Raw genomic sequence first — 1,130,582 nt, forward strand, 5'->3', positions numbered from 1 at the left:
CCTTCCCTTCCCTTCTGCTCTTACAGCCGGCCTCCCTCCTGCTCCCCATTCTACTGATGAGGAAGTTGAGACTCAGAGAGTAGAGTGGCCTGCTAAGGCCCACTGGCTGTCACGTGGGCAAGCTGGGGTTTGAACCAGGTCAGTCAGATTCCTCTGTATTGCTGCAACGTGTCCCTCCTTCCTGACCAGTCTCCTGATGCTTCACTGCTGAGGGCCAGCATCCCTGGAGGGCATGTGGCACACCCATGTCTCCCAGTGACAGCTCGTACTGGATCTCCAAGTGCCCCAGGCACCAGTCTCCCGGATCCCAGTTTTTCTCATTCTGGTGTCTCTGTGTGGCTTTGCAGGTTGGTCAGTGCCATGAGGTGGCCAAAGATCGGGGCTTCAGTGGTTCCTGGTTGAATCAGCTTCTCACTCCACATCCTCCTGACTGGGCACCTACCCCCAGCCTTAAGGTGTGTTTCTGTTTCCACTATGAGCAAGTCCCTCCTAGCAACAAGCCCTCATCAGCCCGGGGAGGTAGGAGGGTGCGTTTCAAGGGGGAAGTGCTCCCAGGGTCTGTGCAGCTGCTTTGCCAATGCACGGGAAGCCCTTCCTGAATGCTTCCCACATAAGGTCAGTGCTCAGCCTGTTTGGCAGCGCAGGAAGGGGAGAAGCCACATGGTCTTGCGCGTTTTGCTTTTCTGGGTGGGATCTGAGAGTGGCAGCGGCTGTGCAGGACGAGGGAGGAGTGCACGCTTTGCAGGGGGACAGACTGTGGCTTTGAGTTCCAGCCCTGCTACCTGTCCCATCACTTCCTTTTTTTTGGTCATAGTTTTTGCAACAATGAAAGGAGAATGATGTTCACATGCCCACGCCACAGGGTTGTTGTGAGGTGTGGACACCCTGGAGACAGCCTCTGGCCCACAGAGCTGAGTAAAATCAGCTTTTGTTACCATGAGGATCAGTCTGGGTGATCCTCAAATACCCAGTCTGTGATCAAGATGAACGGTAACCCGTATAGTAATGCTATTGTTAAGCAATAACCCTCGTTGAGGGTATGTGTACCAAGCACAAGGGATGTGGCGTGACTTGTGAGCTTAAAGCTGCAGGAGATGGTCTGGCTTTCTGGCCCACTTCTCAACAAGTCCAAGCAGGTCTGGTGAGGAGACGCGTGGAAGCGCAGAGAGCCTGCCTGGCAGACACGCAGGCAAGGCTCTGCTTGACCACCCGCCGCTAGCTGAGTACTCAGCTAAGCACTCTGCTGTTTTACAAGAATGGTTCATCTCTCCCCACAACAACCCAATGTTACGGAGATTCTCTATAAACTCTAACAGATGAGCAATGACATCATACAACCTGCTCAATGTGGGACCCTGGTGAGGAGTTGAACTTGAACCTGGGTTGGCTCCATCGTTCATGGACTCCTGAGCCTGAGTTCTTAGGCACCACAGGGTATGCTCAGGGGATAAGAGGGTCTCTGTTGGACAAGGTCCTGCTCATTGCCTACGTCTACCTTTTCTCCTCTTTGTACTCTTTGCATTACTTTTTCCTCTCACCCTTTCCAGATTTTCTGCTTTCATTAGGCAGAAGAATCATCAAAGCTGCCCTCAAGAACATCAGTTCTGAACACGCCATGGCAAGGGCGAGCTGACCCCATGTATCTGTGACCTATGACTGTGTAGTCTAGAGGCTTAAAACCACAAGTGTTTTATTTGCTCATGAGTCTCTGGCTGGCCAGTCGGGGCTGGTCCGCGGTTGTGCGGGTCTGTCTGGGTCTCTGGTGTCCCCAGCTGGCTAAATACTCGGCTGGGGTGGGTGGTCAAGCACAGCCTCGCCCCCGTGTCAGCCAGGGTCCCCAGACTTGCCTGGACTGGTTGAGAAGGGGCCAAGAAAGCCATCCCATCTGCAGCTTTGGGCTCCCAACTCACACCGCATCCCTTGTGGCGCATTTTCTTGGTCCAAGCAAGTTACAAGAGCCACCCACCTTCAAGGGGTGAATGACTAGATTCCATGGCTTGTGGGGGGCAGTGCCAACAAGTTGGTGGTCATTCCTCGTCTGCCAAAGCGCCCCCGCTGCCTCACAAACATCTCCTCACTGTAATCCCCTTTGTGCCTCCACTCCCTTCCAGACTCCCACTCCCTTCTTGTACTTTAAGTAACAGTGTCTTACTTCCCATCACCCAATGCTGCGGTCACTCACTCCACAAGTATCTCATTATGCGCCAGGGACCCACGGGTGAACAAGTCCCTGCTTTAGTGAGCCTCACGTTCTGAGAGAGGGACACACAATCAGGGAAAGACAAACACCCAGTGTTGGGCCCAGGAGGACAATAGCTGTTCTGGAGAACAACGGAGCGGGAGTGGGGGGGGGGTGCTGGGGGGCGGTGGGGTTCCTGTTACACATAGAGAGGTCAGTTGGCGGCGAGGGAGGGGACAGGGAAGCCTGAAGGACTAGGGGGCGCGAGAGGCTCCACGCAGCGGGCGGAGCATTCCAGATGCGGCAAACACTGGGGACAGGGCCCCGGGGCTCACAGACACACACGCCCTGCAAACTCTGATGGGTTAAAAAGACCCACGAACAACATGACATTTCGTCAGAGAACGACAGAAACACGCACGTAAAACTCCTGCGAGGCGGACTGTGCTTTCACCTGCCTCCGTTGTCCTGGCGCCAACGACAGCCTCTGCGACCAGAGAGCCGGGGCCCTGCGGCCCGGCAGCCCCTCTCCCCGCACCGCGCGCCTGACCTGCGCCCTGGCCCGCCCTGGGCATCAATGCGATGCCGTGAGAATGAAAGTCGGCCTGCTTCTGGTTTCGGTTCCAACCGCAAGGTCGTCTTTTTTTTTTTTTAAAGAGCACAAATCAGTACGACTTCCTGCTAGAAACCCGCTGCAGGTCCCCTGCCCGGAGAACAAACCCAGCCCCAGGGATGCCCCAAGAAGAACCCGGCGCGCGTTTCTCCTCCCCTCCGCGTCCTCGCTCTGCTCGGCTGCCCTGGGCTGCGGGCTCCCCAGCCCCGGGGTCGTCCTCCGACCAGCGCGCGGGCCCCCTCCGGCCCCGTCCGGCCGCCCCCCACAGCCCGCTTCGGGCCGTCTTCCAGGCCGATCTAAGCGCGGCTCAGCGCTGGGGCCGATCTCCCCAAGCACCCCCGAGCCTCGCTTTCCTTGTGCGCTGGGGGGTGTATATGGTGGTGCCCGGGGCGCCTCACTCCTCGGGGTGGGCGGGAAGCCTGGCGAGGACCCCCGCGAGGACTCGGGTCAGGCCCCGGCCTGTGGGGCGCGACCGCGCGGGTTCGGGCCCTGGGGCCGGGCTGCAGGGCGGCGGGCGAGAGAGGCCCAGCCAAGGGGCCGCGTCCGGGCTGTGGGGGCAGGGCAAGCGGGGAGGGTTTCCCCGAGGTGGGCCCGACCCGGCCCGACCCCGCCCGCCCGGAGTGCCGCCGGTGGGCCGCCCCGCGCCGAGGCTTCCCGGGACCGGCCGCCACGCCCGCGCGCAGTCCCCGAGCCCGGCGTCGCTGTCCTGCGTGGTCTCGGGAGCCGGGCGCCGTGGCGTTCTGGGCATGCGCGGGCCGCCAGGCGCATGCCCGGTCCTTTGGAGAGGCGGAAGCTCGGCGCGGGGACGCGGCCGGGCGCGCGCCGTGGCGTCGTCGCGCGCCTCAGCTGGTCGCCGCGCACGCGCGGCCCGCGCCGACGCAGCACGGCCCCGAGGGCGCAAGCCCGCCACCGCCGCCGCCACCCCTGCCTCTGCCGCCGCCGCCGCCGCCGGGCTGGGACCGCTGTGCGCCCGCGGCGTGAGGTGTGGGAGGGGGCGCCGCCCCCGCGTCCGCCGCGCCGCCTCGCAGTGTCTGCCCTCGCGTCCGGCGCCAGCGCGGTCCGAGTGAGTGCGGGGCCGGGGCGGGGGCCGGGGCGCGGGCCGGGGCGCGGGCGGGCCGCCTCCCGGCGCTGGGGCTTGGCAGGGCCGCGGCCGGCGGGCGGAGGGCCGAGCGGCGCCGAGCAGCCGGCCCGGGCGGCGGGTGCGGCGGAGACGGGCCCCTCCCGCGCGCGGCTCGGGAGGCCGAGGACGTGGGGAGGCCGAGGGAGGGGCCCGGGCGGCCGGCGCTGTGGGGAGGGCCGGGGCGCGGGCCGGCCGGGGGCGCGGGCGGACGAGGCTGTGGGGAGCCCGGCGGCCCCGGGGAGGCCGGGGACGGGGACGGCGAGGGGGCGGGTTCTGGGAGGACGGCGAGGGAGGAGGCCGGACTGAGGGGAGGCCAGGGCCCGGGTAAACGGAGGGACGAGGGGACCGGAGAAGGCCCGGGGGGCGCGGGAGAGGCGGGGGCTCGAGGCCGGGGCTTGTGCGGGCCGGGGCTTGTGGGGGCCGGCCGCCGCCTCGGGAGCGGGCCGATTGCCTCAAAAACAAAAGGGGGGAGAGAGGGAGGAGGAGGTGAAGGGAAATCCTTGGGGACCCGGGGGATCGCCCGGACCTGCGGACTCCCTGGTCCTCGGGCAGGCGAGGGCGAGCCTCGAACCCGGGGCCGGGCCGGGCGCTTCCCCGCTGCGGGCGCTCAACTCACTGGGCCCGGGGCTGTCCGGCGGCGGCCGCGGGGACCTCGTGGACTCATTGTGCCTCCAAGTTTCCGCTCCGGCCGACCAGCCTCCGGCCCCGCTGCCGGCTTCGGCCCCTTTCTTCCTCCGGGGAGGGTGTGCGTGTGTGTGCGTGTGTGTGTGTGCGTGTGCGCGCGTGTGACTTGCTTTTATTTAACTGCGGGATCTCGCTTAGTGCACCGAGGGCAAGAAGACATTTCTTTTGAGTCGTTTCAACACTGTGTCGCTCTGGCACGGCCCGCCTGCAGCTGGGGTCCGGCCGGGAGCCCGGGATAATAGTGACACTGTAGTGGCCGGGGACGGGGACATGCGCCCTCGCTGCGGGTGCGTGAGAGTTTAGAGGTCCGCAGGCCAGACGACCCTCGCCGGGATCTTTCGTGGAACGTCAGCGCTGTCACGGTTGTGGAAATGGGCCGCTACTGCTCGAAATGAAATGCAGAGCCCCCCCCCCCCCAAAAGTGATCTGTAAAACGGGCCATGAGGAGTCTGTGAGCGCTGGTCAGGTGTGTGTCTCTGGGAACCCGGACGCGGCCGAGTGATGGGAAGGTACATTCGGAGTTAGCATTCACCTTGCTTTTGTCGGGGTACAGTGTAGGTAATTTTTTCGTGCAGCTGCCCTTGGGAGATCATTTTTAGCGTCCTGCAATATTTATACCGACGAAACTTTTAAAGTTTGTGTTCCGGGGTCTTAAAAAAAATTATTTATATATTTGACAGAGATCACAAGTAGGCAGAGAGGCAGATGGTGGGTGGGTGGGTGGGGGAAGCAGGCTCCCCGCTGAGCAGAGAGCCTGATGTGCTGCTGGATCCCAGGACCCTGGGATCATGACCTGAGCTGACACAGAGGCCTAACCCACTGAGCCACGCAGACGCCCTGTTCTGGTGTCTTTAGGAGTACACTGTTTTATATGGGGCTGTGCTTGGAGGGGAGGTACTAACTTGGCCTACCGCTAGTGTCTTGAATACTTTATTGTACTAAATGTTGTAGAAGCAGCAAGATCAACTATGCCTAATTCTGAGTTGTATCTTTCCGGGGATTATTAAATAATCCAATTTAATAGTGAAAACTGGGAGGAGATTGTTTAAAATGCCTTGCTCTTGCTTAAAGGGTCCCATAACCCACCCGACACTTGAGTATGTGCACTCACTAGAAGGACCTGCACGTTGTCCAGAGGCGCTGGCGCATCAGGAAGCAGGTCCTTGGATAAGTAAAGCATTGAATGCAAAACGCAGCATTTAAGTTTGGGGCGGTCTGCCGAAGGTGAGCTGTGTTAGATTAGCAGTGAGGCTCCATGAGGGTGATGGTGTTGGGGTGTCCGGGGAGACCAGAAGTTAGGAGCAGTGAGGATCCTTAAAACACTTCTAACTAACATCCTTTCTTTAGTGCTCCACGCCCATGGCTGGAAATGACAACTTGATGTCCCAATTCTTAAAGTTGGGTTCTTCAGCAAATCACAGAACTTTTCTCACTAGGAAGTTGGAGAAGTTGTCTAAATTACAGAATTGTATTGTTAAAGCTATCCCCTTTAAAAAAAATACTGATTAGTTCCTGCAGAAAAAATTACAGTATATTCTGTGTACTGTATATACACTATAGTGTAGTAAAGAATAGATTTGAAAATTACTAGTCTTTACTGGTTGTTAGTTTTGAGTTAGAGAAGTAGGATCTTAGTTCACTTCTCTATAAAGATTTCATGGAAACCTGTTTTTCTGTATTTTTAAGTGTCTTAGTTTTGAGAAAATAATTGTCTTAAGGGTGACATAACAAAAGATGAGATTCAGAGTCTTAATGTGTAAGTCTTTAACTTTTGAAATTGGACATTGTCAGTTTAGTTTTCAGCTAAAATCTTGTTTTAAATTTCAGTATAATTAAAAGTTAAATTACTTTTGTCATTTGTGAATTGAGTTTTTTTGGCTTATAAATGAGTAAAGTTTAGTTTCTGTAGTAGTTTCTTTTGCCTTAAAGTTTTAGCTTACAAACTTATTTTCATTACTGTATCTCCTTACTAAAAATCTCTTAAATAATTAGCAAAATACTGCTGTGGGGGTCTTTGAGAATTTTTACTGATGCCTGTATGTTATTTAAAATGCAAATTTTAAAAACTTGGGCCAAGAAAATGACCTTACTTGAGTCAGTAGTAATAAATTCCAGGAAGTTTGTGAATGCAGTAAGCATTCAAATATGAAATTGCATCTGTGTCCTTAGAACGATCCTTGGTGGAAAAGGATGAGAGTGGTTCCGGCTCCTGTTTGGGTGTTCCTGTGTTCCGCTGCCCCAGCCGGCTACATTAGCAAGTTGTTTTTTACGTCTCTGCTGAAAACCATATTTAATAGTGGATTATTTGAACTGTTGATGCCTTTTCTCTTTACTGAGATTTTGCCAAGGCTTCCCCCCCCCCTTCATTTCATGACTACCAAAAGGCAACTTCGTGTAGGAGAAATGAAATTCCTATCTACCACTTTCTGGCATTAATTTCTAGGAATTGTGCCAAGTCTTACCATTCAGAACTATATGAATAAATGTGTTTCTGATAATAAAGTAGCAGAAGAACCCCTTCTCTTCCTGTCTATAACAGGTGTTTTGGTGTTTTTGCTAGGCTCTATTATGGAAATAAAATTCAGATAGGCGTATCTTTCAGGATGGGTGGGATTTTTAGCAAATGCTGTTAATTATGGTTTGATTTGCCTAAACATAGATGAAATGGTTTTTAGAGGAAAGTATGAAATAGATGTTTTCGCATGAGCGGCACTATTGCCACTTCTTAGCAGTTGAACACCTCCAAGGACGAATCTAGTAGCAGCACCTCAAAGTTCCCTTGTTTGTCAGGACCTGAAGCTGTTTCCTTGCGAACTTTGTATTTAATTAAAGTAATCCTGCCTAGGATTTGTGTTACTGATGTACATTGCTACTTACTGTCAACTCGCTTTTCAGAACAAGAAAAGTGACTAAAGTTATACATGGGAGTGTTACCCACTGATGGGGAAGAGATGTAATGTTACCGGGTACGGGTACCGGTGTGGGTACTGGGTGTTGTCGGTAGGAGTTCCTACCTTTTTCCCGACAAATTAAATCCGGGAGATGAAACGTGCCAGACCTGAGCTGAGGGCTCTCTGTTACTCATGAAAACCATTGAGTTGCGCGATTTCTGTCCTCATTTTACAGATGAAACACTGGCCGTTTGGAGTTAGAGGAGCTGGCCGTGGGCACAGGCTTGGCCCGCAAGGGACAGATCCTGGTTGGCCAGACCTGCTGAACTTTCTGCGCAGCTTCTAGGACGAGGCAGGACTGGGGACGCGGTCGTCTCACTGATCTTCTAAAGGGGGAGTGAGTCACGTGCAAGCGTAATTACTGTGTCTGGGAAAGTTTAAATTACTATGTTTTCTGTTTGAGTCTGACACTTTCGTATCATGAAGCTATGATGTGGCCAGTGTGGTGTAGGTGAACACTGTAATGGACATACCAAAATTGTTTCATTATTTTAAATTAACTCAAAATTGTTAAATAAAAATATGTAATGCATAGGGCTGTGGTCGATGCTTCTTATTGTTAAAGGTTGTGCTGTAGTGACCTCTACATCTAGAGTTGTTTCATTGGTGACTTTCTGGGGCGGGGGGGGAATGTCAGTGTTTAGGAATATAGTTTCATGGGAAGCAAGGACTAATGTGAGGGAAAAGTGAATTGTACATTTATCATTCAGGTTTAATCCCCTTGTAGTACATCCTAGAATTTATGATCTCTAACACACTGCTGCTCTGTAAATGTTTCTGAAGTGAATGTGCTCATTCTCTGATTTAGAATTTTTTTAAATTTAGAATTTTTTCATGTTTTTAAGACTTGACCTACTCTGTACTCCTTTGTTTGGGGCCAGTGGACCAAAACCAAGGCTCAGAAGAACCTAAAAAGTTGAACCTTTGACTGTCTGTGCCTAGGATCTCCTTTCTGCCTCCATATTCTATCTTGAAAGTCGTGCCATCTGGCGCCTTGGATTCTGCTGTGAATGGTAGAGGCTTGTGGGGTCTACTTGTGACCAAAGCACCATGTGTTTGTCTTTGATGGACGGAAGAGTGAACTGAAATGATTTTATGCATTCCGTATTTGTGTCTTGAGCTAGGGGAAAAAACATTTCTCTGTCCCTTTACAATTCTCACATGTTTTTGTTCTAGAAATTGATTTTTTTTTTTAAAGATTTTATTTATTTATCAGAGAGAGAGCGAGCACAGGCAGACAGAATGGCAGGCAGAGGGAGAAGCAGGCTCCCTGACGAGCAAGGAGCCCGATGTGGGACTCGATCCCAGGACGCTGGGATCATGACCTGAGCCAAAGGCAGCTGCTTAACCAACTGAGCCACCCAGGCGTCCCTAGAAATTGATTTTGTAGGAGTTGGTCCTGTGTTCGGTAGGACTCATTCTGTGTTCTGAAGACATCAGAAGTTGCTTAGGGCGGCACAAGATGAGCGGGATTCACGCAGGATCCTTGATGACTGGTGTGGGAGCTGTAATGTGTCTTTTACTAATCGGTTGGATTCATCACGTGCTTTACAAGGGTTATACGTTCTGCCCTGAAACCGTCTTTAGAAATGCAGCTTCCTAACACTGTCAGTTCTGCAGCACGCCAGCCTTCCTTCACTCAGGCAGGAAAAGTCAGTATTTGGGTAAAAAGAAAAGCAGTCGTTTGTTCTTCCTCAGCAGTTCCCCCTTAATCTTCTTGTGGTGAGGGGAAGCCTGCGCCCACCCACACCTGGTAAACCGGGGACCTGGTTGTTCCGCAGCGACTTGTGAGGTTTGGGTGCGTCACCACCGTCACTTGAACTTGAACTAGAAACGCAGATGCCCGTGCCCCTCCTCCGACCTCCTGAACCAGACTCGGGGGCTGGTGCCCCGCGGGCGGTGTCGGCTTGCTGTGCCCAGCCGCTGCTACAGGCGGTTCCGGCGAAAAGCAGGAGGTAGCTGGCGGCACTCGGCGGTGGATGGCAGAGGTAGCGGGGGGGGGGGGGGGGGCTTCTGATGGCTTCGATTTGCTCAGGAGACTGCCTTCACCTCAGGACTCCCGAGTGTGGTTTTTAGGATTTGTAGAGTCTTGGGAAGACCTTACAACTGATTTTGTTGAGGGATGTTGAATGTTTTATGCTGAGGTCATTTAATTCTTTTGAATCTTGGTTTGGATTTTAGGTAAGTAACTTTGCATCGAAATAGCAGTTTGTGTGGCCCCAGACTTGAGGTTTTTGGCAAACAGCTGGAGAGTGTATGTGGGGGTGTTCAAGGCACGAGTTTGCTGGTGGTTTTGTTTTGGTGCCAAGAGATTGGCTCGTTTACTGGACTCAGGAGGATCTCCAAGCCTTGGGGTGACTGCTAAAGCACTTCTGTGGGAATCGATGCTAGCCCTAGCATGAAAGTCATATCCAAATTTAATACATACTGTTTTGCCTTTGTCCTTTATTTTTTCCCTAAGACCAGACCTTGATGAAAGTGTTAAAAGACAGGGTTGGTGATGTGCTTGCTTTCTCCTGTGTCTGCTGCAGAGTTGGACGCACCTGTAGGCACACAGAGGATTGTGAGCTCGGGGACACGGATTCTGTCATTCCGTGCATATCCGCGGGGCCTTCGTGGCTCCCTCCCACCGGCCCAGTGGGTTGGCCCTCAGTGATTGGTTTAGGATTGAAGAGGAGTCTGTGCTCCTGCCCAGGGGGTCTTGTGGTCTTTAAGTACGTGAAGGTTGCTGCTAAGGCAGAGAAGAAGAATTAGGGATGGACCCGGTGGGCTGGACTGTGCCTGATTGCAGCCCAGAGCCAAAGGCTGTTCCCACGTCCCTCCTCTGGTCCGCGTCAGACTTGGGTTAGTGGTGCGGCTCCGTGATACGGAAGATAAAGGGGAGGAGCCGGTGGGAACCAGTACCTGGGACAGCTTCTTTCACCTTGTATGGGTCTGGTGGGTTTCGAGTTTATAGTCGGTTATAGACTGTGACCCCGTTCCATGCATGTCGGAGCGCCGGGCCTGGAGCAGCGCTCAGGGACTGCCTCCGGTGGCTCCTCTCTGATGACCCCGCTTCAGCCGCCTCTGGTCTCGCGTCGGTCTCCCCGCCCCACCCCTTCTGGTGGTTTCTGTTGCGTCGCTGCCTTGTGGTTTCAAATAGCCTTTTCCTGGTTACAGTGAGGTTGCACATCTTTTTATACATTTACTGGCCATTCAGGCTCACTGTTTTTGCAAAGTGCCCATATTTTCCTATTAGGTTATTTTAAAATTGATTTGTAGACTTTATATATGCAGGACACACATTCTTTGTTGGTTGTATATTTTGCTGCTGTCTCTTCCCACTTTGTCATATGCAGTTTCACTGACTCAGTGTTGTTTTTTTTTTTTTTTAAATGAATAGAAGTTTTTAAGTTTAATTAGTGGCATTTATGGGTCTTTTCCCTTGTATGCTTTTTCTATCTTTCCCTGCCCTGAAGTCATGAACTAATTCCTCATTTATTCTTTTTTTTTTTTTTTTTTTTTAAAGATTTTATTTATTTATTTGAGAGAGAGACAGTGAGAGAGAGAATGAGCGAGGAGAAGGTCAGAGAGCGAAGCAGACTCCCCATGGAGCTGGGAGCCTGATGTGGGACTCGATCCCGGGACTCCAGGATCACGCCCTGAGCCGGAGGCAGTCGTCCAACCAACTGCGCCACCCAGGCGTCCCCCTCATTTATTCTTTAAGTGCTTTTATACTTCTGCTTTTAACCTTTAACTTTCTAGTTCTCTCAGAATTGGTGTGAGTGTAGAATCTGAAGACGGGATCCAGCTTCGTGAACATGTGGACCTCCTGCTGTCCCTCCCCTCAGCTCCACGCAGTGCCCCCTTTCTTGTAAACGAACGGTCCATGTGTGTGTGCGTCTTGGACTTTCTTGGATTCCACTGGTACTGCCCAATTTAAGCTGCCTCGGTCATTTCAGTTTTATCCCGAGTCCTGCGGTGGAACTCTTCCCGTTTGGTTCCTCTGTAGGCATACCTTGACTATCCTTGACTCTTTGCGGATCTGTGTCTATTTTAGAATCACTTGCTAACTTCCAAAAAACTTCTTCCTGTTGTTGCTTGGGATGACATCGAACGGGATCAGAGTGTGGAGAGTCATTCCTCATTTCCACTTCTGCAAATAAAGCCTTTGAATGACTGTTGAAGCCTTTCTATGTGAACACAGGCTTTGATTTCTCTTGGGAATGGTTGGGTCGCGCACTGGAACAGCTGGATCACGTGGTAGGTGTGTGTTTGGCTTTTTAAGAAAGTGTCAAACCCTTGGCCACCTGGGTGACTCATTCGACTGGTTAGGCGTCTGCCTTTGGCTCAGGTCATGATCTCAGCTCCCGGAACTGAGCCCCGCATCGGGCTCTCTGCTCAGTGGGAAGACTGCCTCTCCTTCTCCCACTCCCCCTGCTTGCATTCCTTCCCTGTCTCTCTCTCTCTCAAATAAATAAATAAATAAAAATCATTAAAAAAAAAAAGTAAGTGTCAGACTCTGTTCTAGGCTGGCCGAACCGTTTTCCGCCTGCCCCAGGCTCGTGAGAGGGCTCTCATCACTCTGACCGTTGGGCACCATGGCCATGCCCAGGCTTTCAGCTCTCTGGCCGTTCTGATAGGTGTGCAGTGGTCTTCTGGTGTGGTTTTACTTGTCTCCCAGATGCCTGATAATATCAAGTATCTTCCCGTATGCTTCTTTGCCACCCATGTATTCTTTGATGTTCAAATGTTTTGCCTATTAAATTTTTTTTTCCTTATTGGTAGGTTCTTTATGTATTCTGGATACAAGTCTTTATCAGATGTATGCTGTGCTTTTCTCTCATGCTGTGGCTTGTTTTTGCATTCTCTTTCTCTTTTAAAGATTTTATTATTTGAGATGGTGAGAGAGAGCAGGAGTGGGGGTTGGGGAGGGGCACAGGCAGAGGGAGAAGCAGACTACCCACTGAGCAGGGAGCCTGATGGGGGACTCGACCCCGGGACCCTGATGGGGACTCGACCCCGGGACCCTGAGATCATGATCTGAGCTGAAGATAGACGTTCACCCGACTGAGCCACCCAGGTAGCCCTCTCTCTCTCTTTTTAAAAAAAATTTAGAGAGATTGTATGTGGGGTAGGGGAGGGGCAGAGGGGGAGAGAGTGTGTCCCAACCAGACTCCACACTGAACATGGAGTCCCATGACCCTGAGATCATGACCTGAGCCGAAACCAAGAGTTGGGCGCTCAACTGACTGTGCCACCCAGGCCTCCTGTGTTTTGCATTCTCTTAACAGGGTCTTGAAGAGCAGAAGTTAGGCATTTTGATGATGGCTTGTCAGTTTGTTGTTTTATGGACTGCTTTTATTTTAAAGTTTACTTTTTTAAAGATTGATTTTATTTGAGAGAGAAAGCGAGAGCGCAAGCAGAGGGAGGAGGCAGAGAGAGAAGAGGCTCCCCACTGACCAGAGAGCGCGACTCGGGGCTCCCTCCCCAGACCCTGAGATCATGACCTGGGCCCATGACAGACCTTTGACTGAGCCACCCAGGCACCCCTGGACTGTGCTTTTTTGGTGTCATAGTTAAGAAATCATTGCCTAAAACAAACCAAAACAAATCATTGCCTAATCCTAGGTCACAAAGGTTTTTCCTTATGTTTCCCTCCATCCCCATCTAGAAAAGTTTCAGGTTTTACATTTAGGTCTGTGATTCATTTTGAGATACTTTTTTTTTTTTTTTTTTAAATGGTGTGAGATATTTGTAGGATTCTTAATTTAATTCTGATTATTTGTACGATTCTTTTGAGGTATAGAACAAAGATGTAGCTCCTTCGAGAGAGCTTTTTTTTTTTCCCCTTTTTTTGTTTCAACCAGTTTGGGAATCACCTTAAAGCAAGGTTAAGGCATGAGGATTTGGACCACCCAATGCTATCATTTTACTGGAGAGATGATTCGCCTCTGGTTTCTCTTATCTGGAGCTTTGTAGCCTTTAGGGTCCTGCTTGTTGAGGTAGGGTTTTTGGTTAGACACCCTGAGGAACCCAGCTTTTGATTCCTATTCCTCTTTCCCCGCATGGTTGTAGAAATGAAAGTTGAGAACTTTCAGAATTGGCAAATGACTTCAGGACAAAGGTGGTTTCTGTGCTTGTTGATCCTGATCTCTTTGGGTTCCTGATTTCACTTTAATTTTGGCCTGGTATTTCCTTATTATCTTGTCAGTTTCTGGTTGATTTTAAGATTTTTAAAAGTACTCTGTCCATCTTTTTTAGTCTTTTTCAGGGGGAGGATTGGGCCTGACAACTTAGCCTGTAGTTAAGGAGCCAAAGGAAATTCTTTTCCATTTTACTCCAGTATTTAGAGTCCAGACTGGGATCTGTGTCTCCTGTAGTCACTGTTAACCATGTGTAGCTCTTTAAACCAAATTAAATAAAATTGGAAGTTCTGTTTGACAGTCACACTAGCCCCACTTGGGGTGCTCAGCATGCAGGTGTGACTAGTGCTATGGCGTTGAGCAGGCAGAGATGGGACGTTGTGGTCACGGGGGAGTGTCTGTTACACGGTGCTGGCCGGACTCTTGAGAACCTCAAGGGATTTGCAACGGTGCGTGCGTCCGCTTTGGAGAACCACCAATCCAGGTGTCCTTGATGCTTCAACTTCGACTCTTTCTGGAGTCTGCCTAGAGCTGGAACAGCTAGACAGGTGATTGAGCCTCTTTGATAGGCTCATCGTGGAGCCTGTCTGTAAGGGGAGGTGTGGGTTCTCACACTGGTGCAGGCGGCATTATGGGGGGGCTGGGTGCACTGAGTAGAAAACCACTAAGTGCTGATCTGCCCAGTGCTTACTTGGGGCATCTGTTTTATTTTTATTTTGTTTATGAAGAGTAGCATTCACTGAAAATTATTGAAATTAAATAATGGATCAGAAATTAAGTTTTACCCTTAGCTAAAGTGTCAGGTATTCGTAACTGAAGTTGTCAGGGTGTTGTAGTTTTGTAGAGAGGCAGGTCTTTCTAACAAAGAAATCTTAGCTGGGAGACAGAAGGTGGAGGTTGGAATATTGGTGCTTCGCCTTCAGTCCCGTGGCATCTGATACCGTCTGTAGCTCTTTAGTCTGGCATCTGCCATCTTCGAGGCTCCGGGCGCTGGCGCTGCGTGGGGTCATGTGCACATGTGCTGGCACAGGTGACCTTTGACCGGTGCAGGCTGCCGGACCCCCCATAGGTGAAAATCCACAGTTAACACATATTTTTTTGTGTGTGTTATATACTGTATTATAAAAAAGTTAAGTTAGAGAAAAGAGGATGTTAAGAAAATCAGGAGAAAATACATTTACTGTGTGGCATGTATTGAAGAAATCTGTGTGTGAGTGGACCTGGTTGATGGAGAGCCGGCACCATTAGACAGCTGTCTTGTGCCTGGGGTCGTGCTAAGCCCCTGGGGCAAGCAGGAGGGGGTGACGCACTCGGTGTGCCGTGTGGTGTCCCCAGCAGTAGTGGTCCTGGAGCAGAGTGCTCTGAGGACCTGGAGGTATGTCCCGGGTCACAGTCAAGCCCCGAGGTCAGCATACTGTCTCTGTTCAAGGTCAGATAGTAAACAGTTCAGGCTTTGTAGGCCACATAGGGCCTGTCATTTTTTTTTTCTTTCTTTTTCTTTTCTTTCTTCTTCTTCTTTTTTTTTTTAAACAACTCTTTTAAAAGGTAAAAGCCTTTATCAGCCCAGGAACCATACAAAAACTGGCTGTGGACCAGATGCTGTGACCTCCGCAGGTCTGGCTGTGTGCAGGGATCTGGAGAAATTGAACGGTAGGTGGGCAACAGGCAGGGCCTTGTGGAGGACATGCCCCCTGTAAAAGTGCCGAGGTGTGAGAGCCGGGGTGTGTGGGCCTGAACGTTTTTACCAGCGTTTAGGAGTACAGAAAGGGTTGGGTCGAGCAGGAGTGGGGTTGATACTGTTGGCAGGTCAGAGCAGCGTGTGGTTGACCCTGACAGGAGCAGATTCATGTGGCAGGAAGGCGGCTGCATCAGGACTAGAGTGGGTCAGGGAGGTGTTGCAGTAATGCACTTCGGAAGGGGAGAAACCTGACCCTTGTCACTGAGGGAACGGCTGCCTGGTGTCTGACACCCAGCTAGTAAAGTGATGGGCAAAGTTCAGATGGTCCGGCTGAATAGCCTGTGTTCCTTTAATTACACAATTACGTTGTACACACGAGTGAAGAAGGTCTCACTTAAAGGCATGACTGAGGAACTGGAGAGAGAGTGACCGGAGGCCTGGTTCTCAGTCAGTCTCCAGGCTCTGACCAGGGAGAGGAAGAGGCAGAGCCCGAGCGAGGGGGTGTGCGGAGCACTTCCAGGATGGCTCCCGGATTTCTCCCGTGGTGGAAAGACCATGAAGATCTTTCTGTTCTTAAGTGCTTGCTGATCAGACTGTTGCTTAAGGAGGAAATGCTCTCTCCTAGGTCCATGAACCCCAGAAATGGTAAGAATTGTGTGAGTTATTTTCTTGGGGTAGGAATGCTTGGGCTTTCGTCCCATTATCAAAGTGAGCCCAACCCCAAGGGAGGGCACTCCTTGTTATTAGACTGTAGACACCTGACACTCGGCACAGGTGTGAGCCGTAAGGGAAGGCTAAGCATCCAAACCACAGGACTTTCACTTTAACCAACTGAGCCACCCAGGCGTCCCTGGACTTTCACTTTAAATGTAACACATCACAGACCGCTACATGGAACAGACTCTCGAAGCTGTCGCTGAAGCCCGACTGTCCCAACCGAACACTGCCAGTCGGCAGTGGAGACGTCTCCCCGGCCTCCCCTGCCCTCCCAAGAGACCCCACAAGGCACAGTGTTGGTACACAGAAGGCCAGCCAGCTGTTTGGGACTCTGATTGGCCTGGGTTTCAACACTGCTCTTGTGCACTAGAGGAAGCTACAGTTCATGAACTGTCAGGCGTATCTTAACAGTCCCGTGGCTGTGAGAGATGGTCCAGTGTCACTTTTAGTCGGCTGTGTCAGTTCGAAAAGGAGTGTCGTTTTTCTGTCCGCTTAGAAGCGTGTTGCTGGTTCATAGTTGTAAGACAGGGCCTGATGCCCACTGTCACAGGGGGCTCTTCGGACAAGTGCAGGAGGAGCCTGGCAGCCGGCGGCTCGCTCGCGCCAGGCAGATCGGTGCGCTGTTCTGGAGTCCAGAGCAGGTTGGTTCATGTTGGACATCAGCGTTATGTGTAATGTAGGAAGTGCAGACTTACACATTGTAGCAGGCCCTGCAGAGAGCTGCTGGTTTTGGAGATACATGGTTGCCCTTAGAAGATGACTCTTAGAGGGGAGGGTTTAGACATGGGTATATGTCTGAAAAAGTTTCCTTTTCCTCTTGAGAACAACTGTGACCTCCATTAAGGGCCAAGTATCATGAGTGGCAAAGATATAAGAAATGATGGAATTCAGTGATGGTGTAGACATTAGAAGTGAAAAACCTCGGGCCGTGTAAGATATTACCCATAAGATTTCAGCCTGGGGATAATTGTGATTCCAGTGTTGGCGAAACGTTTGGAATCTCCTTGTCTGTGTCATGGCAGAGAAGGCTTTGCTTTTTGCTTTGGAAAAAATACAGTAGTTGTGTTCTAAGGACTTGACTTGGTAACAGAGGTAGCAGGAGTGACTTAGTTTAAATGCAGGTTGTCTGTGTAGGAATGTTTGATGGGTCACGACTAAGTGTTTGGCTGCTAAAGAGTTAACATTTGTCTTTGACTTTGCCCTTTCGACCATTTCATTGGAAGTTTTAAACTTTTCCACTGGGTGTTTGCCTCCTTTATTTTTCTTGCTTTAGATAGTCTAGGATTTTAGAGGTTGATCTAAATTTAGGGATCATCAGGTTCGGGGCTCCCACTTTAGAGCTGAAGAACTAACCCAGAGAGGATGGGTGGCTTTTGGATAGAAACGGAGGAGGACTCACAAGACACGCTCGGCCGCCTTCACTCCGAGCTCGCTGGTGATCTTTCGAGTAGAAGAGAAGGGTGTGAAGACACCTTGTAAAACTCCTGTTTCCTATAAACTGTCAGGAGCTTGAAAAAAATTGATGTAATTGGAAAGCGGGTAAGAAGTGGACAGCATTGAGTCTGTTGCTCGAACTGTATCCAAGTAACATGTGGTTTGCATTTAGTTATTTATTTCTGCATTATCGTGGGTATTTGGGAAGTGACACAACATCTCACACATGTATATAATCTGAGTTTCAGAAAACTAATAATGCCAGCTCTGCACACTTATGTGTCACACTTAGTCACTCTTAACTCCTGAGCATCTGCCATGACGGGGATTCGTTAAGAAGACGGCAGTCCTGGGTGCCTGGCTGGCCCAGTGGTGGAACGTGTGATTCTTGATCTTGGGGTTGTGAGTTTGAGCCCCACTTTGTATGTAGAGATTACATAAGTAAATAAAGTAAGTTAAAAAAGAAAAAAGAAAAAGATAGTCACTTTCCCAGGAAGATTTTGGGTGTATCATTGGTCCTGAAACACCGAGGTTTTGTAAGAATTGCCGAGGACCGTGTGTGAGAGATGCAAACGGGCGCGGGGGTGCCGCAGTCAGTTAAGTGTCCTACTCTTGTTTTCAGCTCGGGTCATGATCTCAGGGTCATGAGATCCGGCCCCATGTTCGGCTCTGCGCCCAGTGTGGAGTCTGCTTGGGATTCTCTGTCTCCTTCTGCCCTGCCCCATCCCCTCATGATCTGGCTTTTTCTTTGAAGGAAAAAAAAAAAAAAGAATTAAAACCAATGTGATGGTATCATCCCACAGCGATGTTGAGTTACCATTCCTGATGTGGAAGCCAGTCACCTGCGTTTTAAACTAGCTTCCCCTCATGCTGAAGAAACACTGCTGTACTGTTGGTGAAAATACGTTGTAAATCATTAAGACCTGGAGTCCGGGAGGCCCCTACAACTCCCTGCAGGTTCTGTGGCTCACTAGAAGGACTCACAGAACTCTGAGAAGCCATTACACTCCTGGTTATGGTTCATTACAGGGCGAGGATGCAGGTGGCGGTCAGTGAAGGAAAGCACAGGGCCTAGTCCTGGGAAGACCAGCAGGAGCTTCTCGTCGTCTTCTCCCGGTGCGGGTGCGCGGACTTCTCCCAGCACTGACGCTGCCAGCCCAGGAAACTCACCTGAGCCTTGGGGTCCGGGGTATTTATGGGGGGTTGTCCCGTAGGCACTTGCCAGCTGCATGGCCAGGTTTAGTCTGCAGTCCCTCTGGAAGTCAAGCTGGTGTTTTGTGTGGCCCAAGTCTCCACCAGTAATCACACTGTTAGCATAGACTGTCTGGTGTGACCCAAGGCCCCAGCTAAACAAGACTGAAAGACTGTCTCATCAGGCAGGACATTCCAAGGGCTCAGAGGTGACTTCCCAGGAACTGGGCAATGGCCAAATCTGCTTGGGGCAAGCTTAATCCTTTCCTGCATGAAGCCTACAAAGTAAATTACTATTTCTGTCATTACCAGGGAGTTCAAGAAATTACTGCTTTTAGGTAGGAGGTATGTTGCAACCACATGTAGTGTGATTTGCCACAAAACTAAAATACCAGAATTTCTGCACACAAGTGAAGCCGTCTCCAGAAGTGTGTCATCCTTGACACCTGTCGGAATGTTTTCATCAGGAATTTGAATAAAGATCAGGAGTTAGTGCTGGGGGACTCTTCATTTTTAGAATCAGAATTTTAAAATATTTCGATAGGTTGTGACGAAGTGCTAAAATCAACAAGGTAAAATTTATAGGGAATAAAGAAAGGTAAAATGGCAGACAAGTTAAAAAGAAAAAACCAGCTGAGAACTTTAAGATGTGTGAAATGTGCCTTAGCTGTGTACCTGTGTGCGGAAAACCTGGGGAGGTTGACTGAAAAGGATCGGAAGGCTTCTCTGAAGGGGCAGATGGTAGATATTTTAGGTTTTGCAGACTAATGGGCAAAACGAAGGATATTATGTAAGTACTTACATAACAAGAGAAAACACTGTAATTTCTACAAAATTTTTATTGACAGAATTCCAAATAATAATTGAGTATGTATGGGACGCCTGGGTGGCGCAGTTGGTTGGACGACTGCCTTCGGCTCAGGGCGTGATCCTGGAGTCCCAGGATCGAGTCCCACATCAGGCTCCCAGCTCCATGGGGAGTCTGCTTCGCTCTCTGACCTTCTCCTCGCTCATGCTCTCTCTCACTGTCTCTCTCTCTCAAATAAATAAATAAAATCTTTAAAAAAAAAAAATAATTGAGTATGTAAATATATTATAATACAGGTGTACTAATAAGAGTGGAATTATTTTTTCGGGGGGAGGGTTGGATAACATTTTTCCTGGTTGGAGTTCGAGGTTCGTGATCCCTCATGTCTCGGCCAGTTACCGGTGGTCAGTCTCTCGGTGCTGATCTGCACGGAAGGTCTCCACGTGTCATCTTTGGCGACAGCTTCCTGCTGGCGGTGCTCGTGGACGCGGATACCGGTTTGGAAGCTTCTCGTCTCAGGTTAGTGTGCTCGTGGTTTGGCAGACGTTTATAGAATTCCAGGAGGTTCTTTTTGACGTTTGCTTCTCTGCATGTCATCACAGCGCTGATTCGTCTCTTCCAGTGATGGTCCGAAGGAAGTGCCTCAGTCGCATGGTTCATTGGCTTTGAAATAGTGACTTCTCGTTGTACCCGCAGTGAGGTCTGAGAAATGCTGCTGGAACAGTAGTTTGAACTCAGAAAACACATCTGCTGCAGATCTGCGCGGGGACAAAATCCGCTTCTCTCTTTAGCTGTTTATTTTTTTATTTTTAAGTAACCTTTGTGCCCAGCCTGGGACTTGAACCCAGAGCTCCGGAGTCCCACGCTCCTGTGACGGAGCCGGCCAGCGCCGCTGTCACTCTGGCGGCGCGGGAGGCTGCTTGTGATCAGGGTGCTTGCGGTCACCGCCCGAGGCCCTCCCGTGAGCACTGCCGCGCCGTGTATGTTTAGGGGAGCTCACGATGAAGTGTTCACACGTGTGAGCAAAAGCTGGCCTCCGCAGCAGCTCAGTGTTTGGTAAGAGTGATGACTGAAGGAGGGTCTTGAGTTCGGGAAGATTTCGGTCTTGGCTCTGAGGCTGAAAAGTCCCACCAAAGCCTCGCACGTCCCGCTGACCTGCTGTGCGTCAGGACAAGCCAGGCTGTTTTCCTGACGCTTGCTGTCGATGCTCCTGGCTGGGTAACTCACGATGGGTCGGAACATTTCCCACGGGCACCTGTTGCCGAATAACACATTGGAGAACCCTAGCTCAACGCTTTGAACAACTTCTCTTGTCATACTCTCCGTGACATTTCCAGCTAACCCTGTTCTGCTCTGCAGACTTTTTTGCAGTCTTCAGTTATAGTATGTGTTAGCAGATTCTGCTCCAGGTCGTGTTAAATCAGTGTTTCCTCAGTGTTTTCTCTTTGAAAGTGTTCTCCTAGCAGTTCCCCACCAAGAACTGCTCCCAGAGGCCCCATCTTCGGTCCCTTTGCTCCATGCACAAATAGTCGAGCGGCGTGGGTTACACCTGTTGGCTCAGCAGCAACGAAGGAAACCCACTCAGGCCCTTGCCTCTTTCCTTCCTTGACTCTCAGTGTTGTTCCTGGGGTCCTCCCCTCGGAGCAGCTGTTCTTGCCGAAAGGGTTGTTGTTTTCAACAAGTGCACTTTTTTTTTTTAAGATTTTATTTATTTATTTGATAGACCGATCAGTAGTAGGCAGAGAGGCAGGCAGAGAGAGAGAGAGGGAAGCAGGCTCCCTGTTGAGCAGAGAGCCCGATGTGGGGCTCGATCCCAGGACCCTGGGATCATGACCTGAGCCGAAGGCAGAGGCTTTAACCCACTGCGCCACCCAGGCGCCCCAACAAGTGCACTTTTCCTCTGCACATTTCCTCTGCTGTTCAGTTAAACATGATTTAATGAACTCCTTGTCATCCATGTGAGGTGGGGGACTGTTTGGGGTTTGGAGCAGAGAAGTGACACCACCTGCTCTAGGTTTGGAACCAACGTGTACGCTAGGGCGGTGGGGCGGGGCCAGGAAAGCCGGTCCCGGAGCGCCACAGTCATCTGGGCGAGTAGTGATCGTGGCTCGTGGCACCATGGTGTTGGTGAACTCACGCCATGGCAAGAGGACAGGGTCTGGGCCTGTTGTGTGGGAAGAGCCAACATGACTTGCTGACAAGACAGGATGAGGAATGTGGGAGGAAGACAGGAGGCGGGGATGATAGCTGTTGTTTATGGCCCCAGCGGTTGGAAGGGGGACGTAGTCAGGAACGGAGAAGACTGTATGTTAAGAAGGTTTGTGGAGGGGGCGGGTCGGTCAGCTCCTGGCCTGGGAGGTGTTGCACGTTTTACTTGGTTCTCTCTGGTGATGCTCCACTTCTCCAAGGGACCTAGAAGTGGGTCCCAGCATAGAGTACACTTGCCAGGGTTTGGTCAGGAAAACACGGACCATTCTAGACAATTTTTACTAGTCAACTTCAACTTCCACCCTGAGTTGTAGCAGGAAGGGGTTTTGGGAGGTGTAGCTCTGCCTTCTCTTCGGTGAGGCCAGGAGAAGGCGGAGATGGTGGCTCCCCTGCAGAGGGAACCCAGTCCATCCAGCACAAGAGCCGGGCAGGTGGTCTGAGCTGGAGGGAGCAGTTTTAGCTTCGTTAGCCTGGAAACAGCATTTGATGTGAGTTTGCCTGGAAGGTGAGAATAGCTGAGAAGAGAAAGTACAGAGCCCCGGGGCCTCTGGAAGGAGAGAACATCTGTGGGGTAAGAAGAAAACCACAAGAACAGGAGTGGGAGATCAGCTCTGGTCCGTTGTTGCCGAAAGGTCGAGACCTGAGCTCTGGTGATTGGCTTGAGCAGTGCACAGGTCATTGGTAGTCTTAGAAAAAGTTTACGTGGTGTGGGGGGTCAGAGCCAGTGGGTTCATGGGATGAAAGGCCAACAAGAGTTTGTGACACCGAGTGTGCTGTGTGTATGCTGGTTTGCGGAATTACTTGGATGCTGGCTGTCTTAAAGTGTGTGTGGGCTGATTCTGATGTTTGCTTCCTTCTTGGTATTGGCTTACGTTGATGCTCTTCTCCCACAGGACCTGACCTTCTTCTGGTTCTTGCTGCGCTGAGTGTGTTGGCGTGTGCCCTCCACACTTCAGGTGTTACTTCGGGAGGCTTTCTGTTGTGTGCAGATCTGCCCGTGTGGTGGCGTGACTGCCAGCTTGCTTCCTAAGGCACCTGCTGCGGTTTCCTTTTGAGAGCGGCCACACAGCTTCTGTGGTTACTCCATCCAGCTTTTCCTATCGCCCTTTCTAGGAGCGGCAGGAAGGAATGGCTTATTCTTCCTTACCTCGATCTGGGACCCTTTGCTTGGTGAACTGCTTCTACTTACACAGGGACCTGTTTCACCCGGAGGTCGCCGGTGCCCCCTGGGCTGTGTCTCTCGCTCAGTTACGCTCTGGCCTTGCTCCGCATTCTGCGTGCTGCGGGAATGTGGTCCATGGTCCTCCTTTTGGTGTCTCTCAGGCAGACGAAATGACCTGTCGGTAGACTGTCACAGCCATTAGTTCTCTTGTGTAATTGAAGGGTCGCCTTGCTTTGAGTGTGTCAGCTGTGCCTGTTAATCAGTTAGAGTAGAAAAGTGTTTCTTTCACTTTTTTTTTTTTTAAAGATTTTATTTATTTATTTGACAGAGATCACAAGCAGGCAGAGAGGCAGGCAGAGACAGGAGGAAAGCAGGCTCCCTGCTGAGCAGAGAGCCCGATGCGGGGCTCAATCCCAGGACCCTGAGATCATGACCTGAGCTGAAGGCAGAGGCTTAACCCACTGAGCCACCCAGGCGCCTTTCTTTCATATTTTTAAGCCTTTGCCAAGTCGAGTTTTCTATGGATACTATTTACCGTGTGGAACAGCGGTGGTTAGGAGAATGGGTGCGGGCGGGTCTTGCTCTGAATCTCAGACCTGATCCTTGTTCGCTGCCTGTTGAGCAGGTTCCCGACGCTCTAAGGCTCTTTTCTCATCCGTGAGGGCGAGAGTACCGTGGCTCTGGGAGGAATGTGATGGGACACAGTTCCTGGTACGTGGCTGGTCAGGGAGGGGGCGTGAGGGCAGCAAATAGAGCTGCTGGCGGTGCGGTCCTTTCCGTCGGGAGAGCTGGAAGCTGATCTCAGCCATTCCCGGACGTGTCCGGCCAGCGTGTGGGAGAGCCGGCGGCGGCGCCCACCGCTGACCCGCCGTGCTTTGTTGTGGTGGTGGTTCCTCCGTTGGGTTTTCAGAAACTGGTCATTTTGCCTCTTCATTTCCCTCCTGTCCTCCTGTCGTCCTGCTCACCAGCAGCTGGACGGCATCCTGTCCCCCGCACTGGCACATGGATGCCCGGGCCGCCCCGACCGGTGGCCTGCGAGCTGGTGTCTGACTAGAAAAGTCTTTGGAAGCATAAGCAAGTGTTTGTTTTCTCGGATAACTTTCATTATCATGTTCAGCTTCTTCTTATGTTTTTGGTTTTTCAGAAATTTACCCTGACCTGTGTCTGCAGAGCACGGGTGGCAGCGCCGCCTGCTTCGGAAGCCCCTGCGCCCCGGCTCAGAGGGAGCGACGCCAGGGCAGCGCGGTGGTACGTTTCGGACACTTGGGACTTTCGCGGCGCCAGCTGTCCAGTAGTTACACATGAGGACGTGGTAGGTTTGGGCTTTCCTTGGCAGTTAGCATTGAGCAGACCCTCTGTTTGCCAGGGGCTGAGCCTGCCTGGTTGGTCCAAGCCAGATACCTTACAGTCCGTCAACATGTCATGTCGAATGTTCACAGCTTTGGAAAGAGTCGTTCTGCCATGTGTGCCTCGGAAAGCCCAAATCGTGCCCATTGTTTTAACGTGGGGATCTGGGAAACTTGGGAAGCAGCATAGCTTATGATGCTGAGAGAAACTGCTGTTTGCCTGAGCTCTCTCTCCCTTGTTTGCTGTGTGACCTTGGAAAATTTCTTACTTTTTCTGGACTTCGTTTTCTCACATGTAAAAGGGCAAGAGAGCAGTCGTCCAGGCTGCGAGAACTCGGGAGCGGGTGCCTGTTCAGCATTTGGGAGAGAACGCTGCCCCGGCACACCCTCCACCGACGGCGGGCTGCCGCTGTGGTCGGAGCGGTGGGGGGCGGGGGTCAGGGCCTGTCCAGGTGGGACCGCGCACCGAAACCAGAACATTCTGAGCAGAGTGATGGTGCGGAGTATGTTACTCCGGGTGTTCCCGGAGTTCCAGAAGGGTGTTCCAGAAGCATAGAGCGAGACTGTGCTGTGACTGCTGGGAAGTCCTCATTTGCACATCAGAGGGTCTTGGAGAGGGGGCAGAGTGCCTGAGCTTCTCTGATGTGTCTTCACACGCACCCGTTCGTGCCAGGAAGCAGAGAGTGTCCGTCGTACAAATAACTTCAAGGAGCTGACGGTGTATTTCACTCTATAATGAGCCAAGTGTAATTTTTCTTTGTCTGGAGCAAAAGAATTTAAGCATTTTAATTACAGGGTTTGGGAAATACTCCCATTTTCTGCCCTATTTGAACTACGTTCATTCAGATTTCTGTGCTTATATGTACGTCAGTTCCGTGCTGGATGCCGCATGCCCTTGGCTGCCCACTATTCGGGGGGCAGGCACGCCGTAGGGCCAGTGTCCTTAGGATGCAGTGTTAGTGTTTGCTTGAATTCTCCCTAAAATACAAAATCAAGTGAGGAGCAGTTATAAGGCCCCCAAAGCCAGTGTGTGTGTTCATTGATTCATCACTAGGTCATTCACATGTCACGTGCACATGTTCTGAGCATGTTTTAGGTGCTTTCTCAGGCGTGAAAAAAAAGTTGAAACTCTTTAAAGGCGAGCAAGGTTGGTGTGTCTTTGAATTCTAGTTCTCTGGAAGGATAGCAGGTGTGTACAGTAGGTGCTCAGTACCTGAATAAACGTAAAAAGACCCCAGACTGCTCTTGCCTGTACTCCTGTAGAGGGATTGTATTGGATTGTAGAAGGCGACAGCTGGATGAGATATCCTCTCCAAGAGGTCTTCCCGGCTGAGCGAGGGAGAGGGAGAGTCTGCCAGCAAGGGTGGCTCAGTGGTCAGTCCTGTGGTAGAGATGTGCACAGGGCAGGAGCGCGGGCATTTCTCTTTCTTTCGTCAGCCCCCACATTCTTCACCTTCCTCATACCTGTTGTTCATTTCCCCCATACCTTCCAGGAGCCCCTTAGTAGTTTTTCTGCATGGTTCGTCATCTAGACGCAACTCTTCTTCACATTCTGTTGCTGGCAGACAATTCCCTGGAGATCTCTGTTCTCTTTTCCAAACTGCTTGCTCCTGAGGCCTTTTACTGTGTTGTTCTGGGATGTTCCTCTGTTCTCATCCTTGGCTTCTGTCCAGAGTTGGATTCTAAGTTTGTGGCAACTCTTGTCTTTGTCTTTCTTCACTGACTTCCTCATCTTTGTGGAGTTAATCACTTTAGAAAGATGTTGCAGTGTCTTTGGACAAGGCGAAGACCGCTGTCAGCATCCCCTCCTCTTGTGCTCCTCTTGTGCTCCTCCAACTTGGACTTGTCTCCCTCTCTCCTGATGCCCACCACCGCCTGAGCTCTCCCTGATAGTCATCCTGGGGAGGACCTTACCCCTTCTTCATGGAAGGTCATGTGTTGCTCATTTTTTGTTGATGCTCCTGTTTGGTGGAGGACTTTCTCCAGTGGCTTTCTGACACAGGACGCTGACGGGGCAAACCTGTTGGGACCATGCAGGAACGAAACTTGATGGACAGTCTGGCTGGGTATAGAGTTCTGTGTTGGCTTTCATTTTTGTTCATAAACTCAAAGATCGCTCCATTGCCTTCTTGTTTTCATGTCACTGTTTTAGCACTCAGAAGCTATTCTTACTTATCCTTTGTATGTAACTTTTTCCCTGCCATCTTTAGAAGCTTGTAGGAGTCTTAAAATTTGTACAAGTCTCTTGAAATGGCACGACAGTGTAGTCTGTGTGGGTCGGCTTTCATCTGCAGTGCTGCGCATTCAGTGGGTCCCTTCATTCTGGCAACTGGTATTTTTCAGTTCTGGGAATACTTTTTTGGCATTATTGTGCTGAGGTTTTCTCCCTTTCGTCTCCTTATTTTGTTTTTCTGGAAGTCTTATTATCCAGCACTTGGCTGTCCTGGGCAGAGGTTGTAATTATGCTTTTTCTTCTTCCTTTGCTCTTCCTCCTCTGCCTTTTTTTTTTTTTTTTTGTCTTTTTATTCTCCGTTCAGGGAGACATGACTTCAGTTTGACTTAACCTTCTTCTTTAGTTTATTATTTCTGATTGCAGAAAGGTTTTCGAGATTTCTAAGAGTTCTTTCCCTGTTCTTCTAGAAGAGCATCCTCCTTTTGTAGATTGATCTCAGCATCTTACCTCTGTATTCTTGGTACTTTGTATGGTCTCAGTTTCTTTCAGGTTCTTTCCTTCTTTCTCCTGTCTAACAGGCGGGGTCTCTTGACTTTTACATCGGGGTGTTCTTGGTGGGCCCTGTGTTGGGGGTCTCCAGTGTTAGGATCTTTAGGTCTGTCTATTGGGGCTGATCAGATTCCCCAGAAATATTTTCCAGTCTCTTCCTGCAGAATTCTGACTTCAGAATCTGGGAGTTAAGGGTGTGCCTGTGCGGTCTGTAGTAGGGGAGCTGGAGAAGTCACTGCTCACTGTGTGTGCAGTCATTAAATCCAGCTCTGTTCAGCGCCGCTGGGCAGGGCGACTTCAGTCTGTAGATGCCTCTGCTTTTTCCAGGGAGAGTGAGAGTCCTCCCCCACACCCCCATCTTCTGTCAGAGTGAGGGGGAGTCACATTGTACCTGGCATTGAGGTTCTAGTTCCTGTTGCCATGGCCTTCCCCAGCTACTGTGGGAAGCTGTGCCTTCCTTTCCTCGTTCCCTGTGCGCCGGGGTTGCCAGTTCTTGTCTTTGAGGACTGCTGTGCAAGCGGAGCTGGCTCTCGGCGCGCTCCACTGTGAGCTAGAATCTGCCTCTCTTGCCTGCTGACTCGTTTACTGTACTTCAGTCTTTTTAGTTTCTGTTTCTTCCAGGTTTCTTCTTTTTGCTCTTTGGGTCTCACTCTTCCATGTTAGGAGATTTTCTCAGAGCTCCCAAAATCTTGGCCTTTTCTCCTTTCAGTTGTCCCTGTGCTATTGCAAACACTTTTTTTTTTTTTTTAAGATTATTTATTTATTTCATAGAGATCACAAGTAGGCAGAGAGGCAGGCAGAGAGAGGAAGGGAAGCAGGCTCCCTGCTGAGCAGAGAGCCCGATGTGGGGCTCGATCCCAGGAGCCGAAGGCTGAGGCTTTAACCCACTGAGCCACCCAGGCGCCCCTGTTTCAAACACTTTTAAAAAAAGATTTTATTTGTTTGTTTGAGAGAGAGTGTGTGTGGGTACACGAGAGAGAGCAGAGAGCACAAACGGGAAACAGCAGAGGGAGAGGGAGAAGCAGATTCCCCGCTGAGCAGGGAGCCTGATGCGGGGCTCCATTCCTGGACCCTGGGATCATGACCAGAGCCAAAGGCAGATGCTCATCTGACCAAGCTACCCAGGTGCCTTGTTTAAAACATTAAAAAAAAGTATCTCTTTAGTATAATTTTAATGGGAGGCAGTGGAATAGAAGTCTATACTCCGTTATTGTACCATGCACTTGTTACCTAAACCCTCTATTAATTTATGGTTTTTGATACGTTTTAATGGCTTTCAGTTGCTTCACATGTATTTCTTACATAGACAGTAGGTTTGAAGACAGGGGCACAGTGCCCTGTTTTTACCCATCATCCCCGGTGCTGCGCAGTAGGCGTGCCTGGGAGGTGGTGGAACTGGCTGAGGGGCTGAGCGCAGCAGAGCTTCAAAAAGGCGAAAGGGCGGTGGTTTTATACGCGCATGTTCTCTCTCCTTGTCAGGTTCTCTGAGGACTATGGAATGAGGAAAGAGGATCTAGGAGCCTTTCCTTTAAACTGAAGTTTGATTTCTTCGCAGAGTTACCGTGGCCTTCGGATCTGTGAGTATAATTCTCTTGCTACATTTGTGTCTTGGTTTTTCGTTTTGTTTTGATTTTTCTTTCATCTGTTGTAGGGTTTCTTTGACATGTATTAGAAACAGATAGACGCCAATTGGTCTTGCAGAGTAGGTGAGGGAAGAAAGATTAGTTGTTTAGTGGCTTTTATGTGTGGACAGAGGTGGGCAGGATGTAGTAATGTCCGGGACAGTAACATTGGGAGCAGGTGCGGGGAGGAGCATGTGCTCCAGAACACTGTGGACCCCAGCAACCCCAGGACCGGGCTGCCTTTGCCCTGTGTCACATTTGCATAACTGAAACGGAGGTTAAAGGTTACTCTGCAAATGGCAAAGCTGGGATTCAGACTCTTTCTGGCTTTGGAGTGTGTGCTTTTTACTCGCGTCTTCTTACGGGCTCTGGATTCACATGTTGGCTTGGCTACTTGCTTAGTAACTCTTCACTAACTGCTGAAACCTAGCTTCTCTCCATGCCCACTGTGACTGCCTAAACTTAGCTCTCTCCGACAATGGGTGCTCTCCCAGGCTTGTGCTGAAGCTGCCGTAAGAAATGTGACATGTGGTCAGCGTTTGCGGACGGTAGCAGTGAATATTCGGTGGCATTTCCCCCACTTTAATGAGAGGAAAACTGAGCCCCAGAGGTTGAGTTATTTGTATTTTGTTAAATTTTGAATTTTGTTAAGACCTTGGCACGTGTGCTGCACTCCATAGTTGAGAGGTTGTAGAATTGAGATTCTGTCCCAGTTGTCTTATTTCCAAAGGCTGCTCTTTGTGGTGGGCCTAGTGGCAAATCCAGGACGGATAGCTGATAGAAGGTTCATACATCTCTCTTGGGGTCTTAGCATTGGTAAACGTTTTATTTTACCAGAATGTTGCTTTAATTAAAGCATCATGAATTTAGACTTTGTGGATTCAGAATTCAGGATCATTTATAATTATGTTAAATTTGACTTTGGCAAGTGTCTTTGTCTTAAATATCCAAGGGGCTGGGCCCTGGATGGTTTTTCCATTTCCTTCTGGGGGTGAGTTCACTTTCCTCTTTTGTTCTCCTTTCTCCCCGAAGCCTACTTTCGTTTCTGCCATGATTAGGTATTAGGGAAGGGAAATTATGTCTTGCAGTTTCAGTTTCTAAGTAAGTCCTGGAAGTCTTGCTCCTTTTCTCTAATTCCTTCTGCCCTTTCTTGGCTGCGAGAGGCACCTGCTCTGTGTGGTGCGGGGCGTGACTGTGCTGTCTTTGGAGAAGGCCATGCCCCGCGGCTCACACCCCTTGTCTCCTCCCCACGCTCCCTGCATGTTCAGTGTTTCTTCCTGTAACAGTGTGCTGTGTTTACTGGGTATGAGTCTGCTTCTGCATCTTTAGGAGCAAAGATTCCGTTATTTGACCTCTGCATGTTTTCTGCTTGGCCCATAGGTGGTTTAGACTAAATGCTGGAGGAAGGAGCATTTAATGTTTGCCACAAAGTAAGTTCTCTTTTCTTAGTGGATCCAAACAAGAGGGAGAATATCAAGTATAACTTTCCAGCAGTTTTAGCTATTAAAATAGTTCGTGTGGTAGAGTATGAGACAGTTTCATGTTTAGCAGAAATTACACAAAAACTTAATGCGATCTTAAAAACTTCTTAAAACTTAAAAACTTCTGAATGCGATGTGCGCTGGAACAAAGGCCCGACGGGGAACTGTCCATGGCTCCTGAGAGCTTTGAGCACCGCGATATAATCTGCTTCTACTTCAACACTCCCCTCCCCTCCACTCCTCTTTGAAAATATGTAAACCCGGGAATATAACCTTATAACCAGGGTTTCTGTCATTGTTTCCCCCAATTCTGGACACGTGGTGAGGCCACATGGGCCAGCCTAGCTTTGTACAGCATCAGCTTGATGATGTTCTGCTGAGATCCACGTTCCCCGATGGACCCGAGTGCCCTGGTCCACTCGAGCTCCTGTGGGATGGATCAGGTTCTTGGTTCTTGATTTGTTTTGGGGTGTTGCATTATAAGGCAGAAGCTTGGGATAGAGGTGTTTTACAGCTAGAATTCTGGGAAAGGGAAGGAAGGTTTTGGAGGAGTTGAATTGCTGGAGTATGTATGGGGATTGTTTTCAGGGTTAATGGTGTGTGGAGAGGCAGTAGACAGAAAGGAAGGTTGCTTGGAGACCCGTCTGAAAACCCCCGTTTTGTGAAAAAAGAGCTTTTCTGGCATCAGGACCGCTGAGGACAATTGACATAGATTGAACTCTGAGCTTCTGGGGCTCTTTATCCAAACAAAGAGTCACTAGGGTCAGGCGGTGCTGGCTCTCGGCTGCAGAGGGCAGCTGTCCCTCAGCGTTCAGACCTGAGACTCGGCTGAGGTTTGAAAAGCTGGTGTGTTGGGAACAGACACCGGGGGTGGGGAGTGGGGGAGAGTAGGGGACAGCCGGGCGATGAGTCGGCAGGCCATTTGGGAAAGCAGGTGAGCAGCAGTGGGGGCTTGGATTGGAGCGGGAAAGCTGGCGGTGGTGAGAAGCAGTGGGGGCCTGGATGTATGTCAGAGGTAGAAGCAGCGGGATTTGCTGACAGTGCATAAGGGGTGTGAGGACAGAGAGAGGAGCTGAGTTGACTAGAAGGCTCTTGGCCTGGGCAACTGGAAGGGGAGGGAGGCTGTGGGTGGAACTTGGTTTCGAGGGACGGCTGGGGAGCTCACTGGTAGCCATCGTTTGCGATTCTGTTGGGACCCAAGCAGAGCTGTCGTGGGGGCAGTTGTAAGTGGGCGTCCGGAGCTTGGGGGAGGAGTCGGGGCTGGAAGTGGCAGTGAAGACGGGCGATGCTGTGCTCGCTGAGGGAGGGAGCGCAGAGAGCAAGCAAGTCCGAGCCGGTGCTCCCGGACAGACGTGCGCAGTGGCTGGCCCCGAGCGGGCATGAGGAAGACCCCGGGAAGAAGGGAAGAGAGTCCCAGGAGGAGGACGTGGTCCGCTCCGACATGTCAGGAAAGGTCGGGAGGACGACTGAGGGTTGCCTTCGAGTTTGGTGACGTGGACGGCACTGTGGCAGTGCTGGCGGCGCGGTGGGGCCTGGTCGGAGGGAAGGCCCACCTGGACGGCGCTAGAAGCGGGAGAGAGGGTTCCAGTGACTTCGGTCCAGGGTGTATCAGCGTCTGGGTGCTGAGCAGCCCAGCCCCGCCGGGCCCCTGAGGTCCGTGGTGGTGTTTCCACGTTGCGGGTGGCGAAGGCGCAGGGCCAGAGCTCAGCGCAGCTTTCTCGAGAGAGCGGAGCCGGCGGGCCGTGGCGCCAGGTCCCAGGCGCGCACGCTGTCGTCCGCTGCCCGCCCTGAGGTTCGGAGAGAGACTGCTGAAGGGGGAGAGGGAGCAGCGAGTTGAAAGTTGCAGGAAAACACTTAAGTCCTGCTTGAAATGCTTCTGTTAGAGATTCTCTTTCTTCTTCTCACTTAGAAATTTCATTCTGTCAGAGGGTGGTACGCGCATGTGCTCAGAAGTCCAAGAGCCCTGAACGTCCGGTCGGTGAGCGGCTTCTTGCAGCGCGTCCACGTCCCCAGCAGTAGCTGTGTAGGGCGGGGTCTTTGATGTGTCACTTTGAGAAAAAGTCACATTTTGAACTCCCATCTTCCCCACGTGGTTGGGTCACAGTTTTTGCTTAGATCCATAATTTGGTTAATTGTTCTGACTTTGTAAATGTCGCTCACTATTGAGCCGGTTAGTGTAGCGTGATATATTTCTTTTTTGTTCAACTGTTTGTTTTCCTGTTTTCTTGAACTTAACAATTACCACTTTTTTTTTTCCTGTTTGCCTGATACTGTTTTCTTTTTATTTTTTATTATTATTTTTTTTAAATTTTTTTTTTGTTTTCTTTTTATTTTAATTTTACTTTTTTTAGATTTTATTTATTTATTTGACTGAGATCACAAATAGGCAGACCACAGGACATTTCAGAAGCCGCTCTGTGTCCAGCTGGATGCGAGGAGGGTGTGCGGGGAGGCTGGGGGCGTCGTGGGAGGGAGCAGGCGGGCGCCGCCCTGGTTTCTGTGGCCCCGTTCAGGAGGCCGGTTGGGAACGAGGGCTGCAGAACCAAGAATGCGTGGGCTGGCTTCTCTGAAGAGAAGCATCGCTCGGTTTGAAGTGCTGAGGCAGAATTGTACAAAATAAAGTCCATAAATGCCTTCCAGGACTGCCGACCCCAGGCCACCTTCTGTGTCGCTGCCTGGCTGCTCCCACGGACGGTCAGGACCCTGGGTTTGCGTCAGCGGGTCCGCCATGTCCGCATGCTGCCCACTGTCTGACGCTTCCACTTCGTGCTCAGAGCTTTGCGAAGAACGCCCTTTGCCTTTCCAGTACTCGTGACGTTTGGGACTCAGAATCGCACGGCAGGAAAGTCGCAGAGTTATGATACCGGCCATTTACGCGTGCCGCTCACCGTGCGTTCTCGAGGTGTACGTGGTTTTGTGGCAACAGGGGAGTGCTCACTGCCCCCGCTGTCGAGGTGAGCCCCCAGCCAGATCCAGACTGTCCCCCTGAGGCTCCACGTGGTGGCCGCAGGCTCTCCTGTCCCTTTACACGAAAGCTTAGCACATGGTGCTCCTATGTGCGGGCCCTGCCTGTGACAGGGAGCCCGCCGGCGGCCTGCAGGCCGGCAGCATCGTCAGGCGCCACCGCGCCTCTGCCGTGTAGGAATGCGTTGTCACCAGGGTTGCCGACCATTGCACGTGGTTCTCAGTCATTGGTGTTTCTGCTCATATTTTTTTTCCCAGATGTTATTTATTTATTTGACCGAGAGAGCACAAGTAGGCAGAGAGGGGGGGGGAAGCAGTCTCCCCACTGAGCAGGGAGCCCGATGCGGGGCTCGATCCCAGGACCCTGAGATCATGACCCGAGCTGAAGGCAGACGCTTCACCGACTGAACAACCCAGGCGCCCCATTCCTGCTCATACTGAAGAAAGATCATGGCTTCATTGAAGAGTCATAAAAATGAGAAAATAGGTCTGTTTCTGACCGAGCAGGAGGCAGGCAGCTTTTCCTGTGATTCTTACACTCCGAGTAAGGGCGAGAGAGGATGTTTCTTTCTTTCTACCTGCCTTGGCATATGGTAGGTATGGGGGCAGGGGGCAAGTAGGGTGTTGGGAGTGGGGATGGCGAGGAAGCATTTTAGATTTGTGTCTGCTGCTCATGCATCCTAAGTGGTTTAAGAAAATACACAAACTTTCCATCACTTCTTCTTTGATAAACTGTCTATTAAAAAGGTTAGGGGTCTCAGCAAAAAATTCAGCTGAATTGGCCAGAAGATTCGATTAGGTATTTCATTTCCTGTAGCTAACAAGACGCACACAGACGCTGACCGTCCTTCATCATTAGGGAAGCGCCCGTGACCGTCACCGTGAGGTAGGCTGCAGTCCTGTGAGAGTGCCTCCCATCCCCCACAACAAGGCGGCAGAAGCGGACAGTGGCCAGCAGCAGGCGGGCGGAGCAGCCAGAACTAGGTCTTGCTTTGCTGGTGGGGATGCAGAGGTGATAGCCACTTGGAAAAATAGTTTGGCAGTTTCTTGTAAACTTGAATATATACTTTTCATACAACCCAGCAGGCCCACATGGAGGCCTTTACCTGGGAGAAATGAAGATTCATGTCTGCACGAGGCCTGGGTATGCTTGCTCACAGTGCTGTGTTCATAGTCAGGGAGATGGAGGCCAGCTCGAAGGTCCGTCGGGTGGGACATGGTGAACAGTTGGGAGCGTTCTGCGGTGGGAGCGCGCTCGGCGACAGAGAGGCACTGACCGCGACACACAGGCGAGTGTCCTGAGCGTTGAGCCGCGGGCGGGCACAGAGCTCCGTACCGCTGTGGTTCCACCCGCTGTGGTTCCAACCTGAGAACGTTTGGATAAAGGCAAAACTGTGGGGACAGATCGGATCGGTGGTTGCGGGGGGCCCAGGTGAGGAGGAGAGGATGGAGCACAGAAGGGCTGAGGGCGCCTCGTGGGTGGTGGAAATAGGCCGCGTCTTCCCTGTGATGGTGGTTACACGCCGCGCGAGTCGGTTACAGCCCAGCGAACTCTGCTTTACTGGATGCAAGTTTTACCTCAATAAGCCGAACCTGAGAAAGGTAGATGACTTACGTATATACCCACGTAGTATTAGACACACACAGGCACACACATTTATGCGCACACCGGAGCTCACTTTTTCTGGGTTAGGTATCCTGGAAGTTTGTAGCACACTTGCTGAAAACACATGACCTTGGAGTCTTTGGTTGATGTTGTATTCCTGTTCACGACCTGAAGGCTTTATAATGTGGTTTGTTTTTGTGTGGTACAGTTCCAGGTTATAGGGGTCATAGAGTTAGCGCATATGTAAAAGATGTTTTAAAAGTTAAATTGTTTTAAGAGTCCATGTTCAAGCTATTGTAGCTGTGGAGAAAAATAGTTTTACTAGCCTTAAAAATTAATAAAAAGTGTTTTTTGATTCATGACAAGCTTAATTACACAGTCTTTCGCTCTATCTTTATTCAGCTGTGGTTGTACGGTACAATCACATTTTAAACCACCAGACATAAGAATGTCCACAGAAGGAGATACATGCTGGCGTCACCAACTCAAGGCCTCGTTGTGACTGTGAATCAGTCTTCGCGGTACGTGAGGGGGCTGCTTGCTATTACCGTGTGATGCTTTGTGGTCTCCTGCAGAGCCGTGGGCTAGCATTTTGTCCTAGTAAACCCTTCTTAGCAAAAGCACAACAGTGGGCATGGAGGGGGATTCGAGTGGAACATTGTGGAATTTCATTTAAAAATCAAAATTTGTTTGCCTTCGGAAAACAGGAAGGCCATCCATTTAAATGGTGAGGTCTTCGTTATTTTATGGTCGGAGGATGTTGCTGTGTGTGATTGTGATGGGACCCGTGGCGCAGCGATGGCCCCATAAGAGGCGCTCCCTGAGCTTCCTCAGGTTTGCTGTGCACGGCTTGCGTGGCCCTGGATCCTGGGGGCTGGCCTCACGGTCTCCGGTAACCCTGTACTTGGTCATCTCACGGGAAATACGCACTCATCGCCTCCTTGACAGTCGTGTTTAGGAACAGAGGAGAGAGTAGGATGTTCTGCCCCCATTTTTTATTGTCCGGCCCCCTCCCTGTGTTTTGCTGTGGGAATCTCTGCCTTAACTGGTGTTGAAGGCTTGGCCCGTGCTGGGATGTGACATTTCCAGCTGCTGTCAGCCAGGTGGCGGTCCTGCTACAGCTGTCACCGTGCGGTCCGGCAGTGCGTGCTTCCGTGCGACACGGCGGAGGGTCACTGGCACGCTTTGTGTCTGCTAACACTTGCAGTGAGCCTCCCTGTTGCACTGAGAAGCTGTATGTGCAGAGTAGAACGCCAGGGCACGGGAAACACGTACGAGTGCAACCGTGCTTGTTTTCTTCTATTTTTCCAAAGGGTACTTCCCGGGTCTTCTTTTTTTTTTTTTTTTTTTTTTTAAAGATTTTATTTATTTATTTGACAGAGAGAAATCACAAGCAGATGGAGAGGCAGGCAGAGAAGAGAGAGAGAGAGAGGGAAGCAGGCTCCCTGCTGAGCAGAGAGCCCGATGCGGGACTCGATCCCAGGACCCTGAGATCATGACCTGAGCCGAAGGCAGCGGCTTAACTCACTGAGCCACCCAGGTGCCCCCTTCCCAGGTCTTCTTGAACAAGATCCGCTGGAAGAGAGTAAAGTCGGTCCGGCTTTCCCGGAGGACCCGGGATCCTCAGTCGAACACAGGCGTCTTCAGTGTGTGCTGGCCCCGCTACTGCCTCTTCCCTCAACATCGGGCCGTGCAGGGGCAGCCTCCAAGCGCCCTGCCCCCGGCTTTGCTAGTCTGCTGCTCCCTTTTGTTGTTGTTGGTTTGGTTTGGTTTGGTTTGGTTTGTTAAGTGAAATGTTTTCTTTCACGGAAAAGCTGTAAGGAGTGGCGTGGCCAGCTTCCAGACAGCCTTCGCCCAGATTCCGCGGCTGTTAGCATTTGGGACGCTTGCCTGCACACACCGCACCCCCCTGCCCTGGCTGCAGCCGCAGATGTGCCCGCAGAGCCCTCGGAGCCTAAGGTACATCTTCATGCCCTTTACCCTTCGATACTTCAGGGAGGATTTACTAAGAACAAGCCTCTTCGTATAACCAAAAATAACCAGTGCAGTCATGAAATTGGCAAAATCTCACATTGTCGCGTTCTCTGGTGTACATACCGGCCGTATTCACAGTTGCTCTGTTAACGATGGCGGTTTCCTCCGTTCCGGGCCAGTCTAGACTCGCGTGTGGTCTTTCAGCCGGGATGTGTCTCAGCCTTTCTCTGTCATGGCATCGCCTGTTCTGGTGGGTTTGTCGGTCAGTCTTCTGGTTGGGCTCCTGTGGTGCTGCTGTTGCTTAAACTCAGGTGGTGCATTTTGGGGCCAGACCTTCGGAGAAGTGGTACTGTGCCTTTCTCGGGGCCCCGTGTTGTTTCCTGGATCCATTCTGTCCGTCTCAGGATGGCACACGGCGTTGGCTTGTTCCGTGACACTGCTGCGGATTCTGCAACCCTGTTCATGACCTGCCGAGTCAGAAACTCAGAAACACATGCTTGAGGCTCTGCTCTTAACAAGCCCTAAAAACGATTTGGATGTGTGCTGACGTTTGAGGACTGTTGCTGTCGGGTGATCAGGTGGGGCCTCTGCTCCGCGGCCGCGCTCCACGGCAGCCGCCATCCTTTGGAGTTGATGAAGAGCCTGTAGGGAGTATTTGAGGCTGTGTGGCCTTTCGGACTTTGAGACTGACCGTCTGGTCCCCACCGATGATTCTTGCTTGAAACAGCTATTGCTGGGTGGTCCGCAGCGGGGGTGCTGTCCCCTCTCACCTGCCGGCTGGCGCGCTCCCGTGGAGGAGAGTTACCCTCCTTTGTCCACTTACTCACCGTTCGCCTGCAGGCGCCTCACGGGTTCTTGCTTGGCCCGGTGGCTTGTAGTCCGTACCTGTCATTCATTTTGATGCTGGGAGGCCTCCTGACTAGGCCTTCCCGGGGTCATCTCCTGTGTTGTTTGGACATGTCCCTGTTCTTTTCTGAGCATTTCCTTCCTCTTGGCACAGTAAGATACTGCCCCGTCATGGAATCAGCTATTTCTCCAAGGATCCCTGGTTCCTTTTGGTGGGAAATGGAGTTGAGAGGCCAAGATCTGAATGGTGAGTGTCTCCTTTGTCACCGGTGTTACTGCTTCCCACGCCTTCTGTGTGTGTGCACACGGGCATGCACATCTGTACTCAAGATGCAAACGTCTTACTATATTTTTAGGAGCTGGTGAGGTCTCTGATCAGTTTTACTGGCTTCTAGTTAAGACCTTTTTCCTTCCTTCCTTTCCTTCCTTTTCCATCCCTTTCCTTCTTCCTTCCTTCCCTTCCGTTCTCTTCCTTTTTTTTTTAAAAGATTTTATTTATTTATTTGACAGACAGAGATCACAAGTAGGCAGAGAGGCAGGCAGAGAGAGAGAGAGAGGAGGAAGCAGGCTCCCCCCGCTGAGCAGAGAGCGCGACACGGGAGAGAGAGAGAGGAGGAAGCAGGCTCCCCGCTGAGCAGAGAGCACGACACGGGACTCGATCCCGGGACCCCGAGATCATGACCTGAGCCGAAGGCAGCGGCCTAACCCACTGAGCCACCCAGGCGCCCTCCCCCCCCCCCCCCCCCGTTCCCTTCCTTCTTTGCCCTCCCTTCTCCACCCTACCTTACCCCAACCCTTCCCTCCCCTCCCCTCCCCTTCCCTTCCCTTCCCTTCCCTTCCCTTTCCTTCCTTCTTGGGCCCCTGCGGGGGGGCAGTCTCACATGCATCTTTGTACTTTGGTGCTTAGTCAAAGGTGAGAGTAGGATGTATTCTCAGATTTGGGGATTTATCTTGGGGTTCCCCTGTTTCTAGCACCCCTCTTCTAAATTTCAGTTGGCCCCCAGCCCCCATTTCTTCTAAGACCTCATACTAGTGAGACTTGAACTTTCTGCCACTAAAGCTCGCCCTGGGTTGAGAAGCACGTTTAATCAGAGGCGCAACAGACTGGCAGATGTCCCGGGGTGACTCCGTTTTTTAGGCGCGAGCCTTCACCTCTTGTGTGTGCCTCTGTGCTTCCTGGGCTGTCCTGCCTATGCAGGGTTTGACTATCTGCCAGGGATTTGGGCCATGCGTTTATATTCAGACTTGGAGCTAAGTGTTTTGCAGCCCTCTTATTTCCAAAATTTCCCCCTTAAATTGATACCCACCCAGCTGCGCCTGAAGATGGCACCGTGAGGCTGCAGTCCTGGCCTCCCGGAGTTGGGGCTCCCAGTGTTGCCGGGCAGGAAAGTGACAGACACTCCTAGTTTGTACCAGATGCAGGGGCAGTTCTGACTGTAAATTCTTCTCAAGTGCTTGCCTGCCTTCGGTCATTTTCCCGTTCTTCAAATAGTTTTTTTTAGTGAATTTGGCTGACATTTATAATGATCTGTGGGAGGAATTGTTCCATCATTTTCACGTAACCATTGTGGAAGGCTTATGCGCCTTTTTGTCCTGTTATTTTTTTCCCTCTGAAATGTAGCTTTGTCTTTATTATTATACCCAGAGTTTCATTATGGTAATTTTCAAACAAATGACCAAGTCGCAAGAATTCCCAGTTAACATCCGCGGGCCCCCCCGCCCCGCCGTGATGGTTTACTGTTCTTATGTCTCCCGTGGACGGCTGGTTCACGCACCAGCCACACCGCACCGCAGTCCGCCCCGCGTGTTTCAGCGCGTGTGTGGGGCCCGCAGCTCGTTACTTACCAGCGTGTTTCGGTGTGGGACTGCGGGGCCGGCTGCTCCACCCGCAGCCCGCCTCCGAGCTGTGCTGAACGCGTCTGCCTTTAGCCCGAACGCGTCCTGAAACGTACACTGTTGTCATCCCCCTGAAGGTTCCTTCCTGCAGGTGCCGGCTCCTGCCGCCGCCCTCACCCTGAGCCCTGGCCACTGCTGTCCCCCACCCAGGTCAGTTGTGCCTGCCCGGGGGTTTCCCGTCAACAGAATCAGACCGTGTGCGGCCTGCGTGAGGCTAGGTTCGGCATAGCATTGCTGAGTTCATCCGTGTGGTGCGTACCTGTCATTCGCGCCTTCTTAAATTATTATTATTACTTTTTGAGAGGGGTTGGGGGTGGGCGGCGGGGAGAGAGAATCTTGAGTAGGCTCCACGCCCAGCACGAGGCCCAGTGTGGGGTTGGATCTCATGACAAAGGGTCACGGCCTGCGCTGGTACGAGGAGTCGGGTGCTCGGCCGCCTGAGCCACCTGGGCCCCCTCCTTCCTTTTCATCGCAGCGCTGTTCGTCGTAGGCGTCTCGGATCGCGCTTATCCGTTCTTTTCTTGGTAAGCTCCTTCACTTTTGAAAGAAACTTTGGCTGGGTGTGCCGAATTCTAGGTTGCCGTTTTTTTTCTTTCAGCCTGCTAAACGTACTGTTCCATCATCTTCTGGTCTCTGTGCACATTTCTGAAACTCATTTTCTACAATTTTATCCTCTTTGATGTTCTGCCTTGCAAATTTCAGCCTCTCAGCTTCCCAAAACTTGGAGTTTTCTCTCATCAAACCACCTGAGGCTCCTGTGCTCTCGGTTTCCCTTTCTGTGCTCTGGGCCAAGGGTGCCCCCAGCTGGACAGAGAGGGGCTGATGGGGCTCACAGGCCTGCGATGCTCACTGGCTCAAGATCTGAGAAAAGTAGTTTCATGGATTTTGACCATTTTTCTATTTGTTTAACATGGTGGGGGGCAGGGTGCATTTCCCGTACTAGTTACTCCCTCACGTCTGAAGTGGATGTCCCTGTCAGTGCCTTTTTTTTTTTTTTTTTTAATTTTATTTATTTGACAGACAGAGATCACAAGTAGGCAGAGAGGCAGGCAGAGAGAGAGGAGGAAGCAGGCTCCCCGATGAGCAGAGAGCCCGATGAAGGACTCGATTCCAGGACCCTGGGATCATGACCTGAGCTGAAGGCAGAGGGTTTAACCCTCTGAGCCACCCAGGTGCCCCCTTAAGCCAGTGCTTTTTAATGGAAAACAGCTCATATGCTCTATTTCTAAATGTTGTGAAAAGCATTATGACAGAAATTTACTTTGTTTTAATGTTAAGTTAGCTACTGTTTTTATGGTCTAGAAAATCTCAAGTGTATTTCCATTTTGACAGGGGAATCTGTATTTTGGCCCAACTTTCGTTTTTGGTATTTCGTTATTAAACTGGCTTAGGGTGATTGTTTATTCTGCATTGTATTTAATGGAAAGTAGCGTTTCCTGCCTGGCTTGCCACATGCTGTACCGTTTGTCATGAATGTAACCGTTAATCCCAACTCCAGGCAAAAGCCTGTTTGTTCCAGTCTCTTGCCCACTCCGTCGATGCTGTTGGTGGCTGAGCAGCGGGGCCTGCTCGTGCGTGAACATGGATAGGAGGAAGTGTGGGACATGTCACTCTGTCAGCCCGTGACCGAGCTCCTGCAGTGACCCAGGCCCTGTACAGAGGACTGTTCATTTTTTCCCTCTGATCTTTCAGATGTTTGGATGGAGATTTGGAATTGGTTCTGGCTTTTCTTCTAGTTTTTGATACAAATTTTAGTAACTAAGTCTATCACTTTAAAAAATACCTTTGTTAATTTGTGAAATTGAGATTATCATTAAAAATTAATGCTAGAGGGTGTCTTGTTGGTGGCTCAGTTGTTTAAGCGGCTGCCTTTGGCTCCGGTCATGATCCTGGACTCCCGGGGTCGAGTCCTGCTTCTACTTCCTGCTCAGCGGGGAGTCTGCTTCTCCCTCTTTCCCCTCTGATGTTCTCACTCGGTCTCTCTCTCAAATAAATAAACAAAATCTTTATAAAAAAATTAATGCTTGAACGGTGACTTTAATAATTTTATTATATAAATTTATGAAATGACATACCACAAAGCGAGTGTGTGTGTGCCGCATAGTTTTTACCTGCTGGTGATGGCTGCTTTGAAATAAAAGCCCAGGAGATGGTGGCGTTTGGGTGTACGTGCGGCAGAAGCTCAGTGCAGCGCGCATTACGACCTGCTCTAGAGTGAGGGACTGACTGATTTCTGGGCCTCGTGGCTAGACTAGTACTTGAAACGTAACAGGGAAGGATTTGGGCACCTGGAAATGATGGATTTGTTTTGGACTTGCCATGTTGGTGTTGTGTTCATGTGGGAACTGTTGATTCTACATCTATCATCTGTTGGTGGACCCAGAGCAGAGAAGACTTGGTCAGCCTTGGACTGAGCTGTACCTGCGAAAATGTTAATCTCTCTTGTGTGTGCTTCGTTTGTCATAAATCCTGATGTAAATTTCTTGAATGAAAAATTTTGAATTAGTGAATATATAACATTTTAAAAATTAATAGCAATTTATTGGTTCTCTTTAATTTGACTTTTAATCTTAAATCTTTTTTTTTTTTTTTTAAGATTTTATTTATTTGACAGAGATCACAAGTAGGCGGCGGGGGGTGGGGGGAGAAGCAGACTCCCCGCTGAGCAGAGAGCCCCGATGTGGGGCTTGATCCCAGGACTGTGGGATTATGACCCGAGCTGAAGGCAGAGGCTTTAACCCACTGAGCCACCCAGGTGCCCCAATCTAAAATCTTTAGGTTTATTAAAGATTAGGATATACTTTTACTTATTAGGTAACGAAGGTCATTTTCTGTTATGTTGTATACATCTGGAAGATTGTTCAGGTAGTGGAAGAAGATGTACCCTCCCTTCTGTTTGCCCTTACCCCCCACCTTTTTCCCCCACCTTACTTTTATTTAAGTAAGAAGATGTGAAAGGGAAGGAAGGCAGTGTGTACCTTTGGAGGTGTTTCCTAAGTGGATTTTATCACGAGGAGGAGGATGAAAGCCGGGTCAGATTTTGGCGTGGCGTTTACAGGGTGATCAAGCCGCCTGATTTCGTATTAGGACCTCCTGTGGCTGCTGCCAGGAGTCAGCCCCGATGGTAGTGCAGATGTGTCTCTTTTGCTGCGGCTTGTGGCCGTGGTGACCTGTGCCTTCTGTCTGCAGCATGTGACTTTGTGTAAGGGGGTGGGGACGGGGGCCGTGATAGGTGCACACAGGGAAAGAGTGTGCTGTGTTCTCTAAGACCTGTGAGCCCCAGGCTGGGCTCAGCTGAACCAGAAGACGTTAGGAAGGAGAGTGTGCACAGTGTAGTTCTCCACTGTGTAGAAAGGTCGTGTTTACAGGGTGTGTGGACTGTGGCTTTGAGGTCACGTGTGAATAGCTGTCAATGTACAGTGTAAGTTTGGGGACTGGGAATGTGTAGTTGGGTTTTACATTAAACCCTGTAGGTAGTGATGCTCTTAATTTTGGGTTCTCTTATTCTTATTAGATTAATTTACACTTCTGTTGTTTACTTACAGATAGTATTTGATTTCTGTAAAAAGCTTGGGAAATACGCATTAGGAAATCCCTGTACTTAGAGGTGGCTCTTAGGCGGGAATTCAAGGGTGCCAATGAGAGGAGAGCGCCTTAAGCATCTCTGAGTCTAGCCAGGCGTTATGTGTACTTACAGCAAAAAACAAACGTACTCTCTCTCATAAATAATTTAAATGTGCTTTATGTAGACAAATTGCTTCATAACTTTATTTTTAGCGTAATGAGGTGTGGAAATACTTAAAACCATAGCTGAACTAAATTATAGTTTCCCTAGGAAGTAAAAAAAAAAATGCAATAATGATTTTAAGAAGGAAATTTCAATACTTTTAACGTATTTTTGGAGTTCCTTGGTCCTTCTCCCCCCAGTCATTTAGTGGGAAATAAAATAGATTTCTAAAAAAATATTCAAATTAGGTATATCTGTGTTTTAAGTAACTCTTATATTATAGGAGACCCATGTTCCTCTCCGCTATAATTAGGTCATATTGTTCTCCTCTAGGATCAGATTCTGGATGTGCTTAGTCGTTGCTGTGAATTACCTTTCTATCTGTTTGTGATGTTTGCTTTTCTTGTTTTTAATGAACTGTCTTACTGTCTGTAAGATGTCTGGAAAGACTGCATCCCAGAGAACAGTAGTCAATATTGTAACGGCTTTATTTAATGAACTGAAAGATGATTTTTCCCCCTAAAATATTAGCTTTCTAGGAAGTTAAAAAAAGTTCTCTAGGGTACTTTCTATCTTAATGGATTGAAGGCTGGAGGTACAGGAAAGCTTTTAGATTTCAAACTTTTTTGGGGCTTAAGTTGAAAATGTTATATCGTACTGCAGCTTATGAGTTTGTTTGCTTTTAAAATGTGTACACTGAAGGATACGTACCGTGGGACTGGTAAGTTTTGAGTTCCTTTTTCACATTCGCTCTTGCAGGTGCGCACAGGCCTTAGAAGGAGTTTCAGTTTGGGAATTAGACTGTCCTTGAGGTAAGTCAAGTTCAGTCTTGTCTTTTTCTCAGGTCAGTTAAGGTCCCTGGAATGTGACAACAGAGGAGGAACGTGCCCACAGTTGCCTTCCAGGTGAGATGGGTGCTGGCCGGTCGCTCCTGCTGTCTCCGCTGGGCTGTCCTCCACAGTGGGGTTCCCTGCTCATTCCGCAGTCTTGCCTTTTAGTCAGTTGTGGACTTAGTGACTGCTTTGCGTGTCAGCTGCGAATGTTGATGTATCTGCGCATGTTTTTCTCCCGGTGACCTCTTCAGGGGATTTAGATTTATAAAATTAAAATGCCCGCTGCATCTTCTTGTGGTTTGCCCACAGTCGATTGTATTATTTAAAAAAAGATTTGAATTGAGAAAGGTTTGGCCTACTCTTCAAGGATAAAGACAGACTGAGAATTAAGATTACATAGATTGTCAGCACATTGAGAAAAACGTATTTCCCTTTTGCTGGTTTCAGATAATAGAGTGAATCTGAGAAAGGGCATCAGAAGCCAGTGTAGGACCGGGTCTTGGCTCTGGATCCCTCGTAGCCAGCCCAGTATGAGATAACCCTGTGTATGAGCAGGTGAGGGAACTTCCTTCTGGAAGGACTTGTCCAGTCAGTGGTTCCTGCAACCAGAGAGTCGCGGAGACATCGGAGCGTGCGCGTTATTATACTAAGGATCCATCGGATAAATGACGAGATGTGCACGCCCACCTCTGGACCAGGGAGCCGCACCTCGGGTCAGTTGTGATCTCGATTCTGGATCCCTTCTCCAGGGGTTCATGTGAACGCTTTTTCCCAGTGTAGCCCGTGCTATAATGTGTGTAGTAGAGCAGCGTCCTAGAGCATTGCATGGGTGGGAAATGTTGGCTTCTTTCTCCATTCTGGTTCTCTCGGTTGTAGATGGCTTGCCTAACAGGTATACTGAAAAGCGCTTATACATTGCTCAGGTTCTGCCCTCCCCTTTTCTTTACAACTCTGGGTGCTGATTGGCTCTACACGTTACACAGACTCACCTCTGATTGTGTACTTAGGCTCCATGTGCCAACACCGTGTTTACAGTACTGCTTCTCTAACTCAGCTGGCCGTCAGAACAATGAATGTGCGTGCTAGGTGTTTCTTTGGTTCTTTTAAAAAGCTTTTATTGTGGGCGCCTGGGTGGCTCAGTGGGTTAAGCCGCTGCCTTCGGCTCACGTCATGATCTCAGGGTCCTGGGATAGAGACCCGCATCAGGCTTTCTGCTCAGCAGGGAGCCTGCTTCCTCCTCCTTCTCTCTCTACCTGCCTCTCTGCCTACTTGTAATCTCTCTCTGTCAAATAAATAAATAAAATCTTTAAAAAAAAAAAAAGCTTTTATTGTGGAAAATTTGAAATATACATAAAACTAGAATCAGATAATGAACCTTTCTTTTTCAGCTTTTACATGCCTCACGTATTTAAAAGTAATTTAAAATCTTCCCTCTCAGGGCACCTGGGCGGCTAAGTCATTTGAGTGTCCTCAGCTCAGGTCTTGATCTCAGGGTGGTGGGTTTGGGCCCTGTGTTAGGCTCCACGCTGGGTAGGGAGCCTACTTAGAGAGAGAAGGGGAGGGAGGGAATCTTTCCTCTAATAAAACTAGGTAATGTTTGATTTTCTAATTTCCCCATTTGTTTAAAGAGCCTTTAACCTGTTGGTTGGCGTATCGCTGACATTTCCCATTCCCTGCTTTGCACCCCTTCAATTTCATTTTTAAATAACAGCTTCTGTTGATGCTCTTGAAAAAACTGTCATTTATCCTATAGACGTCACCACATTCTGATTGTATCATGTGATGTCGTTTAATTCATAAATTTCAGAACCGGCTGCTGGAAGCCCGGCTCAGGGATGGTGACATTAGTCACTTGTTCAGACGGTGCTGTGATTCTTCCCCCTGGTGGCTTCCGTGGGCATTGAAGGTGGTGGCCTGGGTCCTTCTGTGGGAATCGCAGAAGCGGTGGCGACTGGACTCGGCCATGCCTTCCCTACTTGTTAGCTGGAGCTTTCTTGTTTGTTCGTTAACTGCTTGGGTATCCTGAAATGTATCCTGAAATGTAGCTCATACAGAAAAGGTAGGATAAGTGCATAATTCTTACATTTACTAGTTTCAGAATGCAAGTGGTGACTTAGGCAAGTGAGAGTTATTTTTGGCATCATAAGTGCATGGATATTAAGATGACCTGTATATATGTATGTTCACACACACGCATGTATATGATGTGTATGTGAATTTACTGCCATCATTCTTTTCGGTGGTTGTCCTTCATGGGTATCTTCTGTGTCCTTTGGAAATGGCTCCAGTAATTTTTTTTAGAGTTTATTGTTTGTGGGCACAATAACATAGTTCCGGGCTCAGTTTCTACCCTTCTTGCCACAGACCTGAAATCAGCTGTCTCTCTAGGGAGCCTTAATTCCTTTCAGTGGAAAATGGTGTTTCAGGCTCCAGTATGGATGCTTTAAGGGTACCTCGAGGGTTTTACTGCTTCCGGGCTTGGCTAGGGCATACACGTCGGAAGTGCGCATTGTTTAGAAAGAGGGAAAAAACAAGTCATGAGTTTACCTCAATACTTCCAACTTAAATTTAAAATTAAAATGGGGCACCTGGGTGGCCTAGTCGGTTGGGTCATGGTCCTTCTGCTTCGGTCATGGTCCTGGGGTCCTGGGATTGGGCCCCACCTCAGGCTCCCTGCTGAAAGTCGGTTTCTCCCTCTCCCTCTGCTGCTACCCTGCTCGTGCTTGTTCTCTCTCTCAAACAATTAAAAATAATTACAAGATTAAAATGGTTTATGGGGCACCCGGGTGGCTCAGCCGTTAAGCATCTGCCTTTGGCTCAGGTCATGATCCCAGGGTCCTGGGGTTGAGCCCCACATCAGGCTCCCTGCTCGGCGGGAAGCCTGTTCTTCCTCTCCCACTCCCCCTACTGTGTTCCCTCTCTCGCTGTGTCTCTCTCTGTCAAATAATTACAATCTTTAAAAACAAATTAAAATAGTTTACTTCTTTCTCTTTTGCTTAGAATCTTGGTTCTTAACACGAGCACGTTTATGTCATTGCTTCCTCGTTCATGTGTGTGACACCTGTGTGTCATTTCAGAATCACAGTGCCAGTGTCACCACTGACAAGATCTCTCAGTGCATTTGAACATGGCTTCTCTGCTTCGTCTTGGTTTCATTTGTGTTATCACTAAAAGCAGCGTTAGATTTCGTTACAGTACTCGTATGCCGTGGGAGGTGTCACCGTCAGACAGACAGACATAGCTCCTCCCTGAGGTCACACCACCACTTCGGAAGTTAGGCTAATGGGTTTCATTTTTGCTTTTGAAGGTTAGGGAGCAGTGGGAACTGGCGGACACAGCTGACAGGAGGATCACCTCGTTCCCCCAGTTCGGACAGTAGTTTGGCAGCGCTCACTAACGTGGGGCGAGCGCACGGGCCTCGTGGTGCCATTCCAGGCGCACACACAACAGTGCAAATGAGTGATTTGTAGTAGTCCCGGGGGGAGCTAGCCCCCGCTCAGCAGCGGGAGAGCGGGCAGAGGATGGAGGGGGCGCCTGCACGGCGTGACGGCCCAGCGCCACGGCCCAGCGCAGATGCTTCCCATAAGGTGCTTTTAAAAAAATGGCTAAGCCCCAAAGAGTACGTACTGTGTGATTTTCTTGTAAATTCAGAAACAAGAGGACAGTTTGGAATGTCCACATTCTAACGTATACGTGTGTGTATTTCTCAGTGTAGCTCGCCTGGACTGCTGTGCCGAGTGCGGCCGCCTGCGGCCCCCGTGCGCTTCCTTCCGGCCCCAGCCCTGCTCAGCGGCGTCATTTCTACAATAACGCCACTTGACAGTACACTGTAAAACTTAGTTACGTGTGATTTGATTGTAGTCTGTCTCCCCTGATAGAATGTAAACTCCATGTGGGCAAAAGAGCCAGTGGCAGCTGGTTGCCTTGTAGTAGTACTGCTAGCTTGAAACCAAGCGGGGCGCGGTGACGCCGCAGAGAGCAGCAGACGCCCGCTGCTCCGGCTTCCCCCACTCACTCCCGCAGACCTACTTGTCGAATACGTACCAGGGCATCCTGGCGTCTGTCTGTCTTCATACAGCCCTGAGGTCTTCATGGTGTCCGAACAGTGCCTGGCATGTGGAGGTGCTCACCAGATTCTCAGACGAATTTTATTACTGAAGAAGTTTTGAGGTGCAAATGGCAGAAACTTACACTAGCTAAAGTGGAAAAAGGGAATCTATCATTTTATGTGACTTGGAATGTATTGAACAAATAAGTTACGGGTCGGTATCTGGAAGTAGGTCTGCAGAAAGTCAGCTAAGAAGAAGAAGTACCCATAAATCCTAAAGAAACTGTAACTACTGTCGAAAATAAATGAGAAGTCGAATAATTCTTGGATCTAGCATTGCTTAAAATGACAAGAAATGAAAAATCAGCTTCTAGTCACCCGCCACCCCCACCCAAGCCCCGAGGCCGTTGGTAGTCCCGGGCCCGCAGCAACCAGCCCCGCATCTCTCGGACTCACAGACTTGCCTGGTGTGCCCCTGGCGTGTCAGTGGAATCCTACTTCCCATCTGTGGTCCTTCGTGGCCACGGCTCACTTCGGGTCCATCTGCGTGGTAGAAGGTGTCGGCACCCTTGCTTTTTATTGTGAGTGGTGTGCAGCCGTGAACACCCGGCCCTTGCCCCTGCGTGTTAAGCCTGTGGCTCTGGCCTCTGGCCGCAGCTGTATGTGCGCAGAGCCCCGGGGGCCCAGCCTCTGTCTTGTTCCCTAACTTGACAGATGCGTAGCAAAGGTGGAAGCAGCCACGGAAGCCCGGTCCGGGTTCCTGCTCTTGACCTTCTGGAGCTCTCACAGCCTCTCTCGTCCCCCTGCCCCAGCAGCTCTCTGGGGACAGTATTTCATGTGCTTTTCACTGCTTTCTCCTGCCAGCTGTTGCATTGTCTTGGATTCAGAAACCTCTCCTCTCCTTTTTTCATTTTAGTGGTTAGAGATTAATTTCTTGAGCTAAAGGAAGGGGGAAGGAGGAATCTTGGAACAAGTCAGCCAGTCGGGCCCCAGTGAGGTTCAGTGTGGCTTGTGGACTTGAGGTGTTGCTGCTGGCAGTCCGGCCCTTTGGACTGGAGTAGGAAGGAAAGAACGTGTGTGATTTCTGCCACGTCATAGGACATGGGAGTGTCTGTAATCACGCATTGATTTTGCTAATAGATTTTTAGGGCTTGCCTCCTTTATTTAAATTTAGACATTTATAAGTCAAGGAGATGGCTGGTCCAATGTAAAAAATTCATTGTAACTGTTTCAAGTAAGACAGATAAGGCTCTGACAGTTGAGTTACTGTGGTTCTGGTCCTTGAAAAAGAAGCGTTAAATACCTTTTTTGTCCTCACTTTAAAAATCGACTGATTGTATTTAACATGCTGTGGGCAGAAATGTTTCTAGTTTTACAAACCCCTTAGGTGATAAGGCCTGGGCGTGGGGAGACTTGGAGTTGAGGTAGACGGAGCCGCTGGGAGAGAGTGAAATGTGGGGAGGAACCAGGATTTTGGTGAGGCTTTGGTGGAGCCAGCGAAAAACCTCAGTAATCAAGATAAGTAATAGCTCGATGCAGTGTTTTTTCTTTCTTTTTGCACATGAATGCAAAAAAACCCGTGCTGAACAAGCTACCAAAATTTCAAATAGAGATAAGGATCAGCATCACTCATTTTTCCTTCCCCTTGCGTGCTCGTGTGTAGCATGCCCCTTACTCTGTCTTTATTTCTACTTGGAGTTTTGGCTTTTATTTTCCTTATTTCTTAAGGTGAAAACATAGACAACTGATGTTTTTATCTTTTGTTCGTAATTTTGTAAACGTCTGTGAGCGACCTGAGCACGTGCCAGGAAGCGCATATGAAATACCACAGTCTACATACTCTTCTCTACCTTTTTTATTACTTAAAATATGTACCTTTGGGTGCCTGGGGGCTCAGTCAGTCGAGCGTCTGACTCTGGGTTTTGGCTTGGGTCGTGATCTCAGGGTCGTGAGATTGAGCCCTGTGTAGGGCTCTGCTCTGGGCAAGGAGCCTGTGTGGGATTGTCTCTCTCGCTGTCCCCCAGCTCCCAGCTTGCAGGCACTCTCGCTCTCTCAAAAAAATAATAGTATATATCTTGAGAATTTTTGCATTTTAGGACTGGGAGTTGCAGTTTTCTTTTCTACTATGTGAACTTTTTTCATTAAAGAGTATTTTCCAGTATCAATGAAAAATTTTCACCAAATACCTTTTTCCAAACTTCATTTACTCATTTCTCTTCTACTGACACATAGGCCGTTCCTAGTTTTTCAGTTTTGTAAATAAACCCATGACTCATTTAAGCCTCAAACTGCCTTAAACTTTTACAGGGGATTACTGGAGGTTTCTTACACAGTCTGCTGGAAGCTGGGTCTGTGGGTGCAGTGACCGACGTGCTTGTCTTCTGGTGGGCTCTGAACTCTGGAGGGGCCAGGACTGGGCTGGTGGTGTTTTCAGACCCCTGGTGCGAAATTCACCGCACTGACAGGGAAGATGCAGACGACACGCTGGCTTACAGCACTCTCAAAGCCCTTCCCGCTTATAATACTTGGTTCTCATTACAGCTGTTCTTGACTTTGTTTGACTGATGAGAAAACCAACAGAGGAGATTTTTTAATAAGTGCCCAGAGTCATCTGTCTAGTATGTTGCCACGTGGGGATTCAGGGAGTACTTAGCAGTAGGCTGAGTGGACAACATCGGACTTTTCGGTTGAAGGTGATGGGAAGATGAGTCAGTTTGAGCTTGAACTTGATTTTACGAAGTCTGATCTTAACCGTGAGCCTCAGCTCCCTTTTTCTTGAAAGTAGTGTTGTTAACCTTAAAAATAAAACTGCCATTCATTTTACCAGTGAAAATGGGTTTATTCTGGAATAGCCAAGAATTGCAAACCCAGGCAAGCAAGCTAGGGTGGCTGTAGGCAGAACAAAGGAGGGACTGCTCTTTCACAGAGGAAAGGGGAGCGCGCGGGGAGGGAAGAGGAAGCGTCCCTTCCTCCGGTAGTAACCACCTTCAGGGTGCCCCTTCCTGTTGGGCCCGCAGTGGGGGAGGAGTGATGGGGTGAGAGCCACCCCTGCTGGCCTCCAGACTCCAGTCCTCACGATGTGTTGGTAGTTCTCCCGGAGTTTGTTAGGAGTCAGCTTGTCCTCCTCGTGGAGCCTCGTGGAGCTCCCTTGTGGTGCTGGGCTGGTTTCCCGTCCTCGCCCGGGGACCGGTGGTGGTTGGTCTGCCTCTTGCCCTTTGGGCATGTTCCTGACATTTCAAGGCTTTTCCCCTCATCTACAAAAGTAGACATAATTATATCTGCCACGTTTTGTAAAATAAACGAGAGACACTCCCTTCTTTAAAAAACATATTTTTGTGGTAAACAAAAAACACATAGCATAATTTATCATCTTAACCATTTTTAAGTACCGTTTGGTGGTCGGACGTATATTCACGTTGTTGGGAACCAGATGTCAACACTGTTTGTCTTGCACATCTGAAGCTCCGTCCCCTTTGTTTTCTGACGTGATGGCACCTTGGGTCACAACATTTTACGTTCCCACCCGTGGTGCACAAGGGTTCCAGCTTCTCCATGTCCTGGCCAACATGTGCTATTTCCCATTTCCCATTAAAAAAAAAAATACAGTAATTATCCTGATAGGTGTGAGGTTAGTTTTAACTTTTTTTTTTTTTTTAAGAATTTTTTTTTAAAATATATTTGAGAGAGAGAGGGAGAGCATGAGAGGGGAGAAGGTCAGAGGGAGAAGCAGACTCCACATGGAGCTGGGAGCCCGATGCGGGACTCGATCCCGGGACTCCAGAATCGACCTGAGCCGAGGGCAGTGGCCTAACCACTGAGCCACCCAGGCACTCCAGTTTTAACATTTTTTAATGATAAAAAGTTTTAGAGTCTCTGCTCAGCAGGGAGCCTGCTTCCCTCTCTCTCTCTCTCTCTCTCTCTCTCTCTGCCTGCCTCTCCATCTACTGTCAAATAAATAAATAAAATCTTAAAAAAAAAAGTTTTAGGGAGAATTGGAAAAATGACTCTAAATTTCTTGCTAAGTGAGAAGAGTATCTGTTGATACCAGAGTGAGAAACAAAAAACATGGAGGAGGGCCTTTGACCAGAAAACTCACCACTGTGTATCTGTGTTCGAGAAGAGGAACCCCACCTCCTTCGGGGCTGTCTGTAGGATACGGCTGGGGGAGGACCGGACCCCGACGATGCTCCTGATCCTTCCTGAAAACGGGCAGCGTAGGTGGGAGATGGGACCTGCTCGCCTGCAGGGTCCCTGGCACCCACGGGCCTTCCTGTGTGGCTGTGGGTGTCCCCGCACACCCGACTGCCCACGAGCCACCGAGGTTTTCTCGGCCACAGTCCTCACAGGGCACCCTGCTGTGTGCTCGGTCAGGCAAGTGGCCACACTGTGGGTGGAATGCGCTGACCGCGTCAAGTCAGCTGTGGCGACAAGTGGCGCCGTGAGTCGGCCGCGAATGTGCAGGCCGCCGGAGCAGAAGCTGCAGAGTTTACTCGGTGGTGGCAACGCTCAGGTAAAGCATGACTTGACTGTCTTTTACTGTGTGTTATTTGGTCAGTATAAGCCAGGAGCACCCCTCTGTTTTATGACACTTGCAGTTAGGTTGACAGTTTGGGTAAGTTTCTGGAGCTGTTCTGTGTTGTCAGGCCTCTGCTAGTATATTTGAAAAACTCAAGTGGCATCTTCTTTGAGGTCTCGGGCCTTTATTTTCTTTTTAATTTGGTGGCAAGTAACCTCCCACCAGTGTCTAAACCTAGAATTTAGCTTTCATCTCCTCTGTGGCAAAACACACGGAGGTGGCCCTTCGCATCTGGGAAAATACTCTAGTTGGGTATTGTCGAAGTTGATAATGACTTCAGAATTTTCTGCCTCCCCAGAGCTGCGGTTTCCCTTCTCTCTGACATGCCTCGCGTTGCTCCGCTCCTTGCTGTGCTTGTTTCCTGGTGCTTGTGCTGCGTCTCCCCGGCCCCAGCCTCATGTCCAGCATGTCCCGCGGTGGCTTGATCTGCAGCCGGGGGCAGGATTGCAGACTGCGCAGGACGGTCGCGGGAGCCGCCGGATTGGGCGAATGGGAGTGTCGTGTGGGGGTGAGAGTGGCCTGTCGTCTCCTGTTCCTGCTGTGATTCACTCATCCTTTATGCGCCGAGTGAGGCCCGTTCCCTGCTTCTCTGCAGGCCTTTGCAGCCTCCAGAGGTGGTGTCATTACAGGTGGTGGCTTGAGTTTGTGCCCTGACAGGTGTCCCTGTGCTGGTGCCAGCTCTTCCAGTGACCACTTAGCTGTGGCATCAGATATGTTGCTTCATTTCCCGTTTCCTCGGTATGTCCGCGTGTCCCGTGTGGCTCGTGAACTTGCTGGTTGTTGGTGAATTCCTGCAGCGGGGGAGTGAGGGAGCGCGCAGTGGAGCCTGACTGCCCCAGTGTGACATCCCGCCCCGCCCCGCAGGAGGTCTGTGGCCTCAGACAGGTCACTCAGTGCCCTGCGCTTCTTTCTGTTCGTCATCTCTCACACGGTGGGGGGGTGGTGGTGGTGGTAGAGGCCCCCTCACGGAGCTGGTTATTAATACCCGAGTCCCTGTGCTTGAAGTATTTAGGACAGGGCCTGGCGCCGCGTGAGCATGGCCTGCAGCGGCATCCACGTCGTGTCGGCGACATTGTGTTTTCGGTGTTGTTCGTGCTGCCGTTCCGCCACTTGATGACAGGCGCAGAGTCACCGCTCACGTTAGGTATTGCCGTTGTCCTTGTACGGGTGACAGATGAGGTTCAGGATGGTGAAATGAGTCTTTCCTTGTCTCACAGATAGAGCTGGGGTCCTTTGTGTCTTCCAGTGAAATCTAGTGCCTCCCTCAGCTTCCCCAGAGTTCCTTCTGCGCAGGAGAAGGGAGGTCGTGTGGTAGTTGTGGGAAACTGCAAGGACAGCGAGTAATACCGGCACCTTTTGGAGTATGTTGTATTTTGAGACCTGTTACCTCTGTGTCTTCAGAACGTGATTATATCCTTCCTTACGACTAAACTTCTTTAGTCCTTAACAAGTCTTAATTTTTGTTGATAGATTAAATTTTCAGAAAAGTTATTTCTGTCTTGTGGTGGAAATAGCGAGGCACAATGACAAAGAAGTGATGATTCTGTGAGTCTTACAGAATTAAGTTCAGGATGTGATGCCCGGCTTTGGAAGTGAGGGCGTGTTGTGGTGGTCAGCTGCTCGTCGGAGCTTTCATGGTGTAATGGTGTTGATTTCACTTGAATCTATAAATCTTGATTAATGCAAACAGAGAAGAAAGGTAAATTTTGAATTCTGTAGATATGATATGAATTACAGTTTTCTCTCACATTCCTCCCATTAGCTGACTTGAAAGCATTTACTGGGGCTTTGCTCTTCCAAGAAGTACTGCCCTCAAGTCTTAGTAAAGCCAACAAATAAAACCATGTAACTACATGAGAAACATGAGACTCATTTATAAACAGCTTCTTTTTTCTTTTTTTAAGGATCTTTATTTATTTCTTTGAGAGAGAGAGAGAGAGCAAGCACGGGGTTGGGGGGACAGAGGGAGGGGAAGAAACAGGATCCCTGCTGAGAAGTGAGCCCCACATGGGGCTCCATTCCAGGACCCTGGGATCATGACCTGAGCTGAGGGCAGAGGCTTAAAACCCACTGGGCTACCCAGGTGCTCCTTCCCCCCTTTAAGATTTTATTTACTTGAGAGAGAGAAGCAACTTTTTCTCTGAATAGTTCTTCCAGGGACTTTCTCGCCTGAGGCCGGTTTCTGTAGGGGAGCTGTGTTGGGCAGAACTGCACATATACGGAGGGTCCTGGAGGTCCCTTTTCTGCTTCCTGATCTGGCTCATCACCGTGTTTGCTGGGTTTCTGTCTCATCTCACACAGCATTGTCATTTACGTTGTGTGGAAGTTGGCCGCGGAAATTCTCCCGGGAGTAGCAGAACGCTGCCGTCTGGGATGTGTCTCTGACGGCGGATGGGGAGAGGTGGTCCACGTGGTTTCCTGGATTCTGGGTCAGTTTTTCTTTCACTTACTCACTCACTCAGTGCGTACTCACGAAGCCCCTGAGCCGCGAGCGGTCTCGCAGGTGGAGCGGTGCCGGCGTCGAGGCAGGCCACGCCGTCCTGAGCTTCGTGCACGTCCTGACACCAAGAGCATCTAGATGCCTCGCTGTGGCCACGGCCTCTAAAAGAGAAGAGAGACTCCCCCTGCCATCTCCTTGTGACCTGGAGGTGACAGATGTGCACAGTGTGGCCTGTGCCTCTTACTGACCACTTCAGTAATAAGGCCCAAAAGGCCGTATGTGCAGAACACACCAGATTCTTTCCTAACATGGAGACCGGGGTGTAGTGGGGGCATCAGACAACACATGTGTCAGTCGGTCACGTGGTATTGGAGCAGGCGTCAGTGATGTGGGCCGAAGCAGGGGGAGGGCATGGGACAGGCAGTCTAAAGGTGGGCACACTCCTGGTGTGGGCAGAGGACGGCAGGGAGCTCGGTGCGTCGGAGCCCAGGAAACGGGGCCAGGCCGGGGTGAGATGGAGGGTGTAGGTCATGGCCTTGCGGACCCTGCTGAGTGTGTAGTCAGCCCCGCTGTGGGCAGAACTGGGAAGCGCTGGTGAGTTTCAGCAGCGGAGTGAGATGGGCTTCGCGAGGGGTTGATGTGGCTGCGGGTGCGGAAGAGAGTGTAGGGCGGTGGCCGGACCCATTGCCGCGGCCCGCTGGGCCACGGCCACAGACAGCCTGGATGCCAGTGACATGGGGGCACGTATGCGGGCTGGATTTATTGTAAAGGCAAGGATATTGGGTTTTGCTGATGGATTGCTTTGAGGAGAGAGACTCCCAGGAGTCCAGAATGACTGCGGAGTGGGGTCGGAGCCCATCGTTCTGTCTGTAAATTTGACTGAAGAGTTTACCTATCAGGTAGGACTTCCCAGAGTTGCTTTTAACTCTACTGATACGATGAAGAGTTTCTTAAAGAAGCTACAGAGCTTCTTAAGGAACGACGGGCCTTTCCCTTCGCCTGTGGAGTCTCTTGCTGAGAGCGTGTCGCCGGACTGCGCCCCCTCCCCCCCGTCTCCCTCCCGGCACCGCTAGCCTTTCCTCCTCTCCCCGGGACGTCACTGGATCGGGGGTCTAAGAGCATAATCGGGCTTTCCTGTTGAGCGGGAAGAAAGCAGGAGTGATGCTGTCACTGAGGGACTCGTCCTTGTGTTGTGGCTCAGCCCTCTGGCCACAGGCCGGGCCCCACCGCCCGAGCGCGCTCGTCCTTGCTGCCCACGTGGTCGCGCTTGTGTCGGGAGCGACGCGCCGCTCTTCTCTGGGGGCGCCCGGGCGCGCAGCAGCTTCCCCTTCGGGGCCGAGCCCCGTCCTCTTCTCCGCTCTTCCAGGCCGCTGCTTCTGGCCGGGCTCTGCTAGGCGGCCTGGAGGGGTCTTTGCTCCTTGGATCCTGTCATCTTGTGTACCCTCAGGCCTCGGCACAGGAGGGGCTGCGGTTTGGACACGGAGATGAATGTAGATCAGCTTGGCGGGCGGCAGGTGGGTGAGGAAGCGGCCGTGGTGCTGTCCACCCCCCGCCCCCGTCACTCTGCAGCCAGAGACTTGGCGTCTCTCCCTCACCTGCAGCGCTCCCGCGTCTGTCCTCTTGTCCCCTCCTCTCCTGCTGTGGGGGCTCCCGCCTCCACCGCCACTTCCTGGCTCCGGCCCCTCTCCCTGCTGTGCAGGTGGCGCGGGGGCACTCCGTCCAGAAACCCGTTCCGGGTGTGCGCACGTGAAGACCTCTGGCTTCTGGGGCGACGCGGGGGCTCGGCGGGGCTGGGTCTCTTCCAAGCTGTCTGACTCCCTCTTTAACTCATCTTTCCAAGCTGTGACGGCACTGATTTTGCTTAGAAGATGTGAAAATTGGTGAGTAAAATACTGTTGGCAACTAGTAAAGGTAGCTTCTATGTTGTAACTCGAGTCCTTAGTTCCAAGAGAGACTCGGGGTTTGCTTGTGCTGTTGCTGTGTCTGTGGCTTGGTGGTTCAGGTTCAACCCCAGGCCGTTCCCAGGGGCCTGGGCCGGGTAGCAGACTTGCTCATGGAGTGTGCTTGGCCTCCTCCTGTGAGGAGAGCAGGCCTTCGTGTCCCCAGTGTCCTCGGCAATGGTGATCTGTCTGCTTGTTTCTTCTGGTTCTTTCCTAGCTCACTCACTTGTGTTTTTCTGGGGCCCCTCTGCTTCCCAGTGTCGCCTGGGGTCAGAGTTCACTCTGGTGAATGGTGTGTTTTCACTGGGGGCATCTCAGTTATTTGAGCTCCGACTGCTCTTAGGAGGCTGAATGTAAGGCCTGGAGACAAAGCCGTCATCGAGAGTAGTGTGTCAGAACGGAAACTAGCCGTCCTGGGCGTCACTGGACACAGATAGGCCTCTTGTTCCCCTAGCCTTTTTCAGCTCTTGTTTTCACAAGTTCGTGAATTCGTAAAGTCTTAGTCGTGTTTACAGTTAAGTAGAGGACTCGGTTTTTCTTCGTTAATGGGATTTGCTACAAACAGAATTACCCACGTAAGGGAAGAGCTGAACCGTGTGTCTTGCATGTGCATCGTGTGTGCTCTGACAACAGGCTGTCTTACTGCCAGAGTGTGTTGTGTTTAATGAACTACATTTCAGAGACTCCCGAGACTGCCTCTCAGTTTGAGTGGAAAAAGTGTGAGTATATGTAGCTTTACCTTTTTTGAAAAAAGTTACTAGTACAGATTATTCGAGTTTTTTCTGCCCTCTTTTTTAGGAGCATGAGTGTAGTACTCACTCATGTTCTGAAATGAAGGAATCAGGTATTTTGGATTCCTTGGTATTTTCTTAGCTAGTTTTAAAAGAATCTCGTAACTTCAAATTCTTGTTTTTATCTGTTTTTTTAAGAACCTTTATAAATTAACTTTGAAACTATCAATCTGAAAATATCTGTACCTTGGAAATATCTGGGTTCCTATAGACATAGTCTTTATAGATTTGTTTTTAATGTTGATCAAGATCCCCCCCCCCCAGTATTACTCATTTTTCATCATGGCAATTATCATAAGTCTTAAGGTCAGAATTAAGCTGGTGAAAGGCCAGAGGCATGACTTTGAAAACAGGAATTGTTGGAGGAGCCGTCTACAGACAGACGCGATCTGGGGCAGACCTGATTTGCAGCTTACTCAGTTTCAGAATCGCCTGTTGGGTTTGGGAGCAGAGGTCTGCCCGACGAGTGGAGCAGCCTGGTGGGATTAGCATATTAATCAGCCGCTGGCTATTGGCCTTCTTTTTCTCCTCCCTCCCTCCCTCTCCCCTTCCCTGAATGAATCTAGGAGCACTGGCCCTTGGGGTCACATTACTAGCTGGTTTCATTCTGCTCAGGAGCTCAATCTAGCCAGGATGGTCTGTGTTTCAGATTGCGGAAGCAGGAGAAGATTCTGTAACTGAGAGGCATTCTTCAAGCTGCTGGAAAATATTACAGAAGGAGCACCTCCCAAATTTTGCTTCAAGCTCTGAGAAAAGGAGCACACAGGGGAAACTTAGTGTGGCTGTGGATCGAAGGAACGCTGTGGGAGCGGTGAACGGGGACTTGGTGCGCGGACGCCTGGGCTGATCTTGAGAGGCCTGAGTTTATGTGGCTGGAACTGGCGGGCCGAGCGGCCCTGAGACCAGCAGGTGCCGTCTGTATGGAGAAGAGCGGCTGTAGTCCATTCCCAATTTGTTGGGCGAAAGGTATACGTAACTTAAAAATCTCTTTGGTTTAAATTTTATTCAGATTCATGCTTTTGTACTAAAAAGGTGGATAAGAGTTTTTCAGACTTTATTTCAAATAGATTTATAATTAAATTTAAGGAAAAATGGAAATTGATGTGGTATAGGTTTACAGCTCTTGGCAAAAAACCAACTAGGTAGCTTTTAGAAAAGTAAATAAAAGTACTTTCATGGAACTGCATTTTAAGTAAGTTATCTTTTCTGTGTCTCTGATAGTTTTATTTTGTGTGTTTTTAATTAAGGCACCCATATCCGTTCTGTGATGTGGAAGTTTTTAAAGACTGAAGAGACTGGTTTGAGCTTAAATAGGACTGGTGGGGAAAAGAGCAGTGCGATTTTTCTTATTTCACTCAAAAATTGGTTTTCTTTACTCACGGTAAAGATTGTGTATTTAATTTGAAACTCCATATTATTTAAGGTGGGTTTATCACTAAGGGTCAGTAATACTGTGAATAAGTATTTTCCAATTTAATACTGTTAGGTTTTTTTATTTGTATAAAAATATAAATAATAAAATACAGCGTTTTCGCTGTAACATTCAAGACAGTATTTGGGAAGCATGTTTAGAAGTTAGAAATGCTGTGTAATCCATGTATGAATAAGACCAGATATTTTATCTGCTTAAAATACTAGTGAATGTTACTCCTGGGGGATGAAGTCCATAATAAAGAATTAAATACAAATTTTTTTAAAAAGATTTTATTTATTTATTTGACAGGCAGAGATCACAAGTAGGCAGAGAGGCAGGCAGAGAGAGGAAGGGAAGCAGGCTCCCTGCTGAGCAGAGAGCCCGATGCGGGGCTGGATCCCAGGACCCTGAGATCATGACCCGAGCTGAAGGCAGAGGCTTAACCCACTGAGCCACCCAGCGCCCCCAGCTTAAAACTCCAGGATGTGGTGGTGCTTGCACCCGAAAACAGTTTCACTGTTAGATTGCTTCTCGCTTCCCAGGCTGTCAGCATCATCTAGTCACTCTCGTCTAGGCTTTTAAACATTTCTCCTTCCTTCCCTTCCTTCCTTTCTTTTTAGGTAATCTCTGCATCCAGCGTGGGGCTCAGACTCACAACTCCGAGATTAAGAAAGTCGCCCACCAAGCCAGTGCCCCTTTTAGACATTTCTAAAGCCTGAGGTGTTAGAACTCTTTCAGCAGGATGCTCTCTGAACAAAGCACCTGTCACTTTACCACCTAACTAGGCATAAATTAAAGATTTCGCTGAGTTAAGTTCACACCATTGAGTTTTAAAGGATGGTGGGTATGGGAACTTTTAAAGCCTGTAACTGAGGTGAGAGCGTGACCGCAGTATCACTGAGCGTGACCAGTAGCGAACACCCCGGGCAGAGCGTTCTCTGCTGTGCTTGTGGAAGGTTTTGGTCTCTCCCAGCCTTGTTGGGACCCATATGCACACTGCCACCTCCGTGTGACAGCCCTCTGTCAGCACTGATCCTTGCCAATAAGGCTCTGATTCCACTAAGTCTGGCCTAGACTCAATATATGAATCGAGTAGCAGTGGCGTATTAAATAACCGACTGCTGGGTTTTTAAGAAATTCAGGGTGACTCTAGAAATATGGGCATCAGAGGACACGAGACTGAGGTGTTTTTGCTCGTCCCAAAGCAACTGATGGAAGCAGCTTGTTTTCCCATTACGTTTGCTGACTGGCAGAGCGAGTGAGTAGAGGCCTTTTTAACTGGGATGCCATTTTGATCGAGGTCAGGGTCAGGTAGGAGAGCAGAAGCGCACGTGTGGAAGGGGGGGAGGTAGGGCAGCATCAGGCTTAGAATCACTGCGTTTGTAGGGCTGGAGCAGGCCGTCCCCTCTATAAGTGGTCTTGCTTCTGGATGTGCAAGAGGAGGTTTCTGATGACATAAGGAGCTTGTCACCCTGTCCCCCTCCCAGGGCTGAGTACACCGCCTCCCCCGGGGGCACCCTGTGTGCCAGCTTCTCAGCACACTTCTCTGTACCAGGCCAGGAAGGCAGGAAACCCTAGGTTCTATAAAGGCAAAGATGTTGGTGTGTAGGAATTGGCTGAAATGGTTATTTTCAAGTTTAAAAGTTACCACTTTTAGATAAAGACAAAATAAAATGCTCAAGTCCAAAGACTGTAAATCTCTCTTTTCAGTTAGATATTCGAAACCTCACATTTGATTTTATCAGTCACATTAACCTCAAAAACGGCAGTGTCCCAATTTAAGAAGACACAAAATACTTAGTAGAACAGGCTAAAAATAATGGAACAGAGCTATATTTGTATACTTTGAACTGAAACCTTCACGGTATCCTAAGACAATCTGTGGCTGTCTCTGTGATACAGTTCAGTGGACCTCTGTGATAAAGGAAACCGCATTAGGTCACTCCACAGAATACAGTGTTTTCACATACTTAATCCGACTTTGTTGTAACATGTGTTCAACTATATCGTGACTTCCTAGGCTTAGCGGTGGCTTTAATCCCGAGCATCGAGGTAAAGCTAGATGTTGCGGTGCAGTATTTGGTCGCAAGGTCACCGAATGCAGAAAGCCCTGCTCGGAAGGTCCGTTGGTGACATTAGCATGTGCCGTGTCTGCTTCGCGCTCAGATGCTGGGAGGGCTGCGCTCATTAGGGCTAAGTGTGCGGTCAGGGTTTTTTCTGGATCTTTCAGTAGTGGATAGAGATGGAGTATACCACTCACCGTTCACTTGTGTGCTGGGTCATGCTTTTTCTGCATCAGTATTTTTAACTCCCGCTCGCTCTGCCTCCGTCCGGGTGGTTCTGTGCACGGCCTGTCTTCACTTCTGTGCTCAGACTGCGGTGCTCAGCCGCCTCCTGGCATCTACGTTTGTATCTTTCCTAAACGTCCGACGCTCGTCGACCAGGGAGCGGTCTCGTCACTGTTGCCCCTGAAATCTGTCCCTCCCCAAGTCCTCCTTGTCTTAGTAAGCGTGCCGGACCTCCGCGCCCTTATTCGCTCAGGCCACAGACCCGGGATGCCTCTTGGACACTTTCTGCCTCATGGAATGGGCCCGTCTTCGTGCCCTTACAGTTGCGTCTTCAGAACAAGCCTGCAGCTCCTCGCCCTCCCGGCCACATCCACTCTGCACCGTGCGACCTTCGTCTCCCGCTGGGCCGTGGGAGTTGCTTCCTGTCCGAGCTCCCCGTTTCCTCCCTCTTCGTCCTTCGCGAGGCCGCCCGAGTGCGTTTACCAAAGCAAGAAGGCCGCGCTACTCTCCTTTCAGCCCTGGTGGCGTCTTACTGGATAAAACTGCAGACCCTTCGCGTGGCCTGCCAGGCCTCCCCTGATGTGACTGCTCCCAGCGTCTCGCGCTTCGGGCCGGTGGCCTCTGGCTCATCACTCATGTGGCCCTTCTGACTCGGGAGCACCTCAGACAGCCGAGCTCTTCCCGGTCAGGCCGTCTGTACCTGAGCTTGCCCCTCCTTGCCTGCGTGGCCTGCTCCTCCTGGCCTCTCCGGTCTGCGCCTGACTGACCTCTCAGCCGTGTCCGCGAGGACCGCGTGCGCCCTGGCGTCCGCCCTGATCTCCTCCCCGAGCCTCGTCTCCGGGCCTTGCACGGCACATAACTGGGAAGACTGTTCCCCGTCGTTCTTGCTTGCTTTCTGTCTTCTTGGCTAAGGAGTAAACGCGACACGGTCAGGGATGGTCAGGTTTTCTCCTCCTTGACAGGTATCGGCACAAATGAGTATTACCTCAATGAGTGAATGCGTTATGGGCTTAGCTAATCCACATGCCTCAGGAACGGTGGGGGGAGAGCCGCAGCTCGGCGGCCGAGGGTCTTCCTGTGGCCGCACACACGCCGCATCCCAGCTCTCTCAACGGATGGGCCTCGGTTGGGCTGCGGGGCCTGTTCGCTTCCCTGGGAGTGATCTCCGTGGCCTCTGCTGCTCCTCTGGGACTCGGCCATCCGGTCTGACAGCTTGAGGTGCTAATTGACTCGTGGGGAAGATGTTCAAAATACATCTCTGTGTAAGTGTGTGCATTTATTTTATAGTGTTCGTATGTAAGTAATCCAGACATCTATACCTTTACGGTGAAAGGTGTCAAATGCTTTCCAGAAGAGCAGCGGAGTTTTCTGAGCGCCCAGCACGGAGGAACGACTCGTGGGGCCCAGCACACAGTAGGCCCGCAGTAAGAACGAGCGCTGCGCTGAGCTCCGGCCTGTCCCCGGCCTGCCCCGGTGCCAGCCGTGTTAGACAGAGACTGTGTCCTCTCCACTGGCTGCCCCTCGGCTCCACCTCCGTTACAGCCACAGCACTGCCCGGGGAGCCTCTCCAGGCGCCCTAACGCTTCTGCTGCTCCTTCTGCTTGCAACAGGCATTCTTTTTAAAGGCGGAACTTTCAGGATTCTGCCCGAGGGCATGGCCCTGTGTGGTGTGTGTGTGTGTGTGTCTGTCTGTCTGTCTGTCTCTCTCATCTGGACCACAGGGCTGGGTTGTGGCATCTTTGTGCGGTAGCTCTGCACACAGGGGCGCGGCCAGTAACTCGCTCAACTTCTTTCTCCGCTTGTCTTACGCTCCTTGGTGTTCTCAGCTCCTTGCGGGCCCATTTCAGATGTTACTGCTTTTCCAGTCCATGTGGTCTGACGTGTTATTAGCACTCAGTGATTGTTGAGTGAAAAAACCCTCCGAGTTGTTGAAATCTGGGGCATTTTTCTAAAGGAGGTGCTGAGTCATGCCAGCGGAGAAGGTGGGGAGGCCTTCCGTGCTGTCGGAGTTCTGGGGGCAAAGGCACTGAGAAATGAGCTTGTTTGCAGAGCGTCCAGGGAGACCTGGGCATTCCTGCTGAGGACAGCTGCAGCCTGCGTTCAGGTCTGTGGAGAGCCGTCAGCAGGGAGCTGCTTCTGAGGGGTGAGGACGGGGCTCTTCTGAGCCTTTCCCCCGCCCCTGAAGATCGTGCTCCCCAGGTGTGGTTCCAGCCTGTCTTATCCCGGCCCACTGACTTGGCAGTGTTCTCGGCTTCCCTGGGGGGCCCCCCCGCTTGGCTTTGCACCCCTTGTCTGCCCGTGTCCCCGCTTCTGGTCACCCTTGCCTCTGTCTGGGGGCGCCCTGGAAACCACCCAGCTGCTCTAGCTCAGATTCCTCGGACGTGCTCCTCGGTTAAACCGGGTTGTTGGTAAGCCTCATGAAGTGTGTTTGGACCCCCAGAGCGTCGTGGTCTACAGAATAGCTGAGGTCAGGATGTATCGGCCTTCCTGGTGCTGCAGAGTTGGGGCGGGGGGAGCCGAGCACATGGTGAGGCGTGAGGAGCGGCGGTCGGCAGTGCTCCGGCAGAGGCCAGGAGCAGCCTGGCCCGCGCGGTCCGTGCAGCGCGCACCTTTGCTTCTGCTGTCCGCACCGAGAGCGCGCAGCGAGCCCTTCCCGGCCCTAGTTTGCCATCGTCTCCCTCGAGCGGGGACTAGTGTGGTGGGTCTTCCAGTGACCGCGTCTGTCCTCTCGTTTCACTTTCCTCACTGTGTTTGGAGAAGAGGCCTCAAGGGTCCCGTGTTCTCCCCGGAGGGACCCTCACGGCGAGTGCGGGGGTGGGGGGGGGCCGGGGACGCGCCAGCTGATGCTTTATCTCAGGCTCCACCCGTCCGGCTGTCACGTGCCCCGCCCCCAGGCTCCGCGTGGAGCAGTAATTACATGAACCCTGTAGTGTGTCCCCCCGCCCCCACACCCTCCTGTCGGCACCACTGTCCCCATCTGTCCCCGGCACCCGCTCCTGCTCACACGTCTCCCCAGCTGCCGCACGCTGGGGCCTGCTTGTTGGCCCTGTGCGCCGGCCCCTCCCAGCGCCGGCACCTGCTGGACTCGGCCGTGAGCGCGTAGTCGCCTCGTCTGCTTGGAGCGACGGAGGCTCAGACTGCTAGCAGGTGAGAGGGTCCTGGAGGCTTGTGTGGAAATGAAAAAACTTCTTTCTAGTGCCCGAATGGTTAGTGACAACTGAGTTTTTAAACTAGTGTTCACAAATGTTTCATTGCAGATTCGCTGGTAAGTGCTCATACTGTCAGGAATTCATTATAAATTTGAGTTTTCTGTATTTCCTAACTTACCAGTTTTCGGTAAAGAGAAGAGTCCGGTTTTGAAACAGTTATCGCTGTGTATGTTTGTTTTGCCTTTGAGTATATTTGTATGAACGATGCGGTGTTCCTGACTGTCGCTGCCAGCATGTGCCACAACTGCTGTCTTCTGTAACTTCTTCCGATAACGTTTCTTCCCGAAAAGCTGTAGAAAATGCGTCCTGCTGTCAGTGGTTCAAGGAGTCTGATGTGGGAAACCAGGCAGTGGGGTTTCCCTGGGAGCAGGAGGACCGGTGCTCCGCTGGCCCCTTCCCTGCGCGCCAGTGGGCGTGCCTCCGTGTTGCCTGGGGCACTCAGTCCGCAGCAGGGTCCTGTGGTCGGGGGTGGGTGTGCCAAGTGCTCTGCCAGTGACAGCAGCTTCTGGAGCTCACAGACATCTGCTTCTTTTCCGTTTCCCCTGGGGCTGTGTCGAATCTGGGCATCAACTTGGGAGAAGTGACCTGGGGACAGTATTGTGACTTCCGGGTGACCCATGCAGTCAGCTGGGTCTGGGGGCGCCCGGAGCTGCATGTGGTGGGTTGTAGTGGGGTAGGGGGGAGGGCTTCACGCTTTCCTGATGCTACTGGAAAGGACGGGTTTTTGACTTGTAGGTTTAACTGTGCAGTTCTTGGCTTAGTATTAGAAGTAGATAATCTTGTTCGCCTGTCTTGCAGCCTTCCTATGAGTCACTCTGTAGTTCTGGTGGTTTACTTGAGCAAGGAGGAAATTCAAAGAAATCTATAATCACGTAATCCGAAAATAACTCCTTTTCTCTCTGGTCTTTGTGTCTTTTATTTCTCTGTCTTGTGGTCCGTGACTGGCACCTTCCTTACAGCGTCCTTGTCACGTGCTGGCCTCAGGGAGCAGGTTTCCAGTGTGAAGCAGGGTTTAGTTCTAGTTTTATCTTCCTAGATGTCCTCTGTTGAATGTAAAAGTTCTCCTTCTAGCTCCTGATTGTCTAAGAGGATTTTTTTTTTTTTAATCATGAGAGGGTGTTCAATTTTGTCAGGTGCTTTTTCTGTCTCTTGAATTGATTGTAGAAATTTGTTTTTTTAAAAATAATAGGTAAGTTACATTTTGATTGTTGACTCAACCTTGCATTTCTGAGGTAAATCCCACTTGATCGTGATGTCTTATCCAGTTTATATATTGTTAGAGCAATATGCAGTGTTTTGTTCAGGAAATCTGTGTCTGTTTGCTCGAGGGGTATCATTCCGTAGTTTTTTTTCCTGTGACCTTTTTGTGGCGCTTTCATTTCAGGCACCGCCATTCTCAGAAAACAGTCTGGGCGGTGTCCCCTTGTTTCCATTTGCGTGACCGGTGTCCATAAAGTTAGGAGACCCTGACCTCTAGTCGCAGTACTGGGACTCCTGGTCCCATTTGGTGGCCAGGCACTGGTCACAGAGGGCCAGCACTGGTCAGAGCACAGCGGGAGCGTGTTCTGTCTCGCGTAGCCGTGTTCCAGGGGCGGGGTGGGGGTGTACACGCACGCGTGTGGTGCTCGTGTAAAGAGCCGTGGAGCTCTGCACTCAGGATCTGTGCGTCTCACGTGCTAGGTGAGCCCAGAGCCGGCAGGACTGGACTGTGTGTGCGGCCCCCACAGGCGCTGTACCTCTGGAGGCCTGGCAGCGCGCTCTGCCCGGAAAGGGAAGATCAGACACATCGACACCGTCCCTTAGCCGGGTCCTGAAAACCCTAAAGCGCAGGGAAGAGGCTCTCCCTATAAAATCTGAAATACGAGATTTCAAGTGCTTAATGTATTGTTTTCTGAAAACCATACAGGATGGTTAAGAGTTGTTTGTACGTGGAAAGTGTGCTGCTGCTCCCTGATACCGCACGTACAAGGTGGTGTGGCGTTCAAGGGATTTGTTAGAAAAAATGCAGACAAAAATGTGTAACAAGCAAGCAGACCGTTTGCCAGAACCAGGAAGCAAGGAGGGGAACTGAGCCTTGATGGTTGAAGAAAAGGGCTGAGAGTTGCTGGGGTGAGGATTTTCCGGACGAAGGGCAGCTCCTGCAGAGTGGAACCAGAACAAGTTCCGGAGAGTTCCAGGCTTTTCTTGTGGCTCAGCTGCCCGGAGGGTCTGATGCGGTTCTGTCAGTGGCTAGTGCTCCCGGTGGAAACATTTCAGACCGGAGCTGCGTTTAGAGCCCTTGCCTGTGCTCTGACGTCTCTGTGTGGGGCTGTGAGAGCGGTCAGGGCGCTGGCGGGAGAGAGCCCGTCGCGGTCACTTCCGCAGGGAGCGTGCCCCTCGTCGCGGACACCGTGCTTTCCAGACTCTGGAGGTGGTTTCAGTGACCTCCAGATTTTATTCGGATGACAGCTTGAGACCTCTTCACATACAGTTTTGTTTAAAGTTATGTATTGAGTTTAGGGGACGTGAGTATAAAGTTTCCTTGTACTCACGTGGGCCAGAGAAATGTTGTATTGTGTATAGCCTGTCTGACATTCCAAACAAATGAAGAGAAGAAACCTAGGACCTTGTTAACTACGGTGAGGCCAGTATGTCGGATTTTCGCCAAGGTCTGTTTTTTAACCTTTTTATATTTTTCTAACAGAAATGAAATACTGCTAGAGTATCACATACTAACGCTGCTTTTTTCCTGGGAAAATCTCACTCTGTTTTAAAGTTGACGGAGTATTGTCTGTCAGTTGACAGAGTATTGTCTGTAAAGAAGACAGGTATTGTCGTCATTAAGAAGACAATACCAGACTGATGGGTATTCTGGTTTTTTTTTAAAGATTATTTATTTATTTATTTGACAGAGAGAGAGGGATCACAAGTAGGCAGAGAGGCAGGCAGAGGGGGAGAGGAGGAAGCAGGCTCCCTGCTGAGCAGAGAGCCCGATGCGGGGCTTGATCCCAGGACCCTGAGATCATGACCTGAGCCGAAGGCAGCGGCCTAACCCACTGAGCCCCCCAGGCGCCCCGTATTCTGTTTTCTTAACTTTTGTGTAAGATCACAATGGAAAGGTGTACTGCTGGTATATTTTCAGTTGAGAAAAATGCGTCCTGTCTTTTTATAGGACAAGGTTTGGGGAAAATCCTGTGGAACACTGTGCTTCCCTTGGTCATTGGCTTTAATGACCCATTGCAGACTTCCCAGATATTGCCAAAGTAGGAAGCATAGTCTGTTGTTTCCTTTTTGGACATAGATTCATAAAGCTTTGAAGTGTAACAGGGAAGATGCTTTTTTAGGGCGATGGTGGGACTTTTGAAGTATTAGTTAAGTGGGGGGGGTTCTTACAGGATTTCAATTTGGAGAACAAACTTAGCATTTCCCTTTCAGCAGCCTAGAGAATTCAGGGTATCCCTCCTAACTGCTGCTGCCACGGACCAGACGCTGACTTGGTCTCTAACACACCTTGGTAATAAGCCCTCTCCTCTTACTACGTCAGTTAGTGGGGGCTGTTACTGCTTGCACTCTGCAGACAAGGAGCCTCTAATAATTTAAGAGTCACGTTGCTGGGATGGGGGAAGCCAGGCACAGTTGTGAACGTTAGTGAGCGACATGCTCTGCTTCTCAGTCGGGATCTTGCTCGGAAGCCACTGTCTGTGGAGCTTTTGCTGACACTTGCCTCCTTGCAGAATTTCCAGCCTTCACTTACAGGCTCAGGGATCAGGTTGGGCTCATTCTTTTATTTTATTATTTTTTAAAAAGATTTTATTTATTTATTTGACTGACAGAGATCACAAGTAGGCAGAGAGGCAGGCAGAAAGGGAGGGGGAAGCAGGCTCCCCACTGAGCAGAGAGCCCGATGCGGGGCTCGATCCCAGGACCCCGAGACCATGACCTGAGCCGAAGGTAGAGGTTTAGTCCATTGAGCTACCCAGGTGCCCTGGGCTCATTCTTTTAAAGGTTTACTTGTGTGATTTAGGTGAAGTTTTAGCTGTGCTGTAGTGTCTAGGGTATCTTGTCCATAGGAAGTAACTGAATGGCTCAAGTCTTGATGGCTTTAGTTGTGATGATCTAAGGGATTTGCCTAACCAGTGAGTCTTCAAAGCCGCAACAGTTGAAATGCTATTGTGATAACTTCTTTTCCCCATTGTGGGTTGTTAACAGTTCTACTCTGGAAATGGCGTTCTTGCACTCAAAATTGGGTATTAAATGAAGTTAGCCATGTTTTCTTGCTGTTTGGCTCCCAGAATCCTGTCAGGAGGCTTTCACCCGATCCTGGCAGAAGATGGAAGCATTCTTCTCTAAGGAGACTGGTCCAAGCGAACAGGCAGACTGGAACGTTCTGGGATCTCTAGCCAAGCAGCTGATTCTCTGCTCAGGGCATAGATCGCCGGGTCCTCCGTGTGTACAGGGTTCCTCGACAGCCTCTGCCGCACAGCAGAGACAAAAATAAACCAGTGGGACAGCATCAGACTAAAGTTTCCACACAACAAGGGAAACCTATCAACAAGAGGGCAAAAAAGGGCATGCCGTCCCTCGGACAGACAGCCTCTGCCTCTCTGGTATTCTGCGTCTCCGTGAAGTGGCGTCACTTTCCCACTCAGTCACCTGAGCAAGAGAAGTGGCCACTGACTTCCTCTAACCTTACGTGTGCGATTTAGTCAGCCTCTGTCCTCTTGACCTTTTTACGGCTCTCAAGTCTTTCCACCTCTTGGGCTGTAGTTAGTGCCATGGGGATTGCAACAGAAGCTTCCAGATTGGTCTCCAGGGACTCAGGTGCTGCCCAGGTGCATACCCTTGCAGCATTCGGGCTCCCCACCTGCCTCTGGATCGAGGCCGTGTCCTGCTTCTCTGCTGTCTGAGTTAAAGCCGCTCCCGGATCCCTACCCTACAGCTGCAGCCGTGGCTTTTGTTGGGTGTGACTGGACGTGGCTTTTCTCAACATCTTGGCTTGGAACTCAGATTCTGGAGGCACTTGGCCATGCCCCAAGTTTGGGCGATCACCTGTTCTCCCAACATCACCCCCAACACCATGTTCTTCATGTACTGGTCTGTGCTGGTCTTTCTCATGAGGGCCACAGGGGCAGGGACCATTGTCCTGCTCTGTCCAGACCACCAGTCTGTGTCTTTCTAGTATCTGTCTGTTCCGATACTCTGACGCCCACGTGAGCCCCTCATGCATAGTCTACTGTAAGATGTTTTGGTTGAGTAGCAGCTGGACAGTAAATAAATACACTGAAGAAAATGACAGTGTAACCTGGTAGATTGGGCAGGTATTGCGATGCTGTGGTTCCCACACAAAACTTGCGGAGCGATCATGTGCTGATTTTGTTAAAGATTCTTTTTTTTTAAAAAGATTTTATTTGTTTATTAGAGCAAGCATGTAAGCGAGAGCATGAGCAGAAGGGAGAGGCAGAAGCAGACCCCCCCTCCCCCCGAGCCAGGAACCTGATGCCGGGCTCCACTGCGGGACCCATCCCGGGACCCTGGGACCATGACCTGAGCCAAAAGCAGACGCTTAATTAGCCGAGCCCCCAGGCGCCCCTAAGGCACAGATTGTTGGCAAGTAGGTTTGTGGTGGGGTTCTTACAAACTCTCATGTTGGTGGAGCTGCATTGTAAGCCCGCCCAGACCCTGTATCGGCATCGTGACACCGTAGCCCCTCCTAACTTAATTCTTTGTGCTAAGTTCTGGAGTTAGTTTTTAGAGACTAAAGTGTTAAGATGATGATCCAGGCCCATTAAAAATAGTAATTTTTTCTTGACATTTGCAATGACGTGGATGGAACTAGAGGGTATTATGCTGAGCGAAAGAAGTCAACCAGAGAAAGACAATTATCATATGGTCTCCCTGATACAAGGAAGTTGAGAGACAGGGCAGGGGGTCGTGGGGGGAGGGGAGGAAAAAAAAAGAAACAAGATGGGACCCAGGAGGGAGACAAACCATAAGAGACTCTTAATCTCAGGAAACAAACTGAGGGTTGCTGGGCGTTGGGGTCGGGGTAGGGAGAGGGTGGCTGGGTGATGGACACTGGTATGTGCTATGGTGAGTGCTGTGAAGTGTGTAAGCCTGATGACTCACGGACTTGTACCCCTGGGGCAAATAATACATTATATGTTAATAAAAAATAAAATAAAAAAATAATTTTTTCTTTGTGAGCCACTAGGCAGGACTGTTTTAATGAACTAATGAATACAAATGCCCAGATGTTCAAGGGGAGGCCCATGGGGAGTTTGGAACTTTGTCTCTGCACGACTCCTGACAAGTTCTGGCTGTCCTGCCTCTCTGTTCTTCTTGAGCCCACCAGACTCTCGGTTACCCTCCCTGGCAGAGCACTGGGCTCACTTCATCTGTCCCCCGCTCAGAGGTCGTGGCTAGGTGCTGCCTGTGTCAGGATGAAAGCCGTTGCTTCCTGTGTCCCGCACAGTTTTCTAGTAGTTTACTGTGTGTGGTGGGGCGGGGAGGGACGTCCAGACCCCGCTTCTCCCTCAATTTTATGTCTCAGTTTGTCTCTCCTTCATGGGAGGGGTAGCGTGTGCTTGTTTGGGTTTGTGTCTGGATTGCATGGAGATCATGTATGTACAGAACTGCTTAGGTAGCTGCAACATGGGCAGTGTTCAGTAAAAGCTTTTTGTTTTTTACCTTCTAATACTAGACTCAATTTTGTTTTTTTTTTTTTTTTTTAAGTAAACGCTACCCCCGTTGTGGGCCTTGAACTCACAACCCTGAGACCAAGTCCTGCTCTACAGTAGGAGCCAGGCAGGAGCCCCAGGTTTTTTCTTGCTCAGTAGAAGCTAAGTATATACCATTTGAGCACAGGGAGATATTAGTCCCGTATTTAGTAAATACAGGCAGACTCGCTGGACCTGGTCTCCAGTCCGTGTGTCCGTGTGTGGCTTTCATGCGCCACGTGCAGGGCCAGTAGGACCACCGCATTCTCTGCAGTGGGTCCCCCGTCTTTATTCCCCTTGGCCACGCAATGCCGTGAGTTCCTTGCACTTCCTGTCTGCACCTCTTCTTTGGAAGCTCTGTGGTACCCCCTCCAGCAGGCTATGCCCCCCATCACCACAGGGGGGGTGGACGGCTGGGGGCGGAGTTCCTTCCTTTGACCAGGTCCTGCGCTGGGCAGCTCCTTCCGTGACTGTTCTCTCAGCCTCTCCGTTTATCTCCTCGCCCTCCGGCGGCTTCTTCATTTCCTTCAGCAACGAGGCTCTTTCTCTCTTCTGTCTCTAAACATCACAAGGGCCGGGCTCTGTTCTCACACCTCCTTCGAGTTGGCAGAGTGATTTCAGGGGAACAACCATGAACCTTTAGCATCTGTAGCCCTCCCAGGACTCAGGGACCCAGTAGAGGGCGCAGGGCCTAGCGGGGCCCCTCACAGGGGATCCAGGAGCCACGCTTACAGCTTACTAAGGACCAGAGGCGCCAGGGAAGGGGAGCGCGGAGCTGTGTTGGGCGAGGCCGCTCTGCACTGCGGCGGTGGGGCGTGGCAGGAGCCCGCGGCCGCTGCCGGCCCATGAAGGCCAAGTGCTCGCAAGTGTAGAGAAGGGGGTCCGGAGGAGTGCCCTGCCCCCCGCTGCAGGCGTGACTTTTCTGCGCTTGGAAGGCATCCTATTGAGGTAGTTTCTGTGTAAAGAAAGTGTTTTGATGCCGCATGCGAAATGGCAGGTGTGAACTCAGAGCTGTCGAAGCGCTGGAGGATTTAGTTCACGGAGGCCGGAGGAGTTAGTTCACGGAGGTCTTCTGCGTGGATTTTGAACATCCCATTCACTCTGTTTTACTTTATATGTTTACACATCTTATTCCATTACCCGTACTACTGTAGAAAAGTACTTTAACGTGTTTCATCTGGGAGATTTGCAGTGAGTAACAAAGATGTGTTCAGGAATGTGTATCATGACCGACGTGCTCAGCAGACGCGGCTAGGAGCCAGGCATGACCTCCTCAGCCTGGCTTCAAGGGGACAGTCCTTACTACTGGGACTTCCAGGAGACCCGGGGCCTGTCGTGTGCCACGGACACGCCCGTCCAGCCTCCCGCCGGCTGCCCGCCCGCTCCACCTGGCCGCACGTCCCCCAGTTCTTTTCCTCCCCTTCGCTGCCGCTCACTGAACGAGAAGGAAAAGGATCTCTTCCTGCATTCTCCTTCCCGTTGCCAGCGCGTCCCGGGAAGCTGTGTGGAAGGCCGGTTACAGGGTGTGTGGGACCCACCAGGTTGCTCTGGCCTTTCCGACAATGACAGGATGTGCCACACCCGTCATCACACACGCTGCTGCTCCCAGCGGGGGGACCGTAGTGGTAGCGTGCGTGTGCGTGTGCGCACGCGGGTAAGTGGACAGCTCCCTCAGCCTGAGGGTTTCAGGGGCAGAGGACATTGTTAGATGGGGCTGAAGGGGCTCCCTGGTGTTTAGATATACAGTGTATCCTAACTGAAGGGCCTCAAACCCCCGGTGTCACACTGTTACCTCCTGGCCGCAGAGGAGACTTCCATCCTCGGACCACAGAGCACGCAGTGTCTTTCATCATAGACTTCGATGTGGCTGTGACCAGGCGGGCACTCCCACCTCTAACAGTTGTGCTGGAGATGAAGTTAACGAGCTCACCTCTTTCCTTCCTTGTGTGTGCAGTCACCCCGGAAGTGGTCATTTTAATTACTTGTAATGAGTGCTGGTACAGGCAGACATTTGCCTCCCTTGGCTGGGCCGTTGGTCTTAGAGCTGGGGTCCAGGCATGAGTTTTAGAGGATCCATGAACTTTGCGATCATATACAGAATTTTCTGTGTTTTAGTGTGTATACATTTTCTCTTGGAAATGTTCATGTTTTTCAACAGATTCTCAAAGATCTCTGTCATCACTATATACATAGGCACATGTGCATGTCTGTGTGTGCTTAAAGAAGTCCTCTCATAGAAGATGGTAAATGAACAGTAATTTTGTATTTGCAAATACAAATTTTCCGTGTTTTGCAGAACAGCATGTTCATGTATGGTTAGAAGAGAGACCTAGGCAGAACCGTAAAAATCAAGAATGGTTGCCATTGTAAAATGTGCACCTGTGACTTGCTGCTTTGCTGGGTTGGTAACTGTTTCTCAGGCAAGTAATTTCATCCAGGGCGTTTGGCTTGGCATGTTGCTTTTGGTTAATTGTTGTGTAGAGTCTTCTGGCAAAAAAATTTGTTCTCATTTTGTAAATTAATGTATATAATTGAAATATATCTCCTGTAAGTTGCATACATCCTATGTATCCTGGTGTAGGATTAACTACTACCTTCCGTATCAGTGTTTGCGGTGGCAGCAGCCCCAGCAGCCTCCCTGATGGCTCCCTTCAGTCAGCGTCCCCGAGAAGGTGGCCAACATTTTGATTTCTGTTGCCATGACTCACTTTGTCTGTTTATCCTAATGTCTGTGAGAGTCATCCGCGTCGGTGCACCGAGCCCCGATTTTTCATTGCTGTATAGTATTCCATTTCAGCATCCACCACAGTGTGTATTTTATTGTTGATGGACGGTATGAGTGGTGCTGCCATGAATACTCCGTGTGTCTTTTGGTGACCCCGCGACTGTGTCTTTCTTGGGCGTGTACTTCAGAGTGAAACGGCTGCTCATGCTGTGTGTCACGGTGCTCTTCTGCAGAGATCGCTTCCGAAGGCTTGTATCAAATCACAGCCCAGCCGGCAGTGTATAAAAGCTCTAGCTGCTCCACGTCTTTGCCACAGTAAGCACCGTTGGTGTTTAAAATTTTGGAGCCATAGAAAAGCTATACTTAAAAAATACAAATTTTAAAAATGGAGAAAAAATTCATGTTCACATGACATGAAATTCTCCATGTGGTTTGAAGTGGACACACAGGTTGTGTGACCCTCAATGCTGTCTAGCTCCGTCGCCCCAAAAAGGGATCCAGTACCCATAGCCAGTCCCTCCACGACTCCCTCCCCCTTGCCTCTGGCAAACTCATGCCTGCTTTCTGTCCCCTTGGATTTGCCTGTCTTGGAATTGTCGTATAGATGGATCCTACAACGTACAGCCTTTTGTCTGACTGCTTTTACTTGCCGTAATGTTGTCAAGGCTTCTGCCTGTTGTGGTACCAGGACCTGTTCCTTGTTATGGCCGAGCGCTCTCTGCTGTGTTGCAGGGATGGCCGGTTTGTTTATCCAGTCGTGTTAGCAGATGTTACAGTTCTGACAATAGAGAAGATGGAAATTACTAAGCAGTGTCTTTCCATTGGGTCTTGATAGGACTTCTGGTTGATTGGCTGCACCTGACAAAGTGGGCTTTGAGCTCGTGGATGGCTGCCTGGGGAGGCAGCTTCAGTTATCTGCCGGCGCTCCTGGAAACAGTGGAGCGTGCGTGTGCTGCTCGTCTGTCGTGGGGCTTCGGTTCTCGGCCTCTTGGAGGCCCTTCTTCTTTAGTTAGGCCACTTCTGGCCTCTTTTCCTCATCATGGTTTCTCCAAACCCCCTTTTTATCCATCTCATTTCCTTTTGTTACTCTAGCCTTAATTGGATCTTAGCTTAGTGCAGTGGCTTTGTTACAATATTTAAATATCAAGCTACTGGGGCGCCTGGGTGGCTCAGTGGGTTAAAGCCTCTGCCTTTGGCTCTGGTCATGATCTCAGGGTCCTGAGATCAAGCCCTGCATCGGGCTCTCTGCTCAGTAGGGAGCCTGCTTCCTCCTCCTCTCTCTCTCTGCCTACTTGTGATCTCTGTCTGTCAAATAAATAAATAAAATCTTAAAAATAAATAAATATCTAGCTACCTAACACAGAGGAAGATGCCAGCAGAACAGTCACAAGAAACCGGGGCGCCTTCACTATGGCTGGTTTTCTAGTTGGCTTAAGGCCCAAGAGGGAAAGTCCCATGGATCAGGTTGGCCCGTCTTGGATAACAAAGTGGACTTTTTTCCTTTGGGTGATCCATCAGACGTTTCCCGTTTCCTAAATTATTTACCCAGGATACCTGTTGTACAGTTTCCACCTTGGCTGTCCAGTGAAGAGTCGAGAAGAACCATAGTATCTAGGACTGGGAGCCGATGAGTTTTTGCTGGAGAGGTGAGCCGCTATGTTCCATGTGCCATAGCTCCCTGTGATGTATGATTGTACGGCCCCATGCTCCCAATTGGGAGCTCCTAGCTGGCATAGAGATCCTCCTACAAACTGGCGAACTGCCGGTTTTCAGACCCTTCCCAGCAACGTGTCACGTGGAACTATTAATAAATACAAGTTACTGGAGAGTTCATCTGACCTGGTGTGCAGGAGACGATTATCCGATGTCACAGAGAATGATGGGGTGGTTATGTTGGGAGAGGATATACAACGCTGCATGGGATACCGGACTTCTAACAATTAGTCTGTACTTGAATTGGTCTGGGTGGGGAATACAGGTACCCTGAGAGGATTGAAGTAGATCCATACCAGTGTCTGTGGAGTTCTCTGAGGAAGGCCGTTGGCCCTGACTGTGGATCCTCACGCTCATGTTTTCTCCTGTTCTCAGAGTCCCTGAGCTCTTTTGGGGCTCAAGGATATACCAGTGTCATTGGTTAATAACTGGGGCCTGGAGCCTAGTTTAGGTGTCTTGGGGTTAATAATATTCTGGTATTAAAGATAAAGGGAGGGGTGCCTGGGTGGCTCAGTGGGTTAAGCCTCTGCCTTCAGTTCGGGTTGGGTCATGATCTCAGAGTCCTGGGATCGAGCCCCGCATTGGGCTCTCTGCTCAGCACCCCCACTAACCCCCACCCCCAACTGCCTGCCTGTTTGTGATCTCTCTCTCCATCAAATAAAATCTTGAAAAAAAAAAAAGATAAAGGGAAATGTGATTCTTAGTTTTAGGGTGAAATATAGCACCATTTGGGTTCATAGCTTTAGTTCTAGGGTCCTTGCTAGAAGTTTGAGGATTGGAGACCCAAATAGGCAGTTGGACAGACTGTTGGCTCATGTGCTTGTTTTGGAAAGACAGGGGAAGGAAACAGTAGTCCGAGGGCAGAGAGGACTGGAACGGTCGCTGAACAGGTTGGTAGACTGAACCAACATAGGATAAGGGTGTCTACTGTCTATTGCTTGTGTAGGGTCAGTTGGGTTATCTGGTTGGAGTCTTATAGATTTGTTAAATCCAGCTGGACTACTGTTTTCATGGTACCGGAAATAGTAGAAACACAAGACCCGCTTGCTGTGTCTGGAGCCTCCAGGATTCTCCTTTTACCTTCGCAGGTGTTCATACAGGCTTCAGGCCTGATCAGTGTGATTTTAAGACATGTCTCAAGTCATTATTTCTTTTCCCATTTTTAATTAGAGGTGTCTACAGAGAAAACCCCCTTTGTTTCCATAGCGTGCTGAAATCATAAACAACCTTGAAGGCCTATCTCCTGGAGATAAAGATTTTTAACTTTTAAGCTTTAAATGGGAGGACATATGCCTGTTAGAGCCGTCAGTGCTGCCACTGAGCACAGAGGTGACTCCCATAACACAGTGACCAGAAGTCTAGAAATCCAGGGGCGCCTGGGTGGCTCAGATGGCTGAGTGTCCAGCTCTTGCTTTCTGCTCAGGTCGTGATTTCATGGGTCGTGGGATCAGCCCTGCTGTGAGCCCTGCATCCTGCCCCAGGTTGGGCTCCCCACAGAGCAGGGAGTCTATGTGAGATTCTCTCTCTCTCTCTTTCTGCCACCTCCCTCCCCTTCCCTATCTTTTTCAAATAAATAAATACATCTTTAAAAAGTTTTAGGAAGTCCAGGACAGGATATACCTAAATTATTTTTAATATTCTAAGTTGACAAAGCACTTGTATACTTTTGTTATTTTTTTACAGTGCAAAAAAATGAGAAGGGTTAAAAAAAAATGACAAGGGTTTATCAGTGTAGGAAGTTACTGTAATATTAAGAAGGGAAAAGATAGTTTTCCTTCTGGATCCCAAGATGGAATCTGTTTAACGTATGTTTTAGGAGTTTAGCTAATTGGATATATGGAAAAGATTATTTCTGATTGTTTCTAGGTTTTACTCCTTTTATAAGGTAAGGGAACAGATCACAATGTTGGCCAGTAGCCACCCCTATGTTTCTGAGTTTAAATATACAGAAGGAGGGGCGCCTGGGTGGCTCTGTTGGTTGAGCATCTGCCTTCAGTTCAGGTCGTGATCTCTGGATCTTGGGATCGAGCCCCGCATCAGGCTCAGTGGTGGTGGTGGAGGGGTGGTGTCTGCTTCAGCCTCTCCCCCTGCCCTTCCCCACACTGTGCTCTCATAAAGTCTTTAAAACATAAACAAAAGCACACAAGTTAACCTGGCAATTCACAGACTTGTACCCCTGAGGATAAAAATATATGTTTATAAAAAATAAAAAATTAAAAAAAATACACACACACACACACACGTTACACACTTAACACACGTAGCTTTAGATTTAAAACCTGCTCATATCAACAGCATTTTGTCAGTATGGGTTTTATAAATACCAGACACGTTGAACTAGGCTGAACACGCATAGGACCGCTCCTAGCTCAGCACAGTCGCACTCTTAATTTTGCCATTCCTCATTTCCTTAGGATTTTTTTTACATCTCCAAAAATTATTCATAGTTACCTTCAAGGTCTCAATATTACCAATCTTAGAAATCAATTTAAAGTTGATATTAAAGGCTAATGTTGAATATTTTCATCAGAAATACAGCATGAAAATTTTTATAGTGATATCTCAGATAAAGTAAATGATTTACATAATTTGCCATATTTTCTGAAGTCCAAAAAACAATCTATTTAATAAAAATATTAGTTGGATTGTTATACAGACAGTCCGTGCTGTGTGCGGCTCCAGGATGCACGAATACCAATTTCTGTGGCTTCAATGACCCCAGTCCTCAACGGCACGGTTCAGTCGTAGTTCACACATAAGTCAGCTGGGAGCTGCTGCGTACGGTGTGAACTCAGTCTGCAGAGCACTACAGAAATCACGGATGTGACGTGTGACCGGTAGCCAGTCCCGGTACCTCTGTCCCGGTCTGTTGCTGACGGGCCGCCCTGCGTCTGTGACTCAGTTTATACACAGACAGCAGATGTGCAGTCGTGGTGCCTTCTTGTTTGCCAGTGATCAACCCCTGTGACATCTTACAAAAATGGACCGTCGTAGGAGGGAATTGGGCAACAAAGATGAAATGCAGAGTTGAAGCAGGAAAGGGTCGTCCAGGAAGTGGAATAGAACGTGCTGAGCACCTGTGAAGTCGGTGACTCCCGTGGAGCGGGGGCAGCGGAGCCCTCGGCTTGCCTGCAGCGGCCCTAGGAACCGGGGGACGCATTGCATTAATCTGGCCAGTGGACCCAGGAGTTATTTCAGCTTTTAAGGCCTGTGCTGGAGTTTGGGCAGGCTCGGAATGCTGCAGCTGGAGATGATGCAGGCGCAGACATGCCAGCAGCACGGCAGGAAGTAACGAAGAGTGCTGAGAGTGTGCACACACGTGTGTGTGTGCGTACCGTGCGACAGACACTTCCTGCACGTGCAGATCGCCGTGCGACAGACACTTCCTGCACGCGCAGATCGCCGTGCGAGACACTTCCTGCACCGTGCAGATCGCCGTGCGACAGACACTTCCTGCACGCGCAGATCGCCGTGCGACAGACACTTCCTGCACGCGCAGATCGCCGTGCGACAGACACTTCCTGCACGCGCAGATCGCCGTGCGACAGACACTTCCTGCACAGGCAGATCGCCGTGCGACAGACACTTCCTGCACGCGCAGATCGCCGTGCGACAGACACTTCCTGCACAGGCAGATCGCCGTGCGACAGACACTTCCTGCACGCGCAGATCGCCGTGGGACAGACACTTCCTGCACGCGCAGATCGCCGTGCGGCGTTCTGACCGAGAGTCCCAGAAACAGGTAGTCGACTGTAGGAAGGTCGCCTTTGCTGTGGAGCCGGACTTGCTAATTGCGTAGTCAGAGGAGCTTCGTAAATAAAGGCGAACTTACTGACGAAAAGAGTTGTGGCAAAACAGAGGATGTTCCGGTGGACGTGAACCTGGCAAGAAAGTTCGTTATCAGACGTGCTTTCGCAGATGGCTTACGACACTGAACGTACGAGGGATGAAGTGCTGGATGCTGACTCGAAGCTTAGAAGGGAGTAGGACAGTTTGGCCAGGCATTGGAAAGATGCTCACTCCGTATCCTTAGTCATGGAGTAGGGGGAGGACGGAGGCAAGTGCTGTTCAGGCCACGTTGGCAAGTCATCGTAGGGCCCCACACTCCCGTGCGAGCCGAGAGCCGCTCGTGCTCGCGTCCGTTGGAATGCGTGCCGTACTGGTTATCTGTTGTTGACGGCAAGTCATCCCAACGCTGAGTGGCTTAAAGTGACAAGAATTATTTTGTTCAGATCTGCAGTCTGGACAGGTCTCGACAGGAACAGCTGTTCCCGTGTGGTGGGAACTCGGGTGTCACAACTGGGAGCCAGAGGAGCCCCCCCGGAGGGTGGCTCTGCCCCCCCGGAGGATGGCTCAGAAGCCTGTGCTAGCTCTTGGCGGGAAGCCCGGCTCAGGCTTCGGTTGTCAGAGCTCAGTTCTTGGGCTTCTGGAGAGCCTGTTGGTTGGGTTTCGTGAGCGAGTAGCCCAAGAGAACCAAGGGAACCAAGGGAAGCTGGTTTGCCTTTTCATACCTAGCGTAGGATGTTTCTTAGGCTGGTCAGAAGCGCCCCCAGACTTGAGGGCAAGGAACGTAGCCTACACCTGTTGGAGAGACAGTCAGGACCAGTGTTACAGCTTCTTTGGGAAAATACAGGCTGTCACATACTGATACTATAACATTAAATATCTAAGTAGTGTGAGCTCTTCGTTAAATAAAATCTGCGTAGGAGATTTAGTTTATTTGGGGTTAGACTCTGTGAGAAGAGAAACCCAAATCTTGTATGAAAGGAGAAAGTTTTTACACCCATCTAGTTTGTTGAAGGGTTTACTGGAACTAGGGTCATCACCAACTCCTTAAAAATTCTCCAGACTTGTTTATGTCTGAAGGTGTTTAAATTGAGCGGGTCAGTGTGCGTTCTTTGTTGCGTCCCTCCTGTCTGGTGGACAGTGTTATTAAAGGGCTGGCGCCTTTCAAGCATCCCCAGTTCGTGGTCTCGGCGGATTTTAGTGTGTCAGAGCGAGGATCATCTAGAGGACTCGGGAAGATGCTCCTTTCCACTCTCTCTCACATGCGCTGTGTTACGCAGGGCATTTACCTCGGACTGGGGGGTGAGGCCCAGAGTGAAGCCCAGGGTTTGTCAGCACCTGGTTTCCTTACACCCTGACTTGGGACTTCTTTCAAGAGCTGAAAAAGTGTCTGTCTCCTGTGTAAAGGGAGAGCTGAGGCTCCGGCAGTCAGCAGCGAGGTCAGCGTTGCCGATGCAGGAAGCCCCAGGCCCCCCGCGCAGGGCTGTCTGGACTGGGGCCTTGGGCCGAGTCCCGGGGCCTCTGGTGCTGAGCCGATGGCAGCGCTTTCTCTGCGGAGACGTGTGTCCGCTGCTTCCTGAAGCCCTGTGACGGGTTCTGCCGTGGACTTCGGGCCGTGGAGGCGTGTTGCGGTAACGTTTTTGGCTTGGCTTATCCCTTGGCACGCTCGGTGTCGTGGGTAGTGACTTTCACTGCTGTGATGCCAGTTCCTCGGAGTGACTCTGGGGACGTGGGGTTGCCTGTCAGGACGCAGCTGCACTGTGTGTGCGCATCCCGCTGTCCGGCCCGGGGAGCGAGAGAGAGTGCGGAGTCGACCCGAAGTGTCGTTGATTGCGTCCGGCCGCCCAGCAACCTTGCCGCATTCATTCTTAACTCTAGCAGTTCACCCGTATGTTACTCTCCGAGATTTTCTTCACACATAACCGTGCAGTCTGGGAATAGTGATACTTCTCTTCCTTCCTTCCCAGCCCTGAGTTTTGCCTTCATTTTCGCCTGTGGAACCTGGCTGGGAAGCCTTCCAGAACGGTGGCGACCAGAGGTGGTAGTGGTGGGCACCCACCCGCTCACTCCTGTTCCTGGAGGCGGGGCAGGGGCTCTTCCCAGCGCTATGGAAATTAGGTTTAATGTAAATACCCCCTTCAGCTCAAGGAAGCTGCTTCCTGTTTTTATTTTGCTTAGAGTTTTTATCCTGAATGGCTGGTAAACTTGGCCAGATGCTTTTCTGCATATATTAAGACACCTGTGGTTCTCCTCCTTCCTGAAATCTGGTTGGTTATATTGATTGGTTAAAAAAAAATTAAGAGGCTTTTTGTTTGTTTGTTTTGAGAGCTGTTTAGGCTTGCAACAAACTTGGGGGAAGGTCCAGGGATTTCCGCTCTGCCCGCTGATCTGGTACCGTGCACAGCCCTACCGTCGTCAGCAGCCCCAGCAGAATGGTGCTGTGTCATACGTGGACTTACCCGATCACCCGAAGTGCACGATCTGCTGTACCGTTCACTCTGGGGGTGCCCGCGTGTGGACAGATGTATAGTGACGTGTGTCGTCATGATACGCCATACGTACGCTTTTCACTGCCCTAAAAATCCCTTGTGCTCCACATTGTCATCCCCGCCCCTCCTCCCCAACTCTGCATCTACTGAAATTTTACGGCCTCTATGGTTTTGCCACTTTCAGAGTGCTGTATAGTTGGAATCCTAGAGTGTGATCGGCTTCTCTCAGTAACCTGCATTTACAGTTCCTCCAAGTGTTTTCGTGGTTTGGTAGCTCATTGCTTTTTCGTACTAAATGTTCATTGCCGGGATGGACCACAGTTCGCTTACCCTTTCTCCTGCTGAAGGGTGTCCTGGTGGCTTCTATGTTGGCAGTAGGAAGAAGGCTGTTGAAAACACAGAGCGCTTTTTGAATGTTTAACTGCCTTTGCATTCTTCTGACGAACCCCTCTTGGTTATAATACGTTATTTAAAAATATTGTGTGATTAAATTTGCTGATTTTTTAAAAAGATTTTTGCACCCGTGTTGATAAGAAAGATTGATTTGTACGCTTTCTTGTGTTGTCCTTGTCTACTTTTGTATCATTGTTTTGCTGGTCTCATATGATAAGTTGGGAAATGTCCCCTATTTGTTCTGTAGAAGAATTTCTGTAAGATTAATATCATTATTCCTTAAATTATTGGAAGAACTCAGATATTCCTTTGTGGGAAGAATTTTTTTTTTTTTTAAATATTTTTTTTTTTTAAGGTTTTATTTATTTATTTGACAGAGAGAGATCACAAGCAGGCAAAGAGGCAGGCAGAGAGAGAGGAGGAAGCAGGCTCCCTGCTGAGCAGAGAGCCCGATGCGGGCCTCGATCCCAGGACCCTGAGATCATGACCTGAGCCGAAGGCAGCGGCTTAACCCACTGAGCCACCCAGGCGCCCAATGTGGGAAGAATTTTAATTACAGATTGACCATTTTTAATGGAAGATGTCATTTTGGCTTTATGTTTCTGGTCTTAGTTTTGTACAACAGCAGTTTATAGTGGCTTAAGTTGTACTTTGCAAAGAATTGTGTGTGCATCTCAGGGTACCTGGGTGGCTTTGTCGGTTCGGCGTCGGCCTTTGGCTTGGGTCATGATCCCAGGGTTCTGGGATCGAGCCCCAAGTCAGGCTTCCCGCTTAGTGGGTAGCCTGCTCCTCCCTCTCCCTCTGCCGCTCCCCCTGCTTTCGCGCTCTCTTTCTCTCTCTTTCTCAGTTAAATAAATAAATAAAATCTTTTTAAAAAATTGTATATGCATCTCAACTTTCATGTTCATTGACATACAGTTAGTGACTTTCGCTTGTCAGTATCTGATACTCTGTCATCACCTCCCATTAAGAACATCCTCTTCTCTGTTCTGCTTTATCCTTGATGGCGTTGGTTTCCACCAGACCTTTTTCCCTTGGTTAGTCTTGCTGGATGTCTATCAGTTCCATTATTCTTGTCAAAACAAACCAGCAAACCTTGATTTTGTTCAACTGCTAAATGCACTGTGAGATGGTGGATATTTAGATCACTAATTTCCGATCTTCGTTGCTAGTACGTGCATTTAGGAGTATAGATCTTAGGGACTGCAGGCTGACTCAGCAGGTGGAGTGTGCAACTCTTGATCTTGGGGTTGTAAGTTTGAGCCCCAGGATGGCTGTAGAGATTACTTAAAAATAAAGTCTTTAAAAAAAAGTGAGTGTGGACTTTAATGGATTCACAGCTCTGTCTGCATGTAGCGCCGATCTTTCTTTTAATTGCATTGTTAAATTCAGAATACTCTGAGTTTCTTTTTGGCTAATGGGTTACTTGAAATACGTTGCTTGGTTTCCAGACAGTTAGGAATTTTCTAGTTGTTTTGTGGTTGTCCAGCTTTAATGCTATTCACAGAATACACTTCAGTAACGTCAGTCCTGGTGCTCACGGCATCCTGCTCTTCACCCGGCCCTTGGCCTGTTTCAGTGACTGCGTCCCGTGCACAGGCAGTGAGCGTTCCCCTGCAGACAGGACTTGGGCTGGGGCCTAGAGCTTTCTGTTGGCTAGAGTGAGTCTGTCGGCCATGCTCTTGTGTCTCATGTCCTGGGCCCGGGTGGACTCCTCGTCCCTTCTGCCTGTTTTCAGCCTCACCAGCTTCTAGAGGCTCCCTCTGGGCTTGGTTCCAGGATTGGTGACTGTCTTAAGGGGACACCTACCTAGCAGAGTATGTGTCCTGCTCACCAGAGTCCTGGGGTCCCCACGCTTCTCACTTGATCTCTCATGGCCAAAAGCTCAGCTGCTTGTGTCTCGTCGGTGGCTTTTCTTGGATCTTCAGGCTCTCGAAGGCCCAGAATTGGCAGATGCCCTTTGGGAAAAGGCAGCTTTTCAGTGTCTCTTAATCTCCATCTGTGTTCCCTGCTGTCCTGGTTGCCTCACAACATCTCGGACTCGAAAACATTGGGCTGGTTTTTAATCTGACTCTTCTGAGTTTTCTCAGTGGGAGTGTTCGTCTTGGCCGAACTACCCCCACGTTCAAGTGGGAGTCCTCCTGTCACACGGACAGACTTGGGTTGGTTTTGCTTCCTGGTTCAGTTTTGTTTTCAGCTGTGACTGGGCTGACTCTCCTGCTGAGGCACTGGCTAAGCGGGAGGGCCTGGCTTTACCTCTGGGGTTTTCGACTCCAGGGCCGAGTATGTGTCCTGCCCACTCCGGGAGTGTTCGTTGTGTGGAGAGAGCCGCAGCTCACGTGCTCCTTTGCAGACGGAGGCAGCAAAAGGAACGTACTTGGCTTTCCTGGGAGATTTTCCCCCAGATTTAAAGGCTGGGATTTTAAAAGGGAGGACAGTGAGGGGATATTGTTTATCGATGGTGAACTTTTGACAGAGCTGAAATAGGACCTTTTAATTTGTTAAGAAACATTTAACAAGTATTTGTGACGCTGCTGTGAATTTGCTGCCGCCGTGGGTGCCAGGGAGCAGGGATTGTCCCGGTCAGTCAGGTCTCCGCTCTCCTGATGCTCCCCTTCTGCGTGTGACGTGACCAGAAGGGAAGAACGTCGAACAGTGTTGTTAGTACGAGGACCAGCATGCCACGTTTTAATAGATTTTAACCACATTTTAATAGATTTCAAATATGGTGCGCTGACCTTTTTATTTTTTTTTTCTCTTCTAGAGTATGACAGATACATAGCATCTAGCAAAATAATGGCAGCTGCTTACCTTGACCCAAACTTGAATCATACACCGAATTCGAGTACCAAGACTCACCTGGGCGCCGGCGCGGAGCGGTCCCCCGGGGCAATGGAGCGGGTGTTGAAAGTCTTTCATTACTTTGAAAACAGCAGCGAACCAGCTACTTGGGCCAGTATTATCCGGCACGGGGATGCCACTGACGTCCGGGTAGGTACATCTTCCTGGAGGTAGCGCCATGGACATTTAAGTTAAATAAGCATGTAGGCTAATGGCACAGACCAAAAAAAGATAAAAATTTTTATTCCCATATTACAGCAGTGTTACCTTTTGCTTTATAATATTTATTCCTGTAATATGTGACTGACCAGAACTTTAAGTGTAAAATCTCTTAGGAAAATAATAACTGAACCATATGTTATCCATATAAAGCTATGCATGTGTTTCTCTCTCCCTTTTTTTAAACTCTTTAGCATAGAAGAGAACACAGTAATTAAAATAACCTCTAATACTTAGGAAATAAACTATTTCCTAGAAAGGGAATCTTGACGGTATCTGCATGACACCAGATAGGATAGATTCTTCAAAAACTGACTGGGTCCGTATACCAGACACTTGCCAAGGTTCTGGGGCTGTCAAGGGTCCCTGCTTCTCCAGCCTCCTGTCTGCTGGAGGGGGGCAGGGGACACCTGTGGCCTTAGTTGCAGGGCAGACAGAGTGTGCTTGCCCGGCGAGCCTGCGGGCGAGGAAGGCTGCGTGCTGCTGTGGGGGCTGCGGGTGAGGAAGGCTGCGTGCTGCTGCGCGGGCTGCGGGCCTGTGGGCCAGGAGTGGGGAGAGGCGTGAAGAGCCTAGGTTGCTGGGAGTCGGCGCGGTGAGCGGGCAGCTGCGCGCTCTCAGAGAACCGAGTTCAGGACTTCAGTTGTCAGCAAGTGTTTACTTTGCCCCGTGTTAGAGAACCACTGCTCCTTCCTTCCCCTCTACCTACTCCCTTGTTCATCCCTAGGGAGGACAGCGTCCAGTGCCAGGATGAACAGATGTGTCTGTTCCCCCTTTCTTTTCATAACAATGAAGCTAATTCATCTGCTCCTCTTTAACTTCTATGCCTGAAGTACTTTTAGCAAATTAAAGGGATAATTTCCCATTATCTCTATAATGTTGGAGTCCTCGCTGTTCAGGCGGATTCATTATTCAAAGGTGAATAATTCGTTCAGGCTTAAATATGTATTAACATCTGTTCATGTGCTGTAGTTGAATGTAGTAGTCTCTTGTTACAAACTTTTTATGAAGCTTGATGGCTTATCCTAATTTTCCTGTAGTTTTTTTTACATTTAACCTTATAAACACAATCACTTGGTAGCAAGGCCAGCAGCTGGTGTTCTGTCTTAATGTTAATTGGAGGATTTACGATGGAGACAAACCTTGCAAACGTAGAGTTTATGTGAAGGCTCTTAGTGTATGTTCTAGTCTTTGTGAATTTCAGTTACAGTGAATGAGGAAGTTTGTTAAAAACTTTGCATCAGCCTTAATAAACTTCTGAGTATTCGCACAGGAGGGTTGCCTCTCAGAGATATGAATTTGACAAGACATTTAGCAGATATTCAAGATTGATTATATCCGAAAATGCACCTTGGAAAGGCTCCACGACAAAGGTGTTTTGGTATCAGATTTACTGCACACAAGAGGATCCACATCAAGGAGAAAACCAGTGATCACCGGGCACACGTCAAGCCTGTAGCCAACGTTAAAAACTTATCAGACATGAAAAGCATTTATGTTGTGAAGAAGAAAGCCAGATTCACATACCTGAGTTATGAGAACATATTTGTTGAACTTTTATGAAGATCGGTACAAGCACATCCATGTAACTGAGACCCGGGTGGTTTTATTTCATAGTAATTGATAAATGTTTGAAATTTAACAGCTCCCATCAGTTGATGATTTTTCAACTTGAGGCAAAGAACTCTGAGGTGGCATTGATTGGTTCGCGAGAGCTTTTCCTGTGATGGAAGCTGGTGTGATTCATGACCTGCTTTCATCTAATGCAGTGACATTTGGAAATGCAGTATTTTATCGTGAATTAATGGATCTGTACGACTGAACAAAACAGGACCGAAGCACATGTCCATGCCGTCTTTCTCCTCAGGGAGCATCACACAAGGAACGATACAGATAAAGGAACTCGCCTGTATTGTTAGGCAGGAGTACAGTGGAAGGAAGATGGTAGCACTTGAGGCCTAGTGACCTACAGCCGAAGTGGGGTGGGGGGGGTTCAGAGTGGAAGTGTGGGCACTTGGCAGAAAGAAATAGACCATTTAGTAATGGTAGCAGAGAAGAAGCCAGGCCACCCAGTTTCTGCAAAGAGATGGCTTACTGTCATCCACAACAACGATGTAATTCCATTCCGACCCTCACTGCTGCACAGCCTGCCCCAGTAGCCGAGTGCAGCGCTCGCGCGCCCCGAGGAAGCTAGTCTCCACTGCTGTTTCTCGGGACAAACACAAGGCTCTGCAGATGTAGTGTGGAAGAAGAATGTAAAATACCTCATTAGTAACCTGTTTTGATTGCCTGTTGAAAAGACCATGTTCTTGACATTGTAGGTTAAATAAAATGCTATTAAAATTGAATTGATCCATTTCTTTTTACCTTTTTTTTTTTTTTTTTTTTTTTTTAGAAATTTTAAAGTAACATACAGCTTGCTTGCATTTTTATTTCTGCCAGACAGTTGTGCTCTGTAGAAAGTAGCGATCAGAGAGACTGCCTGACTTGGAAGTACCGCCACCTCTGGGGGCATTGAGAGGCTTATTTGCAACAGGAAATATCTGGATTCTTGTTGCAGTTCATAACAGAGGTTTGATTTCTCATGCTGCGCTTTGTAATTTTGCTCCTTTCACATGTATGTGCCTCTCCTATTTAGTTAATTTCAATGTTCGGTTCTTGAGAGGATCCCTAGGACCCCGTCAGTTATAGGCAACGTGTGCCAGGCAGCGACAGAAGAGGCTCCTTTGTGAAGGGACCTGAGAGTCTCAGGGGCAGGCCCTGTGGCCTTGGATACTCAGAGTCCGTCACCGGCCCACGTGGCCACAGCTGTGTGGGAGGAGGCCCCGAACCTCCTTGTGGGGGTCTGTGAGACGGGGACGGAAGCACCTTCTCTCTTCACCTTCTGCCTCAACCCATGTGACTGCCCAGGCACCACCAGAATCAGCTGCAGGCCGTACCCCCAGTCACGATTCCCGACAAGTGCTGGCGGGCTCGCGCATCCTGCCCTAAGGAAGCAGCGGCCCACGGACGCAGACACCACTTACCTCGGCCGTGGCTTTGGCCCCGTGTCGGCCCCGTGCTCCAGGCAGCTCTGGAGCTCAGGTTGAGGTCAACCCCGAAGCACCAAGGTTAACCCATGCCGGACTATGTTGAATACGAACGGTCATCTAGAAACATGGTAGTGGTACTTCGGAGGAGTAAGAGTTACAGGAAACTCCAGATTCTACCAGAGGACTCCCCTGCTTGGGAAACAGAATGACATTTACATCCGCAGTGCTGGATGCAGGACTGGACAGTGTCTTCTCAGGGCTCAGGGAAGGAACTTGTACCTCAGAAGTCGTCCACACAGACTGCTCGTGAAGGTGTGGAACGAAGGTGTTTGTAGAGAAGTAGGGTGTAGGATGTTAATACCACAGGCTCTCTTTAAGAGAACAGTTAGGAGACTTAATGGATCCGACCCGGGCGCCCAGAAAGCAGTGCTGGAGGGATGTAGGCTGCGGCCTGTGTGCAGCCCCCTCGCACCTCTCCTCCATCGCCGTGGCCTCTTCAGGCTGTGACCAGCGTTTACTCCAGCTCTGCCTTCTCCACACCTGCCTCCTGTTCTGACTGGTCTCCCTCTGAACTTGGGACCTGTGCCGCCCAGCTGCCTCTGCCCCTCTCGTCTGTCTCCGAAAGGACTGTCTGTACGTCCATCTGAGGGCCTCCCTTCTTTCAGACACTTAGAATCACCTGTTGCTCCTCCTTCACTTACGCCCCGCATCCAATTCAGTAGCTGTTTGTGTCCACATGGTTCCCCAGATGCACCCAGAATCCACCTACATCATCTGACCCCTGCTGCGACACCTTCTTTGAGCCACTTGGTCTCCTGACATCCCACCGTCCCCCGGGACACCTCCGTCTGTTCACAGTCCAGCAACAAGGTGGTCCTATGAGAAAGCCAGAGTGTGTCACTCCTCCACTCAGAACCTTCCTGTGGCTTCCTCTCTCGTGGAGGGTGAGTGTTCAGGTCCTTCAGAAGCCCCTGACTCTCCTCTCCCTGTCACATTCCACAGCCTTCTCTCCTCCGGCTCACTCCCTTTGACTTGCTGCTTCCTGGGCTGTTTCTCCAACATGCCGGTCTTCGAGTCATTTGCCCAAAACCTCCAGCAGCTCCCCATTTCTCTCAGAGGAAAGCCGAGTTCCTTCAGTGGCCGATGAGAATGGGCTCCTTGTGGCCCATTCTTACCTAATTTCTGTGACTGTCCTAACACCCTCAGCCTCCAGCCCAGGAGGGCTCCCTCTTTTCCACCTTTTCTGTTGCCCGTCACCCCATTTTGATGGTGGTTTCTCCTTGAGATTATCTTGTCTCTTGATTTGTTTACTCTTTTATTCTCTGCTTTCTTCCCCTAGACTGAAAGCTCTGTGACAGCAGGGGCCCTCCTGCCTGCTACTGATGTCCCGGCCTCGTCAGCAGGGCCTCGCAGGCACACAGCATCTACTTGGCAGATCCCCATTGCAGGCACTACACGAAATCCTAGAGGAAATGGAGTATTTCTGACAGAAATGTAAATTAGGAACGTTGGTTGCAGCAGTACCAAGTAGTAGACTAATAATCATAAAAGAAGTTGAATTGAGAGAGATTACACCTATCGAAAACCATACCTGGGCTTACTGATAACTTCTGTCAGACCTTCAGTCCTACCTTGGTACTATTTTCCTTAAATCACAGGGTCTAAAACAATCCATTTATACCGAGACACCATATCTGGGCAGGGTCCACATGATGCCACTGAAGATTAAGTTGCAGTTGAGTTGTTGGACAGTATTGTTGGCACGTTCAAAGTATCTTCACATTTACTAATGAGCCCGAGGCCCTTTTCTGACTGTGCAGTGCACTTGGAAGTTTCCATGCTCGTCCTGAACCTCTAGAGCAAGGTGATGGGATTGCGTGAAGTTGCGAGCGGAAATCAGTCCTGTGGCTTGCTAAAAGGTGAATGTGTTTGGATTGGGACTGTTGTAACCGAGCGGGCAGTGGGAAGAATGACAGTGGAGAGAAACATTCTGATCAGTTTCAGATCAGCTTTCTGATCGGGGTGCGCAAACACGTGAACAGTTTGCGATTCTGTGAGTTGGTGGAAGTCGGGAGCTCTGTGAACAGAGCTGTGCTGTGCTAGCAATGGCTGGTGGCTGTCGGGGAAGGCACCCAGCGGGCAGTTTCCCCCGAGCTCAGCCCCAGATGGCTGCCTGGAGGCCTCTGTGTGCAGTAGCCCCGTGGTCTCTTCCGTGGTCGCCAGGGCTTACTGTTAGGTGTTGTCACTGATGCCTTCTGCGTGTCTCCATTTTCAAATGTAAACTACTTCTATCTGCTGAGGATCCAGTGAATGTGCGTTTAAAAGCTCAAACACTGATTACTGGTATTCAAATAATTTTGGTGCAGGAAAGGACTACAGAGATTTTAGTTAAATTACTCCTTTAATGGAGGGAGAGTGTCACCCAGGAAGAAACTAGAAAGAATAACCTTAAGGAAAAAAAATGGAGTCCAAAGCAGTGTTAAGAAGATTTTGTGACCGCACAAGCATGAGGAAGTTAATTCTCTGTCACTGGACCCGCAGAGCTGGTGATTGTGGCAGGCAAAATAATGGCTCCTGAAGAGGGCCATGTCCTAATCCAGAACCGGTGCATACGTGACCTTCCATGGCGGATGTGACCAAGACGAAGATGACCTTGAGATGGGGGAGATGAGGAGCCGCAGACCTTTTCTGGCTGTGGTCAGGGGGAGGGGGCCGCGGAGGAAGGGTCAGACGCAGCACTGCTGGCTTTGTGGATGCACAGGAGAGCCTCTGGTAGCCGGAGAAGGCCAGCCTAGAGCTTCCAGAAAGTGGCACTTCCCTGCCAACACCTTGATTTTAGCCCAGTGAGACCCATTTCAGACTTGCAATCTTACAGAAGTGAGAAGTACGCGTTTGTGTTCTGTTAAGCCCAGAAGTTTGTGGTCATCTGTCAGAGCAGCAGTAGGAGGAAGGACTTTGTCATTGTCCCGGAGGACTTCGGGGCTGACTTCAGGCTGAGTGCCGAACCGACAGTGGTAGCAGTTGGCTTCCTTACCTTGAAGAGCACCTGAAAGAGGGACACAGACCAGAAGCCGCCGGACATTGTAGTGAGCAGATCAGGAGTGATGACTGCACTCGCACTCCTGGGAGGAAGTAAAGAGGTGAGCGCTGTTAACAACACCGTGCAGGGTTTCAGATCTCTCTCGTGATGAAGGAGCCTTGCAGATCCCTGAGAAGACAGCTAGACAGAACAAATGTCTCCTGCTCTCTGGTTGCCGCCTTCCCCACAGACAGGCCGTGCTAGTGTATGTGTTCAGCATCACCTCTCTCCTTCTAGACGAAGGCTTCGGAGGGTACGGGTTCTGTCTTACCCATCGTATGTAGGCTAGAGGCGGACGTGTTCACTCACCGGATGAGTGAGTAATATTCAAGACTGAACAGGCGTGAAGGGACAGTTTGCAGGATTTCTTTCTGCCAGTTGAGAGGTCATTCTTTCTTCCTAGAGCATTGTCTAAAAAATAAGTGACCAAGGTGACCAAGCAAAATCATAAAAAGAACTTTTAAAAATGAAATGACAGCATCATCTTACTAGTATATAATCAGGGAAAGGTAAACTAGAACAACAATGAAATGCCCTGCCCCCACCCCACGGTCCATCACACTGATTAGACACTTGGATTGATTTTATCCGGCACTGGCATGAGATGAAGGACAGTCTCGAACATTATGTGCCAAGAATCATTGCTCTAGTTTCCCTGGTGGCCATACTTCCAAAAATGCCACCTTTTTAAGTGGCTTTCGATCCAGTGCATCTGTTTTTAAGCGGTGCTGCCTGTGGGTGTGTGATACCAGCGAGAAGCTCGTTCGTAGCGGGACCGCACACAGCTCACTTCCGCTCTCCCCCAGAGCAAGGAAGCCAGCGAGGAGAGAGCTGTCCGCTCGGAAGAGAATGGCTCTGGAGGCTGCGCGCTGTGTTCCTGATAAGACAGAAGCATGGTGCCTACACTGGCTAGGGTCTTTCATCCCCGAATCCTTTTCCTGTGAATATCTCATGTCAAAATTAATCAGGAATATGATATATTTCCTAATTCTGGGATATGATATAGATGAGTAAAGGGATATTTCAAAGTAGCTAAATGTAGGTTTATATACTCTGGGTGGGATTGTCCTGGGACATCAAAGCCTGGTTGAGAAATTTAAATTTAATTCAGGTGCCATTAGTGGCATATTGTAAACCCCTGTCCTATTGTCTCCCTGGAGGTCCTTTTCTAAACGTGTGTGTTCCAGAAGTAATAACGTGTGATACATGCGTACATTCCATATGGTAGTACTGTTGGGGTGGTTTGTTTTGAGTGTGCATTCCTTACTAAATATTTAGTTCTCAAAGTTACTTTTCAGTCACGCAGAACCAAATATTTAGTTTTCAAAATTATTCACGTTACTCAGTGTGTATACTGAGCTTCAGATATGTATGTCCTTGCATATCCATAATCTTGGCTGCCACTCGAGCTGAGTCAGTGATGAGATATTGAGGAGTTCTAGAGAAGTAGGACAGAACACAATATAGAAGCATAATGAAAAAGCAAAACAGGACCTGAAGGGGAATGTCTGTGTGCTAATTCCTATTACTATTTTAGTGAAAAGTGAATGGTAGAGCGTTGTATCATGGGGAGCTCCTGCAGGATGGGAGCTCTTTGTTCCACAGAACCAAACCCGAGGTCATTCTGGGTGTCTTCAGGTGGCGGGAGCAGGTGAATGGACCGAAATTCTATCTACCCCTCGGGACTCCCGTTTGGGAGCCTGCTTTTCCCCCGGGCTCCACAGTTCTGGAATAAGCGTCTGTACACTTGCGCCTCTGCAGGTGGGCACCTGCATGCCCATTTCTTGAGGGGTCATGAAAATAACCTTTGCTGGGGGTCCTCAGGGACGGCATCCAGAAAGGTTGGTAGCACATGCAACGGTCAGAAATGGTCTGTGCCCAAAGGATAGACCCCCTGAGACCCGTGGTTGGGGACAGATGTGCACATGAACTGTGGCCCTAACAGGAGCGAGGGGGCTGTGGAATCGGCCAGCTGCCAGGGAGCCGCTGTAGAGTGGAGAGAAGATGTGCTGAACCGGAGCCTTCGCGAGGGCAGCAGTGTCGCTGTGCACTGAGCGACACACTGGCAGAGCTGGGACAGGAAGACAAAGCGCTTTTGTGGGGATTTGAAAGAGGCGCCAGTGCCTGTCCTGTGCAGCTCAGAGATCCGTGCTGTTGGCAAGGAGAAGCTGTAGAAGCTGCCTCTGAGGGACTTGCTAGAAATGGAGGTCTCTTCCTCTCAGCAGATCCCCCACCCCGAGCCCACGAAATGAAGACGGGGCGGGCTGGGTGTCGGCTCCTGTTGTCCCTTGGCTGAGTGCCCTTGGGTAGACACTGGCTGCAGCGTCCTTCACGGTGTCCCCATCAGAAATTCTGGTCCTGGAATCTGAAAGCCAGGAAGGACACTTAATGCCTACTTCAGTTTTCACCCAGACTTCTGTGGGCTGCGCACATCCTTCCTGTCCCACAGAGAGCTCGTCTGCTTTGCGGAGTGGCCTGTGACTCCTCCAGCCCAGTCCTTTGTCCTTGCTTTCTCTCCTCCCCTGTCACTCTCCCATGCCTGATACACGTCCTTCTCCTGGGATCCAGTAGTCTGAAAGGGAGGCTGGCCATGGGCAGGTGCCATGTGATGCCTTTGGCGTGGACACACTGGGTCCTTGAGGGCTTTTGCATATACAGTACATGTGCTTCTCTTTTCTCAGGAATAGGGATAGGGACATCCTTATTACCGACAGCATCATGTCCTAATATGGAAATACTTAGTGTGCGTGGAAACTTTTTAAGGCGTGTCTTATATTACAAGTAATAGGATACCTTCGGTTAATTGCTAATTTAAAACAAAGCAGTGGCAGTCCTTTTCCTGTTAATATCAGCATCGTTACAAATTATGAATGGCCTGAAGCATGGAGAAGAGTGCAGTGGACAGTGATTAGCACACCCTCCCGTAAGGACGCAAGTGGACTGTTGGATTCCCTTCTGAGGCCCCATGTGTGCTGCCCATTGACATCCGTGTACACGTGTGACTTCCACAGCTGGGCGGACACAGGTTCCGAGTCCCAGGATGAGCTTCATCTTGGCGAGGCGGCCTTCCCTCCCGCCTTTGCTCTGCACTCAGGGCACATGTATTAGGGGCACTCGGCCTGGGGACTGTTCGGGTTGCCGCACTGTAGTCTGTAAAGAGCACGTAGCGGGTGGGTCAGGCCCAGCCTGGTAGCTTCTCCTGCATCATCAGTATCACCAGAAGCGTGGCCTTCATTGTATGTTTCTAAGTGTGCTTCCTAAGAAATGACACTGAAGTTGCAGCCTGGTCTAGAACAAGATGTTATCCTGGGTTCAGAAAGTAGAACCCTGTCCTCGGGTCTTGTTATCAGCAAGTGACGTGCAGAGGGTGGCTGGAATGCTTTGTCAGGTTTTGGGGATGGAGCAGAGGTAGAGCTGCAGAAATGTACATTTCCATGCCTTGTTTATCACTAAAGAAAAGGGAAGAGCCTCATTGTGTGTTTTTTCAAAACTTTTCCTTGTTCATAAAAATACTATTTGAGAGAAAAAGACTCCTAAGAAAAATTAAGTAATTTGTTTAACTTGGTTCTCTTTTTACCAAAGATTTCTGATAATTAACTGAAAGAAATGAACATTGCATTAATTTTAGCATACAGTTTTTTTTTTGTTTGTAACAGTCATTTTTGTGGGGGGTATGTTTTAGGGCATCATTCAGAAGATAGTGGACAGTCACAAAGTAAAGCACGTGGCCTGCTATGGATTTCGCCTCAGTCACCTGCGGTCAGAGGAGGTTCACTGGCTCCATTTGGATATGGGTGTCTCCAATGTGAGGGAGAAGTATGAACTTGCACACCCACCAGAGGAGTGGAAGTAAGATTGCATACCTACTTTGGTGTGACTCACACTTGATTTGTTTTGCATATTAAATCACACACAAGAGGATGAATGTCTTTGCTTAATTTCCATATTGATTGTAATTACGGCTCCTGTATAAATAAAACTGGCTGGTAATGATTTAACCAGTGATCTCTTCTAGACTTCTGTTCAGTCTGCCTTTGTGGCACCACCAACTTGGGACCGCCTGAGTGGCTGATGGGCTCAGCGGAGACGGCCTTGGGCTCGTCGCACGTCTCTTGTCAGGACTCCTTTGTCTCAGCCTCGGCTCGAAGAGCTCAGGTCCTCGTTCCTTTCCTTTCTGTCCTGTTAGCATCCTTCTGTGCAGCAGGACTTCGTGAGCCCGGCGGAGACCACACCTAATTACCTCATTAACGGGCAGCGCGGTTTGCTCCGTGGTGCCTGGTAGCCTCCGGCGCACCTGAGAAGAGGGGGGTCTGAGTGACGTCCGCGCACTACAGCTGAACTAGGCCGTGACTCGTGCTGACCTTAGTGAAACTGACATAACTGAAGGTGAATTAAAAGACTTCTCTGTAATTGCCCTTTCTTTGGTTCTCTCCCCACAAAGATAGTAATTTTTTCCACTGTGAAGCAAAGCAGCATGTTAGCAGGAAGCTGTATGTGTGAAACACTAGAGTGTGGGAGAAGTTGGACCCCGTGCGCGGTGCCCTCGTGTTCATAGACACGGCCGCAGAGACAGAGGCGGTTGTGGAGGGGACAGTGCTCAGTGTTGGGTCACTCTCAGTCCAGCAACCTAACTGATTAGAAGACACATTGAAAAGAAAAACCTGCGGAAGTTAATAAATCTGTCGCATACACTCATGTCCTGGTTACAGTTTACCAGAGAAACGTCCTTGTATTTCCGGTTTACCGGGCCGCCGGCACGGGCCCAGCTGGGTTGGCTTACTTCAGTGCTGGCAGAGATGTGACCTCCCGCTGTTCGATCAGTCAATCAAATAAGCGTTTCAAAGCTAAGAATACCTCAAAGTTACTTTAAAATACCGTAGTTGTGTTTATTCAGCACAGTTCTGTCAGCTGCTTCATTTTTGTGGCGGTGTCAGAGGCGCACTCCCGTAGGATGGTGCCCCTAGTGCTCGGTAAGGGGCTGTTGCTAAATTTCAAGTCAAGTTGAGCGGCCTCTGCTCTCTTTCATGGAGCCTAAACCCTCATAAAGCAAGGCAAGCCCAGCCTTGGCGAGATGGAGCTTTGCCGAATGCAGTGCCGAACCAGACGTGGATGGAGGTGGCGAAGGTGATGCCACGGCCGTGTCACTGGCACCGAGCGGCTGGCCCGGCGCCAGGCCAGCTGCGTGTACCTTATAATCTGTACATTTGCAGCTCGTAAAATGTGTGTCACAAAGCTCTCCCCAGTCTTAGGAGGTAAAGATGGAGGAGACAGGCCACAGACTTGATTGAACTTCCAGGCACAGAGAGAGCTGGAGACACAACTTCAGTTGGGTGTAGCTGACTTCGTAGCGAGGCTTTTGCGTCAACACGCGTCAACATGCCCGTCGCAGGAGGACTCCTGCAGTCTTAGCTCGGGGGGTGGCGTGCTGGGTGGCATCAGTCAAGGTGCGTGGACAGGGGGCTGGAGGCGCAGGCGGTCCCTGCGGGTGTTCCTGGGGGGGTCAGGCTTCCTACTGCCTGTCTGTGCATGCCAAAGGAGCCGGGACTTAAAGGGTCAGTGAGAAACGGGAGACTATTGTAAAAGAACCACGTAGATTTGAAAAAGGACCAAACACAAGTTCTAGAAACCACTGGGTGGGTAAAACAGCTGATATAGCGGAAAAATTAGTAAACAGAAATGTGGATCTGAGAAAATCTTCCCAAAAGACAGCACACAGAGCTCAACATGTGGAAGGTATGAAAGCGCATTATGTGACATGAGGAATGAGAAAGGAATGAGAAAGCCCCATTGCTGCAAGGGGCTTTCAAAGCGAGTAGAAGGAATGAGGAAAAGGAAATATTCCGAAGAGGTAATGGCTGAGAATTTTCTAGAAGTGGCGAATATCATAAATCCTCAGGTGTAGGACTAATGTTAAGATCCCAAACGGGGTTAACGACATGAATCTGCACATCGGTAGATTACAGTCAGATCGTGTACCAAAGAGGAAGAGATGATGCTAAATGCAACCAGGGAAAAATTCACGTTTCTCCACAGTTTTCTCCAAGCGGTGAGAAGAAGTCCGGGCAGCCCGCATCTGGCTCAGATGCTGTTACCGTTCAAGAGTGGGGCGGCACAGATACTGCCCTCAGAGAGTTCACCAAAGGCACCTCCTATAGACACATTTCAGGGAAAAGGATAGTGGTTTCCGAAGGAGGGTTTCAGATGCAAAATCGGGTAGATAAAAAATAAGCATTGGCTCTAAGAACAAATAACGATAAGAACCGATTTTTTGTATTAAAAAAGTAGAACCCGGGTGGTGGCTACCTGTCAGGACAGGTGGTCAGAATTAAAGCTCTGTCAGCCACGTTTTGAGGGTATGTATAAAAAAATAAAAAATAAAATTGCATATTAGGACAGCTATGAAACATTAGAAGTAGCTTTTATAACCTAAGCAGTAGGTGGGTGAGTAGGTGTTAGGGAAACAGCAAGAAGATAAGGAAGGGACTAGAAAGCAGGACACAGAGGAGTCACAGACGAGACTTTAGAAATAAGCTCCAGCACAGTCACTACAGTAACTGGTCAGAGATGTCGGTGTGGGACCAAGAAAGAGAAGCCAGCTCTCTGCTCTTCATGACGGGTATCTAAAACAGTGGTGTTGAAGACGTTTTTATGTAACTTACAGGAAGAAACATTTTACCTTAAGACTCAGGACACATGCACATGTATGTGTCTCAGAACCATTTACGTATAGGTCTACATACGCACTTGATAAAACTATATCCAGCCTCACTAGTCCACTGAAGTCCACAGTTTCCATCCAGAGGCGTTCTGTTCGGTTTAACTTCATTTAGAAAGATGGATGGTCGGCAGGTGGGTGGATGGATGGGTGGACAGGTGGATGGATAGATAGAAGGATGGATAGAGATGATGGATGGAGGGACAGAAAGATGGATAGATGGGTGGTGGGTGAATAGATGGAGAGATGGATAGATGGACGGATGGATGGATGGATGGATGGCTACAGAGAGAGATGGATGGGTGGATGGATGAATGGTGGATGGATGGCTGGATGGCTAGAGATGATGGATAGTTGGATAGAAGGATGGATGGATGGATGGATGGATGGATGGATGGATGGATAGAAAGGTGGTTGGATGGTGGGTGGATGGATGGATAGATACAGAAAGGGATGGATGGATGAATGGATGGATAGAAAGATGGAGAGATGGATGGTAGGTGGATGGAGAGATGGATGGGTAGACACAGACAGGGATGGATAAGAGGGGTAGAAAGATGGATGGTTAGAGACGATGGATGGATGGGTGGATAGGATGGATATAAGGATGAATGGATAGCTACAGAGGGATGAATAGAAAGATGGATGGTGGGTGGATGGATGGATAGAAAGTTGAGTGGATTGACGGATCGATAGATACAGAGAGAGGGCTGGGTAGAGAGATGGAGAGAGAGAGATGGATGGATAGACGGACAGAAAGATGAATGGATGGATGGATAGTATTTTCCTACCTACTAACCAGGGGAATGAGGGGATTGGTATTGCTTTATTAATATCTTATTTTAAAAGTTTCAAGATAGAAAAGCATTTTTAGGGATATGAAGGGCAACTACACTTTATAACCGGCTCATTTCACAAGAATTTAGGAAGAGCAGAAATGGATGGAACTTTTTTTTTTTTAAGGATTTTATTTATTTATTTGACAGACAGAGATTACAAGTAAGCAGAGGGGTGGGCAGAGAGAGAAGAAGGGAAGCAGGCTCCCCACTGAGCAGAGAGCCTGATGCAGGGCTCTATCCTAGGACCCTGAGATCATGACCTGAGCCAAAGGCACAGGCTTTAACCCACTGAGCCACTCAGGTGCCCCGAAATAGATGGAACTATTAAACTTACAAGTTCCTAAAGACATTTCTCAAAATATATAAAGCAAAAATAGTAATAAAAGAATGAAATTGACCTTTCCTAATTAAAAAGAAAACAATAGTAAGTCATTTTTAAATTATGTTTTTCACTATTCTTTTTAATGTGGAAATATGGAGTTCTGCACATAACAGTATATTAATCAGTTGAAAAACACATTCTTAAATAATTCATGGTTCAGAGTAAAACTCCCAGTTAGCTGAGGGTCTGGCTATGCTGCCAAGTTCTACACCTCCCATGGGCTCTTCCCTTCGTCCTCCAGTCCACCTTCCCACCTTCCGTAGGAGCTGATGCTATCAGTCGTTTCTTACCTAACAGTGCTCTGCACTTCGCTTCGTGCGTGCCCAGCCCTCCTACTTGACCGACCATTCACTGTCTTCTCCTGCTTGTGTTTAAATGTGGGGACTGCTCCAGTGACCTCTCTTTCTTCTCTCTGTAGACCAGCCTTTGGCATCGAAATCACACTTTCATTGGATAGACACAGGAGACCAGGAAACCAGTTACTGCCTAAGCCAGTCAAAAATCCTAGAAGCTGGTGGCTTGGGGGAGCAGTGATAGAAGGAGTGAGAAGCAGCTGTACAAGCGTTTCTTAAGCTACAGCTCATAGGATTTGCTGAAGAGTCTTTAAAAATATGCACATGCGATGAAATCTGTAAATCACTTCTGCGGAAGATTCCAGTAGCTCCTCCTCCTACCTGGAGCCAACTCCAGAGCTCCTGATCGGCTCTCAGCCCGCCTCCTCTCGCTCTCGCGCCCCTCCCTGCGCTCCAGTGGCTGGCGCCCTGACATGTCAGTGCTCCCTTTTCAGAACTGCTGGGTCAGGATCTTCTCTGCTGCCAGCTTTCTTACCTGCTGAATGGGACAGACTTCTCTCTCGGAGAACTTGCCCCCTGCTCCAACCTAGCCACATGGCTCTCTTACTGGTTCTCAAACAAGTCAAGCGTCTTGCTCCTTGGGGTCTCTGTACCTGGTGAGACTGGCCAGTGTGCTCCTCTGCCGTTTCCAGCACGGCCTGGACCTCCCAGCACGTAGGGCACGTGCTCTGCGGTCCCCTCTTCCCTGTGGTCTTCTCCGACCTCTCTGTCTGTAGGGCCCACTGCTGACCCACCACCAGATGACTTTTCTCCCTCAGGGACTTGGTCTTACCCCCTGGTCTACTCCTGGGCTTCTGGTCAGTTGTGCCTGGTGTGTAGAGGGCACCTAGTAAAAACTTTTTCAGTGAAAATTGAATTAGTGGCAGTGAAAGTGCAAAACCATCCAAGAGACGACACAGTGTGATGAGTAGTAACGTGTATTCGTTCCACGAGTGTGTGTCCTTAGCAATGTTTTCACACGGACACATCGTGCAGGGCACTTGGCTCACTTTATCAAGTTTCTTATTGTGATAGTCTGATCGGGTGGGGGGGGCTCACCTTTTGCCGTTTTACCTGTAAGAAACCTGAGGCTTCATGAGGCTTAACAGCCACCTCGAGCTCCTGTGTCTCCTGTGGGTGGAGGATAGAGAGTGGGTCTGTGTACTCAGCTGTCCTCTACTCCTGTGTGAGACACGGACGTCCGAAAACCCGAGCGATGGGCAGTGTTTGCCCTGGCCAGCAGGCATCTTCCTGGTTCGGTGGCTTTGTGTGGGCCGCTGGACGCCAGCCTTTCGTTCTGAGAAGTAGGATCGTATTCCGATGAAGTGCCAGGGCTCGCAGAGTAACTGGATGTCGGTCTCCACTCTTGGGAGGTTTTCGAACATAGACTGTGTGTGTCTGTGTGTGCGCGCGCGCGTGCCCTGTGCCACAGGATCTGTTGAGGTTGCCCGATGACACTGAGGCAGAAACTTGCTCACCTGGGTCCCCAGCGCTTCCAGCACCTCCGCAAGCCAACTTGGGGCAAACGGTGTGCTTCTAACTCTGGCGGGCAGTGGGGCCTTACAGAGGCGTCCTGCCTCGCCACTGGGGAAACGGAGGGCTGGTGGGAGAAACGGCGGTCCTTGTGGGAAGAGTAACAACAAAGTTAGACCCCCAGTACTCAGAGACCCGCTTGAGACGGGTCAGATGAGAAAAAGTTTAATGGAAAAGAGAGTTGAATGTGTCTCTGGTCCTGGAGTAGGAAGTTTAATACCCCCAAAACGTTTAATAGCAGCAGATTTAACTTTATTAAGATAAAGAACTTCCGTGTATCCAATGTATATTTTTATAAGGGCAAAAGCAAGTTGCAGCTGGGGGGAGATAATGTGCAACACACGTGATGAACAGAAGATGAGGTCGGGGGTTCTCCTGATGGGTGTGGAAGTGGCCCACGATTCACTAGGTGGGCCAGAGACACGGTGCTGTTCTGTCGTGACACAGGAAACCAGCCAGGCAGTCATCACAGGCCGCCGCTGTCGGCTTCATGAGCCCGTTAGGGAGATGGGAATCTGGACCGCAGGATCCGTCGGCAACTCTCTGTGCGGCAAAGAAAGTGAGCCGAGGGCGGCTCCGGCAGGCTCTTGCCCGCGCTGCTGGTGAGAAGGTAAAGGGGCGAATCTCTCTGGCAAAGGACTTGAACTTCCAGCCACTGCGCACTCTGCAGTCCTGCAGCTCCTTCAGGTTTTGTCCTGGAGAGACTCTTGGGGTTCTGCGCGGGCTGGAGGTGCAGGAGGGTCGCGCACGTGGAAATGGGTGCACGGGGAGACGCGCAGCGGGTCGGCCGAGTGTTGGCCACGCTGCCTCCTGACAGACGCGGTGTCGTGAAGTCCACTGAGCACCACGGAGCTGCACTTGATAAAGAGACTGGGTGTTTTGTAACGTCAATTTTACCTCAGTTAAAAAAAAAAACGAAGTCCTAGAAGACAACATAGAGCATGATAAGCTTTTATAAAATGAAGAAAAAAAACTTAAAAGAGTTTTGTGGGGACCACATCAGTTGAGTGAGACAGTGTGGCTGATCTAAGTGAAGGACTAGAGGGGAATCACCCAGGGCCTCTCCGGGAGGAGCAGCCTGCCCTGCCAGTCGCCCTGATGGAGACATCCCAGGGACGAGGGCGGAGCCCTGGGGTTCGGAGGCAGGGCTCTGCGAGTCACCCCCGTGGAGACACATGCTTCCAGTCTGCCCAGGAGGGAGCCGGGGCCCGCCTCCCTGTCACTGGGCTCCTCTGAGGGCCCAGCTGAGCAGGGAGTAGTTGTCAGGACCCTGAGTTCAGCCCCAAAAGTCTCAGTCCCGATACCGTCCTAACCGTTACTGCAGCAAACAGTGTCCTGCGGTTCGGAGCGATCGTCATCAGACAGATTTCCATTTTAAAGTTCTGCACTTAGATCTTTCTGATGAACCGAACTTTGGTAATGAAATTTCAGTTATCTGGAGTGACCTGTGTAGAGTGGTGTGTTTGGCTTAGTCAGATGTAAACAGACTGTCCGCGCTTTGGGGGGAAATGGCCCAGTCCTGCACGATGTCGAATCCAGGACTTCGAGGGCCGGGTCTTGTGAGAGGTGGCTCTTGTGGCCTTTGAGAGAGTACCGTGGGGCTCTGCCGAGCACGTGAGGCCCATCCTCCTCCTCGTTGCCGGGCGGGGTTCCCGCCTCCCGCCTCCCGCCTAGCCCTGCCCGGTGCCTGCGAGAAGCGGTCCCTTTCTCTGCAAGGACGCGACTGCTTCTGGTCCTCGGCAGGAGAAAAAGTCTCTCATAGGGAGGAGAAGTGCCTTTTTCAAAGACGACGAGTGAACATGAGTGTTGGTAGTTTAGGAAGCCTTCCTTTACGTCCCTGTGTTACCTCAAAATCCCACCGACTCCGCACAGGCCTTCCTTTACAAGCAAGTCTTCCGGTGCAGCCCTGCACTGCCCAGCTTGAAAGCAGAGTGACAGCAACGCACTCCGGCAGGCTTGGAAGTGGTACCTTTAAAATGCGGACGGACTTCCAGCTCGCTGGCTGTTAGTGACACATCTGCTGCCTCCGCCCCAGACAGGAGCAGCAGGAAGACAGGCCCGTTTCGGTCTGTTTCCGCTGGGTCTGCGGCTGCAGGCCGACTCCGGCCAGGCTGGCTAGAGAGGGGTTCTGTGGGTGCTGTTAACCTCAAGTCTGTGAACTTCTTTTTGTTCTCGGTGTGTCTCAGAAGTTTCCAGAATAGAACACAGAAGTCCTGTGTACCCTTCACCTTGCTTCCCTAAAATGGTGAAACTTTCATAAATAGAGTACAGTAATTGAAACCAGGAACTTAACACTGATACGGTATCGTTAACTGGTACACAGATGCTACTCAGATTTCTGCGATTGTCCCACTTAACACCCCTTTCCCGGTCCAGGATACCATGTGGTTTTCACTCTCTCCTTAAATCTTCTCTAATCTGGGACAGTTCCTCTGCCTATGTCCTTCATGACCTTGACACTTGAGGAATACCGGCTGGTTATCTGTACCGTGTCCTTCCACAGGGGCTGGTCTGGGGTTTTCTCATGGTGGCGCTGAGGTTGCATGTGGTTCGCAAGAATGCTACAGCCGGGCTGTGGAAGCCATGGTAGCACATCTGATCAGGAGGTCTGTAGCGATGATGGGACTCCTTTGTACGGGTGTTTTCAACTTGGATCATTTGGTTTAAGGTGGTGGCCAGGTTCCTGCCTCATAAAGTCACTGTTTCCTCCTCTGTAATTGAGAAGTACCTGCTGGGGGATAAGTGTATTGCAACTCTTCAGAGACCCCGTTTCTCATGGATTTTTACCCGTTAATCTCAGTACCATGGATGATTGTTTCTTACAGCTATTACTGCTAGAATTTTTACCTAATGATGAATTTCTATTTCCATTCTTCTTTTGGGGGTTTCTAAATGGAGGTCCCTTGTGAGAAAGAGCTGTCAGTACCACAGTGTCTGCAAGGCCCGTCAAGAAACACATCTGTGTTGTTTCTGGAAGTTGTGCCTTGTTTACTTCACGACACACAGATGGGCCAGCTGACCCTTCTCAGTATCAAGGCTAACGGATTCTTGGTCCAACACTTCCTACTCCTCTCCACCATTAGCTGGTCAGCTTGGGGGTATCTTGGTGCTCGTTGTGGGAGGTGAGACTGAGGAGGTTAGTTCAGTGGCCTCCATAGGAAGTTATTACTTAGAAGAAGCAAAAAGATTATTTATTTGGGGCATGTTATATTTAGCTGCTGTCCAGAAATCCATGGAATGGCGTATAGCAGAATAGTAAAAATGTTCAGGATGCTGTCAGGCTCTTAGAATGGTAACAGAAGGGTAAGGAGGATGGTTAGTTTCGCGGACAGGAGGGTGTGAGGATGTCAGCCCTCTCGGGTCAGTAGGCTGTGGGGTTGGGTGCTGTGGTTAGGGACTGAGCCAGGGTGATGGCATGTGATTAGATCTGGCAGACTTGGGCAGTTCAGCAGGGCTGTGGGGGACAGACAGGCTAGACACTGCGGACTGAAGCAGGGACCAGAATCCTCACGATCTGAAGAGTGTGCCTCCCTGTCCATGCTTCGGGTCAGTCCTGCTCCTCTGTTCTTGAGCCGCAGTGGCCTTCTCTTGGTCTCGTTCTGCGTTGTGGCCTTCGTGCATATTCTTGCCGCAGAGGGGTCCCTGTCTGCTACTTCATACCTGTGGGGCCTTGGGCCGCTTATGTAATACCCTGAGCTTTCTCCCATCCGTGAGAACAGGGTCATTACTTCTCAGCCAGGGTACTGCGCTCGCCTCCGGGCCTCCTGCTTCTTCCTCTGGGTCCTGTTGTCTGTCCTTCACACAACAGTGTGTAGACCTTCCTGGTCTGAGGAACGTCCGTCCTGCAATTACCCTGCTGTCTCTGAGCCCCATAGTCCCGACGCGCAGGGGCCTCTGTGATCTGCCGCCTCCCGAGCCCGCCTCTCCCTGCAGCCCGCCTGCTCAGTGCTCGTGCTCAGTGCGGCCGAGCCACACTTGCCTTCCCACACATCCTCTCTCTCCTCAGGGCCGCCCCCCCATTCTCTTCCATCAGAGTGGAACTCTTGTCCCTGCACATAACTGAATGACGCCTTTCCCCCGCTCAGATCTTCGTTCAGATCTCCCTGGATCGGAGTGTCCTCTGGGGCTACCTATGCAGAGCGATCTGTTGTCACTTGTCGCTACCCTTACTGAGCTTCTTTACCTGTGTCCCGCTTACTGCAGCCCCCGAGAGGCTTGCATTTGCTGTCTGACTTCCACCACCAGTCGTATCTCAGATTTTCAAGGGCTGGCGCTTGGCCTGTTTATTCAGTGGCGTCTCCCCAGCCCCTGGAGCTGTGCCTCGGATGGGGTTGGCACGGGAATCAGTATTCGCGGAGTGACCGCTGATGCCGTCAGTAAGCTGTGGAGCCCGCGTCCACTGTGGGCCAGGGAGTGTGCGCGGGCTTCTGCGCTCACTCACTCACTCATTTCCCGACGAGCTTGGGACCAAGGCACAGAGAGGTGGTGGCAGACCGTGGGTGGGCCACGGAGCCAGAGTCCCAGCCCAGGGCACCCTCCTCCAGAGCCCGTGTTCTTCCTGCTCCTGGCAGGGCCGTAGCGGAGTACGAGGCCGAGGGTCACGGCCTTATCACCATCCCTGTCGGGCCCTGAGTGGTCCTGGAGTGTCCACGGAGCCGTCGTCAGCATGGTCAGGCTGCCGGCTGGTCACAGTGTTGGATCCGGGTCAGTTTCCTTACCCTCAAATGCGGTAACATTCCTAGCAGAAGCCTCCTGTCCTGTTACATCCTGAATGTGCAGCCTCTGCTTGTAGAGCCCCGTCTTCTAGTCCGCTAACGGGCACTTGCTCCGCTTCTGTTCTCTGACGGGGCTGTGGCGTAGAAGTGGCGCCTGCGGGGGACCTGGAACGTGCTGACGGTAATGAACTCTAGCGCGCTCCACAAGGGACCGCCCCACGCGCAGCGTTGGAGTGACTCGTTGACCTCGATCTGAGGAGGAGCAGAAGGGAGGCTCAATGTTGGGCAGTTGCCTATTTTAATGAGGGCAGACACTTCACGGTCTTAGCGGGGTTTGCGTGTGTGTGTACCTTGCATTTTTTCTGCTCTTAACTAACCAAAAGAATCATGTTACTACTTTATTGGCGTGTTTCCCTTGTGAGACTATTAAGTTTTTTTAAACATCAGTAAATAAAACTTTAAGAAAAAACAGATCTTCCTATAACCTTTGGGTAGGCAAATATTTTTACGAACAAAACACTAAAAGAATTTCCCAAAAAGGAAAAGAATAAATAGGGCTGCATAAAAATTATGAGCTTTATTCCTCGACAGATAACATTAAAATAAAAAGATTTTTAAAATAATTTTTACAAGACACCGCCAAAGAGTGAAAGATGCGTCGGAGTGGCGGCAGACAGGAGTCTAGCAATGGCCTCACACCCTGAATGTGTAAGACCGTTGGGGTGGGAGAGGGGGACCCACAGCCCTTTAGAAGAAACAGATGCTTCACAAAAGGAGATTTCCTTTTCAGCAGTCATCAGATGAGGCCGTTGGCGGTCCACCCTACTGCGGCAGGTACTGGTGACTACAAGGAAAGAGACATGCCGGGCGGAGAGATCCAGAACACTGCATGCTGGTGGGACTTTACACTGGTGTGGCTTCTTCAGCTCCCTGACGGGTGGCACCTGCTAATGCAGGGGTGTGTGTGTGTGTGTGTGTGTGTGGTCTTATACTCCCAGTCTGTGCCCGTAAAGGACATGGAGAAGAGAGAGAGAGGGAGCAATCTGGTGAAATTTGTTTCCACCACTCTTGAAGTGTGGCTTCCTGAACAATTAACTAGTTTCTGCTTAGAAGAAGAAAAAAAAAGAGTGTTGGTATCCTCATAATAGCTAAAAAAGCAGGAATAACTCAAAGGGCCCTTAGCAGTGGTGTGATATTTCATGCAATACTGTGAGCTCAGAGCGACTGTCAGCTTCTAGATAGGCTGAGTCTCACAAGCAGGTCAGTGAGTGAACAAAGGCCAGACAGGAAAGGGCATGTTCTGTGTGGTTCCATGCGCATGTCAGCCGTCGGGGGAGGTGTGGGGAGGTGCTGCCCCTGCCCTAGGTGGACAGTGACTGCTAGGACCGGGTGTCTTCTGGGCTTCTTTCTGCTCTGTCCCTTGCAGGATCATTGAGCTCTGCTCTGGACACTGAGGTGCACGTCTTTGTGCTAATAAGTTTGAAAATTGATGGTTAAAAATTACTTGTATTTTAAGTTACTTTTAAGATAATATTTCAGAGTAATTGGTTATGCCATAGTTATAATAATGCTGTAATTGTAGACTGTGAATTGAGAAAATTATTTATTTCTGATTTTTCTATTTTGTGAATTATTTTTTAGATACGAATTGAGAATTCGTTATTTGCCAAAAGGATTTCTAAACCAGTTTACTGAAGACAAGCCAACTCTGAATTTCTTCTACCAACAGGTATACGAGAGCGCTCTAATATACCTTATTCTTTGTGACTTTGAATCCTACTTACTACATGGTTTTATTTTAGAATTTGATTTAAGCTAACATTTGGGAGAATGTGTATTTGTCACAGTATGACATTGAGAGACTTTTAACCAGTAAGAAATTTTGAATTTTTGACCCTGAATTCTTATACGCTTAGGTAGATCTTTAAAGATACTTCTTTTGTGTGGTACAGCGAATCCTAAGGGAGACAAGCCTTGGTCTGTCTTTAACTCAAGTACCATTACCATGCCCGAGTATCCGCAGGCTGGGCCCATGTGGAATTTATTGTCGGAGCCACCGAGAGTCACAGAATCTCGAGAGCAGTTTGCACAATAAAGGCAGAATTGACTTTTTTTTTTGCACTGAGTAACTTCCTTTTTACCCCTTCAAATATTAGTTAGGCAATACACACGTGTGGTGTAAACGAACCAATAGAATTTTACGACCAAGTACACGTCGCTTGTTCGTTTCCATGAAGAGTGACGAAAAACGGGTGTGAGGACCGGCTGACATGTGCGTGCACGTTCTGCAGCCAGAAGCACGTGGTCCTTCCTCGTGTTAATAAAAATATTCATTATGTGTCTGTGGTGGGTCAGGAGTGCAGAGGAAGTAAATGAGATCGTCTGCACCCTAAATTTCTCACCCGGGCGGGGATCTCCTGCGAACAGGACGCGTACTCAGTCCCCCGCTGTCGGGAAGCACAGAGGGCGTGGCCGTGCCGGGAGCTCCTGCTGACCCCGTGGAGGCGCAGAGCCCACGCGCTGTCCTGGGAGTGGTCATGGGAGGGGTCCCCAGCTTCGCAGACGAGGAAGAGTCGTACTTTTGGAAACATGGTGCATCTTAATCTGAGTTAAAAAGTTTGGAGAAGAAAGGGGAGAGGAGCTGAGGCCCCCATCGTGAAAAGGGAAGGCTGTGGGTTTCCTCCCGCAGAGTTAGGGGAGCTATTTAAGGAGTGTAGTCGGTGAACGTCTCGAGGAGAATTTTTGTCATTGGGAAGTCAGACCACACTGATGGCGCCGGCATCCGTCATGGACCGGATGGGTCTTAAGGCGGCTGCGAGCAGGTGAGGGGACTCCAGCCGTGCAGGCAAGAAATGGGGGAGACGGACGGGTGCCTGGAGCACATTCAGCGGTGGATTTGATGGGATTGGGAGACTGATCGGACGCGAAAACGAGGGCGTGGATTGCATCAGTCCAGCTGCCTGATGGCGGGAACAAGAAGACATGGGCTCACTTCAGAAGTAAGGCGGTAGCCGGGTCGGTCGTTTTCTTTCCTGATGTGAGAAACCTGCGGGTCCCTGCTGGGGAGACCCACGCTGTGAGCGCAGGATGCCAGGACGCTGCTCCCAGGTACTGGGCCTGTTTTCTCACCGCATCGGGAGCGGGAAGCGTGAAGGCCGGGGCCCGAAGGGAGCTTGGGGAGGTTGAGCGCGACGCAGAGTTGAATGGGAGGGGGGTTTGCACTTGGCGACACAGAAAGAGGAGAGTCACGTTTTGATGCAGTGGAGATTGTTGGGGGCCCGCTCGTACCGCAGGGGTGACTTCGGTTACGAGCTGCCCTGGGGCGTGCTTCCCCAGCTCGGCGGCGGCGGCGACTGCCGAGCCTCGTGCTGGAGCGAAGCAGGTGGCGGGAGTTAGCTGGTGGGTTTGCCTTGCGCTCTCGCTCTTGTCTCTGATCTTTGTCACTGTTGGCGTAATTTCTTTGAGATGATCCGCCCCGAGGAAATCCATGACTGCTTTAGTGACACAGATCTCTACAGTTCGCAGTCAGGCCTCATTGGCTCGCAGTCCCTCCCTTTTATAACTTGGGGCCGACCTTGCAGCCGACCGTGTTCTTGGTCCTTCCATGCTGCGACCTGCTGTCCTCGTTTTTCCTTCGACGGGACCTTGCTTCTGTCTCCAGCTAAAAGTACCGCATGTGCTGGTGTGGCCCCAGCTTCCCCTTCCTCCGGAGACCTCTCTCACCACGGTCCGTGTTGTTCAGCAGTCGTGAGAGGACCCGAGAGGTGGGAAGCACACATCCCGTCGCGCGCTCACCGTGCGTGTAGCGGCCCAGCTGACCCACCGAGTAAGAAGCGCAGCTGTGTCACCTGTCCCGTGAGTGAGGTGGGGTTGTCCGTCCTTCCCGTGCCCCGCCAGTCTTCCACGTTTGGTCTGTAGCAGCGCCAGGCCCTGGAGCAGTCGGCAGTTACCGTCTGTGAACGTGACACGCGTGTGAGCTCACCTTCTGGGACGGGACATGTCCCTCTCCGTCCCGTGCGCCTCCACCCCACCCTCTGCTTTCTTCGTTCCTGCACTTTCTCTTCCGCAACCTGACCCTTCTTAATCTCTTATAGTTGTTCAGTCATTTGGCACATTTTTAGGAAGTCCCCAAAATACTCTGAAACATTACTCAAAGTATCTTTATCCTAAATAATTGCTGTCATTTTTTGTGTGACTTTACGGTATTCTCCCACGGACCTGTGTTTTAAAAGAAATACAAGAGCCGTTGTGATACCGCCCATTGCCCACATCGAAGGCTGATCCATGCCTGTGTCCCAGGGACAGGAGACAGAGGGAGGTAAAGGTGTGTGCAGAGTCCAGGGGGAGGGACTGTCACCACCAGTGAGTTGGCAGCTGTACTAAGAGCCGTGAGCGCACTCCTACCCTCTGGGTCGCGTGTGGCAGTGTCGGCAGCGGGTGCGGAAGAAGCAGTGGACTGTGGGCAGTTCGATAGTCACACTGATACTTGCCCTTGCAGGGGCGCACGGTAAAGGTAAGACGGACCCGGGCGTGTGTGCGGGTGCTCATCGGAGCAGGGCACTCCCGGAAGGGGAGCTGGAGCCTCGCTCGGTAAGGTCGGTAAGAGGTTCCTTAGATAAGTCGTGCAAGCATCAGATGTGCGCGTCCGTCTTGACTCAAGCGCCACAGCCGTGTCCGCACACGCGGGAGCTGTGACGCCGATGCTGGCCCTTACGCCGCCCTGCATAGAACATGCGTGGTTCTGCTCGTGGGAGAAGACGCGCGTACTGTTGTTTCTACCCTGACCTAACAGTCGTGCAAGGAGCATGGTGTTTGCGTTGCTGCTTTGACAAGGACCTATGTGTTTACTCAGCTCCTTGTGTGAAGCTCTCAATGCAGAAGCTGTCCTGTTGCACACGTGGGCATTCCGGCGCTGTCACAGGTGACCCGTGTGCTCACTTGTGTAGGCAGGACCCAGATTGGGACAGGCCTAATGCCACCGTTGGAACTCAGCTAGGAGTTCAGAGCTTTCCCCTGTTTAAACACGTGCACTTGTGCACATGCACGTGCATTCACACACACACACACACACACACACAGCATAAATAAAACTGTGGCCCTTCAGCGGCTGTTTGTAGCCAAGGTCTACTTAATTGTGAATGGAACTGAAGTATTTTGTAAGAACTTTTTTTCTCTTCTTTTCCCCTTTTTTAAAAAATTAACATATAATGTATTATTTGTCCCAGGGGTACAGGTCATGACTCATCAGACTTACACACTTCACAGCAATCCACAGCATATACCCTCCCCAGTGTCCATCCCCAGCCACCCTGTCCCTACTCTGCACCCCCCAGCAGCCCTCCGTTTGTTTCCTGAGATTAAGAGTCTCTTACGGTTTGTCTCCCTCCCGATCCCATCTTGTTTCATTTTTTCCCTCCCTACTCCCCACGACCCCCCGCCCTGCCTCTCAACTTCCTCATACCAGGGAGATCCTATGATAATTGTCTTTCTCTGACTGACTTATTTCGCTCACCATGATACCCTCTAGTTCCATCCACGTTGCAAATGGCAAGATTTCATTCCTTTTGATAGCTGCGTAGTATTCCATTATGTATGTTCTTTATCCATTCATCTCTTGGTGGACATCTAGGTTCTTTCCATAGTTTGGCTCTTCTGGACATTGCTGCTATAAACATTCGGGTGCACGTGCCCGTTCAGATCACTACATTTATATCTTTAGGGTAAATACAGTAGTGCGATTGCTGGGTCATAGCTCTATTTTCAACTTCTTGAGGAACCTCCATGCTGTTTTCCAGAATGGCTGTACCAGCTTGCATTCGTATTTTGTAAGAACTTGAGTGTGGAAATTTTCACTGAGTTCAGGGATAAGTTACCTAATAGAAGCCTCAGAGTTAAATAATTCTATAATTCTATAATTCACCCGTTCTATAATTTTTAAAATCTTTTTTCTATTGACGAAAATATGTAAGGTGTATACATATATGTGTACGTATATTTCCACTGATTCCAGGCTAAATGGATCCATTTTTAGGGGGCCCAGAATTTGATAACCTTGATTCTTTTTAATTATTTAGTTTGGTAGCACCCAATATGTGTATGCTTTTGTGAGGTGTGATAGTACTAGCGTGAGTGCTCGTGATGCTACAGCCCAGATGAAGAGAACACACCTGTTGTCTCCTGGTCCCTGTCCCTGTCACGCCCCCTGCCCCCTGCCCCCACACTTTTCACTCCATGCACTCAGCCGTGGTCCTATGTGTCCGTCATCCCCTGCTTACTTCCCCTTGCAAGTTGGTCACATTTTACAGTGCGCGCGTGTTTGGTTCTGGCCTAGAGTACGAGCTGCCCAAGACCCCCGAGCCCTCTGCATTCCCTCAGCGGCCTGACTCACGTTTGCATGTTGTTTTGTATGTCCCCCAGCTCATAGAAGCATTCCAGAAGATTAAAAAAAGTTTGATTCTGCACTTTTAGTTGTTTTCAGTGAGCAGTCTCGTCAGGACATTTGGTCCACTGTATTGGTAGAAATGGAAGTTATCATAAGGCTATTTAAACATGGATCCCGTGTGGTTCATTTCTAGAATAATTTTGAACTGTGGTTAGAGTCTGTGGTTCATTTGATGCTAGTCCAGATTTGTTTAGACCTGTTTCAGCACCTCCCACCTGCTGAGGTTGTTTCAAGGTTCTGGTTTTGCTGGAGGAGAACGTGTCTTCTGTGAGTGTTGGGCACAGAGGGTGACGAACACCCGTGAATTCGAGATTGTTGGCAGTGTTCAGGCCTCTCGTGTGGCTGGGATTCGTTTTTTCCTGCTTCTGGGTACAGGTCAGGCCAGGGAGCGTTCTCTCTCGGAGCTTCGATGTTCATTATTGCTGTTGAGAAATTGGCTGTCATCCTGTCTTTGAAGGTGATCTGTCCTTCCTCTCTGGCCAGCTTGAAGACCTTTCCTTTGTCCTTCGTGTTCTGCAGTTTTGTTACAAATCAGGTGTGGATCTCCACTCATTTCTTCCTGCTTGGTCTGTGATGTGCTCCCTACCTGGGGGCTCATCTCTTTTCATCAGTTCTGGAAATGTCTTATGATTTTGACTCGGACCTCGCCTTTTCTCCCTTCTTCATGACTTGGCCTGAGACCTCTGCGCGGGTCCACGTTAGGACCTCTCCGGCTGCCCTCCCTGTGCATCCACTTCCTTCTCCTGTCTTGGCGCTTTGTCCCCCTGGGATCTACAGTTCAGGTAAACCCCATCACATCCTCACCAACTCTCCTCAGCTGCGACCAGCTTGGATGGGTAATGCATTTGTTGAGTTTTTATCTAGCATGTTTTAAAGTTGTGTGTCCCTTCCCCCTTTAAGAAAATCCACTAGGCCATCATTTATGGCTCTTACTGTTTTCTGATTTTTCTGCCTTTTATTTCTGTACCATTTCTTATAGAGGTAATGTCTCTTCTGAATTATAACATCCGAAGTTCTTGGACCTGACGTCTGTTGGTGCTGGCTTACACTCTTAGTGATGCGTTTCCCTGTGTGTTTGTTATGAGCTGTTCTTTTGTTGAATTTCACATATGGGAATCTTTAGGTCTAGCTGGGCAACTGGTAAGCACTCCTGAGTGTTACCTGTTTTGTGATCTCTGTTTTAGAAGAACATATATTTTTTATTATTTTGGTTCTTTTATCAGGGTAGAAATAAAAGAATTATGTTTAGATTGCCTCTACCACCATTCTGATCCTGTGAAACAGAGAGCACTTACAATAAACTACCTTCATTTTATTATCTTACAATTTCATTGGTGCCCACTATTCGTCTTGTCCATGGTTCTGGATGGTGTCCTGCAGAAAGCAGTGTGCCAGTGGGTGTGTTGAGGGTTGGGTTACTGGTTGGAGATTATCCTGTGGATGCAGTTTCATTTAAAGATGTCCCAGTGTGAGATACTGCAAATGATTCACCAAGTGTTTTTGACCCATTTTAGAATATTCTGAAAGATATTAATCAGCACACTCTAAAAATAAACTGGAACCTTATTATAACCCAATTCACTGTAGAGCAAAAGTTATAAAACTAAGTTTTGACGCTAAAGCTAATGGCTCATTTTAAAACAAGGATGGTATGTCTAACCCCAAAATCAAACTTTTCCTTTGCTATATAACATTTTATTCCTTGTTATCTCTCTGAAATCTCATTTCACAAAGAATTGCATTTGATTGGCAACCTTCTGCAAATAATGGTGGCCGTTATGAGAAGAGCGAGGCCCATGTTTGGTCAAGAAGTTGTCATATGAACTTAATTTGTATCAATGTAGAACTTCTATACAAATCATTTGGCACTTGAAATTTTCAGCTCTTGGGATGCGTGGGTCAGACATGGAGTTCCCATTGTTTTCCCCTACAAATATTTTAAGATTAAAATGAGTACAGTTGACCCTTAAGCAATGTCAGGGGGGACGGGTGCTGACCCCCTGCATAGTCATAAATCCATGTATGACTTTTGATCGCCCCTCCCAGGACTTAACTACTAATAGCCTAGCCTTGTAGTAATAATGTAGTCAGTTAACACATATTTTATATGGTGTATGTGTTATATACAATATTCTTACAGTAAAGTAAGCTAGAGATAAAAAAAATGTCATTAAGGAAGTCATAGGGAAGAGAAGATACATTTACAGGACTGTACTGTGTTTATAAAAAAAAACAAATCCATGCATAAAGGGGACCCCCACAGTTCAAACACGTGCTCCTGTGTTACCTGCATATTCCATCCGTCCTGTCCTGGACATATTACCTGTAGCATAATTATGACTTACTTGACAAAAGGAGTTCTGGTAGGAAGTTGAAAGGAGATAGCAAGGTGGGAGCTGTCCCTCACCCTGAGGAGTAGAATCTGGAAGTGCCTGGGAGAATACTGAGGTACCAGGATATGTGGTTTCCTGTTCCTGTGATTTTTATTTGAATTTTTTATCTTTACAAGTTTTTATTCAGATATTTGTATGATCAGAAATTGATATCCTTATCTGTATTTTCTTGGCTATAAAGCATTCTATCAGTTAAAACATTTTGAAATGGCAGCTCCATGTGGGAGATTTGTTAAATTTTTTATTCTTTTAATACCTGACTTTTTTTTAACATTTTAATTTAATTTTATTTTTTCAGTGTTTCAAGATTCATTGTTTATGCACCACACCTGGTACTCCTTGTAATACATGCCCTCCTTAATATCCACTACCAGGCTTACCCATCCCCCCCACCCCCACTCCAAAACCTTCAGTTTGTTTCTCAGAATCCACAGTATCTCATGCTTTCTCTCCCCCTCCATTTTCCCCCAATTCACTTTTCCTTTCCTTCTCCTAATGTCCTCCGTATTATTCCTTATTCTCCATAAGTAAGTGAAACCATATGATAATTGACTCTCCCTGCTTGACTTACTTCACTAAGCGTAATATCCTCCAGTCCCGTCCATGTTGATACAAAAATTGGATATTCATCCTTCCTGATGGCTGTGTAATATTCCATTGTGTATATGGACCACATCTTCTTTATCCATTCGTCCGCTGAAGGGCATCTTGGTTCTCTCCACAGTTTGGTGCCTGTGGCCATTGCTGCTATGAACATTGGGGTACAGATGGCCCTTCTTTTCACTACATCTGTATCTTTGGGGTAAATACCCAGTAGTGTAATTGCAGGGCCATAGGGAAGCTCTATTTTTAATTTCTTAAGGAATCTCCACACTGTTCTCCAAAGTGGCCGCACCAACTTGCATTCCCACCAACAGTGGAAGAGGGTTCCCCTTTCTCCACATCCTCTCCAATACACATTGTTTCCTGTCTTGCTAATTTTGGCCATTCTAACTGGTATAAGGTGGTATCTCAATGTGGTTTTGATTTGGATCTCCCTCATGGCTAATGATGATGGACATTTTTTCATGTGTCTGTTAGCCATTTGTATGTCTTCTTTGGAGAAGTGTCTGTTCATGTCTTCTGCCCATTTTTTGACATGATTATCTGTTTTGTGTGTGTTGAGTTTGAGGAGTTCTTTATAGATCTTGGATATCAGCCCTTTGTCTGTAGTGTCATTTGTGAATATCTTCTCCCATTCCGTGGGTTGCCTCTTTGTTTTGTTGACTGTTTCCTTTGCTGTGCAGAAGCAGTTGAGCTTGAGGAAGTCCTAAAAGTTCATTTTTGCTTTTGTTTCCTTTGCCTTTGGAGACAGGTCTTGAAAGAAGTTGCTGTGGCCGATGTCGAAAAGGTTACTGCCTATGTTCTCCTCTAGGATTCTGATGGATTCCTGCCTCATGTTGAGGTCTTTTTTCCATTTCGAGTTTATCTTAGTGTATGGTGTAAGAGAATGGTCACGTTTCATTCTTCTATACATAGCTGTCCAATTTTTCCAGCACCATTTATTGAAGAGACTGTCTTTTTTCCACAGGGTATTTTCTCCTGCTGTGTTGAAGATCTATTTGACCATAGAGTTGCAGGTCCGTATCTGGACTCTCTACTCTGTTCTGTTGGTCTATGTGTCTGTTTTCATGCCAGTACCATGCTGTCTTGAATCCTGACATTTTCAGTGTGGGAATTGTCAGTTGTCATTTTAACCCCCAAAAGGTAAAATACATATGGGTCCAAGTCTGACTTATTCGAAGGTACTTATTTGATAGATTGAGTAATGGACCTTTCTTCTTCTTTTGTCACTTCTGTATACTTCAAGAAGTACTCATGGTATTTAGGATGTAGGTAAACCTTGCACACTTGCTCTGTTCGACACATTTCTTGGTCATCCCTCTGTATGAAAGACTTTAGAAACGGGAAGGCATTATACATTTGCCTTCAGCCCACCTCATGGACTTGGACAGACTCTCACACTGGTAGGATCACTCTGGGCGTGGGACCCCCAGAACCACCCTTAAAGCTTAGTCACTCACTAGGAGGATTTACAGAACTTGGGTTGTTTGATTCTCTCGCAGAGTAAGAAGAAAAAACCTCATGAATATAAACAGTTCTTGCCACAGAAGGACGTCCAAACACACCGTGTTTCTCGAAGTAGGGAATTGACATCAACATGGATGCAGATTAATTTGAAAAACCAAACACGGGACTCCTGGCGGCTCAGATGGTCAGCGTGGACTCTTGGTTTCGGCGTGGGGCGTGATCTCAGGGTTGTGAGGTGGCCCCACGTTGGGCTGTGTGCTCAGCGTGGAGTCTGCCAGGGTTCTCTCTCCCCCGCAGCCCTCCCCTGCTTGCACACTCGCTCTCTCTGAAACAAATAAGTAAAAATCATTCACAGCAAACCGAACGCCAGCTCTTGGGGGTCTCCTCTTAGAAGATGTGTGCTCCCGTGCCGCACTTGGGGACAGTGCACAGTAGCTGTCTGTGGCATAAAGAGAGACTGCGACATGATGTCAGGTGAAGCAGGCGGTGTGTGGGAAGTCATTTCGTGAGCCCCTGCGGGCGGCGGGGAGCGGGATGTGCTCCCCACCCACCCTGCGTCATCTTCCCACAGAGGAAGATTGTGGTCTTTGCTGTGGGAGAGTTTGCAGGAGATACGGCCACACGCCGTCGGGTCGGCCAACTGGTGCTTGAGTCCTCACTCTTACGACACTCGCTGTGTGACCGTGGGTGACCTGACTTCCCTGATCTTTCTGTGTAAAATGGGATGACTAACCCCTGCCTTGAAGACTTGTTGTAAAGATTGCAAACGACATCTGTGACAGCGCGGGGCCTCGGCCCTGGCAGGCGCTCCTTCAATAACAGGCAGCCCTTCTGCTGTCGCCCTCATTCTCTCTAGGCTTGTTCTAAGCCTTTTTCTTTTTTAAAGAGTTTATTTATTTATTTGACAGACAGAGGTCACAAGTAGGCAGAGCAGTAGGCAGAGAGAGAGGGGGAAGCAGGCTCCTGGTTGAGCAGAGAGCCCGACGCAAGACTTGATCCCAGGACCCTGGGACCAAGACCCGAGCCGAAGGCAGAGGCCTTAACCCACTGAGACACCCAGGCGCCCCTTGTTCTAAGCCTTTAAGTTGGGGGCGGCGGTGCTGTCCTCTCACGGTGGTGCTGCAGACTCCAGGACACGTCCCATACACGTAGGTCTGCCGGCCAGGGAGCGCGGTGTGCTTACTTGAAGCAGTTTTATCCACATATACTTAAATGCTCAATAAATCGCATTTATTTCACAGATGAAAGGCAGTGAGTTCCTCTGGAAGGCAGTAGGAGATGAGAGGCAGTCAGAAATGTCTTATCAGAGAAATGAACATGGAGTGTAGTTGAACTCCGAGTCCTAAAGAAAGGTGCCTGAGCACAGCTTCGGTCTGTGAACGTGCGGGGTGGTTTCGGAGAGCGCCATCTGTGGATGGGGCTCGCCGTCTGTGCTCCTGCAGACATAGGCTGCCCAGGGCCTGGGGTAGGGATGCGGGGAGCCAAGGGTCTGTTGGGCGGCTTTGTGTGGGGTCAGTCCACTCTACAGGGCGCGCAGATCACTTCAGGCCGTGGGGACACGGCACCGTGCGCCGAGAGACGTGCACTGTTGACCCGGGAGAACAGCGCTAGAGCTTTCAGGTCATGTCCATGATGGGGTTTTCTACAGGAATTAGGTCGTCATTTCCTCTCTGTGCATTTTTGCAACAAATGTGCATTCGGTTTTGATGAATGAAATAAAGTATGTGATTACGTTTTCCTACCTGTGAAATGTGCTTAAAAATTGTAATTACTCTTTAAGATAATTTTGTAGTGATGAATTTTACTCAGCAGGTAATTGATATTCTGCTGTGGTTTCTTTGAAGTCCTAACTGAACGGTGAGCTACGATCGACTGTTCAGTCAGAGCAACCGTGCTGTCCCCAACTCACGGAAACAATGTCTTCTTGTACCTCTTGTGCCTCTATTTTTGTGTGCGGTAATAAACCTACTTAGGATGCAAAAGCTTAGCTTTGAAGTTTCTATCTATTTTTTGCTATATAGGAGAAAGGGCCAGTTGAAGTATAAACAAAATGATTCTAGGATTAAAGCTTTTTACTTAATTTAGTGGATTGAGTAAATCAGATCCACTGAGTCAGTCGTAAATACCTAATATGTGTAAACGGTAGAAGTTACTGTTGCTTACGGATGTGGAAAGTGATATTTGCAGAGATACCCAGACCCCAATTTGAAGACTTTATCCGTTCATTCATTTGCCCACTCATTCTGTTAACCAGTGTTATTAACGGCCTAGGTCTAGGTGCTAATGCAGAGAAAATAAGGCCAAGGTTTTGAGAGGAAATGTTGAGATCAGAAAGAGCGTGGGGTTGCCCATGGCCAGGTGACTGGTCGTCACTCCTCCCCAAGACCAAGGAGTGAGTCGGCAAGTACCGTGCGCGTTGGGTGCTGGACTCCTGGTGCGCTGGAGAGGCCGTTCCCTTCCGAAGGCTGCCCCGCTCACCGTGGGGAGAGGGCGGTGAGTGCGCGGGAGGAAGTGCGGGTCAGTGGGTTGGCAACTTCCCGGGCCGGCGCTGCCGAGCGGCCGCGGGCGGTCCGGCCTGAGCAGAGCTGGTCCTACACTCGGGTGCTTCTAGTCGCCCAGCAGGCAGCGCGGCGAGGGAGGTGGCCGGCTTGTTTCGGCCGGCGCTGCTTTTGTCAGCAGTTAAAATCAAGGGCTAACGAGAGACTGGGAGGTCGGGGGTCTTTGTGGGGGATCACGATGATGACATACGTGGTGTAAGGCCGACGGCGTTTATCGGGGCTTACAAGTCTTTTGAGCACGTGAGCTGACGGCTCGGAGGTAGTCGCTGAAGAGCAGGGTCTTTGGAATTTTGTTCTAGGGCAGAGGTTATCACGCCTTTTCTGTGAAGGGCCCGAGAGTAAATGCTTCAGATTTGAGCACTAAGAGAAAGATGAAGGGTGTTTGAAGTACTTCCCTAATACAGGACAAGACAGGTTTGCATGAAACGTTGTATTGCCGAAACTGTACTACAGGAATGGAGCTGCTCTTCGTGGCCCGTGCTGCTGTGGGGATAACGGCCCCTCGGGAGCGGCCACACGTCCCCAACTGGGGCTCAGAGTGGCGCCCCTGTGGCCAGGTCCTGTTGCTCCCTTAATGCTGCTTGAGAAGGAGGTCTGCTGTGTCTCGTCTCGGGAAGTGCATTCTCTGTCACATGCCCTCAGGTCAGCCGGCGGTGCGCCACTCACCGTCACCCAGCACAGCCGTTGCTCAGAAGGTGCTTGTGGGCTTCTTCTGGATTCTTCTCTTTTTTCCGATTCAAATTCAATTGAATTAACATAAAGGGTCTTACTAGTTTCAGAGGTAGAATTGAGTGAGCCATCAGTCGCTTGTAACACCGGTCGGTGCCCGTTCCAAGAGTCTCCTTGTTATATGGGATTTTACACGTGTCGTGACCTTGCAGATGACTCACATACGGGGTGGTCAGGTGGGACGTGTTAGTTGCAGAGTTAAACGGGTTTGGAAATCTGTAAATTTTCTTTGCCCTTGCCATGGGGGTCCAAAGAATGCTGGGGGGACTGTAGTTTGAGTTGAGGAAAGACACCCACTGCGGATTTGCTTGGAACTGGAGATCTTCCTGCTTTCCCTTGTGACAGCGTGGGGCGCAGTGTCTAAAGCTGCTTGCGATTCCGGTGACGTTGTTGCTTCTTGAAGTTTAGGTGCTCTTGGACTAGATGCGTTCCCAATAAGTCCATTTTATTTCCGTAGCTGTTTTTGGTGTTACTCATTTTTATATCCAACGTCTAGTACGATTATTGGCCCAGTGTCTGGTGCATGTGAGCGTCACCCTGGAAGCAGTCGTGGAACGAGCGAGTCTGCCGCATGCCCTGCTCACGCAGCACTGTCTCCCCGTTCTTCTGTTGCAGGTCAAGAGCGACTACATGTCAGAGGTGGCTGACCGCGTGGACCAGGACATTGCTCTGAAGCTGGGCTGTCTGGAAATCCGGTAAGGTGCCAACTGGGCGTTGAGGGCTTTGCTGCTCTGAGGCGTTCTTTTGTTTGGGAAATTACCCAAGTATTTTCCTTTTCCTCATAAAGATTATTCATAAAATACTGAATAAAATTTGAGTAAAAATTGGGGATTTTAAATTGTTGTCAGTGTAACTTTTAGAAATCTTAGGATCTTTTAAAATGATATTTCATTGCATTTAGAGCTGGAATGATTGATGAGCGTGCACATGTGTGAGCAGGTCTGAAAGCTCTCCTCTCTAGTCTCCTGGGGGTCATGGAAGCGACCTGTGTCACTGGGGTCCCAGGTGCTAGCCACACGCCACAGGTGGGGACCGAGGAGTTAAACGCGCTCGCGCACACCGTTTAAATGGAAGCGTAAATAGCCACACACAGCTAGTGGCTGCCGTGTTGCAGAGTTATGGGAAATGGAAATCTGAGAATATCGTTCTTAATTCTGATAATATTTGTCACCATGTGTCATATGTTATCTTCTATGCTAGCATTTTAATTTTGAATAGAAGAGTATTTTACCTTTTTCAGGTGTGATTTCAATTAAAATTTCTAGTTTAAGAGGAGTTGGTTAAGCTAGCCACAGTTTGATTATGTATGCTCGGAACAGTTAGAATTTCCCCCCAAGGTCACTGTTTTTTATACTGCACGAGGCTGTTACATACCCGTCCCTACAAGAACCCGAGGGCAGTTAGGGTGTCATTCTCAACTCATTAAAATTCATGTTCAGCCTTAATTCTGTTTCCCGGTAACAGAAGTCATCCCTCACTGGTCTCTTCTGTACCTGTCCTGCCCCTGAGCCCTCACAGCTCTAGGCAGAAAGCGTCCTTGGCCGCCCCTTTCTGCCTCCAGACAGTGCTGCACGGGGTTATCTGGAGATGGGGTCAGAAAGCACGAGGTGTTGGGCGAGATGCACTGGGACCACCCTGGGTTCTCGGAACCTTTCCTGCTCGTTCCCACACGGGCCTCCCGTGCTGTGTGTATCCCTCGCTCTGTCCCATGCAGTGTCCCTGACTTCACCGTGAAGTGAAGGGCTGCAGGAGAAGCCTGACGGTGCAGCCTCCCGCTGCAGGCCCCTCCTTCACCCCCCGGTCCCCGCATGGGGGGAAAGTAAGAAAACCAAACTGAGGGACCCATCGGGGGCCCTCTGTAGTTTTTCATCTAAATCTACTACTTGCATTTTGAGTAGACCGAAGAAAAAGCCAAACAAATTTAAGAAGCAAAGCCACTATTTATAGTATTAGAAACAGGTTTGAAACGGAGTCTCGTCCTCCTGTTACGTGACTTGAGACGACATGTCCTACCTGTGTGTCCCAAAGCAGCTCCAGCCGGAGGCGTCCTTCTGCCACTTCCGTGTGTGTGCAGAGAGAATCCGGCACACGCGCGGCAGGCTCTGTAGAGAGAGGAGCTGGCTCCCGCGGGGCCCGACTTGGCTTGACTGGGTAGTGTGGAGTGCGGGGGAAGGCTAGGCGACGTACGGTCAGAGTGGTGGACGGCGCTGCCCGGGCCGGAGCCTGCCTCCTCCCTGCACAGCCTGCCCTAATGATTCTGTCACACGTCCGTGCACTTGCCCTTGGTGGCAGGTGGCCCTGCAGGAGTCCGTGTACTTGCTGCTCGCCGGGAGGAGGCTGGTGCTCCCACAGCTGACTGCTCCTGCAGGCCCTCGCCGAGAGACGAGCACAGTGGCCGGCAGTGGGGGCTAAGCTCCTTACACCTGGAGTCTTTGTCTCGTCCTCACAGAGAGCCACGCCTGATTCACACTCACGGAGAAAGCAAGCTCGTCCAGTAGGACGGAGCCTGTGCGCGCTGCTCTCTGCCTCCCAGGGGCTTGGGAGCAGCCGCTGGGGTCGGATTCGTGTGCATCACAGCACAGCAGGGTGTCTGTGACCGAGCCGCAGCGCCGTTTCCGCTGAGCAGTGCGGACGCCCCTCACACGTGTGTGTCAATGTGTGTCTTCCCTGGTTTTAGGCGCTCGTACTGGGAGATGCGAGGCAACGCGCTGGAGAAGAAGTCCAACTACGAAGTGTTGGAGTAAGTACCCCCCGCCCCAGCCGCACCGCGTGCCCAGCAATAGGCCAGCCTTCAGGCCGTGGGTGTTAGTTTGCCTGAAGTTAAATCCCAAACCCAAAACGCTGCCATTTCTAGAACAGTCGCATCTGGAAGAAGGAAAGTTTTTATAAGCAAAGAATTCCAACGACAGTAACTGCGCGTGCAGACGTTTTCCCTTGTTGGCGAGCGCCTTCGGGCTGATGGTGTGGCGTCAGCATGGACTGCCGTCTCCAGCTTTAGTCGTGTTGGGAGGAGGTCTCTCTTCCAGTTCGCTTCGGATGCAGAACTGCTGAGTCCGTTCCTCCTCACATTCCCCGTTGACGTTGCTGTAGGGTTTTCACGGGTGGAAATAAGTGAATCACTTGTTGCTTATGGAATAGGATGTTGAGAAAAACAAAATTTTCGGATCATGGAATTGGTTTGTGTATTAGAGTTTGCCATCAGGTTGTCTTATCAGCGCATGTCAGTGTGCTGGAGCTTATGTCTGGGGAGGCGGGAGTTCCGTACTGCATCGTTTCGATGATTCATGCAGCAAAAGAGAGTTGATCTTTAAGTCCCGGCAAAGGTCCGCTGTAGTCTCCTTAGGAATAGTGGCACATCTGGCCAACACTTACCTCTTCTGGCTGTACTATTACTGAACTCCTGGTGGTGTTTGGGAGGTGTAAAGTAAACGGGAAATAAAGTAAAAGGTCCCCATCACCACTCTGCTGTGGGAGCAGCTTTGGCTGCAGATTGCACCAGAGTCACATTCCGTGGAACGAGTCCTGTCCTTCAGAGGATGGTGTCAAAGTCGGGAAGCCACGAACCTCCGAGACAGAAACCGCCAGCACTCACTGGGGCATAGATTCTCTTCACGACTGTCGCATTGGTCACCTGCCAGACTCGGTGCTCGGACGCACGTCACCGGCATGGAGGAGATCGTTGAAGATCTTATCTCGGGTGACGCTGGGCTTATCCTCAGTTCAAATGGAGGCTCAGGATAACAGGAGTTTTACCTGTTTGGTTATTTGGTCAATTATCTGTTCCATTGTCCATTGGTTTCTTGACTCATTAATTCACTTAACGGATGTTACTGAGCGTGTGCCGAGCCACTGGCAGCCAAGTGCTGGGCATTCAAAAGTTAATAATCCAAAACGCTCACCCTCAGGAAGCTTCCAGCGAGCAGGGAGACTCAGCTGGGTGAGCAGGGCTGTTAGAACAGTGTGCCCAGGGGCTGAAGTAGAGGAGCTTGGGGGTGGGGGGCTGTCGGGAGCATGGTCCTTGATGTCCGAGGTGATTTCACGGGGGGATAAGGTCTCCCCAAGTCTCGAAGAAAGCATGTGGGCAGGTGGGGGGAGCTGCCGGGGAAGAGGGATGAGACTTTGAAGGCACAGAGACACGGAAGTTCAGGTAGCAGCTTGCAAACTGTCCATGCATTGTGAAGGCCATGTCAGCAACAGCCCACTGCTCTCCAGGAGCCTCTGGTCCTTGGCCGTGGCTGACACCTGGGCCATCCGCAACAGGACAGTGGTGTGAGGAGCTGGGGGCTGTGGGCCGGCTGGCTGCTGAGACTTGGGTTCTGTCCTGGGCCACCAGGGATTCCGCTCACAGGAAGAGTTTCTGTTGGACAGGGAGCCGGAGAAGTTGTTGGAGCCTGTTGATTTTCAGTTCTGAGGGAACGTGCATGTTTTTGCAATGAAGAGGAAGGAGAAATGTGGATTTATTTTATGTTTTAAAATCTCTTATACCAGTAGCATTAAAATCTTCCCTGGTCCCCCATGCCTGGTTTCTAATGTCGTTCATCAGTGAAAGGAACCAGGGCTCCTTTGAAAAATGCCTGATGCTGGGCATGGGCGGGAAAGGGGTACAGGACGGGCCTGTGCATCTTGGTGCCAGAAGGGAGGAAGTGCTCGGTCAGTGTGGGGCGAGAGCACCTGAAGTGCCTAAAGCTGGAATCATTTGAGTTACAAAGTGAGCGAGTAGTTTTAGATTAGAACCCGGAGCGTAGAGCAGATACCCGGAGGCCCTCCTCGTACACATGAGCGAACACGTGAGAAGTGACAGACCTCCCCTACAGAAGAATTCGAAGTAATTTATGTAGCTGTGACCATGAAGGGGGCAGAGCTTAAAATCCCACCTTAAAGGATGGGCTGTACTTGGAGACCTGTACAGGACGGTGTTGGGGGAGGGAGTCAGCGGGCAGTGAAGAAACCCGGATGACACCACCCGAGCTAGACGAGCAAGGTCGGCCTCAGCAGTGACAGGCCACACCCAGGCCAGGTGCCCTGGCTGGGGTCAGTGGAGAAGGCCACTTCACCTCTGGTGGCTTCCTCTCCTGTACCCGTAACCCCAGTCTCATCATGTGGAAGCACAGATAATTCCTAGCCCAGGGACATTATTCAAAATACCAAACCAGTGCGCCTTCAGACTGTCAAGATGGTCCAAAACCAGGAAAACCTGAGAAGCTGATGGAGCCCAGAAGAGCCTGTGGAGCCGCGATGACGAAGTCGGACTCTGAACCAAAACTGATGTAGAAAAAGTAACGAAATTTGAATGAAGTACAGACTGTTTTTAGTAAGTCAGTGTTGCGGTAGGAATTGTGGCTGATGTGCCATGCGTGATGGGGACTGGGAGCGGGAGGGGACCTTGGCGTGGGACACCTGTGGGCCTCTCTACTACGTTTCCAGCATCTCTGGACAGCTGAGACTAGGCTACAATAGTCTGTTTCCATTTAAAGAGAAATGATCTGGGAATGGAGGTGAACAGCCAGTGGGGAGATAGGGGTGACGATCTCGAGAGTTCCAGCCCGTGGTGGGCGGTTCCGTGAAGTCCGAGAAAGACCTGGGTGATACATCACCTGGCAGTTAGCGACAGGACGCCAGAACATCTGTTGGTGTCCTTTGGGTCACCATGAAAGCCTGTCCTGTTGCCGTGAACTGTATCCTGCCCTGTCCCTGCAAGGTCACAGCAGGAGCTGCGGTATCACGGGGTGGAAGGAGCCAGGCGTGCGGTAAATACTATAAAGGGACACAGAGCCAGAGGACAGCAGGGGCCCACATGAAACCCTCATGGCCACACACTGACGTGTTTGTCGCAGCAGGACAGAAGCAGGGATCCTTCGGGGTGGGGGTGGGGGGTATGTTTGGAGAGAAGAGTTTTCAGGTTAAGCTCTGTTTGCAACGAGGGACCCCGGCTGGCTCAGTCGCTAGAGCTGCTGCTGTCGATCTCTGGGTCGTGAGTTTGAGCCCCTCGTTGGGTGTGGAATCTACTTAAAAACATTAATACATTTAATTAAAAAAGAAAAGATCTGTTTGAAGTGAAAGACAAGGATTGCATCAGAATTGGTGTAAAATTGGCTTATTTCTAGGGAATACAGAAATTGAGGCGATGGGCTAGGAGGTGGGGGGCAGAGGACAGACCCAGGCACTAGTGGGTGGGGGTCAGTGAAGTGGAGAATGTGGGGTTACTGTGCACGGGGGGGCCGTATTATGGGAGAAATGGGTGCAGGGTGGTGCCATCACGCCCTCTCGGGGGGTGTGGGGGGAAGGCTGAGTTACGGGCAGTCTGGAGGCGGTTGTGTGTTCTTGTACAGGTGTGCTGTGTAAGTCAGGCAGACACGCGAGAGAAGGAAAAGAAGAGTGGGTTTAAGAGGCTTACGGTCCCGGCTGTGACTGTGCTGGGTCGACCCTGCCCGTTCTCCATCCCCCCCACCCCCCGGCAGGGCTTCCGTGTAGCCGCGGATGTTGTGTGCCTGTCCTCTCGCCGCAGAGTGTCTGGTGTGGGTCCTGCTTCCACTGTGTCCCGTTCCCAGTGTGTGCTTCCAGGGCCACGGAGTGAGGGCGGTGCCGATGCCTGCCTCGGTGTGCGGGGTCAGGGAGGCGAGCGCATCGAGAGCCGAACGCAGTGCGGGCCCTGAGTGAGCCTCTGCCCTTGTTCCCCTTGTGCTCGGGTCCAGAGGAGAGCTTGTCCCTCGTGCTGAAAACCAGACTGTGTGGCGTCACTTCGCAGTGTTCGTAAGAGAAAAGCATATAAAGGAATGTCAGAGTTCACCTGTTAACTCAGTCTTGAACCTTTTCAGTCATTTTCATTAGTGTACAAGGTGGTAATACCTTCTAGCTGAGAAAACTGGACAGACTCGTCCGGTAAGACGGACTCCCAGCGGTCTGTGCTGGCCGCCTCCAGCCACACCGTCTGCAGACGCAGCCCTGCGGCCCTCCCCTCCCGTTCCACGTGTGCGCACGCGGCAGGGCCTGGTTCGGGGAGCCGTTGGCGCCGAGCGAGCGCGTGGCCACCGTCAGGTCCGGGAGCGGGCTGCATGTCACCAGTCCGCGCGGGGACGCTCTGGCCTGTGACAGCACGAGGTGGCGTCACCGTGTTTCCTTGCGCGTTTTTGCCTGGTGACCAGTGAATGGCAGCTTGTTTTGTTTGCTTTGCCTTGATTACTGTTGATACTGAAGACCTGCCCGTACGTGGGCTGCCGTACAGATTCCTTTTTTAAATTTGGCTGTATTTTTTTATAGTTTTTACACCCATCTATGTTTTTCCGTATTAAGAGATTTTTGTCATATTAACTATGCTTGTCGTATTTGTTCTGTATGTTCTTCCCAATTGGTCTTTGTCCGCTGTGATTATACGGCCCGTCATCACCTAGGACTTGTTCTTTCTTTCATGTCATTTTTCTTTTTTAATGTAGTAAAATATGCCAGTTATTTTCATTTTAGTTAAGAGTTTCAAGACCTGGGGCTCCTGGGTGGCTCAGTGGGTTAAAGCCTCTGGCTTCAGCTCAGGTCATGATCTCAGGGTCCTGGGATCGAACCCCACATCGGGCTCTCTGCTCAGTAGGGAGCCTGCTTCCCTTCCTCTCTCTGCCTGCCTCTCTCCCTACTTGTGATCTTTGTCTGTCAAATAAATAAATAAAATCTTCAAAAAAAAAAAAAAAGAGTTTCAAGACCTGTTTGTTCTCAAACTTTTGTGGAGGTATTTCTATTTTTTCATCTCCAAAGATGCAGATATTTCTTCAAAGGTTTTCTTGGTAGTGGTGGTCTATGCTAACAGCTTCTTTGGCTTTTGTGGAGACCGTCTTCATGGGCTGGTGTAAGACCATTTCCCTCCAGTAACGGACTATAAAAACATTCAGACGCAGAGAACATTGAGAGATCCATGCCATGAGCGTACATGTACCCGCCTGCCCCCTGAACTCTTCGGGGAACATTCTGCCGCATTCGCTTCCGCGACCGGTTTCTGTGAGTGTTTCAACGTGGTTTAAAAATGCACTTTCTCTTCAGGCTGGTTAATGTCTGTCTTTCGTGGTACTTTGTCTCTTGACATGTCATTAAGTGAGAAGGTGTGTGTCTCCCTCTGTGAGAGTGGCTGGACCCATTCCCTCCTATGGGTCAGTTCGTGTTTGCTCTGTATTTGGGGTTTTTTTCCCTAGAAACACAAAGAGTTTTTATCTTCTTGGTTACTTGAACCTCATGTCATTATTCAGTTACCCTCAGGCTGCCTAACCATACACACTTCCTTGTTTTGGGGACACTTCTCGTGCTGAAGTTCACTTTGCCTTCTGGAGGTTAGCACTGACCCAGCTTTCATTTTCTCTCCTTATATTCTTCTGTTCTTTCCTTTATTACTTTTCTTCTGTTAATTCCCAATTTATTACATCCTTAAACTTTTACACATGTCTCTTATAAGCATCATAGAGCTGGATTTCACAGATCCAGAATGTGTTTCTTCTAAATGGTAGATTTAATACATTCGTATTTATTAGGATAAACAATATATTTGGACTGACTTGTGTTGTCTTTATTTTTGTTGTCATTTTTCCCCCCCAAAACTTTGTTTTTTGGGGGAGGGGATGTCTCTGTGTGTGTGTGTGTGTGTGTGTGGATTTTTTTCTTTTTTCTTTTCTACTGTTTATTTCTTAGTGGGTTTTCTTATTCTAAATCTTCTTGTCTCATGATTTGGAAATTTATAAACTATTTCTATTCTTTTACTAGTTACACTTACGTCTTAACCTTCTGTATTAACTTAATCAAGTTTAGATCTTAACGTTCTCTTCCCCCTCTCTTCTGGACACCCTCTCCGTATGTCCTTCCGGCTCGCCCGCCGTTCCGCCGTGTGCTGGTTCTGTGTTTATTTCAGCCCCGCGTGTTAGATGTTGTTATTGTAACCTCATGCAGACACGGTCGATTCGGCATCACAGACACCGTTTTACCTCTTGCACATCCCTGTGTCTGCCTCAGACCACCCTTCCCCCCTCCTTTGCCTTCAGACGCTGTACCTGCTCCATGCTCGAGAGATCGCCTTCGGTACGGCTGCTGACCGATGCGCGGCTGCTTCTCTGCGGTCACTCTGTCCCTTTAGACTGCTGTGTTGCTCTTCTGGTCTCGCTCGTTCCTCCTGCTTGAATTTTGTTCATGACCCAGCTTGGATCCGTGTATTTCATCTGGAAAGTGTATGTGCCGTCGGCCCTGGAATTGTCAGCACTTGGACCTCTGTGGCTCTTACCCTGGTTCGTATTTTCCATCCGTTTCTCCCTGTGATGGTGTCTGTGTCGTTCTCTAGATTTGCCCTCTGAGCCCTTCATTCCCTCCTAAGTCGTCTCCGTCCTACCTCATAGCTCATGTTTCATTTCACCATTGATACTTTTCAATTCCAAGTTCATTTCTAGGGATGTGATCTGCTCTTCCCAATAGCCTTTTGTCGCGTGCGTGTGTGTGTGATGTGCCAGGAGTGTGTCCGTTGGCTCCTCCTCTGACTCACACAAGCCTCCAGGTGGCTTGAGTCAGAGCTGGTGGACCGAGCTTGGGCAAGCAGGGCTCCCCAGGGACTTCGTGGAGAGCCGGGGAGAATGGCACAGCTGCAGCCTCTGTTGGGTCCAGGCCCATCCCCCCATACACGCCTTCAGATGGTGTCCCATCCAGAACCCCGGAGCGGGTGCCCGTGGCCGGGGGTCCCAGGGCTCCTGATCCCCAGCGCTCGGCGCAGGCCAGGCCAGACACACAGGTCTGCCTGTTTGTCTCTGTGCTGTGTGAACAGTCTCATCGCTCAGCCTGCCTTCTGGTGTCAGCTTCCCTTTTTCTTATGGTATATTATTTGGTATATACAAAATTTATTATTTTGGTATATACAAATTTTATTATTTTGTATGTACCTTTGGTGGTAAAGTTCAGATTCTGACATCTTGAAAGGTAGCTTTACTGCATGAACAATTCTTGACTCATCGTGGTAGTTTCTCAGTACTTTAAAAATTCGTGGAGCTGTTCCTTCAGTTCTGCCTTTGCACACCACTGTTGGGAAGGCTGGTGCCAGGACTTTACACCTGTGCCCGCTGAGCGGGTCGCCTGGCTGAGTGGACTCCGGGCCTCCTGCTTCAGGGACCTGGCAGCCCGGGTCCTCCAGGGCCTCAGCATTTCTCTTTCCTACTGAGCGTTGCTAGTGACTTGGGGCCACTTAGAAAGGTGTATATTTTCTGGCAAAGAAAAGAATTCTACACAAATCCAGAGTATCGCTTGTTTCCTATTAGTTTATTTTAGGCTTCTCTTTTTCCCTGACAGTCAGGAGAAAAATTGTGAAATAGTCTGCAGGATTGCCTAGTTTTTGTCAGAAAACTTAAAGGCAATCTTGGTTATTTATAGCCTAATGAGGGATGCCCCTTCGACTTTACTGTTTCTGAATAACTCTTTTGAGTCACACTGGAGATAACTGGGCCGCGTCTACGAGTGGGGAAAGCACTGTGGAGGGACTTCTGTAGTTTTTCTTTAAACTAAAGAGCTAATCCGTCCATGTCTTTCACGGTCCGTAGAACCAGTGTGCCTTCTCTGTAGACAAAGGGGAGACGTGTGGCGAAGACGCCCCAGCCCCGGCCCCAGAGCGCAGTAGGGAGCCTCCCGAGGGTGCGCGCCTCCAGGAGCAGAGTGGCAGGCCGGTGGGTGAGACTCTGTGTGCGCCTTCGTGAGCAGAGGCCGGGCAGGGGAGGAAGGCACCTGCTGCAGGAGGCCGCTCAGAGGTTTTAGGAAAAATGTTTCACACTCAAGCTAACAACTACATTGTGACAAAGATAGATTAACCAAAAGAAGCTGTGATCCCGTTGAAGGAAGAATTTTACATTCCGCTGATTCTTGTTTAAACCACCGACTTGTGTTGTGAAGTTACATGAGTTACTTCACCTTCCAGTTCTGCTCATTTCCTTGTTACGTGGTTTGCTCTTTAAAGAAATGTGTTTTTCATCATCTTTGCATGTGATGCAGTCCTCTGTAGTTGTTTGTTGCTTGTGTCTGTTTGCTGCTGCGACCGTCCACGTCGCGGACCAGGGGGCCCTCCCGCTATTCCCATCGCCGAGCCGCGTCTGACGTTCATGTGGTGTCAACAATCGGTATTTCTTGAAGAAAAAAAAATGCATGATTTAAAATGATCTGAGGTTAGTTACAAGTTTGCCTTGTTCTCTTTCTTCATTGTCTTCTAGTCGCAGTCTAGCACTTTCTGTAGTTACCTGCCTTACATAAAGGAAGGTGCTGATGGCTTTGGCCTGAATCGGCAGTAGCGTAACTATTAGATCAAAGGTCATTCCTCTTCTATACAGGACAAGCCCTAGCGGACACTGTTCCTCTCTCGTCCTGCCCTCCTTGCGTCCGTAGCATGGCCCCCTTCCTCCCGTGACCTCGGATGGCTGGTGGACCTTCCAGCCTCCCAGAGGAGGAGGAAGTGGGCGCCCTCTCTCTCCCCGCCCCGCAAGGACACAGCTGTGTACGTAGTACTTTCCCTTCGAGGGACATGGCCAAGTTGTAGTCACATGGTCACGGCTGGCTACAGGAGAGGACCGCTGGGCTATGCCAGGCCAGAAGACAACTTCTTATTACCTGGGAGGGCGGAGAGCCTGCCATTCGGAAATGGACAGCAGTCTGTACTGCGGTTAGAGAACTTCCATATTTATCAGTTTTTAAGAGGCTTAAGGCGTTTTAGAGGCTAATATCTCAGTGGTATTTTTATGTTAAAGACACTCAGGGTTTGGGGTAAGGGTGGGATGGGGATGCTGTATGAAATGCAGATTTTAGTTGTATTTTAACATCAGTTTTGGTTGCTCTTTGGCCTGGGCTTTAAATCTTTGAGTAATTATGTCCGCAGAGTATTAGTCACCCAGAGCCAGCAGACAAGACCAGGGTCTTCTCAGGAGTGGTGCCAAAGGGGAAATAAATTCATCTCTGACTTGAGAATTGACTTACTGTGAAGCTTCCAACACACTCCGGTCTCCCAGCCTGCTGTGTTGGGGCCTGTGGACTTGGGTGCATGTGTGCGGGGCAGGGCCGCAGGCTGGGAGTCTGCAGGCAGCAGCCAGGGCACTCTGGAACGTTCATCCTCTGTGTGGTAGAGCCTGGGTGTCAGGGAGAGGCTGCAGGGGGCTAGCAGTGCTGCCTGCAGGGGGGCGGGAGCGTGTCTTCTTACCGGGATGGCTGTCCGTGGGGGGCGGGCTGCGGAGGGGCAAGGCCTAGGAGAGCGGGGGTCAGCCTTGAGCCTGGGGGGCAGAGCTTGGAGCTTAACGCTGTCCTCATTGGTCAGCAGTGGTTCAGATAGTTCCTGGGAAGGACAGAGGTAAAGTAAACGTTAATTAAGAGGACTCTGGTTACCGTTGATCACAGCGATCATTTCAAGCTTCAGAAACCCCGAGTCTCAACGAGTAGACGTGTGGGTTCCAGAGCCCCGTTGTCTGACAGCACCTCTGGGAGTGGTTGCTGACCCCGTGTCTCCCCTGAGGAAAGGGGGCGTGTGGGGAGTGTCCTGCCCCCTCACCCAGCGTGGGGCCTGGTGTGAGGAGGCAGATGAGGGCAGCCTTGCTTTCTTCGAAGCTTCACATCAGAATAATTTGAAGTTTAGAGACCAAAGGATAGAAACCCTTTCTGCTAACCCTGAGAGAAAAGTTGGAAGGGGAGTCCCCAGAAGCTCCCTGCTGTCCAGGGACAGGCAGTCCCGGCTGAAGGCTGCTGGTGTGACTCCCAGCTCCATCCTGCAAGGTCCGCTACCTGCTGCTGCCACGTGGTCCTGGGCCACCCTCCTCCCGACTGCGGGGCTCTGTTCCAGAGGTTGGGATGCTGCGTCCTGTGCCCAGTGCACCGGGTGGGCAGCTGAGCCCAGCGTCCGTCCATCCTGCTCACCCCTGCGCTCACCGGGGAGCCCTCGGCGCCTGGCCCCGAGCCCTGGAGAGTCAGGGTGCCTGCCGCCCAGTGCAGCGGCCCACCGCGGCGGGAACGTCCTCTCTGCCCCGGCCCGCGTGGCAGCTGCTCCCCCATGTGTGGCCGCAGAGCCCCTGACATTTGGCCACCACCACAGGGAGCTAGATTCTTCGATCGAGTGTAGCTGCCTTCAGCACATACAGCTTCCCAGGATCGCTGCAGTGAACAGTACGGCTCTGACCCAATGGTCACGTCCTGTTGGTTGTGCGCAGGTGTGCACGTCTCCTCGGAGTGCTTATGGGAGTCGAGCAGCCTAATGCTGGAGTTTGGGAATTGGGGTTTGGCAGTATTCTAAGAGCTTCACGTAGCTAGTTTCCTGTCCAGTGCGTTTACAGGAACTCGGGATCTACCCCTTGACAATGGTTTGTACAGAATGGGTTACCTTGTGATAAAGGCCGGTGGCTCTGAAACCTCCAGCCAGTCCGCACTGACTCACCTCGCCTCGAGTCTGGGCTCAGGTGAGCTGGACGGCACAGAAGCTAAAAGCTCTTCTGGTGCACATCAGAGCACACACCGTCACCCGGTAGCACTGACACACCGGCACAGGCTGCCTGTCCCTGCTGGGTGTCCTAGCAGAGGGTGTAAATTTGGTCGTCTCCCTAAAACTGAGCGTGGCGCCTGAGATGCTGCTCGGGGACCGTCAGTGTCCTCCACCACAAAGCCCAAAGTAGATTGGCTTCCTGATTAAATTAACGGGGATGTGTTCTGGAATTTTTCTGATATTTTGTGTACTTCAGCCTTGTTTTTAGTTTCTCACTTGCCAGCTGTCACATTTTTTAAAGATATTTTAAAAACTTATTAGAGAGAGAGAACAGAGCGAGCAAGAGAAAACACAGGTGGAGGCAGGAGGGGCAGAGAGAGAGGGAGAAGCAGACTCCCCACTGAGCAGGGAGCCTTAGATGGGGCTGGACCCTTACCTTGAGATCATGACCTGGACGGAAGGCAGATGCTTACCTGGCTGAGCCACCCAGGTGCCCCAGGTGTCACGTTTAAAAGAGGTCTAACACACAGACAAATGTTACAAATCCATTGCTCAAAAATAATTGGAAAAGCGAAACTGTAGCATTTGTTGACCTTAGCTTTTTTTTCTTTTTCTTAAATGGAGCTGTCTTCATCTTGGAAATAAAAGTAACACCTAGGAATAGGCTTCATTTTCACGAAGAAGTATGCCCTCTCTCATTTTTCATGAAGCATCCAACCCTTTGGGTCCATCTGTAATTTCTCCATTTGTGACAGAAATGAGTGTGATAAATGCTGTGCTTTCCGCTTGGCTCTAAGAAAAGTAGATGCAGTACCTGTTTGACTAACGGTGACGCTGTTCTCACAGTCAGGAAGAGAACATCCCCTGCCCTGCTCGTCCCCCCATCCAGAGACTGGTGGCCCACGGACTCCTCGAAATCCCCACCAGGAGGCCGCCCACCTGGCTTGCGCTCCCACCTGAAACAGAACGTGCCCCCGGCCTTCCGCTCGCGGTGCACGGGGTCCGCTCGCTCACACATGGCCTGGTGTCCGCAGGTCTGATCTCTTCCTTTCTCACTTCCTCTGCTGCCTGCCCTCCCACCACCGCTTCCCTGGGCACCTGCCAGCCTTCCTCCCTCCTGCGCTCCCGGTTTTATCCTCCCCCCAGCTCCACCGTATATTCTGCTCATGGTGGAAAACAATCTCCTCTGCTCAGACAGTGGGGAGCCCGTCACGAGGCCCAGATGCTCACCGGACAGGAGGGGCCCTGCCCTACGGTATTTCTGGAGGAGAGTTGTAGGGACTTAACACTCTTGCTTCATCCTTTGCCGTGGCTTGCGGCAGGATTTAGCGTTCCCGGTTTACAAAGAGAAAACCTCGGCTTCATAGGTGTTTACTGCGGCCCCGAGAAGACTCCAGCCCAGAGCTCTCCGTATGGAAAATGCTTTCAGTACAGACGGTTGCCCAGAAAGGAAAGGAGGGGAGACGGTGCTCAGGAACAATGCCTGAAAATCCCAGGCTTTTTTCTCTTTACATTTTTATTGTGCTGCTTCCCATAGCGGCTGGCAAAGTCCCTGTCTAGGAGGCAGCCAGAAAGCGCAGACCCTGGGGGAACATTTCTTCCTCTTTCACACCCTTTCACAGTAGGGTTTCGCACCTCTTTCACACGTCTTTCACAGTAGATGCTGCTGGTCTGGAAAGGTAAGGAAGGGAAGTTACAAAGCAAAGTGGTTAGAAAAAGAAATGGAAAACCAGGGTTGTATGAATTCACTGGTGGGTAGAACCAGGAAACCGTATGTCCTGGAAGTCGAGAAAGAATTTCAGAAGCGTGTCATGAACATAATAACAATGAAAAAGAGTGGGAACCGGGACCAATTTTGGATTTAGGGAGCACTGACTGATAGATTATAGAATACGTGGTTGAAATGTTTGGATGTGGGATCATCCGTTCAAACTCCGTGTGATATCTGTGGTTTCGTTTGTAATGCCAGCTAACTTACAGTCATGGGTAAGGAAGTCATCCCTTTTGTATTTTTAAAAATATTTTCTATTCAGCTTACAGTTTCGTTATGTAATTCCGAAGAGATACCTGTATTTAGTTTTCTCCTCCTTGATTCTGTTCTGTCCTCCATGGGTCTCCCCACATTGGCTGGTGGCTGCAGAGGCTTGTTCGATTTTACTAGCACGCGAGGGCCATCTAGTGACCAAAAATCCTGGCACACTCGGGACCAAAGGGAGCAGAAAAGGAAGGAACTGGTCTTTCCAGTCTGTCTTCTTGGCGGAGTGTTTTGAGGCCCATGATTATAAGGTTCAATCCTGTAGCCTAATCTAAAGAAAATTACTGGAACTTCCAACCTTCCCACACTCAGCTTTCTGACTTTAGGCAAATAACCTAACTTCTTCCTTTTTGCTTCTTATGTGAAACTGAGATGATAAACTTTGGTTTGGTGAATGAATCCCTTAGTCAAAAAAAGATTACTTAAAGAAAGTAGTCAACTTTTAGGATTAATTTAAGGAACTTTTTTAAAGCTTCCATGGTTTATCCCGCACCTTTTCCTACTCTAGTCCGTCTGCTTTGTCCACAAATATGATGTCACCAAGTTTGAACCGGTGTGGATAAGGCAAAGCTTCAGGTAGTGTCTGCGCAGACGCTGCCGTCTGCCAAGAGACCCAGTTGTGGAGCGGTTTTCAACAGTGAGGGTTAAGTAGGAAAAAGATGTTCTACTAAAAGCAACTTGTATTAATGTTTTCTGTTCATATCTAGAAGGTGATCTGTCCTGCCCCTTCCCTGACTGTGCTGGCAAAATAGAGCCTTATTTGACTTCCTTCCTTCCTGAATAACACATGGAAGGAGAAATAACTTACTTTGCATTTATGTTCTTGCAACAATGTCATTATATTAATTGATTTGGTGGCGTTATTTGTTAATACGCTTCTTTTTATGTTTCAGAAAAGATGTTGGTTTGAAGCGATTTTTTCCTAGGAGTTTACTGGATTCTGTCAAGGTAATTAGAATTTGCTTTATCGCACTCAGATGGCCACGTTATGTAAATACTTCCCTGTGGTGTATGGTTTTCTCTCTTATGTGTAAAAGTTACAATGTAAAAAGGCTGGTGGTTCTTATACTCTGTTAATAGTAAGTAGACTTCCGTGTACACAGCTCTGTCCTACAAAGTCAAGGTTTCACTTGCTGTCACGTGTGACGCTCAGCTAAGTACAAGACTAAGAAAGCTGCGCACACAGTGGCCTTGTCACCTCCGTCTTTATGGTCTCGGGAGTGTTGAGACACGTAGGTGAGGAAGCAGCGTACGGTAGCCGTGTGTGTGTCTGCTCACGCGTGTGAACACGTAAGTGCCCTGTAAAGATCTCTCTTCTCCCCCCTCATGAGTAACTTCTGCAGAGCTTCGTGTCCTCTCCCTCCCTGCAGAGGGAACCGCAGGGGAGGGATGCCCTGGGGGCTCTGAGGCAGGGTTTCCCGCCAATCCAGAGCACATGGTGAGACGTTCAAGTGTGGAGGGAGGGCGTAGGCTTCGGTCGGAATCAAGTCCGGCTCATGGGACCTTTGCCATTTATGGGCCTCATGGTCTTGGGCCCGTTTCTTATGTCCACAATGAAGAAAACTGTATTTTGTAGGGTCGGGTGACTGTTTGACAGATCAGTGCATGTATGTCACCCGCCACGGCATCCGTACCACTGCGGTTTACACGTGAGAGCTCTTAGCGCTCTGTCACAGACGTGGCGTTCTGTCCTGGAACAGCCGCACAGCAGGCGGGCCGAGCCGGCGGCCCGTCAGTCCGGAAGACCAGCTCTGAGGCCGCGCTGCCTCGGTGAAAATTCCGACTTCGTCACTGTGAACTGCATGGCGTTTTGGCCAAGTTACGTAATTTTACTGTATTTTCGTTTCCACACGTGTAAAGTAGGGATGAAACCCGTTTCTAACACTTGGGCTTCATACAGGAATGAATGAATTTGTAAATACAGAGTCTGAGAACAACGAACACCGAACTTGCTAAGAGTTACGTGGCGTGAAGAGGAGGACTGAGCGGCTTACCTACAATGATAAAATGCCAAGTCGAGCGCTTTTTATTGCATTAATCACTTACCTATTTTTAAGATTTTATTTATTTGCAAGAGAGAAAGAGTGCACAAGTCGGGGGAGGGGCAGAGGGAGAAGGACAAGCAGAGTCCCTCTGAGCAGGCCGCCCAGCTTGGGGTTCCATCCCAGGACCCTGGAATCCTGACCAGAGCCCCAAACAGGCTTCACCGTCTGCGCCCCGAGGCACCCCTGCATTAGTCATTTCTCCGCAAGTTTCTTGGTCATCATGCTTGTTCCGTACGGGTCGTCCACTGTGTCCCCCTGCCCGTTACTGGGTCCGAGTGTTGGTACAATTTCCCAAACGCAGTCTGTGATACAGGCCCTGTGCACAGGCCTCTGCGTGCTGCTCGCTGGAGCGTCAGGGAGGAGGTGGGAAGGGCCTGCCTTGCTCACATAGCTTCTCTGCGATCTAAAAATGTGAAGCAGATCCCGAAGCGTGTGTTTGAAAGTACTCTGCAGATGTGGTGAACAGTCAGGAGGAGCAGAGGAGACGTGTGCTCTTCTGTGATGTTTCAGGCTTCAGGCCCCGTTCTCAGTGTTGCCCCTGCTGTTTCGTTCCCATTCACGTTTCCTGACCCACTCCCCGGAGGCTGTAGTGAGCCCGTGGGGAACCGGTCGTGCAGTGCCCTCCGAGCAGGTGATCACGGCCAGGCCCGGCGGCGGTGGGTGGGACAGGAAGTTCACAGACCATTGCCCTGAGTGAGGTGGCCCCCGGTGGCAGGCAGAGGACAGAGAGCTTTAAGTGAAGTTAGTGAAGTTTGGTGTGGTGGGAGGGGTTGGAGGAGAAATCCGGGATGCTCGGAGGTATGTGCGAATGGCGAGATTGTGTCCTTCCAGGGGGCTGTTGGGTGCGGGCTCGTTTCGACCTGGAGAGTCCTGCTGTGGTGCCGAGAAGGTCTAGGCAGAGAGCCCTCGAGTGGAAGGGATGCCCTTGGGCCCGAGTCTGCAGTGTGTTAGCAGGCGGGCTGGGGAGAAGGCAGCCACACAGGTGGAAGACACTGTTCTTTAGCAAATCAACATTTCACCTAACAGAAAAGTGCACTAGCCAGTGTGAAATTAAAAAGCAGCAAAGTATGTGAAAATGGCTGTGTTCTGTCGGGACCTGAGCTCCCCTCAGGTGTGAGCCCAAGGCGGCCTCGGTTCCTGCAGTCTCTTGGGAGCCCCAACAGATCGCTCTACATTGGAAAAGGGTGCTCATACTCAAAACAGGGGGCCCCCACCCAGGGGTCGCAGATACCCTGGTGCAGGTGTAGCCCAAATGACCCTCAGCACCCGGGGAGGTCTGCGAGGGGACGGGCCTGAGCCTCCCCCAGCACCCTGTCCCCACGGCCAGCTCCCCCAGACCTGGGCTGCCCCACGCCCTCGCCCAGTGTCCTCAGCTCCCAGCACAGCTGGAGCACCTCAGCTCCCAGCACAGCTGGGGCACCTCAGCTCCCAGCACAGCTGGAGCACCGTCCTCCTCTCAGGGCTCTGCTCAGGGCCTTAATCTTCACTTTCTCAAATTCGGATTCACAGTTACTTCCCTGTCTGCATTTTGTCTGCCTGCCTCCACCGTATTTTAACATCCCGAGGGTCCCTATGACGTCAGCCTGCTGTGTTCTCCACCGCGAGCACCGTGTTTGACATGGTGCCTGGTACTCGGTGACGTTCGGGGCACCTCACTCAGATGACCGAGGTGACAGCTTGCAGAGCGACTGGAAGATGAGTCGAGTTCGTGGGGAGCCGTGTAGGAGGGGCGCCACGGAAGGAGGTCCTGCTCGGGAGAGCGGCTCCCAGAGTCCCGCACGCTTGCTGCTCCGCACCCGCCTCGCCGCACATGAGCCCCCTTCCCTGACCAGACTCGTCCCTCCAGGCCCCTTGTGTCCCTCGGATCTGTCCCAATGGTTGTCCTCGCTGTCCTGCCGCTGCCACTGACTCTGGTGTGCGGGCGGCTCTCACGTTGGGCTGCGGGCCTGCTCCCTGTGCGGCTGTCAGCTTGAGCTGGCGGCAGCGTGGAGAACACGCTGGAAGCAGTCAGGGCTGGGGCGGCTGGGGACGGGCAGTGATTGGGCCTGGGCACCGGGGCTTCCACTGGAGCAGAACGGGAGGTGCTGACCGTGGGGAACTCAAGCGAGCTTGCCCTGAACCGAGTAAAGAGCAGAGGTGTTCTGAGTTCAGGCGCTGCTGATTTTGTGGCAAGCGGGAGACCAGGATTTAGATACAGATTCATCGAGTGGTTCTCACCAAAGAGCAGCAGAACTCACTTCCCACCTGCTTTCTCATGTAATTTTGTAAAACATGTGGAGTCTGTTTGGCTTCTTAAATAGCTTAATCACTCTTAAAAGTTGTGTCCCCAGAAGATGAAAGTGGTGACTATGTGAGGCCGTGGACGGCCTCTGGCCCTGTCCTTGGGCCTCTAGACTCGCTGGGGTGCTCAGTTCACAGTGTGTGCGAATACAGACTCGCCGAACGGATACAATGCTACGTGTCAGATGTCAGTTAAAACACACTTTGCGTGCATTGTGGGGGCGGGTGGATGAAAGAATTTAACTATTGTTTTCCCACCTATTATTCTTTTATTGCAAATTTTCTTTAACATTATGTTACATAAACTTTACTTCTGGGAAGCTCTGCAGGTTCAGTTGCCAGCAGCATCTGATAAGTACTGGGTGACTGCTGTAGGATTACTTTGTTCTTCGCGGTGGCCACGTAGCAATTGCTGATGACCAAGCCAGTGACACTGTTCCACTCTGGAGAAACATCACGTTCTGGGTCAGTTTCTTTGTAGGGGTGGGTTTCAAATTGAACAGCCTTCACAGGTAGACACCTTGTGTCCTAAATCCAGGCAAACACACAGTGAGACCTGAAACTATGAATCAGGACAGAAAGTGATACGGAATAGTCTCGCTTGCTTTAGCCGGTCCTGGAAGGGTACTGCGTCACGTCAGCAGAGTCTAGGACGTTAGATCTTGTGGAGTCGTTTCCTCGCGGAGACTGTAGGAAAGAAACAGTTCTGGCCTCAAGATCCTTCTCAGAAGAACAGATCTGGGGCCCCTCTCAGACAGCAGGGTTTTCTGGACACCGGAGGTTTAGGCAGTGTGGAAGTCCAGGCTGTGGGAAAGTGTGGGTCCGCCCTTCTGAGCAGGGGCTGTGGTAGTTGCTGAGAGCCAGGGTCGTTTCTGTGAGCACAGGAAACTAGTCCTGAGCGGATCCTGGGGCCGCTGTCCTCCCCGAGACTTCTGGTTCTTAGCGCAGGGCCGGGCCCGCGTGCCCGGGTGACACACAGGAGCAGCCCGCAGAGGCTGGCGTGTGTCCGCAGGGTCGGCGGTGTGGAACGCATGTGGGATTTGCCTCACACCCTCCGTGCTAACCGGCATTCAGAGTTGCCGCTTTCAGGGCTGTCCCCGCAACTCTGAAGTTCCCGGAGATTCCCAGCGCATCAGTGCTGAGTGCAGGGGATGGAGCAGCAGTGGGGGCTGGTCACGCACTCTGGTGTCCCTTGATCCTCAGGACACAGCCTTGTGAGCGGGTGGGAAAGGTCAGAAGGCAGAGTCCTGTGCACAGAGAGCTCGGAGGGCGTGAAGCCTGACGTGGGGGGAGGGAGGAGCAGCAGGGCCTGGCCTTGTGTTGCCACTCTGCGCCCCACGTGGTCCTGCTGCTGGCCGCCGGTGGAGGGACGGGACACTCGGGGGGAAGCAGGATGGGGCGCAGTCGTGTCACGGGATCAGCGAGACAGTGGGCAGCCACGGGGACTAGAAGGTACCACGTTTCATTTTGACACACATGTCCATACTTACCTGTCACACGCAAGTTTATTTTTTTTTATAACCGGCTTTGTAATGTTAAAAAAAAAAAAAAAAAAGACTGGAAAACAGGCGGTCTGCGCACCACTGACATTGGCTTTGCCGTACTAAGAACCAAGCCCCCGTGAGGCTCGTGAGCACACCCGGCCCCTCCCTCATAATTTCGCCATCTGTCGCCGTCTCTCTTCTACCAGAACTTCTGGCTGCAGTTCTCGGTGCTGCACAGAAGGGGACGGGCAGTGGGACGGGACAGTGTCCTTCCTTTGTTCTTGACCTGCCCATCCCTTGAAGATACTTGTTAGGCACCCAGTGTTTGCCGCCGGGCTCCTGCCCTAACCGGGCCTCACTGACATAGCGGGTTGGCCGCAGGGCCTGCCCAGAGCCCTGTCCTTGGGCCCGCACCCCTGAAGTCCCGGTCACTCGGCAAGCTTCAGCCCCCAGCTGACGGCCTCTGGGAGGGGGAGCGACGTTCACATCGGGACCGCAGACCCTGGCACCAGGCTGCTTGGGCTTCAATCCTGTCTCTGCCATGCAGCTCTGAGATTTGGGGTCTCGGTCGTCTCTGTGCCTCCGTTTCATCATTTGTAAGCCGGGGGGATAGAACTTCTCTATGAGGCTGCTGCAGAAGTGGAGGGCGTCTGGAGACGAGAGAGCAGCCGTGCCCTCCCTGAGCCTCCCGCAGTGCCCCATGATGACACGGCCCCTGACTTGGCCGCCACTCTCGGGGGCTGGACCTTCTTGTCCACCGCGCCCTTTATCCTGGCCCCTGTGGCCTTGAGGCAGCTCAGGCCCAGTTCTGGCCCAGCGAGATGATTCCATCTGCTGAGCTTCCAGGGGCTGGAGCTGCAGGGTGAGGCAATCCGGCTCGTGTTTTAGAAAGAGCTTCTGGCCACAGTGTGTCCAGAAAGTAGATGGTAGTCTGGGGGGTGTCGCAGAGGTTCACGCAAGAGTGGGGCTGGCATGGTGGAAAGCGTTAGGGAGCACCATGTGCTTCTTGTGAAAGCACTTGCAGCACGTGGGGGTATAGTGGGGTTGAGCGGGTAGGGAAAAGGGGGGTCGGGACTGCTACCTGGCTTCTTAAGCATCTGAAAGGTCGGCCGAGATGGGGGCGCTGAGCCTGGAGGGTGATCCCAGGTTCTCTTCCTGGCCCGTCAGCTCTTGGATGTGTGGGAGGTCCGGTGGAAACCTCGGGTGGGCAGCTCAGGGGGGGATGTCTGACACTCTGCACACGCCTTCAGCTGCTCGGCTTTAAGGAGAGAACTCTGTCTCTCCCACTTGGGAGAGAAACCTCTTCCGGGTGACACATTTTGAACACATTTCGAGCAAAGAGCAGGTGTGAGCGTGGAGTGTCGTCAGTTGGTTCTAAACAGGTGGCTGGTTGGCAGTCGGCTACAAGGCAGAGAACTGGCTCCGTTTCTGGACCCCTTTGACCGGGTTCGTCGCCGCGCATCATTACCCATCTGCTCTGAGTGAACGTTCTTAGAGGTGCGAGTGGCCACATCGACTTTTTATCAATGTTAATAAAAGCGATTTGTCTCTGTGTTCTGCTCCCCATGCTCCTTGGGCAGCCGTTCTTTGCAGCTGCTGCCATATTCTAGGCTATGGTGTCCTGCTCTTGTAGGAAGAGTCGGGGGCCTTCCGGGGCTTTCTCTGCTCTGGTTTTCTCCTTCAGTGGACGCGTGAGCACGCGGCAGCACTATGTCCTGCCTCAGGCCATCGAACTCAGAGCAGTCAGAGCTGTCTTCCCACTGACATGCTAGTGAGCGATGTGCCCTCGCGTAAGGGACAGAACAGATTTTACTTCCGTGTTGTCTGTTTCAGCGTCGTTAGGCTGGACTTGTGCTCTCGCTCGGGTCTCCGCGGCCGGTCTGCGCGCTCCTGGCGGACAGCTGGACCTCCCAGGCCACGGGTGTTTGCAGAGCCCGGAGTCCGAACAGCTGTCATGTGCCATCCCGGCCTGTGATACGAGTAGCTCCTCCGCCCCCTGACTTGTGGCCAGTGCTCAGATGGGCATTCCCCAATGTGTTTCCCAGACTTTCTGTTCTGAGCCTCCAAGGCTAACTGTTCATTTTCTGTGTGAAGGTCTGCTCATGAAGCCTTGCTGACCTTGAGCCCGTTTCCCTTATCTTCAGTTTTGACCGTGTGGTCAACAGCTGTCCTTCGTCCTCGCCAGAACGCCTGCAGCCCCCCACTGTCCTGCCGGCCCGGCTGCGGAGTTCCCTTCTTTCCCGCCTCCGCTTGGTTGGAGGGAGTGACCCCTTCTGTGACCCCTTCAGCTGTGGCCCTGCCCTCTCCTGGGCTCCAGAGCTGTGTCCGGCTGTCTGCCTGAGCGTTCGGGTCCAGAGACGTAAGGGTTGCACCCACATCCAGGATTGGTGTGACTCTGTTTTCACCAAGCTTGCCCCTTCTGTTTGCCCTCCGTTCCATCCAGAAACCTCGTCCCTCGTCCTGCCCAGATGCCTGTTTTCCTGCCATCCGCATACAAGTGTCCTGTCATCCAAGTGTCCCAAAGGTCCCCAGCTCTCTCCTTTGCCATCAGCTCTGAGTCTGTGCCGCTGGTGTTTCTTGGGTGGCCTATTCTAGGAACGTGGCTGGTCTTTTTGCGTCTCATAGCCTCCTCCACACCCGCTGGGCAAGAGCAGCGCAAGCCTTTAGAAAGGAAGTTCACGTGCCATAGGTCATGTTGCCACACCTGCTCCCTCGGCTCTTGAACCTGGTCCTCTGCCTGCCGCAGCCTCTTGCACTGTGGTCTTCATCCCCAGTGACTGCCGGCCGCCGGCCCTCCGTCCTGCTCTCTGGCTACAGCGCCCAGCTGTCAGCTCACTCTCTGCAGTGTCCCACATCCAGCGATCCCTTGGCCCCACACTGGCCTTCACGCCACTGCAGTGGGCTGTCACCTCCATGTGCCGCTCCCTGGTGCCACCTCCTAGCCACGTGAGCGGCCACAGCCCCCGACCTGCTCAGATGAACGTGCTCGGTGGGATGAGGCCCTCCCCTCCTCTCCGCCCGCCACCCCCAGCTCCCTCCCGGCCGCTGCTTGGATTCCTGCCTGAGCTCTCAGCTGGGCCCCGGGTCTCCGCCAGGACCTTCACCGGCTGGCCTGTTCCCCACGGGCTCACCATTTCAGTTCATGGGAATTCCCGCCTTTCAGGACATCGTGTTGGTTCTGTTTTTCAGAGTAAATCTGCTTCTCACCCCTTTCCGCTTCTGTACATGCACAGACTCTGCTCACTTCTTCTCGACTACTGCACTGCCCCCTGCTCGGTCCCCCCAGCATCCTTCGTACTGTTCACGGCGTGGCAGCGGGTGTGTCAGCTCTCGTGACTCTGCCCAAGGCACCCAAGGACTGTCTCTTCCTGGAGTGAAAGCCGGGTGCTTCCTGTGCTTCCCCCAGCCCTGTTCTCGGACCATGTCGTGCATCCTCTGCCCGCTGCCCTCCCCAGGCTGCTGCTGACGTACCGCGGACTGTGGGCTGCCTGGAGGGCCCTTCCCTCCACCACCCAGATGCTCGCGGTGCAGAAGCAGAACACTCAGGCATGCACCAGAGGTCTGGAAGCTCTCGTTCCACCACACGGAGAAAGGGCATAGTTGTTCTGTCTCCTTCTCTGTGTGTGGATACGCGTGCACCTGAGCTCACACGTACCTGCGTCAGCCCCGTCAGCGGTTCTCTGCTTTTAAAGGCGTCTGTACTCCATGTACAGACTGTTTCACCCGACACCATGATAGGGATTTTCATGTCAGTGAATTATTTCCTCACGACGATCTTGAGGGCCACGTACAACGTAGGCAAATGATGATGTGTGTAACCCAGCCGCTGTTGTAAAATCCTTCTGCACCGAACCTCCTTGTTGCTGATTCCTTGCGGAGTTCTCCAGTCACTTCTAAAGACTAATGCCTTGGAATTTAATTTCTGGATCCAAAGTAGTTTTTCTTTAATGTGTTTTGATTTGTGCTGCCAAATTGCCCTTCAGGAAGATTGTATCTACTGACCTCCTAACAGTGAGCATGTGAGTACCCTCCCAGCTAGGTTTTTGCCAGCTCCCCATCATGTGCATAGATAGGACGTGTTTTTTATTTTATTTTTTATGCTTAATTTTTAAGACAGTATGTGTTTTTTAATGCCTGACCTTTTACAGCATGTTCTAATAAGCAAATTATTGCCTTATACATTTCTGTTTAAGAAGTAATGCTTGGAGGGGCGCCTGGGCGGCTTAGTAGGTTAAGCCTCTGCCTTCAGCTCAGGTCATGGGAGATCTCAGGGTCCTGGGATCGAGCCCCACGTCGGACTCTCTGCTCAGCAGGGAGCCTGCTTCCCCCTCCTCTCTCTCTGCCTGCCTCTCTGCCTACTTGTGATCTCTCTCTGTCAAATAAATAAATAAAATCTTAAAAAAAAAAAAAAAGAAGTAATGCTTGGAATCACCAAACTATGTACTTAAAAGGGTTAGGATGCTGTATCTTACACTGTGTGCATTTTATTACAGCTGCTTAAAAAGGGATGTGGCGTTTCACAGTGATGTGAACAGAGGTGGGAGCAAGTGGTGCGAGGGAGGTGGGGTCTTGGGCATTTGCTGTTGCTGCTGTGTGTCGCTGACTCTCAAATGACGTTCGTGATTTTATCGCGCAGGCCAAAACGCTACGGAAGCTGATCCAACAGACGTTTAGACAGTTTGCCAATCTTAACAGAGAAGAAAGTATTCTGAAATTCTTTGAGATCCTCTCCCCGGTGTACAGATTCGATAAAGAATGCTTCAAGTGTGCTCTGGGTGTAAGTATGGGGATGTGGGAAATGGTGGCCTGGATTTCGTTTCTTTTGCTTTCTCTTGTCCATGGACACCTGAATTTCTAATTGAAATCTGACTGTCACATATTTAACAACATGAAAATACTCGTCATTTTCCGGTGGGGAAAAATGCAAACAAGCAAATGTATCAATGCGAGGAGGAAGTCACCTTGCTTTAGAAGCACGCCTGTGTTGATGATTAGATTTCTTTATTCCAGCTCAGTGATATATTAATTAACTGTGCTCTCTGGGCTAATTTAACCATTCAGAGAGCCTTTCCAAAGAGCGCATTGGCTTCAGACCCACCGGATACTGGGTCAGTGAAGTCACAGGTGTTCTGTCGTGCTTGGCTAGGTAGAGGGAAGGCCCCCGCCTCCACCCCCTCCTTGCTCCTTGAACGTATTCGTGCTTTCATCTAAAATACTTTTTTTCTCTTCTGGGAACTTTGTCGTCACCTGTTTCACCCTTCAAAAGTCAAGCTGGATCATCTCAGTGGAACTGGCAATTGGCCCCGAAGAAGGCATCAGTTACCTCACGGACAAGGGCTGCAACGTAAGTCTGCTTTGGGGACATCTTGGGGCTGCCTGTGCGCTGACCGTCCTCATGCTGGACCCGAGCACAGACGGGGATGAGTCCCGCCCCTTCCCAGTCTCTGGCCCCCCGCCGGAGAGGGGACACTGTGCTGGGTTCTGCATCACCGATGAGCTCTTCGTACATGCCGCAGTGCCCGCCGGGTGTTTGCAGCGAAAAGCAGGGCATTCGGACCCTCGTCACACACCGTGACATCCCATTCCACCTGGAGGGTTGACCTACACGTGGAAGACAAGTGACACAAGTCAGAGAAGAAAACACAGGGGAATATCTGTGTGAATTTGGAGTAGGAAGAGATTCCTTAAACAGCATTTACAAAGAACTAACTCTAAAAGACAATTCTGACAAATTAGAGTACGTTGAAATCAAGAACTTCTCATTGAAAGGTAGTAGAAAGGCAAGGCAGATCGTTGCTTTAATACGTTTGACAGTAGACTTCTAAGCGGGGGGAAGCTTGGCAGTAAATCGCTAAGTAAAGGGCAGACGACCCAAGAGGGTACCCAAGTCGTCTGGAGGTAGAGGAGAAGGTGTTGCGCCTGGGAGCCGGGGGTGACGCGCAGCGTGGCACTCTTGCGTGTCTGCTAGGGTGGCTGAGACGAGAGAGCTGTAATGCCAAGTGTGGACAAGAGGGTGCCCAGCCAGAGCCACCCTGTGCCGGTGACAAGGGTGGCCGTCGGTGTGAGCTCTGCGGGCAGCCCGTGGCCGTATGTGTGTTCACTGCTTACAGATTGTTGTGTCCTGGCCTTTAGGTGCGATTTGTGGTCTTCTGGGTTTTCCTGTAGGGTTGTCTCTGTTCATTATACATGTGAGCCTTTAACCCACCCTGGATTCCACCTCGAGTCCTCTGGTGAGGTCACAATGGGGCCCTGAATGTGGTCAAGGGAGGCCAGCTCTGGAGGCCGCGGCCACGGTTTCCACCTTGACTTCCACCTTGACGCTGGCCTTGTGACTTCGGCTCCGTCCTGCCGCCACTGGCTCACGTTTCCTTGGTAGTCAAGTGTCCGTAATCATTTCAGCCACCTAATAGATTGGTCAGACAATGAAGTCATGAATTAGATCATGCCTGCTCCCCTCCCACACCTCCCGCAGCAGCACGGCAGTTTGGGGTGTCCACTTCCTGTCGCCTGTTGTAACTCGCGTTCCATTAGCGCGTCCTCTGCCTCCCGTGTTTCCAGGGTCACCAGGGAACAGTGTCTCGGGGTTCTCTCGTCATCTCTCCGGTGACTTCAGTCCTGCGCCTGGTCTCGGGCCGCCGCGCGTCTGGGGGGTTTGGCTCTCTCAGCTGTGCAGGCAGTGGGTGTGTCACAGCGGCTCTTAGTGGGCAGGCGCGGAAATCAGGGTCATGGCATTGCCGTCCCTTTCCCTCCGTGTCGGCATTGATCACAGCAGACCCGTTTCCATCTCGTTCGCTTGACTTTAGCCTTCCTCCTGCTGTTCCCTTTGGGTGTTTCTTTCCAGTTACTCTGGAGGCCATTTTCTCGAACAACCTTTCATGTCTTGTCAGTTCGGCGGGTGTGTTCTCCTTCTGTCGTATTTCCGTACAGCTTGAAGTTTTCTCGTTCCTCGTAGCATTATCTAGGAGCATGTTACATTTCAGGCCGCTCTGAGGGCTTGGGTCTCACTGTTACCATTTCTCCCGTTCCTGGCCGATGAGCAGAGGCAGGTTTTTCACAGGTTAATTCTAGTGAATGTGTTCCTGTCTTCTTTATGGCCAAGCACCTGGTGGTTTTTAATCAATTTCTATGGGCAAAAAAGTCTGTTTTGTCCTAGAAACTATGAGGATCTCTGTCCTCTGAAGTGAAAGTTCCTTGTTGTGTAAAGTAGACGGAAACTGGGATGGGGTGGTCAGGATAGAGCCCCGGAAGTGCCTGTACAATCTGTCCTGCCCGCATTTCTGCCTGCCACACCTGCCCTCCAGGGCCAGGCCTTCGGTGGGTGAGCGTCAGCTCCGGGTAAGACCGCTCCTGGCTGCGGAGCGACCCGGGCTCTGCTCTCTTTCCTGCACCAGTAAATGCTTCCAATCTACTGGCTGTTCCTGTTAGCATAGAAAAATGTGTTCTCTCTCTCATCCTAAAAATGTCCTCCCTCAAACCTGTATTCCTTTCCTTGTCCCCGCCAGGCAGCCCACACGTTTCCTCTTTGCTCTGTTGCACACGTTCTTGGCACGTGGCCGCCGAGCCCCTGGTGAGCGCGGCTGCTCGAAGCCGAGCTGCTCTGAGTGCGCCGCCTGGGCTCCTCCCGTGCTCTCTGCAGCCCCCGCCGGCGCCCCAGAGCCTGCCCAGCCTCCACCGGGGGCCCAGTGGAGCCCCTCAGTACTTCGAGTCCTTATCGACTTTCCCGACTTCGGGTCCCCCCCTCGCCAGTGCAGCCCAGTGCAGGTCCAAGCTGCCTTGGACTTTTCAGTGGTTTAGCAGCCCAGTTTGGAAGGTAAAATGAATTCAGTGACATATCTTTTGTGTCCCGGTCTGTCCCAGTTACCGTCATTTCAGGGCGTCATCCGTGTAGAGGCTGTGGGACTTTCATGTCCCTTATCACCGTGAGTCTTCTCAGGCGGCGTGTGTCCTGCGCTCCGTCGCAGCGCAGCGCGGACTGGCCTCAGCAGCCGGCCAGACCAACGGCCCCTCTCTGTGGCCTCCTGCGCGACTGTCGCCGTCTGGGCTCAGCTGCCCCGGTTCGCTGCTCTCTTCCTGGTTCTTAGAACAGAGCCCCGCGCCTCGGCAGTTCTCAGTCACGCATTCACTCCCTCACGTCCCAGGCGCTGGCCCCCTTCCTGGCAGTAAGGGGTGGCTGAGATGGGTGTCCCCCACGAGCTCCCCGCATGGCGCGGTCAGTCTGTCTGGGAGAGCAGATAGAAGAAAGAACACGGGCAGCAGAAATACCGTCATCGTGAGCGAGGGCCCTAGCCGGGTGGGGAGTGTCTGCCGTACCGCTCGAGGGCTGGTCACGGTGCTTCCCTCCCAACCCTGTCTTCTTCGTAACAGATTTTTTAAAAAGGATTTTATTTATTTATTTGACAGAGAGACGCAGCGAGAGAGGCAACACAAGCAGGGGCAGTGGGAGAGGAAGAAGCAGGCTTCCTGCCGAGTGGGGAGCCTGATGGGCTTGATCCCAGGACCCCAGGATCATGACCTGAGCTGAAGGCAGATGCTTAATGACTGAACCACCCAGATACCTCTATAACAGATTTTTTTTTTAAAGATTTTATCTATTTATTTATTTGACACAGAGAGAGAAAGAGCTCACAAGTAGACAGAGAGGCAGGAAAAGAGAGAGGAGGAAGCAGGCTCCTTGCCAAGTAGAGAGCCCATTGTGGGGCTCGATCCCAGGACCCTGAGACCATGACCTGAGTGAAGGCAGAGGCTTAACCACTGAGCCACCCAGGTGCTCCATAACAGATATTTTTAAAGAGCCTTTTGGTAACTTGAAATAAAATCACAGAATATGCTGTGAACATAATAATTCCAGAACATCTATTTCAGCTCAGAGACCAGCAGCTGTTAGAGGAGGGACAGAGCTAAGGCCCAGGCACGCTCGCCCAAGAGGGCGGCTATGAGTCCTCCTTCACACACAGTGTGCAGAAGTGACAAGGGCTTCCAGGTGACCAGCCTTGGGGCGCGTGTCAGAGTGAGGCAGAAACACTGTAGATTTTTAAAAAAAGGAATATAATAATTTCCTTGATGAGTTTCTCACTGTGCTTTGGAAAAAAAAAAATTTTTTTTTTTTAAAGATTTTATTTATTTATTTGACAGAGAGAGATCACAAGTAGGCAGAGAGGCAGGCAGGGAGAGAGGAGGAAGCAAGCTTGCTGCTGAGCAGAGAGCCTGATGCGGGACTCGAACCCAGGACCCTGAGATCATGACCCGAGCCGAAGTCAGCGGCCCAACCCACTGAGCCACCCAGGCGCCCCAGGAAAAAATTTTTTTTAATTGTAAGATAATAAAATACAGTAACATAATCATTTACTGAGACTAGTTGAGATGTCCGTCATTTCAGGGGTCACCAGCCTAATACCGGTTGATTCCTGGTTAGAAGGAGCCTCATCTCCTCTGTTACAGACGCGTGTGCACGTGGGGACGGCAGCTCGGATACCAAACAGTCATTGTCCTCTGTAATGTCATTTTCCTAAATGGTGAGCAACTCATCCTAACATTCCAGAGATAGCAAAATCATTAATTACACCTAAATTACACCCAAGTTGTGCTCCTGGAAAAGTTGAGTGCAGAGCATATGTTGTGTTTTACAAAAGACTTGGGTTCTAGAGTCTGATTTCTCACCAACGTGAATACACACCAGGATCCTGGAAAGCTGTTCAGGACATAGGACAGTTTTCGTTGTGAGGGGATTTTCTGTGCGTTATAGCGTGTCTCACGGCCGTGGTCCACATCTGCCTCCCTCACTCTTCAGGCAACCCGAAGCAGCCGTCCGGGGCAGGATGGCGCCCTGGGAAGACTGGAGTGCGTCTGATCAAGACGAGCTCACGCTGGGAGGTTGGGTCCGCGCGGCAGGCGGAGGGCACGCCTGGTGGGTGTTTGCTTCCTCTGCTGGCGTCGTGCCTGATGAAGCAGGGGCTGTCAGACCAGACTTACACTGTGAGGCGCGTCCCTGGCTTCCAGGTGGGGGCGGTCTGTGAGGGGGCCAGGCACGGGTCCAGGGCGACAGACAGCTGCAGCGTCGATGGCACCAGAGGGACAGCTGGGAAAGTGGAAGGAAAACCGCAGACTCCGGTGTGGAGCCGGCTGGGTCAGGGAGGAGGGGAAGGAGCCGGTGGGGACGCCGCGGTCTCTCGGCTCAGGAACGGGGTTGGATGGTGACGCTTGTTGCTGTGCTGGGGAGGCCTGAGACGGAGCCGGTGTTGAGAGCAGATCCCGTGTCTGTGCTGTTCGCGGTCTGGCCCCGATGTCCACGTGGGGGTGTCACACCGGCGGTTACGTGTCCCGGTTCGGGGCTGCGGATGCTACTTGCACCGCGGGGCTGGGCTGCCACGGCTTACGGGAAGGATGGGCCCAGCACAGAGTACTGTGGCCCTTGATGATTTAGCCATGGAGTAGAGGAGAAGCCAAAGGAACTGTGGATGACAGTCAGGGAAGGAGGAGGGAACCCCGTGCAGGCAGATGGCACAGAGGTGGAGAGAGGGGAGTAGGCGCAGGGGCTGAGCTGCCTGCTGCTGGGGAGTCTTAGAATGGGAAACTGGGGGCGCCTGGGTGGCTCAGTGGGTTAAGCCGCTGCCTTCGGCTCACGTCATGATCTCAGGGTCCTGGGATCGAGTCCCGCATCGGGCTCTCTGCTCGGCAGGGAGCCTGCTTCCCTCTCTCTGTCTGCCTGCCTCTCCGTCTACTTGTGATTTCTCTCTGTCAAATAAATAAATAAAATCTTTAAAAAAAAAAAAAAAGAATGGGAAACTGGAGGCCTGCCCTGGGCTCCCGTCCAAAGGCCTCACAGAGCACACCTGTGCCTGAAAGCAAAGCTGTGAAGATGTTCTGATGTGAACGGAAGCTTTCTCTCTCTCTCTCTTTTAAAGATACTGTATTTGAGAGAGAAAGAGAGAGAGCGCGCATGCACACAAGCCAGGGGGGAGGGACAGAGGGAGAAGCAGACTCCCCACCAAGCAGGGAGCCCTACATGGGGCTCAGTCCTGGGACCCTGGAATTGTGACCTGAGCTGAAGACAGATCCTTCACCAGATGAGCCAACCAGGCGCCTCTATGAGCCAGTTCTTTTTTTAAGATTTTATCCATTTATTTGACAGAGACACAGCGAGAGAGGGAACACAAGCATGGGAGTGGGAGAGGGAAAAGCAGGCTTCCTGCAGGCCAGGAGCACAATGCAGGGCTCTGTCCCAGGACCCTGGGATCATGACCCAAGCCGAAGGCAGACACTTAAATGACTGAGCCACCAAGGCGTCCCAGTGAGCCTCTTCCTGCACCGTAGTCCAGCTCGGTCCCAGTGGCAGAATCCGGGCTAAGCAGAGCACTTGGTGGGAGAGGCCCCGCCTCTTGGCACTGAGACAGAAGGAGGCCGCGATTGGGGAACTGCTGTGAATGAATGTGTGGGAATCATCACAGCAAACTGTCGTCATGAGCTGCTGGGAGGGTAAGGGACAAATGGGCATGTTTTTTGGAGAAATGAAGTCTCTGTTGGCATGCGTTTCTGGGAAGGGTCCTTTGGACACCTGCCACCCCTTTGGCGCCGTTACACTCAGAGATGCGCTCTAGTTCAGGGTACGCTGGGAGTGCTCCAGGTCCCTCCCTGTGAGAAGGGGGCACGACCCACACGCGGCTCCCCCCCAAGGCCAGCGAGCGAGTCACTCCAGGACTTGGTTCCGTTCCTTCCTTCTCTGGGGCCTGGGACTCCCCGGCCGGCTCTGACAGCCAGAGTGCTCCTGCTCGGTCATTAGCAGCGGACAGCAGGCCTGTCCCTCACTGGCAGTGAGCAGACGGTTCCTGGCTGTCCCGGGACTGCTCCGAAGGAGGCGAATACCCCGCTGGGGCTGATGGACGCGGTCCCTGGGAGGAGGCCCTCGGGAGAGTGCGGCGGGGTGGGCACCGCAAGAGGGTCACACAGTACCGGACAGTCCTTTTCTGGGGTCCCCAGAGGTTTGCCTTTTCTCTCCCAAGCCCACACATCTGGCCGACTTCAATCAAGTGCAGACCATTCAGTACTCAAACAGCGAAGACAAGGACAGGAAAGGGATGCTGCAGCTGAAAATCGCCGGCGCGCCCGAGGTAAGGATGCGGCTTCCGCGCACCCTCGCAATGCCAGCTTTCTCGCACGTGCTCCTGCTCTGTCTCCGGTCGCGATGAGTGCGTGTCCCCCAGAGTAGAGCAGGTGACAGACGGGAGAGCCGGTCCGGCGCACATCAGGGCGGTTGAAGAGTCCTGTGAACTGCCACGGTCGTCAGCGTGTGAACGCGCGGGTCCCCTGGGCGAGCAGCATCGTTCCCAGACTGCTGTGCCTGCCGGGCCGGGTCGCCAGCTAGCAGCTCCTGCCGGCTGGGTCCCCCGCCGCTTCGACACTCAGCACAGGAGCCAGGAGCGACATGGGTCATTCTCAGAACCCAGCGAAAGAAGTTTTTTGAGATCCTTTGTCCCCAGTGTACAGCCAAGGAGGCCTGCCCAAGTGGTGGAGATGGGGTGCCTCCTGGGGCCCGCGCTTTTAGTCCGCAGGCAGCGTGGCCCGGTCCAGAGAGGGCGTCACCTGGCAACTGTGCACCAGGGCACCCTCTCTGATCAACAGGCAGAGGACGCTTCTGTATTGAGGAGTCGGAACGACGGGGATGGTGGCGCACAGCACGCATTCAGACCTCTCGTTGTGCCGCGTACCACCCGTGGTCTTTGGGTGGCGACAGCCTTTCCTCAGATGGGTTTATCTGTCACTTGTTCTCTCTGCCTTGGGAGCGGTGACATTTCTGAGGCTCTAGGAAGTGCATTTTTGATTCTCCGAGGTGAATAAATGAAACCCTGAAATACGGAAACTGTTGCCAGCTAAAATTTCCCGACAGCATCTCCGTAACTTTCTTGTTCTGCCCCACTGTGGCCAGAGCTCCGAACACGGAGTCGAGCACCGGGAAGGTGTGTCCGAGGCTGAGTGGGGGCGGGGTACTGCTCGGACGAGGGCATCCCTGTGTCGGGCAGGAAGGAACAGCTGTGATCATCTCCCGGGTAATCGCTAGTGATCAGTCTTAAGGAAGTTTATCAGAACTGCAGGTCTGATAGTGAAAACAGTGATTTCTGACCTCTTAGGCAAAACATGCTATGCATGCTAAAAATAATGAGATTTTAGTAATTTTCTTTAATGCTAGAAAAATGATGATGGATAATTGATAAAAATGTACTCCATGTTTAGTTTCTAAAATAGGCCACACTTGAAATACACTAATTCTTTAACTTCTTCCCTTAATTAGATGTGCCGAGGGGCCAGACACTCTGAAGGGAAATAATTTTTTTTTTTTTTTTGCCTCTTTCAGTTCTAGAAAATGAATCTCAGTTTTAAGTGATTTTTCTGTTTTTGTCTGGGCCGCTCTGTTTTTTGTCTGGGCCGCCTTCTGTCACATGTTCTAGGAATAACGTCTTAAATATCAAACTTCCTTTTTCACGCCAACTTTATGACAAATCTGTGTCGCTGTCACTCTTCTGTTTCCAAGTGTATCTAGAGCTCTGATGTCACAGTGCAGCTGCCCCTTTGATGACTGCAGAGAACAATAACGCCTCTCTCTTGGTCTTTTCCCCTTTTAGCCTCTGACAGTGACAGCGCCGTCCCTAACCATCGCCGAGAATATGGCGGACTTGATAGATGGGTACTGCCGGCTGGTGAACGGGGCCACACAGTCTTTTATCATCAGACCCCAGAAAGGTGAGGTCCTGCTTCTGCTTGAGCAGCCCCGAGGGAGCGGTTAGGCGAGCTCACCCCAAAGCCTCTGCTCCTTCTTTCAGACGACTCTGAAGACCAGATGAGTAATTCAGCCCCGTATGTCTATGTTCTTGCTTTTTGGGGGAAGCGGGGCAGGGTGCAGCCTCTGAGCCGCGTTTGACTAGAAGAGCCACAGGGAAGCACTGTTGGGTTCAGGCTGCTGGGTTCGGGCAACACGCCGGAGTGCCGTCCAGTGCTGGCAGTGTTTGTATATAAACTTTCGGGACAGTGTTTTGGATGTTTGTCTGTTTTCAGGTCTCCTTTGTAACTCATGTAAAATAAAGTATCTGTTTTTTTTTAATAGATCTCAAAAGCTTAGAGCACAGAACAAAATTAGTTCTAAGTTGTGATGTCAGATCAGTGATTAGAATGAATACTTGTCCCAGAAGCAAGACTGTGTCACTTCAGAAGTGACTTGGGGTACTTGCAAGGCACTGCGAAGGGCTGTTTCAGAAGATTTGGATTTCTGAAATAATCAAGCAGAGTGTTCCCGGCAGGATAATAGCATCATGGTAGCAGGAAAAATCTGGGCTTTAGCAATGTATCCGTTTGTATGTTCAAATCGCAGGTCCTCCGAGCGGCTCCCTGTAAATTGCTGACCCTTCCTGTGCTCGGGTCTCCCGCTGTCACACACACGGAGTGCTGCCGCCTCTCTTTTATGGTTTGGGGCGGGTACATGACTCACCTCTGTAAGGGGCTGGAGCCGTGTGGCACGTGCGGCGGCCGTCATGTCCGCATTGATCCCGTGGCTGCTGCTTGCCGGCCTGCGAGCCCGACCTTCCGTGTGCGCCTGGACTCCGACCGTCCCCATCCGCACAGAAGGTCACCTGCTTTACGGCCTGGGAGGCGGGTCCACAGTGGTGCCCACGGAGCTGCCTGCTCTGGGGCAGGGAGACCGAGGGTCCTTGGAGGACTGCCCCCGTGACCAGGACCCTCCCAGGAACGTGGTCCCGAGGGGCTGAGTGCTGTGTACACAGCCCGGAGAGGAGCCGGGAGGGCGGATGATGGAGTCGAACTCCCGGTGGAGACGCACAGGATGCCCGGCCTGCCGGCTGCCCTGTGCCCTGTGCTGACAGAGCGGGCAGAGGGAGCAGGCGGGGCCGTGGTGGGGAGCCGTGTGAAGCAGAGGAACCCCTGGGACATTTGTTTCAAAGTTAGTCTCGTGCTGTGCTCCGAAGACAGTAGCTGAAGCCACTGCCTGAGGCCATTCGGCGTGTGGCTTCTGGGACACGCCTGATCGAGTAAAAACCGTGTGACACCACGATCACACCAGTTAAACCTACTCTTTTCTAAAATATAGTGTATATTTCGATTTATAGTAGCTTTCTTTGTATGGAATGTAGTAACGAAGTTGCTTTTAGAAAGGTCTAAAGGCTTCTAAAGTTAAAACTCGTGCAGACATGAACTCCTGATTTTTCATCTTGTGCTTCAAGCACGGGTATAACCTTGCAAGTTTTATTTAAATGTGTTGGGAAAATTTCTTTCCCCGAAGATAGTATTTTGTGAAAGTGTTCAATGTGACATATTGCCTGTCTCCTTTTTAGTAAATAATTTAACAATTTTTATCCTAATTTACCAAATGTTCCTAATCAGTATGTCTGTCCACACAAAAATAACACTGAGACACTGAGCACTGAATACACCAGCCTTGCCATGTTTGAAACTTCAGCACCTTCCCGTGCTAGTTTTCAATTGGCTCTTCCCCCCCTTAGGGATAAACATCTTGATATCACGTCTTGTACACCGAGAGGCATTAAGTTCTTCTTGCGTCTGACTAGAGCACAAGGGAAAAACGCTTCTCATAAAATCCTAGTAGGGTGCGCTTAGCAATTTTATGTTGTCTTTACAGAATGAGATACTAGACTCCATAATTTACTTACCCCGTTCTCAGTCCCAGCATGTTAATTTATTTACGCAACTTCTATCCTGGATGCCTGAGCGAAGCTCTACTGCCTAGTGGAGATGTACTTCAAGTCAAACATCTTTAGTGGGTTATAGTCCGAAATACTTGTGGACAAGAGCACATGAGCATTTTTTAATTTAGATTTTTTTGAAATGTCTAATAAATTGAACGCGTCTCTACAGTGCAGTGCTCCACTTCCCTGGCAGCGTGCGGTCGCGAACACGGATACGCCCGTGTGTCTTCTCTAGACTGTAAACTGTTACGCGGTAAGCAGCATATACATGTTCACATGCACAGCACAGACACCTGTTCTAGGTGATCCACAGGTTCTGCTGTGAGCTCTGAGTGTGCTCAGGTGCACCTGATTCGTTCTGTGACCGCCACAATTATGTTGCACTCACACAGCACTTTTAATGGTGGTTTTACTGGGACAGACAACAGAATTAGAGCCATACATAGCAAGATATCCTGAGCCAAGTTCCTCCAGAGTTGCTGAATGACCTTGGCCCTTATTGTAGGGCGCTAGCTAGCCTACGCCGTCCAAGGAAGTTCAGTGGCAGTTTTTCAATTTTCGTCAGATTTCCCTCAGGGGAGAGGATTATGCAAGTTAACATAGGGTCGTAATGTCCTCATTCCTCGGGGGATTTCCTGTGCGCGGGATGATAGCGAGCCTGCACCTGTGAGGGAGGGATCCACGCTTCCAAGATGTCCCGGCCCGGAGGGGAGCTAGACCAGAACTGACAGGCGGGTTGTGTAAACATGAGAGCACTTCTGTCAGTGAAGGAAACATTCTTTTAAAGCTGAGACATAGGAGGGAGAACATCGGTGGCACAGACAGCAAGGAGTCCAAATCTCCCTTCTCGCGTCTTCTTCGCTCGCTGAGATGAGCCGGTGGGCGCACGGGCCCCTTGTAGGAGAGCGGACACGCAGATGCACAGGAAGCAGGGCACCAGCGGCGACAGAGCGCCTTCTCTGGTTTCGGTCTGGTGAAGTGACTGATCTTCCTACCCATCCTCGGCGGGTCTGGGAAGACCGGCCCGCACACTCTGGTGGTGTCCGTGGGAGGTGTCGGCGGCCAGCGTGGCGGGGGCGCCCCTGCCCATTGTTCGCCTTCTAGAAATCCTCCCGCAGAACCAGACTGGCCCGGGGTGTTCACTCTGCAGTGTGTGTAGAAGCTCAAAACCAGAAACTGCCCGAGCGTCCACACGCGTGTCCACACGGTGGGAAGTGGTCCCTGAAGGAGGCGGTGTGCTGCCCGCGGAGAGTGCACCACAGCTGGGAACCATCGGGGGGCGCTCTTGCCGCGCTAAAAGACACACATGTGTCGCCAAACTGTGTGTGTGTTCGCAAGTGTCCGCGGTCGGGAAGTCAGGGCAGCCCAGTGGCCAACGGTGCACGGGGGGGGCTCCGGGAGGTGGAGATGTGTCTGAAGCGGGCGAGGAGCCTTCGGCGTGTCCTCGTCCTCCCCACGGAGATGGTTACAGGGAGCCCGCATTGTTCAGTTTAAAAAACAGATAAAAACTTTTATTCAAAAATTAGAAGTTAAATGTAGGTTGTAACCTACATTTGTGGATACATCCTAATTCCTAAAGGATTTACTCCAGAAAATAAGATACTTGCCGTGGGAATGACACGTGAAATCGTAGGTTAGGCATTCAGCTTCTAAATTTAAGGGAATGTTAAAAATTAACAGGGGAACCAGGCATTTCAGTCGGTGAGTGCTGAGTTTTTATAACTGCTGCTTCTGGTGTGTGTTGCCATTGTACTCAGTGATCGGTAACTTTCCCGCTTCCTGAAAACGTACTCTCAGGACGCTCCGTTGGTAACCAGCTCATTTACAGCTCTCCTTCTGCCCCTGCCCAGCCGCTCAGGAAGTCTCTGGTAACCAAGTGTTTATGAACGGGTCTCTTTTCTCTCCAGGAAGTAGACATTGCAACAAAGAGTGCAGACAGCTAGCGGCCACACTGATGTGTCACGGGCAAAGCCGTTACTAACTGGCTGTGGTGGGTGTGGGCTAGACGTGGTTGGAGTGTTCATGGCGGTCAGCTAATGATAGGATTTTCTAGTGACTCCACATTTGGCCTTCGTGCCTCCGTTATTTTGCTTGAAATGTGGATGTCAGGAAGTCAGAGCCAGGCCGTGTGGGTGCAGCTGTGGTGGCATATGGGGTGTCACACGGTAGTGGTCTGGGTTCTGCACTAGTCATGCCTCCCCACTGTCCCTGCAGACCGGACAGTCCGACTTCTGTTTCATAGGTAAACTGTCGCTCAGAAAGAGTCACTCACGTGAGGTCCAAGGCTCACTGAGTTCTCAGTTACCAAGCGGTGGTCTGAGAAGCTTCTGAGTGCTGGGAGCCCTGCGGGGTGTTAGAGCCACCTGTGTGCAGGTTAAGTCCGACCTTCGAGTGCTCTGATCCTGGAAGTGCCCGGAATGAGGCAGAAGCACAGCGGCACCGCCAGAGCCACCCCGGGGACTGTAGGAAGGGCTCCCCGGAGCTCATGCTGTGCTCGAATGGAGCGTGCCTTTTTTTTTTTTAAATATTATATCATTTATTTACTTATTTATTTATTATTTATTTTAAATTTTAGTTAACATACAGTGCAATATTGGTTTCTGGAATAGAATTCAGTGACTCGTCTCTTACACAAAACACCCAGTGCTCGTCATAACAAGTGCCCTCCCAAATCCCCTCCACCCCTCTAGTCCGTCCCCCACTGAACTGAGCTTGGAGAAATGGAGCGATAGGTCTTTCTACAGGAAGGAAGAGCTTCTCTTGAGGGTTGGAATGTGCAGGCAGCATGGTGTGTTCAGGGAAGTATGGAATGCAGTCACTGGGGACCAGGGGACGGTGCAGAACAAGACTGGGGAGACAGGACAAAGGTGACTTCTGGAGGCAGAGAGCTCTTGGCACTGAGTTCTAGGGCAAGTGCAAGGAGCAGAACCGCAGACAGCAGTCAAGATGGCGCCGGGTGACTCTCTCGGCTGCCTGGGCAGGCGTCAGAGAGGTGGGTGGTAGGTGGCAGCACCCCGAAGACGGAGGCGGGCCGCTGTTCTGTACCAGCAGAATGAAGCGGCGCTTTGTGGGTCACGCAGATGCGCTTACATTTCTTCTCACAAGCCGTCGGGGGGGCGTCCGTCTGGCTCAGGTCAGCAGAGCATGCGACTCTCAACCTCAGGGTTATGAGTTCGAGTCCCGTATTAGATGTAGACTCTACTTAAAAATAAAATCTTAAAGCCAATGAGAGACATGACAATTTAAGGGAATGAGTTGATGGGTTTGTAACAGGGGAAGATTGTCCTGGTAGTAATTTAGCTCGGGGACGGATTAGAGGAGGGGATTAGTTAGGTGCCTGTGAGATGTATATGGACTGAAGGTACTGACCTGGGGGATCTGTGCTTCCTGCTTCTGGAAGGAGGGCAGCGAGAGCATGCCTCCGTCAACCACCAGACAGAGTCCTGTGCTTCTCTGGGGTGAGAGCAGCAGGAGCCCTTGCCGGGAGCCAGGAGCCCAGCCCCGTGATGGGGGGGACGTGACCCCACGCCGGGTCACGTGCTGCAGGCGGACTTGCTTCCCGCGTGGCTCTGTTGCCTCAGTCCCTCTGCCTCCATCCCGGGGGTTTGTTTTCCTGGTAGTTGTGCTTCCCTAGACGGGTCTCGGGGTTGCTCCTACTCAGGGTTGTTGTCCAAGGACAAATGGCCTGTCCTTTGCTGTAAAGGAATGTTGACTTTGACCGGAAGAGGTCCTTCATCTTACGGGGTCTCCCGGAAGGTACATCTCCACCCACCTAGTGCCCCAGGGCTGCGCTGTGATTGGGCAGTACCGTCCGCACAGCGGGCACCTCCAGTCAGTTCACGTGCGTTGTAAACACTGAAAATGAACCGCGAAGCCTAAGATACATGGTATAATTTCCTTATTAAATTCTCGAATAAGACTGTTCTCTGATTGCTACACATAATCTTTTCAAAAGAAATGGGAACCTCATTTTTCTCTTTCTCTCTCTTTCTCCAGAAGGTGAACGGGCTTTGCCATCGATACCAAAGTAAGTGCTGCCTTGTGCATTTTGTTACTTAGTCGTGTTGGAAACTGTCAAGCAATCACCATGCTTTATTTCCCATTTGGCTGAATCACCAAATTTCTCTGTATATGACTAGGGAGGTAGAAAACAAGTATTTCCAGGAAGACATCAAATCTGTTGTAAATTGTGTATTTAGGGTTAACCAGAAGTGTAAGATGACTTTCCCCATACCTTAAGTTCATTGGGTGGCCAGAGGACCACCCAGTGACAGGACTGGGGACAATACTGTTGATGGTTTATACTCTCCTTTGTACGAACCTGAGAACTGGTGCCATTCTGGCCATTTCACAAGTGAGAAAAGTAAACAAGTAATTTAAGTTCCTTTCTTAAGTTGCTTGTATCCTAAATTTCGTAGTAGATGTGTTGATCTAGAAGAGTAAAAAGAATTGGGCAGTGATGCCAGAAGAACTTACTTCGTAACTTCTCTGGGGTCAGCCAGTGTGCGAGGGACCGGGCACCAAATGAAGGTTAAACTTGGGCAGCGCAGACACCTGGGTAAATAAGCATCGCAGCCCAGTGCCGAGTGCTCCGGGGCCGGAACGGTCTCACGACTCCTGCAGGCGTTGCTGGAGCCCTGCAGGTACAGGCCAGCATCCTTGGGCCCGCGGGCCGGACCCGACCTCTGGTCCCCCCGGCCCCTCTGGGCGTGTTGCATCACCACTCCTGCCCTTCCTGGCTCTGTCCAACTTCCTTTAGTTGCCGAAGTAAACGCCCCTTTTCTGTGCCACCAGGCTCTTCACTTCCAGGCCCCTCGACTCCAGTGTCTGTACCCTCGCCTGGCCCTGCTCTGCTTTCCAGGCTCTAGAAACCTCCCACGATCGTCCAGTCCTGGAGGGCACCCCCGTGTGCTACCCCATAACACCTTCTTCCCTGCCGGAGGACTTATCACACTCGCAGAACTGCCTTTTTGCTTATCCATGCTCCTGGGGCCACGTGGTCAGCCAGGGTCATGTGGCATCACAGACCTGACCGGGGAGTGTCGGGTGTGCGAGGGGTACCCCGTAGCTGTGTGGGCGGGGGAGGGATGGGCCAAAGCAGCTCGCTTTCAGCTCTCAGGCAGCGTGTTTCCCAAACTCAGTAATGTTAAATAGATATTCATTAGTGTCCCACGTTAGGCCAGAAACTTAAGCCCAGAATATCTTCAACTGCAGAAAACCTGTGAGAGAGGACTTTGAGGATTAAAACAGAATCATAAACAGAATCATAAACCTAGGTACAGAAGTGGATGGAGAGTATAGTAGGTCAGAAGTGGCAACAGACGCTAGAAACACTGAATAAAGAAGCAAACTTTGAAAGGGCGCCATGGCCATAAATCATAGAGCAGCAAACGCTGTGGTGGCCGTTGGTGGCAGGCGGTGCTGGGCAGGCTGAGTGGCCGCAGTCCCCGGAGACCGCGGCCTGCGGAGTGTGGAGGCGGACGGCCAGGCCTGCTCTCGGGAGCGCGCACCTGGACTTCCCAGTGCGCCCGGTTTGGGGAGTTGCAGGGAGTCTGGTAGGGGCCGTGGCGCTGGAGCCGCTGACGTGTCCCGCCGCAGCTCTGGTTCAGCCTCAGAGATCGTGAGATCTCGGACACACAGAGAACTCCGTAAAAGGAGCCGGGTCCCATGGCTCTGTGCTGAGATCCCTGACCACAGAGGCCCCATGACCACGTACGGGATGTTCCTGCTCTCGAGGGGTCTGCTCTCGGGTCCCCTGTTTCCCAGGGTCCATTCTATGTGCTAGAGGCATTTTCTGTTCGGTGTTTCTGTAGTGCACGCGTAAGGACCTGGAAGGAGTCTTCCATTGAAACATCAGAGGCGGCTCGCTCTGGCATCTCAAGAGTCTGGGGTTCCTTTACTTTCTCTGTGTTTTGTGCTTTCTCAAAGTTTAAAACGGAACTATAATTCTGTATTTTAAGTGTCGCTAAGACTTTTGGCCGAAATTTTACTTTATGTGGGTGAATATGTAAAACACACCTGTTGTGGGGCCATTGCATGAAACAAGTAACCAGATAAACGAGGCTTACTTGTTTTCGGTCTGTAAATACAGAGAACAAGTATCTGTGTCCTGCCGGCCCTTTGCATGCTGTGAACTGAAGAAGGGCCAGGGACCCTCCAGTGTCTCACATTCTGTTTTAGAGTGTGATTCCAGCTCTGGGACTCTCTTCCCTCTGCTTCGTAAGTGCAGGCCAGTCCCCCGCAGTCTCACATCGCAGTGTAAAGCTTGACTGGACCCACATACCCAGCGACGCGGAGTGGAGGCGTAGGGCGGAAACCGCTGGCGCGAGTGGCTTTCTCGGAGCAGCTCAGCGTTCCTCCAGTTGCCTGTTGTGATTCCTGACTTCTAGAACCGTAGCGCGGTCTGCCTATTTTAAGTGCCTCGGGTAGTAGCACTTCATCTTAAAAATGGTCCTCGAAAGGGGGTGGTCTTCGTGAGAAGCGGCGTGGTCCCGACTCGAGGCGCTCACGGCTGCGCTCCTCTCTGTTTCAGGCCGGCCAACAGCGAGAAGCAAGGCGTGCGGACACACGCGGTCTCTGTGTCAGGTGAGAAGGTCCCCCCGGAAAGCCCCAGCCAGTGAGCTGCCCCGCGGAAACGTTCACGGTGCTGTAGCCGGAGGGGGCTCTCGGTCGTGATGGCTCTTTCTAGAGTAGCTTAGAAAGCTAAGCAGTCTGATGACCCAAAGCTCCTGAATTTTAACGTCATTAAACAGGTTTAAATGTGGTTCACAGATTTACCCTAGAGAAGACGTATGTGTAATACTGGATTTCTTCCAAGACCATATAGAATCGCGAGTTTCGCTTCAGTTGTGATGCTATGTTGATCCTGTTCAGAGCGAACGCTCTCACTCTGGAGCCTGCCGCTATAATGTATCTTTGCAACCTAGAATGTAACAGTGTGTACTTGGTGTATTTATTGTTGTTCTGAGTTCAAAAAATGCAAAATGTTTTCCAGTGGTTTCTGTTTTTCACAACTAACATCAAGTCATGTTTGAATATTGCTTTTTTAAGAGATATAGTTAAGATACTGGCACAGGCAGTATGTTAACTATTTTTTGCTGGGGTCCTGAGTATGGTGTGCTTTCCTTTGTATGTTTTCAAAAAATATATGCCATTTTCCCCCATTGAATAATGTGGGAAATGAGGAAAGCAGGAACGGGAAGCATCTTCTGTGGACCCAAGTTTGGTGTCTTTTATACGTCCACGCAGACATGCATGTGTGTGCACACGTGAACACAACATGCAGACACACATATGTGTGCACATGTGAATGCAACACACAGACATGCATGTGTGTGCACATTCGTGTGCATACATGCACACATGCCCATCTACAGTCCAGTCGGAGCTCTGTGCTACGTTTCTACAACAGCAGCTTCCTAATAACTCCAGTGTCTAATAATGTGACTCAGAAGAAACCTAATTCCTATTCTTTTTATTTCCCTTGAGTTAATTTGTTCTGAAATTTAGTTTTATGCTTCTGCCAGGTCGATGACTATATTTCCTCCCTAGTGTTCCAGCATCCAAATGTAATTGCTTATTTTTTACTGTGCACAAACACCCCACAACACTCTCTGAAGAAGTGTTCATGCCCAGCTTTATACACTCGGCAAAGACTCTAGTGATGAGCTGTGGGACAGATGTGCCAGAGCACTGCGGTCATTCCCTGACGAGCTGGAGAACATTCTGGGTACTCGAGCTGGGGCCCTGGCCGGTCAGATGTCTGGTGGGCTGTGGGCTTGCCAGCACGTTCTGGAAGAATAGTCCTTTATGCCGGCATGCTGCCTTCACGGGTGTGCTCTCCAAACCCAGCGGCGGGCTGGGCCACCATGGGGCAGGCGTTAACCAGGCCCTCAGGGAGTTTGTGATCCATTTGCACAGACAAAAGCTGCCTGCGCTAAAGTGGTGAGCGTGGCAGAGGAGTCACTCCCTGAGCAGGCCTGGGTCCCGCGGAGAGGACGGCGGCGCCCTGGGATGCCCCGCAGTGTGCCGTGTAGAACAGGTGAGATCGGGGCCAGCTGGGCCGCTCTGAGATCCGCGCCGTCGTGCTCTGGGCCACAAGCAGGTGCACCAGCCCCGTGGGGGCCAGTGTGCTCCCCATCCCACGCTGAAGCGAGAGCAGGGGTGCCCCGTCAGGTGTGTCGGGACTGCGGCTCAGATGAGGTCTTCAGAAACCCGTCACATCGGTTCCTTCTGTTCTCCTGGTTCCCTTTAATCCGTGTCCTGCCTGCTTCAGGCTTTGAACTTCAGCGTCTTTAGCAACGGACATCCTTGAACATCTGGGTTTTACCTCTCTCTGCCACCCACCCTTTCCCGTCCTGCCTTCATTGTCCCTAGCTGTCCCCATAGCCGCAGGTCTGACCGCAGTCCCTTCTCCAGGTTAATTAATCGCATTGCCATCCTGTGTATATAATTTAAATAGGCAACTGTCTGGTCAGAGACTGGCAGTTGGAATTTACAGTTGGACAAAGTTTAGGTCCCTGAGCTTAGCCCTCAGAGCTGCCCCCTGCCAACACACACGTTTTCCAGCTTCTTCCCCCACCCTCTCACAGCAGTCGGTGAGCTTGCTTGAGCTGTCCCTTTGGCCGGGACCCGTGTCACTATTCCCGTTCTTACGGTGACACTCTAACGTGCTTGTCACTGTGGTCATTTACCACTACAGGCGAAGGAGAGCACTTGGGGTTTAGGGGACCTTTCGCAGCCACACCAGTGGCTCTGGATTGCTCCGCACCCTGGTCATCCCACCGCTGCCTACTCCCTTCAGTGAACTGGGCTGACAGGTGTGCGTATTTATGTCCCCACAGAGACCGTAAAACCTAACATCCGGCCCACCAGGAGCCTGCCTCACACTAACCCGGAAGCTGTTACATTGATACCCAGAAAGCCTGTACGGTTTCCAGCCCCGGGGGGTTGCTTTACCGAGCAGCATGGAGACCTGCACCACGTGGGGGTGGCCCTGGGCCCCCAAGGGAGAGAACCCACTGCCCCGGGCCTGCAGGCTGGGGTCTGCTTCCCCTGCAGCGAGCCCACTCTCTTTGTCCTGGCTCCCGGCTGGAGCTGCGGTCCCGTGACATGCCGACCACGAGCGCGTGCTTCTCTTGTCTCGCTCCGTCTCGTGGAGCCCCTCGCGAGCCCTGCAGGATGGGTATCAGTGCAGTTCGACACTCTCCACTGTGCATGAGTCAGCAAGTGCCGTGCGCTGGCCGTGTGCAGGCACCGTGCTGAGTGCGGGATATGGCGGCGAGAGCAAGGCCACGTCCCTGCCGTGACGCAGGTGGCCCTCTGTGGAGGAGACAGATCAGAGACACTGGATTAAAACGTAGCAGGTGAACCGAGAGCAGCAAGAGGGAGGCTTTTGAAAACTGTAGTCAGGGGACCCCTGGCTGCCTCAGTCGGAGTGTGCGACTCTAGATCTTGGGGTCATGAGTTCTGGCCACACACTGGGAGTAGAGACTATGTAAATCAAGAACACTTTTTAAGAGATCATAGAATTGTGGTCAAGGAAAGTATCTCTGATCAGGTAACGTGGGGGCCAGTAGCTGAGTGAAGAGAGAGTTGCAACCGAGGTGGCAGAGATCAGGGAGAGGGACCAGGAGAAGCAGCAGGTACAGCAGCTTGGCTGGGATCACACACAGCAAGGAGGGGACAGGACTCTCCTTAGTAAGTGTTCAGAATGGCTTCACGGCACTAAATCCTTCACATGCCTTAGATATGATCTATGACCGCCTTACAGGGCCTTTTTCCTCCCTCTTTCACAGATCTGAGGAAAGAAACTCAGAAAGTAAACAGATGTGTTACTGTCGCCCTTGAAAGGATTGGAACTGGGCATTATTGCCCCCTAGGCAGTGTTCTCTTTCAGTGCCAGTTTAGAGGGGTTCCCTTGGGTACAGATGGAGAAGCACTTGGAAGGTGGAGAAAGTGGAACTTGTCTGACTGCCCTGTTTCTGGAAAGTTCTTATTTGGTCTTCCGACCAGATTCAGATATCACCACCTCCTAGAAGCCTTCCCTGACTACTCCAAACTCCTTCCCCAGAGTATTCTAGCCCACTGTGCATCCTTCTGTTATGAAAAGTCTTTAGATGGATGTGATCAATTTAGAAAAGTTCTTGTTCACAAGATCACAGCCCCATCATAGGGCAAAGGCTGTTCTAGTTTTCTGCTTATTGATGGGACATCAGTACTTAGTAACCATGTTTGAGTGAGTCAGTGGATGCCTGAGCGAGGTGTGGAGACAGCCCAGGACTTAGAAATGCAATTCCAGGACCGGGAGCAGAAGGAAGAAAGGCAGGACACTCGGAGCTCGCAGGCGCGTGAGAGTCCTTGGCTCTCGGATGGCGGCCTGTGAGCTCATCACTGTGAGTGGTTCTGGAGCATTTGGGTGAGGAGCGTGGAAGCCCGCCAACAGGGAGAATGAAGATCTAGGTAACCGAAGGTGTTTTCAGCTCTGGGTGGGTCCCTGGTTGGGAAATGGAGCAGAATCCTGACTTTGCGAGAGGAGGTACCAGGCTCTCATTCTTGTTTTCTTGCAAAGAAATGTCAGTCCTCGGTCATCTTCATTAAGACCACAGCTGTATGGTGACCGTACGGAGAGGTTGCCTTTGAAGTCTCGGCAAAGTTTCCCTGTGAAAATAGATGTAACATTGAAAGATTTAACAAGTAACAGCACAGTTCCCTGGGCACATCATTCCGAGGGCCTAAGGTAATTTTTTTTAGCCTAATAAGATTTTGGAGACACGTGTATATTATAGCGCAGCTCAGTTAGGACTGAGAGCCCAGTGCTTGCAGGAAGGGGCTGCGAGCATGGCAGGGAGGGGGGTGGCCTGCATCCTGGACGGGGTTTGAGCTGGGAGAGGGAGAGGGAGAGTGTGTGTGTGTGTGTGTGTGTGTGCGCGCACACACGCGTGCACACACACACAAACGCTCCAGGAACACAGGGCAGTGAATAAAGCTGAATTTTAAATGTTTTGAAGGTATAAACTCTGGTTTTTTGTTTGGTTGGTTTCTGAGTTTTAGGGTTTTCTTGGTTTGTTTTTTAAACCTTACTGTGACCAGAAGTACAGGGCCGCACGTGGTGATGACGCGGCCACAGTATGACCAGGGCTCCGGTTGGCCGTTTCGATTGCATGAAGTGGGATCAGAGGTTGTAGAACGTTTTTCTCTTTTACATCTCTGCCATGAACGTGGACGTGGTGATCTTTTTCTGTCAGAGATGTCTGGTTTGATTGTTTCTGCTGAGCCCTTTGTGATAGCACTTTTTCAGTATTCGATGCAATTCAGAAAATTTTAACTTCGGAACAGATTTTTTGGTTTAGTTGTTAATTGTGCATCATCATTTCCTTTATGGCTTTTAGGTTTTTCGAGTTAGTGACTAAAAATTACTCTAAACTAAAATGTATTTTTTTTTAAGATTTTATTTATTTATTTGACAGAGATCACAAGTTCACAGAGAGGCAGGCAGAGAGAGAGGGGGAAGCAGGCTCCGCTGAGCAGAGAGCCCGATGTGGGGCTCCATCCCAGGATCCTGAGATCATGACCTGAGCCGAAGGCAGAGGCTTAACCCGCTGAGCCACCCAGGCACCCCTAAATTAAAATGTATTTAACAAAATAAATGTTACTTGCTTTCAGCTGATTCATTATAAATTTATAAGTCACTTATATATGCAAAACAGTTTGTAAACTGTAAAGCTCTATAAAATACAAGGTGGCATGTGCATGGTCTGTGACTCACTTGTTACTGTGTTGCAGACGCATAAATACAAGTTTATACACAGGTATTTTTTAAAATTTTTTTTAAAAGATTTTATTTATTTATCTGACAGAGATCACAAGTAGGCAGAGAGGCAGGCAGAGAGTGAGGGGGAAGCAGGCTCCCTGCGGAACAGAGAGCCCGATGCAGGGCTCGATCCCAGGACCCTGGGATCATGACCTGAGCTGAAGGCAGAGGCTTTAACCCACTGAGCCCCCCAGGCGCTCCTATACACAGATATTTATACGCAAACGGGGCCCAGAGATGATGCCTGCCATGTTCACCTGCGTTAACCTTGTTTAAACCTCCAGACACTCTTCCTCGTACCGTTCACACTTTACAGGTGAGGAGATTAAGACTCAAGAGGTGAGGTGGCCGGGCCCGATTCACATAGTAAGTGCTAGAAAGCCTGATAGAAACTCACGCCTGGAACTCGACAGCCCGCTCTCTTTATCATAGACCACTCTGAATCATTCAGAAGCTTAGTGACTTTCCTTTGTGGAGGGAAGACTGGTTTGGAACAGTCTTGAGTGTGATTGCATTGTGGTCTGTCCCCCCATTTGTCCAGAATAGCATAGTACTGCCTCGTGTCTGACGTTCTCCTGTTAAAATTCAAAAGCCTGCCCTCTACTCGGGTTTGAAAGGGTTTCTTTTATCCGGTTTGCCTGCTGGCTTCAATTCTCACTGCTCTGGTTTACAGTGTAGTCCTGTCTATTGACGAAAGCTTGATTTTAACACTAGCTTTTGGGAATTTTTTTTTTAAGTACCCTAACTTAGAGTATCAGCACTTAGTATGTGCAGAGTTGATTTTTATAATTTATGTGCTCTGTGATGTAACTTAATCAAATCGATGGTGCTGAGTATATTTAATTGCAGGAAGTGTAAGTGTTGGGTGTTACTGGCTTGTTCCAAGTAGCTGGCTTACTGGAAGCTCTGATTGCAGCGATCACCAGTAGGCTCTATAATCCGTCTCCTGTTAGGAGAGACATTCAGTCGTCAAGAGGGTCACAGTGGTTTCTCCCTGGGTGTGGTCAGGGTGGCTGATGGCCACGGCAGCCCACTGTGCTGGCTTCCCTCCGCTGCCTTCACCAGGGCGCTAGAACTCTGTCTTTGCCGGGACCAGTTGGCCCACACCTGCCTCTCCCCTTTCTGGCTTCGCATGGGATTGAGAAAAATACTCTGGAGTCACATGGGCCCTGAGATGGCTAGACCATGCATTCTAAAGTAGTCTCCAGAGCTAAACTGCTTTCCTACTCCTGAGTCTTGAGTTGGCCTCGACCCCTGGGCTGCAGACGTGTAGAGAGACACGTGGAGGCCCCCTGCGGGAGCAGCTGAGACCCCTCCCGGGAGGAAAAGCCCACAGGAAACACAGAGCAACGAGTACAACCGCAGACTCAATGGCGTGTTCACTTTTCCACACGTTCCAGGCCACACGCCTGTTACCTCAGCCCCGAGTACCTGTTTCCACCTTCCCCGTCACCTCCACTAATAAGCAGCATCGCCGCGCTTTATCTGTTGAAGACATTGTGTCGCCTACGCTGTTGTCCCCACACCCTGGGTCCAGATAGGGACACGTCTGTGACGCTGTGCTGATATGCTCCCCTGGGCCCCTGCATTTCTGTATTCCCCGTGGGCCATGGGCCATTTACTAGGATCAAGGGGAAGTTGGATCAGATTCAGGCTCAGCGGCTTGTTGGGTTGTTTACCAGAACACACCCCACGTAGCTCGCTCTCGCCAGGACCTGCAGACCGACCAGTCGACTGGGTCAGTGTCCGAGCAAGCGTTCTAAAGCTCCCGTGAGCACCGCACCCGAGGCCTTCGCGCCTGTGTCTTCACCGGCCTGGATTCCGTTGGGCCGCAAGGTGGCCTCCCGTGACTTCTGCCGCGTCTTTACCTCGTTAACTGTTGTCCTTGCAAAAACAGCTTTTCCTCACAGCTCTTCGTTCACCCTGGGACATGCTTCCTACAGGGAAGATGAGAGAACTGCCCTCTTCATTCCCTTTATTCTCCAGTTTTCTAAAATGATGCGGCGCTTCCCTGGCTGGGTCGTGTTCTTCTGTGCTCTCGTCTTCCGAGCAGCATTACAGGTTTTCTGAGCAGCGTTAGGGATTTTCTGCGCAATGTTATGGATTCGTGCACTTTGGCCTTATCTGGGCTGCTGCTCTGCTTCTGTCATAAAGACAAGCAGGAAGGAGAGCGCTGATCTCCTCCAACTGACGCCCGGGGTGCCAGCTCCTGGAGAAGCTTCCTGTGTCACCCCCGCCCCCCGCCCTTCACCTGTGTGGAATCCACAGCATCTCCCCTGAGCCTCTGGTCACTTCCCCTACCAGCCCTGGCCCCTGCCCTGGGGGCGCCGCCTCCCTCAAAGCCAGGACCGTGGCTTCCCCTCAGAGCCCTTGTCAGAGGAGAACTTAGTACTCAGGTCAGTTTAGAAATAAAATAAGCGATAGAGAATGGGACTAGCTCACACTTAGGCAGCGGCTGCTCTGTGCCAGGTGCCCGGGGAGCCCCACGGGGTGCTCGCCGCCGCTCCCTATGGAGGAAGCCGCTATCACTGCCTCACTTCACCAATGAAACAAGTTCGGTAACTTTTTCAAGGTCAAAGAATGAGTAGGGGAGCCCGCATCTCAACTCAAATATGTGTTCTTTGATTATTTTATATTTCTGTAATTCCACACCTAGAGAATGGGTTTAATACAGTAAAATGAAGTTTCTCCTGTTCCTTACTTGGACTCACTGTATTTTGGCCTCCTTGTCTTTGCTCAGTTTTTTCCCTTTTGGGCTGTTTGATGGGACTTGCAGGCATGGTGTTCCCCTTTACTGACAAGTGTACTGACGTGTATTTCCGAAGACCAGAGACATCCTCTCACACGATCACAATGTAATTACCGAAATCAGGACACTGACGGGATGCTGTCCCCTTTCCCGCCGTCTGGGTTCCCGTCTCACCCATCACATCCCCTGGAGCTCTTGCCCTTGCCCTCGTCCTCAGCCCCAGGCCCAGGCCCACCTGGGCACATGCAGGCTTAGCGCCAGGCCTCCGTTCTTAACTGATAAGAACACAGGGAGCTTCACTCTGTGACAGCGACAGAGGGTGAAACCCTCCTAACAGGGTCGTGGCCACAATGCAGCATCTGAAATATCACTCCGTGGTCTGTTTCCGTTCCTCTTGCTTCCGTTCCTAACACGCCGACACTGTCTGTAAGTCCCTGCATCAGTGGGTCCCGGCCCTGCTCTCCCTGGGCCACCCTTGAAGTCCTTTTTCGAGGGGACCCCCTGGGATGCCTTTAAATGTTGCATGTCTTCTGTGTCCCGTGTTCTTAGTGCTGCGTGTTCAGGAGCTGTAGTCCCCTGTTCTTGACTTCAGGACGCCCTCTCTGCCCCGTGCCACACTGTGGTTGTTGCTTCTCTGCGCTGCTGCGCTGCACTTCTGGCAGGCTGGGCTGCCCCCGGCATCTGGAGCAGAGACGCTGTCGCAGTGTGCGGTTCGTGAGCAGACCGTGCTGGGGCCACGGGACTTTGCAGGCTGCACATTCAGACACCACATTTCTAGTTTGTATGTTAAAGTCATTTATTTAGGGTGTACCCTGGAGGTCTGTGAGCCTGTGTCTTTGTTGATGATTTGGGGGAAATTGCTCATGAAACTCACAGATCACGATGTGCTAGTTTCTGGCAGTTTTTCCTTGTGGTTGAATGTCCACAGGATTCTTGGATTATTTATTGATTTTTTTTTTTTTTTTGGTCTTGTTTTCAGTTTGTTTCAGTTTTGTTATTTGTAAAAATGTCTGTACTACCTTCACTTGGCTGGCTCTGCAGAGCTGGGAGACTCGTGTGTCTGGCTAAGAGTTTCTGTATCTAGTGCTAATCTTGGCTAAAAGAGGAACTTGTATTTTGAAATATTAGTATCCTTTTTAAAACTCAAGTCAAATCAGAGTAAGAAATAAAGTGAGCCAGTAGTCCAATGAAAGCATTCCAAGTTTGTATTTGCTTTTATAGAGCTGCCTTAAAATGTAACGTAAGTTTTCTTTTGTATTTTCGTATGAAATAATGTGTTTCTATTTTTCTCTTTCTTCCTCTTGCCTCTTTATAAAGGAGTCAGTCCCCGCCAGCATAAGGTTAAGAAAGCTAGGCGCTTTCTCCCTTTGGTCTTCTGTTCCCATGAGCCTTCTCCTACCGGTACTGCACTCGCTTGCGTCGGCTCCCACTAACCCCGCCCGGGCCGCGGGCCTAACCGGATGCTTGTACATTGCCCTGAGCTGAGTGTGCCTTAACCGGGGCTCCGTGTACGCGCTCTGTGCTGCCCAGCAGCCGCACGGGGCGGCGGTTCACACTGATCCGCTGGGGGCTGCCCTCGGAGAGAAGACGTCCTGTTTGCCTGTGTGCTGGTTTTCAAATGCATGACCGGGCGAGGCGAGGCTTCCTGGTTTGATTTGGGGGCCGGCAGGTACCTCGGTCTACGCTGCGGGTGTCCTACAGCGGCGTGCTGCGGAGTGGAGGAGGGTCCAAGGGACCCCCGGCTGCTTGTCATGCTTCGCTGGCAGGCACTCGGGGGCGCTGTGGAGCCGAGGCCTCCAGGCCACTTGCATCTTTTCTTGGGAAGCAAAGGTTATTTGTAATGATCGGAACAGGGATTTCTCCCAACGCTGCATAAATTCACGTGGAAACTTGGCACGTGGTTCAGCTTCTGTGCTGGGCCTGGCCTGGGGCTCCCTGGGGGAGGCTGGCCTTCACCAGACTCGGGGATGACTGCTTATCTTCACTGTTATCTGACGGGATGCAAATCTCCTTTGAGGGGGTTCAGGCTAGTTTTAGCAGTTAACTCTGAGAGCCTATCAGATTAATTCTGCTCAGTGTGGTCGGGACCAGCTTTACAGAACGGCTGTGGAACTCTGTATGACGTGTGGACAGCTGGAAACTCGGCCCTGACGCCAAGTAAACACACTCACTACTGCAATCGCTCGCTCATCTTTTGAATTAGACCTGGGGGGAGATTTTTTTTGTTTTCTTTGTGCTTTGACTTACTTGTCTTTTTAATAGTGTGTCTCCCTCTCTCCCCTCCCTGCCCTCCTTCCTCCCCCACCTCCCCCCTTTCTTTGCATGCTACCTGGATCTGCAGATGAAATTAGTGGGGACGGTAATATTTATTTTCACATTTGTGTTTCTAATATGAGAATTATTTATTCATAAATATGGTTCGGTATGTAATGAAAGGCGAAATGTGGTTTTGATCCAGCAAAACAAATTAAAAAAATGATGATGTGAACAAATGATCTCTTAAAACTTGGCTTTATCAGTTTCTCTGTCATGTCTCAGTGGTAAATTTGAGTTGGGTTGTATTTACACATAGAGAATTTTCTAGATTTTATGATTAGAACTTTAGATTTCTAGAACAGTTGTCAGAACAGTACTAGTCAACAAGATTAGTCAGACTTAAAAGCTGTAAATGATAGAAATCCATAGAACATTTTCAAAGTATGGTGTGTGTATATATATGTGTGTATATATATATTTATATCATAATTCTTAGTTTGGGAGTGGGCAGTAGAAAGGAAGGGACAAGAAATGATTTTTTACACAAAGTAGAGAGATACCAGCAGCAGTGATAAGGACGATTCTCCGAGCGGTGGAGGGTAGCACCTAAAAAACGAGAAACTTGAAAGGCACGTGTTGTGTTTTCTGTTGCCCACTTCATGTGTTGCCTGCATGAAACTCTGTACTCTTTACACTAAACTCAGATTGAGGGGAGGGTTGCATTTTTCTCATGATGAAGGGAGAGAATGCTTTTACTGAAGATTTCCTGTGTCGTTGTCACTGTAGGGTTGGTAACTCGAGTAGTGAACGATGTTTACTAAACGTGACTTTGGGAAGGTGCATGTGATTCGTGGGACGGACAGTGTGGAGACCCCTCCTGGGTAGTTCCCCGCCAGTCAGCGGCCGCTGCTGGCACGGAACCCCCCCGTGCACAGGCGTGGGTCTCCGGGTGCTGGCCTTGCTGCAGAGCCCAAGCGGGGACTGATGAGCCCGTGGTGGGGAGACGGCGGAGGCCGAGGCCGAGGCCGCTGCAGGACGCCTGGTCAGGAGGGAGACTCTGGCCTCCTGCCGCCCCCACGGCCCCATCACGTCACCGGCAGCCCGGCTGAGGGGTCCTGAACGAACTGCTTCATCTCGTGCGTCTTCATCCGTGAAGGGTCTCGTGGTTGTTGTGAGGATTACCGTGAAAGCCCGAGAATTTGAACAAATGTTTGCCAACAGGTGGTTATTCCCACATGCTCTAAGCATTGAAACCATTTTCCCACGGTGGCCTTTCCCAGTTCTGTCAGTCAGATGGGGCAAGTCTTTCTGCCCCCATTTTGCAGATGAACGAGCCGGGCCTTAAGGCATTAGCCGCTTGCTCTAGGCCGGGGGTCCACAGACAGAGGCCTGTGGGCGAAGTACAGCCCGCCTCTCAGTTTTTGTATTGGCCCTGGGGCATAGAATGATTATTACTTTCCTTAACGATTGGGGAAAAATCAAAAGAGCAGTATTTGTGGCATCAAAACTCTGTGAAATTCCCATGTCAGGGTCCACATGGGAGCGCCGTCACACGCAGCTGTGCGCAGGGGCGGCTCAGATTGGACGGCTGTGGCAGAGACGGTGACCGGTAGGGTCGGAAAGACCCGCTGTCTGAGCTGTGACGGGGAGCAGCTGCCGACCCTGGTCTGGCTCATAAAGCGGTTGATGCGAAAGAGCACGGGGGGCCCCTCCCGGCTCCCCAGAAGAGATCTCCCCTGCCAGGGCGTCTGGGCCGGCGGCACGTGGCGGTGACCGGCGGGGGCGTCGCACGGAGGGGCCGAGGGGTCTTGTCTCTGCCTCAGCATTGCTCTGTGGGAGTCGGTCGGCCGACTCCGACTCTCTGAGGGAGGACAGCGGGGGAGCGGGGTCGCAGCATGGCAGGTGTCCAAGCTGGGGCCCCAGCACCCCCTGGGGCAAGGGGCCCCATGTTGTGGCAGGCGAGTAGAGGAGGTGTGGCAGAAGCACAGCAGCTGCCCGTCCTCTGTGGGAGGGCGAGCAGACGGCCCCACTCGAGAGGTACGGACCCGGGGGCTTCTGCGAGCTGTACGGGCAGGCGCTCCGGCCTCAGGCAGGGCGACAGAGCAGGAGACGCCGTGGCCGGGCCGCTGGGCCAGTGTCTCCGTGGCCGTGTGCCTCGGCCTGTTTGCTTTGCTCTGAGAAGGAGAGCCCGGCCCTCTTCCCTCCTAATTTCTGAGCTGTCAGTTCTGTCCTGTTCCACGTCCTCCTCCCGGTCCGATTTCCCCGCACGCCGTGATACCCGGCCTTTCAGATCGTCCCGTCGTCCGAGGCTTCCGGAGTCTCCACTTTCAAAGTGTTTGTTTTGAAATACTCAGTTCACGGGCCGGGTACCCTGAAGCGGTCTCCCAGAGACACCGGCCCCCGTCGCGTGAACCGCCCTAGGGCAGAGCTCGGCCGCGTCGGGGGTGGGGGAGGCCCCAGAATATCCCTAGAGGAACATCTCGTAATCTCACAGCGTAGGGTGTCCGGTCTCACGAACGAAAGTCCCCGGGGGCGCCAGGCTGCTTAGCCGGTGGAGCACGGGACTTGTGATCTCGGGGTTGTTCAGTTCGAGCTCCACGTCAGGGCTAGAGAGGACTTCGCAGACAAGAGTCCCTATAAACGTTACGGCGGGTGACTCGGGATGAGGCTGTGCCCGAGTGCTGCCCCAAATCCCGGCCCCCTCCCAATGGGCACTGAGACCTGGAGGGCTCACGGGTGCCCTGGGAGGCCCAGTTCCCTGTCTGCGGGGCAGGCTGATGGCAACAGACCCACGTCAGTGGAGAAGCGCTCACAGCTGCTGCTGCTGGTGCTGTCATCCCTACCCAATCTGCCTTCCCTTATCGGTGCCCAGGTCTGGAAGCTGTTTCCTTTTGCTGTGTCTCTTTCCCCCTCTTTCGTGGGGTGCAGGCAGTTTCAGGCTGGGCTCCGGTTTTTCAGGCCCTAAAGTGTCTACACATACGTCTCCTGTCAGGAAAGGAAAACAGAACCGAATCAGTATCAAGAATTCTTGGAGAACTCAACCAAGTAATGCAGCTCGAGAGCTGCTGTGCAGGTTCCAGTGACACTTTTGTAGTGGGCCCTGTTCCTCCAGTGACAGTGGCTCTGCTCATAAGACCAGCCCCCGGGGGACACAAGCACTGGTGGCTGCAGGAGACATTCCCTAGTCCTGTTACACCATAGTACGTGTGCCCCTGAGGTCACCCTGAGTCACTCCCAGACCGCTTTGATGTCCCCAAAGGTTTCCTGTAGAATTCACGTAGCATCGAGGGGGGAGAATTACAGGCGCTTGCTTGTGATCGTGTAACTGATGAAAGCGTCTGCACCTTGATTTTTCCCGAATCAGTTTTGCATGCTGGCCTGGTACCTATTAGCCATTTGTTTTATGGCTTCAGAATTGCTTCAGGTGGGTATTTCGAGTGAGGCTTTTCTAAAAAGAGGCCGTCCCAGAAGCCACTGCAGTCACACCAGGAGGGCTGACCGAGAGTCTCCACGGGCAGGAACCCGTCCGCTGCCAGGTTCCTCCCGCGGAGCCCTCAGGAGCAGCAGAACCACGAGGAGCCATGATTTGGTGACCAGCTCTTCTGCGCAGGTCCACGTCTCGACTTTGTACGTATCTCCTGTAATCCTCATAACAACCCTGCACGGCGCATACGTGTTCCCATTGTCCATGTGAGGACACGGCTGCAGCACAGACAGGTGAGGGAACCTTGCGGGAGGGCGCAGGCTGTCCCGAGCCCCGCAGCTCCGCCCCACCCGGGCTGCTCGGCCCCGCACAGGCCGCACCACGTCCCTGCCTCAGCTGTGGTCTCCTCGCCTCGTGATTGCAGTGAAGTCGTCCTCTGTTCAGCCAGCACGGACCCCCCCCTCCTCTGTGCGGGGCCCCGTGTTCCATGCAGAGAAGGGCTCTGGTCCCCTGGTTCTCCATCCGGAGAGGGACAGACAGTGGACAAGAGACCAAAGACTGCCAGCCAGTTGGTAACGGGGACTGAGGAAAGTAAAGCATGCAGCATGATGAACAGTGATAGGGGATGGGGGCAGGTCAGTGAGAGGCAAAGTCTCTGGCTGGGTGACATTTTGGCCAAAACCAGGATCGGGTGAGTGCACCTGAGCTCCAGCACATGGCAAGTCCTGGGCAAGGGGCTGCTCTGACAGCTCTGGCAGCTTTGTGCCCTCCTCCCCCGTCAGGCGGGCAGTGACCCCACAGCCATGTGTTGCTGATTGATCTGGGCATGTCCTCAGGAGAGCCAGGAGACGGGGCCGGGGTTGGTGAAGCACCTCTGGGACCAGGGCAACGGGGGAGCCAGAAGGGGCCAGGGGGTCTGGCAGCTGTCACAGCCAGGGTCACCCGCTGCCCCAGGCTCACCCGCTGTGTTTGGCCTCTACAGGTGTGTGCTTCGTGGGAAAGAAGGCAGGGAGGGTAGCCATCTGTTGCTTGTGGAAATTCTACCTTTGTTAGCTTTCTGGAGGGAGGGCATCGTTGACAGAACAGAGAGAGAAGACCATGAGTAGATGCCACCTGTGTGCAGTGTTGCTTCCCTCGTCTCAGCTGCTTGTGCACATCCCTCCTCTGCTTGGTCCGCCCTTTCTCAAAGTGCCTTAGTAGCTCCCTTCATCCCAGACGCCATTTCCCACGGTCCTTCCTAAACCTGCACAGAGGCAAAGCTGGAGACTAGAACATGCCAGTTCGCTGAGAACAGGATAGAAGGGAGAAAGAGAGAAACAAAAGAATGTAAGGTTTGGGGTAGATTGAATGTTTTTCTTTAATCCTGCAAGCAGTGTTACCTAGAGCGTGTGAGAGCGATAGAGACGATCTGCCTCCCACGTAGGACTTGGGGACGGCTCACACTCCCGAATGCTTTACCGAGAACTGGCTCGTGGACTGTATTCTGCCCGCTGAATTTTTTCTGTGTTTCAATCACTTCTAATTAAGAACTCAATTCTTCCAGTAACTCTGAGGTCTGATCTCAGTCATTACCATGGCAACATGTGGGACGGTTGATATCCTAAAGAATGTGGCCTGTATATATTCTCTCTTTTCTGTAATTTTAATACCTGAGTGAAGTAGTAAGAGCAGCACAGAAGGAAGAACATTTAGCTTTCGGTGTTTCTGGGGCTAACGTGGATGCTTGGGCAGATTTTCTCTGTGAAGAGCTGTCCTCAAAGATAGTTCTGGAAGCACTGCTCCTTCTTTCCCGGCTCAGCAGCTTAAACCCGCAGCGCACTGCAGGAGGAAAGCAGGCGCAGCCCTGCTCCCCGTGAGTCCGAGCAAGGGCTGTTCTCGGATGCGCTTCCCACGGTGGTGCGCACGCAGATTTCTAAGTCACCGTGTTACCGAAGGGAATAGTGGAAACACTACAAGTCCTTGACTTCCCCTCCAAACGGAACTCATTGTAACATGCCATTTCTTGTCATTTCATTCTTCTTGTTAGATTTCACCCTTTTGGCATTAACACGAACCCTTCGGACGTCTGAGTGCAGGGTGACAGGAGATAATCCCTGGGCTGCTTCCACCCAGAGCAAACAAAATCTGTCACCCACGTACTCTCCGCAGCAGTCAGGCCATCAGTTTTGTGTTCCGAGAGGCCAGCGTCAGATTCTGCTGTAGAGTCTAGTTATGAGCAAAGTCAGGTTTTCAGTCTCTGAAGCACTTGTCCTATTCGGAGCGACCCCAGGAGAGGCCGGGCAGCTTTCAGCACAGGCTTGGTGCGAGGCAGTTTTGCAGTCAGAACGGATGTGGGGCTTCGAGTCCTGGACGTAGAAGCTCCACGTCTTTCTGTTCTCACAAGGGCTTTCCATGCCAGCACCATGTGTCCCCAAGAGACAAGTGTGTGTGTGACAACAGACGCACCATGACGTCACCCGTATTTCCATAGATGACTCATGCGTGAGCAAAAGTGGAGGAATGGGGTCTTGAGAGTATGTCCCCAAAGCGTGGCATTCAGGCAGCTCATTTTGCCTTTTCTATCCAAGGCCAGGAGGTCAAATATTTACCCTCTTCCAACATATCTGCTTCCTTTCCTGCAGAAACGGATGATTATGCTGAGATCATAGACGAAGAAGACACCTACACCATGCCCTCGAGTAAGTAGGCTTCTGATTTTGTTCTCGCCCAGATTTGACCATATTGAACTTCTAAATATCTGACATTTAGAAGTTTTAGATATTGTTTTTAAGCTATCTTTAATAGTTCACTGAGTGCACTTTAGAATTCTGTTTCAGGCTCGGCCAAGTCCGAGGTCAGAAATCTAACACTCAGATACCTGTAGTAAGTGTGCTTAGTTACAGGGATTTCGTAATTTGTTTCCTGACTCTGTAATACAGCCTTTACTGATGACAAAATTTCCTCTGTGTAGAAGATTGTATTATTTAAAGTTAAATAAATATAAACACGTGTCTGTTCACTTCTTTGAATACGCACAGTCAGTGAATTGCGTTTTGTTGGAAACTTTGTCCTTTACTGCCCTTGAGCTTTCCGCCTCCAGCGCACGGTCCCCACAGCTCCGGCTGGGAGGTATGCAGAGAGGGGGAGGCTTCGGTCATGCCCTTCCCGCCGCCTGGAAATGCCCGTGCTCCGCTTCTCTCTGGTCTGTGGGGCTTCTCGACAGAGGAGAACCCGGGAGCTCCAGATCTCATGTTGGTGGACGTGGTCCCAGATCTTCATTTGGAGACACACTTGAAACTTCATTCACATTTACAAAAAAATGTCTTAGGGGCACCTGGCTGGCTCTCTTAGTAGAGTATGTGACCCTTGATCTTGGAGTCGAGAGTTCAAGTCCCACATATGGCATAGAGTTTACTTTTTAAAAAATTCTTTTTTTAAATTTTAAAAATATATTCTAAACCTCCCTCCAAAAGAGGTGCAGTTATGAGTCTGCATACAGCCCCAGAGGCCTTAATAATTGAACATCTGATGTCCCGATTCCAGTAGAGCCGGACATACCTGAAAACTACATGTTCCAGGCGCTTTATTTACCCTGTTGTGTGACTGTTTTAAAAGATGCTCTCATTTAGATTAACTGTGCACGTTGAAGAGGCGCTCCCGGCATCAGGCCTGCGCTAACCCTGTGAGAGCTCCGGTATCAGAGAGTGGTTCGAAACAGAAGGAAGCACTGAAACATGGGTATTTTGGCTCGCACAGCAACATGGAAAATGTTGAAATTTGGGTTAGCCATTTAGTCACTCACACACCCCTGCAGCCTGTCCGAGTTCGCACCTGTGCGCTTGCTGTCGAGTGTTGAGGAGTGAAGGTCCAGGCCCCACGGAAATGAGTCACAGGGCAGGAGTTTGCGACCGGAGGTGGAAAAGCATTGTTGGCATCACATCGAGGCAATTTAAGGAGATTCAGAGTTTGCTTGGGTCTAGTCCCCTTTTTTTTTTTTTCTTAACTGATGTTTGTGGTTAAAATACTTAGCAAAGTAAATGTTGAAATGTACTCTGAGAGTTTGTTGTTGTTAACCTAATTGCTATTAGTGATTTCTAAGCAAGGTCTTCAATTTTTTTCTCCCTTGATTGCAATGCAGAAAGCTATGGAATAGATGAAGGTAACAGGACTCCTTTAAAATAACTGCATTTGCTTGCCAATTGCAACCTGTGGAATGACGTGGGACGTTTCAGTTTTCAGTTAACTTTTATCTTTCAACTACTTTCCATTGGTTTATTCGTGCTGTTAAACCAATGGAACTACTAGCTAAACTGATTTTAAAGAGGAAAAGAGCCGTCTAAAATTTGGGTTGGACCTTTCTGTACGGTTTATAATTTGGTAAACCAGGGAGAGACTTTGGAACCTTCTGGCGGCCGTTTTGTTCCGCACTAATGGAATGGGCACCGTGTGGGCCATGCAGCTGCGTTGCTGCCGCCATTAACTGGATTAGAATCAATTGATGAGGTTTCTAGTTGGTGTTTACTTCCGTGTGCCTCAGCAGCCTACTAAATAATTGGATTCATATGAAATCACAACAACTTAATACATTAATTTGAGGCAAATGCTCTCAAAATGTAAAATACTTATAATTTATAATGTCATATGTTCAACCTTGATTTCAAGTCACCTGATTTTGAAATTAGTTTTTAGAAGCGACCTCTTTAAACTCTTTTAGCTCTGTGAATAATATAGATAGGATCATAAGAAAGTGGAAAACTCTTAAACTTTTAAAACAAAGTTTCTCATGGCACAATTTTTTTATTGCCTCCATATTTTCAAACCTCAGTTATTTGTTAAATAATTGCTTTAAATAACTGTGTTTTTTAGCCTTTCATATATTAATACCTAAACTAATAGCACTGATTACTTAAGCATATAATTTACTACTTTGGAGAAACTGCTTAGAAAACTATCAGATAAAAACTAAATCGACATTAAAAAATACAGAAAAAATCTACCTTTAATAGAACTTACATGGTTTTGGTAGTTCATGCGATGCCGTAACAGTTTATGTAATTCCTTTTAAGATACCGTTTAAGAGAATTCCACTCCGTTTAAAGCATTTTCATAGACTGACGTGCCGCCAGCGCGGTCTGTACTCATGGATGATAATGAATGAAACCAGCGTCAAGTGTACTCTCGGCGTTGGGAATGTGGTACTTACATATGCCGTGTTTTGCAGCCAGGGATTATGAGATTCAGAGAGAAAGAATCGAGCTTGGACGGTGCATCGGGGAAGGCCAGTTTGGAGACGTCCATCAAGGCGTCTACATGAGCCCAGTAAGTCCTCTGCGGCAACCAGAAACCTGCGCTACTTTTGACTGTGGCCCCTCGTTTGTCTTCATGAGTCCTCAGTTCTTCACACCTGTCTTTTACAAAGCTCCTCTTCTGTGTCACCGTACGTGCCGTATCGGAGACAAAAAAATGGCACACGGAGCTCCTAGAGGGCTGGGTCTGCCTTTTATTCATTTTAATCCCAGCCTCTCTCCTCAGTAACTGATTCCACAGTGACCATTCCATAGCACAGAGTCGACAGATAGATGACCAGCGTCAACAGCAGGAGGCCGCTGATGCCACCTACTGCGTCCTCAAGGAAAGAGCATTAATTTGCCCCAAACTGCCGTCCAGAAGAGAGCAACATGTTTTTAAAATTATTTCTTTAATAATAGTGTTCTTGAGGTATAGATCACATACTGTAAAATTTATTTATTTATTTATTTATTATTATTTTTTTTTAAAAACATACAACTCAGTGGTTTTTTAGTATATTGATAGAGTTGTAAAACCCACCACGCAGTCCTTCTAGAACTTTCTTTCCCCCAGAAAGAAGCCCCCACATCAGTGAGCAGTCAGTCCCATTCCACCTCCCCTAGCCCCTGCAGCCTCTCCTCTGTTTCCTGCTTCTGTAGTTTTGCCTTTTCTGGACATTTCGTATAAATGGACTCATATGATAAGTGGCCTTCGTGCCGGGTTCTTCTAGCCAGTGTGCTTTTAGGGGTCACCCATGCTGAAGTGTTATCGGGACTTCATTTCTTTTCAATGCTGGATAACATTCGATTGGATGGGTGGAACCACTTTTTGTCCATTTGTCCGTCAGTGGTCATTTGGGTTGTTACCATGTCTTGGCTGCTAAAAATCAGGGCTCTCTGAGCACTCCTGTACAGGACTGTGTGTGAGGAGTTTTCAGTTCTCGTGAGGAAAGCTCTGGGCATGGAGTTGCTGGGTCACATGGTAAGTCCTCCACTCTTGGACTTACTGCTGAACTGTCTCCAGAGAAGCTGTGCATTTCCATTCTGAACAGCAGCGTGTAAGAGCACCCCTTTCTCTGCATCCCTGCCAACGCTGGTTATCATGTTTTTATTACAGCAACAATTTTAAAATAATAGTACAGAGTGCCTGGGTGGCTTAGTTGGTTAAATGCCCAACTCAGTTTCAGCTCAAGTCTTTATCTCAGGGTTGTGAGTTCCAGCCCAGTATTAGGCTCCACACCTACGTGAGCCTACTTTAAAAAAGAAGAAGATAAAATAATAGTACATACTTGGTCAAGAAACTTTTTTAACTAACAGGTGTACACAGATGGTGCTGATCAGGGCATGCGGACTCTCCCCAACTTACGATGGTTGCGCTTCAGGGTGGTTCAACACAGTTTTTCGATTTTATGTCGGTGCAGACGTGACCTGCACACAGTAGAAACCGTACTTGGAATTTTGAACTTGGATCCTGTCGCAGGCTAGGGGTACACACTGCCCCTGTCCTCATGCAGGGTGGCGGCCGCCATTACGAGGGCCCACTACCGAGACACTGACATCCGTTCTGCGTCCGCACAGCCCTTCTGTTTGTCCCCCCCGGGGGAGGATTCAGCAAACTGCACGAGCTGTCAACGCTTCATTATAAAATTCGCTTCGTGTGAAGGACTGCCCAGCTGCGGGCCCGGTGAGCGCTTGCGGGCGCCTGTGAGGGGGCACGGCTCAGCTGTAACGTTGGGGAGCCCAGATGCATCGCACGCACTTTCAGCGTGGGATGTTTTCAGCATGCGGTGCGTTTATCCAGACGCAGCTCCATCTCGGGTCAAGGAAGATCTATCGTAACACAAAGGATTGACCTTTGGTGTAGCCCCTACTTTGGCAGTTTCCCCAGTAATTCCGTATCTTTCGCTTTTTCATATCCTCTGCACGTGCACTAGTGACACCGTGATCATTACTTTTGTTACCAAAGAGCTAAAAGAGCTTTTTTTGGTTTTTGTTTCTGTCAGGAGCAACAGATAATTGTCACCGTATCACTAAACAAATTAGAGTTTCCATTTTTTAAAAACTTAAGTTTCTAAAGCCTTTTCCTTCATACTTAATATACAGTTCTGTCATTTCTTACGTATTTCTAGCTGTTAACTCTTCTTTAATTATTATTATTATTATTATTATTATTTTTTACTCTGTGTTATCTTCCTGATTCTCTTAACTCTGCTCTTTGGGGCAAAACGCAGTAGAAAAAGCCCTGCATCTAAAGTTACTCGAAGACTTGCTAAATTTGCGACTTGGCCGCACCCAGCTGAGAGACAGGAGACTGGGGCTTCTTGACTTGGAATTCGGGCAGCTGCACACAGTGGGCTCAGAGCTCCCCCTGGTCTCTAGAATTCAGGGACTTACCAGGACCACACAGATAAAGGCAGGGTTAGTGGGCGTTATTTCATGCATCTTTAAAATAATTAATCCATTTTAGTTGTGAAAATACAAGAGGACATTTTTTTAGATACCCATTGTGTAGTGTTCATTAAATATTTGTTGAATGAGCCCCAGCCCCAGAATAATACCAGGGTTCACACTTTTTTGTGAGCATCTCTCTGACCTATGCTGTCCGTGAGTGAGTGTTTATTTTGTTCTTCGTGTGGGTGTCTGATTTTGCCGTGCAAAGGAATCTATTCATTCCTTGGGGCTCCTGTTAAGTCCCTTTTCCGGATTACGTCCTTCAGTGTTCTGTCAGATCATGGAACGGTTCTTGGAGGATCCTTAGTCATCAGTCAGACCGCAGCTCAGCACACGTCACGGCCAGGAACCTGCCCCTGGAGCCTCGAGGCATTATTTCAGCAACAGTTTCTCCATCACCCAGCAAAGGACAGCAAAGTGGTGGGGACATAAGAATGAACACAACAGGCACAGTTTCTGCCCTCGCAGAACTTCACTTGTCTCCGAGACAGAAAGGAACAGACAAAAACAAATACACTAAATGTCGCGTGGGGAAGTAGAGGAGGTCGGGGTGCTCTCCCCGCGAGATGCTTAGAGAAGGCCTTCTGCTAGGTGACACGGCACACAGCCCTGAAGCAGGAAGGGAGCCGTCCGCGGGAGGCCAGTGTGGCTGCCGGGGGGGGGGCGGGGGGCACAGAAGGTGAGGGGAGGGGTCAGGTGGGCCACGCATGGGCTGCACTTCATTCTAGGAGCCCGTGGACACAGCATCCTCCAGAGGCTTGCACACGCCATTGTTGCATCTGGCAAGGTGGTCGCGCATCTCTATCACCATCTGAGCCTCTGCTGGTCACTTGCAAGTTCTGTCATCATTATGATCTTAGGCTTAAGAACTTGCTTTTAAATCTCTTTTTCTCTTAATTAGTCCTAGAATAACCCTTCTCAGGATTTATTTGTTAAAGCCTTTCCAATGTCTGCTAGTTGTTAGTAATTCGGACTCTGGTCATGTCTTCTATGGAGGCATAGTGGAGGCCGGTGTGGTATTTGCTTTGAACCTTTGAGACTTCTCTGTCCCCTACGTACTGCTTGTATTATAAACGTCTTTAAAAGTCATACCTTGAGCAATTCCCAGGTATGTATGAATCTGCCTCTTTTTAAGGTGTTTTTAGGAAAAAACGAAAAACAAAAAACCAGCTTTGCCCAGGTTCTGGTCTGGTCTTGCTCACTTTGAACTGAGTTCTCCAACATTCCGTTCTCGGTGACCAGCCCCTCTGGCAGCTCAGCGTTCCCCGGGCTTCTGCTGTCCAGCCACAAATGCTGCACCCGGGTGACCGGCCCCTGGCTCTGTTCGCCATGGCCTTTCGTCCCTGTGCTGCCCACGGAGTCTTGGGTCCGGCGTCCATTTGAAACTGCAGGTTCTTGGGGAGCAGTACTTCTCTGCATGTCTTCAGGCTGTCTTGTGTAAAACCATGTTCGATATTTGAGTATGAATTCACAGACTAGATGACGGTTTTGTGGTCTTAAGAACTTTCTATTGTTGTTACACAGAATTCCTGTTAAAAAGGACATTTTGTGTCATTTCTGGAGTATACCAGTTGGCCCTATATTTAGATGGAGGTAGAATTCGTGGTCCTGGTCCTAAAGACGTTCACCATCTAGTTGAGGAAAACAGTTACTAACTCATTCAAAGCAAAGTAGTTCCGTCTCAGCCTTGCTGTGTGCCCGGCACCTGTAAGAAGGCTCCCGCTCAGACATTTAACAGACAGATCCTGTAGCTCCTGTTCCCGTGCTGTGCTGGCAGCGACCGTCCTGCTGGGCGCGGGCCACCATCACCACCTGGAGTCCTGCACGCTGCAGGCTAAGAGAGGGACCCACGTCTGTTGCGGTCACTTTACTTACTATTTATATTTCTCTCATTTGAAAGTGTTTAATATTCCGGAATTGTATGATGTGCAATTAGTGTGAAATCTAAAGTGAATACAATTTAAGCTATTTTTAAGGTGCGCCAAAGATGACTTGTGAATGGCATCTGCATTCAAAAGAAAGGTTTTAAGAGCATTCATTAACTCGGCGAATATTTATTGAGCAGCTGCTATGAATTCGGTACTGTTGTAAGGGGACCTTTTTGGCAAACAAGACAACAAGGTACCTATTGTCTTGAAACTTATATTTCAGCGATGGAAAATAGTAATGATGTAAGTGGCAGCATCGTGTATGTTGTAATGTATGATAAATGTACGATAAAAATGTGAGGAATAAGGACATTGTGATAACCTGAGAGGCCTGTCCCGGACAGTTCTGTGCTCGGAGCTTGTTGTACAGAGCAGCAGGGAGAACACGGCAGGCGCTGTTTTAGACAAGACGGTTTGAGCATGAATCTCAGTGCAGATTTCTGGGGCAGGAGCTTTCCAGTCAGGCAGAACAAGATGCTGGAAATGATGCTGGAGCATAGAACATGAGGCTGGGTGTGCGAGGTTTGGGTGAAGAGGGGCTCTGGGGGGCCACGGCAGGGCGCTAGGCTTTTTCTCCCAAGTGTCCTGGGCACAGGAGGTGCCTCAGGGAGAGTGGGTGCAGAGAGAGCCCACAGCAGTGGCGGGGGCTGGGCAGGCGGCTGTCAGATGCATGCTGTAGGCAGGAAACTTGGGTCCTGCTCCTGGATTGTTGGATCGTGGGAGCTGAGGGAAACTGAGGAGTCAGAACTGACTGGTAGGTTGTTGACCTTGAGCGTCTGCGTGACTTCCGTGTCCCGAGTGAGGTGGAAACGGTAAGGAGAGGAAACGCGTCTGGTGGTGGGTGTATTAGTGAGGGCTCCCCCGGAAACAGAAGGCTGTGGGTGCCTTCAAAACAGCCTCGTTAGGAGTTGGCTCATGTGATCCTGGAAGCTGATGTCATCAGATCTGCAGCTGGAGGCCCAGGAGAGCTGATGGCTTCTTGCTTCCAGTCTGTGCCTGAAGACCTAGGACCCAGCATAGCCAGTGGAGGTATAGTCCAAAGAGTGGAGAAAAAAAAAACAGTGTCCCAGCTCAAAGGTAATTGGGCAGAAGAAATTCCCTCTTATTTAGGAGAGATCAGCTTTTTGTTCTAGTCAGGCCTTCAGCTGATCAGATGCGGCCCACCACATTAGGGAGGGCAACCTGCTTCACTGTTGTTAAATCCATCCAGAAACACTCAGAAAATGCTTGACCAAATTATCTGGGCACCCTGTGGCCCAGTCAACTTGACACATAAAAAGAACCCTCACAGTGGGATATCTGGCGTTTTGTTTTGGTCGTATCAACTTTAAAGTAACTTTGCTGTGTCCTCGTCAAGATAGGACATGGGGTGGGTTGGATGACAGAGTCTGGGCTGAAAGACAAAGGGAGGGCTGGAGAGAGAATTTGGAAGTCAGTGCAGATGTAGGACTTGGCAGTCCGTGAGATGGCCTCACGTCGAGCTGGCCCTGGGATTGAGCCCTGGGATGTCCCTGCCCTGAGGAGGCGGGAAGCAGGGTCTCGTCTTCCCACTGTCCTCGCAGGCCAGTCGTTCCCGCCTGAGGCTGCTCTTGACATGGACGGTGACTCACCACCGTAGCAAGGACTCTTCGGAGAGAGGAGAGCGCTTCGCAAATTCAGGCTTCATCCCGGCTCGGGAATCTGGGGTGGGAACCATTTCAGAGCCCGATCGCATGATGAGCAGCAGCTCCATCCCGAGCTGCTGCCGCTCCCTGCTGCCTGTCACACATACACGCTGCCCCGTCCCTGTCACAGAGGGGACATGCCACTTACCAGCACGGCGACTTTGGGCAAGCCGCTAGACCCATCAGCCTCTGCTGGCCTGTCTATGAAATGGGGATCTCAGACCCGCCTGGAACTCGTCCGGCCATCTTAACAACCTGTAGGCCCAGTGAGATATTTTATAAAAAGGACAGAAATGTTCAAAACCTGTGGAGAATAAAGATAGCAAGATCGTCCAGCCCTCTGAGGCCTCAGGGCTGGAAGCTCGCTCCTCACACCCCCCGTTGATGGCGCCTTGGTCTGACCTCCTCCTCTCTCAGGGTCCTCCGGGGAGGGAGGGAGTCAGGACGCAGCAGCCATGGTGGGGACACCTGAGGCGGCGCTTCTTGGACCTTCGTCCATTCGCTGAGTTCTCCCGCTTCTCACTCCCCTGTCCTGTCCTTCTTGTCCTTCCTGCCTCCTTGACGGGACGGGACGTGAGGCCCCACGGTCTCCAGCAGGAGGAGTCCGTGGTCCTGGCAGAGACCAGGTGGGGGCGGGCGGAGCTGAGCGTCCTCGCCTCGGTAACGAGAACCACGCGCGGTGTTACTCCGTCGAGGCCGGGAATGACCTCATTTCTTGAACTCGTTCAAGAAAACCTCACCTTCTGCAGGCGGGTCCACGCGTCTTCTTGGTTTCTCTCCCCGTTGCCAGTCACGCTCTTAGTCACTGCGCGTCTCCCCTTCTCCCTGAGCTCCGTGCTGCAGGGTGCCCGGGTGAGTGCTCCGTCTGCTCCAGGAGCTCCTCCAGCCCGAATCTGACCCTGAACTCCGCCCCATTCTCCTCCCGCTCTCCTGTGGGCCTCCACTGCCTCTCACGCGCCTCTCAGGCCTAGTCCGAGCTGAGCTGCTGCTTCCCTTTGTCTCACCAGAAACCTGAACTTGACGTCTCATTGCCAGTGCAACGCCTCCCTGCCCCGCCTGCACTGCCGCAAACTCGTCCCAGCCGCCAGCCTGTCACCACGCCCGCCCTCAGGTCCCAGAGCATCCGTGACCCCGGCTGTGCCCCCGGCCAGCTCTCGGCGATCCCTCCCGCTCTCCTTTGGTTTTTGTTGTCCTGGTCTCTGCTTCGCACATCAGGACACGCTCCTTCCTCATCCACAGCGCTGTTACCCACTAACGTACCCTGTGATCAGCTGGTTTCGTGTGTGTGTTGTCCCTTCCTAGCAGGAAGGTGAACTGGGGCAGAACAGGGAACTTGGCTGCCTGTTGTTCAGTGCGCACCCTGAGCTCCTGGGAGGTGGCCTGGCCGGTAGCAGGAAGTGAATGTGGCACAGTGAAGGAACGAACGACCTACAACATGTTAACGTTGCCTGGACATTTTTTCTGGGGACTTTGTAGAGTATTTGAAGTGTTCCTCTTGACATTTTCAGTTCTGATTCTGTCTGGTCCGGAATCCGCGTGGTTGCCAGTCATGTAGCTTTTCGGGAACGTGCCCACTGATGCGTAAAAAGAAGCTCTTTTTGCATGTGTGTGTGATTCTGAAATTTCCCCAACACAGGAGAACCCAGCGCTGGCGGTTGCAATTAAAACATGTAAAAACTGTACTTCGGACAGCGTGAGAGAGAAATTCCTTCAAGAAGCCTGTAAGTTTCTAGAAATTTCTATGGCACTCCCTGTGACTTTTTACCTGTGAAATGCAAGTGGTCTCTGCAGAAGTAAGAACGATAACACTCTGACTTGTCTGTGGCGACCGTGTTACTGTCTCACCTTGCAAATTGATACCCGTATCTGTAGAGGCACATGTCCACACGTCGCTCCAGGTAAGCCATGGTGTTCGAGGTGTGAGGGCAGACCGATCACTGGCCCCGTATCCTTCGGGACCCATGTGGTTGAGCATAATGTGGCGCTGGGACTAGGCAGACGTAGAAATGAGTCTTACCCGGCTGCCCCCCGGCCCTAGAGTCCCGGGATGAGCAGGACAGACGCAGTCCCCACCTGAGGGAGCTCACAGACCAGGGAGAGAGCCGGGACCATGCCCCGTGCCCTGACCCTGCCTCACAGCCGCCCCCGCGGCTCCCCGCTCACGCGTCCGGGATGAGACTGTGGGGAGGGTCATGCGTGGGTAGCCATTCTCTGCCAGGCCCTCGTCCTGCCCTTTCCACCTGCCCTCGGGTTGGGACGCCCTCCCTGCTTTCACAGTGCTTGTCCCTTCTCATCTGACCGCGTATTTAGCGTAGTTTCTCCTCAGGAGGCTTTGTCACAGGACCACGTTCTCTCCTTCCTAAGTATTTGAAATGAAACAACATGGCCTAGAAATTAGTATTGCCCTCTCTCAGCTTCAGGCTCCACGGGGCTGGGACCGTGTCTGCTGTGCTCACTGCCCAGGCCCGTGCCCAGCACAGCACTGAACCCGTCAGGTGCTCAGTAGACACTGGTCGTGTGATTGAGTCTGGGGTCCCTCCTTACATGGACATGGGACAAATGCCTTCTACCGTCCATTGCAGGAAAAATTTACCACCCAACCGTCTAGTAAATTAATAAGTCATAGAGTAAGTCATATTGACTTTATCGGTGTATTATCATTTTCATCAAAATCGTATTGTACTTCCATCAAAAAGAAACAAAGCAAAAACAAGTCTGTCTTTAATCCTGTTCTTAGATCTCTGTATCCAGTATCTTAAGGACAAGACAGACCCTGGCAATGACTTCTGTCTTAACTAGTTCATTTCCAGAGCGCCTCGGCCGCGAGAGCAGACGACCGCAGCCACCCTTCCTTACTGCTGTGTCAGAGAATAACCTGGACAACTGTTTCTCCCTAGTGACGATGCGGCAGTTCGACCACCCTCACATTGTGAAGCTGATTGGCGTCATCACGGAGAACCCCGTCTGGATAATCATGGAGCTGTGCACGCTCGGAGAGGTACCTGACCCGCATCTGGTGTCCCGGTGCTGCCAGCCCCTTTGTCACAGCCACAGTGGAACGACAGTCCCGTGCTTGGCGTTCATTCAGCCAACTCCGGTGTTTGCTGTCCTTTGTGTAAGGGGCGGGGGTATGTGAAGGACACCCTTGTGGTTCAGACTCAGAGACTATAACGTCGTTGTCGTTAAGTTCCCAAGTCATGCCCTGACTCAGTGCTGGGGGCAGTGGTGACCCTGTGGATCTGTCTTCCTCTCTGGTACTGCCGCCTGATGCTAGCCCAGGGGTCCAAGGAGGAAAGGGGTGCTCCTAACGGAATGCAGGCAAACGCATGCTGCATCTCGGTAAACCTGCAGTTCCTTATTGTTTGAGAATTTGTTTTATGGCATCTTTCAGACCAACCGATATTAGTCTCAGTTTCTTTTGAAAATGTGAGTAAAATATGTGGACAGATCTCCTTACTTATCTTTCTCCGGAGCACAGAAATTCCTTGCTTTCTATGTCACTGTCACCTGGAAATTTGTTAGAAGCCAGATTCTTGGGCCCCCGCCCAGGCCTGGCGGATGAGACCCTCCGCAGGGCAGGCGGTCTGTTCTCCGGGCCGCGCTGTAGCCGGCCTGCTTGCAGAGGGACACAAGTCCCTTCTCCGGGTGACCACACTTCCCCTTCTGGTACTAAAGCTCAGTGATTTAGCCTGAAACGTTACCTACTTTCCTTCACTTCTAAAGGACCCCAAGCACAGTTTGGCTTTCCGTGAAGATAGGCGTTCTGATGAGCGCGTGTCAAAGGACAGTTTGGGCCCACATGCCTCCCTTCCTCCGGGCCCCCCGCTGCTCTCCTCCGCACTCGATAACCTCGTTTGCTGGGCGAGATGACTTCAGGCCTCTACAGCGGCATTTCTTCCTCTGCCCTACCTTTCTGAATAAAACATAGAGCTTACATATATCTTTCATTCACAGTATTTTTCTGCTTTTGCCTTTGGAGAATTGGCTGATTTTTCTGGCTTAAACTGTTACTAAGTATTTCTCCTTTGTGGACTGATTTTGTTGAGTTAGAGTTCAGTTCAGCTGCCTTCCTTTGCCATGCTGACATTTAGCTGACTCGGTCGTGACAGTGGTAATATGGACTGACAGGCCCCGTGGGGTCAATACCCAGCACCTTTCTGTACCCGAAGCTTGCTGGAGGAAGCCGGGAGAACTTCTTGCCTCCCCTTCCTCGTCACCTTGTCTTCGGGTCTGCCTGGGGTGCGGGCGCGCTGTGCCTGTGCGTGCAGCCGACCCGACTCGGTCCTTGCCCTCCCAGCCCTTTGCTGCGGTACTTCACACTCTTCATTTCCCTGCAGCATCTTCCTGTATTTTTTCAGAAATTTGTCCACAATCATGAAGATTTCAGTTTTTGAATAGGATTCAAATAACAAACGATTAACCATTATTTCTGAGCTAATATGTTTCATTCTGCCCCTTCATCTTAGGGGAGAATTGAAGCCATTCTCATAGAAGTGTGTTTGGAAATGGGCAATATTGTTGAATGTAGCTCCTTAGCTGTTGATATCTGTTCTCTGTCACTAATTTTTTTTTTTTTTTTTTTTTTTTGTTTGTTTGCTGTTGCAAAGCTGAGGTCATTTCTGCAAGTAAGGAAGTACAGTTTGGATCTGGCGTCTCTGATCCTCTATGCCTATCAGCTTAGTACAGCTCTCGCGTATCTGGAGAGCAAAAGATTTGTGCACAGGTAAGATCCAGTCATAAAGCTGGCAAGCTGCCCTCTGGGCAGGGGAGGGGGTAGCGGGGAAACCGGAAGGAGGAGATGCTCAGTGTGCCCTGTGAGCCTTTCTACCCCTGGACTCTGCGGTACGTAGATGGTATTGGGAAGTCAAGCGGCACCTGTCCTGGTGCAGGGAAGACCCAAGGCCCGTTCGTACGCACGTTTAGAAGGTTTTCCTCCCATTAGGTGTGAATGTTGCGTTCGGGCCAGTCCTCTCCTCCGCAGATGCTACTGAGAGCCCGTACACGGCCCCAGAGCTGTGAGCACGTGGACCTAAAACAGACACTGGCCCGGGCCTCCCGGACCCCAGAGGGTCATGCGTGATGTCTGGGGGGAGCTGTGGCGTTTCTGTTTCTCATCCGAGGCCCTGGTTGGAATGCAAAGGAAAGCCCTTCCGGTTTGCCCACTACTTTGTTACCCAGCGTGAAAATAAATTCCGCCAGCCTAATCATGGACAAGGGTTTGGATGACGACTTTCACTTCCGGTGATGAGATCTCTTTGTAGCGGCAGGGTTACGAGCCCCGCCGTGCGGCCTCTCTGTTGATGCAGGGGCTAATGCGATTGTAGGGAAAGTCAGAAGGCCTTTTTATGCATTATTCTCATATTTGTTATTTGAGAATGTATTTTGCTGCCGATCAAAACACTAATCATCATATTAATGAGTAAATTTCTGCCAAAAGGAATATACGTGAAGTAAAATCATAAGTGTTCTTTTTTCCAGTGCATAATAAATCTGTTTGCATTGTCTATAAGCTGTCTTTCAAAATGCCTGTCAGTGTGTCTTTATATAATATAGATTAGTTTGTGGGTTTGTTTCTCCTTGTATTAAAATTATTTTCCCAAATTCTTCCTTATCAGGGACATTGCTGCTCGGAACGTTCTGGTGTCCTCAAATGATTGTGTAAAACTAGGAGACTTTGGATTATCCCGATACATGGAAGACAGTACTTACTACAAAGGTAAGGAGTCAGAGCAGTAAAGAGGCAGTAAGCTCAGAATCTTCAAGGATTTTTATTTCCTAAAAAGGTGGTCTTTAATAAACTCAGCTGATTTTCGACAGAGGCATAAAATAAGTTCAGTAGAAGAAAGGCAGCCTTTCAGTCCATGGGACCAGAGCAGTCAGACATCCAGAGACAAAGAATGGACCTCAGCTTGAGTCACCCCTTGCGTCAGGGGATCTTAGGCCTAATTATAAAACATAAAGCTGTAAAACTTTTAGGAAGGACATACGAGTCAATCGTTGGGGTCTAGGGCTAGACAAAGGGTCCTTAGACCTGACACCAAAAACATGATCCATAAAAGGAGACACTCGGTAGATGGGATTTCATCGGAATTGAAACTCTCAGTTCTGCAAAACACCTGTTCGGGGGTGGAAAGGGAAGGTGCAGACCTGGAGGATCTCTGCCAGGCACAGGGTCCCCCCATAAGCACAAGTGATTCCACAAAGGACTGGTGTCCACAGGGTAGAATGAGCTCTCAGAATTCATCAGGGAAAACAAGAATATGACATGGACAAACAGTGGGAAGAGAGGCTTCACTGAAGAGGGTATGTGGAGGGCAGAGAAGCCCGGGCGGAGGCTCAGACCATGACGAGGTATCATTGCCCACGTCGGAATGGCTAAAATTAAAAATAGTGATAACACCAAATGCTGGCAAAGATGCAGAGAAACTGGATCACTCCCAGATTGCTTGTGAGAATGTAAAAGGACAGAGCCACTCGGGAAGAGCTTCACAGATCCCTGCTGAGTCAGCCGTGCAGCTGCCGTACAGTCCAGCGGGCACACTCCTGAAGCGAGAACTGCCGTGCACGCAAAACTGCATTTCCGTGTTCACTACAACTGTATTTCCAGTGGCCAAAACCTGGAGTCAGCACGTCTCCAGCTGGCGACCGCAAGTGGGGCGGGGGCTTGACCCGGTGGAAGCAGTCGGGCCGAGGACTCCAGTCTGCTCACCCAGAGACTTCCGTCGGCTGGTTTCAGAGCGGAAATCTAGCTCATGTGATTCTTCTTCAAATGTGCCAATTTTGGAATCAGTTTGACTTGGTTCTTTAAATTATTATAGAACAAATATTTCTTTAACAAATGTTCCTATTCCTAATATTTCAGCTGTGATTTGGATTATAAATCCGTATTATGCTCTTAGTATATATTCTAATTCTTACTATCACTTCAAAGGCCAGTTTCTTTCTCACTTTTTAAAATTCTTGTATTGTGGCAAAATGAGATTTTTACATACAAAACTAGTTTCCTTCATCTTACTGCAGGGCTGATGTCTGTTCCCTTTCCATGTGCCTTCTGTACGCATTCTGTACACTGCCACGGCCCGAAGCAGTCTTAACTGAGATTTGCTGCTCTGTGAGAAGAGAATTCTTGGGTTGTTCATTCATTTCAATTAGTCATTTAACGCAAAGATGATCAAGCAGCTCTCTGCTGTTTTATTTTTATTTTTTTTTTGCTCTCTGCTGTTTTAAAATACGTTTGCTGTCCAGCTCAAGCCCTGAGCGGTCCAGGTCCCGGACTCCCAGTCAGGAGCTGACCTCCAAGCAGTGTGGCGACGGAGCCTTCGCTGACGGTGTTTAAAGTGAGCCGCTGACAAGTTCATGTATTCCTCATCATCTCGGACGTGTGCCTAAGTCCAGTCTCTGTTGGGCTGCAGGAGGACACCCCCTAGAGGCTGGGGTTCTTGGGGATTCAGGATGCAGGAGTAAGTAGTTTAGAAGGATTCGAACCGAGGATTTGACTCCACTTGTCGTGAAGGTGCTTGAAGTTAAGTGGGAAAAAAGAAGTGACTCAAATGAAATTATCTTCAGCTTGAAGGGACTCAGAGGCACGCATGGCTCACAGGAGGAGTCCGGATGAGGCCGGCAGAGCGCAGGCACCTCTGTGAACCTAGGCTCCCTCTGACGTGGACTCCCGCTCCCAGGCGCCGCTGCTGCCTTCCTGGACACACCGCTCAGCCGTGGGCCTTCTCTGCTCCCGGGGCATCTGGCGTTCACTCAGAGTCCGGCTCACAACCCGTACTGTACCTTTTAGAGCTAGAATTCCGTAAGGGCAGGTACTCTGGGCGTTCCTCTTGTCACCCAGCAGCTGAAGGAATGTTCCGTGAGGTGGCGAGTTGTTTCCTTTGTGGCACAGAAGGAAGGCTTGTGAGGCCTCCAGGGACGAATGATGTAGGCTCACCTAAGAAGCGTACTTTTTCATTCCGTCGGTCAGCTGTCCTGCCCTGCACACACCCGTGCAGGCTCCGTGGTCAGTCCTCATTCCGTATTCCGTGCGCGCGGAGATGTGCAGCTCCCGAAGTCCTGCCCAGTGCTTTCGGGGTCACATGTGGGCGCGGGGCAGGGGAGGACTGGGCCTGTCTCTGCAGGAGGATGGGGTGGGGGGGTAGGGCAGGGCAGGACAGCGCCAGCCGCTCCGGCTCAAACCCCAACTTGGGCACCTGGTGGCGGTGGCCTCGGGCAAGTCACGAAATGTGTCTGAGCCTCGTTTTCTGAAGGAAGGAGAACCAGCAGGCTGAGCCGTTTGCAGGGTTTGAAGCTAATCTGTGTGGCGTGTGTACGCGCGTGTACATGCTCCCTCCAGAACAGCGTCCGGCCAGTGGGTCAGGATCTGCCGCACAGCAAGTCACGGCTGGGAGCTGCAGGCTGGGAGCACCAGCTAGCCGGTCCACACAGCGGAGGCCTGCAGCGCTGTTTCCACGCCACAGGCTGACCAGATCACTCCAGATGACCTCACCACACTGAGGAAACAAAGGATAGTTCTTCCAGATTAGCAAAGCCCAAGGGGTCAGCTATTTAAAGCTTTTTATTTTGATACTGAAATCTCAGCGAGCTGTAACTGTTAGATCCTTGAGCAGATAACAAGGAAAATTCACTTTCTAAAATTAATCTTCTAGCTTCCAAAGGAAAATTGCCAATTAAGTGGATGGCTCCAGAGTCCATCAATTTTCGACGTTTTACCTCAGCTAGTGATGTGTGGATGTTTGGTGAGTATTTTGAAGTTTTGAGTTTTTAAATGACCATTTCATAGACTACAAAACAGACTTAGGCTTAGCTCTTTCCGAAGTATTTAGGCTCCTCTGCCTTCCCTTGCCTGGACGCTGCTCCACAGACATCCTCTTGGTTCATTCGGCAGCTGCTGGGCACACGCGGGGCGCCAGCTTCTGTCTGAATCCCACCCCCCGCCCCCCGCCCCCGCCCCCGGGCCTCTGTCTCCCTGGGCCCTCTCTGCGTCCTCCTGGGAGCCGTTGTAGCTCTCTCCTTCCTTCTCTCCTCTCTGTCTCTCCACCATCCCATCTGCTCCTTCTCTGTGAGTGACTTTAAATGGTCGACCTGTCCTCGGGTTCTGTGCCAGCCCCTCCGCTCCGGAACATCCGCGTGGCACTTTGCTCGTGTGCTGGAGCCCAGCCTCCTTCCCGCTTGTCTCAAGGCTCGAATGTTTGATCCTTTGTCTCCTGCGGCTTCTGCTTTAGCACCTGCTCTGTGCCTCCCCGCCTGCTCCGAGCAGGTCTCTGTCCCGCTCTGGGGGTTGCTGTGGAACCTTCTGACCGTGGGACGGGGTGGCCCTCACTCATTCTGCACCACTTGCTTCAACTGCTTCGTCCGATTTTAAATCACTCTCCCCTTTCCACACGGATGCTGCCCCCCCACCCTGCCCCACTCTTCTGGTCTAACTCCTTCCACCTGGAACACGTCATAACACCCTCTCCCGGCTGAAATTCTGACGTTCGGGGTCACCTGAAATGTCCCCTCTTCGTGAAGCCTCGTGTAGCCGGTGTGTGCTCCAGATGTAACCTCCCGTCCTCTGTGTTCCCTGCACTTCCGCTCTCTGCCCTAACACTCACACGTGGATCTTGTGCGCGGCCCTGTGTGCGTGCTTTCTCCCTAGATTTTGAACTACTTCGGAGGAGATGCCCGGACAGGGTTATGTACTTTTCCCCCATAATTAAAAATAACTTTATACACATCAAGTACACGTTCTTCTTTTTTCTTCTTTGTACTTGGTGTCGGTCTCCTCTAGTGCCCTGAGTGATAACAGGAGAGGGAAGGGGCTTGTCGCCAGAGCAGCAAATAGTGTGACAGGGCTTAGAAAGGGCTCTGGGGTCCGCCTGCTATGGCGTCACCTCCCAGGACCTCACTCGCAGGCTGTGTGACCCAGAGAGCTGCTTGCTCATCCTGGCAAGGGGACTTGAGCTTGCCAAGATTCTAAGATGCCCATTTCTCACACTGTCACTTCTCTGGAACTGGTGGCATTTTGTAGTCGGTGTGAGTCAGGGACGTGTCTTACGTGGCTTCCTTGCCCACACTCGTATGGACTGTTTCGTTCATCCCTGTGTCGCTTCCTTGTCTGAATGAGTTTGGAAGTGCTCATCGGTAAGAATAAAACAATTCCAAGAGGAAACAGAGCATGGTGTTGTGACTTAGTTGGCGGTATTTTCCTCCATTTTTGGTTATATAAAAACAATATTGTATTTTATAATCCGTGGCATCTTGGGTTTGACAAAATACAGTGTTTAAGGAAGCGTGAGATGTAAGCATAATGTGTAAACTCCGGAAGTCTTACGCTGCCCGGCGCTGCCCTGCACTGTTGTTAGTAAAGACGTCACAATTGCCAGTGAGAAATGCGGAACCAAGGCATTAGTTCTGTCATACACTCTTCAGTCTGGAGTGACTAGAATTCGGAAAACATCAGAATGTCGTTCATGTGGGCAGGATAATGTGCCTTGTTTCCTTTGAGGCCCAGCCCTGCTGTAGGTGCCAAAGACCCTGAAGCAAGGGGCCTCCCCAGCCCATGACACGGTGAGCAGGGAGGGCGGGGTGGAGCCGGGGCTCGCCGGTGAGGCCCTGTGCAGGGAGGACGGGGGCGGAGCGGGGGCTCACCTGGGCCATCAGGGGCACGTGCATAGAAAGAGAAGCGCTCATGCGGAGGAGAAGGAAAGGGACACTAAGTGCGGCGAGGCTGGCATAAGCAAAGGCATGTGTGCGGCATGTGCTGGGGTGCCAGGGCCGCCAGAGCAGCCCGCAAGACATGCGAGCCACCCACAGTCCCCACCAGCCCACGTGCTCGGTTCCCCAGCCGGAGTGGGGGGTCCGTCATTCTCCGCCTTAGGCTCCATTCGCTCATTTACTGTAAAAGTGGGCTTTCAGAGGTAGTTAGAGCACACGAACTGTCCCCTGCGGTCTGCGAGGGTGGAGTGTGAGTGAGGCGCCGGCCGGTAGGGCCCCTGTAGCCCAGGGGATCCAGAGTTTGCCCATGGGGACAGGGACCCCCCCCCACCGACCAACTCGTGCATGAGCCAGCTGACAGGGCCCAGCGCTTCCTAGCCAGGCCCGGGCTGCCTCGCTAAAGGAGTCTGAGCGTTCTGAAGGTAAAGGCTTAAATTTTAGTATGTTCTTTTGTTAGGCCTCAGGCCAGCTGCCGTAAGCATCAGCAGGTTGGACCGCAGTGGGGGGCCAAGGTCAGATTCACCTGGCCTGTTTTGAACTGGTTTGTTAAGCCATGAAGGATCACTGTACCTGTTGGGGCATTTTTTTTTTTAAGATTTTATTTATTTCACAGAGATCACAAGTAGGCAGAGAGGCAGGCAGAGAGAGAGAGGGAGAAGCAGGCTCCCCGCTGAGCAGAGAGAGAGCCCAATGTGGGGCTCGATCCTGGGACCCTGAGATCATGACCTGAGCCGAAGGCAGCGGCTTAACCCACTGAGCCCCCCAGGCGCCCCTGGTGGGCCATCTTCTAATACAGGATTTTTAGAGAAGTAACCCTCTTAGAAAAGCTTGGGCGTTTTTTGGAAAATAACATAATTTTCCTTATTTGGATCATATTAAGCTAATACTGCTGTTCTTATTTATAACAGAATTCACTGACTACTGCTTTATTTACCTGATTTGCCCCAAGTCACACAGCTGGTCCTCTGGTGCCAGCTGTGCAGTTTCTCCTGAAGCCCGGGCGGGCTTCTCTTCCCACCGACTTCACGGTTCTGCTTTCCTTCCCGCTTCACAGGTGTGTGTATGTGGGAGATACTGATGCATGGCGTGAAGCCCTTTCAAGGAGTGAAGAACAATGACGTCATCGGTCGGATTGAGAATGGGGAGAGGCTGCCGATGCCTCCAAACTGCCCTCCAACCCTCTACAGCCTTATGACGAAATGCTGGGCCTATGACCCCAGCAGGCGGCCCCGGTTCACTGAGCTCAAAGCTCAGCTCAGGTAGGAGTGGGGGGAGCAAGGGCCGGGGCTGGGGTTAGGCTCATGCGGCTTCTCCCATGCAGTCAGAGTGTTTGAGGTCATTCTGTCAGGATGGCTAAGGCTATGGAATGACTGACTGATCGGTTTGCGTTGATTTATGCCTTACTAGAATGCTCAGGAGATTGTGTCGTCAAATCTTAATCGACTTCACATTAGGATCAAATCTGTCATGCCCTGACTTCTGACTTGGCGTGGCTTACAAGACGCGTGAGAACCTAGTCCCTCGTGGCCCACCCAGTTCCATCTCCCTCTCCTGCTCCATCGCCAGCGCTCCTAACTGCTCACGCTTCTCCCTGCACGGCCCAGCGTTTCCCACGTGCTGTTTTCGCTCCCGGGGACGCCTTCCACCAGCTGTGCCCCCTGCTGACCACCTCTGTGGTCTTCAGAATCCAGCTCAGATGTTACCTCCTTCAGGGGACAGCCCTAGTCAGCCCTGCCCCCAGAGAGCCACTCTTTGGCACCTTCTCGGTGCTTCTGTCTGTTGTCTGCAAACATCCACATGACCTGTTCGGCTGCCATGTCGTGGCTCCTACTTCGTGCCAGCCATGGCCAGACCCGGTAGCTCCCGGTCCCCTACAGGGAGCCCGCAGGGACCTGTTAGTGCACTGAGTCCCTCAGCGTGTCTGCACAGAGCTGACCGTGCGCCTGGCCTGGAGAATTTCTCATTTGCACGTCTGGGTCCCCCGCCAGGCCCTGAGCTCTCCAGGAGCGTCACTGTGTCTCACTCGTTTCTGCGGCTCTGGCGGAGACGTCTGACACACGCTCAGCAAACGGTTGTTGAGTTGGCGTCCAGACTGACTTATAACTGTAATCGATAAGATACTCTGGTGTGATACGTACCATGGGGAGTTTTATCCTTTAACCAGCACCGTGGCATAGCGTGCGCTGTCATCTTCATGATTCCCTGACTCTATGTGAGATTTTTAAAATTTGGTGTATTTTCATCTTTTCTCATAGAAAATTACCAAATATCAGGGTCCAAAAGACCCCAGTGGCTCCTCTGGCCCTGTCTGGTCCCCCAGTGCTTGCGGTCTATCTAGACGGCCCGGGCCTGGCTGCTCAGGCAGCGCCGCTTGCTGGCAGGGGCACCCGGCAAGGAGCGCGTTCCACGGAGGAACGAGGGCTGGAGGGAGAGGTGTAAAGGCTTCACCCGGTCAGGGCTTTTCGGCTAAGCACCCGCGTGATTCTGAGTTAGGTTCTGTGGACTCCACAGTGAACGAACACAGTCCTGCCGCCAGCGTTCACAGCCCGAAGGAGATGGGCCCGTGTCCCATCACCCCGTGGTGAGCGGCGCCAGTTCCCCGGGCCGCGCCTGCCCGCCTGCTCCCGTCCGCTCCTGACCGTCCTTCAGGTGTTTCCCGACCGCTTTCTGCAAGCTAAGGGTCTCCAGGTCCTCCGTCCCTGCACAGCGAGTGGTACACGCGCTCGCTTACTGGAGCTGGGTTTTGAACGCGCTTTAGTTCATGTTTTGCTCCTACATTTCTTGGTTCCTCCTTGATCTTTCCTCAGAAGGTGGCCGCTTCTGCCCTTGAGATGCCTCCCCTCTCTGACACCGGTGCCATCTGCCTGCCTCCCCGACACCTCCTTTCTCCCCCGACCTGCTGCTCCTCCATGGTCTGAGTATGGCCCACGCGTCCGTCCCTGGCCGCCTCCTTTTTCCCAGTTTGCTTCCTGGGCCGTGCTACCCTCTCCCCTCTGTCCATCTTCAGCTTCCGTCCCGCCTGTTCTCACAAGGCCCAGAGCCGCGGTCGCATTGCTGCTGAGCGTCACGGTCGTGCTAAAGCCAGTCTGTTGCCTTGCCTCTGGCGGCCCCCGGCCTTCCCCTTCCACAGGCTCCGGAGGGGCCTTTGCGTCCACCGTAACACCTCACTGCCGCCTGGCACACCCTCCCCCACTCCCCCGCCTGGACCGTCCGTCCATCTAGCACAGCCCCTTACGTGATCTTCTCAGCCATCGCTGGGGACGAGTGGCTCCCTTGTTGGCTGGAAGCTTCCAGAGTAGACCAGAGTCCCCATTCCGCCCGATGGCGTATCCCGCCCCTTTCTCACACCGTGGCTGCATTAACCACCTGGGCCTGGAACGGCCGCCTTCTCCGCCTGGTGAAATCCGGCCCCTCTTTCTCGGCACTGGCTCCTTCACGGTTCCATGGCCGATGAGCCTCTGCCCTCGGCGTCTCCCAAGCACTCGGCTCTTCTTGTCGTGCTCCCCCTGCGCTGCCCCAGGTGGCCACACCCGCGTTCAGCCCGTTCCACAGTGTGAGCGGCCCGAGAGCTGAGCCTGGGGCCCGATCTCTGGGCAAGAGGACCGCAGCACCTTCCCTGCCACGAGAGCTGAGCCTGGGGTCCGATCTCTGGGCAAGAGGACCGCAGCGCCTTCCCTGCCACGAGAGCTGAGCCTGGGACCGCAGCACCTTCCCTGCCCTCGAGGAGCTCACAGTCTAGTATGTCTCAGCCCTACTAGACGGAGGCTCCTTGAGGGCAGGGATCGTCATACTCGCCTCGGGGCCGCGCGCACAGTGGGGTCCCACGGCCGCTCGAGTTTCGGCTTCGTAGGTGCGATCTCATGTCAGTGTTCCCTGAAGGACTGTTTCTTTGGGTGAAGTAGTTCCCGAAACTATCCAAGGTGAATTTTTAGAACCAAATAAAATGATTTCGCGCATGCGCGCACGGCTGCCTCTCTTCTGCACGGTGGCGCGAATTTGTTCCGTGTTTTTCAGTTTCCATCAGAAATGGAGTCTGACTTCGCATTTTAAACGTGTAATATGGCTACCAAAGAGGCCAGTAAAATGTGACTCTAACAGCTTGCTTGGACGTTTATGTGTAACAGTGTGTCATAGTCATTAGATTCTTTTATTAAGTTTTACAAAATCTTTACCATATCAAAGATTGCTTAACAAATGACTTTCAGATAGTCTTGACCCCAGGTCAGTGAAAAAGTGTTTCCTGAATCCCATTCTCCGTGTCTATTTAAAAAAAATAATTCGAAGGGACTCAGATCACCATGGGCTCCCACGCATCTGTGGGCCGTGTTTGTCTCTCACTGTGACTCGCAAAAAGTGGCTCTCGGGTTGAGCCTTGCGCAGCGAGTCAGACAGCCCTTGGGTCAGACTTCATGGTGGTCTCCATGACCCCAAGCCTCTGTCCTCTTCATGTCCCACTCTCATTCAGAGATGGGAATCCACAGAGAAGCACAAAGAGGTGAGCGGGCGGCTGGCCGGGGACTGTCTGCGGACCCTGTAGGGACACCCTGGAAAATGACTCCCGCTGTGTACCATGGTGCGCTTGCCCTGGAGGACTGACAGGTTGCGAGAGTGCCCGAGGTGGTTTTTGAATGAAAAAATCACTTAATCCCTGATTAATTCGGTTGATTCTTTGGTAGATGCTGTGCCACGGAGGCAACAGTCAACAGCTTCAGTATTTGCCCTTTTGCAGCGTCTGCTTCCCAGGAGCCAAGGAAGGGCGTCCCTGTCACCTCAGTCTAGGGTAGCAGGTCAAGCTGAAGTGTGCTTCCTTAAACCCTTTTTAGACAAATGAGGGAAATGAACTAATTTAAAGTTAAATTTAAAGTTTATACCATACTTTTTAAACTTTGTATTGACCTACAAAGATGTGAACATGAAAATATGCCGAGAAGTGAACCGCTCACTGGATTGTCACAAACGGGACCCAGGCGCGTAAGCCGTATGCAGGACACAAACACAGCCCTGCTGTCGCTCCAGAAGCCCACCAGGTGCCCCTTCCCCTGACTGTTTGCCCTTCGAGGGTGACTGCTTTTAAGCTGTCTGTAAATGGCATCACTCTTTTGTTCGTGGCTTATATTGTTCAGCATTTGCCTTGAGGTCATCCGCGGTGTCAGGTAACTACGTCTTTCTCCTGGCTCTGTGGGTTCTGCTTGGGAATATCCTATAGCTGAGTCATCCACCTGGTGGGAATTTAGATTCTTTCCGCTGGGAGCTGTCAGGGCCCCTGCTGTGTGCACGTAGCTACAGGAACAGAGGTTGGCCGTGTCTCCAGGAGCTCGCAGGCATGCCCAGGGGGAGCGTCCGTCGGGCCTGCTGGGTTTCCAGAGCCGGTACCCCAGCTCCGCTCCCAGCAGTGAACGAGAGCCGCGGTTGTTCCAACCATGGTGGTTTTTAAACCTTTGGAAATTACTCCTTGGTTCTGAGCTCTCTGTGTTCATATTTGAAGGTTGGGGAACAGAATGTGAGTGGTGAAGGATGTCCTAGTTCTCCCGAGCGTTTCTGTTCTAAAGAACACCGACCTATTCGGTATCACTTTGGAAGGTGCTCTGTGATTTGAGCTGGTCTCTGCCACTGTGCTTTTCGGAAGACCTTGTGATAGCTGGTCTCTGCCGTCCGTAGGCAGCCTTATTGTCACCTGGAAAACTAGCGCTCACTGCGTGCTTTCCGTTCCAGACCTTGTGCCACACGCTTCCCCACGTTGCTTCGTCTTAGCCCTCGCACGCCGTGGATGTGTAGGTGGTAGCGCCGCCATCCGTTCTCAAACAAGGAGACTGAAACTCGGAGCGCAGGCCACTCGCCTGAGGTCCCAGAACTGCACCTCACAGCGAGCCCCCATGTCTAGGACAAGCTGTCGGCTGGCGCGCCCTTGATCGGGACCCAAGACACAGCTAGATGTCCTTATGTGCTCTGTCTTGTGATTGCAACAGTGAGCATGTTGTTACTGCTTAGCTAAAAAGAGAAAAGAAGGAAGGGAAAAAACCCAGTATCCTAAGGAATTTCTGAAGCTGGTTTTCTTACGTTTGTTTTGAGTATCAAGTGGAGAAAGTTCCTGGAGGAAAATGGCAACACGTCTGGCACAGGCACAGAGGCCCTCACCCATGCCAGACGTGCTGTCATTTCCCTCGTGTTGTGTTGTGACCTCCTGAGTGTGCCATACTCAGTCACTGCAGGCCCTCCGAGTGCCTGGCACGGTAGGGAGCTGTCGTGGGTGCATCCATGAGGCTCTGCTGTGGTGACAGAGGCCAGCACGTGTGCGTGGGGTCTGCCGTGTGGGCCCTGGGGACAGGAGGTTGGTTGTTTGTCGGTTGGGTTAATATTGTCATGTTTGCTCTTTAACTTTATCAAGTAAAGCTGGCCTTTGGGAGATCTGCTGGGTCAGGACGGAGCTTGGAGCAGCTGTAGCCCCAGACTGGTGACACATTTTCACATGACATCTCCGCATCCACCCTCCCCCGAAGTTTCAGAGCCCCTCAGGACACAGACTGGTCTCCGTTGGGGCGTGAGGCTGCCAGCAGTTGGGGGTGGGGAGGTGCGGCGTGTAACCTGGGAAAGTGCCAACAGCCCTTGAGGTAGGAATTCAGCCTTTTGTTGAGAGTTATGGGTGTTGTGTCGGGAAGGTTACAGTTTAAAAAGAAATGTGAATCAGTGGGTTAAAGCCTCTGCCTTCAGCTCAGGTCATGATCCCAGGGTCCTGGGATCGAGTCCCGCATCGGGCTCTCTGCTCTGCAGGGAGCCTGCTTCCTCCTCTCTCTGCCTGCCTCTCTGCCTACTTGTGATCTCTGTCTGTTAAATAAATAAAATCTTTAAAAAAAAAATGTGAAAAGAAATCTGTGTGACCCTGGACCAGGTAACTTCGCCTCCCTGTAGGAGCAGGGTCCCACACAGTCCCACAGCCCTCCCCCCGTCTGGTTTTCAGGGCCACATGAAATGATGTACATGGCTTGGAGTTAGTGCACATGGTTCCAGCTCTAGCAGCGGTAACGACGAAGCTTTTCCTGAAGATCCGGAAGGGACCTTGCAGCCTTAGGGTACAGAAACATTATCAGTTGCTACTAAAGAAAAATGGGGTTATTTGAATTCAAAAAGTGTTAGCTGCCATCATCCAGATACAAGATGTAAAGATACTTTATAGACACGTTGGAGACACAGATGTTACATTTTTAGTCTGTGAAGAGCATCTTGTACAAGTCTTTTGAATCCTTTGATTCTTTACTTATCCCAATATGTGGACTCTGAATTAAGGGCTCTGGGTTTGATTGATGATATAAGTTATTTGTGCTGCTTCTCTGTGTATTTTTTAGGTGGTTTTGTATTTGCTTCCAGAATTCCTTTCAAAGGTGGTGTCTGAATTCCTCCTTAGTCATCATTCCAGTATTTCCCTCCCCCTTGCTGGCCTGCTGGGTCTAGATACCATATAGAAGAGGAATTCATTTCTCAGTTAGTCGTACAGACGTCTTCAAACGTTCATGGCACCTGGGGTGCCTCGCGGGCGCAGTCAGAAGGGCGTGCGGCTCTTGATCTCAGGGTCATGTTTGTTGGTTGTAGAGATCACTTATATTAATTTTTAGAGACTTTAAGTAAAAACTTATTAAAACATTCACGGCATCTGAACTTCAAAGGTTTTTGTGGTTTTTTGTGGGTTTTTTTGGTCCTTAGCCTTACCAGTAATTAAAAGTAAAGAGTAAATTAAAATTTAATAGGAATTCAATACAACATCCGCATTCCTTCCACTAGGAATTGTGTCTTAACCGTTGACGTGAGGATCCTTCTGACCCATCCCTGGCTCCTGCCTGCACATAGGTGTTCGTGGCTTTGCCATGGGCGTCTGTATTGTTACATCCCCACAGTTTGGTTTCGTGTGAATGGATTTCCAGGGAATTTATACATACATTTCAGAAGAATTAGTCCTTTGCACTCACGTGGCTTCACACATCATTTTCATGTGTATTGCCTTGGTTGACTTCATAACAGTTTTTAAGAATGAGTTATTACTGCCCTTTTCACTGAAAGAGCCTGAGGCTCAGAAAAGTCATGTAACTCGCCCTAGATTGTGCCGCTGACAGAGGCGGCCTCGGGCCCCTTTCTCCTGCCTCCAAGACCAGCAATCTTTCTTGCATGTCAGCCTCGGGATGTGCCCCCTGCCCCCACCTGGCCGCCCCAGCCTCCTGTTTTTGCCCCTACACTGTTCTCCCATCACCTGTCCCGCCTGTAAAGAAGTGCCTCTGACCACATGATGTGGACATGTCTGTCGCCGGGTATTTACTCTTCGTGATTGGAGCCAGGCGGAAACCCTCGGACTCACCGGGTGGCCACCAGATTCCCGTCCCTTCGGTTCTCTTTCTCTGACCAGTTGGTTCTTCTCCGCAGCTCTTCCTTCCCCTTCACTGAGCTTTGTCTCCAGGGTTATTATACCTAAAAACGTAAGGGGAGAGCGGAACAGCCACGAAGGTTTCCTTTACCCTCTGGACAGCGAGGACCAGTGGCTGTGCATGGCTCCCCCTTGACTTCAGGTCCCTGAGGGACAGGGATCTGTGGCTGGGTGGAGGGACGTAGGACACAGAGGAGAAACACTGGCTTCCTACCACTTACAAATAAGCCTGCACCCCCAGCCTAGCCGGGAGGAAAGCCAAAAGCACGGTGTGCTCGGGCCTTCCGTGCCTGGCTGAGAGTTTGGCCCTCCCTTCCACACCTCTTTCTCCCTCGGGGCCCCGAATCTGCATTTAGCAATACCTTCTGCATTCTCGACTGAGCGACTGCTCTGGAGACCAGGACACGCTTGGTTAACTTGTCCCCGTCTGCTTTGAGTTACTGACTGCCCTGTGCTTCCGTGTGCCAGGCCCGCGCAGCCAGGAAGGTCCCCTGGCCACCACCTCAGTCCTTAATCCTCGAGAGGTCACATTCGTCTGTGCTCGTAACCTCACACAGTTAAGATTTTTGTGTGTGTTTTAAGTAGTACTTTACAAAAAGTAAAGAAACTATCTTCCATCTTGAATCCTACACGGCGCTCTTCGTTCTTCCCTAAAGAGCCTTTTTCTGTTCCGTTGCCCATTCATCCAGAGAACTTCTTGAGCATTCTCTGTGTTCATCTATCGGTAGTGAATTCCATTCATTTCAGGGGGGTTCTTATCTGAAAACCAACTGAACTTAATTTCCCTGGAACAAAGTTCTGACTTCACAGTGGTCCTGTATCTTCTCCTTTTGGGCCTTGAAAGCTGCTCTTCCGCTGACCTCTGTTGTTGCTAGTAAGAAGTCACTGGCCCTTCGAGTCCTTGTTCCTCTGTCCGTGCTTTGTCGTTCCTCACTGGCTGCTGGCGTGGTTCTGTCTTAGTCTGTGGGTGTCCGCGGTTAGCTGGGATGTGCTGGGTGTACTTTTCTTTGTACTGATCATACCTGGGGTTCCCTGGCGCTCCTGAACCTGTAACTGTGTGTCTCTCATAGCCGCCTGTCGGGTGTTGTTCTGCTCCATTTCCTCACTTCTGCAATTCCAGTTCCTTGTCATTAAGCCTTTTGATAGTATCCTTCAGGTCCCAGGGACCCTGTTCTTTTTCTTTTCCCCCCAGTCTTTTTCTCCAAGTCCTTCAGATTGGATAATTCTAATGATTTGCCTTCAGGTTCCCTAAGTGTTTTGTCCTCCCCATTCGACCCGTCATCCAATCCTGTGGAGATTTTATTTCAGACGCTGTACTTTTCATCATAGAATCTTCATTTTAGAATTTTCCTTTGTCTCTTTCTTAAAGTCCGTATTTCTTTGCTAACATTTCTTATCTTTCCATTAGTTATGAACAGATTCTGCTCTATGTCCTTGAATATAATAGCTCTTTCAAGCCCCTGTCTGCCAGTTCCAACTTCTGAGCCATCTTTGGAATCACCTCCTTTACATTGTCTTTTCCTCATCGGCATGGATCATGTTTTCATGTTTATTTTATATTGAGTAATTTTAGATTATGTCCTGGACATTTGTGAATGATGGATTGTGGAAACTCTGGATTCAGTTAGATTCCTCTGAAGAATGGTTGGTTTGTTTTAGCAGGCAGTTAACATGGCTGATCTCAAAGCACAGATTCTCTCCCCATGCCGTAGGCACCAGCCCACATCTCGATTCAGTTCTCTTCACCTTAGCCAGGCTGCGTGGAGCCTGTCCTGTGCATGCCTGGCTCCAGCTTCTGCAGGAGATTTGGGGAGATTTTATAAAACTGCAGACTGCTGTCTGGCAAATGACCATTAAAAAATGGGGATTTATCCAGGGCCCCTCGCCCAAAAAATGGGACTTATGCCAGCCCTGTTCAGGGTCCAGCTTCTGTGGGTTTCTCTCCCGTGCGGTCATAAGAAGGGTTGCTTTTTATGTCACTGTCCATAGTTGCGGTCTGCAAGAGGGTTCATCAAATAGTTGCTATGCAGACTTGCCAGAAATAGAAAGAAGTCACTATTTTTAAAAGAAAGGTTTTAGCAGGATTCACATTTTTGAAAAGTAATTTTTTTGAGATGGACAATGCCACAACCAAACAAAAGTGCCTTATCTCCGGCAATTTGAGATACACGAAGAGAAATTCAGTCTTAGCGCATCCATGAAACTAGACGTCGGGTCTGCTCTGCCTGTTTGTCAGGGAGAAAGAGCAGAGGCATTCGCTGTAACCGTACGGTTTTGCATTTAGCCGCGGGTCAGCCTCTCAGAGATACGCTCTCTGCAACTGAATCTCAGGGCTCCAGACTTGTTTTCTGCAAAGATATCAGGCGGGGCTTTTTGTTAAAAGGTCAGTTCCATTCCTTTGTGGTGAGGCAATGTTGGGTAATTATGAGAGATCATGTTTCAAAACTGGTATTCCCGTGAACTTGCCAAAACGAGCTCTTTCCCTCTGGACTTTTTTCCATCCCATTTTCTCGCTGCTCTTTCTCTGGATGTTTTCCACGTTCGCCTAAGTAGCTGAGGCTGATTTTATGATGTTCAGGTGATTAAAGTCCAGTCTTTTAAGAAAACGTTCCATGAGCAAAGAGTATTTCTTATATTTAAAAGGAATGGTTTGTAGTTTCAGAGGAAAGAACAGTCATGCATCGCTCATAGGGGAGCCACTACAGAAATGAGATGGAGAGAATCTCTCTTTCCTGGTGGTAAAAGGTCAGGTAAAAGTACGCTGCTGAGTAACATTTACTCCAGAGCTTTACTGTTTTTTCCCCACATGCTTTCTTTTCCACCCTGGAAGTGGGTAGAGTGGACCGTGTTCTTCCCATCCCTGAATGAGCGAGCACGTTGAATAGGCAGGGTGGCCTGCCCCATCGAATTCGGCAGACGTGCGGCTTCTCGCCTCTTGCCCACAGCTTGGATGGCTCGATGTCAGCAGCCCGGGACCGACTGCCCTTTTCCACTCTAAAGCTGGTCTGGGTTGAAGATTTGCTTTTGTGTCTTAGCTCAGTGCTGGGAACGAGGAACCTCTTAGACCCCTTTCTTGCTCTCCATGAAAATACCTCAGGAGTGAAATCACACTTTGTCGCTCCAGAACGGAAATTTCCTCAGCCCTCTCCGTGCTCGCTGCTGGAGGGCGTGAGAGCGGTTCCCCTGGAGGGCGGCAGGCCCAGAGCACAGTCGGCAGCCCCCGCCCGCTCTGCGTCCTGGCCTGGTACGCCGCGTCCATGACTTGGGTGACTGTTGACACGAGGGAGGCGAAAGGGAAGAAACACCACATCGAGCCCTGCTTTCCGCACTCCCGTCTCAGTAGGTGGGCCTGGTGGGAGAAGAGAGGCAAGGTGGCCGCGTGTTCTCGGCCGCGTCTGTCACGGAGAAGCCCCAGCTCGCCCCAGGTCATTTGCTTGTAAGCTTGAGACCTAGAAACCGCCATCCCAGGAGAAGCTGGCTCGTTGCCAGCGCCCACGAGGCGGCCGGCTCGTTCACATGGAATGTATTGCTACTAAAAATATTTGCAGTTTGGGAAAGTATGTTTAAATTTGACCTCCTTGACCCTCCGCACATTCCATTTTATTGCTCTGGGTTCTCCAGCCGCTCTAAAGAGACAAGTTCAGAAATGTCCCTCCGTGCCTTCTGCCTCCATCTATGGCATAGGCTTCCCATTGTCAAAACAGATCTTTTATGAGTTATTTATACTCCTGACCGCTCTGAGCGGCAAACGGTGGCTTCTCAGAAGCATTTTGACGTGTTATTTTTGGTGTGAGAACCAAGTACTGAGATCAAAGTACTCCCCTCCCCATTACCACTGTTCTGCTAGGGGTGCGGCGGGCAGGCTCGGGGACAGAGGTTGCGGTACCCGTCACGTGCACACGCTGTGACCCGACGGGGAAGCTGGTCGCAGCCGGCCAGTGGCAAAACACAGGCAGTGTCAGACCCACGGCGCAGCGGAGTGGTGCGTGTGGCTCTGTGACAGAAGGGCTGCCCGGGAGGGGTCAGGCAGTAACTTCGCAGGTCGGAGAGCAGGGGAAAGGGACAGCGGGTGGGAGAACCAGGGCGGACAAAGCCTGAGAGGGTCTCCTTTGGCAAGGGTCCTCATGGGACCTTCTGGGCCACAGTTTCCCTGGGCAACAGTCACCTGAAGATCCGGGTGGCCGGTTTCACACAGCTTCTTGTGAAAGAAGCTGCTTCAGTGGGACCTACTTAGAATGCGGTTCCCATCACGTTAAAGAACGTGTCACACTTGGCCTTCTCAGAGCTTGCCTGTTCTTCAGTTAATTTAAGAAGTTGAGAGAAAAAAAAAAAATTTCCTTGATTTTTCTTGTCTTGATTTTCATGGATTTTTCGGTTAAAACGATAAGAGGTTTGGAAGTTCCGATTCTGTGTCTGTTATTTAGGGGCCTCAAGGAGAGCGGCACGCAGAAAAACTACCCAGGGCAGCTCCTCTCTCAGGCTAGGACTCCTGCACCCGGTGTCCGTCCCAGAGAAGGTGGCCTGCAGTCCTTGCCTGGTGACAGCGCAGTAGGCTTAGGGCCAACTCCTGCTGGCCACGCCGCGGGCGGACCCTGCTGCTTGTGGCCTCGCTCCCTGATCGCCTGTCACGGTTGGCGCGCACGGCCGTGCTCCGGCGTCTGCAGGAACTCTGGGTGCGAGGGAGTGGGCTGTTGGGTTGCAGCCCTCAGCCCAGTGGAAGCAGAAGGCAAGCAGATGCTGCTGCACAGCGACTCGAGTCCCCATCCCCGGCCCCGGGGCCCGGTCCCCAGCAGTGCTGGCTCGGCGCACCCCTTGCCAGGCTGGAGCGCGACCCTGACTCCCAAACTTGTCAGGGTGCCGGGTTCCTCTCTTAGCCGGGCTTGCCCCGCTGGCGCTCGAAGAAAACCAGAATCCTATTTTCAGGAGGAAGTAGAATCTTTTGGCTGAAAGCTTTCTTTCCAAAGCACTCACAGCATCCCCGAGGCAAGCCCTGCCGTGCCTTTAAAAGAAAAAAAGAACAGAACTACCCTGAGGTCCGTCGTAAGGGTCTGCTGACTCAGAGCAGCCACCGACTGATCTGAGTGATCTGCCCGTGCTCCCCTGACTTCAGGGTGACGGCGGGCGTGCGGCCGTGCGAGAAGCCACCCGCTCCAGCTTCCAGCCAGCCAGGAATGTCTTTCTCAAACAGCTGAGCAAATTCCCAGATTAGAGCGGGGCTGCTGCAGCTGACCTCACTCTTTCATGAGTAATTCTGGGTGGTTATTGCCGGCGCTCCGCCCGCAGCCTCGAAGCCCTGAATGAGCGTCATTCCCCGAGGCCGAGCGGGGGCTGCGGGCGCGGGAGAGAGCAGCGGCCGCGGTGAGGACCTGGGGTGCGGGGACCTGGTGCCCCCCGAGCGCCCCCCTCTGGGGTCCTGCGGCCGGGTGGGGGGGAGCTGGCAGGGGGCCCACACAGTCTGCCTTCCGGGGGGTTGGCGGGATGGCAGGCGGCCAAGGCTAAGGAAACGGGGCAGCCCCGAGGAGCGGAGCGCAGGCCGGGGGGTGGCGGGGGAGCGGCAGGTAGCCTGTGCGCTGCGGGCAGTGGTGGGTGGTGAGTAGCAGCGGCCCGGCTGCCCGAGGGCTCGTTAGCCCGGGGACACAGAGCACTGGCCAGGCTGGAAGCTAGGGAGACGGTAGCGGGCAAGGGAGGGGGAGTATTGGCCGGATTGCAAATTTGTCCCCCAGCATGCTGATGTCACAGGATGTGGGGGCCCGTGTGTGTGTGTGAGGAGCCCGTCCTGTCACTTGGCTGTGCTTGACAAAGCCCTGTCTGGGACTTCTCAGGGCAGGTTCTGTTCTGCTCAAAGTCAGCTTGGTGCACAGGCATCTTACCCGCGCCCCCACCCCCCCGCCTGTCTTTGATTTTCCCCGAGCTCGCCTCGTCTTCCCCTACAGCTGTGCTGGGAACGGGCTTGCCCTGGGGACCGGGGCTCTTCGAGAATCATGCATGCAGTTAGACGTGATCTGCTCTCCCTTTCCCTAGTGTTACCCTCTAGCTGGCGGGTAGGGGCTCCTCAGATAAGTGGGGGGTCTGGTGTGTGCTCGCTCTGGCCGGCAGCTCCCCATAAAGCATGTGTTCTCTCTCTAGCACAATCCTGGAGGAGGAGAAGGTCCAGCAGGAAGAGCGAATGAGGATGGAGTCCAGAAGACAGGTCACGGTGTCCTGGGACTCCGGAGGGTCCGACGAAGCGCCGCCCAAGGTAGCCAAGGCCCCGGCCCCAGCTCGGCATTGCTCCTCCTGTCAGTGGGTGGCGTGGGCAGCTGCTGTGTGCGGGGACACGGCCACACATCAGGTGGTCCTAGGAACGGTGCTCACAGCCCCCTGCCCCTGCTCTTTTGCCGGGCACGCTATCCTCACGTGCACTCGCTCCCCAATTTGCATTTCAGCTGTAGGCCGGGCTCTGGCTCCAGCCCTTAGATTAGATATGGTCTTAAAAGCCTCCCCCTCGGCTCCCACCCCCGACCCCCAGACTTCAGGGAGCACAGTGGGTGCGGAGGAGGGCTCTCCTTCGTTGCTTGTCAGGGGCCTTGCCAAGGATCGAGTCAGGGCGAGAACCTCAGATGGACTAAAACCAGCCTCTCAGTGCTTTACATTTCGCTCTATTTTAAAGTGAGTCAAATTGTACTTAACCCCATTCCTTTTGGGTTGGGTTTGGGCGAAAGACAGTCTCTGCCTGTCTCCTGTCCGTGGCTGGCTTCTGGGTTTGGGGGCCGCAGGCACTTTGCCCTTGGGAGCTCAGACCCGCTGGCAGCATCCCCAGGCCTTGCCCGTCCACCGTCTCCACACTTCAGCCCCTGGGACGTGGCCAGCGCCTTCCTGTCGCTCATTTGGACATGGTTGGCCTCTAAACGCTCTCATGAGATTAAGAATTCTTTATACACCTTTTGCTTTTGACGGAATGGTGTTTTCACACAGTCGCTTACTTGCCATGAATAATCCAGTTTAGAACATTTTCTGGAATGTAAATAGATAATCGGCTTTACCTGCTAATTGATAGGCTAAAAATATAGTAAGAAACTGACAGTTCTTCATTTTATTTTTGAAAACTGTTGAGGCCTATTAGCGCAAAGTACTATTTAAATCTTGTACCTATTTTTTTTTAACGATGCCCAAAAGCTTGTATTTTCATGGTCCGTATTTTCAACTGTGTAACAGTAGAGACGATCACACATTTAAGGTGACTACAGGTGACGGACACAGTTTTCAGAGTTTTAGAGGTGATGGGCTCCCCTGTCTGACCTCCCGAACACGTAGAGACACTGAGGCGCAGAGGAGGGCCACGCCGGCTGTCGCCCTGTGTTCCTTTGAGTGAGTAAGTGACAAAACCAGTATGCCACTGTGTCTCCTGGATAAACAACAACCATAAACCTTTAGCTACCCACGGAAAACTGAGAGAGCTAAGAGCCCGTTGGGAGCACGGGACAGTGGTCCAAGCCTGGGAGGTGGGAGAGCTCTCCAAGCTGGTTTCTCGGGCCTGGGGGCCACGTGGCTGTCTTCACAGGGCCTCTGATGACTGGGCAGTCCCCCTGCCTGGTGCCAGCCTCACTGTCGTCACTGTGCCCCGGCGGTGTGGTGAAGGCCACGGGAGGTCCTGCATCAGGGCCCTTGTGGGAGTCAGGGAGGAGTCAGGGGCCACGTGCCTTTGCTGGGACCACCACACCTTGCAGCACACACCCAGCCCCAAGCCCACAGAATGAAAGAACCTCGTGCTCAGCGTTCTCCTGTATCTCAGTCTGTGGCATGTTCAAGAGCTTTCATTTGGCTAATTTCTAGAAACTAATATGAGGTTAGGCTTTTCCTATTCTAGAATACAAAGACATTTTTTTTCTGGTTTTGAGAATGTTTTCCAAGTGGCTGTTGTAAGGCTCTTCTCCGTAATCAGACATTGTTCTGCCCTTGAAAATGGGTCAGCAACCCCTTACCCACTGCCTGCTCGTGTAATCAGTTCTGTCAGAATGAATTGCATGCTTCGTGTGTGTCTTGTTCGTGGCTGGTCTGGGCCTGCGGCAGGGTCAGGCAGGCTGCACAGCTTGAGCACTCGCTCTTTGACACTGGGAGGAGAAGGTCGACGGCCCGTGGATTAAAGAGTTTTCGTGGCTAGAAAATCATCTACACTAGTTAACTGTACAGACGCCTGATGAATGCCAACGAGTACACGAATTATTCGGCTCCCTTGCCAGTCAGAATCTGGTCTGGATGTGGTTTTTCCCTTCTCTCGTGTTCCGTGGATGCAAACTCTGCTTTTATGGGCACTGTATTTGACCCATCAACAAGCAGATCCCTTGTCTCCAGGGCGCTGACCCAGCGTTGCGTCCTGGCATTTCCTCCACCCTGTGGACAGGAGCTCTGGGGCCTCCTCAGGCTGTAGAGTGCCAGCTGTGTTGTCTTTGCACAACAAATTCCGCCTCAGTTTCTTGAGATCACGCAGGATCTTGGGCTTTTGTAAATGAGTGTTGTGTACTAATAAAGCTCGTAATGTAGCCTAATGAGATTTTAAAGTGAAATATTTTTCTCTCCCACATTCAAGATTCAAAATTCAAAGCTTCGTCTGCCTTCAGTTCAGGTTGTGATCCCAGGGTTCTGGGACGGAGCCCCACGTGGAATGCTGCGCTCAGCGGGGCCCTGCTCTTCCCTCTGCCACTCCCGCTGCTTGTGCGTTCGCTCTCTGTTTCTCAAATAAATAAAATCTTTAAAAAAAAAAGTGAAATCTTAGTTATAAGACTTAATGGCAAAAGCATTATAACTACCATGCTAATTATTAAAAACATGTTCGCGATTTCTTCTTCGGTACTCAAAACCAATTTTTTCCCACATGACAGTCTCCAGAGAAGTTTGCCCAGGAGCAGCGCAGCCTGGGTCGCTTCATTGCTGCGAGCTGTCCTGCACGTCCCCCAGCAGATCAGTGGAGAGCCTCTGGCTAAAAATATCCTTTTCAGCACTTTTCAAAGAAATGTGTTCCTTGGACCTCTGGGTCTCCAGTTCCATCTCAGAGGGCCGTGAGAGCAAAATCTGTTTCATAATAATGTCCACGCGTCATGGGTCTCGTCCGTTCTGCTGACATTTTCAGTCCGTTGCAGACGGCACGTCGCAGTCGCCGTGGCACACGCCCGGGCAGCGGGGCCACGCCGGGCTGGTCGTCACGGCGCTCTGCACCACCGTGCTCACGCAGGAGAGAGACGCCTGGGTGCCAAAGAGTGACCTCGATGAAGCGCTGTGACGTGGGAGGAGCAGCAAGTACCGGAAAGACCGTGCTAGGCAGCTGAGGTGCGGAGGTGGCTACTTTTCTCATGGAAAACCACTTTTTCTCCAAAGTAGAGTGGGCAGACACTGGTTGTGCAGAGTCATGCATTTGGTAGATGTTTTCTCAAGAAAGAAGTGAGACTGTGTCTTCGAGAACAACTGATGCCTTGTTGCCGGTGATAAAATTTGAGTTTTCAAGCAAAGATGAGAATTTTGAAAAATATCCATCACCATGACCTTGACAGCTTCCCCACTCTGAGACTTCTCTGATGAGCTCGGAGCGAGATCAACAGATGTGACTTTTCCATGCGTCTACGGACACGGGTCGGCGTGGCGAAGGTCGGCGTACCTCGGCAGCTCGTGTTTTCAGATGATCACTGCGGGACGTCACGGAATCACCGCACGTGGAAGGTCCATTCATGGTACAGGACGAGTGACAGATCTGAACATCACAGATGACGACACGGTTTTCAGATTCCACACTGCAAGTCACCTTTGAGATACCACCACTTTCTGAGTTGGAGCGTAATGTCAGAAACAGTGCCCATAGCTGTGCCCAGAGCTGTTAATGGACTCCCCACACTCCCATCCCCTCAGCTGCACGGCTGTGTGCGGCTGGATTTTCTCTGTGCGGCAGCGAGGCAGCGCGGCGCCGTGCGGAAGCCGGGGCGAGAGCAGGCGGCCTTCTGCTAGGCCTGAGGAATGCCCATACACGTGGGACGCGTGCCACTCTGCTCACTGATTGTTTTTTAATGTGTGATTAGTTTGTTATTTTTAAGTGTCTGTTTTCATTTTAATAATGTAAATATTGGTAGATCTGTTGCAGCCAAGCAAAAGCCCTTGGAGTCCTCAGTCATTTTTGAAAATACAAAGGGAGTCCTGAAAATGAAGGGTTTCAGAGTGGCTCCCTCAGAAGCATTTCTCAGCCCTGAGAGCACTGGCACTGCACTTCTGTAAGAAGCGTTTCGTGATGTCCCGCACTGGCCCTCCAGCGAAATACACAGGAAGTAGGATGACTGTAAATTGAGAATCCAGTTCTGCCCGGAGCCTGCTCAGTGCATGAGAAGCTAAGACGCTGTGCACGCCCATGGGAGGCGCGCAGGTGGGATCGCCTGCTGAGGTGGCCGGGTGTGGGGACACAGAACGGATGCCCAGCCCACAGCCACGATGGAGCTCGTGCGGTGCGATTGTCTAGAACCACAAAAAGTCTTGGTAAAGCTCAAACAAGACAAAGTAATGTCGTCTGTCAGTATACACAGGAGTTGCTCTTCCAGGGGCTTCAGTGAGAAACTATGCTGAGGGGCGCCTGGGTGGCTCAGTGGGTTAAGCCGCTGCCTTCGGCTCAGGTCATGATCCCAGGGTCCTGGGATCGAGCCCCGCGTTGGGCCCTCTGCTCAGCGGGGAGCCTGCTTCCCTCTCTCTCTCTCTCTGCCTGCCTCTCTGCCTCCTTGTGATCTCTGTCTGTCAAATAAATAAATAAAATCTTAAAATATATATATATATAAAAATCTGAAGGTGGTCCCCTTGGTTTCATGGAGCATACTTTGGAAATTGCCACCACAGAACACAGGGTAAAGCCTATGACACCCCCTTGATGTCCCTTGCCTGTTTTCAGGTGTCCTGGGGATCCATGGTCCTATTTGGGTGAGTTTGGGGTGAGCCGTGTCTGGGCTGCCCAAGTGTCGGCCCAAGGGAGGGGGGTGCGCTCCCAGCCTCGGAGATGGCGCAGGTCTGTGGTAGCGGGGCAAAAGCAGATGGAGGCAGCTGCGATCCGAGTTGGGGTCGGAGACACACCCAGAGCAGGGGACTAGGGCACTATGTCAGGTGGCAGAAACCACAAGAGTTCAGGAAATCGCCACAGAAGACTCAAAGGATGGGCAGCGGGGACAGTGTGAGCAGACTGGGTACTGAGACTCCTTTCGGACACGCAGACTTGCTCAGGACTTCACTCCAGCCGAGCGTGTGTTTCTCCAGGACCGTGTGCGTCTGTGGGAAGAGATGGGGTCTCCGAGGTGTTTCTTGCCTCCTCTGGGCTTGCCGGCCCCTCAGTCCATCTCCTTTTAGTCTGGTCTCCCATTGGGCTGGAGAGTAGTGGGTTTGCACTCCGGTGAATCTGTCAGGCTTGGAAGATTTTGTGGGCTTCATTCTATTTCACACTAAACCGCTCCTCTGGTATGAACCTTAAATTCATGTAGGTCACAAACGGATGGAGGGTTTTAGGTTGGAGGTAACTTCCCGGTCCCTGTAGCTCAGCTCCCAGCTGATAGAAGCAGAAACCAGTTGGCTGCCTGGCTTATTCACAGTCCCACTGCCAGGAACCCGCAGAGCCTGCAGAGCCCACTGCTCTGAAAGCCTCCCAATCGGCTCTTCCTGGGTGCCCGAGCCGCCGCACATCTAGTTGGCCATCGATCGGCCCCCCCCTCCCGTCTGCTTAAGTCCTTGCCCACTGTCGGTGTGGATTGTGTGTCGTGTTACTGTGGAGCTGCAAGAGGCTTTGTATATTCTGGTTACAATTCTCACATGTGACGTGCACACACTTTGCTCCATTCTGTGGCCTCTCTCTGTCTTGGTGGTGCCATTTGTAGGACAGAAACTTTTAGTTTGGGTGATGTACAACGTGCCTTTCTCATTCTCAGTGACTGAGCTGTTGGGGTCCTGTCTATGAAACCATCGCCCACCCAGGCTTGCAAAGACGTGCCTGTTCTCCACGAGTTTACAGCCTCGCCTCTTCCGCTCAGCTCCCTGCTCCATCTTGAGTTAATCCGTGTGTGTGTTGTGGGGAAGGGGTCCAGCGCCGTGTTTTGATGTGGGGGTGCCCTGCCGTCCCGGACATTTGTGGGAAAGACTGCTTCCCCGACCGAAGTGCCTGGACGCTCTTTATCATTCTTTCCAGTTAAAGTCTTTTAGAGAAAAGTACCTTTTTCTGTTATTTGCAGTAAAATAGAGATTGGACAAAATTTTCAAAGTACTCATTCCTGTGATGCTCTGTTGATGTGTTCACAGCCCAGCAGACCCGGTTACCCCAGTCCAAGGTCCAGCGAAGGATTTTACCCCAGTCCTCAGCACATGGTACAGACCAATCATTATCAGGTAGGCCCGTCGTTACGGACTAAGGCCTTGCCTTCTGTTCTTCAGGCTTGCGGGTGGGGAGGGACTCTGGAGGTATTTCTGTTCTTTCTTTCTGTATATAGGACTGTAATTTGGTGAGCAGAAAGCTAAGAGAGTAATGCATTTTAGTGACCGTCTAAGTGAAGGCTGTGTCATCGGCCCCTCGGCCTTAAAGCAGCGCGGGCAGGTGCCCCGCCTCGTCCCCATTTTTGTCCTCCGTTTGGGAGACATATGGGGCAAAGAGCCAGTAATGAACAGGGTGGTGTTTCTGGAAGGCAAGAATAACATTCAAATTTACCTAAAAATTCAGACAAGATGCCATATTGGCCAGTTGTGGACGGTGCCAGACTTGCAGGCAGATATCTTATCAGACTAGACACAACCGTCCTTGAGAAAGAAGGACCAGAAGCAAAGTCAGTAATGTTTTGGCTTTGAGGGGGAGTGTTTGCTTTTTGGAGGTATAATTTACTTAGAGGAAATGCACATGTGTTCTGACAGCATGTCATGACATGTACACGCATGTCCCCCACACCACACCAAGACAGAGCTTGTCTGTGGCCCTGGAAGGTCCCCTCCCCTCCTGTCAGTTGCCCGCTGCCCAGCACAGCCGCGCTCCGACTGGTCCCAGCTGTTGGGGTTGCGTGTTCTGGACTTGGAGATAAGTGGATCGTCAGGGTGTCCTCTCGTGTGCTCAGCGGCTGGTACAGGTGCGACATCTGTGGTGACGTCCTGACGAGGGTGTCAGCAAGTCACAACTTTCTAATGCTGAGGAGTGGTCCAGTGCATGTGTGTGTAGCCACGGATTGTGTCCCCATAGTCGTGTCATTTGGAGAATCAGCCAGATCACTTCCAGGAAATAAATCGCTTCTTGTGATTTGTGTCGGCTGTGGCTCTCGTGAAGCCGCGCGTTTGTGTCCCGAGCTGATGCTCGCCGCCGGCTTACTTGGTTACCAGAACCAGCCTTGAGGGGGAAGCGCTTAACTGAGTGAGTGAGACACAAAACAAGCAACAGGGAGTCCTTGGGCCCTTGTCCTGAGAGGGAGGAGCTAAAAGTTCCTTTAACTGCCATCTCCTTCGACAGGAGGAGAAAAAAGGAGCGAAAAGAGAAGCACGCTTACCGTGCCTCCTTCACGGGGTCGCTGTGGGCCACATGACAGCATTTTTATTCCTTTCCGTGCCTCCCAGCTATGATTTAAACCCAGGCCCCTTAGATCGGTATGGACAGGCGCCTCGCGGTTTAGGGTCCTGGGGAGCGTGCGGGCCGTTCCGCTCTAGAGAGGTGGTAGGACCTCCGGACGCTGCAGTCGGGTCCACGGCAGGCCCTTCACCTGCTCCACTGCCTCCAGATCCCACTGTGCCCATTCTGAAGGGGGGCCCCGGGGCGTCACGCTGTGAACAAGCACCCCAAGGTGACCTGCGTGACTGAGAGCCCTGTTAGGGGAGACACCGCTCTGAGCCCCACTTGCCCGGAGGAGGCACGAATCTCTGGGCCCCCAGACGTGTTTAGAGAAAGCGCGACAGCGCCTGCTGAGGAGGCAGAAGGCAGGCCTCCACGGGCCCTCAGGCCTCACCCGGGGCTCACTGGCCTGGGCCCCTTCCACCACCTGGGCTCTGATGCGGATCCGTGTGCGGCCGTCGGCGCCGCCCCTCCGGAGCAGAAGCCCGTGAGGACACTCGCTTGTCACTACTTCAGGTGTGCAGAACAGTGTGGAGAACAGAGTGAGGGCTCAGTGGCTGCATGAAAGCATCTGTATTCGCAGCAGGCAGAGGGAAGATTCCACTCTCCCAGGCCCCAAGTTTCCGTATCTGGTAACTGAGAATGATTACAGGACATCGCCCGGAGCTTTCGTGCGCCTTCTTAGCCGAAAATGCTCATCGATCCTTTCACAGGGCTGCTGTTCCGTAGAAAGCTGTCGCAGGGTACTTGAACGGTCTCTGTTGTGCAAGTTCCTAAAAGTTGTCTGGCGGGAGTGTAGCCCTTCTGACCAAAAACAGTAGTGATAGGACATTTATGTTCAGTAGAATTTTTATTGAACTACTTTGATTCTAGTAGACTGTGAGGAGAATCATCTGTACATCTTATTTGAAAGTTTATTAATTATATATTGTCAGTGTGCAGTTTTGGTATAAACAGTGCCTAGAGACCGGATAAAGTCTTTGTTGAAGAACGTGTTGGTGTTTGGAAATACTGGATCTGGCTGTGCTTTATCTTGTTAAATAAATTAACCAAACACCCTGGCCCCCCAGCACTAGCCCAGTGAGTTACGGAAACTGCTGATTCTGCCCCCGCCCCTCGTGATTGAGGGAGGAAGCCACGTAACGGAAGTCCTTTCATTTTCCTTCTGCTTGGAACTTTTCTCCCTGTGCACCTTCTGAGCGTCTTTCTCCGCCGCGGTTATCACGGTTGGAGCACGCCGCCTTGCGTCTCTCGCCAGCCCGAGTTCATTAGACAGGGGGCACTCTAGAGCAGCGCCCACTGAGCCGCTTTTGTGGCCCCTGATGCTGTGGCATCCTGGGTGCAGAGTTTCAAAGTAAATGATTTCTGACTTCCTAGTGTATATTTGCACTACTTAATTACGCGGCCTCCATGGATTACCTTTCTTTCGTTGAGAATCCATTTCCTTGCCTTTACCACCTTCCAGAGGCCCCCTGCATCCCTTGGCCTTGACCCTTCCCCCTTCAAAACCAGCAGTGCCCTATCCCTCCGGCCACACTGCAGTAGCCTATTTCCCCTTCTCCCCCTTACGTGGGTAAGGAAGCCACACATTAGGTCCACGCCGATGAGCCACGGTCATCTCCCCATCTCTAGGCGCCCAATTTATAACCGCCCATGGGTAGTCCCTCTGCCCTGTAAGCTCCCGTAGCACAGGCTCCAGGGATCTACACGTGGACATCTGTGGGCACCACTGTCCTGTTGGCGCGGTGTTCCCTGTCATCTGAGTCACTCCCTTGTACGTGGAAAGCATGACTGTGCTGCCCGACATTCACAGGTCTCTGGCTATCCTGGTTCCCATGGGGTCACGGCCATGGCTGGCAGCATCTACCCAGGCCAGGCATCTCTCTTGGACCAGACGGATTCCTGGAATCACAGAGCGCAGGAGATATCAATGTGGCAGCCCAGCGTGGAGGTAACCTGCATGTTTTTGGGCTTCTGTTGTTAGCTGATGAAGCTTTGCCTGTAGTATTTTTTATTTCTGAATCCTAGGAGTTACTCGTTTTGATGACCGAATTCTAAAATTAAGGTGCTACATCTCGAATTGTTTCCGGTTCTGTGAATCCTTTTTACTGAAACAGAGATGCCACCATCATTAGCCCACCCGCCTGCAAGGCAGCGCACGGGGCCACACATTGTTAGCGCATGCATGCAGCAATTCTCGGGAAGGAGACGGGGACAGCCTCCTGCTCTGGGGGCCATTTTCACCCCTACCAGATTTGCCTGGTGCACCGAGAACCCCTCCCATAGCCGTTAATGTTGTTTCTTTGACTCCCGGAGCACCTGTAGTCTGCCACCATGCCCTTGACCTTGGGGTGAGCACCTCTGACGCTTGCTCTCTGCTCTGTGGCACGTGTGGGCTGAGCTTAATCTTCCTTGTGTTCTGGCCCAGACTGTGTTCAGTTCTTCACTGCAGTTGGCAGTGCCTTCTCCGCACAGACCTGGGATCCTTTCTTTCTTTCTTTTTAAAGATTTGCATCCATTCTTTTGAGAGAGAGAGAGAGAGAATGCGTGCACACAAGCGGGGGCCTGATGCGGGGCTGGATCCCAGGACCCCGAGACCACAGCCCAGTCCAAAGTCAGCTGCTTAGCCCACCGAGCCACCCAGGGGGCCTGGATTCTTTCTTGAGAATAAATCCCACGAGCGGAGCTGTGAGCCGAGGGACTCGGACTTGTTAGAAGTGCTTGGCCGCGGCTCTCCCGCAGCCTTCGGGCGAGTCGCTCCGCTGAGCCAGGTCTGAGAGACCCTGTTTCCACCACCCTTGCTGTTTTGCTGTTCAGTTTTTTGTTGTTTGTTTTTGGAAAAGCACAGGAAACAGTAAGGGCATCTGAGGTAGCCTGAGAATGATGTGCTCTTTTATCATCTGCCCCCCAGGACTCGGCGGCGCTGGACCTGCGCGGGATCGGGCAGGTGTTGCCGACCCACCTGATGGAGGAGCGGTTGATCCGGCAGCAGCAGGAGATGGAGGAAGATCAGCGCTGGCTGGAAAAAGAGGAGAGGTTTCTGGTAATTGTGTTTCTAGTGATTGGGGTGTCTTCCGCTTAGGGAGCTCTGCCAGCATCTGCATAGTACAGATGATGGGCAAAGCTGGTCTTTTTCAGAACAGGAGACAGCCTTTTCCATCCGGTCCCAAACACACGTGATCCTAGGTTATTGGCTTTTCTGGGATTTTTTTCTGGCCAGATTTCTAAGATTTGAGTAGGCGCATCACAGGCTCAGAGGTGTGACATCTCTGTGGTTGTCGCAGAAGCAGCTCCCCCACAAGTGTCCGCTCGCATCTCGTTCGTGCAGCGCGTGTAGCCAGGCGTCTGGGCACCAGGCCCTCCTTCACGGCATTCCCTGTCCTGTGGCCCGACAGGCGCCTCCCCGACACGTATCTGGCGGCCCACGTCCACACCCGCTCTGAAGTCTCCTGCAGCAGAGGAAGTGGTGAGGCGGAGCGGTCTCTGTGTGTCTCTTGACACGAGGGCCCTTTGGACTCCTGCGCCCTCAGCCTCAGAGCGCACCCCTGTCAGCCCGCACGGCTAGATCAGTCTTCCTGGAGTGGCCTGAGAAGGATGCCGGGACGGAGCCGGGACGCCCACCGTTGCCCCAAATTCAGGAATCATTACCTTTCCTTGGGTCGTCCACAGCCGCTCGCCTATGCTTCGGTTCAGTAAACTTCCCCGAAGACGCGTCTGTGTCTAGCTGTGCGCTGAGGGACCAGAGTGAGTGTGGGGGATGGTTCTCAGATCGCTCACAGCCTTCCCGGCACGGACACGCCACAAGCGGCAGGAACGGCGTTAGGCCGCAGCAGTTGTGACCTGCACCGTTCATCAGCCTGCGACCCTGATTTCGTCCTGTGTGTGTGGCTCTCGTTTCTTTGTTTAATTGTGGAGAATTAAACACACAGGCTCGGGGAAGCCTGTTTTCATTGTCAGGGAGGTCAGTGGCCTTCACAGAGTGTGCTGGGCTCAGCGCACAAGCCTCTGGGCTCCGCGCACGGGAGCGTGCAGCATGCCAGGAGGCCCGCAGACGGCACAGGTGCCCCCCGCTCCGTGACCGCCAGGCAGGACTAGTGCTCACGTCCTCCGCACACACCTGCTCACATCTGAACGCCTCGATCCTAGCTGACGAATGCCACAGTGCCGGTCCCCGTCCGACGTACTTGTCATAAGTGAAGTCAGCTTGTCCGCACAGCCGCCCCACAAGGAGGAGAGGGGTCGGGAGTTCTATACCCGCAATTCTTGAAGGGTTTTTGCTTCAGAAATCAATATTTTTTTTACTTTAGAAAACCGGCCTAGTGTGGTGTGCACGCCACGGGCGAGGTCATGGTCTAGGAGCGTCCCAGAGGAAGAGCGGCGGTGTTCCTGCAGCAAAGCACGGCCGCTCGTATGCACGGGTGTAAATGCAGACGTCACCTCAGCTCGGCCGCGCTCTGCCATGAGAGTCACTTGCTTCAAATGCAAGATCAAATGAAAATTAAACTAAACTAAATTAAATTTTTGATCATTGGTGCTTTGTAAATTTTGGAGACAAGGATAAAAAGGAGCATGCCCAGTCCGTACCACCCTCATCTTAGGACAGAGAAGATTCCTGCCGTCGCCCAGCTAGCATGTGACAGAGCCGGGAGCAGCCTGGGGACCTGCGCAGGGTCCGTCCTGGCTGCCGCACCGTCCGCGCCCTCGAGGTGCGAGGCAGCATCGTGCGGGGGTGCTCGCGTCCTCCCCACAGCAGGGTCTGAAGTGTGGCCAGCCACTCAGAGGGACTGCCTTTCAAACAGGAGTTTCCAACCCTCGAGAGTCTCCGTGACTGAAATCGAAGCTGACGGCAGCGCAGGACAAGCTGCGGACGGAGGTGCTTGTCCCCACAGGAGTCTGACGGGTCGGCCTGGAGCCGCTCTGGGCCGCCCAAACGCCTGGCCCCCGGCCCCTCTCGGACGTTCGTCCAGACAGCCTGTTGCCTGCACGGACGTGGGATTTCGAAAGTCGGTATTTCCCGATTCTCCAGACTGGAGCTGAGGTATCTGAATACCGTCGCCTTGTGTACAACCGACTACGCGAGACCCGAGCGCTGTCTCCGAGCCGCGGCCGACCGGCCCGCGCTGCTCATCTGCTGGGGTACTGCACGCAGCAAGGGGTCAAGGGCGGTGCCAGCGGCCAGATCAGTCGAGCCAAGGCTGAATCTGCAGGGAAGACAAGTCCAGGGAGGGCCACTGGCAGAGGATGAGCCTGACTAACGGCGTGGGTCAGGAGATGGTTCTCAGAAATCCCCACCCGCTCTAACGGACTGGAGCCGTGGGACGCAGCTCCTGAGCTCAGTGCCGACCCCATCTTCTGAGTGGTTTCGGGGCCCGGATGGCTCGCTGGGAGGCTTTCTCTTGTCATGGACATGGTTTCCGTGCAGTGCACGAACAGGCCTGGATCAGGTACGGTTCGGTGCCTTCGGTAAATGTGTGAGTCCGGGGACCCCACGCCCACGCACAGGACGTTTCCAAGCCCCCACACAGCTTGCAGATGGTGTTCGAAGTCTATTTGCGAAGCTGCGTGGAGGGACCCCCGGGGCTCTGGTGCACGCCGCACCTTGCCTGCGGGATGGCCTGGGCACTGTGGCGTCCCCAGTGAGCATGTCTCCGGAGCTCAGGACCTTCCCCAGGGTTTGTCCCGGCCTCCTTTACTGCTCGCCGTGTTTTTTAAGTGCGCATCTCCCTTCCCTGCCAGATGCCTGCCTGGCTCTAGTGCCGTCGCCTTCGCTGAGCGTGGCGGTCGTGTGCTCTCTGCACATGTGCGGGTGATTCCTAGACCCTGCTCTTCTGTTTTCCAGTATCCAGCACATGAACTCGGATTTCCTCGGATTTTCTGTTGCTTTTCGCCCCATTTTGAGGCATAAGTGATCTACGTGTGACTTTTTAAAAAGCATTTCCTTTCTTCATTTTCAGTGTTCGTTATGTACCTCATAACATCGTGTTCCTCTTCTGAAGTGTGTCTCGCAGACTTTCATACTGAATAGGTCCTCGCCTGCTTTTATTTTTAAAGATGTCGTCTGTAATACCTTTTTTGTTACGTATTTTAGGGTTTGGGGAGGGGTTTTTTGTTTGTTTTTTAAGAACAACTCGTGAGGACATTGACACGATGAATAATGTGCGACATTTTGCTTGGGTTTGGGCCAACCCCTCATTCCAGAGTCAGTCCCTACTTAAGGCATAATTGGTAAGGTCGTAGCGTGTGTCACTGTTTCCCATTAGAATTTAGTATTGCTCTCCGTAAGTGAGAATACTTCCCTGTTGTCGTTGTGGCTTCAAGATCAAATCGGTACCAGGGTCACAGGGCGGTCGGATAGTCCCAACCCTGTCTTTGATTCGGGTGTTCGCAAGGTAGGCCTTGTAGGTGGTAGGTCTGAGGGCAAGTGCATACTTGAAACGGGGGCCTCCTCCGAGCGGGAGTACCAGGCAGAGCCCCGACTGTGACAGAGAGGACTGGGAGGGGAGGGGAGGGGAGGGGAGGGGAGGGGAGGAGGGGAGGGGGGGGGGAGGGGAGGCCCAGGAGGGGAGGGGGGAGGGGAGGCCCAGCACATGCAGCCTTTGGGGAGGGCTGAGTAGCTGGAGGACCCAGCAAGGGTCAGCCCAGGGACATCTGGGGAAGACATTCCAGGAAGCCAGCATGCCTAGCACATGGGCCCAAGGACACCTGAGCACAGAAGGACCACCACGGCGCACGGAGAGGGACAAACGACAGAAAGACCACCGCAGCGCACTGAGAGGGACAGACAACCCAGGACGCCTTAGGCCATGGCAGGCTGGGGGGAGCCAGGGGCCAGGCACATGGGAGGTGGCAGGAAAATGGTGAGCACACTACGTGTTGGCACTCAGAGTGATCATTCCTGGCTTGGACTCTCGTTTTCAAGAAGGCGTTACTAGAAAGAATCCAGACTCCAGAGTCAGCCAAATGAGAATTAAAAATCCTAATTATTAATGACCCCTTAAAAATTGTTTAATCTCTCTGCTTTCATTTATTAATCTGTTCATCTATAGCATAGTTACATTCTCTGTAGAGCGTAGGTGATAGTTTTCTCCTGGGGCTGGGTGGAGGAGTAAGATGTGTAGCTCGTATTCAGGTGGGCAAGTAGGGAGTTCACGGTACTTTCTCCAAGGGCCTTTCTCTGTCTCCCAGCTTGTTCTCCATAGCCCCTGTGTGGCTGCGCTGCTGAGACTCTAAACTCCTAGATCCTATCCCACATCCTGCAGAGTTCCCAAAGACCGTCCCGAGTGCCCTCCAGCCGCTCCGGACCGAAAACAACGTAACAGACTCAGTGAGAGAGTGAGCCACTTTCAGGGGTTCTGCAAGGAAGCATCGCTTCTATTAGATTTGCTGGTTGTTACAAATAAGCCATAATTCCTTTTTGCTGGTAGAAGAGCTCCCATTAGAGGCTTATTTTTAGCAGCTAGGCAACAAGGCCTCTGCTTTGGCCGGACCTGCGCGTACTCCCAGGATGTGGAGGCTGGGGGCAAGAGGCAGCCTGTCAGTGAGGAAGGGTCAGTTTCTGGGTTTTTTCCTAAACCACTGTAGATGTGATACCCTCGTAAAACAAAGGGCAATTAGTAGAAAAAAGTTTTTTGTTTTTTTTTTTAAGAAATTTTTTTTAAACATATGTGAAATATGAGCCAGATTGTTTTTATGAACTCCACCAGGCCTAAGAATTACTATTTCAAGTTGCTCTAGAACTTTCTATAGATGCTTGCCTTCTGTTTGTCTCATTATGACCTGGTGACACACCGTCCCTGACGCTCACTGGTCCTCCAGCCGCGCTGGGCATAGCACCGCCGCTCCCTTCCACAGGGTAAGCTTCTGCACCCTGCCAGAGGGCCTGTAGATTTGTTGGGAAAATTATCTTCCAAGTTGCTTTGTCAGAAATATTGTCCAGATTTTTTCTAGTAGTTGAGACTCAGCTGCTGTCCATCTAACCTTCCGTTGTTAGGACTCAGCACTGAGTGTGGGGACTGCTCTTAGTTCCGGCGGCTACCTTTTCTTGAGTGCTCTGGGGAGTCAGGACATCCCCACGTGTCCCCATGCTGGCGCTTGCCCAAGGCCACGCGGCTCTGACCTACGGCTCTTGTTCCTTGTGCTGGACTTGCTCCCCGACCCGTTCGTGAGCTCTCTGAGACGGCTGTGTGCCGGCGAGCCCCCTGCCTCACGAGCTGCCCCACACCGGCTGGCCCCTCAGTCTGTTCAGAGCATGTGCCTTCCCGTCGGGCCCTGCTGCCAGACAGACTTGGGTCCCCGTTTATCTTCCTTCCGGTGCACACAGTAGTCGAACGTGGCACGGTGCGCAAGACAGGATTTAATGTTAATGTGAGAAAGTCCTCTCTACGTAAAGCCTGCAGTGTGGTCTGGAAAAGGAAATGAGTGTTTAAGCTGTTTCTCCTGTCACACAGACCCAGTCAGTCTGAATGATGATGAGTGCCAGGACAGGGCACTCGTGATGATGAGTGCCAGGACAGGGCACTCGTGGGGGTGGTGAGCGGCAAGGACAGGGTCACAAGACCGCCCCTGGCCCGCTTCTCCTGAGCCAGGCCACATCCCTCCTATGTTCCTTGCATCGGCCACATCCAAGGAGAAGGGACTTTGGAAAGCCTCACCTTTGAAGTTTCTAGAGGGATGGCCGTGAGCGTAGAGCCCACACTGCGACTGTGGGCTGCCGTGTCCCCAGAACCTGAAACAGAGCCTTCAGCCCTCACCGGCTGCCCACGGGGATGTGGCGCGCATGCCACACAACAGAGCTCACAGCGCTGCTGCTCTTCGGTACCAGGAGCTGGAAATAACCCACCTGCCCGTTCCCACAGACTCGATCAGTGACACAGTGGCTACCGCACAACAGTGAAACTGGGAAAACCCCAACACACATCCGCAGGGAGGGGGCTCACAGAGATAATGTCCGCCAGAGACACGAGGCACAGAGCCGTGCACGTGACGCAGTTCACTCGTGTGAGCTCTCTGGGGTGCGGGCGGATCGGTCCCCTCCTGAGGCGGAGTTGGGTCTCAGCTCGAGCCCGCTGCGGGGGTCTGCGGTGTTGGGTGGGCGCACACGTCTCTAAGAGTGCACGGAGCTCGTACACGCGGGATTTGTGCACTTGACTGTGCGCGTAATACCTGAGCTAAGGAAGGGAGGGAGAAGGCCTGCCTGATGGGGGGGGCGCCCCAAGCAGCCCAGACATTCTTGACATTTGTGCTCTATTTGTGTAACATTTCAAGTATCAGTTTCCTCTTTTCATATTGCTATCTCCAAATCTAGAACATTGTAAGAGGGAACAGGAAGGTTTTGTTTCGCCAGGAGCGGCACCAGTAACGGATCCGCTTCCCCCAGACGGGCTGAGTCTGGCTCCCTGAGTCCCCCGAGCTGGCACTCATCTCTCAGGCTGTGTCGTCCATGTGAGGAAAAGGCTTGGATATTTCCGTTCATAGCACACAAGTGGACTTTATAGAGACAGGCTTTCTCATTTAAAAATCGAAGTCCTGTCCTGGGGAAAGTTTTAACATGAGGGAGTTACTGTGAGTCAGAAAAATAAGTCATCTCATATGCTTTCTATGGAAATAGATAATTCGTGTAAATGCACAAAACACAGCACCTAATTCTGTGACAGTAAATGTCATTTGCTTTTGTTTAAGTAAAAAAGTAAAGTATTTCCTCCAGTTCAGGGTGCCTGGCTGACTCATTCAGAAGAACGTACTTGATCTCTGGGTCGTGGGGTTAAGCCCCACATTGAGTGTAGAGCTTCCTTAAATAAACAAACAAACTTTTAAAAATATCTATTTCCGGAGCACCTGGGTGGCTCAGTGGCTTAAAGCCTCTGCCTTCGGCTCACGTCATGATCCCAGGGTCCTGGGATCGAGCCCCCCAACGGGCTCTCTGCTCGGCAAGGAGCCTGCTTCCCCATCTCTCTCTTCCTGCCTCTCTGCCTACTTGTGATCTCTGTCTGTCAAATAAATAACATCTTCCAAAAAAAAAAAAAATATATATATATATATATCTGTTTCCTACAGTTACGAATACTCGCTAACTAGCTGTTACCTGACTAGACACACCTCACATTGCCTCAGACAGCTACGGCTGTTCCTCATTTTATCACAGACGTTGTGTTCTTTACGTGCTGAAAGTTTGTGGCAAACTCTGCACTGAGCAAGTCTGTTGGTGCCATTTTCCCCACAGCATTTGCTCACTTCATGTCCCGTGTCTTATTGTGGTTCTCATAGTGCTTTAGACGTTCTCGTCGTCACTAGATTTCTGTGATGATCCCCGATCTTTGGTCTTTGAGTACAAGTGTAGTTGCCGCCCATGAGCCGCGCCCACAGGAGCTGGAGAACTTCGTAAACGGTCTCTGTGCGGCCGCTCCGGGACCGGCCAGCCCCGCATCTCTCGCTCTCTCCTCCGATAGCCCTGTTCCCTGACACAACAACATGGAGACTAGGCAGTTAATAACCCCACAGGCACCCCCTGTTGAGGTGAAAGGAGAAGTCCCACATCCCACTTTAAATCGGAAAGTAGAAACGGTCGAGCGTCGTGAGAAGGCCGATGGGGGCCCCGACAGGCGGAAGGCGAGGCCTGCTGCACCCACAGGCACATCGTGAACGCAAGGAGAAGTTCTGGAAGGAAATCACACGAGCTTCTCCGGGATACAGCTGGTAGGAAATCGAAGCGGCCTTCTTGCCGACGTGCAGAGCGTGGTTCTGGTCTGGATAGAAGATCCCAGCGGGAACCGCTTTCTCGCCGGCCAGAGCCTCACCCAGAGCAAGGCCTGCGCGCTCTTCAGTCCCGGGACGGCTGGGAGAGGTGAGGAAGCCGCGGGAGGGCAGCCGGAAGCTGGCCGCGGCCCCTGAGGCTGCAGGGAAGGGGTCGTCTCCAGACCGTGCCCGTGCAGGACCGAACGGCGGTGCCGACGCCAGAGCCGCCGCGGTTCTCCAGAAGATCGAGCTCAGGTCCCTCACGAAGGCGGCTGCGCCAAGCAGCAGGTGTCCCGTGTCGACGAAACAGCCTTGTATGGGGAGGAGACGCCATCTAGGACGTCGGCAGCTGGAGAGAAGTCGGGGGCTGGCTTTAAAGCCTCAAAGGACAGGCTGACCCCTTGTTAGGGGCTCCCGCAGCGGGGGAGGGTAAGATGAGGCCGGTGCCCACGGGCCGTTCTGGAAGTCCTAGGCCCTGCGGAATCACGTGGAATCTTTCTGCCTGCGCTCTGTCAACGGAGCGAGAGAGCCTGTGGACCGCCATCTGCTTACAGCAGGACTCACTGACTGTTTCAGGCCAATCTTGAGACCTCCTGCCCGGAAGAAAAGATTCGTTTTGAAATAGGACCGCTCACCGGCAGTGCACCTGGTCACCAGGAGCTCTGATGGGGACGGCCGCGGAGGTTTAGGCGGGTCTGTGGCCAGGAGATCAAGGAGTAGCGTCCACGGTCAAATCGTATTTAAGACGGTGATAGCGGCCATGGGTAGGGAGTCCTCCGATGGAGCCGGGCGAAGCCAGCTGAAAACCTTCTGGAAAGGACGCGTCGTCCTAGATGTCATGAAGAATTTGTGGTTCATGGGAAGAGGCCAAAATGTGAACAGAGACAGGAGTTTGGAGGAAGGGGATCACCCGCGTGGATGGTGGAGGGGCTCAGGGCGTCCGCGGACGGCGTCCCCGCAGACGTGGTGCCAGCGGCAGGAGAACCAGAGCCCCAAGCGGAGTCGGGACGCGGGGCCGCACTGCCGCGATCTCTGGCTCCAGCTCACGGCTGAGGAGGTGCCACACGGGGAGGAGTGGAGAATGCGCTTCCCAGAGATGGAGGCTGTGAAGACGGGGGAAGACAACAGGGGATCTAGAACATTCCATGGCCCGAGTCGGCACAGCGGCCAGCAGGGTTTGAGAGGCCAGACACCGGCTTTGGAGGCAGTTCTGTGGGTGAGATGCCGTCAGCGTCACAGGCTGTGGAGAGACCGTGAGAGGAAGGGGCGGGCAGTGATATGTGGTATGTTTTAGCAACAAAGTATCTTTTAATTCAAGTGTGTACGTGGTGGGGGGTATAGCTCAGTGGTAGAGCATTTGACTGCAAGTATGTACATGGTGTTTCAGACCTAACGCTGCTGCAGGCTTAATCCGCCAGAGCGTGGTGTAGACACAAGTTGGATCACCGCCGGGAGACCACACAGGACCATCTTCTGCGATACCTGCTTTCCCTCGGCGTCAGGAGCCCTGCGCGGTAGCCCCGCCGTGTGCCTGTAGTTCTGCCTTCTGAGCCAGGAGTTCCTCGTCTGTGAAACCTCTTCTCTCTCTTGCATTTTTACTACGGCGTTCCTTGAGCAAGTACTTACTGAATGTCCAGTACGCACGTGATTGTCCCAAGCACATACTTAATCTTTATAGTCACTGTATGAGGCGACTACCCCTTTTCCAGCTGAGAAATGATGGGTTTGGAGAGGTTGGATGCCTTGTCCAAGGGGCATGGACCCTGTTCACGGTCAGTCGTGCAGGGGCTGCGTTTCCTGTTTCCCCTGCGTGTCCTGTTCCTACCCGGTCACAGAGAGAGGGGGGGAAACCGACAGCCCACGGCCTCCGTCCTCCCGGGGCCTGGCATCCGGTGCGAAGAAGAAGTGTTCTAATGTGTAGCAACGGAACGCAGATCTATACAGTATTTTGTTTCTTGAACTGTTTTCAACGGCAGTGCAGCGGCGCAGGCCCGGAGGGAGCCTCTGCACAGCGGTAACCCGACAGTGCGCCCACTGGGCAGCTCGAGCCAGGATTTGTCGGATGCTCGAACCCTCTGACTCAGAAATTCCATCCTTAGAAACCTGTGCTAGGGAAATAGTCAGGGACGTCGTCAAACATTGCCGCACAGAGGTCTACATCCATAACCTATTTACACAGTCGAAATTTTGAAAAGGGCCGTGGCATTCAGCAGACAGAACAGTTTCCTTCACGTGACCCTCTCTGCGGTGCCGGCTTGGTCTGTAGTATTCATTCATCTAATCCTCCCATGAGGCCCGGGCAGTGGCTACCATGACTGTGCTGTTTCGAAACGGAAAAAACTAAGGCCCAGGTCACTCCGTTTTGAAAAGGCCGGAGCCTGAGCTGCCCCCAGGCTGCCTGACGCCAGAGCCCGTTCACCTCACTGTCCATTTCCGTGTGTGACAGCCCTCACGTCGGGAGCGGGGGGCGGGGGGGGGTACTGCAGCTTATTAACCTGGTTTTGACCAATTTCCACTATATAATGTTACATGAAGCATAGAAAATTCTATGGCATGTCTTCATTTTTGTAAACAGACGGTTATAAGAAGGCAGATAAAGCTCATTGCTTTCTCACCACTTCCCCCCACCCCACTATACCGCCACACAACCAGGAATGAAACTGTCTGGTTTTGTTTTCTCTGCTTTAGAAACCTGACGTCCGGCTCTCTCGAGGCAGTATTGACAGGGAGGACGGAAGCCTCCAGGGCCCGGTAAGCAACAGTCGAGTTCTTGCCAGGATGGTCGGGGCCATCGCTTTGTGATTAAGATACCCACCCTCACTCACCTTCGTAGCCTGGAACACATGAATCCGTTAAGGAGAGCGAACATTTTGGCCCAGATCGTGGGACGCTGTCAGGCACAGCCCAGTGCGACGCTCCCCAGGCTCTGTGCTCTCCAGAAACCGATGTGCGTGCTGCTAGTGTGTGTAAGCTGTCCTTCGCTACATGTTTGTACTCCCAGTGTGTGCTGATACGTTTCCACGGTCACAGGACACTTGTATAGGATTTTTTTTCCTGCGTGTGTTGTAGGGGGAAGTGCCTGAAATTCTCTTTAAAGAGCTGGCTTACGGTTGTTCGAAATATGTTTAAAGCCTGCTAGAAATATTCCCTAATCTTTTAGGGAGAGTAGTTTAAATCATTTCATTAAGATTTCCATTAGCAGAAGTTTGAGTAAAATACAAGCAGATTTCTCTAAACGTGTAAAGAAGTTTCCAGGACAGGAGAGAGGCTGGAGCCACCGTGTGGCGTTGCTGTGGAGATAAAGCATCTGCCTCCCCAGGCTTCCGGGTTTACTTCCAGACACTCATACGTGTGTGCCCAAGGCTGGGTCCTCACCCAGCCCCGAGATGCACTGCGTGGAGTGACCTACCGGAAGTTTCTCTAACCCGTGCTGTGCAGTCCAGCTGCCCCTGAGATCTGGCCCCTGGAGTATGTGCTCGGTCACCAGCACGGGAAGATCTGACCCCTCCCGTCAGAGTGTGCTGGCACGGTGGCCTCTGGCTCACGGGCACAAAGTCCCATCACCTGCCATTGAACGTTCCACACACACAGCTCCTTCCTTAGATCGAAAAGGTGAACCGGTAGTCGTCCTCACTTGGTACGACCGAGCCTCAGCGTGAAGGTAAACCCTGTTCAGGGGACTGGGATGTTCTGTTAGAAAAGGGAGGTGGTGTGTGTTCCAGTGCGTGGCACATAGCAGGCCCCCAGAAAGCACATGGACTGGGAGAATCAGGGAGTGAATCAGACGTCGATAGAAGGTTCAAGAGAAATGCTCCATGGAGTGGACGACACGGGACAGGTCTGCTTGCGGTCTTGTCGCCCAGGCCTAGGCAGCAGTGGGAGTGCTTAGTGCTGACGAGAAAGTACCTAGTGCTGCAAGGTGCTGTGCTGAGTGCTATCCTCATGCCGCCTCCCTGAGACCCAGGCCTGTTGCCATCCACACCCTACTAAGGGGTAAACTGAGGCTTGTGGAAAACTTGCTCAAGGTGACCTGTCTCCGTGCCAGACCTCTGCCTGTGCATCGGTGAACACGATGGCTCCCTGCGAGGGGTGTGGGTCAGGTTGTGTCACTTCCTGCCGGGAGGCCGGTGACACACTGTGACCATTCTGCTCTTCCCTCTCCCGGCCTGTGCTAAATTGAGGGAACAGTCTGACTTGGCCTGCTTCTTGAAATGCTCCAACTTAACACTTGGAAAATGTGCCATGGCTTCAGGGAGAAGTCGTTCAACTGTTTGGGGCTCTGATTTTCTGATAATACACCTCATCCACGTGCCTGGGTGGGGGCGGGGGTCGTCACAAGGTGAATCTGCTGTCAACATCCATGTTATTTTGAAAATCCAAATGGTTTTCGCTTTTCATGTAAGTTGATGGGGTCAGGTTCCAGTAGCCAGTTATTAAGGCTTATTCACTAGCTCTTGCCTACTTCAAATCGAGTCTTCTCCGAGGTCCAGGGCCAGTAGCTAAATAGGCTGCAGGACAGAAGGCACCCGACTGCACACTCATCCGTCCGACTTCTGCAAGTAGGGACTCGCCCGTGCCTTCCCTCCCAGAGCGACCTGTAGAATGGCCTAACAGTGCAATCCAGAATGTCCTTACGATAGAATTTTCTAGTTAGTTGAAGTTTCTTGTAACCTGGATACCAGCCAGAAAATTCTTTGTGTTTGAAGTCTTTTTAAGTGTGTGCATTTTACCACCTGCATCAGTGAGCACAGCCCAGCTCACAGACTGCTCCGCTCCGGGTGGTTGGCCGTGTTTCCTGGGGTTCTCCCGTCCCCCTCCCCCTCCCCTGGCCCTGGCTCCTCCCATGCTGCTTGCCCCTCCTGGGGGACCCCCATCTCTGGGCCACTCTCCTCCCAGATTTCTTCATGGCTTCCCCCACCCAAGTCCCCCACCTGGTGTGCGCCAAGGTCACGTTCTCAGAAGGCCTGATCTTCCCAAGACCTGCCGTGTCCTCCCCTCCCACCCCGCCCCATGTCCCTTTGCCACCGGGCTTGGCGACATGCTGTCGTGTGCACCTGCTGTCACTGTGTCACTGTCTGTGTTACACTGGCCGCTCCGTGGGCAGGGGTGGGAGGGCGCTTGTCTGCGTCCGGAACAAAGCAGGTGTTCGGCAACTGTCGGGCTGGCTAGGCTGGCTGGGGAGAGCTGCACAAAGTCAGCGGTAAGGAGTCCTCATCCTTCACACTAGCGGGCTCTGAGCGTCTGGGAGCCTCGAAGCTCGGCTGTGAAAGTGCGGGGACAGCTCGTGCGCTTCCGGCCGGGGAGCGGTTTTAACCGTGTGCGCGCTCCGTCCTCGTGCTTTACAGAAGTGTGTCTCTTCACGGCAGAAAGTAGAGCACCTGGAAATGTATATATTTTTAGCCGGTTTATTATTTTAAATTAAGCAAGGTAAGTCTTTTCAGAAGTAGAATATGTTTCGTTTGTTTTGTTTTGTTTAGATTTTATTTATTTACTTATTTGACGGAGAGACACGGATAGGGGAGCATAAGCAGGGGAAGCAGGAGATGGGGAAGCAGGCTCCCCACTGAGCAGGGAGCCTGATGTGGGGCTCGATCCCAGAACCCTGGGATCCTGACCCTTAACGACTGAGCCACCCAGGCACCCCTAGAATGTGGTTCTAAAGAGACTTCTTTCCATTTAGTTGCCCTAGAATATGTTGTTTGCAGAGCGCAGCTGGGACGGCCCACGGCAGAGCGGCCTTCAGTGGGACAGCCTTTGTCCTGCCCCCGGGGTGGGAGTCCTGGGCTCACGCTTTGGCTTGTTCCCAAACGGACGGAGCTCTCGCAGCAGGTCCTGACGCACATGGGCTTGGGTGACAGTGACAACATAGGCATCCAGAATGCCCCAGTGCCACCGAGCCTCCCATGATCACTGTCCCCGACTGTACCCCTCCCTGTGAGGAGAACATCCGGGAGGCTGTGAGGCAGCGTCCCCAGCAAAGGACGCAGACGCCGCAGAGGCCTGGATTTCGCACTCCTGGGTCGTGAACTGGCGGCACCCGTGGGTGTCATTTTTTTAAAGGAAATTCTAAACTGCCTGTGACGACTCCCATCCACGTTCCGATGCCGTCCCACCCCTGCTTCTGGCACAGCCCTCTTCCCACAGCTGCTGGCATTCGTGCGGTTTTAACCCCTCCCCCAGTGAGGCCTTGAAGGCAGCCCCTCATTGCGTCGGTCTTTGAACCCAGCATTTCGCACACATGTGCGAGGGGAGGGAGGGAAGGGGAGGGGAGGGAGGGAAGGCCGTGCCCTGCAGTGTGTGCTGCTGGGGTCACCGAGCTTTGCTTTTCCCGCAGACTGGAAACCAACACATCTATCAGCCTGTGGGGAAACCAGGTAAGTGAAGGAACGAATTATCAAGAAGCTTTTGTAATTTATTAAAGGGAGCAGGTTTTAAACGTGTGGAGTTTCTTAGCGTTAGAACACCTCATGATTTTTTAACACTTTCCCCTCCACGGGCCAAAGCAAGTATGATGTTTACCGAGCTCAGCTGATGGCTGGAATATTAGAGAACAGAACCCTGCTCCAACACATCGGGAACGCCTCGGTAGCGTTCCCTGAGTTGAGTGTATCCACGGTAACGGGACTCGTGCTGGGCGTCGAGGGGGTGTTTCTGTTCCGTGTTTGGTCGCGCAGCGCTTAACGGACGCTCCCCATTCACCAGATCCTGCAGCTCCGCCAAAGAAACCGCCACGGCCTGGGGCCCCCGGTCACCTGGGCAGCCTCGCCAGCCTCAGCAGCCCCGGGGACAGTTACAACGAGGGTGTCAAGGTAGGCATCTGAGCCCGAGCTCTGCTCAGGGCTCTGTGGGGCCTCTCGCTCTGGGGTCGGTGATCTGGAACCAGCGCCGGGACGGAAGGAGCAGAGTGGCGTCCGTCTGCTCGGGCTCCGCACTCCTCCGAGAGTCAGGGACAAGCTTGATGGGAGCCTGACCTGCCTGGTTTTCTTTCACGTGATAGAGTCTCGGGCCTCAGTTAGAGCCCAACTTCTAGATAGGGTTTCCTCTTATCAGACAGAATGTTCTTTGGGAGTGAACTGCTGGGATGGTTTTAATAAATCCAGACGCCTCGGGAAAAGAGCTCTTCTGCGGGCTCACTTTGCTCTTAAGTGTGTCCGTAGGGCTTGGTGGAAAACGGCCACCATGTTCCACCTGGGGCGAGGACGGCGTTGATAGTGGCAGCGTGGCCGATAGTGGCAGCGTGGCCGCGTGCAGCCGGCCCTGGGGACGGGCGTGCCTCGGAGGGGGGAGCGTGCGGCTCAGGCAGGGGCGGCCACAGCTGCTGCTCACCTCGGGAGCGCCGCCCTGCTGTGCGTCACCGTCACTGCTCCTGGCTGCCCCCCACCCCGACCTCCACCGCCCCTGCCACGTTGGCCTCTGGGTCCCTCGGAAGCAGCGCTCCTCCACGAGAAGCAAAGGCAAGGGTTCTCTCTCGTGCCCATTTAATGAGAGGATCTCTCTGCTCTTCTTTGAGAGATCAGTCAGTTTTCAAAATACGTCTTATTTCTTAATTCTGGTATACCTTTTTTGTACATTTTAATATCTCTAAAATCAGGGTGACGTGTTGGTTTAATTGACCGCTTTTTTTTCTTAGAGGAAGGTTAGAAAGGTGCCTCCTGCATGGGATTGGGTCATAAATTCTGGTAACTGTGTTATCCATTAAAAGAAATTTTGTTTCACTAATAACCCAGCTCCTGGAGAGCCCTCCCTGTACCAGGTGCTGTGACGCTGTGACTGAACCTGTCCTCGCATTAGCCTCACGGGACTGACGGTGGCAATATTGTTTCCACTTTTCACAGGAGACAGCAGGGTTCACAGAGGTTAAAGGGCAGAGTTAAGGTTACAGGCTCCCTAGCTGAGCTAGCATTTAGCGAGCTGGCTGGGGGTTCCCAGAGAGAAGAGAGGAGGCCCTAGGCAGAGAGAAATGCCATCTCTGGCCCAGAGGGGTGGTGAGCAGGGAGTGAACGGGCTGGCCCTAGCTAGACCCAGCTGCCCCCTGAGGGATGCAGCCCAGGCCCCACTGGGCCAGAGGCACCCCTGCTCTGAGTGCCACTGCTCAGCCCCCCTGGACACCAGAGCACTGGTCTGGAGCTTGGCCCGGGGCCTGGCATCTGGTGGCCCCCAGCTTGGGGGAGCAAAGGGTGGGGGGGACACAGCCCTTCCTAATGGGGTTTCTTGGCATAAATTTAAAAAGGGAAGAGGGAGAAATTAGGTTAATGAAGTTTGTCATTTACATGAGCCACAAGAGCAAATTTTCAAAATGGCTTGTATTATAAGGAAAAACTAACCTGAGAAACGCTCAGATACCGGCTTAGAATGGGACGTGTGTTTGCTGGTACGTTTGTAATAGCGTGAATGAATGTAATTGGAAAATCCCCTCAAGAAGGGTGTTAAGCAAGGAGAAATCATGATGGATACAGCGTGCTTACCTAAAGTGCATTTTTTAAGATTTTATTTATTTGAGAGAGAAAGAGCGAGAGAGAAAGCACGAGAGGGGAGAAGGTCAGAGGGAGAAGCAGACGCCCTGCAGAGCTGGGAGCCCGATGCGGGACTCGATCCCAGGACTGTGGGATCATGACCTGAGCTGAAGGCAGACGCTGAACCAACTGAGCCACCAGTTGCCCCATAAAATGTATTAAGCAACGTTTTCTTTGATAGTAAGTATGATGAAGCAGAGGTGCCTGGGTGACTTGGTGGTTAAGTGTCTGACTCTTGATCTGAGGGTCTAAATTCCTGGGGTTCCATGCTGCATGTGGAGCCTGCCTAAAAATAACAATAATAATAAGTATGAAGTCTGTGTTTCTAGTTCTTTCTTACCCTTCTGTTCAGTAGAGCTCACTGACTCCGGCGAACACAGACGTGCTAGGTCTCTAGGCGTGACTCAAGTTCATGCAGATAACATTAATCAAAAGCCCATCTGGGTTTCTCCTTGGTGCCTTTGTCTAACTTCTGGATTGCGTGAAGCACCGCCGAAGCGGTTGGAGCTGTGTGTGTCTCCGGGGCGTGGCGCTCGACCCCAGCTGCCTGCCAAGGAGCCTCCAGGTCGGCAAGCCCCAGGAAACAGGAGACTACGCTTTGGGTTTGGGGGTGTTACTGTTCACAGTGGCTGGAGGCAGCGGACAGAGCTTCTGTGGCCCGCCTTGATTGGGCCCAGGGCACACACAGAAGAACAGAAGCTTGAACTAGGTTAGCATAAGGCAGCCTTTGCCTCCGGGAGCCCCAGATGGCCTCGGGTCTTCCTGATGGAGCCCCGCCTGTGGCACCTGCTGCGGAAGCTGGGCCTCTGTGTCGGGCCAGCCTGAAGTGGCCCATCGTGCCGAGTTCGTCACAGGGCCATGTGTGACTCTCGGCGGAGAAAGGGAGAGACAGGGATGTCCTTGAGTGAAGTGGTAGGTGTGATCTCCCTCTTTCTAATGCAGGGACGCTCCCTGGGGAAGGTTGGACTTGACATTTAAGATTCTGCTGAACTCCTATACCAAAGACTACACCTGTTTCAGGCAGAGCCTAGGAGGGGGCAAGAGAGCCACCTTTCCCCAGTTAACTTGGTCTTTTAAGTTACGATAGGGTGCTCTTGGTGGAAACTGTAGAGGAAAAAACATTAAATAAAACTTCTAAGTTTGAAATAAAGGCGCTTGAAAGGTAAGACTTGGCTCAAAAGAAGGGTTGTTTTCTTTGTTCTGTTTTTGTTTTTAAAATAAGCTCCTGATGCCTTTACACACTCAGCCTGAAGCCAGGGATCTTGTATTGCGGGATAGCTAATAGCAAGGCCTGCTTCCGAGGACGCCAGGGGCTGGGTGTGGGGAGCAGGGGTGGGACAGTCTCTCCCGGTGGCCCAGAAGCCCAAAGGGCAGTTCCCAGGCATGTGAAACGCATCTCAAGGCCTCTTCTCTCTGAGGACCCCTAACGCTTGCTTCTCGCATGGCCACTGGGTTGTCCCTCTCGGGCTTTGCATATTGTTGTTGTCATTTACTTCCTGAAGACAAGCATGGCGCGTGGCAGGGCGCCGGCACCCTGGACTGAGCACCCGGCCGTGGTGCCTGGATGACCAGGGAGCCGAGGGCTGGCTCCCAGGCAGGCTCAGACTCACTCCTTTTGGTTCTGCTCGTGTGTTTTTGTGGGTTTTGTCTGCTGCCTTTATTAATACTGTTTTTCTTTTTTCCCTTTCTCTGATAAATTTCTCTAACTTTTCCTCACCTCCCGTTCAACAATAGCCATGGAGGGTAAGCACATGATGTCTGTGTGTCTGTCCCACTCCTTCACTCCTGGTGCTCTGCATGTGACTTTGGGGCAGAAATCAGGAAGCCTGGGGAGGGCACCTTGGCTTGGCCTGTCCCCAGAGACCAGGTCTTTACTTGGCAGAGAGTGAGGCACAAGCCTCTGTGCAGGGACTGACTTCCTGTCCGTGGCTGTCTCGTACCAGACTTGAACACAAGGCTGAGCGCTTGTCCCCAGACCCATCGGCAGACAGCCACGATTTTGTACTGCACTCTGGTTTTCTTAAAATAGAGACGGACGGCCCTTTCTGTGCCCGGTGTTACCCATGTGACCTTTGAGATGCCGTTGGACACATTCCATGGGCCGGCGCTCACCAGCCTTCAGTGCTCGGCTTCTCGTGGGTGACTTCGGTCGGGGTCTCTGTGCCGGGTGCTGGGGTGGGCGTGTGCCCAAGAGCTCCTTCAGGTCCCCCTTGCCCCAGTGGCCCAGTGACGAGCCGAGGCCCAGCCACAGGCACGTGCACCGTGGGGTTCCTGGCGACACTGCCGTTGCCCTCGCTCCTGCAGCGCGGTGCAAACAGTCGAGTCTGCTTCACGAGGCTCCTATTGTCTTCTTGGTTCAGTCGTGAAAGGAACACACGTGTCCCTGATGTGGTCTGAAGGCGGCTACGCCGAGCCACATAACTAAGCAGGATTAGAGTCCTCACATAGGGCGCTTGAGCCCCCAGCCAGCTTCCTGTGAAATCGCAGGCGCAGACTACACGAACTCTCTCTCGGTGGATGATTCCGGGGGGCCTCGAATCACTGCTCTGAAAGAATCCGGGGCTTTTAATGTCACGCGTGTGATTCCACTTCCTTTCCTTTAACTGAGCTCAAAGTCACAAAAAACGATTGCCTCATTCACTTGTCCCTCGGATGAATTACTTGACTGCCATCCTCCCCGTTAGCTGTAGCCCTGCAGACAAGCCAATCAATTGTGATCAGCTTTGATCTCTTTGAAAGACCCCCTCGAACCTGGCCACTGTGAGGTGACGCCACCTTGTGGCCACTGGGGGCATAACAGCTTCTGTGTTGCAGCTTCAGCCCCAGGAAATCAGCCCCCCGCCCACTGCCAACCTGGACCGGTCCAACGACAGGGTGTACGAGAATGTGACAGGCCTGGTGAAGGCTGTCATTGAAATGTCCAGCAAGATCCAGCCAGCCCCACCAGAGGAGTACGTTCCCATGGTGAAGGTAAAAACCCACCCCTCCGTCCCGAGGAAATGTTGTTAAAATCATGGAAGCCGCGGGTCAGATCCGATGCTTCCAAACTTGAGCGTGAAGGCACCGCACGTGCCCGAGTTAAGTCAAACCAAACGACCATCCCAGCCCTGGTGCTTGGGGCAGCGCAGGCTTTAACGGTCCTGCTCACGCTTAGAGTCTTGCATGAAAAAATTGAGCGGCGGGATGGCATCACCCCAGCCTGTGGTGTGATGCCGTCGCCGTGAAGTGTGAACGTGTGCAGACCGGTGCTGGGTGTGCGCCTTCGGGACACGCGGCTCTGCTGCGGGAGCGCCAGCGCTCAAGGAGAGCACTTGACCTTCACGTGCCGGCCCGGGGAGGGGGGCGGGGACGCCGTGGAGAGGGACATCGAGGGATTTATCTGTTCTGTTTTCTTCCACTGAGGGGCAGGTGCATATGTGCTCACAAAATCTTTTTTAATAAGGGCAGAAAGAGAAATGAAAATACTCAACACCAGCCTCACCTTTCCACGCTGCGCTCAGGGGCCTGGCATCCCGGCAGAGAGTGCCGGCAGCTCTGAGGGACGCTTGGTGTCCCCGGGACAGGGTCCACTGGCGTGTGCCAGCTCAGGGGCTTTGCAGCTCAAAGGGTGCTATGAAGCTTTGCTTTCAGCCTCTATTTCCGGAACATATCCTTGAACACTTTTTTTTTTTAATATTTTTTTATTTATTTGACAGAGACACAGTGAGAGAGGAAACACAAGCAGGGTGGGTGGGAGAGGGAGAAGCTGTATTCCCACCGAGCAGGGAGCCTGATGTGGGGCTCGATCCCAGGACCCTGGACCATGACCTGAACTGAAGGCAAATGCTTAATGACTGAGCCCCCAGGTGCCCCACTGAACACACTTTTTTAAAGTGTGGTAGGATACACCGAATGTAAAATGTACCATCCTTGCCACCCTTCAGCCCACCACGGTGTTACCTACAATCACATTGTTAGAGAACTAATCTCCAAAACTCTTCTCACCGTGCAAACAGCAGTGCCCCTCCCCTGTCCCTGGCGCCCCATCTGCTCCCTGTCCCCGTGAACACGGGGCCTCCAGGATGCAGAGTTGTATCTCTCCGTTGGGGATGGGCTCGTGTCCTGAGCACAGTGTTGGGCAGGTTCGTCCACACCGCCACAGGTGTCGGAATGTCCCTCTCTTTAAGGCTGACTCCCACCCTGTCAGGGACCAAACTGAGCGTTCCGAGAACCCCGTCTTTGGGGAAACGCCTGATCACTTCAGATCAGAGTCAGTACTGAGGAAAAGAAGTTTAGTAATTTTTTTTCAAGTGTTGGGAACGAGACAGCCCCGTAACGGAGAGGGGGCTTTGCTCCTGGTGTGAAAGCCCTTTGCGCGTGTTCTGATCCCGGGTGTGGCTTGTCTCCTAGGAAGTCGGCCTGGCCCTGCGGACATTACTGGCCACCGTGGACGAGACCCTTCCGGTCCTGCCCGCCAGCACTCACCGAGAGGTAGGACCTGGCGCTGACGGAGCGGCCGGAACACGGCCGGGGCTCGGGGCTGGCTGGGGTGCTCCAGCTGCTCGGAAATCACGACCTCCCAGCCGGGGGCCTCGGGTGCGGCGCGCCCGCCGGTTTGCAGCCCTGCGCCGTGGAGGCAGGGTGGAGCGGTACCCGCTGGGCTGCGGGAGCAGGCGGCGGGGACGGCAGGGAGCGCGGCTGCAGAGCTGGGTGCAGGCCGGTCCTTCAGCACCAGCTCAGGTAGGGGCCGGAGGACCGTGGACATGAGCTGAGAGAGGCAGCCTGCCTCCTCCCTTGAATTTTCTGAAAAAAATTATAGTTTTCAAACGATGCTGGTTTCCCACATAAAGCAGTGACAAAAAGTGCCTTAAAACTTGCATTTTAAAATTTTTTTGAGGAATTCAAAGTTGACCCAAAATACTGTCTCTCGGCGATAATCTCATTTTTGCTATTTTTGGCCATTTTGCCTCATGTGTTGACAAACAAATGAGCAGACACACCTGCCTTGTCTTACGAATGCTCCCAGCCATGCCGGTTTCCGGGGGTGCTCCCCGGCCTCCAGCAGTGTGCAGCCCCCGGGCCACACGTGCACACACAGCTGTGTCCTTTGGAGTCCGGGATGGCCCTGGCGCTGCTCCCCCTTCGCACTCGCCTTCCCTCCTGCTCCTGCGTCCACTCTCCTACCGTCCGGCCCTGTGGCCCAGCAGGGCTCTTCTCCTGCGTCTTCTCCGTGTCTGTTCGAAGTGATGCCAAACTTAAAGAAAAATTGGGAGAACCGTGCAGAGAATTCCCGAACGTCCTCAGCCCAGTTTCACTGGCTTTTAACATTTCGCACGTTCTCTGTCTCTGTCTACACCCGCAGCCTCTGTTCTCTGAACCGTGTGAGAGTAGGTCACGTGTGTCAGGCTTCTTACCCTCCGTGTTTCTGTTCATTTCTCCCATCAGGAGGCTGTTCTCTGATCTGGAGGGTTTGGACAGCTGGGCCGTCTGCACCCCTGCGCGGTCCGCTTGGGCAGTCGTGTCCGGTTGCCTCACCCTCTAGTTCAAGGCCAGCGGGGCTGTGTGTCCTGCCCGACCCCACACGCCTGTCTGGTAGTCTGCTTTGGCCTGGAGCAGGTCCTTCAGACTCTTGTCTCTCCGCCGCCAGCATTTTGGAAGAATATGGCCGGTTGCCCGACAGTGCTCATTCCCCACGTGGGGTTGAGGGATGTTCTGCAATGACTGAGGTTTCCTGCCGATCAGATGGAGGCTGAGGGCCCTTGGGACTTGGCGTCTGAGGCTCCTGGTGGCCCAGTGATGCCCGTCTCGATGGACCTGGCCCGGCGCCCCTCCACGCTGCCTTTGCAAAGGGCATCCGTTCACCTGCACGAAACCACCAAAATCATTTTGGAAAACGCCTGACTGCTTGCTTTGTGGAATTGTAGATTTCTAGCGGTTAGGACGTTAGCTCAGTCCTCTGCTTCATTGGGACTTTAATTGTTCTTCAGATTTTTCAGAATTTTCAGAACTTTTCAGCCAGAATTTTCCAAACAGTGGAGAAGTTCCGTATGCCAGAGGCAAGAAAATTGTATCCTAACAAGTAAATGTTTTGGCGAAACCATTTCAAAAATATTCCTTTAGCTGATAAAGCCTGACTACCCTGATTCTTCTGCACAGCTCGCTCTCCCGCACGTATCTGAATTAAGGAGAGGAGCTTTCTTTGATCTGTCCCCCCTTCCTTCCCCCCCACGTGCTCCCTCAGAGAGCAGCCCATCCTTCATCCTCTCTTGCAGCTGCCGCGGGGGCCACCCACAGCCCTGCTCCCCCAGTCTCGGCTCCTCCTCCCCCTGCGCTGAGTGTGGCTGACCCCCGCCTTCCAGAACGCAGCTTCTCTGGGGCTCTGCAGCACGTGCACAGGTCGCTGTCCGGTGCGTCCGGCTCTGTGCTCTCGGTGGGACCTCAGCCGTGCGGTGGATGCCCGCCTCCCGCAGGACACGGCTGCTCCCGGCTCGCTTCCGCGGTCGGCGGGACCACGCACTGGCCATGCCTGCGCCTGGGAGCCCCGCGCGCCCACGCACACGGACGAGCAGCCGCCCGCCCGCGTCCTCGCGTCGCAGCCTGGGCCTGGCCTCTCCGTCCTCACTGTGCCCTCGTCCCTCGGTTCCCACAACAGCCTCTGAGCTGCCTTCTCTGCCTCTGGCTTTCCCGCCCCTCCATGCTGCGTCCACACTCTGCCGCCAGAGTGCTCTCTCTAGAACACCCGTGTGGAGGATGGTGTTCCCCTTCCCCAGAATCTCTTCGGCCTCCCCACGGGCACGGTCAGCAGGACGGAGGTGACTGGCGGGGCCTGTGAGGCCCTCCTCAGATGAAGCCAGCCTCCTCGTACAGTCGAGGCCGATTTCCAACGACCTCCCCTCAGAACAAAGGGGGATCCCGGTCCTGTCATGGGATTCGTCCCAGTGTGTTCGAGGGAGTTGTGCGCGGCTTCATCCCCGACGGAGCCCAGGTGTGTCTGACGCACTTGTGTGTCTGCACACCGAGGGCCTCGTGTGTGTGCGCTCGGCAGTGAACGTCTCTGCTTGAACAGACGAGGAAGGTTCTGAGACGCGCGGGCAGAGCGCTGGCCCTCAGGGCGGCCTCTTCCGGCTCCGCGGCCCTGCTCCCCCTTCCCAGCAGTTCGGGGGTCGCCTCTCACCCAGGGGAAGGGGTGTGAGCCTGAGACGCGGTTGAGTCCAGAGCCGGGTGTCTGCGTCGACTGGCCGCCGGCTAGTCGACCTCAGCAGCTCTCCGGCTGGGCCGGACGGCCCTGGGCCTCGTGGCCTCCGAGGCGCCAGCACACGGCGACTGAAGGGGAGGAAAGCTGCTTCTCCGGGCGGGGCCCGCGGAACAGCGGATGCGACGTTCCTCTCCTGACCTCTCTCTCGCCCTTGCAGATCGAGATGGCTCAGAAGCTGTTGAACTCCGACCTGGGCGAGCTCATCAACAAGATGAAACTGGCTCAGCAGTGCGTCATGACCAGCCTCCAGCAGGAGTATAAGAAGCAGATGCTGACCGCTGCGCACGCCCTGGCCGTGGACGCCAAAAACTTGCTGGACGTCATTGACCAAGCGAGACTGCGGATGCTCGGGCCCACGAGGCCGCACTGAGGGCGCTCTCCGCGGACGTTCTCCGGCCTTCCACCAGCATGAGGGGCCCCGGGTCCTCGGCCGCCGGCACGCGCCGCGCCAACGGCTGTGACTGACAGCTGGTTGAAAGCTCTCATTTCAATTTAACCACATTTGATTTGAGTTCAGTTTTTTTGTCTCTTTCTTTTCTTTCTTCTTCTTCTTTTTTTTTTTTTTAATCATGGCGTTCAGAAAAGTCCAGGATCCAAAACGTGGCATTTTTCTGAGAATGAAAATTGTTCGTGAGACGCTTTTAAGAATCTCGAAGAACAGATGGTGTTCCCGTTAGGGTGTTTCCGTGGAAGTGGCCCCGGCGGTGGTGTGCGGATCCCGAACCAGCCCGGCGATGTGTTGGGAGGCGGGGAGACGGGGAGACGAGGCGGAGAATTCCGGGAAACCCGAGGGGCTGAGAATTCTTTGGCGAGCTGCGGAGCCGCGGCCCGGACTCGTCTCTGTCGGGAGAACGTTCCTGAGTCGCCGTCTGCTAGCACCGCTTTAAGAGAAGGAAGGTCAGAGCTATGTTTTGAAGACTTGAGTCGTTTCAGAAAAAAACAACCACCCTTTTGTCTTTCCTGCCTTTTACTTTCCTGTCGGATATGTGAAGATTTGGTTGGAAGCTAGCTGTAGAACACACTAAAAACCTTGTCTTTTTTCACCAGAATAATGTGCCAGTTTTTTGTAGCAATGTTACTTCTCTTGGAAGCAGAAATGCTTTGTACCAGAGCACCTCCGAGCTGCGCTGAGAAGAGGTTCTGGAGCCAACCCTGTTTTCCAGTTTTATATAATTTATAAAGAAAGATTGAAGCCATGTTGACTCTCTCGCAGCCACTGGAGCTGACTAACCCTTCATCGTGTCTGTCTTCCCAGCGGAGAATTCAGCAAAGCAGAGATTCGGTTTTCTTCTGACGTCCAGTTACACCATCCATTCTGTTAAATAATTTTGAAAAATATGCCCTCCCTTTAGTTTGTCGGGGGATATAAATTATTCTCAGGAAGAATATAATGAACCGTACAGTTACTTTGACCTATTAAAAAGGTGTTACCAGTAAAGTTCTTGGTGTAATTTCGTTTGGCTCCTTCAAACCATTTAAACGTCTTCAGGTCACTTGCCAGGTAGCGTACAGGAAAGCTCTCGATAATCACCAGGTTCTCTTTCTCTGTCTTCTAGACAAATCCAGGATGTTACCGCGGGGGGATGGCCGGGACAGGTCAGCCTTTGCGGTCCGTCTCTGCTTATCATGTGCACAGTCAAGACAGCAATGATGTTCCTCTCTGAGCTGTTCCCTCTGCGCCCGTGGGCTTCTCAGGAGCCTGGCAGCCTCGAGGAGCCGGCCCAGAGCCGGATCTCTTGCCAGGGCAGCGGTCAGCATACGGTTCCCCAGCCCAACCCGCTCTGGCCTGGCTGGAGTCTCTGAGCGGGTGCAGGCAGCACCGAGCCCCACAGACGGGGATGAGCCGGGACCCGAGCTCCCAAGTGGAGGGCTGGAGGGGGTGGTTCCTCGTGGGCCTATAAGACATGGACTTCCTCGGAGAAAAAGCCCAGAGGGGGTTCCTCTGAGTTTCTCTCACTCTCGGGTGCTCTGCAGCCTCTTGAGTCCCGGTCCCTCCCCTCTGCGGTGGCTGAGGACGAAAGAAGACAGGCCCAGGGTAAGCGGCGATGCCACCACGCCCGCCATGGGGGCTTGCTGGTGGGCCGGTGTCCCCTGGGGGAGGAGGCCTCCAGCTGCCACGGGGTAAGAACCGCGGCCTCAGAGGGAGCGACTACTCGAGACTGATACCCTCTGCCTCCGGATCGACTCTCCTCTACTACGAACAGCCGCAGGTAGGTCTTGTGCGTCCTGTGAGTCACGCCATTTCAGTTGCAGGAACGGGCCCGTCACTCGTGGACAGTGTCGTGTCAGCGCGCGAGCTGGCGGGCAGGTGCGGGGGACCGAGGGGCTGTCGGAAGGACCGTGAGGTGAGCTGACTCAGCCGTGTTCTCCCGCGGGTGACCACTGTTGGCGATCCGCATGCGGCCTCTGAAAGCCCGTCGGTGTTGGGCGGGAGCGGCCCTAGAGGGAACGTCGCCCTGTGCACACACCCTCCCCCTCTGCCGCTCTCCAGCCATGGATTTTCTGCTTAATGTTGCCTGAATTAGAGCTTTATGTGGAGCAAAGAGCGCAGGTCACTGCAGCTGGCTGAGCGTCTCCCCGGGGAGCGCGTCCTTGTCACGGGCACCTGCACGGAAGCCGAACGGCGCTCACGCCCCAGGAGGTGGCGGGCGGCCTCCCTGTGGCTGCTCGAGGAGATCTAGTTCATGGACAGTAACTGGGTGGGGAGCCAGCCGGGGACCAGCACTGAGCTGGGGAGTCGCCGCGCTCCGTCTGCCGCGAAGCCCTGTCCTGCCCGGGTGCGGGCCGGCGCCGCCTGCCCACACAGCAGCGTCTGGCGGTGTCTGTGCTGCGCCCCCATTTCCCCGGGCACCTGCGGGCGTGTGAGCACCTGGCGTGCATTCCTGTTATTAGTGGTGTTTCTGGATCTCGTGGCAGAGTGTGTTGAGCTTAACCAGAAGGCCAAGCCGTCCACAGTGTGGCGGTGCCGCCTGCTGCTTGGGCCCGCCGCGTACACACCTTCCCGCAGCCACACACGCCTGCTGGCCCTCGGTGGCTTCAGGCTCAACGGCGGGCGGGTGTGCTGCTGGGCGGCCAGTGAGGTCAAGCACCTCTCCCTGTGCTTGGCGCCCCTGGCTGGCGGTCTCTGGGACGTGTCCACATACATACGCGGCCCTTGTTGAGGGTGGGGTGGCCAGCGTCTTACTGGGCGCCGGGACTTCATTACATGTCCCGGATACTAGTCCTTTGCCGGATACTCGTCTTCCCTGTATTTTCTCCTGCTCTGGAGCGTGGCTGTTCATTTTCTTAAGTGGATTCTCCCTCAGAGTCTCCAGGCGCCTTCCGACGTCTGGGTTTCAGACTTTGGCCTCCAGATCTGGCAGAAAATAAATTTCCATTTTGGGGTTCTTTATGGTAGCCCCAGGACACTGGTACCACCTCCAAATGCTTCAACGTGCATCTCCTGAGAGCAGGGGCACATACTTCTATCCACACAGTATGAGCTCAGAGAATGTAGCGTCGTCACACTCAGAAAAGGCAACATCGTCTAACACATAAGCCATCGGCAACGTCCTTCATGTCGTTCTCCCCCACGTCCAAAATCCAGTCCGGAATCACGCCTCGCGCTTCCCTGTCCTATCTTTGGTGGAGATTTCTAGGAAATTTGCCAGCTCTTTGTCGAACACAGCCATTATTAGAAATTAAATTATATACACTTACAATTAAATTCTATTTTAAACGAAGATGAACTCAGAAGTCAGCACTTCCTCGTCCTCACGCGGTCGTACAGCCGTGCGCGTTCGCAGGGCGGGTCTGTCGTTTGTGTCTGGCGGAAGTTCCACAAGTCTCTTCCTGCGTCTGTTCGGTGAGGGCACGAAATTGGCCGACGGGGGAGGGGCAGTAATTCCCCCAAGGAAATGGGCAAACGCTACACCTCATAGCCTTTGCCCTGGGAACCTGTGCTAGGCCTGTGCCTGCACACCGCTGCCTTCTAATCCCCTTTGTCTGTTCTGACTGTGGCTTTGAAGAATACAGGCCAGTTTGGGACTGTGGCCACGTACGGGTTTGCCTGCTGGTCCTTCTTCCTCGGGTTCAGGGTGGCCAGCGCACTCCGTCGTGGTCCTGCGAGCCCATGCCGTGGTAGGGGTTCTGCTTACTCCTCCTCCTCCTGGCTCCGAGGGTGACGTGGCCGGTGGTGGCATTGAATGGAGCAGGAAGCTCAAGTCGCGCCCCAGCATCCTGCGCATCGGAGCGAGCTCCAGAGTAGACTGGGTGGCCCCTGGGATCTAGCTGGACAAGCTGGGTGTCTGTCCCTGAACAAGGCAGAGTGGCTTTGCAGCAAGGGGACGCCCTCCCCACCCCAGTACTGCAAGGACCTCGGGAAACTTTAAATGGACCCTGGAGTGCTGGCTTCCGGTCCTTCCCGCTTTACACGTTTTCCTGGGTGACGTGGAGCATGGCTACACGCGGGCACCTGAGCAGCTTTCTCGTGGGCGTTTCTGGAATGCCTGGTTGGCCACCGTCCCCCACAGGATGTGGCTTCATGGAGCAGTGCGGGGCACACCCACTGCCACTAGGCAGCCACACAGATGTGCCGGGACTTCCCCGGGCCCGCAGTGCAGCCGTTGTTGAAGGGCCTCCAGAGACGCGGCCGGGACACCGAGTCAAGGTCAGAGCCAAGGTGCTGGAGAAGGCCCTGCCCCTGGGGGTCCACCGAGAAGGGGTGAGCACTGTAGCTTCTCCCCAGCACGGAGCCTCCTCACTGCTGTCACCGCGGGTCCTCAGTCCCCCCACGAGAGCAGCACAGGATTTCACCGAGTTTCCGAGAAACAGGAGCGGGCCTCAGGGTGAGGGAAAGGCCTGGTTCCCAGGCGGAACCTGCAGGACGTGGAGGGGGCTTCCTGGCCCTCCGGAGGGAACCCCACTGTGTCCAGCCCTCCGCGCCCTCCTCTGTGACGCAGCCGCCTTGGGTGTGTCTTCACAAGGCCCGCGTTCATGCGCCTGTGTGCGGTGACAGGCGCCGGCCTGCGGGGCCCGGACAGCTGACGCCTCCGTGGTGCTGTGTGACAGACCGTACTGAGTGGAAGGGACTGCAGAAACCCACTGACTTTGTTCTACTGATTTCAGTGCCTGGAACAAATGTGTTCATTTGCAGAGAAAACGGGAAGAAGCACATACGGATTGTGTGACAAACGCACACTCTTCTGTCTCTGTGAAGTTTAGTTTCTTTACAGATTTTCAGGCAAACAACTTAATGTTAACCCGAGACTCAAAGCCAATTAGGAATCGTAAAAATTATAGATATAGACACGTATTTTTTTAAACTAGACTCCACCCCCAGCATGGAGCTCCGTGTGGGGCTTGAACTCACAACCCTGAGATTGTGACCTGAGTTGAAATCAAGAGGCAGACACACTAAACTGACTGAGCCCCCCAGCATCCCTAAAAATTGTATTTTAGATCGAGAAGGATAATGCCATCACTGTTGGTATTCAATGTTGTCCATAATTTTTTTTTAAAAAAAGACATTTTTCGTCAAATCGATACATCGATCACAGATAAGTCTGAAAAATCATCTGGTGTCTTACTGTTTCTGGGACGGGACAGCTTCGCTCACGTCCGTCGCCTGCTGGACTGTTCCTTTTTCAGGAGCAGAGACACCCCCCCCCCCAATTTTCTGATAGCCTCATTTTTACGGGTTGTGGCTCGCTGGATCAAAGCAGCTGAGTTGGATACAAGTTCAGTGTCGTTTCCTTCAAGAATTAACTTATCCTGGGGCTCCTGGGGGGCTCAGGGGGTTAAGCCTCTGCCTTTGGTTCAGGTCATGATCCCGGGGTCCTGGGATTGAGTCCCGCATCGGGCTCTCTGCTCAGCAGGGAGCCTGCTTCCCCCCGCCCACCTGCCTCTGCCTGTTTGTGATCTCTCTCTCTCTCTCTGTGTCAAATAAATAAATAAATCTTAAAAATAAAAGAATTAGCTTATCCTTCTGGGCCTGAGATACAAGCCGCACCTGGCCTCTGGCGGGTGGTTTGCACCCGAGTAAGGTCAGATCTCGTCGAGAGAACCATCCTGAATACCGTGGGGGGCGCTGGGCATACCTGGGCCTCATCTTGCAACGGAACCGCCGTGTAACACCCTCGGCCGTGTTCTGCGCACGGCCACGGGGTGTGGACAGCGGGTCCTTTCCTGTTCCCGTCACTTGTCAGCTCAGAGCCTCTTCGTCCTTCCGAGGAGACTGAGCTGCAGCCGGTGGGGCCGAGTCTCTCCTCAGGGAAGGAGCGCCCTGCGCCGGCCGCAAACTGGCAGCCCGTCCGGAGGGCGCGAGACCCGCCTCCCGCGCGCAGGCTGGCGGCGGCGGTTTGGGTCCTTGTGCGCCCAGGACGGCCCGACCCGAGAGCCTCCCGCGTCTCCCGCAGGTCACAGTAACCCACGTCCCCCGTAGACAAAATGCACGAGTGAGGACGTTTCGTCTGCCTGTTCTCTGCTGTTTTCATTTGCATTCGATTCTTAAATTCAGACGAGTAGGTTGGCAGCGTGTTTTCACACGGATGAGATAAGGAAACGTGCCTTTTATTTTTATTTTTCGAGAGAGAGAGAGAGAGAGCACACGCACATGCTGTAGGGATGGGGGCCGAGGGAGAGGGACTCTCCGCAGAGTCCCCAGTGAGCGTGGGGCCCCGCGTCCAGCTCGGTGTCACAGCACTAAGCCCATGACAGGAGTAAAACCAGGAGTCAGACGTTGAACCGACTGAGCCACCAGGCGCCCCGCCCCCCGGAGTTCCCCTGCACCGCCGGGTGAGCGTCACGGGACGCGGCTGTTCGCTCGGCCGCGCGCAGGTGCTGGCGCGATTCACATCTTCTCAGAAATGCCATTGTAAGGGAGATCTCTTAGGTTAGGGGCAAATGGACGAGAGCTTCCTCCCTGCCTGTGACTCAGGATTATGCGCTCCAGCTCCCTGCACACCTGGGACAATACACCACAGCCGGCCGTGCACGGGGATTCTTACACACCACAGCCGGCCGTGCACGGGGATTCTTATACACCACAGCCAGCAAGAAAATAAAAAAAAGAGGAAAGAGAGACGTAAAGCTGTCTACAGGCACATGACACGATCCTGTTTTAAAGGCATTTTCCTTTAAAACACACTTATGCACAAACACAATGTTAAGGCAACAAGCAGGGGCACCTGGCTGGCTTGGTTTGTAGAACAGGCACGCCTTGATCCCGGGGTTGTATAGTCAAGCCCCCCAAAAGGTAATAAATAAATTCAGCAAATACATAAAGTACACATAGTTTACCCAAACAGTGGCTTATTACTCAGTCATAAAAATAACCGACGTACGCCACACCCAACCCACATGACCGTTGAAAACATGATGTTGCGGAAGAAACCAGACACAAAAGCCCACATAACATACACCTCCGTGATGCTGTGATTTCTTTTTTTTTTTTTTTTAAGATTTTATTTATTTATTTGACAGACAGATCACAAGTAGGCAGAGAGACAGGCAGAGAGAGAGGAGGAAGCAGGCTCCCTGCAGAGCAGAGAGCCTGATGCAGGGCTGGATCCCAGGACCCTGAGACCAGGACCTGAGCTGAAGACAGAGGCTTCAACCCCCTGAGCCACCCCGGTGCCCGATGCTGTGATTTCTAACAACATGTTTGGTCTTCACTGCATTCCTGGCACGGAGATCTGAACACCCTTGGGATTTCCCAGGTGCACAGAGAGGCAAACGTGTCTTTTGTACCCTTTCAACCACACTTGACTTTATGCTAATGAGGTGACTTTTGGAAAGCCCCTAAGAAGGTGGGGGCTGGTTGTCGGGGGACCAACAACGTGACTAGGGGGTTGGGACTGTCATCGATCATGTCCACACAGTGATGCCTCTATAAAAATCCCAAGGGAAGGGGTCAGAGAGCTTCTGGGTTGGAGGTGCCGAGGACATGTAGGCGCTGTGCCCCGTCCGACATAGCCTGCCCCGGGCATCTCTTCCTTCCAGATGTTCCCGAGTAATTTCCTTTGTAATAAGCCAGTAAGTACAATGTTTTCCTGAGCTCTTCGAGCTGCGCCGACAAATGAATAGAAGGCAGGGGCGGACTGTCCTGCGGCGGGAGGGTCGAGGGCATGGCTGCCGGCATGGCGGGCACCCGGGGCGTGTGGGGGGCATCCTGGGCACTGAGCCCTTCACCTGTGCCATCGGATGCGGTCTCCAGGGAGATGGTGTCAGAACCGTTGAACTGCAGGACACCGAGTTGCTCTCACCATTGCCTGGGAGGGAGGGGGAGCCCCACGCGTTTGGTGTCTCTTAGAGTGAACTATTCTGAGTGCTGTAAATGGTGTAAAGGAAAAGAGAAGTTATGTCCTTTACATTCTATTTAAGGGGAAGGTCCAGAATAAGCAAAGCCATAGAAACAGCAGGTCAGAGGTCACCAGGGCTGGGGAGGGGGCGGGGGTGACCTCTTAATGGGTATGGGGCTTCCACTTGGGGGATGAAAATGTCCTGGGGTAGGTGATGATGATGGTTGTGTGACATCGTGAATGTTCCAAATGCCACCGAACTGGACACTTTAAAATGGTTAAAATGGTAAAATTTTGTGTCGTGTATTATACCACAATAAAAAACATAATAACATTTTTAAAATTGAAAACATTACTTTTCCAGTTCCTTAGAAATCCCTTCCTGGGCATTTGCACATTTTTTTTTACCCCGAGTCCCACAGCGTGCCCCGCAGACTATTCGGCGGCCTGCTTAGTGACCTCGGACTTTGCACCTCGCCCGGCTTCCTCTCTCTAGGCACAAATCCACGCTCCATTTTCTCCGATGCGCCCCAGAGAATGCTCTCTGTGAGTTTGCAAGCCGGGAGCTGGTCGGAGACACGCAGTCCACCAGCGTCTGTGAGGAGGCCTCGATGCGGGGCTGCGGGAGCCGAGTGCGCACGTGGACAGGACCCAGGTCCCCACAGGTCCCAGCTGCACAGCACAGCTGCGGTCTGGCCTCCGTGGCCTCTCCCCTCCTCCTAGACCCAGTCAGAAAATTGCCCCCCAGTTCCCGACAGCACCCCCGCCCTCAACCACCCCCACCCCTGTCGTCCTTTCAACTACGGAACATCGGGGCCTCCGGAGACACGGGTCACCCAGCTCTCGCGATGAGAAGCCCCGCAGTAAGGATTTGCAGGCTGAGCGTGTGTTTTCTTTAAAGCAGCCTTTCGGGGCGCCTGGGGGGCTCAGTGGGTTAAGCCTCTGCCTTCGGCTCAGGTCATGATCTCAGGGTCCTGGGATCGAGCCCCGCGTCGGGCTCTCTGCTCAGCGGGGAGCCTGCCTTCCCCCTCTCTCTGCCTGCCTCACTGCCTACTTGTGATTTCTGTCTGTCAAATAAATTAAAAAAAAAAATTAAAGCAGACTTTCAGGAACGTAACAACCATTCTTAGCTCGTTGGCCAATAGAGTGTTGATCTTTTAAAATTACACTCAGACCATGTGATGTTCTTGTCGGTAATCGTCCAAGGCTTCCAGCACACTTGGAATAAAACATTAAAATTCACGCTCCTCCCCAGGGCTTGGCACAGCCTGGGATTGCCAGCTCCCTACTCACATCTCTCTGTCACCCCGACCTTGACCACATGGGCCTGGAACATCCGGCTCGGACGGACCTGCCGGCCTTGGCTCTCACAGCCCGCTTGGCCGCTCTCAGCAGGAATGTGACCACCGTGATCGATTCTAGAACACCCCATTGCTTCCCAACACATGCCCACACCCCGAACAGTCACCGCCAGCAACTAGCCCCTCGCAATCACGAATCGACTTTCCACGCCACAGATTTGCGTCTTCTGGGTCTCTCACGTAAGGGGACTCGCACGCGTGGGGTCCCGCGCACCCGGCTTGCTTACTCAGCGTCGTGTTTCCAAATCCGTCCACACCGTAACACAGACCAGTGCTGCTTTCCTTTCTATCGCCGAACGGCGGTCCTTGGCATGGATAGACCCATCTCGTCAGCTGGCGGGCGCTTGAGTTGTTTCTACGTGCTTGTTTGTGCCGAATGAACCCTGCCGCTGTGAGCGTCCGCCTGCGAGATTGTGTGCGGACTCCCAGTTTCATTCGCCTGCGGTATCTGCCAGCAGGGGGATTTCTAGGTCATAGGACAGCTCTATATTGAACCATTTGAGAACGTGCCGGACACTGTCCCAGGCTCGAGGGCTCCGGCCCCCCGTCTCCCCCGGGCCCCGTCAGTGCTGCTGAGTCTCCTTGCTTTCCTCACGACCATCGCAGTGGTGACCACGCGCTGTTCCACTGTGGTTTCCATTTGGAATTCTCGGTGCCTAATGGCGTTGAGCGTCTTTCCACGTGCTGACTGGCTGTTCGCGGGTCTGGTTCAGAGAAATGCCTGCCTGGTTCCTTTCTCCACGCGGTCCCAGGCCCACATGTCTCCTGCTCGGAAGACCTTCCCGCTCCCGGAAGGTCCTACACCCCCCCCCCACTCTCTGGACGGCCCACACTTGTCCCTGTACCTCGTGGCTCCTGTGTCCTTGATGAGTGTCTGACATTTCCACCAGGTTCGGGAGCAGAAACTTCTTAAATAAGAGAGTAAATGAATTCATTACAATAATTACTTAAATCAGGATGTATAACTTCGTACACGAGTTTCTTCTGAGTCTGGCTGGATCCTTGGATTCTTAATTTTCTATCCCTAAAGAGATGAAACCACATGCTTCCGTTCGGCTTCTTAAATGAGCTGAGCTCCAGGATGCCTGGGTGGCTCAGTGGGTTAAGCCTCTGCCTTCAGCTCAGGTCATGATCCCAGGGTCCTGGGATCAAGCCCCGCATCAGGCTCTCTGCTCAGCGGGGAGCCTGCTTCCTCCTCTCTCTCTCTGCCTGCCTCTCTGCCTGCTTGTGATCTCTGCCTTTCAAATAAATAAATAAAGTCTTAAAAATAAAAAAATAAACATGAGCTGAGTTCCATAGCATAGAAGCAAAAAAACAATTTTCTTTTTTCTCCGACCGGTACTCCAAATGCAGTCTCTGATCAAATTCATCGTCCCGCACGGGGAAAACCCCGCTCTCTGCGTGTCCGATTAACTCCGCGTGTGTCCCCAAACGGGTACCGGGTGCCAAGCATTTTTCTGGGGCTCCAGGAGTGAGCAGAGTCGGTAAGTAGGCGACCAGTCAGCGGCCCCCATGCTTCGACATTGAAAAGTCCAGTGCGGACAGAGAACGGCCTGACTCCAGGTCGTTCCAGCTGTGAATCCAAATCCAGACTCTTCACCGATTTGAAACATTTCTCTTCCCTCAGTCAGGCTGGACACGGATGCGGGGGTGGGAGCTGGCTAGGCATTTGGAAGCTGAGTAATATCCCCAAAGCAATGGGAGAATAAGTAAACAGAAAAATCAATGTTTTTTGACCTTAAAGGACCAGAAAAAAAAAGAGTTGGGACTTGGCATCACCATAAAATGTTCCACAGGGAAAAGCTCGAAAGAAACACAATAGAACAAACCAAACATGGTAACACTTAGATGCTGTTGTCCTCAGATCTGGCCTGTGCACTTCTGGGTGAGTTTCCAATAAAAGGGGGGGCCTGCAAGAATTCCCTAGTTTTCTGTGATTCATTCAGGTTTGCAGCGAGTTCCGGGTTTCTCAGGATCCGTTCACTGCCCACCACTGAGCAGCAAACTAGCCAGTGTCTTCGAGAAAAGCCGGGAAGCAGAGGGGACCCTTCTTAAGGGCTGTACCCCGTGGAGAGGCAGGGGGTTGGCAGAGGTCCTGACTGGGGGGCATCCCTTTGCCCCAGCATGTGCCCCCAACCCACGGCCGTGCCCTTGGCCTTGCTGGACGGGAAGGCCAGAGAGCTGGAGTCTGGGCATGTGATGGGGTGAGGGACCAGCCATAGCTCCGTCACCATAGAAACCTGGAGACCAAGCATAGGTCTGGGATCCTGGGGTGAAAGGGCCTCGACATGTCCGGGACCGAAAAGACGCTAAGTTCCCCTGAGCCAGACACAGAAGACCACGTGGCCTGTGACTCCCCGAAGGGGCAGATCCATGGGGATGGACGGACAGCAGAGTGGCAGTTGTCGGGGCTGGGGGGGGGGAGGTGACTACGAATGGCCGTGGGGTTCTGTGGGGGCGATAGGAAGAGTCTGGGACTAGATCGAGGCAGCAGACACCATCCAATGGACTTAAGGCCGCTGAGCCAGGCCTCAGAACCCTCACCTTCGTGCCACGGGTATCGGTGTGTGTCGTGTGTTAGGTGTCTTGCTATGTGTGTGTTTTACCTCAGTAAAAAAAGGAGATAGGGGCGCCTGGGTGGCTCAGTGGGTTAAAGCCGCTGCCTTCGGCTCAGGTCATGATCTCAGGGTCCTGGGATCGAGCCCCACATCGGGCTCTCTGCTCCGCGGAGCCTGCTTCCTCCTCTCTCTCTCTACCTACTTGTGATCTCTGTCTGTCAAATAAATAAATAAAATCTAAAAAAAAAAGGAGACAAAGTTGGGATCAGTGCTAATGATTTTTGGAGCCCGTAATCGTTCGTTAGAGAACCGGTTGGAGTCAGCAGCCCAGACGGTGCCCAGAGTCCATCCCCAGACCGTGGAGGAGCTTCGTGGCGGAGCTGTCCCCTCTCGTCGTCTGGATGATGCTGTAGGCAGAAACGCGCCTGTTAGCCCTCCAGAGCTGGCCCATCATCTCCCAGCCAGGGAATTACCGATCAGGCCCAAGTGGCCTTTCTATACCTCGTCTGAAAGCCATCAGTCATGTTCCCTTCCAGCACAATATTAAATCTAAAGTCGGCCTCTGTCACGTGTGGCTCCCGTGTACCTGACACCATCTCAAGGTCACCAGCGGGTGTCGTGGAGCCATGGACAGCACCGGTCTCTGAGCTGGAAAGGCCCCCCCCGGTACCCCAACTCGCCAGGCAGCTCGGAGGGCTCAGAACGACCCGTTTCTGGAGGCTCCACTTTCACTGATGCTTCTCTGTAAGGGACCCTCGGTGACCCCAAGTCCCCGTGGGTGCCAGGGCCCAAGCTCAGGGGAGTGACTACAGCCAGGCCGGGCCCGGGAGCCCTCTGGGGTCCAGACTCCAGGTGTTGGTTCTCTGGACCCTCTGAATTCAGGGACATGTGACCTGCATTGTGTCCCGTGTGCAAATGCGCCAAGGGACAGAGTGGCCTTGAGGGAGAAGCTCATGAGCACAAAGACACTGACCGCAAAGAGTGACCGCCCACGTGCCTTTTCAAAGGGATGGAAGCAGTCCTCGGTCTCGGGACTCAGCCTGGCCTCCATGGCCTTAGGTGAGAAGAGAAGACCCTTCCCACTGCCGAACACAGACGCGAACTCTGGTGGTTTCTGTGCAGTCCAACGGCGGTGGGTGCTCTCTGGGACGGTCGCATTGCTCAGGATGTGGCCAAGAACGCGGGCGGGCGGTTATCATGGGGTTGTGAAAACCCACTTGGTTCAATCCTCTCAAGAAATGCTCTAATTTGGGTTGATCAAGCCTCATCTTGTTTCCTCTTATCGAACATTTGGTATTTCCCCCCCAAGAGCAAAAGTTAAATAGGGCAGGTGAGCTGCAGGGGAGCCGTGGTTAAGCTGTGTATCCTCCCCTTCCTCCGAATTCGTAAGGAAAATCCAAAAATGACTGGAATTATTTCCCTCTCTCTCTCTGCCTGCTTCTCTGCCTACTTGTGATCTCTGTCAAATAAATAAATAAAATCTTAAAAAAAAACACACAACACTTCATTGTCAAAGGTATAAAGGCAGGGACGTCCCCTGGACCCCTCTGGGTGTGTTGGGTGGAAGTGAGCTCCTCTCCGGGAAGACCTAGATCGCCGTGGCTACTGGCTCCCTACGCCCCGTCTCGACGTGGCTAGCTGGCTAGCGGGAGTCCGTCTAATTTTATTCTTTTATGTTTGCAGTTACATATACAGATTTGAGAACCAGTTTGTCAGTTTCCATTTTTTAAAAAAGCCCCTCGGCGTTTTCAATCAGTCACGTTTGCTGGTAACAACACCAAGGGATTTCACTGCACACGTGTCCCCCGACCCCCCACCGCTGCCCTTGGCGGGAGGCTCCCTGCTCACCTGGAACCAGGCCCAGCGGGCACAGTTCCTCTGGGTGACGCGGGTGCACTGCGGGGAGAGGCCACGCCTGCAACCGAACCACATAACCACAAAACCACGCCAAAGCCTCCCGGGCGGCTCTGCTAACATCCTAAGCAAGTCACACGGTTGAGCCGGCATCCAGGGAGTGAGAGATGACTGCTCCCGGGGGAGGGGCAGGAGCGACGACTTGGACAGGCAGGTAGCGGGCCACACCGTTGCTGCAGACACACAGACCTGACTGGGGCCATGGAAGTTCCTTCTGAAAGCCGGGGGATTCCCAGAGCGGGGCTTTCTTCACCCCGAAGGCGGAGCTCGTTAGGCGTCAGCTGTAGATCACACGATTGTTGGCAGATCACGGCGCTGTGCTGGGTGCACAGCTGGGAGGGGGCTCAGAGAACCCCACGGCCACAGCTGGATTCCCATCGACCATTCGCATGAGTGCAGCGCTCAGCCCCGACAGCTTCAGAAATGGGAAGTGAGGCCAGAAGGGTCTCAACTCAGTAAGGAGTCATTCCCGGACCCGTGAAGTCAGAGACAAAGGAAGCCCCATCCTTTTCTTTGCAAGATGCGTTTCCAACAGAATTGTATTTTTCGTGGCTAATAATGGGTATCCCAAGTCTGTAATGCAGTTGAGTTTTGAATAATTGTGAACCGTAATTGTAATGAGAAATAAATACAGAATTTTTCTAACACTTAAAGTCTTATGGGACGGGCGCCCGGGTGGCTCAGTGGAGTAAGCCACTGCCTTCGGTTCAGGTCATGATCTCGGGGTCCTGGGATCAGGTGCCACATCAGACTCTGCTCAGCGGGGAGCCTGCTACCCCTTCTCTCTCTGCCTGCCTCTCTGCCTGCTTGTGATCTCTGTCTGTCAAATGAGTAAATAAAATCTTTAAAAAAAAAAAAAAAGGAAGCCCTACAGGAAATAAAGCAAACTTCCATGTATAGACACATTTTTGTTGTAGAGAAGACTGTAGAACGATCAGTAAGATTTTCAAATGTGAAAGTGGTACCTTAGAGCGACTCTCTGTGCAAGAATTAGAATGGAAATAGGCGTGCTAGGAATAACAGATCAAGTAGCTAAATGTTGAAAGAGATTGATCAGGTGCTGTTTTTTTAAGGGACCATGTTGGATCAAATCAATGCATTTTTATCCCATCTGGTTACATTTTAAGAAGTGATATGACAGTTTTATTTTTCACTGTCAATATTTACAATATGCCAGAAACTGTATTCTTTGTAACTATTTAAACTTAGGAAATATTTTAGGTGTCAACTTAATGTGTGAGGGGGATACAAAATATTTAAAATTATTTTAGGGAGTCTGTGAGCCCAACTGGAGATTATTGGCATCGGTTGTGCCAGTGGGCCTTATAGTCAGAAGAAACTAAGACACCAGCTGCAGACCCTGCCTGGGGCAGTTGCGCCGCTCCTGTCGGCAGGGGCTGCTGTGAGGTTCAGGTCACGCTGCCTGGGTTCAAAGCCGTGTGGTCCCTCGGCCTCGGGTCCACGTCTGCTGTACATGGGACGCGCCCAGAGGATTGAGGGAACAGGTCCATGCACGGTGCCGGGGTCGGGGTTTGGGCCAGGAGGAGCGCACTGAGCTAGCATTTATTATCTTGATGCAAATCCTTTCCAAGAAGGGGGTGCGCACCTCCGTGGGGTTGAAGAAAGTTGTTCCTCTTGTGGAGCCGCACCACGTTCTGCTTTTCCAAGAAACACAGAACGAGACTCCTCCCTCGGCCAGGTGAGAGCCGCAGGAAGGTCTGAAGCAGCATTTCCCCACCCCGCCCCCGAGCCAGCCCCGCTGTCCTCTGCTGTGACCTCGAGGTCTCTAGCTGTGTCCCAGTTCTGGTCGTCCTCCTCCTCGTGGGGCCGTGCGGAGACAAGGTTTTGAAACAGAAGACTTCGGTGAGTCAGGGGCCGGCACTTACAGAGAACCCGCAGCAGGGGTGAGCCCTGTGTCCCCTCACTCCTGACCACATCCGGCTCTTGCGGTCCCAGCGAGGACACCGTGCTAATCCTAGCATGTGTGGAGGACGCGGGACCAGTCCCAGGGCTGTGTGACTGTACCCCCTGCCTCCTCAGAGAAAGGAGGCCATCTGGCTTCCCCGAGATAACCGGTGGGGGACAGAAACCCAACGCTCCGTAAATGCTCGCTACTCTGCCTGCCTTCGTCAACGTCCCACACGTGGCGTATTCAGAGTGAGGTGACGTTCCAGAGGGGGCCCAGCCCAGAGCAGCTCGTGGTTGTGGGGCTCCCTCCAGAGTAAAAAGCACTTGGTTCTTCTTTCCTAAGAGTGACTTGGCTGTTTTGCCCTTTGCATGTCCGCCTAAACCGTCACACAAGCTTGTCCGGTCCCCCATCGCTGCCCCCTTCCCTCCCACGGCAGCAGCGACAAAAAGCCAGTTGGAATCGAATTGATTCTAGAGGCAGGACTCAATTTGGCCAATGCAAGCGGCGTCTTTATGTTAAGGAGTCCAAATTCAGGGACGCGCTATCTTTACCCATTTATTTAGGTCTTCTTAAGTTCCTCAGTAATGCTTGGGGCACTGGGGGGCTCAGTCAGTTGAGCGTCTGACTCTTGGTTTCAGCCCAGGTCATGAGCTCAGGGTTGTGAGATGGAGCCCTGCATCGGGCTCTGTGCTCAGTGGGGAGTCTGCTTGGGATTCTGCCCCGCTCCCTTTGTTCTTCCCACTAATGTTTTCTCTCTCTCTCAGTCTCAAATAAATACATCTTTTAAAATATTGCTCAGTAATGTTTTTTAGATTTCTGTGTAAATGTTTTACACATTTTTTAAACATACCCCTAATTTTTTATGTTCCTTTTTTAAAAAGGTTTAAATTTAACTTTTAATTGGATGCCTGGGTGACTCAGTTGGTTAGGCGACTGCCTTCAGGTCAGGTCATGATCCTGGGGTCCTGGGATCGAGTCCCACATCAGGCTCTCCCTGCTCTTCAGGGAGCCTGCTTCTCCCTCTCCCTCTGCCTGCCACTCCCCTGCTTGTGCTCTCTCTCTGTCAAATAAATAAAAAAAAAAATCCTAAAAAATAAATGACTAAATTTAGCTTTTAATTGTCACCAATACATAGAATTATGGTTAATTTTAAAATATTGATCTTACAGCCAAAACCCTTGCTAAATGATGTTGTATCTGTAGCTTATTTCAAAGGACATCATAGGAGGTGTTGAGAGCAACATCATAAAGGAATCATTGTGGAGAGGTGATACTTACATCGTTATGTGTTTTATGCCTTTGATGGCATAATGTTTACTAAGTGGTCTCTCCCTTTATGAACAATAACTTCCGTCGATCTCTTTGACTGCAGGAAAGGCTACAGGTTGTGTATACCACATCAGTAGTCGCTCCCTGGAACTTGGGAGAATATGTTTGTTTTTTCTTTTTTCCTTGGGAGAATATGAATTAGGATGAGTTTGCAGCTCTTGGCCTTGAAGTGTAGCAAGTCTTGCAGGCACTTGGCAGGGGCTCTGAAGGCAATGCTCACGCCATGCTCCAAAAATTGGGGCTGTGCCAGCTTTGGACGAGGGACGCACGGGCAGCCACACTTCACAGGTGAGATCCACGGGCCATCAGAGAACTGGGGCCCAAGTTAAACCGAAGGGAATCGAGGAAGTGTGCCCACTTGAGAGGTGGGGGTAAACACTAAGGAAAAACCCAGCGGCTGGAGAGGGCACAGTTCATAGAACCAGGAAAGATCATTCCTTGTCTGGAGCAGGAGAAGGGGTAGACACTATTCAGACACAGGGCAAGGGGAGGGCGGGCAGACCCTCAGCCCTGGGGAGGTGAAAGAGGTTGCTGTCACCATGTCACCATGTGGTCCCCTTCTGGCTGCTCCCCTCCGGGCTCTGTGGCAGTGGGCGGAGATCTGGGCGGAGACCGGCGGTCCGGTTGGCTCCAGGTCCACCACCAACCCTTTCTGCCGCTCAGCAAGCCCATGGACAGAGGAGGAGGCTCTGTCTTTGGGGCTGATTCTCTGTTACCCCACTAGTCAGTAGCAGCCGTAGGAGAACCACCCAGACGAAGCAGCCGCCCGGCACTGCGGGCCGCTCCGTGGAAAGACGGAATGTTCCCTGAGCCACCCAGCCAGCCGGCTGCTAACTTCTGTTCTTTTCCAGCTTTCTACCTTTCGGACGCGCCTGCGCCCACTGTCTGTGGCTAATCCCAGGAGACGTCCCAAGTGTAAATTTGAATGTTGCAATGTCGGATGAAGGAAACAAACAAGGTGGGGCCTTCCCGGCGCTTGTCTGTTACTGGTATTTCTTCGGACAGCTCCCCATGGCGGGGATCAGGCCGTCTATGCTAGCAGGGAGGGGAACAGGAAACGTGGGACATGCAGGACCACCTTCAGAAGGAGAAGCGACCACCTTCAGGGGTGAACTTCAAGGCGAAAATTCTCCATCCCACAGCTTCTGGGGGAAGTGACTTTAGTTACGGGGGTGGGATTGTGTTCTTACTCTCTGGAATACGGTTTCACGTGTCCTGCGCACCTGCTGTCGGGTTTGAGCCCGGGAGCTGGCTTCCCCCATGAAGGGGAGAGACGTTTCTTGCAAGGTGTGACATAAATCTAATAATTCTGTCTTGCTGTGTGTGGTGTGGCGGGGGAGGGAGGATGCTGTTAGCACACTGGAGAGGTTTTTATTTTTATTTTTTTTAAATTAACCTGTTTACTTTGAGATCATTGTAGACTTACAATTACATAGAAATAGTACGGAGAGATCTCAGGTACCCTATACCCAGTCTCCCCAACGATAATATCTTGCAAAGCTATAGAACAATATTACAACCAGGGTAGTAACATCGATAGAGTCAAGATACGAAGTTCTCGACCACGGTGAGGACCTGCACAGCCATGGCCTCTTCCTTCCCTCCTCCCCTTTCTCGCTCCTCCAAACCACTGATCTGTTCTCCACTTCTAATTAATTTTGTCATCTCGAGGACGGCATGTAAACAGAATCATGTAATAGGTAACCTTTTGGAATGGGCTTTTTCCCATTCTGCACACTTGAGACTCATGCTAGTGGCTGTATTCTGTTTGACTGGTGATGAATGTTCCCTGTGTGGACGGGCCACAGATTAACTACTCACCAGTTAAGGACTTTTAGGTTGTTTCTATGTTTTGGTTAGACAAATAAAACCGCTAGAAACATTCATGCACACGTTTATTGTAAACATAAAATGCCATTTCTCTGGGAGAAATACCCAGGAGCATGATTGTCCAGATGAACGGTGGTTGGATGTTTAGTTTTTGAAGAAACTCTTTTCCCTGGGGATTGTACCACAGGGCATTTGCATGGCAAAGCAGGAGCGATCCAGTTTCTCTGTAGGCTCCTCGGCTTGCTGGTTGTCACCATTTCATGTCAGCCCCTCTGATGGGTTGTACTGATGTCGTCCTTTGTTTCGGGTTTGCAGCTCTCTGACAGGGGACAGTGGTGGCCCGTTTGCTGTTAGAATCCCCTCTTCACGGCGTGCCTCTCCCTGTCTTGTCCACGCTCAGAATGGGTTGTTCGCTTTTTTCTTTTTAAGATTTTAAAAATGTATTTGTTTTGGGGGGGAGGGGCAGAGGCAGAGGGAAAGAATCTCAAGCAGACTCCCGCTGAGCAGTGAGCCCGAGGTGGGGCCTGAGGTGGGGCTCCATCCCACCCCCCCAAGATCACGGCCTGAGCCGAAACCCGAGAGCTGGTTTCAGCGGACTATGCTATGCAGGCGCCCCGATTGTTTGCTTTTTTACTGTTGAATTTTGAGAATTTTTAAATATAGTATAGAGTCTAGTTTTTTGTAGATATTCAGGGTACAAACATTTTCTCCCGCTCTGAGCTGGTCTGGTCCTCTGACCCTTTTAATGGATCTGTTCACAGAACAAAAGCTTTAATTTTGGTGAAGTCCAGGCATGTTTTCCCCTTCGTGGATTGTGCCTCTGGTGTCCAGTCTAGGAATTATTTGTCTAGCCTTTGATTTCCCCCCAATTTTCTTTTTTTAAGTTTTATGTTTACATTTTTTATGTTTACATTAAAAAAAAATTAATGTTTGCATTTAAATCCATCCTCCATTTTAAGTTAATTTTTCAGTGTCTGCGTGTTAGCTGCATCTAGGTTGCCTTGCCTTATCAGATAACAGAAGAAGGAGCGGGTCAGAGAGCAGCTGCGTCTCCTGGGCTTACACAAGCCGCTGCCCCGCTCACACTCACATATTCCCAGTCAGGATGACCTCTGCGGCACAGCTGTGTCAGTGGCCCCGGCTGCCTGTGTGTTCAGGGTTCTTGACTCAGCCTCTGTGCGGTGCATAAAATGACAAAGTGATGTATGTATGCAAACTAAGTGGTTTCCGTGTCCTGTTCATGTCGGGCTCAGATGCGGAAATTGCTTAGATGTGAATTTTGTTCCTACTATGATAGAAGTACTTGTAAACTCATAAGCACACTCTTGAGGTTTTTTTTTTTTTTAAGATTTTATTTATTTGACAGACAGAGATCACAAGTAGGCAGAGAGGCAGGCAGAGAGAGAGGAGGAAGCAGGCTCCCCGCTGAGCAGAGAGCCTGATGCGGGACTCGATCCCAGGACCCTGAGATCATGACCTGAGCCGAAGGCAGAGGCTTTAACCCACTGAGCCACCCAGGCCCCCCCACTCTTGAGTTCTTAATGCAGAAAAACAGCCAATCGTTTTGTCCAAAGAAACTTAGAAGGGTACAGCTGGAAGGGATCATGGGATCAGCGCTATCAGTGTTTCCCAAAGTGTGCTCCATGGAACACAGAGGTACCCTGTGACAAAAGAGTTCTAGGGCCCAGTGGATGTGGGGCTACATACCTCTGTTCCTCTCCCTCTGCTTCATAGGATCATGGTCCTTAACATGTTGTTAAAGGTTTTGAGAGGGCTTGTCATCGATGACTATGTTCAGTGCTAACTCAGTGCTTCCCATTTATTTGCCCCTGACCCTGCTTTACGCCCCCCTCACAGGACATGCTTTTTCCGGTGTCTGCATTTTAGAGTTGGAGAAATGAAGGGCCCCCAATGTTGAGGGCTTCCTGGGCCCCACACCCACGGGAGCTCCAGGGTCTGCTTTCCGCTCACCTCCTCTGCCTCTCCTGCAGCCACCTGCTGAGCCGCGTCCCTGGCCCTGGCACGACCAGCACAGGGAGCCGCAGACACCAAGCAGTGAATTGTACTGGCTAAAAGGTGGGGCACCGGAAGACTCCTGAGTCAGCCCTACATGGCCAATGCCAAGTGCTGGATGAAACCTGGAGGAGCAGGGCAGCAGTGGTGGCGGTGGTGGGGGTGTCCTAGAGACATTTCATAGCAAGAGTTGGGGGGACTCAGTGAAATGTGTAACGTGTTCACGGATGGCGGGAGAGGAAGGCAGCGGGGCGTGGGGATGGACCCGCTGGCCCTCCCGGGGAGCCCAGGACGGAGGGCAGGCTGGGAGGAGGGAGGAGAGATGCGCTTGGTTTGGGGTTCTAGGCCCCGAGCCCCTGGGGGACCGGGCGCCGCGGAAAGGGGCGGGAGGAGGGGGAGGATACCTGAGCCCCGGGCAGCTGCGGGAAGAGAGCGGCGGAGGCGCGCACAGTCTCGGCGGCCCGGTCGGGGAGCCCCAGCCCGGAGACGCCCCCGCCCCGCGCCGGCAGGGGGCGCACGTGCGGCCCCCGCCGCGTCGCGCCACAGTGAAGCGTCTTGGAGACATTATGTAGCCTGACCTTCTGCCCCGCAGCCCTCGCAACAAAGTTACTCCAGGCGCGCGCGCTGCGAGGGGAGGCAGGCGGGGCTGCGGGGACGCGCGGCTCCGGGGCGGGGACGAGGCTGGGGATGACAGCCGCCACCGGCAGGGAGGCACCGGCTGGGGGACGGCGGGCGGGAGACAGCTGGGGGTGTGAGGGAGGAGAGGCGGACACAGCGGGCACTGGGGGACGCGCGTTCACCAGCTGGAGAGAGAGAACGCGGGGGGAGAACGAGCGAGCGCGGAGGCAGAGGGAGGCCAGGCTCCCCGCTGAGCAGGGAGCTCCACGCCGGCTGGATCCCGGCACCTCCGGTTCACGACCCGAGCTGAAGCCAGGCGCTTCCCCCACTGAGCGCCCCCCAGGCGCCCCTCATGGGTATTACTTTCAACATGTTTTATTGTGAAATACACAGAGGGTACCAAAAAACACATAAAAATAAATGTGCAGCTTGAGACTTGCAAGTGAGCAGCAGGCTTACTGGAAGAACCCTTTCCCGGTGTCAAAAGCCCCACAGCCCCTCCGTGGTCACAGCACCCCCCCACCCCCGCAGTACCCACCATGTGCACTCCTGGTGACCACCCTCTGGCTTACCTTACCCTTTTTACACATTATGCATCCCTAAACAATATAGTTTCATTTTGCCTGTTTTGGAACTTTTATAAATGTAATCATGCAGTATGGCCGTTGGTTTCTTTCACTCAAGGTTCTTGAAATGCATCCATATTTGCAGGGTCCGCATCTTCATGGGTAGGTTTCAGTTTAGGAGTTCTATATCCACGCTCGATGGGGATCTGGGTGGTACCCGGTCCTGGGCTCCCAGGCACCCCCTTTCTGTGCTCTGAGGCACGCATTTCAGCAGCTCGTCTACCTGGGGCCATGTGTTAGCTCTTCCAGGTGCTGCCAAATATTTTTCTCCAAAATGATCATACTGATGCACACTCGGACAGTAACACTCTTGAGATAATGAAGATGTGCATCTGGGGAGCCTGACAAGGGCAAAAGGGAAGAGTCTGACCAAGCAGCCAGGGCCCGTGTCACACAGGCCGTTGTACAGCAAGTTAAGAATTTCAGACTGAATGCAGATGGAAATGGGGAGCCAACGAAGGGTTCTGAACAAAGAAGACAAAAAATTGGATTTGTGAGCACACAAAGATGCCTGTTGGGTGGGGAGTTGGCAAGAGTAATTTCAGGGGCTTCTCAGGTGGTCCAGGCCACCTTGAGGGTCGGGGTGGTCAGCAGAGGATTGGAGAGGGATGCATGGGCGTCCGGGGGGGCTGATGCCATGGGACCAACCCCATTCATATCAAAGATTTGCTGAAGATCGGTGTCCTTTTAACTTTCTCTGTGGAGAAATCAAGGTTTCCTGGCACTTTTTTAGGGATGCCCTTGAGAATTGCAAAGAGCTGGCAGTGAGCCTATTTAAGATGCTTAACTCCTTGCGGGCAGAGCTCTTGTCTTCGCATCACCCTGGCCGTCAGGAACACTCAGTTCTTAGCCCCCAGTATGCAGGTAACGCACGTTTATAGGATGGAGGAATGCGTGGGCAAGCGCGTTGAAACGACGATGAGCACGTCTGGATTGCATTTCACCGTCAGACTTCCAGTCACCCACCATTTCGGAGAGAAGGGAGGTCACTGTGGACTGGCTTCCCTGGAAAAGGATCCCCAAACAGTTGGATCCCGGGGTCTTGAAGGATGGAGGAGGATTTGGGTAGGAGGGACGGCTTTCCCAAGTACAAGGCGGGTAAGTACCGAGACGCACGGAGGAGTATGATGGGGTCCGAGAAAGGCCCCGCGGGGAAACCCTGCGGAGGCCCCAGAGCGCTGGGAAGGAGCCGGGGTTGGATCTCATCATTGATGGCAGCTAAAATTGACCAAAAACTTCATACAGTTCAAAGTTTTTTCCCCCCAGGATTATCTGGGTGCTTGGCCGGGAGGTGGCGGTGTGGTCGTGTAATAGGGCCAGCACGCGTTCAAGTTCAAGCTCCGTGCTGGGAGCAAGCTTCCCGACATGCACGTTTCGGTAATAACTTAAAAAAAAAAAAAAAAAATCCAGGCGGGGACGCTGGGGCGCGCGGACTCCAACCGCACGCCCGCACCGCGTCCAAGCTCCCCGGCCCAGGTGGGGGTAAGGGTGGCAGGGGCCGTGCGCCCCTCCTCCCCGCCGCTGCCGCCTCTCGGGCCCCGGGCAAGCCGCCAGAACGGGCTCCCCAAGCGCGCCGAGGCGGCGGGGAAACCAGGGGTGTGTTTTCTTTTCTTTCTTCCCGGCCTCTGGCGGCAGCGCCGGGCTGGCCCGCTCCGCCCAGCCGGGGAGACGTCGCCGCTCCGAGTGGCTGGGAGGGGCCCCCCGCCCCGCGTCCGCCCCCGCGGCGGGGCCCCGCACCCCGCGTCCCCCCGGCCCGCGCCGTTCCCGCCCCCAGTTCGCCGCGGGGCCGCGATCCCGCTCCTCCCGCCCGCGCGGGCTCCCGGCCGCCAGCGCGCCGACCCCGCCCCTCTCCCCTCCCCCTCCTTCCTCCCTCCCCTCCCTCCTCCCCTCCCTCTCTCTCTCGCCCCTCCCTCCTCCCCCCCTCCCCCCCCCCCCGCCCGCCGCCTCCGCCCGCCGCCCCGGCCGCGTCGGGTAAACCTGTTTGGCGAGGCGGCCGCGCCGGGGCGGATCGTGCGGCCGGCGGCTCCCTCCCGGCTCGCGGCGTCGGGGCCCGTGGCGCGCGCGCGGCCGCCCCTCGGCCCCGGAGCCCCTCGGCGGCGCCACCATGTACTCGGGAGCCGGCCCCGGTGAGTCCTCGCGCGGGGGCGCCGGCCCGGCCGCTCGCGCTCGTCCCCGCGGCGCCGGCGGCGGTTGGCTGGCGCGGGCCGGGGGCCGGGGGGGCGGGGGCGGCGGCGGGCGGGGGTCGAGGCCGCGGCCGGGGTGGGGGGGTTCCCGGGGCGGGCGGCGAGGTCCCCGGGGCGGGCGGGGCGGGGGGGGGGCGCGGGACGGCGGGGCCGGGGCCGCCGGCCGTTTCCCCGGGCCCCCCGCGGGCGCGCAGCCCCCGGCCTCCTCCGGCCCCGAGGCGTCGGGGCGCCCCCCGTGCGGCCTGGGCCCTTCCCGCGCCCGGAGCCCCGCGGGTGGAGCCGGAGGCCGGGGCCGGGGCCGCGCGGCCCGCGTGTAGGCCCGAGGCCCGCGCCCGCCTCGCCCGCCGCCCGGCCCGGCCTCCCGCGCGCGGCCCCGGCCCCCATGCGCCCCGCGGGCCCCGGCGGGGATGGCGGGGCCCGGCCGCGCGGCTGGAAGCGCCGGAGGGGCGCCGGGCCCGGTGGCGCCGAGCTCGGGGCGCGGACGGCGGGGGCCGGGGACGCGCGGCTCCCGCGCCAGACCGAGCCCGGCGAGCCTGGAGCGCACTCAGTTTCGTTTTTCTGGTCGCCTGCGCTTCTGCGGCCCCTTCTCCGAGGGCGAGTCTGGAAAGGCTGAATTTCGGCCAATTCCCGTTGGTGGTTAGGACCGTGGACGCAGAGGGACGGGAAGCGGCACCTTAAAACCCTAAAACTGCGTGCGTCTCATTTTCATTCCAGACACGCCGGCTGCTTATTCAAGTGCTAATTGCCTTTTACAATTTACTAGAAGACAGTGAGGAGATGTGTTGATTCCCTTAGCACCCTGCCTCACTAGTCCGCTCTTTCTTTGGCAAAGTTCTAAAAAAACTTAAAGGAGTAACACATTTCCCCCTTGTTTTAAATGCTCCGTGGCAGGGCGTTTGAGGTGCTGGGCCGAGAAAATGGTCAAGTCGTTGTAAAGCTTTTTTCCTTCTCCCACCAGGCACGTGGCTCCTAAATTTCCCGGCTGGCCCTGCCACTTGGACGGGGCATTGCCTGGCCCCCTCTTTGTCCACCAGGCTCCAGCCGGCTGTAGGCCCCCACAGGCGCCAGGCTTGCTCCTGGCCCCAAGCTAGCTGTGCTCCCCTGCCTGGCGCTCCGCAGCTACAGGCTGGTGGGGGCCCCTGGCTCGACCTGTTCCAGACTTGCTGCGAGTCACGGGGTCTGGAAGCCCCTCTTGATCTGCTCAGGCCCCTTGACCTCGTCCCTCACAGTTGTCTGTTCACAAACAGCTCTAAGCCTTGTGAATTCTGAGTGTCTTTTTTTCTGATGACACTTAATTTGAAAGCTGCCCCAAGGCTGAGTGAGACCAACTTTTAAACCCTTCCAGGCTCTCTGCAATTTGATTGAACAATGGGAAGTTAGTCAGGTCTGGTGAGGAAGGGCCCTGGGCTCTACTGGCACAGTTCCGAGGGCCCATGTGGCTTCTGGAGACCCTGGGCAGGTGGTTTCCCTCCCCTTGCCACCCCCATGAAATGGCAGGGTAGCCCCTGGCCTAGCTGAGGGAGGCTCTCCCGGGAGCCCCTGCCACGGAGCCCAGGAAGTGTTAAGTGCTACAGCGTGGATTTTTTTTTTTTTTTTTTTTCCAGATCTTCAGTTTAAAATTTGAAGGCCCAGAAAAAGTAAAGAACCTTGGGGAAGGTCAAGCTTTTGTGTTGAGTCTCAAGTTAATTAATCCATAGGATGATGGCTCCCTGAGTTGGTGATGTTCATTTTGGAGCCTCCCGTAGGTTAAGAACCCTGCCAAGGTCCAATGGCCAGTGAGCATAGGATGATCTGTTGGATCCCAGGCTGACTCTGCACACTCTCCCTAAAGAGGTGGTTTTCAGTCCTTTTGACCTTGACCCCCAGTCAGAAGAACCTGTTACATCTAGACTGCTCTGGTGTGTGCGTTGCTCGGTAAAATTGAAACGAGAGCTTCGGGACTTGCTGCAGACCCTGAACTGTGAGCTCCGCACCGGGGTGTTTTCTCGCCTTTCGTTTTCCGAAACCTGTTGCCCTCTGGGTCTCCAGGCTCCTCTCTGGTCACGGACACCTCTTGGAAGAATCTTGCTCTGTTGTGGGCCTCTGCATTGTGGCGTGGTGGGGAGAGGGCCCGGTGATTCGCTGATAAACCTGCCCTGGAGTTGGCCAGCTTTGGTTGAAAAAATAAATGGGTCTAGTTCTTAGCTAATGGCTTGATGGGAATGAGCCCAAATTTCAGGCCCTGTGAGTGTGCTGTGATTACAAGGTGTGTGCGTTCAGTTTTATTCTACACACTAAGGCTTGTCATTTGGCTTAAAAGGAACTTTTGGAGTGCTGTCTTCAATGAAATGGTTTTGAATGTTATATTTCTTAATTTAGACTAATGAAAAGATGTTCAGTGGGGATTGTAGAAAAATCACAGATCGTTTTGCTACTCCCAAGTTTAATATGCTCATTAAGCAACTTACTAAGTAAATTAATTCAGAAGGTAAAGTTCACAATGCGTATATGTTGTGCCCACAATAAATGCTATTACCGTGGTGCCCTGGGGTTTGGTGTGTTACCACTTCTTAGTTTTTTAACTGTTTGCAACAGTTAACGGTTCAGGCTGCTTCTCCAGTGACCCTGAACCTTTCCAGATGACCAGATTAGTTTGTTGTTGTTGATGTTGAACAGCTCAAAGATCTTGAACTAAGTCTGAGGAACCCTAGTCTAAGAGTACTGTTTCTTTGGTTTTATAGTCCTCAAGCTACTGTTTGTTACAGCGCTCAGGGCATTGCTACAAAGTAACTTTTGTGACCTAGAAGTTTTGTTTGAGAGGTGTCTACCCCAGCCCTGACTCAGAGAATGACCAGTGCTGCTGGGCTCCTCCTGCGCCCCAGCCTCTCCCCACCCCCACTTATCAGTGACTCTATCCTGGTCCCTGGTGATGGTTCGCGTTTGCCATCCAGCGGATGTCTCTATACCCTGGTCAGGCTGCCGCAGGCCGGACTGCACAGATCTGTTATAAACTTGGAAGAAATCTGTAAATAAGTGTGCACAACACAGGAAAACAACACAGAAAATCTTCAAGTCTTCAAACCTTTCGTGTTCGGAAGCAGAGTATCATTTCCCGTTACCTAACAGTTTCAGCGTCCAAAGTTGGAACAATGTCAGGCCGGTTTATTCTTTATAATGAGTGTTACCTGTTTCTGGTAAAATATGTTATTGTTTCATGAATCGTTACTGTGGATGTTCACAGTGTAACACCGGAGTTTTGTTTTGTTTTTAATAGTTTCTCTTGTGAAATAGTTTGAGCGCTGGTAAGACTCTCCCGTTTTTTCTGTCACCAAGCCTCAGCAGCTGCCGGGACGATCTGGGCTGGCCTCAGATGTTTGCTCCTTTTCCCCTTTTGCTTTGTGAGTATACTTGAAGGCCAGTTCCAGTTCTGTCATTTCACCCCAAATACTTCATCCCGTGCCTAAAGAACAGGGTCCACCCAGACCTGTTTTCACAACAGACTGTAGTCAGGTTCCCCCGTTATCTCAGGAGTGTGTTTACAGCGGGTGGTGTTGGGTCGTGGGTTTTTTTTTTTTTTTTTAAGATTTTATTTATTTATTTGACAGACAGAGATGACAAATAGGCAAAGAGGCAGGCAGAGAGAGAAGGAAGCAGGCTCCCCGCTGAGCAGAGAGCCTGATGGGCTCAATCCCAGAAGCCTGGGATCATGACCTGAGCTGAAAGCAGAGGCTTTAACCCACTGGGCCACCCAGGCGCCCCATGGGTCGTGGGTTTTAATAGAAGTTGACACATAAATTTGGTTTGGTGTCTTTTGGGGCCCTTTAATCTGGACTCTCCCCCACCAGTCCCCCTGCTGTGGTCTTGCTGGAGACACTTAGTCTGTACAAGCCCCCTCCCCTGTTTTCGGAAAAGAACCCTGTTGTTCAGGATCCCTCTGTTTTGCTGAGTAAGGCTGGTTGGAGACCCATTTGCCTGTGGTTTTAATTCTGACACATCTATCTTAAGCAGTGTTTGTCGACGGACCCCTTTGCATCTAGAATCTCTGTGGCAGAAGAATCCTGTCTGCCGTGGTGCTCTGAGTGGAAGGTGCGTTTCGGGATGTATAGAAAACACGGGTGGTGCTTTGGAGGCGCGTGCGTTTGTCTTTAGAGAAGTTGGGGATGGCTTTTCCCCAGGTGTGGGGGGGCTCTGCCGGGTGAGGTGGGGAGACAGACTCTCCTCGGTCACCTCTGTCCCTGCTTGTTCCTGACTGTTTCCCTAAACTTCACCGGCTCTCCCCCTGACTTTGTCACCTCGTTCTCTGTGGGTGACACAAGTGTGGCGCCGTGGCCGTGGGCACGCTAGCCAGGTAAAATACCACTAAGTTACACTCTTCTAATTTTTTTTTCCCTGCTTTTCTCAAAGTTTAAAAACCTGAAACCACTGATTCGTGTCTGGGTGCTTACTCTTCGTGACCAAACACCTATACAGTCCTGATTTATCTTTCAACAGAGCTGTACGCTAGGTGACCAGTTTATTGTCTACACTGGAAACTTTTCAAGTGAACCGGGGGGTGGGGGGCTCCTAATTACTCCCCTGAGACAACAGGCACACACCAGGGCTGGGCGTATCACGATGGATGTCTCCCTGCCTCAGAGCGTTTCTTACATCTTGGGCTTGTACATCGGCTCACAAATGAAGGGCTTAAACATTTTATTTATTTATTTTAAAGATCTACACGCAACGTGGGGTTCGAACTCATGATCCTTAGATCAGGAGTCCACAGGCTCCACCAACTGAGCCAGCCAGCGGCCCCTTGGCTCACTCATTTTAAACTTGTTTCACTTTTCAGTGGCTTTGCTCTTACTGAAATCCTCAGGTCTGAAGGATGCAAGCCTGGTCTTTTTTTTTTTTTTAATTTGACAGGGAGAGATCACAAGTAGGCAGAGCAACAGGCAGAGGAGGGGGAAGCAGGCTCCCCACTGAGCAGAGAGCCCAAAGTGGGGCTCAATCCCAGGACCCTGAGATCATGACCTGAGCTGAAGGCAGAGGCTTTAACCCGCTGAGCCACCCAGGTGCCTCGCAAGCCTGGTCTTTAAGAGACGCCCCTGATTTCCCTCCGTGGCTGACTGCAGGCTGGAGGCAGGCCCCGCCCCCCCCAGCTTAGAAAAACCCACTTTTAATCTTCCTCTTCGCTCTAGTCACAGCTAGAGCAGTGGACAGATGGGGTTGTCATCGGCGCCAGCCCTGTGATGTCCTGAGTCTCAGTTTGCTCATCTGTGAGTGGGGAGCTGAGTCTGGCTGGCTTTGGTCCCCTCTGCCGACCTCTGACAGGTCAGAGGCTGGGGCTGAGGAAGGAGCCAGGGATCCTGGGAACCCTGGGCTTGAGGGCCCTGAGGGCCACATGCTGTGATAAGGAAGGTGGGTCAGGCGACCAGAAGGTCCCATCCGCTTTGCTGATTCTGACCGCCTCGCAAGGGAAGAGAAAGGCTCGGGTGTCCGGAGGGCTCCGGCGGTTAAGCGTCTGACTTGATTTTTGGCTCAGGTCCTGAGCTCAGGGTCGTGGGACTGGGCTCCACGCTCCGCGGGGAGTCCGCTTCTGTCCTTCTCCCTCTGCCCCCACCCGCCTCCCCGCCACCCCCTGCTCCCGTGATTACACTGTCTCGGGCTCGCTCTCGCTCTCTGTAAGATAAGTGAATAAATCAATCTTAAAAAAAGGAGTAGAGAGGTCTTGGCAGTGTGGGGGGCAGTAAGTGGAAGTGGGAAGGGGATTGTAGGCAGCTTGTCAGGGCCTGAGACGGTGGGGGGCCCTCTGGGTGGGACGGCTGCGGGTGGGGTGATGGGCAGGACCCCCTCGAGGGCCTCCAGGCAGAAGCTGGGGCCCAGGGTTGGGTCTTGGCATCTGGACACAGTAAGTAAGTTCCACTTCCTTAGTGACATCTGCTGGTGTCTGGGCCCCGAACCGCCTGCTCCTCGCTTGGGGACCGCAGCCAGCTCTGTCATTTTTCTAAGTCTCCGTTTTCCTACCTGGAAACGAGGCTCATCGCACAGCCCTCAGGGTTGTTGAGAGGACAAGGTGGGATGTGCTGGGGACCCCCGGGCTGGATCTTCGCTCTCAAGGGGAGGGGGCGGTGGGTTTGTACGGCGGTCGGGCCTGGCCCTCTCGCAGCGCAGGGAGTTCCGAAAGCGGGAATGGGCGCCCAGCACAGAGCCCGCCCAGAGGAGGCACCCCCAGCTGGTGGGTGGGGAGCTGGCCGGATCCTCGTCTTTGTGACCACATTTGCGACCGCCTGGACGAGCTCCCTAGGGGACATCACTCCATCTCGCTTTGTTATGGGTAGGTGATGACCATGTCAGGGAAGTGTGAGACATAGACCTGCAGGCTGGCGGAGGAGAGGCCCGTGGGGCAGGTGGACATGTTGAGACCGAGGTGGGCTCTGGGGAGGGGCTGGAGGGGCTCAGGGAGGTGGAGGACAGGGCTGAGGGCCGAGCAGGGGCTGCTGAGTGAGCTCGCAGCGGGGGCTCCGTGAGTGGGACCTGCGGGCTGTGGGGGAGCGAGCCCCGCTTCTCCAGTCTGAACAGCTCGTCCAGGAATCACCCGAGGAGCCTGGAAATTAAGTTTTACAAACGTCCCAGGTGATTGCCGTGTTCCGTGCGGTTTGAGGCCCGCCGGTGGGAGAAACGAGAGCGGGGACACCGGCCCTGGGCCGTGTTTCTGGGAGGTGGAAGCGTGGAGGCTCCAAAGTGGGCTTTGCGACCACCGGAACGAGTCCGGCTTCCCCGGCTGTGGTTCCCTTTCCTGATAACGCTGCCGAGTCGGCCTGACGGCGCCCCCCTTCCTCGGCTGCCTGCTCTCGCTGCGGCTCGCTGCACGCGTCCGTGTGGCTTTGAACGCGGCCCGGCACACCTTCCCTTAGAACTACGGCGGAAGGCTTGGAAGGGTGACTTCTGGGGGCTTCAGTAAGTTCCCAGTGAAAACGGTTCTGTTTCCCGCGTTAAGAACCCGCAGCAGCAAACCCAGAACTATAGGGAGCCTTAAAGCCAGCCAGACTGCGGGATCAAGGTGCTTCCTGCCCCGAGTCTCTTTCATTGTAACTTAAACCCCTCTCGAGGGTCGCCCGGGGCAGTCACCCGAGGGCCAGCGTTTGGGTAGTTTTTCAAGTTATTCTGGGTATTTTGGCTCTGAGCTCTGGTACTTAAGAGTTGGCACATAAAAGGTCAGAATGCTGGGGTTCATAGGTCAGACTCATTTCAGAAGCTTGTCAGCTTTGACTCAAAGCAGAGTCCTGCAGCCGTTGGGAGGTTTTCCGTGCCGTGTCTTGCTCGTTGGTCCGTGGGGCGGCTTGAGCCCAGCCACGGGGTGGAGGACTGAGTGGGGTGCGCCGCGAGCTCGATAGCGGGGGCCCCTCGGGCCGGTCTTGAACCACGCTCACGCAGGGTGCACTGGTGGGGGGCATCTGACACAACTGGGGGGCTGCCCCTGGGTCTTTCCGTCACAGGCGGTGACCGGCCCTCCTGTCCCAAGGGCTCTTGCATTCGTGTCCTTGGCCCCGTCCTCCTTGGAGCAGGGTCCTGGCCGCATGCAGGGGCCGGGCAGGGTGCGAGACGGCCGGGGCTCCAGCAGCGCTGACTGCCTGTCCTCACAGCCAGCGGGCCAGGCCATGTGTGCTCCTTTGTAGAGGCAAAGGCCTTGATAGAGAAATACTAGCCATCGGCGGGGAGAAAGCCAAGGGTGTGCGGAGACGGGGAGGGCTCTGGGCAGAGGCTGGGGCCAAGGTGCCTGCAGACCCCGGGGGTCGTTAGGTGTTCCTGGGGCATCCCCCTCCCCTCCCCTCCTGACACGACAAACCCAGGGCAGGGGTACACGCCGGGCCGCCCACACTCGCATCCTGGCTGAACCCTCAGTGTCGTCCTTGTCCGGAGGGCAGGCACCTGGCGGTAGAGGGGCCTTGGTCGGACGAAAGAAGGTGGGCGATGGCAGCGGCTTGCCCCGCGCTCGGGGCCCGGGCAGCGCCTCCTAATTCTTACTGTTCCTGCCGTGTCCGTGTGTCCTTGTTGTCCGCCTGCACCACAGCCCCTTTGGGTGCGGACGTGAGCTCCCAGGTGGCCCTCCTCTCCGTGGCTGACCTCTGGGTCTTGTCTTTGCAAGTGGTGAGGGACAGGAAAACATTTCAGAACCATGTCCCTGGTAAACACCCTCTGCCGGGTGCCTCGTGTCCGTGGCTGCCTCGTGGGGCTCAGTAGCAGGGAGATGACAGCTCGGCCTTGGGGCTCCGAGCTAGTGCTCCCATCAGCGTCTCTCAGAAGGGCCCCACGGCTAACGCGGTGCGGCAGTGAAGTCGGCTCACCGGGACTCACCGTGCTTGGGGACCCAGCTGGCAGGGTCGCGTGGGCAGGAGAGACGTGGACGGAGCGCCAGGCTCGGTCTCTACGTGACGTGCCCGCTCACGGCTGGTTGGAACCCTGCACGGGGTTCCGCTTGTCGCTCCTATGTGGCGACCCTAGAGTGGCCGTGTCAGGGACGGGGACCCGGGCGGGGGGGGGGGACGCTGCTGGGAGACTTTGCTCTTAACATGGTGGTGACATGCTCAAGCACATGGTTCACCGCGAGAACGTCAGGTTAGACGCGGAAGGTGTCTCCGAGCCACGGGGACTGGAGATGACGACCCAGCGTTGAGCTGTGGGCAGGGAAGGTTCGGGATGGACGGTCGAGCTCCTGTGGGGGGAGATGGATGGTCAAAGCGGGACCGGCTCCGGGCAGGTGGCCGAGTGGAGGTGGGGGCAGGGCATGGGGCGGGTCGGGGGGAGCGGGGAGGGGCAGGCCCGAGCCGGCCGAGGGTGGGGAAGTCGTCAGAGAAGGACTTCATGCCCAGGAGGCACGAGCCGGGCCGAGATGTCAGCTGAGTTTTCTGACGTGCTGCTGTGTTAGGAACAGAGCGGGGAGGGCGGGTGGCAGGGAGTCTGCCCGGAGGAGGCCACTGCGGGGGGCTGAGCCCAGGGCAGGGGCGGGAGGTGAAGGAGCGGAGGCATGTGTGACGCCCCCGCGGGCCCCGGAGCGCCTCGCTTTGTCCGGAGCCGTCTCGGTGGCCGCCCGCTGCTCGTCGTCCGGCGCGTTCCCCGGTCGCGCTGTCCTCACGCGGCTTCAGAAGCAAGCCCTGCCGGGTAAGGGCGTGTCTCTGCCCGCGCCCCTCGTCCGCCCCCGTCCTCCCGGGGGTCCCCTAGTCACCAGGAGAGAGACCAGCCCTCCCCACGGTCCCAGGCCGCCGAGCACCCCTTCAGCCCCGCCCCGGTGACTCGCGGGATGTGGATTTCAACGGGACGGAGCCGGGCTCCAGCTCGGGCCCGCACTGCGGTGGGCTGACGGGTCTTTTCAATTTGTTTGAAAAACTTCACAGCTCATCGACGTATAGCTCGTGTACACGTGATGTACACACCGTGTAATGACGGGTAACTCACTTGCCATTTAAAGTGTACCATTTCGTGTGTTTTATTCCATTACAGATCGGTGCGGCCACTCATAGTGCTGGACACTGTCTCCCCCCCCCCCCCGCCAGGGAAACCCTGTGCCTCCGCTGTCACTCCCCCCACCCCGTCCTCCCCAGCCCGGAACAACCAGCACGTCCTGACTCCTCATCTCTCGCTTTCTCTTGCTCTCACCCCCTCCTCGCGGTTTCCCGGTAGAAGAAGCGGCTGTGTGTGCTTGTCCCCCACACCCTGGATTTCCTCGGCTGGTGGCATCCTGGTGTCATGCGACGTGTTCCTCTGTCCTGTGTGGCTTTCCTGCAAGTCAGTGGTCAGACCCAAAGGCTTGATCGGGTGCGGGTTCTACTTCTTGGGGTTTGAGAACTTGGGGACGTTGCTGCTTCGCCACGGCTGTGGGCCCTTCCTCAGGAGGCGGGTCTGTCTGCCGTCCCCTGGTCAGGCTCCATCCCTTCGTCAGGACGTGATGTTGATGGTGACAGCTTTCCCAGCCCCCTCTCTGGTGATGGGTGTATCTGGAAGGCAGAAGGATGTCAGGACAGCCTGTTGAGAAGAGAGACGGGTCCAGGCAGCGGCCGCTGGGGGAGTTGGGGGGCTCTGGAGGGGGTCGGGGTGGGGCGGTATGGGGGGAACGGGACGTGGTCTGAGGGAGGGGCCGTTTTGTTCCCTCAGAGGCAGGGACCCCTGCGGGTGGTTAGGGAGAGGATTCCCTGATAGGATGAAATTTAAATCCCTCGGAAAGTCCACCTAATTGTGTTGTGTCTGTGTGACAGGCGGAGGCGGGAGGTCTCACGCACCTGCAGGCGGGGAGGTGCTAGGATTTTTGCAGGTGGCTGAGCAGGGGGGTGGTGGGGGGAAGCCTGCAGGTGGGGCAGGGGGCCGAGACCCTCCCCTGAGCCAGCCAGAGAACCCTGGTGTGTCGCTGGTGACGGAGCAAGGAGGGAGCCGCTGGGGCACGTTTTGTTTTATTTTTAATTTTTTAAAAGGTTTATTTATGTATCTTAGTGGAGGGAGGGGCCGAGAGGGAGAGAGGCCTCTCCCCGCCACGCGTGGAGCCTTGATCTCAACGTGAGATCGCGCGGGAGCCGCTGCGGCAGCGCCCGCCTCCGTCTTACAGACGGCCGCGCGGAAGGCCGTTCCCGAAGTCCAGGAGAAGAAGCCGCCGTCTTCCCTCGGCCCCCGCGTGTTTCTTCTGGTGCTCGGTGTCCTTCAGTAACAGCCGCGGTCAGCTGCGTCCGCCTGGGCCCCCGAGTCCTCTCGGTCACCCTGGTCTGTTTCCAGCATCCGCCGTGTGTCCCTTCTCCTTCCTGAACGTTTATTACATTTAATTGTCGATTGTTTTACTCTAGTGACTTGAAGCTTCTGTACACTTTTTTTTTTTAAGATTTTTATTTATTTATTTGACAGACAGATCACAAGTAGGCAGAGAGGCAGGCAGAGAGAGAGGAGGAAGCAGGCTCCCTGCTGAGCAGAGAGCCCAATGTGGGGCTCGATCCCAGGACCCTGAGATCATGACCTGAGCCGAAGGCAGCGGCTTCACCCACTGAGCCCCCCCGCACCCCATTGTGTACACTTTTGAAAACTCCCACCCCCAACCCCCCTTAGCGCTTTTTCTGGCCGTGCTCCTCCCTTGCCCTTGTGAGCCTGTGGTGCTCGGCGGCCGTGGTCTCCCCCACCCCATCTGGTGCGCTGGGTGGCACCGTCCGTTGGGGGGGACGTGTGCTCAGTGGTCTGGAGGGAAGAGGGCCGTGGGGGCCGCTTCTGGAATGACTGACTTACCCCGGCAATGGATGTCCGTGGGACAAGCCGGATTCTAGCGTGTCAGAGAGCGGACACCGAGAAGCCCTCCCTCCCCTCCAGCCCCGCAGCTCCCCTCTCGGGGGCGCGTCTATTCTAGACGGGGCTGAGTGCAGTGGGAGCCCCCAGTCCGTTCCACTGAGCCAGGCTGTTGGTGTGGCCGGTGGAGGTGGGGTGAGGGGCAGCTGACTGCCTCCCTCGTGGCTTCCATCAGGTCGTGACCAGAGCCGTGCCCTTGGGAAGTAGGTCTGGAGGTGGCCAGTGCTGGGTGGGAGGCGGGGCCCCTGGTGCCCACCTGGAAGCTTCGTGGGTGTGGGAGCCTCAGTCCCTCTGGGCTCTCCTGAGCCCGTGTTCCGCTGAGCGTCTTCACGTGTGAGAAGGGGACAGCGGTGTCACCTGCCTCCCTCTGAGACTCAGCTGCGTGGACACACGTCAGTGCTCCCTGCTGCCGGAGCCGGACTGTGACCTGTGCCCGAGCAGGGGGCTGTGCAGCCCCCGGGGCTGGGGTCCTTGGTGAGGAGCCGGTTAGCTTTTCAGTCATGGAATTCTGGAAGAAACGTACGTCTTGGGTGAAAATTCACTAGAAGATAAATATATGAAGTAAATGGAAAAGATGGTAGAAAATTTGGTTGTAAAGCTGAAGGAACTCTGTATGGCATTTTAAATTTTTATTTATTTTATTTTATTTGTCTTTAGAAGAAAAGCAAAGAATTAGGTTGACGTTTTGAGGGATTTAAATTTCATTCCCTCAGGGAATCCTCTCCCTCGTGCGGGCTGGGGTGCCGTCTGTCCCGCAGCTCAGAGATGAAATGTCATTTGCAGTTTGCAAGACTCACTTTTAAGCTTTGCTGCCGTACCCGGTGTCATTCCAGTACACGTTTATTTGAAACGTGGTTTGTATTTTATTTTGGCACATTTTTATTGAGGTGAGGTAGTCTTGATCTGTGTGGTGAAATGGTGGTTGTTAAGTCAGCTTTTGGTTGGCTCGTTCTCAAACTGATGCTGAAAGAGGGTTGTTGGCCCCGGTCTGGACACCGGAGGCCTCCCTGGCGGCGGTGGCCTGCCCTCCAGCGCTCTAAGCCATGGTGGATCCTACTTGTGTGATTTTTTCAAGTGCGCCTGGATCGTTAGCAAGGGGAAAAGAAAAATACCAGGTGTTTCCAAGAGGAAATTCTTTCAAAATGCCGTCGCTTTTTAAAATTAATTAATTAATTAGTTAGTTTGACAGACAGATACAAGTAGCAGAGAGGAAGAGAAAAGAAAGCAGGCTCCCCGTTGAGCAGAGAGCCTGATGCAGGGCTCCATCCCAGGACCCTGAGATCATGACCTGAGCCGAAGGCAGAGGCTTTACGACTGAGCAACCCAGGCGCCCGCCGTAGTTTTTTTTTAAATTGAGGTGAAAGTCACACAACACAAGGCATTTTATTTATTTCCTTAAGGTTTTATTTTCAAGTAGCCTCTACACCCAGAGCAGGGCTCAGACCCACAACCCTGAAGTCGAGCTGCACCGGCTGAGCCAGCCGGGTGCCCGTCACAGTCCGCGGGGTTTGGTGCCGTCACAGAGTGGCGAACCCATTACCTCTAGCAAGTTCCTCAACATTTGATCACCCCAAAAGGAAGCACTGTACCCCTCGCCCTACCCCTGGGCAGCCGCCCTTCTGCATGCTGCCCTGTGCGTTGTGCGATCCCACTTGGGTTGGAGTCGGGCAGCTTGCGGAGGTGGAATCGAGACCGTGTGACTTCGTGCCTGAGCGCCCCACTGTGTGGGTGTCTTCTGGGTGGCGGACATGTGGCTTGTTCTGCCCTTCGCCTGTGGCGAATACGGCTGCCGGGAACGTTCATGAGCCAGCAGGCGTGCGGACATAGTTTTCCTTTCTCTCGGATGCATCCCTGGGGGTGGTCACGGAGTTCTGCTCTAGGACTGGGGACCTGCCTGTCACGGTGTCCTGCCCAGTGGCTGCACTGTTTTGCATTCCCACCAAGCATTGAAGTTTCACATTTCTCCACGTCCTTACCAATATTAACTGTTTTCACCGCCTTTTAGAAAATGAAATTCTTAATGTAGTAAGCCATTTTGGGTGTACTTACCATTTACCAAAGTGCAAAAAAAAAAAAGGTTTAGCCATGTTTTGCCCAAATGTACTTAACTGCTGTAAGATAGCATCCATTTCCACGTGCCAGATGTAGAAGGTGTTTGGGCCTGGAGAGCTAGAAACACACAATAAAGCTAAGTGCACTTTAATAGGGCAGGAGAGAAGATGAGAGTCCCGTAGCCAGATTCAGGCCCAGATGTTCCCTCCCGGCAGAAAGGACAGTGTGCTGGCCACGTGTTCGGCATCACGCCCGGGGCCGGGGCCACAGCCGTGGCCATGAGCGTGTGCTCAGGCGGCTCCTGCCCTCTGAGCTCCCTGCCTGGGTCAGAACACAGACGCAGACCGGGCGGTCACCCACGAGTCCACGGAGAACGGCAGATGCTTCTGAGTGCAGGTGGGGTGGAGAGCACCTTCCTGGAGCCGGAAGGGACCATGGCAGGGAGCGTGGCTTGTTGGGGGCCTGCGATGAGCCGGACAGGCTCAGGGGCGGAGGCAGCCCAGGTGCGGCGCTCTTAACCGGGGAGGCCAGGGGCAGGGCAGAGCCTGCGGCGCAGCCGTCCGTGTTTGCAGGGGTCCTCCCGGCCACGTGTGGAGAGCAGCCGCGAGGTGGCTCGGAGATGACCCGCACGGCCCACTGCATGGATGCTCAGGGCGGCGTACGGAGCCTTGGGGACAGGACCTGAAGACGGCCGACTTTGATCTCTCGGGTTTGGCGGGGTGGTGCAGGACACTAGTGGAAGTGAGCAGACCGATGTTGTTTCAGGCTTTGCGACAAAGTTTTGAAGGACTCATTTGTACGGATAAATCCAGACGCGCGCAGCAGAGGAGGCGATAGAAGGCGCCCCGTGGTGACGGGCACAGTCGCTCCACTCGCCGGCTGGGCCCAGCCCTGCTCGCCGGTTTCTCCCCACCCCCCTCCGGCCTCCGTGATGTGAAACTTCGTTTCATCGCCTTCCTAGATGTTCTTTTAACTGACCCTTTATCTTGACATGATTTGAGACTTGGGGGAAGTGGCTAAAGCAGTACAGAGTTCCCATACGAGCCTCCCCCTGAGGTTATGTTACGGGATCATAGGACAGTTGCCAACAGCAGGAAGGCGACGTTTGTGTGGCGTTGCTATTACATACGCTACAGATCTTCATCTGGTTTGGTTGTTAGTTTGAATATGTCTGTTTTCTGGACATACGGTGTCCATTTTGGGACCTCATCCAGCCTGGGGGCCCCCGTGGCATTTGTGGTCCCGTCTCTTGCCCTCTCCTATCTGCGACAGTCCCTTTCTTTGTCTTTTGTGACCTTGACGTGAAGCTCTTTCAAGGAGTATCCGTGTCCTTCCGGCACATCCCGTTATGTTGTAGGATTTCCCATCTGGACCTACAGGCTGCTCTAGGCTCACCTTGTATTTTTTTCCGCCCGGTCCGCTCCGTCAGGGAGCCCTTGTTCCTTTTACTGGAGAAGGGTGAAAGCAGGTAAGAGTGGGGCCCTGGTGTGGGCTTGCTGCTGGGGTGTCCTTGTGGTAGGCACAGCTAGGAAACAGATGTGTCTCTTCTCACGCGCACGCGATCTGTTTGTCCTCCTGTGTATGTCTGAAACCCCGTGAGTTCATGCTCTTATCTCTGATCCCAGTCCAGTACCACAGCGTTTCTTCTGGCTTTCCTCGTTCCCTATTTCTAACTTCTTTACCAGGCATGAGAAGCCTGTGTCGCGTTACCCACAATGCACTGGCATATTTGTTCAGACCTAGTGCACAGAGTGGTTTCGGAGTTGCTAACGCGTATCCCTGGGAGACCGAATGTGCCAGCCGGAGAGCGCTGTCCGGCCTGGTTTCTCTGCGCTCGGCCCGGTACTGGGCAGTCAGAACCTTGTCCCCTCCGTTGGATCCTCTCTGCTCCCCGCTCCCTGGCAGTGACCATCGGTGTCTGCCTTCAGGAGTCCCCCTGTGCCCCGGCATGACTGTCTCATGGCTCGTGGCCTTGCTTCTGGGTCTAGTGGGGAAAGATCGGTTCCGCCGTCCGTCGTCTGTCGGGGGTAATGGGTCGTCTGGAGTGGGAAAGGAGATTGTTACTAGTGTTGCACTTAAAATCGGAAACAAATTGAGGAGAGCCAGAACCTCCAGCTTCCCTGCAGGCCGGTCTTGGTGTTGCGGGAGGAAACGTGGGAGTGGCTGCAAACAGTCGCTACCAGGGCCACCCCAGAGCTGGAGCGTCGGTAACAGTTGCCGCCCGATGCCAGGTGCCGCCGTTTGCTACACGTAGATACACTGTGCGCCCGGGTCTGCCAGGCTGCTGGGCTCTGCGTGACCCCGATAGATGGGGCTGGGGGGCAGCCGCCCAGGATAAGCAGCCACGGCCCTTATCAGAGCAGGTGTCCCGTGCGGTCCGCCCCTGGCGTGGGCTGGCCCACAGGCCTTGTGGCCTCCTGATTCCAGTCTTCCAAAAATTCTTCTTCTCTTCTGGATGGAAGGAATACGTCTCATCCCAGAGCATTCGGAGATGCTGGAATAGTAATTGCAGTATGGGAAGTACCCAGTATGGGAGATAGACATAATAATCCTTGGGAGGGAGAGTTAATACGCATCACGTTCTTTCCAGACCTTTTTTTCTCTTCTTCCACCCGCCTCCCCAAGCCCCTTCTCAGCCCCGTTTATGACCATCCTTCCAGCCTGCTCCTCTGCTGTGAAAGGGGTGGGCAGGTCGTGGCTTCGCTCAGAAATCCATTTCCTGCCAGCACCGAGGACCTGGGCACCACCCCAGACTGGTACTTTTCTTACTCGTAAGTTTAAGGCATCAGACACTTTTTTCCTTATCTTTATTGATGTAAGATTGTATCTTTGAGTAATTTCTACGCCTGTGGGCCTTCAGCTTCTGACGCCCGAGCCGGCTGGGCGTCCTTAGATGTTTCCCCTACATGTCTGGATAGTTGGGGTCCACCTGCCGTTCCGATTTTATGTTCTCGCATCTTGAGCATTTGGGTGCCGTCCATCTGCGTGGAGAGTGGGGGCCCCGCGTGCACCGGGGAGCGATGGCGGCTGCTCATGTGCGTCAGGGGTGGCTTCCCGCCCGCCGGACGCCTCGAGCCCTGGCCGCTGGGGCCTGATTCCCGGCTCCGGGCCCCGAGCTGTGCGGCGCCTCTCCCGTGCCTCAGTCTCCTCGCGAGGCGGGGGGGTAGAAACTCCCGCAGTTGGGACGATTCAGGGGGTCACGAACTGGCTGCCTGGCCTGGGGCAGGCCGTCCCCGGTCCCCTCCGCTGCTGCTTTCGTGATCTCGTCATCCGCCTCCGCCTGGCACACGCCCTTTCCCTCCAGGCACGTGCTCGGTCCCTGGGGAGGCGTGCAGGGCATGAGCTGCGTCTGTCTCTCGCTCACTGGACATGGCCAAGGGCAGGACTGCATCTCACGGCTGCGCTGCAGCACCCAGGATTGAGAACTGTGGAGTGGAGGCAGAGGGTGCGTGTGAGCCTGCGTGCGCGTGCGCGTGTGCGTGTGTGTGTGTGCGTGTGTGTGTGTGTGTGTGTGTGTGTAGGGTGGGGGAACAGAGGCTTAGTAAAACCACGTAGGCACCGAGGTATCAACAGTTAATGCTTGGGGCGCCTGGGGGGCTCCGTGGGTTAAGTGTCTGCCTTCAGCTCAGGTCATGATCCCGGGGTCCTGGGATCGAGCCCCGCATTGGGCTCCCTGCTCAGCAGGAAGTCTGCCTTTCCCTCTTCCACTCCCCCTGCTGGGTTCCCTCTCTCCTTGTGTCTCTGTTAAATAAATAAATAAAATGTTCAAAAAAAATTTTTTTTAAAAGTTAATGCTAAAACACGTCTTCCTTGAGAGGTTGACCGCAGAAGCCCCTCAAGTAAGCTGACTTCATCTGTAAGGGGGGGCTCCAGGACACCTGCTGAGCACCCCCCCGCCGTGGGTGTCGCACCCCAAAGGCTGCTAGTAGAGAAGAATGGTTCTGTCCCAGCTGCATCCCTGGGTTCAAGTCCTGGCTTCTCTCATCATATTGGCTCTAGATGAGGAAACATTTATGAAGTGGGGATAATGAAAGTGCCAATTTTAGTTATTATGAGTAACTATTAATATAAAATTATTCTAGAATTATCAGGATAATTAATATGGTATATTTTTATGCACTGTAGAGACATATTTACTTACAACAAATAACCATTGGTATATTTATTTAATTATCAATTGTTTTGATGTTAATTATATAGTATAATTACTGTTTTAATTATAATTAACAGTCATTACTGTGAAAGCAAAATGGGCTACCTCATGGGAAATGCCTCCTTGTGCCTAGGATGTGCTCAGAGCATGTTCCTTTTAAGGGGGCTATTTTAGTGGGTAGGAGCAATGGCGCAGCTCATGGAGGGGGCAAGTGTGCCATTCTTGGGGGATGACGAGCTCCTGGTGAGCTTCTTTCCGCGTTGTGTGTTGCCTGGGGCTGGTGAAGGCTGCATAAAGCAGGGCGCTGCTGCAACAGGTGGGGGGCATTTGGGGGAACCTTTCGCTGTGGCCTGGCTGATGGGCCGTAGAAATTGTGCAGAGCTGGGCTACGGAGTGCCTGTGCGGGGTTGTGGATGACTCAGTGCAAATGCTGTGCAGTCCCCCGAAGGTCCCCCACTGAGTCCTACAGGATGGCGTGTCCGTCTGTCCGTGGAATTTTCCACTGTGCTCCTGAAAGGCCTGTCTCCCTGCTGAGCTGCTGCTTCGACTGGAGATCGCAGACCAACACAGATGAGCGTGGCACGTGTCGGTTGTGAAGCACCCTTCTCGGAACGGGAACAGATTTCTCTGATTCTTGTAAGCGACTCTTCCTGTATTTGGTGCTGGTTGTTGGGTTGGACACTGTCAACGTTGTTTTCTAAACAAAGCCCCAGAAGAAACAAAGCAGACACATTCGCGCTGTAACTCAATAGTGTGTCTTAATTGGAAACAGACGTCAGTGTGGATGGGATCCGTGGTGCAGGGACGGAGGACGGTTCTGCCTGTAATGACGGAGAGACTGGGAACGGACACTAGCAGGAGGCTTGTCTAGAGTTTTATTTTATTTTATTTTATTTTAAAGATTTTATTTTTATTTATTTGAGAGAGAGAGAGACAGTGAGAGAGAGCACGAGCAAGGAGAAGGTCAGAGAGCAAAGCAGACTCCCCATGGAGCTGGAAGCCTGATGCGGGACTCGATCCCGGGACTCCAGGATCACGCCCTGAGCCGAAGGCAGTCGTCCAACCGACTGAGCCACCCAGGCGTCCCTTGTCTAGAGTTTTAAAAACAAAACAAAAAAACCCAAAACCTCTCTGAACACATTTAAACTTCGCGTCCCGCGTGTTCTCGCGTGTGCGTGCTGACCCTGAGCCCGCTGCGGTCTGCAGGTGTGCTTGCTGGCCTGACGTGCGTCCTTGTGTTCTGTCCCTTCAGTTCCGGCTGTCGGTCGGGTAGTGGAGAGCTTCCCTTTTCATTTTGCTGCTTTGGCCTTGACTCTGAGCCGCTGCTGCTCAGACGGCATTCGGGTGTCACGGAAGCCGTGGGCTCTGCTAGGCAGACACTGCTGGCGCCCACGTGGCCCGGGAGCAGCCGCCTCGTGGGCCTGGGACCGAGAGCAGGTGCAGACAGCTGGTGGCAGCTGACCCCCGGCTGACCGTTCCTGGCCGACGGGACCCGCATCCTGCACAGCGCCCCGTCACTGTCCACTTCATTACATTCTTGTTGATTTTAAGAGTGGTCTGTCCTAAATGCTGGCATTTGGCAAATCCGTGCCTTTAGCCTTAAAACTACGAGTGTTCTTTGCAGCATGAATAAGGGACCAAGGAGACAGTCAGTAGTGGAAGCGTGGGGAGGGTAGTGGGCGGTGCATGGCAGGGCCCCCGTGGGTGGGCGCAGGCCCGTGTGTGAGGGGACGGGAAGGCGGATCCCACACGTGCAGTCAGAGGCTCAGAAAGTGCCAGAGCCTAGATGCGGAACTGGGCGGCTGCCTGCACGTTCCAGAACCTTGGCCCTACCCCGTGCGTGTCCTCGCGATGGGCCCGTGCCCCTGCCACGGTCGGTGGACGCACGAGGAGGGTGCCTCGCGTTGCTCTGCCGTAATCGTGCAGACGTGGAGGACCTTTAAGAGAACTCTCGGTGGCAGCACAGACTTCGGCAAGGAATAAAAGGAAAACATTGACCTGAGCTAGTGGGTTTGGATTTTCCAATGTTTTAATTAAAGAGCAGTCAGTTGGAGTTTCTTTCCGAATGCCCTTTTGAATTAATGAATACTGGTTTGAGCTTTACTCTCCCTTTCTGCTTTTACGCCACAGACCTGTGATGCCCTGTAGTGACTCTGGGCATCCGGGGGACCCCCGCTTACCGCCCTTGTTAATAGTTCAGGTATTTTCTGAAGCCACCTCTGCCGTCTGAAGTCTGAGAACACTCCTATATGCTTTTTTTTTTTTTTTTTTTGAGAGAGGGAGAGCACACGCAGGGAGGAGGCGGAGTGAGGGGGAGAAGCAGGCTCCCCGCTGAGTAGGGAGTGGGACTGGGGACTTGATCCCAGGACCCCAGGATCATGACCTGAGCCGACGGTTAACCAGCTGAGCCCCAGGCGCCCTCTGTATGCCTTTCTGTAGGCTGCTGCCCAGAACCAGCTAATGGGATGAAAGGCCTTTTGGAAGCACCGCTTCTGAATCCCTGCGTGGTCTCCCCCTCTTTCTACGGAGGAGCAGAAAGGGCTGTGCTTACGGGGCGGCCCAGTGAGCCGTGGTGGCTGTTTGGGGCGCCTGGCCCTGTGCTTTAGGTCGCTCAGGTCGCTCGCCGTGGTTGTGCGCTGACCGCCCCTTAGCCCGTGCCACCGCAGGGCGTCCGCACACGGAGCTCGGTTCTGTCACGGGCCCGTGGCATACCGTGAGGCGCGGTTGGCACATTAGTGCAGGGGCACAAGGGGACCTGAATTCAGTGGCAGGTTGTTTGATGATTGAGCTATAGGGTAGGAAGGGGAAGGCACTTTTTGGCATTTCCTAAAGTCTGCAGATGGTCCCCTTTCTCCTCCTGCTAGGGTCGCCGCCGACAGAGCCCCCAGGGCTGGCGAGGACCCGTCAGCGGGGCGAGAAAGCTGTTTGCTCCCGGACGCGGCGCCGGCACCCGTGTGCTCGGGTCTTTCCCTGCGTGAGATCTTACGTATTTGAAGTGAATGGTGTTTGCTGCTGTTGAGTTGAGCACTTGATAATAACTAGTTGTTTAAACTGAAAGAACAGAATAAACTCGGAGGTAAAGTGCTGATTTGCCAAAGCCTCTCCCTCCGCCCCCACAAAAGGTCTCGGAACTGGGTGGTTTCTGTCAGAGGAGACACTGGCCCAGGGAATCCAAGGACCTTTGTCAATGAACTTGGTGTGCCGAGCCGTACCTGGATCCTTTCGCTCCCTTTGGAGCAAGCACGGCCTGTTTCCACATTTATTAATGGTTAACTCTGTGTTTGTTCTCTTGACACTTTCGGTGTGTCTGCTTCCCTCTTCTGGTTGGCAGTTTCCTAGAGAGAGGGGCTGTCTGGTGCCGTCGGGCCTCCCCACCCGCGTGTGGGCTCTGCCCGCCAGAGCAGAGCTTCCTGGGACGGGGCGATCGGCCAGGCCTCTAGCAATGACCCGCGCGGCCGCTGTTCCCGTCCTCTGCCAGATCCCAGACCCCGCGCGTGTGCAGCCCCTCAGCAGCCCGGGCTCCCGGCGGGCCCCTGAGAGCTGCGGCTGTTGCCGTCCTTCCCAGAGACACCCGAGGGCAGAGCCACGGGGTTTTCAGAACAGTCTGCGGGACAGGCCGCACCACAACACGACAGGGTCAGGCGCTGCTTCTGGAAGCTTCTGCTTCGGGACCTCGGCATGGTCTCCGGCGATCAGGGTCCTCGAAGACCCTTCGTTTCTGTGGGCGCTCCTGATGCTCGTGTGTTGGAAGTCAAAGCCGACGAGTCCAAAAATAATAATGTGCCATAAAGACAGTGAGAAATGTGGTGTATGTTCATAGATTGTATTTTTTATGGAAGATCATTTTTTTTAAACAAAAACGGAGTGAGAAGAGTGATATTGTTTCACACTTTCTGTAAACGTCCTTGAGGTCTGGCCCACTGCGAGCCCCACAGGGGGCTCCTGGAGTCGTTGCTGTTGTTGAAGCTGAGAGGGAAGCCGGCCCGCAGGGCAGAGCTAGTGGCTTCTCAGCTCCGGGTGGATGTTCTTCTCTGACCGGTAGTAGTTTGTTTGCTGTTTTTTTGTTTTGTTTTTTTTTAAAGATTTTATTTATTCATTTGACCGACTGAGATCACAAGCAGGCAGAGAGGCAGGCAGAGAGAGAGGAGGAAGCAGGCTCCCTGCTGAGCAGAGAGCCCGATGCGGGCCTCGATCCCAGGACCCCGAGATCTCAGTGGGTTGAGCCGCTGCCTTCGGCTCTGGTCATGTTTGCTGTTTTTTTTTGATGGAGTGAGCGAGCGAGCGTGGGAGCCAGCGCAGGGGTGGGGAGGAGCAGAGAGGGAAGCAGACTCCCCGCCCAGCACGGAGCCTGATAAGGAGTTTGATCTCAGGACCTTGAGGTCACGACCTGAGTCAAAATCCAGAGCTGGGTGCTGGGTCCCCGCACCACCAGGCGCTCTCCGGCCTCCCCTGCTCCGTGCAAGCTGCGTGCAGGGCCGCGTCCGAAGCCGCGGGGACCCGGTGCCGAGCGCGCGCCCCGCTGGGTGTGGCCCGGGCGGCCCTGCGTCCTCGGTCGGTCGTCGTCGCTTTCCTGAGCTGTGCGGGTTGTCCGAACACGGGCTGTGGCATTGCACACAGACACGTGTCCTGTTCGTGGATGTCACTGTGCGTCTTAGCAGATGTCTTTCACGATCCGGAGCCTTGAAGCCGACGGCGGTGACCACAGGTTTTCCCGCAGTTGCGACTTTCGTGTTGAGGCTCGACGCGCATCCCTGCGGCGGGGCCAGGGCTGGAGCCTTGAGGACGCCTGTCCACCCCCCGGGCCAGGCCATCTTCCCCGGGAAGGGACGCTCACCCCAGCGCTTCTCCAGATGGCGCGAAGGCCCCACGCTGAGGGAGACGCGCCTCCTGTTTCCTCACACAGACCCGAGAAAGCCCGCGAGCCCGTGTTTCATCAAAGCAGTGCTCGTTGCTGCTTCCAGAACCGTTCCTGGGTGAACTGGCTTTTTGCCCCTTCTCGGCAGCCTGGGTTCTGGCCGGGGGTGGGGGGGGCGCTGTCTCCATGGGAGGGTCTTCTCTCAGAGTCTGTGTTATGACAGAACTACTTCCGACCTTGGGAACCCCCTTCGCGGCTCCTGGGGACCCTCCCCCAGGACTCCCTGGGCCGTTCTGCGAGAATTGCTGGGTTAGAATCCTAAATTCCATTCTCTCCTACTGTGGCAGGTCTCTGTGACTCATGGCAGAGACTGTTAGACCGACGGTCCCTCCTGCCTTACAAACGTGTTTTAGTAAAACTGCCCCGGGTCAGATCTGCAGGGTGGGTCCCTGTGTGGCCGCGGGGCCTGGCTGTGACTGCCGGAGAGGGCTGGGGCCGGGCTCCTGTCTGCCAGGCGCCCGCTCCCCTGAGCAGGTGGGGGCCTGTGGGGAGAGGCTCACGTCTCTGGTGTGGAAGGAAACGGGGCCCATCGGGCTGGGTGGGTGTTTTCTCTGGAGTGTTGGTGAAGGACCGCGGCTCCCCTCGGTCCCACAGATGCTCTTTGAAAGGATGCAGCTTCGCCAAGTGGCGTCTTTAGTTTGGTGAATTCTGTTTGTGCTTTTGTGGAGGTGTTCGTGGATGGTTCTGTTCAGAGGTCCTCTGGCTCCGCCGCTGCTGTAGACGGGGTCCCTCGTTGCTGAAGTGCCCTTGGGGCGGGGGGTTCAGCGGAGGGAGCCCAGCAGTCCGGAAGCGGCTTCCATTCAGGGCTGGCTCCCAGAATGAGTTTAAAACATTTTCTTGGGGCACAGGAGAGACCCCCTTCCCTGCCACCCACCCTGCAGGCTCCTTGTTGCCACCGTGTTGAAGCACAGAGTGTCTTATCCCTTCTGCCAAGGAACAGGCGGAAGCCCACTCGGGGGTCTGTTGGTGGGGTTCCTCAGGTGAAGCTGGTCTCTGTGCCTTTGCCTTTGCTAGTAGCTCCCGAGCTGCCCTAGAAAGAGATGAGAGAATATTGTGACCCACGTAGAGGAAAGTGTTCTCATTGATACCAGCAGGCATTCACCTCCAAGTGTTTGAAAGCTGTTGGAAAAGAGCTTCCTAACTGATGTGCAGCCTTGTCATAGCCCCAGGACAGGACAGAAACCTCGCTGTCTGTTGGCCGGACCAGTGCAGGGCCCTCCCTTCAGCGCCCCGCCCCCCCGTCCCCCTGCTCGGACCTGTGTCTCTACCGTCTGTCACTGTGCCTGCCTCCCCCAGTGTTTGGGACACCTGCTGAGCAGAGGCAGGCCCACACGGAGGGTTCTTGCTGTCGGGGAGCTTGTGACCTGGGGGGGGGGTCAAACGCATGGGGGACAGATGTGCAGTGTGTCCGCTGCAAGGACTATCATTAGGGTGGTTAGGGAGGTGCTGTCGGGTGGCGGGGCGGGGGGTGTCAGCACCCAGAGCGGGCAAGTGGGCGGCGGGGCCCGCCATGCCCTGCTGTGGTCACTCTGCCTACCTGGCCAGTTGCAGAGGCTGCCAGCTATTTATAGACGACACCGTAAGCCCTGGAGCCTGGCGTCACGACCCCGTGTGACCCCCCCAGCCCACACCAGCCCCTCCTGCTTCCACCCTCGTCCCCGTTGCTGCTGCTTGTGCTGCCCGTGGGTCCCTGGCCGCGGCCGGCCCCGCCCACCTGTTTCCTGCCGATGGAAAGTCCTTCTTTCCAGTGTCTGCTCAAAGTGGGTTTCTCACGAAGCCTTGCCAAACAGCGGAGTAAGAACGCCTTGGCCTTCTGTCCAGTCGAAAGCCTTCTTCATTGCCCTGGAACAGCCTCATCCCACGGGTCTGCTCTCCGTCTCCGTGTAGTTGCTCAGTCCGGGCGTTCCGTGCCCCTGCCTCGCCGCAGAGCGCTCAGGGCGGCCGCGTGGCACGGCGGGTTGTCACTACTTTATTCCTTTCCCTGGTCTCGTGGCTGCAGAGCGTCCCGCCGCGTGGACCTACCACGTTCTCCTTTATCTGTTCGTTTGACAAGACCTTTGGGGTTGTTTCCAATTACTGTATTTTTAAATTGTAAAACTCTCCATTTTCTGTGCCTTAAAGCTTTGTCAGAGTTATAAATGCGTGTGACAATTTGTTGGGATTTACAGGCAGTTTTCCTGCTTTTTTCTGGGCTGTGCGGGAGCATCGGCTTCTGGGCAGGGTCACAGTTGTCCCACGTTGGCTCAGTGGGAGGGAGAGCGGCGGGGGCCTGTGCGTGAGCCCCTCATGCTGGCAGCCGTCTGCCGAGCCGTCTCACTGAGCCCCCGCCCCGAGTTTGGGCTCTGCCTGCTTCCTTTAGGCAAACCAAAGGGTCGTTGATGTTCGAAAGGACATTGTGCATTGATGCTTTTTCTCCGTGTGATTATGGGAAGATCTCACCACGTTTTGGGGACTCCTGCCTGAGTTGTACGTGTCTTATCGAGAACCTGACAATTTATAACCGTACAAAAGGACGTTCTGCGTCGTTGTCGTATCGGCCGTGTGGAGTATGTCTGCCCACTGAAGGCAGGGGGCGTTGATGGCGGAGCGGGGCAAAGAGTTACTTTTGACACTGCTTCACCTCGCCGGAGTTCACTGACCTGTCCCGCCAGACGGCTTCCTCTGCGCGAGAGCCGCGAGGGGTCCCGTGCTCACTTTCCTCCCAGGCCGCGGGGAGCAGTCTGGTCGCTTTCCACCTTGCTGGCAAGGCCCCTCTCGGCTTCCTCATCCGAGTTCATGAGCATTCGTGTTCCTGCTCAAGTCTGCAGTCCGGGGGGAGGCGGCCAGAGGACATGACCGCCGGGGCTCGGCTCCTCGTGCCGTAGTGGACGGCCAAGCTGGACGTCCATACTCTGAGCAGCCTCAACCCCTGGGACAGCCCAGCCCTCCGCCCAGCCCCGAAAGGCGCACGTGTGCTCATCCACCTGCCTCCCCCCACCCTGGGGGCGGCCAGACGTGGGCACTGCCCCCCAACCCGCGAGGAGCCCGGGCAGGTGTCCTGTCCGGCTGGTCCCCCCGCCCGAGCATCTCTCGGACTTGGCGCCGTACCGCTCGCCCGCTCGCGTGTGCAGGCCCGGGGTCTGATGCTCCCCGAAGCCCTCGGCTCTCAGCCTCGAGCAGCCGAGGACGTGGCCAGTTTTCTCTCCTTCCTGCACGTCCTCACTCACCCGCCGGACCTTGGTCTCTGCTTAACGAGGACAGTTTAAATGTGGAGTCACGGACCGGGACGCCTGAGAAATGGCTGCTCCTTACTCTCGGACAGATGGTCGGGACCCTGGTTTCCAGTGGCCTCAAAATCGCTTTTTCTCCCGGCTGTTGGAGTTCGCGTCGGTGCGTGCGGTTGGCCGTTCCTTCCCGAGCCTGGTTGCCGGCGGGATTGTTGTTTTCCTGGAAGTCACCTCCCAGCGGGGAGCCGCACCCCACCAGGCCTGGGGTGCTTCCGACTCCCCCCCCGGGCCAGAGCAAGCGTGGTCACTCCGCTGGTTTTAGGGACGCGTGTCCGTCTCCATGTGGCTTAGGGAGCGCCGCAAACCCAGAGTCGAGCAGCCTGTGCCGGGGCCGCCGCCGGGGCATCCTCGGGCCCAACACGCAGTTCCTCCGAAAGCCCCAGGCGGTCACGGGTCCCCCGCCGCAGGTGGCCGGCGCGGGCAGGCCGGTGGGTAGCGGACTGCATGACTGCGAGCCGGTTCCAGCCGCGAGCTCACCGGGCCGCGAGCGCGACGGCGCGGACGGTCAGCGGGGAGGGACGCCGCGCGTGCGGGTCCGGTTCGTGCGCTGCCCTGAGCGGCTCTGGAGACAGGAGAGCCGGCGGCGGCTGCCAGGGGCTGAGGGAGGGAGTGGGAAGTGCGGGGTTTCCTGCTGGGTGAGAACGGCCTGGAGCCAGACGGCGGTGCACAGCCTCCTGAAGCAGCTAAAGCCTCTGGATCGTCCCCGCGAGTTGGTTAAGATGGTCCGTTTCACGTTACACGAAGTCTAATACGATTTCAGAAACCTGACCCTGGGTCACTTGATGCATATTCCCGAACCCAGATTTGGAGGCTCAGCGGTAAGCTCGGAGGTGCCGGCGCACGGCACGTTCTGGTGGGCAGTTCGGATCGGCTCGCGACAGACCGGCAGTGACGGCGGGGTCCCACCTCATGCTAACCCGAGCCCGCCAGGACGCGGGCGACCTGGACTCGTGTCGCCACCAGCAGCAGAGAGCGTGGGGGGGGGCGCCCCCCATCCCCCGCCTCACTGATCTCAGATAAGACAAGATCCAGCCAGTGGCTGGGAAAGTGCCGTAATTGTGTCATTTAAAGATAGCGGTGCCCTGCGTCTGGACAGTCCGTCGTCCAAGGTGTATGCAGGTGTCACTTTCCAGTGTTTTCAAGAACACAGAGTACGTTTCTATTTACGTTAAATTGTGGGCTTGTCTCTCTCATGGAGGGACTGGTTAAAGAGGCCCGCTGTTCCTGGAGATTCTATCTGCTGGATAGTCAACAAATTGACTCTTAATTAATTATTCTGACTCAAAAAAAATTGTACCTCTACAGGGTGGCAGTATGTAGAAGTGACATTTCAGATATCTACCTGTACAAATTGAGAGCATTTCCTGGTGTCTGTCGTTTGGTAAATTTGCTTTTAAGTATCCCCTCGGGGGATTGTACTCATTCCTGGAGAGTTCGCCTCCCCTGGAACCTGACTGAGCCGCAGGTAGCCCGGCAGGAGCCTTGCCGAACCCGCGGGAAGTTAGACCGGAAACCGCGAACGCTTCCGTTACTCGGTCTTTTCAGATGCCTTTCTTGGGATAAAGAATGTTCTGGGATTTGTTTTTTGGTGACAGCACAGTGGTATTTACTGTTGAACCTGTACCGTGTTTTGTTAACATTAAAATAACGATACTTTTCACAAAAGAGAGGGATGGGAGTTTTCATATGCTGAAGTCTGAGGTGAACCGCTTGATTGATAAGTACATTTCTGAGGAGAGGGGATGGTTTTGTTTTCCTGTGTTGGCAGCTCAGGTCGTGATCCTGGGGTCCCAGGTGGAGCCCCGCGTAGGGTTCCCTGCTCAGCGCGGAGCCTGCTTCCCCTTCTCCCTCTGCTCTCTGCTCCTGCGGCTGCTTTATCGCTCCGAGATAAATAAACAAAATCTTTAGAAAGAGCCTGGGGGGTTCTTCGTGTTCAGTGTAGAAGACAGTGGCTGCAGAGGGACAGAGTCATGGGGGCGCACAAAGCCCCCAGAAGTTTCAGTGTGTCTGTGTGAGGCTCCCGGGGCGTGTGGGCCCGGCCGCTGCAGCCCCCGTGGGAGGTGGGAGGAGCACGGTGTCACCCTGAAAGGAGGGACCTGGAGATGGCCTGGGGCTCTCCACGGCCCCCCCCAAGCCCCCTCTGGGGAGCAGCCTGGTGGCCACGGGCCCATTTGCCACAGAGGAGTGGGACAGAGAGGAAAGGGCAGCCTGCCAGTCTGCCGCTCATGGGCCCCGGGCCAGGGTGCCCAGAGGACCTGCCCACATGGTGCCCCCCGCAGGGCCGTGGAGCTGGGCCCAGCTAGAGGCCACGGCAGGGCGACGCACATGGCACAGGGAGGTCTCTCTGAAAAGGCAGCACTTGAACACAGACCTGGAATCGAGCAAGCCCCGGGGTGTCTGGGGGAGACATGTTTGGGGGAGAAAGTTCCCGGCAGAAGCAGGGTATGGGGTGTGGGGGGCAGGTGGGAATTCTGGGGTAATCCCACCGGGAGGTAGCGAGGGTTTGGACCTGTGTGTTTGTGGTGGAGAGAGGGAAGCTGATGGATTCTAGGCCCGTGGTACAGTGTCTTAAAGGTAGAAGCAGGAAGATTATATTTTTAAGATTTTATTTATTTGACAGAGACAGCGAGAGAGGGAACACAAGCAGGGGAAGTGGGAGAGGGAGAAGCAGGCTTCACACTGAACAGGGAACCTGATGCGGGGCTGGATCCCAGGATCCTGGGGTCATGACCCCAGCTGAAGGCAGATACTTAACCAACTGAGTCACCCTGGTGGCCTGAGGCAGAAAGATTTAGGTACAGGCTAGATGTGAGGGAAAGTCAGGGGAGGACAATATTGTGGCCCTGAGCAGTGGCCTCTTGACTGAGACGAAGACATGGTGTGTGTGTGTGTGTGTGTGTGTGGTTGGTCAGGTGTAGAGAGTGCTGGAAGCCGTGTGGCCAGGAGAGATCACCAAGGGCCTGCTGTGGATGGATGGTGGGTGGTGGATGGCTGGATGGGGGTGGAGGGAGGGATGCATGCATGGGGCAGAGCTAGGGAGCAGGGTCCAAGGCTAAGAGGCAGGAAGGCAGGAGGAACCAACCCAAAGACTGAGGAGGAGCAGCTGGAGGCTGCCCACACTGGACGGAGGCTGACCCGCTCGCTTCCTGTCAGGCGCTGCCGTGGACACAGGTGGGTGGAGGTTGACCGTGTGATGTGGCGACCGTGCCGAGCAGCTCTGTGGCGGGGGCACACCGGTCTTCCTGCGGAGCCGGGGAGGGCTTAGGAGGCGACTGTAGACCAGCGGACCGGTGGCTGGGGGAGAGTGGGATCCAAAGATTGTTTTGTTCCTGGAGTCTGTCGGGGCTCACTTTTTACCGTGAACATCCTTGTGCTCGTTCTGTAGCTTCTCTGAGGACATACTCCCGGGCTGAGAGTTACTTTCTTTTCGTGCATCTGCACTATCATTGCTTTGTTTGGGGCGCGCCTCGCCGTTGAAGTCAGCTTCTGTCTAATCAGGGTCGCTCTCTAGCTGGTCTGCGATTCTCTGTCTCGTGCCTTAAATCTTTTCTCCCTCTTTGTCTTGTTTTGTTTAATCTGGAAGGACATGCGGCGAGTTTGGCTGCTGTTGGGAATAGCCTGCTTGAGAGGGGAGAGTTAGGGCAGAGAAGAGGGGTTGCTGGCGCCGTGTCCCTGACGTCAGGCACCGACCTGCGGGCGGGAGCGCTGGGCCCGGCAAGGACGCCATAGTTCTTCCCGACGACAGAGGCTTCCAGAAGGGGGAGGATGGGGCGGTGGGGGGGCCGCGGCCTCTTTCCTGATGGCTGTGATGCCCCCTGTGAAGCCTGTGAGCCCGACGCTGAGGGGAGGGTGTGGGAAGGAGGTGCCGGACGTTTGGCCTGGGTTGTACAAGCTGCTGGGGGGCCCCAGGGAGGCCGGAGGGCTGTCCAGAGCGTGGGACCCACCGGGAGCGTGGTGTCTGTGTCACGTGTGGAGCCCGGGTTCAGACCAGCGTTGCATCAGCCTGGGGTCCCTGCGGAGCCTGCTTGTGCTCGGCCGACTGGTTCCTCGGTTTGTTTCCTTTCTGCCTGTAGAGCTCTTCCTCCCCGTGAGCTCTGTGCTGCATCCGAGAGCCCGAATCATCCGGGCGCTTTACAGCAGGATGTCCCTGCCCTGTGTCGAGCTGTGTGCTCTCGGCAGCCCGGGACCCAGCGTTTCCCGGCCTGCTGTTAGTTTCTCCCCTTCCCTAAGTGAGGACGTGGCTGGCAGAGGACTCTGTCCTCAACAGCGTGTGATCTAAGATGTGCTCCTGGGGCCTTCTTTGTCGTCACAGGATGGACCTTCAGTTGGACATCTAAATGGCCCGTACCAAATGGGGGGGCCTCGTAGGGAACAGCACTTCGGAAGATCTGGTGGCTGTGGTTCCACAGAACCTCAGGGGCGTGTTTCCGTTACCTGTCACCGTGGGACGAGCCGTCGGGGCTGAGCGTGTTGAAGCGGAGCCGTTGTGCTCCTGGACTCTGTGGGTCGGAAGCTTGGACCGGACGCCGAGGGGAGATGCTGCTTCTTGGCTCCGGCCTGCCTCAGCCGGGAGGGATGGAGCGGCTCGGCGCTGGGGCCATCTGGAGACCTCTCCGCCCACATGTCTGGCACCCGGGCTGGGTTGATGCCAAGGCTGGTTTCAGTGGGGACTGCTGGCCAGAGTGCCCGTGCGGCCTCTCTGCGTGGCTTGGGCTGTTCTTCGAGGAAGCGTGTCAGGAGGAAGTATCTGGAAAATAGACGTTCCCAGGGAGTGGGAGGAAGCCGTGTGGCCCTTTCTGACCCAGACTCGGGGAGGGGACGTGGACCCCGGCTCTCAATAGCAGAGGATCTGGGCTGCTTTAAAACAGCTGCCGTGTTGTCCTTCCAAAACACTCCGGACCTGCCTCGGCAAGAAGCAGAGCCTCAGAGCCGGCTGTGTGGCTCAGGATAGCCGTCAGGGGCCTGGTGTTCTTGACCGATGGGGGCACGGGAAAGCCTGACCCTGTGTGAGCGCTTTCCGCTCTCTGCCATCCCACATCACAGCAGCTACGAGCTCCTGACCCTTCCAGGCCCTTCCAGGACATCCTGATCTGGCCAGGCAGCCAGAGCAGGCATTGCGGCTTACCGGTGAGTCCAGGCTTCGGAATCGGAGGTGCCTGAGTCCAGGTCACAGCTCTCCTACCGCGGATCTGGGGGACCTCGGGCGAGTCAGTGCACCCGTGGCCATCTGTGTCTCTTCTGCAGAATGGTGAACACCCCTGCCTTGCCAGATGTGTCGCCAGCATCACAGGAAAGATGGGGGCCATTTGTCTGGGCACCTGGTGCTTGGGTTGTAGTAACTGGGAGCTGTTGCTGGGGAGTAGCCGTCCCTGGTCCCGCAGTATCATAGAGTCACACATCCCACCGCCTCCGTTCCAGCAGGAAATCACCCAGAATCTGGCTGCTGCTGCTGCTGCTTCTTTTTTTTTTTTAAAGAGAGGGAGAGACAGAGAGAGCATGCATCTCAAGCAGGCGCCACACCCAGTGCAGAACCCGAGGCGGGGCTTCATCTCACGACCTCAAGACCGTGACCTGAGCCAAAACCAAGAGCTGGATGTTGAACCGATGAGACCAGCAGGCTCCCCTCTGATTTCCTTTTTCTGTGAACAAGCGAACATTTCTTAGATCTTTAAGCCCCCCGTGATGCTGACTTACCAGCGTGCGGCAGGGGTCTGAACGAGAACATTCGTTAACACGAGGACAGATGGCAGAGGCGATCGCTGAGCTCGGGACTAATTAAGGAAATATCTTTGCAGCACAGTCTCTCCTTGTCCCTCCTTTGTACCTGTGGTTTTTGTTGTTTGTAAATGGCATCTTTGTAAAAATAATTTTCCTAATTAGTAGCTGTTCAGGTGTAGGAATGCAGTGGATTTCTAGTCTTGTTTTCAGGAAGCTGGTTGAATTCTTTTTAGTTCAGCAGTTTCTGCGGATTCCATCCTGGTCGCAGGCAGGAGGGCATGCCGGCTCCCTGTGGCCCTTTGGCGGGCTTATTTCAAGGTGTGTTGCTTGTTTCTTTTTCTTTTTCTTCTGTGACTGGACATGCTTGAGTCTGCTGCAGTGGCGATGTCAAGCCTCGCTGTTCGGTTCTGAGCTCAGGAGGCATCCTGCAAGTACCCCTTGAGCGGGAGTGCTATTCGGGAGGTTTCTATGGGTTGACCTTTCATGAGGGCCGAGAAGTTACTTCGACGTCGCCAGGTTTGTCTCTCGTTGTGTCACCCTTGAGACAGTCTTGATTCTCAGACAACACAAGGAGCGTCTGCTGGGGCCACTGTCCGTCTGTGCAAGCTGCCTCTGCCGGACGGCTGCCCGGACCTCCCCGGTGGGGCGAGTGCTTGTCCCTGTGGCTGGGACCCCGTCACCATGGGTTCTCGCAGCCCAGGCGCACCTGCCAGCCGGGCACCGAGCTGCAGTGCAGCCTCGGGGTCTGTGGAACACCTGCAGCTCGGCCACAAACCTGTGAAGTCCACGGTCGAGGCCGCTCTGGCGCCGGCTGCGTGCACGTGGGATAGAGTCACAGAGGGGCGGTGGACTGGAGAGCACGGCATGTTACTGTCATGAGGCTCTGGTTGAACACCCTGGATGAGAGCACAGAACTGGACAGGCAGGCAGGTGGGTCTGGTGAGCGGCCACATTGGAAGGGTCGTCCCACCGGAAGGTGGCCAGCACTCCAATGGCTCTGGGCCCTGCAGGGTTTCCAGGAGAGATGACCCCCGCCGTAGCTCTGGTTTTTAGGGGAGAAAGAGGGGCAGGGTGGGCTGGGGAGGGAGAGGGCAGGCGGAAGCTGAGTGGGGGGCCTGCCCTAGTGTCAGGGTGACCCCTGCATGGAGAGCCCGGGGCCACCAGGAGTCCGGCCACCTGGCAGGCTCATTCGAATGGAGAGGTGCAGTTGCTCTCCTGGGGCAGCTGCTGGGCCCAGCAGGGAATGGGGACGGGCAGGAGGTTGTCCTGGATAAGATTCTGCAGAAGTAACTGGGTTAAACCGGAAGGAATGTGACATGACGGCAGGTCAGGATGCTGGCCGGGTTTGGCGGCGGGTGAGAAGCAGTGGCTTGGTGATGTCATTCCCCAAGTACCTGCCCCTAAGGGAGCAGATCCTGCTGAGTCCTGCTGCCTTGGGCTAAGATGCTTCTCTTGGGTGTGATGACTTCACTGTGTCTGAAGAAGCCCCGACTTTATCCTGCATAAGGCTCGGGGGTGCACCTGTGTACGTCCCTTTCCCGCCTGGGCTGCCTTGTTGAGCAGCTGCACTGCTTTGTGGGGCCCTCCGCCCATGGCGCTGTCTGGTCTCATTCCTCCCCCTCCTTTTCCTTCTGTGTTGGGCCACACAGAATTCCTCGGTGGTGGACAGGCACCCTGCAGCCTGGGTGCCCCGTGTCACCTCTCCACTCCCCAGATGGCAGATGACAAGGTCATGTGTTTGCAGATGACGGGGAGACGGTGGGTTTCACTGTCTCGCTGATAAAAACAGATGTTTATTCTTTTCAAGACGGGCAAAAAGTTGAGACTTCATTTAGTAGCCTCATGGGATGGGACCAAAGCTGTGGTTTTTCATTTTTTATATAATTTTCTTCTTCCTGATTCCTATTCTCTTAAGATACATCGGGCTTCACGAGCTAATACTGATGGATCCGGTTTCCGTGGGTTTGCGTTCGCTGGAGACAGTGGGATGCTGCTTAGTCTGAGCCCATTACCACGTTTAAGGCTTAACGTCAGGAGTGAGCCCCAGCCCAGGAAGCCACTCCGTGGCCATGCCTTCCCCGCCGGGAGAGCAGAGAGGAAAAGCCGTGGCTGCCACGCCTGTGCCACGGCTGCCTCCACGGGGTCCGCGCACGGCTGGCTGTGTGTTCATGCGGCACCTGGCTATGCTTACAGCAAGTGCTAGCTCGGAGAGGAGATGTGCTTAGCGTTCTGTTTTCTTTTCCATTTAAAAAAAAAACAAAAACAAAAAACGTTGGTGCTACCTGCATTAGGTGGTCAGGGCTGTAACCAGATCGTGGCCCCACCTGCCGGGTATCAGTGCTGCACTCCCCAGGATCAGTGGTGCCACCGCGCGGCGGGGGGTGTGTGGGGTCGGGTGACAGAGTGCGCTCAGCTTCGAGACCCCCGGCTTGAGCATGCTGGAAGACTTTAGGTACGTGAGGTGGTTTCCAGCTGCCTGAGAAACTGATGGAACCGTAAGCTGAAGGGGGGAGACGGAGGACCCCCCCCCACCGTCATGAGTCAGACAGCTGTGCAAAGTAGCGGGCTTCCTCCAGAGCTAGGGCCGTGGGGCACATTTATAAATGAGTGGAAATAGGTCTCTTAAGTTTTTTTTTCTTTTATGCACTTTCAGTATGGGTTCCCTTTATCTGGGATATAAAACCCAAATCATGGCTTTAACGTTCTACTTTAACAGGCTGGCTTGCAGTGACGTAGAAGAGCATGAGTGGTTTGGGACAAGGCTGGGTTTATATCCTGCCCTGTGGGGCACCCTTGGGCAAGTCCTAGGGACAGGCAAGCTCCGCGGGGTTCCCTGGGACGGGGCCTCGGAGGGTGGAACTGGGGTCAGATGCTGCCCCTGGCAGCCCTGGCAGGTGGCCTGTAGCCGCCCATCCTATAGACTGCGGAGCGTCTCCTCCGAGCCGGGTGCCTACCCCTCCACCTGTGTGCATCTGTGGGGCTGTGGATGGGGGCTTAAAATATACGTGGGAATCATCACACATCCGCCTCAAATCTTGAATTGGGCGAGTTTTTAAACCTCTCTGGATGTCTGTTCAGTGGGTACCGACGATGTGTACATCTTTTTATTTAAGTTTGGAAACTGTTGAACTGAGACAACTAGAACAGTAAACACCCACATCCCCCTCCCTGATTCTATTCAAAGTTGCTTTCATCAGTTTTTAAAAGATAGCTTTACTATTATTTCTCTAATAATCAATATAATGTACCCACTTAAATAAGACACCAAGAAGAGCGAGTTGTAATGTGAGCTCTTGGAAATAATCACCGTGGATATTCAGTTTTATGAGGCTTCTGTACGTTTCCCGTTCCTGCACCAGATGTGTATGTGCAAACGCAGGATTTGCACGGGACCCCTGCTTGGAGCTTCCTCCAACTCAACCCCATAGGACCTCTTCCCGTGATGGTGTAGACACACGGGGTCAGTAGATGAGCGCAGCACACGGTCCCCAGTGAGCAGTCACACCTCCTGTCCTCTACAGAGGCTAAGCGCTCTGTGCAGGTGTCTGCGTGGTTTAGGGTAAGGCCTCCTTCCTGAGTCACTCCACCAAAGGGCACATGATCTTAAAAGATTTCTGAAATACACCTTCAAGACCGTTGAGCTTAAGAGAGTGATCATTTTTTCAAAGCTCTTGTAAATATCAGCTAGGCAAAAAAAAAAAATTTACAGTTTTCATTCACATTTTTTGGACGGAGAGCTGGCTATGTTTTCTGTTTGTTGGCTACTAGTATTTCCTACACACGTTGTCAGCCATAGTCAATGCCCACTTTCCTGTGGGAGTTTTAAATCCTTTGTAGTAGTTTATTTTACTTTTTTTTTTTTTTAAGATTTTATTTATTTATTTGACAGACAGAGATCACAAGTAGGCAGAGAGGCAGGCAGAGAGAGAAGGAAGCAGGCTCCCTGCTGAGCAGAGAGCCCGATGCGGGACTCGATCCCAGGAACCTGAGATCATGACCTGAGCTGAAGGCAGCGGCTTAACCCACTGAGCCACCCAGGCGCCCTTTTATTTTACTTTTTTTTTTAAGATTTTATTTATTTGATGGAGAGAGAGTGCGCACGAGCAGGAGATGCAGAGGGGGAGGGAGAAGCCGACTCTCTGATGAGCAGGGAGCCCCAAAGCCTTATTAATTTATATAAACTCTGTATATCCAGGTTTATATTTTCGCATTTGTGAACTTATTGTCATAAAATTTCCTGAATTTGTAGGGCAATTAGAGAAGCTTTAAAAATCTTACATAGTCAGATTTGTCTTTGTGACCCCCGCATTTTGGTTCCAAGAGCGAAAGCATTCTGACTCCCAGATTATAGAAGATTATTAAATTTTGAAGTATTTCTAAGGATGTCTTTGTTTCACTTAGAAATGTTAACTCTTACAATTTGTATTTGTTTGGGATTTGTTTTGTCATAAAGAGGTAAGGGAGCTCACCTTGCCTCTCCCTCCGCTGTTCCTGCTCTGCCGTCCCACGACTGAAATGCCGTCTCAGCCCACCCTGCCCCGTCCTCACGGCTGCTCCTGCCGTCCCTCCTGATCCTCTGCCTGGCGTCTTCTGGGGTGAGGCTCCTGAGGACAGGGACGCCACTGGTGCTCTGGAAATGTTGCAGGAGTGGAATCAGAGTCAGCGTACCGGGAATGCTTCGGGGGGCTGGGCACACAGACCTCCCACGGCAGCTGTTACCGTGTGCCGAGTGCTAACTGAGTGAACTTGGGGGGCCTGTGTTATTATGCACTGCTAGGTCACCCATCTCTTTAAAACATTCGTTTGACTTCAGTATACCCACTGTCCCCAAAGGACTTGAGTCTGCTTGGCCCGGCGGCAGGGCTCACATGGTCTGCTAGCAACAAGACCTGGGCCGAGCCCAGCTGTCCCTGTCCCTTACCTGCCTGCTGTCCCATCTGTACGTGGGGATCACCTGTGCCTGAGCTGGGGTGGGGAGTGGACAAGAAGGTGCGTGTGGAGGTTTCTGCGGCAGGCCCGGCGCACCAGGGGCCCCGACGCTTCCGCAGGTGTCGTGGGAGAGTGTGAATCAACCCACGCACCAGAAGGGGCAGTTCTATGGGTCCTGCTGCTGCCCAGAGATGTCCTTGGTAACTAAGAGGGATTCGTCACTGTCAAAGAGCACAAAATTCTGAATTTTCTGCTGAAGAGGGATGGGAACAGGAAGGCGGTGGGTTAGATTCTTGTAGGCTTGGGGTGATGAAAAGAAGGATTTAGGTCTTTGGTGAAGGAGATGGTCCTCAAGTATGGGACATGTCCTAAGAGCTCTCTGCGAGGGAGGTTGGTCCATTCCGTGGGCCATGCTGGCAGAGGGCCCCGCTGAAGGCAGTCTTTGCTCTGTGCCCCACTGGCCTGGCACCGAGTCACCCCCCAGGGAGCCCCGAGCTCGTGGCCAGGAGGGTGGATGTGAGGATAGAGGAGGAGGCGTCTGGAGCACACCCCGAGTCTCAGAGATGCTTGATAAATGTGGCTTCTTCCGTCGCAGCGGTGGAGACAGCGTGCGGGAGACCGAGGGTGGTCTTCGCAGGACGCTCGGGTTTGTGCCACGAAACGCTTGACGCTGAGTAACAAGGGAAGGTGTTTCTACCAAGCATGTGACACTGAGATGTTCTTTTACTCGTCCGTTCATTCATTCAGTCAACAGTTGCACAAACGCAGACATAATCCCTGCCGCGGCTTCACTTGTGTTCTAGTGGGCGAGGCCGTTACTAGCCAGAGAATCAGAGAATAAAGAGAAAGTCGGACGTGGTGAGCGCCGTGGAGAAGCGTGAGGCGAATGCACCACGGGGTGGTCCGTGTTTTCACGGAGCTTTTGAGACGGGCTTACGTCGCGTGGCGAAGTCCCGTGACAAGCTCGCGGGAGTGTCGGGCCACGGAGCGGAGCCCACGCGGGCGGTGCTCATGGCAGCTGTTGGGGAGACGCTTTGGTGGGAGGGAATATACGCTTTACGAGTGTTTCTTTAATTCTCCCTTGTGTTTATTCCCGTTTTTGTCATACTGTGGACAGATGGGGCGGGTCAGAGGAGGTGTCTTTGACATGGGGGGAAAGTTTATTGAAACAATTTTTATGGGAAATGTTTCTATTTACAGATCACAGAGATGACTTTGGGGACGGTTTCTCAAAGAAATCGTGTTTTAAATGATGACTGGAGGTTCACCAAAGCCTGTTTAAAAATCCTTTGTGGGTGAAATTCTTTGCGTTTCCAACGAAGATGAAGACCCGTCTTGTTAGTCACTGACTTGGGGGCACTTGGTTGTGTGGCTCATAACCAGCCCTAGACTCTACGTAGGTGTCATGTATCCTGAGGCATGCGTATCGCTCACTGAAACGAGGTTAAAATATTTTTGGAGTATTACTCATTCAACCACAAAAGTTGACTGAGGCAGTTCAGTGGCAAACACCCTGCCCGCTTGGCTTGCCGCCTCCCCCCCACCCCCTCCCCCTGCCTTGGGCACCTGCCAGGACCGCGCAGTCACCTGGGAGCACCTGCCGTGCTCAGCCCCTTGCCCCCTCATCATCCCCAACCCCCACTGCCCCAGAGTGACTGGCTGCCCCCCTCTTCCCCTATTGCCTCCCAGGGCCACTTTTTTGGGTGTTGCCAATAATCAGGCTACAACAGATTGGAATTTCCCAGAGGGTTTTTTTTTTACCAAGAGAGGAAGAAATGAAAAGATTTACAGGAACTGTGGCCCGCATGAAGGTGACACATTTCTAGAGAACAGCTCTTTGACTCCATGGTTGGCTTCTTTCCCTGCAGGGCCTGGGAGCCTGCCTAGGGTTTTGTCTGGTTCTTCTGTCTCTCCTCACCCTCCTTCAGAGTGGGAGGTGCTGCGGACACCTGCCCCTGCCCCAGGGTGAAGGGCAGAAGCCAGCGCCTCCCTTGGCTGTGGACACGCCCCCATGCTGGAGAAAGGGACTCATCGGATGGTCTGTCAGCCTTGGGGTGTTTTCGGAGCCCCCCGCCCTCCGGGCTAGCACCGAGCGTCCCCCTGAAGCACCGGTGTGGGGCCAGCTGCGTCCTGAGCCCAGACGCCGGGTTCCGGTGTGCTAAGCGCGGAGTTCTCCTAGGCTGGGATTGTGCACACCTGCTGAGCCCCCGGCCGCCTCTGGGACCCCCCCTCCCCCGTGTGTCCCCTCCATGTCCCATTTTACTTGCTTCGTGCCCTTGCAGGTGTGGGAGCTCATAGGCCAAGGTGGGCTTCGGAGGTTGGGGTCGGGGGTGAGCGCTGGCCGTTAGAGAAGGTGACCGCGACCCAGGCCACGACCCGGCTGGGCTCGTCTCCTCTAGGCCGTGCGGCCCGAGCCGGATGTGGGAGCGGAAGCTCCCTGTCTTGGCATTCGGCCAGACAGAAACCCGTCTCTCTGCGAGCTCGGGCGCGTTTGCTTTGGGGTTTTGGCTTCTTTTCCTCCCGGTCCCTAACTGGTTTGCACGCAGCGCGGTTCTGTTTTCTGTCCAGCTGACGGGAGCCCGTGTCCCTGTCTGCGTTCATAGCGCTTCGTTCGGAGAATGGCTCCATTCAGCTCCCAGAGAGGCAGCCGCGGTTGTGTTCAGTGGAGTCCCACTGGCCTGGGGGGCCGTAAGCCGTAGCAGCCTGTGCAGGCAACAGGTGAAGGCGCTGAGTGGCAGCTTGTCTGTCTGTCTGTCTGTCTGTCCTGGTGGTAGCAGGAGAGCGCTGGTCGGACGGCTTCTGCTCTCTGGTCTGGGCCCCAGGAGCCTTCAGAACCTGTCCTTTTCTAGCCCATGGAAAAAGCAAAGGTACAGGAGACACACGGACCTGGGTGGTGGTCCTACCCAGCCACTGCCCAGCCGGGGACCCTGACGAGTCACTCAGCCCCAAAGCTGCTGTTGCCTCTTCCAGGGATGTCCAGAAGCCTGAAGGAGCTGATGCCCGGCCTGGCCCACATTGTGGCATAGGAGGCCTGGACGGCCTTGAGCTATTTTTGTCACTTTCTTTTGTCTTCATAATTTCTGGCTGATGCCCAGTATAGTGAAAACAGAATTCTAGAAGGAAACGGAGGATACATGACGTTGAATACCGATGCCTGCTTCGAGGCTCCGGAAGGAGCTTGACAGTAGCTTCCTGGTGTTCGGTGGCAGGTCTCTGACTGTGCTGGTCCGGCTGAGACATGGGTGCTGGTGAGCTGGGCTCCCTTCCTGGAGGAACGCTGTGTTGCTGGCCCTGCAGCCAGTACGGCGAGCGGCATGTCAGCCAGTTAATGCAGAGCCTGGACCGGTGGTCACCTGCCGGTCACCGAGGGCCAGACTCTGTGTTAATTTAATGACTCTGTGAGCTACGTGTATCTTGAGGAACATTTAAGTCACCCAAGGGCAAAGGGTCACCCAGGTCCTTTTGTTTTGGAAGACGCTGCGTTGCTAGTAAGATGTGGCGACGGGCGCCCTCGCGGGGGTGGGAAGCCCCAGGCTCCCCTCTCCATGGGCTTCCTCTCGGGCCCCTCCCCCAGGCAGACTTCCCAGACCTTTGGAGCCAGGCTCACCCCAAGTCCGTGACTCAGAGCGGGTTTCGGGGGAAAGGGTGAGTTACTTTCTCCCCACGGTTTCCAAGGTGACTTCGGGCCCCAAATTCTGCTGTTTATTACATGTCATCGGTGGCCAGGGATGTTGCTCTTGGCCTGATGGTGGAAGCCGGCGCCAAGACATTGGCGTTGGTCCTGGTTGTGAGGCGCAGGGGCAGTGGCGGTGGGAGGAGGCTGGGTGCGGGGCCGAGGCTGCTCCAAGCCAGTGTCTCCCGCCGGAGTGCAGGCCGCACGGGTTACGCAGGGTTTGTACGAATTCTGTTCCGTGTGCTTCGGTGTTTAGAAAAGAGCAGAAACGAAGAGCTTCTCGGAACAACGATGCTTGTCTGCTGCGGCCTTTCTGTGCTCGTCCCCAGATAAACTTGCCTGGTGACTGCTCACTTCTTCCCCCCGATTTGCTTCTAGCTGAATGGGCAGAGCTGTGGGGTCCTGAGACCATGTACAGGTTTGGTCTTGGGATGCAGACGGGCCTCCCGTTTTGAACACAAGCCCGTGCTGTCAGGCCTTAGCAGGACGTCTGATGTCTGATTCCCAGCGCCGAGCCCCTGCCTGGTAGGCAGCCTGTGCGATGAGCCTGGCGAGCCGGTTGCCATGGCAGCTGGTAAATCATGAGCTCACATCACCTCGGGGACAGGCGCTGGGGGGGCAGCCGCGGAGACAGACGCCTGGTTTGCAGGCCTGCGGGGCGTGATGCTGCCTCCGGGGCCCTCCCTGTCCGAGGACCAGCTAGCCGCACCCCTGTCACACCACCACGAACCTGGGGGGGCGGTGTCGGTTTGTGACATTATTGGGAACTGAGACGCCGTCTTCTCTGCTTAGAGATGAGGCCACCCCGTCCCCTTGGAGCAGGCGGTTCTCATGCATTCGGGGTCATGAAGCCCTTTGTCAGGCTGGTCGAGGTAATGGGTAGAATAAGAATGTTTTTCAGGGCACAGGACAAGACGTAGGATGACGAGGAAAGCTGCTCCTGTTGAAGTAGAGTTAACAGAACAAACGTGACCACGTTTAGTGAGGGTCCGGCAGCCAGTCTAGTAAATACCATGGTTTTGAAGTAGCAGTGAGTTTAAAGGTTTTTTACTTATCTGAGAGAGAGAGAGTGTGCATGTACCCACGAGCTGGGAGAGGGGTCAGGCACCCAACTGACAGCCCCCCAGTGCCCCACAGTAGCAGCGGGTTTGAACCCGTTCGCCGCCATGTGGCCGGGGAGCCTTGTGTTTCCCCGTGCCCCAGGCATGTCCTCGTGTGGTTGGTTGTCCTTGCCCGTGAGGGCAGGAGCGATACATTTCACTTTGAGCCCAGCCCAAGTTCACAGGCCCTCCAAGTTGTCTGCGTGGGTTCTGGGCTGAGACCTCCTGGCTCGGGGGTGCTCCCCTTGACCCTCCCTCTCCAGGGCCGGGGTCCGCAGGTGATGGGCGTCTCACTCTCAGGGCCCTGGCTCCAGGGCACTCGGCCTGGTCGGGCCTGGTCCGAGGGACACCTGGTGGCGGGACTTGAACCTGAGGAGGCCAGACGAGCCGCCCTGATGAAGGCTGTGGTGGGGGCAGGCAGGACAGAACAGCACGTGCGTGCCGCCTCCTGGCAGCTCCTGGGGCGGAGATGGGCCTTGGGCCTCACTTGCTTCTCAAGGAAGCCAGGACAGCAAAAAGAGAAAAACCACAGAACGCCAGTGTAGACGGCTGGGGTGTGGGAAGCTGCGCAGTGGGGGGTCTGGTCTCCTGCACACGTCTCCTGGGTCCTTTCGGTGGGCACGTGGATGGCTCCTGGCTGGGCTCGGAGGCCGACAAACATGTGTCCTGGAAGGACACCCATCGTGTGGTCGCCTGGACCCCGGGAAGTGACTGAAACGGAGCATAGTGGTTGAGGGGGCCCAGGGCACCCCACAGGCCTGACGGGCTGTGTGGAGGAGCAGGAGACACAGCTCCCAGGCTGAGCCGTGAAGCGGTGGCGTGCCCATGGCCTAGAGGCCTCTGACATGTGGGTCCTGGTAGCAGGGAGGGCAGAGATGGAGGACGGTGGGGGGCGGGCAGGGCAGGGCTCGGCAGCAGCCCTGGGGAAGATGCTCGTCCTGCAGACTCCGAGGCCCGGCATCTGCGCTCAGGACCCCGTTCCTGTCTGTGCACTGCGGCCTCTCGCTCAGACCCTGTGTTCCTGGGGGTGGGTCCGTGCCTGGCCTGGGGTCAGATTCAGGGCATTAATTGGTCAGCAAGTCCTTCGTTGTAGAGACCAGAAGCCTGGAGCCTGAGCCGGCGAGGGCCGCGTGTCGATCGGACAGTCTGTTCTCCGAGTGCGGCCGGAAGGGCGGCAGCGGCGGTAGGCCGTGCGGGAGCCCCCGGCGGGTGCTGCGGAAGGCAGGGTCCCCCTCGTGCGCTGAGCCCTCCGGTGGGCCCCCTGCTTCCGCTCCAAGGACGCAGGTAGAGATGTTCCTTCGTGGGTCTTCAGCGCAGCGCTTACTTTTTACAGGGAATGTTTGGAAACCACTGAGATGCGTCGGCAGGAGACGGCTCAGTGCGCACGGCCCTCGGCGAAGATTCGTTGTGGAGAATTGCGTAATATGACGTTAGGTGAAAGCCGTCAGGGAGAAGTCTGCGTGGTTGTGTCCGCGCAAGTGCACACATTGTGTGTCATGCGTGTGTGCAGAGCCTGACTTTGAACAGAGGGATCACCTCTGGTGGCGTCACAGCAACTTTTCTGTTCTTTGTATTTTTTTGTATCTTCTGTAGTAAGTGTGTGTTTTGACGTCAGAGAAAACCGCACGGTATGAAAGCGGCCACCTGGTCCCTGTCCGTCATCACAGGTGGGAGCGAGACCACGTGTTCGGTAGGCAGTCGCCCACGGAGGCCACTGTGGAAGGTGCTCTGTGACCTGTAGTTAAGTGAAGAAGGTGACCCGGACCCGCAGGCTCTCCGTTATCTGGTACGTGGGAGAGCCTCTACAAGCCTTCACTCTCTGGTCACCCCACTTCTTGTCCTGTGTGTGCACCCCTTACTTAGGGAGGGCTGGGACAGAAGCCCCGCTCTGGCAAGGGGGCTGCCAGGAGGTTGTGCGTGGGGCAGGTGTCACACAGCCTGCTCTGGGACCCTCCCATGAAAAAAGGCGGGTGACAGTCCCCGCCCTGAGACCTGGATTACTTGGGGAGGAGAGCCCCGTCCCGCAGAAGCCTTACATAGAACACAGCGACAGGCTCGCTTCCCATGGTGCCTGTAAAAAAAAAGAAGAAGAAAAAGGAAAGAAAGAAAAAAAAACCAGCAAAACTTCCCAGTTGCCGTGACCCAGTTGCTCATATAGGAAGTTGATTACTCATTCACTACGTCTCCCTTTCACTGATGGAGACGTGGCTCTAAAAATGGAATTTCTGAGCACGTGTGCTGAGTTACCAGCAGCAGTTCCGCAAAAACTGGTTGCCTGCGTTACCAGTGCCGGCTTGCATGCTGGGGCTCCCCTGCCCTGGCAACGTGCTTCGGTCAGTGGTGCCACTCACGGGTGCATCGGTGGTGGGCCAGGGACTGTGCTGGCCTCGGACCCGCCATTTCCCTCCCCCTGCCAAGGTCCCTTCCTGCAGTGACCATCCAGTGCTCCTGGATGAGGAAGGAGGGGTCGCCTTCCTATTCCCAAGGGTTTCGCCCCCCAGGGCAGCAGTCCGATGGCACGGACACAGTGGAAGCACATTCCCAGCAGAACCGTGTGCCCCGTGGCCAGGTGGGAGAGGGGGTGCACCTGCTGGGGCCGTGGGGCGGGGGGAGATGCGGGCCTGGGCGTCCGGCGGAGCTTTGAGTGGAGGGAAGCGGCGTGTCTTGGGGAGGGTGGAGAAGCTGGGAGCACCTGGAGGCGGGGAGGGCGCCGGGCCCCCGGCATCGGCACAGCTGGAGAGGACCTGGGGTCTTACCGCAGGGTTGGGTTTTGGGGTGAAGTCCCCACTGAGCCGCTCAGGGACATCTTCTCTGGTGAAGCCCCCCCAGATCCTCCTCTTGGGCTGTCCTGTATTCAGCAGATGTTGACGGTCCCCCCGGCAGGGGAGGCTGAGCTGAGGACCGTCTCCCATCTCCGTAGCATGCGCTCGCCAAGCTTGGGGCCGTGGGCTTGGGGCGTGGAGCCCCTCCCCCCCCGCCCCCGCCCATGGCTCCCCGGCATCTCTGCTTCTCTGTTCCTCCTGCGGCGCGGGTGCGCGGAGATGGGCCACGGGAAGGGCGCGCGTGGAGAGTTGCTCTCTAGGTAACACTGGAGTTAATTTTCGGAGTCATCTGTGTTGACCGTGAAGAAGGTGTGTGTCCTGGTCGGCATTGGGTTTTCATCTCAGAACATCATCTTCCCCTGGGCCAAGAGCTGACACCCACAAAAGCGGCCGCCCGAGCTCTCCTGTGCGGCTTGGCCTGGGCGAGGTCCTCTCCGGGTCCCAGTCCTGCTTGTCTTAGCATTTTACGACTCCCCGTGAGGCATGAGTCCCGGATCTCCCCGAGGGCGAGGCTGGGCCGGACTCTCTATCCGCATGTTCCAGCGTTTCCTTCCCAGGGGCCTGAAGCTGCGGGGACCGCCCCCTGCTCTGCTTGGGGCACCGTCAGGGCTTCGCTTGTGGTCATGTCCTCCACACACCGGCCCAGAGCTCTCAGGATTTTCGGGTTAAGAGCTAGAAGCAAGGAAGAAATAGCTTGTGAAGTCACGTATTCCGTGAACATATCGCCGTTGTGTTTTCCCACCGCTTTCATTGACCCGGGTCAGTGACACGGGCCGTGGCAGGTTCCCTCGTTTCCCGCGGCGGTTCTCTGGAAGTGGTAGGTATCACGGAGACAGGAGAAACGGGCTCAGCCAGAGAAATGGGCTGCAGGCATGTCTGTGCCAGTGGTTAGATTTTAGGACGGTAAACTCATCCCCCTCTAGCTGGGGACAGATGGCCGCTGAGGGGCGGAAGGAAGCCTTGCTTCAGAAACGGGCACCCCGGCTCGCTGCTCCTCTCTGAGCCTTGGGCAGCTTCCCTTTTCAGAAGCAACATCTTGGCTCCGTAGCTGTGATGCACAGTCAAGAAACATGTGAAAAGCACCGTGTAAACTGGAAAGCCCTTATTTGGTGTGGCTGGTGCTGTAGTTCCCGAAATGGGACGGGTCTCTCTGGCTGGGCATTTCCTGGGGCAAAGTTGTCAACTCGTGTGCGGTTCCGCTGTGTTTCTGTATTCGCAAGATGCATCTTGTAGATTAGACTTCTGCCTAGGAGCAGGGAGGGCATGCGGGCAGACGGCGCAGTCCGCTCCTGGGCAGGGGCAGGGTCTGTAGTGCCAAGGATCACGCGTAGCCTGTGCTTAGGAGGAGCAGACCCGCCCAGTCCTTTGCTGGCGTGCATTCCCACGCTGCTCTGGGAGGGGACCCGGGAGCTGCCTGCACTGTTTATGTTTGTATCCTTCATCCTGGACGTTACACGAGTAAGGAGTAAGGGGCACACGAGTGTGCTTGTTGAAGGGCTGGTGTGTGGTGTGCGAGTCTGTAAACATGGCATCTACGGTCAGTGATGTCAGAGTTGCTCAGTGAGACAGACCTGAAGGGTTCCAAGTGGTACAACTCAGTGAGAATAATAACCTTTGAAGCATGTTTGTTTTCTCGTAGAAAGAAAACAAAGCAAAAAGAGTAACTGAAGGGCTCTGAGTTTTTCTAGGTCAGAAATGCAGTAAAAACAGCTTAAATTATTCTTAGTAGCGTACTTTCGTTTCCGGTAAATATCAGCAGGGATTGAAGTATGTGGGATTTTTTCTTTCTTTCTTTCTTTCTTTTTTTTTAACGAGGAGGATTTAAAAAAAAAAAAGACAAGCAAAAATTAAGAGTATTCTGTTATTGGAAAAATATTTAGTTGATTTATTTTCCTAAGCCACAGTTTGAACTTTACTAGAATTAGTGAACATTTGCGTTGGGGTGAAGTTTCTGTCTACTGTCTGTGGGGGAGGAGTACATTCCTTGCTTAAGTGAACGACTTACCGGGAATGCAGGGGGGCCACCAGCGTGGGGTTCTTGGACCCCGTATGCATCGTACCCCTTTGGTCTCGTCTCCTGGGAATCCACATGGTCCCGTTTTCCCGGTCTCTGTCACATGCAAAGACAGGGCAGCGATGTACAGACACACACGAGCCGTGAGTCACTGCCGTGCCTTTGACGTCACGAGGTGGCTTGACGTTGCGGCCCCTCCTTTGTGGAAATGTGCTGTTGGTCTGCGGGGACGGGAGAGACGGCGTGGGTAGTCGCCCGAGCACAGCTGTCTGAAGCCCCTGGCGCGGGGGCTGGGGGATAGGAAGCGGTGCCCCGGGCGAGCCGTGGCAGGGGGCCTGCGTGAGCCCCGCTGTGGGGGGTGGCGTGGGACAGCGGGTCGGGGGAGCTGGGAAGGGCGGGCCGCGCGGTGGCGGCGCACGAGCTCGGGGAAGCCGCTGCGCCCTGGGTAACCCGCGTTCTCTTGGCCCTTCCAGTGCTCGCGCCTCCCGCGCCGCCGCCCATCCAAGGATATGCCTTCAAGCCTCCGCCTAGACCGGACTTCGGGACCTCCGGGAGAACCATCAAGTTACAGGCCAACTTCTTTGAAATGGACATTCCAAAAATTGACATCTATCACTACGAATTGGACATCAAGCCGGAGAAATGCCCACGGAGAGTGAACAGGTATCTGTCGCTTCACCCCCTACCGGTCGGGACGGACGCGTGGCTCCCCTGGGCGCGGCCGGCCCTTCCCCGGAGCTTTCTGTGCGGCTCCTTTTCGAAAAATGTCTTGTGTAGTTCGTCGCGTCTTGATGCAGTTTGAGGGTGTAGGTCCGTGTTTGGACACGGTCCGTGCCCGCCCGTCGGCCGACAGCGTCTCCTCGTGCCCTCTTCGTCGGTCCCAGCCCCGAGGCTGCTGCTCTGACCTGTGTCACCGCTGGTTTGTTCCCTGCTGCGGGGGAGGGGCCGGGACACAGAGGACTGGCACGGCCCGTGGGGCCGTCTCCCCGACCTGCCCCTTCCACTGGGCGTGACGTCGTTGACACGGGCTCGTATCGCTGTGTGTATCAGTAGCTTCTAGTTGTCACTGCCGAGGACTGTTCCACGATGCGAGTACTGCATAGTTTCTTCATCCTCTTGTTGGATGCTTGGGCTGTCTGGGTTTGGCCACCAGGAACAAAGCTGTTGAAGTCTTTTGTGGGGACGCACGTTTTCGTTTCTCTTGGATGCAGGAGTGAAGTTGCCGGGTCTCGGAGAGGCACAGGCTTAGCGGGGTGAGAAACCGCGCAGGGGCTGTCCGGAGGGGCGGCTGGGCCTCGTTCTCCCACCGTCCGGGCGAGGTTCTGGTTGTCCCGTGTCTTCAGTGTGTGGGACGGTCCGTCTTGAGGTTTCAGTGGTGTCTCTTGGTTTCTCTTTGTGGTTTCAATTTCCACGTCCTGAGAGTGAGTCGAGCACTTTCCCTGGGCTCGTAGCTGGGATTCCGCTACATTTGCACGTCACGTAGTAGATCTTTTTCTTTTCTTTCTTTTTTTTTTTTAAAAAAAGATTTTATTTATTTATTTGGCAGAGATCACAAGTAGGCAGAGAGGCAGGCGGAGAGAGAGAGGAAGCAGGCTCCCCGCTGAGCAGAGAGCCGGATGCGGGGCTCGATCCCAGGACCCTGGGATCATGACCTGAGCCAAAGGCAGAGGCTTAACCCACTGAGACCCCCAGGTGCAGTGTCCCTCTTTTCCTTTTCTTTTCTTTTTTTAAAGATTTTTATTTATTTATTAGAGAGAGAGAACATGAGTTGGGGGGGAGGGGCAGAGGGAGAAGCAGACTCCCTGCTGAGCAGGGAGCCCAGTGCAGGACTCAATGCCAGGACTCCAGGATCCTGATCTTAACCGAAGACAGACGCCTCGCTGACTGAGCCCCCCGGATACCCATCACATAGTATTTTCTTTTCTTTTCTTTTCTTTTTTTTAAAGTTAGCATTTTTTAGATCTGACTTTATTAGAAGTTGGAGCTTCACATCCCATCCTTTTCTTTTTTTTTAAGATTTTATTTATTTATTTGACAGACAGAGATCACAAGTAGGCAGAGAGGCAGGCAGAGAGTGAGGGGGAAGCAGGCTCCCCGCTGAGCAGAGAGCCCGACACGGGGCTCAACCCCAGGACCTTGGGATCATGACCTGAGCCGAAGGCAGAGGCTTTAACCCACTGAGCCACCCAGGCGCCCCCACATAGTATTTTCTAATAAAGTGTCTGTTAAAGCCCATTCCTGCCTTGCATCTTTGTTACTGGTCTGTTGGAGTCGGTCATGTACATGAGGTACAGGTCAGTGTGAGGTACAGGTCGGTGTGAGGTACAGGTCCATGTTGGGTTTCTGCCTGGTTTGAGGCTTGCCACGGCACTAAGTGGTGTCTCTTAATGAGCAGATTTTTATAATTTTGTTGACATCCAAGCTATAAAATGTTTAAAATTGTTATGATATTGTATGTTCTCTCCAGGAAATCTTTGTCTGTCTGAAGGGAGCAAGGTATTCTTTTTTAAGCAGATTACATTTTGGGTATATATATGCACACACACACATATATGATTTTATTTATTTAAAGATTTTTATTTATTTATTTATTTGACAGACAGAGATCACAAGTAGGCAGAGAGGCAGGCAGAGAGAGAGGAAGGGAAGCAGGCTCCCCGCTGAGCAGAGAGCCCGATGCAGGGCTCGATCCCAGGACCCTGGGCTCACGACCCGAGCCGAAGGCAGAGGCTTTAACCCACTGAGCCACCCAGGCGCCCCTGATTTTATTTATTATACATATGACTTATATGTGTGTGTGTGTGTGTGTGTGTGTATGATTTTACTTGGGAGAGCGCACGAGTGTGTGAGAGTGTGCGCTCGGGCAGGGGAGGAGCAGAGACAGAATTTCAAGCCGACTCAGGTTTGAGCTCAGGGCCTGACTCGGAACTCCAGCTCACGACCCGTGAGATCATGGCCTGAGCCGAAACCAAGAGTTGGTGGCTTAACCTCCCCATGTGCCCTGGGCCGGTGTGTCTGTTCAGGCCTGTGGCCCATCTTGGACGAATGCTCGTGGGCTGGGAAGTTAGGGTCTGTTGAGAAGCCTTCTCTTTCCCCATCGACTTACCTGGGTGCCTTTGGGGGCGGGGTGACTCCGGTGATTTTCCCTGCTACCAGGAAGGCCCCCGGAATACTCTCTTGCGGTGGCTTTGAAAGTACAGATCAGTTGGGGAAAGCGGACGCCGTTGAATCTTCTGGTCCGAGCTCAGGGCTGCCGTCCCCATTGACGGGGTCTACTTGAATTTCTTGTGGGACTCAGTCATCCTGTTCAACACAGACGCCTTTCCGTTTATGCACTCTTAAGTTCCCTGTGTTCTTTGATGTTAATATAAGTCGTATTTTAAAGTTTCATTGTCCAGGAAGGAAGTTTTTCAGAAGGAGCGACTGCTAACGAGTGTGGGGTTTCTTTTCAGAGCGATGACGAGTTTTCTAAACTTGGGCTGTCGTTCTCTAAGGGGGACGACCCCGTGAATATACCAGAACCATTTAGTTGTGCACTTCAAAGATGTTAAAGAGTTTTTCATTATTTTTTTAACAAAGGTCGTTTTCTTTCTTTCCAGTTTCTAATGCAAGTTACTTATTTTTTTTTACTTCATTGCAGTGTCTAAGAAACCCAGTGTAAATAACATTGGGTATATGTGGTAAAAACAGACCTCCTTGCCTTGTTTCCACTCCTAGGGGAAGTGCCTGCCCCTACAAAATATTCTGTTGGTTGTAGGATTTTCTTAGAACCCCTTTAATAGGCTGAGGGAATTCTCTCCCTGATTTGCTGAGACATGTCCTCATCATTGGGTTTTGAGTTCTGCCAAATGCTTTTTCTGCATCTGTTGGCGTAATCAGGTAGTTTGTCTTCTTTTTTTCCCCCACCTCCTGTTTTATTTTTAAAGATTTATTTATTTGGGGGGCGGTGGAGGAAAGAGGGAGAGAGGGTCTCAAGCAGACTCCTTGCCGAGCACAGAGCCTGACGTAGGGCTCGATCCCACGACCCTGAGATCACGACCTGAGTCCAAACCAAGAGTCGGACGCTCAACCCACTGAGCCCACCCAGGGGCCCCTTCGCACCTGCTATTAGGGAGGTGTATTACACTGATTTTTTTGTGTGTTAAATTAGCATGAATTTCTGTGAGTCATGATGTATTACTTTACCCACATCTTTAGTCACAATTAGTTATTTTTATATATTGCCAGACTTAATTTGTTAGCATTTCTTGGTCAATTTTTGTGTCTCTACTTCCAAGAAACATTGACCTGTATTTCTCTTCTTAGGTTTTGATAGCAGGGGCTTGAGGCATTGTCCCGCAGGCTGGGAGGTGCTCCGTCCTCCTCTGGATTCTGCAAGAGGAACGTGAAACATGGGCGTCATTTCTTTCTGGAATGTGGGACTGAATTTTTCACTGAAATGACTCAGACCTTGACTTTTCTTCCTACTGTTTCATTTCTTTATCAGATACTGAGCTGTTCAGAATTTCCTGTCTCTTTTTGTGTCAGTCAGTTCGGTGGTTTGCGTCTCTTAGGACTCCCGTTCCTGCGTGTTGTTGAGTTGACTGGCGAAAATGGTTCCTACTGTCCCTTTCACGTGTGTGGGACCCACCGAGCAAACCCTGTTTGTGTCTTCTCTTTCCTTCATCGGCTTTGCTACGGGGTTGTCCATCACAGCCTTCTTTTCATAGAAACGGCTTTTTACTTTACTGATTTTTCTCGTTTGTGGATGCCCCCCATCTGTTTTCTTTTCTCTGATCTTTATTACCCTATTCGTTTTGAGGTTAGATCATCAAGTTTCAGCCTTCTTTCTTTTCCAGTCCATTTGTTTAAGGCTGTAGGTTTCCCTCTGTGCCTGGTGTTTGCTACAGCGCACAAGTTTTGATACATTTTAATTTTCATTCAACGTATTCTCTCATTTTCCCTGTGAATTTTCTTTAATCCATGTTTTTTTGTTTTTAGCAATGTGTTCAAATTTGGGGGCGCCTGGGTGACTCAGTGGGTTAAAGCCTCTGCGGCTCAGGTCATGATCTCAGGGTCCTGGGATCGAGCCCCACATCGGGCGCCCTGCTCAGCAGGGAGCCTGCTTCCCCCTCTCTCTGCCTGCTTGTGATCTCTCTCTGTCAAATAAATAAAAAATAAATAAAATTTTTTAAAAAAAGAAAGAAATGTGTTCAAATTTTAACTCTTCGGGGAATTTTTTTTGATACCCTGTTGTCTTTGATTGCTAATTTAAGTCTTTTATGGTTACAGACCATTCTAAGATTTGATTCTTTTGAAATTTATTTTATGGCTCAGCTTTGGTTGATCTTAAGTGTTGTTCAGACGCTTGAAAAGAAAGTGTCTCCTGAGTTTGGTGGGTCTGGGAATTTATGGCGAGTAGACGGAGTTGGTGGTGCCGTCCTAATCCTTCACGCCCATTGTCATCCTTCTGTCCTGCTGTGACCCCGCTTGGCCGTGTCTCCCTTCAGTACCGTTCTGATTTCATGTGTTTCGAAGCTCTCCTACTAGATACACACATTTATAGTTTTTTGTCTTCCGTGATGAATTGACACGTATATCACTAGGACATATTCCCCGTATTTTGTAACTCTTCTGGTTTAAAAAGCCTTTTCTTGGGGCGCCTGGGTGGCTCAGTGTGTTAAGCCTCTGCCTTCGGCTCAGGTCATGATCCCAGGGTCCTGGGATTGAGCCCCGCATCGGGCTCTCTGCTCAGCGGGGAGCCTGCTCCCCCCCCCCCCCGCTGTTCTGTCTACTTGTGGTGTCTGTCTGTCAAATAAATAAGTAAAATATTTAAATAAATAAGTAAATAAAATAAGCCTTTTCTGCCTGGTTGTCAGTATAGTCACAGCCATCCCTAGCTTACTGTCTAGCTGGCGTGTAGACTGTATGGACGTCCCGGTCAACCTGTGTGTTCGTTTCCAGTAAGTCCATTGTAGACAGCACAGGGACTTACTCTATTTCCAGATTTTAATGGGCGTGTTCGATTTGCGTAAATACAATGTAACTGTAAGTTTAGTTACCTGCCGTTGAGGGCCACCGTCCCACTGTTTTTTATTCTTGTTTCTCTTTTTCCTTCTCCCTTTGGGCTCATCAGACCTTCTTTATTCCATTGATTCCCTTGGCTAGTTTGTGCCTTTACCTCTTGTTGCTTTCTACGTGACCACTTTTTGCATTTCAGTCCGCACCTTGGAGTCACCAGTCGACGTGGTGTTAAGACTGTAACTTCGTATAAAACGTAGGAATTTCATAGTAGTGTGATTCTTTTGACCCATCTGTCGTTTTGCTGTTGTCGTCATTTATTTCACTTCTGTACACATTATAAATTCCATGGTACGATGCTGTTATTTTAAGGAAATTAAGAAAATGGTCTGTTTACCCGTGTATGAACCACACCCAGTTCTCCGCTGTTGCGTGTTTTCACCTGGCGTCACTTCCTTTCAGCCTAAAGAACATCTGTTACTGTTCCTGTGCAGGTGTGCCCATGAGGGGATGAATTCTTCTAGCACCTTTGGAAATCTACAAATGTGTTCATTTCCTTCTTATTTTGCAAGATATTTTTGCTGGATATAGAATTCTAAATTTACATTTCCCCCCCAACTCTTTAAAGTTGTCATTATATTACCTTTTTTTTTTTTTTTTTAAGATTTTATTTGTTTATTTGACAGAGAGAGATCACAAGTAGGCAGAGAGGCAGGCAGAGAGAGAGATGGGGAAGCAAGCTCCCTGCTGAGCAGAGAGCCCGATTCGGGGCTCGATCCCAGGACCCTGGGATCATGACCTGACCCGAAGGCAGAGGTTTAACCCACCGAGCCACTCAGGTGCCCTCATTATATTACCTTTTAATCATCATTTCTTCTGGTGAATTTTGAGTTTATTTTACTTCACCTATATGTAATTTGCCATTTTTCTTGTGGATATTTTCTGTTTTAATTTTGCTTTTCAGCATTTTGATTCTGATGTGTACAAGTGTGATTTTCTTTGTATTTTTCCTTCTTGGGGTTCATTAGAGTTTTTCTGGATTTGTGTGCTAATTATCTTTCATGAAATTTGGGTGAAATGTTGGCTATCATTTCTTAAAATATTTTTTCTGCCCCGTTTTCTCCTCTATGGGATTGCAGTTACGTGTATCTTGGGCCATTTTTATATTGTCATTGAAACTGTGATTTTTAAAAAAGTCTTTTTCCTCTCCGTTTTCAGTTTGGATAATCCTTATTGATCTGTCTTCAAGATCTCTTTACCCTCTCTGCTTTTTTTTGTTGTTGTATCTAGTCTTGTATGGTAATCCTCTAATACTTGGCATTTAGATGCTGTACTTCTCAGTTCTAGGTTTTGCATTTGGTTCTTTTTCATAGTTTATGTTCTCTGCTGAGACTCCCCATCTGTTCACTCCTTGTCCCCATCTTCTTCTTAATGACCTCGAGAGTGCTTACAGTTAGTAGCGCATGAATCACAGCGTCCTTGTCCGCTCTTTACAACATATGGCTCTTTTCAGGATCTGTTTCTATCGACAGGTTTTTCCTTTGGTTACTAACATCACCCTTTTTGCTTATTTACACACACAGTAAATTTTTGCCATTCCTGAACCTTATATATGTTACATTGAGGGAGTCTGGCTGTTGCTTCTCTGGTACCTTGCTCCACATATTCCTGCCTTTTTTGCAGATCCAGACTCTGCCCCCATCTCTCCAGTGCAATGAGACTGCGGCTCTCCGGTGCTCCTTTCCCCCCATGCTATAGTTTGGAAACTGCTCCCAGGCCAAGTGGATATGTGGCTTACCTCATGAATTCTCCATGCCTCATTAGTCAGTCTTAAAGCTGCCTGTTTCAGTGCCAGAATTAGCTGTCCTCTATTTTCTCTAGTTTTGTAGTGAAGGTAGAAGGATAAGTCCAGTACTAATTACTTTGTCATGGTCAGAAACAGAATTCTCAGTTGCAATTTGCAAACTCAGATTGGTTGCCCAGTTTGTGCTGGTGCCGTACGAAGTGCTCTTTGCTCCCGTATTTTTTTCCTGATTACAGTCTTTTTAAGAGAAAGAATGGGGGATTCATTTCCCTTATCTATAAAACTAAACAGTTTGGGTATTTACCCCAAAGATACAGATGTAGTGAAACAAAGGGGCACGTGTACCCCAGTGTTCATAGCAGCAATGCCCACAGTAGCCAAACAGCGGAAGGATTGGAGATGCCCTTCAACAGATGAATGGATAAAGAAGATGTGGTCCATAGACGCACTGGGACGTTACTCAGCCATCAGAAAGGATGAATGTCTACCATTTACATCGACGGGTATGGAACTGAAGGGTATTATGCTAAGTGAAATAAGTCAGACAGAAAGACAATTAGCATAGCGGAAAGGAATCAGAGAGGGAGACCAAACCATGAGAACTCTTGACTCTGGGAAACAAACTGAGGGTTGCCGGAGGGGAGATGGCTGGGGGATGGGGTCACTGGGTGATGGGCGTGAAAGAAGGCACGTGATTGGTGAGCACTGGGTGTTATATGTAACTAATGAATCATTGAACACTGTGTCTGAAATTAATGATGTACTTTTTGTTGGCTAATTGGATTTAAATTTAAAAAAACAAAACAAAACTACTATCTTAATGAAAAAAAAAAAAACAAAAAACCTGAACACTTGGATTTGCCCAGTGTGACCAATATGCATTGGTCCAGGCTCCTTATTTTTAAGTTTTTTAGGTAGACTCCATGCCCAGTGTAGGGCTTGAACTCATAATCCTGACATTTAGCGCGAGTTGTGTGCACTACCAGCTGAGCCCGCCCAGGGTCCCAGGCCAGATTCTTCAGAAGGTGATTTAGTGGCAGTATTAAAATAAAGAGGGCGCGTGCCTTTTGATCCGCCGGGTCTGCTGCTGAGTGTCTGTCCCAAAGAGACAGCACGTGACAATGACATGAGAACCTTGAAAATACACACTTAGGAAAAACACATGTCTCTGGAGAAAAACGTTGGGGACAGCTGGTTTCAGCAGCTTCTTCAGTGACGGTCTTCCAGTTGGAAGCGCTGAGACTGTCCCCGTGGCCGTGGCCGATGCCGAGCTTCCCTGAGCCAGACGCTTGTGTGGGCCTGTGATTGAGATGTACTCTGAGAGGCGGGGGCGGCACGGAGAAGCCGCACATCTTCTGGGCTTTTGATGGTGTGACGGCAGTTGGCTCCTTTCAAACAAGATTGGGGGGTATCGGTTTATTTCATGTCATTTTATTTTTTCGTGAAGGAGACATGGCTCGGGCTTTGTCATCCGGCAACAGAAAAAGGCTGTTGGGGATTAAGATTGGATATCTTTACCTGAGTGTACTGCCACATCCTTGTCATTCCATCGACAAGGTTCTAGAGTGACCCAGTTACCCACAGTGACATCTGCTCATCAGGAATGGGTCTGTATTGTGGCACTGCCTCTGAGGGCCTAGGCCGTCAGTGGTGTTTTGCCTCAGTGGTGCCTCTCTACTTCACAATCCTCCTACTTGTGGTCCATATATTCTTTTTTTTTTTCTTTTTCTTTTTAATTAAATTTATTTTCAGCATAACAGTATTCATTATTTTTTCACCACACCCAGTGCTCCATGCAAGCCGTGCCCTCTCTAATACCCCCCACCTGGTTCCCCCAACCTCCCACCCCCCGCCCCCTTCAAAACCCTCAGATTGTTTTTCAGAGTCCATAGTCTCTCATGGTTCACCTCCCCTTCCAATTTCCCCCAACTCCCTTCTCCTCTCCATCTCCCCTTGTCTTCCATGCTATTTGTTATGCTCCACAAATAAGTGAAACCATATGATAATTGACTCTCTCTGCTTGACTGATTTCACTCAGCATCATCTCTTCCAGTCCCGTCCATGTTGCTACAAAAGTTGGGTATTCATCCTTTCTGATGGAGGCATAATACTCCATAGTGTATATGGACCACATCTTCCTTATCCATTCATCCGTTGAAGGGCATCTTGGTTCTTTCCACAGTTTGGTGACCGTGGCCATTGCTGCTATGAACATTGGGGTACAGATGGCCCTTCTTTTCACGACATCTGTATCTTTGGGGTAAATACCCAGGAGTGCAATTGCAGGGTCATAGTCATCCATGCTAGAAGAAAGTACTCAATTGCCTCCTGGGAAAAGCAGAAATAATGTGACTTCCTTGCTTGCAACAAAATTGAAGAAAACCTTTGGGACGACAGGTATATTAAAAATAGCTTTAAAAAGTGATAGAGATGAAGAAATACATAGGTATCTGCAGAATAGAGTTCAGAATGACTAAATTGATAATTATGTGTTTCCAAAGAGAGTGAACAGGTAGAGCAGAGAGAAGTAGAAGAGGAGGCTCTCATGTCAAGGCAACATGAAAATCTCACAAGAACCAGCGTGATGATGGTTCTGTAATCCTCATGCCTCATTTTGCCATTGTAATCAGTATATCTTGACAAAAATCTAAAATGTAAACCTTGTGCCATGTGGAGATAATAAAATGTACCTAACTTGTCACGCCACCAAATGTAACCCTAATTATAAATATAACTTGTATTAGAATAACAACTTTTTTTAATAATTTTAAAAAAATAATAAAATAAAGTGACCCAGTGTTTGGAAATTCCCTCAAGTCAAACAGTAAGTAATAAAGATGGGGTTGGAGCTGCATTTCTGTGGCCACGGCCAGCCCACTTGCTAGCATGCCTGCTTCTCCCCTGGGTTTTGAGCCAGGCTGGGAACTGCGGCCTAGTGAGATGTGTGAGCGTTCAGGAGTCTTTATTTCACTGTGACTCGTGATGGACTCTGGCTAAGGTCCAATCTCAAAATTGTTATCCATCAAAATAGCATAGAAAGATGTTGCAAGTAAAGTTCTCCTGTTACCAAAACACACCTGCTGGCACTCTGGGTTAATCCCTCCCTCTCCCAACTCTGCCGACAGCCTGACCAGCCACATTTATGAAACCCCCACTTGTGAGGTGGGTACTGTGCCAGCGGGGGTGCAGCGTGGGCAAGAGAGACACAGCCCGTGCCCTTCGTGCGGTAGAGAGTCCCACCGGCATCTGGTGGTCCTCGGAGGCCGAGCTGCTGCTGGAGGGAGCCTCTGGATGGATCAGGAAGACAGAGAAAGCACAGAGCTCACTGCGCTTCGTCCCCTGCGAGTGACAGGCAAGACAGTCCTTAACATCCCATCTCCTTAACCTGTTTCTCCTTCCACGCTACAGCCTCTGTTGCAGCAAGGACAGTGTCTTAACTCTGAGTTCCCAAAACCTTGTGCAGTGCACATGGTAGATGGTAGTAAGTTCAACCCTGAAACTTTGGTGCAATGCTGAGCGAAAACTGCCGTCCATATCCTATGTGACACGTCACCGTGAGTTCTTGCTAGTGTGCCCTCCATCTCGGGCCACACCCTCCGTCACCGTGCACCACCAAGTGGCTGCTGTGGGAGGGACTCAGTATAAGGCGAGGTGCCTCTTCTCCAGACGCTTCCGTATCACTGTGGGCACAGAGATGGTCTCACAGAGTAGCCAGAGCACAGCACCGGGCCGGGGTGTGTGGGCCTTGCCGCCGGCACTGGGAAACCTTGGCAGTGGTCAGAATTAGAGCACTCTGCTCAGAGCACGGCAGGCAAGATGGCTCCTTGCCCTCTGACCATCCTGTCCTTCTTGTTCCTCTCCAGCTCTGTCAAGAGAACACTGCAGGGGTGAGCCCTCTGCGGGGTGGGGGTGGGCAGGGGGGTACAGTGTGGCTGGGCTGTTTGTGGCCTGCTGTTTACCTCGGGCACTGCCCTCTGGAGGGGTCCCTTGGTCAGGATTTTTGAGGACAGTCCGTACATTAAAGTGAAAATAGTATGTGTATGTATCCTTTCTTCTAAGTATTTATCCCAAAGAGAGATGTACGAGGATGTCTCACATTGTGATGGAAAGAAAGAGAAGCCATCCCCATGTCAGTCAGTCAGGAGGGATGGTTAAGTGAGTTCTGCGTAGTAGCACATAGCTGTAGACGAGAGACAGTGTAGACGAGAGACAGTGTAGACGGGAGACACTGTAGACGGGAGACATTGTAGACGGGAGACACTGTAGGCAACAGTGACACAGCGCTCCCAGTCCGGAGCGCAGACAGCCAGGTTGGAAGTGGTTGGTTAATATGAGTCAGAGCACGTGATACAATAATGTGTCTCTTTCTATACTTGATGGCTATTTTGTATCTAGTGACAAGGGCCCTGTCTCAGAGACACTTAGAGGGAACACAGCAAGCTCCAGGCCACGTGTTTGATGCCATATGTCTGAAAAAGAATGATACATTGTATTTCTTTTTATGTACCTGGGTATTTCTGTAAATGCACAGATTTGAAAATGAACAGATCACTTCCAAGAAAGGCTTGAGATGAGGAGGTGGTCCAGGCAGATTTCCGGCATTATCTGTATTTGAAATTGACAGTGAAGATGTCATAAAACGCAAAACCTGTGTAGTTAGGAATCAAGAAAAGATTGCCGAGCACACGACAGCGGGGGGCAGGAATCTTTCGCAGGCTCCCCACTGAGTGCCGGACTTGATCTCACAAGCCTGAGATCATGACCTGACCCAGAATCAAGAGTGGGCTGCTTAACTAACTGAGTCCCTCGGGGGCCCCAAGACTGCATTTTTTTTTTTTAAGAGAAAACTTGCCCAGAATTATGGCACAAGGATTAAAAAGCAAATAGGGAGTGTGCCAGCCTGTTTGGCTCAGCAAACATGTTCCAGATACTGCCAGGCGGTCTCGCATCTTGCTGCTGGCACTTAGTAGCATGTGGCTGCGTGTGGCTGCATCCTTGGACATCAGTGGCGAGGACAGAGGCCACCTCTGAGGCGGTGTGAGGGCTGAGTGGGTTGTGCGTGTGTTGTGTCTGGCAGACATTTTACTACGGGGACCATTCTGTAAGAGACGAGCCCATTAGGGGTCTGCAGAGTGAGCACAGATCGTCTTTAGGGGCTGTTGCCTTCTGAGTGATGTCAGGAGCATAGCCCCAAGTTTATGCTCAGTCGGGGTGTCTGTCCCGTGAGCCAGACTCATATAGTCCAGGACCAGACACAGTAGGAAGGCGGGCTTGAACACGGGGACCCAAGTCGCACATCCCCAGGTGGCTCCGCTGAGAAGTGTTCCAGCCGTTGCCAAGGAGCAGCTAGCTAGTCAAGTCGGGTCCCTGGGACTCGTGTTTAATGGGGGCAGACCTACCCCTGAGGCATCAGACAGTCGTGGAGATGGACCGCGGTGACGGTTGCACAGCAGCGTGAACATCCCTCGTGCTGCCGAGCCATGCGTGTAACAAGGATGGAAATGGCAAGTTGTTTTTTGTTTTGTTAGTGTTTTTTGGTTTCTTGCTTGTTTCATTTTGTTTTTGTTTTTGTTTTTGTTTTTGTTTTTGTTTTTGTGGGAAGCAAAGCCAAGTTCATTGAGGGATAGCACAAAGCTCCCCAAGAGGGAGGAGAGCTGAGAAGGTGGTCCTGACCCGGCAAGTTGTATGCTCCTCTGTTTCCCGCTGTTAGAACACAGAGAGAGACCGAGAAGCAGGAAGGAAGGAAGGTGAGTCACCGGCAAGCCAGAGGGAGCTGGTCCGTGTTAATGAGGGAAGGGACTTGGTGTTTTACAGTGAGTGGGCGTCCTGTCCTCGAAATGAAGTGGTACCGTCCCTGTGGATGTTTTGCCCAGATCGTACAAGGTGACAGCCCCTTCCCTGCCGTCAGAGTCAGCCACTGAGGTGTGGGAGGGAGCAGAACGGGGGATAATTGGGGTCTTCTCTCGTCTGTGTGGTGACCAAGGTTCTGGACGACTGGTCCCCCACACAGGGCTCCTTGGTAGCATGTCAGGATGACTCACTCCCGCAATGGCTGAACAGCTTCCTTCTTTACCCAAATATTTACTGAGCCCCGGCTGTGCGCCACACTCGGCCAGGCGCTGGCAGTTCGGAGCGCACAGGGTGTGACTCCGGCCACAGAAGAGCCCACTGTTCGGTACGTAAGTGGCGCTGGCGTGCCAGGTGTTGGATTCAATATAGGGTAGCAAGCATTCGTAGAGACCAAAGATTCACGTGGCTCGGGCTTCAACCGAGGGCTGCGAATACTGGATCCTTGTCCCTTCCCTCACGGCCCTGCAGCATGAGACTGGGCTTCCTGGGTTTCAGGAATGATCAGCCGTGCCCACGAGCTCCTCCCCTGCCCCACCATCTGCCCAAGAGTGCAAACAGATGAATGAGTGAGTGAGTGAGTGAATGAACAGAGACTCGGTACTGGGGGCAAGCGTGTGCGTGCGTTTATGTGTGTTCATGGATGTCCACGGTGTGCGGGGTCCTGCAGTTCCACAGATAGAAAGGCAGGGACTCTGCACCTGCCTGCAGGTTTGTCTGGGTTTTCAACAAGCATAGCACTAAGGTCCACCAGTAAGGGGTTTTCCTCTTTACAGTCCTTCTCCGTTCTTACCCTTCTGTGGTGCCTGTGGTCTGTGGCCCAGCTTTGGATGTGAATCTTGGAATGCTCCACCAGATGAAGGGCATTCTCATCTGTTCCTAGTTTGCTAACTTAAAAAAAAAAAAAATAGTGAACGTGTGTTGAATTTTAGTCATGCTTTTCCTACATCTTTGAGGTAATCATAATTAAAAACCTTTTTACGTTTTGATTTTTTTTAATATTTTATTTTTATTTATTTGACAGAGAGAGATCACAAGTAGGCAGAGAGGCAGGCAGAGAGAGAAGGAAGCAGGCTCCCTGCTGAGCAGAGAGCCCGATGCGGGACTCGATCCCAGGACCCTGAGATCATGACCTGAGCCGAAGGCAGTGGCTTAACCCACTGAGCCACCCAGGTGCCCCTACATTTTGATTTTTAAAACATAAATTTATTGAGATACATTTATATACAACAAAACGCATCCCTTTTTAGTTTTGAGTTAGTGAGCTTTAAAAACCTGTGCCTATGGCACACCTGGGTGGCTCATTGGGTTAAAGCCTCTGCCTTCGGCTCAGGTCATGGTCTCTGGGACCCCGCATTGGGCTCTCTGCTCAGCGGGGAACCTGCTTCCCCCCCCACCCCCGCCTGCTTCTGCCTACTTGCGATCTCTCTCTGTCAAATAAATAAATAAAATCTTAAAAAAAAAAAAAAAAGTGCATACCCGTGGAACAGCCACCTTGATCGAGGTGTGGGACGTTCTGACTCCCCCAGAACTCCTCCCTGCCCCTTTCAGCGAGTTCCCCATCCCTTGTCTGGAGGCGACCAGGGACGTGCCTTCGAGAGAGTCTCCTACAAACGTAATCTTGCGGTAGTGCCGTTTGGTCTCATTCTCCTTCCCGGCATATTTCCAGTCCGCAGCCGGCATGTTGGCACTGGCAGTGCCCACGAGGTCCCGTCGTAACCTTGGGCCCTGATTCGTCTCTCCACCAACTGACGGACATATGAGCGGGTTCCAGTGTGGGACTGTGACACACGTTTGCATTCGAGCATTGACATAGTTGTGTGTCTTCCCTTCTCTTCTGTGACTGCTGGGTTACGAGGTGGCATGGTGAATGGACACTGACCTTTCTGAGAAGCGGCCAGCTTCCCCCCCCAGAGTGGCTGGGCTGTTGCACGGCTCACAGCAGCCCCGGGCGGATCCGTGGAGCAGGCTGGCCTTCACCCGGCCGGTCTGGGTGGTCTGTCGCGGTGGACCCCGCGGGTGTGAGTGTTTTCCTCTTGCCCAAGGAGGAACGTCTTTCCGTGCACTTACTGGCCATTTCCGTAGCAGCTTTTTCAATGTGTCTGTTCTTGGCCTTGCCCACTGTTTAAGGTTCGCTTGTTTGTCTTACTGAGTTACGAGAATTTTTAAAACACACTGTGCGTGCGTGTCCTCTGTCAGACACCTGTGTGTGTTTCTCGAATATTTACTCCTGATGTCTTGTCTTGTCTTTTTTGTAACTGTAGCTTTTAAAGAGTGAAAGTTTTAATTTTGATGACGTTTTTGAATTTATTTTTATTTTCTTTTTTATTTTCTCGCAGTTCATACTGTTTGTATTCTAAGAAATCTCTGTCTGTCCCCAGGGTCATTAGAGATTTTTTTCTCCTGGGTTTTCTTCCAGACATGTTGCAGCTGTAGATTTTTATGTGACGTGTGTCATACGGTTTGTGTTGGTTACTTTTGTCTCATTGGGTCCGACCTTTCATTCCTGAATGGACTCGTGTCATTTTTCACAAGTCGCTGGACTCAGCTTGTTAATACAGTGGACCCTGGACAGCATGGCTTGAACTGCACATGTCCACTTACATGTGGGATTTTGTTTTTGTTTTTGTTTTTTCAATAAATGCGGTACTGAAAGTAATCGTATTTTCTTTTCCTCATGATTTTCTTAATGACATTTTCTTCTCTCTGGCTCACTTTATTGTAAGAATACAGCCTACAGTATAGACAGTATACGAAATGCGTGCTGACCGGCCTCGATCCGCGGTCGGTCGGTAGCCGCCGTGCGCAGGTACGTCGGGGAGGGCCGCGCTGCCCGTGCGGGTTGTGGGGAGGGTCGGCGCCCCGCCCCGGTCACCTGCACTTCGTTTCTCCATCCGTGTCCATTGGTGACATGAGCCCGTGGTCCTCTGTCTTCTGCCCAGGATACACTTGAGTCAGTCAGACGGCTTGCTCTTCAGGTGTGCGTGGAACTGTCCATACGGCTGTCTGGAATTGAGTGGACAGGGACTCCTTGACCGAGAAGAGGGGGTCTTCAACGCTTGGAGAGTGGTGGTCTGGAAACCACCGCTCTCTGATGATGGCCCAGAGCAGTATGTGGAGATGCGGAGAGAGACTGCACGGTGGCTACAGGGCCGGGCCGGCAAGGACACACTATCGTCTCCCATAGGAGTCAGAGGCCTGGTGCGTTCTTGGTGGAACCGTCAGAGAAGATGCCCAAAGGCTCTTTTTGCCCCAGGGATCACTTAGGGGCCTGGTGTTGGGGCAGGGTTGGCCAGATCCCTGGAGACTGAGCTGCCAGGACTAGCACGGTTGAAGGTCAGCTGGGCAAAAGCTGGTCTGAATAAGGAAAGCCTTCGTAGGCCAGCTGTCCTCATATTCTGGCAAAGGAATGGAATGAATTCTTGCTTCCTGAGAGATGACCAAAGCCCTGTCCCAGAGAAAGATCCTTAGAACTAGGCGAGTTCAGACCCCCTCTCCCTGAGGGCAGGGTCTTGGATGTCCTCCTCTTCCTCCCTCATCCGGCTGCCGCAGTCGCCCTCGTTCCCACATCCCACGAGCTGCTGACGGCGACTCAGATGTGGAGCCCATCCCAGGCCGGTATCACGGCCTTTCCTGTCTATTGTATGAGGCTTTGTGTGAAAGAAGAGTCAGGTATTTGGGGAGTTAAAGCAGAAGGCCTCAGAATCACCCTGAAATGCCTACAGAGGGTGCTGAATGGGGCGCTTTGGGAGGAAGCCTGGGGTGGGGCGTCGCTCTCCCCTGAGAATGAGCCGGCAGGACATCTGAGCTGTCTCTGGCCATTCGGTGTGTTTCTGCGCGTCTTTCTGCTGTGGACGGCGAGGCACAGTGGGAAGGGGGGCCCACAGGTCAGTGCTTCCAGAGCCCCGCAACAGAGGGGTTCCTGTGTGTTCGCGGGATTCTGCCACTATGAAGCCCGGGGAACGCGCGGCACCGGCATCTGAGTCCCGTCGCAACAAAGACCCTGTTTCGTGCTCATGGCCATGCAGGTCATGACCGTCCTCTTGGGTCAGGCTGCCGCCGGCTTTAAGGCGAGGTTAGGGTGTTTGTTCTGGGGCCCAGACCGAAAGGGTAGTGGCACCCAGGGTGCATGCTTACAGCCGATTCCAGGAGCACCGAAGGCCAAGCCAGTCACACAGACCTCGGGAACACGGCACGGGGTGTCTTTGGACTTTGCAGAGACAGAGCAAGAGCACGGCCAAGCCAGCCCCCCCGCGTCGACTGGGGAGGGGTGGGGTCCGCTCTCGCGGGAGGTCCTGGAGAGTGTCCTGCAAGTCACCCGCAGAGCACGTGGTGTCCGGACCCCCAGCTTGGGGAACGGGACCCCCAGGAAGTTGAGGGCGCGTGTGTCCTGTGGCAGGCGCCGGGCGTGGGACGCGCTCCCGTGTCCGAGTGGCCAAGGGCGCGTCCGCCCACCGGGGTCCGCACAGGACAGTGTTGAGAGTCGTCGCGCTGGAAGGAGCCACAGGTCTTACCAAGTCGCTCACAGACCGGCGCTAGAGGACCGTCGTCCTTGCGCGCGTTTCTCTGATCTTATTGACATTTTGCCTGAATTCTGTCCTGTTTCAGGGAGATAGTGGAACATATGGTCCAGCACTTTAAAACACAGATCTTCGGGGATCGGAAACCAGTGTTTGATGGAAGAAAGAATCTGTACACAGCAATGCCCCTTCCGATCGGGAGGGATAAGGTACGTTTATGGGCGTGAGTTTGGGTCAGACGATGTGCAGTGAAGTAGAATTCAAACGTGTTGTCACCTGCTCAGTCACCTGGGAGGAAGGGGTGGCCGGTTCTGGTGTTTCACCCTGAGACCTGGAGAAACGTCCTTCCCTGTGTTGTGCTCTCCTGGGTCGGGGGCTTGGCCAGGTGCAGAGGCAGGAGCCAAGGGCTTTGCGGAGCTGCACGCAACAGCCCGCACACGCAGGCGCGCGCCCTCGGACCGGGGCCCAGGTCGCATGGCGGGACTGTAGAGACCCGTGGACAGCACGTTTGTGGGGCCAGGATGTGTGTGACGGCTGCGGTGGGACCCAGTGGCAGCCAGTGTTCTCCTGCCTGATAATCACGGATCATTAATCACCACAGACCCTGCTTGCATGAAAATGTCACCTTTTCTGATTGTCTTTGTTGTCACGGCTTTACTTGAAGAGTCATACGATTTCTGCCTAGAAGTTGTCGCTTCCTGGCACGTCTTCCAACAACTGGGCTGGTCTGGGATGGTAACGGGTCGTGGTTATTAATAGAAGAAGAGTAAAGCTCAGGTCAGACACGAGCTTCACGCAGACTCTAGAAACAGCACAGCAGAGAAACAACCTGACGACTTACTGCTCCCAGCGAGAGCGGTAAAGACGAGATTGCCTTTGAGAACGACCCGCCCAGTTAGCGGCTCCAGCCCCCGCGTCCCTGGGAGGGAGGGCAGCTCGGCGCTTAGAGACGCAAGCTGCTGGCCAGCAAGTTGCGGGTTCCCCATGGGCATTACATGGTTTTGCTTTTCTGTTTTTTTGTTAATCTTGATGTGACTCAGCTCCTTGCGCACGTCTGACTTGCCGGGAGAGTGGGGGGTTTTGGCGCCCGGCAGTGCCACTTGGACTTGGCCGTGCTCTGATACCCGAGAAGTACGTAACGGCAGGGGGAGGCTGCGCGGTGATAAGGACTCCTTGCCAGCTGGTCTCAGGGGGACCCCGAGATAAAAGTGGGCATGGCAGGGCTGGCCAACACTGACATTCTGAATTCGAGGGCGTCCTGGGACCCTTTGCCTGTCCGTGGAGTTGGGATTGTGCCTTGTGAAGAAACCTGCTGGTGCGTTTGGAATGTATTGATTGTGAAGTTTTTAATTTGCACATTTGTTTTTGTTTAAAGTCGCATAAGAAAAAAAGCAGAAGGAGTTTATTCACAGTTTATCTGTACACATTTATAATTAGACACTAGGCGGGGCATAGCAACATTTCTCCTTCAGAAGGGGTGGGGGAGCCCTACAGCGTTCGGATTTAAAACGTGTTGCTGCAGAGGTGGACCAGGCTCTGGGGTGAATCGGGCCTCGCGTTGCCCTGTCCCAGGGGTGGGACCTGGGCTGAGACATCTTAAAGCCCTGAGTGCTGTGTCTATGAAAGAGAGATGTACACAGCATCCGCCTCCCGGGGTTCCTGTGAGGACTCTACGAGCCCCGCCGGGAGCAGGATCTCCCCTAGTGATGAGCTGCCTGTGGCCCTGATGCCCAGCCGGGGGGAATGGGAGTCTGCATTTCTAAGAAGCAGCCTTGCGTGATGCCCTTATGGCTGGTCCCGGATCGAACTTTGAGCCGTCAGGGTGTCAAGTCACAAGGACGACACACCCAGCAGAGACGGGTATGTGGTTGGCGGTCTGAGAGGTCGGGGCGCGTCCTCCACGCTCTCTCCTGTGGGTTCAGCCATGAGCAGGGAGACCCTGCCCCAGGCCACTGCTGCGTGTCATTTTTCAGTTTCTGCCCAACTGCTGGGATACCTGGACGTTAATCTCTTCTGTGTGAGCGTGGATACGACGTGGCCCTTTTCCGGCTCCACGTACTCACTCTTGTAGCAAATTGTCTCTTGTTGTTTTCTTTTACTCTTTTTTTTTTTTTTTTTTTGTAAAGTGTTTTTCTTTGTGCAGTGAGCACTTCTGTAGTCAGAGATAACCCTTTACTGCACCTTCGCCTGCGTCTGTGGGCAGCCAGAGGGGGCTGCGGGGGCCCCGTCCAGGTCTGCGCACAAGGCATGGCCCGTGGCCCTTACTGGCAACGGCAGCGCCTGTAATGCAGCCTTCCCCGGGCTCAGTCGCCCACGCTCCGTAACTCCAGCCCTTGTGGGGGGCCGGTGCCGCGGCCAGGGCAGCCCCTCACAAGTGAGAAGCCGAGACTGAGGAAGTTGTCAGAGTTGATCCACTTTGGGGTTAACTCCCAGGCCCACTTCGCAGTAACAGCGTGATTTGCGAGATCAGAATCTGTGTCATTCATTCCCATCACCGGGTCTGGCCTTAGGCCCCTCTCCGGGTCTTCAGCTTCTGGTGGCTCCCGTCGCCCTCTGTTTATTCAGGGAAAGCAGGAGTGTCTGCTTCCTAGAAGGCAGTGACACGCCAGGCCAGGAGCACAGCTCCCCGCCGGGAAGGAAGGACACACGTGCGCAGGACGCATGGCTTGTGCTCCCACCTGCTCCGCGCTGGGCCCCACATCCGGCGGGGGCGGTGAGCGCAAGCCTGCTGACCTGAGCAGGTGCTGGGGTTTCTGCGCTGGCTCCGAGGCTCAGGAGGGTTGAGGGCAGAGCCCGTGGAGGCGGGGAGCCATCCGGCAGGTCCCTTCCTTGGGCAGCGTCCGGGTGAAGGGTCAGCCCTTCTGCTCTTTGGGGCTGTTGTGCTTCTCAGGGCTGGGGGTCCCTCCTGTCAAGCCATGGTGCCTGTCCCCGCACCGAGAAGCCAGCTGGCCTGGGTCTGAGGTGCTGAGCAGGTGCAGCTAACAGCTGGTGGAGTAGCCCCTTGCTGTCCCTGTGGTCCCCCTGGGGAGGGTGACCGAGTCCCCACACCCCTCGAAGATGAATGAGGAAGGACTGCGATTTTGTCCAAAGTGATTGGGAGGGACAGGTGGCTTTCTGAGGAGACTGGCCACTGGTGGTCACAGAGGGCCTTCCGTATCAGCTCCCTGCACACAGCTCACCCACAATGGGACCTGCATGGCCCGCAGGGTGGCCACGCAGGCTCCGTGGGAGGCGGCCAGCCCCAGGGCTCTGCCTGGGCTGCCTCTTTTCCCGGAACAGGTGTCAGTGAGTTCACGGGGCCCGGCCTCACGACAGTCACGCTGTAGACGAGAGCACGCTTGCTTCCTCCATCCAGTTTTTCTCTGTTGCTTCTTGTGGGGCGTGGGGCCAGCAGGGGTCTCTCCCCAGGGCAGCTCGGACTCTGTTGGCCCAGCGACTTGGAGAGTGTGGCTTTGGTCTATCTGGAGAGGTTGAATTTCACAGCAGGCTCCCCCTTCTCCAGGCCAGGGTGCAGCCAGGGAGCCCGACGGAGCCACCTGCCCCAGCAGGCCCTGGAAGGTCCCAGAGCCAGGAGCCCCTGCGTCCCCCCACCTCCAGCCAGTGGCCTTGGGCTGCTGTGTCTTTGGGTCCGAGAGCTGCGACTTGTTCAGAAATTGAAGTATCCTGGTGCGTGGACGGACTCTGCCGGCTGGCGGCCCAGACCGAAAGAGGATGTCCTCAGGCTTGAATCACAGCTGGAGGCCAACGCTGCCCTGTCCTGTGAAGCCGTCTCTGTCCCGGAAGCTGTCACATAGGCCTGCTGGCCAGCCTCTTGAGGCACCGAGCCCAGCAGAGACTCACGGGGCCTGGACCTCGTTCTGCCTCGTGTGGGGCCAAGAGGAGGCCGGGCTGGAACCCACTGCAACATGGTCGAAGTGTCTTTTGCTGAAGGAACATACGGCCACCTGCCCCGCCCCCGCTGGGTCATAGAGGCCTCTCCCCAGCTTTATGGAAGTATAATCGGCAGATGAAACTGCTTGTATTTAAAGTCTGGGATGATGCGATATGTCTGTACGTTGTGGAATGATCACCACAATTAAGTTGTAATTAACATGTTCATCACCTCGTGTAATTACTGCTTTTTAACTTTTTTTCACATTTTCTTAATTGACATGGCAAAATGGTATGGCGGTGCCTTTCTTGCAAAGAAAAGTTGGGTTTGTTTATCTGAAGGCCTCATTACTTCCTAAAAACCTCATTTGTGCTTGAGGCCAGATTCTCCTCTCCTTAAGGACAGGCTCTCCCCCCGCTGAGCCCCGGCGTGGCTCTTCCCGTGGTAGCTGCCGGTCGCAGTCCTGCAGGAGCGGAGTGGAGGGGCGCTGGGCAGGCTCAGACTGCCGTTTTCGGCGGCAGTGTGGTGGACACGCCCGTGACCGTGGTTTCAGGTGTACGACAAAGCACTTGGACAGCTGCGTGCGTTACGAAATGCTCCCCGTGACGATCGTGGTCGCCGCACAGCGTCCTGAACGGGACTGACCGCACTCCCGGGGCTGTGCCGGGCGCCCCCCGGACAGACTTCGCTGCCCGGACGCGTGCACCCCGTCCTCCCCTCATTCGTTTTGCCCCGCCCCCCACCCCTCCCCTCCCATGACCACTGGTTTGTTCTCGGGATTTACAAAAGTCTTCCTGTTTTTCTGTTTGTTCGTTTTGTTTTTTAAATTCCAGATATAAATGAAATCATGTGGTGTTTGTCTGTTTCACTTGGCATGATGTGCTCTGGGGCCCGCCCGCGGTGTCGCAGAGGGCAAGCCGCCCTGCTCCGTGACGACCGAGCCCTGTCGGTCACACGCAGCCCGCGCCCTGCGTCGGCCGGTGCCCGTGCTGCCCTCCCGCGTGGCTGTTGGAGAGAACGCTGTGGCCCGTGCAGGGACACCCGTGTTTCTTCCGGTCCGTGTTTCCGTTTTCCCGGGCGCGTCTCCCGTAGTGGCGTTGCCGGGTCGCATCACGCGGGAACTCCTGCCGTCCACTCTTTGAGGACCCTCCATGCTGTGTCCCGCGGCGGCTGCGTTCCTGCCAGCAGTGCCCAGCATGGCCCGTTTCTCCGCGTCCTCGCCAACACTTTCTATTTGTACCGTTTGGATTCCGGCCATTGGGACACGCGTGAGGTGACAGCTCATCGTGGTCCTAGTCTTCGGTTTTAGCAGCCGTAACCTCTATCATTTCCTTCTGGAAGGGTCCCTGCCACACTGTCTTTCTGTGGCTTGGTGCAGCCACTCGCTGCTCTGTCCTGAGGTCCGTGGGCCCGCAGGCGTCTCTTCTCTGTCTCGGCTGTCCCCGCGCTGGGCTGTGGGCCACGGCTGGGGAGTGGCTGCAGGCGTGGCAGCACTCCGAGCGCTGCTGGGCGGGTGTCCTCCGGGACACGGGCATGCAGGTGACTTCAGTGCACGGGATTGGCTTGCGACTCTCGGTTCTAGTGACTCTGACTGTTGTGAGTGCGTGAGGGGAGGCGCTCCTTGGGAGCGGGGAGTGGCCTGCAGCCTGTCGGGCGGCCTGGTGCGGCCCCCACCCTTCCCCTGGATGGAGCTCCTAGGCCAGAGTTTGGAGTTTGCGCGGCCCCCGCAGGGGTAGGGCATTGCAGGCAGGCGGTGGGGTGGACCCTCTTCCTTCCGGGACTTGCGGGCTTGGGGGGCCCGGGGAGACGCATCTGTGTCGTGCTGCCCCCAAGGGTGACAGGCCCTGGTAGCATGGGGAGCGGGTTGGACCTTCAGTTTGAGCCTCTGTATATTAGTGTATAAGAAGTGGTGAATCATGTCTCCTCTACTGGGATCTTTGGATGTTTAAGGATAAAGTAGATAGAATCCGTGACCTGTCAAATTAGACGTGCCATAAATACTAGTTTCAGGATTCAGAATGTTTGATCCCCGGGTGGGGTCTGTGTTGGCCGTATGTTGGGGACGTGCTCCGATGACCGGCCAGTGAGATGCGGGAGCGGGAGTGATGGAGCAGAGGTGGGTCCGGGCGCTCGAGGAGCCGGGCAGGGGTGGGGTGAGGGGGGTGAGGGGTGTGAAGCGAGGGGTGCTTCACAGCCGGGCGGAGGCTGTCTGCTTCAGGGAGTGGGTCACTGGGGCAGGCTCCCGACCTCTGTCAGGATGCCAGTCGCTGGCCACACGTGACCGTGTCAGTGTGGATTCAGGAAAAGTTAACAAGCTGGAAACTCAGTCCCTCGGCCACACTGTCCACGTTTCAAGTGCTCAGCGGCCGCATTGGGGCAGTGGCTGGCGTCCTGGGAGGCACCAGAAGAGACTGTTTCCGCTACCACAGCACAGTCTTCGGACAGAGCTGGGGGAGACCGTTGAGCACCGTTGTGGCAAGCGTTCTGAGGCTTGGCCGAGCGTTTTAATTTCTTCCCAGGGGAATTTGATGGGTCTCGTAGTTGAAGCTGTTTTTCTCCACATATTTTGTTCCTGGAGGTGCTGGTGCCCTTGGGATCAGCTGGTCTCGGAGAACAGCACCGGGAACATTGGCGGGGAAGAGCCCGGCACGGGTCCCTGCCACCCGCATTCCCTGTTCAGAGACCGATGTTCCCACATTTCGTTGTGACCCTGTTTGGTTAGAGGAACGCGGAGGCTTCGCCGTAGGCGGGCGCAGACCCATCTGGAGTCGCGGGTGTTAGTGTTGGGCGGTTGGCTTTACCACACGTCTGTTCTGAGAAGGGGTTTGGTTCCTGATCTCTTCACTGCGAACTGAGCTTGTGGACTCTTAAGGGACCCAGAAAATGGGAACCCCCAGACCCACTGCGGCACCTTCAGTTCCACCAGGAAGCAACGCCCCAACCCCTGCCCGGTCTGCGGCGCCCCACACTGGTGGTGCCGCCTCAGGGCACGCCTCTCGCTGCCTCGCTCTGGGCTGCCTCTGTGTGCAGGGCCAGGCTGCGGTCCCTGGCCCCGCATCAGCCACAGCGCCCATGTGAGCCTGGTGGGGTAAAGGACGGGCTGAATTCCCCAGCCCAGCCATGTTCCAGAAGCTGCGTGAGTAACGCGTGCTCTGCCCGTCCCGGCAGGTGGAGCTGGAGGTCACGCTGCCCGGAGAAGGGAAGGACCGCATCTTCAAGGTGTCCATCAAGTGGGTGTCCTGCGTGAGCCTACAGGCGTTACACGATGCACTTTCGGGGCGGCTGCCCAGCGTCCCCTTTGAGACGATCCAGGCCCTGGATGTGGTCATGAGGCATTTGCCGTCCATGAGGTGAGGACCAAGGAAGCAGAGCGTCTGCCTCCGGCCCGGAGCGTGACCAGAAGGGGGCGAGGTCCTGTGCAGGGATGACTGGGATTTGGGAGTCGGGGTGGTGGTAGTTCCGGGTTTCTGTGATGAAGATCATTGCGGTACTAACATGAAACACTTTTAATATAAAAATCACCAGGGGCCCCTCGCCAGCTCAGTCAGTAGAGCATGTGACTCCTGATCTCAGGGCTGTGAGTTGGAGCCCCACGTTGGGCAGAGATTACTTTGAGGGGAAAAAAAAGAACTCACCAGAGTGCTCACCATTGGCCTGCCTGCCCGTCCTTGTGCTCACTTGTGCTCCTTCCCTTGCCGATACCGTGAGCGTGGTGTGTCCGTGGCGCCCACGCGTAGGACTGGGACTAGTAGGCTGATCCCAGTGCCCCACCTGGCAGTGTGCCCACCGCGCGGAGGCAGGGACTGTGAGCGACACGGTGCTTCGGACTGCTGGCTTATTCCACGGGGCGGCTCTTCTCCCACAGTCGGCTGCACTTGGGCTTCCCGGGACAGAGGGTGCATGGACGCTTGGAGGGCTCGTGCTCGACCCCGTGGCAGGGCTGCACTAGTCCCCGTGTCACAGCCTCAAGGAAGCCAGGCCACTTGGCCACGCGCAGACCTTGGGGTTCTGACCTGGGACCACCTGCTCGTTTTTTGTGTGGGGCACCCGCCAGGGCTTTGGGAACCATTTGAATGAACCAACGACCAGAGACACGAGTCCATGCTGACCTTAGAGCGACAAAGCTCTAAGATTTGAGGGGGGGGTGGAGCTCCCTTTGTTCTTTCGTAGTGAGAGAAGGTGGTCTGGGATGTCTTGTTGGATTTTAAAGGGACCCTGGGGTTCTTGGTCTCCAGACTTGGGTGGGGGGGACCAGATAGCTGGCAGGTGTCCCTCGTGCAGGGACCTTCCCCCGGCCCCCAGGATACAGTCTCTTTCTGCTCGGAGCTTCTTTCGGCAGGAAGGCAGGTGGGTGGGGATAAAAAAAAATCTGGAAAGGCAGTTCACAGTGTTGAATGCGTTCTTCAAACAAGTGGCAGAAATCACTGTGATTTTTGTTTTCTGAGTTTTGAATTAATTACCGTGTTACTTTTAGAATCAGGAGGAACATCTCCGTTCATTTTGGAGAAATAATAGAAAAAGTGGTAGGAATAACGTGTAAGGAAGAGAAAGGAGGAGAGAGAAAGGACCGTCTTCACAGTCTGGTGGATAGTGCAGCCCGGGGTGGATAACACGAGCCCCAAAAGACGCATCTTCCTTTTGGATCCTCTGTAAGGCGCGTCCCGGGGTCCAGGCATCACTGGCGCTGCAGCACTAAGGCGTCTGCCTCATGCACGGGGCCTCCTGCTCTCTGTGCCCTGGGGGCAGCGGGGCCCTGGAAGGCCTGCGGGTCTTCCCACATGTCCACCTCGCCGTCCCGCCTGGGAGGCCGCACCCCTCACCCCCCCACACACACACATTGAGCCCCTGCCCTGCAGAGAGGATGCGTGGAGCGGGGACTAGATGCTGGCCACAGCGGCCACTAGATGCTGGGTGTCATCTTCCAACACGGTCCTGGACAGTGCAGCCAGGCTCCCTGGGCCCGGGGCTGCTTCAGTCCGGCCACCTCGGGTGGACGCTCCTTCCAGCTGTCCCTGCAGTGCACTGCCCGAGAAAGACGTGACGTGCTGTGTGCAGAGAAGCCCTAGTCGATGAGCAGGGGAGGCTCAGAAGCACGAGCCAGAGCCAGGGACACACCGTGTGCCCTGGGGCCTGCGCGGCCAGAGCCTGTGCCTGGCGTTCGATGCCACGGGGGAGGAGCGGGAGACCCACTCGAGGGAGGAAGCCACTGAGGCCCTGGCTCTCCGAGGCTGTGCCTCCAGCAGTGTTCCTCAGGGTCCGCCACGGACACCTGCCACACGCCACTCGGGGACCTGGTTCGGTTCGGAGGAAACTGGCAGAACCGTGGGTGCCTGTGCGCGGGCCTGCTGTCTGTCACGACGAGCGGACTCGGCGTCCGCCTGTCCTGTCTGACCCCACGAGGGCTCTTGTTTCAGGTATACCCCTGTGGGCCGCTCCTTCTTCACGGCGTCCGAGGGCTGCTCCAACCCCCTTGGCGGGGGCCGGGAAGTGTGGTTTGGCTTCCATCAGTCCGTCCGACCTTCTCTTTGGAAAATGATGTTAAATATTGATGGTAAGCAAAGCCCCTGTCTTTGTCGTCAGCGGATGGGGTTGGAGCGTTGCCGAGGGGCTGAGATCCGGGGAAACGCCTGTGTGGCCGTTTCCAAACGTGGCCTCCGTCCGAGCTGCGGATGCCGTGTCACACGCGGCCTTCCTCTCCTGCTTGTGAGACGTGAACCTCAGAGCCGCCTGCAGGGCCCACTCCAGAGACGGAGGCTCTGGGTGCCGAGACGGGCCAGCGTCCCTGACTCACTCCCAGATCCCGCTGCCCGTGTCCAGCAGGCAGGGCTTCCCCGCGCCCGGCCCGCCCTCTGTCTCACCTTTTCATGCTGCTGCCTGGGGGGCGGGAGCGCCGGGTAGCTGGCTGGGGGCCGGCCTGCTCTGATGCCTCCCGGCTGGTCTCCTCCGGGTTCGGGGTGCGCTGCCCTCTCGGGAGTCTCAGGGCTGCATCACGTCAGGAACGGGAAACCTCAGACGGTCCCCGGTGGTGGCTCTTGGGGTCTGGCGGAGTTTCATCTTAAGGCTTTTGACTCTCAGAGGGCAGCTTTATCTTTGGGTCCCGGGCCGAAGGAGTATGGGGCGGCTCCTGCTCGCGCTGTCCCACCCACAAGGCCGCGAGGTGGACCCCGGGGATGGCGGGGAGCAGAGGCCAGGCGGCCGGCCTGCTGGGGACACACCTCACCTCACCCTTTGCTTTTCTTTTGTTCCCAACGACAGTCTCAGCAACTGCGTTTTATAAGGCACAGCCGGTAATCGAGTTTGTTTGTGAAGTTTTGGATTTTAAAAGTATTGAAGAACAACAGAAACCTCTGACAGATTCCCAAAGGGTCAAGTTTACCAAAGAAATCAAAGGTGGGTCCCTGTCTCGCACGTGTGGCCCTGACTCTCCCCCCTCGCTGCCCTTCCTGAGCTCCTGGTAGGGAGGAGGCGCTGAGCACGGTCAGCCGTCCGATGAATTCCCACAATTCATCATTCCCATGAGCCAAGCCATGTCACAGCTCGGGAACAGTGATGTTCTCAGTAAACGGCTCTCCGCAGAGGCGAGAGGCGCAGGTCGGTGACTGGTGGCCTTCACGTCCCTGGACTCCTGGACCAGAGAGCCCGTAGCGCACACTTCCGTGCCTTGTTGTCCTGCGGCCTCACATCCCCGGCAGCATCTGTCCCCACCCACCAGCTCACCCCTCGGGGAGACACAGCCCGGGTATGGTGGCCCAGCTCAGGCCCCTCTGGCCGGCTGGCACCTGTCACCCACACCCCTCCACACCTGTCCTCAGAGGGCTTTCGAAAGGCTGTCAGAAGTACCCGTTGCTAAAAATAATCCTGGAGAAAGCACAAAGTCTCTCCGAGCCAACGTAGTGACTTTTATCTTTAAGAACAGTGGCGAGCCGCTGGCCTTGGCATTTCTGGGGCAGAAGGTGGCCCTGGGGTGCGATGGGCCCCGCGCAGGGGTCCTCCCCTTGGGGCCAGTGTAGTCAAGCAGCTGCCCCAGACCACCTCCCCTCCTTGGGTCTGTGGGCGTGGCTCCCAGGACAGCTGGTGCTTGTGGGGGGTTGCTCCAGCCTGGGGTGGGTCTTGACCCTGAGGCCCGGCTGCTCTGTGTCCCCAGGTCTAAAGGTGGAGATAACGCACTGTGGGCAGATGAAGAGGAAGTACCGTGTCTGCAACGTGACCCGCCGGCCCGCCAGCCACCAAACGTAAACGGCCTTCCCTTCCCCGCAGATCAGCTCTCATGGTCGCTCTGGTGTGCAGACTCCAGAGCAGGGGCCCTTCTGGAAAGGCTCATTTCATTCTAGTTCAGAATTTTGGAACTGCATGTTCGGCTCAGTGGAGCTGGACGGCACCTGAGGAAACCCAAGTCACGCAGTTGCTCTGCGCGGGGCGGGACGGGACGGGGTGGCGGCTCCCTGTGGATTTTCCCTCCTGAGCTCTGCAGGCGAGAGAGGGTCCTTTGGTTTGTTTTCTAATCCTCGGTGCTGGGCAGGAGCAGGGATCGGGGGGCTCCCCCCGCCCCGGCCTGGCCAGTGCTGGGCCGTCTGTCTCGTGCCGTGAGCTCCGGTCCGAAGTTGGCTGGGATGTGCGCAGGCCATTCTGGGGCCCTCGTCTGTTCTCGGTGCCTCACGCGTTCTGTAGAGCTCTGTGATCTGTGATTATCACATGTTATAGGTGTGGAAGTATTTTTTATTTCCCAACTCCAGAGATAATATGAAAGTTTAAGAACTACACGTCTAAAGGGCGTGATTGGTTTTGACCCCTGGAAGGTGCTCGGGACGTGTGCCCCGCCCCAGACCCTCATCCCCCTTCTTCAGCCCTCGGCAAGCAGACTGGGGGAGCCGCCTCCCGCGGGGTCCGCTGCCTGAGCCCCTTCCTGGCTTCCCTAGGTTCCCGCTGCAGCAGGAGAGCGGGCAGACGGTGGAGTGCACGGTGGCTCAGTACTTCAAGGACAGGCACAAGCTGGTCCTGCGTTACCCGCACCTTCCATGTTTACAAGTCGGACAGGAGCAGAAACACACCTACCTTCCTCTCGAGGCAAGTCCCATCTCCTGTCCCCCTGCCCTGGGGCTGGCAGGAGAGCCGGGGACCTCCAGCCAGGGACGCCCCTTGCGCCTGCCTCCCCATGAATGACACGGTGAGGACATGGTGAGGACATTCCCACGGGGTTCCTGGGCCGATAGAGGACGCGCCCGTTGTGCCCAGCAGGCCCCTTGCTCAGGCTGGAAGGTTTTCAGAAAAGCTGCCGTTTTCTTCACTTGGAAAAGTCCTGGCCCGGGGGAAGACTAAATGCTAAAACTGACCCAAATTTTAACTCTTTCTGTTAGTGTCTTAAGTTCTCTGGACTCGTCCAGTTACCCCGGTGTCCGGTCGGTCTTCCTGGGCTCCGGTGCGGAAGCCCAGCCTCCTCCCCGTCAGCGCGCAGCTTCCTGCTCTCACGTCATGAGGTTCCCAGCGCACGGTGCGGCGGCCAGGCTCCCCCAGGAGGCGCTCTGCTGCTGACCGCGGGCCCCCGAGCAGCCCCTGGTCCTGGAGGATTGCCGGGTCAGCCGCCGCGGTGTCTGCGTGGCGCCATGTGTGGCTAAGAGATGGACGTGTTCCAGGCCGAGCCAGGGTGCCACGCTCAGCCGCAGACCCCAGCCCGTCCCCAGCACCGGGCCAGCGCCGTGTCTGTCCCTTCTTCGTAGGTCTGTAACATAGTGGCGGGACAGAGATGTATCAAAAAACTGACCGACAATCAGACCTCAACCATGATCAGAGCGACTGCCCGGTCAGCACCGGATCGTCAGGAAGAGATCAGCAAGCTGGTGAGAGTCGGGCTGCTGCGGCCTGCCTGGGGGTGGGGACACCATGGGGACTGTGCTATGTGGTGCGGGGGAGGGGAGCCCCTGATGTTTGGGATAGAGACAGCTTACTTCTTTCTTCCTTCTCAAGATGCGAAGTGCAAGTTTTAATACAGATCCGTATGTTCGTGAATTTGGAATCATGGTCAAGGACGAGATGACAGACGTGACCGGACGGGTCCTCCAGCCGCCCTCCATCCTCTACGGGGGCAGGGTAGGTGGAGGGCGGGGCTGGGAGATGTGCGTGGGTGCACGCGCGCTGTGTCTGCCGGTGGTGGGGGAGCAGCAGCTTTGGACCCCCATGGGGCAGCGCTGTTGCCAGAGGTGTAGTCCGGGCAGGGGTCAGGAGTTCTTGCCGCACTCGTCCAAGCCGGCACTTGTTATGGGGCCTCAGGAAGACTGAGCTGCTCTGCCCTTTCTGAAGATTTTCAGAATTACCCTTTGTCTTTTCAAAAGGTGACTTTTATTATCCCATTAAAATCTGGAGAGCATTGTTCTTTGGACACTCTGCACTGGCGAATTATTTTCTAGAAACTTCTGCTTTTTCTTGGGTGGGTTTTTTTTATTTGTTTTGTTTTGTTTTTTGACTTTGGTGTTGGAGGTATTTGGTGACAAACAGTTGTTAGTCATTCAAGTTTTTGTTTTTGCCCGTGTGATGCCCGGCCTCATCAGCACATCGTAACGCAGTCCTGTCTGTTGAGCCCTGCGGAGCTCGTGGGAAGGGTTCGTGCACTCGGGCGGGCCAGGCCTCCAGATGCGGAGCGCAGCTCTATGGGGCGGACGGTGGGTCCCGGGGCCTTGGCCTCACTCACCCGCGAGCTGTGCCCTGCCTGTCACCCTAGTCCTCGGGACCTGTAGCAAGGCCTGGTTTTGTTTGTGGGGTTTTTCCCTTTCTTATTATAAAACACAAGTTCTGCTTTTTAGAATGTTCCGAAGTTCAAAGGGTAAAACAGTTAAAGGGAGGTGGCACTTGGCCAGCTCAGCGGGAAGAGCCTGCAGGTCTTGATCCCAGGGTCATGGCTTTGACTCCCACATTAGTGTGGAGCCTGCCTACCGAGCAGCACAGCAGAACAAGGCATTACAGGAGAAGACGGTCTCCCCAGGTCTCTCGGGCTCTCCCAGGAAGCCACTGTGTTCGCTCTGTCCTTCGTGAGCTGCCCAGGGACAATTCGTATGTGTTTTCATCCCTTTCAGTGCAAACAATAACATTAAGTATGCTTCTTTTTACTTGAAACTTTCTCGTAGAGCCCACAGAGGTCTTGGAGATGGTTCCGTGTCTCTGACGCGTGGCTTGTTTGGGCTTCGGATGGTTCTCTGTGTGGGGGTCCCTATCCTCTGAGGACGGCCTCCGAGCAAGGCTTCCCGGCTTTCTCAGCTCTCTTGTGCGTCTGCTGCGTGCAGATGCGGACGCCGTGCAGAACACGGCCCCTTTGAGCCCTTCTTAAAGCCCTCAGAGGGGTCTGCCCTGGTCAGTGGAGAGATGGCTAGGAACAGAGGATTTTGTGGCCTGTGGGTGGTCAACCCAAATCACAAATCCAGTGTTTTTGTTTTTGTTTTTTTTCACGGCCCCTGCTTCTGTCTGACTTTTTGACTCTTAGTAAATGCAGGAGTAGTTTGGAAAACAAAGTAGCTCTTATAAACTAATCTTGCAAAACTGTTAGAATTGTAGGATTGAAAGTTTATCCTGCTTCTAAACGAACACATTTTTGCAGATCTCTGAAACATCTCAGTGAGGACACACATTCTTCTTCACCTACCCTACTCGTCCGTTGTCAGAGCAAAACGTTAAAAGCCCCCCAGGGAACATTTAGCCATGTCTGGAGGCTGGCCTCCAATGACAAGCACCGCTGACGCCCTACAGCACACAGGACTGTCCACACGTCAGCAGGGCTGAGGCTGACACTCGTGTGTGTCACGAGAGCCCGTGTCTGCTGAAGCCATGTGTGCTCACACGTGTGCGTGTGGAGTCTGGAGTACCAGACCCGTGGCAGGCCATCTCTTACAGAAGCCTCTCTCTAGTGCAGTGGGGACATAGTTATAAAAATACAGGAAAGACAAGAGGTTCCTCTGATGGCAGTGCCGAGGCCTGGTCCTTTCTGGGTGACAGAGGACAAGCTCCAGTGGGTACATCCCTCGCTCTGTCTCTACAAGTCGGAGTAGCTTCCATTCCTTAAACCGGGTAGGCATGGCACGAGGAGCGGAGGGGTCCTCCCCAGCCCACCTGCTCCCTGGCACCTGCACTTCCTTCCCCTCCTTGGCTGCTGGCGTGATGACAGGTGGAGTAAGCGAGAGCACGTCCTGAGCCAGGAAGCCCTCGTGCGGCATCCCGCGTCCCTTCCATTCCTCGGGGCTGCCCGTGAACTTTGGTGGCACTCTGGGCCTCTCTGCTCCCTGTGGCCTGTAGCCACCCCTCCCTTCATCAGTCCGTCCATCTTCCGTCTGCCCTTCCCTCCGTCCGCCCTCCGTGTCCCCTCTGTTCACCCAACCCTCCTTCATCCCTCGTCTCTCCACCCCGTTCATCCCTCCATCCCTCCATCCTTCCAGCCCCATCTCCCGTCCAGCTCTTCATCTGTCCGTCCATCCGTCCCGCAGACATTCTGGCCCACATGCTCTGCAGGGCAGGTCAGAGACGGGAGACCACACAGAGGCTTAGTTCTCAGCTTCGGGAGCACCATTGGACCAGGGGGCCAGTGGACAATCGGGAAAGTAACACAGTCCAAGGTCAGAGGCATGTGTGTCCCATTTCTCCTCACTCTAAACTTCTTGCCATTTGCAGAATAAAGCGATCGCCACCCCTGTCCAGGGCGTGTGGGACATGCGGAACAAGCAGTTCCACACAGGCATTGAGATCAAGGTGTGGGCCATCGCGTGCTTCGCCCCCCAGCGCCAGTGCACGGAAGTCCACCTTAAGTAAGGCCGCTTGGGTGGGGGGCGCACCTGGCCTGGGCGGGGCCGCTGGGGGCGGGGCCGCTGGGGGCCAGGGCCGCTGGGGGCCGGGCAGCGGGCCTGGTGGTGATGGCTGGGTTTGGTCCTCAGCCTTTCCCTGGCAGAGGACACTTGCCCAGGACGTGGGAGCTGCCTCAAGGCTGCTGTTCCTTCTCAGACTTACTGGTGGAGGGAGTGTGAAGAAGTAGCACAGATTATGTAAGAAACAAAGCAGTAAATGGATAAACTTAAAAATTAGATGCAAAAGAGAAAATTACATTCAGTGAAGTCAAGTAACTCGGGAAAATAAACCATTAAAAAAAAAACTTGGAAAAAAAATTGTCCCTACTTGGTCCAGGTGTTGGGCCCTTTGAAAGTAGCACCATGAACGTGAAGCTTCGCCACTCACACTTCCGTGCCAAACAGACCTAACGGCGGAAAGAAAGCTTGAGCTTCCCGCCTGTCTCGGAAGTGGGAGGGAACCCACGCCCGAGGCGCGCACGTAGCTGCTGCGCATTTTAGCAGAGGCCGGCTCGGACGGTCCCGAGCGCGGAGTCCAGGGCCAAGAAGCTGGCTGTCCTGCATGTGGCCAGCGGAGCGAGAGGGAAGCACAGAGCAGACTAGGAAACAAGTCCGTTGAGTGTGAACCCAGGTGCCTCTCCGCCGTGTTCTGGCCTCCGCTCCTCTGTGCTTGACGGCCCGGTGTGAACGCCCCCGCGGTGTACGTGAGCACACGGCTAAGAGCCCTGAAGTCCAGGAGGCCAAACCCTGGCCCCCCTGGGCCGAGCGTCCACACCACACTGTAGAAGGCGATGTTATTTTTATTCCAAAGTTTAAAATAGAAGCTGTTGATGAGTCTGAGCCCCTCCCCTCACCGTGACTTCTCCAGGCCCGCTGGCGGCAGCTGCTGGTGTCCCTCTCGCTGTGGTTGGTTCCATTCTTTCCCACAGCAGTGTCCTCCAAGTCCAAGTTGTACACCTAAGATCAATGGGGGCACGTCCAGGGGGACGGTGCGTTCACAGTTGTCCTGCCCATGGCGGTATCTGGTGTTTCCAGAGCCCTGGGTTCTTATACCAGCACCTGGACGCTGGTCAGGCCTGCTGCATGGGCGGCCCCTGCTGGGAAAGGACAGCACTGTCCCACACCTGCGAGTGGCTTCCCAGGAGCTGCTGTGTGTGCACACACCTTCTCCTTGAGTTGATGCGTTGTCCTGGTTTCGTCCAGGTCTTAAACTTGGACGCGGACGTCAACATACAGGGTTTGGGGTTGGGCCGTTGAAGCCGGGCCCTTCCTTGGGGCCTCTGGCTGGTGTGGAGCCTGGGGCACTTGCCGTGCATTCACATCTACTGACCCTTCTCCTTCAGGTCCTTCACGGAGCAGCTCAGAAAGATCTCGAGGGACGCCGGAATGCCCATCCAGGGCCAGCCGTGCTTCTGCAAATATGCCCAGGGGGCAGATAGCGTGGAGCCCATGTTCAGGCATCTGAAGAACACGTACGCTGGCCTGCAGCTGGTGGTGGTCATCCTGCCGGGCAAGACCCCCGTGTACGGTAGGCCCCCCTGCTCTCATGGTCCCTGTGGCCCCTGCCTTCATGACCCTGGGGGCTGGGCGCAGCCTGAGCCTGGGTGTGCCACACCAGGGAGTGTTCATGCGTGGCCCATCGCTCCCACATCCGCGCCGAGGCCACCTTCCCTGGAGGCCGGCACCTATAGTTAGCTTGTCATGCCCACTCGGTGCCCACACAGGGATCACAGGGACCACCGTCTCCATGCCCGCCTCAGAGCTCGCTGGAAGTGGTGGGAACAGCAGTCGTGGGTCCATTTAGCTGACACTTAGCAAGCGCCTACGGTGATGTCCCAGGCCTGGCAGGTTCAAGGTCCCAGCCCCCCTATCCAGGAGGCCCCAGGGCAGTGGGGGTGCAGACAGGTGACTCCAGGACAGGTGGTGGGGCTGGGGACCGTGAGGCTCAGGTAGTGTCCCCAGCCAGGTCCCCAACTAGATGGGGACAGAATCAGATATGTAAAACCCACACATCTCCTCTGTGAGCACCATCTCCAAAGAGCGAGGAGGACACCACCGGTGTTTCCATCCCGAAGGGCCGTGTTCCGCAGGGTGCACGGGAGCAGCTGACAGTCGCTTCATGAAGAATCCAGAAAGGGGGCGGGGGGAGGCTCGATCTCTCTTTGACGTCGGGTGTGCGTGTGTTATGGAGGTCGAGGATGCCAGTGTCTTTATTTTAATGACTCAGGATTTGCTTATAACCCTGAGCACCGTGATCGAAGGCAGCAGTCCTAGCCAGGAGTGCCGTGTCCTCCGGGCCGGCCTGGCTCTGCCCACGTGGCCCTGCAAGTCCGTGAAAGGCTGCTCAGCCCTGCCAGAGCCCAGACTCGAGCCCCGGGGCCTGACTTCCCCCGGCCTGCCAGTCGCCCCTTCCAGCAGCGCAGCCGCCCACGGGGCTGCCGTGGCTGTGCTTCCACGCCGACCGTCGCAGTCTTGGGGTGGGGGGGCTGTCAGGGTGACCAGAGGAGGAGAGGCCAGTGAGAGCTGCCAACATGGGTCTCCTTCGTGCTCCGCAGCCGAGGTCAAGCGCGTGGGAGACACGGTGCTGGGGATGGCCACGCAGTGCGTGCAGATGAAGAATGTGCAGAGGACCACGCCCCAGACCTTGTCCAACCTCTGCTTGAAGATCAATGTCAAATTGGGGGGCGTGAACAACATCCTCCTGCCCCAGGGGAGGTAAGGCCAGCTTTGCCACGTGCGGCGGTGGGCAGCACAGTTCCCGGAGGGACGGGGGTGTGGCGCACGGGTGGGCGCCTTCAGATCCCCGGCACCAAGCACCGTCCTGGACAGTCCCGGCAGACCTGGGCAGTGCCGCCCCGGGTCTGGGGAATGAGGGGCATATGAGGGTCTTGGAGTGAGGTGAGAGCAGGAAGGGCTCAGGGGTCCTGGGACGTGGGGCGTGGGACGGGGCAGCCATGCTATGAAAGGAGTGAGCGGGTCAGAACCCGAGCTCACCTGGAACGTCTAGGACACGAGCCTCAGCAGAGCGACACACGTCACTGCTGCGTGGGCTGCCAGTGAGCGCCCCTGAAGCCGTCGGTACCAGGAGCCGACCCCTGGAACCCTGAGAGGCTCCGCAGCAGGGCGCACTGTTGGCAGACCCCAGGCTGGGGTAGGGGTGTGGGGCTGGCATGGGATCAGTGGGCGGGGCTGTGGGGTCCTTGGTCCCTCTTGGCCTGGTGTGGGGCCCTGGGCACCCTGAGGGCAGGCCAGCTTCTGCTGCAGCAGGGAGAGAACTCTGTGGGGACAGATGCTGTCGGGGGGTTCTTGCTGAAGCGTCTGGGCCCTGGGGTTCGGGTTTGATGACAGACACGGGTAAGCGCGGGTCGCTCGCCACGCTCACTCTTCAGTGCGTCTGCCGGCCCCCCCGCCCCGGTGGAAGGGCCGGGCCTGGAGGCAGCAGGCGGTCTGGCTGCCTCTGTGAGCTCGGGCCAGAGGCAGGGAAGACGGCAGAGGCCGACAGCCTGTCCGGGCTGCCTCTGTGGGCGCGGCTGGGCGCGGCTCCGGGCCGGGACCCAGGCAGGGGCGTTCTGGTGGGCGCACAGCAAGGCCGCGGGCGGGGGCCACCCCTTCAGAACAGGAGTCCCCCCGATGCGGGGAGTTAGGAGGTCGCCGTGCGATGGCGTGGAAAGACCCTGAATTCGGGGCCTGACGACTGAACTTGAAGACCCGCTCTGCGAGGTGGGGTCGAGTCACGCAGGCCCTGCGGAGACACAAGGAGCCTCCAAGGGCAGGCGGTGAGCGCCCAGCCAGCGGGCTCTGGTCCGTGGGTGCCGGCCGTGAGCCAGGACTGGGGCCGCAGCCGCCAGAGTCCCAGGCCTCTACTCGGGGGACCCACACGCATGGGTCTTGACAGGTGAGCAGCAGTGACATCATGGGAGGGACCGGAGCTCAGGAGGGTGAGGAGCTGGGGTTTCTATGGCAACGGACTGTGGAGAAGGTAGCACGGAGCAGAAGGGCATAGGCATGTGGGGAGGCCTGCGAGAAGGGTGTTCCAGACCCGGGCGTGGTTCAGGCAAGGGCCCAGGTGGGAGCCTGGCAGGACGGCTGGGGGTTGTTCTAGCCCAGGACCCAGGGGTGGGGGGCTGCTGGCAGTGGCCTGGGGCTCCCTCCGGGCAGGACACAGCTCCTGGAGGTGTCTGTTCTGAAAGGCCCCTGCGTTGTCTCCGAAGGGACGCTGGCGCAGGGGAGGGTGGGGGCTGCCCCGAGCCGGTATGTTAGGAAGGGGGTGCTGCAGGGCCGGCAGACAGGTTGGGTGTGGGCTGGGAGCGGAAGAGGAGAGCGTCCGAGGCGCTCGCTCTGCTGAGCCTCTGTGGCCCTGAGCAGCACGAAGGGTGGGGCGTGCGGGGGCGTGCTGGAGGGGCTTCGGGGGGGGGGGAGCAGAAACAGGTCTGCTATCAGGGATGGGGGCTTAGGGCTCCGCAGCAGAGAGCTGGGATTGAAGGCCAGGCAGCAGACTCCCCAGGGCAGGGCATAGACAGGAGGGAGGCCAGGCCTGCTGCCTTGGAGGCTTCAGGGTTAAAAGGTCATGGAGACTGGGAGGGAGCCAGCCGTGGGGCCCCAGAAGAGAGAGGAGGAGAACCAAGCAGGTCCTGGACCCCAGGGGCACTGCAGCCAATGTCACATGGTGTGGACTCTGCCATGCAGGGGTGGGGGACCTTGTGCAGGGAGCCTTGTTGCCATGGCAGCAGGACGTCTGGTGGGAGGGGCCCGAGGCTGTTGGGAGGTGGGGAGCGGGTGCAGCGGCAGGAGCTTAGCAGCAGGCGAGCCTCACAGGAATGGAGTCTGCAGGCAGGTGTGGCATCCCCCGTGGAGGCGGGAGTCACAGCTGCGGGTGCACAGCGAGGGAGCTGGGAGGAGGGCACGGCACCGGTGCCGGGTAGAGCCAGGATGGGGCCGGGCCCCGGAGGCTCACAGAGAAGGGCCGCGGTCCACGACAGGGCCCAGAGGCAGGTCCGTCCGCGTGGCCAGGGGCGGCGTCTTCCCCCGTGTGGGGAGCCCCCATGAGCTTGCCAGTGTCCCACTTCCATGTCCCGGGACCCCCAGGAGAAGAGCCCCCCCGGGTGTGGTTGGCAGCACGCCGGAGCTTGCAGGGGGGAGCCGGTGCACGTTTCGTGGACACAGACACAGGGCGTACACACTCGGGGCCCTTCCCCCACCTCTGGGCTCCGGGGGGGGCTCTGGCCAGCGGGAGTCCTGCGGAGACCGTTCCCCAGTGAGTTCCGCTCCAGGCTGGGCGGGCGGGCACCTGGCACCTCTCACCGCGGAGCAGCAAGGACAGGAGCGGCAGGAGCTTCTGGCGAGTGCGGCGGGCCAGGCCGTCCGAAAGCGCTTGGCTTGTGTGTGCTCACGTCCGTGTTCTTTCGGCTGCGTTTTCCAGAAGAAAACAGTAAGCCGCAGAGCGCGTCAGCTCTGGAACGGAAAGCTAGCGTGTGACCCCGTGCACACAGTCTCTTCAGGAAAGTGCTGGGACACAGCATTTGAACAACGAGGAGAGGAAGCCCGTGTTGTGCTTAGCCCTGGGGGGAGGGGCTGGCACCTGAGAGCAGGTGCCGCTGAGCATCCTGCAGAGTGGGGGGCGGCCCCCGCAGCGCAGGACGGCCCAGCCCCAAGCTGCCGCTGGACCACAGGACGACGCTGGGGAGTGTGGCTGCAGGTCCCAGGTGGGAGGCAAGTACGGGACTCTTACGCGTGTGGGCTCTCGCGTGTACAGCTGTCGTCTCGTGAGTTTGTAACCTGAGTGTAGAGACTCAGCACATCTGATGAATGTGGAACGTTCCGGCACACAGAAGCCTCTGTAGCCATGCACGCCTGACCCGTCTTGTCTCTGCTTCTCCTCCCCCTTGTCCCCCGCACCGGGTTGTTTCTTTGGAAGCAGAGCTCAGACCTCGTGTGGCTTTATTGGCCAGGGTTTCTGTGTGGGCCATCAGAAAATACGAGGTTTTTGTCAAAAAGACAACCACAGTGCCTTTGCCACGCAAGTGACGCTCTTCGAGGGCACAGGCCTGAGACACTCCGGCTTCCCTCCGCAGGCCGCCTGTGTTCCAGCAGCCCGTCATCTTCCTGGGGGCCGACGTCACTCACCCACCTGCTGGGGATGGGAAGAAGCCTTCCATCGCCGCTGTGAGTATCCGTGCTTCCGCTGGGCCGCGGCAGCCATGTCCTCCCACACATGGGACCTGCGCCCTGGCCAAGCTGCCTGTGGGAGGGCATGTGGCCAGAGCTGCCCCCAACACCCACAGTGGTTTGTGGAGCAGCTGGCAAAACAGAGTCTCGTGGAAAATTGGTATTTGGAGGGGACTCTGCACGTGGCTGAATGTGTCTGAGAAGCCAGGAGGTCGTGACTCCCGTCTTGTGGGACCCCGCCTGCAGCTCCTGGGGGCCTGGGGGCTCTCTGCCTGTGGCGGCCGATGCTGTGCAGGACTCGTGGGCCCACTTTCCTTACACTGCACTCTTTGTAAACGTTTTCGTTTATTCTAAAACGCTAAACGTGAAGTAGTTACGGTCAGAGTTCAGCGGAGGTCTTGCCCTCCATCTGCCCGTGAGTTCCTTTCGGCTTCCGAGGGCTTTGCCTCCCAGGCCCTGCACACCTCTGCTGCACACCCGCTCGCCAGTTGTCTCCTGCCCTTGGAGGCTGACCTGGGCCCCCGCCCCAGCCAACAGGGCCCAGGAGGGGCAGCGCAACGGCCTTTTGTTCAAGAGCGTGTGGAATAGCGTGGACTAGGGAAGGGGTGTGCAGGGCCAGGGTGCTGTCTCTGGTGGAGCCCCCCATCTTCTGCATCCTGGGCAGCCGGGTGGAGGGAAGGAGGCATCAGGCTCAAGGTCTGTGTCCCCTGCATCCCCTGTGGGGACGGCCAGCGTGACCTCCGGGCTGTCGTGCGTCCTGTCACAGGCCCGGCCAGCGTGACCCCCGGGCTGTCGTGCGTCCTGTCACAGGCCCGGCCAGCGTGACCCCCGGGCTGTCGTGCGTCCTGTCACAGGCCTGACCCCACGTAGGGCCACGTGTCGAGCCTCCAGACTAATCAGAGGAGACCGACATTTTCTGAGCACCTGCTACACGCTGGGCTCTGGGCTGCGTCACTGCCGAGTCATGACCTCGTGGCGTCACCGTTCGTTTCCTCAGCCGACACACGAAGTCCAGAGAAGCTGAGCTCCGTTGCTCAAGAGAAGCAGCAGAAAACACAGCTGTAGATAGCCCAAGGCTTAGGGTTCGGGTCTGAGCTGTGTCAGGCGTTGGGGGCCGCCACGCTGTCCGGCTCCCGCGTGGGTGGCTTCGCGTCCCATTCCCTCCATCATGGCGGCTATTTCTGGAGCAGTCACAGATGGGCAGCACCTGCCACGTGTGTGGACAGGGCCAGCCACCCCCTGGCCATCCGGGGAGGCTGGGCCCCCGGGAGGTGCAGGCTTCCCCAGGGTCCGTTGTGGCCCCCCCCCGCCCCCACCACACGCTGGATGCGTCTGGTGTCACTCAGAGGCTGTGTTCCTCTGGCGAGGCAGCGTTCGGCAATGTGACTCTTCCTCCTGGACTCAGCCTTACGGAACCTCCGCGTCCTGCCTGGAGTGCGGTTTCCACCTGCTGAGACGCTCCCCAGCCCCTCCTTGCTGAGGAACTGTGCCCCTTGGGCTCGTGCCAGCTTGCCCGCGGGGTGGTCCCCCATTCCCGGGGAGCAGGGATGTGCCCTGAGGGGCAGGCAGCTTCTCTGTGGGCACATGGAGCTTCGAGGAGATGAGGGCGTCCTCAGTTGGCTTCTGTGGGGCTGATGGCACTTGGCCAGCTCGGCTCGCGGGCAGAGTCGGGCTTCAGAAGAGTCGCCTCCTTTTCCGCAGACGCTCACAGCACACTTCTCTGTCCCGTGCTCAGTAAGCACCGCGGCCGCGTCCCAAACAGAAACACCAAGACAGCAGGTTCGCCTCCCACACGCCGCTGCCCCTCGACTGTGCCGTGACGTTGGGGGGGTGACATGCGTGTCCTCGCTCATCCGTGCAGGTCGTGGGCAGCATGGACGCGCACCCCAACCGCTACTGCGCCACGGTGCGGGTCCAGCAGCACCGGCAGGAGATCATCCAGGACCTGGCCACCATGGTCCGCGAGCTGCTCATTCAGTTCTACAAGTCCACGCGCTTCAAGCCCACGCGCATCATCTTCTACCGCGACGGCGTCTCCGAGGGCCAGTTCCAGCAGGTGGGTGCCCGCGGCCGCCTCTGGGGTCTCAGAGGGCCCAAGAGTCACCGGTCCGTCCGGCGCACTGACGTCTGTTCTCCCCCACAGTTGGTGTGGCCGCGCCTGGACGGCGGGCCGGGAACAGGCCACCAGCCCAGCAGGGCCCAGGCAGGACAGGAGGGGACAAGGAGCCCCAGGGAGGTCGGGTCTGGGCCGGCTCGGCTGGGTGCCCTTCTGGACGCCTGGTAGGGGGAGTCTGGGGACCCCCACTGTGTGGGGGGGTCACCTCCATGTGTGGCGGGAAAGGCAGGCTGCAGGGTGGAGGCCTCAGAGCCCTGGTGACGGCTCTGGCAGGGGGCCAGGAGGGCAGCTGGCAGGAGTCCCGTTTGGGAGGAGGGCTTGTGGGACCGGCCACCGTCCGGATGGGGTCTTGGATGACGTGTGGATCGCGGGCTTGCACCGCTGTCCAGAAGGCGGGGGCCGGGGGCATCAGACGCGGAGTGAAAAGGCGAGAGAACAGCTGCAGAACCTTGCGGCTTGCTGTGCTTCCAAGCGCCTGCGTCCCCTCCCTGTTGCGGGGACCTCCGTCCTCGCCCAGCGCTCGGGAGAGCCAAGCCCTGAATGTGTCTCCCCCACATCGATCCTAGCCAGTTACACCTCCACCCACCCCGTCCCCCCACGCGCCTCTCTGGGAGATGTTAGCGGGGAAGGCAGAAGACCTGGGGGCCTGTGTCCAGTCCTGCGCTGCTGTGTGTCCGAGGCCCCAGGCTTCCCTGGACATACAGGCTGGAGAATACCTAGACCTTCCTGCTCCAGAAGGGGGCCACAGCTCGTACCCCCCCACCCCGGGCCCTTGGTCAGTGGGAAGAAGGGAGTCAACCCTCTGGCCAGGGCCTCAGAGAGCTGCTGCAGGGCCAGGGCTGGTCCCTCTGACATTCGCCCCCCCAACATCCACGGTCCAGTGTGTGCCGACCTCAAAGGCACCTCTTGTACAAAAGCTCTTGGCTTCCCTTGGTAGAGAATGTTCCCCCTTCTGTGCCCCCTTCCCCCCAACCCCTACCACAGCCATTCCTGCTGGAGAGGGGTCTGCGCCTTCTGTATCTGTCACTCTGGGAACAGCCTGTGCCTAACGGAATCCTCGTAGCTGGCGGTTCTCAACCCAGAACCCAAGAGACTTTGGAAACAACACGATGTTTGATCGGACTGTGGTTAAAAATCTAAGGTGTGTGGTTCCTGGAGTGGCCTCATCATGGCCTGAGAAGTTGTTTGCCTGTTTGCCTCGGCCATAGAGGGTGAGAACAACGTCATAATGTCCCTGTGCCCTGACTCCCAGGCTCCTTGTACCTTCCTTTAGTCTTCGCAGCAGGTCTGCAAGGTAGGGTGTTCCCACTTGAAAAGTGAAAAAAAGCTGGGCATCAGAGAGGGCCCATGGCTTTCCCAGAGCCGCACAGCTACCTGCGGCAGGCTAGGGTGTGAACCCCGGTTTAACTCCTGAGCCAGTGTTCGTTCTGCTGGGTTCTCTTCCTCCTCTCCGGCACGGAACACGAGTTGTTGACTTGATCTGTTCATGTGTGTGTCTCCCTTTGTGCTTTCTTACTTCTGCGCGTGGCGGGTGTCGTTTATGGAGCACTCAGAACATTCTAGAAACCGTGCTGAGGAATGTTATGCACGATCTAATTTAAACCATTTAACTATGACACCTGGGTCTCATCTGCTCAATTATAGAAACGAAAAAGCAAATGCAGAAAGGCAGTCCCACCGCTGACCACAAGCCGGCACAGCCGGAGGACTGACCTGTGAGGAGCTGTCAAGTAGCGCGTGTTATTAAGGGATTTATTCCGAGGTAGAAAGGTACTGTTAAGGAAAAAAAAAGAACCATCCTTAAACTCATCTTTTCTTTCCCTCAGGTTCTCCACCATGAGTTACTGGCCATTCGTGAGGCGTGTATTAAGCTAGAAAAAGACTACCAGCCCGGGATCACTTTCATAGTGGTACAGAAAAGGCACCACACACGGCTGTTCTGCACCGACAAGAACGAGCGGGTGAGGTTCTGGGACTGAAGGAGTGGCCAGAGGTCGACCCTAGGCTGTGGGGCCGCGAGGGACACAGGTTTCTGCTCAGCCCGTTCCCAGAGCCCTGGCGAGGGGCTTCATGGAGACCCAGCCCTGGGCGCTGGAGAAGGGCTGTCCTCAGGCTGGTGAGATGTCTGGACCCGTTCATCCCACAGGCCTGGGACAGGACCGGGAAGGAGATCTCATTTGTCTAGTAAAGAAATTACCAGACCCCTGGCTCTGAAAAAAGGCCTGTGGCAGCCATGACAATGGGCAGAGTCTCTGGGATACAGACTGGGGACCGTCGGCGGGGGGTGGCTCCAGGGAGCCCGTCCCAGGGCATATCTCCTGGGAGTTCCAGAATAAGAATAACGAGCACAAGGGAGAGGCAAGGCTTATAGATGGAACAGCTAAGAAATCACGACAGTTGAAGAAAGGTAGGAATCTTATGGTTACAGGTATTTTCCATGTTCCCAACAGTAGAAATAAAAATAAACGTACAAACAGCCTAGTGTCCTAAAGTGCGCAGCATCATGTAGCCGCCTGTGAAAAGGGACGGTGCCCGCAGGGAAGGAGACACTTCCCTGAGAGCCAGCAGCCCTCCTGCTGCTCGGGCCCCCACACCAGAGAAGGCACAGCGAGGGCGAAATACACATCATCGTGAGAGAACGGGACAGTTTGTCACAATTGCAGGGTCACGTCCACCAAGAAGATGTAACAGACGTGGGCTTGGACACACCTAACGCAGTGACCTAAAAATATGTAAAAGGAAGAAAATACCGTGTAGCGAAAACCAGACAGAATTCCCAGGAGAAAGTGACAAACCCTCCATCAGAGAGGCGTGCTTTAACACAGCACGGTCAGACACGGGGGCAGGCACGCGCGGCCGAAAGCTGGACGCTGGGAGGGGGGTGACCAGGCCAGGTCTCACGGCGAGCGTCCTTGCCGCTGACGCTCGCGTTCACGCGGAAGGCTTATGAAAGTCGCCTTGTTCCTGGTCACAAGGAGATCTTGGGAGATTTCCAAATCTATTGAAATAGATCTATTGGGCAAACCACGTTTTTTTTTTCTTTTTTTTAAATCATACAATTAGATTTTAAATCAGCAGCAGAACGAAAAAGGCATTTAAGAAAACCTGAAATTTTAAATTCACTTCTAAGTAGCACACGCATTAAGCATGCAAAGGGAATAAAAACTACAAAGTTGGGCGCCTGGGTGCTTCAGTGGGTTAAAGCCTCTGCCTTCGGCTCAGGTCATGATCTCAGGGTCCTGGGATCGAGTCCCGCATGAGGCTTTCTGCTGGGCAGGGAGCCTGCTTCCCTCCCTCTCTCTCTGCCTGCCTCTCTGCCTACTTGTAATCTCTGTCACATAAATAAGTAAAATCTTTTAAAAAAACTACAAAGTAATCAGAACTGAATAAAGAGAAGATCTCGTATCAGACTTGACGCGGCGCGGCTGGAGCAGTCCTGGAGAGAAGAGGGTGGGTGCGCGCTGGAGGCTGAGAGAGAGGACCGGCCAGGGAGCTGACGGTACGGACGGACAGAGGAGCTGCTGGTCCTGGGTGTGGAGGGAAGGCCGAGGAGCCGGTGGGCTCAGGCTTCCTCCCTCTTCTGTAAACCGGCCCCGCCAGGAGCCACACGCGCTCAGGGTCAGCTTGTTTCTAAACCCCAGCCCCTCTCCGTGGGAGATAATGAAGAAGACTGAGCAGATGAACACAAACGCCACCTGCTTCTTTGAAGACAGAGAGACCTAGCAAGACTCAGGGAGGGAAAAAAGAGGGTACTCATAACCGTGTTAAGAGCAAAAAGAGTCTGTGACCCCAGAAGGGGGATGTGTTACTTAAATCATCATGGGATGCTAACAGTTTGATGCTGATAGAACCATCAGAAGAGCGGGAAGAGAGAGATACACATGGTTGTTTGTGAAATCAGGGAAATTACTAAAACCAGCTCCGGAGGATAATCGAATCGTCTTTTCCAAAAGGCATCAGACCCAGGGTGCCTTACAGGCAAGTGTCACCAAGCCTTCAAGAATGGATGATCTTAAAGTGTGGCAGAGAATAGGAAAAAAGAAGAAACTATTTAGCTTATTTTGTGAAGTTTATGCAGATTTTTTATAGGCAAGTTTTACCAAACTATCAAAGAATAATCTTACACAAAATTTTTTAGAGAATGGGAAGTAATGGGGGGGGATCGGGGGGGGGGGACTCATGAAGTTATCCTGGTAACAGCCAAGCGTTGGCAAGGATGTGGGTGCTGGGCCGTGGTCAGGAGCACGGGTCTGGAGCCAGTCCACCCCCAGCATCTGGGCTGCGTGGCCACAGGTGTTGGCCTCCTGGGAGCACCTTCCTGAGGGTGTTGGGAAGGTCCCAAGCACTTTGCGTTGTCCTTGGCACAGAGTAAACGTGTTATCACGAAGACTATCCTGTGCTTCCGACGGGAGTGCACGCTGGTAAGCCAGCTCGGATGCAGTCTGGTGACTGCAGCCCTGCAGAAGCCCACCTGCGTGTGTGTAAGGAGACAAGCAGACGAATGTTCGCTGCAGCGTTGTTTCTGATAGCAGTACCTCGTCTGCTAAGAGGAGGGAGCATCGTGATGTAGTCTGTGCTGGCGTGCTGCCCAGCGACGAGCAGGCTAGACTGTGCAGCACGTGATACGTCTCAGAGTCGTCCGTGTCGAGCAAAACCGCAAATGGCAGGATATGTGATACACCTGCCGTGTGCGAACACCTGTGCGGTAACACAGTGTCGTGCTCACGGAGACTTAAGTGTGTAGCGAGAAATGAAAGTACACGAGGGATGATAAAGTCTAAATTGAGGGGGAGGCACCGTTTTCAGATATTTGACGTTTAAACATTGGAGGGTGTGGGAAAGGTTGACAGGAAGTAATCCGAAGAGGCTCAGGAGGGTCCTGGGACTTGCACGTGCGTGTGTGTCTGTGGAAGTTGCGGAGCTGAAAAGTCAGTGACTTCCTGATGGCGGCTGGGCGCCCGAGCCTGTGTGTTGTCCCGGCCCCAGCAGCAGGAGCTGGGAGCCTGGTGATTCTGCAATCCCAGAATGTACATTTCGAGTTGAGTGGTTTGGTACCATCTGTAACGCAGCCCATCCCCCTGCTTCTCAGACGGCCTGCGTAGGGGGATGGAGAGTGTGCCCTCTGGTTGGTGTGACTGAGCCAGCCCAGCGCGGGCGCTCCTGAGCCTTCTGGGCGGTCTAGCTCGTCTGACTTGAATGTCAGGTGTCCGTTGTGCACGGTTTTAGATGTGTACGTTGTCGCTGCCCTCGGCAGTAACAGTGAGCCCTTCGAGCGTTACGTGCATGTTCTTCAGTGAAGGGAAGACACCTGCGTTTCTTCCCTGGGACCTTATGAGACCTGGGGGAGAAAGCACCCCAGCCCTCGTAGACAGGAACTTGCTCACTTGTAGGGCTACTTGTTAAGCTCTATTTTTGTGCTGTTGTGCTCAGTCAGTGTGTTGCCAACTTAAGGACGGCGAGATCCGGCCACCCGTGGTCGGGAAGGGCCGGCATCTGAAGGTGGTGTGGGCGAGGCTGATGGGCTTGCTTTCCGTTGTTGTCCCTGGACATGTCTAACGGGTTCCTGTATTGCCGAAGGTTGGGAAAAGTGGAAACATTCCAGCAGGCACAACTGTGGACACGAAAATCACCCACCCGACCGAGTTTGACTTCTACCTGTGTAGCCACGCTGGCATCCAGGTAAGGACCCAGGGTCCCTGCTGCCCAGGCTCGGTGTCCCTGTGACGTGGTCCGCATGCTCCGCAGATACTCGCAGAGCCCAAGCCCCACGCAAGGCACTCCCGGCGGCGAGGTAGGGGAGGTGGGCAGGGGGCCAGGGAACAGGTGAGGGTTAGTGGGTGCAAAGGCCAGGTACGGTGGTGGGGCCCCAGGGCCGTGCCAGGCGCTCGGAGCTCAGCGAGTGAGCTGAGGGCTGAGCGGTGATGAGGCCTCGGGAGGTGCCGCCTGGGACCGAGAGGCTGACTCCAAATCAACTTCCCGCTTCGCGGGGTTCAGCCTTGTCTCCCGCCACACACATTAGCAGGATGTCCGGGGAAGGTCACCCCGTAGCCCCTTGTCCCCTCAAGGCTCCTGGCCTGTGTCGGTGAAGAGGCCACGGGTGTTTGTCCCTGAGCTCCCACTGAGTCCTCCGGAGGGGGGACCCTTTGAAGCCTCGCTTCTCAGCAGGGCCCTGTATAGGTGAGTTCTGGACTTCACGCTTGCACGTTCACGCTTCTGATCCTCTGATCTGCTTTTAGGGAACAAGCAGGCCTTCCCACTATCACGTGCTTTGGGATGACAATCGTTTCTCTTCCGATGAGCTGCAGATTCTCACCTACCAGCTGTGTCACACCTACGTGCGCTGCACGCGCTCCGTCTCCATCCCGGCGCCAGCATACTACGCCCACCTGGTGGCCTTCCGGGCCAGGTACCACCTGGTGGACAAAGAACATGACAGGTGAGTGGTGGGCCTCTCCTGGCCAGGGGCACGGCAGGGGTTGCCTCTGAAACCGGCTTTGGGAGCTGCATTTTTAGGTTGGGAAACAAGGGGGCCCTGGGGGCCGGAGCCGAGCGTAACACAGACGCCGAGACACCCGCGTCCTCACCACCTGGTAGCTCTGTGCCTGCCTCCCCAGACAGCCGTTGCCTCGTGGTGCATTAAGGGCTGCCCTCTCTCTCTCTCTCGGTCCTCCCGTCCCCACAGTGCCGAAGGAAGCCATACCTCCGGGCAGAGTAATGGACGAGACCATCAAGCGTTGGCGAAGGCCGTCCAGGTTCATCAGGACACCCTGCGCACCATGTACTTTGCTTGACGTGTTTTAGTGTTTACGATCGTGTCCCGAGTTGGATTCACATGAGACCAGCTACACTCAGACCAACAGATGCCCAGCCCTTCCGTGACAGCCAGCATCGAACATGAGACGTCATTGATTTTAGTAGATTCTCCATTTTCCAGAACGCCTTCTGTCCCAGATTTCAGACTCGGACTTTCAGCTGCAGACCTGTAATGAGGCCCCATTGTCGCAGGAAACATGGTTCGCCAAAATCTATGCGCTGCTTATTAAAATAGTCCCGTGTTTCCTAAAAATCTCCTAAAACCAGTCTATGAACTCAGGGCTTTAAAACATTTTTAATTTATTTGGTCATTCAATTTACTTGTTTTTAACATGATTCTCTATGAAATTGATGGGCTCACACTAGCTGGGAACGTTCTCAGAGAGTGAAAGTGACACAGAGCACGGCTGTGGTTTTAAAGCCTTGAGCATTCTGAGGTGGCCACCAGCGCCATGTCCGAGTGATTCGAGCGCGTTCCTGACAGGGCTGCCACCAGCTCTTCAGGACCGAGGGCAGGTGGCCCGCCGAGGCACCCACGGGTGTCTAATCCCGCCACCGCCCGCCTCTCACTCAGCTTGAAATAAGGAGCGGGGGCAGAAGATGGGCCGTGTGTGTTTACAGCATTTCTAGGTCCAGAGAGATTGGCAGACAAGTGCCATTTTAATAAAAATTTATTTAAAAAAAGAAAAAAAGACAATATGCCGACAGTCTAATCATAAGATTTGTCCTACAGGACTGTGACATTTATTTTCCAAAGTTTCTAAAGAATACGGGTCTGTGGTGATAAATACAGTACAATCCTTTTTCACTGTTATGTCTTTAATGTAAGAGAAAAAATATATATATCTGGTTTGCAGTATTAATGTGATAGATAGATGCTGTTTTTTCATTTTATTGACTACGGGGTGCTTCTTGTGATCTGTTCACCATATCAAGAGTGTTGTGGAGCCTGGAGGCTGGACCACCGCCTGAGGTTCTCAGTGCTGACGTACGGGAGTAAGCAGCTGAGTCCGTGTGACCGCCACCCGCCGTCCCCCCCACGTAGCCTGCGTAGCCTGTACCTGCGGGAGGACTGGGCACGGGCACGGCGGCCCTGCCCCACCTCCTGTCCCCCGTGTTGCTCAGCCGATTAAGCACAAATGGAATGTATTTTCTTCCATTCCTGGGAAACCAGTCCTTGTGTCAGAGTATCCCTCTCTCTGTGTGTGGTTCTGTTAGATGAGTTTCGTAGGATCTATGCACTGAAAGGCGCAGAGGGCTGGCGGTTGGCGGCAAGCCCCCGCCCTTGGAGGTGGCTGACTGCAAAGCCGGCAGAAGAGATTGGCGTCCTGGGCCCCAGACGTGGTTTGCCCGTCTAGAGACCGTTGCACTAAGCGTGATGCGTGATGCCATGGACCACTTGGAAAGGTAACAACGGACAACTCTGTTTGTGCTCAGTGGGCTATTGGTCCTTGTAGACGATGTTAAAAAAAAAAAAAAAAAAAAAAGTCCACGTTTAATGTAGAGGTTCTGGGAAGGAGACACGCCTTCCCCTCATGCTGCTTTGTGCTCTGTCGGTTTCCTTCTCCCTGCTGAAGGCCTCCCCAAGCCCAGCCCGACACTTACCTCTGGCCCTGCAGTAGAGCAAGGGCCCCGGGGGCGCCCTGCGCTGGAGAAAGCGCCCACCTTTGCTTCTGGTCTGCGGGCTCTGGGGTGCGGCCGGGGCGGGGCACCGCGGGCAGAGCTGTGCCGGGCACTCGCCTAGGTTTGGGCGGCGATGACAAAGGGGCGACTATTATTTGTGAAGATAAGTACTCAGAGTGCGTGTGCGTGTGCGCGTGCGTGTCTTACTGACGGCGTTAGCCTCTTCTTGCTGTATCTTTCTTGTTTGGGGTTTGGTTGTTGGTGGTTTTTTTTTCCTTTTCCTTTCTCTCTCTCTCTCTCTTTTTTTTTTTTTTTTTTTTTTTTTTTTTTTGGTCTTTTTAAAACGAACAGAAGCCTCTGCTCTAAGAAATGTTGCAATTCCCTGTCGTCTTATTGGCAATTGGCACTTTCTCCTCTTTTCAGAAGAATGCCGATACACACTCTTGGCTTAAATTCCCAGAGCATTCAAGCTAAGGAGGAAATCTTTTCACTAATACACTTTCGGAATCTGAAATTAGGTTAGTTTTCAGCCGTTTTTAGGATCATCTGGAACCATGTGTCTCGAAGGTGTGTTTCTGCTCCTTACAGCAGGGTCCTGGCGCTTGGGCCGCTGGTGGTGCTCGCGGAAGATGCGGACTCCCGGATCTGGCTCTCCAGGGCTGGGGCTGGGCGTCTGTAGTTTATACCGTCAGCCGAGGCTCCGCGGCTGCCTGAAGTCAGGGGTCCTCTCCCCCGAGCCCCGGGGGCCCGGCAGGGAGGAGCCGTTGCGCAGCATAGGCGGACTTAGCTAACATCCAGCAAAGATCGCGGGGTGGTAGAAGGTTAGACCTAAAATGTGTTTTATTGTTTTGAAGGAGGGGTTTTCCTTTTAGTGGGCCAAAGTCCTTTGAGAAGGGTACTTTTTATAGCCCTGTGCTTGTTTTATAAAACTTTTAATACTAAAAGCATTAATAGACCAAACGTCTCCAGCTAGGTAAGCTGCATACCTTTGTACACATCTGATGATTCAGAATTCAAATGGCTGTAGTTACAATTTCTCAGGTAAATAACTGGTTTCCCAAATTTCTACCAGTCCCCCCATTATTAGGATAAATTTTGAGACAGCATAAAACCTCAAAGTGCAGTAGACTAAGTCTGAGCCCTGTTCCCGAGGAAGCCAAAAGGGGCCCTTGCCCGTCTCTGACGACGCTTACTCCCACCCCAAGGGCTCCCTCGGCCTGCATGGCCCTGACAGGGCTCCCTGGCTCCTAGGGTCGCCCGAGGTGAGAGGTGTCTGTGTGCCCGCTTTGCCCTACCCCCGCTGTTAAGTAAGGTGTGCCTTGCTTTAAGCAAACTGAATGTGAAAATTATGGTGTAGAAACCTGGATTCATTTAAAAGAAAAACTGGGATTTCTCTCATCTCCTTAAAAAGAGGTCTCCTGGTCAGACTCTCACACTGGTAGTCTCCTAGTCCATCTTAAATGTCACTTGAAGAAGGACCGTTCCCAGCCCTTCCCCACTGTCCGTTCTGTCCGCTCCACCGTCGCCCCAGTGACAGAGCAATGAAGGAAGCCCAGGGGAGCTGCGGATGGCCGCCATGTGTGGAAGCGCCCTTTGGCGACCCTGAGAGTCCGTCCTGTCCGTGTTCTCCGAGCTCAGACTTCCCTAGTTCCAATACCTTTTTGTAAAACTGGGCATACCTGTACTTTCTGAAAGGGATTGTTTGGTTTGGGTTTTGCGAAGTCTTCGCATACACACTTGTGCTACAGCATTGTAGGGTCTGCTTTGACATTGTAAGGTGACGTTGCTTTTTGGTAGTGTTATCACACTCCCTTGGATGAATGTTTGCACTCTAGAGCCACAGGCGACCCCTGGCCACTGGGCAGGCTGGCCCGAGAGGGACGCGGCAGGAGCGGAGTGAGGGCCGCGTTCTGGGAGGTTGGCCGTGGTCACTGCTGTCACTGCCGTTCACCCTGGTTACGGAGTGCTCTTTGGAAAAGACAGTTGAGTTCAGTTCCTACAGCAGGGCTTGGGGGGGGTGGGGGGGTTTTACTGATGTTATATTATATGTTATTTTTATTGTTGTTAAATGCAAATGTTGCTATTTATTGTTTTTCTTTCTGCTCTGGTTTGATTTGGCCGATGTGGATATCCCCAGTGCACATGGTACCTGATGGATATGATAGAAATTATTTTCCCCAACTTTTATAAATTGCCTAATGTTTACCTGCAAGTTTGCCGGATGATTTATTTTTGAAAGCCACAAATGTAATTTTTCTGGATGAATTGTTTTTCTTATATATGCGGCAATGTAATTTTACATTGATCTGCAGGGTGATTTAAATTTTATTTTTACAAGGCAGTTTTTCAGTCAAATTATATATTTGATACGATATGCTAAGGGTGGACCAGCCAAGCGTCCTGCAGTAGCTGGAACCCACACTGTCTCTGGGGGGCCTGGGGGGCTGGGACGGCTTCTCTCGGTGGCTCGTCGTCGTCACAGAAGCACTTGGCTTGTTCCGGAGCCGTCAGGATCTGGACGTACTCCTTCAGCGGGACTGTGAGCTGGTGGACAGTTAAAAGGATTTTTCCCGGGCATTTTCTTATCCCTAAGGCAGTTCCATTGGGAGGAGCTTTAGAAGCTGACACAATCCAGACAGTGGACAATCCCCGTGGCCCAGAGAAGCCATAGAGATCTCCCTGTGACCTGACTCCTCTCTCGCGCTCACGAGGAAGGGACGTACAGTGAACAGAAACTTCTGCAGTGTTTGTGCGCCTCACTTTGAGAATGCAAATATTTTTATTTATGTTTTAAGCCCTTCCCCAAAGTAACGGACAAGCTTCTCTCGAGCGGCCCTGCCCGCAGGCTCGGCTGCGGTGACGTGTTTCCCGTGTAGATGCGGCGTGTGCTCTCCGACGGGGCTGGCTGTGTGACACACACATGCGGACTCTTTCGTGAGGAAAATTTTCAACTCCGGATAATTGCACTGATTTTTTTGACAAACTTCCTTTTTATTGTGTCCAAGTTTGCATCTGCTGTACTTGCTTGAAATGACTGTAAATAGATTTAGGTTAGCAACAAATGACGCGGACACAGCACGCCGCTCTGTCGCGGGGACCGCCGTGTTCTCAGTATTCCGTGTCGCAGCCGTGCGGGCTCCGCTCTGCCGCCGTAGCCGCGTGTCTGTGACCGTTCATGAAGGACAAAGGAGCCTCGTGTTCTCGTTTCTCAGAAGGGAGGTTCGCAATCTGTTGAAAGGAGAGTGTGCTCTCCCCTTGAGGTCCGAAGATTGGATTTTAAAGGCTGCATTATAAATCCCGTGAACACTTTTTTGGTCTGTTTAACTCCTTGTGGTTTTCTGTGGCTTCTGAACACGTCTCCTTCCAGTCCCCTCCAGCACCGGGCGGTCCGGGTAGGCGGCATCTGGGGGGCCCGTGTGAACGGCCCGCGAGGGCCCCCTCGCTTCTCTCCGGTCCAGCCGTCATCCCGAAGCCATGAGATCACTGTGGTGTGTGTCCCAGGTGTCATTTGCGGCCTCACCCGTAGAGGCGAGCGAGACCTGAAAGCCAGGCCTGGTGGTTTTTGCTAGATTAGAAGCACGTGCTCAAGCCCACCGTGTGCCCCTGTTTGCGGTCAGGCCAGCCAGAGTCAGACCCGAACTGCTCGTGGAGCGTTGACGCCATCGTGGTCCCTCCCTGATGCTTTTCTTTGGTTACGTTTTGCCATTTTATTGTCAAAAGTGAATGTATTGGCTTAGCCAAATCACTACAGAGGGTGGTTTCTACATACCTTTTAGTTTAAAAAAAAATAAATGCAGATAAAGGCTACCTCTGAATTCTCCATAGGTTCATGTTTGCTCTTATGCGTAGCTATCCACACTGAAAATAGCCAAAATGTTGCCTGAAAAAACTGAACGGTGACCATCTCTCTCTTCAGTTCTGGCTTGAAAATGTGTGTGCCATACTGTGACCTGAGGGCAGGCCCCCACTCCCCCTCGGAGGCATCAGAGGTGCACCGGGGACTTCTCGGGGCTGCCCAGCTCTGTAGCGTTGGGCTCTAAGCAGCCAGAGTGAAGAAGATGGAAAAGCCTCCCGCAGGGTCCTGTTGGGCTGCTGGGAGCATCTCCATGCAGGGCCGTGGGTGGGGGAACCTTGAATCGGCCAGCTGTCCTGCCTGGCTCTCCACTTGGCCGTAAGAAAGCACTTTCTTCTCTGCTTTCCTCACGAACGGGTTGAAGACGCCTCCCTCTGCTCTCTTCTTCCTTCTTAGACACTCGGAAATCACGAAGGTGCTGAAACACCGACTCTCGTGCAAATAATGCGTCTAAAGTGGCTGTGCGGTTTCCAAAAACCACACAGTTGTAGTTGACCTTTGACTTTGGAACCTTGAGTTGCTCTCTCTCCCTACTTAACCGTGACCTAATGTTCTGTTCAAGTCCAAGGCCCTTTGTTTGAAAGGAACACAGGGTCCGCAGCCAGCACTGAAGGAGGACTTCCCGCTGCCGGCACCCTGGGTCCTCGGAGGCTGACTTTCGGGCAGTCCGCCCCGAGACAGACCATTAGCTCAGAATACCCCTCCTCGTGAGTAACCACTTTGCTGTCAGAATGTCCCTTCCCCACGCACTGTGTGTGGGTCCGCCGGTGGCACCCTCTGCCTTCTTCACGTCTTGTCTTTAGGGTGTCTGCGTTCTCTCACCTTTGGAAGGTTCGAATTTGCTCCAGAATGCCTCCATCCGTTTGCTCTTAAATCCCCAACGGACGGGCAGGTGGTTCTGCAGTTGGAGACATCTGGGTATGCAGAGGTGGCTCTGCTGTCTCACTGGACGCTCATCAGACACTGACCTTGGCCCAGAGAGGTTCCAAATATAACATTACCTGCAAGTTTTTGCCTTCAGCAAAGTTGTTTTGGGTTTTGATGCTTTTCATGCTACATGGCGTGCTTTACTTCTGAAAGCGCTAAGTGTCCTTTGCGGTCTTTCTAAGAATGTTCTGTACTTCTGCGGTGACTGTGTTCTGTCGATAGCAGCCCACCCAGGATGCACGGATGTGTAGGGTGGGTCCCCACGACATCTGCTGACCTGCTTCTGGAACTACTCGGGTGCTCTGGGCTGGCCTCATTTTTAACCCAAATCCCATTCAGGGTATGTCTGGGGACACCGCACAGTGGCTCTCTCCTTGATTCAGTAACATGAACTCTTGAACTCAGATCTACCCATCAGCTTTTTGCATCCCAGTCTCCGGAATCCTGGGGTAGGCCTCTTGCATCATCTTTGCATTCGTGAAAAATTATTTGAAAAGAGGGAACTGAAGATTACTGGTGCTTTTGTTAACACTTTTCTCTTACTGGTTGATGTGAAGAATGTAGATGTGTTAACATCTTTAAATGTCCTTGGTGGTATGAGACCCATCCCTTTTTTGGGGGGTGGGAGGAAGCTGAATTGTCTTCTATTTATAACCTCCTTGGATTTGAGTGGTTCAGAGTTAAAGCTAAAACACCAAATATTAACTCTTCACCCTCAAGTGTCTCCAGGAACTAGATGTTGAGGCTGCCCTCCGTTAAGTAACTTCTGAATCAAGGTCCTTAAAACCCTGAGTTGATCCCAAGCACACCCCCCACAACCGGGCGAGGGGGTGCGATGCAGGCTGACTGCTCAGCTCCTTGGCCCCACCTGGCAGAACTAGGTTCTCGCACTGGGGAGCCGAGGCTCCTGGGAACGTCGGAGACTGCGGGAACAATCGCAGGGGGGCTGGGGGGGGAGCAGGTCCCTCGGACCCTGGAAGCAGGTGGCACCAGGCTTTCCTCTGGTCTCCATTGGTACCAGACTGAGCGTGTTCTGGAAGACCCAGTCTCAGCCTCTGTGCCTTTAAAGTCTGGTCCTCAGTGTCCTTTTGGAATCACGCTGGGGCTGTGTTTTTAGCGGGAAGTAAGCCTGTACCGTTCCACTAGTCAGTCGTTGACCTTCTGCCTTTGAAGCCGCGTCCGCTCCTCAGCTCCTGATTCAGTAAACTGATGCCGGCACTCTGTCTCGTGCCGGACAACGTGAGGTTCTCATAGTCCTGGGACTTCCTTCCCAAGTCCACGTCCATTGGGATTCCAGGAAATCAGCGTAAGATCCATCTCTTGTTGTCGGGCATGGCCCGTGGCCATCAGTGGAACCTGGTGGTTTTGTCCTCAGCGTCACTCGCCAAGTGGATTCTGTGTCCTGGAACTAGGTTTTTAGAGGAGGAACCGGAGTCGTGTCTCTGAGTTGCGTGTGGAGTCCTCAGACGTAAGGTGCTAGTCAGTCCCCCTGTCCTTGTTTGGGGGCGCTTTCCGTTCCTGCCACTCTGATCTGTGCCGTGCGGGGAAGCTGCGGGGGTGGGTGAGCTGCGCGCGGGGCACTGCCCTCTGTGACATGCCGAAGACACGGTTTTGATCTCTTCACTTTTCCAAGCCAACTTTGAGCAGTTTCTTGGCTGATGGTCTAATGTAAAAAACAAAAAACAAAAAAACCACCCTTACCCATGAAGGGTCAGGGGGTGTCCCTGTCAAGGGATGATTTTATTGCTTTTAAGTGGGGGAAATAATCCAATATTATTTACTTTAAAAACGCATAGAAACTCATTCTTGGCAGCTCCTCTTGGCCCTTCCTTCTACCCTCTCTCCATTTTGAAAGGCAAACGTCTTTCCCTCGGCGGAGGTGCTGGCCGCAGAGGGGATGGCACGTCGCTAATTTTGGTTCCTCTTCAAAGCCAAACATACACATGACCGAAATCCTGAAAGTACGTAGAGTTGAGCACTAAACTGAAATTTGAGTCCTGAGTTTGATAGTAGATTTTAATGTAGTTGTTGAAGGTATGAATTCACGTTTTATAACTGTAGAGGCAAGTGAGTTTTTACTTTTTTAAAAAGTTTTAAGAGAATAATTGTAAGTTTCTGTGCAGCAAAGTGGCTACTCATTAAATACAAGAAAAGAATGTAGTGTCTACATGCAGGTTTGTCTTACCTCTGGTACACTGCAGACGACTTACCTGATACATATTGAGGGCTTTTAACCCTGAGTTTTATCAACTTTTCTAGTTTCATTTTATTTTTATAAAATAATTGAAAAAGAACCAAAAATGAATTCAGAAGTTCCATAGATGGATCTTGCCCATCTCCATTTCCCCTGCGATATAACAGTTTAGAAGATATTTTGAATCAAAATGTGTCGTGACCATTGAAAGTTTACTGTTTCCTAAGAAGCTGCGCCGGCTCCAAGGGCGCTGGTGAGGCGGTGCCGTGCGCACCTGCCGTGGACTTGCCAGTGACTGCGTGGCCGGCTGCTCGCGACCGCATCCTGTGCTTGTGAAGAAACCGTGCGGTGCGGTTTTGGAGATTGGAAGTTCCTGTATGAACTAGGTTTCTATACATTGGCCTCTCTGTATAACTTCCCATTTGCTACATGCATTGTACAACTCGTTATAAAGTTACAGTACTTGCTAAATACACTTCTGAGGCTTCCGTCCTTGTCTCTCGTTCCATACCATTCCGTGTGTTGAGGATGTCCAATGCCTACATGATGCTAGGTGGTGGCGCCACTGTAACTCAAGCCTTAATCAGATGTTACAATTGTAAGTTTCAGAGTATGCAAAAATAGCAGGCGGTGAGTTTAAACTGTTCCCATCAAGATGCTGTATCGTAATTCAAGCCGTCTTTCTCTAGGGTTACAAAGGGAAACTCCTAGTGATCCAGAGCTCTCGCTGGCTCTCTCTTCTCGTGCGCTCTCTGGTCTGGCTTGGCTGTTACCGCTGCTTGATGAAAACGGACCGTTGTGCATTTCTGTGGCAGTCAGTCAAGAAGACCTATTCTGAAAGTCGAGAGACTTTTCCAGGGTTACTTTTAGAGGTTTGGTTTTTTCCCTCCAGTCTGAGATTTATCTGTGGCCGATGGAGAGTGTGATTGGGCGTAAATATCCCTTGCTACCCTGCTCACGTTCTGAGGTTTCTTCAGGCAGTGCCGCCTGCCATCGCTTCTGCATAGGATTCTATGGATTTTGGTTTTTGTAAAAGCATCTTAAATTTAGACGTAAAATGGAGGGGACCCAGCTTTCTTTACAATGTGGATCTACCTCAGTTAAACAGTTGGGTGCTATTTACTAAGTCTGTCAAATTAAATTGGAAAAAGTAACCAAACAGCAAGCTAGAACGCCACACAAAGCTTGAAATCATAATTTCCGTTTATTTAAGAATAGTCTTATTTATTTTGTGCCTTTTGTGTTGAATCCTAATGCATTGGGAAAAAAAAAAAATCAGTATGAAATGAAATATTTTCCTATTGCAGGTGGGGAGAAAAGCCCAATTGCCCGTGGACTTGGATAGGTTCCCCCAGCCAGCTAGTCAAGTCTTGTGAAAACTGCCCTCTTGTGAAAAGAAATGATGTCCAAGAGCAAATTAACATTTTACAAACAAATTCCAAACTTTCTATGCATATACCAACAGCTCTCTCTTCATTCTTTGTGCCAATGAAGGGGCAGCCACGAACAGCTGGCGCACACCCTTCCCGCGGCAGGCTCGGCCGTCAGCGCCCCCGCCTTCCCCTGGCGAGTCCTCCTCTGGCGGACCGTGTACGTTTGTTTGCCGCGCAGCCCACCTCTCCTGGTGGAGGTGCTGGGGCCCGCGGCAGCCGGAGGGGTTGGGGGGGCAGGCGCCGGCTGGAAAGGGGGGAGGCCTGCACTCAGCAGCAGGCCCGGGGTCGCCGTGAGTCGGGCGAGCTTTCTGGCAGGTGAGGCACGAACGTAGGAGATCGAGGACTTTCCACGCTTTTCTATTTGGCGGTTTACAATTCTAGACTTTTCCTACTCTGGTGATCTTTTTTAACTTAATTCTTTGGAGGTAACACAATATTTTGGAGTCTTAAGAATTTGATTTTATACCAATAAGAAATAACCAGTAGGGCTCTTTCCTGTAGTACGTAGTTTTACTATTTTAAAGAGATCTCTGAATTTTACAAGAGAACCAACATTCCTTAGTGGCAAAACTCTGAAAGTCGATTTGGGAGGCTTTTTGCCGCAGGATCTTGGAACATGGGCTGCTTCTAGTTGAGTGCTTTTCCCTGTCGCGCGCCCGTCGGGTCAGTGCTTGAGCCCCGTTCGCAGACTCGCCCCCTCTCGTATGCTGCATACACAGATCCGCATTGTTGCACTTTCTCGGTAGTGACGAGTGCCCCGCGGTCGGCTCACCAGTCAGCATTTTGTTCTTTGACCTAACAAGAGTACTTTGGGGCAGGGGATGAAATTTATATAGGTACCTCAAGAAAAAGAACCTGAATATGCTGCATTTTGTTTCTTTAGCTTTTATATGTAGCATTTTGTTTTGCTCTTATTTTGTTTTTAGATCTATGCTTTTTGGACCCCTATAGACTGTTGAAAGAAATTTTAAAGTTACTCTTGTCTGGATACAGTATCCTTTGTTTTTGTCTTTTTAACTTCGGTATCTGGTTCAAAGGTTGCCCACCAGTAGAATACTACTTTACCCAAACAAACATCCCTGAGAAAAAGGGTACCGTGTGTGCAAGCAGACAATAATGTCCCCAGTCCTTTCCGTTCATGCTGCTTTCTTAATTCTTTTCACCATGTCATCAAGAGGTTTGGAGAACTTCCTCCTAAGGTCGGACTTAGACACGATGGCATCTGAATGTTTTCAACACAGACCTCACAGAATTGCCATTGAGTAAGTAGCATGAGCCTCAGGGGATCCCCGGCGTCAGGCAGCCGGCCGGCTCTGGTCTCCGCGCTCCTCCGTCCCCAGCGCTCGCCGCACCCAGCTGCCGGGGAGTGGTCTGGACTCACGAACGGTAGCACTGGTGCAGAGAGCTAAAGGCTGAGACACGGAGCATCTATTGTCGTGTTTGAGCTTCGCTGGGTCCTTTCGAGTTTGTCTTACAGCTTACTAGGTTAAGTAGTTTGCACTATTTTTGCAATAAAGTCATGGAAAACCTAACAGTTACTTGTTTTGTTTCTTACCGTGTGTATATAAACTAATACTAAAAGTTTGGCATAGTGTTTTTTCACCTCCTTACATAACCCTTAACATGCACAGAATGCTGTAAATCTGATAAAATATGATGTGAATGATATTTTATAAAGTTATTTTGTATGGTGTCAATTTTGTTTTGCCTCATAGTATGTCAGCAAAAAATAAAATAAAATTCCTCGTATTTACAGCTGCCTGTCCCCAAGATCTTCAGTTATTTGCAGATTGATTTGGGTACTTCCTTCTGTACAGGTGAAGAGTCCAGGCTTCCGGGGCCGGGGGGAGAGGTGGAGGGCTGCCCTCTAGGATGGATGTCTAGAAGCCTGGTCTGCAAGTGGACCCGACCTATTCCTTGAACTGTGTGTTCGGAAGAGCTGGGCATTACTCCCTGAGAATTTGGGTTTGGGGGTGAAAACCAGAGGAATGAATTAGAAAAAAGTGGTATCTAGGAGGATGGGGTGTTCCTACTTGAGCAGCCACGAGAAAGGAAGAAGAGAGCCATTGGACCAAGTCCCAGTCAAGCGCGAGCTCCGAGGCCCACACCGTGTGGGAGGAACCCACGCTGACCGCATCCAGGGTTCGCAGCCTGGTGGGGCACGACTCCCTCCGCCCGGGCTGGGGTTGCACGTACCCCTACCGCTCTGCAGTCCCTGGTGGCCTCACTCTGGGCTGTTGGTGACCACTGTGCATCTCTGCACTGAGAAAAGTACGTGCTGTTGGGAAAGGAGGGTTGGACTTAAGCCAAAAAATGGCTGAAAACCCTAGGATGCATGAACCCTGTTGGTAAAGCAGGGCAACTCTTTGTTCTTGCTGAAAGCGATTTCCTGATTTTTAATAGTATGTATTAATTACAGAGAATGTGACAGTTCAGAAGAACATGAAGATGAAATTTTAAATTATTTATAATCACAACACTGACAGGTAATTCTTCAAATTTCTGGTATATTTTGTTCTGGTCTTTTTTTGTTCTTTTCTAACAAAATGAAGTTCTTCCCACCCCACCCCTTGCCTAAGATAGCCAGGACCCAGTACTTCTCAGTAACTAAAACCCACACAGCACCCCAGTGCCACTGGCCATGGGACATGCTAGCCGAAATGGAAAGAATATGATGAGAGATCTATGACGTCTTTACTTAATACATATGGGCTCCCTTGGTGACATTCTTGCCGTCTAATTAAACTGCATGATGGCAGGCACCTGGCTGCCTTGATGGGTTGGGTGTCCGACTCCTGGTTTCGGCTCAGGTCCTGCTCTCAGGGTGGGTGAGGTTGAGCCGAGACCGGCTCCGTGCTCAGCTGGGAGTCAGCTTGAGTTTCTCTCCCTCTCCCTGCTTGGTCTCTCTCTCTCTTTAACAAATCTTTTTTTTTTTTTTTTTTAAGATTTTATTTATTTATTTGACAGAGATCACAAGTAGGCAGAGACAGGTAGAGAGAGGAGGAAGCAGGCTCCCTGCTGAGCAGAGAGCCCGATGCGGGACTCGATCCCAGAACCCTGGGATCATAACCTGAGCCGAAGGCAGAGGCCTTAACCCACCGAGCCACCCAGGCGCCTTCTCTCTAACAAATCTTAAGTAAACTATACAATGGTGTTACATGAATTAGGAGAAAACTTCAGAAGAGAAAGCTCCTGACTAGAGGACGTTATGCTCCACAGACAACAAGGAGCCGGTAGCAGGAGGGATGGAAGGTTCACATAGGAAGAATAGGCTGCAAAGGGCTAAGCTCAGTGTGAAGGGTCTTGAATGCCATGTTGAGAGTGTACCCACACGGCATGGGGGGAAAGTGCTCTTTTTTGAGCTGCATGGTCCAGTGAAGACGGCGGTCTGAGGCTTGAATCTCAGTTCCAGCACTTTCTAGGTATGTCCTGGACTAATGCCTTAGCCTGAGCTCCCATCCCCTTCTTTTAAAGTATGGACCCTTTACAAGTTGATGGGAGGATTACACCGAAAGGTACGCAATATTAGAAGAGGTGTGGCCCCCAGTAACCACTTTAATAATCAGCTACTTTTCACATTTCTGACTAGGAAAGATTAATCTTCATAAAATGTCTTGGTAACCTGATACCAGCAGAGAAGAGGAAAACAGCTCTAGAGATGGTGAAGACACCAGTTAGCAAGGGACCATAACAGACAGGCGTGTGGCTCAAGGACCCAAGAAGGGGACCTCCCTAGATAACCAAAACTGAAGTGCCCAGGTTGGGGTAAGAATGCTGCACCTGCCTACACGCAGGAAGCGGTACTGTTCTGGGGATTTCTTACACAGCAGCATGTTACTGGAGGCATACATACTAGTGGCCATGCATGGATTTAAAAAGGTAAGATTTAAAAATAATTGCTTAGATCCTTTTGTAGTTCAGAAGCGTGATGACTGGGTGTTCACAGTCTTGTGTGACATGTGCCTCCCTCAAACCTTGTTACGACCTTGGCACATTACCCACCTGATGTGTTAAAAAAAATAAAAATAATTCCTTAAACAAAAACAAAAATGAAATACAATAGAGAGGGCACCTGAGTGTCTGAGTCTTGATCTCAGCTCAGGTCTCTATCTCAGGGCTGGAGTTCACGACCCGCTGCTGGGCTCCATGCAGGGTGTGGAGCCTACTTCAAAGAATTAAGATACACAGAGAAGATCTTTGCGACTTTGGGTCTGATGACATGGTTTTAGATACAAGAAAAGCATGGTCCCCAGAGGAAAAAACTGATCAACTGGACTTCCTCAAAATTAAGAACTTCTCAGAGAGAAATAATAACTTCTGTTCTTTGAAAGATACTGTCAAGAGAAGGAAAAGATAAACAACAGACCGGGAGAAAACGTTTGCAAATCTCATAATCTAGCAAAGGGACTGTATTCAGAAGACATAAAATTCTCAAGACTCAACAAAAAGAAAACCCAATAAAAAGATGGGCAAAAGATTTGGACATTTAACCAAAGAAAATACAGTAAATAAGCAAATAAAAAGATGCTCTACATTTGTCATTACAGAAATGTAAAATTAAAGCCTACCCCCATGAAAATGGCTAAAATTAAAACAAAAAACTACCAATTTTGCAGATGATGCAGAGCAGCTGAAACTTGAACTTTACTGCTGGTGGGAGTGCAGAACGGTAGCGCCGCTGGAGTTTGGCAGTTTCTTATGGACTTCAGTACACAATTCCACTCCTCAGCATATACTCAAGCATGTCCAAGTGGACATCCTCTGTTCAAAAAACCTGTACACGAATGTTTCTAGGGCTTTACCTGTGATCATCAACACTGGAAACCCAAAGTGGGAATTTGTCAATTATTTGTCGATTATAGTGGGAGAAACACACTTCTCTAAAGCCATACCATGGGAGCCTACTCAGCAGGAAGGAGAGTGGGGCCTGCAGTAACGTGAATCTCCCTGGCGTTCCGTATCACCAAACGAAAGCTGTACCGAGTTCCACTTACGTGACATGGGAAGGCAGGTCAGCAAACCAGTCTGGGAGCCAGGGCCAACCCACTGCCTTTCCGTACAGCCTGTAAGCTTAAGAATGGCTTTTACATTATTTACATTCTTAAAATGTTTCAAGAAGATCAAAAGAATATTTCATGCTTCATGAAGATGCTAGGATCCAAATTTCAGCGTCCAGAACTGAAGCCTCTGGCACGCAGCCGTACTCCCTCCCTCCCGTACGCAGCTTGTCTACTACAGTGCCACAGTCCACCGCTGTGACAGGCGAGACAGCCCACACACCTTACAATGTTCTCTCCGTGACCCTTTCCAGAAAAAGTCTGTCAACTTCTATATGGGTAAAGAATAGCTCAGTGGTTGCCGAGGTGAAGGGCTGGAGTGAGTATGACCAGGAGGGAATTTGAGAGGAGGCATACGACCGTGGAGTCTTGTGGTGTTCACACAACTCTGCATCTGTCAAAGCTCAAAACTCTATCAAAGTGTGGGTTTTTTAAAAAGTTCAAACATTTAAAAACAAGAGGAACAGAAACGACGGTGCTTGCCTGGGGACAAGGGAAGGGACTCTGGAGGGACAAGGACGTATCTGGGGGATGGAACTGTCCCATATAGCAATACTTCCATAACCAACAGAACGGACACTACAGGATGATTTTACTAGATGTAAACTATAACTCAAGTCTTCTAAAAAAGAGAGAGACTAAAGAAACAGGAGCCAAAAATTTCTTCTATGTAGGAAAAAAAAAGTTTTCTCATAAGTTTCCTCTTATGAACAGTAAAGACAGTTACTTTGGTTATAAAAAAAGGAAGAGTAAAAGGAGAGGGTTTTGTTTTTTGTTTTTTAAAGATTTTATTTACTTACTTGAGAGAGAGCAGGGGCAGAAGGAGAGGGGGAGGGAGAAGCAGACAGCAGGGAGCCCAACAAGAGCTCAATCCCAGGACCCCAAGATCATGACCTGAGCTGAAGGCAGATGCTTAACCGACAGCCACCCAGGTGCCCCGAGAGATTTTCAATACACAAAATGTTTTAAAATGTTTTTAAGAAAAATATGAATTGTGTAAGACTGATGATTCACAGACCTGTACCCCTGAAACAAATAATACACTATATGTTAATAAAAAAATATATGCTTATTCAAAGGTAGTATTTCTTTTTGTATTTGATTTAATTATGATTTTTTTTCCTCTGGGAATAAGTGCTAGAAATGTTTATTTTTAAATTTTGCAGAACTCTCAAGTAATAAGACATCAGAACAACAGAGCTCTAAAACTAGTTCCACAAAGCATTTACTATAGAACAACAGCTTCTAATAAAGATATTTATTTCTTTACAGTTAATAAAATTGCAGTATTTGAACAAATTGTCAGATTTTCAAATGTAATGTTTATCACCCATAAACTATGTATTTGGCTCAAACTACATCTGGTTGTTTACAAAGATTTCCAAATATACATCTAGAAATTTACACAACTGGTTTCTAGAAGCTCTTCAAAATCTATCTGTAAATTAAAAAGAGAAGCAAAATTGTCTGTCTCTACAGCTTACAGCTGCATTAGATCAGCGGTCAGGGCCTGGGTGTACAGGCAGCTCTCGGTGCCCCCGTGCGCCCGAACCTCAGAGAGAGGCTGCTGTCTGGGCCACCTTCCTTCTGGCCCTTCATGGTGTGGGCACATCAGGTGCTCTATCTTAGCCAGGAAGGAACCCAATGTACTTAAGTCTCTGGGAAGTCAGGTGTCTGAGGTCACACAGCGTTGTGCTTGCTTCCACGCAGCGCTGCTAATCCAGGAGGAACTCGGCAGGCTGATTTCTCGAGCACCTCCTGTTTGGTCTAGGATTCTGCTTCGTCCCCGTCATTCCCATCACCGCTGTCATTCTCCTCCTCGTCCTCGTCCCTCTTCTCTTTAAGCATTTTCAGATATTTACTAGCTAAGATCTTCTTTGGTAATATATCTTAAAAACATAAAGCTAACATCAGCAACTGGTTTCGGCACACCAGGAACACAGCAATGCATATTTCAAAATATGCTAGTTCCTCCTTTGAGCTCTGAATAGGTTCCAAAACAAGACAAAATTCTGACCACACTTCTGGGTGAAACAGTAGGAAACAAGCAAGCACTGCCTCCTGACTAATGCTGAAGACCTGTTTCCCTCCACCGACTGCAAACCACGTGCTCCTGGACGTGCTGGTGTGGAATGAGCAAGTCCGCTCAACCTACCCGAGACAAGCTCGCTGGGCCTGGGGGCAGATTTAGGCCCCTTCCAGCTGTGGCCCACACAGCTTGTGCACAACAGCTACTAGTCTCTGTTTCCCCGGCCAAGCAGACCAGCCCAGAGTTCCCCCTTCAGTGCTAAGGGGTCTGGGGGTGGGTACACCGGGCTCACCCAGCCCCCCACCAGCCAAACGTTCCTTGTGCAGGTGTTGGCTTCACTGCCATCCTAGGTGACCTGCACCGCGCACACACTGACAAAACTAAAAGTGTCTTCCTGTGCCCGCTCACGGTAAGCTATGGCACCCAGAGAAAGCAGGGGTGGTGGGGGGGATTCTTTCAGTGACAGCAGGGGAAAAAGGGGAAAACGGCTGTAAATGACCCTGTGGGCGTTCTCACCAGAATGTTGCAAAGGCTGCGTACCTGCGAGAAACTGGAAAGTCTCCGACTCCTCCGCGGTCTTGGACAGGTCGGTGTAGGTGAGGGCCTTCCTCTCACGTCCGCTGCCGCGTCGGTAGGAGCAGGCGGCGAGGTGCTGCACGAAGAGCTCCTAAACACAGTGAACGAGAAGGCAGGATGCTTCGGGAACTTACCGCAGAACGCGACCCGCTGACCGCAGAGGACTGCGACTTCTAACTTCGGGGGTCGGTGGGGAAGGGGAACAGGTCGGAAAGAAAGCAAGGCTGCATCCGAGTTGGCAGGAAGCAAACATTTCCCTAACGTTACTCGAGATTCCTGACCTAAGGAGGACATTTAAAGGTCACTCAACAGGAATCAGAAATGTCTAGCAGCAGTTGTTTCTAAAGGCGAAGAGCGTTCCGAAGTTCCGGGCCGGGAACGCGTCTCCGCTCTGCCCAACCGCGCTGCGCCGAGGGGCAGCGCGCAACAGCAGAGCCCCGAGACCGGGAACTGACCGCGGCTCCCGGGCGCCTCAGCCCGCGCCGGGCCCCCCGCCAGTCCCGTCAGTGCGACGTGCGGGCCGGGCCCCGCCTTCGTTCTCGGACGAGCGGGCACAGGGAGCCCGGGCACCCCCGGACCACCTGCGACGGGGAGCCTGCCCCGTCCGGCCCCGGGGACGGCTCCCGCGCCTCCCAGAGGGCCGTCACTTAGGGGCACTGCGTGTTACCCCGACTGCTGAGTCACTGGATTCTACCCTTGCCCCGCGACAATGAAACAGAAAGGCGGCTCCGGGCGGAACCACGCGAAGTCCGCCGGCCCCCCGCAGGGAAACGGCCCAGCGGCGCAGGGCGGCGTCCAAGAGCGGGCTGTGCGGCCCCCGCCGCAGCCCCGACGGCCCAGGGCGGTCCCGCAGGGGCCCGGCCCCCGCCCCAGACCGAACCGCCCCGCCAGCTCTGGGCGTACCCAGGAGGCCCTGAAAGTACCGGGGACGCCGCGCTCGGCTGCGGGGATGGGGCGCGAGCGGCGGGCCGGGCGGTACCCCCGGAGCCCTCGCCGGGAGCCCTCGCCGGGAGCCCTGGGCCAGGCTCTGCGGCCCCGGCTCTGCTGACACGCCGAGAGGAGACGTCGCGGGACACCGGCGTCAGCCCACGTCAGCCCGCGCCGCCACTCGAGCCTGACGCGAGGGACGGCGGGAACGGCGCTGTGGGCGGGACGGAGGACGCGCAGGGGAGCACGGGAGCTGCGCGGGGCGAGGCCGGCGCCGCAGAGAGAAACAGGTGGGTTGGCCAGAGGCGCGCGAAGGCAGACGTGAGCGGCGCGGTGGGCGGGGCGGAGGGCGCGCAGGGGAGGACGGGAGGCGCGCGAGGCGCGCGCGCGGCGCAGCAAGCGGCGACGAGTGGGTGGGCCAAAGGCGCGCGAGGGAGGGCGGGAGCGGCGGAGCGGGCGGGGCGGAGGGCGCGCGCGCCGAGGGAGGGGACCCGGGCGCGTCATGGAGGGCGCGCGCACCGCGATCCCGCGGGGGTGGCCGGCGGCGCGCGGGCCGAGGGGGGCACCGGCGGCGCGGCGGAGCCCGGGGGGGGCAGGGCGGGGCGCGACGGTTCCGGGCGGCCCCCGGCCCTCCCCCCGTCCTCCCCGCGCCGCCCGCCTCACCGTGGCCTTGGCCGTGAGCACCAGCGCCTCCTGGTTGATGCTGGACACCTCGGGGGAGCTCTTCATGATGACCCGGATGCGGGACAGGGGCAGCGACACGAGCCGCGGCTCCCCGCACTTGTCCCGGCCCGCGACCGCGTCCGCCATCTTCGCGCCCCGCCCCGCGGCGGCCGCCGGACCCGCCGCGAGGCAGGCAGGCGGCCGGCCCGGAGTGTGCGGGAGCGGCGTCCCGCTGCCCCGTGGGAGTTGTAGTGTCGGGGAGGCGCGGCGGCGGGGGCGGGCGGCCGCCCTTCCGGGGCCGGACTACAAGCCCCGACATGCCGCGCGCCGAAGGGCGGCCGGCGGGGCGGTGCTGCCGAGGCCCGCGAGCGGCCTTCCCGCCGGCGGCCTGCGCGGTGCGGGGCCGGGGGCCGGGTCGCGGGGCCCGGCCTGCGTGCGGGAAGCCCCGTGTCGGCCCGGGGACAGCGGTCGCGGCCTAGCCGCTGCCGGCCGGTCCGCTAAGGGAAGCGGTCGGGGAGGGCACGGGGGAGGGCTGCACGGGATCCCTCCGGCCGCCGGCCGTGCGCAGCCCCGGGCCGTCGGAGGGCTGGAGGTCGTGCGTGAGATGCGGGTGAGCCGGGAGCCCGCGCTGGCCCAGTGGGTGGGCGGCCCCAGCTCGGTCCCGGTCTGGCTCTCGGGGTCGGCGTTCCAGCCCTGCGTAACAGCGCCCCTGCTTGGGGGCGGTGGGGGGACGCAGTGCGGCTAAGGCCAAGTGAGCTGGGAAAGTGAACGGGGCGGGGCCCGCGACGGGCGGGCTTCGTGATCCCGGAGCTCTCCCAGGTCAATCCCGAGCCCGGGGGAGAGTCGGGAGGCCCCACTACGTGTTCCCGGGACTGCTGGAGGTGCTGCGTGTGAGCGGACTGGAGCGGGGCAGCGGTGGATGCAGAGCACGGCGAGGGGCTGTTGCTGGGCCAGAGGGGATGGGGGTTAGGCGAGAGTGAGGCGGTGGGAGAGAGTCGGGTGGGGGACCTTGAAGATAGAGTGAAAGGGGGGCCGTGCAGTGTACTGATGGCGCGCTGAGAAGCGCCTCCGCGGAGGGTTGGAGCAGCTTCAGTGTTAGTTGCAGGGACACGAGTCAGACCCTGGTCCTACTCCTCCCAGGTCAGTGGCGAACCGCACAGCATCTCCAGAAGCCTGGGTTGCCGTGTAAGGTTTCAGTGCTCCTGCGGCAAGGTCTTCGCACCCCCAAATCCACTTCGATTTCAAAGTTCATGTGAAAGGGGGCGCCTGGCCGGCCTGAGGGTAGAGCAGGTGACCCTTGTGAGTTCAAGCCTTGCATTGGGCATGCAGCCCTACTTAAAAATATATATTTTTTTTTTATATAAAAAGAGTTCGGAAAACTCAAAGTCTATCTTGTTTAACCTTTATGATTTCAGTCTTTCGTCACTTGGGTAATGATTACAAAATATAAAACATGTACAGCACGTTTGTACAAGCTTAGTAAGTTTTGAAAATTACTGCTCTTTGTTCTTCTGAAGAGGGGACCCAAGACCAGAGGTCACACGCATGGCCCAGATGACTGGCGTTTGGGGTGTTCAGAAAGTTTTCACCTCTCCTTCCACCCTCGTGACCTCGTGAGTTCAGCACCTGCCATGTGCTGTGCCATCACAAGGGGAAGGGCAAGACCGCAAGGACATTGTTGCCTTACCACTGTCACCAGGGGTCATGGCCCAGATACACATCAGGCCCTGCTGGACACACAGGTACGGCCAGTGAGCCCGACAGCTCTGGTCCCTGCTCTCTCAGCTGACTTTCAGGTATGAGGGAGACAGGAGGATAAACAGGCACGTGTCCCAAAGGAAGTGCGAGTCGTGGGTAGCCTCTGTGAGAAGTGCTACTCCAGCTCCAGTCTGGAGAAGGGAACAGCCCCGTGCAGAAAGCCTGGGATGAGCGTTCTCCACGGGTCAGCCTGTGGGAAGGACGCCGGAGCGGGGAGACTCCCTGGGCGAAGTGGAGGAACCGAAAGGCCGGCATGGTCGGAGCTTCGTGGGTGACGCAGAGCGTGTGGGAGATGCGCGGGAGATGGGGTCGGCGGGGTCGGCGGGAAGTGCGCAGGCCGGCAGGTGAAATCTGTGGCTTCTGTGTGGAGAGTGTTGGGAAGCCATCAGAGTGGAAGGACGAGTAGATCCCACATACAGGCGGCCAGTTGTCGAGTGAGGACGGACACCCTGCCCTGAGCAGCGTGCAGGCAGGAGGCACAGTCTCAGCCTTGGGGTTCAGCTCTTGGTCCCAGCAGCTCCTGTCCTCTGTGCGTGGGAAAGCCCTTGACGCTCCCAGGATGGGCAAAGAGCTGCTCCGTGGACACCCACCGCGCGGCTCTCTCCAACATCTCGAAAGGCAGGCTGCTCTCTCTCTCTCTTTTTTTTTTTTTTAAAGCTCCCCTTTAAGATTTTAAGTAATCTCAGGGGACCTGGGTGGCTCAGTCGGTGAAGCATCTGCCTCCGGTTCAGGTCATGATCCCCGGATGGTGGCATCAAGTCCCACATCAGGCTCCTTGCTTCTTGGGAAGTCTGCTGCTCCGTCTCCCTCTGTTGCTCCCTCTGCTTGTTTTCTGTCTCTCTCTCTCCCAAATAAATAAAATCTTTAAATAAATAAAAAAAGTTTTAAATTTTAAGTAATCTCGGGTCGCCTGCGTGGCTCAGTGGGTTAAAGCCTCTGCCTTCAGCTCAGGTCATGATCCCAGGGTCCCGGGATCGAGCCCAAATCATCGGGCTCTCTGCTCAGCAGGGAGCCTGCTTCCTCCTCTCTCTCTCTGCCTGCCTCTCCGCCTACTTGTGATCTCTGCCTGTCAAATAAATAAAGTCTTAAAAAAATTTTTTTTAAGTAATCTCTATACCCAATGTGGGGTTTGAACTCACGACCCCAAGATCAAGAGTCAAACACGCCACTGACAGCTCTCCAGGTGCCCCTGATGCCCGTCATTTCTGACGCCGCTGCACAGGCTCATTGTTTCTTGCCCCCTGTGTCTGAATCCCAGGATGCTAGAAAGCAGTTGCCTGCACTTCCCGGAGGCCCCGGCCAGCTGGCTTCTGGCTGGGTTCGGCCTGCGGGAGACACGGGTGACACACTGCAGCATAAGGCGGGGAGGAGGCCCGGGCTTGTAGACCAGCACCGGCCGCAGGCAGCCGCAGTGAACATCCTCACACAGATGGGGGCTTGAGCAGCCTCACCTTGGGGTTTTGCTCAGCATCGGCGCCCTTGGGAATTCACTGGGTCGTCTGGGCTTCGAGCCAGGGGTGGTGCAGGTTCCCGGGCTCCGGGTAGTGTCTCCTTCCCCTGCTCTCCTGGAGCCCCTGGCTCCCACCTGCAGCTCCCCGATCACCCTGCAGGCCCCACACTGAAATCTCTTAGGAAGTGTTCACTCTCCTAATTGAACGTTGGACACTATGTACTTGGTTCTAGGAAACTAACCAAGGTCAGTGGGAATCGAGAGCCAAGGGCCAGTCTTCCGAATGGGTGATGCTGGTACAGAGGTGACCTCACAGGCAGCCCGGCCAGGAAAAACAGTTACTTCACTTGTACCCTGTTGTTTCCTAGATGGAGTGAGTGCTCAGGGAAAGCAGGGTGGCCCTATGCGACCCTCATGGTGGGGATAGGGTCTGGGGGATAGGCTGGCTGCAGATTGCCCTGGAGAGCACGCAGAAAGCAAACCGAAAGCCTTAGACTCCGATCGAGCCTGAAGAGAGCGCCAGCTCCTGTGGTGGTCCTAGGATTCCTTACTTTTGTAGCCTCAGCTCGTGGGCTAAAGATCAGACCCACCTTTGATTCTTTCTGATGCATAATTACTGCGTAAGTTGAATTCACAGGTCTTGTCTGTGAAGTTAGGCTGTTGACTGGGGAGAGGGGGGTCCTGAGAAGTAGAGACCGTTGGGAAGATACAAGCATACCGCTAACCCTCTCCCTCTGAGCCTGTTTGTCGGTAGAAATAGCCCCTGCTTGTAGAGACTGTTTGCCTGCCTGGAGTCCTGCTAATGAGCTTGTTCAAGGTGCTTATCTGGCAAGGAGACGCAGAGTCCTCTCCGGACTAGCCCTCACGAGCTCCAGTCCGTAGCGAGTCTGATCCCAGCATGCGGGGGACAACTACAAAGTCTGATTGAGGAGACAGCCACACAGTGAAAGAATGGGGGGGGGGCATTTGTGCAATTTTTATCAGCAGATACTTGGGGGCTTCAAGTGGTGTCCGTCCAAGTGGACAGAGCATCATGTGGGACGGCGCTGAGTTCTTCAGGAGGGCCGACTTACCAGGGATCGTGGTCCCGTGTGAGCACCAGCAGCCGGGAATGGCCTGAAGGGGTGAGAACAGACGTGTCCTGTGCTGATGGCACTTGTCGTGAAGCACTTCAGTGCTGCTCTGGCCATTTGCCAAGTAGCCCCACAGATCGAGGTGGGGTGTCTGGCAGGTTCCGGTAACAGGCGCAGGGCAGACACGGGGGCTGAAGCAGAACTGTACCTTTTCCAAAAACTAGTCTCCGTCTGAGCAGTAGCTTCCGATGGGACCCTGGCGGAGGCCGAACGCGGGAGGCCGAGACCTGAGCTGGGTGTGACGTGATCCACCCCGCCATGGGCCAGCTCCACTGTGCAGGGGAGGTGGAAGCCTGTCCCCATCACGCAGGGCGCGGGAGCACGAGGGAGGCCCCCCAGCAGGCGGCTCGGGCACCCGCAGCACCTCCCCTCCATCCCCTCCGCCCACTCCCCACAACTGTGGTCCCGGGTTCTCCGTGGGCAGGAGAGGAGGGAAGACAGACCAGGTTGACAGAACGGGAACGCCGCAGCAGAACCCCGGCTCTGCCAGTGGAGGCGAGGAGTTCTCCCCGAGACGCACCAGCCTGGATGGAGAGAAAACCCGAGTGCAGGGTCGACACCAGCTTCGGGCTGGCGGCTCCCATTCCAGCTGGTGGCCAAGGAGCATGGGCAGAGCGACATGGGGAACTTGGCAGGAAAGTCCGGGGAAGGAGTTTGCAGATGGGCCCGAGTTGGGGGAGCTGCGAGGCGACGTGGGGCAGGGGAGTGCTCACCAAAGGAGGACCTTAGCCAACAAGGAGCAGGATGAGGTCCTTAGCCAACAAGGAGCAGGATGCCCTACTTGGACACGCCACTTGCTCTCCTTCCAGCCGCCCTCGGTGACATCAGAGCTCCCTTGATGGGACTTTTGTGAAAAGCGGTCATGGCCCCCAGAGCTGGTGCAGCGAGGACACTGGATCTTTCTGTCTTTCTGCTCTGTCCTGGCACGTTGGTTTTAGACCTTGTGCTTGTTACCTCATGACTCCAGAGTGGCTGCGGCTGTTCCAGAGTCTATGACTGTGTTGGTGGGAATGGGGGCAAGGGGCAGTAGGCCAAGCGATCCTTGCTCATCGAGTTTCAAGGCTTTAATCTTTTCACTGAGGAAAGGTGGATCTCTTCACGTCCTTCCCTGAGCTCTCCTGTGTTAGAACTGGGTCATCCGCCCACCCTGAGACCAACCACTGGCCAAGGGAGGGAGACAGGTAGGACTGCTTTGAGCCAATTAAGGTTTATACCATGGGCTTGTCTTCCTGAAATAAAGGATAAGTGGTGCCTCCTGAGAAGCTGGGGGCCAGGGGCGGGAGGTAAGTTTTAAGGCAGGAACTGCTTGGAAGCGAGACGATAACCAGTACCTGCCAGAGTTGCCCACAGGTGAAGTTTTGGAAATTTCCGTACAAATCGAACTGAAACAGTGGGAGGGCAGGGCCGGCTGTCTGTCCTGTGCCCTCGTTTTGCCGTGGGCCCCGCCTCCCTCCCACGGCTCCCGTTCAGCAGCCCGCCACCAGCTGGGCCCTGACTCACGACGCTGTCTGAGAGTGACCGCTTTGCTGGTATGTTCTTCCCACCAGCCTCGCACATTGTCTGGCGTGTGCGGTGCAAGTAAGGGGGCGGGGGCTGGGGGGACGGAGCGCGTCCGAACGAGCAAGCTGTGCGTGTGAGAAGAGCGGCTGCGGCTTTGCTCTCAAAGGCTTCAGTCTGAGGCTCAGCTCTGCGATCACCAGCTTCCGATTCTCGGGTTCCTAGTCTGGGAAATGAGAATCACAGCGTCTGCTCCCCGGCCTCACTGAGAAGCTGACGCGAGTGCGTGGGTAGAAAGCCCCAGGCAGGGGCGCCTGGGTGGCTCAGTGGGTCAAGCCTCTGCCTTCGGCTCAGGTCATGATCTCAGGGTCCTGGGATCGAGCCCCGCATTGGGCTCTCTGCTCAGCAGGGAGTCTGCTTCCCCCTCTTTCTCTGCCTGCCTCTCTGCCTACTGTGATCTCTGTCAAATAAATCAATAAAATAAAATGAAAAAAAGAAAGCCCCAGGCAGAAGCCCAGAAGCTCCTTGTTTCTTCCCCAAGAAGGAAGAAGGAGCTTTGCCGAAAGGAACTTGAGATGGAACGAGGAAGGAAGGTCTTGAAGAGCTGAGAGCACATCTTGTTAGCTGCGAACGGCTCGAAGTGCTTAATAAATATTTGATAATGATAATAGCGATCATTTCACTTGGTAGAATGTAATTACACAAATTGTAAAAATACAATTATGCCAGGCTGTCATTACAGCTAACGGCTTGAATACAGGGATAATGAGGGGCAAACCAGAGCCCACCAACGTGGGCTGCCAACGGCGGCGGCCTGCAGTGATGCTGCAGACCTTCATGTTGGGGCGGGGGGTGGTCCAGGCCAAGACGCGGGGTGGTGGGAGTCGGACTGCAGAGCCTGCTGGTCCAGGCTGGGATGGTGGGAAGTCATAGGAGAGTTTTCAGTGTGAAAGCGACAAGAGTTGATGCATGATTTATTTATTTATTTTTAAAGATTTTGTTGATTTATCTGACAGACAGAGATCACAAGTAGGCAGAGAGAAAGAGAGAGAGAAGGAAGCAGGCTCCCCGCTGAGCAGACAGCCCGATGCAAGGCTCCATCCCGGGACCCTGCGACCATGACCTGAGCCGAAGGCAGAGGCTTAACCCACTGAGCCACCCAGGCGCCAAAAATTTGTTTTTTTGTGTTTTTTGTTTTTCGGGGTTTTTTGTCTTGGCAAATATCACAACACAGAACGTCCCGTTGAAGCCATGGGTTGGCGGCACTGGGTACATTCGCGCACCACTGTCCTCCTTTTCCAGAACTTTCGTCTTCCCATCTTCCGCACTCCCAGCCCAGCGCCCACCATTCTGCTTCGTCTCTGTAACATCTCTCCAGCACGGCGTCCTCTCGGCACCCTCGTGGGAAAATCTCTCGTACACAGAAGGGTTATTCTCAGCTCCATTCGAGGCCGTTGGTCTCTCTGTGCCGCGCCACTTCGTACACGATGCCGCGGCCTCGTAGTGAGTGTTGAAGGGTGAGATCTCCAACTCCGTTCTTTTTAAGGAGTGTTTTGACCATTCCCTTGCGATTCCATATGAATTTTAGGTGCATTGTTCTATGTCTGCAGAAAATGTTGGCCTATGATATTACCTTTGGGTGTGGGGAGCATGGAAGCAGGAGATCCACTAGGAGGCACTTCAAGCGAGATACGATGGTGCTTCCAAATGTCTGGGTGGCGTTGGGTTGAGAGCAACCTGGAGGGACTTGGGGAGAGTCTGGATGGTGAAAGTAACAGCATTTAGTGCTGCCTTGGAGTTGGGTGAGGAAGAAAAGGAATCCAGGATGACTCCTTGGTTGAAAGGCGGAGGAAATGGTGGTGCCCATCTCTGGAATGGGAGGAAGGGAGAAGGGGAGTCAGGAGTTCCTTTGAGGACGTGGGAAGTCCAAGATGGCTGGGGGACCGGCAGGCAGAAGAGAGGTCAGCTGCCCTGTGGACATCCAAGTGTGGGGGACAGGGGTGACTTCAGAGCTGGGGAGAGACGGGCATGTCAGCACCAGATGGGCAGAGCCCTGAGACTGGTCGGAGGACCGGGGAAGAAGAGTAGCTGGAGAAGGAGGTTGGAGAAGGCAGACTGCCGCGTCATGCCCCACGTGGAGTCGGGGGGGAGGAGGCAGCGAAGGCCGCAGTAAGCTGCTCCAGTCTCCTCCCCGCAGCTGAGGGTGTGCGTTCCCACACTCCTTCACGGGGTGCAGGCAGCCCGGGCAGGGAGCTGGGGGGTAGCCTCTGCAAGTCGAGGGGGGTCGGGTGCCCCCACCACCCCATGTGACAGAAGGCCAGGGGCCACGCAGCATCCACACACCAACGCCGGTAAACTTGTGCGGCAGCAGCACCCGGGGAAGCAGGTTGTCAGATCTTTAGCTGTTAAACGCGTTCGATGTGACCCAAGCAGCTCCACTCCCCATACTGAGCCAAAGAAGCAAATGCTTCTGCCCACACAGAACCTTGTCCCTGAGCGTCGGGATCGGCTTCCTTCGTAGTGGCCTCAAATGGTCGGACTGGTAACCTGAGGACGCCCAGCCCTGCGATGGACCTCGCCAGGGAGAGCGTCCAGTACAGCAGCCTGGACGGGTCTCCAAAGCGTTTATACTAAACCGAAGATCCAGACGCAGAAGAGTGTGTGACCCCGTCTCGTGGCTTCTAGATCAGGCCACGCTACTGTGCAGCCCCCGAGAACAGACCCTCAGGTGCTTGCTTGGCACAGGGGTGTGGGGGCAACACTCTGTGTCCTGACTGTGACGGGTGCTCACAAGGCTGTGTGTGTGTGTGCCAAAACGCATTCAACTGGACGCTTGAAACAAATGCCTTTTGTCACACAAAGTTCCTGCGTGATGCCCTGCTCTGAAGGGAAGGCACCGGCCTTGCTGTTTTGGAGCCAGTGGGGTGAGGGATGGGATCCAGGTAGGGGCAGACAGGGCGCCGTGGACGGTGGGAAGGGTCGCAGGAAACGTGCAGGGGCTGGGGAGCCCCTGGTGAGGGACCCCCGAGGAGCACCGTGTGGAGGAGGGGAGCTTCCCGGAAGAGCTGACGTCCGACCCGGGACTTAACCACCATCATCACAAATCATTCTTTTCTTGTTGCCAAAGCAACACTTCTCAAGGATAGAGAAAAATGAGAGAAAGCAGACATGTACAAGGAGGATGAAGAGCCCCCGGCCCCCAGGGGTGCGCCCCTCCCGACCTCGCTGACAGAGCTGGCCTTGAGACAAGCGGGAGTTCATGGCCACGCAGAGAGGGAAGGGCATTCTGGGCCGAAGGAACAGCCTCCACAAAGGTGGGGGGCTGTCGAAGTAAGCTCCGTTAGGCTGATCAAACCGGGGAGCGCCAGCTTTGGGGAGACAGACCCCCGTCAGCTGTGGCTACAGCAGTGAAGAGAGAGAGGCCAGGACCCGATTTCCCCCATGATATGGGAGGTGGGGCGGAGATGGGAAGGGGAGCGGGCCCGGCTCTGGTGGACGAATTGCACATTGTCCCCATGGACGTGTGCCCTCCAGCTTCCAGAATTTAGCTCTTTGATGCCCAAACCAGAAAACTCTTAACCCCACCCATCAGTGATGAGGTTTAGAAATAAATGGAGGAGGATTAGGCCCCCCAGGGCGTTCATGTGTGGCCCACATGGCCAGAAGCGTCCCCAGGCCGTGTCTGCTAAATGTCTCCTAGTCGCTGACACGCCGGTTGTCTTTCCTGCTGGTGCCTATTACAGTGAATCCCTTTTTGTGTGTGTGTGTGTTTTAAGCTGAGATTATTCTTTTTTTTTTTTCCCCAAGATTTTATTTGACAGAGCAAGAGAGCACAGGCAGCGGGGCAAGCAGCAGAGGGAGAGGGAGAAGCAGGCTCCCGGCTGAGCAGGGAGCCCGAGGCGGGACTCGATTCCAGGACGCTGGGATCATGACCTGAGCTGAAGGCAGAGGCTTCTCCATCTGAGCCACCTGGCTGTTTCGTGTTTTTAATCGGAACTGGGCCCTTGCCTGGGTCTGGGTTCATGGCAGGCTGGAAACCAGCAGTGGCTTGGGAGGGGGAGGATTGGGGGCCGGGGGTGGGGGTGGGGTGGGAGCCTGGGATCTGTCCCCGCTGAGAGCCGGAAGGCGGAGGGCGCTGATGTTCTCCAGTGAGGACCGCAGAGCGCCTGCCCCAGGCGCAGACACACCAGCTGCAGACCTTCGCAGAGTCCTCTCCGCTTAGGTCCCTCAGGCAACTCCCGCTCCTCACGGCCCTGGCCAGCCCTCCCCTCCCTACCCCGACCAGTGACGTCCAGGAGCACTCTCTGGCCCTGTGGCTCATTGGGGCCCTCGGGGTCATCAGTGCCCAGCTGGGTTTGTGGGTCTGTATGGCGTCAGGCAGTGTGCTTTGGTCTCTGGGCACCCGCTTCCCGTCCCTATCCCAAGAACAGCTCCGAGGTGGCTGGCGTGAGGGTCCAGCAAGCCATCGTGAAAAGGCACCCACCCAATGCTGGGCTCAGAACACGCCATAGATAAATGTCCGTCTGGTCGCGAATTGCGCATCTCGAGAAAGCAGCTCTCTGCTCCGTGTCCTCGGTTTACGCCGTCTGAGCCAGACCGATTATTAACAAACGCCTGCTTCCCTCCAGGTATCCTGGCGTGGGTGACACGCCTTGAGCCAGCCGTCTCTATCCTTCTCATCTGGGCAGGAAAAAGGAGCAATCTGAGCGTGCGTTCTAAGTCACTGTGCAGCCTGGGGAGCTGGGAGGGAGCGAGCAGCCCGGGGTAATAGAAGACTAAGAGGAGACCCCGGCCCGAGCCCCCCCAGATTCCAGACAGGATTCTGGTCTAGATCTGTTCGCCTAGAATGCGTGCACGTTGGGTTTACCTTTCTTTATGACAAGATGTTTAACTGTTAGAGGAATTCTTGCTTTTAGGGTTTTTTTCCCCTTATTTCTTTTTGTAAACAGGTCTCTCTGGGGACTCTCGTACCTTGATGTCAATCAACAAATAAATGCTCAGGGGCACCTGGGTGGCTCAGTGGGTTAAAGCCTCTGCCTTCGGCTCAGGTCATGATCCCGGGGTCCTGGGATCGAGCCCCACATCGAGCCCCGCATCGGGCTCTCTGCTTGCCAGGGAGCCTGCCTCCTCCTCTCTCTCTGCCTGCCTCTCTGCCTACTTGTGATCTCTCTCTGTGTCAAGTAAATAAATAAAAATCTTTTTAAAAAATAAAAAATAAATGCTCAGGTAACTACAGTTAACACAGCGAGTGCTTTTAGGAAAAGCTGATCAGGAGCAGAGAGGGCAGGGTCACTGACTTAGAGTCCAGGGTGGGTGTGGGAGGCATGTTGGTTTCCTGAGGCCGGTGTCATCAGGCCTCCCCATCCCCCAGAATGATCCAAAAGAAGCTTGAGTCCCCACCATAGAGCGTGGGGGGGCATGAAAATGCTGTACACCTCATTCTGGTTTGGAAACACGTCCACTCAGCGCGGTCCCCCTGGTGGGAGCCTCTGCCTGTCTGAAGCCCTTTGGGGTTGTCAGTGAGTCTGCTTAACGCAGCCTTCCTCCTGCACTGGCTGGGCTGGGCTCCCGCACGGGTCTGCACTGACGTCCCGGGAGATCCCTCGGCGTCCGCATCAAAGGCCTTAAAAGGCTTTTGCCTTTCATCTGGGAACTCTGCCTCTGGTACCTTCGCTAAGGAGATCGTCTGTTATGCTTATGTGCAAAGACACTCGGAACAGTCTTAGTTATAGCAGTAATGGGAGGAACAGTTCAACTCTTGAAGGACAGGCATTTGGTTAAGTGACAGCGGTGTGGCCTTGATGGGGGTCTCGTGTCGTGGTTATACATAGAGACACACAAACACAGAATGTGGAACGTGTATCCCCAGGTCCCCGCTGCCTGCCCCGCCCAGCTCCTGTCCTTGGTACGGTCAGTTTTGAGTTAGGGTATGGGAGGGGAGAAGAGCGAGGGACTCCTAATGTCGGGAATGAGAAGTGCGCTCAGCCAGAAGACACGCTCGCAGCAGCAGGGGGGCGGCTGCTCCCGTTAGCGGGGACTCGGGGTCTGTGGCCATAGGCACCAAGTGCTTACAACCATCCCAAATGGGAACCTGGGCTAAAGTCTGGGAAAGCTTTTGGGAAATAATTTCTCACGGCTGTCTCAGGTTTCTGCGTGAATTCGGCATCAAGGAATATTACAGAATCAATAAGATATATTGAAGTGTCCTTAATTTTTTTTTAAGATTTTATTTATTTACATGACAGAGAGAGAGAGTATGAAGGAGAGGGAGAAGCAGGGTTCCCGCTGGGCAGGGAGCCCGATGCAGGGCTCGATCCCAGGACCCGGGGATCAGGACCTGAGCCCAAGGCAGACGATTAACGACTGAGCCACCCAGGCGCCCCTATCAAAATGTCTTTAAATAGAAACACACATGAGCCGAGTTGTTTATGGTCCAGCTGACGAAAATGTCGCGATCAGGGTCTTGTAGCAAACTCACCACATGCGACCCAGGAACACAGGTTCAGTGTTTAATTAGCGTCTGCATTGACTCTAACAATCGCCACCCAAGCCAAGTAATCAGCTGCATCGTCCAGCAAAAGGAAACAAAGGTGCTTGTGCTTCTGCGACGAGAAGGCCGTCCTCCCTCCCACCTGGACTCGTGGCCTTCTGTGAAACGGTGACATCTGGTCCTCCCGACCCCGGATCCCAGCCCCTCGGCGGTCCTGCAGTCCTTCGTGGGCTGGCTGCTGGCCCCTTGGGGACGTTCCTTACCTTTGTTGAGCCTCTGCTGCCTCACCTGTAAAATGAGAACAAGGTAGCCTCGGAGGAGAGACCGTGGTGGGCGCCGCCCCGGCCCCAGTGCTGACCGCGTGCCCTTGTCGCGCCCCCTGCGGCCGAGCTACCCCCAGCCGTGGTCAGCGGGTCAGTCCTCCCGCGCCCGTTCTGTGCAGGGTGAGACGGGCTCAGAGCAGCCTCGGGGCTCACACAGAGTCAGGCCGTGAAGCAGAGGGGCGCCGCGCTGGCTCAGACCGAGAGCCTGTGACGCTCGATCTCAGGGTCAGGAGTTCGAGTCCCTCGCTGGGTGAGGAGACGACTTTAAAAAAAAAAAAAAAAAAGAAGGGAGTACCTGGGTGGCGCAGTCCGTTGAGCATCGAACTCTTGGTTTTGGCTTGACTCAAGACCTCGAGGTCATGGCATCGAGCCTCACGTCGGGCTCAGCACTCAGTGTGGAGGCTCTTTGGGATTCTCGCTGCCTCTCCCTCTGCCCCTCCAGCTTGTGCCCACATGTGCTCTCTCTGCCGTGAGTAAATAAATCTTTTTAAAAAGTGGTGCTTGTGGGGGTGGGCTCCTGGTTAAGTGTCTCAATTGGTGAAGCATCTGCCTTGAGCTCAGGTCATGATCTCAGGGTCCTGGGATCGAGTCCCGCATCAGCCTCCCTGCTCAGTGGGGAGCCTGCTTCTCCCTCTCCCTCCCCGCGTGTGTTCCCTGTCTCTCTCTCTGTCTCATAGGCATAATTAAAATCCTAAAAAAAAAGAGAGAGAGAGAACAGAAGAGGCAGAGATAAGATGCAGATTCTGGGCGGGCCGACGTCAGAGACCGGCTTCTTTCAAGGGTCCCGTGTGGCTCAGTCAGTCCTCCTGGTCCTTTCTGCACCTGTTTCAGACCCTTACAAGCCCTGTTCTGTTCACCTCGGTCGCCGGTCCCCGCGTGGCCGAGCCCTTCTCCTTCTTCCCCGAGCCGCAGCCACAGACCCACCGCCTTTACTGGAAGCTTCGGAGACAATGACTTCCCGTATCCCCTCCACGACATCCGCGTTCATGTGCGTGAGCTCCCTCCCCGGAGTTTACCCTGGGCAGGTTTGGTTTGTGTGTTTTCTCATTCTTTGTCCGGACTGGCACGCCGCATTTCTGTTTGCTCTGAAAGCGTCCCTCTGGCTCGCCTCAGTGCTTGCTCCTTGTTTATACACCAGTAGAAGGACATACATTGAATTCGTGGTTGCACCTGAGAGTGCCATTATGAAATACTTTTCTTCTTTCCCTCATTTATAGATTTCTTGCAACGTATTAAAAAGAAAAAAAAAATGACAGCGTGCCTGGGTGGCACAGTTTCTCGGTTTCAGCTCTTGGTTCCAGACTCTTGGTTTCAGCTCAGGTGATGATTTCAGTGGCGTGAGATCGAGCCCCGCGTTGGGCTTTGTGCTCCGCACCGAGTCTCCCCGGGATTCTCTCTCCCTCTCCCTCTGCCCTTCCCCACTCATGGGTGCGCTGTCTCTCCCCGCCCCCACACTGTAAAATAAATAAATAAATCTTTAAAAATAATAGATGGTTAAAATGTCAACCCTCACGCATCGAAGTACTGAGTTCTTGGCCATCCCGGGTCAGCAGGTCCCTTAGCCCTCCAGGCGCATGTTGTGTTTGAAACACAACACCTGTGATCCCTTCTAACCCATGCCTGTGTCCGAGGGAGGGAATAGTACCCCGACAATTCATCCCACTCCAACCTTTGGCACGTACAAGGCCAGCCTCACGTTCTGGAAAGCAGTGACCATTGCTTGTTCGTGAGCCTGGCATGGGGCCGTATGGGCATAAATTCGCCTGGCCCAGCCCTGCTGCTCTAGGAGTGTGAACAATCCTGCAGAGATCTGGAGGAGGGCGTCCACACCACTTGCCTACTGGTTCTCCTTCACAGCATGCGGTAGGCTGAATTATGACCCCCAAAGATGTCCCTGACACAACCCCAGAAACCTGGGAACATGTTAGGACGTGTGGCAAAGGGGAATTAAGGTTGCAGATTAAATTAGGTTGCTAATCACCGGAGGTTGACATAGGGAGATTATCCAGTATTATCCGATGTGCCTAGTGTTATCTCCCGGTCCTTAAAAGTGCAAGTGGGACTCAGAGTCAGAGTCATCAAAATCATAGACAGAAAGTAGAATGGCGTTTGCCAGGGGCTAAGGGGAAGGAGCTTTGGGGAGTTCATGTTTCATAAGTACAGAGTTTCAGTTTTGCGAGCCGAAGAGAGTTCTGGGGATGGAAGATGGTGAGGGTGGCATGACAGTGTGAATGGGCTTCCTACCGCTGGGCTGGACTTAGAAATGGTTCTAGACCAAACACTATTCCATCATAGTTGTTTTTTTAATTTTTTAAAGATTTAATTTATTTATTTGACAGAAAGAGAGATCACAAGCAGGCAGAGAGGCAGGTAGAGAGAGAGGCAGGCTCCCTGCTGAGCAGACAGCCCGACGTGGGGCTCGATCCCAGGACCCTGAGATCATGACCTGAGCTGAAGGCACAGGCCCAACCCACTGAGACACCCAGGCGCCCCTCCATCGTAGTTTTTTAAATGGTACATTTTATTTATGTGAATTATATCTCAATTCAAAAAAAAGAAGTGTGAGACTGAACAACCCCTTTTTCCTGCCTCTGGGTTTGACATATGGTGGTGTGATGCCTGGAGCCACTGCAACCATCTTGGAGTCATGAGGGGCACTGGACCCACAGAGGGCAACCAAGCACTAAGATTGCAAGGCCTGGGGCCCTTGATGACAATGATGAGCCCCTGAAATAACGGACTTCCTCCTGACTTCTTATAAAGTGATGTAGTCTGTGTCCTGATTGTCAAAGCTGGTCAACAATCTTTCTGTTCCTTGCAGCCCAGAGCCTCCCTCCAAAAGCCCTGAGCACACTGTATACTATCTATGGTTGCTCCTGCCAGATGAGCAAGTCTTATTTCCGACTGGCCTGGAGGAAAAGGTGCTCCTGCTCTGTCTTTTCCTCTCATGCTCTCTCCTTTCTTTGCCCACCGTGACATCCTGAGGCCAATGCCGCCTCTCTGGCTTTACTTTCTGGTCCCTCCGGGAGCCTGTGTTAGGACCCGCTGAGGCACTGGCCCCAGGGCATCAGAGTTGACCAAGTGCCTCTACCCACTTCCCGGGAGCAAGCCCTGGGTCAGACTGCAGAGCCCACTCTGGTCCCGGCATGTGGCGGGTCCCCAGGAGTCGCTTATTGAGTGGATGAAGGAGGCGAGGGTAGCTTCGTTGAAGTGCATGTGATGATGTCGAGTCTGCGTCTGTCAGGACATGGGCAGTCCAGGCAGCAGTAGTAGCGAGCAGACCTACTGTGTGCAGGGGCCTTGCACTCCACAGATGTCCCGAAGGAAGCATACCGGCTGCATTTTACAGATGCGGCGGGAGGCTTGTGCCCACCGTGACACAGCCGCCAAGCAGACAGGCAGGATTCAGACACACTTCTCGCTAACTCTGAACTCGTTAAAAGAATACTAGTACCGGGGCACTGGGGTGGTGCAGTGCGTTAAGCAGCTGACTCTTGATTTGGGCTCAGGTCGTGATCTCAGGGTCGGGGGAGTGAGTCCTGCTTTGGACTCTGTGCTCAGTGCGGAGTCCGCTTGGGCTTCTCTCTCCTTCTGCTCCTCCCCCAAATCACGCTGTCCCTCTCTCTAAATTCAATAAGTGAATCTTTAAAAAAAAATGTTCAAGAGATTGCTAACAGCCACAGCGAACCCTTACCTGGGCATCACTGTGTGCCAACAACCCTGGGGATGGCTCTGCAGGGCGCTGTGTCAGCCCCCGCGTGTAGACCAGGAAACTGGGAGCCAGAGAGGGGAACGTCCCCCAGCTGAGTGGTGGCGTCCCGCATGGGAAGTCCCAGTGTGGGAGGCTGGGGTCACCGCGGGCCACTGTGGGCCCCTGCTCCCGGGGGGCTCTGGCTCACCGCACAGCGCCTCCCTCCCCCACCACTCCCAGCAGCAAGGCCAAGTGTGTACGGGCGGGACGTGGGGCCGAGGACAAGCGTCAGTCCCTAGAGTGGTTTCCGCCTCGCAGCCGCTCACATCTCAGGCCAGTGCTGGGGTTGAGGGGGTTGGGGGAGCTCTTTGCCTGCCCTCGGACAGCTCCCAGGCTGGGGCAGGAGGCGGGGCTGCCCCCACCACGACAGGTGCCCTGGGCACGTGAGCCAGGTCCCCTGAGAGCGATGCTCAGGGCAGGAGGAGGAGTGTTCCAGAAAAAGGGACAGGATGGAGTGCGAAGTGGCCATCGGACAGTGGGGAGGACGTGCTAATCCTCCACACCAGCCCCACCGGGAGGCTCTGGGGTGAGTGTGCCTAGGCTCACGCTGGCCTCTCTGGTCTTTGAAATCTGACAGACCTGGTTCTGCCTCTTACTAGGACTTCGTCAGTGGACGCACCACCTGCTTCTCTGAGCTGTAGTTTCCTGGCGCTAAGTCTGGGGTAACCTGTCCACACAGGCCGGTGTGAGGACCGGGAGTAAACACGTCCAGCCCGTCTCGCGTTCCTAAATGCCGGCTACGTGCTGTCACCGAGCCTGTTCTCCTGGGGGCTGGCGTTGGCGTGCTTCCTGCCTGTGGTGGGATGAACAGTGGCCCCAGGATGGGGGGCCCCATCCCAGAAGCTGTGGATATGCTCCCTCGCAGGGCCAAAGGGACTTTGCTGAGGGATCGAGCTCCCGCCTTGAGTTGGGGAGGTTATCCCGGTTTATCCAGGGGGCCCAGCACAGGCACGGGCGCCCATAAATGAGGAAGAGGAAGCAAGCGTTGGAAAGGTTCAACAGCAGGGTAGGCAGGAGAGCTGGCGCAGTGGTAGGGACTCCGTGCGGATTTCTGGCTTTGGGGATGGGACAGGAAGCCTCTGGAGTGGACCTGGACCCCTGGAGCAGCCAGCAAGGGAACAGGGTCTCAGCCCTAAACCTGCCAGGACCTGAATCCTGCCGGCAACTCTTTCCCTGGTCTGCTGGACTCAAGCATGACCCAACGGTAAGACAATAAATCTGAGTGGTTTTAAGCCTCTAACTTTGTTCCGGTTCATTACGGCTGCGATAGAGAAGGAGCACCATCCGTGCGAGCCAGGGTTCGGTGCCCATCTCCGCCTTGAGCTGCTGCACGGGGCCCCAGCCGCCCGCCCTGCTCTCCCGAATCAGCTCGAGGACCATTTTCCACTGTCTCTGGCTGGAACATGGGCAGGACGGTGGAGCCTTGAAAAGGCCAAGCATATTTGGCTTTGTGCCCAAATAAAGCTCTGGTTATGAGTGTACTTGCTTAAAAAGAAAAAAAAAAAAAGCCAAGTGCTGACCCACTTTTTCCTGACTGCTCGGGCTCAGACACGTCCCTCTAAAAGGAAATTTATTTCCAGCACACACTGTTCCCAGGGCTGACATCCACCCACCTCAACTGGAAGGAGAAGTACTTAAGAGAGCTCTCAGGGCTGGCCCCCAACCTCTGATAACGGAACAGAAGTTCTGCAAAAAGCTTGCTTTTTTTCCCCTTTGTTTGTTTGTTTCTTAAACTGCATCAGCCTGACCGTGGACGGGCTGGAAGTTTGGTGTGAGTCAGACCCTCTAGGCGGGAGAAATGCCGCATGGTGTCTGGCCCACCGGGCAAGGTCCCTGGGTGACCCTGCAGCTCTCCTGGCCCGGGCCAGGCCCAGTCAGGGGAAAGCGTGGGCCTGGAAGCCGGCCAGCTTCTGCATCCATATGGGCTCTCCTCCTCTCACTCACGGGGAGACCTCGTGAGCAGCCTCAGTTCCTCCATCTGTCAAATGGGAGTTGGAACCATTTCCTGTTGCTGGGGTAACAAGTCACCGCCACTCAATTTCTTCAACAGGGCAGATGTGTTCTCTTAAAGTTCTGGAACACAGCAGTCCTGAAATCCAAGGGTCCATGGGGCTGGGTTCCCTCTGGAAGGTCTACAGGAGAATCCATTCTTTGCTTTTTCCGGCCTCTAGGGACGTCTGCCTTCCTTGGCTTGAGGTCCCCTCCTCATCCTCACAGCAGGTAGTAGAGCAAACTTACTTGAAGCTTCAAGTCATATTCCTGGGGCACCTGGGAGGCACAGTCGATTAAGCATCTGCCTCTTGGTTTCAGCTCAGGTCATGATCTCAAGGTCATGAGACTGAGCCCTGCGTCAGGCTCCCCATCCAGTGCAGAATCTGCTTCAGATTCTCTCTCCCTCTCCCTCTGTCCCTCCTGCTTGCACTCTCTCTCTCTCAAATAAATAACATAGATTTAAAAATAAAGTCATATTCCTGTTCCCCTTCCTACACCAGATTTTATTTATTTTTGACTGATCATCTGACCTAGTTCCTTTTGATAAAAATATCTAGGGGCACCTGGGTGGCTCAGTTGGTGGGCAGCTGCCTTCAGCTCAGGTCATGGTCCCAGGGTCCTGAGATCGAGCCCCGCATTGAGCTCCCTGCTCAGCAGAGAGCCTGCTTCTCTCTCTCTCTCTCTCTCTCTCTGCCTGCTGCTCTGCTTACTTGTGCTGTCTGTCTCTCTGTCAAATAAATAAATAAAAACATATCTTTAAAAAAACTACAAAAATTGAAATAAAAAAGAAAGAGTCTTCCGAAGCCCAGAAATTCTTAGAATTAGAATGTTTTTCTACTTTGTTGACTTATTGCTAAAGTTGCTATTGGCACACAATTGACCAAAACATCACAAATATAAATTTTGAGAAACATTAAATTGACATAAAAGTTTTATTGGAAATAAATCTCATAATAAAATAAATGTGTTAAAGTTATTTTATGAATCCATAAGTACTTTTCTTAAGGTAAACGCTAAGCCCAACATGGGGCTTGAACTCACAAACCCAAGGTCAAGAGCTACACGCTCCACTGACTGACCCAACTGATGCCCCAAATATTTTTTGCTTGAATGGGAAAGACTGAACAGTAGTCTTATCCCTCATTTTAGTTTTTGCGTGTAAATGTTGAGAAATAATACGTAGATGGTCCATCCCTCTCGATTCTCCAGACACCTAGAACAAAAATCAAATGCGGATGTAAGACCAAAAATCATTTGTAGTGCTCGATCAGCTAACGGCTCCAGAGGACTTTCTCCAGTTTTGTTGAAAAGAAAGTAACTTAAAATAGTCGGTTTGCAAAATGATTTGTTACCCAGTCATTAAAATCATTCACGCGCTCAGTTTCCGGGCAGACTACCAAGAGTTCACAATTTCAGGGCAGGGCTATCAAGAGTCAGCAGGTGGCTCTTAAATATACTTGTTACTCTTTGACTAAGAGACATCCCGTTTAACCCAGAATACTCAGAAGAAGCTGGGAAAATTGAAATATTGTTAGTTCCAGCTCATCTTTGCCAAGTAAAAACAATAATGTTGGGGCACCTGGGTGGCTCAGTGGGTTAAGCCGCTGCCTTCGGCTCGGGTCGTGATCTCAGGGTCCTGGGATCTAGTCCCGCATGGGGCTCTCTGCTCAGCAGGGAGCCTGCTTCCTCCTCTCTCTCTGCCTGCCTCTCCATCTACTTGTGATTTCTCTCTGTCAGATAAATAAATAAAAAAACTTTAAAAAAAACAATAATGTTAATTTACACTATCCAATAATATTTTGGGAAATGTCCATGAAACTAATTGTCTACGGAGTCCGAAGAAGGCTACGAAAATTTTTATAAAGTTACATGTGTGTGTCTACATATAACACTGAACGGTCAGAAGAAAAGTGAAACTTTTTTTTTTTTTTACAAAAAGAAACTTGACCTCTTCTTCATTGAAACCATGCAAAATAGGCAAATGAGTTACAGTCTGAGCTGGGAAGGGGTAAAAATAACTCACAGACCCTTTCTCACTGCTGAGAACAGTAAAGACCAACGAAAGTCTTTGTCGAAAATTGTTTCTCCCTGGCACACTTTTCACACATCTCAGAAGTTCTAACTGTAAAAAAGAATTATTCAACGCTTAGAAATGAGGCAGAAAGTTTACCATTTGCGTTTTCCAGCCTCTCAGAGCTCAAGTAGTGGAATCTGGGACTTCACTTGTGTTCTGAGGGCAAGCGTTCCATTCTAGAAATCTGATAGAAATGCAGGATTCTGGGCAAACCAATGTTGTGTGGTAGAGATACGAGCGGGAAGATTACAGTCTGAAACGTACGACTTTGTTTCCTATTCACTTTGCAGTCTTGTTTCTGTAGTAATTCTTCCAGGGGGTTTATATTTGCTTCTCCTTGTATCCTTTTTTTTTTTTTTTTAAGATTTTATTTTATTTATTTGAGAGAGAGAGACAGTGAGAGAGAGCATGAGCGAGGAGAAGGTCAGAGAGCGAAGCAGACTCCCCATGGAGCTGGGAGCCCGATGCGGGACTCGATCCCGGGACTCCAGGATCACGCCCTGAGCCGGAGGCAGTCGTCCAACCAACTGCGCCACCCAGGCGCCCCTCCTTGTATCCTTTTTTGGAGACAGTTTTACTAGCTGTTTCCTTCGGGAGCAGCGAAGTTTGATAAAGCTTCATTGTGCGCATTTGCTACCAGCTTTGACAGTACCTTATTACCTATAACAACATGTTCCCGTTTTAAGTGTGGAATTCCAGGAGAGCTGGATGGAATGAACACACCCGCAGAGACGGCACAGAGCACGGACATTTCCGTGAACCCCAAGCATCCCTGTGCTCCTTCCCAGTCAACGTCAGTCTTGGCCTCAGGCAGCACAGGGTCCTTCCGTGGCGGGACGGGACATCGTCTCTTCCGGATTCTCAAGTACACAAAGGCATTGGCTCTTCCCTGTCGGACTTGCTGTCACCAGCACCCCGAGGACGGTCCCCAGCCCTGCAGCGCAGATCGGTGCTTTGTTCCTTCCTAGTACTTTGTCGTGTCCCCTTTTCCTGTTACTTCCCATTTGTGACAGTTAGGAGTGAAGCCGCCGTTACCGTCCCAGAGCGGAGTTTTCGCTCTTCCTAAGAGGGGAACGACTGGATCCCACAGCAAGTGCACGTGCGGGGCATGGAAATGTCCAAACCTTATACTGGAGCCTTGGTAACACGTTCTATTCCTGCTCAAAACAGTTCTCTTGTTTGGGTGTCTGGGTGGCTTCGTTGGTTAAGCGTCTGCCTTTGGCTCTGGTCATGATCCCAGGGTCTTGGCATGGAGTCTCGTAGGGGGCTCCTTGCTCAGTGGGGAGTCTGCTTCTCCCTCTCTCTGCAGCTCCCCCTACTTGTGCATGCTCTCTCTCTGATAGAAAAAGAAAAAAAAAAATCTTCAAAACGTTTCTCTTGTTAACCTTTTGCCGGTCTGATGTACGGTGCCCCAGACAAGGATCTAGAAAGGGGACAGATGGGTGTTTTTCCCTGACCCAGGCGCGCCCCGGGGGCTGAGCCTGGGAACTTCCAGGCAACTTCGGGGGAGCTCTTCCCAGCTCTCGCCTTTCCAGTCTCTGTCTCCTCGACAGTAGTGAAGCCGTGGTCTTTGGGCGACCCCGCTCCGGGCACCCCAGGTAGGACGTGGGCGATCCCACTGAGCTCCTCCTCGTCTGCCTGCGCTGCCCGCTGCCCGACGCGTTCTTACCTTCTCCCAGTTTTCTAGCTGTGGACGGGGAAGGGTCCATCTGAATGCTGCCGTGCTCCCTGTATTAGCTTTTCGCTTTTTGAAAATTATACTTTTATGTAACTGCTAGGTAGATACGGAGCTAAGGCCTGAGGTTTTGCCAGGAAGCGTCATTTCCACTTTGGACATTACCGAGTTTTTCTCTTGGCTCTTAGAGACTCTCCCTCGGGTGGGGGTGGAGGTTCATTTCTCCCAGCACAGAGGTAGTCTCAGGGAATTCAACTTAAAGAAAGCGGGCATGCGGACATTGGGATTTTCAATGGGGAGACTGAGTCCCTTAAAACAAGAGACAAGGCACAGATTTCTTAGTGTCTGTCATGTTGTAAGCACTCTGTAAGTGGTGGCTGTTACTAGCTCCACATGATAAAGTGAGTGAGCTTTACCTGAACGACTTTCTTTGGAGTGTGCTGCTTCCTCCCGTGAGGCCTCTGGGGTCTGTATGCTGTCCTTGCTGGCCCAGGGTTTCCGGTTCTAGCCTGCTCCCCTGGCCTCCAGCCCATATTCCAACATCACTGCATTTTACTCACCTAACAACCTTCCACCAAAGCCCTTACCCGTCCTGGTTCCTGTACTAGAGGTGAAACTCACAGACCCATGTGTGAGTCAGAGACTTGTCAACCACGGCACAGGGTGGGTGGGGGTCTTACGGCAGAGAGACACAGCAGGCTGGAGGGACCCCTGAGGACAGAGTCACTTCCTTTGCTTACAGAGTTGGAGTTGGGACAGCTGCAGAGGACAAAGGATTTGAGTTCATTTTTTTTTTTTTTTAAAGATCTTATTTATTTGACAGGGAGTCACACAGCGAGAGAGGGAGCACAAGCAGGGGGAGTGGGAGAGGGAGAAGCAGGCTTCCTGCCAAGCAGGGAGCCTGATGGGGAACTCGATCCCTGCACCCTGGGACCATGACCTGAGTCAAAGGCAGACACGCTTAACAACTGAGCCACCCAGTTGTTTGGACTTGAATTCAGATTAGAATCTGAATTCTGATTGGAAGAGCCAGTAGAAATCTGCCCAGTGGGGAGAGTAGGAAACAGAAAGAATAGAATCTGTGAGAACCTATAGGGGCGGGGGGAATGACATCCAGAAAACTGAACCAAGGGGTGAGGCTGGACGGGTATAGACCTGGAGCAATTTTTAAAAACCACCTTATTGAGATCCAAGTCACAAGGCACCCCAGGCGCCCATTTAAGAGGACCATCTGTTGGTTTTTAGTATGTTCAGCATTGCACGCAACCATGGGGAGCTGTTTTTGAAGCCCTTGTAAGGTCCCCTTGAAGGTGGCACTCCTGGGGCTCCCTGAAGGGACTTTTAGGGGTTGTGTGGGTACATAAGGACTCACGAGGAGAAGCTGGGGCAGCATTTGGGTCCGGGCAGAAAAGAAAAGCTAGAGCAGGGTTCCCCGGGATTGTGAAGGAGGGAAGGAGCCCCCCCCCCACAAGCTGCAGCTTCTGTAACTGAGGCTGTGTCTTCACGTTCAGAGCAAAGGGGACACCAAGAGTGTGTCCCTGGACCAGGCTGGGCTCCCAGAAGTCCTCCCCTCCGGGAGCCTCAAGAGGCTTAACTGAACGAGACGACTTGCACGGAACGGATTTCTTACGCTGCCCCAGCAGTGATCTTGATGAGATGATGATGGGAGGGAATTGCTCTGCACGTACACGCTGTTCTTCCCTTTCCCGGGCCATGCAACTAGCTGCTCTCCAAACCCGACTGTGCTTTTAAAAAAAATACACATTTTAAGTCCACACCTCTGGTGTTCTCGTTCAGTACCTCTGAGTCAGCTCAGGAAATCACTGTGTAATTTTAACCGCTTGGACCTTCTTTGGAATTCTCTTTTTAATGATTTTTCAACAACTGCAAACTTAAGTCTCAAGTACAGTGCGGGTAACTTATTCCTGAACCATTTTCGTGTAAGTGGTTGACCTGTAGTCCCGAGACCCCTAAAGAGGTGAGTGTGTATTTTCTACAAACAAGGACATTCTCCTGTGTGACCACAAGACAGCCACCAACTAAAGAGCATTAACATTGATAAGGTTAGCATCCTCTGATCCTCAGACTGGGGTCAGTCAAGTCACTACTGTTCCTTTTCTTTTTCTTTTTTTTTAGCAAAGTGATCTCGTCCAGGATCATGTGTGACTTTATTTGTCCCGTTTATTCTTCTCTAATCTGGAAAGGTTCCTCAGTCCGTCCTCGACTTGCAAGACCCCAACACTTGCTTTCGAAGATCACAGGTCAGCTGTTTTTTGGAATATCCCTAATTTTGCCTAATCTGTTGTTTCTTCACGATTAAACCCAAGCCATGCGTCTTTGGCATGGAGACCGTAGAAGTCATGCTCTGCTCCTGACTATGCTCTATCAGCTGCTACATGATTTACATTCGTCCTGTTAGCCTTGAATTAGTTTGATCTGAATCCTCTTTTTAATTTTTTCTTAAGTAATCTCTGCTCCTCATGTGGGGCTCAGACTTAGGTCTCCAAGATTAAGAATCACATGCTCTACTGACTGAGCCAGCCAGGAGCCCTTCCTCTTTTTTTTTTTTTTTTTAATTGAGATGTAATTGACACGGAACGTTGTGTAAGTTCAAGGTGTACAACTTGTTAACTGATTCACCTAGATATTGCAGTAGGGTGTTACTGTTGTGTTAGCTGGCACATCCCATTCCCTGATGATCATTTCTTTTCTTTTTGTGGTGGGAACACTTATGATCTAGTTTCTCAGCAACTTTGAAGTATATAGTACAGCCCTGTCGACTATAATGAACTCATTCATCTTCTGATTGCATGTTTGTACCCTTTGACCGACACCTCTGCAATTTCACGGACCCCAAGCCCCTGGTAACCACCATTCTGCTGTTTCTGCAAGTGATTGGACTTGTCTTTCTTTGCTTCAGAGAAAGAAGTAAAGAAATGGCAAAAGTATGGATAACGGAGGTTAAAAATACCCTTCCACTTGATTGAAATGTTTTGAATAATTCCATCGATGTTGTTAGAGTAACTCAGATAAATCCTGTATCAAGTTGTCAGAGAGCAGAGACAGAGTCTCAGTCTTTGCTTTAAAAATTAGCCTTCATGCTTGGGGCACCCGGGTGACGCAGCTGGTTAGGTGTCCGACTTTTGATTTTGGCTCAGGGTCGTGATGTTGGGGTGCTGGGATAAAGCCCACCTTGGGCTCCATGCTCAGTGCTCAGTGCTCAGTGGGGAGTCTGCTTGGGATTCTCTCTCTTCCTCTTCCCGTTCACTTTTTTCTCTCAAATAAAAAAAAATTTTTTTTAAAGATTTTATTTATTTATTTGACAGAGAGAGATCACAAGCTGGCAGAGAGGCAGGCAGACGGGGAGGGGGAAGCAGGCTTCCCGCTGAGCAGAGAACCCGATGCGGGGTTTGATCCCAGGAACCTGAGACCATGACCTGAGCTGAAGGCAGAGGCTTTAACCCTCTGAGCCACCCAGGCACCCCTCAAATAAAAATTTCTTAAAAATAAATTAGCCTTGGGGCGCCAATTATATATGCAAAATATATAAAATATATAATGTAATATAATATGAATTCTCAAACCATCTAGTACAAAAATTCAGCTAAATCTCTTGTGAGTTATTCCTTAGCTTCCATCTGTTCTGAATTTGCTCAGAACTGACTGAACCAGGCTCCCCTGACAAACTGACAAAATGCAAGGTTTTGGAGGCAGTTTAAGGCAATTAGATCCTGACTCAGGCCAGACAAGGATTTTTTTTTTTTTTTTTGAGGCGCTACTAAGCTTGTTCCGCCACCTGGCGGCCGCAAATGGAATTGCAGTCACTCATGTTTCCCGCTCCCATCCCCACCTTCTCAGAAATTTTCTTAAAAAAATTTTTCCCCCTGCAGCACCTGGGTGGCTCAGTAGGTTGGGCGTGGGACTCCTGGTCTTGCCTCCGTGCTGATATCGGAGTTGTGGGGTCAAGCCCTGCATTGGACTGTGCGCTCAGTGTTGGAGTCCTCTTGGGGTCCTCCCCTCTCCCTCTGTCCTTCCTCTTGTTCACTGGTACACACCCTCTCTCTCTCTAAATTAAATCTTAAAAAATAATTTTTTTCTTAAACTTGATTTTGAAATGTACAATCTGAGAGGGGGCAGGGAAGCCATTGAGCCTCTGAGTCTTCAGTGGGGTCCTAGGGGCACAGTTTAAGATATTTTTTAGGGGCGCCTGGGTGGCTCAGTGGGTTAGGCATCTGCCTTCGGCTCAGGTCATGATCCCAGGGTCCTGGTCCATCCTGGCATCGGGCTCCTCGCTTAGCGGGGAGCCTACTTCTCCCCATGCCCCTCCCCCTGCTTGTGTTCCCTCTCTCGCTGTGTCTGTCAAATAAATAAAATCATATAAAAATAATTTTTTAAAAATGTAAAATCTGATTTTCTTAAGTTGGATATATTATAACTGATCCCTAAATCTCTGGTTTTACAAGTGACCATCATGCACTGGTGAAAACTCTTAAGTATTAGTTGCTCACATTTATAACTTTTCAGTCTTCGATGTATGTAGTGTATGTGTATGTGTGTGTGTGTGTGTGTGTGTGTGTATATGTTTGGGGATGTTCTTCTTCACTGACTCCAAAACTTACTGCTAATATATGAGAGCCGCTGATGTAGATGCTAGCACAAACAAGAATCATGTCAATGTCAAATTAGTGTTTCTAATTATACTCTGTGAAGCAGGAAACCTCTTTATTAATCTGGAAAAGAAAGGATCATAACAGAGTAAATAATACTTGTGATCACCTATTATCTGCTAGCTGATCACGTCATTTCTGAGAAAATGTCACAGTGCATTTGCATCGTTTGAAATATAGTAAGTTAGTCATTACCAAGCTGTGTGATAATCATTCTTGAGATTCCTGTGGATGTTAAATTCGCCAGTGAAAGTCTGGTGGGAAAAAGCTCATTATGTAATTTCAAAGTATCTTTTCACCAATGAGTCATTAATCACAGCAGAAGTAGTCATGGCTTTGCAGCGGAGAGACAGCCGATTCCACCTTAGCCAAGTGGTCCAAGTTATCCCTTTGGGACAAGCCAACAGTATGTGCCCACGGACACAACATACGCACAGGGCTTGGCTTACATCCTTTCTATGGCATTCTGCAAAAAATACATAATCTGAATTTATTCATGAGAAAGGATTAGATGAGCTCAAATTGAGGAACATTCTAGAAGACAGCTGGCTTGTATTCTTCCAGCACGTTACAGACATGAAAGAGGCTGAGAAACCGTTCCAGATAAAAGAACACTGAAAAAATGCAGGACAGCCGATTGCTCCGCGGGGTCCTGGACGGGGAGACGGCTCCTGAGCACACAGCTGGGGTCTACTTATACCCCAGCACACGATGGCGGCATACTTGTGCACCAGCACACGACTGGGGTATACTTATGCGCCAGCACACGAATGGGGTATACTATGCACCTCTCCGTCCCTCCGGAGAAGACAGCACAGATCTGGGAAGGACGGAGGTCGCTGGCGAGGACGCCGGGAGTCCTTCCACGGCCCGTGCGGGTTCTCCGCGACGGCAGTGCCCGGAGCAGGGGTTCCCGCGGACCGGCTCTCCGCGGACGAGGAGCCGGTGTTCCGACAGGAGAGCGCGGGGCTCTGCGCGGGGGGAGCGCACGGAGAGCTCAGGCCCCGGGTCAGAGCCGCGGCTCCCGGCGGGTGGGCTGTCCGAGACTGTCCGAGGCTCCCCCCGGGCGCAGGGGCCCGCGTACTCCCGGCGGCATAACCGCGCGCCCCCAGGGCAGGCCTCGGGTCCCCTTCTGCCCGCGGCGCGCGGACCCGCGCGGGGACCCGGCAGCGGACGACGCGCTCGAGACGGTAGGCGGGGCTCGGTTTCCAGGGCGACGGGACCGGAACCGCGGGGCTCGCGCGCGCTCGTCACTTCCGGCCGCTAGTCGCCGGCCCTCCAGCCTGCCTGGGTTTCCGAGCGGAAGCCGCTCTTCTCGGGGAGCGGGGTTGTTGCAGGGAGCCGGGAGCAGCCGACCCGACTGTGGTCCTGCGGGAGGAGCTGTGGGGGCGCGGGCGGGCCTGGCTCCCGTCGCCCACCAGAGGCTGTCACAGCCGTCCCCGGGACCGCGGCTGTAGAACGCCCCGCGGCGGCCGGATCCGGAGCATGCGCACTCCCGCCGGCGCGGGCTCGCGAAATCCGCTGCTCCGGGATTTCCGCGCAGCCGGTGGGAGAGCCGAGGGGCGCGCTGGGGGCGTGGCGGGGGGCGGGGGGCGCGGTGCGCGGACGGAGGCGTTGAGGGGTCGGTGGGGAGCCCCGCGGGGAGCCGCTGTGTACCGCGGCGGGCTCTGCGGCTCGTTCCGTCGCTCACTCACAGAGCGGGTCGATCCGCTCGGCCTTCCCGGGGGCGCGGCGCGGGGGTCCGGGACCCGACTGGCCCCCGCGCTGCCTCCTCGCTTCCGGCGCCACCTCACCGCCTCTGCCCTGCACTAGCGCCGGGAGGCGACGGCCGCCCCGCCCCCCGCAAGGACCTCGCCCGAGAGCTCCTGCCCCGGGGGCCGCGGTCGCCCTCGGCAGGGCCCGCGCCGGGAGCCTCGTCGGTCGCGGACGCTCCCGGATCCTCGCGGGGCCTGTGAGGCCTGGAAGCAGCTTCGGGGCTGCCCGGGTGCGGGGCCCCGGCTCTGCCCCGCGTCGGCTCCCGCGACTTCGGCCTTCCGCGCCGCCCAGCGCGGGCCAAGGCCGTTCTTCGCGGGCTCGAGGCGGAGTGGCTCTGAGGGGAAGGAGTTGGTCGGCCCAGACCGGGGTTGGCGCTCCCGCCGCGGACCCGTGCAGCCGGCCCGCCGCGTGGGACGGGCTCGTGCGCCCGGCGTCCCGCACTCGGCGGCGCGGTCACCCGCCGTCCGCTCCCATAGGGCGACCGGTGCGGGAAGGGTCTTCCCAGGGCTCCGTGAGACCTTTGTACAAGCGCGGTGCCCGTTACCCGCCGGGGGAGGGGGCGCTCCCGGGACTGGACGGGAGAGACGGTTTTCCGGCCGCTAAACGCGCAGGTGAGTGAGTCGCTCCCGGTCGGCCTGGGCGCGCGGACACGGCGCGAGCGTCGGAGCGGACCGCGGGGCAGCGCAGCGCCCCCGCGCCGGAAGGAGTCAGACCCTCCGTAGCACCGCTGGGGGCTCACGGTGGGCTCTGCCCAAAGTGCCCCAAATGTCACCCAGCCACATCCGTTTTAGTCAAGACAGCAGACATAATGTGGGCCTGCTCCAGGCCAGTCAAGACCTGGGGTCCCCCTGTCCCAAAGCTGCAGGAGTGGCGTGTGACGTCATCGAAGTGGAACTTGAGTCTCCCACTGTGTCTCAGAACGTTTTCTCCTCCCTGATTGTGTGGAGCCCCGCTGACCGCCCCACGAAGCGATGGGCCCCATTCTGCAGGTGAAGACACTCAGGTGGTGTCGCTGGGGCGGGGCGGGGTGGTGCTTTGACTGCACTTTGTGACTCGTTTCGGGGACAGAGCTCAACTCCACAGTCTCCGGGGCATTGGTTCTCGTCTTCGGGACTCCATGAGCTGATGATTCGGGGAAGCCTCAGATTCTGCCTCGTGTTACTGGCGAACTTCCTTTTTTAAGAATTCATTTCTTTGCCATCTCTACACCCAGTATGGGGCCAGAACTCATATGCCAAGATCAAGAGTCACGTGCTCCAGCTGGAGAACTTTCTATTAGAGCTCTGTATCACCGAACTTTCCACCCCCGTTAGGACTCTTGTGGAGGATCTGGTGTGGGTGGGAGGTGGGACCTGATTATTTTAGAGGTTCCTTCCAGTCCAACTTGAAGTGTCTACAAACTCCTTGAGAGCAGGTTTTGCTATATTCTTTGAATTATGCACATTCAGGTGAGACGTGCAGGTAATGTTAAAGCTGTGAAAGGTGTAACTCCAGGAGCCAGACAGCCCAGGGTGCCCCCTTGGGTCAGTTTAATGCGAGCCCCTACCTTCTCTGAGCCTCAGTCTTCAAACGGATAAAAATGCAGGATAGTCTCTTTCTCTCACAGATTTGCTGGAACAATAAATTGCTGTCAGTGAGCACATTGTAAACAAACATTGTACTAAAATAGCAATGTTTCCTTTTGCCAGCTTTCAATATTGCTTTCTGAATTGCTTGCTTTATCCATTTATAAAGAGACTAGGGACAGAGAAGGACTATGGAAAGAGCACAGGCCATGGCATCAGACAACCCTGGATCTGAATCCCTAAATGACACAAGCCACTTGTGCAACCCCAGCCAAGTGGTGTGTCCTTTCCGGACCGCAGCACTAAGAATAGTACCTTGCATGGAACTTAGGAAGACAGAGGGAGCGGCATAGTGGAGCTCTGTTTCCTGCACACAGACCTCCATCAAGGGTGGCTTTTGTAGTGTCTGTTTTCTCTGTCAACCTGCATTCTTAATGCCACAGAGCAGCCCCCATGGGCATCCTTCTGTGGTGTGTTGGAGGCACTCTCTCTCAGCGTCTGGGGACCTCTGTGGAAAACCCTTCCGGCTCTCCCGCATGCTGGAAATCGGCTTCCCCTGCTTTGCCCTGAAGATGTGTTGTGCTGTAACTCATCCTACTCTTTGGAAAACAGTTCAGTAAAAAATTGATTTTCCACTGACTCTGGGCAGGGAGGGATGAGGGATAGCATATTATTATTTTGTTAAAAAATATGAATGAGGGGCGCCTGGGTGGCTCAGTGGGTTAAGCCCCTGCCTTCGGCTCAGGTCATGATCCCAGGGTCCTGGGATCAAGTCCCGCATCGGGCTCTCTGCTCAGCAGAGAGCCTGCTTCCCTCTCTCTCTCTCTCTGCCTGCCTCTCTGTATACTTGTAATCTCTGTCTGTCAAATAAACAAATAAAATCTTTAAAAAAATGAATGAATATTTTGTTAAAAAATATGAATAATAAGTCATAAAACAGCACTGGCCCATAGCAAAGAGTCAATAAATGCTTGCTGGCTGACAGCAAAGGTGATGGCCCTTCTTTCGTGCCTGCTGTATTTGGTGAGGGAACGATTCTTGTTTTCCAGGACATTAAATTTTTTTTTTTTTAGAGTAGGTTCCATGATCAAGGGTGTGCCTCGAACTCGGGACCCTGAGATCAAGAGTTGCCTGCTCTACCGACTGAACCAATCAGGCGCCCCTGAAAACATTTTTTATTTGAAACAAAACAAACAAACCAAGAACAACAGAAAGCTACGCGGAAAGAGCGTCTTCCCCCGCCATCCCCTTCCCTCAGCCCTTTTTGGAGGTGACGCTGTTGACAATGTCCTTTCCAAATCTTCCCCGACGTGCTGCGACGCTCTGAGGTCCGCACGTGAATGCCGCTTTCCGCACCCATTTTTAACACAAGTTGAAATCCCAAAGTGGCTTCTGGCCTCGGGAACAGCGGCTCCCACCCGCTCTGTGCTGGGCCGCTGCGCTCCGGGAGCGCCTCCAGCGGGAGACCCGGGAACCCGACTCCGGCGCCCCCTCCCCGCCCCAGCGCCCAGGGCTGCGCGGAGAGCGCGCGCGGGGTCTCGCCCGGTGTGCGGAAGGGGCCCTCGTCCAGCCACGGGCAGTTCTTCACGCTAGTGCCCGCGGGGGTTGGTCTCCGCGGCGCAGGGGCCGGCGGGGCGCGGGGACGGCCGCCCCTGTGTCCCGGCCCGCAGAGCCGCGGAAATCCGAGCTGCGCGCCAGGAGGGTTGGAAACCGGCGCGGCGACCGAGGCCCTCCTCGGCGCGCGCGGCTCCTCCCTCCCCTCCCAGCCCTCCTCTCCTCTTCCCTCCCCTCGCGCGCAGTTCCCCGCGTCCCTCCCAAAACCCGGAGCGGATTGCCGGCCCGGACCGCCCCCGAGCATGCGCAGGAGGGTGCCGGCGCGGCCGCGGGTCGGAAGCGCCGGCTCTGAGTAGGGGGAGCGGTCGCTGAGGCTGCTCCGCCCCGCCGCCCGCCAGGCCGTTGGCTCCCGCTCCGGGCCCGGGCCGCCGGCTGCGTAAGTGCGAGGTGGGGGGCTGCGGGGCGGGGGTCGCCGGCGGCGGGAGGGCTGCCTGTGTGTGGCGGCGAGCGAGGGCGCGAGTCAGCGCGCACCTGCCGGGCCGGGTTCCTTCACCCCCACCCCGGCCCGGGAGCCTGCCAGGCGCCCGCTGCTCACCTGTGCGGGCCGTGCCGGCACCTGCCGCCCTGGAGCCCCGGCCTTGCTCCCCGCGGCGCGCGGCCGCGGCCCCCTCCCCATTCCGCTGCCGCGTCCCGGCCCCTGGGCCGCGTGGGGTCGGGGGGCCCCCGGCGCGCGCTGGTGTCCCCGCAGGGCGGCCCGGCCGGCCCGGGGCTACCGTCCTGTCCCGGTCACCCTCGCTCTCCCCGGGGTCGAGAGTGCCTGAGACCCAGCTCGGCGGCCCCAGGCGCTGCGTGCGGGGACGGGAGCCTCCGGGGTCAGCGCCGTCCGAGCCGCGGGCGCCGGGGGGAACGGAGCGAGCCCGCGCTGCGCTTGTGGCCGCCTCCCCTCGCGGTCCGCGCGCGCTGCCCGGGCCGCCGCACATGCCCTCTGACCTATACCCTCTGGTGGTCGGAGGGGCTGCTCGTTGGATCCCGTGCTTTTACAGCGACGGGGACTAAAATGTGGACCGCAGGGCTGGCCTTCGTTCCCAGTGAGCCCAGGGCAGGGCTGGGACAGGCTCCGTGCATCGGCGCCCCTCCCCCGACTCTAAACTAGTGACTGTCAGTGTTTGAGAAACGGTGACCGCCACTTCCTCGTCCAGCCCAGCTAGTACTTGTTAAGGTGAAAGGACCGCACTCCGGCCCGAGGTGGGAGACCCAGGAGTCTCGCCATACTCGAGATCCGGCAAGCCTGTGTGCGTGTTTTTCTTAAACCGCGTGGCAGAATAGTAGTGGAGACGGACCGAAGGTTGTCAAGAAATGTTTTTTTAAAAATAACTGCTTTATTGAGGTAGCATTCACCAAACCACGGAAAACACCCATTTAGAATGTAGGGTGCCGTGGCTTCACTACACCCACCGTCGGGGCCATCCCCGTGCCAGCACGTTTTACCACTCCAAAAAGAAACTCCTCCCTGCTTGGCAGGCCCTTCTTCTTCTGTCCTGCAGCCCCCACAGCCGCTCATTTACTTTCTGCCTCCAGGGGTGTACATGCTGTGGGCATTTCATCTAAACCGAACCTCACACTGTGCGGCCTCTGGTGATTCCCTCCTTTCCCTGAGCATCCTGTTTGCAAGTTTCCTCCAGGCAGCCGTAGGATCACTACTTTGTTCCCTGTTAGGGCTGAGCGATGTTCTCCGTTTGCATGGACCACATTTTGTTGTTCATTAGTTGATGGGCGATGGTGTTTCCATTCGTAGACCATTAAGAGCTATGAATATCTGCGGACACATTTTTGCGTGGACATGTGTTTTCAAACCTCTTCGCTCTGTAACGAGGAGTAGAATTGCTGTTTTTATGGTACGCCTGCATTTAACTTTTGGGGGAGCTGCCATGTTGAAGAAATATGTTTTTGATTTTTTTAAACCATTTTTTTTGTTTATTTGAGAGGGAGAGAGAGAGAGAGAGATGGAGGGATGAAGGGAGGGCAGAGGGAGTGGGAGAACAGGCTCTTAGCTGAGCCAGGAGCCCAAAGAGGGGCTCAGTCCCAGGACCCCGAGATCATGACCTGAGCCACAGGCAGACCAGACCCTTAACCAGCTGAGCCACCCAGGCGCCCCTGTTTTTTGATGTTCTAATATTTGTGTTAGATTAGTCTCAGACACTAGAACTGGCTCAGTGCCAGGTCTTGTTTCGTCAGCTTCTCCCTAGAAGAAGCCAGTGGAAAAGCGTGGATGCTGGCTCCTGGCCCCAGTCCGTCATCTGCCAATGAGGACACCTTGAGCAGAATGACTGAGCCTTATCTCATCTGTACGATTGAAGACAGTGATACTCTTTTCTTGGGACTGAGGGGAATTCTAAACAGGACACGTGATAGCCCAGTGAATGTCCTCTCTCTACCTTACATGAGACAGATTTCCTCTGGTGTGAGATGAGTATTTTGAATTTGGGGTAAAAGTAGACAAGGAGTTTGTGATACTGAGCTGCTTCCGGGAAAATTCTTGTTTGAGGTTGTGAGGTTTATTGACTCGTGGCACACATTGGGTTGCTGGTGTCTTTTCAGCGCCGAGTCAGAACGGGAAGGGACCCAGAGGGCTCATTTAGTTCAGAGTGAGTTCGTTTGGATCTCATAGATTAGCAAATTTCAGAAACCTGGAGGGTCAGTAATGGGGATGTCAGTTTTCGCCCAGATGGAACAGTGGGAAGATAATACCGTCCACTCTTGCTAACATTTCGTAAAAGCAAGAATGTTTTAATGCCAAAAAATATGGAAGTTCATTACCTAACCATAAATTACAATACTAGTTAATATTTATAAAGCACTTTCCAGGAGCGCCTGGGTGGCTCAGTCGTTAGCGTCTGCCTTCATCTTAGTCATGATCCCAGAGTCCTGGGATGGAGCCCCGCCTTGGGCTCCCTGCTCTGTGGGAAGACTGATTCTCCCTCTCCCAGTCCCCCTGCTTGTGTTCTCTCTCCATCTCTCTCCCTGCCAGATAAATAAATAAAATATTAAAAACAAAGCACTTACCAAATTTATCTGAGTTTAATTTTATGAGAAGTTCATGTACTGTTCTACTTTCTCTCATTTTCTTCAGACTAGAGAAATTGAGCACCTGTCGTGAGACCCGGGCCCAGGACCCGCGTGCCTTATCTTCAGGGGGATCTGCAGCTTTTTTTTTTTTTTTTTTTTTAAAAATAAGGATTTTATTTATTTGACAGAGAGAGAGAAATCACAAGTAGGCAGAGAGACAGGCAGAGAGAGACAGGGGAGGAAGCAGGCTCCCTGCGGAGCAGAGAGCCCAACATGGGGCTCGATCCCAGGACCCTGGGATCACGACCTGAGCCGAAGTCGGAGGCTTTAACCCACTGAGCCACCCAGGCGCCCCAGATCTGCAACTTTAATACACTTGCCTCTCTGTGCCTCCCGTTCTCTGGCTCACAGAGGAAGGTATTTGCAGGACCAGGAGCGTAACCCGTGTGTGGAGGACGGGGCGGAGTGTGGCCTCTGAGACTGGTTGACCTGCTGACAACTAGACTGTGAGCTCCTTGAAGTTGGACCCTCTCCCTTTTTTAACTCTTGAAAAATATTTTTTAAAAAGATTTTATTTATTTATTTGAGAGAGTGAGAGCATACAGAGGGAGAGGGAGAAGCGGGCTCCCCGCTAAGCAGGGAGCCCGAGTCAGGGCTCGATCCCAGGACCCTGAGATCAGGACCCGAGCCGAAGGCACACGCCCAACTGACAGAGCCACCCAGACGCCCCTAACTCTTGAAAAATTTTGAAATACAGACTCTAACAAAGCTGCCTGTGCTGTTTATGTATAGTTTAAAGAATGGCAGGACAGGTATCTCCATCTGACTTAACTTACGATGCCTCTCTCTGTCCCGAACTACACTCCTCTCTGCCCCCCAAGTAACCAGTCCCCAAATTTATTTTTCTTTATAGCTTTACTTTGTGTGTAAATATCCCTAAGCAATAATTATGTAGTGTTTCCTGTTTTTGAGCTTGATGTAAGTGGATTCTGCTGCTTGTACTGACCCATGATCTCCTTTATTTGCTCATCCCACTGTTAAGATTCCGCTGTATTCCTGCAGGGTCACTCTAGGCCACTCATGTTCAGGGTTCTGTAGTACTCCATTGCGTGAGAAGAACACAGTCTATTTGTCCACTGTCCTGACAGTGGACATTTGTGTTGTTTCTAGTTCTGGCTTCTTTTCTTTCTTTCTTTCTTTTCTTTTTTTTTTTTAAGATTTTATTTATTTATTGGACAGAGAGAGAGAGATCGCAAGCAGGCAGAGAGGCAGGCAGAGAGAGGGGGAAGCAGGCTCCCTGCCGAGCAGAGAGCCCCATGCGGGACTCGATCCCAGGACCCTGAGATCACGACCTGAGCCGAAGGCAGAGGCTTAACGACTGAGCCACCCAGGCGCCCCACTAGTTCTGGCTTCAGGGATCCTTTGTTTATGCTTCTGCCATTCACATGCCCGAGTTGCTCTGGGAGGGGAATTCCTGGGTGCAGGACATAGCAGTCTGTATGCCCGCTGTCCTATAGGACAGTTACTTTGATCTGTATCTTCGTAAACACTTGGTGGTTCTCATACTTAAAATATTTTGTCTGTGTAGTAGCATCGTTCACCGTGGCCCAAAGCTAAGATCAAGCCCAGTGAGCTGTGATGGATGAATGGTTAAACAGAATATGTATACAGTGGGCTGTAAGCATTGAAGAAGGAGGAAATGCTGATTTCCTCCCCCAACGTGGATGAACCTTGAAGACCTTCTGCGTAGTGAAATAAGCTAGTCTCGCAAAGACACAGAATGTCTGATTCCACTTACATGAGGGACGTGGAGCGGTTCAGTTTGTAGAGGCAGGAAGTCAGAATGGTGGCTGCTGAGGGCCAGGGAGAGTGGGTGTGGGGAATTTACCAAGTACAGAGGACCGGGTCGGGGACGGCGGGTGCGGTGGGGAACTTCTGGAGATGCTTGCCCAGCAGTGGGAGTGTCCTTAATGCCCTAGAGCCATGCACCTAAAAATGGTAGAACTTCTGTCTATTTTACCACAATACAATTTTTTTTTTTAAGATTTTATTTATTTATTTGACAGAGAGAGATCACAAGCAGGCAGAGAGGCAGGCAGAGAGCGAGAGAAGGAAGCAGGCTCCTGGCTGAGCAGAGAGCCCGATGGGGGCTCCATCCCAGGACCCTGCGATCATGACCTGAGCCGAAGGCAGCGGCCTAACCCACTGAGCCACCCGGGCACCCCCACAATACAATTTTTATTTTGTCAATTTATTTTGGGTGTGAAATGGCCTGTCACTATGGCTTTAATTAGCTTTTTCCTGGTTGCCGTTGAGGTGGGGCACCCTTCTGTACCTGTCCTTGCCCTTTGAGGTTTGTCTTCAAAGATGCCTCTTTGAGCGTCTTGCCTGTATCCTGACTGGGGTCACCGATGTGTCTTCTGCTTACGCAGGGATGGCCCATTGTCTCGTGTCACATACGGGAGACTCTGCTTTCCTCGCCCTACAGTGGCCCTGCTGTTATTTCAAGTTGCCGTGGATGCGTGGGTCTTGTTCTGGGTGGGATTACATTCCGGTTTTCTTTTTATCCCTGGGTCAGCCCTGCGCTGACTGCAGCTTTTTATTTGGTCTTTTTTCCCCACAAAAAGGTACTGAAATATTATTCATCTGTCACACAGGTGACCCATTTAAATCTACAGTGTGGCGGTTTTCGGTGGATTCACAGAGCTGTGCAGCCGTCACCACCATTCTGGAGTATTTCGTTGCCCCCCAAAGAAACCCTGTAGCCTGTCGGTAGTTGCAGGTGTATCTGATCTTGCTCTTGGGGGGAGGTAGGGGGGTAGGTGGGGGCATAAATGCTCTCCCCCTTGGTGGGTCTTCTGAAGTTTCTTGGTGATTCTGGCCATAAACTCTTTTGTTATACTCCACCAAAAACCAGGTAGGAGGTCTAACCAGAATAGCATGGAGTCTGTATATCCAGCTGGGGAGAATTGATGTCTGTCTCCCCTTTTCCTCATGAGCGTACCTGGAACACTGTCTCTTCTTCTGTACAGAGCCTGGGACATGGGAAGTCCTCGCCCAATGCTGGGGGCGTGAATGACGAGACTTCAACCTTGTTCATTTCAACCAGAGCCTTTCACAGAAGGGAAAGCCTCGGTGACTCTGTGTGACTCAGGGTCATGCAGAATGACAGCTAGGGAGAGAAGCAGCTCAAGGGACTCGGTGGCTGTGGTCAGTTCTCTGCCCCCTGTCGCTAAGGAGATAACAGCCTCCTTTTCCCTAATAACGTGTGCTGCTCGGCTCCTTTAAATGTCATTAATTCCGTCTTATCTGGAGATGGCTGTCCTTCGGGGGGCCTCGCTGTGATGTGAGCACGTGTTAACATGTGATGTGAGCACGTGTTAACAAAGATGTGTGTGTGGCAGCGCTCGTGGCTCCTCTCCTGCCCAGCCCAGAGTGCCCGCTGAGCACATGCTGGAACCAGGAAAGTCCTAGCACAGGTGGGAATTTCCATTATGACTCGCAATTCCCAGCTTCAGTAACCCGTGGCACCTGGATAGAGCCCACTATCCTTTTGGTGATCCAGATCAGTGGGTTTGATCCGATAAACTGAATGACTTGATGAAGCCTCATTGCACGGTATGTGGAGGGAGGGCCGGTCTGCCTGTCCTCCGTCCCAGGGAGAGCTCCCACATGGGTTTGGTTCTTTCCGAGGGGGTGCAGAAGCCACTGGTCAGAGGACGACCTTCCTCTGACCCGTCCTCTCCGATCTTGACGGGTGATAAGCCTCTCTCCGCCCCAGGTTCCTCATCAGTAGGGCGGAGGCGGGGGCGGTGTCACAGAACGGTGTAGGTGAGGGAAGGTGCAGAGGAGCCTTTCCCGTCCGGGGTAGACTGAAGGTCAAATCCCGATCTTCTGATCCCACTGTGGTTCTTTGCTTTCTGTGCTGTTGAGGGGATGAGGCAGCGGTGCCTTCGTTCAGGGAGTGCTTTCGGGCCCTGACTCTCCGTTGGCATCCGGCTGGGTGTTGGAAATAGAAAAGAGGCCACCCCTATGCCGCAGGAGCTCAAGGCCTCGTCCAGGCGCTGTGGTGTTTGGGGAAGAGCTGTGGTTGCCAGGTGCAGAGCCCCAGGGACAGAGGGCAGCCCACGGCTCTGCGCCCCCCACCCCCCGCACCTCGCAGGTGGATCACGTGAGAACCACCGCATCCCAGGGTGGGCCAGCAGCCTTCACAGCCGTGCGCCCCTAAGTGCCCTCGTTCTCTCCGGCAGAGTCTTCAGGATGAGTGTCCCTGACTACATGCAGTGCGCCGAGGACCACCAGACTCTCCTCGTGGTGGTGCAGCCTGTGGGCATCGTCTCCGAAGAGAACTTCTTCAAGATCTACAAGAGGATCTCCTCCGTGAGCCAGGTCAGCGTGCGGGACTCCCAGCGGGTGCTCTGTATCCGCTACAGGCACCACTACCCGCCTGAGAACAACGAGTGGGGCGACTTCCAGACCCACCGCAAGGTCGTCGGCCTCATCACCATCACGGACTGCTTCTCCGCCAAGGACTGGCCGCAGACTTTCGAGAAGTTCCACGTGCAGAAGGAGATCTACGGCTCCACGCTCTACGACTCCCGGCTCTTTGTCTTTGGGCTGCGGGGAGAGATCGCCGAGCAGCCGCGCACCGACGTGACCTTCTACCCCAACTACGAGGACTGCCAGACGGTGGAGAAGAGGATCGAGGACTTCATCGAATCCCTCTTCATTGTGCTCGAGTCCAAGCGTCTGGACAGGGCCACCGACAAGTCCGGGGATAAGATCCCCCTTCTCTGCGTCCCGTTTGAGAAGAAGGACTTCGTAGGACTGGACACAGACAGTAGGTAAGTTCACCTGGAGGCCCAGAGGCCTTGTGCTTGGCTTGGTTCCTGACGTCATGAAGGGAGAAGCAAGGGGTAGATTTGATGTCTCAAGGGGGAGGCAAGCGTGAGCCATGGTTTTCAGACTTCTAGAAACGGGACAGCCTTGGTTAAGGGGAAATCTTTTAGGGTTAGTGTGTGTCCTTACTCCCCTGTTTCAGCCAGCCCTCCCCGTGGGACCCCCAGGGCTGCTGTCCACGACAGTGGCCACCTGTGGCTCTTGTGGACCAGAGGGTTGGCTAGTCTGAGCTGAGATGTGCCGTAAGTAAAGTGCACATCAGTTACTGAGACTTAGTATGGAGAAAAGAAAATATTTTGTTAATCTTTTTACATGTCAAAGTGATCATATTTTACATACATTAGGTTAAAGAAAATATTAAAATTGGTTTTAGTTGTTCCTTTGTACACTGCGGCAGCCAGAAGCTTTATGTACGCGGCTCCCATGTTATTCTAGTTGGACAGCGCTGCCCTCGTGTGCAGCTGGAAACTTCTCTTCCATCTCATCCCTTTGATTCACAGTGAGGTGTTGGGCCTGGAGAGGCGGCTGAACTAGGAGCTGGCCCAGCTCCTGCCTCCAGGGCTGGGAACTGGGCATGGGTCAGGCCCTTCTTCCCAGCTGATAGCTCCAGGGTCCTAGTCCTCGCGGACAGCCAGCCAAGGCGAGTGCCACGGTGTCAGGCACGCTGCCAGGGACTTCCCAAAGAGCTCCTTCTGCCCACGGCTGTGTGTCTCTCTTCTCTGTGTCACAGGGGCATCAAACAGAGCAGGGAAAGGCCAGACCTCACATTTCTCCTGAGATGAAGTCAGCAGCTAAGCTTTGCACTGGAACTGCAGCGTGCCCTCCTGTGCCCTTTGCTTCCCCTGTCTGTCCCCGGCGCTGCCTCCCTGTGCCGTGGCCACTGTGGTGTCCGTGCACACAGGAGGAGGATGCGTAGGTTCCTTGCTTCCCTGGAGGAGGTCCCCGTCAGCTAGGAGAGTGTGGGGCTTCATGACTATGGGCACCAGGTCCCTCCTTCCCCTCCTGTAGAATGTGGATGAGGGTCTTATGGGTGAGTACTGAGTGACCTTGTGTCCCGTGGGCACAGTGGCCCTGCAGAGTAGGTGCTTAGCATGTTTCTGGAATTTACCTGAGATCAAACACTGACTTGCCATCTGTTGCTCAGTTGGAGGAGAAAATGTCACAGAACTGAGAAAAACAGGCCCGGGCCAGCCCTGCGAGGGGCAAGCACAGAGTGGCCCAAGATCCCCCCCAGAGTGCTTTGCAGGGTCTGTGCTGGTTTTCTTTCCGCACAGACATGTGTGTGTGTGTGGCTAAGGGAAGGGCCCGTTGCACCCACGATCTGTACTCCGTCCTCGCAGTGGCCCTGAAGTCAGGACACCCACCTTGGAGCTGGGGTGGTGAGGCGGGGGAGCCCGGGCAGCCGTGAGGGGTAGCCACGAGGGGCAGCCAGGCCTTCTCCAAAGCCACCCGGTGACCTCCCCTCACCACACGGGCCAACCCACGCTTAGCCCCTGCGCTCCCGAGCCCCTGCAGCCTATGGCGTGGGCTGGGACCGGCCGGTCCCCGCCGTATAGACCAGCAGCTGAAGCCTCGGAGGCGGCCAGGGATCCGGCTCTGACCCTCTGCTACACGAGGAACTGAGGACATTCTTTGGTCATGACTTCTTGGCTTTGAGGCTGCAGACCCACCAGAGAATGCCGGCCTCTTTTTGTCATTTGAAATCGATGCTCACGATTCGGCGGGAGTAACAAGCCCGGGACTGTGCCGGCACGGCTGTAGGCACGGGAAGTCCGGCAGTAGGTAGAATGGCCCTCCCGCGGGGACCGTTCTGTTCTCGGCGAGCGTCCACACTCAGCCAGCTTTTGAACTTGTGTGACGGAGTGACGCCGGCGACCTCAGGTCAGATAGGCTGTCCCGTCATGCCTGCCGGTCCACTGTTGCTTTCACTCGTCTACAGGCTCTCATTTTTAAAACACTGACTTGGTGCGGAGACAGAGCCCAGCTCTGTCCTGCCACTCTGGGTAGGAGTGTCCAGCTTAAAATGAGCCCGAAGTTTGTAGCTCACAGGAAACGTCTAGGTGAAGGCCGAGGTTGGGGTGGCGCACTGATCACGTCCACAGGCCTTGTGGCGCTTGTAGCCACCCTGGGCCCCACAGCCCCCCGTAACACGAGGTGCAGACGTATTTCATGGGAACGTTCTCCTGTACCCCAGGCCTCGAAAGCCCACGGGAGATTCTTGGACATGCACTGCTGTAGCTGTCAAAGTTATTTTTGTTCTTGTGTGTTTCTAATTTTTGCTTGTTCCTCTTTTCTTTCCTTTTCCTTTTTTTTTCTACCATACCGCCCTGTGAGTATGTTGTTGGGTCTGAAAAGGTAGGCTGTGAACACGCTGCATTGAAAGTAGCTAGATTTCCCCGTGTGCTGCCTTCTCGCTTCCTTCACCGCTTGAAAAGCCAAAAACTGACTGCTGCCTAGATCCCTGTGTCACCCCGACCATCCTTCCATTTTCTAATTTAAAAAATATTTTGCTTTTTAAAGCACGTGACCCATCGATGTTTGATACCTGTTCAGATATTTGCTTTGGGGAACTTGTTGGGTCTTCGTATTTGGTGCAAACGAGCCCTTATTAATCTTTTCTGTTTGGAGGACGTGGGATGCTTGTTGATTTCAGTGGCTGCTCAGGGACTTTTCACGGGGTTTTTAACTGGAAAGTCCGAGACTGCAGCGCCTCGCTTGATCCTGGCTTGGGAATGAGCGTAGTAGGCACGTGTTTTTGGCTGTCGCTGTGTGATGTGCATGACAGAGCTTGTAGGCCAGCGGCCGCCGCCGCGGGGTGTCCGGCACAGGGTGTGCTGGCCGCAGCTGGACGCTGTTGGAGGATGCGGTCCCCGGAGGCTTTCGCTTTCACCTGGAGCATGCTGTTTTCTTTGCCTCACCTGAGCGCCCGTCCTCCGTAAAAGGGCAGAGGCTGTTCCACCATCTGTCTTTGCCCCCTCTATGAGGACAACTTTTCTAGGTATTAGGAAAATGTGGCCTTCTAAAGAGCTAGTTCCTCTGGAGCTTGTGGACATGGGGACCTCTGTAGTTGACCGTGGCCGCCTTTCTGCTCTAGCCAGGAAGCGTGCAGAGCTGTGTATATGGTTTGCTTTTGCAGTCCTACGGCCTGTACCTGACCCAGCCTTTCCTTTCGACCCCGTGTGGGTGAGAGCGCTGTTTCTCTCTTTGTTGGGTTCACGTCCGACACCGAAAGGCATGTCACCAGTTTGCAGCCGTGAAGCACCAACATTTGACTGAGGTCTGGCCTAGAGGGAGAACCTTCGGCTGCCCTAGGTCCTTGTCCTTTCCCCCGGCCCAGCTCACCCATGGGGAGAGGTCTGGCCCCACCCCCCGTGTGGGCCTGGAGGCCTTGTTTCTTCTTTTCTCCTGCCCTCGGCCTGCGAACACTTTCTTTCTTTACTTACTTTGTCTCAAGGGAGATGGTCTGGACCTTCTGAGAAAGTCCCTCACGGGCTAGGGTGGGGAGAACAAAGCCGAAGCAGGTTCAGGGAGCGGAAGACGCGGAAACCTCCTGCCTGCGGAAGTGCGGGCTGGGGTCCCCGTGGGGCCGGCCTGTGACAATGGCTTTGCTGGGGCTGCTCCTTTCTCACCGGCTGGCCTCGGGCAGCATGTGTCTTCACCGAGAGCTCCTCTAGACCTCAGACCCTTCCAAGTTCGAATGACCGTAGAACCGTGAGCCCCTTTTCCTGGGCCATCCTCTTGGCCTCTCCCCATGAAACTCACATGCCTTCCCCGGCGTCTGGTGCCAGGAGAGACGTCCTGCTCTTTGGTGGGCCCCGACAGCGCCCGCGTGCCGGGAGCCTTCAGTGTCCTGCACGAGTCGTGGGGGACAAAGCGGAGACGAGGCTTGTCCCTGACTGGTGTGGGGGCAGCGGTGAGGGGCAGAGGAAATCAAGTAAGAAACTCAGGGTTTTGACTTGAAGAGCCGGGGACGTGGCGCGGCTGTCTGGGGTGGAAGACGGGGAGGCCCCTGCTAGGAGTCGGATTCGAGAGGGAGATATTGGACGTGTGTTGTACATGCCTATCTGACGTTCAGGCGGCGGTTTCCAAGAGGTGAATGGCTTTGTGAGCCTGGAGTGCAGGCTGGGAGCGGACGGGGGAGACGCGCTGGCGTCGTCACTATGTGGCATGTAGTTAGAACCAAGTGTGGGCGAGCTCCCCCAGCCCGGTGTAGACAGGAGCGTGGGCCAGCTCCCCTAGCCCGGCGTAGACTGGAGCGTGGGCCAGCTCCCCCAGCCCAGTGTAGACAGGAGCGTGGGCCAGCTCCCCCAGCCTGGTGTAGACTGGAGCGTGGGCCAGCTCCCCCAGCCCGGTGTAGACAGGAGCGTGGGCCAGCTCCCCCAGCCCGGTGTAGACAGGAGCGTGGGCCAGCTCCCCTAGCCCGGCGTAGACTGGAGCGTGGGCCAGCTCCCCCAGCCCAGTGTAGACAGGAGCGTGGGCCAGCTCCCCCAGCCTGGTGTAGACTGGAGCGTGGGCCAGCTCCCCCAGCCCGGTGTAGACAGGAGCGTGGGCCAGCTCCCCCAGCCCGGTGTAGACAGGAGCGTGGGCCAGCTCCCCTAGCCCGGCGTAGACTGGAGCGTGGGCCAGCTCCCCCAGCCCAGTGTAGACAGGAGCGTGGGCCAGCTCCCCCAGCCCGGTGTAGACTGGAGCGTGGGCGAGCTCCCCCAGCCCGGCGTAGACTGGAGCGTGGGCCAGCTCCCCCAGCCCAGTGTAGACAGGAGCAAGGGCCAGCTCCTCTAGCCTGGTGTAGACTGGAGCGGGAGGAGGATGAGGGCGGGGCTGGGACCGGTGGGATGCAGGACTTGGGAGGAAGCAGTTCTTTTCGGATCCTCCCACGTGTGAGGGACTACCTGTGTGTCCCATGGCCTCCACTGTTGGGGGATTAACACCAGGTTAAGGGCGGAAGGGGCAGGGGAGGGGTAAGGTCCCAACCAGCCTTGCTGCCTGGGTCTCTCACCTGGCACAGCGACCCAGGGGCAGTGTTTGTCCACCTGGCCCTGGCCAGGAGCTGGAGGTCGGCAGTTTTACTGGAGGAGGGAAGTGTGTGTGTGGATGCTGGGGTCCTCTCCCCGTTGGAACAGGGAGCACCCCAGGGGAGGGAGCCAGGCACCATCCAGCTTTGGGGGAGACCCGGAAGTGCAGCTGGGGGAGCTGGTTTTGGGCTCCTGTCTCCTGGCGCACAGGCACACGTTCCCGAGCTTATGTTCAGTTGACATGGTTCTCTCCTGTGACTCCACAGTCAGGGCAAGAGAGAGCCCCTGCTCGGTAACTTGTGTGGCCGTCAAGAGTTAGATGTGGTCACGGTGGTGAAGTGGATCCTGTGACAAGCCCATGAGGACCCTTGGATTTGGGCTGCGTTTTGCTTTTCTTCTCATCTCTTTCTCCTCTTCCCAAATGCTCTCACAGAGGCCATGGTCTTTTTTTTTTTTAAAGATTTTATTTATTACTTTAACAGAGAGACACAGCAAACAGCGAGAGAGGGAGCACGAGCAGGGGGAGTGGGAGAGGGAAGAGCAGGCTTTCCGCTGAGCGAGGAACCCGATGGAGGGCCCTGGGATCATGCCTGTCCTGAGCCGAAGGCAGACGCTTAACGGCTGAGCCCCCCAAGCGCCCCGAGGCCATCATCTTAATAGAGGGGATGGACAAAAATTCAGTAACAATGGTGTTGTGTTTGGGGAGCAGCCCCTCTGGGAGCTAAGGGACACTGTGAGGGGGATATCCAGGAGACAGAGGGCTCTGCGTTGTGTTCTGAAGACAGACTGACAGCCTCCAGGTAAAGGGGCCAGGGGGGTGGCTCAGGTGACAGGAGCAGCCCGGGCAGGGGCGGGAAGCTTGTGTGGTGGGGGCTGAGGTCAGTGCCTGGTGTGGCGCGGTCCATGCCCCAGGCTTCAGTGGGGAGGCTGCTCCCGCTGGCTCGGAGGACCCTGGAGAGGACCTGTCCTGCAGGGCTTTAGAGGAACTTGGTTTTTATTAAAACTGACAACAGAGGGAGGCAGTGAAGGGTGTCAGTGGGGAGTGGCCTTTCGGAGAGGGGCTAGTGCTTTTGTTCTGCACAAAGAGGGGGTTGGGATGGTCGGAGCAGTTCAGCCCTGTGGAGACCGTCCATTCATGTGTTTATTCATAACAAATTTTTGAGTGTCCAGGGGAGAAGGATGGAGGCACAGTAGTAAGCAAAAAGTACTTGCCTTTGTGGAGCTTACAAATGTCAGAGGTTGATTCAGCATGGAATGTTCTAGAAATGCAGCCGGGGCATCTAACCCAGAGTGCAGAGGGAGGAGGCGGGGGGGGGGCTTTCTTGAGAAACTGACGGTGGAAATGAGCCCTAAGGAGAGTGTGAAGGATTAGGCAGGAGGTCACTGGGGACCCTGGCGAGCAGGAAGGTGAAGCTGTAGAGTGCAGGGCAGTGGGAGGAGGGGAGGCAGGGGCAGCAGGAGGGGGGCTAGAACTGTGCTGTGTGTTGAGGCTGGGGAGTGACCTAATCAGATTTACCGCCTGGGAACAGCCTCCCACCCTGTGTGTGTGTGTGCGCGCGCGTATGCCTGCTCACACGTGCACATGCATGTAGCAGGGACATGGCGGAGGGACCCTACAGAGTGGAGGTATCCGGTGGGGGAAGGCAGGGCAGTACAGGGGCTGTGTTTTTTACAGGGGGAGGGCTTGTTGGTGGGGGGCCATCCTCACAGTGCCGCAGGGCAGGGCAGGAGACTGGCCTTCCCTCTTCTCTCTCTCCCCTGCCTTACAGGACAGTCTTACTTCAGCCAGTACTGGGAACGGGGTGCCGAGTCCCAGAGCCAGAGCGTGGGGAGAGCTCGTCACTTAGGTCTGGAGACTTAACTTCGTGTCAAGGGCTGTCAGTAACGATCACTTAGCTGGAAACTTCACCTGTCGTGGATTTCCACGGGGGTTTTATTCTTGATGTGATTGCTTCCTCAGAGTGAAAATTTAATACAGCTGCTATTTTTCTTGAAAAAGCTTATCTTTAAAGAAATTTAATGTTTAAAAGAATAGGAATATTTCAAAACGGTAAAGGAAAGTTTGGTATACTTTCTTTGGTTTCTGAGTAGATAGAAGTCTTTGCGTTATCTAAGGCGGTTTCCTTGCCTGTATTCAAGGAGCTGTTGGTGATGCCCGGTCCCACCCGCTGAAGGCATTACTGGGGCCTGCTCTGACGGAGTGGAGTTAGAGGTCATGTCTGCCCACACAAGTGGCTGGCCTTTGATATGCTCCGTAGCTCTCTTCATAAAATAATAATGGGTTTGAAGTTAAGAAAGTGGAAGATAATTGATTTTTTTTTTAAGAGCTGAAACGTCAACTTTCTTGTGCTGATGTCATGGAGAATCCTACATCTAGTGTTGCTAAGTGAAATGCACAGTGAAAGTCCCACGTTCCTGGCCCCTCTGGAAAATAACTGGGCAGGTGTTTGTGAGGTCAGGACCCTTCCAGCTCCCACACTGGCCGTGATGGCCGCTGCCTTTCAATAGAGCCTCAGGTTGCCTTCTTAGCATTTTTGGGTCGAGGGAGAGTCGAATAGTGCTTTGCTGGTGTGCTTTGGGGGCAGAAGGGTGCACCAGCAGTGACGCGTGTCTGTGCATTGTGTTTTGTAGACACTACAAGAAGCGGTGCCAAGGGCGCATGCGCAAGCATGTGGGGGATCTGTGCCTCCAGGCCGGGATGCTGCAGGACTCCTTCGTGCACTACCACATGTCCGTGGAGCTCCTCCGCTCCGTGAATGACTTCCTGTGGCTTGGAGGTAAGATCATCTCGCGCAGACAGCACATATGCCATTAGAGCAACTGTTACTTGAAATAAGAGAAAACATAGAAAAGTGGTTCTAAAAATGAAGGGTGCGGGAGGAGAAGCAGTCGGCTGTCTGGTTGCTGTGCGGGATCGTCTGGGGTAACTCTGCCGCCCTGTCTGCTGCCAGGTCTCCTTACCCCACCATCCCCGTCCTCACTGCGCCCGCCCCCCAGCCCCCAGCCTCACACTGAGGTCCTGCTCGCACCCATGTGCACTTTCCCGGACAGTGCGCTGCCTTTCCTTTTTCTTCTGGGTTCTCTTGGGCTTGTTTTTAAGCATGTCTTGCCCTCTGCTTAGAATGCCGCTCCCCGCCTTGGTCATCTCTCTCCCTCATTCTTTAGAACCTCATCTGTGCATTACCTGGTGGACAGATCAGCTGCCTATGGTACGCCCATTCAGTGGAATATTAATAAGACATGAAAATGTTGGACAGTTAGGGGTCCCTGGGGGGCTCAGCCGTTAAGCGTCTGTCTTCAGCTGGGGTCATGATTCCAGGGTTCTGGGATCGAGCCCCACACTGGGCTCCCTACTCAGCAGAAAGCCTGCTTCTCCCTCACCCACTCCCCCTGCATGTGTTCCCTCACTTGCTGTGTCTCTCTCTGTCAAATTAAATAAATAAATCTTAAAAAAAAAAAAAGAATGTGTTGGATGATTAAAAAAAAAAAAGGAAAAAAAAGACGTGCAGGTGTGGAAGGTGGCAGCACGGGGATGTGTCAGGAACAGGGTAGTGCCACGGTGCGGTGACAGCGGGCGACTCCGCCTGTCTGGGTGAGCCCAAGTCATTGTAGGGAACAGCTGAACGCGTGCGTCGTACGCCTGACATGTGTGTCCCGTCGTCTGTGCGCTGCAGCTCCGTAAACGAAAGACACAGAGCTGCACGAGGTCCAGGTGCCCCTCCAGCGTGGGCGAACCCTGACAGCACCACGGTAAGTGCAGGGAGCTGGACACGCAGGGTCGCCTCTTAGCTGGAATGTCCCGAAAAGTCAGGGGACCGATGACTGGCTTCCAGGGGCTGGGCAGAGGGGCGTGTGCGTGCTGGTGGCTGTGGCGCTTCCCACAGGGAAGGGGTGATGAAAACCCCTCCCGAGAACCTGGAATTAGATGGTGTGAAGGTCCCACACCTGTGAATCGGACAGCGTTCCCGCTGCCCCGTGGTCATGCCCTGTGAGTTACCTTTCAGTGTAAAACCCTCACTGGCGCGTTAGAAACCTACTTCAAAGCAGCGCCTTCTCCCAGCCCTCCAGGCAGGGGGGCCTGCGGTGTCTTGTGAGGCCTGCCTGTGACGGAGCTTGCCCTCTGCACTGGAATTGTGTGTTTACGTGTGTTTTCCCTTCGGGGACCACCTCCTGGGGGTGGCGTGGGAGGCACGGTCTCTCCGTGTCCATCATCCAGCTGACCGTCCGCGTCCCATCAACACTGTTCGAGAAACGTGTGAGTGCGGAGTGAAATAGGGTTCTTTCCTGGAGGGTGAGTCAGGCGGCCGGGCAGCTGGGCTACAAGTCCGAATGAGGAAGTGAAGTCCGTTCTTCGATAAATGTTTAGCAGTGTACTGTGGGGCACTTTAAATGCCAGACATTCTTAAAATGGACTCTGTGTGTTTTTTTTCCCTAGAGATTTATTTGCAGAGAGAGACGCAGTGAGAAGGGGAACACAAGCAGGGGGAGTGGGAGAGGGAGAAGCAGGCTCCCCTCTGCGCAGGGAGCCTGATGCCAGGACGGATCAGGGTCCTGGGATCATGACCTGAGCCGAAGCAGACACTCGACGACGGAGCACCCAGGCACCCCTTAAAATGGGCTTTTCCATTTCAGAATGTGGTTTCTGAAAGAGGCTAGCGATTGGGTGGTAGACTGTATCCGTACCCCAGCAAGCCAGAACGCCATGGCCCTGGCAGCGGACACTTACCCAGGACGAATGGGCCCCGGTCACGTGGGGGGCCACAGAGCGATAAGCCCGTCGGCGGGGCTCCTGGGACCAGGGTGGGGATGGCCGCTTTCTCCCGCAGCCTGTCCTAGGCCTGTAGCGCTCTCCCCCAGGCTCTGCGACCCGTGGCTTCGGAGGGGTCCCAGGCAGACGCAGACGGGAGAGCCCAGCTCCCTCGCAGACATTAAAGACGTTTGTAAAAGGGTAAAATGGTGCAGCTCTGCCAGCGTGCTTTTGTTTCGGGAATTAGTGTTCCTAAGCATGGAACACGGAGTGGGCTTACTGTGATTTGATACGGAATGAACACGTATTTAAATGTTTCCTTAGTTTTATCTTGAGATGGGGTGAGCATCTGTAGGTGTGCTCGGCACAGGGGAAAGGTCTTTCTGAACCTCGGTGATTTTCCACGCGTCGAAGGGTGCGGAGGCCACGACGCTTGAGGACCGCTGCAGCAATGGGGTGGGCGCTGCGGCAGGACGTGGCAGGACGTGGCTGTAACCGTCCACACGGAAGAGCAAAACGAGGTTGCCTCTGAGGAGGAGACAGGCTCGCGGGTGTTGGCCCCGAGGGTGCCAGGTGCACGTAGGGTGTGCGATGGGACGGGGCGTTGCGGTCCGGCTTTGCTGGTCTTGTTTTGGCTTATTGTCCATGGGGGCATTTTCTGCCCCCCAGCTCCGTAGCGCCGGAATCGGGCACACAGCCTGCCTCCCCGTGAGCGCTCAGCTGCCGGTCAGAGGGACGAGCTGGCCGGCCCGAGACACGTGTGTGCCAGCCTCCCAGTGAGGCCTGGCGTCTCCCCAGGGGGTTTGGTGTTGCCTGCGTGGGCCGGCCCTGGGGAAGGACGATGGTGGCACGTTCCTGTCTGTAACCAAACCAGTGATCTGTAGCTTCGATCTTTGTTTTGGGGGAAAGATGGACATTTCTGCATAACTGATCTGTTCGGATCGTTCTTAGCCACTGCAGTTCGAGCTCGGGATGGGCCACTCACTTGACTGACTGTGCTTTTCTTCCCACACCCAGCTGCCCTTGAAGGGCTGTGTTCCGCTTCTGTCATCTACCACTATCCTGGCGGGACTGGGGGCAGGACTGCAGCGCGGAGGTTCCAGGGCAGCTCACTTCCTGCGGAAGCAGCCAACAGACACCGGCCAGGTAAGCGCTGTACGCCCCCCCCTCTCCCCCGCCCAGACTCACTCAGGGTCAGAAGCAGGGGGGCGGGGCTCGCGTATTAGTTTCCCTCTAGGTTCCACCTGAGAAACATTCAGATAAAACAGAACGGCTGAGTCCCGGATCTTGTATGAGACTTCTCTTCCACTTTCATTGCACATTGTGCTTATGGAATCTTACTCTTCATGGATTGCAACGATTGGTTGATTTCTGGAACACTTGAATGAAGTTTCTTGGTAGCCTGACCTCAAAGTTCTGTGCCTGGGTCTTTTTCTTAATTGTTGTGTATTTAGGGAAGCTGGTCCCAGATGTTGACTTCAATAGCGAGTTCAGGGCCTGGGCTGTTCCTCATTTTCTGGTTTGACGAGGTTCTCTTAACATGCTCGAGTCCCTTACGTTTGTCAGCACCCGTGAGGAGGAAAAAAGTCTTTGGAGGAGCAGAGTCACAAGTGCTTGTCCCATGAACTTGACCCTTCTGACCCTTAATGAATAACCTGTAGCCTCGGTTGTGAAGATAAGAGCACAGATCCCAGGGGTCAAGGCTTTAACACAGTTGCTAGGCGTGTTTTGATCGATGGGATGTTTGGACACCTTTCCCCCCAGAGAGAAAGCCCCGGGTGGCTAATGTGTGTTGGTTGGGGAAGTGGCCTGAGTGTGTGGTCTGCTGAGTTACACCTTCTCCCGTGGCCAGCAGAGAGTGTAGAAGGCTTCTAGGAGCTGGTTTCCTGTGGCTGCACAGCTAGAACCGGGTGCATCCTTTGTCGGACTGCTACAGGTGGGTCTGTAATGGTTCTGGAAGATTGATTTCATCTTTCTTCAGCACGGCATGCCTCATGATTTCCGTGGTCTCCCAGTTGTGTGTGGGGAAGGGGAAGCAGGCTGAGAAGGTGTGAGAGGGATGCGGAGTCTGAGGCCAGGCGTGCCTCCCTCTCCTGTGCTTGGACGCTGACTGGGGTTGGCTGGGGGGGCATCCTTCTGGTTGTAGTCTTGCCCACCCTGCTGTGGGTCCCCACATCTCCCCCCAACCGGCTTTGCTTCCTCCTGAGAAGACTGGCTCGTGCTCTCTCTGGGAGCCTTTTGTTGGAGGTGGTGGTTCCCCCCGTGATCTGAAGAGTTCTAATGTGTTGAGACTGTTCTACAGATATGATTAGTGAGACTCTGTAGACACTTTTTAGAGAAATGTTTCATTTTTCCCCTTTGCTGCATGTAGGCAAAGAAAAGGTTTAGACTTTGTTTGAAACGCTGCTTTGTCTGCAGTAGAGAAGCGTCTCTCCTTAGCTCCGCAGAGTGTAAAGGGCTCAGGCTTTCCAACTTTTGGTGATGGCCGATGGCAACACGGTGCAGTAAAGCCCAGGCCAGGGCAGGTAGAGCACGCCGGTCCCACCCTTCACGCAGAGAGGGGTCCACGTCCGTCACTGCGCTCCGTCTCACGTGTTGGCTTGGACGGTGACTTCAGGCTTGTCTGTCTGTGGCCCCTCATCTTACGGCAGGGGTGTATGGCATCTGCTGTCTGGGTGAGGGCCAGGCAGCCTGATTACCTAACATTCTCCCCTGAGTTCCTTTCTCAGCAGCAGAAATGCAGATGTCACTTACTGTCATCGTAACCTGGACTGTTCCTTCTCCTGGTGCCTCAGTTTCTCTGTCTCTGTGATGGGGAAGACAGTGACATTACTTCCCTTGTAGGGTTCCCTTAAAGGTGTGTGAGGCGCACACATGGAGGACCCGGACCCACCCTCCGTGGCCCTGGAAAACTGTTCGTGGCCACGGCAGCCAGAGCGTTAGGGTGGGTGTATGAAGCCTCGCGTTTGGATTCCCCGCATGTGTCCTCCGGTCGAGTTACTGCGGTACGAGAGGCTCCTGTAGCCCCCACACCCTTTTGCTTTACTTCTCCTTTTGTCTGAAATTTCTTCTTTACACTTTCTCTGTATCCAAAAGTTAGAGGCCACAGATTTTTTTTTTCTTGGAGACTTGCGTGTGAACCTGTAAGTCTGTGTAATAAATGAACAAAACTTGGTTTATTAAAAAAAAATCACCAGTACGTTCTGCAATCAACCTGAAAATAAATGCTTATTGACTTGTAGATGCTGCTTCTCGGGGGTTACTTCTTCCCTTTGGCCTGTCTTGGTTCGTTAATCATCACCATCATCATTATCAACAAAATAGCTACGGATTATTCCCTACCTGCCTGCCTGGCCAGGGGCTGTGCTCAGTGCTGTGCTTGCATCCTGCCTCCCGGCCGGTGTGGGAGGCCACATATCCGTGTCTGCTTTGGGCATGCGAGGGATCACGGCTGAAAGACATGGAAAGAGATGCGTCCCTGGCCCCATGCTGTGAGGGGCTGAGGCCTGCCTGGGGTGGGCAGGCTGGTCTGACTGCAGGCCCTTGCTCTGTTGCTCCGCTAACCAGCCCCACTGACTGGTTTCCCGAACATCGGGGAGTTCATCGGTGCCAGACTTCAGTGGTCTCAGCCTGATGTGGCTTGAAAGGAGAGATTTCGGGGGGACTGTGAGACAGAGGGGCATAGATTGAACTTGGACACTTGTGCAGTTGATTTAGTCTCTGCCAACACGGTAAAAAGTTAATATTTTAGCCCCATACGCACTAAAAATAAAACATTTTAAAAATGATGACGGTGCAGAAGACAAGTGGGCTTTGACAATTCAGACGTTGCTAATGACTTAGTACTTGTTTTTCTCTGGTGATGCTTATTGGGAGAAAAAGTTAAACTTGGTTTTATGTAGTCAAGAGTACGGAAGGAAAGATTAAGTTAGTGAATGTTGAGAGAAGGCAACAATCTAGACTCTTCTTTCTGATGATGAATATGTAGGTTTTATGGGACTTGGGGCTTGTCAGCCTTCCTTTTTATGGCCCAAGTCTATTTCCTCGCTTGAGGAATGTGAGTGTTACTTGGTTTGTGTGATTTTGAGAGTTGGCTACCTTGTGTACAAAGCACCTAGGAGGTGCTTAGTAAACTTTTGCTGAGTATCTAGAAGTATCAGCTTGGAAGACTGAAGAGGGCAGTCTGTTTCTGATCTGTTTCTGATTTGCTCAGTAGCGTGTGTATGATAGTCCGAGTGTGAGTTAACGTGATATGGATATGGTGGCAGTTCTTAGTGCAGTAGGAAGTTTTGATGAAATTGGTGTCGTTCTAGTAAGGCAGGAGAACAGCGAAATTGCCTTAAGCTGGAGACTTGATGATTTTTTGTATAGAATGTATGCTTTTACAACTCAGAATTCATATTGCCTTGTACTCATTCACTAAACCTTTAAATTGCTAGGATGTTGACCATAGTCAATATGTTTAGAAAATGGATATTGAGCTGTTTTCAGGGAATAAGCTTCCCTTTTTTGTGAGTGAAGAAAATTTTGATTTTTTTCTGTACTCTTAATAGGTTAAATAAAATCAAAACATTGATTTGACATTGTCCTTTTATTTTAAATAGAGGAAATAAAAGGGGGGGCATCTCATGCTGTTTTACTGTGAAAATAAACATTTTTGTATGTTAACACAGTTGTATGATTTCTAGTCACCGGTTCTTTGGGAAGTACAAGACACTTAGACGCCCTGCTGTGGGGAAAACAGCTGTGATTCTGCGCGTCCAGGGTGGGCGCTGGTAGGGTGCGAGACGCGAGGACTAGGGGTTCGCTTCGCTGCTGAGTGCTGGAAGGACAGACTGTCTGGGCCTCAGGCCCCTGAGAATGCAGGGGCTGGACAGGATGCCCAGGACCCCTTCCTGCTAAGGTTGGTTTCCATGAGCCTGTGTCTTGTTGAAGGCTCCTGATGAAGTGCTGAACACAGCGCCCCTTCCTACAGTGGAGTTTTGTGGGTGCTAGCGCGGCTGTTGGTGAGGTCCCTGAGCAGCCCGTTTTTGGCAACGTCACCCAGTTTTTCTTAGTGCGGGCGAGTTTGGCGGCCCCTTTCCCAGCAACTCGGGGCTCCGCTCTGTGGCCATAGGTGGCGCTGTTGCACCTGTGACGAGTCTTCAGTTTCCCGTTTGTGAGGGACCTGACCAGCGGTCCTCTAATTGCGTTTTTTGTGTAATGCTTCGGAGCAGTACAGAGTCCATTACGTCTGGGTGTTCCAGTTATTCCTTATTTTTATTCCGTCATCTTGGTGTGAACGTTTCAGCTGTGTGAACAACGGGGAAAGTGGTAGAGACCCGTCAGCCAGGCTCTCATAAATGAGGTAGAAACACTCCCCGGCGTGCCTGGACGCGGGAGAACGCGGAGTCCCCGGGTGTTCATCAGTGGGGGGGTGATTTGGTTGCAGGGACCAAGCCTCGTGTTTTGATCGGGTGGCAGTGCGCACGCCGCCACTCGCCCGTGGGACCCCGAGTCCGTGCTTTCCGAGCCTTCTCCTCCTCCGAGACACAAGGATGCTAATGTCTGCTTTGCAGAATTGGGAGGATCAGAGAGAAATTTGTGAAGGGTTTAGCACAGTGGTTATCTCATAAAAGAGCTCATGAACTTGGGCTGTTTTTCTGCACGAAGCCATCATTTTATAGTCTTCGGGGGATTGCTAAGGGTTTGAAATATGAAATGATGGTTTTCGGAAGCAAGATGCAATTAAGAAATGAGGGAACGGTTTGAGGAGAGTCAGCAGTTCCTGTGCTCAGACTTGTGCAGCAGCCCCAGAGACGGGCCCAGTTTGTGGTCACTCTGAACCCAGAAGTCACAGAACTTTGTGTTAATTTGCATCTCTTGGGGCTTCAGGGGCCCAATCGTTGCACTCCTGTTTTCCCCACCAGCCAGCTGGGAGACAGGAGGGAAGAGGAGGCAAGTGGAGACAATGGGCACCTTTAATACTGATAAAGCCCCATTCTCCACGAGCTTTAGGGATGCAGGAGGATGGGGAGGTTGTACCAATGTAATCCTTCTCACAGTTGTGCCCATCTTACAGATGTGGAAATCGAGGTAGAGATAGGGTAAGTAACCTGACCAGGCTTACAGAGCTAGCAGGTGTCAGAGCAGGGGTCTTGGCTCCCAGAGGCTGGCTTCAGGGCATCAGCCTGTGTGTAGATCAGCAAGGGCAGCTATCCATGAGTCAGGGCTCAGCCAGTCTAGAAAGAGTGGCAGAGGGAGAGTTCCACGAGTCTTGACTGTGAGAGACAGTGACTGTCACCATGGTCAGCCTTGATCGCTCATCTAGGCAGCAGGTCTATCCCCGAAACAGAAAGGGAGTCCCAGTTAATCTAGGAAAGCCCCTTCCTGTTCGGCTTCTGTTCGTGCTCACCATGTCACCTCCTGCCTGTGACTGGGCTGTTGAGGAGAAAAGTGCTGATTGTTGAACTGTGATATTTTGGTCTGACGATGATTATGGCTTCTATTGCATTAGTAAGTCCAACCTCCACTTTTCATATGTGAGTTTCTTAGGAGTTTGGTTAATGTGGAATCAGTCTGCTGGAGGCTGAAGATGCTGGTAATCCCATCCCTGTGCACCTCGAGGTACTTCCGCCCATGGAGACCTGGCTGGAGGTCACCCTGGCTCTCACCCGTGATTCTTCAGACAGCATTGTTCCCCCGCCCCCACCCACATAAGACAAGAGCCCTTCTGACTAGGCCAGATAGTAGACAGCGAGGTCCACGGGCTTCTCCTCCCAATCAGAAGACTCTCAGTGCCTAGAAGGGAGCTAATGAAAGGCTTCCAGGAGGTCCACTTAGAGGTTAAAGTCCATTTGGGAAATGCTGTCCATTTTTGTTCACAGCTGAGCTTTTCCTCTGCTGTTTGAGAAAACTGTCTGCGCCATGTGGCTTACCGACCTCCGTTAGACTCGATGACCCGGATTTAAAAGGCAGGAGAGGGTGGTTTCAGTTGGTCCGTCCACACCCGTGAGAAGTGAGAGTCGGCCGCCTGTGTGAGCCACGAGACTAAGATTTTTACCTGTTGAACAAGAGAACTTTGAACGCTCTGCCTTCGGGGTGCCCTTCGTATGGGGCCGAGTTCATCACCGGATGAGCTGAGAGGTTAAATATCCGTGATGGGGAGCATGAGCAGAGCAGGGAGGAATCCCAGGCACCCCCCCTACTTCACGGGTATGGTGCCGTGTAAGGTATCTGACTGGTTTCACACAGAACAAAAAGTTTCTAGCGTTATCTGGAAACCCCGCATGCCCCAATGGTCATGCAGCTGAGTGTCCCCGCAGGGCAGGTCCGTCTGCGTGGTCCCGCAGCCTGGGGGTCGGGGCAGAGTGGTGGTGGGGCTCCTCTGACCGCTCTCCGCTCCGCAGCCCTGCGGCCTTAGTCATCGCTGTCTCCCTTGCAGGGCAGCTCGGGGAGAGCCGCACGCGCTGGCTGTCAAGCACGCTGCTTGGGTGTGGTTGGTGTTAACAGAAAGCACTTGTTTGTTTATTAAAATCGTGCCTTCTAGATTACAGTGAGTTCTTATCTGCATTTAAATATAGACATCGCAGCACGCAAAGTAGCTCTTAGATAGGACTGTGGGACTTACTCTCGACGAAAAGGATTGAGTAACTGCGCTATTTCAGTAAGAATTCGTATCGCTGGGGCATACCTTCTTGCATCTTGCTAACATGTTTAAAAATGATCGTAGCTAATGATAAACACAACTCTTGGAACCAGTACTTCTCAGGGTGTGTTTTGCCATCATGGGAAATTGCATTCTGCAGAGAAGGCTAATTGGATTGCACGGACACTCGGGTGGTCAGGCAGACGATCGAGCTTCTTGGTAAGAACAGAGGGAACTCTTTGTGTTCTACCTTCCATGAGCTGGGGATCCTTAGCCTGTGAAGCGTCCAGGAATTCAGTGAGTGCATGTGTGAACGAGTGTATGAGTGTGAGATTTCGGGGGATGCGGCCAAGTTCCTTGTGATAACTTTGCCCTCCATTCCAAGCTGTGGGCATGTATTTGCACAAACAAATTATTACTCCTTTGTCATTTGGCTTAACTGTGGGAATAAGAAATTCTCCTACTTGATTAAGGAGGTTGGGGGACTGTGCGCTCGGGGGATGGGAGGGCAGGAGGCAAGAGGCCCTCCACAGTGCTGCGTGGGAGTAATGGCCCCTGTTTTTTCTTTCCTCCTAAAGTAAAGCGGCACTAACGGGTGGTACACTCCTCCTCAGAATTGCTCTCCTGATCGGATAGAAGTGCCTCAGATTTTACAAGGCGATGTGAATCAAGAAATGTGATTAGTAGTTGTCTTTGAAAGTAGTTTTGTTTTCCAAATAAAAGACCGTAATCTGTTCTTTCTTCCAGGGGCACAGGAAGTTCTCATTGACCCAGGTACATGATCTATATGCTTAGTTTCTTTTTGTTCTTTTTTTAAGTGCTTGTTTCATGGTGGTGTGAATGAATGGTTAAAATTTCTGGATTGTGATCTTTGGAACGTTCTGATTTAAGTAACTTTAAATCAGAACTGTCAAAAACCTGATTTTTGTTTGGTCCTTGTCTGATGGGCCACCCTGTTGATTTATGTTGTCTGTCGAACGGGGGGATTCTTCCTCCAGCATGGTTAAGTGAATGATTTGCAATGATTTAAAATTCTTTGAATGCATTAAGCATGCTTGTCCAGTTAATTTCGAATTTGTTCATAGTAATGACTCTGCTCTGATTTTGTGGTTTGTGCCCTTTCAATGTGAATTTCAATTCTCGATTGCATCTTTGTATATGCATTCTTAACAGAGAAAGAAATTATGTGTTTTTTACGGAGGTGGGTTTTCTTTTCTTAATTCTGTAATTAATTTAGCAAAATCTCTTTTACTGCAGTGCCTAATTATTTCATAATGAGCTCTATTATTTTCTGGGTTAATTAGAATCAATGACAAAAGGTAAAAATTTACAAAAGGTAAATTTCTGTTCTTCTTTCTTTTGAAGAACAGAAATCAGACAGCCTTGTTAATAAATGTTTTGTGACCGGTGCGTTTATATTCATCTCATTGTGTATCTCCATTCTGAAATGAAACCGCTTCAGGTTTGCAGATTCTTGTTTTAACATCTGTGTTGAGTCCTCCCTCTAGACTGATGTTTTTTTTTTTAAATTAAAAAAATTTCCCCCTCCTTAGTTTATTGGGATAAAATTGACATACAGTGGTACTAGTTTCCTATTAGGGTTTATGGAAGGTATAGAGAAAGGAAAACAGATGGCTTTGTTTTATTTTTAGGAGACCTGAGTTGGTGATGAGAAAATAATTTGGGGTTGGGCTGAAGAACTGAATGACACCCCTCACCCCCAGCTAAAAGAGATGAACAATTAGATCAATGTTGGCTGCATTGGTATTTGGCCAGTAGAAGTTGCTGAGTCCAATCTGGCTAATTATTCTTGATGGAAAGTACTGAATTTTACTGTGTTGACCACTACTTGCAGGAGAATTAGATGTTTACACCAAGTAGAAGTGGCTTTTAGCTATCAGAAAACCAGTCATGTATTGAGATTAAAAAAAAAATCTTTTATATCTGAAACTTTTCAAAATAAGGTTGAATGGAGATGAAACTGATTTTAGAGTATTGGGGTAGAAGGGGGAGGCGTCTGCAGGCTTTGTTATATGGGAATGTGTGGGGATCCTGCTGTAGAGGTTGGAGCTGGCCGGAAAGAACTGGGAAACCAGAATTGGGTGTCTGAGGGCATCTCCTGCAGCCTTCCCAAATTAGAGAAACACGGACTTGATCTTTGTTCCCAAGGAGAGCAAGTGCAATATTGAAGTTCTTCTCTCCCCCTACCTTCCAGTTCATGGCACTTCTGCCTTCTGGCCTCTGCTCATGGGGGCTTTTGTGCCAGGGCTGACCACAGCCTCTTCCTCACTTACTAAGGTCTGATCTTTCAGGCATCAGACTTGAGGGAGTTCGGAGCAGGTCTCCCCAAACTGTGCCTCTTTGGCATGTGGGATCTTTTGAGCTGAAGGCAACGGAAACTCCGTGGAATCAAGAGAAACATTTGTCCCTCCCTTAACTACCCAGAAGAATCTCAATTTGATGTCTTTCCCAAAATAAGAGTTTTTACTGGAGATAAATTTTATTTGAATGACCCATCTGTCTGGCTGGGTGTATCTCTAATTACCAAATTGTACTTTTCCTCTTATTGCTCTGTGAATTGTGCTCCTCCCTTTTGAAACCCCAAGCTTATCCCATTCCTTAGCTCAGGATGGCGTAGATGCTCTCATTTTACCTGTCTTTGTGCTCTCATGTATGTGAGGTTCCCAAATAAATTAAATTTGATTTTCTGCTAATTTGTTTCATGTCAGTTTAATTCTTAGACCAATCAGAAGAACCTTTGAAGGGTAGAGGGAAAGTTTTCCTCTGCAGCAGTTTCTTTTCTGCTGTTCAAACCCCGGCAAATGGGTTGGTAGGGAATCACTTCATAACTGCCAGGAGCAACGTGGTACGATTCTCCTCAGTCTCTACATCTGAACACTGAACGTTCTCTTCAGGGTTATAAAATTGTTCTGTCCCTTAGAAAACCCATCCATATGAAGTTTTGACAGAATTGCATCATTCCATTTCATTTTTAGAAACTTAAATAGATATACTATTCAAAATGACCTGTTTCAGAATTTTTTTTCCCTTCCTGCTTTTCCTACAACTTTTTCAAAGACCAGAAGGGAAAGAGTTTGACAGTCTTTGGGTGCTTGCTCCAAAGTTTGTTTTAAGAACCAAGGGTAAATGGGAAGGGGAGGTGAACCACGAGAGACTATGGACTCTGAAAAACAATCTGAGGGGTTTGAAGTGGCGGGGGGGTGGGGTGGGAGGTTGGGGAACCAGGTGGTGGGTATTAGAGAGGGCACGGCTTGCATGGAGCACTGGGTGTGGTGAAAAAATAATGAATACTGTTTTTCTGAAAATAAATAAATTGAAAAAAAAAAGAAAGGAAAACAAGGGAGACCTTGAGATTATAATTAAAAAAAAAAAAAAAAAAAAAAAAAAAGAACCAAGCTTCTCCGCTAGTCATTTCTGGCAGCTAGGCTTCCGAGACTTGATCTACATTTGAAACAGAATGCTTCATGGTGTCAGATTGTTTTATTTCTTGTCACTTCTGAATATGCCCTGTCCATTCAGCAACTGTTTTAAGGGAAATGATTTTTTTGGCCAATTTCAGTTATTTCAAATCTGCTTTCCCATTTTCACATTGAGGGGATTTTCTTCTGCCTGTAATAAAAATAAACAATTTGTGCTTACTGTGTGAAGGCACTATTCTAAGTGCCTTTTTTCTTAAACAGCTTTAATACAATCTACCCCTTTAAAGTACACAATTGTATGCTTTTTGCTACATTTCCAGAGTTGTACATGCATGACCACAGTCAGCCTTAGGGCATTTATCACCCCTTTGGAAGTCCCATGCCCCTTAGCTGTCACTCCCCACTCAGTCTCAGGCCGTCACTCGTCTGTCTCCGTGGGTTTGCCTGTTCTAGACTTTTCGTGGAAATGGAGTCATACAACAGTGTGGTCTTTTGTGACTGTCCTCACTTAACATAACGTCTTCAAGGTTTGTCCATGTTGTAGCCTGAATCAATACTTCCTTTCTTTTTACTGCTGGCAATATTGTTCCGTATGAATAGACCACTTTTTGTTCCCCCGTTCCTCAGTTGATGGGCATCTGGTTTGTTTCCACTTTATGGTCGTCATCAGTAATGGTACTGTGAACATTCAACCAACAAGTTTTTGTGTGGACGTATGTTTTCAGTTCTCTTATGTTCAAGCCTAGTAAATACAATTGCTGGGCCGTACGGTGACTCAGTGTTTAACTTTTTGAGGAGCTGCCAGATTGTTTTCCAGAGTGGCTGTGCCATTTGATGTTCTCATTGGTGGTGTACGACACTTCGAGTTTCTCTGCGAGCTTGCCAGCACCTATTGTTACCCTTTTGAGCACAGTCGCTTCAGTGAGTGTGAAGTGGTGGTATCTCATTGTAGCTGTGTTTCGCCTTTCCCTTCGAGCTAATGACACTGAGCATCCTTTCATTGTGCTTATTGGCCATTTGCATATTTTCTTAGGAAAAATGTCCATTCAGATCCTTTACAGGACATTTTTTACTTGAGTTATTTGTCTTTTTGTTACTGAGTTGTAACAAATCTTTTTCTGTATTCTGGATACAGGTCCTTATCTGATACATGATTTTTAAAAATTTCCTCCCCGTCTGTGTGTTGTCTTTTCACTTTCTTGATGGTGACCTTTGAAGCAGAGATGTTTTAAATTTTGCTGAAGTCCAGTTTATCTGTGTTTTCTTTCTTGCTTGTGATTTTAGTGTCATATCTAAGATACAAGGTGTTGTATATAAACTTGCCATATGAAGCGATTTAAAATCCTTACAGAGATTTTAGGAAATAGGTGTTGTTGTTATGCCTCATTTGTAGATGAGGAAATTGAGATGCAGAAACATTGACGACCTGCTCAGGGTCACAGCTAGTGAATGGTGATGTGGGAATTCAGATGCATGAGTTTGTCTCCAGCACCGGCCCTCATAACCACCATATTCTCTTCCTTTCCGTAGGAATCATTTATTAAAAACTCTCTGGTTATTGGATTTCTTACTATTTTTTTTCCTCAGTGGGGCCTCATCTCTTTTCTTTACTGTGCAGAATTCAGTGCAGGTTTATTTAGGTCTAATGTGGGGGAAGCATGGCTGTCAATGAATTTCTGCGTTACTCACCTTCGGGGGACGACTGTTGCTGACTGGCCCGAGAAAGTGAAGCTTCAGTCTCTTCTGTTCATCACACTAAAACTAGAGTCATGACTACGGAACATTCAAAGAAAGCATTTGGTTGATTTCATTTTGCTAACCAGTGAAATAAAAAACTCCAGTTTTGAGATAGATTCTAAGTCTCCCAGAAGAGGGTCATTGTCTTCCTTATACCCGTTTTGTCTGCTCGTAGTGTCCAGATAGGGCCTGTTGTCCAGCCGATGAGGGTGATCGTGAATCATCATCTGTAGTAACGGAATTTTGAAAACAGTATCTGTTGTTTGTTTCACGAGGGAAAAGATAATTTGGAAATACTTCTCAGATCTATTTTAAAAGCTTGGAACTTTGAGAAGAGTTCCAGAAGCCATACATAGCTATTTTCACTAATTTTAGATCCATCCTAGATATCTTATGGTTACATAGCAGAGTGGATTCATTAACGAGACTTGACAAGAGAAGTGTAATATTGATTATTTATCTTAATTAAAATATTCTGCTTCGGTGAAAGTAATTAGCGCCGAGAGTAAACAAAAATAAGCTTGCATTTGCATGCCACATGGGATAGACTTCCTCTCTATTTCTATCTGTTTTTTTGGGAACATTTTTTAGCTTTTCAGCAGTGTTCTAACTTTAGAATTCTATTTAAAAAATCATCACTTTGTCTAGTGCAGTTTGTGCTGAGTTTAACCTGTCTTAGGCTCAGAATTTCACTGTTTCCTAAGTAAAGATTTTCCTCTCATTATACTGAGTTAGTGTCAGAGTTAAAAGAATTGTGATTTCTAGGCCTTTCCTCTCCATATATTTGAAATTGGTTATGAAATGTGATTTTCTTTCATTTCTTGAGTTTTCATTATTCAGTTAGAATTTTTGAAAATTAATTTGTTTTAATATGTTGTAAATCTCCCTAAAAACTTCATGTTCTTGTACTTTTAAGTTTTCAGCTTATGAGAACTTAAATGTACTCTTGTTTTTGGTGGTTATTTTTCCCTGGGTGTTTGTTCACTTCTTTTTTTTAAAAAATTATTATTATTATTATTATTTTTTAAGATTTTATTTATTTATTTGACAGAGAGAGATCACAAGTAGGCAGAGAGGCAGGCAGAGAGAGAGGAGGATGCAGGCTCCCCGCTGAGCAGAGAGCCCGATGTGGGGCTTGATCTCAGGATCCTGGGATCATGATCTGAGCCTAAGGCAGAGGCTTTAACCCACTGAGCCACCCAGACACCCCGTTTGTTCACTTCTTTATAATTAATGCATTTTTTTGATGAGTGGGTGTGCCTGTTTTATTTATTTTAAAAAGATTTTTATTTATTTATTTATTTGACAGAGAGAGAGAGAGAGAGAGAGAGAGAGAGACGGAGATCACAAGCAGGCAGAGGCAGGCAGAGGCAGAGAGAGAAGCAAACTCCCCACTGAGCAAGGAGCCCGATGCGGGGCTTTATCCCCGGACCCTGAGATCATGACCTGAGCTGAAGGCAGCAGCTTAACCCACTGAGCCACCCAGGCGCCCCAAGGGTGTGCATGTTTTAAAAAATACCTTATATTTCTTTATTATAGAAGTCACGTTCATTGTGGAGAATTTAGAAAATTAAGACAAGCAGATAAGTTTAACAATTAGTGATAATTTCCCCATAAGCTGTAATATATTTTGAAATTGGGAAGTGTAAATCCTCCAACTTCGTTCTTATTTTTCAAATTAGTCTTGACTATTATGGAGCCCTTGAATTTCCCTATGAATTTTAGGATTCAGCTAGTCAGTTTCTGCAGTGACTCCAGCTGGGATATTGACAGGGTTTACATCGAATCTATGGATCCCCCGGGGAGCATCGTCATTTTAAGAATATTAAATCTTGTGACCCATGAACATGGGATCTTTCCTTTTATTTAGGTCTTCTTTAACGTTTGTCAACAATGTTTTGAATTTCCAGAGTATCATTTTATGCTTTTTTGGGGGGCTTAAATTTATTCCTAAATTTATTATTCTTTTTAATGCTGTTGTGATTGAAAAGGTTTTCTAAATTTCATTTTCAGGTTGTTCATTGCAAGTGTATAGAAATACGACTAATTTTTTGCATATTGGTCTTACATTCTGCAGGCTTGCTGAACTCTCTTATTATATGAACTCTTTGTTAGTGGATTTTTTTTTTTTAAGGATTTTCTTTTTACACGATCATGTCACCTGAAATAGAGATAGTTTTGCATTTTCCTTTTCAGTCTGGATGCCTTTTATTTAATTTTCTACTCTAATGGTTATGGCTGTAACTTCCAGTGCCTTGTTATACAAGTGGTGAGAGAGGACATTTTTTTTTTTTAAAGATTTTGTTTATTTATTTGACAGAGAGAGAGAGTGAGATCACACGTAGGCAGAGGGCCAGGCAGAGAGAGAGAGAGAGGGAAACAGGATCCCTGCCAAGCAGAGAGCCCAATGTGGGACTAGATCCCAGGACCCCGAGATCATGACCCGAGCTGAAGGCAGAGGCTCAACCCACTGAGCCACCCAGGTGCCCCAGAAGAGAGCACATTTAAAAAAATTTTTTAATTTAATTTAACTTTTTTGTGTCTGTTCCAAAATTCATTGTTTATGCACTACACCCAGAGCTCCATGCAATACGTGTCCTCCTTAATACCCACCACCAGGCTTACCCATGCCCCACCCCCTCCCTTCCAAAACCCTCAGTTTGTTTCTCAGAGTCCACAGTCTCTCATGGGTCATGTCCCCCTCTAATTCCCCTACCTCACTTCTCCTCTCCATCTCCCCATGTCCTCCGTGTTACTCCTTATGCTCCACAAATACGTGAAACCTTATGATAATCAACTCTCTCTGCTTGACTTATTTTACTCAGCATCATCTTCTCCAGTCCTGTCCATGTTGATACAAAAGTTGGGTATTTGTCCTTTCTGATGGAGGCATAATACTCCATGGTATATATGGACCACAGCTTCTTTATCCATTTTTCTGTTGACGGGCATCTTGGCTCTTTCCACAGTTAGGCAACTGTGGCCATTGCTGCTCTGAACATTGGGCCTTCTTTTCACTACATCTGTATCTTTGGAGTAAATACCCAGTAGTGCAATTGCAGGGTCATAATGTAGCTCTGTTTTTAATTTCTTAAGGAATCTACACACTGTTTTCCAAAGTGGCTTCACCAGCTTGCATTCCCACCAACAGTGGAATAGGGTTCCCCTTTCCCCACATTGAGAGAGGACATCTTTACCTTATTTTTGATCTTAGGGGGAAAGCATTTAGTCATTTATCATTAAGTATGATATTAGCTGTAGATTTTTCATAGATGCTCTTTATTAAGTTTATTCCCTTTTATTCCTAGTTGAGTATTTTTATCATGAGAGGATGTTATTTTGTCAAATGCTTTTTCTGCATCTTTTGAGGTGATCATGTAGTTTGTGTCCTTTATTCTACAGATACAGTGTTATTGATTTTTTTTTTTTAAGATTTTATTTATTTGACAGAGAGAGACACAGCGAGAGAGGGAACACAAGCAGGGGCAGTGGGAGAGAGAGACGCAGGCTTCCTGCCTGAAGTGGGGCTCAATCCCAGGACCCTGGGATCATGACCTGAGCTGAAAGCAGACGCCTAATGACTGAGCCACCCAGGGGCCCCTAATTAATTGATTCTTGTGTATTAAACCAATTTTCAAATGAATGCCACTTGGTCGTGTTGTATAATCCTCTTACATATTGCTGGATGTAGCGTGCCAGTATTTTTTTGAAGATTTTCACATCTGTATTTATAAAAGGTATTGGTCTATAGTTTTGTTTTGATATCTTCTGGTTTTGGTATTAGGGCAATATTGGCCTTCTAAGATGATTTGGCCAGTGTTCCTTCCTCTTACATTTTTCTGAGGAATTAGTGAGGAATTGTAGTTACTTCTTTAAACATTTGATAGAATTCACCAGTGAAGCCATCTGTATCTGAGCTTTTTTTTTTTTCCCCGCCAAGAAACTTTGCCTGTGGATTTAATTTCTTTATTTGTTCTGGTCTATTCAGTTTTCCTGTTTGTTCTTTAATTTGTTTTGGTATTTTGTGTCTTTCTAGGAATTTTCAGGTTATGTAATTTATTGGCCTGCAGTGGTTCATGGTATTCCCTTATAATTAATTTAAATTTTTTTAAAGATTTTGTTTATTTATTTGACAGACAGAGATCACAAGTAGGCAGAGAGGCAGGCAGAGAGAGAGGGGTAAGCAGGTTCCCTGCTGAGCAGAGAGCCCAACGAGGGGCTTGATCCCAGGACCCTGAGATCATGACCTGAGCTGAAGGCAGAGGCTTTAACCCACTGAGCCACCCAGGCACCCCTAATTTAATTTTTAATGTTGGTAGTTATGTCCATTCTTTCAGCCCTGATTTTATTTTTTTTTCAAAGTTTGTTTATTTATTTACTTGTTTATTTATTTATTTAAGTAATCTCTACATCCATCATGGGGCTTGAACTCACAACCCCGAGATCAAGAGGCATATGCTTTTCTGACTGAACCAGCCAGATACCCCCTTTCAGCCCTGATTTTAGTAATGTGACTCTTCTGTCCTTTTTTTTTTTTTTTTTTTTTTTTTGGACATTTTGTCAATTTTATTTTTCTTTTTTATGGAACCAGCTTTTAGTTTTGTAGGTTTTTTCTGTTTTTAAAATTGTGTATTTTATTGATTTTTGATAATAAAGATAATAATCTTTATTATTTTCTTCCTTTGCTTTGATTTTAGTTTGCTTTTTTTTTTTTCTAGTTTCTTAGGTTGTTGACTTGAGATCTTTTTTTTTTTTTAAAGTAGGCATTTTAGCTATGAATTTCCCTCTAAGCACTGCTTTTGCTGCATCTCATTTTTGGTATATTGTGCTTTTGTTTTCATTCAGCTCAAATTAATTTCTTATCTTCCTTGTGATTTCCTCTCTGACACATTGACTGTTTAGATGTGTGCTATTTAATTTGCAAATATTTATAAATTCCCCACATTTCCATCTGTTGGTTCTATCATAATTCTGTGGCAGTTAGAGATCATACTTTGTGTGATTTTCTTTCGTTTAAATTTACTAAGATATGTTTTGTGATCGGGTGTGTTGTCTCTCCTGGAGAATGTTCCATGTATGCTTGAGAAGCACATGTACTCCACTCTCATTGGAGGAGTCCTCTAGATGTCTTCTAGCTCTGCTTGTTGAAGTTTCCTCTTCCCATTTTAGCTCTGCTGTAGGATTTTTACCGTGCTTCCTCTAGCTTGCTTAACAACCACAACTCCTTCAGTATTTCCTCCTGAGTCAATTTCTCTCTCATTCTTCTGAAAACATATCTCCCGTCTTATTCCAGGGTTTTAATTTTTTCAGGGAAAAGAAATCAGACCCCATGCAAGACTTGGTTCATTGTGCAGGGTATGGTCATTGTCATGGTGTCACTTTATTTTTTTAGGATTTTATTTATTTATTTGACAGAGATCACAAGTAGGCAGAGAAGCAGGCAGAGAGTGAGAGTGGGGGGAAGCAGGCTCCCTTTTGAGCAGAGAGCCCGATGCGGGGCTTGATCCCAGGACCCTGAGACCATGACCCGAGCCAAAGGCAGAGGCTTAACCCACTGAGCCACCCTGGTGCCCCGATGTCACTTTTATCATAGAGCTTGTGTGGTGAGTTTTTCAGTGCACTGTGTACCGCTGTGATACCCCATTCTCAGGGCCCAGCCCCGTGTCTGGCTTGTTGGAGGAACACAGTGAGTGTTATGAGTGGAAGAATGACCATTCTGCTTGTGGCTTATGATCTTGGTCTGTAATTTGTCTTTTCGAATTTCATTTCTATTCCCAAATGTGTATGTTTCTGTGCTTTTATATTTGTAAAAACACCTACTTTAAAAAAAAAATTAAGATGGCTTTAGGACTTATGTATGCACGTATGTATGTGTGTATTTCCAAGTAATCTCTGTGCGCAGTGTGGGGCTCGAACTCACAGCCCTGAGATCCAGGGTTTCATGCTCTACTCACTGAGTCAGCCAGGTGCCCCCACATTCTGTTTTCAATAGACTTGTTCTGTGATTGGGTTTACCAGGATTCTAATTTTTTTTAAACTTTTGACTTTGAAATAACTCAAAAAAAAATTCAAGTTTCAAGAATGGTAGGAAGAACTCTGGTGTACTCTTCCTCCAGATTTACCGTGATTATCCTTTGCTTTATTATTTGAAGTCTGCATGTTTACCTTCAGCCTTTAGGGCCATTCGAGAGTAAACTGCAGACCCGATGCCCCTGCCCGGACTCCCATAGTGTGTATTTCCCAAGGACAAGATCACTGATGTACAAAGCATGGTACGGTGGTGAAAATGAGGACATTTAGGACTGATAGAACACCTTCCTCTACCGAGTTCTACTAACTGCCCCAGTTTAGCGACTCTAGTTTTAGAGCCAGGATCCAGCTTAGGATCACACATTGCATTTGGTTTCCCCATCATTTGATAATATTTGATCTGGTACAGTTCCTCTGATTTTCGGTGTCTTTTTGATACTGGTGTTTTTGAAGAATACCAACCATTTCTTTTATAGAAAGTTCCTCAGTTTGGATGTGCCTGAGGTTGCTTCCTGATGACGACATGATGCATTTTGCTAGGGTGGACGATGTTATGTCTTTATGCATTATATCAGGAAGCACATGAGGCCAGTTTGTCCCGTTATTGGCAATCACTTTGATTGTTGGCCAGGTTTCTCCAGTGTAAAGTTAACTGTATTCCTTTTTGTAGTTAATAAGTAATTTGTGGGAAAATACTTTGAGACCATGTAAATATCCTGTTTCTCATCAAACTTTCACTTACTAGATTTGGCATTCACTGAAGATTTTTACCCGAGTCAGTTGATGGTTGCCAAAAGTTGATGGTCTAACTTCATCATTACTTACCCATCTACTGGTTAGCCTTCTTGTACAAGGAAGAGCTTTCTCATCCTTTTCTCAGTTCCTCCCTCCCTCCCTCCCTGCCATCTGCCCAACCATCCATTTGGTCGGCCATCCATCTGGCTTTACTGTGGGCTTACAGATCTTTATTTTATTCAGTGGGTTCTAATCCGTTGCTTTCATTCTTTGTCCCCCACCCCCCACTGCCATTGGCTAGATTTGGCCAGGGGGAGCCCTACTAGACTACTATTGGCTAGATTTGGCCAGGGGAGCCCTACTAGACTACTATTGGCTAGATTTGGCCAGGGGGAGCCCTACTAGACTACTATTGGCTAGATTTGGCCAGGGGGAGCCCTACTAGACTGCTATTGGCTAGATTTGGCCAGGGGGAGCCCTACTGGCTGGTGCTTGTATCCTTTGTGCACAGCATTTCCTCACTGTCTGGAGTAAAGTGGAGATACGTGACCCAACTTTGACATCAGACATCCCTCTCCAGTGTTCTAGTTCCCTTTGTTGGCAAATGGTATTTAGAAACCAAGATCTGGCACTAAATGTGCTATTACTTATGGCCCTTTGAGAAACTGATAGTGTTATCTAGAGTTCATACTCTGCTAACTCTAATTCCAGTCCCAAACCTGAGGAGTCTTTCCATTCTTTCCCTGTGTTATATTTGTATCTTCCTTCTCTAACAGTGAGAAATCTGCCTCCCGATGTTATCAATATATTTACTCATTTTCTCAGTCCTACAGTATACAGAAAGTAGTTTCAGCATTACTGAGTAATGTCACCATATAAACAAACATTTAAGTAGAATGTAAGAGTTGTTTATGCTCTTTCTGTCTTTATCCTGGGGGTCAGTATACAAGGTACATGATCAGAGGCTGGTTGGGTTTGTCCTTTAATCCTCCCTGTCAAGGTAATTATGTTATTTATCTTAAATGTAGGCTCATTTGTTTCTGTTGGCATGTCATTATAGGGTTCCCCCATCTTGATTGGTTTTTTTTTTTTACTATATAGAAGATGAAAGTGGTTCCCAAAGTCAAAATTGTACAAAAAGTTATACCCAGAGAAGATTGATTTCCTTTTTGTTTTTTGTACTATATAGAACATTAAAATGGTTCCAAAAGTCAAATTGGTACAAAAAGTTATACCCAGAGAAGGGTCACTGCCTCTGTTACCCCTCTTACCTCCTGCCCCTCTACCTTTGCACATGACCATCCATTCTTGGTTTTTCACTCTGGTGGGGATGTTTGTTTGCTTGTTTGTTGATGAAGAGAACCAGACATATGTTCTTATTTCTAGTTCTTGGGCAAAAGATAGCATATTATACATGTTCTTTTATATTTGGCTTTTTTTGCTGTCATGTTTGCCAGCATATCCTGGAAATTGATCCTGGGCAGGTGATGGGGACGTGCCCCAGCCATTCTCACAGGTGTGAGGCACGCCGTGTGCGTGGACGTGCCGTGTTCTGTTTACTGGTCTCCTCGTGGGCATGTGGTTTCCAGTTGTTTGAATTACGCTGCTCCAGGGAATAACCCCATACACGTGTGTTTCTGTGTTATTGGCACTGGGTCTTCAGCATAAATTCCTAGAAATGGTGTTCCTGGGTTGAAAGGTGAAAAAAACATGTAGACACACTTTTCTTAGATTTTACCACATTTCTGTCCATAGAGGTCATAGCACTTTGCATTCACAGGAGCCAAGCACAAGGTTGCCTTTTCTCTCCAGGTTTGTTAACGGCTCCTTGCTCGTATAACATTTAACCAACTAGATAGGCTGTAGGTGACATTCAACAGCTTTTTAATTGGCGAGGGCCATCTTTATATTTTTCTTTTGTGAATTATCTGCTTATATCTTCTCGTTTTTTTTCCTATTGGATTTTAGCTTTTTCTCAGTTTTTATGACTCTCTATATTAGAGTTATAGCCTTTGTGAAATATGTTGTAAATACTTTTAGATCTTCATTTATATTTTGGCTTTGTGATATTTTTACATAACTGCATTTATCAGTTTTTGAAACCGCATTTGGATTTGCATCATAGAGAGCCTTTCCACGTATCCAGTTTTAGAGGAGCTCACCTGAGTTACCGGAACTTCTCTAATGGTTTTCTGTTTTACGTGTAGATCCTCGATCATTTGGAGTTGACTCTTGTGTTTGGTGTGAGGAACGGGTCTGTTCTGATCTTTTTCCAAATGGCCTTCCAGACATCCCTGTACCGTTCATTAGAAATTCCATCTGTGCCGCAGAGTTGGAGGTGCCCAGTCTCACTCCCGACCTGTCGGCAGCCCTGTCTCCTTGCTGGCCCTCTGCAGACGGTGCCAGGAGTCCCCTGTGGCAGGGGCTTGGTTTTTCTTTTTTTAAAGATCTTTATTTATTTATTTAACAGACAGAGATCACAAGTAGGCAGAGAGGCAGGCAGGGAGAGAGAGGAGGTAGCAGGCTCCCTGCCGAGCAGAGAGCCCGATGCGGGGCTCGATCCCAGGACCCCAGGATCATGACCCTAACTGAAGGCAGAGGCTTTAACGCACTGAGCCACCCAGGCGCCCTGGGGCTTGGTTTTCCAATAGGACAGGATGTGAGTGAGCCGGGGCAGTGCCGGGCTGCTTGCCGCTGCCGGGCTCACCGCCGCACCAGCGGTGCCTGCCTTCTCTGAGCCCTGCTGCTGCGCTTCCCTCACGGTTTTGTCTCTCTCCTGCCTCGTCTGTCTCTGCTTTATGCCCTCTGATTTCTGCTTTGTTTTATCTCTGTGTGTGTTGCCTTTCCAGTTTTGTGCCTTGTATGCCATCTTGCCGATAAAAGGACTCTGTAAGTCTCTGCCTGTCTCTTGCGCGCACGAATGAGGGCTGGATGGATGCCTGACATCCGTTGTGATGAGGCTGTTTTCTGAACTTTCCCCCTGCCTCTTCCTTACCGTGTCCACTCTTTTCCTTGCCACCTGCCTGACCGTCAACCTGCCTGTTTCATTGATTTTTCCTGCTTGTAGACTCAAGGCTGTGGTCCTGATGACTCCTTGTTTCGCTGGTTCACACTAGCATTCCACGCAGGCTGTCAGCGCTTTGTGGATGTCAAGAAAGATGGAATTTATTGCATACTCGTGTTTTAGAGCTCGTTATTCTTGTACCGAATGAAATGAAACCACTGTGACCCACTAAGCTCTCTCCTGAGCTCTGCTGTTGCTCGTAGCCGACACATTCCCCCAGCATCAGTACTGGTGTTTAATCCTTAAACGAACCCTCGTCATCGCTGGTGCCATTTCTTTCAAAGTGGAGCGGGCATTTCCTCTTCCTCCCTGGGTGGGGACTCCTCGATCAGAAACTGTTTAGAGCACAGGAGGTACCGTGAAGAATGAAAGACCCACCTCACTCGTGGCCCCCGTTAGTTTCCCTTCCTTTCTTCAAGGGAAAAGAGTAGAAGTCGGTGATACAAAGATAAATTATTAGAGCCTATTAGATAAATCACGACTGCCTGTACACTCACTCCGTGTTCTTTCAGCCGGAAATGGATGTATTGTGCACACGAACAGCACATGAGACATGGCAGTGCGTTTGTATAAGACATAGGCCTGAGTTTGAGTCCTGCCCTGGAGTCACTCGCTCTGGAATTCTGAAAACCAGCAAGGACACCTGCCTCCCCAGGACTTCTTTCCTCACCGCAGGACTGGGGTACACTGGGAGCCTCCCTCAGAGCATGGTTGGGGGCTCCTTAGCACACGTGCTGAGTCCTTCTGCGTGCAAAACCATGTTTCTTTGGCTCTGCTGGTGTTGTACGCTCCGTGTCAGCTCTCCCTGCTCTGAAGGGAGCCCTTGTGGCCTGGACATGGAATTCTCTGCTCTCTGTAAGGATTGTGTCATTGGGCCTTGATGATTTGAACCTGTTCTTTAAAAAGGTATACACTTTAGGTTTTTTCAAGCATGCCCTTTTCTCTTCTCATTTGTAGTTCTGTCCTTTCATGCCTTGCTGTGATTTTCACGAAATCCGAAGGAAACAAGATCTCAAGCCCCATGCCTCTTCGTGGCTCCCTGTGGTGATTCTGTCCTCCCCGGCTAGAGGAGGGTTTTGTATAGGAGACTGTCTCTGTTCCCCTTTGCGTGGAGTCCCTCTGTCTGTTTGCCCATCTGCCACCTGTCTGTCTGTGTGTCCATTCATTCTTCTGTCTTGTTCCCAAAAGCGTTTAAGGCAGCTTACAGAATAACAGAGCCGGATCAGAAGCGAGGGTGGGGCACGGACTGGCATGTGTGTCCCGGGCAGTGAGATGCCCGCCTGGGCCCCGGGGATTGTAAGGCTCGGCCGCAGCCTCATGCCTGAGCCCTGGCAGGCGCCAGGAAGACGGGGTTTGGCAGAGACAGAAAGAAGTGGCTTAGCGGGACCCTGGTTTTTCTGTTGCTGGGGCGTAGCAGAGTGTTTCTGTGTTCTGTGAAATAAAAATCACGTTTTCCCTTTTCCCTGTCCGAGTTCCACGTGTAGCTGGTATGTTCTGTAAATGGAGATTTCTCCAGAACTCTCCCCTCCCATGAGTCTGACGGCTGAGGAATGCGGCCGTTCTGCCTAGTGACAGAGGTTGGCCGGAGCTGGAAAATGGGAACCGCAGACAGGACACCAGCCTTTGTCGGTTGGATTCCTTCCGTCCTGGCTGATCCGGGAAGCGCTTTTAGGTAGTTTATCTTTGTTTGAGGGCATGCGCGGGGCCTCCTGCGAGCGCTCAGCATAGAGCCGCGAGGTGATACGTGCCGGCCGCGTCGTCTTCCGGACGGTGACATGGTGGACAGGTGACTTTCCTATAGCGCATCCCACGGTCTCCACTGGACGGTTTCAGGAAGGAGAATGTGCTCGGAGCTAATTATCATTTAACACAGGCTCTGATGGTAAGACTTACAGGGTCCATAGAAGCTAGGAAGAATTTAAAAATGGCTTCGTTACTTAAACTGCAGAGGGGGGAGTATTTAAGCTTTATCCTGTTTGTGCCCCACTTTCAAAAGAACAAAGAAGACAGAATAGCAAAAGATTCTTTTTTTTCTTCCTTTTGGTTTGCAGGTGCCCTCACGACCAACGGCATAAATCCCGACACCAGTTCCGAAATCGGACGTGCTAAGAACTGTCTTAGTCCCGAGGACATAATTGACAAGTATAAGGAGGCCATTTCCTATTACAGCAAGGTGATGTCACTGCTTCGTAAACCCCTTTCCTAATTGTGTCGTTTGAACGGGAGTTCCTGGTTTACACTGTGAAGCACCACAGTGTCTGCCAGTTGTTTGGTTCCGTAAGTATTCGTGTATTATTCCCTAACACAGGATACTGTATGCTTGAAAACGTGTTTTATTTCCGATTCAAAATAATGCGTATGTCATTCAGTATTTGGGGAAAGGGGAAGAAAGGCTATCATAGCGCCGCTGCTCAGAGATAGTCGCTTTAACCCGTTAGCATCTATTTTCTGGTCTTCTTGGCGCGCGTTCTGTGCTCGCCGTGCGGAGACTCGCGTCTCTGATTTGGCGCAGCGTGTGTTCCTCTGTAGTTCAGTCTTGCGTTGCCTGCTTTCTAACGATGTGCCCAGTGTGCCGTCTTCTGGATGCACCGTTCCTGTTACCGGATTTCAAAAAATTTAAATTTTCACATACACTTTCCGTCATCCGGAGGACAAGAGCTGCAGCTGTGCAGGGGTGAGGCGGCGGCAGCCTGTGGGAGCGGCCCCTCCCTGGCCCTCACCTCTCGGACTGGCGAGTGTGCGGGGTCCAGCGTGGATGTCTCGCGGGCGGCAGGCCCGTGACGCATGTGTGCAGGTGGGTGGCTCTTCTTTCAGGAGACGAGGCTGTCCCACGCGTGTCCTGCCGCCGCTCCCCCATTCCCTGAGAGGTACACCGCGATGTCCTCACGCTGCAGGCCTCTGCCCTCTGCAGATAGGGTGGACGGTCCCCTCCCAGGTGGAGGAGGTCCTCTACTCGTGCGCATGCAAGACTGCTGGGAGCCCCGCGCGGGGAGCGGGCAGCACCTCGAGCCACGCGGCCTGCCTGCTCCCGCAGAGCCCACAGCTTTGCTGCGCTTTGCTTCCTCCCCATCCTGGGGGCTGCACGGGCTTTCTCGCATCCCACTTCTGGGAAAACTGGCTTCAGGAAGCGTCTTTAGACATGCGTGCTTTTGTGCTTTTTTGTTTTTTAAGATTTTCTTTATTTGAGCTCTGTCAAGTAAAGAGAGTGAGCACAAAGGCGCAGGAGCAGAGGGGGAGGAAGAGAAAGAGAGAGAAAGACAGTGGGGAGAGGCGCAAAGGGGGAGAGAGAATCCTCAAGTCGACTCTGCACTGAACGTGGAGACCGACACGGGACTCCATCTCATGACCCTGAGATCATGACCTGAGCTGAAACCCAGACAGGACGCTCAACGGACTGAGTCCCCCAGGTGCCCTTATTCTCGTGTGCCTATGTGATCATTCCTTTAGTTAAGATTTCTGGGAATCACTGGACGTGATGTTTTACATTGATCATAATTCGCTTTCAGGTTACTCCTCAAATTCCTTCTCCAACAGGGAATGAAAAGGAGTAGAATTATTTATTTAACCAGTTCTCCGTTCCTGAATATTAGGAAAACTGAAATGACCTAATATGCAGGAATAGAGGACTGTTTGCCATCGTGGGAAGGAAAACAGTTTTTTTTAAGGGCATAGTCCCTAGAAGTGGACTTGAGTCAGATAATGCATGGTATTTTTGGGACTTATACATTGCCATATTGTCCTTCAAGAAGGTTAACAATCTGCTCTCTCAATCTGCATGGTATTTTTGGGACTTATACATTGCCATATTGTCCTTCAAGAAAGTTAACAATCTGCTTTCTCACAAACACTAGCTATTAGGATATTTGCCACCTTTTAGGGTGTTTGCCACTATGATGGGCAAAAGTAACTTTTCATTGTTTACATTTAATTATCAGTGAGATACTGAGCATTTTTCCCTTGTTACCATTTACATTTCTTATATGAATTACCCATATATGTCCTCTACATACTTTTAAGGTGGGGTGTTTTTCTTGTTGATTTGTTATAGCTCTTTGTATGTTATGGATATTAGCTTCTTACCTTTCATCAATGTCTGTTACAAATCTGTTTCCTAATGTTGTTTGCCTTTAATTTTGTTCATGAGGTTTTCTTTTTGTTTGTGGTCAAAACGTGTTTTTAATATGGTAAGTCTTTTGCTTATGGGTTTTACCTTCAGTGTTATGCTTAGAAATGCCTTGACAATAGAATAAAATTCCTTTCCTTAATTTTTTTTAAATCTCTAAAATAGGGATGATGATAGTACCTCTCTCAAAGGGATATAGTGAGGATAGGCAGAGTGAAGTACTGGAAAGTATCGTATTAGCTGTTGTTAGCATTTGATTTATTTATTTAAGAAAAGATTTTGATAGAGAGAGGGAGAACACAGGGGGATAGGGGGAAGCAGACTCCCCACTGAGCAAGGACCGTGATGTGGGACTGGATCCCAGGACCCTGGTTCATGACCTGAGCTGAAGGCAGACACTTAACGACCGACCCACCCAAGGTGCCCCTGCAATTATTATTTTATTAATATTTTAAAAAAGAATTAATGAGAGAGAGAGAGAGAGAGAGAGGGGCCATGTGCCCAGGCACCCTTAAACAGGGTCAGGGACCCAGCAGGAGGGAGAGTATCCCAAGCAGACTCTGTGCTGAGTGTGGAGTCTGATTCTGGGCTTTTTTCCTTGACCCTGAGATCATGACTTGTGCTGAAAGCAAGAGTCAGACGCTTCATCGACTGAGCCACCCAGGCGCCCCTCTTGTTAGCATTTTAAGTTATTTACCTCCTTACCTATAACTTATTTTGTGTATATAATGACACAGCAATATCACTTATTTTTTTCCAGGTACTATCTGATTATTCTACCATGACTTACTGAATTCATAACTTTTCTCTTTGATTTGAAATCCTGCTTACCCATATATTAGAGTCTAATCCTGACTTTTTTTTCATTCCTTTCTACAAATTTCTTTTCTTAGTCTAGCATCATGATATTTTATTTCCTGTAATCTATTTAATATATGATAATGTGTCTTCTTTTCTTTAAAATTCCTTCCTCTTATTCCAGATTTTCTTGGCTAGTATTTTGACTTTATTATTCATAAAGAATTATGAAATATTTTGTTCAAGTTACCAAAAAAAAAAATAGAAAGAAGGAAAAAGAAAACCACATTGGAATTTTCATGGGGTTTGCAATAAATTTTGAATTATTTTTAGGAGAACTTATATCTTCACAAAACTGCTTTTCTCTGTAGACTGTGTTCACATCTCTGCATTTACACGTCTTATTTTAAGTTCCACAGTACAGTTGCAGTTGTCTTCATTGAGAACGTGAGCATTGTTTTTAAGTTTATTCCTAGTTATTGTATGCGTTTTTGTTAATTTTGTGGATGAGATTTTTTGCCATTATATTTTTGAACTTCTATGAGCTGATATGTAGGAAGGCAGATTGATTTTTTTTCTTTTTAAAGATTTTATTTAGGGGTGCCTGGGTGGCTCAGTGGGTTAAAGCCTCTGCCTTCGGCTCGGGTCATGATCTCAGGGTGGTGGGATCGAGCCCCGCATCGGGCTCTCTGCTCGGCAAGGAGCCTGCTTCCTCCTCTCTCTCTCTCTCTGCCTACCTCTCTGTCTACTTGTGATCTCTGTATATCAAATAAATAAATAAAATCTTAAAAAAAAGAGATTTTATTTATTTATTTGACAGAGAGAGACACAGCGAGAGAGGGAACAGAAGCAGGGGGAGAGTGGGAGAAGGAGAAGCAGGCTTCCCACTGAGCAGGGAGCCCGATGTGGGGCTTGACCCCAGGACCTTGGAGTCATGACTTGAGCCGAAGGCAGACACTTAGTGACTGAGCCACCCAGCTGCCTCAGACTGATGTTTTATTACATGTGCTGCTGAAGCGAGCACCCACATTTGATGTTTTAATATTCATTTTGTAACTGGCTAGTTAAAAATTATAAGTAATAAGCACTTTTTCCAGAATCCTTTCTTTTCTCTTTGCAATTGTTTCCAACATTATCAAAGTGATCATAGCTAAGTTCTTTCAATGGGCGGACAAATGGAGAGGTCGTGTGCTTGTGAACTAATTCTAGCAGTTTAGTGACTGTCTTTGGGCTAGAGAGGCAGAAGGAACCCGTGTAAGGTCAGGGGACGAGGCTCTGGACGTGCACAGGGACCAGGCTTTCCTGCCTCTGGGGCGAAGCCCGGTGGGCGCGGCAGGTGGACCCCAGCTTGCCAGCCAGGGCTCACTAAAAGTTAGTGGCTACAGGGCGTGGTGGGGGAGTCAGTGGCCGTGGGACATGATGTTTCCAGTTCCAAGAGTGGGAAGAGCAGACTCTGGAGTTGGGCAGAGCCGGGCTTGAGTCTCCCCTCCCGTGTCTCAGGCCGTCAGAGTTCAGTCCAGCTGCAGGGGATCGGCCCAGGTTTTTTTTTCTCTCGAATGGGGACATGAAGGTCTGCCGCGTGGAGTTTTTGATCAGGGTAAATGAACTGTGTGTCAATGCCTACTGCAGTGGCGGGCTCGTTCTACCTGGTCACCGTCTCCTGCCCTGGTTGAGTACGTGTCCAGCAAGACGTCTGGAAGAAACCAGTTCCTCTCCTCACGTACGGGGCAGATGCACGTCTTGCCTATCTCTCTGGTTGTACTTTTCCTCGTTTGCGTCATTACCCCTTTGCTCCTGTTCTTTCCTCTTCTATGTCCTCCACTGCCATGAAGTGAGAGTGGTCCAGGAATGTTTGTGCACTTCCCGGATCTGAATGTATTTAATTCGTAACACACCCACGCACGCACACACACACACACACACACACACGGACTCATCAGGCTACCTCCCACTTACTGGGGAGAAGCACCACCTTTGGTTTTCATTCCCTGCGAGGGATTGCAAAATCTCTTCAGCAGACTCTTGGTGGCTTCATGAATAATTTTTTATTAGATTTCTGATTTGTGGCCAAGGAAATTCTTTCGTATTGGAACAGATGACTAGAGACATAGACCTTCTGCTGAGATACTGGTGTTGGAAGGAACCTTGGAGAACATATGGTCCCCTACCTTCCCACAGCAGAGATACTAAAGCCCAGGGAGGTTAAGTGACTGTCAGAGTCACATAGTGGCATTATTGGAACCAGAAGCTAGGTCTTGTGTCTTCTCGTGCGCACAGATGGAAAGATAGCTGGGCTGGGAGGCAGAGGACCCTCCCTGCAAGGGTTAGTGTCCGCACAGAGTTCTCAGTGCTCACCTGCCTTTAGCTGCGTTCATGTGGCCTCTCTGGTGAGGGTCACTTTGTTCCTAATGGAGTGATATTGCCGCCTTAGTTTCGGCGTCATACCCGAGTTCAAATCCTGCCTTCACCAGTTACTAGCTTTGTAATCTTGGGCAAGAAACTTTACTTTTTTTAGGTCTCATTTTGGGCCCTAAAATAATGGTAGAATTTGTTTTGGGATTTTTGTTTTAGAATTGAATGAGCTAATTCCCTCATTTATTCTTAAAGTATTGCTTGTATAGTTCTTTTTTTTTTTTTTATTTTATTTTTTTAGTGTTCCAAGTGCTTGTATAGTTCTACGCGGGACCTTTGCTAGTAGGTAGTTACTAAGGATCCAGTAGTGAAATGGGGCTTGGTTCCTGCGTCCTAGAGCTTATGTTCCAGGAAAATGATGGAAGACTAGGTATATAGGTCATTAGGAATTGTCCTTTCTTTTCCTAATCCCCGCTGATTGTGGATACCTTTCTACTAATGGATGAACAACTTTTTTATGATTGCAGTTTAAATCTCTGTGTAGTATAATTAAAAAATATATGAGTGTCGCATAAAATATGTGAAAGTATGGAGTTGACTTTTATTTTCACTTAAATGGAAGTTTTAAGGGTTTTGAAGGAAAAGAAGTTATTTAATTTCAGTGAAAAAAAAAGTCCTTATGTTTGTTGTTGTTGTTAAATGGTCTATAAAACGTGGTAGATTTCTGGGGCTCCAGGGTGGCTTAGTTATTAAGTGTCTGCCTTCCGCTCAGGTCATGACCCCAGGGTCCTGGGATCGAGCCCTGCATCAGGCTCCCTGGCATCGGGTCTGCTTTCCCTAGTCCCCCTGCTTGTGTTCCCTCTTTCTGTTCTCTCTCTCGCTCTGTCTCTCTGTGAAATAAACAGATAAAATCGTAAAAAACAAACAAACAAAACAAACGGTAGATTTTTGACTTTAGAGTTGGTAGTTGGGGAAGTATAGTTTCTTTTTATGACTGTGTCTGGTAATTGATATATTATATCACAAATTATGGACATTTCACATATTTGAAAAGAGGCGAGCATGGAGGCCTGCCCTTCCTAGCACAGTGATTTCTTTGTCTACTTTATAGAAATTACTTGAGTAAGAAGCACGAGCGATTCTACCTTTGCTTCGTCATAATTGGTAAACGGGCAGGTGGGGCTGCCAGGCCTCGGGGGTGCTCGGCCACAGCGGTGGGTGGGATGGGGTGACTCCCAGTGTGTGATGCCCGCCGACAATATTGGTGGGGGACGTCCTCACCCGCGGGCGCTCGTCTACGGGACTTCCCTGTGTAAACCTTTTCTTCAACTGCAAGTTTTCCAGATTCCTCAACGGAAGGTCACTCCAGCTCAGGGTGCTTAGGAGAAAAGACAAAACAGGTTTGGAAGAGCAAACCGGCAGAAGAACAGCCCGCGTACAGTTTTGCAGTGTAGCGTCAGGCGGGGGGTGGGTGCTGGAGGGGGGGACAGGGGGCACTCCAGACCTTGATCCGGGGTCCCAGCCAGATGCGTGCAGCCCTCCCGCAGCCCTCCCGAGTGGGAGCTACCTTGGGCAGAGCTGGGAGCCCTGGAGGTGAGGCCTGAGAGCACTTAGCCAGGGTCACCGTCAAGTAGCGAGGGCTGGGTCCCTTTTCTGTCTCCTCTGTCTCTCGGAGCTGAGAAGCAGGGCCAAGTAACTCGGAGAGAAGATCACAGAGGTGTGGAGCACTAAGTGCAGGCACACAGGGGTGCAGGGTGTTTGCCACAAAGTCAGATACATTCACAACTTCAGCAGGTGTGAGAGGGTCGCAAGGTGTTTCAGAGCACAGGAGATGTAAGTGGAAATGGAGACAAGTATCCACCGACAGTATCGTGAAATGTGATAAAAATGCCCACTGTTGTGCATTTGTAGGTTCAATCCACCAACCTCCTCTGACCCCATAACAGATGGACTTTCTCCAACAGAACCGCCATCCCCCTCTCCCCACGGTGGGGGGGTGCTGTCGGTCCCCAAGCTGGGGAAGTGCCCTGCGGGGTCCCAGAGCCCCTGTAGGGCGACTTTCATGACACAACAGAGAATCTTGATTGTCCCTTCTGTTTGACGCGTCTCCTCGTTTGTGTCCTACAGTACAAGAACGCCGGAGTGGTTGAGTTAGAGGCGTGTGTCAAGGCTGTGCGCGTCCTCGCCATTCAGAAGCGGAGCATGGAAGCCTCCGAGTTCCTGCAGAACGCCGTCTACATTAACCTCCGGCAGGTGGGTGTGCGTCCTGCTTGCGGGAGCCTTCGCGCGGCTCACTGGAGCCTGTCGTCTCCAGCCCACCCGGCGGCGGCGCTGGGCTTCGGTGCGGCCGTGGCAGCTCTGCAGCCGGAACCCGCTGTCCTGCTAACACAGCTCCTTCGTCTCCTTCGTCACATGATGAGCCTTTCCTTTCAGAATCCCACATTTTTTCCCCTTAAAATTTTTTCTTGATCGGAGAAACCACTTGCCAGCTTTGTGACCTTGAAGCAGCTCTGGGCCACTGGCCTCAGTCTTGTCATTTGGGATGTGACTGTCATCTGTCATCCTGTGTGGGTCGCTGATGTCACACAGAGGGCAGTCAATAGATGCTTCTGCGTCTGCGTCCAGATAGGATTTTGCTACAGCGGAATCGTTAGAGCTCTTAGCTATAGGTTGCTAATGCTAAATCACGAAGCTGCTGGTCGAGAAAGATTTGAGATGTTGGCTAACGTCACTTGGATTTTTATGGACAGGGGAACCAAGTCTCCAATGTCCAGCAGCTTGCTTACGGACCCGTGGCGGGGAGCGGGACAGGTGACTGTAACAGCACAGCTGTTTGCTGGGCACAGGCTGCTCTGGGGCTGGGAAGCAGGGGTGCAGCTGCTTTCCGCGAGCTGCCGGTCTCGTAGCCAAGATAGACCTTCGGTGCGGGAGTGCATGAGGAAAAGGGGGTAGGCAGCACGTGGCAAACGGACAGAAGCTAGTTTGGTGGTGGGGGAGGGTGTGGGGTCCGGGGCTGTCTGAGGCAGTGAGGTTCAAGCTGGGATGGGAAGGTTGGGTAGGAGATAGCCAGGAGAGGAGGACGTGGGAACCGTGGAACCGAGCATTCCCGGAAGCTGGCTCAGCAGGAGTGAGTCTGAAATCAGAGCGAGTGTGTTCCCTGGGAGGACCCAGAGCTTGTGGAGACAAGCTGGAGGGGAGCTTGAGAGAGGGGCCGATCAGGGCTGCTGTTGGCCAGGGCAAGGGTTTGCAGTGTACACTAAGCGTGGTAGGTTTTAGAGGAAAGGACTTCCAGGCATGGGACGATCTGATCCCATTTGTCTTGAGTAAGGAGGTCAGGGGGCAGTACGGATGCTCCCACCTGGGGATTACTGAGCAGGGAGAGGGAGCGACCGTGCACACGTGTGGGTCGTACAGAGGGCACGATGGGGGACTGCGGGGAGGGTCGGCGGGACCACCGCCCAGGCTCTGGCTTGATTTTGCTGGTGCTGTGCTTTAAGAGGGAAAGCTGCAGAGGATGCTTTGTGGGGAAAGGTGTTGGGTTCAGTTGTGGTATAGTGAAAAGCCTGTTGGATATGTGGGCTTGAGGCTCAGGGGGGAGGGAGGGTGGTGGCTGGGAGAGAGATTAGTCATTTCGTATTGTGGACACATAAAAACCATGAATGAGACACTCGGGCCTCTCCATCCAGATTTGACACATGAATATTTTGCCATATTGACTAGAGATTCTTAGTTTTCAAAATAGAAATAAAATAAAGAGAAACAAAATTGGAGCTAATGAATGTCTTTGGGTTGGTGTGTGGCCTCCTCACACGTGTTATAATGGTATCTATGCTGCAGTCGATATTTTAGCATAATGCTTAGGCCCAGGGCTGTGGCGTCACTCCCTTGGGCAGGTGATGTGGCTGCTCTGTGCCTCCTTCCCTCCCCGGAAGCACCTCACTGCCCATCAGGCCCCTTGTCACAGGGAGTCCCCAGTGCAGACAGGAAGGGGTGCTGCTGCGCGGGTAAGACACTGAAGGGAGAGACAAAAACCGAGAGAGCCAGTGAACCCAGGACAGGCAAATAGACCACAAAGAGGAAAATTGCGCAGCGTTTTTGCCACTCAGCGTGAGGGAAAAAGCCCTGAGCAAACTCAGAGTGTGGCCTGGCGGTCACTCGGGGCCCTGACTGGTTTGTTCCCGAGGGGAAGCCACTTCGTAGGCAGGCTGGGGCCAGACCTTGTGAGTGCGGAGACTGGGGGCTTGACAGGTGGGGGGGGGTCCTCATGGCCATTCACGCTGTGGGACCTGCGGGCCTGGAGGGTGGTCAGTCCGGCTTGTGCCCACGGCCTGCCCTGCCCCTTAGTGGCTGCGGGGCCTGCAGCACAGTCACTGCGTCCCTTTCGCTATGTCTCGGTGTGAGAACTGGTAGAATAGCGAGCCCCCCGGCCGCGGGGAGTATTGGTTTAGATGAGCTGCGCTTGTCCAGGACTGTCGTGGTGTCTGCCCTGTGGCAGCTCTGCCCGGGTCACTGTCAGGTGGGGGGCGGGGGCACCGAGAAGGCCCGAAGCCATGGGACAGCAGGCCGTGTGCTTGGGGCAGGGGAGGGCCTGGGAGAACCCGAGGCCCTAACACTCCCGGGGGCTGGGATGCACGTCTTTCATTTTTTATTATTTTTTAAATGTTTTCATTTATGTATTTAAGAGAGAGATAGTGAGAGAGTGAGCCCAGAGGGAGAGTGAGAAGGAGCAGCGACTCCCTGCGGAGCGGGGGGTTCCATCATGACCTGAGCTAAAGGCAGATGCTAACCGACTGAGCCATCCAGGTGCCCCCTCATTTTTAATTTTTTTATTAAAAAATTGTTTTTTGAGGCTTAATTTGAACTTTATTCGTTAACATACAATGCAGTATTGGTTTCTGGAGTAGAATGTTGTGATTTATCCCTCGCTTGTAACACTGCGTCACAGCAAGTGCCCTCCTCAATACCCATCCCCCGTCTAGCCCACCCCCTCCATCAACCCTCAGTTTGTTCTCTGTACTTAAGAGTTTCTTTTTGTAAGGTTTTATTTATTTATTTGACAGAGAGAGAGAGACGGAGCGAGCGCACAAGCAGGGGAGCAGCAGGCAGAGGGAGAAGCGGCTCCCCAAGGAGCAGGGAGCCCGATGCGGGGCTTGAGCCCAGGATCCCGGGATCATGACCTGAGCCAAAGGCAGACGCTTCACCGACTGAGCCCCCCAGGCACCCTGTCTTTAAGAGTTTCTTATGATTTGCTTCGCTCTCTCTTTTTTCTCCCTTCCCTTATGTTCATCTGTTTTCTTTCTCAAACCTACATGTGAGTGAAACCCTGCGGCGCTTGCCTTCCTCTGACTGGCTTCCTTCCCTCAGCATAACACTCTCTAGCTCCGTCCACCTCACTGCAAAGGGCAGGATTTCATTCTTTCCGACGGCTGCGTGGCGCTCCGTTTAGATGCCCGCCGCACCTTCTTTATCCGTTCACTGCTCGATGGGCGTCTGGGCTCTTTCCGCAGTCGGGCTGCTGTGGACCCTGCGGTGCAGGTGCCCGTTTGGATCACTGTGTTCGTATCCTTTGGATAAAGGCCTAATGATGCGGTTGCTGGGTCGTAGGGTAGCTCTGTTTAACCTGTTGAGGCCCCTCCATGCTGTTTTCCAGAGCGGCCGCAGCAGCTTGCATTCCCACCAGCAGTGCAGGAGGCTCCCTTTCTCCGCATCCTTGCCAACACCTGGCATTTCCTGACTGGTTAATTTTAGCCATTCTGACTGATGTGAGGTGATATCTCACTGTGGTTTTGATTTGTATTTCCCTGATGCCGAGTGATGGGGAGCACTTTTTCATATGTCTGTTGGCCATCTGGATGGCTTCTCTGCAGAAATGTCTCTTCATGTTCTCTGCGCATTTCTTAACTGGACTTTGTTTTTTGGCTACAGAGTTTGATAAGTTCTCTATAGATTTTGGATACTAGCCCTTTATCTGATAAGACATTTGCAAAGATCTTTTCCCATTCCGAAGGTTCCCTTTTAGTGTCGTTGACTGTTTCCTTTGCTGTGCAGAACATTTTTATCTTGATAAAGTCCCAATAGTTCATTTTTGCTTTTGTTTCCCTTGCCTCTGGTGACATGTCTGGCAAGAAGTTGCTGCGGCTAAGGTCACAGAGGTTGCTGCCTGTGTTCTCCTCTAGGATGTTGATGGTTTCTTGCCTCACATTTAAGTCTTTTATCCAGTTTGAGTTGATTTTTGAAGTATCACAATCTTTTACAGAAAAACTACTTTTGCAGGAAATGGTAGGTGACAATTAGAGCAAGTGGTAGTAAGAAACTCTTTGAAAAGCTCGGCGAAGCCCAGCACCCCGCACCGAGCGTGCCCAGCAGGAGCGCATGCTTCCCAGCACCGGCGCTGCCGCAGCCCCGGGGTTCACGAGCGAGCCGGGCCATTTAAGAACGTTGTGGCTCATGATTCTCTCGACTAGAAGCTGTGGCCTCGTTGTATCTGGTTCATTTTCTCTTCAGAGCCATTTAAGTTGTGTGCAGGCTGCTCTGTGCAGTTCCGAGTAGCCTCTTAAGACTTTTTGCTGCAGTTCCTTAATGAAGCCATTGCTAGGGAAGCCCAGCAAAAGCTGGTAGATATGCACACGGTAATTGTGACCTCGGACTGCGTGTCAAACGCAGCTCCGAATTGGAGCGATGGGGGGATCCAGGAAAGACTCTTTACAACAGAGGGGGGACGTGTAAAGATACAGTGTAGGTAAGGCCGAGACGTATCAGTCCCGGCGGCAGGGCACCCGGCTGTCAGGGTGGCTATGGGGAGGTCATGGTCCTGGCAAGAAAGAAATGGTTGTATGGGGAGGGAGGGAAGTCGCGTTCCTCACTGAGAAGGGAAGGAGGAGAGGGGATGGAGAAATGTCTGGTTGAACAAGGTAGGGCGTGCTTGCGTGCAGGGACAGAAGGAAATCTCCAGGCGGGAAGTCAGGGCTGTAGAGAAGCCGGCAGGCGGGGCAGGGGCAGCGGGACCAGTGGGGTTGCTGTGCCACCAGCTGGGCCTCAGGTGAGGACTGCCCCCCTGCTGCGGGGTCTGGCCCAGCCCTGGCGTTGGACCTGGTGCTGCGAGGGGAGGGGGCGCTGAGAGCAGGCGCCCCATGCAGCCCCATGCGTGCAGTGCAGTTGGCGCAGGCGCTCCGGGGTGGGGGGCTGTTCAGGACTCACCGCATGGGGACGTGCGGGGCGACGCTGCTGCGGGGGCATCTCTGCATCTCGGGGGCACTGGGGCCCCCGGAGCTCGTGGTCTATTCGTCCTGCCTCAGCTGTCGGAGTGAGGGTCGCCCTGACGGAAGTGCGTCTCCTCCGCCGCTCGCGTTTTCCTGACGCCCGCCCCGCGCCCTCTTGTTCCATCCCAGTTTCTCCCCGTCCTCGTTTTCATCTTCCTTTTGTTACTGTTGCGCAGTTGGGTTTAAAACGTTGATTTAGATGATCTTTTAGAATGGGGCAGATCCAACTGACTGGCAGAGGGAGAGGGGGAAGCAGGCTCCCCACTGAGCAGAGAACCCGATATAGGGCTCGGTCCCGGGACCCTGGGATCATGACCTGAGCCGAAGGCAGAGGCTTAACCCACTGAGCCATCCAGGTGCCCCATCAAATACCCTCCTTAATACCCATCACCCAGCTACCCTGTTCCCCCCACCCCCCACCCCTCTGAAACCCTCAGATTGTTTCCCGGAGTCCAGAGCCTCTCACGGTTCATCTCCCCCCTGATTTCCCCCTTCAGTACGTCTGGTCTTACTGAGTTGACTTTCAACTGCAGGCTCCATGAGTTGTCATTGGAGGGAATAGATTTTATGGAGAATATAATTAAAAAACTTGGGGCTCTTTTTGCTAAGAAAGATGTAGTCAAGGTTTGTGCAGCCTTCACAGTACACCCAAGCTTGCTTACTTACTAAACCCGAAGATGGTAAAAGTAGGCAGGACTTTGTGAGGCCAGAGGCGTTGGTCTCTGTGGTCATCCAAGAAGGAACCCGAGGGGGCCAGGAGGTCCGGCTTCGACTGTGCTGACGCTTGCAGGTGGTGTGCTGACCAGGGTGCCGATTGTTGGTCAAGTTTCGTCTCTCGTGAGTGATCGTCAGGGTGGCGAGCACATGCTGTGTGCACCGGCTCCAGGAGCCCCAGGTACCGGACTGAGCCTGCGGGCACAGCTGCCGCTCCATCATCCCTCCCGCCGCCCACCTTCTCGGGCGCTGGGAGCTCAGCGAGTGACTCCTTGTTGGCTTGTCTCTCTCCGTGACCTTGTCAGCCATCGAGGGACCAGGTCTCATGTAAACTTCTTATTTTGTTTTTAATCCTTTCCTTCTGAATGATTAAAACCCAAAATGGATCCAGCTACGTTAGTAGGTGCTTTTTAGAGAAAGGTCCTTGGTACAAACCTGGTAGCCCTGCTTTGGGATGTAGGGAAGAGAGTTACATTCTTTCCTTTCCAAACTGTTCGGACACACGTATATGGAAATTTATATAATTTTGAATATATATTTTCTTGCTGTATAATTATGGTAGAAATACCTGTGGGTAAAAACAGAATGTGTTTTGCACACTTGGGAATGCACAGTCTCCACAGTTCTCTGCCCTGCTATTTCGTGGTTGTTGCCGGTTGCCGTCACCAGGCCATCCACGGTGACTGCCACGGCTGTGCTCTTCAGGTCACTGCCAGTGCCCATGTTTGAGAAACCTAAAGGCCAGGGAGGCATTTTCAGGAGCATCTCTGGCTGGCTAGTTTTGGATTAATACTGGTGACATCAAAGCCATTAATTAACAGTGGTATTTCCCATTTCTTGAATACTCATTGGGGGCTTTAAGCTATGCTAACCGGATGTATTATTTCGTTTAGTCTTTTCAACAATCATGATTAGATTTTATTATCCCCGTAAATAAGGAACGTGCCAAAGCTAGTAATGTGCAGGTCTGGGACTGGCACTTGGGTCTTTTGATTGCTGTGTCTGTACCGTTCTTCCAGAAAGCCAGGAGACTCTCTAGTCTGAATTTCTCGATAATATTACTGCTTTGTTTCTAAAGGAAAAAAGTACATTTGAACTTAACATTCCAGTTGGAAAAGGAATAGTGAGTTAACATTTGAGTTCCTCAGAGTCTAGCTTATGAGTAAAGCTACCTGTCTTGCGTAGTCTGTGAGTTACTTTCCACAGGAGCTTCATGTAGACGTCTGTGCCCTTGTGCGCTCTGCCTTCATGGCTGTACAGCCTGTTGAAACATTAGAACAAAGATGTGTTGATTAATACTCCCTAGAAGGGCAGCGGATCGGAAATGAGTTTGGGGATTTGATTTCATTCCAAGATTTTGTGAAGATCTTCGCCTAAAACTTTGCCTGGGACTCTTTTGTACTCCCAAATTCCTGTGCTGTGGATGTTTATGCTGACCTAATGGGGCTTTGTCCTGAGGCTCATAGGGCCCATGGCCAATGAGGAGCTTTTCAGTTAAATGTTCTCCTGGGGCCCTGAAGCAGTGGTGCCCAAGATTCTTCCTTTAAGGATCTCACCTGGGGCTTGGAGCATTAGCAGTTCTACTTATAATGTAGTTTTTATCATTTGGTTTCTCCTTATGTTCAAATGACAGAAGAAGAATGAAAGAGTATATGACTGATCAGAGTATCCCAGTCTTTCATCTTTTTTTTTTTTTTTAAAGATTTTATTTATTTATTTGACAGGCAGAGATTACAAGTAGGCTGAGAGGCAGGCAGAGAGAGAGAAGGAAGAAGCAGGCTCTCTGCTGAGCAGAGAGCCCGATGCGGGGCTCGATCCCAGGACCCTGGGATCATGACCTGAGCCGAAGGCAGAGGCTTTAACCCACTGAGCCACCCAGGCGCCCCGTCTTTCATCTTTAATAGTGTCCACGAAAGTATCAGTGGGAACTCTGATGGGTTGGAGGCCAAGGCTTGTGATCTTTATTTTAGATGGTGACCTTGTTGAGGGTACTGGCTATGATCACTAATATTTTTACCTCCCCCAGTATCTTTTCACATATTTAAAATCAAAGCGTACAGTTGAAGTTCTGGGAGTTCCCAAGTATGTGAGAAAAGCATTAGGTACTCCTGCCTTTCCCGTATGGACCTCCTCAGCCCTCTGCTCATGACGGTGTCTCACGGCACTGGAATCTCTCTGCAGCCGGCACTATGCAAGATTTGCTATGTACAGATTCTAGACCTAATAATAAACGTTCTATAAGAAAACATAGGAGAATACGTTCGGGACTTTGGAGTAAACAGAAGTCCCTTAGGCAAGGGCACAGAAAACATTAACCTAGAAGAAAAATAAATTGAGCTACTTTACAGTTGATAAATTGAGCTCCTTCACAATTTTTGCCTATCCAAAGACTTCTTTTGGAAAATAAATGGGCAGCAGACTGGGAAAATATGACGTTAAGAATATTTCAAGGACTCCTATGACTCAGTAATAAGACAAATGACCTGATTTAAGAAATGACCAGAAGATTTGAACAAATGCTTTATATGGAAGATACAGAATCATATGAAAAAATGTCTAATGTCATTAGTTATCGGGTAAATGCAAATTAAAGACCCCAGAATGGCTAAAATGGAGAAGACTGATAACATCAAATGTTGATGAGCATGTGGAGCAACAGGAATTCTCGAACATTACTGGTGTGAGTGTGAAGTGAAGCTTCCACTTTAGAAGATAGAGGGCACAATTAAGCCATGTGTGACACATCCACAATGAATATCATAGTCATTGGAAAGCTGAAAGCTTTTCCACTAAGATCAGGAGCAAGACAAAAATGTCCACTGTTACCACTTTCATTCAGTGTAGCATTAGAAGTGCTAGCCACAGCAATCACACAGGAAAAGAAATAAAGGGCATCCACATTTGTAAGGAAGAAGTAAAGCTGTCACTGTTTGCAGATGACATGATACTACAGAGAGAAGACCGTTAAGCTGCCCGCAGAGACTAGTAGAACTAATAGCCAAATTCAGTGAGGTTGTGGGATGTAAAGTTAATATATAGCAATCTCTTGTGTATCTATACATTAACAATGAAATAACAGAAATGAAGATGAAGTAAACAATCCCATTTACAGTTGCATCGGAAGAATAAAATACCTAGGAATAAACTTAACTGAGAAGTGAAAGACCTGTACTCTGGAAACTAAGACACTGGTGAACGAAACTGAAGACGACACTAATGTACAGAGAGAAATTCCATGCTCGTGGGTTGGAAGAATTAATATTGCTAAAATGTCTATACTGCCCGGAGTGATGAACAGATTCAAAGCTGTTCCTGTCAAAATATCAATAGTATTTTTCTGAGAAGTAGAACAAAAAAATCCTAAAATTTGTATGAAATGACAAAAGAATAGCCGAAGCTATCCCAAGAAAAAAGAACAAAGCTGGAGATATCACAACCCTGAATTCAGGCTATCCTATGAAGCTATAGGAATCAGAACAGTATGGTACTGGCATGAAAACTGACACATAGATCAATGGGACGGGATAGAGATCCCAGAAATAAACCCATTGTACGGTCAACAATTACATGATCAATTAATCTATGACAAAGGAGGCCACAATATACAATGGAGGAAAGACAGTATCTTCCATAAATGGTGTGGGGAATGTGGACAGCTAGCTACGTGCAAAAGAATGAAACGGAATCACATTCTCATACACCATACACATGAGTAAATTAAAAATGGATTAAAGACCCAGATGTGAGACAGGAAGCCGTGAAACTCTTAGATGAGAACATGGGTAGTTATCTCCTGGACATCAGCCTTAGCAACGCTTTTCTGGATCTGTCTCCCCAGGCAAGGGAAGCAAAAACACATAAACCGTTGTGACTACCCCGAAGTAAAAGGTTTGCACAGCAAAGGAAACCATGAAGAAAACACAAAGGCAACCCAGTGAATGGGAGGAGCTATTTGTTAATGACATATCCAACAAAGGGGTAATATTCAAAACATACAAAGAATTCATATAACTTAAAACCCCCAAACCCCAAACAATATGATTAAAAAAGGGGCAGAGGACCTAGATAGACATTTTTCCAGAGATGTCCAGATGGCCGGCAGATGCATGGATGGGTGCTCAGCGTCACCGGTCATCAGGGAGATACAAACCTCCAACGTGAGGAGATGCCCCACCCACATCGCCCAAGGAGCTGCCCCTCACACCTGTCAGAATGGCTGTTATCAAGAAGAGAAGATAAGTGTTGGCAGGGACGTGGAGAGAAAGGAACCTCATACATCGCTGGCAGGAACGCAGACTGGTACAGCCACTGTGGGAAATAGCAGGGAGGTTCCTCCAAAAACAAAAACTGGAGCTAACATACAACACAGGAATTCTACTTCTGGATATTTAAATGAAGAAAGTGAAAATGTTAATTTGGAAAGACAAGTGCAGCTGTGTTTACTGCAGCATTATTTACGAAGCCACCTTATGGAAGAGGCCCTAGTGTCTGTCCGTAGACACACACACACTGGACTATTACTCAGCCACAAAAAGGATGAGATCTCGCCGTTTGCAACAACGTGGGTGGACCGAGAGGGTGTGATGCTCAGTGAGGTAAGCCAGACACAAATGCCGTGTGATCTAGCTCATCGTGGAGTCTCAGAAGCAAAGCAAATGAGCAAACAGTAACGAGAGAGACAGATTCATAAATTCGGAGAATAAGCTAGTGGTTGCGGCCGCAGGGTGCAGGAGACACGTCAAGGGGACGGGGAGGTGCAGAATTCCAGTCACAGAGTGAGTACGTCACGGGTGACCGGGACCGTGTAGGCGATGTCATCCGCGATGCTGTGTCGCTGTGAGGTGGCGGAGGGCAACGGCGCTTACCACGGTGGGCATTTGAGAATGTCCAGAATTGTCAGACCACGACCTTGTACACAAACTGGTGTTATGTGTCAACTACACTTCAATTAAAAAAACAATAATACCAAAGATGATGCTCCCACTTCAGGAAATGTCTGGTGGTCCTGTGGCCGGGCGGGGACAGGGATTGAACATGAACAGGGACGACACAGGGAGAGAGAGCCGGCATGGCGCATTCCAGAAAGCCCGTGGGGATTTAGGGAGGGGAGAGGCAGCTCACAGCGGCGAGCACGAAGAGCGGCATCAGGGAGCGGAGGAGAGCAGGGTGCGGCGGAGGGGAGACGTGGGAGCCACCTGCTTGTCTTCTCGTTCTGCCTGGAACGCCCTTGCCTGCCTGACTCTGTCGTCCCCGTCTCAAGGAGCGTCCGCCCGTGTCGGTTTCACCATGAGGAGGCCCCCATGGACAGGTGGTGACAGAACGGGAAACACGCACCTGCTTTGTCCCATTCGGCTGGCTCACGGGGCAGCAGGCCTGGAGTTGCAAGGGCAGATGGGCGGGCCAGGGAAGGTTCTGGGCTGCTGGGTGTAGTGCTGAAGGGTTTGCCCGTTGTGACGGGCTCTGAGCTGTGCTCCGGGGTCACCAGCCTGCTGGCTGCCAGCATGTGGATTACAGAAGGCCTAGAAAGTGGGTATGAAAGCCATTTAGAGTCACCTTTCGGGGGAGAGGGCCCACTGGAGGCCGTGGCAGTGGGCATGGAGAAGGGGCGTTGAACGCGGGCTGGCGGGGCTTCTAGGCTGCGGGTCTGTGCCCACAGAGGTCTCTGGGCAGCTGACCCTGCCCGGGCCGGCAGCTGGGAGGGAGCCCAGTGGAGGCTGGGGTGGCCCCCCTCACCAGGGATCTATGGCGCGGTGGGGGTGCGTGTGGTAAGGGGGTCAGCGCCCACACCCCCCAGCTCTGGGCTGCTCTCTGACTCGGCGCTGTGTGGTTTTGTGTAGATGTTGCTTCCTCTCTGAGCTTCCTCGTCTGTGAGCCGGGCTGACGTTAGTTGGTGGCCCTATTGCGATGACGGAGTAGGGAAGTCACGTCGGTGGCCCTGAAGACACAGAAGTGTTATCACTACGTCACGGGTCATGGAGGGAACTCAGTCAGGTCAGGGACGAGGGAAAACGGTGAGCATGAAGGCTCAAGTCCAAGTCAGGTGCTGTGATTGTTGATGGGTCACGTGGCTCCGTCCTGTCTCTTTCAAGCACTTTTGTCCTTGATGGAAGTCCCTGCCCGAACCCTAGTGTCTAGGTGAGCTGTCGTTCGTTCTCTTTTACGAAGGAGCTTAAGGCAGAGGTCACGTGGTATGTAGCAAGTGCCTTTGTTCCCGAGAAGACAGGCCTTCCCAGCGAGGAGCGGGCGACTTGGGGAGTGGCGTGTTGCGCGGCTCCCACGCTTTTCCTGGGAGTGTCGCACGGCGCACGGTCCAGGCCTGGCCTCTCCTCAGTGTTTCATCCTATTTCTCTGTTGGATGAAAAAGTTTTTTGTTTTTTTTTTTTTAAATGTGTGTCCTTTCTCAGAAGCCTTTATCTTCCTGTCTGTGCTTCAGCTTTCTGAGGAAGAGAAAATCCAGCGCTACAGCATCCTGTCCGAGCTCTACGAGCTGATTGGCTTCCATCGGAAGTCTGCGTTCTTCAAGCGCGTGGCCGCGATGCAGTGCGTGGCCCCGAGCATCTCGGAGCCGGGCTGGAGGGCCTGCTACAAGCTCCTCCTGGAGACGCTTCCCGGCTACAGCCTGTCGCTGGACCCCAAAGACTTCAGCAAAGGTAACGCCGGTGTCCTGGCTGGGACTGAGACGTTGCTCGTGCGCCGTTCGAGCCCTTCCTCTCCCAGCAGACGCTGTGGTCGGCACTGCGGTTCAAGGATGACGGAGCCCGTCCTGCCCCTGGTACTAGAGTACAGTCACACCGAAAAGGGGCGGCGCTTTGCTTGGGGGCTGGCGTCCTTTCGCGGTCCCTCTGCAGTCCCTGCTGCTGGCAGTTGGAGTTAAGCGCAGGAGTCGGACAAGCCGTACACACCTGTGGGATTTACATTCAGAAGGCTCAGCGTTGTTGGGGAAGAGACGCTGGGGCCGCGGAGGTGGGCGTGAGCTCCCTTCCGCCGCCTTCCAGAGGTTTCTGGGAGGAGGCGGTGTTCGGGAAGAGGGCAGAGTTTTTGGAGCAATCACACGGTCGCTCTGTGGAGAGAGGGTAATGGGTATTTTAAGTTTCCAGTTGCATGGGAAGTGGAATCCCCATTTACTGGGCCTCGGGGAGACTGGAGGCAAGGCCCCACTTGCTCTCCAGGTCCTTCTTTCGGTGTCCTGTGAATGTAACTCTGAGCTGGCTCCGGAGCCAAAGCCGGCACACCCGAGAGTCCAGAGTCCAGGCCTGTTTCTCGGCCGCTCTTCCCCGCCCCTCCTTGTGTCGCTGCCAGCCTTCCTTTGGGTCTTGGCTGGATGTCACTTCTGTAGAGCCGTCCCCTGTGGCCCCTCAGCCTATATAGACCCCCTTTATTCTTCTCCTCTCTCCATCCTCCCTTCCTTCCTTTCTTTTTTAGAGATATTATTTATTTGAGAAAGAGAGAGAGAGAGGGAGAGGGGAGGGGCAGAGGGAGAGCAAGAGAGAGAATCCCAAGCAGGCCCCATGCCCCGCATGGAACCCAGTGTGGGGTTCAATTCCACGACCCTGAGATCATGACCTGAGCCAAAACCAAGAGTCTGAGCCACCCAAGCACCCCTTATTTTTCCTCCTTCATTGAATCCTGCTGTTCTTCCTTAGGGCACCCCCATACTCTGCAGTTGCATTTGGAAATCACCTGGGGTTGGGGCACCTAGTGGCTCAGTGGGTTGAGCATCTGGCTCTTGACTTTGGCTCAGGTTGTGATCTCGGGTCGTGAGATCGAGCCCCTGTTGGGCTCTGTGCTGGGTGTGGAGCCTGCTTAAAACAAATCAGTTGGGGCGATGATGTAACACCTGCCTCCCACGCCAGCCTGTGTGCCTGTGAGAGCAGAGCCCCTGACTCTCCCCGTGGCCCCAGGGGGTGCGTGGCAGGCGTCCTAGGGGACACGTGTCACGTAGGACAGAACCCTAATGAGCAGCTATAGCCACATGTATGGGTTGCCACTTGTTGAATAGAATTTCTTGGTTTTAATTTTTAAAACAGAAGAGCAAAGTGTTTCTTCTGATAAGTAGAACAAGCACATCTTCAAGTGATTTGGTACTTTTCACTTAGCCTTCTGTTTTGCCATTGTTTTGTGAAAGAGGTTGAGAGAAGTTTAGGTTGTGAGATCAAATAAAATACAAATGATAAATATTTTTTTAAAAAGATTTTATTTATTTATTTGACTGACAGAGATCACAAGTAGGCAGAGAGGCAGGCAGAGAGAGAGGAAGGGAAGCAGGCTCCCCTCTGAGCAGAGAGCCTGATGTGGGACTCGATCCCAGGACCCTGGGATCATAACCTGAGCCAAAGGCTTAACCAACTGAGCCCCCCGGTGCCCCAGATTCTGTGGTCTTAAAGAGGTACCTTAAGCTGGCTGTGCACCTGACCCCCCACTTTACATTTCAACCATGTTAATTTCTTTTGGAGGGAACAGCTGCAAAGGTCAACTGGTAACCTTTTTCTAATTTAGCTATCTGCTTTTATGAGCTTTCCTTATATGTTCAATTTAAAAAGCACATTTTTTCTAGTCCCTGTTTGTTGCTAATGAAGTCCCATCACATACCAGTATTTTATTGAAAAAGAAATTGTATATCTATAACTCAAATACACACCGTTGGAAACAACCTTTTGTTATAACCTTGCTCTGATGATCTCAAAGTGGGTTTTTTTTTTTTTAAAGATTTTATTTATTTATCTGACAGACAGAGATCACAAGGAGGCAGAGAGGCAGGCAGAGAAAGGTAGAAGCAGGCTCCCCGCTGAGCAGAGAGCCGGATGCGGGGCTGGATCCCAGGACCCTGAGATCATGACCTGAGCCGAAGGCAGAGGCTTTAACCCCCTGAGCCACCCAGGCGCCCTCAAAGTGGTTATTTTTAAATTGTCTTTGCTGTAGAGAAAAAGTATTCCATAGCACATGTCTTTTTACGGTATGAAAGAACATATTGCTTATGAGTTCTGTCTGGGGAAGGTTAAACACAGGAAGTGTTTTTTCTTGCCCTTTGGGTTTGGTTGTTGAAGCATTTGTCTTTAAATCAGGAGATTTACACACACCGTTAACATGTTTCCGAGGGAGGCCTGCTGGCTCTGGCGCCAGCGCGCCCTCGCGGAGCCCTTGGAGGACACTTTGTGGCTTCCCTCACAGGCACGCACCGAGGCTGGGCCGCCGTCCAGATGCGTCTGCTTCACGAGTTGGTCTACGCGTCCCGAAGAATGGGGAATCCCGCTCTTTCTGTCCGGCACTTGTCCTTCCTGTTGCAGACCATGCTGGACTTTCTGTCGGATCAAGGTGAGTGAATTCGGTGAACGAGGGCACCCCTCGTGCTGGCCCGCACAGACCCGGCCTTGGGTTCCGGTGGGTGGTGCTCTCCGGTCCGCTGCTGGTGAGGAGATTCTGTGCTCCGCCGTGTCCTCTGCTCCCTGTGCTGCCCTTGCTGTCCTCCGGGGGCCTGTTGTCACTGTCCACCATGCTTTCTCCCCTCCCTGTGTTGCTGCTTCTCTCTGTCTGTCGGCCTTCTGCATGGGCTCACCTTCCCCTTGCCTACGTGGTGTACAGTAGAAACGTCCCCGCACAACATTTATACAGAGAGCTGCACGATTCACAAGCGTGTTGCCCAGAGACTTTTCACCCAGTGCCTCCTCCTGTAAGTGGCAGCCAGACGGGAAGTACACCCAGAGCCATGAGGACCCCGTGCGCCCCAGTTACACTCCCCGCGGGAGCAGCTGCTTACTGGCACCACCAGAGTTGCAGCTGGCCTGTGTCTGTGCTGGGGGCATCATGTGGTACTCTGCCTGCGTGCCGGGCCACTGTCCCCTGCGGTCCCCTGCCTGTCACCTGCTCTTACTGTAACGGGTTGGCGTCTGCTGTTTAGGTTCAGTCGTGATCTGTTTGTTTCCAGGCCAGATTCCCTGCTGCGCCCCAGGAATGTTTATTTCGTGCCTGCAGGATGTCTCCCTCTGCGTGTCCCACGGGTACTAGAAAGTGAGCTCATGCACTGTGGAGCTTGCTGCTTCCCCATCCCGCCTCCCTTTCTGCCTGTGCTGCTGGGCCAGCCAATGCATGCTGCCCGTTGGGTTTCAGGGGACGCGCTCTCTGCCCTGGAGATGCACACGTGGGGAATTTATTAGGACGTGCTCCTGGGATCAGTCCGACCAAAGGGATAAGGAGGAGGCCAGATTGGGCAGAGGAACGTTGGGCCTCAGTGCGGTGTTGGCTGAGGCCCCACCGGCCCCACAGAACTGGCGGGTGCTGTCGCCAAGCCAGGCTTGGTGACTGGTCACGCAGTGCCTGGGGAGGCAGTTTCTGGAGAGGCCACAGTTGCCCCAGGGGGACCCGGAAGCCGACCTGCTGTGTGGTGAGGCCGAGGCCTGATACTGCCGCCCCCGCTGCTGCGTGTGCGGGGCGCCCAGGGAGGGGCCTGGTTGCGGGTGAGGCTCTCAGCTGAGGACAGGCTGCCTGGAGGGTGGCACTCCTGTCACTGGGGGCTCCGTCCTTACGGGCCTGGGAGGCCGCCGCTGTCTGCTCCAGAGCCTCCGTCCTTCCAGCTGTCCCAGCGGGGACCTGCGCCAGCTCAGCCACTGCGCCCCTCCTGCCCTCGCCTGGCATCGGCCAGGGGTCCTCTCAGCTTTGAAATCAGTGTGTCCTGCTCTCCCTCTGACTGGGGCTGGTCCCTGACTCTTCCATGCGGCGGTCTCCAGGCTGCAGGATGGAAGCACGGCCTGCGTCTCCTCGCGTGGGGGTGTGGCGTAGACACGTGAGTTCCAGTAACGCGAAAACTCAGTAACCGTCAGCTTCCAAACAAGGGACTGAAGTTGGCGTGTGATCGGCTTTACACAACCAGGGAGACGGTCGGTCTGACTCCCGGGCTTTCCTGGACGGGACGGAACTGGCATACATCGTGGTTAGGCAGAGTCTGTGGGGGACCCTGGCTCCTGATGAAGTCTGAGGGTGCGTCCAGGATTGGGTGAGATTCCTCTTGTGTGGTGTCCTCCACACTCCGTGTCCTTGACCTTCCTCCAGGTGGGCTGCATGGACTTTGCATCACATGTACCATGAGGGCCCACCACGTGCTTTCTCTTCTCTCGGGAGGCCTGTCCCAGTGCCGCCTGCTGGGGCTGGGGGACGTCTGTTTTCCCCAGGAGACTTCCACAGCCGTCTCTGAGTGAGCGGCTCCGGTAGCTCCTGGCTGCTAATGAGCTTGCGTCCCCGGTGGCCCCGGCGCGTCTGTGCTTGGACCGAGGCCCCCGTGGACGGCGGGACCACCACTCCTCTGTGCCGACTTGGTTTCTCTTTGCGGCTGCTTTTGGATCGCGTCCGTCTCTGTGCCTCTTGCAGAGTTCGGCTGCAGGGCGGCAGGACCAGCGTGGCAGCGGCTCGATGGGCGGTTCGCGCCTTGAGTTCTCCGAAGCACGAGGCCGGACCGAGGTGGAGTTCTCAGACCAGGCCGGCTCTGTGTCCCGTGGTGACCCGGGCATGGGCCTGTCTGTTGTTGGATGAACTGAATTTTTGCTTTTGGATGGGTGAGCAGCTCTCTTTACCCCCGCTGAGGGCATTTGACCCTCCCCACGACCCAGCAGCTGTGACGACACAGTGTGCGGGGCACAGTGTCCAGCCCGAGTGTTCTCTGCCTGCCGGGCCGTCGAGTGCTGACTGCCTCCTGACCCACGGCACGAGGCCTTCTCCCCTTTTGTCGCTGGTCTGCTCTCTCTCGGTACCACTTTCCCCACGCGCTCCCGTTTAACTGTGTGCGGGCTCGTGTGACTGTGAGTCTTGAAGACAGCCTGCCTTCACCCGCCTGATCTTGGACTCTTTCTCCTAAATACACACCCCGGTCCTGCGGCAGGGCGTACTCGCTCCTTCCCCACCCCCTGTTCCTGGTCACCGCGTGAGTCCTCTGGACTGGGACCCCTCCTGGCAGCTTGGATCAGTCCCAGCGTGACCTGCTCCCGCTCTGTTCTCTTCTTCGCGCGCCGCTCCCGACCGCAGCGGGGGAAGCCTGTGTCTCCAGCTGGTCAGCCTTGTCTTCCCTCTGGAAGCTCTGGAGGGAAGGAGCTTGCTGGTTGCTGGAGGTCATGTTGCATGAAGGCCCCACTCGGGGTTTAATTTGTGTTGTCCTGGTAGCTCGCAGGGCTGAGTACTTTCCCGTGTGTTTGTACACTAACTGGAGGCCGCTCACTCGCCCCTCGGCGCAGCTGGTTGTCATCTGTCGGGTTGAGGAGGTGTTAGGGTCCCGGCCGCTGGCCTGGCGACGTCTCCGCTGCACTGAGATGCTCAGCAGCTTGCCTGAGTCTCCCAGCTGGTGAGGGAAAGACAAGTGGAGAACCCAGCTTTAGGCCTTGTCGGCGGACTTAGGCCCAGCTGGCTATCAGATCTGTCTGGTGCCGTCGTCCGCCGGGCTGGTGTCCCGCAGGCTCGGGGTCAGCGCGCCTCCCACAGGGCTTTTCAGGACTGGAGCGGAAGGCAGCAGGGGAATGTTGTCAGTGTTTGAGGGCGATCTCCTCAGGGGACCCTGGCACTGGAAACAGATACAGTCTGTGTCCTCCGGAGCAGGCCCCGTGTCCCCGGGACCGGCCCCTTAGCCTTCCCGCATCAAGCTAGCGGCTCTTGGGTGTGCGAGCTGGGAGGTGCGGGCAGTTTGCGGTCTGAGGCCCCGCGTGTCGTTCGCGTGTCGTTCGCATGTCGTTCGCGGGAACAAGAGCCACACGCCCGGGTGAGCCAGTCCCGCACAGCGAAGCACGTCCCTGGGAGGCTGCCATCCTGTTGTGTAGCCGCGCTTCTCCCACGGCCCCCGTGCCTCAGTCCTGGAGACGGGCTGTGACCTTTCCTGCCGTTCCTCCTTCAGGAACCCCCAGCCCGCATGTGGGCGTGTCGTCGGACTCCTTGCCACTTGCTGTCCCTCTCGCTGGGTTCGTCCTCCTCGTGCATTCGTGGTATCAGCTCTTCGACCGCTCTGCCTCACGGCTCACGCGCCTCTGCTCTTGGTGCTTTGCGTGTCCGCAGGGAGGGTCGTTCCGCATCTTCTCTTCTCCGGGTGGGGCTTCGCAGGACTCCGGATGCATGGCTCTCTACGGCTCCTTGCACAGCGCTCCGGACACCAGTGTCCCCTCCTGCGTGCCCCGTCCCAGCGGGGGCCACCACCACCCGGCCAGCTGCTGAGCCCAGAAACCCCGAAGGCTTGACTCGTTTGCTTCCCAGCCACACCTGCATCTAAGTCCTGGCAGTGAGTCCCAGGGTCTTAACGTCCTCAGCAGATCCTAGAGGAGGCCACTTGTCCCCACCCGTGTGCCCTCACAGCACAGTGGAAACCATTCTGAAGCCTCAGCTCGGGACCCCCGACCAGCCCTCATGGGTCTCCTGGGCCTGCAGCTCTGCACCTCCTGTCCCGTCTTGTTGCTTTTCTGCTTCAGACTGCCCACGGGCTCCCATCGCCCCTCCGTAGTTCCCCGACCCGTCACCCTCCGACAACGGGCTCCCATCGCCCCTCCGTAGTTCCCCGACCCGTCACCCTCCGGCCTCTTGTGCACGGTGGCTTGAGCCGCACTTCCTCTTGCTCCCGTCTCTCCCGGAAGCGTGACCGCGCTCTGTGATCCTCAGGCCCGAGATCGGACACCCCGTCTCGGTCCGCCTCGTGCACCGCGTGTCTCGTCGCCGTTCCGCAGCTAGTCCTCCTCCTTGCTAGAACACGAACTCCGGGGGCGGACTCCGTCTGTCCCGCACGGACTCCTGCCTACACCCAGGACCGCGTGGGGTGGGTCCCCACTCAGCACCTGTTTGGTCACTGTCCAATGGGGAAGCTCATCCAGCCTCCCTCCCTCTTTTCCACTTGAGAAATGGGCACACGAGCCCGCCATGAGGGTCAGAGGCCCTTCGTGCCGACCGTCCCTCCCTCTGTCTTGTAGCCGGAAGCTCATGAGTCCCTCCTCTTACGTGCAGCGATCCCCGATAGTGGCTTTGGGAATTAGGTCCAAATGACACTTAGCCCTTGGGGAAATACTCACGTGTTGAAGGAAAATCTTGGTGAGCCGGCAGCTAGCCCAGAACGTGCAGGGCCCGTTCCAGGGTCCCGCCTGGACTTAAGACCCAGGGGGTGCCTTTCACCAGGACCCGGGGAGGCCGGTGCAGCAGGTGTGCTCTGTGGGCTGAGAAATGGCCTCTGATAAGTAGAATAGAAATTCTTAGAGGGATATTTTTAGCTTATGTGTCTTTACTCATTTCTGAAAACCAACATCTTCCTTTTCCCCTCTGTAGTCCTTATTTGTTTGCTTCAGAAGTGAACCCCAGCCCAGGGCCGAGGGGGTGGTGTCCACAGGCACCTTGCAGTGCTGGGCCGGGACGAGGCGCACAGCCGCGCGCACCTCCGCGTTCCCCAGCCCCGTGTGCGCTCACTCACCGCAGTCCTTGGCTTTTTGTGAATTGTTTTCCTCGTCCTTTTTTATACTCGTGGGTATGTTACTATGTCTTCTTTGCATTGTTTGAATCTGAGTAAATTGTAAATGATATGAAAATAAAAATGCATTGTTTTACTAGATTTTAGAGTTGGAGGTGGTGGGTAAAATGGCATGACCTGAACAACTAAGAATCTCCTAGAATATGAGCTAGCAGATGAAAACACAGGGTTTGGCTCTAAGCTCTACACGTTGTATCTTATTCCCATTAAGAAGCACAGACAATCTGTGGATTTGAGTTTTTACCCTTTTGTTTTGCATAGCAAGGTGCAAAGAACTATAATATGAACTCCAGCCAACAATGAAGACCATGATTTTTATTTTTATTTTTTCAAAAGATTTTATTTATTTATTTGACAGACAGAGATCACAAGGAGGCAGAGAAGCAGGCAGAGAGAGAAGGGGAGGCAGGCTCCCCGCTGAGCAGAGAGCCCTATGTGGGGCTCCATCCCAGGACCCTGAGATCATGACCTGAGCTGAAGGCAGAGGCTTAACCCACTGAGCCACCCAGGTGCCCCCAGACCATTATTTTTAAGTTGGAAAGGAAGTATGTATTATTTTGCTTCTTGTTTTCCATTCCTGATATGCTTTTACCCCTTGTATTTTTTTCCAGTGGCATATATGGTTTCTTGGGGAGTTTTGATTGAACAGGTTTCATTTGTCACCTGGGTGGGGAGAAGGGCGATTAAGCTTGTGAACCGTTGTGTGGGAACTGCTCAATAAAGGGGTATAATCTGTTTCCACTTGAGTTTATAGAATCCCTTTTGTTTGTTCAGAAATAGACAGAAGGGGTTGAACCAAAACCCAGTAGAAATGAAGGGAAGCTTTTGACTTCCTTTTGGTTCTGTTTGAAGAGATAAATACCGTGTAGTGTGGAGTAATAAGTACCTGCTGGCAGGGTGCGTTCTCGGTCGAGAAACCACACACAAAGTAATGAGGTGAAGAGAAACTATCAGCGTGTCAAAACCCCAAATACATTAGTGGATTTAGTAGTTACAGGAAAATACTAATTTGCCAAGTTTCAGATGAACCAAAATAGAACATCCTGGGGTGGTTTCAAGAAGGGCCCCTTGCACGTGGCCTCTGTAGGACACAGGGCCGGACGGCGTGAGCGGCGCGGCGGAGTGGTGTCTCGCTGTGCTTCGCTTGCCCACCGGCGGCTGCACGAAGTGCCAGTGGACCCTGGCCCAGGCCAGCCGTGGCCATTTCTGGCCTAGACTACGGCAGCACATCCCAAGGGATATTCTTGTCTCCTGAGACCCGTTCCTTGCCAGCCGGCCACCCGGGGCATCAAGGGTTGTTTCCACAGCAGGTGTGATCCCTAGCAACCTTCTGCTCGGAGAGCACGTGAGGCTGCCCACTGCTCCGGAACCAGAGTTCAAGGCCCTAGCGCGGTTTGCCGTGTGCCTTTCGGTCTGGCTCTGGCCATCTGCTTTGTGGAGTCACTGGGCTTAGCTGCTGTTCCCGGAGCAGAGCCTCTGTGTTCACATGTCTGCTACTCCCCGGAACGGAGCACTGTTCTTCCCCACCTCTGAGGGCTTTCCTCGACACCCTCAGGTAGCAGAAAAAGCCTTTCTTCTCGGTTCTCCCCCACACTTACATAGTGGTGTTCCGTGCGGTACAATGTTAGTCGTAAGCTTTCATGTCTGCGGACTGCATGTGTGTGCAGCTGGACAGCTGGGATTGGGGCTTCTTTTCCCCGAAGCCCCAGCCTGGTGCAAAGTGGGACTCAGTGCTTGATAAACTAAATGCCTTGTTTCCTCCTGGGTAGGTAAAGTGAAGATTCTGCTTCCCTTGCTGTGCTGATGTAAGGACTGGAGACATGTCTCTGCAGAGTCTGAAACAGAATGTGTTCAGAAAGCCATCATGGTCACTGTTGGTTTGCTTCTGACTTGCAGAAGTGTTTGAACAGGGGTGCCTGGGTGGCTCAGTGGGTTAAAGCCTCTGCCTTCGGCGCAGGTCATGATCCCAGGGTCCTGGGATCGAGCCCCACATCGGGCTCTCTGCTCAGCAGGGAGCCTGCTTCCCCCCCCCCCGCCTGCCTCTCTCCCTACTTGTGATCTCTCTCTGTCAAATAAATAAATAAAATCTTAAAAAAAAAAAAAGTGTTTGAACACACGCAGCTCCTAGAGCAGAGAATCAAGGCGAGGACTCGTGGGCTCACCTGCCATCGTTGCAACAGCTGGCTTTGAGCAGCATTGACCATGATCCAGAGTCGTCATCGTCCGCGTAAACCCCACGTTTGATGAAGAGACACCTGTTCTTTTTACTGTGCATGATGTTCTGTAGCAGCTAGCTCCGCTGCCCTAACAGAGTACTACAGTGGGTGGTTTAAAATAGAAATGGATTTCCTCACAGTTTGGATGCTGGGAGTCCAAGATCGAGGTGCTGGCAGGGTCGGTTCCCTTGGAGGCTTTTCTCCTTGGCTTACAGACATGTCGTTTCCCTTTGTCCTTATGCAGTCACCCTCTGCGCAAGTCTTTCTAACCTCCCTTCCCGTGAGGACACTAGTCAAGATTGGATTAGGGCCCCGTGTGACCGCACTTTGCCCAAATTACCTTTTCCAAGGCCTTGTCTCCAAATCCCGTCGTATTCCCAGGACCCTACTGGGCATAAGGCCTTCAACATACGAACTTGCAAGGGACATAATTCAGCCCAGAACATGAACTATGATCTGTCCTGTCACCACCCATTAACTTGATCTTTATGGCCCACAAAGTTACAACACTTGCCTTTTGGAATCGACAGTGCAACTGAATGGGGCAGACTGGTTTGGCATGAGCTGCGCACGCTCCAGGGTGTCTCACGGCCAGCGGTCCAGATTCGTCCGCTTCTCTTCTGCGTGTAGCATGTGGACAGAATGAAGTTAACTGTCCTAGGCCACCGTCATACCTCCCTGGTGTCCTGCTTCACCGATTTAAGGGAGAAGGAGGCGGCACTGGTACAGGCTTTTCTGTATGTCTTCTTCTTTTTTTTTAAAGAGATTGAGTTAAATTCAAATTCCTATTGACGAAACAACTTCTAAGTGGCAGGGATCTAATTGGGGGAAAGAAATAGCACATCCCTCAGTAGGATAAAGTACAGGGACCTTTCAGGTGTTCTCTGGGTGAGTTTCTGTACAGATGACCCCACCTTTGCAGAGAGGGGATCCTGTGTGCCATTCACAGAACCCTGAAACCGGGGTGTGGAATGACCGTGGTGAGCGTCGGTGTCACGTGGTCAGCTGGAATTCTGCAGAGGCAGGGCTTTGGGACCGGGCCCCCTCTGAGGACAGTGTACGAAACGGCGACATGGCCGCTGACCGAGCCTGGCTGACCACAGCGAGTCTCTGTTTCTCTCCGTGGTTGTGAAGACGAGCGTTCTCACCGAGTGCCCGTGGCCTCTCCCCATGTATCCGTCGTGTTTTATGCACTTCCAGGGGTGATTTTAGTGGGACGAGAATGCAGAGTCCCAGGGACTTATTTCTCCTGAACCTCAAGGCTCTCCTGCCGGGGGGCTAACCTAGCGGGGGGATGAGGGTGTTCCGGGTGGGGGAAAGGGCGGTGTCTGTGTGGCTGTGGGTGGATTTGGAGGACAAAACAATGATTTAAAAGTTCCAGGTGCTGGAGGAAGTGGCAGGAGTAGCCACTCTCTTTGGGCTTTTGAGCACTTGGAGGCCATGACATCTCAGGGACCCTGCGGAGGCAGCGGGGACCTGCGGTGGGGCCCCGTGTGACGCGGTGGAGGCCGCAATGCGATGGGAGGGCGGACGCTCTCAGCCTCCCAGAGACCTTCGTTCGTCTCTGCACTGCGGTGACGGGCGCCCCACGCTCCATGCCCAGCACAGCCCCTGGCACGCTGCAGGCCAGCAGCAAGCGCTCCTTCTCCTGCCTTCCCTCTGGCTCCCTTTGTTCTGACATTGTGGTTCAGTGAGACGAGTTAATGGCGTCACCAGCAGCCCCCTGCCTGTGGGATGCTGACCACGTGCCGAGCGTTTCCAGCCTCCCACGGGACCCCGACTGGTCCACCTGCCAGAGGCGAGGCAGGTCCTGGCAGGGTGCCCCCGCACCTGCACTTGGGGCGTGTGGCAGCGTGCCCTGCTCTCAGGTTTGCTCCCGCCCTTCCGGTGGCCCCCTTCTCCGGGTGAGTGCTCCGTCTCTGCTGTCCGGATCACCTGCGCTCGGTGCCCCGGTGCTGCCGTCTGCAGCCCAATTCATTTCCTCGTTCACCCAGCCGGATTGGTCTTCTCAGAGTGCCCTTCCGTATCTGTTCTCAAGGGCAGCACCTTCAGGGCACAGGGAGACAGGGACCAGGCCTTGTCCGCCCCAGGGTCTCTGGGTCCCAGGAGGGTCCTGACCGCAGTCCATGTGCACCTTCTCTGTGCTGGGCCCTGGATATGTTCTTACGTGTGCCCGCACGTGTGGGATCTACCCGAACCCTCACAGTTCCCCCAGGAGGGCAGTGGCCTTGGGCATAGTTTACCAGGAGGAAACGAGGTGTGAGAGGAGCTGACGTGTGGGAGGCCTCGGTGTGGTCCCAGGCGGCAGTGGGATCTGGACCCCGGCTGTCTGGCCCTGGGGTCCGTGCTCTTACCCACTGGCCTTGAGTTTGAGGATCCTGCATGTTGACATGTCCTCATCGAATGCCGAATGTCCTTGCCCTGCTCTGACGAGGCACCAGGCCCCCACGCCGCGTCCCCAGTGACAGAAGCCACGCCTTAGTTTGTCCTGTCCCGCAGTTGTCTGTTAGCGGGGAGGCAGCTGTCATTGGTTTGAAAGATGGGTTGGAGGAGATGGAAAATGTCAGGTTGGATTTATTCAGCTTCTTCCTTTGATCACCAGCTCCTTGCTTTGCTGCTCAGCCCAGAGAGAACGCGTTTGAGTTTGCCGCTCGTCAGTGTCAGAGCGGGTCAGAACTGGGCCTGGGGCGGGTTTGCCCTGGCCTCCCTCTTGGGGAGACAGACTCTTGGTCTCGCATTTGACCGTGTCACGGGGCTGAGGGAAGGCAGGAAGGGAGAAAAGATGTGCGTTTTCCAGATGCTTCCGTGGTCCTCACTTTGGCGTTGCCTCTGTGTCTGCCAGAGCCGGTAGCCGGGTTCTCAGAGGCCGGGCAGGCTCCTCCTCGATTGGGGGCTGGAAATCTCTGTGGACCCAAATCTGTGGTTGCGTTCTACTTGTGGTCACATGTCCTAAAATCAGAGAGGATTTTTTACCTCAAGGGTGTGACACAGAAGTGTGTTTATTTCATTCACTTACGTCTCCTTGGAGAAGAAACATGAGCAGCTATAAAGATACTTTTGGTTCACAAAAATGATGAAATTAGTATTACATAAAAGTAATGATTTGAGTTTCGAAAAACAAGGTTATCCAAAGCAAGTTACAAAGTAGGTCAATTTTTTTAGTAAGTATAAATATAAATTTGTAAATATAAAATGGTTTATGAAGATTTGTGGTGGGGATTTAAGAGTTAAGCTCTTGCTATAGTTAAAATATACTTTCATTTTAATTAATTAATTAAAAATAATGTCACAGCACTTTTTTCTTTTCTTTAATTAGAAAAATAATCGCCGCGTTTCTGGGAGAACCTGGGTGAGGACCAGATGCCCGTAAGCCCTATTCTGGCTGCCGGGCGGCCCCCACACCCCGCTAGTGGGGATCCCGGAGGGCCAGTATCCTCATGAGCAAGGGGGTTGGTGGGTGGGGGCACCTTTAAGCCTCCACAAATGGGATTAGCCCTGGAGTGGCCGTCAAGGCTCATAACATCTACTTTTAAAAAGAAAAATTCACTCATGATTTTACAATTCTACTTCCTCCCCCACTCACCCCCTCCCCCCGAGGGACTGGTTCTTTATTCCAGAAAGACACTTGTCAGTTCTCAGTATCAAAACAGTCGGGCTCTTGTTTTCTTTCTCCCAATCAGCCCCTGGAGGGATCCCGCCAAAGAAGGGTGCATTTTAAGCCAATGAGCTTCAGAGTGCATATCGAACAGACCCCACAGAAACCCCACCAAAAAGGGGAATCGGGGAGGAAAAGAATCTTTAAAGCATCAGCAGACGGTCCGCGCCCCGACTGTAGAGAGTTGTCAGCCCGACGGGTGGCCAGTGCGCTCAGCGCTCCGCGTAGTCGGAGCCGGGAAGGCCGTTCTGTGCGCGAGCTGTCCGAGGTTCCTCCGGCGCCGACCGACACCCAGCGCAGGGAGATGGCGCTTGTAGACTCAGCCGCTTGGGACCCAGCGAAGGGGGACGAGAGGAGTTTGTTTCCTGTGGCTAAATCGTGGCAAACACGTACTTTCTTTTGTCTTTCAAGGAGGAAGGAGAGGAAACAAGGGGAACACGATCCGTTCTGTGAGCCGTGGGGTAAGGATGGGACCAGGAGTTGGTCTCCAAGAGAAGTCTCACCTCTTAATTTGTTGGGTCACTTCTGATGAAAAGAAAATTAAAAATAAAGGGGCTCAGAGACACCTGAAGGCGGAAACCCCGAGCCACGGTTTTGGCCTCTTGTCCTGGAATCATCTCGCTCTCCTTCCGGGCTCCCGGGCTCTCGGTAGCGCAGGCACAGGCCGTTGTCCCTCTGTGGGGACAGCCGCGTGCGGTAAGCTGACAAGTTACTTTCCACACGTGAGACGGGTTAGCCTGCCACTTCACAGCTGTGGGGTCATTTGGACTGTTTTCTAGATGGTCGCTACACCACCGCCAACAAACTGTGGACATCTCAGCACGCTTTTAAAGACACTTGGCGTTGTGCTTACTTTCCCTTAAGTGTTGTTCCCAAAGGTCCTCAGGCTGAAGCCCAGCTGGAGTCTCGGGACGGGCACAGCCCACGTGGGGACAGGGACAGAGCAGTGGGGGTGCGAGAGGCGGCGAGAGGAGAAGGCAGCCTCCCAGGGGAAGACTGGCCCCGAGTGTCCAGGCCGGCTTCGGGCAGGCTGGCCTCCGGCGGCGCTGGGATCCGAGGGAGGAGCAGCGGCAGATGGGGAGCACTGGGGCGCTCTGCACCTTGCTCAGTCGGCCGGCGGCTCCCCTGGCGCCCCCGCTGCACAGAGGGCCCGTCCTGGGTGCGTTTCAGCTCATCGAACAAATCACCAACAGCCAACAGTCTGCTGCCACTCTGCTCCGCGTCTCGAGGCAAACTCAGCGCGGGTCTCCGCCTCCTGGAGTTGATCCATGAGAATTTTTGTCTTTTCCTTGTGTTTGTTTCCCGTTGGAGCGCTCTGCCAGCAGTGCTGGACACGGCTGGGTCTGGGCCGTCGGACTGGTCCACTCCATCTGCTGGCGACGGGACCCTGCCAGCTCAGCTCACCCCTGCATGTGTCCCAGTCCCCCTCGGTCAGCACCAGCCCCCGAGCCACCCCGTCCAGCTCCCGTCTGCGGCTTCTGCCGTGTGCTTGGCTTCTCTGACTTGGGTTTCCTGGAGGTCCAGCTTTCTTCGTCTCTGAGGCTCGGTGCTCAGTGAGCTCCGCACCTCTCCCTCCCGTCGGCGGCTTTCTCCGCTTCCTCCGGCTGCGTGAGTGCCCTGGTTGGGTGCTCCGGGGCGCCATCCTGCTCCTCTTCTGCTGGCTGCGTTCTGTGGTCAGGATGGAGGGGTCTCAGCCTCACCTGCTTCCGGCCCGCCTTGCCCCTCCGCTTCCCCCTGAGGTGCCCAGCCCCCTCCTCTGCGCCATGGGCTTGCTGCTGCACATGGGGTCTTGCATTTCACCGCCTCGCTGGCGGCGGCCCCGCCATGGTGTGACCCGGCCCTGCTCGCGCTCCCCTTCCCGCCTCCTCCACATGGAGCTGCCTCTGCGTCTCCTACAGTTACACTTCCGGTCCTGACCTCCGAGCTGGAATTCCACCTTAAAGCTGGCGTGTCCCCTGAATGTCAGGGTTCTCAGTCCACTGTATCCCCAGTGGAATTAATTATCCTCTCCTTGACGGTGTCACCATTTTCATGTTGGAGGCTTAAAACTTTGGAGTTGCCCCCAAGGTGTCCTGCCGTCCTACGTCCTCTCAGTTGCTTAGATGGGCTCTGTGCCCAGTCTGGCGCCCGAGTGTTTTTCATGTGGGATCCCTCCTCTCCCTTCCACTGTCACAGCCGTGGCTCAGACGTTCAACACCTGTTTCTTAGACTCTCGCCGTCGCGTGCTGCTTCCTGGCGTGGCCGCTTCCGATCCGCGCTTCACACTGAGGCCCGAGGCCTTTCCTTGAGATGCCAGCAGAGTCACGTCCTTCCGTCCTCGGGTAGCTGTGGTGACTGCCCCTTCCTGTCTTAATAAAGTGTCCGCCCCATCTCAAGGACATCCACAATCTGATCCAAACCGTCTTTTTAGCCAGATTTCATTCTGCTTCCGTCTACACAATCTGTATTTCCTATGTATCAGACTGTTCTGTTCCTTGAGCATGCCGCATGGTTTTCCACGCTGCGCCTGTCATAGCGTGCTCTGTCCTGCTGTCCCCGTTCCCACACCGTCCCTCCTCACCTCCTCCTTACCTTACTTAGCGCTCAGTTTGGCATCATTTCATTACATCCGGAGAATGATTTGCTCTGGCTCCTTTACCAGATCACAGACTCCTTGGGGACGGGGCCATGCCTGATTCACCTTCAGTCTTTCATCATTCCGGCTGGTGCTTTTATGCAGAAGGTAGTCAGTACATGCCGACCTGAATTAGGTTTCGCTACCCTGTACTGCTAGCAAATAACGTACTAACAGCTAACAATTTACTGGTGAGCATGTATTAGTGGAGATCCCCCCAGGCATAGAAGGAGATTGAGGACGTAGGGGATCTTGTTGTCCTCAAGGAGGTGGCATTCAGGTTGACTGTCTAAGGTGGGGATTTTCCTTACACAGGGCAGATACCCAGTATTTGTTGGCTACGGGGATGTTGAGTGAAATATGAAAGGGTTAGCCCGTTGTTACGAGTGAGAGCCTGGTGGAGAAGTGAGAGGCACCCTGAGCTAGGGGCAAGAGCTCTCCGAGCTTCATCTATAAAACCGGGATGACAGCGGCACCCCTCACCTCAGCTTTCGGCGACATTTAACGAGATAGCATATGTAAGGTGTTGGGCACAGTCGGGCACATGGTAAGTCAGTCCTCATTAAATGTCAGTCGTGGCTGTGGGCCTTACTTCTGAGCGCTGCCGAGAGCAGCGCTGTCTGGCTGGGAAAGGCGGCCCACGTCCTTATGGTGATCTCCAGCTCTGTGGGAACGAGGGGCTCAGCTGCTCGCTCCGTGGACATTGCAGGGTGCCGCCTTCTTCTTTTTAAGATTCCACTTATGTATTTATTATTTTAGAGAGAGAGAGGGCGGGAGCAGGGGAGGGGAGGTGTAGAGGGAGGGAGAAGAATCTCCAGCAGACTCCGCACAGAATGCAGAGCCCGACGCGGGGCCCGATCCCATGATCCTGAGATCCGAAACCGAGTCAGATGCTCAACTTCCCGCTCCCGCAGGTGGCCCGGGACACCGTCTTCTTTAGGCGTGAGCAGCAGGTGTAAACAAACCCCGACCTTGTAACACTGCTTTGAAAACTCACGTCTTCATGTTTTTGAAATCATTTTTATTGTACAAACAGTGTATACTCATTTTAGAAATCTTGGAAAACCTAAACAAAAAAGGAAAAGTGATGTATAATCCTGCATGGGCAAACACTTAACATTTCAGTGTAGTTTTTGGTATTGTTTTCTATTCTTTTTAACTTGGATTTACTGGGGCACTTAGGTGGCTCAGTTGGTTGAGCCTCTGCCTTTGGTTCAGGTCATGGTCTCAGGGTCCTGGGATCAAGCCCCGCATCGGGCTCTCTGCTCAGTGGGGAGCCTGCTTCCTCCTCTCTCTCTGCCTGCCTCTCTGCCTACTTGTGATCTCTCTCTGTCAAATAAATACATAAAATCTTAAAAAATTATATTTATGTTATAAATATAGTTTTGCATCCTGATTTTCCACATAACAGGGGTTTTCCGTATTATTGCATACTCTGTAAATGTTGATGCTTGTGTAAGTTTGCCCTCTGACTGTACTGTAGCTTATCACCTCATAATTGGATACACAGATTTGTGATGTCTTTATTAAGATACCTTCCCCTTCTGGGTATTTTATTGAGATCTCTAGAGATACTCAGTATTTCCTGGTGCTTTAAATAGACGATGATCTAATGAGCTGATGGTTTGATGTATTTGCCTCTCGTTCCGGTAGAACATGTTTACGTACTTGGAGAGAACAAGGAAAATATTTAATCTCCTGGTGTCCTTGAGTGATTGCTTATCAGAGATTCCGACCTGCCGCTGTGTGAACTGAGTGAGAAGCAGGAATGGAGTCGGACGGTGGGAGGAAGCTGGGGTGGCTCGCGGCGCGCTTACCCGAGGCCGTCAGCAGCGCGCGAAGGAAGGGCTTGTCTTGGGGGGTGACGCGGCTTAGTCAGTACCTGCTGCTTTGGCAGATCACTAGTCTTTACAGTGCTGACACCTGAGACCGTCTTGACCTTTGCGGTGGAGCTATTATTCTGTCTGGATGTATAGCAGGATGAAGAGAAGCTGAGTTGGTTTTTCTGGCCAAGGAAGGTGCTCACCCTGATGGACGTGTTAGAGTGTCTGTTTCAGGATAACTGTGTTTTCCTCTGTGTTTTCATGTATTGGGCAGTCTGGGTGGGCAGTGTGACAAAGTGGAAAGTTGTAGCTCTGAGTCTGAATGTAATCTAGCGACTTGGTGTCCGAATGACCCCAGGAAAGTCACGTGACCTGAACGAAGCCTTGGATTCCCTCTCTGTGAAATGGGCACAGTGATGTCCACGGAAGTCACTCCATATGGTGGAAAGAGTGCTGGATTTGAGAAGCCTGACCGTAAAATCCCAGTCTTGCCGTGAACAGACATTTCTGCAAAGAAGACATCCAAATGGCCAACAGACACATGAAAAAATGCTCCACATTACTCGGCATCAGGGAAATACAAATCAAAACCTCAGTGAGATCCCACCTCACACCAGTCAGGATGGCTAAAATTAACCAGTCAGGAGACGACAGGTGTTGGCGAGGATACAGAGAAAGGAGAACCTCCTACACTGTTGGTGGGAAAGCAAGCTGGTGCAGCTACTCTGGAAAAAGCATGGAGGTTCCTTAAAAAGTTGAAAATAGAGCTACCCTACGACCCAGCAATTGCACGACTGGGTAGTCACCCTAAAGTTACAAACGTAGTGATCCGAAGGGGTATGTGCACCCGAATGTTGATAGCAGCAATGTCCACGATAGCTAAACTATGGAAGGACCTGAGATGTCTATCAACAGAAGAATGGATAAAGAAGATGTGGTATATATACAATGGAATACTATGCAGCCATCAAAAATACTGCCATTTGCAACCATGTGCATGGAACTAGAGGGAATTACGCTAAATGAAATAAGTCAGAGAAAGGCAATTATCATATGATCTCACTGATATGCGGAATTTGAGAAACAAGACAGAGGATCATAGGGGAAGGGAGGAAAATATGAAATAAGATGAAACCAGAGAGGGAGACAGACTATAAGAGACTCTTAACCTCAGGAAACAAACCGAGGGTTGCTGGATTGGAGGGGGTATGGGAGGGCTGGGGTGGCTGTTGAGGGACTCTGGGGAGGGTATGTGCCATGGTGAGGGCTGTGAATTGTGTAAGACTGATGAGTCACAGACCTGTGCCCCTGGGACAAATAGCGCACTGTATGTTAATTTAAAATAAAATCCTAGTCTTGCTTGTGAGCCGTGTATTCCGTTTTGGATCCTGCAGTCAGGCGGTGATAGCGTTTCACCAGGGGGTACGTGTTCATATCTAGCAGTGTGACAGTGTATGTGACAGTCCCCGACAGGGGACCTGGCTCTTCTGCTGACCGCCCAGGCACACTTTGCATACTCACTTCCCACCAGTTTGGAAATGGTTGTCATTGGGCTCCTGCGCCTGCCAGAGCCCCCTTCGATGGGGACATGTACCACTGAACCCCCAGGAGTTCTTTGTCCTCATCAACCTCTTTGTCATGTTGTCCCCATTTCTCTTCTTGCACAAACACTCATGTTTTGGCTTCTGGAGTCTCAGCCTGGACGTCTGGCATTGTATTTTTTCTTTTCTAACTCATCTTCTGCTTCTTCCTTTTCTCCCTGCCCTTAACCTCAGTGTTGCCCAGAACGTTGTCCTCGGGCCCTCCAGTGTTCTGCTGCCTGCACACTCTCCTCTCGGGTGATTTTCATGGCGCTCAGGACTCCTCCCCGCCTTCGTGCAGTGCCCTTGCCTTGTTGCTGTCCAGCGTCTCAGGTCTCTTCATCCTTCTGGGCAGCTCCTCCGTGCTGTAGACTCGGAGCTTCCGAAGCGCTGTGCCGGGAGCCGTGGGCGCTGGCCTCTGTGCTCCTGCATCTCCCTTCTGCGCGGCGCCCTGTGGAGCACACCCAGCCCCGTGCCCCCGCGCTGCATGCTGGCCACCCCGCCAGCGCCCACGTCCCCTCGCTCGGTGGAGTCCCTTCACTCCTGAACAGCATGCACTGTTGTCATTGTTACGGTTTTCGTTGATTTGTTTTGATCCTGGTAAGGTACACAGGATGTAAAATTTCCCATCTTAACTATTTTACGTGTAGAATTCAGCGGCAGCGAGTACGTGGTGCCACCGCGCGTTTCCAGGGCCCTTTCTCTTCTCACACAGCAGCTTCGTCGCCACTAAACACCAGCTCCCACCCCGTACCCCAGCCCCTGGGAGCCTCTGCTCTGCTGTGTCTGCACGAATGGGACAGCCCCAGGGCTGTCCAGTAGGAGTGGGCTCAGGGGGCAGTTGTCCCCCGTGACAGGACAGGACTGTATGTTACAGGACAGTCTTCCTTTACTAAGGCCGAATGCTGTTCCCGTTTATGGACAGACCACACTTTGTTTATCCGTTCATGGATGGACACGGAGGTTGCTCCCACGTCTAGGCCACCATGATTCATGCGGCCACACATGGTGTCAGCCCCTGCTGTCTCCTCTTGTGGGTGTCCGCCCAGGAAGGGGATCAGTGGCTCCTGTGTGAGTCTGAGGACCAGCGTGCTGCGATCCTCGGGCTGTCCCGTTTCACCCGCTCCCACCAGCCCCGTGGGACGGTCGTGTGGTTGTCTTTTGTGTCACTCTCACATGTCCTTGCATGACAAAAAGAGAAAGTAGGTACCGCATATTGCAAAATCATTCACAGTGAGTTTGGCTGCAGAGCCCGGCAGGCCCCTCCGCAGCTCCGGGCTGGCAGGTGGCCTGGGGCCTCCCCTGAGTGACCGCTGGGGGCCTGCCCAGTCCACACAGTCCGCCCCGGGGGTGGGAGGTCTACTTGCCCCGTTCCTGGTTTCTGAGAGGACTCGTACTTTCTAAGAAGCCATGTCATGTCTTTTCAGCATGGCTGTCTCGCTGATAAAGACATGTCCCCCTCTTCAGTTTATTTAGAAATGAGGTGCACAAAAGGGGCCTGTTTATTGGGAACCCCCAAGCATTCCCCCAAGGAACCCCTCAAAAATCAGTAATATTATTCTTAGGAAAGCAATTCCAAGATGAACTGTGGTTCTTACTTCTGTAAGTGGAAGCATCAGAATTGATTCTAAAAGTGTGATTTCAGGTTGTAGGGGAGAACACCTCTACTTTCCCCCTCTGTATTCTTTTATTTTCTTCTTCCTTAGTTTTTTTCTTTGATATTTGTAAGAAAAGATGTGCTTCTTTCTCGTCTTTTTCTTTTTTTTAATTCATTTTGCCAGTGAAGCCACATTTATTGAGTGATAGTATAAAGCTCTCAGAGAAGGAGGGGACCCAAGAGGGTGCCTCCCTTTTTTGCTTCTTTCTCTTCTTTTCTTCTCTACTTATTTAGGATATCGTAACTGACGTAATGCAAACGTGGTTGTCTCAGATTATTACTCAGAAGGAACATGAAGAGCTAAACTGTGAAATCGTGATGTGCTGGTTTTTATGCCAGTGTCACTCTCGAAATGGCAAATGGCCTGTGGCTTTTTCTTATGGTCAAAAGTTTGGGAGGTTGTATTCTCTGCTCCTATAAGAAGCAATTTAGTTAGGTGGCAGCTTTCTTTACAGATGTTCTCTTTGTATGATTTCTTTAATTTCTGGGATGGAAAGTAACTCTCAAGGGCATTAGGTGCTCTAGTTTGACTCAAAGAATCATTGGGTGTTTTGATCAAGATCAGACAAGATTTATGGCGATGTTAGGGGCTGAACGTTTGTCCCATGTCAAAGCTCTCACTACCCACAAGGTGATTTGGAGGTAGGGGCTTTGGGAGGTGATCAGGTGGACAGTAGCTCTTGAGGGTGAGACTCTGATGGTGGGATGGACGCCCTAGGAGATGAAGAAGAGCCCCGAGAACTCTTTCTGTCCACACACACGTGTGCCGAGGAAGGCCTTGTGAGGGCACCGTGGGAACGTCCTGTGCTGCAGCCCAGGATGTGGGCTTTCAACAGGGCCTCCCAGCCTCCAGAACGATGAGAAGTGCGTGCTTATGATGCCGGTCACCCTGTTGATGGTATTTTCTTGTGGCAGCTGGAGCAGAGCATGGCGATTGATTTGTAGTGAATAAATTGAGGAGTCATCACTTCCCTCTGACCAAATCGTATGCTTATGGGAATGTTCAGGTCTATCACAAGCTTCATTCCAGCTTGGCACGTGGAACACGGATTAGCACCACTGTGGCCTTGAGTTCTTCTGTTTGTGTTGTCCTGACACTGGGTTTCTACCGTCCGGCCCAATCTGCGGGGACAGGAGGACTTGGTCAGCTCGGATTGGAACTCCAACCCTGTTCCTATCTTGAGCAAAATCGTTTCACCTCCCCAAACTCATTCAGTGTTTTTGCTATGAGACATTTTCTACCATGAAGTTACACAGAGTAATAACGTAAATTCCCATACGTCAGTCCCTGGGTCCATGGGTGACAAGATTTCTGTACCTTCACTTCGTCTCTCGTTACTTTATTGGCTGAATTATTTTAAAGAAAACCCCAAGGCATCACTTCCTTTCACGCCTTTGTTCCTTAGTATGCAATGCTAAAAGAAAGGATTTTGTCTTTTATGATCACAACGTTAATATTACATTTAAAAATTAATATTACAGTTAAAAATTAATTTAAAAAATTAGTAATTATTTGGTAGCAGTTCATATCAATCCATAATCCCATTTCACAGATTGGCACTGACCTACTGTTTTGTTACCTTTTAAAGGGGGAACATGATGCTTCCCCCCCCCCCCACTGCCCTTTCACCTCTGAGCGTCTCTACCTTCCTTCTTCAGACAGGAGGGCTTCCTTGTCTGCGGGGAAGACCTGGGTCCATCCTCCGTTGCCAGCAGCGAGGTCCCTGAGGCAAACGTCACAGTCTCTGAGGCGTCCTGTCCCACAGAGAGGGGACACACGTGGGAGGTGTCTGTTTGGCAGTCACTGCCCTGCAAAGCCAGGGTCCCCCTCTCCACTGTCCCCCCTGCAACCAGAGCTGTTTACTACTCACCGTTTCCCTCCGGAGCCCCTGTGCTGCCCGCACCCGTTACCCCTGATGTTTTCTCTCTTAGCCCGTTCCCTCTCACACGTGCCTTAGGCAGCTTCTCTGCCGGGTTTTCTCATCCGTACGGCTCATGATCATAGATGAGCGTTCCTTCTGTGTCCTTTCCCTTTGCTCCCCTCCCCCCACTGTGGGCCTTTGTAGCCATATGTCCTTGTTCTTGTCATTCTTCCCCGTAACAGCAAAACCTCCAAGCACTGTACTAACGTGTCTGCCCCCCGGGTCCTGGGGCCCGTGACAGAACAGTGCGGCTTCTTCCTTTGGAAGCCTTCTTGGCGAAATCAGATCTCCTGCGTGCTCTTCTCCCAGACTCTGACCCTGCTTCTGTCAAGTCACGTTCTGCTTGACACGGTGTCCTCTTTCCACTTGGGCCACCCGAAACATCGAGCGCGTGGTGCTGTGCGTGAGAGGAGCTCAGTGCCGCTGTCCTGCCGGCTCTGGCTGCCGGCTCTGTGCTGCAGTCTGCACCGTGTGGGCGGAGGGTGTGTGTTCATTTTGTTCTTCTGTTTTACTCTGTTTCTGGGGTGGGGGACAGGGAGGAGTGGGGGAGGGGCGGAGAGAAGGAGCATCTTAAGCAGGCTCCACGCTCCGTGTGAAGCCTGACTCGAAGCTCGATCTCATGACCCTGAGATCGTGACCTGAGCTGAAATCGAGAGTTGGACACTCAACCCACTGGGCCCCCCAGACACCCCTCTTTTATTTTACTCTTGAACAAAGAATGATTCTTGCTCCCTTTCTGAAGAAGAAATAAGGTCAGCCGAGCAGCAGACGCATGGATCCTTTGACACCTTCTATCTCCTGAGCAGTCTTGACAAGTTCACAGGGGACAGAAAAAATGACAAGACTCTCTCTCTTTAAGGAACTCGTACTCCAGTAAACTGTATTTTTAGCTGCTAAGCCTTAACCAAAATTTAAAGGCAAGATCAGTTACTATGTCACCACTTAAAAAACTTTGATAAGTTGTCCCTTTTGTCCAGGTCCAGAGAGACAGTGAGGATCTCGTGGCAGTGAGCAACCCGGCCTCCACATTCTGATCGAAACGCGGTTCTACTCTAGAAGAATCCAGGGCTGCTTGGAGAAATGGTTTATTCTAGGTCTGGGGCTGAAAATGAGCTAGAAGGAGGAAGCCGTTGATGAATTTTGGGGTCTTATCTAAGGACACAGGAATGAACGTGAAGGGGCTCCCACGGGACAAAGACGGGGCAGTTTGAACATCAGAAAGAGTGTGATGGCATCCGTGGCAATGCCAGCTACATAGACCCACCGGTTTGTAATGATACTGACACACGCACAACGCCCCGGTCACCTCTGGGGGCAGTTCTCTCCTGCAGTAGGTACCGGGAAAGCCTATTCGCTGACTCTCCCGACTGGATCATTTGTGGTTCAGGGTAACCAATTGGTGGATGAGGGAAAAAATCCTTCCTTAGAGACACATTCTGGGTTTTAGGTACAGAGAAATTAAAGAATTACAAAATCACCATTTTGTAATCGTTGATATAACGAATCTGGGCAACAATGTATAACATGCTCCAATCCATGAGGAGAGAGGTCCATGGGACCTTTCCCGTGGGTGGGCCATACCGGCAGTGGCCCCCGAGCATTTTACTGCAGAAACCTCACTGAAGTGACGCGGAGCTGAGAAGCAGTGTGGGTCCTGTGCCCGGCAGAAGCTCCGGAAGGGTTAGGCGCTCTGGGTGGGAGCGTGATGAGAAGGGCAGGGGCAGGAGAGGGTGCTGATAACCGTCCCAGGAGCTGCGTCCCTCCCGGCGTGTCCTCCCCGGCTCCTGCGGGAGCAGCGGACCGCACTGCACCGGCCGGAGGATCAGGAGAAGGGGCGGTCCGGCTGGAGCCCCCCGGCACAGCGGACGGGGGGGGGGTACTGAGATTCGCACCTGCTCGCCCGGTTTCTGCAGAGCCCTGACAGTGCCTGCAGCGGGCTCATCCCCCACGTGGAGGATGAGCAGACCCAGAGGGGGGGCGGGAGCAGGGGGGCCGGGGCTTCCCTCGTGAGCGGGCCCAGCCGGAGGTGCCGCCGTCCTGCCCCTCCTGCCGGCCTCCCGGCTTCGCTCGTCTTTTCTGCGGAGAAGCCAGTCTGCCGCTCAGGGGGAACGGACGGGCCTCGCGGGCAGCTCTGGGCTCCACAGGCAGGGTCACTGCTCCTTCCCTGACGGGGTTTACCAAGAGGGCGTCCTTCAGCTTAGTGGGACGGCTGGCCTGGGAGCACTGCCCGTAGGCTTAGGCAAGTCAGGTCGTTCGCACGCTGTGGGCTGGAGCCCTTCAGGAGACTCGTCTGTACGGCGAAGGCGATGTCGTTATTTAAGGAGTTTTGTTCCTCTGGCTGAGGAGCCCGACTGTGTCGTGTCCAGAGCTAACTGTGGGTGCCTCCTGCCCTCACGCTCCCCGGACAATGGTGCTCAGGCACAGGAGATGCCTGGGCAGCCGCTGATCAGTTCAAGTGTGTGTCCTTGCCTGCGTATTTGCCATTTCTGGTCCCCGTCTTCGAGGAGGGCCGGCCCGCTGTTCTCGGGCGGTGCTGCCACGCGTCTCCCAGTTCCGCCGTCTCACTGCACGCCGTGCGCACGCCTGCGGCCTCTGCTCTTTCTTGCTTCGTCTCTTTCCATCCCTGGTAGTTTCCTTAGAGATGACGTCCCCCAAGGCACTCACAGGCCCCAGTGGAGCGGCTGAGCCATTCCTCTGAACACGAGTCTGACTCCACTTGCCCCAGGCCGTGCCGGGTGGGAGGGCTGTGTCCCTCTATGACCACAGTCCCCAAGCACCCCGCCTTTCCCTGCTGGACGCATCGGAGGAAGGAGATGGAGTGAGCTCCCTTTCCCACCCGGCCTCCAGTCCCCGCTTCCCTTCATTCTCCTGAAGGGTCAGTGAGAAGACCACACGCGTGGGGCCAACCCAAGGTCTTGCAGAAACCCTTTAACCGGCTTGGTCTCCACCTTCCCGTTTGCAGACAGGGCGTCGTAATGCTTGTCTTCCGGAGTAATTGCCCGTTTTGGGGTGTGGAACGTGCTCTTGAGCTCCGAGTGTTACGAAGTCCATGAGCACGTGTTGAGAGCATGTTGGGGACGGTGGGCGAGCGTTCTCGGATCCTCTCTCCCTCCTCGCAAAGGGACGGGGTAGGGCAGAGCAAACAGTCTGACCTCACGAGGCTCTATTTTTGTACCAAAAATGTTGCTCTGGAGCTACTGCCTTCAATGTCTGTTATATAGATGGACCGTAAACTCCTTGGGGACAGGGCCTGGCATTTTGCTTGGTTCTGAGTAATTTGTGGAAAAGTATTTGTTTGGTGATAAAATATCCTGATTCTCCAGTTCTGCTGGCCTGCTGGCTTTCTTGGAATTTGGTAAGAATTTATTCTCTTGGGAAATGAAGTCTTCTACAAGACAGTAACTTCCTTTTTTCCTGTGTACCCCTAAAATGGAGCAGTTGCTATTGATTATTTAAATAAAGTGACTAAAACTTCTGCTTTTTGTCTCTTGTGATTAGTGCCCCTTTATTTTTGTTAGAAGATTAGGCCCAAAGGACTGTCCTGGATGGTGTTAAGGCTTTTATTTTGCTCAACCGCCCCCAGCCCCCCAGGCCCCCAAAGCCCCCTAAGTTTTGTTAATTAACTCTTTTTTTTTTTTTTTTAATTCCTCTTCAGAAAAGAAAGATGTGACTCAGAGCCTGGAGAACTACACGTGCAAGTGTCCCGGGACAATGGAGGTCCTCACGCTGCCCGGCGGCCCCGCCCTGCCTCCGGTGCCCCTCACCAAACTCCCCATCGTCAGGTACGGCGGGCGGCCTGTGCAGACCGGGGCCTTCACTGCTGCCGTGCGCTGCAGACCTTTGCCATAAAAAAACATGTTCTTTCTTTCTTTATTTGTGCATTTATTTGGAGTGGGGGAGTGGGGCGGAGGGAGAGAATCTCAAATGCGGGCGTGGAGCCCGACGTGGGGCTCCGTCTCACAACCCCGAGACCATGACCTGAGCCGAAACCAAGAGTCGGGCGCTGAACGGACTGAGCCCCCCACGTGCCCCAAGAGCTTCCGTTATGGGTTGGGCCGGTGTCTGGTTCGTTATCTCGTTACGTCCCCACAGCAGCACTAGGCCATGTAGGTGCTGTGTGGGTCAGACGATTTGCCCGTGGTCACCTGCTTGTCTAGAGGCAGAGCTGGGTGCGGACCCTGGTGTGCCGGTGCCTGGTTCCAGACCCCCATCGTGACCTCTGCGGTGATGACATGAGCCTGACCTTGCCTCTTCCACCTACAAGCTTCCAGTAGTTTCCTGAGTTCTCAGACTGTAGGCCCGGGCAGCACCGGAGTGGGCGTAGCTGCTCCTCTGTTCTGTGGGGCCTTTGCCAAGCCTCTGTCCTCTCTGTGCACGCTTGTGCTTTCAGACTCAGCCCAGGCCCGATTTTTAGGGAGCTTTTCCTGCTCCTTCCTCCTGCTGCCCTCCACCTGCCCTTGGTTACAAGTGTCCTGGGATTTCCGGAGCATGTGCTACTGGCCTCTTCCAGTGTCTGCCACTGTGTCCCGCCCCTCCGCGCAGCTCCCTGGGTTGGAGGGAGTGAGGGTCCTCTGGTACATGCCAAGTGGGCACTTGAAAGGGTTTAGGAGCTAATTTCATGATGATTTCAGAATTTTGGAAAGATTTATTTGAAGACTGAAAGGAAGCAGTGGAATTGGACATTTTGCTGTTCACAGAGGTGCTGTGACTGAAGACGTGACCTCCTCGGAGACACTCCCGGCTTGGCCGTCTCTCCGGGTTTCGCTCAGCTTTGCAATTCCGCTGGGAGGGCCTGCAGAGATATGTAGCTTCTGTTTGCTTAAGAAGTTTTAAAACCCATGGCATTAGCTTATTAGGAAAAGAACGTGGAAACGTCTGTGGTGTGGTGCTTGATAACCATGGGCGTGCTTTCTCCTTGTGTTTCGCTGGAGGCATGTGCGGCACTGCCACATGACACGGTTTTGTTGTCAAGGTGACGATCATGTGCTCCGAGAGGTGGGACAGAACATCCCTGTGCACAGAAGTCCCCAGCAGGCCACCCTTGAATTTTAAGATGTTCTGATGGGCGTGTGTGGAGTTCATTGGGCACGGTTGGCGAGCTGCCCCATCCCAGAGCCTAGGCTGAGGCCTGAAGAGGGGCTCTTGCTTAACTTGGAATTTCTCAGAGCAGACCCGCAGCCCGCGGTGCGGACGGCCCTGAGCACGTATGCGCTGCTTTTGTTTTGCCTTGTGCTTGCTTGTGGCGGATACAGACTGAGGAAGTCAGGGTCCTGGCTGGGCCTTTCTATAAGACTTCACATTGAATGTATTTGATTTGGGATTAAGGGCATGGTACATATTTTTTTTAAATTGACGACTAGCAAAGCCTTAATTATTTTTCATCTTCATCATGATCTGGATCATTCTTAAATTTAGGCAGCCTTGCACAATAGGAAATCCTGAACCTAAGAGAACATTCTAGGATTTTGATGCTGCGTCTAGTTCCCGAAGCCATCAGGACTTTTGTCAGTGGAGCTGGGTGGGTTGATCCTGGCGGGTTATGGGACTGAGGAGGAAAAGTGCTTTTCTCCACAGGGAGACCCCAGATGCAGCCCTAGATGGAAGTTAGAAACTTTGGGGTTTAATTCTTAACTACTGTGTGGCCTTGGTTCTATGAGCCTCAGTTTTGTAATCTTTTTTTTTTTTTTAAATTTAATTTTATTTATTTATTTGACAGAGAGAGAGATCACAAGTAGGCAGAGAGATAGGCAGAGAGAGAGGAGAAAGCAGGCTCCCTGCTAAGCAGAGAGCCTGATGCGGGGCTCGATCCCAGGACCCTGGGATCATGACCTGAGCTGAAGGCAGAGGCTTAACCCACCAAGCCACCCAGGTGTCCCCAGTTTTGTAATCTTTAAAATGGGCTTGAAATTTCTCCTCAGGGGACCACATGGTGGCGGTGCAAACTGAGCCTGCAGTAGATCTCAGTTCTCACCTTGGAGACCGTTTACACCTACATTTTCATTGTTACTATTATTAATTTTTTTTTTTTTTTTTTAAGAGAGAGTGAGAGCACGTCAGTGGAGTGGGGAGGGACAGAGGGAGACAGAGAAGCCCAAGCAGATTCCACATCCAGCCCAGATCCCCATGTGGGGTCGATCCCACTTGGAGTTCATGACCTGAGCCAAAAAAAAGCAAGAGTCAGAGGCTTAGCCTCCTGAGCCACCCAGGTGCCCCAGCATACCTGAATTTTCCAACAGCGCACTGATTGATAAAGGTACTGTGATGTTGACATTTTAATCCCTTAGCTGCCTACAAACTACAACAGATGGGGCAGAGACATAATGGTCTGACATTTTGGCAAATACTATTAAATTTGTGTGACCAGTGTTTTGGCAATGTATCTCTCGCTGGAGGCGGCCCGTACTGGAGAGCCGCCTCTGACCGACCAGCTGAGCCTGGCCGGAGTCCTGGTGTTTCCCGAGCCTGGCGTGGTCACGGGCCATTTAAGAAAAACTGGTTTTATGTACTTCCTACCATGTGTAGACATGTTCTTAAGGTTCTTGGAGACTTTCAGCTACGAAAATAAGCTCTCTCTGTCCCCATGGCTCGCTGAGTGCATCCCTCCTGCGTGACCTCATTACAAACTAGAACTGTCACTGCATGTGATCACGCGTAGGAAGCCGAGTGGACGGGCTCTTCACCGCACGGCAGAATTAGCGCTGCTGGCAAAGGGTAAGGAAATGCCTGTGGAAGCTTTGGAAAGTCCGTGTGTCTCACAGAACAGAACCCCACGTGCTTGCCCTGCGTGGCTCATGAGGCCGCCTGTGGCCTGCTCTGTCTCCAGAGTTCATGTGAGCTCCCGTTCCTCTGGTGCCACCAGCCCCGCACACCTTGCAGAAGCACCGAGGGTCCCTGAGTGTGGGACAGAGATTTATTCCTTTGTTCTGGTGTCCTCTTCTGCTTGAGGTGTCTCTGCTGCCCTGCCCCTGCCCACTGTTACTTAGTCATCCTTCGAGATGGGTTGAAGGATTGGCTCCTCCGTGAGTCCTGTTCCTAAGCCACCGGACAGGGATAGGAGCAGCTCCTGTGTGCTTTGCACGGTAACTCAGCTGCCGTTCGGCTCTGGATGAAGGGGCCCGAGCTCTTTCCGTCCCCAAATGAGGCCACAGTGAGAAGGCGCTGCTGGGGGACCAGGAGGGAGGAGGGCCCTCACTAAGGACCCAAGTGCGCTGGCGCCCCGATCTTGGACTTCCAGCCTCTGGAGCTGCGAGAAGGAAATGTTTGCTGTTCAAGGGCCCCCATCTTTGGTCATCAGTCCCAGCAGCCCGGGCTGATGCAGACGAGTGCTGGAATGGCCTGGTTTGTCCCAGCTGTGCAGCGGGCGGTGTCTCATGTTGTGGGTGGTCTGGGCGCGCATCAGCCCTGAGCGTGATTCCTCAGGAGCAAGCCCTTACGGAGTCGGGCAGCAGAGAACCCAGAGCCGCGCTGTCGTGTGCAGCAGCAGACAGAGAGGGCGGGGGTTCTCGGATGCCCACTGAGGCTGCCGGACCCACATGGCTGCTGGGGGCACGCAGAGGCGGGCAGGTGTTCGGAGTCTGAGCGCTGTGCCCAGTGGCCCACACTGCCTATGGGATTGCCGCCCTCCTCCCAGACCAGCCTCCCTCGTTTCTCTTGCGGAGGGCCGTACTGCACCGTGGCCTAGGACGGCGTTCCAAGGACTCGGGCCTCGGAACATGGACTGTATCGGTTTGATTGAAAAAACCCCAGCCAGGCATTGTGAGGAAGCGCTCAGCAATGTGTCTGTTTGAAGACCAAGCTTCTGGTGACTGTGATGACTCGGCACAGGACGATTTGGTGGAAGAATGCCCACGGCCAAGTGTCAGTGACCAGACCTGCTGTGTGGAATCGTCAGACACAAGCTGCTTTGATGTCGGTGGTGCCTCCTGGCTGCGGCTGTGGTTTTAGAAGAAATGTCTGGAGCCGTTGCTCCTGTTGAGGACTTTCCTAGTTTTGGGCAGTAAAACCATCTCGGCAGCTTACAGGAGACACCTGCCCGCCCGCAGCCTTGGGTACGTGACCGTGCTCACCCTGAAGCGGTGTAAAGTCACCCTGGTGCAAGTTAACCAAAAGAAGGGGCCACAATCTACCTCTGCTATGATTCTGTTCTGAAATTCAATGAATCAGATATTTATTGCGCTCCTGAGATGGGCTTGGCCCCATGGGGAATGCTGGGGCTTCAGTCCTAGTCAAGCAAGAGCCAAGCTCACACTAGCCAGTCAAGCAGGAGGCCTCCAAACCTGTATATCCAGTTCCCGCTGGCCAGCGCGAGCGCATAGGAAGTCCCGTTAAGATGAGAAGCCATCTTATTTTATTCCTTCTAGAACTCTCCATAAAGTGGTAACGTACACAGAAGCAAGTAACAGTCATGTAGACTGTTCATACATCGCAAGTTGTGAATTATTAAGGAGGAAATGATGTAAAACTTAGACGCCATTTCCAGTGAACCCGTGGGGCTTTCCGGAGGGGCGACTGGAGGCAGGCTGAAGGGGCTTTAGCTGGTTGGTTCTAATGAGCTAACACTGAGCTCCTTCAGTCTGGCAGAGAGCTCTAGAGTTAATGAGGGTATTTTAATGGGCCAGGACCAAACCCTTCGGTTAGAATGACCTCTGAGTAGCTTTTGAGTGGCTTTGGTGCTCTCTTTTGTTTATTCTTAGCGAGCGAACACCCATGTGCACGAGCAGGGGGAGGGGCAGAGGGAGAGGGACAGACCTCAGGGGGTCGCCCTGCTGAGCACAGAGCTGAAATAGGACCCTGAGATCACAACCTGGGAGACCGGGAGCCTCCCAGACGCCCCAAAGAGTTAATTCTCAAGTCATGTCCGCACACAGCGTGGGGCCCCCACTCACAGCTGCACGATCGAGCGTCGCACATCTCAGTCAGGATGACAGGTATTTATTCAGAAAAGGGCCTAGAAGGCCGTGAGAGTTGGGGCGTTTCCTTGGTTGATGAAACAGGACGGTCGGGCTCCCAGATCCCAGGCCGGTGGGGCTCCCAGGACCTCCTCAGGTGCAGCGTGTCCAGAATCTTCCCTCCACGCCTGTGACCTCCCCGACGGAGCTCACCCTAGGCTTTGTGGGGATCGTGAGAGGCGTGTGGTCCTGTCAGGAGGGAGAGCGGGCGCTCACATGTCACTGACCTGGTGCCTCGTCCGTCGTGCCCGGCCACGTGTGGCCATGTGAGTCCCCGCCCATCTGCGCAGAGATACCTCGTGGGGTCTTAGGCATGTTTCTGCTGTGAGGAAGGGAGGTGGATTCAAAACCAAGGGAGAGGAGGTAAGCTGGTCTCCCCGACCCTCCTTTCGCCCGTGGGTGTTAGGTCAGTCCCCCGGCCATTGGCCCACAGGGCCCCGCACGGTCCCGTCAGCCGGAGCCCGCTGAGCACAGCTGGCCTCCGACCGGCGGCAGTGTCCGAACCAAATCTCTCCAGGCAAGTCCTGCTTTGGACACTTGATCCCTGGAACTCCTCTTTCCTGTAGGCGGCTTCGTAGACTGAATGTGGTGTTACTGGTTCTGGGGGATCCATGCTGAAGGAGCTGTGTCCTATAGGTCACGTGCCTTGTGTGATTATTTTTCTCATAGGATACATTTCATAAGAAGGTATTTGATGCTAAGTTTCGAGTTATACATGAACCCCGTGGCCACTGTTGGGTTACTTTTCTGGCTGACCGTATCTTTCATTCTGCAGGGACAGTATGACAGAAAGTGCCCCCTGCGGGCAGACGGCCCCAAGAGAAGGGGTTGAGTATTGCAAACCCTGGTTTTCCTGCCACACTGGCCCCTCCCTTAGGAGGAGTGAGGGAGGGGCACCGTGAGGTCAGGACTATCCCTCTGAGGATGTGGCAGCACAGAACCAGGGAACGGGGCTGTCCTCAGCTGGCCGAGCTTGTCCCTGTTTTATAGGTGGAAAGATTGAGGTGCAGGGGTGAAGCGGTCTGCGCCAGCCCCATACCAGGCGGGTCCTTTAGATGGTGGTCAGCGTCTGCACATTCCCTAAATCTGCTTCTCCGGCCGACTGAGCTGCCTGCCGGAGAGTGCCTCTGGGCTGGGCGTGTGCGGCCGGAGACCCACACCAGGCCTGCCGGCTCGGCCCGCTTCACGTGTGCTCGTCTTGGTCCTGGGCAGTGCACGGGTGTTTTTGGCACACTTGCAAACGGCTGGGGTCGCAACTCTTAATACGAGCTGCTCAGGCTCGAGTTCAGCATTTTGAACGATTTGGGAGCTGAGTTAGAAATTCCACTTTTGGAGGCGCCTACGTGGCGCAGTCGGTCGAGCTCCCGGCTCTTGATTTTGGCTCTGGTCGTGATCTCAGGGTTGTGAGATCCGGCCCTGTGTCAGGCTTCGCACTCAGCGGGGAGTCTGCTTGGGATTCTCTCCTCCCTCTGACCCTCCTCCCCCGTTTGAGTGCACACACTCTCTTGCTCTCAAGTAAAGGAAGAAATTCTAAAAAAAAAAAAAAATGCCAGGGCTGCCTGGGCGGCTCACTGAGGTAGTGTCTACTTTTAGCTCAGGTCTGGGATCGAGCCCTGAGTCGGGCTCCCTGCTCGGTGGGGGGTCTGCTGCCTCCTCCTCCCACCTGTGACCTGCTCGCGCTCTCTCCAAATAAACAAACAAATAAGTAAATAAAATCTTTAAAAAAATAAAAAACTTAACTCTTGGGCATTTATTCATCCAGTATTTACTGAGCTGTCTATCTAAGTATCATACCAGGCACTGGATGCCCAGGTGCCCCTGCCCTGGAGAGCTCACAGCTGAAGTGAAACAGGCAAGAAATTTTAAATTTTAAGTGATTCCGATCCTGCATGAAGAGAGCTTAGCGGAGTGTGTGTGTGAAGACAAGGGAGTCAGAGCAGGAGAGCAAGACACAATCGTTGGCTTCGAGGACCGTCTGCTCCCGTGGATTTTTGTGGGAGATGGACGGGAGCCATGTGTGTGGCCATCAGTGATGGTCCAAGGAGGGGGCGTGGGGCGTTGTGAGCGACTGCTGAGGGCCGGCGAGGTGTGCGTGCTCAGGGCAGGACTGCCCCAGGCATCGGAGATCCCTGCAGCGAGAGCGCAGTGCTTTGTGGACTCTGAAACGGGGCCTTTTAAAGTCAATCTAGGTTAGCCTGTGCCATGGCCAGAATATTGACCCTGAAATCAGAGAAAGATTAGCCCTTACAACAAGGGCTTATGTCGCACTCACATGAAATTCAGTGCAAGCCGGACAGTTTTCCAGGGCCGACCCCTGGGGCTTCTCAGTGCGCCAGAGCCTGCGTCCCTTTCTGCCCGGCCTTGCCCACCTCTGGCCTCCAGGATCCCTGCGGTGGGGGGCGGAGAGCTGGAGGGCGGGGCGCTGCTTCAGAGCGTTGTCTCCTGGTTGTGTGACGTCCCGTTGGCTGCAGGCACGGACGGGTGCTGACGTTGCTCACCATCACAGAGAGGCAAATGGAAACCACGTTGAATTCCCCCCTCGCACCTGTTGTGGCGGCGGTCATCTGGAAGTTGGGGGCAAGGGGCAGGGGGCCTCGAGCAGTGCTGGGGGGGTCAAATCAGTCTGACCACTGTGGAGGTTCCTCCGCACATTAACAGAGCCCTACCCTCTGACCCAGCAATCCTGCTTCTTGGGTATGTGTCCAAAGGGAATGAAAACAGGGTCTCAGGAGATGTGTGCACCCCGGGTTTATCCCAGCGTCGTTCATGATGGCCAAGTGTGGAAACACCCCGCGCCCGTCAACGGATGAATGGATGACAATATATATGAAAAGGGGCACCCGGCTGCTCTGTTGGTGGGACATGTGGCTCTTGATCTCGGGGCTGTGAGTTTGAGCCCCATGTTGGGTATAGAGAGGACTTAAGAAAAAAAAACTAAAAAAAAAAAAAAAAAGTGAAAAAAGGCATCCTGAAGGAGCTGAAAGGAAAATAAAATGAAAAGTTCCGGGGGACACACGTGACCCCCCTTACCACCCCTTGGCCTTACCTGCCTGCAAGGAGGCGACACGCACACAGGACATGAGTGCGGGCAGGGTCTCCGCTGGGCCACCCCGTGTCCCTGCCTCGGAACATTCCAGAACCTAACCCGGTTTGCCTCCCAGGTTTCAGCTGTCCGCAGCTCCCAGCCGTGTGATTTGGGCAGTTTATTGTCTCCGTGGTGTCCGTGTCCTGACTGATGACGTGGGGGTCGGTCATGGAAGCCAGGCCAGGAGGGTGGCCGGGACGTCTCGTTGACACGATGTGTACGAGGTGGTGAGCGGGGGCCCGCATGCACTCCGGAGGCCCACATCCGTGAGTGCCAAGTGAACGGCCGACCGATGGGTGTGTGAGTGGCGAGGACCTCACCTCCGTGGCGGGGAGGGCAGCGTAAGCGCAGGCTGTGCCGATGGAGAGTCGCCCTCGCCCTCCGTGTCGCAGACAGCGCTCTTTACCTCTGCATGTGGAGTCCTTGGCCCTTCCAGTCGGGGCTGCTCTCCTGTGTGCTGGGGGCGCGGCCGCCAGGAGGGAGGCAGGCGGCGGGAGGAGGGAACCAGCCTTGCTGAGCAGTCGCTCCGAGCCCTGATGCGAACCCTCTCGGGAGCGTGCGAGGGAGGCCCCTGGGTGCGTTCTTGGACGAGGAGCCCCAGGGTGGAAGGAGGCAAGGCGCCCGTGCACAGTCGTACAGCTGGCGGGCCGTGTGCTGCGGACTTCGGCCTGGTCCTTGAGGCCGCCGGAGCCGGTGCGGGGAGTGGCTGCTGCCTGGGATGGTCCCGAGTGACCCCGTGCAGCGATGATCTGCTCTGTCCTGCCGAGCCGGAGTGCCTTTCCCTCTGTTGCGCCACAGACCGTTTTTCTGACACATGGTATTTGATAGTATTTGTGTCGGAACCGTGCTAACAAGGCTGCTGAAGTATTTGTGTTGTGTTTGAAACCCTAGGCGTGTGAAGCTGTTGAACCTTCCTGCCAGCCTCCGGCCACAGAAGATGAAAAGCCTGTTGGGCCAGAACGTGTCGACCAAGAGCCCGTTCATCTACTCACCAATTATCGCCCACAACCGCGGGGAAGAGCGGAACAAGAAGATAGGTAGGCGCCTTCCTCCTGGCTTTCCGGCTGTGCCGTGCCGCCTGGCCTCCAGCAGCTTTTCTAGATTCCGGTCCGTTCCCATGTGTCTGGATAAGCTCATCTCAGTTTACGCAGTTTGCTGCCATTGTCAGAACTCTGGGCTAGATCTGATTTTTTAAAACCGATTCCATCCAGGGTGAGTCTGCGGAAGTTCTAGAAACTGGAAGACCTCTGTTATCAGGATAATAGGAGAGGGATCTTTGGAGCCCAGAGTGGCTTCAGGATCGTCTGAGATCAGAGGGTGACTTGCACTTAGACCAGCCTGGGGAACGGGAACGGTGTGACAGTCTCTGTTGGCCCTTGTAGCCCAGGCCTTGTTTGCCTGGGAGCTGAAGATGTCGATTCTGAGGGGTCTGGTGGTGCACTGGGGACAGGTGGAGCCACGTTTCGGGGTAGAGCAGGAGCCTGCATGCATTCTTGAGACTCTTAATGTGCTTTTCTGTGTGCCCAGCTCCACACTGGGTCCTAGCCCTGCCCCCCTCCTCCCACCCAGGGCTTGTGGCACCCACTCTGTCCTTCCCGAGGCCTGGCCTGGCTGCAGGCCTCAATCTTGGCCAGCTCCCGCTTCCTCAGGCCCCTGACGTTTTGGATGATGGTGCTGGTCACTGCCAGACATGAGCCTGTGTGTTGCCGTGTCAAAGCGAAAGGGTGGAGAGGCCCGTCTGTGGGGGGTACTTGCCCGCTCTCTGAGGAGTTTCAGCACAAGACCCGAGAAGCTTTTACTCTCTGCTTTTGAAGTGCAGTGCTTTCTTCTCCTCTTTTATTCCTACTCAGAACCCCGCGCCCTGGATACAGCAGAAAGGCAGGCTGGCTTCAGGAGGGCCTTCTTCCCCGGTGCAGGTGCCCTCACGCAGCGGCGGTTCCAGCTGCTCTGCGGCGCCCTGCGGCACTCTGCTGCCTCTGTTCTCCTCCGGCTCCTTCACCTGCCCCCGCTCCTCAGACCCAGCCGCACGGGTCTGTTCTTGGAACAGAGCAGTCTTGGTCCTGGCTGTGCCCTCTGCCGAGGCTCCTCCCGGGGCCGTCCCCAGACGGGATGCCCCCCCCCCTAGTGCTCTGTGCCTTCGAGGCTCGGTTCTCTTCACAGTTCTTCTGTCCCTGTTCGTCGGTTTCTGTCCCCTCCCTCCATTTGCTCACTGCCATGCCGATGGCTGTTAGGAGACTGTTGCCCAGATGCGGGAAGGAGTGGGTAGATACTATGAACCCCCCGCGGTGGGTATTCAGGAGGGCACGTATTGCATGGAGCGCGGGGTGTGGTGCATAAACGATGACCTTGGAACACTGAAAAAATAAAACAAGATAAAAATAAAAATAAAATAAAATAAAGGATATTATGAACCCCATTTTACAGTAAGGAAACTGAGATTCAGGGAGTTTAGATGACTTGCTCAAGAACCCAGAGCAGGCCTTGGCTTGTGCTGCCTCCGTGCTTATTGGCCGGCACCGTGGGGCTCAAGGCCAGAGGGACAGTTTGAGAGTTAGGCACATCCCGTGGTCTCAGGGAAGAGTTTCTAGAGAGGTTCTAGAATTCCTTCGCAGCTGCAAGCATCTCATAATAAGCCATATTTACAATTAGTTATTTGAACACCTTAAAAACACAGTGTTTCCTAAGGGAGCAGGTGGTTCCTGAGACAGGGCATGAGTGGGCTGGGGCACTAAACAGACCCGCTGCTCTCGTGTTACGACAAACCGTTCTTTATTCACACCATGCTTGATCCAAGGGTGCTGTAGCTCAGCTCATTGTTCTTGGAGCAAGTGTGGTTTTCTCCCTTGTGCCGAGCACAAACGGTGCACCGTCCTGGCCCTGCACAGGTGTTCCGGGTCAATGCAGGCAGCAGGCAGGCCAGAGACACAGGAGTGGGAGGTCGAGATGAGATGTAGATCAAGTTGTCTCAAACCATAGAACTGTCACCAGCAGGACCTGCTGGCTTCCCTGCTGAGCTCGGACGGGCCGTTAGCACAGGGCCGGCAGGAGTGGGCCCACCTCCAACTTTGGAAGGTGCCCTGGAGGCTCCCTTGATGGTGAGGTTGTCTCTCCAAGAGCAAGGTGGGGCTCGGAGGCTCTGTTGTTGGTTATTTAAAACAAGAAGACAGTAGAGGAAGCAATTTGGGGACATGTCCTTGAAAAATGGCATCGAATTGTAAATTCTGATAAATTTCTGAAATTTGGAGCCCCGAGTGTGTAGCAAACTGCTAGTCTCTGAGCGTGTGTGCATGTGTGCGTGTATCTGTGCGTGTGCGTGTATCTGTGTGTATCTGCGTGTGCAAACACGCACGTGTATCTGTGTATCTGCGCGTGCGTGTGTGCATGTCTCGTTGGTTCAGTCTTTCTTCCAGCAGTAGACTCCCTGGAGTTTCTCCTGTTGGCGAGGCATGTGGCGGCCGTGGCCCCGTGGTTCTCGTGGTGACAAGCAGTCACTTCCCTGTTGTCACGAGGTGTGGGTAGAAGCTGGAGGGAAGTGTTCAGCAGTACTTTCGAGCAGTAGTAAGTACGAGCAAGCGGACCACAGATAAGACCACAGCTAGTTCTGATTAGTGCCACTGAATAAACAGAGATGGGCTGAAGTGGAGAAAAAAATCTCCTTTTTTGCGGTGTGGAATCCTTGCCTTTCTTGAACTTTAACTATTTCTCATCTTTTAAAATGGGGAGACCGTGAGCTTTCTCTGACAGTGTGGGAGTGTTTTCCATTTGCGTTCTGGGTGATGATGTTGCCCGCGTGCTCTTGCGTCTGTCACACTGGCATGAACTCCCCCCGCTGCGGGTCAGGCATTGTAAGGGGTACAAACCCAGACCACACAGATGTTTGCTGGTGGCCAGGTATGGCCGCTCGGTCCTCTGACCCCCGCCTGCCATTGTCACTGTGCTGCTTGGGCTGAAAGCCTGAAAACCACGTTTCCCCTGCTCCCTGCCAGCCGGGTGCTGTTGGGTCAGCCACGGAGGCCCTCACGTGGGCTGAAGGTGCAGGAAGGCGGAGGCCGTTCCACTCCTGGAGGCCGTACCGGTGGTGGTGGCAGCGGTTCCAGGTGACATGGCTCTGCTTGTGCTGGTCGTGGCGGCTCCGGCTCCGTGGTCCGGCAGCGCCCGGCATCTGATGAGGGGCCAGTGCTGGCCGTGAGTGTTTGTTAACCTGGAGGAGTGACACAGTGAGCCGCGAGTGTCTCCTGGTTGTCTGGGGACACAGGCCAATCAAGCAGGCATTTGTGGCGAAAGTTTGTCTTTGACCGTCTGTCTTCAGTCTGGTGGTTTTGAGACGGCTCCCCCTCCAGCCCGGGGGCCCCTGCTCCGGAGGACAAGCTTGAGAGGACTGGAAGCAGGGAAGCTGGGCGGGCACCGTGGTAGGCCAGGGAGGGCCAGGGGCTCCTGGACCCACTGCAGTGGGCGTTCCCCCGAGTGGGGCCTGTCTGCCCGTGGGAACCCTCCTTTGCCTCTTTGGAGGGGAAGACTCGGGTCCTGCTCCACTTCTGTCTTCTTGGCTTTTGAGGTGGGCAAATCACTCTCTGGGCAGACCTAGACCCAACGTCAAATCGAAGCTTCCCCCCCCTTGGGCCATCTGGGAGTTTCTGGCCTCCCCGGGGTTGGCCATATGCTTTCTCCCCTAAAGAGTGTTTTTAGGAATCTTTCACTCATTCCGTTTAGAAAAACTTCCGGAGGTTACTTGGGAGACTGGATGTGTGAGACTCCTTCTCAGGACCAGCTACTTGACTTGTGGGGCCCCTTTTCAGAAATTATGAAGACTTCGGAGCCTGTGGCAGGACAGCATTAGTCCCCCTCCCCCACCCCCGCCCCCTCTGCCCGGGCCCATGTGGCTGCAGCTCCAACCCCCACCCACCCTGGGGCCAGTCCTGCCTCTGTATTGTCCATTCTCAAATTGTGGAGCCTTCTGTTTATGGAAGTAACGCCCTCACCTGTGGCGAGGGCTTCAGCAGACGTTGTCCCGTGATCGGCGCCGCTGCACGGGCCGCCGGCATTACGCCCGCTGGCAAGTGAGAAAGTGAAGACGGAGCCGAGTGTTCGGACAGCTAGTGAGTGCCCGGCTCAGTCTCCAGCCAGGGCTTATGACTCAAAGCCCAGGGATTTCTTTCTCCGGAAAATGGTTTAGTCATCACAGTCAGGAGCCCTGCTCATCTGGGCTGAGGATAAATTCAGCGGATGATGCAGGATTTTTTTCTGAAACGTAACAGACGCCTCGGCCAACATGCATGCTATTTGTTGAATACCCATGGGTAGGAAAATGTAATTTATATTCTGTGGCTTCTAATATGTTTCCCGCAGTATTCTCATCAGCAAAGATCTGCCTAGAGCTTTGAAGAATCACGTATCTTTAACCTAAAATCCCAATCTCTATAAATGAATCTGTGTGTATTATTGGGGGAGTTGTCATCACAGCAGGGGCGTGGAGTGTGTGAGAAGAAGCAAGCCCTGGGCACAGTTGTCGAGACCGTCTGCACGGTAACGTGGAGTAATTTACCCGCCTCCCTGTCTCCTGGTTGCTAGTGTTGCCGCTGTCCCAGCTCAGCTCTGTGCAGCTGTGTTTGTGGCTCAGGTCCTGAGCTCGAGCACAGAGGTGGAGGGTTTTCTGTCATTTGTGCTGGGACTTTGGGACATGGCCAAGCTCAGTGCTGAGGTCAAGGTCAGTGTAAAGGTCAAGTTGGCCTGCACAGGCTGTGGACTGCAGCCTGGCCCTGCAGTCTTCCCCTCGCCCCCTCAGACCAGATCCTGTTTGCCTGGGGACAGTAGAGAGCAAGAGACACTGACCCAGAGGCTTCTTCTGACCGTCAGGTGAGGTGACATTCCTAAAGGACCTGGCAGCTGAGGAGAGAAGGTTCCAAACAGCCGTTGCATGCACTGTCCTAGGTGCTGGGCAAGCAGTGAGAAATCCGGCCAACTTCCTACCGGGCCGGTCCCTCCAATGTTATGGAAAGACTGTGCCGTGACTCCGAGTGCAGAGGGCCTGATGCTGGGCAGCTGTTGAATGGGATCGAATCTGTGGTTTCTGGGATAGAACCTCGAGGAGGGGCCTCCCCCATGGGATCTGACACACTGAGGCTTGGAGAGGAGGTTGTCTTCTTTCCGACATCATTAATCACGTGAGCAGGGATTTATCCTCGATTTACCTAAAGTGCAGTGGGACCTCTTACGGAGGGGACAGAGGAGTCATTCTGTATGTCACTTAAAGTGGCCTGCAGCACCGTCTTCCAAAGTACCAGCCTCTGGGCCAGTGAAGGTCTGTGTGACGTACAGGCCGGTACCAGGAATGGCGCTGTCTGGGCTGATTTGTAAAGTTGGGTCTGACACCCTGGCCTGAATTCGGTGTGCCGAAGATGGTGAGAAACCCCTGTGATGAAGCATCCAAGGGGCAGTGCTGACCCGCCTATTCTGACCCGCAGAAATCCCAACTAATACCTAGGTTCTTCTGTGTGTGCATTTGTAGATTTCCAGTGGGTTCAAGGAGATGTGTGTGAAGTCCAGCTGATGGTGCACAACCCGATGCCGTTTGAGCTCCGAGTCGAAAACATGGTACGTATTGGCCGCCGCCACCTTCCCACGGGGCTGTTTTAGTATCTGTGGCACAGATCCCGTGGTATAGATCTGTTCTTACATTTGTTTTGCCAAAGCTTATGAGGTTTCTGTGAAGGAAGACCACGTCTTGTCATTCCCTTGTCTTTAGTGCTCGGCGCTCAGCGTTGGGATCCGTGAACAGACCCCTGCTGGGAACACGCGTTGCGTTGCGTGTGGGTGACTAGCTGTGAGCCCTGGAGTGATCGTGTTGAAATGCACCTGAGATCGGCGGAGGTTGCAAAGTGTATGTTCTGTTGGCCGCTCCGTGTGGGCCTTACCCCTGCTGCAAGAGGATAAGACGGTCAGGGCTGGAGGGAAGAGCGCGGTCTGGACAGTAGGAGAAGAAGTTGTCACACCGCCGGTGGGAGCGTTCTCTCGACGTTGAAATCCAGTGTTCTGTTTCCGTGTTTGGTGCCGGCTTTCAAGGCTCGTTCTGTAGAGCTGTCCGCTGGAGCCGCTCACCTAATTCTGTGGTCAGTGGGAAGGAGATGTGTACGGGCTCTCCAGGCTCATTCTGAAGGTCCCGGACCAGAGCCAGCTGCCTGCCGTGCGGGGCCCGTGTCCCAGGTCTTCTCTGTGCTGCTTGTTATGTAGCGCTGTTGCGTACTGCGGCTCATCACCTAGTGCCGTGTGGTGCTGTGCGGTGCGGCTCGGTGCTCTGGGTTGTTACCTGATACTACGGATTAGCAGGTGGTCCTGCTTCGTGACTTTTTTAGACTCTTGCAAAGGATGTTGTGAGATGGTTCATGTCTTCCATTAGAGTTTTATGACTCGCGTTCAGGGGAAGGAGTGGGGCTTTCTGTGAAGCTATCTTGGTGACTGCTCATGCTCTGTATTTGGCCATGGGCAAGGCACTTGAAGGACCTGGTCCTTGTTGTGGTCAGTGCTGTGGGTGCACGAGGTGCTCCAGGGCCCATGTGGAGAGCTGAGGGGGACTCTCTGGGAGAGACAAGGACTCAGCTGAGAAATCAAGGATGAGTGGGAGGTTACGAGGCCGACTGGTGGTCATTGAAGATGATGACCAGCTCTCGGCGTGAGGCAGAGGTTTCTAGAATTCCTTAGAGCTCTGAGAAACTTGAATGCATGTGAGGCCTACAGCCCTGAGGTCACTCAGAGAGCGAGCCAGTGGGGATGAGTGTTGTCCCCCTCTTGTCGTGCAAGAAACTGCCAGCTCTAGGGTTTGGCTCTCGGGTCAGGCCTTTTAATGACTTTCTGTCTCTTGGCTTGAGCAGGGAATAATTGCTCAGAGGATTTTCCCCCAAAGTGCCTCAAGTGTCAGATGCTTTGTTGGTCTAACACTTTTTTTTTTTTTAAAGTAGCTTTCAGGGGTACCTGGGTGGCTCAGTTGGTTAAGTGCCCAACTCTTCATTTCGGCTCAGGTCGTGATCTCAGAGTTGTGAGACTGAACCTCACCTTGGGCTCTGTGCTAGGTGTGGATCCTGGTTAAGATTCTCCCTCTTCCGGGGCGCCTGGGTGGCTCAGTGGGTTAAAGCCTCTGCCTTCAGCTCGGGTCATGATCTCAGGGTCCTGGGATCGAGTCCCACATCGGGCTCTCTGCTCAGCGGGGAGTCTGCTTCCTCCTCTCTCTCTGCCTGCCTCTCTGCCTACTTGTGATCTCTCTCTGTCAAATAAATAAATAAAATCTTAAAAAAAAAAAAAAAAGATTCTCCCTCTTCCTCTGCCACTCCCCCACCCCCGCTGTCCTGCCCCCTGCACTCTCTCTCTCAAAAAAAGGTAGCTTTGATTTTTATCTGGTTTAAAAGTAATATGTGCTTTTTAATAAAAAGTTAGGAAGAACAAAGAGTAAAATAAAAATTGCCACTAGAAGGTAGGCCACAAATCATGGTCAGAATTTAAAGAATGAAATTATGAAAGAGTTCAAGCATTAACAAATGAAATCATGAACTATTTCAAGCACGTGAGATGGTAACGGGGAATAAGGAGCACCCCCAGTACCCACCTTCCAGATCTGACGACTGTTAACAGACGGTCATATTCGCTCTCGCTATTTTTAGAAGAGATGAAATGCGGTGCATTTTGCCTGAAGACAGTAGCCGTCCACGTGCTTTCTGTGCCCGCACTCCTGCCCACCACCCCTGTCCCTCACGCAGATCGTTTTGTGCTTTGGCTCAAAGTGTGGCACAGGCGTGCTCCTTGCCGCCAGAGCACCTGCTTCTGGGTGCTTCCTGTAGATGGAGGAGAGGTGTGCGTGCACACGTAGACGTGCAGTTACATATAAACCTACATGCACCTGTGCCCGCACACACGCATGTGCAACACATGCAGAACTGGACCAGCCAGACTTTGCCGCGGTGCTGCCAGCCCTAGCCCGTCCGTGCATGACCCTCTCTCGCCTTCGCCCAGTGGAGGACTGAGGTCCCAGCACCGTGGCGCTGGCTTCCTCGCTCTGTCCTGGAGCATGTGGAGTGGGGTTAGGGCTGCACAGGCTGCGGCCCATACAGAAGACAAATCCCGGAAGGAGCCGGGGCCTCTCCTCTGTGCGGGTCTGGGCTGTGCGACTCCCCCGCTGGCTGCAGATTTCCCACGAGTCCACAGCGCTCATCGCTCTGTTCGCTCGCGGTGGACATTTTCGCTCTTTTAGTGAATGGTGTTTCTATGTTTTATTTTGAAATTTCTTTTGTTTATTGCCAGATGATAGAAATACCTTTGCTTCTCTTTATGCTGACTTTGTGACTCCGCGGAAGCACTTGCCAGTTCAAGACCCACTGTCAGTTCCGTCGGGTTTTTACATTTACAGTTTTGTGTTTTGTGAGTAACTGTCTGCCTCCCTTTAGTTTCTGTTTCTTGCCTATTGTGCCAGGTGGGGCTTCTGTACAGTGTTGAGAAGCGCTGAGCGTGGGCAGCCCCGCACATCTACAACCTGGGGCAGCTCCTCGAAGCCGGGGACGCTGTCTCATTCCTGTCGCGCGTTGCCTGGCACATAGTGAGGCGAACTGATGATTCGTAGTCGTGCTGAGGGATAGTAGTTGATGGTACAGTTCCGTACTTCCTTTTTCTCTTTATGTTTACGTATTTTATTTTTCTTTACATTTACATTCCAGTTTGGTAAAGCAACAAAACCACAGAGGAGAAGCCCAGCCAGCAGGGCTGACGTCGAGATGGGGCTGTTCAGACAGCCACGTGCTTTCCCCTTCACAGTCGTGCGTGGGAAGCATGCTTCTGGCCGTCGCCGCAGCTGTCTGCGGGGCTTTATGACGGCCGTGCATCGCTGTCCCCACCCCCACAGGCCTGGGGTTGCCCCTCAGCCGATGCCCTCGGCCCCCAGGATGCGGTGACACGGCGGCGTGTGAGCTGTGTCCCTCACGCCGCTGTCACTTGCTCTAGGGGCTCCTGACCAGCGGAGTGGAGTTCGAGTCTCTGCCTGCGGCGCTCTCCCTGCCCGCTGAGTCCGGTCTTTACCCCGTGACTCTTGTTGGGGTCCCGCAGACGACTGGAACGATTACAGTCAACGGTAAGGAGACCGGCTTTCTGATCGGAGGTCGAACAGGACTCCCGAATCTTTGCCTGCCCCACTGAGGCCTGTCCCCGCTCCCCCGGGTTGGTTCCGACTGCTTGCTTCAGAGATATTGGGGCCGTGCCATGGCAAGGAGCGGCTTGGCGTGCATGGGCTGCAGCGGGCCCGCAGCGTTCCCTACAGTGCGAGGGGTCCTGCTCTGTGTCAGGCCTCTGGTTCCTGTCCCTCTGCGGCTGCAGACATGCCCACAGGCTCCCCCTGCTGTCAGGCCCCGCTGACCCCCTGACTTTCCCTCGCTTGGTCTGACCTTCTCTCCCCTTGGCCACCCCCGTTCAGAGGTCCTTGCATGCATGCGGGATCCGCCCGTCCCCACCCCTACTGGCGTCTGACCCTCTGTGTCTGACCTGCCGCATGCCCCTCCCCTCCTCCTGAGGCACCCGTCTGTCCCTCTACTGGGCTCCTTGCTGTTCTAGAAGTGTGCCCTTTCTGAGCTCGCCTGTGCTTTTCCTTCTGCTGGCACGCTTCCAGACTCGGCCGCTCCCGGCTCCCTCCCGCTCTTAGCTCAGACTTCTTTCCTCTGGAGACTGTCCTCCGTGCTGGGTCGGATCCCCTGCTGGGTACTCAGGCAGCGCTCTGCCCCCGAAGGCAGCTGCTCACTGGCCTCATCCACCGTGCCACTCCCCGGTGTGTGGTGGGTCTCCAGGATCTTGGCCCAGGCGGAGGGGTGGTAGTGACAGGGCTGGGAAGGGAGACAGAGGCCAGACCCAGAAGGGCTAAGGGGTGCTGGCTTTCTCCGCGGGGCCGCATTTCATGGGAGGAGAGATCCGGTCAGAGAAGCCTTGCAAAGGGACCTCCAGGCCGCTTTCTGGAGTACGGGCTGGTGCTGGGCTAGGCTGGGTGCAGGGAGACCAACTAGGAAGCTGTTGGTGTAGCCCCGGGATGAAAGGACCAAGTAGGGTCACAGCAGTGGCTGGGAGTGGACAAGGCAGATGAGAGGGGAAATACTTAGGACTGATGGCCTTGACCCCTAATTACTAACCGATACCCACTGGATAAGAAGTCAGAGCCGAGCTCCGAGCTCCGAGTTGGTACAGACCAGTCACGTTCATCTTTGGCGCACCTTCTGTGGGAAGTAGAGGGCCTGACCCCGTGTTACCAGAAATATCATTAGACATCACAGGACTTGGCATCAGGTTTTGCATTTCTTTGTAGTCCTCTTCAGCGGTACGTAAGGAAAGGAGAATGACTGATTTTAATTAAGAAATGGAGAACAAAAGTAACTTAGACAAAATCACATTCTGTCAGGTTTTCTGGAAAGAAAAAGAGGAGGGGGCATATTGCCAGATGTGGACTTCCGTGGAGGAACACGTTTGCAAGTTAAATTAGGTCTTTTAGGAAACATATTGCAAAAGGAAGGCAGCATGGATGCTGTGAATTGGTGATTTTAGGTTGCGAGAGCAACCAGTTACCACTGGCAGACGGTGAAGGAGCCGCTGGGGGCCGTCGGGCCCTGACTCCCCCGAGCTAACCACCTTTCTCCTCTGGTTCCTGGTGCCGCACGGAGGTCCTTTCCTGAAGCACATAGCCATGCATGTTGTTTAATTTTCTTACACAGTGAACACTGTTTATAATAATTATCTCTCGAAATTTCAACAGCCATTTTAAAGCTCTGCTTAAATAATTTTAAGTGCTTTCTAACCAGTGGAAGTTTTTTGTTTTTTTTTTTTCTTTTTGCACGGAGAATCCGCTAATCTTTGATCACAGCACTTGGACACAAATGGCAGATTGGCCGCATCACGTAGCAGTTACAACAGTAATTGGCTCTTGAACTTTCATCTCTCCACGGAAGAGTCTGAATCATTTTTCAGATACTTAGTCCGTCCCATTCTGTCCTGCAAAGGAGCACTAGCTCCCGCTCTCTTAGAGACAGGCACATTTGAAAAGCAAATTGTCTCCCATCCAAGTACTAACCAGGCCCGACCCTGCTTAGCTTCCGAGATCAGACGAGATCGGGCGCGTTCAGGGTGGTATGGCCGTAGACAAAAAAAAAAAAAAAAAAAAAAAAAGAAAAGCAAATTGTCCAAGTCCTGAGAAGTGGTATTAAGTTGCCTAGAGATTTCTAGCTGATGAAGACCCATACATGCTTTCCCTCGGACCCAGGGGTGTCCTGTGAGGTAGGGGTGTGGGGACTGTCACCCCTTTGTCTCTGTGAGGCAGCCAGGGCTTCGGCCGAGCTGTGGGTGGGACGGGGGGGGGGATGACGTCAGACTGAGCTTGGGGCTGGGGCAGGGGTGGCATGCTCCACCCTGCTGGGGCCGGCCTCCAGACAGGGGCCTGACAGGGCTGTGAAGCTCTTGGTTTCACTTCCCAGGTTACCACACCACGGTCTTCGGCGTCTTCAGCGACTGCCTGCTGGATAACCTTCCCGGGGTGAAGACCAGCGGCTCCGCGGTAGAAGTCATCCCGGCCCTGCCCAGGCTGCAGATCAGCACCTCCCTGCCCAGGTGGGATGTGGGCATCTCTTGTCCCCCAAGAGAGGGCCTTTCACTATCGTCCTGAGCATTCATTTTCAGTGGCACCAAAGTCTGAGTTCATCCCTGATGCTTAGGACCAAAAGACGGGCGAAGCGTTTCTCCAGGATAACCAGTAGGCAATGTGCTTTGTGTAAAGTGAGATGGAGCAGAGTTGAGGTGTTTCTTACCACGAACAGAACAAAATAGGAGATTAGCCTTTGGAATCCTACTTTTTGTGAAAAACAGTTAATTCCTATCTTTTAAAAAGTAGGTTTTCTTTTTTTAAGGAACTATGTAGGAGAGCATGAAGAAGGAAGGGAAATACATCTCAGGAGTCCCAGAAACCGTTGCTGTTAACTCTTTGTGGTTTTTCTTCCCAGTGTTCACCCACCTTCTTTTTCGAGACGTATGTTTGCGCATCGAGATGCTGCAACATTATACCTCGTACCCCAGGTTACGTTTGGATAACCATGTAACATAAGCCAAGAGTTTCCATTTTAATTGTTTCCAAAAGTATGATGTATGTTCACCAAAAGTATGGTGAAAGTGTTTTAAAACAGGGTGGCTAGCAGGGGCTGTTGTAAATTTACTAAAAATGATTGAATTGCATATGAAGACGAGTGAATTTCATGGTATGGAAATAATACCTCAATTTAAAAAATGAATTTTGGTGGCTTTAGTGTGGAGTGTCTGATTTCAGGTGACCGTTCCTTGAGTGTTGCTTCTGATTAAAGTAAATATTGCTGTGACTTGAGCCATCGCATTCACTCCCACACATTTACTGACACCTGCCGCACGATCTAGGCTTGGTCTGTAGGAGGAGACACTAACCAGAAATGCCCTCGACCTAGGCTTTGCCTGTTGTAGGAGCTCCTGTCCGGAGAGTACGTAGACTCACCATAGTCCAGTTTGCTAAGTGCTCCTGAAAACAACTAGAGGGAGGCCACTCTCCTGTTCATGGCTCAGGAAGGCTTCACAGGTGTGATGTTTAAATCGGGCCTTACGGGATTCACAAAAGTTGGCCAGATGGTCAGGCAAGGAAAAATATGGCCAGAAAAGGGGAATTGTCTGACTGCCATCTCCTTACTGCCACTGCTCACCTGGGACTCAGCCCCCTTCTGGTTCTGGCTCTGTCTTGAGGGACACTGGACTTGGGGATGGATGGCACCTGTGTCGGCCAGGCCCTGGGCCGCATAGTGGCTCTGCTTTCTCCTGCCTTCTTTTCCTGTGGTGCTGGGGGGCTGACACCCTGTTTGTTTCAGATGCAAAGTAATTAGTCTCGCTGTGTTTCAGTTTTTCTGAATACCTCGTCTGCAATTTCAAGTTAATTGCAAACAGCTTTTGCTCTGGAAGGACGGGATGTTAAAATACGGGAAGTCATTTAGAGTGAGGACAGGAGTCCTGCTTCCTTCCTTGACAGAGAAAGTTTATTCCTGACTCATAAGCAACTTTGAAGGTGTAAAATGTAAAGGAATGCGTTCATCTTGATTCCTTATGGTATTTTTTTTCTGAAAATGTGGTTTGGATATAAAGCTTCTCTCTCAGAGCCAGCAATGGGAGGCCCCCAGGAGGTGCAGGTTGGCTCAATAAGCCTGGTTTGTTTAAACCTCGTCTCTTGGATGCCGGAAGAGTGAGACCAGCGCTGTCTGGAACATTCTCTCCTGTCTTTCGGACCAGTGTGGGCCTGTGAAGCTCTCTTGAGGCACATAGAACAGGTCTTGGGTCTGACCCCAGTCCTTTGGTCTGCGGCCAGGAGCAGAGCTAGAAAGCACTGGTTGGCAGGGAGGCTGTTGGGCCCTTGCTGGGTGGGGGGACCCGGAATCTGTCCATTTCTGGCTCAGTTAAGTATATGGCATAGACTCACGGCACTTTCTGTGGAAAATCCCTCAGGTTCAAGGGGGAAGAGAGCGGGGTGTCAGGAGGACCCTTACCCAAGAGAGAATGTTGACCCTTTCCTCCAGTGGCCACCCGCTCTCTTGGGGCCAAACCTCCCAGAGCACAGTGTGTGTATTTGAACCTGAGGGCTGTGGCCCAGGAGCCTCTGGGGAGAGGCGGCAGGCTTCGGGTCTGCACGTGGGGCTCCACGCCCACTGGCCTGGGCCCCAGCGGGCCACACAGATGCCACACGACCCCAGGGGGCCTGCAGCCTCTGCTGGTCATTTTCACCTGTGACGCGGAGTCCGTTTTACATACTTCTCATCGATCTGTCCCTCCAGTTCCCGTGGTGTCTGTCGGAATGGTTCATCTAAGGTTTCTTCTTTAATCTACGGGTTTTCACAAGGCAATTCTGAGCATGAGATTTGCAAAATTTTTTTAGAGAGCCGTGGTTCAGGGAACATTTGAACTAATTCACTGTTTCATCTTAGGCCCTACCATAATTCAGTAGTTAAGGAGTTTCACACATGCGCACGTGTGCACGCATTAGGCCACGGCGGAGTGGGAGCACAGGGTGTGGCTGCACGTGGAGAGCTGTCCACGTGTGGCTCTCGGCCCATGCTCCCGAGAGCTGGGCTTCACGCTCCCCGGTCCCTGTTTCTGGAATGCGTTCAGTCTGGTGATGTGACTAGTTCTGATATGCCACTATTTTCTTTGATTCTTTCTGCTTGAAGTTTACTCTGTTGCTTCTGTTTTAGGTCTGCACACTCCCTGCAGCCTTCTCCTGGCGACGAGACGTCCACCAACGTGTCGGTCCAGCTTTACAACGGGGAGACCCAGCAGCTCGTCATCCAACTGGAGAACATCGGGATGGAGCCACTGGAGAAACTGGAAGTCACCTCCAAAATCCTCACCACCAAAGGTGGGTCTGAACCCAGAAGTGGTTGTCGTCTTTGTCTCCAGAAGAGACGCGTCAATGGCCGGAGCTCAGAAAGCGTAAAAGCGTCTTCCTCTTCTGGTTTGTTGCCCTCCTGAGACTGACGAGTCAGGAACGCATGGAGGAGGGCAGCGGAGCCCTTGGTCCCTGGTGCTGGTCACATTTCCCAGACCCTCAGTAGGGATCCTCTGGAAGGAGTGGAGAGACGTTAGGGGCGCAGACCGGTCGCAGCTTAGGGCCCGTTTGTCCAGCCCTGGGTCTTTCTGCAGGTTCGGTCATAGCGCCGTGTGCTCCTGCTTCAACACAGATGCTTTGTTTCCTGCTGCTGGGATGCAGAAGCTGGACGCCAGGAGACCTGTGTTCAAATTTTGGCTTCACCATTTACCAGTCATTGGTCCTTTGCATGCTGGTCCCTTCCTGGGCAGACAGGGCTAGCACTTAGCACGTGAAGTAAAGTAGGTGCGGCAGACTCCGGAGGCTGCGAGGTCAGTGAGCGATACCGGTCGAGGGGAATGGATGATACGGAGGAGGGACAGGGGTCGGGAGGAGTAAGTGTAAGTACTGTCGGGTCATGTAACGACGTCCGAGAACGTACACGGGCCAGTGAGGCCAAAGACAGACGAGGGGAAGTAAGCTTGCAGAACTTGGGGTGTTTCTGTGCTCTCGATGTGGGGCGATGTGAGCCAGGCCTCCACGGGAGCTTGACCGGCTGTGGCTGAGTTCCTAGGGAAGGGTGCACTGGCTGCCTCTTACTCCCCAGCACAGGGCTCCTTCCTCAGGCTAATGTCATCACGTGGGAAAAACCAAGCAGAATGAGTTCATCAGAGGTAGAGCCCCTGCCCTCTTGTTGGAGGGAAGGGCAAGCGGGGAGTTTGGGAGAATTTGTCCTGCAGATCATTATACTGTGAAGGAAGGAATTTGAATTGTGTAAAAAAGGGTGGCTCTGAGCCCATCCCACTGGGGAGAACGCCAGAGCACCTCGCATTCCCTTGTTTCTCCCCCTGATTCTGATGAAGTGTGCGGGAGGGACCCGAAGCGTGTATCTGCCGGTCCTGTCTTGTGCGCTGTCCCCGTCTGTGCCTCTCCTCCTAGGGAGATGCTGCCCAAGTTCAGGTTCTGGCTGTCACTTCCTTGCTGTGTGTTATCTTGGGCAAGTCATTTAACTTCTCCTGGACTTTTCTTCTGTAAAATAGCACTAATAATAGCGTCTGCATCACAGGGGTATTATGAGAATTCAATAAGATGATGTATGCAAAGTGCTTGGAACAGCACTTGCTGCATTATTACACTCAGATTTGTTAGCTGTTACTGTCACTGCTGTCACCCCCTCCACCTCGACCTCCACCACCGCCACCGCCACCCCCATCACTTCCACCTCTACCATTACCTCCACTGCCTTCACCACCATCATCACCATCACCTCCACCACCACCTCCACTATCTCCACCACCACCTCCACCACCACCACCGCCATCATCCCCATCACCATTGTTGCTACCACCAGCAACATTGTCACCAGCGCCGCTGTCACCCTTATTGCTGCCACCATTGTCACCCCTGCTGCCATCGCCGTTTGTTCGCGTTGCCGTGGCGGGCTCTACTGTGTGAAGGCCCCACACTGTATGACTCAGCACATTTGGGTGGTTTCCCTCTTGGGACTGTTAAGAGTAGCGCTGCTCTTGAGTATTTTGGCGCGTGCTTTGCAGGGGCGTCTGCAGATGTTTCCACCGCGTGTATCTCCAGGAGCGGAATGCTGGGGTGGGGTGGACGTGTACTCAGCTCGAGAGCAGAACGCTTTCCTGCAGGGGCTGCCCTCGTTCGCTCCATCATCGTGTGAGAGTCTGGTTGCTCAGGTGCTCACTGATTCTTGGCATCTGCAGTCACTCTGGTGGGGCGGGTGGGTGTCACCGTGTAACGCTGGGGTTTTCGTTTGCATTTGTTTGATGACCAGGGAAGCTGAGTACCTTTCATACGGTTTTGGACACTCAGATCCTGTTTTGTCCAAGTGCTTTGGTCCCTTTTTTCTCACTGGGTGTTCTTCTCTATCTCGCTCTGTTGCTTCCCTGTGTCTCCCCATCACTCCTGACTCGAAAGATGTGTGTGTTCTGGGTATGAGGTCTTGGCTGGGAAGAAGTGTGAATGTTTCCTGCGTGGTTGCCTCTGCGGTCTCTTAGTGGTGCTTTGGGTGAATGGAAGTTAATCATCGTAATACAGTTCACCTAATTAATCACTGTTTTCCTCTGTGGTCCTTGCCCTTTGTGTCTCATTTAAAGAATCTTTGTCTACTCTCGGCCTGTGGGAAGCTTTGGATCCTGCCTTAGGCTCATCTTGTCTTTCCCCTATTTTTGGGAGCGGGTACATAGGGATTAGGTAGGAAATGCCTCCCTGACATGAAATACCTTCATCTGGTATTTGGAATTTAATCCTTGCTTTGAGGGTGTGGTCGGTGTTGGAACCCGGGGACTCCGGGTGAATGACGGATAATCCCAGAGCCCATAACTGGGAAGCACGTCCCATACCTTTTCCCAGCGTCACGGCTCAGCGACTGGAAACCGTCTTTTCGTTTTCTCAGATAAACCCGAGTGGTGATCGTGTGTCCACTGTTGCTTAGGAACTTGCTGCTCCTTTCTGAAGTGGGAATCCTCTTGTTTGTCCCTTTTGGAAGTCCTCTAACAACCTCCTGTGGGCCTGGACCCCAGTCGCAGGGGCCTGTGTGACTGGCCTTTGCCCTGTGCTTCAGCCTCCCCTTTGTCCACCTCTCCCTTTCAGCTCCCAGCGCAGAGGTCATTCGGATCTCATTTCAGGTGCCTGGGCATTAGGCTCTGTCTTTCACACGGGAGGGTAAACCGCCTTCCCTCTCTAGAGCTCAGCCCGGGGACTCACTCCTATCCCTTTACCTGCTCATTCCCAGGGAACTTCTCCTCTGGCTTCCTGCTTCGTGGTCACCCTGAGAACCCTTCGTCCCCTGGCCTCCTCTGTCCCCCCCTCTGTTGTCTCAGAGTGCCTCCAGGTGCCCAATGTGTGGTGGTTGTCCCGGGAAGGCTCTTTGTCCCCGAGCAGCTGTGAGTCTCCCAGAGGCCAGCGTGGTGGCCCTTGGACCTCTGGGCCTAGTGTCTGGTTGGTGTTTAGTGCTGAGGGGTTGCCGATGGTGGTGATGGGAAGGGCCTTTCTCAGTGATAGAACGGGCCTGTAGGAGTCTGCCTGGTTCACCTGCTGAGTGAGTGGGGTGAAAAACTGCTGCGTGTAAATCACTCTGGTATTTCTAATGAGCTGCCTGGGTCCTCTTAGATGCCCAGCTTTGGGCCATGTGAGCTTCTGCCTCTGCTGCTCTGCTGGGACCACCTCCTTCCTGCAAAGACTTCAGGCTGCTCTGCGTTGGGTGAGCGTTGTCTGTCTCCAGCTGGCGTGTGGGTGCAGGTCCAGGGGAGCAGGGGGCAGACTGCTGTGGCCAGCAGAGGGTTGGGGGGCCTGGAGGGAGCCCCCAGGATCAGGCCGTCCTCAGCATTAGACTCCGCTACTATGATTCCCATTATAGTCTTGGCACCAGACGCGTTCATCCTGGCCTTGCCACTTACTGGCAGCAGGACGTGGACCGTGCTTGTTGCTTCTGTGATGGGCGGATTCTGCGTACCTGGGAGAGGACTGTGTCGTCCTTCTGGCTGTTGGGATTTGCATGCCTTGTGTCACAGGGGGCCAGCGCACAGTAGGTCTTCCTGGCACCTGTCGCCATCGTCTTGACCCCGCCTTCACCATTATCTTTATAAAGTGTGTTCTCTTTCACTAAACGTCTTTTTACATAGCTTTCTTTCTTTCTTTTTTTTAAGATTTTATTTATTTATTTGATAGAGAGAGAGACAGACAGTGAAAGTAGGAGCACAGGCAGGGGGAGTGGGTGAGGGAAAGCAGACTCCCCGCTGGGCAGGGAGCCCGATGCGGAGCTTGAGCGCATGACCCTGGCATCATGACCTGAGCCCAAGTCAGATGCTTAACGACTGAGCCACCAGGCGCCCCACGTAGCTTTCTTGTACTCCGTTTCTTAGCCCAGCATTTGGAGCAACTCTTATCTGACTTGCTGCTTGCCTTCTTTCTTTCCACTGCTGTGCTTGGGGAGCAGGACAGCAGTGACCCCTGTCTTCACGGGTCTGGTGTGGGCGGAAGCCAGAGGGTAGCCTGTGTATTGTGGGCCGCGAGGCAGCGGGAAGGTCCGCTCTCCGCTTTCTTCCTCCCACCGATCTCCTGCGCTCGTTCATGCCCTCCGCCTCCCAGTTGGCTGTCCGTTTGCTCAGGTCTTCAACAAGCCTTTTCTGAGCACGCCTACGTGGTGGCCGTTGTGTGGGGCCCTGGGACACCCAGGAATCAGCTCCGAGTGCCTGTCCTCTGGGTGTGGGAGGGTGCTTCCATGGTCTTTGTCGCCTGGCTGTCTGTGGCCACAGTTGGATGTAGTCACAGCTTTGCCGACTGTCAGGTATCCCGGGTGCCGCTCACGTCCCCTCCGTCATTCACATCCCAGTCCCCACACCACCTCCTGGAAGCTTTCCCGACCCCCAGACGGAGACATGCCGCTCCTCCCGTACGCTGCCCTGCTTACACTCTGTCCCAGCAACACTCACTTCACTTGGCTTTGTGTCCCCCAACAAGCAGGCGTTCACATCACGTGGCTACACACGCATCCTGCCGGGCCCATGAATGATCCATGAATCCTGTCCTGAAGGGGCTCACGGTTCAGTGTGGGCGTCACGCATGTTCGCCGAGTGGGACTGAGTGTTGCGGGCACTTAGCACCTTTCTGCCGCAGCGAGGAACCACAGTGCAGCGACCGACTGCTGTACTCCTAGGAAGACACTGGAAGGCGTGAGTGGCAGGAACCCCTCCGGTTCTCCAGACGGCCGTGGCCTTTTCGAGCAGCTCAGCCTATGGCACGTTGTGGGTTCACACGGCTGTGGAGAAGTTTACAAGCCCCGTTCGTTGGAAGACCAAGTGGAGTGCCTTTTAGCCACTATTACAAGACCTGATGTGTTCAGCTCCCTGGGGGTGCGGGTGACAAGTGAGCCAGCACGGTAGGAAGCGCAGAGGAAGTTAGGGCGTCTGGCCCTGCAGTTTAGGAACTTTTTTTTTTTTTTTTTTTTTAGAGATTTTATTTATTTGAGAGGTAGAGAGAGTGCATGAGCAGGGGTGGGGAGGGACAGAGGAAGAGGGAGAAGCAGACTCCGTGCTGAGCAGGGAGCCTGACCTGGGCCTTGAACCCAGGATCCTGAGATCGTGACCTGAGCCGAAGGCAGATGCTTAACCGACTGAGCCCCCTGGGCACCCCAGTTTGGGAACTTTTGAACATCAAATTCCCAGTTGGTTGTTTGGGGCCAGCAGTGTGGCCCTGTGGGCGCACGTAGCTGCCAGCTGCTGCGAAGTCGTCTTCTGTGGGGCCCAGGCTTCCCCAGGAGGTGCAGGCACCAGGAGTGCTGACGCAGCAGTGGAAACGAGGAAGAGGGGCTCCTGGTGGCTCGGTGGGCCGAGCGTCTGACTCCTGATTTTGGTTCAGGTCGTGAACTCAGGGTCGTGGGGTCGAGCCTTGCATTGGGCTTGCACTGTGCACGGAGCCGCTCGCGATTCTGTCTCTCCCTGTCCCTGCTTGGCTCCCCTCTCTTTCTCTCTCAAATAAAGATATCAAAGGTGCATATCTGAAAATTGGCCTGCCGCATCTCTCACAGGCTTGTTGTCAGGGCTAGACAGGGCAGCGTCTTGGGGTAGGTGGACTCCTGGCTCCACCCGCTCCCGTGGGCCCTTGGGCAGCTGGCCCGAGGGGACGATAGCAGGACGTGTTACGAGCATCGCTGTGTGGGCTCAGGGACACATGCGCGTGAAGGTCGTTGCACGGTGCCTGCCTCGTGGACGTGCTCGCTCCCGGTCAGCCGCCCTGTGGCTGCTGTGTGCGGGACGGTGGGGAGCTCGCACCAGGTGTGCGTTTCCTGCCCCACCCTCCTTCGGGGGTTCGTCTGTGGGTGCCCCCCGCAGCCCAGCTGAGAGCCCGGCTGATGGTGTCTTCCACGTCTCTTACACACCGCTGCCTCCGGACGCCTGTGACTCAGCCAGCCTTCTGTGCTCTGCAGCCGGGACCGCGGGGAGCCCGGAGCGCATCTCACAGCTCATTTGAGCACAGTTGATGTCTCAGCGGCAACACTTTTGAGAAACGAAAAGTCATCAAACAGCCAAGAAGAGTGCTGCAATTAGAGGTTTTAGTTTCGGTTCCGCCCCCTGCCCCGGTGATGAAGTCCTGCCACACCGGGCTGCTGGCCGCGAGCCTCCGTTCCTTCCTGCAGATCTGGGGCCTCAGCAGGTGTGCGTCCTGCCTCTACCTCCTAGGCCAGCGAGCCCCAGCTTAGTTGGATGTCGCCCTGACTTGGGCAGGGCAGTAAGGCAGTTTTGTTTGTTCTGTATGTGATGGGATTATAGACTTTTAAGAAATTTTCAGATTGTGAAGAGCATCGTCTGTCACCTGCTATGAGCTTCTGGGGGCTTCGCCTCTGCCCCCCCACCTTTTCCTTCCTGGAATCAGAGATCCCACCCAGGCATGTGTCCCTTTATAGGCCGGGAGCTCCTCCTATTCTCCCTCTCCTTGTCCTCCTCCTCCTTCTGAAGATTTTATTCATTCATTTGAGAGAGAGCGAGTGAGAGAGAGAGAATGAGCAAGGGGAGGGGCAGAGGGAGAAGCAGACTCCCGCAGACTCCCCCCTGAGCAGGGAGCCCGATGCGGGGCCCAATCCCAGGACCGTGGGATCATGACCTGAGCCGAAGGCGGCTGCGTAAGCTGCTGAGCCCCCCCGGGCGCCCCACAGGGAGCCCTTCTGATTCACCTCTTTTCCCCAGAGCGGAGCACGGTGGGTGCCCTAGGGACGTTAGAGGCTGTATGGCGAGTGTTCCCAGGGAATGGAAGGGGAAGGCCAGCAGCATGGCGCCCTGTCGTTTCCCCAGGCCGCCTCTGCGTGCCAGGCTGCTGTGCCGGGGCTGGCCTGCCTCAGCGTATGTTGGTGCTGACCCCAGGGTCGTCTCTACCCGCTGACGAAGTGTCTTGGGTCGACGGAGGAGGGCCGCTGGGGCAGTGCTGGGACTCCCGATTCCTATCGGTCTGATCCGGAAGCTCACCACTTGACTGTTTGATTTCCCACCATCTCCTTTCCAGAGTCCTCTCTCCCATCACCTCCGCTATGTGTCCGTTGTGAGCGGCCTGCGCGCTGCTTGTGAAGCTGCCTGGTTACTGCTCCAGGGGAGCAGCGAGAGGCACAACGTGGAGTGGAAAGGCCCGGGCCCTGATCTTGGCTCTTTCACCTCTAGCTGTTTGACTAGGGGGACGTTGTTGCAACTCTCTGAGCTTTAGTTGGCGCTTTCGTAACATGGCAGTAGCAGAGCCGCAGTCCGAGGTTAGAAGACAGCATGTAGCAGATGGTGGTGGCACTTGTTTTTATAAAGGGACTCCAGGGAGAGATGTGTCTTGTTCCCTGGACTCCCCCATCGCTGCCCACAGAGCCCGGCAGCACAGGGAGTGGAAAGCAGGGGCAGAGCTTCTCTCGAGAGCTTGGACCGGCTTCTCCCAAGCCCAGTCCGTTCTTCCTGGGCACCGCGTGGGTCGCACGGAGCGCTGATGCACCGCTTCCAAGAAGTTGACGGGCTGGGGATTGAGTCTGGGGGCTCAGGCACACCCGTGCCCCAGACGGTCGCTGTCCTTGCCATCAATCCACATTATCGCTGGGCCCTTATAGGCGGTCCTGGGAGAAGCAGCTGCCTTGGCTTAGAACCTGGCCTCACTGTCCGGGGCCGGGGAGGAGGGTGGGCGGGGGTCAGCATGCTCAGCCCCATGCGTGCGCTTGCAGACTCCGGATTCACGGGGCTTCTCCCCATGTTCCACCGGGGCAGTGGGGGTCCCCGGAGGATTTAGATAACAGCACTGAGAGGTAAGCGTGTGTGCGTGTGTATACGTTTAGGGACGTGTAATATATTACCTCATTGTAGAAAATTCAGAAAATAAAAGCAGTTTGAAACGACTGTGATCCTGTACTCAGAGGGGACCCACGTTAGCTGTAAGGTGGGCTATACCCATGTATTTTTTCCATGTGAACAGTTTAGTGCCGCGAAATCCTAGTGTACATTCAATCTGGTAATCTGCTTTCCTCACGTCACTTTCCCCCCATCTGTTCTAAGTCTAAATCTGAAATGTCTTGGAATACATTTATCTGTTCCACGTCGAATGCTTCCTGAGCACCCCCCACGTGCCCGGTGCCGCTCCTCGTTGCGCGGGAAGGATGCTGATGGCCGCCGGCACTGCTGTGGACTTGCTGAGTGCCGAGCGCAGGCCTGCAGCCTCCCTGCGACTTACCTGCTGTGTGCGCACCTCCGGGGGGGGTGAGCGAGGCTGGCCCCGCAGGAACAGCTGACACGGCGTGGGGGCCGCGTCTAAGCCGGACCTTGTTCTGGTTGCTTTACTTTCGTTAGCTCGTTTCTCCTCCATGACAACCCGTTTTATAGATGAGCACACTGAGGCATGTGGAAGTTCTGTGGCTTACCTAGGGATGCCCGGCTAGAGCCAGGAGTCGAACCCACACAGTTTTCTCCTAAACTGGGCGTTCGTAGCCGGGTGGGTGCCTGCCTCTCCTGGGAGTGGTGAGCTTCAAGGGGTCTGGCCCCCGTCTTGCAGTTGGTGGAGGAGAGAGCTGCTTGATGCAGGCGGTGATGTTCTAACAGAGGTGGGAGCTTCAGAGCCCAGGGGAGCAGTGTGGGATGGGAACGGCATCGCAGCAGAGGAGCCTCAGGGTCGGGCTGTGAGGGATGAGTCAGAATCGGCCATGTAGGAAAGTGGGCCAGGAGAGCTCGGCGGGGTAGCAGCATGTGTCGGGGAGTAACTGGGGCTCGGAGGGTGAGGCCAGATGGCTCCAGGCACTCCAGTCCTGCCAGGGCCCCGTCCTCTGGCTCAGGGAATGCACCCCAGAGCCCTCACCTGGTTCCTGCCCATGCAGGGGAGACCTGTTTCTGAAGTACAGACCTGCTGGGATCTGCCTCAGGGTCCTAGTCGCTGTGGGCGCTCTGGCCAGTCCTGCCAGAGAGGATGGCGAGGCTGTTTAAAGAAGTTAGTGTGCGCTTCAGGACCGGAGGCTCTTGGGGCCTGGCCTTCTAGCAGGTAGGGCCCAAATGACGTTCTGTCCTGGTGTCCCATAGCTGGCATCTCAAATCCCTTCCATTCTGCAGTAATTTACTGGATTGGAAAATAGAGGTAAAGAATATGGTAATTGGGTTAACGCATATTTACAGAATGTGAATTACTCGTTTCTTGAGACGATTTGGTCCTTTCAGTGGTTTGGGAGCCAAGGCACTAGCTTCGGTTCTGTGCCAGCCCTAGAACGCAAGCGGCGGGCGGTGTGACTTCCGGTGCTGCCATAAAGACCAGGGGTCAGGTCAGCTTGTGAAGGTGAGTCCATGTTTCCCAGCAGACATGGAGGGACCGTGCAGATGAAGGCAGGAGGGGGAGGCAGGGCCAGCAGGGGGGGCTGTGCACCCACACACTTGCACCTGTGCATGGACGGGACAGGTTGGGGGTCACCCACACGGGTTCCCCCCGGCTTTTAAAGATTTTATTTATTGGGGTGCCTGGGTGGCTTAGTGGATTAAGCCTCTGCCTTCAGCCCAGGTCATGATTCCAGGGTCCTGGGATTGAGCCCCGCATTAGGCTCTCTGCTCAGTGGGGAGCCTTTTCTCCCCCTCTCTCTCTGCCTGCCTCTCTGCCTACTTGTGATCTCTGTCAAATAAATCTTTTTACAAAAAGATTTTATTTATTGATTTATTTTATAGAGAGTGTAAGTGCGCATGCACATATGCAGAGGGAGGGGGCAGAGAGAGGGGCACAAGCAGACTCCATGCTGAGCGCAGAGCCCGAGGTGGGTCTCCATCCCATGACCCCGAGATCTTGAACCTGAGCTGAAACCCAGAGTCCAGACTTAGCCAACTGAGCCCCCCAGTACCCCTCTCGCTCCCTCTTTCTAACCTACCTGACCTCTCCCTGCCTTCCTGGCTGCGTCCGAAAGGCCGTCTCTCTGGCGTGCCCCATCTTTGGCTGCGGGCAGGGCCCCCCGTCCCGGTCTGTCGAGACTCGCTGCCCCATGTGGTCGTCAGTCTACATCCCAGGAGCCCGCGGGCCCTACAGTCATCATCCCTTTCCCGACTCCCCATCCTTCCCTGAGTCATTCTGATTCAGGTGGTAACGTGCCTGTATGGGGTCTCTGGACACTGCGTGTGCTGGCGGCGTCGGGGGTGCTGTGGCGTCACCGGTACTTCCCGAGCGCCTGTCGTGTGTCGCGTGCCGGGTCTTGCACTCACGGCTGCGGGAGTGCGATCACATACCTCCGCCCGCTCAGTTTCCTGTGGGGATCGGAGCCGCTACTCCGCTGGGTTGTGGGGCGATCGGGCCGGGCACCTGCGTGTGGAGAGGGTCTGGCATATTCTGGGTGTGCCGTGAGCCCCTCGTGAGCAGGGGGGCGTGACGTGGCTTCTGAGTGCCTCGCGTGGACGCTGCCCCGTCTGCTCCTGCATGGAGCGCTGCTCTCCGAGGCCCCAGAGAAGCCCTGCGGCCTGGTGGGTGTGCGGCCGGTTCTAGAAGGACCGTGCCAGGACCCGCGCAGCATGTGGATGGTGTTCGCAGCATGGCTCGGCCCCGTGTTCTTCAGCGCGGGCGTGCTCATGTGCTCTGTCTCCTGCTGGCTTCTTCTGTGGGTGACTTCTGGGTCCCAGGAGCAGGACGTCGTGTGTGCGTCTGCCTTGAGCTGCCTCCGTGCGGGATGAGTGTAGTGGGTCCGGAGCCGTCAGCGTGCTCTGGTTCTCGACCGGGGATGAGTGGCTTAATCTCTCGAAGCCTTGGCTGCCTCATTCCAACAGAGGACATGTAGCACCGAGAACTGGTTCATAGAAAAGGGAAGCCGGGGTCGGGGGGCAGCAGCGAGGTGCTCCTGCCTCGGCCCTGCCGGGTCTATGGGAGGAGGGGAAGTCCAGAGCCTCGGAGCTGGGCCCTGAGCGGATGACCACGGCAGGGCCTTCTTGTGGACCGAGGGGCCTGGGCGAACGATCTCTTCACACCTGGTCGGTGAGCAAAGGGCCTCACCTCGGGGTGCTGGGGATGGCCCAACACATGACCCTGACCCTGACCCCTGACAGCGATAACGCAGTTTACTCGTCACATACAGCCCGGGCGAGGAGGACACCGCGTGCACCCAGGGCCAAGTGGGGGTTACACCCGGGAACAGAGGGAGGCCAGGGGCTGTGGGATGCAGGCCGTGTAGTCGCAAGGGGGTGGGTGCCCCTGGTTCCTGCGGGAGGGTGTCGTTCGCTTGTTTTGGTCAGTCTGTGGCTGGCGGGAACTGAAACTGCCAGTTTGAGGGTCAGCAGGGGCTGGGGGGTGGGGGAGATGGGGGACCCAGTCATGAGCGCAGGGTGGGGGCCGGACCTGTGGTGAGGCCGGTGCAGGGCCTCCTGGTTCCACCAGATGCCGAGGCAGTACTTGGTGTCAGGCCTTGATTTCTGGCCCAGATCCGGGCTTGTCTGGCAGGCGTGGGAGCCACGAAGGTGACACAGCTGCTTCCACACGGCACAAATGGGGTCCCCACCCCCGCGCTGCCTCCTTGCCGTCTCCCTCCCGCCCCGCAGTGCATGAGCACCCTTAGCTTTCCAGCGCTTCACACACATGGCTTCGCTTAATCTGTACCACAGCCCTGTGACGCGGGAGCTGTCGCCCCCTTTCCACACGGAGACGCCTTGGCGTAAAGGAGTCATCACCCTCCGTCTGCTCCAGTCAGTCACAGACGAAAAGGCAGCAGACCCAGGGCTGACTCCACCGTGCGGATCTCTCCGAGACGGGGGTGGATTTGCAGGGCAGCTCGGAGCCCCCCTGCAGGCTCTGCGGGTCCCGGGCGTGGCTCCCAGTCCCATGGCTCTGGTTTTGAATCCGTGTTTCCTGAAGAGGGTCCTCTACTGTCTGTGCTTCTCCCACTCGACGTGGATCTGTTTCTCCTTAAGGGGACACCGAGGCAGTCCTCTAGGGAAATTCTGGTTACCTCCGAATCCGTTTATTCCGTTTATGTGAGCAAGGGTGCGTTGATTTTTTGGCGAGAGGAAGCCCGCAGCAGGAGTGGGGACGAGCCGGCCCCAGGCTCGGTGGTCTGCCCCTCGCGCCTCGTTCACAGGCAGCAGCCTCTGCCTTGTACCACCCATGAGTCTGGAATTTTCTTGGTACTTGGATTTCTCACATTGTAAATGGTTTGCCTTTTCCTTTGCTCTGGGGGTGTATGAGGATTTTCCAGAGGGATTGGTAAGTCCCATCCTGCCTCAGTCCCACCATCCTGACCACCACTGTCCTCGTCATTGTAGAAAAACTGTACGGCGACTTCTTGAGCTGGAGCCTGGAAGAAACCCTTGCCCAGTTTCCTCTGCAGCCGGGAAAGGTGGCCACTTTCGTGGTCAACATCAAGGTGAAGCTGGATTTCTCGTGCCAGGAGAATCTCCTCCAAGACCTCAGCGACGGTAAGCCCCCCGCCCTGCACCTCCCCGTCTTAATCAGCAGGTCGTGGCTCCTCCGTGCCTGTGGCTCGCTCCTCCTAACTTGCTTGCCATTCGTTAACTTGAGCTGCCTGAGCCTTCTCCCGGGCACTTAGTCTGCCCACTGAGTTCCTGTATAGATCTGAAAGCAATAAAAGTACTTGCTAGCTAAATCATTTCTTAATTCACACTTTTTACCATCCTGTGCTCATGTGCCAGGAGGTCATCTTCAGTTGGTGGAATTACTGCATTTTTCTTCAGGTATAACTGCTGTGATCTAATTAGCCGTGATGGTAAAGTTCTTCCGAGGCTGGTGGTTTCTGTTAGGGAGGTGGCGTCTGGAGAAAACGGGCATTTATACTCCTTGTAGCATTAGGACTAGCTGATTAGGAGTAAGATCTACTGGATTAATTGTGTCAGATTGCGAGAGGACGTATGCGTTCGTACTTTCGTTCGGAGGCATCATGGGGTGTGTTAGCTCAGGCGGCCGGAGCAAGATCCATGTGAAATGGGCCACTAGTCTGTGGCGCCTCCTGTTCTCGAGAGGACCGCAGCCCTGCTGGACTAGGGCCCCACCCGCATGACCTCACTTAACCTTTATCACCTCCTCACAGGCCCTGTCTCCACATATAGGCACGTTCAGGTTTCGGGCTTCAACACGGGAATTTTGGGGGCCGCAAGCATTCAGTTGAAGGCTATGGTTTGAGATAGCAGATTCTGCTGTTAGAACTTACTGTGTAACTTTGGGCGAGTGACCTTGGCTTCTCTTAGTCTCCTAGTTTATGAAATACTCGTGAACATCTCCAGGGGTGTCACAAGGACTTATATGCCACCTGCAGCATGGTACGGGGTCAACAGATGTTAGTTAGGGTCCGTCCCCCATCCCTTGTCCTTAGCATGACACGACATCTCACTGCCTCGTGCTATGAAGCGGGGACGGGCCTGGGCTCTTGGGCCCAGGATGCCTAATGAGGAAGGGTCTGTCTCCTGCAGGACAGTGATGGTAGCAGCTGGTATTTCAGAGGCTACGTAAATCAGCTCACTTAACCCTCACGGCAACCCTAGGAAGTAGGTGCTATTAATGTCTCCACCTTACAAATGAGGAATTAAGGCCTAAAGAGGTTGAGTAACTTTTCAGAGGTCACACAGCTAGGAAGTGGCAGAACTGGGCTCTGCATCCAGGCAGCCTGACTCTAGAGTCTGTCCTCCTCCAGGAAGCTGTGGCCCAGGGGTCAGCGGGGATAATAAGTCTGGGCTTAGAGTGCCCCAAGACTCTGGGACATGACGAGATGCAGCTCCCTTTGCCTGGCGGGGTCCTGGAGGGGCCCCCAGCGTTCCTGTGCGACTGAACCAGTTCCTGGGCCTGAACTAGAAAGCTTCCTTGATGAAGAAAAAGCACGGGCCCCTCAGGCCTTGGCCTGCAAGGAGTCAGCTGGTACCGAGGCCCAGAGCCCTGGCAGTTAGGAAGTGGGTGTTATCTCCAGGGACGAGATGTCCGTCTGTCTGTCTGTCTCTCTGTGGGAAGGGGCCTCTCTCTCCACTCAGGGTTTCACATGTACGTGGGTGCTCAGGGATGAGGCTGTCCCGTTGAACTCGAGAGGCAAAGCTTCGTTACGGTTCCGTGTTCCCGTGACGGGGACGGTCGTCTTCCCTCTTGTGTCCCTGAGGCGTCTTCAGCCACGCGGGCCACCTGGTCCCCCGAGCGCACCCGGTGGTCCTGGCTGAGGGCCTCTGTGCTGGCTCTGCCCTCACCTGAATCTCTCTCCCCCACAATCTGCACCCCCCCATCCACTGTTCAGATGGCCGCCCCGACCGCATCAGCCGGACCAGCACCCCGGCCCTCGCCGCTCCTGTGGCACCTGCGTTACTGACTCTGCACTCGTTCCTCCAAGTGTCGTGTTGGTTATTCCTGCCCATCTGCCTCCTTCCGCTAGAGGAGAAGTTTCAGGCAACCGGGACCCCACCCGTCCCCTTCAGCCTCCATTCACACCATCGGGGGCGCTACGGAGGAAGAGTTGGTGTGCACTGCGGGTCTGGAGGCCTGAGTGAGCCCCTCGTCCCCCTCCCGCCCATGGTGAGGGGGGCCCGCCCCGGAGCACTGGCACCCTGGGTGTTAGGGCCTCAGCGTGGGAATTCGGGGAGGACACAGACGTTCAGTCCATAACAGTCGGCATGAAGTTTGCTCCCCTGTGCTCTCTCTAGTGTTTAACTGTAACAAGCTTCTTTGTATAATACTAATATTTGATTAACATTTTTTTGGTATATTAGCAGCAAAGGCAGAAGAGCAAATTTACTGTTGGACACATAAGAAACTGAAAATGTCAGGTGGATTTAACATTATACCAGGGCTTAAAGAGTATTGGATTGGGTGGATTTTTTTCTGTTTATAAACTGCCTGATACCACCAGACTGCATTTTTCTGCAAGGAGGCGGAGGGCTGCAGACAGAGGTCCGGACTTCTTTTTCCCAAGGGAGGAGTGTGGCAGAATAAATGGCGCTTGACACCCGCCGAGGGGGGGATTGGTTAGCTCTCATCCCAGGGCCACGTCTGGGCAAGCAGACGTCCAGCCGAGCCACCCGGCTGTGGGGAGTGTGGACGGGACACTGACGGGGCTGCCTGCCAACGGTGGCCGCTCTCCCTGAGAGACACGACCGGAGGGCTCCAGGGGCAAACCGTACCTGTCCGCCTTGCGGTCTAGCCGTCTTGCGGACGGGACCCTGGGTTCCGGGTGGGCTGCAGGCGCGTGACGGGGAGGTAGTGCGTATGGAGCGGTGTCAGTGCCGCATGTAAGCCCGGACCGGCCGCTTGACTCGGGTGCTTTCTGCTCTGCGAGTTCGTGTGTTTGTCGTGGTGCGAGTTTCTGCCTTTCGCTACAGAGCTCTGCCCTTTGAAGCTGAAAGCAGAGTTGTAGTCCGGGACGTGTAGTCTGAGAGTACCTTCTTCTGTCCTGTAAAATAAAAGCACATCAGAGGGGGCTGGGATCACCATGGCTAAGTGTTTTGTAAACGCACGGCTGGTCTGATTTCCCGTCAGTTAGCTACAGCACAAGAGTGACGTGGAACGTGGGGTCGCTCGCCGGATGCCCTCTCTCCTGGCGATGGTTGTTTCCACGGCCAGTTATAGAACTGGAGGCCCAGGGTCTTAATGTCCACCACCAGGGCGAGTCTCACAGAGGAGAGGAGGTGGGCACTGAGGCCCACAAGGACCTTCCAGAGTCTGGTGAGTGGATGATGCCGTGTCTGTGTAGTTTGGGCTAAGGAGTCAAGAATTTAAGAAACAAGACAAACAAACATAAAAGAAAACAGAAACTCCTCCAGACTCTCAAATACAGAGAACACACTGGTGGCTGCTTGAGCGGGTAGCTGGGCCGAGGGCACCAAGTGCGCTGACGTGGACGGGCACCGGGTGGCAGGTAGAGGTGTTGAGTCACTGTGTCGCATGGAGAGCTGACGTTACACTGTGTGCTGACGACGCCGGCCTAACGCCAGACAGGCCGTTGTGGGGGCCTGCCCGGAGACAGCCGTAACCGCAGTGCCGGTGGCCTCTGGGGCCCGGGAGGTGACCCGCGTGCGGCTCTCAGTGTGACACGGTCAGAAGCCTTCATCCAGGAAGCACTCACGGACCCAGTTTGCCTTCCCAGTGTGCACTCAGATTACCGAAATCGGATGCCACGTTAAGAATTTAGGACAGTCAGTATAGCCGTCTTGCGGACGGGACCCTGGGTTCCGGGTGGGCTGCAGGCGCGTGACGGGGAGGTAGTGCGTATGGAGCGGTGTCGGCGCCGCATGTAAGCCCGGACCGGCCGCTTGACTCGGGTGCTTTCTGCTTAAGCTGCGCAGCCGCTCTGGAGAGTAGATGACGGCTGGATGGATGTGGATGAAAGCAGACCAGAGAGCCAGCCGTGAGATGCTGTGTGCGACCCTCGTCCTACCCTGGGTTCAGTGAAAACACTCGAAGGAGATTTTGGGGACCTCACGTTCCTGGATGGGGCACGGGAGCAACAGCCTTCTTTGGCCGCCACCCTGCACTGCTGAGGAAGCGAGGGGCGGGCGCCCACACTCTCCGCGTCCCTGAGGGAGAAGTCCCGGGCTGAGGGCCGCCGGCTCTCCACTGGGCTGGGCTGCGGGGCGGGAGGGCTGCCGCGGGCCTCTTCTGCGTGCCCAGCTGTGGAGTTCTTGGCTTCTGCGGTGTAGGTGTGGGCTCTTCTCCCCTGGACTCCCGGACCTCCACAGAGGCCCTCTCGGTGGTGGGTGATTGTCTAAGTCAGCGCGGGGGGAGACGGTAGAAAACTCTCTGCTCCCTGATGACGATGCCACTGTCTGCCAAAGTAGTTGTAAACTCCTGTCAGTAACTCCTTTGATAGAGTTAATAGTGGTATCGGGAAGCTGTGTGCGGATGTGGAGAAGAGCGAGTCATTGATTTTGTCAGTCTGATTCTAGCATCCGGTCTTGAACTAGGATTCTTGTGTGGAAGAAAGGAGGTAACAGTTGTAAGAGAAGAGGGATTGGGTAAAAACCTTATAGTCTGGGCCTTGAAAAAAATCACAGCATGAAATTATGAGGTGTTGGGGCGCCTGGGCAGCTCAGCCGGCTGAGCAGCCAAACCTTGATTTCTCCCGGGGTCCTGAGTTCGAGCCCCGTGCTGGGCTCTGTGCTCAGCAGGGAGTCTGTAGTCTCTGCCTGTCCCCCTGCTTGCACGATCTCTGTCTCTCAAGAAAAAGTTAATTAATTAAAAAAATGAAATTATGGGGCCCCTTAGGTGACTCCGTTCAGGTCATGATCCCAGGTTTTGGGATTGAGCCCTGTGTCAGGCTCCCTGCTCAGTGGGGGAGCCTGCCTCTCCCTCTGCCTGCTGCTCCCCCCGCTTGTGCTCTCTCTATTTCAAATAAATAAATACACTCTTTAAAAAAAAAGAGAAAAGCCTGGAACTGACTGCCGTGAGGTCAGGGCAGGGCGAGCTTCTGGGGAGGGGGACGCTGTGCTAGGCGTGAGGCCAGCAGCAGGCCCCCGGGGGGCTGGCAGGACCCTCTGGCCTGAGCTGAGCGGTGGGTCCAGTGAATCTTCATCCAACGATACACTCTATGCAGCTTGGTCAGTGTTCTGTTTTACCCTAGAATGTTTTTAGAAGAACAGAAACATCAGAAACGTCTTCATAATACTGCTTTTGCATGCCAGCTTTTTCATGGGACCAGACTGAAAAATTGTTTTTATCCACGAAGTTTCTCATCGAGGCACCGGCTCGAAGGCCATGCCAGGCCGCGGCGTGTGCCTCTCCGGGTCGGGATCCCACTCATCAGCCCCCGTCCGGTGTGGGTGCCGCTTCCTCCCTCCGCACTCGCCCGTCCAGGTTCTGTCTTTTGTCTGTATTCCAGACGAATGACATTCCTGGCTGTTGGTCCTTGCCTGCTTCTTGAAATGTCATATTGTTCTGAATGATTGTAACCGCTCCCGACCTACGATTCCAACTCTGTGCTGAGCCTGGAGTCTTAATTTCTGCTCCTGAAGTCCAAAGCTGTGTTTCCAGCTGGCTTCCTGGCATTGTCACCTGGAAGTCCCCACAGCAGCTCACGTGCACCCCATGGGGACCCCGATATGCCGCAGCCCCCCTTGCAGAACTGCTTCTTTCCCTTTTTCCTCGTGGACGAGAGCGGCCACTGAGCGCTCTGAAGTGGACTGTTCTATGACCGCTGAAGCTCCATCTGCTCCCTACCATGTCATCTGTGCTCTGCTAAATGTCCCTGTGTCCCCCGCCTCTGCCTGGCGACCACTGCAGGATCGCACTGATCTCCCGCCACGGACCTTGCCTTCTTCAATTCATCCTGTTATGTCTTTGCTTTTTCTTTTTTTTTTTTCAAAAGATTTATATACAGGTTTGAATCCAGAAATTAAGGTTAAAAGCATAAATATCGATAATTTCAACTAGATTCAGAATGGTTTTTCAGAAAGATATGATTGTCTTTGCTTTTTCTTGAAAACAAATGTGCTTCTGACTTTGGAGTGTCATGTCCTACATAATCTGGTCCCAGCCAGCCGCCTGCCCTCCCGGCCTCCTTCCTGCTGGGGCTCCCTTGCATCTCCTACTTGGGCTGCTCTGAAATACTGTGTCGAGTGGTTGCCTTTTCCTCCACCTCCAGCAGCTGTCAGCCTTCGCCCGCCGGCCCAGCTTTGCTCACTTCCTCTTTGAAGGCCTCCGCTGGCCTGTGTTACCCTCGCACCTCCGCGTGCTGCTAGTTGCTCCCACACGGCTCCTGCCCCCGTGCCGGGCCCGGCTCAGGGAGGACGCCCAGCAAACAGTCGCTGACGGAGGGAAGACAGGCATGTTGTGAGGCCACATGCAGTGTTCCAGACCCTGAGGTCAGGGAAGGGAGAGCCGTTGGGTCGGGATGGCCAGACTCCTGGGTGCAGGGCCCCCGCATGGTGCCTCGTGCAAGAGGGAGCTCGACACCAGAGGGAGGGAGGGAGGCGACAGGGTAGAGGACTGGGCGGAGAGAGGAGCTGGGTAGGACCGTGGGGCGGGGGCTGTGGAGGCCTGATACTCCGCAGAAGAACTGGGGGCTTTGCTGGAAAGTCCTGGCGAGCTGCGGACAGCTTTTCAGAAGGCTGATGTGGTGGAGATTGTGGGTGGACGCACCTGGCTGTGGTAGTGACAGGCGTAACAGTTCAAGGAGGAGGCACGTAGGTCTCAAGCAGGAGAGAGTCTGGTTGGCTGGGGAGGGGGGCCTCGTGCAGGAAGGAGACTCCGGTGGCCTGGGCCGGGGTCCCTTCCCCACTGCGCGGCCTTCCTCAAAGACGTCCTGTGTTTGTGGCCTGGAGTACAGCAGCCGCCTGGGCAGTTGGGTAAGCTCTGTCAGGATTTATTCCGTTCGCTGTGGAAAAATCCGTATTTTCTTGCCTGAAATGCCTCATGCTTATTATGCGTAAGACAGACTCTGCCCACAGGAAGGTGGGCACGTTCAGTTTTAGGTCCACAGTTGGAGACGTAAATGAAAAAACCCGTATTTCCAGGGCGCAGGCCTGGCTCCGTCCATGAAGCTTCAGATTCTTGTTTTTTTTGTTTTTTTTTTAAAGATTTTATTTATTTATTTGACAGACAGAGATCACAAGTAGGCAGAGCATCAGGCAGAGAGAGAGGGGGAAGCAGGCTCCCCTCTCCACTGAGCAGAGAGCCCGATGTGGGGCTCGATCCCAGGATCCTGGGATCATGACCTGAACTGAAGGCAGAGGCTTAACCCACTGAGCCCCCCCAGGTGCCTCCAGATTCTTGTTTTTAGCTCAGGGTTGTGAGTTCAAGCCCTGTGCACAGCCCACGTGAACAAGAGCAGGGCCGAGCCCTGTGTTTCCATCTCCATCTGGCATCTCCCTGTACTTTGCTCCTTCACAGTTTCACGGAAACGGACTCCGCAGCTCGGGGCGGCCGCCGGGGCGACCACTGCTGCGTACGACGGGCTCCTGCTTGCCCACTGGTGCCTCACCCCGGCGCCGGGCTCCAGAGGCGCGCCCGTCCGGGGCTGCGTCCTGCTCTGCTGCTCTCTTTGAAAAGAAGACGAATTCTTGGAAATCTCAGTCTTCTTTTTTACAGAGAAATGACTCATCCTGAATTATTCAGAAATCAGAGGTGGTGGGGTCTTAGGCCGCGTCTTTTTTCTCTTTACCATTCTTAGAGGCCCGAGGCTTTCGCAGATGTGTGTCTTAAGGATGGCCAAGGATTTGACTGAATCGCGGCTTTGCCGAGGCTGGAGAGGACCACGGGTGGGGAGAGCTCGGCGCGTCAAGGGCCTGTCATTAAGGCACGGCCTGCTGGTTCTCGCAGCTCTCTTGCCTTACCCAAGAGGGGGCGCTGCTGTCCTCGGAGGCGGCGTTTGGTCTGGCGCCCATGCTCTCTGGCCTCTCTCCTGGCACGGGTCCCCGCTGCTGCAGCTGCGTCCGCACGTTCCGTCTTCCTCGCCGTACAGGGCTTAAAAGCGGGGCCAGTGTCCTCTGTGTCCCTTAACTCCAGTCCCCAGCGCTGTGCCTGGAGCTCTCCATTTCCTCTGCCCAGTCGCCCTTGTCCCCTTCAGCCTTGCACACGGAGTTCCTCAGGGCTCCACCCAAGGTGCTCTTGTGTTTTCCGAGTTCCCTCTTTCTTAAGACCCCTCCTCTGCTCACATGGCTTCAGGAACCCTGCCGCCCGGGCCCGATGTCCTCCTGCACTCCCGGTCTGTGTACCTGACGGCGTGTCCAGGGAAGCTCTTCCCTCTGGGGCCGGTGAGTGTGGGTGGAGGTTTGGCTGCCGGCTGCTCCCATCCCCAGCGGTGCTGCGTTTCCGTCCGTGCGATCGGTCTCTGCTGCTCCCCGCTTGGAGGTTAGAGCTTTGATCTCACAGGGAGAGGGGAGAGGCTGGGCCGAGTGCAGGGGCTGGCCGTCCCCTCCTGGCCAGTCCGTGGAGACACGATTTAGAGATCTCACCGCAGCCCCTCTGCTCCCCTGAAGCTGCCTGGCAACACATTTCAGGTTCGTTTCCCCTGTGACTTCCGTTCTCTGATCAGTTCGTAAGAAGCTGGTCTGGAGTTTCTCGAGCTTTTCTCTTCTGGTGGGGACTGTACCTTCCTCAGTTCCGTGTGTCTCTGAGCTGAGCTCAGAGGCCCCCTCCCTGGGTCGCAGTGCTGGCCTGGGGTCGCTTCCAGACCGTGCTGGCTGCTGGGCAGATCTCATGCTGCTTTTGTTCCGTGTTCAGTGGTTACCTGCTTCCTGTCTGAAGGGCAAGGTTATGGACGCGCTCAACAGCCTGCCCAAGGTGTGGAGCCATATTGCCCGCCCGCCTTCTGACTTGCAGACCGTAACTTCACAGCTCGGCGGCTCAGCCTGGGAAAGGTCAACTTGTCCGGCTTCCACGGGGCTCTCAGGACCACATCTGTGAGTGAGGAAAAGCTTCGTAACACCCTGAAGCTGAGTTCTTGCCCCAGATTCTGTCTAGTGGCCTGTGGAGGTGCCCGTATCCCTGGGCCACTGTTCACCCTGCAGGTGGGGCGGCTGACTCCGTTCTTGGATGTGAATTCAGGCGGGAAGATCACTTCCAGGATAGAACCATAACCCAGCGGGCTGTCATTCCTCCGCAACAGGTGATCCTTTGCTGTCCCTGGAGCCGAAGCCATTGAGCTCCCTGCTGTCATTACCGCCTTTCCAGCCACGCTGGTGGGGATTCACGGGCAAGCAGATCAGGGAGGTGTTCAGTAGAGGGATTCAGGAGGTTTTCTTTCTCTGAAGAGAAAGGGATGATTTTCACGGATCCCCGCCGGCCGGTTTGCTGTGAGCTCGTCTCTTACGGGCCGCCAGCCCTTCTCGTTAGCCCTTCCCACCGCTGTAGGGTTCTGGCCGGTCTCCTGGCTGCTCCCCGTGCTCCCTGGTCCTTCCTAGAGCAGAACCCAACTGTGTCTCCTGTTGGACGACTTCCAGGGCTCGGCACAGACTCTGGATCAAGTTCCTGGCGCGGCTCACGTGGTCCGGCCGTCGTGGCCGGTTCACCCGCCGCGGAGCCTCTTCTCTCGCTGAGCTCGTGTTTCAGAAACACGAAATCACGAGTGTCTGTCTGACCTGACGAGCTCTCTCAGGCTTACGGTCTGGGGGCGGCCGGTGGCTCTCGGACTTGGTGCGCTGTGGAATCGTGGGGGATTCTTTACAACCTCTTCCTGGCCCCCAACACCCCCGCCCCACGGTGGTTTGATGGGCATGGTGTGACCTGGGCCGCCCGGGGTTTTTAAAGTGCTCCTGATGATTCCTGCCTGCGGCCACGCGGGGAAGCCCCTGAGAAGGGACGGTCTTCGTCTTGCTGGAAAGCTCCGTCCTTGTCTCAGGCCAGTGGTTCCGGACTTGGAATTGGGGCCGTTGCCGGCGGCCAGGCCTCACTATCCATTTCCTGCTCGGGAAAGCCTCCTCCCTAGACCAGCGTTGAGGCTTTTCCATCTGTTCTGTCCTTTCATCTCCCACATGTATTTTAGATTCAGTTTGTCCAAACCTCAGCGTCGTCTGTGGGAATGCTGCAGGGTCCGTGTTGGCCTGCCCATCAATTTGGGGAAAAATCGGAATTTTTGTGGGAGTCTTCATATCTATCAGTATTGTCCACTTGTTATTGCTCTGGTCTTTCATACTATACTTTAATTTTCTTTATAAAGGTCTTAAGGTATTTTACTGGACTTATTCCCAGGTACCTTACTTTTTTTTTTAAGATTTTATTTATTTATTTGACAGAGATCACAAGTAGGCAGAGAGACAGGCAGAGAGAGAGAGGGAAGCAGGCTCCCCGCTGAGCAGAGAGCCCGATGTGGGGCTCGATCCCAGGACCCTGAGATCATGACCTGAGCCGAAGGCAGAGGCTTAACCCACTGAGCCACCCAGGCGCCCAATATTTGAGTCTTTTTACAGAAATGCAACTTACGTGAAGTAATGGGCACAGATGTCACATACACAGCTGGATGAGTTTGTATTTTTTAAGTTACTTTTAAGGCTTTATTTATTTGAAAGAGAGAGAGTTGGGAAGGGGGGAGGAGGTGAGGGAGAGGGAACCCCAAGCAGACTCCATGCTGAGCACAGAACGTGACGGGACTCGATCTCACAACCCTGAGATCAGGACCTGAGCCCGAATCAGGAGTCAGACCCTTACCTGACTGAGGTGCCCAGGTGGCCCTGGGTGAATTCCTATTTTTAGGCTCCTTTATCCTTGCAACCAGTGCCCAGAACTGGGTGGGTGACTTGCACCTTTCTGGTTTCCTCGAGTCTTGTCACCAGTGAGGACTCCGTACAGAGATGACCTGAACTGTGGCTTCCGTTATGTGGACAGTAGCTTTGCCTGCTCTTGACTCAGGGAAGAGGTACAGCTGGTGCACACTCCTGTGTGTCCCGTTCTTTCTTCCGTGCACAGCACAGTCATCCCGTCCCGGAGGCCAGAACTTTCGTGTTCCTACTCGACGTTATGCCCGAGAGTGCTCCTCTTTATTGCTGGGTGCTCTTTCGTGGTGTTAAAATACCACAGCCCATCCGCTCGTGCTGGGCGTTGGAGTTCTTCCCAGCTTTTGGCCATTTTGAATCGCTGGAATTTTTCTGGCACAGGCATTTGGTGGACATGAACCCACATACACCTTTGAGTGGTTCTGCTGGATCGTGGCTCACATGTATGTTTGGCGTGAATAGGTGGTTAGCCGTCCGGATTCTCGGGGTGCTTGTTTGGATTCACACACACCATCTGCGGGGGAGGTCTGCTGCTCCGGACCCTTACCCACCACTTGGTATCATCGGTCTTTTGAATTTTAGCTCTCCTGGTCCATGGGTGGTGGCATTTCATTCTGGTTTTAATTTGCCTTTCCCCGATAACTACTGATGTTGCCCAGTAAGAACAAGACTATGTTCTAGCAGACACTTCCCACGATTGTACGTCCAAATGATAAGCAAGCACCTGAAAGGTGTACAGTTACCGGTTTTAATCTTCCCAGCTTTATTGAGATAAAATTGACGCGTGACACTCTGAGTCGCCGTGTGCTGATTTGATTCACTCCAAAATGATGACCACCTGGAGCTTGAGCCGACCTCTCCGTCACACCCATGGTTTCTTTTTCGTGGTGAGAGCATTTTCCTAAGTTTTTATTTAAATGCCAGTTAACGCACAGTGTAATTCGTGCCAGGCGTGCGGTGCGGTGAACCAGCGCTCCATGTACCTGTGCTCCTCACAAGTGCCCTCCCGAAGCCCCACGGCCCGTTGCCCCCACCCCCCACCGCCGCGCTCGTGGCCGTCGGTCTGCTCTGAATTGACAAGAGTCTGTTTCTTGGTTTGCCGCTCTGTTCCCCTCCCCGCAACGGGCTCATTTGTTTCTTAACTGCTGCGTACGAGTGAAATCGTATGGTAGTTGTCTCCTCCAAGGGACTGATTCACTCAGCGTCACACCCTCTAGTTCCAGCCACATCACTGCACATGACAATGTTCTATTCTTTTTAATGGCAGAGTCATATCCTGCTGTACTTGCCACAGCTCAGTGTGTTCATCAGTTGGTGGACGCTTGGACTCTTTCCCTAATGTGGCTCTTGCTCACAATGCTGCTGTGAACACTGCGGAGCAGGTATCCTTTGAATCAGTATTTTTGTATGCTTTCAGTAAATTCTTAGGAGTATAAATGCTGGGTCATAAGGTAGCTCTGTTCTTAACTTTTTGAGGAGCCTCCATACTGTTTCCAGAGTGGCCGCACCAGCTCGCATTCCCACATGGTGAGAAAGTTGAAGATGTGCTCTTGTAGCCATTTTATGTAATTCGCAGTATGTGACAAACACCGTGTAGTGCTGTGCCCGGATCCCCAGAATGCACTCATCTTCTAATTGAAAATTTGTATCCTTCGACCAACGCACTCGTTTCTTGTGGGATAACGTTGGGTTGTGTATATACCACATCTTCTTTACACTTTCCCTCTGTTGATGGATATTTAAGCAGCTTTTGTGCCTTGGCTGTAATATCAGTGTAAGCACGGGAGTCTGATACCTCCCTGAGATCCGATGTTCATTTCCTTGGGGCATATACTCGGAAGTGGGCTGCTGGACCGCAAGGCAGCCCCGCATTTCTGAGGCATCTCCACGCTGTTTTGCGCAGTGGCTGCACCAATTTGCATTCCCACCGGCAGCGCCCCGGGGCTTCCTTTTTTGCACATTCTCACCAACCTGGACCTCTTTTTCGATGCCTGCTGTAAGGGGTGTGAGGCGATGGCTTGTTGGGGTTTGATTCGCACCTGCTGCTGTTGCAGCTGTTCCTTTGGAGACCCCGTCCTTCTCACTTTCCAGTTGCTGGTTTGTCCCTGAGCTGCATGCATTCTTCCTATATTCTGATACTAACCCCTAACCTGAAAGATCGGCAGGAGTTTTCTCCCGTTCTGTAGGTTGCCATTTCATTTTGTTGTTGTTTCTTTGGCTGTGCAGGAGCTCAGCTTGTAGCCCCACGTGCTGATCCTTGCTTCGGTTGCTTGTGCTTCTGGCGTCCTGGCAAAAAGTTGCTGCCAAGACCCATGCCGATGGGATTACCCCGCGTTTTCTTTCGGTTGTTTCATTGTTGACGTTCCTGCGTTTCAGCCTTCATGTATTCTGAGTTAGTCTTGTGAGCAGCGCGCAGCGCGGCTGCAGTTGCTCTTGTCTGCACGGGGTTTCCCACTTTCCCCAGCGTCACTAACTTGTGAGACTCTCTTCCCCGCTGAGGATTTCGGGCTCTCCTGTCATGTGTTAGTTGACAGTGTATGTGGGAGTTCATTTCTGGGCGCTCTGCTCTGTTTCATTAGTATGTGTGTCTGTTTTTATGCCAGTGCCCTCTTGTCTGGACGACAACGTTGTACTATAGTTGGGAATCGGGAAGTGTGGTGCCTCTCATTTTGTTCTTCTCCCCCCTCAACCCCCCAAGGATTGCTTTGTCTACTCGGTCCTTTGCGGCTACATAAACATTTTAGGATGGCTTGTTCTTTTTCTGTGAAAAATGTATTGGAATTTTGATAGGGACTGCGCTGAATCTGTAGATGGCTTAGGGCAGTATGGGCCTTTTCACAAAATTCTTCCATGCACGGACGGGAGCTGTCTCCATGTACTTGTATCATCGGTTTCTTTCTTGAGGTCTTAATGGTTTTCAGTGTTTAGATCTTTCACTTTCTTGGTTAAATTTATGTCCGTCTGTTTTATTATTTTTGATTTTGGCAAATGCTTGTTCTGCATCTCCTGGGATGATATGAATGTTAGCCCTCATTCTGTGTAGTGTGGCGAATCGCACGTATTCACTGTGTACGTTGAACAGTCTTGCGTCCCAGGGAGAGATCCCCCTTGATCTGGTGTGTGATCCTTTTAATGTGCTGTTGGGTTTGGTTTGCTGATGTTTTATTGAGGACTTTTGCATCTATCTGCCGCAGGGATATTGATCTGAAGCCTTCGATAGTGTCTTCCCCTGACTTTGGTGTCCGGGCAACAGTGCCGGCCTTGCAAAATGAGCTCCACAGTGTTCGCTTCAGTGTTTTTGGAGAGTTTGAGAAGAATTGGCATTAGTTCTTTAAATGTTTGGTGGAATTCACCAGTAAAACAATTTTAGTTACCCATTTTAACCTAGTTTTTAAGCTAGTTTTTAAAAAGGATTTTATTTGTTTGTTAATTAATTTTTGTTTGCTGTTGTTTATTTTTTTTTAATTTTTTTTCAGTGTTCCAAGATTCCTTGTTTATGCACCACACCCAGCGCTCCATGCAATCCGTGTCCTCCTTAATACCCACCACTAGGCTCCCCCAACCCCCACCCCCCTCCCCTCCAAAACCCTCAGTTTGTTTCTCAGAGTCCACAGTCTCTCATGGTTCATCTCCCCCTCCGATTTCCCCAAACTCCCTTCTCTTCTCCATCTCCCCATGTCCTCCGTGTTATTCCTTATGCCCCCAAGTAGGTGAAACCCTATGATAATTGACTCTCTCTCCTTGCGCAGGAGCATGTGGAGGGGCAGGAGGAGAGGGAGGGAGAGAAGCTCAAGCCAACTCCACATGAGCACAGAGCCCGACACCGGGTTTGATCTCATGAACCTGAGATCATGACCAGAGCTGAAATCAAGGCTTGGATGCTTAACTGCCTAAGCCACCCAGGCGCCCGTGAGCTAATTTCTGTGTGTAGTGTTGTGATACACACTAGATGCTCATAAATACCGAATAAGGGAATGGACACGATAGCATATTGAAGTACGTCCTGGTTCTAGTACGGCAGTAACTGTTACTCCGTTCTAACCAGGGAGAGGACGGACACGATCTCGTCCTTGGTTTCCAGGAAGCACAGTGGGGTTGAGCGATCACTGGGCACGTTTCCCCTTACGCGAATTTGTGGAGTACCCATTTCCTCCCTGTACCGCCGTGCTCTGCGGGTTGTCCTGAGGGGTAAACTGACGCCCAGTCCCCGCCCCCACGGAGCTCGGAGTCCGGGCGGCACTGTCTGACCGAATGCTCTGTGATGGGACCGTGTCCTGTTCTGAGTTGTCCTGCAGAGTAGCCACGAGCCACACGTGGCTTTGATCCTTTGTGACGTGGACAGTACGTCTGAAGACCTGAAGTGTTGTTTGATTTCAAATACTTCAAAGGCCTGTTGTCTAGTGGCTGCTCTTAGTACAAGTCTAGTGAGAGAAACCAGCAGGTTCACAAATGAATGAAAAACTGCAACTTTGCTACATGCTAGGTAGGAAAGGTGACGGTGCTCTGCCCGTGTCTGCGGGGAGGACCCAGTTTAAGGGGTCAGGGAAGGTTTTGCTTTGGAGAGTGATGTTGGAGGTAAGGTTTAGACAAAGGGCAGGATTGTAGCAGGTAAAAGAGGGTGGGATGCGGAAAACAGTTTTTCACACTTGGGTGAAAACCCTGTGGCAGAAAGAGCCAAGCAGGTTCCGGGAACTTATATTTTTGAACAGCATGAGAGTGTGAGTGTGTGAGTGTGTGCGTAGTCCTTGAGGGACCTTGCCCACAGGTATTAACACTAATTTGCTGGGGAAGAAGGGTTTCGTGGGATGCTTTGGGTGTACGTTTTCTTCGGATAGCTTCGTAAATTAATGTTCCGACTGGAAACCGTCGGAGCTGTGGTTTCTGTGCTTTGGCTGGCTGGACAAATGGAGAAGTAAGGACACCCGCTGCCTCGGAGGGAGGCTCCGTGCTTGAGGGCAGCCGTGAAGACTGCACAAACATCCAGGTGCTACTTTGAATTTCTCGTTTCCAAGGAGAACAGGCACATGTCATGATTTGCCTTGGGACAGCACCGCTCTCCCTTTACCACCTCGGGGGAAGGCGTTCTGCGTCCAGTCTCGAATGGGCAGTACTCAGCCTTTCTTTCCTGGTTTTTATTCTAAAATAACACATGCTCATTGAGCGATCTTGGGATGGCTCATGAGGCGGTCTTTGGAGAAAGGATGTTCGTTTGTGTGTGTCTTAAAGCAGAAGCCGAACAACACGTGTAGACAAGACGTCCAAGCTCTCAGACAGACCGGCCGAGCGGAGCTCTTGTCCCCTGTTGACAAGTGATGCCGGACTCTTGCCCAGGGCCGGGGGCAGGGATTGGGAGCGCCATGGCTTCGTTCCACGCCCAGACCCCTTTCAGCCATTGGCTCTGGGCAGCCCCGGGGAATACCCTGCGATTCGAATCCAGGCCCTCCCACCGCTTGGTCCTGTGGGACTCCCTTCCTCTGCGAGCACTAGGGGAAGGCCTGGGCCAACGGGACCCGGGGGCCGTGGGTGACGCCTCCGCTGCTTCGAGGAGAGAGACGGGTGCCAGCAGCTTCTGCCGTCTCGGGTGGGCGCCGGGCCACCACACTCCGTTCACGCGTCCCCAAGGTCCTGGCCAAGAAGTCTCCTATTTCCAGCCTGGCCCAGCACGGCGACCAGGAGCCGCTGCTCTTCGACCCATCCTGCCATTTTTCTTCTTGTTGTTTTTTACTCCATTTTATTTTATTTTATTTTTAAATTCCTTAATTTTTTATTCCTGGTACCACTACCACAATTTACAGGGCAGTATACCTGATGTAATGAAAAGAAAAAGAAAAAGACAAAGCTACAACAGATAAAAGGAATGTACATCTAATTGCCACTACATTGCATTAATTAATAGCTGCACTTTTTGCAAACTGTGGCTATGACAGTCCTGAACGAGAAGGGTTTCCTGTTTAAGCTGCAGTAACTTTTCTGACTATGGATCATCATTCCTTCTGTGGCAGACTTTTACAGTTCCTCTAATGCATTTGGGACGACTGTCTCAAAGTAACCTGCAGCTTTCCTGACAACTCCTCGCTCCTCTCTCCTGCTAAGAACTGTAGCCCTTTTCTTCTGAAAATTTTTTAGAACCTTCTGCTACCATATCCACCACTTCCACCACCAGAGCCATAACCACCACCATAGGGACTGCCCGAGCTTCTTCCACCAAAACTGCCCCCCTGCATGGGTCCATAATTTGATTGCTGTTGTCCACTATCATTTCCAAAATCATTATAGTTCCCACCACCACCATAGTCCCCGCCTCCAAAATTTCCTCCTTCATGGTAACCACCATATCCTCCCCCGCCCCCTCCATACCCACCTCCTTGGTTTCCATATCCTGGTCCACCAGCACCATAGCCTCCTCTACTACTGTAACCAGGACCACCACCATAGTTGCTACCATCACCTCCAGATCCATTATATCCACCATCACCTCCTCCATAACTACCTCTGCTGCCGCCACCACCACCACCATAGCCTCCTCTTCCACCAAAGTTTCCACCACGGCCAAAGTTTCCACCACGGCCAAAGTTCCCTCCACGACACATGAAGTTGCCAGATCCACCTCCACGACCTCTCTGTGATCCAGCAGACTGCATTTCTTGTTTAGAAAGGGCCTTTTTCACTTCACAGTTACGCCCATTAATAGTGTGGTATTTCTGAACAACAATTTTATCAACTGTATCATGATCAACAAAAGTTACCAAAGCAAATCCTCTCTTTTTTCCACTCTGCCTGTCTTCCATAACTTCTATGGTTTCAATCTTGCCATACTTTTCAAAGTAGTCTCTCAAATTATACTCTTCTGTATCTTCTTTAATACCACCAACAAAAATTTTCTTCACTGTTAGATGGGCACCAGGCTTTACAGAATCCTCTCTAGAAACAGCTCTCTTTGGTTCCACTACACGCCCATCCACCTTGTGTGGTCGGGCACACATTGCTGCATCCACCTCTTCAACACAAGAGTAAGTCACAAAACCAAAACCCCTGGAACGTTTTGTTTGGGGGTCTCTCATCACCACACAATCTGTAAGTGTACCCCATTTTTCAAAATGTTCTCTTAAACTATCATCTGTAGTTTCAAAGCTCAAACCACCAATAAACAGTTTTCTCAACTGCTTTGGTTCCTTTGGATCATGGCCCTCCATTTTGAGACCGGACTCGCCTCTTCCAACTCGAGTTCAATATCTACTCTATTTTATTTTATTTTTTTTCCTGAAATTTTTCCTTGGATGATTGTTCCTTCCTCATGGCCTTCATCCACAGAATCCTCTGATTCTGCTCGTGTTGTTGGATTGTAGCTTGGGCCGCCACGTCACGCAGCTTTAGGGGGCCTGCGTGTCCCTGTCCATCTGAGTGATGGCCCTGGCGTTTGGCCCTGAACCCCCATGTGCCGGGCAGTGGGCAGAGGGCTCAGAACCGAGGAGATGACGGGTGCGTGTGCTCACCCAGCAGGTCTTCTGCTGATCGGCCACGCGCTAGATGCCGTGACCGACGGTTCAAGTACCAACGAAAGAGGCACAGTTGCGGCCCCTAGTGCTTCCGGCCGGGAGAGTGGTCCAGGCAGGGCACTGTTGTCCGTGCCAGGGCCCTTGCGTGCTGACCAGGGAGCTGCCCATCTTCGTTAGTGGGGTGCGGGAGCAGCTGACAGCTGGGAAGTGTCGATTTCTCTAGAAGGTGTCCAGAGAAGTCTGCACTCAAGGGCACACACGTCCGGGCCCTGTCTCCAGCAGCCACGAGTGTCCTCATGGGCTGAGCGTCTCCTGCTTCAGTCTCCCCCACGAACCGTCTTTAGAGGACACGACTCCGTAATATCCTGATGCCAACAGACCTGTGACCTGGTTTTGAAGTCTGCTCCAGTAGGTGTAGACGGCTCTTCCGGCCCATGGTCCCGTTTGGGTGCTGTGAGGAGGCCGTGCTGCAGTGTGGACTTCACACTTGCGTCTGGAGGGGCAGATGGACGCCGTCCAATGCCGACTGTGCCTCGTGTGCTGCAGGATGGAGCCACACTGTGGGCCCCTTGGTTGTCTGTGTTTCCTGGCTCTCGTCTGTGCTCTGGGATGAGCGCTGCGTGGCCCTGTCTCCCGGTCTGAGCGGTCATGCCCGCTTTTTCTCCCACTGTCTGCTTGTTTCTGATGGTCTCTAATTCCTTGTTCTTTTGGGTCCTTCTGATTAGTCACAAAGTTAACAGCTCATTGACAACCTCCTTGGAAAATCAAACATGCACTTACCCAGCCGCTTTACTCCTGGATATTTAACCCAGAGAAGTGAACGCGCATGTCCGTCCCGTGACTCGTGCAGAGGAGTTCAGAGCGGCTTTATTTGTGATAATCAAAAGTCTGAAGCCGCCTCAGTGTTTATCATTCACCTGTTTCTAGACGCGCTGTCAGGGCGCCTGGGTGGCTCAGTGGGTTAAGCCGCTGCCTTCGGCTCAGGTCATGATCTCAGGGTCCTGGGATCGAGTCCCACATCGGGCTCTCTGCTCAGCAGGGAGCCTGCTTCCCTCTCTCTCTCTCTGCCTGCTTCTCCGCCTACTTGTGATTTCTCTCTGTCAAATAAATAAATAAAATCTTAAAACAAAAACAAAAACAAAAACTGTTTGCTTCTTAGACGCGCTGTCAGAGCCGTCACTGGAATTGTGTTCAGTTAAGACTTGTGCCGCGTGGAAGCGCGAGGTGTGTCCGAGTTAGCCCCAGGTGGGCGGGCCGAGCGGTAGACGCCTGGCAGAGACGAGTGTGTGAGGGGCCCGATGCCATCGGGATCAGCGCCCAGAAGATGTGAACTCGTCTGCGGTAACCGCAGTGCTGACCTGGGGCTGGGAGGAGGGGTGGGGAGGACAGTAGTGGGCGGGGCACCAGGACAGATGGGGACGGCCGGTGGCGGGTACGGTCACTGTCTCCATCACACCGGCTGTCTGGGGAAGGTCTTGCACACTGTCAGCTTCTGCTGAGTGTTCTGTGCCGACGACATCTCCGTAAGGATGGCAAGAGGAAAAGGAGAGGGCAGAGCCGCACACCGCCCAGCGAGGGCGTTCACGGGGAGCGCCCGGGCCGTGGGAGGAGCCAGGCCGTCCCTTTCCGGGAACACGAGTGTGGTCCTGGATGCGGGTGGGTGGAGGAGGCAGTGAGATGGGCCGGTCCCCCCCTCTCCTCTGGTTGCTTCTCTGCTCCCCCAGGGTTGGCCTCTCAGTGGGCAGGGGCAGGAGAGTGGGTGGTAGTGACTTGTGAGGAGAGGGGAGACTTACTCCGGATACCGTCGGATGCTCAGCGGCAGTGAGGACGGCCCGGGGCGTGGTTGCGTGTCCGAAGACAGCCTGCTTGGCACCGTGTGCGGTTTTCCCCCGTCGACCTTGGTCTTCAGGTGCTGCTGTGGAGAAGGGAGATGGGGTCAGCCTGGAGTGGGGTCTTGCCAGGTGAGTTCAAGGGCAGAACCGGCAGGGGAAGGGTAGATGCTTTCCAGCGAGGGGTGGAGGAGCCGGCGAGGGGTCACCAGCTGCGGCCCGACCAGCAGACTCTGGGCTGCTGCCTGTCGTGGGAGCGCAGCCAACCACTCTCCCCTGCCCTTGCCCTGTGCGTTCAAGGATGTCAGCCGCTGCCGGTGCCCCCAGCAGAGACTTGCAACTCACGAAGCTGAAAATGTTGACATCCGATCCTTTCGAGAAGACGTTTCATGACCTTTGCTTTGAGGAATTGAAGGCTGGAGAAAGAAGAGTGGGACCTGGGGGGCTGACGGGTGGAGGTAAAGTGCAGGGAGTAGATGGGAGTTTTCTGAGGTCGGAGCAGGCTTTGTGGCGGCAGCTGGGGACAAGTGACCATCACTTGGTGCGTGGAAAGCGCAGAGCGTAGTTTCTGCCGAGGAACTCGTGTCCGTGGGCCTAGGAAAACAAGGGTGACCACCTCCATGCTCAGTGGGGAGTTGCTCGCCATCCGTGCACAAGCCATTTGGGTCCTCGAAGGCCCAGGCCTGGCGTGGGGCCTCCCCCAGAGGGAGGCGAGACCCCCGTCAAAGCAGGGCTGCTGTGGGAGCAAGGACTGCGTTGTCTGCACGGGGGATGGAGGCCCCTGTTGCCGCATGAAGTTTGTTTCTTAAGCCTGTCGTAGAGTTTCTGAGTGAACGAACCCCCCGCTTTCCCTGTGGAAATGGAAGACGAGTATTGGCTATTTCTGAGCCAAATGCTTCTACTCACTCGGTTTTCTTCAGGATATTTTATGATAACGAGATACCAGATGGGCTTGTTTTTTTTTCCCTTTGGCACCCATGGATTTTAAGAATAAATGAAAATGCATCTTCAAAATATATTCTACCTGGAATAGCATACTGACTTGGCAGACCCCTACTAGGAGATCATTGTCTCTTTTTGCTTTTGAAAATGCATTCTGTTCTAGTTACCTCTCATTCCAATTCATGTAACTCGTCATGGGAGAATTTATGCTGGCCTCGAACACCGGGTTCTTTTGAGAGTGTGCGGAAATGAGCGTGTGGCTGGAGTAGGTCCCCCCGTGGAGGGGACACTAAGCTGTCGTGAGGCTTGCGATGGGTTTAGGGCCATGTGCCTTAGGGGATGGTCCCTGGTGGGCCACACAGCAGCCTGCCTGGTGACGGGTCACAGACGCTCACGTGGGGGAGGAAAGGTGTTGTTGAAGTCTTGCTGGGGAGTCCCTGATGCGACAGTCCTGCGTCCACTTCCGGTGAGCTGTGCGGTCTTACCGAGTGACCTCCTCAGCTGCTTCCGCTTCGTCTCCAGAGTCGAGAAAAACCCTGCTCCGGGCAGGGAGTGGGTGACTTTTGATGGCGTGTGCTGGGGCCCAGGGCCGTGCCCAGCACACGTAAACGCTGCCACTGGACACCCCCCCCCCACCGCAGCCACTCCTGCAGCTGTCTGTTGTGACTGCCGTTTCCTTCTGCTGCACGGTCCTGCTCTGAGCTGTCAACCTCTCAAGTTGTCACCGTGGTTGTGTCCTGCATTCAGGAGCCTGTTATTTCAGCATGCAAAATTATATTTCTGAATTGCCCACAGAGATGCTCTTAATCGAAAAATCGCGCACTAGAAACAGAAACTGCGCCGCTCCTCCAGCTCGGCTGCTCCTCCAGCTCGGCTCGCTCGGCGTGACCTCGCAGGCTCGTCCCACTCCTAAACACCCCGAGAAATCCGCTCCACTCGGGTGCTCCCACCAGGCTGCCCTCATCTGTTTGCAACTTTTTTGGTCTTGTCTCCCATTAAGTGTCCTACAGTCTGTTCTCTGTTCTACTTGTGACGGCCTGGGTCGGCAGAGACGTCGCGGGAGTGATGGAGCAACATTTCCTCTCCTGCGGCCCGGCCCGGCCCAGCCGGGGAGCCGCTCGTCCGCGGGCACGGGGCGGGATTTGCTCCGCGCGCACCAGGCTTGCTCGGCTCCAGCCTCCCACTTTGTGGCTTCTCCTCTCGGCCCATCCTCGTCGGGGCTGAGGGCTTGTCTTTCAACCTTCCGGAGGCTCCTGTCTGTCTCCACTCATATTTACCCGTTACCTTTTTCATTCTTGGTTGGTTGGGGGGCAGGATAGTCTATAAAGAAGTTGTAGAGAGAGTTGTCATCTTTTTCTGAGCTTGAAGATGATAGGTTTTTGAGGTTTCTTTGAAGTTTTGAGGTCTGTATCCAAAAAGGAGGCAAGTTTCAGATGTAATTTTCAGCCTTTTTGGGGCTACGTGTACATCCTAGATCCGCCCAGCCCGAAGACATTGCAGATTTGTATTTTCCTGGATTCCCTTGAAGTGGTTCCCAGTTTTGAGCCAAGAAAATAAAGGTTCAAAAGGTTGTGTGAGGTGCTCAGATTCTCTCAACGTGGTGGGAAGGTGGCCCCATGAAGGCCCCTTACCTATGTCCTCATAGCGTATCATTCAAAGGAAGATACCTCCCTCCTGCAACTTCTCCCCCTAGAATTCGTAGAAGAAATCTCAAAGATTGTGTGGGACCCTTCTGGTGGCTTCTGCCTGGATCAGCTATGACTGGTGGGATGTTTCCATTTCTGGCTGTGCCTGGATTAGAGCTACCCCTTAGCTAGTCAGAACCAATTCAGTGGGGGAAGGTACAAGGAGGAGGGGAGATCTTGGCTTTACGACACCCTCCCCTTGCAGGCCAGGGCTCTGGACACTTGCAGGAATGAAGACATTAGCATTGTGTTAGTGTGAACAAGGACTGGTATTTCCAAGGCAAAAAATAACTCGTGTCCTTTGGGAGCCTGTGGCATTTGTGTAATTTGCTGACAAAGGGAGCTTTCGCTAGGGAAGAGTAGGGTATACCATGTTCCAGGCAGTGTGTAAACACGCGAGTCAGAGTGACACTTCTGGGCACCTGGCCTTTGCCTGGCAGAGGCTGACCCAGGGGCTGAGAGACTGTGGCCTTGAGCACTGTGCCCACTCACAGGCCCTATCTGACCTAGTGTCTAGCACAGGTTGCTGGCAAGGGTGGGTTTTAGCTTTGCAGTGTCTGTGTTCATAATGCCAGCCCCCTGCAGACCTGCAAGGCTGCCAGCAGTGTGGTGGGGAGCTTTTCTAGATGGTACCCATGGTGCTGGGGGAGTGGACAGTGGGGAGGGGAAGCTCCCTCCGCTGTAACCGCTGTGGGCAGGGACTTTGCATGACGGGATTTCAACGAACCAGCGGTTGGTGGTCGCGTGTGACTTTGGCGTGATCGAGTTTTTGGCAAACGTGGTATGTAAACCGAATGTCACATTGGGCTCTGTGATTTGTTACCTCATTGCCTTCGTATTTGCTGAGAGTTTATGACTTGCTGGAGCCTGGGCGAGCCGCAGTGGGGGATCTAGTAGCGAGAGGAGAATTCTGTCTTAAAGGAGCTGATACTCCGGTAGGGAGTGCAAGACCTGCGCGTGAGGTGCTCCCGTACTGAGAGCTGTGGCTGTTGAGCAGGTGCCAGGGCCCAGGCACCGGGACAAGCACTTCCTGTGCAGGAGCTCATTCTCCGAGGTCATCGTGCCGCTTATGTGTTCTGGTCGTTCCCATTTTAGGGATGAGGAATTGAAAGCTTAGAGAGGCTAAGTAACTTGGTAAAGATTACTCGGCCAGATGGTAGAGAAAGTCCTGGCCCATCTGATGTCCACCCATGGCCCCGCCATGCTGCCTGTCCTCTTGGATAGAGGACTCCATGTGGTGAGCACGGGCCGTAGGGTAAACGAGGTGTCGGGCGCCGAGGAAGAGTTCTCGCTTTCAGCCGCAGTGACTGGGGGTGCCCTGTGGAAGAGGCAGCAGCTGCACTGACAGTCTGGGACATCACAAAGATGCTTGTTGGGGGAAGAGAAGGGGAAACACACAAAGATGAAGAAACACAGAGCAGTATAGGGGTTGGCAAGGTGTTTATTTTGGCAGGACACAAGATAATAAAACTATTGTTAAATAACTCACCAATTCAGATTTTTTTTTTTTAAACTAATTGGGAACTCATTTCCCTAGTAGACACCTCAGACCTGTTCATTTAAAGACTTGTTTGGAAATGGAACAGTGTTCCAGAAAGTGGACGGTCAGATGCACTTGAATGTGAAGCCTGACATTGTTCCTTATTTGAAAAATCAGTTAAAATCTTTTTGGAAAAAAAAAAAAAAGAATTGTGTTTTTAAACCCTTTTACTGAAATTGGAAACAGATTCTGGAGGTGGTTGGGGGATGGGTGAACTAGGTGAAGGGGGTCCAGGGTCCACATACCTTGGGCCCCGAGGAGCATAGAGGATTACTGACCCCCATACTGTGCACTGGGAACAATGACACTGTATGTTAACTATCTTGGAGTTAAAATAGGAAGTGAAAAGTTAGAGTGATTTATTTTTAAAATAAGATTTTCTTTATTTATTTGCGAGAGTAAGAATGAGAGACAGTGAGCATGAGAGGGGGAAGGTCAGAGGGAGAAGCAGATCCCCGCTGAGCAGGGACCCGGACGCCGTACTCGATCCCGGGACTCCAGGATCCTGAGCTGGGCTGAAGGTAGACACTCAACGGAGCCTCCCAGATGCCCAGTTAAAGTGATTTTGAAAACGAAATGAAGCAAACACACAGTTTGAGTTGTTATAAGGGAGCCCTCTTCAACCCGTCGCCTGAATCAGAGCTGGAGCCTGTGCCCATCTTTACCCCCAAAGAGAACACTGTCCTGGTGTTTAGGAATCACTAGGTAGAACAGTTCATTCGTGCCCATTTGTGCCCATTGAAATTTAAGTTTCTCTTAATGTGCACGTGTCCCCATTCTTTCCTTTCCCTTGTAAGTTGTCTGTTGAAGAATCTAGGACTTCTGACCCAAGGAGCTTTCTGCAGCGTGGGCCTCATGGCTTGCACACTTGTGGGTGGGGCTTAGCCTGGTGCGTGGGCCTCATGGCTTGCACACTTGTGGGTGGGGCTTAGCCTGGTCTTCTGTCCCCCCCGCCCCCCCAGCATGGGCAGTTACACCCAGCAGCTTGACCCGGCTCATCTTTGGTCCTCCTGGCTCGGCCGGGGGCGGTCTTGTTTGCGTCAGGAGACCGAGAGCGTCTGGCTCTTTCTCTCCTGCGATGTTAGATCTGCTCATGCTTGCTGCGAGGTCCGTGTTTTTGGCTGGGCCAGTTTGCCATGACCCTTCCAGGACACTTGGCAGTTCGTGGTGATTACAGCCTGGGGGAGGTTGCCCCTGGCGTCCTGGGGCTCAAGCAGAGGCACTGTTAACCCTCCTCGTGCACAGCACGGCCCCCCAAACAAGGAATGTCCAGCCCTGCGTCTCCGCAGCGTGAGGTTGAAAACCCTGGGCTGGGGTTTCCTTCGAATCCTTTTATGAAGATGTGTGCTGCCTTATCTAGTCATCGAGCTGTGCAGTTCACAGACAAAATGCGGTTTAAATGCTTGATTCTTTTATTTACCAGTCTCCAGGAGAATGAGCAGATTCCTGTCCTCCACAGGGAGCCGTTTACTTTACTTCTCAAAGACGTTACTATGAACCCATGGATTAAAGGGGTTTATACTGGATCTGTTGGCTATGGATTTAAACCCGCTTGAAGAATGTCGATCAGTTCGTTACCGTCACTCTTCAGGCCCGACCTGTCCCCTCCTCAGCCAGTGGGAGCCTCTCGAGTCGGGTGCAGCGGCTTCTGACGCCAACCCCACGGTCTTGGTTTCCTTGCCCTCCGGTGTAAGGAGACGTTCCAAGCTCCTCCGTCTGTTTCTGGCTGCTGACGTGGCACTCTCAGGTCCCCTGGTTTCTTCTCGCTAAAAGAGCGAGTGGTCACTCAGGACCATGGTCTGGACGTCCGGGGTGCTCATTAGACTGTGTTGGTCATCGTTTCTGTTTTTTTTGGGACCAAACTATTTACAGATCCGGATGTGCAATTGTCTGCTCTCCTTTTGTTCAAAACCAACGCCGGAATGCAAGTTCAGGAATGCAGATTTTAAAATACCCTCTGCTATACCTGTGCTAACATCTTCAAATTTGACTCTTTTTAGATGGAATCAGCGTGAGTGGCTTTCCGCTGTGCAGTCCCTTCCGACAGGTCGTTAGGCCTCGAGTGGAGAGCAAGTCCATGAACCCGCCCGAAGGCAGCAAGCCGGGGGACTCGAGCCACGTGAAGGTGAGTCTGTCCACTTGGTGGCGTGGTGTCCTTGGTTCCCGCCATGCCTTCGGAGGCAAAGTGCTGGGTGTTTTTCGGAAAGGAAAGGAGACGTGTTTGATATCAGAATCGTGTTTGTGGAGAGCGGTTTTCTCAGTATTTTCCGTTCTGTGGAATGTTCTGGAAGCATTTACACTGAAGCTTGTGTGTTGCGAGCTTTCTAGTCTGTGAAATACTGGGGGTTTGGGGGCTGAGTCAAGGAGTGCAAAGATGAAAGTGGAAAATTTCCTACCTTTTCCCTGTTCCCTGAAAAATGTGTTCATGGTCTAATCATTCTCCGTTCAGGTTTTCATCCCATAAACTTAAGCCTTGGGGAGCTCCTCCCACTAACTGTTTTCTCAGCCCTGAGGAAGACAAATGAGGGTACGACATCCGTGCAGAGACACCTCGGGCTTCTGGGGCCGTAGGGGCTGCTGTTTCCAGCCCTAGGAGAGGTCTGAACCGGACTTGAAGCTCTGGGGGCAACTTCAGCTTCTGGGAAGCTCTGCCTGCCTGCAGCTGCCTGGGGACAGGGCGTGGCGAGAGGCCCGGAGCTCTTCACAGCTACGGTGGCGGTGCGGACAGCAAGGTCCTTGGGATGGCTTGTCGAGTCAACACGTGTTCAGGCCCAGCCTCGTGAGGTCCGTGCCAACATGTAGGAGGGGCCTTGACTCGTGGGACCCGTCAGGAGAGCTCGGCCACGCTGGTTGGGAGTCTGGTGCAGGAGCGGTGGAGCCCGGATGCTGCGGGAGGGTCAGGGCGGGAGGGAAACCAGCTGCTTTTCCTTGACTGAGGTCCTGTCCGTGGACGGCAGTGACGAGGAGGTGGGTTTCAGGGGAGAGTCTTGTCCCCTGAGGGCCTTGCAGGGGAGAGGAGGCGGGTGTAGCTGGGAGCTGTTCGCAGCAGGAGTGGTCACTGTAGCTTGGCGGCTGGGTGTCAGGGCTCCCCTGTGAGCCGACAGGACCGGGATGTGGGAAGACGCGTCCCTCTGGAGGAAGGAGGGCGGGGAGGCGTGAAGCAGCACTCAAGTGTGGAACTGCAAAGCCCCAGGTTTTAGGCGCGAAGTGGAGGGACGCTGGTGTCCTCCTGGGCCCCAGGTGTGCCGTCCCCGCAGCCTCCTGACAGCTGACCCCGGACGGTCAGCGCTGCGCCCGCCCAGGCCCCTCCGCCCTCCAGCTTCCCCCTGCCGTTCCGCTCCGCCTCCCTGTGGCTTTCTCCACGGGGCAGTCCTGGGGTTGGAGGCAGAACTTTGAAATCCGGGAGGTCGTTACTCACAGTCACTGGGTGGTGGGGGCTGGGGCATCACTCGTGTTTTCTTGGTGAGCGTTGTAGGCTGCGTGCGTCGTATTTCTTGGACGCAGGTGAGCGTAGCTGTCCTGAAATGCACTCCCTGCGGTGGCGTCGCCGTCTGCTGGGGACGCCCCATGTGTCCGGCACGCGCATACCACGTGTCCTTCTAGGTGGTCTCCTCTGAGGAGGGGGCTGTGACTCTCAGGTCATGTGACTCAGTTTGTCCCCCAGCTAGTCGCTCCCCGTTGCACTGTGACACCTTCGTGCCGTGGGCCCACGCCTGGACTGTGAACAGTGTCAGCGCCTCTTTATAGAGCTGTCATTCCAGTGTGGTTAACACACGGCATCGCGTGACTTTCAGGGGCACAGCGCGCGGCCCTGCTGCTCGGGAACCGCCTGTGCCCCTCCCGACAACTGAGCTCTCCGTCCCCGCCCACCGCCCTCTGCGGACTACCAGCGTGTTCTCTGTGCCCAAGAGTCTGTTTCTTGGTTTGCCTCTTTTTTTCCTTTGCTCTTTTGCTTCTTAAATTCCACGCGTGAGTGAAATCACAAGGTGCTTCTTTTTCTGACCTACTTCACTCAGCGCTAACTCTCTAGCTCCGTCCACGTGGTTGCAGATGGCACGATCTCGTTCTGTTTTATGGTGAGTCACATTCCTCTGTGTGTGCATGTGCGTGTGCACGCGCGTGTGTGTACGTACACGCACCGCATCTTCTTTATCCGTCCGTCTTCTGAGGGACGCGCGGCTGCTTCCACGGCTCCGCGGCTGCGGCCGCTGCTGCAGTGAGCATCCGGGGGTGTGTCTCCCTCTGAATTCGTGTTTTTGTAGTTGCTGGGTCGTAGGGTGGCTCTATTTTTAACTTTTTGAGGACCCTCCACACTGTTTTCCAGAGCGGCTGCACCAGCCTGCGTCCCCACAACAGCACGAGGCCTCCCCTTTCTCCGCAGCCTCGCCAACACCTCTCTTTCCTTGTGTGGCTGATTGTCGCCGTCCTGACTGGCGTGAGGTGGTGTCTCATGGCAGTTTTGACTCACATTTCTCTGATCACGAGTGATTTTGAGCCTCTTTTCATGTGTCTGTTGACCGTTTGGATACCGTCTTTGGAGGAACGTCTGTTCATGTCTCCTACGTTGGACTGTGTATTTGGGGGTGTGGAGTTACAGAAGTTCTTCGTGTATCTTGGGTATCCCAGTTTGTGCGTCCGGCCAGCTCTGGTGTTCGGTCTCGGCATGTTCCGTTACCCGTCACCCACGTGGAAACTTCTGTCCGCTTTCCTCAGTGAGCCTGGGGACCCCCCTCAACTAGTTTCTTATCAAGAAAACCAGAGTTTGGGCAGTGTGTTCTGCAGGCCAGGAGTGGTGCTGGGTACTGAACAGCCCCACGTGTGTGCCGTCTGGGCAAACAGCCTTCTAGTAGGTAGGTAGGGAAACAGGTCTACGGAGCTTATATCACTCGCCCAAGGTCACAGAGTTAGCAGGTGGTGGATGAAGGGTCTGAATCCATGTTGCTTCTACTCACCTTACCCTGGGGTTGGACCCTGAGTAGGACGGGCTCCAGTGTGTGGAGTCCGAGGAGGGGACTGAGGTGACAGACCCTTGACACGGGCACGCGGGAGCAGCTCTGTCTTCGGAGGCCTGCTGGTGCTGGGAACCTGCAGGACGAGACAGTGTTTCCTGCTGTGGAGGCGAGTCTTCTCTGGTTCGGTCGTACTCGGAGGGAGCGGCGCGGGAGGGTTGCTGTGGGCGCCGTTGCCGGGGCTTTTTGGCTCTTCTGGGCTTGATCCCCGGTTCTGCTCCCAGAAGCAGGAATAACGTGACCTGATTGGAAACGTGCTAAACCTGTAAAGTTATCGCAGAAAAATGGTGTAGCCATGGAAACCAGTCATTCAGGGAGCCCTTCCAGACGTGGGAGATGATGCCATGTGGTTCTTGAGGTTTCCCAGAAACGTCGCTTCCCCGTTCCGCCAGCGCTGACCGTGTCTGTCTGTGCTGGTGACTGGTTTTCAGCCAACTGCCACAGACCCACGTGAATGATTTCTAGGGTTGAGATAAGAGGTGTGTGAAATGGCTTCAGATGAGAAGTAATATTCCTACAAGCCAGGCTCTACTATGGCTGCTCTTGACCCTCAATTTCCCTATCTGTAAAATGGAGCAACCTTCCTCTGTAGGGTTTTTGGGAGGTTTAATGTAAGAGCTTGGCGGGGGGAAAGGCTGGACCAAATCAAGAAGTAATAACAAACAGACTTTATTCTTGTATTAAAAGAAAAGTAAGATTTGACCGAGTCCTACTGTTTCAAAGGGAACAGCGGGGCCCGGGGTCACGGACTGGAGCAAGCTGTGGGCAGTTACTCTGCTCAGCCCAGCTTCCCCAGGGCTGGTGAGGTTGGCGCTGACCCCCGAGTCAGGGCCTGTGTGCACACGGTGTTAAGTCCTGTGTGCACACTGTGGCAGAGGCCCGGGGCGGCCAGGGCTCCACCGAAGCCCTTCCGAGGCGTCAGAACCTGGGCCGGCCCGTCGTGGGCTGGGGAAGTGAGTTGGAGGCTTCCCACCCAAGTGGGCCGATGCTGCATGTGTGGGTCCGGGTCCCCGTAGCCTTGCCTGTCAGGAGCCTCCAGCTTCGGCCTCAGGGCTAGACTAGACGGAAAATGCGGGAGCTGGCTGAGCCCTGGAGTGAGCAGACAGGCACGGCCACTGTTCCTGGCAACGTGCCCGTCCCCCCACTGACGGCACTGCTCCGTTCCCGCCCTGTGCCCACTGAGGGCCTGCGGGAACATGCGAGAAGGTGGGCGAGCGGGCCTGCTTTTGGGCTCTGTGCATATCTGGCTCCTGGGAACAGGCTGGTGCGTGGCCCTTCTGGTCGACAACAATTTGTCTTTAAGAATCCCCGAGAACAGGCCTAAGCCGCAGCCACCCTCGCGGCTGCTTCCACCAGGGGCCCCTCCGCTGGGAGCCGGGTGTGGCGCAGTCTGCTTTCCCCGCGAGCTCGCGTTTGAGCTGGAAGCTGGTGCTCACGCACCCTCACTTCCTCTGTTCTGTCCGTGGCCCTGACACCCCGCACAGCCCATCCCCTACCCCAGTCACCCACTCACAGCACCCAGGCCTTGCTTTCCTGACCTGCAGTTTGGGGAGAACAGTCTGTTCTTCCACTCGGCGGTTCAGTTCGCGAAGAGCCATCGAAGGACTGCCTGGGTGCCTTGTTGGGGAGGAGAACTACACTGGGGGCTGTCTGAGCTGGGCGGTGGAAGGTGTGCCGAAGCCTTGTCCAGGGCCTTCTGGTTAGGGAGCAGCCGAGCCACCCAGCCTGGACCCTGCCCGCCTCTTACACACGGGCCAGTGTTCTGTCGCGTAGCCTTGCCAGGCTTGGCCCTACCTCCTGGCTTCCCTGCTCCCCCCTGTGCATGGGCTGCAGGCTGCCACCTCATCCCGGAGCTTATGCAGGGACTTGGCCCAGCTGGGTTGGACACGCACTTGCTCTCCTGCTGCCTTCGTGCTCCGTGGGATCCCACCAACACGTCAGCCCTGCGGAGCGGGGGCTTTCCTCCAGCTGCTGTCTGGTCCGCAGGCCTACGAGAGTGCCTGGCACACAGCAAGCGTTCTAGAAGTAGTTGTGGAGTGAACTAATGCACGGTCGTGTGTTCCGACGGTTTGGGGCAAGGCACTTGCTGGACAAGAGGTGTGCTGAGTCGGAGGAGGCCGGCTGCTGGTAGGTGTCCCCGGCTCCACCGAGGCTACTCTGGCGTGGAGGTGATCCCGGGGAGATGGTGGGGGCTGTCCGCGCGGCGCTTAGACAGTTGCACGTCCAGACCCCTGGTTCCCTGGGCCCGGGGCCTCGACGTCCTGGTGGCCCACGGCCAACGTGATCTGTGGCTGCTTTCACTCGGAGTGGTTTTATTTTTCGTCTTTGGGTTCTGTTTCCCCGGGACCTGGGACTGACAAAGAGGACCACAAAATGAATCTCAGTCAATTTCAAAGGGTTCTCGGTTTGCAGAAGTATATTCTCTGACAGTAATGAACTTGGAGCCCGACAACCAAATCTTCGTGGATTTTTCAAATGTTTGGAAACAAAATGACACATTTCTGATGAACCCATGGGCCAAAGAAGGGAGAAAAAATAAAAATAGAGAGTATTTGACCCAAGTGAACATGAGAGCACCGTGCCGTGTCTGTGGGCTGCCGCCAGAGCTGTTTTCTGGGGCGCGTGTCGTACCGGAGGCCTGCGCCGGAGGGGAGGGTGGTCTCAAGTTAGGAGACCCCCACTTCAAATTTAAGAAAATAGGAAAAATGGGAATCAAATCTGCCGTAAACAAGGAAATAAAGATCAGAACACAGAGCAATGAAATCAGAAACAAAAACCAAAAGCTTGTTCATTGAGAAAAGTGAATGAAATTTAGCGACTTGCAGCGAGCTGGATGGGAGAGGAAGGCAGGAGGGCAGCAGGAGAGGTGAGGTCCCTGCGGACTCCAGAGAGAAGGGGAAGGGACAGAGTTGCGAGCACGCGATGCCTGTGAATCTGAATGCCCAGATGAACGCTGGACCACATATTTGGAAGGCCCGACACCGCGGAGCTTACGGACAGGGCTGTGCTCGGTGGCTGTTTTTGTGTCCATTGTCGAAGTAGAATTTTTGGTTAAGACCTTCACCATAGAGCATATCCGGGCCCAGGTGGCTTCGCTCCTGCATCTCACCGGACGTTAAAGGAGGATTAATAGGAGTTTTACTTGAACTCTTCTTCGAAGCACTTCTTGGAAGTGGAAGTACTGCTGACCCCTCTGTGAGGGCCGCACTGCCCTGTTAGCAAAGGCCGACAGAGTGGAGACAGCGACAGGACTCCTGAGCCCTGGTTCTGGGTACCACGTTGGCATACTGGATTCCACCACAGGTGAAATACCGAGGAGTAGGGTTTAGCTGAGGACTGCGAAGTTGGTTTGACGGTAGAGAGCTGACAAATGCAGTTCTTGATGTCAACAACCCACAAAGAGGAAACCGTGGGAGCATCTTACTAGCGAGGCAGCATCTGACGAGGTCCCACATCCCTTCCTGACAAAACTCTCAGCAAACTGGAGCTAGAAGGGCCCTTCCTCAGCCTGATCACACGCTTACGGACCCCCTTCACCTCCCGCTATGCTTCGGACGGCCTCTGAGGGTCATTCCTCGCCGGCAGCCGCGCACCTGCCTGGGCTCCACAGCCATGCCCGCTCGCACTGGTCCTCGCTGGCGCTGGCTGTCCCCTTGGATTGGAGGTTCCCTCTCCATGCCCTTGATGCCGGGCATGTTCCCGTCCCCTCTTGGGCCCCGCTCTGCTGTTGACTTGTCCATGCAGCCTTCACCCAAGCAGAGCCGGAGCTGCCTCCTGTCCCCGCCTCCACGACCGCTCTTGCTTAGGTCCCAGTTCCTGTAGTTGGAAGCTCCTCCTGGCTGCGGCGTCTCCCGGGGCCTGGCACTGTGCTCAGCCTTCCGCAGATTTCTCTTGACCCAGGTCGTCCGGGCTGCTGTCCAGCTGTGCCCTCTCCACGGGAATTCTGTTTCCTCTGAAGAGATTTTCATCATGTGGCAAAGCAGGCCTGTAAAATTCATTTCTTCTCAATCATCGTGAGGTTTAACTCAGGTGAATATCTTACAGGTGATATCTTACAGCATGTTGAATGTTTCCTATTGTGTTAGCTTTTATAATGAAGAATGTAGATGTTCATAAAGTTCTTATGTGCTCTTACATTCCGGTAATTATGTTTATAAATGGATTGATGGGAGGAACCTGCTTAAGAAACTTAGTGTTGTTTTTTTTTTTTTTAACTTGACTATGTGCATGTGAAGAGCGTGTTTTCTTGGGCAGTGTTACATGTGAGAAAATGTTCCATGAGACTTTTGGGGACTGGGGGCAGCAGGTTCCCTTCATGTGGGTGGAGAAAGCGTGTCAGGCTACCTGTTCATGGTCAGGTACTCGCTCAAGGATGTGGAGTGTGCTGGCCGGACCGTCTCGGGACGTGGAGCCGGGGAGGGGAGCACTCGAAGCGGGACTCACGGATGGCTTCTCTCCTGCTCCCAGCCTCGCCGTGTGCATGTGGAAATGCCCGAACAGCTCTGGGAGATTAAGTAACGAGCCCAGGGGCAAGCGGTTACACAAAAGTTGAAATGCAAAGCCTGTTGAGTCTGAATCCAAAGCTTGGGCTATTTCTACAATATCGTGCTGCCTCCCTGTATAATTTCTAAATCTCTGAACTTACTGTGAAGCACAAAACATTCTCTATTGATTTAAGCCATATTTATAGAGCAGGGAGTATAAGCCTTTTGCCTATCTGACCTTCCATTTCAGTCTGTAAAGTGTGGATAATCAGACTTCCTCCTGGGCTGCTGCTGTAAGGAGGAAAGCGTCTGCTGTTAGCCTGGCGAGATAAAAGCTTACAAAATGGCCAATCCAATTCAGTTCCAAATTATTCCTAATCTGTCCCAGTAATAGTCAGAAGGAATTTCATTCTACAAAGTGAAGCATAAAAGCTTTAAGGAATCCTTTAATCTGCTCAACTTCTCTAAAACTTCATAAGAAAGTCTGCAGTAAGAGAAGGGGAAGAGTCCCGCTTGTGGAATTCTGAAACAGGTCAAGGAGAAGTCAGAAGAATGTTCCTTGAGGTTCCGTAAGACCTGCGGGACTTCTGCCTGCCGTGGTGACACGGTTCACCTGAATCCCCATAACTGTTTCTCCACCCTGTTCACTAGATGACTGTTACATGCCCAGCTCTGGATGGCGGAGGGTGCGTGTGTGTGTGTGTGTGTGCGTGTGCGTGCGTGCTTGTACACGTACGTGTATGTGCATGTACACGTACATGTGTGTGCATGCATGTACACGGGATGGACTCCTGGAGCTTCCCTTATGAGGGAAGGGACAGACAGCAAACAGACATGTCACGTTATGGACATTGCTCTCCGGAAAGTGACAGTGGCCATGGGCTGAGGACTGCCTGCCAGTTTGGGTAGGACCGTCAGCGAGGGCCTTTCCGCAGTGCGGCCGTGGGTGCTGTCGGAGTCATTTCGGTAGTCTGCTCCAGGGACAGTTTGTTGTCCTGAAGTGGGTTGCTCTTTGGAATACAAGCCATTTCCCCTGTAGATGGTTAGTCAGAGCTGCGGATGATCTTTATTTACCTTGTGTTTTCAGTTCCTGGTGCGGGGGACCAGCTCTCAGTGAATGTTGAGTGAATGAGCAAGGAAGGCAATGAAACAGCTGCTAAGAAGTTGTTCTGTTTTCTCGGTTTGTCCTGCTGGTAATTATATGCAGCACTGGCTGGTCAACATAGCACGTATCCCAACCACCCAGGGGCTTGGTCATAGCTGCCGGCCCCCTAGGCACGGAGTGTGTAAGCCAGTGGGTCCAGCGGGGGGCTGGGAGCCCGCCTTTCTCACGAGGCCACAGGTGATGCTGCTGCTGGTGTGGGGGTCGTGCTTGGAGCACCGCTGCCTTAGGATATGGGATGCTGTTTGTTTTGTTTTAATTGCTTTTTCTTTCTTTCTTTTTTTAATGGTCTAAAGGGCTAGATTGTACGTATCCTTAGGAACAGATGTGACGCTCCTCAAGGGACTCCTAGATTAGCTCGTGGTGAGCTCTCAGCGTGGTCCGAGGGACCCCCCCCCAACTGAATGTAGTACCTGGATTCCTGGGAAGACATTTTCGTAAACATTTCTGATAAAATCTGAACAGAAGCCTACAACTGAAATTAGATGTACATATTAAAATGCTTATTTTGGGGAAACTTTGGAGACCCCCATCTAGGAAATCCATAAGCCTGCCTGACTCCAGGCCGGACCTTCCTGCAGGTTGAGACTGACCGCAGCACGGCGGGGGACCCAGAAGGGCAGCCTCTGGCCCTGGTCCCAGCTGTTCAGGAGACAGTGGGGTCTGAGCCCCTGTCCCTTGTATGGCGGTCGGGACGGAGGTCACTAACTTTTCAGGTGCTCGGCTTCTGCTGGTTATTTGAAAAGCTGCCCGGGGAGAAGCAAGGCGGGAACTTGGGGCTGGAACCCGAAGCTCGGGACCGAATCTGAGTGCGCAGACCTGGGTGTGGGCAGGCTGTCCTGCTGTAGGATGTAGAGACAGCAGCTCAGAGCAGTAGCTTTTCTTACCCTCCAGTCCCATGAGCCTCAGAACAGACGGAATGCTGAAGAAGGAACTGACACAAGCTGCCCTGAAATGGTGAGAAGGCAGGGGACGTTGGGAGAAGTGGGGAATGTGGAGAAAGGGGCTTGCATTTCGGGCGCTGCTTCTGGGTCCTGTCTGCGCTACTCAGTGACATGCATCAGTGTTGAGAGGGCGAGGGGAAGTCCCAAGTCTGGTTGTGAGGTTTGGCCTGGGGTGTGGGACCTAGGAGGAGTGGGCAGCAGGAGTCCCGTTCTGACGGTGACCTGCCAGAGCTTTCTGCTGGGAGGCCCTGCACCAGGTGGGTCAGGGCGCCTGCACAGATTCCTCTTACTCAGCCATGTTCTGTCCCTGCATTAGCCCTGTTTGCCCTGAGGTTTAAGTTAGGCGACATTGTGCCCTCAGGGCTTTAAACTCTGATTTCCAAATAGGCCATGAAGTGACGGTCTTAAAATTTAAGTTCTTAATCTTACAATCGCCTCTAGATCACAGCACTTAAATGGTATTCTGTATTAATGAGATTGACATAACCTTCTTTTTATAGATGCTCTTAGCCATGCGTGTTTCTGATCTTTGTAGCTGGTGTAGTTTGGGGTTTGTTTTCTCGCATCGACTGTGGCCTTCAGGCTGTGACTTCATGGATTGTGTGATAGAAGCTACTTCCTTTGGGCACTTGTGGTTATCCAGTAACTTCCCGTTATTTCTGATAGTCTTTGTGTCTTCTGAATACGGGTGATACCTTGTTTAAGCCCTGGTGATGCAAAGAATTTTCTAGTCCATGAAATTTTGGCATTGGTCATTGTGACACGCTTCAGGATTGCTGCTCAGTGCGATCACGTCGGCGTCGAGTGTGAGTGCCGGTACACCTTTTCCTTCCTTCGTAGATGATGTGGAATTTCTCCAACAAGCTCTTTCCATTAGGTTTGTTCACGCGCTTCTCCTAAGCCCTTAGCATCTGGCTTAAATTCTCCGCATATCGATGACGACTTTCTGTGGGCTTATCTGAGACTCTGCTGATGAGCTTGAGTCTTCACCGGCTCCTCCCGCTTCCACCTTGTCACCAGACTGAGCGTGAGTGAGCACCGCACCTTACCCCAGGTGCCTCTTCTCTCTCCTCCTTTGATAGAGGTGGGGTAGAGGTCTTCTCGCGTTTCTTTCCATTCCTGGCTTCCCATATGATGCTTCCGTCCCTGCCAGACCCCGGCCAGCCAGGCAGTGTCCCACAGGTGCCCCCGTACCGGTGGCTCGCGGCCCAGCGTGCTCTCCCGCGGCCACGCACACCCACTGCCTCCGCGGAGGCTGCCGTCCTTTGTCTTTCTCAGCTGGCCTCGTCTGTCGTCAGCCTCGCACTCCCCCTTCCCCCAAGCTCGGATTTTTTTCTTAATCTCTTTTTTCCAGAGAACTTAGTTTAATCACATGAAGCCCCAAGTGACCGTTGTCATTTTTGATAGGCCTTCACGGAGGCATAAGTGGTTAGCGCTGTTGCCGCCCCGATCTCACTGACCAACCCCGGGACATCGGTGCAGCACGGGCACACTGAAGTGGGCCAGAGAGACTTTTTTGTCATTACAGAAACGGTGCCAGCAGAAGGAAACTCGGTCATGCAGTTGAGACCAGCACAAATGAAGGGCCCCGGGAATCCCCAGTGGGAAACCAGAGGGCATATCCTGGGCTGTTCTCACGTTCACGTGTGGGTACGTGGGGTGTGATTTCATGACGATGCACGCACAGGTGTTTGGGCGTGTTCTCACGAGCACGTGGACGTGAGCACCTGGCACATTTGTTCCCGGGATCAGAGCTGGGGCGCTGTGTTTTATAACTTTGTTCCATTAGTACCATTTCACTTTATATTTCCGTCAATGTTCACTGCCTCTGATATGCAGGAGGTATTAAAATTTGTCCCATTTGATCTCCAAGTTCTGTTTTAAATAACTAGTCCAAACCAGAACATAGTCCGGGATCGCTCACAGTATCTGGTCTGTGTTGTGTGAGGTCACTTGTTACCTTAATCTAGCACCTTCTTTTTTCTTTTAAACGCTGGTTGAAATGACCAGGCCATTCGTGCCACCTCCCGGACTTGTCTCCTTGCTGCCCCACAGCGTTACTCAGTCTCTCTCTCCCGATTTCCTGAAAACTGCTGGTCGTGAGTAACGGCTAGCGGATGCCGAGGAAACCTTTCTGGCTGGACGGCTCCGTGGGTGCCGTGGCTGCTTCAGATTGTCTCACATCCGAGACCCCCGTACCTGACTTCCGGGACCTCAGTGAGGTTGGCTTTGAGACCTGGAGTGGGTGAAGGCGGTCTGAGCCCGGCCCGTCCCTTCTCTTGCCGCTAGGGAGTGTTGTCGGTCCTCGAGCAGTGACACGACGCGTCCGTCACGCGTCTGGTGGTTTTAGAATCAGTTTATCATCCTCGCCTGAATTAATGTCATTATGATTTTGTGAACTGTTTTTCGTATTATGTGTCTGCTTTGATCATGTGACCTTCTCCTGTACAGTAGCCCTGGTAGCTCCACTGCAGGGCGGGCCTGTGGGGACAAAGAAGAGGTTCCTGTTTTCTTTTTAATCGTTAATTTCCCGTGAAGGAATTGTGTACAGACTTCAAATGGTGAGAAATGAGGGTTTTTAAAAATTTTTCAAGGATTTTATTTAGTTGTTTATTTAGAAAGGGTGAGTTGGTAGAGGAGCAGAGGGAGGGAGGAAGTGTCTCGAGCAGATTCTGTGCTGCGCGTGGAGCGCAACGCAGGGCTTGATCTCATGACGCTGAGGTCATGACCTGAGCTCAAATCAAGGTTCAGATGTGTCACCGGCTGAGCGACCCGCACCCCTGGTGGTCGCGGTATCGTTATTTCCCCCAAGGGCAGTTTTGAGACTGCGGTGACACGAGGGAACGGTTGTCTTACTTACCAGCATTACAGATCTCGGTGGTCTACGGAGAAGCAGTGCTTAGGGGGACGGACTTCGGTGTCATAACTTACAGCTCTGCCCCCGTAGGGGGGTTACTTAAGCTCTCTGCGCCTCTGTCTCCTCTCTGGCACCGGTGGACACTCCTACTGGTCTCGAGGGCTTGCCGAGAGTTAAGCGCTCAGGTGGGCCATCGAGACAGCCCCCGACATGGGGGAACGCACGGCGGCACTCTCCCTCTGCGGCTGAGCGGCAGCCCGGCGCACGCACGCCCGAGACCTCGTGCGCACGCCTGCCCCAGCGCCCTCAGTCGTTCTGCTTTCCTGCTCCCAGCTGTGCGGGAGGAGACCCTGCTGACTGAGCCCTGGGTCTGGCGCGGGTGGGGAGGGGCTGCAGACGCCCCGCATCTCTCTCGGCTGCACAGCCCAGGACACCAGCCCTCCTGTCCCCAGGGGAGAGCTTGGAGTGGAAAGGTCACAGAGATGTGGTTTTGTGGTCTGTCTGGGAAACGGCTCAGGAGGTTGAGAGCCGAGACCCGTCCGTGTTGTGACGTGCGTTGGGAGCAGTGACCGCCAGCTCCCTGCCGTTTGCAGACACTTGGGAAGAGCAGCGGCGGAAGGACCCTCTGAAGCTTGTTCAGGCTGCCTCTCCCCGGGGAGCTATTAGCTGGGAAGGTCGTGGTAACTTGTTACGCAGCTGCAGAAGACGGCCGCAGCCGAGGGGTGTGGGCGAAGCTTCGCCTCCAGCGTGCTGTTTCTGAGTGGCCAGTAGCATGGGACCCCTGGCTCTCTCCCCGTGCAACGAGGCTTAGCACATACCCTTCCTAACAGTGCAGCTGTCAGTGGTCTTGTTGGGGTCCAAACCCAGGCTGCCTGACTCCAGAGTCCTGCCCGCGGTGCTGAAAGCTTCCGCGTTCTGTCCTCCGGGCCCTCCTGCTCCACCGAGGCTCTGACCGTGATCCGTCGTGTTTGTCGGGCTCATGCTGTCCCTCACAGAGGCTCATAGCACTGCTGGGGACACAGCTTGATCTCTAACTGCACGCTGCTGTCCTCCCCGGCTGGGTCCTCATTTTCTCCCTGTGCCTTGTCCCTGCTGCCTTCCTTCCCCCCCGAGGGGGAGTCCGACGTGATGTGTCACCTGCGTCAAAATGACTCCGCTAAAGTATGACTGTGTTTTCACATTCAGTGTCAGGGCCTGTCGTCTGCCGGAAGGTATAAATGACAATGAGATCCGACGTGTGAAATCGGGGCTCTCCCAGGGCGTCTGAGCTGTTCAGAAGCAGCAGTCACAGAGGGTATCGAGCAAGTGAGGGGCTCACTGCAGTGGTGTTTTCCGGAAGAAGACAACATCTGTCAGCTAGCAGTTGAGTGGTAAGAAACACAGCGGCGGAGGCACCCGTAGACGAATCTGGGAGTTCTGTGTCACGTCTGGCCAGACCGTAGTGCAGCAGCATTCGGCCAGAAAACAGAAAGGAAACTTCCTCAAGAATATGAATGAAAAAACTCAAAAGATGCATGCGGAGACCGCAGGAATGTGCAACCTTTCCATCCTAACAGGACCCTGCAGTCTCCAGCAGCCGTACCTCCTTTTGGACGGGGTGAACTGGCATTTGGCAGGCTGGAAAACGCTGCCTGTGGGTTTCTGTGAGCCCCGGCCGTGCTCCCTGAGTGTTTCATGTTGGATGTTCATAGCAGGCGTGTGCTTTCCAGGCCGTAGCGCCCCCTTCCCCCCAGTGCTCCCCTCCTGCCCGCCGCACGCGTTCTTTCTGGCCTCTGGAGGAACGAGAACTTGAGATCCCTTCTGCGGTGTCCTGACAGTGGTCCCCAGGGAGGCCACTGGGATGTAAGGGTTTACATTTTCATCTCCTTTTTTAAAAAGCATCTATTTCTATTAGAAGGAATTAAAAGTTGCAGAAAAGCTGCAGGCGCACGTTCCTGTGTCTCTCTGACAAGTTTCGCTGCTGGTCAGCTCCGCTGCAGCAAGGTCCCAGCATCTCTGCTGAGAACGAACTCTGCTCCTTGTTCGGCTTTCACTAGTTCACCCCCCGCTGTCCTTTCTCTGTCCTGGGGCCGCATGCACCATAGGACAGCAGGTGAAGTCCAGTCCTCGGGTCTCCTCTGGTTTGCAACAGTTTCTGTCGTTTGGTGACCTTGAGGGTTTTGAGAAGTAGCAATCAGCTGTTCCTGGATTCGGGGTTCTTGCTGCTTTTCTTAAGAGAAAGCGGTGATGTGCCCTTCTCATCACGTGTCACGGACGCCGTTGATCTTGGTCACCTGGCCAGAGTCATGTTTGCCAGAACAGAGTCTCCATACTGGATCCTTGGGGAGCAAGTCTGCTGCCTCAGTTCTCAGGATGCAGAAGGGGGAATGGGAGGCAGGCTCCACGCCTGCTGGCAGGGAGCTCTGTAAAGTTGCTGGAATTCTGTAAGAATTTGCCCTGATGTGGCATTGCTTCTAGGCGCCCTCAGAGCTAGGAAGTGTGTGTGTGTGTGCATTCTAATCTGTGTATCTACACGTAATTACTCATGGATTTATCCGTCTGCCTGAGGTCACACCCGTTAGCTAAACATGAGCTCCCACGGACGTCTGACTTGGTGCAGGCCCCCTGGGCTTGCTGCAGTGCTCGCTCCTGACTCGCGTGCCTGTAACGGTGCTCGCCAACAGAGAGGAGCCTGCCGCACCGTCCGTTGCCCGCCTGTTCCTCGCCCCAGTCTAGGGGTCCCGCTGTGGTTGTCCCCACAAGAAGCATTACCAAGTAGAGCAGAGAGTTTCTGTGCTGTTTCTTCCATCCTTACCACCCCACCCGCTTGCAGTTTCCAGCCAAACGTTGTCTTCCAAAGTTACTGTCTCATCTTTTTTAATATTTTTGTGTGTATTTTGAAGTGTACATGTGAATATTTTAAATGTATGTTAGGTTGCACTCTGAAAAGTTTGACTGAGGCGTGGAACAAAATGAAGATTTACGGATGTGGGCAGCACTGCAAACGGTGCAAATGATACCTTTGATTTGGGGATGAATTCTGTTTATTTGTATGGCTTGGCCTTCTTAACTGATTGCTTGGAGCAGACCTTTACCGGAAGCAGCCTGGCCGGGATGGAATGATGAGGGTTCCGGGGGAGAGAGTGCTGGAGTCGCGTTTCTCGGACACCTGCCGTGTGTCGTCAGACAGCTGACCCAAAGTTCCAGGTGGAACGAATTCCTCAGAAGGTCACACACACCTCACAGGATTGTTGGGTAGGTTGAAATGTGTATCTGGAATGCTCCGAGTTCTTGCTACAGCCAACAGCATCCGTGTCCCCTGGGAGCCCTTTGGAAATAGACAGTCTGGCCCCAACCCCAGGTGTCTTGAGTCTGGAAATCTACATTTTACCAGCATCCCCGGGGGACTGGGATGCTCCAGAACCCCGTCTGGACTGAGCTCTGAGAAGCTGTGATCACACCAGCTCAGTGTTTCCAGCCTCTGCAGCGGTGGCCTTGCCTCCAGGAAGCCTGTGAGCACCCCTGGCCCTGGGCTTTCTGGTGCGGCGTTTAGCCCGCTGTGCCTTCTGTCCTCACTGTCACGTCCTCCGTTTCTAGCCGTGTCTGGCGCATCGAATGTGCTCAATAAACATTTGCCGACTACGAGAATGTTCTTGGTTCTCTGCCAACTTCTGTGAACACCCGAGGAGAGAAATGGGCCTGCCGTGCAGGAGCTGTTGCCTAGCGTGGATGGTGGTGCCACGGGGTCAGGCACTCGGTGCCACGATGTCCTGAGGAGAGTGGCGAGCCGCCTTCCCTGGAGGGGCTGGCTTCCGTGTACCAGCCGGCCGACAGGCGCCACCGTCTCCCCTTTTGCATAGGTGTCCTGAGGAAAATGCTGTTCGCGCGTCCCTTGAGTGTCAATCTCGGGTGCACTAGCAGGAACCGGCCAGTTCACCTCACGTGTCTGGAAGGTTCCAGGGAATGGCTCTCTTGAGCCCCGATGTTGCCTCGCCTCCTTGTCTTCAGGCTGTCTTTTGCTGCGGCCCCCATGACGAATACTGATTTTCTTCCTCTTCTGTGTTCTTTTATGTTCTGTGCTCTTGAAGAGATACAGCTGTCTGAAACAGCACCGAGAAACTCATCAAATGAAATCTCCCTGAGGGTTGGGTTGTGGCCCAAATGCTGTCCTGACCCGTCTAGTAAGGAGATAGGAGATTGAAGCCCACATCACTGTTTCACTGGCCGAGTCCTTGACACCAGGGTGGCCAAGTGCCTCATGCAGCTTGTAGAGGAAAACCTGACTCCAGGCCAAGTCCTGTCCCCAGAATCCTTTGTTGTGGGGCAGTCACTGTTCCACTAGGCCTTTCTTTTCTCATCTGCAAAGCGGGAGGGTAATGCAGGCGTTGCTGCTGCCTTCCCCGGCCTTGGGAGGGTTTGCTGCCGTATCTGCAGGGTGAGGAGGGTGCGTTACCCCAGGAGTAGAGCTCAGGGCTGCTCTTCCCAGGTGAGCGCTGCAGGCAAGACTGGACTCCGTGTCTTCCTTTTGCAAGATGGCAGAACCAGCCAGCTCTTGTGCCTGGGGAGCCAGCTTTGCTCCCCAGTCTCTGCTTTGCGCAGGCTCCCTGGAATCCCTGAGCGAGGGCTGCGTGTGCCGTCTTCACTCCTGCGGCGGTGCGCCACGGTCGTGCGGCATGGCAGTGGCCCGGTCGCCTGACCGCAGAGCGCTTGCTGTCTGCCCCGGCCCGACTGCACACCTTCCAGCAGGGTGCTCTGGCGGCCCCCGCACGCCTCAAACAAGCAGTGTTGTTGTCGTCATTCGTTTGTTTGTTTTCTGCAAGTACAAAGATTCTGCTCTTCTGGAGCTTTGTGGAAAAGTCGCATCTTCTCTTTTTCTGGCTCAAATCTGAACTCCCTAAACTTGGCAGTGATCTGAAAAATAGTCCTGGCCTAGATGTTTTAAGTCCACTTTGCAGATTTATATTTAACTGACTCCGGTCGACTTCGCCTTGTCTCCAGCGCGAAGCTGCGCCCTGTCCTGAAGGTAGGTCACTCCTTTGGGGTTAAAATTTGTGTTAATGGTTTTTAAGCTGAGATCTGCAAGAATCCGTGCCTTAGCTCTAAGAGTGTAATCGAAATTTACTGGGGGGGGGGGGCGGGATAACCAAGATCTCCATGAGGAAGTTGCGTTGGAATCCAGCTTACATTTCAGATTGCTGAGCCGGGGATTTGAAATGTGTTTACCTGGAAAATTCCCTCCAAGCAACTCGAGAATACAGGTCTGGGTGGCGTTTGAGACCCGTCTTTCCCCAGCAGGACCCTGGGTTTACTGAAACGGCTGTTCTGGGGCGTTCGGGAAAAATACCTGATAAACAGTGGCAGCTGGTTGTTGTTACTGAAGCAGTTAGCGACGACCACCTATGTGACAAGCACACAGCACATTGTTTCTGGTACTGAAAGCGAACCTCTTTGCCTTAGGGTTTTTAGGTTCTGATGCTGAGTTTCCCATAAAGTTGCTCTAACTTCCTGGAATGGTGTCCTGGGGCTTGGCGGTTCTCCCGGCCTGCTGGCCGCCACTGCTTGGATCCGATTTGCAAATTACAGCCCACTCCGAGAGCCTGGGTTGAACGCTGGCCTTGCAAATGAACACCGTTGATGTAGTCTTTGGATTAACCACAGCTCCAAGATTTCCAGGGAAAAGGGATAGTGTATTTCTCTGGTCTCATGAATCCGTGTGTCAGTCCCGAGTGTTCGACACGGGGCTCCCCGCAGGGAGGGAAGCGATGTCTTGTGTTGTGTGGGGGGATGTACGGGAGAGAAGGCTCAGCCCGGGGCTCCTTGCTCTCAGCCTGTGGCCTTTCCACGTCTGCCTCTTCCTGGGCAGAGTAGCACCCCTGGAGGGGATGTGGGGCAAGCGTGTTTGCTTGAAGTCCTGGCTTCACACTGAGGGGTCTGCCACCATCTGTCACCCATGGGCCAGTCACTGAGCTTCTGCGAGCCTCTGTTCATTTGTGGAACAGAAATGGGACCTCAGAATTTTCTTTTAAAATTAATTTTAAATTCAATTAATTAACATAGAGTATATTATTAGTTTCAGAGGTGGAGGGCCTCAGAACTTCTGAGGACAGAGAAAATGCCCGGGAAAGCCCCTAGCCCGCAGGCCGTCCCTAAGGTCCTCTCCTCGTCTCCCAGTGCTCGCGGTGGCTGCGGTACTGGTGTGCCGGGTGCGGCAGGTGCTGGAACTTTAGGACCCCCCCACTTCTCCGCCAGCCGATTGGGCCTCACGAGGAGACTTCTGCTTACTTGAGAGCAGGGGTTTTTGGGGACACGGCTCCGGGACTGGCGGGCCCAGGTGTTGGAGAGCCCCTCATTGTGGTATGGGGTCCCGCTCGCCTGCAGGAAGTCCCCCTGCGGGGCTCTGAACCTACCACTTGACCTTCAGCTAATCTGTGTTCTTACCCGTTCCACTTTCTTCCTTGGTAAAGTCTGGGTCGCAGAACCAAGAAAGTTCTGTGCTTAGAGGAAGCTGGGGGCTTCTGCAGGGGCTGCAGATGCAAAACAACAGACTCTGGAATTGGGGCGTTTATTTGTGCGTGATCCTTCTCACCGCAGAACTAGTGAGCGCTCCTTGTAAGGAGAACCGGGAACGTCGAGAAAATGCACAGGAGGAGAGCACAGCATTCCCTGGGATCTTGCCGCCTGGAACCGAGCGCTCCATCGTTTCCGTGTACTTCCTGCTGGGTTTTCTCTGCATGTCTTCCCGCACAGATGAGATCCTGCCTCCCGCGTGTTCTGGCCTCTCCCATCCCGTCCAGCCCCATCCTCAGCTCCTCTGCACTGTGTACATGACCTTGGCAAGCACCCGTGCCATCCCTGCCCGTCAGAGCGGCGGCGGGTCCACTCGTCTGATGCGTGGATCGCCAGTTCCTCGTCGTGGCCCCTCGGCAACAGGGGCCGACCCCACGGAACAGGGAGCCTGCGGGACATTGTGCTGGGCGGTTATGTGTCCGGTCTCTCACCTGTGGGGGTGGAGCAGGTGCTGGGGGCAGCGGGAAATGTGACTCATCCCAGCTTGCGTTCAGCAAGCGTGCTAGGCGCGTGTCAGGCTGAACGGAGGCTACTGCACAGGCCAAGGCCCAGAGGATTCCCGTCTGCATACGGCAGTTTTGGGAGGGCGGCCAGAAAGGGGATCGGTGTGGGAAGGGTTTGGTTGAAAAGCAGTGTTGTGTGTGGGGGGGTGGGGAGGGGCTGTTCCAGAAGCAGGCGGAGCGTTACTAGGGACAGGGACAATGGGAGCACACAGGTGGCTCTCTGTCTGTGTCAAATAAATAAATAAAATCTTAAAAAAAAAGTCTTAAAATTGTGTGGCTTTGAGCAAATGGCTCACATCCCATCACTTGAGAATTTCCTTTTGAAGGGACACAGAAAGTCTTATGATGAAGCATACGGTCACGAAGAGAAAGATGATTGCTTGGCTTGTTAGCAGCTATTAGCAGTAACAGTATGGTAAATGTAAGTTCTGAGGCATGTGGGGAGTTCTCGGCGAGATCGAGGAGTCCGGTAACAGGACGACAGTTGGACGAACTGTGCACAGACGGTCTTCGACGGGCACCGCCCAGTGTCATTGGAGGCAGTGTTTTCCTTCACTTGTCACGGGTCCTCGCAACCTTTGTAATCTTTGGCCTTCGCAGCGGCCTGATGCGGCCAGCCGTGGGGGGTCAGCGCCCCCACTTTACGGACGGCGCGCCCGGAGCACGTGGGGCTCTCATCTTTGCCAACTCTGCGCCTTGGTTTCCTTTTTGTCCGACGGGGCTTCTTACTGTGGGTCAGGCCTCGGATCTCTCCCTCCCAGACTCCAACTAGTCGCCTTGCCAGAGGTCTCCCCTGCCGGAGACGAGCTCACGCGAAGTGCCATAGCCTGGCACATACGGTGCTCTGCGGCGCGGCCTCCACTGCTCGTCCCGGCTTGTCCTCGGGTGGAGGCTGCTCCTGGCCCTCACTGCCCACTCCCCTTCTTCCTCTATTCACCGCCTCTGGCTGGGCATGGGCTGCCAGGGACCACGGCCCACAACTCGGTTGCTGCGGAGTGAGGGCATGGGCTGCGTTCTGGACAGTGAAAGGTCTGGAATCCCAGCCGTGCAAATGGAACTCTGCCTCCTCTCTCTGGCTGGAAGGGCACCGGGCCACGACCACTCTGGCTGTCCCGTGATGAGGCCACACTCGGGGACGGTGGAGCAGCAAGGCAGGCACCTATGTCCTCAGCCCCCAGGAGCTGCTGAGTTAGCTCTGACCTTCGGGACAATGGACTAGATTCCTCGCTCCCTTGACAGCCCACGTGGGAGGCCGGGAGGCCAGCTTGGCCTTGCTGTATTGTCAGCCGACAGGGATCTGAGTGTGTGCGAGCCGTGCCCCGTGGGGCCTGGTGCGCAGGCCGCGTCCCGGCAGGTGTGGGCCTTTGCTGGTGGGAAGTCACGTCACTGCCGAGTCTGACTCCACCGGGATTGCAGCCGTTACATTGCTGCGAACTGCCAAACAGCGTGTTGAGAGCACACTTTCCTGTCCGGGGGTGGGGTGGTGAGCTTAGGAGTGACCGTCCCTCCTTCACTCAGTGCTAATCTAAAATTCGGTGCTCGAAGTCAGGACGGAGGTTGCTTTGGGAGAAGGAAGGGTGAGGCGCCCGAGTGTGGGCTGTGTTCTCATTTTCGAGCTGAGCCCTGGATCTTAGAGATCTTAGAGGTGCTTCCTTTGGGATAATTAAAGCTCATCCTTTTTTTTTTTTTCTTTTCTTAAAGAGTTTGTTTATTTATTTGAGAGAGACGGGGAGAGAGAGAGAGCGCGCACACACGAGCAGGGCCAGATGGAGGGGGAGAAGCAGACTCCCCACTGAGCAGAGAGCCCGACAAGGGACTCAAGCCCAGGACCCTGGGACCGTGACCTGAGCGAAGGCAGACGCTTCACCGACTGAGCCCCCAGGCGCCCTCAAGCTTATCCTTAATTTTGTGACTTCTCTGTACGTTGTTGTCACTTTTGCTGAAATAACTGGCATCGGTTTGAGGTGTACAGCTTAACGACGTGTGTGTACATGTTGTGAAATGATCACAGGTTAATTACTGTCCATCTCTGTGGCTAAGCAGCCTTCATTTCTTGTGATGAGAACTTTTGAGATCCGCGCTCCCAGCGGCCGTGTGTTTGTCTGTACCGTCTGGCCCTTCACCCACCTCTCCTCCCCCACCTCCGACGGTCGCTAGACTTTCTCTCTCGGGTCCGTTCTTGAACATTCCGCATAGGAGCAAGCTCGCACAGTGTTTGTCTTTCTCCGTCCGAATGACTGAGCGCGGTGCCCTCTAGGTCCCTCCCTGCGGCCTCGGCGGCAGGGTTGCCGTGCTCACGGCCGAATAACACACTCCATTGCGCTCACACCACGTTTTCCTCGTGTGCTCATCTGTCGGCGGGCGCTCCGGTGGTTGCTGTATCTTGGCTGTTAGAAGGGATGCTGCAGGGAGCGGGGCGTGCCGGGAGCTCTTTGAGGCCCCGTTTTCATTTTCTCTGGGACGTACGCAGCGGTGCACTTACTGGATCACACAGTGGTTCTGTTTTTAATTTTTTGAGGCTCATCCACACCGTTTTCCACAGGAGCTGCCCTGGTTTGCGTTCCCACCAGCCGCGCACCAGGGTTTCCCTTTCTCCACATCCTCGCCGACTCTCGCCTCTTCCTTGGTGACCCCGTTATAACGGGCGCGAGGTGCTGTCTCCTTGTGTTGATTTGCGTTTCCCTGACGGTGAGGGAGGCCGAGCAGCTTTCCAGGCGCCTGTTGCCCATTTGCGTGTCTCCTTTGGAAATATGCTTTATTCAGTACCTCTGCCTGCTTTTTATTTGTTTTTTTCTTTTGCACTCTCGAGTTGTAGGAGTTCTTTATGGTTTGGATATTCGCGCTTCAGTAGATGATTTGTGGATATCTTACCCCCTTCTGCAGGTTGCCCTTTTCTTTTGCTTTCCTTTGCCGTGTGGAAGGTTTTTAGTTTGCTGTTGTCCCGTTTATTCTGGCTTTCACTGCCTTTGCTTTTTTTTTGGTGTTAAATCCAAAAGAGCTTTGCTATGACTGTGTCAGGAGCTGACCTCTATGTTTTCTTCTAGAAGTTTTGCTGTTTCAGAATTTAAGTTCAAGTCTTTAATCCATTTTGGGTTGATATTTGGTATGTGGTATGAGATAGAAGTTTAGTTTCATTCTCTGGCCTGTGGCTGTCCGTTTTCCCATCAGTATTTGTTGAAGATACCGTCCTCCCCATCGTGTATGTTCTTGGCTCCTCCGTCGCACGTTGGCTGTGTGTGCCTGGGTTTGTTTCTGGACCGTTCTGTTCTGTTGATCTGTGTCTTTTCATACTGTTGTGGTGAGTATAGCTTTGTAACATAGTGTCAAGTGAGGAAGTGTGAGGTTTCCAGTTTGGTGGTTCTTTTTCAAGACAGTTTTGTCCTTGTGGGGTCTACTGTGCAAGGTTTAGGATGGATTTATAGGTCTGTTTTACTACTGATTAAGCATGGTATTTAAGGGGTAGCTAACTTTAATTGTTTCTAAATATAAAAATAGCTTAAAAACACTGCCTCTGCCAGTTACACAATCAGGGTCTACTTTTGGGAATTTTCTTCCAGGCCTTTCTCTGGTGTATGTTGTCTTTTAAAGTACAATATAGCCCCATACCATGTCACGTCTAAATGAAACTGTGATGCTTACGGATGAGGGATTCTCTTAGAGGACGTGTCGTCAAATACGCTCGTTCACCACGGGTACCGTTTCCCTCCATCCTGCTTCCTTGCTGCTGTGGCCACGTCACCACGCCCAACCCGCTGCCGCGGGGCCGCCATCCTGGGGGCCAGTTCTCCAGACCTGGCTGGGAGTCCCAGGGTGAGACCTTGTCCCCGGGTGGGGAAGGCTGGTGCTCAGACACCGCCGACCTGTTTCTTACTGTCAAGAGCTTCCGGCTGGTCACCAGCGAATGTTTTTGGATCCTTCTCAGCTCAGACTTGAACACACAGAGCTGCTGCACGTGGCGCTAAGTGTGCCGGGGAGCTGTGTGGCGAGCTGTTTTAAATATTTCTCACCCTCTCCCAAGCTGGTTCCTTTGCTTATGTCACTGGAGTCGGTAGGCCCCCCACACTGCGGAGGAAACTGTCTGCTTCTGGGGATGTGGACACAAACAAGAGGGAGTATTGTTATGCTTTGTCTGCATGTGTGTCTGCCACGAACCTCCCTGCTCCTCAACCACGTTGTGAGCACGCCTCGGCAGGGACCTGTTCTCTCATTTTCTCCTCTCCTGGGGCCCAGCGTAGTGCCTGGCGCATCGTGGGCCCAGCAAGTGCTCTTTGGACTAAAGAATGAGGGGAGACATGATCCTCTCTCTGACAGGAACTCTGGCTTGAACGGTGGGGGGAGCTGGAACTGGGAAAAACGTGGCCAAGTATGTCTTCCGACCCTGTGACAGTTGTGTATGAGAACGAGTGAGGGGCTGTGTGTGGAAGCTCCGGCTGATCCTGGCAGGTAGCAGGTGGGCAGTTACAGTGACGGAGACAGAGCGCGCTGAGAGGGAGCGAGGCTGTGCTGGGAGGCTGGGAGCTGAGCCACGCTGCCACCAGACAGAGCGGAGGGTGACCGTGTGACACCTGGTGCAGGTGCCGGGCGTCAGGGTGTGCATATGACAGAGGGTGTGGCCGAGGAGTGAGAGCAGAGCCAGGTCAAGTAGCTCTTAAATGTCCATATATTTTTAGAACTTGAAATTTCTTGAAGTCAGCTCTTAGGATTTAATAGTGACATTTGTTCTGCTCTTGGTATTCATTGTTGGAGAGTAAAATGGAAAGGCTCTGAGCAGGAAGTTGAAGATACACTTAACAAAATGTCACTTTCCAGTGGACCCATGTGCGCTAAATCTCTTAAAAACGAGTGTGAAGGTAGAAAGTGTGTGGCTGAAGAATTAGCAGATACCAGTGGATCAGTGAAGCTGTTTTCTGGGTATTGAGAAAGAGCTTGGGGAGGCAGCCATTCTCAGGAATATTTGTGACATTGAGTTTAAAGTAGTGGGTAGTTCTTTTTGGAAGCCAATCTTCCTAAGCCATATTTCTTTTGACTTAGCTAAACTACGTAGAAAAGAGATTAATAGACCAAGTTCTTAGGGAAGGACAGTCTTCTGAAACTCTCTTGCTTTGACCCAGAGACTATAAATGATTGAATTTTTTGATCTACGTTACCCTGGAAACCTGGAGAGTATGATTTCCGGGTATCCATAACAAAGAGGAAATTCAAAATCTGACTGCAGCTGAAGGGTCTTCTTGTGATAACGTTAACGAACCAGCCCTGGGCCACCGATGTGGAGAAGGCCTCCCAGGCTGCAGGCCTCTGGTGCTGAACTGGGAGGGCTTCCCAGAAATGGGACCAGGAAAGTCCCCCAGAGCTGGGAACTGGTTAGGAAGTGTGCCAGGGCCCAGGACTTTGGGTATGCAAAGAGCTAGCTGTAGGAAATCCCTTCCCTGAAGCCAGCAGGGAGCAACCAGTTCAGATCCGAGACTGCTGTAGAGATACTCCTTCCTCCTGTAGACACACAAACTTGGCGCATGAGATGGTTTCTCAGAGGAGGGGTGGACACACAGAGATTACAGACTTCCTGGGGAGATTGCATGACGGGGAATGCACAGGTACACCACACGAAGGATTTGCATCTTGAGATTTAGAAATAGGAGGATAAACTGAAGGGACTTTTGGATGGTCCTGTTTAGAGTAGTCAAGTGGCATTGGAAGAAGGGACGTCACAAGAAGTAGAACCAGCCGGATTGGTGAGTGAACTAGGTGGAAAGTATGAAAACTCTAAAGTTAAAAATATGTGTATATGTATATGTATATATATTTATTTATATGTATTTGTATATGGTATATGTAAAAATGTAGTATTTGCTATATTTATATAAATCTATATGCTGTATATAAATATAGTATGTGTATATACATATATATACACACACATTATGTGTGTGTGTGTGTGTATATATATATATATATATGTATACACCCCCCCCCACACAGTAAATATACATAAGTAACAAAAAATATTCCATGCCGTGAGTGGGTGAAGAGGAGACTAGATGCAGCCGAAGACCAGGGAGAACGAGGGAATTGAAGGGTCCTGAGGAGCCCCATGTATCACAGCAGGACAAGTGGAAAGTGTGTAAGAGCTGTTATGAGGGTAGAATGCGAGGCCCCCTGTATGCCTACTAATTTCAGGAGTCAAGATCAGGGGAAGATCCCAGAGAGGAGATGTTCAGAGATAATGAGTGACAGCGTCAGAAAACCCACGGGCCCTTCAATTAAACTAGTACATCAAGTTTGAGTTTTCACTTTGAGGGAGAATGATAAATCCTTAGATCCAGAAAGCTTAAACCCTAGTTAGGGTAAACATAAAGAAAATCACATAATCTAATAGCTGAAAACTGGTTCGACTGAGAAAAATCTTTACAGCAACCAGAGAAAAAGCATGTTATATGGGAACAAAGATAATGATTGTTGACATTTGTCATTTAGAATGCTGCCAGAAGCCAATGGAATTTTATCTTTCACTTGGCCAAAGGAAACCATTAAACTGGGATTCTATACCCAGCAAAGATATCCTAAAAAAAAAAAAAAGTGAAGCTGAAATAAAGACTAAGAGACAAGCACATGCTGAGAGAATGAATCTCTGTTGGATTTGCTATGCAAGAGTCTTTGCTGGACATTCACAAGTCAGGAGAAGGCGGTACCTGAGATCCTGAAATGTGCTGGAAATGGTAGAAATAGGGTAAATATAATATCATTACTCCTTGGAATTTAAAAATTTCTTAAAAGAAACTTAACTACATTTTAAAGTAAAAGCACCAATTCATTTATTATTTTTTTAAAAACATGTATAAGGAAAAAATATGGCAAAAATAGGGTGGGAGGAAGAAAGGGACCTGTGTAGTGCTATGTTCTCATGCTCTGTCTGTAGTTACGTAATACTTAAAGGTTGTGATGAATTCAGTGTGCACCTCGCAAACATAGAAAAGCTGCAAAACTAAACGGTACAAAGAGAGTGAAGTCAATAAGGAAGACAAAGTAGACCCCTAAAGCAGGAAAAGAAGAGAAAAGAACAAAGAAAGAGACAGGACAAGTAGCAAGATAGTAGAATAAAGCCAGCCACATCTTTAATTACGTTAAATGGGTAAATGGTCTAAACATTTCAATTTAATGGTAGAGACGCTGTTGGACAGAAGTTATCAGGACCCAACTATATGCTATTTAAGGATATGCATTTTAAATATATAGTTAAATTATAGTTCATAAATTATATATTTTAAATATAAAAACAGAGTAAACAGAAGAGGGTTGGAAAAGACCTACTCTGCAGACACTTAAAGCAGGAATAGCTACGTCAGAGTAAATTAAGAATATGATTTGGTAGAAAGACGGATATTTCATCATGAGGAAAGGATAAAAAGAAGATGTAACATTCTTGAACGTGTACACATATAATAGCAGAGCTTCCAAGTATCTGAAGCGAGGACTGAGAAAACTGAAGTGATAAATGGACAAATACATAATTATAGTTGGAAATTCCTCTGCTTCTTTCTTGGTAACTGATACATCAAATAGAATATTGCTCAAGATACAGAAGACTTCAATAGCATAACCAACCTAATCTAATTGATGTTTATAAAACACCCAAGAATAAAATAATAAATGTTCCTATCAAGTACATATTGAACATTTAGCAAGATATATACCATGTGCAGACCATAAATCCAGCCTCAATTAATTTAAAAACATTTAAATCATAGATTGTGTTCTCTGACCACAACAGAAACAAATTAGTAATAAATAACAATGTCTTGACTAGCCCCAATATTTGAAAATTAACACATTTCTAAATAACCCACACGTAAAAGAAGAAATCACAAGAGCAATTGGAAAACTTTGTGAATTGAGTAAAAAGAACATATAATTCCTGGGTACAGCTATTGCCTTGAAGGAAATTTGCAGCTCAAATTTGTCACTCACATTAGGAAAGGAAAAAAGTTTTGTTAATGAACTTTATACCCTACTTTAAGAAACTAAGAAAGAAGAAAAGAATGATTAAAGCCAAAGTCACCAGAAAGGAGAAAATAAAGACTAGAAATTGGTGAAGTCAAAGACAAATACTAGAGAAAAATCAACGAAACCAAGACCTTGTTCTTTGAAAAGTTCAATCAAATGCATAATTCTCCAGCCCAAACTGATCAAAAGACCTAAATTATCAATAACAGAATGGAAGAGTGACACCAGTCTTCCTTATTCACATGAAAAGGATAATACAGGATTTTAATAAATATCTTTAGGTGAGTAAATCTGATAGTTTAAAGAAATGGACACATTTCTGGAAAGACATTACCAAAATTGATTCAGGGTAACTCAGAAGGCCTAAATCGCTCTACTTAGTAAGGTTAACTCCTTGTTCATAAAATAGTACGCTAAAGAACACATTAGCTCAGCAGCTTTACTGGTGAATTTTATCACACTACGATGAAGAAATACCATTAAAAAAATTCTCTCAGGGATGTCTGGGTGGCTCAGTGGGTTAAAGCCTCTGCCTTCGGCTCAGGTCATGATCTCAGGGTCCTATGATTGAGCCCTGAATTGGGCTCCCTGCTCGGCAGGGAGCCTCCTCCCCCCCCAACTCTGCCTACCTCTCTGCCTACTTGTGATCTCTGTCTGTCAAGTAAATAAATAAAAATCTTAAAAAAAATTCTCTCAGAAAAATAGAGGAGGGTACATTTCACAATTTATTTTGAGGACAGTGTTATCTTGATAACAAAATCAAAGGTGTTACAAGAAAACTAGAGACCAAGGCCCTTCATGAACATGTATGCAAAACCCTTAAAATATCATCAGGTGGACTGTTGTGATTCACTTAGAGCTGGATTTGTTTTCTTTTAATATGTTAAATGGGTAATTCATTATGGTCCAGTGGGATTTATTCTGAGAATGCAAGGTTGGTTAACCATTCAAAATTTAGTTAGTATAATTTACCATACTAAAAGAACAAAGGAGAGTAAAAACCATGATCATATCAGTTTTATATATATAAAAGCCTGGGCAAAACACAGCAAACATTAATGATAGGAAAGTACCCAGTATGCTAGACCCAGAAGGAAACCTGCTCAGTTGGCTGACGGGCATTTACCGGAAGGTCTATAGTTAATGTGGTACTAAGTGGTAGATGCTTTCCTCCTAGGGCTGGTGAGAAGCAAGGGTGCTGACTCTTACTACCTGTATTTAACCTTGTAACAGAAAGTCTAGCTAGTGCCATCAGGAATGAATAAGAGATAAAAGCCCACAGATTGGAAAGGGAAAAGTAAAACTTGATTCACAGAAAACATTATCATGCACATAGAAAACTTCAGAAATATACAGTGTACTAGAGTAATGAAGGTAATACAACAGGGTACAAAGTCAACATACAAAAATCAGTATTATTTCTTTTGCTCTTTTTGAGAGAGAGAGAGAACAGCGAGGGGAGGGGCAGAGGGAGGGAGGGAATCCTAAGCAGGTTCCACACCCAGCACAGAGCCTGATGTGGGGCTCGATCTCACAACCCTGAGATCATGAACTGAGCTGAAATGAAGAGGTAAAGGCTCCACTGACTGAACCACCCAGGTTCCCCCACAGATCAGTATTATTTCTATGTACTATTAATGGACATTTAGAAAATGAAGTTAAGATATCATGCCAGTTAAAAGGCCAAAAAAAAAAAATTCTACATATACTAGGAGCATGTTTAAGAAAAGATGTGTAAGAACTCTAAATCAAAAATTACAAATTTATTTTCCTTGAGAAAATAAAGACCCAAATAAATAGAAGGAGGCTGAAAGATACACGTTCGTGGATTGTAATAGCTAATATTAAGATGACAATTCCTGCCGAGTTGATTCTTAGACTCAGTGTAGTTTGAATCAAATTCCAGCAGGCATATTTTCTAAAGAGCTCATGGCTTGGCTCTGAAACTCGTGTGGAAGCGCACAGGACCTGACAGGACCTGACCTATCCCAGACAAAGCTCTGGTCATCAGGACAGTGCGGTGTCGGCATAAGGATGGGTATGTGATTAGTGGGGACAAAATAGGGAATCTAGCTGTAGACCCATCCATGTGCAATCAGTTGCTTTTGGGCAAATGTGCCAAGGTAATTCAAAGGGGGGAAAGGATGAACTTTTGCAATAAACGATCTTGGAACAGTTAATTATCAGTATATGAAAAATGAACTTCTACCCTTACCTCACACAGAAAAATTAAAACGGAATGGATCGTAGACCTCTGGATGTAAAGTGTCTAGAAGAAAACATTTGGTCCTGGGACAGGTGGAGATTTCTTAAGTCACAAAAGTCATGAAGCATAAAGGACAAATAGGAAATTAGACTTGATCAAAATCAAAACCTTCTGCTTGTCGAAAGCCACTCTTCAGGAAATGAGAACACACAAACACACACCTCAGCCGTGGAGTGAGTGAGCGCAGAACCCATCTGTTGAAAGACTTGGATGCCGAGTCTGCACATACGACACCTCCAGTTCGGTAAGACCCAGAACCTGATTGTTTATCGTAGGCAAAGGATTGACTATGTAATCCACCAAGGAAGACACCTGGAAGACAAATGAGCCCGTGAGACTCAGTTCCAGTTGTCAGGAGGGCAAAGCAAACTGGAGCCTCAGGGAGACCCTTTACACACCTGTTAGAATGAGGGAAGTCTAAAAAGCGATGGCCCGGAGTGGTGGTAAGGATGTCGAGGAGCCAGAATTTCATTGCTGGTGAGAATGTGAAGTCGTCCAGTGACTGGAAGGACTGCTTACCACTTGTCACGGAGTTACCAAAGCTCAGCAGTTCTGCGTTGGGTATTTGCCCTAGAAAAGGGGAAGCCTAGGTCCACGTGGGGATTCGACTGCGTTCATAGTGGCTGTATTCATAGTAGCCCAAACTGGAAAATCACAGGAGTCCACGAACAGGTAGGTAAGGCATGAAGTGTGGTATACCCGTGTGACGGGCTTCCACCTGGCCATGCGAAGACACGAGCTCCTGTGCCCGACAACACAGATGCATCCAAAAACATCATGGTCTGGCAAAGAAGCGGACTCCAAGAATACACACCTTATGACTCGATTTACGAGTTCTGGAATGTGTAAAACCAAGCTGCAGGGATAGGAAGCAGGTCATTGGGTTCTTGGGGCTGTGGGTGAGGCCGACACTAGTGTCCACGGGGAGGATACAAGAAGGAACTTTCAGGGATCACGGAAAAGCACCGTCTGTATGTTAATTGCACTGACGCTTACGGCCATACGTCACGTGCTACAGGAGGTGGTTCTATAACTTAATATGGTGGCGTTCTGTTGCATGTTGCTTATTAATAAAATCGATTGAAAGAAACTTCCTGAGTTTGGAGCCGTCTTTGACTGTGTCTTCTCACCTTTCGACCCACTGGAGTGTTTGCTGCACCCGTATTTTTATCACATACTCATCACGGTGAGTTGTGATTTATTCCCTCCCTGCTCCCCCATCAGACCTGCAGCTTCTCGAGAGCGAGCAATGTCTCTTATGTGTGTGTCCCCTGAGCACAGTGCACTGTTTGGCATGGATATTCGTTCCTTAATTTAAGTGTGTATTTATTGTAAGTTTCAGTTTATGAACTGCCTCCCGTGTGCAATCTTCTGGTCTTGTAGATGTTTGTTGTGCAGACAAAGCATCCTCACTCCATTTCAGAAGCCATGGTAGCATGGGTTACCCCATCACAAAGTGTATGTGCTACAGGGCTGAAGCTTAGGTGGCATAAGTAAGTGTTGGCTTCGGATCATTCAGCTATTTCGGGGCAGCGTCAGGGTTAAAACCTGGAAGTCATTTGGGGTCTTGTTTCAGGTACAGATCTCCAGCTGTTGTCTGCAAGTGTTTAAGAGTCGGCTTGCTTCTGTTTTTTAGGTTGGTCTTATCAGCGAGCAGAATTTACTTTAGGGATGTGAGCCTTTGATCTCTTTGACATCAAATTTTTTTCCCCCTGTTTGAGTGACCCACCCTGCCTACCAGAGCCTGGCCAGGCATATAAGCAGCAGAGCTCTTGCTTCCTTTGGCTGCAGAATGAACGAAGGCACTCTGCTACCTGAGCCTTATAGCCTCACGCGACAGCTTCGCCAGTTTCTTCTTGTTCCCTTTCTCTCAAGGAAAAAAAAATCTCTTTACTCTCAGCATAATCGACATTCATGATTCAAACCAGCTATTTTGGAAATGATGGTATGACTTTTTTTTTTGGCATCCTTCTGTTGGCTGGTGTCCTGTACGCTGTGTGTGCTGTTTCTCCGTAGAAATGGCGGGGGGGGGTGTTGTTGGACTTCACAGGGTATTGGATGGATTCTGAAACCAGGCAACACCAAAGCCACCACTACCACGTTTTTCTCTTCTGTGAAACTCTGAAGAGATTTTTAAATGTCCTCGACTTCAGGTCACAGTCAGAAATAACGCCTCTGCATTGGAAAACCCTTTGGCAGTTCTTCAAAAACAAACACAACAACAAAAACACCACACAACTAAACCGTTACCTCGTGACCCAGCAATTCCACCCCAGGGTGTGTATCCCCGAGAGTTGGCGGCGTGTTTGCGCACACGAGCGTTGGACCGCAGTGCTTGTCATAGCTGTACGCACGAGGTCGTCACAGTGGACACCATCTAGGTGTCCGCCCGCTGATGCACGGGGACCTGAACGTGTGTCCGTGCCGTGGAATATCGTTCAGCCATGCGAGAAGCGAAGTGCTGATCCCCGTTACAACACGAAGAATCTTGAAAATACCAGGCTAAGTGAAAAAATGAGTTTCAAAAGGTCACGTGTTACATGATTTCATTCATAGGAAATGTCCAGAGCAGGCAAGTGTATGGAAATAGAACAGATTGGTGGTGGGGGGAAGGCAAGGGGGGTTCGGAGTGACTGTAAATGGATTTCTTTTGGGGATGATGAAAATATTCTGGAATTAGATAGTGGTGATGGTTGCACAATTCTGTGAATATGCTAAAAGCTGCTGAATTGTACACCTCAAAAGAGGGAATCGTGTGGTGTGTAAGTTACACCTCCATTTCCAAAAGGAAATCATAAAGTGAAGGCTCCTTTTTTCTTCTCCGGTTCTCTTCTTGTCCTTCACTCCACCCCACCCCACTCACGTCCTCTGGTGAGTAAGTATAATGATGTGCTGCCGTTCGCCAGGCTTCTGCCACGTGTCATCTGCTGCGCCAGGCCAGGTGCTCCCAGCAACTCTGCTCTCCGGATGCCGGTGTCAGCAGAGGCTCGGGAGGTCAGAGAGTCGAGAACCGGAACTGGAATTGGGCCAGAGCCGGAACTGGAAACGTGTGACTTCTAGAGCACCGCCTTCCCTCATAGTCTCCACCTCATGCGCGTGTCCTTTCCTGGTCAAGACTCAGTGAGTGGATAGCTACGTTCACCCCCGATCTAAGACCTCTCCTAGACCAGTGCTGGAAGTGTTTGCAGGAGGCAAGCGGGTCACCTGCTGGACTTGTGTGGAAGACGAGTCTGTCACTGGTTTTTGTAAGATGTCCAAGGGCTGAACGGAACAGGTCTGTAACCCGAGGACTCTGGTCTGTGATTTCCCCGATGCACCCGTCTCTTCTTAAAATTGTCAAGTATGAACCGGAAGGCTCCTCGGTTAATAGGTTGTGTGTAGGTCGGTATAAACCCACTCACAACTGCGGATCCACAGAATAGTAGCATCATCTTTGCCCTTCGGGGCAGGACGTGACTCTTCAGTAGCTTTGTCTCCATAGCTGCTGTCTCCTGCATGAAGGCTCCGTGATTTTTGGCTCCGACCATTGTGAACCTTTTAACTGCGCCCCCCCCGCTACTGATTCTTGTCTTCCCGTCCATTCTCTGCTCAGCTGCCGGAGTTTAGTGGCTCAGATACCGTTTTGGCAGACTACCAATCACTCCGTAGCTGTTGACCTTGATCAGAGGAATGTTAATCTCCCCAGACCTCAGTCTAGCTGTCGGTAGAACTGGGAATGTCTGTACCTCCCCTGCGGGTTTGTCAGGGACGTGCGCGTTAGTAACCGCACCAGCTCCCGCTGCGCCGTGCCTGCTGCTGCCGGAGACTTCTCGGCCCCACAGAAAGCACTTAGCATAGTGCTAAGGATTTAGCCAGACGCCCAGGAAATGTCAACTGCTGTTACTATTATCGTATCTCTTATAAAAGTCCAATTTAATTAGGAGATCCCTTTCTTACGTCCCTTCCCATCGTCTGGTAGAGGTGGTTTAAGCTGGCAGGAAAGCTCTTTGTCAACCTGACACAGTTCTGGTTTTCCCTCTCGTTCAAGGAGCACTCCTCCGCAGCCCCGAGCACCGGCCACGTTCTGCTGTGCGTCCTGTGTGCTCCTGCCTTCAGGTCTAGCCGGGGGCACTTCCCCACCCCGTCCTTCCGTTCCTGAGCATGGCAGCCGGGGCTCTCTTGCGCTCTGTGCCGCTCTGCGCGCTCGGGGGTAGCGGGCACTGCACCAGGCTCCCGAGACCGCTGGCTGATCCTTCAGACACCACCTCAGCCTTTCTCTGACTCTGGCTTCAAGCAGTTGTCGTTCTGGAGGCTCTTCTGTCCTCTCCTGCTATCCCGGGCTCTCCCTGAAGGCAGAGCCCTTGTGTCCTGCATCTGCTCCTTAGCACCTCGGGTGGGTGATTCCTGCAGGGCCATGGCATGGCGTGGTCCCCTACCACAGCATGTGACTGTTAAGGCAGTAAGAGATCCTAATCCTAACATTCCTTCCTTCCCACACCAGGATGCCGCACGGGGAGGTCGGGCGTGGGCACTGGGTTCCCGGCTCGCTCCTGCAGCTCCCAGGGACCCTGTCAGGGTTCGTGTGTGTGGTGTCGCCAGGGATGGGGGAGCCTTCGTGGTCAGGACCTCAGCTCCTCCGTGTGCTCTGATGTGGAGACGACTGGTACGCATTGCTCTTCGTACTTCCTGCTGTTAATAGCTCCTGAAAGATTATGCAGGACATAGCTGTAAGCGGAGTCACAAAGACCCTCAGTGTCTTCCTTTTTTATTATTATAATTTTTTTATTATGTTGCATTAGTCACCATACGTACATTATTAGTTTTGGACGTAGTGTTCCGTGATTCACTGTTTACAGATAACAACACCCAGTGCTCCATGCAATACGTGTCCTCCTTAATACCCACCACCAGGCTCAACCATTCCGCAACCCCCTTCCCTCCAAAACCCTCAGTTCATTTCTCAGAGTCCACAGTCTCTCATGGTTTGTTTCCCCCTCCAAGTTCCCCCAACTCCCTTCTCCTCTCCATCTCCCCATGTCCTCCATGCTATTCCTTATGCTCCACAGGTAAGTGAAACCATATGATAATTGACTCTCTCTGCTTGACTTATTTCACTCAGCATAATCTCCTCCAGTCCCGTCCATGTTGAAAGTTGGGTATTCATCTTTTTTGACGGAGGCATAATACTCTATAGTGTATATGGACCACATCTTCCTTACGCATTTGTCTGTTGAAGGGCATCTTGGCTCTTTCTATAGTTTGGCGACTGTGGCCATTACTGCTCTGAACATTGGGGTACAGATGGCCCTTCTTTTCACTACATCTGTATCTTTGGGGTAAATACCCATTGTAATTACTGGGTCATAGGGTAGCTCTATTTTTAACTCTCTGAGGAGGCGCCACACTGTTTTCCAAAGTGGCTGCACCAACTTACGTTCCCACCAACAGTGTGAGAGGGTTCCCCTTTCTCCACATCCTCTCTAGCACATGTTTCTTGTCTTGCCAATTTTGGCCATTCTAACTGGTGTAAGGTGGTATCTTAATGTGGTTTTGATTTGAATTGAATCTCCCTGATGGCTAGTGATGATGAACATTTTTTTTTTCTCTTTTCTTTTTTATTTAAATTCAATTAGCCAACATGTAGTACATCATTCATTTCAGACGTAGCGGATGATGAACATTTTTTCATGTGTCTGTTAGCCATTTACAATAGCACCAAAAACCTTAAGATACCTTGGAATAAACCTAACCAAAGAGGTAAAGGATCTGTACTCTAGAAACTACAGAATACTCATGAAGGAAATTGAAGAAGACACAAAAAGATGGAAGAACATTCCATGCTCACGGATTGGAAGAGTAAACATTGTTAAAATGTCTGTGCTGCCCAGAGCAATCTATACTTTCAACGCCATCCCGATCAAAATTCCAATGGCGTGGGAGGGAGGGACAAACCATGAGAGACTGTGGACTCGGAGAAAAAGCCTCAGGGTTTTGGAGGGGAGGGGGGTGGAGGGTTGGGTGAGCCTGGTGGTGGGTATTAAGGAGGGCACAGATTGCATGGAGCACTGGGTATGGTGCATAAACAATGAATTCTGGAACACTGAAAAGAAATAAAATGGAAAAAAAAAAAAAAACCAATGGCATTTTTCAAGGTGCTGGAACAAACAATCCTAAAATTTGTACGAAACCAGAAAAGACCCCAAATCGCCAAGGAAGTGTTGAAAAAGAAAAACAAAGCTGGGAGCGTCACGTTGCCTGATTTCAAGCTCTACTATGAAGCTGTGATCACCAAGACAGTATGGTACTGGCACAAAAAGAGACACACAGACCAGTGGAACAGAGTAGAGAGAGAAAATATCCAGTGGAGAAAAAGACAGTCTCTTCAATAAATGGTTGTGGGAAAATTGGACAGCTATATGTAGAAGAATGAAACTCGACCATTCTCTTACGCCATAAACTCGAACTGAATGAAAGACCTCAATGTGAGGCAGGAATCCATCAGAATCCTAGAGGAGAGCATAGGCAGTAAGCTTTTCAACATCGGCCATGGCAACTTCTTTCAAAACATGGCTCCAAAGGCAAAGAGAAACAAAAGCACAAATGAACTTTTAGGACTTCATCAACATGAAAAGCTTCTGCACAGCAAAGTAAACAGTCAAGGAAACAGAGAGACAACCCACGGAATGGGAGAAGACACTTGCAAATGACACTACAGATTCAGGGCTGGCATCCAAGATCTATAAAAAACTTCTCAAACTCAATACCCAATGGGCAGAAGACATGAAAAGACAATTCTCTAAAGAAGACCTACAAATGGCTAACAGACACATGAAAGAATCTTCAACGTCATTAGCCATCAGGGAGATTCAAATCAAAATCCCCCGTGCCTTCTAAGTATAGGTTTTAGTTCTGTTCTTCCAGGGGAATTAATCTTCAGTTGCTGAGTTGACTTGCTATGTACATACAGTAGAAAGTCCGTCATGCCAGCAGTGAGTAATGTTTGAGCATTTAGTTAGTAATTTTTTCTATGTTCTTTTAAAAGATTATTTCCCTCAGTTGTATACACTACCACCTATTTCTGTTTTTAGTGTTACAGTTTTGTCCCTAATATTTATGTGGAAGGACTGTAAGAAGAAGCTACCTAAGAAAGAAGGTCCGGATGGGACTCAGAGTGTCACCTCCCTGGTGGCTGTGTGAAGTCCTGTAAGCTACGGGGTAGAACTCTGGGGAACACAGGCTTGCAGCAGAAGGCTGAGTCCGGAGGGCCCAGTGGGGCCAGCCTCCTTCCCTCCCGCCCCCCTCCCAGCTCTGGGTCTTACTGCCCTCTCTCTGCTCGCAGTTCTGTAGAAACAAAGGGCTGGGTCTGCGGTACGATGCTGATTCCCGGTGGGGACAGGGCAACACCGCGGAAGGATGCAGTGTGATTCTGCCCGCCAGCACATGCCAGCCGGGCTGTCCCATCCAGGCCTCCCGTGCTCACCAGTCGGGGCACAGCCCCTTCTTCGGGGGGTGAAACTGTGGCCGTGCGCGTGCCCCTGCGTGTTGTGTGTGGCCTGCCGTGGACAGCCGCGTGCCTAAAGACTTGACTTTCGGGAGCCAGGCTGTTCGTCCGCTTCCGCATAGCCACGCACCCGTCTCGAGTCTGGGTTTCTCTCGCAGGATTCTTGATGCTGCTTGTGGCAGAAACTGCAGCCGTAAGCGGCTGACTGTAGCTGACTGGCTCATTTAGTGGGAAAGTATAGGTGCAGATTTATTTTCGGACTTGGACTTCTTCTCTTAACTCTCTCCTCGGTTTCCTGCAAATTGATAGCTTCCCTGTGGTGGAAATATGGCCAGCCAGAATCAGCAGGTCTCTGTTCCCCTAGGTTTAAGATGAGGGAAAAGGGCGTGCAATTCTCTTTTGGACTGGAAATCTTGGTCCCGCCTCCCCATCCCCAGCCACCTGCCCAAGACTGCTCGGGGCCGCCGGAGGCTGGCATTGGCTAGTCCACCTTGAGTCTGGGTCATTCCCACCTGGAGCACGTGCCCTCAGGGCTGCAGGGTGGGGTCCTGGTGAGGACAGTGGGGACATGGTTATCAGAAATGGCATGAATGGCTGTTGGACTGTGAATGACCCATGTCCTCTGTGTGCTTCTTCAGAGAACCCTTCCCAGTCTGCTTGCAAGGACTCCTGACTGTCGCCCGATTCTCTCTGTGCTCCTTCCTCCTGCCCCACCGTGTTGCTGGGGTCCCCTGGGAGTCGCTCCGCTGTGTCTCATAGTTTGAGATCTGCTTTCCTAATTGAATTTTTAAAAAAAGATTTTATTTATTTATTTGACAGGGAGAGATCACAGGTAGGCGGGGGGGGGGAAGCAGGCTCCCCACCAAGTAGACAGCCTGATGCGGGGCTCGATCCCGGGATCATGACCTAAGCCGAAGGCAGAGGCTTAACCCGCTGAGCCACCCAGAAGCCCCTTCTAATTGAACTTTTTAATTCTTTTTTTAAAAGATTTTATTTATTTATTTGACACAGAGAGAGATCACAAGTAGGCAGAGAGGCAGGCAGAGAGAGAGGAGGAAGAAGACTCCCTGCTGAGCAGAGAGCCCGATGTGGGGCTCGATCCCAGGACCCTGGGATCATGACTTGAGCCGAAGGCAGAGGCTTTAACCCACTGAGCCACCCAGGTGCCCCCTAATTGAATGTTTAATCTACTGTTCGATTCAATTAGCTAGTATCTTGGTGAGAATTTTTGCATCCATGTTAATCAGGGATATTGGTCTGTAATTCTCCTTTTTAGTGGGGTCTCTGTCTGATTTTGGGATCAAGGGAATGCTGACCTCATGGAATGAGTTTGGAAGTTTTCCTTCCATTTCTGTGTTTTTGGGGAACAGTTTCAGAAAAGTAGGTATTCACTCTTCTTCAAATGTTTGGTAGAATTCTTCTGGGAAGCCATCCGGCCCTGGGCTCTTGTTTGTTGGGAGATTGTTGACGACTGACTCTGTTTCTTGAGTGGCTACGGGTCTGTTCACATTTTCTCTTCCTGTTTCTGTTTTGGTAGTTCATATGTTTTTAGGAATTTATCCACTTCTTCCAGATTGCCTAATTTGTTGGCAGATAATTTCTTATTGTATTCTCTTATAATTGTTTGTATTTCTTCAGTGTTGGTTGCTACCTGTCCTCTCTCATTTGTGGTTTTATTTATTTATTTGAGTCCTTTGTCTTTGCTTATTATAAGTCTGGCTAGGGGTTTGTCAGTTTTCTTAGTTCTTTCAAAGAACCAGCTCCTAGTTTCATTGACCTGTTCTGTTGTTGTTGCTTTTTTTAAAAAAATTTCTGTATCATTTATTTTTGCTCTAATCTTATTTCCTTTTTGCTAGTTTTAGGCTTTATCTGATTTTAGTTCTTTATTTGGTTCTTTATTTAGTTTTTTAGTTTCTTTTTAGGCTTTATCTGGTTTTAGTTCTTTTCCCCACTTCCTTTAGGTGTAAGGTTTGGTTGTGTATTGGAGACTTTTCTTGTTGCCTTTTTTTTTTTTTAAAGATTTTGTTTATTTGACAGAGAGACAGCGAGAGAGGAAACACAAGCAGGAGGAGAGGGAGAGGAAGAAGCAGACTTCCTGAGCAGGCAGCCTGATGCGGGCTTGATCCCAGGGAACCCAGGGATCGAGCCCTGAGCCGAAGGCAGATGCTTAACGACTGAGCCACCCAGGCGCCCCACTTTTCTTGCTTCTTGAGGAAGGCCTGTATTGCTATATACTTCCTTCTTAAGACAGCCTTTGCTGCACCCCATACGTTTTGGACTGTCATGTTTTCATTTTTACTTGCTTTCATGTATTTAAAAAAATTTCTTCTTTAATTTCCTGGTTAATTCATTTATTCTTTAGTAGGATGTTCTTTAACCTCCACGCATTTGTGGTCTTCCCAGATTTTTTCTTGTGGTCGACTTCATGCTTCATAGTGTGGTCTAAAAGTGTGAATGGGATGGTCTTAGTCTTTTTGTAGGAGTTGAGTCCTGATTTGTGACCCAGTATGTGATCTGTTCTGGAGAACATCCCATGTTCACTTGAGAAGAATGTGTATTCTGCTTTAGGATGAAATCTCGGAATATATCTGTTAAGTCTACCTGGTCCAGTGTGTCATTCAAAGAGCTTGTTACCTTGTTGATCTCCTGCTTAGATGATCTGTGCATTGCTGTGAGTAGGGTGTTAAATTCTCCTACTACTATTGTATTGTTATCAGTGAGTTTAAGTTTATTACTAATTGATTTATATATTTGGGTGCTCCCAAGTTGGGGGCATAAATATTTATAATTGTTAGACCTTCTTGTTGGCCTATTGTTAGACTCCTTTATTGTGATATTGTGTCCTTCTTCATCTCTTATTACAGTCTTTGGTTTAAAACGAGTTTGTCTACTGGAAGGATTGCTACTCCAGCTTTCTTTTGATGTCCATTAGCATGACAGATGGTTTTCCAGCCCCTCATTTTCAATCTGGAGGCGTCTTTGGGTCAAATGAGTCTCTTGTAAGCTGCATATCCGTGGGTCTTTTTTTTTTTTTTTTAAATCCATACTGATACCCTATGCCTTTCGATTGGAGCATTTGGGTCATTCAGAGTATTGGGAGATACGAATTAGTGCCATTGTATTACCTATAAAGTCACTGTTCCTGTAGATTGTCTCTGTTCCTTTCTGGTCTTTGTTACCTTTGGGTTCTTTCCCACTGAAAGGGTCCCCTTTAATATTTCTTACGGGACTAGTTTAGTGTTCATGAACTCCATTAGTTTTGCTTGTCTTGGAAACTCTTTATCTTTCCTTTTATTCTGAATGACAGCCTTGCTCGATAAGGTATTCTTGGCTGCACATTTTTCCCTTTTAGCACATTAAATATATTATGTCAGGCCTGCCGGTTCTCTATGGACAGATCTGCTGCCGGCCTTATGTGCCTACCCTTTAAGGTTAAGGACCTTTTGTCTTGAGCTGCTCAGAATTCTCTCTTTATCTTTGTATTTGCAAGTTTCACTATGATGTGTTGTGGTGTTGACCTGTTTTTGTTGATTTTGAGGGGAGTTCTCTGTGCCTGTTGGACTTGAATGCCTTTTTCCCTCCCAGATTAGGTAAGTTCTCAGCTATAATTTGTTCAAATAAACCTTCTGCCCCCATTCCCTCTCTCCCGTTCTGTGGCTTTTTTGATACGGATATTATTGTGCTTTGTGGAATCACTGAGTTCCCTAAGACTACTTTCCTGATCTAATAGTTTCCTTTCCCTGTTCAGCATCGATATTCTCCATAATTTTCTCTTCCGTGTCACTTACACATTCCTCTGTTTCTTCCTCATTGTGATTGCAACCAGTCAGTTTTGCCTCTCAGTTACGCTGTTTATTCTTTAGATCTTCTATCTCTGCAGCAAGTGTTTCTCCAGTGTCTTTTATGCCTTTTTCAAGCCCAGCTGGTATTATGACTATTGTTCTACATTCTTGTTCAGGTATATTGCTTATATCTGTTTTGAGCAAATCCCTGTCTATTATTTCTTCTTGATCTTTCTTTTGGGGTGAATTCCTCCATCTTGTCATTTTGTCTAGGTGTCTATCTTTTGCATATTATGAAGGCTTGCTGTGTTTCCTGCTCCTGGGAGTCATGCTGTATTAAGAAGAGGCCACACACTGTTCAGGCCCTGGCACGTCAGGAGGTGTTTGTCACGTGTGCTGTGTGCTCCCTGCACTTTCCCGCAGGTCAGCCCTCTACAGAGTTCCTCTGTGCTTGCCGAGGGGAATGTTTGGATCTTTAAGTAGGTGTGCTTTGATTTATTTATTAAAATAAGTCTGGTTAAAAACAAAAAGAAATCCTGATCCAAAAATGAGAAAAGGAATGAAAACCCCAAACCGACAAACAAAAAGCTGTAAGCCTGATTCCAAAGAAAAAGAAAGGAAAAAAATTGCCTGATCCAAAAAAAGAGAAAAGGAATTGAAAAAAGAAATAATTAAAAAATTATAAGCCTGATTCCCGAAGTGGGGTAGGCCGGGTTTTTTTTCTGCCAGATGTGAAGCTGACGCTTTGGAGCGCCATATGATCCGTAGACTTGGTGTGTGTGGGGGTCCGAGCTGGTGCTCCGGGAGAGAGACCTGATGTGCTGGCTCAGTCACACCTATCGTGGGCACAGGGGACGGGGTTTGGGCTAAGCGGCTCTAGCCTCCCCTGGAGATGCTGTGCTCCTCTCTGCAGCCCCAGCATGCTGGCGGGTGGGTGGGTGTGGAAGACAGCATCACTCTGCTCTCTGCTCCCCGGGGAGGGGAGCTCAGGCCTGCTGCTCTTCAGGAGGCCCTGGCAGGGAAGGGAATAATCTACTCTCCTGTGTTTTGGGCTTTGATGAGATCCCTGCCCTTAGCTTGTCTATGCCTGGCTGTCGGCTCCCTGCCGCTGCAGTTCTGCGTTTTGTCTCTGGCTCATGGCTGGGATTCAAATCTCCAAATCCTAAAGGACCCGGCAAGGTGGGGACCCAGTCCCTCACTCTGGAGGAGAGCCTTGCAGCAATGTGTCTGCTGCCATTTTGTCCCAGAAAAGCCATTGCTGGGCCGTGCAGGTGCTTGGAGTCTATGTGAAGCGAAGTGAGAAGCTGCACCCAGGTTGCCTGCCCTTTGTGTGTGCTTTTGTCCCTTGCTGATGCCGCCTGGTGGGCCTCTTTGTCCTTGGGAGAGGCAATACAGCCTCTTCCAAATGGACTCCAAGAGGGGAATGTTCTGTCCCTGTACCGCGCTGCCTGCTCCTGGGCCTCCTCTCTCCCCAGGAGCACCGCTGCCTGCCTGGTTCAACTCTGAGCAATGGCGTGGACTCTGAAACCTCGGAATTTGAGCTCCTGTCTTTGTAAAAACCCACCATAGTTCCTGTGATTCCCGGATCAGTGGTTATGGGGCGGTTTCTCTTGCACTAACCCGATGCTCTGCTATCTCTCCCCGCACCCCTCTCTCTTTCTCTGTCCATAAAGAATGGTCTCTTCTCTCTGCAGCACTGCGACTTTTCTCTCCCCCAATTCATGTCCACGCCTCGTTCCTGCCGTGTCCTCTCCCTCTAATTGTGCAGGTTGTTCTCTTAATCCTCGGATCGATTTCCTGGGCGTTCAGGATGATTTGCTGGCGGTCTAGCTACATGAGAGGGATGAGGCAAGCCCAGGGTCCCCCCGTTACTCTGACATCTTCACTCCCTCCTCTCCTAATTGGATTTTTAAGTTCAAGTGTAATTGATATAATATCCTATTGGTTTCAGGTGTACATCAGAGGGAGTTGATTTTTTTAAAAATATACATTAGCAGGTGCTCCCCATGATGGGTCTAGTTACCATCTGTCCTCACAGTTGGGGCAGTGTTACCGCGTTCCCTGTGCATACGTGACATCCCTGTGACTTATTTATCTCACAACTGGAAGTTGAGTTCCTGAAGGGTGAAGACTGTCAACTTTTTTCCCCACAACGCTGGCAAGTGACAGATGCTGAACAGATGCTTCGGAGGGCAATAAGCAGGTTGCCTGGGCTCCGCGTCCAACACACCTGGCTTCTAGCCCGGGCTGTGCTGCTGAGTCACCGAGTGGTAAGTGGCCATAGGTGGATTTTGCTTCTGTGAACCACGTTTCCTTACCCAGAGAACAGGTATAACGACGGGTCCTTTTGTAGGGTGATGTGAGGATTCTTCGGGTGCCTAGCATGGTATCTGAGGAGAATTAAAGCTGATGGCTCTGACGTGCGTGAAGTAGGGGACAGTCCTACTGCAGCGTCAGCTGTGTCCCCCGCCCCCGCCCCCTCCATCGCCATTTGTAGACCTCGCAAGCTGAGTGTCCTGAGAGGGCTCCAACTTATTAAAACAGTAGCCGAAGAGAATTCATACAGTAGTTTGTTTCTAATAAACTGCTTTTAAAAAGTGATATAAAATTCACCTTTGGGTTATTTTTTTGTTTTTGAATCTCTTTGGTTCCGTTACTGCTTGGTTCTAGCCTCTTTGCAGAACCTTGCTCTTTGCTGCTGCGTCGGTTCCTCCACTGAAGAGATTCGCCACGTGCTGGCCTGAGCGACTTCCGAGAAGCTCACACCGACGTGCGTGTGCGCAGGCCGGGTGCGGGACGGCGCCCTGGGCCTCGGACCCGGGCCCTCGGGAAGCCCGCAGTAAGAGCTGCTGGTGCGAGTTAGGGGGCTCGTGGCCGACTCCGCACTGTGTTTCAGGTTGAGTGCGTATGCTTTTCTGGGGCGTTTCTTGCCCCTCTGTCTGGTCCTCCCTGTAAAGCCGGGAGAGACCGACTGAGGGGCCGGTCTCCAGAGGAACAGGCCTGGGGCCAGGTGCATTCACTCTCCTGCCCCTGCCTTTCCTTCGGAGCCCTTGACTGTCTGCGGAGCATTGCCCGGTTCGCCGTGTGTCTCCTTCGCTGGCAGTGATGGGCGCCTTCTGTCAGGTAAGCATGAGGTTTTGTTCGCTGCTGTGCTGTGCCCCGAGTGTCTTTTTATTCAACTGTAGTTAATACAGATGTCACGTACAATATAAGGATGCGATGATCCTGTCTCAGTGCTCATCCAGACAGGTGTGCTCTTCCTCCCCATCACCCACTTGCCCCATCTCCCCACCCGCCGGCCCTCTGGCCAGCACCAGTATGTTCTCTGAATTTAAGAGTCTGGTTTTCTCTTGTTTCTTAAATTCCACTTATGAGTAAAATCCTACGGTATTTGTCTTTTTCTGTCTTATTTCACTTAACATAAGATCCGCTGGTCCATCCGAGTTGTTGCAAACGGTGAGATTTTATTCTCTCTGACGGCTGGCGTTCCACGGCACGCCACTGCCTCTGCTGCATCTCTTCATCTGTGCATGGACCCTTGGGTTGCTTCCGTGTCTTGGCTATTGTGAATAGCTGCAGTAAACATAGGGGTGTTTTCGTTTTCTTTGGGTAAATATCCAGCAATGGAATTATTGGATCATATGGTGGTATTTGTGTTGATGATTTTTTGCAGAGCCACAGTACCCCATCCTGTTTCGCAGAGTCGCTGTGCCGGTTTGCATTCCCATCCACAGCGCCTGAGGGTTCCTTGCTCGCCACATCCTTGCCAACACTTGTTGGATCTTGTGTTTCTGATTTTAGCCATGCTGACGGGTGTGAGGGGGTATCTCGTTGTGGTTCTGAACTGTATTTCTCGTATGATTAGTGCTGTTGGGTATCTTTTCATATGTCTTGGCCATCTGGATGTCTTCTTGGAAAAATGTCTATTCATGTCTTTTGCCCATTTTAATTGGGTTGTTTCTTTTTTGGGGGGGTTTAAGTTACATAAGTCTTTTGTGTGTTTTGGATATTGACCCCTTACCAGATACATAATTTGCAAATATCTTCTCCCATTCAGTAGGCTACCCTTTTGTCATGGTTTCCTTCATGAAGCCTTTTTATTTTGATGTAGGCCCAATACATTTAATTTTTCTTTTGTTTCCCTTGCCTCAGGAGACACATCTAGAAAAATGTTTCTACGGCTCATGTAAAAAAAAAAAATTAATGTTTTCTTCTAGCTGTTTTTTTGCCTATGTTTTATGGTTTCAAGCCTCATAGTTAGGTCTTTGATCCATTTTGAATTTATTTTTGTGTCTGGTGTGAGAAAGTGGTCTAGTTTAATTCTTGTACATGCAGCTGTCCAGCTTTCCCAGTGTACTTGTTGAGGAGACTGTCTTTCCCTCATTGGATGTTCTTACCTGCTTTGTTGAAAATTAATTAACTGTATAGTTGTGGGTTTATTTCTGGGCTCTCTGTTCTGTTTCATTTATTTATGTGTGTTTTTGCCAGTACCATAATGTTTTGATCACTACAGCTTTGTAGTGTATCTTGAAATCTGAGACTGTGGTGTCTCTAGCAAGTTTCTTTTTCAAGATTGCTTTGGCTGTTCACGGTCTTTCGTGTTCCATACAAATTTGAGGAAGACTTGTTCTAGTTCTGTGAAATAGGTTGTTGGTATTTTAATAGAGATTTCATTAAATCTCTAGGTTGCTCTGGATGGCACGGGCATTTTAACAATATTGGTTCTTCTAATTCATGAGCATGAAATGTCTTTCCATTTGCCTGTCATGTTCAGTTTCTTTCCTCAAAGTCTTACAGTTTGGGGGGTAGGCCTTTTACCTCCGTGGTTAAGTTTACTTCTAGGTATTTTATTTTTGGTGTAGTTGTGAGTAGGATTGTTTTCCTTAATTTCTCTTTCTGCTCCTTCATTGTAAGGATAGAAATGCAACAGATTTCTGTGTATTAATTTTGCATCCTACCACCTTACTGAATTCATTTATCAGTTCTAATTTTTTTTTGTTGGAGCTCTTAGGGTTTTGTATGTTTAGTATTGTGTCCTCTGCAGATAGCGGAAGTTTTACTTCTTTCTTATTGCTTTCTTACTGCTGTGAACTGTCGCCAGGGGTCACAGTCCCCGAGGGAGTGGTCAGACAGAGCAGCAGTGCGTGAGGTCAGTACAGGGTGAAACACGAGCCCAGAAGGAGTCTGGGAAAATTCATTTATTTTTAAGAGTGGACATTGATTATACTTGTAATCAAAAGTAATTGTGGAACGCAAATCAAAACCACAGTTTGTGCCACCTCACACCCACTAGGACTGCTGTTATCAGGAAGATGGAAGGCGAGTGTTGGTGAGGATGTGAGGTCGGGCCCTCCTTACCTGGCTCGTGGGGGTGTCCGCAGTGCGGACTGCTCTAGAGGACAGTCCGACCGTTCCTCGTAGAGTTGGTTACCTGGTCCTCCGCAGCTCCACTCCTGGGTTCACCTGAGAACCGGGAAGAGGCATCCCAGCGGATTCCTGGGCACGCGTGGTCACAGCGGCCAAAGCCAAGTGGGCGAGTGGATGAAACTGGTGGGCTGCCCGCACAGGGGACTGTGGACACCTGCTGCAACACAGTGGCCCTTGAAAACACGCTGCGTGAAGGAACAGGACTGCATTTGCACAAACTCCCCAGAACAGCTAAATCCCCGAAGATGGGGTGCACATGGGCGGTGTGTGGGGCGCGGGGCCGCTGGTCTGAGGAGCAGCTGCTTGGTGGGTGGGTGGGAGGCTTCGTTTTGGGGTGCGGAGAGGTCGGACGGTGCGTCGGTGGTGCAGTGTCCCGTGAATGCACTAAATGCCCCTGACGCACTCCTTTTAAAATGGTTCCTTTTGCGTCAAGTCGAATTCACTTCCATAAAAAAGTTACTGAAAATGTTGACGTCCCCACGATCACTTGGAAGGGCTGGTCTGAATGCTGAGGTCCGCGGGCGTGCGGGCGGCCGCTGTCTTTGTCGGTTAGGCCGGTGGCTGGTCTGCTGGCGGGAGCCGAGGCGCGCCCCTTCAGCAGCGAGAGCGAGGCCCCCGCGCTCTTGCCGCCCCCTTCCCGCCACCCCGCAGCCGGCAGCCTCCCTCCTGCGCCTGCCGCGTGCGCTTGTGCAAACCTGCCCCCTCCGCTCTGGCCGGCGCAGCCTTCCTGCCGCCACGGGTCTACCTGGAGCAGAGCGCGCTGGGACAGGGGAACTTGGCCTCTCAGCGAGTCACGGAGGGGTGGAAGACGTCCCTGTGTGTTACAGCTTCCCAGCAGAAGTACTGGGTCAGCCTGTGTGTGGCCTTTCACTCTGGAAAGAAGGAGAAGCACGTATCTGTGGTTTCTGGAATACTGCCTCTCATGCCTGGCCTCGGTCCTGAATTTCCACTTTTCTTTGAGGTGGTTCTGTTCCCATACCTTCGTGATTCTGTAGATTCGGCGAGCCCAAAATGGAAGCTGCCTTGACACCAGGCAGGCCTAGGTTTGAGGCCCACGAGAGGCTCTGTGGAGCTGGGCCACTGACCACGGCTCAGCACTGTGGTTTCCAGCCACACAGAGTGACAGCCACGAGGCCCGTCCTGGGGGGGCTCTGAGGGTCAGGGAGCTGCCGGGCAGAGTGCACGCTGGGTTTTGGTGGGCGGCGGGGGTGCGTAGGTACAAGGTAGCTCCTGGTTTCTTGCCCATCCCCTTACTAAACCACTCCCCGTGGTCTGTGAAATCTTCAAGAAAATCTTTGATACAACTGTGTGTCCTTCACGTCAATGTGCATGTCACCGTTGGGTCCCTAGAGGCTTAGCTTTCTGCTTGCACCTGCGGGACATTGCTGTTGACCTTGGCCTGCACCCCACCTTGAACCTGACTTGAGTTCTAAGTCCCAGATTCGTTCCCCAGACAGTAGCCTTGGGTGACCTTGTATCGCTGTGAAAGTAAAGGTGGCTGGGAGCAAACACGTGGTCTGATTGAGTTCCCCTGCCTGTACTGTCCTCGGTGGTGTGATGGTGACACCGTGGCCTGGGGTCTAGGTGAGCCAAATAGCAGTTATCCTTAACGGGAGACTGGGGATGCGTTGCTGCGCTCTAGCTGTTGACAGGAGGAGACACCTGCTCCTGGCTGAGCTGGGAGAGGTTTGGGTGACCTGTCCAGCTCAGGCTCTGTCCCGGGCTCCGTAAATGAAAGCCACCGTTCCTTCCCTGGGCAGGAGGCGGTAGGCACATGTGGGGGAAGGCAGGCTGGTGGGCGAAGTCCTTGGGGCAGGCCTCGAGCTGGCCCTGCTGCCCCGCTGAGCCTGCCCTCCTCCTCACTGCACATGGCCTTCGGGGCCTCAGCCCGATGTCCGTCATTGGAGTGGCTTGTCACTCAGGTCACCAGGCAGCAGAGTCCTGCCCTGGGAACTGTAGCCTTACTGCTCTGGTCTCATCTGTGCTGCCACTGTGTGTGTTCATGGGCCTTTCCCTGTGTGTCTGCAGTCCTGCCCTCCCTTCCGCGAACTCTGGGCCCAGAAGGCAAGAACTCCGCGATTCTGCAGGTGTCACGCCGTGCACATTCTGTTCCCGACTCTGCACGCTGGGCTCTGCCCCCCGCCTGCTATGACCTTGGCGGGGTGGGGGGGTGTCGCTTCAGTTCCAGGAGCTCGGTGTCCTCATTTGTGCCTCAGGGACTGCAGGACCCGTGCCGCGGAGCGGATGTCAGGACTGGGTCTGCCCATCCTGGCACAGCTCCTGCTCCACCGTAAGCACCTGCTGATGCCGTCTGGAGATGCGGCCTCCCTCCCTGCAGGGCCGGCTCACCTGCGCTTGGCCTTGCGGCAAGGTGCGGCAGGTCAGGTGTGTGGTGTGGGCTCGCCGTTCTGGGGCTCCCAGGAGACAAGGGAGAGGAGCCCGGGCTGCCAGTGGCTGTGCAGGGAGATGGTTGTGGACCAGGTGTCAGGCAGGGATGGGAAAGGAGGCGTCCGAAGGAGAAAACAGGCAGGGTGTGGCGGAGGAGGAGACGGATGTGGCAGGTCTGTCCTGGGTTCCCCCAGACACCAAGTCATGTCCCTGGGCCTTGAGGGCAGTAGCTGCTTGTTAGACAAGTCCAGGGCTCGGGGCAAGTCTGAGCCAGAGCAGGAGACGTGACCATGAGCAGCAGGTGGGGGAGAGCACAGGGCATTTGGGGAGCCATCCTGCTGGAGGGGGTACCGCGGGTCTGGGTCCACAGTGTCTGCAGTGGGGGGGGCTGGGGAGCAGCTCAGCGAGGGTTGGATGCGGCGGGGCGGCGTATGGAAACCGAGGGTCATCAGAGCAGACGAAACTGTTAATGGCACGGAGTTCTGGGAGGAAAAATGGGGCAAGTGTCCACCGAATCTGGCAGCATGGCAGCTGTTGGCAACCTCGGGAAGTCTGGTACGGGAGGTTTTCGCAGAGCGTACAGGTGGGCGGAAGCCGGATCGTGAGGTGCTTCAGAGTCATGGGGAGACCAGCAGCGAGCGGACACTTGTTGCTCTGTCGCGGGGTCCGGCGATACGACGTCGGAGAAACGAGGCAGAAGCAGGAAGCGGGTCTTGTGCAGGTTTGTGTCCCTGCGGCCCAGAGCCAGCCCGGCTGCGGAGGTGCGTGGTACTCGTCGGTCCCGCACTCTGAGGGGAGACCAAGCGAGTTCCCTTTCTCACTTTTGCGCTTCTTGTTCTCTCTGGAGGTTAAAGGTAGCAGCTCTTCATCTGAGGTGATTTTATTAGGTGAGGTAGTTTGAGTTTCTCCAAAAATGTCTCTTTGTTAATTAAACCTAAAGTTTCTAATAGGATTTCTAAGTCCGTTCCCATTTTACAGTCCTTTTTTGGGGCCTGGAGCTAATGGGCTTTTGCTTGTCGTTGGTCCTTGAGCTTGGAACTGCTAATTATAGTCTCATATCTCTCTCTCTGTCTCTCCCCCAACCCTTGATTTTCCCTTTAAGATGCAATTTATCGAAACAAAGAGTATGACGTTTAATGGGAATTTTGGTGTGTTTCTAAGTATAGTCAGATTGACGTGATTTTAGGACTTAAATGGCCCCTAAAATGTCAGCTTCTGCGTGAGACACACAGCGTGGTTTTCTGAACCCGCTGGTCCCGCTGCCTGCCACCCTTGCCATCGCGAGTGACGTTACTCATTTGGTGTTTCATTCATTCATTCATTCACGTGTTGGCTCATCTGGCCCTGAGATGGCGTCAGGCCTCAGTGTCCCTGTCAGAAAGTGGCCAGAACAGCCTGTAGGAAACTGGAGGCTCGGTCTACCTGCCGACTGGCGGCCGCTGTCCCCATCTGAGTACGCCCCGGGTTCAGGACTCCAGCCTGGGTTCTGGCCTTGGAAGAGGTCAGTGTGTCTCCAAGGAGCTTACCCCCTAAGTTAGAACCTGACAGTTTGACTCAGGGAGTCCTGGTCAAGTGGATGGGTGTGGCGTATGGGCGGGGGCTGGAAGTGGTGAGCGCCTCGGGGCAGGCTGTGCCTGTGCCTGCCATCAGCACACCGTCCTCGTCTACATAGTTCCCATCCTGTTTTAACAGTTTTTACTTAGCTTGAAAGTTAGGGTAACAAATACGTAACCTCAAACTCACCATTTTAATCACTTTTTAGTGTGCAATTCAGTGGCATTGAGGTCATTCACAGTGTCGTGCATCCACTTCCGCCGCCCATCCCCAGACCTTCGTGCTTCTGATTCTTCCGTCCTCCCGCAGCTGAGTGGTCTGGCAGCGGTGGCCAGGCTATGTGGAGTGTATGGGTCACTCTTATTCCTTAACTGTTCTGGGACGCCTGTGCGTGTGCTTGGACTTGGGAGTACAGATCAGAGAAGATGGGTCCAGTCTCTACAGAAGTCAGATTAATAAGGGGGACAGGACTGGCCGAGGTGACAGCGTTGGAAGAGTCTTCTACGTAGGGGAAGCGGCAGGGTAGCTGGGGAAAGATGGGCTGAGTGTGGCAGCAGCCCGGGGTGGTAGAGGCAGGGGTTGTGGCTGGAAAGAAGATGGCAAGGAAGGCTGGTCCTATAGCCTTTATTCAGGTTTTCCTCCAGGAGCAAACTGAGCATTTCAGTCCTTCTTGATTATACGTGGGGTCTCCAGGGTACTTGGGGTCTGCACGCGCAGTGGGGTCTACAGATGCAGTGGGGCGCACAGGTGCACTCCGGTCCTCAGGTGCACTCGGGTCCGCAGGTGCACTCCGGTCCTCAGGTGCAGTGCAGTACTTGGGCTCCGCAGGTGCAGTGGGGCCCGCAGGCGCACTTGGGTCCACAGGTGCAGTGCAGTACTTGGGCTCCGCAGGTGCAGTGGGGCCTGTAGGCGCACTCGGGTTTGCAGGTGCAGTGTAGTACTTGGGGTCTGCAGGTGCAGTGGGGCCCACAGGTGCACTTGGGTCCGCAGGTGCACTCGGGTCCGCAGGTGCAGTGCAGTACTTGGGGTCTGCAGTTGCACTTGGGTCCGCAGGTGCACTCGGTCCGCAGGTGCAGTGTAGTGGTTGGGGTCCGCAGGCGCAGTGGGGTCTGCAGGTGCAGCGTGGTAAGTGCTGGCCCTTACGGACTGGCAGGCGTACTGTGTCACGTGGTGGGACTGGTATCATGAGGTACGGCCATCTGGGAAGGGCTGGAGGGACGCCTCTGTCCAGAACAGGTGAGCTAGGGGATGTGGAGAGAGCTGTCAAGTCCTCACTGTTGGACCTCCTGCACTTGGCCCAGGGGGGCTGCTGGGGGTCAGGAACCAAGCTTTCTTGGTTGGTGTCTCGGTGTCTGTGCCTGCTCTGGACCATGTCTCACTGTGTCCTGGCCGCCCGTTTGAGCCGATCCTGGTCTGTAACCTCCGACCTCGTGCTGCTCAGGTATGGATCTGGAGCCTGTTGTGGCCTCGTGGTGGCCCAGTGGTGGCCCAGTGGCATGGCTGAGTGAACAGTTACGTCTGAGGCAGGAGGACCAGGGACCCTCTGCTCCTTGCTGTGTCTCTGAGCGGCGGCCTCTGCTCAGTGAGCAGGGCTCAGACTGACGCCAAGGGTCGCGCGGGCGGAGCACACTTCTGCAGGTGCCCGGGGCACAGCCCGCAGCCCGTGTGCCTCAGATGGCCCTGAGCCACAGAGGACTTGCTGAACGGAAGAGTCCGGGAGGGCTGAGGCGGCTGGTCTCAGAGGAAGTCCAGCTGGGCTCCCGCGGGCTCCTCAGGTGTGGGCAGTGACATGTTTACGTCGTCCATTGTCAAGCAGGGACGGGATGGCCCTGTGTGACTCAGTGGGACTGAGGACGGGCACGGACACTGCCACGGCGCACATGGGCGTGCCGGCACTGGGTGCTCGCACTGCGTTGTCCTCTCACAGCTCGGGACAATCCGTTTCTCTGGGGTCTGCTCCCAGAGAGCAGCTGGCTTTTAGGAAGAAGCGGCCGGGACCGGCAGGCCACGGCCCGCGTTGCAGTTCCGCGTGTGAGCACACGGGGGTGCCCGTTCTCAGCGGACGCTTCTCACCGCCAGCCCTGGGCTCCTGCAGGAAGGCGGGTTTGGAAATAGCTAGAGGTGTGCTCCCCTTTCCGCATTTACAGGTAACGCTGGAGTTTCTTTGGATTTGCAGAAATCCAAATCCTTCCTTCAGCTGAATGGCTTGGGTGAGACGCAGGAGTTCTGGGTTCAGCGGTGAAGTTCTGCTTTATTTAAAGCGCAGGCCCTCCTCTTCCTTGCCTAATACCCCTCACTGCAGATGTGACTCGGAGGCAGGCGGGAGGCAAGCCAGCCTTTGCAGGGAAGTAGGTCGCCGGGTGGCTGGAAACCGTGTTGTGTAGGGGAGAGGTCGTCTTGGACGAGAAGCGGGTGAACACTGAGAGGAGGCCGAGGTCCCGCCCTCGGGGACCTGCATGCACTCTAGCAGGCCCGGGGGAGCGGGCGGTGATGAGTGCATGCAGGCATTTTAGATCCTAAGTGTCTTGAGATGTATGGGGAAGAAGGAGAAGGACAGGGAAGAGAGGCTGCAGAGTTCGGTGTGAATGGGGCCGGGGGGTTCCTGCCCAGCCTGGCTCCCCACTTCCTGGTTCCGGGGTCTGCGGGGCATCAGGTTTCAATGGGGACAGGGACTGGGGCGTGGTCACTGCGGCCTCTCGAGAGCCCGGGACTTCATGCCTGTGCAACAGTAGGTGCTTTTGCGATGTGTGTTGAAGAAATCAGCAAATGAATTGGGGGCAAGTTGCCTGACTTCCACGAGGGGTAGTTTGTTAAGTTGTAAAATCATATGAAGTGGGAAGGTGGTCCTTGCATACAGGTTTAGGGGAAGAAATGTAGGAGAACAGCTCAGTACAGTACTTGGCATGTGCTAGATGCTCGCAATGTGACCGCTGCTTTCTTGGGACAGCTGGCCCGTGGCAGCTGCAGAGCGGATCAGCTGGCAAGATCGGAGTGGGGGGTCCTGAGTTATCAGCTGTAGTTTCCCTTAGAAGCAAAGTGTTTATCAAAGAAATACTGCATTTAGTAAAAATGTGTATGTCTCTTATTTTTACTGCACCAAAACCCATAAACTCTGTGACCTAAAACAACACACACTTTTTTTTCTTATTTCATATAATATCTTTAAAAAATTTTTAATTTTATTTTTTCAGTGTTCCAAGATTCATTGTTTATGCACCACACCCAGAGCTCCATGCAGTACGTGCCCTCCTTAGTACCCACCACCAGGCTCACCCATCCCTCATCCCCCTCCAAAACCCTCAGTTTGTTTCTCAGAGTCCACAGTCTCCCATGGTTTGTCTCCCCCTCCAACTTCCCCCACCTCCCTTCTCTCCATCTCCCCATGTCCTCCGTGTTATTCCTTATGCTCCCCAAATAAGTGAAACCATGTGATAATTGACTCTCTCTGCTTGACTCATTTCACTCAGCATCATCTCCTCCAGCCCCGTCCATGTTGCTACAAAAGTTGGGTATTCATCCTTTCTGATGGAGGCATCATACTCCATAGTGTACATGGACCACATCTTCCTTATCCATGTGTCCGTTGAAGGGCATCTTGGCTCTTTCCATAGTTTGGCAACCGTGGCCATTGCTGCTATGAACATTGGGGTACAGATGGCCCTTCTTTTCACTGCATCTGTATCTTTGGGGTAAATACCCAGTAGTGCAATGGCAGGGTCATAGGGAAGCTCTATTTTTAATTTCTTGAGGAATCTCCACACTGTTTTGCAGAGTGGCACTCACTTATTGTATTATATTTCTTGGGGCCAGAAGACTCATCAAATGAAATTAACGGCCTGCTTTCCTTCTGGAGGCTTCCAGGGAAGGTCTGCTTGCCTGCTGGTTCCAGCTTCTATACATGGTAACTTTCCGTGGCTCCTGGCTGCCTCCTCCCCCTGGGAAGTCTGTGCTGGTGTCTCTTCAGCGATCTCTGGCTCACCTGCCTCCCTCCTTCCCTTCAGAAGGTCCCTTGTGATCCCTCCGGGTGATCTCCTTATGCCGGGACCCTTAACTGGATCCCATCCGCAAAGGGCATTTTACCTGTAAGGGACCGCATTGGTAGGTTCTGGGGACAAGCAGTAGGCATTATCTGCCCTACCACAATGTGCAAATGTTTTGACCCCAAAATACCGTTTTTACTTTAAGAAACAGAAATGGCCTAGTGCACAAAGATGTGTATAGTAGGTCATTTGTCCTGGCATTATTTATAACACCGGACTTATCATGAGCAATATGGACATCCAGTAATAGGCAGTTAGTTAACAAAATTAGGATATCCGTATGATAGAGGACATTAAAAAAGAAGATCTAGAAGGACCTGTATTAACATGGAAAGATACCATGATTAAGTGATCAAAGGTGTTACCAAACCGTATGAACGATAGCATCCCATTCGTAGAGATCCCCCGCCTTCGTGCGTGTGTGTGCATAGAAAAAAGACCCGAAGAATATATGCCAAGATGTGAACAAGGCTTATTTCTGTGTTTGGAGATTACAGGTGATTTCTTTTTGCTTCTCCGTGTTTACTCATGTTTTGACAGTGAAATGTTATAAAAAGAATCCATTGGGTTTTTGTTTGTTTTTTAAGAAAAATTACTGAATTGAGCAAAAAAGAATTTTATGATCTAATGCAGGTTTGGCATCTGAAGTCGGACTTTGAACTGGATTTTTGTTTGAACTGAGTCTTTACACCCAAGTTGGCTGGCGGTCGTCTCCCTTGGCTCCCACGTGTCCCGTGGGATCTATCTCTTCGCGCGCTCGTCCTGTCCTCCACGGACAGTGGCAGCTCAGCCCGTCCCTCATCTGCGCGGAGAGGAGCAGGAAGGCTTTTGAAGAGAAAAGGAGGGCCTTTCCACCCGGGCCGTGGGATAATGGTTTTATGGTCTTTCCTTCCATATTAACATTTTTGTCAGTTCTTTCTGCTTTTCACATTTTATTGTTAAAAAAGATTTTATTTATTTATTTGACAGAGAAGACACAGCGAGGGAGGGAACACAAGCAGTGGGAGAGGGAGAAGCAGGCTTCCTGCCGAGCAGGGAGCCCGATGCAGGGCTCGATCCTAGGGCTCTGGGGTCATGACCCGAGTGGAAGGTGGGCGCTTAACTGACTGAGCCACCCAGGCACCCCTCATATTTAAGAAAAAAAATCTTGACATGTTTTCTCAGCCATGTCTCTGTTCTAGAGGTCTGCGACAGCCCCCACATTGTAGCGGGGGCTGTACTCTGTTCTTGGAAGTACGACGTGAAGATGGCCTCCGTCTGTCCATCCTTCTGAGGCTGCGGCCGCACCCCCTGTGGCGTGTGGAGGGCATGAACGAGCAGAGCCCCTTTCTTCGTTGACCTTCCTCTCGGCTCCTGCTATGGGGATAGGCTGTTTACAGATTTCTTTCAAGAAATTGTGTGTGTGTGCGTGTGTTTTCCCTTGTATGCTAGAAGAAAGAAAATAAGTCTTTAATTACAAAATAACTTGACAGTATTTTTGCTTGTGGTGCCAACAGAAGTTTCATGCAGCCCTCTGGGGTCCGCCTTTCGTTCAAACTGCTGGTAGGCCCGTGCGGGAAGCCGTGCTGTGTCCATTTCTCAGGGGCAGACGTTGAAGCTTAGGCTGGTCGGTGGTTGTGCGGGAGTTGCACAGCTGGTGAGTGGCCAGGCTGGACTGCGGGCCCAGGGCTCCTTGCTCTGGGGACAGCGCTGCCGGAGGCTTGGCTATGGGAAACAGGCGATGGCTGGTGTTGAGCCTCGTGTCGCCAGGCCGGCTCCCGGGACACCCAACAGACCCTCACAATCATCCTGTTGGTGTCGAGTTTTATTCTTAGCCTTTGGCAAACGATGAGCCAAAGCTCAGAGAGGGAGGGAGACTGTCGTCCGTCACACAGCTGATGGATGATGGATGATGGATGATGATGAATGGGCGGAGGGGGAATTGCTGCTTGGTCCCTGCCAGTGATGGGGGCTCAGGTTCCTCTGTACACGGACATCCGCAGCTTCTGCACCCCGGTCCTTCCTTCTGGGCCTCCCTAGGCGTGCAGTAGAGACCCTAACTCAGAGCAGGCGTCCCCCTTGTCTCAGCCTTTCTGTCCTTAAGCTAAGCAGTCCCCGTTTAGAAAGCCATCCTGGTCTTACCGTGTGTTTACCAGTGAGAATGTTGGCCCCTGTAAACTGTGGCCCCTGGAACCCACCTCCCAGGGAGGGCGCCCCCATAACGAGGTAACTGCCGCGTGCTCCCCACTGAGCAGAGGAGGCCTCCCATCCGTGTGGGGCCCGCAGTCCAGTGAGGGCCATCTGTCAGCGGTCTAAGGACTCCGCTCGGACCTTGGACGTGGAGAGTGGGGCCTGAGAAGGGAGAGCCCTTTCTCCATGACCGTTGCAACGAGTGGCGACTTCGGGGGTGTCCGTCACTGAAATCCGCACTGAGGGCCTCTCCCATGCCGGCCGCGCACCAGACAGCTGCCAGCGGAGCGCACTGGCCTTCTCTCGGGGCTGGCGGCGCACGCTTCGTGCTCCCCTTCACGTGAGGGTGTCCTCTGAAACTGAGACAAAAACCACAAAGAAAAAGACTGTGATTCTGTGAGGCTCTAGACGGGGCGTCAGACAAGGCGCTCTCAGGAGGCGCCGAGGTCCGGAAGGAGGAGTGCGAGCCGGAGAAGGTGATCCGGGCCGCGCGCTGAGCGCCGAGCTAGGACGGGCTGGGAAGCTGGAGTGGCGGTTGGGGAGCCAGGGACCTGCAGCCCCGGAGGCCGCTTGAACTTCGGTGCTGGTCATCAGGGTAACGGGGAGCCTCTGCAGGGTTGCAGGTGGGGGAGGGAGAGGCCGGCTCCCCAGCTCCCTGCGTGGGGTGTGGTGTTTGGAGGGGGCCGGTGTTGACAGAGGGATCCGTCCGGAGGCTGTTGCACTACACCGGGGGCATCAGTGGTGGCGTGGGGTGAGGGGAGCAAAGAGCCAGAGAGAAATGCCTGCGTCCCCCTGGTGATGGAGCGTGTGAAGAGAGGAGACGGGTGTTGGGATGATGGTGGGGTTCCTGCTGAGCAGGGGGTCGGGGGAGAGCGAGCTTCTCTTTCTCTTGCAGCAGCAGCAGAGTAGACTGTAGACTGTTGTGAGTTCAGGCCTAGATCCAGGGAGCATGGGTGCCTTTGACAGCTGTATAAACAGATTTACGCGGAGCTCAAAGGTGATGTTTGAGCTGACTCTTGAAAAAAAGATTGCATGGTTTCCAAGTGAACAGTAGGGAAGGACAGGCAGGGCGGGCCAGTGTGGACAGTGTGTGTAAGGGAACGTGGGGAGACTGGACAGAGGGCTGGCGTTAGGGGAGCTGTGCCTGGTGGTGGGGCTGAGAACCGGGTGTGCAGAGGAGATGGGAAAGTAGGCAGGTCGTGGGAACCTTCTGTGCCATGTTAGGAAATTGGAACTTCATTCTACAGGCCATTAGCAGCTAGTAGAGGGCTTTTAGCAATTGTTATAATCAAGTTTATACTTAAGAAAAATCACTGGCAGTCACGTGAAAGGCTGATTTGGTGAGTCATTCGTTCACTGGTTGGTTTCCCCACGCATCTGTTGCCCACTCTGTGCCCAGCACGTGTTAGAGACTAAGGTCAAGGCAGAGACCATACTTGAATGAGTTGGTTGTCTGTGGGGGAAGAGAGACCTAGAAGCATAAAATTATATTCAGTATGGTAATTGCGAGGATCCCCCTGTGTGTAGAGTATTAGGATAGAACAAGGGGAGCTCACCTAGACGTGTTCAGAGGAAGTTTCTGAGATGAAATTAGAGAAAGTTTTAAACAAATTGTAGGGGACATAGATGGTCATAGAAATTGCATTCCAAGTACGGGATAGAAAGTACATCGAAAGTACAGAATCAAGGAAGAAGTAGCAGAATATGTTAGGAGACCTCCTTTTTTTTTTTTTTGCCAGAAGGCAAAGAGCAAAGGGAAAGTGGTGGGAGGTAAGGATGGCCTGGACTTCAGTGTCTGCTCGACTAAGAAAGCTGTGACATGATCGGGTTTGCCTGTTGGAACGATCATTCCACAGCTGTGGGGAGAACAGATTTGCAGAAAGGGCCTGTGAGGGCTCCTTCATAATAAAAAAAAAAGGACCCACGCTCCCTAGCCCCAAAACCTCATTAGGAGTGGAATGGAACTCCCTTAAGTGGATAAAGACCATTGGTTGCAAAACCCGCTGATATCACGCCCAGTGGTGAAAGGCTAAAGCCTCTCCCCCTGAGATCTGGAATGAAGTGTGGATGCCCACACGCCATTCTTACTGAATATTGTGCAAGTAATTCTAGCTAGTTAATTGGGCCAGGAGGCGAAATCAAAATCATCCACGATAGAAAGGAAGTAAAAGCGCACCTCTGTTTGCAGAGAACATGATGGAGAAGTAAACTCACCAAACACTCTTAGAACTAGTACGTGCAGTAAGGTTGCAGGATATGAGATCTGTATACAAAATCAGTTGTATTAGTAAATAATTAAAATGAACAAGAGGAAATTGAGAATATAATTCTTTTCATAATATTAAAACTTAATTAGGAATAAAATAAGCAAAAAAGTACAGGGCTTGTGTGCTGAACACTACAAAGCATCACAGAAGTTCTGGAAGGACCGAGTAATAGAGAGACATCCTGCGTCTGCAGGCTGGAAGGCTTCGTGCTGTCGGGACGGCAGCCCCACCCAGCCTGGTGCACAGATCTCTTGCAGTCCCATCAAACCCCCTGCTGGGTTCTTTGCAGAAATCAAGCTGATCCTAAAATGCATGTTTTTCTAGCACGAGTTCCTGGGGGAATGGCTTCACTCAGACATAGCTAACTTAATAAGTGGTTGACAGGTGTGAGGCCTGACAGTGTCTCAGGCCTTATTCTAAGCCTCTAACCTATATTCAAGAGGTGATCTTTGTAAGCCTGCAAGTCCACACTGGTGGGTGAGGAGGTGGGAAGGAAGTAGCCCTTGTTAATGTCACATGGCTGGAAGCAGGGGAACCAGGGTTCCAATCCCATCGTTCTGGTCCTGCAACCCATGGTCTAGACCCTGACTGAATGCTCCTTCTTTCCCCAGCGAGATGGAGGATACGAGAGCATGGGGGACATTCTGGCACGTGGGACATTCTGAGCTAGAGGCTCCTGGGCGTGTAGGTGGCGGTGCTCAGCAGGCGGCTGTCCTCACATCTGGAAGCTGGGGGGAAGGCTTGGCTCTTCATCAGGACCCGAGCTTCATCTCCATGAGGACAGTGTTGTCACTGTGGTTGGGAGAAGGTAGTGAGAAGAGAAGGTGGCTGACGTCAGACTCATGTCACAGGAATGAGAGACTAAAGGTCAGGGTCCAACTGGCCTCTTAACGAAATTTGTATGCGGAAGTCCTAACCCCCAGACCTCAGACTGTGACCTTATTTAGACATAGTTTTGATAGAGATAGTCCAGGGAAAGTGAGGTCCGGAGGATGGGCCCCAATCCCATGTGACTGGTGTCCTTATTGGAAGGGAAGCTTGGAGATGGATGTGCTCACATGGAGCGCGTGTGCAAGTGCTTGGACAGCCGTCTTCAAGCCAAGGAGAGGCCTTGGAAGGAGCCACCCCTGCAGACACTTCTGTCTTAGAATTCCAGGCCCAGGATTAGGAGATGAGAAGTTTCTCTTGTCTCAGCCACCTGGTTTGGGTTCTTTACTCCGGCAGCACCCGAGGGCTAGTGCAGGAAGGAAGGAAGAACTTCTGGCAGGAGGGATTATCCACAGTGTCAAGTGCATCAAGGACAGAACCCAGACCCGCCTACCTGGTCCGAGCCGCTCCCAGTACCTGAGATCCTGGTGTCTCCGGTGCAGGCCTGCTTTGCCGTTGTCGTGACCCGAGTGACATCCCCTGCTGCATCACACTCTGGTCCCTCCAGAGTAGGAGTGGGAGCCTCAGGGTCCCCTCAATCCCATCACTGGCTGTCAGTCTCAACCTCTTCTAAGCTGGCCCTGTGCAGTCGAGTGTTTGCAGATCAGATGCAGGAGTTGGATGAGTCCTTGTTAATGTCCTCTTGCTGGTTTTGATTTCCGACACTCGCTTGCAGTTCCAGCTCTCCTGTCCTTCGGGGAAGCTTTCCCTGGAAACCTGTGGTATCCCCAGCACTGAAAGGGATTTGCTTATTTTGTGCTTATCTAAGGGACTACAAGAGAAACAACCTGCAGGAGAGAGCAGTGAAGGGGGCGGTGCAGAGGGCAGCGCCCCTGTGCCCGGGGTCCGGTGGGAAGGTCGGCTTCTCTTGGTCCTGGGGCAGGACCATCCCTAACAGCCCTTACTCTGGCTTCTTGATTGCTCTGGAGGCGCCTCCTCTGCCCCGCCCCCTTCAGTGTGGGCTGGCTGCTTCCCCAGCCGGCTCCCCCGCCTTTTGGTCTGTGTCTGGTGCTCCCCTTCTTCTCCTGGTTCCCCTTCCCGCCTGCGTCTCTCAGCGGGTCTTCCGGCTGACGGCCTTGCTCCGGCTCGCGTGCACCCCGCCATCTCTGGGCTTCCGCGTCCTATAAAAGGAGGCAATAATGATAGTGCAGACGCGAGGCTGTGGAAATGATCGAGCGAGGTCATACCAGTCGAGAATTTATTGGCAGTCATGCCTGGCACACCCGAAGCCCTCCGCACACTTTCCCGTTATTACGACCACTGCGCCACCTCCCTCACCGGCACTGAGCGTCATTGGAGCCCACCTGCCCGCGTGTCTCACGGTGCCTCAGCACCGCACGGCGGGCTGCAAGGGTTAAACTCTGGCCGGGCAGCTCTCCCATTGCCTCTTCTCTCCTGAGTTCCTCAGGTGCTGTACGTGAGCCTGTGCGTCTGTGTGTGCGCGTGTGTGCGCGGACCCTGGGCCAGAGCGTCCTCATGCTGGTTCATCGGGGCTCACGTTTGTGCTTCGCGTCCTCGGTGAAGTGGCGCAGACACTTGGATGAGCTGAGCAGGGGATTAACCAGTATTTGCCAGCCGCCTTGAAGATGATGATTTATTTACATTTTAACCGCCCCCACAGCCCTCATGGTGGGTATTTCCTCCCCATGTCCCAGCTGAACACTGGGAAGCCCAGTTGCCGGTCCGAGAGAGCCACGGTCTTACTCCTTCTTGAGTCCTGCGGAACCCAGAGTTACTTAGAACTCCCTGCGCTGTCAGAATTGGCTTGTCCCTGAGGGCCCTGCTGACCGGGCCCGTGACCCCAGTGCTTGCTGTCTGCGTGGAGACCGGAGCAAAGTGCGGGGTGGCCCCCGGGGGTGACCGCGCCGTTGCTCTCAGGAGTGTGAGCGCGACCGGGCCCGGCCCCGGAAGGTGCCCTCGTGTGCTACGTTCTTAGCTCCACCGGACACCCTGGTTTAGCACCGCGAAGTACAGACTGAAAACCTAAGAGGTTTTCCTTTGTCCTGTGTCTGTCCCGTGTCTGTTCTAGATGCAGGGACTTAGCAAGAGAGCCACTCCCAAATGGCTAACTGCTTCCGGAAACCTCGTCGGGAGGACAGGCTGGAGAAGGTGTCCGCAGATTAGCAGTTTGCGGTCCGACGAGATGTGCACAGATTGCAACAGCAGCGGGAGGACTGAGCACAGAATGAGGGTGACTCTGTCTGCGCGGTTCACTGTGTCATTCGTCGTGGCTCCGAACTCCAAAGTACCTGTTCCAGGAAGCCCTCGTGCCCTGTCGCGAGGACTGTTGCCGGGTATGCGTCTCTACACAAGTTGTCTCGAGTTTTTTCCGAGCTTCAGCAAGAGAGCTGGAGCCCAGGCAGGCCCCGAAAGGAAGGCTGTTTTGGAGCCCCTTCTGGGGCTGGGGTGACGGTCGGAGCAGACGTGAGGCTCTCGGTGAGAGCTCGTGGCCGTGGCTGCCGGGCGGTGGGATTCTCACTATGCCGAGGCTCGGTGCGCACGGCTGACAGCATAGCGCGGCATTAATACGGCCGAGTCCAGAAGCCGGGTGTGGGCGTCCGGTGAACGTGGATAATTCCTGTGGTTGGTGAGTGGAAGTTAACTGTGAAAGTCCGGAGTCCCGAGTGAGGGAACTGTTTCATTACCGTGGTCTGGAGCCATAAATACTACGTACTGGGGGATACCTGACCGCCTCGAGCCGTCTGGGTATTTTCCTCCCTCCCTGTCTACACTCCCCTTGTGCCGCTGATGGCAGTGTGGCCCGTTCCTATGCCCCCTTGAGGATGAGCTCCCGAGGGCAGGCCTCGGCAGGCCTCGGCTGTCTCGTTCATTGCCACACCCCCGAACCAGCACCCGGCACACGGTAGGGTCCCTATGAACAGTCCCGCATGAGAGAGTGAATGCGTGGATGCGTGGCTGCTTTCCCTGCTGGTTGAGAGCCCCTCAGCAGAGGCGTGTGCCTTCCTAAATTCCTTCTCCATGGCTGATTTTGAGAATCAAATGAAATAATACATACAGGATGCTTCTAAAACCGTGCAGCATTGCTGGCGATCGAGCCGATTGTGTGTGCGTGCGCATCTACCTTCAATCAGTGTAATTATGCTCATTTAGGCCAGAGTGGTGTTTGTGCTTAAGATGAAAATAACTCCGATAATGTTTGAAAGTTTGGATTTATTCTTTGATTCCTCATCTTCCTGCCACGAAGTTATCAGGCTATAAATAAATATTATGACTCTCATGACAAAGGAATTGAAACAGTGCTTCTTGCCTGACACTGCCAACTTATCTTTACAGTGTTAGCTCGTGCGACTTGGTGTCTCCTTGAATTATTGATTATGCTTTGCTGTCTCCCGCCCAGAATAGGGTATCAGCTGAGAAAGGGAGTTGTTTATGAGATGTGAGCTTCTCTGGGTAGGCTAAGAGCAGACGAGCTGCCCCCGCTAAAGAGAATAATTCAAGTGTGCCTGAGTACGAGGGGTGCATGGTTGGTGCAGGGGAGGCTCCCTGTGTTCTTGTCCCAGCAAGCACTTAGGGTTCATGGGGCTTTCTGCTCAAGTTCATACAAACGTGGAGACTTTGCTCTGCAGTATTGCACGGTAGAGCAAAACATGGAACTGAGACCAGGAAGCATCAGTACAGAAAGAGTATCTTGATACTTGAATAGAAACAGAAGGAAACTTGGCTTTACGGAGTCCTTGTGTTACATGATGGGTCAGCTCGGCACCTCGCTGGGTTAGTTACCACAATCACACTGCGAGGTGAGTGTGCCCATCCCCGGGGTTTTCAAAACCGAGGCTTGTAGACACGAAGTTGCCCAAGGTTACAGTTTGGAAATGACAGGGAAGGGGTTTCAGAGCGTGGTGTGGGGGAACTCTAAGAAGCCTATTAGGTGTTACTTGTTATAAAGTGTAAGAAGCTCAGTGATAGGTAAGCACTGTACCATTAAGATGGAAATAACATTTTTGTAGGAATTTAAAAGCTCGAATTAATTACAAAATATCACAGTGCTGTTATTTAAAAATAGTTTTAAGTAGCTGTTTCTAGGAGTGTTCTGTAGTGGAGGCCCATTGGCTTGAGTAGAAGTCGAGTTGAAACGTGTGTGGATATGTACACGGTCCCGTCCACGTGCCGGCTCTGCACCGCCTGCACGCGCGCCTGGTACCATGGACGCCTGCTGCCGGGTACTGTGGACACCCGCTGCCGGGTACCGTGAATGCCCACTGCCGGGCACTGTGGACGCCACTGCCAGAGTCTGAGCGCAGCACTTGGTTCTTCGCTGAAGCCCATTTGGAGCGGCCGTGATGGGAGCGCGCAGACAGGTGCCTGGTGCGGCGGCCGCCACACGCGCCTCGTGGCCACAGCTGCTTCCGGCCGTGCGTGCTGCTCTCCACAGGGGCAGAGAAGGGGTGCAGGGTCCAGCCTGTAGAAGAATGGGGCTGCTGGTGAATTGATGAAATACAGCCTTGTGAATTCTGCAGAGAGACAGTATTTCCAGATACTTTCTCAAAAAAAGGTGGTTTGGGTGAAAAATTTGCCTACCACGTTGAACAGCCAGCCCCTCGTTATTTGGGTTGAACCCACTCTGTGGCATGCCGGTGTCGTACAAACTTCCACACACATGGTCTCATTTTAGGTCAGAAGTAGTGAGCTTCGGTGGTATTTTCCTTAGGGGAGAGATGTTGAAGACAATTTCAGCCGCGATGGTCCAGAGAAGCCCTGCTTTGTCTTTCCTTGCCAGCAAGGGGGCGTGGGCAATACCAGCAAAGATGTACAAGGAGAAAGCCAGAAATGCCTCTGTGAGTTAAAAAATTAGATAAACATTCCATTAAATAGAAAAAAAAAATGAAGCAGTTAGCTGGGTTCTAGGTCCAAAAGCTTCGCTGGTTGCTACGATTTTAGCACAATGCAAAAAACCTAAATAGAACAGTAGCAAATTGGACTGTGACGGGTATAAAGGGAGTAATATGTTACGACCAAGTAGATTTGTCTCAGAAATGCAAGGATGGTTCTAAGCCAGGAAGTCGTGTGACCTCTATCATACTAGCAAGTCAATTGAGGAAAAATACAAAAATTTAATAGTTAAAGAAAAGATAAAACTCAACATATATTCATAATAACTCTTAATAAGCCAAAACTGTGATGGAGTGTTAGCTTGATTAAGGGCATTTGTGAAAAATCTATAAGAAATATAAAAGTGAAACTTTAGACACATCTTAAGATGCGGTAAGAAAAGATTAAACACATAAGAGTTATGGAATTATATGGGAGAAACAGAACTCCGGATGGGGGATTGTCTATGTGGAAAATTCAGGAGACTGTTAGAATCCGGGAGATTAAGTTTTCTTGAATTAAAGTAAAAAAAAAAAAAAAAGCCTCTCTCTGTAGCAATAAAAGCCCAATCAGAAGATATGACTTGGAATGTTCACATTCACAGTAAAATCCAACAGTGTGTACAAGATCTTTATGAAGAGTGTCCCAAAACACGCAAGTCGACCCGATGAGAGAGCAAGGGACACAGCGTGCGGGGGGAAGGCTCCATATGCTGAAGGTGTCGGCTGGCCCCCGGCCTGTGGAGTACCCGTGATTCCCGGCAGAGTTCCAGCAGGAGGTTCAGAATCGACTTGACGTGCTGATTTTAGAATTCACGGAGAAGGAGGAGCCAAGAGGAGCCAGGAAGAGAGTGACCAAGAGTGGAGTCTTTTACCCTATGAGACAGCAAGGCTTGTGACGCTGGAGTCATTAGGAGAGTCTGATAGATGTACAGGCAGGGATCGACCGCTGGAGGAAAATAGAAAGCCCCCGGTCAAGTTGGTAGGTATAGGGAAACTGGACATGCCTTACTTCATTCATTCTACGAAATACCTCTGTTTTATGGCTGAACTACAATTTCCTCTTATTTATGATGTTTTATAATTGTTGTCAGCCAGATGGCAGACCTAACATGGTTTTTTAAGAAGCTTCTGAGGAGAATTTCAGAACTGATGGAACACGGAGTGGCAGGGAGACGTCATAAAGCGGTGGGAGAAAGGAAGACCCTTTTCATAAAGGGCGCTGGCACATTCGGTCACACGTATGGGAGAGCCCGGGGACACCGTGAGCGAGATCAGTCTCGGAACGGATAAGCACTCCAGGAGGAAAAAACAGCATGTTTGTGGTTCTAGAAGATCGTGTTGGGGGCGACCCTGGGGCCGGGCCCGGGTCCTTCACCCAGTCCCCCCGGGGCACACACCGGAAAGGCAGAGCCTGGCCAGCCAGGTTACAGCCCAGTCTTACAACATCCTGCAGAGAGGAATGTGAGCGAGAGTTCAAGCCGAGTCCCACGTGTCTTATGACATGTTATGCGTTGTTCGGTCTGTACGGTAGATCCCAAGTTTCGAACAAGTTAAGGAGGCAGAGGGAGAGGGAATCCCGAGAGGGGGAGATGTGGTCAGCAGCCTTAACCGACAAAGGACTAGACCGTACGAGGGGTTATCACGGGTGCGTGGCTCTGGAAGCAGCAGTTAGGCCCGTGGCAGTGGAGCCGAGCAGGCCTGGGTCTGGGAGAAGCCTGAGCCCGCTTAGGCGTGCCAACGCTCCCGCTGGGTCCCGCTTTGCCTCACAGGGGCCTGTGCGCCGCCCCGTGATCGAACAGTTAGTCACGCTCCTGTCGGTGCCGCTGGAGGAAATGCACACATTCGTGGAGTCGCACCCCCCCCACCCCTCCGCCGTGCGCCCGGCTTCATGGCTCCGCGCGGGCCTTGGCGCCCTCCTGACATCACACTCCTCGTGCGCTTCGTCTCGGTCTGTCGCCTGCTCTCCAGGAGGCGCTGGTCTGTCTGCCTGCACGCTCGTGTCTTCAGCGGGTTTAGCACGGTGACCGGCACGGGGATGTCTGCTGAGTCAGTGCATGGATGGACGGAGGCGACAGGGACAGGTCCACATTCATAAAACCTAGACTCGTTAGAACGGGAAGATGGAAACCGCCAACGCTGTGGTGCCGGACATGGCTCGGCTGTGGCAGGACCGCCGCTCTTGCATCGTTCGGCCGAAGTATGAATCTGTGCAGCCGTTTGGCACTTGGAGTGAAGTTGAGGCGGGAGTATTTTCCGATCTCTTCCCAGCGCCGTTGGGGAAGCCGCCGCTGACGAGAGCCCGCATGTGTGCGGACGGGGACCCTTCAATAGAACGTGGCGCGTCCATGCGCTGCGGTGCCACACGGGGGTTAGTATGACCGAAGTACATAAAAGTCTGTCCGGTGGCTCATTCTTGACAGTAAGTTTCAGAACAAAGGGATTTGCATGACTACATTTCCACCGTGTTTAAAAGCATGCAGGACATTTACATACATGTAATAAGCCTCTGAAAATACATGTGAATAACACACATCAATTTCGGGATGGTTGTTTCCTCTGAGCAGGAAGGCAGGGACACGTAGGGCCTCTACGCAGGTCAGTACGTAGGCGAATATGTGAGATTTTTCCGACCCTGCAGGTTTGGGTCCGTGAATGATGCTTACGTGTTTCATACCACACCTGTCAGCTCGTGGATTCTTAACATCCTGTCCTTTTGCCTGCCTTCCTCCTGAGGAAGTCTGACACGAAAGATACAGTTGACTCAGTGCAGTCTCGTCCTGCCTTCCCACTCTGGAGCGAACTGGCCCCTGTCTTGACTGTGGTGTTTGTCGTTCTGAAGCCTGTCAGGTTGGCTGTGGGGTTAGTTGGTTCTGGGGGTGTAGGGTGCTGGGAGGGGCCTGTCTAGAAGTAAGTGTGTGTGTGTGTGTGTGTGTGTGTGTGTGTAGCATGTACACGGGCACACTGTGCGTGATCAGGGTCTACTCACCAGCAGCCACTGTTCAGTGGCACCACGTCCCCGTTGGATTCATCTATGGCGTCAGGGTGAGCTCTGCAAATCCTACACTTCTGTCTGAATTCCTGTAGTGAGTGAGTGAGTTTGGTTTTGGGGGTTTACGAGACTTCTGCTTTCGTGGTTCACCTCTCCCCATCCTAAAAAGGAACATGACCTGAGCTCACTGTATCTGCCAAGCTTCTGAGTGCCGTGGAGGCATGGCTGGACAGGCCTTGGGCATGGGGTGGGGTATCCAGCCCCACTGTGCTGTGGCCCAGAGCGGGGTGGGGGGGCAGATAACTAGACGCAGTACTGCTTCATCTCTTGCCTCTGACTGATGGAACGATGTGACCCGTGAGGCCACAGCTGGAGGCCCCACAGCTGAGCCTGGGCAGCGGTTCTACTCTCTGTTTGTGTCTTTGGGCCCCGGACGGAGCTACAGCCACTCAACCACTCACTGCGCGAACACCTGCTCCTTGGACATGTAGGAGGGTGTCCAAGGGGGGTGCGGGCCCTGCCTTCCAGAGGGTTCTACTTCGTGGGAACAGGGAGGTGCAGGAGGAAAGCTCAGAAGCTGAGCCCGGCCAGGCATCTGTCTGTGCTCTCTCAGCAGCCCTCTGATCTGGGCATTTCATCACCCCTTCTTGTATAAGTGTGGAGAGGAAGGCTTGGAGAGGTGCATATATTTGTGCGGGTTGAGTAATGTCATGGCCGAGCCGGATTCACGACCGCAGCTCTCTGGCTCTGGCCTGTTCCTGTGCAGAAAATCACCTCCGCCCCAGGATTGGCGTGGCCGCAGGTGTGTCTGCAGGCAGGAGCGGCCGCTGTAGGGGGCTCCAGGCTCAGCAAGGGCAGGGCGAGCGCTCCCTGTTCTCGGAGCTGCTTTCTAGCCTCGCCCACCGGCCTCCCCATGTGGTCATTGCAGGGGCCGCCTTCCCAGCGAGCGCAGCCCGCGGAGCCCGCCGGGGGACTGCCTGGCTGTGTGGGGGTGCCCCGGTGGCTACTTGAGCCCTTCGAAGCAGCACCCCCAAGAGGCTGCCCTTTCTGTGCTGGGGGCTTGTTTTTGCAATGTTGCAGGAAAGAGGAAGGTCATAAAATGTCCCAGAGCCTGTTTTGTGCTTCCAGCATCCATTCCTTGGCACTTGGAAAAAAGAAAATTAAAAAGCATTCTGTGCGTGTGTGAATGTGTGCACGAGATGCAGTGTTTCTGAGGACACGTCTCCAAGTGCAAGCGTGTGGATCTATTTTTAGGCATCCTTTCTCCCAACAGTGCTGTTTAAAGATTCAGCTCAGGCTGCTAATAGGTATATTTATAACCATTCTGTCGAGGGCCCCAGCATGGATGCTGCTGCCGATGATGCTATTCTTGGAGGCGGTTGCCATGGTTACCATTAACCCTTTGCCTTGGAAGAGTCTATCTGTCGGGATGCTTTGTTCCCCTAGGGCGCCCGGTAGCATCTGAATGCATACATGTACTCTGAAATGGAAACAGAAGTTGAGTGCATTTAATGCTTAAACAGTGAATAAATTCGATAAATGAATGGGCAGCGCAAGTAATATAAGCAGAGGTTCCTCCCTTGCCCTTAAAAATAGAACAATCAAGTTAGCTTCATGGCCACTGCTGAGCTAAAACCATCCTTTAAATTTGAATATAGACTCACATGTGAGAGAGAGGACTTCGTCTCTTAAGATACATTGTTCCTGCTTCACTAGCTAGGATTTCTCCGACTTTGCAGTTTACTGGCTTAAAAGAAAATCCAAGCATCTCTTTCTTCTTCCCTTACGTGGAGCACCGCTGCACAGAGCCCTAACACGGCTCGCCCTTGGGGCCCGAGGTCCGTCCTGGCCTACCTGTGTGGACTTACCAGGCCGTGGGCTCAAGATAAGCAGAAGACAGACATAGTCCAATATGTAGACGTAATCTGCTCATTTCTAACGCACCATATTGTGAGGCGCGCTGTGGAGGTGGGGGGATGGGTGAGCCCGGTGACGGGTATCAAGGAGGGCAGGGACTGCATGGAGCAGTGGGTGTGACGCAAAAAATGAATCCTGGAACGCGACATCCGAAACTGATGGTGCACTGTATGGGGACTAACATAGCGGAAGAAAGGAAAAAAGGGGCTTGGTTCTCCTGCCCATAAGTAGCTTATGGTTGGAAGAGGAATTAAACCATTATTGTAGCATGAAGAACAGAACCAGCGTTGCAGAAAGAGAGCAGAAGTGTTCCCCGGCGACACATGAGTGCTGCGTTTGGGCGGCTGGTCAGGGTTAACTTGGGGAGGCATCCGTGGAGAGTGCTTGCTGGCCGAGGCGAGCCCGGCCACGGCTGGCCTGTTGGGCAGCGAGCGCTGCGTGAGAAACGTCGGTGGGATCTGGTGGGCTTTGAGGCTGGAAAGGTGCCACAGGGCCGCCCCAAGGGACGGTCACTGTTGTTGCAGGAGCCACCCGAGGATCTGAGGGACGTGGTCTTGGTCCGCCTTCTGTTTCGTGAAGACAGCTCTGCGGATCACGGGTGTTGCAGGCAGCGAGGCAGTAGGACGTGAGGAATCTCTGGGTGGAATTTTGAAATGCACAGATTTTTTCTTAATTGGGATAGAAGAGCATTGCTTGTTGAACTGAATTAGCTTTCATTCATTGATATTTATGCAGAAGACTGTTTTGTGCTCTTGTTGAATGCCAGATGAAGCGCCAGGCATACTGGGGGAAGTAAGGCACTAAATGTATTGCCCGCACCGCCCCCCGGAAATGGAGATGATCCTGGCTATGTAGAACACAGGACTTAGTTGGAAGGCTCTGCAGCGGATAGGCTGTCCGAATGAGGTAAATGTAAAAATGCACCGTGTGACATGAGTGGTTTGAGGACACCGTGCAAGGGTCATTGCTGGGGGCCAGATTATGTGAATCCCAGTCCCTCTCCTTGGCTCCCATTTCCTCGTGTGTAAAATGAAGAGGGCGGAGGGGACATTGCTGATTCATGGAGCGATCCTTCTGAGAGCATGGTTCCTCTTCCCCAGATTCTCCCTCTGTGCCCGCCCCTCTGCCCTGCTCAGCCCTGGTACCTGCCCTTACAGGTGTGGTCTGATTATACTATGTCCCTCCCTCTCCCTTCCTTTCTCCCCTAGTCTCCCTTGGTCCCCTTCCCCTCTCCACCTCTGTTCCCTTCCTCTCCCCCTCTGTCTCTCTTCCCTTTCTCCCTCTCTCTCTCACACACTCTCTCCTTCTCCATCCCCTCTCCTCCTCCTCCTTCCTCTCCCCTACCCTCTCTTCCCCACCCCCTACCTCCCACATTGGCTGGGCTGTAAGCTCCTTAAGGGCAGTAACTAATCTTAATTATTTATATATTCCCTGTCCCCACAGTGAACAGAGCTTGACTTAAAATAGGTACCAGTGAGTGTCGAATGAACAAATGAAAATAAAGCTAAGAAATGATTAATGGCTTTTTGGTAGAGTGGGTTTTCAAAAGATTATTAAGAACTATTTGGGATGTAACAGAAAGCTATAAAGAATAATATAATGGTTAGTCATATATCTACTGCGCAGTCTAAGGGCAGTCCAAAGTCCTTTGGTGCCCCTGTGTATGAAGACCCCATCAGAGCCTCACCCTCCACAGACGGAAGCCACAGTCCCCAGTTGGATGTTACCAGTTCTGTGAGTTTCTCTATACTTGTCCTGGAAAAGCACCAATACTCAATAGTAACTACTATTGCTTCCCCTACTTTAACCTTTGTATAAATTGCACATGTGTATAGGAGTGGACTGTAGACACTAGCTCCCAGGACAGTGACAGTTGCTTATTTGGAGAGAGTTCGAGGCTTGGAACTGACCGTAGCCTGGAAGGGGCAGGTCCGGGAAGGGACTGTAACCCAGGGCGGACATCCAGAACCAGGGGAGCGGTCACGCACGTCCCTGGGATTCAAATGATGGGGCTCCCCCCCTTGCCTGTGGGCCCTGTGGTTTACAAGCACTTTGACATTTATGTTTTCCTGTTGTCTGTATTTGAGAAATCGGCATGGCAAACGCTGTCCTAATTCCGGAAACGAGGAAACAAAGTTGGGAGTATAATAATGCAGGGATTTCATCAACGACACTTGAGAACATTCCAAAAAACCAGGGATTCCCAAGAAACTGAGGAAATTCTGGGTTTTCCATGGCATCAACTTTGAAACCTAATGCTGTGAGTTCCACTTATTAATGTTTATTTGTAAAAAAAAGAAGAAAATTAGGTAGGTCAGACTTTGTAATCTTTTTTTTTAACCACAAGAAAAGAATGAGCATGTGGTCCAGGTAGGTCTTTCTCCTCATGGAGTATGCCAGTGGATTGCTGCAGATCAGACACCAAGTATGAGTACCAACCCTAGAGAATCTTCTAGAAGAGGGAGAAATAGAGCGTTTTCTCAAAAATGTTTTATTTAAGAAAAAAAAAAAAAAGATGTGGCATGAGATGATTTCCATTCTCTCTTTTAAAGGGTTGCCAAAATTATTTGGTATCAGTTGCCCAGGAAAAAAGTAACCAAATTGGCAAGTGAATGAAACCATGATGAAATTTTAAGAACATTCTAGCCCCTTCTTATGGTATATAAGCATTAGAAGATGCCATTTAAAAAATGCCATGTAAGTTCACTTTTTTTTTTCTCTCGCCTTGACCGCTTTTGATGGTTTTTGTAGCTAGAAGACATGAACAGACACTTCTCCAGTGAAGACATACAAATGGCTATCAGACACATGAAAAAATGTTCATCATCACTAGCCATCAGGGAGATTGAAATTAAAGCCACATTGAGGTACCGCCTTACACCAGTTAGAATGGCCAAAATTAGCAAGACAGGAAACAACATGTGTTGGAGAGGATGTGGAGAAAGGGGAACCCTCTTCCACTGTTGGTGGGAATGCAAGTTGGTGCAGCCACTTTGGAGAACAGTGTGGATATTCCTCAAGAAATTAAAAATAAAGCTTCCCTATGACCCTGCCATTACACTACTGGGTATTTACCCCAAAGATACAGATGGAGTGAAAAGAAGGGCCATCTGTACCCCAGTGTTCATAGCAGCAATGGCCACGGTCGCCAAACTGTGGAAAGAACCAAGATGCCCTTCAACAGACGAATGGATAAGGAAGATGTGGTCCATGTACACTATGGAGTATTATGCCTCCATCAGAAAGGATGAATACCCAACTTTTGTAGCAACATGGACGGGACTGGAGGAGATTATGCTGAGTGAAATAAGTCAAGCAGAGAGAGTCAATTATCATATGGTTTCACTTATGTGTGGAGCATAAGGAATAACACGGAGGACATGGGGAGTTAGAGAGGAGAAGGGAGTTGGGGGAAATTGGAAGGGGAGGTGAACCATGAGAGACTCTGAAAAACAATCTGAGGGGTTTGAAGTGGCGGGGGGGTGGAAGGTTGGGGTACCAGGTGGTGGGTATTAGAGAGGGCACATAATGCATGGAGCACTGGGTGTGGTGCAAAAATAATGAATACTGTTTTTCTGAAAATAAATAAAAATAAATTTAAAAAATGCCATGTACTTGGTAAGGAGACTGTCAATCCACAGTTGAAGTTCTGGGCTTTTGTTGTATCAGTGATCACCCACTTCAAGGTGGATTTAAAACCAAGGTCATGTGTGCCTTCCTTTTGGGGTGGTTTTGGGACTAACCCGTTCATCCGCTGCGGATGTGCCGAATCGGTGGGAGGAGGCTGGCTCAGTGGCCTGGGGCTTGACGACGCCTCTGCTTTGCCAAGGGCATGTGTGGCAGCAAGGTCCCTCGTGGCTGAGGGGGCTTCCCTGGGATTTCAGGCTTCAGTGGGGGAGAAGGTGGAATCCGTGTTTACACTATTTGAGAACAATCTCACCGGGGAGCTGCTCCACGAGGAAGGGATGTCCCGCAGCAAGCAGGGACCCCCAGGTGGGGCGGGTACGAACTTGGGAGGATGTCCTCATGCACATTTCCTTCCTTCTTTTGTTCCCGTGTCCACAGATTCGTGTCTCCATGTCATCACCCATAAAGCAGAGGTAATGATAGAGCCCTGATGAGGGACTGAGGGAGAAGCTCGAGGAAAAGTGTGCAGCACGGCGTCTGTCCCTAGTTTAGGGCTTCTGCCACGTGCTCATTCCTCCGTCTAGCCTGTGCCAGGCACTGGGCCTGCTGAGCAGAACACAGGGTCCACTTTCAGAGAGCTCATGGCCAGTGAAGTCACGGGTGGACAGAGGATGTCCACAGCAGAGGGAACATATCATGAAGGCTTTATTGTGGAGGAGCCTGTGGTTTAAATCCTGGTTACGGAGTGATGTAGGCCACATGTCACAGGGGCTCCGAGCCCCAGCCCTTCTGGAAAATGAAGATGGTGCCTACCCAGCAGGGTTGGCGGGGAGGGTTCAGTGCGATCATGTGTGTGCACTCGGCCCCACCTGGCACTGCCCCCTAATATTTGCTCAGTAAATGGTGGCTACTTTTATGAACTTTTTATTGAATTATGCATAAATCGTAATGCAGCTTAATGAGATACTGACCACCCTTGTGTACCTGTGAAGTTTGGAATCCTCTCGTGTCACACTTCTCGGATCAGGGACAGATCACTCGCAGTGCCCCGGGAGCAAGCTGTGCTGTCCCCTGCTCGTTCTCTTTCCCTCCTTCTTCCCCAGAGTCTGATACCAATGATTACGTTGCCCGATTTGAACTTGATGTAAATGATTTTATACCACTTGTCCTTTTTTGTGTCTGGCTTTTCATGGACCTCACGTAGGTGACAACCTGTTCATCCCTGTGGTATGCGAGAGGTCTATGGCTGTGCTGTTGGGGTACGGGGTTCTAGAATACACCCCAACTTACTCTATGGGTGGTGGCCCTTTGGGTTATTTTTTGTTTCAGCCTGTCCTATAAGAATGCTGGGTGATAGTGCTGTATATACTCTTAAAATTTTTTTTTTTTAATTAAGAGTGGTTAGGGGCAGCGGGAGAGGAAGAGAGAGAATCTTAAGCAGGCCCCATGCCCAGCCCGGAGCCTGACGCGGGAGTGGGGATCTTACAGCCCTGAGACCATGACTTGAGGCAGAATCAAGAGGCGACACTTAACGTGCTGAGCTACCCCGGTGCCCCTCGTGTGTCGTTTGCTGCACACGTGCATGGTTCCATCAGAAACCCAAGAGCAGAAGCACTGGGGCGTCTGCTCAGTGGCTATTTTCACGAGAGAGTTCTTAGGAGCACAGTGTAGTGAGGGTAAGCTGGTGCAAAGAGCAGAGAGGCCCTGGCCCTGGCAGAAAGCGCTCCCGGAATCCGAATGGGCCACGTGGTGGGGGTGGGACCAGCATCCCAGCACAGGGGACAGGAGTCCCAGCCGGCCATTGCGCCTTGACTTGCCATTCCCCCCCCATCACCCCGATCTCCCGAGTTAAGGAGGCTATTTCTCTGTTTCTGAAATCTTTGCTTCGGCTGCCCTTTCTAGGATGGGCACGCTGTGGCTTCTGTGCCTGACTTGAGAGTCCCCACAGAGCCTATGGCCACTTGCTGTCCTTGAGTGAACACGGGGGGCTCTAGCCGAGGGCTGTGCCGGTCCAGCAAGACCTGCAGGGTACGTGTGCTTTCTTGCCTGCCGCGGCACAGGTGGCTCTGGCCGTAGGCTGTGGACAGCATCACCACGCGGGATGTGGATCCAGGTCGACTCCGCCACCCAGCGAAGGCCAGTGAGCCCCCTCTCCATCCTTCCCTTTTGTTTGTGGTGCTCCGTGAGCACCCGCCTCTCTCTCTCATCACGGCAGAGCATGCTGGATTCGCTCCTGCTCGCTGGGGCTCCGAGCGCACAGGCCCTGGCGTGTCACCGTCCTGAGCTGCTGTTCCCAGACAGGGCAGTGTCAGCTGGGCAGGAGAGGCCCTGACTGTGGGACAGTCAGGCCTGAACCGAGCATTCCAGCTCCGAACCCAGAGCTGCCCGGAGAGAACATGACGCAGATGTGGAGTGGCCGCGCCGCTGACTCGGAACGGGGCCTTGCCGGGCTCCAAGCAGAGGGAGCGGGTGTCCGTCAGGACCCAGTGCCTGAGGCACGCGGAGTGCGCCCCAAGGGCTGGCAAGTGTGAGGATTGCCTTAATCCCGTGATGGTAACGTTGCCGTGGGCGTCCCGTGTGGTGCGCGGAGTGCTTGTGACGCCGCACGAGACGCCGGAGAGTCCGGATTTCAGGGTCAGACAGACCCGGACTGGGAGGCCAGCTCGCTTACAGTCTTAGACGAAACGTGCCTCAGGTTTGTGCACAGAGAGTCGAGATGCCAATGTTTACTTTATAGGATCATAAAGGAAATACCAAAGCGCAAAGCAGGTTTCTCCTCTGATTCTGAAGAGCCTGCGAATCATCTGAGGCCGGCGGTCATTCAGTAGGTCCGGGCCAGAGCCCGGGCGGGAGCGCCCGCTTTTCCGACGGGCTCCCCGGAGACGGCTGCTTCGGCCTGCAGACAGCGTGTTGAGGGGTTCGAGGTGAAGAGCTTGGCAGGCAGATGGGGGTGGGCACCCTGGAGGTGCTCGGCCGCGCCTCGCGTCTAGGTGTAGACCTCTGCGCTGCTGCGTTCTTTCTCTGAGTGTAGACCTGTGCTCTGCACCTGCTTTTTTCTGAGAAGTTGTTCCCCAGGCCCTAGTGTGGACCCTGTGTCCTCACTTCCAAAGCCTGTGTCAAGGCATAGACCCTGGCTCTGTCCTGCTGTACCCCCTCGGGTCTGAGTGTGGACCCCACGCTCCGTGCCTCTGCACCGCTGCTGCTTAGTATGGGTCCCCACGCTCAGCGCTGCTGTGTCCTGAGATCTGCGTGTGGACCCCTCACTCTGCACCCTAGGTCCGAGTGCAACCCCACGCTCTGTCCCCTAGGTCCTGGGTTGGGGTGCGGACTCCACGCTCCGCACCTACTGTGTTCCAGGGCCAAGGGCGGACCCCGCCCTTGCATGGTCACACCCTAGGTGTGAATGTTGACTCACCCCCTGCGAGAGTGTAGACCGTCTGCTCTGCACAGTGTGAACCCTGCTCTCCTAGGTCCGAGTGTGGACCCCGTGCTCCACACCACTGCGTCCCGCATCCCAGTGTGGTCCCAGTACTCTGCACAGCTGCTCCCCAGGTCCGAGTGTGGACTCTGTGCTCCGTATCCTGGGTCCTAGTGTGGACCACACGCTTCACCCTCTGGCACCCTTGGTGTGCGTGTTGCTCTGGGCATGTGCCCCGCTGAAGCTGGGATCTGGGGTAGATTCCAAGCCCGGCCGCCTCCCTGTGCGCGCCGCCTGCACCCCTCGCCTTCCCTCCCTGGGACCTGCGCGCTCTTCCCGACCCAGCCCAAACGGAGCCTCGCCTACTGCCCTCCCCCCTCCCCTGAGTTCCTTCTCTCCTTTCTGGCTGCTGCTGTTAATGGCCCCGGGCCCTAGGTTTTAAGTTCCTAGAGGACCGATTAGAGTCTGTGATTCATCTCAGTCTCCCCAAGGTGTCTCATAGTTCCTTGCCCGTGAATAGCGAGCACTGAGTGTGTGTGTGCACCGTGAGGAGCCAAGACAGCAGAATTCTGAGCATGGCTGGAGCTGCAGCCTGGAGCCTGGAGGCCTCCTGCCCGCCAGCCTACAGCCCCGCCCCTCCTGCAGGCCCCTGCGGTCCCCTGGCTTTGTGCAGCCTTGCCTCTTGGGGGAGCCTGATGGATCCAGGGCAGGGCCTTTCGTTTTCTCTCCCTTTCTCTCCTGCCTTGCCCACGTGTGCCCTCCACCCCTTTGTGCCATGGTGTGTTGAATGCACCTGCCTTCTCCAGATTACCAGAAACACCTCGGACAGCAAAGGGGAGAAGGAAGGGCGCCTGGGGGGCTCGGTGGGTTAAGTCTCTGCCTTCGGCTCAGGTCATGATCCCAGGGTCCTGGGATTGAGCCCCGTATTGGGCTCTCTGCTCAGTGGGGAGCCTGCTTTTCCCTCTCTCTCTGCCTGCCTCTCTGCCTGCTTGTGATCTCTGTCTATCAAATAAATAAATAAAATCTTAAAAAACAAAAACAAAAACAAAAGGAAAGGGGAGGAGGAGATCCACTTCCTTCTCTTCTCCCCATTCCCCCAGTGCAGTAATTTATAATTTTCCTGATTGCAGCTTAGTAATTTGTCACTTTTGTTGTCATGATTTATCTTTCTAAGACAACGGATTCTGTCACTTTGCTCCTTAAAACCCTTGCTTGCAGAATGAAAGCCAGAACCTCCCCTGCGCTATCAGAACCCCCACCTCCTCTCCCCGTGGGCCCCTCCCATCTCCTCCTCCGCTGTGTGTACAGCAACGACTTAGAATTCTCCCTTTAGAAGTTTTACTGTGATATGAATCTATGTCATTTTAACCGTTTTTAGATGTGCACTTCAGGGGGCATTAATTATAGCCACGGTGGTGTGCGGCTACCACTGTTACTTCCAGACGTTTCCATCACCCCACTAAGAAGTAACTCATTCCCTCCATGCTCCCGGCCGCTGGTCCTCTGCCTCTGTGCCTATTCTAGATTTTTCACAAATACAGAATTACACCGTATTTGTCCTTTCGTTTTTGATTTAGTTCACGTCGCACCAACGTCTCCAAGGTTTAGGCATGTTGTAGCGCGTATCGGACCTGCCCTCCTTTCCCTGGAGGAGCCGCGTGCCCGCGTCCAGCAGCGCGGTTCACTCGGCCGCGCTTCCGTGGGCGGACGGGGCTTGTTTCCCCGTCCCAGCTGTCCCGAGCAGCGCTGCGGTGAGCACGGCTGCATGAGGATCAGAGTCCCTCTTTTCAGGGTCTTTGTTTTGGGGTGAGGGCGGAGCGCGCCGGGGAGTGCACCTGTGTCGGGAGTTCTGCGGTTGGCCGCGCGAGAACCAGCGGACCCTTCCCCACACCGGTGACAGCATCTTGTACTTCCCCAGCCAGGTTCCGGGGCCTCCCTCCTCAGCCCCTCGCCGGCTCGGCTGCCTTTCTGCCCGCCGGCCTAGCAGGCTGGAGCGGCGGCGGTTTGTGTTCCCCGAACGACTACTGTGCCCGTTATCTTGTCGTGTGCTTATTGGCTGTTTGCAGATCTTTCTTGGAAAAGTACCTCCTTTGGTCGTTTGTCCATGTTTTAATTGGGTCGTCTTTCTGTTCTTGTTGTAGGAGTGCTTTATATCCTCATGTTAAACCTTGTCAGGTATGATTTTCTAGTATTTTCTTACATTCTACAGATTGTCTTTTCACCATCTTGGTAATGTCATTTGCATAAAATTTTTTAATTTGGGGGGAGTCCAGATCATGCCTTTTTTTCCCTTTTTTTTTGTTCACACATTTGGTGTCCCTGAAGAATCCATTGCCAAATCCCGTGTCTTGGAAGTTTCACTCCAGTGCTGTCCTCTGAGAGATTTTATGTTTTTATTCATTTTTGGTTATTTGAGGTTTTATGTTTTTAGTTCTTAAAGTTAGAAGACGGGTCTGCTCGGAATAAGTGTTTGTGTGTCACGCGCAGTTGGGGTCAGCCCTGTTCTTCAGTGTAACCAGCTGTCCCGGGATCACTCACGGGAGAAACCGTCCTTTTCCCGTTGAAGGGAGTTCGCTCGCCGCTACAGAAAACCCCTCGGGAACAGGTGTACGCGTTCATTCCTGGGCTCTCCGTTCTGTTCCGTGGTCTCCGTATGTCCGTCCTCTGCTGGTATCGCCCTGATTTGATTGCCGCGGCTTTGTAGTAAGTCTTGAAATTGGGAGATGTGAGTCTTCCAACTTTGCTCTTCTTTTACATACGTTTTCCCTCTTCAAGAGCTTTGACATTTCATAAGACATCGGGGACCAGCTTCTTCATCTCTGACAAAAAAGGTCATTGGCGTTCTGCTGGGGTTGGAATCGTTCTGTATTTCGCGTTGGGTGGCACCACTGTCCTAACAACGATGGGTCTTTGAGTTCAAGAACTTGAGAGGACGTTCCCTTCTTTTGGGTGTTTGATTTGTTAGCGATGTTTCTGACTGTTGATGTACGAGTATTCCACCACTTCGGTTCGACTTTTCAAGGTGTCTTACCCTTTCATGTGCCACCGGAAGTGGAATTGCGTTTTTAATTTTCTCCGGGATTGTTCGTTGCTGGCGTGTGAGACACAGCTGATTCTCGTGTGCTGGTCTTGTGCCCTGCAGCTTGGCTGCATTCTTTTGTTAGCCGCCGGCTTTCTGACGTATTTTTAAAAAGATTTTATTTATTTATTTGAGGGAGGGGCTGCAGAGAGAGTAGGAATGGGGTGTGGGGTGGGGGCAGAGAGAGGGGAAAGCAGGCTCCTCGCTGAGCTGGGACCCTGATGTATGTTCCATCCCAGGACCGTGAGATCATGACCTGATCACCCAAGGGTTCCTCTTACGTATTCTGTGATTGGGGGTTTCCTAGACACGATATTATGTTGTCTGTGAATAGAGATAGTTTTACTGCCTCCTTTCCAATTGGGATGCTTTTTATTTTTCTTGTCTAATTGCTCTGTTTAGAACTTTCAGTGAAATAAATAGAAATAAATAGAGGTGGTGGAAATAGGCAACTGTTCTTGTTCCTAATCTCAGGGGGGAGGTACGATGTTGGCTGTGGAGTTTTCATAAATATCTTCTATCGTCTTAAGGAAAATCACACCTGCTTCTATCTAGTTTGCTGAGTGTCTTTATTATGAAAGAGTGTTGAATTTTGTCAAGTGCTTTTTCTGTGTGCGTTGACATGATGTTTTTTTTCTGTGTATAAAACACTGATTTTTTTTTTTTTCATCTGTTGAACCATCCTTACATTCTAGGAGTCCATCCAAGTCTGTCATGGTGTATGGTCCTTTCAGTGCACTGTTTAGTTTGGTTTCCTAGTATTTCGTTAGGATTTTGCATTTATATTTGTCAGAAATATGGGCCTGTAGCTTTCTTTTCTTGTGATGGCTCTGTCTGGCTTTGGTGGCAGAGTAGGCATCGCAGAAAGATTTAAGAAGTGTTTCTACCTCTTAAAGTTTTTGGAAGAGTTTGAGAAGGATTGGTCCTCATTCCTTAAATACTTGGTAGAAGCTGTGAGCGCGGCGGCCTGGTGTCGCCTTTTTGCGGCTGGGGTTTCAGGGCTTTTGCTGAGAGCTGGAAGCGTTCTCGCTCTCACTCGCCTGTCTGCAGGCCCAGCACAGGCTTGGATTCTCACGCCGGGTCCCTCCTCCTGCTCTTCTTGTGTTTATTCTAACCAGTCATCTCCAATTCTGAGGGTGCCTCTCCTGTAGATGTCTAAAGCTTTCCACATTTCCTCTGTCACCATTGACGCCCAGTCATTTTCTCGTGACCCGTCTCTCTTGCCCACCAGACCACGGGCTCCCAGGAGGGTCTTTACTGTTCATCTTCGCGGATGCCACTGCAGGCTCATGGGTGCTCCCCCGGGGCTTGTGGAAGAGGACAGGACTCCCCGTGGGGGTGAGGGCGGCGTTTGTCCACTTTGTGTCCTGCCCCATAGCAGTGAGCTTGATGAAGTCAGGCCCAACAGAAGAAGTAAAGCTCTGATACCGTTTCTCCGTGACTCACAGCACAACACAGGATGCTACTGAGACCAAATAATAGAGAAAGTTTTACTGTTTTAATAACACCTCCAGGGGTGCCTGGGTGGCTCAGTGGGTTGGGCCTCTGCCTTCGGCTCAGGTCTTGATCCCAGGGTCTTGGGATCGAGCCCCGCATCAGGCTCTCTGCTCAGTGGGGAGCCTGCTTCCCTTCCCCTCTCTGCCTGCCTCTCTGCCTACTTGTGATCTCCCTGTCAAATAAATAAAATCTTAAGGGAAAAAACCACCTCCAGTGAATAAAAACATCCTTGGCTTTCAAAATCAGAAACAAAGTCTTACTTGGACTCAGCCCCTTTTTAGTGGCCCTTTTCTTCTGAGACAGAGTGCTGCTTTAAGAGACCCTGAAGAAGGAGACCGCTGTGGAGGGCATGGTGGTCTCTGTGGCTCTGGGCGTGCTGCTCTGGGACACTGGATGCACAGATGGGAGTGTCCCTGTTGGTCACAGCCTCCCATAGCTCCTAGGCAGCAGGAAGAGTACCTTTCTGGTCCCGGTGTCCTGTGTGGCCAGGACTGGGGAGTAGAGAGAGAGTGTGGCCCTGTGGGGCCGAGGAGGACTCTGTGGGTGGGGACTGAGCGTGAGAAGACCCAGCGGTGTCACTCAGGACACGTGGTCCCCTCTTGCAGACAGAGATCTGGAGAGAAGCTTTGGTCCAGATTATGCAGAGCTACGGTGGCCTTTTCGCTGAAGCCTGAGGCTGGCGAGAAGCTCCTGAACGTGGGTGCGGGTGCACGCTTGTCTGGGACCCTTGGTGTGTCTGGAGGGAGAGGGCCACATGGGGGACCCAACCTCAAGTTCCTGTAAGGAAACAGGTTTCGAGGGCCATCTCTGGGAGAAGGAAAAGTAAGTGCTCCGTTTACAAGAGGCAGGGTTGGCCAGGACAAAGGATGTGTGATCTCCAGCGTGAGGACCCCCAAGTCTGACCCAGCTCCTGCCCTGTGATCTTCCCAGCCTGGAGCAGGTCACGTAACCCAGTGAGCTTGACTTTCTCAAGATGTAGTTAGAGGATCGTAGTAATGTCTTTTCTTCCGTAGGACATTGCTGCGGAGGCCAGAGGAGCTGTCTGTCTAAGCCTTTGAAGTAGCTGAGTGCTGGGCACTTGGCTGTTGTGTTCAAACCCAGAGCAGTTTTTAGCAGCGTGTGTAGTATAGTTGGTACAGTGTCTCTGGAGGGCGATTTGACAGGCCTCTGTGCATCGAGAACCTTGTAAAAGTCTGCACCCTACCACCGCTTCTACGAATAACCCCGAGGAAGGAAAATCTGACGGGTAAAAGGATTTGCCTGCAAAGAGGGGTATTGTAGTGTTATCTATAACCAAGAAAAAGTTGGAAACAGTCTGTGTAAAATAACAGGATTGGTTTGTTGAATCACCAGAGACATTTGTAATTCAGCCATTTTTACATGCGACCACAGAGAAGGTCTAGGAAGTCCGTTATAAGACATTTTTACAGAGATTCCGGCGTATAAAACAAATCTGCATGGAGGGAAGCGTGGAAGGCTGCGTGTGGAATTAATGACTGATGGCTAAAGGAGGGAGTGATGGATTATTTGAATTTTCCATCCTATTTTATAATTTTTTGATGGTGAAAATTTACTATGTTTGGCATTTTTTGTGTATATTGTAAAAAGAATTGAAGCTGCAAACTTAGGTTTCCAGGGCAGCACAAGGACAGTCTTTCCCTCAGTCACTTGAGAGTAAACCGCCGGCCTCTGACACCCGACCGCGTGTTTCCTGCGAACAGGCCAGCTCTGTGGGCCACTCGTGCGATCGCCCACGCAAGGAGGCTGCCACTTGGTCCATTCGCTTTGGGCCGTGTGTCCCAGTAGTGGCCTTTGTGACAAAAGGGCCCCGCTCTGAATCGTTGGTTTCTTCAGAGTCCCGTCCCCTAGACTCCTGCCATCCAGGCCACTCCTTAGACCCTCTCGAGTTCTATGACCTTGACAGAGATGTGTCTCACGGAAGCGCGACCGACACAGTAGTTTCGGGTGTGTGGTGTACTCTGCAATTCTGTGCATTTCTCAGTGCTCTTCCCCTTTGTCTTCCCTAGGCCCCCACCTCCCCTCTGGCATCTACCAGTTTTTTCTCTGTATTCTCCTCATTTTGTCTCTTTTTTCCTTTTCTTTTTTTTGGTTTCTTGAATTCTACATATGAGTAAAATCATATGTCTTTCCTTAATTCGCTTAAGCATTATATGCTCTAGATCTATCCATGTTGTTGGATGGCAAGATTTCATTCTTTTTCATGGCTGTGATAGCCGTGTGTGTGTGTGTGTGTGTGTGTGCATGCATGTGATACACAGAAGTAAACTCAAAATGGATTAAAGACCTAGATGTGAGACCTGAAACCATAAAACTTGAAGAAATCATTGACTGTGGTGTCTTTGACATCAGCCATAGACACATTTTTGTAGATATGTCTTTTCAACCCAGGGAAACAAAAGCAAAATTAAACTATTGGGGTGACACCGAAATAAAAAGCTTTTGCACAGTAAAGGAGACAGTCAACAAAGTGACAAGGCCAACTATGGAATGGGAGGAGGCATTTATGAATGACATACTCAGTAAGGGTTACTATCCAAAATATATAAAGAACTTCAATCAGCTCAACACCAAGATACCCACATAATCTGATTAAAAAGGAGCAGAGGACTGAATAGACGTTTTTCCAAAGAAGACATACAAATGGCCGGCAGACACTGAAAGGAAAGGAAAGGAAAGGAAACGAAGGATGGCCGACAGCCCTCCTCAGGGAAATGCAAATCAAAACCACAAGGAGCCCAGCTTGCCCTTGGGCTCTGGTGGGAAAATGGGGCCAAAATCAAATAGGTTGGGAGACTGCACATTAAAGGGGCTGGAGGCCTGAAAAAACAAAAAAAAACCAAAACCCACAAGGAGACCCTCCCACCTATCAGAGAGGCTGGAGTCAAAGCCACAAGAGGGTGCAGAGAAACAGGAGCGCCCGTGCGCTGTCGGTGGGAGCGCAGACCGCTGCGGCCGCTGTGCCAAACCGTACGGAGGTTTTTCAAAAATTTAAAAATAGAGTTACCAGTAATTTCAGACTCGCTATTTACTCAAGGAAAACGAGGACACTAATTCCGGAGGACACTGCTGTTTACAGCAGCCAAGATCTGGAGGCCGCCCCGGTGTCCCTCCGCGGATGGAGGGAGCTACCGACTGTGGATCCGGGACCTTGTGGTGTGTTTCTCCGTGTGGGGCTGATGCTTCCCCACGGTTAGATTCAGGCTCCCGGTCTCCGGCAGAAGCACCACAGAAACGCCGCCGTGCTCGTGCATCTGTCAGCGGAGCGCGCGTTCTCTCTGTCCCCGGCTGACGGCGTATGCCACGGCCACGTGGTTCCTGGTGTGTGCCACACTTCGCCGTGGTGCCCCTCTGCGGTGGGAGGGTAGCCTGCGGGCGGGAGCTGTGGCTCTGGGCAAGGATCCTGTTTCTTACCTTTCCGTCTGTTCTCATCCGGGCGTCGCAGCACAGGCCGCGGGTGTCTCTCCGGCCTGGGCTGTAAGACGTGGCGGGTGTTTATTTCGATGCCTGCATTCTCTCACGTCTGACCAGAGGAATCCCTTCAAGCTGCCTTGTCTTTCTGCCATACGTGCATCATTTTTTCCTGTGTTTTCTCAGGTTCTGGAACAAGATGTCCCAGTTGGACATGGGACTTGCCCTGCCCCAGCCAGACAGTGGACCGTTTCTTCAGGAGCCCGCACTCCTGAGAAGTCCGGATCTGGGAGCAGAGTGTTCCCGTAGCTGTGGACGTGTCCCTGCTCTCACGGCCTCTCAGCAGACAGGTTCTGCAGGTGTGCGTGCGTGCGTGCGCGGGCTCTCACACGCACCCTTACCTGTCTCCGTACCGGGTTGCATACGTGAGAAGCACCACTTTTCTCAGCGAACCCTCCAATTCCAATCTGATGTCACTGGCTTTGTCCTAATTTCTCTCTCCGTGTTTCTAACTTCCTTTCTCTCGGGGAGAAGCCTGGCTCTCATTGTCTTGAACACACGGACTCACTGCTCAGTCCCCCGGGTGTCGCAGTCTCCCCGGACCCCAGCAGCTCCGTGCCCACGACCTTCTCTTCCCATTCGGGCTCTCCTGCCCCGTCCCAGGCTCTCCTCTGGTCCTGGTGCGGACATCCTTCTTGCCTGCAGAGGCTTCATCCCCGGTGCTGGCTTACACCTAGTGTGGAGGCCCTGTATCCCCCTCTCTGACTTAGGTGACCTGTGCCAGAGTGCCCCTCCACTAGGATTCCCTCCTGTCCCAACCTGGCCCTTCCCATTTAGCTGTTGATGATCCACCATGCGTGACGGACCGCCCTTCCCCTCAGTGCCACACCCCACCCACGGTGTCCCCCTTGGTGCCGGGCTTTGACTCCTTACTAGCCCTCCTTCACTTGCCCCCCCCACCCCGCCTCCCCTCCTTGTGGGGGTCTCCCCTGCCCCCCCTCCTCCACGTACATCAGGACCAACTTGTTCAGAAAGTGGATGGGATGTCAGTTTGTTCTAAGCAGATTGAAGTAGGGAATTGGGATAAGATGTGGAGGTGACTTGAGGCTTAGAAAGAAGGACTTGACCTTCGAACTGAAGATCCCCATGCAGGCCGTCCTCATGGGTAGAGCGACAGATGCACAGAAGGGGAGCCCTCTTAGTTGGGGGGCTTGGGGGCTGTGGAGTTGCCTGCTCCAGAAACCAGCCCGCCCCCCGCCCCCATGCAGGCCTTTCTGGGGTGGCATCCGCTCGTTGCCACAAGGGCAGCGTGGAGGCAGCATCCGGGGGGAAAGTGCAGGGTATCTGCACCTGGACACTCTTTCCAAATCTGAGCTCTGCCCTTCGTCGGCTAAACCACGTTGGCCCCTTGGGAGGTTTCGAACCTTGTGTGACGTGGGTCGCTAATGATTCACGCCTCACGGGATTGTCTGCGGAATCTACGGCTTGTGGGCCGTTGCTGGCTTCAGGTCGTGCTGGTTCCTGTCCTTCACAGCTTGGAAAGGACACGAATTTGCTTCACCCAGTCTTCCAAGTATTCCCTTGTCGGTGTCTTATCACTAGCCCGTCAAAGCTGGGACTGTGACGCATTTTCACGAAGACTCTTTCTTTATGTTCCAAAGTCAAGGAAGCCATTCTCAGGGTGGCGGGTGCCACAGGCCGTCTCGATGGACTGTGTGACAACAGTCTGGGTTAGTGACCCGAGAGCCGTGGGCAGGTCGGAGTGCTTCTGGCCTTTGGTGTTGGTAAAAATGAGTCAAAGAAATGGAAAACTCAGATTTTTTTGTATGTCGTCCCGTTTTTATTTTTGGCTAAGGCCAATTTCGATCTTCACTGTGAATCATTTTAGTTAGGCAAATGGATGTTGTCTTGTTGGTTTATGACTTGCCCAGCAAAAGAGGCCGTGTCACCCACCCTGACGTCGAGGGAATGCGGACTCTGTAGTTTGTGGCTTTAGACTAATCTCGTGAAGTCACCGTATCTCTTCTATTTTGGGAGTCTCGTTTGTGGCAAGGATTTGGCAGAACAACAACGGAAGTATCTGTAAAGTTAGCCTTTGTTGACTACCCCAGCGTGGCTCTTACTAGTGCACGAACGGGAGCAGCACTTGTGGGGATGGGAGGTGATTCCCGTGACGGGACTGACTTTGCAACCAAAAACAGATCTCCTCTAAATTTTCATTGATAAAATGCAATGATTTCTGGAACACATTTTTTTTTTTTTTTATCATCAGTGAAATCTGTGTCTTAAAAAAGAACACATTCTTAAAATGACTCTTTAAATTAAGGAGGCCAAGAGATCCTTGTTTAACTCACTGGGTGTTTGAGTGCCTGCTGTATACCAGGTGCTAGCGTGACTGCTGGGGAGAGGGTCACACATGGAACGTGGCCATCGCCCTCCAGAGGCTTGATCTGATGGGCGAGAGCTGTGAGAGGGCTTCTCTAGGGGATGGTATGGAATTACAGAATGTAGTTTTCTCTTCTCGAAAATTATTCTGATTGTTTCTTCAGTTCGTGTTACGTTCGGTTGTGTGCCTGTCTGCTCAGGATTCTCCGTTTGTTTCTTGTTTGTTCAGTACACGTCAGTAAGCACACGCGTATCAAACTGGGGGCCATCCCCCTGGTTCTACGGACCGGGGAAACCAGGGGAACAGAGGTTCGTTCTAAACCTGCACACTCTTCAACACTAGCAAACCTCTGCTTTGAGAAAAGTGCCCCCTACAGCTTGTTTGGCACTGGACCATTTCGTTCTGTTTGCCTCTCAGAGGGAGCATTTCCATCTCTGCTTCCAGGCGGAGAACTGCCGGCCCCACAGGCCTGGACCTGTGGGACAGGCGCAGCTCAGGTCTGGACCGGATCCGCCCCGGCCTCGCAAGCCCGTGCTAGGTTCCTGGCCTGGCCTGCCTGTGCAGGGACCGTCTGAAGTTGGGACTTCGTCTTGCTGTGCTGTGGCCTGCTGCGCGGCCCCCGGGCTCTGCAGGGTTTCCCCACCGCGCGCCGCAGCTGGCCAGCTCAGGGACGAGGTTTGGTGAAGTCAGCCGGACCGAGCCGCTTCTCACTGCTTACGCTCTGGTGAACGCACTGTCCTAATTGAATGTTGTGTTTTTGTTTAAGACTCTGCAGTGCTGTAATTCAAGTGAGAAAGCTGCTATTTTGGCAGATGATATCATTTAATTTTAGGATCCTTGTATGTCGTGTATTCAACCTCAGGCCAATTGGACCCTCTGTTGAAGCTTTTGTGCGCCACAAAGTACTACATCTTCCCGAATGGCTGATTGACTTGGCTTGACAGGGTGTTAGAGCTCCCTGCTGCAGATGCTTTTTGGCATGGGGGGGGGGTAGATGGCTGAGTTCACCTGTTTGCAACCTGGAGCCTTGGGAGTCCAGGTCTGAACAGACCCGTGAGCTGCCTTTTGTCTGGTGGCCCCAGATGGGGTCTCCCATTGCCAGTGCCCCAAGAGGACCTGCTGCTTCCCGTCTGTGAGCTGCTCCTGTCGGACACCCTTCCCGGTGGATGGCGCTCACCCGCGAGTCCAGGGCACTCTCGCTTCCCGCCACTGCCCCCGTCCCCTCTGCCACGTCTTGGAAAGCCACTTCTCTGTGTGCGACTTTGGCACAGTGGAGCGCTGCTGTCGTAGTGGAGGGGTGGAGAGTTTTGACGAAGGTACGTACCCTGGACCCAGGCAAGGCCCAGAGCACCTGCAGGGGCCCCCGGGTTCCGGCTCCCCTCCTGCTCCCCTTGCGCTCATTCCTGGGCCTCCTGTAATTACGGGCTACGTCGTGCTTTCCAGAGCTCCATGTAAAGAAACGATCTCGTTCGATTGTGGTGTCGGGTCCTGGCTCCCTGGTCGGAGAGCAGGTTCTGGTCGTGGTTTCCTGGGTTATTGCTACCGTCTCCCGCGTGGATTTCCCGCCCCCAGGCTGCCCACTCTTCTGTGTGTCCCCCGTGGCATGGACAGAGCCACTGCAGAGACACGCCAGTGCTGGGGTCCTCTCGAGGACCTCTGCTCGGTGCTCTTGCCACTCGCGGGGAGCGCCGCGTCCTGCCCTCGGTGCTCGTGACACTGGGGCCTGCAGCTCCCATCCTGGCCTGGCTCCCAGCGCCCTGCATTGCGGCACCCGGTACCCCGCCCAGGGAGTGGCTGCGGGACTCCCTCCCCTCCTCTCTGCTTGTACAGATGAGAACACGGCATCAGGGTCCCTCCGAGTCCACCTCACTGGGGAACAGCGAGCCCTGACTCCTTTTATGAAGCGTATGCCTTCAGAGTACATGGGCTTTTGCTCTAAAAATAGAAGGATTTAAACTGGAGGATTCTGAATGTCTTCCAGCTCCGCAAATTTGTGCATTCCCTGCAGCCAAACAATCCTGTTTTGTCCAAGAGATCCCCCCAGGGTGGTAGGTGGCACGGTCATTACCACACAGTCACTGCCTCGCCCTGCCCCACGATTGGAGCCCAGACGCGTGCTGACGGCCTCCTCCCCGGCGGGGTTTCCACTCCCAGACCTGGGGATGGCAGGCTTGCTCCTGGGATTTGCGTTGGCCCCAGTGAATGGAAGCACCAGGTGGGAAATGGAATGGTGACCCCAAGGCTGTCCGTGTCCTAATTCCAGATCCTGTGACTGTCCCCTGACATAGTGGAGGGGGCTTGGCAGGTGTGAGCCAGGCAAGGAGCTTGAGATGTGGAGATCATCCTGGACGGTCCAGGTGGGCCCGGCATAGCAGCAGGGGCCTTGTGTGTGTGTGTTGGGGTTGGGGAAGCAGACTCAGCAAGAGTCCCGGGGCTGGAGGGGAGCAGGAAGGGGCGGCAAGCCCAGGGGTATGGGCGGCCTGTGGAAATTGAGAGAGGCGAGGAGACGGGTCCTTGGGCTGCAGGAGGAATGCCGGCCTGTGAAGGCCACGGTCGGAGGACTTCCCGCCTCCTGAACTCACTTGGGGACAGTAGGCGCGTGCTGACGTGTCACAACAGCACAGGGATTAGTCCTGGGCCGCCTGAGCCACTCTGTACGAGCCATTGCGGGGTGACTCTTTCTTCTTCCCCCGAGGTGGGGCTGGCCGTGTTCCCCACGGGACTGCTGCTTCCGCGCAGGCCTGGAGCCCGTCCAGGGTAAGTCCCCGAGGTTTGGGGCCGCTGCATGGCCCAGCCTGCCCGACCCCCCTCCCAGGGCGAGTTCCAGCCCTGCACTCCTCAGAGCAAGGCCTTCCGCTGGCATCTGCAGACACTTCCCGGTGTCCCTCGGTGGTCAGACGGCACCTTAGCCACCAGCGGGTCACAGACACCATGCGACGTTGTGCTCATTCCTCCGGAGAAGGCAGAACGTGAGCGACCCGCGAGGGTGACAGGTGATGTGGGAACACACAGGTGCGATGAGAGCAGCGGGGTGTAGGGGTGCTGGCGAGGGCCTCACGGGAGGCGCCCCTGAGTGGAAGCCGTGGGGGGAGGGCAGTCCGGGCATGCGCGGGCGCGGGGGGCTGTGGCCGCCCCGTCGGAGCGGGGGCGTGGCTGAGCTTGCGCAGACAGGACAGGCGGGGGCCGCGGGAGATCGTCCCGGCCTCGCGGACCGCGGGGTCAGGGGCTCGACTGGATTAAGGGCAGTGCCCGCCGGGGAAGGATCTCGAAGCAGGAAGTCAAGTCGGCAAGTTCATAAGGAGCAGCTGGTTTGGCTGTGGTGCGGAGAATAGCTCGGAGAGGGCGGCCGTGGTCATGGGGGGCCGGCCGTGGGTGCGGGCGGAGCCGGGGTGTCCTAACGGCAGTGAGAGTGCCCCGGGGGAAGGGGGGTGTTGCAGTGTGTTTTGGGACCGACAGCCGGACTTGCTGCTGAGGGGCCGTCAGGGCCGTCCCGGAGAGGAGGGAGCCTGGGAGGGGTCCAGGTCTGGAGGGGGAAGTAAGGAGTTCGGGGGTGGGGGCGCTCACCTGGGGCCCCCTGTGGGACCGGCCGGGGGAGGTCAGGCTGGCGGTCGTGTAGACGAGTCTCGCCCAGCATGTAAAAGAGGCGTCGGAAACCCGAGGGCTCAGCACGGCTTTATGGGAAGTGCACGCGGCAAACCGAAAGTGTGCACTAACTGCGCACAAACTACTGTACAGGACAGTGCGCACAGCTCAGCTGTCCCCCTGGCCTCACAGAGTCGCCCCTGTCCTTCCAGGCCAGCTCGGGGTCCCTTCCTCACAGCTGCGCTGGCGGCGGCCGTGACCGCTCCCGCCTACGTGTGTGGCGCTGGGCACTTTCCTGCAAGGTAGTGCATCCCTCCTCAGATCCTTGAGGGTCTTGTTCTTGTCTTCCCCACCCCACCCCTGGTTCTAAGTGTTGGAGACTCAGAAGATGAGTTCCTCTTCGTGCCAGATCTGGCCACACGCCTCGTGAAAAATTCTTCTAGAAGCGCTGCATGTTGGCCTTATTTCTCCCGAAAACGGGAGACTTAGCCCAAGTATGTGGCTGAAAAGGAGCAGATCTGGGAATGGAATCAGGTCTCGCAAAGGCTAACGTTTTTTTTTGTTTTGTTTTTGTTTTTTCATATGACACGTACTAGTAGCCTGTGGCTTTGTAACCACACACCTCGAGCTCACTGCGTCACACCGGCACAGGTTTATCACGTGGTTGCGGGGGCAGGACCCCGGGGCCTGGCTCAGCTGGGTCTCGCTGGCTGGAGGCATGTGAGGCCCAGGGCGGCCGTCACCTGGGGCTGCACTGGGGAGGGATGGTTCTGAGCTCACTCAGCTTGTTGGCCTGACCCAGTTCCTTCAGCTCTGTGCCGGCTGTCCCGCGGAGGCTGCCGTCAGCTTCCTGGGGCTGCTGCCTGAGGGTCTTTGCCACTCGGGTATTTCCAGGAACGTCCTCGCTTTGCCGAAGTTGGCGCAGAGGAGGGCGAGCCTGTAGTTATGTTATGTTGCAGTGACGTCGTCACGTCTGTGTGATCACATGTCCCCTCTCCCTGCCGTGCTCTCTAGGCTGGAAGCAGGCCTGGCGCCCCACCCCCACACAGGTGGGGCCCATCCCAGCAGGGTGTGGACAGCAGAAGTGCATCATGGGATGATGGGAGCCTCCGCAGGACCCCACGTTGTGGGGCAGTGGTCGTACTGATCACTTCAGCCCCTGCTGGAGGGAGAGCAGAGCTTGGGAGAGGAGGCCTTTAGTAAATGTTGGTGATATTTAGGCCACCGATTTCCTATCAAAGAACTCACAGCGAAATCTGCAGGAGGATAGGCACACGATTTTCTTCTTTGGTGATAACTTCACAGTGTGCCTATATTTATACCCTGGTGAGAAAACCAGGTCCTCCCTTGAACACAGCCTGTCATCCACGGTGCTACTGTCGCTGCTGCCGTCCTGCCCTTGCCATTCTTCCCGCACCCCTGGGACACTCTGTACCTGCTTTGGTCAGGCCCAGCCAGCCCTTCCTCTCCCTGCCTCCAGAAGATCCTTCTTGAGTGAAGTCTGTGACTTTCCCAGGGCCTCTGGAGGGTAGCCCGAGCTCCCTGGAGACCCCAGTCTTCCACGGCCTTTTCCGTTCTCCCTTCTGCAGCCCTGCCTCTCGGCGGGGTCCCTCTGTGTCTCCGGTCCCATGGCACCGGAGGCCTGGGATGCTTCGGGTGACCGCACCTGTGTTCTCTCCCTGAACGGTCCTTTCACTCCTTTCCCTGCTCCAGCCTCCCATCTGGACGTGGCTTGGCAAACTCAGGTTCTTCGGGATGCGGTGCAAAGCTTCCTCCTCTGCCAGGCCTCTCCGATGTCCTTGGGAACAGCTCGTCCTCCTCTCTGTGCCCCTCAGAGGCTGGGTAGGGGCAGTGCATGAGGAAACAGGGGCCGTGTCGATCCCCTTATAGAACCACACGTGTCACAAAATAATCTGATTTTGTTCTTTGACTTTTAAAACAAATACACGTTTGTGCTTTCAGAACCTTGCACAGACTTTGTCGCTGGAGCGTGTACTGTCCGTTCGGATTGACAAGGCGCGTGAACGGATGAGTGACGGGAATTGTGTCTCAGGGACGCCGGGTGGAACTGAACATCTTAAAAAAGCAAAATCTCTTTAAAATTCTTTTCTGGAAGAAGCGTGCTATATTGTATTAATTAAGTCAGAAGCTTGCAAATCAGGGAAATGCTAACGATCTCTTTTTCCAGTTACTGAAGAGAGGAGCTGGCGGAGTCCCTGGTTCATTCATCATCTTCAGCTCTGGTCTGGCTCGGCTTGTTTTTCTGGTAAATAAGGAAAAGAAATGAGACCATATTTTGAGCTAAAGGGAGTTTCTTCTAGAGGCCACATTGGCCTTAATTTCTGTTTTGTGGGTGCACACAGACACTGTGTAGCTCAGCGTTGGGCCATGGTGCCATGTCTCTGGGCACTGACCCCCGTACCTAAACAGGCCAGATGTACGCGTACTGAAAACCCACGGGGGACTTGAAGCAGCAGAATCCTTTAGAATCCTGACGACGTCTCGTCGGCAGATCTGCCTTCACTTGCTGCCTGAGCGTTTACCGAGCACTTACTGGGTGAAGTGCGGCACCTGGGAGTCTGAGGACGACTTGGGGCGAGGAACGGCCCTGCGGGGGCGCGGAGACGGGGGTAGGAAGAGCACACCTGGAGCCACACGGGGAGGAACGTCAGGAGGCCCTCAGGTGGGGCTGCCCGAGCCCTTCCTGGCTTAAATGAACTTGGAAGGTTTTAATGGAGGAGGTGACATTTGGGAGACCTCATGCCGAGAGGAGGTGGAAGGATTTGAAGTCAGAACTGGCTAGATTTCCTGCCTCATTCGTGAGTGACCCCTGAGATGGCAGTACTGTCCCCTGAAAGGTGTCCTGGTGACCGTTAGATGCTCGGACAATGTAAGCATGGCTTAAGGGAGTAAATTCATTTAAATTATTTTGTTGACGTTGGACCTCAGAGGCTGGGTAGGGGCAGTGCATGAGGAAACAGGGGCCGTGTCGATCCCCTTATAGAACCACACGTGTCACAAAATAATCTGATTTTGTTCTTTGACTTTTAAAACAAATACACGTTTGTGCTTTCAGAACCTTGCACAGACTTTGTCGCTGGAGCGTGTACTGTCCGTTCGGATTGACAAGGCGCGTGAACGGATGAGTGACGGGAATTGTGTCTCAGGGACGCCGGGTGGAACTGAACATCTTAAAAAAGCAAAATCTCTTTAAAATTCTTTTCTGGAAGAAGCGTGCTATATTGTATTAATTAAGTCAGAAGCTTGCAAATCAGGGAAATGCTAACGATCTCTTTTTCCAGTTACTGAAGAGAGGAGCTGGCGGAGTCCCTGGTTCATTCATCATCTTCAGCTCTGGTCTGGCTCGGCTTGTTTTTCTGGTAAATAAGGAAAAGAAATGAGACCATATTTTGAGCTAAAGGGAGTTTCTTCTAGAGGCCACATTGGCCTTAATTTCTGTTTTGTGGGTGCACACAGACACTGTGTAGCTCAGCGTTGGGCCATGGTGCCATGTCTCTGGGCACTGACCCCCGTACCTAAACAGGCCAGATGTACGCGTACTGAAAACCCACGGGGGACTTGAAGCAGCAGAATCCTTTAGAATCCTGACGACGTCTCGTCGGCAGATCTGCCTTCACTTGCTGCCTGAGCGTTTACCGAGCACTTACTGGGTGAAGTGCGGCACCTGGGAGTCTGAGGACGACTTGGGGCGAGGAACGGCCCTGCGGGGGCGCGGAGACGGGGGTAGGAAGAGCACACCTGGAGCCACACGGGGAGGAACGTCAGGAGGCCCTCAGGTGGGGCTGCCCGAGCCCTTCCTGGCTTAAATGAACTTGGAAGGTTTTAATGGAGGAGGTGACATTTGGGAGACCTCATGCCGAGAGGAGGTGGAAGGATTTGAAGTCAGAACTGGCTAGATTTCCTGCCTCATTCGTGAGTGACCCCTGAGATGGCAGTACTGTCCCCTGAAAGGTGTCCTGGTGACCGTTAGATGCTCGGACAATGTAAGCATGGCTTAAGGGAGTAAATTCATTTAAATTATTTTGTTGACGTTGGACCTCAGAGGCTGGGTAGGGGCAGTGCATGAGGAAACAGGGGTCTCTGGCGGGGGAGGGAGGGCGGGGCTGCAGGAGCCTGGGGTGGGGCCTGAGAGCCCCCCCACCCCCACCTCCGATGGAGTTGGCTGCACGGTGGGGGCCCAGGGCGGACAGGAGGTGCAGAGGAGTTATTCTGGGCGCTCCCGCAGGACTCCTGGTCGGACTTATCCTGCGTGGCACTTTTGTGAGCCGATCCATCACCCCGATCAGGTTTCCTGGGCTGCGGACAAAATTAGCCCGAGTTTCCTGACCTCAGTCCAGATGACAGCCCTCCTGCCACGTGCTTGCTGGCTGCCGCTGACCCTGCCCGGCATCGTCGGCCCAGCCCCCTGCTGTGTGTTCTGGATCTCTGCTGCTCCTTGTCCTTGCCCAAAACTTAAAAATGGCCATACCCCCTGGGTGTCCTGGAGACCCCTGCCCTTCCTACGGCTTTGGTGGGACGTGAGGCTGTGCTTGGGAGGGGCCGGTCTGGATTAAGGCTGGAGTTAGCAGAAGAGGAGGGGATGTAGTGGGGAGAAGCTTGGGCATGGGGTGGGATGTGGGGGCACAGGCAGGGCCGGGCCCCAGCTGGGCCCCAGGCTAGGGAGCTCTCGGGCCCCGGCGTGTCCCGGCTCGTGCTCTTTCTCATGTGCTCGGTGGTCTTTTCCCTCTCTCGTCTCCGGCTGCTCACTCCACGCCCCACGCCTGTCTCCACCCGCCCCCACCTGCTGCTTCAACCCCACAGCCCCCGACAATGGCGGCCTCAACCGTGGGGTCACACCTCAGCAGCTGAAGCCAGCAGCCCCGACTCTGGACTTCCAGGAAGAGGCATCTTCTTGGCCCAGCTTCTGTTATGTGTCCTCGCCTGGCCCCGAGGCTTGAGTCCCTTAGGGACACATACGGCCACTGGTGTCCTTGCCTGTGGACGAGAACACAGATGCCCAAGACGGGCTGACTCTGGGCTAGGCGGAGACTTCACACATTCTCCATGGAGGTCTGTGAGCTAAGCAAATCCTTCGCCAAACAATCTGGAGCCCCGGGGACCCCTTTGGAGGCGTCACAGTTGTAGGGACGGCCGTTCCTCCATCCAGCATTCATTAGTTTTCTTTATGGCTGGTGCTGGCTGGATTCTGAGGGTAACGTGTGCCTGTTTCTTCGGTTACTCCCCAGAAGGCTGGTGGGATCGGACTTAGCCGAAGCTTTGTCTCGGCTGGGCTGGACGCCCTTCCAGTCAAGCGCTCAGTCCGGCTCTCATGCTTTCCGTGGGCATTCTAGCCGCCAGCGTCCTGCTCTCTGGGAGGGAGAGGCACCTAAGCCCGGTGTGCAGGGCTTTACCCCAAGCATGTCCTGTTTCCTAATTTGTAAAATGACATTAATACTAAGCATCTCATGGAACTGTTGTGAGAAAATAGGTTTTTATGATAATAGAAAATAGATTTTTTATAAGCTCTGAAATTATTAGGCAGATGTGATTGCAAATTACTAGCCATAGTAGGCAATGTCTTGCTAGTCTTCACAGGTCTTAATTTGGGGAGGGGGAGGGGCGCCGGGGGGGAGGCTCTGTCGGTTAAGCATCTGCCTTCGACTCCGGTCATGATCCCGGGGTCCTGTGTCTGGCTTCCTGCTCCACAGGGAGCCTGCTTCTCCTTCTCCCCGTTCATTCTCTCTTTCTCTCTCTCAAATAAATAAATAAATATCTTAAAAAAAAGTTTGGGAGGAATCTATTTTTTACTTTCTAGGCAGTGTACGTTTGATACTGTGTCTCTTAACATGGGCATAGTGCTGAGTCAGAATCTGTTTTCCAGATTCCTTTCGAGAGAGGAACCGAGCTTCCCTTCCCCCCACCGAGTTGTGTGAGGCAGCATGCTGGAGGCTGTTCACTTCCTATGATTTATTTTTTTCACCGCTTAGCGCTCCGTCGAAGCTGCCATCCTATACCTGCTCTGTGCCAAGCATTTCATGCTCATCATTTCATTTTTATCTTTACGCCAACCTACAGAGAACACAGTCTCCTCTCCGCCGTGTCGACGGAGAAACTGAGTCTCAGCAAGTCAGTGTGACTTGCCCAGGTTAGTAAGACTCAGACCCAAGGACGGGCTTCTGCTCCAGATTCCACACCGCCTCCCAGTCGAGAGCGAGGACAGAGAGCTCCGGGCGGGACGACCTCTCGCCTTTTGCTTTCATCGATCCTGCGTGGAGCACTTGCCCCGGCAGCATCTGAGCGGCTGGGACAGCCTGAGCTCTGTGGGCTCAGTGCCCCTGGTCTCTGCCTCACCTCCAGGGAGCCCCCAGGAGCCTGTGAGCACACTCAGAAGCCGTGGATGTCTTTCCTTGTCCACACAGCAACCTACACGCTTCCTGTACTAGCAGACCGGGTCCCCAGCAGCCGGGCCTGCCCCTGGGAGCCCTCTCCGTTGTCCAGTGTTGCGAAGAGCGCGGCCCCAGATCAGAGCCCAGCCTGGGTGGCTTAGCCTTACAGTCACAGCAGGCACTGGTGATCTTTAAGGAGCAATAGTGGCACGAATCAATGTTCGTGTTTGAGAGAGAGATGCGACTCAGCGTAATGGTCCCTGCAAGGTTGTAAGTTACGGGCGTCAGCATCAATCACGGAAGGACTGGGCTGGCCGAGTGACTCACTGTCTCCCTCAGGGCTTCCATGATTCTTACCTGCTCTCAGAGGAGAGAGAATGAGTGTTTCGTTGACGGCTTAGCTGGGTTGTTCTGAGCATCTCACAAGGAGAGAACACGTCATATGGAGAAATAGCCTGCCTCCCGGGGAGTGACGATCCTTGCTTCTGGGTATGAATTTCCTGCCTCCAAAAGTTGGCCGGAGTTCCTTCCAGCAGGTGCAGAATAAACCCTCTCCATCCTTCACAGAGTTGCCAGCATGATCTCTAAAATTCAGACACGGTCGCACCTCACCCCGGCTTGAAACACCTTCGTTTTTCCTCGCGGCCTTCCGACTCTGAGCCCACCCCTTTGCCTGGTGGGCATGTGCTCTGCTGCTGTCCCTCCACCGCACCCGTTACCACCATCCGGAGAGCGTGGAGCCCCCAGAACCCCCGTGTTTGTCACGCCTCCTCACCGGGTGCCTGCTTCCCACTCCGTGTGGGGGACTTTCCCCTCGTGGGCCCTGCCAGCTCCCGCTCGTTCTTGCCCGCGCCGCCTTCTGGGCAGTTGTGCCTTCCCTCCAGCAACGTTCCTGGCCTCCCGGGCTCGTCGACACCACTGTGTGCTAGGTGGTCTCGTTGGTGTCCGCCCGCCTTCTCCTCTGACCCCCGGCCCCCCCCGCGGCTCCTTCGGATGAGCGCCAGTGGCTGGCCCATGTGCCGCTAGGCTCGCTCCCACTGCGGTGAGCAGTCTGCCTGTCGCTCAGCCCTTTTGGAGGGCTGCGCTCCGTGAGAGGGCGGCCTCCCTGCCTCCCAGGGCTTCCTCCCGTTCCTCCTGTCCTTGGCTGTGGGTCTGGCTCTGAGGGGCGGTCAGAAAGCCTCGGCTGGATGGGGTGGAGTGTGCTAAGCCGGGATACCAATCCGCTTCCTTGAGTCTGATGGTACCAGTCACACACCCTGGGAGACAGCCTGGCTTCTGGACCACCAGTTCCATCACCAGTCTTGGCTTTACTTGCCTCGTGTCCTGGAAGCTTTTTCTGTGTCTCCTGTCATTGTGGGAACTGCGGGGGGGACCACGGTTCTCCCATCTCCGCCCATGGGCTTCTGTTGCCGGTCACTCACTTGACCTCCTCCTCACGTCCCCTCTCTCGTTCTCTCCCGCTTTGTCGTTAAGTCTCCAGTGTAACGACCCAGCACCTAAAAGCAGTCAGGAGGTGGTTGCCTCTGACGGGTGGTCCCGTCACCATCAGGTCCTGCGCTGGCATTGAAGACCTTGCGGCGCGGGGCCGAGCAGAGCACGTCGGTGCCATCGTTTCATTTGGTGGAACTCGGGTTTGGTCAACGAGCCTAGTCCAGTGAATGACAACTGTGATGAGAGATTCCCACCTCACGCTATGTGACCCTGATGTACGGTGTGATTTCTGCAACGTCAGCTGCTGCTGTTCGGAATATCTCCATTTTAGAGAGAGTTTTTATTTTTTAAAGTATCTTTTTACCCTTATTAGCCCCATGCGAGGCACCTTGTGGACACGCTGTGTGGACTGCTTGCTGGACATGTGGCCTGGAGAGCCCTCCGTGTATCCCCCACCCGGAGCAGACTGTCCTTCCGCAGTGGCAGCCGGGCCGGGGCCTTACCAGCAGGAACGCAGAGGAGGACGGGTCTGGCGGGAACGCGGGGTCCTAGAGCGCGGGAACAAAGGGCCACGGAGCGCCGCGGAAGAACGGGGAGGTCTGTGCGCTCCGAGGGGGAGGTTGCAGGAGGGTTTTGGAAGTGAGAACAACTAATGAGAGATGGTAAAGTGACGCTCACAGAGGGCGGTCTGGTGCCAGCGTCAGCCTGTTGGCAAACGAACCAGGAGCCGGGCAGGTTAGAGTCCTGCCCAGCAGGTGCTGTGGACTTTGCCTGTGAGGGGCTCTGGTGTGGGGGATCAGAAGGTGAAAACAAGGGGCGCCCAGGTGGCTCAGTTGGTTAAGCTGCCTTTGGCTCAGGTCATGATTCCAGGGTCCTTGGATCGAGCCCCACATCGGGCTCCCTGCTCAGCAGAGAGCCTGCTTCTCTCTCTCCCCCTCTCCCTGAAGCTCTGCTTACTTGTGCTCTCTCTCTAACTCTGTCAAATAAATAAAATATTTAAAAAAAAAAAGAAGGTGAAAACAACCCCCACATTACCAGTAGTGCCCCAGGGAGCTCTGTCCTGGGTCCGCAGCCTCATGGACTTGGGAAAACTCCTGAGTTGAACTTATCCCTGGGAAGGCAGGCTCCCTCCAAGGACCCACCTGTTCGGGACCTGAAGCACAGACAGCGTGTGTCCCCTGCAGACAGGTTGCTCCGGGGTCAGCGGCCGAGCTTTTCCTCCCGTCCTCTCTGCTGCTCCCGGAATGCTCTAGGGAAACGAGGACCCTGCATGTGACCTGGTGTCCCTCGCATGGCACTGCCTCCGAAAACCTGAAGCCGGGGAGGAGGGGTCTCTTTTCTTATCGTCCCCGTAGAAATGACTTCCCAGCGGTGCTGCACTCTTAGACGCGGCCGTCATCTCCTACGCGCTCATGAGCCTCCTGCAAGTTCGTGCTCCCGGCAGGTGCGTCCGGTCAGGCGCCGGCGCCCTCCAGCCAGCGGGGACCACGGAGAAGTCCCTGATGTGGGTCCTGCCTTCCCGCCCTGCGCCCTCCGCTCACGGGCCTTCCTGCCAGCTCGGCCCGGGACGGCAGCGCTGCCGCCCTGTGTGTTCTCAGTGCCCACCTTCCATGCCTCTCGCTTCCCAGTGTTTTCCCTGTGTTCTCGCTGGAAGTGCCCCTCGTGTGCTGTGCCCTCTGAGGGCGGGCATCGGCCTGTACCTGATGCGGCCCACACTGTCTGGTGGTGCTTTTGTGGCCTCCCTGAAGCAGAGGCCCTCTTTGTAGGGGAATCTCCACTGTGCGGATCTCCACGCCAGGCCTGTGCTGGTCTCTTTCCCTAGCCTTCTCTCTGCTCCCCAGAACATGTGGGACTTTCCTTCCCGTCCCGAAACAGCCTCCTGTCTGATACTCGCTGAGCGCTCAGTAAACGCAGGGTAAGTGACTGGTAAATGAGAAGTTATGGGGAGAGTAGTCTTTATTTTTTCAATGTCAGGGGAAGAGGAGGTGTGGGGCAGGGTAGGAAAGACGGAGGCTTTAGGGGTGCACGCACCCTGGGTTGAACCCCACCGGCTGCCTCCCCACAGCGTGACCCCGAAGCAGAATGCCTCGCTGGTGGACGCAGCTTCTTGGTAACAGGGTGTGGGGACTGGGGACGATGGCAGTGTCCCCCACCTGAGACTGGTTGCTGCCCAGATGCAGATGGGGCACCTGCTGGGCCCGCAGAGGGCATGGCATGAAGCTCATGTCTAAGCCGGTGCACGGCTGCCTGCCCGTGAAGCGGACGTCCTGTGTGGTGGCTGCTGTTGTCGGTAGCTGACCCCTGCCTCGGAGCAGGACAGGCCAGAGATCCCCAGGACGCGGCAGTCTGATAATTGCTTCTCTGTTTATAAAACGGCCAGCATGAGCAAGGAGAGGGCTACGCAGACATGTTCTTTTCCAGGGAGAGCTCGGAGTGTTTTATGGAACACACCAGAGTCCCAGCTCAGGGGCACCTGATGAAAGTGTCCCCTTTGATGGAGTGTGCTGGCCTGTGCAGGGACGCTCCGTTCTGTTCAGAACCACTTTGAAGTCAGGAATGTTTTAGGGAATTTTTTGTGCTGTTTCTGTGTCTGAATCTATCAAATGCATCACTTCAGGCCAGGGGCCTTGTCTGGGTTCCTATCAGGGAGCCATGCCTGCTGCTGTCAGTCCGCGTCTGCCCTTTCCCGTGTGAAGTAATCCTCCCTGGTGTCTTTCCTGTTCTCCCCAGACGTGTGGGACTCCCGAAGGGGTCACTGTCACCCTGCGGGAACACGGCCATGCACAGTTGGGTTTGTGTCTTGTTTCTCGTGTGTGGTGTTTGGTCCCCATCCCCACGTTCCAGGGGCAGCCAGGCTGACGCAGGTGGAGAGAAGTCGCGAGGGACTTTTGAGGGGGTGACCTTTCTGAGGCTCAGTCCCCCCCTGTGCAGGTGCCAAGGGTGGTCCTGTGGCTTCATCTGCCCATGCCTGTGCCAGGCCTCCTTGTGATTCTTCTTGGAGAAGGGCCCTTCTCATGGGTGTGTCCTTAGGGGGCTAGTGGTAAGTGGGGAGAGTGGCGTAAAGGGAGTCTTCAGTGGGGGTGGAAACAAGCAGCCAGGGCGAGCCTCTCTGGAGAGCCTTTTACCAACCCTAGGAGGGGCCAGGACAGGGCGGTTCGGGAGCCTGCCGTGGGCACGGAGCTGTGCGAGGCAGTTGGCGGGGAGCCCGGCCCCGCTCTCTGCTCATCCATCCCCTGCCGGTGCCTCCCACGGGCCCTCGCCGCCGTCACGTGGGTCAGCCCTTTGGAGCACCGTGCGTGGGGGGAAGCCGGTCTGGAGGAGTGCCGGGTGCGTGCTTGGCACCGAGGACTTGAGTGTGATCTTGAGCTCCAGGCTTGCACGCCGACTCTCCCCAGACTCTGGTGACCTTCCTCAGCATTTTTGAGACCAGGAAATGGGCAGGTGGTACCTGGGACCCCGGGGGAGGACATTGGGCGGTGTCTGTCATCTGTTTTGATGCTGTCAGGTGGAGAAGAAATGGATTTTTTTAGTTTTAGTAATGTGCCTTGCATGGCCTTGCTCATGGAGGGTGGAGTTGGACGCCCCCGGAACTGTGCATGGCTTCTGCCTGTCCTCACTACCCTAAGTGCTCACGGGCCTGAAGTTGGAGTAAATCCCACTACTTTTCTTATTCACTCTTTGGCCCTGGAGGGAAGTAGATTCTGCTCCAGGTCACATGGCTAGCGAGCAGCAGGTCTGGAGTTCAAAGCCACCGTGTCGGTTTCAAAGATGTCTTCAGCACTTTTTGAGGGGCAGCCCCATTTCCCTAGGACCTGACCTTGTCCCTGAGCAGACGATCTCCCTCCTCCGTTTGGGTGGGCGATGACCTTACGTCGAACGAGCTCCATATGCTTGTTACTGGGGTGACTCTGCACCCCGGCTGGTCCGAGACAGGGCCTGCTCACCCCCGTTGTGCGGGAGCGCCTCCTTCCTTACTCAGCGCTGGCCTGGCGTTGCTCCCAGTGCCTCCCCCCAGCGCTCCGCAGTGAGAGGCCTCAGCCCTGTTCCTGCAGGTGCGGGCACCTGGCCCCTGAGGGACTCTTGCTGACGTCCTTTCCGCCGTGCTTGTGTCTTAGAACTTGGGTGCGTAATTTTCATCAGATTTGAGCATGATGTTGCTGGAGGCACATTGGAATCCTATTTGCTTCAGAATTGGAAAAGAAAGTATTTGGGGTAGTTATAAATCACCTCTGTTTTGGTTTTAGGAAACTACGTTCATGTTCTTTTTCAGTAAGTTAGAAAGTTTTCTTGAAACAAGGAAAAGGAAAGAGACAACACGCTGCCCTCTGGATAGTAGTTTTAGATTATTCTTAGCTGTAGTGTGTTGTGTCAGATGAAGTCTTCGTCGGATCCTCGTATACCGAAAGGCCAATGTGGACCTGCTGTCTCTGAAGCAGACTGGGGGGCTCCCTTCTGTGAGTGTCCAGGGCTCGGGAATGTTCATCTGATTAATTCTGGGCGCTAGTAACTATTCCTTTGAACCTATGCTACGTGCCCGGCACTGTTCTAGGCACTGGGAACACAGGAGAGAACAAAGCAGTAACACTGCCAGGAAGATAAGCTCTGAGGTGGGGGAGCCTGAACCTCCCCCTCCAAGTTCAAAGGGACTTGGCGCCTTCAGCTCACCGGTCCTGGTCCCTCAGACGCAGGAAGCGTGGAGGCTGGCAGGATGGGCCGGGGTGTGTTCTAGGCCGAGGGCAGGTGCCGGCACCCGCAGCCTTTCCCTTAGGACGCGTGCTCCCAAGTCAGAAGAGCACACCCTCTTCAGCGCCCTCTCGGCGCCAGGCGCTGGGTGTTTGTTGTCCGTTGTGCAGGGGACGAAAGACGCAACTGCCTGTTAGGATGAGGGAGTGCCGGGCGCCCCCTGGCCTCCGAGATGAACACAGGGCTGTGCCCCCGGCACACGAAGGGCTCAGGGCTGGAAATACCCACTTTGGGGTCTAATTCTGGTTTTGCTCATAATCATGCAACTTCTTTGGTAATTGTGTCGTAATTTATCCTCTCTTCCTGCAAGTGGAGGATTGGACCGGGTACATTCTTGACCCACACCCTTGCTGCGCCACGCTCAGAGATGGATGAATCTGTGATTTTCCCGGATGATGTGTCACGTTTATACATGTGCACGTGCATTTCTTCACACTCGAAGACCCGGAGCCCCACGCTTGCCCTTCCTGGCCCGGGCCGTGGGCCTTTCCAGGCCCTGCCCATCCGTCCCAACACAAGCTGTGCGTGGTGCTGCCTCAGTGAGCCCCCACTGTGTGCACGGCCCATCTCGGACCCAGCGGTGTCCCCGTCCTGCTGAAAGTCCTGGCGCTTCGGCAGTCTGGGCGCTTCTCACCGGCCAGGCGTGGCCCTGCTCAGGGTGCTTGTGCGGCCTCGTGCTGGGGTGAAGTTCCCCCCGTTTCCCTTCCCTGGGGACTCTGGCACGTGCACGCCCACTGCCAGGGATGCCCCTCCTCCCCCTGCCGCCACGCTTGGCACTCAGTCACCTCCTTTTTGGTCCTCCAGGGCCAGCTGAGTTGTCTCTGCTCCTGGGAGGCCTTCCCTGAACCGGGCGCTCCTCCCTCCAAACGGGTCACCCCGAGTCTGTCCTGCGTGGTTCCCTCCCAGAGGCGCGTTTTCATCTTCTGCAGTGTTGTCCCTGCAGTCATGTCGAGGTCAGGGACTGTCCACTTTACCTGCCCCTCCTGTCCCAGCACAGACCGCCCTGTCCACCACTCGTAGGCGCCAAGCAGGGGGCTTGAGGGGTGAGCCAGCGACTGTGGTGCCCAGTGTGGTTCTGAGGTCGTGTGATGATGGCTAACGTGGGCCAGCAGGTATTCCTCTAGGACACACGGGAGACCATGGGATGGGTGTGAAGTGTCTTTTTCCCAGAAGAAGGCACGCAGGGGCCAAGTCTCCGCTGTAATGTCGGGAGGCTCCCGGGCCCCGTGCGGCTCAGAAGAACAGCTTGTTCTGTGAGCTGCCACCCGACCCTCCCCTGCAGACCTGGCGTTCGGTTTGGGGAACCCGGAGCCTTGGCCGGGCTGGCGCATGGCCTTTGTGCAGGAGCCGAGTGTGGGAGCCGAGGAGCTCTTGCCCAGGGCGGTGCTAACCTTGCCTCTGTTCCGAAAGCTGAGCCGAGCCCTGTGGGATTCATCTCCCGGCGCTTTGTCATGGGCGTTTCTTTTTGATCTGAGCAGTAGACCCTGAAAAATTCATCATTACAAAATCTACATTCCACGTGGTGATTTCACCAGGCTTAGACCTTTCGTGGCTCTTTGCCTTTGTTCCTGCTCCCAAGGAAAGGCAAGGGCCGTATGCTTTTGCCGCGGCTGGTCTGGTGGGATGGAGCGGCCCGGCTGTACGGCAGGCCGCCTGCGGGCCCCTGTCCCCCAGCAAAGAGCCTCCAGGTGCCCCGGCTCTTCTGTGGAGCTTCTCCTGCATGGGGCGTTGTGTCACTGAGGTCAGCGGAAGGACAGAGAAGCTCAAGATGAGGAAGGGCTCCCCCCAGGGGGTACTGTCCCCTTGAGTCTGAAGGAGGATGATGGTCTCACCGGGGGGACACGGGGGAGGTGGAGGGAGCGTGTTTCAGGAGGTGGACGAGGGGCTGGTGGGAAGGGAGGACGTGTGAGCCGTGCCGTGCGTGCGCGGTGTTCTCTACGAAGCACACAGCTCTCTAATGGCTCTTACTCTGTTTATAGAGATGCTCGTTAACGAATGGTAGTTAGTAAATAGCTTCCCATGCCTGTTTTCAAAAGTGCACATGTCTAGCGAGGGAACGAGGAGGGTCTGGGAGGCCTCCGGCTCCCGGTGGAGGGGTGGGGAGTGCACTGGGTGCAGTCAGCCTGCCCGGGTTAGAGAGCCAGGTCTGTCACTTACTCCCTGGTGACCCCAGCAGGCTGTGTTGTCTTGTGGAACCTCCAGACCTTCATCTGTAGAAGAACAGGAGTGTGTCCCAGAGGGTCCTTGGGGTTCCCAGCTGAGCCGGCCCCTGTGTGTGCTCCGTCCCCGTGATGGCATCATTAATTCCACTCCAGCAGCTACTTGTCCCTACTCACGAGACCGAGGGGCTGTGATGCTTCCCACCAGAGTCTCTCAGCAGCAGCACCGCTGACATTTGCTACCTGACGATTCTTCGATTCTTTGCTGCGTGTGTGTGGGGTGTGGGGGGTGGTGGTGGCTGGAGGCCTGGCTAGAGGACGTTTAGCAGAATCCCTGACTTCCACAAGTTGCCAGTCGTAGACAGCCCGAGTCGATTGTGACAACCACGAGTGCCTACAAAGATGCCCGACGTGATGTTCTGGTGGGGGTGGGGGCTGGTGGCTACTTGGAGAGCCCGTGCCTCCCTCGTGCTCTGTCCTTTGTGCTCACGGTTTGCTGACGTGAGTCTGCTCCAGTGCCTGGCCCACAGGTGAGCACACTGAGGCTCAGGGAGGTGAAGTGACTGCCCCAGTATTGCTGTGTTGACGATGCTTCTAGAAAAAGGCAAGTTCCTAACAGTCCGCCTCGAGGTTCTGGGAGAGCAGAGGGCGTCGTGGGGCTGGCGTGAGGCCTGACGCTTCACCCAGCTGCGGCCGTCCCTGCTTCTCTTCTGTGAGACAGGAGAGAAGAGCCCGTGTCCCTTCGGGGTCCCTCTCCCTGGGCACTCCTGATGTCCAGCTTCGCAGCTGTGTTTCTGTGCGCAGCAGCCGCAGGCTGGAAGCAGCTGGTCGCCGGGTCAGTGGGAGCCGCGCCCGGTATCCTCACGTGGGCGTGTGTCATCCGCGTCGTCCCGGGAAGGCGGGCGGGCCCAGCACCGTGAGGCAGGTGGACAGACCACACGCTCGGAGCTTTCGTTGCTCCACTGTAAGCCCGTTAACCAGTTATCGTTCCTCCTTCACTGTGCCTGGTTCTGGATGAACCTTTGCTCCCGTGTGCATGCAGGAGGAGCGTGGCTGTGGGGGCTTCTCCGCAGGCAGGCCCTGCTGCGTGTCGCGCCGGCCCGCTGTCCGCCCCCAGCTCCCTCTCCAGCCCCGCAGCTTCCGGGCTCAGACGCGGGGCGACGGGCGGGCCATCGACTGCATGTGCTGCCAGCGGCCCCCCTGCTGCCCGAGAGGGAGCTTCCGTGCTTCGTGGTCCTCTCCGGGTGCATCAGACCTTTCAGTGAGTTTCCCCCGATGCGTGACAGGAGCTTGTCGTGTTTATTTATTTTCCCTGGCACATGGAAGTCAGCAAGCTTTCTTGGGTCTGTCTGGAGGCTTTAAGGGACGCTGAGCTCCCCTCCTCCTACCCCTCTACCTCTCTTCCGTCTCATCCCCTCTTTCTCTTGGAAGCTGTTGCTCGGTAAGAACATATCTTCCCGCTGATGGAGGCTCCAGGATCACAGCCGGGCATCAGACTTCTCACCCGTGCCCCGTCGAGCTCTTGGGGCGGGGGCGCCGTGTGCTCCTCGGCCCAGAAAAGGGCCTTGCTGTCACGTGAGCGTCGGTCGGGAGGTTGGGAAACCGTCATGGTGATCCACCCCTTCAGCGCCCTGCCTTAGCTGGTAGAAACCGCGGGCCGCAGAGACGAAGACACGCTCGGGTCCTGTGGGTACGTCGTGTCTCTGTTGGTGTCTCAGGGTGTCTTAGTACTTGTGGGGTGTGACATGGGCGACTGCAGCTGGTCCCGTGGTTTGGCATTTCAGGGGCGAGACCCCTTGTGGCCTGAGCCCTCGATCTGGCTTCTGGACTCTAGTTCCAGGAGACTTGGTTTGCGCATGCACGTACGGGTGGTCCCGAGCAGTCAGCGTTTTGAGTACCTCTTACCAGGCCAGGAAAGCACTAGATGCCGTGTTACGTCTTCCTACAAGAGGATCTTGATAAAGAGTCAACTCGGTGATACCATTAACCTGCTACAGGGCCCAGGAGACCGAGCTCTGAAAGTGAAGCCGTTAGCCCACATCACGCGCTGGGAAGCGTCGGAACCGGGACTCGGACTCAGTGGGCAGCTTTGTCCGTTTTGCTGCATCACTGGTGCCTCTGCAAGGCCTGGGCTCAGCGTTATAACAGACGGGTGTGCCTAGGGGAGGCCCCTTTCCTCCGTGTGTGCTGGCAGCGGACGCCAGGCGTGTGGGTGCCGAGGATGCGGAGCTGAGGGAGAGTGGCCCTGCCTCCCGGTGTCCCCGTGTCCCGCTAGCTGGCTGGCTGGCTGCAGGCAGGGCCTTCCTTCCTCGCAGCCCTTCCTTTGGCTGCTCCGGGAGGGGTGGTGGTGGGAGGGGTGAGGGGGCCCGTGCTCTGGGTCTGGAGCGGAAGCCGGCGGCTTCTGGGGCCAGCCTGCCGGGGTCTGTGTCACCGATGCTGGTCGAGGCCAAGCCTGGACTCTCCGTCTGAGCAGAGTGGAAGGTAACCACCCACTTGTGCCCCAGGCAGAGGCATGATGGTGCGGGGTCCCAGCGGCCTGCACCCGGGTGCCCCCAAGCAAACACTGCCCTTCCCGGCCCTCGGGCAGTCGCGTGGTCTCTTCCCGCGGCAGAGCGGCAGTTCTAAGTTCAGAGTGGTGGGGCCACCAGAGGGCTCATACACAGTCACCCGGAGATGACGTGGCCCGGGGCGAGTGGGTGGACATGCCCAGCATTGAGAGTGGGGCGAACCCTGTGCCCCTGTCCATGAGGAGGTTGTGTCACAGAGAGAGTCCGTGTGGACCACGTGTGGCAGCTTCCCCAGACTTCAGTCTGTGCAGATGTGCAGTCCAGAGGGGCCGGTGGGAGGAGGCAAGATGAGGGGACAAAGGGGCGGGGAGATTAGATCCACGGCCAGAGCTGGGCTTCAGAGTCTAGCCCTGCGAGTCTCGTCCAGGCAACATCAGACGGGTCCTTTGTGGCTGAGGCTCAGTGGCCACCTCTGCCCACCAAGGGGTGGAGTTTGACCTCCAAGGTGTGTCCAGCAAGAATGACTCAGATTTTGTCTGGAACCTCGTTACTGGTTATTGGTCTGTGAGGGCTAGTTCTTCAGCTAATAGTCATGTGCTGGGCATCCTTTGCCCTCCCAAGGCTGGCCGAGGGAAACAGGCTCTGTTTCACCGGTCAGGGACCCAGGGTCACCTCCTGTCGTAATCTCCTTGGGGATGTGAAAGACACAGGGTCCCCGTCTGGAGGGCGTGGGGGGCACGGGCTTGGGACCTGGGCGTAAGGTCCTCATCACAGTCCTTGGAGGTTCTGAGATGGCGACAGCACACGGGGCGCTGGGGGTGGTTCACGTTTGGGCCGATGACGGAGAAAGATCAACAGGAGGACATTTACGGCGAAAGTGCTACCACCTGTGGAACGACGCTTGTGCTGGACCGTGGACTGTGGGCGATATGGCACTTCCCAGAGACCAGCAGGACTGGAGTGCAGGTTGCCCAGGTTTTCCCAACTACGTGGCAAAGCCAGTGGCCTCGGGTCTTCGGACTCTAAATCCCCTTTGCTTAACCCTCACCCCTCACATTCGTCACAAAAATGAGGACGATGTGGTGGTGGATGCCGTCATTCCCGGCCCCAGAGGGAGAGGAGGTCGTGGCTTGAGCAAAGTCTTTCTCAGCCCTCCGTGTCGGCGGGAGGGCAGGGTGCTGGAAAAGGGACGAGTGGGGGTCAACAGCCCTTTTGACTGCCGGACTTGATCGCTGTGTCTGCCAAGGCCCCTCAGTGTCCTCCAGTGCTGGCGTTTCTCATCTGTGAAAGAAGGACGAGGACGTGTGCTGCACTCGGGGTTTCGGGGGGCCGAGGGAGGAAGGCAGTGCAGCCACCAGGGGACCGCCAGGGGACCGGTACAGACCAGGTACCAGAGCCTTAGGGGTGGCTCTGGTCATTCTGTAAACACGGCCTTTGAGGATGCCTGGAGCGGGGCGAGCGGCGCGGGTGGCAGGGATGCGGAGGGCAGGATCTGGGCGGAGGCGCCGTCAGGGCTCTGAGGCTGAGTGCGGGAGATGGGGCTGCGGGGGCGGGATGGGCCAGACCCTGGAGGACCTTGAAAGCCATGCTGGGGGGTCAGCTTCTGTCCCAAAGCCGCGGCGGGGGGGGGCTTCTGAAGAGAGATGGCTGGGGAGAGCAGTCCTGGACTGAGAACAGTTTTTAATTCTGTTATTTTTGTGACTTCGCCGCAGCGGGCGGGACAGTAGATCAGAACCCTTTGAAGCTGACTTCAGAGGCCCCTCGTGCCCCTGCGTCGCCGCGGACTTTCTGCTGTCTTTCATCTCCGTTCTCATCTGGATCTTGGTAGTTAATTATCTCTCCAAATATTAACTCTGTCCATGACTTCGTGATGAGATTTTCCATCATCTTCCAAAGAGAACCTGCTGGTTTCTGCAGGAAACCCCCTCGGTGGTGATATTTCGGTGCCCAAAATAGAGGCAGCGAGTCTACCCATATGCAGTGCTACTACAGGATCCCTCCCTTGGGCAAACTCCCGGCCTGCTGGGGCTCCGGGAGCCTCCGCCTGCCTCTCTGCAGAGCTCGAGCTGGGAGAGCCCCTCTGGGGACTTGGCCTCACCGGTCCCTCCTTCTGCCCAGGCTCTGTCCGTGGCACTCAGATTCCAGAGCCAGTGAAGCCGTCGGTGCGTGCGAGGGGTGCTGGTGGGTGGACCCCACAGGCAGGTGTGGCTGAGGGCAGCTGAGCACCAGAAGCAGAGTCTTGTGCCCTGGGCTCCCTGGGCCTGGGGGAGGGATTTCTCCTCACCCGTGCCTCTGTCTTCCTTGAGATGGACAGTCTCTCTTACCTGCCTGTGTCTCTTCTCAGGACTTCTTTCTCTATGTTCATGGTTGACTCTCTTCCCGCCTCGGGCTGTGTCTCCTGTGAATCTTCGGGGCCTAATCTTGAGCTTTTCAGGCTCCGAGCCATGATCCTCTTCGCTGAGCTTACGTGCGTTCCGGGAGGGGCCACGCCGGTCTAGCTCCTAGGGTGGACGGATAACCCAGAAGTCCTGTAATGTGCTCCAGAACTGGGGTTCTGTGTCCACCTGATCTTTCCATCGGTTGGCTGGGCTCCTCTACCCCGTGGCCAGACGCTTGACCTCGGGCAGGGCTGGGTGGGACGCTGCGTGGCTGGTCCTCATTTCAGGGGGTGGCCAATCCCACTGTGATCACTGTATTAATTTAAAGAAATAGACACATTGACCTGAGTTCAGGGCTGTCATGTCTTACGTGCCCCCTTCCTGGGTCATCTGTCCCCTGGAGTGCATTTCTCTGGACTTGGTCTTCCCACTTGTCAGAGATGGCGTCAGGCTTGTGTGTGTGTAATCCATCACGGGGACGCCGGGAATGCGGTGGCGTCAGCCTGGTCTGGCCACGGCGGCCCTGCAGAGGGACCTCATGGGAAGGGAAGGCTGAGTCTGCCTGAGAAGTGGACCATCCACATGGATAGGGAGCTCCGTGGCCTGGCCAACTGGCAGGTCCCCAGCTGTGTATACTGAGCTGCACCCCTGCGGGTACGCAGCTGAGCGTGGCCCCGTGAGGGCGGCAGGGGTGTGGTGACCGGCTCCCTCCTTCAGTCCATCCAGCAACCCCGTCCTTGCCATAGTCCTCTGCCATGTTCTCCCCCTGTAGGGCTCCCGCCGCCCCTCCCTGTGGCATCCTCAGCTCTCCAGGGGCGACATTTTCCAGGATTAGTGACAAAGTGTGTAAAAGGCCTCGTGCAGAACTTGGCCTGAGCTGGCCCGAGTGTCCAATAAATAGAAAATTATTTGGATTCGTTTTAATCCCCTGGCCTCCCCGGCAACTGGGAATGAGTCACAGTGTGCCTGGTACCAGCCCATGGAGATAAGCACAAGGAGAGAGTTTTTTGAAGTGTCAGCTGTTTAACGTCGGGTGAGAAAGCAGAACTTGCCCCTGGGCTCGGGTTTGCTCTGAACAGGGCAGGGGCGGAGCTGACGGTGTCAGTCTTGGTTCCGAGCAGCTGCAGCCACAGCGGGAGGTCTGGTGGGTGATGGAGGCAGTATTCTGGGCAAGCGGTCGGTGTGTTTACACACGTTACGTGTTGGTGTAAGATCTCTGCATTCCAGGTGGAGCCCGGGTTCTCGTCCGGCAGACTTCGGTGCTAGGTCGACCTACGTGTGTTGTACCAGCCAGGAGAAGGCCCAGACTGCTATAACGTTTGGCTCTGTGTCATTGAGCCTCACCTGCCCTTAGGTTTTTTAGCCCACACTCCAAAGGCCTCCGAGCCTGCTCATCTGGCAGGAACCTTCCAGCTGCTCGCTGAGCGCCTGCGAGGCTCAGAGGACCGGTGAGGGCGGAGGCCGGGCTCCCGTCCCCGAGCGACTTCTGTAGATCTGCGGCCCTTCACGCCCCATTCAGAAATCCAAAAAGCTCCCCGAAGAAGGCTTTTCTTTTTATGAAGATCCAACCTGTTTGGTGGTGAAGCCTGACCTGAATTTGTACCAGGCCATTCAAGCTCTTTATTTCACTTAGTAGGACTCCTTGTGTGTTTTCCTGCAGACCTAAAGTTTCTGAGTAGAGGGTGCTGCGTGGAACCCATTGCCGGTCTAGCATCTGAACAAGTCTCTGTTACAGAACGTCTCGGCCTCACGGGCTCCGGACCCGTGTCCTGACTTCTGAAATGGGGAGGCAGGGGTGGCCGGGTGCATGTGGAGCTGACTTGAGCGGGTACCTCAGGGAGGTGCTGGGGACAGGTGGCCCTGGAGATGGGGCGGGCAGAGGAGAGTTTTCTGAGCCGAGAGGGGAGAAGAGAAGGATTTGCCAGGACATCGGCCAGGTGGGGGCCCCGGGAACATATGCGGAGCCATAGCTGGACCTCGGTCTGGGAAATACTGGCAGAGGGGATGATGTTCTTGTTTCCAGGTTGATTTTTAAATGCGGTTTGTTTTCATATAAATAGGACTTTCAGTTTGAAAAATGGAAGCACAAGGAGAGGTTTATTTAGAAGAGAACATTCCATATCCTACTTTCCAGAAATGCCGTTGACAGGAAGTGAGCCCCCCGCAGCGGACACGGCCTCTGCATTTCTGCACGAACGGGGGGACCTTGCAGTCTTTGACAGCATTGTGGGGTACACTTGTAATAAAATTAACGCAGTGTGTTTTTATACTTCAGTGTAGCAGAGGAAGAAACAAAAGGAAGGAAAACAGAAGCAGCTGCCGAGCCTCTGGTGTGTTTCGTCATGACCAGAGAGAAGATTCCCTAGAATCTCTCTTTAACATGAAGAAAAGAGATTGTGAAAAACCTGAAATTGCATACTCATGTTCTCAATTTCTTGTTATGAAAAATGAGGAGATTTAAGGATTTTTTTAAAAAAAAATTATTTATTTGAGATAGTGAGAGAGAACATGAGACAGAAGGTCAGAGGGAGAAACAGACTCCCCGCAGAGCTGGGAGCCTGATGCGGGACTCGATCCTGGGACTTCGGGATCATGACCCGAGCTGAAGGCAGTTTTTAACCAACTGAGTCCTCCAGATGCCTGAAAACCGAGGAGATTTATACTTTGCTGTTTCTTCTGCTCCCCACCCCCAACATTGGCTGTTTCGTCTTTCTGATCCGTGGCCTTCACCGTCTCTTGCCCCGGCGCGATTTCAGAAGGTGCCCTGCGTCCGTGGGGCAGGGGGACCGAGGCCGAGCTCCCCGCCCACCCTGCGCCCCGCCGCCCCGCCGAGCGCCGTCTTCCTCCTCATCCTGCGGTTGGCCGGGTCTCGTCGGGGAGATGTCCAAGCACTGCTGCCCTTGGACGATTTTCATTTTCTGTCCCGTCTCCAGACTCGGACTCGCCACGGTCAGGCCGGTCCCAGGTGCCGGGAATGTAGCCGTGAACAAGACAGAGTCTTGCCCTCCGAGGGCTCATATTCTGGTGCGGAGGGGCGGGATGGGTCGATCATTTCCGAGGGAGGCCGTTCCAGGAAGGAACGTGTCATGGCAGGACGAGGGAGTACCCTCTGCCGACGTGACCCTCGTTCCGCGGTCCGAGTGAGGGGACAGACGCTGAAGATCCGGGGAGGCTCCGCGGTGCCGGGTGCCGGGCCGGCGCATGCGCAGTAGCAGGCCGAGCCCAGCGTGGCGCCTTTGAGAAGCCGTGAGGCCTGATGAGCGCGGGTGCTGGGGCCAGAGCCTGCTCCGGGGGCTTTTGCCGGCTGCACCGAGATATGTGCGGATGGGGGCGTGGGCAGCTGTAGGAGCGGCCCGGGGAGGGGGAGGCCCTCTCGCTGTGCTTAAGAAGGGTCACTGGGCCTGCGGGTTGGAGCCGGCCTGGGGTCTGGGGTGGGCAGGGCGCGCGATGGGAGGCAGTGGCGCATCTGGGACAGGCAGCCGGCTGTGGCCCCGGGTGAGGGACGTTTAGACAGGAGTCATGCCCAGGAGGAGCAGACAGCCATCCTGTCAGTGGGTGGCCCGAGCGGCTGGCTTGTGGGCTGGGATGTTCCTCACCGAGGTGGGGACTGGATCTTGGGGACAACTCAGAGATTCTCTCCTAGGCAGCTCCCTCTGTGTGCCCCCAGGAGGCCAAGGGTTTGGCACTGGGCTGGTGCCTGGGAGAGGTCTGGGCTGGAGGCAGAGGGGAGCGTACCCACGGCCTGCAACCCTAGGCCTGGATGAGTCCGTTGAGGGGGCAGCTAAGACCCAGAGCACCTTGGGGCCACGTCAGCACCTACGGGGTGATGGAGCAGGGGAGTGCATGTGAGGGAAGGGGGACCCAGCGCCATGTGGCAAGGAAGGCCCTGTGGAGCCTGCGAAGGAGGGTCTTCAGACTAGCACACAGGGAGACTGAGTCAAAGCTGCTGAGGGCATCGCGGGAGACAAGGCCAGAAACTGCATTGGCTTTGGGGCTAGAGAGAGTCCCTTAGGGGAGGGGAAGGGGGGTAGGGGAGAGGAGGCTCTGGCTGCCTGTCTTGATAACACTCCAGAAAGCCGGCCTCTTTCCCCCGGAGCCGTGCCCCCTCAGAGACCTGCTGGGGCTGTGCATAGATCACACGGGGGTTTGGCCATGGTCTTTCAGTCATAAAGAGGAGGGACAGTCAGGCAACCGGCTGGGCTACCCTGTGTGTCTGGCAGGAAGCGTCAGGGCTCGAACACTGACCTCCTTGAGTTGTGTCTGCGAGGCCGGACTCCTCGTTTCTGTGTCCTTCTGCCTGCTCGCCCTTGGAGGAAGCCTAGCCCTTCCAGAGCAGGTGGGGGGAGGCATCATGCCGCAGCCTTGGGAGACAGTTTTGGCAGCACTTTGAGGAAGAAATGTTTATTTTTAACAATGAATCAGAACTAAAAGGCGGTTCATTGCCAGAGGCAGGCTGCGGCCCCCCCATGGAGAGCGCCGAATCGGGGCATTGCACACCAAAGCGTTTGCTCCTGTCCACTTGCCGGGGCTGTGTGGGGGCTGCTCTGCGCAGGCCTCGCAGGAAATGACTTGTCCCTGTCCCTTCCAAGTGGGTGGGCGGAACGGAGGAGAGATGGCTGCTTTGAAACAGAGCAGAGTTGGCATCTGGTGAAAATCCACAGCTCCGCGCCTGTCTGGTGTGTCGGCTTCCGGAGATGGACGTACACTGTGCTGGGCCGGGTGAGCTGACCATGCTGTCCTGGTAGTCTTGCTTCAGGAGCCTTCCGGGCGACTCTCAGGGTGTGGCACGAAGACCTTCTTCCTGGAGGAGAAAGGATGGTTCGTACTTAAAGCGAGAAATGTTAATCAGGATGCTAAAGATGGAAGTGGAAATTTATATTTTTTAGTCTAGTCTGGTCGAGTTTTAACCCCCTCCCCCAGCTTGGAGCAACAGCATCCTTTCTGCGACCACATCACACAGAGGGATGCCTAAGCTGGAAACATCGGAGCAGGCCCTGGGCTCTCGGAGGAGCCTTCGTCACGTGGTCCGTGTCGGTCCCGAGAGGGTGTGCGCCGGCCCTGGGACATGGGGGAGCCCTCATCTTGAGCAACTCGTGTGCTTGCTGGCAGGTCTCTGCAGACGTTTGGGGGTCCTACTGGCCTGGGCGTGTGTCTGTCCCCAGGACCGAGGTTCTGTAAACGACTCGGCATCAGGTCCCGGAAGTGGACGCGGAACAGACCCGAGGAGGAGGCGGAGGGCTTCGCCTTCAGAGTCCAGCTGAGCCCCGTTCCCGGCCCGTCGGCTTGGGCACGTCACGGAGCCTCGCCGGCTGTCAGCTGCCGTCTGTGGGATCAGAATGGTGGTGCTCCTGCTCCTGGGATTTGCGGTGATCACGACCGGGAAGAGCAGATGCCAGGACAGCACTGCGCTCTGCTTCCGGACCAAGTCGTGCTTGGTAGAGCGTCCCCAGGCAGGGACCTTGTGTCTTCAGGTGTCCTGTGAAGTGTCAGCTCCAGACTCGGGGCCGTCCCCTGGACCTTTCCTCTGGCCGCCAAGAACCAGGCAGGACTTGCCTGGATGCCGGTCGCCACCGTGAGCCTCACTTGGCCCCAGTCCTGTCTGCTGGTCAGAGCAGCCCTGTCCCTCTAAGGAGAGGGCGGCTCTCCTTAGAGCTCAGAAGGCAGAAGCGGCCGGGGACGTGATGGTGTTGATTTTCATGGTGGCCTTTGGAGAGGTAGGCTGGGCAAGCTTAGATGATGAGCTTAGATGTTGTCCTGCAGGCCACTAATTGAAGACTGTGCTCAGGTCCACCACAGAGTAAGCATTACATCTGGACTGAGAGCTGCTGGGCTCTCATCTACATTAGAGATGAGGCGAAAGCAAGAACACTCCTAATAATTTTAGTACCCCGTTTAGGATATTTTAGTGGACAATTTTACATTTATAGGGATTCATTTTCATTATCATAGTGTAATGTGTTCACTGCAGAAGATGTTACAAATATAAAAATGTTGGAGGAAAAAAAACCAATCGTGTTCTACTGCCTGGACTCAATCCCTGTCTTTAATTCTGTTTTCTATGCACCCCTGTGATAACAGACCCCATTTACTGAGCAGCTACTATGTGACAGATGCCATCCTGAGCCATGTGTCTGAACAACGCCCCTGGTGGTTGTTCTCTTTTCTGCTTGACACATGTGGGACCTGAGCATCCGGCCAGTCAGACGGCTGGCATAGGGCCACAGAGCTGCTGAAGGGTGGAGGCGGGACGGGGGCTATAACCATTCCGTTTCCATTTTCCCAAGTTTTGTCTACGTCTTTGTGTCCCGCCTTCTTCCTACAGCGTCGGTGCAGAGGCGTTTCCCTATTCAGTCCCCACTGCTGTCGGGGTAGCTAACGGCCATATGATAGTCCACTGTAAGATGCAACCAGAATATTCTAAATATTTTCCCCAAATGTTGGGCATTAAGGTACTATCTTTACTACTATAAATTTCATAAACAGTGTCGTGATGAGCATTGTTTATCACCGTGGAAAGATTCTGTCTGAATTCCAGATCATATTCTTAGCTCACATTCCCAGAAGGATCATTACTTTAGCCAAAAGGTGTGAACATTTTAAGGTCACTTGTTATTTGCTGTCAGATTGCTTTCCAGAGAAGCTGTCCTAATTCAGCATCCCCAGCTGTGTTTGAGGACGTTTATCTGAGCCCAGACTCTCACAGCGGACGCTCTGGTTGTTAGAACCTCAAACAAACGTAAGCCTCGTGGAGACATAAATAATTGTGGGCTGCAGGCACATGATCTTGAATGAAAGTCAGACCAGTTGGGTTTCTTTCGTCAAACGAAAAGAGGAGAGAACATGTTAAACGGTCTTTTGCAGAAGCTTTATATCTAGCAGAAAAATTAATTTAAGCATCAGACTGGAAAAATAGGAAGTTCCTAAGAGTATGTGGAGGGCGGGGCTCTCTGGAGACGTATGTCAGGGTGAGTAGTTTATAATCCTTAACTTCTACCCCCTTTCGCGTCTCTGTCACCACCTTAATGTTAATTAGGTTGTTAAAATGCATTAAAATACCAGGGCGTAGTGACACTTGTCCCCTCTCAGCTGGCTTTATTTGGCAAGTCAGAACGTGTTCCCGGCCAGTGTTTTCGGAGTCCTGCTGCTGCCAGCCAGACCCGGCTCAGGCACCGCTTGCTCAGGTGTCGCTCGGCTGTCTCCGGGCCGGGGGACCATGGTGCACCGACCAGCGTGGGCAGCACGGTTCCAGCCCGAGACACACACTGCTGCCCAGTGTTGTTCCAGATTCTTTGTTCCTTCAGGTGGTTGGAAAAAGCTCGCTGCTGGGCCCCAGTAATAAAAACATGTGGCTTTCACGTGGCTGTCGGGTCCGGTAACAGAACATGTGGCTTTCATGTGGGCTGATAGAAACTCGACTTTCAGGTAAGGCAGAGGTGGGTCCCAGGATTCTAACGCTTTTCTTCTCACTGACAACAGCTTCCACTTGTTCAACGTTCTTTGGTTTCCTTTAGGTTCCCCAGGCTTGTTCTGAGAAGGCTGGGCCCTGAGTGTCCGGAGTGAACTGCAGGGCCTGTGGTCCCCTGGGGAGGCCGTGCTGGTGTCCAATCCGTGCTAAATGCAGTGGATGCAAGTAAAAAGATGTTCATTGAGCTCCTCCTGTCGGCCAGGCCTCCGGCTGGATGACCCTGTCCATTTTGGGTGATTTTGGCAGACAGTGTTTATAATTTTTATATTTATAATTTTATATATATCTATAATTTTTAATTTTTTAATTAATTTATTTTTAATTAATTTAAATTTAATTTTTAATTAATTTATTTTTTATTATTTTTTTATTGTACTGGAACAGCAGACTGAAGGCCCGTGTATGACCGTCTTCCGTAGCACCCTTCTTCCGCCGGAAGAACTCCACGAAGGAGTTCCGTGGTTTGCGGGTGCCCTCGTGAGCCGTCTTGTAGAGGACTCAGTTGTGCGTTGTTGACTGTGTCAGGTTTATTCTTCCCCTCGACTGTGAAGGAGTAAACACGGAGAATGAAGGAGGGCAGATGGGGGGGCACAGTCTCGTCAGAGGAGGGCACTGAGCTGTAATGCGACAGATGAGGAGCTTCGTAGCTAGCGGCGGGGGCTGCATGGTGAGGGGAGGGGCAGGCGGAGTGTGTGTGTGTTGTGCGGAGGTCTGCAGACTGTCAGCTGGACGGGCGTTTGGAAACAGGTGGCAGGAGGCAGTTCTGTCGTGAGAAGGACCTTGCAGGTGGTAGGTCGGTGCCCTCTCCGGGACAGTCCAGTCACAGCAGCAGGCCCAGCCTTTCTGGAGGAAAGGTGCCTTTCTGGAGGAAGCAGCTTTTCTGATGAGTGGCCCCAGAGGGGTCTAGGGTTTGTGACCGTGGACACAATGGGTCCAGCCCAACACCTCCCGCAGTGCCGACGGGAGGACCCCGGAGATCGTGGTCGTACAGCAACTTGAACTCTAACACGTCGGACAGGAACTTTCTTGTTGGCTGCCTCTTTCTTTGGCGCTTGGGTCAGTAGCCACACGCATGTGGCTCGTGCTGCTGCGGCCCCAGCCCCGGGAATCCCATACCCGGGAGTCGGGGTTGTATTCCCGGCTGTCTGGAATTGCAGGGGAAGGTTTTCAGTCTCCGCGATGCTGAGCGCTAAGTGACGGGACTGCTGAAGACCTTCGCTCGATGCCACGTGCTCATTGTCACAGGCCATCGTCACAGGCCTTATTTCGGACCCTTCCTGTCTGCGGTTTCCACGGATCTTCCAGCACCGCTTCCTCTGGGAATCTGGGCCTTTTCATGAAATAGAAGTGATTTGTACACGTTGAGATTTCCTAAAGCAGAAGTTAGAGATGTGGCGCCATCTGACCAGATGGAATTGCTGCCTTTCTGTTTAGCTCGGTTGGGCCCTTGGGTCAGCTGCGTCGTGGGGGGTGCACCCCGGTCATTATAAAGCGGAGAAGGACGGCAGTCCTAGGTGCTCGCTCAGGACTCGTGCTTGGTGCCAACAGGCCGGACTGCTGTCCGTGGGGCTCTCCCTGCGCTGCTCTGGGCCCCACAGCCCCTCACGGGTGGGTGCTCCTTCTCGTCTCTGGGGCTTCTTGAGCTTAAGGAACTTGCCAGACTCCCCACCTGGTGCGGATCAGACCCAGGATTTGCACGAGGATCGGCCATTCCGAGCATAAACTCTCGTCAGATTGGTTTCTGTTGTGTCCGGCTGAGGAGCTGGAGACTGTGCGGGAACCACGGAACAGCGTCGAGCCCTGCGGGTGTCAGAGCGGCAGCTGCTGTTGGTGAGGCCTCCTGGCGACTGGTGGCCACGAGAGCGGACAGGGAGGGGCTCATCTGGCTTTAGGGCACGGGCCTCTGAGTTTGGGGCTCTGTCCCCTCGTGCCTGGGTGGAACATCCTCTCCGTGCCCAGATGGACTCCTTGGAAGACGGCACATTGGACTCTGAGCTGCTGCTTCCTAACGTGTGTTCAGTCCCTGTGTCAGACCCTTCTTTGTCCTGCGGTTGAGGCTTTTGTCCAGGTGGCCTTGGTTCCTTTCTCGACCTACGACATTCTTTCCGTCACTCGCCCCCAGCCCAGCCCTCTGTCCACGCCCACCACTGAGGCCCAGGCCCTCACCTCCATCCAGTGCTACTGTCCCCCTTCCCTCCGGCGCCCGGGACGCTGAGATTGGGGGTTGGCTCAGAGCGTGGAGGCAGCCTTCTCCTCTCAGTGCCACAGGAGCCGCTGCCACCAAATCAACACACGTGTGGTTTTCTTCTGGCCTTTTGGTAGAAATTAAAACAACAACAACAACAAAAACAAAAACAACTTTCAAAATTCCAGGAAACTTTGTACTTTTGCAGGTGACCACAGAGATATTTAAAAGTGAAAAAGCAACGAGGAAATCCTCTAGACCAGATTCTTCTCATATATAAGCTGAAGGAGGGGCAGGTTTTCTTCCTCTAGAGCTTTCCAACTGAGATGAACCTCGTGCTTTGAGACATTTTGTCTCCCTGCGGGGGGCAGCGTGCCCTGGTGGCTCCTGGTAGCGCTCTTGTTCTGGTCCCCACCGTCGCGTTGGGGTGGGTGAGCAGAAGGGTTTGCCTCCCCCACTGCTCAGGGTTTGCAGCTAGAAAAGGCAGCTAAGGGGAAGGGCTTCGGGATGTTCTGGCTCGCTTCAGAGGGGCGTGTGCCCGTGGCTGTTGCAGTTTCAGTGAAAACTTGTGCGGCTGGAAGATCACAGACACGGGGGGCGGGGGGAGGTTCTGGGTCAGCTCCTGGGCTCGTGGGTGCTGAAGGTGCGCACTCCGCGGGCGGTTGACAGGGACAGCGCTGGCGAGGACGCCAACTGCTTGTGGGCGGGGGGTGTGTGTGTGCGGTGCTGGAGGTGCCCCCGCCAAGCGCAGCGGTGGACTCTGTCTGGCTCCCCAGTCTGTTTCCTCATCTGCGCAATCCGCTTGCCCCGCAGGATCGCTGCGAGGGTTTAATGAGCTGGCAGATGTGGAAATGCTCCGCGGGCACAGATCTGGGGCGCGGTAGGTGATTAAATTCACAGAAATGTTTATTATGGAGAATTTCAAACATATAGAAAGTAAACAGCAGCATACTGAATCCCCACCTATCCACTAACCAGCTTCTGTCATTGTCGGCCCCCCTCCGCCGGGCCGTGTCCTCGACGGCGGTGGTTGTCAGTTACTTGTCGAGGTTGGACGGACGCACGTTTGATGCCCAGATCCCAACTGCCGTCTTGGCAGAGCGATTCCTCCTCCTCGTCTTTTCCCTCTCATGCTGGAGGAGCTTCAGGCTCCGCAGAAAGCTCTCTCAGACTCCTCCTCGGGGGCCGCTTCCGTACTGCTTTGTTTTGTCGTGAGAACGGCACAGGACGGGGGTTGCGTCGCGGACGCTCCTGTGCTCGGTGTCTGTGGCTTCGTCTCCGCGCTCTCGAGACTCCCCTGAGTCGTCACACGTCGGCGGTGCTGTGTGCCGCCGGGTGAGGCTCCAGGCGTGCACCTGCCGCACGGCGTCCCCCCTCGCCCTCCTGGTCGGTGTGGGAGTCGTGTTCGGTTTCTGGCTGTTACGAGGAAAGGTGTCATGGAGGTTATTCCAGGAGGGACTTTATGGACACTGGCTTTTCTTTCTCCTGGAAATAGCGCTAGTGTGGAAATACCGGGGTAGGTAGGAGTCGGAGCGGTCGATGGGATGGGAAGTGCATGTTTAACCTGGCAAGAGACGTTCCCTCTGAAAACCTGTGGAAGCTCGGGTTCTGTACCTCTTCTCTGAAACAGTGTTCGCGAACCTGGACATTTCAGTCATTCTCGCGCTTATCTTCCCACGTGTTGTAAGTTGTACTTCCCTGATTCTCATGACATTGGGCACCATTTCACGTGCTTAATGACCACTGACACTTTTCCTTTCGAAATGTGTCTTCCAAACTTCTGTTCATTTTATGATTGTCTGTTGATTATTGAGTTGTCAGAGTCCTTTATATATGCTGGGTACAAGTCATTTGTCAGGTACATATATTGTGAATATGTTCTCTTGCCTCTTTATTTAAAAAAATTTTTTTAAAAATATTTTGTTTATTTACTTGACAGAGATCACAAGTAGGCAGAGAGGCAGGCAGAGAGAGAGAGGAGGAAGCAGGCTCCCTGCGGAGCTGACATATAATTTACATGCAATAAAACGCACCCTTTTTTGTATAGGATTATGAATTTTGGCAAAGTCCTGCGTGTAACCACTGCCACCAAATCAGGATACAGAATAGTTCCTTCACCCTAGAAGGTTCCCTCATGTCCCTGTGCAGGCAGCCCAGCTTCTGTGGCCAAGCTCTCGGCAGCCCCTGATCTGCTCTGTGTTCTGTGGTTTTGTCTTTCCTGAGTCTTTCCGAATACGTGGGGTCATGAAGCAGGTCGCCCGCTGTGTCTGGCTTCTTCCACTTAACAGAATTCCTTCCTTTTGCTGGACGAGTGGGACTCGTCTGTGTGGAAGTGCTGTCGCTTGCGGGGCCGTCCTCCCGTTGAGAGCCACCAGTGCTTGGTGGTCACGCGCGAAGCTGCTGTAAACGTTTTCCGTGTTTTTCTCTCGAGGAAGCGCCTGGGCGTGTCGTGCTGGGTCGTGGGGTGAGCACATGTTTGTGAGGAGCCGCCGACCTGGCCTCCAGGGCCGCCCCACTTTGCGTCTCCCCCAGCAGGGCGAGAACCCCCTCCGCTCCGCGTCCTTGCCCGCACTCAGTCTCCTGGTTTGCTTCCCAGTGCGTCGAGCGTGCGTGGTTTTCATCGGTACTTCCCTGATGACGGGGATGTTAGAGCATCTTTTCACTTGCTTCTTCACCACCGGTAAGTCATCGTTGGGGAAAGGTAAGGTCTTGGCTTTATGACTGTGTTTTGAGCATTTTTGATACACTTGGGACTCTCTTTATCAGATAGGTGCTTTAAAAAGTTATCTTTCCCTGTCACTTGTCTTTTTATTTCCTTTTTTATTATGTTGCCTGAGTCACCATACAGTACATCCTTAGTTTTGGATGTCGTGTTCCATGATTCACTGTTTGTGTGTGACACCCAGTGCTCCGCGCAGTCCCTGCCCTCCTGACACGGGTCAGCGGGCTCACCCACCCCCCCCTCCCCTCTGGAACCCGCAGTCTGATTCCTGGAGTCCGTACTCGTGGTTCATCTCCCCTCTGATTGTTTTCTTAACAGCGTCTTTTAAAGAATAGAAGTTTTAAATTTGGGCGAAGTATAATTAATCAGTATTTTTCTTTCATGGTTGCATTGAACAAACGTTTGCCTGACCCACGGCAATAAATATTTTCTCCTTTGTTTTCTTCTGAAACTTCACATTCCTAGGTTAGGACCATGATTCATTTTGATTTGATCTCTCTCTCTCTTTTTTTTTTCATGCTGAAAACTTTGAGTTGAGAATTTACTTATTTTTGGTGTAATTGGCTTTAAAGACTTTCCTGTCCCTGGGGAACTGCCTGTGCACCTTGTTGAAGAGCACCTGCTGCTCATTTGTGCTTCTGTTCCTAGGAGGGAGCAGAGGCAGAGGGAGAAGCAGGTTCTGCACTGAGCAGGGAGCCTGATGCGGCACTTTCTCCCAGGACCTTCAGATCTCGACCTGAGCCGAAGGTAGACGCTTAACTCACTGAGCTCCCCAGGTGTCCCTCCATATTAATTTTAGAATCAACTCACCGATCCCTACCAAATAGCATGTTGGGATTGTGATTGAGATTACATGAATCTATAGATAAATTTGGAGCAAACTGATGTCTTGACTATAGTGAGGCTTTTAATGGACCCAGAATGCATGTGTCTGTTTATTCAGGTGTTTTGTTACCTCATTGGTGTTTCGGGTTCTCAGCACCACCCCTGGCCTGTGTCTACATTCTTCTTGCTTTGGTGCTGTCGTCATCTGTGCGTGGACATGATCTTCTTTCTTTCTAATGTTTGTCTTTTGTGTTCTTGCCTTCCTGCACTGGTACATCTTCAGGATGGTGTTCAAGGACAATGGTAGGAGCGTGTGTCCTTGCCTTGCTCTAGATGTCAGGGAGGCACTTCGTCCTTCACTGCTAAGTGAGGTGTTAACCATTGGTTTTTCACAAATGTCCTTCTTCAGGTTGAGAAAGTTCCTTTTTGCTTCTAGTTGGCTGAGAATCTTTTTTGTTTTTTTTCTTAAATGAATGGATCTTGAACTTTAATAAATGCGTTTTCTGTATCAGTGGAGATGATCATGTAGTGTTTCTTCATTTTCTATTCAAATGGTGAGTTATTGGGATTAATTAAAAGTTTCAAACCAGTCTTGCGTTCCTGGGATTAGCCCCACTTGGTCATGCCGTGTTCTCCAGATCCCAGCCCTGTCGCATGGTTTGTAAGTGGGTACTGCCGAACTCAATCGGATTATATTTTGTTGAGGGTTTTTGTTTGTTTGTTTTGTTTTATGTCTAAGTACATGAGTAACCATGGCCCGTAACTTTCTTTTCCTGTGGGGCCTTTCCTGGCCTTTGTCTAAGGGAACCTCGCATCATAAAATAGGCTGGGAAGTGGCTGGTATGTTGTCCTGTAGCCTCGGCTCTCCAAGGAGAAGGGCCACGTTTTATATGTGTTCTTTCTGGTTGTTAGAAGGGTGCCAGGCTCTCCCCAGCTTTTCATATTCTGAGTAGAAGATGGATTCTTCATTTTCTAGTGGTCTTTTTTGGTGGGAAGTTTTAACTTTGATGTGTCTGTTTTATCAATGATTTCTTTTCCTACCTCACGCTGTCTCATTTCTGCTTCCTGTGCTCCTTCCGGCAGTGCCGTAGCTTTGAGTTCATGTAGACCCAGGACCTGTCTTGAATAGCTTTGTGTAGCTTGTGTGTTAGGAGTTGACGTTTATTTTTGCCCGTCTGGGATACCCAGTTTTCCCCACCCCATTGGTGTGAAGCTTCTCCTTTGCCATCAAATGGCTTTGCTGCCTTCGACAGTCCCGAGCTCGCGTCCGGCTCCATCACTCGCACGGCGGAGGCGCAGCGGGAAAGCGGCAACCTCCACCCTAGCCTCATTTCTTTGTGTGTCAGTTGTCGGAGAAGAGCTCTGGACCCTGTTGGGTACAGACGGTGTAGATCAAGCAGCTGGAGCGGAAGCCGGCGTGGAGAAGCCCCATGCGCCTGGGTGATGAGGCGTGGACATGTGGTGAGGTGCCGCTGGGGGTCAGGGACCTGTCGCTGTCTTATAGCACGTCTGCTACTAATGCAAGCTGGTGCCCCGTGTTCCCTTGGCGTCACGAAAAGACCGAAGGGTAGGAGATGAACAGGGACCTGCTGGCGTGTCTCAAGGCCCCTGTGCAAGTGTGTGCTGGCGCACGGACGGCTTGCATCACCGTGACTCCGCGGAGAGCCAGCGCCTGGCTTCGGGGGACAGCCTTGCTGCTGGGACAGTGAGCGGTGAGCAGCCTGGTCTCTCTGTGTCCCTGGCTGGCGTGCTTTGAGAACCTGCTCTAGTCTTCCGACCACCCTGGCTAATTGCACAGTAAGACCCCACGTCTCCTGCCCTCCGGGAGCTCCTTGTGTAACGATGGAGCAAGGGCAGTTGCTCTCTGCTACCTTTCCCCCCATTGCAGTTACTAACTGTTGATTATTCACAGAAAAACTCACATATTCACGTGTCTTTGGGTCACCGTTGTGCACGCATATGTGTACGCGTTTGCGCGCGTGTGTGCGCTTTCTTGCCGGCACCGGACTTACAAGTGTGTGAAGGCTGGCGTATGAATGTGTCTGTTGCCGACATAAGCCGCTGTGATCTCTTAAGACGGCTACATGTCAATACATAGAAACCGTGCTCTCATGAGGTGCTGTCTTTTACTTGTTAAAATAATTCAGATGTAGGAGAAAGTATGCACGAAGGTGTCCTTCTAAGCCGTATTTGCCAGAGCAAGTACGAGAACAACCTCCAGGCCCATCAGCACGGGACATCTTCGGTGGCTTGTGATTTGTTTAGGTGGTGACGTAGGGTGCAGTTGTCGGAAGGTCTGTGTGTGTAAGTGACCCACGTGCGCTGACGCTCCGGCCGTTTCTAAACTGTGCGCGTGTGAACACAGCGCACCGGGGACTCTGCGCGGGAGAGCGACGGCAGGTAACTGCACACCCCTTGCTGAGCCTGGTGCTTTATCCGCGTCCACCCGTCCACCCAGAACTCCCGCCCAGCCCTTCTGAGGAATAACATTAACTTTAACTTTTCAAAGGAACAGACTGAGGCCTTAAGTTGCTAATTTGCCTGTGTTAGGTGGGCAGTGACCCTTGACCCTGGCGTCTGACTTAGAATCCTGGCTTTTGTGCACCAGGGCTGCACTGGGTGGGGGACGGGAGGGCGTAAAATAGCAAACTTGGCTGCATCTTCTTCTCTTGACAATTAAATTCTGTTGCGTTTACATTATCCACAAGTTTCACGAGCAGTGACTTCAGGCGGGGGCCGGGGGCTTGTTGTCTGTTGGCACAAGTGTGTTCAGAGCTCGGAGCTGGTGGGCAGGCCGTGTCCGTGCTGGGACCAGAGTCGGCCATGGCTTGTGCGTTTCGGAAAGTCATTCCTTCAGCATTATTTTAAACTCTTGTTTTCCTTTCTAGGTGCGTTTTATCCTTTCTTTATTGTGGATATAAGGGAAATTCAAGGGCAAATGACTTAATCTAGTAACGCAGATTAAATAATCCTATTCGCATCAACAGTGGGAGGTTCATGCATTATTCAGGTCGTTCCTACTGCTGTGATTTATTAGGCAAAACGGTATTGCTGTGCCAACGAAGCCTCGTTCCAGTGAGGACCGAATGAGTGGCCAGAGCGGTGTTGTTTCTGGTAAACTAATTAGGCTTTGATTGCTGCCTGCAAGATACAAACGGACTAATGAAGCTTTCTTGATTGAAGAATTTCATAATACAGGTGATCACCGATTCTCGCTTTGTCCCTTGGCCTGGTTTCATTAGGAGGTTGGCTGGGTTTGAATTGCTTTTTTGGGTGCGGAGTTTTGGTGATGGAAAGGTCTTTGGAAATGGAAATTTTGTAATTCATAATTCAAAATTCAAAATTCCTCTGTGAAAATCTCTCCTGAATATAAAACTTTTGTCCTTTGTCCTTTTGACCAGATAGAGGTGGCAGTGGGGTGTCTTCAGTCTTGCTGGGAGTTGGGTCTTCTGCTTGTGCTCGGTGTCTGTGACTCGAGGACTGCCCACCGCCCCCAGAAAGCACGACACAGGACGCACACTGTGACGCATGCTGTCTCCCTTGCTGGGAACGGGGCCTGTCCTCTCTCCAGCACCTGGGCCACCACTGTTCCGTATGTGGCTCCGATGTCCGTCTTCCAGGAAGCCCGTCTGACGATCCCGGGCGGCCCCAGACTGTCACTGAGCGCCCTGTATGGCACCGGAGATGTACACAGGGCCCCGTCTGAGTCCTTGCCTGAAGGAGGAGGCGGACAGTTCCCACCCCGGAGGTGGGCACACCCAGAGATGTGCAGGGAAGTGGCAAGCTCAGGCGACCCCAAAAATGAATGGTGGAACTCGTAAACATGTTTTATTTCCCTGGTCAGCTCCCACCTGTGTGTGTACAAAACGCCACCGCGACACTGCGTGGGGCCCGGTTCTCCCTGCTGGTGGGTATGAGGTGCGTCTCTCTCCTCCTGCCACGGCCCTTCAGAGCTGGGGAGTTGGCAGTCACGCTTTCTGGAATTCCTCCCTTCCTTTGCTCAGCCTTTTCTGTCATCGTGTGGGCTCCAGCCTCTCGCCGATGCTGGCCTTCCTCCGCGTGGGCTCTGACTGGGGCGCGGAAGAGCCCGCGGATGAGAAGAACCAGAACTTGGGCGCTTTGTCCTCCTCCTTCCGGGTATGCTTGTGGTGCGCGTGTCTGTCCTGTGACTCAGTGAAGACACTTTCTTCTTTGGATTTTCATCTTCAGAATGGAGAAACCAGGGAAGATGCCCTCCCTATCTGCTTTAGTCCTTCCCTTGCTTGGGTTTGACCAAAGGCCCAGCCCCATCCTCACATTAGCAGACGGTGGGCAGCAGTTTTCTCCCGGGGTTTCAGTGATGTCAGAGGCTGAATTACCAAGACCCGAACTTGACCATTTCCATGCTTAGAAGATTGAGCAGGAAGGAAAGTGTCTTTCCTTATCATTGGTGTTTGTGCGAAGGACTCCTGCCTTCTGTTGAAACGGAGTGTGACTGGGTGTGTGAAGGAGAAGAGGTTTGTTGTACACTCAAGACCCTCTCTCCTGGGGCGCCTGGGTGGCTCAGTGGGTTAAGCCTCTGTCTTCGCAGGGTCCTGGGATCGAGTCCCGCGTCGGGCTCTCTGCTCAGCGGGGAGCCTGCTTCCCCCTCTCTCTGCCTGCCTCTCTGCCCACTTGTGATCTCTCTCTCTGTCCAATAAAGAAATAAAATCTTAGAAAAAAAAAAAAAGACCCTCTCTCCTGTCCTTCCGGATGTGCTTCCCCAAACACACACCTGGAGCCCGGGAAGGGAGCCGGCCACCAGGCGGGTTGGGTTTCAGGAGCAGGTACCTTGCTTCTTCTCCCACAGGTGCCGCACGGAGAGCTGGAGCGCCTGCCACGGGGCACGCCGGCTCCTGCTGCTCCTGCTCCTGGACAGTCGCCATGAGCCCCATCCCCACTCCCTCACGCTCCGTGTTTGAGCACGTGGGAACCAGGGAGTTTGGATCTCTTTTTAAGGCTTTTAAAAAAATAACCCGATGGTGGTTTAGTGAACTGTCCGCTCCACTCACTGCTCCCGTCCCTCCCCCGTTGTCCGTGCTGGACTCCTCCCCAAGCGTGAGACCTGGGTTGACTGCTTTCCTAAAGCAAGTATTTTGGGTTGGGAGGAGTCCTGGACTCCCGGTGGACAGAGCACAAGTGCACGGTGGTTGTGACTGCTGGGGACACCACACACACCGGTGCTTGCCGTGTTCCACGTGCAGCAGCGGCGGGGCCGGAGAAAGCTGGTGTGTGGAGGATGGGCAGGTGCGGGGGGAGGGGATGGTGGTGTGAGCGGGCGGTGTCTGCGGTCGTCACCTGCTGTCATTTTAGAGAACAGGGAACCAAGGGAACCAAGATGGGGACAGACAGCGTGTCTCACCCTCCCCGACCCCAGAAGGCAGAACTTCGAAGGATTCTGCCCTCCCAGTATCCCCCGTATCCCGCATCTCTGAGTTGCTGCCTGTGTCAGAAGATGCCTTGCTGGCCGCTTTTCACAGGCACATTTAATTTGAGGAGGAGCCATGAGTTCACTTAGGAAAGGCAAGGCACGTAAACAGGTGGTGAGGAATATTAATACATGATGTGTTAACATACGTATGCGGCGTCTTCCTTTTTGTCACGGGGGATGACTGCTTACTGCTAAAATCACCAGCCGTTTCTGTTGCACCGAGTCTGTGCTCATTAGGAGGAGAGATGACAGTTGTGTAAAATGACAGGATTGTTCCTTCCCGTCGCGGATAGGATGTACTGTCACTTGCTGTTCCCAGGGCAAACGTCATGCCGTCGGACTTGCATGGGCAGAGGCCTTTCCAGCCCTGGAGCGTAGCTGTGAGCACTTCCAGAACATGCTGCTGTGTCCCTCTTCCATAGCCTGATGCCCAGACGAGTCCCAGAGAAACCCCTTCCATGGACTCTCTTGCAACGAAATCAGCTTGGTCCCCAAATGCTTTGACCACGGTTTGCAAAACCGCGGGGCCAGTACGTGGAGGCCTCTGGTCCCTCACAGCTTCCCACCCATCGTACTTGCGCTCCCTGATTTAGGGCTGTGGGGCGTGCACGGCCGCCCCCCGATCTGTCCGCTCCCCGTTCTGCTGGGAGCCTGTGCCGAGCTCGGGGCGACGCGCAGGTAAAACGTGGGTCTTCACATTCCAGGGCCGCTGCCAGCTGGGCTTATGTGGCCGTGGCTCCTCCTTGTTCCTGCGAGCCTTGACCTTTCATCCGGTGACAAAGCTTCCTTGTTCCTCCTGTGTTTTTCTGTCCTCTTCTTTTATCATTAGAATTGAAATCTCCAAGTCATGTTGCACAGAATTCTAGGTATATATCAGAAAGTGTCACTTTGTACAACAAGAAAAGGTAAAAAGAAAAGCCGACATTTCACATAATCCATTATTGTGCGAACACAATGACATTCTTCATATTTTTTAGGAAAGGGTCATGTAGGTTAGTGTATAATTGGCATAGGAATTTGTTATTGCTGCCAAATGTATCCATTGAGTTGGGAAAGTTAATTATTTGAATATGTCATTGTAGAGAGGTGTGCTGTGTTGATGCATAGAGTTGCAAAAACCGCACGAGATAAATGGCTAGCTGAAATATAATGACGACGCGGAGAAAAATGAATCAATTTGCCCAGGAAAGGCTTCCCCAAGTGCCTGCCGCTCCACTGCCATTGCTCTCCAGAGAGAGCCGGAGCTTGGCTGGTAGAGAAGAGGGGCGCGGCGGTGTTGCGGGGCTGCGGGGCGTACCTGGGGGTACAGGGCGCGCCCTGGGCGCAGGCTGTAGGACAGTAGGTGCGAGCCCAGCGGGCTGCCCCGCACGCCGGCTGCTCTGGACGTACGGGGAGAATCCGGCTTGCACCCAACCCTCTGGGTGGTGTGTCTCACTCCTGCGAAGTCAGGGTGGAAACCTTCCAGTTACCACTAGCCGGACAGCTGCCGGGAAAAGGCTCGGTGGAGCTCACGTGCGCTCGGCGGTCTGGCTGCGACTCTGGCCTCACTGTCCTTCGGTGTCCCCGTCTGTACTTGCTTGTTCCATCAGTCAGAGGTGCGGCACGTGTGTCTCGTGGGCCTCTCGGCCGACAGAGGTACACCTGGAGTGGCTGAGTGCCGAAGGGAGGCGTGGGGCAAGCAGCGTGGGGTCACGTCCTGGGGGGACCCCTAGAGCTGCCTAAGTGCTCCCTCGATGCGCATAGGAGGTGAGCATGGGAGGAGAGGCCTCTGTGTTGGGGCGCAGACGGGAAGGAGCCTGCAGGTCCTTCTGCCTCCGATGTTCACTGAGCATCTCCATGTGCCAGGCCCTGTGGGTGCCCTTGCCGAGTCCCGTGGCGTGCGGGGCTTCACAGGGGTGTGTGTGGAGGACGAGACCATGAACAGGCGAGGCCCCTGACTCCAGGAGGCGAGTCTTCTAGTGGGAGAGTGGGCGGGAAGCAAGTGAGCAGGGAAAGCGCCGTGGCCGGGTACACGGGGCGCTCTGCCGGTGATGAGTGGGGTCACGGGGCTGGGGGACGTGCCAGGCAGTGCCGTCACAGCTGCGTCCTCGAGAGTACAGATGCCACGGAAGGCCAGAGGACACTGCAGGGGCAGAGCCGGGGGGCACAGGCCTCGGGGCAGAGAGGGCTGGGCTGGCTCACAGGGAACGGGGAGAGCTAGAGGAGGTATGACAGGAAAGGCGGCAGGAGCCAGGTGGGCCTGTCCTGCTGGGAGGCCCCCAGACACATTGGTGTTCTGGGTTTGTTCCAAGTTGGAGACGATGCCGCCGACTGACCTTGCTGGATAGCATGGAGCCTCCGGCCATCTTAGATTGAGTGGGGACATACACAGCCCTCTGACTGGGACATGCCATGTGCTGGGAAGGCAGGGTCCCTCTGCTGGCTTCACGCAGGCCCCGTCAGTGCTCGGGCATTGTTGGCCCAGCCCAGTCTCCTGCTGCTCTGCCCAGCAAATCTGATTCGTGGGCTCAGGCTGGCCAGAGTGCTGGCTTTGTCCTCGGGGGAGGAGGGGGAGCCCTGGGGAGGAAAGGACATGGTTGTGGGTAGAGGCGGGTCCTAGACACTGGGTTTAGCTTCCTTTATGGTTTGTGAACGTTTAGACGCATGGGATACGCACTCTGTTGGGATTCCGCATGATAGACGCGGGTCTCATCTTCAGCCGCTGGTGTGGAGCCTGGCCTGGACCCTCAGGGCTTACTGAATCCGCTGCTGTCTTAGGACAGAGAGGTACCCAAAGGCCTCCGTCGCCTGCCCGACTGCTGCCCTCCTCCCAGCCCTGCCCAGCTCTCCCGGCCCTCCCATCCACGCTTCCGTTCTGTGAGGCTTCACATTTCTCTTGCTGTAGGCTTAGGGCCTGCCCAGTGGCTCCCACTTGCTTTGCTCCACTCACCTCCTCTCCTTGAGAACTGGGCTGAGACACCTGTCTTTGGGACAGCTTCGCGGACCACTGGGGCCGGCCTCACGGTGCTCACGGTGCTCACGGTGCTGCTGCCGCTTCCTCTCCCCCGTGAGTGTGGGTCCCCGGGAGCAGGGACCAGTCCCCCTCCTGCCCTGCCGGCAGCATCCACATCAGCCCCGGCACACGAGATGTCAGAGCTGTAGTCAGAGCTGAGGAGGGGCCAGCCGCAGAGGAGGAGGACACAGGCTGCTGGGTGGCCTTGGGACGTGGCCGTCCTCCCGCAGGGAGCTTGCCCCTTTCTGAGCGAGGGAGTCCTTGGAAATCAGAATTACGCCAAGGGCAGAGTGAAAGCACGCGGCGGGCTTGTTGTTACGGAAATCTCTCAGCAACACCCCCTGCCCCCGTGTCCGCAGCTCAGTTTTTCACTTCTAGCCTCACACTGGATTTGGATTATCTGGGGGTATATCTTGAAAAGCCAGGATCCCATGTGAGACCCACTGAACCCAGACCTGTGTGAGGGAGGGTTCTGTATGGTCTCCCCGGGCAGTCTCCGTGGGCTGAGAATACTTGCCGCCACCCCAAGGAAAGCCCCGTGTCTCGGCCTGGCCGAGGACTGCCGTCGCCCGGCTGGCCTGCGGGGCCCCTCCCAGAAGTAGGGCCTCAGCCGACCCGGAGTGGGGCCCGTGTGTAGAGAGCGGTGGAAACACAGCTGGGGAGCGTCAGGGCCGAGCGGCTGTCGACAGGCTTGCCCTCGTGCTGTGGACCGCGAGAAAACGGGGAAGAGATAACTTAAATGGTGTTTGGCAGGAACAGAAAGAGAAACAGGAACCCAGCGCAGCCCCGTGGCCCCCGAGAGGAGAGGCGGATGTGGGGAGCCCTGCGATCGCCTTGGCGCCGCGCCAGGCGGTGTGGGGAGCAGAAGCTCGAGCGAAGCCGGAGACCCGCGGTGCTGGGGAAGGCTCAGGTGGCTGAAACCGTGGGGCGGAGGCCCAGAGGAGGGGTCACCTTGAGCTCGTTGCTGAGTCGTAAGGCTCGTGTGTGGAGGGAGAGACCCCGAAAGCCAGGAAAAGAGCTCCGGGGTGAGCGCGAGCAGGTCAGCTCCGAGAGCCGGCGTGCGCACGGCCGGGAAGCCGTCTCGCTCTTTCCAGCCTCAGTCCACAGGCCTCGATGAGCACCTGTGGCCTTCTGTGGTGGGAACCACGGGGGCCCCTCAGTAGTAGGGCCAGCCCCACTCTAGGGGCCAGGCTGCTCTGGCCTCACCCTTAAAGATCTGAAAAACAAGCCTTGAAATGAGGATGCTGATGCACCAGGACCTTACAGGCAGGCAGAGCCGCCGTCAGGCCTGAGCGACACAGGCTGTCGCAGGACAGCAGGGACACGGGGCCCGTCGTGGGGGGGTCCGCTCATCAGCACAGACTCAGAAACGGTACGGGGGGCCTGACGTGGGCGTGCGCAGACTCTGAGGCAGTTAATAGATTTGTGCTCAAGGATTTAACGAAAAATGTAAACATAAGGAAGTGGAGGGAAAAGAACAAAATGGAACTTTTACCGAAAATATAACTGGCGCTGTTCGTGGAATATACGAGGGGATTCTGTAACAGTAAGACGGCCCCAACTCAAATGTGCGAAAGAAAATTGGGCCAAGTGAAAGCAAGTGTGTGAAAGCCCACTACACGTTTGTAAGAATGGCTAAGGTCGCAAAGAGTCAGGGAAGAAAACTCCAAACCCAGAGTAGACATCACTGCCCACACGGGGCGCACTGGGAGGCCTGCTGAGAGCAGAGCAGCGGGGACACGTGTGTGGCTGGTGACCACACAGAGAGGGGCAGCAGCCACTTTGGAGAGCTGTGGCAGCGTCCACAAGGGAAGCAGAGCTCCTGCACGGCGAGGCCGTCTCCGTCCTTGTACTCAGTCTCAGTACCCAAGAGAAGCGGAAACTTGGGTCTGCACGAGGCTTAGAGACGAACGCTCATTGCACCTTCATTCCGCGTGGCCGAGCACTGGAAATAAGCCTGTGCCGAGGAACAGCTAGGTGCGCCGTGCGGGGAGCGAGCACCAGCCCAGCTGGTAACAAGGACCGGACCACCACGTGCTCGGAAGCTTGGGAGGGGGCATTTAGAGGGCGTTACCCTGAACGAATGAAGCCAGATGCAGAAAGTACGTGCTGTGTGCTTACGTGTGTGAGTTCTAGAATCTAGAATAAGCAGACCCGTCTGAAAGACCGCGCTTCTGCTTTGCAGGGGGTGCGGGGCCATGGGCTGTGAGCACAGGGTCAGGAGGGGTTTCGGGGGGTGATGGGGAAGCTTTGGTTTGGTCAGAACTCACAGTCCCTATTGAGGTGTCAAATTCAATCTATTGTATAGAAATTATTTCACTGTCATGGATTTTTAAAAAATGACCGTGACAGCAAGCACCTGTCCAGGACTTTCGGTCTGCAGCAGGGTTAGAGAGCTCCTGCCCGCGAGGCCCTTCCGAACCCCCTCGCATCTCTGCTGCAAACTCCTTGTCCGCCCGTCACTCTTCATGCCCTGGCCAGAGGCCTGCAGGGCCTTCGTGCGGCTCCCTCTCCCACGCCTTCATGGTGACCCACTGCCGTCCTGGCTGTTGCCAAAAGGGCCCCTCCTGCCTCGTCTCTGTGGCCTCTCCTGCACCAGGGGGTGGGTGGGGCCAGACCCGCATCTCCTTGCCCTCCTGAGGCTTCCGTGAGAGGCTTCATGGGAGGGTGTCGTGGAGGACGCCCGTGACGGGGCTTGAAGGGGTGAGGGCGGCGTCTGGCACAGGTGGAGAGGAAGGACCTCCTTGATGGGGGCCTCCGTGGACTCAGATTCCCACTCACAGGCTCTTGGGTCTACCCGACGCCCTGCCACCGCCAGCAGGGAGGGCATTTCGGATCCAGCTGCCCAAGCGACACCACATCCCACCCCTGCACCTTCTATATTAAAGATCTGCAGAGGTGGCAGGAGAAAGGAAATTAATTTTCCGTCCTTGCTGACTGATTTTGATCTCGGCTCATTTAAGGGCTGACCCAAGAGTCTTCTACAGCCAAGCCGGGCATAGTATCCCTGAAATAAGGAGCAGTCATGCCCCCAGGAGCTGTCACATTTGCCGGAAGCTTCCTGTGTGCGATGTGCTTAGAAAGGCAAGAGCTCGCGTGCAGGGCTGGCCATGGTCTCGTGGATGTGGCCGCTGTGGGAGGTGCGCCTCCGCCCGGAGCGCTGCTCCGCACCCCTCGGCCTGTGGTTTGCTAAGCTCTCCCCGGAGCCTGGCAAGCATCACCCACGCCCCCACATCTGCCTTCCCCTCTGATGGGGCACGGCCAGACCAGCACTATACCCCCCTCTCCCCAAGGGGGAAACTGAGGTCAGAAAGGTGGAGAAGCTTGCCCACCACTGCACTCCCGTCCTGGGTAGGTGGTGGAGCCCTCAGGGTCCTGCTGACCACCTGGGCTGGTCTTCTCATCGCCTCTAAGCAGTGGTGCTGCTTGCTTTTCGTTGCTTTTTCTGACCCGACCTCCCGCCTGAGGTGATAGTGTTACCTGAGAGCATTTCAAGGAACTGCTGCAAGATCAGCGTTTTTTTTTTGTTTTTGTTTTTTTTTTTTTAAGATTCTATTTATTTGACAGAGAGAGATCACAAGTAGGCAGAGAGGCAGGCAGAGAGAGACAGGAGAAAGCAGGATCCCTGCCGAGCAGAACCCAATGCGGGGGTTGATCCCAGGACCCTGAGATCATGACCTGAGAGGCTTAACCCACTGAGCCACCCAGGCGCCCCGATCAGCATTTTTTTAAAGAGAATTCTCCTAGGCTCAGTGGTGGGATGGAGATGTGGATGCCAGGGGTCTGGGTTCTGCGTGTCTTCAGAAGAAGTGGGGTGAAATGGGGAAAGAAGTGGCTTCGGTCAGGCAGAGGTGGTTTCCGGTCGCAGGGGCGGGGACTTTGGTCCCTGACCTTTCCAAGTCTCTATTCTCGTCTGTGGAATACAAAAATAATGACCACCTTGTGAGGCTTTGTGTATGGAAACTTCTAGCAGGATTTCATGTCACCAGACTCAAATGATGGTGTCCTATCAGCTCTGCTTTGCCCCACACCAGCCTTGTTGTTTTCCGCGGTCCTGGGGCCCTCAGTTTCCAGAGTCTGGGGTGTAAGGGAGTCCCATGTCCCTGTAGTGTGAATGCCCCTCTCTAATCCCCGTCCTCACTACACGTAAGGCAGTGTCAGTGCTCCCAGCAGGGGAGAAGAGGCCTCCACGATTCCCAGTTGGGGTGACAACCCAGAGGCCAGGGGTGCTTAGATGGCGCAGATGGCACATACAGGTCCCAGGAGGGACATCAGGTCCTTGGACCTCCTGCTTGGAGGCCTGTGTCTGTGTTTCCAGAGGGCTCTGTTGTCTCTGCTGCCTTCCTTGGGGCTTGGCTTGGCCTGAGAAGGTGCTCCCAGAGCTTCCTTCCCGAGGGCTAAGCTGTCACCATTCGGTCTTCACGACGGATTCATATATGGCCTCCTGTGCTTCGGATGGACCATCTGTAGCAGCCGGAGCTCACCGTTCCTTAGTGGGTGTGCTGGTGTGGGCCAGCTGTGCGAGCTGGGTCAGGGGGAGGCGCTGGTGTGCGCCAGCTGTGCGAGCTGGGGAGGGGGCAGGTGCTGGTGTGCACCAACCCTGTTAACTGCGGTGGGGGGTGCTGGTGTGCGCCAGCTGTGCTAGCTGGGGGGGGGGTGCTGGTGTGCGCCGATGCTGGTGTGTGCCAACCCTGTTAGCTGGGGAGGGGAGGCACTGGTGTGCACTAGCCGTGCTGAGGGAGTGACCTCCTCCCCCCACCTCTGCACCATGACCTGCCACGTACTACCTGCAGGGCCTGAGCTACCCTCCGCCTCAGCTTCTCTTTTGTGATGTGGCAATACTGGCCCTGACCATGGGGCGGCGCGGATGAGCATGTCTGGGAGCCGCGGTTTGCGGGTGTCGACCACCAAGTGCTCGGTAATCGTCATGGGCTGCTGTGGCTGTTCCTTGCTGGCTGTGAGAAACTGTTTACTTTTAAATGACTTTAATCTTAACTGTTTAACTATTTTGAGATAGTTTCAGATTGACAAAAAAGAGGCAAAAATGGTTGAGAGGATCTCCTCCCAGCCTCCCACCGGCTCCTCCAAACGAGTGTCTTCTGGACCCACAGCGGAAGGACTAACAGGGAAGGAGCATCGATGCAGGACTGTGGGCTTTCCTCCAGTTGGCCCGGGATTTCCTTTGCTGGCGGTCACTGTCTGGGTCAGGTGCCAGGCCAGGCCTCCCTCATCCCCTTCGGTCTGGGACAGGCCGTCTGTCTTTGTCTTTCGTGGTCGTGATGGTAGCAGAGGACTAGCGGGTGATTCTCACGGTGCCCCGTGGTCTGGGATGGTCTGATCCTTGCTGGGGATGAAAGGGAGGCATTTTCGGCAGGAGTAGCTCCCAGGGATGTGTGCCACGAGGCCCGTGGTGTCCTTCCGGCTCATTCCCGGTGGTGGCAACCTTGCTCGTGTGGTTCAGGAGAGGTCTGTCGGATGGCTCAGGAGTTACTGGGTTTGTTCTGTAAGGAGTCACTGCAGTGGGGGGTGCGCGGAGCCCATGTGGGTCGCGCTTCTGTCTCTTCTCCGGCGTGTGTCCCCAGCGGAGAGTCCTCCGCCTTCCGTGGTTGTGACAGAGGATTTGCCGAATGGTTTTTTCTGTGTCCCCCCTCCCTCCTGCTTTCATCGGGTGGGGGGCGGGATTTTTCTGGAGGAGTGGGACGTCCCTTCTCCATCTGCTTGCCGTCGGAAGGAGGTCGGGGACCTCGGTTTCGTTCTGTGGGCTAGAGTCCGCTGGTGCCGTTACTTGCTGGGCAGACGCGCTCAGGCTGCTCCGAGGTACTTTCCGCACATCTGAAGATGTTTTCCTACATTTCCTCCGCCCCCACCCCGGCCCCTGCAGCAGTTCCACAGCTGATACCTCTGGTGCTCGTCTTCACTGTGATGGTCCTGCTCAGTGTCCTGGAACACCAGGCTGGAGCGCGGTGCTGTTTCCTTGGCGTGTACACGCTCCCAGCATCACCGAGCCTGCCCTGTCCCTCTGGGGACCCCTCGCTTCCCTGCCGGCAGCCGGCCCTCCTCCGTCCCTTGTGTTGAGAAGAGCTGCCAGGGGAGAAGCGAGTCTCTCCGCACCCTGGCCCACCTGCCCCCGTTCTTCTGGTTCTCATGCTCTCGTTACACTGAAAAGACCGCGGCTGATGCCTTTGGGCTGGAAACACTGTTCCGCTCATGCTGTGGTCTTACGCGAGAAGTAGGAGCGTTTGGTTGCCAATACTGAGTTTAAACGTGGGCTCTTCTTTGAACTTGTGTCTGCAGCTGCTTCCCCAGATATCTTAGAACCACGAGAGATTCTGTCTTACAGGGGGAGCAGCCGTCCTAATTAATCAACTTTAAATAATTATACGTGGCCTTTCTGTGCTGTTTGGTATAAATCTCTAGTGAACACACCCTCCCTTTTCCTCAGAATATGCTGTTTTATGTTCTTAAAGGCAAAAAAACCACCCCAAAGCCAAAAAACCCTCAAAAGCCGTACTTTACCGTTCGGGTGCAGGCGGGTAGGAGCCGGCGAGCTCTGCCTCGGGCCGGCCTCGGCTGCTGCGGCCTCCGCGCCTCCCCATCCCCTGCATCAGGAGCTGACCCTGCTCTGGCAGGAGAGCCTGAATACGGGGTGGGGGTGGGGAGACCGGCCAGACCACGTGGAGACTGACTGCTGGCCGCAGGGGGCCTCCGGGGACCCTAGCCCCTGACGCCAGGTCGTGAGCGGCGGCTCCATCCATCTTGGTGGGCCACGCACTGGTCGGGGGCCTCCCGCTCCGCTCCGTGGTCCCATTCGTAAGGCCCGCCTGCTCCTTCAGCCCTTGTGGGAGAGCAGGGGAGGGAAGGCTGTGCAATAACTGTCCCGGTCCTGGTCCCCAACTGTCGCTGGTCCCCATACCTCACGCGCTTCAGGAAACGGTCGAGAACCAGAGCTCAGCTTTGTAGTTAGCGGCCCCGGGTGCCTGTCTGAGGCGGCGTGCACCGTCCAGCTGGAGGGCTGAAGAGAGCCACCGGGGGCTGCTCTAGCGGTTTCCAGTCCATCGGTGAGAGACGGGGTGCGTGCGGGCACCTCCCCCACAGCAGGTGGGGGCTTACGGTGGACAGGCTTTCTTCCTTCCTGGGGCTACTGGTAGTGTCCTCTAGTCCAGTGTGTCCTGGTAAGACCCCAGGCTCGTGACTTATCACTTCCTTTGTCCCTGACCCTCCTTTCTTCTCTCCTCCCCCTACATGTATTTCTAGAGCATTCAGGGTGCCCCAGATGGAATGCGCTGGGGACAGGGGCAGGGGGTGTGAGTCCCTGAGAGAGCCAGCGAGGGACCACGAGCCTCAGAGTGGCGCAGGGGGAGGGGGTCACACACAGTGACAGAGGCAAGTCCCCTTTACACAGGACAGAGGACGGTGGGGCCGGCTGGCTGGCGGGGTGAGCCACAGGTACAGGGGTGAGGGCTGGGGCTGGCAGGCCCTCCTGGGAGCAGAACGTGCAGAGCCCAGGCTTGTGTCCAGATGCAGCCGGCTCCAGTGGGGCCAGAGTCTTCATCGCGGATGGAGATTTGGTGCTGGGATCCTGGGACACCGTGTTTGCGGAGCAGCTGGTGGGCTTTCCACAGACGCTCCTCCCCTTCCTCCCTGACCTCCCTGCTCTGCACCCGGAGCCCCTGCTGCCCCTAGTCTGGGTGCGGGAGCCTGAGTGCCGCGGGGCCTGGGCGGCTTTGCGAGCAGATCGGATGTGTGCGGGCCGTCTACCTCACACTCTAAGTTTCTCCCTTTCGGTAGATCTTCTGGAATTCCTGCTGTGTTCCAGGCCCTGGGGCTTCAGAAGTTCACGACGCCCAGTTCCTGCACTAGGGGGTGGGGGTGCAGACTCGCTGGCGGGAGACGAGGGAGAGGAGTGCGATCCCTCAGACGCTGAGGACCGAGCACAAGTGCCACTGGGGCGGCGCTGGGGGCCCTGGGATCCCCCCCACGCTCGGTTCTGCCGCTCTGCTGGCTTTTTGGCTTTGGCTGAGTCCCTACAGCGCACAAGCCTCGGTTGCCTGCTCCATACACAGGCCGCTTCCTGCCCCCGATGCAGGGCTGTGTGAGGGACAGCTAGGGAGTCGCTTTGCAGGCGGGGGCGGGGGGGCAGCTTTCCCGGCGTGTGCTGGTGGCACCCGGTGCTGGGTGCTGGGTGCCAGGGCAGCGTGGTTCAGTGGAGAGAGTCCAACTCGGGAGGTAGGTGGAGGGTTCCTCCTGGGTCACAGATCCGTGGAAACTGTCCCTTCACGTGCGAGCTGTACGCAGTGACCTTTCTGAACCTTGGCTTTCTCCTCTGTCGGGTGGAGCCCTGATCCCCAGTTCCTGGGCGGCTGTGAGAATTTGGTGAGCTGCCCTCTGCCTTGGGTCTGATGGGCCCGGGAGACCAGGCTCTGGGCCCAGGGCCCATGGTCAGTGGTGCTGGTTTCCTGGTCTTCCCGCCGGGCCCCTGAGGGAGGCGCAGAGATGGGCCCACAGCGTCAAAGTGCATTTCTTCCCAGTGAGACTGTGTCTGTGGGTGTAAGCCCTCCTGTGTGGCAGTGGACTCGCCCGTGACCCTGTCCTCTCCTGTGTCATGATGGCTCGCTGAACGCTCTGTGTGCCACCATGTGTGTGTGCCACCGGGTGTGTGTGCCACCATGTGTGTGTGTGCCACCGTATGTGTGTGCCACCGGGTGTGTGTGCCACTGTGTGTGTGTGCCACCGGGTGTGTGTGCCACTGTGTGTGTGTGTGCCACCGGGTGTGTGTGCCACCATGTGTGTGCCACCGTGTGTGTACGCCACCATGTGACATTGGGGTGCTTGGCCACCTTTGCCAGACAGGGGCACACGTGTTCAAGCAGAGCTCACCGAAAACTGCGGTGTCGTCTCCAGGAGGGTCATGAGGGGCTTTGTGGTGGGAGGGCCTTCAAGCTCAGCTCCTGCTGGATCATTCGAGAAGATGCAGTTGGCTTGTGTGGCCAGGGCTCTGTCCATGGCCTTGTTCTGCATTCTGGTTGGGGGCCTGTGGCTTTGGCTCGGTGTCCCATAGCTAGTCATATGCCTGTGGCCTTTGATGGCCCTTTGATTCCTGGGGTGACCCCCTCACCTCCATGGGAGCTCAGCTTAGGACCCCTTCTGCTGGTCTTTTCCTCTCTTGGCCATCTGGGCAGTTAGCACACAGGAAACGGAGTTCCTGACCTCTTCCCCCCGGTGTCCGTGGTTGGGGTGCACTGTCACAGGGTGTGTCCCGCTGTTCCCGCTGGGGTCTGGTTGGAGTGTGAGGCCCAGATCACCGGCCAACACGAGAGCGTGTGAACATGCCTCCCGCCAGGTGCGGGGGCCGCGCGGCCGTCAGCATCACCCCTGTTGTTCTCTCCATTTTTCTCCTGCGGAGACTGTGGCGCTGCCTCCTTGCAGACGGGGAAGTAAGCCGTGGTGTTGGAGCCCTTCCGGCCACCCTTGCCTCTTCCGTCAGGAATGGGGTGTTTTCTCGTTCCTTTTGGCCCCCAGCAGTGCTAGTTTTCTCCTGCGTCTGAATAGGATGTGACCCACCTGTCCCCTCTGACCGCCACACCCCAGCTCTGCAGCCAGGCCTTGGGAGGTGACTTCGGTACGCATTTCCTCCTCACTCTTCTTCTAGCCTGGTTCTCGGCCGGGCCTTCCGGCCTGACACCGGCCCTGTGGCTCGACCCGGGTTTATGGAGCACCTGCGGCTTCTGAACCGCGTCTCCGCTGAGGACCGTGTGTGCGCCCGCTCGGGCTGTGGGACTCCGCGGCCTCGAGTGCCGCAGCTGGCTGCAGCGGCTGCCTCCACGTGCTCCGTCCCCGGGGCTGTGTGTGTGTGTGTGTGTGTGTGTGTCTCGCAGTGGTGGGGGGAGTGCAGGCCTCCTCTCCAGGCGGCCTGGAGATGCGGCGGCCCCGAGATGCGGCGGCCGCCTTCCCAGGCTTTTTCTGTACACGTTTCTGTCCTTCAGGGTTAGCCTCCAGAATGGGGGACATTTCCCCTGGTTTACAGATGCAGAAGCTGGAGCCAAGGGAGCAGCATGGGGCACTCTGGCCAGGTGTGCTGCTGGTGGGGCTCGGACCTGAGCCCAGACTCTCACCCGCAGCTCAGATCGAAGATTTCGAAAACCGTGCATCACTTAGAACTACTATACCAGCAGTTATAACTTAGAAACGGGCAGGCGAGCATTGAACAGTAAACCTTTCTGTTCTTTTCTTCATTCCTCAATTCTTTAGAAAGTAAAAAATGGCCGAGTGTCGTTCTCTGAGCGTCTCCCAGACCTGTGGCCTTCGGCAGACGTGCAGCGCGGCCCGTCTGAAAGCCCTCTGCCAGCCGTTTCCTGAAGGAGGCACGTCGGAAAGGCCTCCCAGGCTGCGGACGCAGGAGCCCCCGCGGGGACGCCCGGCCTTGCAGCCGGTGTAACAGAAGCCCCTGTGGGCTTGGCCGGAAGGCTGGGGCTGGCAGCAGGGAGAACAGGGGCCCAGTGGCTGTGAGGAGTTGGGGGGTCCTCTCAGTCCGTCCCCCCCGTCTTTCTAGCCTCATCATCCAGCACCTGGAACGTCTTGTGCTGGTGCTCCCCAGGTAGAATGTGGGCCTGTCCTAGCACGTGAGCCCCACGGACCCTGTCCTGAACTGGTCCTACATTTCTTTCCCTTCTGGTTAAAATCCCACTGTTCTTTTAAGAAGAACAGCCCATCTGTGGACAGTCAGCACTGTTAGAATGTTACCTCAGTTCAGATTGTAGTCTTGGAGATAACTGCTTTTCATTTTTCCTGTTAAATAGACCAGTATTGACTCCAAGTGACTGTTCGGTGGGAGGAATGAGGAAAGGAACATAACTGCTCTGGGGCTCCTCGCCATGCCGGGGACACCGTGGGTTTCGTCTCCCGGAAGTCCGTGAGCACCTGCCCTCTTAGGCGGTGAGGTGGAAGCACTGGGGGCAGGGACTATTCAACCCTGTGTCCTCCTTTTCCCATTTAATACTCACGCCTGCTCCGCAGGCAGGGAGACTGTCGATGTGTCATTGCACACACTGGGGCCCAAGGCCCTGACAGCGATGCCATCTGCCTGGGTCACCGAGCCCGTGAACTGCAGGGCGGGCGTCTGACCAGCCTCCCCCTTCAGAGGCCTCGTCTCCCCCGTTGCTTTTTCTTGGCATCCGTGCTGGTGGGGGGGTGACCAGGGGCGCGGACTCAAGTGAAGCAGAGGGTCAGGTGCCTCGGTGGCGACTTGGCTCTGGTGTGGTGGGCGAAGGCTCTGCCCACTTCCTGCATCTTTTGTTTTTAATATGAATGACTTTTTCTGATGACTTACTGGTCACTCCTCCTAGCTTGCCTGGGGCTCTACCGTTCTCAGCGGGCAGGGAATGCTGCTCTTCTAGTTGTTACTATTTAGCTCTTCTCAGTCTTCAGAGTGACTATGCCTCAGGTGAGTGTAATTAGGGACGCGTGTTTCTCGCACAAGTGGTAGTGTCCTTACACAGCTGTGCACTAAAAAGAGCATCTGCAGGACTGAAACTTTTCTGCTGGTAAGAGAGACCGTGCTCCCAGAGGCCAGGAAGCCGTAATCCTCTGAAAGCCCTTCACACCAACATGGGAGGTGCTCCATTCACTCGCCTACGCGGTGCGCGGTGCCCGGCTTGCGAGCTGGCATTGGGGGCACCGCCTTGCCTGGGGTCTCCTGGGGGGGGGGACCCGACATTTAAATGGGTCCCCGCGCCTGTTTTTACAGTGGTGCCGGGATCTGCCTGTTGAGGACCTTGGCGCTGGGTAGACGAGGGACTGAATCCTGCCTCAGGCTTTGGGATGCGTCGCGCCAGTGGCCGTCCATGCAAGGTGCAGCTCCCTTGTTGGCACGGCTCTCCAGGGCCATGGGGAAGGTGGTGTTTTGGGAGTTGTTGTCCAAGGACAAGGCCACACATCCCAGCCGGTGTGACCTTGTTGTCGTGTTGCTGCTACTGGGGCCCAGAGGCTCAGGGCACAGCCCTCCGCTCTGGCCCTGAGAGTGGGGGCAGTGGGGCCGGCTGGCTGGCCGGCCAAGCTGTCCCGTTGGCCCCCAGTGCTCTGTTTCCCATCTGCCTCCCTGGCACCTGCCCATGCTCAGCTGTGGTCAGACATCATACCCGCCAGGATCAGCCTGGTCTCTCTCTGTTCCCTGACTCAGGGAATCCCAAGGGCTGAGGGCGTATTTTCTTCTGCTGTTGGGGCTGGTCATGCTTGGAGAGTGTACGGACTGTGAGGTCCGCCATGCGGTTGTAGCCAAATTCATACCTGGATGTTGGCTCGACAGGCTATCCACAGAAGATAATCCAGCCCTGGCATCAGAGGTTTCTGCCTTTGAGTGGGTATCTCTGCTACAGTTTCAGGGTTCCTGGGCTTCCTTGTAGCCAGGATGCCTTCCAAGGTCACCTTCAGTACCTGCATCACTGCCTTCTGGACCTCATCCAGTTGGCACCTCTAGGCGGTAGGCCGTGTACCACAGACCGTGTTTGGTGTGGGGGCAAAGAAGGCCTTGCCAGTGTGCACCCATTCAGCTCGGGATGACCTTGCCCCTTGACCACTGGCCCTCGTAGTGTCAGTGGATACAGGCATGATGCTCTGAGCAAGGCCATCAAGCTACAGTTTGTCAAGGCGGTCGCCCCATCCTCTGGGACGCGCTGTTGGGGTCTGCGCTGAGGTCCTGAGTCTCTCTGCCGTGCCTAACTGTCGTGGGTGATTGTGGCTGGAAGGCTTGCGTGGCAGGCTGTTGGTGGTGGATTTGGCACTGCTGATCATCTTGAGGGGGCTGCATGGTTTTTGTGACTCCTTCTTGGGAGGGGAAAGAAGAGATGACAGCTCCTTTGGTTCCACTCTGGAGGTGACTCTCACGCTTTTTGAGGCAGCTGTGGGCTCCACAACGGACTTGGTGTTGGCGTCAGTCCGTTTGACGTTCACGTTACTGGGTTCCTGCGCCTGGAAGGTGGGTACATGGTTATCTGTTGATTGCAAATGTTCTGTTTGCAACCTAGATGGACCTTTTAGATTTGTGGGGGGTGGAATCCTATTCAATGGGCAGACCATGCAGTTGTTAAATGAAAAGGTCAATGCAGAGATCAATAATGGACCCTGTGTCCACTTTTCCGGAGTTCAAAGCAGCCCTGGTGAGAGCAGCTTTCTGAGACATCCCGTCCGCGCTCGGGCCATCATCATCAGGCCCTAGGCATGTAGCTGGCATGATAGCAAGAAGAAGTGTCGCTTTCCACTAAGCAGAGTGGACCAGGGAGCTTCCACTATGAACCTTCCACACGCACAGACTTCCTTAAGTCTTTTTTCAAAACACGGAAGCGAAGATTAGGGAAGGAAAAGTTGAATGCACTCCGTGGTTTAATGACTGGAATGTAAGTTTTGAATTTAAATACAGCTGGCATTTTAGCTACTTAATTATCGTGCACATTAAATCATTGTTTAAGTTTCCTTACCTATAAAAAAGTGGATAATGGTTACAGTTCTTTTAAACCTCACTCAGGGAAGTACATAATTTACTGGGAGACCCTCCCACTGTTTATCTGGTAAACTTAAATAAGTTTAAGATAAGAAGCTGGCTACTTAATCCTCATTAACAAAAAAGGATCCTTCCCTCTCTGTGAATTGAGCCTTCCGGATTCTTGAACCTCTCCAGAGTGAAGCCATAATCGCATTCCAGCTGTCTTGAGTAAATGAGCTCCACGTTTTCAGCCTCGGCTAACAGACCACACGGCCTCGGGCCTGTTGGAGCAGCAGCATATGGTGGAAGCGGAGGGATTGCCATCCCATTCTCTAAGGCTGGCCTCGGGCCTGTTGGAGCAGCAGCATATGGTGGAAGCGGAGGGATTGCCATCCCATTCTCTAAGGCTGGAAGGCTGCTGGGGACTTCACGAAGGGGCGGCGGTGTGAGGGAGGGTGCCGGGGCTCCTGAGATCAGAGAGACACTTGTCACAGACACAGTGTTCATGAGATCTCATAGCATGTTTGGTTTGGGGCCAGGATTCCCAGGTGGGGATTTGAGCGCTGTGTCTCTTCCACACGGAAGTCCTTCGCTTCCGGTGAGTACCAGGGGCCAGAGCCTGCGTTGGAGTGCTGTGAGCTCCGGCTCTGCGGACCCCAGCCGAGGTGGGAGCAGGCCCGCTCCAAAGCGTGCGCTGTGCGCTGTGCGCTGTGGTGGGGGGCACGGGACACTGCTTGAGGAGGAGGGTGCCTTCCCCCTGACTCTGACGGTGGCAGCTGGTGACGTGATCTGACAGAGTGAGCAGATACTGGTACATTTGGTTTCCGACCAACACTGCTTTGTGGAGCTCCCTCTCTCCTCTCTTAGTGTTTCCGCTTCACTTTCCCCAAGGCCACTGGTGTGCCTGATGCTGGGTGTTTTTGAATAAGCATGGCCGCCTCTCTCTTGAATCAGTTGCTGTGTGTTCTTCCTCTCCTTCCTCCTCCTCCTCCTCCTCCTTCTTCTTCTTCCCTTTCCCTTTCTTCTTCTTCTTCCGCTTCCTCTTCTTATTTTCTCCTCCTCCTCCTCCTTCTTCTTTTGCAGCCTGGTCACCCAGCAGTGGACACAAGCCAGGGTCACAGGTCCATCTCCTTGCATGCCGGGTGGGTCATTCGCTGGAGGTGTTCTGCACATGCACCATTGTCAACCCAGACATGCATGAGACCTAGCCAGCTGGGAACAAATTCATATCCGAAAGAGATGCACCAGAATAATCATAATTTAGAAAAACTGACAACACCTAATGTTGGCAAGGATATAGAGCAACTGGAACTCTCTTATGTTGTTAGCTGGAGTGTAAAATGGTAAACCTAATTGGGAAAACTGCAGATTTTATTAAACACAATCTACATCTGTCCTAATGACCCAACAGTTTTACTCCTAAGTGTTGATCCAAGAGAAATGAAAATACATACCCACAAAAAACTTATACAAGAATTTTTTTTTTAATAGGAGCTTGATTTTTGTTATCCTCCAATTGAGAACAACTCAAATGCCTATGAACTGGAGAGTGGATAAGCAGATTGCGGTGTATTTATACAATGGAATGCTGCTGAACAATGAAAAATACATGTTTGCAGCTGCCATCTGTATCCATTTGTACACTGACACAGATGAGGCTGGAAGACACGTCGCACAAGGGAAGCCACTATAAAAGAGAACACGCTATGTGACTCTACTTCTGTGAAATCCAAGGGAAAGCAAACCTAACCCATGGTAAACAATTTTCAGGAAAGTGGTTGCCCATGAGAGTGTCTGTCTTGGATTAGAAGGGGCACAAGGGAGTTGCCCTGGTTGGTGGAAGTGTTCTGTATCTTTATCAGGCTGGTAGTTATAAAAGGAATATGTTTATCTAAACTCAACTGTGCACTTGGCTGTACACTTTCCATGTACATCAGGTGCACCTTACATCAATAAGGAAGTCTGGCAACCATGGGACCCGAGCTGGTAGATGTGCTCTTTGCCCTAGTGGCCCTAGTGTGCATGAGCAGTTAGGACAGCGTACGGGTGAGCTGTTGAGCACACACACTGAAGATGGTGGGCCCCCAGGTCCCACGGCCAGGAGGGTTGTTACGCATGTGCACGGGTCAGGGGAGTTCAGATGAATCTGGCCCAAGTTTGGAACTTGAGGTTTCACCATAAACTCCCAGTCTGTGGAACTTTTGTTATCATCGTCCATATAGATATATACACCGGTGTCTGTATAAAATTAGATCCGGAGCTAGGCATCCACGTGTGTGCACGTGCACACGTAGGGACAGGCAGATGCACGCACCTCACGCTTGTCCACTGAGAAAGCCTCAGAGCAAGAGCGTCTTAGTAGCAATGAGCCCATCTAGGAGCCGTTTCTTGTCATCATTGCCCCCCAAAATGATCTGATCTTCTCCAAAGAAATGGCTGGTTTCCAGGGCAGGGAAAATAGAAGATGATCCCGGGACATCCTTTTTTTCTATAAAGTAGGGGCTGCTCAGAGATCCGGGAGGGCATGGCGCAGGGCACAGCAGCCAGCCCCGACGGGTGCCAGGCCTGGGGTAGTCACGCGTCAGCCGAGTCATGGCAGGAACAGATTGTAACCCACTGGATGAAACACGAAGCCATTAATCCATCCGGATATTAACCATGTAAGTGGGGAAGAAAAATCTCTTACAGTAGATTGGCATCTAATAAATGTGGAATGAATGATGACGTTAGAAGATGATGGGTGGGCACCGCGCTCGTGCGTGCGAATTTAGTGAGGAGTGAGGTACTGACCAGTTCTCCAGTGCGTCTCCACACAAACTACTGTTAGTAGGGGAAGAAGAACTAAACAGAGGAGGGCCCTTGCAGCCATTATCTTATATTTATCCATATATTTATATGAAAGAGGCTGACAGAATTCTAAAACAATGGGATAAAAAACAGCACCAGAGACGGTGTGCAACTGTGAAAAGTATTTGCAGTTTATATCCCAGGCAACGAGTGATTCCCCTAATATATAAATAAAATATAAAACCTGTAAGTCTGGAAGAAAAAGGACGGATAGGACAATTTTTAAAAAAAGGTCAAGTGCTACCAACTAACACTTCACAAAAACAGATGTGAAAACGGTGCTTTTCTTTACCCAAAATCAGATTTCTGACTTAGTCTTTTAACGGCCCCTTCCACGCGAACCTGGTGTCCCAGCCCTTCTCAGCCACTGAGGGGCTCCTGTGGCCCTCGAGCATCACCATTTCCATGGCTGGTGTTGCTCTAACCCATTCCCGCATTATCGTGGACGTACGGTTTAATTTGTAGTCACTTGGCATCTTTAAGGCATAATTAACACTGAAGAAAGACTTTGGCTGAAAGTGCTAATTAACTGGAAAGTAATGGTATGGCTTTCATTCGTATGTTTCATTGACCTTACGTAAACCACAGGGCTGGTCTCTTGGGAATGAGCCCCAGCTGGGACCTCTGGTCCTGAGTGTTTGACTTATTAAGTGGATCATATCACAGCTATTAATCTTACGTCCTATCTCAGAAATAGAGCAGAAGGAAATCTGTGGTGACAGGTCCAATTAAGGTCTTTAAAAATTAGAGATCTGTATCTTAGACATATAAATTAGGATAGTGTACAAGGGTGAGGCTTTCTCTCTGGCAAGAGCCTTATTTAGGTTAGAATCATGAGACATTAGTAATACAGAGAAACGATAATAATTCATTTAGGAACTGGTGAGAACCTTACGTAGTATGTGGCACAACTCTGATTGTACAGACGAGGATATGGGGACCTGGGGGAGGCGTATGACTTTTCCAGGATCTTGTGACGTTTTAATTGTGGTAAACCATAACTTCACTCAACGATTTTACTGTAGAACCCGGGAATCCTGGCGCAGCACGTTTGTACGGAGACGCGAGCTGTCCCACGTCGGTGTGGCCCACACTCTCACTTAGTCTTTTACTGTTTGCAAGTGCTTGTGTGCTTTTGAGGGGTCAGAAATCAGCTTCGAGTGCAAATTGCTTTCTGTAAAATGCAGCCACACTCACTGTGCGGCTTGGTGAGTTTGGACAGAAGCATATCCCCTGTAACCATCACCACCAACACCTTCATGATGTAGAACACTCCCGTTCCCCCCAGAAGTTTCCCTGACCCTGTCATAGCTGATCCTTACTTGCCCCCAACCCCAGGCATCTGCTGATCTGCTTTTTGTCCCTGCAGACTAACCTTTCCCAGCATCTCCTGCGCGTGCCAGCATAGGGCACAGCCGACACTCTTCACTCGGGGTAATGTCTCTGAGACTCTAGAATGGTGTGAGTATCGGGGCTTGGTTCCATCTTCTTGCGGAGTCGCGTTCCAGTTTACGGATGCACTACGATTTATCTGGTCACCGCCTCTTCTTGGACATTGAGGATAATTCCAGTTTGGGATTATTATGAATAAAATTTCCATAGATATTTACATACATGCCTTCGTGTGGATATCTGTTTTTATTTTTCTTGGTAAGAGTTTTACTGCTGAATAAGATGTTAGTTCTTTAAGTCTGTAGGGAATTCTGACTAGTTGTTTTCTAAAGTGACTGTGCTGTCTTCGGTTCCCACCAGCAATTTCTGAGCGTTCTAGTAGATTCCTTATAAGATTTTTTTGTTCTGTTTTGGTACATGATGGTGTTGTCTGTGAGCAGATAGTTTTTACTTCCTTCCTGACATGTATGTCTTTAATTTCCTTTTCTTACTTTATTGAACTTGCTAGGATCTCAAGTACAATGTTGACAAGAATAATGACAGCCATGCCCTTGCCTTAATCCAGTTTACCATGAGATGTGGTTTTAAACTGCAGAAGTTTTTCATGGTACAATTTGTAGGTTGAGGATCTTTCTATGCTTAGTTTGTGGAGATTTTTAAAAAAATCTTAAGTGAGTTTTTAATTTTGTCAGTTCTTTTTTCTGATGCTATTGAGATGATCATACGGCTTTCCTTTCTTGTCCTGTAGTAGTCTCTTAATAAGATGAATGACATGAATGGATTTTCTGGTGTTATACCAGCCTTGCATTGTTGAGAGAAACTTACGGGATCATGATGTGTTTTTCATCGTATCTATTACTGAACTTAAAATTTTTACATCTAAATTCTTGATGAATATAGATCTGTGGTTTTCTTTCCACGAAAACTCTGTGTTATTTTAGTATTTGGGTAAGACTTCCCTCATCAAAAGAAGGGGGACATTTCCTCTATCTTCTGAAGGTGCTTGTATAAAACTGGTATTGTCTCTAACCCAGGGTTTTGTAGAATTAAGCGGGGAAACCACCTAGCCTTGGGCTTCCTTTAGCAGAGGGCTGTTTTCAGTTGTGAGTCCGTTTTCAGCAGTGGACATGAGGCGCTCAGGTTTTCTATTTCGTCCTGGTTGCATTTGGTAATGTATTTATTTAAGTTGACTCTATTGGCACTAAATTGTTTGCACTATTTTATTATCCTTTTTATGTGTAGAATCACAGCTGACATTCATTTTCAATATTGGAAATTTCTTTTTCTTTTTTTTTTGATCAGTCTAACTTAAAGGTTGGTCACATTTGTTGATATTTTCAAGAATTAGACTTTTTCTCTATCCGCTTTCAATTTAATAGTTCCTAATTTTGCCTTTCTTCTGAAATGTCCTTCCTTCTTATCCAGCTCCTCGCCTTCCAGATGTAATAGTCTTCGGTATCTCCATATTCCCTAGGATACTGCTCTATACCATATGGCAGTTTATCCAAAGATGTCCCCAGGCTTGTGTCTTGAGCTCAACTTGAGTTCCCGTAGGTGGTGTAGTGCCTTCTGCCATCTTCCTTTACACAGAGTAGATGTTTGCTTAGGGTCAGGGGGTGAGCGGGTAGGTGGATGAATGAATGCTCTTCAGAGCAGTTTGCAAAAATGGCAAGGGAACAGGCTGTGTAGCCATGTGGCTCTGCGTTTAAATCCCTGATATGCCGCTTCCTGGGCGTGTGGCCCCGGCTCTTCTCCTAATAGTCCCGAGCCTTGCTTATGCAAACAGGACTTTCCTTGTAGGATTCTCAAGTACGTTGGCGCCAGTGTGTATAGAAGACTTATCATGGTATTTGGTACCTAGTAGGTGCTCAATAAAAGGTAGCCACTGAAAGACCTTTTATTTTAGCTCACATAATAAGTTGTATGCCCAGAAAATTTTTTTCTTTAGCTTCTTGCCCGTTACTGATTTCTCTAATAGTATTTTTTCCAGGTAAGGACCACAGCATACTCTGAGAAGGGAAAGTCTTAGGGTACAGTAACACATTGTTTCTCATTCTTTTGTGATTGAAAAAAAAGTTGGAGCATCCTGTGTCTTTTACCTTACCAACCCACTTTCTGGTTTTATTAAAATATTCTATTTTTTCCAATTTATTTATTTTCAGAAAAACATTATTCATTATTTTTTCACCACACCCAGTGCTCCATGCAAGCCGTGCCCTCTATAATACCCACCACCTGGTACCCCAACCTCCCACCCCCCCGCCACTTCATACCCCTCAGATTGTTTTTCAGAGTCCATAGTCTAATTTTATATTGCCAAGGAGTGTTTTTTTTTTTTTTTAAGGAAGGAAGAAAGGCAATAATACTCAACAATTACACAAAATCTTTAATTTGCTTGATATTTATAAATTATCTTCCCTGTAATCCTGTCTTTTTCTTGGTTCTTTGCAGAGCAAAAGACCTAGAAAGAAAATAGAAACACAGACTATTTCTTCTTTGTTTTATAATGCTTATGTATCCCCATGAGTTTTTTGCTGCCATCCTAGGTGATTTCTACTACATCACTCCCTGGATGTGACGCTTAAGTTTACCTTAAAAAAAAAAACAAAGTCCGTGTGACATTTGCATACTTCATGGAGTTGAGCATTTCAAGGCCATTACTCAGAATGTTTGTTTCCCTGACCACCATGCCTGCCATCTGCGAAAACTGCCTTGTATATGTTGTTTGTTGGGTGGGCTTTCTGGATTAGTGACTTAGTTCAGGCATCTGTTAGCTCTCTCAGTGCTTACTGAGCTTTCTGAGACCCGGGGCCACACCCGCCTCGGCTCGTTTGAAGCACCGAGCCTGGCACTCAGAGAGTATCCAGAGGTGTCTGAAAGGATGAATGAAAAAACAGACCAAACGAGCAGAAGTCGGGAAGTCGGTTGTCTTCAGGAAGCGGTTACAGGAAAGCTTCTTGGGGGCTCCTGGGGGCACCTGACCTGCCTTCAGGTCAGGGTCCTGGGGTTTTAGGATCCAGCCCAGCGTCGGGCTCCCTACTCAGGGTGGGGGAGTCTGCTTCTCCTGCTCCCTCTCCCCTGACTTGTGCGTGCTCTCTGTCTTGCTCTCTCTCAAATAAGTAAACAAATAAAAATTAAAAAGAAAGGCTTATTGGGATGTGTGTATACGGGGGTCTTGTCATTTGCTGATGATGAGGGATTTTTCAAAAAGCATAAGAAACATTCACAAGAAGCCAGCAATCCTTTTGGGTTGATAGAGCAGAACTTTCTGCTACAGAGAAAGGATTTGGGATTTGGGTGAGTCTAAAATATGATCTTTGGGTATTAAAAAATATTCTGTATTTTCTTGAGCCCTTTTAAGTGAGGAAGTGTAGGCATCCTCTTGTATAAGACATGGATTTATATCATGTTTATGTAGGTGGAGAGAATCAGTGGAGGCCTTCCTGGTGGTACAGAAGTTGAAGGGCACCTGTGAACCTCTAGGTGTGAAAGACACCTTGAAGAAGAGGGGTGGGAAGTGTGCTTTTAAAATGACACCACAAGCCTTGAGCAGACATTTCTCCAAAGCCAATAACAAAGGGCCCTCAGCGCATGAGAAGGTGCTTGTATCACTAGTCATTAGGAAAATGTGCCTCAAAACCAAAAAGAGATCCCACTTCACACCCCTTAGGAGAGTTCTTACTAAAAACAACCTAAGAGACAGAAAATAAAGAGATGTTGACAAGGCTCGGAGAAACTAGAACCCGTAGGCACTGTCAGTGGGGACAGAAGATGTAGCAGCCATGGAAAACAGCACAGTGATCCCCACAACGATTAAATGTACGTACATAAGTGAGGACGCAAAGGGCCGAGAGTGCATCTCAGGACCGGTCTCCCCGCGTCCGTGGCCGTGTCGTTTACGGCAGCTGAAGGGTCGGAGAAACCCAGGTGTCCCTCAGCAGATCCGTAAACACGCTGTGGCCTGTAGGAGCCGGGGCGTGTTCTCCAGCTTTAAAAACAGACCTTCTGACACCCGTTACACCACGTGCGACCCTTGAGGACATGAAACTGATAGAAACAAACAAGTCCCAAAAGGACAAAAGCTAGGACACTTTTTACATGAGGCTCCAAAAGTCCTCTCATTCGTAGGCACAGAGCGTGGCAGTATCCAGGCCTGGGGGAGGATGGGGGTGGGGGGGCAGGTTAGCGTTTCTTGGGGATGGAGTTTGGGTTTGGGAAAATGAGGAAAAATTCGGCCTGCAGACGGAGAGCAGTGATGGTTGCCCAGCTGTGTGGGTGTACATGCCACACAGCTGTATGCTTAGCAATGGTCGAAAGGGCCCCTTTTATTATATATACATATAATGGTGATAGAAAATGGGGAGGGGGGAGAAATAGCCCTAAAATCCACTTCCGGTTTCTTCCCATTTTAAGCCCATGTTGTGTCCGGGTATGAGACGGCGAGGCTGCAGCGGGAGAAAGGATGTCTCTGAGATGAGCGTCTCCTTGCTCTGCTGCCACATTTTCTCATCAGATCTGTGCTGAGCTGGGTGTTCCTTATTGTCCCCGTGTCACAGTGGGGCAGTGGCTGGGAGCGGAGGGAAGGCACGGCCAGGATCTCGGGGAGCCAGAGGGCTGCCCTGAGCCTAGCCTCCGCTTCTACTCCCCGCACGCGCTCCGTGCTGCCCCGCACGTCTATGCAGTCTCTCGGGAGGGTTGCTGTCCTCCTTCGGGTGCCCCGTCGCTGAGGGCAGGCCCGTAGAGGGTGTGTTCTTCATTTTAAAAAAGTCTGTAGCTGGGGCTGCTTCTCCACTGGGAGGAAGAAATAGGTCAATGAAAGCACAGACCAAAGGCCAAACATCGTCTTGCCAGGAAGGTTTATGGGAATAGGCTCTTGAACCTGCAGCGGAAGGCAGGTAGCTCCTCCTGTCCTTCTGGAAGCTTGGCTCCCTTTGCTCTTCCCAGGTGATGGGATACTTACACCTTACCAGGAGCATGTGGCTTTGAAGCCCTGGCTGGCCGTCGTCTGTGCCGCCCCCGGTTCCCTGGGCTCTGTGTGCTCTGACTTCCACGAGCGTCGTCCGTGCTCAGCTGACGGCCAGACATGCTACTTTCTCATGCCCTTTCCCACGGCTCAGCCATGGCAGTGGGCGTTCTCCTTGTCTTCCGGGAGGTCTGCCTGCTTTGGATTGCCATGACTCTGGCCTCTCGTCTCTTGCTGCTGGTGCTCCCTAATCCACGGTCATGAAGGTCTGCTTGTTTTCTCCTTACAGTATATCAGGAAGCTTTTTACAGAAAGAAACAGATGGGGAATACTCAGTTTTGCTGGCCACAAATGGTCCACGTCGTCCGTTTGTTTGTCATTGCTGTTGCTTTGCAACCTTTGCAAGCTCTAAAAAGTGCTCTCAGGCCTGTAAGACCGGCTGCGGGCCACGTGCGTCTTCCGGGCAGACTTTCCTGATGCCTGTGTTGGGGGCTCGCTGTGGAAGGCAGAGTCACTCTGGCATGCAGTTGAGCTGGGTTTGAGATTCCTTGTTGCTATAGTTACGTGGGTGCACCACAGGCTCCAGAATTCCTCGGGTGTCGTCTTGTACGGGCGAGTGGGGGAGCACAGTAGGGACTGCCGAGTGCCAGGCATTTTCCCAGCATGGACCTCCTCCGTCCTCTGCCCTCCCTGCACGGACCTCCTCCGTCCTCTGCCCTCCCTGCACGGACCTCCTCCGTCCTCTGCCCTCCCTGCACGGACCTCCTCCGTCCTCTGCCCTCCCTGCACGGACCTCCTCCGTCCTCTGCCCTCCCTGCAGGCCAGCACCACCAGTGGGCTCTTTCCACACCTTTGCTCCTTCCCCGCTGGTGCCGGTGGCGGGAGCAGACAGGGCGTCCCTGCTGTCCTCGCCCCACACTGGGCGCCTGGGTCTTCCGTGTTGGCTCTGTTGGCATCCCTGCCCCTCCCGCACATAGCGGCCCATCTCCACCTAATATCTGGCGAGCACTGTGGATGAATGGGTTTCCAGCCGGCTCAGTGGTGGGAGACCTCTATCTGCGCTGGGGTGGGATTCTGGCTCTCGACGAGCGTCTGCCCTTCGCCCCACTAGAATGGGTATTTATCCCTGCCTTTGTGCCCTTGGCATTGGCGGCCCCTCCTCCAAAAGCTTAGGGTTTTGCCTCAAAGGAGAAAGAGGGGTCTGATTGGGGATAAGAGGGGAGTGTGGGGCTGGGGCTAGGGTTTTGGTTTCTTAATCTTCCTTTAGGGGCCGCTCACCCCCTTCCTCTGTGCCTGGGCTGCTGCGGGGCTCCCTCTGTTCTCCCGCACCCTGGGCTGCTGCGGGGCTCCCTCTGTTCTCTCGCACCCTGGGCTGCTGCAGGGCTCCCTCTGTTCTCCCGCACCCTGGGCTGCTGCGGGGCTCCCTCTGTTCTCCCGCACCCTGGCCAGTTCTTCGTGTCTATGCCCAGTGAGGCCCACGGCGAAGAGCCTGCAGGGCTGGGAACGTGTTCTTGTCTGGGCTCCCAGGAGGTCTTAGCCATTAGTAGAGCCTTCACTCAGCCTCGAGCAATTCGTTACCCTTGAGCGGGCCCGTATGGTGGCTGGCTCTACGCTTGCTCACCAGGTGTCCCTGCCCTTCCCTTCTAGAAGGGCCTTGTACCTCCTTGGTCTTTTGGCTCCATGGTTGTCCCATGACCCCATCTCTTGCTGGGTTCAGGGGAGCTTCACGGGTTTGTAGCTTGTCGGCTTTACTGACTGTCGGCCTGGGAGCCGAACTCTACTGCTCCGAGACAAGCACCCCTCCCCCACCCCCCTCATGTTTAAGGGACGCTGACGGGCGGGTGTTTTTCTCTCTCAGATGCTCTGTGCACCACAGAAGAATTGGAGAGCCCTTTCCGTTTGTGTGTGTGGGACATGTTAGCGCAGACACGGCGCCATGGGAAGGACGGCGCGGGCGCCGGCTAGCAGAGCTGCCCAGCGGGTTCTCCCCAGCCTTACTGAAGTGAAGCCTGCCTCCTGGGGGAACGCTGATCCGATTGTTAACAAATCGTCTTTTTTCCATCATTTTAGACTCTGGAAGCCATCCTGAATTTCAAGTACTCTGGAGGGCCGGGCCACGTGGAAGGCTATTACAGGAACCTCTCCCTGGGGCTGCACGTGGAGGCCGAGCCGTCTGTTTTCTTCACCCGAGTCAGCACTCTGCCGGCAACCAGGTAAACGGAGCTCGGCTCCATCCCGGCCTTTCTGTAGCCTCTGGCAGCACTGCCTCTGGAGTTCTGGCCTCTGTTGGTCTTGGTGCCGGCGCTAGTCAAATCCAAACCATCGCGCCCCGTTGCTCAGCCGTCCTGGCCGTGGGTTCTGCGTGAGGAAAGCAGGCGTCGCACAGAAGTGCCTGTGAGCGCATGGGCTCTTCGCCTTCTCGGATGGCCTCACGGTGACGGCAGGGTTGCAGCGTGCGGCCTGTGCTCGTCGTCCGGGGTGCGTTCCCCACGCCTTGGCCTGAGCCTGGCGCTGGCTTCTTCCCGGTTCAGTCTCCTGTTGGTAGGGGGTTCGGCACCAGCCCCATGTTCCGGGCACTCGTGGGGGAGTCCTACGTCTTTTTCTGTCTCACTGCTGGCATCCCAGTAAAACGGTGCCCCTGCAGGCTGTCCAGCATCTCGGCTTCTCCGTTCGTGGAGCTCCCGCCATCCGGAGCACTGGCCACTTTCTGCCCAGGGAGCCCTTTTTACACCGAAGTTTTCTCTCCTAGTTACTTCTCTAGGCCTAATCTTCTTTCAGGGAAGAGAAATCAGACAGCGTATATACTCCAAACCCTGAAGTGGCCAGAGGTCCTAGAGGTGTTTTTCTGGAAGGTGGGAAAAGGCCAGTTTCCCATCTCCAGCTTCGACTTAGGCCGAGCTGGCAGTGATGAGGTCCGAACACGGTGGAGGGTATTCCTGCTGCTCAGATGCTCGCCCCCACGGCCAGCAGCCCGTGGATAGCAGGTGCTGGTTAGCGCGGGGTACTCGTCTGTCTTCGTGTCCAGGGGCGCCTTTCCTACGGGCTCAGGACGCAGTGGGATCGTGCTGTTTATTCCTAGCAGAGTTGAGGCAGCAGTGGTGACCAGCCCCTCTGGTCTCCAGCTGGGGAAAGAGCATCACTGGCGGCAGCCCCCTCCTCTCCAGTGGTTCCTGTCCTCCCCAGGGTAAGACAGACGGGTTAATGTCGATAGAAAACTCCCTTTAAAGTGATACAGCCCCAAATAAGTGTAGTTTTAGTTTATAGGAAAGACTATTTTTCTTCCCAGCCATTGGAGAACGGCTTCACAAGAATTAATGGCTTAGCTCGGGCTTTTTAGCATTACATTTCATCATCTGTCACTTTTTCAGTCCGTGGAGTAATAGCCTTTCTTGCCAAGGCTCGCCTATGTTTTGAATTTGTTGTATAAAGCATCAAAGCCCTTGGCCCGGGGGGAGCCGTGGCCAGGACCGCTGCCAGACGCTGTTCCTGCTCCTGTGTCTCCGGCCCTTCCTGCGCGTTAGGGCTGCTCTGTGATGTACCTGCCACGTTTCCCTCTCTTCCCCGCGCTGCCTGCTGCCGCTGCTCATATAAATAGTTCTTGGAAGCAGCACAAGTTGTTACCGAGTTGGGTTTGTTCCCCACTCTGGATGTCCAGCTTGCACGTCATGGCCCCTGCTGCTCTAAGTGACAATTTAAGACGAGAACAATGGCCCCACGCGGAATGGAGCGAACACACACTTGCAAGAGCCAGTGGTTAGCACAGGGCTGCTTGCCTCCCGAATCCGCACCTGCTGAGCCGACCCTTTCCTGTTGGCTTGCATGGTCGTCTCTTGGGATGGAGACTGGATTTCTCCTAATCCTTCCTTTCCACCCCTGCCAAGCCTACTCCTCCCCAGATCCTGTGCGTTGAGCCTTCGAAAGGTCTCCAGATCGTCCCCTGCCTTCCACTGCACATCTTTCTCTAAAACCCTTACTCTGGTTTTGCTCCCACATCAACCTGTAATTACAGATGTTTCCACCTCACTGTCTGGCTTAAAGACTTGCCCAGTGCTTAGGAGATAAAGTTTGAGGTCGCTACTGTGATATTGAGGGTACTGAAAAATTTGACCCAGACCTTCCTCCTGAGCTCCAGTTTTGTTTATCCCCCAGTTCTCCAACAGCAAGTGGAGACTCTCCCGCGGTATGTCAGGACAGTTTCCTGCAATGTGCCTTTGCATACATCTTTTTCTTTTACTTAACCTTCTGGAAAATGTTTGTTGGCCATTAATGATCTATGTCATCATTTTTTGTTAAATTTTCCTGAATATGACTATACAGAGTGGGTTGGTTCTTCTCTGGGTCTCTGTATTTCTAATAAAGTACTTGCCAGGCTGTGCACCTTTAAACCATCACCTTCAGTGTCTCATTTATTCTTAATATCAATACCTCCAATGTTTGACATGCTATATAAAGGATTCAGTGGGGTAAGAGATGGATAGAGCTTATCATCAGCCTGATAAAAGCTCATCAAGCAGGAATAATACCAAATGGAAACACGGGTCTATATTAAGGAATGTTGAATCCCAGAAATAGAAATAGCAAGTGAATAAATATCAAAGATTCTTCCCTTTGCTTAATTTCTTTAAGAGACTGTTGACTATTTAAAGAAAAAATAAGAGCATTTAATTTTGTAGTGCATATCATATATAGAAGTAAAACACTCAACAGGAAATAGCATAGAGAAATGGAGGGGAAATGGAGTAGAGGAGAAATGGTAGTTCTTACATGCTATACGTTACCACATTCTAGCTTCAACCATATCATAAGTTAAAGGCACATATTGCACACCCTTCAGCAACCACATAAAGTGTGAATGGTCAGTCAGAAGGCAGAAGATGGGTTACTAAAAAATGCTTAATCAGAAAACCAGGCAAGAGGTGGCAAGAAAGGAGTAAAGAACTAGGAAAGTACAGTCAAATAGGAAACAGATAGCAATGTGGTTGACTTAAATCCAATGTACCAAGAATTATATTAAATGTAAATGGACTGAAGACTGTATTTAAAAGTGGAAGTTGTCAGATTGTATTAAAAAAAGGACTAGAGTCAATTACATGTTTCCTACCAGAAACTCACAATTACATACAGTTGAAAAGCACAAAGATTGGGGGGAAGATATGCCACGCAAACAGTAATCATGAGAAAGTTGGCGTGGGTATATGAATATCAAACAAGTAGATTTTGAGGAGAAGAGATAGGGTAATGTATATTGATAGAAGGATCAAGTCATCACGAGTACGTAAGCCTAAATGCAGAGATACTTATAACTTCAAAATAAAACTGACATCTCAGGGAGAAATGGAAAATGCCGCCACAATTACAGCTGAATATTTTGACCCCTGTATCTCAGTATTTGATAGAACAAGCAGACAGGGAACTAGCACAAATATAGGAAACATGCACAGTTCTGGTAAATAATTCCAGCTAACTGGTATTTATAGGATGCTAAATGCTTATGTTAGAAAAGTTGAATGGTTCAAAACACAATACAGAGTAGTTATCATTGAAATAAAAAATGAAAAAAATATGTAAAGTCAATGCAACCAAAAGTTGATTCTTTGGGAAGATTAATAACATTAATAAACCATAGTCAGGACAATCAGAATTAAAAAAGAAAGTACTATTACTAATACTGCAGATGAATCCTACAGATCCTGTACACATTTAAAGAATAATAAAAAGTATTTTATGATAAATCATACTCCAATAAAATTTACCAATGGAAAATGCATTGAATGACAAAAATTACTAAAGTTGACATGAGATGAAATAGAGTCCCTGACGTAGTCACATATCAGAGTTTAAAGTCTTAATTGAAGTTAACTTGAGGCTCAGGTGATTTTACTATGAAATACATCAAGCTTTTAAGAAATAAGTAATACCATTTCTACAAAAATTCTTCCAGAATTAGGAAGGGAGGGAATACTCCCAGTTCTCATTTTATGATGCTCTCTTCACCCTGATGCCAACCAAATCCAGGGAGAGACCTTGTGAGAAAGTAAGTGCTGTGACCAGTGTGCATAACTGAAAAACCCAGAACCAAATGCTTGTAAATCAGCTCCAGCAGTAGAAGAGAGAACACGGTGTGGACAATTTAGGTTTCATCCAGCAACAGAAGGTCCTTTGACCACAGAAAAATCAGTGCATGATGTTACTCTACCAAAAGAATAAAGGCCAGAAATAAGATGTCAACTGATGAGAAAAGAACCCTCTGACAAAATTCAACACTTCTGATAGAAACTGTCTGTAAACAAGGCTTGGAGAACTTCTGCAACCTAGTCTAGGGTGTCCACAAACCCGTAAATTACATAGTTGATATTGTACTTAATTATGAAGGCTGGCACTTTTTCTCTAGGCTAGCATCAGTCAAGGTAAGTATCTTTGCTCTTGCCAGGATAGTCATTACTTTTCTGCCAGTTCTATCTAATCAGAGCAGCGAGATGTGAAAAGAATGAATGCTGTAAACATTGGAAACGATGAATAGTTATTATTTGTTTTTGTGATACATGTGATCATTTACATATAGAGCTACCAGGAGATCTACCATGCCAAAGAGATTACCAGAACTAATAAGTCAGGTTAGTCAGATTGTAGGATGATGCCATGTTATATTCAGAAACCAATTATAGATTTATATATTAGCAATTAATTTGAACATGAAATTTTGAAAATATTTATATTGTAGTAACATATAACACGTAAGGCTAAATCTTTGTACATATGATCTCTACCTTGAAAATGACAAAGCACAGGTCATGGAAATTAGCACTTAAAAAATTGGAGAGGTATACCATGCTTGTTGATTGGAAGAATCAATTTTTGCTAAGATACTAGTTTTCCCAAATTGATTATAAATTCAGTGCAATTTCAATCAAAATCCCAGCAGGTTTTTTTTTAAAAGATTTTATTTATTTATTTGACACAGAGAGAGCGATCACAAGTAGGCAGAGAGGCAGGCAGAGAGAGAGGAGGGGGAAGCAGGCTCCCCGCTGAGCAGAGAGCCCAATGCAGGGCTTGATCCCAGGACCCTGAGACCATGACCTGAGCCAAAGGCAGAAGCTTAACCCACTGAGCCACCCAGGTGCCCCCCAGCAGGATTTTTTTTTTTTAGTGCAATTGACAAGTCGTTTTAGAAATTATTTCAAAATGGAACAGGCTACTGCCAATGGACTAGACACATGTTTTGACAAAAAAGAAAGTTGGAAGGTATAGGGTATGATTTTAAGACTTAATATAAAGTTAGAGTAATTAAGAGAGTGCTATTAGATAGACAAGGGGATTGATAGATCATACTAGGTACTCTAGAAATAGACTTTCTCATATACGATCAAATGCCTCTGTTTAAAGACTTATTTATTTGAGAGAGAGCACAGAGGGGAGGGGCAGAGGGAGAGTCCTAGTCAGACTCCATGCTGAGCATGGGGCCCATCATGGGCCTCGATCTCATGACCCTGAGATCAGGACCTGAGCCCAAAGCAAGATTCAGGCGCTTAACCAACTGTGACTGCCACGTACCCCTGATCAACTGACTTTTAGAAGGTATGAGTAGAACTTCTTGTGGAATGAAAACATCTTTCAAGAAATGGTGCTGGAAGAACTGGGTACACACGGGGGGAGCACATCACACACAAAAACTCATTTGAGATAGATTCTAGATCTAAATGAAAAAAACTTTATAAACCTTTTCAAAGAAAAAGTAACAAAGTATCTTGGTAACTTTTGTGCAAAGATTTCTCAGATGGGATCAGAACCTACTAACCATAAAACAGAAAGCTGATTAAATGCATTTTATCGAAATTAAAAACTTTACATCATCAAAAGGCAGGCTCCATGCTGGGAGAAAATGTGTGTTACACACGTGTGCAACAGAAGTCTTCTATCTGACATACATAATGACGTCTTAAAAATAAGCCTTAAGAGACAATGGGCCGAAGATTTGAATAGAGACTCACCAAGGAAGGTATACAGACGGCCCACGCTCACCTGAAAGTACTCCGCATCATTCATCATCAGGGAAGTGCACGGTAAAACCACAATTAGATGCCACTGTCTACCTGGTAGCGCTGCCAAACTTAAGACTGACCATGTCCGGTGCCGTTAAGAACGTGGAGCGGCAGGAGCCTTCGTAAATCACAGGAGTGTAGCACAGCACACGTGTCATCTGGCCGTTTCTCGCCAAGTGTGATGTCTGCCTATTCAGTGACCTTGCAGGGGCCTTGCTCAAGAAACATCAACATTTGTCTTCACGGAAAGACTCCTGTAAGAGTTTCCGTAACCGCTTTCTCTGTAGTAACCCCAAACTGGAAGCCGCTCCAGGTGCCGGTCAGCAGGGCACGTGCAAACACTGCGGTGCATCCGTGCGGGCGGACATTCCTCCAACAAAGTGAGCCACTGGGATGCACAGCAACACGGAATAAGCTCAAAATCGTGATGCTGACTGCTGTGCGACCTCATTTATGCCTGTTTCTAGTAGAGCAGGGAGCAGAAGTCTGGACCGCGGCGGGCTGCAGGCCGAGGGGGAGCAGGGCAGGAACAGACTCGCAGGGATCGGGTCACTGTCCCGCTGTGCCTGGGACTTCCCAGGTTTTAGCTCAGAAATGCCCTTGCCCTGGGAGAGCCCTCGGTGCTGGGCAAACCCAAGCAGGTGGTAGCCCTAGAAAGAAGAACGTCTTTTGAGTTGTTGAAGCCTTATATATCTTGGCAGAGGTGAGGGTTGCAGGATTGTAGCAAATGTGTACATGTGTATGTAACCGGAGAGAACACCTGTTTTGTTTTGTTTTTGTCTTTATCTGGAGAAGGCTGGGAAGACAGCCTAGGAGATGAAAATGTCTTCATGGTTGAAGAATGAGTAGGGTTTTCCCAGCCATTCCCTGGGAAGAATGGAGGAGGGTTGCTAACTATTGTTTCTGTTTCCTTGGCCAGATTTTGAGGTCTGTGCAGCCCACAGTTTGATTACCTGTCCTGGTGCCTCAAAGCTTGGCACCTGGCTGTGGTAGGGCCACAGGAAACTTAAGGAACGACTGAACGAGCATAGGGAGTCCTTGATTTAAGTCCTTTGACTTAGGATTATTCAACCCTGAAATGGTGTGAAAGTGGTCCGAACTTAGTAGAAACTGTTCTGGGAAGTTGGAATTTGGTTTTCCTGGTCCAGTGATATGCAGGCACTTGCTTGTTATGCTGGGCAGTGGTGGGGAGCCGGGGCTCCCGGACAGCCAGTGATTACGAGGGTCGGCACCCTGCAGACGGAGAGCTGTTCTGCACACACGGCCTTTCTGTTTGTGCCTTCCAGCGCGGTATTCAGTAAATTACGTGAGACGTTATCAAATGGGCACTGTGAGATGTTTTTGCTCAACTGTGGACTAATGTCAGTGTTCTGAACACATATAAGGTAGGCCAGGCTCAGCAGTGATGCTCAGTAGGTTAGTGTATCGAATGCGTTTCGGCTTACAATATTTTCGGTCTGGGATGGGTTTATCCAGGGTGTAACTGCGTCGTAGCTGCAGATCTGAAGATGCAAAATACCAAGACTACACTTACTCCGTTGTCTCTGGTGTAAAAGGCATGACTTTAAAAAAAATGATTTAAGCTCTTTTTTCCTTAGAGACCCATATAATTGCACGGCCTGGAACTTAGCAGAATTATCATGCATTTAACGCGGGCACTCGGTTTTTCAGTATTTGCCCTTCATAGAATTTGATGCGACACGGTGTGTTGTGAACTCCTTATTTTTCATCTTACTCCCAGATGAAGATTTCACCGTTAGCATCCTGTCATTTTCAAATCAAGTGTCCCCAGGGATGGCTTGTTTCAACACGCTTGCGTTATAAATGAGGTCCAGAGAGGGCATGCGGTTCACCCGGGTCCTCCCAGCGTGTGTCGTGGCTTTGGGGCCTCTGCAGCACACACAGCTGCGTGACCCCCAGTACCCGGAGCCTGGGCGGAGACTCCAGCTGCTCTTGGCGCAAAGGGAAGCCAAGCAGACATCGGAAGAGAACCGTCGCTGGCACAGACCGAGCCTACGCTACTCTACAGCCGAAATGCACAGGGGTGGGAAGCCCTTGTGCTCCCTGGGTGGTTTCAGCGTCTGCTGCTGTCATGAACGTTGATGACGTAGGCAGGTTTTCTCACTGGTGGTTTTCAAATGTTAGTGTTTTGGGAGAGAGAGGGAGGGATATTCTATTTACTCAGGGTTTGCTGTATTCTAGAGTGTCCTGGGTCTGGGGCTCAGTGCCCCATAAAGCCCAGAGAACCCTTTGTGGGGGGCATTGTGTCAGGAAGCGTGGCCATAGCCTGAGCCGTGTGTCCACAGGGAGGAAATGTGGGGTGCAGTGGGGTCTCTGCCAGCCGGTCTCTGAACTGGGAGCACTGGGCTCTTCATTCGGCCCCTTACCCCCCCGTGTCTTTGGAGGTGGCCGGCTCTCCCAGGTCCGCCTCCTGCCCCGCCGAGCGTTCAGTGCGGCCCTGCTCACCTCACCGGGCTGAGGGTACAAGCGCGTTATGGCCTAGAGGACGCAGATGCGTACTTGACAGCAAAGCACAGGATGGCAGGTGGGGTTCCGTGGCTCTTCCCTGCAGCCCCCAAGGGTTTACATAGGTCTCAGCTGACTTCCATTTAGGAGATCGTTACGTTGAGATTCAGAGTTGGCTGGTTTGTTGCCAGGACCAGACTGAAATGGATCGGGCAGCGCCGCTCCTGTCTCCGTGCCCAGCCTTCCTCTTGCCCGAGGAGCAATTTCTTTCTAGCCTGTTAAATAAATGATCCGATCTCCTACATTGCTCCTCGGAGCTGTGTGAAAAATACCATCCTCTGAGCGGGGCGTGGGGTATGATCATTATTACAGTATTAATAGAAATCATGCCACTTGACACAGCACAGCACTTATCTGTGGCCATTTAGGAAAATTCCATTTCCCCCCATGGGGTAAGACAGCTCAACTCTGTGGGGAACTTGTGCTCACAGACCCATGATAAAGGCAATCTTAATGTTGGGGTGTATCATGGTAGGTCTTTCTCACGTTGCTTCATTTATTTATTAAGTTGGTTTTACGTTTAACAAGACTTTAGAATTTTAACAAGCCCCGGGATTCAGAAGGAAGCGTACCCGTGTCTGATTTCAGATGTTGATGCCGTTGCTTATTTGTACTGTGGTCTTGAGCAAATCGTTTCTGTTGCTACATAGATGACACCGATCTCGCAGCGTTGTGGTGAGGGTTTAAACATGTCCATCAAGTGCTAACGTAGTGCCTGTCCGGAGGCAGCACGCCGCAAAGCATGGTTGGCAATGTTCTTGCTTGTGTGTGCCCCTGTGGGCTCCAGCTCTGTGCCAGGCTCTGGGGGTGAAGGGGTGAGTCGGGCCTGTGAACGCACACAGCCTTGGTGCGGCAGGCCGCACGGGCTTCCTCGGGGTGTCCCTCTTCTCAGCATGTCTGAGTGGCAGGTCCGTCTGCCTGTCCCCCACCTTGCGGCCAGCTCTCTGAGGGCGAGCACTTGTGCACGTGCCGCTGTCTCGGCAGCATCTCCCAGTACACCATTCGGTAAACGTCACCGTGCGGATGGGAGCAGCGCGTGGTGGAAGCCGGACAACAGCTGGACTTGGCTTCGGTGGTTACAGGAGACGTGACACTGGTTCTCTGGGGTGGTGCAGACAGGACAGTGCCCGACCTCCCCTGTGACAGGGAGTGATGGGTGGGGGGGCGCACACCCAGAGGTGGGGTGGGCCACGGCCACTGCTGATGGGGGTGTGTCTTAGCCTGGCTTGGCCCCGCCCACCCAGCACGCCCCAGAGAGCGGCTGCGTCTTTCGCACACGCGTCATTGTGACCAGTTACCCCGAGGGAGCAGAAGGCTCTTCCCTCTTCCTCTCCTGAGACGACAGAAGGTGAGATGGTGTTTGCAGTTCTGTTGGTCTGATTCAGACCCATGTCAGGTTTTTTTTTTTTTTTTTTTTCAATTTATTTTGAAACAGTTACAGATTCACAGGAAGTTGCAAAAAAATGTGCAGGGCGATCCTGTGAAGCCCACACTCCCTTTCCCAGGAGGACATAAAGTGTGTCTGTGGTTGGGAAATGTAGAAAATAATACTGAAAAGAAGGACTTTAAGTGCCAAATTAAGACCCTTTGTAATATTTAGTGAATGTTCCAAGTTTTTTCCAACATCCAGGCAATAGCAAGGTATTTGATGTCAACGAGATGTAGCAAGTGTGAGAGGACTGGTCCCCTTGGTCCTCTCCGGGCTCCCGGAGAGAGAGTGTTCAGGGCTTGGCGCCGGGGTCCGTGCCCGCGGAGCCCGCTTCGTCTTCAGCAGGGACAGCCCTGCTCCCTCTGGGGAGCTCCTGTCCTTCAGATGCTGCTCTCGGTCATTGCTTCCCAACTCACATCCTTCAGGAGGATGGCCAAGCCCAGGGAGGGGGACTCGCCTTCTTGCCCCGTGGGAGGTGCAGGGGGCGGTCCAGCCAGGGAACCTATGCGGGTGGGCCACGAGACAGGGTGGCCCACCACTGCCTCGGTGACATCTCTTCGGCAGTCCCCCGAAGCTCGGGCTATGAGGCATGACCAGGGGACAGGAGGAAGGCTGCCTTGCTTCTTGAAGAACCTGTCTGGCGGGGGTTGCCGGCCACACACAGCCCCCAGCCTCCAGGTGCATGGCCGCCAGCAGTTAGCACGTCAGCTCACCCCACACGGCGGCTTGCGTCCTCTGAAATGAGGAGCACACCTTTCGTTGTCTTTCCGACTTCTCACATGCTGTGCACCTGTAGAGGCCAGCAGGTGGGGCCGAGCCCATCTCGGGCCCGAGCAGCTGGACGTTCCTTCCATCTAGACTGGTGCCAGCTCCATGTATTGGCGCTCTCTGGGTCCGGGTGCACCGCCTCCCAGGGACTGCCTCCCAGTGTTGTGTTTCTGCTCACAGGTGTGTCTTCAGGGGACTTTCATATCTTACTGATACGTAGTATTAAACTATTAGTAAAGTCGATAGTTTTAAGTGATCCATATTTTATCAGAGAGGATTATATCATTAAATGTTGCAAGCTGATGTTTGTTTTGTATCAGTATACCTGCTAAAGACAGTTAAAGTTTTCCTATTTAACAAAAAAATACATGAATATATTTTAAAGGTCTCATGTATAAACGTCAATGAAAAGTGCCTGTCATGGAGCATGGGGGGCTCAGTCGGTTACGTGTCTGCCTTCGGCTCTGGTTGTGAGCTTGGGGTCCTGGGATGGAGCTCGGTGTCAGGCTGCCTGTTCGGCAGGGGGTCTGCCTCTCTCTCTCTCCCCCTGCTCGTGAGCTCTCTCTCAAATGAATTAAAAAAAAAATAAATCCTTTAAAAAAAGTGCCCGTCATGTTTGATTTAGGGACGGAACACATGCATCAAGGTAGATTCCATAAAAGCAACAGCTGGCCAAACTTTCTTTGCAACCTTATGTGTAGAATTCTTGCATTTTGCATTTTTGAAGTTTTCCTGGTTTGTTCAGTCATTGTAAAGTGAATTTGCATGGTGACGCACGAGGTGACTTCAGGTAGTTATTTGCGAGTACTTCTCTATAAGCAGTCCTGTTCACATTCGGCTTGTCGTCATTCCCAGAAAATGAAAAGCCACATTGGACGTGCTCATCATTATGCATTGTCTTCATGAGGCGCAGGTGTCTTGACGTGCCCAGCTCACAAACCTGGTGACAGTCACCTGGGGCTCAGTCACACTCTCCCCGGCTCCTGGCTCTTACCCACGGTGTCTTCTGCATACAGGCTAGGTGATAGAACGGACACTGAGTGGTGGGGTCTTCGCAGCCCCTTGGTGCGGTGCCGGTCTGTGGGAGAGGAGCCAGTGCTGTGACCGAGCCCTGAGCACATTTCTCTGAATGGCAGTGGCTCCTCGGCGTGGGCGTCCTGGACCCTCAGCCTCTTACCGAGGGTGCTTTGTATTTGAGCATCTTCACTGAAACGTCATTTATGCCCCATACAGTCCCTGCACTCACACTGTATGTTTGTGTTTTTCGGAGAGTAGAGTTGTTCAGTCATCACCGCAGCCTAAATCTAGAACTTTCCATCCTCCCAGAAGAAGCCCCATCCCTATTACCAATGGCTCCCATCCTCCATCCTAGGCAACTGCAAATCTCTCCTCTATCTCTGCTTATCTGTTCTCAGTGTTTCATGTAAGTGGAATCATATGGTCTGTGAATGTCTTCTTCCTCTTAGCATAATGTTTTCAAGGGTCACCCATAGTGAAGTACTGTCCTGCCATTCGTTTTTACGGCTAAATAGTTTCCATTATGGGGATACACTCCATTTTGTCCATCTGTTCATTTGCTGATGGACACTGGGTTAATTCCATTTGGGAGCCGATACGAATAATACTGTTTTGATATTTTATGTACCAGTTGGTGTGTGGATACTGTTTTCATCTCTCCAGGGAATGCCTGGGGTGGAGTCATTGGATCACACGGTAACTGGATTTCCTCATTAAGGCACTGCCGGGCTGGAAGGCCAAGGGGCCGCACCATTTTGCGCTTGCGCTGGAGGCTCCGGTTTCCGCACCGTCCTGTTGTTTGGTGTCTTTGTAATTACAGCCATGCCAGGTCGCTTCTCCTATAGGGACGTTTTTTGAAACAGTATTTAAGAATTTACTGACTGGAAAGTTAGAAACAGAGATACTTCCTGCCATCCTCAAACTGGGTATGGATTTTTTTTTTCTGGAAAGAAGACAGACTGGGAAAATAGGAAGTCTTACAGGATTTTGAGAACGGACCACACGAATCTGGCCAGTGGTGTGTGTGGCCATGCCTGCCTGTTTTGGTTTTGTGTTTGCTCACTTGACTGCACTCCCTGGGATGACCGAGCATTAATGCTGGGAACCTGGGCGGCCCCACGGGCACGGACTGGATTCTGGGGGTCAAGGAGAGAAAGAGCCCCACTTACTCTCTGGTTGAGGCACGACAGGTTTTAGATAGACTCAGACCTTGGCATGGGAAATTCTTGTGCTCGCTTTTAGCTGAGTCAGCTTGGAATAATTAGCTGGGATGGTGGTGTTGGCAGGGCTGTGTGCCTTCCCTTTGCTGACCCCGCTGAGCTGAGAGCAAGCACCACCTCTCGTGTCTGTGACCTCCCACTCCAATGCTTCGTCCTCCTTGGAACTTAACAAGGCACCTTCACCTATTTTTCTGTTCACGCCTCCTAATAACCTGATGATAAAGACATTCTTGTCTCCCCCGGGAAAACTGAGGCTCAGAGAAATTTAATGACTCGCTTAAGATGTTACAGCCATCAAGCTACAAAACTGTATTCACAACAAATTTTATGCACATAAGCTCATCAGACTCATGATGTTAATTTTTAAATTACAACAATTAGAAAAATTTAAATTGGCGTACAATAAAGTTGACTTTCTGGTATACAGTTTTATGAGTTCTAAGTCACTTATACATTCATGTATTCACCATAATCAGGATAAAAAACAGTTCTATCACCCCCTCCCAAGTTTCTTCATTGTGCTACCCTTTACTTACCCTGCCCCACCCCTCCACAGGTGACCATTGATCTGTTCTCCACTGGGGGCTTGACTTTCCCAGAAGGTTATGTAAATGGAATCATGCTGTATGTAACCTTTTGAAAGTGAGGTTTTTCACTGACCACATTGATCTTGAGATCTATCCCATATGGTTGAATGTATCCATAGTTGGATTCTTTTCTTTTCTTTTTATTGCTGAGGACTTTTCCACTGGATAAGTGTACTGTAGTTTGTGAATTCTCTCACCAGCTGAAGGACATTCTGGATTGTTCCTAGCTCTTTGTGATTATGAATAGACCTGCTATAAAGGCCTTCAAATAGTGCTTTTGTGAACATAGTTCTCATCAGGGATTTTTTAATGTCCTGTGGTCTCTGTGGTCTGTTTCCTGGTCAGTGTAGCCGAATGCTTGAGAAGTGTGCGTTCTGTTGCTGTTGGACAGAATCCTCTCTCAGTGTTAAGTCAGACGCAGAGGGCTGATGGGTTGCTTCTTCCGAATCCTTGCTGATTTTGTGTCTGCTTGCTATGTCAGATTGCTAAGAAAGGAGTGACGTCTTCAACTCTGATTTTGTGAGTTTCTGCTTTCAGCTCTCTCAGTTTTTTCTTAATGTATTTTTGGAGCTTCTGTTGCTCAGTGGATTTATGTTAAGAATTATTACGTATTCTTGGTGAATTAATGCTTTTGTCATTATATGACCTTCCTTTTTATCTTATTTTCCTGCTTTTAGCCTGTTCATCATATTTAAAGTGGATTTATTTTAGATAACATATGGGTCAATCTTGTTTTCTTAGTCTGTCCTGACAGTCTCTATTAGTTACGGTGTTTAGGCCATTTATATTTAATATAATTCTTCATATGTTTGGATTTAGATTTATCTGTATTTTTCTTCTAAAGGATTTAGACAGTTATATGCTCTATTTGAAATTTTTTATCAACTCTTCAGTCTATTTGAAATTTATTTTTGTTTATGGTGTGAGGTAGGGATATCATTTCTCTCTGTGTCTGCCTATACTTGCAGACCAGCAGTATTTATTGAATCTTCTCGTTAATCAGTGCTGCTGCTTCAGTCCTATATCTAGTTGCCTTATATTCGTGGATCTGTTTCAGGGCTGTTTTTTCCATTGATGTATTTATAAATCGCTGCCCCCAGCAGTGCCTTCATTGCTACAGTTTTATGACAGCTCTTGATGCCTGGTTGGCCAAGTCCCTCCCAAACATCGTCCTGACCATTGTTCTCTATGTTCCTGACCCTTTGGTCTTACATATAAATTTTAGAATCAGTGTGTCAACTTTGATCAAAACCGAAACTCTGTTGGGATTTTATATTGAGTTTCATTGAATTTATAGACATTTCAAAAGAGGTGACTTATTTAAAAATATTGTCTCCCCACCCTGGAGCATAATGCATTACTGTGTTTATTCTTTGTCTTTAATACCATTCTATAAAACTTCAAAACTATTCTCCATAAACATTCTGCAAGCATTTTTAAAAAGATTTATTCCTTTTATCCATTTTGAGTTTATCTTTGTGTACAGTGTAAGAGAATGGTCGAGTTTCATTCTTCTACACATAGCTGCCCAGTTTTCCCAGCACCATTTATTGAAGAGACTGTCTTTTTTCCACTGTATATTTTTTCCGGTTTTGTCAAAGATTATTTGATCATAGAGTTGAGGGTCCATATCTGGGCTCTCTACTCTGTTCTACTGGTCTATGTGTCTGGTTTTATGCCAGTACCATGCTGTCTTGGTGATCACAGCTTTGTAATAAAGCTTGAAATCAGGTAACGTGATTTTATTTTTGTTTTTCAACATTTCCTTAGCGATTTGGGGTCTCTTCTATTTTATTTTTGTTTTTCAACATTTCCTTAGCGATTTGGGGTCTCTTCTGATTCCATACAAATTTTAGGATTATTTGCTCCAGCTCTTTGAAGAATACCGGTGGAATTTTGATCGGAATGGCATTAAAAGTATAGATTGCTCTAGGCAGTATAGACATTTTAACAATGCACTGCTATTATAAATATTCTTTCTTAAAAATTATTTTGTAAATGTTTCAGTTGATATAGAAGAAGGTTGTTCATTCTGTGGATGTGTCTTTACCTGCTGTTCAGCAGCCTTTTGAATGTATTTTTCCTCACTTTACAGAATGACTAAACGGTTTATTTTGTAAACTCACCTCCTCTTTCCTGGCCCTCTCTCATCACAATGGTGTGATTTCCGTGAAAGTGAGGGTCAATTTTTCTCGTTGCCGTCCATATTCTCAGAGCCTGAACCAGTGCCTGGCACACGGTGGGGACTCAGCAGACGCTGTATTTGTCAGAGAAAGTAACACAGTTCCTAATTCTCAACAGACGAAACAGTGCACACACGCTCGATTGACGTGGGTTCATACACCCTACTCTGTGCCTGGACACCATCGTCCCCTTCCCCGCAGCGGGACCTGTCCTTCTAAGACTTGCTCCCATCTAGTTCCTCTAGGAAGCTTTCCTGGGTTTTTCTATACTTTGGAAGGGCAGAACTGGAACAAAATAAGACAATGTAGAAAAAAGCTGGAATTAAAAGTAACTATGCTCAGGTGGAGCCTAAAACTCAAGACCATCCCGAGTGACGCAGAGAGATACACAGAGTAAGGACATCGTGGTGGGTACAAAATGCTCCTTTTGGAGGTCAGGGAATGGAATTAATTTGTGAACAATGGACAGAAAGCAGAGACCTGCCGGTACATCATGAGGCCGACAATTAGGAGGGACGGAAACACTGGATCAGGAGGCCCCCCACACTCAGTGAGTCAGAAGAAACAGAGGACACGGAAGGGCGATGTTCTGTTCGTGCCCGTGCAGTTTTCTAACTGCTACATTCTGTGAGTGCAAACAGTATATAGCCCAGTCTTTTCTTCCCTGCTTTTAAAAATCACTTCAATTTTCCTCCTTTGATAAATGTCTTACGAATTCCCATTCCTGATGAAAGATTTTGCTGTGATTAAAGATTTCATGAAGTTATGACAAAGGCAGAATAGATCTTCATTCTTGAAAGCTCATTTTTCTGTGAGCCGAGTGAGGAGGCCTCTTGCACGCAGCTGTCAGAGCTAATGAATATTTTCCAAGTGCTGAACCTCTGGGGGAAACACTCCCACCCACAGAACCTCGAATCAACTAGTGTGAGCCTGCTTTTCTGAGGACACGTGACGCGACTTCTCACAGTGGCGCTCCACAGAGACGGGAGAGCCGCTCTCTTCCCCGCCCCCACTGCACACGGGTGCTACGTGCACCCCTCCATCAGTCGGCGTTTTACAGATGCCCCGCGGCCTCTGATGGGGTGATGGGTGCATGTGCGTGGGCACGGGTCTGTGTGCCCACGTCCCTGGCTGGGGCACTGCACGCTTCCCCACCTCAGTTCCCTTCTCTGGAAAGAACAGACAGGTTTGGAATATTTGTTTCCAACTACATGGAAAGCACAGGATTTTGAGTTCTAAGTCTGCAGTGTTGGTCACCTTACTGGCGTTGTGGCCATGCGCCAAGCCTCACTCTCCCCACCTGCGCGGGGATCTGGGGACATGGCCTTGAGGGCGTCGAGATGAAATGAAGAGCCGGACGCCCCAGCAAACGGGGCTGTTGGCGATCTGCCCTTCCTTTGCTACCAGAAAAGTCTTGAGAAGTCAATTTGAGAATTGAGATGCCCTTGGGAGGGTCATATTCTGAAGACACAGTAAGCTGAGGGAGAACCAGGGCACAGAACTTTTCTGGAGTCTTTTTCTTCCCTGCGATGTGGTCCTCCCTCGCTCCAGAATGACCTCTGCATCTGTGGCTGACTTCCGCGTCTGCTCCAGCGTGGGTACGGCTGTCCCGTCGAGTTCACACACACGTGACTCCTGGCCGGGCGCCCGCTGGGATACATGGCATTCACCACACCTGTGACGGGAGTCTCACGACGGGGTCTAAGGCAGACGTGTGTGTGTGGTTGGGTTTTGTTCCTCACGAGTAGCTGATGAGTCCGGAGGGGCAGAGGCTCTGGGTGGCCACTTCAGCCACCGAAGGCACCACAGTGTCCCAGACCCCTCCTGGCCCCACTTGGGTCTGCAGCCTCAGTGCCCCCAAGCGGGTGCTGAGCTGCTTGGCATCCTAGTCATCTCGGGGCAGGGAGGGACTAGGGACCCTGAGGGGTGACACCTTCTCTTGGGGACAGGTCTTCTTTCTTGGCCTATCCTTACCGGCTAGACCTTTGTTTCAGGGACCTCTCCTGTGGCAGGGGCCCCGGAGCTTGAGTGTTTAGTGTTTACTTTCTGGACCAGAGAAGTCGAAGGAGGGGAGGTGTCAGGAGGGCGGGGGTGAGTAAACCTGCAACGTCTTCATGGCTCCGAAGGGAAGGCTCGTGGCAGGTGCGTACACGCACAGCTGGGATCCGGTTCTGCGTGTGCCGGCGCCCAGCACCTTGCTCTGTACCTGCGGATGGCGGCACACACCTGACTCGGTCATGACTCAGACGCCGGGTTGGTCGGTCAGCTCTGTGTGCCGCATGCTTTCCCCCGAGGTCCTACTTCTGGGTCCGAGTTCTAGTCCTCACAACCACGAGGCTTGGACAGCCTTGGTCACCTTCCGGGCCACTCGGTTGGTCAAGGCATGCCAGGCTGCACACATGTGTCCCCAGGCCAGGGAGGCTCTGATGCCCAAACCCATTTTGCAGACTTTTGTTAGTTCAGAGTGAGCGTCCGGGACGCTCTGTGTGCCGTTCCGTCAAACGCACCTCTGCCGTCCTCGAGCGGTGGCAGGTCTTTTGGGAGGAGAAAATGTCTCCATTGATCTCGTCTGGCTTCCAGAAGATCTTCATTCCTTTCCTGTCTTCTGTGCAGCTCCCGGCAGTGCCACCTGCTCCTGGATGTCTTCAACTCCACGGAGCACGAGCTGACGGTCAGCGCCCGCGGCAACGAGGAGCTCGTCCTGCACGCCGGCGAGTGCCAGCGGTGAGTGTGCCCTCCGTCCCAGCGGGGGTGCCGCGGTGACCCTCCCTCCGAGACCCCAGAGCGAAGTCAGGTTTGTCTCCCTCTCAGGGGAACCCTGGTCGCGATCAGGGGTCCCGGAAAGATTCTGAAGTGGCTTCAACTTGGAGACAGGTGTGAGGTCAGGGCGAAGCCGAGTGGTGGCCATCTAAGGAACCGAGCGCCTGCTCCGCCCCCCCTCCCCCGCCTCAGGCCCTGAGGCACCTGGGCAAGATGTCACTTTTATTTCTTAAAGCTGTACCTGGGAAGCATTGGCCTTGACTGTGGGGCCTCTATCAGTATCAGTAGGAAGTGCCCCGAGGAATTCCACAGTCGGGCAGGCAAGGCTTAGGCCTCGGAGAGGGGGTGGTGCCGCCCAAGCCCAGTCCCCAGAGGGCACAGAGGGGGCTCCACTGGGCCCTGGCATGGAGTCAGGCCCTAGGCCGCACCTCACAGGAGGTGAGGTGGAAGTGAGAGCCGTCCAGGAGTGAGGCCAGGCCACACGGCGTGCCGCGAAGGCTGCCGGAGTTCCGCTCTGGGGGCCCCTTCCCAGGCCCCCGTCCCCGTCGGCCGGGCCTCTCCGCAGACCCACCGCCGTGTCCCCATGTCCCGCGTGGATATTGGGGCCTGCCCTTCGAGACAGAATGAGCGTTGCGATGAGATGTAGGTGCAATACAATTTTTATTTTTAATTGAAAAATACTTCTCACATGGGGAAAAGACTTCAGAAAGCGGCACACACGTGTCCCAGTATAAGCCCTTTGTTCACTTTTATTTGCCCAGGATCTCTCTGTCTCTTCCTGCCTGTCTTTCTCCTTCCCTTCTCTGCCTTGTCTGTGTCTTTCTCTTATTTTAAGGAAATAAAACGTTTTAAAAAAATAGCTAACATTAACAGAGTCAGTGGGGGAAATGTAATTTCACTCCACACTCACCAGAAGGAATGAGGTCAGAGACCCGCCCGTGGCGAGCGCGGGTGCAGAGGGGAAGGTTCGGGAACCCGCGCGTCTTGGCGGGTAGGTGAGTGCGTGTGGTCGCTTTGAGGAGGGTCTGTGGTTTCTTACAAAACCAAACATACACCTACTCGGTGCCCAGCAGTTCCAACTCCGGTAATTTATTCAGAAAAAGTTTAAATGTTTGTCACAAGAAGACCTACACGAGAATGCTCATGGCCAGAAAATAGAACCCAGATGTCCATGACGGGAGACTGGGTAAGCAAAGGTGGCATTTTTTCTGCAATTGGAATGATACTCAGTGACTAAACGTAGCATATCCCTAAGGCCTTAGTAGGGGGACTCCAGGAACGGAGCCCCGCGTGAGGGGAGCCTCCCCAAAAAAAGCAGGTACCATGGGACACCATTCACCCAAGTCCCAGAACGAGCAGTGAACTCGTCTGCCGTGGAAGGAGCAGAGCGTTGCTTGCCTCTGGAGAGCTCGGGTGGGCTTCTAACAGGCCGTGGCACGGGGGTATTCTAGGTAAGGTCTCAGGGTACAACCGGGTGTGTGTGTGTGTGCTACCCGTGTGTTTACGTTGAGAATTCAACATGTGTGTGCTTGGTTTGTGCATTTCGTTCCAAGTCAGTTTTATATCCAGAGACGAACTGTGCACAAGGATTGAGCTCTAGGTGCGGCTTTGTCCCTGGAGGCCGTGGAGGACTGACCCTGGCAGTGGTCTCTGGAAGGCTGGACAACTAAAATGAGTGATGGACAAGCGACAGAAAGTGGAGGGGCTCGCGGAGAAGGCACACGGGCTGTAGTGTTAGTGGCGGAGGGCCAGAGAGCGTGGACATGGAAGAATTCTTTCAATGCTGGGTTTGACGCTTTTCATAAGAAAGCACCAGGGGAACACGGCGTTGGGAAAACAGTAAGTGGCAGGAGAGCTGAGCCCTCCTCCCCGTCTCCCCGGCTTCCTCCCTTTCCCCTCCCTTCTCGGGGGGATTGCGGTCGTAGAGGCGATGGAGTCATTCACACCGTGGTTTGCTACTTCTTTGTCTTTATATCTACAACCGAACATTATTTTCAGAGTTCTTTTATGACAGGCGGTTCTATATCACATACGTCTTTTTAAAAATATGTCTTTTTATAACTTTAAATCAGCGTTATGCTGTGGAGATAAATATATGTCTGGTTCTCTCCTTCCGACTGCTGTTTCTGTTTTGTTGCACGAATATGCTGCTTCATCCGTTTCCGTGCCGGTCCGCTCCGAGATGGCTTCACAGTGTTGCCATTTAATGTGATTATTGTTAACGACTCCTGCGAATGTGGGATCGGGCCCCGTGGCCCCTGGTGCAAGCCGCTGGGGCAGAGAGTTGGAAGCTTGAGACCCTGCGCCTTGGGGGCCTTCCCCGCGGAGATTTCGCTGTCTGGGCCCCTGCAGAGGACTTGCTGTGTGGAGGCACCTGTGCTCCTGCCCACGGGCCGCAGAGGCCGAGGCTCAGGGTCCAGCGCCTGGTGCAGGACTGGCTCCTTTGTAGGGTGCCTGTGTAGCCCCTGGGGTCTCCACACTGGCAGCTCTCCAGGCCCTGTGCTGTTCTCCAGATGGTGAAGGAAGCTGCGAGCAGACCTCTCTGCCTGTCTTTGGATGTTCTGATGTGGTTGGAGATCCCAGTGGACGTAAGTCTGGTCGTCCGATGACACCGACGTGAAACCGGTTGTTACAGATTATCAGTCGTCACGCTTGGTCTCAGCTGGGTCGGTGGCGTCGGTGGAAGGCTGAAGGCGTTGGCGGTCCGACTGGCACACAAGTGATCACAGATTCATCTCGTGCTTCAAGCTTCCTCATTATCGACCTCTCTTCTTAAATTCTCCGTTCTCCGTGCTCCCAGCTCACCCGTTCTTTATTCCTTCATAACACATTCACCCAGTAAATACTGATCCTTGGAGAACTTGCTCTTCGGTGCCTGTGTGGGGCTCCAGGAGTGCCAGGGTGAACAGGGGACCCCCTGCGCCCGGGAGCTGGGTGTGATGAGGGTGACGAGTGTCTCCCACAGCCGGCGCCAGCCTGTTGGGGCACCTTGCTGGCCTGCGGTCGGACTGGTAAATCAGGGGTCAGCAGTCATCTCTGGCTCTGACCTGCTGTCCCTGCTAACCGGTGCTGAGTGCCGGGGAGCCCAGTGTTTGTGGGGTCACAGGGACACACATCCCTTCCCCTTTTCAAATGTCCCTGGGCTTGCCTGGATCAGGTCAGACACATGCGCTGCCCCTGGAGAGGGTGTCCAGTGCTCACAGACCATGCTGCTGGAGGAAGCAGAGGCGGCTGAACCTTACCCGGCAGCCCCAGGAGGCGTCCTACAGACCCCGGCCACGGATGGCCTTGCTGTGGACCCAGGCCATCTGCTCGGGGCCCGAGACCTTCCCCGAGTCCTGAGCTGAGCCCTTCTCCTGCCTTATGCCTTCTGCCGTGAGCAGCCGACCCCAGCCTGCCTCAGGCGGCACCACTGCTGAAGATGTCTCTGGCTGCTCCGAAGCGGGTCGGGCTGTGCCCCTCGGTGACTCCGGTTTCACCCGCCAACTGTGCGTGCTGTTCCCACTGCTGCTGGGAAATGGGCGGACAGACAGCGCTTGCTGCTGGCGAGGGCGCGGTGCGCTCTGATGAAAGGCCGAGCTCCTGGGACTTGTGTGGCTTTGTTCCGGCTCTTCCCAGCACCCCGGCACCCCTGTGCCTGGAGGCATTTGATTTCCTTTCAAGGATGGTCCCAACTCCAGGAGAGGGACCAGCTCAAGTCCTCTTAGATTACTGGGAAGCCTGCACGGCTCTTCCCCTCCTGGTCGGAAGGGGCAACCTCATTTCAGCCGGGACAGGAGCGTGTGCTTCCCAGGTGGAGAAACAGGGAAGGCGGAGTTGCTGAGCCCGTGTGTTTGGAAGTGAGGGCCCTTGAGTCCTCATGGTGCTTTTGCGGGAGGTTTTATCTGCATTTTATGGGTAAGCCCCCGAGCACGGGCAGCACAGCCCCTTGCTAGGCTCCACATCTGTCTGGCTCCTCAGCTCTGCTGGGAATGGTGACTGAAGGTTAAGAACAGACTCCATTCCTCTCCCCTGGCACTGCGTGCAGTCTTCGGCGAGCTGTGACCAGCACTGTGAAGTCCACTGTCAAGTGTGAAGGCCGGCAAAAGGATAGGCGGAGAAGCATCCTGGGTTCTTGGAGTCCATGGTGTTGATGAATTCATTCCTGGAGTGTCGGGCTGGCTCCAGGCCCTGCCAGGAGGGCAGGTGGTGAGCGAAGGTAGGCCTTCTGTGCTGGTGTGGGGTAAAGGCGCACAAACGGGCAGCGGGTGCGCACGGTGAGGGGAATGGAAAACACGCGGGAAGATACCTGGCCCAGGCGGGGTGGAGGCAGCTGGGAAGGCTTCCTGGAGGAAGGGGTGCTGATGTTGAGCAGGACTGAGTAGGAGTGATCTGGGGCTGGTGTACAAGGGGCGGTTGTGGGGTGCGGGGCAGCGTGCCCTCAGGAGTGGCGTGAAAGGGTTCTCGACGGACTGCTCGCGTTCCTCGCTTGGCAGCTCAGGTGTCAACTTTGTGCCCTTTTGGCCTCTGAGTCAAGAGGTCAGAACTTTCCCAGGGTCATGCAGTGCTCGCCACGGGAGCCCAGGGCCACCTGCCGACCCCTGGGCCTCTCTGCAGGAGCTGTATGCCGCGGAGTCCAGTTTCAAAGGATGACCAGAAACTGTAGAAAGCTTTTCTGAGGAAAACAGCATCAACTTTCTTAAGAAAATGCAGTGTTGCCTGTGGCAGAATTACTGGGAAATTAAAATGATAATTATTGTGGGGTTTTTTGTTGTTGTTGTTGTTGTTTTTACTTAATTGTCAAACCACTAAAATCAAATTTCATGACCACCTTCATTTACATATGCACCTTTTTACTCTCTGGTGATAGACGTTATTCTGTGCCTCGAGCTGCTCCATTTTGTTCCGTCCATCACACGGGTGCACGGCCCGTGCAGCGGGCCTGGCAGCCGCGCGTTCGCGCCCCCTCACCTGGGAGGTCGATCGCTGGTGGTCTGCGAGCCCAGCCGCCTGGTTGTGCGCCCCCGAGCGTGGCCTTCACACCCGAGCACGCCGCACCTCGGAGGCTCTGGGGCTTGGCCCTGACGCTGTCCCGCTGGCCGGGCGAGGGGGGCCCTCCGGAGCTGCCCTCCTCTTTCTTACGCCCCTGTGGTGGGGCTGCCGCCTACCTGATGGCCGTCGTCACTCGTTCTCAGCAGATGAGAGAGCTCACCGTGGGGAGCCGGCCAGGGCACCCTCCTCCTCCAGTGCTTTTGGCTGGGGTCGCACGGAAGTCTTCATGGGCACATGGAGGCTGGGATGGCGATGGCACGGCGAGGCCCCGCCTGGGTGCCCGTGGCTGCTGAGCACTTCACTCCGGGAGCAGGGGACGGTGACGCCCCTGCGCCCTGCCTCCCACTGCGTTGCATGTTCCTGCAGCCCCACGCCTAGGACAGCGCAGACTTGGACACCTCGTCCCCCCTCAGCCGCTCGGACCCTCATCTGTCCCGTTGAGCTGCTTTGCATGCTCTGAAGAGCTGCGTGAGGCATCCGGGGAGCCCCTCGTTATTGGCAGCCCCGCGCTCGTGCTGGGCACCCCTCCATATTTATACTTACGGCGCATCCTCCGCCCAGGGTGCCAGAGCCCACTCCTGGCACGGGCGAGCCTGTGCCCTTGACCTGGGCGGTCCCTCTCACCGTGACTCTGAGTTGGAGGGCTTTGGGGATTTTCTCTTCCAATCTGGAAGGAATATGGGAGAGCCCTTCAGAAGCAGCTTCCAGAAGCAAGGAGAAAGCATCCTGACATGTTCTCGTCCTTCCAGTTGACCGATGGGGAAACTGAGGCTCAGGTCTGTTTAGCAGGTGCTGGGCAGTGATGGCGGACCCTGGAGTGTTCAGTCCACTGTCCAGAGTGGCCTCCGCCACCGCACTCTGCCTGCCTCATAAGGAGCGGTTCTTAAGTTTCCTAGCAGACACGCATTGGCGCTTGAATCACCGGGAGCCCCTGACGGTCGGTGGGTGAGAGGAACAAAGCCTGGAGTGCAGCCTGGAGGAGCCGTCGGGCCACAGGGTCAGCGCCTGCGGCCAGCAGCTGTGTGCTGACTCGGACGGTGCAGGGAGCCTTTCTGTGAGTAAGGGAGAAGACGATGGATGGGATCCATACCCCACGCAGCTCTGCTTTCCTCAGAACCCTCCGACGTGGGGCCTCTTGTGGGCTTCTGTTCCGTGTTCCTCTCCAGAGTCTCCCTCCTGGGCGGGAGGCCGTCTCCTCCCGCACGCCCCAGCCTGGCCACAATGCTCTTGAGCGGCTCTGTCCCGAGGCGCAGTGGGCCCAGACCTGGGGCCACCCCAGCCCGTGCCTTGGCCCAGCCACTGGCTGACTCAGCTGTCCTGGGCAAAGGGCTTGGCCATAGTGAACTTCCAAGCACTTTTCAGTTTTTGTTTCACTTGTGCTTAAATTCCAGTGCAGGGAGCGGACCGTGTAAGGTTGGCTTCGGGAGGTAATGCAGTCATTGAGCACTGCCAACGTCGCCCTGGTCCGGACGGGGCTGCCTCCGTCCCCGTCACCCGCTCTGCCACCCCCCACCCACCTCCCTCTGGTAACCATGTTTGTTCTCTATAAATAAGAATCTGTTTCCTGACTTCTCTCTCTCTTCTCTTGGCTCATTTGTTTTTTTCTTTAAAGCCACATATGAGTGAAATCATATAGAATTTGCCTTTCTGACTTGTTTCACTTAGCATAAAGCCTTCTAGCTCCAACCGTGGTCTTGCAAATGGCAGGATTTCCTTCTTTTTTATAGTGGAACAATGTCCCATTATGCACACACGGCATCTGTGGTATACATATGCGCGCGCACACACACACACACACACACCACGTCTTTGTCCATTCATCAGGTGGTGGACACTCGGAATGCTTCCATAATTTGGCTACTATAGGTAATGCTGCTGTAAACATCTGGTGGGGGGCGTCTGTCCCTTAGAATTAGTATTTTTGTATTCTTTGGGTAAATACCCAATAGTGCGATTGCTGGGTTGTAGGGTAGCTCTATTTTTAACTTCTTGAGGACCCTCCCCACTGTTTCCCAGAGTGGCTGGGCCAGCTTGCCTTCCCACCAGTAGTGCAGGAGGGCTCCCCTTTCCCATATCCTCGCCAACACCCGTCGTTTCTTACTTTGTTGATTTTAGCCTTTCTACCCTGTGTGAGAGGGGATCTCATTGTGGTTTTGGTTTGTATTTCCCTGACAATGGGGGGTGGTGCGCATCTTTTCATGGGTCTGTTAACTCTCTGGATTTCTTCTTTGCAGAAATGTCTGTTCAAAAACTCCATTTTTACATTGGATTATTCATTTTTTTGGCTGTTGGTTTTCTAAGATCTTCATAGGTGTTGGTTACCAGCCCTTTATCTGGCATACATTTGCAAACATTTCTCCCTTCCCTCAGCTGCTTTTTAGTTTTGTTGATTGTTACCTTTTGCTGGGCAGAGACTTTTTATCTGGATTAAGTCCCGATAGTTTATTTTTGCTGTTTTTTCCCTTGCCTCTGGCGACGTGTCTGGGAAGGAGTTACTGCAGCCAAGGTCAAAGAGGTTGCTGCCTGGGTTCTTTTCTAGCATTTTTAGTTTTAGATGCAAGCACTTTTCTTTAAAATGGGGACAGTAATGCCTGTTAGGGTCTTTACAGATACTGACGTTGAGTCGTGTGTAGTACATGGTGCCCCCTGCCACCCACGGTGGGCACGCCCCAGGTGGCAAGTCCTTACTTTTCAGTGCGCTTTGCCACACCCTAGGAACGGTCCCCCAGCCTCACCACCATGGCTGGAGCCCATCTCAGCCACATGAAGGGTGCGTGCTTCCCTTCTGGGGAGACGACCAGCTCAGGGTTTGCTCAGGCACTTAGTTGTTCTTTGGACCTTCATTTCCCGGCTTCCCAGTGCTGTCCGACGTGGAGGCGGAGCGAGTTCCTGTTTGTCCGGAGCCCGAAGCCACAGAGACGCTTCCGCGTGAGGCAGTGCTCCCAAGGCACAAGGTTGTAGCTGGACAGCTGTGCGTGTGGCATGCACAGGGGACGTTCTGGTGTAGCGGCCACAGGAGGCGTCATCGTCCCCAGGGTTGGTGTCCCAGGTGGCTGGTCGGAATATTAGTTAGAAGCATCATCCCTGGCTCTGACCTGCTGTGCTCTAAGGGACGCTCGAGCTCTAGGGTCTTGGGGGGAGAAGCATGTTGCTTGGCTGACCTGGTTGGAACCCGGGGAGGAAGAACATCCCGTCCCTCCTTCCCCCATGTCCCACGTCCTGCTTCCTCCCCTCCGAGGCTTGGAGAGCAGAGCGGACGCCTGCAGGACTCACACAGCTTGCCTTTGCCCCCGATCTCCAGCTACAGCTGTCTCGCTCTTCTGCAAGATTCTCACATGGTGTTAATTTTCTGTGGCACATCTTCACTCCTGCCAGACTAGAGGGCCCCAGGCTGTGCTGCTGCATATTGTAATTACGGGGACTTGCCTGTCCTCTCCCTGCCTAACCCCACGTCTCGGTCTGATGGGTTGGCTGCCTCCAGGACACCAGGATCTGTGACTCAAACACGCAGCCAAGTGCAGGAACCATGGGACCAGACAGTGAAACATTTCTAGCAGTTTGTGTCTTGGTTGTTCTCGAATATCCCCCATCCTTGGCCCAGTGTCCAGCAGTTTGTAGGTGCTCAGGGGAAGCTTGGTTGTGAGTGGGTTAGCAGTGGGCAGGCTGCAGGGTTGTTGCTAGAGGCTCTGCTCTTGGGGTGTCTGAGGTTTTCATTCTCTGGGTGGCTGGCTCCAGGATGCTGAGGTCAGGGTAGGAAATGCCTTGATCACTTGCTTTCAGTGGAGTCATAGGGGCCGTGGCCTGTGGTTGCACGGGTGAACCTTGCGTACATTGCGTACATATTCCCCCCACATTCTACTTGGGAGCTGTGCTGGGGCTGGGGTTCACGGACAGGAAAGCATGCCTTTTTCTCACTCGTCTACCCAGGGGGAGTGGGCTTTTGCCACGCATCCACCTGAGGGGAGGTGCGTTTGTAACGTACTGAAGGGCACCATGTGCTCCTTGTAGCCCCGGCTGTGTCCCCTAAAGTGTGACTCTTCTCATTGCGTTAATCTGATGGCAGACCTGTTCCTGTGGGGAAACTTGAGCTTCCCTACAGATTCCTTGTGTGTCCTTGAAGTTGGGGGCACACCCTCACATCCAAGCTGTGCTGTGGTTATTTTAAAAGTAGGTAGAGACGGCGTCACTATAATGTTTCATTGGAATCTCTGCAGGTGTCTGGGTGGGGGGGTGGTAGGACGTGCATGCCCTGGGACGTGTTCTTTTATGCCCAAGGTTTTAAAATCTGTAACAGATAACCTCTGGTTTTCGTGCACATTTCCATTCGTTCTCCGGCCGGTGCTGTCACAAGAGCTGAGAACCAGACCTAGTGCTTTGGGCCTGGAGCCCAGGCTCAGGGCAGACTGCCCACCCCAGTGTGGGCCTCATGGTGGGAATGTGAGGACAAGAGGCTCATCCCCTAGCCAGCCGGTGTGGGGTGGCTGGGGACAGCTTCTTCATGCGAGACCTTCATGGGAGCCTTGGGCCAAGAAGGAGCTGGCGAGGCAAGGGCGAACTGGGTGGGGGGTTGCTTAGGCAGAGGGAATAGCCTGTGACAGCCAGGGGGTCGGGGTCGGGGAGAGCACACGGGGTCCCCAGGCTGGACACCATTCTGAGGTGGAGCTGCAGGCCGGAGAAGAGAGGCCAGCGTGAGGCAGGAAGGCACCAGGCCTGTGAGCCGATGCTGGGTTTCTTTCTGGGGGAAAGGGACGGTCATGAGAGCATTTTAGGTAGGAGAGTGTCTGACTGGTCTCTAGGAATGTCCGGAAAGGGGTGACAGCTGGTGAGAGCCTGGGTGCTGGTCAGGGGAGGCCATAGTGTCGGCCACTGCGGCTGCCTTTGATGCCACGAGGAGAGGCCAGGTGCCAGAGACGCTCAGCAGGGAGGAGGAGTTGGCAGGATTTGGGGTGTGGGGGTGAGAAGGAAGGGAAGTTTCTAGTTTGGGCAGCTGGGTGGATGGCGTTGCCCTTCACTGCCCCCAGGGAGTGCAGGGCTTGGAGCAGGCTGGGGCAGGTTCCACAGCGTGCAGAGGCCACAGCCCCAAGGCTGCCTTCCTACAGGCCAGCAAGGCCTGCTGCAGCCTTGGCCGAGCAGCCCCGAGCGGGAGTCGAAGGTCCAGCTTCTGATTGTATCCCAAGAAGATAGGATGTGATAGTGGTGTGACCGGCACGGCCTGTGGGGAACGGGACCGTTTCAGTCTGCTCTCTGCTGTGAGTGAGGGAATAGGTCTTCTTCTGAGAGACTGGGAGGTCCAGGCTCTCTCCCGTGTCCTGGGATTCTGTAGAGCCCGTGGGGGATCTGAGGCTGAGGGCTGCTGGCTGTCCTGGCCCTGATGGGGCTTGCTCTCCAGAACGGCCCAGAGAGCCTTCGGGGGCACGGAGCGGGGACGTGGATCCCCCGCGGGGCTCCGGGCACCTGCTCGCTCCACTGGGAACTGCCGGCCCTCAGCTTCCTCAGAAGCCTTCCTGCTCGGCCCCACACAGAGCTTTCCGGCCCAGGATGAGGTGCGAATGCCCCTGGGCTGGCGTCGGAAGAGCTTTAAGAGGCTCATCTGGTCTGCGCCTGCGTGTGGGCCCCCTGGATCGACAGGCCTGAAGCCAGCCCAGGGGCTCCACTCTGGGGTGAGGGTCTCATGGGAGGCACCCGGCCCAGAAAAATCGCGGCCGCCTTCCTCAGACTGTGGCTTCCGTGACATTTTTCACGTAACGAGGGAGATACTTCAGAGGGGAACCCTGGCTCGGGACGTGAGTCACAAGGCGGGCTCCTGGAGCTGAGCACTCGCCTGGAGCCCTTGGCTGCAGAGCCTAAGTGAAATGGGGCCGACGTAATGGTCGTTCGTTTTAGTTCAGAAAGTCTCTGCGAAGTGACAGTAACTTGAGGCCCGATTAGCCCCTGGTACCTGCTCGAGGTGGGCACAGTGCAACCAGCCCCGTCAGGGGCTTTCCTGGGCTTCCAGAATGCCAGCCTGGACGCCTGTGGCTGCGGCAGAGAACGGGCGTCCGAGGCCCTCCGCCCCGACCTGTACTCCGCTTGGTCCCGTGGGAGCACCTGGTCTGCAGGCAGACACCTTGGGATCCTCTCTGGCCTCCTCTCCTGCCCCCGCAGAACCCCGCTTGCCAACTAAGAAGACTGAGGCTCGGCGAGATCTTGTGACTTGTTCCAGGCGACACTGGGCTCGTGTCCGAGCCAGGCTTTGAGCCGGGTCCTAAGGCGCTCATGGCATTGAGTTCCGTCCACCCGTTCATCCTGACCGAGTCAAGAGCTCCCACCAGGAACCAGGCCGCCTGCCAGGCCCTGCGATGCCCAAGGCAAAGGCCTGCGGCTCCGAGGGCTCACAGTGCGCCGGGAGGGAGGGCCCATGGCGAGGCGAGCAGAAGGCGGGCCAGGCCGGCAGGAGGCCCGGTGTGCTGTCATCCCTGGAGCGCGGGTGCTGAGCCTTCCACGGTGGGAACAGTCCTCTGCCTTGCTGGCTGCCTTCCCAAATCCATCCGGGGATGCCTGGGGTACCCGCATGTGTGGGATACACGCATGATGTATGTTCTGTGTGCGTGCATGTGTTCAGAGTTCAGACACACCTGTGATACACAGTGACCCGTGAATGTCATTTGCGACACCTGTGGAATATCGTCACAGCTCATGGTCTTTTCCAAAGTCCGCTCGGGGCTGGCACTCTCTCCAGAAATGATAGGAAGGAGCTCTGGGGCCATGGAGACCTGAGCCAGAGTCGTCCCACATTACTCCGCTCACTGTTTCACGCCAGGTCAAGTGCTCACCCCAGCGTCGGTGCTGACGTCTGCAGAGCGGGACCGTGAGGACGCCTGCCTGGCGAGGAGGGTGTGGGCTTGGGTCCCTGGCGTCAAGGCTGTCCAGAATCTAGTAACGGCTCCATAAATGGGAGCCTACCTCTGCTTTCTTAGAGAAACTTCGAGTGCTCTCCTGTGTCAGTAGTACGTCATTCTGAAGAGGGGAAGGGACAGAGGCCCTTGATGATGGGGCTCTGAGGGGTGGACAACGTCTTCTTTTGTGAGCGTGTGACCTGGTGTGGACCAGCCGCGTTCCAGGGCCCTGCGGGCCCGCCGCGTCCTCCTCCCTCTGCAGCCGTGTCCTCCCTCCTGGCTTTACGGTCGTCCTGGAGCCTCCCGAGACTCAAGATGGGGCACAAGGTGGGCTTCCCATGCTGGGAAAGAGCTGATGACCCCTGAGAGGGAGCCTGTTTCCGGGGCTCGATGGGGACCCGAGGACACAGATAATAAGCTGCCTCCGAGGAGTGTGGAGGTCCTAGGCCTCCAGGGCAAAGTCTGCGCGTTTCCTATAAAAAAACCGAACACGTGCCCATGTCCCTGAACCTCCCCCCCAGCCCCCAGCCCCCACAACAGGGAGACCAGTTGACTAGGGACAGTTTCTTACCCCTGCTCTTACTGTTTGGACGGATGCCCCGTTGTAGAGCCTTCCCCGCTCCCAGCCCTGCGGCCGGGAATCCTTTTCCTGTCTCCTTAGCACTCCCTTTCCCAGAACGTCCTAGAGCTGGAATCATCCAGGGCATAGCCTTTCCGACTGGCTTGCGTTAGCCATCCACGTTCATGTCCCTTCAGCGCCGAGTGGCCCCTGCGGGCTGGGTGGCCCCCCACAGCTCACGCCGGTGGTGTCCAGATCCTGGTGAGGAGGAGCAGAGCTGCTGTAAACGCCCATGGATAGATCTTTACAGCTCCTTCGTGTAAACACCCAAGGAGTGTGGTTTCTGGATCACGTGGTCAGAGTCTGTTTAGTTTTAGAAGAATCATTGAACACTTTTAAAAGCCAAAAGCAACGCATGCTTCATTGGTCTTTCCCCCACGCTGTTGCCAGTCACCGTTCCGTTGCAGAAGGAGGTGAATACGACAGGTGTCGCGTCTGAGCCCCGTGGCAGAGCGGTTCTGGGTGGCCGTGGACTTTCCTCGGGAGTGCCCCGTGCCTTGCGGCCTGCCTGGGCATCTCTGCGTTCTCTGAGACTGTGTCCACACGCCCTCCACCCCCTGCATAACGTCAGTGTCTGCGTACGGGTGTCTCCGCCCTGGGAGCCTCTCGGCCCAGCTCCTGTGCTCCTCCGCGGTGTAGTCTCCCGGCCACGGAGAAGCAGATCCAAATCCCCTTCGGCCGAGGTTCTTGCAGTAACAGGAGACCCAGAACCTTCATGCCTTAGGGTGGCGAGTTTCCTGGGCATCCCGGAGTGGTGGCTCTCGCTGCTGGTGGTGTTGTCATTCACGACTCACGCGCTGAGATGTGCTGGGTTCGTGGTGGAGGGAAAAGGGAAGGGGATGGGCCACACAGCACTCCGGGAGCACGTCACTTCCGCACGTTCTGTTGGCCCCGCAAGTCACAGGCAGCCTGGGATCAGGAGGTGCGGGCGGACGGGCCCCTAGGGAGGGACGTCGAGTGTGTGGCTGTGGCTGTGATCTCCATCCCCCTTCGCCTCCAGCCTGAGGCCTCCTGCCGTCATCCTCACCCTCTGGGAAGGAGGCTTGCTCTGTCCTTGCTCTATGCGCTTTCCCTCCTTCCAGCGCTCCTTCGGGCGGCGTTCCTGGTGCCGTGGGGCCGAGGAGGGCACACGGAAGCGCCTGTGTGATCCGGGTGACACACGTGCGCGTGGTGGCACCTGGGTTTCCTGGGGTTTCCTGAGCCCCCGTCAGCCTCCAGCTACGCTGCCTCTTCCGGAAACAGGCCCGCTCTCCGCACTGGGGTTTTGTGGTAGCGGGACTGGAAAGGGCTGTGGTACTCGGACACCCAGCGAGTGCCCGGCACTGAGCTCCTGGCTCGTATGCCTCTTGGCCTCTCATCAACCAAAGGACAGGCAGGCCCGAACCCCCTGATAACGGGAGAGACGGACTGGCCGCCCTGGCCCCACGGGAGAGCCGCGGAGGGGGCCGCGCCCTCGGCTCGCCCACTGTCTGTGTACGCCCATCCCATCCGGAAGGTTTTTTCTTTCCAGACTTGGTATCTACCAGGACGCCTGCCCCGCTAAGCCCCGTCTGTCAGTGAGCACACGGCGTGTGGTCCTGGAGGCCGCATGGCCCTCCCAGATGCCTGCCCGCCCGCTTCCTTCTGCACTGCTTCCAGGTGATTAGGCCAAAGGAACTTCTCTTATTTCCAATTAATCGTCCCTCCCAAACCTGTTCTGCATTCCGCACACAGCAGCCTCTCTGCTTAACATGGAGCTTCCTCTCTCCCCTCTGGGATTCTTCTCTATTTTTAAAAAAGTAATTGCATTATTTGTGTTTGCTTCTTGTGTTTGGGGATGTTTCTAGAACAAGGAAGCAGAGGGTCTGGTTGATGAATGCTAATGGACACCTTGACAGGAAGATCTCAGTTAGCCCGTGCCCGCTGGGGGCTCCCAGAGGCTAGGAAGGGATGCTTCTGTGCTTTGGGAACCTTTGTTCTGGAGAAGTAGTTCTAGTAGAAATTCGCAGAGGCATCGCTTTCTGCTTACACAGGACCTCACGAACACCTTGTGCCCTCACCTCCCGCAGCTCTGTGCGCGCGCCCCGTGCTCCCCCTCCCGGCAGGGCTCACGCCGACCCCGGTTTTTTCTGGGGAGGCCGGGGGCCCCCGAGGAGCTGCTGCTGCCTCTCTCAGGCGTTTAGCCTGGAGAAAAGGTGATTTCTCGAGGGCTGGCACATGGGGACAACCTCTGAGAGCCAGCAAGGCCCGGGATTGCAGCAGGGACATTTCAGAATACGCAGGAATATTCTCAGTAACCTTCTCGGGATTTCTCGAGCCCACCCCCCACATTACCGAAGTGGGTCCTCAAGTTCAGAGAAGGCAAAGTGGCTTTTCCAAGATGTTGGAGCCAGTTGGCGAATGGACCCAGGCTAGACTGGGACTTTGGTTTGCTGGTGCGTGGCTGCTCCCACTGGCCGTGGATCTTGGTGGGGGGTTGGGCCAGGCATCTGGGAGACAGGCTGTCCTGTCCGGGACCCATGTAGGCTGGTTTCTCCTTCTCTAAGCCTGCATTCCCTGCTCTTCTCCTCCACCCGGGCCAGGCATCACCCGTGCCAGAGGCCTTCCCCGACCTCCTGGGACACTTTCCTCTCCACATCCTATGGCGCCCGCCACCTGCCCGCCCCTGTGGTTTGCTGTGCTCTGCCGTTACTGAGGTGCGTCTCCCAAGCGGGGTGGGGGGGGCATCAGGACAGTGGCTGTGCTTAGCTATTTCCTCTGTCCCCGGGGTCCGGGGAGCGGTAAGGGCTCAACCAGTGCGGTGGGCAGAATCATGGCCGCCCCCACATTTACAGCCTGAGTTCCGGAACCTGCGCTATGTTTCCTTACATGGCAAAAGGAACTTTGTAGATGTGATTAAGTTAAACACCTTGAGATAGGGAGACGATCCTGGCGCCTTAGTCTGCTTGGACTCCTTAACAGGATGGTTTGTAAACAACAGAAACTAGTTTTTCTCAGTTCTGCAGGCTAGAGGCCCAGGATTGGGGCCGGCTCGGGCAGGCTCTAGTGAGGGCTCCCTTCCGGGGGGCAAACAGCTGCCTGTTCCCTGCATCCCCATGTGGTGGGAAGAGGGTAGATGCTCTCTGGCCTCTTCTTATAAGGGCACTGACCCCATTTGTGAGGGCCCGTCCCTTGTGACCTGCTCACCTCCCAGAGGCCCCACCTCCCAGTGCCATCGTACTGGGATTGGAGACTAGGCTCTGGAATTTTGGAGGGACGCAAACATGTGGTCCACTGCCCCTGAGATGTCGAGGGGAGCCCTGTGTCATCCCGAGGCTTCTTACCAGGGGAGGAGGGAGGTCCTGGGGTCTGAGGCAGGGCCGCTGTGACAACTGAAGCAGAGGCTGGAGGGAGCCAAGGCATGGAGGGGCCTCTGGCAGCTGGAAAGAGGCAGGGAAACCGGTTCTCCCCTGGAGCCTCCGGAGCATCAGTCCTGCTTCTGATGTCTTTGCAGGGCTGTGGCTGGGGCCTCATGAAGTGGGCTCTGGGGGCGTTAGCCAGGGTCACCTTTCCCCCATTTCCCCCTCACCGCAGGCGGGCACAGCTCGTGGTGCTCAGGACGTGCCGAGGAACAGACCGAGGGTGCTGCGGGGCTGTCCCTCTGCCTTCCGCGTTTGGATGTCCTGCCACGAAACGACGAGGTTTTCGGGAAAGTAGACGCACCATCATGCCACAGTCTTGCCCCAAAGCCATTTGATAATCTCTAACACGGTCTGGAAAACTTTCAAACAAGTGAATGATTCCCTCCTGGAACGCTCTCCTAGTGAAAAAAAGTCCTTAGACCACGTGTTGAAGCCAGGATTGTATTTCTGTTAGAATGTCTGACAACAAGGTATGAGTCGTAAGTTGTATACGTTTGGATAGTGGACGGCTCCGCAGCTATCAGAAATTGCTGGTAACAGAACGTGTGATGGTGCACTCCGCGGTCGTGGGGAGACAGTGATGGCACAGACGGGTGGGGAGACTCGCCACTTACATGGCAGGGAGGAAACACGCCCCTGCGCGTGGGAGGGCGAATTCCACCCAGAGCTGGAGGCCCAGAGCTGTCCCCTTAGAGGCCCCGATGCCTTGGTCTGCAAGGGGCAGGCCATGCCGGGGCTGCCGCTGGACCCCTGACGGGGCGGGAGCTCTGCCCCTGCGAGAGCTCGGCTGTCTCCCTGTCCACCATCTGCTGATGGCGCGGATGCTTCCATGACGCGGCAAATGAAGAGCCCGACCCTCGGGATCACAGGACACAGCCCCGCCGCCTGGGCCCAGACTTCAGGCAGACCTGGCGTTTGTTCCTGCATTCTGGAGATGTGTCCTCTGCTTCATACGTGGAACAGGCAGGAGGCCAGCTGGTATTTATGACACGATACGCGATACCTAGTCCAGGAGCGTAAATGACACGTGTGTACGCTCCCGTGCCTGGAGGGAGTGTGGCAGAATGTTCACAGCGAGGGACCCTCCGGACTTTCTCCTTCTGTGTCCTTCAGCTTCTCTGGTGCGCCTGCCCTGTTACTTGACATACAGACTTTTTTTATACCCTCACCACAGGGCGTTACCAAGTGCTTCGTGGGTTTCCACGTGCCCCACTGGCCCTTTATTCCATGTTTATTGTTGTGTGTGTGCACTGGGCTTTGCCTTCTGTCTACCAGAAATCCCTGGTGTCTCCAGGGACAGAAGCTTCGTGTTTGTTCAGGACGGATCTAAACTCAGCACTGGCCCCTCTTGCTGCCAGCCTGGCACATCCTGGGGCGGCCGCCCTGTGGGGGAGTGTGGGAGGCTTTGGAGAGCCAGACTGCCATTCCTGACCCCGAAAGAAAAGCAGCTTTGGGAGTTTCCAAAGCTCTGAAATGATCGCAGTCAGACAGCAGACGTCTTGTGTTTTCACTTCTCTCTCGGCAGCGATGAGGTCTTCTCTCAAATGGGTTCCCTTGGCCTCCAGCACCGCCTGAGCGTGGACGGCTGCCGGCTGCTTTCCTGTGTGTCATCTGTGGAGGGAGGGGGGTGCCTACCTGCGCGTGGGTCCCGAGGGCCCTCCAGCTGGCAGCGGCCGGGCCCCTGGGGTGCTGTGCTCTGTGCGTCTTGAGTCTGCATGCCAGCCTCCTGGGCATCGGTTCCAGCTCTGCGGGGGCCTTCCTCTTGGTTTTGGGTTCCCTTTATCTGCTGGCCTCCTTGGGGTCCCTGCCATCTGGTCTGTCCTCCTGTTTCTGGGTGATCGTGTCAATATTCTCTGAGCTTCCGGCTCGCTGGGCAGGGAGGCCCACCCCTCTTCTTCGGCTCCGGCCCTCCTGTTCGTGCTGTGGTGGGTTCCATCCAGAAGATCTCCCCTGTGCTCATGAAAGGTCTCTGTAGTGGGGAGGCAGACAGCGGCCAGACTGCGGGGATACAGCTTCATCTCCCATCATCTTGCTACACTCGTCTGCGTTTGCTCATTCGCGTGTGCGGGCCTGCCCCCTCCCCAGGTGCTTGCCCCTCCCCGCGCATGCTTGGTTTTAAGCAGAGTCCTCTGGGCACACCGCGCTGTTCTACACGTGTTGTTCCTTCTCCTGGAACAGGTGTTCTCCCCCCCACTCACTGTGTCCTCCTCCTCCCCACATTGGATGCGATGGCCTCCCTCCGAGGGGCCCTGCCTGGCCACCCCAGGCACAGCGCAGCACTGACACCACTTCTTCCATAACTTGCACACGTTGTTGTTTGCATTGACCCTCGCTGTCCATTCATTGGACTGCACAGGTCACTAATACCAGGCCTTCAACTTCTCGAGGTAGGATATTCGACACGTTGTTACAGTCTCTGTCTACCTGAAGCCCGCTCCTCTCTGCTAAGTGAAGGATCGAAAGAGAATGTACGATGTGTGTTTTCATCTGTCCGTGCCCTTGCCCCCGCTCTGCTGCTGAGGAGCGCCTGTAACCTGTATCCCCTCGGTGCTCTCCAGCTCGGGGTGAGAACAGGCGCTGTGGCCGACTCGTGCTCCCAGCTCCACGGGGCGGGTGGACGGTGCACGTCTGTGGGCCGTGACTGCACACACGTGCGTGCGGTAGGATTTTGTGTGTCCCGCTGTTCCTGCTGTTGAAATGTGGCCTCAGATGTGTGCACAGAGGAAGGCAGCTGTTCCTGACTGGACTCTAACGTCCCCTCATCCAACTTGCTGAGTTTCCTTTTCTCTGGCTTGGCTCGGACTCACAGGACATGTTGTGTTGTTGCTGGCTTGTTTTATAAACTTGGTGCTGGCAGCAGTTGGCCGCAGAAGGCAGATCTCCAGACGCTGGGGGTTAGGCCTCCGGGCGCCCTGGGCTTGGTCTGCCCTACTCAGGGCACTGCTGGGAGCCCCCAGGAGCACAGTCATGTGGGAGGAGTGGGAGCTGTGGCCCTATACCTGCCAGGCTCTGCCCAGGCCCCGGCGGTGCAGGCTGGCACCAGGTGGAGGCTGGGTTTTCTGGTGCAGCAGACAGTGGCCCCAAAGTGTGGGCCTTTGCCCAGGCTGTAGACACACGTGGTGTGTGGAGTCGGCCTGGTCAGGGCCCCACGGCCTGGTTAGGGGCCCCACAGCCTGGTCAAGAGTCCCACGGCCTAAAGGCATAAACAGCCTTGATGGGAATCAGGATGCGAGGCAGGTTTGGAACCCGCGCAGGACAAGAGTGGGCATGGGTCTGGGTCCCTCTGTCAGGTGACTTCACAGGGGCACGTCCATCCCAATAAGAGTCTGACCTCGTGTGTTGCCCACTCAGGTGTCCAGGCCCTTGGCAGTTCTGTGTGGTTGGAAGACTGTCCTCACGGATGGGACGGGGCTTGGCCACAGTCCCCTGCTGCCAGCAGCTGGCTGTAGGGCAGGGTGCAGAGGAGGCTCGCCAGGCCACGGGGCCAGGCAGTTATACTTGGCTTCCAGCCCCTGCTGGGTGAGATCCTTAACCCCTGACCTCGTGGTTTCCGCATCTGACAGCAGCTTCTTGTGACGAGCGTGTGCACTGCCGTGGACAGGTGTCTGCTGGGGCACCGCCTGCGTGTGCGACCGTGTGTGAGCCGCCCATGTGTGTGCCGCCCGTGTGTGTGCCTGTCCGCTCTCCTGCTCCCAGCCCCACGGAGAGTTGACTGCCCCTCGCCCTGGGCTTGTGGCCTTCAGGGCCTGTGGTTCTCCTTATCAAAGGGAGCAGCCCTCTGAGAGCAGAGTGTGGGTCTCTGCCCCCAGGCGGAGGGAATTTTCTGAGCTGAGTGTCACTGGGTGTGGAAGTGACTTGGGCGTCAGTCAGTCCAGGAGACAAGACAACAGAAGTCGTGTGGGCGTACCGTAGTGAGGGTTGCCACCTTGAAACGGGGGAGGCCCAGACTCCCGGGTCCTGACAGGAGAGCCTCGGACCCCTGTGGGTGAGGAGCTAGTGGGGGCCTCGGATGTCCCCGAGCCTGGACTCGCGGGACAGCGGGGTTTCGACAGGCTGGGCTGGCGGGGAGAAACTAAGCAAAGGCATGAAGGTTTAAAAGGAACGGGAGTATTTACTTGGAGGAATAAAGACACTCCGGCCGGCTGGAGAAGTGTGCGGCTTTCTACCGGGGAAAGGCGTCACAGGCCGGGTTCTGGGGCTTGGACGACTGAGGGCCTGGGGTGGCCGCTCTTCCTGTCCACCTGCCTCAGGCGTGTCGCTCGCCGCTTTCGTGTCAAACTGCCTTGTCTTTCCTACCCCCACCCCCCACAGTGGCCTGACCCCGTGTGAGCCCCACTGCCATCTGAGAGTCTGGGTCTTTCCGCTCACGGAGCTGCTCCTGGAGGGCTGTGGGAGGGGCTCGGTGATTGGCCGAAAGGTCAGGTGTGTTTGGAAACCGAGAGTAACAGGTCGATTTGATTAGAGCACGGGGGTTTGGGGCGCCTGGGCAGCTCAGTGGGTTGAACCTCTGCCTTCGGCTCAGGTTATGATTGCAGAGTTTTGGGATTGGGCCCCGCATGGGGCTCTCTGCTCGGCGGGGAGCCTGCTTCACCCCTGCACCTCTGCCTGCCTCTCCGCCTACTTGTGATCTCTGTCAAATAAATAAATAAAATCTAAAAAAAAAAAAAGAACAGGGGCTTAGGAGGGACGAGGAAGACAGTGGCCGTGCAGGCTGGGACAGCTGGCAGCCCCTCGCGCGTCACGCTGACTTCGTCCTGCAGGAGCTTTGAGGGACTTGCTGTGAAAGTCCCGCTCGGCCCTTGGCGTCTCCACGCGTCTTTAATCGTACACGCGCGTGCTTCCTGGCGATGACAGAGTTTCCCCTCTGAGAGGGCCCGGCGCCAGCCACTCCCCGCCAGGGGTTTGGCCCTCCGCTCCCGATCTTCTTTCTGACCAGATGCAGCCGGCGGTGGACAAGCAGCCCCTTCAGCGAGCACCTGCGCGCCTGGTGCCAGGAGGGCGCCTCCCGCTGTCACATGACTCCCCGTGGGGCGCGCGTTGCCGGCCCCTCTTGGGCCGCGGTCCAAGCAGTTAGTGTGGGACGGTCCCCGTGAGCCCCGCTCTGTCGGGCTCCACGGTGCCCCTCGTTCTCTCCTCGCTTACCGTGCAGGACAGGCCTAGCTCCCACCAGAGCGTTAACGTGTCTGCGCTTTCTGCCTGCGACTGGCGTTTGGAGGGAGCAGCCCTGCCAGGTGGCCTCGGTCACCCTGCAGTGCCGCGCCCCTGCGGTCACCCAGTCCCGGGACGCCTTGCAGGCGGTGGGGGCCCCTCTTGCCCACGGCCCCGTGCTGTGCGTGCTGTTTCTGTGGCACCTCGCTCGGCCTGGGCTGCTGCGAGTGTCTGCGGGCAAAGGTGGCTGCTGCTGCTGGGGCTGATTTGGGTCTTGTGGCTATTTTGAGTTCCCGCGAGGAACACCTTTTGACCTAGAAATGCTGCGGGATGAAACGTGCTTCTGGAGCACACGGCCCGCGTGGCTGTGAGCGCACCGTCGCGCAGAGAGCGGCCTTCTGTGGCCGTTTCCCTCGGACTCGGGTGGGTGCCACGAGCACCCTTTGGCTCCCCGACTCCCTTTCTCTTGCGTTTTTAGCTGAAGCCCACAGAGCTTCTCGGGCTAACAAGGGGATGTGGTGGTTCTTTGCCAACTGGAAATGATTGCGTGTGACTCCTTGGGCCCCGCGCTGAGCCCGCTAGGAACGGGCCTGAAAGCAACGTGGTCTCTGTCAGGCCCGGGGTCCCTCGGCTCCCCCTTTAGCCGAGCTCTCCCAGCCCAGGAGAGCCAGGCCCAGTCAGGGCAGAGCGGGTGCCTCAGAAGGAGGGCTGTGAGTGGACCCGCTGGCCTGCAGCCTCGCATTTACGAAGTTTGGGGCCATCATGGTACCCCAGATGTCAGTCCCGGTGCTGTGACTCACCGTCATGGGTTAGCCGGACACAGAAGGGCCGGCCTCGAATGATTTCCAAAATGCGGTCCAGTTGGATGGCTGATGGTTCCAAGTCCCCTCTGTGCTTTCTGCTCTGACTGTCCTGTGGCCTGCTGGGCAGCAGGGGACCTGGAGATGTGCCCTCCTGGGCAGCGGGGCACCCTCTGCCCAAGTTCCCAGGGGCTGGTTCTCGTGCGGCTACAGTTAGATGAACCGGACGAGATGTCTTGGTCACAGTGAAGAGCTGGTGGGAACGGGGGCCGGTGTGGCAGCTGCCGCAGCTCCTCCAGTGGCGGCACTCGTGCCGGTGGCCTGGACCCGGCCGATGGCATGGACGGGTCTGTGTGCTCAACGTCCGTCCTCACTCAGGGCGGGGCAAACCAGCACGGACAGGCATGGTGGTGGTGGAGTGTCAGGTGCTGTGATTTCGTCTGTCCTTGTTCCTTCAGCACCAGCCAGTGTCGGTGACCGTCCCCACTCGAGTCACGTGGCCACAGACTCAAGTGCTGGCTTCTCCCTCTCCCAGTCCCCATGCTCAGCATTTTGGACTGGAGGGGACAGGGTGGGCTCCCCTCCTGAGAGGGTCACGGAGATGGCCTGGCCTCTGCTTCCTCGGACCGGTGACTGCTGTTTTGTCCACTCGGGCCCCCGTCACAGAGCACCCCAGGCTGAGGGCTTCCGCACCAGGCTCTGGTTTCTCACAGTGCTGGGGGCTACAGTTGGTGACTGGGGTGCCAGCCGATCCCCTTCCCGGGGAGGACCGTCCCTGGTTTGCTGACAGCTGCCTTCTGCCTACGTGCACACGGGGCCCGCCCTCTATGTATATGTGCAGGGGTGCGGGGAGAGGGTGAGCTCTCTGCTGCTTCTCCTCATGTGGGTGCTGGTCCCATCCTAGGGCCTCCCCCAACATCACCCGACCTGAAGCCCCTCCCAGAAGCCCCGTCTCCAGGTACTGTCACGTCAGGGTGCAGAGCTTCGACACAGGCATTCTGGGGGACAAACGTCCAGATCGTGACTCCAGCTTCATGAAGATGTAGCTGACACACCACACAGCCCACAGATGGACGTCCTATGGTTGGAGAAGTTGTGGCCTACGTTTACCCCCAGGGAGCCGTCCCCATATTCACAAGAAAGAGCGTATCCTCACGCCCAGAGCCCCTTCTCTCCCCCCGACCCCAGCCGCTGCCCAGGCGGATCCTGACCTGGTTTTCTCTAGCTGGAGCGTTGGCGCTTTCTCCAGTGTTCTTCCAGTGAGCCTGTAGAGCACACTCCTTCCTCGTCCGGCTCCTCTGACGCAGCCCAAGTATCGTGAGATCCGTCCGTGACGCTGGCCACACCAGCGTGTCTGTGTCTCCCTGGTGCGTGATGCGCGGTCTCGCTCAGCTTCGCCATCGTGACGGGTGTGGAGTCCTGTCGGTGCCCGTGTCACTGAATCTCCCCGATGATCAGTATCCGCTCACGGACGTGTTTGCCGTCTGTCACTTATCTTGGTGAAGCGTATGTTCTGGTTCTTTATTTTTGAAATTGTTGATTGCCTTTGCGTTGAGTTTTGTGATCTCCAGCGTATATCCATAATATTCAAGTAATCTGGTAAATGATTTGTGAGTGTTTAATTCCAGCCCACTGTATCCACTCACGCGTGAAAGAGTAGTTTTTCCCTCTCATGAAGCCGAGCAGATCAGTTTGTTTGTTTATGAATCACGTCTTTTGTGTCCTACCCAGGAGATCTTTGTTTATCCCAAGGCCACAAAGATTTTCTCTTACGTTTACTTGCAGAAGTTTTGTCATTTTCGTTTTACACTTAGATCTGGGATCCCTTTTGAGTTTGTCATCATAGGTAGTGCAAAGTGTGGATCGGTTTGTTTTTCTCCGGAGCTAAGCAGCTGCCCCAGCACTCTCTGCTTGCTGCCCCCTCGCCGCCTGCGCTCTGCAGCATGGCATAGGGCCCCGGTGCCAGCCCAGTGGGTTCCGAGCGCACTGACCAGCAGCAGGACCTTGGGAAATTGACTGTGGCCTCTTAACCTCCAATCTGCTCACCTGCAAAGGTCGGTTAGTGGCAGAGAGTACTTGATAGAGTTGACGTGAAAACTTCCTACTCTTCCTGACGAGATAATTTCTGATACTTCAGACGATGTATTTGATGCACTTAGCATGGGGTCTGGTGCATGAGAAGGGCTTGGTTCAGGGTGACGCTGGTGTCTTCACTGCCACTGTCACCCTATGCGATGAACACCCCTGCCTTACTGGCCCCTCACCTGTCTCAGGTGTCCCGGTTGGGCTTACAATAACTTGCTCTCAAATGCAGGCTCCCCTGAGCATTCACAGCTGACTTTCTGTCTGTTCCATTTTCTTGGCACAGTGTCCCCTCTGGTCCACCTTCCTGGCTCACTCTCTGTTCATTGTTCCTGGGGGCGTGCTTCGACCAGCCGAGCTGTTGGGCACCTGTAATGTCTCAGCATTTTGGACCCAGTCCAGTTCATTCTACCCTAGCCTTCCCAATTTGGTCACTTGTTTAACTGTGGGACTTGGCAAAGTCATTTAAACTCCCGAAGCCAATTATTCCTTGGAAATAAGAAGAGTGCCTTCTGGGCCTGTGGCGAAGGTTGGACGGGATGCCACGTACAAAAGCCCATTGCACACACTTACTGTTCATCCGTTTTTGGAAGTAACGTGAACCGGGGCATGCAGAAAGAAGAAACACAGCAATAGGGGTGCGTGGGGGGCTCAGTCGTTAAGCCTCTGCCTTTGGCTCAGGTCATGGTCCTAGGGTCTTGGGATCGAGTCCTGAGTCGGGCTCCCTGCTCAGTGCAGAGCCTGCTTCTCCCTCTCCCACTCCCCACGCTTGTGTTCCCTTTCTCCCTGTCTCTTTCTCTGTCAAATAAATAAATAAAATCTTTAAAAAAAAAAAAAAGGAAGCAGCAGCAACCATTGTGAGAAAATTTAGTAAGAGATTAATTTGTGGAGTAGAGGGAAAGCAAAATGTATCCTCAGATTTTCAGGCTGGAGACCTGTCCCTTTCTTGCTTCTTACACCTCAGAAAGAAGGAAATCAGAAGAGAAAATGTGCCCTTTATTCGGATAGAGTTTCTGGGGAGCCTGATGAGCGAGTCCTCAAAATTCCAGGGGCCAGACCGTCTCCTTCCCTGCTGGTGCCCAGCAGATGCAGTGATGGCAGCGTACGTCCTCCTCGTCAGGGACGGGTCTGCGACCATGTGCCGAGCCCAGGACGAGGGTCTGTTTCCTGTGCATGGAGGAGAAGGAAAGGACGATCACTTAGCATTTGAAAAGCAGCAACTTGGGTCACCGACCATGAAGTGGAGGATCCCATCTGTGCGTGGGCACCGCTAGCATGGGGCCAGGACACCCGCCCATGGTCAACGGCCTGAGAGGCTGGGAGAGTGACGTCCGCAACACCCACACGGTCTGTGCAAACTGTCACCACTGAGCACGGACCAAGCTGCCTCTCTAGGCTCAGTCCATGTTGTGGTGACTCTGCAGGGGGGCCTGGCAGGTCCTTAAAGCCGGGGGCTTGGCTGCACTTGCCCAGAAGAGTGGCAGCACAGTGTCCGCGCAGAGAATGTAGGGTGGAGTGAGTGAGAGCCCGTGGCGGGGCTCCGTCTTGTTACGCGGGTTAGTTCTTAAACTTGGATTCTGCGGAGCCTAACTCCCTCCACTTCCGTAATCTGGTGTCCGCTGAGGTTGGAGAAGTACGGACAGGATGCTCTCACATCGGGTAGGGTTCCAGGACGCAGGCAGCACCTGCTGGCAGCCACAGATGAGAGCACATTGCTTCTCTTTACCTTACCTTCAAGGCACTGTTACCGCTGTTCTGCAGGTGAAGGCATTAGGATTCAGAGAGGTTAGGTCACTCACCTGTGCCCACACAGCAGGTGAGGCAGATGTGGAATTCATTACCTTGGTCTCTCAGGCCTCTTGGGGGAAATTAACGTTGCAACAGGTGCACATGGGAAACTGCGGGCTGAGACGTCACGTGTGTATGAGTCGATCCCACAGCTTCCTACCTGTGGAGCAGAAACCAGGACGGGGCCCAGGATTGAGCAAATGGGTAAGTGTGGGTGGCAGAGTCTGAGATCTGGCCACCTGTGGTCCTCAGGAGAGACCCCAGACACAGGTGACAAGGTGTCCTACTGTGGCCAGTAGGAATAGTAGGGGGGTAGGGGGGAGGCCATCTGGGGGGCTTGGGACTCTGGCCCTGTTGTTCCCATGTGGCCTCTGTGGGCACCGGGGTCCTGCTTTGCCCTGGCATCCAGGGGTTTGTAACTAATTGCTCTACGTTTTATACTCAGCCCCACAGGTTAACAGAAGGTAGGAATCACCCCCTGCAGGAGACGCTAGCTCCCCCGTGTGTAGTCCCACTCACAGTACAGATGACTTAGTTGCAAGACAGCGTTTATTCACGATCCTGGGTCCCAGGTCCGAGATTTGGAAGGGAACTTGGCCATGGAGTTAACCTGTTTAGAACTAGAGTCAGGGTGGTACTTCCTGTGGCCTATCTTCAGGGACGTTATCCCGTGGCCGGAGAAGGAGAAGTGCGTCCTCAGAGCTGTCCACAGATCGACGGGTAAAGGGCCGGATTTCTTTCTTTTTTTTTTTTTTTTTTTTTTAAGATTTTGTTTATTTGACAGACAGAGATCACAAGTAGGCAGAGAGGCAGGCAGAGAGAGAGGAGGAAGCAGGCTCCCCGCTGAGCAGAGAGCCCGATGCGGGGCTCGATCCCAGGACCCTGAGATCATGACCTGAGCCGAAGGCAGCGGCCTAACCCACTGAGCCACCCAGGTGCCCAAGGGCCGGATTTCTTGAGGGAACAAAGAGGGCTCCAGGCTGAGGAGTCAGGGGAAGCTTCCAGAAGAGCCGGCTGTTGAGCTCAGCCTCGACGTGCCAGGTGCGAGGGCATCCTGGGACAGGTGCGGGGGCTCGAGGCCGGGTTGTGCTGTTCCTGACCGTCGGCCACGTCGAGCAGAGCTTGACCCTGTGCTCACGTTATACCGCTGCCTTGCACGCCTGGCCCATTCCAGAAGTCCCATCCGCCAGCCTTAGCCCGTACTTGTGGCAGGGAAGGAGACATGGCCCAGCCACACCATGTTCCTCGAGGCTGTGGAGCCTGAGTGGGTCTGTCACCGTCCCGGGCCGGGGCCAAGCCTGACTCTGCCGGGCGAGGCGTGCACCCCTTCCACCTCCCAGGTGGTGGGCAGGCCCCCAGACGAGGGCTCTGGGGCTGCCTTGGGGGGCTGCCTGTCCCCTCTGGTTTCCGTGTTCTCACACCTGAGGCCAGTGCTGCCCAGCTCCAAACCATGGACTCCGGAGTCGCCGCGGACGTCGGTGTAGCCGGTGGACGTCCCTGCCTCGTCTCCGGTCTGAGTCCTACTGCTGCCGTGAGGGGCTCTGCCGTGCCCGACGGACTGTGAAGAAGGGAAGATGAAAGCGTGAATACCAGAAAGGAGCATTTTCTAGTTTGCCGTGCGGCACGGCAGCTCCGGGTGGCTTCCGTCCTTCAGCGTGAGCAGAGCTGCTTCCCCAGGCCGCCCTCGTCTGCCCCAGCAGGATACGTCGCTGCCACGTCGCTAGGCTGAAACAGGCTTTGGCTCGCGCGGCGCATGTGGGTTCCCCTTCCTCGTCTGCCGCGTGGGGCTTGTCATCCTTAGTGACTCTCTGATCAGAAGTGCTGGCCAGAGTCTCTGTGTTACCCCGACGGGCGGACAGAGGTTGGAGAGCTGTGCCCTGCACAGACTGGGCCGCCCCACGTCGATGACCACGCGCAGGGCAGGGGCTGTTCATACACACCAGTGGGAGGCCTGGGTCTGAGCTCTGTGGCTGCAGGTGGAGGCTGGGCTCGGGTTGTTGACCCTGTGTCCCCTGACCCCGTGGACTTCCCGACACCGACGGCTGGGATTCAGTGGGCGGCTGCTTTTGCCGTGCGTGCAAGAGGCGCGTGTGAGAGTCTAGACTGTTCCTTCTCCCTGGGACTCCGCCAGTAAGATGTCATGTTGGAAAAGTGCTGGTCCCTGTGTTGGCCTCATGGGGAAGCGCCCCCATCTCCTGTTTCCTCCTCTGTGAAGTGGGGTGTTCGCCCCCGGCTCCTGACACGGATGTGCTTGTGAAGGTTGGAGGGGAAGGGGTCCCAGGGCACAGGTGACGGTGCCTGGCAGTATTGCCCTCAGTTTCCTGGTGTTCAGCTCAAAAAGCCAAGCCCCAGCTGGGACCTCACGCTGCTTGTGGTCGAGGTGGGTTGGAGTGGCGTGTGCTCCCATCCATGCCCTTGCCGGAGCAGCGGGAGCTGGGAGCGTGAGCAGCCGCGACCTAGGACTTGGTTCCTGTGCAGGACAGCAGGGCTGGGAGGGAGGAGGCTCTGGTGCCCGAGGGCTGATTCAGCAGGGCCTTAGCCTGCCCGGCCTCAGTTTCTGCACCGGTGGGATGGGGGTCAGGAAGAGTCTGTGACCTCGTGCACGTGTCTCTGTGTGGCGAACACTCATGACGTCCCTGTTGTGATTTCCCCATGGTGATAACCCTGGGTGGCCTCCTTCCCTCCGCCTTCCTCTTCTGAGCCTCTCCTGGGGAAGTCGGGGCTTCCAAGACACCGACACAGTAGTGACCGCCACAGTCACTACGATTACTTGAAAATGAAGTGTCTTTGTACAGATTTCTTTTTCCGTGGGGCCGGATGTGGAATGCCTCTTACTGTATTTGACAGGTCTGGAAGGATGGAAATTGTCTTTGAATATTAACCTTGTCACTATTACCTTTTTGTCCTTTTAACGTCTTAGCTGGAGTGGAGACTATAAATCGCTCTAGTCTGTTTCCCTAAAGGCCTGAGTAACACTCACTGTCCTGAGTGCAAAACCGAAGCCCCGTTCAGAGCTTTGATCAGTCATTGACCCCCTTGTTTTCCCGCGTGGTCCTGAGCCGACTGTCCACCTGACCTGCGGGGTTGAGGGTTGCCACAGAGAACTGCTGAGGGAGCATTCGCTGCCTTGCTTTGGCTCACCTGCTGTGCCAACGACGGGCTGGCTGTGCTTGGCCAGCACCTGTCCCGTCCGTCCGTGTGGCTGAGTGTTTCGGCTCCGGCACCCATATACAACAGGAAGGTTTAAACAAGCAGTGGTGTCTGGTCACAGGAACCGTCGGTGACTTCTGCGGCCTTCTGTGCTGCTCCCAGGCCCAGATGCCCTCCCTTCCCTGCAAGGTGCTGTCCCATCCTGTTTGGCCGCATGTCATATGAGATCGCCGTGTGTGGGGCGGAGAACTGTGGGCGGGAAGTGATGCTGGAAAGTCAGGTGCCTCCCCGGGTCAACCTGTTCTCAAACCTCCTCAGTGAACCCCACGAGGCCTCGCTGGGGCGCCTTCCACCCAAACCTGCAAGTGAGGTGGCGGCTTCGTGTCCCAAGGTGCCAGGACACACGTGGAAGCATAGTTCTATCAGAAGCACAGGGTTATCCTCCCGAGAGCCTAGGAACCCTGCGCGTGGGGACAGAGAGGCAGGCCCAGCTGCGGCAAGGGGCTGCCTGAGCATGGACACAGCTGAGCTTCGGGTCTGTCCTTTTTGGCAAATCAGCGGCCAGCACCGTGGTTCAGAACGGCTGTGTTGTAAGGTGACTTAAAGGTATCTGTCGTAACTAAAATTTACCAGACTTTGTTTTCTTTTGGTGGGTCTAGGTTTTAGGATCTTCACTTGTCGTTTGTGTCCTCCGTGCTACACGGTGCGCAGCCTCGGGGACGTTTGTGTCTAAAACACGACAGACACAGTCTTCGCCTGTGTGATTTCTGTTGGGGGAAAACCACAAAAAGGCACCTACAACCTAAAGCTGAGGATGTTGCTTATTCATTGTTGTGTTTTTAAAGAGAATTGCTTTAAGTTTTGGACGAGCAGAGCAAAGGATAATTGTCAGTTTCATCATGTCCTTGCTGGTCACGGATGTGCACAAAATACAGTCGTCCTCGGAGTGTGCAACCGGGTCTGCGCAGCCCCACCCCCGCACACCCTCTTCTTCAGGGGGTTAAGCGCTTGCTGTTTACACTAGGATGGCAGGGGCACAGAAGACCGTGTGTTCCTCCTCCCAGTGAACCTCCGTTCCCGAGAGCCGTGCAGCGTTCCAGCACAAGTGCCGGAGGAAAGCAGACGAGCCCCCCCAAACAGGTTGCATAAGGATTTGGGGACCCCAGGGGGCGGGTCCTTGCTGGTTGACGAGAAGCGTGGCGTCTGTGCTGGGAGGGGGGCAGGGGCCTTGCACGTGTGGAGTCGTGAGCGTGGCCGAGCCCAGGGTGTGGCCACCGTGCACACGGCCACTGGCAGGCACGTCCTGGCCGCCAGCTCCCTCAACTCAACGGCCTGGGGGGAGGCAGACGCCTGGCTGCTTCCACGCGCCACACGAGGAACCCGACTTCCGGGCGGGCAGTCACTAGCCAGGCCAGGGTTCAAGCCTGGGCGCCGCCGGCTCTGGAAGCCACACGTCCATCAGATGGCTGAGAGCCCGCGTTGTGCAGCACTGTGGTTCTGGGCGGAGCTGGCCTTGCCCGTCTCTCGGAAGGAGCTCGCCGCTGGCTGCGCGTCTTCCCCGCACGCGATGTTGTCTAGACCCGGCATCCTTCAGGGTCACGCGTGCCTGCCACTCAGAGCCGTGTCCCCCCTGCTGGCACATCCCGTGGTGCTCTCGCCGCCCACCCGTACGCCCTGACGAGGATGAGCTACTGCTGGTTTATTTGCTCACTTCTGGGCTGTTTCCCCTCTTGGGCTGTTGCAGAGAGCCCCAGCCGCTGGGACCGTCCACGCGCGAGTCTGTGACAGACGCCTGCTTGCCACTGTCCTGGAAACAGCAGAGCGGCTAACGGGCTCACGGGGCAAGTCTGCGTGGGACGCTCCGGGACCCCGCCCAGCTTTTTCCAGGGGCTGATCCCCCCAGGAGCCTCGTACAGGCCCAGCTGCCCCGCGCGTCTGGTCTGGACACACACTTGCCGGGGACCGCGGGTGCCGCCGGCTGCCCCGCGACGTCCCGCGCGCCTGTCGCCCCTTTGTACACCTTGTGTCGCCCAGCGTCTTTCAGCCCCTCGCCCGTGCTGGTCAGGCTGTCCCTGGAGGCGCCTGGTACGGAGGCGGGGCCCAAGTCCCTGTGCGTGCACGTGGCGTGAGGAGTCCTAAACGCTCAGGTTCCCGCGAGGCCCGGTTTATGGGTACGTCACGTCTGCTCGGTCTTCACGTTCACTCAGTCTCCTCTGTCATGTCTGTTCTACTGAACTCAGTCAGTAGAAACTGAAATAAACAGAAAAAAACAAAAGTTTTATTGTATTTTTAAGATAGAGAATTTCCTTTTGCCTCTTTTCAAAAAGATCTGCTGCTGCTTTACTGTCAGTTTATTTTCCTTCCTTCCAAGTGCCGCCCTTCGCCCTGGGGAGTGCGGTAATCACAGCCTTTGACCGTCCCAGCATTCGGACGAGCTTGGGGTTCACGCCACTGGTTCCTCCGAGTGGGTTGCACTCTCCTGGGTCTTTTTTAAAATTTTTTTAGCCTGGCAGTTTTTAAAAATTGTATTGGGACATTGGGAAGGTCATTTTTGTAAACTCTGAGTGTTACTCTTTATAAGGCTCTGGCTCTCTCCCCTCTTGGATCCCCTCCACATATACATGTGCTGACGCTTCTGGGTCCCCCTTTTCTGGTTTTCCATCAGAGTTGCAGTCCTGGGGAAAGGGAGCGGGACCGTGGGAGGCCACCCTCCGTGTGGGAGGTTCATTGTGTGCTCTTCTCTACGCCCTCCTGCTTGCGTTCTCCCCCCAGAGCTCAGGGGCTGTTTTGTATCTGTCTGGACTTTGCTTTTTCATCAGTGGAGGGGGGGCGGGGGGCTATGTTGGGTTCACCTGTGCTCGGGTTTGGAGGGTCAGGGTGGCTTCAGTCCCCGGGCTCTGCCCTCCACGGCCACACAGCGCAAGGCTGCCCCCCTTCTGCTCACGAAGATCGTGCAGGTTATCAAAGGCGGTTGTCAGTGGTTCACTCAGCAAACACCTATTGAATGCATCAGTGCCAGGTTTGTAGAAGATGAGGAAAACATCGTTCTCTCGCTCTGTGGAACTCATTGTCCGGTGCATGGAGGGGTGTGTCGGGAGACTGCCATGTTAACACGGCGGGCACGAACCACCAGCTGGTGTTCTGTGTAGCGAGAACACGGTGCTCGTAAGGTGGGCGTCAGGCACCGGACAGAGCAGGCCCCCAAGGAAGGAGCCAAGGCCCAGCCCTGTGCTTCTGCCGAAGGTCCCCAGGACTGGTGTCTGTGTGTATGCACATGTGTGCACGCGTGTGATTGTCACAACAGTTGAGGACCAAAGGTGCATGGGCCCCGGCAGTGGGGGTCTTGGACGCCTTCCTGAGGAGCTCTTGCGTGTGCCGCGGCTTCCCTTCTGCTCCGTAGGGCTGGATTGTGTGCCGGGGCAGGCACGGTGGTGGTGGGAACTGATGCCAGCTGCTCCCGTCTCCTGAGTGTACCCAGTGCTGGGCACACGGCTGGCAGCGTTTTCAAAGTCACTGCTGTGCTCTGGGGTTGGCCTCATTATCCATATTTTTACAGCAAGAGAATGCTTCAGAAGGCCAGGTGATTTACTGAGGATGACACAGACTTTGCGACGGGGCTGGGTCCCCGTCCCCATGCACGGAGCTCTGGCTCGGGATTGGAGGACAGGCCGCACCCTGGCCGTGGCCCTGTCGGCAGGCCTGGTGCGCACCTTCCACGTGTGCGTGGGGAAATCTGTCTCCTGTTCCTGTGTGTTCTCCTCATCTAATTTAGGAAATAAGAGCTTTAACTTAGAATCAATGAAATGTATAATTATATGCGGTAGCATTTTGTTATTGTTGTTAACTAATGGCAGTGAATGTAGTATGATTGAGGCATTTTGTTAACAAAATGGGGGCATTTCCTGGCCTTCATTCCGATCAGCTCTGTGGGTGGAGAGTAATGTAATAAGACTTTAGGGCTGCTCTTCCTAGAGCCAACATTTTTTTCAGCTCCCACGTGTCAGGCACTGTGCCTTGCGCTGGGCAGGTGAGGACAGGTAGGTCTCTGCTCGTCACATGGGGAGAAGTACGCTCTTAATGTTGGTCTTTCCAACAGACGCTTTTCAGAGAAACTACTTGAAGCACAGAGGGTGAGAGGGTGACTCTGCCAGTGAGGGTGGACGGGCAAGCAGGGTGTGAGCGCGGGACGGCGTGGGGCACCAGGACGGTGGCAGCGTGCCGTGATCCAGGAGGAGGCAGTGGGACGCCGCGCAGCTCTGCGGCTCGCTCGGGCGGTGGGGAAGGCCCGCACAGCCATCGCGCCGGGGCCAGGCAGCAGGTGGAGACTGGCGCAGACCCTTCCTGGTCTGACCGTGATTCGCCTTGGAGCTTTCCACTTCGCAGCCATGCAGAAGGGACGCACGTGCCTCGCAACTCACTGGGATACGGAGCTTTTCCCAGCTCGCGATGTGCAGGATGGTGGCAGTGGCCGAGGTTCCCAGATCCCAGTGGCCATGAGGGCCATCCTGGGCCCACCCGGCCCTCCGGACACTCTGTGAGCAGGACTCCACGTGCTCCGTGCGGCGGTCAGCACTTTGTTCTGATGGGCTTTGTGGGGGGGGGTGCCCTCTGCAGGCTCACGGGGGTGCCGTGAGCACACTGTGGCAGGCATGGCTCTGCTGTGTGGACGGTAGGTTGGGTGTGCGACGTGTTTTGACTTTAAGATTGTTTGGACTTGGGATGGGTTTACTGGGACGGACCCCCTGTGTGTGTTGCTGCAGTCTTGGTGGCAGGTCCACCGGGGACTTTATCAGAAGAGCTGCTCGTGGAGGTAGGACTGCTGAAGCCCCCCACTTCTTATCTTCCCTCACACCCGGGTTCAGGGCCAGCTGCCCTGCCCCTGCCTCCCCGAGTGCCGGCCCCCTCTGGCCTGTCTGACCCCCGCTCCATGCATCCAGCCCTGTGGCTCTGAAGGCGCCACCTCCCGCCTAGGCCCTTCTGGGGCTGTGTGTGGCTCCCAGGGCCACATTGTACGCCGGGTGTCATTCCGGGGCGTCCATGGAGCTGCCCGGCCCACCCGCAGCCCCCCAGGCACGTGCTCCTAGTCCGGGCTGGGCTCAGCCACCTGACTCCAGCAGCATCCTGCTGACTTCCGCTCTCAGACCTGGCAGGGCCGGGCCCGCACGAGGGCCACATATGTGTTAGGGGTTCCTGTTTTAAAATCTCGTTTCCCCCTAGCAGTTTTGGGCATTAGGAAATGTGTTCCAATTTTCATTTGCTAAGGAATCTCCTTTAACTCTGCATCTGTGCTCTGTGAGACGTTCTGCATTCCTGCTCTTTGTCAAGGGCCGTGCAAATGCGGCTTTGCACACTGATGGTAATCAGGCAGTTGATGGTTTGCCTGTCACTTTGGGGATTCCACGCCGTGGGAAGTTCACGACTCCGGTGGCAGTTCTCATCTGGGCCCTGCACTAGTCTCCGCACTGGCCTCGTCACCGGCAACTGCCCCCGTCTCCAGCCTTCCATCCGGCTCTTTCCGTAAGCATGGGGATGACCGCTGCTTCCCTTCTGCTGAACCTCCTTGGTTCCCTTTGTCTAAAGAAAGCCCTGGAAGCTCTCAGAAACCACTGAGAGGGCATGGAGATCCTCTGGGGTCCACAGGTGCTTGTCTTGTGCATCGCCGTCCCCCCGCCAGGCGAGCGGGAGCACCTGTAGATCCGGGCGGTGTGTGCACGTTGTGATCCGTCTCCTGGGCGCAAGGGCCAGGGCGCTGGGAGAGGGAGGCGGGGCTGGCGCAGCCCACATGGAAGGAGGCCGAAGGCCTGGACAGGGGTGTGGGGAGGAGGCAGGCCGCATGACCTGGCATCTCCCCAGACCCCGGAGCAAAGGGGAAGGAGGAATGCAGCCGTGCGGGAGGCGGTGCGGCGTGCAGGGGGCCGGGAGGAGAGCAGGCTCGGGAGGAGCTGGTGTGTGGTTTGGGGTATGTTGCCTCTGGGGCACCGGCGGGAAGGTACAGCTACGATGACAATAGCAACGAAGGAGCTAGAACCTCTCAGAGGCTCCGTATTAAGCATGTGCTGTGCTCGTTAATCCACAGATGGCCTCTCTTTAGACCGGTGTGTGCTCCTTTACAGGCGACAAACCTGGGGTCAGTGTTCAGGATGCTCCTGGGCACAGTGTGAGCGCTCCTAGTAGAGGGAACACGGTCTTCTGGCAAGAGAACAGAGTCCGTGGGGGCGACTCATGCACTCCAGGGCTGTGCCCTGGGGACTGGTTGGCATCTGCCAGGCCACCTGTGGTCTTGTCTGGATCACTGTGATGTGAGGAGACTTGGCGTCCCTGGACCCAGGTGGTGCCCTGGGTCCCCTGCCCCCTGAGACAGGCACATTGAGCCCCACACGTGCTACTCTGGGGCCCAAGTCCCAGGTTTCTCTTGTGTAGGATTCGGACTCTGCTGTGACAGCACTTGTCACTCAGTGAGATGCTGACATCCTGGCAGGGAAGCTGGCCCGTGAGGAAGTCCTTGGTGAGGGGACCACCACCCAGCTGTGGAGGCAGTGGGACGCCCCCGGTCCCCTCCCGAGAGCTGGGCGCCGGGACAGGAGAAGCAGGCACACACCCCGTGCACGGCGGAGCGGTGTGTGTGCTCAGGCGGACAGACTCTGCGGGAAGCGCTGGAAACAGACTGGTGACGTGTGCACGCTCAGCCCCATGTCATAGGGACGTGATTATACAGGGATCTGCTTCCAGCGAGGACAACGGAAGCGCGGCCGGCCCACACATTCAGGATGTTTCCGGTCCGCGCTGGGACGGGCTGCGTAGCGGGATGCTCACCCCGCGTGGCGGTCGGTTTCCCCGGCCGGTCTGTCTGTCGCCGCTGTACGGAGGCTGTCTCAGGGTCAGAGCATCCCGGCACTGCTGTGGCTCCCTGAGCCCTGCCCCTGCTCGTGCACATCCCCCTTAGGGCCTCTTTCTTGCCCCAAAAGGAATAGTTCCCCATTTTTAGCACCAGTTCCATGCAGGGGTTCAGATTAATTCTCCACAGTCCTAACATATCAGGGAGGGTATCCATTTTACAGATGCACAAACTGAGGCCTAGAGACACTTGGGTAACTCACCTCTAGCCGCAGGGCTCCCAGGTGACAGAGGATGGGTTAGGACCAGCTGCTCCTTTGTCCACACTGTTCTCCATCCCACAGGGCCCTCACGGTGAGGGGACCCATCCTGGATCCCACGCTCCATCAGAACTGATGTCGGAGCGCGAACTCCCATCTGCTGAGCCGGACTCCTGCCCCTTCACTTGGTGCTGCTGAGGTCACGGGGAGGGAGGCCAGGGCCTGGCTTCTTCCGCATCTCCCGGGCTCTGGGCCACGTGGATGCAGCGGGGCCAGCCGGCCCCGTTAAGCAGGGAAAGCTGCCCGGTGCGAGGCTGGGCAGAGGGAACCCAACTAACAGTGAAGCCGGCCCTCACTCTGCTTCCTGCGGTCCAGAGAGGGAGGGGGCCGGCAGCCTGAGGACACGAAGAGGGAATCTCATCTGCCCGAGCCCTGCTGTGCGCCTAGGAAGGTCCTCATGGGTCCGAAAACTAATGCCGATGCACAGAAATGCAGGGGAAGGGGCTTGTGCCTCCGTGGCAGCTCTGGCCTCGGGGGAAGGGGCTGCTCCGTCCGTGCGAGCTGGTAGGCCAGGCTTCTCCACAGCGGGGTCGCACCCCTTCAGCTCCCACAGAGGAAATCTGGGCAGTGTTTATAAAGGCGGTGTCTGTGCACATGGGGGCATTTCGGAGGCCCAGCCCCTGACCAGCGTCACAGAGCCAGCGGGTGTGGAGACCCCGCATCAGGACCCGCTGCTGTCCTGGAGCCCCGGGTGTGACGCAAGTGCCTCGGAGGACAGCAGGCTGGGCAGGCGGGGAGACCTCGCAGGGAGGCCGTGTCCCGCTGAGTCTTCTGGGGTGGGTGGACTGAGCACCCTCTGGGGCGCGGGGGGCGGGTGGGGGCAAAGGCAGCGCTGTAAGGCAATGGTGCCCCGAGTGCAGGTCCTCCGTGGGGGCAGGAGCACGGGCTTGCAGTGCGCCTTCTGTGGGCTTCTGGTGGGCTCCTTGCCTCCTGGGAGCTCAGTTTGTCCCTCTTTAAAGTGGGTGTGTTGAGTTGAGAAAGAGCACGTGTCTAGGAGATTTCATGCATGCCGCGTGGGGGTGGCATGACCCACCCTCTGGTGGAAGCCGCTGGACATTGATGAAGGAACCGGCGTGTTCAGATCAGACCCTCACTCTTCTGAGAATCTGTCCCGGCAGTGGGAGGCCACGGTCACCTGACAGCCCCCGAATCCCCACCTGCCTCCGCGAGCTCATGGCGTCCAGACCCAGAAGTTGGGGGGATCCGACACCTGCTGTTTACCATGAGGAACTTGAGTTTCACAAAAAGCAAACTCCTCAGTGGCCTTTGCCCCTGGAAGAGCCCGGGCCTCTGTCTGCCGAGTGAACCCCCCAGTCCGGACCTTGAGCCCTGTGGCCACACGGACCACAGCGGTGGCTGGTGGGTCAGGCCCCTGTTGGCACGTGGACACTGTTCATTTCTGAGCGCCTGTCAGGTGTGTCCCCAGCGTTCTGGAGGGTGGGGATGCGTCTCTGGTTGCCTCCTGCCCCTGCCTGCTTCCGACTCTAGGCTCTCCACGCCTGGTGCTGGTGAGGAGAGCCCCTTCCTCCCATTTGCCATCTCTGTGGCCTTAGGCAGGTTATTTGGTTTTGTTACATACAGATTTAGTTCCTCTCGGGGCTGCTGTGAACATGGAGCTGATGGCCCCCAGGTGGCCTGTGCTTGGCGCACTCCCTGGTGATGTCCTGATTGGATTGTGCTGGGCTTTGATTTTTAGAATCCGTGGTGTCTTTTCTCTTTACTTAAAAACAATAAAGAAAGCGGGTGCCCGGGTGGCTTGGTTGGTTGAGTATCTGACTCTCGGTTTCGGCTCAGGTGGTAATCTTAGGGTCATGGGATTGAGCCCCAGGCCAGGGAGGAATCTGTTGGAGCAGCACCCCCGTGCTCAGTGAGGAATCTGCTAGAGATCATCTCCCTCTCTCCTCTCTCTCTCTGCCCTGCCCCCGTCTCTAAAATAAATAAATACATCTTAAAAAAAATAATACTGATAATAAGGAAGGGTTTTTCTATATTGTAATTGATCTCTGTGGCTTAAGGGGAAAATGATCTTCTTTGGGTTTGATCCAGATGTCAGGGCTCCTGCCATTTCTGCTTTGAGCCCCTCCCCCATCAGGATGGGCATCTCCTCAGGGCTGACTGTCCTTTTGCTCGGGTTGTACTTCATTAGAAGACCCACGAGGCCGGTCTCGTCAAGCAGACGCCCTTGCGATACAGCACCTGAATTTAGAATCCCGGTGCTGTAACGATCAATTATCTCCTAGTGAAAGTTCACTTTAATTATATGTGGCTAGCACTCCGAAACTCGAGTCTCTGATTTGTATTTAAATGTCATCGTCATGACTTCCCTGGTGAGGTTATCTGCTGCTCAAAGACTGAATCACATGATATTTTAAAAACCACCACTTTTATATAGACTTCAGAAACCACAGCACCTTTCTCCAGTGCAAACTCTTGATGATGATGGTCACATTTGGCCGTAAAATTAAACGTGGGAAATTGGCATTCAGTCGTGGTATTAATTTTCTTGAACTCTGGCCCATCGAGGATGATCGGAAAGGAACCGCAGTGGGGACCGTCTGGCAGGGCTGCGCACCAGGATGCTTCCTGGAGATTCACCCGTGCATTTGAATCGAGAGCCTCTGCGGGTCCACGAGCGGCTCAAGGTGATTTTTGTGTCTGTGAGCACCTTGGACACAGGGCTAACCCCCATGACAACAGCCGCTGCCTATGGGCTGCTGGTGTCGCGGCACTGGGCTGACCATTTTGTGTCTGCTGTCTTATTTGATCCACACATAACCTTCACAAGAGGGGTTTAGCCCATCTGAGGTGAGGAGCTTGGGCTGCCGGGTTCTGCATGCCGGGAGGGACCCGGTGACGGGTACCATTGTTCCGGGATGAGCTGTGCTGGGAGGGTCTGTGCGGCTGGGCCAGCCTTGGGCGGGGCTGACGTTTGGGTCCATTGCAGGAGATCTGAAGGAGGCTGTCCCGGTACATGCATGTGTGGCCTGGGCTTCTCCCCCGATCCGGGATTCAAGCCTGGTCCCTGCGACTAATCCAGACGACCCCTGGCAAAGCGGCAGCACACTTACACACATGCTCAGACTTCTTAGAGGGACCACTGAGCCAGCGGGCGTTCCCCCTACTTTAGAGAACCAGGTTGGCTTTAAAGAAGGCCAGGGGTGTAGGGGAGACACTAAGACTACTAAGAACGCCCTCGAGGGGAGCTGGTGGCCTAGCCCTGGAGCTCGCCCCCTGCGCCAGCCAGTGGCTGTGATGAGAGCCAGGTTCTTCGACCCTGTGCCCATCTACTGGGGACCTGTTGCCTCCTGGCGTCCCTTGTGGATGTCTTCCCACTCTGAGACCGTGGTGGACGGGGAGACCAGAGACCAGATTCTTGGCCCAGGTCAGCCACTAACCACCGATCATTCACTCTGTGCCCACCACCACGCCTTCACTCGATGGCAAATACAGGTCGTGCCGTTCTGGACAGTGCGGACGGATCTAGGGGGGGTCGTGCTAAATGAAGCAAGCCAGACAGAGAGGGACGAACACCACATGACTCCACTTACACACGGAACAGACACACACAGAAACGAACAAACAAGAAAACGAACACTCACAGGCATGGAGAACAAACCAGTGGTTGCCAGAGGCGGCAGTGGGGGACGGTGGTGGTCGGGGACGGCGGCGGTGGGGGACGGGGATGATGGGGTGCCGACCTCCAGCTCCGGGAGAAGTCATCACGGAGACGGGCAGCAGAGCGCAGAGAACACGGTAACCCTGTGGTGAGCGCTCACTGTGGTGAGCGCTCGGGGTGCGTATGGAAGGGTTGAGTCACTGTGTTGAACCCCTGAAACTCATGTGCCAGTTACACTTAGATTAAAAATAAAAAAGTAAAAACGAGTAGAAACAAACAAGAACGGCAGAGGTGTCCCGAACACAAGGTCTCCTGTGAAGGGTGATTTCCGTGCCGGTCCCAGTCCCCAGAGGGTCGTCACTGCCCTGTGCCGAGCTCCTACGGCCGCCTGGAGGGCGGGTCCTCGTCCCCCCGATCTCTCCTCCCTTTATCATTTCTGAACATTGTGTGTTCCGATTTTTCTGTGATTTGTCAATGGATCAGTCTTGGTTTTGAATTACTCTTGGGACACCCATGGGGGGTTGCCCAGATACCCTCCAACGTGTGCGGCCTCGCCCCAGGTACCAGAGGTCACATGGGTGTGAGCCCGAGCGAGGAGGGCCATGCCGGGAAGCTGTCCTCCACGTGCATGTGGCCAGTCCCGCAGCTCCCGTGCCTCCTTACGGCTTGGTGTTCCCTTGTCGTTCGGAAGAAGGCTTGCCCACTGAGACTATGGACGTGAAGTGACGTCGTCCGGGGTGTGAAGCCCACCCCTGCCGCGGGCGGGTGGTGGCCCATGTGCCCAGATGAGAACTGCGGCCGCCCTTTGCAGAATTGCAGACCGCATTCCAGGCCGTGCGCCCTTGGGGGCGGAGTGGCGTGTGCCTCACGTTGGTGCTCCCATGCACACCCCCACAGTTGTTCCCGTCCCCAGTGCGCTGCTGTCCCCAGTCCGGTGGCTTCCTGACAAAAGCAAACCCCGCAAGCCGTGATGGCTGAAGCCTGTTGCGTGGCTGGACTCAGAGCAGGGCAGCTCCCAGGCACCCGGGCGGAGGGTCCCTCTGCTGCTTCATGGAACGCAGCGGCTTTCGGCGGGCAGAGCGCTCACGCGTGCAGACTCAGCTCCAGGAAAACAGGTTACCGGCCACACGTTGCCCTGGAAGGGAGGATGGAGGAGGGGTGGTGACGCCTAGGGGCTGTGCTCTGAGACCGTGTGGAGAGGTCCAGGCCAGCGGTGCTTCCGGTGGTTTGGGAAAGCAATCCTTGGCTTCGGACATGGCATTCTGGCTATGGGATTTTGAGCTGGGTGACCCTAGTGAGTTAGCTTCTTGGTCCCCCAGCGTTCTCGTCTGTGGGAAAGGAGGGACACCGCCTTCGGGACGCTCGCCAGCCTCACCTGTCGCAGGCGGTGGGGGTGGGGGCTCTGGTAGGTTCAGGGGGCGCTGGTGTGTAGATGAGGCAGCAGGCTTCGCCGTCCCTGGCACTGTGTCCCATGCCAGCTCTGCACACGGCACGACCAAAAGCCGACTCCCTGTTCGGTGCTCGGCACGCCAGCCGGAGGAAGCTGAAGGCGGAGCGGTAGCGCTGAGTCTGGGCGACGGCCTCGATGCGGGCGGCCGGCCCCTGGCGTGGGGCAGCGGCTGATGAGGAAGGAGATCACGTTCCTCCTCCGGCTGCAGTCACTTGGGCGGATGTCCGTGCACAGCGCTTAGCCCGGGCTCGGCGCGGGGCAGGTGTCTGTGAATTTCCACCTCCTTCCGCGTCCGTGTTACGGCACAGCCAGCTTATGCTTTCATCCAGGGTGGAGGGAGGTGGTGCAGTTTGGTGCTTCCTTCTCCAGAAATTGTTCAAAAAGCCGTCCGGAGAAGCCCCCACATCTAATCGCATGGGCGCAGCGTTAGGCGTATGTCCTGCCCCTGAGGATGTGGGGTGCTGGCCGGGCGCTGCCCCTCTGTGTTCAGCAGCGAGAGCCTGGGACCCTGAATGTTGCCAAACACATTTCAAAGGTGAAAGTTATTAGTTGCTTTTGGGTTACCCAGTGAATGGAAATTGGCCTTTTTTAGTGAAAGCTAGGAAATATCCTGACCTTTTGCTTGAAGAGAACACTCGTTTGCCTCGGTCTGCTTTCAAGGTGGGGGCCTGGGGAGAGCCCTTGCTGAGCGGGAAATTAGGGGTGCTCTTGCCGCATGGGTAGACACCTCACGGGGGAAGAAAAGTACATACGAAAGAGCTAATAAGCTTCTGGAAAAATGTTCGGTCTCTGGAGCGATTCAGACCTGCCAATTACAACATCAGCGAAGCAGCATTTCGCCTCTTCCTAGTGAAGACTGAAACTCTGTCCTGGCCAGGATTGCAGGGGCGCGGCGTACGGGGCACCGTCTCGCTGCCCGTGTGCCTCAGGGGGAGCCTGAGAACGAACTCAGCGCCCTCAGCCTTGACCTTTTCTGCCCTCTGGATTCAGTCTCTGCTTCGAGACGGGCTCCACACACAGCGTAAATGCAGACCGGAAACTGAAGCGTGAAGATGTTTAGGATTTTTTCAACAGTAATCTTTTAAAAATTGGGAGAGCTTGGAGTCTGAAAGCAGGGCGATCATTGGGTAAGCGTCATGTGGCCGCATGAGGGGGTGTCCTACAGACTGGTTTCTGGTGATTTGGCAGTGTTCGTAGTGCATTGAAAGTGAAACGGTGCAGAGGCCACCGGGGGGCTCAGCCAGGGAAGCAACCGACTGCTGACTTCTGGCTCAGAGTCGTGATCTTTGTCCTAGGATCGGGCTGCTAATCAGGCTCCTCACTCAGCGGAGCGTCTGCTGTCTCCCTCTCCCTCTGCCCCTGCCCTGCGCTCTCTCTGTCTCTCTGTCTCTCTCTCAAATAAGTCTGGGAAAAAGCAGGTGTAATGTAGTCTATGTATATATTTATGTGCATGCATGTGAGTAAGACAAGATGTGTAATAAATAGAGTCATTCGAACTGCACTGATGTACAAATACATAGGAGAAAGACTAGCATGCAGGTATTACAGTTAGGGTATAGGCTTGGGTCCTTCTTTCTTTTTTATGCTCTTTACTATTTTCCCACCTTTTTCGGTAAGCCTATCTACTTCCGCCATCAGAAAGGAGTCCGTGTAGCTTTCAGATGGAGTTCTGGCTCCGAGAGACCCCGCGTTCTCTGCTGACACACAAGTCTCTCGTTCTCTGGGGCAGCTGAGGTCCGGACACCACCTGGCGGAAGGCCGTATATTTATGGGCAGCTCAGCAGTTTGCTCCAAGCTGCCAGGTGGGGAGTGGAGGCAGGCTGCAGAGTGCCCGGGCCCGGAGCGGAACAAGGGCAAGGTGCAAGGTCAGGCAGCTGCGAGGGGGAGAGGTGAACATTGGCCCAGCGTGGCAGTGGTGGGAAGGCTTGGCTCCCGCCCTGTTTGTTTGGGGAGTAGCTGGTCACAGCGTGCAGGCTTTACCCAGGCCTGAAGACCATGGCGTGGCCTTGCAGACCTCTGCCCTCAGGGACCTAAATTCCGGTAGACCCCATAGACCCTGAAGCCCACAAGTAAGTGTTTTTACAGCTACTGATAAATGCCACGGCAGAGATTAATGGTGTCATGCAGGTGGGGCGAGGGAGGTACCCCGAACACCTTCCTCAAGCTCCAGCCTTGAGAACAGGGTTTCAGGAGGAGAGGGTCCCAGCCTGGGGAGCAGTGAGCACCAAGGCTGAGGCAGGAAGAGCCCAGTGTGTTCTAGAAACTGCTGGAAGTTAGAGAGGGCTGGACACACCAGCAGGTGGGGAGGCTTTGGAGAGGACATGGTAGTGGAGCAGAAACCTGGCAGGGAGGGTGTCACAACAGAGGGTCCCGGGTGCGGGGGCAGATGGGGACAGGCGAGGCACGGCTGGGGGTGCGACTGAGAGACAAGGGGCCACTGCTGAGGCGGCTCTTGGGGTCCCCAGCATTAAATGATTTCCGTCCCCTCTAAGTGCCCACACCGCATCCTGCCTGCCTCACCCTGGTCCAGAAATGATGTTTTCTCTGGGGCAGTGTGAGTCTCCTCTGAGGTTAGGGTCTCTGACTGTGCTCCAGGTCAAGGCTGTGCACTGAATCACCTCCGGGGCTGGTGCTGCCCTGGGAGTATGCCAGTCCCTTTCCTTGGAATGAACCCATTCTGACCTACTGACATGATGAGTCCTACGGTCTCCGGCAGGCCTGTGCTGACGCTCCGACAGGCAGCTGCCGACCCTGCCCTGCTCACTCATTCTCTGCTGTTTCCCCTCTCTTAGAATGGCCATTCAAGTGGACAAGTTCAGCTTCGAGAGTTTCCCAGAATCCCCTGGCGAGAAGGGACAGCTTGCAAATCCGAAGCCCCTGGAGGAAGAGAGGCAGGAAGCCCGTGGCCTGGAGATTGACAGCAAGCTGGACGTCCACTGGAGAATCATATCCTTTTTATGGCAGCCACCTTGGCGTGTGGTGCCCCCTGCTTGGGGCTTGTGCTCCCCAAGAATTACCCTGGGGGGCTTCACCGCCAGGTGCTCAGCATGCAGAGCTCAGAAAGGGCGTGCCAAGGAGACGCAGACCGTGGCTATCCTTCCTTAGCCCCTTCCCCGTCCCAGGCTCCCACCGAGAAAGGGTGGATTCAGGGCGAGGGAAGGCCACCTCCCTGAAATGTCGTGGGTCACGTGTTTCTTGCCAGCATCGATTGTGTTAGCGACGCGTTCTCACGCTGGCCTCCCAATGCTGGGCTTGGGAAGCGTCGCAGAGTGACAATTCGACACAGGACGGACGCAGTTGCTGGGCAGCTGGGGGGTGTGGCACAGGTCCCGAGGCCCGAGAGCGGCCCACGTGACCTGCCATCACGCCGGAGTCCCGGGTGCACTCACGTTTGCACTCGGCCGTCCTGCAGAACATCTGCTTTGGGGCAGTGTTCCTCGAGGCACCCGAGAGGCCGAGGGGGTGGGAAGAGGCTTCCACGAGGCTTCCTGGCCTCGCTGGGCATGGCTGTGCAGGCTGGGGGTTTGCTGCACCTCAGGGGCCGGGCCAAGCATCCTGTCGAGCCTGTGAGGTTCAGGGGAGGAAGCACAGGGCACTCAGGAAGGCTTCACAGAAGGGGTGACATTAGAGGGGCTTCTGTAGGGGTGGGCGATGTCCTAGAGGTCTGCGGTGTTAGGGGATGGTTTGCACAAATATCCCCCAGGAAGAGGCCACTCCGATGTGCCTGCCTCAGTCTCCTTGTTCGTGCCTGGATCCTGTGCTCTGTAGTGTCAGGTCGTCCTGGACCATCTCGCGGGGTTCTGGGAAGGTCCTCAGTCTGCGGCTGGTGTTTTCCAGGAGTTGAGGCATGTTCCCTTGTGTACACTCCAGAAAATCTGGGGCTGGCGGACCTGCATCCCCAAGTTGCTGGGACAAAATAAGCACTTCCCATGTCACATCGGAGGACTGGGGAACCAGACATTGAAAACCGAGTGCCTAGGGCCTCCGTACCACAGCGGCCCACCACGGGGTTCCGGTGTTTGCCTTTGTCCAACGGGATGTGAAAAGGAGGGGTGACTGGAGCCTCCCTCCCCCACTCCCCCCCAACCAGTGCCTGCTGGTGGAATGACAGAGTGACAGAGCCCCAGAGGCAGTGGTGTTCACCCCGCACACCAGCCCTGCTGTTTCCTATGTTCCTCCTGCCTCTGACTAGTGCTCTTGCTCCCCTAGGGAGAGGTGAGCTGAGCCCCCAGCCAGGAAGTGGTGGGGCTGCCTGCCTATTGGTGTTGAGGGTAAAGCCCTGTTCCCAGTCCTGCTGTCAGGGAGGGTCGGGGGACAGCAGGAGGCCATGGCTCTTCTGTCCTGATATCTGTGGTCACGACGCTGAAGCTCAGGGAGCTGGAGAGGTTCTGCAAACTCCGAGATGCTCGCTCCTGGGCGTCAGGGCCTTTGCTTCACGCCGGGAGCTCAGTGCAGAGCCAGGAGGCCTGGCTGTGGATGAGTCCACCTCAGCCCCCTGGAGGCAGAGGCAGTGTGTTTGGCAGGCCCGGCAGGAAGGCATCATCCTTTTGAGTCATCTCACTGTGGGTCCAGATAAGAGCAGGAAGCCTTGAAATGGGGGGTTTGCGCCCCTGCCTCCCCGGTGCCAGGGCTACCGCGGCACCTGCTAAAGATACACCTGCCACTCTCTGGTGCCACCACTGGGTGGGCCCAGGTCGTTCACCACAGCGGAGGGCTCTGCCGTTTCGTCTCAGTGGTGACAACCGCCCGCCCAGGTCAGCCTTAGGATGCGGGGTGCAGGCACGTAACGGAAGCCCTCGGCCGGGATGTGCTTCATCTGATGGGGTGATGCTGACCCTCAAAGTATTTGTGTTCTCTGAAAACAATGACCAAAACAAGCCAGAGGTGTTTTGGGGTTTCTCTTCTTTCAACTCTGCCTCTTTCAGGAGGTCGACATCCCTGTTTTCTGTGTTGGCTCAATAACTCATGCAGCAACTATGTACATGTACGGACACATCTGTCTCCTGGATGTGGCGATTAGAAGTTTGGGGAGACTGTCCCTCTAGGCGGATCCGATTAGAGAGGAAGAGTATTAAGGGTCTCTCTGTCTCTCATCTGGCAGCGACATCTGGCGTGGGTGCATAGCAGACTTTTGCTATTGCAAACCTGGATCCAAGCAGATGGAAAGACCAAAGACTGAATTGGCTAATATTTCTATTATGCATTTTAGTAATATTTTCTCAATATTTAGACTTTATACAAAAATTTGAGCCTAATTTGACACTCATCTGCAGTAATAAAAACAGTCCGTCTGTAGCGTGAGAGGCTGCATAGACCCGTTGATGGGAATTGTGGCTCTTGCAGTAGATGCGGACACGCCTGTCTCCGCTGTGTCTGCCGTGACCGGACGAGCAGCCCGGGCAGGCCAGGAACTCCAGCCCCACTGTTCACCCGGTGAGGAGCCAGACGTTCGTTTACGCTCATGTGCTGGGTCCTGGAGATGCCCTTAGTCGAGGGAGGAGCAGACACAGAAATGGGGACTTAAAGCGCACCCCGGAAGGGCTGAGGCAGGAGCCTTCCTGAGTGAGGGCTGGCACGTCCCGGAGGCTGAGCGCAGCAGCGACCTATGTCATTGGCCGTGACTGGTAACACAGCTTGCAGACCAGAGGGGCAGTGGGAGCCAGGGGCCTCCCTTCCCCCACCCCTCCTTCCTTCCTCTCAGCTCCCTCTTTCCCTCCCTGCCAGCCTCAAAAATCTGTATGAAACTCTCTCTCCTGTGTAACTCCTTATCACCAGTCTGAGCCTGCTCATTTTTCCTCTTTGGCAAGAGGAACCGGCTGGTATGTAGCGTCTGTGTGGTCTTCTGGGGGGTGGGGGTCTGGGCCTGCACAGACATCATCAGGCCCAAGAGCCAGGCTCACGTGACCAACACTGATGCCTTCTGGGTGAACACATGCTTGCTTCCCGCTGCTCGGCACCGTCTCCTTCTTGCCGCCTTCCCTGCCAGCTTCCATGGTTGGGCAGTCTTTGCTGAACTTGGGAAGCCTTGATAGATCCGATTTTGTGGTCAACAGGTAATAGCCGTCCACGTGTAAAGGTAGGAAGCACCCATATTTGGCTTTAGGATGGGACCAAGGATCCTGCATGGTTGGGGCCTGAGCCCAGGACCGAAGGCCCAGCTCTGCTGCTTCCGGCGTCCGGTGGGGAGGCTGTGGCCCGAGGGACACGTGTCCCTGTCTGTTCAGTCAAGGTGAGATTACCCCCTCAGGTTTGCTGTAGGATTGCGTCTCACCATCTCTTCTGCTCTTTGGATCTCAACCAGGATAATCCCGTTTTTCTGACCCCAGACTGGCAAAACTGACAGTACTCTGGTTTGAGAACTAAGTGCGTTTTGGAAGTAAACTGACTCACTGGAGGTAACAGCCAGGATCCCAAAACTCGTGTCCTTTCCTACTGCCTGCTTGAAGTAAGGTCCTGCGGCTCTCGTGTAGGCCCAGCACCCAACCCTGGAGGGTGTCTGCAAGGGGCGCCCCCTCTCCCGCCAGCAGAACCGGAGCTGCTCCCGTGACCCAGCCTTGGACGGGCTCATCCCGCACAGGAAGCAGTGGGCCAGGCCTCGGCCGCGCCCCTACTTCCACCTCTGATCAGACCTGTCGCCGGAGTTTGGGACTGTAGTTCTGAGCACACCTCGGCGTAGCTGGTTCTGGGGTGGTCGGAGATTGGCCAGATCTGTTTCCACTTTCCATTTGTAACTGGGGAGAGGGGGGCCCCCCAGGGTCTGACCAAGTCTTCCTCATCCTTGACAGTTTAGCTCACATGTCCTGTGTCCCGAGCCCACTCTGTTGTTGACCTCTACCGCTCTCGTCTCAGCCGGCCGGAGCTGCTACTTCCCTCCTACTCCTACAACACTCAGTGCCTCGCTCTTTTTGTTACCATCTTGACCAAGTTCAGGAAGGTTCATTTTGTTCCCAAGTTCACTGCGTCCTCGCCGGGCTGTGCCGTTCCTGGGTCTGTGCGGTGTCCTGTTCCCTTAGCAGCTACTTCCTGCTGACTGGCGCTGTGCTGGGCTTGTGCTAGGCGCCGGGGACTTCTGCAACGGGCAGCATGGGGTGTGGGCCCTGCCCTGCTGGTGCGTGCTCCTTTCCTGGCCTCTGTGCTGCATGTAGTCGCCAGCGTGTAGGTATTAAAATCGTTTGGTAAAATAAAAAGGTTTAAAAAAAATAAAGCCATTTGGTGAATGCATGGCTTGCGTCTCTTTGATGGCGCAGACGGAAAGGTTTCCGGCTTAGCTGCACTATGCCGAGGGCTGTAGCGGACGTGTGAAGGGAGTTTTAATGAGCAAGATTAGTCTTATTGGAAGCCGGGCTCTGCTTCCAGAGGGCAGCCGTGCACAGACGATCTGTGCTGGAAACAGACGAAGGATGAGCATGGAGCAAGCTCGGTGTCCTCTCCCGCTCTCGTTTTCCTGGTTTCTGTTGCAAATCTCCCTCCAAGAGCATCTCAGGGGTTGGCAGGATACTTGCTGACATATCAGAATCCATCCCCGTGTAGGTTTCATGGCAAGAGCTGGACGCACACTTCAGCTGATCCCCATAAAAGCCAGTGACCCGGACCATCTGGACAGCGTCTCTGCCAGGTGGTCTGATAAGCACGTGTCTCCTGGGTTCTGTCTGGAGGCCCTTTGGAACCATCTGGCTGCTTCGGGGGCCAGGTAGAGACTCAAGGAGCCCAGCCGTAGCCTGGGTTTTAGATGCCAGAGGACTGCCGGCCCAGAGCGGGAGCTGGAATATCTTTGCAGCACGCAGAGGTCACTTACACGCAGGTAGCCAGCACGTGGAGGGACACGGAGCAGGGCAGCTGCTCTGAGCACAGGGCCATGCGTCTGGACCAGGCTGTGCGTTACCAAGCAGTGTCTGGCCTTGCCAACACCAGTCGACCTTGTGAACCTGGGAGGCTTCACGGGCTCTGACATTTGTGTCTGGATTTTGCTGGAGTTTCACAAGCATGTTCCTGCAAGACCGTCAGCCCAGTGTCCTCAGTTTGGTTGGTCCTGACCAGGACAGTCGGCCTGGGACACGGCCACGCCTGGCTTCTCAGTTTTCCAGACCACATTCTTCCCAGTAAGGGGAATGTGCCTCCAGCTGACCCCGCCTCCCTTTTAAGGCAGGGCCAGAGATTAAACTGTGGGCAGGGGCCTGCCCCAGGTCACCCTTGACCCTTCCTAGTGGGCTTGTCGTTTGTTTTCTGAGAGGCTTAATGGAGCCAGGGCTTCCCATCCCCTGAGAAAACAAACAAACAAATGAATTTCTTACAACAAGATCCCTCTAAAACACAGTGCAGTAGGCTTTTCCAGTAGCCCTGTCAAGAGAAAGAGTTTAATCTAAATGGATTTCATACAAACACCTCCTGTCGTCAGTGTGGATTTCTGGATCACCTTAAGCAAAATTCAGGGTTCGTTTTGTGTCTGCCTCGAGGGAGTTCAGTGTCTCCAGCTGCTGCCAGTCCCTCGACTCCGAGGCCTTCCAGCTCCCGGCGGAGCAGTGCTCCCGGCCAGAGAGGAGCACAGTGCCTGACTTTTGACCTCTGATCCCTTACCGTTGCCCCGGCTCCTGGGCCCGTGGACCCAGACTTGAGGGCTATCTCCCCCAAATCCAGACATGGTGGCCAAGCTCACCTTGAGTCCCTCTGAGAGGAGTCAGGGTTTAACACGCAGCATCGATTTCGGAGTTGGCTTGGGGGGTCAGGAGGGGCTTCCTGAGCCGGCGGAGATATTAACGTGAGTGTGTGGTCTGCATGTGTATGCACACGTGAGTGCAGTTCATGTGCACGCACATGTGCTACAGCGTGCTTGTGAACATCACACAGATCTATATGCACCGTGTGTCATTAGGTGCATGTCCCGGTGCAACACCTTCTGTGTCCTTTCGTTTTGACCGTTACTATGAGGGTGTGTCTAATAGACTCACGCAGTGACCGCTCACGCCTGTCAGGTGTGTGCTAAGGGCTGTACTGTTCTGAGTGATTTACCTGGATGGGCTCGTTTAATTTTCACAAAGAGCCCTAGGAAGTGGTTTTAGGCACATTCCACAGATGGGGAAACTGAGACCCCGTGAGATTCTCCCACTCTCGTCCCAGGTCACCAGCCAGTGAGGCGCGGAGCTGGGATTTGCGCCCAGCTGCCTGGCTTCAGGTTGTGGCTCTTGGCTCCATGCCGGGCATCCGGTCTCTGCCAAGGCCTCTGTGTGCCCCCGTTTTTCAGAGAAAGTTGAATGAGGTTGCAGCATCCCTCAGACACCCTGCTGGTCAGTGCTGCCCCCACCCTGGGTTCTCCCCACTTTGCTGGCCCTACCCTCAGCCCGGCAGGACGGGCGGAGCTGTACTATTGCACACTGTCCCTGGGCAGCTCACTGGGCCATGTGGCATTTCCCGTCTAGTTGGGTCTCTGACCTCAGGGAGCTGAGCCGAGGTATAGGCCACCCCCGCGGGGGGGAGAACAACCCACATCAGCATTCCCAAAGTTCGCGGTGCAGATTGGAAAACAGTCATGGGAAAGAGGCTCATTAATCACTTAAAGCAGCCTTTCCATTAGTGTAATTTCTATTTATGGCAATCTGCTAATTTATTTGAGCTGAAGTGGGGCTGGGCTAAGTCCCTGCACCTGTCGTTTCTCCAGGTCTGGCTCGTGGGTGCAGACAGTCCATCTTCCTCGGGGAACGCTCGAAGTGCAGGCCTGTCCCCTCCGGCTCCCGCACCTGGAAGCCAGCTTGGAAGTGACTGTCGGCTGCTCCCTGGTGATGGGCTTCCAGATTTGCTCCATAGGCTGTGGGTAAACTAGGAGTTCAGATCGAGGGGCAGGGCCGGGAGGACTCGGGCCCCTGGGCTCCGCAGGGTCTGGCTGAGCCCTGGGCGGCCGGATCATCCAGGGAGAGTTGGTTGAGCAATCCTTTTTTTTTTTTTTTTCTTCCCTAAAATAGAAGACAAGTTCATGGTAAACTTCAGCTCCATGAACAAAGACAAGGTCTCAGAAACTGCTCAGTGTTTGCAAATCGCAGTACGGCGCCACATACTTCAGTGCTAACGGGCTAGCTGAAGATGAGTGGGAAGGTGCGTTATTAGCTTTCTGCATTTTCCTTGCATCTAGCTGTTTTCTAAAGATCTGGAAGTAAGCATCTGTGGTTCCCAAGACAGGCAGAAGATTAACTGTGTATCATGAGAATGCTGTAAAGGCTGTGTACAAATACTAAGTTTCCTTAACAACGATGAATGACCCTCAGTCATATGTAAGGCTCACATAACAGACTGGGCTCCGGAAGAGTAGGAAGGCTCTCATCTAGGCCTTTCATGCCTAGCCCCTACCGCAGTGCACAGAGTGGGTGTTGACAGATACTTGCTGTGAGTCACTGGAATGGGGAGGCACATGGGGACAGAGGCAGGCCGCTGGGACAGCATAGACACACTACAGGGTGCAGCCGTCACAGACAGGGAAGAAGGAAGGGGTGACTTCTGGGCTGGTGCTGAGTCAGAGGGGACATCCCCAGTAAGGTGAGGTTGAGGCTCCAGTCAACAGAATGGCTGAGAAGGTTCCAGGTTGGGGAGAACACAGGAGTAAGGGCACCAGGGCAGGACACCACCCACCTGTCTTAAGAAGTGCCCGTAGTTCAACATGGCTGGTACACATTCTTGGGTGCAGGGTGTGCGAAGGAAGAGGTCAACAAGCAGAGGAAATCATGGGCACCTGTATGAGGGTCTGGGGAGTTGGGTTTTATCCCAAGAGCTGTGGCCAGCCACTGCAGGATTCTGGGCAGGGAGCTGTGTCTTCAGACTCTGGCGGGGCTCCTCCCCCCTCACTCCCTGGGGGCCTGCTGTCACCGTAATGGATTTGTGTCTGGTTTCGGGATTTTGCTGCCTTTTGGGAATTCAGCACTAGAGTCTGTAGAGCTGTGTGGGGCAGTGCAGGGCTGTCTCTGCTGTCTCTTTCTGTCTCTTGGTGAGGCCCTTATAAGGCGTTGAGTTGAAATAGAGGCTCACTGCCAGGACTGGGGTTCCTGTTGGGCTCTAGGTATTTGACACCCATTTCTGCTCTCAAGGGTTACAGTGGAAAAGCAGAGTAATGGTGCCGCTCTGAGCCTTGTCTGTGGGGAAGGAATATAGCACCTCTCTCTGAGCGAGGGCTTACCTGTCGTGTTTGGTTGCGCATCTTCTGTAAGCACAGGCCTCCGGTAGTAGGTGCTCAATAAATGTCCACTCCCTCAAGCTTATGTGGGCAGTGACTTGTCAACAAACTGTGGCCCTTACGGGTTATAACTTGAAGCTCCTTCTGCGTTATTCCTGGAAAAACTGACCTCCTCAGTTGGCTTTTTCTGCCTCCCAGCTCCGTAGATCTGGAGTTAGGGGCTTGGAGGTAGGAAACCTGGTCTTGCCCCCAGGGTGCTCACTCTGGCTGCGTTGGGGAGTCACTTATGACAATAGATGTTTGCAGCTCATAACCAGTGCTATGTGGGAATTAGGAGGGAGCCTACAAGCTCTGGAGTGATCTACCCCAGGGAATGTGTTGAAATGGAGTTCCATTCTGATGCATCACAATGTCAGTTTGTGTCCAGGGAGACCTTGGAATGTGGTGGTGGCTCAGGGGCCAAGCAGGATTCTATAACCCTGAAGGTTTTACATACCTATAAATAGGAAGGGCTTGAGGGACGGCCTGCCGGGGGTTGGGTTGGTGCCAGTATTGGCCAGTCGGGGGCTATGCTTGCCACGTGGGAATCATCATCTCCCTGCCTCCCACCTTTCCGGGAGAGGACCTCACTTACATATGCCAGGTCCTGCTGGAGCTAAATACCATTATCTTAGCTGTAGGCCACACCGGTGCCCTGCATGGGCTTGAGCCAAAATTGCCAAACACATCTGTGTCCCCACTGCCTTCAGGTTCTACCTCAGAACTTCATGGTCACCTCACACAAGGAAGAATAAGCCTTTTGGTGTCCAAGAGACTTTTGGCCTCAGTGAAGTGCCTTCTGAGGTACCTGTTCTGAGTCTGTTCCTTTAAAGGCATCTTAAAGGTGAGGTCCTGACCTAGTCCGTCTGCTGGGTTAACACTGTGGCATTAAGATGCATCTCACTGGAAACGTGTGGCACGTACGAAGAAAGTCTGGCAGGGGATGTGCAGCGCACTTAGAGTTGAAGAACCGAATGTGAACCTTACACTCCCCCTTCTTGGCTGTGTGATTTTGGAAAAGTTTCTTACCATCCCTAAAGAGGTTTTATTGATCTGACATTGTTATAAGGGCTGTATGAGATGATCTGTAGGTAACTGACACATAACGCATGCTCAGGAAAAAGCAGCAGACATTTATTGAGCACCTGCTGTGTGTCAGGCTGGTGACCTGTGGCTCACCACCACAGGTGGTCCTCTGAATTCAGCTAAGCAGTTGGGAAGGCATGGCTGCTTGCTCTTTGACCTTGCTGGTTTGGGGAAGGGAGGTCAGAAGAGGTTCATACTGAGCAAGATCCAGTCCCAGACCCTGGGCCTCATGGCTCACCACCTCCAAGGATTTGTGACCTGTAGGAGGAGTGCGCAAAGGGCAGTGACTTCAGGGAACTCAATTGTGTCTTTGAGGCAGAAGTAGCAAGCATGGAGGGCGCCAAACATGGAATTTGCTGTTCCTTGCTGGGGAGTTAGATGCTCCCTGTGGAAGGCCCCAGAAGCAGAATGAGAGTTGTGCTAACCTTAGCTGGGACCTTGTGTTCTCTTTTGGCTCAGGCACATGGGTTATTTTGTGATTACTGTGGATGTGGCCTAGTACACCTGCAAAGCCTGGGTGCACACCAGCGGAGTTTCCACAGTCCTGTTGCAGAGTTACCAGCCCTGCCTTGTAAGGGAAAGGAGCAGAATCTCAGGATAGTGACTCTCACTGACTACTTGGAGATGTGACTGCTGGGTTTTGGGTGACGGGAAAGGGCTTTAAAGGGAGGGAGCCTTTCAGCACCACGGACAGGTCCCGCCACTTGTCTGCCCTGCTCCACACCAGGTTTCCTGAGAATGGATAGTGTTTAGAGAGAACTCTCAGAAAGTGCGGTGCAGAACATGGGCTCTAGGGTCAGTCTGCTTGAACCTGCCACTTCATAGCTCTGTCGGCTTTCTTACTCTCACCTTGCACCTGAGTTAAAAAAATAAATAAATAAACTTTGAACAGAACTAGCAGTCCCTGCCTTATACCCGTCAGGTTCTAAAGTCTTAATTTAAAGACAATATGAATTGAAAAAATACATATTACACACTTAACAAAGAGCCTCTCTCATGGGAGGCACTTTGGAAATGTTCTAATAGAAGCAGTGGGATTGTGGTCCCCATCACCATTTATCCATCTCTTGCCCAGATGCCAGGATCTATGTATTTAAGGAACAGTAGCAGCTGCCACCTCTACCTTCGTTGTGGGATGTTTGCGGTCTTGCCTGTAATAGTGAGCAAGAAAGGCAGCTACATGACTGACTGGTTGGATGGCTTTGCATTTGTGTGTCCAGGCTCAGACACCAGGCTGTTTTTTGGTGGCTTATGGGGCTGAAAGGGAGGGGTGGTACCTGCAGGTAATTAGCTTTATTAGCTCAGCTGTATAATTTTATGGCTCACATCCGAAAGCAAATTAATACAAAAATATGCTATGGAATGGTTTCCAAAACCCCAATGCCATTTGGCAACTTTGTAATTACTCACACGCTAACCTGCCCCGCTAACTAATCATCGCAAAGCTCCTCATCCTGGCCACGTTCATTAGGCGCTATTTCTATTTTGCAAGCACCGTGGTGCGATCTGCTTTGAAAGTCTGGCATATTTATTTTTCATAAGAGGCAGTAATATGCCATATTCTGAGGTCTTCATTTTACACCCCTGGAAAGACTCAGGAAAGAAAGAATCATGAAAATGTGCATATTAAACCCAAATCTGCCAGCCCACCTGCATGCTGAGCTCTTCCTTCCGGGTGGGATGAGGCACGTTGACTTTTCTCAGCCCTGACCTCGGAGCTCCGTCATCGTGCCCACGCTGTATCAGGTCTGCAACTGCTTCCAGCAGAACTGCACTGTTTATTTTTTCTAAAATTTTTATTTTAAATATGTAAAATATGTACATGGTTCAAATTTTTCTTAAAAAAGAGTGTTCCCCTCTTGCCTGTCCTCCCCAAATGCCCATTTTTCTTCATCCCTTCCATGTATTTCAGAATTTCTCTCTGAAACTCTACGTAATATATAGACTTTTTTTGTTTTTACACAAAAGCATGTGCTGTTTCACATCATGGTTTTTTCACTGAACTGTATGCCTCGGAAAACTTTGCATACTCATAACTAACTTTCTCCCTTTCCAGTAGTGGAGTGTGGTCTTGTGCCTGTATTCCCATGGCTTTGCCATTATGGGGGGTTTCAAGCTTCGGAACTTTTGCTGCTCTGGTCACAGTATCATTGAGCACGTCATCTTTCCCTTCTGGAGCCGTGCTGTGGGGAAGCACCAGCATGCCAGAGTTGGGGGGCGCTCTGGGAGGATCCCCACTCCATCCTCCTCCTCTGTCTACGTGGCACAACTGTTGCCTCCCACCAGGTGAAGGGAACACGGAAAGTGCTTGCCACAGAGCCCGCCCAACAGGAGTGTTCCCGACATTTATACCCTTCTGTGTCCCCCTCTCCAGCACCCCGTTGTGTGTCTTTTAGTCTGAGACTTGGAATTCACCTGGGAGCCTTTCCTGTACTGGGAATTGGTCACCACTCTGCCAGTGAATTTCTGTGTGCCTGTGAGTCATGTGGCCCATCAGATCTTAGATGAAACCCAAACCGAAGAAAGGAAAGCTGCCTCCTTTTGCTGGTACTGTGTACGCAATCCCACTTCCCTCCAGCTCTTTGATGCCAAATGAATCACAGAGAGCTTTGCCAGGACCTGGCTATGAGCTAAGGAAGGGGGCTTGGTACCTTTTTTTTGAAAGAGAAAGTACCTCTTCACATGGTGGTCACAAAGGGAGAGAAGGGAAACACAACTGCTCGTCTCCACTGCCAGCCAGCCCCTGGGCTCTAGGTCTTCATCAGACTCCCCAGGGGATGTGTTTCCCCAGCAGGAGGTTCCCTCTGGGTGTTGCTGGGGCCATGGCGGCAGGGGGATGCTGGCCTGAGTGGGTGGTAGGCTGAAGGCTTGGGACTGACTCAGCACAGGTGGTGGCTCCCAGGAAGGTCACCACTTCTCCCAATCACAGTGTCTGTGCTCTCACTGGGGCTGGCAGTGGCCTGATCCTGGGTCACTCCCCTCAGGAGGGAGAAGAGCCCTTCCTTACCCTGCTCCCCATGGATCTTGTTGGCTCAGGGCCTGGAAGAGGGGAGTCCCAGCCTGGGGCTGACAGGAGACGCCCCCTCTCAGAGACTCACCCCAAGTGAGAGGCTTCTGAGTCCTCTTGGAACGGATGGTGCCTGTGTTGCCCTGCGGTGGTGGGTTGTGCTGCGGCAGCCGATTGAGCAACAAGGATGCAAGCCGACCAGCCGCGTGGTGGCCGCGGCAGGCTTGCAGTGCTGAGCGGTGGCCACAGAGGAGGCCACGGAACTGCACCAGCGTTGCCTGGGAGTGTCTGCAACCAGGTGGGTTCACGTTAGCCAAGAACCCCAGCCACACTCCCCGCTAGTCCCCTGTGCTGCTGGGCAATGGGCCAGGCCTCGTGGCCATTGGTCACTCGCAGCGGGCAACCCACCAACCTTTCTGAGACTCTGTCCTCACGTGTTGGACAGTAATAGCCACACGTGCCTGGCCCTGGGCCGAGGGCTCCGGCGGCTGTCCCCGTGATGCTGGACTCATTCCATCGGAGGGTCCTACTCTCCTCGCTCTAGCAGCGACTGTGCTGGGCCACCCGTACCAGTGGAGGTCTGTCTCTGACGAGCAGCACCCATTTCCCCACGCCCGCCGTCATGCAAATATGCACACAGGCTTCATTCGTGAAGTGATTTCAGCACTCAGCAAGCCGCCCCTGGGTCCCGGGCACTATGCAGGATGCTGGCACTCGAAAGACGAGGAAAGGTGCTCCGGAGGCAGCCAGGGAGATGGACATCGAGGCACCAATGGCTGTAATCCTTGAAGCAGAGCCACGAAGAGCCCTGTTGAGATGTTGTGTGCGCATGTGTGTGCGGGGTGTTCCACGTAGGGGCACGGGCGCTGGTCTGAAAGCCAGGGTAGGAGTCTGCCGGGCAGGAGGGGAAGGAGGTTCGAGTGCAGTGAGGTGCCTGTCCCTCCTGGGGGGGGTCTCTGCGTGCGTATCTGTGTGGGACACTGCGCTCCCTTCTCCCTCCAGGAAAGCCGCGCGCTGTTCCCCGAGGAGTTTCTCTCCCTGTTCTGCTCCTCACCTTGAGAAGTCACTTAATATGGAGTGTCGTATGTTAAAATTAGGATATTCAGATCTGTGGGTGGAAAGGAAGAAAAACAATCATTCAGTCATTATCCATGGAAATTAAACTCCGTACGGTGCTGTGTTCATAAAAGACAGAGAACTTCCCGGCCAATAAATTCTTAATATGAAGCAATTCCTCTTGAGAAAATTAAATTTCTGGGAACCGCGGGTGGGTTGCCATTTACTCCGAGGAGCGGCTGTTTGCGCAGGTGATGTTACCTGGGCTGGGGTTGAGAAAGCCCGTTGTCTTCAGCTGCTGTGAACACAGGTGGCCCAGCCGGCGGGCCACGCTGAGCCTCAACCCGGCGGGCTGAGCCCCTGTTCCTCCCGGAGAGCCAGGCAGCCAATCACAGGTAGCTGCAGGTGTCTCTGCACCCCACTGTGGGCCCTAATGTCTGGTTCTGGGGAGAATCACTTCTAGGAGCTCAGAGTCGTATCGAAGACAAGATGTCCCCCATTGTCTTAAAGTAGAGCCAATAGGCGCAGGCGGCTTCGGGCCTCCCTCCCCACCCACCAGGCACCCAGCTCAACCTGTGAGTCCGATCAGGGCCAAGTGGACAGGAGCGGGCAGGAAGATGTGGGCAGAGACTTGGCCAGAATTAGTCTCCGCATGAGGCTGGTTCCTGCCTTTGCACGCCTCCTCCCTCCCCGTGTCAGCCCATCACTGGCTGTGTCAGCACCCCCGGCTCCCAGCAGTGGGGGCAGGTTCCGAGGCCTAGGTGCCTGCCCAGTCCTGCCCGTGACGTGGGGCGTGCCTGTAGGGAGTGACTGCCCCTGTCCCGACCTGGGTTGGACAGGGCCGTGCAAGCACCCCTGGGGTCCAGCACATCCCGTATGCCGGTTACTACCGTGCAGGTTCCGCATGAGGAACACCGGATTCGGTTTGTCAAGGTGATGGAGCCGAGGGGCGCCGTCTCCCCGAGGGACTGCAGCTGCCCTTGGGAGGACGGAAACTGGCAGGTCCCTCCCCCGCCAGTTACTACGCCCTACCCCCCGTGCCGAGGAGTAGGCACCCCTCACCGAGCTGTGGTGACACACCAGGTGACGGAGTGTCTGCGGGGTCGGGCAGGAAAGCTGCCCCGTGGCCCCTCTTGTGGGGCAAGGCCAGTGGTGTCTTGGGGTCAGCTGTGGGTGCTGTGGCTTACTTGCTCTGCAGCCTTGGTTTCCCCAGAGTGGAGGAATAAGCGCCTATGCTGCTGCCTTCACCGTCCTCCTTTCTGTGTCCATGAGCGTGCGGACGGCAGGGTCCTCGGAGAAGTGGGAGCCCGCGGCCGGGGCATCCAGCAAGCGACATCTCAGGGTCATGTCTTCAGGGCTCCTCCGCTCTGCGGTGTGGCTGGCATTTCCTTCCTTTCGATGCTGTGTAAAACTCCATTGTGTGTCCAGATGGCTTGTTGCTTGTCTGTCCCTGTGACCTCAGACACTCTGGTTCCTTCCACTTTTTGGCTCCTGTGACGCATGTCGGCACACACACATGCTGCAAGTATCTGTTTGAGTCCCTGCTGTCACTTGTTTTGGGTGCCCCCCGCCAGGAGGGGATTGCCAGAGGCCAGCATTGTCTGTTCGCGGGCCTGTCTTCCCCCAAGCCTGTGAGCTTCTTGAGTCTCGGGTCAGTCCTCGCCAGGATCCCCAGACGCGCAGGGCCTTACCCTCAGTCCGTGCCAGCAGCGCCTCGTGGACCCAGTGAATGAAGGAGGTAAACGCACGCGTCCTAATGCCCTGGTTGTCCCAGGACCGCCCATGGTCACTGCGGGGGCCGTGCAGAGTCTCTAGCAATCCTGCTCTCTCGCCGGCACCCGCAGACTGCGCAGCGGCATGGCGAAGACTGCGTTTGGGGAATTCTCCTCAGGGAGCGAATTACCCCGGAAGCCCTTTAGTAAGTTGCTTGTGGTGGGGTAGGATCCCCGAAGGAGCCTGAGGCGCCAGCAGGGGCGGCTGAGTCCCTGAGACGAGGGGAACGGGAGCAGGAGAGCGCGGCAGGCACTCCCAGTAGGGGCCCTTCGCGCTGTGCTGCCGGTGGCCAGGACTGCTGGTCCGTTTATTCTCGGGACAGTCCTGTGACGTTTGTGTGAAGTTCGTGTTGCTCTGGAGCTCGTGGGCATTAGCAGATGGTGGACCAGGCCCAGAGAATGTAGGCAGACGGCCCGGCGTTCCTCAGCGGCCGTGCCCGGACCCAGGTCTCCGTGGAGAGCATCTGGACACCGCCGTTCCAACGACAGAGGCAGCTGCCCTTACTCGGGGCTGCAGGGCTGCCGCGTGGCTCCTGGTCTGCCGGAGAGCTCAGTGTGGCTGGAATGAGCCTGCTCCCCCTTCTGCCCCGCTGCTGTCAGGTTCGCGTGGACGAGAGCAAGCAGCGCGGGTACCTGGGAGCTTGGGACGGAGGAAGCCCCAGTGTCCGCAGGGGCCACAGCAAGAGGCTGGCGCTGGGCTCAGGGGAGAGAAGATTCCGGGTCCCAGCATCTGAGCTGCGTGTTGAGGGCCATGGGCTCTGGAGGGGATGGAAGCGGGACTCCTCTACCGCTTGTCCAGGATGTTTATCCCTCCTGAGTCTGTTTATTCATGACACAGAGTGCACTGAGCAGCTCTGTGAAGCAGGCGCTGGTGTGGGCCCCGGGCACAGGGCTGGGCCCTTGTGCAGATGTCAGGCTGGTGGCCAGGCTGAGCACTGGAGGAGGGGGACACCTGGGGGCCTTCGGGGCAGGGCCGGGGCTCAGGAAAGGCTGGGCGGCCAAAGGATGAACAAAGACGGGAGGGAACAGGGCAGGGAAAAGCATTCCGAGGCATAGAGCACAGATGTGGGCGGTTCAGAGTCCAGAGAGAGAACATGGTCTTCGGGAGGATTGACATAATCGAAAAGAGCCAAGAAGGACTTTGGGGTGCCGAGGGGGGCAGGGATTCTAACAGGTCACTGTGCTCTGCGGCCGGCCCTGCCCTCGCTAGCTTGCCTGGATGTTTGGGGGCCGTGTCCACACTCCACAGAGCCCCCTGTGATCCTGTATCCACCCTGCCCCGTGCCTGAGAGACTAGGGGATCTAGTCCCCATTCCCCTGGGGCCCTGTGCCCCCAGCCTTAGCCCTGAGCTACTCTGCCTACATGGCTTCATCCCCATACAGCTGTCCTCGGGCTCGGTGAGTGCTGGCCCCCGTTCCCGGCTGTCATCCTCGCCAGGAGGAGGCCCCTCGGGTTCAAGTTTGTGTGTGAGCCGTTCAGTGTCCTTCTCGCGTCTCCACCCCTGTCTGGTTCAGACACGCCATGTGCTCGTTGAATGCAGTTAACTTGCTAAAGGCAGAAAGAAGCAGGTTTCCTCCTCACTTCCCTAATCGGGGAAGAATGTCAGGGACTAAATTCTTCCCTTTGATGACAACTTCAATTCTGTGGCTGTAATTTATGTGGGGAAAGGGAAAGAGGCTTGCAGATCTGTCTCTGAGAGCCACATTGACTGTTTAATATTAGTGCCCAGGAGACATCTGTTTTCTGCATTTCTAAACCCAGTTTCTTCATCCGCTGATACTTGCTGAGAGACTATGACTTCCTCCATTATGAACCTGCCTAAGTGAGCCCATTCGTAATAATATGTGTAATTACATCAAGATGTGTGACACGACAGACGTGAAGCCAGCACGGAGCCGACACGTGTCCAGAAATGTGTTTGGTCACATGGAACAATGAGCCATATTTTATTACGGAAAAGCCAACTTCCATTTCCTGTATTTCCACCTGCCTCCCCCTGCCCAAGAATTCCTGCTGGATTAAAATTGTCCCGACAGCTTCCCCTTCTTTATGCGACAGTGGCAGTAGCGGGGTTTACCTGATTAGGGTTGAGGGAGGGGGGCGCCGGGCATGTTCACGTGCCTGTTTTCCATGCCCAGCTCAGGTCTCAGTGGTGGGTTAGACTTCATTTGAGAGGAGGGGTCCTAGACCTGCTGTGGGAGGTTTGCTGTCCGGGCATCTGTAGAAGCTTCCAGAAGACCTCCCCCTGTCCCTGGGGCCCAGCAGGAGCCGAGTTTTCCTTGACCAGCCCTCACCCCTCTCTCAAGCGCACAGGGGAGGCGAGCGTGGAAGGCCTCCTGAACCAGCTGGTCCTGGAGCACCTGCAGTTGGCCCCCTTGCAGTGGGGTGAGTACGCGCCCGTCGCCTCGGGCCGGGCACGCGCCTTCTCCCGCAGGTGGCTGGGGCGGTGGGGGTGGCCGGGATGGCTGGGGTGGCCGGGATGGCTGGGGTGGCCGGGGCCGATCTGCCCTGAGCACGGCCCTTCAGGTGCACCCCGTCAGCAGCCTCAGATGCACACGTGGTGGTGGGCGCCGAGACGCCCTCACCTTCCAGCCGCGGCAGAGTCTGACATGGCCCGCGGCGGCCCGTGCGCTGGTCCCTGCGGCCTGCCTTCTGCCTGTGTGTCGGGACCTGGAGTGGGTGATGGGGAGGAAGCCCAGGGGGCGGCCTCCTCGCTGGAGGAGCTCCGACAGCCTCTCACGGGGTCGGCACGGAGGAGCACGTGCTTGGTAAGCGCCTGACCTCGGTCCTCAGCTGGGAGCAATCCCTGCGGCGAGCGGCCAGACCCGTGCAGCCCAGTGTCTGCTGCCTGTCGCACGGCAGCGTGGGCCCTGCTCTGCACCTTCCTGAGAGCCGCAGAAGTATCTCGTTGAGCAACAAAGCAAGCGTGCGGTCGTTGAAGGGAGAGGCTGTGTTACTTTCTGGAAGTCATTTCAGTATCTCCTCTGCTTTGGGTCCGATGCGGGCAGTCAGCTGTGTTTTACCCCAGGTGTCACTGTAAATCAGTGTCAGGTCTTTCCTCTGGTTCCTTAGTGTATCCTCTCCCTTCTGTGCACGACAAACACGGGGGAATTGTCCCGGGGCCACGGGCCCTTCTGCAGGCCTTCCCCTGCTTTCCGTCAGTTTGTGGGACCCCCTTGCCACATGGGAGACCCCACTCCGCGCTGGTCTCCCAGCTCCTTTGCATGAAGCCCGGCGGAAGTCCCGTGAGTGGCCGATGTGGCAGCACCGAGGAGATCACACTTGGGCTGGAAGGAAGGGGGGGCCGTCTCTGGGGTCAGTATTTGCGCCTCTGGGGGCTTTTCTGGGCCCCCAGACACTTGCCTGGGTTGGAGTGTCCTAGCTCTCAGTTAGGGCCAGCTACGTCCCCCAGATGTGGACAGCCGAGCAGGGTCAGACGCCCAGATCCTCCCGCCTCCAGGGCTGGCACAGGCCCAAGACCTGTACAACAAAATGAAATAAACTGTGTGTTCCCGCATTCTGTCGCTCAGAAGAACTTCCCCGAGGCCCAGACAGTCAGCGGCAGTCACCCCCTGGGGTGGGCTCAGGAGGGTCCAGACTCCCTGCAGAGCCCAGAGGGAGGCCCTGCATTTGCGCTGGAGTCTTTATGGGCATTTAGCTCTTCTGTTTGTTAACAGCGTTTGGGCCTGTTGTCCTACATGCCTTGTGGGCACGTTGGTATATTGGTTGATGACACAGGGGTTAATAACATTTTCCTGGAGGGGTACATGGCTTTAAAAAAAAATAATCCTAGGACCCGCGAGGCATTTGTGCCCAGAGGCCTTCCTGGGAGGGCGTGAGCTGCCTCATGTCATCACTTCTGATGCCCCTGCACGCTGTGCCTGTCCTTCTCCAGAGGAGGACACCGCAGCTCAGCTGGGTCAGGGATTCTGTCCAGCATCTGCCCCACTGGGAGGTGACCCATCCAGGTTCAACGGCAGATGCCCTCACACTGGAATCTTGACCTTTCCACCAGGTCACTTGATCAAAGTAATATATTCTCGCCGTGGAAAATCAGAAAAGTTGGAGAGAGAAGAATCACCCTTTTCCCACCCCCCTAGAGAACCTCTATTTCACTGAATTTTGTGTATTTCTAAGCCTTTTTGCTGCCCTCAAAATTTACATTTTGTTCATAGAGATGTTCATGCCAGGTTTGTATTTGGTGCCCTTTTCTCCCCCCTTACTTGACAAAACACAAGGATTCCTCATGTTATGGGCGTGTCTCATGCATGCTGTTAGAGGCCATGTAATAATTTCATCCGGTGGATGCAAGGTAGCTTAGCCCTTGTGCTGCTCTTGGAGGTCTTGGTTGTTCTGAGATGTTCATTGTTGCGTAAATCACACACACTGGCTTGCACGGGTTCCCACCTGGCACACATAAGGCTACGTGCTCGCGGTCTGCTAAGGGACCTGAGTCCACCACCTGCATCAAACCTGGCGCGTCTGGAAGGTAGGGCTGGAGTTTAACTCACATGTGGTCCCCAGCACCTGGGACAGTGTCCGGCACAGAGCAGAGTCAGGAGACACGTATCTACGGAATGAACGGACAAAACCCTCAGTCCAAAAATCCACATTTTCCATGTAACCCTAGGGAACAGAAACTCCTGAATATTTCCTACTTTATAAACGGGGAATAGCGGTGAGGGCCTCCCAGACTTGCATGGGCTGGACACTGTGTCCTGCTCCCCACATGTGAGGGCTGCTGCTCCCCGAGGCAGGGCAGCGGGTGTCCCCACAACCATCTCATGTGTCTGCTGCTTCCTAGACCTGCCACCCTCGTGTGCGCGCACATGGCCTGCTCACCACAGCTCAGGGCCAGAGCTTACAGCAGGGCTCACGGGATGCTGACTGGCGGGTGTGCACGGAAAAATGCCCCCATGTAACGTAGCCAACACTTAATCTGCCTTTGCCAGCAGTTCAGGAAAGCACAGCCCATCACTGATGTACCTAGGAAGCTACGAAAGCGTTGCCAACCAACAGTGGTAGAAGGACGCACTGTAGGGGGACCCTGGAATCAGTTCAGCCTCATTAGTCACCACGACCGGTACCGATGGAGGGGACTGGAACCAGCCCCTAGACAGATGGTCAAGGAGCATGCTGGGCTCTGCAACCTGCCTTGTCCTCCCGACCAGAGGGACAGCCGTCACCCCACCAGTTCACAGGACAGTTCCCAGCTGGAGACGAGAGGCACATGGGAAGCCGCAGCCCCGACCACGCTGACCTGGGGTCCCATCCCAGGCCTTCAGGCCTTGCCCCAGCCCTGCCCCTGTCCCCTTGTGACCTTGGATGCACCCCAGAATCTCCACTTCTCCTCTCCACACCAACTGGCACACAGCGACCCCCGCAGTCCCCGGCCGCTCAGATGGACAGAGGATCTCGCTTTCTTTCTCTCTTGTTTTTCTCTCTGTCTTTCTCTCTTGTTTCTTTATTTAAAATTGTGGTAAAAACACATAAATGAGCCATCCTGACCATACAGCCCGGCCATGTTAACTGTATTCATATTGTTGCACAGTCTATCTCTACCTTTTCGGTCTTACAAAATCAGAACTCTGTGCCTGTGGAATAGCTTTCTGAGTTTTATTTATTTTTAAAAAGATTTTGCTTATTTATTTGTTAGAGAAGTCAAGAGAGAGAGAGAGAAAGAGCACAAGGGGAAGTGGAAGCTGGAGGGAGAAGCAGGCTCACCACTGAGGAGGGAGCCTGATGGAGGGCTCGATCCCAGGACCCTGGGATCATGACCTGAGCCAAAGGCAGACACTTAATGGGCTGAGCCACCCAGGCATCCCAGATTTCATATTTTTATAGAACTTCAGAAAGAGTAAATTTTCTAAAAATTAAATTTCCAATGATATCTGACTGCTTCTTCTCCTGGAGTCATTTCTCCATTTCTGTTTCTTTTATATAATTTTGCTTCCTCTTCTTTTTCTTGATTTGGCTGGCTAGTATCTGGTTGACTCTGTTGGTCAGTTCTCATCTCTTCTCTTCTAATTCTGTCCCCATCTTCTTTCTGCTTTATGGGGGCTCACCATGTTAGTTGTCCTCGCTGAATTAGCTGGATATTTAATCTATTTACTTAAAATTTCCTACTATTTCTATAATTATGTAAGACTATGAATTTTCCTGCAATTACTGCATTACCTGTGTTCCTGTGTTCTGATATTTAACACTTTCATGGATGACTTTTTTAGGAATTTTGCAATTTTAGTTGGTTTCATTTTTGTCCCAAGAGTTGTTTAAAATCTACATGTTTTGTTTTGTTTGGTTTCCTGCATTCATTCTGGCTTTCTAATGTAATGGCCTTGTAATCAGTTTAGTGATATTTTCACCTCCGAAAGTTTACTGAGGTTTCTTTGTCATTTTGTGTGATCACTTCACAGACATTTAAAAGGATGGCATATGCCTTGTTTTAAATATGTTGAGTTACAAAATGTATCTGTTAACCTCCCCTCATTGATTACATTGCTGGGGTCTTTAGGACCCTCACTTATTTGACCTGCCATGGACTTTCAGAGGTGAATTACCCCCACTGGTCTGCGGGTCCTCTTTAGCCTGAGGGGACTTCTGTCCATTTACTTGGTGGCCCTGTGTCCTGTAGTTCGTGCAGCATGAGTATGGGTCATCCTTGGTGCGTAGATGTCCCCCTTGCGCTCATTCTGAAGTACCTTCTCTGTCTCCTTCTGTGTTTGTTGCCTCGTCTGATACTGTAACTCTCGACCCTGCTTGCGTCTTGTTTGGCTGGTGTGCCTTTGCCTAGCATTTTATCTTAAACATTTCAGATTTCCTTTTTTCCCCATGTGGTTCTCTTAGATGAAGCCTGGAGTTGAATTTGGGTTGTGATCCAACTGTAGAGTGTTTTTCATTAGTAGGTGAGTGTAGGCCATCTGCCTGTCCTGATATGGCACGTATGTTGGTCTTTTCTCTACATTCTGTTACGCATTTTGTTTTTACAGCCTTTTATCTTGACTTTTGTGGTCTGTGTTTTCTTGTTTTGTTTTCTGTGATGATTTTATTCTTCTGCCACTTTCTTCCTAAAATCTCCTATATCTCTTGTCTGACCACCCCCCCCACCACTACCTTCCAAGGCCTTACCTGCTGTATTCTTGCTCGTGGTCCTTACCATTCTCTGAGAGTTCATTATATACGCAGCTTTTTGTCCTTGTGCGTCTCTCCATGCCTGCTGGGCTATCTGCCCCATCGAGGAAGGATCTGTTCTTCACTGTATTTCCAGATCGGTAACTGGAACATTTAGTGCCTCCTGAATAAACATCGCCAAAGGCACAGATGAGGTAGTCCTCATGGCGTCTCTGAAGTGGGTAGTGTTATTCCTGTGTTTCAGGTCAGAGGAAATGGAAATCATGTGCAAACCATTCAGCCTGTGAGTGGCGAAGTGAAGATTGGAACACAGTCCCAGTCTCGAAATCTTGAAATCCACATCTCTCCCATCACATCACACTTCCCAGGATCCCACAGCGAGCTAGTGGCCCACAGCTGGATTTCAGGCCTGGCTGTGATGACTTCTAATCTGACATTCCACGGCACCACACCCCTGTTGAAAGAAAAAGAAAGAGGTAGTTTTGTAATTGTGCCCAGACTTGCAGAACAGTTCAAAGACGGTAGTGAGAGTCTTTTTCCTGCACGATTTTAGAGTAAGTGGCCCAATCCGCTGTCATCCCAGATTCACTGATATGCATTTCCTACAGACAAGGGTTCTGTGGTGTGACCATGTCTTGGACCTGTTGATACTGTTTTCAGCATCCCATACTGCTGGTGTCTGCCACTCCCCATGGCTTGTGGACACCAAGAGTGCTTCACTGAGGGGAACAACTACCAGCATGCGTCACCCTTGTCACCAGTACATGGGGCAGGCCCCTGGGGGACGGGGTCCATGACCCGCCCCCACCCAGGTTGGAGGCCACGAGTGTTAGTTATACTGGACTTGGCATCCAAAGCCCTTGCCATCTGCCTAGAATTTTTCCTCCAGTACCAGAACCCTGGCAGCAGGGATCTTTCCAGTGCTGTGGTGAGAAAGCTCCTGGTGGAGGGGGGATGGGGAGGCAGTGCTGGTGCTCAGCACCTCAGGGTTCACTGGCTCGCTCTCTGCCTCCTGCCTTGCCCACACCTGCTGGGCCTGCGGGCAGAGTGCCCCCAACACACACACACAGAGGTGGGGCCAGGGGCTGTGCAGTCTCTGGCCGAGGAGTCACAGAGCTGGCATTGGCTCACTGTCTAGGGCCAGCCACGGGGCGTGAACTCTGCTGCATTGCCCTAGGTGTCTGCTGCACCTTAAATAAGACGGTGAATTTCAGGATCCGGGTTGTGCTAAAGCCAGGAGGGGCATTTCAGTCTGCCTCTCTAGCTTCCCACTTTGTGGGAGAGCGCGCCCAACACCAGCACCCACGTCCTCAGTCCCTGGGGGTGGGGGCCCGTGCACCCCGTGCGCAGCTGGTGAAGGCCTTCCATGTCCATGTTGTGTCAGAGCCTTGCAAGGGCCCTGCTGGGGGACACTGTCCCTGTTTTACAAATGACAACCCCGGGGCAGCCAGCCAGGTGAGGTGACTCGCCCGAGGTCTCCCGGCCAGGAGATCTGCTCCAGGCCTCCAAGTCCCTGTCGCGCAGCTGGGCTCCTGCAGCTGCTCCCTGAGAACTCACGCCCGGGCCTTGGGCCTGCTGAGCTCCAGTGAGCACAGTGTGGCTTCCACAGGGAAGGGAGCAAGGACACCTGCCGATATCTGATGCGAGGTGGTGCCCAGTCGCATGGAGAAGCGTAGGGGATGGCAGTACTCCGGGGCCATCCCCGTGCTCAGCCTTGGGGCGGGAGACCAGCAGTGCCAGCTCCTCCCGGACTGTGGCCCCAGCTCCCCCACCTCTACCTCCCTGTGGACTCTGCGACCTTAGCAACTGTCTTGGTGTAAGCCCCAGAGACGGCTGTGAGGATCAGCAGCCAGCGGGGAAAAAATGTGTCTATGTACGACCTGCTTTTCTCCGGGGGCCCTGCAAGGCATTTTTAGGGGAAGAAGACTTGTCCTTCAGTAGCTCAAATGCAGGCCCCATGTGCCCTGTGCAGAGGGGCGGAGCCTGGACTGATGGCCGCTCAGGGTAGGCACGGCATTTAGGGTCCCACCGGCAGGTGACACTGTCCCCGGGCTCCTGATGATTGAGTCCCGGCTGGGAAGCACAGGGCTTTCTGGCAGTCCTGGGCAAAGCAAACTGGCTGTGGCCCCTCATCTGAATCTGTGGGAGCACCCGGCCTGTGGCCGAGCTCAGACAGGCCCCTCCCAGGCTCCTTGGTCGTGTGCATATTTTTAGCGGGGCAGCCTTCAAACCAAGGTTGCTCAGGTGACGGGGAGCCCGGGGTATGTGCAGTGGTGGTTGGGGTGGCCCTCCCTCCTCTGCATTGATGAGTTTGCCCCCTCAGCCTTTTGCAAAGGACGAAGCATCTTCTGCAGGCATGGAAGTCGAGGGCGTGTTCAGAACAGGCCTGACCTGGATGCCGGAATGGGGAGCAGGGGCCGTGCCTGCCCTGCTCTCTGGCTCCTGCCGTTGGCTCCACCGCACACGGAGGCTGAGTCCCACTTGGGCCTGGCGCTGTCCCTGCCCTCAGGCCATGCTCAAGGCGCAGAGCCGCCTGGGGCTTCCCCTGCAGAGGACGGGGAGCCTATCGCTGTGGGAGGTGCTTCTCCTGGGGCGCCCTTTGCACCCCTTCTGGGAGGCGAGGCCACGGGCAGCAGCTTTCCTCACGCACACCGGTTCCTTGATCCAGGGAGGAGAATCAGGAGGGCCAGCGCTGGGCGCAGCCAGGCCGGGGACTCCGAGCTGAAGGGGACTTGGGAGCCTTGTCCCTTGTTGGCCCCACAGCTTGCTGTTCAGCATCAACTCCTGTGGCTCTTCTCGCGGAAAAGATGAGCCAAGAGATGAGCCCCGGGGCCCTTTGCCGGCAGTTTCGTCCGCTGGGCCGGGGGCAGGGCGCGGCCTCCGGGCTCCTGGCCTCCGGCAGCTGCTGGGAGCGTCCCGGTCAGCGGAGGGGGCGTCCTTGCTCCTGGCACTGCTGGGAGGTTGGGGGGGTCTCTTGTCCCTGCCGTGGGGGCGTCCTGGCTCAGACGAGACCAAGTCAGGCGGGCACACTGGGTTGTGGGAGGAGGACAGGCCAGCAGAAAGGGCCGTCCTCACGTGGCCGCATCTCAGTGGGGCCCTGCGGGTGTTGGACGGTCTGGAGACGGGGGTTGGGGGCAGCCCCTAGCCCTCCCCATAGCCTCTGGGGCTAGCATTTGGGAACCCTCCAGAGGCAGAGCCATTTCCCCTTTGGCCGGCAGAGAAGCACACATTTGACAACTTGCCCCACATCGGACACCATGAAGTCGGCTGGATCTGGGCCATTTTCCCAGAACTGCTGCACGTAGGGCTGCCCACCAGCTGGGGGAGGAGAACGGGCTGTGCTTGCTCGAGGTGGGGCATAGCTGAGCCGGTGGGGGGCCAGGCAGGCCAGGTGGCCTGACAGCCTCCCTCAGGTGATGTCACTCACAGGCGCTTGTGTCTGAGCCGTCCCCACCCCAGCTGAGAGCCACCAGGTCTGCGTGGTCTGGATGGAGAAGCTGTGGCTTCCCGGTCTGAGTGATCTTGGCTCAGGCCTCCTGTTCTGGGGTTCATTCTCTTGTGCCTCCAATGACAGTCTTGCCGGAGGCGTTCTCTGCAGGGAGACACTCCGGGCCGAGCGCTCTCGTGGGGTCCGCGTGTGCGCGGGCCTCAAGGTTGACTTGCCTCCTGCATGGCATGCCGGGTTCCCACGCTGGCGGACCGGACCCCCGGCGGCTTCCCCCTGGCCTGCCCCTCTTCCTAGGCCCCCGCCTCGCAGGGGTAGGGCATCGGCCTTGCCGTGCTTTACCCTCAGTGTTTGTCTTAACCGTGTTATTCTGCGTGTGCTAAAGAAACACAGAGCACATGCTCGAAGGAAAGTGTTTGGAATTAAGCTGTTTCATTTCGTGGGAAGTAAGAATGTCTGGAAGCGAATGTGGGTCAGCTTCGGCTGCAGTACTGAGGTTTGGGGGAAAAATAGCTCCTTTCCGTTTGCGGACCCGAGAAGGAAGCGATCCTTAACGAGGCGCTGGCCTCCGGGCCACTTTGAAGCCAGACCTTGAACAGCAAAGCCAACTTCAAAGACGCAGCCTCCTGACCTTCCTCGGGCAGCTCCCGACAACACCCTTCCTTCTCCCCAAGGCCCTTCGCTGGCGAGTTGCCCCTGGTCTGTTGATCCCGCTCGGCTGCTGGAGAGAAGCAGCGGCGGAGCCCCTGCTCCCGCAGACGGCAGTTACGCCCCAGGACGGGCTCCTCGGCTTCTAGTCGGTCCGCCTCCACTCCCTGCAGGGCGGCGCGCGTGGCTCCGGGTGGGGCCGAAAAATGCACATTTCCAAAACCACAGCAGACCACGGGAGCTCAGCCCTGGGGGTCAAGCGCCTGGCGTCTCCTCCCCACTGAACCTTCCCTCTCACCCCCATCATGAGTGTGGATTTGTGGTTTCCCCTGTAGAACCTGGTCCCGGTCTCCGCAGGGGAGCCTAAACCGGCCAAGCACGTGTGGCCTCTGTGCCATTGCGCTCCCCGGAGGGAGATGTGCGCGGACACAGCGGTGGGGATCGTTGTCTCGGGCTGGGGACACCTCTGAGGGGCTAGCGGCAAAGCTGCGTGCCGGCGAGGTTCGGCATTCCCTTTTCTAGAGAGTTGACCGCTTCCTACCGACTTTTCACCCTGGTGTGTCCAGGGTTCATCGCTGGTTCTCGATGAAGAACGTGCCATGCAAGAGGGTGAGAGCAGAGCGCCATCGTTATGCGGTGGCCGTGGGCTGGACGGCGAGGTTGGCAAGAGCCCGTCCACTCTGTCACGCTGGGAACCCAGGGCTCAGAGCCATGAGGCGTCTACCTGCCATAGGACTCCAGGCACCCCTACGCTTCTCTGGTCTAGGAGGGGTGCTCACGGGGACCCGCCCTTCTCTCTGTACGTGTGTCTTGACAGCAGGAACGGAGGTGCAGCCACGGAAGGTGCCACAAGCCCGGCCCTGCCCGCCGCCAAGGCCGGCGCTGCCGTGAGCTACGTGGTTCCCGGGACCTGCGGGGTGTTAGGCGGGTTTGTGGCGGTCTTGTCCAGTGGGTGGCCAGGGTGGGCTACAGGCCCGTCAGCAAGAACCTGTGGGTCTCCTGCCCTCTGTGCCTTCAGCACTTGATTCTGGAGCTCTGGGCCAGAAACGGGGGACAAGGAGGTGGCTGGTAGGAACACAGAAGGCAGAGTTGCCTGGTGTGATGGAGGGAGCTGGGTTTGGGCCTCAGCCCTTAACGCCAGTCCTGACTTACTGGATGGCCATGAGCGTGTCACCAGGATTGTCAAAACCTCCCTGTATTTGGGGCTGGGGACACAGCAGCACGCAGGAGAGGGTCAGAGCCTGGGTCCCCAGGGAGCCGACCACCTTTTCCAGGAGGCCCTGGTGTGAGGAGGAGGCTGTGTCCCTGCTTCGGCAGGCGATGAAGGCTCTAGAGGAATCTAGTTACCGTCGGGGCATGGACTTTGTTGCAGGCAGATGCTGGGGTCTCCCGGTGGCCTGTGCTTTCTCCACGAAGCAGGAAGTGAGATCCCGTCGGGGAATGGGGCAATGTCCGCGGATCTGGGACATCTGAGGATACGGAGACTTCCGTATGGCACCGAGCACAGAGCAAACTTGGCCTTGGTCAGAATTCACTGGAAGGAGGAAGGGAGGGAGGAATATGGTCAAGATAGGGGCAGATTCCGTTCCAAGGAGAGCCCTGTGGTGAGGGGAGTTCCCAGCACGAGTGGAGGTGGTTAAGTGCCGTGCGGGTCAGATGGAAGGTTCTCAGTGCGTACCCATGAGGGAATTACTGAAGGGCCCCGTGTGGGCAGGACGGGGCCAGGGGCAGGGCAGAGGCGGGTCGCCTGCGGTAGGAGGAAGGCTCGTCCCCCAGCCGCAGGGGTTTCTGCCCCAGATTGTGTTCTCAGGTTTTGAACGCATTTGTCTTCCTTTGCCGATTTTACTTCCCTTCCCACCTAAATGGATGGCAGGAGTACCGACAAGTCAGCACACGCCTGTCCCCGCAGGCGGGGGGGACTGTGGTTCCGCGGTGCAGGACAGAGGTCGGCCCGCATGCGGGGGCACGAGACCATCCTGGCACCGGAGTGGGTAGGTCCCCCTGGAGAAAAGGCCGCTCCGCAGTGGAGGTCGGAGGGAGCGGGGCTGGGAAGAGGGCAGGTGGTGACAACAGCAGGAGGAAGTAGAGGGCTGTGGGCCAAGGCTTCTCGGTCACCACCCGCTGCGGAGATGTGAAGCGGCACGCCAGCGCTGCCTGCCGGCTTGCCCAGGGCTCGCCCCTCCCCGTCCGCTCAGCCGGCGTTCCTGTGCCCCGGGCCCCTCGCAGCCGAGGTTCCCGAGCTCCCACACACAGGCCCTCCCCGCCGCCCTCCCCGAGTCTCTTCCCACTCTGGTGGCACTTGCTCAACTGCGGGTTTCGTGCTCTGTGACCTTCCTGGGGCCCGAATCCATCCGTCATCTGGCTTCCCAGCCCCTGGAAGGGCGTTTTGCATGAGGCTCTGGACACGCGCTGACATGGTACGTAATTTCTGGAGCAGAGTCAGGGCCCAGGGTCCGACATGGGATCCGGTGCTTCTGGCTGTCATAGTCTGGGACCATGGGGGGGTCACAGACTGTCGGCGCTCACAGGCCGTCACAGTATTTGACATGAAGGAACAGCAGGGCGGGGAGGCAGGCAGGAAGGACTCTCTGATTGGACCTTCTGTTCTAGACCCAGTGTTCCGTGTGGAACAGGTTGGTTTAGCGGTGTTGGGTCAAGTTGTTTTAGAAAATCCCTTTGAGCTTTTGAGAAACCACAGTGAGGCTCTTCTGTCCTGTTTCGTCGTGAACTGGTGTCCCCCACGGTACCTGGGTCTCTGGGGACACACCGCGGGCAGCCCGTCGCACTGGGTGCCGGTCGCACTGGGTGCAGAGTGTGTGTGGGAGTCAGAGCCGCCCGTGTGCCCGCTCGGGAGTGACGCTCAGCGGCATGCTACCTTCCTCCACCCCTGGGATGCGGCGGCCGTCTCGGGAGGACCGCGTCCTGACTGACGTTGCGCAGGTGGTTTTCACGAGCTTGTTCTCAGTGGGAAGAAGATGTGGGTTTCTCTCTAGCAACAGGATGAACTTGGTTAATGCAGCCGTGGGCAGCTTGGGAGCGTCATTCATTCGGCCGTTCACGCCACGAGCACGTGTTCACCGCTGCCGTGGGTCCCAGGCCCTGAGCTAAGTCCAGAGGGGAAGGCTGTGTCCTCAGCAGCTCAGGGCACCTTGCTGGCTGCGTGGGGACAGAGCTGGCGCTGGTACCTGCTCTCCGGGCACAAGGACGAGAGCTGCAGGCAGAACAGTCTCTGCTTGGTGGTTGCCTGCTTCAGACACCGGACCCGCCACGCCGTCCTTACGAGGACGGGCTCATCTCCCTCCTTTCTGGAGCCCGTCGCACACCGTTGCCGGCACCCACACGCCCTTTCCACCCCTGGGAGTGTGCGCTGGGTGTGCAGAAACGCAGCTTTGCTCGGTAAGCACCGGAGAGCCCTGCTTTCGCTCTCTTTTCGAGTCTCTGTGGGTCGTTAGGGCAGTGAGCAGTGTCGTGTGCTGCTACTAAAACTGGAAACAGGATGGACTTGACGATCGAGGAAGGCAGGGCATGAGGACGCTCCCCTGTGCCGAGAACCAGCCCTTAAGGAAGCCTTCCAGCTCCACCTGGGGCATCTCCGTTCAAGTCAGGGTCACTTCCTATACTTCACGGGGGCCAGGCATTGGGGGACGGGGCAGGGGAGATGACGGGGTTCCAGCCCCTCTAGGGTTGGAACACGCATCCCTGGTGTGGCATTGCAGACGGGTGACACCCTCGGTACCTCATGTGGGGTTGAGCAGAGAGAACTCATAGAGGAAGCAGTGTGTGAGCGAGAGCTCAGATTCGGGCTAGAATTTCCGCAGGGACAGGGGAGGGTCCTAGGGAGACAGCAGGCTGAGCCAGGGCTGCGAGGGGGCTGCGGGCAGCGTGCTGGAGGGGTGAGGTGGCGGCAGCCATGTACTGGTCTGTGTGCCCACATGAGCAGACCCGGATGGCGGCTCTGCTCACGGGCTCTGCTGGGCAGAACTCCTGGTGCTTCCAGAAGGTTCCGTGCATCACCCTTCGGCATTCAGGCCCCTCCCGGTGCAGGTCGTGTGACAGGTGATGATCACAACAGCATGGCCTCCCACGCGCGTCCCTCCCCACCTCCTCCCCGTGCAGCCGCCGTTCCTTCCAGGGCCTTCCCAGCTGTCCACTGCTTACAAACATCTGACGACAGAGCGCAGGGAAGATGTAAATCAGTTGCAAAGCTCATTACTAATCTTGGCGAAGCCGCAGTTCTTGAAGCGGGTGAAAACCATGCGGGAGCGTGAGAGCGGCCGTCGGACCCCCCGCCCCCAGCCCTGGGCAGAGGAGGGCCTGGGGGGCAGAGCTTGCAGGGGCCTGAGAAGGCTCCAGGCTCCGGGGGACAGCTGAGACCTCAGGGTGGGCTGCAGGGCTGTGGGGCACGGCCCCCTCCCCCATGCTGTGGCTGCCGCCCCCCGCCGATCTCACACACAGAGGCTGGGGAAGGCCAGGAAGCCCTCACAGCCCGACTCTGCTCTTTAAAGAATGGCTCCTTGTGGTGAGTAGAACTGGATTTCATTACCTCACCTCCAGGAAACTTGTTTTCACCATTTCTTCCATTTCACTTTCACAGTGAGGCCCAGTCACAGCATATCTCCCCCACGGGCCGTGATGGTTCGGTGCCATTGTGTGTGGGTTTACTTGAATGTAGCCTTTTGGGAGCAGTTCAGAGATGGCCAGGCCTCCTTCCCTTGGGACAGCTGTGTGTTCGGTGGCCGGTTGAGGACACTGAGAGGCAGGGGGCCCATGGGGCAGGTCACTCGGGCCCCTTGCGCCATCGCAGGGGCTGGCCATGCCCCCCCCGGCTGTGTGGAAGTGGCTCACGAGCAGCCCCCAGCACCCATGTCATTTTCCTGACGGGACAGGACCTTCACCTCTAGCTGGGAGGTGGCAAATGGCCAGAGGGACCTGTTGCCCTGCTCCCAACTCCTGGGGGATACTACCTAGCTTCTGTGTGCCTGCATGCGGCCATCAGTGGCCTTGAGACCCCAGGGCCCTGGGTTGGCGTTAGCAGGCAGGCGGGGTTCCTGCTGCCCCCCGCTCCCCACGAGCTGCTCCATCTCCTGGGCCATGGAGCGGAGGTGAAATGGGGACCACCTCTCAGAGCTCCTGTCGGGCTGCCCTGTCAAGCGTCTGCCTTGTTCCGTGTGAACACAGGGCATTCAACACAGGCAGTCAACACCTTGCTTGGGTTGCTGAGGACCTGCCCACTTCAGATCCCTATGGGTGCCTGTTGTCCTCGGAGTACAAGCGTGCTGGTGGGGCCTCCGGTCAGGCCTGGTCACCCCCTGCTGGCCTCTGGCCTCTCCCCCTGCCTTCCCGACGCAGGGAGATGCCACACGCAGCATCTCACACACCTGTGCCTTGGCACCTGCTCTCCCTTCTGCCTGGACTGTCCCACGCACCTTCCCGCTTGCCTTTCAGAATGCGGCATGGGCGCCCCCCCGTCTGTCTAAGTCAGCCACCGGCACCCCTGCCCCGTGCTCTGTGGGCCTCTCCGCTGACCTTCTCCCACACTCTGTTGCCCTGGTGCCACAGATGGCAGATGCGGAGGAGACCAGGAGCCTCCTGGAGGGCAGAGGTGTGGCCACGTGGCTCCTCTGTCCCCATGCTGAGTCCTCGCGGGCAGGCAGCCTCCCGATGGGAGGTGAGTGCGTGGCGAGCCCCGGCGAGAAAGCGAGAGTGCACTCTCCCCTCACCCGGCGTTGCCTGCTGCCTGTAGCGAGGCTGTCACGTTTACAAGCGAGGCTGAGCTCAGATGTGGCCATTGCAGCTGCTTGCAGGGAAAGGAAGTCATCAACCTCTTGGCCAGCCCCTCCTCCCCTGTCTGCCCACCTTGCTGTGTTCCAGGTGCGTCTAGGGGAGAGCAGGGTCTTGGGCTGCGGTCGGGAGTGGGGGCGCTCACTTCCCTGTGTCCTGGTCACAGAGGCTGGGGACTGAGAGGGAGGAGCACCGAGGGCTCTGGCACACAGCTCAGAGGGTCGGCTCTGGTCCTGAGAACGTTCCAGCTCAGGGCGGTAATGACCAGAACAGGCACATTGAAGTTAGGCATTTCTGCCCCCAGGTTGCACTCCCCCAGCTCTGTCCTAGATCTGCAGCCCTGCCCGGTGTCTGTGCCCCTCCTTCCCACAGACCCCCCCCGCCAAATTCCCAGCTCCCTGAGGTGCCCAGGATGGGGTGGGAGAGATTTCCACACAGGAGCGAGGACGGAGAAGGTCAGATCTGAGGTCGGGAAGGAGCGGCTGCGTCCACCAAGTGTGTACTGAGCCCTTCCTGCTTGTCCACTCCCCCCTCTCATCCTTGATGCAGCCCAGGGAGGCGGAGAACACCCTCAGTTTTACCTAGAAGTTCCCTGTGTTTCCACGGAGCTGCTTGCCTGCAGGGCCTGATTCTGTGGGAGGCCCGGGCTGGTCGTGCCTGCTGACGGGCGGGGGCCTGGGGGTCATCTTAGGACTGTGGGTTTTCTCTGCTCTATGAGCCACGTGGCGCATGGCTCCCGTCACCAGGTGGCCCCCAGGTCCCAGGGCCAAGCTCTTTCCCAGCAGAAGGGAACTCTCCTTCTCCTGCAGCTCTGGGGGGCCCTGCACCCCGTGGGGGGCACAGGGGCTGGGCTGGCACAGGAAGAATAGATGGATTCTTGGCCCTGCGCCTCGTAAGGGCTTTTACTTAGTTTGGCGGCTCAGGGGCTCAGAATCTGCACGGTCAGTGAGCACCCCCACAGCCAGGTTGGGAATAATGCTGTTCATTGTCTGGGGTCCCCACTGGACCAGGGCCTGGTGACACCGTTGTCCTCTGAAGCTGTGGAACCCGAGGCTGCCGGTCCCAGAGTCTGAATCTTCGGGCCTGTTTTAAGTGTTTCTCTTTTAATCTGCAGCCGGCTTCCAGTTCTGGGGTAACCAGGTAGGCTTGATTGTCTTGGCGGCATGTTTGCGGAGGAGGCAGGGTATCTCTGAGACTTGAGCAAATAATGGTTTAATGATTGCCACGTCTCCCTTGGGAGCCCCACACCAGCTGCAGACAGGGAGGACTGAGCCGAGAGCCCGTGCCGAGGCCTGCCTTCAAGCCGGCAAGGGCAGTGGCCAGGCCGGTGTCATTTGCAGAGGGAAAGTGGAGGCCAGCGTGCTTCCTAGTGCTGGTCTCGGGGCCCGCTTGGCACACCCTTTGCTTAGCTCCTGTAAGAACTCCCCACTGCCCGCGAGTCTCCTGGGAGATTCGACCAGAAGGGGGAAAGCCTGGGAGTTCTTCAGGGTCGTGCTTGGTGACGATTTCCCGTGTGCCTGGCATTATGCTGGGCGCTCCGCAGAAGGTAGCTGCTATGATCTTTGTGACTCCTGCCATCCCCTGAGTTCCCCAGAGGCTGAATGCCCTCCCCCCAGCCACAGAGCCAGGGAGCAGGGGGGCCAGGTTTGAGTCTGGGCTCCTGGACAGGCTACCCTTTACTGAGGCCACTGTGCCCCGTGCCCCACACACCGTCCCTCCCACCCTGGGTGCAGATGAGGCTGCTGAGGGCGGGATCCTTGCCCCGGTGGAATGGGACCCCGGCCCAGGCCTGGCTCTGAGCTGAACTGCAAGCATTGTCCATGGCGGCATCCGTGGACTGAGGCCCCGGAAACTGAGTTGACCCTGTCGATTCTGATTCAGAAGGAGGTGGTTTTAGGTCCTGATGTCCCAGAGTCATGCAGGAGCATAGCAAATCTCCAGGCGTCAGAAGAGCTCAGCCCATGGAGGTTCCCGAGCGCAGGGAGCCCTCTAAGCACCCCAGGCTCGGACGAGCTGCTGGACAGGGGCGAGTGGTCTGCGCCAGGACGCTCACGGCAGAGCAGGAGCAGATGTGCCCCTTTGCCTGGAGCTGTGCTTCATCCAGATGACCCTGATGGTGAGACCGCTTGCCTTGAGAGTCCCACCAGAGCAAAGATTGTGTGTTTGCTTACTTGTTACATAATGACATATAGTGTGCATGTGTGTATGTGTATATATAATAATTGGACATGATTACAATAATCACATGAAATCTGCAGTATAAAAGTATTAAATATTTACAGATTCATTTACAAATGAATATAAGCAAAATCAGAAGAACTTTTTGCCTCCTCTTTAACATTGCTCCACGCTGGTGCCCCGCTCCGCCGTCATGTACCCCAGCCACGGAGAGTCACCTGTGGCTGAGGCTCCGCTCAGGCCCCTGGAGTGAGCGCACCGTGCCCTGTCCCAGCCCCCGTTCTCCACTTCTCGCCAGGTGTGCTCCTGACCCCGCTCCCAGTTCCCACCCACTGCAGACCCCGAAGGACACAGTCACAGCCTTGTGGGGCCACCTGGGAGTAAATCTTGCCCTCGGGGAGGTCAGCGGTTAGAGACCTCGTTCATTCCCTCGCTCCTCCGTCTGTTCATTCAGTGAGTAGCTGCCTCGTGTTCGTCGTTCTGGTAACATCGCGCCCTGGGTTCTGTCCTTCCTTCCCAGCCTCTGCTAGCGGCGGGACAGACAGCCTCTGAGTCACGGACTCGGTGCCGCGCGATGAGTCTGATGGAGGGAAGCACAGGGGTACATTCTCTAGCACTTTCCAAAACAGGAGAGGTTTGGAAGATGCTCCTGAGTGACCGTGTGCTGTCCTCTGGACGGCCCCTGCCGCTCGCCCCACGGGGACCCAGGCTGCAACTGGAAAGCAGGTTGTTCGGGTTCCCAGGAAGAAGGCGGCCTGCCGCCCATGGTCCGTGCTCTTGCCCGCGGTGGCGTGACTGCCAGGTGCCAGCTTTGGGGCCCCCTGGCTGGCTCAGGGTGTGACCGGCAGGTCTCTGGGCGGGGCCGTCCCAGAATTGAGGGAGGCGCTTCCATGTGCTGATGGGACAGGGACATGGACACTGTACCGCCAGGCCTTGTCACCTAAGAAAGAATATTTCACAGGCGGCTGGACTCCTCCGGGCCCGGGATGGAAGCTACAGAGATCGGTCTTGGACAAGGAACAACGCGTGGCGTTTATGCTCTGGCTCAGAGGGCGGGGCGGGCACGGCGGCCTCCTCGCACACCACCGAGGGACCTTTGTTCTCAGCCTCCTGCCCCTCCGTCCACCTGTATTTTACGACGGTGCCTCAGCCTGTCCAGTGGAGGGTGAGGCATCCATGTCCTTGTCTCACTGGTCGAGACCACGTCTGGGACAGCCCAGACCTCACAGAGTGTCTGACTAGTGTCACCTTACCGAGCTGAGCGCTGCTCGCCCCCGGTGCAGGGGCACGTGTGATGTCCTTGGTTTGTGCTGCCTGACGGAGGGCAAATACACGCTGTTTGAAATACCGAAAAATCTGTACCGTAAAACCATCAGCACCTCCAGGAGCTCAGGCAGGAGCGAGGGCCGAGACTCGTCTGTGTCATCTTCCACATTTGGGAGGTGCCCGTGAGGGTCGGGCGGGGGGCCAGGGCCGGGAGCGGACGCTGGGTGAGTGCCCACCACATGCCCAGCACTGGGTGAGGGGCTCACAGCCAGCAGGGGCTTGGTGCGAGCGGGTCCCTTTGTGATCCGGGGCCCAGCAGGGAGGTGGGTGTGTCGAGGACCACAGGGATGGGGTGCTCTCTGCCCCATAGACCATCCATGTTCCGGAACATCTGCGGAGTGCGCGCTTGGTGACCTAAACCACTGTCCTTTCTCCGCGGCCCTGTGCACCGGTGTGAGCCCACTCAGGCCCCTCAGGGTGGCTGGACTGTTTGCAGCCTCAAGACTCCTGGTGCCCTCCGAGCTACTCCTTTATGCAGCCCCGACATACGCGCCAAAGTTGTTAAGTACACACTCCCAGTAAGTCCTTGGGACCCTGGTCCCTTACCAGTTGGTTTCCTATTGTAGGTCTCTGGTTTCTGGCATCCTCCAGGCTTCCCGGACTGCATCCCTATGTCTGTGAGGCTGCTCTCAGTCTGCTTCCTCTGGGGGACCAGTCGTGGTCCGTGACCGAGCCTCTGGGTTCCAAAGCTGCATGTTCAGGAGACCCGGCATTGGTCAGCCGCCCTCACGCTGCTCCTGCGGTCAGGAGTGAGGAGCAGCTGGTAGCACCCAGGGCTCAGGCTTTCTGCCTTCCGAGTGGCCCTGGGCCTAGGCTGCTGACCCCTTACTGCAAACACCCAGGAAGGGGGTGAGCTTTCGAATCACACTGACTTGGGTTTGAATCAGTCAAGCTCAGGTAATGCACAGTGTTCTCTGACTCTGGTATGGTGTTCCTCCTGCCCCCATGGTCCCTTTTCTGTGCCTCTCGTTAGAACCCAGTGTATTGTTATGTGGAAGTTCCTCTACCACCCGACAGGCTGGGCTCTGCAAGTCTGTTCGCTCACCTTTCCGTCTAAATGTCCAGAAGGAACGCCACCTCCGTGACCAACAGCCTCACCGGCCCGATGAGGCCAATGCCTCAGGAGAGGCGCAGAGTGAGAGTCTGTGGACGGAGGAACTTCTTTTCTTCGTCCTCACCATCATGGTGCCCTGTGCAGACCACGGTTTCCTTCCAAGCAGGCGGATGTCGTCTTCGTTTCGGTGCTCCAGTGTCTGGAATGGTCCTTGGCATGCGACGGGGCTTGGAGAGGCGTTGGTGGTGGTGTGGACGGTGAGGAGGGTGGGGAGGGTATGCGAGAGCTCGCCCAGGGATCGGGCGGATGGATGGTTTGATCGTCCAGCTCACGGGCATACAGAACAGTGTTCTTTGCAGGCCTTGAAGTCCTCCAGATGGCAGGTTCTAGGCTCAGCGTTTGCAGAGGTTTGGGACATGTGTCCGAGTCCCCTAGCTGCTTTGACAGTTCGGTGACTTGTGATTGAAGTGTTGTCACAAGGCATCTTGCTAGGATGGCGGCGGGAGGGCGCTGCTGCCCTGGGCCACGGGGGCGGAGCTCTGAACTGGGGTGCAGAGCGGGGGCTGTTCCTCATGAGACCTGCCCGCTTTGCAGATCTGAGCATTGCTGGGGGTCACGCGTGTAAAATGTAACCCCTGTGACTGACCCATAGTGACCACTCAGAAGTCTTCCCCATGTGTAATGTGTACGGCGAGATCACGGATGCTGGGGCACTTTGACAACAGTCCAGCCCCTGGGGGTTCGGGGCCCCAGACAGCTGGGCAGGGGTGCAGGGCTCGGCCCAGGTCTAGCTGGGGCAATGATATGGGAGCCGGGAAGCAGAGCCAGAAATTGTCAGAGGCCAGGGCACGTGTGGGCAGGGGGAGCGAGAGCCCAGGCCTCAGACCACAGGTGGCAGACCTCTCCACCCTCTCCGCTGAGGTCAGGGGTCACTGGTGCGGAGCCAGGGTTCACGCTCAGTGAGGCGCTCCGGGAGTGCTGGCCTTGACTCAGGCGGACTCGGAGAGGAGTCCTGCTCCGGTGACCTGGGGAAGCTCCCCCACCCCAGTCCCTGGTGAGGCCAGCAGGTGAGATGACCTCGCGGGGCGGCGGGAGGGCTCTGTGAGGCGGAGGGTGGGGCGCAGTCTGCACGGTTCCCAGCACGGGATGTGCTGTTCCCTCTCGTGGCAGTAGCACCCGGCCGTGCTCGCCGCCAGAGGTCGTGCCGTCAGAGGTCGGACTGTCGAACGTCACCCGTGTGCTGCAGTGCACAGCCTGGGATACCAGCCATGTGCTGCAGTGCACAGCCCGGGATACGTCGTCTACTCAACATGGGAAGCGGGTGCCTTTGTATCATAAAATCGTAAGAATTATTGTGTAGTGCCCTTGCGATTATTAAGAAATTCCTAATGAGGAACATAATGAAGATGCAGAACCAGAGAAGGGGGGTGTGAGGAGATGTAGCCACTGGTTTCTGTTTCTTCCTGGGCCCGGGCACCCTTTCCATGGTGGTAGCTTGGGCTGCTGTGGACGCCGGAGGCAGCGAGGCAGGCAGGGGCCGGCAGTGACGACGTCTTCCCGGCCCGTGGAGCCGCGTCCTGACGGCCCACACCAGGCCGTATGTTGCCCATTCGTCCCGCGGTCTGCACTGCGGCCCCGGGCACGTGTTCTTGGAGGTCCCAGAAGATCTGCCTTGCCCTCAGGGGTCTTAGGCAAAGGCAGGAGGAAAGAGCAGGGTCCAGGCGTGGCCTCACCTGAGGCCTGCGGGAGACACGTTGTTTGCGAACACAGACTGTGGGGGCTGGCGGGCAGCTCGTGCTTGACCTGGGGACTGGGCAGGTGTGCCCTGACGTCACCTGCGTGGAAAGCTTTTCAGGAGGTTGCCATTTGATGTTTGATGTCTGCAGAGACTTCGGTGCTGAGCTGGCCTGCCCCAGGGCCAGCCCGCCCGTCAGTGTGGACCACCAGCCCACAGCGGGCCGAGCCCCCTCGCCCAGAGTCAGACGCACACGCTGTGCCAGGGCAAGGCTGCCTGAGAAGAAACAGCTCAGGCACGTTTGGTCGGGAACATAGGCACTTGGCTCTGGCGTCTTCCTTTCGCAGGGTTCAGACGCGTCTAAGTATGTCGATCTCTATTTCGAGGGCCGGGAGATATATATGCACACATCCATATTTATGCGGAGGGCTGTATCTGTGCACGCTTCCGTCTATATATAGAGCGGGTTCCAACTTGAGCCACGTACACACGGGTTTTGCACACACACTCACGTACGTGTACTCCCTGCGGCCCGCCCCAGGGCTCTCGTAAACACTGGAGGTCGCCTCTGGGTGATCCGCCATCGTGGGACGCCCCCGAGCGCGTGCGCACACGTGTGTCTCATGTACCCCGTGGGTGCTGCTCAGGGAGCGCAGCGGCCAGTGGCTCCTCGGCAAGGTGGCGGGCCGGCCTGGGCCATGTGCGCCCAGCTCGGGGACGGCAGCTCCCCGTGTGACGCAGGTCTGGCTGCCGCCCCACGGGCCGCCGTCTAGAGCACGGCTGCCATCCCCAGCAGTGCTCCGTCCCCTGCTCCGGCTACTTCCCTTCCCCCTCTAAGGCCCCTTGGGAAAGCCATGAAACGGAGCCATCTGCCCCAGGGAGGCGGCTGTGGGGGTTCCCAGCGCAGCCCTGTCCGGGGACTCCAATTCTCCGGTTCCTAGACACCAAACTGCAGGCCTGTGGTGGCGCGGGGAGCTCGTGGGCTGAGGGGCCGGTGGCTGTGTGGGCGCTGGTGCTCGCGTCTCGGGGGGTCTTGGCATGGGCTCCTCTCCCCGCCCCTCTGGTGGGAGCGGGACTGCCGGGGCCTCCGGGCCGGGCGCAGGCTTCCGTTTCTCATTTTCCACGTCTGTCTCGAAGCATTACATGGGGCTGAGCAAATGCGAACAGCTTGGCCCCAGGAACCCCCGTGTGTGTATGTGCGTGTGTGTCCCCCTGACAGAATTACCTGGACCGATTTCATTCCTCATCCCGGATAAACACTGGTCCCAGTTTTTCCTCGCTTTACCACTTCTGGGTCTGGATAGGTCAGTGTTTGTAGTGTGCGTGAGTGTGTGTGTGTGCGCGTGCGCTGTGTTTCCCTTTCTCGGAAATCTCATGCGCCAGCATTCCGCTTTCTTGGCAGAAGCCCTTGGCTTTGGAAAACAGGTGTGTTTGTTCCCCAAGGACCCTTTGGTTCTGAAGGGTTTTTCGTAGTCCCAGAAAAACCTGGCAGTGGGCAGGCCAGTGCTGGTAGGACATGCGGAGTGCCAGGCCCTGGGTGTCTCAGTGGTGGCTCCTGGGCCAGGCAGGCAGCGTGCGGGACACACAGCCAGCCGGAGGAAGGAAGGGGACGGAGGCGTTCCCTCAGCTGAGGGCCACTCACTGGCCTTCGTACCGCCCGGGGCCACCCTTGATGGCAGAGCAGCCGGGAAGTTGGCTTTCTTAACGGTGGCCAAATGCCCAGCTCGGTGTCGGAACGCCTCCTGTAGCGGGAAGCGTATTGGGAGGCCACGAGCAGCCCCTGTTGCGGGGATGTGTTTCGATTCTGCGACTGTGATGCAGCACCGTGTGTGCGCATCCTGAGGTAGGAGGACTGGGAGCAGGTGTTTGTAAATACAAGCCAGCGCGTTCTGTGCCGGAGGATGGGGGACTGCTGTTGAAGTCTGGAGAACCCCACGGCCAGGCCGTGCCTTCCAGAGGCTGGGCTTGGGGGTGAGGGCGGGGCAGAATGTCCCATCCTCAGGCCGTGCGCAGAGTAAGTAGCCAGCGCCGAGGTCTGGCGTCCACGCTGTGCCAGGTCCCGGGGCGGCGGTCACAAACGGACGGGAACCCGCCAGTTTAGAGCCGCACGGATTTGTCGTCTCACAGTTCTGGAGATCAGAAGTCAGCAATGGGTCTCACCAGGCTAAGGTCAAGGTGTCGACTGCGCTGTGTTCTTCCCGGAGGCCCTAAGAAAAACTTCCTCTAATGCCTGCGTGAGAGGGGGCACCCACGTTCCTGGGCCCAAGGTCAATTTGCCTCCAGAGCCAGTGATGGGGGCTGGACCTCTGTCCTTGGGCCATCTCTGTGCCTCTGACCTTTCTGCCCCTCTTTTCACATTTGCAGACCCCGGTGATTGCGTGGGACTCACCAGACAATGCAGGTCAATCTCCCCATCTTGAATTCAGTTGAGTCACAACTGTAATTCCATCCACAGCCTGAACTCCCCTCTGCCCCGCAACCATCATGTTCCCGGGCTCTGGGAGCGGGGCTTCCTCTGCCCCCCACACCTGCTAACAATTCCAGAAATTCTCAGGAGTTTGACTGAACCCAGTGCTCCGTGGACCTTTCTGGCCCTTTCCACCTGATGCCGCAAGTGCTTAGGAGTCAGAGCCAAAACCCGAAAGACCAGACAGCCGCTTCGAGTCCCGGCCCTGCCACCACCCAGTCCCACTGGTTCACTTCTGTGAGCCTCGGGCTTTCATTTCTGGCCCGAGGACACCCGTCTCCGCCCTCTTTGCCCCACGGGCCGTTGCCTGCACAGACATGGGAGTCCCTGCAGCGTGTTGCTTCCTCCTTCCCTGACTTGGTATCCACGTAGTTCTGGGCACCGGGCACGACCCCGGGAGGCGACAGTCCGACGCGTCTCCAGCTGCTGCAGTTGAGCCTTGGGCCAGGGCGGGCCCGGCCAGCTGGGCGTCCTCAGCCATAAAATGAAAATGGTCACGCCCGCTGCTGGGCGGTAGGACGCGGGCTTGTGGGGCCTGTGCCAGGGCTGGTCCCGGGCAGGTGCTGCATGGGGAGGCTCCAGGGCTAGTATAGGGACCAGGCCACCGGCTCACGCGTCTCCCGGAGGCAGCGACTTTGACACGCTGATGTGCCAGGCCGTGAACTCTAGGCTGGTGGCAGTGTGGCCTCTGTGCTGCGCCCTGGGAGGACCCTGCACGGCGGCCGGGCCCAGCTCCGACTGCCCCCTTACGTCCCCCGCCGGCCCCTGCCTCCTTGTGCTAGGGGAGCTGCGATCGGCCCTGGCAAGAAGGCAAGAGGTGTGGATTCCGTGTACAAATGTGATGGAGCACCTGCCGGCCGTGTTTATTCGTCGAGGCTGCCGTGAAGCCGCTGTCCGTGGGGGGTGTCTGTGCGATCGAAGCCAGTCTCAGCTCCGACAGGCGGGAGAAGTGGTTTGTTTCCTCCCTCAGACTTGTGCCGCTCACTCTACGTGGCCTGGCCAGAGGGTTCTCTCTGCGCAGAGCCGGACGGTACAGAGGTTCAGAGCAAGTCGCTGCAGACCGGATGCCCCCAGCCCAGACTCCTCCTCCCCCGGGAGGAGGAGGAAGAGCTCTGAGGCCCAGCAGGGCCCTGTTCTAAGAGCCGTAACACAAGTTCTCCCTGCAGCTGCCTGGAGAGGCTGCGGCCTGGCCAGGTCAATGCCCCAACAGGCTTCTCAAGCATGGACCCAGAGGCCAGAAGGATCCAGTCCAGACTTCTTGTTTCCAGTACAAGGCCTCATATGGACCCGCCTCCGTCAACCCGGGCCAGGCTCCCCTTCCCCAGTGCCTCTGCTTGCCTGCCCCCACCTCCGCAGCGTCTCCTGGCTCTTGCTGTCCAGGCTCTAGGGTCCCCAGTGCTAGGAAGCCTTCCCTGGTTGCCCCAGCAGGCTTCTCTGTGCCAACAGACCCTCCTCTGTGCCTGATTCTGTTCTAGAACTTGCCCTGTTTCCTTGCCGTGGTGCAGGGCCTGGATCCCCCGCTGGCCAGTGAGCTCCTGGTGGGCTGGCCCGGCCTACTGTGTGTATCTCCCCGGGCCTGCAGGGGGATTCCTTCCCTCAACTCCCTGTTATGAGCCAGGTGAATTCTGGGGCTTCTGCCTGCACCCATGAGGTGCCCATGGCCTGGCAGGGAAGGGAAGGCCAGTGCACAGCACTCTGTGATGCATGAGGTAGAGGAGACCGGATCACAGCCCACCGTCAGCACGCAGCGATTCTTCGTGCAATCACTGTGTGCTGACTTCATGGGTAAGCCTCCCCTGCAGGCAAGCAGGCATCTTGGGAGGAACGGGGCAGAAACAGGGCCCAGCAAGGGCGGGGGACCAAGGAAGGCATGCCAGCCCATGTGGTTGGCAGAAGCTGCCCCACGTTCATAGCCTGGTCCCCAGAACCTGTGGGTAGGTCACTGTACGTGATGGGGAATCAAGGTTGCACACGGAACGTCGATCTGCTGATGTTCAAGTACAGGGAGTCGCCTGGAAGAGCCGGGTGGACCCAAAACAAACACGAGGACCCTTAAAGGCGGATGAGGGAGGCCCACGAGGAGGGCAGAAAGACAGAGATAAGAAGGGTTTGACCCGTGTTGCAGACTTTGGAGCTTGGAGCTGCGGAATGTGAGAGGCCCCCAGAAGCTGGAAAAGGCCGGGAAGGGATGCTGCCTTAGGGCCCCAGAAGGAGCATAGCCCTGCCGACACCTTGACCTTAGCCCAGTGAGACTTGTTCCCACTTCTGTACTCCAGGACTCTAGGATTAAGCCACAGTGGCAGGAAAGTGAGACCCCCACCCCCCACCCCGCCACCCCGTACCCTCCAGCTGCAAGCACAGCACCCGGTGGCTGCACCCGCCTCTGCTGGAGTCAAGTAGGAGCCTCAGCGCCTGAGGACAGCAGCAGAAGCGGCCGGAAGCTCTGTGCGCCGGCACGAGGGAGGGCGGGCAGAGAAGAGCGGCGGCTCCGGGACTGTCCGTGGGGAGGGCAGGGCAGGCTCCCCTGTGCTTCCTCCCTGCTGCATCCCAGGGCCCCGCCGTGAGGGGTCCCCGGAGCCTTGTCGGCCCACATCGTCCTCTTGCCGGGAATGCTCCTATAGAGACCGGGAGCGGTTCCCCAGCTAGAACGTCGGGGAGGGCAGGCCCCGGCAGACTGAGCACCCCCTGCCTTTCCTGTCCGTCCTGCCCTTCCCACCTCCCTGCTCCCAGGCACGCTGCTGCTTCACCTGCGCCGGCCCCTGCAAAGCCGGCTCCTTCGCACCCTCCCGGGCCCTGCTCAAGTGTCACCTGGGGAGACCTAGTCACTTGTGTCCAGACTGACGGTACACACTGTATTTAAGGCAGCTTTGCATGTCCGGCACCCAGGGTCACGCCTGTTACGGAGCAGATGCCGAGCCCCGGCTGCTGGGCTGTGGCAAGAGTGAGCGAACGGGGTGTGCGCTTGTGTCCTCCTGCCGCGGCCTCTGGGAGGAGGGCCTGTGGTGAGCCGCCTCCTCACGGTGAGCTGCGTGAACAGGCCAGAGGGGCCCACGATGCCAAGGCATCAGCCCGCCGGTGAGGACGGGGCAGCAGGGCCCGCGTATGTGGTCTGCATCCGCCGGGTTCTGCTCCGCGCCAGGAGAGGCTCGTGCTGCCGCTCGGACGGCTTTGGGACCGTGGGTGGGGGTTTCTCACAACTGCTGTGAGGAGACATCGCAGACTGGCCCAGGGGCTTAGACAACAGAAATGCCTTCTGGAGGCTCAGAGTCCGGAGTCCAGCTGTCAGCAGGGCTGTGCTCCTTGACGTCGCTGGGAGGGGGCTTTCCTTGCCTCTCCCAGCGGTGCTGATGTGCGTGGCTGGGAGCCACGTCCCCGGTCTCTGCGGTGTGGCCCTGTGGCCGCCGTCTTGGTGTCTCTGTGGTTCTCTTCCTGAAGGAGACCGCCTGTTGGGATTTAGGTCTGCCCTGCACTCACGATGATCTTACCCCAAGTTCCCTAACTGTATCTGTGACCTTGTGCCCGAGGATGTCACCGTGTGAGGTTCTGGGTAGATAGAAAGCTATTTGGCACAGCCCAGGCTCGTGATGGTACACAGGTCCTGTGACCTTTCCTTGGCCCACAGCCTGAGGTCCCCCAGGTGAGGGCTGCCGTGGGCGCGTGTCAAGCTCTCTCTGGGCGCAGGTGGTCTAGACTGGCTGCCAGTTCCACGTCCGTGAGTCCTGATAGAAGAGCAGCCCCGCGTGGCAGCCGCTGCAGTGACGTGACTGAGGCAGCCGCACGTCCTCCGGCACTGAGCTCCTGAGAAAACGAGGGCTTCTGGAGCTGACAGCACAGACGCCACCGTGGAAGCTTTGGGTCCTAGAAGGGAGAGCCATTGACTCTCACCCCCGGTCCCAGAGCTGGCACAGGACTGGCCCTTTCCATTTCTGGAAACTACGGTGCTCACTTCTCCAATACACTGGCCATTTGCTGCCCTTGGAACATTTCTGCCTTCCCTCATCTTGTTAATTCAACAGGGGCACCCAGCAGAGTTGGAGTCATCCTGGGGAAGTGGCATTTCAGCAGTGACCCGAGGGAAGGGTGGCAGCCCCCCGACCCCCGGCCTGGTCCCAAGGAGTGGGAAGAAGGAAGGCACACGGCGCCCGGTGGGGCTGCCACTGGTGGTGGGCATGGGGCAGGAGCCGCTAGGAGGGGCGGAGACTCCCCTCTCGAATCCTGTCTAAATGGACAAAGATGGAATCCATCTTTGACACCAGCCCTCGTCATGTGATGGACCTGCCCCGTCCCCAGTGTCAGCCCCCTGTGGCCTGGCTGGTCCCTCCCTCAGCCCCCAGGGGCACCCAAGTCACGCCTCGCTTAGGCCCTGCTGTCACGGCACTCCTCGCCTGGCTGCGTGTCCCAGGAGGGCAGGGCCGTGATGCCGACGTCCCCAATAACATCCGCAGCCCCGAGCACAGTTTCAGGCACCTAGTGGGTGCTCTGCTGAATGCACCAAGGAGCAGGTGCCCAAGGCCATGCCCATCTCGCATCCCCCGCGGGGGTGGGGGGCAGGCAGCAGGCGGGCAGAGACGGCACAGCATCTGGAGCCGAGGGAGCGACCCAACCGGGCGGGGGGGAACAGGTCGCTGCCGCTTACCTGTCTCAGGATGCATTCGGGATTATTTGGTAGAGGTTTCGAGCAGACAGGCCTCCCGCTGTCGAATGGGAGAAATTGCCGGTGGACAGCATGGCGGTGCATATTTTTACCCGTTGGTCCAAGGGTGCCCAGCCCCAGACTGGATGAAGGCCTTGGACTCCCCATGGAAGGGGCTGGAAAGGGTGGCTAGAGAGAGAAGACCCTGATGGCCAAGTTTCCAGGCAAACCCTGGACATGGTTCACAGGGACCATCTGTCAGAGGCAGCCATAAAAATGCCTTTGACGGGCCGAGAGCAGCTGGTGGGCCCCTGCTGGACGGCAGCCAGCAGGTGGAGACAGCCATGCCGCCTGGGTAGCGCCGGCACGTCGCGTCTTCCCGGCCTGCCGTCTGGCCCTGGGGAGTCGGGCCATCAAAGGGGAGGGGGTGACCTAGTCCAGCCATGACGCCAGCACCCGGGGGTGTGCGGAGCTCCCTGCTCAGTGGCAGCGGGGAGAGAAGGAGGTTGCCTTGGGTGGCTTCGAGCCCTGACGGAGAAGGCACAGACCCAATGGATCCCTTCCATGGCCCACGGCGCCGTCCACAGGCCCCTAAGGCCCAGGGCTTCGCACATTCGCATGCTTATGTCACTTCGTGAGCGCTCCGGCCACAGCAGGAAGCAGATACGGTCCCCATGGTCACAGAGCTTGTGGTCCACAGGGAAGAAAAGCAGTTCTGGGCATAAAACATCAATGAAGCATCGTGAGGGCTGCACGGGAGAGCAGGTGAAGGCAGAAGCCAGCTGTGTTCGGCGTCCTTGTCTGTGGCTGGGGACGGCGCCCCTTCCTGCCCTCCACCTTCCGGCTCCACGAGCACGGGAGCAGAGGAGCAGCCCTTCCGAGCTGTCCCTGTGGCCAGCGGGGGTTCCTGCACTTATAGCATGGTGATGATGAGGACTATGGCCTTGCTGGTGACCGCGAACAGACCTTTTTATACAGATGGGTTCTCTTGAGCAAGTTTACAAAATATTTTTCTGTCCATTTTCATATTGGTCTGTTGCCCTAAGCTCACAGCAGGGTCGACTCTCTGGACCCCGCTGTGAAGCTCTTTGCTTCTTGCTCAAGGTTTCAGAACCAAGGCTGGACTTGAACCCGACTCTCCAGGCTTCAAGTTCTCCTCTCTCTTTTTGAGAGAAAGAAAAGAAAGAGTGCGAAGTAGCAGCAGTCTTCCTGTCAAGCCTCAGCCGCCCAGAAGGGAGCCGCATCTTACTGCTGGTGCCGGAGCGTTTGCAAGATCGTCCTCCGTAGCTTACACGGTAGCCTGTCGCCAGTCGGAAGCATCCCCTGAAGAAAACTGTTTCTTCTCAGAACAGAGAACACGTGTGCCGAGATTTCTAGAGCCTTGGGGTCTGCTCATGGGAATTTAGCAGAGCATCTGGGTGACTTTCGGGAAGCCAAGCCTGTTTCTCTTCCACGCTCTCCCGGCTTCCAGATGCAGAACTGTCCGTCCTGAGGGCTGTGGCTGCGGGGTCAGACGGCCTGGGGCCAGGTCCTGGGGCCTGACGCTGCCGAGCTCTGTCCCTGCCAGTCCATCTGTGAAAGAGCCCAGCGGCCTCCGGTGCCTCGGACGCGGGGAGGATCCCAGGAGGTGGGCACAGGCCCAGCCCCGGGTCAAAACCAGAGCGGCCGTCCTTTGATGCCTGAGAAGCAAGGATGCATTCTTTCTCTGGGAGCACTTTCCTCTGTGCGGCTCCAGCTTCCTTTGATGAAAAACACTATTTATATATATAAAAAAGATACAGTTTGTCCAAGCAACTGGCAAGATCTGGCCTCATCCACAGGCTCTGCTGGAGGCTGGCGTCTGTCCTCCGGGACCACTACACTCTTCTTGCTGCCCCTGCTGCTGGGGGCTTTCCGGGGAAACATTCGCATCTTGAGTCGTGCCTTTCACATCACAGCACACCAGGGGGCTTAGAGTCCCTTCATTTCATGCTGACAGCTCTTAGCAGTCTCCCCCTTAATTAAAGCAAGCAGATTTGGGGATGGGGTCCCTTACCTGCCCCTGGCCGGGCTTGGTCAGCTCACAGTGGCAGTGGCGACCGGCCTTCCTCACTGCCTCCCGCCATCTCCCCAGGGTGATTAGTTCGGCTGTTCGTGGATGTGGAGCAGGTGCCCACACGGACGGGAGGCTGGGTCCAGAGAGGGGTGTGCGCACGGGCACACTCGCACACGTGGGCCAGCGGAGAGCGCACCAGGGGTGCTGAGGGCAGGAGTCAGAGCGGCGGAGCAGCAGAGCTGGGAAGGCCCCGTGGACCCTCGGGCTCCGTGATCAGAAGTCATCCGATGCGGCGGATCCACAGCCAACAGATACCAGGCGGTTCTGCGGTGGTCGTAGGGGTGAGGAGGCCAGATGGGCTGTTTGGGCGGGTGGAGGTTTGGGGCGGGCTCATGCCACGGCCTCTAGTTTAGAAGCCAGTGCTCACCGTCCTCTCGTTAGCAGCAGCCCCCGCAGGAGGGTCACCTAACACTAGACCGTACACTGGGGACCCTCCAGCCAGCCCCATGCCCCTTGGCGGGGCCAGCTTTCTCTCTGACCCCTTGGCCCCCACCACTTTGTCCAAGCTGAAGTCCAAGAAGCCACAGCACCTGGAACGGAAAGGTCCTAGCTGGACGACTAGGGGTGGCGGCGGTCCCTGGACCGGGAGTGGACACAGCTGGCCCCATGCCGCGGGGCCGCCCCTGGGACGTGTGAGTTGAGCTGTCCACGTGCGGTCCCCCGTTGTGACGTCAGGTGCTGCTGATGGAGCCCGTGTCTCTCAGGTGTGACCCCCTCGCACTTCTGCACCGACGGAGGGACAAGATGTCAACCTGTAGGGCTGCTTATAACCCAGGACTGGTGCGGACACAGGACCTCCGTAGCCTCCCGGACCGGAGTCCAAGTTCAGGCTGTTCTGCCCGCTCCGGGCGGCTGGACGGGTGGATGCCTCTGGGCTTCGGCTGCGTCAGCTGGAGGCTCGGATGACTGGTACGCAGACCTGCTGCTCCATACGGTCCCCGAGGGCTCCGTGCTGGAGGACAGCTTCCCTGGCACCTGCCACACGGCCCCGTCTGTCTCGTCGGCGGGGAGTCCCCCACACGTGCTATGGCTCTCGCTCTCAGTCTTCATAGAAAAGCTACTTTCAGTCGGTACCTCACAAAACGAACACGTGATTGGCCCAGGTTAGAAGAACCTTCGCCTCATTATGCCCGGTCTAGCTCTCGGCTGTCCTTGGAGCTTTTCCCAGATTGGTGTTTGTAGCCGCAGAGTCGCCCAGCACTTCCGCTGGTGGTGAGCGCGGGTGCACCGTGACCAGAGCCCCCGACCTTAGCCGAGGGTCTTGCCCAGCAGAACCTCGAGAAGAGTGAACCACGACCCCAGCAACCGCTGAGAGGGCAGAGTGGTCCGGAGTTATCGAGCACCTACGCTTGCCAGGCTCATTAGGGTCTGGGCTCCCTTCCCAGCCCTGCGGTGGGTGTTTTATCCCCAGTGTACGTCACAGGCCCACAGGGTCTCATGGGCTGCCTGGGGTCATGAGCCTGGCCAGTGTTGGGGCAGGGACGTAAAGCCAGGTCACTCCAAATGAGAACCTGAACGGTCTCCAGTGCTGGACACCTCGTTGCAGACGTCACTCACATTTCTGATCTGTGTTGAATTAGCGCACCTCTGCCTACAGATAACCTGCTGTGTGGCCCCACTCCCCTCCCCCACGTTCAAGTTCCTTCTCTCCCTCCCACCTGTGAAGACAGAAGGAAGCTAAAATCAGTCGCTCTAGGGACAGGGAACACCTCATGAGTCAGTGGTGTCCTTTAAATGGGTCTCTCCAGTTTGGTACCAGTTTCTTCTGGAGGGGCCCCACTTTTTCACCTATTCTGAGGGGAGGACAGAACCTGCTGGCGAGCCCCAGGCTTCGTGTGAGGAGGGGACTTGCGTCCGCGGCCTAGCTACCCTCTACAGTCGACCGGTGCCAGTGGCCAGATTTTTGTGACCAGTTCCCTCCAAGCCAGCGTGGAGGAGGCTGGATGGTCCTGAGGGGAGAGGGTCTGGGCTGGGCAGGGGAAGGGTCAGCAGCCTACCCAGAAGCACTCCTTACCCAGCAGGCCGTAGGAGAGTTCTCTGGGGAAACCCAAGCAGATGGCCCTCGCTGCTGGCAGGACCTTGAAGATTAGAGACGTCAGCCAGGGTAAGGGGGCTGCAGGCTTCAGGAAGGTTCTCTGCTCAGGGTACTATGGGGCCGACATCAATGTGGTTTTTTGGGCAGAATTCTTGCCTGCAAGCTCTGGGGAGGAAGTGGCTCCCAAGCTCATTCTTGTTCTGGGCAGAATTTAGGACTGTGGCTTTAGGACAGAGACCTGTTTCCTTGCTGTCAGCTGGAAGCCACTGTCACCTCTAGACATGCAGCCCCTCACAGACCAGCTAGGGCCCATCAAATCCTGTTCCTGCTCTGCATCTCTGACTTCCTCTTCTGAGAGCAGTGGAGAAAATCCTCTGCTTTTAAAGGACTCACCGGATTAGGTGAGGCCCATCCAGATAATGTCCCCTTTGCCATATAAGGTCATGTTCTCACTGCAGTGAGATATCCGAGTTGCAGGTTCTACCCAGGCTCAAGGAGATGACCCAAGGGTGCGGGTCACTGGGGTCATCTTAGAATTCTGCCTGGAGGGACGGACAGCTGGTCAAGCTTAGAGGCCAAAACTGCTTCCTGGAGGAGGCTGTTCTGGGCAGAATGGTGAACACTGAGTAGAGGTCAGCCAAGGTAAGGTGCTCCCAGCAGAGGGGACCCCTTTGCTCACGCTGATGGAGCTCGTTTATGTACTTCTCCCCGGAATATGACACGTGCCCATAGCTAGAGCTCACTGTGCTCAGGATGGTGACGCTAAGGTCCAGGGCAGCGGAGCAGGCCGGGGAAAGGGTGCGATCGGACCCTTCACCCCTACCCCCCCCACCTCCCACGAGAAATGACTAGAAGCAGGACTCTGGCCCGGATGGCACATCTCACAGCTGTAGTGCCAGATGTCCTGGATACCTCGAGTCCCTGTTGCACGAGCCTGGTCCTCGTGCAAGGGTCGCCCTCTTTCCAGGAGGGCCAGGGAGGAAAGGGCTGTTTTGCCCTTTGATGAGAAATGTCCTCCGGGGGCCTCATATTCCATCTGAGGAGGCCAGTGAGTCCAGCAGGGCAGAGGACACCTTCCTGACGAAACTTAAGAGCCCCAGAATGGGTCACCCAGAGGGGCTCACCCCTTCTGAGGAAGGCAGGATCCCAGCACGGGCACTGTGAGAGAGGAGGCAGGACCTGGGGACACCGAGAAAAAGGGGCCGCTGAGTGTGGACACGAAGCCGGGACAAGGGCCATCTAGGTTGGGGTGGGGGGCTCCTGCTGTGTGGCGCGTGCCGGCTCTCCCACTCGGCCCAGACACCCCAGCAAGTTGTTTAATCCTTCAGAACCTCCAATTCCCACACTAAAGTGACGACAGCATTGACCTCGCCGCCACAGACCTGCTTGGTGTAACAATGAGACCGTGTTTCCTGTCTCCTACTGCAGTGGCTGTGAACGGAGGGGTGTAGGGTGTGTGTGCGTGTCAGTGTGAGGGTCCCTGCTGGTGCAGGGGTGGTGGGTGGACTGGGTGAGGATGCCATGGGGGTGTGCCCCCAGCTGGGGGCTCCGGGGTGCTTGAGTTTGCTGGAAACCCAAGGCTATCAGTTCCTTATACGAGAACACATGTTATAATTGAGATGATTTGACTATGAGTTTTGTGTGTGTGTATTGGGGTATTTGCACATGTGTGTGAGTGTACATATGTCTGTGTTACTGTTTGTGTGCGTGTGTGACCTGGTGCACGCAGTGGTGTACCTGAGTGTATGTAGGTGTTCGTGTGGACACACACATCTGCATGAGCGTATCAATGCGCCGGTGCACACGCGTGCGTGCACGTTATCACGTGCATGTTTGTGCGTATTACTGTGCATGCACGTGCCAATGCACGTGTGTGTGCGTACGTGTGTGTGCTGTGTTCATGTGCGTGTGCTGTGCATTCGTGTGTATGTGCACCTGTGTGTGCCTGTGCATAGTGGCGCATGCCTGTGTGGTGTGTGCGTGTGTGCAGTTACACTTGTGAGTGCAATGGTGTGTTCGTGTGTACACAAGTGCATGCGTGTGTGCGTATATTAATGTGAGCATGTGAGTCTGGGAATGCACTTGTGCGTGTGCGTGTGCCCGTGTGTAAGCATGCGTGTGCATCGCAGTGATTTGTGGGGGCCTGTGTGCACACGTGTGTGTATGTATGTGGGTGCACATGTGCGTGATCGGTGTGCATGTACACACGTGTGTTTATAGATACATTAGCACGTGCGCACATGTGTATGAGCGATTTGTATGTACATGTGTGCACGTGTGTATACGAGTGTGTTCAAGTGCACCTGGTTGTGTAGTGTGTGCACACGTGTATGTGTGCCTACATTAGTGTGAGTGCATGTGGGTGGGGGCAGTCTTCTTTCTCTGGCCCCTGTCCGGTAGGACCAGCTACCGGGAAACGCGGTCTCTGGGAGTCCCTGAGGGATTCTTCCGACCTATGTCCCCATCCCTCTGTGGTAACTTCACGTTGGTTCTATTTCTGGAATGCCTTGAATCTGCCATGTTTCCCCTGCCTGTGCTGTGGCTTTGGTGCAGACCCTCCCCCGTTGTGCCAGGGCCATTGCCATCATCAGCCCCTCTCCCCACGTGGTGTAGGGGCCCTACTCAGAGGTCCTGGTGCCCCGACTTCCCACCGTGTCTTCTCGCCACAGAGCACTTGCTTCCTCGTCGGCAGCCACCAGGCTTCCTGGGGAGCCAGCGCCTGGTACGTGCCTGACCCCACAGCCGGCACGTCCACGAAAGGAGGCACACCTCCAACCCGTCCCCTGTACTCGCTCCAGCGTGATCTTCCTAAACACAGCACGGCAGCCGGTGTGTGACCTCTCTCAGTGGCTTCCCCATCCTGGACTCCTTGGTTTGGGCCACTCAGTGACCCAGAATCCACCGCTCTGTACAGAGGGGACACTCAGCACCTGTTTGTCAATGGCGAAGACATAGGGGGCTGCACCCCTGGCTCTCTGTGACCTGTGGCCCCGCCTTTGGTCGCCTGCAGCACAGGCACACGTGCCAGTCCGCTGGCGAGGGGTGGGGGACTGTGTGATGAGGCACGAGGGCTGCCCAGCACATGGCCGGTGCTCAGGAATGCCAGCCCTTTGCTTTGTCCCTTTCTCCCTATTCTTCCCTTTACCCTGGGACCCTGGACCCCTGGCTGCGGGCCCCAGGGTTGATGTGCCCCACACTCTTGTCGCACCATGAGGCACAGCGGGCGCGGTCTAATAACCCAGGTGCTACAAAGCTGCATCCCTGTGCCGCCTCCAGTCTGCGGGGTGAGGTCTGCGGGTGGTGGGAAACCCAAGAAATGGGGTGGAAAGGGGCCCTCGGCCCTACGGGTTCCCTGATGGCTCTCAACCCCAGGGCTCCACTTGGTGACGACAGAAGTACACACATGGGCTCCGGACAACTGGCGGGGGTCCCTCAGCCAGCTCACCTTGGCCCGGTTGGAATGCAGGGCCGCTGCGGCTCTGCCTCTCACAGCGGGGTCAGGGCCCGGGAGTGTGCTTCTCGGGGCACTGCTGCTTGAGCTACAGAGGGGGTGGCCCTCTCGCTCTGAGGGAAGTCCTGGCATTGAAGCGGGCAGCAGGTACAACGTGCCTGGCACACCGAGGCCTGTGCGCCATCTCTCCTTTGCTCCTGCCCCCGAACGTTTCATAATTGCTTCTCCTTCCCTGAGGTCTGTCCCTTGCCTCCTATTGCCATGTGCCCAGGAACGTCCCCCAGGATGGCCTGCCTTGGCCTGTCACGGACAGATTCCCTCCTGATGGACCGTCTGTGCGCCATTCGGCGTGTCCTTCACGAGCACCTGGCTCGGGCTCCTCCAGCCTTTTCTCCCAGTGCACCGTCTCCCGCAGTCCCTGAGTCGCTGGCCTTGTCCTCCTGTGTCATGTCTCCTGGTCCCGCCCAGGACTCTGGCAGGGTCCCTTCCAAGGCTCCTCCTCCCCAGCCCCCTGCCCAACCTCCACCCCAACCACTCCCTCACTAACCACCTGGGTTCAGGTGCGCCTTACCCGTGGCTGACCGTTCTCCCGCGACTGCTGACCCCCCGAGAATGGGGACCACAGCATCAGCTGCCCAGGCCCCGAGTCTGCTGGTCCAGCCTCGTCCCGTCCTTTCAACCCCACGTCCACATTGCCGGAGCAGATCCCAGATCTCTGAGGGGTCTCCAGTGGCTCCAGAATTTGTTCCCAACCCCAAGGCTGGGTTTCTGGCTGCCTCTGGCCCCACCGCTCTTGAGCCTGCCCACCCCAGCAAGGAGTAGGAACCGGGAGAGCCTTCCCCTGCAGCCCTCCCACCCCTCCTCTGCCCCAGCCAGCTCCCGTCGCCATGGTCTCATCCTCGCTTCAACCCTGCAGCCTGGCCCTGCCCTTGCACGATGCATATTGACGTTCGTGAAAGTGGGGGGCACCGCTGCAAGTGGTTCAGCGCTAAAACACAGTTCTGCTGCCGTCTGGCAGGTGCGGCTGCTCTGAGACCACCGGCTTCTCTGCCTGGGTGAGCTGCTCCTCCGTCCCCCGTGGGGGGCGCGGCACCGGCCCCGTCCCACTGAGCGCCGGGCGGAAAAGCAGCCAACCAAGGAACACGATTTCCCGGGGCTGGAAGTGACCTTTTCCTTGGAACTGATTATGGAAATTAAATTTCCATTTTTATCGGGAACATTAATTGATCCCACAGGGATGAAGGCAGAGACTCGTGGGTCAGAGTGTCAGCTTGGGAGCCCTGAGACCGCCTTGCTGCCCCTGCAGCCCTGCCCTCCGTCCTGCCCCCTGTGGCCTTCGTCCAGCCAGTTGGCGTGGCCAGCAGCCCTGGGCCTAGATCTGAGTTCTGTGCTGAGTCACAGGGTGGGCCGGACCGCCAGCCTTGAGGGAATCCCACACCAGCCCATTCGGGACCCAGTGCAGCCGTGGGCCCCACAGGGGAGGCTGCTGGAGCGCTGGAGCTGCCCCTCCCGCTGGCCCCGTCCGGGCTGCTGCCGTGTGGGTCGGACTCTAGGTCCTTCCCCGGTCCCAACCCCCGATTCTGCAGCCGGGCTCCTGCCCACTGTAAGACCGTTCCAGTGCCCTCCTGTTTGGGCCGATGTTCCTCCAGCACTTTACGATCCCCACCTGGCGGTGATCCGGGACAGTCGTCAGTAGCCACTGCCTCACCCACTGGTCCTTACCTGCAGCTTAATGGCCAAGTTTTGCTTAGAAACAAAGGAAGACAATCCAACACCAGAGTGTTCCAAGTACCCCTCGGGAGGGCGGGGAGCTGTGCTGTGCACATCTGCCTTCCTGAGTCCCCCGCGTGACGGAACAGCTAGCCCCTGCGGTCTGGAGAGCACGTCACCGGCCACAGATTTCTGGCATAGCCTTCGATCTTTGCTGTGACCCTTTGTTTGGGGTTATTGAAGGAGAAGACTGGCCTCAGCTCACATCTTCTCGCTAGCAGAACCAGGGCTGGGCCCGCCGACCTCCTGCCCCCAAAGCTGATGGGACCTGGAGGACAGCAGACTCGCTTCCTGTGCCCAGCTGCCCCGGGCTCTCCCTCTCTGGCCACAGTGGTGTCTCCCTGCACCCCCGCACTCTGCTCCGTCTGCCTCTGCTCCCCAGGTGACCGTGCTCCCTGTCCGGCACCCACGCGAGCCCCTGCCAGGAGCGCTGGTTCCTTGTGATGAGGGAAGGAAGTCTGCCCTCGTCATGCCGGCATCCCTGTTGGAGAGGCTCTAAACCCTGAGTCCAGACATCTGAATGACAGCGAGCCCGGCCAGCCCGAAACTTAGGTCACAGGACACTTGGGAAAGGAAAAAGCCCTCGGCTCCCTTCAGGCCCCTGTCCGTGAGCGTACTCGTGAGGCCAGCGTCCACCGGCAGTGAGGGCCCCTCACGGTTTCCCCTGCGCTCCCGCCTCGGCGGTCCCGGTGTCTGCGGCCACGACACACGGCGGCGGATATCCCACAGGCCCCGCCTGCAGCATTTCCACAAACCGGGTCCCTGTTGACATGGTCGCCTCCTGCCATTAAGGTGGCAGTGGTGGGGGAGCGGGGGTTGCTGCATAATCTGTCTACGCTGCCCGTCTTATTCCGACCTCTAAAGGCCGTGCTCGTTCCAAACCCCAGGAAAACGTTTCATCGAGCTTGGGCACAGCTCTTCCCAGCAGCCTCTGGCCTCCTGGCGTCCCTCCAGGTTGGCCTTCCTCCTCGGGCTACTCCGGCACATGGCCCCCTCCAACACCCGCTGACCCCCGGGCTGTGCTGTGTTGTCCCTGTCCCCCTCACCCGCAGGGGAGATCCGCGGAGGCCGGGAGCTAGGCGCGTCCCTTCCCTGCCCGTGGCAGCACCTGGCGAGGGGCTAGAAGCCCGGATGTGCAAGCCACGTTGGAGAAATCGTCATAGTCGCTAATCTCACTGGGCTGCCTGGCCCCCCTGCTTGGGTCTCTGGTGGTTTTGGGGGGCTGTGGAATGACATTCTTGGCCTGGCGTCCATGTTCCACCCCACCCCCCAACACCCCTATACCTTGTGCTTTTCTCCAAACACCCTCTGCCGTGGCAGGCACCAGGACTGTCCTCACTCGGACCCCTTAGCCTGACGCCCACTTGGCGCCCAACCCGCTCCTACCCCCCACCCTGTGACGTCATCCACACCGTTCTTTCTGTGCCACCATTCACCCTGAGTCCCGGCTCAAGCTCCACCTTGTCTGTGACAACTGGGGCCCCTCCCCTCTTTAGGCCTTTCAGGTGACCAGGCCCTGGGGAGGGGAGTATATGGAGTGAATGTTTGTGTCCCCCCCGACTCCTGTTTGGAGATAGAGTCTCTATGGAGAGAAGGTCAAAGCAGGTCATAAGGGCGGGGTCCTGGCCCCACAGGTCGGGTGTCTCTGTACCAGGAGAGATCGGAGGGCGCTCACAGGCTCCCCAGACTCGCACACTGAGGGGCGGCCATCAGCAGGCTAAGGGCAAGCCCTCGCCAGGCCCCCAGCTTCCCTGCGTGTTGGTCTTGGCCTTCGTCTTCCAGAGCTGCAGGAAAGCAGAGCGGTCTGAGCCCCTGGCCTGTGGCTTGTCGCCGCGGCAGCCCGAGCCGACCAAGACCATGCGGAGCCAGGCTCTGTCCGCCTTCGCGTCAGCGGAGCCTCCGTCTGCACGTGGTCCCAGCCCCTGACCAGCCTGCGCTGCTGGGAGGGGACACGAGTATGCGCCACCCCCACCCCCCCAGTGTTCCTCCAAGTGCCAGCCCCCTGCCTCTTCCCTGGAAAGCCCTGGAAAGGCTCCAGCTGTTGCTCTTGGCTCTGCGGGCTCTTCTGCGGGGGCTTCTTAACCCGCACCTGCCCAGGCCTGCGGCCCCAGATGCCGTCCCCTGTCCCGTGTGCTCTCTTCCAGCAACGGCAGTCTGTGAACCTGCGCCCCTCTTGTCACCGAGGCCCTGAGCCTGGGTCTGTCTGTCCTCGGGGGTCTGGCCCAGGCGTCCTCGGGCCGTATGTGGGTTCAGCCCCTTCCGCTCACAGCGGGGAGGGTTGCCCTGAGAAGACCATTGCGGTCGTGACCTGCAAGCCCCTCAGGCCGTGTCTGGTTCCTTGGTGCCCAGCACGTGGCATGGACTGAGGCACAGACGGAGAAAGGCACCCATGCACCCGATGCCTGGCCCAAGTCCGGCCTGGCTCAACCCAAGTCAGAGAGGCTGGCTTGCAGATGTCTCAGGCCGCAGAGCTGCTTGGGCAGCCGGGGGAGGGGGCAGGCGCGTGGGCTCCTGAGTCCCCACCTGGGACTCTTTGTAGCTCGCTCGAGCCCCTGATGAAGCCGTGCGGACTGGAAGGGCAGAAGCCACAGCCGTTGTGCTGAGAAAGAACTCTCAAATCTCCGCTTTATTGCTCAGCCACTTAACTAATTCTCAGAGTGGGGACAATTTAGGCCCAGCCAATAGCGAGCCAGGCGCTGTGATTCATTTTCTCTCACCGAGCTCCGCGGGGAGAGCTCCCGCTGCTGCCTCTCTGATTCCTGCTTACCCGGCGGTTGCAGGGCAGGGGGTCCGTGGTCGCTCTCCTCCGAAGCCCTAACAAGCTCACGGAGTCTGTAAGCAACGATGAGGGTTAGGCCAATTACGAGGCCTTGCCGCTGACCTGGGTTTGCGGTCTGGAAAGCACTTAAAAACCATTTAGTATATATTTTTTTAAATGATAAAGTAATTCCTGTTTCTCTCAACCAGTGAAGTAATGCACAGGGGTTGAAAGGCACTGCTCTCCTTACCATTCCCGTCCTTCCGAGGAGAAACCCGGTGACACACGGGTGCTTCTCTCTCCCCCCACGCGCTCCAGGCCCAGGCCGCCGCATGTCGGTCTAGTTACATGCGCACGAGATGTACTTGGTTTTCACACGTGGGCCCGACTCTGTGTGTGGAGTCCTCTAAGGCCCACGGACCTGACATTTCAGGGCAGCCCGAGCCTGCTGCCCAGGCAGGTGCCGCCAGGATGGTCCCCGTGTCATTGGCCCCTGTCCTCGTATTCGCACGCTGCTGGGTAACCGGTGCCATTTCTGCTCGGACTGCCCTTGCCCCGGCCACCGGCGAGCTGGGGGAGCTCCTGTCGGTGGGTCCTGTGGATTCCGCTCCTTCGGTCCCCTGGGCATCCCCTCTGCCCGATGCTTGCGTTCTCTCAGGTGTTTGTAGAACGCCGCGGCCTGGGCGTAGGAACCGACGGCCAGATGGGGCGCGGGTGCCTTTTCCTGCTCTGGTGTTTCTTCTGGTTTTGTCCTGGTGGCTTTTGCCAGACAAAGTCTGCTTTCGGCGGCCGGGTTCGTGCACTTCGGATTGCCTCCCACGCTTCTGCGATCCAACTTTCTCTTCATTTCTTCTCTGTTCTGATTCCAAGCGTCCGTCTGTCTGGAGCTTGTGTGTGGACGATGAGGTGGACCCTGACTTGTGTGTTCCGAGAGGTTTAGTCTGTTGTGCCAGGACTGGTTTATTTTATTTTTTAAAAGAGTTACCCGTTTACAGGAACATCGGGGGGCTCAGGCTGTTGAGCATCCGAATCTGGGTTTCGGCTCAGGCCGTGATCTCAGGGTCGTGAGATCGAGCCCCGCGTCGGGCTCTGTGCTCAGTGGAGTCGCTTCTCTCCCTCTTGCTCCGGCACCCGCGAGGGGAGAAGCGGGGTGACACAGAGCATCTCGACCCGACCCCCGGCCCAGCATGGAGCCCAGCGCGGAGCCCAGCGCAAGGGCTTCATCTCAGACCCTGAGATCATGACCTTGGCTGAAATCAAGAGTCGGAAACTTAACCCACTGAGCCACCGAGGTGCCCCAGGACTAATTCATCATAAAAATCACTCTTTCTCCTCCTAATTAACATGGCACCTGTGTGGTGCGTTTCATTCTTTATGAACATGGATCTGTCTAGAGCCTCCTCTCCGCCGAATTGAAGAGACCTGCCTGTTCCTGCGTAGAGACGCTCCCCGGTACCGTGGCGGCTGCGGGTGTGTTGGTATCTGCGAAGCAGGTCCCTCCTTGCCCTTCTTGTCCTTATACTTTCCTTAGTCACACGTCCATGCGAACTTTAAGAACATTGTTGTTCAGTTGAAAATTCATATTCTAGTTAGAAATCGGAAACACATGTATATGTCAGTCGAGCCTTGAACATGGGTTTGCCCTGCAGAGGTCAACCTACAGATTTTTTCCAGTATGTACAGCACTTTCCTGTAAACATGTTTCTCCTTATGATCTTCTTGGCAGTTCCTTTTGTTTTTGTGAAAATACCGCACACGGACCGTGTAATGTACTGAATACGAGTTAGCCGACTGTCAGGCTATCAGGCGTCCGGTTGACAGCAGGCTGTTAGTTGTTAAGTTTAGGGAAGGAAACAATTATACACAGATTTTTGACTGCACGGGGTTGGGGAGTCAACACCCCTATGACCCCTGTGCTGTTCAAGGGTCAACTGTGTGGGTAAGAGATGTGCTTTTTTAAATAAAAATGTCTTGTATAATTTTGTCTTCTTCTGTTCCTGTTTCTTTCAGAAGTCTTCTGAATTTTTATTTTCATCAACCGACTTTCGGTGTTTATTAATACAGCCGTAACGTCTTTCTCATTTTAAATGTGGTGATTCCGGCTGATCGGTTTCTGGGCCGAAACCGCCCTCGGTCGTGGTGGCTTGTTCTATTGGTGCGCCCCGCTGGATCTGGTTTGCTCATATTTTATTTAGACATTTTTGCCTGTGTGCTCATAAGTGGAGTTTAACCCTAATTACGCCTGGAGCACTGTCTCCCGGTGCCCCCTCTGGGACTGCGAAGGCGGTCCCTCTCTGGGGCTTCCCCACACACGGTGTCCCGGGGAGTAGCCGTTGTGACCACCAAGTGCGCGAGGGGCTGAGGCGTCGGGGACACGGTGTGGTTCGTGCTGGGCGGTCACGGAAGGCTTTCTCAAGGTGCTGACGCTTGGCCGGACCCTTCCGGAATGAGTGAGACAGCGCAGGAGGACATCTCGTCCAGGCGTGTGCCGGAGTGCACACGGGCTGGCTCACGTTGGCAGGACCTGTGTGACTCTAGTTAACGTCACACTGGAAGCTGGGCGTCAGCTGCTGGGAAGTGTTTATGCCGTGGAAATGGGCAGCTATGACGGGCCCGGTTTCTGTTGTTGTTGCTGTTTCCCAAGCAGCAGGCTGCTGAACATTTTGCCACCGTCTGTCTTACCTTATCCTGAGCTCCTGGCCAGGGCGACGGTGAGGGCCTGGCGCCTGGAAGGGGAGCGCGGCGAACGGTGGAGGCATAGAAGCCGGGGCTGAGGGCAGGTTGCCTGTGCCCTCCCCTGTGAAATGAGGCTGATGAGCCCCACACACGTGTGTGATCAACGCGTTAGTCTCCGAGTGTGCATTGGTACCGTGGCAGCTTAAGAACACAGTCGTGAACTTCTCCGTTAATTCCTCATGTTGTTGGGATCTCCCTGATTGTACTGGGGACTCTGACACGGCTCTGTAGGACACAGGGAAGGCCCCCTCCCCTCCGGGACCCAGTTCCTAATGTCTCCGGGCTCTGGGCTGTTCACACAGCACAAGGTCGTCCCTGAAATTCCTTCCCTGAGCCACGGCCAGTCCATTGCACTGTGGAGGTGCTGGGCCTCGCGGCCGGTGCCCTCCAGCAGCGGCAGACGGGAAAAGAACTTGAACCCTCACAAAGGAAAAGCCTTCTAAAGTGAAGGCTGCCCGTCGCTCTGCCCTCAGCCTTGTGGCCACAGTGGACGGAGGGCAGCCCCAGGGGACAGGTCGGGAACAAAAAGGGAGATCCCACCAAGCCCGGCAGCAGGGAGGCCAGGAGGGCTGAGGGGGCCTTTCCCACTCTCTTCGGCTGCTCTTGGGGCAGCACGCGGGGAGGAGGCGGGGGGACAGGACGTGCCACAGTTCTTCCTGTGCGTCCTTTTCCACTCACTGATCATCTCAGTGGCTCATTAGCCGCTCCGCTGGCGAGGGAAGGGGAGCTTCTCAGATGCCGCAGCCATAAGTAAGGTTCTAAGACCCCATCTTCAGAGAAGACAGAGCCGTCCTGGCCCTGGCGTCGCGGTGGAGACGCCCGAGACTTTGAGCGTCAGCGGCTGCCCGCACTGGACGGAAGGACGCCTCTCGGAGCCGCCCTGACGGGGTGCCTGGCTGGGCACACGGTGTCCGCTCGGAGGCGGGATGTGTGGAAGGCCCAGGTGTGGGTTTGGAGCCCAGCAGCGGTCGGCACGCATGCCCGTTCACATCCAATCTGACCGAAGACAGGACACCGGTGATTTATAAAGATTCGTAAAAGAACAAGAGAACAGACATTTAGACTGGGGTGAAGGGAAAGCCAGAGCACGTGTGGGGGGTGGCCCGGGGCTGCAGGAGGACTCTGAGCCGCGGGCGGGGTGGGAGGGGAAGCCCCAGGGACACCCCTGTTCCCAGCAGGGCAAGGGCCCACGACAGCAGCCTCATCCAGAACCTTAGCCTGGCGATGACCATGCTCCCTTCTCTGAAACGTGACTATTACCTACAGAGGAAGCGATCCGCTCAGAGGGCCTTTCCTTCCCACTTGGAGGCACCATCGAAGGCAAGTCCGCGGACAGCAGCCAGATCAGAGGGAACTCCTGGTGACCTTGGGACACTTGTGGAGGCAGTTTTAGGACCAGAAGGAAGCAGACTGCTCCGTCGCTCCCCTGCACCCGCGACCACACGTCCAGGGCGGGGTGGGCCCGTCCTCCCCGGTCCAGGCTGGCCCCTTGCAGCTGGGATGTGTCCCTCACTGTCCGAAGTGTGCTTGCCGGGCAGAATGGGACATCTCCTGGGGTCACCTTACATCCTTCCCCGCCTCACGGGCCTTCCCAAACCCCAGGTGCACCGAGCTGCTTTGGGTCTAGAAGGGGCTCCTGGCACTCACTCCTGCTCTCTGAACAACCAGCTCTCCCTACACCCTGCTTTGCCTGAGTGACTCCTTTCGTCTCTCAGGTCTGGCCTTCCAGGAGTTTCCGTGGTTGGCCAGTCTGCCCCGAGCGCTCTGTAGGTTGTCCGCTGGATGTTCACCAGCCGTGATGGTTCTTTTGCAGGTGTTGGCCCGTGGTAGAGAACTTGGGCTCAGGAGTCAGGCTGCCGGGCTCACTCCGGGCTCTGACACCTGTTCCCCAGGATGCCTGGTGCAGGGTCCTCAGCCTCCCGGGACCTCAGCCTGTCCGTCTTGTCTGGAAGGTGGCGATGGTAGTTCAAGGTGTGAACGGGAGTAGTGGTTAGACATGTCTTCCGTGTGCTCACGGCCCAGGCCGGCCGCCTCCACTGCGAGCCTCTGCAGGCAGCACGGTGCCCGGCCCTCCGGAAACAACAGAGGGACAGACAGCAGGTGAATGAGGGAACATGGGGTGTGAGCGAGCTCCAGGGAGTCCCGGGAACTTAGAAACAGCAAGAATTTTGAATCTCAGGGCAGCTGTGTGACCTTGAGCCGGTTACCTACCATCCCCCACCCCAGTATCGAGTCTGACCCAGGCTGCTGATGTTGGCCTTCTGCCGCTGGAGGAGGAGAGCCCCGAGATGCAGGGGGCACCTGAGGCCCAACCGCCCCGGGGCCGTTCTGCTCCTCCTCCTCCCCAGCTGTTTCGGGCGGGAGGCTGAAGCGATGGTCCGCAGCGCCTCTCCCCAGCCTGGCCCCGGAGTGCAGCTGGCCCAGGTGGAGAAGGGGGAGCTGCTGGGTCCCCGGCTGGGTGCCTCTTGCTTGGCCATACATGGCACTGTTGGCAGCAGAGGGCACGTGGGTTTCCGGGAGCCGGGGTGGCCCTGCTGTGTCTGTCCTCACGAGCTCCGCAGGCATGGGGTCCTGATGCGGCTCTGCCTCTGTCTGTCCTTGGCATTCTTGCCAGCATTTTCCAGCATGGGACACAGCCGTCCTTTTGCTTCTAGGCTGGCCAGAGGCGTCTGGGGGGCGCTCTGCGGGCAGGCCTGGATTCAGAGTCTGGCCCTGCCGCTTGTTAGCCAGTAAGCGCTGGAGAAGGAGTGTTTGTTCAGAGGATGAGTTTACGTCTCCCTGCGAACTGAGCCCAGGAACGTGAAGCTTGTCTCCCCTGAGGAGCCCCAGGTCACGGGTCCCTCTCGGTGTCCTCCTGTCGGCCACGGGCCCCACCTCTCACCTGTTGGTCTCCTCCTCCTCCTGCTGACCGCAGGCAACTCAGGGGCAGTTCTCTCCCACGTCCTGACAGCCAAGAGGTTCTAGAACCTTCTTGGTTTCTTGTCCTCTATTCTCTGTTCGAAACCGATTGGCCTGGACACAGGTCCGCTGCCGGACTTCGTTCTACCACCACGTCTCCCGGTGGCCGATCCTCCCCTCTGACATCCCCGTTGGGCCCAGGCCCCAGAACAGAGACGTCCAGTGGGACTGCCCGGCTGTAGCAGGTGCTGGAGCATCATGGTTCTTTCCCGGCCTCCACGCACGCAGGGTGGAGGAAGAGGGAGGGAGGAGAGAGCTTCGGGGCCAGGTTGTCGTGGGCTCATTCTGGTGTCATCTCCCCCAGGAACCCTCTGACTCCTCCCAGCCGGGTTGAGCTCTCCCTCCTCTGGGCCGCAGTTCCTACCGCAGCCCCCTCTCCACGCAGTCACTGTGGGCTCCTGGAGGCCTGTGACATCGGCTTCACTCTCTGTCACCGGAGCAGGCCCCCAGGAGTCGAGGCCCCCGCCCACTCTGAGCAGGCGCTGGGCCCAGGAGGCCCCTCAGACCCCGCGTGGACTGTTGGCCTCACCGCCTCCAGGCCGCTCCAGTGCCCGGCGCTCACCCTCCACCAAGCCTGGGCCCCTGTGGCTCAGCGCCCTCACTGGCCCGCGCTGCACTGAGGACTGGCGTCAGCCAGCCTCCTAAGGGGAGGCCTGGAGGCAGCCCTCCCCGGAGCTCTGCGGGGAAGAGAGGTCTTGACTTAGACCCTGGGGCAGCGGGAGGCCTGGCTTGGCTCTCACACTGCTCACGCCGTCACCCCACCAGCCCTGCAGAGGGTGCATCCTTGGGATGGACCTTGTAGAGGACACAGAAGCTCAGAGGTTATGTGGCTTCTTCAAGGTCAGGCAAACTCGAAGTCCCCTCCGTGTGGGTCGCAAGTCCTCCTGCTTTCTTACCCTTTCCGAGATGGCTGGGCCTCTCTGCTCTCACCCACTTCCCCAAGAGACTTGGAGAGCCTGGAAGACAGCCTGGAGGAGGGGGCAGAAGGGGGAAGGAACTGCCTTCCCCAGGACCTGCCAGGGGTCCGGCGCAGAGCTCGCTTTCCATGGGATCACACAACCCGTGTTTGTCCGGTGTCCAGTACAGCCTCGTCTGACATGCGGATCGCTTTTGTCCTCCCACCGCCGAGCAGGGTGGGCACTGGGCCCACTTCCCAGCCAAGGGGACCGGGCGCCGGCCCGCTCTGTGCGGGACCCAGACTCCGGACTGCAGTTCTGTGCTCCCCACACCGATGTGCTCGGGCTCCGAGTGCCAGCTCATTCATTAACTCTGCTCTTTGATGCTTCGTTTTCTGCAAGAATATTTTTTATTTATGTTAATACACACACAGGGCCAAAGAAGCTGGCTAGTTGTAGGAGACACACGATGAAACCCACAGTCCAGTCTCCCCGTGTGGCTGAGCCCTGACCCCGAGCCCCCTGCCGGTGCCCAGTGCTCAGAGCCCACCTGAAGGAAGTGACCGAGGTCAGGCCAGCAGTGCCCACCGGTCTCCGTCTCCGGAGTCCCCGGGCCGGACATCTGCCGACTTCCTGCCTCTACCCTCTGGCTGTAGGCGGGTCCGGTTTTAGGTTAAATCCCCCTGAGTTGCTTCTGTTAGGCGTGGCACGGCGAGGTGAGCACTCACGGTCGAGCCACTTCTCTGCTGTGGGCTGCACTTCCTTCTTTGTATAATTTTTTGCTTTTCCTGCAGTTAATGATTGCCTCTTTTTCTTTCTTAATTTTTCTGTGACCCTACGTAGTGTTCTCGAGCTCTCCGCCAGAGCGCTAAAGCCTCTCTACCACTAGCCCCGTCGGCTGACCTGCAGGGTTTGCCTTGTTCCTGGTGGCCTCCCGTCTCCGCCGTCTGGGCCATGCCCCGCAGGCTGCCCGGCTGCGCCCGCCTCTCCTCCCCCTGCCTTTCTCTTGCTGGGCCTTCCCCTGCAGCCGGCCGGAGCACGTCCTCTAGCGCTGTCCCAGGAAAGACCGTAGAGGGAAAATGCTCTGAAATACCGCACAGCTGAAAATTATCTTCGTTCTCCTAAAAACCTAATTGATGATTCGTTTGGATTTAGAATTTGGATTTCTTTTTCCTTTGGCATTTTGAAGGCATTTCTGCTGTCTTCCAGCTTCTAGAAACTTGCATGTCTAAGACGTGATTCTCCAAGGTCCTGTTGAGTTGTCTCAACAGGAATTCCGAATTCCCGACTTTGGTGAATCAGCAGCGTCCCTCTGTCGGGAACCTCTGGGTCCTCTCTTCCTCCTCCAGCATCTGTCATCTCATGTAATCTGGTGTGGTTCTTTTGGAAATCCTTTGTACGGTACCCTTAGTGGGCCGTGTCCTTGTAATAAAACCACCAGGACAGTTTCTTCTGTGATTGCTATAATTCTCGCCCTTCTGCTCCCTTGGTTTTCTCTTCCAGGACGCTCGCTAGCTGGAGGTCGGGCCTCCTGAGCTGGTCCTTTAATTTCCTTTTCTTCCCATCTTGCATCTCAGAATTTTCACTCTGCTGCCCAGGAGGTGTCCCCGGGTTTATCTCCCGTCCATGTGTGGGATTTCTGTGACTGTTCCAGTGACATTGTTAGTCCCCTGGGGCTCGTCGTTGCTCTGCCTCTGCCCCCTTTCTTCCTCACAGACAGACCGCCGCCTCTGGTCTCAGAGTGTCAGGCCCAGCTTCCCGTGAAGGAGCCTGGCTTCTCCTTCTCTTGTTCTCCGTTATTTCTCCCAGGCGCCTTCGCCGTGGAGGCGTCCCCCAGTGACTGTGCCCCGCAGCCATCATTCCTGTCAAAGAGGGACCCCCAAGCTGGTGGAGAGGAACAGGGGCCCCTCTAGGGACCGAAGCCTTCGGTTTTTACTCGGGACTGACCCCCCGGGTCTGCTGGTGGGGGCATCAGGTCGGGGGAGGGGCTGCTCGTCTCAACACTTGGTGTCTGGACCCCACAGGGTCTTGGGTCCAGAGGCCCCCGGGTCGAGGTCACGCCCTCTGTCCTGTCTGACTGAGGTCCACCGAAGCCCCGGCCGTCTCGGGGGGAGGAGTTTGAGTAGCGCCGTGCGGTAAGTGTTTCAACAGCCCGCTCTCCGGGGGAGGCGTGGGGGCAGCCCCGCTCTATAGCGTCTGCTGGGTTCCGAGAGCCTGTAGTCCTAGTGGCCGACCTCAAGCGGCCAGCACGATGTCAGCCACCTGAGAAGGTCCGAACTGTGTTGCTGTGCCGACGTCCTGCCCCCACCTCCCGCCCCGCTCCCTGCTCCCGGCAACTGCCGCTCACCTCCTCGCTTCTTCCCAGAGTTCACTGCCCTCCTTCTACAGCGGCTGTCGCCTCTCCCTCCTCCGGCTTCAGGCCTCACTTATCCCACCGCTATCCTGTTGGCGGGTGTCAGGAGGCCGTGGAGATGGTCACGTGCGTGCCGTCCACCTGACTCCCCGAATCCCTCCCTACCGGAGTCCTTCCAGGTCCCCGGTGAGCCTGTCCCCAGGCAGGTGCACCCACAGCAACACCTGCTCAGGGAGCCCTCGGGGAGCAAGGTGGGGGCGGGGCTGCTGGGACCGAGGAGGAACTGTGGGTTTCAGTGCGCTGGGGAAGCGTGGCTGACCTCGGGGCTGGCCCATCCCTGTTGGGGGTTGTCTTGTGGTGACCTGGCTGGGGGGCACGTGTCCGTGGCTGGTGTGGGTTGGGGTGTGACGTTGCTGACGGGGGCAGGGCCGAGAGACAGTGGAGGCTGCGGTGGGGGGAGGGGGAGGGGCGGTGTGGTGGTGGGAAGGAGACCGTGCGGAGGAACAAGGGCCCAGGACGGGTTCCTTGGGGAGACCCCTGTCCGCCGGCGCCGTCCCCACGGAGCATTCCCCTGCCACACCTCCTGGAGTGGGCCGTCGCCCAGCAGCCTCTGGAGGCTTCCTGCCGCTCCTGGCTCCCGGTCAGCCGGCCCATGGGCGTCCTCAAAGAGGACATTTCACTGTCTGTCATGGTGCTGGAGTCAGTGTCCCTGGTGTGCCTCTCCGTGGATGAAACAGCTTCTGAGCAGGTCCAGGGCACACTTTCTCCTTGTGAGGTAAAGGCTGAGAGGACAAAGTGAGGGGTGACCTGCCCTTGGCATTTGCTGCCCCGTCCTCAGAAGGGCTATCGTGGGAGCTGCTCTTGGTGCCGAGACGCTCCAGTCCTCAGAGAGCTGTCCTGGCCGCGGACCTCGGTCACGTGCCGGAACACAGGGCCAGTCAGCACATCCTCTGCTCAGGCGGGAGACCCAGGAACCTGCCCATGACCCGCAGAAGCCCGCACGAGGGTGCCCGCAGCCACACCGCTGGGACAGCCCCGAGGGGCAGCAGCCGACCTAGATGCCCGTCCGGTGATGGGCGGACGCACAGATGTGTCTGTCCGCACAGTGCGGTACTGCTCAGTTGTGCGCAGGAAGGAAGCGCCGATAGACGCTGGACACGAATGACGAACGTGACAAGGGTCGTGCTGAGGAAGAGAAGCCAGACGTGAGACGGTGCGTGTCACGCGATTGTGTTCATGGGAGACGTCTAGAGCAGGTAAACCGACAGAGACAGAAAGCAGACGCGCGGCTGTGGGACGGCGGGGCAGAGTGACAGTGGACCGTGACAGGGATCCTGGCAAGAGGGATGGAACTGTCCCAGAGTCGGGGTGGCGGTGGTTACGTGGCAGTGAATGTGCTAAACCCATTGAATCGTGCGATGTAAACGCATGAGCTGTTTCGTGACGTCCGGCAGGACCTGGCCCTGCCTCTGCCGCCGCTGGGTCCGCTGTGGCCGAGCTCCCGAGACGTCCGGGGTCTTGGCCTCCTCTTGTGTGAAACGAGACCGTGACACAGCTAAAGGGACACTCATCACGTCTGTGCCCGCCCCATCTTGCGAATACCCTTCCCGTGCATGGGGAGCGTCCCACACGGCGGGTCCTGCTTATCCAGGGTGAAGCGAGCACTCGGGTCCTGCCCCCAGGCACCGCCGTCGGCTGCCTGCATGGGTCGCTGCCTCCAGTCAGGCCGGCGTCTGGCCCGGGTCTCCCCGAGGGCCTAGGCAAGTGATTGGTAGATAACTGAATGCTTGTTAATAGTAGATAGTGCGTCTTGTAATATGGTTCGGCACATTTACTAAAGAAGGTGATGGATAGCTTGCTTCTGAGGAAACTGTGTCTCCGTAAAACTGCCCAAACCCCACAGTGTGCCAGGAAGATACTTGTCATTCCCTCCACCCCAGGTTCCTACGGCCCGCGGTGCCACCAAGCGCGTCCTGATAACCTCCATGTTGTTCCCGTGGAGTCTGGGACACCTGCAGTGCCACAGACAGGCCTACTGTGGAAGCCTCCCTTGGGGAGGAGCCCCACGGGATATGGGGACAAGCCTGCACCCCTCACCTTGCCCCAGGAGATGAGGAGTCCCCAGAGGGGCCCCAGCCTCTTTACAGGGCAGCCCATCTGGCTCTGCGTGGAAGGAAAGTGAGTTATCCCTCTTCCCAGACCCTCTGGCCCGACCCTGGATGCACATGAGGGAACAGAGGTCCAGACCAGGGGGACGGGGGGAGGGCTTACCTCCAGGTCACAGCTGAGCTGTGATTCCCCACCCAGAGCCCCTGCCTGGGTGAGGGTGAGCACATACCTGAGGCCGCGTCTGTGGGGCACTGGCCACCCAGTCCACAGATGGCAGAGCATGAGGTTACAAGGGGACAGAGGCGTGCAGGCAACAGTGACATACTTGGGCCCCCACAGCGCAGATCACACAGGCGGCAATGGGTGCGGGACAGGCAGGGTTTGCATCTCGAGGGCAGCTGCGATGGCCTCCGGGTCCCTGCGCCCAGCACAGAGCCAGGCTTGGTCAGCGTTTAATGCGGGACTGCCAGGAGGCTTCCTGGCCCCAGCTCCCTGCCCTGGCAGTCCTAGAGCGCGTTCTCACTGCTCCTCTACAGACAAACTCACAGGAGCCCCATGTGTGTTTGCCCAGGGGCCCAGCGTGGACAGTGGAGAACAGGCATCGAGTTTCCGTGGCGATGATCTGGCTCCGAGTACAGCTGGCACCAGAGCCCTCTGCAGTCAGACAGAAAACGTGGTTGCAAGGCAGTGGGCCCTTTTGGAAGCCAGTAAGGAGGGACGGTTTGGATAGCTTGAGTGTCAGCATTTGGCAGTGGGGGTATGGGGATTCCGCTTGTCTGCAGAGTTCTCCCCACCTGCACGAAGGGTGGTAAGGTAGGCAAGCAATGGCCCTCCAAAAGATGTCCAAGCCTTTGTCCCCAGGACCTTGGGAATGTGAGCATGGATGGCCAAAAACGTGGTCTTTGCAGATGTGATTAAGGGAAGGAGCTTGAGATGAGATCATCCTAGATTATCTCTCTGCAGGGGCCCTAAATGCAATCACATCTGTCATGACGGGGGAGGCTGTGGCCCTGTGACTCTGGAGGCAGAGGTCGGTGATGGGACCACAAGCCAAGGAGTGCTGGCCACTGCCAAGAGCTGGAGAAAATGAGGAACGGAATCTCTCCAGGGCTGCCGCCAGAGGGAGTGCTGCCCTGCCAACACCTTGATTTTGGTCTAGTGATACTAATTTCAGACTTCAGGATCTAGAACTGTAAAAGAATAAATTTCCATTGTTTTAAGCCACAAAGGTCAATATCTCCAGGATCCCAGAAGCTTATCTTTAAGGTAGTATTTCTAAATAAGGTGGTATTTCTAAAGCCCAGCTCTGATGAAAAGTCTTTGTTCCCACACAAGGTGGTATACCCAGTGTTTGTACATGCTAGCAAGAAACAGTCCAAAAATGAATTAAGAACACAATTCTGCCTACAATAGCAGGAAAGAGAATAAAATACTCAGGAATAAACCTAACCTAAGAAGTATATGGTGTATATGTACCCTGAAAATTATAAAATGTCCTTGCAGGAAACTGATGAAAATGTTTAAAAACCTAAGTAAATAGAAAGACGTCCTTTGTTCATGGATTGGACTGCTAATTTTGCTGAGGTATCATTAGTCCCCAAACTGGTCTGCAGATTCAACACAATTCTGATCAAAATCAAAAGCTAGCTTCTCAGCAGAAAATAACAAGCTGATCCTAGATTCTTAGGAAAATACAAGTGACCCAGAATAGCCAAAATATATTGAGGGGGAAAAGAAGAACAAAGCTGGAAAATTTACTCTTCCCAGTTTCAAACTTACCATAAAGCTATAATAATCATGAGCCGCCTGGGTGGCAGTCAGCTACATCCAACTCTTGATCTCAGCTCAGGTCTTGATCTCGGGGTCATGAGTTCAAGCCCCACATTGGGCTCCACACTGGGCATGGAGCCTACGTTCAAGAAAATGCTATTATAATAATCAAGACAGTGTGGTTCTGTCACAAGACATGTAGGTCAATGGAATAAAACTGAGTGTCCAGAAATAAACCTTCACATTAATGAATCGATTTTCAACAAGGTGGCAAGACAGTTCAATAGAGAAAGAAGAGTCTTTTCAACAAATGGCACAGGGACGACTGGATATCCATGTGCAAAAGAACAAAATTGGACCCCTACCTCACACCATATGTAAAGGTTATCTCTAAATGAATCAAATACCTACCTTGTAAAAGCTGAAGTTATCAAACACTTAGAAGAAAACAAGGGAGTAAATCTTCATGACTTTGGATTGAGCAGTATTTTCCCAGATTGGACACCAAAGTGCAACAACAAAAACAAAAGATAATCTGGTTTTCATCACAATGAGAAACTCTGGTGCTCCTAATTTGGGACACCATCAAGAAACTGAAAAGGCAACCCACAGAATAGAAGAAAATATTTGTAAGTCATGTGTCTGATAAGGGGCTGGTGTCCAGAATATATAAAAGACTCTTTCAACTAAGCAATGAAGACAAACAGTCTCATCTAAGAACCGGCAAAGGACTTGACTGGATGTTTCTTCAAGGAAAAAGCCAACGGCCAACAAGCACATGAATGGATGTTCAACATTATTAGTCCTTTGGGGAATACAAATCGGAAACACAGTCAACTCCACGTCTCCCCACGAGGATGGCTGGTGTTGGCGACGATGTGGAGAAATGGGAACCTCATATGTGGCCGGTGGGACCGTGAGCTAGCACAGCTGGTCTGGAAGCCAGTCTGGCGGTTCCTCACAAAGTTAAACATAAAGTCACCGTGCGGCCGCGTGGGCCATTCCACTCCCAGATAAATGTACCCGCACAAAAGTACATGCATGACAGCGGCGTTGCTCATCAGAGCCGACCAGGAGAGACAGCACCGGTGTCTGCCCCGACGGACAGATGGACACGGCGTGGATCGTCCGTGTTGCAGGCATTACCTGCCCGTGGAAAGAAATGCAGACGTGTTCGTGCCACGTGGATGAGTCTTGGACACATGACGCCGGCTGAGGGAAGGCCAACACGGGCTCACCTATTGTTGGATTCCATTTATATGGAACGGCCACAAGAAGCAAATGCGGAGAGATGGAAACGAGACTAGTGGTTGCCAGCCTGGGAGGGGTGCGGGAGAGGCTGGCAGCCCGGGAGGGGTGCGGGACAGGGTGGGCGGGAACAGACCCAGTGGCGGTCAGGGATGCACGCCTCTGAGTCCCAGCATCGCGTGGTGACCTTCAGCCCCCCCCACAGTGCACAGCTGGGCTCCGAACACCCGGAAGAGCCCAGGACAGTGCTCAGGGGCTGACTTGTGGGCACCGCTGTGAGCAGCACAGAAAGGAAAGGAAGCCTCTCGAGCACGCGCCCTCCCCACACTCCCATCACCAGGACTGCTGAGCCCAAGCCCGGCTCGCGCTGTACTAAAGAGGTCGGGTTTTCTTACTGCAGCCTGAGCCTGGCCGCCACCTCCCACGCCGGGTTTGCTCAGGGACTGTTCACCATGGGCTGATGACCCCGAGCATTACCGCACTGGGGTCCCTGTTCCCTCCCGTGCCATTTCGAGGATTGATCTCAGGGTGGTAATTGGCTCATGCTTGGCTGGTTTTCAATTCCAAAGTTCTGCCTCCCTCCTCTGGAGCCTCACAAGGGGCCTGGGCGAACGCTGTGATCTCCGGTCGCTTCCCGCACGCGAACCGCGTGCTCTGGGTTTCAGGTTAGTGCGGGGTTGTCTTTCAGAGAGTTGGAGAGGACGTTTCAGATGCGGAGTGATGGCCGTGAGTGCTCATCAAAGTATCCACTTACTCATGACGTCACCTCCTCCGCCGCCCCCACCGCCGGCTTGATTACAGATCCTATCAGCCGCATTGCCTGGCAATTAAGCCATGCGGGGCCGGGGAGAGCTGATTCTGAGTCACAGAAGCACCGACTTCTGGGGCTGGAAGGTTTCTGGGGATTATCGGACCATGTCCCCGACCCCTGGGAGTGTTTGAGGGCTCTGTGTCCAGGAGAAGCACGGGGTCTTGCTGAGGGGCCCACGGAGAGGTCAGCCGAGATGCCCAGCGGCAGCCTGCCTCCCCCACTCGTTGGCAGGGACCTTGCTTGCGCTGCGGTCCTTGGTGGATGGGTCTTGGGCAGGGTACAAACCTGTGTCTGCGGCAGCCAGGAGGCTGGGTCCCCACGCCTGACCTGCCACAGCCTAAGGGGACCTGGGCCAGCCTGCTTCAGCCCCTGAGCCTCGGGTGTAAAGAGCCCACCTCGGCTCAAAGAACCAACTTCTGTCCTCAGTCTGTGCTCGGGAACCCACCACGACCCGGCTCCCCAGGGAGCAGAGAGGACTAAGCGACTGAGGCATGAGGAGTGCCCCCGCACTCAGTCGGCACCGCGTAAATCCTGGCCCTGCCTTTCTCTTCCCTCGCCGTCTTCCCCCAGGCTTAGGAGAGGAGTAGATGGGCCTTCTCAGGCCATAGGTCTGTCGCCGGGTCCCCTTCAGGACACACGCAGCCTCCGTCAGAAGAACAGCCTTAGAGGTCCAGTGACTCTCAGCAACCCTGTACCGATTGTTCGGGACACGAGGTTGCACAGTCTGCTTGTATGTCTTCCTCCGACACCTGTCCCTGCCAGCCTCCGAGAGCTCCCGGGCAGACACGGTATCCATGCCACCATGTGCATGAGGACAGCCTCTGCTGGTGCCGGCCATGGACCTGACAGAGAATGCAGGGGAAGGCTCGGTGTGCACGGAATGGGGGCTCTGTGGCCGGCCCCATGCCTGGAACGGGACCAGAAAGGAGAGCCAGGTCACTGTCTGGCTGCTGGAGCGTGCGTGTTCCCACCTGGGTCTCCCGAGTGCCTCCCTGAGCCCTTTGTGGGGACCACTGCCTCTGGCGCAGTCGAGGCTCCCGGAAACCCCCCACGTGATGAGAATACACTGGTTTGCTGACAGCAACTTTGGGCAACGCTCTTTGAGTCCTACAGTAGTTTGGCAAACGCTAGAGGGGCTTTCTTGTGGATGTGCCAGGTGGGTTCTGAGCTCCTGGGCAGAGCTAGGATGGAGGCCCGGGGGCACCAGGACACGTGGGAAGTCTGTCCATGGGCACCAAGTGCAATGTGGAGGATCCAAGTGAAGAGGGTCAAGGAGGTGGCAGAGGTAAGGACAGCTGTCAAGGAAGGCCTCTCACGGGACATCTGCAGGAAGGGAGAGGGCAGGGGTGCAGGGGGCCCCTGCAGCTCCAAATGCAAGAAGCTGTCCTGCAACGGGGAGTATGAGTGTCCTGGGCAGAGTCAGGAACAGGGAGGAAGGGAATGGGCCCCCTGCACCCCTCCCACAGCTTAGTCTTCACAGCAGCCCTGGGAGGTAGTAGTTCTGTCCTGCTGTACAGAGGGAGAAAGTGAGGCTCAGAGAGGTTGAGCATCCTGCCTAGGACACACAGCCCCATAAGTGGCAGAGGCTCCCCTGCCCCTGAGAGCTGGGCCCCTTTGACCTCCCGGTGGAATGTGCCAGACCAGTGAGTCCCCTGTCTTGGGCAACAAGCAAATCCTGTGGGCTCTGAGACTGCCGGGAGCTCTGCTGTGCAGCTGCCCTGCCAGCCCCAGCTCCTGTCCTGCAGACGGGTGGCTGCCCCGGGAGCCCTCGGTCACTCCACTTTCCTCTGAACGAAGCTGGTTCTCAGCTGCTGTTGGGCAGCGTCTCTGCAGGAAAGGATTGAAAATCCAGCTAGATAGGGGCACACTGCCCCAGAGACGGTGCCGCCCAGGAACCCCCTGGTTGGCCCATGGATGCCCACTCTGCCGTGCTCAGGCCTGCTTCCCCTGAGCGGTGGGTGCAGATGGGCGGAAGCCTTGCCCTCTCTGGGGGCTGCCAGGGCCTTTTCCTCACAGAAAGGAGAAGTGGGGCCCCTAGGCCTGGCCCCAGGTGTGCTCAGGCTCCTGGCAGCAGGCTGGGGCTCTGCTCAGGGGGAGCAGTGATGCCTCGCTCTCCCGCACATGGGACAGGGGTGCCCGAGTGTGCGTGTGTGCACACCCCCCAGGCTGCAGAGGCTGCCCATGGCCAGTCACCTGAACAAACGAGCTGCCGTCTGACCAGGAGGTGTGTGTGGTCCCTGTAAGCCCCGTGTCCTCCTCCTGCCTCAAGTGCACTCCCCTGCAGCCCTGTGGAGGCGTGGGGCTGCTTGCTTCTTCGTCAGGGGCCATCCGGTGCCCCGTACGATGTCCGGCAGCCCCCTGGCCTCTGCCCGCTAGATGCCAAGGGCATGCTTACTCAGATGTGACAACCAAAGTTGTCTGCAGACATGAGCAAGTGTCCTGGCGTGGGAAGAGGCAGAATCGCCCCTGCCTAGAACGCCAGCTCTGCACCCGCACCCTTTGCCGTGCTGCCCTCACCCGGGTCCCGGGGCCGGGTCTCTGGCTGGAGGGCGCGGCGCGGGCCGGGTTGTGCCCAGTGATCAGGGACCGCTGGGCCTTTGCACCCTACACCTTCAGCCCCGCTCCCCATCCCCAGCATGGCACTTGCTGGAGAGCAAAGCTGCCCTCCTGGGGTCATTTATTCTCAGATGACAGTTGTGAGAATCTGGGCGGTCGATTCAGAACTCGTGAATTCGATTAGCTGAGCTGAGCTCTTTGGCGCCGGTGTTAGCAGAGCACTTGGGCCCCCGGTTCAAACAGAGCTAAACTTATCTTTGGGAAAATAGACTGTGTTTGAGGCCTAATCATAGGCATTAAAGCCATTAATTAGTAATAAGATTCAATTTTCCGGTGTCCTGCCCGCGTGTGTGTCCTGATGCCGGGATTGTGCCGAGAGCGTGTTCCGCAGATGCACGGGCAGACACCTGCTGCCCCAGCTCCGCAGTCACACGTCGTCATGTTCCCCAGCCCAGCCAGGCCCCAGATAACCCCATTACCGAGGGAGATGAGCCGCACCACATGTCCTGCCCGCGGCGGGGAGGGGCGGCGGCCGGGCGGCGGCGGGAGTCGGCAGCCCCAGCCCGCGAAGCCCTCCTTAATCACATTACCGATTTCGCCTGTTCCCATCAGGGCTCTTAATGAAATGGATGTGCTCAGCCCAGTGTGGAGCTCTCGCTCAGTAAGGCTGCCTTTTTGTCCTCCCCAATAACGCGCTTGCCTCAATCTTGCCAAGCCCCCCCCCCCCGCCCCGCACCAATCCCCTGCCTCCCTCTGGGGCAGGATCAGGGTGCCCTGGAGACTCAGGAGCAAATATGTGGGAGCAGGTGCTCCCTCAGGGCAGGAGGCCACATGGGTGTCGGAAGAGGGAGGTCTGGGCGCCGCCAGCTCCAGGTGCCCCCAGCTCTGGCCACCGCAGAGGGGCACCGGGATTGTGACCACGCACGCGTGTTTCCAGGTGCCACGAGGTGATGGCCACGAAGCTCGGAGCCTTTAGGGAGCTCTGCTCCAGGCAGATAGCCCTCCCCGATTTTAAAGTGTGGCTCAGCAGGGCTAAAATCGAAATCGCCTGGGGGACGATAAGGCCAGTGTAAACAAGCACATGAAGGCAGGTCAGGTGAGGCCGCGGTGAGGAGCGTAGCCGAGCAGACGGGGCAGCGCGCACCCAGCCACCTCGGCGGGGTTCCAGCGCGCACCTGAGGCCCTGCCCGGTGCTGTGTGGGCCCCTGCGACCAGTAAGGGGAGAGCATGTGGGGGGGGCGAGCATGTGTGGGGGGCGAGCAGTGCTCAAGTGGGTGCTGCATTTCCCCAGACGAGAGTTCCAGACTTGGTATTTCTGGTGCAGTTTTATAATTTTACGATGTTTAGATTAACATTCATGCTGATTTTAGCTGCACTGGGTTCTTTCTTAACTCCCACGATTTGCATCTTAGTGTATAGAAATTTCTCCTATCGGAGAGACCCAAGTGTGCTGTGTTTTGGCTCTTTTAAAACAGAGTGCTTTCATTTGGACTTTTCTTCCAAATGCCTCCGGTCTGACCTGAAGAGTGTTGACAGAGGGCCTCCGGCCCAGTCCCCAGATGTGATTCTGTCTGTGGCACTCACTGAGGCCAGTGCACCTGGAATCCCCCCGAACCCAGGCAACCTCAGTGCAGTGTGTGGGTTAAGCTGCTTAGACACGTGTGGGTTTGACCTTGTGTCGGGCGAGGGCTGTGGGCCGTGGGCCGCGAGTTCTGTTCCCTCGGGGTCGGTGGTTTGAGACCATCTCAGGCTTCCTTCCCGCTCCTTGTGCACACTTCTCTGCTGGGTCTGCTTCTTCCCTAGAGAGGAAGGGACGTGGCAGATGGAGCCCAGACCAGGCACAGACCCTGTGTGCACACAGCCGCTGCCACTGCCCCTGGGTGGCCACCCCGGGACCCATGGGAGGGGAGCCAGAATCCATTCCCACTGGCTCCAGGGGGCCCTGGTGCACGGGAGCCATCCTCGCCTGTGACCTCAGGCCCCATGGATAGGCGCTATGGGTTTTTGGGCCTTCAGCCTCAGACCATCGGGGTGGCCTGGGAGAGGTTCCCACCGTCTCTGACCCTCAGTCTGCTCTGATGAAGACGGGGCCATTGCAGGTGCGCGAGAGGCAGAGACAGGAAGTGTGACCCCGGTGGTCACCACCGTTCATCCCGTGGTGGCAACTGTCGGGAGGTACCTGTTTCCGGTTCTGATGGCGTCGCCTGGGAGGCAGTCATGGCCCCAGGATGCAGACTGCCCGCTGGCCACGGAGCCTGGTGCGTGTGGGCGGCAGGAGCTCCAGAGCTGGGAGTCCTCCCTGCTCCCAGCCGCGCTGCCTCCCCGAGCAGCCCTGTCTTTGCCCTGCCTGACGGTTACCAGCTTTGACAGGCCGGGCTATTTTTAGAAACCTGTTCCCACTCCTTCTCCCTGTGGGAAAAGGAGAGCAAGTTAAAGTTTAAATTAACCTACCACCTCCCCTCCCGCACACACCAGCACACACAGCGGCCACTCTGGGTGCGAAGTCTTGTGGGAGGGGCTGGGAAGGGAGGGTCTGCCTCTGGCCAGGCTTGGGGAGGGAGGGCGGCTCTGTCCGTGATCTGGGCAGCTGTCCTGTTCCGTGTCACAGTCAGCACCATTGCACTCAGCAGGAACAAGTTCAGGGAGAAGGGGCTGGTCACGGCCCCACGGCCAGGAGGGCCAGCACCTGTCCACATGCCCTCTGGCATACATGGGAATGGGCTGGGGACAAGGGAGGCCCCCTTGGGGCAAGGGTGCGTCCCTCCAGTGCACAGGGGGCCCTCTCATCTCCAAGCAGCCCGCTGTGCCTTCCAGAGCTCGTCTGTGCCCGGGCTTGTTTCACGCTGACAGCCCTTGGGAGCACGGCGGCATCACCGTTGTCACCACCCGACCTGAGAGGCCTTCAGCCTCCACAAATCACGTCGCTCCGGGTCACTCCCCGGAGCCGCTGTGTGTGCTGTTTCCAGCCACCGCCAGGCAGAGACCTGCCCTGTGCAGACGGGTAGGTAGCACCCGGCCAAGGGCAGGGAGACGTTAGATTCACAGCTTGAAGAACAGGGACGTCGATCTGAAAAACAAAAGTAAAGTCCAAGTTAAATTGTCATCAGTTTTTAACGATTAACCTGATAAAGACACGGAAGGAATTTAAACATACATCCAGGTCTTGGACTTGACCCATTCATGCTGAAGCTCTGCTGAGGCCCTTTTCTCATGTTGGAAATGAGACCCCAGGGAAGAAGGCACCCCCCGGGCTGAGGTTCTCCCCCATTCCGGGCGGGCACGACGGCTCTGCCTCCAGGCTGCGAGGAGGAGGGAGGGTTCTGGACGACCGATGGCTTACTGATCTCTGCGCCTGGAACTCATGATGTACTAGATGTTGGCTAATTGAGTATTAATTTTTTTTAAAAAGAGGGGGATGGAGGATGATCCTAGACGGCCCCTCAGGCTCAGGCAGTGTGACACAGAGTGTGATTCCCGGGAAGGCGTTGGTGGCACCGCTGTCCCCGCCAGGGGCACGTGCTGCCTCAATGACAGCTCACTGCAGAATGAACATGGAGCTCTATTTTTGCTTTACGCCTTTGTTATTTTTATTTTTTATAAAAGAGAAATCCTCTTCAGATGTCCTTTGGTTAGCAAAAGTTCAGGTATCGATGTAGGTCTTCCATGAAAGCCTCATGAACCTGCGAAAAGCAGGGGCACCTGTCCTTGGCAAAGCCACTGTCCCTGGGCCGCCTCCTCGCAGTGTCTTCCCCCTGCCCGGGCCTCCACTCCAGTCCCCAGTCTGCCTCCTCGACAGCAGGTCACGCCACGCTTCCTGGAGTTTTAGATCCGTGACACTTACACTATGTACCCTTTCTCGGACCCACTTCTTTCATCCAGAATAACTAGAGACTTAGTCCCGTTGTGGCCTGTGTCGGTGGCCTGTTCCTTCCTGGGGCTGAGTAGCGCCCATTGCATGCACGCGCCACGTGTCCCTTACCTGTGCACGTGTCGGTCGACGTGTGGCCGGCTTCCATTTAGAAACAAAGCAGCTACAGCCATTTCTGTAAAAGTCTCTATGTGAGGGGCACCTGGGTGGCTCCGTGGGTTAAGCCTCTGCCTTCGGCTCAGGTCATGATCTCAGGGTCCCGGGATCAAGTGCTGCATCGGGCTCTCTGCTCCGCGGGGAGCCTTCTTCCCCCTCTCTCTGCCTGCCTCTCTGCCCGCTTGTGATCTCTGTCTGTCAAATAAAACGAAACATTCGTTTGTAGTCACCACCCAGGACTGGGATCTCTGGGCTGCAGGACAGGATGTCTTCTGCCCATCACTCCCCACTGTTGGATGGGTCGTGTCTCCCGCCTTCCCTCCCCATCAGCGTGGCTAGAGGTGCACCAACTCTGTGAGCTGCTCAAAGAGCCCACTCTGGTGCCACCGTTTTTCTCTGGTTCTTCTCTGCTGCTTTTCTCTTTGCTAGTGCAGCAGCTTCTGCTAGACTGTTTACCACTTCCTTTTTTTTTTTTTTTCTTTTTGTACTTCGGGTTTAATTTGTTCCTCTATTCCTGATTTTTTAATGTCGAAGCTACAATCATAAATTTGAGATTTTTCTTTTTTTTTTTTTAGTAGGTGTTTGGTGTTATAAATTTCCCAGTAAGCTTCACTTTATTGGCATCTCACGAATTTTGATACGTGGTTTTCATTTTCACTCAGTTCAAAATCATTTCTAATTTCCCATTTAGTTTCTTCTTCGACCCGAGGGTTACTGGGAAGCGTGTTGTTCAATTTCTAAATATTTGGAGATTTTCCAGATCTCTTCCTGAAGAGTGATTGCTAATATAATGCCCTTGTTGTCAGAGAATATACTTTCTTTTGTCACAGACTCTCTTTAAAAAATTATCGTCGACAGTATGGTCTGTATTGGTAAATATTTCATGTGTACTTGAAAATATTGTCTGTTATGCTGTTTGAGTAACACATTCTGTGAATGTTAAGTAGATCAACTTATTTGAATGTGTTGTTCGTCTTTGATGCCCTGGTCGGTTTCCTATTCACTTGTGTCATTGTTGAGGGAGGCTTACTGAGATATGCACCTATAATTGTGGCTATCTCTGTTTTCATTGGCAGCTCTACCAGACTCTACTTTACAAATCTTAAAGCTCTGTTACCAGGTACATAAGTGTTTAGAATTATGTCCTTTGATGAATCGGCTCCTTTATAATTAGGAGAGCACATCCGTAATTTCCGGTTATCGGTTGTTCTGATGTTAACACATCCACTCCGGCCTTCTTTGCCCTAGTATTTGCGTGATGCACCTTTTTCTTACTTTCAATTTTAGCCTCTTTGTTTCTTTATATTTAAAGTGCATTTCTTGTAAGCAACATACTGTTTGTGGGTCTTTTAAAATGTTACTTTGTTTTTAACCTGACGATCTCTGCCTTTTATTTGGGCCTAGTTACATGTAGTCTGTTAACTTTTAACATAATTATTAACATGCTCAGGTTTGAGTCTGTGAGCTTTGATTTTTTTCTCTGTCCCAACTGTTCTTTTTCCATTTTCTTCTTTTACTGCCTTCTTGGGGATTTAAGTATTTTTGTGATTCCATTTTTACAAAATAGACTATTTTTTTACAGCGGTTTTGGGTTTACAGCAAAATTGAATGGAAAGTACAGAAAGTTCCTACACACCCTCTATCCCCATCTTCTCACAGCCTCCCCCACTGTCAGGACTTGCCCCCATCCCCAGGGTGGCACGTTTGTTGCAATCACTGAACCTACATGTACACATCACCCAACGTTCTTAGTTCACATTAGGGTTCATTTTTGGTGTTGCAAATTCTATGGCTTTGGGTAAATGTATAATGACATATTTCCATATTACAGTATCACACAGAGGAGTTCCACTGCCCTATAAATCCCCTGTGCTCTGCCTTTTCATCCTCCTTTCCCCCAATCCTTGACAACCATTGATCTTTTTACTGTCTCCATAGTGCTGCCTTTTCCAGAACATCACATAGTTGAATTATACAGTGAGCAGCCTTTCAGACGACTTCTTTTACTTTGCAGTATGCGTTTAAGGTTCCTCCATGTCTTTTCATGGCTGGTAGTTCATTTCTTTTTAGCCTAATATTTCATTGTCTGTCTGGACCACTGTTGATTTATCCATTCATCGACTGAAGAATGTTTTGGTTGCTTCTAAGTTTCAGCAGTTGTGAAGAAGCTGCTAGTTCTTGTGCAGGTTTTGTGTGGTCGTAAGTTTTCAGATCACTTGGATCAACAGCAAAGAGCATGATTGCTGGATTCTGTGGTACGAGCCTGTTAGGTTTTATAAGAAACCACCAAACTGTCTTCCAAAATGTACCATTTTGCACTCCCACCAGCAATGAATGAGAGTTCCTGTTGCCTCATATACCCACCAGCATTTCCTGTTGTGAGTAAGTTTGGAATTTGGTTACTTTGTAAAGGGTCCACAGTGCTATCCCATTGTTTTCAATTGCAATTCCCTGATGACATAGGGGCATCTTTTTACTTATTTGCCATCTGTTTGTCTGCCTTGGTGAGGTATCTGTTCAGGTCTTTTTCCCATTTTTAGTTGGGTTGTCTCTTTCCTTATCATTGAGTTTTAAGGGTTCTGTGTATATTTTAGGTAACAGTCTTTTACCAAATATGTATTTTGCAAATATTTTCTCCCAGACTAGTCTTCTCATTCCCTTGACAATGTCTTTTGCAGAATAGAAGTTTTTTATTTTAATGAATTCCAGCTTACCAAATCTTTTATGGGTAGTGCCTTTGATGTCATATTTTGAACGTTGTTAACATACTCCAGGTTATCTAGATTGTTCTTATGGTATCTTCCAGGACTTTTGTAGTTTTACATTTTACATTTAGGTCTGCGATACATTTTGAGCTAATTTTTGTGAAGGGTTTTAACGTCTGCGTCTACAAGTGGTTGTTCCAATATCATTTGTTGGAGAGGCCATCTTTTCTCCCCTGGATCGCCTCTATTCTTCTGTCAGAGGTTGGTTGGCTCCATTTACCTGGATCCATTTCTGGCCCTTTATTCTCTCTTCCATTGATCTGTGTGTTCTCTCACCAATATCACACTGCCTTGATTCCTGTAGCTTGATAGGAAGTCTTGAAGTCAGATAGTGTCATTTCCTTTAATATTGTGTTAGCTGTTTGGGGTCTTTTTTCTTTTCTTTTCTTTCCTTCTATTTTTTTTTGTTTGTTTGTTTGTTGTTGTTCTGTTTATTTATTTTTCTTTTTCTGCTCCCTGTAAAACTTAGAACTAGTTTGTCAATGACCAAAAAATCACTGCTGGGAATTTTACTTTGATCGCATTGACTCTATAAATGAAATTAGGAAGAATTGACCTCTTGCCAATACCCAGCCCTCCTGTTCATGAACATGGACTATCTCTCTATATATTTAGTACTGCTCTGATTACTTACATCAGAGTTTTGTTGATTCCCTCATGTAGATCTTACACATAGTTTATATATAATTTATATATTTATACCTAAGTATTTCATTTGGGGGCAGGATGCTGGTTGACTTTTTTGTATATTTACCTTATGTCTGGCAGTGTAGCTGTAATCACTTAGTTCTGAGACTTTTTTTTTTCTCAGTTTTTAAAAATTTTCTACATAGATGATTATTTCATCCTCGAACAAAGACAGTTTATCTTCTTTGTTGGGTTTCAACTCTAACTCTTTCATTTTATTATTTTAGGGGCTTTTTTAGGGTTTATAGTATACATCTTGATCTTATCACAGTCTCTGTAGAAGTGACAATATACAACTTTATATATACTTCAAGAACCTCATAGTAGTATAGTTCCAATTCTTCTTTCTGAACTTTAGTATTATTGTCACACATTTTATTTCTATATTCATGGCAAATCCCACAAAACATTGTTATTGTGCAGGGGTTTAAATAAGAAAAAAAAATCTTCTGTATTTACCCATCTAGTTACCATTCCTGTGCCCACATTGCTTCTTCTTGATCTGTGTCTTCACTTGGTGTCATTTTCTTTGTGCCTAAGAGATTTTAACGTTTTGGAATGTTCAGGTCTCTTTCTGCTAAATTCTTTTTGCTTTTTATATTTCTAAAAAAAAAAAAAATCTTTATGTCACCTAGTTTTTGAAGGAGTTCTTTTTTGCCTGGTTTCAATTTCTAGGCTAGCTGTCCTCCACCCCCTGCCCCACCAAGTAGTTTAGATGGTCTCCACTGTCTCCCGTCTAACCTTGTTTCTGATGAGAAGCTGCTATCATTCTTCTCTTTGTTTCCCTGTATGTCATGCATATTCCCCCCACCAGCCCCCCTTCTTAGCTGCTTTTAATACCACTAGGTTTGAGCCATGTGATTAGAGTGTGTCGTGGTTTAGTTTACTTAGTTTTAGTATTTCTTGTGCTTAGGATTAGACTGGCTTTGCGGATCCAGAAATTTATAGTTTCTATCAATTTCAGAAACATGTTGGCCATTATTTCTCGGTCATTTTCTTCTTTCTCCCTCCGTTCTCCTCTGTTTCAGGGGACTTCAGTTACAGATACGTTTGGCCACTTAAAATGATCAAAGAGCTCACGAATGGTCTTTTTATCAAATATTTTATCTGTGCATTTCACTTTGGATAGTTTTTACTGCTGTGTCTTCAAATACACTCCTTTTTCTTCCGCAGTGTAAAATCTGCTGTTAACCCACCCAGTGTGTTTTCATCTCAGATATTGTACATTTCACGGATAGAAGTTTGAATTGGGTCTTCTTTGTGCCTTCTGTGTCATTGCTTAACTTCTGGAACATCTGGGAGAGATGTAATTGCTTTAATGTTCTCATTTGCTAATTCTGACATTTGTGTCAGTTCTGGGCCTGTTTTGATTGGTGGTTTCTTCCCTCCTCATTGTGAGTCATGTTTTTCTGTACCTTTGCTTGCCTGGTGATCTTTCACTGGATGCCAGACATTATCAATTTGATCTTGTTGCGTGCTGGATATAAATATCCTTGAGATTCTAGGACACGGTTTTATTACTTAGGAAAAGTTATATCATTTTGGTTTTTGCTTTCAGGATTTTTGGGGCAGGACCAGCACAGTGTTTAGTCTAGGGCTAATTATGCCCCACTAGGAAGGAGAGAGCTTTCTAAGTAGGCTACCACCTTACAGATGCCGATGTTTGTCTGCCGCTGGGAGCAGGCACTGTTCTGGGTCTGTGGGTGCCCCCAGACACATTTCCCTCTTGTCCTTTGAGGCAGCCCCTGCCTGCCCTGGCCTTGAATCTTTCTAGTACTCCACTGAGTACATGAGGGGGAATCTTCTGTGGTCCCCCTCTTGCTCTCGTCTTTTGGGTTTTCTATCTTAGGAGCTGTAGCCATGTTCATCTCTTGGTCTCTCTCTCTGTCTGCTCAACCCACAGACATGTGGGGGCCCTTCTCCCTGTGTTATGACCCCAAAGCTCTCAAGGAAGCGAGCTGAGGTGTCCCAGGGTTCCCCTCGTTTCTTTCTTATCTCTTGCGTCACTGTACTTTGCTGCCTGATGACCAACATCTTGAAAGCCGTCTTCTCTGCATTTTGTTTCTGTTTGTCTTATGCTGAAGGAGGGTAAATCAGTCCTTCTACTCCTTCTTGATTGGAAGTGAAAGTCTTCCACTGTAGATGTTGTGACATGATTTTGTTCCACCAAAGTGCCCATTATTATGTAATAAGAAGTCTCACGGCCAGGAGGAGTAACTGATGCATTATTGTCAAGAAGAAAGCCATTTATTCATTTATTTGCTCATTCAGGAAATGTTTTCCTAGCCCCTACAAGGCCAGGAGGAGAACGCTAGGAATAAAACAGGCACACTCTGTTTCCTATGTGGCTAATTTGGAACCAGATCCAAGGAATTTTAAGAGCTAGCCTGGGAAAACTTCAGTAAAATAAAGCCCTCCGTCCTTCATGTGGCAGACATTTACTAAGCACCTGGCGCCTGTCAGGCCCCACTCGGCACTGTCCCGAGGAGGACACGGCCTGGGAGCAGCACAGGGAATCCAGAAGACTATCTCCTGAACGCTAGAACAAATCCATAGAAAAGACGAGTGTGTTTCATTTTGACCGTGAGGTAGAAAGTACCAGAGAGGATGCCAATGGAACTGAGTTTTGAAAGATGGTCAAGGCACAGGGTCACGGAAGGCAAAGGATCAGGCTGTGTTGGGAGAAGTGAGAGAGCCCTGGGGTGCTGGCCAGGCTCCAGGCAGGGTCACGCAGGAGCCGAGGAGTACGGAAGCCACAGAGGTTTTAAGGCACAATTTTAGGAACAAATGATGATATGGTCATTTTATATGAATTCAGAGGCATGGAGGACTTTTGCTTTTATGGTCTCAAAATCCTTTTTGTTTTCCCAAAGGAACTTTATTGTCATTTCTCAAGTGAAATGTATTTGTTGGCTTGGGAGCTCTTGAGGCCGCACACGCGTGTCTTGCCATGACACAGCTGTGTTCCCTTCCACGTGTACATGCATGTGCACACACACACGCATTCTCACAGGTGGACGGATGGAGACGGAGCTCCCGGTGTGCCCGGGGCCCATTCACAGGCGGCGCTCCAGAGGCTGCGTTCAGGGCCTGGCACTGTGGCACTCTGGGGAATCGGGCCGTCGGTTCAGAATCACACTTCTTTTTTTTTTTAAAGATTTTATTTATTTATTTGACAGACAGAAATCACAAGTAGACAGGCAGATAGAGAGAGGGGGAGAAGCAGGCTCCCTACTGAGCAGAGAGCCCGACGCAGGCCTCGATCCCAGGACCCTGAGATCATGACCTGAGCCAAAGGCAGAGGCTTTAACCCACTGAGCCACCTAGGCGCCCCGGAATCACACTTCTTGAGTGCGTTGCGAGCATCTCCTTTCCGCGGACAAGCCGTGCTAACCCGTGGTCTCAGTCCCACCCCTGTGCCATCGAGCCTTTCCGAGGAGGCCACTTCTCTCTGAAGCCCAGAGGACAGACGGTCAGTGCTGAGGCACAAACAACGGAAGGACTCCCACGGCCGCTCACGTCCCCGGTTAGTGCACTGGCCTCGCGGACCAGGTTCTGCTTGAGCCGCTGGGGGACTCTGGGCTCCCAGTCGTCTGACGGGGTTGGGCCTGGCATTGGTGTGCGGGCCAGTGTCCTCGTAGGGTACTGTGTCTGGGTCCCGATTCCCTCCAACTCGTGTGGGCTGGTGAAGTCTGCCCAGCCCTGTGCTCTAGTCTTGGCTAGGGTCGGAGCTGGGCTGGAGGCGACCACCCATGACTCTGGGAGTGCCCAGGGAGAAGAGAGAGACAGCCCAGCTGCAGGGGCACCGTGAGCCACCAGGCCGGCTGCCCCTGTGCCTGGCACCTGTCCTTAAGACATCACAGCAGTCAGGGGTTGGGAGGGGACCTGCCTTCGGATAGGCCCCAAAGGCAGAGTTGGATTTCAGCAGCAGAAGTGGAGAGAGAGGTGCTCCCTGTGGGCACAGCTACAGGCCCGGGCCCCGAGATGGAAGGACAGGTGGTCATGATGGTCAGGACGGGGCACTTGGTCCTGGCTGGGGTCAGGCAGGCTTCGCCTTGGGGCCCCGGGGAAAGAGAGAAGCATGCTCTCCCAGGGCCCTGAAGCCCACAGGGCAGAGGGCAGCGGAGACCCAGACTCGGTGCTCACACCTGGCTGCGGCCGTGTCTGTGCTGGGCGTGACCCCGTGGCTCACGCCGGCCCACGGCCCTCTCTCCCGGACCTGGCCTCAGCCCCTCAACTTGCTGGTGCTCCCGGAGAGCAGCTGGTGATTTTTTGCCCTGAAAGACATACTTTGTGCCTGGCCTGGGCCAAAGGCCCTCTTCTCAGTTTCTGGGAAAAGCGAATTTATCAGCTTGTGGAAAGGGGAAACGTTTACAGGAAAGGAAGACACAAAACGAATGACTGATCACAGCTGGTTCTGGGTCTCCAGGGACCGGTGCTCTAGTCTCTTGCATTTGTTAGGAAAAGGAGCCGAAGAGAGCTCATCTGGAGAACTGGGGGCGCCCTGAGGGCCTCCTGCAGGGTCCCTCCGTGTCGATGGGAGGCCACATGCAGGACGCACACGGAGCATGAGGGGCAGGTAGGAGAGACCCGTGCTCCCCGGGGGGTCTGGCCCCAGGCTCCACAGCTGCCGAGAAGGGCCCGCTCTGGGTGTGTTGGGGAGCCCTGGAGTCACGGGTTTCCAAGAGCCGCTTTGTCGCACGTCACCGCAAGGTAAACGGCACTGGGTCATGTCTGTCTGCTACTGGCCCACTGTGTGCCCTGCTGCTCCGGGACTTCCAGAAGTGTGTGCTGGGGTTGGGGCTGGGCCCGGGCAGCTGAGGCCAGTTCTAGCTCTGCCCTCACTTGTCAGCCAGACGCGTGCCCTCCCCTCGCCCAGCCTTCCTGTCCTTATCGGGACGTGATCGTCTCCATAGTGAACGGCAGCGAGGCGCTCTCGGGTTGGCAGGGAGACACCTGCATTCCCTCGGGGAATGGTAGCAAGTGCCTCTTCCCTGCCGGTGGCTGCTTCTGGCCTGGGGAGCATGGTGCCTGCCCCAGGGCGAGGCAGGTCCCGGGAGCACGGGGAGCATCTGCCCTTGCTGAGTGGTCGGCAGGAGCGGAAGGTCTGCCATTGCCCCCACCCAGCCCAGAGAGCTCTACTTCCCCTCCTCTCCTCTCCCCTCCCGAGTGCCCGCTTTGCTGTTTGCTCATCCTGCACCTGCCCCGCTTGCAGCGGGGCCCCTTCTCAGGACCCATCCCTGCCAACAAGGCACTCCTCTTGGCCGGTTTTCTGCTTTCCCCATCAGAATATGAGCTTCTTGAAAGCAGGTAGTTCTTTGAGGTTCCATTTCTTTCTAGAAACTTGTCTCTTTTCTGGGAGAGTGCCTGACACACAGGAGGCATTGAACGAAGGGTCACGGGGTGAAAGATGCATTGACTCACTTTGTGACTGGTTTCAGGCACCGGGGCTGCCGCGCACAGAGGCCCGTGGAGATGGTGCGGCTTGTGTTAGCGGCTGGCCAGGGTCCTCCGGGGCAGTGGGCCCCAGCGCTGGGCAGCAGGTGCCCGGGAGGCCCTGGTAGCAATGGAATGGGGGCCACAAAGCCATGAGGGGCCACGAAGCCGTGGGGGCCACGAAGCCGTGGGGGCCATGGCATGGGCACAGAGGGAGCGGTTGGTGGCCCCTCTGCCCCTGAGTCCTGTCCTTTGGAGAGGACCCTCCCATCACCACCTTGGTCACCCTAGAGGCAGTCTGTCTTTTGGACTGATGTGCTGCTTTTCTGGATATTGGAGGAGGGTGGATTTTAGCCTCAGGAATGACCCCAGAGCAGGCACGGCTTCTGGTAGCCACGGTGAGCTTTATCTTCCCTTACTGTCGTTTTAATGATCCCAATTAGCACTAAGTACCGTCTCACTTTTCCTTTGGATTTTAGTTAAAACCTATTAAAGTGCCCAGGGCGAGGAAAGACAGAGGGAGGGACCTCGGTGCACCTGGCATTCTGCTGGTCGGGCCCTGCCGCACGGTGCTTCTGGGAAGGTGAGCACTCGCTTGGGAGCATGGCTCCCTGCTGAGAAGCGGCCCGGGCGTGAGGCCCCTGCCTTATGGGGCCCCTGCGAGGTGCCACAGTGGGGAGAGCAGGCTTTAGGCTGGAAGGGGACGTGGCAACCCAACCAGCATCCCCCCCCCCCGCCTCCATGCCCAGCCCTGCAGAGACACGATAGGGCTGCACTGGGGACTCCCTGTGTCCCCAGAAGATGAACAGGACTCCAGGAGGCCGGGGTGGGGGGCGTCAGCTGGGGTGCATTGGAGCAGGGAGCTGAGTGTAGGATTTCTTGGTGACCCTGGGGCCTTGGGGTATGGGGCTGAGACAGGGTGGCTGTGGAGACAGCCGGGGCGGGTGGGTGCGGGGCCTGTGGGAGGCGCCCTCCCGAGGCCCTGGCCTGGGCTGCTGCGTCGTCTTTCCCGATGCTCACCTTCCCCAAGTGAGTCAGCAGCCCTTGGGAGCAAGGGGCCCCACATGGGTGCCTAGTCCCTGTCCTTCACCCTACCAGCAAGGACTCTGCGGCACCTCTGGGCCCCGGGCCTCTCCTAAAGCACGGAGTGGTCGGGCCTCGCCAGCAAGGTGCTGTCGGCTCTAAGGCTCGGCCCCTTTCCACTGTGGGTGCCCATGGGCAGGCGGCTTCTGTGTCCTCATTCCAGAACGAGGGGATACCCTTGTCTTGGTGGGGTCCCCGTGGTGGGGAGAGGAGGGCGCTCCATCCGGTCCTCTTCCTCCGCACCCGTGTGAGAGCGGGCTCACCTGTGCACACACCTGGGCCGTTTTGCTTGATGAACGATCACTTCCCATTTGGATCCCGAGTGAGTTAGTACTTGGGCTGTGGGCCACACCTGCGCCTTGGAGACTGGCAGGACTGACCGGTAGTCATTGCATTGTGGATTCCTGGCCAGGAGTGGCATTGGGCCGTTGGGGTTTCTCCTGGGTCCATGGGCCATCACATCTGCTGTCCCTCTGGCCCCAGCAGATCTGGACCCAGTAGGAAAGCTGCCTGCTGTGGCTCACACCCACCTTCCCTTCTCTGCACTGGGCCCCTCAGTGTCCTCCATCTGGATGCTTCACCCCCTCCCTGCCCACACCTGCCTGACTTCCTTATGGGGGCCTGTGTCACCCAGCCCTCAAGGGCCCCCAGTGAGGACAGGGCCTTTCCTAGCCAGCCCAGCAGTGGCCTTGCTGTGTGAGTAGAGAAATTTGACTCTCCTCTCACAGCACTTTGCATTTTCTCCTTGTGTCGTGCTCAGCTCAGCCCCAAACCAGAACAGTTGGCCAGAGCTGGGGGAGCAGGACTTGGGCATCAGAGCTGGCCCAGCCATGTGGTATGGCCCCTTGGCTTCTTTGGGGGGCTGTCTTCATGTCTACAGTGTGAGGAGGGGCCATTCCTGTCTCATTGGCTATTGTGGGAATTAAATCAGGTGGCTCATACAAGGGTCAGCAGAGGCTGGCAGCCATGGCTGTGGTCATCGCCAAGGGGAGCGATAGCGGCAGGTGTGGTACAGCAGCTCTCGACCAGGGCTGTGCGAGGCTGGGCCTGGGGCTCACAGATGCACAGAATGTGTGATGGATACAGTTAGAGCAGAAGTGTGGAAGCAGCAGGCAGTTCCCTCTGGAGAACAGGATGCTCCCCAGAGATGTGACATCTGCTTAGCTTTGCCCCTGAAAAAAGGTCTTTAAGGAGAAGAGAGGCCAGAGTGGGGCTGTTGAATGCAGAGCCTAAAGCCTGTGACCCACTCGTGTCCTCCCTCTTGTGGGTATAGCCCTGGGATTGGGACCCTAAAAGCAAACTCCACTGGTGGCCTGTTGTGTCCCTGCCTGTTGCTGGTTAGGAATGTCACAGATAAGGAAATGAAAATGTCCCAAAGTGGTGTGTCCTGTCCAAGGTCCCATTGGTGGTAAGCGTCAGAGCCCTGATTTGAACGATTATCAGGTTCTAGAGACCCTGGTGCAGAGATCGATACGTGTTTGCAGAAGGAAGGTTTATCAATGGATTACAACTTGCGTTTGAAGAATGTGTGTGAACCTCTGCAGGAACTCACACTGGGGCGGGGATACAGAGCATGGGCTGGGGAGGAGGCCTGGCCCAGCCTGGGACCACTGGGCCTGTGGACCACCCAGTAAGCTGGAGTGGGGGACCTCAGGATGACCAGGTTGGGCCGCGTCTGAGCAGGGTTCCACCGAAGACACACGTCCTGCGAGGGCTGCCAGAGCCTGAGGCAGCGCCCGGTCTTTGAAACTTACTTTCCGTCTCTGTTTGTCTGTGTTGGGGCCAAAGGGATTTGACAGGTTCCCTGAGGACTAGTGAGAAAGCTGTTGAATTGCTTTTTGTGTTAGATGTTTTGTCTATGAAAATTGCTCGGTGATTATTTTTGTGCCTGTAACCCTTCTGGGGATAAAGCTCTCCAGACTGGATCTGTGTCCTTAAAAGGGGCCACAGGCAGTTTCCGAGCTCCGGGTCCAGTGTGGAGAAGCCCAGCGAAGCAGCCTGGGCCCAGGGGCCACCCCCTGGCCCCAGCAAAGGTCCCCAGCAGGGAGCAGCACAGGGACACAGAGTGGTCGGTGTGGTTGGCTGGGCTGTTCGTTTCCGAGTGTGGAGTTCGGCTTGGGGAGAAGCGCCGTCCGTGTGACCCAGACGCAGATTGGTGTAGGCTCTGCATTCCCAGACCACGTGTCTCTTATACCCATTCCGGCCACCACTGGGGCTTGCCGGGAGCCTGGCTCTCTGCCTGCTTGGGGCCATCTGCCCCCGAGCCTCTGCCTCCCGCACAGGGCACGGTCCGGACCCATGAGCGGATCACGAGCGCTCCCTCGGTTTCCGTTCTTAGACTGACTCTTCTCCTGCCTGGGCCCAGCGCCTCCTTTGAAATCCTGGCTCTTCACCTTCTGGGGCATCAGCACATCCCAAAGCTTAGACGGAAGTGGCCGTCTGCTCGGGGGAGCGCAGACCAGGGCAGGAGCACGTGGCTGCGCGTCCTCTGGGCGGGACCCTGTGGAGGCGGGCTCGAAGCTTGGGCTCCCCTTCTTCCTGCTCCCAAACAGGGCCACACATGCCCAGGTCCTTCTGGTGGGGCCGCTTCTCAGCAAGGTCTGTGAGCAAGGAGCCACAGGACGGAGAAGATGAACTGACCGGGCCAGGGAGGGAGCAAATGAAACCAGCCGATGCTCTGGCCACTGTCCGGGACCCACCTCTGCATGGTGTGCTGGGCTGTGGTGTGGCTCTGCTCCCACATCCAGCTCCGCAGTCCCTCCATCAGCGGCTCATGCCCCTCCGCAGAGCTGCCAGGGCCTCCTGTGACCCTGCCCTCCTCTGGGAACCCCCCCCAGTTCCCGCCCCCTTTACAGCCCGTTGTCTGGACAGCTCCAGCGCCGCCTTCTCGGTGTCTCAGGTTGCCACGCGTGGTCCTGCTGATCTCCCTTCCTTCAAGGAGCCTCCCGCACTGGCCCCCGGGATGCAGCGCCCTGCGGGCCTGCCCTTGCTCTCACCGTGCTGGGTGCGCGATGCCCACATCTCCGCCCGCTCACCGAGCCCCAGGGTTTCTCTCCTGTGCCAAAGCTTCCCTCCGTCCCCACCCGGCCTAGAAGTCTGCACAGTTTACCCTGGAACGTGTGTAATTCGGTGGCTTCAGAATCTGCACACAACTGTGCCCCTGTCAGCACCATCTCGTTTGGGAGCATTTTTGTAGTCCTGAGCAGGAGCTGTCGACGGTGGGCCGTCGCTCCCCGGTCCTGCCAGTAGCCCTGACCGCCCACACCCACTTCCTGTCTCCACCACCAGTCTGGACATCTTGCGTCCACAGGAGGGGGTCACACCATGGGTGCCCTTGTGTCTGGCGCTCGCTTAGGTGGTGCAGTCGGATTTCTCAGTGCTGCGGCGTATGTCTGCCTGTCGCTCCCCCACACAACCCCTGCCTGCTCGGACAGCTAACGGGCACCTCAGCGCCACGAGGCCAGACAGACTCTGTAGTCCCCCGAGCTCCCAAATCCCCGTTGTTGGCCGTTCCCCCTCCAGGCCCCTCACTCACCCCCTGAGCACGCTGCCCCTGACCACTTCTTACCATACCCCCCATTCACCTGGGCTGATCACCCCCCCACTGCCCTCGTCACTCTGCCCCTGCTGGCGGCAGGCCCAGGAAGGCCGTCAACTCCCGTCTCCTCTGCTACAAGCCCCCTGGGGGCTTCCATTTCACTTGGTGGAAAGCTGTGCGCATCTCATACTCTAGAGGCCCTCCCCGACTCAGCCGCCCGTGCCCTGGTCTCGTCTCTGCCTAGGGTCGCTGTGTGCTCAGGCCTTTCCACCCGCTCGGCCTCGGCCTGACATGCGTTCCCACGAGTATCTGCGTGTCCAGCTCCTTCCAGGCTCGGCGTCAATGTCACCTCCTTACAGAGACCGTCACGGGCAGCCTTGCATCTCTCCGTCACTGATGAATGTAGAATCGTGTGTGCGTGTGGTGGGGGGCTGCTTGCTGGTTTCCTCTCTTCCCTCTCCCAGGGGTGACCCCGGAAGTCAGGGACCTCACTGGGTTCCCAGCGGGGAGCCAGTGCCAGTACCTGGTGGATGCCCGTGTAGGGTTTGCTGGGAGAGGGACGGACAGCTAATTAGAGGGCCAGCTGGCGGGGAAGACAAGCCAGAGGTTCCATCGGATTTTCGGAGCTCTGGAGTTCCCGTGACTCAGGAAAGGCATTTCAGTAAGGAACTGTTCTCCCGGATAAATCCACAGGTTTATGGCCCACTCTCTCCAAAGCCCCGCTGTAGTGTGGCCGCGGCAAACGATCGCGAGCTCTGTCCTCAGACCGGGCGTGCCCTGACCCCGGGTCCCCGCAGGGCTTTGATCAAGTCACTGAACCCACCTGGGCGGGTCTTCTTCTCCCGAAAGCCCAGCTTACAGGGTTACTAAGAAGACAAAACCGAATTGCTTGAAACACGCCTGGTGCACGCAGTACCTCATGGCTGTTAAGGTCCTCAGTCAATACGGGTCTTCCCCTGCTCCCTCGTAGCACGAACAAAGCTGTGAGCCGGTCCCGTTAGAGGGACCCATCTCCACTTTCGGGAAGCCATGAGCCGGGACGGCCTGCGTGGATGCGGGGCTCGGAGGGGAGGTGCGAATCGGGACGGGCCGTGTTGGAGCCTCCGTCTCTCTCCAGCTAGGGCCTGCTGTGCCCACAGGGCCCTGGCCGCTGCCTTGCCCCACCCCATAACCCCAGGAGCCTCAGAGCTGGGGTTCTGATTCCCTCTTTCTGGGGTACAGAGTGCAGCTCAGGGCTATGATGGAGGCCTAAATCTCATCACTGAGAGTGGTGACCTGGGGGCCCCTGTTCCCAGGTCTGCACCCCCTTGCTGAGCAAGCCCAGGCTGCTCAGAAGATGGTGGAGAGGACCGAATGATTTAGGAGAACGAACTGTTCCCAGCAGTCCGATCCGCATGCTGGCTTCTCAGATGCGCACGACACACCACTCCTCCGGGCCCCCCGATGCCACAGCCCTTAACAAGCCCTCTGCTTGGTGCCCCGGGTGCGGGGTGAGCCCCACACAGGCGCTTCTTGCTCGTGAGTCTGTCTGTCGGGAGCCAGGGCTCCCTGGCCTCCGCCCAGGTGTAGCAAGGCCCTTGCTCAGGGGGCCAAGAGGGAGTGTCCCTGCCCTGTAGAGGCCGCTGTCCCAGTGTGGAGCGCAAAGGAGGGAGGTGTGGAGGGGAGCAGAGCACAGGAGGGGAACGTGCACCGTGGGCAGCCGGGGAGAGGAGAGCAGGGGGGCGCTGGAGCTCCAGAAAGGGGTGAGGGCACCGGCTTTGGAGAGCGAGTGGGCGTGGGGCCCTGAGTTCAGGCTGACAACCTGGGGCCATTTCTGTGGGGGCCACGCAGCCCGGCGAGCAGAGAGGGATGGGAGCGCGTGCCGGCTCCACGCCACATGCCGGAGGGGCTGGCACGCGCAGGGTCCGTCCCGTGTCCTGCCGTCAGAGGGGACGTCTCCAGCCTCGAGGTCGTCGAAGGTGCGGCAGACCGAGGTGTGAGAGGGGAGGAAGAGGGGAGAGCCGGCCAGGGCCGGAGCGCCCTGAGTCCTCTCTCTCCTGCCTGAACCCTGGGGGCCCAAAGATTCTAGAGTGGTTTGAACTCGGCCCTCCCTGTCCTTTTGAAGGCGTCGTTGTCAAGTTAGGAGGAGGGATAAAACGAACCTGACGTCGGGTTTGTTAGCTCCACATCCAGCTTGGGAACGTGTGGACGCCGCGTAGGTGGGTGTCCACTAGTGCTCCTGCCCGAGCCCCACAGACGGTGTGGATGGACCCGGCTGGCCTGCATCTCTCCCCTGCCTGTACCAGCAAAGGCCGGGGCTGCCAACTCCCCGGGCCAGGAGCCTGGTGCCCTGCCCGGGAGCCCCCTCTGGGACTGCAGTCACTTTCCTGCTTAAAAGCAGGCCCAGAAAGCAGTGGTTTCAGTCTCGCCGAGGCCATGGCCTTGGCCCGGAGAGGTGTGTGCTGCTTGTCAGCAGTGGCCAGGAGGGGCCGATCCGCCAGAGCAGGAGGAGCAGGCTGATTCTGACCTCCACGGCGCACCTGCAGGCTGCCGGCGTCTGCTCCTCCGCAGGCTTCCCCGAGCCGGAAATGGCCTCCTCGGCCCACGTTTGTGCGTCCCACGGCCCCTGCCCCAGGCTGCTCCCCCAGCCCACCAGGGTCCCAGCCGTGGGGTTCGTTGTGTCGGAGTGAGTCCTTACTACGGGTGGACGCCAGGAACCCGCAGCTCTGCCTGCAGAACTGTCCCCCTGGGGCAGATGGTGTTTTCTTTGGACGCGACTACAGTGGTTTCCCGGTGCGGCCGTGTGTTCCCCCATCAACAGGATGGGCCTCTTTCTGGGGGCTAGGCCTGGGAGGTGAGGGGCTGTGGCAGCTCGCAGCCCAGGGGAGGGGTTCTCCGTGAGCATGGCCACGCTGTCACCCTCCGAGCCCGTGGGAGGATCAGGGGAGGCCCTGTGGCTGCTTTGACCCCCCAGATTATGGCAGAGGGTCCCAAAGACTTCCACTGGCCTGACGGCTCCCTCACCGCCCTTCAGACGTCAGCAGCACGTACGCTGTGTGACCACACCGAGACCACAGTGCCATGTGGGGCCACGCAGGCCTCCAGGATGGGGCAGGAAGGAGCAAGGGCCCCGTGGACATCACACGGGTCAGAGCAGACGGACGGCCCTGCCTAGCCTTCCCTCAACCCCTGACCTTAGCTCAGAACCAGGAGACAAATCCAATGGCTGTTTGAGCCACTGTGTTTCTGGGGCATTTGCCATGCCCTGTGATAACCAGCAGCCCTGCTCCCCGTACTCCCCTTGTAAGCCCTCTCCACAGTGGGTGGGGGCCACCTTGCTCCTCCCCTGAGGCCACCCCAACAAGGTCCAAGCTGAGTGGCCCAGACAACGGAACTTTCTGGTCTCCCAGGCCTGGTGGCCAGAAGCCCGAGACCAAGGTGTTGGCAGGGCTGGTTCTTTCTGCGGCTGTGAGGGAGAGTCTGTTCCGTCCTCTCCTGACTTCTGCTAGGAGACAGATGGTCCACAGAGACCCACACACGAAGACTGTTCACTCGGTGCTGCGCTGCTAAGAGACGAAACAAGGCCTATAACTGAGGGCCAGTGGGGTCCGGGAAGGACCTCTCCGGGGGCAGACCTTGAGTTGGGAGCCCAATGATGGGCCAGGTGCAATCACATGCCGATCTGGGGCAGTGTTCCAGGCGCAGCAGCACGTGCAAAGGCCCTGAGGTGGCGGCGAGCGTGGTGTCTTTGAGGAACAGAAGGAGGCCCTGTGGGCTGCGGGGACGATGGGGGTGGGCAGGAGCCAGGCTCCAGAGGGTCCTGGGGCGGCTGCTACAGTGTGTGGGTTTTTATTCTAAGTGAACTAGAGAACCACTGGTGGTTTTTCAGCAGGGGAGTTATGCAACATGACTTGTGCCGCTCTGTGGAGAATGAGAATAGCAGCCAGGAGGCCAGGTAGGTGGAGCTGGTGGGGCTGGTAGAGTGGATGGAGGGGACGCGGAAAGGGGGCGTGGAGGTGTCACTGGGCCTTTCTTGAGCTGCGGTGGAGGCGGGAGTGAAAGGCAGGGTCCGTTGGGCCCCCGCGTGGGCTGCTGGGGAGGCGGCTGGCTGTGTGGGCTGGGGCAGAGCGAGGATGGGACTTGGGAGAGACTTGGGGTCGGGGCTAGGCCTGGGAGGTGAGGGGCTGTGGCAGCTCGCAGCCCAGGGGAGGGGTTCTCCGTGAGCATGGCCACGCTGTCACCCTCCGAGCCCGTGGGAGGGAGCTACAGCCCAGGTCCCACCACCCAGAGGAGGAGGCTGTGCTGCGATTGGGGGGCGGCAGGCAAAGCGGGACTGTCAGAGGCTACAGAGGTGCCCCAGGCGTGGGCTGTGAGCCGAGTGAAGACAGTGTCCCTGAACTGCCCTGGGCCCCTGCTGTCGGGCCCCCAGCTGGCGGCCTTCCCGGCCCTCCACAGCTGCTGCAGGACTGGGGGTGCATGTGGGGGGCTCCTGCCCCGTGCCCAGCCCTCACGGGCCAACAGCAGAAGCCCTGCACTACCGTTCAGGACAAGAGAGTACCAGAACTAGCACGTATGGTCCATGAAGTCACCCCGGGACCTCCGGGCCCTGCCGAGCTCCCCAGGGCAGTTGTCACATTGCTGGCGCCCACCCTGTGTAAAGCACCCGGGCCCAGGGGCTCCATGTCCCCAATGCCTGGTGTCCAGCTGGGGTGTCTCACATGGTAGCTGAAGAGCACAAGGGCCTCCTTGTCCTGGGCTGTGGGGTGCAGGGTATGGGATCCACCCGCTGCAGGGCCCCCCAGCTTTCAGGAGTAAGGGGGGCCACAGCCACTTTTGCCCTATTTACAGTGGGCATCTCAGAGCTCGCCGGGGCCCTTAGGTGGGCACCTGGAACCCTGCGAAGGAGTGTCGTCAGGGGCAGCCTGTTGGCCATCAGACACTCAGGCAGGCGGGTTCCATGGGATGACGGCCGCGCCGAGCCCTGGCCAGGCAGGTGCAGGCTCTGTCCCTCCCCCATCTGCCTTTGCAGTGGGTCAGCCTCTTTGTGCCGGGGCATGAGAACATGGTCTGTGCTCGGCAGGGAGATGGCTCCCAGGCACGCTGGGTGGACCCCGGCCCAGGGCATGCATGGGGGTGGGGACTGCTGCTGGGGCTCAACCAGAGCCCACTGAGGGTCCCCCACTAGCACCCGGACCAGAGATGACCCAAGGAGACTGGGAGCAATCGGCAGCCCCCAAGGGTGGGATGGGGTACCCTGTGACTGCCCGAGGAGACCAACAGGAGCTTGGAGCCCTAATAAAATCTCCTGGTTGTCAGGTTAAGAGCCCCCCACCCCCAGTCCCAGCTCTCCAAGGAACAGACTGTGTCTGCAAACAGCCGTCTGTCTCCCAAGCCTGGTTAGGGAAGGCTAAGTGGCCCTGGGCAGATGGCAGCCCCCAGGGGCCCCGCTCAGTTGAGGCAACGTGCACCCGCTGCTCCAGAGCCGGGAGGGCCGGGGTCTCTGCTCATCACCTGGCGTTTCCCGAGCATCTGCAGGCCGGGCCCTTAGAGCGAGCGGCCCCCTCCCAGCTGTCCCTGGGCCTTCGCTGTGGACAGTGAAGGTTGATGGGAGACAGCGGGGGGAGGGGGGAGGGGGGAGGGGAGGCCCCGTCAGGGGTCACACACACAGATCTTCTGGCCTTGCCACACCCCAGCCTCGAGACTTAGGCATGGCCTCTGCATGGTATTGTCCCCCGTCTCTGGTGCAGAAAGTGACTCTCTCGCCAACAGTTATGCCGGGCCCTGGGGGATCCGCAAGTGCCTGGTCCCTGCCTCCACCCTCCCGCCTGCATCTCCGGGGGACTTCTTTGTCTCTAATCTTTTATTTTCTGTTAATGAGAAACCCGTCGGCAGGCGGCTGATGAGGCCTACATCATTTTACAGAAGGTTCAGCCCTGTCTGCTGGGGTGAGGCTTGGATCTTACAACTGGGCCAAGACTGCTTCTCCTAGGACTCCCCAGCCTGAGAAGAAAGCCGCTGAGCCTGCCCTCACCCTAAACTTAATGCAGGGCCCGGGGCTGGGGAAAGAGGTGCGTTACTTCGTGTCATAGGGACAGACCTGCCGGAATTCCCCAACAGCACAGCGGGAAGTGCGCTGAGCCTGAAGGGGTGGGTCTGCGCTTCTCCATCCTATCAGCACGCACTGTCTGAGTCCCCCCAGCGGTCAGAGCAGCGGCTGACGGTCAGGAGTCTCCCCGCTGGGGCTAGTGGGGCCCCGTGTGGCCCCGTGTGGCCCAGGCAGACCCTGGAACAGATCACAGCCCCCGCAGATCTGGTGCTAACATGACGGACCAGGAGGCCAGCCGTCAGGGCTCCAAGCCTGTCCTCAGAGCAAGGCACATCCTGGCGTGGGGGACCGACGGGAGCCCCTTGCTCTACTTGGGCAGGTCCAAGGGGCTTCACAGAAGAGGGAGCAGGGGCTGGGGTGTGGGAGGAGTGAAGAGGAGACCCTCTTGACTGCTGGGACCTCTGAGGGTCTGTCGGAAGCTTTGCCGAGGACCCAGCGTCCTCTGGTCTGCTGCTCTATGGAAGGCTTCTGAACACCGGGCCAATCTCTGCCTGTCCTGGAGAGAGAAGGACCAGGCAGGGGGTCCCCAGAACCCTGGCACTCCACCAGGCTGGGCCCTTCCCGGCCCATCTTCCTGCTACCACGATCTCTTCCTTGCCCTTTGCTCTCCGCATCCGGGATTACAAGGACAGAGAGTGAAGGGCGTGTATTCACCTGCCACGAGCCCCAAACCCCGCCCCACCCTCCCCACCGAAGGCAGGCTTCCGTGGGGACCCAGAGCCTCCGGACACGCATCCACACATGGCCAGGCCTTCTGTTTAGATGAAGCCCGGAGGTCAGACACCTGCAGTGTGGGTCCGGGTGGCCCGGGCTCCCAGAAGCAGGGCTGGGGTTGGAAGCCAGGCCTGGGAGCTGCCCCTCCACACCCTGCCCACCGTAGTCGAGCGGCTGCCCATCCTCCCCAGGCCCGGGGTCAAGTGCGTCTCAACCCTCCCACCCGGGGCTTGCGGTGGGTATGGGGAAGCCGTGTTGTTAAGGAGAAAACGGCCGACACGTGTTGAAATGAAAGGAAAGGTATTCTGGATGGTTCCTGCAGGGGTCAAGACATGGGGAGTGGGGGGCGATCAGGCCCCGGCCCGTCAGCAGACGGCGGGGTTTAGAGACCAGGAGCGGAGGAGGGGGAGGAGGCAGGAGGGAATTCTGCGGGCAGGCCCCGTGATCAGACGGGGGCAGGGTTCCCCCTAACTGGCGCAGCAGCGTGGAGGGCGCAGAGCCGGACAGAGGCATGCTCCAGAGCCCTGTTTGTTGGCCCCTCCCAGCGGCGCCTCTGGACTCTCCTCAGGTCCGCAGTCCCCAGCCCACACCTTGGGTCCCATCAGGGCCCGCGGCAGCTTCTCCGTCACCTCACGTTTGCTCTCACTTCTGTCCTGCCACCCCTGTCGGACTCTGCTGTGCTTTTCCTCACCCTCCCCCGCTGCACGGTTCAGGGCTTGCCGCATGGTCAGGAGATACTCCTGGTGGCGGTGGGGGGTACAGGCCCCCTGAGGTCCCAGGTCACCCCACCCCAGGAGTCCCCAAGGCCCTGCCTGCTCTGAGGTCTGTGGGTCAGTTGGGGACCAGGCACCCCGTCTAGGGCCAGGGGTGACTGTGAGGGTGGTGGGGGGCTGGGGCCCTACAACTAGAGGGGAGTGGGAGAGGCTGGCCTCCCAGTGTGGGCCACCAAGGGAAGGCTGGTTTGTGTCACCTCCTAGACAGCCCATTCTGGGCCTCCTCCATAGTGGGGGGGGGGGGTGTTCCGGGCCGCACCACTGCCCACGAAACTGCTGGGCAGACCTGCCTTGTCCTCCTTGCCACGATGCAGTCAACCTCTGGGGGCCCAGTTAGGGGCCCGTAACCCAAGAAACTTCCTGAAAAGAACAGGCCCTGCCCAGTGCTGAATAGGAGCGTGATGACGGATGTGAGCACAGCGATCTGTCTGGACACCTCCCTGCCCACCGAGTGCCCCCTAGGGCCTTGGGGAGCCATGTGGGAAGGGCCAGGGGGATCAACGAGGCTGGGTCTCCCCCGACCCTGCCTCCTGTGGCCCAGGACCACAGAGAGCGGCAGACGGGATAACCTAGGGCCTCCCCTTGAGCTGGGAGGCCGGGAGTGAAGTTCAATGTCACCATTCCCTGTCCCAACACAGTTGGAGGCAGGTGGCTCTGGGCCAATTTTGGGAAACATAGAATTAAGGGGAGCATAACTAAGGGGTCATGGGTGCCTCTGCCCCTGTTTCCCTCTCACTGACCGGCCACAGCCTGGCCAGTGGCCCCAGAAGTGGACGAGGACCTGGACTGAGCCCCTCCCCCACCCTGGTGGTGCCACACAGGTGCCGCCAGAGCCGGCGCCCGGCAGTTCTCAGGACTCTCAGCCCCAGGGAGGCCACCCGGGCCACCTTGGCCCGATACTCGGAGCTGCCTGCCAGCCCCTTGAAGCCCGTGCTCTGTGTCCTCCAGGGCCCGGGACTCGTCTAGCTCAGAAGGCCGGTCCCCCAGCCCCGGGCCAGCCGGGGAAGCAGGGTGCACGTGGGCTGGCTGACACGCGCTCACCATCCCTTTGTGCCTGTCTCTCCTCGGCCAAACTACGGCCCCGTCCCAGCTGTCCCTGCAGCAGGCGGAGGCCATCCCTTCACCCCTGCTCCGCTGGCCCCTGAAAGCCAAAGCAGGTGGCCCTGCCGGCCCTTTCCGGGACCCCAGGCAGTGACCGTGCCGTGCAAGGTGGAGCTCCTGTGGTTCACCTCGTGGGATCGTCACGGGTGCTGTGTGTACTTAGTGCTGTGGCCTGTTTTACAGATGAGGTAACAGAGGCTTGGAAGGATGTCCAGCCAGGGTTTAAGTCTCTGAGCCAAAACGGAAGGCTGGTTTTATGAGAGCAGGAGGGGAGGTAGTTGTACCTTCGGCTTGTGTCCCGCACCAGGGTGGAGACTGGCTCGTGGGGTCCTGCGGGACACAGGGAGGGAGCACTCCTGGTGCAGGGAGAAGCCGGGCTGAGGTGCCGTCCCAAGAAGTTTCCGCTGATCCCAGGAGAGCTCTGGAGAAGAGGTGGTGACTCCTTGGGGTGAAGAGTCTGGGTCTCAGTACCTCATGTCAGCCAGGCACTGGACGTGGGCCACCTGGAGAGGGGGTGGAACAACGCCCCCAAGTCAAGGCTGCCTCCGGTGGGGGCTGTGTGCAGGGAGCACTGCCAGCCCCTGCGGGATGAAGGCCGCACCCCAGAGCAGCGCCTGTGCGGGTGACAGCAGCCGCCAGACTGTCCGCGCTCCTGGGGGCATCAGGGCTGTCTGTCCCTCTTGGGGGTGCTGTAGGCGTCTGGGGTTGAGGCCATCCGTGAGTCTATGGTGGCGTGTGCTGGTGAGCAGATGGCTGAGACCAGCCAGTCAGAAAGGGCTCTGGGGGTCGCTGGTGACCGCCTCATCTCACAGCAGACCCTGAGGCCCAGAGAGCCGGGGAAGCCTTGGCTGTGCCGCCCGCGGGGTGGCTGCCCGCGTGGGCCCCCCGAGCCAGATGAACCGGAGCACTCCAGAGCGGCTCTCTCTGTAGGTCTCAGCTTGAGGGTTCATACTTGGCGTGATGAAGTCAGTTCGATGCGGCAAATATTTGTTGAATGCCTATTAAGTGCCAAGAAATGGGGTTGGGAGGTCAAACAATGCGACCGTGTTCCACCCGCGGTGATGGCCCGACCCACAGACGAGCAGCACCGTGTGAGCCGGTAGGACACGGTGTAAGGGAAGCGGCTGACGCGGTCCAGCTCGGCGGCGTGCGAGCCGCAGGCACGCTCCGGCATCCCTAGGACCGCCTGCAGTCTGTGTTCCAAGTGAGGATTCTGGATCACCTAAAACGAGAGGCTTGCCACAGGGCCAAGGACAAAGAGATGTCAGAGGTAAGTCAGTGTGGCCTGTTTGATTCAGACAGCCCAGTAAACGCACGATCAAGGCCCCAGGGAAGCGTGGAAAAGTCTGGAAGGAATAGGAAAGGCTCGTGTTGGAGACCTTTGTGGGTTTAGGCCCTAAAGAGTTAATGAGAGTTCAGCAGGCACTGGGGGTGTTTTCCTGAAGGAAGAACAGAATAAATTAGTAAAGGAGAAAAATGAAATTGAGAAATACAGTGGAAAGTGAATGAGAGAGGGAGGGAGAAAGGGATGGACGGACCGACGGACGGATGGATGGCGGATAGAGCGATGGATGGTAGGTAGACGGATAGACGGGTGGGGGGTGGAAGGGTGAGTAGGTGGGTGATGAGGGGTGAGTGTGTGGGTACCTGGTTGGGTGGGGGGGTAGGGACAGACAGACGACATGTGGTCTAGTGTTGGTTGAGTTTGTGGAGATGGAGGAGGAAGTATCCAGACTGTGGACCCGGGAGCCCCAAAGCTGGGCAGGTTAGAGAAGCCGTGAGGGTCATGTTAGCTGAGGGTGCCACACAGCCACGGTCAGCAGCTTTGGGAAGCAAAGAAGCAGAAGCCCAGGCCTGTGGCCGGGGGTTCCACACTGTTGTTGGAAGCAGTTGGGCAGTGCGCGGAGGCCGAGAAATGAGCAAGAGCCAGTGGAGGCCCTGATGCCCGGAGCAAGGGTGCTTCCGGGTGACCCGGCTTCCGGAAGGGCCGGCCTTGTCTGAGAGCCACACTGTGGTCAGGGCCAGGGGCTGTGGTCTTGACCCCTGAGCATCCATGGCCTCTGGACCCCTACAAAGATGTGTTCTGTTTAGTTTGGGCTCCTGGTCATTCACAGCTGAGAAATGCCATGGTTTTCAGACTGACATCCGACAGAATCGGGCCAGACTTCTCAAATGCAAGGCCAGGTCGCAGAGCGGGTGGGCAACCTGTAACCTTTTGCGGGGCGGACAGGCTGGACTCGTTTCCCATGGTGTATTGGTCAGCTCTGGGGGAGCAGGGCGGTCGCTCCTCAGGGAGGCCTCTGCAGCCCCGCAGGCCCCGGGCCAGGCCTGCTCTTGACAAGGCCTCCCCCCTCCCCACCCAGTCTGGCTCCCTGCAAGCCTCCGAGCGGGCAGGGCCCCAGCCCGGCCGCCCGGCGGAGGGGCTCTAGGCTCTTGTGCTGGCGGTACACTCACTTCCTCTGTGTCCACGGGGCAATCTGTCCAGTCTGTGTTCCCGGCCGCTGCTGCAGGGCACAGGTGAACTCACACGGAAGCAAGGCGTGCGAGCTCGGTGGCTGAATCTCGGCTCGGGCAGGTGACATAACCTCTGTGCACCTCATCTGTAAAACGGCGGCAGCAAGACGGACAGTGGCGTGGGTGGGTTGTCCCATGAGCCTCAGAGGGCCCTTGTGAGGCTTCATGGGGTAATCCGTCCACGGCAATGAGAACAGTGCCAAGTGCACAGGGAGCCTCGAAAGAGTGGGTGTTCATATCCTGTTGTGGCGACGGAGGCAGCGGCTGCAGGGAGACGGGGAGCGGGGAGGCGGACAGCGGCTCCGGAAGGAACCGGCCCCTTCCCTCTCACACACGCCCTCATTCACAGGCGTTTGCTGGCCAAGAGAAGAGCAAGCCTCGGGCCCTGTCTCTGGGGCTCCCAGTGTGTGGGGACACAGCAGGGGCTGGCAGTGACAGCCAGGGTGGCCAGGCTGCAGTGGGGAGGGCTTTCCGGGGAGGGACCCAGCTCTGGGAGCGGACGGCACGCTCACACGGGCCTGCGCGCACACGGCATCCTGAAGCTCCATAGCCCTTTTCTTTATCTAGAGGGTGGGGAGGGCCAGAGCCAGAGAGGATCTTGAGGGGGCTTCACGGCCGGCACAGAGCCCAAGCAGGGCTCGATCTCACAACCCTGAGATCGTGTCCTGAGCCGAAACGACCGTCGGATGCTCACCCAGCTGAGCTGCCGGCGCCCAGCTCTGGGGCCCTTTGTTGTCCAGCATCCCTCCCGGCAGGCCCCCCATCCCATCCTACAGACGGGGAGACCGAGGCGGCGTGACGGCCGCCCAGCAGGGCTCATTGGCCCCGCCCCCAGGGCAACCCTGGCGCGAGCCAGCTCTAGTCCCGGCCCTGCCTGGGTGTGTTGTCTGTGGTCACGGGAACGGGAGCCGTCTCCGCCAGGACAGTCTTGACATCTCGCACAGCGCTCACCCGGGAAGCGCTGGTCCTGCTGGTCTCGGTCTTGCTGGAGGGGCAGAGCTCTCCTGCGTTGTTGGCCCGAGGACAGGGGGGAGGAGCAAGTGCTTGTGTGACGTACGGCAGCCACTGATGCTTAGAGTGGCACCTTCCAGGGCACGCCACCTGCTTGTGCTGGGCTGGCCACCCTGTGGACAGCTGCGGTCCCAGTGACCCCCCAGGACACATCCCTCGGGCCCTTGGGGTGATCCCGGGACCCCTAGATTCTGGCCTCTCCGAAGCCACGCAGCCCTGGAGGGGGGCGAGAGGGCTGTCCTTGAGAGCGGAAGGCTACGTGCTTGCTATGGACCCTGTCAAGTTCCTTCTTCTCTGGCTCTGGGCTGCCCAGCCCTGGGGACTGCGCAGTGCAGGGGTACCCCTCGCCCCATGCTCCTCTGCAAACCCAGGAGGACCTAGCCAGTAGCATGGGGCTGCAGCCTGAGGGCATGTCTCCTCTGGGCTGCTGACTGCTGGGGTGGAGGGGCCAAAGGGGAATGGCAGATTGTAGCTGGCCGGGGCCCCAGGGAGACGTCCCCCTGCGACTTGGTACGTCCACGCTCCTTCGCGTGGCACAGGCCTTCGTCAGCGAGACTCGGAATCTCGCACACTTCCTGCTCTCGGAAGCTGCTGGGATGGCCAGCACTCGTCAGAGAAGCTCAGCCTGGGAGCTGGGAGCACGCTCCGGGCCTTGGTCGGTAGGAGCAGCTCCGATGAGGGCCTTCGGGACCAGCATGCCGCCTTTGCCACAGTGGGACACCTGGGGCACCTAACCCTGAGACTCTCTGCTCCGACGTCCCCCTGCGATATCTTCCTGCACTATCCGGCCCCTTCACCCTGGGTGGGGTGGGGTGGGCCCCTCACCTTGGGTGTGTGCAGGCCTCAGTCTCCCCCAATGCTGGCAGCTCCCCCAGGCCCTGGGGGAAGCAGAAAGTGAGGCACCCCGTCTCCTGTCCGTATCCCTGTGAACCCCTCATTCCCCTTCCAAAGGTGGTGCGAACTCGGTTGGGCGGTGCTTGCCGGTGGCTCGAAGGGGCAGCTTTCTCGTGGCAGGGGCAGCTCCAACCCTGTTCCCGGTTACCTGCAGGGCAGCAAGCTCACCACCACCCTGGGATTTGGTCACTTGGGCCGCTTAGAAGGCTCTTCTGGGGCCCGTCCTCCCTGACGGACAGTGTGCTCCAGGACGCCACGGTTCTGGGGGGAACTCTGGCTGCTGTTGTTCTAGAGTCTGTTTGACCCATGAACGTGGGCCAAGCACCAGCCAGATGTCAGGCCCAGGCTGCGTGTGGAGGGGGGCGGGGGGACGGCTCCAGGCACCGTGTCCAGCGACCACAGCAGGACACGTAGGGCTGTGGCTCAGCGGAACGAGGGGTCATGCCCAGCTTCCTACGGTCACCTTGCGGGGCTGAGCCCGGGCACGAGTGCTGGGAAGTGACAGCCTGTTCTGAGAGCATCTGGCTCTTCTCTCTCCTGGAGCGGGCAGGGAAGCAGAGGCTCAGAGAGGTTAAGTGAGTTACCTCAGGTCACACAGCAAGCAGTAGATCGCTGAGTTCGTTATTCAGTCGGCACGGTGAGTGAGTCCTGGGCCCGTCCCCTCACAGAGCAAGTCTCGACCAGAGGCAGCTTGTCACAGAAGACTCCTGAGGCGGGTCCGTGCACCGCGTGACGAGGAGCTAGTTTGGCCTGGGTGTAGAACAGGTGGTTTTCCTGGAGGAGGTGCTGCTTGAGCTGAGTTTTGAAGAGACCAGCAGGAGTTGGCAATGAGCAGGGTTTGAGGGGCATTGCGCATGGCTGCGGGCAGGGTGGGGTCACAGGGCACCGGGGGAGGGCGACACAGACCAGGAGAGGCAGGCGGCCTTCAGCTTGGTCTGCAATACTCTGGAATCATCGCTTCTCTCTCGAAGCCCTTCTTTTTCTGCTTTGCCGTCTCCCCCACTGGACGTTGAGTCCAGAGTCCTGTCTCCTTGGTGCGGCCCGGGGCAGGCCCGCAAATCATGGTGGGAGGCCCCACGTACACAGGCCATGCTGGGCCCTGGGGAACAGTGGGGGCGCCCAGCCCCAGGTCTCGGGAGCTGCATCCCCCAGGCCAGTGCAGAGTGCCAGGTGCAGGGACCCTGGCACTGGACCAGGTGGGCAGCTTCCCTGTGGAGGGAGGCTGAGCTGGAAGGCGAGGCGGGCGGGCTCCCGGGCAGAACAGCACACAGCCCGTGTCGACCGTTTCCTGCACCGCCTGACCCTGCTGTGCCCGGTCACCAGAGAGGAGGGCCTGCAGGTTGCTGGCGTGTGACCCGGGCCGCAGGAGAGCAGGTCCTGGGCTTGGCACTGCGTCACGGAGGTAGTGCGGGGGCTTCCTGGGTGGCGGGGACCTGCTTTATGTAGAAAGGCTTGCAACCAGATGAAAACTGAGTGATCGAGAAGGTGCAGACGTTGCCCGCCGACAGAGGAGTCAGTTTAAATTCTCTGCTGTGCTCAGAAAGAGGGCTCTGCCTAACGCGACCGGCCAGCAGGCAGATTTCCCATTTTTCTGCCCCTCTTTCCTCCCGGTATATCTCCCGTGGGCTGACGCGCGTGTGTTAGTCGAGGCGTCGGAAGGGGGAGGCTTTACCAGAGGTTGTCCCTGATGAGCCAGGGTAGGGTGTTCCCTGTCCCAATGGGCAGGAACGGGGACCCAGGGCCTGTCAGCTCCAAGCCGCGCTCCCACGTTTCCTTCCGAGTGCTGGGAGCTTGGTCCCGGGGGCGCTCCAGGCCTGTACTTGTCACCACTCAGCATGGTGAGAAACAGCCGGATTTCAGGGACCGAACACCAGCCTTCCTATATTTAGGTTTTGTGCTGTTTTTGGGGGGGGGGCTTTCTGGAATTCATGGGGGATCCCAGTTCTGCCCATTCTAGGGCCCCGCCTTCCCCGTGGCCTCCCCCGAGACTCCGCGCCCCACTCTCCGTCTTGATGGGAAGCAGGGGATGGTAGGAGCACGTGTTTGTGGGCCGAGTTCGGGAGACATCGTTTCCCCTCCGGTGCCCCAGCCCAGACTCACTCCGTCCCCTGTTCACGCTCGCCACCCGAGCGGCTGAGGTCTGCTGGTGGGCCCGGCAGGAAGGGAACAGGCTGGCAACCTCTGGAAGGCTCCCTTGGTGAAGGGGACATGTGAGCAGGGCCTTGTGATGCAGGGCGGGGGTTGTGTGCCCAGGAGAGGGCCCCAGGAGCCCAGCACAGAGGGCAGGGGGGACACAGACGGCTGCGAATGCCCCCGTCAGCACGGAGCCCTCAGGGAAGGGACCTGTCCCGGCTTTGGAGGCGGGGAGACCTGGGTTCAAATCTCTGGGACTGAAGGGGCCGTGGCAGTACGCTCGGAGCTGCTGGGCCCCTCATCCCAGCCCCCCTGCTTGGCAGGCTCCGAGCTCGGCCCTGCTGGGCGCATCCTCTCTACTCTGCGTGCCAAACCTCTGGCTGGGTGCGGGGCATCGTGCCCGCCTTCCGATGAGAGAGCGGACGCTCTGGGGTCTGAAGGGCTCAGCCCAGCCCTCCACTCGGCGTCTGAGCTCAGCCGAGAAGCCCAGCCCCCAAGCCGTGGAGGGTGTCGGGGAGATGGGACCCCGGACCCAAGCGTCTCTGCCCATGTTCACCACGGTGCACAGACAGGCACGAGCCACGCCAGGACACAGCCCAGGGCAGTCTTCCGGGGGCGTGGGCGCCCTCCGGGCCCCTCCTGTGCTAGTGACGCCCTGTGCCGGGCTGGCAGTGGTGCTCGGGGCCAAGAGTCTGTCCGCGAGTGCTCCAAGCCACGCCGGCCTCCCCTGCAATTCCAGCTCACCTTAATTTTTATTTAATTCCCTTTAATCTTTAATGAAAAGTTGTAAAAGTAAATTACTTACCCAGGAGAGCCGCACGGCTCCTCGGGAGCTGCCCTCCACCTGCGGGTGATCGCGCATGTGGCCTCGGACGGGCTCCCTCCCTGGCTGCCGGGAGGAGGGATTCTGCTTTATGAACTAATTAGCTACCTCAGGAACTGCTTACACGCGTGCCATTTGGTGGACTGAGAGCAGAGCTCCGGCCTCACACGGCGCACACCCTGGACGGTCGCCGACCAGGCAGGCAGAGCCGCGTTCTGGCCCTGCGACCCGGGGGCGCCTGGTGGCTGTGCTGGGCTCCCCAGAAACCTCACGGTGGTCCTGGGGCACACAGAGCCAGACCTCGTCCTGCCAGTCATTGTCACCTCTGCCTGTCTCTGAGCCTGCTCCCCGAGGGCATGGCCTTGTGAGCAGGGGAGGGGCGGTGGGGGTGGGGGTGGGCTCACGGAGTGGGTGCAGGGGGTGGGGAAGAGTGAGGGGGGCTGTGCATTCTGCTGCCCCCTCCCCTAGATGTCCACTGCCTTTCTGCCTACGAGGCCTTGCCCAGAGCCGTCACCCTACCTCCTGGGCATGCTCAGGCTTCCCGTCTCTTCTCCAGATTCCCTCAATATGCAGAAAAGTAGCCAAATTAAAACTAAAATGTCCAGACTTAGGGAAACTGCATTTTTTTGGCATAATCGGTCAAGACCTGCAGAAGAGGGTGTGTGTGAGTGTGTGTGTGTGTGACAGTGTGTGAGAGAGAGACAGAGAGAGAGTGTGTGTGTGTGCGCACATGCGTGGAGACCGCAAGGCAGCTTGCGGAGGGCCGGAGTGGGTCTCTGGTTTGCTGCCCCATTGGCGCTGGGCTTCCTGTCAGCCAGAGAGAAAAGATCGGTTACCGGCTCTCATTGGTAAAGAAGGAAGCACGTCGGTTACTGTCATGTTGGCGTTGGAGGAGGTTGTCCACTTTTTACCGGATGCTTGGACATTGCAGGGGCTCCTACCGGATCTGCCTGTGACTTCTTCCCAGGGACGGCCTGCCAGCTGGTGCCGTCACCAGGGAGGACGGGGCCCCTGGGTCCCCTCGCCGTACCACTCTCCTCACGTCCCAGGCTTTGCTTGTTTTTCCGCTTGAATTTCTTTTGCTTTGCTTAAAAAGTGACAGAGCTTCTCTAGTAATCCCCAAGCCTCGCCTGAATCCAATGTGACTCTCCAGTTTAGGCCCGCCCCACATTTATGTTGGCCAGAAAAATGCATGTGTCTTGTGAGGTTTGACGTTTACGGGTGCTTTCCCTGAAGGTGGCTGGGCAGAGCCTCTCAAACCTGGCTCAGTGGGGCTGTTCCTGGGTCTTCGCTGGATTAATTTCTATTGCGTGGTTATCCCATCTTTACGACGCTTTATCCAAAATCAGACATTTGCTCTGGAAGTCTGTTGGGCTGCCGGTTTCTTACAGTCACCAAAGGGAGGAGGGTTGGGCTGGGGCTGGGGCTGAGGCAGGGCAGTGTCCACGTGCAGAGTCTGGGCTCAGCTGGCCTCGGGAATCTTGACCTAAGGGAGAAGCACATAGCTTGTCTGATAAGCCAGAGGGGCAAAAAACCGGCCCTCTTTGCCGATGAAGGCGATTTGCATGACCTTGGGGCGGGCTGGTATTTTAGGTGTTCCCTTCCCCCTCGGAGGAGCACGCTGTGCCGCTGTGCAGACCGGCTCCACCAGGGGGTCCTGCCCCAGCTTCTGCCCCTGCTCTCTCTGCTCCTCTCTGCTGCCCCCGCTGAGCGCGGCTGTGGGCACACACGCGTCCACATTGGATGCTGAGCCCACGCCGGGCCCAGAAAAGCAGACGCTCAGGGTACAGCTAGGCTGGGAAGTTGTCCTGCGAGAAGTCTCCTGGAGGTTAGAACCTCCAGGACTGTTCACAGCTGTTGAGCAGCGTCTCCTGATTGCCCGGAGCTCGCACCTGCCCCTGACCCCTCGCCTACCCTCTGCACAGAGCAGGCTGGCAGACACCTGTTGGCCTGCTGGCCCCACAGGCCCAGCCGGATCATCTGACCTCCTTGTCCTCAGGATCGGCTCCTCATGGGCCACCCCCGACACCGGCTCCGTAAACCCTGCCTCGGCCCTGCCTCTCACCTGCAGCCATGCTCTCGGCTCTTGGTTGTCCCAGAGTCTGGCCCCGTGATCACGGGTGGCCTCAGACTTGCCAGGCCCCTAGTCTCTGCTATGCGTGGGAGAAGAGGATCCCACACTAAGCCCCAGCCATCTGGTCCTGAGCTCCAGGCGCAGCGGAAGCTAAGGGCTTGGGATTCCAGAAGGTTCTCACAGCTATGGATCTAGGCATCCTCCTCCGGGAAGCCCCTGCTGGGGACACGGGAGCAGCCCATGCTTACCTCGCTGGCCCACAGCAAGCTCTCTGGGGTGAGGCTCCCACAGAGCCGGGTAGCGGGGGCAGGCCCTGGGCCTGGGCCCCGGCCGCTCCATCAGCTCCCCACATCTCCGTGTCCCTACGCCACAGCCCCACCTGTCGTGTGTGGCCTCCAGGAGGGACATGAGGCTGCCCGTCGGCTTGGCCGATGAGTAAGACACCGGCAGGAGGGTTCAGGACAAGACCCCTACCTCCGCCCAGGGCGCATCCCTGTCCCCCGTCCTCATGGCTGGCTCCCCACCCGAGCCCCCACCCAACAGTGGCTGCCCTTGGCCAAAACGCAGGCCAGCTCGGGCGGCTTCTGTTCTCCTCGGGCCTCTCCAGTGCGGCCCCCCAGGGCCCTTCCCTCCTCTCTGCTTCTATTTTTAGCAGGTGCTTCTGCCGGAGCCCAGGGACGTGCTGTAGCATAAACGGGGCAGCGGCTTCAGGAGGAATTCTGAGCCAGACAAAATTAAGTCCGTGACTCTGGCTGGTATTAAAAGTGAAGGAGAAGCAGGCCTGGGGGCGGAGGGAGAAGGTGGACCGGCCCGATTTAATGCTTTGAGGGAAGAGACTAATCCGCTCCCGGGAGAATTCTCACGATGTGAGATTCTTCGCATAAATAACATCTTCCATGGGAAGTCTGGCCTGCAGGGCGCGGACCCAGAGCCGGGCAGCGGCAGGTTGGTCCTAACGTCCTCCCTGCATGGGGCACGTCAGCCTTGGCCCGGTCCCTCCGAGACACAGGTTGAAGACAAGTGACCTGGGGCCAGAAGGGGGGCCGGGCACAGCCAGTGAACGGGGGTGGGGTTCAAGTGCAGCCCAGAGCATATCCATGCCCTTGTTCAGCCGCTTGGTTATCTAGCGGGTACCAAACAGAGCAAGTGCCTGCAGGGCCTGGCGTTGGGGACCCAGGCAAGGGCCAGTTCTCCTGGAGCATCCAGGGATGAAGGAACACAGCTGGTAGTTAAGCAGTTGGGTAAACAAGAGATAAGATGTCGAGAACCCGAGAACCGTAAGAAAACAGAGGGTGTGGAAGAGTAATGGGGTGGGCGGGATCTTCACTGGGTGGTCAGAAATGGCCTCTCAGAGGAAAGAGCCAAGCTGGCAAGAATAGCAGGGGCAAAGGCCCTGGGGCAGGTATGCGCTGGGCAGGCGCAGGCTAGAGGGACAGGAGGGAGGTCACGTGGTTAGAGCAAGAAGTGGGGGATACAGCAGCCTGTGTGATCGGGGGAGCCCGACTGGGGCTGTGCAGGGCCCTGGAAGCCAGGCTCAGTGGCCAAAATCTGAAGGAACCTCCCTTTTGTTCTGAGTGTAAAGAGAAGCCGTAGGCCAGGTGCGTAGCAAGCAAGGAAGTAACACAGTTGAGTGGCATTTTGACACCATCCCTGTGACTGCTGGATGGCAAGGGGAGGTCAGGCAGCGTGGACATAGGGAGGTCTGCTAGGAAGCTGGCCCCTGCTCAGCTGGAGGCGGGAATGCTGACTGCTAACCCCGGGCGCCCATGGACTGGGCGTGGGCGCCAAGCAGGAGTGACTTCGGTGTGACCTTCAGGTGTGAGGCGGGGCCTCTGAGATGCCCTCACCTCCTCTCTCCCAACCGGCTACTCCAGGACACCCTCCCCTCATCACAGCTGCTGAGTCCCTTTTGTCAAGGGAGGGGACATGTCCCACAGGTTCCAGGGGTGAGGACACAGACATCCTTTAGGGGGCATTAGTCTGTCTACCTCACCGTCTTCTGTGGCAGTAAAGCAGACTCAGGGTTCTGGAAGGTTCCAGGGGAAAGGTTTGACCCTCCAGAGTCTGAGCTCTGTGTGTCCTGCTCTCCACTCCTGAGCAGCCCCCAGGAGGAGGTCCCCTGTGCACAGCTCCCTGGCAGCTGTGGGACCTCATCCACCACCACTCTTGGGGTCCCGGTCTTGCTGTGGGCACGTGGACAAGGCACCCACCTTCCCCATCTAGAGGGCAGGGGGCTGCCTTGGACGGGACTCCAACCGGGAAGCAGCTAAGGGGAGGCTCTCCTCCCTCAGGCACAGCAGGAATGACTCCCAAACAGCTCGCCTCTGAGAAGAGTTTAATTCTTCATTCCCAGCTCCTTCCTAGTGGGTTTCCTGAGCCGCTGGTGGCCCGCTCAGGCCTGTTCTCTGATCTGAGCTGCTGCTCCCCGACCCTCCGCGGGGCTCTCTGCCCAGGATGGGACACGGCTGGTCCGGTCCAGAACCAGAGAAGGGAACTGGTCCCAGCAGGGGGTGCGCTGGAGCGGCCGTGCCGATGGGGGGCCGAGCCCCCCCACCCCGAGCACAGCTAGCATCTCCAGCAACCCCGGCACCCGGAGGCGTGTCTTCCCCAGATTTCTGAACCAGCACCCTACGGGTCCCAGGAGAGACCACCCGTGGCACCCTCCTCGATTCAGGGAGCCCGCCGTCGTTCGCGCAGGGAACAACAGCCCCGTGCTCCACTCGGCTGGGACAGGAGTGATGTGGGCTGTTCTGGGTCCTTGGACCTGATCTGAGATGTTGGCCTGCAGAAAGGGAGGAAACGGCTGCTTTCTGAGCACAGAAATGCTCCAGTGTGGTGGGTGGTCATTCTGGGTGCCGGCTGTCCCGTTTTCCTGGGACCCAGGGCTTCCTGGATGCAGGACTTCAGCACTCGCGCCAGGCTGCCCTGGGACAGTTGTTACCCTGTGCGTGAAGACACGGCAGGTGGCAGGTGGGGTGGTTCTGCCACTCTAGAGAGCCGCCCCCTTCTTCCCCTGGGGGGCAAGCCGTCACAGCTCCAAGGAAGAGCCAGCGATCTGGGGGCCCAAGGGGAGTGCTCCCCTCAGACCAGGGCAGGGAAGGCCTGGTTGGGTCCTATGCCCTCTCTCTGGTCCTCTGGCCCTACCCCAGGCCTCTGAGGTAGGATCATGGGATCCCCCCTGCCTAGCTCGGGCACGTCCACCACCCCTTCCGCCCTGGCCTGGCCTCAAGGCCACAGATCCCTGCTCCTTCAAGGGAGTGCCAAGGGAAGGTGACTGCCGGTAGCTGCGCACACAGCAATGTCTCCTCTCCCCCTTGCCCGGGAGCTGGTGGCCAGGGAAGGGTTAACCAACAGGTGGGCTGGGAGCCGCTCCGCTGCGAGCCAGAGGCCAGTCCTCAGCTGCCCTAGCAAGCGAGTAATGCACGCAGTTCTCTGCAAGGAAAAAAATGAGCAGAGACGTAATGAGCCAGCCACCCTTGGCTGATTTGCACATAATCGTATCTTTCCCTTAATGGAACCAGCAGCCGAGGCGCCCGACACCTGCTCCCTTCATTCTCCCGTCTGATTCAAGAGGCTTAGACGGTGCCTGGTTCACTGTTCAGCAGACGTGACCGAGGCCCGCTGTGCCCGCCAGCCTGTGCCTGCGCTTGGTGGAGGGCCCCCGTCCGGGCCAGGAGGGAAGCACCCCGTTGCGCCCCTATGGCCGCAGCCTGCCTATAGCGCGGGACGGAGATGCGTTTCCGGGGTCCTGTGACCTCGGCTGCAGGCGCTCGGAGCGGGTGAGGGTCGGCGGAGGATGCTGGAGTGGATGGCTGTTGCCCCGTGGTGGGTCGGCGTCCACACAGCCTGTGGGCAGGGGTAGGAGCCCAGGGGAGGTGATGCGGGGCGTCGGGGAGGTTTCCCTCCTGGGAAGGTGGGGATGCGGCGAGGGGCTGGCGGCCCCAGAAGCTGACCCTCTTAGAAACGCTCTTACTCCTGTGCCAGGAGTTCCGTTCGTGACATCGTGTCCGCGGGGCGCAAGGGAGGAATTTAGACGGAGCTCGGTGTGAAAACCCGCGCACTGGGGTTATTTAAATACGGAAACAGTGCGCACGACCTCCCGGGGCTCGGGTGGGTAAATTACCGTTTGTTCCTCTAACGGAATCCTCTGCCGCCTTTGAAAACATTCTCGCTAAAATGTCCGCGTGTGGACCGTGCTTCTGTTCTCATGGTCCCAGAGCGCCAGCCGCCAGGCCACGGCGGTGAACGCACGGGGTGTGGGGTGGGGGGGACGCGAAGGGAGAGTCGTCACCAAGAGGCCAAACGTTGGCTGGGGGAAGGGCTGGCCAGCGGGGGGGCACTTAGAAAATTAGCTTTATCTCAATGGACTTTCCAAACTTTCTATATAATGTGTTATAAAAGCTTGTGATTTTAAAGAAACGAAATCTGGTGAGGGGAGACTTGATCTCAGGGTTTCCTGGAAGAATGGACTTGGGGGCACACGTGCTGGGTGGTTCTGGACCCGCAGCCCCTCTCCACCCCCCGCCCAGCGGCATCCAGAGCCGTCCCCAGGTGCCTCCTCGGGCCTCTGCCCACCCGCAGTTCCCGGCGTGCCCCCGCCCCCGTCCACACGCATGCACGCTTCTGCTCCCACACACGTGTACCCTACACATGCTCTCAATCACACACACGTGTTCTCACACATACACACCACACACTCCCACTTACACACATGCTCACACCCACTGTCCCCCGCAGTCACACACACACACGCATCGCCCGTGTACGCACTCTCATACCATCTCTCTTGTGTGCACGCGCACACGCACACGCACACACACACACACACACTCTCTCACTCCCGTCCCTGGCCTGGCTGCGCAAGGTCAGCTGGAGAGAGCAAGCCCCGTCCCCGCCCAGGAGAGCACGTCCCTGCAGGGAGGGTTTTCCTTGCCCCCCCAAGGCAGGCCACCCCCAACTTTCCTCCAATCCTGTGTCTCCAGGACCCCAGTGAGGAATCAGCCCCCTCCCACGGGCTCCAGGGCGCCCCCAGTGGCTGGGTGGGAGGGTCTTCCCTGCCGTCACCTGGTGGAAGCGGCTGCCAGGCAGGAGGACATGTCCTGTGGTCCACCTGTGGACACGACACCCAGAGGGCAGCCGAGGCAGGCTGGCGGGGCTCAGGTCAGCCCCTTGCAGCCACACAGCTAGCAGCAGGTGACGCAAAGTCACAACGTGGCCGTGGGCCCCCCTCCCTGACCTCCACGGTCGGGTCCATGAGCCGGAGGCCTCCTGCCTGGCCATGTTGGTGGTAGAGCCGCCATGAGAAGGGGACTGCGGACTGTGAGCATCACCCGACGGGCACTGGCACCCTCCCCGGTCTGCAGACCAGGTGTTGACTGGGCTTGGCCCCCTACAGAGGCTGGGGGGGGCGGGGCGGGTGCTGCTTCCTGCTCTTTCAGCTCTGGGCCTCCAGTGTCTGCCTCTGACCTCATGGCCTCTCCTCCAAGCCAGCTTCCCCTCGTCTGCCTCTCCCAAGGATGCGTCTCATTCTCAAATCCTACCCGGGCCTCCAAGGGGGTCCCCCAGACCTCCCCTCCCACCATCCTGCAGGGACGTCCTGGGAGGTTGAGAGGAGTGGGGGTCCTGGCACAGCACCTTCCAGTCCACCGACCCCCACCCCCTTCTCCCCCACACTCCACCCCCCCATCCCCGCTCTGCTGCTCAAGTTCCAGATCTCTCCCCAGCTAGCGTCCTGTCACCTCTCTGGTGCCCCAGGGAGGGCCCAGCCTTCCCTGGGGGACTCTGGGCAGGCCACTGTGCAAGTGTGTGTGGCAGAGGCCCAGCCAGGTTGCAGGCACGCCACGACAGCCCCTGCCACATTCTTGCCTTCTGGTTCTGAGTCTCTTTCCTGGCTTTTCTCTCTGCCGTGGGCCATGGCCACAGCCAGCCTTCTCGGACAGGGAGCATGGGAGACCCCAGCTGACCCCGGGCCCCTCCGGCATGGCACAGACCCTCCGGGGGACAGCTCTGGTGTCCACACCCGTCTTCTCCAGCCTGCACAGCAGCACAGCAAGGACTGGGCCACGCGTCTGTGCCCAGCACCCAGCCTGCACAGACGGGGTGGCTGCCTTGGTGTGGGAAGGGGGAGGGAGTGAACGGGACAATGAACGGGGGACAGACAGGGGCGCAAGGCCAGCGGGGCAGTGCCCTTGACAGTTCCGTGTCCTGTCCCTTGCAGATGTGCTGGTGGACGGACAGCCCTGTGACTGTGAGGCCGCGGCCTGCCGGGTGGGCGACCCCGTGCGTCTGGAGGTGCGGCTGACCAACCGGAGCCCGCGCAGCGTGGGGCCCTTCGCGCTCACTGTGGCGCCCTTCCAGGACCACCAGAATGGGGCACGCAACTACGACCTGCACGGCGCCGTCTCCTTCGTGGGCTCTGGCACCCTCCACCTGGACGCGGTGCGTGGCAGTCTGCGAGACCCGTGCAACCCCTGTGGTCACTGTCCCTTTGTCCCCAGGCCCCCCCAGGTGGAGGGCTCAGCGGTGGGTGAGCCCAGGCTTGTCTGTGCTGACCCTCATTCACCCAAGTTGCCGCAGGACATCACAGGTCCTGGCTGGGACCCGGGACGGTGGGAACAGCCTAGAAGCTTGCTGAGGAGACACAGCAGCTGCAGGTGGCCAAGGATGGTGTCAGACCTGCTGCCGTCCCCGCCCCTGGCACCCTCAGTCCGTGCTCCTGGCCTGCCGTGGCAGGGCCCGCAGTGATGTCCGCACAGCACAGCCCTCAGCCAAGCCCCGATCACACGCAGAAACGACCTCATTTCAGCCACGCCCCAGCCTGTCTCAACCCCGACGTGGCCCGGGGAGGGACGTGCTGTGCTCCTTCCGATGCTGGGAGCGACGGCTCAGAGAGGGCAGCCACCTGCTCGAGGAGGCACAGCAGGGAAGCCCTGGGAGGGCCTCCCCTCCCCTGTTGCCCCTGTTTCCAGGCAGGCCCACGGGTCTCCTGGGGGCTTTGGGGTTGGTCTGCCCCGGCTGACATCTGTCCCTCCTCCCACAGGTGCAGCCCGCAGGCCAGTCGGCCTGCCTGGGAGCCCTCCTCTTCCTCTACACGGGCGACTTCTTCCTCCACATCCGTTTCCACCAGGACAGCGCGAGCAAGGAGCTGCCGCCCTCCTGGTTCTGCCTGCCCAGCGTGCACGTGCGCGCCCTGGAGGCACCAGCCTGAGCCCCAGGACAGCCCCAGGGGCCCGGCCTGGCCCCCACCTTCCCGCCATCCAGCCCCAGCCCTCGAACCCACCCTTCCTCCTCTTTCTCCTGTGAGCACCCCAGACACGGCAGCCTCACCCCTCCTGGACTGGCCAGTAGGGCCCCCTGCTGCCGCGTGGTACTAACCGGGCCCCAGCAGGCAGCACCCACCCAGCCCAGGCCTCCCCAGCCCCGCCCCCCACCCGGTCCCTGGACCTGTCCCTGTGGCCCGGGGATCGTGGCCCAGCCAGGAGAAAGGAAAGGCAAGCATGAAGGAGGGCCACGGCCTGGTGGGGCCTGGGAGCCTCCCCTGAGCCCCCTCAGACCTTGGGCTCCCCCACGCACCGTCCCCCCGCCCAGGGCTGGCTCTGCTCCCGAGGGCGCCGAGGCGGCCCCAGCCGGAGGGACGGTGCTGGTCAATGCTGGGCGGGTCCACCCGTTTCCCCGGCAGGCAGACCTCCGGGCCCGCGCCAGCTGCTGCAGGCCTGGGGCTGTTTCTGGGCCAGGCTGGGGTTGCCAGGGGCTGCATGTGTCTGTGTGTCTGTGACAAGTTCTCCAATAAAGGGCCCACCTTGCTTCTCTGCGGTCCGCCCGCGTCCCTGCATCTGTTTGCCGGCGTGGCCCGGGGCCCGCCCACCCGGCCCGGCTCAGACAGGGCTTTCCATTCATGCAGGATGGCACACAGAAGCCCCCGGGACACACACGGCTGGCACCTGCAGAGTCGGGCCTGCATCCATCCATCCCTTTGACCCCATAGCCCCCCACCCTGTGCCTGCGCTTTTCCGGCCTGGCTCCCCAGCTCCGGTCGGAGCCCTGACTCAAGCCCCACTGTGGGCCTCAGCCCCTATGACAGCTCTGGCCATCTTGGGCTCCTGGTTTCTCTCATGAGGTCCACGAAACATCTGCTGCTCTTTTCCGTCCCCACCAAACCTGGGGAGACCTTCCATCCCACTCAAACACTCGGGGAGACCTTTGGGCATGACAGTGGGCACAGGTTGGGCTGGGCACCCCCGACCTGATGGGACAGTCCCCGTGGCAGCCACAGCCCTCAACCCATGACGCTGGGTCCCCCCGCCCCGGGCCTCCCCTCTTCCCTGCTCCCTTCGGGGCCACCCGCCCGCTGGTCCCTGCAGCAGTTGCTGCCCTTCCCGTGGGCAGGCTGGTGCCGCCTCTGTCCCCACAGCATCAGTGTGTCTGGCACACGTCACTCCTGGGTCAGGACCTGGGGCCTCCCCATTTCCATAAGGCTGCTTGGGCAGCAGGGGTGGCAGTGACTTGCTCTCACGGTCTGTCATCAGGCTGTAGTGGGGCCTGGGTGATCTCCATGAGACCTGTGGGCTCCAGGCAGGGGAGAACTTTCCTGGCCCCACCTCGCAAGTGGCCGCAGGTGTCCACGGGGGGCAGCACCTCCCAGTGCCAGGCGTGGCTGGGACACTCAGCTCCTGCCGTGCGTTCCCCAACTGCTCTGGGCGCAGGGGCACCACCTCCCTCCTAGCGGGGAGGGAAACAGGGTTTCCAAGTGCCTGGAGCACATAGTAGGGGACAGTGGGGCAGGATCAGAATCCGGCAGCGGTCCACCCTGCTGCTCCAGCCTGTGTCCCCCAGGGGACGTCGGGAGGGGCTGCCTGCTCCCACACGTCCCTCTTCTGAGGATGTGTGTCGAGGCCCCAGGGCCAAGCTGCCACCTGGGGTTTTGCAGGGGCTCCGGCTGGGAGGGTGAGCAGGGCGGGAGTCTAGCCTCATCTGGCAAGGCTGGGCCACCCCAGGGAGGGGCACCATTTTTGGGTGGCACCGAGCTTCTGTGGGGGCTGTGGGGGCCCGGCGCCCCCGGCTCCCTCAGGCTGGGCTCACAGGCTGTGCTCCTCCCAGTGCCCCGCCCTGAGCAGCCTGCCCCGGCCTGCCCCGGGCCAGGAGGAAGGAGGAGGGCATGGAGCGTCTTGGCAGAGGCCAGCCTGGGAGGGTCCTTGCCAGCCGGGAGAGTGGCACCTGCCCCAGCCGGCCCGCTGTGAGGGCCGTGGGGCCTGTAGGTGGGCCCGTGGGCCGGTGCGTGGGCCCATCAGTGGGAGCCAGGCCGCGGAGCCCACGGTTGCGGTTGGAGGCCCCTGGGGAAACTAAAGGGCTGGTTGGCTGGGTCTGTGGGGCAGGAGGATCAAGAAGGACTTCCTAGAGGAGGTGGCCTGGGGATGCTGGGGCAGGAGGAAGGGATCTCCAGCAGTGCGGAGGGCTGAGCACTGGAACAGAGACCAGACCATTCCTCTCAGCTACGGGGGACTCACGGAGCCTGTGCTCTGCTGGGCCAGGACCCGGGAGGGGGTCATGGAGGAAGGGGCTGGGCTCTGCTTGGGGTCAGACGGGGGACGTGACCCTGACCTTGCCTCGGTTCACGGGGAGAAGATGGAGGAAGACTGAGCAGAAGGAACAGCGCGTTCCGGGAGGCCCGGCCCAGAGCAGCGGGCAGATGCGTGTGCACACTTAGTGTGACAGAAACTGCATGGCCTCAGGGCCTGAGCGGGGCAGGGACTGCCCAGGAGGCACGTGGGGGCCCCGGGGCAGGTGAGGTGCTCCCGGAGAGGAGCTGCTGGAGCCCAGCAGAGAGGCCAGGCCAGGAGACGAGAGTCTGGAACCAGATGGCCCAGGAGGGAGAGCAGGGGGGCTGTGGCTGGGGGTGTTTAGGGCTGGAGCCTGGTGGGCCCGGGGGATGGGGCTATCGGCCACTGCCCGCTCCTCCTCGTGGCCTTGCAGCCCGCCCCGCAGCGCACAGCCTGTGCTCCAGCCGCCCCGGCGTTTTCTTCTCAGTCTCCACACCTGTTCTGCCTTGGGGCCTCAACTGTCTTCCCGGACGGGCGCTCTGCCCACGGGCCTCCCGGGGCCCCTTGCCCCTTGCTCTCAGCCCCACATCGCCTCCCCTAAGGGGCCTTTCCCGACAACCTCCTCTCCGCGGAGGAAGTGGCCCCGTCTGGAGTGAACTCTGCTCACTCATGTGTCGTGTGCTCTGTCCTCTGCAGGAATGCGAGCCCCTGGGGAGTGGCTGGCAGGTGGGGGGCCCTGGGTGGGAATCGGCTGTGAGCCAGCCCCAGCCTGGGGGCCATGCGGTGCAGAATGGGCCGAGCATGAAGCCTGGAGCTCAAACAAAGCTCCAGCGTCTCCTTGCTGTGTGACCACGGGCTGCCCACTCCACTTCTCTGAGCCTGGCTCTCTCTCCTGTACCGTGGCAGTGACAATGCCTCCTTCAGTGGGAGGTTGAAGGTTGTATCTAAGGATGCTGGAACAGTGGGGCCCAGCAGACACTTGTTGAATGAAAGAATGAGCACAGCCACTCCTCAGCCCTCTCAGCCCTGCCCCCTGTGACATATGTGGCCTTGGCCATGCCCCGTCACCTCCCTTGGCCCCAGTGTCCTGCTCTGCAAAGTGGGATCTACCCCATTTCAGCCTCCTAATCCATCGCCCACAGGCACAGAAGACGTGGGGCTCTTCCAAGGGTTTCCTGACCTCCTAGATGCTCTGTGTCGTCCGGGGGCCTCTGCAGCAGGCTGGACCCCACACGGCCCCCGCACGAAGAATGTCGAGCAAAGTCAGATGGGATGCTCTTTGGTCTGTATTTATCTAACTCCCTTCCCCCACCCACCCACACACAGTAAAGAGGCCACAGGAGGGGGAAGGGGAAGTTGGGCACGATGCTGGGCCTGGGTCATCGGGGCCCTCAAGACAAGAAGACCCCAGGCCATGCATCCGCGCTCTGTAGTATCCTGAGTGGACTGGGCTGCGGGCTCCCGAGGACCCACGCGCCCCAGTGGAGCGGGGCGGACGGGAAGTCGGGAGAGAGGAACCAGGACAAAGTGCTCGCTGGAGCCCACAGCAGGCGAGGCGTGTCTCTCTGCAGCAGCCCTTGTCGAACAGAAATTCGCAACAACCTAAACAACCATTAGTGGGGCTGCACGGGTCCCATGCACCTGCTGGGACAAGGCCAGCCACGCCAGGAGGTCCCTGCGCAGGCGGCGTGACCCTGGTGGCTGACGCCGATGTCTGCAGCTGCCCAGCCCGCCCCCGCCAGGCAGATAGTCCACCCCCCACCCACGAACCATGACTTCTGTGCTTCAAAAACGCTCTAGAAAAACATGTTTCAGAGGTGGAAGGGATACATGCCTCCCTTAGAATCGTGGCCTCCTTTGGGGTCGGAAGAGACTTTCGGAATGGGGTGCGGGCTGGGGCACTTTAGTCCCCTTGCACACGCTTCACGAGGATATGGGGGGGAGACAGAGGTGGGACAGAGGCAGAGATGATGGTGTTAAAGGGACAAGATGTGAGAGTGGGACGGGGAGAGACGGTGGAGATATGAAGACGGAGATGAGCGAGACGAGGCTGAAGCCTAGGAAAGCTCATTCCCAAGAAGAGACAGTGCCGGAGTCCCACCGGCGGGCGTACTGGTGATTGTCATTCTTTGACTTTCTCTGCGTTTTCAGAGTCCATCAACAAACAAAAACTTCACAGCAGTTGCCTGAGAAGATACTGAAGAGAGAAACCTTGAAGGACAGGAGATGATGTTGTTTTTTTTGGAGGGGGGGACGTCAGAAATAACCAGGCACCCTGAAAAGTGGCCCAGCCAGAGCCTGTGCTCCCATGCCCCCCGCCCCTCCCACCGTCAGAATGCCCCCCACTGTAAGAAGTCAGAGCTTTGTCGTGGGGTCAGTGGGAGCCAGGGAGCCCTGGGAGGCAGGGGTGCTGCTTGCTGGCCTTCACGTGGCCGAGTCCTTCCAGTCGTGGAGCTATGTGACCCATCCGTTCCCACCCAGACTGGCCTTCCCACGAGTCGGCAGTTCCAAGTCTCACTCCCTAAATGCCTTCCTCAAACCTCAAGTCACTGCTAAGTTTGAAAGTTGTCCTGCATATCTAGCATCCCTGCTACCCCACACCCGGCACCTTACACAAGTAAACACATCCTTTCTGAAGGAATTCATGTTTGTCCCACAAATTCCCAAGGGTTCCTACAAGGAAAAAGAATAAGTCAGTGTTAAAGTTATCATGTACAAAAGGAATCGTTGCATCAGGTATGAGAGCCAGAAGAAATAAAACATAGGCTTGATGAAAGAAATCAACGATTGGTTTTATCACACAGAGACTATAAAATAAATATGTTCAATATGTTATGAAAAGTAAAAAAAAGATTAAAATGAATAAAGATTGAGAGCATCATAAAATAATCAAATGGAGCTCCTATAACTGAAAAATAGAATTAAAATGAAATGCTTGATGAATAGGTTGAAGAGCAGATTAAACCCAGCTCAGAGGAGAACAGGTGAATGAAAGAGCTGAACACATTATAAAACATGGAGCCACAGGGGCGCCTGGGTGGCTCAGTGGGTTAAAGCCTCTGCCTTCGGCTCAGGTCATGATCCCAGGATCCTGGGGTCGGGCCCCGCATCGGGCTCTCTGCTCGGCAGGGGAGCCTGCTTCCTCCTCTCTCTGCCTGCCTCTCTGCCTACTTGTGGTCTCTGTCAAATAAATAAATAAAATCTTAAAAAAAAAAAACCAAAAGAGGCAGCCACAAGGACCAGAAAGCATGAAAGAGACCGAAGAAAACAGAGAGAGACGCTCTCACATATATCTAATCAGAGTTTCTGGAGAAGGCAGTAAAGAGAGTAGAGAAAAGGCAGTATTCAAAGAGATAATGACTGAGAACTCAAAATGAGAAAGACAAAGATTCCACATATTTAAGAATATCAACAAAATCCAAGTAGCATAACATTTAAAATACACAACAAACACATCATAATACAATTTCAAAGACCAGATGCAAAGGGATAATTTAACAGGAGCCAAAAAGACAAGACAAATTACCTTAACAAAAAAAAAAAGAAAGAAACAATTTGCCTGATAGCCGACTTCTCATCAGCAAAATCAAAGTTCAGAAGTCAGTGGAATAATATCTGAGAATGTGCGAAGTAGCACAAATACTTTTCAATGGGTGAAATAATATTTTCATATTAAAAAAATAGGGCTTTCCAGCACCAAAACCTCATTAAAGGGAGCTCTGAAGAATGAACTCCAAGCAGAAATTGACACCAGAACCAAGTCAGAGACGCCGTAAAGAAACAATAGATGAAGCGGCACAGACATGAGTATTTCTAAGTCAGCATCTACTGTGTGAATAATAACCATGGTGCAGAGTTCAATCATAATAGAATTAGCATATACAGCAAAATAATACACAGATGTTGGTAAGGGGATGATCACAATCAAAGTGTTCTAAGGTATTTTAACTTCGATTTCAAGGATTTAGGATGAGGGTAAATATGCTGCTTAACTTAGATTTAAGCTTTGGTGTTTTAAACATGGAAATTTCAATTCTGGGGTAACCTTTGGGAAAACGAGAGATACTATGGGCAATTTCCAAGCAGGACACTCTAAAAGGAATTTAGAAAGCACAACTATTCATTCCAAAAGGAGGCAAAAAGGGAAAGAAAAAGGGCCTGAGAAATAAATGAAAGTGGCACAACAAAACAAGAACAATAACAGTATCCTCATATTATAGTTGGGAAAAATAAGACACACAGCAGTCAAGTAGCAGAAGTGATTATAAAGTAAGTTACAGAAATAAAGTACAACTATACCCCAGATAAAAGACTACACAAAAAGGAAAAGGAAAAGATGTACTAGAAAAATACCAATAAAAGAAAATTTAAAGCCAAAAATAAATTACTTCTAGAGATAAAGACAATGACATTATGAAGATAAAAGTGATAATTCACCAGGAAGCTATAATAACTCTAAATGCAACCAATAATATAGCCTCAATACATAAAGCAAAATGTGATAGAACAACAAGAAGTAATACGAACATCTGTCTGGAACTGAAAGATCAAGAGAACAAAAAGTGTTAAATGTAGAAAATTTGAAAAATTCAATCAATAGATTTTATTTAATAGATTTATGTAGAACACTTCACTCAACAGATGTAGAGAAACATTTTTTATCAAGCATGTGTGTCAAAATTTGCTTTATGGCCCAGTATGCAGTTGAAGGACTGTTATCACATTAATACATTCTCTGAACCCAATATACTTAACTTAGAAATCAATTACCAAAAGATGATCATAAAAGTCTCATGTATTTGGAAATTAGGATACTTACAGTTATCTCAGAGCTGAAAGAAGGAATTACACAGAAAAGTAAGAAGTGTTAAGTTGAACAATAATGAAAGTATATACCGAAAGTTCTGTGATACAGATAACCTAGGGATGTTTTATAAACTTAAGTGCTTGTATTCCAAAGAGGGAAGTGTACAACTTAATGAACTAAGCACCATTCCTAGGAGCTGAAAATGATGGTAGAAGAGATCAAAGAAGATAAAAGACAAAAAAGATAATATCATAAATTAATAAAAGAAGAAACACATAATAACAAAAAGCCAAATGTTGCTTCTTTTTTTTTTAAGATTTTATTTATTTATTTGACAGACAGAGATCACAAGTAAGCAGAGAGGCAGGTAGAGAGAGAGGAAGGGAAGCAGGCTCTCCGCTGAGCAGAGAGCCCAATGCGGGATTCAATCCCAGGACCCTGGGATCATGACCTGAGCCGAAGGCAGAGACCTTAACCCACTGAGCCACCCAGGTGTCCCCCAAATGTTGTTTCTTGAAAAGGCTAATAAAATTGAGAAATACCTGGCTAGATTAATTTAAAAAAAAGGCACAAATAATGACTTTACAAATAAGAGGGGACATCAGACACTGCAGACAAAAATAGGATATTACAAAAGGAAATTATGAAAAACTTCATACCAATGAACTTGAAAACAAAAATGAAATATACATTTTGTAGAGAAATGTAATAAGAATTGAAATTTATGATAATAATAATTAGGCTGAATAATCCTAAAGCCATTAAGAAAGCAAATTCGTAGCTAAAAAACTGTCTCAAAATGAAAATCCAGGCCCAGATGGTTTTTACCAATAAATTCTAGTTCAAGGAACAAAACATTCCAAAGATACACAAAATATTTCTGAATGTGGGGAAAGAGGAAAAACACTCATATATTTTTTATGAGGCTTGTATAACCTTGATACCCAAATCTGACAAAGACAGCATGAGAAAAGAAAATTTCAGCCTAAATCACACATCAACGCAGATGCAAAAATTCAAATCTAAATGTTAGCAAGCAGATTAGTGATAATATGAAGAAGATAAGCATATTATGACCAAGTTGCATCTACCAGAGAATGCAAGGTTGGTTTTGCATTGGTGAAGATATTATAAATTCACCACATTAAATGAAAGAAGTAAAATCATACGATCATTTGTATAGATGTGGGAAAAATGTTTGATAAACGTCAACATTCTTTCATGACTTAAAAAAAAAAACACCCCAAGCCCTTCCAAAACCTCTTAGCAATTTAGGTCTAGAAGAGAGTTTCCCTAATCTGATAAAAGGATATCTAAAAAAAGCTATACATACAGCAAGCCTTACTCCTAATGTTGAAGTACTGAAAGCACCCTGTGGTCAGAAACAAAACAAGGATGCCCATTATTGCCACTTCTGTTCAACACTGTGTAAGTGGTCTGTGTCAGCACAGTCATGTGAAGAAAAGAACGAAGTAAAGGGCATAAAGGCTAGAAAGGAAACAAAACTGCCACCATCAGCACATTGTATCATCGATCACACAAAAAATCCTAAAGGATATTCAGATTTATTAGAATTAATAAGTGCTTAGCAAAGATGTCAGATATGAAGTCAATATAGAAAAATCCACAGCATTTTTGTACCATAGCAACAAACAGCTAGAAAATGAAGTGATAAAATTTACCATTGGTAGAACTACAACAATATATAAAGAATCTATGGCAGGCAAGATAGTGGCCTTCCATGGATGTCCATGTCCTAGTTCCCAGAATGATGTGACTATATTGGGTTATATGACAAAGAGGAGTCATGGGTACAGATCAAATTAAAGTCTCTAATCACTCAACCTGAAAATAGGGAGATTATCTTGAAATATCCAGGTGGGCCCAGTGTATTCAGAAGGATCCTTAAAAGGGGAAGAGGGACACGAAAGACAACCAGAGAGCTGGCATCTTGAGAGGAATTTAGCCTGATGTTCCCGGCATTGAAGATGGAGGAAGGAGCCAAGAGCCAAGAGATGCCTCAGTCTTAGAAGCAAGGAAACAGATTCTGCCCTAGAGCCTTAACAAAGGACACAGTCTTCCAATAGCTTGCTTTTTGCCCATTGAGACTCAGTTTTGAATTCTGACCTCCAGACCATAAGATAATAAATTAGTATTGTTTAAAGCACTACGTTTGTAGTAACTTGCTACAGGAGCAACAGGAAAATAATAATAAAAAAAGATAAAAAGATAAGAGATAAAAATAAAAAGAGTAAATCGTTTCATTTATGTGCAAGACCATTATGGAGAAAAGAAATTTATTAGAAGATCTAAATAAATGTGGAACCCTCTGGCTCATAAAGATATAAATTCTCATTAAATTGATTTATAGGACCAACATAAGCCCAATAAAAACCTTCACAACATTTTTTGTTGTGAAAACATTTTTTGGTGAAACTTAGCAAGTTGATTTTGAAATTTATTTAGAAATGCAAAGGCCCAGTAATAACCAACATACTTTTGAAGAATAAGGCAAAATGTATTATGATACAAAATAAATAGAGACTGCAGAAAAGAAAAATGGGTGAACGGAAAGCCCAGAAACAGACCTATGCACATACGGACACGTGATGTGTGAAATGTTGCTACCACATACCACTAGAAAGAGACAGACGTTTCCTTTAATTGTGCTGGGAGAACTGAGTAGCCACAGCGAGAGACATCAGACCCTACTGCAAACCATATACAAGAATCTGTTGCAGGTTAAGACCTAAATGTGAAAGGCCAGGGATAAAATATTTAGAAGACATTATAGATATCTTTATGATGTTAGGGTAGAGATGGATATCCTAAATAAGCCACGAATATTACAAGCCATAAAAGTGATAAATGTTACTATATTAACATTAAGAACTTTTGTTCATAAAGTGGAAAGACACGTCACAAACCGGGAGAACTATGAGGAGGTCTGACACCGTAATGAGATTTTTCAACCTGGACATAATATAAGTCACTTATGCTCACAACCCATTGAGAAGAACAAGTTATACGGCCCCACCTGACGGCAACTGGGACATGTCTTCCCTAGGGAGGAGGGCAGAATGGGATAGAGTGGGCACCAGAAGTCTCTACCACTCCCAGTAAAGCTGGACTGGTCATACCAGATGACCCAATGATGCCGCTAGCAGGTACCCATATTAATGAATATTCAGTGGCTTGTTCAACATGAGCCATGTGCCAGAATGTTTATAGTGGGTTTGTTCGTAATAAGAAAGAAAGACATAGATCCATATGTCACATTAAGAATGGAATGTGTCAGTATGTCGTGGCCTTTTTGGACGGCAGGATACGTGCAATGGTGAGTACACAGCAGCGGAGATACGCTTCGAAAACGTGTTGATGGAAGAAAGAAAGCAACCGAAGAACACGTGCATTCTCATTCTAATGACACGATGTCCCCAAAGCAAGTAAAACCCTGTGTTTATTGAGGAAACATACATAAATTGTTAAAAAAAAAAAAAAAGACAAGTGAATAATTGACACAAAATTTAGTATAGATTCTTTCTGGATAAAGAAGAAGGATGAGGTTTGAGAGGGGCAAACGGGGGGGGGGTGGGAATCAGGTATGTTCCATGTCTTCACCTGGGCAGTGGACACTTAATTATATGCCTCTCTCCAAAAATTGAGATGTTCAATTCAGGCCTGCGTGAAGAGAATGGTCAAAGACATGGCTTTCGGTTCAAAAAAAGGAAGATCCTTTGGCACTGATTCAGCAAACCAATAAAGAATTCTTCCCTTCTTCCACCTTTAAAATTTACTTTCCCATTTCTAACCTGCTGATTAATCGCAGTATGTTCCTGGCAAACGCCCAGGCCAGCTCCCTGAAAACGGGTGAAGCCGGAGCCGTAGGACAGGAGTGCCTTCAGCACTGTGGACAGCGACCAGCAGCGGGCCAGGCACAGAGCTGCAGAAGGGCGAAGGTCTTCAAAGTCAAGACTCAGCCGACCACCAAGCTGGTGGCCACGCCTTAAATGCAACCCAGGCCTCCTGGTGCCTAATCCAGTGTTTGCTCCGCTGCCCCTGGCTTTGGAGAAAAGGTCTGGGGAAAAGGACTCCTCCGCGAACCAGAAAGTCACTGGGGGGACAACCTCATGTGACTTCCATGTATGCCACTGAGACCTTGGGCTTAGCAGTCAGTCCACCAGGAGTTCGGTCCAGATGCCCTCTGAGTGCTCTGCAAGTCACTGCAGCCGTCCAGGCTTCCATGTCCGTCAATCCCCTCCCCACAGCACTGCTAGGAGCATTCAACAATATTAGACGTATCACTCAGTCATCAGTCTCTTGTGCACCTGTGCTCACTTAAACACAAGAAAATTCCCTTAGCCTTTCCCCCTCGGTAGATTTCAAATCAGAAAGGAACTGATTTTATGGTGAAACAACACTACTCTTCAGAGTCTGTTTCAGAAATAAGCCCCATAAATTTCCATATAAAATCTTGGCATCTGCTAACAATGTCTTACTTCTCTTAGTTTTGTCCAGTCCTATTTACTTTACTCTGTCACACAAAGAGGGGCTCAGAGAAGAGGGCAACCAGATGCCTACAACATGTCACTGGTGCTAAGGGTCCTCAACCACACATCTTATTTCCAAAAGAAACCTGAAGGGTAGCATACTCTACTTCCTACTAATCGCTAGATTCTATCTGCTGGTGGTTTATTTAGAAATTTTTACCTGTACTCTTAAAAGGCCATTAGTCTTTAGTTCCCCTTATTTTGTATTATTTGATTTGAAGTTATTCTAGATGCACGGAATGGATAAGGGATTTTCCCTTCTATCTTTTTATATGGCCTGAAATAGTTTAAGCAGCATTGAAATTATTAGTTCTTCAGAAATTAGATACCACTCAGCTGTGAGCCCATCTGCTTGTGGTGCGTTTTTACTGAAAGACTGCCAATCACCTTCTAATCTCTTATATGGTAATTGGTCTATTAGAATTTCCCATTTTTTTCTTGGACTGATTTTAGTAATTTACTTTTACCAGGAAATCACCCATTTCCCGAAGGTTTTCAATTTGTTATCACAGAGTTGCATAAAATATTCTCTCATAATTATTTTGATCTCCCCTGTATCTGTAGTCATCCTGATATGTCTGCCTGCTCCTTCCTAATCTGGCCTAACTTCACTTTCTCTCTTTATTCTCTGTAACTGGACTCACGAGTGCTTTCAGAAAAATTTCATTAGCCATTTCAAAGAACAAGCTTTTGCATTTAGATAGTCTTTCCACTATTTAAAAATGTTTCCTATTTCATCAATTTCGGTTCTTATCCTTATGAATTGCCTCTTTGTTGTTTATTTTGTTGTTTCTTTTCCTGGTTTCTAAACATGTTGCTGTATTCAGACTTTCGGTTCTAGTGAAGACATCTCGGGCTGTGTGCATCTAAGCTTGGTTTCTGCCACTTGTCTGCTTTCGTGTGAAGTGTCTTTGTCTTTGCTTTCCAGATAGTGTGTGATTTTTCCTTCAATTGTCTCTTTGATCCAAGAGTTCTATAGGAACATTTTAAATCTGCAAGTAAAGTGTTTTCCAGTCCCTTTTTATCACTTTCTTCTACTTGTATTGGATATAACCAGAGCATGAGGTAAAAAACTGTTCGTATGTTCTTAAATTAGGTAAAATTTTCTTGGTGGCCTATTATATACTGGTTTAAAAAAAAATACATACTGATTTTTATTAGTGGCCTTTGGTAATGTGTGAAAATGCATTCACTATTTGAGAACATATGTCCATATATATGATTTATATCACATTAACATTACACATAATTTTAACATAGCATATGTTAATTATAGAATATATAATAATTACACAATTATGCAATATTATACATATATAATTCTATATTATATATATTTGCATTTATTTATCTGGTGTTATTAGTTTGTCATTTTTAAATTCCACGTGTACAGGAAAACAGAGAGACAAATATATACTATATACCCATCACTATTCAATAACTGTGCATTCTACCATATTTGTTTTATTTGCCATATTTGCACTGGGGTGTTTAAAGTATGGGTTTCATGGCATTTCACCCCTGGATAGCTGAATTTGCCTCTTTAATAAAGACCGAGTCTTCTCCCAATAATCATGGCACCATTACTGCACATGAGAAAATTATAGTGATGTTCTCTGACCTTCTAAAATTCCATCTACACTCAAATTTCCCTAATTTTTCCTCAAATGACTTTTTAAAATCTAATTTGTTCAGACTAGGATCCAATCAGGGGCCATACAATACGTTAGACTTCTCCTTAATTTCCAACACTTTTGTCCATTTCTAATAGAGATGTGCCAGTATCTCTCACTCCAGGAGCCTGTTCCTAATGGGCTTTGCTATGTATACTCAGCTTTATACCTATTTTTCTGATATAGGCTCATGGCTATATATATCTCATTATTATATAATATTCTACGGTACCACATGTAACTATTTTTAACTTTTTTTAGATTAACATCTGCCAGTCCTACTTTATTTTAATTTGCTTTATCCTTGCAAATATTTTCCCAACAATTCATTTAAACCATTTAACGTATGCTTTCGTTTCAGGTGTATGTCTAATAAACAGTGCGTGACTGACTTGGTTCCTTCCCTCTGTTCCTTTGTTGAGTCCGGTGTGACAGTGCCTTTCTTTTACTGGGAGCCTTCAGTCCTTTCTAGTCAAGAAATAACTCTTGTACTTAATGTAATTTTATGGTAGTCTGTTGGTTATTTCTTCTGCAACACTTTTTCTCATTTTTGATGCTTTGATCAAGCTCCTGTTCCTCCCGTTTTTCCCCTTATTAATTTGCAAGTCCCTACGTATGCCCTTCTGTTCTGCTCTGCACTGAACTTTGTGCCCCCTCGAAACTCCTGCGTAGAAGCCCAACTACTTACTGTGGCTGCATTTGGAGACGGGCCCCTGAGAGCATAACGAAGTTTAACTGAAGTCTTGAGGGAGGGGCCCAGATCGGACAGGATCAGTTTCCTGGTAAGAAGAGACGCAGAGTGCTCGCTCCCCCTCGCCTCCCCTCAGCGCCTGCACAAAGAAGAGGTCCAGGAGCAAGATGGCGACCATCTGCAAGCCAAGAGACAAAACCCAAGTCCGTGTGAGCTCTACCTTGCCAGCCCCTTGATCATGAACTTCCAGCCTCCAGAACTGTCTGTTGTTCACACCCCCAGTCTTGGTATCTCGTCATGGTGGCCTGAGCAGACACTGAGACCCCTCCCCTTGCCCCGGTGGCCACCTTCTCTTCCCTGTTTGTACAACCAGACACAGATTTCTCTACCAGTAGCTAAATATAAGATGACAGCTATTTCACACAATAAGATGTTCTATTTTTCCCCTAATTACTTGTCCTCGGTCCAATAAGATGACACTTCTAGAATTCTTTTATTTTCTTCCTCTCCTGTCCCCGTCAAAGATGAGATCCTCGGAAAGTTTCTTCTTTCCCCGCCCATAACTTGCACAGGTTGCTGAGCTGGGACTTTTATAAATAGACTGCCGTTAGGGTTTTTGCTCCCAGTAGGGACCTTCTATTCCAGGAACCCTTATTAAGCACTTGGATGACACAGTCCAAGATGGGTCTACCCTTATTCGTGTTGATCTAACGGACCCACATATCACGGTCCGCTGCTCACCACCGTGTCTTTCCCTTTTCCTGTTTCTTCATTTTGTGGGCTCTGCGCTTTCTCACTTTCTTTTGGGTTCTAGTCTTCGTTGAGTCTTTTCCTTGGATGAGGGATGAACACGGACTCAGGAAGCGCTCTCAGACGCCTTCCTTTTGCGTGTGTGAGTGAACACCGGTCTGGGGGCAGGGTTCTTGGGTAAAGGTCTTTTCTGGGCTTGAGGTTGGCCTGAACCCCCAGGCTTGGCCATGTGGCATGCCTCGGTCAACATAACATGTTCAGAAATGATGTGGGGCATTTCTGGGCAGAATTTTTTGGGACCACGGCAAGGTCTGTCGGAATCCCATCCCCGTCGGGGATCTTGGAGGCCCCTGGCAGGGGAGAACGTCTGTCGGCCGGGGTCTCAGTGGGAGCGGAGTTACCTGTCGACTCACCTGAGCTAGAAACAAGCCACTGATTTTTTAATTAAAAAAAATTTCTTGGTACAGCTATGTTTTAGTCAACTCAAGCTGGTACAAAATTCCCCAGACTGGTGCATTTAAGCCACAGACATTTACTCTCACAGCTGGGGAGGCTGGAAGTCCGTGATCAGGATGCCGGCAGATTCAGTTCCTGGAGGGTTCTGTCCCCAGCAGTTGTGTCCTCACATGTCAGGGAGAGAGTGACTCTGGTCCCTTCATCTCTTCATGAGGTGATTACTTCCCAAAGGTCCCACCTCCCAATGCCATCACACGTGGCAGGGGCTGCTTAGGGCTTCAACACGGAATTGGGGGAGACAGAAACATCCAGTCCATTCCATGCTGTGTGATCCATCCCATCCAGATGGATCCAGAGACGGCTAGGACAGAGGCACGCTCTCTCCTGGGGTATAACCCTTTCCTTCCTGTCTGGCTCGGAGTCCCCTTAGATGCCCTCATTTTCCTTCGTCAGCTCTTTGGGGGCTCAGATATGGCTGCGGAATGCCCCTGTGCTCGTCTGAAGCCACCCCCCCACCCCCCCGCCAAGAAGCAGATGCCGAGATGCACTTGAACACACAGGACGGATGTTACTGGGCAGGACGCCTGTGAGCGGAAATGGGGAGACATCTGGGAGAGTCAGCACCAGGCAGAGCTGACCCTGAGGGAAAGAGGAAAGAGGGAGGGAAGGAGGGGCAGGAGGCCAAAGATCCAGCATCCTGCCCAGAAGTGGCAACAGACTGGACGTGACGAGCGGCCTGACCCCAGGCCCTGGCCCGGACCCTCTCCCGCGTGCTGCCCGTGCCAGCTGAGAGACGCACCCGCTGGACACGCTGCAGGTCAGGGTGGCCGAGCATGGGCCGCACGAGAACGGACGAGGGTGGACGCGTTCGGGGCTGAGCCGGCGACAGTGCTGCTGGGATGACCCAGGGACGCCGGCAGGAGCCCAGCGCCTCGCCTACGACATGGGAAGGCCCGGACCTCACCTTGGCCACCTCCAGGGCCCGGACCAGGAACTGGCCCAGCAGGTGCTCCGTGGAACTTTGTGTCCAGAAAGAACGAACAAACCTAGCTCTGTTCTCTTCCCGATCATCTCAGATTCTAAGATCGAGGCTAGGAGAGACGAGACTCTGGGGTGGAAACCAAGGAGGGCTCCACGGGACCCAGCCGGTCATCGCCCCCCACCTTCTAGCTGACCTCCCCCGGGCTCTCTTTCTGCATGGCCTCCTCCTCCCCTCTCTCCTTCTCTTCGCTGTCTGGGTCTCCTGCTGCTGCCTGCCCCCTGCATGGTTCCGAAGCCCCCAGGACAGTCGTGTGGGAGCCATAGGGCCCTTGTGCCTGAAGAAGAAGCAATAGCTTATGAGCGAGGGATGTTCAAGAGGAGAGACAGAGACACAACCAGCCCCACGTCCTCCAGGGCTCACCTGGGCCGGGCACCCTGCAAAGAAGACCTCGGCTTGTGCCGCATCCCCATCTCACGGACGGGGCAACAGACTCACGGGAAGGGAGAGATCCGAGGGCAGACAGCCAGTAGATGGTGAAGCCAGGACTCCAATCCAAGGCCATCAGACTCCAAAGCTCACCTGTTTTGCACTAGTTCTGCGTAAGTTCAGAGACGGCGCCCATCACGCTCGCACGGACCGGCCAGGAGCCTTTGCTCCGCCCATTCGTCAAGGGAAGGGCCCAGGGGTCAGAGCGCGCGCATGCTGGTCATACCGCTGCCCCCCCCCCACTCCCTTCAAGTGGCACCAGCCTCGGGGGGCAGCTGTCCGTGTTTCCCAGAGCCTCAGTGCCGAGATGCTGCTGACGTCCCTGCAGGGGAAATCCTTAGGATTTGGGGATTTGGTCTTCTTTGGTTTTATTCTATTTTCTATTTCTACTTTTTAGAGTTTGTGCAACAACTATCATCTGTGATTAAGAATAAGTAAATGAATAAAGGGGCGCCTCGGTGGCTCCATCAGTTCAGGGTCTGCCTTCAGCTCAGGTCCTGATCCCAGGGTCCTGGGATCGAGTCCCCCATTGGGATCCTTGCTCAGAGGGGACCCTGCTTCTACCTCTGCCCCTTCCCCCGCTCATGCTCTCTCTCTCTCTCTCTCTGCCTATGACCAAAAAAAAAAAAAAAAAAAAAGAATAAATAGGGGCTCCTGGGTGGCTCAGTCGTTAAGCGTCCGTCTTTGGCTTGGATCATGGTCCCAGGATCCTGGGATTGAGCTTGCATCGGGCTCCCTGCTCTGCGGGGAGCCTGCTTCTCTCTCTCCCACTCCCTCTGCTGTGTTCCTTCTCTCGCTGTGTCTCTGTCAAATAAATAAATAAAATATTTTTTTAAAAAAGAATAAATAAATAAATAAAAGGGACAGAATAATTTTGAAAAAATAGTCAGTGATTCAACCTGCACCGTTGACGAGATGACCGGCATCAGCACAGGGGCAGGGGCAGGGGAGAGCTGGGACGCTTCCCATGCTGCAGGAATCACCGTGTGTCTGCCCTCACTCGCTGGAGGCCCGACAGCACCAGAACCTGCAGTGACTGCCCTCCCTCCCTCCGCTTACCCCCAGACACCCCCTGTGAGCAAGAGAGGCTCGGCAGTGGCCTCTGACAGGCGGGGGACGCAGCCTGGGCTCCCCGCAGCCCCAGTCTGCTGCCTTCGGAGTCATTAGAGCTGGACTCATGATTGCGTTAATTGGCCGTCCTTTTCCTGAGGTCCTTTCTCCCTCCAGGTTAGAGAGCTCCCCAGGCCCGGGGACCCTGTGCTAATGATGCCCCCACCCATCCAGTGGGGAGTTAACATGGCTCCATTTTGTCCACACAGTGCATGTGAGGCTTCTGAGTCGCTTCCACAGCCTGCGAGAATCCTCATGGTCTGGCCCTGTCTCCCATCCTGCTGGGGGCCTCGGAGCCATCATCTCTGATCTCATCTGGGCCACCTTACCCCGGGGCCCACATTCTAGCTGTGCTCATTTTCTTGCTCTTCCCCAAAGAAGCCAAACCCCTTCCACTGACCCCAGGGCCTTTGCATCAGCTGTTTCCTCTGCCAGGATGCCCTCCCCTGAATAGGAGCACGTCATTCCGTGTCTCAGTTCAAATGGTGTCTGCTCAGAGAGGACATGCCTGACCACCACACCCAAGTGTCTCTCTGCCCACCCCACAAGGTGCTGTCACATGTTTTCTCATCGTCCTCCAGCTTCACCCTGCTGCTTCCCCAGTTTGTGGTTCACTCTCCCTGTAGGACATGCTCCAGGACAGCAGGGGCCTTGCTGTTGGCTCCCCCACCCCCTAGAAGGCTCTGGAGACAAGACTGGATTGCTGAGCTGTGTGGACTGCCTTAGGCTCAGGGGACCCAGGAAGTAGATGGTGTCCGAGCTCTGCCAACGATGGGTCATGGACATGTCATCTGTCGAAGGAGGAAAGAGGTCTAATTGCCAGTACTCCTTCCAGCCCTGGGTGATGCGGGGACAGACTTAAGTGTTAGACTGGGGCCTACTATGTGCACATCAAGATACAACGAAGCCTTCTCCATGTTCAGCTGTGGGAGCTGGGAGTAGCCTGTTCCGTGGCCTGGGGACTGGAAGGCCAAGTCCGCCTGCTGGGAAGCCCTCTGAGGTCCCCCAGTCCAGGCTGACTTTGACTATCACGGACCCCATGGGACCGCTGGGTCTCTGACTCCAGACCCCGCTGTCTCCCCTCCACCTGGCAGAGCCCCGCACCCTCCGGTACAGAGAGCCCAGGCTGGCAGGTGGCGTTGGGGGGTAGAGAGCAGGTCAGAGGCAGAGAAAGTTTCTCAGAGGCGCCCAGGAGCTTGTACCCAGAGCGCCTGGCACTAGTTCAACCCAGGGCAAGTTTAGTCAGCCCTCTCTGTGCGGGGCACTCAGAGGGGATCCTGTCCTTAGGAAGCTCCAGGCCTAGAGCAGGGGACAGAGCAGAGAGCTGGGCAGGGAGGTCCATGCCCAGACCCAGCCTGGGGCCAGGAAGCTTTTTGGAGTGGCGCCAGCTGAACCGGAAGGGCCCCGCCCGCTTCCTCCTCCCCGAAAGTAGGCCTGCAATGATCCAAACGGTGCACTGCCAGGCCCCAAAATAGGGGCCGTGTGCGCGGGGACCCGCATCGCTCTGTGAAGCCGCAGCCACCGCGGCTGTGTTTGAAAAATACCTTCTGCCACACAAAGGTGAAAACAGCAGAGGCGAGCGCCAGGCTTCTGAGAAGGGAAAACACTGAGACGCTTTCCACGGGGATCGGGAAACTGTCCGCGCGGGCACCGCACGCCCCCGGTGAGGGGCTCCAGTCTGCTCCCACCGGGAGGGCCTGGCGGCGTGGCAGGGTCGCGGGGCCGGAACACGGTCCCCGGCAGGCAGGGTACTGCAGGCCCAGTGCGGCGCAGACTGGGGTCCACTGGGTGGGCGCCGGCCTCCGCCAGGAGCCACCACTCCCCGGGGCCCTTCATCCGTTGGGCCGGCCCTTCTCTTGCTCACCCCCTCCCCCAGGAGGACGCCTCACTCGCCCCAGGTCACCCCGCCCCCCCCAGAAGGTAACACTTGTGGGTTTGGACCGCGGTGGTCCGACTCCCACGTTCGCATCCCACAGCCTGAGTACCACCGAGGACCCTGACCCCCAGAGGCGCCCCCGGGACAGAGGGCAGGCAGCCTGGTCCCACTGGGTGTGGACAGAGTCCCCCACCTGCCTCTGGCTCTGCCCCTCCTCCGGGTGCCCCCCCCCAAGTGCAGGCAGTTCCCACCGTGGAGCTCGGGGTCCCCTCTGGAACCCCGGCGGAGAGAGCTGCTGCCCCAAGTCCTGTGGGTCCCGCGCCACAGCGAAGCGTTGTTCTCATTTATTTTCAGGAGCAGAGGGTTTTGATTTTTACTTTTGCTTTATTTAGTATTATTATTGTGTTATTTATTTTAAGGAGGCAGGGGGCTGGGTTCCGCACACGTCTCCTCCCTGTGAATATCAGATCATCCCAGGCACTGGGTGGTGGGAAAGTGCCCAAGAGAAAGGTCGCCAGGGCCATTTCCGGGCCATGTGGGGTTGTTGTTCCCGAATCCATTTCATTAATCCAGTCAGCAAACACCCGGAGCCTCTGTCCTGCCAAGTCCCAGGGCCCCGGGAGCGGAGGCGGGGCGCTGGGCCCTCCTGCTGCCCTGGGGGCTCGGCTGAGCCCAGGTTTAGAACAGCCAGCTGCCTGGGGCACCCTGCCGCCGAGGCCCCAGTTCGGGAGACCCTCCCCGGGGGCCCAGGTTCTGGCGGCCCCGGGGGCCCTCGCGGCAGCTGCAGGCTGAGAAGACCCCGGGATTCCCGCACTGACCCTGGCAGCACCTCGCCTCCTCGCGAAGGCGGTGGAGCTCTTTGCGGGCCAGGCCCACGTGGGGATGGGCCCCATTAAGACACCTGAAGTCCACTAACCACCTACCCTCTAATAAAGTGTGTGTGTGTGTGTGTGTGTGTGTGTGTGCGCGCCTGGAGCTTTGAAGGTGTCCTCGGCTTAAAAGACGGGCACCTTAGCCTGGCTTTGCCTCCCAGTGCTTCCTTCGTCTGCCACATGCCCCTGAGTCTGGGAGGACCGGCTGCTTTGCCGTCTGTTAAATCAAGTTCCTGCTCTTAAATGTCCCCCCGCTCCGGGAGCGGATCAGAGCCCTCCTGAGCCCCGACTCCCCACACCCTCTGTCCCTGCAGCAGTGTCGCGTGTGAACTCCCCGGGTGACTGTGCCCTCCTGGCCACAGTGGGACACCTCTCTGAAGTCTGAGACCCAAGAAATGCCGGGAAGGACCCACCTGGGCTTGACGCCCTGGGAAGAGCCCCGGCCAGTTTGCAGCTCATGTACCCTGGTCGCTTGTCAACAGGTATCCGGGGAAGCTGGAGGTCTGACAACCCACGGGCCACGGGCTCTGACTGTCCACTCTCAGAACCACTTTCCCTGCGTCCTGACATAACGTTCTGGACCCCTGTGGGCAGACCAAGGCAGTTTCCCTTCTCCATCACTGGCTCTGCCTCTGGTATCTTAGGAGCCCATCTGCCTCCAGTCTGACCCTCACTACGTGTCACCAAACCCTGGGACTTATCTCGGCATCTTCTGGATTCAATCATGGAATCCACAAAATAACTTCTAACACCTGCTGTGTACCAGGGACTGGGCTCACTCTCCCTCTTCTTTCTTGTCCTTCCTGCCACCTTACTGGTCCCTTGTTGCCTGTGCCTGGAGAGGCCAGGGCACAGCGCCTGAACTCCCACCCCACCCCCACCCCAAGGGCGGTGGCGCCATGGCTACTGTCCTAGGCTCGGACGACTGTCCTGAGTGGGGATGATGACAAGTCTTGCAGAGCCGTCATGAGGACACAACACCCCACTCGGGCCCAGCATCCAGCAGGCGTTCAAGAAACACGTACCCAGGATCAGCATAGCAGAGCGCCGTACGCCACGATCACTGCACCACTCTCCTGCTCAAGAACCTATCATGGCTCCCTATGTCCTCTCACGTTGTGTGCAGGCTCTTCTTTGCCATCTCAGCGGAGGCCAGACTGGTGATGGCCTTGAAAGGAAACAGGTCAGTGCTGGGCCCAGGATGAGGGCTGTGTATATGCCTGTGTTCAAGATCCTCTCGGCCAAAGACAGGGCTGGGATCGATTAGCAATGTCTGCCATGGGCCGAGCCAAGGGAAGGTCGCCCATCTACTAGTTCCAGTCCTGGGGGCCCTTGACCCCCCCCCCCCGCAGACCCCGTCCCCACTCCTTCCTCTGCCGGAGCTTCTCCTGTAGCATCTTCTCCCTCTCCCTCTCTGTCTTTCTTGCTCTTTCTCCTCTTCCTTCACTGCACCGGACCCCCAGTGACATCAGAGTCATGGCCTAAAGTGTGGGGACCTACAGGATCCTGGCAGGCAGCCACATCTGTCATCTGCACAGCACACTTCCCTCTCTGTTCTGCGCATCTACTTCTTCCTGCTTTCCTAAGAGAGAGCGTGTGGGGCGATGACCTCAGACCTGCGGGTGAGTGAACCTGACCCTGCCCTTTCATTGCCGTCAAGCAGTGCAGCTGCTGGCTACCTGCCAAGCGGCAGGCCCTGCTCGACCAAGACGAGGCAGGCACAGCCCTCACGAGAAGCTGAGTCTGGCAGGGGAGATGGGACAGGAGTATGTGCAGGGACACGGGCGCCTTGGCCAGCCTGGGGACCGGGAAGCTCCTGGAGGACGTGCTGCCGGAGCTGAATCTTGAAAGATGAGGAGATGAGAGCCCGAAGAGGACATGGAAAGGTACGCAGGCAGAGGGAACAGCATAACAAGGGCACAGAGGTGCTGGGTGCTGTGAGGGCCGTTGTGCTGAAGGCTGCCCCGCAGGATGGGGGGAAGGAGGCAGGGGCTGAGGGTGCCAACGCCATGGGCCAAGGTTTGGCCAGGAGCTCCTGGAGGGTTTTCAGCGGGGGAGTGCCAGAGCCCTCATGCTCAGAGGTAGTTGCAGGCAGAGGAGAGAGGGGGATGGCCTGGCTGCAGGCCGCCGGGACCCGAGCTGGAGGAGGGGTTGCCTCTGTGGGTCCAGAAGTGGGATCCAGGCTTCCTGCCCCTCTATGCCCAGCAACCCGGGCTGGGGTTGTGGTTCCCAAAGAGTGGCTTGGGACCTGGCTCTGAGGCCAGCTCTGTGCCCAGACTCAGATTCCGTGATCCAACGAATCTGGGAAGTGCTGTTCACAGCACTCCTGTCCGGGCCCATGGTGCCTGCTGGCAGACCGAGGGCTCTGAGAAATCCTGAATTTTCCTGTTGAACCAGTGTCCCCAGTGCGGCCAGAGACACTTCCCCGGGGACATGCTTATTCATATCCCAAAGAGTCTGGCAAGCTTCTGGTGGACCTGGCTGCTGCTTACAGAGCGCTTCCCTCTGGCGTTAGCCCCTGCTGGGGGCTTCAAGTGCAGACATGGCCCATGAGCCATCAGTGAGGGCTGGTAAAGCTAGGGCTGCAGGGAGGAACCCAGAGTGCTGGCAATGGCCCCAGGGAAAGGGGAGGATCCCTTCACAGCTTTCTCTTCTCTCTATTTGTGACTGGGGCCCAAGGGGCTTACTGCCTCACCTTTCTCATCTGCAAAATGGGGGCAATGACTCTGCCTCCTCTGCCTCTTTTCAAAGATGGGGGCGTTAACATGTCAAGGCGTGAGCAGCACCACGGAGATGTGGTGCCGTCAGTCCTGGGCCAGCACTGATGAGTATGCCCAGAGGCACACGGGCACCAGCCCCGGAGCCCGGCCAGCGCACTGTAGCTCCCTGCCTGCGTCCAGCAGCAGAATGGGTTTCACAGAGTGCTGCTGCGGAAGAGCTGGGCTGGGAGTCGATTCCACTCCAACTCACCAAGTGGGGCCAGAAAACACTGCTTGGCTTCTCTGGATAAGATGGGGTCATACTCCTTAGCCCCTAGAGGCTAAGAATATGCCCAACGCATGTAGAGAACCTAGCAAACGAGTAGGCAGGAGAGAGAGAGTTATGAACCATGATTGTTCTTTAGTATCTGATCAAAGGCAACTGTTTTTACTAAAGACGACACTGAGGTCCAGGGAGGCCCAGTGACAGACCACTGGAGGAGCACAGACAGGACGCCAGTGGCACTGGTCAGCCCTGAGTGGCCTAAGCCGCACAGAGAATGCATTGCTGCCCCAAATCAGGCATCTCTTTCTTGGGTGCGGAGGTGCTTTCCTGCCCCCGCCCCCTACTTCGCTCTAGCTCCTCTTAGAGATGCTTTCCCAGGGAGCTCCTCATTGGTTGGGAGCTGAGCCCCGCCCAGCCAATCTGTGGGGCCAGGGGGAATCCTGGGCTCTCATTGGCCTCAGCGGAGCTCCAGATCCACTCCTATCTGGGCTGGAGCTGGTGCTCCCAGAACCCTGGAAGTAGAGAGAGGCTTGGGCTCCCCAGAGGCATGGTCACTGCTCTAACCTCTTTGTGGCCTGTCAGTGGTACCAGCCACACTGCTAGCTGAGCGAGTGAGGCGGAGAGCGCTGGGGACGCTCGCCAGAGCCAGGTTCTGCTTCACGGAGCTCGCATCCACCTGTAGGTCAAGATCATGGGATGGATGTGGGGTGCAGAGAGGGCTGTGTGGGAGCCTGTGTGTGTCCTCCTCCAGCCCTCAAGATCCCTCCCTGAAGTCTGGCTCTCTGGGCTTCTTTTGAGTCCAAAGGCCATATTTTGGGAGAAAAGGAAGAACCAAGGTTTTTGTTTTGTTTTGTTTTTGGAGAGGTTGTGGGCTGTGGCTATCCAAGGCGCTGTGACTTTGGGGTCAGAAGGCAGCTGGAGCTGTTGAAGGAGGTGCTGTACGGAAGCCGGCAGAGGCTCGGGAGTGGTTTCTAGATGGCAACAGTCCGGTGTCCCCGGGCCCGTGTTCCCATCTGCAAGACAAGCAGTTGGGACGAGTTACTTTCCCAAGTCCCTTCCAGGTCCAGCAAGGCTGTGTGGAAGCCGAAAGAGAGTGGCTCTCCACAGAGCTTGGGGTCTGTCTCTGGAGAGCATCCCGGCGCGCCCGCCCCCCTCCCCGCCCCCGCCCCCGCGGGCAGGACAGCCCAGACTCCCCTGCGGAGTCGGCTCAGAGCGGGGACACCTGTGGGTCGGAGTCCAGTGCCCCCTGGCGGCGCAGGGGCGGGCGGGCGGCTTCCGGACGGCCGAGGCCCGACGGTTGTGACTCAGGGGTGGCCCAGGGCGGCAGGATGCCCAACTGGGGTTCCGTCGTGGGCCGAACAACGGCGCGATTAATTACCAGCTGCAGGAATCCTTGTCGCCCGCTCACGGTGACTCACCGGGAGGCCAGGCGCATTCGCCTCGCGCAGGGGCCTTGGTTTCCAACGTGAAATCCAGGGGAGCACCTGCTTCTGGGGGACCTCCCGTTCCCTGTGCCTAACGGCGCCGGCTGACCCAGCGTCAACCCGACAGCCTGGATGTGGCCCCCAGCTCAGGCCCACTTGTCCGTAGGGCCGGGGGCGCAAGCACCCACTAGTCCCAGAAACAGGGTGGAGAGCGCCCCAGCAGGGAGCTTCCGTGAGGCATAGGGTTCCCAGACTCGCCTGGCCCCCAGTGCCTGCGGATGGGGAGCCCGGAGCAGCGCCCGAGGGGGCGACCCAGAAGGGTCAGAGCTCCGGAGCCGGCGAGCTGCGCAAGGCTGGGTCCATTCCCTGGCCTACTCCACGGTGCCCTCGGCCACTCCTGCCCGCTGTCTTGGGACAGCCGCCGGGGGGCGTCCCTTTCCCCAAGTCGCCACCTCTTCTTGGCTGGAGTCCAAGGGAGGTCGCCAGACCCAGAGAAGGGGAGCCCTGGGTCTCGGCACCTTCAGCCTACCCATTGGGAGCTCCACCGCTCAAGTGAGGGTTAAGGGGGTCGGTGATCCAGGGAAACTCCTCGACGACCTGAGGGGGACTGAGGGAAGCGGGCAAAGGTGGCTGATGTGGGAAGGGGATAAAGCGGTCTTCCGACTCAAAGAATAGCTGCGCCCCTGCCGGAGCCTGGGGTTCCCTCCCTGGGCTGGTCGGGAGTGGGGCCATCGCGAGGCGCCATGTGCAGGAGGAGGGGCCAGGATCATGTTCTGGGTACACCCGGCGCCCAGCCTCGGGGAACCGAGGAATGTTTCTGGGAAAAGCATCGGGGAGGGGACAAGGAAGGGGGAATGCGGCATCCTTCCCTGAGGCCCGGACCCCAAGAGTGGCGGCCGGTGCCATGCTCAGCACTCTCCGGATAAGGGCTCTGGATCAGCAGGTGCCGGGCCACCTGTCCAGCGACGCGCGCGGGGGCTGAGGCGGCCCTCGGGACCCCAGCGCGCGATGAGGAGGTGCGCCCCGGCAGGGACACGCGGCCGCGCCAGGTGGCTGGCCCCGGGGAACGCCCTCCCCTCGTGCTCTCGCCACCCCCCCCACCCCCCGCCTCGCCCGCCCCGATCTCTCCTCTCCCTTAAGCTGCTGGTCGGCCTTCTCCGGCTGAATCCCGTTTCCTCCCCCAGGCACGGTTCTCCCAAACTGTCCGCCTCGCGTGGCAGCAGGCGCTCTCGGGGAGCTGGGCGACAAGGACCGGAGCAGCCTCATTTATCCTCCCATCCCCCGCCGAAACCTGCTGGTGGCTCCGCCTCCCGCCCCCACTCTGGCAACACCCAGGCCTCGGCCCGCCTCCGCCCCCTCCCCAGCGGCACCGGCAGCCCCTCCCTGGCTCCCTCCGCGTGCGCCGCGCGCCGCGCTCGGTCTGCAGCGGAGCCGCCGCGGCCGCCTCGCCAGCTGGCTGGGGACCAGGCGGGAGGTGGCGCGCCCGGGAGGCTGCGGGAGGGAGGGAAGAAGGGAGGGAGGGAGGCCTGGCCTCCGCGTAGCCCGGCCCCCGCCCCCCGCGGCCCTCCCGCCGGAGCGAGGTGCCACGCGCGCGCGCGGGCGCGCGCGGACACACACACACACACACAGGCACACACACACGGGCACACACGGACACACATACGCACAGACACACGCACACACACTCGGCTCCCTCCGGCGCGCACGCACGCAGCGCCCCTGACAGACCAGCGCAGCGGCCGCCTCCCCGGACGCCCGGACGCCGGAGGGCCCCGACCCCGGCGCGGCTCATGCGCCCGCGCCCATCCCGCAGCTCCGCGAGGCCCGCGGGACCCCTCCCGCCACCGCCGCCGCCGCCGCCTCGCCCGCCGCCCCCGGAGGAGCGGGCTGGCCGACCGCCGCCGCGCCGTCCCCCGGCCGCCCCCGAGGCCGCTCTGCCGCGGGCCCTGCCGCCCTGGGGCCGCGCCCCGCTCCCGCGCCTCGGGGGCTGAGCGGAGCAAACTTCACGGACCGGCCGACGCCCGGCGGGGACCCCGCCGCGCCCTTGCGCGGCCGGGTGGGCGCGGGGCGCTCGGACCTTCGGGCATCGGGCTGCCCCGCCCGCTGCACCTGCTCGGCCCCCTCCCCGCCTGCTGGGGACTCCGGAGACGCCGCCACTTCGCAAACTTTTCCACCCCCCCTCGAGGGGGGGGCGAGGAGGGCTGAAGGGGAAGGAGGTCCCGCGAGGCGCGCGCAGACCTGCGGGCTCCTAGCTGGGCGCCGCCGCCCGGGAGCCGGACCCGGAGGGGCGCGGGCCCCGGCGGCCGCCCTCCGGCCACGCTCCGGCTCCCGCTCTCGCCCCTGCTTTTCCGGCGGGAGCGGGGGGCGGGGTGCGGAGGGCAGCGCGGCCCGCGCGGTGCCCAGCGGGGCCGCCGTGCATGGCCCTGCGCAGTGGGGCGGGCTGCTTCGGCCGGGTCTGGCGCAGGGTGTCGGGGCTCCCGGACGCCTGGCCCCGGCGCTCGAGCAGCCTCCTGTGCCTGTCCGCCTTCTCGCCCGAGCCCGGGCCCGCGCCGCCCCTGCCCCGCCAGCCGCCTCGCGGTGGCGGCGGCTGTGGCGGCCCCGGCGGAGGGGGGCCCCCCCAGCCTCCCCGCCCCCCGCCTCCCCGCTGCTGCTGCTGCTGCTGCTGCTGCTGCTGCCGCCGCCGCTTACAACTTGGAGGCGGCGGCGGCGGCGGCGGAGGAGGCGGCGGCGGCCGCCGGGCGCTGCAGTGGGACGCGCGCGGCTGCGAGCCTGCGGGACATGCCCCCCGCGCCGGCTCCTTGCTGGCGGCCATGAAGAGGCAGAACGTGCGGACTCTGTCCCTCATCGTCTGCACCTTCACCTACCTGCTGGTGGGCGCCGCCGTCTTCGACGCCCTCGAGTCGGACCACGAGATGCGCGAGGAGGAGAAACTCAAAGCCGAGGAGATCCGGATCAAGGGGAAGTACAACATCAGCGCCGAGGACTACCGGCAGCTGGAGCTGGTGATCCTGCAGTCGGAGCCGCACCGCGCCGGCGTCCAGTGGAAATTCGCCGGCTCCTTCTACTTTGCCATCACGGTCATCACCACTATAGGTAAGGGCTGGGCGCGCCGCCGCCGGGCTCCCCGCGCCCCGGGAGGAGTCCGGGGAGGCGGCTGAGCGCGCGGCGCAGGGCTGGATGCGGGGCGCCGAGGGTTAAACGCAGCCTGTCGCGGGGGGGGGGGCCCTCCCGCCGCGCCCCCTCCTCTCTCCGGAGCCCCCGCCTCTCCTGCGCCTCCGAGCCTCTCCCCTCGCGGACCCCACCCGGAGCTGCGCTCCGCGCCGGTGTCTGGGCCGGGCGTGCGAGCCCCGAGCGAGCGTGCCGGAGCCTGGAGGGCGGAGGCGCCACTTTTGCGAAGAGAGTGGAGCGCTAAGAATAATCCCAGAGCAGACACCCACCCACCCACCGCCCCAGCGCGGGCTGGGCTGCGCGGGGTTCCAAGCCTTACACTTACTACCTCTCCGGGACTTGGAGAGGGCCGGCCTGGCTCCGCGGCAGGGAGAGGGACTCCGGCGGAGGGGGAACCCTCGCAAGGCTCGTCTTGTCTGAGCCCAGATTTCAGCTTTCCTCCCTCCTGGCTCCTCTTGGAATTCTGGAGCCTAGTCGTGCCAGGACCCCGGGGGTGGGGGGTGGGGAGGAGAGTTTGTTCTCTGGTGATTGGGGTGGGGGTGGCAGCCAGGTGAACGGCTCTGAGAGGGCGGTGGAGGGCGGGAGGAGGGCAGAACCTGTCCACCCCCAGGCCGTGCTGGTGGGGAAGGCAAGTGTGCCTGCTGCCCGGAAACTGGGGAGGTTCAACCCTGGTCTGGGGAGGGAGTCCGGTTGGCGCACCCAGGGACTCCTGTGGCTCCCTCTCCCAGGGCACTTCCACCGAGCAAAGCCTCTGAGAGACGCCTAGGGCAGTGCCCCCGCTGAGGTCAGGGGGTTTGGAGAGCCTGCAGGTGTGACACTTTGAGACCCTTGGGAACTGGATCAGGTCACTTCGCCCCAGTGGATGTGGCAGTAGGGAGGGTGGCATCTCTGTGGTTTCCGTGGTTTGCAACTTGTCCCCCCCGTTCCCTCCCCCGTGGCACCCTCCTTCTGCACGGACATCTCCGTGGACCTGTCAGGGCCACTGTGTTGGCTCCCGTGGCCTCTTTTCTGGGCCAGTCCAGTTCCCTGTGCCCCCTCGCTGTGAGACGAGGCCTCCTCCTGCTCACACTTCTCTCCTCCCTCCGCCCTGAGTCCTCTGGACCTCCTTCTCTAATTCTCCCCTTGCTATTTTTCTTTGTCTGGAAAGCTCTGCCTGCTGAAAAAGCAGGATTGCTCAGTACCATATGCAACAGGAAGCAGCAACACAGGACGGCCTGTCTCGGCTTCTTGGTGGAGAAGACTTTGTAGGGAGTCATCTTGTCTGAAATGTTTAATTCATTGGTGCAGGTTTTTATGATTTCGGAAGGAAACCACTCTTCTGTTGTCTACGTAACCAGCTCTGGGCCCGCCGGCCCCACGCGCTTGCCCCCCCCCAACCCCCGCCGCCAAAACGCAGAAGAGCCCTTGCTCCCCAGCCTGTGCTTCCAGCCTCTGGAAGGGCCAGACAGTCGTCGCCGTCATGCTTGTCTTCCAACTTGCAGCCTGAGCCGTGGTCACAATGTCCGGGTGCACGTGGCGGTGATCCTGGGGGTACAGGGTCCCACTGGCTGTGAGCCCGAGGGCCAGAAATATGCCTCCAGCACTGACGGCCCCGGGGGAGAGACCCACCCTTCCCTAAACGTGCCTTTAGTGATCTAGCCCCAGAGCAGGTGACATCTGCGGGCACACCAGCCCCAGGACTGACATGAGCCCTTGAGACCCGTGGCTGCTCTCACGTGCTGAGCTACAACACCGGGGAGAGGACTGGAGGGAAAACCAAACCTCAAGATGCTCCCATTTACCTGAAAAAGGAGTTAGGGAGACTGACAAGGTTCCCAACAGGGGGTGTTTATTAATCCTTATTGGTAGTTCCAGCTCGTGCTTCCAACACTCAAGGCTCCAAAGAGAAAAGTCAAGGAACGTGTGGCCAGATGGAGGCCGTTAGTTCAGCGGGGCGCACGGCTGGGACTCCTGCCGTCCAGGACCAGAGCGGCACCCGACGGCTGTGGGTCCTTCTCCCTCCCTTCCTTGAGTTTCCACCCGGGTTTCTGGAAAGAAAGCTTGGAATACATATGTAAGGATAAGGAAGAAAACGCTGCCTTTACTTAGCTTCCCCGACCTGAGCGTGGAGTCCAGGGAGCTGGCTTGCAGCCCAAATCTGGTCACCCTGGAGGACCCAGACAGGTCATTTCTCTTTTCCCAGTGCGTTTTCCGCACCTGTGGAAGGAGCCGGGGACAGTGCTCACCTGCCAGGTTGAAGCCGAGGGCTGGTGGGCCCCGCGGTGCTCGCCACTGCCTGCAGGGCTCCCTGCGCGCAGTAGGTGTGAATCCACGCTCCCCTACGGAGGCCAAGTGCATGCCGGCTGCCTTAGGAAAATGTTTAGCAGGAGAGCTCAGATTTACAGGAAACAAAGCACCTTTCTGGCTAATTCTGTTTGTTTTCTTCTTTTTTAATATAAATGCAAATTAAGGTCCTCCTAGGCCTAGAACAAAAACTAGCCCCAAGCCAGGCCCTCCGAGGAGCTGTCTCCTATTGGACAGGGATATTAATGAGTCAGGTGAATCTTCACGGGTGTTCTTATTTTTCCTCTAACCTTGAGCGGTTTCTTGAGCACGCTGCAACTTTGAGCCCAGTCAGCGAGGCAGGCGGGCTCGGGAGGCACTCGTGGTCCGTAGGTGAACTCCGCTTCTCGGATGCAGTTGTTAGCTCACTCTCGGAAATGGATTTTCAAAACGATATAATTAGCACTTTGCACTGGATCCGTGGCCGCACCTCCCCGCGAGGCTGGGAAGGGAGAGCACGCCGGCCCCCCGCCCGGCTGTCAGGCACCGTGGGCGGAGGGGGGGGGGACACAGGTCCAGCGGGCCCAGAAAGGGCAGGCTCCGCACAGCCGGCCGTGGCTTCCAGGCGCTGCTCCTCTGAACCTGTGGCTTCTGACATTTGTGGCGTTTGAAGCCACCTGCGGGGATGCAGCAGGTGGGAGCACCCCCCCCCCAACACACACACACACAATGCCGTACCCTAATCTGCTGAGCGGGATGGATGGAAGTCTCTGCCCCCAGGCCCAGGGCCTGGCTGGAATCCCTCTGCCCAGGGCAAAGTCCGAAAGGACCGCTCTGCCCCAGGGGCAAACCAGTAACCTTCCTAGAGGAGGTGCCCTGGGCCCCAGCTGCGCCAAGGCCAGCGCTCCTCTGACTGCGGAAGGGATCTCCGGGACGCTTCTGTGTTGACTCTAACATCCGTGACCTCGGTTGTCAGCCCCTTTAGGACCATGAAAGATGGAGAAACCCCACTTCCCATCTGCAGGGCCCGGAGGACCAAGGACACTGGTCTGAGTAGGGGGGATGGAGGTGGGGAAGGAGATGGGGGTTTTTGGTTTTGGCTACAGTTTGGAGGAGCAGTGTCTCTCTGGGTCCTTGGGGAGCATCCAAAGACGGGCCGGTGGCCCTGGGGTGCCGGGGTGACTGGCTCAGGGTCGCGGGCTGGGAGCGGGGCAGACTCTGGGAATAAGTTCTGGGGCTCCAGTAGGTTCCTTGCTTAAGGTGCCTCTGGGCTCCCACTTGCTCCCTGCCGGCAGCAAGTGGGAGCCCAGAGGGGCCTCTCCAGGTTCTCACTGGCATGTGGAACCTGAATGGGGCTTCCCCGTGGTGGAGAGCGGGTCGCGGTGTTTTCTGGCACTCCTCGGTGTAGTTTCCAGTGCAGAGTTTACACTCTCGCTGTGCGCCTGCCCTTGCCTTGTCTGCGTCGCCTCTGAGACTCTGGGGACAGGCTAGATGACAAGATAAGGCCTGGCCTTGAGGCAGGAGGGGAGCTGGAAGCCCAGATTGCGGGTCGTGCTCCAGCGTGAGGAGTAGGGAGAGTGGAACCCAGTTAACCCCTCTGCGCCCTGGGTGCGGGATGCCCAGCGGGAGTGCTCCCCCCGGGGAGGGCCCTTTGCGTCCTCCGGGCAGGTCCTCACCCTCCAGGGAGGCTTGGCCTTCCCCTCTGCCACCTGCTGCCTCCCTGAGCTGCGCGCCTGCTCCTGCGCCTCCCCCTCTGTCAGCACGGGGAGGGGGACCCCAGGAGAACTGTGTCTGGACCCCCATGCGCCCCGCGCCTGCAGACCCGGCCCACGGTGGGCATCCGGCGAGGGAATGCGAAGTGGACGCAGGCCCTGAGGGCCGGAGCAGCAGGTGCTGCAGGCAGCCACGCACACACGCGTGCACTCGTCTCCCCTACCAGCCCTCTGGACCGTTGCCCCACTTGCTGGATGAGAAAACTGAGGTGCAGATTCAGCAGCACAGGGAGGCAGAGGGCCGTGAACTCCGTGATGCCCCGTGGGCTCCTGCCGTGGCGCTGCCCCGGGAGCCCAGGGTGGGCCTGTGGAACATTCTGTCTGCACCTCTCTGCCTCTCCCTGTCACGGCACCACTCAGGAGATCTGCGGGGCGAGACCCCGGTGAAGGGCCTGCGCTGGCACACGGCGGGCTGGACCGAGGGGTGGCGCTCCCTTGTCCTTTCCTGTGTGGCCACCGTCCATGGGCAGGAGCCCTGTGAGGCTGTGGCTCCTCCTCCTCCCCCAGGCCCTGCCTGGACCCGGCCTCGCTCGAGGTGGCACTGGCCCTCCAGTAAACACTGCCTATTTATAGTCGTGGCGGAGGCAGAGACCTGAGGTCCCTTCTGACTCCGGGGGACATGAAAGAGACGGCGGAAGTGTATGCAGGCTCCTAGGGAGGGCTCGGAGCAGGGAAAGTGTCAGAGGAGACCCAGGGTTCCAGCTCTCGCTGCCAGTACCTGTTCTTCCCTGCATCGTCTCCCCAGCTCGTCCGGGGGGTCAGAGCAGCAGCAGGAGGGGAAGCAGGCCTCAAGGGGCGGCCCTCCTCCCCAGGCCCCTGGGCTCACACCTCCTGCCACCCGTTCCCGTGCCCTCACTCCCTGGGTCCTCCAGGCACCTGTTCGTCCCTGCTCTGTGCACCGTTGCGTGCGTACCTCTGTCCTTCCGACACTCACCCTCTCACTCATTCCCTCATTTACTGCTCCGAGCCTCCCCGCGTCCTCTGTTCGGCCTGCTCACTCCTGCGTCCCGCGGGTTTGCCCCTCTCCCGCTCCGGTCTGGGCGGGGGCAGGAGGCATGCGGCCGTGAGCGTGCGCAGGGCCCCCACCAGCATCTCCATCAGTGCGAGAGCTTTGACGCTGGGATCTCCAGGGCCTGCTGGCCCCATGTCCCTCCTCAGAAGCTCTCAGCCAATCCCAGGCACTTCCGATTTTAAAAAATGTTTATCGAGGGGCATCTGCGTGGCTCAGTGGGTTAAGTGTGCGACTCTTGGTTTCGGCTCAGGTTATGATCCTGGGGGCATCAGGGTGAGCCCCAGGTCGGGCTCTGTGCTAAGGGGGTGTCTGCTTGGGACTCTCCCTTGCCCTCTACCTTGCCCCCTGCACATGCACTCCCCCGCCTTTCGAACAAATAAATGAAAATCTTTAAGAAATATTTATTAAATTATAACGTTTGCACAGAAAAATACACTTAAATGACAAGTGTATTGCTCAGTAATACTTTTTTAATTTTTTTTTAAAAATTTCAGGGTAGAATCTAGTGATTCATCAGATGCACATAATGCCCAGAGCTCATTTCCTCACGTGCCCTCCTTCTCGCCCATCCCTCGGTCTCCCCATCCTCTGTCCCCTCCAGCAACCCTCGTTTGTTCCCCAACTCTAGCGTCTCTTACGCTTTGCCACCATGTTTTTATTCTTTTCCCCCTCCCTTCCCCATGTTCATCTGTTTTGTTTCTTCAGTTTCACATGAGTGAAATCATACGCTGTGTGTCTTTTTCTGATTGACTTATTTCACTTAGCGTCCTACCCTCTAGTCCCATCCACGTGGCTGCCAATGACAAGGTTTCATTCTTTTTGATGGCCGAGTAATATTCCCTTATACATGTTTGGGGGCATATATGGCGATCTTGTTTCTCCGTTCCTCTGTCGATGGACATCTGGGCTCTGGCCACAGTGTGGCTGTCGTGGACACTGCTGCTCTCAATATTGGGATCCAAGTGACTCTTTAATCAGTGTTTTCGTATCCTTTGGATCAATACCTTGGTTGTAGGGTAACTCCATTTAACTCCACACTGTTTTCCGGAGAGGCCGCACCCGCTCGCATTACCACCAGCAGTGCCGGAGGTTCCCCTTTCTCCGTGTCCTCGCCAGCATCTGTCGTTCCTGATTTGTCCGTTTCAGCCGACCTGACTGGTGTGAGGTTGTGTCTCACTGGGTTCTGATCTGTATTGCCCTGATGCCGAGTGATGCTCTATTGTTCAGTAATTCTTACAGACAAGCCATGTCCTTGTCACCAGCACTCAGGTCAAGACATAGGATTACCAACAGCCCAGAGCCTCCCTCGCCAGTCAGCTTCTTTTTGAATGTCTCAAGTGACAAGGAGCTCATTACCTCGCATGTAAGGCAGGGGTGTGTATGTAGATGAAAGACGAGGTTATTGCGTGCGGTTCTGATGTGGTGGGGCACCATGTGGAGAAGGGGTGTGTGCCTGTCAGGGGGGGGTGTTCTTTCAAAGGGGTGACCAGTTTCATGGTCACGTGAAGAGGGGTGAGAAAATCTGCAGTCAGTTACTGGAAGCTGGGAGGCCAGGCCCAAAAGAGGAGAGGGAACTCAGCCCGTGCATGTGGAGGTGCGGGTGAGTGGGGGAGGGTGTGTTGAGGTAGTCCAGGGTAGGACGGGCACAGGGACCCCAGAGAGACAGGCCACCGGCCTCAGGGACCTGCCCCTCTGAGCTAGAGCACATGCAGCCTTGCCCTCTGTTTCCACCAGCCTTGCCAGAGCCCCAGGAATTTAGGGGCGAGGGCACCGGGTGGGCCTGGCTGATAAAGGAGGGGCAGTCCGCACTGCGGAGAGAGGCACACGGGCAGCAGTGCAGTAGTTCAGATGAGGATCCCCTTCACCCAGGGGACGTCCTCCTCCATGCCAGCTTTGGGGGCCAGGGGCTTGGTGTTCATTTCATCAAGGGATTTTGCTCGAAGACCCCTTTTCCTGCCTGTCCCAACCCTGGGATCTCTGCCTGTAGAAGGTTCTCCCTTTCCAGCTAAGGGCACCCAACCTGTAAGCTTACAGGTCTCCGAAGAAGGGGTGATCAGAGCTTGGTCTGCCTTCTGTCCCTAACCGATTTCGGGTCCCAAGCCCCTGAGTTTCTCCCAGTCACCCCTCCATAAGCCTGGTCCTTCTCCTCTGAGCCACTTGGATCTGTGTGTGTGCTCTCCAGGTCTGGTCGGACCGCCAGGGAGAGCAGACCATCCCTCCTGCCATTGTCAAGGTCGAGGTCCTTCTTTTCATGCCCCCGCCAGGCGTGCTCACGGTCGCCTTCCTGGGCAGCCCCTCCCTGGGCTGACGGGGCCGGAGCTTCTAGTTCGTGCGGACTTCTTCTCTGTCCTCCTCAGCGACAGGCTTTCTGTCCTTGCGCGGGTGTGAACCCAGGTACAGTCTTTGATGTCGCTCTCTGAACAAAAAAGTAGAATCCTGCACTGCAGACCCAGAGAAGAGGGGATGGTTGGTAGGAGAGTGGGCAGCGGTGGGGAGCGAGAAGAAATTTCTGGAGTGAGCCCGAGAGTGTTGGCCCGGCCGGGCAGCACGTCGTGAGCGGCAGTCGGCCCCGAGCGTTCCCCGGACAGTCTTTCCAGGCTGGGGACCGCTGCCCCACCCCTGCTCTTGCCTGGGTTTTCGGGGGTCAGCCGGACCTCCAGCAGTGAGGAGACCTGCCCCGGGGGATAGCCACTTGCACGGGCCAGCCCTGAACTGTCCTCACCCTCCTCGTGGGCCGAGCCCTGCGAGGAGCCAGCGGGGGGCTCTGGTGAAGGGTGGGGTCAGACTGGAGGAGGGGGCAGTATGACCAGGGACGGTGGTGGAGGTGGGGACACCTTTGGTGTGGCAGGGGGGATGCTGGGCCTGGCATTCTGAGGCTGGGGGAGGCGGGTCTGTGTCGCACCTGTGGCCGCAGCCTCCTGGTCCAGGTGACCCCGCGCGCTTCCTGGGACGGAGCCCAGAAGGGCTCGGGGAACAGGGAGATCCTGGGGTCCTGTGGCCCCAGTCCTGGTCATGTCCATTAGGCCTCAGCTCCCTCCTCTGTGAAGCGGAACCACAGAACTTGGCGTGTGTTGCTGTGAACCCTGAGCACACACCTGGGAAAGGCCTGACCTGCACCTGGGGCTTTGGGTCCTTAGGAGGACATGCAGGTGGATGCGAAGCGGGGACGTTGTCAGGTACGGCCCACGCCCTTGGGGACATCCATCTCTGGCCGTTGGATGGATGACGTCGTGACGCTGGCCCTCACGAGGGGTCTCGCCAGCTGCAGAAGGAGGCCGTCAGCGCGGGGGTCAGGCTCGTGGGCTTTCGGGGCCACAGTGTGCAAGCCCAGCGGTCAATCCCCAGCCTGTCCCTGTTGAGAAAATGTGGCTTCCCGGGATGTCTGCCGCCACGAGCCGCTTTGGGAAAGCCCATGGCTCCCGTCTTCCCCTGCTGGTAGCCTGTCCCCTCTCGGCTCAGAGCCCGGTCCTCAGGCCAGAGCCCCTTCTGGTCCTCCACCTCCTGCCGTGTCTGCCCAGGCCAGAGCTCTCGCCTGCTTCCCGCTCTCCAGCTGTGCCTTGCCCTCCCCCGGCTGTCCTTCCCCGGCTTGGACAGAGGACTTGCCGCTCTGCCCCCAGCCCCGTGCAGCCTGCCGTCCTGGGACACCTCGCCGTCCCGGGTCACCTCGCTCTCGCTGCCCTAGTTTTGTGTCTGTGCCGAAGCATCCCGGGCAGACTCCTGACCCCAGTGAGAAAGCTGGCCGCCCGTGGGAAGACACGACTGTCTGCGAAGTGGCTTCCGGCTGTCCCTGGGCCCCTCCCGTGCTCTCCCCTCCGCGCAGCCTGGCGCGGTGCTCTCAAGGCGCTGAGACTGTCCTCGCGTCTGTCCCCTGCACACCGGTCAGAAGGTGACAGTGAGTGCTTGGGCTGTGCTGGCTCTGTGCACCTGAAGCCACTTGGTCCTCGAAAGCGTTGCTGGATGGACTGTCCGATGACATGTGGGGCACAGGACACCGAGTCAGGGCCCTGGAGTGGTGGTGAGCGTGAGCAGCCGGTGGCCGTGGGGTCTTTGGATGCTGTCGACCGTTTGTCAGAGGTGTGGAGTGTAGGCATGTATCTGGGGTGTTGGGAGTCCCCGGGGTGGGCGAGGCCTGCCGGGAGGAGGGGCAGAGCCTGGGGGCCCGCCGCCAGCAGGGGAGCCGTCCACGTGGAGGCGGTGGCTGCAGCCCTGCCGTGGTCGTGCCCTGGGCCCCCAGAGTCCCCTGTGTTTGTGCACCTGCCCCTCCTGCTGCCCGGCCCACATCTTCGAGCCCAGGAGGAGCTGGGTGAGGTGACTCTGCCGGTCACCCTCGGAGCTCCCGTCAGGCACTGCTCTGGCTGTGTCCCTACCTCTGTGGGCCAGAGACCGTGACTTCTTGGGGGCCCCAATGAGGATGCTGGTGTGAGCGCAGCAGAGGGCATGGAACTGTGCACAGGGCCCAGCTCCGGCCTGTCGTGCACTGGGCTCTGACCCGCCCCCCCAGGTGACTTTGGGCGAAGGCGGCCTTCACCCCCCCCACTGCCCACTTTGGGGCTGGGGACTCCACGGCAGTCAGGGCTCCCGTGGACGGTTGATGTTTGGCCGCATCCCTGCGTCCGCTGACTCGCTCCCGGTGATGCCCTCAGCTAGCTGTGACAGGCAGAATTGTCTCCGACGTGGCCGCATGGCCCCCCCCCCGGGGACTTCTCTTCACTGAGCCTCTCCCGTGGGATTGGAGGAGAAGCTGCCTCCCGCCGATCGTGGGGGGTGGGGGCCGAGGGGCGTGTGTGCGAGTGTGTCTGCGCGTCCGTGTGTGCATGTGTGTGTGCGTGCGTGTGCGTGTATGATCACGTGAACCGTGTGTCTCCTTCACACATGCGCGCCGGAAAGGGAGCTCCTTCCCTCGGCTCAGAGGAGGACACGCAGGAGAGACCAGTCCAGGTGTGGGGTTTCTCAAGGGACGGAGACTGGCAGGGAGAGCTCCGGAGGGGCTGAGGTGAGCTGGCTCATGTGGGGTGGGGGGAGCCACTTGGGGACCGCGGTGAGTGTCACTCGGGTAGGGGTGAGTCACTCGGGTAGGGGTGAGTCATGCAGGTGGGACTGTGGTGAGTCACACGGGGGGGATGGGGGGAGTCACTCAGGTAAAGTTTGGGGAAGTTACCCAGGTGGGATTGGGGTGAGTCATTTGGGGGTGGGGGTGAGTCACCCAGATGGAATTGGGGGGAGTCACGCAGGTGTCGGGGAGCACCCCTGGTGGACCCCTGGCTTCCACCCCTCACGCGGAAGCTGAAGGCGGCCTTGTGGTGGGGGACCGTGGCCCCCGTTGCAGCTGGGTTATGTGGCCCTCGGTCTGTCTGGAGACAGCTCTGGGCCCCGTGGCTTGCCGGGTGGTCTTGGGACTTTATGTCTCTTAGAGTCGGTGTAAAAATTGTGCTGCTGACATGGGCCGTCCTGGGCTTTGGGCCACAGGTCTTGTGTGGGGCCCAGGAGACGACCGGGCTCCAGGATGCCGCGGGGGGCTGGGGAGATGTTCCTGCAGGGTCTGGTTGTTATGACGGGGCTCCCAGCGAGGGGGCCGTTTCTGGAAGCTCACAGACTGTGTGCCCTGAGTACTGAGGAGCCCTGGCAGTGGTCAGAACGGGTCTCTCATGGATTAGGGACAGTGTGCAGGCCAGAGGGACGCAGACCATGGCAGAGTGGATGCTTGTGTGGGTTGATTCACAGAAAAGCTCCCACATCACTGAACACTAGTAAGCAATGGCAGAACATATTTTATAAAGAGTGGGGAAGGCCCAGAACTCCCCTGTGGGTCTGTGGTCAAGTACAAAATGGCTTTAGTGTTTCATGTTCACATGCTCGTTGTTGCCCACACGTGCCCACTGTTTTGTTCACTTTATCAGAATGAATGTGTTAGAGATTGTGTTCAGCTGCCTGCAGCAGAAAACCCAATTAATGGTGACTTGACCGGACAACAGTCTCATCTTCCTCAGTTGAGGTGTCTGGGCCAGGTAGACGGGCTGGTAGGCGGCTCTGTGGTGTCCTCAGAGACTCCACCTCCTACTGACGTTCTGCTCAGCCACCTCAGCTTGGCTTTTGTGCTCAGGCCAATGCCTCATGTTTCCAAGATGGCTGCGTCACCACCAGCATCACCTCCAGCATCCTCCTGGGAGCGAGAAGCCAAAGAACAAATGAGAAAGGCATGTACCATGTGGGCTTTCTTCTATCTAAAGAGCTTTTCTGGATGGCCCACCCAAGGTTTCTGCTCACACCTCATTGGCCAAGACTGGGTCTCATGACCAATCTTAGCTACAGGGGAGTCTGGAAAAGGGGCATGTTGTTCTCAAACCTCACTGGGGTTCTGATGGTGAGGAAGGAGTGGAGGGAGGTGCTGGTGGGCACCCCCGGTGTCTGTCGGGGATGCCCAGCCCTTTCCTTCCTAAGTTTACATCCAGCTTTGCCTTGTGTTTCTGCTGCCTTAAGGGAGATTTATTTTTACAGTTCTGCATCCTCTGAAGGAATGTACTATTGTCTCTTTACTCCCATGTTTATAGCAATGGAATGTACCTTTTTTATTTTCATTTTTTGCCGTTATAGGTAGTGCTTTCCCGAACATCTGTGCGCGCGTGTGCACACGCGTGTGTGGATTCTGCTGGGTTCTTACTTGAAGGTTTGGTGGTGCTGGGATCCCCAGGTCAGAGGGCACTGATGTTCTTATTGTTTCAGAAGGTTTTCTTAGTGTTCTCTGTGTAGCCTGGACCAGGTTGTACAGGGTTGGAAGGCCGGTGTCCACCGCTGGGAAAATCTGCCCTCGTCCCAGATATGGCGGGTCCCAGGGCATCCGTGGGTGCATTCGTAGATCTGGAACCTACAACCTTGTGAACACCATGGAACAAGGCAGGAGCAGATGCGTCCCTGGACTGTGGTCTGGCCTGGAGACAGGAAGTTCTGCGTGGTCAGTCTGGTCTGGCCTATTGGCGTGGTCACTGGAACCCTGAGCGGAGGATCAGCCCCAGTGGGGAGGAGTGCCTTCTGTGATTGATTAGTCATGCCTGCTGTGGGGACAGAATGGACCACAGTAGCATGCTTGGTACACCCTGGCCCGTCCTGGCCCCGTGAAAGGGAGGGCTTCAGAGATGGAAGGCTTTCCCACTGCTGTGCCCAGAGTGCCGTCCGTCCCTGTGGCTGGCTCTGTGGATGTTGCTTGTCACTGGGACGTCTGCTTTACAAGGCAGGTTCCCATCCTCTGCCATCTCCATCCACACAACGACCCTGTGACATAGGTGAGGTTGAGTATTAACCCCGTTGTGCTGATGAGGGTCACAGAGATCCAGGGACTCACCCAAGGTGACACAGTGGAGTTGGGACTTGAACTCAGGTCGTAGGCCCTGAAACCCTGCATTCTTGCTGTCTCACCCCTGCCTTCCCTCTGCTCCCGGATCGCGGGCTGGGGACGGGAAAGTCAGCCTCGGTGATTGTTGTCTGAGACGAGGACTCAGAGGCCATCTGGTCCCGCCCTTTTTGGATGGGATGAGGCCATGGCTGAGCCTTCTAGCGACAGGGAGCTCACCACTTCCCTAAATTAGTAGGGAAAGCCAGATGTGACGTCAACGTTCAAACAAACAAGAGCTTCCCAGGGCAAGTTTAACCTCTTTTGTCTTGCCTCAACAATCGTGATCAGTCGCGGGGTGTCTAGAGGGTTCTGGTTCCTTGCAGACACCATCTCAAAGAGTCCCGTCCTCTCAGCAACCTTACCAGCTAGACACGTGCACGCATTCCCATTTTAAGCGGATGTGGAAGATCACGGAGGTTAAGCCACGTGCCCGAGGTCACACGGCTCCACGGGGGTGGGGGCAGGGCTGAGACCCAGGCAGTCTGACCTCGGAGTCTGTGCTTGTAACAGTATTGTTTTATGCTGCTGCTGGCGACCTTCTGTATCGGTTAGCTAGTGACGCGTAACAAATCACCCACCGCTGCGGGGGCTTGACACAGCAGCCATTCGTTACTGCTCACAGTCTGGCTCAGCTGGGTGCTCCTCGTCAGTGCTGGCCTGCAGGCTGCCTGGGACAGCTCCGTTCACCGCCACTGTGCGTTTTCCTCTGGCAGACGGCAGAGGCACACGAGGGCAGGGAAAGCAGGTGCGGTCCTTCCTGCCACGCCCCCGCCGTGACTGTCATTTCACCCACATGCCTTTGGCTGCGACAAGTCACGGGAGTCCAAGGGCAGCTGGTGCATCTGCCCCCGAGGAGGCTGGGTTGGAGGTACGGTCTGCGTATCCTGCCAGCTGACCGCGAGCCCAGCACACCCCTGGCCAACCCCTCCCTGCTGTCTGTAATCAGCTGCCTGGTACGGTGGAGAGAGCACAGCTTAGGGCTCTGATCTGGGTTCGAATGGTGCCCAGGTCACGGCTCTAAGCTGACGTGCTCTTTCTCATCTGTCAAGTAGATGGCTTACCGTCTCTCTCTGCGGGGGGCAGCTCGGCTGTCCTGACAAGGCACCATGCGCTGGGGGCTGACGCAACAGAAACTTGATGTCTCCCAGCTCTGGACTGCAGAAATCAGAGCTCAAGGTGTCTGCAGTGTTGGTTCCTTCAGAGGCGATTCTCCCTGGCATGTAGATGGCGTGTTCTCCCCGTGTCTTCCTGTGGTCGTCCCTCTGTGCGCGCCTGCATCCTCCCCTCCTCGCACAAGGACATCAGTCGCTTTCGAGGGGGCCCCCACGTATGACCTCAGTTTACCTTGATCCCTTCTATAAAAAGCCATCTCCAAATACAGGCACGTTCTGTCATCTTGGGCAGTAGGACTTCAGCATAGGAATTTGGGGGGATGCAGCCCAGCCCATCACCCACTCCTGGGCTGAACATTAAGTGATAAAGATGGAGAGGAAAGCACATCATCCAGGGCCTGCCCTGGAGGAGTGGCTCAGCAGAGGTTGGTCCTGTGCTGTGTCACGTGTAGGAGTAGGAGCCTGTCTCATGACGGTCATGGAGATTCTGTGGCTCCAACATGTTAACCAGTCCGTTGTTACTCTCAGAATCTGCTGGAATGTTGGGGTAGCGTGAAGCCAGGGCAGGCTGTGTCATGAAGAGACCGGACACAAGCCCTGTGCCTGGTCCCGGCCTCAGTGTCCCCGTGTGTGGACTCGGGGTGTCCTGCCCCTTCAGCACATCTGGGGCTGGGATACATGAAGCCTCCTGGGCTTCTCTTAAACCAGATTGTCATTGGATTTTTAAGCAGGTAGCGTGCAGTACTTCTGTAATCCACACACACGCATGGTTGTGGTACGTTTTTGGTGTGATCGTCTTACGATGGTTCTCCATCAGAAACAAGTCCTTATCTTTTGGAGATAAACACAGAAACACTTAGAGATGGAATGCAGGGTCTGGGATTGGCTTCAAAAAATCTGAATTGCAGGAGAAGTTGGGGTGCCTGGGTTTGGGTCAAACAGGATCGGCCTTGAGCTAATTACAGAATCTCAGCTCTTTGTACCTGGGCGTCTGTTACGCTGTTTTCTTGCTTTAATATATATTTGAAAATATGCACAGTGAAAACTCCAAACACTTGAACAGAACACAGGGTAGGAGTGGCGGTGCCTGGTCAGGTCCAGCCCCTCGGCCCCGCTCCCGGGAGGTGGCGGCTGCCAGCAGCTTGCTGTGCAGAAGAGGATGCAGCACTTCCTTGGGTCTCACGCCAGCCCTGGCCTGCTCACAAACTTTCTTTGGCCCGTACATTGCCTGAAAATATTTGGAATTAGTTGCCGACATATATTGATCTTTTAAAAGAGCCAGCTGTTGTTTTTAGTTGTTACTTAGGTTGTCTGTCTTCCTCGTTGTTGCGGCTGCATTGTGAAACACCTATTTTAGCTTTTTGAGGTAGGATTCTCTTTCCTCATCTTCAAGCACCGAGCATTACTAAGCTGCCTTTTTTTTTTTTTTTAAGTAAATGCATTAAAGGCTACACATGTTCCTCTTTGTGCTGCCATGGCTGTCTCCCATCGATCTGTTATGGGCACTTATTTGTAAAGAATTCACCAGAGAGCGTATTTTTTTTCTTTAATCCAAGAATTAGTTGAAGTGTGCTATTTTAATATTGTGCACTTTGATGGACGCACATTTTTGTCAGCATAGCTATTACAGACTGTGAGCTTTGTGGCCAGATTGCCTAGCTGTTATACCTGCCGTGGCCATTTACTAGCTGTGTGACCTTGGGTGTGAAATGCAACCTCTCTGTGCCTTGGCTTTTGCCACCTGTAAAATGAGCATAGTAGTGGCAATGACCATAGCTGCAGCCATCAAGGTTGTCAGGATGTCGAAGTGAGCTGTTGTGGTCACACATTTAAAAGAGCTCATGATCTTCGGACATTCACTATCTGGGGATGCATTTCTGATGTACAGCTTCTACATTTTAAAATTTACTGGACTTCTTCCTTGGAATAAAAGGATTACTTTTGGTAAAGCTCCATGGGCTTTGGAAAAGAACATCTATCTCCCCAGTGTGCATACAGTTCTCCCTAAACCAAAAAAAAAAAAAAAAATCAGACTTGCTTATTATGTTATTCAGATCCTTTTCAGGGGTAGAAAACGAGCGAACGCTGGCTAAGTCAGCCTGTGTGCAGGTTGGATGACGCACGCAGAGGGTTTTAAACGATCACTATTTTGTGGCCCTTCATGCCCAGAGTGGCGCCTGTGCTCCAGGCTGGTCCCCACGGCCCCAGCACCATCAGAGCTCCACGTGGTCCCCTTGTGCCCTCACTTCCACGGCCAGGCCCCACTGGCGTCCACCCTGCGCCCAGGTTTATGGATACTTGATTACCATCATTATGGAGGGCTCCATAATTCTGGAGGGACGTCTGTCAGTGTCTCCTTCAGCCCTTGGCCTTTGGGGTTTGCCCACGTCCCCTTGTGTTTCTGGAATTTTAGTTTCATGGATTTCGAAGCTTAGATGTAGGAAGGTTCGTGTTTGCTGTTTCTTCTTGGTGGAGAAGCTTTACAAAGCAAGCTTTCTTTATCGTTTTTGATACTTCTTACTGTACGTTCTTCCTTATCCTGAGCTTACGTCCATGCCTGATGGCTTTTCTTAACATTTGTGACATAGATGTCTGTGTTTTTAACTTCTACTTGATACTTTCTCTTCAGGAAGATTGAGGCATGGCTTATAACAAAAGGCATAAAGATAAGGTATAAAGCAAGGTCAGAAGTCTGGTGTGTGTGCATGAGATTTGTACGCAGTAACCCTCACCGCGGCTCTGAGAGAAGCTCGTATGTGTTTGGGGCTTCGGAGGAGAAGGACAGAAGGAGAGCCTGTCAGACGCTGGACACAAAGTTGCAGAAGAGTGTGTTCTCGTGCCTTCCCTGAGGGCTGGCCCAGTGAGGCGCTGGGGTTGGGAGCATCCAGAGGGGCCCTGCCGAGGCGCGGCCGGGCTGGAGGCCCCCGGACGGTGTGAGTGCCCGGGGATGTCTGGCTGGACTGTCCAGCGAGCGGCTGTGCTGGTCCCCGGGGTCCGCTTTCTGGGGCCATGGGTGCCCAGGCTCCTGTGATTTCCCTCTCCATCTTCCTTCTGTCACGTGTGGTCATGCTGGTGGCCTCGTGTCTGTTCCAAGCGGTTGAAGAAGGATGGGACAATGGGCAGAAGGCCTGTGACTGCTGAGGTTGCTCTCTGAGCACATTATCCTGGAGGCCCCCAGCAACTTCTGCTTCTACTCATCGGCCAGGGTGGGTCTCAGGGCCACACATGGACCATGAGCGGGGTGAGGCCTTGTGCCCCATCTCACACCTGCCTCCAGGCCCCAGGGGAAGTGGAGCCTGGATCCCTGGGTGGAAGGGACCTCCTGGCCTCCTGTTCGGAGGCTCTGCAAGATTCTGCGCCCACACCCGCCGTGGCAGGGCCAACCCTCTGCGCCCTCAGCCATGGCCGGTGGCTGCACGTCCTGATAGGGATAGGTGACCTGGTGTCTCCTGGTCAGCGGCAAGCCCGCAGGGCGATCTGCTGTCCCCTGTGTGAGCTTTCTTTCCTGGTGTGGGAAGGGAGCCTGCAGTCTGGGTTGGTTCTGGGTCTCCGGCTGCTGCAGACATGGGATCCGGTGGCTTTATTTGACATCCCGGGGTTCCTCAAGAAACCCTTGTTGGAGGAATCAGCAGAGAAGATGGGGCTGAAATGGGAAACGCTTTCACAGGGAGACCCCACTGCCCCGAGTGAGAAGGGCAGGGCTGTCGGGATGAGCGGGAGGGAGCTGCCCGGTTTCCAGACACCGGCTCTCCGCCCTCTGCCGCGGGACTCGGTCACTGGCGGGACATCGTTCTCCATGTCAGAAGCATTTCTTCCCGGACCCAGGGGCGACCTTGCAAGGAGGGGGTGTTCAGGATGCTGGGACAGTTTTCTCTCCTTCTTTCCTGTCAGGGGGCTGTTGGCCACCAGCCAGGACCTTGCCGTCATGTGTTTTAGAAGAGCCCAGTCGGAGACCCCTGCCCCAGCCCCCAATGCCCCTGGCTGAAACCCACCCTCCCCCACCACACCCGGGAGACCTGGCCATTCGAGGTGTTCTGGGTTTTTTCCTTAGGGTTTTGTTTTCCAGCCCAGTCTGGGTCCTTTCTGGGCATGGAGAGGAACCCTCTAATTTTTGGCTTCCTCTGGGGATGACCTAAGCATTTGTTGTTAAAGGGCTGGCTGGCGGGGGCCACTGGGCGTTACGCAACACGGCACCGAGGCCATGTTCCCTGCTGGCCTTCTCCCCGGGCATGCATTTCTGAGATGGCTCAAGGCCTGTGCTGATGTGCATTGCCCTGGCCACTGGCCATCAAATCAGATCGAGTCACTCCCTTGCTGAAAAGCCAGTGAAGGCTCCCAGCAGCCACAGCAGGTGGCATGTCTTCTCAGGGCTCTGGAAGTCTGAGCTCTTGCCGGCTACTCAGCCCTGTGCTGCGTGACCCCTGTGCCCTGCAGACCGAGTTACCAAGCACTAACGCCCCTTCCTCCATGAAGCCCTCTCTGGCTGATTAGGTGCCCTTCCTGTGTGTCCTGCAGCCCCAAGGCCCCCTGCCTGCTTGACACCTGTCACCCAGTGTGCGGCTCAGCCCGTCCCGAGCCTGGAAGGGCTGTTTTCACCCCACTGTGGCCGAGGCACTGGTCCATCAGACTCTGGCCCCGAGCAGACCCTCAGAGGATGTTTGTCGAATGCACATAGGCATGTAAATGGAACAGCTTCCACAGAAGCTATATTTAATTGTTCTAGAATATTCTCCACGCCTTTCAGAAAAGCAAATTCTTGAAAAACAACAGCTGAGTGGCGGGTGTTCGCATGGCGTGGTGGGTTGTTGGGGGGGCAGTCTCACTTTCTGTGGGATCAGGGTTCTCCCTGTACCCCTTGGCCTCTCTGCTCACTCGGAGCTGCCTCTGACTTTGCTGCTTTTCTGCCAAATCCCCGGGTACCTGCAGGGCCTGGCGTGGTGTCTGTGGGGCTGCCAGGAGCTTGGGAAGGGAGCCCTCTTCCCACTGGGGGCAGGGCCACTTTTCCAGCTGGTGCACACCCCGCTCGCCGACCTCCGGGCCGGGCCACCTGCTGGTGAGCTCCGTACTGCTCCCCAGGGATGCTTCCGGGACAGGTCCTCACTCCGGACTCCAGGTCGGCGACCTCTCCACTCTGGGTGGTCAGTCCCCACCCCTTGAGCTGGGGCTGACCCCCTGCCAGCCCTGCTGGGTAAGATTCTGGACTCTCCCCCTTTCTGGCAGAGGGAGCGCCCAGCCTTCACGCTGCAGGGCCGTCCTCAGCCCTGGGGCCACGGCGAGCCTCCCCCCGCGGGCAGCCCCTGTCCCAGCTCCCAACCCCCGCAGGGGCTCCGGGCAGTCTGCATGGTCAAGAGCGGACTTCTGAGATGTGCAGACTCCCTCTGTGCCGTCCGCCACTCGCCTTCACCCGGAGCCGGCTCCTTCAGGGAGATCTGTGCTCCTGCCTCCCCTCTCTGCGCCGGTTGGTCCCTCTGCCGGGCATCTCCGCAGGCCCCTGGGCCGGTCCTTCCGCTCGGTGCACCTGTGTGGAGCGGCCCATGCGAGGGGGAGCGTGCCCCGGGGTCAGAGCCGCTGCAGGCGCACACTCTGCTGGGGGCACGTCCGGCCTGGCCTGCCTCTCTCCACTGGGAAACCTCGCCTGGTCTGTAAACGCGGCGTCCGCTGGTGGGCTGGGTACAGCAGACTCGGCGAGGGTTCAGGGCCTGGCACCCGGCATGTGGTGAACCAAGGTGCGTGCAGACACGAGGGGATCGTGCGACGCGCAGATGTGAGGCGCGTGTCCGGGGACGCCCTTGTTGGAGAGTCTGCAGGTGTGGGATGGGCGGGGGAAGGGGGAGCCGGCGATGGGGCTGAGTTCTGATTGGGCTCGGGTGTGCCCTGAGCCCTAGTGAAGGCAGGGGTGAGGCTGGGGGAGCCCTGGGCTGGACCTCAGCTCTGGAGCCAGAGACTGAGACCGGCGGGCTCTGCCATCCTCCGCAGGGTGGCCCCAGATGCGGCAGGGAACCCGTGTCCTCGCTGTGTCTGCTGTGGCCTGGGGCTCGCCGGAGTCGCAGCCTCAGAGGGCTGGCAGGGGGTGCCTAGAGGGAGCACGGGCGGCGGGGCTAGCAGGCGGCGGGCGCTCCCTTCGCCCAGGACGTGTCCTCCCTCCGTAACCCACAGCGGCTGGGATGCGGGGCAGGTTGTCCCTGGCGGGGAGCCCTGGCTGCAGGGGAGAGGTGGTGCGGGGCCCGGTGGGGAGGTGGGGACAGTGGCAGGGACCACATCCTTCAGCCCTCCTTCCAGACAGCACAGATGAAGTCTTCGCAGGGTGGTGGCCGTGGGGAGGGAGGAAGGCGGACCGGGAGACTGAAGTCACGGGGCAGCACGGCCTTGGCCTCGTCCGCTCACCTCCCGCCCCACTTCCCGCCCTGGGCTGTCCCTCAAGTGGCCCCTGGTCGGTGCTGGCCAGCCTCGGCCCCTCTGGAGGTGTGCAGGACCCCGCTGGCCTCAGGCGCGGCCTCCTGCTCCTTCCGGGGAGTGGCCCTCAGTGTGGCCCTCACTGTGATGCCTCAGGGGGAGAGAGGCGGAAGATTGGGGTAGGGCAGCCGGCCTCTGTGGCCCCGGTGAAGGCTCCTTCCTGGAGCCGGGTCCTTCCCTGCGCCCCGTGCACACCCCCACCCCGCCCCAAGGACCAGGCCCGGAACTTCCGGTCCCCCCACTTCTGCTGCTGCTGCCGGCCAAGGCGGAGCCAGGAGCCCACACTTGGCTTGCGCTGGGCGGAGGCCGTGCCAGCAGGAAGAGAAGGTGCCAGCACCGGCTGGCCGCAGGGACAACTCCCCAAGTCCCCGCAGGCACAGGGTGGGGCCAGGTGGCTCAGGGGAGGGGTCACCATGGCGTGATGATGGCATGGAGTCTGGCCCACGGGCCTGGCTCGCCGTGCCTGGGACACGGGGCGGGGTACAAGTTGAGAAAGAGCCCCCGGCTAAGGAGAGGCTGCGGGGTCAGAACAGAGGCGAGGGCCCCCGGTCGTGGGCTGTCGTCCTGGCTTCCTTCTCGTGCCCGTGCCCTCACTCAGTGTCCATGACATGGAATAGGGCTTCGTAAGGGCTTCTTCATTCATGAGCGGATGCACATGCTCCTGCTCTGCCCCGGGCCGTGCCGCTGCTCCCCTTCCCCGATTTCTCCCCTGCCGGGAGGGGAACCTCCGAATGTCTGAAAAGACCTGGTTCGAATCCCTGCCTTTGTTCTCACAGGCTGTGTGGCCTTGAGTGAGCTCATTGACCTCTGTGAGCAGCATGTCCTCTGCAAAGTGGGACCCCCAGGGTGGCATGCGGTAGGGTCTCAGGGACAGCTGCTGGTCCGCAGCTCACCCCTCCGGGTCACCCGGGATGTCCACACCCAGACCCAATGTTCAGGATTGACGGTTTACTACCTGCGTCAGTAAAGATTATGTTGATGTAAGAAAAGTCTGACCCCAGTGGGTCTAACAGTTTGGGATTTTTCCCAGAAGGTTAGGTTAGGGTTTCAGCAGGCCTGGCTAGGACAGGTTCTCGGGCGGTCATCAGGGTCCCAGCCCCTCTGCCTTCTCTGCCCCCATCTTTAGTGAGCGCCACTTTTCGGTTGTCCCTCACCCTGCCCCCAGGGATGGCCACTGTCACTGGCCAGATCAGGGTCCCGTGACCACCCCTGGTATTTCTAGGTGGGCCCATGGCCATTCAAACAAAACTAGGGTTCCTGTAGTGAGGAAGAGGGGTGCGGTATCTGGGGGACGATCTACATGCAGCCCCTGATCAGATGCTAATTACTCTGAAATGTGCTTAAAACCAAACCTGCACACCCAGCAGGGTACTCTCTGGGCCCTTGGTATTGACTGCCTGGTCTCGGCCACCGCGTGGAGGTCGGCACTGGGTCTCGCTGGCCTGGGGAGGGGATGGTGCAGCTTTTCGGCCCACGTGAACTCTGGGGGGAGAGGCCGCTCGTTGTCATGTCCGAGAGCAAGGCCCTTGGTCTGAAAGTGGGAGCCTGTATGTTGGCAAGGGCCCGGCGATGGCCCAGCCTGGCCCTGTGGGGTCAGGGGCCAGCTTATCGGGCCCTGGCCAGCAGCCCCCAGCCTCAGGCCCTCAAAGGGAGCAGAGTCTGCAGCCGTCAGACCTGGCCACACAGCAGAGCCAGGGACCTGGCTTCAGAACCTCAGCCCTGAGGACGGCCCAGGGGCACGAGGACCGGGTTCCCAGGAGCCTCCCCCAGTAGAGCCGGGACGTCCCTGCGTCTGGCTGCAGGCCTGGCAGCAAGAACAGAGAGGGTGGCCCCGAGCAGAGGTCCGGATGCCCTTTGAAGTGACCTGGAGCAGGGCGTTGTGAGAGTGCGGGTAAACACAGGGCAGTGGTCCCCGAGGGACAGTGACCTCGGTGCTCTTGGGCCACAGAACAGGGTGGGTTCAATGCCTGAACCTGAGGGCAAAGGGCCAGAGTACCAGGAAAGACCTCTCTGACTTATCCTGGAGCCTTTTACCCTGAAGGAGGGTGACCCATGCCACGGGAGGGGTCTTGATTCCACCCTGAGGTGCTGGGGAAGGCAGGTGGCACTTCGGAGGCCGGCGGTGTGCAGGCGCGGGGGGCGTGGGGTGATTGGCGTGGGCCCTGGGGGGCTGGGCTGCCGGTCCTGCCCTCACCACAGAGGCTTGGGAGCCCCTGGTGTTCTCTTCTTCTTTGTGAAGGGGTCCAGTCCACTGTCACCTTCCAGCGTGCTTGGTCATTTGAGAAATTAGTCTCTCACTTGGCCTTGAGCTGCTTTTTGGGGTTTGCACAGGACACCAGCCGCGGCGGGCCGGTGAAGAGCACATCTTGACATTCGGGGTCAGCCCAGCCCACAGGACAAGCGTTGTGGAAAGAGCCACAGGCCTTGGGGTCAGGCAGGCCCCCTTCTCCTTGGTGTGACTCTGTGTCTCGGCCTCAGTTTTCCCATTGGCCGCCGGAGGCTTTGTGCACCCAGAGGTGACTGCGGAATCATGTGACGGGGGGCAAGGCACAGCTGCGGCAGGACGCGGGGGCCGCCATCCACCTGGCTGGCAGATGTGAGGGCCGGGCGGCCAGGTGGTGACAAGCAGGGGACGGTGATTACCAGCCGCCACAGAGAGCTTTTGCGTTCTAGCAACATGGTGTTTGGACGTTGGTGAGCACCACAGCTGACAGGGTGCCCGTCTTGCAGGGGACCGCAGTGTCTATGAGGCATCTTATGTGCAGAGGCCAGGCCCAGTCTGGTTTGGTCTCCAAGCCCCCAGTCTGGGGTCCGTACTCTCAACCCCCGCTGGAGCTCCCGGACGGGGAGACCCAGACATGAGCGTCCACCGTTCACTCCTCGGTGGGACTCACACCCAGCTGGTTTGGGGGGCAGCACTGGTTCCCACTTCCTTTCCTTGCCCTGAGTTCCCGGGACTAGCTCTCAACCGAGCTGGGGCTGAGCAGCTCATGAAGACGGCTCTGTGGGGGCGCCTGGGTGGCTCATTGGGTTAGGCCTCTGCCTTCGTCTCAGGTCATGATCTCAGGGTCCTGGGATTGAGCCCCACATCGGGCTCTCTGCTCAGCGGGAAGCCTGCTCCCCCCCCCCCCCGCCTGTCTCTCTGCCTCCTTGTGATCTCTGTCTGTTAAATAAATAAAAAAATCTTAGGGGAAAAGAAAAAAAAGACAACTCTGCAGACAGTCGACACCTGGGCGGGCCCATGATGGCTTGAATGTGTGTCCTCAGCAGGAAGCGGGGCTGCCCGGGGACAAGCCCACGCTGGACGGCTTCCCAGGGAAGCGTGTGTGTCCCTGAGCCCCACAGCCTGGGCCTTCTCCTGCCTTCATGGCCTGCCTCCTTGGACTGTGGAGGTGCGAGCCTCCTTTGGTGAAGGGAAAAGCGAACCCATCCTTGGGAGGAGCTGTGCACGGCGCCCGGCGCGTGGCTAACATGTGCTCATCGCTCGCTGTCATGGCGAGCGAAGGCTGGAGACGCACTGGGGACACACCTCCCAGCTCTGGTGGCCCAGCTCCGAGGAATCTCCGCGCCTTCGTCGGGCACGAGTTATGAGTGCCCGCGGTGCACAGCCCCGGCTAGGAACAGAAAGGAGAAGTCGTAGGTCTCGGTTCTCAGACGGCTCACAGGACAGGGCGGAGAGAGACGAGACCTGGCTGATGCTGGTCGGGAGACCAATAGGAGGTGGGAGAGCGGTCAGGGACGTGGACTCGTCCGCGTGGTCTCGCTGCTGTAACGAACGACCCCGGAGGTCCGTGCCTTGGCACAGTCCAAGTTTCTTTTGCTCTCGAGAATGCGGGCTAGAGGCTCGGCTCCGCTAGGTCCCGCAGGGCCCCAGGCTCCGTCCAGCTTGTGGCTCTGCTGTCCTCAGGTCCCCCGTGGCCCCTCTGTTCAGCTAACCGGTGGGAAAAGAGTCTGGAGGCATGGGCAGGGCTTGTTCATGGGACGGATCTGGAATCGCTGTGTCTCGTCCCCTCCCGTCCCAGGGGTTGGCACGTGGTCACGTGGTCCTGCCTCACTGCAAAGGAGTCTGGCACACGTAGGCTAGCTGCGAGCCCAGGAGGGAGCCGAGGTTTGCAAGGTTTGGCGAGCCCAGCGGGGTCTGCTGCAGAGGCTCCTGGGAGAAGCTTAGTTTGGCTCAGGCTGTGGAAGGTGGCTGGAAGCGGGGAGCGGTCAGCCTGGGCAAGAGCTGAGCGGGCCCAGCTCATTTTGGGGGCACAAGGTGCCCGGGGGATGGGAGGTGTGGAAGAGAGTGCGGGAAGGCTTTACGATGTCTCCTTACTATCCTCCCCGGGCCCCCCATCCTTGAGACCCTGAGTGGCCTTTGTTTCCAGTTCAGGGACCGCCCGTGCCCCCCGGCAGGGCCTTCCCAGGGGCGAGCTTACCTCACTCAGTCCTTCCACCTCTGCTCTTTCGGGGCTGGTGGACAGCCGGGCTCCGGGAGATGAAGTAATTTTCCTGCAGCTCACACAGCCAAATAGCGTGGGGCCCGGATTTGAATCCTGGTGTGTCTGACTCGACGGCCAGTGCTATTTCTAGAACCCCACACGGCTTTATTTCAGCAAGGCTGTGAGGACGTCGGGGGCGGGGACCCAGTGTGGGGGAAGCTCTAGGGAGAGGAACTGCCGTGTCCCTGGGCTGCCCTGCCAGGGGACGTGGCCCTCGGGAGCGGCTTTCCGAGAAGCACGGGCTGTACGTGCCGGCCTCGGCCGGCTCTGCCTGGGGCTGGAGCCCCGGTTTGCTGCCTTTGCTCAGGGCCAACGGGAGTTTGAGCTCGGGTGACCCCGGCGGCGTTGGTGCTGTTCGTTCCCATAGAGATGTCAGCCGAGGAGGAGGGAGGGCCCGAGGCAGAGCCCGGGCAGAAGGGGGGCGCTGTCTGGCCAGGTGAGGATGGCCCAGGTGTTCTGGGCAGAGCCAGGCTTGTGGGGTCTGGGGCTCCCAGTCCTGGCTCCTCCCTCTGTTGCTATGTCCCCAGGTAGGAGAAAGAACCTCAGGTTCCTCCTCTGTGAACTGGGCATGCTAGGCCCCTGCCTCAGAGACGGATGGTACTGGGGACCCCGCCATCAGTCTGGCCCGTGCCCTGTCTTGGTCAGTTCAGGTGGCCGTAATAAAATGCCACAGATCGGTGGCTTAGAGAACACAGATTTATTTCTCACAGCTCTGGAGGCTGGGACGTTTGCTACCAGGGCCATGGCTGGGTGGGGCCCCGTTCCTGGCTTGTAGGCGGCCACCTTCTGCTGTCAGAGAGCGCTCTGCTTCCTTCCTTCCCCTAAGGACACTCACTATTCCTGTTACGGGGCCCTGCCCTCATGATCGAATCTACACCACATTACCTCCAAATGCCCTCCCATTGGGGTTAGGTTTCCAGATTCAGTATGAATTTCGGGGGGACAGAAACATTCAGTCCAGAGCAGCCCCCTAGAAGGGCCGGCTGTGGGATTTGGACTGGGGGCTTCTCTCTCTCTGGCCTGCTGCTGTGGTCTCGAGCCCAACGAGCCCAGAGAGAGGGGCAAGCCCAGAGCTGCTGGGCAGCAGAGCTCCTTGGGTGGGAGCAGCTGGGTCTGGCTCTGGAAGGAAGGGGCCCCGAGCGTAGCCTTGGTGGGGGGCTGGCCCAGGGGGTGGGTGTGTGCTCAGTGTGATGTTGGGGTGAGTTCTTTCCTCTCTGTTGGGCACTGAACCCCCCCCTCCCCCCGCCGTGTCTGCTGCAGCAGAAGCAAAGGGAGGCCGGGCCATGTCTTGGGTGGCATTTTTGCAACCTGCCAAGGCACTTAACCGGTTCTCCGAAATACTTATAACTGACACTTTGCTCACGTGCGTATATATGCATCCTCTTTCCAGGCTGGTGTTTGCCACTTGTGCATCCCTGGCGAGCTCTTGAAGCTTTCCGAACCTGATTGTCCCCATCTGTGAAATGGGCTGATGGTACTTACCAGGTCAGCCCATCAGGATCTTTAACGGACACGCTGACTGCAGAGGTGATAGGCGGAATGCACAGGGTCCCCACTGCTCCCCTGTCCCCTGCCTGGTGCCGCTAGGGTGGGGTGTCCCGTTGTGACTGCTGGCACAGGCCCGGCCAGGCCTTCCTCTTTGTCCCGGCTTCGTTGGGAAGTAGTTCGTGTGTCCTCCATTCCAGCTCCTTCTTCCCAAGTGTGCGATCCATGGGTGTTAGCATTTTCACAGATCCTGCAATGCCCCCGCCCCGGCCGGTGGTAGCACCTGCGCGTCACCCCCGAGAGAGGCCCGAGCTCTTCAGGCCTCCCTCCTGCCCCTCTGCACCCCCCGTTCCCCCAGGTTGCCCCCGTCACCGCCGGGCACGGTTTGGAGCCAGTTTTCTGGGTGTTGGTTTGGCCACTCATAGGGGAGTCAGGTCGCTGGACCCAAGGTCCCAGAGCGTCCTCCCTGTCATTCTCTGCCCCCACACCCCATTCTAAAGTGGGGCCGGTGGGGCGCTGTCCGTGGTGCGCGGCTTGAACCTGTTGACATCTCTGCCTTTGTCTCGTCATGCTCCTGGACCCCCCAGCTGCCCGGGCTGGCTACTCCCCAGCTCCCCTGCTCTGGAAGGCCTGGCACCTCGCCTCCTGCCCCGTGACTCTGGGAAGACAGGCCTGGGGAGGAGTCTGAGAGGGTCTGGGCTGCTTCTCCCCGTGGCCCCGCGGCCCATACATTCTAGGATGTTACTGGACCCTCAAGTCCTTCTCCACATGGTCCCTTGGAGAAGCCATGGGCCCTGAAGGGGGGTTGGACCCTCTCCGTCCTGCTCCAGGCCATGTCCTGGAGAACCGGGGCCCACCCTGCCCCATGTCCCCTCTGCTCCACACTCCCCGGAGACGGTCCTCAGGCGTGGGGCCGTTGCCATGGGAATTGTGTATTGGGATCTATTTTGAGACCGTTTTGTAGTGTGATTTTTAATACTGCCTGGTGTTGGCTGTTGGTTTTTCTACGTTTGCCCAAGTGAGTGGATTTCGACTAGCCACTGAGGTTTGGCCATTGTAGTTTTTGGATGTGGCATTGCTCAGAACACTGAGCAAAAAGTAGGAGGTGACAGGGGCCTTGCAGTGACCCCCTTGAAAGCCTGGGCTCCCCATCGGGCCACTGCCGGGTGCGGAGGGGCTGACACAGTGTCCTGCCCCCAGCTTCTGCCTCCGATCAGCTGCTGACGTCAGTGGGCGGGGCTGTGCCCGCTGCGACAGAGGAACCCAGGGAGCACCTCCTGGGCTCCTGGGAATTAAATAAATGCTTGGGGATGGGGGGCTGGCCACTGAGCCTGGGCAGGTCCCACGACAAGTGGCTGCTGTTGGCGTTGGCTCCACTCCCACCCGGCCTGAGGCAGGTCTCCCCTGCTCTGGGCTCCCGTGGACCCCAGTGTCCCCTCCACGGCATTCATCAGAGCGTGACCGGAGTGTGCTCATACACTTGACGTCTGCCTGTCCCACCAGACTGTGGACCCCATAGGGTCCGGGCCAGTGTGGTTCCTGCTGTGCCCACTGTGGGCCTGGCACAAGGGGGCCGTGACTAATCACACCCTTGGGAACAGAGAAGGAATGTAAGCAAGTGGCCCTCGGGGTGGGCTCAGCGCCACTGTGCAGGGACAGAGCCACAAGCCTCCTGCCCGTCAGAGCTTCTGGGGCATCTCTCACCTCCCCCTGGCAGTCTCCAGGGTCCTGCTGCTGGGGCCACAGAGCAAAGAAGTAAGGGCAGTGCCCCTGGGGGTCTGGGACAGCATCGCCTGGGAGGCATGAGCCAGGAAAGGGAGGGACAGAGGCGCTGAACATGGGGCGTCCGTCTCTGGGGTCAGGCCACCGGGGTCTGGCAACCCTCTGTGAAGGGGTTAGCTTTGCCGTCTCTGCTCCAGGAACAGAATGGCAAGGCCCGTGCCTGCGCCCCCGCGAGCTGGCTTTCGCTGTGTGCTTCCTTCTCTTTACCGATGCTGTTCTCAGAACGGACGTGGCTGTGCGAAGGCGCCCAGGCCATGAGCGAGATCGAGAGGCCGAGCTGAGCGGGCCCCTAAGACTCCCGCTCCCTGTGGCTCTGTGGCAGTGGGAGTGAGGGGGACGCCACCACAGGTGGTCGTCGTGGGCGGGCTCCGGCCCCGCCGCGGCCCCAGGTGGGGACGTCTCCGAGAAGGCTGGAGGTGGGGAGGTCAGGCTGCCCGCACTTGCCCCCACAGGGATGGTTTTCACCCTAAAAACCAAAACCTCAGTGGCACCGATCCTCCGTGGTCCTTGTCAGACCAGTAAGAAGCGTGCGGAGGAAGACCTGCTCCCCTCCCCCCGCAGCTGTGGTTCAGACTCCAGATGTGGCCCGTCCACACTTACCAGACACGCATACAGCTGCCGCCTGCTTCTCGGGCTTGTTTGTTCTACAAAAATGGCTCGTTCTACCCCTGCCTTCCCTGTAACGTTGGTGTTTTCCCTCCCGTGTCTCCAGATCCGCTTTCACGACGTAAATAGAGCGCCGCAGCTCCGCAGGGCCGTCGGAACGGTCTGTGTGTGCCGTGGGTCTTCACAGGCCGTGAGGAACCCTTCTGAGCTGGAGGCCTGGAGGACGTCAGGTTTGGTCGCCCTGAGGTCTGCCGTGATGACCGTGCCGGGCGCCTTCCCTTGCGCACCTGTCCACAACCCCTCGGTGCGCCCCTAGACGGGCAGCTCGGTGTCACGTGTGCGACCCCATTCCATCCCGTCTTCCGACTCTGTCCGAAGGGTTTCGGGGCTGGAGGAGCTGCCTGGGCTGTGTGTGGGGCGCCCGTGCCAGGGGTCCCCCAGCATGGCGGGCACGGGGAGCAGCTGATGGAGGGGGCTGCGCTTCCCTCCTCCTGGCCGTTGCCGAGGCTCCTTTGCTTCCAGGCATTTGTGCCAGACACCAAGGGCCACAGGTTAATGTGACGCTGAGCCTCAGTGTTCTCATCTGTATAAGGGGGTGACTGTGTGTCTGCCTTGCAAGGGCCACGTCCAGGGGCCGGGCCGTGGTGTACAGCCACTGGCCTTTCTAAGGAAGGGCACAGGGGGCTTCTAGGTGGGCGGCATCCCAGGCCAGCCTCGAGGGTGGAAACTGGTGTTCGCTCCTTCCACTCCACAGCCCGCCGGGGACCCTGGCCCAAGGCAGCAGAACCCACCTGGGAGTGGACCGTTTCCCTCCATGCCCTGTGTTGTTTGATCGAGGGGAAGTGGTCTGCAGGGGTGACCCATGGGGGAGGGTGTGGACAAGGGGGACAGGCAGTGCCCTCCTCTGTCGGCCGGGGGCCGCCTGGGGCTCCTGCATAGCATTCGGGGAGGAGAGAAAACAGGCACCTGCTTGAGTGATGGGTGTTGCTGAGGTGGGGGGTCCGAGGCCCCAGGAGTCTAAGGGACTTGGCGGGTCCGGGGTTTCTGGGCAGCCCCCCTGAGAGGGAAAGGTGGGCTGTGGAGGGTTGGGCTGGCAAAGGCACAGTTAGCCCAGCGATTCCCAAAAAGAAGGGAGTAGAAGCACGCATGTGGCTGTCCCTCTGGGCGTTGTGGCCCCGGGGCCCCGGAAGTTGTATGAGGTCCTGCTCAGGGCGCCTGGGCCCTCGAGGCCTGAGCCCACACTTCTGCCCACCCAGCTCCCCTTGGGGTCCTGGGATGCCACTGCCCTCTCTGGCCACTCCGGAGGGGTGGGGCGTCTGGACGCCGTGGTCTGTGTTCATTGCGCTGTGGAGGTGGGGCCCCGTGGGTGCTAGGAGACTGCCTGCTCCCATGGGCCCCTCGTTTCCCCCACAGGAGCAGGGCAGCATGGGGAGGGTGCCGGCAGACGCCGGGGTCTGGGAGTTGGCCAGGTTCCAGCTCCCCTGGGCTGTGCGTCCTCTGCTGCTTCTGGGAAGGCCCAGCTGGATAGCGGCTGTCGGGGCCTTTGGGCCAGGGCTGGTCTGCCAGCCCCTTCGCGCGTGTGAAACTGTAAGAGTTCGTGGAGCAGGAGCTGTGCCCGGCTCCTCCTGAGGCTGCTTCCGCTCCCCCACCTACCTCCCCTCCCCTCCCTTTCCCTTCTCTCCCCTCCCCTTCCCTCCCCTCCCCTCCTCTCTCTGCTCCCCACCATCAGAAAAAGGTGAGGATCCCATTTTTGTGAAATCGATTCTCTACCTGCTGCTGGGGCCTGTGGGTCTCTGGTGCTGAGGCTTGGGCCTAGGCTCGGCCTGAGGGCTGCAGGGACCCTGCTGCGCCGAGCGTTCTGGCCCCAGCTGCCTCTTGCACCTTCCCCATGCCCCGGGAAACAGCAGCAGCACTGGGAAGAGACCCCCTAAGAGTGGGGCATGTGTGTGCATATTATCTGAGTCAGCCGACACGGTCAAGGGGCCGGTCCCGAGGGACAGGCTTTCCCGGAGGTCCTGCCTTGACCTTGCACTCAGGCGGCTTTGAACCCCAGATGAGCTCATACTTATCACAGGGCCTTGGATGACTCCTTTAGCCTCGCGAGGCCGCAGCTTTCCTCCTTCTGTAGGGTGTGCTCAGGGGCCCTGGGCTCACGGGTTCTTACCAGGATTCAGGGCTGAGGGACATCCTGTGTGGGGCACCGGCCGGCGCCCCTCAGTTCCAGGAGCTGTCGTCCTCGACCTCGGCTCCTCCCCTGCCTTCTGGTCTCAGACCCCACATCTGCCGGTGGAGGGCTGGGGCCCCGGGGAGAGGAGCCAGCCTGGGGCTACGTGGCGGAACCGCGGCTGAGCCCCCTCACCTGTGATGGTGACAGGTGTGAGGGTCTCTCCCTGTGCGGGGAGGGACGGAGTGCCTGGCCCGTGGGAAGCTTTTAAGCAGCCGTGAGCGGCGACCGTGTGTGGACAAGCCACGCGGAGACGTTTCAGGGCGTGGCTGGTTGCCGTTGAGTACACGGGCGCTTCTCTCTCGAGCGTAAGCTGGTCGTTGCCGCACGTCCTGCTCTCACTGCGCCTGCCGTGCTGGAACCATCTGTGTGCTGAGCCCCGCGCTGTGTTCTCTCACAGCACAGAGTTGCTTGTACACAGATTCGCGTGCTGCCTCATTTCACAAATGTGGGGATGGCAGCCCGACTCCCGACCCCACTTGGGCAGCTTGCAGGCCGCATGGCCTTGGCCATACTGTGACCCGGGCACGCGGGGCCCCTCCGCCTCGGGGCACGCCTGTTCAGGCCGGGGGTGGTGGTGCCCCCCGATGGGCGTGGCCTCAGGTGTGACCATGTTGTTGCAGAGGACAGGGCTGCGGAGGACAGGGTGGCGCCTTTGCTGTAGGACGAGACCCAGCCCTCCGGGGCCAGGACAAGGCCATAGGTCACAGGTCTCTGAAGAGGTGCTGAGCTGCCAGTTAAAGATGCGGATCGGGGTCTTTCCAGGTAGGGCTCTCCACTTGGCAGGTACACGGGCACCCGCGGTGTGCCATGCTGCGGTGGCTGGGAGCAGACTCGGCGGCGGCCGGGCGTGAGTCCTGGCTGTGCCCGCACTAGCCTCAAGAGCTGGGTGACTAATGACTGGACCCTCTGTGGCGTCAGTTTCTGCATCTGTGAAATGGGATGAACGTGCTGTCCGTAGAGCTCGTGGAGAGAGCCTGACCCAGTTAAACCCGCTACAAGCCGAAAGGTTGGGGCTCACGTGTGCCTATTTCTTTAGCAGTTGATGGGTGGAAAGGCCCAGCACAGCACTGAGTACAGTGGAGCTTAGCCCCCAGCAAAAGCATCGTGCGTCACCTGTGCCAAGCAACAGTGCAGGGAGGGAAACTGAGGCTCAGGAATCTCAGGGACTGGCCTCTGGTCGCCCCGCCAGAGCAGGGTAAAAGCAGGTTTGCACCTTTATCCATCAGGTGGTTACTCTGATTCCCTCTTCGCTTCCCCATCTGACAGTCGAGGTGCTTGATTGCCCTGGGACGACACCTGGCAGGCAGGCTTGGGTCCCAGGTGGGTCCTGAGGTCTCCCTCGAAAGCCCGAGATTTTTTCAGTGCCCCCCTGGGGGCACTTGGTAAATGAATGAGCACTTTCTGCGTCCCAGGTATGGTGCCGGGGGAGTGAACGGGGGCGTTGGTGATCTGAGCCCCCATGAAGTGGTTTAAGCTGAGCGTCTCTCATGCAGCCTGGGGCCTCCCCTGGCCTCTGGGTAGACACGTGGAGACTCGGTGTCGTCCGGACCTGACCGGGCCCCCAGGCTGTAGGTCACCCTGGCCTGATCTTTTGGGTAATGACACCCCCCTTTGTGGGGGCAGGGAGCTAAGCTCCACGGGGACCCCCTGTGCAGTGCTCCGGGCAGATGGGAACCTGGCAGTCACTCACCTGCTAAGCGGAGTAATGCCCCCTCATCCAGGAAGCCCACAGCCCTGGGAGTATGTGCCCTTGCCCCACAAGAGAAAATGAAGGGGCAGATGGGATTAAGGTTGCTAATCAGCTGACCTGAAGACAGGGAGAGTGTGCTGGGTTATTCTGGGGCCAGGTGGAGTCACGGGGTCCTTGAAAGAGCAGGGCTGAGGGCCAGAGTCAGAGATGGGAGTGGGTGGGAGGGGGTGGGAGGGGCTGGGGGATGGGGACATGCTTCCCTCTGGCTCTGAAGGTGGAAGGGGATGGGGCAGCAGAGGGCAGGAACTCCCGGGAGGAGTGAGATCCCCCGAAACGCCAATCTTAGCTGGGTGAGACCCCGTTGGACTTCTGCGCTCTGGAAGTGTAAGAGAATAAAGCTGCGTTGTCTTCAGCTACCAGGTTCACGGCCCTTTGTTAGAGAAGCTCCAAGAAACCAGTGCAGTCCGTAGATGTCAGCCTGATTGCCTCATGTCAAGGATATCTGTCCATCCTCGTTTTGGGAAGCAAGCGTCCCCCCAAACCTTTCAGGTAGGACTACCAAAGACCTGGGGGGGGGTCCTTTGTGGGGGTGGGGCGCTGCCCTGGTGACAGGCAGGGGCAGGGGAGCTCCCTTGTGAGCTCCTACACACAGAAGGGGTCACTTCGCTCACGTTGGTGCTACTCCTGGCCTGAGGTTTGTCCCCAGGCTTCTCCACTCCCACCACACCCCAGGAGGGCCCAGAGGCTGGTTGGAGACCTGCCCTGTGGGGGATGTCCATGGAGGCTGACGGCCAGAACTCTCATCTGTTTGCACTCACCTGCCTTAGGAGCCGTAACAGTGGGCGGAGAGCAGGGCCGGCTGCCCGGAAGCTCAGTGCGAGAGGCTTAGTTAGCCCCTACCCTTCCCTCCTGCCATCCCTGCCCGTGTCCTGTCCTGCTGCCACACCTGTGCCTCCTGCAAGACACCCCCTGCCTCCCAGCCCTCCCATAACTTCACTTCCTGAGCCCCCCGCAGGGAGGGTAGGGCCACTGGCCTCCCCACTTGCCTCTGGCTCCATGATGCCCCCCTGGGCGTCTGTGCCCCAACAGAGTGGGCGTGTGGGCTGGAGGCTGGCCGGGCATGTGGGACCTCAGGAGCAAAGGGACTCAGGGAGGCCAGGGCTGGCTGGCTGGAGGAGGAGGAGGAGGGGTGGGGGTGGAGGAGGCAGTGGCAGGGGCAGAGGCGGCCAGGAGACAGGCCCCCGGGCATGGACAGCTCCGAGGTCCTGAACCGAAGCCGTGGCTCTTGAGGCAGGCCTTTGAGCATGTGCCAGGCCCTGGCGGGGTGCTGGAGGGCAGGCACAGCGTCTGCCCGGCTCCACACTCTCAGGCCCTGAGCAGCTTCGAGCCGCGGCCCAGACACTCCCAACGCTGTCCACCTCACCACCTTGGGCTGGGCAGAAGGGCCCTTTAAGGCAGTTGCCATGGCAATGGGGGATGGTCTGGAGGGCAGGAGTAGGTGGACTTGGTGTTCTTGGGCGGTGGCGCCCCCCTGGGGGTCGCGGGGTCCAGGCCTCATTCTTCCTTGGGAGCGGGAGCTGGGCCGGATTTCCACGCTGAGCCTCAGTTTCCCCACAAAATAAGAGGTAGTACGGAAGCCTTTAGAGCACCCCTGTAGGCCTGGGTTATTTGTCTCGCCTTCATGTCCAGCCCAGGAAGCAGGAAGGGAGCGCCCGTCTGCCTGCCGTGCCATGAACGCCGCCCGGGACAGTGTCTTCCTCTAGCTGACATGCTCTTTTCTGAGATCCGTCTTCACTTCCCGCCACCGTCGGCTCCAGGCCCACCTGGCCAAGCTGTCCTAGCCCTTGTCCCCTCCTGTGTTATGGACTTGTGCCCCGGCCTGCCTTATTCTATCTCAGAAATGAAGTCACGGAGATATGTGCCCCCTATTCAGGGTCCTCTTTGGTGGCTAAAACGGGGCGGGCAAACAGTAGGCGCTCATTCCATGTTTGTGGCCTGCACGCATGGGGCCTGACGGTGCCACTCAAGGCCTGGAGATGGTTGGGGAGCTGGAGCTCCGAACCCACCGTGACTGTCTGAGCCCTGGCTCTGCTCCAGGAACGTACCCAGAATTGCACATTTTTGTTTCGTTTTACCGTTTTACCGAAGTTGCAGGACAGGTGCGGGTGCCCGTGAGGAGCTGGAGTTGGGAGCGGGGCTTGTTGGTGCTCCCTGGGCGCGGGGAGAGGGCAGCCGTCAGGACTCTGAAGCTGGGCTCCTCTACCGACAGTCGCTGAGCCCTCCCTGGGCAGACGATGTCTCTGTGCCTCAGTTTCCCACCTGGACTGTGGGAACAGTCACAGACGGGTCTGAGTTCTCAAAGCAGCCCGTGTGGGGGAGGCTGTTTCGTGGGCTAAGTGAGCCCCTTGAGGACGAGGCAGCGTGTGGTTTTGCACGTCAGTCAGTGTTCGTTGACCGGAGGAAGGGTGGATCCGGCTCGCGGGTTTTACCGGCGTTTCTGATTTGTGCGGCGGAGGAGGGCGTGGAGCCCCGGCTTCCCGCGAGCGGTTATCGCGGCGGGTGTGCGGCCTGCGCTGGATGGTCTGCGCGTCGTGGAGCTTTCCCCGCTTCGGCAGCACCCTGACGTTCCAGACAGGCGGAGGCTGGTTCACTGCGCAGAAGGGGATTTCTGCCGGGGGGATCCTGGCCCCCGGCCACGTCCCAGCCAGCACACCGGACGGCGCTGACGGCGGCCGATAGAGCAGACCGAGCGCTCTCGTAGCCCAGGTATGAAGACCAAACAGAAAGCGTTCCCTGAAGTGCTCGCTCCTGTCCGCTCCATGGGCCCGATGACCCGCACATGCCCACCACACCCACCCTCCCTGCCAGCTGCTGGGGGCCTCTGGGGCTCCAGCTCCCGGGGGACAGTCCCAGGGCTCCCGATCCGGCCAAGGGACCTGATCTTGTCCTGACCCCTCCAGCTGGCCCAGGGAGGTGGCAGCTTCTGTGTGCCCCGCTCGGGACTGCCTTGGCTCTCGGTCGAATTCTCTCTGTTCCAAAGTCTTCAGGTGGCCCCTCCTTTCCCGGCAGAACCCGGAGAGGTGAGGCTCAGAGAGGTCTAGCAACACTCCCAAGGTCACACGGCCAGTTAGGGGCCCCAGGATGCCCGAGTTCTGCCCCGGCTCAAGCCAGCACCCGCCTTCCCACCACTCTGTGGCCTGGCTTCCCTGGGGAGACAAGACAGCACCCTGGGGGCCGCCAGATGGGAGCTGAGCCCCAGGGGACAGGCAGGACCTAGCTGGGAGGACCGTGCAGGTGGAAGACGGAACATGCTGTGGTGGGTGTGGGGGGACCCTGGGGGCCGGGGTCTGTGGGAAGACATGGCTGGGAGCTCAGGCTGTGCTGGGCGGGGTGGGGGGCATTCAGGGAGGACGGGGGTGCTGGGGCACCGTGTGATCTGTGGGGAAGCTTGCTGTGGCCACGGTCTGGTCTGGCCCTTGGGGGTGGGGAAGGGAGGATGTGAGGGGGGTGTGGCCTGTGTTGGGGGACAGGTGTTGGGGGCTTGTATTGGTGACGGGTCCTGGAGATGACCACGGTCGTTCAGCAAGTGTTTGTGGCAGAATACCCAGCATGGCGTGCACTTGAGCCCTGCCGAAATTTGACCTAGAAGAGAAAGTGATCAGCCGGGAACTGGTGAGGGGCTGTGGACAGCGTCTTGGAGGAGTGGCCATCTGAGCGGCTCATCTGTCTGGAGGGCTCCTGCTGACATTCTGGGGGAGAGGGGAGGCCACCGGGAGGATGGGCAGGGCCTGGGCAGCAGGGGGAGGCGCGTGGCCCAAGGTCCGCAGGGAATCCGGTGCTGTGCTATCTGGACAGAGGCGGGGGCGGGGGGGGCAGAGCTGTCGTGTCCTGGGCTGCGCTGCCTCGGGCTCCCGCCTCAGGCCGCTGGTCCTGGACTCCTCTCAGCTCAGTCAGGTTCCCTGGCATCGGGGGACTCAGCCTGCGCCCATCCGGGCTCAGCCCACCCTCCCTGGCTCTGCCCATGAGAAGGGTCAGGCCCTGTGCCTCCTGAGTGCCCCCAAGTGCTCTGGCTCAGCACCCGTTAGAGGGGCCTCTCCTCTTGGGTTCCAGCCCCTCACCCGGCCTCCCGGGCCCGGTTCCCTTTGCGCGGGCGAGGGAGCAGAAGCTCACGGCCCTCCGGCAACGACCGTTGGCTCTAGGCAGGGCGGCTCTCTTGAATCCTGCCTTCTCCCTCAGGAAGCCTCCCTGACTGCTCAGGACCAGCTTTCTCCCCCTGACTCTGGTTGGCAGAGCCCGGGATGAGGAGGCCCAGGGTCGTGGGAAGAGCTGCTTATGTGGCCTGAAGTCATCACTCCCCATCTCAGGGCCTCGGTTTACTCGTACGTGAAATGGGGGCAACAGTGCCTTCCCTGTAGGGTGCACTGGGTTGTTGAGGATCACCAAGCCCCTGGCACAGGGCTTGGCCCCGCTCTGCTCCTAGCTGCCCTGCCTGGTGGTGCCGCCCTGGTCATTCTTGCTCCGGACCCTGTGGAAGTCTCAGCCTCTCCTAGCCTCCCTCCCTCCCCCCAGCTCAGGGCTCTAGAAAATCTGCCTAGTCAGGTCTGAATGAGGGAGAGCCAGCCAGCCAGCGTGTCTGGGTGGCGAGAGAGGCTATTTTGGGAACGAGCCGGGGAAGGAGTGTTTTGTTGTGTTTGCTCCTCGTGATTACAAGCGGTGGTAGAGGCCTGCCTCCCCTCTCCTCTCTTGGACACCGAGGGAGCCGAGCGGGGCTCCGGGAAGACAAGGAGGGATGCGGCTCTCTGTGAGACCGACTGTCAGACTTCCTGACAACCGGAGGCCACCTGGGTCTGCAGCCCCTGTCACTTGTCACTGTCAGCTTGTAGCTGAGCCATGTCTGGGAGAGGGGAGTGGGGGGGAGGGTTGGGAAGGCAGGGAACTCGGATCCTGATACACCAGACTTTTATTTCCAGCCCTGCCATCTGCCCGTGTGTCCACCCATCCACCCACTGACCTGTCCGTTCCCAACCAGCCATCCTCCTGCTTGTTCATCCACCCACCCCTCTGTCCCCAGCCACCCATCGTCCATTTGTCCATTTGGACCATCTATTCCCCGAGGCGTCCACCGTCCGTCACCCACCCACCCATCCTCTCATTATTCGTATTCATCTACACGATTTTTTATCCGTCCATCCACCCGTCCATCCGTCCGTCCATCCGTCCATCCGTCCGTCCATCCGTCCATCCGTCCATCCATCCGTCCATCCATCCATCCATCCGTCTGTCCATCCATCCGTCCATCCATCCGTCCATCCGTCCACCCATCCATCCATCCGTCCATCCATCCATCCATCCGTCTGTCCATCCATCCTTTTGCAGGTGGCCCCGTAGGTGCTCCATAGATCTGTGCTTTGTGTTATACGAGGCCCCAGGATAGAATGGAAAACAAGGCGCCCGCCTTCCTTTTCGAGGCCGTGATTCAACAAGGAATGTGGCATTTAATGCTTATCTTCCCAGACCTTCCAGTATCCCCAGGGCTTTGGAAAGAGCGGAACGCGGTGCAGTGTGAGGGAACCACCCGGGGACCAAAAGGAGAAACTCCTGGAGGATGTGATCGCTCATCTGGGACAAAGGAGAGTCCGGGTGTCTGTCCAGCCCACGTCTCCAGGGCCATTGCCTTAGCTGAGGGAAGAGCCTAGGGGTGTGGGGGTAGGGAGGAGGCCCTGAAGAGGCATGGGGTCGGGGGGGGATCAGACAGCGCTCGGCACTGAGTGCTGGAGAAGGCCTGTCCGGCCACCTGCCCCCTGGGTAGAATCCACGGGGATCCTGGCAGGCTCTGGCCATGTGGGGGATGTTCTGAGACCGGCTTCCTGCTCCAAAGCTCGCTCTTGCTGACCAGGCAGAGCTGTCCCCAGGTGAAGGGGGTCGGGGCAGCGGGACATCGCACCCAAGGGGCCTGATGGCTTGTGTTTTACGAGTGAGTATTAGAAATATTCCCCAGGGCCTTCCTGGCTGTGCGAGCAGAAAATTGAGATAAAGCTCTGTTATTCTTCAGCGATGCTTGGTTTTATCTGGAGTTTTCTTTTTCTTCAACAAAGACTTACCCTTTTCCTCCCCAAGAGTATTAAGCTGGAAAGCTCTGTTCTTGAGGGAATTGAGCGGACAAGGCTTTAAGGCTCAGCGTCCTGCCCTGGGCACTGACTTGCTGTGTGGCGTCCCCACAGTAGCTAGTCCCTTCTGGGCCTCTGCTACTCCCCGCCCCCAGGGTGAAAGGAACATGACCCCTTCTGCTCCCGGGGACGAGAGAGGCGAGGTCCCTGGTGGCGTGGAGCAGAAGCTTTTGGGGGGGTGCTGCCCAGGAGCTGAGGGGAGCTGGCCGGGGGACAGAGCCCGGGGGCCTCCGGAGGGCATGGAGGACAGGCGCTTCTTGAGCTGCTAATACCACCTCGTGTTTGTAGAGTGATTTATTGGTTTTGAAAGCACTTCCCCTGTGTGCTCAAACTGATTTGAGTTTTTGAGTATCTGTTAAACAAGTGTTTGAATATGGTGACACTCCAGAAATATCCGGAGAGAAGAGGAAGAGGGGGTCTCTGCGGGGTGTTCTGAATGTGGGCCACTGGATTGATGAGTCCTGACATTGGGAGGAAGGTCACCTGTAGGGGCAGGCGGGTGGCTAGAGTGGGCAGAAGCTCTCGGTGGGGGACCAGCATTCGATCAGAAGTAATTACGGCACAAAGACTTAGAACATTCCAGGTGCTCTTTTTATTACGAGAAAGCCAAACGTGTGTAAAACGCGGTTCCTCGCATCTTTCATTCTCGGCCATGAATTTGTAAACTCTTAGAATAAAATACTTCTCAAAAGAGTGGTCTCTGTCCCTTGAAAACCTGGGATGGAATCAGCGGCCCAGGGGGCTGGTGGCTTTCGTGATTACTGTGGGTCCCTTCAGGCTGCGAACACTGGGCAGCTGGGCTGTGCCGGGCCCTGTCGGGTCCACGCGGAAAACTGTCTGTGCAGAGACTGAGCGTGGGTGGGGCAGAGAAGGGGCAGAGAAGGGGCTCCTGGTGGTCCCCAGGGCACAGCGGCTGAGTTATTGGGCTGTGGGCAGCTCCCCAGGCGCTGAGTTCCGACCGCAGAGCAAAGGTGAGGAGTGGCCTGGCCCGGGAGCCCCTGCCTGGACCCTGTGTCTCAGAGGGACCCTCAGTGGCTGCCAACGAGGAACCTGGATATCAGCCGTGGCCCGAGTGTGCCACCTGCCAGCTGGGCTCCTGGCAGCAGGGACCGACCGTGTTTGGCTGCACGGCACTTAGTGTATTTATGGGCCCATAAAATATTAACTAATCATCACGTAGCACTTTTCTCCTGAATGCTCTCTAGGGTCCATATTCCCCCCTCTGACTTGGAAGGCAAAACAAATAACCATTTAATCAACCTCCAGCTCCTGGCTCCAGAATCCTGCCCTGGGAGGATGCCCGTGCGGGCAGCAACCCCATCCTCCGAGTGTCAGAGGAAGCCCCCACACTGAACACAGTGGTTAGAGCAGGAGGATGTGGTGGGCAGGTGGGCTCCTTCCTGGGCCCAGGCCAGAGCATCGGCCCCAACCAGTGACTCCACAGCAAAGAGCCGGCGTCTTTGTGCACAATGCCAGGGAAAGACCCCAGCGAGGGGCTGGGTGGGGTTGTGGTTGGCCGTCCCCTCTAAGACCAAGGGTTGGGGGTGCGCAGGGGGCTGCTGCCGTTCTTAGAGGTGGACCAGACACCTGTGTCTCTGACCGTGGGGTGTCGGCATGCCCTCAGGGGTGAGGACAGGGAGCAAGATGGATAGGGAAGAGGAGGACCAGCCACCCAGAGCTAGCTCTGCTCGGTCCCTTCCTCTATCCTAAGCGAACCCCTGCCTCTGCGGGCCTGCCCTCCAGCTTGAGTGCTCTGTCCATAATCATTAACGCTTACTAAACTGTTGTGTGGGCCAGGCTGTCTGTGTTCAGCAGGAGATGTGATGCAGGCTTGGCTGGGTGGGGAAATTACTAGTCATACTAGTAATCCTGTGGAGTTGGTGACGTGCGTGCACTCAGGCTTACTAGTGTGAAGATGCCCCATGTTCGCCCCCCTGGTCTACCCAGACAGCGACCAGAATGATAAATCGAAAATCAAACAGATTCGCTCCTTTGGTGGTTATTCTGGTTGAAACGAGGAGCTGCTCAGGAGTTTGGAGCCAGGTTCTTCCTGTGGACACAGGCCCCATTTGATCTGCTATGGGTAGGCTGCTCCTGCCACCGGACCTTTGCACATGCTACTCCCTCTGCCTGGAACGCTCTTCCCCCAGGTGTCCACCTGCCTTACCCTCTCCCTGCCTTTCGGGAGATGAGAAAAGAGGATCCTTTCCTGGCAACCGCTCCTTATCCCTTCCCCTTTCCTTGGTGGACATAGAGTTCTCACTCAGTTCCATGGGGTCTCCATTCCGGTGGGGGAGTGTTCTTACCGCTTGCTGGGTGGAGCTACGTAGTTCTCTGCTCTGTCTCCAGACTTAGAGCATGCTGGGCGCTCGGTTAAGTATTCTCCTAATGAAGGATTGAGATGAGAGGTTAAGTAATTTCCCCCAAGTTATACAGGTAAGAGGTGGTAGCGCTTGGATTGGAAGCCCTAGAACCAGATCCCATTTATCTTGCAGCTGCTGGGGAGCCATGGAAGGTGCTAGAGTAGGGGCATGCCCCTGCCCACATGGTGCAGAAGGACCAGGCGTCATGGGCCAGGCCATGGAAAGGCCACCTGCCAGGCTGGGGCTGTCCTGGGTGGGACAGTGGGGAGCCCAGTGAGGGATGGCAGGCTCGTGAGACTCACTTGGGAGTGACTGTGGCCCAACCTAGCCACTTTTTGTTTCTGTAAAGTCCATCCTTGCTGTCCACCCACAATATCCACTTGCTGCCAACCCCCAAATCAAAGGGCCAGAGCTCCCCGAGCTGCCTCCCGTGCCACGGGCTCCAGTGTCTGCGTAATTAAACACACACTTCTAGCATGCTACCAGGGCCGACTTTCCGGATCATGTCTACTGGAACATCCTGCCATTTCCACCGGCTGAGTTGGCGTGAGAAAGGATCATGGAAGGGCAGCACATCGATCTTCAGTGGACATGAGCCGCATGGCCCCAGCTCAGGCTGAAGGTGTGGGAGGGGACTGCGGTGTTGGGGAGGGCACAGAACACTTCTTGGAGGGGGAGTATTAGCTCTGCTCCCTTTGGCTATTTTGGGGAGGACGTTCACAGGAGGGGATCATGAAAATCAGTGGACTGAATTCTTTTGGCTCCCAGGGGCTTCTTTCCCCTTCTTAGTCGTGATCTCCTGCCACAGGGCACATGGGAGGTGGAGACTGGAATCTGGAAGGACAGTGACCTCGTGGGCCAGCTCCCAAGCTGGAGAGGCAGGCAGTCGCATGTGCCCGTGCTTACGCATTGTGGCCGGCCCCGCGGTCAGAGACCCTCCAAGGGCACCACAGGCCGGCGGTGGCCTCCTGGCAGGCACGGGCCAGTCCCTCCCAGTCTGCAGGCTGGGAAGATCCTTACCCTGGTTTGTGCCTCTGGGCTCAAGGCTGAGACACAGTTGCTCAGGGCTGGGCTGGGCCAGCCGGGGCTTGCGGTCGGCGTTGGCAGCGGTCAGCCATTGGCGACAACCAGCTCCCGAATTTGTGTGCTGAGCTAGTGGCCGCCTCCTGCCAATACGGCCTTCAGTGTGGATTACTGGGGTAGGCCGGCCTGGAGATCAGATGCATATCCGAAAATGAGTAACTTTACAGTCACTCGGCCTTTTGTGCGTCCCGTGTTACGTGGCCATGGCCTGTCTCCTTCGGGTTTCATCACCCTCCACGGAGACCCTGCACCCACAAACCCTCATGCTGCGCCCCTCCCTCCGGACCTGGCTGCCACACATCACTGCTCTCTGTCTCGGGGATCGGCCTCTCCTGGACATCTCACAGAAACGGAACCAGACACCGTGCGGTTTCCTCACTCAGAGTCGTGTGTTCATGGTCCCCGCGTGCTGTAGCCCGTCTCAGACCTTCCTTCCTGTCTGGGGCTGAACCATACCCCGCCGGGGATGGCCGCGCTCTGCTTCTGTCCATGGACACGGGGGCTGGAGCCACCCGTTGCTGCCGCGAACATAGGTACACGGGGATGTGTTTGCGTCCTCTGTGCAGGCCCTCTGGGTGTGCACGGAGGAGAGGGACCGCTGGCTCCTGCAGAAGCTCCGTGTTTGACGAGCTGAGGGACAGCCTGCTTCCCGCAGTGGCCGCACAAGCGTGGGTGCTCTCCTCCCTGCAGAGGGGGCAGGCGACACTGGGGACCTGCGCACGTCCTTTCAAGGGAGAGTCGGGGCAGGTCATTGTGGGACGCTCTAGAGGCTTCCTCCAGAAGCTCCCTGTCTCTCTCAGAATAAGAGCCTGCGTCCCGCCCGTGCTGTGCAGGCCCCCACCCATCCCTGTGATGCCGTTGCCTCTTCCCCCTCCCCAGTGGCCCCAGTCACCCTGTCCCTTGCTGTCCTCCTACGGGTTGGCGTGCCCCTGTCTCAGGACCTTTGCACGGCTGCCCCTTAGTCATGGGGGTGGGGGTTGCAGCAGAAAATGAACTAACCACACTCTCATCCCAGTGTATAGTGCACTTTCTTACTGGGTTTGGTGTTCATTTTCTCCTTCCCTTTGTCTTCCCCAAAGCATCTAAACATGCTCTTTAAATACGTATTAAATGTCTGAATGCAGATGAAGGGCCCCGATCAGCTTCTCCCTTAAGCCTCCCACAGCTTGTCGGAGGCCAGTGGTATGGGGGGGCCTGGACCTTCCTAGGCCCCATCCCGGGGCCGTTCCGCTGTGTGGCGCTCATAGCCCTCTGCTGGTGCCCTTGAACCTCGCACACGCGGGGAGAGGCCCGAGGCTGTGGCGTGGCTGTGCTGGGGCTGCTGCTCAGGGTCGGCCCACCGGCCCGCGGCCCCTGGGAGAGCCGTGAGAGACGCAGGAAGTCATCTCTTCTGGGGCAACCGCATCCGTTACCGTGTGAATTAAGCCGTACCAGTTAGTGTTCAGGCGTAAAGTTACACCCGTTTCTAGGAGTTTGTGTTTATCATTATCAGTCTCATCTTGTTTAAGATTTTAAAAGGCTGGAAAGACGGCCAGAGCGGCCAGGCGCCTACCGTTCATTCGGCTGGTCGTTCAGCCGATCTGTGAGCAGATGAACCCGGAGCACCTGTGACTCGCGTGTCGGACCCGCCTGGACGCAGACACAGCTCTGTCTTTGAGGACACCAGCGTTTACGGCTGCCCCCCCCCACTCTTCTTGGGAGGCTTCTTCTAGATCCAAATCTGGGTCATTCATGAAAAATACCGCCCAGGCCGACACAGAGCCCCCTGGCTGGCCGCTAGAGACCTCCCTCCCTTGACCTGGCACTAGAATCCCCGTGGTTCTTACTAACAGAAGTTCAGCAGCCGTTGACCTGTCGTCTGCCCGTCTGCCTGCGTCCCCCTGTCTTCTCCACAGGAGGCCGGGAGGGATTCAGAAACTGACGAATTCGGCAAAATGTGAGTTGTTGGGTCTCGGGCATTGCACGCCGAACCAGGGCCGTCCATCTGCAGGGGCTGGCGCAGGGCTGTGGGGGGCGCATGGAGCCCGTGGGTCGGGGCCCGGTGTGTCGGCGGGACGCAGATGCCCCACGCGGAGCTGTCAGAGGCAGAAGCAGCCTGCTCATGGCTTTTCCGGAGGGGTGCTGCCCCTGGGGCTCCCCTGTTCCCTAGACCCAGGCCTCGAACCCCAGGGATGGTTCCAACCTGAGGAGGGGAGTGTTAGGGGTCTCCACAGGGGCAGGTCTGAGGTTCGGGGGACCCCTCTGGCTGCCTTGGGGGTGGGGGCTGGAGAGCAGGTGGGAGCTGCTGGGAGACCCCGGGCACTGACAATGGACCCCTCCCGTCTACCTCTGGGGGACTTCAGCAGGTAGGTGCCTAAGAAGCCTGACTCATTGGCCCCACGTGATGTGAGGGACCTTCGGGCTACGGCTGACCCTGAGACACAGGTGTGCTGGGCTGGTGGCGGGTCCCAGGTGCTGGGAGTGTGGGGGATGGGCAGGGATGCAGTGCAAGGGCTTCTAACCAAACACCGACTCGGGGCCTCACGTCGAGCTTCGTGCTTCCAGAGGTGGTGAGCTTCCCATACTCTGAGCCAGGAGGGGTTCAGGCCTTGATCAGCAGCGGGAAACCCAGGGCTGCGGAGGGTCCCAGCTCTTCTCCTGCTTGGCCTGGCTGCCGCCCAGCCTCCCAGCCTGCACCGTGAAGGTCCCTGTCTTGTCCATGCTGGGGGTAGGCATTTCTGGCTTTTTGAACGGAATCCTTGAGCTGGGTGAGCGCCGGCCTTTGGAAGGTGAAAGAATCCAGCCTTTTCTTGTAGGTGGTACCACGGGGACCCAGAGAGGGTACGTGAGGTCACCACAGTAGCATGGCATGGGTCTTCCCCCAACATCCGTGCCCAGGGCCTCGCAGGCACCCTCCAGGGATGCTCTGGTGGGAGTCCTGGCCAAGGGGGCAGTGGTCCGTGGTTCCCATCTTAATTCTGAGGTGGCTGAAGTGTGCGCAGTGCAGGGAGGGAAGCGTCCTGGTGTTCGGACCCGATGCCAGCCTTCCTTCCTCCTGCTGTGCACTCAGGTGGGTTTGGCGGCAACCCCCCCCCCCATCCCACTGGGGCTGCAGAGCAGGCCTCTCGAGCTTTGCTTTCCTCAGCCCTGCATGGGGGGCAGCGATGCCCACCTTATAGGAATGTCGCGTCGAAGCCTCAGGACCCACGTGTATGGTCCAAGCCCACTCACTCCCAGGCCCTCCCTGATCCGCCTCTGGCTGCAGATCCCTGCCCAGGAATGTTGTCTAAACCGTGGGCTATGATCCATTAGTGGGTCATGAAATCGAGTTAGTGGGTCACAGCTAGAATATTAAAAAATGAAATAGAATAATGGAATGGAACAGAATAACAGAACAGCAAGAGAGGGGGCCGCGCTGGAAGGGGAGATCCGTCCTCAGATGGGCTCCAGGCGCCAGCGGCTGGGACGCCCTGTGGCACCCAGTCGGTCCTGGGCTCCGGTCAGCCCTCCGGCTGCCTGGGCCTGACCGTCGGCTGTGACACCTGAGAGCTGGGGGTGGGGGTCAGGCCTTCCCCATCCCCTGGTCTCGAGGCGACAGGGGCAGCACCAGCGGCCGTGGCTCAGTGTCGATATTCCTCATCTGCAGAAGGCTTTGCATGGCCCCGGCCCTGCAGAATAAGAGTGTTAAGGCTGGATTCCTTTATGTCAGTAATAGTTACCAGAGGAGGCCAGGGTCGGCGCTGGGGAGCCCTCACGAGTGCCCCTGCTTCCCGCCCTGGCCTTTCCGGGGCTTGCTCTAGAAGCCCGGATAGTCCCATGCGGGCCGCCGCGCCTGGGACTTGGTGTAGCTGCAGCCAAGTCCGATGGGAGATGGGTTTGCCGTCTCCTCCAGGGAGCCTTCTCTGGAGGGTCCGGGGGTCTGGGCAAGGGACACCTCTGCTGGCTCCCTGCCTTTCCTCCATGTCTGCTCCCACAGTCTAGGGACTGAGCAGGGCCGCCTTGAACCTGGCTTCCAGTGCAGGGCACTGGCTTCCCACTGACCAGCCCCAAACTCTTAGCTGCGGGCTCCCGGGGCTCCCAGGGCACCTGCACATAGTGTTTTCAGCAAGGATATGAATGGGTGAGAGACGGACACTTCTTTCGCACCTTCTCGAGTGCTTCCCATTGGAGCAGGACGAAGGCTTCCTGTAAGGGGGAGCCGTATGGAAAGACAGGACAGAACGAGGGGGCATTAGAATCCTCCACGTGACAAATGAGGAAACCTGTGGCCTTGCCTGGTTGGTTGACAGGACACGAGGGAGGCGGGAGGATGGGGCCGAGGGCACGGGGACGGCAGGGGGCACGGGGGCCTAGCTGGGTTCAGGGCAGGTGAGGAGAGGTCTCGATGATCAGACCCAGGGTCTGGGCCTCTTTGGCAGGCCTGGGAAGGGGTGGTCCTTGGGTGTGTTTGAGCAGGGGGATGGAGCACAGCTGTCCCCTCTCTGACCCCAGGGCACAGGTCATGTACTTGGGCCGTCGGACCCCCAAACCTGCTCCCCTGCCAGACAGATGCGTCTTGGTGTCCAGGATGGATTAAACCCTCCCCCAGGGCCAGCAACCAGCCAACTTGAGGCCCCCGCATGCACGGGGTGGCGTTTGGAGTGGCATGTTTTTTCCTTTGGCAGGGAGGAGGCCGGGGAGCTGTCCTCGTTGATGGAGAGGGTGATTGAAAAGTGGGCTTGGTATCAACCAATTTGGAAACCAAACCATGGCTGGGGGTCTGGGTCCACGTTCTAGAATCTTCTTTATTCTCACCCCAGCGCCCCATCCTTGCAACGTCCCTCCGTCATGGGCTCCGGCTCGGGGCTAACTACCTCCTGCCCACCCACCTACCCACTTGGCCGCAGGATCCCCTGGCCAGGCTCCTCATTTGAAGACAGATCCTTCTCTCTGTCCCCCAGGAACAAGGAGGGGCAGTGGGCCAGCACAGCCGTGCTCACCCCCCAATCCTACCCCTATCCTAGAATGTTCTGGAGGGGAGAGTGTTGCTGCCAAGAGAAAGGAGTTTCTCTCCCAAGGGCCCTCGTCCCCCCTGAGCTCGCTCGTGGCTGGCGGCCCTTTCTTGGGGCAGACTTGTGGGGAATCGTCCGTGCTCTGGGCACATAGTGGTTTGGCGGGGACGGGTATGGAGAGACCCCAGTTAACGCATGACACGGCTGAGGGGAACAGAGGATCCCAGAGCCAGGCCCGGCGTCCCCCCGCCCCCTTCACTCCCCCCCGCCCCGGAAGGAGCTGCCGCTCTGCCGTCTGCGCCGAGTGCTGACGGGGTGGGCAGGCCGGCTGGCCGACAGGAGGGCAGGGGTGGGGAGGGAAGTTCCCTGAGGGCCCTGTGCATCCAGGGGACCCTGCGGGGGGCCCAGCGGGCACTGTTCCACTGTTCCTGTGGAGCGACCTGACATTGTCCACTGCCACCCGGAAACCTATGGGTCACAGGGTCACCTGACCCAGCGGGAGGGACGGAGCCCCTGCCTGGTGCCAGGCCCTGGGCAGGCGGACTCTCCCGCTCTCGCTCAATCCCCTGCCAGAGACGGGTTGCTCCGGCCCCAGGTAGGAAGGTCATTTTTACAAACGGCGACCCAGGGCCACGTGTGCTTCCTGACCCACGCGTTCAGTCAGAGGAGCGGCCGTGCGCTCCAGTGACCGGGCGTCCGTCAGGTGTCCCGGGGTCCCCAGACGTGAACGCGGCACAGAGGTACGCCTGCTTTCTGTGGCTGCTGCTGTGACAGTAGCTGGCCCCCCTGCAGTTGCGCATGCGTGATGGAAGGAGCGGCTCAGTGCCAGCTAGGGCTTTAGTCCCCCTCCGAGTTCCTGGGGCGCCTCAGTCCTACCCGCAGAGCTCCGGGCAAAGGGCTGCGACGCCGGCCGGTCCAGGGTCTGCAGGAGCTCAGGGGGACAAGACGGCCACTGTCTTGGGGAAGGGAGCATGAAGTCCCAGGCTGAGGAGGGACAAGTGCACCCACCGTCCTGGCGGCCGTCGGCAATGTGGCTTGTTCTGTGAATGGAACGGTGCAGTGTGGCGGGAGCAGGGGCATTTTTTACGGCGGGCTGAGGACAGTTAAGGAGGTGGGTCAGGGGACAGACTAGGGTTCCAGTCACCAGCTTGACGGCTGGCACACCATCGTTTAGGTCCGCCACAACATGGGTACAGTGACGCGGTGCCCGTGGACTCTTCTGGAAGAGTCTGACTCTTCCGGGGCTGGAAGGAGCCCTGAGCCTAGGAGCCCCGTGATCTGAGCCTTGCCCGAAGCCCAGAGGAGAGGCGGGGATCGGGCAGTGGGAGGTGTGTGTTCGTGGGTTCACTAGAGGTGAGCAGACCGACCAGGCCAGACACGGGACAGCGGCTCAACCCCGGCCCAGGTCTGGTTGCCCCTGATGGTCTCTGTGTGCTGATGGGGCAGATCTGGGGTCCTCACCTTCTCTTTCAGGTGTGGACGCTATTCTCAGGAGCCGATGTCTGGGGCCCAGCTGGGCAGTCCTGCTGATGTGTGCGGTGGCAGCCAGCCAGGCTGGGGGCTGGTAGCTTTGGGGTCTCAGCTGGGCTGGCCACTCTGCTCCGTGGAGTCTCCCTCTGTAGGGCTGGGGTCTCGTTGTGCGGAGAGGCCAGGCCTGGAAGGTGGGCAGCGGGGCTGAGCCCCAAACCAAAAGGGCCTTCCCGCCTTCCCTTCCTCATGTCTGCTACGGTCCCTTCAGCTAAAACAAGCCACACAACTAGGCCTAGATTCCAGACCCGCAGAGTGGTGTAGAAGGAGCCCCTGGCCGGCGCCGGGCAAACGGTCTTGTGATTTGTTGTCCTTCGCCTGCTTGCTTGGCACAGGGCATCGATTCAGCGGGTGGACCTCGGGGTCCGCTGGCACTTGTGGGCAGAGAAGAGAGAACACTAGCGTTTCTTGGTCACCTACGAGACGCCAGGCGCTGTTGGACACATGTGCAAAATGGTCTCGTGCATGTGGGCCCTTCACCTTCTTTGTGCCTCCACATACACTTCTGCAAAGCGGGCTCAAGCCAGCAGCCGCTGAGGGGACCGTGGTGAGGATCACTGGGCCTAGCCACTTGGCATCACTTGGCAGAGAGTAAGCGCTCAGCGAACGTCAGCAGCCTATGTTTTATATGGAGGAAAGCAGAGCTCAGAGAGGTGAAGGAACTTGCCTAAGGGAGCACAGCTGGCTTCCAGGCTCCAAAGCTCAGATCCTCTCTGTGACCCTCCCATTTATTGAATTCCCATCGCACCGGACTGGGCCTGCGAGCTGCAGGGCTCCGTGTGGACAGCGCTGCTTCCATTCTGTACAGTTAACCTGGCAGTGGATGCCCAGGAGTTACGGCTGGGGGTCCCTGTCCTAGGGAGCACGAGGCTCTCTTGGATCCAGCTGACCCTGCAGAGGGGGAGTGGCTGCTGCCTGGGCTGAGGGAACCCCAGGGCCAGGAGGGGGTGCTTTGGGGACCACCTCCTCTGAAAGCCACCTGAGAACCCAGGCACATGTCCACAGCAGTGCCCGCCCTTGGCCACTCCGGGGCAGAATTGGCAAAGAGGGAGCATCAGGTGGACAAGGAGAGGACTCTGCTCCTTTTTGGGTTCTGTCCCTGATCCCATATGAGGCAGGCCTGTGGGGAATGGGCAGGAGGTACCCCAGCCCGACTGGGGTCCCCTCACGTCCCTCACCATCCCCATTTGCACCCTAGCCCCATTCCGTCCTGTGGTTGGAGGAGGAGACAAGACTCAACCCGAGTTAGAGAGGACGCTTGGGCTTTGCTGAGGTCTGATGACTGAAAGGGTGGCGGGGGTTATGGGCTCTTCTCCGGATGACCTGAACGGCCGAGGGGACAGGCGGGACTCACAGGGCAGAGCTGAGGGCAGTGATGGGGTAGGGTGGGGTGGGGGGTGGAATCTAACCAGTCATTGCCGCGGTGAAGTTCAGGTCACGAATTCTGGGCTCTGCTGTTAGGTGCGTTACTATCCTGATGCCTTGATGATAGATTGAAGCTTTAACCATTATAAAACCTCCTTCTCGGGCTCTGGTAGACATTTTTGTCTGACTCTGTTCTGTCTGATAGCAGAATAGCTCCTCAAGCTCTTTTGGATGGTTTGCCTGATATTTCTTTTCCGTCCGTCTTTTTGCTTTAAACCGGGCATGTCTTTCCATCTGAAGTGTGTCTTTCATAGACGGCATGTTGTCCGGTCATGTTTTTGTGCGTTCTGCCAGTCCTGCCTGTGGCATCGTAGTATGTCATCGGTTGCTATTCAGTTACCAACGAGGTAGGATGTAGCTCGGCCATCTTGCTGTTTGGTCTATGGCTTTTTTTTTTTTTTTTTTTTTGGTGCCTTGATTTCTCCATTCTTGCATTTTGTTTTAAAATAGCTATTTTCAAGTATAGAATTTTGATTCCTTTGTTGTTTCTTTTACTATTATATGGGTTTTTTTGAAATTATTTTCTTAGTGGTTGCCCTGGGGCTTATAATTTAACATCTTAGCTTTAAAAAGTATAGTTTGGATTGATACCAACTTAATTCCAGTGCTGGGCTGAACGCCCTGTGAGCTCTGCTTGCCCTCTCTTCTGTGCTATTATTATCCTTCCAATTACATCTCTATGTGTTATAAGCCTTTCAACACTGCTTTGTTATTATGGCTGTATCCACTTGTTACATTTAGTGAGACATCATTCTCATACTCGCCTGTAAGTTGGTAGATGTGGTTTCTTTTATTCTTTGAACATATTTGCAACAGCTGATGTCATATCTTTACTCATCTCTGGATTCCTCAGGGGGAGTTTCTACTGGCTGTGGGTGGACCATACTTTCCTGTGTCTTTGTGCATCTTAGAATTTCCTGTTCAAAACTAGGTATTTAGAATGATGTTGTATGGCGGCTCCGGAAATGAAATTCTCTCTCCCCTCCAGGGTTGAATGTTCTTATTGCTGCTGCCTATGTCTGCTTGCCTTGTGATGTTCTTGGATGACTTCTGTAGAGTCTGTATTCTTCATCGCACATGGCCGTGATGTCTCTGCTTGGGTCGCTTTGCGGTCAGCTAATCACTGGATAGAGATTTCCTTAAATGCCTTGAGCCAGTAAGTCTCCCGGTCTTTGCCAGGAGAATCTATGTGTGTTTTGGGGTACACAGTGCTCTGGCAGGAGGTATAGAGTCCCATCTTAGCCTCTGCTTTCCGCTGGTACAGTCTCAAGGTCACCCAGGAGTGAGATTGGGGCCATCCCAAGTGTTTCCTGGGACTGTACACAGTCCTATGTACATGTGGGGCCTTTTAGATTCCCAGGGGTATATCCAAGTGTTTCACAGTCTCCTATTTCCCAGTTTTTTCCTAGTCTTATGGTCTAGTTTTATGGTCATCCTCTTGTTAGCTCCACCTGGTAGTGCCCATTGGGCAACTGCAACATTAAAAAAATGGCCTGTGATTGTTTTCAACAAATGCCCTGAGGTTATGGTTTGTCACTGAGCAAGCTGTGAGTCAGATCAAATAAAGACAAGCCACAGGAATAGAACTCTTCAGGGAGCTGCCAGACAGGCCAAATAATGGCCGTTTGGGGGAGGGGGAAGCTCCAAACTTACTCTGCCCTCTCCTGCAGCTGCTGGATGCTGTTTTCCAGAGTTATCATGACTGCTGGGCTGTTGGTTAATGCTTCCATGGGGCTGGAGACAGGGAGAAGGGAATAACCTAAGTTAAAACACCATGAAGCTTTCCTTTCTTACTGAAATTTAGTCTTTTTTTTTTTTTTGAATAAACAGTTCTTGGATTATTGCAAGTCTGCAGTTAATTTCCAGATTTCAAAACAGCTGATTTTGACACTTCTGGGAGCGTTCTCATTGTTTGGAGGAGCAGATTTTCTGGGGTCCTTACTCTGCCGTTCTGGAAGTTGTCTGCCCAGCAGTGAGGTTCTATGACCTCAGAAAGCCCATTAAGGCTTGGGTTCATCATCAGTAGCTGGGATCCACGTGACCTCTGAAGCATGTTTCTTCATCCAGGAGAATGGGAGCAATCATCGCTAGCAGCTGGGGGAAGAAGGTTCTTTTCAGACCCTTCCCTTAGGAAAGGGGACGATGAATGACCTCTATTTTTTAATTTTTCACAGTGCTCAGCCCAAGGCTGGCATTTCATTGGTTTCTGGTCTTTTTATGTGGTAAGAATAAAATACCCAGGGCCAGAAGTGGTGTGCTTTTGGCTAAAACACAGATGGTTATTAGCAACAGACACAAACTGGAGACTGCCGGAGTCCCCGTTTGGAATATTTAGGTGAAGAAATTATGGCATGTCTACTTGAAGCTTATGAGGAATTAAATACGATGTTGATGAAGAATTTTTGCTGGCAATCTAATGGCCCACATATTTTCTTTGCTTTTTTTTTTTTTAAGAATTTATTTAAGAGAGAGTGAGAAAGAGCTCAAGGGGGCAAGGAGAGGGAGAAGCAGAAGTGAGCACGCTGAGCAGGGAGCCTACATTAGGCTGATCCCAGGACCAGAGATCACGACCTGAGCCTAAAGCAGATGCTTTCTGGACTAAGCCACGCAGGCGCCCCTCCTATTTTCTTGTAAGTAGAGAAAAGAAGGCAACACAACTGCTTTTGTGTTGTTTGCTCTCAGCCCTGGAAGGTGTGTTCAGCGGAAGGACTTGGAGGAAACACGACCAGATGCTCACATGGCTGCCTTTTGAAGTGGTGGGATTGTGGGTCATTTGTTCCTTGTCCGTAGCATTTTTAGAAAACTTGGTGATTGGCCACAGCGAGCAAGTATTATTCCCACGATTAGCCAGTTACAAAATGGGAGAAGCTAAGAAGTAGGAAATAAAATAAAGGGTAGTTGTAAGCCTAGGAGAGAAGTTAAGAAGGATTAGATCTCTGGGGATTTTTCCATTTCTGGTTTGGCGTTTCTGTTTTTGATCTCTGCAAGGTTAGGTGACTGGCCCAAGGTCGCGCAGCCAAGACACGGAGGAGGTGGCGCCGGGACCTGGGTCGTCTCTAATAGTTATGACAGGGTCACTATGAACACAAAGTGTCCCCCTTGGAGCTGCCAGCCTGCACCCCCCGCTGGTGGTGGTCAGTGCCGGACAGTGATGGACACCGGACAGTGATGGATATTGGTGGTGACAGATTCAGGAGAGAGTCCACCCAAGCAACTGTCCCCCTTGGCTTTTTTCAGGAAGGGTATCAAGGGCGATGCTCTGGTCAGGAATGATTTTCTCCCTGTGGGGCTAGTAGAAGGAAACTTTCTTTGGTGGGCTTTTGCTCGGGGGACCCCGTGGACTCCCGTACATCCTGCCTGGGCCCTGGGCGCCCGTCTACTCTTCTGTCTCACACCAGGCCTAGAAAGGACCATCAGGCCCAGGGCCCTGCTCGTGTCTGGGCTGTGGCTCCCAGACCACGGTCTGGGTGGTTCCGTAATGCTGATGCCAGGACTCGCTCCCTGGGTCCCCGTTCTGGGGGTCTGGGCCAGGAATCTGCATTTTGGTCAGCACCCCGGGGTTCCTGTGAATAGTTTGTGGCTGTGCTTCGAGAAGTGAGCCAGGGAGGGCCGTGTGATGAGCTCCTCTAAAGGAAGAGCTTTGGGATTTGCAGAGAGATGTGGGGGTGGCCTGGGTCTGGCTTGCGAGGAAAAGTGACCACTGTTGGGACATGCGTGTGCCTGGGGCTGGCTATGTGCGTCATACACGACGCCCATCTTGCTGGGCTGTTGAGGATGTGGCGGCGGCTTTCCCTGGGACACTGGAGGAGACCCGGGCTCAGCCAGGCAACCGTGATGAGAATGGCAAGTCCAGCGAGGCCATCGGCGCAGGGCTCCCTGAACGTCCGCCCCACCCGGTCGGTGAGGATGGCTTCCCACTCCCACACGGACCTGGATCTTACAGCAGACTGTCCTGGGAGGACTGTGCTCTGGGGACAGGTTTGGGGGGTGGGGCGGGGAGGGTGGCAGAGGAGATTAAGTTTCTGTTAACATTTGTTGAGAACCTACTGTGTGCTACAGGTCTGTGATGTCCTTTCTGGCCACTCGTGGTGCTCTGGGGAGGAAGCTCAGAGCCGACGGGCATCTGGTGCCGCTTCCGGTGTCTGCGTGACTGTGGCCGTGTACCTGGGGCTCCTTTGTCACAGTTCAGGGGCTTGGCCAGGTTCCTCCTTGTAGCCCTTATGGCCACCCTGGGTGGCCCGATCCATCTTACTCCCAAGTGACAGAGGGGATGTGGAGACCCAGAAGCGACATCTGTCACCTGAGCCCAGTGCTCTCCCCAAGCCTGTCCCTCAAGGCCACCTTCCCCAGCAGAGCCTCTGGGTGGCCAGCATCTGGGCGCTCCAGAGGCTCCCTGGGGCCCCCCACTGGCTGCAGCCCCAGAAACTGAGCCAGGTCCTCGTTATCCCCAGGGTTTAGCGGGGACAGCCTGGCCCCCAGGCTGGGGCGGCCCTCTCTGTGCGGCCTCCTGGGCCGACGCTGTCCCCCTGGCCTGCACAGGCAGCTCCAGGACACCGGGCCGCTAACGAGACAGATGCCGGCCGCTCTCACGGTCCAGGGCCATCCCTCATCCGCAGACAGCTGGGCAGCTGCTTTAATTAAAAGGGCTCCATGGCTCTGGGGAGATGAATTGAGGCCAGCTTCTGTTTGTAAACGCTTCCCGCAGTGTGCACGGAGGTGTCCGGGCAGGCCCTTCCGTGCGGGGCCGGGTCCCTTTCTCAGGCTGGGGCTGGGCGTGGGGCGGGGCTCGGCAGGTGTCACCGGGAGTCTGCACAGCTTCTCTGGGAACTGGGGATCTCGGCGGCGCACCCCAGAATTCTCTCCTCACACCCTCGTGATGATTGTGCCTCTGCGAGCCCGGCAGCTGACTGAGAGGTTTCAGAATGGGGCTCCACGTAGAGTTGTCCTCGTGCTGGTCCTTACGCTGTGGTCATTCCCGTGGTCCCCGTCCCCATGGCCACCGCGGTCACAGGCTCCCGGGTGGCTGGCATGGTGCCTGACACACGCTAGGCGTCTGGTAGTCCGCTGTGGAAGGGAGGAAGGAACTAAACAGGTGCCCCCTGTGCCAGGCGCGGGGAAGGGAGAAATGACACAGTGCTTTCATCCTCTGAGATGGGAGGGAAGGAGAGGTCCCCGTCCCGGACTGCGACGGTCTGTTCCTATAGACGCAGGCAGACACCCTGACGTCAGCCCACCTCTTACCCCCTTCGGCACCTCGCACCTGCCTCTTCCTGCCCAGCCTCCTTCCCTCCCCAGCCCCCACGCCCCTCGGCTAGCTTCCCTCCTTCCCTGGGACACAGAGCATTGCTCTTTCATATGTGGACAACCTGACCTTGCTCTGGCAGCAGGTCACTCAAGGGACAAGAGTTTGGGGCAGGCAGGGGTCTGGATTCGAGTCTTCACTTTGCCAGCTGGTCGGCCGAGTGACCTTGGTTGAACCCCCAAGCCTCAGTTTCCTGATTTAAAATGCAGGTGTAGTGGTCGTCCCCACTGTGCACGCTTTGGGGGCACCCGGCACCTGGCTGACGTCGGTATGCTTCTGGTGGTCTTGTTTTCAACCGAGTCTCTCTTTGCACGAATTTACATTGCAGCTCCACTCTGTACGGGATGCTGGGGACACGTAGGGCGGTGCACAGCACGGGGTCTAGAGTGCTCCACGCGGGGTCCCGCGCGCACGATCTGCCCACGCCTGCTTCCGGGGTCTGCATGCAGCAGAGGAACGATGCAGGCGGCGACTGACCTGGAGACCAGCAGGGCAGCCCCTGGCCACTCGGTCTGGATCGGCGGGTCACGCCTATGTCCTTGGCAGTGTCCCTTGCACAAAGTCCTTGGAGGTTTCCGGCAAAACACGGGTCTTACACACGCCGGGAGAGGGGCCGCTCACTGAGGAGTCCCAAGTGGGCCTGGCCTGCCTAGTGAACCTATTTATTTATAAACTGCCCACTGCTCCCCCTGCTCAAGGATGCTGTTTACTCAAACTTTCCCATGTGAAATGGTGCCAGGGAGACAGACCTCACAGGGGACCTTCCTGGTCCAGCCCTTTGGCGAGCTGCCGCCCCCTGTGTGCCAGGCATGGCCCTCAGGCTCCAGAAACAAGCTGGGGTTGGAGCCGGCTCTTGAGGTGTCCCTACTGGTCTGAGGGGGGGTAGACAGTCTCCCCCGTGCAGATAACCCAGGCAGCTTTTATAAAGGGCCCTTTAGAGGGCACAGAAGGGTGTGGGAGTTCTCAAGAAACGGCTGGTGACAGTGGACTCATAGTCCCTGTGATGGGCAGGTCCTGTAGGGAATGAGGGCTCCAGGGAGAGCAAGGGCAGCCACTGGCCCACAGACACAAGTGCCTCTTTCTGAGATGATGAGGACTTAGCTGTATGGGAGGACCTTTGCAAACACGGTTTGTTCCCCTTCTCAGATGCACCGGGATGCTGGCCTTTCAGAGAAGGGGAAGGTCAGACGCCCCCATGCCTTTTTCCCACCCTGCTGGAGCTCCCTGGTGGCTCTCTACCTCCGTCTGACCTCTCAGACAAGTCCCATTTCCTTGTGAATAGCATTTTCTTGGTCCCCAAAGCCATTTGAGCTTGAGACCACCAGCCAAAGGGAGCCAAGAAGCAGGAGTGCTTTGACTCAGCACGGTGGGTCCCCTCTACTGAGCCATTCCAGCCTGAGGCTGAGGGGGAAGGGGATGAGCCTGTAGGCAGGGTGTGGAGCAGAGGAGGGGTGCTCAAGGTCAGCAGCACAGCATGTGCAAAGGTCCTGAGGCATAAGGCAGAAGAAATAAGAATAGTGTGCACCTGGGACAAGCCCATGGACAACATTTACAGGACATCCTGAGAACTGAAAGGCAAAATCAAAGCACCAGGGGGTCCTGGGAGAGGACCTTGACCTTAGGGAAGCCCATGTCTGGTACTAGTGTCTGTATGTCGGCCACTCCCAGGAAGCCTGGGGGAAGGCACGCTGTGTGCTTGGTCTCTAGGACAGAGCAGTGGAAGCCTGGTCCTGAAGTCGGGCAGATGAACAGGAGTCAGGCCGAGCATGTCTGCCTTGGAGCCCGGGTTTTTCCACTCTGCCTTGAGACTGGGGGACACCTTGGGTTCCTCTTATGTAAGGGAGGTCCAGGCTGCGTGTGTCTGTGCACGTGCATGTAGGTTTCTCACAGGTGCTGGAGGCAGACTTTCCGGACGAGCCTGGCGTGGGGTTTTGTGGCGATGGAGGCTTGTCCACCATGGGGTCGTGCGTGCTTAGGCAGGCGACTTGGCTGAAATAGTTAATCCTCGCAACTTCAAGGGGCTGGCACTATTATTATTCCTGATTTGCCAACATGGAAACTGAGACAGAAAGGCTATGCGCCAAACATTGTTCTAGGCTTTTCATGTGCCCTCACATTTAGTGTGTGTTTACTATTAAAAATGAGGCAAGTGGGGGACCGTCATGTAACATTCTTCAGTTTTTATCTTGCTCCTTTTTTTGTTACTCTCAACAGAGTGCCCAGGGACACAGAGGTGTGTGTGTGTGTGTGTGTATGTGTGCATCTATGCATGCCTGTCTGCATGGGTGTGTGCGTGTGCTGCAGGTGGTGGGCATGTCTTTGCGTGTGCGTGTCTGTGCACGCACAGGGTCTGAGATCCAGTTTTCTCCCCTGTGAGATGGATAGGAGCGTCCCAGTGCTGGCCACTTGGCAGATGGGAGGCCAGGATGCACAAGGGCTTGTCCGGGGGCTGTCTGTGTTCGCACCGAAGGCCGGGTTCTCCTCGGGTCTGGTGGGCAATGTCAGTCTGCACCGATCTGCTTTTGGGGTTCGGCCTCTAAGCTGGTGAAAGGGAACATCTACGAATTTCTTACTATAAGCCGTGCTGCGGTGCATCCCCATGTCTCAGGGGCTCAACATGGTACAAGGGGTGTTTCCTCTCCATGCAGTTGCTGCGGGCCAGTAGGGCGCTGTTCCCGGTGGTCATTCAGGAGCTCCTGCCAGCCAGAGGCTCTGTCCTCCCGAGATCCTGAGTCCTCTGCATCTTTAGGGAGAGAGGGGCGGGGAGAGGGAGAGGGGGTGGACAGAGAGGAAAGGGGAGAGACACAGGAAAGGGGGGTGGAGAGAATCGTGAGGCCGCTGCTGATGGGCCAGGCCGGAACCCTGCCGCTAGCACTGAGTCATACGGCCGTGTCTGTGTGCAGGGGACAGTGTGGGCCGCTGTGTGTGCAGGAGCACGAAGAGGTCACGAATGTGGGTGGCGCCCGCCGTCGGGGCTGGACCCACCCGCGTCTGTTGCTTCTTGACAAAATGAGCATCTCTCCACTCTCGAGGCCCTGGAAGCGGGTTTGCTGCCGTCAGGCTCCTGCAGGTGCTGAGCAGGGAATGATTTCGGTTCTTCTGGCTCTGCTGTGCCCTGGTCTCTGCAGGCCCTTCCTGCACGACGGGAGCTCCACGGAGCCGCCCCGCGTCAAGGACCCAGTTAGAGAGGCAGAGTCCCAGGCCCTCAACCCTCCTGGCTCAGGATCCACATGGTCCTGAGATCCCAGGCCGTCCAGTCCCTGTGAACACTAGAGCTCAAGAAGCCTCGTTTGAAAAGATGCAAATGCAACATCGCTTACCTTCAGTCAGCTCAGGAGGTGTCCGAGGGGCACAGATGTTTGTCATCGACCGTGTTCAGCTCTAGACGTGCACCCTTGTCTTTGCTCCAGGCCCTGTTGGCTCCAGGGGCTTGAATCATGCCCATTTCACAGATGAGGGATGAGAGTCTTGGCATCAGGCTCTAATTCCATGTCACTTGGAGCCCTGCGTGTCCCGAGGTCCTTTTGGGATTCAAGCTGAGGAGGAGAGACCCCTCCCAGAGAAGGTGGCCTTTGCACGAAGGGCCCTTGGAGAGGGCAGGTCTCCATCCGGTGGAGGGCAGGAATGTCTGAACAGAGTGGTGGACCTGCCAGCACAAGGGGCTGTGGCCGCCCGCTTTGATCCCCTGCACTTAGAGCCAAGGGCAATTCAGCATTCCAGGCTTTGCCTATTCCTCCCCATTGTTCTTCCCGGTGTGAATGGTGTGAACTCCACTCGTTCCCTCCCTCTCATGCACTCCAGCGTGCGCTAGCCCTGGGAGACCCTCTCCGTCAAACAGAAGATGTATCAGTTGTTACTTAACGAATGGGCGTGAGGCCTTGCTTGATCTCACGTTTTCTCATTCGGCCACAGACTTTCAAAAGTTAGCTACATTTTGTATACTTTTCCCCGTGAACTTCATTTTTTAAATGGGGGCTTGTTTTACTACATTTTCTTCTAGATTCTTTTTTTGGGGGGGCGGTTTGTACTGGGTGGGGAGGAAAGGAGGGAGGAAAAAGAGGGAGGAAAAGAAGGGGGGGAGCTTTCACAGGGAAGGGTCACAAGAGGCAGGAAGGAAAAGGCAGGCTTCCAGCGTGTTCTGGAAGCTGGGGAACCACCGTCCCTGCAGTGGGACTGGGGTTGTGTTGTGGTTTCAGGGGCCTGTGGCAGGAGCTCAGGTCGGGGGAGATAGGGACCTCTCCTCACCTAAGCCGGGGGAGTGACAGCGGCGTCTCCACACCGAAGCCGGGTAGGGTGGGGGGTAACAGCGGTCACCCGCAGAGGGCAGCCCCTCCCCCAGAGTGAGGGAGTTTTTAAGGCGCTTAGCTCAGTTCCTGGCCGAGCCAGTGCCCGTCCACCGCTGCGGTGGTTGTGGTCAGCAGCTCCTCCTTAGGACTGTCACTCCCTGTCGTCAGCTCTGCCATGGACGGGTGGGGACTTCTGATGAGAGACTCAGCCCAGGACCCGTGTCCCTTCGGGAAAGGATTAATGGCTCTTCCCTCTGCTGCTCCGGCTCTGGACAGGCCCGGGGAGACCCCGGCTGCGGCAGGCCCGGGTCCCTGTGGCCCGAGAGCGCCCGCCAGAGGGCGCCCGTGCCTCTTCGGTCGCTCCCGGCTGTCCGCGGAGCAGCCACCGGAGGCTGACTGTGCGGACACGGGAGAATGGCCGAGGGAGGGAGGGACGGAGGGACGGAGGCGTCCAGCCAGTCTCGGCCCCTCACACGCTTCCCTGTCCCGTGGCAGAGGCGTCTCTGCAGAAGCAAAGTGGTCTGGAGGGTGCTGGCTGGGCCACCACCTGCTGCCCGCAGCCTGGCCCTCACCGCTGGGTCGGAGGGTGCCGCTGTGCTCGGACTCTGCCTGCAGCCTGTGCTCCCAGAGCTGCGCGCCAGGGGCCTTCTGCTGGCCGAGGTCTCCCGTGGCTGCTTCAGGGCTGATGTCTGTCACCCGTGTCCGCAGGACCCAGCGGGGGTTGGGTAAGGGAGCCCAGAGACCGTGGGTGCCGACAGGGGCGCGGTCCTCAGATGGAGGGCCAGTGTTAGGTCTGCGTGCCCCCCAGCCCGCCCCTCCCGAGCAGACCCACAGGGAGGGTGAGAACCTCGACTTCCCCAGAGCGGCCTCAGTACCCCCCCCAGCCCCTGTGCCCGGCCTGTGGCCAGCTCAGCGCCTCCTCCCAGAACCACACAGACCCCAGACCTCCGCCACTCCCCCCTTCCCTCATCCCCAGGTAGAAAGAAGGAAGAGCTTTGCTTTAAAAACAGCGGCTTCTTTACTCTTTTCACTGAAGTAAAATTCATACGACAAAGCTCCCTCGTTAGCACCTTCAGTCCAGGGGCGTTTCGTACATTCGCGGGCGTGTACAACCACCTCCTCCGTCTAGTTCCCAGACGATTTCCTCATCCCCAGAGAAAACTCTGGACCCCGCAGGCGTCCACTCCGTGCCCCACCCTCCTCCCGCCCCCAGCCTCGGGCCCCCCTCGTCTGCTTCCTGCCTCTGTGGATTTGCCTGTTCTGGGCCCTGCCGGGAAGGGAGTCCCGCCGGATGCGTCCTTCGTGCCTGGCTCCTTCCCCTCAGCGCAGCATGCCGGGCTCACGCACGTCCTTCCCGGGTCGGAACAGCCTTCCTCCTCAGGGCCGAGCAATATTCCGTCGTAGGGAGGGACGGCATTTTCTCAGCCATTCATCCATCCCTGGGGGGGCATGTGGCTCGCCGCTCCCTCTGGGCTGCTGTGCAGAGCGCCGCTGTGAACGCGGGGTACAAGTGTTTGAATACTTGCTTTCAACTCTTTGGGCTCTAGACCTCAGAACTGCTAAAAATAATTTTTAAAGAATGTATTTCTCTGCACTGAGAGCAGAGAAGGCCACCAAGCCACCACGAAGCCCAGCTTCCCGTCCTACTGACGTCCAGGTGGGCACCTCCGGTCCGGAGCAGCGTCCCCTGCATACACCTGTCCCCACCGCGCCCCGGCTGCCGATTCCCGCCTTGCGGGGACATTGTAAGGAGACACACGGGGCTGCCCAGGCTGCTTCCTCATTCATAAATTGGGATGATAACACTTCATTGGACTGGATCCTCACATCATGAAGGAAGAGCCTGGGCTGGGGTTTCTGGGTGTCCGCAGTCTGAGAGGCGCTCCTGGGGTGTCCACAGACCAGCGAGATGACGCGGTGTCCACTGAGCTGAGGGAGTCGGTGCCAGGGAACGGTGCTGAGTGATGGGCTCCCCATGGCCAGCTCGGGCTGTGTCCCCCCCGGGCGCCCCGCGTCCCGTCCGCCCAGCCCTCGCACAGCGCAGAGGAGGAGGAAGGCCGGTCGGGAGCTCCCGTCAGAAATCCACGCCTTATAAGCTTGTCTGTTTTTCAAAAATAAATTTTTAGGTTCCCTTCCCCCCTTAAGACATAAAATGAAGGGAAACCAAAAGGGAACTATTTGGAAAATCAATAATAATTTTAAAAGCATACGAGGGAACTGTTCTTTCATTAAAGAAAACCCCCCATCTGCCAGGTTTTCCTCCAGAGAACACAGGGTGCCAAACCTGTGAATAAGCAAGTCTCAGGGGCTGCCTCATGGCTCCAAGAAGGGCTGAGGGCTTGGCACTTGGAGAGCGAGGGCCCTGGGTGAAGAGCCTCTGTGTTCTCATCTGTGGAATGGGACCCCGCATTCAGGAGCGGAGCTCCCCACAGGACATTATAGGAAGGGCTGCGGTCACCTGGCAGGTCCGTGCCTGCCTCGGTGTGGCTCTCCTGTCTGAGTGGGGGCAGGGCTGGCCCTGGCCCACGTGGGGAGGTGCCGCCACGGGCAACGGCACCTCTTGCTGCCTCGGTCTGCGCATCTGTGAAGTGGGCTGACTGCTGGTCACTGCCCCACCGGGCTCACGGCCACGGAGGGAGGGTGGGGGGCAGTGACGTGTGGTGGGGCTCACTGACCTTCACTGGCTCTGCTGCCTCCCCTTTCCTGCCTTCTCTCCTCGGGTTCTTGTCTCCTTTCCCTCTGTTTCTGGAGCATCACGACCTTGGTTTTAGACAGACAGATGGTCTGTTTTGTTTTGTTTAATTTTGTTTGGCCTGTGCCACGTTTTAAAATGTCTAATTAGATACCAATTAGACTCCACATTTAAAAAAAAATTGGTATTTCCAGCTTCTCCTTAAAAGTCAGGAGGTTCGGTTGCCCTGGCCTCTGCCCTGCGGACGGGTTGGGGCGCAGCTTCCTTCTCAGAAGCCCGAGCTGTCCCCTGGGCCGTGCACTCTCCCCCTGGTTTGCTCATCCCCTCCCCACCATCTCCCTGCAGATGACCCAAGGCACTTGTAAGAGAAGCCACTTTAGGTGCAGGGCGTGTGGGCGGCAGAGGGCTGTGTTGTCCATACAAAACCCCTCTTCATTGTCTGCAGTCGTGCTAAGGTGTAGAGCAGGTGAGAGTTTACCAGTCAGGATCAAAACACTGGCTGAAGCCCGAAGACTTCTTGGGGAACAGACCGACTGTAAGAAGGGCTGACTCTAGGCTGGGTGCAGACACGGGCGGAATGATACACCCTATCCCTCAGGTTAGGGAATTCTCCTCTATGGTTGTGCTTGTCCTCATGGTGCTGAAATGACTTCAGTGGCTCCGGACATCACACTCTAGCACCCTCCTACCCTGTCAGGAAAGAGCAAAAGGCTTACAGGTTCAGGGCTTGGCTGGAGACCCAGTCAGAGCCCATAAGAAGCATCGGCCCCTCTTGGTTTGAAAGGGAGACCTGCACATAAGTCCAAGGTCATGTGGTGGTACCCAGTTCTGTTACACTGCAAGAAGGGTGACCCCACCTGGGGCAGCTGCACCAAAGGGCATCCCTGTCTGATGAATGTGGACAAGCTTTGTAGTATCAGGGAGGGACTGCTTTACTCCATAGTCCAGAGAGAAAGCCCTGGCTTAGAGGGTCGAGGTGGCTTTCCCAAAGTCATGGTCAGTAAGTGGCAGATGGTGCCTGATACAGACCTTGGGAGTTACAGACCCTACCCAGGAACTCCCGAGAACCCTTCCTGCCCTCTCTCCACCTCTCCGTCCCCATGGGCCCCATGAGTCATTTTCTTTTTTGGTGTTTGCAGACACCTGGGTCTTAATAATCATGTGGCGCTCGTTCGGAGCAAGACCAGGGCCGTGGGAGGGAGGATGAGTGGGTTGCTTGTTGCATTCTGAAGTGGGGAGCCAGCCAGGAAGCACACAGGGCTGAGGGCAGCTCCCCTCCCTGCTCAGAGCCATCCTGAGTCACTCTTTAATGGAAAATGCACCTATTTTAATTCCTATCAGCACAAAAACCTTGTGTGTCCTTTATAAATATTTCATTCTCTGCCAGCAGCGAGTTCCCACTGCCCAGTGCCTGGGTACAGCCACCTCCTTCCCTCCGCGGGGGGCGATCCGTCCCTGTCCCAGGTGACTCTGGGCCAGAGCTGACGGCCACGACCACCCTCACTTGGCCCTGGCTGGGATGGTTGCTGTCACTCAGGCAGCAGCCCAGAGACCCCTACACTTGACAAAAGAGAATGAGGGTGCCTGAGGAGAGAGGTGACCACCCAGGGCCCCTGAAGGGCGGAATCAGGTCTCCAGTCTAAGCCGGCCTCATGCTGGGGGCCAGTCTTGTCCCCTCCAGTGGGAATTCCGAGGTAGGTTGATCTCTTCTGGCCGGGGAATCGGCGGGCTTCAGGGAGGGGTGGTCCATATCAGGGAAGCTTGGCCAGCTGTGTCGTGCTAAGCTTGGGGAGGTCATTTAGGCTCGCTGTTTATGGGCCCAGGTTCGCAGGGAGCTCTAGGGAGCCACAGACAGTTCTTGAGCACTGGCGTGTCAGGAGCGAGGCCGGTCCGTGACCCACAGAGCCCAGCTGCCTTATTTACTTTTCCCAGTGCAGAGCGCCTGCTGGACACTCACGGCATCTTTAATGAAACACTGCCCAGAGCAGGAGCAAGGTCTGGGTAACTTCTCATACTTACCTGGTGGCTGTCAACTCCGGGCAAGTCTAGTAGGAGCCAGCCAAGACCACAAGGCGTCTCTTGCAAGGGAGGGCTGCCTTCTAGCCATGGCTGGTTCTTCGGGGAGCCCCAGACCCAATAAAAATGATTAGTTTTCTGACCCTCCGTCCCTGTATCGCTCCCGTCTAGAAAGCTGGGGCCTCTTCGATTTATCGTCACCCAGCTGCGGTGAGGAGACGTGGGCCTTCTCAGCAAGCCTCTCCCAGGACGGGTCAGGGAGGCCGGCCAAGTATACTGATGGGGCCATGAAACCAGCTGGATGAGACAGTGTCTTGGACAGAGCTGCCCCCCCCCACCCCAGGCACCCTGGGCTCAGTGGTGGGCTTGGGACTGGCCATACTTCCCAGGCGGAGCCCGGAAGGCAGAAACCATCGGCCGATGATGCAATCTTCTCGGTTCCGCACGCCTCCCCCGTGCGGTACTCCAGGATCTCAGAGGTGCGTCGGGCGTGGGCAGTACTGCCCTCAGAGCTCACGATCTGGCTAGAATGCAGTGGGAGGAAGGAAGGGGAGGGCCCCCTGCCAATGGCCTGGCCCATGGTGGCCTCAGCTGGGATCCTCAAGCAAGGTTGCTTCGTGTCTGTGGGTCAGAGCAGTGCGGTCTGGGGGTGGGGCTGCCCTGGAGGGCCCCGGGCCCCACCCCGGCCCCCGGCCCCGCTCAGTGCCCCCCTCTAGGTATCATCACCAGGGGTTGAGGGGTCCCCCCAGGAGTTTGGGGACACAGCTGGTCGCAGGCCGGGGACCTGGGGATCTGACGAGAGCCCGCTTCTCATTCCAGCTTCGTCTCTCTGCTCTGTTTCACAGAGGGGGAAACTGAGGCATTTTGGGACGGGGCAGGGGCAGAGCAGAGTCCACAGACAGCTTTTCAAAGCGGGGTTTATTGGTTTTATAGTCCGTTGGCCCTTTTCAGATGTGAAGCTTCGAAAGCCCGTTGCTGGCCTGCTGTGTGGCGTTGGGGTGGCGTGGCTGCCCTGGGGCCTCACTTTGCCCCTCTGAGTATGGGGAGGCCGGTCTTCTCCAGCACTGACTTCACGCCTCCTCATGACAAATAACCTCGCAGCTCTTAGAATGCCCCAGACCCCCCAGGCTTAGCTCATGGGCACTGTCTTGGAGTGGGGGTTCATGTGCTGGAACCTGGGGGACAGGGCCCAGGGCCTTCTTTCCATTCTCCTAAAGCTTCTTCCCCATAAGCACCCACACCAGCTCCACCTTCCCGCTCTGCCTGCCCTGCTCTTAGCGCTCCTGGTGAGGGGCCAGGATCCTGGGGCTCAGGACTGGTTCTGGGCCCTGCCCCCTTCTGACAGAGAGGGTCCAGGCCCAGGGAGAAGGGCTGATTGGTAAGAGCAAGACGGGGCCTGATGCATGGAACAATGTCCAAATGTCCGAATTCCAGCTGGGGTGGGCAGCCTGAGCAAACTCCTGTTCATCCATCAAAACCCCAAAGGCTCCTTAGAGGCAGTAACCCCAAGCTGATGTCCCAGGCCGAGCTGGGTGCTCCTCTGTTCTTCCCTGGCCTCTGACATGTACCAGGCAAAGCAAAGGATTCGGACACTGTGCTTCACCTCCCTGGGAGCTGGTGGTCAGGTCTCTTTTCCTGATTCTCCAGCAACCCACACAGAGCCTGGCCTGGGGAGGGCTGTAGGTGGCATTCAAGCTCTGGCGCCACCTTGCACACTTCCTGGGCTCCAAGCTCTGGCTGTACCACTCAGGGGAGTGAAGCCAGGTCTCAGGAGCTGGGGTCCCTCCCACAAGGACTCTGCTGCCCCAGGGCACCATGGGCCCTTGAATTTGATTCAGACCTGCATCCTTATCAGCTCCGGCGCGGTGCCAGGAACCCGTGAGCATCTCTAGGGCGGGGCCTTCACTTGACCCAGTGCCACTCCAGTCCCTCGCGGCCAGCCCCACGGCCCTGCGCAAACACTGCGGAGTGGGGGAAGGATGGGGGCCAGAGCCTGCCAGGGCTTGGGAGGCTGGGGTGACACCCGGCGCTCAGGGGTGAGGGAAGCAGGCTGGGGAAGGTGGGATGATGGGGGAGCCCCTCAGACAGACTCCTGGGTGCTTCGTCTGAGCTCCCGTGTCCTGGATGTTGGGGAGCATGGTGTTGGGGTGCAGCACTGAGGGCTGCTTTTCAGACTGTGCAGTCACCATCCTGGTCAGCGGTCCCCATCCCCGGGGACTTGGCTGCTTGTGGCCACCCAAGCAGCCTATCAGGGCCAGCACTGGGGGCCGTGAGCAAGTCTGTCTGTGACCCTGCACATGCAGAAAAACCAGCAGGAAGCGGGGGAGGGGACACAGCTTGGTGTGGATGGACGCTCGAGCTGCTGTGTCCTCTGGGTGCAGGGAGCTTTGCACACGGTGGCCCAGCCGGTGGGGCTTGGGGGTGATGCTCGTGCTGGTCAGTGCTGGTCGCCTGCAGGGCTGCTAGGCCCAGGGCTGGGGAAGGATGGCCCCAGCCCCACAGGGCAACGACAAGCTGCTCTCCTCTGCCTTTCCCAGCCTCATCCCCCACATCCAGCCTGTGAATTGAGGGACACTGCCGAGGTCACAGGGCAGCGGTCCAGAGGTCTCCATTGGGGATGATGTGGTTTCTGTAGCTCTTCTGCACCCGGTGCATGCCTTCTGAACGCTGTGTAAATCATGGTTAGATATTGCTTTGCCAAAAGGATGAGTTACTCATTTGCAGTGGTGGAAGGACCAACGGTCTTGTCCTAGGTGGGATTCCTGAGGTTACGTTGCCCCTGTAGGGCTCGGAGGTGGAGGAAGAACTTGCTCTGGTGCCTGGGGGGGCCTCGAGACAGTGAGAAGACCGGAATGGGGATATAGCTGTAGCTCCTGCGCTCCCAGGACTGGTCCTAAGCGGGGTTTGGGGATACAGATGATCAAGAACAGGCAGGTCCGCCTGGGGGTCCTCCATGGCCTTGACACCCATGCCCTCAACCTCCGTCTAAGGCCCCCTCGTCCTGGGCACTGGGAGGGCCCTCATCATGGGCTGGATGGCTGGAGGCCCTTGAGAAGATTTTGGGGGAAAGGAGTCCTTGTGGATCCCCTGTGACAAGCACAGGGCCTGGGACACAGTCAGTGGTCTAGACATGTCTGAATGGAAAACGTTGGAGCAGATGAATACGGCTCCCAACCCAGGGGGGCCAGGGTGCGTCAACCCAGCCATTCGCAGACGAAAAGCCTCCTCTTTTCAGGACCTGAGTTGTCACACGGGTTCTGCGAGAACACTGGAGATCTGTACCCTGCTGTCCTCTGGGGAAGGAGAGGCAGTCCTCCCCGTGTCTGGGGCGGGTACATTTTGCAGCTCTCCTCTGACCCCGGTACCTTGTAGGCAGGATGTACGCTCGTGATGATAAGTATGTACCCGCATTCCCGGCAGCTCACACGTCCGTGTGCCCACCCTGTGCCTCGAGTATTGTGTGTATGCACATATGTGCATACACACATGTACTACATGCACACCATCCGTCCACAAAAGGTCGGTGCGCTGAGGCTGTGTTGTGTATGCGGTTTAGGTACTGGTGTAATGTACGTGGTGTGTGTGCCTGTATGTTCCCAGTGCAGGTGTCCCTCTACCCGCTCATATACTGTTACGTTCCAAAGACATGCGTATATATTCTGTGGAAAGTACCCATAGACGCGACGTCTGTGTATTGCACAATTTAGGCATACTCTGTGCGTACATGTGATAGGTCTAGACCCGTCCACATGCAGTGCTGCTGCGTTGTACCTGAGCACAGACGGTGAGCAGATCCAGTGTACAGAAACACGGAGTGTATCCGTTAGGGCCTTTGCAGGAAGTAGCTCTCTCAATCTGAGAATTCAGCAGGCTATTTATAGACTCTTCTGGAAAGTGTGGGTCTGGTGGAGGGAAAGCAACCCAGGAGGGTGTGGCATTCTGGATGAGCGATGACGCAGAGCTGTCTGTGTGTCCGGGAGCAGGCACTGAACTGTGGACCACAGCTGTGAGCCTGCTGGCAGGGGTGGCTTGTCGCCAAGGTCCTCACCTTCCTCCCTTCCTCTGACCTCCTGACCAACTAACTGGAAACCAGAGAGCAGGGAGGAGGTGGGTGCATCGGGACGGGGAAATTGAAGACGTCCCGCCTGGCTGTGTCTTTCTGGGAAGCATCGTACACTTAGCAACTGGTCTGCCGTTGTGGCGAGAATGCTCCTGGACCCAAACCACAGGCCCGTAGATATATTCATGTGGAAGGCCTGGAACTTTGGGGTGTTCACCTCCCACACTCTGTCACGCACACACCTCACTAAGGCATGACCCCACTGTAATGGAGCAGTGAGATATACCACGGGGCGTCAGAATGATGGAGTCCGTTCATTCTGCAGAAAGACAGATGGCGGGCGACCGGACACGGGGTTTACAGACATACCACTGTCCAGCCATGGGAAGGAAACTGCTTCTGAACATCACTGCTGGCAGGAATGGGTGGGGTCTGGGCACCCCACGTGCAGTTTTGGACCTGGTCAATGCCATGTTGGTTTCCTCTAGAGAATGTATCACATCTGGAGCCGCTAGCTAATATTACCACCTTCGTCAGGTTCCAACCACCTGCCGTTTTCCACCCTCCATCTGGCTTTTGTATGAGCTATGCAGGTGAGCTCTCTGGAGATACAGTGGGATTCCCACCCCTGCATTTTGTATAAATATAAACCCTCTTGTTTACCAAGATGTGCTTCTTTCTTTCCTGAAGACCTAAGCCTCCATCTGGCATCATTTCCCTCTAGGAAGAAGAACTTCTTTGGTAATTATTCCGTGCAGCTCTACCGGTAACGGGTTTTCTTGAATGTAAAAATGTATTTTGACTTCATTCTTAAAGGATATTTCCTGTGGATGGACAATTCCAGGGACACGGTCTTTTTGTTTGTTTGTTTGTTTGTTTTTTAAAAAGCTCCTTGAAGATGTTATTCTACCATTTCCTGGCCCCCATTGTTTATGATTAGAAGGAAGAGGTATTCAAATTGTTCTCCAGGTGATACCTTCTTTCTCTCTGGCTGCCTTTAGGATCTCTTTTGGTTTTCAGCAGTTTGACTCTGATGTGTGGTTTTGTGTTTATCCTACTTGGAGTTCACTGGGCTTCTTGAATCTGTAAATCTGTGTCTTTCACCAAATTTGGTTAATTTTGGCTATTCAAATTTCTTTGGTCTTTTCTCTTTTCTTTCTGGGATGCCTTTTGATGCTCTCCTGAAGGTGTCTGAGGCTCTCAGAATTCATGACAATTTGCATTGCTCTCTGTTCTTCAGCTTGGACTTCTACTGCTGCGTTAGTCACTCTCCCCTTTACCTTTCTGTTTCCCTCTTCTATCCTTTCTGGCCTGACTCCAACTTCATTTTTCCTTTTTTGCAAGGACTATGGGGTTTTTGAGGGGCTGGAGGTCAGTGATGGCTCAGGAGGATTGAGGACCAGAGAAGATGAAGAGAAGGCATCTCGGAGGCAAACAAATGATGTCATCTCTCTAGTAAGAGTATGGACCCTGGGGCAGGTAGGACATGGCACAAATTCCTGCCAGGGGAGGGACAGACAGACCATAAGTGATAAAGACTTGGTAGAGAGGTGTGGCCTTGGGCAGTCAGATGAAGTTTCCTGTGGGAGACTGTAGGGACCAACCAGACCCCAAGACCTCTACCCCCTTGCCCACTGAGTACCAGGCCCTGGACTAGGTGCCGTCTGACTCAGCAGATCTGCACAACCCCACCTGGGAATTATTATCCCATGTAACAGAAATTAGGGTTGGAAGAGGTTGCCTGGTGTCCAAGAGAATACAGCTGGTTAAAGGACTAGGAGCCTGTGAGCATATGGCCTAGGGTAACGCCAGGGAAGCCTTTCTTGATGGGGCAGGATTTGAGATGTTGGAAGGCCATGTTCATCCTCCAAGCTCTTGGTCCAAATACTGCCTATGATTTGAGGTCCAGTTCGTTCCTTCGTTCCTTCCTTCCTTCCTTTCTCTTTCTGGGCAGTATTAGTCCCAGAACTTGAACTAGAGCTTACTCTGAGTCTCATGTTCTTCCAGCCATGTTGTACAGACCCTGTCCTCGCTCTGATATTATTACTAAGTAGCTGAAGGATTCCTGGGGGGTAACTGCACCTTTCTAGCACCCCATCCTCATTCTGAATGGGCGGGAATATGGACTCAACTTAGCACAGTTGACATAGGGGATTGATGAAGTGATGTGCTTCGAAGTTTCATGAAGAATTTCAAAAGCACTTACACCTGTGTGGTTCTTAGAGGATTACTTGCTCCCTCTTTCCTAAGAAGCACAGTGGTGCAACTGTATTCCTTCATTTATTAAAGAAATACTCTACAAGCTACATGTTACTCCAGGTGTGGGGGATCCAGCAGTGAACAAAACAGATACAAGTCTTTGCCCTCATGGTGTTTATATTACATACACTGTAGTTACTCCTCTTGATTCTAAGCCTCATTCTCGGTGCTTGAAAAGTCTGGGTTCAAATCCCAGCTCTGAAGGACTCAAGTTATCCTACTATTAAGTAAGTAACTCAGTTTTCTTGTTGTTGGTGTCAGACCCATTATGCCTCCTTTGTAGGGTTGTTAGGAGGTCAGAATAAGGCCCTATAGGACCAGGACCCCACACAGAGCCTGGTAAGCAACAGCAATCCATCCACGGTGGACATATTTAATTTTCTCCCTTGGACTCACTACTTTTGTGGCTTATAGTGAGTATGCTGCTTTTCCTTTTAAAAACCTCTGTTTTGCTCTGAGAAGAATGTGCCGCTCCTCTGATCTGAACTGCTCCCCAAATGAAATGCCCCAGAGCACCCCTCCCACCCCTAAACTGTCTTGTTCTTCTCTTCCCCTCCCTCCAGGATATGGGCAAACCCCGACGCCATCCCCATGGAAGTGCCCAGCCCCTTTCGCACCCCAGCCTCCCTCCCTCGTCCTCCCCTTTCTCTCCCTCCCAGCTCACCGGCATGCCCAAGGGTTGTCCCTGCGGAAATGCCAAGTCCAATGGCAGCGCGCGCCTCCCGGAGCGCTCCTCACTCCTTCTCCGTTTCTCTCCCCCTCCCCTCAGGTTACGGGCACGCGGCCCCTGGCACCGACGCGGGCAAGGCCTTCTGCATGTTCTACGCCGTGCTGGGCATCCCGCTGACGCTGGTCATGTTCCAGAGCCTGGGCGAGCGGATGAACACCTTTGTGCGCTACCTGCTGAAGCGCATCAAGCGATGCTGCGGCATGCGCAGCACGGAGGTGTCCATGGAGAACATGGTGACTGTGGGCTTCTTCTCCTGCATGGGGACGCTGTGCATCGGGGCGGCCGCCTTCTCCCAGTGCGAGGAGTGGAGCTTCTTCCACGCCTACTACTACTGCTTCATCACGCTGACTACCATCGGGTTTGGGGACTACGTGGCCCTGCAGACCAAGGGCGCCCTGCAGAAGAAGCCGCTCTACGTGGCCTTTAGCTTTATGTACATCCTGGTGGGGCTGACGGTCATCGGGGCCTTCCTCAACCTGGTGGTCCTCAGGTTCTTGACCATGAACAGCGAGGACGAGCGGCGGGACGCCGAGGAGAGGGCGTCGCTGGCCGGGACGCGCAACAGCATGGTCATCCACATCCCCGAGGACGCGCGGCCCGGCCGGCCCCGCTGCAAGGCCGACGCGCCGGACCTGCCGTCCGTGTGCTCCTGCACCTGCTACCGGCCGCAGGACCACGGCGGCCGCACGGCCGCGCAGCACAACTCCTTCAGCGCCAAGCTCGCGCCCCACTACTTCCACTCCATCTCCTACAAGATCGAGGAGATCTCGCCAAGCACACTGAGAAACAGCCTCTTCCCCTCCCCCATCAGCTCCATCTCCCCCGGGTTACATAGCTTTACTGACAACCACAGGCTGATGCGGCGGCGGAAGTCCGTTTAGGGTGCGGGGCGGGCGGCGCAGGCAGAAGCGGTCGCTCGTCCGACTTGACCTCGAACTCCACCGGCCCACCTCGTCCGTTCCTTCGTGTTTATTATCAGTATCCTTTACCGTTGTCCTCATTCTCTGTGTTACTTTCTCTCCTTCCCTTTTCCGTGGTTCTGCCCCCGCTCCCCCAGGACTCCCCCTCCCCCTCTGTCCCCCACCCGCTCCCCCACCTCCCCGCGAGAGACAGAGCTGGCCCAAGGGAAGAGAAAGGCCCGTCCTCCTCTGAAACTCGCGTCTGAGCATGAAGCATGGATTCCTTCCTTCCTTCCCAGCGAAGTATGCCTTACACTTCTCCGCAGCCTGCCCCATCTCTGGGGTGGCTTTCCCAGGACAGGGGGGACACCAAGACAACCAGGCAGAGCCGAGAGGATACCCAGCCCAAAGCTGCACACCAGGCTGTCAGCCCGCGAGTGCCCACCCACGTGCCCTCCGACCTAAGTCCTCTGCGTCTTCTCCCCCAGCGGTGGGTGGTTGTGGGTGTGTGTGTGCGTGTGCGGACTACGAGTGAGTGAGGGTGTGCGCACGCCGTGTGCTTCTTTCTGTGTGTGCGTGTGTGTGCGCGCTCTGTGTGACAAAACAAAAAGTTTAGGTATGCACAGATTTCTTTCTCCGTGACTCAGTTCTGTTACCAACCTGCTTTCAGCGGCTTCCAAACAAAACGGGGAAACCAAACCCATGGGGTTTTTGATTTATCATTCTGCCAAATCAAGCATGTTCCACGAGCGGTCTTTCTCCCAGACGTGTCATGACCATATTTTTTAAATGCTACGTTCTAAATTATATTAAACTTCTTTTTAAGGGGACGGGCGGGAAAGAAGACGGGGCTCCTCTTCGCTTGCCAGTTCAAACATTTTTTAGAAGCATGCACTTTGTTCAACTGGTGTGCATTATCCGCGCAAGACAACAAAACTAGCAATGAGCAGTCCAAACCCAGTAATAATATTAATTTATTCAAGGCGTTTCTGTCACCTGCAGCCCCAACGATTTACCACGCAACTGGGAGTTTCAGGGGAAACTGGAAAATTGTTGGAGCCACAGAATGTTCTGTTACTTCCCTCTCATTTATAGGAAGGCGGCGGCCACGGTGGGGGGTTTGACATCGACCTGTGTAAGTGAGAATTCTGGTTTGGGATGCTTGGGGATGCTTGGATGACAATGGGTATCAGGTGGATGTGGCTTATTTTCTTAATTAAAAAAAAAACTGACAGGGCATTCCTTGTTTAAAAAAATATATATATGTGTTTCGAGAAAGACAGTCTCTAATTGCATTTGATTTGTAAATAAGGGCGACAAGTCTGTGTTGGTCTCAGGAAGTGTTTAGAGGCAAAGGAGCGGTGTCTTGGCTTGCTGGGAACTTGCCAGTCTCAGGGGACAGTTTTCCTGAGAAGTGGATTAATTCCTCCCCATCGTCCTCAAGGGAAGGCCTGTTAATCTTCTAGGGGAGGGCTAGGCTATAGAATAGGGTACACTGGGCCCTCATCGATGACAGGAATAAAGAAAGATCTGAAACTAAATTCACAGAGGTGACTTTCACTTCCCTTGACACCCCCCCACTGCCATTTCTAGAAGCCACACATCTTCCCATGCCTTTTTCATAAACTGAACATCCATGGCTCTTGGATAGAAACAGACTTTCGCTTTGGCCCAGAAAGAGCAGTGGGAGCCCCCATGGGAATCTCTCAGAATGGAGGGTCTGCTCCCTAGAAAGGGACTGTCAAGATTTCTGAAAGAAAAAGGCACCAATGCCACAGGTTCTGAGCGTTTGGGCCATTGGACTGAAACGCAGCCGTCCAGACTCCTCCAAAGTGGAGGGCCCTGTAAGGTGTGTGGGCTCTGGGCCTGTGGAAGTTGGGGGGGGGGTCTGCGAACCGCCATTCTCAACCTTCAAGGTTGTCTCGAGTCACTCATTTTTAAGTATATATAGTTTTCATTTTAAGGCTCTAAAATCTGTCCAGAGAAGGACGTTTTTTCTCCCTTGGAAGAAATTTTTCTTTTCTTTCTTTTTTCTTTTCTTTTCTTTTTTTTTTTTGCAGGGTTGTCGTAGGTACGAAAGCAGTGGATCTTTGCAGAATGTCTCATGCTTTGGAGGAGAGTGCTGGGAAGCCGTGTGGGGTTGCTTGTGAAAACCTTTGCAAGGTTTGTCCTCAAGTAGGGTGTATGATCACCTTTGATTTGTAAGGGCAAGTGAGGTATAAGAGGCTGAGAGATTTGCTCAGAGCCGGTCCTGGTGTAAGCCGCCCCCGATGTGGGCACCTGCTTCTCTCTGTCCACGGGCAGAAGCCCCAGGCCTCTGGGGTCAGCCCTTCATTCAGGGCCGATTCCTTGACAAAAATATCTGTTTAAAGTGGTCTTGTCCTGTTTAAATGCTTCCGGTGGCAGGGAGATCCTCCTTTCCTGGGGAAATGGAGAAAACATTCCATATTCTGTATTTCCACAGACCGGACTGTTCTGTGTCGCTTTAAGGGATGCAGGATGAAGTTTTTTCTGTTCAGTGATGACCATCAACTTAAGCATTGGAAGCAAGGTGGACTCGGTCTGGCCTCCACCCCACTCTGAAGTTAAATATCCTTGTTCATGGTTGGAGTACTCAGGGCACAGTGGGGCAGCTTGGTTTGCTTCCTTTTCAATGTGCATCTTTTTCTCAGATGGCCTGGGGTGGGCTCTGGCTGAGGGGCCCTCCATGTACACCAGTGAGATGCTTTTGTGGGGGACTGAGTCAGGGGCCTCCAGGGACCCTCCCTCCTGAAAAAATGGGACGGGAGCATCTCCATCCGGAGAGCTTGGCCGTCTGAGACAGCCCAGTCAGCAGGAGAATCTCCAAAAGCCAACAGGTTGCTTGGTCTGGGGCACCTCACCGAGCTCCCTCATCTTCAGAGGAGGAAACCGAGGACCCGGAAGGGGGAACCAGCAACTCAGAGCAGCTGGCCAGCCCCTTGGTCTCCCCAGGCGTCTCTCCTCTTGCTGTCTTCGCGGCTGCTGGGTCACTGCTGTTGCTTATTCCTCAAAGGTCCCTCTGCGCCTCAGGCCGAGTCTGTTCCTCCCTCCCGCCGCGGGTGACTTTCCTAAGTCCGGCTTCTCGGCCCATCCTTCCAGGCGGCAGTGCCCGCTCAGCCGGGGGAGAAGACACACGAGGCTGTTTGGAGACAGGTTTCCGCTTCCTCCAGGATGAGCTGAGGCAGGGCCACGTTCCCCAGAATCACAGAGCGCTGGCTGGCCGCCCAGTTCCAGAGGTTGGGTCTAGGAAATGTGCTTCTTGGGTCCTTAAAGAGCTTCGGACTTGCTTGAATGCCTTTCCAGCGGAGCAGTCTCGGTCCGTCCACTCCACCAAGGACAGGAGGAAGGCGGGTCGTGCGCGGTGCAGGCCTGGGCTCCTCCGAGAGACCTCCCTGTTCTGCTCTTGACCACACCCACGCCGGGTGGAAGATGCTGTTGTACCACAAGACCGTTAGACTCTTACTTACCTGGGTGCACCCACGGTCCAGGTTTTGAGATGTCTGCTTAGCGCCAGACCTGGGATCAGGTCTCTTCTTTCCAGCCACAACGCTCTGGTCTTGAAACCCAGGCAGCAGACCCTTAAGCGCGATGGGCTGCCTGGGGCTCCCTGAGCACCTCTCATGCCTCTGCTGAATGTCACTGACCTGCCCTCGGGCACGATCTCAGCAGGTCGTTTGTGGTCCAGAAATCCAGAGAGGAAGTACCTGGGCCCACCCTGCTGCCCGAGAGGCCTGCCTTTGCAGGGGCTCCAGCCCCGTCTCTAAGGAGGGGAGAGTGACTGCAGGATTTGGCTTACCGCTTCTTCCCTGCACACGGGGCCTTAAGTGGGGGAACATCTGGGCAGTAACTCAGAGGCCTGCAGAGAAATCTAGGAGGTCACTTTTCTCTGCCCCACCTCGATCTGAAAGCCTCGTGGATTTCTGATTCCCGGCAGGGATCGGCAGCAGCTGGAAGCTGGAGGGAACGGGGTAGAGGCATGCGTGGTCTCTGCGTGGAGCTGGAGAGGGAGGTGGGAGAGCAAAGACAATCAGAGGAGAGAGCCGCCTGCCACTGAGGTCTGTGGCCCTGTCTCTTGCTGTGGTTTCTAGAAACAATCGGGCCTAATTAGCAGCCACGGAGGTTTAAGGCCTGAGGCCTGTGCCGGAATGTGTTCCTTCTGGTTGTGTGATAAGATGACATTCCCTCAAGCGCTCTTGTGCGTGTGGGTTTGCTCCTGAAGGGGGAGGGGGTCAGACTGGGGGCCTGTCCTGTGCGGACCTGCTGCTGGGGCTCCAGCGTCAGTTTCTTCCAGCGTCATGGCTTGTCTGGGACCCTGGATCCATCCCAGGTGAGGAAGGGGTGCTGGGGCGGAGCCCACGCTTCCTGCTTCACTGGGCCCCCAGAAGCCATGTCACCTCCCCGGGCCTCTGCTGCTGTCTGGCAACACAATGGGACGGGGCCGGTGGGTCCTGAACCCGGACTACCTCCCACAGAATGAGTCTGACCCCTGAAGACATTTGGCCTGGAGGTTCTGGTCAGTGGGCACATTGGAAGGTTGGGACACCAAGAAGAATACGAGAGACCGTGTTGTTGGACAGGGTGCTGGGGAGACGGGGCCACCGCTTGTCCCCTCTCTGAGAACAGAACGCCCTCACGCGAGCCAGGCCCCATGAATTCCAGGCCCCCCAAACCCTGGGCGTAAGGCTGTTTGATGTGGCTCTCTCTTGACCACACCTTGGTAGATGGTGCTGTTTCGGGGGAAAATCTATTTCCATGTGATTCTCCCACCGACTTTGTTTGGAAAATTCCAGATCAAAGAGAGTTGAAAGAAGAGTGTGTGCGGCCACGGTATGCACATCGCCCAGACCCACCAGCCTGCAGTGTCTTAGGACAGTCGCTCGACCCTCTTCTACCCCCACCCCGACATATGTGGAGAAGGAAGTGGGGTCTGCAACGTTTAGGTGGCTCACCCCCCCTCCAAAAAAAAAAAAGATGTGGGAACAAGAGTGTTCTCCTGGAGACAGTGCCCCTAGTATCCTAGGATACTTAGCCTTCGTGCAATATTATTATCTAAAAATACAGCCCACATTCACATTTTCCCAACTGTCCCCAAAACGTCCCCCAGAGCTTTCTCGTGAGTCCGAGACAGAAGGTCACATCCCACATTGCCTGTCTGGTTGCCCCAGATTATCCCAATCCAGGGCGTTTTTCCTCCTCCCCATTTTTGTCTTTCGTGATGTTGCCCTTCTGAGGAACCTGGGCCTGTTGTCTTGGGGGATGCCCCATGATCTGCTGCTGTCTCCTGCTTTCCTTATTTAGGAAATTTGTGGAAGATGGTGACATTGCTGTGTCGTGTCGCCATGATGAATGCCTTTGATATGCTCGGCTCTCTCGAGACCTCTGTGATTACCTCTTTCATTGGAGATAAACAAGTCACATTGAATGTTGCTGTCCTCTGTTGGAGAAACCAGTGGAAGCTTCTAGAGAGGTGTCCACGAGTCCCTGGATGCGGGGCTCATTCCCAAGCCGAACAGCGCTCTGCTCCTTCTGACCCCTGACATGGGTCTCTCTGCAGTGCGAACGCCAGCGATCTTTACCCTAAACGCCTGTGGGGGAGGTCCAGCTAGAAATAGACAGCCCAGAGATGGCCTTCCATTGGCTACAAAGCCGGCTGGCAGGTGTAACCCAGTGGGATCCTTGAAAGGATCCCTGGGCACCCAGAAGCCACGCAGGTGGGCAGTCACGATCACCGAGCCTGTCCCAGCACAAATGTCACAAAAGCCGGACGGGCTGCTGTGGAGCTCTCGGCCGTGAAGGACTGTAACGGGGACCTCCGTCTTGGAGATCTTTGCACTGGCAAGCTCTGTAGCATGGATTTTTCAGTGCTGATAACATAAAGCGGTCCACCTGCTGTGGCTCAGTAACCTTTCGTTTGATCAAGAACATAGGGCCATGCAGGTTCTCTGAGCCTTTGCCTGGGCTGTTCCTGCTACCTGGGAGGCCTCCCTGCTGTGCTCCGACACCGCGCGAGGAGGGCCGCCTCCCCCGCATCCTTCAGAGGCCCCTGTTGCACTCAAGGATCCCCTCCCGTGGGCACCCTCGTTCTGTCTGCCACGCAAGAACATCCTGGGAAGTCCAGTCTGACGGCCTTGGCCTTGAGAGCTCTCAGGGCTGAGCAGCACCCACAGAGGGGAGTAAAGACGATCAGATTTCCTGCCGCTTGCCTAAGGGGCCGTTCATCCCCGTTATCAAGGCAGATCTTCCCTTCCGTGCGGACAGTGGCTCCATCCCTGGAAATCGATGCCCAGCCACATACTGAAGATCCGTCACCTGCGCTTGGCCCTTCAGTGGCACCTGCCGGCCCGAGTGGCAGGGGCTGCGAGCTGCCTGCGGCTGGCCATTTCCCGGGAGCGGGTGGTCGGTACACCTTCGGTCTCTAGAAGCACGCTTGGGACGTCTCACCGTACAGCGGGATGGGGCCCTGTTACGACAATGTCAGGAGCCGGGTTAGCGGCCCAGGTGAACCGCTAGTAGAGAGTGAGCAGCGGGGGACGCACGCACTGAGTGACAGGGACCTCGGGCCTGGGCCGCGCACCTGCCTGGCGTGGCTCTGGGACCCTGGGGCAGAGGCCAGGGCAGACCCTTTCTGCCTCAAAGAGCAGCCTCGGGGCGGAAGCTGCTCAGGTCCGGCACTCACAGGCGGTGGTGCTTTGCCCGTCTGAGCCTCAGTTTCCCTAGCTTTGGAGTGGAGATGAGACATAAACGACACGGAGCAGCTGTGGGAGCTGCAGGAGTGACCTTGACTGGGCACCTGGTCCGTGCCAGGCGCCATGCGGGGGTTCTCTTGCAGGCCAGCTCCTGGGCTCCTACGGGTCACTCCTGGCGTCGGACCTGAAATGACAATGGAAAGGCAGTGCTGGAGCCCGGCCGGGGAGCTCAGGTAGGGCTTTGCGGAGGAAGGAGCTTCTGGAAATCTCTGAGCGGAACCTTGAAGAAGCAAGTGGGGGCTGGTTTAGGCAGAGGCAGAGCCTGGGCCAGGGCTCCGAGTGTGGACATGCTAGGAGCACAGATGACAGCCAGTGCTCTGTGGAACCCTGCCACAGAGCCGCAGCGGACAGGCAGGAGGCAGCCTCACTGCCCAGGCCCTTTGGAGCTGGTCACATCCTAGATCGTTCAAGCCTTTCTCATGCTCAGGAACCTTCCCTGGCTCCCCGGTGCCTACAGAGTTTTATTTCAAGGCCCTTTCCTCTCACACCTGGCGTCCACGAGGGACCTGTCCCTGCTCATGTCCCTGCTTGGGCATCCTCTTGTGACAGACGCCGTGCTGTTTAGGCGGAGCTGACGGCTGTGTTTTGTTTTTTTTGAGTCTCGTGGACATTTGCTGTAGTTTGCTTGGGGAACATTTCTGGAGACGGTCTGCTTGGTCTTTCACTTAAGCCTTTGGGGGGACTCGCCAAATGGCTCTTGGTCCGTGTTTCTCCCCTGGAGTCGGAGCCGCTTGTGGCTGTGGTGCCGAGGGCAGGGTCCTTCAAGTAGGGGTTTCAGAAGGCAGGGGTGTCTGCTGTCATGGGGAGCGCTGGCGGCTCAGGTCTCTTCTTCGGACCTTTCTCCCTACTGGTGTGTCTAGGGTACGCGCCGGGACGTGTGGGCAAGTGGTGTCCTGGTACGGAGCCCCCTTCCCCCGGCAATGCAGTGTGGACTTTGGTTTGGACTTGAGCCCCCCGGGTAATGGAGGCTGAGAGGCACCGGTTGCGGGGAAGGAAGTCTGGCCTAGAAAACGTGGGCTGAGCCAGGATTCAGACCTTGCCTTTGGGATCTGTGTGTGACCCAGGGCAGGTCACGTCACTTCTCTGGGCCTGAGTTTCTCCTTTTTCTAGACTAAGGGGTTTGCTAAGGTCCTAAATATCATCCACCCCTCCAAGTCTGCCTTACTCGGTTTGCCACCAACTCCAGCCTGCGGAGCACGGGCGGGGCCGCCGTCAGCCGGCGTCTGGACGTTTTTACCGAACACCCTCTGTGGCAGGGGACGCTCTCCCAGTCAGGGCTGTTGTCGTCTTACCAGGATGTGGATCTTTAATTAACCAACAGCTCCTCGCAGGTGCGTCTCGGCTTTGTTTCCTCGACTGTGCAGGGCTCCCTGGTGGCACAAGGTGCGTGTTCTAATGAGAGCGAGCCCGGGCCCCGGGGACTCCGGGCTCTTGTGTCCGCAGGGCTCACCGCACCGACGAGGAGACGGGGAGGCCCCCCAGGATCGGCCTTCCCGTCCGTCCCGAAACCCCGGTCCTGCCCCTCCATCTACCTCTGCTCTCAACGTGCTGCAGGCTCAGCACCCCTTACGTCACGGTTCTCTTTGCTTCCCGGGAGGCTGCGTCCCCCACCCACGGAAGCCACTGGCTCAGCACGAGGCCTCGTGGCAGGCCCCACCTGACTCAGGTCAACTGTATTTGCTCCGCCGGGACGGAGCCACCAGGGCTCACGGCACTGACTTCGCGTCTCCCGCTGGGCAGGGGTGGAGCTACCAGACACAGGGGACATCGCTAGAAGGGGAATCGGCCCCGAGTGCACACTTCTGGCTCTTCTTCCCCAGGCTCAGTGCTCAGGCTCACAGGGAGGGCTGGGTCCCCCTGCTCACCCCAAGAAAGGGACGCGGGGGACTGCCCCAGGACGAGGCAGAAGGGGGTCAGTTCCAGGTGAATGCGGAGGCTTCATGGGACGGGAGAAAGTTCCAGGCCTTCAGGAAGAGTATTTGCTGACTCTCCCAGTTCCTTTAGAAGCCCGGCTCTGTGCCGGTCACCAGGGACGAAAGCCTGAACGGAGAGCTGGGCTCTGACCAAGTCTTTGATTGTTCTTATCAGTCATGCAGAACCTTGGCCTCTGGTGTCTGTTCTTAGCATCAGCGGCCCCAGAGGGCCCAGGCCCGCAGCGTGAGTTCTCTGCCGCGGAGGGTGGGCTGGTGGACCCAGGCAGGATGCAGCGTGAATCCCGCTGTGACTCCCAGAACAGCCACAGGGTCTCTGGCACACAGCCCAGCCGTGGGGGAGGGCGGAACTCCAGTTGAACCCCTTCCGTAGTCTGCTCTGTGTCCCCTGGGGGGGTCACCCTCTCTGGGAGGTAGAACTGAGAGTGGTTTGCAGGAGGTCGTCCTGGTGGACACGTCCTCTCTCTCTGGGCCTTTGTTTCCCCATCTGTGAAGGAAGGGTCTGGAAGGGTGGGATTGTTCCAGAAGATCTGCAGGTGCAAACCCCAGTGTTGCAGATGCAGCCTAGGTTCTTTCTGAAGCTTCATGGGACACACGGACATGGCCTTCCTGCCACCTCCTTGCCTGCTGACTGTGGGTTCCAGCACGAGAGGAATCGGGCTGGGAGGAAGTCGAGGAAGACGTGCCCAAGGGTGGGGGAACTCTACTTGGGGAGGCTTCCGTTCTTCATGTTTTCCTGTCTCTTCTGGACCCCAATGGCAGCCCCTCCAGAGGTCCCAGATCAGGTCCGCGGAAGCCTTGAGCCTCCAGAGAACGGGTCTTGGGTTTGTGAAATTGAGCCATGGGCCTCGGCCAGAGAAACCGAGCCCCAGCTTCCCCTTTTCCAGCTCTTCAGCTCCGGGAGTGGGGGGCGGCCTCAGGGGTCTTGGTTAGCACGTGGCCCTGGGGCCCTGCCTTCCCCTTTGGAATCAGGCCACATGGCCTTGGGCGAGTCACCTCTTACCCTCTTCTGTGAAGGACCAGATGTCCAGGTGAGAAGCAGGCGTCCCCCAGAGAGGTGCAGGGGGACATGAAGGCCATGTGTGTGGGGGGACGGGGGGACTCTTGGCTGATACTTCAGTGGCATCAAGTTTGGAGGAAAGGCAGGGCCACGTGCTCCCAACAAGGGGTCCCTGACCTGGGCCATCTCCCCTCTCGTGCGGACCAGCACACTTTCCAGGTGCAGCTCCGCAGACTTCCTCCCGCTGCTGAATCCTGCCTCCACCCGCTCGCTCCAGCCCCTCTGTTGACGGCTTCTCCCTGGCGGCCCCGCTCTCAGCTCCCAGTGGACCAGGTGCTTGGTGATGGTCTGGGTAGGAGATCTTCCGGGAACCCAAAGCCCACCGCCCCTCCCTCCCCCATTCCCGACAAACCTTGTGGAAAGGCTTGCCGTTTCTTAACCTGAGAGGATGGAACAGTTCCTAGGTGTGAGCTGCAGCCGTGTTGGGCCCGGGGGCTCCTTGGGGCCCCCCATGGGGTGCGATCTGCTTCTCTTTGCAGAGCGCGTGGGGCATCTGCTGGGAGCCAGCCCCGGCCAGGAGGCCTGTGCTGAGCCGTCACGGTCTCCAGCCTCAGAAGGCTAACCTCCAACCTACCACGTGCCTCCAAGTGCCCGAGGTTCAGAAGCCGAGCCAGGGGAGCAGGTGTGGGGATCTGAACATACCTCAGCGATCACTTGATTCTTGAGCGGAATTTTAGGCCTAGGGTAGAAAAAATAAAAATCCAATGAAAGGGGAAATGTGATATTGGGAACCCAGGGAAGCAGAACCCCAGTTACCAAGATTTCTCTAGAATTCGATGGCTCCTCGGAGAATAACACTCTCGACAAAGGCTCATTATGCATTTGCTTATGCAGCCTACACACAGCACTGTGACGGACATTTGGGGCTGGAATGACTTCCAGAGGTCATCCCGGTCCACTCTCTGCTTTATCAGAAATCCCCGTGAAATGCAGATAATGCACTGGCTTAGGGGAAACTGAGGAAACTTGGAGGAGGAAAACTGGCTTTCCCCGACCAGAAGGGTCGAGGCCGTCTCCTGTGCCCATGAATGTGGATGGGGGGGTGGGGATAGGGAGAGCGGGGAGCGTGGTTTGCGACTAAACAGACAGGGATTTCAAGGGGGAGGAGTAGGTTTTAAACCACTGATCTGGTTAACGAGGAGGAAGAATTTCTAGTCTGTTCCCAGCAGGCCAGGAGATTGCAGATGCTCCCTCTAAGATGTACAATTTTTAATGTCAGCCAACTGTGCGTCCTTGTACCTCAAAACTTTAACAAGAAAAAAAGCATCATTTGTGACCCCACACACGGAATAGTTAAGCTTGAATTAGTTCCACACTCACGTGCATTGAAATGATGGCGTATCCCCCTGGGGGGCACTCCATGGGGGGGCACAGAGATGTGGATCCTCGTGTGTTCATTTGGGGTGTGTGTGTGTGTGTGCACTGACTGGGTATCTGGGTTATTTTGGGGGGGCACTGCTGGACATTTTCATGTCTGTGTGGTAAGAGGACGTGGGTCTGGTTCCGGTGGCGCGGATGTGGTTGGAGGCCCTCCAGAGCGCCCCCAGGGGAGGGTGTTGGAAATCGGGATGTTTCCACCAGAAGCTTGGCCACATTGCGGGCAGATGGGATGGTTGGCTCCAAGCCCCTCAGCTAGAACCTCCCTTCCTACCCTGGGGGGTGTTTGGGATTGGACCCCCAAGTCTCCCTGCGGTCCAGGCATCGGACCTGTGCTGGGAAGCCATACCAGATTCGGCAAAAACCAGTGATTCCAACCGGACCACAGTGTACCAAATTCAAAGCAGCCTACTGTTTCCTTTTCTTGTGTTTCCCTTTTGTTGATCTTCTCCGGCTCTCTCCGCCTGTGGGGAGGGCACCTTCACAAATGGCCTTAGCATGCCGTTCTGAAGTTTAACAGAATGAGACAACCATCAGATGAAATCAGAGGTATTTATTATCACAGCTTACTGAAGAATGACAAACAAACAAAACTGTATCACCAATGTTTACAAGTCCAAGTAGACATCCAGCCCGTGTAAAATATGTAATTTATGCAAGGGATTGCATCTTTCTTTTGTAACGAATGCACTAAGGCAACCCTGTATATATTTTACAATGTCTTTACAGAAAAAAAAAAGAATCATTTACTGTAGTGTTGTAAAATAATGCACTTTTCTAATTTTTTCATTAAAATCTCTATGGCACGTTTGCAAATGTGTCTTGGTCTTCCTTCACTAAGAAAGGTTCAGAGCACCCTGACACAGCTCCCCCCGCCCCCCCATCAGCCACCTTCTGATGGCTTTCTGGACCGAGGTGGACAGGGCTTGAATGGGGCAGCCCGTTTGTGCGTGGTCCTCCCCACTCAGAAGCCTTTTCCCTAAAAGCCCTGACAAAGACCTCAATGGAACAGAGACCTGATTTGCCTGCTTTTGTTCATCTTTTTTGGTGGAGGAACCTGAGTTCAAAACACAAGACAAGGGGCGCCTGGGTGGCTCAGTGGGTTAAGCCGCTGCCTTCGGCTCAGGTCATGATCCCAGGGTCCTGGGATCGAGTCCCGCATCGGGCTCTCTGCTCAGCAGGGAGCCTGCTTCCCTCTCTCTCTCTCTGCCTGCCTCTCCATCTACTTGTGATTTCTCTCTGTCAAATAAATACATAAAAAAAAAAAAAAAAAAACACAAGACAACCCCTTTGCCCTTTTCACCTGCTGGGTGAGCGTGGAAGGGAGAAGGGAAAATGGTCGGGTAACAGGTACCCAGGATTCTCTCTAGAGCGGAGGCAAAATTTGCTTCTGGCAACCTGCGGCAGCTGCCCGGGTGTGAGGGGCTTCCTGGCTTCACACATGTTCCAGTGTCATGGGCATCGTGGAACTTGACCTGGAATGCCAGGGTCAGAGCTTCCTGGGGGTGGAGGGCTTGACTCTCAGATTTGAGCATCACACTCACTGTATGATTGCCAGGTCCCACCCTCCGTGTGGGTCTGGGATGGGGCCCCGAGAGATTATGCTTTTAGCACGACCTCAGGGGGTGTTGCTGCCCCTGGGATGGGGGCCCCACCTTGACCTCAGACCATGGTCTCCCTTCTGTCTCAACTCTGAGATTTCAGGGAAGATTCCAGGGGTGAGCACATCCTGGGAACCCTTTAGACCCGGGCTTCCTCCTGCCAGTCTTGTAGGAAAGGGACTCGTCCTTGGGACCCCAGCTGCCCTCCCAGCTGTTTTGCTTCCTCCAGGGCTTGCTGGAGTTGCATCCAGGAAACAGACCCCAGAGAGGACCTGAGTTCTCGGTGGCTTATACCACTACGGTCTGTCCCCCAAACACCTTGTTTCAGGAGCTGGGTCTTTAGAGTCGGGGTCAGCAGACGTTCTGCGAAGAGCCAACTCGTGTCTAGTTTACACTTAATGCAAGAACATGACTTCGCCGGCTGGCAGGGAAGCGGTCTGAGGTGGTGCACACGGGAGCGAATAGGACAGTGTCCAATCCGACTTCATTTATGGAGACTGAAATTTGAATTTCAGGGCTTTTTCATGGTCACAAAACATTGTTCTCCTCTTGGTACTCCACCCATTTAATAATGAAAATCATTGAGCTGGGGGTCCAGCAAAGACCCCCGTTGATAAACCCTCAGGGATCTCCTGTGTAAAATGTTGGGGTGGGGGAGCCAGGGTCCGACAGTGGTCAGTCAGGTACAAGCTTCTCTCAATAGTGCAGGGGATGAAGGTATTCATGGCTTGGAGGAATTTTATCCTTCTTGAGAGGGTTTGGAGAGATTGCTAGTCCAGCCCGACCCAGACTAGCCTTCCCTGACCCTCACCTGGTGCTTTCTTTCCCTTTCTCTGCACCACCCACACCTTCTACCCCAACAAGGGCCAAGAAATGCCAGAACCCAGCAGTTAGAGGTAAGGGTCAGACACAGCAACCTTCACCCTGGAGGTGGGGCAGGAGGCAGGGGGCAATTGTCCCAAATCCTGTACCCACACAGACTACTTGCTCATGTCTGGTCTCCACATCCTGCTTTCACAGGGCTTTTGAGAAGATGGGATGCAGCCCCTGTCAGACGGTTCTGCTGTACGTGTCACCGACATTTTAGAGATGGGGAGCTTACCCGCCCCCCCCAGGGGCTCAGTTTGAAACCTCCACTGAGTGCGGACCCAAGCAGCTGCTGGCACACGGGTGGTTTCGGACAGGAAAATGGTTTGCTGGGGCTTCTTCCTGCTTCCTTTGTCCCTACTTCCCTCCCATCCAACAGCGGTCGTAAAACGCTCCAGCCTGCATTCCTGCTCGCCCATTCCGGTGGCCATGCAGACTTCAGGAAGCATCTCAGACATGAGGTGTGCAACGAGGAGCTCCTGACCGCCCCCTCCTGACCACTCAGATCCCTGCTTCTCTGGTGATGTTCCTGTAGGTCAACTGCATCCTTCTGGCTCTTCAGGCCAAAGAACTCTGCACTTATCCTTCACTCCTCTTCCCCCCACCCCCTAAGTCCAATCCCCTAGAAAATCCTCTGGTTCTTCCTTCAGCATTGGTCCAGAAGCTGGCTCCTTCTCACCACCACCAAAGTCCTGGTCCACAGTGCTAGGTGGCACCTGGATTACTGTGTCATCCTCCTGTCCTCCGTCCTTCACCTCCCCTCTGTTCTCTGCTCCGTTATGCCTCTTCTGGCCCCGCGCTCCAGCTTGCTTTCTTCCCACAGCCATATCACCACCTGCCGTTTTCCAGTATATATTTTGCGCGTTTGCTATATATCCCCTCCCTGTACCCCCACGCACTAAAAATGCCCAGCATGCAGGGATAGTCACTGATGTGCTTCAGCACCTAGGACAGCGTCTGGATCTGCTCTTAACTACTTGCAGAACGCCTAACTGATGAGTAAGGTCAGAACCTGAGCCCCCACCCATGCTCCACAGGGCCAGGCGAACCCCCCCATCCCCCGCATCCTTCCTCTCTCCTTCCACTCCTCCTGAAGGACAAGCTCATGGCCAGGGATGACCTGGAGCGGCTTAGACATCCAAACAGAGGCTCAGGTATGGGGACCATCGTAGGTCACGAGACAGGGAGCCTGTGCACAGAGGGACAGCCTAGGGAAGGAACCATCAGATGACTTCGTAGTGGGGATCATGTGGCTCCAAGTGCATGGACTGGGGACCCAGGGCAGGCCTCTTAGCGCATGGCCCAGGGCAAAGCTCTCCGGGAGGCATTTCCTACCCTCAGTGAATGAGGTGGTTAGTGCTTCCTGAGATCGGTGTGTGTGCATGTGTGTGTGCGTGTGTGTGTGTGTGTGCATGTGCATGCATGTGCGTGCCAGAGTCCTGAAGACAGCTTGTACTAGGGGCAGGGCCCCTTTCCTATCTTTACTCTTTCAGCCAATCCCTTCAGCTCAGAGGGATGCCCAGGGCAGTGGCAGCTGAGGAAGGTTTCTTGAGTCGTGGTTAAGAAGTGGAGGACTCTTTTACATCCCTGCTTGGACTTGAGGTGCAGTGACAACACTGGGGTTCCAGCTCCCACTTCAGGTATCCCCTGCTTTGGCCCCAGCCACTCAGGAGTAGGGTATTTTGCTGCTGGCTTTGCTGGAATCCAGGTGTAGCTCTCACAGGTGCCAGGGACCTCGGAGCCTACTCAGGGACTCTGTTCATCAACACTCATTATAATTATCATGGTGCATTTGTTAACAAAAATAACGACCACTTAAATGATACTTAAGTTCATGTATTTTTCTGTTCATTACTGTATCACACTGTTAGATTTTCACCAAGTTATAGGGCATGTTTATGATCCCCTGGTGTTAAATATAGATACACAGAATATTCACTTTGGGGGTCTCTGAAGAGGACCCCGGAGGAAAAGCAGTTATACTCCAGGGGGGTGGAGACCAAGGTGACAAAGAGGTCCCGTGACTCCTGACTGGGGCAGCGTCCACAGCATAAAGAACAGGACATTCTGAAGGTTTTTTCTCTCTTGCCACAAATGAAAAATCCCATAATCAAAAGCCACAGGGTAGATGTTCCTGTGTGAAGGGGCTGGGTTTCAGATTGAGTGGCCTCTGTGGATGCCTCTGTGTCCTCCAGAATGAGTAGAAACAGGAATTTTATTTTACGATGATTAATAATTCTTTCAAGCAGCCTGGATAAGTCAACTCTTTCATTTAATCTCTCCATGGCCTTGGATACTTTCCTTACCTGCACGCGGACAGGGAGACACTATTAACTAAGAACATAGTAGTCACCACTTAATAAACTCGAGCAATGACTCTTGTGTGCTAAGGGCTTTTTCTATTTGGGGGGGGGCTCCAATACTTTCTCACTTGTATCCTTCCCTTCTTAATATTTGTCATCTTTTTAAAAAAATTTAATTTTATTTTTTCAGTGATACAAGATTCATTGTTCACGCACCACACCCAGTGCTCCATGCAATATGTGTCCTCCTTAATACCCACCACCAGGCTCACCCAACCCCCCACCCCACTCCCCTCCAAAACCCTCAGTTTGTTTCTCAGAGTCCACAGTCTCTCATGGTTCATCTCCCACTCCTAATTTTCCCCAACTCCCTTCTCCTCTTCATCTCCCCATGTCCTCCATGTTATTCCTTATGCTACTCAAGTAAGAGAAACCATGTGGTAATTGACTCTCTCTGCTTGACTTATTTCACTCAGCATCATCTCCTCCAGTCCTGTCCATGTTGATACAAAAGTTGGGTATTTTTCCTTTCTGATGGAGGCATAATACCCCATAGTGTATATGGACCACATCTTCCTTATCCATTTGTCCCTTGAAGGGCATTTTGGCTCTCTCTACAGTTTAGTGACCATGGCCATTGCTGCTATGGACATTGGGGTACAGATGGCCCTTCTTTTCACTACATCTGTATCTTTGGGGTAAATACCAAGTAGTGCAATTGCAGGGTCATAGGGAAGCTCTATTTTTAATTTCTTGAGGAATCTCCACACTGTTCTCCAAAGAGGCTGCACCAACTTGCATTCCCACCAACAGTGTAAGAGGGTTTCCCTTTCTCCACAACCCCTCCAACTCATGTTGTTTCCTGTCTTGCTAATTTTGGCCATTCTAACTGGTGTAAGGTGATATCTCAATGTGGTTTTAATTTGAATCTCCCTGATGGCTAGTGATGATGAACATTTTTTCATGTGTTATCTTTAAAAAAAATTTTTTTTTTTTTAAGAAAAGCTTGAGGTTCTCAGCAAAATGGAGAGGAAGTTATGGAGAGGTCCTGCATGCTTGCACACCCCTCCCCAAGCCTTTCCCGTATCCACAAGCACCACCCCCCCAGGGGGCCATTCATGACAGGGAATGAGTTTACCTGGAAACGTCAATTAATGCTCGGAGCCCATAGTTCATGGCAGGCTTGCTCTCATTGGTGGACACTCTATGGGTTTGGACAAATGTGATGACACATATCCGTCGTTAGAGTGTCACACCCATGTCTTGCCCTAAAACCCGCTGGGCTCCGCCTCATCATTTGTTAAGTGCTTTTCATGTAATAGCATTTCTCAAAGTGTTGCACAGAATGTTCGCTCTGTAGCATTGCTCCCCCATCCGTCCCCCCAAAAAGTTTATGCGCCTTGCTAGGTTTTATGTCCCTTTCCCAGATTTGCACCCAGCACGCCCCAGCTTCTCCCACTTTGCGGTCCTGGAGGAACTTTTGAGCCCTGGTGCCCCAGCAACTCCAGAGCACCTCTGTCCGAGGAACGCCCTGCCCCCAGCACACCTGCTCACGGGCATCCCGGCCCCACACGTACGTGCACACACTCCTTCCAGAACCCTGCCCTCCAGGCTCACAGTGGGGGTGGGCGCTCCTCCAGGGCCCCTGGGTGAGTGGATTCCTGGAACCAGCTCTGGCCAACGCACTGGGAAGGGACACAGATCACTTCAGGGCTGGACCATTAACTATCAGTGTGAGAACTTCCAGAACTTTCTTTCCTTCTGCTCTGCTGACAGGTCTCAAGAGAGGTCTCAAGAGTGTGGTTCCTGAGGTGAGGAGGTAGGACACAGAGTTCCCAGGTGGCCAACAGGAGACGTGATCTGGGGAAAAATACATTTTCATCATGAAGAAGCTGGGTTGTCGTCACAGCTGGTCCCACAACTCTCCCCACGGGTCCAAGTCTTTCAGGACACTGGTTCCACGTGGTTGTGTTTGGAAGAAAAATTCGTTGAATTAGTGACTGGCCCACAGTTCCTTGGCGGGGGGTGGTGGGGTGGGGTACAGGTGCAGGTGCAGGCAATAAACTCCCACTCTGGGTTCTACAGGTCCGTGTCAGGCGCCGCCCGCTCCAGGCCCATCCCCATTCCAGAGACTCATTTCTTTTTTTTTTTTTTTCTTTTTTGTACGCGTTCCCCTGGGCACGTCCAGCACTGCCTTCCAGCTGGGAGGGGCTACCTCAGGGGCTAGTGACTCTCCGAAAAGGAAGAAGTGGAGAAGCCACTTCCTTCCACCACCAGCAGGAGCAGAAGGCGACTAGGGTACCCTGGCTCTGGATGAAAATCCAGACCATGTTGGTGGAGAAGCAGAGCCATGACCGTGATCTTGGGCCTGCGAAGCTCTCGTGAGAACCTGAGTCATTCATCCAAGGAGAGAAGACAGCCCCAGGGGCCCGGGTTCGGGGACGCCTGGACAGTCCCACGGCTGAGTTCAAGGTCTATCAGCTTGGTAGTTGTGCTGCCCAAGGAGCTCAAGTCCATGGTCCCGGCAGCCCCTGGCCACTCAGCCCTGGCCAGACCCAGAAAGGCATGGATAAATCCAAAGAGCCCTGAGGGCAGGGTTCCCTCCTTCCCTTCCCTGGCCCGCCTGCAGGGAGAATGCCCAGTTGGACAGGGTCAGCCCCCTGCGCCATGCCCAGTGTCAGGGGAAAGGCTGCTTACCCCCTCCACGCTGCAGGTTTCTAGTGTGTAAACCTGGGCTCTTTTGAGGAATTCTTTACATCTCCCCGTGCACTGAGATGCCCACTGAGATAATGTACAGAATGCTCGTAAGAAGCGCTAGCTGTGTGCTGGGCACTGTTCTGAGACACCGCTCTCCGTGTCTGAGCTCGGCTCGGCTGTGTGCATTCCAGACACGTTCCCTGGGCCGTCTGTCTGCTGGGTGCTGTCTGTCTGCTGTGCGGAGTGGCTTCTGGAGCGTTCACTGGCCAGGTGCCCCCTCTGGCCCCTTATTTCGGTAATAGTCGGGATGTGAGCCAGGTTAGTGACACAGAACCGTGAAGGAAAGGGAGGCCAGATCCCCTTGAGGAAAGATCCAGCCATGACGCCAAAAGCTGATACGATTAATCTTCCTCCCAGCCTTCCCTGAAGGGACATAGGGCCATTTACCAGGGTGACTGTGGGAACGGGGATAATCAGACTTTGGGGGGATTCCTGGCCCTTGGCTCTAAGGTGACACTAATTCCAGAGGACGCAAAATGTCACAGGGTCTGCCACTGAGTAGGGCTTGTGGAGGTCAGGTGGTCAACACGGTTTGGCTCAGGTCAGTCTCACAGTGGGCTTCTCAAGTTCCGGAACCCACGGGTGGGACAGCCGTGCTCAGCAACAGGCCGAATCCCCGCCCTGGAAACAGACCTTGTCCCCCAGCCAAGGTCTGGCTCATCACCCAGGCTGTGCCTGTTAGAGAGCACCACGTCCCCTGCCCACCAGGGTCCTTGCTCCAGGAACTAACACGTGACCCAGAGCAGCCAGTCAGAGCCCTCCTTTCCCCCTACTAAGCGGGAGCTGGTGGGGAAGAGTGGGATGTGCCCAGCTGTGGCGCGGGGCCTCTGGAGGCAGGGAGGCTGAGAGGACGAAGCCAGCATCCGGGCTCAGCTTGCAAAGCCTGAGCGTCTAAGTTCTGAATCGAGTCTTGCCTGAGGCCAGCCGCACCCCTGCCCTTTCTCCTGGCTGATGAGGTCATTGGTTTTCAATAAGCCGTGACAGCAGGACACCATGACGCAGGCTCCAGCATCGCAAGTCAGACGCTGAGCCGGGGGGCTTCAGGTTGTCTCTCCAGAGCTGTCTCCACCTCGATTCATGCTGTCCTGTGTCCATGGAAACAAACCTGTGGCTTCCATTTAGATTTGGCCAGTAAGGAGTCCCGGCAGGAAGCCTGGAGTTTGGGGGTAGGGAGCTGAGAGCATTTACTCCCTGTTGCCCTGGGGATACTCTGGGGTCTGGAGGGTTTCTGAAACAAGGGTCCCAGCCTCTGCCAGGTGGCCTTCTACATCGTCCCTGGTTTTCAGATTCTGAGCTACCCAAGATAGTGCGCACAGGGGATTAATGGTCCACCGCCCTTGACCCCCAAACTATCCTTTTTGGTTTCCTTATACTCTGCTAGTGTTTGAAAATGGTCCCTGCATTAAATTACTCTCAAATCATCTGGTGTGAGTATGTGGTCTCTCTCGCAGTAGACCCTAACTGCTGCACACACAACAGGATCAGGACACTCCGACAACTCAGCCTCGGTGGCCAGAGTATCAGCAGATCATCTCATTGTGAGAGCTGGTCACACAGCTCTGCCCCAGCAAGGGTCTTGGGAGAGCTAACTTGGGTTTTCTAGGAAAGGAAAGCAATCTCTTAGGACAGGAGCCATCATGGGTCCTGTTGCCACACATGGTGTTGGGTACTTCTGATGCCAGGTTTCCCACTGGAAACTTCTGGGAACTGGCACCCTTCATAAGTGAGGATGGCCCTACCTCTAGGCATCTTTAATGGTTCGCTCTGGGTGCAACGAGTCTCCCCCAAATTTGTATGTTCAAACCCAGTCCCTGTGCGATGGTATGGGGAGGCGAGGCCATTGGGAGGTGATTAGGCCATGAGGGAGGAGACCTCATGCATGAACTTGAGGTGACTTTGTAAAGGTCTTGCCCATTCCTCTGTGGGAGGGGTAGTGAGAAGACAGCAGTCCGTGAACTGGGGATTGGGCTCTTGATCTTGGACTTCCAGCCTGTGGAAGTGTCCTGTGATAAACACCGGACGGACTGACACAGGCCATCCAACAGCAACTCAACCTCTGCTAGAAACACAGCTAAGATTCTTTTTTTCGATTTAAGTGTTCTTGAAGCATGGCCGGCATTACCGAAAAATGCACCCATCTTATGGCATACGCAGAAGTACAACGCAAATCGAACTCACAGCCCCGGGTCTGTCCCGTGCCATGAGTACGACCCCCAACCCCCAAGTACCCCAGGTACCTGGTCCCTCACTCCGGGGACCTTCCTGTAATTATTCCCAGTCTCTGGATCTGCGTTCCACTTCTGGGAGAGAGAATCGGACGGGCCACACTTGGTTTGTGTTTACCCATCAGTGGCTGGCACTGTGGTGCCCACGGGGGTCGCCAGAGTGGCCTCTGGCAGAGAACATTTCTGCTCCAGGAAAAACACGTTCCAGATTTGCAGGGATTACCACAGTCGCCCTGCCTCCTCTGTGCGTTGTTTACCCTTCATTTCCAGGGCCCCCTTATTCCCTTTAATAATCATGTTCACACCGTCTTCAGGTTTTCCTCTTGGTGCCCGCCTCCTTCCTGTGCTCTTCTTCCCTCCTCCAAGATTTCGTTCCTAACGTGTGACCATCTGTCCAGGTCATGGGGACATGTCTCCTGCAAAGTGACTTCCAGCCTCTGGTGTGAGGGCGGCAGAGCAGGTGGGGAGGACTTGGGGGTTCCCAATCGTCACATCAGTAGTTACCTGTAAATGGAGATAACGTTTCCCTGGCCGGTGTAGCATGTCTATTAAACCGAGATGTGGCCCTGTGGGCAGAGGATCTGATGAGCAGATGGCCCCTTCATTAAAGACAAAGTCACCCTTCTTTTTGCATGGATACAGTCTCTGGCCCTAGAAGCTCAGCTGGGTGAGGGCCAGCCTTCTTCCCATCCCCATGCACCACCTTGGTCCAGCTTGCTGTGCAGTGCTCAACAGGTACAACCATTTTTGGAAGCCTTCATGGTTTTGTATACCAGATAAGTTAAAATAGATCATGCCAAGAGTCACGCAGAGAAGAGCTACATCAGAGACTGTAGTGCAAACTAAGCGTTCAATCCCAGATTCATCACATTATTAGTTAAAGGTCGATTCTATTCTGCAGGTATGCTTAGTACAGGCTTAGTCCCTCACACATGAAACCATGTATTTATTGAGTAGTAAGGGGAGCTCAGTTTTGAGCCATATTTTTTTTTTTCATTTAATTCATTCAAGAAATAGCTACCTGGAGCCTATTGCAATGCCAGGCAGGCACTCCAAGTGCCTGGGAGCTGTAAGTGTGTCTCAGCTACAAAAACGCCTTCAGGGAGCTTCTGTCTGCCGCTAGATGAGAACTAATGATCCGCAGAGTCATGATGCTGTCGTTGGAAGGTGTGGTCATGGAACGGAGGAGGGGAGGGCCAGAGTGAGGGGACCTGGAGCCCAGCAGGAGGCGGTACCCTGGGCAAGTGGGACTCAGAGCTGATCTCACTGAAAGGGTGAACTTGAATGAAGACTTCAGGAAGGACAGGAGCCATCCGGGCCAGCTAGAGAGTCCCGAGGGAGGGGGTGAGGACGGCAGACACAGGGGACACATATGTGACGCTGAAGAGGCACGAGGGCCCTGCACACCCTCCCCAGAGGTCTAGCTGTCTGTCTGCTAACTGCGAGGTCAGCCTTTGCCTCTGACCTCTCCCCTAGGAAGCACCGCCCACCCAGCAGGTGGCTTAGGGGCACCCGGTGGATTTTTGCACCCAGCACCGGTGGGGCCGTTCCACTCCTGGCTTCAGAGCTGGGGTGGACTTGTGTCTTCTGCTTCTCTCAGCCGGTGGAGAAGGGCCCTTCTCTGCTGGCTGGGCTTCTACCCCCTTCGGCCAGGGTCTTGGGGTCCGAGGGTCCCAGTCCTGGGTTGAGGCAGAGCCCAGTGAGGAGGGAGGGGAGAGAGGAGAGGGAGGCCTTGGAGTCCCAGCTCAGAGCAGATGGCACTGACTGGCACAGCCGCTCTGCCTACCATGAGGTCCCCACAGAACCATCAGAGAAATAAGCCTGCTTGCCCGGCCTCCCGCGTTGTCCTGTTGCCATGGCAATGCCCCAGTGCAGCACCAGGAATAGATGGCTTCTGAAGGGGAGTGGGTGGCATCTTGTAAAATGTGTGAGCAGGTGGGGGGAGGGCATCTTCCCAGAGGGATTCTCTGAGTGGGCACAGGGCCTGGGCTTCTCCCCCGGGGTTGCAGGGCTCTCCCTTCCAACCCTGTCTTGCCAGAGTGGCTCCTCCTCTCATTCTTGACATGAATGTTCACCGCCTGCACGGTATCCGTTGCAGCGCTGGGTGTGATGGGGGAGCTAAGTATGAAGTCCCTGGGGTACACAGGGGCCATAACCAGGGCTCATTCATCCCTGGCCTTGCAACCTTTCCCGGTTAAATAGGAAGCATAGGGCCTGGGGGCAGGTGGTCCTGGGTCTCAATCCAGGGTCTCTGCCTCCTGCCCAGAGAGCCCCGGGTGAGTCCTTCGACCTCTCAAAGGCTCTGATGCTCAACCAGAGCAGAACCAGGAGGATTTGGCATGAAGAGATGCATTTCAGGGAGTCGGTTTACACAGTTGTGGGGTCACAGCTGCGGCTCAGCAAGTCTAGAATCCATAGGGAAAATCTCCAGGAAAGGCAGCCTGGGACTCTCGATCACAGGCGGAAGCCACCGTCCACGGCCCCATGGGTGGTGCCACTTCCTCCTTGGATTATGGTCTTTCATCACACCTGCAAAATCCCTTCCCAGCAGCACCTGGATTAGGGTTTATCTGAATAACTGGGGATTGTAAGCAGGTACACACACACACACACACACACACACCCCACTGCAGGTGGCTCCTCTGTAGAAGGGGGCTAGTGGGGTTTTTGGAGCTTGCTACGTGGTGTATGGGAGGCTTTCATTTCCTCCCCATACCAACAATAAGGACAGGCCTGCAACCGCCTCAGTCCTTGTGGAAGGCTCCCCAGGTACCATGCACCTGCTCAGCCCCTCCGATCCCCACCGTGACCCCGTCTGGCACATGAAGATCAGAAGCCACCTGCCAAGGACCAGAGCGCATCAAGTTCCTGAACTCCGTTCCTTCCAGGAACCAGCAGGGTCCAGAAGTCAGGGGCAATGTTATTTTATAACCAGGTGCTTGGCTGGAGGCTCTATATAGAGGACAGTGGACGGGTGTGAGAGGAGGAAGTTCCAAGTGATGAGAGGGAAGAAGTGCTCTCATTGATGTGTTCACTCATACCATTCATTCCCTTGACCACGTCCTGCCTGGCCATGGAATGGTGGTGGTCCATCTGGGTCTGGTCTCCAGCAGCACGCTTCCCCCTCTTCTCGCCCTCCCAGGCCCCAGAATGGAAAAGATGCCACATAGTCAGACCGTGCACGCCTCACCGTCCCTTCCTGGTCTCCCACCTCCATTAGCGGTTCCTTCTTTGGACTCTGTCCAGGGCAACCATTCAGCTGTTTAGTCTGTTTCCTGCTGGAGCCCCCATGGACAGAAGGAGTTAGGGCCAAGTGGGCAGGAGCCCACTTAGAAAGACAAAATGTGTGGGATCAGGGGACAGAGAGCAGGCAGGGGGAAACCAGAGACCTCTCCAGCCTCTGCAGAAGGCTGTGAGCCTTTGAGAGGATTGTCAGGTCTGGCCCCGCTTGAGGTTGTGCGAAACAGTGGAGTGCCACAGTCGTCCCAGTTTGGCTGCCACTTACCTAGTTTTTACACTGGCTGCCCCTCCTCCAGGCACTCCCCAGTCCTCAGCAGTTGTGCACCTGGGGTACCTCAGAGTGATGCCACCTAGTTTTGCCAGGTGGGGTCCTCAGCGGCCTCCCCACCCTAGACCATGCCCAAATATGTCACCAGGTCCAGACTCTACAGACGAGGAGAGGGCAACTTTACCCTCTTGCCTGGGGGCCTCTTGTCCCTGCAGGAAGTGAGGCAGGCCCTTTCCCCTGCCTCACTTTGGGGAACTCGCAGCCCGGAAACATCACTGCCCCCAGTGACTCCCTCAGAGGGCCTGGCTGGGTCTAATTGCCTGGCAGATTGCACCCCCAGGGCCCAGCACAATTACTGAGTGTTTAATAATAATTAAAATAGATAAACGTTCCTCCTCTGTACCTCCCAGTAGGGTCTGTATTTCCCCAGGCATGCTTAATTGTTAATAATGACAATGTCAACTCACAAGCCATCTCCTCTTCAAGTCCTGGCAGGAAAGAGTGAGCAAAAGCCTATATTTAATCAGTGAGGCCAGGCAGGGATTGGGGCTATGGTCCTGCCTTTGCACACACTGTTCCCTTTGCCTAGACATCCTTCACCTCCCTGACAATAAATCTGGTGCCTGCTTTCACTGGCTCAACAAACAACCCCTCGAGTATCACTCTGTACCAGGCGTCCCTCACGAGCTGGGCAGATGGCACAGAACCAAATCAGTGCACGGAGTAGGGCCAGGGCCCACCCTGTGCCTGTCCCCCTCCCCACGCCTCTAGTAGAACCACAGCCATCAGGATAAGGTCACATGGGTAAACCTCTCCCAGGGCTCAGTCCCTGGGGCCAAAAGTAGATTTTGAGGGGACTGTCAAACTCTGGTCTCACCTGTCACCGGCTCTCCTGAATTTGTGAGGTGAGTGATCACGGTCTGCTCTGAAGGAAATCGAAGCTCCTTGAGTCAGATGGAGGGCATACCTTCTCTGGCTGATGACAATGCCCCACTGCCAAGATACTGTTATCCTCAGCCAATGAGAAGCTGTGAATAGGTTTTCAGCAGAGGAAGTCCATTACCCGAATCCCCTGCTGTGAACCCTGTAAGGTCTGGCTCAGCTTCCAGTATGCTCCTCCTGGTTCTCTGCTCTCCAGCCACCATCTTCTCTTGGCATCTTCTAGACACCTGGTGTGCTCCTGATATGGGACCTGGACCCTGCTCTTTGGTCCACATGGAATTCACCCTTCTGGACACCCCCTACCAATCCTTCAGCTCTCACAGGGCTTCCTCAATCACACCCTCCCACTCCCTCAGTGTAAATTCTGTTTTCCTCTTGTACTGTTATGCTCTGAACTTCTCTTTCATAGCAGTTATGAATGTTTGTAAGAAGGTATTAGCCAAATAAGTGATCAACATGCCCCACCCTCCGAGAGCAGAATCTAGGACTTGTTGTCATCTCTAGGTCTCTGTGCTTAGCCTTACAGTGCCCAAAACACAGTGGGCACTGAGCAAATGTTTGTGGATTTAAATGGATAAATAAACGAACAAAGTCAGACTTCCTTTTGGAAGAGAAAATAGGTATTTGGGGAATCATCCTTTATGGAAAACCAGTTTCTCTTGCTCTTCCATCGTCCATCCCTGAACCTGCACAGCAAAAATGTCTGTGGTACTAACTAGGTGTCGGGTCTGTTCCAAGTGCTTTATATACATTATCTGCTTTAATTGTCACCACTTGACGAAGCGGGAACTCTTAATCATCCCCAATCTGGAGCACAGGAAGCTTAAATAATCCTCAATAACAGAAGGCTGTAGAGATAGTCGAGAGGCAGAAAGACAGTAGGGAGTTTTAGATCTTCAGTTCAGGGACTATATAATAATGGAGAGAAACTTTGAGTCTGTAGACAGTCAGGAATCCATCGAGCTTTGTTCGGGTACCTGACGTCTTTAGGAGTTCAGATGTCTTTATAGACACCAATCTGTTAATGTGTTTGTTTGCAAAAAACCAGACCAAAAATAATTGTTGTAGAGCTTATGTGTTTGCTTGTGGTAGAAATAGATCATCATAAGCCCTAGGTTTCTTTGATTGTGTCTTAATTAAGACAGCATTGAAACTAGAGACCACAATATTCGCCTCAGTTAATGAGAAAACCTTCAATAAAGTTTTTATAATAAAGCTGTTGACACGAATATTTTGAGAATGAAGAGCACTGGGTTAGCCTGTCCATAGCTTTAGTTTAGAAAGAAGGAGTCTGCAAATATTTGCATAAGAGTGTCCATAACACTTAAACTATCCTTGCTCTGTATTTTATAAGATTTTGAAGGAAAATTATATACAACTTAGAAAGTTATACCCAGAAAGACTAACAATCTTATGGGACAATATAGAATAAAAATATTTTCAGACAAAATGAGCCCAGGATCTTCCTAACAGTGGAAGTAGGTCTCCTGTAAGGACTGTGCTCGAGATTTTGTCTGACTCATCCTTATCCAATCCAGACTGTTTGGGACACAGTAGTCATTTGGATCTTCAGCTTTGTTTAACATGTGTCACGTCTGGTGTCCTTGATCCCACTTCCACTATGTGCTCCATTGCTTTGTTGGAACAGATCCTGTGGAAGCTTTCTGCAAAATTGTTCCATGGGAGATAAGTTTTTGGAGACCTCATTCTCTGTATAAAACAGTCTTGACTTTACCATATTTTGATTCATATGTTGAATAGAAATAGAATTTTGATTTGGAAATTATTTTCCTGGAATTCTTAAAGTTGTTGCTCTCTTCAATGTTGCTGTTAGGAAATCTAAAGAAGTTTTAGCATTGAATTCTGTGAATGTGGGTTTGTTTTCCTCTTGAAATGTATAATTTCTGCTTTATCTATTGTTCTATAGTCTCACGATGATGTGTAGGGATAGGTGTGTGCAGGGGACTTGGAAAACCCTGTAAGTCCAGAAAGCATGTCCTTCATTTCTGGAAAAACATTTTTAAAAACTTATTTAAATTTAATAGAATTTAAAAAAATTAAAAAAATTTTTTTCCCTGGCTTCCCTTTCTGGGACTCTTGTTGTTCACATTTTCTATTTTCTGGGATGGTCTTTTACTGTTTGAGTAACTCATCTGTTATGCATCTCTTTTGTTCTTTGCTTATTTCCTGGAAATTTCCTTGAAAACTATCTTAAAGCTCCAGACATGGAGATCGTCCATGTCTGAATTTTTTCAAATTCCAAAAGTTTATCTTTGCTTTCTAACATTTTTCCCTAAAAAATAGCATCTTGTTTCATGTCATGAATACAGTATCTTTGAAGATATTAATTTCCCCCTTATTTCTTCCTCCTTTGGCTCAGTGATTTCAATGTTGTCTTTTTCTGGCTTATTTGTTTTGGCCTCTGCTTTTGTTAGAGTTGCCCTCAGATTTCTGGTAACCTCTGGTTGTCTGCTAATGTTTAAGAGTTGAGAATGATGAGCTGCTGGGATCTCTAAGCTCAGGGTGGGATGTTGATGTGACCTTCAGTGTGGGCAGATCTAGCAAGGCCCCTTTATGGAGGGATCCCTGAGGCTGGTCAGAGCTCCTAGAGTGTACTCTCCCAGCTCCTGTCTGGGGTTGAAGGTTAGGCTGCTTGTACTTGGGAGCAGAGAAGGGAAATGGGCAGAAACAGCTTGCATTCCATGTGCACAAGACGACTAGTGCCCTGCTTTTCTAACAGTACTTCTGTCCCTATGTGTTTAGGTGTCCTCTAGGCTAGAGATTCTGTTTGACTCACTCGCTCCAGCAAATAAACCTCCTGTCTTCTGCCAGGGAGAGGGGAGGGAGGCCGTAAGGGGCCAGAGAGCTTTTCCAGCGCTGCTTCTAAATAGCAGTCACTGAATCCTCCATAGTTGAGCCCCTATTTCCACCTCCACCTCTAGATGTACCCGGTGCCACTGATCTCAGAGTCTTCTGTGGATTCTGTGGTGTGCATCTGGCTGGTTCCTGGCTTTGCCCACTGTCCAGTGAGCATCCAGCCTCCTTACAGAAGGAAGTACTACCATCCTGGCTGCTTCCAGAGACTCGTGGCTGTCCACTCCTCCTCCTGTTTGTCCGAATTTAGAGCTTAAAAAAGTACCTTTTTTTGCAGTTTTACTGGAGAATTATGGAAGAAAGAAATCAGATTTTCTGTGTAATACACCATCTTTAGGAGGGACAGAAGGTCTCAGGTGAAAGATCCTCAGAACACACATTTACTGCCTTGTCTTCCTCCCACAGCCAGCTGTGTGACTTGTCCTTGTCCCGTCCCTTCTCTAGGCCTCAGAAGATCTTATTTTTACTCCTTCTTTGTCCATGTGGGGAGATGAACATTGGGGCACTCTGAGTCTCTCACAAATCCATGCTGATAAAAGCTGATGGGAATCAAGACCACAGAGATGTGTGGAGGAAGGGCTAAACCATGCAAGGGACCTTAAAAATGTGGCAGGAAGAGAAAACAGCAGGCGTGGTTTGTGCTGAGGGCCAAAGTCATCTTGGAGTATGGAAGTCAGTGGTATTTTGTCAGCACATGGTGAGTAAAGCTTTCTGAGTAAGGTCTCCTGGAGGGGCCAGGCCCAGGGACGACCAAACTCAAAGCCTAGAGCTCAGCAACACCAGCCCCTCTGTGTCCAGGCTGGGGCACTGGGCCTGCAGGGACAGCATCTTCCTCAGATGAATCCAAGATGCCGTGGGCTGAGGGACAGTATGGCGGAGACCTGCAGGAAACGGACCATGAGACAAAAATAGGATTTCAAGAGGTGTATTTGGGGGACAGGTTTATTTTGGGGATAAGGAAGCAGGTTTGGATAAGGAAAACCTTAAGATCATAAGTAGATCTGATCAAGTGTTGGTTCACTCAGGAAGGAGATTTGGGACAAAGATGGCTGGTTGGAGAATCAGTGTTGGACAGACACAGCCAGGCCATAGTACCTCCCTTGCTTAGTCATGGGCTGCTGGCTGCCTGGGAAGAGTACAGTCTCAGACCAAAAGAGAAATGGATCCTAAAAGCACTAACACCTGGGGGCTGCTGGGGAACAACACTATTTGTAGCTGGCTCTCAAGTTCCTCCTTGAAGGGAGAGCTAGGGCTGCATCTCCATGGCTCAGGAGACAGCCTCAATCCTCCTTCCCTGACTATGCCTCAGGGGAGGGTTGGGGGTGTGGGTAAGGCTTCCCAAAGCCCTGCATGTTCACTCTGTCAGGACTGGGACAGCACAGGGCAAAGGCTTAAGGACCATTCAAGGAGGGCAAGGTTAGCGGGAGGTGAGGGGTACTGCCCGACTGATGAACCTCGTTTACGCTGGTGGTTTTTCCTCTCAGGCAAACCAATCCCAAGTTCAAGAGAGCATTCATGGAGGTCCTGGAAATAATAGCCGAGAAAAGGTATTTTTATAGACCTGTAAAGGAAATGAAGCAGGGCCTGGGATGGAGAAGGCCTCAAGGGATCCATGGTCCCTGTATTCATCTCCAATGGCAAATGTCCTGTGTGTAAGGAACTTTTTCTGTATCTTACCATGCACTGTCTCCACAATAATAAATATCACCCTTACTCCCACGTGGTTTGGCAGAAGCCCAGACCAACTTGGGCATCAGAAAGACAAAAGCTGGGATGGATTTTTAGTAAGATGCTGAGGCAGGAAATATGAAGGTCCACACGTGGATGGAATGCATCCTGCAGCTCCCTTTCTGCTAGACCCCTTGCCATAGTAAGCCTCCCTCCACCCCTGCCCTGTCCAGTGCTCCTGGAAAATTCCAAATTCAGAAGACAGCCCCTGGAGAGACATGGGACTTTCTTCTGCTCTGATAGGTTGTACTTGAATGTATGGTCTACATGGTATCATCCACAGTTTCTCTTGAGTTGAGACATGGTAGCAGGTCTTATGCCCACTGAGCACAAACCATGCTCGGCCAGTCACTGACCCCAGTAGTCTTTTCCACTCACTGTAGGAGACCTTAAGGGTACTTGGATGCTCAGTGCTCCCTATCCCCAGGGAGCTCAGTCTTCAGGGGTGGAGTGTCTACTCTGGCTCTTTCTGGGATAGATTTTCCATGAGTGTCCCAGCCATCCCTTGGGGGATTTAAAAAAAAAAAATCTGAGAGAGAGAGAGAGAGAGATAGATTGAGAGAGAGAGAAAAGCAGGGGAGAGGAGCAAAGGGAGACAGAGAAGCCCCAGTTGAGATATCTGACCATTTTTGGTGGGCATAGCTCCCAGGGTAGGAGATAGGGGGCTGCTAACTAGCATCTAGTGGGAAGAGATCAGGGATGCCGCTGTGCCTCCTACAATGCACAGCACAGTCTCTTCTACCCCCCCCGCCCCCATAATGTTCTACAATGTCAATACTAAAAAACTGTGACACCATGTCTGGAAGATTCTGAGCAATGGGTCTACATACAGCTATAATTTACCGAGCATCTACATGCATCTTAACCTCGACAAGCTTCTGAGTCTGGAACTGCCTGCACTCTGGAGAGGAGAAAACCATGCAAAGAGGGTAAGCAATTTACTTCTTCTTCTTCTTCTTTTTTTTTTTTTTTTAGTTTTTATTTATATTTTAAATTTCTTTTCAGTGTTCCAGAATTCATTGTTTATGCACCACACCCAGTGCTCCATGCAATCCGTGGATAATACCCACCACCAGGCTAACCCATCCCTCCACCCCTCTCCCCTCCAAAACCCGCAGATTGTTTCTCAGAGTCCACAATCTCTCATGGTGCCTTCTGCTAAGGACCTAGGGCACAGATTCAGAGTGAGGTCAGGCTGATGCCAAAGCCCATGCCCCGCTCTTTTTTTTTTTACTTTTTAAATTAAATATATTTTTAATTTTTTTATTATACTAGTCATCATACAGTATGTCATTATTTTTCGATGTAGTGTTCCATGAATCATTGTTTGCATATAAGCCTTTGACGCCCACATTCCTGGGCACACGAGCCACACAGACTTGCTTGCAATGCTGTGGGGTGGGCTGTGTTAGGGACCTGGTAGTATGGGGCTGCTGCTGGGGGAGACAGGAGCAGGCAACTTGGTTGCCTAACACACTGGGGGGGGGAGGGGCCTGCTCTTGGGACAGGACAAATCACATGTAATTCCTTCCATGAACAATTCATTCACATGATCCAACATTCAAAAAGCTACAAAAGAGAATTCAAGGAGAAGTTTCCCTTCCATGCCTGTCCTCCCACCAACCCAGGCTCCAGCCACACAGGCAGTCAGTTCAGCTGGTTTCTTATGCAACCTTCTAGAAATAAGACATTTAAAATTCTTAGATTTCTTTTGTAGTTTTTCTACAATGAACACATAGCGCTTGCTTAATGAGGATAAACAGAACCCAAGAGAGAATTAAGTTGCCCATAAGCCCCAGAAAAAGTCTCCATGCGTGCTTTGGTCTTTCTATTCATTAGCTATAGAGAGAGCTCTGTCTATGTATGGATAGGGAAAATAATCATTTAGTATGGTAGAGACCTTTCCTAGCAAGAGAGGAAACCCAGAACCTGTACGGTAAGAACAATTTGACTCAAGAGTTAAAAATTTTGAGTAACAATAAGCATTTGAAAATTAAAACACAAATAATAGCCTGGGGGAATGTTCGTCCCTTTAATACCCATGAGCAAGAGTCTTCTGTAACCCATGCGAAAGTCGAAAGTTAGCATCCTTAATAGGCAGGTGGCTCACTTGCCTGTGCTGCTTTGGAAGATCTCCAGCACACCACCCTTATTAGAACTTTTCCTAAATGTTCTCCTAGCAGGTTCATTATTCATTATTACTGTTATGCTTAAATCTTTGCATTTTCACATTTGTGCATTTAAATCTTTACCCCACACAGAGCTCGTTTTCGTATATGATGTGCTCTAGGAGGCCTCAAGTGTGCTCTTCCAGATGGGAACCCATTACACCAGCAACAGTCCCAGACCAGGTAATCCTCCCCCCCCACCCCCAAACTGAAATGCAGCCTTCATCCTAGGGGAGACTTCCCAAGTACACAAGTCAGGACATGACAATGGTGTCTGTAGAATTTCAGGAAAACGGAGGTCCTGACACTCATACAGATGTAAGAATGAAACATTAAATATTTTAATAATGAGAAAAATGGGGGGGGTATGACCAGTTCCAGAAGAATTCAAAGAACACACCCATTTATAGATCAGAAATATTACAATGAACAGGCACAGGTTGTGGAAGTGGCATTTTTTAGGGGAGGGCGGGGGTTCGTTTGCATTTCACAGCAGGAATTACTTTGTGATTTTATCAGTTGGCCACTTAGAGTTGTCAAACAGATCCCATGAAGTCAGAATCCAACTCAGAGGGAGTGTTGTAGCTACAGCCTTCCATTTTCCACCAAGGCAAACATTTTTCCTTAGTGTCTCCCCACTTTTACTCAAAGTGAATCTTTTTTTTTTTTTTTTTTTTTTTCCCCCAATTTATTTATTTTCAGAAAAACAGTATTCATTATTTTTTTCACCACACCCAGTGCTCCATGCAAGCTGTGCCCTCTATAATACCCACCACCTGGTACCCCAACCTCCCACCCCCCCGCCACTTCAAACCCCTCAGACTGTTTTTCAGAGTCCATAGTCTCTCATGGTTCACCTCCCCTTCCAATTTACCCAAATTCCCTACTACTCTCTAACGCCCCTTGTCCTCCATGCTATTGGTTATGCTCCACAAATGAGTGAAACCATATGATAATTGACTCTCTCTGCTTGACTGATTTCACTCAGCATAATCTCTTCCAGTCCCGTCCATGTTGCTACAAAAGTTGGATATTCGTCCTTTCTGATGGAGGCATAATACTCCATAGTGTATATGGACCACATCTTCCTTATCCATTCATCCGTTGAAGGGCATCTTGGTTCTTTCCATAGTTTGGCGACTGTGGCCATTGCTGCTATAAACATTGGGGTACAGATGGCCCTTCTTTTCACGACATCTGTATCTTTGGGGTAAATACCCAGGAGTGCAATTGCAGGGTCGTAGGGAAGCTCTATTTTTAATTTCTTGAGGAATCTCCACACTGTTCTCCAAAGAGGCTGCACCAACTTGCATTCCCACCAACAGTGGAAGAGGGTTCCCCTTTCTCCACATCCTCTCCAACACATGTTGTTTCCTGTTTTGTTAATTTTGGCCATTCTAACTGGTGTAAGGTGATATCTCAATGTGGTTTTAATTTGAATCTCCCTGAGGGCTAATGATGATGAGCATTTTTTCATGTGTCTGATAGCCATTTGTATTTCTTGATTGGAGAAGTGTCTGTTCATATCTTCTGCCCATTTTTTGATGTGTTTGTCTGTTTCGTGTGGGTTGAGTTTGAGGAGTTCATTATAGATCCTGGATATCAACCTTTTGTCTGTACTGTCATTTGCAAATATCTTCTCCCATTCCGTGGGTTGCCTCTTTGTTTTTTTGACTGTTTCCTTTGCTGTGCAGAAGCTTTTGATTTTGATGAAGTCCCAGAAGTCTATTTTCGCTTTTGTTTCCTTTGCCTTTGGAGACGTATCTTGAAAGAAGTTGCTGTGGCTGATATCGAAGAGATTACTGCCTATGTTCTCCTCTAAGATTCTGATAGATTCCTGTCTCACGTTGAGGTCTTTTATCCATTTTGAGTTGATCTTTGTGTACGGTGTAAGAGAATGGTCGAGTTTCATTCTTCTACATATAGCTGTCCAGTTTTCCCAGCACCATTTATTGAAGAGACTGTCTTTTTTCCACTGTATATTTTTTCCTGTTTTGTCGAAGATTAATTGACCATAGAGTTGAGGGTCCATATCAGGGCTCTCTACTCTGTTCCACTGGTCTATGTGTCTGTTTTTATGCCAGTACCATACTGTCTTGGTGATCACAGCTTTGTAATAAAGCTTGAAATCAGGTAAGGTGATGCCGCCAGCTTTATTTTTGTTTTTCAACGTTTCCTTAGCGATTCGGGGTCTCTTCTGATTCCATACAAATTTTTGGATTATTTGCTCCAGCTCTTTGAAGAATGCCGGTGGAATTTTGATCGGAATGGCATTAAAAGTATAGATTGCTCTAGGCAGTATAGACATTTTAACGATGTTTATTCTTCCGATCCAAGAGCATGGAATGGTCTTCCATCTTTTTGTGTCTTCTTCAATTTCTTTCATGAGTGTTCTATAGTTCCTCAAGTATAGATCCTTTACCTCTTTAGTTAGGTTTATTCCCAGGTATCTTATGGTTCTTGGTGCTATAGTAAATGGAATCGATTCTCTAATTTCCCTTTCTGTATTTTCCTTGTTAGTGTATAAGAAAGCCACTGATTTCTGCACATTGACTTTGTATCCTGCCACGTTGCTGAATTGCTGTATGAGTTCTAGTAGTTTGGGGGTGGAGTCTTTTGGGTTTTCCATATAAAGAATCATGTCATCTGCGAAGAGAGAGAGTTTGACTTCTTCATTACCAATTTGGATACCTTTTATTTCTCTCTGTTGTCTGATTGCTGTTGCTAGGACTTCTAATACTATGTTGAACAAGAGTGGTGAAAGTGGGCATCCTTGTCTTGTTCCTGATCTCAACGGGAAGGCTGCAAGTTTTTTCCCATTGAGGATGATATTTGCTGTGGGTCTTTCATAGATAGATTTGATGAGGTTCAGGAATGTTCCCTCTATCCCTATACTTTGAAGCGTTTTAATCAGGAACGGATGTTGGATTTTGTCAAATGCTTTTTCTGCATCAATTGAGAGGACCATGTGGTTCTTCTCTCTTCTCCTATTAATTTGTTGTATCACATTGATTGATTTACGAATGTTGAACCATCCTTGTAGCCCAGGGATGAATCCCACCTGATCATGGTGGATAATCTTTTTAATGTGTTGTTGGATCCTGTTGGCTAGGATCTTGTTGAGAATCTAGCATCCATATTCATCAGTGATATTGGTCTGAAATTCTCCTTTTTGGTATGGTCCTTGCCTGGTTTGGGGATCAGGGTAATGCTGGCTTCATAGAAAGAGTCTGGAAGTTTTCCTTCTGCTTCAATTTTTTGAAACAGCTTCAGGAGAATAGGTGTTATTTCTTCTTGGAAGGTTTGGTAGAATTCCCCAGGGAATCCGTCAGGTCCTGGGCTCTTGTTTTTTGGGAGATTTTTGATCACTGCTTCAATCTCGTTATTAGATATCGGTCTATTCAGGTTGTCGATTTCTTCCTGGTTCAATTTTGGTAGTTTATATTTTTCCAGGAATGCATCCATTTCATCAAGGTTGCTAAGCTTATTGGCATATAACTGTTCGTAGTAACTTCTGATGATTGTTTCTACTTCCTTGGTGTTAGTTGTGATCTCTCCCCTTTCATTCATAATTTTATGAATTTGGGATTTCTCTCTTTTCTTTTGGATTAGTGTAGCCAGTGGCTTATCGATCTTATTGATTCTTTCAAAAAACCAGCTTCTAGTTTCATTGATACGTTCTACTGTATCTCTGGTTTCTCCCTCATTGATCTCAGCTCTAATCTTGATGATTTCCCTTCTTATGTGTGGAGTTGGTTTGATTTGTTGTTGATCCTCCAGTTCTTTAAGGTGTAGAGACAGCTGGTGTGTTCTGGATTTTTCAATTTTTTTGAGCAAGGCTTGGATGGCTATATATTTTCCCCTTAGGACCGCCTTTGCTGTATCCCATAGGTTTTGGACCGAAGTGTCTTCATTCTCATTGGTTTCCATGAATTGTTTCAGTTCTTCTTTGATCTCCTGGTTGATCCAAGTATTCTTAAGCAAGGTGGTCTTTAGCTTCCAGGTGTTTGAGTTCCTTCGGAACTTTTCCTTGTGATTGAGCTCCAGTTTCAAAGCATTGTGATCTGAGAATATGCAGGGAATAATCTCAGTCTTTTGGTATCGGCTGAGTCCTGATTTGTGACCCAGTATGTGGTCTATTCTAGAGAAGGTTCCGTGTGCACTTGAGAAGAATGAGTATTCTGCTGTTTTAGGGTGGAATGTTCTGTATATATCTATGAGGTCCATCTGGTCCAATGTGTCGTTCAATGCTCTTGTTTCTTTATTGATTTGCTGCTTCGATGATCTGTCTATTTCTGAAAGAGGCGTGTTAAGATCACCTACGATTAGTGTATTCATATCAATATGACTCTTTATCTTGATTAACAGTTTTCTTAAGTAATTGGCTGCTCCCATATTGGGAGCATAGACATTTACAATTGTTAGATCATCTTGGTGGATAGTCCCTTTAAGGATTATGTAGTGTCCTTCTGTATCTCTGACTACAGTCTTTAGTTTGAAGTCTAATTTATCTGATATGAGAATCGCTACCCCAGCCTTCTTTTGAGTCCCATTGGCATGAAAGATGCTTCTCCACCCCTTCACTTTCAGTCTGCGTGTATCTTTAGGTTCAAAATGGGTCTCTTGTAGACAGCATATGGATGGGTCCTGTCGTTTTATCCAATCTGCAACCCTGTGCCGTTTTATGGGTGCATTGAGGCCATTCACATTGAGAGTGATTATTGATAGATACGTTTTTATTGACATCGAGTTACCTTTGAAGTCTTTCTTTCTGTAGACTGTCCCTATATTTCTGTTCAATGCTATTCTTGGGATTTTTCCTCTTTTATAGAACCCCCCTTAATATTTCCTGCAGTATCGGCTTGGTGGTTGCATAGTCTTTTAAGTCTTGCCGGTCTTGGAAACTCTTTATCTCTCCATCCATTTTGAATGTCAGTCTTGCTGGATAAAGTATTCTTGGCTGCATGTTCTTCTCATTTAGTGCCCTGAATATATCTTGCCAGCCTCTTCTGGCTTGCCAGGTCTCTGTGGACAGGTCTGACGTTATTCTGATGGGCTTCCCTCTGTAAGTAAGGAGCCTCTTTGCCCTGGCAGCTTTCAAGAGATTATACCTACAATTATAATTTCTCAATTTGACTATCAGGTGTCGTGATGTTTTTTTGGAGTGTATAATCTTGGGTGGAGACCGTTCAGCCTCTAGTACATGAACGCTGGTTTCATTCGCGAGATTCGGAAAGTTTTCATGAAGGACTTGTTCCACGACATCTTCTAGACTTCTTTCTTTCTCCTCCCCTTCAGGAATTCCAATAATTCTGACGTTGGAACGCTTCATGGCATCACTTATTTCCCTAATTCTGCTTTCGTGGGATCTAAGCTGTTTGTTCCAGGCTTCCTCCTGATCCTTTCTCTCTATCTGTTTGTCTTCCAGATCACTAATTCTATCTTCTGTCTCAGTTACCCTAGCTTTGAGAGAGTTTAGATTGGATTGGAACTCATTGAGAGCATTGTGGACCTCCTCCCTGGTAGCTTTAAGCTCCGCCCTAACATTGTGAACATCCTGTCTGGTCGCTTTCAGTTCGGCTCTAATCAATTCTGTTTGGTCATCCATGGCTTTCTCCAACCTAGCTATTGCCTGGATAATTGTTAGCCTGAATTCTCTTTCCGACATATTGTCTATGTTGATAGCCGTTAGCTCTGTTGCGGAAGGTCCATCCTCTGTATTTTTCTTCTGTTGGGCATTCCTCCTCCTAGTCATTTTGGTGGGAGAAGACTGAACAGATGTAGCTGGATGTATCAACTCTGGTGCAGTCAAGGTGCGCCCTGGAACACTTCCTGATCTCCGTCTCAGAAGCCTCAGTCTGGGTGCAGAAGCTGAATAAATTCCCCCTTGGATGCTGGCAGTGCAGGTTCCAAGTTAAAGACCCTGGGGGCGCAGGATCTTTTGCTCGTCCCCAAAGCCAAGGCAGTGGCGGCTGTCTGGGAGCTCCTGACCGCCAGAGAGGTTCCAAGCAGCGATCGCACACTGAGATTTTGCCGCTGGCCGGGGCTGGGAGTGCCCGGCTTGCGCGCACCTCTTTTCAGAGGCGGCTGTGGGTCGGGCGCGCGTCTGGGGCACTGAGAACGGGGCGCTGGTCCGTAAGCCGCAGGCTGGGCTTTTGCGCGCCTCTGTCCGGGGAAGAGTTTCGCGGGCGCGAGGCTTAGACTTTGAAACAATGGCCTGGGTCAAGAAGCGCCCCAGGGCCTTAGAAACCCAGGAGAGCTGGAGCGACGTGCACGCGCATCTCAAGCTTTGTGGTAGGGCTAGCGCGCGTTCTGCAGACCGGCTCCCATCCCCTCACAGGAGCCGGAACCCCGCGCTCTGGGGCACGCTGGCGGCTTAGGGACCAGGAGCCGGTTTCTCCGCCGCACTCTCTCTGCCTCCGCGCCGGGGAGGCCGTCTGGGACCGGGGACTCAAGCCCCTGTCCCTAGCCGCCCCGATTCCCACAGTTTGCCCCCGCGATCCTTTGCTCTTTTGGAGTGCTTTCAACCAGTCTCCGAGTTAATGCTGGTCCCCAGACGCAGGGCACTCTCGCTCGTATCGGGGTATTACTTTTGCAACGGTCGCCTCTGGTGGCTCCCTCCCCCTTTTGTTTATCTTCCGATATCAGTCCGCTGTTCCCATTCCGCTTTACCTGCTCACTGGCGTCTTCTGCCCCTGTAGAGATCCAGACGTGTATAATTCTGATCTCAGGCTGATTTCATGGGTGATCAGAGTTCTTTGGTAGGTAATCAGCTCACTTTGGGGTACCAGCTGAAAAGACGCCTCTTCCTAGTACCCCGCCATCTTGTCCCCCCTCAAAGTGAATCTTAACAAAGGATTCTTGATTACACGGTCAGGCTGGTCTCAGTTCCGGCCCGATGACACTCATGGGTGCCCGGACGGAGTTCATTTACCCCAGAGGCCTGGTGTTTGCTTTCCTACCAAGTTCACAAGAGAAGTCTCAGGTTGGACATTTAACAAACGAGTCCTCCAGAACTTTGAAGGGCAAATGGGGGTTTGAAGGACAAAGAAATTACCCTGGAAGTTGTGCTCTGGGACAAAACTACTCTGTTTGACCAAACAGAGGCACACGCATAGCTGTGTTTCTCTGAGACCATCACTCCCAAGTGCAGTCTCAAAGACTAGTCACTTTAGAGCAAAGTAGTTAGTGCATTCAGAGACAGCTAGACAGAGAGTAACTGAAAACTGTCGGGCATATGCCAGCATTTTATCTATCAAAGCTCATGAATACACATAACACAGCTTTTGCCATATTCCTTATACAACTTCACAGTGTCAAAAATGGAAGTATTTTTAATAGATCCGAAGATATAGCCTCTCTGTAGCATATAAAAATAAGCTTCGTAATCTCTGTGTCAGGATTCTATTTTACTTAGAAAGCATCTAGGCACTCAGGGAGCTCATAAACTCAATAGCAGTCCAAGATTTTACGTTATCTGAAGATCTTGAAATCATCTTCAAGTTGACAAATGACAAAATATAATGTTAAAATAAATACAAGTTCTACATCACCATGATTTAGGTTAGTTAAAAGTATATATTTTTATTCTACTTGGGTATGTTCTTTTTTTTTTAAATTTATTTATTTTCAGAAAAACATTATTTATTATTTTTTCACCACACCCAGTGCTCCATGCAAGCCGTGCCCTCTATAGTACCCACCACCTGGTACCCCAACCTCCCACCCCCCCGCCACTTCAAACTGATACAGGTTTACTGCTCAAAAGAGCCAACATTATTCCTATAGGATTAAGACTATGAAAAATGTAACATGTATTACATTTGACACTAATAAATCAAAAATCTAGCATTTTGTTGAACTAAAAATATTAGTCTTGCTTGCCAAAGATTTACTTAAATTATGTGAACTTGAATTCTCAAAGTATTTGAGTTGGCTTTTAAAAAGTAACTTTGAGATATGCATATAATAAAATTCAGTGTTACATGTATAATGCAATGCTTTTGGCGTATTTATAGTTATGCAAAAATCACCACAAATTTTGGAAAATTTCCATCACCCCTAAAAGCAATCACTTCCATCAGGCCTAAGCAACCACTAATCTACTTTATTTCCATTGCTTTGCCCATAATGGACAGTTCATATTAATAGAAGCATATAAGTATGTTGTCTTTGGGTTTGGCTTCCTTCACTGAGCACAGTGTTTTCTTAGGTTCACCAAGTCATGGAATGGATCAATATATTGTTCCTCCTTATTGCTTATGGCATTCCATTGTGTGGGTAACCGCGGAGTGTATTATGTATTCATTGGGTGACAACACCTGGGTCACCGGGGTCTGCTTTAGGGCTGTTATATTATGAATATACTATGAACATTCATGTAAAAGTTCTTGTGTGGGTAGAGGTGTTCATGTCTTTTAGGTAATAGACACCTAGGAGTAGAATTGCTGAGTCACAGGTAACTCTGGAAAAGAGTTTGTATTGAAGATAGAGAACTCTGCCAATGTGGTCTGCCGTTTTAGTTTCCCACCAGCATGTAGGAGAGTTCCAGGTTCTCCCCATGATCATCTGACTTCTTGAATTACAGTGCTCTGGTGAGCAAAGTGGTATCTCTGTGGCTTTGTCTTGCATTTCTTTAATGACTGATGATTGAGCATATATTCATGTGCTTCTTGGCCACATGAACATATGCTTTGGAGAAATGTCTAAGTCCATTGTACATTTTTAACTGGGTCATCTTTTTGTTGTTGAATTGTAAGTTCTTTATATATTCTGGGTACAGGTCCCTTCCCAGACAGGTGGTTTGCAATCATTTTTTCCCTAATCTATGGATTATCTTCTCACTGAGTTAGTTTTGTAAGGAATGGTTTAAGGAATTTTTTTTCCATTTAGTATATTTGAAGTATTACATCGCAATTTCCTTATTTTCTCAGAATTAGGAATATTCTATTCATAAGTGCTTATTTAGCTCTAGGAGATTATCAGAAAAGAGCTCATTTCCTTTAATAGATGTTATAACCTAATCATTTGGACATAGGAAAAACATTACTACCTAGAGGTAAAAGGCTTTCTGAATTTCAGACACAGACATACAGAGAGCTTATAGCTTCATTGCTGGAATCTAGGTCATGGGTCAAGGGTAAACACGGATCCACAAAACTCACTAGCCCAGATATTAAAGAGATGTTCTCCTTCCTGATGGGCACGCAGCTACTAATTGAGGGCAAAATAGACAAAGTTGAATATATCAGTTTCTTGGTCTTCTCTCACTCAATAGAGAATAATCCCTAAGAAAGCATTTGTCAACTTACAGAGATCACTTGATGGTGAGATCGTAAAACCAAATTTCTAATCATCATTGCCCCTGGTAAGACATTACTTAAAGGCCACCAGTAAACCAAAAAAGCAAAAACACAGAATTAGTACGGAGGAAAATTAAAATTAGCAAACAGAGTCAGCAATGTTTTATTGCTGCTTTGGATTTAACCGTGTGACCCGAGACAGATGCAGATGGGCTAAAATGGCCTATGAGGCACACTTCTCTGGTGAGGAAGTTTAGTTGACGCTATGTGGTGCATCCACTGGGTATCCCAGGGCAAGACCTTCCAAATTGCTTAAGTTTTTAATCTGAATCATGATTCTCACAAAACCACACAGTATGATTTTCGTCTAATTGATGGGAAACGGGTGAGGCATTACAACCTGTTCAAAAGAGAAGCCAAAGGAAAAAAGAAAACCCCAGACCTATTTGCAGATCAGGATACTGAAGCAAGACCTTGAAGACAAAGGTCTTGCCCAAGCCTGGGGGCTGGCGACAGAGGGAGGTTGAGTCCTTTCTCGCAGAGCCATTAGTTATTTATAACTCATTAGTTATTTATAACTCACAGTGCCATAAAGTATCTCCCCTAGACTCAGCAGCAGACAAAGCCTGTGCTGGAGAGTGTTCAGGTGTGTTCTTTTGACAACACGGTGCTGCTTTCTTGTAGTAGCTTTGTGATAAGTCTTAACATCTGGCAGGGTGAATTCTCCAGGAGTCTGTTTTTGAACACACACTTTGAATTTGAACGTTCATTTGAACATTTCCTCATAAAAATTTCAGTATTTTGATTAAATTTAAGAGTTGTCCTTAGGCTATTTTGTTCCATTAATCTATGGGTCTTTTTGTGTCACTACCACACTGTCTTGTTGATCACAGCTTTGTAATAGAGTTTGAAGTCAGGTATTGTGATGCTCCCAGCTTTGGTTTTGTTTTTCAACATTCCCTTGCTGATTTGGGGTCCTTTCTGGTTCCATACGGATTTTAGGGTTGTTTGTTTCAGCTCTATGGAAAATGTTGATGGTATTTTGATAAGGATTGCACTGAATGTGGATATTGTTAAAACGTCTATGTTTTAGTGTTTAGCCTTCCAATCCACAAGTATGGAATGCTTTTCCATCTCTTTGTGTCTTCCTCACTTTCTTTCATAAGTATTCTGTAGTTTTTAGAGTACGGCTCTTTTACCTCTTTGGTTAGGTTTATTCCTAGGTATCTTATGGTTTTTGGTGCAATTGCAAATGGGATCGTTCCTTAATTTCTCTTTCTACAGTCACATTGTTAGTGTAGAGAAATGCAACAGATTTCTGTGCATTGATTTTTGTATCCTGCCATGTTACTGAATTCCTATATGAGTTCTAGGGACTTGGGGGTGGAGTCCTTTGGGTTTGCCACATAAAGTATCAGGTCATCTGTGAAGAGTGAGAGCTTGACTTTTTTGCCGATTTGAATGTCTTTTATTTCTTTTTGTTGTCTGATTGCTGAGGCTAGGACTTCTAGTACTATGTAGAACAGTAGTGGTGAGAGTGGGCATCCCTGTTGTGTTCCTGTCCTTAAGGGAAAAGCTCTCAGTTTTCCTCCATTGAGAATGATATTCACTGTGGGCTTTTCATAGATGGCTTTGATGATATTGAAGTATGTTTCCTCTATCTCTACGCTTTGAAGAGTTTTAATCCAGAAAGGATGATGTATTTTGTCAAATGCTTTTTATAATAGAATATTACTCAGCCATCAGAAAGGATGAATACTTGCCATTTACATCGATGTGGATGGAACTGGAGGGTATTAGGCTAAGTGAAATAAGTAAGAGAGTGACAATTATCGTATGGTTTCACTTATATAGAATATAAGAAACAGCACAGAGGATCATGGGGGGAGGACTGAATAGGAAGAAGTCAGAGAGGGAGACAAATCTGGAGAGATTTGACTCTGGGAAACAAACTGGGGGTTGTGGGAGGGGAGGTGTATGAGGGAATGGGGCCAATGGGGGATGGGCATGAAGGAGGGCACGTGATTGATGAGCACTGGGTGTTATATGTAACTAATGAATCATTGAATACTACATCAAAACTAATGATGTACTGTATGTTGGCTAATTGAATTTAAATAATTATCCTTGGAGTGCTGGTTGAAAACACATTATGTTTCTATGTTTACATTATATTTCATTTATAGCAATTAGAGTTTGATAATTTTGAAAAATTATAATTTGTAATTGCTATACATCAGTTACATAATTCTACATATTTCCATCTAGGGACATAATAGGTTTTTCATTGGTTCATGTGTAGTTTTATATCCTCCAATATGATTTAGTAATATTTTCCATACTAATCCTGGAAAATTTCAGACAAATTTCTAGATATCTTGCAGATTTATTGCAACTGTGAATGGGATTTTATTTCATTTTCATTTGTAGCTTTTTGTTAATATAGAGAAAGCTATTTACTTTTGGATACAAATGTGATGGATGTCCCTCACCATGAGACATTAAGTTAGGTAAAAAATCCAGAAACTGGGGCACCTGGGGGCTCAGTGGGTTAAAGCCTCTGCCTTCAGCCCAGGTCATGATTCCAGGGTCTGGGATCGAGCCCCACATCGGGCTCTCTTCTCAGCAGGGAGCCTGCTTCCTCCTCTCTATCTGCCTGCCTCTCTGCCTACTTGTGATCTCTGCCTGTCAAATAAATAAATAAAATCTTTTAAAAAAATCCAGAAACAAAATGAAACAAAGCCCCCAAAATTTTCAGTGAAGTCTCCAGGGTTTTTGGTTTTATAGTTATGCAGCTACAGCATCTATAAAGACTGTCTCTTTTTCAAATATTTGTACTAAGTATTTACTTTTTTCTATAAAATTGGTGAATTGTATTTTTTAAAATATTTTATTTATATATTTGACACAGAGAGAGAGAGAGATCACAAGCAGGCAGAGAGGCAGGCAGAGAGAGAGGGGGAAGCAAGCTCCTGCTGAGTGGAAAGCCCAATGCAGGGCTCGATCCCAGAACCCTGGGATCATGACTTGAGCCAAAGGTAGAGGCTTAACCCACTGAGCCACCCAGACACCCCCTAAGTATTTATCTTTTGTACCTTATGCTTGTCAATATTTCCTGTAGTCCTTATAATGTGTAAGGCAAGCGCTATCTACCAGAACTTCTCGTATTTTCAGATATTAAGAGTAGTTTCATTAAAACCCAGGACCAGAAGTAGTTTTAATCCTGGTTTATACACAATTTTTATTAAGAATTTACCCCAAAGATACAGATGTCGTGAAAAGAAGGGCCATCTGTACCCCAATGTTTATAGCAGCAATGGCCACAGTCGCCAAACTATGGAAAGAACCAAGATGCCCTTCAACGGATGAATGGATAAGGAAGATGTGGTCCATATACACTATGGAGTATTATGCCTCCATCAGAAAGGACGAATATCCAACTTTTGTAGCAACATGGACGGGACTGGAAGAGATTATGCTGAGTGAAATCAGTCAAGCAGAGAGAGTCAATTATCATATGGTTTCACTCATTTGTGGAGCATAACCAATAGCATGGAGGACAAGGGGCGTTAGAGAGTAGTAGGGAATTTGGGTAAATTGGAAGGGGAGGTGAACCATGAGAGACTATGGACTCTGAAAAACAGTCTGAGGGGTTTGAAGTGGCGGGGGGGTGGGAGGTTGGGGTACCAGGTGGTGGGTATTATAGAGGGCACAGCTTGCATGGAGCACTGGGTGTGGTGAAAAAATAATGAATACTGTTTTTCTGAAAATAAATAAATTGGGAAAAAAAAAAAAAAAAAAAAAAAAAAAAAAAAAAAAAAAAAGAATTATTGCTGGTTTGTATGAAATGCCGATTTGATAGCCATTAATATAATTCTTTACCTCCTTTGCCATATAATTCATTACACTAATAGGTTAGAATTCCTGATGTTGAATTTTTGCATTCTTGGTCTAAAACAGACTTGGTCATGCCTAGGATGTTGCAGGTTGGCTTCCATGGAAATGGGCTCCAAGACGGAGATTTACGTGTAGCAAGAACTCTGATCCATCTAGGTCCAGAGTTTCCCATAGGGCCAGCAGGACAGCCTGTCTTTCAGTTTTATCCTTGGTCTTGGCTCCATCAGACTTGTCTTGGTTTGAGGCAAGAGGGCTGGCTTGGGAAGCCAGGGAAGGGGCATAACCTTGGACCTTGGTGAGGTGGCACTCTTCATCCAAGGTCAATGCAGAGAGGAACACAGCTGAGAGCGAATCTCCACCAAACCTCCCCTCAGCTGGCGCAATCCATCAATGCAAGGGGTGGGTACGGGCTGCATGGAGATTATGTCACTATTGCAAATGGCATTTTGATATGCTACCACATTCCATCATTTACATTTATAGTCCTAATACAATCTATACATATGGCTCTATTTTAATTAGACTGAAAGTTTCTCATTTAATTTTCTGTATCTCATGGAACCTTACTATCCAAGTCTGCTTCTGGTATTTGAGGTCCTAAGAGAGCTCACCTAGGGGCTGCATGTGAATAAAGACCAAGGAACAGAGCTTGGGACTAACTTGTGAAGGGTGGGGAAAGGGAGAGGATAGAGTGAAGAGGTGGGGAGGGAGGAGAAAGCCAGGAGAGGGGTGTGGAGTTCCAGATGTGCTACCATCGTGATCATTTGATTTTCCCCATGTGAGAGGAGCGCGGGGAAATTTGTGGGGGAATTTTCTTCCCCACTCCAGATGTCTCCTTCTAGGCAGAGAGTTTAATGACTGTTTATTCCTGGTTTTGTCCCTGGTCATGCATTTTGTATCAGTGAGAGTAACTTGACTAAATGGTAAACTTGGGAAGAATAACATGGGCATACTCAGCTGGCCCCTTCCTTTGCTCCTCTGGGGGCCACCCTGCCAGGGAGAGAACACCAGTCTCTTCATCTTCTCTGCACTTTGAGGATGGGGTGTGTGTGTTTAATTAACTGGGAGCTGTGAAGTAGTAGCTTTGTCAGTGACTAAGACAAAGTTAGAGGTTGTAACTTCTTTTGAGAGCCAGAAGGGTTTGCTGAACAGCCATCTTCTGTGCTGGAAACATCTGAAAGGGGTAGGCAACCAGGATGGGATATTTATTATCAGGTGTTCCATCAGACGGCTACCTACAGATCAAGTTTGCTTTTTCTACTCTTACTGCGAAACTCATACTTCAAGCTTTTGCGGCACTTAACTCAGATTTTTTTAGTTTAGTAATGGTAATCTGGGATCTAGCATATCTGATGTTCTCTTCTCCTCTGCACAGTGAATTGGTTTTTAAACAATATCCCTGTATTAAAACTATGATATATAGATATAGATAAAGATATAGATATAGATTACGTGCATGATCAGATTTACTACTTGCAACAATACTATGATTTATGTGCTATAATTAACCCATTAGTAGCAACATAATTGGCTTAAATATGGTCATTTTAAAAGATTTTATTTATTTGACAGAGAGAAATCACAAGTAGGAAGAGAGGCAGGCAGAGAGAGAGAGGGGAGAAAGCAGGTTCCCTGCGGAGCAGAGAGCCCGATGTGGGGCTCGATCCCAGAACCCTGGGATCATGACCTGAGCCGAAGGCAGAGGCTTTAGCCCACTGAGCCACCCAAGTGCCCCAAATATGGTCATTTTTAAAAAAAGATTTTATTTATTTGACAGATCACAAGTAGGCAAAGAGGCAGAGAGAGGAGGAAGCAGGCTCCCCATTGAGCAGAGAGCCTGATGCGGGGCTCCATCCGAGGACCCTGAGATCATGATCTGAGCTGAAGACAGAGGCTTAACCCACTGAGCCACCCGAGTATGGTCATTTTTAAATAATACTGGTTCCCTGTTTGGGAGGAAGCTTTCCAGGAGACCATTTCTAAGCCATACATGACTGCACTGGTCTCGTCCCCGTCTATGAACAGTCAGAATTGAGAGCACCACACGCTACTGTGAAAGACAATATTAGCAAAGACAAAGGATAAAGGACTTAAACCCATTATATCCTTCTGTCTTTAACCTTCTGTTTTTATTTCAGAGCCTTAAACCCATTGAAAACAAAACAAATGCCTGACTCTCAGATTGGGTTAAAAAAACCACTTCAGCTACATGTTCCTCTATAAGGAACTCACTTAAAGTGGTTTATATCCTTTTGTCTTTAACCTTCTGTTTTTATTTCAGGGCAGTACAAACAAACAGAAAGGTGGCATGGAGATTGATTCCAGGCATGGAATAAAATGAAATGAAGGGCTATTTTATATTGATAAATGATCCAACTTGCAATGGAGAGAAAATAGCTCATGCTAATTAATGTATTCGGTATACCTAGATCCACAATAAAAATATATAGGAGCATAGTTAGGCATTCTGAGAGCTCTGAATTTGTGACTGCCTTTCCCGAATTCTGCTGAAGTAAGTCTGATTCCATAGTGAAAATTCTCTAGTGCTAGCGTCCTCTTGGGAAGTTCCATGGTTGCAGCCGTAATCACTGCAGAATCTGTTGAAAGGGACTTTCCCTTCTCACCCTTATGGATGGAGATGCTCCAGACACTTGAAGGACTTAAGAGGTTAACAAAGTGAATTCACCTGAAGAGACAAAGCAAATATTCTAAGCCCTCATAGAGAAAACTTAAAAGACATTTGTGAAGTCTTTTCGGTTGGGAGCAAAAAGACCCATGTTTGCTTACTGCTTGTCTGTTGCTGTGTAACCAGCCATGTCAATGCTCAGTGGCTTAAAACAAGAAGCATTCTCTCTCATGGGCTCACTGGGCTCAGCTGGGTGCCCTTGCTTGGGGGTGCTTGGGAGTTGCTCTTCTATCCGTTTCGTTAGTGTGATTGTAAACCACAGAGGTCGGCATAACTGAAGAGTCCGTAGGAACCAGGGTTCTTGTCCCCACAGATGGCACTGGGCCAGAGAAGTCTTTGTAATGGGGCTGTCCTGTGCAGGACAGGTTCATCAGCAGCATCCCTGGCCTCTACCCTCAAGAGGCCAGTAGTGATCTCCTCCCCCAACCTTGTACATGACAAACAGGACTGTCTCCGGACATAGGTAAATGTCCTGTGTTAGAGATACCTCTCCCACCTATTTCCCATTCCAATTAACCACAAGAAGAATCTTAGGAACGGGACCTCCAGTCTGCCAGACATTGTAAGCATCCACTTAGAACCACCCGCAAGCAGCCGGCTAGGATTCACGCTAGAGCCAATCAAGTAACTTGCCTTCTTTGCTTCCATGCCTTCCCCTAGAAGCGTCTTTCCCCTGGCTCCTGTCTGCAGAGCACTCCTAATTACTTCTGGGTTGATGCTGCCCCATTCAAGGAGATTTTTGTTCCTATGAAGTGTTCATTTTAGTGTGCCTCAGTTTATCTGACACTGGATTTCCATTCTGAGCATCTGTTTTCTGAGGCCATTTGCAGTAACAAGCATCTTAATGTCCTCCCAGAGGTAAACCTGGAGATCCTGCTGCCTTTTCCTCCTTCACTTCCCCATTCTTTTGCCGGCGTTTCCTGGGATCATCTTCTAAATAAATGGTACAACTCATCAATCAAGCACATGAACTCTTTGGGTAACTGGGACTTACTACCATTGGACAACTCTGGGAACCAATACAGAACATGGGCTTAGGATTATCCCACCTAAGTGGCCAGGGCAGTGGGGTATATGTGCACGATTTTGTCAGCTCCAGGCTAGGGCAGCTTAGGGTGTGAATTCTCAGGCACATCAGGCATGTGTACAAGCAGAGTGGCTTCCAGTGGCTGAAAAAGCCATCAGATGAAGACAGGAGTGTGGAGGCCGCCACCATGTTCACCACCATGGCAAGGACCCCTAGGGGATCTGATGGCATCTGCTGTGGTGAAATCTGGGGTCCTCATCCCTGATGGAAACTGGGGCTAACTAACATTTCTGGAAACCTACGAGGAACTATGTAGAAGGTGCCATACAAAGCATAGGGGAGTATAATTCTACAATATTCCATCATGCTTTGGCCAGATGGTAGCTACCTTGCAAGTCTAGATCAGTGTCTGAGCCAAAGTGGAGCGGTGGGCCCCAACAGGTACTCATGGGGCAGCAACAGAGCCATCCTGGGGCAGAAAGCAAGGCAGATGTGCAGCGGGGGTAAGCACTTGTCGGACTACATGTAGATAGCTGCTGTGGCAACCTTGGAGAAGGGCAGCCAGGAGCTTGTGAGGTGGGACAGAGACTACAAAATCCACACGTTGACACGTCCATCTTTCAAAGTCTTTGGGTTCTTTCTCCACAAGAGAGAGTCTGGCATCTTGACCTCACTAAATATAGGCCAACATTGAATTCTTGTTTGAACCAACAACTGATTTATTCCTGCTTGCTTGAGACCACACACTTCCCCTGGACCCTTGTGGCAAGAGCTCTATCACTGATAATTTTTTTTTTAAGATTTTATTTATTTATTTATTTGAGAGAGACAGTGAGAGAGAGCATGAACGAGGAGAAGGTCAGAGAGCGAAGCAGACTCCCCATGGAGCTGGGAGCCTGATGTGGGACTCGATCCCGGGACTCCAGGATCACGCCCTGAGCCGAAGGCAGTCGTCCAACCAACTGCGCCACCCAGGCGTCCCTATCACTGATAATTTTGAACCAGTGCAGTTCATTGCTTCTTCCCTCGTCGAGCAACCTTATGATCTATTCCCACACACATACCTAGGTTTCAGCTGGTCTAACAAACCAAAGTTGCAATTCTGACCCCGTATAAGCTATTGCTTATGTCAACTTCTGTCTACCGGGTATGTTGGAAAGTAATGGTCTGGTCTGGAGGGACTGAAGAGTGATGGGGATGCAGAGTCCCCATAAAGGAGCTTCCCCAGGTCAAGTCAGTACAGCAGCTCTAGCCAAGGTGAGTTCTGGGTCCTCAGACAGGAGAGGAGGAGCTACTTTGGTAGAAGTGGGACTCCATGGGATTTGGAGGTTTGTGATTGAGAATAGGATCCTGGAAATCGGAAAGGGGGTTATTTGAATGCATTGGACTTTCACCATAAGCTTATGAAGCTAAGTTTTGTTGTTATTTTGCCACTTGAAGGACTAAAATTTGGGTTTTTCTTATATACTGACCCTATAGCTGTAAGAGAGGATACATTTTTTTAGGGAAGTCTTGGAAGCTCTCTGATTTTCTGATGATGCCTTGCATTAAAAAATGTCTGAACATGCCACTTTTGTTCTATAAGCTCTATCAGGACAAATGGAAACAGCCACTTCATTTTTTTTGGCATCAAATCCCACATAATTAAAGGTACAGGAAAACATCATTCTGGTGATTTTCTAAGTGTGTGAGTCTGGATCCAATATGTATTTCTTGAAATGCCTATGGTGATGCTTTTAAGAAACAAGAGTTAGAAGGACAAAAATCTAACTTTCAGGTTCTCTGCTACAGAGTTGACAGGTGCTTCTCGCCAGAATTCAGGTCCCCACAAATATCACCTCAAATGTCACAGCCCTTCCACAGGGTAATGGGGGATCAGGAGGGTGCTGCTCAAGCTTGTATTTGGCAAGCACATGCGTTAGAGGTAAAGAAATGGGTTCTGTTTCTGTTCTACTTTTCTAGGCTTGCAGGAACAGATTTGTCAGAGTCCCTTGCCCCTAGGGTTCTAGATTTATATTCTATTAACAAGAAATAGTTACCAGATATCTAGCCCCCAAGACACAGGGGAGAGCAAAATAAATAACCACCAGCACAAATGTAGTTTCCTTGTTTTGGGGAAAGACAAACCAATGAATATGTTCCCGCCTTTGTTGGCTTTAAAATGTGGAAGTTGTATAGTAGGGGGTGTGAAGGAGAAGGCAGATGTCCCAATTTTAGCAAGGGAATAGGATAGGAAAAGAACTGTTTTTACCAAAGATCTTTGATCTTGAACTTTGATTTGTGCAAAATGTATGTAGAGATAATTGGGTTAAAATTAGTGCTCAGCAATTGTGAAGTTTCGAAAGTAATTGTTTGGAAAGATGCCTTCTCAACAATCAATTGCAATACTTAATTGGAGACACGAAATTTCCATTGCTAAATTTGTCAGACACTTATTTTAGAATCCTTTATTTATGATACGTTTGATACTTTTGTGACTTGGCCAAGTTGAATGTTGGAGAAATCTTAGAGTTTCTTCACTATTTACTTAGATCAGCGATTCATGGCTTCCAAGTATCCTAGCATGAATACAATGATAATCCACTATTAAATATAAAGGTATAGGCTTTAGCTTAAATTTTAATTTCTCTTTCAAGAATTCTTTCCTAGAACAATCAGACTTGGGCTTAGAAAGAAAAGCTTTTGGAACTCAGTAGAAGCAACAAAAATAAGTAAAAATATTTCTGAGGTTTAAACTTGCTTGAGGCTATTGTCTCGCAGTACAAAGGAGGTGGAGGCCAATTGGCTAGTTCAGTTCTCTTTACCTTTCAGAAGTCCCATATTAAAGTAGATTTGTACTGTTTAGTATTTCTCTAATTAATTGGAAAGTGAAAATATGTAGTGTAATACAAGTAGGAAATTTAAAATTTCACTTTGACAGTTGTCAAGTTTGGCAGATGTTGCTAACTGCATTGGGGAAATTTTTTCTAGTAAAGCACTAACAGGCTTTAAAAATTGAATGGTTATTCTGGTTTCTTCTCTAATTCCTACAAAAGTGCTATTAATGCAAAAGTGAATTATAGGTATAACCAATATGTGCATTAGAAGTAAATTTTAGATATTTGCAGTAAAGTTGAAATAACTGCCTATGATGTAGATTTCAGATTTTTTGTGGATTTCTATAGAAACCCAAGTTTATAGGACATTACTTCATTTGTTATAAGAATATGTTAATACACTCTTTGTACATGGTCATACCAGAAAAGGCTATTGGATTATAGTATTTTTGTGGACTTTATTATAAATAGTAAACAAGTCTAGTTCATATGAACTTTGAGTATTTTTTAAAAATGGCAACATTTGTCATTTTTCCCCTAAATGCTTTTGCTAGTAATTAAATACCTTGATTCTCCATCTCTCCACATTCCCTCTTCCAGGACACTAAGAAATTGTGGTTTAACACAAGCATTTCCTGTGAAAAAACAATTGAGATAGTGGATGGATTTTTGTCCACAATACGGGATAATCTTTAGATAACTGGCCCAGAAACTTCAGAAACACCAATGTCTTTTAAAAAAATTTTTTCAGGTTCATATGTAGCTTTTTAAAAATTTTATTTTGTTTTTTCAGTGATCCAAGATTCATTGTTCACGCACCACACCAGTGCTCCATGCAATATGTATCCTCCTTAATAACCACTGCTAGGCTCACCCAACCCCCCACCCCCCTCCCCTCCAAAACCCTCAGTTTGTTTCTCAGAGTCCACAGTCTCTCATGCTTTCTCGCTCCCTCCAATTTCTCCCAATTCACTTTTCCTTCTTTCTCCCCATGTCCTCCATATTATTCATTATGCTCCACAAGTAAGTGAAACCATATGATAATTGACTCTCTCTGCTTGATTTATTTCACTCAGCATAATCTCCTCTAGTCCCATCCATGTTGACACAAAAGTTGGGTATTCATCCTTTCTGATGGAGGCATAATACTCTATTGCAAAAATGGACCATGTTTTCCTTATCCATTTGTCCATTGAAGGGCATCTTGGTTCTTTCCACAGTTTGGTGACCGTGGCCATTGCTGCTATGAGCTCTGGGCTACAGATGGCCCTTCTTTTCACTACATCTGTATCTTTGGGGTAAACACCCAGTGGTGCAATTGCAGGGTCATAGGGAAGCTCTATTTTTAATTTCTTAAGGAAATCTCCACACTGTTTTCCAAAATGGCTGCACCAACTTTCATTCTCACCAACAGTGTGAGAGGGTTCCCCTTTCTTCATATCCTATCCAACACTTTTTGTTTACTGTCTTGTTAAGTTTTGGCCATTCTAACCAGTGTCATTTTTAAAAATGAAGGAGACTTTTGAGACCAAAAACAGCCATTGCAGGAGCTCCTCTCTTTAGTTTTGAGGAACAACCTCTGAAAGTTTACTCTTCTAGAAGAACTGGGAGAGCACTGGGAAAAATCTGTCAGAAATCTTGCCCCCCCAGTTTTTTAAGAACTCTTGAGATTAGTCAGATGCTTCCAAGAATCTGAGGAGCATTTCTTCATGGAAACAAATGCCTCAATCTCTGTTATAGCAGTGAGCTTCAGTGCATTTTCCCATCTCCTTCTCCCAAACACTACAACAGCTTTGCAACTATGGTGGCTGTGAGAACTAGCAACCCAGAAGCCACTGAAAGAAATAGAATGATTTGGAGTTTGAAGTGTCCTCATAACCCCATCCAAAGAGAATTTTCACTATTTGGCCTGAAACACCACCAGAAAGCTCCATTCTCAGGATTAATTGTGACCAGTCCTATGCCAGGGTGTTTGTTGAAAATAATCAGCAGCAATTATGATCATCAGTGATGTCCGAGGCATCATTACCAATTGGAGATAATAAAGGCTAAAGCAAAAAAACTTAAGAGAAAAAATGGGGAATGAGAGGTCTATACAAGAATTCAAAAGGCTCCAACATATTCCTGGGAATGTAGATGGTCACACAGATATGAGAGCCATCGTGTACCAGGGAAGACCTGAGAAGGTCCTAATCTCTCACCTCTAGCTGATCTTGGCCCTGTGCTAACAGGAAGTAAAGGCTGAAGGAAAGTCATATTCTATGTCTTCCAGGGCACTGATAGCTTGATCCACCACATGAAGATTCATTTAGAAAAAGCTAGAAACTTACAGGCTCAGGCATTTAAAGAAATCTGTCCAATTATTAACTGGTTCATGGTTGTACATGACAGCTTAGTGAAGCCTCTGTTCAAATAGTACTTCTTTTACAAGTTTAATCCAAGAAAGCAAAAACAGGAGGAACAGCAACAACAAAGATCGGGGGAGAGGAAGATCTGCCTTCCAGTTAACATGCCCAATATAACAAATTACAGAACTCACAAATAAGTAGTATGAGCCAAAGTCCCCCCAACTCCCCAAAAAAGAAGGTAGCTGATTAACTGTCCCAGAAGCAAAGAGGTTGGACATATTAGGTGTAGGCTTTAAACCAGCTGTTATAAATATATTAGAAGAACAAAAGAGCTGTCTAAAAACTAGAAGAGAACAATGTCTTGCCAAATATTGCTAAAAGATAAAAGTTATAGGAAAACCAAATTATGGAGTGGAAAAATAACTGAAAAAGATTACCTGCTGCTGGGTTCTTGTAAAGTGGCAGAAGCATCAGCAAACTTGAAAAACACAGAATTTGAAATTTTCCAGTTTAATTCACTCAGTGGGACTATAAGGTCTCCAACTGCTACTGTCAAGATGTCTATTTCTTCCCTGAATTCCATCAGTTTAATATATTTTGTCCTTAGATGCCTAAATGTTTATATTTTCACATTGAACTTTTTTTTTAAATTTTTATTTATTTACTTGATAGACAGAGAGAGATCACAAGTAGGCAGAGAGGCAGGCAGAGAGAGAGGGGGAAGCAGGCTCCCTGTTGAGCAGAGAGCCCCACGCGGGGCTTGATCCCAGGACCCTGAGATAATGACCTGAGCCGAAGGCAGAGGCTTAAACCACTGAGCCACCCAGGCGCCCCCCTCACATTGAACTTTTAATTAACATGTTGTATCCTTGTCTTTTATAACCTTTGATTTAAACCTATATTGTCTTCTATTAGTATAGCCATTCTTGCTCTATTTTGATTACTATTTGAAAGTGAAAGGAGAGAAACCGATTTCATGCAGTCTATTTAGGTCTTTGGATTTAAGGTGAATCTCTTGTGGACACCATATAGTTGTACTTAAAAAAAAAAGATTTATTCTGCCAATCCATCTTTTCATTGGGAAGTTTAAGATCTGAAAGTGTGCATGAGTGTGTGAGCAGAGGGAGGGGCAGAGGGAGAGAATCCTCAAGTAGACTCCCTACTGAGTGTGAAAACCACCACGGGAGTCCATTCCAGGACCCATAAGATCATGACCTGAACCAAGAGTTGGATGCTCAACAGACTGAGCCTCCCAGGTACCCCTCATTGGAGAGTTTAGTCCATTTACATTTAAAGTAATTATTAAGAGATTTCTATCATTTCCCTTTTATCTTTTGTGGTACCTGTTTCCTGCATTAGTGTCTTTTGTTTTAGTTGATTTTATAGTAAAGCATTTGAATTTTTTCATTTCCTTTTATGTAATATTCTATAATTTTCTTTTTGATTACCATTGGAATTGCATTTAGCATGCTGGTGCTATGACATTCTAATTTGAATTTATGCCAGTTTAACTTCAATAGTATATAAAAACTGCTTCTTTGGGCTATCCCTACTCCTTTTGATTTTACTGAAGATGTAATTTTATGACCTTAACAGTGTGTGCCCTTCCATTTAATCTTGCAGGACTACCTTGAACATTTCTTAGAGGACATTTCTTGGTTGTTAACTCCCCAGCTTTTGTTTTTCTGATAATGTCTTAATTTATGCCTTATTTTTAGAGGATAGTTTTGTCAGATATAGAATTCTTAGTTGACATATCGAGAGCTAAGAGAAGGGGGGGAAAAAGCAAAAAACTAATCAGCCCGCCACTTTTATCTTCCAAAGTTTCTAATGAAAAATATGCTGTTAATCTTATTAAGGCCTCCTTGTATGTGGTAAGTCATTTCTCTTGTCACTTAAGATTCTCTAGTTCTTTTACAGATTTTATTTACTTTAGAGAGCGGAAGAAGCGACAGAGGGAGAGGAAGAGAATCCCAAGCATACTTGATGTGGTGCTTGATCTCATGACCCTGAGATCATGATCTGAGCTGAAACCAAGAGTTGGATGCTTATCAAGCTGAGCCATCCTGGTGTCCCAAGATCCTTTCTTATGAAAATTTATAATGTATGACTAATTCAAAGAGGCCCACACTAAGACACATATGAACATTGAGGAAGCTTCATAAACTCTAAGCATATCAAATTTGGGAAGACTTTAGGCATTTTTTCAAATATTCTCTGTGCCCCTTTATTATTCTTGTCCTACTGGAATTCTCAGGGCACATGTTGGCCCACTTGGTATTCCAGAGATTCCCTTAGGCTCCAAGTCTGACAAAAAAAGAATAAAGGTAAATTTTCATAGTCCTATCTTTAAGTTCAGATTCTTCTTCCTGCTCAAATATGTATTTGAATTTCTCTAGTGAGTTTGCTTCTGTTACTATACTTTCCAGCTCCAGAAAATGTTGGTTTCTTTTTAGGTTTTATATTTCCTTATTGATATTTCTATTTTGCACATACTTTTTTTTTTCCAACAGGAAAAAGAGGAGCTTAAATAATAGAGTGAGATACAACAATGGCTATTTGCCTCTGTCCACCCCTCTATGCAAATACCAGGGATCTGTTGCTTCTGGTCAGATACCAAGAGCATAGATCCTTGATATTTGGAGGACAGAGTACTTTTTGTCCCCAAAGGCTGCATGTGAGCTGCCCAAATCTCAGTAAGTCCTTTGAGGATATGAACAAATGGGTTCTAAAAGCAAATACAGACAAAAATTCAGAATAGTCAACACAATACTGAAGAATGAACAAAAGTTGGAGGTCTAACATTACCCACTTTCAAGACAACATAGTTACTGTGATCAAGACAGTGTGGTATTTGTGAAAAAGTAGACAGATTGAGGGCAGTGAACAGAAAGCCCAGAAAGAGATATACACAAATATAGCTTATCCTTTCTCCTTTGTCTTTGTTTTTGTTTTGCTGTGAAAGGTCTTTTCAACAGATGGTGCTGAACAATCGGATGTCTACATGTTAAAACAATATTTGTGTATATGACTCTAGACACAGACCCTACACCTTCCACAAATTCAATATAGGTCACAGACCTAACTGTAAAATATAGGACTATAAGATTTTTAGAGGATAACACAGAAGAACTATCAGGGTGATTTGCAGCTTGGTGATAAGTTTTTCATGGATTGTGGTTTTGATGTAATATCTAAAAAATTCAGTAAATTGGACTTTGTTAAGATGAAAACTATGTGGCTGTCTTTCATTTTCTTAACAGTTATCACAGTCTTGGAATATGTTGAGTTTTAAGAAGATTTTTATATTTTGGATACAAGTCCTTTACCAGATGTGTTTTTGCAAATAAAAAAGGAAACCAAATAAAAAAAAATGGTTAAAAGAACTGAACAGGTATCTCAGCAAGGAAGATCTACAAATGACAAATAAGCATATGAAAGGATGTTCAGCATTATTGATTATTGGGGAATTGCAAATTAAAACAATGAGATACTGCTACAAACATATTAGGTTAAAAAGAAAAGTGAAAAATAAGATTTCAGCAAGGATGCAGAGCAGAACCTTGAATGTATCATTGCTGGGGCAAGGGGTTCCAGGGGATGAAAATGGTGTGATCACTTTGAAAGACAGTTTGATAGCTTCTTACAAATGTTAACGTGTCCTAACGCAGAATCCAGCAATTGTGCTTCTAGATATTCTACCCCCATTTTTTGATTTCACACAAAATTCTGCACATGTGAAGTTTCCTCAAGAAACTAATAGAATTATCATATGATCCAGTAATTCTACTATTTACCCAAAGAAAATGAGAACATTAGTTCAAAAAGATAGGCACCCCATGTTCATTGCAGCATTATTTACAATAGCCAAGATACAGAAGCAGTCCAAATGTCCATTAGTAGCTAAATGGATAAAGATGTGGTATATATACACACACAATGAAAATGGTACTCATCCATAAAAAGAATGAAATCTTGCTATTTGCAACAAGGATGGAACTAGAGGGTATTATGCTAAGTGAAATAAGTCAGGGAAAGAAATACTACATGATTTTATTCATGTGTGGAATTTATGAAACAAAAGACCCAAAAAAATAATGATCAGGATTTTTAAATACAAAGAATAAACTGGTGTTTGCTAGAGGAGGGGTGGGTCGGTGGATGATAAAAAGGGGATTAACAGTACATTTATTATGATGAGCGCTGAGAAACCTATAGAATGGATTTGTCAAGACCTGTAAAACTTTAAAACATACAGAATAAATCTTAATGTACACAAACTAGAAAGGCATTTGGTAGGTCAGGAAAGCCTAGGCAAGAAGGCAAACTGACAAGAATCTCACTGTAGTGTATGTGTATGATGTCCTTTCTGGAGAGGACAAGGGGAAAGGTCATGATCCGAATAACATGAATGGAGGCTTTACAGATCAAGGTAAAAGGAACAGCATAAGAACACACTGTAGTCAAGGAAGTGGTTTCCCATGGGGGTATATGTAACAATCCTAACAGAGCTATACATGTACGAGAAGTGAGCAGTTAAGTAAATGGACAGTGAGTCGTGGGAGTCAGACTTCTCGGATTCCTGGCCACCAGGTTATACAAGACCAAGGACTGGTGAGGATAGGCAAGAATGGCATGGACCCTACATCTCATGGTATATTTGGTCATGACCGGGATGTTGGAATGTGATGAAATAAAGCACAGAGGAAAGCTGAAGGAGTTTGAGGAAAATAAACATGTAGTCCTGGGGTGGGGGGAAGTTACCAAAGTATGTGAGAACCAACCATCACGTAGGGGACAAGTTTCAGTTGTCTAGGAGACCAATGGAAAGGGCAACGTGTTGTATATGCTGAATGAAGGCTTAGGAAAATTGAAGATGCCCCAGTTATCGAAAAGTAAGAGGCCTCCAGGTGATGTCTCTGGTCCTAGGATGCATCCCAGGGCCTGAATCTCTACATTGCTGTAGATGTTTACAGCTGGAGTCATGAGCCAGTACTTCGTAGTCCAGGGTGGTCTTGGCCATCCATGGGACCAGTGCCAATTTGGCAGAGGATTACAGTTTCTGGGATGTCAAACTTATCTGAATCCCTCCCCTGTGCTGGAGCATAGAAGCCAATCATGGAGTCCCCATCTGTTACCATAACCTCTGACCCCAGAATCTTGTTCACACCTAGAGCAATAAAATCTTAAAAAATAAACCCATTGTGGTAGATGCTACTCATGCTGCCCCTCGCTGTGCATGAAGGGGAGAGTCCAGGAGAGATCAAGCACAGTTCCCAGCTATCCTCTCCCATTAGGGTCAGATACTTAGCTCTCCCAGCAATGATGTGTGAACTCTCACATGGAACCAGGGAAGCTCATGTGAGCCTAGTGTCCAGAATTTTTATTGGAGGTAGGCATGGGATGGCCACACATGTGTGGGATCTTAGTACTCAGACTTTCCAGAGGTCAAGTTGTTATTTATGGCCCAAGTCCCCCACCACAAAACTCACTGTTGGCATAGATTATCTAGTGTGACTCATGGCCCCTAAGTAAACAAAAACACATTCATCAGGCAGGATTTCCCAAGGTGTTAGACATTGTCTTGCAGAAGCCAGGCTGGGGCCAAACCCCTCTTTAGAACATGTAGGGTGTAGACAACTCAGAAGTACTGGGTTAGTCCTTTAGTACATATGCACAATTCTTCCTTCAAAGTTGAAGCACCAGTTTGTAGGCAATACTTGATTCCTGGGTTCATGGCAGTATCAATCACAGTCCATCCATTTTACATTTTAAACCCACTTGTTTGGTACTCCATTACAGGAAAGTCTCAGGTTCAAAGTGGACTACCATCAGGAGTCAAAGGGCTTGAAATAGGCATGTCTCCCATTTGCTATCACTCTCAGTGACCTACTTGTGGTTTTGTCTTTCTTCCTGATTCTACAAGTCTAGTACTTCTAGATGTAGGGGCACTGGCTCTCAAAAGGGGCATGTTTAGTATCATGCTTAGCGAAATAAGTCAAGCGGAGAAAGACAACTATCATATGATCTCCCTGATATGAGGAAGTGGTGATGCAACATGGGGGCTTAAGTGGGTAGGAGAAGAATCCATGAAACAAGATGGGATAGGGAGGGAGACAAACCATAAGTGACTCTTAACCTCACGAAACAAACTGTGGGTTGCTGGGGGGAGGGGGGTTGGGAGAAGGGGGGTAGGGTTATGGACATTGGGGAGGGTATGTGCTTTTGGGTAAATTGGAAGGGGAGGTGAACCATGAGAGACTATGGACTCTGAAAAACAATCTGAGGGGTTTGAAGTGGCAGGGGGGTGGGAGGTTGGGGTACCAGGTGGTGGGTATTATAGAGGGCACAGGTTGCATGGAGCACTGGGTGTGGTGAAAAAATAATGAATACTGTTTTTCTGAAAATAAATAAATTGGAAAAAAAAACTGAAAAAAAAGGGGGCATGTTTGTGTCAAGGGACACAGCAATACCCTATTTAAAAATGAGCAGTGATTACTGCCTGAGCACTCAAGGCTCCTTGAGTTAAGGGGACAGCAGACAAGAGACACCATCTTGGCAGGGGTAATTGGTTTTAATATGGAGGGAGCAGGGCTGCTCTTATACAATGGAACAGGAAAGAATATGTTTGGTGCCTAGGCAACCTACTTGTGCATTTCATGGCAATCCCTTCATCTGTTTTGATTACAAAGGGGGTAAGTGCAAAGCATCCATGGCCTCAGAAAAATGAGATTTCAGCTCAGGTCCATGAGAGGTGAGGACCTCATTCATGCCACCAAGAAAGCCACCAAGACCAGCTGAGGTATAGAAGGGTAAGAGAAATCTGGAATGTAGAGGAGGGTGACACTACTTATCAGTTGAAGCCCCAAAAGTAGCTCTTTCACAGGATTTAATTTGTCTCTAACTTTCTATTCTTTCTTCTATATTTTCCTCTGGAAAAGTCCTATTGGAACTCTACAGGAAATTCCCTTAGAACTTACTCCAAGAAGTGGCTCTGGGTGGTGCAAAGGCAATGGTGGATATGGTCATATTTTGTCCACATTCCTCCCTAGAAACAAAGAACTTCTCCCCCACAGCTACTTAAAGTGCTACAGGAAGAAACTGTCTCAGCTAAAGAGATCTTTGTGTAGGGTTGAGCACCATTCCCAGTGATACATTCCAGTGGAGAGTACCACTGACCCCTACAGGGAATTTGAAGCTGGGATTATGATTAAGAGTTATCTCAACATGGGGTGAGAGGGACAGACCTGTATGCTCTTAAGTGATAAGTCAGCTTCTCCTCTGCCCAGTCCTGCTGGATCAATCCTTCTCCAGATGTTGCTTCCAATAGCACTCCATGGTATACTTCCTGTGTGTTCATCTTTGTCTCAAAAACTGACTTCCTGAAAAGCTCAGTCTACAACAGCATTTGCCCTTGAAGACTATGGACAGGCTCATTCAAACTCACAAGCTCAGGCTGTAATAATTTTCACCTGGGTGGAAAATTTGTGTAGTCCTAGACATTGTATAAATGCAGGTCTCCTCTTCAGGGATGATCCATGACAGAGAAGCCACAGTGATGGCCAAAGAGGCTTCATCCTGGAGGACCTGGCCTAAGAGGGAAAAGGGACCTTGTCTTCAGAGATTCAGGTGTGGAGGAGGAGAGGACTACTGTTAAGGAGTAGATGGCACTTCCTGTTAAAGCAACTCCAGCCCCCTACAACTCAAAGAGGGAACAACTGCTTTACTGAAAGTGTTTCCTTCATTCCTGAACCCTGAGATTAATCAGATCTGAAAACACTGACAGCATCTGACATACTTTTCAATGTCCAAGGATTTCAGAGGGAACCTCAGCATGGGTAATAACTGCATCTATCTGATATAGTTATTGAACCAAAACTTTACTATCAGCTCATTAAGGTTGAGGGTTGAAGCCTGTTCCACCAAGGCAACCTAATATGCATCATTGGTCTTGCCAAACACCTCTTCCAATATCCTCAGCTATTCCAGAATTAAGATTATGTGCTTCTCACATCTTGGTTTTACTGACATGAGATCCTTTGGGAGTACCATAGTTTAATCAGGTGGATTCTAAATAGTTCCAGTTGATGGTCTCCCAGAAAACATTTTAAAATTGATATAAAATTATATAACATAAATTCACTAATTTAGCCATTTAAAAGTATACAATTCAGTGGCATTTAGCATATCCACAATGTTGTGCAGCTATCATTGCTACCATAATGTTTAGATCACCCCAATAGGGAATCCAAACCAATTATTTCTTCACATGGATTTGAGTTAAAATCTAGTGTCCTTTAAGTCTGAAGGACTTGGTTTATCATTTCTCATGTGGTAGATCTAGTAATGATAGACTCCCTCAGTTCTTGTTTATCTGGAAATATCTTAATTTCTCTTTGGTTTTGGAGGATAGTTTCACCAGATATAGAATTCTTTGATGGGTTTTTTTCTTCCCCTTTTGGTACTTTAAGTCTATCATCTCACAGCCTTTTGGCTTCCATGATCTGCTGAGAAATCAGTTGTTAATCTAACTGGAAGATACCCTTGTACATGATGAGTTGATTCCATTTTTGTCCTTTGCCTTAGACAGTTTGATAATGCATCTTGATATAGAACTCCTTGGAGTTCATTGAAATTTTTGGGTAATAGATTCATGTATTTTCATCACAGTTGGGGATATTTTGGCCCTATTTCTTGAAATTTGTGCTCCTTGCTCACTCTCATATATGTATCTTGGCATGCTTGAACAAAGACAATGAGCAGGCCTGCAGGTTGACCAGATGTTTATTTTGGTTTCTACATATCTGAGACTGAATTTAGGCTTTCAAGAGATTTCCATGAAGGGCTTGCTTGATTGAAAAGAAAACAAGGCCAATTCTTCTACTCCCTTCTCTCCATCTTAGGAAAATTTTAACACTTGAGTTTTTTTTCCCCCCTCTAAGATACCATTTTAATGCAAAAGAAGATGGAAAGTCCACTTCTTGTTCTACCATCCACTATTACTAGCTCCCACTCTGCATTATGGGCAATATTTGAAGAAGTCTTCATCTTTATACCTGCTACTCCAACCCTTAGTAGAATACATGGTTAGTCTTCTACCATGCCCCTTGAATCACCATGCCACTAGTTCATTGCACCCTGGGATGACATCTTGGAGGCTGAATATTCTTTGGAGACAACCCATGGGCTGAAGAACCCACTTTGTAACACGGTAAGCTTAGAATTAACATCTCACCAGAGGTACTGTTTAATAAATGACTAGTAACTGTCATGAGTATATATAACTCACATTTCTCAGTCCAGGATAATTCTGAAGTATTTGTTTTATAGAAATTCCTAGAGCTTTTCTGAAGGGTTAATCTCTAGTCTATCCCTGTAGCAGCTGGTTTATTAGACCCCCCCACCCCTCTTACTGGTGAGTCCTTCCTTTCCCTGTACCACCTTCCTACGTCCTTCATCAGCACTTCTTCACACTTAAAGTAAACCCTTGTTTCAGGGTCTTACATAAATCTTAGGGCCTGATTGTGGGGAATCCAGCAAAGAAAATGGTATAAGCCTAATTCTGCTGAAACTCAGCAAAAGATTTGATCCTGGCTATTGATGTACTTTGCTTTAAGATCATATTTTAGTTCCTTCTTCAAATGTCACATGTGGAGGGAGAATCCAAAGGAAAGTTGCTTCTGCTATAGAGCATTGTCAGAGCTCAGGTTAGATTGTAAGTGAATTAGAATGGTATTGGTCACTAGCTGTGGAAGAAGCCAACTTGAAACAGTAAGGGACAGGACAACCTCAGCTAAGATTTACTGAGTGTCCAACTTGTATAGAGGCAAAGGGAACTGGAAGTTTTTGAGGGCAAAGATGTTACAGCTAACCAAAGCCCATCAATCCCAACCCTGTTAAGTCATGTTGCCCTCATAGGTTCCCCCTCACACACACCTCTCAAGTCCCTTCACATTAGAAGCCTCTTAACAGCTGAAACCTTGTCCATCTTGTTCACTGATGCATCCCTTATACCTAGTGCCTGGTAGATCAGGTCAATTGACTAAAGGGTTAATGAATCTAGAAGTCAATTGTGTAGATAACCACAAGATAGAACTTTCTGGGTGCAGGGAAATGCTGGAATCAGCATGAAGGTTAAGAGGGATATGGTATCTTTTCACAAGCCCATGGCAAACACTCTGCCTTCAGAGGCTCCCCTTGTTCCCTGAAAGGAGAAGAGCACCAATATAAAACAGGTCCATCGGCAGTGTTGCTCTCGGTAACAGCCACAGTGCTTAGCTGATGGTTAGGGAAGGTAACACGCAGGATGCCCTCAGCTGAAGACTTCAACATCACCTTTGCCTCTCTCTTAGCACATACATGCCTGTTCCCACTCACCTACGTGAGATCCTAGTAGAAGCTACTCCCCACAGGAAATAAACTCTAGAACACTGCATCATATTCAAGTCAAATGGCTCATTCTTTGATTAGATGCTTAAGTAACTGGGAAGTCTGTTGTCATGGTCTTAGAGTCATGTGCTCGTTCTTAAAGCTCATGTGGCAATCAGATCAAGGATCCTATGCAAAAATCTTATGAGTGTTCCTGGCACTGACCCCAATATTCCACTTTTATTTGTTCTTCCCAATGCTGTACTTTAAGTGAACATATGCAGTGTTCCCTATCATAGTGGCAGAACCCGACTGTAGGGCCAAGCTTGGTTGCTCCCCCAAATGGTATTGGTCTGCATTCATTCATTGTCCTGGAGACAATCTTAGGAGTCCATTAGCACCAGCAACCCTATTAAATAGCACATCATACTGGACTCAGACCTCAGAAGCCTAAATGTTACTAAAAATTTTAATTCCCAGAGATGTACATGCTCTTAAGTGGCCTGAAACCTAGATTTTTAAAGCCAAAAGTGTTTTTAATCTGTTTTTAATCTGGGTTATATACTTTTTGATAAGACTAAAATACTACCCATTCAACATTTCAGAATAAGAATGCCAAAACAATTAAATATGGTATTGTCCTACTCGAGAGTCACAATAGCCCTATTTTCCATTTTGCAGAGTAGCAGGGAGACTGTAGCATGCTGGCAGAGAGTGGTATACTGTTGTTTGAGAACCACCATTTTGGCAAACATCTCCTGATGTCACCCTTGCGGACACTGACAATTTTAAAGCACTACTGCAAAGATGATAAAACTAGAACAGGATCCAGGCTGTGACCATCATAAAAGGAGTTTTAGAAATGTCCTCCAATTAAGCTACAGACAAGGTTTTAGACCATAGTGTTTTCTGCTCCATGAGAGGGCTTTAGTGTATAGTATATAACTGTATGATCTGTTATGTAAGAGGAACACTACATTAACTTATCTCTAAGATCTGTACTTATGGGCCATTTTCTACTGCTTTTTAGTTCAGGTTTTCAACTAAGAACACAGAACCTCATTTAGAATATTTAAAGACAGTTGGCACGTGTGATGGTTAGTTTTATGTGTCCCCTTAACTGGACCACTGGGTCCCTAGATATTTGGTCAAGCATTATTCTGGGTGTGCCTGTGGGAACATTTTTGGATGAGATTAACACAAATGAATAGACTGAGTAAATCACAGTGGATGGGGGCCACCCACACCGCAGAAGGCAGCTGAAGAGCTGAGTAGAACAGACTGACCTTCTCCCAGGACAGAATTCTTACTGCCTGCCTGCCTTCACACAGGGACATCCATTTTCCTGCTTTGGGAAGCAGAACATTGGCTCTTTTTGGATCTCAAGCCTGATGGCCCTTGGATAGGAACCACGCAGTTGGCTGTCCTGGGTCTAGAGCCTGCTGAGTCACTCTGCAGATCTTGGGACTTGCCCATCTCCATAACTGCATGACCCAACTTCTTTTCTGATCTATCCTTCCCTCTCCTCACCCTTCAGACAACCCGGACTAACACAGCATGTCTGATCAGTGACCTTTCCCTTCATTCCAGTTAGCATTCCAGCAGGATACCTATCACATCATCGGCTCTCAGTTACCTAGTATCCTCAACATCTACTCTATCATCCATGGATGAGCCCTGATAAAACCCCAGGAGATCATCCTTGTGTACAGGGGCAGAAAATCTAGTATCACATCATTTGGGAGATTAGCACAAGGGTACCAGTTCTGTGGTAATTCTAAGGCTATAGCTCAACTCCTCTTATCCCCAGCATCAGGTAATAAAGGCCTTCAGCCTAATTGGAAGGCCACAGACTCTGTTCCTTCTCCACCAGTAACTAGTTGTGTTATTTTGATCAAGTCAAGCACCACACCCACTTCCCCTTCCTAAAGTGGGAGGATGGCTTCTGTATACTTCAGAGTAGAGAGGACACATTCTACATTATCCTTGCTGCCCCGCCCTGCACCCCCACCCCCTGGCAAGTTGTCTAGAACCATAGTACTCCTCACCATGAATCACATGGAAACATTCTGCATAAAGAGAAGAGATGGAATAACCAGAATTCAGTTTGCCAAATTGAATCTTAATGGACCAATAACATTTACTTAGGTTACATGAGCAAATACTCGAAGTCTATAGTTAAGAATTTATCTTATAATAGCACTGAAGTCTGATACCTGGTTAGTACTTGAACATATTTATTAAGGATAGTTGCGGGTTTCCTGGGATCAGCAGGGAGTACTAATGGGCTCCTAGGTTTTGCTGAAGCTCCATCCACCCCTTACATCCCAGGCATAGTTCATGCAGTTGTGTTACTCTAGAGGGATTTGGAGACAAAGACTTCATGTTTATTCAGTCACTGCTAAGAACCAGTGCCAAGAATTTCAGACCTTGTTTTACTGAAAGCATCCTGCTTTTCTCAATCCCAGGGAGCAACTATCACAATATAGGTTTATTTGAATCAAGCAAGTGACACACTGAAGCTTTACATAGAGCTCTACTGGTTGATAAGGGAGGGTCTATACCCATTACCATTTAATTCTCAGAGACCACAAGAACTATTTAATTACTAACATCCTAGGACAGAGCTTGGCTCTCCATCGGCACTGTGAGGGAAACTATTTTCCCTCACTTTGAATCACTAATTGAATAGATTCACTAATTAAAGACCGTTCTGTATCTCCCCATTTAGGGATCGACATGACTACTTATAATCAATGGAGAAAGACACAGGGCTTGGCTGTCTAACAACTGCCAGGTTAAAGTGGAAATTAATGAGGAGTTCAACAAAGATCATGAAGTTTCACTGCTTGGCTCTCCTACATGTGCACAAGCCTCCACTCCTCCAGAATTTAGCAGCTCTCCACTGCTTCCCCACCAAACTCCTCACCAAGTACGAGTTTCCATGGTGACGATGTCAAATCACCTCCATCCCTCTGCTGCTGTTCTTCCTTGTCCTATCCTTTTGAATTGGTAACCCAACCTTCCTGCTGGCTTCCTGAGCTGGAGATAACTTCATCCAAGATCCCTTTCTGAAGGACATGAAAAGCTTTCAACAGAAAAGAAGACTCCTAGAAGGGGCATGGTTGTAGCAGGACCCTCTTCCGGTCTCCTCTGGATCCCCTTAGGGACCAGCATTCCTATAGCCCTGTCATCCCCTTGATGGGGAAGAGCTGATTAGGGAAGGAAGGCAGACAGAGAGGTTGGAAGACAGGTTTCCAGAGGGAAAAAAAACATTGCTTTTGTGCTCTGTCCTATATGGTCACTCAGTGTTAGATATAGAACAAATACAAGGCAATTAAGTGAAACATAGCTTGACTATGTAGAACCCAGTGTTGGAAGGAGGTAAGCCTAGGAGGAAAGATGAAGTTAGGATGCTACTGGAGTGAGCAGGGAGAAAAAATAATGGAGACCAGTTCAAACCAAACTTTCACCTGCTCTTTAAATCCGAAGTCAGGAGAAGATTAGAATCTAGACTTGGATTAGGTTTGTGTTCATGGCAAAGTAGAAAGAGGAATCAGGAAGAGTGGTTCTGACATGGCCATCTGGGTACAGAGTGCTAGCAGAAAGGGAGGAAAATAGACCGGTTTGGGGAGTGGAGCTGGGAGAGACAATCAGACAAGCAGTTGAATATATGGGTCTGAAGCTCTGCTTACATTCAGGCTGGAATTCTGAAAGGTGAAGACGTCTATAGGTATCATTACACTGGGGTTTCCATTTCTGTCACCCAGGGAGAAAACTCTCAGGCTGCACAGCCTAGAAGCCCATGGAACAGAACTATTAAAGAGAACACGGTAGAGAAAAGAAGACAGCAAGGAGATGAAGCAACAGCAGAGGGGTGAGGGTGGGGAACAGTCAGGGGGAGAGTGAGCAGAGCCTGGGGTGAGGAAGAAGCGCAAGGATCACTCGAAGTGTAGGAGAACAACAAGCAGACGTGGTGTCTCAGCTTTTGGTGGAGAAGCCCATGATGACACGGAGGAACGTGGACATTTACAACCCTCAGAAGGTTCTCCTTGAAATCCTGTGGTGCTCTAGCCTCTTGATTTGAGAAAAGTCAAGAGACCCAGGCATCGAGAAGGGAGAAGCTCTAACCCAGGGTAAGAAAACAGACAAGGAAAAGCATCAGAAATAAAGTGAAAGACCAAAAGATAGTCTATACTAATAATACTCAGAAATGTTGGCAACATAGCCTCCTGGAGGGCTTCTCTGGAATGGTGTGCTCTACACAGAATTCAGCAGGCCTCCTGGTTATTAACAAGCAAGCCCACCTGGGTTCTGTCTTCCTACAGGTGACAGCTATCAAGAGACCTGCCTGGGGCCACATGAGATTTCAGCCGTGTACCTGACCTACATCAGCAGAGGAGCTCAATGTGGGCTTGATCTGCAGTTGGGTTTTGAACTAGGTTCCTCAGCAAGCAATCAAAAAAACCAATTGTTTCTGTAACACTCAGCAGAGTCCTAAGAACAAGTATAGAGCTCTTTTAGGCCTTCCAGCTTTCTGAAGCACCACTAACTAGATAGAAACCATAGCTGGACCCAACGGCCAACTGGGCTGTGGAGCGGGAGGTGGCCCAGCTATCACTGTGGCTCCCACCAGTTATATTGGAAGCTGGACCACCTCATCCTCCACGGCCCTACCTTAGAGTCTTGTGCCTTTTTGTCTTCATGACTGGGAAAGAATCTGGCTCTTCAGATATAAAGACGCCCCAGCTTAACTTCCTACACAGGACCTCAAACATACTGTTCTGCCTCTCTAGGGTCCAAAGAAGTCTGAGAAAGATTTTCCCCGTGTTCCCTGGGAAGAGTCACTCCCCTTCCAGAACCTGCTTTCTTCCTTCTAGGAGGGAAGTAACTTGAACTGAGAGGGTTTTGAGGTAGGATATTCTTTCCTGCCTCTCAAGCTTTACTGGGGACCAGGAATGTGACAAGGGGCAACAATGCAGTAGGAAGCAGGATCTATCCTCTGTAGCTGGGGATTCCATGCTTCTAGACTGGCCCACATTCTTCTGGTAGCTCATGGAACTGTGAATACTGGGAACATTTTAATAGATTCAGGTTCTGTTTTTATTAATAGCATTATTGTATATTTGAAATAGGAGTTATTATAGCCTATAACACAGTGGCAAAGGGAATTATAACTTCAAACGTGCTTCAAGAAAACATTAATTTTGAATAAATGAGATATCACTTAATCTTTTGTGTTTCAAAGGATACATTCCTCTCCTACACCTACATCAGCACAAAGGGACCCATCAGAAACTGAAAGCAGGTGGGATGGATTGAAGAAAGACCATGAGTTAGTCACAAAGAGACTGACAGTCAATTTCTTCAACTTCTGTTAGAGAATATGGTTAGTGTCACCAAATTAGGGCCATCTAGGAATAGATGATCAGTCTCACAATGGGTCAGAAGTATCCTGGGGCGCTCCATTGTGATCATGTGAAGCAGAGAAAGGGGAGGGGGCCTCACAGCACAGCTGGATCAGCCTGCATCTCAGGAGCCCAGAATATCCTAAGTATCCAATTCCAAGCTGGGGGGGACCCTTCCCTCCAAGTGGGCTTCCCTTCTACTTCACCCTAACATCAGTGGTCAGATTCAAGGATTTCAAGCAAGCAGTTTTAGAGCTCTAGTGTTAGTGAGAACTGCAGAGGAACGTCAATTAAGGACACTACCCTTGTGCAGAGGACACCTCTCAAAAGAGCCCCATCAGGTTTTATCCATGGCAGTGTTTTCATTGCTTCTTAAGGTCTGACTCTTTCTCAGAGCGTCTCTGCTCCATCAGATGGTTTACTGCATTTGGAGATAGGATCCCTTGTACCACTTGATTTGGATGAAGATATTGTCTAGAAGTTCAAGCAGTAGTTAAAGACTATGGCCAAGGTGCACTGGTTGAGAAATCATCGGTTTGGGAAGCCAGTAGAACCATTCCCAGGGGTAGAGTCGTCATCCTGGAACCAGTCCTCCTGGGCTTTATTCTTAGTGCACATGAACTCGCCCCCATCCACGGTAGCCTCAGTCACCCACTGTGGCCTGCCAGCCTTTTTGTCATGGTCTCTTTACCATCAACAGGTCAATATTTCTGTATCCTAAGAAAGAACCTCTGGTCCAGTCTTAATTGGAACTAGAGGAGCTGCTCCTAGCCTCCTAGAACCATCTTGTGGCTGATGGCAAGAGTAGGATTTCAGAGCTGATGACACCATCAGGCCTCTTTCTTGCTGTTCCCAAATCAGACGCTCATCAACAATCAGAACCTCTGAGTCAGAATCTATTGGGGACACCATGTAAAAATACAGAACCTTCCTGGGGACACTTAGTGCTTTTTGTGATCTAAGACCGGTTCTTCTGGCCCGTGGTATAACAAAGGCCTTTCATTGGAAGTTCCAAAAACTTGTGCTTACCATCCCCGGACATCAATTGGCAATGGGAAGATGGGTCAGTGTTTTGAGTAACAAATCAAAGTTCTGTCATGGTAATATTTTGTCCTTGACAGATACCCAAAGTTGGCCAAGGTCACAGACTCAATTGGATAAATTTGGAGGAAAGTTTCATAGCTGAGAAAGGAGCTAGCTCTGTGAGCCTTTTGTGCTTTAGTTATGGGACATGGGGAAAAAAAAACACTTCTTGCTTTAAAGCCACCATCAACCACAGAAATAAAGCATTTGGAGGGGCAGAGGTGGGGCATATGTGGCAAAACCTCGATTTTATGCTAACATCAGAGGCTGAACAAGGAATTCTGGTGGCAGCATGGTGATACGGGTCAAGGAGCCCCTGCTAAGACCAGGAGAGACTGTGGGTGGCAGGACTGCCAGTGATAGAGAAGAGAGCTCTACCATTCTCTATCAGCTTTCAGATTCTTCAGTCCAGCAGTTCTACCATGGCCTTTCTGGGATCCATTTACAACTCAGGCCTCAGACACTGGACACAAGTTACATGAAGCAGAGAGAACCATTCTCTGCAAGCCCATGGTTCCTTCTCCAGATGAAGAGCTGCTCTCTTGTGCACAATATTGAAATACTTGAGCTACCTTGGGGGCTTGGCTCTAAGGCTTCTTCTGTGGTGGACAATGCTGGGCAGACAATCCTGGGATCTAGTGACTATATCTTAGTACTATGCCTTTCAGAGGGTGCTAGCCTGATGGAGCATTGGGATAGCCTCCTGAAAGCACAGCTAAAACACCAACTCAGAGGCAGTCCTCTGCAAGGACAGGCACCATACTCCTGGATGCACAGGAATAGGTCTCTAGGGTGCTATTTCACAAAAGGAAGGGACATACGGGTTTGGAAACCAAGAGGTAGAAACAGCAGAGTCCCCCCAACCCTTGCCATAACTCACAATGGTTCACTGGGGAGCTTTGTGCTTCCTGTCCCTGCAACTATTGCCTCTGCAGGGTTAGACAAGGTTCTATTTAAGGACCCTACACTCCTGCCAAAGGGTCCTGTTGGCTTTCCAGTCACAACTGTTACTGGGTATTTTGGGTTCCTTGTTATTGCTGGTCCAGAACCAGCAAGAAGGGCGACCATCCTGGTAGGGGCATTGCCATGATGATCAAAATGTAATAGGGTTTCTATGACACCAGGAAGCAGAGTAAAGGATCTAGGTCATTGAGTAGTCCTCTTGGACACATTATCCATTCACTCAATCAAGTGTGACTAGTCCAGCAACACCAGCCAGAGAAGGGAGGAGTATCTGTGGCTCAGACCCCTTAGGAATGAGAGTTTGAGTCAAGTCAGTCACTGAGACCAGGAGTGGTGTGGGCAGAGAAGAGAATTTAGGATGGATAGTGGAGGAATAAAAGCCCACGTGCCAGTTATGCCCTGAGCAGCCTGCAGTGATGGGCACTAGTTCACTTTTCTAACCTCTCCTTTCTCAGTTTGCCCACCAGGAGCTGGAAAGTTGTTCCTCTACCCAGGTCAGGTAGGCTTATGTGGCACAGGTGAGGGCTTGGACAGCCATGAAGTATATGCCTTGGGTCTTTAAGAAAGAAGGTGTTCACCTCCAAGGGGAATCCTTGTTTGACAGGCTCCAGGGGTCAGGGATTTCAGAAGTCATCCCAGCATTCCACTGGACCATGTATTCTTCCTAGACAGCCCCTTCAAGTGACTCTGCAGCTCTACCCTACACTAGACCTCTATTGGCAATACCCTAGAGTTCCCCCCATTTGGTAGAAGTGACCTAATCTGTATGTGGCTGAGCCCTGCAAGGGGGAGGAAGTGGAGGAGGAAATGATGAGAAGTGATGGGAGATCATGCACTCCTCCTCTGGCTACCTTGTCACAAAGAACTACAAGCTAACATAGTGTTACTTAGCAGGTTTGTTCACTGGGCCCAGAAGGGTAAGAAAGAGATTATACTTTGAATTGCCCATGGAACAGAGATAAAGGAGAGTTTGGCAGACTGCTGTCTCGTCTTTCTTGTAAGTCAGACTTTATCCCCTGTGGAGCTGGGTCCCATACTTCAGGCACCCCCAGTATCTTCCTAGGAACCCACTAGTGGTGGGTAGGTCAACTTTCAACAGTCCAGCTTGTCAAAGTAATAAGGAGAGGGTCAAAAAAATCCTGGAGTATGTACAAGATTATCACCAACACACACTGCATCCCTAGAATAAGCCATTCTGTTAGAGTCAAGTAGAATGTGTTCCCATTGGGAATAATCGCCCATGAAGTAGCTTTCCCTTCAGAAGAGAGTTAACCCTGCTTGCCACAGGGTCTATCTGATGTGTTTACAGTGGTAGCCATGGATATAGCTCTGGAAGTGTTGACATCCCCTAGCATGGGATTCTGGACAGCTTATGGGGTGGTCATAAGACGTGCCATGTGGACATTTAACTCTGAGCTGCCCCAGTCAGAGGTGATGAGTAGTGGAACAGGGACAGGGCCCTGATACAAAGGGGAACGTGGGCTTTCAAGATGTATACAGCAAAACTGAGAAACGGGTACACAGATTTTCCATACAACTCCTGCCCAAATGTGCAAAGACACCTCCATTATGAACATCTTCCAAAATGGTTGTATACTTCTAATATCCAGTGATGCTGTAGGTTTATTAAGAGTTCGTAGTTTACTTCAGAAGGCCCACTTTTGGTGGAGCACAGAGCATTTCTAAGGTAGTGAAAACATCCTATCGTGCTGTATTAAGTACAGTCATTGGACTTCTGTCAGACACCTAGGATACGATGTCAAGTTTCCCATTTTAATTTCCTCTGAGCAGTCTATGTACAATGTTACTATGGTACTATGCCAATGTCATCTACCAATTTCCACTAGTCCTTTTCTGTCTGGAGGGCTTGGACCCTGAGAATCTTTAGTACTGACCTTGGGGCTCTTTTGTCTATGCCCAGGGAACCTAGGCTATATATTGTTCCAGGATAAGGAGATCTGGCAATGCAAGGGTCAGGAAACCCCACCCTCCACTGGTGGTAGGGGAGTCATTGAATACCTACTCCCACAAAGGGTCTTCTAACAATCACAGGGGACCTTCCCCTCCCACTGTAAGGCTACTCACATTCGGAGGCATGTGCTCTTCTCTATGGGCTCTTTATGTTTAGTAATGGTAAAATTCAGGGGAGACAATGTAGTTTAGGAGACTTGTTTCCTTGGATTACTGTTCTCATGAGAATGAACAATTCAAATCTACTCATTGGTAGCTTCCATATTTGATTCCTATTATAGCTCAGTCTCCGATCAGATGCTCAGATGCACAGATGCCACAGGAAAGCAGCTCTTTAAATTCTAGGATGTCTGAGAAAAGCAACTCTAAATCTGGGAAGTTGACCTATTTGACATTTCCTCCAGAACCCCGCCCTTCAGAATTCCATCAATCCACTTCATTGGTGGGGCCAATGAGTCATCTTTCAATGGAAGCACCTCTTCCAATCCTTCTCAAGAAACACTGACATACATTCTGCTAAATGCTGTGTTAAGACTCTGGATTGGCAGCCTTTCTGTGAATCAGGTAAGGGATAGACATTTTGCTGAGGGGGAGCCAGGAGCTTCCAGATTCCCTAGACAGGCTCAAAACCCTTCCAAGGCAGAAATGAGCATCATCTCTGGAGAACTTGTGGACTGTTAGGCAGGAGTTCTAGAAATGAGTCATATTGGCCATTGATCTGCCTGAAGCAGATCAAGCAGAAGGCAGAGTAACACCTCTTTGGTCTGAGTTTTGGGGAGCAGCTCTTTCTGGGCCCTGGAGGGCCCCTTCTCCTTCCTGAGCTCACAAAAGGCCTAGCAGGATGATACACAGCCAGTGTCACTGCATCTGGTCCCAGGATTTTATCTCCACCCATCTCTAGTCAAAGAATTCCCTGACTCTCAGCCACCACTCTTGTTTGCTGCCCTCACTGGCTTAGAGGGGAAAACTGAACCTCATTCCTGAGGATCTGAGCCTCCAGTAGACAAACTGTCCTCAGGGGGTGTGACACTTGTCCACTCATAGTCACATCTGGGAAAGGGAATGGCAGTGTCCAAGAGGATCACATCAATACACACACTTTGCCTACTGCTCTCCTGTATACTGGCAGCTCCATAACATTATCTGACCAGCCAGGATCAGCCACTCCTGTTGTAATCATGACTTTTTTTTGCCAGTGGGTCCTGGACAAAAGGAATCCAAATTTCCTGGGCTGTAGTCACATCCTATGTTTCAATGGGACCCTTGTTCTGTTCCCAGTCAAGAGTGAATACTCCCTCCCACCTTTTCTCCCAAACCTTTCTCTTGGGGCTAGACCTCCAATTCTGCAGAGCTGAGTTTGAAATAAATACAAAGTGCTCCATGGGTCACTGGGAATGATGGTAAGAGGGTGATACCTACTCGGTTCCTGGATTCGTGTTCTTTCTGTTGGGGTAGAACACCAAAGAAGAGTTCTGTTTAGTATGTATTCCAAATCCTGAAGGATGGCACTCACCCTCACAGATCATTGCTAAGGCGGTGCTTCAACTGCACAAACAGTAACCAATACTTTGCTTCATTAGGACATTTCTCTGTGGGACTACACATGGATGGCATACCTTTAGAGCCCTAGGGACCTGCAATGTGATTTACTCTGGAGTTTGTTGTGAACTGCATGTGCCCTTTCCCTACCACTGTCATCTCCCCATCACCCTGGGGTTTGCCTGATTATGTGGCCCAAGTGTCATGTTGAGGCCATTTGGTCCATAACCTGGATCTGTTGTAGAGCCCTTTCCTGTTCTCAATTGCATACAGAGCTGGCAGCCTCTTTCATGTTATCCAGTAAATGGGTTAGAATAATACACCTAGATCTGGAGCAATATATTTAATACTCAGCAGTACACTTGGCTGACCTGTTCTTAATCATTTCCACTATTCTTTGAAAGTCATGGCTCCTTGGGGCGCCTGGGTGGCTCAGTGGGTTAAAGCCTCTGCCTTCATCTCAGGTCATGATCCCAAGGTCCTGGGATCGAGCCCTGCATCGGGCTCTCTGCTCAGCAGGGAACCTGCTTCCCTTCCTCTCTCTCTGTCTGCCTCTCTGCCTACTTGTGATCTCTCTCTCTCTCTCAAATAAATAAATAAAAATATTTAAAAAAAAAGTCATGGCTCCTTGACTATGATAGCCCAGTGTTGTTCTCTGACCACTATCAGCTGGGTAAGTATAGAGGTGTGAAATAATTCCCTTGTTAATCAGTGAGTTAGGATCCATGAATACCTCTACTGCCTTCAGCTCTGTCCTGCAGGAGGCCATTGTTGTACTTAGGGTTGCTGTGTCCATCTCACCAGTGGGTTCCTGATGGCATTTACATGGGTGTGATCTTCCATTCAACTTCTGGACTCCTCTAATACATGCTCCCCAGCATGTCCACTCCATTGGGTCCCTTTGTTCCTTTCCCTGCTGCCAAGGTAACGTTAGCATTTCACTTGGAAGTTCAAGGAAGTCCATGTTGAACAAGTTTCTACTGTCCCATGAAGTCCTGGAGTATATTCTAAGAAACTGACTCCAAGTTGAAAAACTCTCTCATTCCATGTTAATTCAAGCCCCTTTGATCAAGCATCTTTACCATCTGGTCCTAAACATACTGCTCTCACCCCTACAGTCACATGTTAGCTAATTTTTGCAGCGACCAGCTCTGGTTCCCCTGCCTCACCTTCTCCTGGACCCATACCGTAGAAGCCCAATAATTCCCATCAGAAGAATGGGATGCTTGTTTTCTTGTCTGTGAAGACACTACCAAGGAAGCCAAAACAGTCTCACCTGAGCAGCTGAGGCAGGTGAGATTCAGCACTGTGTTCCAGGAAGACCTGCTACAACTTCTCCAGGAGATACTGGCTTCTGGGCTCAGCTGCACATCAAGGGCAGAAGGGATTAAAGATCCTATGGCCTGCTCCACCAAGGAGGACACAAACTCTTGGGAAGAGCTCAGTTTTCAAAGCTCGGTGCTGTGACCACACGGCTGACTTTCTTACCAGAACACGGATCTTGGTCTTCGGTAACCATAGGTAGAGGTGTCCAACTAGTGTCATGCAGGCATAGAGGAACCTCAGGAATAGAGTTCCTGCAGCCAGACTGACCATTCACATGTTCGCTTTCCCGCCCTGGTCCAGGGACTGACCCTGTCTCATCTCATCTGTCGGAGTAAGATTCAGACTCAGTCTAACCCTGGCTATGTCAGGGGCCTTAGAGTCCAGCTGGAAGGCAAGAGCCAGGCTTTTGGCCAGGGTTGAGTATCTAGCCCCTGCATATTTCACAGAACCAAAGAATGCCTGTATATTGGTTTTCTCAGACCCAAACCTAGGCAGGATATGGAGAGTGTGTAGCATTCAGAATGTGCAGGCATTTCAGAAGCCTTAGGATCATTTCATTAGGATGAACGTGAATTATGGAGATGACCACTTGGACAGGTCTCCTCCACCAGCTCTGGTTTTCTCAGATACTTGAGACCTCTTGGAAATTTCTCAGCTATAAAGAACACAAGTCCCTAGAGGTTCGGCCAAAGCTATACATAGAGGCTCTATTTTATAGTGAAAGGACTCCTTTCAACACTAATCAGAACACTGGAGGAAAGCCCGCAGACACAGAAGTCCCATTTAAGTTTAGGAAATTAGGTAGGAGCTTCATGGTGGCAGAAAGAAAACTTCAGCTAGGCTGGTAGAGCCCTTACCTTGGGTCCTTGTGCAAGACCCTGGTCACGCCGGCCCCACTAGACCACTCACCCCTGGCTTTCACTTCCAGTCTGTCCTCAGGGTTCCCTAGCTCTTCTCCTTTGGCAATTTAGAGTTTCAGTTCACTGTTGTGCAATACCAGTTTCTACCAGAACATATACTTGCCAGTTATTTTGTTTATTACTATACTGAGTTTTCCTTTTTGCTACATAGCGTAATCACATCTGAGATGTTTACAGAAAAATAGTATACGCTCACACTCTTGGTGGGAACGCAAGCTGGTACAGCCTCTCTGGATAACAGTATGGAGGGTCCTCAAGAAGTTAAAAAATAGAGCTACCCTATGGCCCAGCATTTGCACTACTAGTATTTACCCCAAAGATACAGATATAATGGAAAAAAAGAGGCACCTGCACCCCAATGTTCATAGCAACAATGTCCACAATAGCCAAACTGTGGAAGGAACCCAGATGTCCTTTAACAGATGAATGGATAAAGATATGGTTCATATATACAACAGAATACTACTCATCCACTAGAAAGGATGAATACCTACATCTTACATTGACGTAGATGGAACTGGAGGGTATTAACCTAAGTGCAATAAGTCAAGCAGAGAAAGATAATTATGTTTTCACTCATATGTGAAATAGAAGAAGCAAGGCAGAGGACAATAAGGGAAGGGAGGGAAACCTAAATGGGAAGAAATCAGAGGCAGACAAGCCACGAGACACTTGACTCTGGGAAACAAGCAGACGATTACAGAGAGGGAGGTAAGGGAGGAGGGGGTAACTGGGTGATGAGCTTTAAGGAGGGCACATGATTTGATAAGCATGGGTGTTATACTGAACCAATGAATCACTGAACATTATATAAAAAACCAATGATGTCTATACCTCAGCTAATAGAATTTAATAATTAAAAAATGAACTGCATAGAATTGCAGGAACTTACTACATTCTGGCCATAATGAACCTATAGTAGTTCTCTATTTCATGAAGTTATACCAATCTGAAATTTTATTTGTATTTACAAAGAGTATTTTGATCAATTGAGCAGCTCTGAGCAAACACTTTGTAAGTCGGGGAAAAATCTGTTACCAAGACAAAGTTGCACCTAACTCCAGGTTTACTGAGTAAATCCTACAGACTGAGTTTTAGCTGGAGTCATTAGTGTCTTATTTAGACTTAATTTAAGGCTTAACCTAAATGTCCACACGAGTAAGGTGCTGTTTGGGAGAAGCTGCCTATAGGTCTGTGAGAATTAAGACACAGGGACTTACAGTCCTTGCCAGTTGAGTGGCTTCTGTTTGTTTTATCTGTAAGGTCTTATGATCATTGAGGATTCTGGTTTTCTTGTACAAACTAGTTTCCTATTTCCAGCAATGGAATAGTGAAGTGCGGCTTAATACAGTCAGTTGGAAAAGAGCTATGGGATGGCCAGCAAGGCCTTTTTTCCCTCCCTATAAGCGAATACCAATGCCTAAGGACTTAAGCTATCAGCTTTTGACTTTAACTTCCATATTTATCTTTACCCCCTTATTATTGTGAAAAAATTTAAATTTATGGAAAAGTTGAAATTTTATAGTGTTCTGCCACTTAGTTACTATAATGAACATTGACGTTTGATTTGTTGCATCTTTATTTTACTGTACATTGGCTAATTGAAAATAAGTGTTCATCTTACAGACAGCCAAAAAAAATCTAATTTTTGATGCATTTGTTATAGTCATCAGATGCCTTTTCCCTAAATACATCAGATTAGTTAATATGCATGCTTTAGTTCAATACTGGTTAACAGATTCTTCCCTTGGAAATAGAAGAAACACTTGTGATGAGACGCATGGATCTTAAGTGCACCACTCAAGCCAACCCTTGCACCGGTAATCCAAACCTGAAAATCTTCCTTTAAGTCTGCTCTCCTCCACTTTCTGTCCCCCATACAGCTCAGGACACTGAAGACCAAGAGTAGAATTTATATTCTTCCTGGATCATTTATCATCTCACACAGCTTCTCTTGCCTTCACTCTCCTCTTTGTTAAGACCTTTCCACCAATGGATTCATAGTCATTCACCAATACTTCTAGCCCTTTAACCTTATAAATCTAATGGGAGTTATTTCTCCAAGGCTTGGCTGTTCCTGAGGGAGTCTGGGTCTCATGGAAGACCGGCACCCTGGAGCGTCCCTGGTCTTGGCACACTGCTTCAGCCCTAATATGTCTTACTAGCTCAGCAAAGTCTTCTTGCAGGGATTATCTTGAGACCCCGAACTAAGACAACACAAAATGGAAACCTCTTCATAAAGCTGGGCGTGTGGATTGGTTGGTCTTTGAGGACGACAGAGGTGATATGCATATAATCATCCTGGAGTTTCTCAGACTGGTAACTCCTAAGAAGCTCTTCTCTAGCCCATGCAGACTGGTCAGCTCCATCCATGAGCTCAAGCATCATCATGGATATAGAGGGATCACATTAAATAGGATCTTGCTTCCTACCTGTGGCAGGTGAGGTAACAAGCCATTTCAGCTTTCAGCTCCTTCCGGCTGCCTCATTTGAGCCACTTTCCCCCACAATCATCCCCTTCTTAGTGTTCAACACTCAGTGACCAACAGGTGGGGGTATAGAAGTCCTGGCTGTTTTGATCTAAAGGTTTTGTTGGACTTGGATTCAAGTTCAATGTTTCTTTTGCCCTGTCCTGTGTCTAACAAACAACTATGCTGTGAGATGTGTTTTAAGATGTTGAGAAACAAACTGTGAAAGAGGACAGAAATACAAGATTCAGAGAAAAACCATGCTTGTTACACATACCTGGTCATTGGCATTTTGTACCTGTTTTTGTGTAGGCAACTACAGAGGGATCTTGTTAATGCTTCATTCTATCATTGTTGTAAAGTGACACATTTAATATTGAAAGCTAGCTGCTTTATAGAATACCAACAGGTAGCAGGACCACACGTATCAGGATTCTTTCTATCCCTTTCGCTCTTGTTGTCCTCTTTTGGTCAATGCAGAAGAAATAAAACCATCCAGATCTTAACCATTGTAGCAGTTCCAATTAGAGAGTTTTCCTGGGAATGTAGTCTGTAGTCAGACTAAAGTTACTCCTACTCCTTTAATTGCTTAAGATGTAGAAACATCTGACTTAACAGATGTACAGTTGAATTCTAACCAGAGTCTTTAAAGCATCATCCAACTCTAATAGGAAGTTACTGAAAACAGAAGGCTTGTTAGTTCTTATCAACAGACCTAGTAGATAGGGACCTAGTTTACTCTTAGTCGTGCATGTGGAAAACAGGTCCAGAAATCCAGCTGGGCCTGTTTTGGAGAGCAAGATAGTTTCTTTTTGACCTATGGACTTGTTCTTGATCATATTTATGCAGTTCCAGCAAGAAATGTTTGTGCTGGCCCCAAATCCTCCTTGCCTAGCTAAGAGATAAAGCAAATATGAGGTAATTATTCATCACAACCACGGCTAGTGAATTTAACCTAGATTTTTGGACCTCTAGAGAAGAGCGTGTGTTACAAGTAGCTTTTACTTGGGTGATAGAAGTTACTGACCACTTTCCATTGGTATTATTCCTACTGTGGGAATCAATGCTTGCATAGCATGCTAGAGGGAGGTATTGCTTGGAAGTTCTTCAGTGTAGTCCATTCTTGCCTTGTTTTGGAGGTTTCTGGATATCCCTGGGCAAGAAAAGTCCACTGGAGGTGAGGGGATTTTAAATATCTGGAAGACGGACAATTAACCCCAATACAGTGTTAGAATGGGGCAGATGTAAGTCTGATATTGCATAGCAGTAAGTACCTGCATTAGACACATATTGTGTTGAGAGTACAAGTATGGTTTATCATAGACTTAGCGTGGATCTTGACATTTCAGGTGGGCAGACTGAGTGGATTACATAATTTTTGCAAGGCAAGAAGAACTCTCTCTGCAACAGTCAGATTCCTTCAAACATAGTCCACTGCTAGTGCATATTCCTTATGAGCTGGCTTTTGCCAATAGGGTTGGAATGAACTCAGCAACAGTCCTGATTGTTGTAAGAGGTTTATAACTGGAAATAGTATTAATGATGTGAGGGGAGTTGAAGTACTAGGAGGAATCTGTAGAAGGAAGACCAACTTCTGAAATGTTTAAAGGAGAACCTGTATCATTAGTCTGCATCATAAGGATAAAGACAGAGGTTCCTCCAGAGTGGCTTAAGGTCTAAAATGGAGGCCCAGTGTTAAGTGCTGCCTTGTTCTCTGGGGAAGTCAGGAGGGACATACCACAAATTCCCCACCAGACTCTGCTCCAGTGGAGAACCCTCACCCTGCAGCCAAACAACTCTCCTTGTTAAGGGGCCAGATACAGCTTCTGCTTATCCTTGACTGGCAGGTTTTAGTTCCCAGTCAGCCCATGGCATTATTTGGACAAGACAATGACCTCCTTCATGGAAACTAGGGGACAACCCGCCCCATCACTATAGAGCCTGCCTTCTGCAACTCCTTGTTGTTCACCGTCCCCCCATGTGGCCCATGTGGCATGTGTCCTCACCTAGGCTGCATGTAGGACAAGCTTCTGATCTCCTCTGTCTAGTTATATCCATATAGAGTAGTAATTGCTCACTTGCTCATCCACGGGTGAATAGGAGGTAATTAAAAACAATTCTATTCACAGTAGTGGTCTTGGTCTGAGAAAACACATCCAAGATTGCTTTGTTTTTGCTTAAGTGTCAGAAGAGGAGCATAGGAGTCAGAGGGATGAAGACAAGCAAACAGAAGAGTTTAGTTTGCTCCTAGGTGTTACCAAAGTACAATAGCTGGGAGCAAGGTGAGGGGCTGGGGACGTCCATAAACCAGTGTTCTTTCATGGTCTTGAGAGAAGTCTATTCCCTGTAGTCAGCGTGTTAATTTCATGGTTGTGGCTGGAAGTGGTCTCCTCCCTGAATACATCACCCTTCAGAAGATTCTGGAAGTAACAGAGAAGGCAGCATACTGGCTAGGAACCTTGGGATATGAGCAACAACCCAGCAGAGAGTTTCCTAGGTTGTTATTTAAGTTCCTAGATGCCCTTGCCTGGACACCGGAGAGGTCTGCAGCCAGGAAGTACAAAAAGGCGCAGACAAGAAATAGCCCCCAAGAAATAGTTCTTTCCAGCCAGAAGCCTGGGAAAAGGACACCCAAAGGGACAAGAATGCTTTCCTGGCACCTGCCCATTCTTAGGGTGATAAAAAAACAACAATGACAAACAAAACCCAAACAACAAACTTCTACCTAACATCAATGGCACGACTGCAGCAGAATTCACAGTACAAAACTTCTCTTCTCTGATGAGGAGGGAACCCTCTCCCAGAGTCTGTGGGCAACAGCACACCTCCCTCCCCAGCTAACACAAAGGGAATGCCCGGGAGAGTCTTGTTATTTGGGCAACACACATGGGATTAACAGGAACAGTTCTGCAGGTGGTTCATTAACGGAATTGATGTTGGATCCACAGCACATGAAAGTGATGTACATCTTGAACAGACAGATAGACTACCTGCTCAAATTGGAGCATAGGCTTTTATTTTATAAGCTTGGTTTTTCAGAATACAGCCCCAAATTTCTCCTATCAAGAGCCAGGAAAATTTCAGCTTGAAGGGAAAGACAGACAAGAGATGAACACTGAGAACAGATTAGAATGATGAGAGAAGGATTGTCAGATGCTCCAGTGAACAGTTATGAACACTTGAAACAAGTGGAAAAAATAGAAAATCTCGAAATAGAAGACATGCACTTCAGTTGGAGAACTTCTATTTGATTTTACCAAGTTATAACTCACTGGATGGACTCTAACAGAATGGAGAAGACAGAGGATAGACTCCATGAACTTGAGGTAGATCAGTAGAAATAATCTATTCTCTGTTCAGACTGGATCAACAGAACAGCATGGTTAGTGGAACCAGGCCCACCTTGGCATTGTTGAGGTGCCCCTACTCCAACAACATGCAGGAAATTGAACTTGAGATTTGAACTTCAGAGTCTATTCTCACTACTAATTCTGATTCTACAGAAAACTTCTGTCGAAGGAATATTTGTACAACAGGCTGGCTAGGAAATTTCCTTTGGGAGAGTGTAGACTGACTGTCCCAAGAGCACTCTAGTAAGAGCAGGGTCATTGGGAATAACATCTTCCCTGAGCTCTGGCATCTGTGTCCTGATCTTGCTTACAGCCCCAAAGAAAAGTAGATGGATGTAGTATAGCACTGTCCCCTCCTCAGAAGGAGAAAGGACAGAACAGTGCTAGGCAGAATAGTCAGGGAGGGAGGCCCAAGAGGCAGCCTTGATCACTAGCCCATCTCTAGTCAAACGCCTTCCCAAGCTGACCTAGTTCATGGAGTTGACACCTCTGACTAGTGAGAGGTCAGAGCTCTGCTTGGTCCATGTTGAGAAGCCAGTGGAACACCATTTCTCAGGATGGGTGTGGTGGTGCTAAGAATCTGGGTGTGCTTCAAGCACATGCAATGAAGTTGCTCTAGGGAGAGGTGTGGCTCAGGGTCACTACTGTGTTCAGTGATTTGGAACTTGTAGGAGATGAGAACAAGTTGCTGACTTTGCACTAACATGAAGAAAGAGGCATTGCTTGGTGGGCACCTTTAGAATAGGAGGACTCTGCACATTTGGGGATACTGCTCAGATCCATGAGGCAGTTTACCCTTACAGCTGCTATTTTGGAGTAGGATGCAAAGCAACAAGCTTTGCTTCACCCAGGACAGGATAGGCGTTACCTTGCCACTTGGTCTGCATTTCAACAGGTAAAACATGGGAAGACCTATAGCAGAATTGCAATATGGAGCCACAAAAGAGCCCCATTTGGAGAATCACAACAGATTCCTGGAGAAGCAGCCTGCCTATGAATATGAATAGTTTGAAAGTTAATTCCTCACTTGTGCCTGGGTCCTGGGAGCAATATATGCCTAGAGAGGGGTCACTAAATTCCTAGAACTTTCCAGGGACCAAACTCTCAGAAGCTGGAGGTCATTTGACACAGAAGTAGTCACAAGATTATACTGCACAACAAAATGTCAGTACAAATATTTGAGAACAAGCTAGTTCAGGTCTGGAAGACTCAATTAAGCTTCACCAGGTTATTGTCTTGAGTCTGAGGATTATTCCTATTTAATTCTCTGGTCCTGGTTTGAACCTTGATCATAAGGATAATGATGGCTTTTCTTAATTTGTGCATGACCATCAGGACTCAGTGGCTCAGCCTGACTGGAAGGAGTTTGGAAAGCTTATGCCAAACTCCATCCTCCATGCATATTGTGCTGGGGTCTACCCCTGGGGAGACCCAGCAATGTCCCTCGGACTTGAGGGGCTAATAGAAGAGCATTCTTTAGAAGAACACTAATGTGGAATTCTGGAGCCCTGAAATCTCAGCAGTGTTGGGTGCCCATCTAGGGGCTCACTGAGGATCCAGTTTCACTTGACAACAATGGTGGTGACAGTGCCCTAGGAGTGGAGTCTAGTCTGGTGGTAACCCTAGAGGAGGTGGCCTTTGTCCTGACTAGAAGGCCCTCTTTATCATACTTGATTTGCATACATAAACTTCCCAACCTCAATACTTCCAAGTTTTTCTGTGCCTCTGGCTAAGAGATAGGGGATGGCTTATGGTATGAGCAGCTTCCTCTCCCTCAGCCCAGGAGTACAGTCATAGATCATGTTCTCCTCATAACTTTCCCTTGCCTTGGTTCCCTGTAGGATCCTATCAATGGTTTCTGGTATATGTGCACTTAAAATACTCTTGCCTTGATCATGGTAATGCGATACATTAGTCCAAAAACAATGTATACTTTAAGCATGGGTAGTTTTTATAGAAGATACACCTGGGTAAAGAAAAACATAAAACAAAAGAAACAAAAACAAAACAAAAAACCTTATTCCTGACTCTTAAGACCCAACTATCTCAAATTCCAAGGCACTTTTCACATGGTTAGCCAGCTAAAGGCAACATAGGGCTTGAAAAGCACAATCCCCTGGATGTTGTCAAGGAAACCAAGGGTTCTTACAGGAACATAGGACTTCCCCTAGGTAAGATGCTACTTCAACCACAGAAGATTCTAGCAGAATCCTTTTAGTGAACACAGAGTGTTGTATGGAGGTCAAAGCCTACACCACAGGCTCAGAGGGGGATTGACCAAGCCTGAGTAAAAGATGGCTCTCAGCTCCATCTGCTTAATCTTTGGAGTACTGTCATATTTGATTCTAACAAACACAGGGCATTTGTGGCCAAAGTTCTTGTTCCCTGGACACACATCCATTTCCTTGGTTCATTTTGAGGCCCTCAAGGTGGTCAGTGATGGTGTTCTAGGACAAGATGATCTAGCATGAAAGGGGAAGAAAGGAGAAACCCCAGGAACATGGTGGAGACCAATTCCAGGATTCTGAAGAATGAGCCCTCATTTCTAGAGGAGATATGCAATGAATTACAAGGATGAGAACCTAGGAATGCACCTCTTTGGGGAAATCAAGTTTCAGGTCAACTAGGTAATTTGAAGATAAAGTCAGGTAATTAGAGTCTGAGAAATTCTTTATGATGAATAAGAACATTTATATGAGAAGGGATCTAGAACTCCAGGCTCTAGACAAGCCTCAGGAGAGTCTGAAGGCAAAAGGGTGGTGAAGAGAAATGAAGATTGAGAATTTAAAGTTGTGGTGGTCAAGTAGGTAGTCTGAAGAGGTTAATATGTCTAGTCTTTACCATTTACTGCCTGGACTCTTAATCCCAAACACAGTGCCCCAAAACATTTGATTGTTTTGGGATTCCTGGTATTCCTCTGGTAGATCTGCCTCTATCTTCAATCTCCTCTGGAGGTTTGTTTGTTTTGGTGAAACAAATATGGCTGCCCCTTAGAAAGTATCTGTTTCTGAGGCCTTCACATCTCCAAAGTTACAAAGCTTAGAGATGGGCGTGAATTTTCTTAGCAACTCCAGAACTCTCCTCACTTCTCCCTCAAACTCCATATCTAAAACTCAAGCATCATTTTCCATCCATTTTACCGACTTGTTGCAAGTATCTTCTGACCCTATAGTGACACCTCCCCCCGCCATTCATTGATCGCCTGCTCCTTGCTCTCCTCTTCCCTTCAGCACTGCAGGTCACACATGGTTACTTCAACAGACATGAAGAGGATACAGAGCCTTAGGTCTCCTTGATTTGACCTCATTGCTAAAGATCTATCCTTCTATTCTGCCTTAATTTAGTCAATATCCATGGCTGCCTGTAGATGCCATCTTGAACTTTAAAAGGTACTACCTTCAAGTTTTGACACAATTCTAGTGATATCATTGCAGGTCCTATTCTACCCCTTTAATAGCCAGTTGTTACTTGCCAGTGATCCTTTCTGAACTTACTTTGGGTGACCCATCCTCCATAATGATTTGGTTGCAAACCCTCAACTCTGTTGTATTCTTTCTCCCTCAGTTTACTTGACATGGAAAAAAACCTCATCTTTCACTACTCTCTGGCTGGTGTAGAATATGGGGAAGATTTAAAAATTTAAGCTTTAAGCAGTTCACTTTCCACAGCTATTTGTGCTTATGGATCTCAAACTTATATTGAACTTATGACTTTATCCTTGAATGTATTCCTTACACTGGCCTCCCTAGATAGAGCATCCACCAGATTTCCAGTCTTCCTGAAAGTTCTTTTCATCCCATTCCTACCTCTACTACCATGCACACCCTGGGCTGAGCTGTGACTCCACTTCTTGATCTCTGTGTGATACTCTAACTGACCTCTTTCTCCCCTACCACCTATTCTCCATAATGAGGACTTTAGGGCTCTCAATGGCTCTCATTTAGAAATGGGAATGTGGTCATAAACTTTTTTTTTAAATTTCTTTTCAGTGTAACAGAATTTTTTTTGCACCACACCACACCCAGTGCTCCATGCAATCCGTGCCATCTCCAATACCCACCCCCTGGCTTCCCCAACCTCCCACCCCTGGCTCCTTCAAAACCCTCATATTGTTTTTCAGAGTCCATAGTCTCTCATGGTTCATCTTCCCTTCCAATTTCCCTCAACTGCCTTCTCCTCGCCATCTCCCTATGTCCTCCATGCTATTTGTTATGCTCCACAAATAAGTGAAACCATATAATAATTGACTCTCTCTGCTTGACTTATTTCACTCAGCATAATCTCTTCCAGTCCCGTCCATGTTGATACAAAAGTTGGGTATTCATCCTTTCTGATTAGGGCAGAACCAAAAGCCACCAGGGATGATGGTCATGAGCTTTAAGTAGAAGACAAAGTCCTTGAAATCCTTACATGATTTCTGCCCTAAAACGCTGTACTCATTTGACTACATTGTTGACCCTACTGACTAGGGCATGGGCTCCTTGCAGGCAGAGACACACGTGTTCCCTTAAGACCACTATATATTATAGGTACTCTGTATTTGAATAAACTAGCATCTGTAAGCTATAGGCCACATTGTTTTTCACATAAATGTTCTATAAAATACAATGGTTAGGGGGACAAGATGGCGGGGTACTAGGAAGAGGCGTCTTTTCAGCTGGTACCCCAAAGTGAGCTGATTACCTACCAAAGAACTCCGATCACCCATGAAATCAGCCTGAGATCAGAATTATACACGTCTGGATCTCTACAGGGGCAGAAGACGCCAGTGAGCAGGTAAAGCGGAATGGGAACACCGGACTGATATCAGAAGATAAACAAAAGGGGGAGGGAGCCACCAGAGGCGACCGGTGGGAAAGTAATACCCCAATCCGAGCGAGAGTGCCCTGCTTCTGGGGACCAGCATTAACTTGGAGACTGGTTGAAAGCACTCCAAAAGAGCAAAGGATTGCGGGGGGAAATTGTGGGAATCGGGGCGGCTAGGGACAGAGGCTTAAGTCCCCGGTCCCAGACGGCCTCCCCGGCGCGGAGGCAGAGAGAGTGCCGCGGAGAAACCAGCTCCTGGTCCCTAAGCCACCAGCGCGCTGCAGAGCGCGGGTTCCGGCTCCTGTGAGGGGATGGGAGCTGCGCCGGTCTGCAGAACGCGCGCTAGCCCTACCACAAAGCTTGAGATGCACGCGCACGTCCATCGACCTCTCCTGGGTTACTAAGGCCCGGGGGCGCTTCTTGACCTGCGCCATTGTTTCAAAGTCTAAGCCGCGCGCACGTGAAACTCTTCCCAGGACAGAGGCGCGCAAAAGCCCAGCCTGCGGCTTATGGACCAGCGCCCCGTTCTCAGTGCCCCAGACGCGCGCCCGACCCACAGCCGCCTCTGAAAAGAGATGCGCGCAAGCCGGGCACTCCCAGCCCAGGCCGGCAGCAAAATCTCAGTGTGCGATCGCTGCTTGGAACCTCTCTGGCGGTCAGGAGCTCCCAGACAGCCGCCACTGCCTTGGCTTTGGGGACGAGCAAAAGATCCTGCGCCCCCAGGGTCTGCAACTTGGAACCTGCACTGCCAGCATCCAAGGGGGAATTTATTCAGCTTCTGCACCCAGACTGAGGCTTCTCTCTGAGACGGAGATCAGGAAGTGTTCCAGGGTGCACCTTGACTGCACCAGAGTTGATACATCCAACTACATCTGTTCAGTCTTCTCCCACCAAAATGAATAGGAGGAGGAATGCCCAACAGAAGAAAAATACAGAGGATGGACCTTCTGCAACAGAGCTAACGGCTATCAACATAGACAATATGTCGGAAAGAGAATTCAGGCTAACAATTATCCAGGCAATAGCTAGGTTGGAGAAAGCCATGGATGACCAAACAGAATTGATTAGGGCCGAACTGAAAGCGACCAGACAGGATGTTCACAATGTTAGGGCGGAGCTTAAAGCTACCAGGGAGGAGGTCCACAATGCTCTCAATGAGTTCCAATCTAATCTAAACTCTCTCAAAGCTAGGGTAACTGAGACAGAAGATAGAATTAGTGATCTGGAAGACAAACAGATAGAGAGAAAGGATCAGGAGGAAGCCTGGAACAAACAGCTTAGATCCCATGAAAGCAGAATCAGGGAAATAAATGATGCCATGAAGCGTTCCAATGTCAGAATTATTGGAATTCCTGAAGGGGAGTAGAAAGAAAGAAATCTAGAAGATGTCGTGGAACAAGTCCTTCATGAAAATTTTCCGAATCTCGCGAATGAAACCAGCGTTCATGTACTAGAGGCTGAACGGTCTCCACCCAAGATTATACACTCCAAAAAAACATCACGACACCTGATAGTCAAATTGAGGAATTATAATTGTAGGTATAATCTCTTGAAAGCCGCCAGGGCAAAGAGGCTCCTTACTTACAGAGGGAAGCCCATCAGAATAACGTCAGACCTGTCCACAGAGACCTGGCAAGCCAGAAGAGGCTGGCAAGATATATTCAGGGCACTAAATGAGAAGAACATGGAGCCAAGAATACTTTATCCAGCAAGACTGACATTCAAAATGGATGGAGAGATAAAGAGTTTCCAAGACCGGCAAGGCTCAAAAGACTATGCAACCACCAAGCCGATACTGCAGGAAATATTAAGGGGGGCTCTATAAAAGAGGAAAAATCCCAAGAATAGCATTGAACAGAAATATAGAGACAGTCTACAGAAAGAAAGACTTCAAAGGTAACTCGATGTCAATAAAAACGTATCTATCAATAATCACTCTCAATGTGAATGGCCTAAATGCACCCATAAAACGGCACAGGGTTGCAGATTGGATAAAACGACAGGACCCATCCATATGCTGTCTACAAGAGACCCATTTTGAACCTAAAGATACACGCAGACTGAAAGTGAAGGGGTGGAGAAGCATCTTTCATGCCAATGGAACCGAAAAGAAGGCTGGGGTAGCGATTCTCATATCAGATAAATTAGACTTCAAACTAAAGACTGTAGTCAGAGATACAGAAGGACACTACATAATCCTTAAAGGGACTATCCACCAAGATGATCTAACAATTGTAAATATCTATGCTCCCAATATGGGAGCAGCCAATTACTTAAGAAAACTGTTAATCAAGATAAAGAGTCATATTGATATGAATACACTAATCGTAGGAGATCTTAACACGCCTCTTTCAGAATTAGACAGATCATCGAAGCAGAAAATCAATAAAGAAACAAGAGCATTGAATGACACATTGGACCAGATGGACCTCATAGATATATACAGAACATTCCACCCTAAAACAGCAGAATACTCATTCTTCTCAAGTGCACACGGAACCTTCTCCAGAATAGACCACATACTGGGTCACAAATCAGGACTCAACCGATACCAAAAGACTGAGATTATTACCTGCATATTCTCAGATCACAATGCTTTGAAACTGGAGCTCAATCACAAGGAAAAGTTCCGAAGGAACTCAAACACCTGGAAGCTAAAGACCACCTTGCTTAAGAATGCTTGGATCAACCAGGAGATCAAAGAAGAACTGAAACAATTCATGGAAACCAATGAGAATGAAGACACTTCGGTCGAAAACCTATGGGATACAGCAAAGGCGGTCCTAAGGGGAAAATATATAGCCATCCAAGCCTTGCTCAAAAAAATTGAAAAATCCAGAACACACCAGCTGTCTCTACACCTTAAAGAACTGGAGGATCAACAACAAATCAAACCAACTCCACACATAAGAAGGGAAATCATCAAGATTAGAGCTGAGATCAATGAGGGAGAAACCAGAGATACAGTAGAACGTATCAATGAAACTAGAAGCTGGTTTTTTGAAAGAATCAATAAGATCGATAAGCCACTGGCTACACTAATCTGAAAGAAAAGAGAGAAATCCCAAATTCATAAAATTATGAATGAAAAGGGAGAGATCACAACTAACGCCAATGAAGTAGAAACAATCATCAGAAGTTATTACGAACAGTTATATGCCAATAAGCTTAGCAACCTAGATGAAATGGATGCATTCCTGGAAAAATATAAACTACCAAAATTGAACCAGGAAGAAATCGACAACCTGAATAGACCGATATCTAATAACGAGATTGAATCAGTGATCAAAAACCTCCCAAAAAACAAGAGCCCAGGACCTGACGGATTCCCTGGGGAATTCTACCAAACCTTCAAAGAAGAAATAACACCTATTCTCCTGAAGCTGTTTCAAAAAATTGAAGCAGAAGGAAAACTTCCAGACTCTTTCTATGAAGCCAGCATTACCCTGATCCCCAAACCAGGCAAGGACCCTACCAAAAAGGAGAATTTCAGACCAATATCACTGATGAATATGGATGCTAAGATTCTCAATAAGATCCTAGCCAACAGGATCCAACAGCACATTAAAAAGATTATCCACCATGATCAGGTGGGATTCATCCCTGGGCTACAAGGATGGTTCAACATTCGCAAATCAATCAATGTGATATAACAAATTAATATGAGAAGAGAGAAGAACCACATGGTCCTCTCAATTGATGCAGAAAAAGCATTTGGCAAAATCCAACATCCGTTCCTGATTAAAACGCTTCAAAGTATAGGGATAGAGGGAACATTCCTGAAGCTCATCAAATCTATCTATGAAAGACCCACAGCAAATATCATCCTCAATGGGAAAAAGCTTGCAGCCTTCCCATTGAGATCAGGAACAAGACAAGGATGCCCACTTTCACCACTCTTGTTCAACATAGTATTAGAAGTCCTAGCAACAGCAATCAGACAACAGAGAGAAATAAAAGGTATCCAAATTGGTAATGAAGAAGTCAAACTCTCTCTCTTCACAGATGACATGATTCTTTATATGGAAAACCCAAAAGACTCCACCCCCAAACTGCTAGAACTCATACAGCAATTCAGCAACGTGGCAGGATACAAAGTCAATGTGCAGAAATCAGTGGCTTTCTTATACACTAAGAATGAAAATACAGAAAGGGAAATTAGAGAATCGATTCCATTTACTATAGCACCAAGAACCATAAGATACCTTGGAATAAACCTAACTAAAGAGGTAAAGGATCTGTACTTGAGGAACTATAGAACACTCATGAAAGAAATTGAAGAAGACACAAAAAGATGGAAGACCATTCCATGCTCTTGGATCGGAAGAATAAACATTGTTAAAATGTCTATACTGCCTAGAGCAATCTATACTTTTAATGCCATTCCGATCAAAATTCCACCGGCATTCTTCAAAGAGCTGGAGCAAATAATCCTAAAATTTGTATGGAATCAGAAGAGACCCCGAATCGCTAAGGAAATGTTGAAAAACAAAAATAAAGCTGGCGGCATCACCTTACCTGATTTCAAGCTTTATTACAAAGCTGTGATCACCAAGACAGCATGGTACTGGCATAAAAACAGACACATAGACCAGTGGAACAGAGTAGAGAGCCCTGATATGGACCCTCAACTCTATGGTCAATTAATCTTTGACAAAACAGGAAAAAATATACAGTGGAAAAAAGACAGTCTCTTCAATAAATGGTGCTGGGAAAACTGGACAGCTATATGTAGAAGAATGAAACTCGACCATTCTCTTACACCGTACACAAAGATCAACTCAAAATGGATAAAAGACCTCAACGTGAGACAGGAATCCATCAGAATCTTAGAGGAGAACATAGGCAGTAATCTCTTTGATATCAGCCACAGCAACTTCTTTCAAGATACGTCTCCAAAGGCAAACGAAACAAAAGCGAAAATAAACTTCTGGGACTTCATCAAAATCAAAAGCTTCTGCACAGGAAAGGAAACAGTGAAAAAAACAAAGAGGCAACCCACGGAATGGGAGAAGATATTTGCAAATGACAGTACAGACAAAAGGTTGATATCCAGGATCTATAATGAACTCCTCAAACTCAACCCACACGAAACAGACAAACACATCAAAAAATGGGCAGAAGATATGAACAGACACTTCTCCAATCAAGAAATATAAATGGCTATCAGACACATGAAAAAATGCTCATCATCATTAGCCCTTAGGGAGATTCAAATTAAAACCACATTGAGATATCACCTTACACCAGTTAGAATGGCCAAAATTAACAAAACAGGAAACAACATGTGTTGGAGAGGATGTGGAGAAAGGGGAACCCTCTTCCACTGTTGGTGGGAATGCAAGTTGGTGCAGCCTCTTTGGAGAACAGTGTGGAGATTCCTCAAGAAATTAAAAATAGAGCTTCCCTATGACCCTGCCATTGCACTCCTGGGTATTTACCCCAAAGATACAGATGTCGTGAAAAGAAGGGCCATCTGTACCCCAATGTTTATAGCAGCAATGGCCACAGTCGCCAAACTATGGAAAGAACCAAGATGCCCTTCAACGGATGAATGGATAAGGAAGATGTGGTCCATATACACTATGGAGTATTATGCCTCCATCAGAAAGGATGAATACCCAACTTTTGTAGCAACATGGACGGACTGGAAGAGATTATGCTGAGTGAACTAAGTCAAGCAGAGAGAGTCAATTATCATATGGTTTCACTTATTTGTGGAGCATAACAAATAGCATGGAGGACAAGGGGCGTTAGAGATGAGTAGGGAATTTGGGTAAATTGGAAGGGGAGGTGAACCATGAGAGACTATGGACTCTGAAAAACAGTCTGAGGGGTTTGAAGTGGCAGGGGGTGTGGGAGGTTGGGGTACCAGGTGGTGGGTATTATAGAGGGCACGGCTTGCATGGAGCACTGGGTGTGGTGAAAAAATAATGAATACTGTTTTTCTGAAAATAAATAAATTGGAAAAAAATACAATGGTTATGTTTCCACTGCTAAAGTGCTTACTATTCAAGTGGACAGAATACAACCAGAAAAGTAGACCAATGGGAAACACTGGTGGCTTTAGCTCTGCTGGTTTAGAGGTATGAAAATAATTTTTACTGGTATGAAAAAAGTCTAACAAGTTATCTGCCCAAATATGTTTTTTAGGGAACTGAGCTGGGTTGAGACCCAAGAATCACACACAGAAACCTGCCTGTATAGGTGGGAGAAGCGACATTCCTAGTTGAATTGGTAGGAGGCCCCATCTCGCCAGACTTCCTAGAGCTCCAACCCCATCAATCAGATAGGTGCTGACTTGCTACTCAACATAAGAGGTGATTTTTGAGCCTTGGGAAGACTGGGTCTTCTAGGAATGATCTATTAGGCAATTCCTGAGAAGGTACAATTCTTAAAGGGATTCTTTGAACCAACCATAGACCTAGGAGCCAGAATCAGCCTGGGGAGTGAGGTCTAGAGGAAAATGAACTGAGTGTGAAGTGTACTGGCTGTAGCTTTCCCTGCACATCTTCTGCCCATTTCCTAGGGCCATCTGAGGCCCTAGCCACCTTAAGCTCTATAGGAGACTGGAAGAAGTAGACTTCTAGAGTGCTCTAATATGGTTTTCTTGAACTACACATATCTCCAAGTATCCAGAGAGCCACTAATGTGTTTTCCTTGCCCATGCAGCACATTGTGGGGAGTGGAGCCCTACTCAGGAGATGGGAGAAAGCAGGATCCTATATGCTCAGGTTCCTTTGGCAGGAACAAAAGTTCATACAGCAATCTCATTCTCCACGGTCCATATTAGGACATCACCAGTGAAACCTTTTCTTTCAGTCTCTGAACACCCTTGTCTCATCAGGCTGCCAGGGAGAGGGGAGAATACTTGCCACTGTCTTACTCTATAGGAGGCGGTGACATCTATGAGGAATGAAATGGTTAGAACAATAGATTTACGCCCTTGATCTTAGACATTCATCTTCAGAGGAGGTCGGGACATGTTGAGCTGGGAAGGGTGTGGCCTCGTTTTCCTTTGAGTATCCTGGGAACCCCCCTGTTTAGCACACCTGTTTAGCATGAATTTATGTAAGAAGCACCCACCTCTCCAATAATGTATCTATCTAGAAAGGAACCAGAGACTGCTCCCCTCTCCCCCAGTCCCCAGTTGATTCACTGTAGTTAATTCAGCTGAAAACCAATATTCCCAATACTCTCAACTACCCCCAGGAGTCCATAGGTCTAGGTTTGACATTTGAGTTTTCAGATAATAGAAGCGGACAAGCTAGTGAAGCACCCACATGGCTTGACATTCTTCCCCACCTCAAAATATTGTGTGTCATGTGACAATACCTTATATGTTCTAGAAACCCAGAATGGGAGATACAATTAGGACAGAAGTTCAGTAATTCAAAGTACTATAAGATACCACTACCGAGTTACCAGCATGGCAGAATTATAGATCTCACTAAGCCCTGGCAAATACATAGAACAACAGGAACATTCCTATATCAATTATGCAAAATGAGTTACCTTTTGGAAGATGATTCTAGTGTGTTCCCCTTCTCACTTCAAAACCAAGTACATAAAGCCTAGGATGCAGAGATTTTTAGTACAGAGTCATAAACAGGAGGGTGCTTTTATGTATACTAGTCCCCATATCCAGTATCATGACAGCAGGGGGATGGTTACAATTAGCGCTACCTCCTGAGTGTGGAACACTGGAATGGATAAGCCAGAATATACTTAAAGGAAATACTGTACAGCAGTAGAGGGGAACTACTGCTACATATAGCTTACACAAATCTCCAACAAGTGAAAAATAGGAGTATATAGAAATAGAATCATAGCATGTAAGGTTCAATATGATTTGTTTTTTCCACTTCTATCACTGTTGGTTAATTTTGCCTCTGATAATGATCAGAGGTGGCACATGGAAAGTGGCTGGTTTGTTGGTAATGTACTTCATCTTCCTGGGTCATGGTTCTGTGCAGATGTTCACTTTAACATTTCATTAATGCAGTAAAGTAAGATTAGCGGAACATCGAAAAGGACAGTTCAGACTGGTGAATTCAGATCATCCAAACTCTACAAGTTTGCCTCACACTGTTTTTGCCCAATTCTCCGTAATTGGGATCTTTATGACAGGGTCCTGGAGAACATGGCTGGAGACTCAGATTTCCCTGTGAACATGTTGGTCACTATGGAAAGCACCCTTGGCTGGGTGGTGCTCAAGAAAGTGTGGTAGAATTTTTCTTTCTCCCCCCCCCCTTTTTTTTAAAGAAACACTGGGTTTATTTATGTTCAATTATCCAACATCGTAATGCTGCCAGAGTAACTGTTTCACAGTGGACTCCCTAACACCACACATTTGTTTTATCAGCTTGAAGGAAGACTTGACCAGTCTTCTGGGAACAGTGACCTTGTTTTCTGGTTACTGATTTGCTGAAGTCTAGTACTCAGCAATATTGTGACCTCCAGGAATTGTTGCTAGCTGCAAGAATAAGAACATAAAGACATCCTGTGTGACCACATAGCCAGCCAGTCTTATTGACATAATGGGACATTGTTTCCTGGACTGTGCTTTGGACACCCACAAGGAGCAACAGTGATGACTTGTGCTCTACTCATGTCATCAGGCCTGGTGACCCTACTTCCTCTGACTCTGAAGGCTTACAGGAGGGGACTTTTTAACCTTAGTTAAAATTTGTTCCAAATTCAAGGCCTATCGGAGCTCTGAGGATAGAGAATGCTACTCATGGCCCCCATCCCAGTTATAGTCAGCAGGTTGCACTCACTTCCTCTCCAGTCCATGCAAGACCTAGCTTCTGGCCACCATTCTGTTTAACTCTGCTCTGACCTTTACCTCCATCCTTTAGCACAGACTACAAGATACCAGTTTTACCTCTGGCACACACTTCCTTCCCACCTGTCTCATCCCCTTGTATCATGCACTTCAAGGTTTATGAGCCTCTGCTCATCCCATAGATCATGGTAACAGTGTGAAGGGCCTGTATGGGTCAAAGTCTTGTCATACACTAATGAACTCAGAAGTTCAGCCAAGACCCCCTCAACATATTAAGTTTGCTTTAGAAAAAAAGACTCCATATTCCTAGGACAGTAATATATTGTGATACTATAATGGTGGGTAGGTCATACATTTGCCTAAGCCCATAACAATGTACACCAAGAATTAGCCCTGTTGTTAACTATGGGCTTTGTAGGAGAATGGTGGGTCCATGATGGTTTATTGATGGACAAGTATACCATCTGGTGGGAGAGGTTCATAGCAAGGGAAGTTGTGTGTGTGAGGCGAGGACACATATGGGAAGTCTCAGTTTCCTTTAAATTTTTCTGTGAATTAAAACTTAAGGTTAAAAATAAGCAACACCCAGACTGGTTCCAAACTATATTCACAGAACTAGGCATCTGGAAGAACCTATCAAATGCTCAGAGGACAGGCCTCACAGCATTATCTAGACTCGTCTTATTCAACCTTCACAGTCACTTTAATAGACCATTCTCTGGTGAGAATGTTGGCTTAGTGTCCTGAGCCAGAATTGCCTTAATGTCAGGGCATACAGAATACCACCACTGTCCTCAGTTTTGATCAAGGGTTGTGCCAGATCTGCTCACCACTATCCAGCCCTTCAACTAGGTGAGTCCCAGGACTGAAGGCCCTTGCCCTGTGTGCCCTGTGCCAACTTCCTCCTTGATGAGTTACCAGTCCTATGGCAGGGAGCCACCAAGCCATCCCTTAGCCTATGCACTGGGCATATTAGCAAAGTCTGACTAAGGCATCCAGACACCCAAGATGGGATCTCTTCTGATGACAAGAGTTAGCTCTATCTTTTTCTAAAGCAAAGTGGGAGTAATTCTACAGAGACTACCTATTTAACCAAATAGCATTAAAGTCCTTGGTTATCTGATAGTCCCTTGCTAAAGTTAGGAACATTGAGAACTTTTTGTAGGAAGAAGGACAATTGGAAATATTAAGTTTCAGGAGCAAAGTGGTATTCAGAAAAGTCTATGCAGAACATCTGGGTGCCACTGAAGGGGCACTACCCGTCGCCATTCTTGACAGGTGGAGCTTTGTAGCTACAGGCAAGAGGATGCCAAGGTAGATGCTTTCCTGGTACCAAAAATCCTGGTTTCTACTCCAATCTCAGGTTTCATGGTTTTAAGTGCTTCACTTGGATATACCCAGCCTTTTTTTTTTTTTAAAGTGTTATACCCAAGAAACTAGTTGATCAAAGATTGCCCTCCTTATAAGTCAGTATCACGAACAAGAGTACTACTTGTCAAGGTTGTTCCTTTAGTACAAGTCACCATGGGCTTAAGTTCATACATGGGCCTAACCTTCCTCAACCTCCTGCTGATCTCATTTCCAGGGCCCTTGGTTAGTCAGACATGGATATCAGAGGGTTTACAGAAAGGGATGGGGGACCACTAGGAGCTGCCACAGCACTTAGAAGCCACAGTAGCAAACCATTGTAGGATTTAGAACCCAACATGAAGGAAGCTCTCCCTTAGCCCCTCTTCACTATAACTTCAGGATAGCAACTCAAATCCCTGAGACGAATAAAGCCATCCAGACATCTGGAAACTAAGTGTCATTTTATGCTCCTTCCAAACATCAGAGTGGGATGGGAAATTGTGGAGACATATCTGGTTTAGGGCAAGTGGTGACTTCTATGGAGAGCAACCCAAGTTTGAAGCACCTAGGAGACTCTAGTAGGGATGAGTAGTAAGTATTTGTGCTGGGAGGGAGCTCAGAAGAGCTCAACTAGAGGAGAGCAGAGGCAGGAAATAAGCATGGGTGACTAGTTGAAGCCATGAAGTCCCAAGACCAAACCCAGAGCAGGAGCAAAGGAAACCAGTCAAAGAACAGCTTTCAAAGAAGATACCAACAAATAGCTAGAGACTGGTAAACCTCTGGGCAAGGTGGCATCTGTGCTGCCACCCCTTCAGACCAAATCTTCTTGGCAGATCTAGAAAAGGTTGGAATCTGTTTGGAACATTCAGATGCCAGAAATCTGGGAAGGTCTTACAAACATGCTAAGTCACTAGTATTTGTGGGAAAATGGTTTTCAGGATAGAGATCCTGGTTGGATGAGAAGATACAAGCCTGTAAGGAGTAAGGTGATTTCCAGAGGATGGTGGGGTGGAGAAAGTTCTGGAGGATGGGGAGAAGATACATTCCTCCAGGGCAGAGAACCCCAAAGAGTAACAGATATAACATGCCTTCTAAAACTAAGTCAACCTTGAGGAGCCAGGAGAACCACAGAGGTACTGGCAAAGAGATGATATGTCCTAGCAGGATTCCCAGACCTCCAAGGCAGGCAACCAAGGGATAAGTGCTCATCCAACCCAGAAAGCCACCCTTTGAAGGGCCAGGCACTGGAAGGTTTCCAGGTTCACCATGACCTGTACAATCAGAAGTCCTGTCAGCAACATTGGACAGATTTCCCGAGGCACACTAGAACACAGAGGCCTTGTTGAACCTCTGACTTCCTGGCCCCAGGTTCTCTGGAGGGAAGAGAGAGAATTCAGGAAGATAATAAGGAAAAAAGAGCCAAGATTTGTCTGGATGACTAGGGTAGAAACCATGGATCCCCCAGGAACCCTGAGACCTCAGCCTTGAGGACCATAAGTACACAGCACAGACTTATCCAGATTTTTCCCCCAAAGGACAATGAAACCCAGGTGTATAGAAGTGTCCAGCCCTCCAGTCATAGGCAAGGACAAAATTTAGGGCAGGATGCAACAAGCCCTGTTCTGCCACAATTTTACCCCAAACCCTTCCTTCAGGCAAGTTGTCTATGGTAAAGATAATCCTCCCAGGCTTCCAATCTTTCTAGTGATTTCAGAGGACAATTTTTCTGGTGCTTTTAGATGAGGACCTAGTTCTTGATTCTGAAAGAGGGGGAGAAAAATACATACAATTTTTATTGGGGGGAATGGGCTTGACCTTAACAGACAAGTACAACCCCACATTAGAAAGTTTAGACCTTTTTGCTCTTCCCACCATAGAATTGTTAGAGATCCTGAGTGACAGATGTACAGATTCTGTTTTTGGTTCATTCAGGTTGAGCAATCTTACTTCATAGCAATATTGTCTGTCCCCTTACTCCTTAAAATGCAAGAAGTTAAAGCCACCCATGGTTCTCAATAGAACCCAAAACCAATCCTTTCCCAGCCATGTTGGGTATAGAGGAATCTATCATAACTGGTGGGTCTGCTTCGAAGTTCTTTCCTCACCTTCTTTTTCCCATTTTCAGAACTTTTCATCACGATCAATGCCGCACAACTTTGCCAGTACTTTGGGCCCCATTAGTGTGACCACCTCCCTCAGGGACCCTCTTATGTTGGGGTCTACCCTTTGACTCAATTCTCAGTAAAAGCATGCATATCCTGGGAAGTGATTCCCCATGACTACTTGGCTATAAGGAGCTTGGTTTCCTTATAGTCTTGAGAACTGGATACTTTAACCCCCTCCCAAGAATGGGTAACAGTCCATCTGAAAGTTCCTGATCAGCACTTGTGATGTAATCTGGATGATAAACACCTTGCTGTTCACATCTCCCCCAATCCCCCTCCAGAAGATGGCCTGGCCTGAAACAATCCTTTCTTCTGGTTTCCTTGCCCCACGTTCCTGCCTGAAAGAAGGTTCCATGTTGTACAACTCCTCAGAGCATTGCTCTACTTGTACATAATGCTGCTGACTCATGAATGGCTTAATAAAGCCAATTAGATAAAAAAAAAACAAAGATAAACTGGGGTATTTTACTCTCAATGGCTCTCATTTAGAAAGAGCCAGCTCCAGAAGTCAGCTATCAGAGAGGATAGAAGGCTCAACAAGGAGCCTTTTGTTCATTCTGAAGCATTGTCCTGATCCACCACTCATTGCAAAAGGTGTGTTTCAGGAGCACCCAGGAGGACCCTATGCTCATGAAGAGTCTCTTTTTCAGAGCCTTCCTGGGATGGCACCAGAGGTCTACTGGGCTCATGTTCATTTTTAATGACTTGAATGGGTCTCAAGAAGGGAAGTGTAGGGGCCTACTTAGCCATAGCAACTCCATCTTGGTTAAAACTGACCCTGCCACCCCCCCCCAGAGGAACTTACTTTAAAGCAAGTCCAGGAAACCAGTAAAATATGGTCAACCAATCCCTGATAACAGAGCCCAAATACAAGGATGGGTCAGGTCAGATGGAGATAACAGAACCCAAATACAAGGATGGGTCAGGTCAGGTGGAGACAATCTCATTGGTCAGGCTCAACCACATGGGCTTTGCTCTACAAAAGCTAGCCTGTGAAGCTGGGGGTGGTCACTCTCTCCATAACAGATGGACCCAGCCAGTCAGTTTGATTCTCTGTGCTGGTGCGAAATAAAGCTTTGCTTGACCTTCACTTTGTATCAGTCTCCCTCCTTTGATCATGGACTCCATCATTTGGGTGCTCGTCTGGGATCAAACAACAAGAACTGAGCCAGCATTAGAATTTCTGAGAAAAGCCTCCGGAGGTAAGATTGTGAGACCCAGTTCTGCGAAATCCTGTTCTGTCTGCGTGTTTGCGGAGCTCCAGGGTATAGCCCGCTGAGGAGAAACTGGACGCAGTATTGCTCTACAGTGCTGGAGTGGATGCGGGGATGCCCCATACTTCCACTGGTAGATTGCCAGGGGGTTCAAGTCCCCCTAGGCAGTCAGGGGACCGAGAAAATCCCCACCAGTGGAAGGTTGGGTTTTTGAGATGGGATTATATCTTGCACACCCTTAGACTTGATATCTGGTTGAGGAAGGGCCGCTGGGTCTGCGGTTGTCTTTGTCTTGTCTTTTTGTTGTCTGTTGTGTTCTTTGTTGTGTTTGAAGAAATGCAGCAAGTGGGGAGTAAGGGACCTGTGTCACCCCTGAGGCTTGTTCTCCAGCATTTCAAGGATTTTCAAGGTAAAGCCACCCAGTCGGGTGACAAGGTTTACTCAGGAAAACTAAAAACACTGCCTGTTAGAGTGGCCCACTTTCTCCACAGGGTGGTCACCAGAAGGAATGTTTGCCTTGGCTCAAATCTACTCTACCCAGAGTAAGGTCTTCGATCTCCATCAAGACCAACTTCTGTACATTGTGGCCTGGTGATATCTGGTGGAAGAGCCACCATCATGGCTCAAGTCTCACCTTCCCCCTACTAACAAAACCATTTCTCTCCCTCTAAGGCAGGTCAGATCACCAAAACCAGAACAGAAAGATGAGGGGGAACCAGGGAAGACAGTCCTGCCTCCATCAGATGTGGAGGATGTGGAATATCCCCCTCCTTAAGGCCCGACATAAATCCTTCTCTGTCCACCCTCAGGCTTTCTTACCCACCAGCCCACCTGGGTGGGTAGGAAACTTCAGAAAATTGAAGGATTTGAAGGGAAGAATCTGACTGAGTCAGTGGGAATGGCAGAAAAGGTGTTTAACAGGGATGCTCAAGATGAAAAACAGACCAAAAAAATAGTTAATGTTTTGGCTACATGAGGCGAGAAGGAGACAGGGGGAAAGAGGTCAGTGGAAAGGGAAAAGGCAGGTAGGAGATGGTCAGTGGAAAGAAAAGCCTAAGTACAGAGAAAGCAGGTGGGAAGGCTTAGATTCAGTTCAGTGTGCTTACTGCAAGGAAAAAGGACACTGGCCAAGGAGTGCCCCCAAAAGAAGATGGCAATGCTGGCCACCAAAGACTGAAGGGGCCATTGTTCAGAGCCCCTCCCCAAATCTCGGGTCAAAATTGAGGTGGAGGGGAAATCAATTGACATTTTTGTGGATACAGGAGCCCAATTTTCCTCAGTACTTATGCCTATGGAAAACTATCTGGAGATGAAGTCTGGGTACAAGGGGCAAATGGCACAGAAGGACATAAATGGACAACAGAAAGGACTTTAAATTTGGCCTTGGGAGTAGTCAAACATTGATTCTTGGTCCTCCCTAATGCCCCGTATAACTTGATGGGAAGAGATCTCCTCCACAAACTATAAGCTGGCATTCAGTTCTCAGAAGGAGACATGACTGTAACCTTGAGACAACCCACTGTGCAGATGCTTGTGGCAGCAGTAGATGAATACCTCCTTTACAAGCCAGTCTCAAAACCAGGAGACAAGGTGTGGGGAGCCTTCTCCCAACCCTATAGGTCAAGTTTCCCGAATTCTGGGCAGAAGGGAAGCCCCCTGGCTTGGCCAAGGGACATCCTCCAGTGGTGGTACAATGAAAAGTGATGGGTATGACTATTCATGCCCTGCAGTAACCCCTCCCCTGGGAAGCAAAGGAAGGGATTAGAAAACACATTAACTGCCTCTGAGGAGACGGGATCCTAGTTCCTTGCAAGTCTCCATGGAACACACCTTTGCTGCCCATCAAAAGGCAGAGACTGGAGAGTACCATCCCATTCAGGACTTGTGGGAAGTTAATAAATGGGCTGAAGATATCCATCTAAGAGTGCCTAACCCCTATACTCTACTCTCCCTCCTGCCCCCAAAGAACTGTGTATACCATCTTAGATCTCAAGGATGCATTTTTCTGCATCCTTGAGATCTATTTTCTGCATCCTTGAGACCCATTTTCCCTTTAGCAAGGGAGTCTTAGCCCCTTTTTTCTTTTGAGTGGTCCGACCCACAGGAAGGGTTCCAAGGCCAGCTTACCTGGACAAGACTTCCCCAAGGATTCCGGACTCCACCAGACTGATGGATGACAAACACCCAAGTGACGGGGTATCAGGCCCTCCTCCTCAACAAGCCAAAAGTGACTTTCTGGCCCCTGGCAGTGCTAAATCCAGCCACGTTGCTGCCAGAGGAGCTGGCTGACCGCCCACATGACTGCAGGGAGGTCCTAACCCAGGTCACAGGAATAAGGCCAGATCTCAGACACTCCCCCCCCCCGGATGCAGAGATGACTCTGTTCACAGATGAGAGTAGCTACATGGTCGATGGAAAGAGGTATGCGGGGGCTGCGGTGGTTTCTCCTGAGTAGGAACTCTGGACGGCAGCCCTGCCACACAGAACCTCAGTGCAAAAAGTGGAGCTGATTGCACTCACCAAGGCACTGCAAATGGCCAAGGGTAAGAACTCCAACATCTATAACAGCAGAAGGAAAAGGAATTAAAAACAGGAGAAATATTGGCTCTCCTCTAGGCTATTTGGGACCTGAAAGAGGTGGCCGTTATGTATTGCCCGGGCCACCAAAAGGGAACTAACTGACCTGATTTCAAAAGGAAACCAATTAGCAGATTGAGCCGCAAAGCAAGCAGCCCGAGAAACTGTGCAAGAGCTGGTTACACTTCTGACTCCCGTCCTACCAGAAAAACCAGACTATTCAGAGGAAGATTTAAAATATTTACAATAATGGGCTTAATTAGACTATGAAGGGGACTGGGCTAAGACTAGAACAGGAAATTTAATTCTTCCTTGAAGACTAGGAAAAAAATTAGTAAGCCAAGTACATCAGGGCACTCATTTGGGGACACACAAGCTTAAGAAGCTTATGGACAAGCACTTCCAGGTTTCTAAATTAGGGCATATGGCTCAGGATGTGGTTGATAGATGTGCTCAATGACAGGCAGTAAATGCAGGAGGAACTATAATGGGAAGAGGGAAAAGAGAACGAGGTAAGGAACCAGGAATTTATTGGGAAATGGATTGCGATTCCATCTCTGTCAAAACTGACCCTAACCCCCACCCCCGCCCCGAGGAACTTACTTAAAAGCAAGTCTGGGAAACCAGTAAAATATGGTCGACCAGTCCCTGATAACAGAGCCCAAATACAAGGACGGATCAGGTCAGGTGGAGACAATCTCATTGACCAGGCTCAACCACATGGCCTTTGCTCTGTAAAAGCTAGTCTGTGAAGCTGGGGGTGGTTGATCTCTCCATAAGAGACAGCCCCAGCCAGTAGGTTTGATTCTCAGTGCTGGTGTGGAATAAAGCTTTGCTTGACCTTTGCTTTGTATCAGTCTCACTCCTTCAGTCACGGACCCTGTCAGGAAGGTATGGTCACATCCTCCAGTTTCCAGCCACAGGGATAGGCTTCATTGGAGGGCAGGTCGCCTGGGACCCAAACCAAAGGCCCACAGGGAGCGTCTACCTATTTGAGTAGATCTTGATTCACTATATCATCTGAACAGTTGCTGCTAATACTGCTTGTGGCCAGATTTGTCAAGCCTTTATGTCACGGCAGAAAGACGGGCTAGGAGTCTGATCTCAGGACCCTGGTATTGGAGAAAAGTCTCTTGATGTGGATGTGGTTGCTCTCAGATGGAGAACACCCAGGATTCAGAGCTCCCACATTATTTTTGTTTACTGCAATCAGGCAGTTACCCACCTAGCGCACATGCTGGTGACTGAGGTTCAATTGACCCCAAGTTCGGTTTAGTCAACACCTGTAGCTTCACACTGCTGGTGTATTTGTTGTGTACATTGTGGGAATACTAATTCTCAGGTCAGGCATCTAGGAGAGTTCCCCACCTCCCTCCTTCTCCCAAGGGGATCTTGATGCCAAGACAGAGCCTGGCTCATTATCAGCAGCTTGTGTCCCTAACTCTGGTCAACCTCATTAGACAGTGGACCAATACCAACAGCAGCATCTGGTATCATGAAACTGACAGGCATCCCACTTACACAGCTTGACAGTAGTTTAGCATAGGCAAGGACAAACCCTGTAGAGCTCCAAGTGCAGTGTTCACTACTTGGCTTCAAATTCCATTGCCAACCTCCAACCACACCGGTCATGTGGAAAAAAGTTGTTCCTATCTGGAGACTTTTCTATAGGCTTCTGCCATCTGATGGAGGCTCTTTCTTGCAGAACTAGACCAGAGCAGCAGTTGCTAAATTTTCTGCAACAACTGCTCACTTTGTATTTCTTGCTGCACCATAATCCCAGCCTAGGGTCCAGCACTTGGTATTTGGGCCAAGCTTTGCTAGTTCTTAACCACTTGATTTCAGTAAAAAAAACCTTTCCCCCTACAAAGAGAATTCTTATTAGGTACGAGGCTATACTCAAGTTCATAATCATTGAACCAGAGGAACATAACTCCTAGGAGGTCCATAAGATCTTAGTCTAAATAAACAAACAAACAAAAAACAAACCACACACACACACACACACACACAACCTCAAGACCAAATAAACCATGACCATGGGTAAGGGGAAGAAAGGAGAAACAATGGAGCCTGAAACTTCAGGCAAAACAAACTGATGGGGACCTGATCCACAACTAAGGGGCCTGCCCCAAATGCAAACTTGCTCAGTCCAGTCTACTTGGCTCCCATTCGGATTCCATTTTGGGGCCTTCAGAACCTAACCAGGTACGTAGTCTAGCTAGGGTTCACTCTCCAGGAGTTGGGTAGAATGGATTCCTCTGCAAAGCTGCCACCATTCCCAAAACTAGGTACAGTTCAGGATAGATCCTGGTGCCTAGAGGTCCTCAGCAAAACCATGTACCTATGGGCTTTGGTCAACCCTCAGTTGGGATGCTCCATATTCTTACAGACCTGACAGGGGACTTGCTGTCCAAATACTTTGAAAAAATTTCTCTCCTGCAAGAGAAGATGGCCACAGAAAATGCTCTACATCTGAGCTTGTGCGGGCATCCTTTGTGCTATTCTGCTTTTAAAAACACAAACTGAAGGTTTGTGGCACCCCTGCACTGAGCAAGTCTACCTATACATTCCCCCCATTCCCAGCATTTTACTCCCTTGGTCCCTGTATTGCATTTTGGTAGATCACAGCAGCTTAGAGTTCATTACTATATTTGTTACGGTGGTCTGTATTCAGAGATCTTTGATGTTTAGGACTGTAATGGTTTCAGGGCACCAGGAACCTCAACCATAAGGCCCCAAACTCAACAGCTGTGTTCAGACTGCTCCAAGAACCTGCCACTCCCATCACTTTCCTGCTCTTCAGGTCTCACTGAGACAATATTGAAATTAAACCAGTTAATCATCTACAATGCTCTCAGAGATAAACCCCTTCTTTCCACTTGAACACAGCAAGTGGAAAACTAAAGCTTAGTGAAGGACGGACATTGAAGGCCAATAGGCTAAAAGTTAGGTCTCGTGACCACTAACCAAGTTGTGAGCATAAAGGGAAAGTTTTTGAAGGAAATTAGAAGTGCTTCTTTGGTGAACACAGGAATGATAAGAAAGCCAAGCAACCTTATTGTGGATAATGGAGAATGAGTGGTCCAGATAGAGGGTCAAGCCAAGCACAACACTCTCTCAAGCCAAAGCTTAATCCAGAGCAAGGCCCTAACTCTCCAGTTCTGTGAAGGTGGAGGGACGTGGGGAAGCTGAAGTTTGAAGCTGGCAGAGGTCAGCTCTTGCGGTTCAAGAAACTGTCTCCATAACAGAAGTGCAAGTTGATATAGCAAATTATTCAAAAGATCTAGCTAAGATAGTGAAGATTTTCTCTCTAGCAAGAACAGTCTTCTATTGTAAGATTATGCCATGAAGGACTTCTATTAGATCTAAGTTTGAAGCCAGGAATTTTTTTTAAAGATTTATTTATTTGACACAGAGAGAGAGATCACAAGTAGGCAGAGAGAGAGAGGAGGAGGAAGCAGGCTCCCTGTTGAACAGACAGCCTGATGCGGGGCTTGATCCCAGGACCCTGAGATCATGACTTGAGCAGAAGGCAGAGGCTCAACCCACTGAGCCACCCATGCACCCGTGAAGCCAGGAATTTTAAGAACAGGCTGCCTCTCTTGTTAGGGGCATGTGCAGCTGGCGACCTAGTGGAAGCCAATGCTTACTGACCAGTCCCCAAATCCCAGGGCCCTTAGGAATTAGGTTAGATCTACTCTGCCTGTGCTCTATCAGTGGAACAACCAAGCCTAGATGACTTAACATGGTTTACAGAGTATTTCAAGCTTACTGTTGAGACGTGGTGCTCAAAGTTCTTTTTCTAATTAACTGGTCATTGACTATGCACCTGGTCAGCCAAGAGCTGATGAAGACCTACAGGGAGATTAATGGATTCATGCCTTCTAAAAAACCGCTGTCCTGCAGCCCATAGATCAGGGAGTAATTTGGGCTTTCAAGTCTTATTTAGGAAATACATTTCGCATTCCTACTTATTTAGGAAATGCATTTTCCTAAATGCATTTAGGAAATACATTTTGCATTTAGGAAATACGGATATAGCTTCCGTAGACAGGGGGTCCTTGGATATATCTGGGCAGAGCAAGATGAAACCTTCTGGGAAAGGATTCACTCCTCCAGATACCATGAAGAACATTCATGACTCGTGGGAAGAGGTTGAAATGTCAACATTAAGAGTTTGGAGGAAGGGGATCCAACCCTCATGGATCATGGAGGGACTCAGGACATCAACAGAGGATGTCCCCTCAGATGTGATGCAAAGCGCAGGAGAACCAGAATCTGAAGTGGAACCGGAGTGCGGGACTGTGCTGCCATGGTCTCAGGCTAGAGCTCGTGGGTGAGGAGGTGCTGCTTGGGGAGGAGCAAGAAACGTGCTTCCCGGAGATGGAAGCTGCTCCTGGCGAGGAGGCTGAAAACCGTCATTTAGAATATTCCATAAGCTTAAGTTGATAAGGCAGTGGCAAGGTTTGTGAGGACCCCAGTTCTGAAAGTTCTGTGGGTAAAAATGCTATCAAACGGCATCACATAGCTATAGAGAAATCGTTTGGGGGAAAGTCCATGTGGCAAACTTCACTGTTGCCTTAAGAACTTGCCATAGGCCCCCTCCCCACCCCTCATCCCCTCAGCAGCCGCCACACGAATCAGTCAGCAGCCACCAGCCTTGGGGCAGACCCTCCAACAGAAAGATACAGACTTGCTGGATGCTCAGACAACTGGTTAGCATCTTTCGGGATTATTTAGTTTAGCTCTGTATTTTAAGACTACGCCGTTGTACACTTAATAGACTACAGCACAGCATAAACATAACTTTTATAGGCATTGGGAAACCAAGAAGTTCATCTGACCACTTTATTGTGGTGTCTGGAAGAACCCGCAGTATCAGAGGCATGCTGTGATGACCAGTCCTTCCATCTAGGAAAGCAAGCTTTCCCCCCTGGAGGCTAAGGAGTCTGTTTACCAAATACCTGGAGCCTCTCCAGCTCCATCACAGAGACCTGGGCTCAGCAGCCCTTCACAGGATGGGGTCTACGTGGCTTCTGTACAGACCTCATGGGACAGTGTGTAAGTTGCCAGGTGCACACAACCTAGTTCAGAGAACGACCTCAACACGCACACTCCACGTACATTTGATTGTAGCAGGAGCGGAGGGTGTGGCAATGGCGAGGAGAATGGAAGAGGTTACAAACCGACATACAGACTAGACCAGCCTCCTTCTCCTCCGCATTTCCCAAGGCGAGGTTAATGCCCTACCCCAAAGGCACTTAGGGGCTCAGCTTTGCAGTCCATCTTCACATGGTTCCCTTATGGAGACCCCCACGCTGTCCCCACCCACCTACTCTTTGGAAGGGAGGACTTTTGACGGAAAAGACAGGTTGGACACACTGGAGCGGAAAGCCTCGTGTGGCTGGGAACAAGGCAGGAAGATCCGTGTTGGCTTCTTCTAAGCGCATAGGAGGGGGATGCAGGGGTTTTTTGCACCATAAGGGGGACTTAAAGACGTAGCAATATTTACACGGGACAGCCAAAGCTAGGCAACGCTCCATGTCCTTTCACTCACGGAACTGTGGGCTTACAGACGCTTCCGAGTCCTCCGCATTCCTCCATTTCCCACCAGAAACGCCAACATCACCTGCATTTAGAACAAGTGGTGTTTGCTGGCCATTTGTGGCGGCGCTGTGGGCTGCCTCTCGCGATCCAGCCAGCATCCCACTTCCAGCTGGAGGCCGGCTCCACCACCGGGAGTGGTGCAGCTGGCGTCCCCCGCCCCGCTTCAGGCACACTCCGCATGGAAGCGGGGTCTGTGAAAGCCTCAGGAGCTGTTCCCTACTCCTGGTTTTGCAGGGGAGGGCAGCAACTCCCAAGCAATCAAGAAAGCCCAGGTTTACCCGGGTAGGGAGAAGTCAGGCCACAACTAGGTGCACGTGGTTGTCTATGAAATAAGCCAAAGACTGGAAAAGAACTGGGTCCAGACTGCTTTTCCAACAGGGATTTGCGGTGGTTTGACAGCCCCAGCGGACAAGACTTTCCCTTCCTTCCGAGGTAGGGATGACGGATTCTGCAGGGGAGTGGAGGGGTGCAAGCGGGTCTCTAGGAAAGGTGGGAACTAGGATCAGGGTCACCTCCTCTTCGGGACATGAATGCTGGCCAGAGAAGCAGAGCTGGCAGGGAATGTTGAGGCTCTGCTGGGTTACGGGGTGGTCGGGGGAGGTTTGAGCGCATTTCCGCTCATGCCACACCAGTTTTGATGCAGGAATGACTTCTAAGCTTTAAACAAAGTTGCATTCTGCAGCTCTTCCCTAGCCATCTGGCGCCCAGACAGCACTTTAGGGATGGGGGTGGAGGTCCCCCTACTTCACAAGTCAGGGAGGCAGTCCTAAGGTTTTCTGGGGGACACCCGCAGCCAGTGATGTCCCCTGCTACCGCTCATTCCACAACGAGGCAGTCTGACAGCGTATTAGAGAGGTCGGAGGAAGAGAGGTCGTTTCAGTCACTGCCTAGAAAAGGCACCAACTTCCTAAATCTCAGGCAAAACTTGGGGCAAGATCCTTGCACATCTCCACGTTGCTGAGCAACTTCTCAGTCTGGAGTTGGGGGAATCAGCACTACAGGGGTCAGGAGTTCTTGACCATCATGAACTCAGATCCCAGAAGCCACTTAGACCTCCGGGACCCCAGTCGAGGCTGAGGGAGGGGGGTCTAGGAGACAATGGCTGGTGCTCTAAGTGAGCGGCCAGTCCTGTCGCTCAGAGGAAGCTGCTGGAATGTAAGAACAGCGCAGCTCACAGCTCGGACTCATCGACTCGATGCTGCGCCGTGGCTAGTTCTCTACTCTGACCCAGTTAATGACCCAGCTCATGAAAGACGGGCATGGAGGGCTGGAAGCTGGACTACAGACCCCGGGCTTCCCAGCTTCTGATTCGGAGATTTTTGTGGGGCCTTTCTAGAATTGCCCTCAAGATGGATTCCCTGTAACGGGGGCAGCCTTTGAAAGCCGGCTCTAGTATTCCCCCTGAGGGGCCCAGCCAGCGCCTTCTTGCCCGGTTCTGTTGGATGCAAGAACCCAAGCTTTGTTTTAGCTCTAGGAGCTAAGGACGTCCTCCTCGAATCCTCTTCAGAGGTGGAAAGAAAGATCTCAGAGCAAAGGAGGGCCCTTGTTGTAGAGAGCAGGCCTCAAATGTGGAGGTGGGCTTTTGGGCTGGAGCTTCCTTCGGTTTTAGCAGGATGAAAGAAAGAGAAGACAGAGCTTCCCCAGGAGGGAGGAAGAGCCGAGCTTGCCAGCTTGAAAACAAACTGATAGCCACACCGCCACCCCCCCTTCCCAGCAGAGATCTGTAAGGCTGCGTGGCGGGGACTGGTGGGAACCAACAGCTCATGCCCGCCAAGACCACCTGTGGGGGGAGGTGGCCACAACCTACCTCTTTATAAGCCTGCTCTCTCCCCACCCCATCCCCCCACTAGCTGGAACGACATCTACCTGTGCCAGCAGCCCCTCACCTGCCCTGCCTCCGCCAGCCTCCTGCTGCGTTTGGGGGGCTGACGAGGGGCAGCTGGGGTCTTCAGGGTCAGAGCCCTGGATACTGTTAAGCAGGGTGGAGGGGAGAGGCTTACAATGGTTCTGCGGGGCCCCACAGCTTACTGTGAGCAAGAAAACCACCCATGGGAGGTCCTCCCTGGCACTGGGGCTGCTGTCGGCAGGTAGGGCATTTTCCTGGGAGAGCTGAGGGTTCATTTGGGGCAACCAACACATCCTTGTCTTCCTTCCATCGTCTGAGTTTTAGCACTGCTAATTCTGTGTGTCTCGGGAGACCCCCTAGTCTGGGGCAAACTGGAAGTCAGTCACCCTCGTAGAGGGAGATAAAGTCACTTTCTCTTGTCTCTGGTCTCCCGCAGCCGGTGGGGCTTGGGCTGGAAGCTTGTAAGGGAACACTTCGCTTTATTTAAACGCCCTTGAGCGTTTCTAAACTACTTAGATTTACAAATCACCGTAGACTTATTCCAACTCTGCCTATTTAAAGACCGGAGCCTTTCCTATTACTCTCAATGCAAACTGCTTTAATTTGGGGGTAGAAAGGTTAGGGGTTCTGGGAGATTTGTTAACTTCTTACCTCTGCATCTGAGTGAGGAACCAGCTCACCCGCTGCCTGCGGAGACTTTTTTTTTTTTAGAAGTTGGATTATCCCCTATTTGAGGAATTAAATGTCAGGTTTCCACTGTTAGGGCCCCAGAAGAGATGGGAAGTAGTCCCAAAGGTGAATGTACTTGCTCAGATTTAGGAATCGGGAGTCAAATCTAAGCACTCGACAGTGGTTGTGGGTTTATTTCACTGTATTTGTCCTCAGGACCCGTCAGTCCAGGGAGGTTATGAATTACACAGTTTTGGGTTCCGTTGCCAGCTTTGCTGTTAAAGCCTCTTGAAACGATTTCCTTTGTACTGCTTACCCTAATTGATACATGTGTTGATGATTTGAGTTAACATATTTTATTTTTTTTATTTTTTAAGATTTTGTTTATTTATTTGACAGACAGAGATCACAAGTAGGCAGAGAGGCAGGCAGAGAGAGAGGGGGAAGCAGGCTCCCCGCTGAGCAGAGAGCCTGATGAGGGGCTTGATCTCAGGGCCCTGGGATCATGACCTGAACCGAAGGCAGAGGCTTTAACCCACTGAGCCACCCAGGCACCCCTGAGCTATCACATTTTAAAGTTAATATACAGACATTTGTCAAATGATCTATGTGTCGTTTACATAAAAATATTTTGGTATAAACAGTGTAAGGTATTGTATAAACTGCATAAGTTTACATCCTAGGGGCCTTTGGTTCATTTTGAAGTCACTTCTTAAGATTCTAATCCCTAGAGAGGACAACCGAGCTCCATAAATGCCTCTTCTGTTTCTAGGGGACATTAGCAGGAACTTTCCTTTGGCATAACGCACCATAGCAAGCCACGTGGCTGGCTTGGAGTAGCACGTGGGGACGGCCACCCTCGGAAGAACAGACTCCAAGGCCCTCAGGACTGAGCTGCCCATCAGCCCAGCATCTTCCCTGTACCCTGTGTGGGGAGCAGTTTGTGGGGCCGAGTTCTTCCTCCCCCTGCCTCTCTGCTTTCACGGAAGTCTCAAATCCCCTGGAGAGATGAAAGGCTCGGCCCATCCTGCTTTACAGAGACTGCATTTGCTCTGAGTGAAATTTTCACGCTGTCTTTGGAATGCTCCGGGACAAAGTGTAGGGAACTCTCTGAACTTACAAAAATAGAGTATAGGGCTGCTTGGGGCTGATTGCTAATGCACGCTTTCATGTTTGTTTGAAGGGCTCTAAGCCTCATCCTTGTGACGCTATCTGGGGGTGGGTTGTTGGGGAGGGGACATAGCTCCCACCTGCCGCTTTGGTCTGATTATTCCTTTAGAAATAGCAACAGTTGGGGCACCCGGGTGGCTCAGTGGGTTAAGGCCTCTGCCTTCAGCTCAGGTCATGATTTCAGCGTCCTGGGATGGTGCCCCACATCGGGCTCTCTGCTCGGCGGGGAGCTTGCTTCCTCCTCTCTCTCTCTCTGTCTGCCTCTCTGCCTACTTGTGATCTCTGTCTATCAAATAAATTAAAAAAAAAAAGAAAAAAAGAAATAGCAACAGTTCACAATCGTGGCAGTTGTGGACCGGTCAGATGGCTTGAAGGCATTTTGCAATGGCATTTTTAAAGTCGTCTTCCCCCTCCCCACACGCTGGGATGACTTAGTCTACTCATTTGAAAAAACCTACTTTCGGCAGGTGGATCTTTGTGCCTTGGACTCAGGGTGATTTCATTCCAGCGTTCACAGAATGAAAGAACCCGGTGCCCGGTGGTGTCTGGTTAGGGCATCTCCCTGTCTTTAATGTCCCATCCCACACATGTGTTGACACCTCTTCTGTGCTGGGAAAGGATATCCCCACTGGGAATAGAAGTGGGGAAAATCAGCACTAATCTCTGTGTTCGAAGAACTTACAGTATAGTGGGACGAGGTGGATAATAAGCCATGATTTCTCTTCCCACTCGTGGGATGGAGACTGTGCTGCCAAGACGAACATCCCAGAGCAGGTCGGCGGGGTGGGCGGTGCACGGTGCGATTTAAAATCGGGTCAGAGGTAGAATTAAGCAAAGGTGGAAGGAGGGGAAGGGCTAGGCCCTGCATCCGTTAGGGGAGAATCATTTAATCAGGGGGAATATTTATGCAAAGGTCCTGGGGTTGGACTCTGGTTTGCTCCAGAAGCGGCCATGTGGCCAGTCTCTCTGCAGTGGTGGGGATGGAACTAGGCAATGTGGCAAGAGCGGTTATTGCCAGGGGCCTTAAAAGCCTTTGTCAAGACTTGGGCTTTTCCTTTAGGGGAATGGAAAGGCCTGGAAGGGTTTGAGCAACACAGTCTGATTCACATTCTTAAAGTATATACTATGAAAGGCGTTTTTAACGTGGGTGTCCTCCCTGGATCCGCAGAATCAGCTGAACCCGGGAGTTTCTTGGAAGGGCACGCTCGCAGACCTCACCCCTGACCTCCCAAATCAGGAGAACAGCCTGTTCTTCACCAAGCCCTCTGGGGAGCAGATAAAACACAGCACACAATTTGAATATGTTTGATAAACAATGAATAATTTTTTTATGTAACTATGTCCCATGTCTACTAAGAAGTACTTATTTATTACCTGAGTGTCCTATATTTTTATCTGCTAAACCTGGCAGCCCTCCCTCAGGTGATTCTCCCGCCCGCTGACATCTGAGAACCGCTGTTCTAGAAGCTGTTGATGACCCGCCGAAGGGCCCTGCTCCTGGATGGCCAGGTAACGGTCCCCTGCGAGGTGAGTGCTGATGGCTGGTGGCTCCCAGCAGCCTCCTGTGCGGTATTGCCCCGCAGTGCACAGCTGACCAGAACCACCTTGGTCCATAGCTAGTGACTGAGACTGTTCTTGTGTCACGAGCTGACAGCCCTGTCCCAGGAGTCCTCCCCACTGGGGATCAAGCTAAGACCAGACTTCATGGAGACCCCATCCCGGCTCTGGTCCGTCTCCTTGCCTATTCTGTCCCCCATTCCCTGCAGGTTTTCCCCGGAGAGAACTCCTTCAGTATGTTGTGAGCCTCCAGATTCCTCTTGCAGGCTCTGCTTTTAGGGGCCACGCCCGAGATAAGGGGTCAGTCCGTCTGCTACCTCGAGGATAGCCTCTTGAAGTGAGCAGGAAGCAGTGAGATGTTAGCTTCTTTTTGTGCGACCCAGCGGCCTTAGAGGGGTGCTGACCGCGGAGGGGTCGGGTTTGGGGTAAGTTCGCAAGTACAGTCAACCCGACCTGCTGGGGAGTGGGAGGGAGTCTGAGAGCAGGAAGCCAAGGTGACTCGGGGGGTTTTGCCACTTACACTTACCCAAGGTGGGTAAGACCAGGAGAGAAGATTTCTAGGGGAAAGACCCAGACTTCATTTTTTTTTTTTAACATGATAAACTTTAAATGCCTTTAGCCCATGCAAGCAGGTGTGTTGGAGAGTCCCGTGGGGTGACCAGGTTGAAGGCAGGAGAATTTGAGCACTTTCATGGGCAAACAGCCATTCACGCCATGTTGTGGGTCAAGGTCACCCCTGAGCGGAGTCCGGTGGGGAGTGTGGATAGAGCGGTCCAAAGACTTCCCCTGGGGGCTTGGTTACTAAGAATCACGACAGCAAAAATAGATTCAAGGAAATGGAGGAATTGTTGAGAAGGAGGAGGAGGAACGTCAGGGACGCGTGCTGTTGCGCTGGAGGGCAGGGCAGACATCTTCGCTGATGGGGGGAGGCGTCTCGTCGGCTGGTTTCTTTCTCTGGGGAGACCAGGCTTGCTGCGGTCAGCGCGCTCTGCTGTGGGCAGTAGGCTGCGCCCACCCCCCGCTTGCACACACACGTTCACACACCCTCACACTCCTGCGTACTCATGCACTCCCATGCCACACGTGCACACTCACGCTCTCGCCAGGCGACCCTCATGCTCTCACACATACTCACGCATTCACACTCGTCCACCCACCATGCTACACCCTCACACCCTTTACACACGGGTGCCGCACTTACACACACGCTCATGCATGCACGCTCTCACATCTCTCACACTGTCAGGGCTGAGGGCCACACCTCGCCCGAGACGTGTTCTCAGCTGACCAGGGTGGAGCGGGGACCGAAGAGGGCAGAGCGAGTGGGAGACGCTACGCTGCTGGCGTGAAGACCTGGGAAGAAGCCACAAGCCAAGAAATGCAGATGGCCTCCCAAATCCGAAAGAGACAAGGACACAGATTTGACCCCAGAGCCTGTCGCGGGAGGACAGCCGGTGCATCAGAGTCGGAGCAGAGCTGTGCCGTCAGAAGTGCAAATTAGGGTGTTGGGGCCCGGAGCCAGGGAAGGCAGGTGCCTTTAAAAACTGAGACAGGGAGCGGACTCTCCCCTGCGCCTCCAGAAGGAAGACCGTCTGCCCACACCACGATTCCAGCCCCCACAAGGTGCATAATAAGACTTCCGACCCCCCAGAACTGTGGGAGAACAATTTTGTTTTGTTTTAGGGCACTAAATTTAGAGTTGTTGCAATAACAAAAGGAAACGGCTCCAGGAGGAACAGTCTCAGAGTGTCTTTCCTATCTGAGGGGAGAGCAAAGCAGGGGCACAGACTCCGGGCATAGGGCCCGCCTCCCGCCTTGCTCCCCGGGGGCCCTCCGTCAGAGGTGAGGGCCGCCCCGCGTCTCTAACCTGAGATGCCGCTCCTTCCCTGTGCACCAGCTGCCTGGCAGCTGCCCTGACCCACAGGCGGTCCTGGACTCTCCAGGTTCATGGCCCTCTGCGTCCCCCCAGAGGGGACATGACTGTGATGTGCTTTGTTGTCTCAGGAGGTCGATCTCCTGCTTCTAAGTGGGTGCCCTTCCGTGGCTGTGGGACGAGTCCCTGTGCTCCTAACTCTGCTTCAGGTACTTCAAAGTGGCACTACTTCACCTCTGAGGAATTCAGCCTCGGAAAAAACAGCCAGAATATGAATCACCACCGATGACCGAGGAAGGTTTTCTGCAAAACAACCCGAGAGGGCTTGGCCTTCACTAATGCGTCGTTTCCTCAAATTTCCAGTAGCTCCACAGCGGGCAGAGGGATGTTTTAAGGGGCAGACCTGTTCACTTATGGGTATGTGTCTACAGGGACAAAGGGCCTGACAGGGAGCCCCGGAGGACTCTGTACACGGCAGAACACCAGCCATGGGGAGGACACGAAGGCAGGACCAAAGAGGATTGAGGCTGGGAATCTGCACTGTGGAGACTCCCCGCATCGGGCCCTGTGTGGGTGGCCCTTGTCTCTAAATCCCGCTTCTCTCGTAGGGGGGAGGCATGGAGATTCCCCAAGCATCCTGCACACTCAGTCGGGGGCGGCTCTGGCGTGCGCCGGAAAGCCCTCCCTGGAAGACGGACTCTGCCATGGACAGCATCGCTGCGGTCAGCCTCCAGCCTCTGCCCCTCGGGGACCTGCCCCCAAACTGCTCCCAGGGCGACTGAGCAGAGCAGGGAGGCCAGAGCTAACCCGCTTCTCGCCCTGTGCAGATGGGATGCTCTAGGTCTGCTGAAGGCCCTGTGGAGCCTCTCCCAGAGCTGCGTGGGGCTGTCTTTCTAGTTAGTGTCCTTTTCTTCCCTGTCTCTTTCCACAGAGGTCAGCCCGTCCTGCAGTCTGAAAGCCCTGCCCACCTGGAGGGGGGCTCCTGTCCCCATCACCCCTCACAGACACCTCCCACCCCCTAGAAAGCCCCGGGCATCCCTTGTTAGTGTCTGCTTCCTACAGACCTGGCCAGTCTCATCTACACGTGGGGAAGTGCCTGTTTCATTGGCATGTGAATCCGTGAATCTTCGTGTGTCGGCAGCACACAGGTCGAGAGAAAGCCAGGACCAGTGTGGGGAAGTCCCCTAGCACATCCGACCGTTTCTCCCCCCACCCGAGAAGGACCACCCCCCGGAGTGTTGTTGGCAGAATCCTGAAACTGAAGCTCAAGAAGAGATTCCAAGAAAGAGAAAAGCAACTAGAAGCTGCTCCCGTAAAATGGTTGCGGACCCCTTACCAAGTACGAGCGGCTGGAATCCAGCCGTACAGCACCCCCCCCTTTTTTTTTTTTATAAATAGTAATACATTTGGAAGCTTGGCCTCTCTTGAAACTGTTCTTTCCTTCTAAACAAAATTTGAAAGCTTTGCCACGGCCTTGGAGCACTTTCTCACCAGGGATCCGTGATGGCTGTGATCGTTTTGTGGCCCGTCCCCTCGGCGGGGCCGAACAAGTCACCCATCCCTCAGGAAAGCGCCCGACCGAGACTGCTGTGAAAGAACCGACCCTGTGTCCATGGTCATCCCTAACCAGCGGACTTTGACTGGGAGGATTATCTTGAGTGGGCCTGACTCCGTCAGGGAAGACCTTAGAAGAGTGCTTACACTTTTCCTGGGGGGAGGGAGGGAGGCTTCTGCCTGTGCACAGGCCTGTGGGGCTCCAGCCTGCCTGTGATCCCCAAAGCCTGCCCCGCAGCCTCCACACCTGCTCCAGTGGCCCCTGCAGTAGTGCAAGGTCTCTCTTCTTCTCCCTCTCCCCCTTCTTCTCTCCCTCTCCTTCCTCTCCTTCCCCCCTCCCTCCCTCCTCCTTCCCCTCAGCCCCTCCCTCTCTCTTTCGCTACCCCCCTCCCCATCCCCCCCCATCCTCTCCTCCCCCCCATCCTAACCCGCTCGGTTTCTCTGATGGAACCTTGACTGATACAATGACAGTTGTGGTTGCCAAGTCAATTATTCCTCCTGCAATTTTTCCAAAGCCTTTGAACAGACACTTTTATTTTAGACAAAGTCATACTCTGAGTTACTCCTTTCACAACCCGGAGTTGTGAAAGCACCAGCGTCGGCAGCCCGGAGTCCCCAGCCCACCCATTTTACCAGCCGAATGTGCGATCACAGGTTGCTTCCTTCTCCGGTCTGTCTGTCAGGGCGGGGGCACCGACCGACCAACCGAGGTGCTGTTGGCTGAGCTGTTCTCGCCTGGTGCCTCCCCCGGCCCCTGCCCAACCCCATCAGAGCCTGTCAGAGGACAGAGATGCAGTTTCGCAATTTTACTTGCTCAGTTCAAGGCTTCTCTTTTCTTCGATGAGCTCTTCCATTCATCATGTCATTTTGGACTTTTGGCTTTTTGCCCAAGCTGAAAAAAAAAAAGTATTTTTACAAAGACGAGTATAGTAGGGATCAGTTCTGGGGACGCGAAGGGCGCGTCAATGGCTGGTGACAAATAGCACGTTCCGTGACAATCGATGACAAAGCTCTGGATCTTATTACTTCATACTTTGGATTCACTTCACTTGCTCGGTCTCCAGAACATGAATAATGACCCTTTTGCAGTTTAAGTGTCTAGCATTTATTTGCTAAATGAGAATACATGAAAAACCTTAAGGATAATAAGGGACAAAATGGAAATTTTGCACTCGAGCTGGTGGCCCAGGAAGGGGACAAGGTCACCCCTCCACACTCCAGTCCTGTGCGACTCCCTGGATTTCCAGGAAACTTTTCCATCTGGGGTTTTCCTCAAGCTGTTCCTTTCCCTTTCCCTCCAAGCCCCTTTCCTTTCCCTCCAAGCCCCTGACTCTGGCCAGGTGAGCTAATGCCCCCAGCCTCTGATTTCTCCTCCGTAAGATGCAGCGAGGTCTGGGGTAGATGATCCCTGTGGTCCCTTCGTGCCGGCTGGGAAATTGGCTGAGCATGAAATCTGGATATGAAATTTCAGCATCACCTTTCTTTGAAAAGTGGAAAACAGAGTAATGAGAAAAGTGCTTGGGTTATTATTTGAAAATGAGGGATTGGGAAGATTGATGTGTTTGCCCAGAAGGAAAATAAGCTTGGATGTCGGGTCTGTAAAGTGTAGCCTTTATGAAATTGTGAATTTTTCAAGAGGAAGGAGTGATGTGCTCTGGGCTGGTTGCTTGACTTGAGGCATAGGTTGTATTTCTAGCCCATGGCAGGACTGAGAGAGCGGGGAGGCAGGGCGGCCCGCAGTCCTGTGTTCACCATTCCAACACACACACACACTCACACACTCTCACACACACACTCACACACACACTCTCTCTCTCTCACACACACACTCTCTCTCTCTCTCTCTCTCTCTCTCACACACACACACACACACACACACTGCGCCCCCGCCGTCACGGCCATCTTGCTCCTTCTCCTTGCCATCTGGGTCAACCTGCTCACCCCGTCTTTGACTCCGCATCCCAGCTCTCCCCTTTGCTCGGCTGGCTCGCGGGCTTCTTGTGCAGGCCAAGTGGATGCTGCCTTCTGCCAGCAACCCCAGGAGGAATGGCGTCGGGAGTGAGTAAGACGCCAGCTGAGTCTGCCACGATGGAGAAATGGGTTTACATTCAACCGCTTTTATCACATACTCACGGGGGGCTGCACTGCCTGGAAGCTTTTAAATATTCCGCATCGCAACAGCCCCGTGGTTCAGTGTAGCGGGCTGAAGGGTGACCCCCTCCCCTCCCCCAAAAAGGTATAACCCCATCCCAGTCCCCACAGCCCGTAAGTCTTCTTCGGAAAAGGGTCGTTGCTGCAGATGTAGCGAAATTAAGGAGCTAGGGATGAAATCATCTTGGATTATCCTGGGGGCCCTAAATCCAATAAGCATGTCCTCAGGAGAGAGAGGCAGGGGGAGAGTTGACAGGGCACAGGGCGGTGAGGTGGCCACCAGTCCGGGAACGCCAGGAGCCTCCAGAAGCCGGGAGAGACGAACAACAAGTTCTCCAGCACAGCCTTTGGAGGAAGCGTGGCTCTGATTGGGCTGATTGATTTTTTTCCTCTGGCCTCAGAACGGTGATAAGATAAATTCTGTTGTTTTGTGCCACGCGGCTGTGGTAAACTCTCACAGCAGCCCTTGAAAGCTAATTCACAGACACCCTACACGGACGCCATAACCAACAAGAACTCGGATGCCACTGGGGTCAGGGGTCTCCTGATACTTACCGCAATAGGGTCACTTTTCCAAGCCCCACTGCTTTCTTCCTACTGGAAGTCTGTTTCTGTTGTGTGCGTGTGTGTGGCCGTCCACCCCCAAGCAGCAGCGGTGTACCTCCGGGAAAGCTAACCCCACCACAGGCCCTGGGCTTTGCCTCGTTTCTTGCGAACCAGCCTCAGGCCTGCTCTGGCTGATGAGTTATCAGGAAAGAGCTGGTACGCCTTCAGGGAAAGTAGTCTTTGAGCCTAGTACTGAAGCAGGAGGTGACACTTTTCTTCCACAAGGCGTCAGTGGATCGTATGTGAAGCCGAGAAGATAATAAGCGATCGTCCCCCGGGCTTGAGGGGAAAGTCAACCCTGAGGAGGAGAGAAGGAACATGCTGCAGAGACCCGGTCCTCGGGGCTATCTTTGAGGCACTGAAGGTGTGTTACCACTGGACTTGATCCTGAGTTGACAAATGTCTTTACTTTTCATGCTGGTTTGACCAGAGATTCCTTTATGGGCTGCCAGAATCTTCCTGACTGGCCGAAGGCTCCCCCTCGTCTCCTGCCTCCTGTCCTGCTCCTGCCGCTCTTCACGTCAGCCCCTGGAAAGACTTCAGGGATCACTGAGGCTCCAAGTAAGATAGCTTGAAAGCAGGCATCAAAGGCACCTCTTCTTTTAGAGATGCAACAGGATGGGGAAGAAATTAGCCTCTGGGTCCAGAGAACAGTGCAAATTATCTGGCCATATTTTATAGAACTTTTAAAGGCAGGATGTTTTGTTTCATTCTGAGGAGAGGACCAATGTCTTTAGCCAATGATACGCAGGTTTTACTCACGACAGTCTCTGTGTGGAATTGTACAGAAACCACTTCGGAAAGACTTCGGTTCGGCACTGCAGTGTCTTGTGCAAGTTCACACGGCTGATAACTCGTGGGGCCCGGAGCCAAGGCCAGGTCTCAGATTCCCAGGGCTGCCTGCGAATTAGCTGAATTAGATAAGGTCGGTGCTCCTCAGTCTCTCATCAGACACTTGCAGTTTATCCAATGTTTATATCTTTCTAAGTATTACTTTACGGGAAAACATTTCAAAAGAACTGAAAGTTTTCAACCTAGTTCCGTATTCCGTTGAGAAGAGCCAGTGAAGAAGACTAATTCAGTATGTAGCTCAGGCCGTGACCTTAAAACAAAATAGTGGCTGACAAATCTAGAAAAGGTGTATCTAATGAGGAGCGAAGTTGAATCCTGGAAACAGTTACGACTGGGTTCTGAAAAACTTGCTTTTTTTATCTCAGGAAGGAGGAACTGCCTTTCGACATTGCTCCGAGGAAGCGAATTCCTGCAAAAGTGCTTTGCAAATGACAAATGACAAGGGTAGTCATCATGCTGGGGGCTTGAGATCTTCATCGACCTGGGACCGGTCAGGAGATGATTCCTCAAAAAGTTAAAAATAGAACTACCCTACAGCCCAGAATTGGCAGCACTAGGTATTTACCCAAAGGCTATGAAGATGAGATTCTAATGGGTACACCCCCCTGTGTGTAGAGCAGCATCATACACAATGGCCAAATTAGGGACACAGCCCAAGTGTCCATCGACAGAGGAGTGGGTAAAGAAGAGATGGTGTGTGCACACGCACACGCACATGCACGCGCACGCCCACGTGCACACACGCACTCACACACACACACACGGTGGAGTATTACTCAGCCATCCAAAAGCATGAAATCTTTTCCT

The 1,130,582-nt window shown here is 53.4% G+C and overlaps 6 protein-coding genes, 1 long non-coding RNA gene and 1 other non-coding gene across 29 annotated transcripts; 5 read left to right on the forward strand and 3 right to left on the reverse strand.

Moving 5' to 3' along the window:
- Positions 1–3,724: 3,724 nt before the first annotated feature.
- Positions 3,725–249,401, forward strand: PTK2 (protein tyrosine kinase 2). Of its 17 annotated transcripts, none has more exons than XM_044244883.1 (38): positions 3,725–3,855; positions 24,015–24,118; positions 28,418–28,515; positions 35,014–35,132; positions 36,426–36,570; positions 85,159–85,385; positions 95,245–95,411; positions 107,720–107,807; positions 120,886–120,965; positions 122,948–123,010; positions 136,643–136,697; positions 146,195–146,335; positions 146,825–146,902; positions 153,555–153,662; positions 155,172–155,289; positions 161,259–161,289; positions 163,795–163,847; positions 174,165–174,182; positions 180,125–180,181; positions 181,621–181,641; positions 182,704–182,801; positions 190,450–190,534; positions 191,711–191,811; positions 193,421–193,536; positions 194,429–194,529; positions 197,465–197,554; positions 200,569–200,773; positions 214,048–214,159; positions 220,204–220,290; positions 223,299–223,436; positions 224,397–224,528; positions 234,905–234,967; positions 238,551–238,590; positions 238,919–239,025; positions 242,464–242,472; positions 243,544–243,699; positions 245,119–245,199; positions 248,121–249,401. In XM_044244883.1, exons 6-38 carry the CDS (start codon positions 85,191–85,193, stop codon positions 248,331–248,333), a joined length of 3,207 nt encoding a protein of 1,068 aa, XP_044100818.1. In that variant the 5' UTR covers positions 3,725–3,855; positions 24,015–24,118; positions 28,418–28,515; positions 35,014–35,132; positions 36,426–36,570; positions 85,159–85,190; the 3' UTR covers positions 248,334–249,401. The 17 variants fall into 17 exon arrangements, with proteins under 17 accessions (XP_044100818.1, XP_044100822.1, XP_044100819.1 ...); XM_044244887.1 differs by lacking the exons at positions 35,014–35,132; positions 36,426–36,570 and adding exons at positions 58,332–58,648; positions 173,141–173,224; XM_044244884.1 differs by lacking the exon at positions 36,426–36,570.
- Positions 249,402–272,447: 23,046 nt separating this feature from the next.
- Positions 272,448–368,319, forward strand: AGO2 (argonaute RISC catalytic component 2). Of its 4 annotated transcripts, none has more exons than XM_044244891.1 (19): positions 272,448–272,526; positions 318,973–319,162; positions 336,759–336,879; positions 343,710–343,891; positions 345,956–346,092; positions 346,797–346,931; positions 347,686–347,773; positions 348,458–348,605; positions 349,256–349,375; positions 349,503–349,625; positions 352,188–352,321; positions 353,701–353,885; positions 354,913–355,072; positions 358,429–358,519; positions 360,384–360,578; positions 362,465–362,599; positions 366,216–366,317; positions 366,875–367,074; positions 367,321–368,319. In XM_044244891.1, exons 1-19 carry the CDS (start codon positions 272,505–272,507, stop codon positions 367,427–367,429), a joined length of 2,577 nt encoding a protein of 858 aa, XP_044100826.1. In that variant the 5' UTR covers positions 272,448–272,504; the 3' UTR covers positions 367,430–368,319. The 4 variants fall into 4 exon arrangements, with proteins under 4 accessions (XP_044100826.1, XP_044100823.1, XP_044100824.1 ...); XM_044244888.1 differs by having other exon boundaries at positions 272,449–272,526; positions 366,944–367,074; XM_044244889.1 differs by lacking the exon at positions 272,448–272,526 and adding an exon at positions 315,388–315,449.
- A 13,066-nt stretch (positions 368,320–381,385) lies between these two features.
- LOC122905803 lies at positions 381,386–381,489 on the forward strand. The gene has a single exon (XR_006384476.1). It is a non-coding gene; the product is annotated as a small nucleolar RNA U13 (small nucleolar RNA).
- Positions 381,490–383,781: 2,292 nt separating this feature from the next.
- On the reverse strand, positions 383,782–386,917 carry CHRAC1 (chromatin accessibility complex subunit 1). The gene is made up of 3 exons (XM_044244896.1): positions 386,734–386,917; positions 385,108–385,234; positions 383,782–384,427 (listed from the first exon to the last, which is right to left on the reverse strand). The coding sequence occupies exons 1-3, from the start codon at positions 386,878–386,880 to the stop codon at positions 384,306–384,308; spliced, it is 396 nt and encodes a 131-aa protein (XP_044100831.1). The 5' UTR covers positions 386,881–386,917; the 3' UTR covers positions 383,782–384,305.
- On the forward strand, positions 386,343–907,798 carry TRAPPC9 (trafficking protein particle complex subunit 9). Of its 3 annotated transcripts, none has more exons than XM_044244893.1 (23): positions 386,343–386,360; positions 425,734–426,327; positions 434,026–434,171; positions 437,159–437,287; positions 444,516–444,542; positions 460,826–460,947; positions 468,175–468,300; positions 480,454–480,670; positions 483,189–483,332; positions 507,613–507,739; positions 516,882–517,027; positions 522,496–522,581; positions 525,969–526,095; positions 528,470–528,602; positions 531,245–531,408; positions 543,819–543,971; positions 570,180–570,304; positions 726,727–726,869; positions 745,039–745,149; positions 789,071–789,224; positions 806,686–806,776; positions 906,208–906,428; positions 907,030–907,798. In XM_044244893.1, exons 2-23 carry the CDS (start codon positions 425,744–425,746, stop codon positions 907,195–907,197), a joined length of 3,444 nt encoding a protein of 1,147 aa, XP_044100828.1. In that variant the 5' UTR covers positions 386,343–386,360; positions 425,734–425,743; the 3' UTR covers positions 907,198–907,798. The 3 variants fall into 3 exon arrangements, with proteins under 3 accessions (XP_044100828.1, XP_044100827.1, XP_044100829.1); XM_044244892.1 differs by lacking the exon at positions 386,343–386,360 and adding an exon at positions 418,768–418,853; XM_044244894.1 differs by lacking the exons at positions 386,343–386,360; positions 444,516–444,542 and adding an exon at positions 418,768–418,853.
- LOC122904275 (heterogeneous nuclear ribonucleoprotein A3-like) lies at positions 560,659–561,913 on the reverse strand. Its single transcript, XM_044244895.1, has one exon. It carries the CDS (start codon positions 561,878–561,880, stop codon positions 560,810–560,812), a length of 1,071 nt encoding a protein of 356 aa, XP_044100830.1. The 5' UTR covers positions 561,881–561,913; the 3' UTR covers positions 560,659–560,809.
- LOC122904277 lies at positions 865,648–866,723 on the reverse strand. Its single transcript, XR_006384172.1, has 2 exons — positions 866,515–866,723; positions 865,648–866,134 (listed from the first exon to the last, which is right to left on the reverse strand). It is a non-coding gene; the product is annotated as an uncharacterized LOC122904277 (long non-coding RNA).
- A 27,200-nt stretch (positions 907,799–934,998) lies between the features above and the next one.
- Positions 934,999–1,009,885, forward strand: KCNK9 (potassium two pore domain channel subfamily K member 9). The gene is made up of 2 exons (XM_044244897.1): positions 934,999–935,281; positions 1,006,548–1,009,885. The coding sequence occupies exons 1-2, from the start codon at positions 934,999–935,001 to the stop codon at positions 1,007,387–1,007,389; spliced, it is 1,125 nt and encodes a 374-aa protein (XP_044100832.1). The 3' UTR covers positions 1,007,390–1,009,885.
- Positions 1,009,886–1,130,582: the final 120,697 nt, after the last annotated feature.

This window comes from Neovison vison, chromosome 4 (assembly GCF_020171115.1).
Source record: "Neovison vison isolate M4711 chromosome 4, ASM_NN_V1, whole genome shotgun sequence".
Taxonomy (NCBI): Eukaryota; Metazoa; Chordata; class Mammalia; order Carnivora; family Mustelidae; genus Neogale; species Neogale vison.

Coding starts and splice junctions, on each gene's coding strand:
- PTK2 (XM_044244887.1), top strand. CDS start 58,549: ATGTGGCTGGAACTGGCGGGCCGAGCGGCCCTGAGACCAGCAGGTGCC. Junction 107,808..120,885: donor TGAATTTCTTCTACCAACAG/GTATACGAGAGC, acceptor CTTCTGTTGCAG/GTCAAGAGCGACTACATGTC. Junction 224,529..234,904: donor AAAAAGAGGAGAGGTTTCTG/GTAATTGTGTTT, acceptor TCTCTGCTTTAG/AAACCTGACGTCCGGCTCTC.
- AGO2 (XM_044244891.1), top strand. CDS start 272,505: ATGTACTCGGGAGCCGGCCCCG. Junction 352,322..353,700: donor TGCACGGAAGTCCACCTTAA/GTAAGGCCGCTT, acceptor CTTCTCCTTCAG/GTCCTTCACGGAGCAGCTCA. Junction 355,073..358,428: donor ATCCTCCTGCCCCAGGGGAG/GTAAGGCCAGCT, acceptor TTCCCTCCGCAG/GCCGCCTGTGTTCCAGCAGC.
- CHRAC1 (XM_044244896.1), bottom strand. CDS start 386,880: ATGGCGGACGCGGTCGCGGGCCGGGACAAGTGCGGGGAGCCGCGGCTC. Junction 385,235..386,733: donor TGCTCACGGCCAAGGCCACG/GTGAGGCGGGCG, acceptor CACTGTGTTTAG/GAGCTCTTCGTGCAGCACCT. Junction 384,428..385,107: donor GACTTTCCAGTTTCTCGCAG/GTACGCAGCCTT, acceptor TATGTTTTTAAG/ATATATTACCAAAGAAGATC.
- TRAPPC9 (XM_044244893.1), top strand. CDS start 425,744: ATGAGTGTCCCTGACTACATGCAGTGCGCCGAGGACCACCAGACTCTC. Junction 437,288..444,515: donor AGCCAACAGACACCGGCCAG/GTAAGCGCTGTA, acceptor TCTTTCTTCCAG/GGGCACAGGAAGTTCTCATT. Junction 806,777..906,207: donor GTTGGCCCCCTTGCAGTGGG/GTGAGTACGCGC, acceptor TGTCCCTTGCAG/ATGTGCTGGTGGACGGACAG.
- LOC122904275 (XM_044244895.1), bottom strand. CDS start 561,880: ATGGAGGGCCATGATCCAAAGGAACCAAAGCAGTTGAGAAAACTGTTT.
- KCNK9 (XM_044244897.1), top strand. CDS start 934,999: ATGAAGAGGCAGAACGTGCGGACTCTGTCCCTCATCGTCTGCACCTTC. Junction 935,282..1,006,547: donor CACGGTCATCACCACTATAG/GTAAGGGCTGGG, acceptor CCCTCCCCTCAG/GTTACGGGCACGCGGCCCCT.